The sequence below is a fragment of the Felis catus genome, chromosome C2, assembly GCF_018350175.1.
Source record: "Felis catus isolate Fca126 chromosome C2, F.catus_Fca126_mat1.0, whole genome shotgun sequence".
Classification (NCBI taxonomy): domain Eukaryota; kingdom Metazoa; phylum Chordata; class Mammalia; order Carnivora; family Felidae; genus Felis; species Felis catus.
Window position 1 is genome coordinate 149,017,074 of NC_058376.1, and position 887,500 is coordinate 149,904,573.

The 887,500-nt window shown below is 43.2% G+C and overlaps 3 protein-coding genes and 4 long non-coding RNA genes across 28 annotated transcripts; 3 read left to right on the forward strand and 4 right to left on the reverse strand.

The window, feature by feature from the left end:
* The first annotated feature begins 49,133 nt into the window (after nt 1–49,133).
* On the forward strand, nt 49,134–55,625 carry LOC102902041 (transcription initiation factor TFIID subunit 4-like). Its single transcript, XM_006936537.5, has 5 exons — nt 49,134–49,283; nt 51,190–51,309; nt 53,828–54,526; nt 54,616–54,696; nt 54,980–55,625. Exons 1-5 carry the CDS (start codon nt 49,134–49,136, stop codon nt 55,016–55,018), a joined length of 1,089 nt encoding a protein of 362 aa, XP_006936599.3. The 3' UTR covers nt 55,019–55,625.
* A 34,268-nt stretch (nt 55,626–89,893) lies between these two features.
* Nucleotides 89,894–667,052, forward strand: ULK4 (unc-51 like kinase 4). Of its 20 annotated transcripts, none has more exons than XR_006585635.1 (37): nt 89,894–90,036; nt 94,277–94,470; nt 99,963–100,062; nt 102,309–102,448; nt 104,799–104,961; nt 107,349–107,450; nt 108,053–108,136; nt 109,917–109,992; nt 113,773–113,865; nt 116,353–116,465; nt 116,621–116,690; nt 118,848–118,944; nt 123,715–123,819; nt 126,863–126,923; nt 128,484–128,665; nt 129,570–129,616; nt 147,579–147,657; nt 184,563–184,670; nt 188,922–189,005; nt 206,534–206,695; nt 216,643–216,825; nt 244,258–244,385; nt 283,276–283,409; nt 285,317–285,438; nt 285,590–285,646; nt 292,592–292,643; nt 292,746–292,840; nt 311,888–311,939; nt 312,035–312,179; nt 328,109–328,201; nt 361,108–361,156; nt 420,728–420,833; nt 486,713–486,879; nt 496,625–496,723; nt 546,838–547,023; nt 649,337–649,452; nt 664,730–664,798. XR_006585635.1 is itself a non-coding variant. In XM_023260687.2 (37 exons), the coding sequence occupies exons 2-37, from the start codon at nt 94,333–94,335 to the stop codon at nt 666,970–666,972; spliced, it is 3,837 nt and encodes a 1,278-aa protein (XP_023116455.2). In that variant the 5' UTR covers nt 89,895–90,036; nt 94,277–94,332; the 3' UTR covers nt 666,973–667,052. The 20 variants fall into 20 exon arrangements, 18 of the variants coding, with proteins under 18 accessions (XP_044893738.1, XP_044893733.1, XP_044893732.1 ...); XM_023260687.2 differs by lacking the exon at nt 649,337–649,452 and adding an exon at nt 666,894–667,052 and having other exon boundaries at nt 89,895–90,036; nt 664,730–664,815; XM_045037795.1 differs by lacking the exons at nt 89,894–90,036; nt 649,337–649,452 and adding exons at nt 90,900–91,035; nt 666,894–667,052 and having other exon boundaries at nt 664,730–664,815.
* Nucleotides 164,147–170,728, reverse strand: LOC123380174. Its single transcript, XR_006585637.1, has 3 exons — nt 170,446–170,728; nt 168,934–168,994; nt 164,147–164,463 (listed from the first exon to the last, which is right to left on the reverse strand). It is a non-coding gene; the product is annotated as an uncharacterized LOC123380174 (long non-coding RNA).
* LOC109491577 lies at nt 585,307–586,276 on the reverse strand. The gene is made up of 2 exons (XR_002145047.3): nt 586,136–586,276; nt 585,307–585,663 (listed from the first exon to the last, which is right to left on the reverse strand). It is a non-coding gene; the product is annotated as an uncharacterized LOC109491577 (long non-coding RNA).
* A 4,670-nt stretch (nt 667,053–671,722) lies between the features above and the next one.
* CTNNB1 (catenin beta 1) lies at nt 671,723–713,090 on the reverse strand. 3 transcript variants are annotated; one of them, XM_011286248.3, is made up of 16 exons: nt 712,941–713,090; nt 684,855–684,915; nt 684,195–684,422; nt 683,704–683,957; nt 683,340–683,578; nt 683,050–683,251; nt 681,612–681,756; nt 678,429–678,532; nt 678,012–678,350; nt 677,588–677,746; nt 676,002–676,121; nt 675,260–675,410; nt 675,053–675,174; nt 674,046–674,106; nt 672,795–673,015; nt 671,723–672,330 (listed from the first exon to the last, which is right to left on the reverse strand). In XM_011286248.3, exons 2-15 carry the CDS (start codon nt 684,865–684,867, stop codon nt 672,807–672,809), a joined length of 2,346 nt encoding a protein of 781 aa, XP_011284550.1. In that variant the 5' UTR covers nt 684,868–684,915; nt 712,941–713,090; the 3' UTR covers nt 671,723–672,330; nt 672,795–672,806. The 3 variants fall into 3 exon arrangements, with proteins under 3 accessions (XP_011284550.1, XP_011284549.1, XP_003992261.2); XM_011286247.3 differs by having other exon boundaries at nt 671,723–672,489; XM_003992212.5 differs by having other exon boundaries at nt 671,723–673,015.
* Nucleotides 713,091–713,270: 180 nt separating this feature from the next.
* Nucleotides 713,271–715,945, forward strand: LOC109491580. Its single transcript, XR_002145050.3, has 2 exons — nt 713,271–714,618; nt 715,336–715,945. It is a non-coding gene; the product is annotated as an uncharacterized LOC109491580 (long non-coding RNA).
* Nucleotides 715,946–715,951: 6 nt separating this feature from the next.
* Nucleotides 715,952–718,133, reverse strand: LOC109491579. Its single transcript, XR_002145049.3, has 3 exons — nt 717,762–718,133; nt 716,989–717,068; nt 715,952–716,681 (listed from the first exon to the last, which is right to left on the reverse strand). It is a non-coding gene; the product is annotated as an uncharacterized LOC109491579 (long non-coding RNA).
* Nucleotides 718,134–887,500: the final 169,367 nt, after the last annotated feature.

An 887,500-nucleotide genomic window follows, 5' to 3' on the forward strand; every position in this document is an offset into this window, starting at 1 on the left:
CACACCCCCTCAGTAACACAAGCCTGCCTTAGTTCTAGCCTGAAGAACAACTCCTTGGGGGGGGGGGGGGTCGTGAGGAAATCCAGCTGGGCGGGAGACAAAGGACTGTCCTGCACTGGTTTTCAATGAAATGGAAACTTCACTGGTGAATATTATATTTTGCACCAGACTGTACTCTCTTTGTTAAAGACCTGGCACTGTTTTGCTCTTTCTCAGGGGCAAAATACCTTGTTTTAAGGCACACAGACGGTATCGACACAACCACTATGTCACAAACAAGTAACGCACATGGTCAATGAGGAGGAGGAGGAGGAGGAGGAGGAGGAGGAGGAGGAGGAGGAGAAGGAGGAGAAGGAGGAGGAGGAGGAGAAGGAGGAGGAGGAGAAGGAGGAGGAGGAGAAGGAGGAGGAGGAGGAGGAGGAGGAGGAGAAGGAGGAGAAGGAGGAGAAGGAGGAGGAGGAGGAGGAGGAGGAGGAGGAGGAGGAGGAGGAGAAGGAGGAGGAGGAGAAGGAGGAGGAGGAGGAAAACAAGATGAGTAAAAGAAGTGCTTTATTCAAATACCAAGTTGGTTCACAAGCAGAGCAGTATTTAACCTGGTTTTATAACTTCTGAGATGTTAAGCAATAAACAGTCTCTGAGACAAGTGTGTGTGTGTGTGTATTTTTTTTAATGCTAAAAGCATAACTGGTATTTTTTGAAACAGAATGTGAGCGGGGGAGGGGCAGAGACAGACAGACAGGCAGACAGGCAGGCAGGCAGACAGACAGACACAGAATCTGAAGCAGGCTCCAGGCTCCCAGCTGTCAGCACAGAGCCCGACGCAGGGCTCGAACCCAGGAACTGGGAGATCATGACCTGAGCTGAAGTCAGACGCTTAACCGACTGAGCCACTTAGGTGCCCCAACTGGCATTTTTGTAAAGCATGTAAGTGCAAACCTTATTTTCCTGAAATTGGGCCTGGTGGGAAAAAAACTGTATTCAAAAACTTTTTTTTTTTTAATTTAATCTATCCTTAGCCAAAAGAAATTAAAAGGATTAGAGAGAACTTTGTTTGCATCTCCACTGACTGGGCAGCCCTACATCATACCAATAGTCCTCTGTGAGAATAAGAGATTTCCACAAAAGTAACTGGCAGCATTCTACTCCCGTGTCTGGAAAATCCCATTTCCCGCAGGAAAGTGGACAGTATTAGAAGCTGAGTGGCCTGCCCATCGTCAAACTCTTGTCCACTCCTGGATTTTCCTGCTGCAAACACCTGAGCTGGACCTTGGCCACAATTCGTCTTGCAACGTCATGTTCCCTCCTTGCACAGCTGGGCGGCCAAGGTCAGAAGCAGCTGTCCACAGCCACCATGAGAGACAGCTGCATTCCAGAGTGATGGCGTCAGCAACATCCTAGAAGGGTGTGGGTTCCCTCCTAAGCCCCAGAGTGAGTGCCAATGGCTGTCACCATTTGGATTGGATGTCCCTTTCCAAAGCGACGTGTACCACTTCAAGAGCTAAGTACTACTGGAAAAAAATGAAAATCCAGGCAACTGGAGGGATGAATGGACCTGCCGCTCTTGATTCAGAAATTAATAAATTAGTACATATCGCTGGTCTTCAGATTCAGAAATTAGATGGGAAAGAAGTGGGATGACTTAGCATTAAGAGAAGCAAAAGCGAACGTTTCCAAATTCTCTTGTATTTGTACTTAAGCAGAATGGAATTCTCACATGATAGCTGGAGTGTCTATATTAAGTATCCCAGGCCAATCTTCTCCTAAATAAAGTTCAAGTGGCACTGAGTTCACATGATACTCCGTGCTCTCCAGACAGCTGATTGTTCCCCCGTATCTCCTGCTTTGGAATCAGAGCTTCGCAGTAGCTCCTTGCCTGCTTTTGCTGCCACCAGAGTCCGTTCTGTACCCAGGAGGTGTGAGTGTCATGAGCTACCAGAGGACTGAGCAGTAACAGTGGCCTCTCCCCATGGGGGGGGGGGGGGGGGTGCACGCATGCGTATTTGCACACAAGCACACACTGCTGAAGGCCAGTGGTCATGTAAGATGCTAACATCGGGGGAAGCTGGGTCAAGAATGTGTGGGAACTCTCCGTACTCTCTTTGCAACTTCTCTGAAAATCTAAAATTATACCATGTAAAGAGTTTTTTAAACAATAAAATAAACTCTAGGTCAACTTGAAGGCCGGAGGGGTGCTTCTAGTTTTCACAGGCTCCTTTTGTGTAAGCCATTAAATCCTCCAGAAGGTCAGTTTGTTTTGCCCTGAAAGGAAGCTCAAGAAATTCCCAAGGGACTGCAAAACATACCAGACAAAAACGTACAAACATTCAACCTTAAGATTCAGGCTCCGCCCCCCACCCCACCCTCACCCCCCCACCCCCCACCCCCTCCCCGAAAGGCTGCAACTACAAGCCAGCCAGACCATTAAGTGAAGTCTGGGGAACAGGCAGCCATCTGCTCATTATGTTATCATCCCACCTGCATTTCTTGCCACCCCATCTCCATCCCCAACAAATGCAAAGAGACAACAAACGTTGAGGTACGGTCCTTTGGTAGCCCTTCAACATTTGAAGGGCATTGAAAACATTTTTTTATTTAGTTTTCAGAGTTGCCTACTACATACTCAAATGAATACTCCAAAAGAGGTCCTATAACACTGACCTCCTCTATTCCTCAAAGCTCTGCATCTTTGTACTTGTTCCCTCTACCTGGAAACTCCCTCCCCCACCAGGTATCCTCATGGCCTTCTCTCTCATCTTTGTTCAGAGCCTACGGCACATCAACCCCTCAGAGAGCCCTTTCCTGACCACCCTGTTTAAAACTGGACTTGTCCCAACACTCACTACTGTATCTTCTTCCCTTTTTTATTTTTCTTCTTAGAAAGTCATTCCTTCTAATATACTATCCTCATTTGTTGAGGGCGCATTTTCCTCAAATGGAAATGAAGCTCCACGTGAGTAGAGTTTCTGTATGTTCCGTTCACTGTTAATGGGGTTTCTTGGAAACCCTCTATGGAGAGATATTCCATGTTCATGGATAGGAAGACTCAGTATTGTCCAGGTGTCACTTCTTCCCAACTTGAGCTATAGATTCAGTGTGTTCCCAATCAAAATCCCAGCAACTTATTTTGTGGAAACTGACAAACTAATTCTAAGGTTTATACAAAGAGGCAAAAAAAAAAAAAAAAAAAACACCTCAGAATAGCCAACACAATACTGAAGGAAAAGAACAAAGTTGGGAGACTGATGTGACCGAGCTTCAGGACCTGCTATAAATATACAGTAACCAACACAATGTGGTACTTGTGAAAGAACAGGCAAACAGATCAATAGAACAGAACAGAGAGCCCAGAAATAGACCCCATAAATACAGTCAACTGATCTCTGACAACGGAGCAAAGGCAGTCTCTTCAATAAATGGTGGTAGAACTGGACATCCACATGTAAAAAATGAATCTAAACACAAACCTTACACCTTTCACAAAAATTAACTCAAAACTGATAGTTATAAAATACGAAACTATAAAACTCCAAGAAGAAAATGAGAGACAAAAACCTATATGACACTGGGTATGGCTATAACTTTTTAGATAACAGAAAAGGCACAATCCATGAAAGAAATAATTGATAAGCTGGGCCTTCATTAAAATTAAAAACTTGTGCTCTGAAAAAGACAACATCAAGAGAGTGAGAAAACAACCACTCAGAAAACATTTGCAAATGACACTTCTGATAAAGGACTATTATCCAAAATATACAATTATTAAAACTAAACAATAAAACAAAACCCAATTTAAAAATGGGCCAATGGTGGCTCAGTTGGTTAAGCGTCCAACTTTGAGCTAGGTCATGATCCTGCACTTCATGGGTTTGAGCCCCACTTCGGGCTCTGTGCTGACAGCTCAGAGCCTGGAGCCTGCTTTGGATTCTGTGTTTCCCTCTCTCTCTGCCCTTCCCTGCTTGCACTCTGTCTTTGTCTCTCAAAAATAAATAAACAATAAAAAAAGAAAAATGCGCTAATGATCTTAATAGACACCTTACCAAAGAAGATACACAGACGGCAATTAAGCATATGAAAATATGCTCAAGAGGCACCTAGGTGGCTCAGTCGGTTAAATGCCCAACTCTTGGTTTCAGCTCAAGTCACGATCTTGCGGTTTCATGGGTTCGAGCCCCACGCTGGGTGCTGCACTGGCAGCACGGAACCTGATAGGATTCATTCATTCATTCATTCTTTCTCTCTCTCTCCCTCTCTCTCTCCCCTTGCCCTTCCCCCACTAGTACTATCTCTTTCGCTCTCAAAAATAAATAAACTTAAAAAAAATATGCTCAAAATCCTATGTCATCAGGTAAACTATAGACTCTGAGTGGTTTTAATTTGCCTTTCCCTGATGACTCTGAGTGATTATGATGTGTCAATGCAGCTTCATCAAACTGTAACAAACATACCGCTCTGATGGGAGACGCTCAGGTTATGATCTCACAGTTCGTGGGTTTGAGCCCCGCGTCGGGCTCTGGACTGATGGCTCAGAGCCTGGAGCCTGTTTCGGATTCTGTGTCTCCCTCTCTCTCTGCCCCTCCCCGTTCATGCTCTGTCTCTGTCTCAAAAATAAATAAACGTTAAAAAAAAAAAATTAAAAAAATAAAAAAAGTTCCCTCAAGCCCAAGACCTACATCTATCTTGTGCGTGTGTGTATACACACATACACACACACACACACACACACACACACACACACACACACACACAGCTGGATTTCTTTTAAGTTACGTGAACAAGCACTTGTTTAAAAAACACACAGCACACAGGGCAGTTGGTAAAGAAAAACTCCCTCAAGATGCACATTTTTCCCATTTCGAGATCTCTGAAATCAAGGTCTGTCTTATATATAGCCGATGATACCTTACAATTTACTTTGCAGCATTTTCCTTTCTTCGAGGTATATAAAGCAATGATCTTAACTTGTGGGGACATATGGCAGCTCCACATCTCTTTCACATAAAAGGCAGCATACCACACACGTAGTTCTTCCGTACTTTGCTTCTCCTCACTTCACACTGTATCTCCAATCATTCGTTATCGACGCACACAGAGATGTGTCTTCGCCTACCATAATTTAACCAGGTGCCTAGTTTAGTCTGTTTTAAAGCTTCTGCCATATACTGCAGTGAATGGCCCTGGACAATGGCTTTGGACATTCCTGAAAGCGGAGGACGAGATGCTAGATAAGGCAAGGTAGAGCCCAAAGGAATCATCTAAATACATAGCAGTCGCTCCACCAGAGGCCACTGGGACAGGGGAGGTAAGCTGAACAAGTCAAGTGGCCAGACAAAGGATGAGCGAGGACAGGCCGGATGTTAGGAGAGGTCCTTGCATCGGGCAGGATGTAGGCCTGGGTGACTTCAGGGGTTCCTCTGGTCGCCGTTTACCATCATAAAGATGAACATGACAAAACAGAGTTTAAGAGGGAAAGGACACGACAAACAAACCCCACGTACTCCTACTGACATGAGTATGATCCACATTTTAAACATGAGGAGAGGGGCGCCTGGGTGGCTCAGTCGGGTAAACAGCCGACCCGCCACATTGGGCTCAGTGCTCACAGCTTGGAGCCCAGAGCCTGCTTCCTCTCCCTCTGCCCCTCCCCGCTCACACTCGGTCTCTCTCAAAAATAAACAAACACTTAAAAATAAAAATAAATTTAAGGGGCACCTGGGTGACTCAGTCAGTTTGAGCATCCGACTTTGGCTCAGGTCATGATCTCACAGTTCGTGAGTTCAAGCCCCACATCGGGCTCACTTGTCAGCCCAGAGCCTGCTGTGGATCGTCTGACCCCTCTCTCTCTCTCTCTGCCCCTCCCCCACTCATGCTCTCTCAAAAATAAGCAAGCAAACAAACAAACAAACAAACAAACATGAGGAGAGAGACTCAGAGGGGCGAATTTGCCCAAAAGCTGAGCACAGGTCTGACTTCCCATCAAAACGCCCCCTGTGGCAGAGCAGTAAGAAAAATGTAAGGAAAACCAGAACTCAAAGGTACACCAACAATCCCATCCGCCTTGGGCAGAGGAAAGATATGGGAAGGACTAGAGGAGGAAGTGAAGTTTGAGGTCAGCTTGAAATGACTTGCTCAGATTTATTGGCATTAAAAAAATCTACTCAGTTGGCTGTACTCTTCAGTGTCTTCAAATACTTCTGATTAACCAGGGGCAGGCCAAGGAGCAGGTTAAACAGGGTGAGTTCTCCAAGGCATAGGACACTTTATGGAGGAGGGACACATGGCCTGTCTGAGAGGCAGATGAGTCAGAGCCAACCCCATGACCCGAACGTCCCTCCTGCTCCGTGCGGGCACATGTAGCGTGTCAGGGCCACCTGCAGGCTGGTTCTCCTCTGACAGGTGAGGGCAGCAGATACGGCGTCACTGAGGCCGTGACAATGTCCACGGGAAGGAGAGAGGCTGTCTTCACATGTCTCTTTGTCTCTCTTCTCCCACGAGAAGAACCCTCCTCAGGAGACTGAGGCAGATTCGTCCCAATCGCCACCACCCATGTCAAAACCATGGTAAGAAAGGGACCACAGGGATGGGCCAAGGTCAATCAGCACCCACCCTCTGCCTCCCCACCCCCACCCCGCATACTGCAAAGAAAGCTGAAGAGTGGGACCAAATCCGAATTCCTTTAGGAAGGAGGAAAGGGTAGTGGAAGATGGATATGGAGGTTGGCAATCAGTTTCTGCTACTCTCATCACTTACTCATTCATTTGTCCATTCATTTTCATGTGAGCTTGTCAGCACAGGAAAAAACACCACTTGCCCAAAACTGAACTCTAGGCTTCCAGGAGCTTATGTTCCAGCCATATTTACATGAGAATATCCCATCTCCTTGATATCCAGAGTAGCACTGGATATCCCAGGTGGTCTATATATCAAAGAGTAATATTACCAGTGATACAGTGATTTTAATCACTGCACCTTAACATGCACCAATGCCCGACTTCCCATCGTCATGATCCTAGGTGGCTAGGAAATGGCTCAGTCTGAGCGGCTAAGGCAGAAGGTGCCCTTCACCAGGCCTGTTCTATTCATAGCAGCTCAGCGTGACTCAGGTTACAGGTTGGTTCAAATCCATCTACGACTGGCTCGTCTGACTGAGGCTACTTTGGTACTTTGTCTCTCACACGAGAATTTTTATTTTTAAAACCCTAGTATAGGAAATAGAAATGTCAATGAAGGTATTAAAAAAGGGTGGAGAGCAGTCCATTATTACAATCAGGGCCAGAAAAAAGTAAGAACTTGTGGATTTTTACACAAATCCCAAGTAGTCAATATTGTGTGCTCATATGGCACACATTTAAGCTTCAGATTTGAAAAATACATACTTTTGGGGCGCCTGGGTGGCTCAGTCGATTAAGCGTCCGACTTCGGCTCAGATCATGATCTCACGGCTTGTGAGTTCAAGCCCCGTGTTGGGCTCTGTGCTGGCAGCTCAGAGCCTGGAGCCTCTTCAGATTCTGTGTTTTTCTCTCTCTGCCCCTCCCCCGCTCACACTCTCTCAAAAATAAACATTAAAAAAATTTGTTTTAATCTAAAAAAAAGAAAAATACATACTTTTATGATGCATTTGAAACGTTACAAAGCACAAATTCTTGCCTCGTTTCTTTAAGATTTCTAAGTGAACAGCATAAAAAAGACTGCTTTTCATTTTACAATTTCTAATACTCACTTGATGAAATAATCTCTTTAACATTAGTTAATATATATACTAAATATAAAGACCAGTGATGTAAGAGAAAAGGGTGTATTTTTGTTTACGTTGAAATATTTTAAGCATTTACTGGATATTCATCCAAGATATGTGTTAATTAAACAAAATAATTTCACAAGTCTGTGTGTCAACGGCCAATAAGCACATGAAAAGACGCTCAACATCAGCAGCCATGGGGGGGGGGGGGATGCAAATCCAAACCACACTGAGCATCCCACCCACTGGGATGGCTAAAATCAAAAAGACAGTTAACAGCAAGTGTTGATAGGCTGATGGACAAACTAGGAGCCTCATACTCTGCCTACGGGAAAAGGCAAAACGGAGGGGCCACTTAGGGAAGCCGCCTGGCAGTTCCTCCAAAGGTCACCACCCGATGGAGCAATTCCACTCATAGGTAGCCACCTAAGAGAAGTAACAACACACGCCCACGCAAAAACGTGTTTACCAATGTTTAGAGCAACGTTATTCCTAAAATCAGCAAGAAGCGGAAACAATCCAAAACTTCAACTGATGAATGGATACAACAAAATGTGGTATATAGACACAGAGTATCTAGTATCTAGTATCTAGTATCTGGTATATAGACAACAGAGTAGTATCCAGCAATAAAAAGGAATGAAGGACTGACACATACTGCTACACAGATGAGCCTGGACAACAATATGCTAAGTGAAAAAACCAAAACACAATGGACCACGTATTATATGATTCCATTTATGTGAGATGTGCAGAATAGGCAAATGTACAGGAACAGAAAGTAGATTAGTGGTTGCCTGTGGCTGGGCTGGGGGGGGGGGGGGAGGTGACTGCTAATGGGTACGGGGTTTCTTTCTGGGGTGACGGAAGCATTCTAAAATTGATTATGGTGATAATACACTGAAAACCTGTGAATTCTATATTTAAAGGGGTGAATTGTATGGTACGTGCATTATTATCTCAATAAAGCCAGTATTTTTTTTAAGTTTTTAAAAAGTCTACAGGAGGGAGGGACTATGAAGGGACAGGGCAGGATCTTCAGGGTAAAGGAACTATTCTGTACCTCAGTCGTGGCTAATGACTCTACACATGTTAAGACTTACAGAAGTGAGGGGCGCCTGAGTGGTCAGTCAGTTAAGCATCTGACTTTGGCTCAGGTCATGATCTCGCGGTTTGTGGGTTCAAGCCCTGCATCAGGCTCTGTGCTGACAGCTCAGAGCCTGGAGCCTGCTTCGGATTCTGTGTCTCCCTCTCACCCTCTGCCCCTCCCTTGCTTGCACTCTGTCTCTCCCAAAACTAAAACATGTATTAAAAAAAATAAAAAAGAAAACTTACAGAACTAGACACCAAAATAAAAATACCTATTTCTCCGTATGGCAATTTGAAAAATAAAAATGTTTTCAGGTGTACCTGGGTGGCTCAGTCAGTTGAGCGCCTGACTCCATTTCAGCTCAGGCCATGATCTCATGGTTCCTAAGGGTTCCAGAGCCCCTGTGCCAGGCTCTGCACTGACAGCTTGGAGTCTGCTTGAGATTCTCCCTCCCCCCCCCCCCACCCATACACGCACATGCGCTCTGTCTCAAAATAAATAAATAAAATTTTTTCACAAGTGTATAGCTTCAGGCATGCACAACTGACCTACTATAAACAAATGTTCAGCTATAACCATGTCAATGATTAGTCTGGAAAATGGGGAATGATTCACCTCTTGCTGGCTTGGCTGTGTCCACTACGGTGAATAAAATAACCCGAGTCATCTCCACTCTCCACCATATATAAACTGTAACATATTTTAGAAATGTGTCAACCATGCCAGGAACAAGTATGACGGTCATAAAACAGCAGAAGGCCATTTTCAGAGGAAATAATGGAGTCTCCCAGGAAAACACTGCTGCTTCCACTCACCAGGTGAGGCGTGGGAAGTCCCTGATTCTTGGTGTGGCTATTCTACTGGTTAGCTGGTGGGCAGGCAACCTCTGCTTAAACCCACCCACGGCTTCCCATCGTTGTTAAAACCCAAGCTCCTGATCCTGGCCTGCAAGGCTCTTGCTGCCCAGCGTGCATCTGCCTCTCCGTACTGGCTGGGGGCCAGGACAAGGCAGGACAGCAGGGTGGGCCATGAAACCAGCCAGGCCTGACTCTCCAGCCAAAGGGAGAGCTAAAGGAGATCATTCAGTCCACAAGTACTTCTTGATTACGTTGACTAAGCGCCTAGCACACTCTTGGCACATAACGTGCCCTCGATAAATGGTAGCTCTTGTTACCGTTACAGACATACACAGTTCTCAACAAGTAAACACACACCCACACACACACCCTTATGCGAGCTTCTTAAGGACAGGTCCCCCATCTATGCTATATCCTCAGCACCCAAATGGCAACAATTCCAGGTACTGAATAAACACACTGACTCCATGAAACTTGTCTTAGAGAACAGAGGGAAGATTCTTCAGAAAGAGCCAGAGTATTTAGAGAAACTTCTACTAAAAATGATAGCATACCTTTTATGCATCCCAGTATCTTCTGTCACAGCTGAAGGGTCAGGGCAGGGCAGGCTGTGTGCAGGAATAGAGATTTCGATTCCCAAATGTGTGAGATGAGCAATAAATCTATCACAAGGCTTGGGAAAAGCAAGCAGAGGTCTGGGGTCTCATCTCACTCAGGGAAGACAAATCAAGGAGGGAAGAAAGGCAATGTCCCCGGTTTCAGAATACCTCTTTGCTCAGGCCAGTTCAGGCCTGTGCTACCTGTCGAGCCAGGTCAAGTGGGGTCAGTGTGAACTTGGCTCAGAGCAGGCCAGTATGGGCACCTACCCAGCCTTTGCTGGCTCCTTTGCGCCTGGGGCTCAGGGACAGGGGCGGGGAGGCAGTCACCCCTTTTGATCTCTCCAGTCTTCGCCTGGGTCCAGGAGGAAAGGAGACCACACCACAGAACGGGGACCCCAGCTGAGTATACCCAGCTCACCCTCCAACAGGAGAGACTCCCCAGGTCTCAAAGCATCCAGCTGACCCTAAGGGTCCTCTTCCCTTGCTACCAACTTGATCCCTTATTCTGGAAGAGACTGGTTTTTCTCTCATAGAGTGCCTTTTTTTTTTTTTTTTTGTTTCTTCTGGGAGAGGGGAGGGGGGCCACCATCATCCACCTTTGCTTTCCCTTTGTGCAAAGAATGAGCCGGCTATCACACTACACTAACTGTAAACATCAGATAAAAGTCAACTAGACAGAGTCCATAAGGTCCACCAGCTTAAACAAATGGAAAAGAAAAGATTTCATTGTGTGGGATATTGCCTGGGAGAAGCAAGAACTCATAGAAACAGCCATTGTTTGCGAGGAAAGAATCAGGCGGCTTTATTCCCGGCAGCACATGAAAAAGCAACATTCAGCCGGCTTGCAGTGTCAGGGAATCTGAATGGCAGTGGAGTGGCCCAGCCAGTTGGCTCCCCCTGTCTTTCCCCCTTAACAGAAGGTTCAAGATGGGCCAGGAGCACCAACAACCCCAAATGCCATGGGAAAATGACTTCTGGAGGGCCTGTGCACCTGGCCCCCACTTTTCTCAGAGCGAAGGTAGGTGGCCAAATCCTGGGGCCACCTGCCACCTCCTTAGAGTGGTGGTGTCCAGGGGTCTTTTGTGATGGGTTGGGAGGAGACAGGGGACACAATACAGAACAAGGCACACAGTGTGATCTCAGGTGGTAAAATACACATCCCACAGCCATATGCACACAGGATAAAATTGGAAGGAAACCTCCAGAACACTACCTGTTCTTATCACCAACGTCCATACACACAGACCTCGCCAGTTATTCACATGATGCAGAATGAGACGAGTTATTTTTTCCCTAAAGATTTAATCAGCCCGGGCCGCCTGGGTGGCTCAGTCAGTTGAGAATCCAACTCTTGATTTCAGCTCAGGTCAGGATCCCAGGGTCATGGGATCGAGCCTGTGTTGAACTCTGCACTGAATGTGGAGCCTGCTTAAGATTCCCTCTCTCCCCCTCTGCCCCTGCCCCACATGCATGCAGGTGAATGTGCTCTCGCTCTCTCTCTCTCTCTCTCTCTCAAAAAGAAAAAGAGATTTAATCATGCTTTTGGTTCAGTTGGCTACTTCCCCAAATCACATTGTGAAACTGTTCACAATGGCATAGGGGCCTTAGGCAGTGACACTGGAGGGATATTTCACTCAGGAAGCCTCAGGTAAGACTACCACTCCCATGGGAGATGATTTCCAGGCTTTATGCCACTAACCTAAGTCCACAAGGGCTAACTTCTGAGTCTGTAAGGTCCTCCAAACCAGTTAGCATGCACCAGAACCTTCTGGAGGGCTTATTAAAACAAAGATCACTGGGCCCCACCCCTGAGCTTCTCTAGTTAGTGTGGAGTAAGACCCAAGAATTTATGTTCCAGACAAGCTCCCATGTGAGGCTGCTGCTGCTGCTGCTGCTGCTTGGGGACCATGAAGGAGCCACTACTCTTAACCAACAAGTAATTTCAAGCCAAATATCTGTAAGACACCAATACACTGAACTCTTCAGCACAGGGCTGATGCCATGCCCCTAAGAACTGCCCAGGGGGGGTATCTTTGACTTGTAATTATCTTTAAATTCTTTGTGACTTTGGACGTCACTGATTACCCCTTGTTTCTGAGGGAGACAGCAGATTTCATGATTCAAAAGCTGGGCAGGGGTGCCTGGGTGGCTCAGTTAAGCGTTCGACTTCAGCTCAGGTCATGATCTCTGCACTGACAGCACAGAGCCTGCTTGGGAGGCTCTGGGAGCTCTTTCCCCCTCTCTCTTGCCCCCCTCTCTGGCCCTCCTCTCCCACCTGTGCCATGGGCTCGCTCTCTCTCTTGTTCTCAAATAAATAAACATTTGAAAAATAAAAATCTGGCACTTGCTAAGCTATATCACAAGGTCAGAGGGCAGCAACAAGTCAAGGAAGGCTTCCAAATGAGTCACCAGGGTGTCGCCAGGCAGTAGGGAGGATGGGATTAGAAGGGAGAGAAGTTGAACAAAACCTATAAGGGAAAAAAAATCTAAGCCACATTTAGACAGCCACCAGGACTGGGTTCTTGGGAACTGAGAATGAAACAGCCAGAACTCCACTGTCTTTTATGATTTAAAAGACGGAGGTCTCAGGGCGCCTGGGTGGCTCAGTCTGTTAAGCATATGACTTCAGCTCAGGTCATGATCTCATGGTTCATGGGTTCGAGCCCTGCACTGGGGTCTGTGCTGAGAGCTCGGAGCTTGGAGCCCGCTTCGGATTCTATGTCTTCCTCTCTCTCTGCCCCTCCCTGACTCATGCTCTGTCTCTCTCTCAAAAAAAAAAAAAAAAAAAGGTTAAAAAATTTTTAAATTAAAATAATTAAAATAAAAAAATAATAATAAAAGATGGAGGTCTCACAATCTGAGGTCACATACTTATCACCCATCACTGTCCTTCCCTTCCCTTCTTACTTGGCTCGTGGCTAAAAGCCAGCCACCTCTAATAAGACTTTGAAGGCCAGTTCGCTCAGGTCTTGGGCTGCCAAACAGCTACTCAGCTATTCAAACTGGTCCATGACTACAGACCAGAGCCAAAGCAAGAAAACGCAGATGTTGGCCCAGGCTGAAAAGAAAGCTGCAGGTAGAGGGGAAGTCCTGACTAAAGGAGCCCCTGACCTTTGAACAGGGTTAATGCGGTCCCCACTGCAGAGGAAAAGGAGAAGGCGTAGATCCCACCCACTGAGCTGCCTGCCTGCCTTCCTGCCGGCCTCGGAATGAAGGTTCCCTAGTGAATTATCAAAGAATAGGTCAGAGAGAGATCTGTACCACCCTCATGCTCACAGCGGTTCACTCAGAAGATGGAGAGATCTGGCTAGGCTGGTGAACAATGACACATAAGCGATGAGATGGCCACCACTAGGAAGACAAAAGCTAAAGGAGTTGCCTCTCAACTGGACTACCGCACACCACTAGCTGTTCTGTATGTAAAAATAAAACTTTGCCTTCGAAGTAGAGTCAGCGTGGGGTGCCTGGGTGGCTCAGTAGGTTAAGCGTCCGACTCTTGATCCCAGGGTCATAAGTTCAAGCCCTATAGGGCTCCACGCTGGGCACGGAAGGCCAAAGGTCCTTCAACTTTACTCCCCTAAGTCCCACAAAAACAATTTTTTTCAGATATAATAAAGACAAAGCAAATGGAAGAGAACATGGAAAATTTCAAAAAATTTTTCATTAGATAAAAAGCAGCAGGACCTAGCTTTACTTGCTGGGAGAGCAGAATCTAGCAGAGCAGAATCAACGATAACAAGTGCCTGCAGGGGGGTCCCGAGGAGAAGTGAGGCACTCTGAGAAGGCTCAGGGCTTTAGGAACTGAGCTTTGGGGGGATGGTGAGGGAGACCAAGCTTGGGATTAGCAGAAGGTTCATATACACAATCTGACACTTTGTCAGCCTCCATAGATCCTGTTGGCCTGCCTGAACATCCATCCGGGTAATGGTTCTTTCTCCACTGCAACAGAAAACCGGAGTCAGAGACGTTGAACTCCGCCCCAGAAGCACCGTGCCCTAGAACACCAGGAAGGACTGAGATTGGATTAAAAATAGGGCAGTATGTGTAAGTTTCCCCTGCTCACTTCCCTAACTCAATTCACAGAGCACCAGCAGCCAGGCAGGAAATGAAGGGGTTCCCCTCTGGGGAAACGGACCAGCACCAAAGGAAACAACTACAGATACTCAAAGTGAAAAAGTGAAAATGGTTAAGTGCTCCATCACTTATAATACTTAATCAACAAGCCCCACTCTCCATACACAATGCCAATAGAGAACCCTACTCTCCATACAAGCAAAGACCACCAGACATTTGTAAAAAGCTTCTAACTCGTAGACAGACACCAGAGCAAACAAAACAGGAAACAGAGACAATGCAGGGACCAGAAGCAAATTTCAAAATATTATCATTAATGCCTTCAGAGAGAGAAAACATTGTTTCCAAAACATACGAATAGGACACTATTCCAAAAAAAAATGGGAGGAGGACACTCAGAGAACAAGAGTGAACTTTCTCAAATTAATACTGGAAATTAAGTGATAGCAGAAATAAGAAATGAAATAACTGAGGGGCGCCTGGGTGGCTCAGTCGGTTGAGCATCCGACTTCGGCTCAGGTCACGATCTCGCAGTTTGTGGGTTCGAGCCCCATGTCGGGCTTTGTGCTGACAGCTCAGAGCCTGGAGCCTGCCTCAGATTCTGTGTCTCTCCATCTCTCCGCCCCTCCCCTGCTCATGCTCTGTGTCTTTCTCTCTCAATAATAAATAAATGTTAAAAACAAAATTAAAAAAAAGAAAGAAATGAAAGAACTGAGAATAAAGCTGAGGAAATCTCCATAAGAAAAATATGAATTAATAGAGAAAAATAGATAAGAAAAAGAGGGGGTCCATCCTGGGGGTACAACAGCCAATAAAAGGAGCTCCAGAATAGGAAAAAAAGAAAAATAACAGGAGAAAAAAATCAAAAAATTATATAAGGACTATGCAATTATATATGATTGTATGTTTATCTCTACATATCATATATAATAAATATTTCTCTACATTTACATTATACATAAAAATTGTTTCCTAGAACTGAAGAATATACATTTCTAGATGGAGAGGGCCCACTGAATGCCCAGTGTTATGAATGAAAAATATCCTACACATAATCCTGAAATTTCAGAAGCTTCCAAAAAACTGAGTGACATGCAAAGGATCAGGAATCAGTATTCCATCAGCAATACTGAAGATTAAAAGGCAGGGAGCATGGCCCTCAGAATTCTGAGGGAAAGTTTATCTCAACCGAGAATTCTATATCCAGTCCAACTACCAATCGAGCGTGAAAATAAAACAAACATGCCAGGGTAATTTAGAACTACAGAAGCAAAGGGGCGCCTGGGTGGCGCAGTCGGTTAAGCATCCGACTTCAGCCAGGTCACGTTCTTGCGGTCCGTGAGTTCGAGCCCCGCGTCGGGCTCTGGGCTGATGGCTCAGAGCCTGGAGCCTGTTTCCGATTCTGTGTGTCTCCCTCTCTCTCTGCCCCTCCCCCGTTCATGCTCTGTCTCTCTCTGTCCCAAAAATAAATAAATGTTGAAAAAAAAAAAAAAAAAAAGAACTACAGAAGCAAAGATGAGAAGACAAAACTCAGAGCCTGTGACTTCCAGGGAATAAGATAGAGAGCTGAGCAGGAGGGATGTGGAAATTACAGTTGTTTTCACTGGCCTCTTAGTGTTATTTGACTTTTTAGAAACTATGTACATGAAATTAGCAGGAAATACACTGGACTGAGGACCAGGTTGAACTTCACTGTGAATGCGCACTAATGTAGAGTTACTTCAGAGCTGTGGTCAACTCCATAGTGCCAATGGCCTGGGTTATTCAACTGTGAGGAAGAGGAAGCCTCTGTATTAGAAGACTTAAAATACATATCAAGTTTATTAAAAAAAAAAAAAAAACAGACAAAAATAAATTATGACACCTAGTGATCATGACAAAAGTCTGAACAGCAGTTACCTTTGGGGGGAGGGTGAGAGGGGCTTCTGCAGAAGCTGAAAAGTTGTACTTCCTGAACTGGGCTGTCACTATAGAAGGTATTTATCTAATAATAATTCACTATGCTATTCATGGTTTTGCGTGACTTTCTGTGTCTATGTTTCATTTTATAATAAAAAAGGTTTTTTAAAAAGCTATGGGGATGTGATTGTCTTGATAAAAATGAATTCATTTTAAAAAAGTCAAGTGGACCTCACACACAGAGGAGATTTTCTGGCAAGATGCTCTCTGTGCATCAACATTGGTTATTTCCGAGCAGTATGATCAGGGATGGTTTCTTGCTTTCATCTCTGTTCTGTCCTAAATCACAGAACCTTAAAAATTGGCTATTCCATAAAAAAGAGAGTCAATATTTTTAATTTAAAAAGTCAACCATAGAGATCTATGGGCTAAGCTTTCAATTTGGGGGTTCCTGCGCATTCTTCTTTTCTCTCCACCTGATGAATGTTAAACCCAGAAGTGAAGGATAGAAAGGGGAAAGAGTAAATCTTAAATAAGCCCATTTTTCTATCTTCCAGATCTTCCAAAAGATTAGCTTGTGTGGAACCATTCACATCCCACTTTATCTCCACTGAATATATAAAGATAATTCAGGGATATAATAATTACACATTTTTAAAAACTGCTTTCCTACTGGGTTTTTTGTTGTTGTTGCACTGTTATTTCACTTTAGAGAGACAGAGCCTGCGTGAGTGGAGAGAAGAGAGGGGGGGGACATTTTTAAAAAATTTTTTATAGTTTATTTTGAGAGAGAGAGAAAGAGAGAGAGAGAGAGAAAGCAAGTGGGAGAGGGGCAAAAAGAGAGAGAGAATGATGGTGCTGCACCATCAGCACAAAGCCCAACACAGGGCTCGAACCCAGGAGCAGTGAGATCAAGACCTGAGCCAAAGTCTGACACTTAACCGACTGGGCCACCCAGGCACCCCAAAAAAGAGAGAATCTAAAAGCAGGCTACACACTTAGCACAGAACCCAGTGAGGGACTCAATCCATGACCCTGGGATCATGACTAAATTCAAGAGCCAGACACCCAACTGACTGAACCACCCAGGCGCACCAGAACTGTCTCACTTAAAAACAAAAACAAAAAAAGGGAACCTAATATCTTGACCATGCTTAATGTAAAGAAGGAATTTACTTAAGTTTATTTATTTGGGGGAGGGGAGGGGCAGAGAGAGTGAGGGAGAGAGAGAATCTCAGGCAGGCTCTACACCATCAGCACAGAGCCCGACTCAAGGATCAAATTTAAGAACCATGAGATCAAGACCTGAGCTAAAATCAAGAGTCGGGTGCTCAACTGATGGGGGTCGCCCAGATGCCCAAGGATGAATTTAAATATTAGGCACTAAAATGTTATTCTGAATTAGGTAAAATGAATATATAGGTACCTCCAATTTCGGCCGAAGTCTGCACTGTCCCTTAAAAACTCAACGAAACCAAGGCCACCCTAATGAACCAAAGAATAGTTATTTCAGGGCCCTTAGGAAATACCAAAATTCATGATATTCAGAATGGACAAAGAACATACACTTACATTAAGAAAGGAAGGAGAAAACCAGTCAATTAACACCAGAAATATGACCCGGTAGTGTTTGATGGGTTTATAGATTGGGAGTTAGTCTTAGTGGAAAATATTTATGCTGCTTCTTCCCAAAACAAATACTATAAATTCCAGCAGACACTGTACCTTCTAGCCTAAATCCAAACTTAACTGTAAACACATGGATCGATTTTCCCTCTCTCAGAAGGGCTCCAAGCACTCAGTAGACATCCTCTGAATTCCACCTTCCTAGAACAGGGATCCTGGAGCCAGAGGAACTCCAGGCATCAGCTGGTTTATCCTCCCAGCTGGTCGGATGAGCCAACACACTCCTCCGGAGGGGGAACACCTTATAGAAGCAGCCAGGCAAGGTAGCAGAGGGACACAGACCACAACCCACATCTGCCGTCACCAGGACTCTACCCTGCCTTCCCAAGCTATGGCCTTCAGAGGGTCTCCTGGGAGTTCCTGAATGGTACCAAAATCACGTGTGATTTTACTTTCCAAGTATGCTCTATGGCAGATTTGAATCAACAAAAAGAACAAAAATTGCAAAAATTGCTCAGTCAAAACTATGATTATCAAGGCAAAGCTTCCAGTTCCAGATTTGGTATCTGCTACCCAAGTGAGTCCCTGGTTTTGGTTTGCCATTCAGTTCGAAGACCACTGTTCCAGAACACATTTTACGAAGACAGACACTGGCCTGGCAGAGGAGGGAGGGCAACAGTGAGAGATAGCAATTCTCTGCAGGCTCAGAGACTCCACTCATGATACGCTAAACCTTTCAATTATCTAAAGTTCAAAGAATCAGAAAGCTGAACTCTTCAGCACAGGGCTGATGCCATGCCCCTAAGAACTGCCCAGGGGGGGTATCTTTGACTTGTAATTATCTTTAAATTCTTTGTGACTTTGGACGTCACTGATTACCCCTTGTTTCTGAGGGAGACAGCAGATTTCATGATTCAAAAGCTGGGCAGGGGTGCCTGGGTGGCTCAGTTAAGCGTTCGACTTCAGCTCAGGTCATGATCTCTGCACTGACAGCACAGAGCCTGCTTGGGAGGCTCTGGGAGCTCTTTCCCCCTCTCTCTTGCCCCCCTCTCTGGCCCTCCTCTCCCACCTGTGCCATGGGCTCGCTCTCTCTCTTGTTCTCAAATAAATAAACATTTGAAAAATAAAAATCTGGCACTTGCTAAGCTATATCACAAGGTCAGAGGGCAGCAACAAGTCAAGGAAGGCTTCCAAATGAGTCACCAGGGTGTCGCCAGGCAGTAGGGAGGATGGGATTAGAAGGGAGAGAAGTTGAACAAAACCTATAAGGGAAAAAAAATCTAAGCCACATTTAGACAGCCACCAGGACTGGGTTCTTGGGAACTGAGAATGAAACAGCCAGAACTCCACTGTCTTTTATGATTTAAAAGACGGAGGTCTCAGGGCGCCTGGGTGGCTCAGTCTGTTAAGCATATGACTTCAGCTCAGGTCATGATCTCATGGTTCATGGGTTCGAGCCCTGCACTGGGGTCTGTGCTGAGAGCTCGGAGCTTGGAGCCCGCTTCGGATTCTATGTCTTCCTCTCTCTCTGCCCCTCCCTGACTCATGCTCTGTCTCTCTCTCAAAAAAAAAAAAAAAAAAAGGTTAAAAAATTTTTAAATTAAAATAATTAAAATAAAAAAATAATAATAAAAGATGGAGGTCTCACAATCTGAGGTCACATACTTATCACCCATCACTGTCCTTCCCTTCCCTTCTTACTTGGCTCGTGGCTAAAAGCCAGCCACCTCTAATAAGACTTTGAAGGCCAGTTCGCTCAGGTCTTGGGCTGCCAAACAGCTACTCAGCTATTCAAACTGGTCCATGACTACAGACCAGAGCCAAAGCAAGAAAACGCAGATGTTGGCCCAGGCTGAAAAGAAAGCTGCAGGTAGAGGGGAAGTCCTGACTAAAGGAGCCCCTGACCTTTGAACAGGGTTAATGCGGTCCCCACTGCAGAGGAAAAGGAGAAGGCGTAGATCCCACCCACTGAGCTGCCTGCCTGCCTTCCTGCCGGCCTCGGAATGAAGGTTCCCTAGTGAATTATCAAAGAATAGGTCAGAGAGAGATCTGTACCACCCTCATGCTCACAGCGGTTCACTCAGAAGATGGAGAGATCTGGCTAGGCTGGTGAACAATGACACATAAGCGATGAGATGGCCACCACTAGGAAGACAAAAGCTAAAGGAGTTGCCTCTCAACTGGACTACCGCACACCACTAGCTGTTCTGTATGTAAAAATAAAACTTTGCCTTCGAAGTAGAGTCAGCGTGGGGTGCCTGGGTGGCTCAGTAGGTTAAGCGTCCGACTCTTGATCCCAGGGTCATAAGTTCAAGCCCTATAGGGCTCCACGCTGGGCACGGAAGGCCAAAGGTCCTTCAACTTTACTCCCCTAAGTCCCACAAAAACAATTTTTTTCAGATATAATAAAGACAAAGCAAATGGAAGAGAACATGGAAAATTTCAAAAAATTTTTCATTAGATAAAAAGCAGCAGGACCTAGCTTTACTTGCTGGGAGAGCAGAATCTAGCAGAGCAGAATCAACGATAACAAGTGCCTGCAGGGGGGTCCCGAGGAGAAGTGAGGCACTCTGAGAAGGCTCAGGGCTTTAGGAACTGAGCTTTGGGGGGATGGTGAGGGAGACCAAGCTTGGGATTAGCAGAAGGTTCATATACACAATCTGACACTTTGTCAGCCTCCATAGATCCTGTTGGCCTGCCTGAACATCCATCCGGGTAATGGTTCTTTCTCCACTGCAACAGAAAACCGGAGTCAGAGACGTTGAACTCCGCCCCAGAAGCACCGTGCCCTAGAACACCAGGAAGGACTGAGATTGGATTAAAAATAGGGCAGTATGTGTAAGTTTCCCCTGCTCACTTCCCTAACTCAATTCACAGAGCACCAGCAGCCAGGCAGGAAATGAAGGGGTTCCCCTCTGGGGAAACGGACCAGCACCAAAGGAAACAACTACAGATACTCAAAGTGAAAAAGTGAAAATGGTTAAGTGCTCCATCACTTATAATACTTAATCAACAAGCCCCACTCTCCATACACAATGCCAATAGAGAACCCTACTCTCCATACAAGCAAAGACCACCAGACATTTGTAAAAAGCTTCTAACTCGTAGACAGACACCAGAGCAAACAAAACAGGAAACAGAGACAATGCAGGGACCAGAAGCAAATTTCAAAATATTATCATTAATGCCTTCAGAGAGAGAAAACATTGTTTCCAAAACATACGAATAGGACACTATTCCAAAAAAAAATGGGAGGAGGACACTCAGAGAACAAGAGTGAACTTTCTCAAATTAATACTGGAAATTAAGTGATAGCAGAAATAAGAAATGAAATAACTGAGGGGCGCCTGGGTGGCTCAGTCGGTTGAGCATCCGACTTCGGCTCAGGTCACGATCTCGCAGTTTGTGGGTTCGAGCCCCATGTCGGGCTTTGTGCTGACAGCTCAGAGCCTGGAGCCTGCCTCAGATTCTGTGTCTCTCCATCTCTCCGCCCCTCCCCTGCTCATGCTCTGTGTCTTTCTCTCTCAATAATAAATAAATGTTAAAAACAAAATTAAAAAAAAGAAAGAAATGAAAGAACTGAGAATAAAGCTGAGGAAATCTCCATAAGAAAAATATGAATTAATAGAGAAAAATAGATAAGAAAAAGAGGGGGTCCATCCTGGGGGTACAACAGCCAATAAAAGGAGCTCCAGAATAGGAAAAAAAGAAAAATAACAGGAGAAAAAAATCAAAAAATTATATAAGGACTATGCAATTATATATGATTGTATGTTTATCTCTACATATCATATATAATAAATATTTCTCTACATTTACATTATACATAAAAATTGTTTCCTAGAACTGAAGAATATACATTTCTAGATGGAGAGGGCCCACTGAATGCCCAGTGTTATGAATGAAAAATATCCTACACATAATCCTGAAATTTCAGAAGCTTCCAAAAAACTGAGTGACATGCAAAGGATCAGGAATCAGTATTCCATCAGCAATACTGAAGATTAAAAGGCAGGGAGCATGGCCCTCAGAATTCTGAGGGAAAGTTTATCTCAACCGAGAATTCTATATCCAGTCCAACTACCAATCGAGCGTGAAAATAAAACAAACATGCCAGGGTAATTTAGAACTACAGAAGCAAAGGGGCGCCTGGGTGGCGCAGTCGGTTAAGCATCCGACTTCAGCCAGGTCACGTTCTTGCGGTCCGTGAGTTCGAGCCCCGCGTCGGGCTCTGGGCTGATGGCTCAGAGCCTGGAGCCTGTTTCCGATTCTGTGTGTCTCCCTCTCTCTCTGCCCCTCCCCCGTTCATGCTCTGTCTCTCTCTGTCCCAAAAATAAATAAATGTTGAAAAAAAAAAAAAAAAAAAGAACTACAGAAGCAAAGATGAGAAGACAAAACTCAGAGCCTGTGACTTCCAGGGAATAAGATAGAGAGCTGAGCAGGAGGGATGTGGAAATTACAGTTGTTTTCACTGGCCTCTTAGTGTTATTTGACTTTTTAGAAACTATGTACATGAAATTAGCAGGAAATACACTGGACTGAGGACCAGGTTGAACTTCACTGTGAATGCGCACTAATGTAGAGTTACTTCAGAGCTGTGGTCAACTCCATAGTGCCAATGGCCTGGGTTATTCAACTGTGAGGAAGAGGAAGCCTCTGTATTAGAAGACTTAAAATACATATCAAGTTTATTAAAAAAAAAAAAAAAACAGACAAAAATAAATTATGACACCTAGTGATCATGACAAAAGTCTGAACAGCAGTTACCTTTGGGGGGAGGGTGAGAGGGGCTTCTGCAGAAGCTGAAAAGTTGTACTTCCTGAACTGGGCTGTCACTATAGAAGGTATTTATCTAATAATAATTCACTATGCTATTCATGGTTTTGCGTGACTTTCTGTGTCTATGTTTCATTTTATAATAAAAAAGGTTTTTTAAAAAGCTATGGGGATGTGATTGTCTTGATAAAAATGAATTCATTTTAAAAAAGTCAAGTGGACCTCACACACAGAGGAGATTTTCTGGCAAGATGCTCTCTGTGCATCAACATTGGTTATTTCCGAGCAGTATGATCAGGGATGGTTTCTTGCTTTCATCTCTGTTCTGTCCTAAATCACAGAACCTTAAAAATTGGCTATTCCATAAAAAAGAGAGTCAATATTTTTAATTTAAAAAGTCAACCATAGAGATCTATGGGCTAAGCTTTCAATTTGGGGGTTCCTGCGCATTCTTCTTTTCTCTCCACCTGATGAATGTTAAACCCAGAAGTGAAGGATAGAAAGGGGAAAGAGTAAATCTTAAATAAGCCCATTTTTCTATCTTCCAGATCTTCCAAAAGATTAGCTTGTGTGGAACCATTCACATCCCACTTTATCTCCACTGAATATATAAAGATAATTCAGGGATATAATAATTACACATTTTTAAAACTGCTTTCCTACTGGGTTTTTTGTTGTTGTTGCACTGTTATTTCACTTTAGAGAGACAGAGCCTGCGTGAGTGGAGAGAAGAGAGGGGGGGGACATTTTTAAAAAATTTTTTATAGTTTATTTTGAGAGAGAGAGAAAGAGAGAGAGAGAGAGAAAGCAAGTGGGAGAGGGGCAAAAAGAGAGAGAGAATGATGGTGCTGCACCATCAGCACAAAGCCCAACACAGGGCTCGAACCCAGGAGCAGTGAGATCAAGACCTGAGCCAAAGTCTGACACTTAACCGACTGGGCCACCCAGGCACCCCAAAAAAGAGAGAATCTAAAAGCAGGCTACACACTTAGCACAGAACCCAGTGAGGGACTCAATCCATGACCCTGGGATCATGACTAAATTCAAGAGCCAGACACCCAACTGACTGAACCACCCAGGCGCACCAGAACTGTCTCACTTAAAAACAAAAACAAAAAAAGGGAACCTAATATCTTGACCATGCTTAATGTAAAGAAGGAATTTACTTAAGTTTATTTATTTGGGGGAGGGGAGGGGCAGAGAGAGTGAGGGAGAGAGAGAATCTCAGGCAGGCTCTACACCATCAGCACAGAGCCCGACTCAAGGATCAAATTTAAGAACCATGAGATCAAGACCTGAGCTAAAATCAAGAGTCGGGTGCTCAACTGATGGGGGTCGCCCAGATGCCCAAGGATGAATTTAAATATTAGGCACTAAAATGTTATTCTGAATTAGGTAAAATGAATATATAGGTACCTCCAATTTCGGCCGAAGTCTGCACTGTCCCTTAAAAACTCAACGAAACCAAGGCCACCCTAATGAACCAAAGAATAGTTATTTCAGGGCCCTTAGGAAATACCAAAATTCATGATATTCAGAATGGACAAAGAACATACACTTACATTAAGAAAGGAAGGAGAAAACCAGTCAATTAACACCAGAAATATGACCCGGTAGTGTTTGATGGGTTTATAGATTGGGAGTTAGTCTTAGTGGAAAATATTTATGCTGCTTCTTCCCAAAACAAATACTATAAATTCCAGCAGACACTGTACCTTCTAGCCTAAATCCAAACTTAACTGTAAACACATGGATCGATTTTCCCTCTCTCAGAAGGGCTCCAAGCACTCAGTAGACATCCTCTGAATTCCACCTTCCTAGAACAGGGATCCTGGAGCCAGAGGAACTCCAGGCATCAGCTGGTTTATCCTCCCAGCTGGTCGGATGAGCCAACACACTCCTCCGGAGGGGGAACACCTTATAGAAGCAGCCAGGCAAGGTAGCAGAGGGACACAGACCACAACCCACATCTGCCGTCACCAGGACTCTACCCTGCCTTCCCAAGCTATGGCCTTCAGAGGGTCTCCTGGGAGTTCCTGAATGGTACCAAAATCACGTGTGATTTTACTTTCCAAGTATGCTCTATGGCAGATTTGAATCAACAAAAAGAACAAAAATTGCAAAAATTGCTCAGTCAAAACTATGATTATCAAGGCAAAGCTTCCAGTTCCAGATTTGGTATCTGCTACCCAAGTGAGTCCCTGGTTTTGGTTTGCCATTCAGTTCGAAGACCACTGTTCCAGAACACATTTTACGAAGACAGACACTGGCCTGGCAGAGGAGGGAGGGCAACAGTGAGAGATAGCAATTCTCTGCAGGCTCAGAGACTCCACTCATGATACGCTAAACCTTTCAATTATCTAAAGTTCAAAGAATCAGAAAGCTCCAACACGCAGGTTTTTAAGGTTACCTTTGTAAGTAATGGGCAATCGTAACAACGGCCCGGGGGAATGGGTTTGATTCAGAAGTGTCTCTGAGCAAAAAAGTACACTGTACATGCTTCAGTTTACTAAACACAATGGCCTGATTTCTAACCATCCCAGGTGAAGGAGTCTTGGTTCAGAGTGGAAGCCAGATGGCATGGCCTCAGGATCACAGGACAACTGAAGGCCAGGATGCAAACTGGATCCCAAACTGGGTCCCAACCACACAGAGAACCAAGCATCCAGTAGACTCACTTTTAAGCATGAGCCTTACTTAGGCTCGTGTGGATCCAGTCGGTACTTAGGCAAAGGACTGGATCCACAGTTACCCTACCTCACAGAGAGCGCTCAGTTTGCATTTAAGTGAGTTGAATGATGACGAGATTTCATCTTTAAAACTCTACTCTTAGGGCGCCTGGCTGGTTCAGTAGGTTGAGCATCAGACTTGATTTCTGTTCAGGTCATGGTCCCAGAGTCATGGGATTGAGCCCCATATGGGGCTCCATGCTGAGCACAGAGCCTGCTTATGCCTCTCTCTGTCCCTCTCCCTCTCTCTCTTACTTCCCCATCCCTCTCCCTCACTCATGTGCGCTCTGTCTAAAGTAAAATAAAAAACAAAATAAAACTCTACTATGAACCAGTTTCCACAGCAAGATTCCTTTAAATGAAGGTAAGAGTCCAGCTTCTAAATAAGGTTATAAAATGAAAAGGTATACATTTATAGAGATGTAATGGACTATAAAATGTGTCCTCCTGAGCAGTTTATAGTAGCAATAGGTTCCTGCTTTGAGAAATATAAATCATCACATTTCAAAATGGCCATATAGGGGCGCCTGGATGGCTCAGGCGGTTGAGCGGCCGACTTCGGCTCAGGTCATGATCTCGCAGTCTGGGAGTTCGAGCCCCGCGTCAGGCTCTGTGCTGACAGCTTGGAGCCTGGAGGCTGTTTCAGATTCTGTGTCTCCCTCTCTCTGCCCCTCCCCCATTCATGCTCTGTCTCTCTCTGTCTCAAAAATAAATAAACGTTAAAAAAAATTTTTTTTAAATGGCCATATATATATATTTTTATGTTTCTAAGAAACACACAGGCTTCAGCTGGTAAGCATTTTATTTTCTTCAACCAAGTTGGTTTTACAGCTCTAATTTCTTAAACTGGGCTAACTTAAAAATCCAGAGCAATCATGTCATTCAAGTGAAAAAACAGAACACAGGAAAGAAAATAAAGAAAATAAAGAAAACTGGCAGCAGGCTCAAGGCTGTTTCAATGGCTGACCTTTTAACTGAATATTCATAATGAATAAGTGGTATTTATCAGCAAGCACTTAGCCTGCAGCCCCTCCCGATCTCACCGCCCCGTGAAGAAGGCGCCCCACCTCAGTCCTACCAAGGAAGAGACCGCAAGCCTAGGAGCTAGAGAAAGAGCCCACACAGCTGGCAGGTGGCGCAGCTGGGGCTTGAACCTGGGCGGCCTGGCTCTGGAGCCCAGCCTCTTGGCACAGCAAGATAAACCTTGTACTGGCAAATCCAATTTATCGGCTGCTTTCTAGGAAACGGGCCGTCTTCTACAGAGAAAACTTCCACGTAACACAATATTCAAATGACCTCTAAAAAAAAACAAAAGCCTGAAAACTATGGTGTGGGGCAGTGGGATGTGGGGGAGGGGGTGTTAAGACTCTAACAGAAAAAAACGTTATTTTTAAATTCCAGGGGCACCTGGATGACCCAGTCAGTGAACCATCTGACTTCAGCTCAGGTCATGATCTCAAGGTTCATGAGTTTGAGCCCCACGCTGGGCTCTGTATAGACACTATGGAGCCTCTCGGGATTCGCTCTCTCCCCTCTCTCCGTCCCCCACATGCGCTGTTTCAAAATAAATAAATAAACAAATAGATTTTCCAACATTAGTTTTTAGGTCCCAAATCTAAGTCAGGTACCTAGTGCCACCTGAAAGGTTAAGTTTCTACACAGACCGGGGGCCGGCACATCTGGGTTCCAGCAAATCAAGAGAACTAGCTGGTCAGACTACCCTTTCTATTCCAAACCAACCCACTTCTGCCAATAAGGGCAAAGAATCACAACCGGAGGGCGAACGCTTGAGTTTCCGTTTTCAAAATATTAAACTATGAGCGTGGCAATCATTTTGTTTTATTTAAAATATATTGTCTCCCACCAACCACAGGCATTTTAAAGGGCCAGGAAAAAGGCTGCCCATCAGGTCATCAATAGCTCAAGGAAACCACAGCATTGTCCTCTTTCAAATCTTCCAATATGAGTCCCCTACGGAAGGTGGGGGAGGAGCTCGGCCATAGTGAGAACCAGGCATACTGAAAAGCAAAGCCAGGGACTGGCTCAGAAATGGCCAAACCCTGCAGACCATGAAAACTGGGTCCCCCCTCTACTCCCCACCTCCGTGGAGAAAACAGGACACAGGGTCTCATATTTAAGAGAAACCCACAGGCAAAAAGCCAAAAACAACATCCATCAGAAACTACTGAGATTTGCTTACAGGGGAGAGGGGGATGGGGGGGGAGGGTGGAAGGGGGCCAGGGGTCACAGCAAGGACAAAGGATTCCCAAGACAAAGGGAGAAGGAGGAGGGTAGGGGTCAGGAGGAGGGAACTAGCAAGAGAAAAGAAGGGGCCAGGAGAGAAGAGGGAACGGAGACGGGGTGCAGAGAGGGAATGGGGGAGGGGAGACCAGAGGAAAGGTAAGGGGGAAGACAGGGGAAGAAAAGAGGGGAGTGGGGGAGGGGAGAGGAGGGAAGGCAGGAGGAGGAGGGTGACAAGCAGGGACAAACTGAGACAGCTGAGTGCCATGAAATGGTTGCTAAGCTGCTGCCCATAAACCCACAATAATGGTTGCAGATACACTAATCCTGACTCCAAAAAGGGGAGGCAAGATCAGCAAGAACGCGAAAGCAGAGTTCCCGGGATCAAATTCCACAGAAGCATCCTTCCTAACGTATTCTTTACAAAGGAGGCCAACATTCGCTGGTAATAAGAACTCAGGATCATTATTCTTTTTAAAGAGGAGACAAGGAGATCAGTAAGGAGATCAGTATAATTAGTAACACTTCCAGACCATGGCAGGTCAGGGGCGACTTCAATATTAGAGACAGCAGCCACAGCAGTGGCAACAGGAGGTGATCAGCCCTAGGGAGTGGAACAGCCCGTCTGCCATCAGCATGAAGAACCGCATTTCTCCTCTGAAACATACACGAGGAAGCAATCGCTTTCATGGGTTCAGTTTCCAAAAATACAAAGAACTTTAGTTCAGTGAAAAACAATTTGTAAGCAGAGGCGATTTTTACTCAGAAGTCTCTATTTCAAAAGCATTTTCATTTAAAGGAAGTCCTGAAAAGTAATACAAGAAAGTATGTAGTAATAATGTGAAAATCATTTACTGCAAAATACCATGCTAATAAAGGACAAAGACTACATCACCATCTCAATATATGCAGAAAAAGCATTTGACAAAATTCAACACTCTTTCATGATAAAACATTTAACAGACTAGAAATAAGGAAAACTTCCTCGACCTGATAAAGAGCATCTATGAATAACCCACAGCTAACATCACTTTTATTAATGAAAGAATGAATTTTTCCCCCATGATCAGGAACAAGGCAAGGATGCCCATTCTTGCCACTTTTATTCAACATTATACTGGAGGTTCCAGCCAGAGTAATTAGGCAAGAAAATGCAATAAACAAGCTCGTATTGAAAAGGCAGAAGTAAAGCTTCTATTTCTACTTGCATATAACATGATCTTGTATATTAAAAATCCTAAGAAACCCACTAAAAACCTATTAGAACTTTCAGCAAGGTTGCAGGATCTGTCATAGACATACTGGACTCCTACCTCACCCCAGAGACAAAAACTAACTTGAAACGGATCACAGCCCTAAATGTAAGAGCTAAAACTATACAACTCTTAGAAGAAAATACAGGAATAGATCTTCATGACCGTAAGTAGGCAATGGTTTCTTAGTTATAACATGAAAAGCACAAGTAACCAAAAAAAGATAAATTGGACTCCATCAAAATTAAAAATTTTGTGCTGCAAATGAGATTACCAAGAAAGTGCAGAGACAATCCAGAATAGCAGAAAATATCTGCAAAACATACATCTGATAAAGGTCTTGTATCTAGAACATATAAAGAACTCTTACAATTCAATAGTAATAGTCTCATTTAAAAATGGGGAGGGGACTTGAATACACATTTCTCCAAAGATACACAAATGGCCAAGAAGGAAATGAAAAGATGCTCAACATCACTAAGCATCAGGAAAATGCCAAACCACATAAAGATAGCCCTTCCTACCCACTAGACTGACTACAATCAAAAGGATGAAGAATAACAAGTGTCTACAAGGATCTGGAGAAAATGGAACCCTAATATATTGCTCATGGGAATGGAAAATGGCACAGGTACATTCAAAACAGTCTGGCAGTCACTCAAAAAATTAAACATAGGGTTACTATATGACCAGCAATTCTACTGCTAGGTATTTATCCAAGCAAAATCAAAGTATGTGTGCTATACCCACACACAAACTTGTACACAAGTGTTCACAGCAGCATTACTGATAAAAGGCAAGAAGTGGAAACAAGCAATATCTATCAACTAACTGATAAATGATATATACCCATATAATGGAATATTATTTGGCAACAACAACAACAACAAAAAAATGGGGGCACCTGGGTTGTTCAGCCTATTAAGCATCCAACTCTTGATTTCGGCTCAGGTCATGATCTCACACTTTGTGGGATGGAGCCCCACATCGGGCTCCGTGCTGACAGCACAGAACCTGCTTGGGATTCTCATTCTCCCTCTCTCCTGCTCTCTCTCTTTCCCTCCTTATCTCAAAACAAATAAACTTAAAAAAAAAAAAAAATTAAGTGCTATAATGCTACAATGTGGATGAAAACATTACACTGAGCAAAAGAAGCCAAACACAAAAGGCCAATTATTATATGATTCCATTTATGTGAAATATCCAGGACAGGCAAATCCACAGAGACAGAAACTAGTGGTTCCTTAGGGCTGGGAAAGGGTGGGTCTGGGGCAGCTAGTGGGAGAAAGGGAAAGACTGGGATTGACTAGTGACAGCTAATGGGTACAGGGTTTGTTTCCTGGGAGATAAAAAGTTCCTATATATATATATATATATATATATATGTATGTATACACACACACACACACACATAGTGGCAACGGTTGCACAACTATGCGATACACTTAAAAAAAAAGTAAACTGGATGAAATGCAAAGTATGTCAATTGCACATCAAGGCTGTGAAAACAAAACAATGTATCCTTGGTATTTTAGTCCAGGTAAATGCAGTTCAGTTTCCTAACCCTGTCGCAACACCCTTGCACCACCTCTAGGAGGAGACACTATTAGAAAGATTTTAACTATTGGGGTGTCTGGGTGGCTCAGTCAGTTAAGCATCCAACTCTTGATCTCAGCTCAGGTCTTGATTTCAGGGTCATGAGTCCAAGCCCCGAGTTGGGCTCGGTGCTGGGCGTGAAGCCTACTTAAAAAAAAAAAAAAAAAAAAAAAGAAAAGAAAAAGTCTCCTATTATCCAGCAGGTTGTAAACCTCTCTCTGCCAGGCTCCAATCCCAGTCTCCCCTCCCCTCCACTTGAGGTCCCCATTAGAAAAAGAAAAAGCAATTGACCTCTCTGATCCACACGCTCGCTAAGCAAGGTGCTAAGGATACTATAACCCTGTCTCTCACTTATACAAGTCCAGCAGAGACCCTTCCAGACACTCTTCAGGAATCCAGGACTGCCTGCCCCTCTTGCACGTTACACCACACGCTGCTCGTCTCTGGAAGGGGGAGCAGCATAGACTCAAGTGACGCCCTGGACTTGAACCCCTCAACCCAGACCAGCTACTCCACTTCCAGTGGTTCCCTAAGAACTACCTCAACAAGGTCACTGGGAGGATAAACTGCTGTAATCCATGTAAACACTCACTAAATGTCTGTTGTTATTAACAATGAGAAAGGAGAGGCAGGTGTTAGAGACCAATTTTAGAGACAGAAAGAGATTCCTCTAACATGAGTTCCCAACATGGATCAGGATTCTTCCTCCATCTGAACGGCCCTACCCCCTCTCTTCAGCCTTTACCTCTAGCCTTCCCAAACTCCCTAAGCCAAAAGCTGCTGTGATAGTTCTCGGAGCACAGTGGCCTCTTGGTCACTGCTACAACTTTACATTTCTTTGTGAAATCTCATTACTGTCCATCTACGTGACAGGACTGTAAACTCCTGGGGGCGGGAGGGCTGCATGTCTACTCACCATCCCCACCACCCTGCCTGCCATTCCTTCAACAAAAACACTGGGCTAGACACCGTGCTAGGTCCTGAGCATCCCCAGTGACATCATACATGGGGCTCCCAACTTCCAGGAACTTCTGTTCTCCTTAGGGGGAAAGGCTGAAAATAAAATCCATAAACCAGTGAATAAAATCATTAAGAAAATGGGCATAAAACTGGTGCAGCCACTCTGGAAAACAGTATGGCGGCTCCTCCAAAAATTAAAACCAGAACTACCCTACAACCCAGCAGTTACACTACTAGGTATTTATTCAAAGGATACAAAAATGCTGATTCGAAGGAGCACGTGCACCCCAATGTTTATAGCAGCACTATCAACAATAGCCAAAGGATGGAAAGAGCCCAAACGTCCATCAACTGATGAATGGATAAAGATGTGATGTGCATATACAACGGCATACTACTCGGCGATTAAAAAGAATGAGATCTTGCCATTTGCAACAACATGGATGGAACTAGAGTGCGTTATGTTAAACGAAGTCAGAGAAAGATACATATGATTTCATTCATATGTGGAATTTAAGGAACAAAACAGATGAACATAAGGGAAGGGAAGGAAAAGTAAAAACAGAGAGGGAGACAAAGCATAAGAGACTCTTAAATACAGAGAACAAACTGAGGGGTGCTGCAGGGGTCCTGGTTGGGGGGGGATGGGCTAAATGGGGGATGGGCATTAAGGAGGGTACTTGTTGGGATGAGCACTGCGTGTTATATGTAAGTGATAAATCACTAAGTTCTATTCCCAAAATCATATTATACTACATGTTAACTAAATTGGATTTAAATTTTTAAAAATAAATATATATAGGGGCGCCTGGGTGGCGCAGTCGGTTGAGCGTCCGACTTCAGCCAGGTCACGATCTCGCGGTCCGTGAGTTTGAGCCCCGCGTCGGGCTCTGGGCTAATGGCTCAGAGCCTGGAGCCTGTTTCCAATTCTGTGTCTCCCTCTCTCTCTGCCCCTCCCCCATTCATGCTCTGTCTCTCTCTGTCCCAAAAATAAATAAAATGTTGAAAAAAAAAAATTAAAAAAATAAAATAAAAAAATAAAAATAAATAAATAAATATATATAAATAAATACAAGAAAATGGGCATCAAATGGACAGCTATAAACGTGTCCAATAAATGAGTGACAAAGAACCGTACCCATCTAGTTATGTGAATCCTAAAACCACAAAAGCATCTTCCCATTGTTTCATGTACAACAGCAGTCCCCTGCTCCCCGGTACCCCAGAACTACCTGCTGCCCTCTGCCGGGTCAATTTCCAAGAAGCATCAGCTGCCTGCAAGGTTAAAAGGCACTGCGATGTGTAAAGTCAGGCCCGGTCTGATCCTCAGGACGAGAAACACGTCAATTTTCCCCAGTTTGCGGCATGAGTCAGAGCAGCCACGGCCATCTCATGACCCAGGAATTCTGTTTCGTGGCTCTGGTGATTACAGCTGGTGATGTGAAAACATCCACAAACGTGTGACAACAGGGCACGGAGAGGCTGCAGAGAAAGTCTGCTCCAGTGGACCGCTCCCATTTCTGAATCCACATCCTTCCATCACCCTGGCAGGCGGACAGAGCCACTTCAGTCTGCATGATGAAAACTGAACCAGAGTAAAAAGATCACCTTTGCTCTTCACTCATTTGGTGTTTATTTAGCGCGTACTGTATGCCAGGCACTACTGCCTACCTCTAGTACTACTGGGAGTACAGGGGGAGGAGGACCCAACAAAAATCCCTGCCCTCAAAGGACTTGCAACTTGCTGGGAAGAATGATCTCAACAAGCTCTGCCCCCTGTAAGACACAGACAAGAACAGTCCTTTGGGGGGCGCCTGGGGGGCGCAGTCGGTTAAGCGTCCGACTTCAGCCAGGTCACGATCTCGCGGTCCGTGAGTTCGAGCCCCGCGTCGGGCTCTGGGCTGATGGCTCAGAGCCTGGAGCCTGTTTCCGATTCTGTGTCTCCCTCTCTCTCTGCCCCTCCCCCGTTCATGCTCTGTCTCTCTCTGTCCCAAAAATAAATAAACGTTGAAAAAAAAAAAATTAAAAAAAAAAAAAAAAAAAAGAACAGTCCTTTGGGTCAAGTGCCACATGCCAGGGCAGATGTCTGCGTGCCCTCTCCACCATCCAACTGACGCCTCTCACGGACCTTCTTTCACCTCCCGGGGGCCACAGACAAAAATATCAGCCGTGACGGGCCACCAGGAAAACTGCTGATACAGAGGAGTCACCTGGGGTCAGGAGAGGCTCCCCATGCCAACCTCGGGTCAGACCTAAAAGGTGAGCAGGAATCAGCCACGACGCCAGAACAGGCTCTGCAGGGAGGAGAGAGGCAGGGCACAGCCCCCACAGGCAGAGGAAAAGTCCAGGAGGAAGGAGGGAAAGCAGGACCCAAGCAAGGAAACAAAAAGTTCGGAAGGGCTGTAGCAAGGGAAAGAAGGGCAGCAGCCTCTTCGGCCCGTGGGGGTCTCCCGAACAGGTTGTACGCAGGGGACTCAAGGGATGTGATGAGTGCTTTAGAAAGGTCACCTTTGGGGAGCCTGGGTGGCGCAGTCGGTTAAGCGCCCGACTTCAGCTCAGGTCACGATCTCGCGGTCCGTGAGTCCGAGCCCCACGTCAGGCTCTGTGCTGACAGCTCAGAGCCTGGAGCCTGCTTCAGATTCTGTACCTCCCTCTCTCTGCCCCTCCCCCATTCTCTCTCTCTTTCTCTCTCTTTCAAAAAATGAATAAACATTAAAAAATCTGAAAAAAGAAAGGTCACCTTAGCAGCAGAGTAAATACTAGAGCAGCCAAAGCCAGGGAGGTCTGGGAGGCACATGCCCAGGGGAAGGGGCAGGAGTGAGGGAAACGGAGAGTCAGGAGAAGGCCCAGCTTCCTGCCCAAGCGGCTGGGAACAGGGGTGCCCCCCCATGTGACTGGGCTCACAGGCAGACCTGTCTCGTGGCAGGGAGGAGGTGGCAGAAAGGGGAAGCAAGCGGTGGCGACGAGCTGGGCCGCGTTTGTGCATCCCAAAAGGGGGTGTGCGGTGAGCAGGCGGGCAGCTAAGTGGGCCGAAACCCAGGCAAGATTTGGGCGGCAATAACAACCAAGGCCACAGGCACGGTCACCGCCAGGGCCAGTGTGCAAGGCAGGGTGCTCAGCTGCGGTGACACACCTGGAGGACACCAGCACTCAGGAGCTACGTGGTGGGGGCAGAGGAGCCTGCAGCCTCCAGAGGCAGGGAAGCTGGAGGAAGCGGGAGGGAAGCCAGGAGGGCGCAGCTTCCCAGAAGCCCCCGGGGCGGGGGCGGGGCGAGCGTTCCAAGACAGCAGGAATGTGAGCGTGTCAAAGGTCAAGAATGCCAGGACTAGGTGTGCCCTGGACTTAGCACCAAATTCAGTGCTGTTGGTGGGGGAATAATGGGCTCAGGTGCCTGGGAGCAATAGGGCCAGAGGGGGGAGGAGGTTTCAGTGAGACTGGCAGTGAAGGGGAGCAAAGAGCCATGGCCACGGGAGAAAGGGGTTCTGGAAAGATGGGAGAGAACTGGAGTGGGTCACGGGATGAGGCTGAGGAGACAGAAAGCAGGACCGATCTTCCAAGCGCCACGCTGAGGAGGTGGGAGAGGATGGGGATGCACAGACCATGCAAATCGGCCTCGGGCAGGAAGAGGGTCCCTCCGTCACTTCCCAGGAGATGGGGCAGAAGAAAGGCTCTTAACATCTGGACATGAAGGCCGGGAGGCAGCAAGTCAGCTGGCTCCCGCTCACTCTGCCGGGGGTAAAATGTTTGGGAGAGGCGTGGAGAGTCTAGAACGGTCACTGTGGCACAAGGCAGAGAGAGAAGCCAGGGCAACATCAACAACTGAGCAGAGCCTACGTACGGCCCAGCTGAAGTCGCTTTGCAGGGTCTACACGCTGGGTGATAGGGGACCAGGTAACTTCTCCGGCAGCCCTCAGCAGGCAGGCAGAGTTCCTCCCGGTGGCGCACAGGAAGGACAACAGCTGCTCAGTGACGACAGGCCACACAGGCCGGGGTGGAGGGGAGATGCCGGGAACCTGGATGTGGCAAGGAACTGTGTGCAAAGGGCTGGACGGTCTGGAGTTCAAAGAGCAGCGTGGTTATGCTCAGGGTTTCAGAGGTGGGACAGGTAACTTCAGGAGTGCCTGCCGCGTGCTGCTAACAAGGAGAAGACAAATCTTGCCACACCGTCACCTCATTGAATCCCCACAATCATGCTACACAGTCTTATCCTACAGATGCAGGAACAGGATCACCGGAGAAGAGCCAAGGTCACAGAGCCCAAGCACGCGGGACCCAGATTACGAGGTTCAGGCATCCGAACATCAAATCCGCTTGGCCCCGCCGCCTGCACACACAGACAGGGTAGATTGCATTATTTATGGCCCAGCAACCACTCAGCCCCTTGCAAGGGCTCTCTAATTGCGCCTCACGCCATCTCCGAGGGGGAGGGGTCAGGGGCCACCGCTCTCCTCCTGAATGGCTCGCTGTACTACTCGCGGAGATGGGAGGCCACGGTAATTACCCAGCGCCCATTAAAAAGAGCCCAGAATGCGATGTGCTGATAGTTCCAGAACAAACACATCGAAATACGTCTTGAGGAAACTCTAGCCTAGGATCTACGTTTCTGAAAGAGCTGACTCGATCATATGCTACAGGAAAAATCCCTTCCTTCCCACATTCCCGAACAAAGCAGCCAGTGTTTTTAATTCAAGGACAATGGGGTTTCGTTTTAAGGAGGGCAGCAGTCCTACCACACTTGTTTCGGGGACTTAAAAATATTGGCGCCAGTCTTAGGGTGACAGAAAAAAACTTGAGGAAGTAAAATAGGATAATTGTCTGGTAGCCAACATTTATAACTGAAATGGCCATCAGCGTTTTTTTTTTTTTTTTACGTTGATTTTTTTTTTTTTAACGTTTATTTATTTTTGAGAGAGAGAGAGGCAGAGCATGAACGGGGCAGGGTCAGAGAGAGGGCGACACAGAATCGGAAACAGGCTCCAGGCTCCGAGCTGTCAGCACAGAGACCGACGCGGGGCTTGAACTCAGTGACCACGAGATCATGACCTGAGCCGAAGTCAGCCGCTCAACCGACTGAGCCACCCAGGCGCCCCTTAATGTTTATTTTTGAGAGAGAGAGAGAGAGAGAGAGAGAGAGAGAGAACGCGCGCGCGCAAGAGCGAGCGAGAGCGGGAGCAAGCCCTCGTGGGGGAGGGGCAGAGAGAGCAGGGGACAGAGAATCAGAAGCGGGCTCTGCCCTGACAGCTGAGAGCCCGACGCGGGGCTCGAACTCGCAAGCCATGAGACAATGACCTGAGCAAAAGTTGGATGCTAACCGACTAAGCCACATAGGTATCCCAGCATTAATTTGGTTCCTAATAACTTGGTATTTATTTATTCAGATGCCAATAAGACACAGTGGAAAGGCCAAGACGTGTTTAGAGGCTGGAAAGAATACTTCGGTGGGGCGCCTGGGTGGCTCAGTCGGTTGAGCGTCCAACTTCGGCTAAGGTCACGATCTCACGGTCTGTGAGTTCCAGCCCCACGTCGGGCTCTGTGCTGACAGCTCGGAGCCTGGAACCTGCTTTGGATTCTGTGTCTCCCTCTCTCTCTGCCCCTCCCCCATTCACTCTCCCTCCTTCAACAATAAACAAACATTTTAAAAAATTAAAAAAAAAAAAAAAAGAAGACAACTTCGAGGGTTGACACACTCTCGGTGAATCTGAACAATACCCTGGTGCTTCACGCTGTACGTGGCAAGACTCCCCTGGCCACACACGGCACGGGGTGAGTCCAGAGAAACGCAAGCCCCACAGCCACCACCTGGAAGACAGCAGCACATTCTGGAATAACCAGGCATGCCCCACTCATCCTGGCTTACTGCAACCCCAAAATAAGCCAGGCTCTTGTATTGATTATTCTTACCATACTCTACCAGGAAACACAAGACCTTCTGTCCTCAAATATTTCAGGTTCCAAGAGAATGTACCTTCCAGCTTCTTTACTGATAACCGCAGCGGCTGACCTACGTGAAGCGTCAGCCCGTGCTTTTGAAAGCAACCTGCTAAGCATTCCTAACTCAGTCCCTCCAAGCCTGCAGGTGAAGGAGCAGAATCCTCTCACTGGCTTCCAGGGAACTGTGGCCGAGTCGGATTTTCTCCCCAGGCCAAGTCTCAAGGTCAGGCCTTGCAGGGAGGGAAATAATCTCAGATTATGAGGTAAGCAAGAGTGATGATGACAAACCTTGGATCAGCTGTTTAATATTTTTTCTAACCTTCTAGTTCCTGAAATTCTGATCCTCATTGGGGGAAAATGCTGTCACCTGCATCGTGAGGAAACTGGCAACGTATCCCCAGACAACCCCACTCTCATTCATAAGAGAAAGCATTTTTAAAATAGTACATTTCAAAGAGGGTGCTATATCCAGACACAGACTAGGCAAATTTGCAACATTCACGGAGAAAATATTATCGGAATTGCTTGAAGAATCTTCGGGAATTTTTCAATAGAAAACTCAAATCGCTACAGTTCACTATAATCATGGTTACTTCATGCTCTTTCAGTTGGGACGAAGTGTGAGATTCACCTTCTTCCCTCTGCCCAGAAGAGTGACTTCTCAGCTACAGAGGAGCACAGCATTCTCGTTCCTCTCAGCCTCAGCCCCAGCAGCCCCTACTAGCCGTTTGACCCAATGAGTTACACAGAATGACTTTTAACACCAGGAGTTTTAAACCAGGTAAGTGTTTTCTGGTGTTAAAAGTTCCATTCAGAACGTAGGGGAGCTAAGGCATCACCCCCAGATTCTTCCTTGCCACAGGTCCTCACAGCCACGGCCAGCTGTCCTGAGCCTCTACCCCAAGACACATGGCATCCTTACCCTGGCCTGGAGCTGCCACCGCTCTCCCTGGGCCTTTCCCCGCTCCCTGCTCCCACACCCTGGCTCTCCTCACAGCAGCCGGGGGACCCACTCAAAAAGTAAATCCACTCACATCACCCCCCTCCCGGCTCAGAATTCTCCAGCAACTTCCTTCCAAACATACGCAAAATAAAGTCTTGGGGCACCTGGGTGGCTTAGTCAGTTGAATGTACTCTCAGTTTCAGCTCGGGTCATGATCCCAGGGTCGTGGCATCGAGCCCTGCATCAAGCTCAGTGCTGAGTGTGGGGCCCGCTTAAGATTCTCTTGGGGTGCCTGGGTGGATGAGGTGGTTAAGCATCCGACTTAAGCTCAGTTCGTGATCTCTCAGCTCATGAGTTCGAGCCCCACATTGGGCACCTGGAGCCTACTGTGAGTTCTGTGTCTCCTTCCCTGCTCATGCTCTCTTTCTCTCTCAAAAATAAATAAATATATTTTTAAATTTTTAATTAAAAAAAAAAAAGATTCTCTCACTCTCTCCCTCTGTCCCTCTCCCCTACTCTAAAATAAATAAAATGAAAATAAAAATAAAATAAAAATCTCAACTCCTGACCACAGCCAGGCAGGCCAGTGGGACACAGGTCTGTCCTGACCATCCCCCTCACCCACATCCACTTTCCTGGGGGGCAGCGGGGGGGTACCCTGCATAACAGCCACACCAGCCTTCTTGCAGAGGCCTGGGAACTTGGGGCTTGCTCTGAGAGGACGCATGTTTTCCCATGGCTCATCCTCCTCCCCATTTTGGGGTCTCTGCTCACCCATAACCTCCCTAAGCATGCCTTCGTGGCCCCTCCAGCCTCCATCACCCTTCCCTCCCTATGGCCCATAGTCACTACCTGGCATTACAGCCTACACCTGCTACTCGATGGCGCCTCTCTCACCAGCCCCCAGACCTGGGCTGTCTAGGTTACAGTCATACCTCAACGCCTGGCCCAGGGAGGCCACTCAACACACACTTCCATTCACTCTTCTACCCAGATCTCCAGCTCCTCATCCTGCCTAGAAGGCACTGACCACAACCAAAGCAGACGCTTACCTGCTGAAGACCTACGAAATCAGAACCAATGTTTCTGGGATACGCATAAGCTGCTCAGCAAATATACTGCCATGAGGCACACACACATGTCATTGTCACCCCCACAGCCTGGAGCCACAGCACCTGCCCCTACCAGTCTGTAAGAGCTGGGGCGGCCACCATGGAAAAAGACTTCTTACTTTAAGATTCCCGTTCTTCAGATAAAGTTAGGGAAAATGAAAACAGGCCATGCTTGGCTTTCTTTCCCAATCTCTGAATGAGCAGAGAAATCAGTAAGAATAATCAAGTCTAGTTCAGTATCTCTCTTCTCGTGCGGATCTCATGCTATAGCTTGGGTTTGGGCTTTTGTTGTTGTTGTTAATACTTTTTTTTAAAACAACAAAATAATTGGTAAAATCCAATGAAGTATTATTTCTAAAATAGTTATATTTACTTCCCTTTGGGGAAAAATATCCAGGTTACAGCAGCTCTTCTTGAAATCTATTTCTGACAGAGTAAGATATGATGCTAATACACGTATTATTTCATTATTTTTGAAGTTAAAATATGATCAATTTGGGTCATAGCTACAAAAGTCATAAATATTTCAAACATCAGCAGTTTGAAATAAACACTAGGACACTTCTATAATGAAGCTTTAAGCTTTAAAAATATACACTGAGGTCCTATCACTTAACAGCACATTCCCTGCAGAGATTCAGTGCCCCCCAGAACAAAAATTTAAGTCAATTTGGTACGGACTCTACCTCGTGTTTTCCCAGCTGAGATGCATTACTATAAAAATGAGGGGCAACGGAAGGGCCGCGTGGAAGCTTACTGATAAAAGTTGGTCAGTGAGTCCCAGGACAATGGTGGCAGGAGAGGTCAGCGGCCAGACGACAACGCACAAACTGTGTGCAAAAATGCACGGAAACAACCAGTGCCCTGGCCAGCTCCTCGGTCTGTCCGGTTGCGGGGGCCTTAGAGCCACTGCCGCACCCCAGGAGCAGAGACAGCAGCAAGCTAACCGTGCCACTTAGAACAGGCTCTTGACCAGACAATCTCCAGTGTTCGATCACCCTCGGACTTACCTGCACTCCTTACACTTTTCTACGAAACGCCGAGGCTCACTTTTAACCTAAAATGGGCAAACTTTCTCCACGTGCCACTCTGTCCTTTCCTAGTCCCACACGGGGTTAAATAAGAGAGCCTCAAAGGAGGGAAGAAGGAAGTCTTAGGAGGGAGGGACTGAGAGAGGGCTGGGGGGAGTGGGAACAGCACAGAAATAGAAACAGGGAGAGACAGAAACAGAGAGAGAAAGAGAGACAGAGAGGGAGGGAGGGAGGGAGAGAAAGACAGCAAACGGCAGACAGAGAAACAGAGAAAGAGACAAAGCGGGAAAAAGAGACAAGAAACTGACAACACAGAGAAAGAAAAAGGCAAGGAACAACGGAGAGAGCAAACGACACGGGGAGAGGGAGAGAGAGAGAGAGAGAGAGAGAGAGAGAGAGAGAGAGAGAGAGGAGGGAAAAGTTCGCGGGAAAAAGGAGTGATGTGTTTCATGGAAAAGCTATCAGTTACCGAGGCGTTCCTTTTCCATGTACTGTATTATGCCATATGTGGGAAGTGAACAAGGCTGGAGCTCCGCCTAAGAACATCTGCCACGGACTTTAAAAGCCCTAATAATAGCACAGCTGGTGTCCCCAGCCTAATGAGCTCACCGCCCACGTGACCGCTCTCCCCCAGCAGCGTCCAACAACGGCCAGTCCCCGCCACTCTGCCCTCCCTCCTCCAGGCTTTATTTCCTCCACCCACCCCCCTCCCTCTCCCAAAACCACCCCCCCCCACCCACTTTCCAGAGCTGAGTTACTCTGATCCAACAGTTCCTTTGAACAGCGACGTTCTGAACACAAAAGGCACAGCTCAGAAATAAAAGGTAGGGCACCACCACAAATCTTCCAGACATTAAAAGGATAATTGCTATGCCAATAAATCAACCGCTTGGATGAAACAGGCAAATTCCTTGAAATGCAGAACTTAACCAAAACTAACTCAAGAGGAAAGAACAGATCTGAATGACCCAGGATTTATTAAAGCAATGGAACTCCTAACGAAAAACTTTTGCAGATACAAGGAAAGGCCAGTATGCCACCAGGTGTGCCTTGCTGCCAGGGTACAGGGTAGGGGCTCTTCCAGGAGCCCTGGTGGCTGGAGAGGACAGTCTCCGGTGGGGAGGCTCTCAGCCAGCTTGATTTTCCCACTGACCACTTCGTGTTGCTAGGAGAAGACCATGCACAGCAAAAGTGGAAAGGGGCTGGGGAGGATGTGAACAAAGAAGTGAGGTTTTAAAGGGCTGGGAAGCTTTACCCCTCTCTGGTATAATAACTTTTTGGAACTAATTCCCATATAGCACACTTTTAAAAGTCCTCTAATACGCTGAACAACCTATACTTAGCATCAGGAAGGGCAAGCATTTCAGCCTCTAAGGGGAAGCCTATTGGAACAGGACAGACAGGAGACTCCAGTTGGCACGGATATCGTATCCATAGCAATTGTAAGAGGAGCTAAAAAATCTGAGACCTCTCTCTTCTCTCTCTCTCTCTCTCAGTCCAGGCGACACATCCTGGCCACAAAGAGGAGCCAAATGGACATGATACATGGGACTTATTCACCAGAAAAAGACAAAAAGAAGGCCACATTTCAGAAACCACGCTTGGTAACATACAATAGCAAGGATGTGTCTGTAAACATGCAGTCCAGAGGCTAGCAAATCACTAGATTCTACCCTGCTTACCAGGTAATTTTATCAATAGCAACCACAGGACTAGCTAAAAGGGGGGGCAACCATGAATTTTTCTCTACTATTAAACACTGTTACACACTAAAAGACAGTGTTTTACATCTTGTTAACGCCATGAAACAGTTATCTAAGCCTTGACAACTTCCTATTTTGATTTTTTTTTTTAACCTTTATTTACTTTTTTCAGACTGAGAGAGACAGAGCATGACCGGGGGAGGGTCAGAGACAACTTCCTATTTTAATTCAGTATCAAGCCACTCTTACTATTACCACTACAAAGTCCACAAAAACTTAAAAGAACGATCACAGTATGTGAGGGACCACCATAAGTGCCTTTATACGTTATTCCCTTCTCAGAATGTTGAATACGCTGAGAAGAATCCTTGTAAGACACAACACAGTTGCTTCCATTCACAAAACACAAAAAGCATTAGCAGATTCAACTGCCATTGCGTCTTTACTAACCTGCCCTTTCACTTTTCACTCTTTTGAGGCAGGACATCCAGGCCAAGAACCCTGGTTCTCAAGCCTCACGCTGTCCTGCTCCATCTTTGGGCCCGCGACAGTGCCCTTCAAGCCATGTGGGTGCATGAGGCAAAAGGGAAAAAAATCAGTAAGACTGATTCTGCCTTTATGGCAAATGTCGATATTTTGTTCATCACAGAGTTCTTTGCGTTTTTTTTAGAAACACTGCGCTAAAATATTTTTGTTTTATTTTTTAATGCTTATTTTTGAGAGAGAGAGAGAGAGAGAGCACAAGCAGGGGAGGGGCAGAGAGACAAGGAGACACAGAATCAGAAGCAGCCTCCGGGCTCCAAGCTTCTGAGCTGTCAGCACGGAGTCCAACGTGGGGCTTGAACTCACCAACTACGAGATCATGTCTTGAGTCGAAGTCAGACGCTCAAGCGACTGAGACACCCAGGCGCCCCATAAAATATTATTTGTCTTGATGACTTAAATTTTGTACCGTAGGCAAGTGCCTCTATCATTTCACCCTACGTCTGACCCTGGGCCACCATGATAATACACCCTGTGTGAACCAAAGAAGAAACACTAAACACCCATGCTTCATTAGCTACCCTAAAGACTGAGGAACAGCTGCCTTGAGGACCATCTACTAGGGGTGTATGTGTATGCACCAAGGGGGTAGGGGCAATGGGATGAAAACCACAGGTTAAGGCACTGGTAAATTCTGTGGAACTATGTTACATCACGTTGCGTTAAAATCTAATAGTTGCCAAATTAACTAGAACCTTTAATTTGTCTTACACATGCAGGGCCATTAATTCTTATGTGCCTATCCACCTTGCATGGTCAATGCCTCCTTGTAGGTAACCACCATTCTTCTGATCCTTATTCCGGGATAGTTTTGCCGGCTTTTGAACTTCCTGAAAATGGAATCCTATAGAGTATACTTGTATTTCTGGTCTCCTGGGCTCAACATTTTGTTTGTAAGATTCATCTATTTGTTGCAGGTATTTGTATTTCATTCTTTTTTAATGCTGAGTAGTATTCCATTATATGGATAAACCCTGATTTGTTTTTACAGTCACTAGGGAATAGACATTTGGGTTTTTTCCAGTTTGGAGCTAACATGAGTAAAGCTGCTATTAACCAAGAAGACAGCATGCATTTCTGTTGAGTATATGCCCAGGAGTGAATCTTTGAGTCATAATGGATATGGTCAGCTTTAGTAAATATTTCTTTTTTAAGTTTACTTATTTTGAGAGAGAAAGACAGAGTGCGCGTGCACAGGGGAGGGACGGGGGTAGGGAGAAGGGAGAGAAAGAAAGGAGGGAGAATCCCAAGCACACTCCACACTGTCAGTATGGAGCCCGAAGCGGGGCTCAAGCTCACGAACCATGAGATCATGACCTGAGCTGAAACCGAGAGTCAGATGCTCAAACAGCCGAGCCACCCAGGTGCCCCAATATTGTCAATTTTCCAAGGGGTCATTCTTTGTATGTAGCGTGTGAGACTTCCACTTGTCCCACATCCTCACCAGCGGTTAGTATTGTCAGACTGCATATTTTTTCCACTGTGGCGGAGCTGCAGAAGTTATCTTTGTTCAAGCAAGCAATTTCTAATTCCCTCCAATTTTACCGTGATTCTATAGCTCCAACAAGACACACTATAAAACCTCGAGTTAAAGGTGTAGGAATCACAAGAAAGTGCGGCAAAATCTCGAATGCAGAGCTCACAAATTACGAGAATTCATAAAACATGGACACCCATGAAACAAGCGTACGTGATGCGTGGCAATGAAACCTGCAAGTGTTCATGAACACAAGAATCCTTGTAGTCAACATACTGTAAGTTATTTCCAAGGCTAGGCCAGCATCCCCTCTGATACAACTCTACAGATCTTGTCATACCAACTAAGTAGAAACAAACCCAAAGAAGATTTTAGCTGTTATCTTACTTGGCTCCCCACAGCAGAGTGACCCCACGAACCCCACTCATCGCTGCCAGAACACTCCCTCCCCGTGCACTTCTGGTCTCCTCCTGCTCGACCTCTGGGAGTTCTTCTCCACGTGACATTACTACCATCTACACGGGGATGGCCCCCTAGCCCTCACCTCACACCCAGATCTCTCCTCCAAGCCTCAGACCCAGACATTCCACTGCCTTAAACACCTTCGCTAGGGAACCTCCAAAGCACATCAAACTCCAAGCACGTTCAAAACAGGATCCTGCAAGTCCTAACCCCTGCGCAACTGAGTTATCACAATGGAGTTAACCCAATTCAAAAATCTCAGCCTCATCCTTGACCTCCCTAACCCTCCCACCATCTCTTCAAAGACATGGCAAGCCGTAGCTCCTCAAGGCCACCCAAAGGAATCCATTTCTGTCCATCCACACTACCGCTCGCCTACTGCCCAGTTGAAGTCACCACCCTCTCTCACCTGTAGCCAAGCCAGAGCTTCAGCACGGGTCTGTCACTCCGGTGGCAGATAAGGCCTGAGAGCCTGAGACCACACACCTGCCTGGGCACATTCACGGAGGGAAGCCAGCCCGTGACACCGTGCCCCACTATGGGCCTTCTCTTCACAACGTCTACATCCCTGCTCTGCCCTGCTCAACAAATGCGCGTGCAACTTCTGAGTCTGCGAGGGGAAGGGTCACACGTGGTCTCGCTGAGGTTCTCCACCACGCTGCCTCTTCCGTCAGTATACAAAGGATTACCAAAAAGGATAAAAGTCTGATGATGAAATAACCAAACTCTCCTCTTTATTCTCTTTGTTCCCTTCCATAAGAGTATCATTTCTAGGATCAAGAGACCCAGCTAAAAGTTTTTCAAGTTAACATCCGATAGTTGCTACGGCATTCCTCTTGTAATCTCTTAACACAAACTATTTTCCTTCCTTCCAAGTACCGTATCCACACACCTACCGCATCAGTCAAAAGCTTAGTCTATTTTCCCAGTGATTTGCTTGTCATACCTTTTATCTACTGTTACGGTATTAAGAATTTTCTGTTTCCCCAGATAGATATTTTCTCAAAATATTTAACACCAAACTACACCTCTTCCACAAGAGACCTTTGAAACGTCTTGATATTTGTGTCCAACTATCGAGTCCAAAGTGATTCCTCTGATGCCTTGGGATGCTTGGAGGTGAACCGTTTCTCCTCAAAGCCAAAGGAGGGAAGTTAATGGTCAGGTGAGCAAAATCCACAGCCCACATCACTGCCTTAGGTCATGGGGACCATCTCTGTCAGTACCATAAAGATGAAAGCCAACACAAACCCTTGGGGCATGGCACAGAGTGTGTGCTATGAAATTATGTGTGGCTGAACAGCTCATAAGGAGTTCAACAACAACAATAATGCCTAACACAAAATGTTTACTATGAGCCGAGCACACATATTGACTCATGTAGTCCCTTTAATAACCCTATGAAGTTACCATACAAGTTAATGATTCAGAAACTGGCTGCCATAAACAGGAGGGGTTTTTTTTTTTTTTGCCAGGTTCAACACACCTAACCCTGAAAAAGCACCAATCTTAAAGGGGGAAAAAAAAAAAACATGGCTTCAAACGTATCAATAGTGTCAGTTTATCCAAATTATTAAGCCCGGAGGATTTTTTTTTTTTAACAAATGAATGGAAATAAAGCTACTCCCCCCACCCCCAAGTCCATAAAACACCACTGTACAATTCCCACAGTATTCAGCATTTAAAACATATTCTGGATGCAAAGGTTGCAATGAAATACCCGCCGTCTGGATGCCACTGTTCTCTTCTCTCTTGCAAAAGCCAGTGAACCAATGGTCTCAGAAAGTCTGCGTCCAACTGGGAACACTCACACGGCACCAATGACTCACACATGTACCAAATTGCTCATTTTCCTTCTTCCCACCTTTCCTCAAAACCATTACACTGCTATTCCTGAATCATAGGTTTGGTTTTTTTGTTTGTTTTTTTGGTGTTTTTAATTCCCTGGCACAAAGCTGACCAATGCCAACTATGCAACACGACAAGAATCTGCCTGTCGCTTTAGTTTAAATAAACCTCCAATTTCCTTCCAAGGTTTGAAATTCTGCAATGCGCACAAGGCCCACATTTTTGGACCACTCTTTTAAACAACACCAAAGACATGGCCCTGACGTTACAACTGTGCTGCCAGACCCCTGCGGATGTCAGACCACCAAACAAACACCTGCCACTCGAAGACAAGGTCCAACAGGCAAACGAAATTTATTCTTAGAACTCTGGACTCAGAATCGCAAAATGTGATGTCCTGCCTTACTGAGTTGGCTTTCGACTGCTGTCCACCTTGTTCCCCCAACTCAAACACACCAATTTCCATTCAAAATTAAAAAGGAGAGAGAAGAATGGAAGGAAAGACCATCCACTCACAGACAGCAGCTTCTAGAAGCCTTAGTAATCTGAGAGCCAGCACACTTACTAAGTAAAATTCAATGCGATGCCCACAGAGTTAAACAGTAATTAGGAGCAAGGACTGAAGCAAGAGTTCTGCTTTTCAGGCATTCCCCATAGCTCAAAGCTGGGCAAAAACTGTGGCTAGTGGGGAGAGAATAACAGAATAGAGAAAAGTGACCCAAAAGAAACAACCAAAAAAAAAAAAAAAAAAAAAAACCAACAAAACAAACTAATGAAAAGAAATAACCACATCACATCCATCTGGATGACGATTATAAAAAAAAAAAAAAAAAAACAAGAAAGAAAGAAAAAAAAGAAAGAAAAGAAAAAAACAAAACCAAAACTGAAAATAACAAGTGTTGGTGAGGACGTAGAGAAATTGGAACGCTTGTGCTTTCCTGGTAGGACAAAAAAAAAAAAAATGATCCAGCCATCAAGAAGAAAAGGTATGGTGCTTCCTCAAAAACGAAACATAGAATTACCACTGGATCCAGCAATTCCACTTGTGGGTACCCACCCAAAAGAAGGTTAATCAAAGACTCAAACAGTTATTTGTACACCCATGTTCATAGATGCATTATTCACCATGGCCAAAAGGTTGAAGCAACCTAAGCGTCCAAAGATGGATGAATGGATAAATAAAATGTGACACGTACACACAATGGAATATTATTCGGCCTGAAAAAGTTATGACGCTCTGGTACATGCTACAACATGGATGGACCTCGAAGACATTATGCTAAGTGAGAAAAGCCGGATAGAAAACAGCAAACCGTATGATTCCTCTTATACGAGGTACCTGGAGAAGTAAACTCACAGAGACAGAAAGTAGAACGGTGGTCACCCGAGGCTGGAGGGACAAGGGAACTGGGAGTTAGTGTTTAGTGGGTACACAGGGGGGATGGACGAATGTGCTACCTGCACCACCGTGTGAACGTATTTAATGCCATGAAAATGTCCACTGGGAAATGGCTACAGTGGTGAATTTTTGTTATGTATATTTCGCCACAACTTTTTAAAACGAAATAGAAGCGGGCCGACACATTAGGTATTTCATCTCTCAGACTGGGGTCTGGGGCAAGAAAAGAAGACTTCTGCAAAGGCGCTTTCCCTGAGCCCATCCCTACATGAGGTCAGGGCAGAGGCACCCTAGGCCAAGAACTCTGTCCTGCTGGGAAAGCGGGAAGGGAGGAGAGAGGGCGAGGAAGGTTACCTATAGGCTGGGGTCAGACCCACCCACCTTCTGTCTGGCTTCCACTCCGCCACTAGTAATGTCCCGTGACCTGGCACAACAAAGAGGAGGTGAGCGTCTGGTAGACTCTCCAACTACACGGCTAGCACTTAGGGAGAACTGCTGCTCTGGCACATTTTTCAGAACTCAAAACATCACCCCACGTTTCAGGCGTGTGCTGCGGCAGGAAGGGGGGTAAATGGCCACGTTTTGGACTGCTTCTCCTCACTGCTGATCGAGAGGCGACCGTGTGTCCCTTCCCTGCCTGGGTCTTCCCATTTTACACGTCACTGCCCGCAACTGAAGGGAAGAGGTGGGCGCTGGGGAGGGAACAGGCTCGGTGATCTCTTCTGAGAAGCCCCCACCCCTGTCCTTTCAGGGGCGGGCAAGAGGTTGAACCCAGCTCTGAGCCCCAGCGCCCCTCAGTGCGCAGGGGACTTGATGTGCTGGCCCAACATATGCCAAGTCTGGCCTTGTGCCTGGGGGAAGAACATTCTGGGGAACCCCAAAAAGGGAAAGAGGTCTCTGAGCATCAGTACGACCCAGAGATGTGTTTAAAATGCAGATTCAGGGGCGCCTGGGTGGCTCAGTCGGTTAAGCGTCCAACCTCGGCTCAGGTCATGATCTCGCGTGATCTCGCGTGAGTTCGGGCCCTGCGGCGGGCTCTGCGCTGACAGATCAGAGCCTGGAGCCTGCTTCCGATTCTGCGTCTCTTTCTCGGCCCCTCCCCCACTCATGCTCTGTTTTTCTCTCTCTTTCTCTCTCTCTCTCTCTCTCTCTCTCTCTCTCTCTCTCTCTCTCTGTCAAAAATAAACATTTAAAAAACTGTAAATAAATAAATAAAATGTAGATTCAGATTTAGCAGGTCTGGGGCTGCATGTGGGTCTCTGTAGGTGTGCAGGGCGCCCAGGTGATGCTGGTTGGCACTGGAGGCCCACCTGCCATGGGCTGCGTCCTGACGCCTTATGCTTCTGCAACCAGCTGGGGCCAGGACAGCAGGGACCAAAGGAGACGCACACCGGCAACAGTCAGGATCCCCCTCTCTTGGACATCGCCCTCCTCCACCCAGGCCACGGCCCAGTGGTCCCACCATAAATCTGGACTCTCGGTCCCCTTAGGCATTAAGAGTCTCAATGAAATTCTTTCCCTACACTCTCCCAGGAAAAGTTTCCCAAAGGTCTTCCGACAACTTCAAGGATTGAACTACGACTGCCCTCATTGCTCACCTGCTTCCTCGGGTTCAAATTCATGATTCAATAACATAAGTGAACCCAAACCTACTGTAACACTCTAGGGAGACTATTGTTGTTTGACCACATCCCCAACTGGAAATTATTTGATAAGGAGCATAATAAAAGGAGGCAAGCCTATGCTAGATCACACCTTCTCAACTTTTTGCAAAACTTAAATAGTGAGAGCTCGCAGAATGCTCCTATCATAAAACCACAGGCCTGCAGCATGGGCTCTTGATGTTAAAGAACTGCCTGGAAGGACTTTTTGATTTTACCAAAACAACCAGAAGAAGTGACAGAGACCTTTGAAAATCCCAGGGTTCTCCATGTGCATAGATGCTTTTCTCCTCCCCAAACCTAGAGAAGGAAAATCAAAATCCTGACCCTGGTTCTCATCAATACCCATTTTAAGTGACATATACAAACCTGCATCTACGGAAGCCAATGTAGGACCTGCCAATAGTTAATCTGTGTGAACGTAATCCAGGAGACAGCAGCTTTTAATCATAATAATCTCACTATCAGGGTGCCTGGGTGGCTCAGTCGGTTAAGTGTCTGACTCTTGATTTCAGCTTAGGTCATGATCTCATGGTTTGTGAGATAGAGCCCCACATCAGCGCAGAGCCTGCTTGAGATTTTCTCTCCGTCTCTGCCTCTCTCCCCCTCCCATGCACACTGTCTCTCAAAATAAACAAATAAACTTAAAAAAAGACAATCTCACTGTCTAGTAACTAAGTCTAATCATTAATGAGGAGTGCAGTAAAGAATGAAGTGTTCTGAATGGTATGATACAAGGAATACTTTTCAGAAAAAGTCAAATCACTTGATCCACAGGTTCAGTTATCTTCAACAAATTTTGGGGGGAGAAAAAAAAGATTTCAAAGTCCCCTGTAACCCAGAGTATGGTCTTCCTTAACATTCAAATCCAGATAATTTATACTCTGGTGGTTAAGTCAATAATACACCTACCTCCCTTCAATACTAGAGCATCCTTTTCAGCTATTACTATAAAATCCACGTCCTCTGGGGAGGAGATTACCTTCTGCTTTTAACAGTCCTAGCATATCATAAAGCCCGGAACTAGCAAAGCCGCTAGAAATAATCCAGCTCCAAGATTCTCAAACTGGGGTACACATGCCGCAGGGAAGCCCCCCAGAGCCTCAGGGGAGAAAAAGTGCATCGTCCTCAAGTACTTTTTGACTCAAGGCAGCAATTTAAAGCATCTTTTACATTAAAACAGATGAATCCTGCATCCTATTCTCCATTAAAGGAATCACTGAACTCACATTGAAAAATTCACTGAAATGTGCCAGAAACCTCGGGCTACACCTCCCATGTCCCTCTTTCCAGAGTTCTTTGCCCTGAAGGTTACGGGGCAAGCTTCAGAAATATCGATATAACTCATTTCACAGCTTGAGACACTGAGGCCAAAAGATTCCCAGGGCTTGTGAGTGGTCACTAGAAGTCACTGACACGGGGCACCTGGGTGGCTCAGCCGGCTAAGCGTCCAACTCTTGATTTCAGCTCGGGTTATGATCTGGCAGTCTGTGGGTTCGAGCACCTCGTGGGGCTCTCCACTGATGGTGCAAAGCCTGCTTGGGATTCTCTTTCCCTCTCTCTCTCTCTCAAAATAAAGAAATAAAAAGTCACTGCTATTCGTTAGTCTTCAAAGAGAGTTACAGCCCTCTTCCCACTAACCAGGTGAGGCTGGGAGCAGCCGTTCCTCAAATGCAGGACCAGAAGCCCAAACAAGGATGTCAAGAGCTCGCCTTCCACCTGTGTTCCACCCTCTTCCGCCTTGGGTGCACTACTAACAAACATGTAATTAAATGAGCTTCTCAATGAATAATAAAGCCACATGTCCCTTCATAAAACACATGCCAAAGCATCTCTTTAAGCAGCTGCACATCATTGGTATTATGCATAGCTTGGAGGCATCCAGATTTACACGTATGCTATTAGTTACTGTCTCTCCACTAAAACTTTGAATTTCTCAACACGGCAGATGGCCTCCATTTGGATACACCTAATAAGAAGGCAAGTCAGAATAGGTAATACTTGTTCAGAATAGGTAATACTTGTTCAAAAGAAGGAAAACAATGTGGGGAGGAACCAGAAGCCCCATTCAGCAGTGTGTCTGTAGACAAAAGACACTCTCTCAAGACCATAAAATAACATCTAAGAACATACACGAGATGGTCAACTCAAGAGTCACCTAACAGGGCGCCTGTGTGGCTCAGTTGCTTAAGCGTCCGACTTCGGCTCAGGTCACGAGCTCACAGTTCCTGAGTTTGAGCCCCGTGTCAGGCTCTGTGCTGACAGCTCAGAACCTGCAGCCTGTTTCAGATTCTGTGTCTCCCTCTCTGTCCCTCCCCCGCTCACGCTCTCTCTCAAAAATAAATAAAACTTTAATAGGAAAAAAAAAAAAGTCACCTAACAATTAGAGACCTTCTGTGTGCAAGGTCAGAGGCAGGGGCTCAGAAAGCAACGACTAAAAGAGAGTCCACATCAGATGGAGACATAGGTGCTGCTGGTTTGGAAACTGATGGCTTAGGAACTCCTTGCAATAGAAATATTGCTCTAGTTTCAGAGCCCTTTTCAATGATCTGATTTGACCTTCCCGGTAAACCCATAAGAAAGATGATAATTAGTATTGTAATATCTGCTTTATTATCCCTGTTAGTGCTGAAAAGGGTTACCAGTCACATCCCTAATCATGTTGCAAGGAGACCTGAAAACCTCCCATGTCGTGTAGTCAAACTTTTACAAACACTTTATTGAAAACACTCTGTAATCCCTGGAACAATCCAATGCATGTTTGTTCCGGGGAGGCAGGCAACCCCAGAGAGGGGGAAAGCCGGGTCAGAGAGGTTAAATCAGGGCCCAAGGTCACAAAGCCAGTAAAGAGAGAGGGGCTAGAATTTGAATCCAGGTTTCCCATTCAAAGGCCTGGTCCTTTTAGGAGCACCAGCCACACAGCCAGGGTAGAGACACCCTCCAGGAAGAGCTAGGGTAACCAAATCTCACAGGCCCCTGGGGAGTCAAACAGGAACCAGCTCACACTGGAGCCAAGGTGAGACCCAACTCTTGTCAAACCTGCTGCAAACGGACATGGGCTTTCTAACCCAGCTCATTACCCCTGAGCCCTGCTCAGCTCTCCAGGCGACTCAGCCTACACTTGTCTGGGCACCTCTGTGATAAAGCTGTGGTCAGAGATCAAAGGGCACACTTTCCGAACAGAGAGAGAGAGAGAGAGAGAGAGAGAGAGAGAGAGAGAGAGAGGGAGGGAGAGAGAGAGAGAGATGCTGTCACTCCAGGTCCAACTCAAATTGCCAGCAAGACAGCTTGCCTATCATCCTCCACTGGAACTGGGGAGACCCTCCCCTGCGCAGAGTGCTCAGAGCTGAGCAAGGCTCAGTCTCAGCTGGTCTTGTAATTGGAAACTGAAAAGGACCCAGTCTGTCACTCCCTGCCACAGATAAACAAACGATGCTCCAGGAAAGGGGACTCATTCTGCCTACAGACTTGCAGACAACACTGACGATGTTCACACATTTGTTTGAAGCAATTAAGTTCTGGTGGAGAATATCAGAAAGCAACTTAAAAAAAAAAAAAAATCAGAGGCCTAAACACTCGTACTTCGGAAGTGCTCAAAGTGAACGCTGATGTGTTTCTGAGCAAGTACAGGGAAGGGTTTAAAACGCGGGCTGAACCGGGAGTGCGCAACCAGCGCCAGCCCTAGGAGCAGCTGGGCTTTTCACTTGTGCTTCCCTAAACACAACTCCACAAAAGAAAAAAACATTTCGTTACGTTTGTTTTTACCTGCAAGACGCTGACCTGGTAACTTCAAAAAGGATTTAAAAACTCATGTCCAAACAGTGACAGAAGTGAACTTGTTAACTCTCAGAATGGAAAGGAAGGGTCCTAAAAGCCACCCGTCCGGTCCCGGACCCACTCAGAAGATGTAATTTACGTTAAGTTTTGCGGCTGAGTGGGGACCGGGGTGCTGCTCGCGCTCTGGCCGGGCTCAGCTCGGGGCTCTCTGAAGGTCGCCTCACTGTCATCTCAGAGTGCCGGAGCGCGGAATCCAGGCCACGCGGTGTGACCGCCACCATGCCCTGTGGGCACCTTTCTGGGCCCCACGAAGGCCTCCCTCAGGTGTGGTCAATGCCAGAGGGGTACTGCCCCTCAGGGCCCCGGAGCCCACCCGCTCCCGCCACCGCAGCACGGGCCCACACTCCCCGAACACCCGTGTCCCTCCTCCCCCCCGCCCCCACCCCAGCTGGACGCGCGGACCCGGGTCTTACCTGCGAGCTGCGCTCGGAGCCCGGCCCCGTAGCCGGCGCGGTCCCGGGGGCCTCCCGCGCGGGGCTACCCGAGCGCTCGGCTCTGCCGGCCGCCTCCTCCTCCCCGTTGTCCCCGGCCGGGCCCCCCGCCGCCCGGAGGCTCCGGTTCCCTCCGCAGCAGCCGGCCGGGCGGCACCGGGGTGCACGCGGCGGGGCTCGGCTTCGGCGCCCCCTCCCCCTGCTGCCCGCCGCCGACTTGGCGCTCGCGGGCTCGGGGTCCGGGATTCCGGGACGCGGGGGTCGTCGGGGTGCTCGGCTGCCCCGCGCTCCCTCCCGCGCGCAGCCCCTCTCCGGGGGGAGGGGGGGGGGGCGCCTGGCTCGCGGCGCGCGGGCGTCACGGGCTCGGGGCGCGCGGGGACGGCGGCGGGGTGGGCCCCGGGGCGGCGGGCGGGGGCGCTGCTGCGGACGCGGGCACTGATGCGGGCGCCGCGGCGCGGCCTCTCGCCATGGCTCCCGAGCGGGCGGGCGGGCGGTTCGCACCTCCCCTCCGCGCTGCCGTCACCGCCGGACGCGCGCCGAGCCCTCCCCTTCCACCGCCCCGCCCGCCGGCCCGCGCCGCCACCTGCGGGCCGCCCTCCAGGATGCTCGCCCGGGGGATCGCGCTCCGGCTGCCGCCAGCCGCGCCCCTTTGCCCTGCGGCCGCGGCCCTAGGCCTGCCCTGCGCCTTGCCCTTTGCGGCTGGGCTCGGAGAGGTACTCAGCGGAATACCTGGGTGGGGAAAAGCTATCCTACCCTTCCCCGCGCGCTTTTTCTATAACTTGCGCGCTTATTGTCCGTCTAGGGTCAATCTAAGGGGAGCACGGGACTCGCGCGTGCAGTTTGCCACCAAAGCAATGGAAGTCCAGGCGTGGCGTTCCTGCAGGTCGGGCAGTCTCCTAGGGAAGCAACCCTGAGGCTTCAACAGGGAGAGGGCAGAGCCAGGGGACAGGGGCACGGGAGTTGTTGATGGCAGTCTGAACAAAATGCCACCGAAGCAGGGGGGCGGCAGGGGTGGCGGGCGGAATCCGAAAAGGATACAGGAAGTGTTCACAAGCCACTGTACTATGCAAATCGCTGGTGGACAGTTTAACGCGGAACAACGCACATTAGCTCATTTCCAGTTGAGACCGCTGAGTCTACTAATTCGGCCCACTCTTTGCCCAAAGGTCGTAGAGGACATTGGGAAGACACGGAGAGGATTCTGACCAGAACCAAAGACGCAAGGAAGCTGAAGCATAGAAAACCTGGTTTCAAATACTCGTAGAGGATTTGAAGGGTGCGGTAAAGACTGGTTCAGGCAAGAATCATCAATGGATGCTAACGGTAGAGCGGATTTTACTGGGGAACAGATATTTCTTTGGCTTAACACGTCTCTCCATATAGATGGTTGAGGCTTATAACAGCAAGGGGGAACTATTTACAAAGGAGCAGGTGGACAACATCTTCCTTCACCAGGTGGTCAAAATTAACATCACCAATGAGAGCAGACGGAGATCATGTCCTCAGAACACATCACCTGTGCGGTATTCCAGGGAGAACCAACAACCTGAATCTGATGATGACACCTTAGACCAACCCCAAATGAGGAACATCTATTAAAAAGGGGCAGGTAGGGGCTGTATTCTTCAAACATGTCAACATCGTAAAAGACAAAAGAAGGCTTGGAAATGTTCCAGATTTAAGGTTGCTAAAAAGTCATGACAGCTTAATGTGATCCTTAATGTAATGTGTAAGGAAAGGAAACGCTATAAAGGATATTTCAATGGACAAAGTTGGAATCCTGATAGATTAAAGTATTGGATCAATGTTAAATTTGCTGCTGTTGATAATTTGTCCTATGGTCCTGCAGAAGAATATCCCTCTTCTTAGAAATACACACTGAGGGGGCACCTGGGTGGCTCAGTCGGGTGGGCCTCTGACTTCGGCTCAGGTCATGATTCCGTGGTTTACCGGTTCGAGCCCCGCGTCTGGCTCTGTGCTGACAGCTCAGAGCCTGGATCCGCTTTGGATTCTGTGTCTCCTTCTCTCTCTGCCCCCCTCCCATGCTCACACTCTGTCTCTCTCTCCTTCAAAAATAAATAAACATCAAAAAAAATTAAAAGAAATACACACTGAAGTGTTGTGCAGACATGATGTGTGCAATTTAACCTTCAAGTGATTCAGAAAAAAACACGTTGATAGGAAAAATGGTAGAGTAAATGGGGGAAAATATTAACAATCAGTGAATCTGGGTACAGAGTGTACTAAAGCACTTCTGCACATTTGAAATATTTCCAAATAAAAAGATTTTTGAGGGGCGCCTGGGTGGCTCAGTCGGTTAAGCGGCCGACTTCGGCTCGGGTCATGATCTCTCACTCCGTGAGTTCAAGCCCCGCGTCGGGCTCTGTGCTGACAGCTCAGAGCCTGGAGCCTGTTTCAGATTCTGTGTCTCCCTCTCTCTGACCCTCCCCTGTTCATGTTCTGTCTCTCCCTGTCTCAAAAATAAATAAAATGTTTAAAAAAAATTTTTTTTTGAGAAACCAAATAGGGGATGAGGTGGGCCAAGAAGAAGGCAAGGTATGTAGAAGGGCAACACAAGAGATCCTTCTGGTTTCAGAACTTGTGGTTTTAGAACTAGTGATCCGATTTATGTAGAACTTATACACACTTAAATTAGTACAAGTAAAACTGGGGAAATCTGAATAAGGTAGGTGGATTATATCCATGTCAATATCCTAGTTGTAATAACATATTAAGGTTTTCCAAAACGTGATCATTGGGGAAACTGGGTGAAGTGTATTACTTCTTACGACTAAATGTGATTCTACAATGATCGCAATAAAAATTTCAGTTACAAAAGAAATGACCACGTATCTGTCAGGTTGGTACATAGATAAACAAAGCTGCCTGGGAATATGTAAGAGCAAATGTACTGGCACTGTCTCCTTGCGGGTTTAGAGTAGACGTAGGGCTGTTACCAACAGTGAGGTTTTTTTAAGGGAAAAAAAAAAGACTATTTGAAGTATAAATGATGGATCAGGTTCCTTCCAGTTCTGTAACTTAAGAACACTAGAGCTGGGGAATCTTTGAGATCATCTGGTCCAACCTTCTCATTTTCAGGAAACTGTGGGCAGAAAAGTGGTACATGACCAGAGGAGCATCAAATTAGTGGTAGACCCATAACTACAACCCTTGCCTGCCGAATATGTCCGATGCTCTTTGCACCTTTACCAGCTGCCTGTCACTCTCTATATCCATGAGATTCAGTCAAGCGGGGTGCCAAATTTTAAAGTCATCCGTTCATTCATTTTGAGTCCCTGACTCTGGCCTTGTGGGCAGAGGGTCCTGACATCCTGTTTCCAGCACCAGATGACAGACATGGGCATCCCACCCCTGAGGAGGCCGGGCTGGTTTCCCTCTGTCACTTCCAGCCTGGAGGGAGCAGGTGGCAGGCAGGGCCGCTTGACTGAGCCCCCAGCTGTGGGCCCTGTGCTACTTCAGCAGCTTGTGACCTGCTGCTTCTGGAAGTCAAGGGTACAGGGACCTGGGAGAGAGGCTGGATGAGTATACGGAAGAGAAAATACTAATTGCATACTAAGGCAGGTCCCAGCCTTATCCAGCATTAGGCAGAGGTCTCTGCACCAGAAGTGATTCTGGCCTCCCTTGGGGCGCAAAAAGCCACTGTATTCTTTTCTTCTGTCAAATCAAATCAAAATCAACGTATCTGCGCTGATATTTGCCAGGCCCTGAATAAGTAAGTAGCTGTGGGAAAATACAAAAAAGAATATCTGATGCCTGCCCTTTAGAAACCCAAAATACAGCCGGGGACCCAAGATGGAAATACAGAAAATGACCTGACAAAAGAATTAAAATGCTAGCTTTGTTGGCTTGGGTTCTCCTCAAAAGCAGTTTTAGAGAAGAACTTGAGGGTGGGTATTTTCAACATTGTGTGTGTGTGTGTGTGTGTGTGTGTGTACGCATGCGTGTGCGTGCCCCAGGTATCGGATAGTGAACAAAAAAGGTAAAGTCTTGGCCTTACGGACCTTCAGGTCCAGAAGAGTCAGATAACATGATACACCTGCACATTCAGTTAGTTTGTGACGCAGGTTAGAAGAAAAGGCACGAGAAGTAGAATGATAGGAGGATTTATGATAGATTGATCGGTCAGGGAGGATCTATCTAAGGAGGTGACCCAGAGGAGGAATAGGAACCAATCTTGCAAAGGGCAGGGGGCAGCATCAGACGAGGACACAGAAGTGAGAAAGACGTTCAGTAACTGGCACCGTGGTGGGGTTTCAGGAAAGAGCCAGACCACGGGCCCGTGCCAGGTGGAGGAAACCCAGACCATTTCGGGGCCAGCTGGGGGGCTCACCCACAGCCTCAACCTCTACCACCACCACTGTTACCAGTAACACTTGAGGAACACAGCACAATCCCACTGTGATGTAAGTGGGTTCCCAAAATTCAACTGGGAGCATGTAGCAAAGGGTCACAAAACCGAAAGTTAATTATTTTTTTATTATTTTTTCAACGTTTATTTATTTATTTGGGACAGAGAGAGACAGAGCATGAACGGAGGAGGGGCAGAGAGAGAGGGAGACACAGAATCGGAAACAGGCTCCAGGCTCCCAGCCATCAGCCCAGAGCCTGACGCGGGGCTCGAACTCCCGAACCGCGAGATCGTGACCTGGCTGAAGTCGGACGCTTAGCCGACTGCGCCACCCAGGGGCCCACCGAAGGTTAATTAAAAGCAATCATTTCTAGTAACTATTTCAGTTGCTATGTGAAAAAAAGAAGGGAGGGTGTTTTCCACTCATTTGATAAATATGTGGGAAACTATAAAGCATCAGCTCAGCCTGAGAGCACCCCAAATGATCAAGGACCCCTCACCTAGTCACCTACTCACCTCCCACACACACATCCTCCAAGAAAAGAACTTGAACCTGCCGCCATTCCACAACAAGAGCAAAAGTCCAATCGTTATCTCCCCATTCACTGAATGTCTTAGCTCCGTGTTTTAATCTAACATTTATTAAGTACATATGTGCACCAAGCCCTGTACTAAGTACTTGAATCGCATCAATTCATTGATTTTTCACAGCAACTCTTTGTGATAGCCATTATCATCTGCGGTTTAGGACTGAGCCACCTGTGGCTCAGTTGATTAATGGTCCGATTTTTTATTTTTCCCTCAAGTCATTATCTCATGGTTCCTGGGATCGAGCCCCAAGTTGGGCTCTGTGCTGACAGTGCAGAGCCTGCTTGGGATTCTCTCTCTTGGCCCCTTATCCTGCTCACTCTCTTTCTCTGTCTCAAAATAAATAAATAAACATTTTTTTTATTAAAGATATATCTACCCTATGACCCAGAAATGGCACTGCTAGGAATTTACCCAAGGCATACAGGAGTGCTCATGCATAGAGGCACTTGTACCCCAATGTTTATGGCAGCACTTTCAACAATAGCCAAATTATGGAAAGAACCTAAATGTCCATCAACTGACAAATGGATAAAGATGTGGTTTATATACACAATGGAATACTACTTGACAATGAGAAAGAATGAAATCTGGCCTTTTGTAGCAACGTGGATGGAACTGGAGAGTGTTATGCTAAGTGAAATAAGTCATACAGAGAAAGACAGATACCATATGTTTTCACTCATATGTGGATCCTGAGAAACTTAACAGAAGACCAGAGGGGAGGGGAAGGGGGGTGAGTTACAGAGAGGGAAGGAGGGAAACCATAAGAGACTCTTAGATACTGAGAACAAACTGAGGGTTGATGGGGGTGGGGGGGAGGGGAAAGTGCGTGATGGGCATTGAGGAGGGTCCCTGTTGGGATGAGCACTGGGTGTTTTATGGAAAGTAGCTTGACAATAAAATATATTTAATATTAAATAAATAAATAAATAAATAAATAAACTTTTTAGAAAAGGAATGAGGGGCACCTGGGTGGCTCAGTTGGTTGAGCATCTGACTCTTGATTTCAGCTCAAGTCATAACCTCAGGATTGTGGGATTCAGCCCCAATAAAGGCTCTGCGCTGAGTGCGGAGCCTGCTTAAGATTCTCTCTCTCTCTTCCTCTGCCCCTCTGCCACACTCACATTCTTTTTCTCTAAAATAAATTTAAAAAGCAAGCAAAAAAAAACTCCCAAAAAACAATGAGATGAGAGAGGCACCTGGGTGGCTCAGTCAGTTAAGCATCCAACTTCAGCTCAGGTCATGATCTCATGGTTTGTGGATTCGAGCCCCGCATCGGGCTCTGCGCTGACGGCACAGAGACTGCTTGGAATTCTCTCTCTCTTCGTCTCTCTCTGTCCCTCCCCTACTCGTGCTTTCTTTGTCTCTCAAAATAGATAAATAAACTTTAAAAAAATGAAATCAGAAAATGGAGCCTCAGAGAAGTTAATTAACTTACCCAACGTCATACACTATTGACAAAATCAGAATCAATCCAGGCTTCTAGCCCCATATGACTGACTGAACACATTGTTTTCATCCTCCTACAAAGTAAAGGAGAATCATCCTCAGTCTTGGTTAGGATTGGGATGGGAAAGGACTCCGAGGATCAAGACATGTAGCCTTATGTGTATCACACCGACCAGTTGATCATGGGGTCCTTGGAAGTAAGAACAAAAAATGGATTAATACCACTAACTTCCTTATTGCATCTGGTGTCAGTTCCGAGGCTCTAAACACCACCTATGCATGGATAGCTCGCAACTTCACACTTCCAGCTCTGACTCTCCCTCCTGAACCCCACACTCATGTAGACATACTTCCTAGTTGGCATTGCCCTCTGGATGTCTAACAAGCATCCTTGTGATGTACTAACCTGAACTACTGGTCCTGCCCCAGGTTCTACTTTTCCAGTCTTAAGAGATTTCGGTTGCTCAGACCACAAACCAGAGTGATCATTTTTAACTTCTCTTTGTTCCCAACCTATCAGGAAGTGTGTCGGTTCTACCTTTAAAATAGAATCCAGAAACTACTTCTCACCACCTTCCTTGCTTCCAACCTACTCCAAACCACCGCCATCTCCCCTGGATCCCTCCTAACTCCTTGCTCGCTGCCTTCTTCCTCTCCCTTCCCCACAGTCCGATGTCAGCATAAGAGCCAATGTCCCTGTAAAATGTGACTCATTTCATCGTCCCCCTCTCTTAAAAGTGCTGACTTCCCCCAGAAAATAAGGGTCCACCTCATTTTTCTCTTCTTTCCAACTCACTCATTTCACTGCCTGGACACAATGAATCTCCTCGCCATTGCTTGAACATCCAAGGACATTCTCAACTCATCACTGTTCCCTTCGCCCAGAATTCCCTTCCTCCACACGGCCCTTCCCTTCATCTTCCCAGCGACGCCTCCTGGGACCATCTCATTCAATATTGCCACGTCTTTCCCTCAGGCACCCCAATTCCCCTGGCCCTCCTCTACTTTATCTTATGTAGCACATTTTAATATATTATAAAATGTCCTCATTATTGTTTATTTTCTGCCTTCTCTCTCTTGAGTCCTAAGGTAGTTTTATTCCAACATGTAATCTCAGCACAATGTCTAGAACATAGTAATTGCTCAGTAATTATTTGTCGGATGATCAATCTTTCAGAATCTAACCAAAGAACCATCTGACCCAGAATGCACTCAAGGATTCTCATTTTATTGCTTTGTTGTGGGGTGGAGAATGTAGCCATTTTCGGTTTTTATATCAGTGTTAAAAGATCTTGAGAATATGTTCTGACTATCCTTAACTTCTCTTCCGCAACCCATTATGAAGCAACCGTCTATCAAAACCCTACTAGATCCTATTTGTTTTCAGGATCTACAGTATTGGGCCACGTGGGTGGCTCATTCAGTTGGGTGTCTGACTTTGGCTCAGGTCATAATCTTTCCGTCCGTGATTTAGAGCCCCGCATTGGGCTCTGTGTTGACACCTCAGAGCCTAGACCCTGCTTGGAATTCTGTCTTCCTCTCTCTCTGCCTCTCCCCCACCCACAGTCTCTCTCTCTCTCTCTCTCTCTCTCTCCCTTTCTCTCTCTCTCTCTCAAAAATAAATAAAAATTAAAAATTTTTTTAAAAGATCTACAGTATTATTCTCAAGTTAATGAGTGTCCTATATTACTTTCTGATTATGGTATATTTGTTCATATCAGTTAATATTGTCACAAAATGGCTTCTTATCTCCAAGTCCTATGATTCCACACTTCATTGGTTGACTCTGTTGACTCCAACCAGCTAAACCTCAGGCTTGTATGGACTTTGAGCTCATCTATTCTCTTTCCAAACTAAAGAGTCTCATTCTCTGTTTATCCTGATAGAAAACTACCTCTGCTATTTTAATTCTTTACTTACTCCCACCTACGTCTTTTCAAATTCATATGCCTTGAAGAGTTTCTGTTGCATAATGTTTTATGTGTGGCCAATATTCTCCTAGCTGCCTGTTTCCTAGTGGTGTATGTTCATGTTTTGCTTTATTTTCCACTGAGCATGGATTCTTCCTCCAGGGCCCATGGAGGTCCAAGGGGGGACATCAGGGAGTGTATTAGAGTGGGCTAAACTGATGTAATAAGTAAACGTAAAATGTAATGGTCCAACACAATGGTTTGTCTTTTGCTCAAGTAACAATCTAGAGTAATTCCAGATTGGTAGAGGAGCTCTGTTCCACATAAAGGACTGATTGTGGACTGAATGGGCCAACTGTGGCTCTGCCATCTTGGGTCATCTTGGGCATGACCAACAACTCAGTGAAGGGCTCAGGGAAAGAGCATGGAGGTGCCTGTAGGGGAGGTCCCATGAGCCAGGCCTGGCAGGAACACATGTATCACCACCACTCAAATTTCACTGGCCACAGGTCTTAGTTACATGCCACCGACACTGCGGGGAGGCTGGGAAATGTAGTCTAGCTGGGCAACCAGGAAGAAGGGGAGAATAGATTTTGGTGCTCAGCTAGCGTTTCCTGCCACAAGGGGTCTGACAAATGAGCACATACACAAAATGTGTTTTTTCATTTCATTTATTTTGTGCCCTTTTGAAAATTATAAAGAAAAAAATTGCTTTATCAGTTCAAATTATAAGCTTATGTGAAGCTCGCTTTGTGCTTCACCAGGAAGCATGAGGTCATACGATTGGCTCAGCTGGGTCATATGACTATAGAGACTCAGGGTCTGTTAGCGAGGAAAGATGCTCACCATCAGGCAAGGAACAGGCATCACCATTGCACTGTGTTATGACATCTGAATTAACTTAATTGAGAAAACGTGATGTGAGGGACACACTTGGTACTCCGCCCAAATGTCCTGTGGCCTCACCGGTTAGTGCAGCCAGTGTCCAACTGCCAGCACCTGCACGTCCTTTGCAGACTGCCTCTTCTGACCACTGAAGGCTGCCCTCCTCAGTACAGTGGCCTGGAAGCTCTGGGGGACCTGGTCCCAGAAGTCTCTGATCCCTAGCACCTTAGGACAATGCACATTTTATGTGGGTTCCCAGACTTCCTCCATGTGATGAAGCTCCAGTCATTCTTCCTTGATAAAAACAGCCTTCATTGGCCGTCTTTCTTTCCCTGTCTCACTTCTCTGCTCTCTTGCCCATGTCTCTTGGGATCACCAAATATATTGCTTGAACTCTCTGGGGGCTTTTTGGTGGGGGGGGGGGAACCCCAACTAGGACGCTTATCCTGCCGTGACTCTGATGCATACTGGTCAGTGTTTGTGCTTAGCACAGGTTATGTTGGAAACTGTCAAAGCAAAACAAAGAACCTCTTGGAAACTTCTTTAGACACTCTATGATTGCATCACCCTGGGAGATAAGGTGAGAAGAGGCAGGATCAGTGTTTCTGCCCTGCAAGGGCTCTGGAAAGGAAACAAAAGTAACAATCTTGCACTGCTCAGCCTCAGCAAGGAGAACATTTTCCCCCTGGTGTTACTAAATTTGCCACATTTAGCAATATAAAGTAGTTGACCCAATATGAATAGGCTCCTGTTTCTCCCGCTAGACTTTAGGATTAAATAAGCCAGTAAGAAACAACCCCCATATAGGATAAAAGACCTTGGCACAGATGAAGCCCAGTTAGCTAAGGGACTATGGTGGGCAAAACAGTTTGTTCTCTTCCTCCTGAGCCCACCCCACAAGGACCAATTATATTGATGACACAGCAGCACAGGGCTCTTTAAAAAAGGCACTAAGCCTATTTGTTAGCTGAGGTGACAAAGAAGGACTCTCAAAAACAGGAATGAAGTGCTCGTGGCTTTCATTTTACTTGAGTCATCCCATGGGATGGGACACAGAGCCACCCCATCGCACGTGGGACGACATTATTGCCGAGAAGAACACACAGGCAAGGGCAGAGCGAGGGAGCTCCCGTGTCTCACCGTCTTGGACAAGCTGCAGAAAGGGTAGATCTTCCTCCTGAAAAGAACTCAGGCTGGAGTCTGCTTCCATTCTCAAGCCTCACGTAGAGCAACCTCCAGGGTCGCACAACCCAGTGCCAAACGGGAGACATGACACCCAACTTGAGGAAACTTGACGAGCTCCTTGTTTCCTCCTTCCCCCTCCATTTCCGAAGTTTGCTGGATGGAACACATTTTATGGATTCTTTTCCCCCCCACCTCAGTGGGTTGAAGGCCTCACCACCTGTTTCTGTTTCTTTCCTGTTTACCCTTAAAATTTTAACAAATTTGTGTTTACTTATCGAAACAAGACACCAATCTTCCTTGAGGATGTACTCTAGGAAAACAAACAAACATGGATGCAAATAAAGAGGCTAAAAGATGACATACAAGACAATAATGATAAAATAGACTTTGTGCCTGGAGCATCTCGTAAGGCTAGAAAATAGAAGTGTTCAAAAACAAAACAAAACAAAAACCACAGTAATGCGCTACGTCAACACAACCCAGGGGTCATCTAAAGGAATTCCCAGTAGCCAAAGCTGAAACAGTTTGACCAAAAAATAAGGTGGTATTGAGTAATCTGGATTATAACCCAAAGTGAAAAATAAATATCCATAAATACACAGTGACATAAATAAACGATTGAATACATAAATATATGGGGAGGAAGAGACAAATCTCCCACACAGAGGAAGTCCAATTTAAGTATGTAGATCTCCATTCTCAACGGGGTGAAACATAACTCCCCACTCTGGAAGTGTGGGCTAAATATAGTGACTTCCTTCCAGAGAGTTCGGTAGAGAAGGGGAAAAAAGAGTCACTCTACACTCTACTACCTGGTAAACACCACCTCTGGCAGGTGATCAAGGCTTACATCACCAGTGAGTGACAAGGCATGTTGATGGCATGGACCCTTCATACGAAGCCATGAGAAGGGCACTCCGCCTCTGTGGGCTTCCTCCCCCAACCCATAGCCCCAGTCGAATCATGAGAAATATATCAGACAAATTCAAGTGAGTCACATTCTAAAAATACCTAACCCGTATTCTTCAAAACTGTCAAGGTCGGGGTGCCTGGGTGGCTTGGTCCTTTAAGCGACCGACTCTTTGTTTCGGCCCAGGTCATGATCTCACAGGTCATGAATTCAGGGCCCCGCATCAGGCTCCATGCTGTGGGTACGGAGCCTGCTTAGGATTCTCTCTCTCTGCCTCTATACTGTTCACACTCTCTCTCTCTCTCTCTTTCTCAAGAAAAAATAAATAAACATTAAAAAAAGTAAAACTTCTTTAAAAAAAAACTGTCAAGGTCATCAAAAACAAGGAAAATCGGAGAAATCGCCATAGCCAAGAGAAGCACAAGGAGACACAACAATTAAATGTAACATGGTATCCTGGATGATACCCTGGACATTTGATAAAAACCAAGGAAATCTGAATAAAACATGGACCTTAGTTATGTATTAATATCTGTGACAAACATGCCATAAATGGTTTTTAAAGAGAAAATTCAGGGGCACCTGGCTCATTTGGTTAAGCATCCAACTTCAGCTCAGGTCACCATTCCATGGCTCATGAGTTCAAGCCCCCACATTGGGCTCTGTACTGACAGCTCAGAGCCTGAAGCCTGCTTCACATTCTGTGTCTCCCTCTCTCTGCCCCTCCCCCACTCATTTTCTCTCTCTCCCTCTCTCTCTTCTCTCTCTCTCTCTCTCAAAAAAAAAAAAAAACAAAAAAACACAAAACAACATTAAGAGAAAATTCAGCATGGGGCATGAGAAGCGTTTATGCCATCTTCATAATTTTTCTATGACTCTAAAACTATTCTAAAATAAGTTTATTTAAAAAATAATGGTAAACATTGAAACTGGTGTAATTTGAAGTCGGGATAACATTTAATAATATGATGGGAATGTTTAATGCACCGGTTATGAAGAAATTATTTAAATGTATATAAAATCAATACCTTGAAATTAAAGTACAGTTGCCACAAAATCTCGAATGCTATGGGAGCGGGAAGAAGTTGGAGAAAGAAGTCTAGTGGTGATGCGGGCTTGGGCAAAATGGGTGAAGGGGAAGGGGAGGCAGGCACAGGCTTCCAGTTATGGAACGAACAAATCATGGGGTGAAAGATGCATCACAGGGAATAGAGTCAATGCTATTGTAATAGTGTCGTAATGTGACAGACACTTGAGCTAAACACAGCATAAAGTATGGAAAAGTTGAATCTTTATGCTGCACACCTGAAACTGATGTAACATTGTAGGTCAACTATAGTTCAGTAAAAGAGAAAATACATTTTTAAAAAAACTTAGAAAGAAGGTAAGTCTGGGACGCCTGGGTGGCTCAGCTGGTTGAGCATCCGACTTCAGCTCAGGTCACGATCTCACGGTTTGTGAGTTGGAGCCCCACATTGGCCTCGCGGCTGTCGGCCCAGAGCCCGCTTCAGATCCTCTGTCCCTTCCCTACTTGCACTCTCTCTCTCTCTCAAAAATAAATTAAAAAAAAAAATAAAAAAGAATCAGCAAGGCTATATGGGCCAACTGAAGAATGCTTAAAAAAAAAAAAAAGAAGAAGAAGAAGATAGGGTTCTCCGGGTGGCTCAGTTGGTTAAGCGTCCAACTCTTGGTTTCTGCTCAGGTCATGATCTCACGGTTTTGTGAGCTTGAGCCCCGCGTTCGGGCTCTGTGCTGACAGCCCGGGGCCTGCTTGGGATTCTCTCACTCTCCTCTCTCTGTCCCTCCCCCGCTCATGCCCTCTATGTCTCTCTCAAAATAAATAAATAAATAAATAAATAAATAAACAAACAAACAAACAAACAAACAAACAAACTTTAGGAAAAAAAAGGGTAAGTCTGAAGGTTTTGTCCTGGGTAATGTATGATTTTGATGGAAAAATAGACTTTTTTTTTTTTTTTTTTTTTTAGATGCTGGGGGTTATTGCTAGAGAAATCGAAGTAGGGCAGCACATCCAAATTGATAGAGGGCAGCAATGATAAAGCATAATAAAGTCAAATATAAAACATGACAGGAATAAGGCCAATATGTAATCAGTGGTCATAGGAAATGCCAAAGGGTTTAATCCTCCTTCGGAAAGAGAAGACTCTCAGACTGGGTAAAGAAAGAAAAGCCCAGCCTACAAAATAATAGGAAAGGCGAAACTACGATAATAGAAGGCACAATGAATTAAGAAAAGAAAACACACACAGAAAGCATGGGTGATACTACTCACACGGCAGCAACGTCCTCGCCTGCTTACACTTGGCTTCCTCAGTCCGCTCACACCCAGCCTGAGTCCACACCAGGCCTGCCTGCCTGGAGTTTGCCCTTTTCCCCGCTAAATCTGAGGGTTTACATTTTCCCCAAATCCACCCCATTATTCTTGTCACCCCTTGTGCTGGGCCTGCAGATGACTCACTCAGGCTTCTGGCTTCTGCGGATCTCTGCCATGGAGGCCACTTGGAGGCCCCCTGATGTCGCCTGAAGCACAGCTAATGCGGGTCTGTCATGTTTCATTAGAGTTCACTAAGACCCGGGGATAGTGATTACATGTCAGCCAAGTTCACCAGATGGATAGACTTGCTGTTGTGATATGTCATTTATCCCCAGATTAATCCATGGATTTCATATAATACCAATCAAATGCCAAATAATTTTTTTTAAGGAAATGACAATGTACCCTACAGTGCATATGGAAGGATAAATACATAACAGTATCCAAGATAATTGAAAACAATATCCTGGGGTACTAATTCTGACCAGAAAGCAAAATATGGAGGGATAATAACTAGAGGGTTGTTTCTGTCATAGGAATAGACAAACACAGGAATTGCACAAAACTGAGTTGAAAAACAGGATAATGTATCTATGAAAATTTAGTTTTTTCACTAGCAGGCATGGTTTTCCCCTTGTTTTATTTTATTTTATTTTATCTTATTTTATTTTATTTTATTTTATTTTATTTTATTTTATTTTATTTTATTTTATTTTATAGAACGCAAGCAGGGGAGGGGCAGAGAGCGAGGGGAACAGAGGATCCGAAGCAGGCTCTGTGCTGACAGCAGAGAGCCCAAGCGGGGCTCAAACTCACAAACTGCGAGATCATGACCTGAGCCGAAGTCGGCTGCTCAAACGACTGAGCCCCCCAGACACCCCTCCCCTTGTTTTAATAGTCAAAATTCTTTGGGGTCCTGGATAATTAAATAAACACTGTGTTACTGGAAGAAGACTGTAAACAGTTTTACTAGTCACATAGTGCCCATTGTGACACGGGTTTCAGGTAAGATCCTGGGATAATTCAGAGGAAACACTTTTCAAAAGTGTTTCTAAGTGTTCCATTTTTCCCTAATTTCTTCTTCCTCTTTTTATTATTTTTTTGAGAGACTTTATTTTTAGGTCATCTCTACACCCAAGGTGGAGCTTGAACTCATGACCCCGAGATCGAGAGTCACATATTCCACCAGCTAAGCCCACCAGGCACTCCTTTTCTTCTTCTTTTTAAAGAAATGATCCTGAAAATATGTCTATAGAGTCCTTACCTTGTCCTCTGATATTCCAAGATTAACAGCCGTCACCCACACGTTCGGCAGTTTTTTTTAAAAAAACCTGTGAAAAAAACCTCAAATGTGAAAACAGAATCATTTAACAGGCTTCATGTATTCAGACCAACTTTAACAATGATCATTACAGAGCCCGTCTATCTTCCTCCTGACTCAATTCCATCATCTCTTAAATTATTTTGAAGCAAATCCCAATCCCAGACAACACAGGTTGACTTCAGTCTGAATCTCTAAAAGACAAGAAGTCCTTTTCTGTCAAGTTACCTAAAATGGACATATTATTGGTATTATGCTAAGTGAAATAAGTTATAGAGAGAAAGACAAATGCCATATGATCTCACTTACAAATGGAATGTTAAAAAAACCAAAAGGAACAAATGCAAAAAGCAGAAACAGACCCATAAATACAGAGAACAAACCGGGGGGGAGGGGGTACCAGAGGAGAATAGAATGCGGGATGGGCAAAATGGGCGAAAGGGAGTAGGAGATACAGGCTTCCAGTTATGGAATGAAGAAGCCATGGGAATAAAGAGACCGTAGGGAATATAGTCGATGCCTACTGTAAGAGCACCGTATGGTGACAGATGGCGGCTATGCTTGTGGTGAGGAAAACATAACGTGTAGAGTTGTGGAATCGCTATGCCATATACCCGAAACTGATGTAACATGTATGTCAACTGTACTTCGATAAAAGAAAAGGTACATATTATTAGTGAAGTTGGGGTCACAAAACTTACCTTGACTTAGCTTTTTGAGGGATTGGACGTTTGGCATCTTTTGCAACGTTTTCAATTTCTTCCTTAAAGATTGTTTTATTGTAATTTTCTGTGTTTGGGGCCATGTCGTTTGAATTTTGCTAAAAAGATACCAGTTTCATGAAATCTCCTAAATTATTTTCGTGAAATTGCATCTAGCAAGAGACAAAAAAGTAGGATGTATCAAGTTAACGCCGGAGGAGCAGAGTGATGATGCAGGAGAGAGGGGATGGATCCAGGGAACAAGTGTGGGGGGGGGGGAGGCTGGCCATCCACTGTGAAAGTGGGGAGATTGGGTTCACGGATTCAGATGTAAATGTGTTGATTCGGTGCTTCCACTGTGAGTGACTGTGGTGATGAGACTATCTGAGGTTGGACGAGAGAGAAACTGTGAGTCAGCCCAAAGAGGGAAAAAGTGAATTGTCTAAGAAAATGTAGGATTTCCTGGAGGCCTGAGAGACCATTTGAGATGCCTGGGTTATACATTTAAAGTAGGACTAGATCGGCATGATTGTGTGTTTCTCTCCAACCACAATCCCCTGCTCCATGTTGGCATGAAAGGGAAGAAGAAAGTTGAGTTTAACCAAAGTTTTTTTTTTTAATTTTTAATTTTTATTTACTTTTCAACATAATACTTAATTTTATTTTTTTAAATTTACATCCAAATTAGTTAGCATATAGTGCAACAATGATTTCAGGAGTAGATCCAAAGTTGTTTTTAATGCTGCGTTTAATGAAGAAAGCGAGGTAGGTTCAGGGTAGTTGTGAGCATACACAGGAGAGTAATTTTAGTGGTTGGGAAAGTAAAAACAAGGTGAGAGTGACAATGACCCAACCATTTGAGGTGTGGGAAAAATAAAATAGCCATGCCTTGAAAGGATTACAGGAGCGGTGATGTGTTCAGGGAACAGCCAAAGGATTTGGCCGCTGATGGGCTGTAAGTCCTAGACTGATGATAGGCAGAGCAGAAGGACCAGGAAGGGCACAGAAGGGTGTGGGGGAGATTGTTGCATTAAATATATCAGGATAAGATTACAAGAGAGGAATGATGCCCTACGATATTACTTCTTGTGACCGTTAGTTACTGCCTATGAATCTTATTATTCTTTATTTCTGGGCTTTTCTCCACCCAGAAAAGTGGATTTGCTATTCAAAAGCTCCCCCCATCCCCGGGAGGATTTTCTTTCCTTTAGTTTTCAAAGCGGTCTTTCTTTGTCTTTCCTGTCTATAACGCAAAAGCAGTCCACCTCTGGTTGGTTCTAAGAAACCTTGCAGAGAACATTGTAGGCCAGGCTTGAATTTTTCTTCGATAGTCAACTGGTCAAAAGGAACGCCCCAAGACAAAAAAGCTGTGGGTTAAAAAGGAGTTTCTAGGGGTGGCTGGCTGGCTCAGTTGGTAGAGCATGTAACTCTTGATCTCTGGGTCATGAGTTTGATCCCCATGTTGGATGTAGAGATTACTTAAAAAAATAAAGCATTTTAAAAAAAGGAGGGTTAATATGCATCAAGAGTAGACATGCTGGGAGTGTAACCAACCTGCTCAGGCAGCTTGCTAATACCTTCAGGACCTACAATTAACAATGTAGTACTAACACTGGGCACACCCACTTTAATGACTTGCTGGATCATATAACTCAGGTCATGATAAGCAGCTCACATCCCAAGGGTACCTAATATCAAATGGTATCTTCCAGGGGCCTGTAACAACTATTTCTCAAAGAGAGTTAGTTGATGAGGAGAGGATGCTCCGTTTCAAATTCAAAGATACCACCCATGGGCTAGTGCTGTCAAGGACGACCACAGGATCCATGCGGACTGACGCAGACCACTGCATCCGTTGGAGTATATGGACCAAATCATAGGGCTGTTTGCTCATTAGCCTGGACAGGCTGGAAAGGCTCTTTCATTCCTGGATCCACTCAAATTTGGCATCCTTCTCGTATAATTTGGCAAACTCGGGGTCACACATCTGAATATTTTGCCTCAGAAATCCAAAGCAGCCTAGCAAACATCGTGTATCTTTCTTAGTAGTAGAGAGACAAGGTGTGGCAATTTCCTCTCTGCTTTGAAACATGGGCCACTGGCTTGCCAGAAAATCCAACCACCCACAAACTCATGGCCAACCAATCTTTGACAAAGCAGGAAAGAATACCCAATGGAATAAAGACAGTCTCTTCAGCAAGTGCTGGGAAAACTGGACAGCGACATGCAGAAGAATGAACCTGGACCACTTTCTTACGCCATACGCAAAAATAAACTCAAAATGGATGAAAGACCTAAACGTAAGACAAGAAGCCATCAAAATCCTAGAGGAGAAAACAGGCAACAACCTCTTTGACCTCGGCTGCAGCAGCTTCTTACATGACATGTCTCCAGAGGCAAGGGAAACAAAAGCAAAAATGAACTTTTTATCAAGATAAAAGGCGTCTGCACACCAAAGGAAACAATCAACAAAACTAAAGGCAACCAATCGAATGGGAAAAGATATTTGCAAATGACACATCAGACAAAGGGTTAGCATTCAAAATCTATGAAGAACTTATCAAACTCAACACCAGAAAAGCAAATAACCCAGTGAAGAAATGGGCAAAAGACAGGAATAGACACTTTTCCAAAGAAGACATCCAGATTGCCAACCAACGCATGAAAAATGCTCAACGTCACTCATCATCAGGGAAATACAAATCAAAACCATAGTGAGATGCCACCTCACATCTGTCAGAATGGCTCAAAAGAAAAACTCAGGAAACAACAGATGCTGGTGAGGATGTGGAGAAATAGGAAAACTTTTGCCCTGCTGGTGGGAATGCAAACTGGTACAGCCACTCTCAAAAACAGTACGGAGGTTGCTAAAAAAATAAAAAATACAGCTACCCTACGACCCAGCAATTGCATTACTATGTATTTATAAAGGATACAAAAATACAGATTTGAAGGGGCACATGCACCTCAATGCTTATAGAAGCACTATCAACAATAGACAAAGTATGGAAAAAGCCCAAATGAGGAATGGATAAAGAAGATGTACACACACACACACACACACACACACACACACACACACACACATATTACTTGGCAAACAAAAAGAATGAAATCTTGCCATTTGCCACAGTGTGGGTAGAACTAAGGTATGTTATGCTAAGTGAAATAAGTCAGTCGGAGAAAGACAAATATCATATGATTTCACTCATATGTGAAATTTAAAAAACAAAACAGATGAACATAGGAGAAGGGAAGACAAGGGAAGACAGATCAAGTTTGCAGCAGACATATCCACAGAAACTTGGCAGACCAGAAAGGAGTATTCAATGTGTTGAATCAGAAAAATACTCAGCCAAGAATTCTTGATACAGCAAAGCTGTCATTCAAAATAGAAGGAGAGATGAAAAGTTTCCCAAACAAAAATTAAAGGAATTCATGACCACTAAATCAGCCCTGCAAGAAATTTTTTTTAATATGAAATTTATTGTCAAATTGGTTTCCGTACAACACCCAGTGCTCATCCCAACAGGTGCCCTCCTCAATACCCATCACCCACCCTCCCCTCCCTCCTACCCCCATCAACCCTCAGTTTATTCTCAGCTTTTAAGAGTCTCTTATGGTTTGGCTCCCTCCCTCTCTAACCTTTTTATTTTCCTTCCCCTCCCCCATGACCTTCTGTTAAGTTTCTCAGGATCCACATAAGGGTGAAAACATATGGTATCTGTCTTTCTCTGTATGACTTATTTCACTTAGCATAACACTCTCCAGTTCCATCCACGTTGCTACAAAAGGCCAGATTTCATTCTTTCTCATTGCCAAGTAGTATTCCATTGTGTATATAAACCACAATTTCTTTATCCATTCATCAATTGATGGACATTTAGGCTCTTTCCATAATTTGGCTATTGTTGAAAGTGCTGCTATAAATATTGGGGTACAAGTGCCCCTATGCCTCAGCACTCCTGTATGCCTTGGGTAAATTATTAGCAGTGCTATTGCTGGGTCATAGGGTAGATCTATTGTTAATTTTTTAAGGAATCTCCACACTGCTTTCCAGAGTGGCTGCACCAATTTGCATTCCCACCAACAGTGCAAGAGGGTTCCCGTTTCTCCACATCTTTGCCAGCATCTATAGTCTCCTGATTTGTTCATTTTAGCCACTCTGACCAGCATGAGGTGACATCTGAGTGTGGTTTTGATTTTTATTTCCCTGATGAGGAGTGATGTTGAGCATCTTCTCATGTGCCTGTTGCCATCTGGATGTCTTCTGATGGAAGTGTCTATTCATGTTTTCTGCCCATTTCTTCACTGGATTATTTGTTTTTCAGGTGTGGAGTTTGGTGAGCTCTTTATAGATTTTGGATACCAGCCTTTTGTCCGGTATGTCATTTGCAAATATCTTGTCCCATTCTGTTGGTTGCCTTTTAGTTTTGTTGGTTGTTTCCTTTGCAGTGCAGAAGCTTTTTACCTTCATGAGGTCCCAATAGTTCATTTTTGCTTTTAATTCCCTTGCCTTTGGAGATGTGTCAAGTAAGAAATTGCTGCAGCTGAGGTCAGAGGTTTTTTCCTGCTTTCTCCTCTAGGATTTTGATGGTTTCCTGTCTCACCTATTTCAGGTCCTTTATCCATTTTGAGTTTATTTTTGTGAATGGTGTAAGAAAGTGGTCTAGTTTCATCCTTCTGCATGTTGCTGTCCAGTTCTCCCAGCACCATTTCTTAAAGAGACTGTCTTTTTTCCATTGGATATTCTTTCCTGCTTCATCAAAGATTAGTTGGCCATACGTTTGTGGGTCTAGTTCTGGGGTTTCTATTCTATTCCATTGGTCTATGTGTCTGTTTTTGTGCCAATACCATGCTGTCTTGATGATGACAGCTTTGTAGTAGAGGCTAAAGTCTGGGATTGTGATGTCTCCCGCTTTGGTCTTCTTCTTCAAAATTACTTTGGCCATTCGGGGTCTTTTGTGGTTCCATACAAATATTAGGATTGCTTGTTCCAGCTTCGAGAAGAATGCTGGTGAAATTTTTATTGGGATTGCATTGAATGTGTAGATACCTTTGGGTAGTATTGACATTTTAACAATATTTATTCTTCCAATCCATGAGCACAGAATATTTTTCCATTTCTTTATATCTTCTTCAATTTCCTTCATAATCTTTCTATAGTTTTCAGCATACAGATCTTTTACATCTTTGGTTAGGTTTATTCCTAGGTATTTTATGCTTCTTGGTGCAATTGTGAATGGGATCAGTTTCTTTATTTGTCTTTCTGTTGCTTCATTATTAGTGTGTAACTGATTTCTGTACATTGACTTTGTATCCTGCGACTTTGCTAAATTCATGTATCAGTTCTAGCAGACTTTTGGTGGAGTCTATCGGGTTTTCCATGTATAATATCATGCCATCTGCAATAAGTGAAAGCTTGACTTCATCTTTGCCAATTTTGATGCCTTTGATTTCCTTTTGTTGTCTGATTGCTGATGCTAGAACTTCCAATAGTATGTTAAACAACAGCAGTGAGAGTGGACATCCCTGTCGTGTTCCTGATCTCAGGGGGAAAGCTCTCAGTTTTTCCCCATTGAGGATGATATTAGCTGTGGGCTTTTCATAAATGGCTTTTATGATGTTTAAGTATGTTCCTTCTATCCCGACTTTCTCAAAGGTTTTTATTAGGAAAGGATGCTGAATTTTGTCAAATGCTTTTTCTGCATCCATTGACAGGATCATATGGTTCTTCTCTTTTCTTTTATTAATGTGATGTATCACGTTGATTGATTTGCGAATGTTGAACCAGCCCTGCATCCCAGGAATGAATCCCACTTGGTCATGGTGAATAATTATTTTTATATGTTGTTGAATTCGGTTTGCTAGTATCTTATTGAGAATTTTTGCATCCTTATTCATCAGGGATATCGGCCTGTAGTTCTCTTTTTTTGCTGGGCCTCTGTCTGGTTTAGAAATCAAAGTAATGCTGGCTTCATAGAATGAGTCTGGAAGTTTTCCTTCCCTTTCTATTTTTTGGAACAGCTTGAGAAGGATAGGTATTATTTCTGCTTTAAATGTCTGGTAGAATTCCCCTGGGAAGCCATCTGGTCCTGGACTCTTATTTGTTGGGGTATTTTTGATAACTGATTCAATTTCTTTGATGGTTATGGGTCTATTCAAGTTTTCTATTTCTTTCTGTTGAGTTTTGGAAGTGTGTGGGTGCTTAGGAATTTGTCCATTTCTTCCAGGTTGTCCAGTTTGTTGGCATATAATTTTTCATAGTATTCCCTGATGATTGCTTGTATTTCTGAGGGATTGGTTGTAATGATTCCATTTTCATTCATGATTTTATCTATTTGGGTCATCTCCCTTTTCTTTTTGAGAAGCCTGGCTAGAGGTTTATCAATTTTGTTTATTTTTTCAAAAAACCAACTCTCGGTTTCATTGATCTGCTCTACAGTTTTTTTTAGATTCTATATTGTTTAGTTCTGCTCTGATCTTATTATTTCTCTTCTTCTGCTGGGTTTGGGGTGTCTTTGCTGTTCTGCTTCTAGTTCCTTTAGGTGTGCTGTTAGATTTTGTATTTGGGATTTTTCTTGTTTCTTGAGACAGGCCTGGATTGCAATGTATTTTCCTCTCAGGACTGCCTAGCTGCACCCCAAAGAGTTTGGATTGTTGTATTTTCATTTTCATTTGTTTCCATATATTGTTTAATTTCTTCTCTAATTGCCTGGTTGACCCATTCATTCTTTAGTAGGGTGTTCTTCAACCTCCATGCTTTTGGAGGTTTTCCAGACTTTTTCCTGTGGTTGATTTCAAGCTTCATAGCATTGTGGTCTGAAAGTGTGCGTGGTATCATCTCAATTCTTGTATACTTATGAAGGGCTGTTTTGTGACCCAGTATGTGATCTATCTTGGAGAATGTTCCATGTGTACTCGGGAAGAAAGTATATTCTGTTGCTTTGGGATGCAGAGTTCTAAATATTCTCTGTCAAGTCCATCTGATCCAATGTATCATTCAGGGCCCTTGTTTCTTTATTGACCATGTTGTAAGTGGAGTATTAAAGTCCCCTGCAGTTACCACATTCTTATCAGTAAGGTTGCTTATGTTTGTGATTAATTGTTTTATATATTTGGGGCTCCCGTATTTGGTGCATAGACATTTATAATTGTTAGCTCTTCCTGATGGATAGACCCTGTAATAATTATATAATGCCCTTCTTCATCTCTTGTTACCGCCTTTAATTTAAAGTCTAGTTTGTCTGATATAAGTATGGCTACTCCAGCTTTCTTTTGACTTCTGGTAGCATGATAGATAGTTCTCCATCCCCTCACTTTCAATCTGAAGGTGAGGTATCCTCAGGTCTAAAATGAGTCTCTTGCAGGCAGCAAATAGATGGGTCTTGTTTTTCTATCCATTCTGATACCCTATGTCTTTTGGTTGGAGCATTTAGTCCATTTACATTAAGAGTTATTATTGAAAGATATGGGTTTAGAGTCATTGCGATGTCTTGCAACATATCACTCACAGAATCCCCCTTAGGATCTCTTGTAGGGCTGGTTTAGTGGTGATGAATTGCTTCAGTTTTTGTTTGGGAAGACCTTTATCTCTCCTTCTATTCTGAATGACAGGCTTGTTGGATAAAGGATTCTTGGCTGCATATTTTTTCTGTTCATCACATTGAAGATTTCCTGCCATTCCTTTCTGGCCTGCCAAGTTTCAGTAGATAAGTCTGCCACTAGTCTTATGGGTGTCCCTTTATATGTTAGAGCATGTTTGTCCCTAGCTGCTTTCAGAATTTTCTCTTTATCCTTGTATTTTGCCAGTTTCACTATGATATGTCGTGCAGAAGATCGATTCAAGTTATGTCTGAAGGGAATTCTCTGTGCCTCTTGGATTTCAATGCCTTTTTCTTTCCCCAGATCAGGGAAATTCTCAGCTATGTTTTGTTCAAGTACACCTTCAGCCCCTTTCTCTCTTCCTCCTCCGGAATCCCTATTATACGGATATTATTACGTTTCATCGCATTACTTAGTTCTCTAATTCTCCCCTCATACTCCTGGATTTTTTAATTTTCTTTTTCTCAGTTTACTCTTTTTCCATAATTTTATCTTCTAATTCACCTATTCTCTCCTCTGCCTCTTCAATCCGTGCTATGGCTGCCTCCATTTTATTTTGCACCTCATTTATAGCATCGTTTAGCTCCTCATGACTATTTCTTAGTCCCTTGATCTCTGTAGCAATAGATTCTCTTCTGTCCTCTATACTTTTTTTCAAGCCCAGCAATTAATTTTATGACTATTATTCTACCTTCTTGTTCCGTTATATTGCTTAAATCGTTTTTGATCTACTTCCTGGAGTTTCTTTTGAGGAGAATTCTTCCATTTCGTCATTTTGGGTAGTCCCTGAGGTGGCTCCAAACAGCAGGGCACGTCCCCTGTGGTGTCCGAGTAACTTGTATTGGTGAACAGGGCCACAGTCAGACCCGACGTCTGCCCCAGCCCACCGCTGGGGCCACAATCAGACTGGTGCGTACCTTATGTTCCCCTCTCCCAGGGGCAGGATTCACTGTGGAGTGGTGTGGTCCCTGTCTGGGCTGCTTGCACACTGCCAGGCTTGTGGTGCTGCTTCGATGGGATCTGGCGTATTAGCCGGGGTGGATCCGCAAGGTGCACAGGGGCAGGAGGGGCAGGCTTAGCCAGCTTTGCCCTCGGTGGTCCCCTGTGGGAGGGAGGCCAACCCGTCGGAGGGATGGATCTACAGAAGCACCCCCTTCGGTGTTTGCGCGGTGCAAGCAAGTTCCGTGAGAGGAACTGGTTCCCTTTGGGATTTTGGCTGGGGATGGGCAAGGGAGATGGCGCTTCCCAGCACCTTTGTTTCCCGCCGAGCTGAGCTCTGTCCTCTGGGACTCAACACCTCTCCCTCCCGGTGTCCTCTCGCCCTCCCGCTCTCCAAGCAGAGCTGTTGACTTATAACATTCCAGATGTTATGTCCTGCTCGCTGTCAGAACACACTCTGTTCGGCCCCTCCACTTTTGCAAGCCAGACTCGGGGATTCCGCCTTGCCTGGCGGGCGGCCCCTCCACTGCCCCGGCTCCTCCCGCCAGTCCGTGTAGTGCACACCACCTCTCCTCCCTTCCTACCCTCTTCCATGGGCCTCTCGTCTGCGCTTGGCTCCGGAGACTCCGTTCTGCTAATCCTCTGGAGGTTTTCTGGGTTATTTAGGCAGGTGTGGGTGGAATCTAAGTGATCAGCTGGACGAGGTGAGCCCAGCGTCCCCCTATGTCACCATCTTCCGAACCTCTCAGCCCTGCAAGAAATTTTAAGGGGGACTCTCTGAGGGGAGAAAAGACAAAAAAAAAAAAAAAAAAGACCAAAGGCAACAAAGACTAGAAAGAACACCACCAGAAATTCCAATTCTATAGGCAACATAACGGCAATAAATTCATATCTTTCAGTAGTCACTCTAAATGTCAATGGGCTAAGTGCTGCAATCAAAAGACACAGGGTAACAGAACAGATAAGAAAACAAGATCCATCTATATGCTGTTTACAAGAGACACACTTTAGCCCGAAAGACACCTTCAGATTGAAAGTGAGGGGATGGCGAACCATCTATCATGCTAATGGTTGACAAAAGAAAGCTGGAGTAGTCATACTTATATCAGACAATGTTGATTTTAAAATAAAGACTAATAAAAGATGAAGAGGGGAATTATATCATAATTAAGGGGTTTATCCACCAAGAAGACCTAACATTTGTAAACATTTATGCTCCAAATGTGAAGCACCCAAATATTTAAAGCAATTAGTCGCAAACATAAAGAGACTGATTGATAATCAGACCATAACAGCAGGGGACTTCAACATCCCACTAACAGCAATCAACAAGGAAACAATGGCTTTGAATGACACACTGGATCAGATGGACTTAACAGATATATTCAGAACATTTCATCCCAAAGCAGTGGAATATACATTCTTCTCCAGGGCACATGGAACATTCTCCAGAATAGATCATATACTGGGACACAAATCAGCCCTCAAAAAGTACAAAATGATTGAGATCATACTGTGCATATTTTCAGACCACAACATTATGAAACTCGGAATGAACCACAAGAAAAAGTGTGGAAAGATAACAAATACTTGGAGACTAAATAACATCCTACTAATGAATGAATGGGATAACCAAGAAGTTAAAGAGGAAATTAAAAAGTACATGGAAGCCAATGAAAATGGTAATACCACAGCTCCAAACCTCTGGGACACAGCAAAGGCAGTCATAAGAGGGAAATATGTAGCAATCCAGCCCTTCCTAAAGAAGGGAGAAAGGTGTTAGATACACAACTAACCTTACATCTTAAAGAGCTGGAAAAAGAACAGCAAATAAAACCCAAAACCAGCAGAAGACAGGAAATAATAAAGATTAGAGCAGAAATCAGTGCTATTGAAACAAACAAACAAACAAAAAAGTAGAACAGATCAATGAAACCAGAAACTGGTTCTTTGAAAGAATTAACAAAATTGATAAACCACTAGCCAGTTTGATCAAAAAGAAAAAGGAAAGGACCCAAATAAATAAAATCAAGAATGAAACAGGAGAGATCACAACCAACATAGCAAAAATACAGACAACAATAAGAGAATATTACGAGCAGTCATACGCCAATAAAATGGGCAATTTGGAAGAAATGGACAAATTCCTAGAGACATATAAACTACCAAAACTGAAACAGGAAGAAATAGAAAATTTGAAGACCAATAACCAGTAAAGAAATTGAATTAGTAATCAAAAATCCCCCCAAAAACAAGATTCCAGGGCCAGATGACTTTCCAGGGGAGTTCTACCAAACATTTAAAGAAGAGTTAACACCTATTCTCTTGAATTGTTCCAAAAAATAGAAATGGAAGGAATACTTCCAAACTCATTCTTTGAGGCCAGCATTACCTTGATTCCAAGACCAGACAAGGACCCCACTAAAAAGGAGAACTAGAGACCAACTTCCCTGATGAACATGGATGCAGAAATCCTCAAAAAGATACTAGCCAACCGGATCCAACAATACATTAAAAAAATTATTCACCACGACCAAGTGGGATTTAAACCTGGGTTGCAGGGCTGGTTCCATACCTGCAAAACTGTCAATGTGATTCATCACATCAAAAGAAGAAAGGACAAGAACCACATGATCCTCTCAATAGATGCAGAGAAAGCATTTGACAAAATACAGCATCGTTTCTTGATAAAAGCCCTCAAGAAAGTAGGGATAGAAGGATCATACCTCGAGATCATAAAAGCCATATATGAAAGACCCAACGCTAATCGCATCCTCAATGGGGAAAAGCTGAGAGCTTTCCCCCTAAGGTCAGGAACAATATAGGGATGTCCACTCTTGCCACTGTTATTCAACATAGTTGTGGAAGTCTTGCCTGAGCAATCAGACAACACAAAGAAATAAAAGGCATCCAAATCGGCCAGGAGGAGGTCAAACTTTCACTCTTCGCAGATGACATGAGAGTCTACATGGAAAACCCAAAAGATTCCACCAAAAAACTGCTAGAACTGATCCATGCATTCAGCAAAGTCGCAGGATACAAAAATCAATTCACAGAAGTCAGTTGCATTTCTATACGCCAATAATGAAGCAACAGAAGGAGAAATCAAGGAGCCGATCTCATTTACAATTGCATCAATACCATAAAATACCTAGGAATAGGGGCGCCTGGGTGGCGCAGTCGGTTAAGCGTCCGACTTCAGCCAGGTCACGATCTCGCGGTCCGGGAGTTCGAGCCCCGCGTCAGGCTCTGGGCTGATGGCTCGGAGCCTGGAGCCTGTTTCCGATTCTGTGTCTCCCTCTCTCTCTGCCCCTCCCCGGTTCAAGCTCTGTCTCTCTCTGTCTCAAAAATAAATAAACATTGAAAAAAAAATTAAAAAAAAATACCTAGGAATAAATCTAACCAAAGAGGTAAAAAAAAAAAACAAAACTATACACAAAACTATAGAAAGTTTATGAAAGAAATTGAAGAAGACACACACACACACACACAAAATGGAAAAATATTTCATACTCCTGGATAGGAAGAACAAATATTGTTAAAACATCAATACTACCCAAAGCAATCCACATATTCAACACAATCCCAATCAAAATAACACCAGCATTCTTCACAGAGCTAGAACAAGCAATCCTAAAATTTGTATGGAACCAGAAAAGACCCCGAATAGCCAAAACGATCTTGAAAATGAAAACCAAAGCTGGAGGCATCACAATCCCCAACTTCAAGCTGTATTTCAAAGCTATAAACATCAAGACCATATGGTACTGGCAAAAAACAGACACTCAGATCAGTGGAATAGAATAGAGAACCCAGAAATGGATCCAGAAACATATGGCCAACTAATCTTTGACAAAGCAGGAAAGAACATCCAATGGAATAAAGACAGTCTCTTCAGCAAGTAGTGCTGGGAAAACTAGACACGACATGCAGAAAAATGATCTTGCACCACTTTCTTACACCACACGCAAAAATAAACTCAAAATGGGTGAAAGACCTAAATATAAGACCGGAAGCCATCAAAATCCTTGAGGAGAAAGCAGGCTAAAACCTGTTTGATCTTGGCTGCAGCAAGTTCTTACTCAACACGTCTCCAGAGGCAAGGGAAACAAAAGTAATAATGAACCATGGGGACCTCATCAAAATGAAAATCTTCTGCACAGTGAAGAAAACAATCAGCAAAACTAAAAGGCAATCGAAAGAATGGGAGAAGATGTTAGCAAACGACTTATCAGATAAAGGGTTAGTATCCAAAATTTATAAAGAACTTATTAAACTCAACACCCAAAAAGCAATTAATCCAGTGAAGAAACGGGCAAAAGACATGAATAGACACTTCTCCAAAGACATCCAGATGGCCAGACAACACACGAAAAAATGCTCAATATCACTCATCATCAGGGAAATACAAATCAAAACGACAATGAAATGCCACATCACATCCATTAGAATGGCTCAACAGAACAACTCAGGCAACAACAGATGTAGGCAAGGATGTGGAGAAGGAGGATCTCTTTTGCACTGTTGGTGGGAATGCAAACTGGTGCAGCCACTCTGGAAAACAGTATGGAGGTTCCTCAAAATATTAAAAATAGGACTACCCTATGACCCAGCAATTGCACTACTAGGTATTTATCCAAAGGATACAAAAATACAGATTTGAAGGGGCACATGCACCCCAATGTTTATAGCAGCATTATCAATAGCCAAAGTATGGAAAGAGCCCAAATGTCCGTCAACTACTGAATGGATAAAGAAGATGTGGTATAAAAATACAATGGAGTATTACTCAGCAATCAAAAATAATGAAATCTTGCCATTTGCAACTATATCGATGGAACTAGTGGATATTAAGCGAAATTAGTCAGAGAAAGACAAATATATGACTTCACTCACTTAAGACACACAACAGACTAACATAAGGAAAGGGAAGCAAAAATATTTTAAAAACAGGGAGGGAGACAAAACATAAGAGACTCTTAAATATAGAGAACAAACAGAGGGCTGCTGGAGGAGTTGTGGGACGGGGGATGGGCTAAATGGGTAAGGGGTATTAAGGAGTCTACTCCTGAAATCATTGTTGCACTATATGCTAACTAACTTGGATGTAAATTAAAAAGTAAATCATTTAAAAAAAGTGAAAGAAAAAGTAGTGGAAAGACAGCCCGAGACCAAAAATTCCAAGAACTTTTGATTTATATTTTATATCTTGGAGCTTTGGTATTAAAACACAACAGACCACTATTGAGACCAGTTTTATTCAACTAAGAAAATAGGGACGACTATAAATTCAGCCGACGTATTTGTAATCCAAAGGATTACATTTCTTGTTTTCAATTTAAATCATGTAGCTTTGAAATAAGAGATTGTTTCATCACAGCCATACAGATTCCTGAGATTTTAGTCCATGCTTGAAACCAAGAATTTAGGAACTTAATACTGTCCAACCCCATTAGAAGAAACTATCTCAAGTCCTGGATCTTTTTTTTTTTTAATTTTTTTTTTTAATGTTTATTTATTTTTGAGACAGAGAGAGACAGAGCATGAATGGGGGGAGGGGCAGAGAGAGGGAAACACAGAATCGGAAGCAGGCTCCAGGCTCTGAGCCATCAGCCCAGAGCCCGACGCGGGGCTCGAACTCACGGACCGCGAGATCGTGACCTGGCTGAAGTCGGCGGCTTAACCGACTGCGCCACCCAGGCGCCCCTCAAGTCCTGGATCTTAAATTCTTGTGTGTGTGTGTGTGTGTGTGTGTGTGTGTGTGTGTCTCCTGTAGCAATTACTTTTTACTCTGAAGTCTTTTTTCAAATGGGTATCCATCCCAAGTGACTGCAGATAATAATTTCAATTATTATTTTCCCTCATTCTGCTACAGGTTGCCAAATTCCCATCCCTTAAGATGAACTAGATTTCATTGTCTTGCTCCCCGGATGGACCTGATATCCACCCCGTGTTTGCTCTGAATTTTTAAGGTCTTTCTTTAGCCTGCATCTACTCTTGGGATCAATTTCTACATTTTTCAGGACTCTTCACTGGAAGCAACAGAAATGGACTTTGATTAAAGGGAATATATTGGTAAGAGACTGGGAGGTTCACAGGTGTATTGGGAAGGCTGGGAGTTGGGCCAAAAAAAAAAAAAAAAAAACCTCAAGAAAGAATAAAGAGAACCACAGGACTAGGACGAGGGCTAGGGTCCAAGCTATGACGCGAATTTAGGTTAAGGTTAGGATCAGGGCTTAGATTGGGGCGAGGACTAGGACTCAAGCTAACCTAGTGGCAGAGTTATGTTTGGGATATGGCTAAAGTCAGGGTTACAGTTGGGGCTTGGATTAGAGTTAGGGCTTACATAGGTCTAGTGTTGAAACAAAGTAGATTTAGGGTTATGGCTTTGACTTTGCCAACCTTAGGACAAAGAAAGCAATAGGACTACAGCTGGGGTTGCCTCCAGTGCTGTAGTTAGAATTAGGGTTAAGGCTAGTGTAAGGCTCATTTGTTCAATGTAGTTCATGCTCCCGATTTCTTACCCAGGTTTTCTGTACCTGGCTAGTATACCCATCCTCCATGTACTGCCTTCTGCTGAAATTTACTCTTATCTGACCAGTAACCACCACAACCTTGGAAATTAGGCTGCCCATCCCTAGTAGCCTGATTTTTGACTGCTACATTAGCATTTGAAGTGACACCTCAGCTTTAAAGTGGAACCGACTCTAGGTTGCAATTTATGGTTCAGAGCTACCAGTGGATTTGGGCCAAATCTTGTCTCCAAATAGACCACACTCATTCTTAGACGTTCCCGTGCCCTGTCCTATTTTCCTCATTCTCCTCTTCCTAGCAACACTTCCCGATAAATCACATGCACAAAAATCCCCTTCTTAGGTTCCACTTCTGGCCAACTCAACCTAAGATAGTAAGCAGCTCAACCTAATCCAAACAGAAGAAAGAGATTCATGTTCTGCACTGCTAATAATTGACAATCATCCACAATGCCTGTCTTACAAGAAAACCCAGATGTATAAGCCCCACTATGTATTCTACTCCTGGGACAGTATTTCTCTCTCCACTTCTAATAGGCTCCTATCTTTTTGTTCGCTGCTTTAGACTCAGGAGAGAATGACTTGCCTGACGTACAGCAGCCCCGAGTATATATTTGTTGAATGAATGCATTTGAATACATAGGATTCCTCTGATCCTGCTCCTAGACTGCAGAGGGTCGCCGTGCCAGACCTTTTCTCTCATAATTTGACGTTCTGCAGCCACAGGTGGGCTGTTAGTGTATCTTAGTGCTTCTACTCTAAATGACGCCCCATCACACACATCACGCACTGCCTTGTCTTAATCATTCCCTCCCCTCCATGTTCTTGTCATCCTGCCCCTTCATTCTCTGCAGGTAATCTTTCTTTCTTCCATGTTATAAAAATTTAAAGCCCACATCATTAAGGATCATCTGTACTTCACAAATAGCTCCACAGATCAAAATTAATAAGCTAGAAACAGACCTTAATGTGCATATTAAAAAACTGGTCTACAGTGAAGGAGGCGTCACAAGTGCCCGGGGAAAGGGAGAAGGTTAGTGCTGGGATAACTGGTTAATTATTCTGAGGCATATAAAGTTAGAACCTAATTTCCCAATGTCCACCAAAATCAATTCCAGATGGGCTGAATAATCCAGTGTGAACACTGAAACAATGAAAGCAGAAAAATAGATGAAGAGCTGATCTCCACATGGGAAATGCCTTCCTGTGCTTAAAAATAGTATTTTTTTTTCAACGTTTATTTATTTTTGGGACAGAGAGAGACAGAGCATGAACGGGGGAGGGGCAGAGAGAGAGGGAGACACAGAATCGGAAACAGGCTCCAGGCTCTGAGCCATCAGCCCAGAGCCGGACGCGGGGCTCGAACTCCCGGACCGTGAGATCGTGACCTGGCTGAAGTCGGACGCTTAACCGACTGCGCCACCCAGGCGCCCCCAAAATAGTAATATTTACAAATCACAAAGCAAATGTTAAACCTTTGACACCATCCTATCACATGCGAATTTACCCTCAGGCAGCAAATCAGAGCTGCTTGCGAGATGGATGGATAAGAACACTCATTTCGGTGTTAACCGTGTACCAGGAAGGAGGAAAGGGAAAGGGCCCTTCCCTTTCAGGCACAGGGAATGTGGCTTAATAATTCAGCTGGAGATTTGTTAAGAGAAAACTCGAAATTCAAATAATCTACATACTCTTTGCATTTCTAAAGGTAACAATTAGGAGCGGGCAACACTTGTTTACGGAAACTCCTTGACCACCTTCCTGCTGATGAAAGATTAGATCAGTTCTGTCTAGAGGAGGTCGTTAATGGGCTGGAAGTTCAGGTGCTCCATCAGATAAGATGAGGGGACTGAGACAACATTTCCCTGAAGACAAAGAAGGAGGGGTGTCAGCCTTGGACTGGGGAGAAGAGGTGAGAAGGGAAAATGGAGCTCTAGGGAGAGTCTGAAGGAGGAGCATGGTGCGTGGCGGGAAGGCTTGCCGAATGTAGACAAGCTACATTCCATATATGTGTGTAATATAGAATTAAAAAATATATATAGTCACTTAAATTATGTGACATACAGAATAGGTAGTGCCGTTATGTGGTTTCAAATTTGAGACGTACACATTGTCATCTCTTATACCCAGCCCTGCACCCACTCAGGTGCCCTCCAACAATCAACCGTTAACTGGTTTCTTGTCCTTCCCTCAGGAGATGTTGGAGCTATTCTTTGCCTATGTGAGCCAATATCTACATGTATTCTTGTTCCTCTTTTTTTCTTTTTACAAATGGTAATATATTACGCTCAGTGTTATGCACCTTGCTTTTCCCCCTTAACAGCTAGCCTTGGGTATATTTTTATATCAGCACACAAAGAGAAAAATTCATTTCTAATTTAATCAGTCTCTTGCTGATATAAATTTGAGTTATCAGTTTTTTTAAATATTTATTTATTATTGGGAGACAGTGAGAGATAGAGCATGAGCATGGGAGGTGCAGAGAGAGGAGGAGACATAGAATCCGAAGCAGGCTCCAGGCTCTGAGGTGTCAGCACAGAGCCCGATGTGGGGCTTGAACCCACAAACTGCGAGACCATGACCTGAGCTGAAGTTGGATGCTTAACCGACTGAGCCACCCAGGCGCCCCTGTTACCAGTTTTTTAAAATACCTCATCTGCATTGAATACTTTTGTGCATATGCCATTTTTCAAATGTAAATATACACACACACACACACATATGTATGATAAATTTTTAGAAGAACTGCTTGGTCAATGGGGATGTGCATTTGGTATTTCGATATGTGTTGCCAAACTGCTCTCTCCCTGGCAGTGTGCAAATGCCTGCTTCCTAACACCCTTGCCATGACCATGTCTAACATTCACTTTTAAGTTCTTTCTTTTCCGTGTTGTAACCTCTGTTATTACCACACTATCAGTAAAATATGTTTTGCACGGTAACATGGGCTTTGGGAAGGAAGAAGAAGAAAGCACCATCAGGTGCATGAGGGGGAAGCGGGGTCAGAGGTGCATAGGATGTGCTGAGGAGGAGATGGTGAGAAGAGACCAGTCATTAAGGAATTTGTTGCAAGTAATGACCCCAAAAAGTAATTTCTCTGAAAATCTAGTCCATCCTGGAGTTGCCACAGTATGTGTAAAGGATGTTAAGAGTGATTAATTTTGTTATTAAAGGGAAAAGACCTCCCAGGAGGCCAGTAATTTTAAAAGCTATGGGTTAGTATTATAAGGTTGAAAACCTCCCATCCAAGAGGGAGATGGCATCTGGCTCTTTCAGTGCACTTACACTTGTAAACTGGTGCTAGAATGATTGTGTCCTCTCCCAGACTTTCCAGAGAGATGGGGTGCATTGGTCTTGAGGCTCCCAGACTCCAGCTTCTGTCTCCAGGACAGTCCATTCCCTGAGCTGGTAACTTGGGCATAGAGCACATCATATCTTAGGAAAAGCTGGAGCCCCCAGGGCACCATGGTCAGCTTCTGTGTCTAGTTCTCTGGGGAAATTATAGCTCAGAAGAGAATCATGGAAACAATCTCCTGCCCTCTGAATTTATACTCCTGGTTGGATTTTTTTTTTCCCTTTCGGTTTCATTCATTTCTTGTTTTAACTTTAATAATGTTTTCCTCCTATTTTCACTGGGGTCATTTTGCTGTTGTTTTTCTAAGCTCGCTGACCTTGAACTAAACCCAGAAACAAATAATTGGCAAATCCACGAGCATAACGAGTAACTTCAAAACACCTTTCTCAAGAACTGGCAGAGAAATCAGGACAAAGCAACATAAAAAGAAGGTCTGGAAGATTCAAACATGTCACTTAATAAACTTGAAAGTATGCGTATGAAATTTTGAAGCCAACAAATAAGAGATCTTCATTCCAAACTCCTGTGGAACATTAAAAAACATTAATCATTTATTATAACAAAGGAAGTTTCAATAGCTTCCCCAAACCAAATACACACAGTCGAACAACATCTAACTAGTTAATTAAAAGCAAACAAATAAAAACTGCTCTTAAATATCTTTTGGATTAAAGGAAAAAAAATACAAACTATAGATGCTATGCATTTTCACATCTAGAATATTAATAATTTTGAAGTTTTAGCCTGGCTTCTGCATTGTATTTGTTTCCTCTGAGTTACTTGCATTGGTTAGCTTAATCTCTTTCATGTTAGAATCTTTCCTCACATATCTTGATATTTCTGTGTGTTCATATGCCAGAGTATTCATATGCCAGAGTAAGGTACTAAAAGGCTTACTCAGTGTTTATCACACATTTGGGGAAGGTTATTGATTAGTGAACTTCCTTTAGTTGAGATAAGGCACTGAGCTCTTTCAATGGGAGACCTTCCCTTCTGCCAGGTATTAGGCAAATCTCTTTCCCCAACAGGGAACCTTCCAATTTTTTTCACCAAAGATTAGAACATTAGCTGCTGGCACTATTCTGGGCAGAAAAAACTTCAGGGTTCAGAAGGCATTCTCCATTACTCTTGGCCTTTTGCTCATGTCATTTGGAAAGTATTTCCAGGTTTATCCTGCAAGCAGAAACCACTGAGAAAGATTCCTGAGAACGTAGGAAGGGTTAGAAGTCAAAGAATAGATGTGATTCACCTGAGATTAAAGAGAGGCACAGCCCTTCTATATAAAGCAAAGCATGGCCGCTGATTAGTAACATCCACATCACTTGGTAACATGATGGAACTGAAAACTTTTGGGCCTCATCCAGGTGCACAGAATCAGAAGTTCTGTGGGTGGGACTCAGAAATGTGTTTCAACAGCATCCAGGTGATTCGGATGCTGAAATTTGAGAACCACTGAGCTAACTTGAATGGAAGGAAGAGGGGAGCTGGTGTTGACGTCTGGCGTCTGGAATTTGAGGACGTGGAGCTTTGAAAACCATAAACAGACGGAGAATCTGGTCTGTTTTCTCATGTGCAAGAAGCAAGGTTGTCCACAGTCTTCACTTTTCTAAAGAGTGAGGAACACGAGAAGCCGGCTTCATTCTCAGCTATTACTCAGACTATGTCGCCACGTCTTTGAGCTCTGGCAAGCGTCAAAAAACGGATGGGAGGAAACAGAAGACAGTGTAGGGGGAGAAGAAATGACAACGGCCTAGGCTTTCATAGCCCCCAACTGCGCATAGGTCCCCTATCTGCCCAAGAACCCGGCCCCCACACCCCGTTAGGTTGGACAAACGCTTTGCCAAGGTCCCGCACTTCCGGGCCTCAGCCAATGAGAACCCAAACGGCTCAGCCAGTCAGCGCCCCGCGCTCCTTCCGGCGTTCTGCGTGCTGCCCTGGAGACGGCATGGGCGAATCCAAATGCAGAGGGGTGCTGGACCACACAGCTTTGAACTGCGCCTGCGCGTTCCGCCGTACTCCATTGCTTCACCCCTGGCCTTGGCAAGTGGGCCGGTCCCGAAGGGGTAGAAGCTGAGACTGGAGCCTTCGCGGGAGCAGCCCGCTGGGTCGGCGGCTTCTCCGCCTTGAGCGCTCAGGTGAGAAGCGGTGGTAGTTTTGGGGTCCACGAGTTTGGGTTCGGGTCTCCATGAGCGAGCGCGGAGGACAGTACGGGCCTGGAGGGGCGCCACTCACCTACCCTCCCTCCGTGGACCCTGTGCCCCTCGAGTCTTCCTCTCTCTCAGGGCTCTGCTTTGTTACCGGGTTAAATTAAACACCTTAGACAATTCTCTCGAGGCTTTGGTTCAGGGAACACGGGATACCTCTTCAAGGACTTGGGTGCAGGGAGGATTCATGGCTGTAGGGTTCGGGAGATGCGCTTTATGGACGCCCTCGATTCGGAGTTCTTCCCCTAAACACCCCAGCAACGCGTCCCGAGCTCTAAGCCGGCGGTGCTGGCAGATGTCCGTGGACGTAGAGAGGCAGGGAAAGCCTCCAGTTCGCTGGTCACGAGCTGCTTGGAGTGGGGGGTGTTGACCTAGCGACCCCGAGCCTGCACTTTCCAGGTCAGACTAAACTCAAAGCCTGCAGTTAATTTGGTCTGTAAAGTGCTTCGAGGAGAAGCACCTGTTGAATGCAAAGCGCAGTGCCTGCCACCTTTTATGCCCTCGAAAAAGGTTGTTTTGGCCTGTGGGTAGCAAAGTTGAGTGTGCGTCTGGGGGGAGGGGGGGCGGGAGGGAGTTGAACCACAGATTGCTGGGGTCCGCTTCCAGAATTTCTTATTCAGTAGGCCTGGGCTGGGGTGGCGGTGGCTGCTGCTGGTGGAGGAGTTAATGATCTGAAGGTAGAGAGAAATGAAGGGAGGGTTTTATCTTCCTGCCTCTATCACCTGGTCAGTTTCGAAGAGTTTGTTGAATGTAGGTTCTGCGCCCCCGTATCTTAAATGCCTCATTTATTCCTAAGCGTGACTTGCTCTGACTTCTGGCTTCTCTGATAATACCTAGGTTAACTTGTAGATTTAAAAGAGCCTTAAAAGACGTGCCACGCTTTTAGAAAACGTGGAAGACTAACCTGTGGTGTCTGGGAATGCCCACTCGGTGAGAAAACGTTAAAGATACGCCAGAAAGTGATAACTGTGAAAGTCAGGAGAGAGATTACTTTTGGAAAAGAGGAGTTGTGATTGCCATAGGCTCAGGAAGGGACTTCTGGAGTGGCAGGCGAAGTGGGTGGTGATCACAAGGTTAGCCCTCGTGTTTATTTATTTTTTAAGTTTACTTACTTAGAGAGTGTGGGACAGGAGTAGAGAGTGAGGAAGAGAATCCCAAACAGGCTCCACGCTGTGAATGTGATGTGGGACTTGAACTCCCCAACGGTCAGTCCCGTTTATAATAATTCATTAAACTATACATTTGTTTTTTGGGGGGGGGGTTCTGTATTTGTGTTTTATTTTATAATATAAGAGCTTACACATTAAATATTAGGAAGTATAAGGTGAGGATGCCCTTGGAGTCAAAAAGAATCTTAAATAAGTTGTGGAATTTCCAATTTGAAAAGGTAATTTACAAGATTATCAGATCCAATTCTTATTTTATTCTAAGGAAGTTGAGCCCCAGAGAGAAGTGCTTCAATAGTAAACCAACCTTAGCTGACTTAGTAATTGATGCATTTTGTTAATTTCAGACTGCCTGTTCTGCTCAGATGCCCCTACTCAGTAAAAGATTTCAGAAAAGAATTTATTTGGCTTGAATCAAATTGAAAATGTAAAGATTTAATTTTTTTTCTTGTGGCTTAAAACCATATTCTCAAGGAATCAATTATGTATTTATTTGAGAGAGAGGGAGGGAGGGAAAGAGGGAGGGTGAACAGAGGAGGGACAGAGAGGGAGAGAGAGAATCTTAAGCAGGCCCAGCACAGAGCCTGACAAGGGACTTGATTTCACAACTGTGAGGTCATGACCTGAGCCACAATTAAGAGTTGGATGCTTAGCCACCTGAGCCACCCAGTCGACCCTGAAGGAATCAACTCTCTGTCTTATATAAAAAGTCAGGAGACTATTTCAACACCTTATCCTTGTGTATCCTAATAGAGCCAAGTTGTGAACATGTAATTAAAGGTCTGGTTTTTTCCTGGCTAAATAGCTTTTCCATCTTAACATACTGCCAATTTAATCTTTCTTTGGTGATATTACATACTATGTATTGTTGCCACAAAATTACTCATGTCTAGGCTGCATTTTTGTGGGTCAGGAGTCAGGATTGGCTCTTTTTAAAGAGTGGGTTTTAGAGTGGAGAGAGTATAGGGAACTTGGAACTTAGACTTTATTTTTTTAATGAACCCTTTTACTATCTGTGCCATTTTTGGGTTTCCATTTATTAAAAAATTTTAAAAATATTTATAGTTGAAAGAGAAACCATGAGCAGGAGAAGGACAGAGAGAGGGAGACACAGAATCCAAAGCAGGCTCCAGGCTCTTAGCTGTCAGCACAGAGCCCAATGCGGGGCTTGAACCCATGAGCCATGAGATCATGACCTGAGCCAAAGTTGGTCGCCCAACCAACTGAGCCACCCAGGTGTCCTGGGTTTCCTTTGATTTCAATTCAGATTTTTCCCACATCCTTTCTGCTTAAAGAATTTTTCTGTCAATAGTCTGAGTTCTTCTGGTTTGGTGTAGAGACCAGGTTTGTAATCTAAATAAATGTAACTAGTAGCTTATACATCTTTATAGGAGATTATTTCGCTTTTTGCAGTAAATTTTAATGTCATTGGAAGATGGAATCATAGAATTAGTTGTTAGATTCTTCGATTACTGGTTCCATATGCCAAGACAGGACAAACGGCTGCCTCTTGGCCAAATATGTCCCTCAGCCAGTGTTTGTATGGCCCACAACAGCAAATAAGTTCCAGAGATTTAATGTATATCATAGTGATTACACTAAACAATAATGTATTATGTACTTCAAAGTTGCTATGAGACTAAATCTTAAATGTTCTTAACCACAAAAAAGTGGTAATTATGTGACATGTAGAGGTGTTGACTAATGCTATGATAGTAATCAGATTATGATCTATAAATGTTTGAAATCAACACCTGTACACTTTAAACTTAATGTACATGTCAGTTATATCGATAAAAATTGTGATATTCACATACTATATTGTTTACCCCTTTAAAACGTACAATTCAGTGATTTTTAGTGTATTCACAAAGTTGTGCAATCATCAGTACTAATTCAGAACATTTTCATTTGCCCAAAAAGAAACACCATACCCATTAACTTCAGTTTTACATTCTCTGTTTCAAAGAGTTTTCAGTATAGTTTCTGACTTACTGGATACCATATAGAAACACGAGCTGCTTTTAAAGAGTATATCTACTGCTTACTGGATGATTTCTGGGAAATTTTCTATAGTTATGTAAAATCCTTCCATCTATGAGATGCCAATTTAAAATATATTTTGCAAATTAACTACTTTGGTGTATTATAAATATGTTGTTTAAAACCCTGAATTCACTACTGTACTTCAATTCTAAATAAAATCTGATGAAAGACTGCATCAACGCCTATTCATGCATGCAAATTAGGGCATTCTGTTGGCCAAGAAAATGAACTCTTATCCGGTTATATCCTAGATGATGAAATGGTTGGTTAAATTTTTTTTTTTTTAACTTAAAACAGGAGTTGGCAAACTCTTTTCTGTAAAGGGCCAGATAGTAAGTATTTTAGAATGTGTTGAAGCCATTGCTCTGGTCATAACAACTCTGCAATTGTAGTCTAAAAGGAGCCTTAGACAATATAGAAGTGAATGGGTGTGATTATGATACAGTTAAATTTTACAAAAGCAGCAGGGTTTGGTCCAGGAACCAGGAGTTTGGTAACAGCTGACTTTAATATTTGGATTGATTTCTTAGAATATCTCTGGATTAGATGGAAATATTAGCATTCCATATTTGTTTATAAAGTATTTTAACATACATTGTCTCTTGCTTCTCGTGTTTGAGGTTTAGGTGGGTCATATGTTGCCCCATTCTATACAGATATTGACACAACGTGCCTTCCTTGGTAACAAAAGTGTCGAGATACATTGAAATCTCATTCATCCCTCATTTTGTTACATGTGTTAGAAATAGCTGTCATTTTCATCATTTTTTAAGACCTTGTTGAAGGAAGTTGAGTATTAGTTTTTTAGTTTTATTTTCCCCTACAAAAAGACACTGGTATACAACACTTGTAGGTGAATTTTCTGAGTTTATAGAATTATTAGATTAACATACTATCCTAGGCTAATTAATCGTGCAACTAGCTTGCATTTATACGTTTTATTTTTGTTTGCCTTTTAGGAACTAGAGATGCTATTAAGCTGTTGTTTTATCCAATGTGAGAAGTTGGCCCGGAGATGGAAAACTTCATTCTGTATGAGGAGATTGGCAGAGGAAGCAAGACTGTTGTTTATAAAGGGCGACGGAAGGGAACAATCAATTTTGTAGCTATTCTTTGTACTGATAAGTGCAAAAGGCCTGAAATAACCAACTGGGTAAGTGGAGTATGTTTTCCCCCCTTTGGGAAAACACAGAGCTACCTACGATCCAGGAGAACAAGTAGCATATAAACAGAAGCTGTTGAATTCGCTATAACAGATGCCACATTTTCAATCTGGAATGGGTGACCTTCTGTCTGTTTAGTGCCACACCAATTGTGAAGAATGACTAATAAACATCCCTAAGTAATTAGCAACTTAGCGGTGTTTTTGGGAAAAGTCAGGAAAAATATAGTCTATATTAGATCATTTACTTTAACTTTTAAATTATTTTCAAAGTTTTAAAGTTTAAATAATCTCTACATTCCATGTGGGGGTTGAATTTACCCCCCAAGGTCAGGAGTCTGAGCCAGCCAGGTGCCCCTAGATCATTGACTTTTAAATTTAGTATGTGATTTATGAAGCTTGCCAAAGGAAGGACTTTGGGTGAGAGTGACTTGAGTTTGAAATTTATATGCTGGACCAAACTTAGCTTCCCCTCCCCCCCCCCCCCCCCTTGTGGTAAAATACACATAACAAAAAGTTTACCATCTTAACCACTTTTTAAAAATTTTTATTTAAAAAATTTTTTTTTATGTTTATTTTTGAATGAGGGAAGGAGGGAGGGGGAGGGGCAGAGAGAGAGGGAGACACAGAATCTGAAGCAGGTTCCAGGCTGTGAGCTGTCAGCACAGAGCCCCATGTGGGGCTCGAACTCATGAACAGTGAGATCATGACCTGAGCTGAAGTCGGACACTCAATCGACGGAGCCATCCAGGCGCCTGCTATCTTAACCACTTTTAAGTATACAGTTGGTGATATTAAGTACACGAATGTTGCTGTACAACCATCACCATCTCTAGAACTCCACTTTTTTTTTAAAGTTAATTTTTTGGGGCGCCTGGGTGGCGCAGTCGGTTAAGTTTTTTTTAAGAGCAGTTTGATAGCACACCTGTGCTAACAGGGGAGGGCAGAGGGAGAGAGGCAGAGAATCTTAAGCAGTCTCTATGCTCCTTGTGGAACTCAGGCCGGGCTCCATCTAGCAACTGTGGGATCAAGACCTGAGCCCAAATCAAGAGTCAGATGCTTAACCGACTGAGCCACCCAGGCGCCCCAAGAACAGTTTTAGATTTACAGTAAAATCAAGAAGAAAGTGTAGGGATTTCCCCTATATTCCCTGTCCCCACACATGTATAGCGTTCCCCATGGTCAACATCCGTACCAGAGTGGTACATCTATTACAACGGACGAACCCACATTGGCACATCATCATCCCAAATCCGTAGTTTACCTCGGGGTGCACTCTTGGTGTTGTACGTTCCATAGTTTTGGACAAATGTGTGACGCTATGGATCTGTCACTATAGAATCATACAGAAGAGTTTCACTGCCCTAAAAATCATCTGTGCTCCACCTATTCACCCCTCCCCTTTCCTCCCAACCCTGGGCAACCATTGATCTTTCTATTGTGTTCATAGTTTTGCCTTTTCCAGAATGTGATAGACTTGGAATTACACAGTACGTAGCCTTTTCAGGTTGATATCTTAGCAATATGCATTTAAGTTTTCTCTTGTTTCTTTGTGGCTGAGAGCTCATTTTTTTTTTATTGATGGACAATATTCCATTGCATATGTGCCAGTTTTTATGTATTTTTTAATGTTTATTTATTAAAAAAAAAATTTTTTTTTAACGTTTATTTATTTTTGAGACAGAGAGACAGAGCATGAAGGGGGGAGGGGCAGAGAGAGAAGGAGACACAGAATCGAAAGCAGGCTCCAGGCTCCGAGCCATCAGCCCAGAGCCTGACGCGGGGCTCGAACTCATGGACCGCGAGATTGTGACCTGAGCCGAAGTCGGACGCTTAACCGACTGCGCCACCCAGGCGCCCCAATGTTTATTTATTTTTGAGAGACAGTGCGAATAGGGGAAGGCAGAGAAAGGGAGACGCAGAATCCGAAGTAGGCTCCAGGCTCTGAGCTGTCAGCACAGAGCCTGATGCGGGGCTCAAACTCATGAACTGCGAGATCATGACCTAGGCTGAAGTTGGATACTCAACCGACAGAGCCACCCAGGCACCCCAGTGTGCCAGTTTTTTAAATTCATTTGCCGATGGAAGGGCATCTTGATTGTTTTTAATTGAGAATAAAGCTGCAATATGTGTGAACAGGTTTTTGTGTGGACCTGTTTTCAACTCGTTTGAATAAATACCCAAAGTACGATTGCTGAATTGTCCAGAACTCTTGTCATCTTGCAAAACTAAAACTCTGTACACGTTAAACGATTCCGCATTTCTCCATCCCCAGCCCCAGGCACCTGCCATTCTTTTTTTTTTTTTTTTTTAATTTTTTTTTTTTTTCAACGTTTACTTATTTTTGGGACAGAGAGAGACAGCATGAACGGGGGAGGGGCAGAGAGAGAGGGAGACACAGAATCGGAAACAGGCTCCAGGCTCCGAGCCATCAGCCCAGAGCCTGACGCGGGGCCCGAACTCACGGACCGCGAGATTGTGACCTGGCTGAAGTCGAACGCTTAACCTACTGCGCCACCCAGGCGCCCCATAGGCACCTGCCATTCTACTTTGTCTCTGAATGGTACTTCATGTAAGTGGAATCATACATCATTTGTGTTTTTATGACTGATCTCACTTAGCATGATGTCCTCAGAGTTCATCCATGTTGTAGCATGTGTCAGACTTTCTTTCATTTTTGAGAATGTAGAATATTCCATCATACGTATATACCACATTTTGCTTATCCATTTACCTGTCATTGGACACTTAGGTTGCTTCCGCCTTTTGGCTATTGTGAGTAGGCAAACACGGGTGCACACGTATGTCTTCGGGACATCCTCTGCTTTCAATCCTTTGGACATACCCAGAAGTGGAATATTTTAGTTTAACTTTTTTTTTTTTTTTTTTTTTTAAGGAATTGCCGTAGTGTTTTCCACAGAGGCTGTACCAGTTTATACTCCCACCAACAGTGTACAAGGGATTCCGTTTCTCCACATCATCGGCAACTCTTGTTATTTCTGTTTTTTGTTTCGTTTTGAAGATCGCTATTCTCATGGGTGTGAGGTGGTGTGGGCTTTTGTAAGGAGTGTGGGTAGTTGAAGAAAGACAGGTGTACGAGACAAGATGTGGGCTCGTCTGTAGATTCGATGCTAGGAACATAAGGCGTTTTTCTTCTGATGAGGTTTTCTCTGAGATGAGAAGCTAAGTCCTCAATTAGGTGGGGGAGGGGAAGGCTGGGTTCTAGGCAGAAGGAAAACAAAAGCGTGAATAGTCACTTGGTGGACAGACTAGCTGGGGCCATTGAAGATTGGGGATCAGTCAGCATGGCTGGCGTCTGCCTCGGTTGCTCGCTCCTATGCGGAGTGCGGAGGTTTGAACTGAACCGAAGTGAGTGGTAGAGACCGTGAGTTGGTAAGTGAAGGAGCAGTGGTCACGAGCTCGGATGTGTGCCAGATTTTGGAGATGATGCGGTTATTAGTAAACATCTAACAGTGCTGGTCAACCGAAATACAGTGGGGGCTACAGATCTGACTTTAAAGTTCATAGTAGCCACATGGGAAGGAGATGAGTTTTAGTAGTATATTTAATCAGCAGACGGGTGGTGGAGGGCGAGCTGGAGAGAGCGGGGGCGTCTGGCAGAGTGGGTACTTGGCATATAGTGAGCGGTAGTGGGCGTCCGAGGCTGGACTGTGGCCTGATTTCTGTGGGAGTTTCCACACGTTTGTTTTCCATTAGGACCTTCCCCTTCTGGTGGCTGAGTCCGTGGGAATCATTTAGACAGGCTCACCCTATACCCTCCCTAGTCTCTACTGGGACAGAATTTATTGGGAGTTTATTACAAGGTGCTCCTCAGATTCTCTTGACCACTCTTTTTTTTTTCTCCCCATCTCAATTATGTTTTCTAAATTATGTGGATTCATTTCCCTTTCTTTGTGTTAGAATATGAACCCACTGAGTTGTTCCTAGAGTGTATGTACCACATTCCATTTTTTAAATAGGGAGCTCTGTATTTCTACAAATTATGGGCCGATTAGCCGGTGTTGAGTGTGAATGACTGTGTGTGTGTGTGTGTGTGTGTGTGTGTGTGTGTGTGTGTGTGTGTAAGAGAATCAGAAAACAAGGATCTAAAGCACTTGGGTAGCTGTCACCAATTCTGAGTCAGGATGGTTTGCTAATAAAGCACACGTTTTTGTGATTCTAGTTTCCATTTTTAATGGGGTCTTGAAAGGAGAAAGCAAAACCCCCGTGAGGCAACTGAGTATTTTTTTTGACAGGTTCTTGCGTCTTTATTTTATTTTTAAATATTTATTTCTGAGAGAGAGAGAGAGAGAGAGCTAGAACGCACCCTGGGGAGGGGCAGAGAGGGAAACAGAAGATCTGAAGTAGGCTCTGCGCTGTGTGGCTAGAACTCCTGAACTGTGAGATCACGACCTGAGCCTAAGTCAGACTCTTAACTGGCTGAGCCACCCAGGCACCCTTGCATCTTTATTATTGAGGTTGGAATTCACTCTTGTTTTGGTGCACAGGTATTCTCATGATCCAATGGAAATGTACATCTTAAGATCAGTATATTCACTGCAGTGACTCTTCTTTTAATAGCCTGAGGGAATTGATACTAGGATTCACGAGGGATGGATATATATTATATATGATACGTATCAGTAGGCTCCATGCCCAGTGTGGGGCTTGAACCCATGACCTGAGGTCGGGAGTTGGATGCTCTACTGACTGAGCCAGGCAGTCACCCCCACTAAGGCTATATTTAAAAAGAAAATGGTAGAACCCTCTGAGAGTTCCTTTAAACATTGTAAACGTAATACAGCATCATTATAGAAAATTTGTACAATATAGAAGAACGGGTAGAAGAAAAAAGGGCAGCACAGTTCCATCACGTGAGACAGTCCTGTCCTGGTTTTTTTTGTTCTAGTCTTTTTTACTATGAGTTCTGTTTCAATTTTAAAGTCATGGTATTACATAATTTTGTTTCTTGCCTTTTGTACTTAACATTATGCTATCATTTTTTATGTTTAAAATTGTTTTCATGTTGGGCTAATATTTTGTCAGTTGATATGTAATTTAACTATTATTGAGCCTTTGAATTATTTTTACTTGGTAAGGTTTTTTTCTCCTTGAAAATGATTTATTTCATGATTATGAAAGTATTGTGTGCTCACTATTAGAAAGTAGAAAAGTAGAAAAAATTAAAATCAGTAGTTTCAGCTATTTTTAACTTTTAGTCATTTTCCTATGAATATTTCTTTTGTAATGTTTACACAAATACACAAAACTGTATTGCATGAGGTTTTTTTTTTTTTTTTTAAAGATTGTATATTACCATTTTTTGGTGTCACCAGCCTCCATAACCATCATTTGTAATATCTGTATAGAATTCCACTAAATTCCACTATTGACCACTTCCCAATTGTGTGTTTAGGTTTTCTTAATAGATGCAGATTTTAACAACTCGTGAGTGTGTGTGTGAATGAATGCTGTTTTTATAGGTCCGTCTCACCCATGAAATTAAACACAAGAATATCGTAACTTTTCATGAATGGTATGAAACCAGCAATCATCTCTGGCTCGTGGTGGAACTCTGCACAGGTGAGTGTGTATAAAACATGTTACGAATACATCCATCTTAGGTAGCTTGGAAAAACATGTAGGTTTTATTTTCCTTTTATATTACAAATATAAGCACTGGATACTCTTGACTCAGTTGACTTACACATACATTGTTTGGATATTAGGGTAGGGTATAGAGCAAAGATGTTTGGTAAGAGGAAGACAAGTCAAATTCAGTTTGGGGTTTACTTTGGAATAACATACTACTAAGTCACCCACATAAAAATTTAGAAATATTTTTTAGTGATTAACTTATCAAACAAGTTTTCCCGATGAATAAAAATCAAGTATTTTAGGTCAAGTAGCTATCTGTTAGCTAATTAGTGTATAAAGTGATCATCTTTTTATTTTTATGAAAAGAGTACTTCGTGTTTATAAAAACTTAGGCAATGTGAAAAAATACAAAGATGACTCCACAAATACCACCTCCTAAACAATAGAGATAACTTGTTACAGCTCTTGCCTGATACAACTTTCTAGGGCTATGTTTAGGGAGAAGAATGACTAAATATATCACTGTTATCTGGGCTTTTAGTTTCAGTGTTTTCAGGGAAACAGTACCACTGTTAGTGTCTTCTATTTATCCATTGAGTAATAAAAAAGGATCATTAAATATTAAGGTATATTGTAATTTCTAGCTTTGAGTCTTTTGGCGCTTATAATTTATAACACTGAACCATCAAATGGATTTTTTGGAATAAGACCTTATTTGGATTTTACTTTTTTCTGAATCAATAGGAAAGGACTATGGTTTAATTACTTTCACAGCTGTATGCACTGTAGAGGTGATCAGGGAACTTTCCCTGTGTTACTTTTTGCCTCAGCTGTTCTTCTCCCCCACCATTGTTACAGCCTTACTGATGGATGCCTGTATTTGGAGTGGTTCCTTACCCACCAAAACAAAATAACCCCCCAAATACCTCCTACCTTAATCACCGTTCTGATTGAACTTTCAGATGCCAGCTAAGACTTTTCTTTTTTATTTTTTTTAAAGAGATTTATTTATTTGAGAGAGAGGACGTAGGTGTGCATGTGCGAGTCGGGGGGGGGGGGCGGGACAAAGGGGAGACAGAGAGAGACTTAAGCAGGTTCCGTGCCCAGCACAGAGCCCGATATGCGGTTCCATCTCACCACCGTGAGATCATGACCTGAGCTGAAATCAAGAGTGGGATGCTTAGGGGCTCCTGGGTGGCGCAGTCGGTTAAGCGTCCGACTTCAGCCAGGTCACGATCTCGCGGTCCGGGAGTTCGAGCCCCGCGTCAGGCTCTGGGCTGATGGCTCGGAGCCTGGAGCCTGTTTCTGATTCTGTGTCTCCCTCTCTCTCTGCCCCTCCCCCGTTCATGCTCTGTCTCTCTCTGTCCCAAAAATAAATGTTGAAAAAAAAAAATTAAAAAAAAAAAAAGTGGGATGTTTAACCAACTGAGCCACCCAGGTGCCCCAAGACTTTTTTTTTTTTTTTTTTTTTTTAAAGAGAAAGGAAAAGCATTTTATTTGAACCTAAGTTAGGACAGCTGCCTGGGATATACAGTCTTCACAAAGAGTGCTCTGGGGAAGGAACATCATGTGCAGGATTACATAGATTTCTCTGAACTTGGCTCCTCTTGCAATCTTGATGCTTTTAAAAAAAAAAAAAAAAAATTTGTTTCTGGCATATAGATGGTAGAAATGTGACCGGGATCTTAGAAGAGTATAGAGATGGTTTTCACAATGTGTTCGCCTTCGACGTTTAATTTCCTCAGTGATGTACACTGAAGGTGTTGATTTTCTGTTAAGGAAAGGCATCTTTTCTGCCATGCGGTACTTTGTAGAATGCGATCCACCTTTGCACAAGAGTAAATGTGGCTATACTTTGCGTAATGTGCTTTAAATGCACAATTTGGGTTAGTACTGACCACTAATTTTTGCAGCTGTTCAACTCCTATGGGATCTGGAGTTAGCAGTCACAGCATTAGAGGGATTCTCCCTTCATCCCGCCTGCTTACGTGTGGACCATTCTCCCAGCCCAAGCAGTCTTTCTCTGGAAGCTGACTCTGGAGAGTGGATACAGATTCCTCTTAGGGTGCTTGGTCCACTGTGTTCATTCACATGTATATTTCCCCTGCCAGTCTGTCCAGGTATACTGATTTGATCAGTTTTTAAAGCTCAGTATCTCCCTAGCATGGAACTTCCTGGGGGCATTGTGTCATGCTGGTGGGTTATAATTGGTGGTTTTAATCAACTTGCAGGTGGTTCCCTAGAAATGGTGATTGCTCAAGATGAAAACCTCCCAGAAGATGTTGTGAGAGAATTTGGGGTTGACCTCATTGCTGGATTACATCATCTTCATCAACTTGGCATTCTCTTCTGTGACATTTCTCCGGGCAAGGTAATTCATGGAAGTTTTGATTTCCTAACTGCTCTGTCTTAAGTTACAGTGCTTTCTCAAAGGTGTTTTTAATTTTAGACAGAATTGAGATAAAATGTAGAACATCTTGAAATTGACTTACTATTTTTAAAAAGCATAGTGCCATATTTTAGCTACCTTTTTAGCTACCTGTTGAAGTAGCTTTTAGAATGCAAATTCTCCCCTCCCTTCAGGGTCCTTTGAGTAATTATTATTGCTGCTGAGGTATATTGTGACTGATGAGCTCAGTATATCTATAAAATAAGAAGATGCTTAGCTCTTAAATTGTGGTATCTGATTATGAGCCACTATTTTAGTTTGATAATGGCATTTTTGGCTTTGCTTGATTACTGGTATTATGGGTCAAATAGCTTCTTTTCTGGTAAAACTAATGATCTGTAACTAAGTGTGCTTTAGTGTAGTAGAGTCATGAAACCTGCTTAGTTTCAGAGTCACAGTTGACCCTAACGTTTAGAAGTTGAGTGAACTTGGGCAAGTTACCCTTTTTCTCTCTCTCTGCCCTAGTAGCTTCTTTGTCTTTGGTACGAAGACGGATTATGTACTACATTTAGGTTAAGCTTCTAGGACGTTTTCTGGTGCTTTCGTTCAATGGCATCTATTATTTATAAGTACATATTCTTAGGGATTGTACTTGTTACTGGTTTGAGTTGCTACTTTTCCTTTGTTAAAATGTGCATGATGAAATAAAAAGTTGAATATTTCCTTGTTAAACGTTATTATAGACCCTCTGTAAGATAACATATAAAAAATTCCATGAAAACGTTATAATGAGAAGTTCTCGTTTGAAATAACTGTATATGTGCCTCAAGTCTACAACCACTTAACTGTGGTCCTAGCCCTGAAAGCAGCTGTAGACAATACTTAAGTGAAAAGGTATAGCTTTGTTTCAATAAAACTTTATGGACACTGACATGTCAGTTACATATAATTTACACATATCAGGAAACTTATTTTGATGTTTGGCAACCACTTAGAAATTTAAAGACCACTCTTAGGTCATGCATATATAAAAACAAGTCCTGGCTGGGCTTTGGCCCAGTGGCTGTACAGCTCCCTGTGAGGGAGTTGTTTTAATGAAGTCTAGTGTTCTATGTAATCTAGGAAATTCACACTGCTTTGTAACATAACCTTTTCTTTTGAGCAGGGGTTGGCAGGGTCGGGCAGCATGACCAATTCTGTAAATGAAGTTTTATTGGAACCCATCTTTTTATTTGTGTATTGTCAGTGGGCTGCAGAGTTGAGTAGTCAGGACAAAGATCTTATGGCCTGCAAAGTCTAAAATGTTTATTAACTTAAAAAAAAAAATTGCAAAGTGCTGACCCCTGCTGGGGGTTCTTAAAGTGTGCTCCCCAGACCAGCAGTATCCGCATTACTTGGGACTCATTCGAAATGCGGGTTCTTGGGCCCCACCCAGACCTACTGAATCAGAAACTGGGGGTAGGGACTAGCACTTTATCTTAACAGGACCTACAGGGGATTTGGTGCTCAAAAAAATTTAAAAGCCACTGTTGTAGACTACCAGACATCCTTAGTATTTGTGACCAAAAATTAAGGGTAGACCTTAAATTGCTTTTAAAAACAAAGATCCACCTGACTTGTCGTGACTACCCAGAAATAGTTTTAATGGCTCTGGGGGACAAGATACAAGTAATAGACACTGGTGTGGTTTCACCATTCAGCTGGTAACTTCTCATCACAAATTGTGTGAGCACATTTGAGCACTTATCACATGCCAGTCGTTGTTAAAAAAAAAAACAAACAAAAAAACACAACAAAAAACCCTCTTTATGCATAACCTTAGTTAATCCTTAAAACAATCTGAAGGGCAGTAGTCTTTTTCCCATTATACAGGTAAAGAGACTGAGATTTCAAAGGGTAATAAGTAAGTTCTCCAGCTCAGGCTGCCAGTAAGTGGTGGATCTAGGCCTAGATCTTTACTTTTGCAACCCTAGTTTTGAACCCTTGAGTAAATAACACGGACAGGTGGGTCTTCACATCCTCCTCCAGCAGTCACCGAGGATCGGTGAGTCTCGATTGTTCCACATACGTTGTTCTTCATCTTTCCCCAAAGCGTGTGGTTTTCCCCGCTATGGTTATCATGTGTTCATTGTATACATCTGAGAATTTAATTCTATTGTTAAAATGTTGGATGTATTTTTCTTTGGCTTCTTGTAAAATTGTATGCGTTTAATTTTTTGAGTTGGGATGAAGCCAGAAAGCCCATGCTCAGAATTTTTCAGTGAGATTAGGGGAGGTCCTGAAGGAAGTACAAATGGAATTGGATTCTGAACACATTTTTTAATCATCATAGATACTCTTGGAAGGGCCTGGCACATTGAAGTTCAGTAACTTTGGCTTGGCCAAAGTGGAAGGTGAAAATTTGGAAGAGTTCTTTGCTTTGGTGGCAGCAGAAGAAGGAGGAGGTGATAGTGGGGAAAATGCACTGAAGAAAACCTTAAAAGGTAGAGTCAAAGGTACGTGGAAAGCTTACGGATCGGAACCCTAGTTGTGGGCTGCCCAAGTCGTATGTTTAGGAGATGCTGTCCAGTCAAAATAATAAATATATTTTTGCCATTTTTTTATTTTATTTTATTTTTTTAACGTTTATTTATTTTTGGGACAGAGAGAGACAGAGCATGAACGGGGGAGGGGCAGAGAGAGAGGGAGACACAGAATCGGAAACAGGCTCCAGGCTCTGAGCTGTCAGCACAGAGCCCGATGTGGGGCTCGAACTCACGGACCGCGAGATCGTGACCTGGCTGAAGTCGGACGCTTAACCGACTGCGCCACCCAGGCGCCCCAATTTTTGCCATTTTTTGACAGTCAAAATAATATATTGAAAATAAGAGGGAGGAGGAGAAGTCTGGATACGGGGACGGCTTTGCCCATGGCCTAATGGGTTTGGCATAGATCCAGTACCATGTGAGGTACAGGGAACCTCGAACAAACCTGCATCCTATCCTTGGCTTCCTGTGTCCCTGACCGCTCATTAGAACATAAGGATGGCCATGTTTCCCTGCTTTCTTCTGTATTCTCAGCACTTAGAATGGTGCCTGGCATACACTAGTGGCTCAATAGATGGTTTTTCAACATTGTTGAGTAGCTGATATTCTGCAATTAGGTAAGATTTTTAGGGTGAATTCTTGGGCGGTGATTTTTGCAGTGACATGGGATCTGGGAATCCCGGTGCTTGAGGAGAGATTGTGTGAAGCAGTAATTCTTTTGTAATGTTCGCTATGTAAATCTGTCGTCGAACTTAACATGTTAATCATTTTTCTACATTGTCTTTTTACATTCACTTAGGAAGGTAGGGACTTCATATTCATTTGTTCATTAGTACATCCATTGATTCGTGTGAAATACATTGCATAAATCAACAAAAATTTAGGCATGTTCTAGATACTGGAAATACGAATGTGAACAAAGGTAAAAGTTCCTGGCCTAACTGAACTTGTATTTCTAGGTGAGGAAGAGAGACAGATGTTCACAGTTAACGCATATTAATGATGCACCGGTTAAGTGTTGGGCGGGGTGCTTGGGCACATTGGGGGTCTTGCTTAGATTTGCTTTCTCAGGATCTGGCAAAAGTAAAGGCAAATAGGTCTTCTATACGTGTTTGGTGAATGAGATGAATGTATGCATGAAATGTGATTGTCTAGCCAAAATGTCACATAGGAGAACTTTAAAACCTGAGGACACATGAGGCTGCTGCTGTGGCTGCAGTGGGCCCTTGAGATAGTATTTGCTGGAAGGCTTACCTCAGTAGAATTTTATATTCCAGATAGTTGATGATTGCTTGCTTCATGGAAAGAACATTCTCACTGGAAGATGGGAAGGTTTTAGGTAGAGTTTTGGTGGGTGTTCTGCAAGAGGCCCGCTGTGTGACTTGGGGGATGTTAGGGAACCCTCTAAGCTTTTGATTTCTCTCAATCAGTAAATAAGGGAACTTGCTAGCTCGAGAATTTGCTACATATTTTACTTTTTACATTTTATTTGGTGGGGGGGGGGGGAGAGAGAGAGAGAGAGAGAGAAAATCCCAATCAGGGTCCTCGCTGTCAGTGCAGAGCCTGAAGTGGGGCTTGAATTCACGAACCGCGAGATCTTAACCGGAGCCGAAATCAAGAGTTGGACGCTCAACTGACTGAGCCACCCAGTGCCCTAAGAATCTGCAAATTCCATGTTCTACTAAACTTAGGGTAAAGTTTATGTGGCACACCTTAGTGCTAATCATGAAATATTTCCTGTTCTTTTGGATCCATGGTAGGATTGTATCTTCTCCCTGCCAAAGCTAAGGAAATGTGAGCAGGAGTGATGTGAGTTACTTGGAGGTGGGAGTTTTCAGAGCCCGTGTGCAGTGTGCATTCTTTCCCTGTCTTGGTGATGGAGGAGGCATGTCTTGAGATGCAGCCTCTCTCAGCCTGGCTCTTTGACTGTGAGGGTCTGAGCCCAGGGGCTGACCCGTGGTTGACATGTAGTTTGAGTAATAAACATTTGTTGGTAAGCCAGTGGGAATTTGGGATGTTAATGCTGTGTAACCCTATTCTAGTCAAAATATTATAATCAGAGGTTCTTTTGATTAAGTTGTTAACTTAAAAGATCATACAGAATTGTGCCACACCTCTAACTCAAGTGGATTTCCCAAACCTGTTTGTATTCTTATGTATCCTTGTAAATGAAACCTTAAAATCAGAAAACTTTAAAAAAGGTGAAATGTACATGAAGGTGTGTTTTCTTCCTGTTTTTTTTTTTTTGTTTTTTTTTTGTTTTTTGTTTTTGTTTTTGCCTTACCAGGTCTTTTGTAGGCAGGTTTGTTTTTGGGATTGTTAAAAATGCCTAACAAAGTTGTTCTTTATACTTTCAGGATCTCTTACATATACAGCACCTGAAATTTTAAGGGGTACTGACTTCTCCATCACCAGTGACCTCTGGTCTTTGGGCTGTCTGCTTTATGAAATGTTTTCAGGTGATTACTTTCTGGTACAGTTTAAATCAGAGCTGGGCACACACAAAAAGATTAAATCTGTAGTTTGTGAGTATTTATCCTGGAAGACATGAAAACTAGCTTTTCTAAATTTTTATATATACTGGTTTTGGCTTGCTTCCCTCTGTATTCCTCCTGTATGCTTGGTGTCTAGGCATATGCCTAGAACCTTTGATATCTACGTCAAGGAACTGTTGACATACAGGTATTTTTCATGATAATCATTTGGAATGTTAACTTGTGCCTACTTATTAAAAACTGTGATTATTAGTAGAAATTCTTGTAAAGGTACCTGTGCCTGTGAATTATTCAGATGTGTCCATTGGCCCATACAGCCCTTAGATAATGGTCCACACATAATTAGCATCTTCGTTAGGATGATAAGTTTTGAATTACGGAAATAGGAAAATATACAGACAGTGTGCCTCGTCTGTACCAGGCGTTCAATAAGTAGTTATTGCTATATATATTTTTTTCCTGTAAGTTGTGTAGTCCTAAACTATCTGTAGTTGAGATTTATTTAGAATTACAGGTTGGTAATAGCAAACTATTGTTTAATTTTACAATTTTTCATGTAATTTCAGGAAGACCTCCATTCTTCTCAGAAAGTTTTTCAGAATTAATTGAAAAGATTTTTTATGCAGATCCTTTGCCACCTGTTCCAAAAGGTAGGATTTTTGGGCACCTGGGTGGCCCAATTGGTTAAGTGTCCAACTTTGGCTCAGATCATGACCTTACGGTTTGTCGGTTTGAGCCCCACATTGGACTCTGTGCTGACAGCTCAGAGTCTGGAGCCTGCTTTGAATTCTTTGTCTCCCTCTCTCTATGCCTCTTCCCTGCTTGTGTGCATGCTCTCTCAAAAATAAACATTTAAAAAAAACCAAAACGTAGGTTTTTTTTTTATTATAAATGCAGTTAGTTTACATCCGACACTATAAATGTACACCATTACCCAAAGTCTGTTTTTGATTCCTAACCCCCAAATTTACATTTTATAAATAGTCCCAAGTTGATATTTTTAGAAATGTTAGCATTCCCTTTGCCTTAAGATAATGGAAAAACACTACTAATAGATTCCTTCATTTAATTATTTTGTGCTCCTATATCAACAGAAGTCTGGTATAAAGATTTTAAAAACTCAAACTTTTGTGTTTCTTGTGAAGGTACTATTTACTTACTTTGTACTCATGTTCCTTGTATTTATTTCTGTTTAGTGTTCGAATAGGGATAAGTCAGGCATTTGTCAGCTCTTTCCTCGATGAATCAGGATGCCCCTGACAAGTTTTTAAAGACTTTAAACTAGATATAGTTGTAGTGTCTTAAAATGATTGGAACTTTAATCAAATGGATTTTGATATAACAATCTACCACTAACAATTTTAAGGCAAGAAAAAGAAAAAAAAAAACCAAAAGGCCCAAACCTAGCATAGGAAAACACTTTAGTATATACCCAAGAAATGTGAATCTTAAGATACACAAATGAAAACAGAACTTGATGAGGAAAACTTTTACAACTAATTAATGGAAAAACTTGGAATACAGAATTCTTTCAAGATTTCAAGGGTCATCCTAAATGAAAAAGCCAAAACGTTACTTTGAAAATAGTCTATACTTCTTAAAGGAAAACAAAACTGCTTACTTTTTCTTTAACTTAAGAATGGTTGATTTCTACAAAATCTATTTCCTGTAATGATGACTTTGGATTATTGTTTTTGTTTTGAATACTAGAAGTATTATTGTTTTGTCATTTAAAGATTTTTAGGCAGGGAACAGAAATCTGAAAATACAGGTGTCAAAGATCTGGTCAGGGTACGTCTGGTGGCCCACCCTTAATTAGGGATCTTCATCAGACTGTGGCCATCGTGCCCAATAGTGCCCTCTGTTGGATGTCTTTGTCCACTGTCTTCGGGGCCACTTGTACCCACAGACTGACAATTTGTGGTATATTCTAATTGAAAAAGAACTAACATTTACAGACTATTGGAATTGGACAGTGTCATAATATTGTGATATTACTTTCCTGTTAAAAATCTTTAAAAGAGAGAGGGGGAGAAAAGAGGGATTGCAAGTATTCTTATCACTGTACATTATAAAGCCAAGTTGGTCAAATGAAGAATGCCTCAGAAAATGAGGCATAATTAAAAGTTGAGGCAAGGATGTGAATTTGCCAGCCTGGTGATCCTGGCCAGGCTTATTCAGTAAAGAGAAAGTGTAGAGGTTAGTCCAAATTTAGTTTTTGAGATTCATGTTTTTTATGGTCTAGGAAAAAAATGTTTTTTATTTTTATGCCCATTCCTCACCCCCATTAAATGGAGGATATAATTGTTAGTGGATTCAGTGTTCTCTTAAACGTGTGCTCAAATACTATCACTCTAAAGTTTATGCACGGCATATATCCATGTACTTACCACTTTTTTTTTTTCTTTTTGGGGATCAATTTGTGTATAGATACTTCTCTTCCTAAAGCTTCTTCAGATTTTATTAATTTGCTTGATGGCTTACTTCAAAAAGATCCTCGGAAAAGGTATGTATGGATAGTATTTTGATATGAATGAGGAGAAGAATCTTTTTCTCCTTTCATATACTTCTAAAATAGTACTGTTCTTAATATACACAGAACTTTTAAAATTACCTCTTTAAAAAAATATGAATTTACATTAAGAGTGTTTTCCATTTGCAGGTTTTAAGTTCTTATTTTAGGGGTGCCTGGGTGGCTTAGTCGGTTGAGTGTCCAACTGTTTATTTCGGCTTGGGTCATGATCCTGGGGTTATGGGATTAGCCCTGTGTCAAGCTCTGTGCTGAGCATGGATCCTGTTTGAATTCCCCCTTTCTCCCTCCCTCCCCCACCCCTCCACGCCCACTTGTGCCCTTGCTCTGTCTGAAAAAAAAAAAAATTTAGGGGCCTCTGGGTGTCTCAGTTGGTTAAGCGTCTGACTTCGGCTCAGGTCACGATCTCGCACTTCGTGGGTTCGAGCCCCATGTTGGGCTCTGTGCTGACAGCTCAGAGCCTGGAGCCTGCTTCGGATTCTGTGTCTCCTCTCTCTGCCCCTCCCTTGCTTGTGTTCTCTCTCTCTCTCTCTCAAAAATAAACAAACAATAAAAAAATTAAAAAAAATTAATTGCAGTTGGTTAACAGGTAATGTTAAGTGTACAGGAGAGTGATTCAACACTTCCGTACGTCACCTGGTGCTCATCACGACAGGTGCCATCCTCAATCCCCATTGCCTAGTTAACCAAGCTCTCCTCTCCTAACCATCAGTGTGTGTTCTGTAGTTAAGAACCTGGTTTGTCTATCTCTGTTTGCAGGGATTTTTAATCATGAGGAAGGTTTAAAGTCTATTTCTCCTTTAATGTATTAAACAGTTGCCTAATTGGTTGACAAATTTTCTTGTAACTTCTTAAGTCCAAGAAGGGCGTTGTTTTCCATTGCGGATTTCAGGCTAAGTCTGTCTGACCCTGTTGAACTAGGGATGATACTGTCAAGATACAGTTAATGTAATAACTGCTGAGTGGTATTTTAATATGATGTGTTTTTATGATAATCCTGTCTCAATGAGAGTGCCGAGTGAGAGGCCAATAGGCACAGCTTGAATTTTCTGGGTTGCAGTAATGGCAGCAAATGAGAAGCCACTGTGGCGTGGGATTGTAGAAGGCAGGTGAGGAGTCCGGAGCGGGTCTCCCTGGGTTAGCAGACAAGAACAATTGGTTTCTAGCTCAGATTGTCACTAGGTATCTGGGGCGTAGGAGTGGTTTAGGCAAGTGTTTGGGGTCTCTGCGTCAGGGTGTAACATGAAGAGTAAATTTAATGTAACATAGGAAATCACCCATTCTCCAGCTTCGTTAAATATAGAAAAAAAGTGCAAAAGGAATTGCTAATTCCCCTTGTGCTTACAATGGAATACTCTCAGGATTAGCATTATTTTGCTCTAGTCTTCCAGATGCCTTTTGATAGGGTACACATCTACTTGATTTAGGATGGGTGTCCACATATTTATATCCCTATATTGTATATACTTGTTTGCATAAATGATACTGCTCTATAACCTAGTTCTGTCCACTTCTGTCCCTTTTATTTACTTTTTGACAGCGAGAGAGAGCACACAAGCACAAACGGGAGGGGCAGAAAGAGGAGAGAGAATCCCAGGCAGGCTCAGTGGTGTCAGTGCAGAGCCCGTCGTGGGGCTCAAACTCAAGAACCATGAGATCATGACCTGAGCCCAAATCAAGAGTCAGAAGGTTAGCTGACTGATTGAGCCACCCAGGCACCCCGAGAGTACTTCCTTTTGGTTTTTATTTTTTTTTAAATGTGTGTTTATTTTTGTGAATGAGTGAGCAGGGGAGGGGTAGAGAGAGACGGAGAGAGAGAATCTCAAGCAGACTCCACATTGTCAGTACAGAGCCTGATGAGGGGCTCGAACTCACAAACTCTGAGATCATGACCTGAGCTGAAATCAAGAGTGGGACGCTTAACTGACTGAGCCACCCAGGCGCCCCTAGAGTACTTCTTGACTTGGAATATCACGTACACTGGTACAGTAAATACCCTTCTGTGTATTTGTTATTGTTCCTTTAGGCAGTCACCTCCTTGGAGTTTTCTGACCGTGGGGTTGGTGGCCAGAGGCTTAGAACATGAAACAATTTGGTGCATTTGTTACCTGCTTGGAATGTGTGCTGGCGTAGCACCTCCAGAGAGCCCCTTCCCTCCCAGTAGACTTTGTTGACCTACATTTTTGCTAAGCTGACAAAAAAATTTCGCTTCATTGGCAATTTTTATTTCTCTGTTCGTGTTTTTTAGGAGCCCTTTGTAAAAAAAAGGATATTATATGTGATTACAGATACCTTCTGTTTCAATTTTGATCAAAGTAATTTTTATTTCTTTATTTAAAAAAAATTATTTTTAATGTTTTTTATTTATTTTTGAGACAGAGACAGAGCATGAGCGGGGGAGGGGCAGAGAGAGAGGGAGACACAGAATCCGAAGCAGGCTCCAGGCTCTGAGCTGTCAGCACAGAGCCTGACGCGGGGCTCGAACTCACGGACCGCGAGATCATGACCTGAGCCGAAGTCGGACGCCTAACTGACTGAGCCACCCAGGCACCCCAAAGTAGTTTTTATTTCAATAGGCATTTTGAATAGTCCAGTTTTCTTTATTTTGAAATTTTAGACAGGTTTAGCCATTCTGAATCTGAGGATTATAACTAGAAGCATACTCTATTAATAGTAAAAATTAATGCTTTGCAAGCGAGTCTGGCTTTTAGGTACAGCCTAAAGTCTTTAAAAAGATTTTTGTTTTAGAGAAATTGCACTGCACCAGTGGGGGAAAAGGGCAGAGGCTGGGGGTGGTGAGGGGGCAGAGAAGGAGAATCCGAAGCAGGCTCCATGCTCCTTGTGGATCCTGACGTGGAACCAGACGTGGGACCTGATCCCATGACCCTGGGATAGTGACCTGAGCTGATATCAGGACTCCGATGCCCAACTGACTGCACCACCCAGGCACCCCAGCCAGCGTCAGGTCATTTTAACGTGGGCAAAGTAGCTGGATAACATTTGACTCCTACACAGACGTGTGACTGTGTAAAATCGTGAGGTTGATTTTCTTGTTTATTTCTGAATGAAATTCTAAAAGTGAAGTCCCAAAAATGAAAGTCATGAAACAGGTAGGGTAGGTAGAATAAAGGATGATAGAATTATAGATTGATAATATCTGTTATATTTCCTTAAAAATGTTAAGCTAATGGGGCACCTAGGTGGCTCACGTGGTTGAGCGTCTGACTTGGGCGCGGGTCGTGACTTGGGCGCGGGTTGTGACCTCAAGGTTTGAGTTTGAGCCCTGTTGCTTGCTGTTGTCAGCACAGAAGCCCTCTGTGGATCTTCTGTTCCCCTGTCTGTCTCTCTCTCTCTGTCTCTCTCCTCTGATCACACTCTCGGGGAAAAAAAAAAAAAAGGAATAGTAACTATAATTTAAAAAATGGTAAATAAAATTTTAAGCTAATTATAGGCTCCTTTCATAGACTCTTTTGAGAACCCAAAATGTTTTCATCAGGCTCCATGCAATATGAACCAATACTGAGTTTTTAGACTCTTTCATTCTGTACCATTTAAGGCTTCTGAATTATTTTTTGCGTGTTGCTAAGAGATTAATTGTATACTAAAATGCAAGTAAAGTGTGAAAGAATTGCGGAGGTACATTTGAATGGAGAAATTTATAAACTATAAAATCTGATATATGTAATTGAGACATGACTTGGGAACTCTGCATGGTAAATCATGTGAAAAGAATTTTAACATTTATGTTTTGTCTAGATTAACTTGGGCAGGCCTATTGCAGCATTCATTTTGGAAGGATGCTTTCGCTAGGAGAGATCATGAATCGAGCACTGAGGATTCCATCGTCAGGTAGTGTACAAGCTTACCTTTGTGTGGGGGGACGTGGTTATCAGGTGACCATACTGATTAGTGTTCTAATGCAGCGTCAATGACATAAATTTGTCTGCTTTCATACTAGGAGAAAATCAAGCATTTGTTCAAGTGTGCTTGAAGAGTTTAGTCATGACCTTACGTGTTTGCGATTTTGCTCATTTTTCCGATCAGTTGTTTCTTCTCCAGTCAGTGATTGAGTATGGTGGTCATTAGTTCTGTTCATCAACTATAACTCACTTCCCACCTTGCAATCACATGGTGGGATCTCCTTCCCCCCTCTTGAGTCAGGCATGGTCACGTGACTTGCTTTGGTTAATGAAATGGGAACAGAAGTGATGTGTGTTCGTTCTGCATAGACGCTTGAAGAGCCAGTATGAGATTGGCCACACTGCTTCCTCCTCATGAGGTAATTGGGAAGACAGTGTCCAAATGGAGTTGCTGTCGGGCTGGGTCTTTAGTGACTGTGATGGGCATAGCTTCCTTGCCAGCCTTTAGTGGCTGTGTGCATGAGGGAGACAGGACATTCTAAGCCACAAGGATTTGTGGGTTGCAGGCTACCACAGCGTAACCTAGCTCCTGTCTCATTCTAATATACCTCGTTTTTATTATAAAATCTTCTTAGCCCAGGACACTTAAAAAAGGAATGGTATTAAAAACAAGGTGAGGAGTGGTCGAATCAGGGCCCGATAATTGACCCTCCGCCCTGCCCCGGTCAGCTTATTCAGTGGTGAATGGTTGTGTGATTCTTGGTTCTCATCTTGGCAAATTCAGCGTGTTGGATAGAGAAGGTCTCTCCTAAATATTCTATTTAAGGTCTCTCTCAAACTTGGGTTTCTCTGGTCCAGTGAGATTCAACCATGCTCCTACCATTGTGTTTCGCTCTGTGGGGACTCATAGAAAGCGGGGCTGTGGTCGTGGTCCTCCAGTGTCTGCAAGGCACAGAAGACCTCTGACTTTGGTGTGTCCTCTTCCTTGTTAATCTCTATGCCTTTGGTTTCTTTTCTTGCCTTAAGGCCCTTGCTAGGACTTTTTCAGTAAGGCACTGAATCAGGAGTGATGAAAATGAACCTCTTGGCCTGGTTTCTGCCTTTTGAGATGAAAGCTCTCAGCCTTTCACCATTAAGTACGATGAGTTGGAGGTTCGTGTAGCTGCCCTTCTTCAGTTCGAATCTGAATTCGATTTTTGAATTTTGTCAGATTCCTTTTTGTATCGGTTGATAAGATCATGTGGTTTTTCTTCTTTAGACTGTGGTTTTCAAATATTTTTTTTTTTTAATTTTTTTTTTTCAACGTTTATTTATTTTTGGGAGAGAGAGAGAGAGAGAGCATGAACGGGGGAGGGGCAGAGAGAGAGGGAGACACAGAATCGGAAACAGGCTCCAGGCTCTGAGCCATCAGCCCAGAGCCTGACGTGGGGCTCGAACTCATGGACCGCGAGATCGTGACCTGGCTGAAGTTGGACGCTTAACCGACTGCGCCACCCAGGCGCCCCTGTGGTTTTCAAATATTGAGCCAGCCTTGCAGTCCCACAATAAGTCCCCCTTAGTCGTGGTGTATTACAGATTTTGTGTCTTGCTGGATGTGTTTGGGGCCAAGGGGCAGGAGGACAGCGAGAGAGGAGGAAAAAGAATAGGACGGCAGGGGTTTGCCTCCTGTTCTTTTTTTTTTTTTTTTTTTAACATTTATTTTTTGAGACAGAGATGGAGCATGAACGGGGGAGGGGCAGAGAGAGAGGGAGACACAGAATCGGAAACAGGCTCCAGGCTCTGAGCTGTCAGCACAGAGCACGACGCGGGGCTCGAACTCACGGACCGTGAGATCGTGACCTGAGCTGAAGTCGGACGCTCAACCGACTGAGCCACCCAGGCGCCCCAGCCTCCTGTTCTTAAGATCATAACTCTCTGGCTACAGAAGATGCCCCTCTGTGAGTTCGAGCCACTGGCCAGGAGCTGCTGCTGTTCCCAGCTAGCTGCTGCAGGGTTACCTGGTAGCAGGGACAGAATAAAATGGAAAAAGGGGAAAAAAAAAATTAAACCATCGCATTTCCTCTGTCCTGACCTATAGGGGTCCCCTTTCCTGTTTCTTAGAACAGAAATAGAAGGCTTCTCTTAGAGGCTCTTTTGTCTGTACTCAGTGCCTTGGAGTCGAGGCCAGGCAATACTGGAAGGGGAAAAATAAGAGGGAAGTTCACTGCCAGGTTACTGGTACTTATAAACTTAGGGACTCTGGTTTACTTGCCCGATCTGCCACTTATTTCTCACTGATAAGATTCATAGACGGTACAAAGCCTTGCGTATAGTAAGTGCTCACTTTAGCTACTCATTGACCGTGCTTCTCTAACTCCATGGCTTTGCCAGATGGTACGTGTAATTTCGTGAACTTTTCCAACCTCTTGTTCTACACAGAATACTATAGAAAGCTCAAAAATAAGTTTGATTGTGTTGGCTTTCTCCTGTTGAGCAGCGGAAAAATGATGGAGCATTCTGGGACCCAGGATTCCAAGGAGGTTTTGAAGCCAAGTGGACAAGCCAAGGGGGACAAGAGTGGTCAGCGACTGAGTCACTCTTTCAGACTAGGTGAGCTTTCCCTGGAGCACGTTCTTGCCGCTGAGGATGCCGTTTCTGAGAAATTCTGGTTTTTGCTACCATTCTCTTTAAATTTCTGCTTGCATCATGCCTGCTCGTGGTATTTTTGGTTCTTTACACGTAATGTTTTTTCTGTCCTGCCACAGAAAATCGAGCTGAGTTGCGGCCTAAAAGTACCGTTGGGGGTCAACCAAACGAGTCCATGTTTCTTCTGAGGTTTGTAAGATGATAGCAGTAAGGAATCCCTGTGTGATGGCAGTCAGGTCTTCTTAAAGCATCTGTTGTCCTGCCGGCCAACCGTGTTCCCCAGAGATAAAGCGCAGGGATGTGGATGCCGATTTCTGTATCAGTCTGCTTTTGAAGTTCGTGTTAAGTGCTGGCCAATGGAATGTTGATGTGGCTGTGCATTTTTAAACGTTTTTAACCAAACCAGGGGTGCCTGGGTGCCTCAATTGGTTAAGCATCTGACTTTGGCTCAGGTCATGATCTCAGAGTTCGTGGGTTCGAGCCTCATGTCGGGCTCTGTGCTGACAGCTCAGGGCCTGGAGCCCGCTTGGGATTCTGCGTCTCCCTCTCTCTCTGTTCCTCTGCCGGCTCGTGCTTTGTCTGTCTCTCAAAAATAATAAACGTTAAAAAAAAATTTAAAAAAGTTTTTAACCGAACCACCTGTCTTTCCTATTTATAAGGGTTAAAACCTCATTTTTACTTGCCCTTCAAATAGAATTAAATGTGAAATTTCAGCAGTCAAGCTTCTTTATTGAATACTTTGAGGAAAGAATGGGTTGTGTTTTTGTTAAATTTTTTTTATATAAAAAATTTTTAGAAAAATGTTTATTATCGAGAGACAGAAGAGGGAGCAGAGGATCTGAAGCAGTTCTGTGCTGACAGCAGAGAGCCCGATGTGGGGCTCAAACTCACAAACCATGAGATCGTGACCTAAGCCCAAGTTGGATGCTTAATCGATTGAGCCACCCAGGCATGCCATGTTAAATGTTGTTTTGTGTGGAGACTTAAATAATGTTTTTTAATACTGTAATCATTGAAGTAATTTGAAAGAGAACAGGATGGCATTTTAATATAATTAAGAGCAATGTATTTAAAATTTTAACATGTAAACGTCAAGTGTTGTATTTATAGTTTTGGTCCTATACATAAATAGTTTTATTTAATGATGGGTTATAACAATGAACTAAAATTTCCTGACTTGTTTTACCCTATGAAAATATAAAGTATATTGAATTTATCTATATACATTCTAGGCATTAATTCAGTTTTTTAAAAAACTTTGTACAGTCTTTGGCATATTTCGTGAGTTAAACTACTTGTTTAATGAATGACTAAAAACAGATGAGTGAAAGAGACATAAATGTAAAAAAAACACATAAATATAAACATAAAAAAAGACCCTAGTGATCTCAGTGGAAAAATTTCTTAATATGTGAAAAACTCCAAATCAGAGACCCAGGAGTAATGGAGTTACCCACAGAGTATGACCAGCATTTAATTTCTTAATTTTCTTTAATTTCTTAATTTTCTTAAATTTCTTAAATTTCTTTAATTTCTTAATGTTTATTTATTTTTGAGAGAAAGAGGCACACACGCAGAGTGTGAGCAGGAGAGGGGCAGAGAGAGGGAGACACAGAATCTGAAGCAGGCTCCGGGCCCTGAGCCATCAGCACAGATCTGGATGCAGGGCTCGAACTTACGAACTGTGAGATCATGACCTGAACTGAAGTTAGATTCTTAACCGACTGAGCCACCCAGGTGCCCCTGACCAGCATTTTTAAATATAGGAGGAATCATTAGACATAGATACAGATTATAACTTGTTCCTTATCTTAAATAGATACCAAGATGATTTTCCATATCAAACATTTTCTGAAATAGAATTGTAAATATTTTCCATCCTTTGTAGACTGATCTATATTACTATGTTAATCCTGCTGATACGAGCAGACATTTAAAAAATAATAAAATCAAGAGTGTCTGAGTAGCTTAGTCAGTTGGGCATCTGACTCTTCATCGCAGCTCTGGTCTTGATCTTGGGGTCGTGAGTTCAGGCCCTGCATTGGGCTCTGCGCTGGGCATGGGGCCTACTTAAAAAAAAAAATCAATGTTTTAAGGTTTCTGGTTAAAATAGAAAATACTGTATATAGCATAGGTGCTATAAATAAATAATAATTTAGCCAGGAAACTAGAAATATTTGCAAAAAAGGTGTTGTATAAACAGAAATTAGAGTTTAAATTTATGAGATCACCCAGAATCTTGACATTCTACCATTTTATCGTGAGATGTGTTTTTTTTCCCAGATAATAGTAAACAGGATAGAGTTTCTGCACTCTGAATAATGTTGACCGGTATGTATTTTCCAGTTCTCGCCCGACTCCGAGAACTAGCAGTGCGGTCGGACTAAGTCCTGGTGAGGATAGGACCCAACATTCACCACAGAAGGCTTCTCCTTTGACCAAGGTGAGCAGGGATGGAATCTTTCTTTCCTTTTCCTTTCTTGCTTTTCTTTCCTTCTTTCTTAGCATAAGGTATGGAGACTCAGAAGAATAGTTCCAAGTTGATGTCCAAACTATGATTGTAATGACAAAATTTGCAATTAAGTCACCTTCTTTATCACTCTCTTTTTCTGGTAAGTACTCCTACGAGAGCATTGTTTCATAGTTATTTTTTTGGTGACAGCCTCAGTAACATCTGATCGGCATCCCATTTAATTCACCACTTAGAGTGTATGGGTCGGGGGCTTTGTGCATATTCCCAGGCACGTAGCCACCACCACAGTCATTCTGAGAACACTTGCCTCCCACAGGGAAATGCCATCCCTATTGGCAGTCACTCCCGTGCCCTCCGTTTCCCTTCCCTCTCACCCTAGGCAGCCACTGATCTCGCTCTCTTGATAAATTTGTCTCTTCTGGACGTTGCAAATGAATGAAATAACACAATCGGTCCTTTTTTGTGACTGGCTTTTTTCACAGAACACAGTATATCAGTACTGTGTTCCTTTTTATTGCCAGATAATTGGTTGTATGTACCACATTTTTCCATTCATCAGTTGGTGGACGTTTGGGTTGTGTTTCCACCTTTTGGCTGTCGTGGACAATGCTGCCGTGAATGTTTGCGTACAGCTTTTTGAGCGGGCCTGCGTTGAATTTCGCCTTATCCCTGCAGGAGTGTAATTGTGGCGTTGTGTGCCTGTTAAACCTTCCAAAGAACTGCCAGACTGGCTTTCAAGGCAGCTGGGCCGTTTTGCATTCTCACTAGCGTGTGAGGCTTGCGGTTTTTACCCGTCTCTAACGAAACTCGTTACTGTCTTTTTTCCTAATTGTGGTAAAATGCATGTTGCATAGAACTTACCATTTAACTGGTTTCCAGTTGTACAGTTCTGTGACGTTAAGTACATTCCCACTTTTGTGCCACCGTCCTCACTCTCCGTCTCCAGAACTGTTTCATCGCCCCACAGTGAGACGCTGTGCCCACTGAACAATGCCTCCCCACCTCCTTTCCTCCCAGCCGGGGCAGCCGCTGTTCTGCTTCCTGCCTCTGTGCCCGGTAATCTCCTGTAAGTGGAAGCGTACAAAATCAGCCCTTTTGTGTCTGGCCTGTTGCCCTTAGCATGATGTGTTCAAGGTCTACCGTGTGTCAGAATTCCATTCCCTTTTCAGGTTGAATAATACTTCGTTGTGTGTAGGTACCGCATTGTGTTTATCCACGCACCCATCTTTGGCCACTCGGGTTGCTTCAGCCTTTGGGCCATTGTGGATAATGCTGCATTATAGCCAGACGAGGAGGTGTGAAATTATACCTAGTTTTGATTTGCATTTCTGGTGGCTGATTTTATTGAGCATCTTTTCATGTACTTATGGGCCATTTGTGTATCTCCTTTGAAAGAATGTCTTGTCTTTTTTTTTTTTTTTTTTTTTTTTACATTTTATTTATTTTTGAGAAACAGAGTGAGACAAAGCGTGAGCGGGGGAGGGGCGGAGAGAGAAGGAGACACAGAATCTGAAGCAGGCTTCAGGCTCTGAGCAAGCAGTCGGCACAGAGCCCGACGCGGGGCTCGAACCCACAAACTGTGAGATCATGACCTGAGCTGAAGTCGGATGCTCAACCGACTGAGTCACCCAGGCACGCCTGAAAGAATGTCTTTTCAAATCTTTGCTCATTTATTGAGTTGTAAGATATTCTTTATGTATTCTAGGTATGTGATTTATAAATCTTCCACCCCGTGGATTGTGCTTTTCAATGGTGTCCTTTGAAGCACGGAAGTGTTTATTTTTATTTATTTATTTTTTTGAGAGAGAGAGAGAGCGAGCAAGAGCACGTACACGTGGGGAGAGGGGCAGAGGGAGAGAGAGAACTCCAAGCAGGCTCCATAACTCAGCATGGAGGCTGTGGGATGACTGTGGCATCATTACCTGACCTGAAATAAGGGTCGGCTGCTCAACTGACGAAGCCATCCTGGCACCCGAAGCACAGAAGTTCTTAATTTTGATGGAGTTCAAATTATTTTGTGTGTGTGTGTGTGTTGTTGCTTAGGCTTCTGGTGTCATAATTTAGAAGCCATTGCCTACTCCAAGGTCACAAAAGTTTATGTCTGCGCTTAGCTCTTTAGGTCTTAAATCCATTTGAGTTAACTTTTGTACACGGCATGAGGTAGAGGGTTCAGCTTCATTGTTTTGCGTGTGGATTTCCATTTGTCTCAGGACCATTTGTTGACAAGACTGTTCTTTCCCAGTTCACTGTCCTGGCGTTCTTGTTGACTATCAATTGGCCGTAAAGGTGAGGTTTATTTCTGGACTCTCTGTTCTGTTGATCTCTGCATCGTTCTTCATGCTGGTCGCATAGTAACTAACTGGCTACTCTTGATCACTGTAGCTTGTTAGTAAGTTTTGAAGTGAGGAGGTATGATTCTTCCAATTTTGTCCTTTTTCAAGGTTGTTTTGGCTACTCTGGGTCCCTTGCATTTCCATGTGAATTTTAGGATCCGTTTGTAAGTTATATGTGAGGGAAAATTGTGTAACAGTAAAAATGCATTTTACTTATTTATTTTTAGAGCGAGAGTGTGAGTAGGGAAGTGGTGGAGGGAAGAGGGAGAGAATCCTAAGCAGACCCCATGCTCAGTGCTGAGTCCAACCCAGAGCTTGATCCCACGACCTGGGATCATGACCTGAGCTGTTACCAAGAGTTGGATGCTTAACCAACTGAACCACCCTGGTGCCCCCAAAAATGCATTTTGAAATGTAACAGATGTTGCGTCTCTTCTGGCCATGGTTATTGTAGAGGAGTGCACTTAATCGTTTTATTGAGAATAGTCAAGCAGTAATTGTATAAGTAGTATATGAGAGTTTATCTTGTATAATTTTTAAGTGATTATTTTTATTCAATTGCAAAATCTTTATAATTGTAGAAAACTTGCAAAATGTACAAGAGGACAAAGGAAAACTACTTGTAACTTAATTATCCAGTCTAACCACCGGTTATATTTTGATATCTCTATTTCTGAGTCTATACATACATGTTCATTTTAAACAAGGGAACATAATTTTATGATTGCAGTGTTTGATCACTTTATTCCTGAGAATTATATTTTATTTTGCTGTTGTGAGTGGGTATTTCATTTTTAGACTCTGTTAACTGTGCTTATGTTTCATTTATATATAGGAAATTAATTTTTATATATACATTTCTAATTGGTCTACCTTACTAATTCTTATATTAATATGTTTTTAGTTCATTCATGTTGACATTTCTTTGAAGTCTTTCTGTCTTAAATGTCCATGTTTTAAACATTAAATTCTTTGTTTTACCAAGTTCCTCCTTATTCATGTGTTTTTTGATAAGTCTGTTTTCTAAGTTGCAAAGGGGTGGTCTTGTTTCCAAGAACCTAGTTAGCTAATTATTCCTTTAGTCATGCTCTCACCTCAGTTTTGGAGAATTTCCTCATTTTTCACTTCACTGTTTTGTTTTTTTCTGTTTTGTTCTGTTTGTTGGTCAGTGTTTCAGTGGAAGTTCCCCCCCCCCCCCCCCCCAACCCGTGCAAAGAGGTGTTTTTATTAAAGCACGGGGATAGGCTCCATGGGCAGGAAGAGCTGCCTCAGTGGAAGTTGTTAAAGCATAAATCCACTTTTGTTTTTGTTTTTGTTTTTGTTTTTTTTGGTCTGATGTGAAGTCCTCACGTGGCATCACACTAGGAACGAGAGTTATGTTTAAGTAGAACACAAAGAAAAATCTCAAATATGGTCACTCATTTTCATTATGTGTTAACTCTAGCTTTTATTGTTATTTGAAACATTTTTTTTTTTTTAATGTTTATATTTGAGAGAGAGAGTGTGAGCATGGGAGGGGCCACGAGAGACACAGAATCCGAAGCAGGCTCCAGGCTCCAAGCTGTCAGCGCAGAGCCCGATGCAGGACTCAACCTCAGGAACCGTGAGGTCATGATCTGAGCTGAAGCCGGACGCTCAACTGACTGAGCCACCCAGGCGCCCCTTTCCACGTTAGCTTTTATAAAGATAGAGGTGTTTAATGCTTAGGTAGAGGGTTAGTATTTGATCTTGAAATTCCTTTATGCTGTAATTTTAGCTTTATTCAAAATACTGAATATTTTGTAAAGCAGAATAAATTGGTGAGTGTCGAGTGGATGAATGATAAAAACCATCCTGGTAGGGGCGCCTGGGTGGCGCAGTCGGTTAAGTGTCCGACTTCAGCCAGGTCACGATCTCGCGGTCCGTGAGTTCGAGCCCCGCGTCAGGCTCCGGGCTGATGGCTCGGAGCCTGGAGCCTGTTTCCGATTCTGTGTCTCCCTCTCTCTCTGCCCCTCCCCCGTTCATGCTCTGTCTCTCTCTGTCCCAAAAATAAATAAAAACATTGAAAAAAAAAAAAACCATCCTGGTAATTGAAAAACAAGTTTGCCTCGTTGTAGCTGAAACATCAAACTACAGAAGATCTGTTTTCTGGTTCTAACTAACCAGCCTTTGTGGTAAATGTGAACAAATCGGTTACTTTGACCTTTGTTTTTTCCTTCTGTAACCATGAGAATGATGATGCATAGAACTGAGGATTTTTGTGACGATCAAAGAAGACGGTCTCTGGAAGTGGTTTGAATAGCAACCTGAGGTCCATAGATACAGGTGACCCTTCCAGTGGTGTCTTACTCAGGGTCTTATTAGCCCAGTTCTTAAAAGCTCTGCAGTAAGTCACAGAAACAAAGCCTCATTTTTGTTCTTATTTCAGATTGCAAGTGAACACCTGAGTCAGCAGGACCTGGAATCCCAGATGAGAGAGCTTATTTACACAGATTCTGATCTTGTCATCACCCCAATTATCGACAACCCAAAGGTGGGGAAAGATGCCCTAACAGCTGAGGGCTGAGCTTTATTTAGACTTTATTTAGAGGGTTGAAATCCTGGTGATATCTTCATTCCAGATACTGTTGGCTTTCTTTTCTTTGCTGTTCCTCATGTCTCCTTTTATTTCATGTGTGCCACACATCTACACTTCTGACGCCCACCCTGTGTGTGACCCTCTCCTCTTCCTGTGTTACTTGACCCTTCACTGAGTGCTTAATTTCTTCCTCTTCTGCATCGGCTCTACCTCCCCTCAGTCCATGGGCTTCTAGACCTCAGACCTTAGTCCTCATTCCTTTTGTTTCTCTATACATTCTCGAATGAATTTCTCCAACCACTCTAGTCTTGGTTGTGTCAGGAAGGCAGATGTGAGTGAGCACTGCTCCCCCTGCTGGGGTGGGTGGGCAGGTCACAAAGAGACTAGCGGGTGCTCAGGGCTGCAGGCCAGATGGCGGGGAGACACTGGGGGCTTGGGGAGTCATGGTTCACGGTGCACTTCATACCCGGCGTGATTTTTGTTGCTTCACGTCTCTTGGAATATACCTCTGTATCGCCAGGGGATGATGAGTATTCTTAAGAAAAAAAATCAACTTCTCAGTCCCTCTGTATTACCTATTCTATATTTTAATTTTCTTTTTAAAATGTCTTTTTCTGTTTTGATTTATGACCATTTCCCCCCATTTCTTTGGGGAACATTACTGTAATGTAGAACAAATGGGTTCTGGGGTGCTTGGGTGGCTCAATTGGTAAGTGGCCAACTTTGGCTCAGGTCATGCATGATCTTATGGTTCGTGAGTTCGAGCCCTGTGTCGGGCTCTGTGCTGACAGCTGGGAGTCTGGAACCTGCTTTGGATTCTGTGTTTCCCTCACTCTCTCTCCCTCCCCCACTTGCATTCTATCTCTCTCTCTCTCTCAAAAATAAATTAAGAAAGAACAAATGGGTAATTGGATGCATATTTATCTACGAGGTAGACAACATTTAATACAGATTACCCAGCTATTTTTCATAATGGAGCTAATTCTTTTTATGAGTTCAGCTATCTGACGGAGTAACTGTATATCATGCCAGATTTAATGTGAAATGGGTCATTTTCCCAGTGGACCTTCTAAGAACAGTTTGTAATGTGTTTTGACAAGGTTCTGTTTATTTCTTTTTCTAACCATACTTACTTGTTTTGGGGCAGCCTTAGTCAAAATTTTTTTTTAAACTTCTAATTTTAGATATACAGAAAAGGTTCAAAAATAGAGTTCTCGTGTACTTTTTACCCAACTTTCTCTGATGTTAGCATCTCATGGGACCATAGTATGGTTAGCAAAGCCGGGAACTAACATTGGTACGGTGTTAACTAAATTACCGAATTTATTTGAATTTTACCACTCGTACCACTGATGTCCTTTTTCTCTTCTAGGCTCTCTTGTTCCACTTTGCTGTTAAGCCTTTTTCTGTTACCTTCTGTCCTTGTCTTTCATGGCCTTGTAATTTCTTAGTTTTTCCTTGGCCTTCGTGGCTTTCATATTTGAAGAGTACTTATCAGGTATTTTGTAGGCTGTCCCTCAACCTGGGTTTTTCCAAGTGTTTCTCATGACTAACATGGAGGAGGTTATGCATTTTTGGCAAGAAAACCACCAGCAAAGCTTTTTAAAATGCTCTCTAAAGAGGTTTTGGAGATGTTAGATATAGAAATGATGGTTGGATTTTTAAATTAAAACTGTCGAGGTGAAAGTACCCTGGCTGTTCCAAACTCATGGATCTAACTACCCATTTTTCCAGTTTCTTAAAAAAAAATTGTGTGCTTTCCTATTCATGCTGATTACATCTTCCTGGAATAGTGTGTTCTCGAATTCAGCCATGAAATTCTTATTCTTTAAAACCTGAGCCCTCCTTCTGGTTCTTCCATAAGCCTTGTCAGCCTAAAGTGCTTGCTGCATTCTCTAATGTGTTAGAAAAATTCCTGTGAAATGTTCTGTCTATAATTATGTCCTGCCTGTTTTGCATTGTTGAATTTTTTTTTTTTTTTTTTTTTTTTTGGCATTTACACGTTTATCTTCCCAGAGTATCCGCTCTCTGACTGTAGGATCATGTCTTTTATATATTTGTATCCCCCTTAGCACTTAGCATAGTGCCTCATCCTTACAGGTACCCAGTAAATATTTGTCGAATGACTAAATTTCTTTCTTTCTTTTTTTTTTAAGTTAATTTATTTTGAGAGAGACCAAGACCACGTGAGCAGGGAGGAGCAGAGAGAGAGGGGGGAGAGAGAGACCTCCAAGCAGGCTCCACACTGTCAGCACAGAGCTCCACGTGGGGCTTGAACTCAGGAAACCGTGAGATCATGACCTGAGCCAAAACCGAGAGTCGGATGCTTAGCCGACTGAGCCACCCACCCAGGTGCCCCTGAATGACTAAATTTCTACCTAGAGGTTGATGAGCTTAAGAGTAAGCCAAGATAAAGTGCTTCTTTTTCCACAAAACTTTGTTTATTTAAAGTAAACTCTGCCCTCGTTGTGGGGCTGGAACTCCTGATCTCAAGATTAAAAGTCTCATGGTCTACTGACTGAGCCAGCCAGGTGCCTCAAAATGATCTTGTTTTTATAAACAAGTGCTTATGGTGTTTTTGTGTGTTGGTGTTTGCATATTTTTTTTAAAATTTTTTTAATGTTTGTTTATTTTGGGGACAGAGAGAGACAGAACATGAATGGGGGAGGGGCAGAGAGGGAGACACAGAATCGGAAGCAGGCTCCAGGCTCTGAGCCATCAGCCCAGAGCCTGACGCGGGGCTCGAACTCACGGACCGCGAGATGGTGACCTGAGCTGAAGTCGGACGCTTAACCGACTGAGCCACCCAGGCACCCCAGTGTTTCCATATTTTGATTAGAAAGGGCACTGTTGAATTCTTTTTCTTTTTGGTGACAGGTTTTGTAGTGTTCTTTTCTGTCTTCCTTGATTTATAACCTGATAATTGGAGTTATGTCAGGAGACTGATATGTCTCAAAAGGCATCTTTAAAAGGTTTTTTTTCTTTTTTCCAACCACAGATAATGAAACAACCACCAGTTAAATTTGATCCAAAGATACTGCATCTACCAGCATATTCAGGTAGGATTACAAAGTGCTTGTCAAACACATAGACTCTTGGCAGACAGATATAAATAAGACCTCTAACAGCAAATGGAGTTTTTTTTTAAGTTTATTTAGAGACCGAGACAGAGCATGTGAACAGGGGAGGGGCAGAGAGAGAGACAGGAGAGAGAGAGAATCCCAAGCAGGCTCCGTACCATCATCGAGAAGCCCAATGTGGGGCTTGAATGCACAAACCGTGAGATCATGACCTGAGCTGAAACCCAAGAGTCAGAGCCACTCAGCGTGCCCCCCCCCACTGCCGCCTGCTTTTTTTAAAGCAAATGGAAGATGTTATTTATTTATGAATAGCTACATTCCTGCTTTCTTGCCAACTGGCTATATTCTTGGGGTAGTGCTGTGTGCATTGCAAACAACCTGTAATCCATTTGTGCCATCCTTTGACTGTGCCAAGCTGAGTCTGGCTGCCCTGTACCCCTGTGGAAGTGAACGTTCCCGTAAAGCTGTGCGGGCCCGTCTCTTGCCCTTCCCTCTTGTAGAGCCCATTGGATTTCCAACATTTATGGTATTCTTGTGGGTACAGAGGGTCGGAGACCACAACGAAGAATTGAGACTCGACTCTAGGGAGTTGACAATGGGGTCAGATGGTTTACTTTTGTGGGGAGGGTGTGGGAATGAAGATACTCAAAGAAGACAGGTTCAGTTTCCTTTCACCTAATGGGAAGTCTTATGTGGGGTGAGCATCAGAAATTTGTTTACACCTTAAACTTTGATGTATTTTGTATGATAAAATCTATTTTAAGCTGGTAAACTAGATCTAGAAAAACATTCTTCATCATCGCTGGAGTATAATCCAGGATTTCATATCAAATCAAAGTAAATTCAAAATAAAACATTTGAATTTAAATATACAGTGCCAAATAGAGCCAACCTTAGAGCAGTATTATTTCAAAATAATATTCCTTCCCTTTTCCTCTTTACTCTGAGTTATCTTAGGAAATTATTATTACCGCTTATTTTATTCAAAGATGGAAATTAGCCAAAACTGTGGTCATTTTGGATGGCATCTTATTGCCCATTTTTGTTTTCTGTTTGTATATGGCTTGGCCTTGGATCTCCCAGAGGATTTCAACTACTGTATTAACCTGTTACGTTTAACAGTCATTTCATTGGAACTTTTTAACAACTGCACAATTCTTAGCTTTTCCAACATTTTATGGCTAGATCGCTTTATTTATACGAAGGCTATCACTTGCTTTTTTGTAATACAACTTTCTTGACTATTTTGTTAAAATCTCGGTTGCAGGATGATTCTCCTTTAGGCATCTTTTAAAGGTGGTTTTCCATTCACATAGAGAAAAAGGGTCCATGGGTAGAAAAGGAGAGGAATCTAGAAGAATAAATAAAAGTAGTGTCCTCTTTGGAGGACTTTATGGTTTTGACATTGTAAATTTATGATTGCCTTTGTCTTCAGCTGCTGAAATTCTGCGTTCCGTTTTTTATTTCTCTTGTAGTGTTTTCAGCAATTTTTTTTTTTTTTACCTGATACCCACTTTTAATTTGTTCTTTCCTCTCCAGTGGATAAATTAGCATTTCTAAAAGACCAAGATTGGAACGACTTTTTGCAGCAGGTGTGCTCACAGATCGACTCCACTGAGAAGAGCACGGGGGCCTCGCGAGCCAAGCTGAACCTCCTTTGCTATTTGTGTGTTGTGACTGGACACCGTGAGGTGGCCACGCGCCTCCTCCATTCACCTCTGGTGGGTAGTTCAGTTGTGAAGTCTCCTTTCCTGGTCCTGGCAGCCTGCCTTTGGTGTGTAGCTTTCGTGTTTCTATTAAGATTAAAACATCAGTGCTAAAATACTCATTTGATTTAGGTGCAGTGAAAAAAAAAAAAAAAAGATTTATCAAGATTACAGGTTTGCCAGAATTTTGTCCAGTCGTTAGATCCGAAAGAAGTTGAGTAGACCGTGATCTTGAACTTTTTCTTTTGTTATACTCTGGCTTGCGTTTTATTTTAACTTGTAATAATTGTAAGATATTTTTCATATCTGAAATCTCAAGACATTAGACCTTGTCATCAGCGGCCAGAATGAGCTGCCCATGTGGAACAAGGCCTGCTTTCCTCGGTTGACCTGGCAAGCTCCCGAGATTTCTGATGTCACTCTGATAGGAGACCCGGAGTCTCTAAGGCTTTTCTTTCTTTTTCCCCTGCAAATATTTTCTTGGACTGTCTTGGCCATCGGTAAAACCACAGGCATTTGGTAGAGCTTTTGAAGTCTTCCTCAGAAAGGGGTTACAGTGGTCTGGGGCACTTTTCATAGTTAGGTGCTCACTGGGGAACTGGCTTGAAAAAATTTAGATTTGTTTGCTTCCAGGATAGTATTGAGGTTACTTGTTTGGTGCTTGGTGTGTGTTTGGGAGCAAGGCGGGCGTGGGGGCACGTTTATGGAATGTAATTGGGTAGGAGAAACAAAGTAATGTTCTTAGTGTTTGTTTTTATCTTGTGTGTTCAGTGCTTTTGCATCTTCCTGAGGAATTGATTGTCTCCTAATGCAGGATTCACATTTCAATTGTATACAGGTCTGATTTGTTAACTTAGCAGTCACTTTCCATGTTATTTCATGAAGGAAATGTACATCTTGTTTTATTCTTTTATTCTAGTTCCACTTACTAATCCAGCATTTGCGAATCGCTCCAAACTGGGATATGTAAGTAACGTTTATATTTAAGTAAATTATTCTTCGTTATTGTAAGTCATTACAACATACATGTTTATCAAAAGCACATGGTCCTAAGTACTTATGTACTGAAGTAATCATTACTGTGAATCCTTGGCAATTTCTATAGGCATCCCAACTGTAAATTTAAAAAGATTTCGGAATAAACCTTACACTCCAATCCTAGGATTCTATAAACTATACCTGGAAACTTTGTTACTGTTACTCTTTGGCGTATTCTTGATCAGATCTTTACTTTTGATCCCTGTTTTAGTTCTTGCTGCAGAGTTTTCCCTTGCCACTGCATCTTTCTCTGGCGTAATGCCTGACTCCCTTATGATGTTATTTAAAATCTAATGGTATTATGCTCTGTAAACCCCTGATAGAAGTGTATGATATACTTGTTCAGTATGCAGACAGCATACCATTAGGTAAAGTGTTGGAAGGCTCTGGTTTCCAGTTGCCAGGGAGACCTGGCCAGATGATTACTTTTTTCTGAGTCTCTACTTCGCGAAGAGTCTGTGTGGGGTGATGAAATCGCATGGGTTTCCGATTCACAGACCTGGGTGTGGATCACAGATCTGCCCCCTGGGCAGCTGCCATAAGTGCTGAGCCTCAGTTTCCTCAACTGTACAATGGGGATAGCATATCTACCTCATAGATTCTTGTTAACTGAATTTTGAGGGGTGCCTGGGTGGCTGAGTGGGTTAAGCATCTTGATTTCAGCTCAGGTCATGATGTCATGGATCGTGGGATCACGCCCCATGTCGGGCTACACACTGACAGCGTGGAGCCTGCTTGGGATTCTGTCTCTCTCTGTCTCTGTCTCTCTCAAAATAAGCTTAAAAAAACGGAATGAGATAAATATATGAAATGCCTTGCATAGTGCCTGATGCTTCCTGGGTAGGTAGTAAATGTTGGAGTGTGGAGGCTGCAGTGGTTGTATTTGATATTATCAAGCCTGTTTATCTTCCTGTTAGAGAAGCACATGAAGACATGAAGGTGAAAGGTTTTGTGCAACGTGGTAATGATGGTAAGATAGCAATTATCCTTTGCTGGCAAAATTTGTGGGAAACGAGGTATTCACAAAATCCTTTTTTGGATAGTTTTTGTGATGCATCTTCTAGGGTCACTTTCCCAAGGTAAAACCTGGCATTGCAACTAGGATTTTTAGGTTTTTTTGAGTGTGTAAAACTTTGAGAAGGTCTGCGGTGTGCTCACTGAAAAGCCAACAAAACCGAGCACTTGAGCTACAACTTACATTCTTGACTGGGGTGCCCCCTGCTGACTTGTTGTGTTGTTGGGGGGAAACAAAACCTTTTTTAATCTTTTCCAAGTACTGTTGTTTCCCCCTATTTTTTAGCTTGAAGCTTAATTGTAAAACAGCTTGTGTTTGAGGAAAATGATAAAAACTAAGGTGGACACATCCTCTGCTTGGAACCTTCATTTATTGTCTTTGTCCATTCAGACGCCAGTTCCTTCAGTGAGGCCTTCTTTGACCCAGGTCGTTATCACCTTAATAGCATGTAGGGTCCTTAGCTGGGGGATTGACCATCACTGTTGAAACGGGTATGTTTATTCCTTGGCTTTTTTTAGCATATAGGAAAACAAAACAGATTAACACAGAATTTGGTTTCTCTTCCCCTTTTGACATAATGTTTTAATGTCATTAAATATTTAAGATTTTTTTTTTTCAGGGTATGCCTTTTCTTCTCTGCTGTGAGTGCCTAATCATTTAATTTGCCCTGTTCCCTGTTTTTGGATGATACTATAACACTGCAAATAATATGCTGATGAACATTTTTGTGCTTAACTGTTGGTGCATGTTTGTTTTCTTTTTCCCCTTATGGCAGATTCTTAGAAGGAATGAGTAGAAGGCAATAAATAGTTTTGTGACTTCTGATAAACTGCTTAAACGTTCTTTACAAACACCGTATCGACATGCATTCCCACTTGGTGTGTATAAAAATGCTCTTTTGTTAGACTTTTCAAAAGCGGAGGGGTGCCTGAGTGGCTCCGTTTAAGTGTCCGACTCTTGGTTTTGGCTCAGCTTGTGTTCTTGTGGTCCATGAGTTCAGACCGCGCATCGGGCTCTGCACAGACAGTGTGGAGCCTGCTTGGGATTTTCTCTCTCTCTCCCTCCCCCTCCCCCTCCTCTGCGTACTCTCTGTCTTACTCAAAATAAATAAACTTAAATAAATAAATGTAACTTTCAACAGTGGATAATTATGAAATTTTGTATCCTTTGCCAATGAACTTTACCAAGGTATATGATACACACATAATACATAATATTATAATTAAGAAACTAGATTAACTGTGGGAATATACATAATATATGTAATGTGAAATTTACCATTTTAGTGTATCTTTAGTGTGCAATTCAGTGGTATTAAGTACATTTACAACGTTGTGTGACTATCACCACTATTCCCAGAACTTTTTCATCATCCCGAACGGAAGCCATTACTTATCGAACAGTAACTCCCCTTTCGCCTCCTGGTTCTGGTAACCTCTCTAATACTCTTTATGAATTTGCCTGTTCTGTGTGTAATATAAGTGGGATCTTCTATTGTCTCTTTGTACCTGGCTTAATTCCCTTAGCTTAACGTTTTCGGAGTTCAGCCATGTTTAGCACGTGTCAGAATGCCATTCCTTTTTAATGTTGATTAACATCCAATATATGTTTATGCCACATTTTGTTTGTTTGCATCTGTTGATGGACATTTGGGTTGCTTCTACCTTGTACTATTGCAAATAATGCTGCTGTGAACATTGGGGTACAAATAATCTGTTAGAGTCCCTGCTTTCAGTTATTTTGGGTATATACCTAGGAATGGAATTATTGGATTATTTGGTAATTCTGTCTTTTCATTTATTGAGTAAATATCCTACTGTTTTCCACAGCAGCTGTGCTAATTTACATTCCCTCCAGCGGTGCACAAGGGTTCAATTTTCTCCACGTCCTCTTCATCATTTTTTTTTTTTTTAATAGTAGCTATCCTAATGAGTGTGAAGCTGTCATTATAGTTTTGATTTGCATTTTGTTAATGACTAGTAATGTTGGGCATCTTTTCACGTACTTATCGGCCATTTGTTTGTCTTCTTTGGAGAAAAGTCTGTTCATGTCCTTTGCCTATTTTCTTTTTCTTTTTTCTTTTTTTTTTTTTCTTTTAAGCTTATTCTGAGAGACAGAGCACATCTGTGAGCGGGGGGAGGGGCAGAGAGAGAGAGAGGAGAGAGGATCATAGCACGGAGCCCAGTGCAGGCTCGAACTCACAAGCCATGAGATCACGACCTGAACCAAAATGCAGAGACGGATGCTTAACTGACTGAGCCACCCTGGTGCCCCTCCTTTGCCTATTTTCTAATTGGGTTGTTGTGTGTTGTTGATTAATAAGAGTTCTTTATATATTCTGGGTATTAACCCCTTATCAGATTATATGACTTGCAAATTTTTTTCTCCCGTTCTGTGGTTGCCTTTTTTACTCTTGGTAGTGTCCTTTGATGCATAAAAGTTAAATTTTGATGAAATCCAGATTTCCCATTTTTTCTTTTGTTGCCTGTGCTCCTAATGTCATATGCAAGAAATCATTGCCAGATTCAGGGTCTTAAAGCTTTTTATTTCTTCTCAGAGTTTTATGGTTTTAGCTTTTATATTTAGGTTTTTGATCCATTTTGAGTTAATTTTTGTATATAGTGTTAGGTAAGGGTCTAACTTCATTCTTTTGCACGTGTATGTCCAGTTTTCCTAGCACCATTTGTTGAAAGGGCTACTTTTCCCCCATTGAACGGTATGGGCATCCTTGTCGGTAATCCTTTGACGAAATATGTGAGGGTTTATTTCGGGGCTGTCTGTTCCATCCCATGAGTCTATATATCAGTCTTTATGCCAGGACCACCGTGTCTTGATTACCACAGTTTTGTAGTAAATTGTGCAGTCAGGAAGCGTGAGACCTCTAACTTTGTTCTTTTTCAAGATTATTTTGCCTGTTTGGGGTCCTTTGGGACCCTTTTGAATTTTAGGAAGGACTTTTCTAATTTTTGGCCCAAGTTTGGCACTTGAATAAAGTAAATTGTCATCATCATTTTTTTAAATACCGTTTCTTCATTTGTGAATTCTTGGCCCTACTTTACCTTTTGGTTGATTGGATTTCATTTGTTTTCATTAGTCTTTTTTTTTTTTTTTTTTTTTTTTTTTTTTTTTTAAGATGTCTCAGAGGCTCAGCTTCTGTAGTCGTTGCCTCCTCAGAACTTTCTGTCCAGTGTTAGGGCTCAGGAAGAGGGGGCTGAATGAGACCTTCTTGTGCCCCCAGGCCTTGCTCACCCCTATGTCGGGCTTCAGAGTTTTCTCGCTGTCTCCTGTCAGCACACCCCCTAAGACTCGGATGCCAACCTTCTTCCTCTGCTTCCATGGGAGTAGTTTGATTTTGTTTTTCAGTGCCTGCATTTTTCTTTTGATCCCAGGCCTGCAAAACTTTACTGGAATGTGCCTACGTATTGCATTTTACTAATTTGCTTTGACAGTTTTTTAAGTGCTTCAGCCTTCTTCCCTATTTCTTTATGATTTCTTCATCTGTGTTTCATCCTTTTTCTGCTCCTGAATCTCCTATAGGATGGGTGTGGGATTTCCTGTCTCTTGACTCTTCATTTTCTTTTGCTTTTCTGAGATAGTTCACATACTGTAAAATTCACTTTTTGTTTGTTTTTATTTTTATTTATTATTTTTTTCTGTTTGTTTTTATTAAGAGTTTATTTTCTAGAGCAGTTTTAGGCTCGCAGCAACATTTAGAAGAAGGTACAGAGATCTATACTTCCTGCCTCCACACATGCGTAGCCTTCTCCATTATCAACACCCCCTACTAGAGTGGTACATTTGCTACAACTACATTGTTAAACCTGCACTGGCATGTTACAGTCACCCAAAATTCATAGTTTATACTTCCCTCTTGGTTTTATACCTTCCATGGATTTGGACAAATGACATGTATTGCCATTATGTGATCATACAGAGTGTTTTCATTGCCCTAAAAATCTGTGTTCCACCTATTCATCCCTCTGACCGTCGCTCAGCTTTTTACTTTGTCCATAGTCTTGTCTTTTCTCCAGAATCCCTACTTGGAATCCTACGATGTTGGTACCCTACACTATGTGGACTTCAGATGGGCTTTTTTAAGATTTCTCCATCTCTTTTCATGGCTTGACAGCTCCTTTCTTTTTAGTGCCAAATAGCACATCGTCTGCATGTACCACAGTATGTTTATTCACATACTGAAGGGCATGCTGGCTGCTTCCAGGTTTAGCATAATATGTGAATAAAGCTGCTGTTAACACTGTGTGGACATACGCTTTCAACCCCTGTGGCTAAGTACCAAAGGACCAAGGAGCAGGACTCCTGGACTGTGTGTTAGGAGTAGGTTTAGTTTTGTGCGAAACTCCCAAATTGTCTTCCTCTTCCAAAGTGGCTCTGCCATTTCGTATTCCCACTGACGACAAATGAGAGTTCCTGTTGCTCCATAGCTTTGCTAACGTTTGGTCTTTGCCAGTGTTTTGGATTTTGGCCATTCTTCTTGGTGTGTAGTGGCATATTGTTTTAATTGGCATTTCCCTGATGACCTATGATGTGGAGCATTTTCTCATAGGTTTATTTGCCATCTGTTTATCTTCTTTGTTGAGGTGTTGTTAAGATCTTTGGCTTGTTTCTTCATTGGGTTGTTTTCTTGTTGTTGAATTTTTAATCTTTATTTTTGAGAGAGACAGAGTGTGAGTGTGGGAGGAGCAGAGACAGGGAGACACAGAATCCAAAGCAGGAGCTGTCAGCACAGAGCCCGACATGGGGCTCAGACTCGGGAACAGCAAGATCATGACCTAGGCCGAGGTCGGACGCTCCGCTGACTGAGCCACCCGGGCGCTCCTCTTATTGTTGAGTTTTAAAAGGTCTTTGTGCATTTTGAAAGACTGTCTTTTATCAAGTATGTCTTTTGCAAATAATTTCTTCCAGTCCTGGCTTATCTTCTCATTCTCTTGACGTTATCTTTTGCAGAATAGAAATTTTTATTCAACATTTTTTTAACGTTTATTTTTAAGAGAGAGAGACACACAGTATGAGTGGGGGAGGGGCAGAGAGTGAGTGAGAGAGAGCGAGAGCGAGAGCGAGAGCGAGAGAGAGAGAGAGAGAGAGAGAGAGAGAGGAAGACACAGAATCTGAAGCAGGCTCCAGGCTCTGAGCTGTCAGCACAGAGCTGGATGCAGGGCTCGACCCCACAAACTGTGACATCATGACTTGAGCTGAAGTTGGACGCTTAACTGACTGAGCCACCCAGGTGCCCCTAGAAATTTTTATTTTAAATAAAGTCCAGCTTATTAATTATTTCTTTCATGGACTGTGCTTTTGATGGTTGTATCTAAAAGGTCATTGCCATACCTAAAGTTATGTAGGTTTTTTCCTGTGTTAGCTTATAGTAGTTTAAAATTTTTTTCTATTAAAGTTTTTTTTAATGTTTATTCTTGAGAGAGAGAGGGAGCGAGCGCGCGCGAGCGGGGGAGGGGCAGAGACAGAGGGAGATGCAGAATCCAAAGCAGGCTCCAGGCTCTGAGTGGTCAGCACAGAGCCCGACGTAGGGCTCGAACTCACAGACTGCAAGATCATGACCTGAGCTGAAGTCGAATGTCCAACCGACTGAGCCACCCAGACGCCCCATGTTTAGTAGTTTTATACTTTGGCATTTTACACTTAAGTTGATCTGTTTTGAATTTTTGTGACGTGAATAAGATCTGTGTCTAGATTCCTTTTTTTTTTTTTTCCATGTTGTGCAATTATGCTACCACCATTTGTTGAAAAGACCATCGTTGCTCCATTGTACTGCCTTTGCTCCTTTGTCATAGATCCTTTGATTCTATTCATGTGAGTCTATTTCTTCTGTATTCTCTTTCATTGACCTTTTTGTTTATTCTTTTGTTAATACTACACTGTCTTGATTAACTGTAGCTTTATAGTGAATCTGGAAGTCAGGGGTTATCAGTCCTCCAACTTTGTTCTCCTAAAGTGTTGTGTGAGCTATTTTGGATCTTACGCCTCTCTGTATAAACCTTAGAATCAGTTTGTCAGTATCCACAAAATAACTTGCTGGGATTCTTTTTTATTTTTTATTGACATGAACATTTTATTACGAGTTGCACTTCCTTGAGTACATTCTCTTTTTGTTTTTTGTTTTTTGTTGTTTCAGGAAGATAATTTAGTGATTCATCACTTAAATATAACACCCAGTCCTCATCCCAACAAGTGCCCTCCTTAATGCCCATCACCCATTTGGCCCATCTCCAACCCACCACCCTTCCAACAATCCTCAGTTCTCTGTATTTAAGAGTCTCTTATAGTTTGCCTCTCTTTTTACCTCTTTTTTCTTTCTCTTCCCCTATGTTCATCTGTTTTGTTGTTAAATTTCACATATGAGCGAAAACCTAAGGTATTTACCATTCTCTGAGTTATTTTGCTTAGCATAATATACTCTGGTTCCATCCAAGTTACTGTGAATGGCAAGATTTCATTGTTTTTGATTGCCGAGTAATATTCTGTTGTATGTATATACCATATCTTCTTTATCAATTCATCACTTGATGGACACTTGGGCTCTTTCCATACTTTGGCCGTTGTTGATAGTGCTGCTGTAAACACTGAGGTGAATGTGCCCCTTTGAATCAGCATTAAAAATTTTTTTTAATGTCTTAGTTATTTTTGAGACAGAGATAGGGCATGAGTGGCGGAGAGGTAGAAGGAGAGGGGGACACGGAATCTGAAGCAGGCTCCAGACTCTGAGCTGTCAGCCCAGAGCCCGACACGGGCTCGATCCCATGAACTGTGAGATCATGACCTGAGCCGAAGTTGGATGCTTAACGAGCTGAGCCACCCACGTGCACCCGAATCAGCGTTTTTGTATCCTTTGGATAAACACCTAGTAGTGCAATTGCTGGGTCACAGGGTAGCTGTATTTTTAATTTTTTGAGGAAGCTCCATACTGTTTTCCAGAGTTACTGCACCAGTTTGCATTCCCACAAGCAGTGCTAAAGCGTTCCCCTTTGCATCCTCACCAACATCTGTTGTTGTCTGAGTTGTTAACTTGAGCCATTCTGATAGGTGTGAGGCGGTGTCTCATTGTGGTTTTGATGTGTATTTCCTTGATGCTGAGTGATGTTGAGTATCTTTTCATGTGTCTGTTAGCCATCTGGATGTCTTTGGAAAAGCGTTTGTGTCTTTTGCCCATTTCTATACTGGGTTATTTGTTTTTCTGGTGTTGAGTTCGGTAAGTTCTTTATAGATTTTGTATACTGACCCTTTGTCTGATATGTCATTTGCAAATATTTTCTCCCATTCTGTTGCCTTTTAGTTTTGTTGATTGTTTCCTTTGGTGTGCAGAAGCTTTTTACCTTGATAAAAAATTCATTTTTGCTTTTGTTTCCATTGCCTCAGGAGACATGTCAAGTAAGACATGTCAAGTAAGAAGTTGCTGTGGCCAGGGTCAAGGAGGTGGTTGCCTGCTTTCTCCCCTAGGATTCTGATGGTTTCCTGTCTTACATTTAGGTCTTTCATCCATTTTGAATTTATTTTTGTGTATGGTGTAAGAAAGGGGTCCATATTCATTCTTCGGCATGTCGTTGTCCATTCTCCCAGCACCATTTGCCAAAGACCCTGTCTTTATTCCATTGGATACTCTTTCCTGGTTTGTCGAAGATTAGTTGGCCATACATTTGTGGGTCCATCTGGGCTCTCTGTTGTGTTCATAGATCTATGTGTGTCTGTTTTTGTGCCAGTACCATACTGTCTTGATAATTACAGCTTTGTAATACAGCTTGAAATCCAGAATTGTGATGCCTCCAGCTTTGATTTTCTTTTTCAACATTATTTTAGCTATTCGGGGTCTTTTCTGGTTCCATACAAATTTTAGAATTGTTCTAGTTGTGTGAAGAATGCTGGTGTTATTTCAATAGGGATTACATTGAATGTATAGATTGCTTTGGGTAGTATCGACATTTTCACAGTATTTCTTCTGACAGTTCGTGAGCACAGGATGTTTTTCCATTTCTTCGTGTCCTCTTCAATTTGTTTCATAAGCTTTCTATAGTTTTCAGCTTACAGATGTTTTACATCTTTGGTTAGATTTATTCCTAGGTATCTGATGGTTTCGGTGCATTTGTAAATGGGAATGATTCTTTGATTTCTCTTTCTGCTGCTTCATTAATGGTGTATAGAAATGCAACCAATTTCTGTGTTCATTTTATGTCCTGTGACTTTGCTGAATTCCCGTATCAGTTCTAGTAGTTTTTTGTTGGAGTCTTTTGGGTTTTCCATGAGGAATATCATGGCATCTGCAGGGAGTGACAGTTTGACTTCTTCCTTGCCAATTTAGATGCCTTTTATTTCATTTTGTTGTCTGATGGCTGAGGCTAGGGCTGCCAATACTGTGTAGAATAACAGTGGTGAGAGTGGACATCCCTGTTGTGTTCCTGACCTCAGTGGGCAAAGCTCTTAGTTTTTCCCCAGTGAGGATATTAGTTGTGGGTCTTTTGTATATGGCCTTTATGATCTTGAGGTATGTTTCTTCTATTCCTACTTTCTTGAGGGTTTTTTATCAAAGGATGCTGTATTTTGTCATACACCTTTTCTGTATCTATTGAGAGGATCACGTGGTTCTTATCCTTTCTTTGATTAATGTGTATCACATTGATTTGTGGACATTGAACCAGCCCTACAGCCCAGGAATAAATTCCACTTGATCATGGTGAATAAATCCCACTTGGTCGTTATTTTAGTGTATTGTTGGATCCTCTTGGCTAGTAGCTTTTTGAGGAGTTTTGCATCTATGTTCATCAGGGATATAGGCCTGTAGTTCTTTTTATTGGGGCCTGTCTGGTTTTGGCATCAAGGTAATGCTGGCCTCATAGAATGAGTTTGGAGGTTTTCCTTCCTTAACTTGGTAGGACTTTGGAAGTATATCAAATCTTGAGATCATGTTGGGAAGAACTCACATCGGGATAATATTGAGTCTTTTGACCCGTGAACATGTAATACCTTTCTATTCTTAGTTCTTGGATTTCATTAATCATAGTTTTGTACTTAATCATATAGATCTTGTACATATGTTGTTAGATTCACAAGGATTTCATTTTTGGGTGTTGATGTAAATGGTATTGTGTTTTGTATTTCAAATACATATTTTTTTAACGTTTTTTATTTTATTTTTGAGAGACACAGAGATGGAGTGCGAGCTGGGGAGGGACAGAGGGAGAGGGAGACACAGAATCTGAAGCAGGCTGCAGGCTCTGAGCTATCAGCACAGAGCCCCGTGCGGGGCTCGAACCCACGAACTGTGAGATCATGACCTGAGCTGAAGTCGGCCGCTTAACTGACTGAGCCACCCAGGCACCCTGTTTTTTATTTCAAACTCCACTTGTTAATTGCTAGTATATAGGGAAGTGATGGACTTCTAGATGTTAACCTTGTATCCTGCACCTTGTCATAATCCGTAGTTCCTATAGTTGTTTGTTTGTTTGTTTGTTTTTTTGGCTTGGGAGTGGGATGGGGGGGGTCATCAGTTTTTTAAGATTTTCTATAATCACATCTTATGTGAACAAAGAACTTTATTTCTTCCATCTTAATCTGTCTACCTTTTATTTCTTGTCCTACTACATTAGCTAGAGCGTTTAGTATGACATTGAGGAATGGTGGTGAGAGGCAACAGCCTTGATTTTAGTGGGAAAATCTTGAGTTTCCCAGATTTAAGTAGGATGTTGACTCTAGGTTTTTTGTAGATAGTCTTTACCAAGTTGAAAAAATTCCCCCTCTATTTCTAGTTTACTGAAAGCTTTTTAACATAAACGGGTGTTAGATTTTTGTCAAATGCTTTTTCTTCATCTCTTACATTCTGTGTTTTTTTAGTTTGTAGATGTGATGACAATTGTTTTTTGAAAACCCAATGTTAAATGGTTTTTAGCATATTCACAAAGTTGTGTGACCACACCACTATCTAATTTCAGAATATTTTCATCACCCAGTGAAACCCCATGTCCATTGCCCCTTTTCCCTTGGTCCCTGCAAACCACTAATCTACTTTCTGTCTGTAGCTTTACCTATTCCGAATATTTTGTATAAGTGAAATACACAAAATGTGATGTGTGTGTGTGTGTGTGTGTGTGTGTGTCTGTCCTCTTTCACTTAGCATATGGTTTATCAGTACTTCATTTCTTTTAGTGTTTGAGAGAGAGAGAGAGAGAGAGAGAGAGAGGCAGAGGCAGTGAGAGGGAGACACAGAATCCAAAGCAGGCTTCAGGCTCTGAGCTGTCAGCACAGAGTCAGATGCGGGGCTTGAACCATGAGCCATGAAATCACGACCTGAGGCAAAGTTGAACGCTTAACTGACTGAGCCACCCAGGTGCCCCTGTACTTCAGTTTTTTTTTTTTTTTTTTTTTTTTTTTAACATTTATTCATTTATGAAAGAGAGAGAGAGCACGCATGCTGGAGCCAGGGAGGAGCAGAGGGAGAGGGAGACAGAATCCAAAGCCAGTTCTGGGCTCTGTGCTGACAGCTCAGAGCCCAGATGTGGGGCTCCAAAGTCGGACGCTTAACTGACTGAGCCGCCTAAGCGCCCGCTGCATCAGTCTTTCTATGACTGGATAGTATTCCATTGTACAGATAATACAACATCTTGATTATCCATTCTTGATGAACACTTAGGTTGTTTCCAAATTTGGCTGTTGAGAATGATGCTGCTGTGAACATTTTCACACAAGGTTTTATGTGGACATATTTTTTTCGCGTCTCTTGGATGTATACCTAGTAGTGGAATTGTTGGGTCCTGTGGTAATTCTTCAAGCTTTTGAAGAACTTCCAGACTCTTTCAGTGTTCTTCCTTGGTTTTATCTTTGAGTTTTCAAGTTTGATGTTTATCCCTGCTCATCTTATTCTGGAGAATCTCTATTGTATTTCAACACTCATACTACATTTTGGTTTTCGCTTTCATGTTCTGGTTGACCCCTTTCTCTAACTGCTTGTATTTGGCCTATTTGTGTACTTTTGAATTTGAGGATAAATTGTAGGATTATAAAAATTCTGTTTTGGAACAGAATTTAGGGTTAAGTATAATAACAAATATTCAGGGTTAAACATTAGGATTATATAAGTTACATTCTTATCTCCTCGGCCTGTAGGTCGGGTCTTACTTTTCATCACGGTCTTGCTTTTTAATGTTGCTCGTTCCTCAGATCCTTAGTGCTCTTCGGGACTGAGTTTGTTGTACGAGTAAACGGTTAAACAGATCGCGATAGAAGTTGGCGATACCAGTTTTCTCTGTGCTTCTCTCTGTTTCTCCAGCAACTTTTTTTTTTTTTCCCGATTTTTATTTAAATTCTAGCTAGTTAACATAGAGTGTAATACTGGTCTCAGGAGTAGAATTTGGCATTTCCTCATTTACGTATAACACTCCATGCCCATCATCAGTGCCCTCCTTGATACCCACCCTTGATTTAGCCCCCCCCAACCTGTCTCCCCCCATCAGCCCTCAGTTTGTTCTCTGTAGTCAAGAGTCTCTTTTGGTTTGCTTCCCTCTTTCTTTTCTTTCCTTACTGTATGTTCATCTGTTTTTTAAACTCCACCTATGAGTGAAATCATACGGTATTTGTCTTTGACCGACTTATTTCGCTTAGCATGATACACTGTCGCTTCATCCGCATTGTTGCACATGGCAACATTTCATTCTTTTTGATGGCTGTGTAATCTTCCATTGTGCATATATACCACTTCTTCTTTACCCTATCATCAGTTGTTAGACATTTGGGCTCTTTCCCTAGTTTGCATATTGTTGATAATGCTGCTATAGACGTTAGGGTGCGTGTGCCCCTTCGGATCTGTATTCTCGTATCCTTTGGGTAAATATCTAGTAGTGGAATTGGCAGCAGCTTCTTTAAAGGGAGAGCTGACGCGTGAGTGGTGATGCCTGTTGACTGATGGACTTGTATGTTGGGAGCCCAGCTGGCTGGAGAGCAGGCAGGCAAGCCGTTGGCCTCTTGAGGAGTTGTGAGGATGGGTTTTTCTTGGGGACGGAGCTGGCTTTCCTGCATTAACCCCCTTTTCTGCTCTACTATCTGGTGTAGAGGACAGCGGTCTCTGGTCCCCATATCTACATCTGTTTCCCACCTCAGGGTAGATTGCTTACCATAAGAATAATTTTCCATTTTTATCCTGGAGACCAGGGCTGCAGGGTTTATTCTGTGTTACCAAGGAGGGAGATGGGAAGGGCAGCAGGACCTGGTTGGCTCACTCGTTCATTGTGTAGGTCTGCAATGTGGTGACTGTCCAGTGGCTCGTCCTTGCCTTCTCTTTCAGTTGACTCAACCTCTGGGGCTTCCTTGGGAAGATCTGTCTTTATTTTTTGTTCTTAGGGAGTTCTTCTATTCATCTTCTGTCAATATGATTTCATCTGTGCTGGTCACCCGGGATTTCCTTGTACGTTTTGGTCCGCTTTCAGTCCTTCTTTCTGTTTACAGAAGATTTAATTACAAATTTTTAAAAACATTGTTTATTTTTGAGAGAGACAGAGGGAGAGAGAGGGAGGCACAGAGGAGAGGGAGACACAGAACATGAAGCAGGTTCCAGGCTCTGAGCTGTCAGCACAGAGCCTGAGGCAGGGCCTGAACTCAGGGACCGTGACATCATGACCGGAGCTGAAGTTGGATGCCCAAGTGACTGAGCCACCCAGGCACTGCTGGTTATCATTTAATTATAAATTTGGTTTTCACTTATCAGACCCTTGAGAGAACAGAAAGGTGCGTGTCAGTGTCCAGTCTGCTACATAAAGCAGCAAAATGTCTCCTTAGTTTCACTTTTATTTCTGTCGATTATGATTATGAATTATCGGTGTTTTCAATTTTCATTTGACACATCAGACATACAGAAGTGCTTCTGAGCTTATGAGTATTTAGGTTTTTTTGCTTTATATTTCTTGTTGCACTTTTATAACGTAGTATGTTCTGTATAATTTCTGCCTTTGGGGATTCTGTGGATTTATCTTTGTGGTCTAATATAAAATCATTCTTAAAAATGTTATTAATGTAGTGGTAATAATAGCTAACCCACACAGCACATATTACATGTCAGACGACATGGTAATTTCTTGGCAAGGATTATCTCCTTTGATTCTCTGAGCACCTTGATTAGGTACATACTGTAGTCAGTCCATCAAAGTAACCAGGGACATGAAGGATGAGTCAGTAACCCAAGGAACTGTCCTTCCTTCTTCCTCATGGTGGGGTCAAGGCTAGGCCCAGCACATTTCATTTCAGGGTGATAAACACCACCCTATACTGCGTCTCATTGAATAAGTGTGGTCACTGTTGGTAGATTGTAGTAAGTTTGGTATATACATTTGTTACTTTGACCTTCATAGTTTTATTATGGATGCTCGTATGTATGTATGTATTCATGTGGCCTTGCTGTGCTTGGAAGAGAAGCAGGTTGAATTTCCCCACTATTCTTGGGTTAACTTTTAATTCTTTGTTACATGGTGTGTAACGATGCCCTTTGTAGGTTGTACTGCTTTTCCTTACAAGGGATCTTTTTCTCAATGATGTTAGCCCTAATTTTTTTTTTTTTTTGAGATTTATATTGGAAACCCTGTTCCACTTTTGTTTACCATGTACAGTCCTATATTTATCCACTCCTTTTCCACTAACATCTTTAGTTACCTTGTTTTAGGTGTCACTGTCCTATTCATTCAGCAAACGTTTATTGGGGCCTACTTGATGCGAGGTGTACTGTCTTGGGGCTTGCGGGGTTGGGCAAGACCAAGTCTTGCGTTTGTGGACCTTCTAGGCTGGTAGGGGACACAGATAATAAACAAGTAAACCCAAGAAGGAACTGGAGCATTTTGGATCTGCTCTAATGTGGTAACAACTAGCTGTATGTGGTTATTAAAGTTTACACTTAAAAGTAATTTAAAATTTTTTTTACTTGTACCAGCCATATTTTAAGTGCTCACGAGTCACATGTATGTGATGGATACTGTATTGAACAGTGTAGATAGGGAACGTGCCTGTCACTGCAGAAAGGTTATTGGTCAGTGCAGATGCTGTCCTGAGTATGGGGACACTTGTGAGGTACAGGGTATTGGGACTCCAGGGGTGCCTGAAATGGTGATATTTAAACAAGGGGCTGATTATGTGAAGAAGCCAGTTTTTTGAGGGCATCATATGTAGATATAGTTGTATGTAAGTATTTGGTATAGACTAAGGAATGTTTTGTTACTTTAAATAGTTGATAGTTTAAAACTATAAGGGTTTTAAGATAGTCTGTTTTTTTTCTTTTTCTGATAGGAGTGGTTTCTGGTGAGATTGGTGAAAACATTTAGCACATTGTAATACATTTTTCTTTTACTTGAATAAATCTTGTAGGCATAATTTAATTTTGTAGAATGAAAAAACAATTTAGTGTTTCATGAGTACTTTGGGCTTGTCTTTGAACTAAGATAAAGTAAGTTTTTGCTCTGCGTCCTCTAATTCATTAGTCAGTTTCTGATAATAAGCATTTGTGTTTTCATTGTAAAAAAAATTTCAGAAGTTAATCCATCTCTCCCTTGAAATTTTACACGTTTGGAAATTGAGGCATAATTGACTTGGCCTTGGTCACAAAATGGGTCGGTGGCAGAGCACTGACTAGATGCTTTTCCTTGTAACTTCTGGTCCAATGTCCTACCAATTTTTTTTTTCTTCCAAATTGATCACTTTTAAAGTATAATTTAAGACAATCTCCTCAACACATGGTGTTGGGAAAACCGGATAGCTCCATGGAAAATAATGAAACTGGACCACTTTCTTATACCATACACAAAAATAAATTCAAAATGGGTGAATGGTCTAAATGTGAGAACCGAAACCATCAAAATCCTAGAAGAGCGCACAGGCAGTGAGGTCTCTGACGTCGGGGAAAGCATCATTTTTCTAGATCTGTCTCCTGAGGCAAGGGAAACAGAAGCAAAAATAAACTGTTGGGACCACATCAAAATAAAAGGCAACCTGTGGAATGGATAGAAGATATTTGCAAATGACATATCAGTATCAGTATCCAAAATATATAAAGAACTTCTACAACTCAACACCCAGAAAACAAATAATCCAATTATTTGTGGGCAGAAGACATGAACAGACATTGCTCCAGAGAAGACATCCACATGGCCAACAGACCTATGAAAAGATGCTCAACATCACTCATCATCAGGGAAATGCAAATCAAAACTACGAGATATCAACTCACACCTATCAGAATGGCTTAAAATAAAAAACACAGGAGACAACAGGTATTGACGAGGATGTGGAGAAAAAGGAAGCCCTGTACACCATTGGGAATGCAAACTGGTGCAGCTACTGTGGAAAACAGTATGGAGGTTCCTCAAAAATTAAAAATAGGACTACCCCACGATCCAGTAATCACACTAGTGGGTATTTATGCAAAGAATAACACTAATTCAGAGGGATACGTGCACCCCTATGTTCACAGCAGCATTATTTGCAATAGCTGAATTATGGAGGCAGCCCAAGTGTCCATGCATAGGTGAATGGGTAAAAAAGATGTGGTAGATATTCACAATGGCATATTACTCAGCCATAAAAAGAATGAAATCTTGCCATTTGCAACAGCATGGATGGAGCTGGAGTATAATGCTAGGGAAATAAGCCAGAGAAAGGTAAATATCATATGATTTCACTTGTATGTGGAATTTTAAGAAACAAATGAGCAAAGAAAAAAGACAAACCAAGAAACAGACTCTTAAACTGTAGAGAACAAATTGATGGTTAGTTGAGTGGGGAGTTGGGTGGGGAGATGGGTGAAATAGTGGATGGGGATTAAGGAGTGCACTTGTCATGATGGGCACTGGGTGATTTATGGAATTGTTGAGTCACTGTTGTATACCTGAAACTTCCATAACGTTGACTAAGGAATTAAAATTTAAAAAACAGTATACTCTTCTTATTTAGAGGCAGAATACTAATCATACAAATAACCTAGGACTTTTTCAGTTTGTATATGGTTAAGACATGTGAATGGCTAATTCAAGAAGTGTTGAAATCCGTTAGAATTATGTCTGTATGTTAGAGTTCTGACAACATAAACGCTTTCCTATGGTTCTTCTCTCAGTGTGATTTGTTTCCCTCCATGGGTCCTGTGTAGCTTAAGAACCAGAAAAGCAGAGGTTCTCTGGCTGACATGAACACTGATTAGCCCAGAGAATGTGCAAGCATCAATAAGAATATGGTTCTCAAAAAAAAAAAAAAAAAAAAAAAGGAAAAAGAGTACGGTTCTTATCAACTCACACATTCAACCATTTTTTCCGAATTAAAAAAATCTTATGACTAATTTTCTCCATGAAATAAAATTTTCCACCTGAAAATGATATTTAATAATTTATCAACCTTATTTTCTGTTGGATAATGAAGCAAACTTCACTGAAACTAGTAGTTTTTGGGACAATATTTATAAGATCCATGATTATAAAAATTACTGTAGAGGTGGATATATAAATGTTTAACTGTTCTGATATTTTATCTCTTATGTGTACAATCATTGGCCTAACAAGTAGAACATAACCTTCAGCCAAATACTGCTCGACTCAGAAGTAAAACGGTTAATTACATTTTCTTTCTCTCTGGTTAAGGCCTTTCAAAATTTTTATTTTGCATTTTCTATTAAAGCACGACTTGTTCAGCTTTAGTCCCATCACAACCGGTTCTGCAGAGGGCATTGCTGTTCATGTCTCCTGTACGTGAGCGTGCGTTTCTTGGGGCCATATTCATGGGAGAGTACATGCCTACCCCAGCACATCCCATTTTTATTTGATGTTAATGCTCATAACTGTGTGATGTTACTTGGTTTCCTAGTTCTCCTCAGGCCTTATTTTTCTCCATTTACAGACGGGCCAAGGTTGCTCGGGTGATTGGTTTACTGGCCTCACACACAACTGAGCTCCAGGAAAATACACCTGTTACTGAGGTAATTCTTTTATTACTGAAATGTTATGAATGGCAAAAAAAAAAAAAAAAAAAAAAGTTCCTGATTTTGTGATTTAGAGCATGCAACTTTCGTTGACCTTCACGTAAGTTTTTCTTTGTGGAGTTGTGGCATTTGTAAAATAGGCTCAGTAGGCTCTTAGGCTTCAACAGCCACACATTTGCAACCTGTTCTGTTATTAAAGGTGATATGGCAGAGTTAAAAGGCTTCTAGGCTCTCTTCCTTATTATTTCAGTAATTTTTGGAGAAGGTTTATTTCATTGCTAGTTTCCTTGTAGTCTCTCTAACATCTTATTATACCTAATTTATTTCCTAGTGAAGCACAGCTCGTAATTCAGATTAAACTCCTTTTTACCCTGAAGTTAGTATTTACATCCTCATCAGTTGTCAGTTGTTTCTGACTGTGACCCCAGTATTTAATGGACGTGCATGCTTGGAAGATATTTTGAAGTGTACACCATTTCTTTCGAGTACCGATACTAGGAAGCATCTCTTAGTTAATCAGTAAATTCGAGTCCCACTAAGTGAAATCTGTTGCACTGCCTTTTTGAGTGTCCGTTTCCCCTTGGATTGGGGAGTGTCAAGAGTTGAAATAGGTGAAAAGAACCAAGGCTTTTAGGGGCAAGGTTAAGAACTCCTGAAGGAAAGAGAAAGTGTGAAGGAGAGGGGATTTTGTAGAGCCAGAACCTGGTGGTACGGTATTTGCGACTTTAAGAGGAATTGTTGAGCCAAGTATTGTCCAATAGAACTTCCTGTAGCGATGAAAAATGTTCTGTAACTGTGCTGTCTGCTACCTCAGCCAGTTGCTGGGGTGGCATCCCACTTAGCCCTCTTCTGAGTAGATACGAACGGACAGTTCATTTAAGGTCACTAGATTTCCTTTGCTTCAATTCCATCCCCATTTTCTGCAAATTGTGAGATCTGAGCTACTAAAGGAAATGGTACTAAGTCTAACCTTTTTCTTGTTTTCTGGGACCGATGTGACCCCTGATGGTACCCACCTTGGTTATCAGAGAGGAATAAACTAGACTTTTAATCTAAAATACCAAGCAGCTAGGGCAATATCACTCATCACAGAGGCTTAGTAGCTCAAAAGTTGGAGGGTGGCTTCTCATGACTCAGAACAAGGGTTTCCAATGAAATAGAGTGGCTGTAGGAGTTGAAAGAGAAGTTAAAGGAAAATTCTAAGACCTGTTTGTGACATTCTAGAGGGCTGGGTAATCAAAATTGGCAGTCAGTGCTCGGGAGCAGCGTGCCGTGAAGAGTGAGCCCTGAAGGTATAAAATATGACCGTCATATAGGTGCTGTAATAAGTAGGATGAGTATCTTAGAAGTGGAGTGAGTGGATTTGAAGATCAGGGAGGCGCCTGGGTGGCTCAGTCAGTGAAGTGTCCAACTCTTGGTTTTGGCTCAGGTCATGGTCTTATGGTTCGTGAGTTTGAGCCCTGCGTCAGGCTCCTCGCTGACAGTGCAGAGCCTGTTTAGGATTCTCTTGCTCTCCCTTTCTCTCTGCCCCTCCTCCACTTGCTCTGTTTCTCTCTCAAAAATAAACAAACTCTGAAGATCAGCTGGAAGAATTCTCTTAGGATTCAGGAGAAAAAAAGAAAGGTTAAAAATTACGAACTTAAAGCATGAAAGATAGTTCTGGAAGATCTGGTCAGTCCAGTATGGCAGGCACTAGCCTTGGAAAAGCAGGTGGTCTGGGGACACCTGGGTGGCTCAGTCGGTTAAAACCGGTGTCTGACTTCAGCTCAGGTCGTGATCTCGCGGTTTGTGAGTTCGAGCCCTGCGTCGGGCTCTGTGCTGACAGTTCAGAACCTGTAGCCTGCTTCAGATTCTGTGTCTCCCTTTCTCTCTGCCTCTCCTGCTCTCACTGTTGACACACACAGACACTCTCTCTCTGTCTCTCTCTGTCAAAAATAAATAAACATTAAAAAAAATTAAAAAGGTAATCTGAATTGAGATGAACTTCAAGTAGAGAACACATATCAGATTTTGAAGACTCCATAGGAAAAAAGAAAAAAGCATCTTACCTGTACATTTTTTGTAGACTACATTTTCAAATCACTGAATATTATTTGGATAAAAATATTATTTGGTTATTTCTGATGATGTATCTTTATGCAGATAATATTTTTGGATACATTTGGATGGATAAATTATTACAGTTAATTTCACTTTTTTCTTTTTTGATATGGCTCCTAGAAAATTTTAAATCACCTTTGTGGCTTGAATTGTATTCCTGTTGGACAGCACTTGTCAAAGATAAACATAATGGGATTACCAGAAGAAGAGATCAAAGCAAACATTCATGAAAGAAATAATAGAAGAAAATTTCACCCTGAGCTGAAAAAAGACTCAATCTTTAGATGAAAGGTTTCACCAAATGTCAGGCAAGATGCTGAAAAAAGACCCATAATTAGTCCTATCCTGGTGAAATTTGTAATTACAAAGAGTAAAAGAAAACCAAAACTCAGGTTATAAACAAAAGCGAATTAGACTTGCATATGATTTTTATTTGTACCACTATTTCAGCTGAAGATCGCCGTGGAATTAGACCAACACTAAGAAAGCGGTAGAAAAAGAACACTTACGGGATCGTGTGACCTTAAATTTCTCTGTACAGCCATCCTGTTGTTTGATTTTTGAGGACAAAATACTTTTTCAGAAATTCAGAGACTTCATCTTAATTTCACCCACATTTCTAAAAAATTGTACTCGAGCAAGCTGCTTGAGTAGCTGTCTGTAAACAAATCTTAAGGTGACAGAAAGAAGCAGCAAATATAGACAGTGACTCCATTAGCATCTAAGTCCAAATAGTAGCTGTTAATGTTGTGACATGTGACCTGGAAAGAATGGATTTTTCAGAAAGAATATATATATATATACATATGTATATGTATATATATATATATGTATATGTATATATATATATGTATATGTATATATATATGTATATACATATATATATATATAAAGTGTTATGGGGCGCCTGGGTGGCGCAGTCGGTTAAGCGTCCGACTTCAGCCAGGTCACGATCTCGCGGTCCGTGAGTTTGAGCCCCGCGTCGGGCTCTGGGCTGATGGCTCAGAGCCTGGAGCCTGTTTCCGATTCTGTGTCTCCCTCTCTCTCTGCCCCTCCCCCGTTCATGCTCTGTCTCTCTCTGTCCCAAAAATAAATAAACGTTGAAAAAAAAATTATATATATAAAGTGTTAAAAAATGAATAGTAGTATGGAAGTAAATTCTACATTGCTTTAGAAGATCTGGAAGGGTAGAGGAGAAGGGAATAGGAAAGAAAAAGGCAAATTCGTTGTTCTTTTACTATTTGAACATTTATTGAGTGTCTGCTGTGGGTGTGGTAGTGTGTTATGTGCAGGAAGACCATTATTCCAGGCACGTTCTTCCAGAAGAAATTCAGCTACTATTTTCTATTTATTTTGTGTTGATTTATTTTAACTATAAATATTTACTATATGAATACTATTTTGTATTTATTTATTTTAGAGAGAGAGCATGAGTGGGGAAGGACAGAGAGGATGAGAGAATCCCAAGCAGGCTCCTCACTGCCAGCACATTGCCCAGCACGGGACTCGATCTAAAGAATTATGAGATCGTGACCTAAGCTGAAACCAAGAGTCGGACGCTTAACCAACTGAGCCCCCCAGGCGTCCCTGATACTCTTTTTTTCCTTGTATTGATACTCTTTTATTCCTTGTTTAACAAATATTTGTTGGTGTCTGTGTACAAAGTACAGACTAGGTACCAGGGTATAGTGCTGAGCAAGAGAAATAAAAATCTGTTTCGATGGAGTGTGTGTTCTAGTGTGAGGAGAGAGAGCAGATACCTAGTTTAGGTGCTAATAGATGCAGCGGAAAAGCTAAAGGAGGATAGTGGGGTCTGGGAAGGATGAGGTGATGGTGGCACTATTTTAGATGGGTTGGCCAGAGAAAGCCTGGGGTAGGAACATCCAGGAAGAGACCTGAAGGGCTTGAGGGAGCACGTCCCTCGGCTGGGTGAGCCGCACGTGCAAAGGGCTGGAGATCAGAGGAGCGGTTGGCATGTTTCGAGGAACAGCACGGAGGTGATGTAGCTGGAACTGAGCAAGAGGAAGACGCCTGGCAGGAGATGGGGTTAGTGAAGTCGCCAGGGGCGAGGTCGTCCCAAGCCTTGTCGTAAGCCCTGCTCAGATTTGGGACTTGATTCTGAATGAGATGGGAAGCCACTGGAGGGTTTGAGCAGAGAGCCTCCATGTAGCTTGTATCTGAAGAGAATCACTCTGTCTTTACAAGGACAGGGGCAAGGTCGAATCAGAGAAAGCACTTTAAGAGCCTGTGCTGTGCAGTAGTTCAGATGATGATGGTGACTTGGATGGACTAGGTTCATAGTGGTAGATGCTGTAAAAAAAAATGATCTCAATCTGGATATGTGCTGTCTTTTGAGATTTTGAAATACTGAGGCATCAGAGAATTGCAAGTCAAAACCAACGTGAAATATCAAGACAGTCACCAGATTGGCAAAAATTAAAAAGCCTCAGTCCTAAATGTTGGTGAAAGTACTGAGCAGAAGGAAGGCTTCTGTGCTGCTGGTGGGGATGTAAATGGGCACAGCCACTCTGGAAGACTGCTGGGTGATCATCTTCAAGAACTGAGTACATCTCCGGGCACCTGGGTGGCTCAGTCGGTCAAGCGTCTCACTTCGGCTCAGGTCATGATCTCACAGCCCGTGGGTTTGAGCCCCACATTGAGTTCTGTGCCGGTAGTTCAGAGCCTGGAGCCTGCTTGGGATTCTGTGTCTCCTCCTCTCTCTTCCCTTCCCCTGTTCTCTGTCGCTCTCTCTCAAAAAAAACAAAACAAAACAAAACAAAAAACTGAGCACATCTTTCCTCTGTAAGCCAGCATCTCCTCCTTTGTCACCCAGGGTACCAAATGACACACGAGAATGTGTATGACCGGCATGATTTGTAATAGCCCTAAATTTGAAATAACTCCCGTGTCTGTCAACAGTAGAACAAAGCGTGTCACCCTCACAGAGCGGAATACTAAATAGCGTGAATAGTGAGCCGCAGCATTGGGCGGCAAGCCTGAATGAATCTCCTAGGCATAGACAGTTGTCCTAGATATCAGTAGGATGTTTTCTGGGAAAGACTGATCTGTAGACTCAGAAACGTCCTGAGGGTGAGAAGGTTCTTGTTTAGAGGGTCAGTTCCCCCTTCGTTGTGGACACCCTGAAGGAGAGGTGTGTGTGTAGGTAGCCGTCACGGAAGGTGTGCAGGTGAGGGGGTGCCTTGGGGCAGAGTCTGGGAAGACCGGCTGGAGGCCAAGGCTAGTGCTGAGAGGTTGCCCACGCCCGGCTGGCATCGTTGTGCGCGGGGCTCCAGGTGGCCATGATTCCAGGAAGTATGTTCTGCCGTAGGAATTCCCGTCCGTCTGGGCAGAAGGCCTCTGCGGCGACCAGGGACCTGTCAGTCACCCTGGGCGATGTGCTCAGCTCACACCCTGGCCCCAGGCCCGTGGCCTGTCCCCACTGGCAGTTGCCGTCGGTGCTGTCCCTGAGACCGTCGGATCGGGCGGTTCTTGAACTGGTCTCTATGCAGACTCAGGGTGTTCATTGGCCAGCGCGTCTCTCTTCAGGGACCGGATACCTTGTGTCCCCCGACTCCTGGTGGCCGTCCCTTATCAGATACCATTGCCTTCTTGATGCTGCCTCCATTGACGGGAGGGCATGGGTGTTAATTCCTGAGGTTCTCGTGTCTTTCCTTGGTGTACTGTTCTTTTCTGGGGGCTGTTGATGTTTTATTAATTTGAAATGGACCTTGGGGAAGATTATACTTACTAAAAAAATGTACTCGTGGGTCATGATATATCTAGGAAACTTCCTAATTATGCATATTATGTTGTGAGCTAAGTTCTTCTGGATAATGAGAAGTGCACAGAGTACCTTGGAATTGTGCCAGGTACTCCTGTATGCTGTTCTTACACTTTTTCGTTCTTGATTCATTCCTGCTCTGAGCCGTTGGGTGTCACAATTGAAGCAGCCACTAGAGGGCACTCTAACACTAGAAACCAAGTTTTAGAAGTTTAAGCGTTTATCTCTTAGCCTCAAGAAGCTGGCTTAACGGGTATGCAACACGGTGTTTCATCTTTCCCTGTTTTTTCGGGTTCTTGCTGCAGGGCGTGTGGTTTTATTCCATTAGTGATTATTGCTGTTTGAGATGAATGCCATGGCAGCCTCTCCAGGAAAGTGCAGTCATTCCAGGGGATTTGAGAGCCCCGTGGAGCCCATCGGTGAAGCTTAGCTTCAGGACTCTTGAGACCAGGTTTCTGTAACACTCACGGTTGTGGGTGTTCCTGGTTTCACAAATAAAATTTTGGCTAGTAGGTTTACTACTGGTGGACCCCCCCTCCCCCCCCCCCCCAAAAAAAGAATTGTGGTTGAAGATCTTCTAGGCATTTAGAAAGTATAGAACCTCATTTTATAACCTAGTATTCTGCAGTGCCTGGCCAGCAGAGCAATGAGTGTCTGAGGCACCGAGTCAGCGCTGGAGGGTTTAACAAGTCCTTGGAAGAATGGTAGGGAAGTATGGCAGTATCATTGGTTAGAGGGAAGATACGGAGAAATAGCTGCTTTACTATCCTTGTGATATAATGGAAGTCTCTTTCGTCTCGTGTTTTCATCGATGGCTACAGGGAAGAGCTGGTCGTGGTCTCTTGTGTGTATTTATTTAAAAAAAAATTTTTTTTTTCAACGTTTATTTATTTTTGGGACAGAGAGAGACAGAGCATGAACGGGGGAGGGGCAGAGAGAGAGGGAGACACAGAATCGGAAGCAGACTCCAGGCTCTGAGCCATCAGCCCAGAGCCCGACGCGGGGCTCGAACTCACGGACTGCGAGATCGTGACCTGGCTGAAGTCGGACGCTTAACTGACTGCGCCACCCAGGTGCCCTCTTGTGTGTATTTAGAAGTGTTTATTCCATTCTTTTTCTTTTCTACAGAGACAGGCAACTTCTTAAGCCTCTCCTTCTAGATGACACGCTTACCACACCGTAATCATTGTGCTGCTTATGTGTAATATTTTTCAGGAAATATTCCTGGTATTGTGCATAGATTTAGTCTTAAGCATGCAGTGTAAGCATATGTTACAGAAAAAGTTGAATATAGAACCCTGAAATTTAGAACTGGAAGGAAAGTTAACAGCCTTTCTAGTTTGACCCCTTCATCAAACATTTTTATAGTGGAAACTTTGAGCATACATCAAAGTAGAGAGACTAGCATAAGGATTTACCGCTCACTTCCGATAATTATCAGCACTTGGCCAATGTTGTTTGTCATCTGTCTCTTCTCTCCCTCCCAGTCTCATTCCCTCTCCTTCCCCTCCCCTTTATGGTCATGTTTGTTTTAAAAAAAAATCCCAGATATCATATTTAACTCATAAGTATTTCAGTATATATATCTAACAGAAAAGGATTTTTAAAAATATTATAATAGCAGTATCACACCCAACCAAATCAGGTGTTTTTTTAATTTTTTTTTTTAATGTTTATTTATTTCCGAAGGGGAGAGAGCGTGAGCGGAGAAGGGGCAGAGAGAGAGAGAGAGAGAGACAGAGTGTGAGTGGAGGAGGGGCAGAGAGAGAGAGAGAGAGAGAGTGTGAGTGGAGGAGGGGCAGAGAGAGAGACAGAGTGTGAGTGGAGGAGGGGCAGAGAGAGAGAGAGAGACAGAATCTGAAGCAGGCTCCAGGCTCTGAGCTGTCAGCACAGAGCCCCATGTGGGGCTTGAAGTCACAAACTGCAAGATCATGACTTGAGCAGAAGTCAGAGACATTTAGTATCCAGTCAATATTCAGATTATTTTCTTTTTTCTATTTTTTTTGAAGTAGTGATTAGTAAAATTTTATGGTGCACATACTAAGACAGTTAGTGAACTGGGAACACTCAAACCACGGAATGAGGCTCAGAGGTATGCTCTTGTAAAGCAGCTTTTATTACTGGGAAGGCAGTGTGTGTGGATTCTTTAAAGTGCCTGGTGATAACGTTGGGGTCTTCTTAAAGGGAGTTGGTTAGTGGTTATCCTCCTGTCAACTTGGGGGACTGTTTATGTTTCACCTCTGATACCCCGACGAATACGCAAGAAGCGACCGAGGTGAGGTCATCCTTGCTGGTTTTGCAAGATGAGTTAAATGAAGCTTTGCTTATATGACTGACTGGTTTTGTCTGCTCAGGAAATTGTCAAGTCTGGTCTCCGTGTTGGATTTTAACGATTCCCTCTTTTTTGTCGTGCTCTCAGCAGGCCAGAGAGTCCCGCATTCGCTGTTTTCTGTCAGGAGTTGTCAGGCTGGAAAGCCGCGTCGTCTCCGTCTTCATCACTTCTGTGGTTGTTGTTGATGTTCTCCCGTGTCCTGATGCTTAAGGTTGCCATTTGGTGCGCATGTGGCTGTCAATAGGCATGTGAAACCCTGGAGAGCACGCGACCCACTAGGGAGGTTCATCTGATGGTTGTAAGGAGAACAGTAGCCAAGGACTGAAAAATCCCCCAAAGCGGGGATTCCTGGGAGCCAAGGCTTAATCAACAAAATGGGTCTGTGGGAGAGGTGTCACTTACTTGATGAAAAATGTTATCTGCTCTTCAGGCTCCTTTAGACTTTGGGTCACAATTCCTGATTTGTCAACAACGGAAACAATATTTCACCAACTACAGGCCATGCAGCTCCTTGTTGGGCAGTCAGGGCCTCAAGGACTGTCCCATCTTGGTGTACCGTTGGAGATAAACCATTCGTTTCAGCGTGTACTGCTTGAAGAGCATTTAGGGTATCGTTGAAACCTTTTTCCAGTAATTGCAGAAAAACTAATAAGTGATTTTTTTTTTCTAATTCATTAACTCCTTGTTGAAGGAAGAGCATTCTGACAAATGTATAGAAACCAGAGCTTTTTTGAATAATGGGATTTGAAAGCTTATGGGGACGCTCGCCTATGAGGACTCACTTGATGTACAAATGATCATAGCTTAGAGCTGGCTAGCGTTCAGGGATTCCTGTTTAGTCATTTTAGCTTCGGGACATCCTAACATACAGTGTCCAGACCATTTGGATGGAAACCTTTGTATATCTTATTACCACAAAGAATGAATAACCTGGTATTACTAAGAAAGCCAGAATGTGGATCCCAGAACCCCCAGGTCAGGGACAATGTGGACGTCATGGTTACTCTTTGGTTTGTAGGCATCAGCACATGTCCATCTTGAATGGCTGTGGTTTACATGTGGATAGGAACAGAAAACATTCCTCTGCATTTGGTTTAGCTTGTAATGGGATTATGGAGGCATTCCATTTACCTACAGAGTTTTCATTGAACGTCATTTCCTGGGCAGTGTAATCATAGGTATCATTGTCATTGTCTAATTTTAAATCTGTCATTATACATAGGAATTCAGTCTCCTTTATCTGAGTCCAACTGGAGGGTTTGATTACAGAGTGAGTGTGGAACGTGCACCAAGTCAGGTCTAGGACCATTAAGGTCCTTCATGCACAGGGGCAGGTTATCAGCAATGAGGTTTACAGTGGTTATGGGCCATCTTTTGGGCTCTGGGGCTTCTGCTCAATCCCACATTAATTGCTCCTTGCTGTGAGTGGGGGCTGCTGAGTGGAGGTGTCCTGGCCTTTGGGGGTGGGAACCTTGTGCTGGTGGTGCCCTGAGTTTCGTGGTGCCTAGAGGACAGGCCCTCCTTTGTCTCCTGCAGCCACACTAGTTACTCCCAGGGAGCCATGGGATCAGAGCCACTCTCCAGATTTTCTTGACGGTCTCCTACATTCATTTTGTAACTTTTCATTGGTCGAGGGTTGAAATAGGGTCTTGCGTTGCATTTAGATAATGTAGACTCTTAAGTCTTAATTTCAAACATTTCCCTATTTTTTTTTTTTTTTTTTTTTTTTTTTTTACGATCATCCACTAAAGGCAAATTGTCATTTGTTTTAGCCAAAGCTGGAATAGTGGAAATCTTATTCCACCCTTTTGGTGTCATTTAACATGGTCCTTAATCACCTGCATTTCCTGTGAACTGCCATTTTTGATGTATAGCCTTGATTAGATTCAAGTTCAGTTTTATGAGAGCGTGATTGGAATTCCTCACACTTGGTTCTGTGTATTTCCTGTTGCCTCACAGGGAGAGGCAGGCAATGTCTGGTTGCCTCATCGTTGGTGATGTTAGGATTGCTCACTGGTTACAGGTTTTGTCAGCCTTGTTGCAGGGTTGCCCATCTCTCTTTTACTTCATAGTTCTTAGCATCCATTGATCGTTGTTTAAACGCCTTAGTCCTTTAGGGTTGCAAAAATGATGATTTTCACTTACTTACAGTCGGGAGTTTTTCTTAGAGGAGAACTTGCCCGTATCAACTACATTATTATCCTAAAATCTAGTTTGTTTAGCAAAGGCAGGATAAGTGATTGTTTCCTTTATAGACTATTTTTCAGAACAATGAGTTGGTGCGTTGGTAATCTTGATGTGGCCAATGAGATTTTCTTTGTATTATTAAGAACTGTGGGTTAATATATGTATGTTTATGTATTTCAGTCTTTTGCATTACTAGTCTTTTTGATGCTTTAATTGTAGTAAGTCCAATGGGAACCCTTTTGAGTTTGCTTCTTACTTTTCAACATGACTCTACTATCTCTGATAACTTGCCTGCATTCTGTCAACAAGATTTCACAGGCTTAGCTTGGGAATAACGAAGCCCTAGTTTTGACATCAGTTTTCTAAGGAACTTTGTTTAATTTTGGTTGGAAATGGTACTTAGAGAACAAAGTCTGGGTATGAATGTTCTTTGCTACCTGGATTATCATTTCTTCTAGAACTTTCCAAGGGTTAGAATTAGGAAATCCTATTTCTTAAAATGAAAAATAAGTCCATTCATACTGATCTTCCCAATTTCCAATTTAAATTTGAGTTTTTACCTCTTTAAAATTTTTATTTTTCTTTTAAGCTGAAAATCTTGGCTGCTAATGACATTAACATAATTATTTGCTTCAATCTATGGTTTAGAATAGTTTAAAAACAATACCAATCTAATATTGTTGCTAACAATAAAAATGTGAAGTACAGTTTAAAGTATTTTTGTAGCATTTTGTTTGGTTTTGTTTTTCGTTTTGGTCCTTGGGATATAATTCACTGGATGATGTATACAGCTAAAATACTGAGTTTCAGGTTGACTGAAATAATTCTTTGTTACCGACATGATATATAATCATAGATTGTTTTCAATTTGTGTTACATATTTAGGGATTAGGGAGTTAGGGATTACTTTGTGCTTGCTTGCTTGCTTGGTTTAAAAATTATAATGCTTTTTATTTAATTGAAGAGTTACAGATATACAGAAATATGTACAAAACGTATATATCATGCTTAGTAAATTGTCACAAAATGAAAACCCAGGAAACTCGGACTGGGTTAAGAAATAGAACATTACCAGCACAACAGGCGATTCCTTACACCCTTTACCAATCTTTAGTCTCTCCCTTTGTTCTATGGGTGATTACTACCGTAATATCTAATACTATGATTATTTTGTCTGCTTTTGAATTATATTTAAAGTATATCAGGGGCGCCTGGGTGGCGCAGTCGGTTAAGCGTCCGACCTCAGCCAGGTCACGATCTCGCGGTCCGTGAGTTTGAGCCCCGCGTCGGGCTCTGGGCTGATGGCTCAGAGCCTGGAGCCTGTTTCCGATTCTGTGTCTCCCTCTCTCTCTGCCCCTCCCCCGTTCATGCTCTGTCTCTCTCTGTCCCAAAAATAAATAAATGTTGAAAAAAAAAAAAAGTATATCATATAACATATACTCTTTGGTATCTAGCTTTTTTTGTTCCATATTATGTTTGGGGAATCCTTGTTTTAGGAACCTGTAGTTCATTTTCTTCAAATGGATATATCACACCACTGGAGGTGGACCTTTGGGTAGTTTTCCATATTTGGCTGTTATAAGTAATTCTTGGACACTCATTTTGATATAGTTGTGTGAACTTTATGTTGGGTAAACCTAGGAGTTAGAATTCCTCATCATAGGGTATGCATATGTTCAACATTAGAGGATAGTCTAAATGATTTTCTTAAAAAGTTGTATAAAATGAAAATGAAAGAATTTCTAGTGTTCTGTATTCTCATTAATACTTGGTTTTTGTATAAAATCTCGTTAAATAAGGCTCTACCAGGTTTTTATTTTTAGCGTGAATGAGTGTTGAATTTGATTATAGGACATCTGTAGAGGTGATGGCATAGTTTTTCTGTCTCTATTAACAGGAATTATTGGCATTCCTAAAATTAAACCACCTTTGTGTTTTTAGATGAAACTCCACTTGGCTTGTGGAGCTTTTGTTTGTTTTTACAATCCGCTGTTGGTTTTAAGGGGGGGGAGGGTGTGCTAATATTTCTTACAGATTTGTCGTCCCGTTTGTATCCCCCATTGCTTTGATTTCTTGAAGAATCCAAGCTACTTGTCTTGTAGAATGTTCTACATTCTGGATTCATCTGTCTGTTTTTTCTGGGTCATCTAGTCCCTAAAGTTCCTATAAACTGTAAGGTTGAAAGGCTTGATTAGATTCAGATTAAACTTTGTTTTTGGGTAAAAATTTATCATAGGTGATGTTGGGTGTTTCAGATTTCATCATACCAGGAAGCAGATAGTGTCAGGTTTCCACGATTAGTTATACTTTGATCACTTGATTAAAGAGGTGAGGCCAAATCTTTGCATTCTGGGGTGCATTTTTTTCCTTTGCAGTGTCACTTTAACTGCCATGTTAAATATACAGTAAGAAATGAATTATATGGGTTTAGCCTTTTTCTAAATTGAAATGCACAATTTTAGTTTATGATGGGTTAACGTATTAGCTGTCATTGATTGCTGTTTTCTTTTTCAACAGATTAATTTACTAAGTTCAGTATGCTATGCAACACTATTATTGTCATTACTTTGAAATGAATCTAATTTTCAAAATTTATTTACTTATTTTTTAAGATTTTATTTTTAAGTAATCTGTACACCCAGCGTGGGGCTCGAACACATAACTCCAAGGTCAAGAGTCTCATGCTCCACTGACTGAGCCAGCCAGGCTCCTGTATTTTGTTTTTTATGTCTTTTTTTTTTTTTTTTGGTAGGATAATCACATTTTGTGATTTCATTGCTCAACAGAATGATATCTCCCAAGAATTCTTGACTTAAGATTATCAACACTGTGATATTCACCCTTCTACTGAATTGGTTTTACAATTAAATTTTATATTAAGCAGTGGATATATGGTGATTGGAAACATTATTTAACTTACTTAGTTCTCTCTGAACATTGTGTGCTTTTGGAACTCTAAGCACAGGATGCGATGAACTGCATTTAGAGACAGATCCCACGTGTATTTTAGAGGTTGTGGTATAGAGTGTTGACTTGGAGCCCTTGTTCAGAGTGAAGCGTAGATGATTGCACCACTTCCTCTGCTGTCCCTGGTGGCTTGAGTCCTGGAGCATTTTCTTGCTGCACAACGACGCACAGTCTGTTCTGTCATGGTCCTAATTTCCCACAATCCTAGTTATTCAACTTAAAACTTCTTTGAAGAACAAAGGATACTTGTTGCAATTTTGGCTGTATTTTTAAGTGTATTTTACGTACATACACAAAATTGTTTTTCCCCACCTTTTCCGTGTAACATTTACTATTTTTTTCTCATTATAAAAATAACATCTGGCCTTCTAATTATCACAGTTTAGCTACTTAGATAACCTGAAAGTACTTCAGCAGCAAAACAAAACACCCAAAAAACAAACAAACAACTAGAAATGCGGGGATAAAGTCTTTTACAAAGAGACTTTAAAATAGCCGAATGCACAAGAAAATAAGGGAAATTCTCAAAAGTCAGAAACAGGGAAAACTGAAATCTGAAATATTAAGACATTAAGACTGTTTAGAATAAGCACGTTGGTGGGTTATTCCTGTCAGGTTTTGAGTTGGTACAATTTAAGGATAGAAGATGCAGCCTGAGGTTCTCCTGAACCTCTCCTGAAGCAATTAGCTGGAGATAGGACCCTAGATGAGCTACCCCTACTAGTGAACGGGGCATTTAGAAGTGGGTGGGGAAGAGCAACCCACCTATCCAAACAGAGAGATAACAAGTTTGTTGATTTTTATCTTCAATTCTAGAAAAGGAGAAAGTGTCTTCCATATAAATTTGGAACCAGTTTTCGGAGTTTCATCATGTTTGGGGTATAAATGTATACTTCTTCCAAAATGAAAAATTAACATAAAGATCAGACCTGGGTTGGATGAATCTGGACAGAATATGAAAGCAATTCTGTAGAAGCTGGTGAGGGCACACCATTCAAAGGAGGGAAGCAGGCTATGGGAGGTGTACTTTTAGTTGGCTTCTTCCCTGCAGGAGTTCGAGTTCATGCAGGGAAGCAGAGTTCAGGTAGAACACGACAGTTTTGCTGGGCCGAGGAACCGAGGCTGGCAATTGTCATTGCGGGACAGAGTAGAAAAAGAGTAGGGGGGAAATCTTTCAAGAGAAGACCCACAAAATGTGTGTGCCAGTTCCTCTGCAGTCCTTGGCCAACTCGGAAGCTGTGCCGGAGCTGAATGATACTGCATGGAACCAGGCAGAAAGTAGCAGCTGGCAGGTTGAAGAGTTGAGCAGAAATTTCAGCAGTTGCCCAGTGCTGGGGAGGTAGGCTTTGGGGTCAGGTCCAGCCAAGTTAAGAGGGACTTGATAAACACTTGGGGCTTTCCACTGAAATTCCAGAAGGGCTGCCCTTGAGGTCTAAGAACTATGCCTCAGGACTAAAGGAAAACCAAGCCTTTGTAGGATTGAGGTGATTGACTGGTATTTTAACCGCTTGACAACAAAACTCCACACTCTTTGCAAGAAAATAAGATTATCCACAGGGTTCAGAGGAGAAACTCTTCATGACGCTCAGAGATTTCTTAGACTTGACACCAGAAGCATGATCCATAAAAGCCCCTCCTGCACCCCCACCCCCAAAAAGCCCACAAAACAAAACCAAAAAACCCAGCAGATTGGATTTCATCAAAGTGAGAAACTTTGCTGTGGCAGAGGCCCTGTTAAGATGATGAAAAGACAAACTACACATGGGAGAAAATGTTTGCAAACGACACGTCTGACAAAGAACTCATGTTTACAATAGTAAAGAACTCTCAAAACTCAATGGTAAACAAATGAATAAAAAAATTAGAAAATGGCCAATAGATGTGAGAGAGATTTCACCAAAGAGGATATATGCCTGGGAAATAAGTACATGAAAAAGGATTTAGCATTGTTACTCGTTATAGAAATGCAAACTAAGACTGCGTCTACACGTGTGGTAAAACGATTTAATAAATAACGACAGTACCAATGGGGCGCCTGGGTGGCGCAGTCGGTTAAGCGTCCGACTTCAGCCAGGTCACGATCTCGCGGTCCGTGAGTTCGAGCCCCGCGTCGGGCTCTGGGCTGATGGCTCGGAGCCTGGAGCCTGTTTCCGATTCTGTGTCTCCCTCTCTCTCTGCCCCTCCCCCGTTCATGCTCTGTCTCTCTCTGCCCCAAAAATAAATAAACATTGAAAAAAAAAATTAAAAAAAAAAATAACGACAGTACCAAGTGCTGGCAAAGATGCTGCCAACTGGACCTTTGTCCACTGCTGGTGGGAGCGTAAAAGACATTTCAGCAGTTTTCTAAAAAACGAAACCTACGTTTACCAGATGACTCAGCAGTTTTGCTCCTGGGCTCTATTTCAGAGAAATGAAATCTTCCGTTCATGTAAAAGTCTGTATTTGGCGATTCATGCCAGCCTTATTTATAATAGCCCAAACCTGAAAATACTGGCACATCCTTCAATTTGTGAGTCATATAAACCTTGGCACAATCCTTACCGTGGAATATTACTTAACGGTAAAGAGGAAGGAACTATTGATACGCACAGTAGTTTGGGTGGGTTTCAGGGTGTTGTGCTGAGTGAGAGACTGTGTTAATATATTATTCTTGAAATTACAAGATTACAGAGCTGGAAAACAGACGAGTGGTTGCTAGGGCGTAGGGATACTGAGAGAAGAGGGGGAGTTTCACTGCAAAGGGACAGCACGAGGGAGGTCTTGGTGATCATGGAATAGTTCTGTGCTGTGATTGCGTGAATCTACGCATGTGATAAAATGATGCGGAGCTCTACGTAGGTGCCGTACCAATGCCACGGTTTTGGTTGTTGATATTGTACTGTAACTGCAAGACGTTACTGTTGTGGGAAACTGGAGGAAGAGAATATGGGATCTCTCTGTACGACTCTTGTGGCTCCCTGTGAGTCTACGATTAAGAAAGAGTATGTTTTCTAAGATATTTCTAAGACATTCCTAAAATATCTTAGAAAAACCCAGGTTTGTATCTAGGCCTCTTTCCCTTTAACCTGAAAGATCTTTCACATTTCACGTTAAATTCCGTCTGGAGATGAATATACCCATTTTCTCTTTATTTCTTCTTTATTTTTGAGAGTGTTTTCATAGATGACAGAATTCTGAGGTAGCACTTTTTTTTCTTTCAACACTTCAAAAATATCGTTTTAGCGTCTTACGGCGTGGATGGTTTCTGATAAGAAGTCTGCATTCTTTCATGTCCTTGTTTCCCAGTGTGTAATATATAGCACTTCTCTAATCGCTTTCAAGATTGTCTCTTTAGTTTTGATATTTTCAGCAGTTTGAGTAGCATCTACCTAGTGTCCTCTTTGTAGGTATATCTTGGGCCAGGTTCAACAAGATTCTTGGCACTGTGTGCTGATACCTATGATGAATTGTGGAAAAATTGCGACAATTATCTTGCCAAGTATTTCTTCCGTCTCATTTTATATTTCATGTGTAGCATAAACATATTTGTGTTATATTGTGTATGAACTATTAGAATGTTGATTTAAAGTGAATTGTGATAATTTACAGATGCTCTTATAATCTGCAGAGTATCTAGTAAAAAATTAAATAGCTATAGCTAAATAGTCAATAGAAGGGATTAAATAGAATACTAAATGAATGCTCAATTCAAAATAAGTCAGCAACGTAGAAAGAAAGGAAGAAAGAGCAAATGGGACAAAGGGAAAGCCATATAGCAAGATGATGGATTTAAACCTCCCCACATTAGTAATTACAGTCCGTGTTCGTGGCTTAAGTAGTCTATCCAAAAGGGGAGAGATGGTCCTACTGGATAAAGGAGAGAAACCTAGCTATGTACACTTTAAATGAGACCTACCTTAAAGAGAAAGATAAGCTAAAAAACATGCAAAAAGGATATACCATGGAAACACTAATAACAAGAAAACTTGTGTGGGTATATTAATAACCAAGTAGACATTAAGGGAGCATTATCAGAGATGAGGCTGAGTATTTTATAATGAAAGCTTCAATTCGTTAGGAAGTATGAACAGTCCTTAATCTGTATGTGTCAATAGTGCTTTAAAATAGATGAAGAAAACCTTGCTAGAACTACAAGTAAAAGTAGGCAAATCCGTTCGGATTGTTGGATAGGTTTTAAACAAGGAGTCAGAAAGAACATGTAAGATTTGAATGATACCGATGAAAATGAACTAGTTTGACATTTATAGAACACTAACTCCAACAACTGTAAAACACATTCACCTGAACTACACACTGAATGTTCCCTAAGATGACATTTTCAGCCACAAAAAACTGTATCTTAACAAAGGATTAAAATAAATTGGATTAATGACGTTAATTAAAATTTAGACTAAATTCTCTGACTACAGTGAAATGAAGTTAGAAATAGATAACAGGAGGAAATCTGGAAAATCCCCTAAATGTTTGGAAATAAAACACTTCTAAGCAACTCATGTGCCAATAAAGAACGCTCAAGAGGATTTAAATAATACTGTAAAGTGAATGATAATGGACACCTGATACAGCAAAAACTTGGGGGGAATTTAACGTGGAATCAAGAGGGAAATAGCCATAGCGTGAAACGCCCCTATTACAACGGGAGTTCCAAAGACTCTAGTGGCGTCGGAATTACCTGGGAGGTTTGTTAAGGTGCAGATTGTTGGCTCTCCCCCACCCCCATCATTTCTCATTCAGCAGGTCTGGAGTGGGGCATGGTAATTTGCATTTCTAATAAAGTTCCTGGGTGATTTTTGATGCTGCTGGTTCAGGGGCTATACTTTGAGAACCACCATATTAGAAAGTAACTTTTAAGTTCCAGTAGGAGGAGCTAGAAAGAGGGGAGCAACTTAAACCCAATGCAGTGACAATAAAGGTATACTAAAAATAAGAGCCAGAATCATTGAATCAGGGAAGTAGTAATAGATAAAAACCAGTGAAACCGGTTGTTCATACTTCAGTAACTTAAAATTATTGAACTTCTAGCCAGATTGATTAAAAAACAGAGAAGATAGAAGTTACCAATGTCAGAACTAAAAGGGAGAGAGCAGCATAAATCCAACATCCTTTAAAAGGTCTTAAGGGAATAATCTGAATGACTTTAGGTCTGCATACTTGCAGTTGAAATGAAATGGGCAAGTTGCCTGAATGACACAACTTTCTGGGATTGCCCTGATCAGAAAGAGAAATTTGGAGAGCCCTATGTCTGTTAATACATTGTTGAAAACCTTCCCGCCAAAAAAGCTCTGGGCTTAGATGACTTCTGGTGAATTCAGTCCCTGTATGTATAGCAGGATGTACATACGTAATGGTGTGTACATGAATGTATATTTATATTTACCCTGATTTTCATTCGACATCAAGTTAATTTAGCCTTATGAGAAAATACGAGACAGGCAACGTAGCATGAGTGACAACAGCATGGTAGAGGTGTCCTCACGTAGGTGTGACCAGTGATGATCCGAGCCACTTTGCAATTGGGAAGCACGTGGTTGAAAGAGGTGACACCGGATGGGTATAGAGCAACCCATTTTGGGGAAATCGTCATCTCCAGAGTTCCTTAAAGTTTTCTTATCACCGACCATCTATTGCTGAGTTATCTGTCTTCGTGTATTGTCCATCCGTTTACCAACTCTCGATATTTAGCTGTCTGTATATCTAAATGTCTGTGTCTGAGAGTGCTTTATATATTCCGTGTTTTCTTCCAGTCTGTGGCTTGTCAGTTTCTTCTCTTTATATTGTAATCCAAAAGTCAATTTTGATTAAGTTTCAGCTTTCTTCTGTTACAGATCACGCTTTTCCTATCTAACGTAAAAACAAAAACAAAAACAAAAACAAAAAACTTTGTCTCTCCCAAGACCACAAAACATTTTTCCTGTGTTTCTTTGTAAATACTTGCAGTTTGGGATTTTTATGAGACCGACATGCTGCTGGCTGCGCTGAGAAGGAAGCTTAAGTTTTGGATTTTATATTTGGGCCTATGATGTGTTTTGAGTTAATTTTGTATGGGATATTAGGTACGGATCAAGGTTTATTTATTTATTTATTTATTTTTGGCCTCTCATCATCAGATACTCAACGAGCACTTTGTTTGGGCAAAGTTCTGGAGACAGAACGATAAACAAAAAAGACGTTGTCCCTGTCCTCGTGGAGCTTTATAAAGGACAAAGGGTATTAAAGAGGAAGTCCTAATGGAGCCTACGAAGGAACCGTGGTGAAGCATAAAGAAGCTCAGGATGGTTACTTTAGTAGAAGGGAAGGGACAACCATGCGCCAATGAGAAATGCTCGTCCTTTTTATTGCTTCTCAGATTTAGGTTAAGTTGAAAACAGACCTTTCTCTTGGACGTGGCCAGAGGGACGGTTATTAGTGACCTTTCGTAAGCACCGTTTGTGTGGTAAGAAGCACGTAATGGTTGGGAATGCTTGTGTGGAAAACCAGAGGTGAGCAGGTGGTAGGTATGTATCTAGATAAAGCAGTTTACCTGTGAGGGCGAGGCACAGGTCAATGCCAGTGGAAGAGACTGGGTCCAGAGGGAGGCATTGAAGATAAAGGCTAGTGAGGGGCTAGCTGAAAGCATATAATCCTTCACATGGGTGGGAGGGAATGACTGAGTAGGGTGATGGGCCTTAGGTCAGAGAAGGGGCACTGTATCCACTATAACGAGGAAGAGAGGATTAATAACGGTAGGTGGAGCGGGGTAGGGGGGTATGATTTGGTGGTGAAAACGTGCGGGGTCTTCATCTACTGGCTTCTGGCAATGGAAGCACATCAAGGTCAGCATCAGAAAGAGGGGAGTGGGTGTCCAGCGTATTTGAAGTAGAGGAGAAGCTATGAAGCTGTCCTCTTCCTGAATGAGAAAGCTGGCTCACCAGGAAAAGAAAATAGGGTTCCGTAGACCAAGCTTGTTGGAAAGAACTTAAGGTGAAAGGAACCAGTCTGCCTAGTTGTAGGACACTCTCCAGAAGACAGTTGGCTTTCAGTCACAGGAGTGGTTGAGTCCATTGGAGGGCGAGAGGCCACTTCTAAACCCTTTCACATAAGGCCCTATGGTGTTGAGTTTTAGGCCCCAGAGCCCAGTCCTTGTAGGAAAGCAGGTCTGTGAGAAGTGAGCGTGCTCATTGGCTTGGATGGTACGGTCGAGTTTTAACAACTATTGTGGAAGGGCTTTGAAAAAGGATCTTAAAAAGGTGGGAGTGGAGATTAGAGAGTATTTGTATTTGAGAAGTACTGCAGGTATACTCAGGGTCTGGGATGGGACTATGTGGTGAGCGGCTGAGTTGGGGTGGAGGAACAGGCCAAGGAGCTGAGTGATGAGGCCAAGGAACCGTGTGGTCAGGGTGCTGGGTGTGGATGTCCGCTTGGATGGAGGTGTGGACAGGAGTACAGGTGGGAAGGAAGGTGAGGAGCAAGGAGCCAGCGTCCTCAGTGGCGAAGAGGAGGGACTGGGGAGTCCGTAGCCCGGGGCACCAGGGAGGCTAGTGTAATATGATGATGCAAGACTGAATTGTGGGTCCTTTGTCACGATGGAAGGTTTGGGAACGTCACCAGGAGTGAGAAGGACATCAGCCTTGTCTGACCTCCAAATACACTTTGAGTTAGGCTCGTTCTTACCTTTGCTGTTTGACAGGGCAACAGGAACCATAAAAAGAGAGCTAGGTTTTCAACCAGAATCTCAGAGAAAATGAGTTCTCTCTTTGGAAAGGGGCTATTTAAATTTGGCCCATCATCAGGACTCCGTTGACAACAGTGTCGTGTGTTGCCCGTGTGGCGCAACTCAAGACAAAGCACTTGCTAAAATGTAGCCTGTGGGAAGAACTTCTCAAAAACTAGCCATGTTTCTGGTAATACTTTGCTTTCTGAAACCTACATTTGAGCAGGATCTTCTTTCTGGCTGACGGCAGTTTGTAAAAATGGCGCTAGATCTTTTCCTGGAAAAAAAAAAAAAAAAAAAAAAAAAAAAAGACTTGTACCCCCCCCCCCCCCCCCCCCCCCCCCCCCCCGCCTTTTGTAACAGTTACATAGTCTCACAGTGCTTTGTACCCCACTCCAGCCTGGATGTAGTCTCCTCAGGAGTTTTTGTGTTGAGGGGCTGAGAGATGCCATCTTTTACATCAGATACTGTGAAACCATTTCTGGCTTGTTTGTAGCCCTGAGCTGAGCCTGTTACCAATCCTAATCCCCCACGTTGTTAGTTTCAGTGACTCTGCCCTCGTACCTCCTGCAAAACAAACTTGTTTTTCTGTTACTTGTTGGACAGCATGAGAGAAATTTTTTGAAAATAATAAAGCAACGGTTGAATAGTATTCAGGTCTTTGTGTAGAATGAAGTGAAACGTTCTGGATTTGTTGTATTAAGCCATGATGCAGAAGTACGGATCTTTGGGGAATTGCCGTGTTTGAGTCACTTTTGCATACAAATTAAATCTCTCACATCAAAGAATTCTTAAAAGGCGTGTTTCCTAATTTCTTATAATGGTAGAATTCATTTAATTTCTTACCTGACGTCTTAGAGAATAATTTTTAGCTTCTGTGTTTTCTGCTCTTTTACCTGGGCTATGCACATACCTTTGTTATAATATTTTTTGAGCAGCAGTTGTGAGGCTTATATATTTGAATGTGATATAATTTAGTAATTCTTGGGAACCTAGCAGAGCATCACATTTAATTTTCTATTAGATGAAAGAAACCTGGAAAGCGAAGTGGTGATGGAGAGAATTGCACAAAACAGAACTAATCAGAGCTGATCCCGGAGGCAGAAAACTGCAATTTAAAATGAGATTCCTTTGTATTTCTACTGTTTGAGGAGTGTTGGTGGGCCGACTATTAAGAACATAGTAACAAGTGAATAATAGTAGATATGTATATAGCAAGCTCAAAACCACAGTATTGAGGTTATGTTCTTTGTGCCATAGCTTTTAAATATTCCAGGCCCTAAAAGACTCAATATTAATGAAGTACAATGGTACCTTTGTTTCTTTAAAAAATTGATGTTTAGTTAGAGAGAGGGGGAGAATGCGGGTGGGGGAGGGGCAGAGAGAGCCAGCAAGATTCCCAAGCAGGCTCCTTGCGGTCAGTGCAGAGCCTGATGGGGGACTCGAACCTACAAACTGTGAGGTCATGACCTGAGCCAGAATCAAGAGTCAGACGCTTAAGTGACTGAGCCACCCCGGTGCCCCTAACTTGGTTTCTTCAGAAAACATTTACATAGCTGGTGTGGTTGTGTTCTGCTGATCCCAAATAAAAATGTCATTTAATCCTCGATAAAGATACGTAGGTGTATCATGTATCATCTAACCACCCCTCCCCCCCCCCCCCCCCCCCCCAGGTCGCTCCTTCGTTAGACACAGAAGAAAGGGTCTAGCAGGACAGTGTGGCAGTACCTGGAATATGTGTTTGCCTTTGTTTTTCCTGTCTGGACTGGCTTCTCTCTCCCTGTTGGTCAGGTGTGGTTGTGGTTGCCAGGGGGAGGCAGAGAAGGGTGGAAATGTAGGATGTGCGTCTCTTCCTAGGGGAGCTGCTCAGAGTCCTGGCTGCAGTACCGTGTTAGAACAGCATGGCTTTGTTCATCGTTGAAGGCAGATTCTAGATTGAGGTCTCTGCAGACTGCCAGTGTCTTAACTTTGTACCACCCTCTCTTAGCCACTGCTACACAGTTGCCATTGACGACCATTGTTGCTTGGTGAGTAGCCAAGAAGCGGAATTCAGGGGCTAATCTTCACATACCGAGATGACGTATGAATCCACTGTCCTTGGCAATTCCAGCAGTACCTTTGTTTTAAAAAAATTTTTTTTAATGTTTTATTTATTTTTGATAGAGAGCATGAGCAGGGGAGGGGCAGAGAGAGCGAGCGAGACCCAGAATCCGGAGCAGGCTCCAGGCTCCGAGCTGTCAGCACAGAGCCGGACATGTGGCTCCAACCCACCGCTAGATCACGACCTGAGCCAAAATCAGACACTTGAACAACTAAGCCACCCACGCGCCCCCATTTCCTTTTTTTTTTTTTTAATTTTTATTTGGGTAAAATGAACTCAGAATTATGAAATGAATAGTTTGTGAAGGCTTCAGAGGCTATTACTCAAAATGAAACGTGACAGCTTACTCGTTGGTCAGTCTAAGTGTATGATGTTGGTGTGATTTTTTTTCAAGAAGGAAAAGACGAATGCACCTACGAGTGGGGGTCAGGGGCACTGACATTTCCAATGTTAATTGGTTTCAGAAACAACTGCGGGGAAAAATTGGAAAGTGGGGCTTTCAAAGGGAATTCTATCATTCATGGTTCTGAACACATGGTATACTCAAATTGGGATAATTATCTGATGGTTCGTTTACAAAGGGGATAGTGCCGTTATCCAGGGTTAGGAATAGTGGAGTTGCCCTTACTTCTTGGTCCAAAGAGAAGAAGGGGGGTGGGGTGGATGCCATTTCTGGAACAACATTTGGGAGTCGCAGTGGGAAGCTGATTGAAAGGGGCAGTACCGTGGATGTTAGAGATGGCTCAAGTGCAGGGACAGGGATGGTTAATCGACACCTGGAATAGGCATCTGCCCCTGTGAGGACAAAATCTTGTTCCCTTCATGATCAGAGAGTTCCAGTGTAATCAGCCTGCCACTGTGTGACCACCTGGGTCCTCTAGGGAACAGAGTTACATCAAGGCTCAGTGTTGGTCTCTGTTCATGGCAGGCTGGAACTCGGCAGTGGCAGTGGCCAAGTCGTCCTTTGTGAGCACAATTCCATGTTGTGGGGCCCGTGCATAGTCACCAGTCTGGCCTCCATGCTGTTTTGGCTGTACATGGGTTCCTTGAGCAAGCACCAGGGTAACTGGTGAAGAATGTTGACTGGCACCCACAGGTGGTTCTGCTTTTCCAGCTGACTGTTGATCCCCTCTGGTGGGCATTTATAGGGTGGGTTATGAATGTATTTACACTCTGCTCCCATTCAAGAGGCCTCCGTCTATACTTCTTTCCCCACACTTTTTTTTTGGGGGGGGGATGTATAATTTTGTTCTTTCTAGTTAGCTACTGCCTCTGAGTTGGTATAGACCCATCCTTTGGTCCATCTCTCTCGTTTAGAGAAGTACCACCCACGGTTTTGCCTACTTGGAGCATTTCCTTTCACCATTGTCTTTGCGGACCAAATTGAATGGGGTTGCAGTGACGTGGCCATCCACTTCCTGCTGATTCAGACATAACATGCAGATCCATATGCAAACCAGGTTTATGCTTTTTTCTCCTGAGAGGGAGGAAATCTAGAACATTCTGGGAAATCATGAGTATAGGCCGAGGAACAGGGAGGCAGCTGAGCAGTGGGAGCAGATAATCATGGGAGTCTGAGTCACCTATACATATGGAGTGAGTGAATCTGCTTGGCCCGGGCCCATTGTTACCATTTTAATTGAAAAGTAAAATGCTGCTGTGTGTAACCCATGTTGTGGGTAACATCCAGTTCATGATGGGCAGGGCAGGCCCCATATTATTCCAGCGTTCCGCAGCAAGCCAGGAGCTGCTTTTGAGATGAAGGACAGTTGTTGACAGAGGGCAGGACAGGGCCTTGTTCCAGAATCCTTGAGGTCTGTGCTAGGAGTCTGCTGCTATGGCTTGCCATAGGCTTTGTATAGCATTGCTGTTGGCCACAGTCACATACAATAGCATTAAGTCTGCTGAGTCTTAAGACCCAGCTGGCAGAGAAGCTTGTGCTTTGGCTTGGACCTGCTGCAGAACCCTTTCTTGGGCCCTTCTCAAAACCGGCAGCCTTATCAATGATCAGGAAATGGATTGGAGCCTATAAAACCCAAACAGACTACCCCACTATTGAACCTCCTTATCTAGGTGGGTAATACGAGGTGCAGCAACTTCTTTTACTTCATTATTTTTTAAAGTTAATTTATTTTTGGTGGGGGGGGGTGAGCAGAGTGAGAGAGAGAATCTCAAGCAGTTTCCCCGCTGTCAGCACAGGGCCGTGTGCGGAGCTCAATCCCATGAACCATGAGAACATGAGCCGAAATCAAGAGTCGGACGCTCAACTGACAGAGCCACCCAGGCACCCCTCTCTTAATTTAGAAGGAGTATTATTTATTACATGCCCCAAGACCGCTGGATTCCTAGGTACTTCACCAGTGTAATAGACCAAGGGCTTTTGCAGGATTTATCTGCTACCCTCTGGCATACAAGCTAAGGTGCTACTTAACAGGTCCAGTTAGCATGTCACCAGTGTAACGAAACAGTAGGATATCCTGCAGATTATCAAGGTGATGGGGGTTCCTCTGGTCCATATTATGACAGAGCAGGAGACTTGACGTAGGGGCAATTTAGTAAGTTGAAACTGCCTCTGATTTTATTTACTGATTGGACTGGGAAGGAAAGCATAAGGAGCGCCAGGGGCTATGTTAATTGGGTTCAGTAAAGATAGCACGGCTGAACTGCAGCTCTAATAGGCATCGTCAGCTGATTAAATTTGCAGTAATCTGTAGTCCTGCTCTGTAACCCATGTGGCTTCTGTACTGGCCTGACAGGCAAGTTAAACGGGGACGTGGTAGAAATCACCATCCCTGGGGGCGCCTGGGTGGCTCAGTCGGTTAAGCGTCCGACTTCAGCTCAGGTCACGACCTCATGGTCTGTGGGTTCGAGCCTCTCGTCGGGCTCTGGGTTGATGGCTCGGAGCCTGGAGCCTGCTTTCGATTCTGTGTCTCCCTCTCTCTCTGCCCCTCCCCTGTTCATGCTCTGTCTCTCTCTGTCTCAAAAATAAATGTTAAAAAAAAAAAATTAAAAAAAAAATCAGCATCCCTGTACCTCTCAAGTATTTGGTGCCATTGAGTCTTAATAATTGACCTGGCTGGATATGACCTGCTTTTGGTTTCCTGTCATTGGGTGGGCAGGCAGGGAAGGTGTTGTAGTTCCAGGACCTTCTACTTTGTCTCTTGGTACTCTGAATAGACCTCAGTCCACTCGTTGGGAATCCATTGTGGGGATCCTGCTAGTTGCTGAGTGTATCTTTTCTCATTGTATGTTCTAGACCTAGGAAAATAACTGAGGATAGCTCCACGGGCCCACTGGACAGATGTGAGATGGGTTTAGTAAGATCCCATGTGGCACATGGCCTTGATAAGCTCTTTCTTGATCTGACTACTGCAGTACAGTGGTTTCTTAGGTCTCCAGAGATCAGCCCAAGTTCAGAGCCAGAGGGTCTGGGCATTTCCCTTCTCCCAGTGCTCAGTCCCATGGTAAATGTTTGAGGACAGTCTGGGGAAGGAACTGTCCTCAACATCCCCAGCATTCGCTCTGTGACCATTTTGTAGCGATCTCTTTGGAGGGGACCGTTAGCTTAATGGAGGAGCTCTGGGTCTGTGAAGCAGCTTGGGCCTGGGGTCTGGATGAGAGGCTGTCCTTGTCTTGGACTCCAGGGGGTCAGAATACTGTGATCACACATTGCATGTGACTCACGGTGGCACTTGTGGCTACAGTTAAGTGCTGCCTGGGCTTCTACCCTTGCTGGATCCCATCCCATTATTCCCATTGTGACCAGAGAACCCAATTCCACTGTTGGTTTGCTCCACTGTCCCTTCTGGCCTGTCAAGGATAGCCACCTCAGAGCTTCTCAAAGATGCTGGTGTCCCTCTCACTAAGGCATGCTTTTCAGGCCCACCTTGGAGGGATGGTTTAGGGGGTGGCTGGGCAGGTTGCATTTTGTAGAACCACGTCAACATTTTCAGTTCCCTGAGCTTTCAGACTCTGTTTTCTGTAATTCGGGTGTCCAGGCTATGCCCTGGACCGACTAAACCAGAGTCTCTGGGGCTAGATGCAGGTATCTATAGTTTTTAAAGCTTTGCAAATGATTCCAATATGCAGGCAATAGTGAGTTCCACAGTAGTGATTTCAGTGTTGTCCTAGACCTTAAGCATCAGTGGGCAACTTGTTAGACGTACAGATTCTCAGGCCCCCCACCCCAGACCTACTGAATGAGAATCTCTGGGGGTGGAGTTCAGTATATCTTTACAAATTCTTCGGTGATTATGAAGCACAATAAAACTGAGAACCACTGCTGCTCTACAGTCTCGGGGAATCCTAGCATTTTGACCTCATTAACTGTAGACCATCATTAAGGTCAGGTTGCTGCTGGTCAGCCTGGCAAAGTCCCAGGTGCTTGAATCTCCGGTCTCCCAGGTGAGAGGCAATGTGAATGTGATCTGCAGACTTGCTTTTCAGACCTGGTTCAATTCTTAGGGAAGATTTCCTCCCTGCCTCCCACTGTTTCATTCAGTCCCAAGATCTCAAGATTCCTTACCATCCTCTTTTGTAGGCTGGTTCACTTTTTATTCATATATCCTTGGGGTTTCTTTTCTTTCCTTTTCTAAATATAGTTTATTGTCAAATTGGTTTCCATGCAACACCCAGTGCTCATCCCAACAAGTGCCCTTCTCTCTGCTCATTACCCACTTTCCCCTCTCCCCCACCCCCACCTACCCTTGGTTTGCTCTTAGTCCTTAAGTGTCTCTTATGGTTTGCCTTCCTCCCTCTCTCCCCCCTTCTCTTCCCCTGTGGTCTTCTGTTAAGTTTCTCAAGATCCACATGTGAGTGGAAACATAGGGTATCTGTCTTTCTCTGCCTGGCTTATTTCACTTAGCATAACACTCTCCAGTTCCATCCACGTTGCAGCAAATGGCCGGATTTCATTCTTTCTCTTTGTCAAGTAGTATTCCATTGTATATATGAACCACATTTTCTTTATTTATTCATCAGTTGATGGACATTTAGACTCTTTCCATAATTTGGCTATTGTTGAAAGTGCTGCTATAAACAATAGGAGACATGTGCCCCTATGCATCAGCACTCCTGTATCTCTTGGGTAAATTCCTAGCAGTGCTATTGCTGGGTCATAGAGTAATTCTATTTTTAAGTTTTTGAGGAACCTCCACACTGCTTTCCAGAGCGGCTGCACCAGTTTGCATTCCCACCAACAGTGCAAGAGGGTTCCTGTGTCTCCACATCCTTGCCAGCATCTGTAGTCTCCTGGTCCATCCTTGGGGTTTCATCTGAATGTGAATGGTCTTCTATATTTGATGCCACACTATGGGCAGGCCCTGAGGTGTGTCTCTTGTTCCGTTTCAAAAGGTTGTTTCAAGATCACCAAGATTTAGCACATGCCGCCAGGGTTAAAGTATCTTGAGGGTTTACTTATTTCTCTGTTTTCCTCTTTTCTCTCTACTTTTGGTCTTTGAGGTTTCCTTAATTTCTTGCCGGTTCAACTATGCATTTTATTTTTTTATTTTTATTTTTTTATTTTTATTTATTAAAAAAAATTTTTTTTCAACGTTTTTATTTATTTTTGGGACAGAGAGAGACAGAGCATGAACGGGGGAGGGGCAGAGAGAGAGGGAGACACAGAATCGGAAACAGGCTCCAGGCTCCGAGCCATCAGCCCAGAGCCCGACGCGGGGCTCGAACTCACGGACCGCGAGATCGTGACCTGGCTGAAGTCGGACGCTTAACCAACTGCGCCACCCAGGCGCCCCTCAACTATGCATTTTATAAAGCTATTTAAAAAGATTTTTTCCAGCATTTTTTGTTATTTTCAGTGGGAGGAGTATTCACGATATTTTGTCTACCACCCATCAGAATGTACAAAAGAATTTTAACGGTTACTCAGGTTTCACACTGCAGTCTGACCTCTAATTTCTTAACTTAATCTGCATAGCAAGATCTATCCAGATACTTTTAATACACTACTTTTCTAGTAGTTGGTGCCTTGCATTCATGGTGGCAGATCCATGAATCCATAAATGTTGATGGCAGATTTTAGCTGCCGTACAAATGATCATCTTTCCTCCTTAGATGTGTGTGCCATAGTTTCCTGAGTGTTTTATTAGTGATTATTTGAATTATGAAAACTCCTTTATTTCTGTGTATAACTAGGATGGTCTCCTTGAATTGAATGAGGGATCAGTCTCCTGACTGGCTAGTTTATGTTGTGGTAACGAAGCCCATGGACGTCTCGGGCTCACCTTTGATGCTGCGGGCCTAGGTGGCCCCAAGGGCAGCTGACCTCAGCATTGCCGGCTGTTTCCACATTTCCGTCTCCATCCAGTGTCATGCTTGAACGTTTCCTGGGGCAGGGAAGAGAGGCGGGAAAATTGCACATGGGTGTATGGACATCGTTTCCATGTTCAGTAGGCTGGAACTAGTCACACCAAGGGGGCTGGGGAATCTTTTTGTGTGTCCAGGAAAGGAGGGGCACTGTTGGCCACTTTTCCGGGTTGACTCTGCCTAACTGTAGCCTAACGGGTATTAGGGGATGAGCAAGGTCAAAGGCTCCAAGAGACTGCTTTGGAGCAGTGAGGACCTGGCGGCTCTGGAAGGCCTCTGGAGCAGGACCCTCTTGGAGTCTTGCTTGGGGCCACTGCCAGAATGAGTGAGTGAAGGTCAGCTATGCCATTACTGCGTGTCACTCCACTCAAGGTTCATCTCTCTTTCTCTCTTTCTCTCTCTCTCTCTCTCTTTCTCTCTCTCTTTCTCTCTCTCTCTCTCTCTTTCTCTTTCTCTCTCTTTCTTTTTCTCTCTTTCTCTTCCTCTCTCTCTCTCTCTTTGTTTCTTTTAAATAATGATTTTTGGGAGAGTGTGAGCATGAGTGGGGGAGGGACAGAGAGTGGGAGACAGAGGATCCGAAGCAGGCTCTGTGCTGAGCTCAGGAACCGTGAGCTCCAGACCTGAGCTGACGTTGGATGCTTAACCAGCTGAGCACGCAGGGGCCCCAGGGTTCATATTTCTGAGCAAGAGCCCCGCTGGCTGAGTTTAGATCGTGGCCTTCTCTTGACTGCACCACACTGTGGGAGGAAAGAGGTTCTGAGGGGAGTTGGGGACCCTTTCAGGTTCCATATTTAGGGTGCAGAATGCCTGTTTTGTCATCCCACAGACTAAACCCAGTACAGGAAAGGTATTTAGCCACAAAAGAGGTTGAGGAGTGTTAGGAAGAGGGACTGGATGACCGGTGACCAAAAAGTGACCGGTTTCTTTTGCAGTTGAAATTTGTTGACACCTAATTTAAAAACAAAACAAGAGGCTATGAAGTTGATAGAGTTGGTATACCGAGTGCTTCCAAACTTTCTATATGACTGTAAAAGACGGCATAAGAAATCTGCTTAGGTGTTTTGTTTGCTTTTCCTGACAGTTTTCCTTTTTTTTTTTAAACGTTTATTTTTGAGAGAGAGAGAGAGAGAGAGAGAGAGAGACACACACACACACACCTTGGATGCACGACTGGGGAAGAGGCAGAGGAAGAGCGAGATGCAGAATCCCAGGCAGGCTTTGCACTGCCAGTGCAGAGCCCCGTGCGGGGTTGGAACCCACAAACATGAGATCATGATCTGAGCTGAAATCAAGTGTTGGATGCCCAAGGAACTAAGCCACCCAGGCGCCCCGACAGTTTGTTATTTTTAAGAGAAGGAATCCACCGATTATAGGTTATTTGTTTATATTTAGGCCTCAACAGGGAAGTGACAAGTTAGCAGTCCTTACTTGAGGTTCCCCATTGCCTGATTTTAGGAGTTAGATGCCAACCGATACTGAGATAATTAAAGGTTATGTCCACGGAGATAACGTTAAAACTTTGATGTCAAGATGTCACCAGGAGAGGTTCACGCAGACTACGCTGCTTCGTTGCAATAATATTTTTGGTTATTAAATACAGAACAGAATTCTATTCCCGTCAAACAAGTTTGCCACCTTTCTTCTGCATCATTGACCTGTCTTTATGTGTCAAGACTTCCTTCTCTGCCTCACTTTTTAACCAGCACTTGTGAAAATGAGGGTTTAAGTTTCAAGTCCACAGGTGTGATTTTACTTGTGAAGGCTTAATCAGAAACGCAGGACCCGAAGGAATGTAAGATTCAGTACAAATAAAATTCAGGCAAGAACTGTGAGGCTCACAGTGTTCTTATTTTATATGCTCTCACTATGTTTGGGACATTGAAAGTGGGGTTCTAAGAAAGAAAAAGCCTGGGCAGAGTGCTGTCCGTTGGGATTCTTGATTTACTTGAGTTTGTGGATGGAATACCTCTTATTTCAGAGGTTAGGGGAGAATACTGAACAACATCTAATTTAAAAGGTTATGGTATAGCTCTTACGATGACTGCTGCTGTGTCTCCTATTGGGAGTAGTTAGGTAGGGCTTTAAAAATGTCCCTGTGGGGTAAAAACACAGACTAGGAAATGCCAGCTACTTCCTGGATCTGGAGTTTAGTTCAGTTTCTGTTTGTAGCTGTTAATTGTATACCTGTGAACATGGACACTTAAGAACTATTTTGAGGGTCAAGAGCAAGCAAATGATATCTGTGCAAGTGTCCAAGCATTAGTTTTATAACTGCGGAACTTCCAAGCTTTGGTATTCATACTTCTTCGTCATCTTCCTGTCTTCTTGCCTTGGACCTGAGAGACTCAGTCCAGGCTACATGAGATTGGTGCACATTTGACCATTTAATTCAATCTGATGCCTTCGTATAAAGCCAGAAGAGGCCTCATTCCACCTTGTCAGAGTTGTGATAAAATGGGTTTGGATTTCAAAGCAGTTTAAGAAATAGTACAATCTTAAATTATTATGTGTAGTGGCCAATCGACCAATCATGGCTTTAGTTGCAGAAGGATGGTCTCCATTAACGACGGTGTATATTTGCCTCAAAGCACAGTGATGCTAGAAATAAGCCCTCTCCCACCCCCTCATTTTCCTTTACTTAGGTTTTTCAAAAAATGGCACACAATACTAGCATAATGCTTGAATATCTGCCCTGGTTTTTTTTTTTTTTTTCCCTCTATGTTAGTTTCAGTGTTAGAAGGCCAGGTGAATTTTCACAGAATACAGGAAAACATACATAAGAACAGTATCTTCGAATTACTCATATTTTTGAGTTTGACGAAGGACTAAACAAATCTATTTTTAACCTTTTGTTCTGTTTAGTGTTGGCATTTTCAAATGTCATTGTACCTAGGTCAACAAAAACTTGTTTTTCTCTTTGGTTATTTGTCCCTCATGTGGAATGGTTGTTTATTATTCTTACAGTTGTGCTTTTCAATATTAAAATTTCTTTAAAAATGACAAGTGAAGGGGCGCCTGGGCGGCTCAGTTGGTTTCGTGTCCGACTTTGGCTCAGGTCATGATCTCATGGCTTGTTGAGTTTGAGCCACACACGCTGGGCTCTGTGCTGACAGCTCAGAGCCCGGAGCCCACTTCGGGTTCTGTGTCTCCCTGTCTCTTTGCCTGCTTGCACTCTGTCTCTGTCTCTCAAAAAATAAACATTAAAGGAAAAAACAAGTTGAAAATCTATGCAAATAACATTGCAGACAAGCATTCTGTGTTGTGTACCGTTTAGTGCTATCCAAAGTTAAACTGTTTTGCAAATGAGCTGTCCGCTGGCTGTGGTGTTACTAGCTTGGATTATATGATGTGTATCTGTTTACAAGACACTAAGCTCCAAAGCAATTTCTGTTAAGCTGCAGGCGGTTCAGACAGTTTTATCTCTTTAAAGATCTTCAGCATTAAAGTGTTTTTAATTTCAAGTGACGTTGACGGATTCAAAAGGCCAGTGGATTCGACAATGGGGAAATATTGTAAATCCCTGCCACTAACTTTGTGAAGCAGAAAGTAGGATCTAGGGTTTCAAATGTAGTATGAGGTTGACTCTTTAAAAGAATTGGAGATAATTGTAGATCATATGCCGTCGTGAGAACTAGTACAGAGATACTGTGTGTTCTTGATCCAGTTTTTCACAATGGTAACATCTTGGGAGTCCTACGGTATGATATTACGGCCAGGATGCTGACACTGAAAGAGTTAAGGAACAGAGGCGTTTCATCACCAAGAATAGTTCATGTTGCTGTTTATCATTTGTCTCACCCCCACTCCGACCGCTGGCAACCACTGATCTATTCTCCATTTCTATACTTGTATAATTTTGAGAATGTCGTGAGTGCAGTCATATCGTGTAGCCTTTTGGGACTGGCTTTTAGACTTTGGTGTCATTCTTTGGAGATTCATCCAGGTTGTTCCACGTGTCAGTAGTTGGTTCCTTTTTATTGCTTAATGGGACTCCATGGTATCAGTTGTACCACAGTTCGTTTAACCATCCCCCTGTCGAAAGACACCAGAGTCATTCCCAGGTTTGACAGTTACGAGTACAGCTCTTACAAACACTGGCGTACAGGTCTTCATGTGGATGAAAGTCTTCATTTCTCTGAGAAGAATGCTTAAGATTTGGGGTTCAGGAAAGAGTGGACTTGCCACCAAATCACAGTTTCTCTGGGATGTATGCTTAGGGGTACGGTTTGCTGGGTCCTTTGGTATATGCATGTTGAGTGTTGTTTGGTTTTTGTTTTTTTTTCCAGACACTGCTGCGGTTTTCTAGAGTAGCTGTACCATTTTGTATCCTACCAGCAATTTCTGAATGGTCTAGTTTTTCTCCATCCTTAGCAGCAAATTGGTGTTGTCGCTGTTTTTATTTTTTTATTTTTGCCATTCTCATAGGTGTGTAGTGTTATCTCATTGTGGTTGTGATTTGTATTTCCTTAACTGCTACTGACGTTGAACATGTTTTCATGTGCTTATTTGTCAACTGTATATCTTCTTTGATACAGTGTCTGTATCACTGTACAGATTGGTGCCCAATCTTTTTACCTAGACCCTGAAGAGTTTACCCCATTCTCCCCTCCCCTAATTTTATAGTTTCATGTTTTACCTTTAAGTCCATGATCCATTTTAAGTTCGTATGTTGTATAAAGCGTTAGACTTAGGTTGAGGCTTGCTTTTTGTTCGTCCTTTGGGTAGTCCGTTGCTCCAGCATCATTTGTTGAAAAGGCTGACTTTCCTCCTTTGGATCGCCTTTGCACTTTTCTCAGAAATCAGCAGGCCATACTTGTGGAGCTATTTTTGGATTCTGTGTTCCATTGATCGATAGATCTGTCTCTGGCAGTGCCTCACAGTTTTGATTACATTATGTATATACTGAGTGTTGAGATCAGATTAATTTCAGCACCTTTTTTCCCAAATTTTTTTGGCTATTCTATTTATTTTACCTTTACACATAAATTTTGTTTTATTAAATTTTTTTCTAATGTTTATTTTTGAGAGAGAGACAGTGCAAGTGAGGGAGGGACAGGGAGGGAGAGGGAGACACAGAATCTGAAACAAGCTCCAGGCTCTGAGCTTCAGAGCCTGATGTGGGGCTCGAACTCACAGACCGTGAGATAATGACCTGAGCTGAAGTTGGATGCTTAACCGACTGAGCCACCCAGGTGCCCTTTATTTATTTATTTTTTTAAATTTATTTTTGAGACAGCGCAAGGGGCAGAGAGACGGAGATCGAGGATCTGAAGCGGGCTCTGTGCTGACAACAGACAGTCCAATGAGGGGCTCGAATTCATGAACTGTGAGATCATGACCTGAGTCGAAGTTTGACACTTAACCAACTGAGCCACCCAGGCGCCCGCTACCTTTACGCATAAATTTTAGAATAATCCTGTTGATATCCATAAACTTTTGTCTAGGATTTTGATAGGAATTGCATTAATCTGGGCTATTGGGTTGGGGAAAATTGACATCTCTGCTATATTGTCTTCCCATCTAGTATACCTCTTGTGTATCTGTTTATAAGATGGTCAGGAGTGGCCACCAGAGGACACAGAGGAGAGGCTCGGGAAAACAAAGGGTATTATACTAATAGGTCCTTGAGACTTAGCGTGGCATGCCACACATGGCTACATGGAAGAATACCACGGTGGTAAGGAGGCAAAAGATGGCAGTGAGGGGCCTGCTTAAGCCATAGCCTTTATTGGGATTTCTCCAGGAAAGGCATGGCAAGGGTGGGGTGAATAGCTTGGAACTGACTAGTTGAATAACTTAAGTAGGCTCTGGGCTATTGGGATAGTTGGATAGTAACTGCCCCTGGGATGATTAAGGCAGAAGAATATTACCTTCGGGGGGGGGGGGGGGTGTATGGGCCAGATAGAGGAGGGTATGGCTCTGGATTGGTTAGTTTGCATATGAAAGAAAATTTTCTGAGCCTTTGCTGTCTCTAAGAATTGGCTAGCCTTGGGAGGGTCAGTCTCTCCATAGTCAGAAAGGTTTTTTAAGATGTCAATACATCATAATTACATAACGATACAGTACACACACAAATTCATCTTTCCATTTATTTAGATCTTCTTGGATTTCTTTTAAATGATGTTGTGTAGTTAGAACATGTAGATCCTTTATATGTTGGATGTATATATATATATATATACACACATACACACACATATATATTTTAATATTTGTTTATTTTTGAGAGAGAGAGTTCTAGCAGGAGAGGGGCAGAGAGACGGAGACACAGAATCTGAAACAGGCTCCAGATTCTGAGCTAACATTATGAGCTGTTAGCACAGAGCCTGACGTGGGGCTCGAACTTGGGAATGGCAAGATCATGACCTGAGCTGAAGTCGGACCCTTAACTGACTGAGCTACCCAGGCACCCCTTGTTCGGTTTATATTTAAGTATTTAATATTTTTAGTGATTGCAAATAGCATTTTTTTTAATGCTCATTTATTTGTGAGAGAGAGAAAGAGAGAGGGAGGGAGGAAAGAGGGAGTGGCAGAGAGAGAGAGAGAGAGGGAGATAAGGAATCTGAAGCAGGCTCCAAGCTCTGAGCTGTCAGCACAGAGCCCGTTTTGGGGCTGGAACTCACAAATTGCGAGATCCAGACCTGAGCCGGGGTTTTATGCTTAACCAGCTGAGCCACCCAGGAGCCCCTGAATTACGCTGTTTTAGAGCAGTGCTTCCACACTACGTATTTTGTTTGTTTGTTTCAGAATCAAGTCCCTCTATATGTAGCATCCTGAACCTACTCTTAGTTTATGGTCACACTGTGATTTCATTGACGTGTGTTCTGGTGTATGAATTCCGGCAATGAGTGTATGTAACTTTCTTAGCATGACACCTAGGAAATTAATTGGATTTGATAAAATAGCCTACTGAATTTTTAAGTGGATTATATTGACACTTCGGAATAACATTTACTACTCTGAGATTTTGGGAGGAGTCATTTAAAAGTTTAAGGCAGTGTAAGACTTTTTTCGAAGTCGGAGGTGCTGGAGCATGGTAGGCTCTGTCCTGCCATCTGTGTTCAGTTCCTGGTATCTGAGTGAACTGGACGGAGACCTGCTGTCCCTCTTTGAAGCCTCCGTTCCTTGTGTTTAGAGACTGAGTAACAGTGGTCTTGCAGGATCAGCGATGGAGTGCAAGCTCTTAGTAACTGACAAGTGCCATACGTATGTGCCTTTCTTTCACTAGATACATTTTTACCTTTCTCTGGGACACTTCCTGCTTTCTCAGGAATAAGACCCATATTTTGAAAATAATTTGGAAACTAGTTCTTAAAAATGGAGAGTGAATTTTGTTGAGTGTCTTGTCTTTTACCTATAGGTTAAAGAACTAAGAGATACATATGAACTAATCTCCTCTCTTTTTTTCCCCCTTTTTCAGGCAATTACTGTCTTAACTGAGTTAATTAGGGAAAACTTCAGAAATAGCAAATTAAAACAGTGCCTCTTACCAACGCTTGGGGAGCTGATCTACCTTGTAGCCACCCAGGTGAGACCTTCTGATTACCTCTATTGTTGTTTGACATGTTCTGACATATCCTGGCTAACAAGCGTTAATATCCTATAAAAGTTGTTTTGGTTTTGCCCCTTAGAGCGTTGCATGTTGGAATCAGCTTGTCCAGTTCTGCAAATCATTAAAAAAAAAAAAATTACATTGTGCAGATCAATTTGCGAAGTACTGTTATCTTGATAATTTTGAGTCTTCTGCTGTGTATTTGGACTTGTACTGAATGTGTCTTTTTTTTTTTTTAATGTTTTTATTTTAGAGAGAGAGAGAGAGTGAGCATGAGTGGTGGGGGAGAGGGACAGAGGAGGAGAGAGAGAGAGAATCCCAGGCAGGCTCCACGGTCAGTGGTCATTGCAGAGCCTGACATGAGGCTCGATGCCATGAGCCTGGGGTCATGAGCAAGTTTTACAGGCCCCCGGAGTAAAAGCAGGCTTTTGGTGCTCAGCTTAGCCTTCATGCTTGCGGTTATCTAACTTTTGGTTTGATTCTTTGTTTCCCTGTCAGATCTCTGATGCATTGTGAGGATGTCAGAATAAAAAGAGTTGCTTTCATTAGAAGAGTGGTCAGGTGCCTAGTTGGCCATCTGATCAGGGATGAGAGTGTAGTGTAATTCTTTTTGTTGTTGTTTCTTTTCTTTTCTTTTTTTGAATTATTATTATTCCCTCCAGCTTAATTGAGATATAATTGGCATGCAGCCAACTGTACATGTTTAATGATTACAATTTGATCAATTTATACACACACACACACACACACACACACACACACCTGTGAAAGCATCATCACAGTTCAGATAATGAACATACCTGTCATTTCCAAAAGACTCTCCACACTTTTTGCAATAATACCTTCCTCCTGCCCTTCCTACTGCTGCCTGCATCCACTCATTTGCTTTCTGTCACACAGACTAGTTTGCATTTTCTAGAATCTTTTGGAATCATATAGAATGCTATTTCTATTTGCTTTGAGAAGTAGATGTAAAGAATCCTCTTCTTTGGTACATACTTTAATTGGATATAAGCTAGGCTATTTTAATAAAGGGGTGGTTCTGTGGCATTTGACTTCAACTTAGGTTAGCAAACTGGAAACGGAAGTTATGGATCCATAAAATCATTAACTTTTCACGAGATGAGGGCTTTTCTGGAATGGTCACTCTGAAAATATGTGAACCTTCAAATCTCCGCCCAGTGCTGGTGTAGTAAGACTGACCCGATGTGATAGTGTGTATTGTGTACAAAACAGAGACCTAAGCCCTGTCCTGTTGGCTCTCTGGAAGCACCCCAAGGTGACAGGCTTGAGAACGGAAGAGCAGAGCCGAATCGGCCAACAACATGATGAGGCAGTTTGCTTATTGTTGGTGTGTGTTTTCTTTTATCAGGGGTACCTCCCACCTTGAGCCTGGGCGTTCTGTCGTGTCACCTTTTTGTCCAGCTGATAATGATCTCTCACCTGCCCTGTTACAAGAACTCTTAGATGACCTCCTTGCTTTGTTCTGTGCCTGTTACCCTCTGGTAGCCAGACTGAGCCTGTGAGAACCACGGGCGTCTACAGTGTCTGTCACTCCTCAGAGCCCTCCATCGCTTCTTCCTGTCACGGCCAAATCCTGCCACTGACCTCGTAGGCCCTGGGGGGCTGCCTTCCCGGTGCCTGTGCGACCTCCTCTCTCCCTGCCGTCCTCCTGCCTTCCTCCTCCCGCCACACTGCCCTCCCCATGGCTCTTTGAACCCGCCATGCCACACTCCTGCCTCAACACCTGTGCACTTGTTCATCCTGCTGGCAGTGATTCTCCCTGAGATACTTGCGCTTTCTCTGTTCGGATCCCTTCAGAGAGCCTTCTCCTTGCGTGGTCTTGCGTGGTAGGAGTTGTGGCCACCCTATCTACGGCCTTCCTCTCGCTCCGTACCCTGCTCTGGTTTTCTTTGTAGCAGCCCCAGCATCTTGACTGACTTGTCTTGTTTTCTCCTCCTCCACCTGCTTCTTCCTTGTTTCTCTTCTTCGTCGTCTTCTTTTCCCACTAAATACTACTAAAACAGAAAATTTATCAGTCCTGTTCACGGCTGTGTGACCGTGATTTAGAAGAATTCCTGGCACTTCGTAAGTGCTTCTATAAGGCGCGCCCCACACCAAGACCAATGGGACAGGAGGGAGTGAGCAGGGAGGCAGGGCTGGAGAGACTGGCCAGGGCATGTTCAGGAAGGAGTCTGGATGAGTCCGACGTCGTCGTCGTAAGCCTGTGAGCAAGGGGAAGTCACTAGGGTTTTAAAGAAGGGTAATGGTGTCATCTGATTTGAGTGCCAGAGGGATGACTCTGGCTTAAAGGTGAGAATAGGTGGGAGAATGGTAAGAGAAGATTCTGAGCTGAAATGAGAGTAAGCGAAGCAGGAGTGAAGTTCGGCGTGCGAAGAGGGTGTTTCAGGAAAGAGAAAGCCAGTAGGGCTGAGGGAGCTGACGGTCCATGAAAAAGTTCTGAAAAGAGCCTGCTGGATCGAGTGGCGTGAAAGTCACCAGAAACCCAACAGGAGCTGTTTTATATGTTTATTTACTTGACTTCAAGCGAGGGAGTTGGAAGAAAGCATCCTGGAGCGCGCTGAGCCTCTAGCAGGAGGTGCGGAAGCTGGGACCAGTAATGTGAATCGAGAATAGGTGTGAAAAGGAATGGAGGGGCCGAGGCCGAAGGGAGCCCCGCTTGGAAGATGGGGACGGTGAGGTTATTGTAGTGGAAATGGAAAGGACCCCGTGGACAGGACTTGGAAAATTTAGCAGTATGGGGTAGATAGCAAGGTAATGACCCTGGAGGAGGCAGGATGGGAATGGGATGCTGGGCCCACGTGGAAGGGGTGGAGGAGCCTGTCCCGTTGTAACCGCTGGGTGTAAGTAGCAGATGGCTTCAGGGGTAGGAACGCCGGGAGCTGCTTTCTCACTCACGACTTCCGTGATCTCTGTGGCCAGAGGATCACAGCTGTGAAGTGGCCCTTTCTGAGAGGGAGTCGGTCGGAGAACCGGATGCTGCACGGTGAGCACGAAGCTCCCTGGGCTTGCTGATCCCACGTCATCCATGGGCTCTGTGTTCTGGGGTCACCCCTCTCAGAGCCCCGCTGCCTGAGCGCAGGCCTGGGGAAGCAAGCCGCCGGCTCCCTCGGGGGTTGGTTTCCCCAGAGAAGGGAAAAGGACACGGGGGGGGGGGGGGAAGGGCTTTGGCCTTTGGCAGGAGGGATTCAACGACAGACCAGGGGATCTACGTGGCTGGGGGAGGGTAGGCGATAGAGTACAGAAAGGGTGTGGTAGACGGTCTGAACAAGTGAGCTGGAAGGGAAGAAAGTCACGTTTGGACGTGAAATTGGGTGCTGAATTTTTGTGATTTTCGATAGTGATTTTCAGGCTGCAGCAGCCTGGGATGATAATGTCTGGCCTCTGACCCGTGTGGGATTCTGTGATGGAGCAAGGATACGGTGTTAATGGGTCATGATTCTCATCATGCGTATAAAAAGCATCTGGACCAATAAGGTACCAGTTCTAAAATTTGGATGGTCTTAAATATTTTCTCCAAACAGAACCTAAAGAGATTCGTTGCCTTAAAGGGATTAATTGCCACCCCCCGCCCCCAGTCTTTCTGTGTGGTACCTAATTTATAATTAGATTTTATTTGAGAAATTACAGTCGTGTTTCTGTGGTTGTTACCCTAACTTGGTTCTTCTGTGAGAGATTCCTTGCCGATATCCTTAAAATCAGCGAACCCACCAGTCACACTTGCTTATTTTTATTTAGCACATTGTCTTACCGGGCAACATACTGCCTTTTACTTATGCTTGTGGGTTTTCCTGAGATCCTCCTCAGAGCTGTGAGTTCTGTGCTTTCAAATCCTTTCGAATAATGGAATACCTTTCAGGTAGGAATATCTGTGTTCTCACCTACGATTGTCAATAGAGTAGTTTCTCTGCCAAGTGGATCGTATTGTCATTTCTTAGTTTTCTTTTTTTTTCTTCTTCCTGCCTGGCTTCTGCTGGAGGGGTCTGATGAACATCATATAGAACATGAGGAGAAAGGAGAAACACCTTGTGTGTACAACGTAGTAAAAGACCCCCTCACTGGGTCAGAATTGCCAGGTAGTGATACTTTTCAATAGGATATTAAGAAGCTTCAGAGAATTTGTATGTTTGAAACGGCCTTTTTCTCGAACGGGTTAATCTCTTTTGTGCTGTTAGCTTCACTGCTTTTCCTTCCACTTTTTTTTAGGAAGAAAAAAAAAAGAACCCTAGAGAATGCTGGGCCGTTCCCTTGGCTTCGTACACAGTGCTAATGAGGTGCCTTCGGGAAGGGGTAAGGCTCCTTTGTGGTCCTCTGTAGACACCCGCCATCGTAATAACCCTTCAGGCGCTGTGTGAGGAGTGTAGCCTGCGGCCGTGCGGGGAGCTTGTCAACCGAGTATCGCTCCTGAATTTAAATAATCCCGACAAGCCGCTGTGAGCAAGTGACCTGTGGTGGGGCACGTGCAAAAATGAGCCAGCTCTCTCATTCACTTTTTGAAGCGTCTCGCCTTTTTAAAATACGATAGCAAACACAAGCAGCGTAAGTAGCTCCTTCATAACCTATCCTCAATACTCCCCTGCTCTTAAACTCCTTGACACGCCAGTTTAGCGAGCAGGGTGTATGCAGAGACCTCGCTGGGGGCCTCACCAGCCCCGTGATTATCTTGTCGGCTTGCCACCGTGCAGTTCAGAAACAGGAACCTTCCGCCAGTATCCATTGATTTTAATATTAAGTGGTATTTATCATGTGATTCTTTTTTTCAATTCATTCACGGTCCTTCTCATGCCATTGGTAGTGGCTGCAAACCAGCCAGCTGGCCAACTAACCGACTGGCATAGGGAGCTCCTGTGTGTGACTTTGTAAAGAATCGAGTAGCTGACCTAAAAGGGTCACGTCTTCTGTTTGCTTTAAACCATTTGACATTGTTTCACCCAAGGCAGAGCCATAGGCTAAAAACATTCCTTAAGGAATGAAAAAAATATGTCACAGTAAACATGTTCCTTTTGAGTTCATTACTTCCTGCGTCATTGAATGGTAAGGGATGATGTTCCAGGTGCAGGAGTGCTCTGCACGGTCTTGCCCTAGTGATCCAGAAAGGAAGTTTGAAAACTTCCTAGCCCGTAGGGTTGGAGATGTCAGCTGTCATTATGGGGTATGAATAAAGCCAGTAAATTGTGCTTTACCAAAGATATGAGAATTAAGTCATGTTTCTCTGTAGTCAAAAGACGTGTTTCAGTTTATCACTCAAGACCTCAAGCTAGGCACACTTGGGGACACACAGACGAAGATGATGAATACTCTTCACGCACAGTGATGTTACCTATTGGGGGACATCAGATAAAAACAAAGTGGATTATGTCAACTGTATAAATGTGGAAGCACAGAACTATGGGAACTCAGAGAGGGAGTCTTCTAGGAACTTTTTTCACAGCGTAAAGAAATTTTGCAAACTTTGTATCTTAATTTTTATTTATTTAAAAAAAAATTTTTTTTAACGTTTATTTATTTTTGAGACAGAGAGAGACAGAGCATGAACGGGGGAGGGTCAGAGAGAGGGAGACACAGAATCTGAAACAGGCTCCAGGCTCTGAGCTGTCAGCACAGAGCCCGACGCGGGGCTCAAACTCACGGACCGCGAGATCATGACCTGAGCTGAAGTCGGCCGCTTAACCAACTGAGCCACCCAGGCGCCCCTGTATCTTAATTTTTAAAACGAAGATTGTTAGGGAAAAATCTGTTACTTGACGGCCAACAGGACTAATTAGGGAATTTCAGTCCCTGTCTGACGACTTCCCTTCCAGATTCTTGTTCCCACCCTACTTGCCTCAGGTGCCAAATTACTACTGTTGGGAAAATAAGTAAAGTTCTGCACCATAAGATGGCCTATGGGACTAAAACAAGCTCTAACTCCCAGCTTAGAGACTCCTCTTCTGGGTTCTTCCTGCCCTGTTTGCAGCGTGCCCGAAAGCCGTCAGGAATGCGGAAGATGACGCTATAAATTACCCTTCCCACCTGCATTCGGCACTCAGATCTCTGGAGAATGCTCTCCTCTGAGCCCACCCGTGTAAAATAAATCTTCCTTCCTTCCAAGATCTCCGAGTGCCGCTTGGTTCTTCTGCCGGGTGATCCAGACCAGTTTCCATAATAAGATTAATGGGCAGTAAAAGGTTACTAATTCTAGTTCATGAGGTTGTATCCTTAATCGAATATTTTCTCCCACACCCTTCTGTGGTTTTCATTGTATGTGTAAGATGAAGAATAATGCCTGATATCCGTGTGTATTATTAAACAATTATTTTTAATCATTATGATACTTCGTATTTTAGTAGCAAATGTGCCTTTTATTGTCTTGGTATATATGACAGGTCTTGTGTATTTTCCATAAAGAGGGAAGGAAGTCCAGACCTCTCTACAAAAATTTTATTGTACGTTAGAAAAGCAGTTAAATATGTGCTTGGACAGCACATGCAGGTGTCTCTCACTTTTCAAAAGTACATGTTACGCCCCTTAACTTTTACGAAAGACCCACATTAGTACTTGTTTTCTCTCATTGAAAGAAATACGAAGAGGGTTTCTGCTCCCACGAAAAAAGGCAAAAAGCACAAACAGCATTCAAGGTTTGTTTTGCGGCCAGTTGTTACACAGGCAGGCCTCGGCCTGTCCCGAGAAACAGGGAGAGTGGCCCGCCAAGGTCCTTCCTTCCCCAGGAACTACGTTCGGCATCTCAGCATCCAGCCACTGAGCCCACCGTGCCTTCGAGCATCTGTGCCTTGTGTTGATGTATTTTCTGCATCCATTAACAAGATGTGTCCTAAGGTATCAGAGAAGCCTGAGAGAGGTTATTTTTGGGGTCTGGGAATACTCAAAACCTTTTCTGTTTAAATTATGGTGATAGCTCTTGGTTTTACACCATTTGGGCTTCCTAAAGGTTTCATAGGAACCAGGGTACTTTGGGATAGTGGGAGAAACCTAAACTTGAACATTGTCTCTGTAACACAGATAGATTAGGGGGTGATTATCCCCCCCTAAAAAAAGATTTGTTTACAAAAATAACTGAATTGTAGCAGTTCTTTAGCATGTATCTAATGTATTTAGGATGTAGTTGAAGGTGAATAATTTTTAAGCCTCTTATTTTCAACAATTTTTTCCATGTAGAAAAACTTTCCCCAGCACCTACTGATATTTCCTGATGTAGGGGTGTGTGTGTGTGAAACATATATCATAAACAAAAGAGTATGTGAAATTTATGTGAATGGTTAAAAGCACACTGATACACCCACTCTCTTTATTTTTATTTTTATTTATTTAATTTAATTTGTTATTTTTTTCAATTTACATCCAAATTAGTTAGCATATAGTGCAACAATGATTTCAGGAGTAGATTCCTTAGTGCCCCTAACCCATTTAGCACATCCCGCCACCCACAACCCCTCCAGTAACCCTCTGTTTGTTCTCCATATTTGAGAGTCTCTTATGTTCCCCATCCCTGTTTTTATATTATTTTTGCTTCCCTTCCCTTGTGTGCATCTGTTCTGTCTTAAAGTCCTCATATGAGTGAAGTCATGTGATACTTGATTTTCTCTAATTTCACTTAGCATAATACCCTCTAGCTCCATCCACGTAGTTGCAAATGGCAACTTTCATTCTTTTTGATAGTTGAGTAATACGTATATATATATGTATGTATATATATGTATATATATGTATATATGTATATATGTATATATGTATATATGTATATATGTATGTACGTATATATATGTATATATGTATATATATGTATGTACGTATATATATGTATATATATGTATATATGTATATATATATGTATGTACGTATATATATGTATATATGTATATATATATATATATATGTATGTACACATCTTCTTTATCCCTTTGTCCACTGATGGACATTTGGGCTCTTGCCATACTTTGGCTATTGTGGATAGTGCTGCTATAAACATGGGTGTGCATGTGCCCCTTTGAAACAGCACACCTGTATCCTGTGGATAAATGCCTAGTAGTGCAATTGCTGGGTCATAGGTTAGTTTTATTTTTAGTGTTTTGAGGAACCTCCATACTGTTTTCCAGAGTGGCTGCACCAGCTTGCATTCCCAACACCCACTCTCTCTTTAAAAAAAAAACCAAAAAACCCCCAAAAAACCTCGTAACATATTTCTTCTCTGTCCCTCCTGGATGGCAGCTTGCTCTTTTCTTGCAAGGAGTAGCCACTATTCTTACTTTATGATAAACATTCCCAAGTATTTCTTCATCACGTTTGCATCTTTGATTGGTTCTTAAGGCTGAACTTTATATAAGTAAATGGCACCAAATCCTGTGGAGACTTTATTTTGCTCACAATTAGGTTGAAGTTGATACATGCCAATTGTGTAAACTATAGTTCATTTATACTACTGCATTGTACGTTGTTGGAATGTGCCTCAATACACTCAGACACACGTTGTATCAGTTTGTATTCCCACCAGTAGGGTATAGGAGTACCCTTGACCCCATGTCTTGAACATTTGATCTAGTCAGACTTTAAATTTTTGTCAATCTTCTGGGCATTAAACGTTTTCTCATAATAGCTTCAATATGCATTTTTGTGATTACTAATATGGTCACCATCCTTTTTTATTTATCTTGTTTTGTTTTCTTGGGGGGGATTTCTGTTGCTTTGTAGGAATTCTCTACACTGCCTCCCTTACCACAAGCCTGTTGTTATAAAATGTTTGAAATAACTAGAAAAGGAAAGAAGACTATAATGACCTTTATTTCCATCACTTAGTGTCAACGGTTTTTAACATTTTGCTCTCCTTGCTTTGTTGTAACATAGGTGTGTATGTATATATTCATATGTACATGCATTTATTCATTTATTTATATTCATTTGTTTTCTGAACTGTGAAAAAAAACGCTGATGCTGTTGGCACTTCATCCATTGGAATGTTTGTGCATTTTGGATACTAATCTTTGGTTTATATGTGTTACTAGATCCTTTCTGATGGTGGTTGGACTTTTCATTTTCTTAACCAACTGAGCCACCCAGGTGCCCCAAGGGCTTTTCATTTTCTTACAATATCCGATGATAAGCAGAAGTTCCTCATTTTAATGTAGCTAAATTTATCAATTTTTTTCTGTCATGATTGGCTTTTTGTGTCTCATATGCTTCTCTACTTCACCATCATTAGATGGTCTATTCCATTTTCTTCTAAAAGTTTTAGTTTGGGGCGCCTGGGTGGCTCAGTCGGCTAAGCGTCCGACTTCGGCTCAGGTCATGATCTCGCGGTTCGTGAGTTCAAGCCCCGCTTCGGGCTCTGTGCTGACAGCTCAGAGCCTGGAGCCTGTTTCAGATTCTGTGTCTCCCTCCCTCTCTCTCTCTCTCTGACCCTCCCCCGTTCATGCTCTGTCTCTCTCTGTCTCAAAAGTAAATAAACGTTAAAAAAAAAATTAAAAAATAAAGGTTTTATTTTTCCTTTATTTAGAACTTTATTTGTAATTGTTCTGTGTGTGCGCTGCTGTGTATAGGTAGTTTTATCTTTTTAAAAATGTTTTTATTTTTGAAAGAGTGCGTGGGCAGGGGAGGGGCAGAGAGAAGGAGAGAGAGAATCTCAAGCAGGCTTCGCACTGTCAGCACAGAGCCTGACACAGGGCTTGCACTCACAAACCACGAGATCAAGATCTGAGCTGAAATCAGGAGTGGGATGCTTAACCAACTGAGTCGCTCAGGCACCCCTGGGTAGTTTTATCTTAAAAAAATATATATATGGGTAATGAGTTCTCCCAGGATTTTTTAATGAGAAAGTCACCCTCTTCCCACTGCTCTGCAGTGTCCCCTTGTCACATCAGTGTCTTTTCCTGGGCTCTGTGGTTCTGTTGGTCTATTATCTGTCTCTGTGTCATACTATCTAAATTAATACTTTTCTATTTAATACTAAGGATATGGGGAGTTTTCCCCTACTAACATAATCTTTTTCAAGAGTTTCTCAGTTAATTTTGTTCCTTTCACTTGCATGTAGTTTTTAGATTCACCTTTTCAGGTTTGCCTGTTTGGATGTTAAGAACACATCTGCAAATAAATTTGAGAAAAATCGGTTGATATTAGTAGAAAATGGAATGCATACTCAATGAGAAGACCAATAATAGGAGAATGACACATTTGATTAAAAAAAAACTGAAGATAACTGATTGAAGTTCCTTTGAATTCTTGATGAGATTCAGCCGATGTATTTAATTTATTGCTTAAGCTACCTCTCAGATGTAGGTCGCATTCTTTACAGATAACATTTATGAAACATCTATTATGTACCGCTAGGTGCAGGAAAGGTAAAGATAAATTAAGATGCTGCCCTGCCTTCAGTTTTTAGGAAAGAAATTTTTTTTTATCCTTAGTCCTGTATACCAGCCTTTTATTGTTGTTTTGGTAACTTCATTTGCTTTGGTTTCTTTCTTGTGCACTCAGTAAGACATCTCAGGCTGTTAACTTTTCGTTCCATGCTAGCCGTATCTCACTAGTTTTGACATGTAGTGTTTCCATTATTGCTATTTTATTGATAGTCCCTAGTTCTAGCTTTAAATTTGTCCTTGATCCAGGGTTGTTTTTGAGGTGGTTAAAACTTTTTCATGTGGGTGGGATTTTATTGCTTTTTTTTTTCTTTGTTAAAGTAACAAAGTTGCATTACCTTATTGTCAAGAAAGTGGTTTGTCCTGTTTCTCTTTGGATTAAAAAAAAATTGTGGTAAAACACACTGTAACATAAAACTAAACCACTTTGACCACTAAGTATATATAGTTCTGTGGTATTGAGTACGTTCACATTGTTGTGCTGTTTCTATTGTTTTAAATATATTGAGATGTTCTTTTGCCTCAATTACTGATTTTTTTTTTTCCCACATCAAAACTTTGTAATGGGTCTTGTTGAATATGGGCCAAATTGATTCGATTTTTAGCCCTTTTCTTTAATTTCTGCATTGGGAAGAAAGCAGTATAGAAATTTTACTTCATTTTTTAAAGAAATTTTACTTCATCTTAATTTGATATGTAGACTTCTTTTTAGACGCCAACTGCAGTTTTAAGTTATAAACTTTTTTGTTCATAATGCATAGAAAATTAGCTTTGCCCGGGATATTTATTTTATTTATTTATTTATTTATTTATTTATTTATTTATTTATTTATTATTTTTTTCAACGTTTATTTATTTTTGGGACAGAGAGACACAGAGCATGAACGGGGGAGGGTCAGAGAGAGAGGGAGACACAGAATCGGAAACAGGCTCCAGGCTCTGAGCCATCAAACTCGCAGACCGCGAGATCGTGACCTGGCTGAAGTCGGACGTTTAACCGACTGCGCCACCCAGGCGCCCCTGCCCGGGATATTTATAGGTGTTAAAAGAATAAAGCATTTTCTAGTCAAATACTTAGAGACACCAGATTAAACAAGGTTGAGCAGTTTGATTTGTTGTTAGTACTTTTCAGAGCTTGTAATTATGAACTACTTGGGAGAATATACAGCATTTTCAAAGTAATTTGCCCACAGACCTACCCTATGGCATGCTGTGTGATGCACTGTGGGAGAGGAAGCTGTGGGCTTACACTGAGAGTGTCAGGAGTTTAAGATCATTTTCAGTAGGTTTTCTCTTTTTAAAGTTCCCTAAGATATTATGGCGGTGTTTTCCAAACAGCCTACTTTCTGAACACGATTTCTGTAACTTTAACAATGGTGATAGAGAAATGAGTCAAATGTTTTTGTCCTTGTGACAGATGTCAGTGCTTAGAGGGAGAGAAGAGAAGTAATCAGAGAGTAAGAGACATATGGTGGGTCACACAAGCAGTTCAGAAGATCTTATGTGACTGTTGAAAAAGGAGGGTGGCAGTGTGGAAGAAAAGGTATCTATGAGGATACTGAATCCGTTTCAGAGTTGGGGTTGGCATTTCCAAGACCTTCAGCTGAGAGAGGATGTGGATTTCAATCCTACACATGTAACTCTTCAGTGGTTTGGTGTTGGCCAAGGTCTAGGTGACCCATCTGGTGGTGTTTCCTGTATAGGAGGGTCCTTGTGCTTCATGACCTTCCATGAGCTTCTGACTTGGGCCTCCTCTGAGTCTGACAACTTTCCCTTCCATTGCTTTGACCTTAATGTTGTATACAGTACTAAGGAGCAGTTGCCCCCTTGGGGTCATTGCTGTATTGATCTCAGGAATATTTGGCAATGAGCTTACGTGATGTATGTTTATATATGCATGGGATAAGGAGGGTGAGAAAGCTGACCTTTCTTTGAAGTGTTTGTTTTTATATTAAAATTTTTTTTGTTAACGTTTACTCATTTTTGAGAGACAGAGCGTGAGCAGGGGAGGGGCAGAGAGAGAGGGAGACACAGGATCCGAAGCAGGGTCCGGGCTCTGAGCTGTCAGCACAGAGCCTGATGCGGGGCTCGAACCCACAAACCATGAGATCATGACCTGAGCCCAAGTCGGACACTTAACCGACTGTGCCACCCAGGTACCCCTGAAGTGTTTATTTTTATCTGGGTAGGTAGTAGCCTAATATTCTACAATGACAAGCCAGAAGCAGCTCCTAGGGAATTTCCACATATTTACGGGAGAAGATTATTTGTATGTTTGTATCTAATCAACCACATCTGTTTTGATAACCTGCATAATAGTCTGTGTGTGATTATAGGTGCTGAACTCACAATGCATAGGTTGTAGTTAAAAATATGAGGTCCAAAAAACATATAAACCATTGGCTTTATTTTTTTCTGAATAACAGCTTACTAGATAATTTTGCAGTAACATTTATTTTAAGAGGACATTTAATTTGCATTTTGAAATTAGAGTTCTCTCTCTTTTTTTAAAAATGAAAACTAGTGTTAAAGTTGCTTTTGTGTTTAATTAGAAAAGACCAGGCTCAAATTAGAAAGAAGTGCTAGAGATGTTGGACATTAAATGTATTATCTTTGAAATGTTTTAGGCCTAAAACACAGGGAAAACTTAGTTTAAAATTCTTGGCTTTTGATACAAGTGAAAATGTAGAGTTAGATTTTCTGATTTTGTTCCTGTCACAGTTTAATGTTCTGATAAAGAAATGTGTGTGCCTCAACATCAGGTTCTTTCTGGGTCCTCACCCCTCTGTTGATGTTTCTGCAGTGAGAGTTGGCAACATGTATGTGGACTGTGAGTGATCCAGTGTTTTCTTTATTAAACTAGCCATAATTTTTCTTTTTGGCTGGGTACAGTGTGCTTTATTGATGGTATGTGACAAGGAAGGGCTCCTGAGCCTCCCGCCTTCTTCAGGGGACCTGGGATGGAAACTGTGTAGCAGTTAAGAGATTCACAGTATATTGGGGGTTGAGTTGGGGCATGGACATCCAGCACCTGAGGGCATCTCTCTGCCTCTTGCTCTTGCTGAGGCTGGTGGCTCAGGGGGCTCTTACTCTTTGGAGGCCACGTGGACCATAATGTCCGCCACCTGGTTACTGCAGCCAAATTTATTGCCAGGAAATGAGTTTGACCGCTTTACCAATGAGCAATGCCAGCCTTAGTATTGAAGGTGGAAGAGTGGGTGTCACTGTGAAAGTTGCAAGAGATAGCCCAGTCCTCAGGGTAGCCCGGGATGCACTTGAGGGGGCCTTTCCGGGCCTGCTTTGCCACCTTCTTGATGTCATCCTGTTGGCAGCTTTCTCCAGGCGTCAGGTCAGATCCGTGACTGACAGGTTGGAGGTGGGGACATGGAAAGGCCATGCCAGTGAGCTTTCCGTTCAGCTCAGGGACGACCTTGCCTGTAGCCACGGTGGTGCCAGTAGAAGCAGGGATGACGTTATGGGAAGCCTCTGGGCTGTCGTGCCACAGCTTCCCAGAGGGACTGTCCCCAGTCTTGTGGGTGGCAGTGATGGCACGGATGGCACGGAGTCACGAATCGTGATTCTCTCCACGGTGCTGGGATCGTCATGGATGGTCTTGGCCAGAGGGGCCAAGTAATTGGGGAAGCAGGAAGCGTTGCTGACGGTCTTCTCGTTGTTCATGCCCATCACAACCACGGGGCATCAGCAAAAGGGGGAGAGATGATGATCCTCTGGGCCCCAGCTTTCTCTATGGTGGAAAAGACCCCGGTGGACTCAGCAACATGCTCAGCACTAGCCTCGCCCCGTTTGATGCTGACGGGAGAGAGGCTTTCCGTTGATGAGGTTTCAGTTCTCAGCCTTGATTGTGCCGTTGAATTTGCTGTGGGTGGAATCATCCTGGAACACGTAGATTATGTAGTTGGGGTCAACGAAGGGGTCATTGATGCTGACAATACACATTTTGCCAGAGTTAAAAGCAGCCCTGGTTACCAGGTGCCCGATACAGCCGAATTCATTCGCTCTGACCTTCACCATCGTGTCTTGGGGACGTGACTGGCACCGCACCAGAAGTCGTGGTTGTCTGCCGAATGGGGAGGACCAGAGAGCCACCATCCGAAATGTTTTGAGCCCTATTCAGTAGGAGGCAAAAGGGCTTATTAAGGATGGAGTTACCTGATGTGTCTTGAAGTGAACCGTTGAGAATGGCATGAGGAAGGGACCCTTAGCACCAAGTGAGATAGATCAGCTTCCAGAGAGGTGGTGTAAGGTAAGAAGCACACAGCATTGCATTTTACGTGCAAGGGTGAGGTTGAATATCCTCTCCTCCTGTGGCAGGTGACTTCACAGAGGAGGTTTCAGAGTTTGGCTCTGCTGCATTCAGTATGTAAAAACTGGCGAAACGTCAATGATAATACCTTTCAAGGATTTATATTGGTTGGATTTCTGTTCAAATTTTCACATTCTTTTGACTTATTTTTATCCCATTACATGCTTTGTACTCTTAATAATCCTGTAGCTCCTTTGTTTCTTTCTCATTTCGTACCTATCCTTACAGTTTTTCTATGTATCTTTTTATTATTATTTTTAACTTAGGGTATCATGTTTAGAGGAAGCGCTGTATGTATGATTTCAGTCATTTAGAATTTGTTGAGACTTCTTTCATGACTCACTATGTGTGTATATTCAGGGAAAAAATGGTGAATTCTGCCATTGTTGGATAAAGTTTTTTTTCTGCTCATTAGGTCAGGCTTGTTAATCTGATTGATAGGGATACAAGTCTTCTGTATCTATGCTGATTGCTTTTTCTCTATTTTAATCAGCTACTGAGACATGTTTTTAAATACTTTCCTTGGTAGGATTGCACTTTTGTTGTATTTTGCTTTTATGTATTTTGAATATTGGTAATTAGATACATAAAAATTTAGATTATAGTTCCCTTGGTTTACTGACATTTTTATCATTATGTTGTTACCTTAAAAAATCAATGGTAATGCTTTTTGTCCAAAGCTTATGTCCTTTGATATTAATTTGCTTATACCATCCTTTGTTGGATTAGATATGACTGATATTTCTTTTTTCATTCTCTTATTTTTAGCCTTTCTAGTTGAATAAATTTAAAAAATTTTTTAATGTTTTTATTTACTTTTGAAAGAGACATAACACAAGTGGGAGAGGGGCAGAGGGAGGGAGACACAGAATTTGAAGCAGGTTCCAGGCTCTGAGCTGTCACCACAGAACCTGATGCGGAGCTCGAACTCACAAACCATGAGATCATGACCTGAGCTGAAGACGGATGCTTAACCGACTGAGCCACCCAGGTGTCCCCAAATGAATTTATTTTTGGTGTGTCTCTTCGTACAGTGTTTAACAAAATTTCTGCTTTATAGTTTTTCTTTAGTATTTAGTCCATTTATGTTTATTGTAGTTGTTGGTATAGTTGTATTTATAGCTGGCATCTTATTTTCTGCTTTTGTTTATTCTGTTTTGTGTTTATTTTTTCTTCATGTCCTTTTGGTTTGCTTTTTTTTTTTTTTTCCCAACGTTTATTTATTTTTGGGACAGAGAGAGACAGAGCATGAACGGGGGAGGGGCAGAGAGAGAGGGAGACACAGAATTGGAAACAGGCTCCAGGCTCTGGGCCATCAGCCCAGAGCCCGACGCGGGGCTCGAACTCACGGACCGCGAGATCGTGACCTGGCTGAAGTCGGGCGCTTACCGACTGCGCCACCCAGGCGCCCCTTGGTTTGCTTTTTTAAAGATTATTTTTATTCTTTTAATGGCTATTCTGTTGCTCTTGTTAAAATACATTTTTTTCTGTGAATACAATTGTGGGTTGACAGTATTTTTAACAATTAAAGGTATTGTTTTAGTGTCTTCTGACTACACTTGTTGCTGTTAAGAAATTAGCTGTTAGACCAACTGTGGCTCTTTTGAAGGAGATACTCTGTAATTCAAGTGAGGGCCTACTTACACTTTTAGCTTTTGGGCTTTTTTCCCTGTAATCTCCTTTCCCTAACATACACCTGCAGCCCCCAACTCAGATCAGTGGGGAGTCGGCAAGATGGAAAAGTTACTTTTTGTTCATCTCTATTATATTTGGTTGTGGCCACTGGGAGCTCTAGCTTTACTTGGTGGTGCTGGTTCTTCATCTAAGTTCCAACTTGTGTGGGTACTCGCCTGCCCTCTCATTCCTTTTGTTCACCTTGTTAGACAAGTGCTCTCAGGGTAAACATCAGCTTAAGTGCTCTGGATATCTCTGAGGGTATCTCTCAGAGTTCTTGCCTATACAGTCACTGGCCTAACAATTTGGTCCTAGTTCACTGATGCTTTTAAGAAGGTTTGTTTATTTTCTTATTTTAAATTTAGCATTTGGATTGCTTTTGGAGGGATAGAGTTGTCCAGATATCTAGCCCACTATATTGTAAGAAATAGAAATCCTGTTTTCTTGATTTAATGAGTTACTAAAACAGTAAACCGGGGAAAATAAACTCCAGATACCTTGGAGTCTTTAGAAGAAAGATCATAGTTTTGCTAAACCAACAAATGTGAAAATAATGTCAGTGTTTTTTTGAGGAGGGGAGAGGCAGAGGGACAGAGAGAGAGGAAATCTTAAGCAGGCTCCAAGCCCAGCGCAGACCCTGATGTGGGGCTTGATCTCATAACCGTGAGATCATGACCTGAGCTAAAATCAAGAGTCAGGTGTTTAATGGGCTGAGCCACCCACGCACCCCTAATGTCAATATTTTAGATGTTAATTTTGATACTCCTTTTTGAAGAAGTAGGCATGTAGACTAAAATAACATTGGCAGTGAAATTTTTTTTAAGACTGCCCACAATACATTATTAGATCTACTTACCATTATTAAAAATGAGTATAACTCTTCATTAATAAGCGTAATCATCATAGGCTTATTTTCATAGGATCATTTCCTAATCATCATAACTTTTATCCTCATAATATGATGAAATAGGTCTTTGATTTAAGTGATGGATATTGGTTCAGTCCAGTTATCCCTTCTGAAGAGTTAATTAGGCAGAAAATAACACCAATCTTACTGCTTGTATTGCATCCCACAGGGGATTTCAGAGGGACCAGGATAGCTCGTTTCAGGTAGTAGCAAGTTGAATTGACCTGACAGCCTCAGTGAGTTTATAGAGCACTGGGATGACACATGGCTCCTTTCCAACCTGAGTGCTAAAATAGTGGTGGTTTTCAAGTAATAGGAATGAGTCCTCTAGGATTTGGCTGATGGTTGTGATGGAAAGCACATGTTAAGGTGTTTGAGAAAATTCTTCCCCCCAGATAGCACTTTGCTCCCCACCTCTACATCGCAGGGCAAAGGTTTCAGAACCTAATGAGAAGACACAGAGCAAGGCATAAAAGACCAACATGTCATACATGTATTACTGAGAGCTAGGGAGGGTGGAGGACATAGCTTGGTATCTGTGGGCAGGTAGGTTTCCTTATATTGCACTCCCACCTCAGGGAATCTTTGCACCCCTCAGGTACTGATGCACTTTCCAAGTGGAGTACCTCTCTAGGTAAGACTTGAGATGGGGAATATGAGAAAACGACTCTGTGTGGATGGGCCTGGGTTCAAGGAAAAAGGGGCAGGAGTTGAGCTGAGTGGTTAGGCATGCTGTTTATTGTTTTCAAATTTACCAACTAGGTGAAACATTTTCTTTTCTCTTGGGTATAATGAATAAAGGAACAGAGAGAGGATGAAAGGGTTATATTCTAGCCACAAGGGAGGAAACATCAGGAATGGGGAGGAAGCATTGAAGAAGTTCAGGTAACTTTAAAACTGTTTTTCTAGCAGCCTTATAATTCATACTTTGTGATACTAATAATTGGAAGTGAAGCTAACATGTTAAAAATATATTACTTAAAAAATATGCTATTTTTTATGACCTAGGTGAAGTATCCGCGTATGTTATGTAATTTCCAAACTGCTTTGTGTCTTATTTTTATAGATGAAGAAGCTAAAGCACAGAGGTGAAAATGCCCAAGGGTATACAGTTGGTAGAATGGTTTGAACCTAGATCTATAACTCAGTATCTTCCTACTTTTTTTTGCATTTTCATGAAAAATACATAATTTTTTGATTGAAAAAATTTACGTATGTACTGTAACAATTTAAGCAATGTCTAAAATAGAACTATTGGACCCCACAACTCACACCTATTATACTCATTGTTAATAGGTATTGTATCTCTTTCTATGCTTTTTTTTTTTACTTAGATATTTACATATGTGTATGTTCTTGTTAAACAAACATGGGATTGTATTCTACATAGAATTTTTAATGTAATTGTCAATATTTCAGTTGACATAGAACTTACATAAAATATTCAGGTATTCAGTATGTGCGTATTGTAAATATTTCCTCCTAGTCTAAGACACGACGAGGCAATAATGGTGTCATGAGGATAAATTTACAACTTTCATGAGTGTTAATTTAACAGTTTTTTCTTTTATGCTTCGTGCCTTTTTCCTAACAAAGCTTTGCCTACCTCAAAATAGCTAAGATACTCTTTATGATCTTTTCTAGAAGGTTTTTGGTTTAGCTTTCCCATTTAAGTCTGTGACTCATCTCCAATTAACTCATGAGTACAGAGTTTCGTGGGATGTTTTATGGGTCAGTGTATACTGTAACATGGTAATGTTTTGTGTGATCTTGAAAAAAAAACATTCTATTTTACCTTTGTCGAGTATTCTATCAGTGTCGAAGTTGGGTGATAGTGTTATCTTGCTGTATCCTTACTGACTTTCTGGCTACTTGATCTGTCAGTGACCGAGTAGGGGGTATTGAATTTCCCAGCTAAAATTGTGGATTTTTCTATTCTCTCAGTTTTATCAGGTTTTGCTTCAGGTATTTTGAAGTTCCATTATTAAGGGGCATAAATAATTAGGATTGTTATATTCTCTTGTTGAATGACTTTTTTATCTCTTGTGAAATGACCTTTATCCCTTGGAGATACTCTTTGTTCTGGAATCTTCTTTCTTTTGGAATCTACTTTTCTGATGAAAAGTGTCCCATCAACCTTATTGTTCTTCCTCTCTGCATAATGTGTCTTTTTACTCTAGCTGCTTTTAAGTATCTCTTTTTAGTACTGCTTTTTAGCAGTTTATGATGTGCCTTGGTGTGATTTTGTTGTTGTTGTTGTTGTTGTTCCTTCCCTCTTGAGGTTCATTGAATTTCTTAAATTGACAGTTACCAGTTTTTATGAATTTAAAACTTTTCAGCCAGTATTTCAACCTTCCCCCACTCCTGTCACCTTTGAGATTTTCACCGCACATACATAAGGTTGTTTGAAGTTGTCCTATATGGTTCACTGATGCTAAGATGCTCTGTTCCATTGTCCCCCCCAATTTTCATTCTGTGTTTATTTTGGATAGTTTTTATTGCTAATTGCCATGCCTTCAAGTTCATTAATCATTGGATCTGCAGAGTCTAATCTGTTAATCCAACTCAGTGTATTTTTCATTATAAGACTAATTTCTAGCCTTTCAGGCCATTTTTGTATCTTCTATTTCACTTTCTTAAAAGTTTATTTTGAGAGAGCGTGTGCATGCACAGGGGGAGGGGCAGAGAGAATGGAAGAGAGAGAATCCCAAGCACGGTCAGTGCGAAGCCTGATGTGGGCTTGATCCCACAACCCTGGAATCATGACCTGAGCCAAAATCCGAGGTTGGATGCTTAACCGACTGAGCCACCCAGGCGCCCTTATTTCACCTTTTTATCATGCTTATGCTATGCTTTCTTCTTCTTTCTTGAGTGTATAAACTATACTATCCATTTTAATATATTTTTCTTCTGAGTCTATCACCTGTGTCATTTTACTGATGGAGTTTTCTTCCTAGGAGTCCTGTTTTTCTGTGTCTTCGCATGTGTGACCATATTAAGCGGATGTTGGACATTGTGCTTTTTATATTGTTAGGTGCTGGAGTGTTTGTATTCTTTTTTAAAGATTTTATTAAAAAAAAAGTTTTTCTTTTTAAAGTGCTTGTGTGCTTTTTCTTGAACTCATCCAAGTTACATGGAAGCAGTTTGATCCTTTTTGAGGCTAGTTTTTAAGCATTGTTACGCCAGCCTGGAGTAGCCTTTAGTCTGGTATCACACCACAGAGGCAATACCTTTCCTAAGACATTGCCTTGTATTTTAAATGCTCTTTGGCTGATTGCTACACTAATACTCCCAGCCCTGAGTGATTCCTGAAGCTTGTTTTGCTTCGTCCTTCAGATTTTAAAATTCTCTTCCATTTTTACATTCTGCTCATACTGCATATGTTTCAGATGGTTTCAGCCTTTAAAAATTTTTTTCCTTAAGTTTTCATTTCAATTCCTGTTAGTTACCATACAGCGTAATAGTTGTTTCAGGTGTAGAATTTAGTGAGTCATCAATTACGTGCAACACCTAGTGCTCATCCCAGGTGCCCTCCTTAGTCCTCATCACCCTGTTCTACCTGTCTCCCTGGCCACCTCCCCTCTGGTAATCCTCAGTTTGTTCCCTATAATTAAAAGTCTGTCTCATGGTTTAACCCCCCACCCCCACCCCTAACCCTGCCTTGTTCGTCTGTTTTGTTTCTTAAATTCCACATAGGAGTGAAATCATATGGTATTTGTCTTTCTCTGACTTATTTAGCTTAGCATTACTCTCTAGCTCCATCCACATCATTGCACATGGCGAGATTTCATTCTTTTTGATGGGTAATTTGTGTGTGTGTGTGTGTGTGTGTGTGTGTGTGTGTGTGTATACCACATCTTCTTTATCCATTCATCAGTCAATGGACAGTTGGGCTCTTTCCATACTTTGGCTACTGTTGATAGTGCTGCTAGAAACATGGGGGTGCATGTCTTCCTTTGAATCACTGTTTTTGTGTCTTTGAGGTAGATTGCTGGATCATAGGTAGTTCTGTTTTTAACTTTCTGAGGAACCTCCATACGGTTTTCCAGTCAGTCTTTTTATTAAAATATATTAAAATTATGTTATGCTAGATTTTAGTGATGAAATGATTAAACTGGTTTAGTGATTAAATTATAATAATTTCATAATAGCCTAAAGGAATGATTACACCTACTGAAATGCATAAAACACGCAGGGTCAGATGAAACACTCTTGTTATCAGGCCTTTATTTGCAGTGGTTTTGTAGAAATGATATGTATGTATATATCTTTTGGTAAATAACTCCCCCCCTTTTTTAAAAATATTTTTTAATGTTTATTTTTGAGAGAGAGAGAGAGAGAGAGAGAGAGAGAGACAGAGCATGAGTGGGGGAGGGGCAGAGAGAGAGGGAGACACAGAATCCGAAGCAGGCTCCAGGCTCTGAGCTGTCAGCATAGAGCCCGACACAGGACCCGAACTCATGAACCGTGAGATCGTGACCTGAGCCGAAGTTGGATGCTTAATCGACTCAGCTACCCAGGCACCCCTAAATAACTCCCTTTTATTCTTCTCTCTTTCCTTCTCTAGGAAGAACGTGTTGTGAATCACATGGCAGCAAAGATTATTGAAAATGTCTGCACTACCTTTTCTGCTCAGGCCCAGGGCTTTATTACAGGAGAAATTGGACCCGCTTTATGGTTCTTATTCAGACATTCCACTGTTGATTCTCTCAGGATAACAGCAATATCGGTAAGCGGAGCATCTTTTAGGGATATATCTGGGTGTATTTAAACACCGAATTTGAAGAATTGTGCCACAAACAGAGTAAATCTCACCGGATAGGTAGGACACAGAAATATCAGAGTAATATATTTGGTGAGAACAACAATTTTCTCCTAAAGTAAAATTTTCAAAGCTGGGGCTGGAAAACCTTGGGACTGTTGGGAAATGGTTTTAAAAATCATTTGGAAGTGCTAGTGGGTGCTGGTGGGTAGGGTACAGCATTTGTTTTGGTTTACATTTAGTGTTCCCTGACTTTTCCTGAGCTCCCTCTTTCAGATTTTCTGCTAAATGCATTTATCATGAATTAATTATAAAGTGAATTCATGTTAGTGTTGAGGCGTCTGTGGTTTTGCAGCTTTTATATTTTGATTGGTTGTCTACTTCTTTGCTCACATGGTTGTAGTGACTTGGTGTAGAAGATAATTATGCATGAAGATGTGTTAACGTGGTTGTATCAATTTACCAGTCTGTTAAACAAATACAACCCTTGCTCCTATGATTTATGAAAATACTCTTTTTGATCACCGGTCTCATCTTTCTGTTGCCTGCTCATTGTTCCACCTCTCCCTTTTGTCCCTTGTTTTCTTCCCTTAAACCTCCAACCCACATTTTTCTCCTGCATCCTCAGTAAATGACTTTCCCCCATACCTGGCAGAGAAAATCAACCTCCAGTGGTAATTATCCCGGTGTCTGTCTGCCACGTCTGTAGACCTGTTTACATCCACACCTGAGCTGTCTTTCCCTCCTGTTACGATTGATGAACTGTCCCTTCTCCTGCAGAGACAGATCTCTCCCGTGTTTCTTCACGTCTTCTTCCTGTTCGCTCCTTGGGAATCTCATTCAAATGCTTATTTTTTTCCTCTCTCTTAAGTCCTTTGATTTTTATTTTTATAATTTTTTTTCACGTTTGTTCATTTTTTTTTTTTTTATTTAAAAAAAATTTTTTTTTCAACGTTTATTTTATTTTTGGGACAGAGAGAGACAGAGCATGAACGGGGGAGGGGCAGAGAGAGAGGGAGACACAGAATCGGAAACAGGCTCCAGGCTCTGAGCCATCAGCCCAGAGCCCGACGCGGGGCTCGAACTCATGGACCACGAGATCGTGACCTGGCTGAAGTCGGACGCTTAACCGACTGCGCCACCCAGGTGCCCCTTCATGTTTGTTCATTTCTGAGGGAGAGAGAGAATGTGAGTGGGGGAGGGCCAGAGAGCGAGGGAGAGAGACAGAATTCGAAGCAGGCTCCAGGCTCTGAGCTGTCAGCACAGAGCCTGATGTGGGGCTCAAACTCATGAACCGTGTGTGAGATAATGACCTGAGTCAAAGTCAGACACTTTACTGACTGAGCTACCCAGGCACCCCTCTTTCCTAAATCTTTAACTCTCTTCTCTACTAGATCCTTCTAATCAGCATTCATGTATTCTTTACCCCATTAAAAAAAAAAAAGCACATATACAAACATATCAAAGTGTCTCTGGGCTGCATATCTCCCTTCATGGCCATACTTCTCTAAAGAGTTACTGCTATAGGGGTGCCTGGGTGGCTCAGTCGGTTAAGCATCCGATTTCGGCTCAGGTCATGACCTCACAGCCCGTGAGTTCAAGCTCCTGTGAGGCTCTGTGTGGACCGCTCGGAGCCTGGAGCCTGCTTCGGATTCTGGGTCTCCCTCTCTCTCTGCCCCTCCCCCAATTACGCTCCATCTCTGTCTCCTTCAAAAACAACCATTAAAAAATAAAGTAATAAAAAGAGTTATTGTTACCAACTCTTCCTCCTTTCTGGCCCGTTTCCTCTTTAACCCAATGTGGTGTCTGTCCTAAAATGCCACTGAGGCTGATCTTGCTGAGATCTCCACTGGCTTTCATGTTGCTAAATCCTGAGGGTATTTGTGGATATTTTCCAGTTCTTATCTTAAATTGACCAATGTAATTCTGAAGATTAAGGGCTAACAGTTCTGCTTACTGAATGTCATTAAGCAAAGGATGTGGAGCATCTGTCTGTCTCTCTTTCACACAGACACACACATGTGCTTCTGGAGCCGTGTAATTTCAAAATGGTAGAAAAGAACCCTAAATTATCGTATTAGTATTTACAGAAAGATTGTCAGAAGGAGCTTGCAAAGTATGTCAGGGAACTTCCGTGAGGCCTCTGGGTATCTTAGAACATCTGTTTTAATCCTGGCCCTTAGAAAAAAGTCTTCCTTTGATTGGGCTTATGTTATTTTCTTTTATTATTATTTTCGAATGTTTACTTTTGAGAAAGAGCATGAGTGGGGGCAGGGCAGAGAGAGAGGGAGATACAGAATCCGTAGAAGGCTCCAGGCCTCGAGCTGTCAGCACAGAACCGGGTGAAGGGCTCAAACTCATGAACCGCGAGATCATGACCTGAGCCGAAATCCAGAGTTGGACGCTTAACTGACAGGCGCCCGTTGGGTTTATGTCATTTTCATCTTTATACTTCAGCATGGTTTCTTTTCTTGGTTAAGTTTTCTCCAGTTCCTGCCCAAGTTGTGTGCCTTCTAGCCCTTTCTTTACCTGAGCTATTAAATTTCACACGTTCGTTTTGGGGTATATACGTATATATTTTTTTAACTTAAAAATAAGTCTATTTATTTACTTTTTGAGAGAGAGCACATGGTGGGAGAGGGGCAGAGAGAGGGAGAGAGAGAATCCCAAGCAGGCTCTGTGCTGTCGGTGCAGAGCCCATGTGGGGCTCTGTCCCACAAACCGTGAGATCATGACCCGAGCCGAAATCCAGAGTTGGATGCTTAATCAACTGAGTCAGCCAGGTGCCCCTCTTATATTTTGTTCTAGCACTTTTCTGAGTCATTAATTTTTCAGTGAAATTTTTCAAGTCGTCCCCCAAAATTCTCACCTTAGCTCCAGGCTCTTATTCAGTATCCTGTGTTGTGTATTGTTTTTCTATCTCTTGAACCTCCTCCAGTACGAAACAGTTCCTCGGTCTTTTTTTTTGTACTTCACGTCCTTGACAGTTTTAAAGAATATGGGGCTTTGGTTTTGTAGGGGAGGCTCCAGCCGGGTCTGCGTGCCGCTTCCTCATGAAGCCCCCCCAGCAACGTTGAGGAGGGCTGCCGTGCGAGGATCATCTGTGTATATTATTCCTTCTCTGTCAGAGGTTGGCGAACACGTTCTGTAAAAGGATCAGATAATAAATATCTTGGGCTTTGTAGGCCACGTACAGTCTCTGTTACACATTCTTTCTGTTTTGTTTTCTACACCTCTTTAAAAATGTGAAAATCCTACCTCATGAGCTGTGGAAACACAGGCCTTTGGTATTTTTTGGTACTCTATTGTGAGGAAGCTCTTTCCCTTCTCCCACACGTGTGTATGTACGTATTTCTACCATTATTGTGATGAATAACTTCAGTGGGTCTTAATGTGACACTCCTGCTTCTGTTATTTGCATTGTTTGTTTGGATGCTGAAGTCCTCCTAGATCTGGCCAGTGTCATCCCTTCAAGCCGGCTTCTGTGTTCTGTGGACCTATTTCTATCATTGTTTGAGCCCTTCATTATCTTCTGACACCACACAATGTTCTGGCTTAATATGTACTTGCTCTCCGCTAGCTCTGGAATCAATCATTTCTTCGGGGAACCTTTGGTATTTAGAGGACAGGATCCGAGTGCTCTTTGTGCTTACTGCTATGAGGTGTCTTTGTTTCTAGGACTTCTTAAAATTCAGACTTGGAAAAAATATATCCATACATAAACATACATTTATAAATGCGTGTGTGTGTGTATCATTGTACGTATGTGGAACAAAACTCACGCTTTCACATCGACACTTCCGATTTTAATCCGATACCTTAAGATTCTTTCTGGCCTTCTCATTTTCCATGTTTGTAAATCCTTTCTCAGAGACAAACCTGGTTTCTGTTTTTCTCAGTATCTATACTGATTTGTTCACTCAGTGAGTGAATTTATTTATTCTGTGAACAGGCCCATCCCCTCTGGCCACCTCCGCTGTGTCATCCTCTGTCTTCCTTGTCACTGCCACTGGTGCAGGGTTGCCCCTTTCCCCTCACTGCCCCCTCTCCTCAGACTCTGACATGTTGAACCTTGGGAGGGGAAGGTAGAGGAGGTGGATTAGGGAAAACAAAGGGTCTCTTCTCTTAACTCCTTCCACTTCCGTGCTCACATGCAGCTACTTAACCTGTCCTGGGATGCTCATTCCTAAGTCTCCGTCTGGCCCCCTCTACCTCTCCCTGCAACTCTGTTGCTGCCGCCATAGTCCAGGCCCCACCATCTTTCTCCTGGCCCACTGGAGTGGCCTCCTCACTGGTCTTTCCACGGTCAGTTTGCCCCACCGACATCACTGTCCACACAGAGTGCACTTCATGAAATCATGTCTCCTCTCTCTTCTCTGCTGCAACTTTTCAACAGCTTTCTACCATTTTTCTTAAAGGATTGGCACAAACAGAAGTTCAGAATTGGTGAGTGCTTTCACTTCCAGGGCAATATTTGTTATTTAAGCAGGTAACACATCTTGCTACATAAATTAGTTACCTTAGCTATCTGAGCAGTCAGCACAGAGCCCAACGAGGGGCTTGAACTCATGAATCATGAGACGATGACCTGGGCTGAAGTTGGGTGCTTTACTGACTGAGCCACCCAGGCGTCCCCCTGGTAGCACATCTCCTGGCCCCTCGAATCTCTTTGTAGTTTTGCTCATAGCAATGACTATAGCTGTATTTATGTAATGTATGTAAGCACGGTTTTTCCCCATTAGTGTTACTCCTGGAAGGTAGGGGCCCTTTCCCTCTCGTGCCCTTCCTCAGCACATGCGATGGGTACTTGGTAGGTCTCTCAAGCAGAGGAATGCATGAGCTCTGGCTGGAGAAGAAAGGTACCCAGTGTTGGGGCGCCAGTCTGCTTCTTGTCCTCTTATAACAGTCTGTGTCTGCTGCCTTTGTCACTGATTGTCTTTCCCATTTCTCACCCAGTTCTCCTGGTCATCTCTTGGTCCCAGAGATTCCCTTATACCTTCCCACTCAGGAATGCCTCCTTGGCTTAGGGATTGGTTATTGGGTGGAGTGGACCTGACTTAGGAAATGTATTGATCGGATAAAAACGATCACTAGAATTAGGGTTATAGGGAATCGCTCTCTCTGTTAACCAGAGTGGGAACCAGAGAAGCCCGTAGAGTTAGATCGAGTAAGACGGAGACTATGAGAGAGATAACTGGAGTAAACATAATTACTAATGGGCTGAGATGAAGGGGGTAAAAAGGGAAGAATCCTATAGCATGGTGGTTTTCACTGGGGTTGGCGGGGAGCTTTTCAAGCAACACTGACAACTTCCTCCACTTTATACACTCCTTGCCCCTATTGTGATATATCATAAGATCTCTTTAGGAATCAGATGAGAATGTGTGTAGTTTAGAAAAGCTCCCAAGGTAATTTTGATAGGACGTTAAAAAAAAACAACAACATTCAAAAGGCAAACTAGAAATCGTTTTTAAAGTTTTTATTCCATGGTGATTCTGTCCAAGTTTGTCATAGAGGTATGGCCTCCACTTTTGACTTAGTCTATTTCTTAGAAATTGCTTTCATGATGCAGACTGTCAAGAATTCTGGAGGTAACACAGTGTTCTTTTTGAAGCATGTTTTGAAGTGAATTTTGGACTGGAAGTGTTTTTTTCCCAGTCTTGAAATGTAGTCTCAAGCACTATTTTAATAAGTAAGTATTTCAGAACCAGATCACTGAAGATCAGAGTTGAGATTTGATTTTTTTTGATTCAGAAAATACAAGCACTAATGTGCTACTGAGCCTCCATGAAGCTCTCAACTGTGTTTGATATCCAGAAGTGGAGGGTTAAAGGTTATTTTCTGCATGAGCTTTTTAAAATGGAAAGTCTGTTAGGCTTCTGAGCCGCATTCTGAAGATGAGACATTCTCGTTGCCCTCATATTGGTTTGAATACATTTAGAAGTAGACTGGACAAATCTTTTACCAAGAAATATCCTCATTATGATCAGGTGGGGATTTTGTACTGATAGAAAGTCAGTTTTGCTGTGAGAGCTGCTCTAACGGTTTTTAAAATGCCAGTGACACTTAGTCTTTTGTGTCTTGAAGTCTCTGTTGGGAGAACCCTTAATCTTGCTCCAAAGTTCTGATGGTAGCATGACCTTTAGAGACTCCATTTAAAATGCTCTTTTGGGGCACCTGGGTGGCTCAGTTGGTTACCTGTCCCAACTCTTGATTTTGGCTCAGGTCATGATCTCACAGTTTGTGAGACGGAGCCCCATGTCGCTGTCCACGCTGACAACATGGAACCTGCTCAGGTTGTCTCTGTCTCTGTCTCTGTCTCTCTCTGTCTCTCAATAAATAAACTTCAAAAATGTTTTTTTTTTTTTAAGTCTTGGATTAAATAATGAAATAATTCTGTTTTGATTTTATATACAGCAATCTTCTTACATACCTTATAAATGAGTTTTATTTTAGGTTTATTTATTTTGAGACAGAGTGCATGCATGCACCTGCACAAGCAGGGGAGGGGCAGAGAGAGATAGAGAGAGGGAGAGAGGGAGAGAGGGAATTTCAAGAAGGTTCTGCACTATGAGTGTGTAGCCCGACATGGGGCTGGATCTCATGACCACCTTGAGATCATGACCTGAGCTGAAATCAAGAGTTAGATGCTTAACCCACTAAGCCACCCAGGAGCCCTTAAATGAGTCTTAAAAACTTTCATGTTCTGGAATCAGAGCTAGCTTTGTTTTTAGTGAATTTATTTTTTGTAGTCCTGTTTTCAGATATTAGTGTCTACTTTTCTACTGAAACATACACGATTTGGGCTTTAGACTTCAAGAACTGTACTTTAATGGTTTCCAAACCATCGTGTCTAACTTAGCCATCTGTAACTCCCATGGAAGGACGAGGAGAGAATGAAATACAATTTGAAAGGTGGCCAAAGTAGAGATTGATCTTTTTTCTGGGTATTTCATTCTGCTATGGCTATCTGTAAATGATTACAGATCCTTGGTATATGCTTGAAATAGAGTCAGTGATTATTGTTTTGTAGCTTTATTGAAATGTCATCGACATAACACTGTGTAAGCTTAAGATGTATCACGTGTTGATTTGATACACATATATATTGCAAAATGTTTACCGCCATAGTGTTAACTAACCCCTGCATCACATCACAGGATTCCCATTTCTTTTTTGTGGTGAGGACATTTATGATTTATTCTCTTAACAACTTTCACATATATACAACAATATTATTAACTGTAATCACCATGATGTACATTAGATTCCCAGAACTTACTCATGAAAGTGGAAGTTTGTACTTGTTGACCAACATTTTCCCATCTTCTGTTCCCCTAGGCCCCTGGTAGCCACCATTTTCCTGAGATTTTCAAGAAGTCAAAAATATTTTTGAAGTCTTTATCTTTTCCCTTTGCTTTTCTTTTTGCTTTTCTTTTGACATATTTGTAACCATTCATCTCATATTTGATCTTTTCATTGATCAAGGTTATATAGATCTGTTTAACATATAAATCAGAAAGAAGGAGGTTATAGGACATTAATTACAATGAATGCTTTTGTAAAACTGTTTCTGGCTTAAGTTTATTTCTCTTTGGAGTCACCCATATATGCCCAGAATATGACCATCCTTTTTGCTTAAAAACTTTTGAGGTCTTCCCATTGATTGCTTATGGCACAGAATTCGTAAGTCCTGTTTTGGTAGAGCATCTCTGGCTCCATCCTGCTTTTCTAGATGAATCATCACATTTTCCCCTTTCCTACTGATTGCTTTTCCTTCTTCACCTGAAGTATGTTATCAAAGCATCAACTTCCCCTTCTTCAAACATGCTCTGCTTCTCTGTGTCTCCATGTGAACACGTGTTCTCTTCTCTCTGGCTAGAATTTATTTTTAAGTTAATATTTAAGAATTCCAGTATACATATAGTTCACATATGCTGTTGTATTAGTTTCAGGTGTACAATGTAGTGACTCAACTACATATTATTACTCAGTGCTCATTATGGTAAGTGTGTTCTTTAATCCCCATTCCTCCACCCCCTTCCCCTCTGGCAGCCATCAGTGTGTTCTCTATAGTTAAGAATCTGTTTCTTGGTTGTCTCTCTTTCCTTTTTTTTTTTTTTTCCCCTTTGCTGATTTGTTTCTTAAATTCTGCATATGAGTGACATCATATGGTATTTGTCTTTCTTTAACTGGCTTATTTTAGTTAGGATTATACTCTCTAGCTGCATCCATGTCATTGCAAATGGCAAGATTTCATTCTTTTTTTGTGACCGAATAATATTCCTCTGTGTGTGTGTGTGTGTGTGTGTGTGTGTGTGTGTGTGTGTGTATACCAAATCTTTTTCCATCCATCAGTCAGTGGACACTTGGGCTGCTTCCATATCTTGCCTGTTGTAAATAATGCTACAGTCAACATAGGGGGGCATGTATCCCTTTGAATTAGTGTTTTTGTATTCTTTGGGTAAATACCCAATAGTGTGATTACTAGATCATAAAGTAGTTCTATTTTTAGCTTTCTGAGGCACCTTCGTACAGTTTTCCCACAGTGGCTGCACCAATTTGCATTCCCACCAACTTTGCAAGAGGGTTCCTTTTTTCTCCACGTCCTTGCCAACTCCTGTTTTTTCTTATATCTTTGATTTTAGCCATTCTGACATGGGTGAGGTGATACCTCATTGTGGTTTTGATCTGCATTTCCCTGATGAGGAGTGAAGTTGAGCATCTTACGTGTCTGTTGGCAATCTGGATGTCTCCTTTAGAGATAGATCTGTTCGTGTCTTCTGACCATTTTTTAGTTTGTTTTTTTTTTTTGGTGTTGAGCTGTATAAGTTTTTTATATGTTTTGGATACTAACCCTTAATCAGAGAGGTCATTGGCAAGTATCTTTTCCCATTCTGTAGGTTGTCTTTTTGTTTTGTTGATTGTTTCCTTTGCTGTGCAGAAACTTCATATTTCGATGTAGTCCCGACAGTTTATTTTTCCTTTTGTTTCCTTTGCCTCAGGAGACATATCTAGAAAAATGTTGCTATGTCTGATACCCGAGAAATTACTGCCTGTGTTTTCTTCAAGGGTTTTTATAGTTTTAGGTCTCACAGTTAGGTCCTGGCTAGAATTTGCTTACTTTTCCACCTGGTCCACTTCCCCCCTACCCTTCAAAAACTGGCTCGAGATCATCTTCCTACGTAGCCATTGTCGACTGCTTTACCTTCTTTTCCAAACGAATTCAGTGAGCTCACTTCTGTTATGGTGCTCATTAAATTCTATTACTTTATAAATATGTCTCATCTCTAATAGTTCATGAGTGAGTTAGGAAAAGCTCAGATGTCTGATTATCTTGGTTTGAATTCCAGCTTTGCCTCTGACCAGCTATATGCCTTTGGGCAAGTAACTTAAATATTCTATGCCTTAGTTCCATTGTCTATAAAATAGGTAAACAATAATACCTTTCTTATGTTATTGGGAGAATTAAATGTGATAGTATTCAGATAGTCTGAGATAATCATTTTTCACATGCTAGACAGTAAATGTTAGATATTTATTTTTATGGGTATTTTTTCCACCCCTTAGTTTAGTGTCTGCAAAAAGAAGGCACTTGATGTTTTTTATTACTTCAAGGGAAGTTTTTCTATATCAACTTGCAAGTTAGTTTGTCATTGCAGTTAACCCTTTATAATTTGCGTGCTTATCATAAGAGTCTCTGTTATCTTATAACGGCTTTAGTTTTTATGGGTGTCTGGATTACTGTTTCATGTTTAAATATGCTGAGATTTTCTGACTTTGTTATCCCAAAATAAGTAGTAAAGGAGCAGGGTAAGCAGCCTCTGCTCCTTGGTACAGAAGCGTGTTATCGTCCCGAGGCCTGGTTAATGCACTTGGAGTTGTCTGACCGATCTGTTCTCTTGTCTTTGCAGGCCTTGTGTAGAATCACTCGCCATTCTCCCACTGCCTTCCAGAGTGTTATTGAGAAGGTGGGACTGAACGCAGTAATAAACTCCCTGGCCTCAGCCATCTGCAAAGTTCAGCAGTACATGTTGACCTTATTCACTTCAATGTTGTCTTGTGGGATTCATCTTCAGAGGTTAATCCAAGAAAAGGTTTGACTTAGACTTCACCTATTACCGTACTTTACGAATTGTTGTCGAACCGTTACGATTGCAGGAGAAAACAAGTAATATCATCTCTGTAGAATTTATTTTTCATCTCAGGGGACCTTTTTGAACTTTGCCAAACCTCTGTATCACAGGCCATTTATCTGAAGATATTGTAAGAGTCTTTTAGTGATTAAAGTAGAAATCCAGTAAATGGCTCTGCCTGCGTATCCCATTTTCGTAATGGAAAGTTAGAAAATTTATGAGTCTTTCTTCTATGCTAATATTTTTTATGCCTCCTTCTCCTCAGCCCCCGTCTCTTTCCCCATGTGCTTTGCTTTCTGTGGGGAGAGTCCCTTTATGTTCTCTGCTTAGTTGGACTTGCCTAATACTCGGCTAATACAAAGCACCTGGACAGCTCTTTGTCTCCTGTTTTAACTTAGTTTCCTTCTAATCCTTTGAGATTCCTTTATTTTATATACAGTAGAGTTTTTAAATATTCAGTTCCGATCACAAAACCGCAGGGCTCTCAAGAAGTCTCTTCTGTAGCCTTCCTCAGTGTGTCTTCTCCTGGTGCCTGCTACAGAGTGATCCGCGAACCAGAAGCCTGGGTATCAGCTGGGAGGGGGTTGGATACGCAGCCCCTCGGGCCCCATCTCGGGCCTGCTGAATCCGAATCTACATTTTAATGAGATCTCTAGGTGGTTTGTTTGAACTTTATGATTTGAGAAGCCCTGTCCTAGAAAGTTAGTGTTGAGTGAGGTGTTACCAGGTAGAAAAAGTGGACCGTGGTGGTATATACGTGCTTGGAAAGCTTGGAGTCAAAGCAAAAGATCTTTTTATAATCGTACAGCCTTTCCCAGGGTTTTATATGCTCATGTGTATCATGAATCTTCACAGGGGGAATGTAGTGTGTGGCGTTCTTGAAACTTACTGCACTAATCATCCTTTTTTAGAGGGGAGATACTGGTCATATTGGAGTTTTGAGAACACAGTAAGGGTAATGGCACTAACAAGTATAGAGTGGAACCACTTAGATATACTCTTTGCCTTGGTTCTTCTGTGTTAAGGTCTGTACGTTAAATTCTGGTTTTTGTAATGTAAGTGGAAATGTCAGTAAATAAGAATCATTGATTGACGTCGTAAACTTGATCTGTCAAAGTCAGGATGGAGAGTAAACTCCCTCTTACCTTTACTCTGATCACTCTCCTTCAGATTCTGCTAAGGAGCTGGAGCCTCAGAGACACATATTCTTTTCTAACAGTCTGTGTATCTAATTTTTGCTATTAAATTTTCCAAGTCATTAAGTATTGTTACATTATTAGGAAAAGCACCGCTTGAGTAGTTTTACTGTGTAAACTGTGATAAGAGAGGCCGAGAGTTTTAGCAATTGGGTTTTTTTTCCCCACCTTGAGCACAGGCATGGATTGATTTCATTTCAAGTACGATATTTCACAAAGGTAATAAAATAGTATGCATTGACGAATATGATTTTTATAATTGTTTTTATGACACAACTAATATTCCACATATTCTAACAAAATGAATGGTTGAACAATGAAATGTATTGAATGATAAGTAATCTTTTGACTTTCGTTAGCATTGGTACTGAAAAAATTTATTGTGGTGGAAATCGCATGATACGGAATTTACCCTCTTTACCATCTTTAAGTTCACAGTTAGTAGTGGTGAGTATATTCACTCTAGAACATTTTCATCTTGGAAAACTGAAACTCCGCCCGTTAAACATTTAGGTTGTTGTGTTTGAAGACTCTGGATTTTGTTTAAATCTGTGGGAGCGGGCCTCCTCTGACGTGGAACTGGCAGAGGAAGGAGGGCTGTGTCTCGTGCCTGCCGTATTGGGGTGGAAATCCAGGTTCTCCGGTGGAATTCTGTTGCACCCTAAGGGCATGGAGGGCCCCTCCTTACTGCTGGGCTGTGGGAGTCCACACTTTCCACTAGGCCTCCCCTGATGGCCCCCTGGCGGGAGTGGGGAGTGCTCCTCAGGCCTGTCTCCCCTGGCACTGTAGGTGGGGGGTGTGAGTCCCATTCCTGGTGGCAGGTGCCAAAGGTACAGGCTTCCCCCTCCCTTCTCTGATGCCGTCTTGGCAGGGGGAGGGAAGGGCACCTCCTTACTGCTACTGATGGGTGGAGGCCCAGGCTCCCCACGTGATCTGTACTGACGCCAGGGTTGGGGCGAATGGCTGCTGTTACTGCCAGGTTGGGATGTTATCGCCAGCTCTCTACTTGCTCTCTTCTGGAATTGCCCTAGCGGGGAGCGTGTTGGCTCTGTGCGGGGTTGGAGTCCAGGCCCCTCACTTTGCTGATAGGGGTGGGGCCGTGGTTTCCCATGGTGTTTGGCTGGAGTGGAGTAGCTGTTGTTTGAAAGTTTTAGATCTTTCTGGGCTGCCCCTTTCTTGGTCCTTTGGCTTGAGAGAGCTGGCCTTTCTTGTGTCTTGTGCCTGTTGGTGTTTCTAGGCTCCTGGATTACCTAGCACCCAATCTGGGATATCTGAGGCAAAGAGAAAACCCAGTGAACTCATTGCCATGTTGATCCTCAGGACCTGTCTTCTCTCTCTTTCAGAGTCACCTCACATTTGTTTTATATACAATGTCCAGGATTTTTAGTTGTCCTTAGTGTGGAGAATAGGAAAAAGTGCATCTTCTCTCTCTTGACCTTTCATTCTTAAAATGGTTCTATGGCAGGTCAGTAATATGCAGTGAATTCTCATTTAAAATATAACACTCTTTTTTTATTAATTGAAAAGAATTACCATTTATTGAACATTTACCACGGGTCACTTAGTGACTTGCAGTCCTGGGGTGTTTGCGGAGGAAACTGAGCATGCTGGGTAATTTTGTCAGGTTCATAGAGGGCATAAGTGCCAGAGCTAATGCTCATGCCAGACAAACAAGGACGTGGAGCAATTTTGGATAGTGGTGATGCTCTTAAGAACATAGGGTGTCTGCAATAGGCAGTGTGCAGGGAGTGGAGCCAGATCTCATTACCTGGGGGGGGGGGGGGCAGGGAGGGAGTCAGGGAAGGCCTCTGAGGAGGTGATGTTCCAGCTGAGCCCTAAATGGCAAGAAGGAGTTTGCCCTGTGAAGTTCTGGGGGAAGAACTTTGTAGTTGAGCTTCCCTGTGAGGTGGGAGGATTTGGAAAGAGAAAGAAGGCCCCCAGACCTAAACCTAGTGAGTTGGTGGGTGGGGGGGAGGGACTGGGGAGAAGGGAGGCCAGTGGGAAGAGGCTGGGACAGGCAGGAGACCTCGCTCATGTAGGGTTGTGATACTAGCCTTCTTCACAGATTTTGACAGAGTGGCCATAGTTGTGTTTTTACTTAAAAGTGCATTAAAGAAATATACATGTGTGTTTCAGGGGCAGATTTACCAACCTTCCTATTGCTAAGTTGAGTTTCTGTCCTGAGCGTTTGCTTGTTGACCGGTTAGAATGAGTGGACGAGGGGGGGACCTGGGAACACATACTGGGTGGGTTCCTTCCGGTTGAACAGAAGGACAACTGCACATGCTCTTTTTGGGGGCCATCGCCTGTATATCATTATCTCTTTAAAGTTGAAAATCAGTCCCCAAAGGCATTCATGCTATTCCTTTAATTGCAAGAAATTACTGTTTAGGGTAGAAAATTTAGAAGAAACTAGAGAATGAAACAAAATCAGCTGTAATTTCATTGCCCAGAGATAATTACTGTTAACAGCCTGGTCGGTCTCTTTAGTCTTTTGTCTGTGTGTCTATGTGTTTTATTTACACATTTATAAAATTATGATCAAAATGTGTAGATTTATCTCGATAGTACGTTGTCATTAAATATTCTCCAAGAACATTAAAAAACATTGTAAAATTTTTCATTTCATGGCTTTCCAACAGTTTAATTCTTTCCCCACTGTTGAACCATTTGCCTGCCTCTCATTGTTGGTTTCCGCTGACGCCGATGTAGTGAACATCCTGTTGTATCCCTCTTTGTGTTCACCGATAATAGATTACCACAGGTATTAGCCACATTTAGAAGGCCCCGCGTAGATAGTGCTAGACTATTCTCTAGAAAGGTAGATGATGACGGTACTAATCACTTACAATTTAACCAGCAGCCAATAGAGCCATGCTATGTTTTTCTTCTAATAAAACGTGGAGTTTGGGATTACTAGCATTCTGCGTGTTTTCATAGTTATTTGCCGTTAGCAATTAACCTGACTCTCCATTTGGATTATGTAACGGTAGCCAAGTTCTCATCGTAAACTGAACTAACCAGATTACGATCCCCTTCGGAATCATGCTCGTGTTCTCAAGTGGGTGTCAGTATGCTGAAGGAATTTGTTCAGTTTCCCTGTCACCAGCATTAGCTACTTTTGTATCATTGTCTTCACACGACCATTATCCAGCACGTAACCAGGATACTTAGAGGTCACATGCAGATTCTTATTTTCTTCTTTTCATAATCTTTTAAATTCGTGGAACCACAGTAGGTTATTTGTGGGTTGTTGAAAGTTGTGGCTCTGTTACTTTGGCCCAGGAATCACGCCAGTTGCAAAATCTGTGTCTTGTGATGTCCTGGTGTCTGGTAGAAGCTGACTGGTTGTGGAATTAAGAAAACATGAACAGAACGAGAACAGAATCTTAAAAGGTATCTGTGTATACCAGTATGGCCGAGTAGATACCCCACAAACCCTCTCACCATAAAAACTTACAAATGCTGGATAGTCCTTACAAAGACAAAACTGAGTTTTTTGGGAATGTGACAGAAACATCCAGAAGCTAACCCTGAAGATGAAACGAAAATCTGAAGGGCTCCTGTGAGTGTGATGGGGCTGTAGCCTGGGTTCTTAGGGGGGGACTGGAGTGTGTGTGTGTCTGTGGTGTGCACAGAGTGTGTGTGTGTGTGTGCGCGCGCGTGCGCTCACAGGGTTTGTGTGTGGGGGTGTTGGGTGAGGGGTGGGGTTGTGTGTGTGTGGGTGTGTATGGGGGTGGGGGTATGCGTGGGTGTGTGTGTGCGTGCATGGGGGTGTATGTATAATTGTGTGTGGGTCTGAGTGTGTGTTCAGCAAGAAGTGTGAAGCCTGAAAACCACTGAGAGAATAATGTAATTGGCCCACATCCGCGTCGTCAATTTTCAGTACATGTGAATGTCGCCTCATCTCTGCTCCCTTCTCACTTGTACTTCATTTATACACACTGCTGCCTCTGAGTTATTTTGAGGCAAAACGCAGACATTGTATTGTCTCTAACTCATCTATATCTGTAGAAGATAAGCAACCTTTTAAAATAGATACATTCCCAGTATCATTTAACACCTACCGATTAATAAGTTTTTAATACAGTCATATATCAGAGATCCCTACACTGGCTCATAAATTATTATTTTTCTAGATTGTTTGAATCGGGATCAGATCAAGGTGTGTGTATCTCCTTTCTATTTCATGTTGATTTGTCTCTCTTAATCCTCTTTAAATCTATAGATTCTCTCGCTCTTTTTTTTTTTTTTTGTATTTATTTTTTTAGTCCTTGAAATGAATCTGTTAAGGACAACAGTCACGGTTCACAGGCCTTTCCACATTTGGATTTTGTTGATTGAATCCAGCAAACAACATAGACAGTGTGGCATCCTTTAAAATGTTGCTCCTGTGTTTCTTGTATAGGCTTAAAGCTTTGATCAGATTTGAATTAGATTTCTTTTTCTTTTGAAGACATTTCATTGGTGGTGGTTTTCATAATGGAAGACACACACTAATGACCCAGCTGTTCCTTTTGTGCTATGAAGAGTGAACAGTGGCTTCAGTTCCAGTCTACTCTACAGATGATATCTGTGTATTTATCTCTCTTTCTCTATTTGTGTAACGTTTGTATTATGTGCTATTTATTTCATAGATACTTGTATCTCTTTATCTCATTTCACCTACCTGCCCCCTACCCTCCAGTGGTCCCGTATTTATCTGTGGGTAAAGGGTTGAGAAAACCCTTTCCTGTTTTGTGTGAGAATTTGACTTTCAGTAAACTTTCTAGCTCTGTGTTTCTGGAAACCTAAGACTAACCTGTCATCTGTGGAGTTGTTACAAGAGAGATTGGTGGCTGTGGGCTACAAGCTTCTAAGCCAAGGTGGCTTCCACGCCCATCCAGGGTGACTCTTTTCTCCCTGCGCCTGGGCCGTGCTGCTGGGGCTGTGGCGAGAGCAACATGGGATGCGGCCTTTCCAGCAAGCCCTGGTCCTGAGCAGACTGGCTGAAAATGTGATGCACGGTCGTCCTTTGCGTCGGTATGTTGCGTTGACTCTAAAATGACCTCTGGTGGACATTGAAATATTCTCTCCCTTCTTGAGACTAAAGGATAGCTAGCAGAAGCCCATTTGTACCGTGTGTGTGTGTGTGTGTGTGTGTGTGTGTGTGTGTGTGTGTTGTAATGTATCTCAGAGATCACTTCATTGTCATTTATGGATAGGCTCTTTGTCCCCCTGCCCCCACCTCACTTTTAAAACAGTGCTTCCTAGTGCATGCGCTGCATTTTATTCAACCGTTCCCCTCTCGGAAGATACTTGGATGTTAGGTCTCTTTTCTTACATCATAAGACTAAAATACGAAAAGGGAAACTTGAACAAATTTTTAAAGAAAATGTAAGTGGCTGTCTTTGCGACCTTGCTATAGGGAAAGTTTTCTTAAGGCTTAGCATCCAGCTTATGAAAAAATATACTACACATAAAAAGGAAAAGACAAGACAAAATGGATGTAGTCTATGCAGAGTTATTTCACAGAAGAAGAAACTAGAAGGGTCCGTAATCTCGGGAAAAGATGCTCACACTGAATGTTGATGAATAGAATGAAGGTTAAAATGAGTCAGTTTCATATACTTCAGGTTGGCAAAAATGTAAGTCTGCCAGTAAGAGTTGTTGGTGAAGATAGGGGCCAGCAGGAACCCTCCTGGGCGAAGTGGTGTAATCACTTGGGAGTGCAATTTCGTACTGTCCAGTGAAGCTGAAGATGTACATAGCACAGCAATAAATCTTTTCATGAGGAGTGTGTCCTTGTACGGTTGTACACAGAAACACGGTTGTTTGTCTCACAGCCTTTTCCAGTGTCCTACGGTGGCAAGAAACCTAAAAGTCAACAAGAGATTGGAAAATTAAATTGTAACATGTCCATAGGGTGGACCAATATACAGTAGGTAAAAACGACCGAACTAGGTTGAAAATGTATTGGTTCTTATAAGAGTCCCATACTCTTAAATACACAGAACAAACTGAGGGTTGCTGGAGGGGAGATTTGTAGGGGGATGGGTTAAATGGGTGACAGACATTAAGGGGGGCACTTGTTGGGACGTGTGCTGGGTGTTGTATAGAAGTCATGAATCACTCTAGTTCTAGTCCTGAGACCAATACTACATTGTATGTTAACTAACTTGAATTTAAATAAACAAATGAAAGAAAGATGTGGATAAATCTCATAAATAAAACTGAAAAAGGTAAGCTGAAAAAGTATATGGACAACACAATAACATGCACAAAGTTTAAACTAGGCAAAAATAGAGGTGCCCGGGTGGCTCAGTCGGTTAAGCGTCTGACTTGGGCTCAGGTCACGATCTCACGGTTTGTGAGTTCGAGTCCCACAGTTGGCTCTGAGCTGACAGCTCAGAGCCTGGAGCCTGTTTCAGATTCTGTGTCTCCGTCTCTCTTTGCTCTTCCCCCACTCACACTCTGTCTGTCTCAAAAATCAATAAACTTAAATATTTTTTAAATAGGCAAAAATAATTATCTGTATTTTTAACGGGTGTATAATTGTCGTCACCAGCAGAGGCTGAGAGTGCTTTTTACCTTTCATAATAGAGGGAGGGCAGCAGCTTCAGCTGTGTCTCTGTAATATGTTGTTTCTTTAAAAAAAAAAAAAAAAAAAGAAAAAAAGAAAAAGGAATTTGGTTTTTTTTTTTTTAAATGCCAAGATTTGGTAAAGTTGAATGGATTGTTAAAATCACTTCACCTTTTCTGTGTCCTTGAAATGTTTCATAATTTGAATAAAAGGATTCATGTTATAGCCCTTAAGTTACAATTTACATTTTTCTTCACTTTTGGAAAGTTTCTGATGATCTCTAGGGAACGTTCAGTAGTTTTCTCCTTGAGACGGTGTGTGTGGTGAACGTGGCCGTGGTGTTAGGTATGCTAGTGTGGCTACCACACGGGTAGTTTTTACTCATATGCAGCGTGGTCTAGAAGGAAGAGCATCGTAAACTCTCCTAGGTATCCATTGATGAATTTGGTTTTTGAGGTGCAGGAATTCTTCAAAAATTCTGGTGTTTACTCACAACATGACTACTAACGAAATATATACATATAGTTTACGTTTATTGAGTTTTGGTTATCGTTTGTGATCCTAAGCTTCCCTCTTTGTTCAGAAATGTACTGGGGGCGCCTGGGTGGCTCAGTCGGTTGAGCGTCTGACTTTGGCGCAAGTCATGATCTCGCGGTTGACAAGTTTGAGCCCCACGTCAGGCTCTGTGCTGACAGCTCAGAGCCTGGAGCCTGCTTCGGATTCTGTGTCTCCCTCTCTCTCTGCCCCTGCCCTGCTCATGCTCTGTCTCTCTCTGTCTCAAAAATAAATAAAAATTAAAAAATATTAAAGAAAAGCAATGTACTGAAGGTTGAAACACTGTAATATGTATTTTTTTTCCTATTCTTCAAGCTTACAGAAAGTCTCAGGATATGTAGGGTTTTAGGAACTCTATCCCTCACGGAAAATAGTATGAGTTATTAAACCAACTACCTTTGAACATATGTCGAAGGGAAATATTCTGGCAGATTGATAATGTGGTACTTTATGATAGACAAAGATGGAATGTGATGAAGGACTTCAGGGGAGCTCGGAAGGAATGTCTTTCATTGGGACAGGCTGTGTTACTAGTTGGAATATTGCTTGCGTTGGATATAAGAAAAAGTGTCTTATCCTTTTTATTCTGTCCTAAAAATCACAAGATTAGTCATCTTCTTTTAAGTTTTGCAGGTCTTCATAGATGACTTTAGGCATACTTACTTAGTTAAGGGGAGAATTCCAAGCTAATTAAAAAAAACATTTCTTTAAAGACGTTTAGTTTTCAAAGATAATATTTGCCATCTAAAAGCCTACCAGATATCCGTCTGCCTTGTGATTCAGAAAGTGTCATCCTGTTAAATTCACATATGAATTGCATGACTTTCAGTGACAACGTTGCAGTCTATAGCATTGGGAAAATTATTCTATGATGGAAAGAGTGCTCTGAGGGGAGAGGTACAGTGTTTGTACACGGAGTATTTAAGGAACTTAACACTGGATCCTGTGGTATATTCATGAGATTGGGGGTTGACCACAGCTTCTGTGTATGCCTTCTTGGCTTTTTGTTTTGGTATTTTGGGCGGTGGTCCATGTTTTGGATTGATGTTCAGGAAGGCTTTGGTGCTTTTATTTAGTGGTATTAAACAGTTCATGAGTTTGCTAGTCATTTTGCACTCGTTCAGAATAGTGCCAACCTGGTTGCAGTGAGTGGATTTTGAGTAGGATACACATAGATGCTTAAGATACTTACTTAAAAATATTTATATGGTTGTCGGTTTGTTCACATATTCCATGTTTGAGATTGCTGCTCTGTAATTGATTTTAGATTATAATATCTTAAGGATTATTCCATATCATCAATATCATAGCCCCTTGCCTATGAATTTTGTTAAAACTGAGAAAGACTCAAGGGTAAACATTATATAATAAGTATGTTCTTGTTGGGGTAGATGTGGGGAGGAAGAATGCTGTTGCTTGCATAGAATTTTTTCGATTTCTCAAACCTCCTTATACAGGTGTCAAGTTATTCCCCAAACACCGGAATAGGAGTTGGTGTGGTGAACTTGGGAAGGACAGCGTGGGGTCCGCAGCTGTTCGGGAGGTTGCGGAGGAAAGGAGAGAGTGAATTCTGACAGTCCCAGAAACTGAGCAATCCAGGAATTTCCAGCAAGGGCTCAATCTCTATCAGAAAATTCCCCACTCAGAGTGGAAAACCTGGCATGTGGTTCTTAGATGAGTCATTGAATGTCGGGGAGGCTTTACAGGTTGTGGTGTGTGGCTGAGTACAGAAAGACTGGGGAGACCAGAGCGGGCAAGAGTAACTGAAGCCCTTCAAGATTTTCAGAAATAGTCAAGGAAAAACTCTCTTGTAGGAGGATAACACTCCACGCTGGCAAACCATTAAATACGGTGCACATTAAATACGGCGGGAACCCTGAGAGGAAAGGTGTAGAGGACGTCGGTAAGGCAGCTCTGGGAATGTGCTGTCGACTTGGCTCCAAGAGGCCCTATCTGTGACTATTTCAGAGTCACAACACAGGAAGGAGCCTTCAAATTACAAAAATGACAAAGAAGTTATCCTGGCCTGTCCTTACTGTCTACAGTAGAACCTCCTTCCTAAAAGTACGAGAAAATCCATTTCATTCAGCAACAAAGCAAAAGGGTGTGGTCAAAAAATCCATGAAAGGGTGGTATAAAAGAGTGTAAGAATAAGTGGTTCTGAATAACATTCCACTGGACAAGGAAGGATTGTGGAAAGAAAACACATGGCCCCAAAGCACATGAAAACGTAATATTTAAAAAAACTAAGATGAATTAGGAAATTTGGAGTGGAAGCGGTGGGAAGAACCGTTCAAATCAGAAATGGAAGGGTGGATCAGATAGAAGCGGGCTGCAGGAAAGTACAAGAACTTACTTCAGGAAAGATTCCTAAATAAGAGGAAAAACAGAAGCGAAGACACTTTTATAAAGGCACACAAAAGGCAGTGGGCACTGACACTTTCGTCTTGTAAGGATAATCATGGAAAGGAGAAAAATGAAAAAAGAAATTAAGGAAAAGGCGAAAAGCATCCCAGTGAAAGTCTTAGCTACAGAAGACGAAGAAAACAAAGTTATTGAAACAGAACAAATACTAGAAACTACAATCCAGACAATATTTTCCTGAATAAAATGAGTATTTGAATGCACAAATCAAAAGGACACACGGCGTATCTAGGAGAATCATTCTACAATAGCAGTACCATGACATTGTAGAGAAAAGTCCTTTGAGCATCAAAGCAAAAGGACCTTACATCTTAGCAAGTCACTTAGAGGGAACAGCAGTTATGTTGGCATCGGACATTTTGCCGCAGTGATCCTTGATGTCGAACTCAATGGAGTAAGGTGTTTAAATTTTTGAAGAAAAGAAGATGTTCGCCAAGTGTATTACATTCAGTCACATTGAGTCTTTGTTGTCAACACCACAGGTAGATGTGTGAACGGGAGCTCTTCCCGAGGCCTCCATCAGAGAATGAACCACAGACAACCCAACAGCGTTTGAAGAAGCTGAGGCCAAGTAACGATGTTCAGGGCGACAGAATAGTACGTCATTCTAAACCCGCAGTGACTGTCTCCATCCATCCAAGAGCACACATGCATGTATACACACACACTTGTGTATATCGATGCGTACAGGGAAAAGGGGTAAGGATATGGAAGTTACGCTACGCTCGTCAACTGCTTTGTGAGTTAATTACTGCAGCGACTTTAGCAAAGGGCTTACCGTAAAAACTCAGTGCCTGATTGTTGATGTTACCAGATTGAAAGCGTATAAAACTCCTGAAACGCCACTCTGCTGTATTTCAGTTAACTGAGCTTCGAAAACTCACATCAACTTGTTTAAGTTACATAGATTCCAACATCTGCCTCGGTTATGTTTTTCCTAAGATAAGTGACCTCGAACGTACTTGGTATCTGGGTAATCAGTAAGGCATCCTTTGGACTTTATATGCTTTGGGGCTTAAAGATTTAAACATGAATTTTTAAAGGCATATCATATTTCACAGGTGAGTTTGTTCATGCTCCCTGGTAAGAACGGCTTCCTTCCGAGTGTTCTTGGCTAGAAATACTGCCTTCTGAAATTTTTGGCCTTGCTGATTAATTTTGACAATAGCTGCTGTCCATTTTTATTTAGCAGTCTAGTTTGACTGAAGTTGCTGCTTCAGGTTTTGAGTTTTGACCAAGTAGCACAGTAGCGATTAATAATGAACCAGAAGCCGTAGACCTCTGTTATTTGGAAGTACCGAGAAAGAGCACTGAGAAATTTTGTGCATGTAAAATTTAGAAACATTTGAATGCCAAGTTTACTCAGGTTTTCTTTTTCTTCTCAGAGTCACTAGGCATACTGACTCAATGGTCGCTAATTAAACATTTAAAATGTGGTAATTTATGCATATTCATCAGACCTTGAGTTGCTATTGTGGTATTTTTGGTCCATCTCCATTAATAAATGTATTCTTTGAGATGTTTTAGTCAGATGCTTGGCTAAACTTCTTTAAGGAAAGTGTAACCCCAAAACAATTGTAGATTTAATCAGTACCTGTTTTATTTCCATCAGTATTAAGCAGGAAAAAATTATGTCCATGTCGTTATCCCCATTTTTCCCTTGAGGCTATTATCAGTTGACGGCTGGGCTGTCCTCTTCGATTTTTATCTGTGACAGGTGATGGAAGCAGGTCCGTTTTCCCTCTTGAGATTTGCAGAAGATAATGTTGAAGTTCTCGGCCTCATCGTTATTTTTATTCATCTCATAGTTCTGTCTTTGTGACATGTGTTAGAGGGATATTTTATCCTTCTGCTTAATTTTGATGAAGGTATTATTTTGTTTGTTAGGGACGCTTCATATACCAATTCCTAGCATCCTGAATATTTCTTCCTGCCATCGTTGTTAGGTAGATCTGTGCTCTCCGAAATCACTGCTGAGTACCGTTGGGTTGTTGGATGTAAACTGATCATGCTGTGGTTTGGTTATAGACCTACATGGCGTCTGTTTTTTTGTTTTTTTTTTTTTTTCCCCTCCACATGTAACATTTTGGTATGTTGAGCTGAATGGCACGATGAATTTCCTTCAAAGCTGAATACATAGTGGGCTGCAAACTGAAGGGACCCGAGGTCAGTTTTGGTTCTCTAAAGGTAGTTTTGATTATTCATCCTTGGCACTGAGTCTTGGCCTGCACCTGTAGCCTTCACTCTCTAAGTGTTGTGAGACTAATACTGTTCTAGACATGTGGTGCGTGCTGCTTACAATTAATTATGGAGTCCTGGGCAGTTAGTTGTCAGGAGTCAGTCAGTCAGACTGGTCATTTCTTCAGAGGTGACCATTTAGTCATGAGACCATTTCTTCTCATTTAGTCATGAGAAATTATTTAGGGCACAAGATACATTTAAGCCTACATCAAGACTGTAATCTGTAATATACTCCATCTTTTCAAGGGACTCAGGGTTCCTGCGTTACAAATCTGGTATATAATTTATTTTTGGTGTGTGTTATAGTTTGTCTAGGTTTTTTTCCCCCAATCAAAACCATAAAATATTTTAGTTTTGCTAGATTGTTAGTAATGGCTGCATCCACTACATCAGGGAGAAATACAGTAGACCTCATCACTTATTTGTGGGCATTTCTGTGTTTTAAAATTACATATATTGCTGTATGAAATTTTTTTTTTTAATGCCTGGAAAGTTTTCATCTTTCATTATATACTTAAGCTGTGTATTTCATTCATCTTTCCTATGTAGCAGACTCCTTCAAAACATAGTGGCTTGCATAAGAGCAGTGTTTTATTTTGCTCCCCAAGCTGTAACTGGGGCAAGGCCGTGTTTGCTGGGAAGATGGAGTGGGATGGGGCGTAAATTTTCTCCATGGTTCACTCATAGGACTCCATGGTTCACTCATAGGACTTGCCCTTCGGCGGGCACCCAACTGGGAGTGTGGGCTGGGAGCCTCGTTTGCTTTGCACGTGGACCTCTGAAGGTTACTTGGGCTTTCTCACGGCAGGGTGGTCAGGTTCCAAGAGTGCCCTCAGAGAACCAGGCAGAGACTACATGGCCTTTCCTGACCTGACTCCGTAGGTCCTGTAGTTCACGTTTACCACCTCCACCCCCCCGAGTGCATCGTCCCAGAGTTTGCCATGGAAGAACACGTCGAAACTGGATGTGGGGTAGACGCAGTCTGGGCTACGGTTATGATTTACTTCACAGATCCCCTCTTTGGGGATGTTAAGATGGCTGGCTGCCTGTTGTTGTTTCACGGTACCACCATGAGGATTCTTGTACTTTAAGTCCCTTTGGTTCATCACTTCGTTAGGATACATTCCTTGAGCTGTAACAGCTGAGTCAGGAGAAATAACATTTTTAAGGCCTTTAAGAAATAAGTCACTTTCCTCCCAGTTGGAGGAAAGGTTGAACACTTATTTTCATATGAGCTGTATTTAAGATTTATCCATTTACCCATGACCGTGCCAACATTGGCTGTCATCCGTTTTCATCTTTGCTGGTCTGCTTTGCAGTGAAATGAAATCTTATCCTGAAATTTGCATTTCTTTGCCTACTAGTGAGGGCAGAGGATTTAATTGCTTGTTAGGCAGTTTAAAATTCTTTCATCCGTTGTTTGCTAGGTCATGTGTTTTTTAACTGGAGTATTCCTAAACTTCCTATTGGTAGAAGTGATTTATACACATTTCAAATACTTTTTCCAAGATTATGTATTTATGTTGGCAGATGTATAGTATCATATGGCTGTTTCCCCCTTATTTAAATTTAAATTCTTAATGGCATATTTGTAGTCTTTCTGGTGTAAGTAGAAAAGTAAGGATCCCAGTAAATGAACAGTCTGTTCTTTATTTGCTGAAGTCTTAAATATGCTTCTGATTGTTTTCCTCTTTCTGTTGTTTGTTGCCCATACAAATTTCAAAAATTTAGTTCTTGCAGAACTTTTATGATGTTTTAATAATTGTATGTAAAATACGGTGTTTAGTATTTTTAGTTATTGTAGTATCTTTTAGCCTTCAGTCACCATATCAAGCTTATTAAAAGGTGGTGAGCATAATCGTCTCCGTTTCGTTTTAAAGTTGAGGAAACGGAATCCTGGTGAGGATATTTTGGCAAGGAATGTGGCATTTGTAGTCAGGTTTGCTTGGCTTCAGATCCCAGGCGCTTTCCTAGCACTTGAAGCGGCCACTCCGGTTTTCAGGGGTTGTCTTATCACTCAGCCAAGAGCCGTGCTTTTAAGTCCTACACCTCTCTCAAGGTTTTTCTTAACTGCTTTGTGTTTTTGTTCTTGATTACAGGGGTTGATTTTTTCCTGACCTTGTATAGTGAAAACTGTGGAGTTTTTAGTTTTACCTAGCCACTTTACTAGGCACTTGGAAAAGAAAGAGCACCAATTCATGCTTTTGGAGTTGAGTTCATAAATGCTACATCTGTGAATATTTGAGAAATTTAAATGCTTAAAATTTAATAAAATGCATTTTAATGTACATAAACCCTTATGAAGAGTATTCATCACTTGTAAGATTGTTTTCTTGGAATTAATACACATTTTCATTTTCTTGATTTCTTATGCTAAAGTCTTATGTTGTATTCTTTGTCAGGGAGTTAAATCTGTTTAAATATAGATTTACTTTGTTAATTGTCATGAATTATGTTCTTTGTAAGTTAGAATAAGGGGTGTGTTGGGGTGCCTGGGTGGCTAAGTAGGTTGAGCATCTGGCTCTTGATTTCAGCTCAGATTATGATCCCAGGGTCATGGGAGTGAACGCTGCATTGGGCTCCATGCTGAGTGTGGAGCCTGCTAAAGATATTCTCTCTCTGTCTCTGTCTCTCTCTCCCCCTCTCTCCCCCCCATCTCTCCCTCTGCCCCACTAGCGCGCACACTCTCTCTCTCTCTTAGAAAAAAAAAAAAGAATAAGGAATGCGTTACCTTGTTTATAAAACTTTGGACAGCTTTAAAGTAATACTAGACTTGTTACAAAGGTTCTCCTTCTAAAGTGACTGTCGTTTGTGTTCATTTTATTTGCTCGAAACTCATAGTTAGAAATTTAAATAAAATGAAAAAGATGAATAACAACAAGTGTTGGCAAGAATGTGGAGCCAATGCAACTCTCATATATTAGTAGAGAATAAATTGGTACAACCACTTTGGAAAATCATTTGACAAGCTCTGTTGAAGCCAAAGAGAGGACTACTCCTTGACGTAGCAGTTCTGCTCTCAGGTACATACTCAAAAGAAGTGGATACATATGTTATTTGTTCCCAAGAAGCCATGTGTGAGAATGTCCATAGCAACTTTCCTAATAACAGTCCCAAACTCCAAGCGACCCAAATGTTTGAGTGGACTCATAGAGTTTTCTGTTTTCACCTAGAACATTTTACAACAGTGAAATATGCACGGCTTCTACGCATAACACAGCTGACTTTCAGGCCCTTATATTGAAGCCAGGCAAGGGGAATTTTTTTGACTTCCTTTTTCTTTGTTGTTTTTTGTATATCTTTGCTGTCTCCCCCTTTTTAAAATTTTTTTTTTAAAAGTTTATTCGTTTTTTAGAGACAGAGACAGAGAAGAGCATGAGTGGGAGAGGGGTAGAGAGCGAGGGAGACACAGAATCCGAAGCAGGCTCCAGGCTCCGAGCTGTCAGCACAGAGCCTGATGTGGGGCTCAAACCCACAAACTGTGAGATCATGACCTGAGCTGAAGTCGGACGCTCAACCGACTGAGCCGCCCAGGCGCCCCTCCCTTTCTCTTGATTGATTTAGTGCTTTATCTATTTTGTTGATATTTTTCAAAAAGCCTGCATTTTGACCTATTTATCCTTTACCCATTTTTTCTATTTTCTATTTCATTACCTTCTGCTTACATATTTATTTTCTTTGATTTGTCTCATTTTTAGCTTTTGGCTTTTTGTGTTGGGAATTTAGTTCATATATTTTTTCTTCTTTTACTTTCATTTACAGTGTTTTTTACAGGTTGTATTTTCTTCTGACTGTTGTTCTAAATGCATCCCATAGATTCTGATGAATCGTGCTTTTACTGTACAGGAAAGCCTTGGATTGTGAGTAACTTGTTCTGTGAGTGTCCCACAAAATGACTAAATGTTTCTAACAAATTGTAGCTTGACAAACGAGTGATGTACAAGTAGTACGTGATGCTGAATGACGCATGATCATAACTGAGCCAATCGTTCTTGAAATTCACTTTGATGTACAACTGCTTTGGATTACAAGCATGTTTCCAGAATGAATTATGCTTGCAAACCAAGGTTTTACTGTATTTTTAAGTTTTTCAATTTTGGCTTGTATTTTTCGGTTTCCTTCAGGGCTTTTTAAAATAGTGTTTTAAAAATTTCCAGGTAGAAGGATCTTTTGGATTGGTGTTTTATTAATTTTTAGTTTTATTTCATTGTGCTAATAAATATTTCACTTCTCAAACTATTCCCAAAAATAGAAGAGAAAGGAAGGCTGCCAAATTCATTCTGTGAGTTTCAACATTACCCTGATACCCAAACCAGATAAAGACATTACAAAAAGAACTGCAGACCAATGTATCTGATGAACATAGATGTAAAAATCCTCAACAAAATATTAGCAAACTGAATCCAACAATACACTAAAAAAATTATTCACCACGACCAAGTGGGATTTACTCCGGCAACGCAAGGGTGGTTTATTATTCACAAATCAATCAACACGATACATCACATCAGCAAGAGAAAGGATAAAACCATATGATCATCTCAGTAGATGCAGAAAAAACATTAGACGAAGTACAATATTCATTCATGATTAAAAATCCTCAACAAAGTAGGTTTAGAGGGAACATAGCTCAACATAATAAAGGCCATATATAAAAAACCCATTTCTAGCATCATACTCCATGGTGAAAAGGTGAGAGCTTTTCCGCTAAGATTAAGAACAAGAGGCCGTTCCTCTCTCCACTTTTATTTAACATAGAATTGGAAATCCTAGCCACAGCAATCAGATAAGTAAAAGAAAAGACATCCAAATTAGTAAGGAAGAAATAAAACTTTCACTATTTGCAGTGACATGATACTATATATAGAAAACCCTAAAGACTCCACTAAAAAACTACTGGAACGGATAAATTAATTCAGAAAGGTCATTGGATACAAAATCAATACATAGTCCATAGTCCAGAAAGAGAAATTAAGAAAATTCCACTTTCAGGTGCACCAAAATTAAAATACCTAGGAATAAACCAAGGACTTATACTCTAAACTATAAAACACAAAGAAGTGGAAAGACATTTCAATCTCATGAATTAGAAGAATTAATATTGTTAAAATGTCCATGCTACCCAAAGCAGTCTACAGATTTAATGCAATATGTATCAAAATACCAACATTTTTCACAGAACTAGAACAAACAATCCTAAAATTCATATAGAACCACAGAAGACCCCAAAAGCCTAAAGCAATCTTGAAAAAGAAGAACAAAGCTGGAGGTATCACAATCCCAGATTTCAAAATATGCTATAAAGCTTTAGTAATCAAAACAGTATGGTACTGGCACGAAAATAGACACACAGATCAATGGAACAGAACGAAGGGTCCAGAAATAAACTTGTGCTTTTATGGTCAATTAATCTACCACAAAGGATGTAAAAAATATACAATGGGGAAAAGACAGTCTCTTCAACAAATAGTGCTGGGAAACTGGATCACTTTTTATTTATTTATTTATTTATTTATTTATTTATTTATTTATTTATTTATTTATTATTTTTTTTTTTTTTTTGAAAGAGAGTAGGGGTAGGGCAGAAAGAGAATCCCAACCAGCCTCCACACTGTCGGTGCAGAGCCTGATGCAGGGCTCAAACCTGTGAGCCATAGATCATGACCTGAGCTGAAATTAGAAGAGTTAAATGCTTAACTGTCTGAGCCACCCAGGCACACCCCCACCCCCCCACCCCCATTTTAAAAGTTTAATCTGGACCACTTCCTTACACCATACATGAAAATAAACTCAAAATGGATTAAGGACCTAACTGGGAGACCTGAAACCATAATATTCCTAGAAGGAAACATAGACAGTGATTTCTATGATGTTGGCCCTAGAAACATTGTTTTATATATGTCTCCTCAGGCAAGGGAAACAAAATCAAAATAAATTATTGGGACTACACCAAAATCAAAAGCTTTTGCACAGCAAAGCACACCATCAACAAAACAAAAAGGCAGCCTACTGAATCAGAGAAGATATTTGCAAATGACCTATTCAATAAGGGCTTAAAAGCTAAAATATATAAAGAATTTCTACAACTCAACACCAGAAAACCCCCAAATAACCCAAATGAAAAAATGGACAGAGGACCTAAGAAGACACTTTTCCAGAGAAGACCTACAGATGGCTAACTGACCCATGATATGATGGCGCAGCATCACTCAACATCAGGGAAATGGAAGTGAAAACCACAGTGAAATATCTCACACCTGTCACAATGACTAGAATCAAAAAGACAAGAGGTGGGGATGTGAAAAACAACAAAAAAAGGAATCCTCGTGCACTGTTGGTGGGAATGAAAATTGGAGCAGCCACTGTGGAAACCATTTTAGAGGTTCCTCAAAAAAATTGAAAAATAGAATGACCATATGATCTAGCAATTTCAAAATTTGGTATTTACCCAAAGAATAGGAATAATTTAAAAGGATAATGCATCTTTGTTTATTGCAACATTATTTACTATAGTCGAGATATGGAAGCAACCCAAACATCCATTGATAGATGAATGGATAAAGATGTCTCTCTCTCTCTCTCTCTCTCTCTCTCTCTCTCTCTCTCTCTCTCTCACACACACACACACACACACACACACACACACACACACACACACACACAAAAGGATTGCTTAGCCATTAAAAGGAATGAGATCTTGCCATTTGCAGCAACATGGATGGGCTTTAGCAGGTATAATGCTAAGCGAAGTAAGTCAGAGAAAGACATACCATATGATTTCACTCACGTGGAATTTAAGAAAACAAGTGAAACAAGAGACAAAAGATACTTTCTTAAAGTTTATTCATTTTAAGAGAGAGTGAGTGGGGGAGGGGCAGAGAGAGAGAAGGGGAGAGAGAATCCCTAGTAGGCTGCACACTGTTAGACCGGAGCCTGATGTGGGGCTTGAACTCACGAACTGAGATCATGACCTGAGCCAAAACGAAGAGTTGAATTCTTAACCGATTGAGCCACCCAGGCACCCTGAAACAAAAGATAGTTTTAAGTGCAGAGAACGAATTGGTGGTTGCCCGAGAGGAGGTGAGTGGGGGGATGGGTGAAATCTAAAAAAAAATGTTTTTAATTTTATGGGTTATATTAAGGTTTTCTTTGTGACCTTTTATATGGTCATTTTAAAGGAACATTTTGTGTGTCTTTAAGAAAAGGTACATTTTCTGTTATCTAAGTATAAAGTTTGGTATATACCCATAACATCTAATTTGTTGTTTATGTTATTTAGTCTTTTATATCCTTACTTATTTTTGTTCTCTTGACAGTCTTGGACTGAGAGTGGTGTGATAGTCTATTGCTCCTTACATCTTCTATAGTTTCCACTGTATAGAAGTGGTTGCTATGCTATTTTTTTTTAATCTTTATTTTTTTGAGACTGTGAACAGGGCAAGGGCAGAGAGAGAGAGAGAATCCAAAAAAAGGCTCCAGGCTCCCAAGCTGTCAACACAGAGCCCGACACAGGGCTAGATCCCACCAACCTTGAGACCATGATCTGAGCTGAAGTTGGACGCTTAAGTGACTGAGCCACCCAGGTGCCCCAGTGCTATTTATTTAAGGCATAGCATTCATTGCTGTATTCATTACTGTTAAGTGTTTGTTTTGAATGGTGGCCTTTAGCATTAAAGATGTTCCTTGTCTTGTTTACTTCTTTTTGGCCTAAATTCTGCCTTGTATAGGAGGAAGAATCATTATGTAGCTCTTTGTATATTAGGTACACAAACACAATTCCTGCTTTGTATTCTTGTTGAGTTTGCCTAGTGTATGTATGTATGTGTGTGTGTGTGTATGTATGTATATATATATCAAGAGGTATCTACATCTGTATTATATTCTCTCTGTGTTATATTTATCACTTTTATCACTTCTAACATTTATGTATAGTGTCAATCACCTTTTGGAATACAATTCTGTGAGAATTAACATATGCTTAGACCCTGTCACTACCACAAGAAGGACACAGAATGATTACAGCATCCCAAAGGATGACACTTTGCTGCTTGCTTTTTAGGAAGACCACTTCCCATCCCAATCCCTGGCAATTACTGATGTCTTCTCTGCTCCAGAGGTTTACTTGTCCTAAAATGTTATGTAAATGGAACTATACTGTATGTAATCTTTGAGACTTGGGTTTTTAAATGTAGTTGAGATTCATCCATGTTGTGCATATCAATAGTTTATTTATTTATTTTTTTATTGCTGGGTAATATTCCATTATCTAGATATACCACAGTTTATCCACATACCCATTCAAGGACAGATGGCTTGTTTCCATTTTTTGACTATTAAGAAAACTCTTGTTGTCAACTTTGTGTGTAGGTTTTTCTGTGAACGTATATTTTTATTCAACTAGAATAATACTTAGAAGTGGAATGCTATATTATATATGGTAGGTGGGCGTTTAACAATTTTTTATCAAAGTGCCAAGCTATTTTTTGTTAAAAATTTTTTTTAAATGTTTGTTTATTTTTGAGAGAGACAGAGACAGAATGCAAGTGGGTTAGGGGCAGAGACAGGGAGACACAGAATCTGAAGCAGGCTCCAGGCTCTGAGCTGTCAGCACAGAGCGCGACGCGGGGCTCAAATTCACGAGCTGTGAGATCATGACCTGAGCCAAAGTCGGATGCTCAACCAACTGAGCCACCCAGGCGCCCCGAGTGCCAAGCTATTTTCTAGGGTGACCGTACCATTTTGCGGTCCTACCAGCAATGTATATAGAATTATAGTTGCTCAACAACCTAGTCATTTTTCATTTGGTCATTCTAATAATTGCCGAGTGTCTCATTGTGATCTTAATTTGCATTATTGTAACGGACATTAAGCATCCTCTTGTATTTATTTGAATATCTGCATAGGTTCTTTGGTGAAATGTCTGTTTAAATATTTTGCCCATTAAAAATGTTTTTGCTTAATATTGAGTTTTGAGAGTTCTTCGTATATTCTGGTTACAAATATTTTATGCCAGTATCTGGCTTGTCTTTTCTTACAGGGTCTTCCACAGAGGAGAGGTTTTAATATTCATGAAGTTCAGTTTATCAGTTAGTTCTTTTGTGGTTTGTGCTTTTGGTGTCATATCTGAAAACTCTTCCTAGCCTAAGGTTATGGAGATCTTCTGGTTTGTTTTCTTTTAAGAATTTTATAGTTTTACACTTTTTATGCAGTGTATGACTTATTTTGTATGATCGTCATTTTTGTATATATGGTGCACGGAATGGATAGTAATTTTTTTTTTTTCATGTAGCTATCCATTTGTTCCAGTACTATTTATTGAAAAAACTGTCCTTTTAAAAAAATATATTTTTTAAAATGCATATTTATTTTTGAGACAGAGCGGGGGGGGGGGTGGGTGGGGGGGTGGGGTGAGGGGGAGGGGCAGAGAGAGAGGGAGACACAGAATCCGAAGCAGGCTCCAGTCTCCAAGCTGTCAGCTCAGAGCCCGACGTGGGGCTTCAACGCACAAACTGAGATCATGACCTGAGCTGAAGTCAGAGGCTTAACCAACTGAGCCACCCAGGTGCCCCTGAAAAGACTGTCCTTTATCCAAAATTGCCTTTTCACCTTTGTTTTTTTTTTTGGTCCATGAAACTTGTGCTTTATTAGACAGTAGTGAGTCTGAAAGTAACACAAGGCAAAAAACTGCATTCTTTTAGTTACAGTTGGACAATTTGCAACATTTTAAAGGAGATGGAAAATGCCTATTTTGACAAGGCTTAGTAATTCATTCCATTGAAGTTCCATTGATGTCAGTGGCACTGTTATTTTGTACATGATAAGATACGGAATGTAAACATTTTGTCCAAAATAGGATATTTTTAAAGGGTGCTGTGATAGTCCTACAGTTGGCTAGCCTATTTCCTTTCTGAAAAAAACCACGAAGTTATTTTAAATGTCTCTAGATTAAGAACTTTTCTATCTCCAGATCTCTAAAATTAGGACTGAAACCAATAATAAAGTCCAGTCTCTTGCTTTGAGACTCATCCAGGATAAACTCAGAGTGATTCATTTTGTTGTAAGCAAGACACAGCAAACTCAGAAGCCAATATGAAGTGCCTTACTTATTTTAAAAAAAAAACCAAAACTTATTAATGTTTATATTTGAGAGAGACAGAGCTTGAGCGGGGGAGGGACAGAGAGAGAGACAGAGACCCAGAATCCGAAGCAGGCTCCAGTCTCCAAGCTGTCAGCACAGAGCCTGATGTGGGGCTCGCATTCACGGACCGTGAGATCATGACCTGAGCCGAAGTCGGATGCCCAACTGACGGAGCCACCCAGGCACCCCATAGAGTGTAAAACTGTAATAACAAATATTTTCAATGATAAAGGCTTCTAATTTTTACACTTGACCTTAGCCAAAAGGCCAAGAAGCGATAAAGGCTTCTAATTTTTAAAACATTATGACATTCTTTGGTTATGATTGATTACATTAATTATAGAAGTTTCTTACGCAATTACTTAGAAAGTTTACTTTTACTAGGTTCAAGAAATCAATGCTTTAAGGTTAGAAAACAGGCAGTTAAATATAGAGGTTTAACTACCCATTTTATATTTAATTAAAACCACGTTTTTCCTCCAGAAGACCTCAACCTTTATGTAAAACAAAGGATATGTAAATAAGCTTCAGTATAATTATAATAGTATTGCTATGGCTTAGTTATCTTAGATTATTATCTACTCTTGTTGTTGCGTGTTAACATTTCCCCAACAAGCCCTGGATAGGAGGGAAGTAAACATGAAATTCAGTGAAACTCAGGTTAATTAGATTTCCTACTTGTTAGCAATTGAGAAAATATTTGGAGAAAGAATGACAGTATTGCTAGTTTCCAACAACTAGTCCTTGTGTGTTGTTCTTCACCTCTAACCATTTTCTCGTCTGATGAAAGGTAATAATTTACCTTAGGGAATTGTGGGAATTAAACGAAATAATTGTACTTTTGTCTTAAGATCATTGACTTTATTTCTGTTTCTTTGGTCTGTGTAACCTGTCATTTTGTCAATACCACATTGTTTTGATTACCGTAGGTTTTTTTTTTTTTAATGTCTTAAAGTCATTGTGTGATTATGTATTTTTTTCCCCAAATTGTTCTGCTTGTGAGTTCCTTTGCCTTTCCATATAAATTTTACAATTAGCTTGTCTATATCTACAGAAAATCCTGTTGGGATTATTTGATTAGAATTGCAATAAATCTATGGGTCCCTTTGGGGGAGAATTGGCATATTAACTTGGAGGTTTTTTTTTTTTGAATAGATGAACATGGAATGTCTCTTATTTATGTCTTTAACATTTTTTCTTTCTTAATTTTTTAGAGTTAGCAGTTCAACAATTCTCTACCTTTCTTGTTTTATACCTGTATTTCTTTTTGTTGTTATTGTTAGAGTTATTGAAAAATGATACTTTAAAAATTTGCTGTTTAATTGTTCATCATTCGTGTATAGAAATACACTAGATCTTGCTAAACTTATTAGTTGTAGAAGCCTTTTTATAGATTCTCTGGGATTTTCTACATAGCTAATCACAACCTCTGAGACTATTTCTTTGATTCTAGTGTGAATGATATTTATTTTTCTTTCCTTATCACACTGGCAGTGACTGTCAGTAAAACACTGAGTGATGGGAATGCACATGGTTGTTTAATTCCCAGTCTTGGTGGGGAAGCATCAAGTGTTTCCCCTTTAATTTTGATGTTAGTTATAATTTTTCTCTAGATTCCCTTTTACAGATGGAGGAAGTTCCCTTCTGTTCTAGTTGGGTGAGTTTTTATCATGAATGCATGTTGAATTTTGTCAAATGCTTTTTCATCATCCACTGATAAGATCATGTGGTTTTTCTTATTTCGTCTGATGAATTACAATGATTGATTTTCAAATATTGAACCAGTCTTGTATTTCTGAGATAACCTTGACTTGTTTGTGATTTTTTAATTTATACTTTTGATGTATTGTTGGACTCAACTTGTTGATATTTGGAGAGGATTTTTGCCTCTGTGTTCCTGAGGTATATTGTCTGTACTTGTTTTCTCGTATAATTAACTGTTTGGACCTTTTTCATGTCTATAAATGCTTGTATAAGTATGTAAGTGTGTGTGTGTAAGTAGTTAGATACACGCATCTAATGTGTTTATCTCCTGTAGCCTCTTCTAGATCTTTTCATCCTTTTTTGTTATTTTTTAAATATTACATTCATTTGGAGTTTGTTTTCAAGTCTGACATTCGGCCCTGCCTGCCACATACATGCACTCATTCTGTTAATTTTGGTTAGCTCAACATTCAGCAGAATGTTATTACATCACTTTTAAATTTCAGGTTGCATTCCCATACATTGGGTATTCTGTCCATTTTTTTCTCCTTAAGGAGATCTCTCCTGGAGTCTTCTGACCAACTCCAATATGGGTAGGCTGCTCTCTGTGCCCATTTATAGCTATCACCCTGGAAATCATCTGGGGATTCCCTTTGCCTCTTTCCTGTGTTCAATATACTCTTTTCTTGGTTTATTTCCCTAGGGTGAGTGTTGGGGGTTATATAGAGGAATGGTGGTGTATTAAGTGATTTGGGGAAGGTAATAAAAAACCAGATCATGAAGAGCCTTGTATGCCATGATAAGGAATTTTGGCTTCATCTTAGGAGTTGCAGGAACTATGGAGAATATTTTATAGGTGAATAATGTACTCATATTTGCTGTGGGAGAAGATCACTGTGGCTAAGATTTCTAGGATAGATGGAAGAAAGCAGAGTGAGATGAAACATGTTCTAGTAATCGAAAAATATGGTATATTGCAATATAAGGCAACATCAATGGGGGTATCATCCTCATAGTAACAGGGGATCAATTGTACATGGGAGGAATGAGGAGTCAAGGAAGATGCTCAGGTTTTTCAAGCATGGTCTTGAGCTGATGATCCTCAGAGGGGGAGAATCATGTTTAGGGTAGGTTCTGAGCTTAGTTTTGGATGTGGAGTTCAAAGGATTGCAATATACCCTTCATCCACATTCAGAAAATGTTAGCATTTTACCATGTTTGCTTCATAATTCCTCTTTTTGTCTTTTACCTCATGTGTGCAAGTACATGTGTGACCAGTTTGAGAAGAGGTTGCAGACCTCATGCTCCTTTACTTGTAATCAGTTTACTGAATATTCCCTAAAATCAGGCAATGGATTTAAAAAGAAGTTAACATTTATTTAACATTAACTGATCTACATAACTTTTTCAGATGTCACGATCATCCCAGTTGTGTTCTTTGATGTGAAACAAAATTGCCAGATCTTGAATTGCAGTCAGTTATCATGTCTTTGAAGTCTTCTGTAATTGGGACAGTTTTTCAGTCTAAGACTAGTGGATCATTGAGTGGCTTTGGAATTATGTGTTTGTGTGGGGGGTGGAAACAGATGACTCAAAGATTCCTTGGTGTTTATGGTTTTATTTAACCCAGGTGATGACTTAGCTTGATTATTTGGTTCAGGAATTAGGTGAGATTCATGCATAGATATAGATACGTAGGTATATCTCCATCCTTAAATAAAAGCATATGCCTGGCTGTAAATTCTTCTTGTTTGGCAATGCAGCACCCAATGTAAAAGGACAGTGGCATAGCAAAAGAGCTGCTTACATTTACCTTGGACATAATGGTGTTACTGCTAGGTGCTTACTTCTCTTAAGGACTGTTGGGAACGTTCACTCTTGCTCTGTGTGGCCATCTCACTAATAATTCTGTATTCCTGCCTGCTTATATTCATTAACTCTGTGTGTGTGCCTGCATTTCCTTTTTGCCTGTCATTAGGCACCTGAAACAAAGTGAAAATAATGCTAATGTTAGTATTTATCCCTCTGTGTTGTATTATGCCTTTTGTTAAAGAATGTTATAGGAATACAGGTTTTTCTTTTGTGTCCTGTATTGGGTATTTTACGTCTGTAGGACTTCAGGTGTGTAGACTAGATGTGTAGACTAGAGATGTGCTTTCTGTACATGCAAGTTTGTGCAGAGGTTGATGGGTACATGCAGTTGTGACTTCCAGTTCTCATTACTTATTGCCACCCTTACTGTTGGGTGGTTGATTGATAAAGAGATGGGTGGGCTTTGTTGTCCTGTTGGCCTTGATTTCAGTCCAACTTTGTGAATTGGTTAACTTTTCACGGTTCATTTTTCTCTTTAAGAATAATACTGTCACCTTGTTATGGCTACTTTCCAGGTTTAAATGAGATAATACATATTAAAATTTTGGTTAGACTCCCGCCCAAATTAAGAATGCAATAACAATAGTTGAAATTATTTTATTTTCTGCCATCTGTTTATTTATTATAAACTCTTGACCCTGATAGTTGACTGCTCTATTTATTTCATGTTTTCTCACAAAATATTTTAATATCTTCCACAGGATTTTGTTTCTACAGTTATCCGTTTACTTGACAGCCCATCAACTTCGATTAGAGCAAAAGCCTTCCTCGTTCTTTTATACATTTTGATTCATAACCATGAGATGCTGCTGCTCGGCTGCCAAGCAAGGTATGATTTTCTCTGATGGTTTCAATTTGGAACTTGTTTTACTTATTTATTTTTGTTTACTTTTTCATTTATATCCAAGGTAGCACATAGTGCAATAATTTCAGGAATAGAATCCAGTGATTCATCCTCTACACATAATTCCCAGTGCTCATCCCAGTGAGTGTCTTCCTTAATGCCGCTTGCCCATTTAGCCCATCCTCACACCCATGACCCCTCCAGTAACCCTCAGTATGTTCTCTGTATTCAGGAGTCTCTTGTGTTTTGTCCCCCTCCCTGTTGTTATATTATTTTTGCTCCCCTTCCCTTCTGTGCATCTGTTTTGTATCTTAAATTCCACTTCAGTGAAGTCATATGGTATTTGTCTTTCTCTAATTTCGCTTAGCAGAATGCACTCTAGTTCCATCCATGTTGGTGCAGATGGCAAGGCTTCATTCTTTTGGTTGCCAAGTAATATTCCATTTTGTGTGTGTGTGCATGTGTGTGTGTGGTGTATATGTATATATAGTGATTGCCAAGTAATACTCCATTATGAGTGTGTGTGTGTATGTATATGTATATTTATACATATATCTTAATTCATTCATCTGTCGGTGGACATTTAGGCTTTTTATATACTTTGGCAATTGTCAGTAGTGCTGTTATAAACATTGGAGTCATGTGCCCCTTTGAAACAGCACATCTGTATTCTTTGGCTAAATACCTACTAGTGCAATTGCTGGGTCATAGGGTAGTTCTGTTTTTAATTTTTTAAGGAACCTTCATACTGTTTTCTGGGGTGGCTGCACCAGTTTTCATTCCCACCAGCAGTAAAAGAGGGTTCCCCTTTCTCCACATCCTTGCCAACATCTGTTGTTGCCTGAGTTACTAATGTTAGTCATTCTGACTGGTGTGAGGTGGTATCTCATTGTGGTTTTGCTTTGTATTTCCCTGATGATGAGTGGATGTTGAGCATATTTTCATGTGTCTGTTAGCCATCTGGATGTCTTCTTTGGAGAAGTGTCTATTCATGTCTTCTGCCCATTTCTTCACTGGATTAATCTTTTTGGGTGTTGAGTTGGATAAGTTCTTTATAGATTTTGGATACTAGCCCTTTATCTGATATGTCATTTGCAAATATCTTCTCCCATTCCATTGGTTGCCTTTTAGTTTGGCTGATTTTTTCCTTTGCTGTGCAGAAGCTTTTTATCTTGATGAGGTCCTGATAGTTCATTTTTGCTTGTTTCCCTTGCCTCTGGAGACCTGTTGAGTAAGAAGTTGCTAAGGTCAAAGAGGTTGTTGCCTGCTTTCTCCTCTAGGATTTTGATGGCTTCCTGTCTTATGTTTAGGTCTTTGATCTACTTTGACTTTATTTTGTGTATGGTGTAAGAATGTGGTCTAGGTTTTCTTCTGCATGTCGCTGTCCAGTTTTCCCGACACCATTTGCTGAAGAGACTGTCTTTATTCCTTTGGATATTCTTTCCTGCTTTGTCAAAGATTAGTTGGCCATCTGTTTGTGGGTCTCTGTGTCAGTACCATACTGTCTTGATTACAGCTTTGTAATACATCTTGAAGTCTGGGATTGTGATGCCTCCAGCTTTGGTTTTCTTTTTCAGGATTGCTTTGGCCTTTTGGGTCTTTTCTGGTTCCATACAAATTTTAGGATTGTTTAGATGCCATGGTGGCAAGGATGGATGAAGCAGAGAAGTGAATCAGTGATATTGAAGACAAAATTATGGAGAATAATGAAGCAGAAAAAAAAAGAGGGAAACTAAGGCAAGAGAGCACAATATAAGAATTATAGAACTCAGTGGCTTATTAAAAAGAAACAACAGGGGCGCCTGGGTGGCACAGTCAGTTAAGCGTCCGACTTCAGCCAGGTCACGATCTTGTGGTCCGTGGGTTCGAGCCCCGCGTCGGGCTCTGGACTGATGGCTCAGAGCCTGGAGCCTGTTTCCGATTCTGTGTCTCCCTCTCTCTCTGCCCCTCCCCCATTCATGCTCTGTCTCTGTCCCCCCAAAAATAAAATAAAACGTTGAAAAAAAAATTAAAACAAAAAAAACAAAAAAAACAACAACATCTGAATGATAGGAGTCCCAGAAGATGAAGAGTGAGAAAAAGGGGTAGAAGGTTTATGTGAACAAATCATAGTAGAAAACTTTCCTAACCTGGGGAAAGACACAGACATCAAAACCCAAGAAGCACAGAAAATTCCCATTAGATTCAACAAAAAACCACCACCAACAAGGCATATCCTAGTCAAATTCACAAAATACACAAAGAAGGAAAGAAGTATGAAAACAACAAGGGAAAAAAATTCCTTAACCTGTAAGGGAAGACAGATCAGGTTCACAGCAGACTTATCCCCAGAAACTTGGCAGGCCAGAAAGGATATATTCAACGTGATGACTCAGAAAAATATGCAGCCAAGAATTCTTGATCCAGCAAGGCTGTCATTCAGAATAAAAGGAGAGATAAAGTTTCCCAGACAAAAACTAAACGAGTTCATGGCCACTAAACCAGCCCTGCAAGAAATTTTAAGGGGGCCTCTCTGATGGGAGAAAAGATGAAACAAACAAAAAAAGACCAAGGGCAACAAAGACTAGAAAGGACCAGAGAACACCACCAGAAACTCCAACTCTACAGGCAATACAATGGCAATAAATTCCTCCCTTTCAGTACTCACTCTAAATGTCAACGGACTAAATGCTTCAGTCAAAAGACACAGGGTAACAGAATGTATAAGAAAACAAGATCCATCTGTATGCTGTTTACAAGAGACCCATTTTAGACCTAAAGACACCTTCAGATTGAAGGTAAGGGGATGGAGGACCATCTATCATGCTAATGGTCGCCCAAAGAAAGCCAGAGTAGCCATGCTTATATGAGACAATCTAAATTTTAAAATAAAGACTATAACAAGAGATGAAGAAGGGCATTATATCATAATTAAGGGGTATATCCACCAAGAGGATCTAACAATTCTGTACATTTATGCCCCCAATGTGGAAGCACTCAAATATATAAATCTATAAATCACAAACATAAAAAACCTCATTGATAACAACACCATAATAGTAGGGGACTTCAACACTCTACTTACAGCAATGGACAGATCATCTAAGCAGAAAATCAACAAGGACACAATAGCTTTGAATGACACACTGGACCGAATGGATTTAACAGATATATTCAGAACATTTCATCCTAAAGCAGAGGAATACACATTCTTCTCGAGTGCACATGGAATATTCTCCAGAATAGATCACATACTGGGCCACAAAATCAGCTCTCAACGAGTACAAAAATATCGAGATCATACCATGTACATTTTTAGACCACAATGCTCTGAGACTCGAAATCAATCACAAGAAAAAATTTGTAAAGACCACGAATACTGGGAGATCAAGGAGCATCTACTACAGAATGAACAGGTAGCCATGAAGTTAAAGAGGAAATAAAAAGTTCATGGAAGCCAATGAAAATGATAACATGACAGTCCTAAATCTCTGAGATGCAGCATAAGCAGTCATAAGAGGGAAGTATATAGCAATCCAGGCCTTGCTAAAGAAGGAAGAAAGGTCTCAGATACACAACCTAACCTTACACCTTAAACAGCTGGAAAAATAATAGCAAATAAAACCCAAAACCAGCAGACGACAGGAAATAATAAAGATGAGAGCAGAAATCATCAATGCTGTCAAAATAAAAAAACAATAGTAGAACAGATCAATGAAACCACGAGCTGGTTCGTTCTTTGAAAGAATTAACAAAATTGATAAATCCCTAGCCAGTTTGATCAAAAAGAAAAAAGGAAAGGACCCAAATAAGTAAAATCAAGAATGAAAGAAGAGGATCACAACCAACACTGCAGAAACACAAATAATAATAAGAGAATATTATGAGCAATTATATGCCAATAAATTGGGCAATCTGGAAGAAATAGATAAATTCCTGGAAACATATAAACTACCAAAACGGAAACAGGAAGAAATAGAAAATTGGAACAGACCCATAACCAGTAAATAAATTGAATTAGTAATCAAAAATCTCCCAAAAAGCTAGAGTCCAAGGCCAGATGGCTTTCCAGGGGAATTCTACCAAACATTTAAAGAAGAGTTAACACCTATTCTCTTGAATTATTCCAAAAAATAGAAATGGAAGGAATACTTCCAAACTCATTCTTTGAGGCCAGCATTACCTTGATTCCAAGACCAGACAAAGACCCCACTGAAAAGGAGAACTAGAGACCAACTTCCCTGATGAACATGGATGCAGAAATCCTCAAAAAGATACTAGCCAACCATATCCAACAATATATTAGAAGAATTATTTGCCATGATCAGGTGGGATTTATTAGTTTTAGTCGTAGTATTTCTTGGCCTCTATATACTTGATATTGATTTTTTTTCCCCCTAGACTTTTCTAAGGGTTTAATTTTTCACTTAACACCATCATCTGGGAAACACCAATGATGCAGAGAAGACCTGTGGAACTGAAGCTGGTCGGTGGGAAATACCTGGAGTTTCCTAGATGTGAGGATAATCCAAGGCAGGGTGTTAAAGTTGGTTCTTGTTTGCATCTTTGAGAGGCATTCTTGACTGGTGGTTTGGTCATTTTTCATTTTTGTAAGATTCAGGAATGAGCCACTGAAGCCCAGACAGTCTACAGAAGTGGAGCAGGAGGCAGAGTCAGGAGGATTTCTGGAGTGGTCCTTTGCTGGGCAGATCCTCAGTCTCCCTAGGTTCCACTTCCTTCCTCTAAAAGGAGAAGTTGTCCTGATGCTCCTGAGATTCCCTTCATGCTCTGATGCTTCCTGATTAACCTCTTCTGGACTAGTTCATGCTCCATTACACCTCAGAGGAACCTTGAATACATAGGGATTTTTGAAGAATACCATATGGAATGTCTGTTTCTGGATCTAGCTTTCTCCTTATTGTAGAATACTCAGGAGACCCTAGCATTGCTGAGATTGATCTAGATTAGAGATTAGAAAACTTTTTCCTATAGAGATTAACTATGTTAGGATTTATGGGGTAAGATCCAAAATTGTGGCTATTATAGTTGTATTTATGTAACAAGAGAAAACAAATTTCCACAACTTTTTTTATTGATGAATGTACTTCTATAATGAGAGAAAACAAATATCCACAGATTTTTAAATTGACATAGTAAAGAATATACTAACAAAGGAATATAGGTTTTTTTTTTTTTTTTTTTTTTTTGTAATACAGGTCTACACATGAGAAGAACACAATTCTTTTTCTGAGGGATAGATAACATTTTGCTTAATTAGGGGTCAAAATTAGCGTCCTCCTCGTCAAATCAGTTGTAAATGTCAACGTTTGTGGTGATTGCAAAATGTGTACGTTAGTGCTGATTGCTAGTGCAATTTTATGTACCTGATCTTTGAAAATTCCTTTTCCTGTAGATAGATACTAGTAGTCACATACCAATGCTAGTTTATGAGCATGTAATTTTAATTGAGCATCCATCACTTGGAAGGCAAGATTCTTCCTTGGTATTTGCCTTTTAGTATGTCCTTAGGTTGCAGGTTAATCAGGTCTAAGTGGAGGGGATATAGAGGCTCCTACAGAGGCTTCTTTCTTTCTGTGTCTCAGAGATCACTGTCCAGCTTTGTTTCACGTCCAGCGTCTTGAAAACCGATGTTCCGTGTATTGTGCCTATTTTGTAGTTGATTGATTAATTAATTTTCTTTTTTAACGTTTATTTATTTTTGAGACAGAGACAGAGCATGAACAGGGGAGGGGCAGAGAGAGAGGGAGACACAGAATCTGAAGCAGGCTCCAGGCTCTGAGCTGTCAGCACAGAGCCCGACACGGGGCTCAAACTCACAGACCGTGAGATCATGATCTGAGCCGAAGTCGGACGCTTAACCGACCAAGCCTCCCAGGCGCCCCTTGTAGTTGTTTTAAATGGGAGCATGCATCCTTAGTCCAGTAGATCCGAAAGTAGTAATAGTTCTTGTCTATTTGTAAGGGTCTCTTTCCGCTGGCTTCGCTTCCTCTACTCTGTGTGTCTGCCATCATCTTCCCCAGGATAAATAACATAGATTCTCAACAGATGTTCTTACATCGTTTCTCGGATTCACAGTCTGATCTCCATATAGTGACTAGAGAATCTTGTAGACAGTGTGAATCAGCTTCTGTTTCTTCCCTGCTCAGACTCTTCTGATAATATCCTGTCATCCTGAGATGATAACCCTGCTGTTTACCATGGCCTACTCTGCCCTCCTTCCTCTAATCCCTCCCACCTCTTAGCCTGTGTCGTCTTTGACTTTCCTTGGCTCTCACTCCATTCCAGTTACATGGTGTTTCTTGTTGCTTTTTGAACACAGTAAGCCTACTGTACTCACCGCGGGGCCTTTCCCTGGTGCTGTTCCTTGTGCCCATAATGCTCTTCCCCCAGATGTTTTCATGGCTGGCTTCCTCTGATCATTCAGCCTTCTGGTCACTTTAAGAATCTCTTCTGACAGCAACTCCGATCGCTCTGTCTCAAATACTCTTAACCCCAACTGCAGAAACTCTTTAACTGGAAACGACTAAACCATTCAGACCGTCATAGCCAGGGCGTGAACCATTTGGTCCTCTCAGAAAATTGCTGTGATTTCTGTGTGTCTGCTGTCTCTGGAGCAACACGGTGAGCAGGATGCGTGTAGAGAAGGAGCCTGGAAGATGAAGCTTAGCTTTGCTGGAGAGGTGAGGACGGGCTCCGTTCTTCCCGTGCTGTGTGGCAGAGATGGCTCGGTATCCTCTAAACCTTGGTGAACAGGAGACCTTGGGGCTTCGGCTTCGGCAGGTGCAAAACGCAGACGCCTTCTGTGCGTGGTTGTGGGGGCCAGGCGTGCCTGTTCCCAGGAGATCTGGAGCAGGACTGAATGGGGGCCAATCTGCCCCCGTCAGTGAGGCTGCAGGCCGATGATGTCATTTCCTCACTCCTAAAGAGAACAGCTCCCTCTCACCACCTGCTTCTTGGCCACGAGCTGTCCTGGTCAGGTGCCGAGTAGGTGAAGAAGTCACGAGTAAGCGGATCTGTCAGAGTCCGTTGAGAGAGACACTGTACTTGGAGGAGACAGAGCAAGGACAGGCAGCTCTTACTGGGGCAGAACGAACGGGACAGACGGAATCTCAGCAAACGAGTAATGGAAACTCTGTGGAGAGGCAGTTTGTGCAAGTGTGGCAGAGGAGCTGAACGAGCATGGCCTCTGCTGGGGATGCTTTTCGTGCTTTGAAAGGCAGTGTGAAAGAACAGGCCGGAGCACACAGAGCCGACGGCGGAGACCCGGACGGGCCTGTGAAGACAGTAGGAGAGACGGAGCAGAGTTCCGGGAGACCTCACGTGCCCGCATTGCCAGGGGCAGGAGGGACCCGACGGAGGATTTCTAACTGGAGAGGTGTTAGCAGCCGTCTTCTGCTGGAACGTGCTCTCTCCTGCAGGTGGAGGAAGGAGAAAGTCACAGCACCATAAGGGCAAAGGGAAAGATGGCGAAAGCCGATGAGCATTGTCACCTCATCTTTGTAGTTTGGAAGCTGGAAAGCTGACGGATGGATGCTTGCTAATTTAGCAGAATGGAGATTGCTGACATCCTTTTTTTGTCTGCAAGACGAAAGCCGTGAGGACACTGATGACTGTGTCAGAACTCTGGAAAGGTTGGAAATGAGAGGTGCTGCTACCTTTGGCCGTGGTGAGGGTTGGGGGAGACTCAAGACAGGAATGATGGGGGATCTGCTTGGAGAGTTGATTCCCAGCGCCCCCCCCCCCCCCCCAAACGTCCAGGAGACTCTGCCTCTTCTGCCACAGCAGGAGACTTGAACTACATTCTGGATAGTGCCAATCTGGGTATTTTCACATATAGGTAAGAGGGAGATGAGGTGCCTTGTGAGAAGTCTGAGGGTCGTATGAACGTCTGATTACTCGGAAGGGTGAGGCCTTCCACCCCCTATTTTACTGCAATTGCAGACTGTTGGCAGCCTGGCTTATGCACTATTGGCCAGAATTTGGAGATTCATCTCTGGGAAGGTGGCCAAATCCCAGTAAGAGCCCCCACAGGGACTGCCGTTTGCTTGGCCCCTTCTGCATCCAGTGAAACCTTCCCCCTTATTCTTGGAATGGAGCCCATCCGTGTTAAGTCCTGTTCCTGCACGTACACCTCCCAACAACTCTTCAGTGCATCATTTAAAAACATAAATGGGGGCGCCTGGGCGGCTCAGTCGGTTAAGCGGCCGAGTTCGGCTCAGGTCATGATCTCGCGGTCTGTGAGTTTGAGCCCCGAGTCAGGCTCTGTGCTGACAGCTCAGAGCCTGGAGCCTGTTTCAGATTCTGTGTCTCCCTCTCTCTGACCCTCCCCCATTCATGCTCTGTCTCTCTCTGTCTCAAAAATAAATAAACGCTAAAAAAATTAAAAAAAAATAAAAACATAAATGGACAATCAAGCATCACCAGGTATTTGGGGCGCATGGGTGGTTAAGTGTTCAACTCTTGATTTCAGCTTAGGTCATGATCTCACAGTTCGTGGGGCTGAGCCCTGCGTCAGACTCGGTGCAGACAGTGGGAAACCTGCTTGGGTTTCTCCCTCTCTGTCTCTCTCTTCCCCTCCCCTGCTTGCACGCGCGCTCTTTCTCTCTCTGTCTCTCAAAATAAATACACAAAATGTATATAAAAAAGAATCACTAGATATTTAAGAGAAGCCTCTCACATGGGGTGTAGAAGCCAAAACTCGTCAACAGGTAGAGTGATATGGCAGAAGCAGAGATTAGAGTTATGAAGAGAGTTCATGGAGAAAGGAACGAGGGACCCTTAAACCTACCAATATATGCACAAGTTTCCTCGTTGTAAGAGGAATGCACATCGTTATTCCTCATTCTAAGAGAAACCAGCAGAGATAGGATTTCACAGTGCACTAGCAGGGTCTGCAAATGTATTCTCTTGATGAGGCTGTCGAGAAACCGGGCCTCTCCTACATTGCCTGTGGGAATGTAAAATGTGTAAGCTACTAGGAAGAGGAATTTGACGATACCTAGAAAAATTACATATTTCACCCTTTGGCCCAGCCATCTCACTTCTAGGACAGAGGGTCCAAAGATCCTTTATTAGCAAAGAGGAGAAATGACACATTTACTAGGCATTGTTTGTTATGGCAAAAAGACTAAACAATGTAAATATCCGTGAGCAGGAGACTGGCTAGAGAACTGTGGGCAGGTTAGTTTTCTGTCCCTGCCATAACAAATTACCCCCAGAAAAACCCCACAAAAAACCAAAAACCAAAAACCCCCAAACCGGCACATTTTAATCTGACCGTTCCCATGGGTCAGGAGTCAGGGTTCTGGGTAGTGGGACCGTCTGCTTGAAGTGGAAGTGGTAGCTGCTTCCGTAGTCTACATCCAAGGCTCGGGGGCCTCTTCCAAGGTCACTAATTGTTGGCAGAATTTATTTCCTTGCAGCAGTAGGTCTGAAGTCCCCATTTCCTTGCTGGCTCTTGGCGGGGGCTTTCTCTCAGCTTCTGAAGGCCGACCTTTCTCTCCATTGGCAGTTCATAGCCAAGCAGTTTGCTTTCTTCTTGGAGGCCAGTAGGAGTCCTGCTTGCTTATTCCTCGGATCCCCTCCACCCCCCTCAAATGCCTTTAACCTCCCTCTTTTGCCACCAGCCACAGAAAACTCTGCTTTTACGGGCTTCACCTGACTGGGATGGGTGCAGGCAGATAATCTGCATATTTTGGGGTTAATTGAATTGGGACTTGACTTCTTCAAATTCTCTTCACTCTATACCTAGATTGGTGTTTGATGCCGGAGGGGTGGGAATCTTGAGAGATTATTAGAATTCTGCCAACCACAGTCCCCATAACGGAGGACTTGGCAACTGTGGAAAGGGGCAAGGAAGATCTCCTTACACAGTCATGGAGTGAGTGGTCTCCAGGATACATTATTATCCTGAAATAACGCAAGGTGCAGAACAGTATTTATGGTAGGCCACCTTCTGTATAAGAAAGGGAGTGAAAACAGAAAGGATAGATGCATTTACTAGTATTTTCAAAAAGAGAAGGGAAGCATACATGAAAAATTACCAAAAAAATGGCAATTTATAGGGAGAGGAAGTGAATAGGGAGAGAAAGGGAATAGGGAGTAGGAGTAGGGATGAAAGCTATACTTCTCTTAACGTAACTTTTATGATCTAGGTTTAAGAACCATGTACATGTTGTACATGATGAAAAATAAAATTAAATAAAAAAGGTTAAAAAGAAAACAGTCTGTAAAAATTGAAAAATAACCTGATGTCAACTTTGTGGTATAACTCTCCAGAGAAGAGATGGGAATGAGTTTTTAAATCATGGTACTTGGCAGTATATTTCTTTTCTTTTTCTTTTTTTTTTAAGTTTATTTATTCTGAGAGGGAAAGAGAGAGTGGGGAGGCACAGAGAAAGAGAATCCCAAGCAGGCTCTGCACCGCCAGTATGGAGCCTGATGCAGGGCTTGAACCCATGAACCTGTAGATCAGGACTTAAGCCGAAATCAAGAGCTGGACGCTTAACCAACCTGAGTCAACCAGAAACCCAGTACTTGATAGTATATTTCTATTGGGATGTGTTTTAGGGACCAAAAAACCCCAATAAGGAAACTTCAACTTCCTTTTGTTTTTGTTGTTAATGTTAATAATTGTATTGCTGACTTGAAACTATCGTATATATGTATACGTGTGTTACAGGAAGAGAAAGCTAATAATTATGCCAATTGAAGTAGGAACCAAGGTTTTCTAATATGGAAGAAAATAAACAATTATGAATAAAAAGTAAAATCCTGTCATCCATAATTTAAATCAAAATTATCAGAATGAATTCATGACTTACTCTTTATTTTATTTTGTGTCTTTTTAAAGAAATTACTTATTTTATAATTTGAGCTACTAAAAATCCAGCACAAATTTTAATCCCTAAGTGCTGTTTTCCACTAAAAGGCGTTTTGTGCAAATGGCCACTGTTTTGGGCAAAGCCAGACATTCATGCAGGCGATAAGCTATAGAGCCCAGGACATGTTTTCATTCCTGAAAGCAAGGGAAATTACCAGAAACTGCTAAGGTCCTGTCAAAAGAACGTAAGATCCAACTTGAAGGATCTTCTACTTGCCTAGGATGGAATTTTGAGCACTAAAAGGAATAATGACTACAATATATTAAAATAGGAGGGTAAAGAATTTTTGAGGTCATGATTATAGTAAACAACCCTTAGGAGGACAGGTGACCATTAGCCTGAATATTGTTCAATCAGGGGTCCAAATCAGCACTTACCCAGCATTTAACTGACTTTAGTTCGGAATAATCCAGTAGTTGATTTGGCAAAGTTTTTCTTTATAGAAGTTTCATAACTAAGAAAAACAGGAGAAATGATGTGGTTAGGAAATCTCTGTTTTGCAATCCTTCAAGTCATAAAGGGATTAATTTTAAAAAATGAGCATTTTGGATAAATCTTTGGATATATGCTTTAACATTTCTCATGGGTAACTTTCTAGAAGTGAAATTGCTTGGTCTTATGGTAGGTCTTAATGTTTTTTTTTTTTTTTTAATTTTTTTTTTCAACGTTTATTTATTTTTGGGACAGAGAGAGACAGAGCATGAACGGGGGAGGGGCAGAGAGAGAGGGAGACACAGAATCGGAAACAGGCTCCAGGCTCCGAGCCATCAGCCCAGAGCCCGACGCGGGGCTCGAACTCCCGGACCGCGAGATCGTGACCTGGCTGAAGTCGGACGCTTAACCGACTGCGCCACCCAGGCGCCCCAGTCTTAATGTTTTTAAGAAACAGACAAACGATTTTCCAAGGTAGTTGTACCATTTGACATTCCTTCCCACCCCCAGTGTATGAGAATTCCAGTTTTTCTGCAGCATCCTTGCCGACTCCCCATGGCTAGTCTTTTTTTTTTTTTTTTTTTGTAAACTTTAACCCTTCTGCCAGGTGTGCAGTTCCAGCTCACTGGTTTTAATTGCATTTCCCTCACGATCTATGATTTAGATCATCTTTTCATGTGCTTATTTGTCGTCTTTGTATCTTCCTTGTTGAACAACCTATGCACATCTTTTCCTTTCTAAAAGTGGTTTTCTTCGTGAATTTTGAGGGTTTAAAAATACATATTTATGATATGTTATTTATCACATCTGTGGCTTGCAAATATTTTCTCTTAGTGACTTTGTCTGTTTATTCTCTTAAGAGTGCCTTTCAAAGAGTAGAGATGTCCAAATGTAGATGGATAAATTGTGGTCCATTTATACAAGGGAATTCTTACTTTGCAATTACTGCTTAGCAATAAATAGCTTTGAAGAACTGGAAGGTTTCTTCCTACTTACAAGCTAACAAGTGAACCTGCCGGTTTTAATAGATGCAGGCAACAGACCTAGACTCCTGGGTCAGAGATGGGCCTTCATCACCCAGGGCACAGTGGACAGCATGATTGGTCCCCCTTGACACCCGGGTCCCTTTGTGGAGGGAGCAGTGCGCAGGCAGGCCCAGGTGGATGCCGTGCACACGGTGAGGGGGTTTGTGTCACTGCTGAGGGCCTCAGTGATTAGAAACCCCTCATTTTATGAGGAGTGCTGGCAGACCTGCCCAACTTTTACCCCCGGAAGGAGACATTGTCTCCATTATCCTGATCGGGGAAACAAATCTGCTCTCTTCCTGGGAGGAGACATTGTATTTTCCAAAGCTGTTTGCCATACAAACCTAAACATAGCCGGAGTTGGGAACAAATGCTTTAGTGTCTCTTCATCTGACATGCAGAGATACGTGAGAACCATGGAGCGCATTTTCTCCCCACACTATTGATATGATGGCTCTTCGTTTTATGTTTTCAGAAACCAGCGAACTGTTTTCCAGAACGGCTGCCCTGTTTTGCATTCCCACCAGCAGTGTAGGAGTGATCGGGTTTCTCTGTCTCCTCGGTAGCTTGTGCTGTTGCCGTGTTTAACTTGAGTCATTCTCAAGGGTGTGGTGATACCTCATTGTGATTTTAATTTGCATTTCAAATGCTGATGATGTTGACTGTGGTTTTGTGTGCTTGTTTTCCTTCTCTCTGGCCTCAGTGAAATGTGTGTTCATGTCTTTTGCATAATTTCAAATTGTTTCTGCTCTTGAGTTTTTGAGTCTTCTTTATATATTTTAGAGATGAGTCCATTGTCAGATATATGCTTTGCAGATATTTTCTCCCAGTGTGTAGCTTGTCTTTTTATCTCCTTTATAAAAATCTTTCTTTCAATGTTTGTTTATTTTTGAGAGACTGAGACAGAGAATGAGTCGGGGAGGGGCAGAGAGAGAGGGAGACTAGAATCCAATGCAGGCTCCCGGGTCCTAGCTGTCAGCACAGAACCGAACCCAGGGCTCGAACTTAATAACCATGAGATCATGACCTGAGCCGAAGTTGGATGCTTAAATGACTGAGCCACCTGGGCGCCCCTGTCTTTTTAGTCTCTTCACAGAGTCTTTCTCAGAGCAAAAGTTTCTAATTTCGATGAGGTCCACTTGACCAATTTTCCTTTTTTGCTCTCAATATCAAGTCTCCGAAGTCTAGGTAGATGCCACCGATTTTCTCCCCATTCCGCCTCCCGCCAGATGTTTGTTTGTATGCCATTCATTTATCGTCCATTTTGAGTTAATATCTATGTGAAGTGTGAAATTTAGATAGGTGTTGGGTTTTTTGTTTCTGTTTTTTGTTTGTTTTTTTTGCCTGTGAATATTTAATTGCTCTGGCACCATTTGTTAAAAAAACTTGTCTTTTCTGCATTGAATTGCTTATGTTCCTTGTCACAAAATCAGTTGGGCACATTTGTTTTGGGTGACTCTCATTTTGGGTTCTCTATTCTGTTCCATTGATTTGTGTGTGTCTTTCTACCAGTACCATAGTGTTTTGATTACTGTAGCTTTGTGGTAAATCTTAATATTGGTAAAGTGATTCCTCCCATTTTTCCTTCTTTGCCGGTACTGTTTTAGCTTCTCCAGGGCCCGTATGCTTTTGCATATGTTTTAGAATAAGCTTTTTTATGTCTGTCAAAACCTTGGTGACATTGTGATAGGAGTTGCATTAAACCAATGTATCAGTTTAGGGAGAGTGATATATTTACTCGGATGTCATCCAGTCTTTGAACATGTGTGCAAGGGCAGAGTGGGGGGTGGGGGGGGGGGGGGGAGAGAGAGAGGGAGGGAGGGAGGGAGAGAGAGAGAGAGAGAGAGAGAGAGAGAGAGAGAATGAATATATCTTAAGTAGGCTCCACAGTCAGCCTGGAGCCTGAGGTTCGGCTCCATCCCATGACCCTGAACTGATTACCTGAGCCGACTGATCTTGGTGAATGTACCCTGGGTGCTTGAAAAAGATGCGACTTCTGCTGCTTGTTGGGCGGAGTGTTCTTTTTGTGTAAGTTAGATTCTCTTGTTCCACTGTGTTGTTTAGATACTTTGTACTCTCACAGTTTTTATTTCTAACAATTACTAAAAGGATAATGAAGTCTACAATTACAATTGTGGATTTGTTTATTTCTCTTTTCAGCTCTAAAAATTTTTACTTCATGTATTTGGAGGCTCCATTGTTTAGTGTGTACATATTTAAGGTTATTATGTCTTCCTGGTAGATGGATTTTTTTTTTATCATTATTTGGGTTCCTCTTTGTCTCTGAAAGGTTTTCTTTTCTTTGATTTAGTGTCAATGTAGCCACTTCATTTGCTGTCGATGTAGCCACTTTGCCTTTATTTGCCTTAAAGCCAATTTGCCTTAAATTATTTGCATTTTATATCTGTTTTCACCTTTCTCCTTTAAACCTACCTATATCATTGCATATGAAGTAAGTTCCTTACAGACAGTGTATTGCTGAATCATAATTTTGTATCTGCCTTGCCAGTTTCTGTCTTTTAATTAGTGCATATGGACCGTTTACATTTAAGGTGATTATTGATGTTTTAGGGCTTAAACCTGACTTTTTTCAAAAATCATGACTATAAAAATTTTCCCTGTTTTTGAATCTTCTGTATATTCTCTATATACACTGATTATTTCATCAGATGGAGTTACAATTTTTGCTTCAATGATGAGAAGTATGTTAGAGGTAGATATATTATACATACCCCTAATTTTATGGGTTCTCATGTCCTTCTTTACTTTTTTTTGATACTGTTAGCTTGATGTTAGTTTCCTTTATGTTTAGAAAACTTTCTTAAGCCATTCTTTAAAGATAGGTTTGTTTTAAAAGAATCACTACTTTTCCTTTTTCTGAGAAATCTCTATTTCTCCTGCATTCTTGAAGCATATTTCACTGCAGTTAAAACTTTGGTTGACTTTTTTTTTTTTTTTTTTTTTTGTTAAGTCTCAAAAAAGATTCCACTTTCTTCTGTTCCCTGTAGTTTCATATGAAAAATCTTTGATTGCAGTTGGTGTTCTTTGTTAGTGATGGGCCATTTCTCTCTGGTTGTTTTAAAGATATTTTCTTTGTCTTTAGGATTTAGATGTTTAATTAAAATTTATCTTTGGTGTGAATTTCTTTGGCTTTCTCCTTGAGTTTGTTCAGTTCCTTATACCTGTATATTTATTTCTTCTGCTAAATGTGGGTATTTTCCAGGCAATATTTCTTCAAATACTTTTTCAGTTCTATTTTTACTTTCCTTTCCTTCTTTGGACTCTGAGGATACACATACAGGTATACCTTAGACATGTTGCGGGTTTAGTTCCAGACCACCACAATAAAGTGAATATTGTAATAAAGTGAGTCAAATGAATTTTTTTTATTTCTCAGTGCATATAAAAGTTGTTTAAACTGTGCTGTAGTCTATTAAGTATACAGTTGCATTATGTCTAAATAGTGTGCATATCTTAATTAAAAGATACCTTATTATAGGGGCTCCTGGGGTGACTGAGTTGGTTAAGCATCTGAGTCTTGATTTTGGCTCAGGTCATGATCTTACAGTTTGTGAGTTCAAGCCCTGCATTGGGCTCTTTGTGGACAGTGCAGAGCCTGCTTTGGCTTCTCTCTGTCTTCCTCTCCCCTGCTTCATGCTCTGTCTCTGTCTCTCTCTGTCTCTCAAAATAAGTAAATAAACTTAAAAACAGGTTTAAAAAATATCTTTTTGGAAAAAAAAATTGCTAACCATCATCTGAGCTTTCAGTAAGCTCTAATCTTTTTGCCAGTAGAGGATCTTACCTCAGTGATGATGGTCACTGACTGATCAGGGTGGTCGTAGTTGCTGAAGGTTGGGGTTGCTATAGCAGTTTCTTAAAATAATCCATCAATGAAGTTGGCCGTGTTGATTAACTCTTCCTTTCATGTATGGTTTGTCTGTAGGATGTGATGCTGTTTGATAGCCTTTTACCCGTGTGGAGTTTCTTTCAAAACTGAAGTCTGTTTTCTCAAACCTTGTCACTGTTTTATCAACATAAGTTTCTGTAATATTCTAAATGCTTTGTTGTCATTTCAACAGTCTTCACAACATCTTCACCAGGGGTAGATTTCATCTCAAGAAATTGCTTTGTTTGCTCATCCATAAGAAGCAACTCCTCTCCTCATTCATTAAAGTTGTATGAGATTGCAGCATTTCAAATATAATAATAGGCAAAAGCTTAAAATATTGTGAGAATTACCAAAATGTGACGGAGGCATAAGTGAACAAATGCTGTTGGAAAAATGGCACTGATAGACTTGATCCACACAAACCTTCAGTTTGTAAAAAAGACAATATCTACAAAGCTCAATAAAATGAAGTATCCCTGTATAAAGTATTTTGTGATTGTTCTACAGGTTATGAGACTGTTTTTTTTTAAAGCCTTTTTTTTAAATCAGTTTTTTGTATTTTGTAAATACAATGAATCTGTCTGTAAGTTCACTGATTATGTAGTCTCCAACCTGCATTCTGTTATCGAGCTCATCCGGTGAGTTTTTTAATATTGGTTATTGTATCTTTCAGCTCTATATTTTACATTTTTTATAACCTTTATTTTTCCTGAAATTTTCAGTTCTTTCATTGGTTTTAAGAGAGTGTTAAAATGTTTTCATTACAGTGGCTTTAAAATTCTTAGGAGATCATTCTAGCATGATTCATATTGGTGTTAGCATCTGTTGACTGTCTTTTTTTGATTCTAGTTGTGATATTCCTGGTTCTTGCTACAATTCATGATGTTTGATTGTATCTTGGACATTTTTCCTGTTATCTTAGGAGACTCTGTCTTCACCTTACTCTTTGTCTGGAAGTCTTGTTGCTTGGGAAGAAATGTGGGTCCAGCTCCTCACTGGACCCCATTGACACTAACCTGATGGGGAATCAGATTGCTGCTTGCTTGTGCCACTTGCTCAAATATGCCAACACGGTCCCCTCAGGGAAATTGTAGAGTGGCTGATTTGGTTGGTCGGGGAGTTCGAGGGTCTGCTGCCTGCTTTTCTCATGGGTGCTACCCCCACCCCCTGGAGTGGGAGCGGTAGGCGGTGGGGTCAGATCATCTGCTCCCACCAGGGTGGAAGATGAGCTTCCTGTTGGCCTTGCTCACACCTGCCAGCTGGGGCATCGGAGTGGGCCGCCTTCTTCTGGGGCTGGCCTGCTGCCTGGCTCCACTGAAAGTATAGAGGAGAGGGTCGTGTGCTATTTTCTCTTGGTGTTTTGCCAAAGTAAGGCACATATTCTCAAAGTTTCCCCTTAGGCCATCTTTTTACTGGTTCTTTGGTGGAGGGAGACAGGCCTTTTCCCTTTAGGGGGTGGCTTTGGGTTCATCACTTCCGCTGCATCCTTTTCCGAATCCATGAGTAGCGAGAAGAAACGGAGGAGCCTCACGGCTGTGTTGTTGCTCAAGGCCCTTGTTGTCCAGGCAGCTCCCCATTTTCTTTTCCATCTTACGCCTGTTCTCTATATTATATCCAGGCATTTTTAGTCATAAGAGGGAAAATCTGGGAGCAGTGGGGCCTGATTCCATCTTGCCATAATTGGAAATCCAAAGTCACTTTCAAGTATTGCTCGTGGAAATACAAATCTGTGCAACTTTTCGGAAAGTAATTTAAAAACATGTATGACTGTTAACAATACACATCGCTTTGGTTCTAACAGACTTGCATTTGGTGTTAGAAATAGAAGTATGAATTATTCAGGATGTGTGCATGTGGGGGTCCGATGTAGCCTTGTTTCTAGTGGTTAATATCTGGAAATACAGTTACGATCCATTGATATTGAAATGATATAGCTGTAATATAAGTGAGTGCTTCATTTCATTAACTTGGAGATATATTCGCTATGTATATATATATGTGACAAAGTGAAAGGGCAGAGCTTCATATTAGGAAGTTATTTTTATCAAACAAATAAAAATGGCACAAACTCTTCTATTTGTATAAAATTTATTAAAAAAAAAAAAAGACATTGAAGGATAATACCAAGTTGGTTATCTGAGGAGGGTAGGATAGGGAGATTGTTATTTTTATTCATTTTTATTTTGGCCTTATTGTAATCATTTCACTCCTGTAATTAAAAATCTAATGAAGAAAAAGAATGTTAGCAATGGGCACCAGGTGATTTTGAAGGATTAAAGGAATCCTTAAGGCGGTCAAAGGTCAGATTTGTTTAGATTTTGTAGATCACATTTAGGAATATGATACTCTCACAAACACGTAGGTGGTCAGTCCAGATGATGGAAAATGGTTGGTATTTGTTACTCCATGGTTTGTAGCCCAGTTACAATGTTCAGTGCATTTAAAATGCAGGGTTGAATATCGAAGTATGCAAAAGGAAGGCAGCCTTTAGAGAGATAGTAACATTCTCTTTGATGGGTTCATATGGGAAATTGTTTCTCCTTCCTTACCTGTCCCTTAGAACTCCACTAGTGGCTAGAATTCTGAGCTACCCAGGATGCTGTCCATCCGCCCAAGAACTTGCAACCTCACATCGAGACCCTATGATAACCTCGGCTACATCATGTAGACCTTTCTTCCTGCTTACTGTCATCGCCATTGGCCTTTTATGGATTAAATATCAGCACATTTTCTATGATGTCAGCTTTCAAATCTATCTAGCATGACAGGCAGTGAAATCGAGCTGTCAGGATCAGATAAAAATTGTATGATAGCCCCACAGTGTCCACCTATTTCTCCAAATGGTTTCATATTCCTATTGAATATGACAGGTGATCACGTGTCTCTAGTAAATGATAACCCTTTCAGAGGATGAATAGTCTTGTAAGTTCATTGTATAGGTTTGCTCTGTGAGCCTGAAATGATGGATGCCATTTTCCTCAAGGTTTTTTTTTTCCCCTTCCCTATAGCATTGCTGTTAATATGGTAATCGGCAAAATAAAGAAAAAGTCTACTTTGATCATGAAAGATTTTTTTTAAAAGAAACATTTATTCTGTATAATTGGTTAACTGTGTGGGAAAAAATTTTCTCAGCTTACACCATACAAAAGTCAACTCCAGATGGATTAAAGAATTATATACTAAAAAGAAACTGTAAACAGCTGGAAGAAAATATGTTTAAACATGGGCAGCAAAAGCTTTTCAGAGTAGAAAGGCTATGAAAGAAACCATAAAAGGAAATACTGATGGTTTGGCTATATATAGGGTAGAAACTTTTATATTCTCCAAGATTATAAATAAGATTTCATGCTTACAAAACCTGTAAATTTTTACAGCGTTGTATGTAACAAAGAGTTTTAACCCGTATACTGTAAAGAGATTCATAAAGATACGAGCAGATATTTGGCCTCAAATAGTCAAAGAAATAGAAATTAAAATGATACTATTTCTACCCATCATAATGTCATGTTAAGGGAAAAAAAAAAACCCTACCACTATCTTAGATCCAGAGTATAGCCCAAAGGACACCTTTTAACCAGTTGGTGAAGCTACCTTTTTAAGGGCATTTAAAAATGTGTATCAGGAATCCCTATGAATCAGTATAGTTCCACTGTTAAAAATAAACTTGAATCGCAGGTTTGGACTTTTCTGAGCATGTCAAGTACCTGAAAGATACAATTCCTCAGTGAGCCCGCCTTTTCTCGGTTGCTGAGATTTTCATTAACTTTGGCTATTACGGAAGTACCCAGAGGCTCTTTACAGAATCCCGTTTCTAGTTGCCCCTGTCCACGGGTAATCATGACTACTCACTCTTAACCAGTAGAGTCACCCTCTTTATTACCCAAACGGAATTGTTGTTCTGTCCTCTGGGGGGAACTTTCCTTCCTCGGAACCAATCTAGCAGAGCCTTCCGGTCATGGAGATTGGAAGTAAAAATCCTGTGAGTGCTGTGCGATAGAACACAATTTTTCATTGTGTTGCTTCCCGGGTGGCCCATGACTGAGTTTTCAGTAGGCCATTCCTCCTTTCTTTCAAGCCAGCTGCTCCTGGGTAGAGGAGTGCTTGCTGAGATGAGTGAATTTCATGGGCATGAGCACATTTCCACACTTTTTGGATGTTACTAAGTTCCTGGGTCAGATACAGTATTATATTGATTACCATGATGATAAATAAGGCAGTTCTTAAATCCATGCTTAGTGGAACTGGCAGGCGCTTATGGGCACGGAAAGCAAATCTGTATCCAGGATTTGTAACTATTTCACTGAGGAGAGTTTACAGCCTCTTCCATAAACCGACTTGTTGCTAGATGACTGGCTGGTCTCTCCAGGAAATGGGGCCAAAGTGGGGGCTTTGAAAAGCACTGAATTCTCCCGTTGGCTGAAGTGGTAATGGTCGTGGCTGATGAGCATTCCTGTTTCTGAGCCCACGCATAGCCTCCATTATTCACCTTGGCCACTTGGCATGTGGGGCCACTGCGCGAGTCCTGGGGTGGCTGGAGAGAGAGGTGACTGACATTTGCACAACTTGTCATCTTGTCTACCCAGGTATTGAGAGCCTCCTCTGATGTGGATACCCACCCACTAAGGGTCCTTCATATGGTCCAGAAATGCCTTCATGCTTTGTGCCCGTCCAGAGAGGTTTACCCACAGGCTCCCTTCCCAGAGTTCCTTACCATCAGTCTTCATTTCTTGTCTTTCTATGTCCCTCCTAGGCTGTTAGCCAGTGCCTGTGAAGCAGCATGCATCTGTGTTTCTGGCTACATCTCAGTTTAAACATAGGGTACAACAAAATGTATTTGAAGCTCTGCCAACTGGGACGTTTCCTTTTCGAGAACTCTTGGATTGGGTTTGTCAACTGCAGCAGTGCACTTCGACTTGGTGCCAGCATTTTGCACTGAACCATTGAGTAACTGGGCTCGGTGCTTTTCCTCTTCGGTCAGTTGGTCATAAATCTTAATCAGGATCAAGAGAGGGGAGGCAACGTGGAAGAGTGAGTATCAAGGGAATCTCAGCCACCGATTTATGCAACTTACTAAGACGTTCTGGGGCTGTTCCGGCTCAGTCTCTTATAGTAATCTGCTCTGCGTGCCCAGTCTAGTGACTCGGTGTGTCAGGTCAGTGATTCAGGTAATGATAGGTAGCTCAGACATTGTGATAATTTGATGTCAGTGGTCGCACGTTCATTCTAACAAGAACTTTTTCTCGAAAGAAAAGTGATCTGCAGATGAGCATGTGGCTTTGCTCTAAAACCCCTATCTTGGTCTGTTGGGGCCGCTCCAACAAGATACCGAAGATTGGTAGCTAATAAGCTATCGAAACACGGTTCCAGAGGCTGGAAGTCTGACATCACAGTGCCAGCAGTGTGGATGAAGGCCCTCTTACAGTTGCAGACTTTACCTTGTATCTTCACATGGAGAAGGAACCAGGGAGCTCTGTGGGATCTCTTTTATAAGGGTACTAATTCCATTCATGAAGGCAGAGCCCTCCTACAGGCGACTTAGTGACTTTCTAGCACCATCACGTTGCGTGTTAGGATTCCAGCATGTGAATTTGGGGGCGAGTACCAGTCTTCAGACCATAGGAGCCCCGAAGGTCTGTGTTGTGACTCTCTTATTGGTGCTTCCCTGGGGCTCCCTCTATCACTCCTGTTTGCCACAGACACCCAGAGGATCACTAGCCCTGCTAGGTCCTGAGGCCCGAGGGGCAGAGGAGCCTTATGCTGAACACTGGAACGGCAGCAAAGCCTGTCTTCACTCCAACTCCATTCAAAACCAGCAAGTTTTTAAATGGGTTCCTCAGAAAATGAGTCAAAAGGAACACCTTTAAAGGTGCTGTATATTGTTTCCTAAGTTCACAAAAGCCCACTTTTGGTCCTAGTAGAAATGCAATAGCTTGTTCTTGACCTGAAGGGATGTCCCAACATGCTGTAGACCGTTCAGCCCCAGAAACTTTGCTGAGGACTAGTGGGCCCATGGATTTTTTTGGGATTTATCCACTTCTCCTAGGTCTTACTAAGTCAACTGAAGTACTTGCTACTAAGTGTTCCTCAGGTCCAATCAGCTTAATGTCACTAAGTAGCATACAAGTGTGGTGTTGGGTGGGAGGTTAAGATGGTCTAGGTCTTTGCACACTGTTCTCTGGCCAAGAGCAGGATCGTTGGCATAACTCATAGGCAAGGCTGTGAACAATTACTGTGTACCCTCATGAGTAAAAGCAAAGACATGCTGGTGGTTCTTCTAGAGTGATACAGAGTAAAAAAGACTTTGTCAGGTCAATAGCAACCATGATGCCAGGGCTGTGTTGATTTGCTCCAGTAGGGATACTAAATCTTAAATCACAGATGTAGTTAGAGTCACAGCCTGCTCGTGTTTTGGATAACATACAGTCATTCAAGATCTATCATTTTCTTTTCTTTCTTTCTTTTTTTTTTTTTAATGTTTTGTTTATTTTGAGAGAGAGTGATCATATGTGAGTGGGGGAGGGGCAGAGACAGAGGGAAAGAGAGAATCCCAAGCGGACTCCGCGCTGTCAGCTCAGAGCCCCACATGGGGCTCGATCTCACAAATGTTGAGATCATGACCTGAGTCGCTTAACTGACTGAGCCACCCAGGTGCCCCAAGATCAGTCATTTTCTAAGATTTTGCACAGGTAGGTAGACAGTTTAAATGGGGAGATCGTAGATTTTATCACCCCTGCAACCTTTCCATTTTTTTGTTATTGGTATAATTTCTGTGATTTGGTTTTCTGTCGGTATGGGTTACTATCTTGTTAGGGGACATGTCAGATACTGCCATTTATCCCTTCTGATCGTAATAGCCCTCACTGTACAGAACAGGTAGCCAATGAATGGATTCTGCTGGTTGCTAAGTATGTCTATTCCAGTTATAAATGTAGGAACTGAAGAAACAGTCACTCAGTAGGTTTGTAGATACGCTTAGTGAATGCAATTTGAATTGGGGCCAACATTCCATTTATCACCTGACTACCCTAAACTGAGAGAGAATGGCTTTAATTACAGAACTTTTAAATTGGATGATTAATTTTCTGAGGATTCTGACAACGAGATGGAAGAGAAGTGCATCTCCTATTTAAAGTACAAATTTCTGCTGTATGGGGGAAAACAACAGTTATAAGTTAAAGAATGTGCAGTAGGTAGATAAAAACGGGCTTCGTATGTAGTGAAGCAGAGAAAAGTGTGGTGTTTTGGTTCTCTGGAAATAGCATATAGTCACAGCAAGGAAGCATTTGGGAAGTTGTCTAGGATGAATCCAAACGGGATGAATGTCCCCAGTTTGCATCATATTGCAGTAGTGTGGGAAGATCTGCAGAAACAGACAGTTGGAATAGTCCATTTATAGTCCACAGTGAGCTCAGCAGAACACGAAGGGACTGAAGATGTCCTGGAGAGGGGGTCGCCGGGGGGCAGCGGTGAGGGCATCTTCAAGAAAGGGCACGGAGTAAGTTAAAGCAAAGAGCGTGGCTTCTCTATTTTTAAAGCCAGTGAAATTGCCTTCCCACCGTGTGCATGTGCCATTTTCTTGATTATAGACTAGGGGAATTGCTTTTATTTACACCATTTCCAGGCAGTCTGTTTTTCATTTCTCGAGTTCCTTTCTGTTTCTCCTCTTCACCTGTGTGACCGTCCTCTTCACTGGCTTACTCCCTTTCTCGTCTCTCGTGCCCCTCCAGGTTAATATTCCTTAATATGCCGCTTTTCATCAAGTCATTCCTTTGTTTTAAGAAATTTCCTTCCTGCAATTCTCTTGTGTTCCCTCTCCTTTTAGTTAGCATGACCTTTGTGTCAGGTTTGCTGGTGTGTGGTTACTTCAGGAATTGTTCACAGGACAGATCTGATAAAGGGTTAGTATCCAAAGTATATAAAGAACTGGTGTACAATTCAATGCCCAAAAAACAAATAATCCAGTTAAAAAAATGGATAGAAGACATGAACAGACATTTTTACAAAGACCACCTCCAGATGGCCAACAGACTCATGAAAAGATGCTCAACATCATTTGTCATCAGGGAAATGCAAATTGAAACTACAATGAACAAAAACAAGCAAAAAATTATAATGGTCTCCTCCCTCATGTCAGAATGGCCAAAATCAAACCACAGATGCTGGCGAGTTTGTGCAGAAAAAGTTGGTAGAAATGAAAACTGTGCAGCTACTGTGGCAAACAGTAAGGAGGTTCCTCAAAAAATTAACAATTGAGGGGCGCCTGGGTGGCTCAGTTGGTTGAGCGTCCGACTTTGGCTCAGGTCATGATCTCGCAGTTCGTGGGTTCGAGCCCCGCATTGGGCTCTGTGCTGACAGCTTGGAGCCTGAAGCCTGCTTCGGATTCTGTGTCTCCCTCTCTCTCTCTGCCCCTCCCCCGCTCACGCTCTGTGTGTCTCTCTCTCTCTCTCTGTCAAAAATAAACAAATATAAAAAAAAATTAAAAATTAACAGTTGAACTACTACATAATTGAATAACCATACTACTGGGTATTTACCCAAGGAATACAAAAACATTAATTCAGACGGGTACATGCACCCCTATACTTCAGGATTATTTACATTAGCCAAATTATGGAAGCAGCCCAAGTGTCCATTGACAGATAATGGATAAAGAAAGGTGATACACACACACACACACACACACACACACACACACACACACACACACAGTGTAATATTTTGCTGTAAAAAATGAAATCTTGCCATTTGCAACAGCGAAAATAGAGCTAGAAGGTATAACGCTGAGCCAAATAAGTCAGCCACAGAAAGACAAATACCATATGATCTCACTCATGTGGAATTTAAACAACAACATAAAGGAGCAAAGAAAAATGAGAGATAAACCAAGAAATAGACTCTTAACCATAGCGAACAAACGGTAGTTACCGGAGGGGAGGTGAGTGGAGGGATGGGGGAAATAGGTGATGGGGATTAAAGAGTATACTTACAATGAAAAAAAAATCTGCTTCCTGCAATCCCCTGTGCCCCTTCTCCTTTCAGTTAGCATGGCCTTTGTGTCAGTTCTGCTGGTATGTATTTCCTTTAAAGAGTTATTCATAGGGTTGAGAAACTTACCTCTTCTGTTGAGCTCCTAAGTCTATAAACCTGTGTTGTTCCCCTGCCATTTAGAGCTTAGTGTGCTGCTGGGGTTCTGCCTACTTCCCAGGCAGGGTTTTCCATCCTGTGGACTTGGGCCTTCCCTCAGCGCATGTATATCTGGACCATCGTCTTCAGGAAATTCTCTGAAGGTTCTGGCTGTGAATGGTACACTTTCCTAATTTAGGGCTAATGAGGATTTCCTGGCAAAAATAGGAAATAGGATGCTTGGGTTCACCTTGCCAACTGGACCCAGAATTTACCTTTGTATGTATAGGACTCATAGTGGAACTTAACATATAGTCCTTGCTTTCTTTCCACCTCAGTCCCTTAGCTGGTTCTCTTCTGCTTCGTGCTGGGCCTTCCTTGTTTCCTGATCAGTATCGTTCTGAGGTGATTTCGTCTAATCCGGTGGCTTCAGGACCATCGATCTGCTGATATGTACCTGTATGACTTCTTCCCACTCCAGGCTTATATGATCTCCACATGTTCAGTGGCATGCCCAAGAGGAATCTTCAAGTTAACATAGACCAACCAGATCTGCTTTCTGACTCCGTCTCAACTCCTAGGCTCCCATCACCACAATAACGCCCAAAACGCTCAGTAGTATTCTTCATCTAGTCGTTTGGTCCCAAACCTCTTAGTAACCCATTTTTGTTGTTGTTGTTCTTATCACTCAGTGCATTTCATCAGCAAATCGTATTGATTCTTCCTCCAAAAGGTGTTTACCTTCTCATTTATCTGTTTCTTTGCATCAAGACCACCCGTACCCCAGTGCAAGCCAGCAGCATCTCTCCTTGCCTGTGACGCTAGCCTGCTGACGTGTCCGTCTGCTTCTGGTCTTGCATCCACCCCGCCACCCTCCATAATTTATTTTTCATACAAAAGCTAGAATAATCTGATGAAAACATCTCGGGGGGAGTTGAATTCAAAGCAATTCTGATTATAACACAAAAGCCCAGTTTTTTGATGGTAGGCTCAAAAAGGCTTTAGGAATTTGTTTTAGGAATTTGATGAAATAGACAAATATCTACCTATAACTCTAAGTAAGTTGTACTTAAACATGTGATTACATGTATGTGCTTACAGTTGCATGTATAAAATGTACTGATTTAGGAATTTTTTTCATTCTCAACATTTCATAAAATTTATTTCAACACTCAACATGCATCTTTTTTTTATATGTTCTCTTTTTATATTTTATTTTAATTTAATTTAATTTTTTAAATATGAAATTGTCAAATGGGTTTCCATGCAACACCCAGTGCTCATCCCAACGGATGCCCTCCTCAATACCCCTCACCCACCCTCCCCTCCCTCCCCCCCCCCATCAACCCTTGAGTCTTTTATGGTTTGGCTCCCTCCTTCTCTAACTTTTTTTTTTCCTTCCCCACCCCCATGGTCTTCTGTTAAGTTTCTCAGGATCCACATAAGAGTGAAAACATATGGTATCTGTCTTTCTCTGTATGACTTATTTCACTTAGCATAACACTCTCCAGTTCCATCCACATTGCTATAAAAGGCCATATTTCATTCTTTCTCATTGCCACGTAGTATTTCATTGTGTATATAAACCACAATTTCTTTATCCATTCATCAGTTGATGGACATTTAGGATCTTTTCATAATTTGGCTATTGTTGAAAGTGCTGCTATAAACATTGGGGTACAAGTGCCCCTATGCATCAACACTCCTGCCATCCCTTGGGTAAATTTCTAGCAGTGCTGTTGCTGGGTCATAGAGTAGATCTATTTTTAATTTTTTTTAATTTTATTTTTTATTTCTTAAAATTTACATCCAAAATAGTTAGCATATAGTGCAACAATGATTTCAGGAGTAGATTCCTTAATGCCCCTTACCCATTTAGTCAATCCTCCCTCCCACAACCCCTCCAGCAACCCCCAGTTTGTTCTCCATATTTATGAGTCTCTTCTGTTTTGTCCCCCTCCCTGTTTTTATATTATTTTTGCTTCCCTTCCCTTATGTTCATCTGTTTTGTCTCTTTAAGTCCTCATATGAGTGAAGTCATATGATTTTTGTCTTTCTCTAATTTCACTTAGCATAATACCCTCCAGTTCCATCCATGTAGTTGCAAATGGCAAGATTTCATTCTTTTTGATTGCCGAGTAATACTCTGTTGTGTGCGTGTGTGTATACACATTCATTCATCCATCGATGGACATTTGAGCTCTTTCCATACTTTGGCTATTGTTGAAAGCACTGCTATAAACATTGGGGTACAAGTGCCCCTGTTCATCAGCACTCCTGTATCCCTTGAGTAAATTCCTAGCAGTGCTATTGCAGGGTCATAGAGTAATTCTAGTTTTAATTTTTTGAGGAACCTCCACACTGTTTTCCAGAGCAGCTGCACCAGTTTGCATTCCCACCAACAGTGCAAGAGGGTTCCCATTTCTCCACATCTTCTCCAGCATCTGTTGTAGTCTCCTGATTTGTTCACTTTAGCCACTCTGACCGGCATGAGGTGGTGTCTCAGTGTGGTTTTGATTTGTATTTCCCTGATGAGGAGTGACATTGAGCATCTTTTCATGTGCCTGTTGGCCATCTGGATGTCTTCTTTAGAAAAGTGTCTATTTGTGTCTTCTGCCCATTTCTTCACTGGATTATTTGTTTTTCGGGTCTGGAGTTTGGTGAATTCTTTATAGATTTTGGATACTAGCCCTTTGATATGTCATTTGCAAATATCTTTTCCCATTCTGTTGGTTGCCTTTTAGTTTTGTTGATTGTTTCCTTTGCAGTGCAGAAGCTTTTTATCTTCATGAGGTCCCAATAGTTCATTTTTGTTTTTAATTCCCTTGCCTTTGAGATGTGTCAAGTAAGGAATTGCTGTGGCTGAGGTCAGAGAGGTTTTTTCCTGCTTTCTCCTGTAGGGTTTTGATGGTTTCCTGTCTCACATTCAGGTCCTTTATCCATTTTGAGTTTATTTTTGTGAATGGTGTTTCACTCTTCTGCATTCAACATGCATCTTCTTAAACTGCTTTATAGAAGTGTCACCACAGCATGTTTGACATCAGTTCCTTGAGTTTCTTCTGCATCATCTGACACAGTATTCCAAAGAGTATCATCTTCTCTGCCATTTAAATTGTTGTAGAGACAGCGCTTTTTGCACCAAAGTATGATGTTGTCACTGACAGTTCTATACAAACCACACTGTTCTTGTATAACAGTAGATGATTGCTTAAGAATTTTTCCTGTGCTTATTTGTACTCTGTGTAGTTTGGTGTGATTATTAAGTGGATATATATTTTATTCAACCTGTTTCTTTTTTGATTTGCTTATAGTGGGAAAGTTTGTTTGAATAACCTAACTTGACTTTACTGGAAACCAGAAGTCCATTGTTCTTTTCTTTTCTTTTCTTTTCTTTTCTTTTCTTTTCTTTTCTTTTCTTTTCTTTTCTTTTCTCTTCTCTTCTCTTCTCTTCTCTTCTCTTCTCTTCTCTTCTCTTCTCTTCTCTCTTCTTTTCTTTTCTTTTCTTTTCTTTTCTTTTCTTTTCTTTTCTTTTCTTTTCTTTTCTTTTCTGTTTATTTATTTATTTTAGAGAGAGCACAAGCAGAGGAGAGGCAGAGAGAGAGGGAGACACAGAATCCGAAGCAGTCTCTGGCCTCTGAGATGTCAGCACAGAGTCCAACATGGTGCTCAAACCCATGAACTATGAGATCATGACCTGAGCCAAAGTTGGCCACTTAACTGACTGAGCCATCCAGGTGGCCCCACTGTCTTCTTCCTTGAAGTGCTTTCTACTTGGCATCCAGGATACGTTTTTTTGGTTTTCTTCATCCTTCACTAGTCAACTCTTGCTCAGTTTCCTTTGCTGGTCCTTCCTTATGATGCAGTCTCTGTGGTAGTCCCATGACTCACTCTTTGGACAGTCCCTCCTGAGGTGATCTCATTTAGTTTAATGGCCTTGCATACCTATGTACGCATGATCACTGTCAGATTAATGTCATCAGCCTAGACCTTACCTCTCTGCTTAAATGTCATCCTGTCAGAGATGCCTTCTCTGACAAGCGGCTGTCTTATTTTTCTTTAACATTCTGTATAGGATTTTATTACCACCTAAACTATTTTTGTAGTTATTTATTTGTTAATTATCTGTCTTCTTCCCACTTTAATGTACATTCCATGTGGTGTATCCCCGTCAACTAGAAAAATGCTTAGCACATAGCAGACACTGTAAGTATTGAATGAATAAATGAATATCATCATCCTTGTAATCATCAAGTTCATTTTACTAAAGACATTGCGCTGATGTAAGTACAGGAGATATAAAAAAGTTTAGGGCATGGCAAGTTTGGTCACAGAGGCATGGCAGTATGGCAGGAGGTCTAACAGAAGGCAGATGAGGGAAGCATAATGGTGGATGTGTGTGGAATGAGCAAAAGAATTCCTGTTGAGATGGGATTAAGAAAGTTGTGGTCAGATTAGTGGGAATGAATCACAGAGATAAATGGGGTGGGGGGGACAGGTGGTATTTTGGGAAACAGACATATCCTGGGCAGAAATAATGCTATTAGGGGCACCTGGGTGGCTCAGTTGGTCAACTGTCTGATTTCGGGCCAGGTCATGATAGTGGTTTATGGGTTTGAGCCCTGTGAAAGGCTCTGTGCTGACAGCTCAGAGCCTGGAGCCTGCTTCGGATTCTGCGCTTCCCCCTCTCTCTGCCCCAGCTACTCTTGTGCGTGCTCGCGCGTGCGCTCGCGCTCGCTCTCTCTCTCTCTCTCTCTCTCTCTCAAAAATAAGCATTAAAAAAATTTTAAGATTATATTTAAAAACAAAAAAAGAGGAATAGTTGTATTAAAGGTAATGGGGGAGGGGAAGAGGAGTGGATCTCATTTATTTGTGGTTTACTTGGATTACAGTTCAGATTGTTGACCTTTTAAACTTGTTATCTTTGTAGAATGCTAAGAAATATCATTTGCAGTTTTGTGCAGCAAATGTAAAGTGTTTATGGACACTACACTCAAATGTTTCCACATTTTATTTTCTTTGTAGAATGAGAATTCTTTTAGGAGCTAATACTCCCTTGTCAGTAAAGGCTGGCTGTCCTAGTATAGCCTATGTAAACATCCTGTAATGGGAAGGCTCTGGGGGGAGCACAGAGGAATGGAGCATCATTCTAGAGTTAGTCTGATATTGTTATGGATCCCATCAGTCTTTTATTTCTCCCAACAGAGATAATGGACATTTTCTTACGTGTTAAAAGTCTGTGCTAGTGTGCGGAGACCATTTGAGTAGTTTTTGCCTTAAAAAAAGACATTTCAAGTGATGGTAATTAGATAGCACATTATTAAATTTTGTAACGGATAATTTAAATTCTAAGGGAAAATCAATTCCTTATAGACAAGTGGTAATTTGCTCTTTTTATACTCTGTGAATTTTGGCAGGATTTCTTTTGGGTCTCCTGATTTCCAATAGGCAAACATTTCTATTTTCTCCATTCTCTGTTTCTGGAATACCTGTTATTTACATAAAGGATTTCCTGGAACAAGGAAAGAAGCCTACTTTTGAATCATCTCAGTCTCTCATTGGATTCAGATGATTCCAGCTGATTGCTACCCCTTCCAGAAGCAAATGCCTTCCAGAAGCAAATGTAAACCCTGTCTGGAGAAGTCTAACCTTAGGTCTCAGAAAATTCTATCAGTTTTCCTGTATAGAGCCTGACACTTAATAGAAAGTAATCATAACTATGAGGAGAAAAGATGATATGACAAAAATAAAAATACACAAGATATCAGTATCCATAGAGGACACAGACAATGGACTTATCACATGTTGACATTAAAATAAATAGATCAGGGGGCGCCTGGGTGGCTTGGTCGGTTAAGCGTCCGACTTCGGCTCAGGTCATGATCTCGTGGTTCGTGAGTTCAAGCCCTGCGTCAGGCTCTGTGCTGACAGCTCGGAGCCTGGAACCTGTTTCTGATTCTGTGTCTACCTCTCTCTGACCCTCCCCCGTTCATGCTCTGTCTCTCTCTGTCTCAAAAATAAATAAACGTTTAAAAAAATATTTTTTTAAATAAGTAGATCAGTATATTCAAGGAATTTGAAAGATGGAAAATTTTCATAGAGAGCTATATCTATGAAAACAAGCCAAATAGAAATTCCACAGCTGAAAAATACGGTAACTGAAGGTGGGAGCTCAGTGGATTGGGTTAAGGGCAGATTAGACACAGCTGAATATAGAATTTTCTGAAGTGAGGTGGGATCAGGATAGAGAGATATGAGGTTGGAAAACATGGAGAAGAGCAGAAGAGATGGGAGGACAAGTGGGATATGGTGGTTTTTACAGTAGGTGGTGCTGGATCATTTTGGATATCAGTATAGAGAAATTGTAGTAACACTGTACAAAAAGTTCAGGTAGATTGATTGCATGTTTAAATATAAAAAATATTATTTGGACAATAAAGCTTTTAGTAGGTAACAAATAAAAATATCTTCATGACCTTGGAGTAGACCAAGATTTTTTTTTAACAGGACACAAAAGCACTATCATAAAGGAAAATGTTGATATATTGGATCCCCTTAAAATTAGGAACTTCTGTTCATCAAAAGGCATCATAAAGAGAGTAACAAGATAATACAGGAAGGTATTTGTCACACAGATAATCAATGGTGGGCTTTTAATTAGAACATCTAAAGAACTGAAAGCTGATAACTCAGTAGAAAGATGAGCACGAGACTTGAACAGGCAGTTGACAAAGTTCTCTCCAAGCGGCCATTTAACACACAAAAAGATGCATAGCCTTATTAGTCATCAGGAAAATTCCATTTGATTGTGATAACATACCAATGAATACCCACCAGGATGGTGGGTATATGTAATGAAAAAGCCTGATAATGCAGATTTTAGCAAAAATCTAGAGCAATTGGGATTTTTATATCTGCCTGTTGGAATATAAATTGTCTTAATAATCACTTGGGAAAACCGATCATCAGCAGTGCCTACTAAACTAAATCTAAGAGTGCTTTGTGATCCAGTAATTTCACTGGCAAGTACATACCCAACAGAAATGTTTACATGTACCAAGCATAAGGTATGCTTAGCATTATTCACAAATGGAAACAGCCTCAGCATCCATCAATAATGAATACATTGTGGTATACCCATACACTGGGATACTATACAGCACTGAAAAAGAGCATGGATGAATATCACCAAATATAATGTCAAGCAAAACCACGTCTGTGGATAAGTGGTAATGTTTGGTCTGGTTACGATTAAGAGTTGAAGGAATGACAACCTGTTCTAGAATTTCTCAGTGCATGGATGAATTTTGTTGACTTTGAGTTTCATCCTAAGGTCATCTGTACAGGCATTTTTAACGTGAACTTTAACATTAATATCTCCAGTATGTTTGTCTTGGGCCAGTTTTGCTAAAGGGCATTCTAGTCGTTGGCTGGAGGGCAGGAACCTGGCTGCCAGGATCTTGGGGGCCTGCTGGGAAAGGGGGCTGGAAGCCCCGGTGGGGATTCACTTAGTTTCCCCCTATTTGCACTTTGATGGTGGTTTCTTTCTCCCAGTCTAGAAACTTTCTGTTTTACTTTCTCTAGAGAATAAATCTCCAGACTTCAATGTCTGCCTGGGTGCAAGTTCAGTGGCAGTCACCTAGATTCACTGGGAAGAGGAGGTAATCTAGGGATCAACTGCTTTTTAATCAGATTTTGCCATATATTTGTTCTTTTACCCTTTTTCACACTTAGTTTTGGAAGTACCTTTTTATTTTATTTTTATTTATTTATTTATTTATTTAATTTATTTTTCTGTTCTTTTATTTTTTTTTCAATATATGAAATTTATTGTCAAATTGGTTTCCATACAACACCCAGTGCTCATCCCAAAAGGTGCCCTCCTCAATACCCATCACCCCCCCTCCCCTCCCTCCCACCCCCCATCAACCCTCAGTTTGTTCTTTTTTTTTTTTTTTAATTTTTTTTTCAATGTTTATTTATTTTTGGGACAGAGAGAGGCAGAGTATGAACGGGCGAGGGGCAGAGAGAGAGGGAGACACAGAATCGGAAACAGGCTCCAGGCTCTGAGCCATCAGCCCAGAGCCCGACGTGGGGCTCGAACTCCCGAACCGCGAGATCGTGACCTGGCTGAAGTTGGACGCTTAACCGACTGCGCCACCCAGGCGCCCCGTCCCTCAGTTTGTTCTAAGGAAAAAAAGAGGTTGGAAGTACCTTTTTAGTCCATAGTACCAGGCAAGTGGTTATCTACCTGGAAGAATAATGGATTTGGATTCCTTCCCAATCCATATAATAGTCAATTTCCAATGAATTGAGGACTTCAATGTGAAAGACAAAAAGAAGGGGAAAAGGAAAGATCTAGACCACATAAATAATGCCAATGAGTCACTAACAAAAGATCGAAAACCAAAAAAAAAAAAAAAAAAAACCCAAACTGAACCAGGTATTTCACGAAAGAGGAATATGAACAAACAAACAAAAAAATATGCTTACCGTATTAACAATGGTGAAAATTCAAATGAAGACCACAAGATGTAGATGAGTAAAGATGAAATCTGATACTGGTAGCTACCAATGAGCTTGTAACTTGGAAGGAACTGCTACCTGGTTGTTGGGAATACATTAGGAAGCAGTTGGGCAGTGACGCGATAGTGGAATGTTTGTGGTTCCACTCTTATGTGTGTACCTCAGCAGCTCTTGGACCTGTACCTTGGGAGACCAACGCAGAAGCATTCACAGCAGTTTCAAAGCAATATACATCTAGTGAGCTAATATTTATTCAACACTTATTTCATGTCAGGAACTGTGCTCATGAGTCGAAAGATATGGTGAGCAAAATCAGACATAGTTTTTGCTCTTTGGTACTCTTAAATTTCCTGAATGACAAATATTATCAGATAATCAGAAGACATGACTAGACCCTTTTCCAGAGAAGACATCCAGATGGCCAACAGACACATGAAGAGATGCTCAACATCAGTCATCATCAGGGAAATACAAATGAAAACCATATTGAGATACCACCTCATGCTTGTCAGAGTGGCCAAAATGAACAACTCAGGAAACAACAGATGCTGGCAAGGATGTGGAGAAACTGGAATCCTCTTGCGCTGTTGGTAGGAATGCAAACTGGTGCAGCTTCTCTGGAAAACGGTGTGGAGGTTCCTCAAAAAATTAAAAATAGAACTACCGTACGACCCAGTAATAGCACTACTAGGAGTTTATCCAAAGGATACAGGAGTGCTGATTCATAGGGGCACATGCACCCCAATGTTTATAGCAACCCTTTCAACAATAGCCAAATTATGGAAAGAGCCTGAATGTCCATTGACTGATGAATGGATAAAGATGATGTGGTTTATATGTACAATGGAATACTACTTGGCAATGAGAAAGAATGAAATCTTGCCATTTGCAGCAATGTGGATGGAACTGGAGGGTGTAATGCTAAGTGAAGTAAAGCAGTCAGAGAAAAACAGATATCCTATGTTTTCACTCATGGGATGTGGTACTTGAGAAACTTAACAGAAGACCATAGGGGAAGGGAATGGGAAAAAAATAGTTACAAACAGAGAGGGAGGGAAGCAAAAACCATAAGAGACTCTTTAAATACAGAGAACAAGCTGAGGGTCGATGCGGGGTGGGCGGGTGGTGGTGCGGGAAAGAGGGGAAAATGGGTGATGGGCATTGAGGAGGGCATTTGTTGGGATGAGCACTGGGTATCATATGTAAGTGATGAATCATGGGAATCTACTCCCCCAAACCAAGAGCAGACTGTATATACTACATGTTGGCTAACTTGACAATAAATAATATTAAAAGAAAAAGGATAATCAAAAATAGATTATAAAATTGCTCTTGGGTAAGGGCTTTAATGCATTCTGTTCTATGAGACTGTATCATTGAGAGGTTGAATTTAAGAAGGTCATCACTACAGTGAATGATGAAATATGTGTAGGAGTTGACAGGCAAGGAACGAAGAGAAGCGTCCTGTAGTTAGAGACGTGATATCTTGTTGCTAGGGAAGGGGAGCGGGAAGTTTAACTGGAGGGGAAGATGGCAAGCCAAAGCAGGAGGTGTAGTTGGGGGCCAGACTCTGGAGGCCTTGAAGGTCTTGATAGGGAGTTTTAAGAACTTACATGTTAAAGACATGGAGATTTTAAGCACAGGGACAACTCAATGGACAAGATCCACATAGATACAGGGTGTGTAAGGGTTAGAATGACAAGAGTAGGATGTACACTAGCTTGGAGGCTGTTGTAGTTGAGGAGAAGGGAGTATGGAAGCTTGCACTTGATTTGGGGAGCATTTAATGATTGACTTCGTGTGAGAAGTAAGAGAAAGGGAGGTGATGTGTAAGGATGAGTCTAAGGTTTCTGGTTTGATAGCATTGGGAGTGATATTGTATAATGGGATATTATACTCTGAAAGACAACCATGTTTGTTGGGATAATTGTGTTTTGCTGGGATATGTAGATTTTGAAGTACCTTTGAGACAGACAAAAGTAGATGTCGAGTCAGCAGTGGAATGTATAGATCTGTAGCTTAGAGACCAGATTTGGGCTGCAGATGCATAATTGGGAAACATCTGTGTATATAGTGGGAAATCAGATCATTGGTGGAGATGAGATGGCATGGGTCAAATGGTAGGAAGAAAAGAGCAGTGGTCCTAGAACTGAGTCTTGATAAACTTGAGTATTTAGGACAAAAGCCACAGAGAGGGACCAACTAAAGAAGCTGAAGAAGAAAACTAGAAATGTTTGGTGTCATACAGAGGGGTAAGAGGCATGGCAACAGTATTGAACGTTGCTGACCAGTACCTGCTGGATTCGATGTCATGGAGGTTGTCAGTGGCCTTGAAGTGAGTGATAGGTAGGAGTCAGACTGGGGTGGGTTGAGGAGCAAGTAGGAGGAACTGTGGAGGGTGCTAGGTATAGATTTCTCTTTCAAGACTTGTTTGTTTGTTTGTTTCTTTCTTTCTTTCTTTCTTTCTTTCTTTCTTTCTTTCTTTCTCTTTCTCTTTCTCTTTCTCTTTCTCTTTCTCTTTCTCTTTCTCTTTCTCTTTCTCTTTCTCTTTCTCTTTCTCTTTCTCTTCTTTCGAGAGCATGTGTGTACAGATGTGAGTGGGTGAGGGGCAGAGGGAGAGGACGAGAGACTTAAGCAGGCTCCAAGCCCAGCACAGAACCCGAGGTGAAATCAAGAGCTGTATACCTAACTGACTGAGCCACCCAGGCACCCCTCTTTTAAGAGGTTTGATGAGATGGGAAGGAGAGAGACAATGAGGAATTGGCTAGAAGAACACGAATAGTGTTTTGTTAAATGGGAGAGAGTAAATATATAAAAGGGAAAACGAGTAATTGTCAGTTATAAGGTTCTGAGAAGGTGGAAGGGAAGGAGTTACTGGTCCACCGCTGTGACGGAAGGAAATGTGTCGAGGGCGGGATACATAACAGGTGCGCATGTTGAGAACTTGAAGGAGAGTTCCTTCATGATGCTTTCTGTTTGCTCTCATGAGAGGGTGGGCACTTGGGGGTTTGAAGAGAAGAAACTTTTGAAAACAGACTGGGAATACATTGACCGATGAAATACAGTCAGATTTTGGTACTGCTCTGGGCCGTTCATTCTTGGTGTCACGCGTTTATGGTGGTGTTGAGTTTTAGCAGCCTTCTCTGCGGGCATCCAGAAAGCAAATCATTGGATTCATGCAGACTTCCTTTGGCTAGATGGGTGCAAAGAGAAGAAAAGGGGCAAGGGTTTAATGAAATGGTAGATGATGGGAGATAATAAAGCAGGAAGTAAGAGAAGAAAAGAAAAGGCCGATGGATCGGGAGAAGATGTCATGGAGTCAATTAAGAGAAGTTTCCCCGAAGTCGAGGAACTATCACAGTGGAAGAACACGCAAGTAGGATCAAGAGCAGATAATGGTTAGAGGGTGTGTTTGAAGTACTCCTCTTGGAGGAGACGCTATACTCTTTCACTTTGGAAAAGCTGTTCGACAGATGGTGAGGCTGGGCAGGGAGGTGTCTGTCAGGCAACCCATCTCGGAAAGCAGAATAGGAAGATGAGTTTCTGTGTGTCTGGTGTTTTCAGGTCCTGCTTCCTAGATTGGGCTGAGGGAGTAGCGCCGACTAATCAAGAGGTTCTTGGAGTTGCCGCTCTCGTCTTGGAAGCGCCCGGCCCCAGTGATAACGCGTTGTGCTGCCTGTCGCTGGGAGCTCCTGGCTGGCTGACTGGCTGCCCCAAATCATCGTGTCACATGTCGTGAAGCTCTTAGCTTCCACTTAACCTCTCATTTCTGTGGTTTACTCATCATCGAGCAGTTATGTGCTCTGAATTCTTTAAGGAGTATTGATACATTTTTGCTGACTTAACAGTATTTTTCCTTCATTTTGACTAATGCCATCTATTTGTTAGAGTGTGGCCGGCACTGTAATCAGTGACTCGAGCGGAGGATACTAACTGGTGGATGGAAATAAACTTGTGATTTGGTGCCGCTCCAGATAATAGCAGAAAGACAAAAGCATGACTAAATCTAGAAAGGGGGCCATGTAAATGCTAAGTGTTAAGATATCAGTATACTTTTAAGCGTTTTGTGCAAAACCACTTCTTCCCAGTTGACAGTAGGAGTTGGTAGGAAGTTTTCTCTGGAAGTAGAAGTTGGGTGAGAGGGTAGGGACAGCGGAGCTGGGAAGAGGGATGTTGGCATCGGGAGATGTAAAGAGGCTTTCGTATGATGCAGCCTGTGAACTCGCCGCCCTTTTGAGAGTTGAGGGGAATGGGCACTTGGGAAGGTGCCTGGTGGGTCCAGCAAAGGGGATGAAACATGAGCCTGTAAGTTTCTAACCACACCCTCAATATCTAGAGTGATGGCCTAATATGTTCCGTGGGTCTGGGCTGGGCACAGTTGGTCAGAGATTGACGTCTACTGAATGCCAGTGGGTTGCGGAAGTCTCGTTTTAGATATCCTAAAACTAGGGGACAAAGGGACATGTGAAAGCCAGATGTTTAGATGTAGTGTCTGTTTTCTGTATCACCCAGTGTTGAAATGAAAATCTTTCTTTGGATTCATGTACACAATTTAGTGAAGGAGCTGGAATTCATGTGACTTGCCTGAGGTCCCAAGCAAGTTTAGTACTAATGACCAACACGAGCGCAGACAACTTGTGGTTCTACTTTGAACCTTTGAAACTCCAAGAGTGTTCTTCTGCCCAGACACCTTTTTCTGCCTTTCATCCGTCATCTGGAGAATGTGGTTTCTTTCTCATGGGCCAAGGCTAAATGAAATGAGGACATTGTTTGGTAATACCTTGGCAGATATATTCAGAGTTGCCTTGTTTTCTTTCCTCATAAACGTGTAGATTTTTCTAAGGCAAAAAACAGACGGTGCCTGACAAATTGCTAAAATCTAAATGTCAGCATGACGGGGACTGTGCCCCCTGGAAACATTTGCCTTGGTGACGTTTTCAGACAGATGCTATCAACTGTTTTATCATGAGAGGTAATCTTTTGCACTTCCCTGTATGTAGACTGGTGATGTACATCGAGAGAGACAGCAGAAAGACCACTCCAGGCAAGGACCTGCAAAGCAGCAATGAATACCTGTCCAAGTGCCTGGACCTTCTCATCCGTCACATTGTGCACGAGCTGCCGCGGATCCTGGGTAAATTCTCCTCAGGCCCCTTGACGCTTCCCTTCCTGCGCTTGGGCTTTTAGGCCTCGCCTCTTTTTTCTTCTGGTTTCTCACTTAACACAGGAAAGCGCAGTGACACCGTTTCTTGAATGTGTAGTTTCAAGATTTGAACTCAGGATTTGCTTTATCTGTTTTTACAATTATTTTACATCAGCGACATGACTGAGGCAGCGAGCAGGCTAAAGGTTACGTTGAGGTGTCATCTGTGGTAAACTGGCAATTTTAGAAAATAAACACGAGAAAAAGATTGTCAGAGCTTAAAATTGGGTTTGGGCCTTTTGTTTTAGGTGACTTTCTCAAGATTTCCTTCTGCCTAATTCTGAAGAAAAGACTTTTTTCTTTCGGGTTACAGCCACACATTTATTTACCCTTAAGAGAATCTAAAAATGCATAAGGATTAGCATTTAATATTAAAGAATTTTGATATTAAAATTCAAAGTTTGAAAATTTCTTCGGTTTGAAAAGCTTTAAATAATATTAATTTGCAAAAGATGTTTTTTTTTTTTTTTCTGGCTGATCTGTTATTTCATTGTTATTTGGAGAAATTAAAGTAATCTAAGGAATGTGTACATTTAGCTTAAATTTCATTCCATGCTTTTCCAGCAGATGTAGCTATAAACCAGAAATGTTTAAAATGTTAAATTTGATCCAGTTCCTTATGGTAGAATATACTCAGAAATTCAGAGCATTAAATCAGAATAATGAAAATACCTTTATGGCTGATTAATGGTATCTTTTTGCTCCTTACTAATACTTTGAGAGATTTTTTTTGGTTGTTAATGACTGCAAATAGAACATTTCAAATATTTTTTGGATTATAACCTTTTTTTTTTTATTAAAAAAAATTTTTTTTTCAACGTTTATTTATTTTTTTGGGGACAGAGAGAGACAGAGCATGAACGGGGGAGGGGCAGAGAGAGAGGGAGACACAGAATCGGAAACAGGCTCCAGGCTCTGAGCCATCAGCCCAGAGCCCGACGCGGGGCTCGAACTCACGGACCGTGAGATCGTGACCTGGCTGAAGTCGGACACTTAACCGACTGCGCCACCCAGGCGCCCCTGGATTATAACCTTTTAAAGTTTAACCCGAAAGCTACAGTGTGGTCGATTGGTAGTTGACTTGCTTAGTGCCAGACTCATCCTGTTTTAGGGTGTGATGCTAAGATTCAGATGTCCACAGTGTAAGTTTTATTATTGGACTTTTCATCCAGTGAGAAGTTTTAGGAATTGATCTTTTTTTACTTCCATCCTATTTTATTATTTAAAATTGCAAGCTATAATCTGCTCACTTATAATTAAAAAGATTTTTTTAATGTTTCTTTTTTTTGAAAGAGAGAGACACAGAGCATGAGCAGAGGAGAGGCAGAGAGAGAAGGAGACACAGAATTTGAAGCAGGCTCTAGGCTCTGAGCTATCAGCACAGAGCCTGACATGGGGCTCAAACTCACAAACTGTGAGATCATGACCTAAACTGAAGTTGGACACTCACTCTACTGAGCCACCCATACGCCCGTGTTCATATATAATTTTTTAAATACCCTTTCCCTGTTTACAGAAGTAAGAAGTGCTCATGGTTAAAATTTAGAAAAGACAAAAAAAAAAAAAAGGGAAGAAAAATCATTCTAAAACCAATACTATATAAATTTTACTTAGAATTGCTAGATGAAAGATGAAGCTTATATCCATTCTGTCCCCTGAGGCTACAGTTTTCTGTTATAATCTCAATATGTGTGAAGAAAACAGCACAGCCCCTACCCATTTCTTTTATTTAGAGATTAATTACTGTAGTAATCCCATTAGTGTTCTAGCCATGACCAGTGGTCCCTAAGTATTTATGGTCTGTAACCTTCATGAATGATCCCGGATGTGCTTTGCAGGTGACATTCTTAACGCCTTGGCCAATGTTTCTGGTCGTAAACACCCATCAACAGTCCAAGCGAAACAGCTGAAGATGTGTCTCCCCCTGATGCCTATAGTGCTTCACCTCGTAACTTCTCAGGTACTATTTTATTAGGAAAAAAATAATAGAAATGTGACTCCTGTCTAGGTAAGCTGGAGCCTAGAAGTATCAACTCAGACAAAATATTTTCATTTTTGGTTTCTTATACGTGGCTTTCAGGATTTAATCTGTGGAAATTCTCATCACACAGGTGTTTCGACCTCAAGTTGTAACAGAAGAGTTCCTTTTCAGTTATGGAACTATTCTTGTGAGTAACACTGAATTTTTCACGTTCCTAATAAAAATGTGGCTGTCTCTACTGTTTGTGGAATTTGGTGTCAGAATGAAGTAATTTTAAAATCCTTGTGGTATTTATTTGTCTCTAGGGAAGTGACCTTTTTATATTTTTATCTGTTGACTGTAATAAAATTTGACATTTGGAGAAAAATACATTCTCTCTTGATAATGTATTTTGTTCAGATAGCGCCCAAGCAGGGTAAATATGTCTGTAGAAAACACTTCAATAGATTTTAGTATTAAACGTCATGAAGAAATTTAACCTGGCAAGAATGGAATGCTGGGAATGTATTATCATCATGATTTACTTATGTTGTCCAGTTATGCACAGTATCTCTTTTGAGGATGGCATTTCTCCAAGTTAAGCTCAACTTTACTTTTTCTTTAATTTTGGTGAGAAGGGTAGCAATGAAAAATCATTGTCCTATCTTTTATTTCAGTTTTTGCCCACAAAAAGTAGTCTTTCTGTTCAGTTATGGCTCATGAATGATGTTATTTTTTTTCCTAGCCTGGAATACAGTATATGTCATTGATAAAATGGGGAGCTACACAAAGAGAAAGCTGACGTTTGTCACACGGTATCTCCAGTCTTATTTGATGGTTAATAACAAACACCTGAGATTTTCAAAATGCCACTGAGGTTTCTAGTTAAGATGAAGTGAACATCTCCACTTTATTGTAGGTTTGAAATTAAAAAACAAAAATGATTGTCATCCCCAAATGAGACTGTAGTTTTCTAGAAGGTTCATCGTAAGGTATGACGTTTTGAAGTACAAATGTTGAGTGGAGGTCACTGATTTTTTAAGAAGTGTGTTCAGGGGAGGCGGTAGGGTCCTTTTGTCCCCAATTTCAAACCTTTATCATCCTAAGTGCGTTGAATCCTAATTTCTGTAAAGTATAGAATTGTGGTTGTACGGTCATGAATTTGCAAATTATTCGAATTTCACTTACCACCTTCTTTTATGTTTGCTTTTAATTTCTTTTAATTTGCTTTTTAATCTGTTTTTAAGTACTGGCATGACTTTTGGCATGACTATACTTCTGTAATTCATTGCACCGACATATGGATGCCTGGCAATGGTGATTTTGCCCCTGCAGCCATCTTGGAACCTTGTGGCACAGTGTTTATTTGGGATGGGGATAATTGTCCTTGTCTCTTCTCTTATTTTTGTTCTCATGCGGAACACTTTTCTCTGCCTACGTTAGCTGAGAACGCTTTAGGTTCTCAAGGAACAAGCAAATCTGTCCAACTAAAAGTCTTCATGGACATTCAGGAACGGTGTGTGTGTATTTTTGAGAGAACGCATCTGCTCTGTGTAATGCTATCTATGCTCCATACAAGGGAGGAGGCCACACCAAGGAGGGATCTCCTCATTTCTCCCAAGAATGGGTGAACTCTGTGCAGGGTGGGAGGTATTCTGTAGGGTTTTCTTAATATAGGCCCTTTTGGGAATAGATAATAGTGTGCCTGGTCGAAAGATAATTAGGATAGTGGAAAATCTTTGGCAGTAATTTTTTTTCCTTGATAATGGCATTTAGGTAGAGTGAGCTTAGGCAAATGAAATGGAAAAGGTCATTTGGCTTTCTTTGGGCTGTTTTCCTAGTTTGAATCATGGCCGGGCCCAGAATCTTTCCATTATTTTTCTCATCACATTTGTTATTTGGCCTTAGCTGTGTGTTTATTGTTCTTATACTTAGTGTTGACGGCTTTGATGAAAAACTAGTGAAGGGAAAGGAGTACCGACTGAAATGAAGGACCCAAATTGAGTTATGTACAGAGTTCTTGTGCATGTTATTATGCACTGTGGAGAGTTGGTGGTTGCTTCTGTGAATTGATTCATAATCTGTCCAGAAGATGCCAAAGGTATGACAGAGGTGACAGCGCCCTACTGATGCCACCAGGCAAAGGGAACTTACCCGACATCCTACAGCTCCTTGGAAATTCACAGTGCAGATTTGCATATTAAAACCGCTTGGGTTTTGTGCTTTGAGATAATTCTTTTAATTTTTGCTAAGGTAGCGGTTTCCTGGACTTATTTGAGAATTTTGTTTGTTTGTTTGTTTTGTGGGGAGCAAAGGGGGCTGCACAGCTCTAAGTGTCCTGTAGAGCAGTCCACAGCATGGCTTTGTGAAACTGTCCACAGCACAGTGCATCTTCTGTCCTGGTGGCCTGAGGGAGCAGTTCATTCACGTGTATGTGTTTAGGACTGTGTTTTGAAAGCCTTATTGTTCCATATGGAGATAAGTATTTTTAGTGTTTTACAAAATGCATCTGGGAGAGTAGCTTGATCTGCCCTAATCTGAGGTATCAAGTGTGGTTCGTCTTTAGTAATTGTGCCCAGTGGCAGTGGCTTGGCACCCAGAACTTTCTGGGCTTCCCCTGAAGCAGCTGTCTAGGAGCTGCAGGCCTGCCGTCCGTGGGTGTGGAGACGGCAGTCAGGCTGGGGTGATGGCCACTCGTTAGGAGGGTCCCGCCGGGTGGAGGGAGCGGTGGGACTGTACCTCGCGTTAGCTTCAGTTTCCAGGCATCGTTTGCCTATTTGACTCATAGACATCTTTTTTTTTTTTTTTATTTTTTGGTAAAAAAAAAATTCAGGATACTTCTTATACACGGACACGTGAGTATAGGAATTAACGTTTTGTAAACATTTTTTCCCCAACGATAATGAAGTTTTGGTCGTTTTATGTTTTAAAGAGGGAAGTATTTGGAAACAATTTAGCAGGGCACCTTTAAAACCATTATTAAGCTTTCAAAGGGTCCAGGCAAAAGCTGATAATTGCTATTTTCCCTTCTTATTAACAGAAACAGTGTGTCATCATACCCGCCTCCCTCTCTAGTTAAAAAAAAAAAAAAAGTAGGGACGGTGTGAGCAGTAAAACATCTGGGGAAGTGCTATGGGGAAATCCTGTGGTGAATACCATCGCTCTTTTGGGCCTCCATTGAATTGGGCTGGGAATTAGGAAGTAGTGAGATTAAGGAAATACGCTCGGGAACTCATGATGTATGTTAACCTAATGTTCACTGTGTTTCTTGTGTCCTTTTGAAAACGCTGGTGATTAATGAGCTGACGAAGAGGATTTTCTTGTATTTTTTTTCTTACGTTCTGGCCTTGTTAGTTTTTAAAAGTGCAGTGATTGTGTGGCGGTTATAATTTCCTACAAAAAAAGCCATCACAATTCTAATTTTCAAGCACAAGAAGTGATAAAATTATTCTGGTAGATTTTAATACAAAAATATAATCGTAACCTCCATTATTAAGAGATCTTCACTTATCCTGGGCGTTGAGATAATTGTTTAAGAAAAGACATGCTTCCTGTCTCTTGCAGAGTTTTGTTTTAAGTGAATATTGTTTTGTTGGTAGGTATTGACTTCAGTTGCAGTGGGTAGAGCAGAGAGAGTGCACTCTTACATTTTTAAAAATACGATAAATGTGTCTATTCTCTGCCACACAAATGTTATTCTGAGTCTCCCTCCTCCCTTTTATGAACCGTGGATTAATTCACATACATGGTTTGCTACAGGAGCTCATTTCCAGCTTCTTTGAGGCACTGACTAACATTGCAGAGCGCTGGCCTGCCCTTGAGGTGCAGCTTTCCTCTCTGGAGGGGGTCATTTTCTGCCCCCCACTCCTCCCCGCAGTGAGCCTGGCTGTGGGGTAGGCATCCATGCTTTTTGCTCCTCTGCTAAAACTCCCAGCTTTGAAGCTGGCACCCTCAGGAGATGGCCTGTGTTACGCCCTGTGCTGTGTTCCTACAGATTCCTGGGTCATTGCTGCTCGTTCCTCGGAATCTTCTAGCGTGGAGCTCACTGTCAGTTTCTCCATGCTGTGCCTGTCCACGTTCTTGGGAAACCAGACATCCCTTCGGACCATCCTTCCAACACCTCAGCCTCTCTGCCCCCTCTTTCCTCGTGAACTTAGCTTCCTTCTCTCAGCTGCCAGCAGCCATGACCTCATTTCCAGTGTCACACCGGCTGGCCACCACCCCTGATTTTCAGCCCCCTTCCTCTGTTCCCCATCTCCAGCAGCCTTTCGGTTAAACTGAGACTTAATTTCATCTTAGCCCTTCCCGCTAACTGTCCTGCCCTCCCGAGGGCCAATGACTTCAGTTTGCTCTTCACTCAGCTCCGAGTCCCTTGTTCAGTCCCCGTTACTGCCTTATGCAAACCTGTAACGCCCTTTGCTTTCTTCTTCCAGTACCCTCCTCTGGCCGACCTTAATTCTGGTCCCATTTATTTCTCCACCTCCGGCTTTGAGGGTCTAGGCACGGCTAGAAAAAAACAACAAAATAACTGGTCTCATTTTATTTTATTTTTATTTATTTTTGTATAACTAGTCTCACTTTAAATTCATGATGGCTCATCTCAGGTGAGCCCTCTCTGCAGACTAGTGCGCCTGGTTTCTTTTCCTAATTTATATGCCTTCATGCTTACTAGAAAAAGAAATATATCAAAAGACATCAACGTTGGTAAATCAATGAAACATTCCGTAGGGATTTTTTTTTTTTTAATTAAACAGGGGAACAAAGTAAGTTGAAGGAAGCCCATAATTCCACTATCGAGATGACCCTCCTTGACATTAGAAAAGAAAAAAATTAATACACGTAATATGACTAGAAAATTCCAATAGTGTGGAAGGCAGAGAATGAAATGTGAAAGCACACACACCTCCCAGGCCGGCATCTGTCTTCCTAAAGGAAACCTCTGCTTGTGGTTCCCTGTGATTTCTTCTTTGGAAACTTTTGTCCTCATCTGTGTTTGTGTATTATCTATATTTTAAAATATATGTACAGGAAAGATCAGAGTACAAACACTGTGTGGGGCTTGCTTTCTTTACTTAGTAATCCATAGAACTCTAAATAGATTTATGTAAGTCAAAAGACCTCTTTCTCTGAATATTTTATTCAACGTCAATTCCGTATTTACTCAGCAAAAGTTAGGTGCCCCTTTTGGAACTTTGTGAAATTATTTCAACCAAATTATCATGACAAGCTACCTTTTTTTTGATTATTATGTATTATGTTATTTTTTTGTGGTCTTCTTTGTTTTCGTAATCATAGATTGAAAAAACCAATTTAAAGTGTCTTATATGTTTAGCTTTTAAAGAGCATATGTCTTTTAAGATTTTCTCTTAAAGGCAATTTGTGCTTATTTAAATTATAAAATATATGCTTATTAAAGAATATGTAGAAAATTACAGTGAGATTTGAAGGAAAAAAATCACCCATAACTCCACCACTCTGAGAGACCACCATTGTTAACATATTGTTGTTTACTCAGAGTGTTTTCAATTTGCATATATGCACTTGTGTGTAGGAAACCGTCTAACATACATATGAGTTACACTGTATGTGGTTGAGACGATGCCGTGTGTGTATTTGTATTCTGTCTTGTTTCTATTTAACTTTGACTCATAAGTATTTTCCTACAGCTTTAATAATTTCTTTTTCCCCCCACAATTATTGGCTATATGCTATCCCATTTGTATAAACTGTATACAGTTTTCTGCCATTTCAGTGAAGTTCAAAAATACCCAAAGAAACAGTACACTATTTAGGGACACATGTATATCTAGTAGAACTATGAAAAAATGCCAAGGAAATGATAAATTCATGACAGTCATTATCTCCAAATGAATGAATGAGGTGTGGGAAGCTCATGCAGAGAATTGGGAACATTTTAGTTCGTAACTCAAATATATGTGTAAGGATTTTATTTATTCTTGATAACCCCCAAACCTACACATATGTTCTTATGTATATGTTATATATAGTCATTTCTATTTACCAAATATTTTAAGAAGAACCATTGGATCATCGTAGCTTCATTTTCCCTCCAGACTAATTGCTTATGTTTTTTATTCCAAGGTAATCTTATATTTTGTTTGCTACTTTTTATTACATATAAAATACCATATATGTATTATTTTTTGAGCCAGGGGACAGAACTAAGTTGCAGGGCTCCCGCACGTCACTAGTATGGTGGCACTGCCTGTTTATACTGTTTTGTTTATTAAATTAATTTTTTTAATGTTTATTTACATTGAGAGAGAGAGCGTGCACAAGTAGGGGTGGGGCAGGGCAGAGAGAGGGGAAGACACAGAATCAGAAACACAGAGCTGTCAGCACAGAGCCTGATGCGGGGCTCAAACTCACGAACCATGAGATCATGACGTGAGCCGAAGTGGGACACTCGACCGACTGAGCCACCCAGGCGCCCTTCTACTGTTTTGTTTAGATCATGTTCACGGAGTAACTCTTCTGTGTGGGGCGTTCAGCTGGGGACTGGAAAACTCGCCCAGGGAGCTCACAGCCAAGCTGCTCAGGCCTTCCTCCAGAAGAGTATTGGGGGTCATTCTGCATGGAGGCACAGGGTTGGGGTTTAGATAGAATATATATGAGGGACCAACAACGCTAGTTAACCGTGAAGGCAAGCCTTGAACTGCTACATGTCGATGCAGTTTGCACACAGGGTAGCTAAGGCTCGACCTTCCTTGGAGAGGACTGTTTCACCTGATTACGTGCATCCTTACTAACTTCCGAGGTAGTAAGGGAACAAGTGTGGCATGCTGGAGATGGTTATGTATCAGCTGGATTGTCCTCAGTATTTATAGGTTGACATTTCTGTGCTTCTATTGCCAATGAGTTTATTCCGACATTACATCTCATGGATAGTGAACTGTATGTTTAAAAACGATTATAGTTTATTATATACATATATATATACACACACATATGTGTATATACTATTCATATGATAATACTTTAAAATTGTGATTGTATGTATGGTATTTATGTGTATAGTATTTAATGCTTTCGAGGAATTACTTCATCAAGAATGATAAGTGCAGTTTTGGGAGAAAGATCAGTTATATTTCCTTTCAGAGTTATTTTGCAATCTTATTTTTATTTTTTACAGAGTCATATTAAATCTATAGACTCAGGAGAAACTAACCTAGATGGAGCCATAGGTGAGTAGACCGTGGGGCATTTGACATCTTTGTCTGAAGTACTTTGATATCGCGATTTTGAACATGAAAATAAACACCTGTAATAATTAACTGTATTCCTAGGACTGATGGCATCGGAAGAATTTATCAAGATCACGTTGTCGGCTTTTGAAGCAATAATACAATATCCTGTTCTGTTGAAAGACTATCGCTCTACGGTCAGTTCTGCCGGCTTGTGAGAAAGATAGTGTTTTGTTTACTTGGTAGCTCTGTATGTAAAGAGACTAGTTTACATATGCTCGATTCCCATCTATTCTCACATGAAATAACCACTCAGAAAAGCCGCTGCCCCCACAAGTGGCACATTAAGAACTCCCTTCCTTCCTTGTTGACTTCTCTGGAATTTTCATTGCTCATTATTGTCTTTCTCTTCTGGTCCACACCTTACACCCAGCTTCCTTCTTCTTACTTCTTTCCTGGTTATTTGTGGTACCCAACTGCATAAACTCTTAGAGCAGAGTTTCTCAACCTTGGCACTATGGGCATTTGGAGACGGACAGTTCCTCGTCGTAGTAGTTGTCCTGGGCATCGAGGGATGTTTAGCAGCGTCCCTGGCCTCTACTCACTAGATGTGGGTAGCACTCAGTCCTTCCCCCTTCAGTGATAAGTAGAAAGGCCTTTACACATTGCCAGAGGTCTTCTGGGCAGAGAAATTGCCCCCATTTCAGAACCTCTGCCTTACGCTGATGCTTAGGTGAGTGGAGCACTAACTTTAGAGGAGGGAGGAAAGGCTTTGTGATCTCATTCTCACCCGCAGAAAGCCTCAAGAAAAGAAGCCAGATGGGATGAGCACTGGGTGTTGTATGTAAGCCAGTTTGACAATAAATTATACTCATAAATAAATAAACAAATATAAAAAAGCCAGGTAAGATGAGAACCCTTATTATCATTTTCCCATTCTCTCTAATGGTTCTAGGGGTTGACCGAACTCAGCAAGGCAGTTCTAACTTGGGGTCTTTCAAGTGTTTGCGGTCAGCGGTGCCTGGGGCTGGAATCATCTGAAGCCTCATTCACTCACGTGTCTGCCTCCAGCTGGGACTCTTGGGACATCTTCTCCATCCTCTTTGTGGTCTCTCCAGTAGAGTGACTTCGGGGGGGCCTGACCTCTTACATGGCATCTGGGCACTCTCAGGACATGTGTTTCAAGAGAAGGAATCATGAGTTTTTGAGTGTAGAAAATGTCTATCAATTCTTCATGGTTGTTTCCTCCTCCACCTCCTCCTCCTCTCTAAAAGTGCATTAAACAAATGTGTAGTTTAATACTGTAAAACCAGTGCTCCAGAAATTGCCACTCAGTTAAAAAACCATGACCACAGCCCTGAATTCCCCCAGTCACGATTCCTTTCCTCCCTGGAGAGGGGGCCACTATCCCGACTTCCATAGCGATGATTCCCATGCTTTCCTCTGGAGGCCTGTGTGTGCATTCCTAAACCACATAGATTGGTTTTGCCTGCTTTTGTACTTTGTGTCAATACGGTATGTATTTATTTGTGACTTGCTTTTTTGGCTTAGTGTTTGTGGGACATTCTTGTTAAGTATCTGTATGGTTTAATTTTTCACCGATACATTGTAGCCCAATGTTGATTTTGAGTATATGCAGATATCACAGTTTACTTATTTATTCTTGATAGACACTAGGCTCTTTCCAGCTTTTGGCATTTTCAAACATTGCAACGGAGATTCCTTTATGTATTTTGCACCACATAAGCATGCAGTATTTCTAGGATACATACTTAGGAATGGAATGAGTGGTTGTAGAATATATGCAAACTCATTTTGTCTAGAAAATGCCGTAGTGTTTTCCAGAGAGGTCGTACTAGTTTATATTCACACTACCAGTGCAGTATTGGATCCCCACCGCCTTCTCAACTCTTTTTATTTCAGATTTTTTAATGAATGGGTATATAGTGATATTTCACCATGGTTTTAAATAGTAAGATCAAGACTACTAATGAGGCTGTTGTTTTCAAGTGTTTGTTGGCTTTGTTTCATTGTGAAGTGACCTTAATTTCTAGTAATGCTTTTTGCCTAAAGGCTTGTTTTTGGCTCATTTTAATATAATCACAAAACTTTCTTTTGCTTAATATTTGCTGACATACCTTCTTTCATTCTTTGTGTTCCAACATCTCTCTATTCTTATATTGTAGATCTGTGTCCTGTAAATATCATAGTGTTTAAACAAAATCTAATTTGACCAGTACTTAACTTTTCACTGGAGCATGTACTCCATTTACGTTTAGTGTAGTTGTTAGTATATTTGGATTCATTGTACCATTTTCTTTCAGACTTTTTCTCTTTTCCCACCTCTAATTTCTCCTCTTGTATAGTGATTTACTTTCTTTTGCACTAATTTTTTTCTCTAAAGAAGGTTGGTATTTAGATTCTCTCTTTATTATTTTACTGCTTACCCTAAAATTTACATCATGCACATTAACTTATTAAAAGCTGAACTTAAAAAAGAAGCTATCTTTTAAGTAAAATACAGACCTTAGCCAACAACTCCATTCAGTGCCCCTGTGATGTATATTACTTTTGCCTGATACTTTATAGTCTATCTTGTTCTGTTTCTTTCTCTTTAACTCTCTTTTATTATTAAGTAATAATATAATACTCATTATTACTGTAATATAGTGTTCAATTACATTTGCCCACGTATGTACTGCTTTTTTGGTTGTTGTTTGTTTTGTTTTTCTTTCTTAGTTCTCACTCCCTCCATCTGGCCCCACTTCTTCATGACTGCAGTATATCCTTCACAGGTTTCCTTAGCTTGGGAGTGCTTGTGGCATGCTCTTTGTCTGTTAAGTCATTGTTTTTTGAAGGAGATTTTTTTCTGAGTATTAAATTCTAGGTTGGCAGTTATTTTTGTTCTTGTTTAGTACTGTGAAGATATTATTTCATTATCTTATGTTCTGAATTTTCTTGAAGTCTGTTTTTCCTGTGAAGATAATCTGTCTCTTTGTCCCTTGTCTCATTTAAGACTATTTTTTGGGAAGAGAAGGAGGGTCTTTGATTTTCTGTAGACTCACTATGATGTAACTAACTGGGTACATCTTTATATTCTGCTTAGGATTCTCTGTGCTTCTTGAATCTGTGGATTGTCCTTTTTCATCAATTATGGAAAATTCTTAGCCATCATCTCTGTTCATTCTCTCTCTCCTTTGCTCTGTCTCCGTCAGCAACTCAGGCCACATATACATTAAACTTTGTCGGTGTACTTTCTATATTTGCTGTCTTTCTACATATTCCATATTTTTCTCTCTCAGTGTCATTTTCTGTTTGGTTAATTTCTATCTTCTGTGTCCAGTCTCATGCCAAACATTGCCATTGACTTTTTAATTATGGTTGTCTTCCATGTGTGGAACTTCTTTTACCACTAGAAATTCTGCTTATCTGTTTTTTCAGCCTACTGTATTTTTTATAATTTCCTATTCCCTATAGTTATCTTCCAGTTGTGGTTTATTTGTTCGCATTTGTTAGATGTGGCTGTTTTACACTATGTCTGATAATTCTAATATTAAGAGACTGTGATGTGAGATAGTGTCTGTTATACAATCTTTTCCATGTACAACTCATCTTGTTTTCTTGGAGAACTTATGTTTACTGCTTGTTGGTTGTTGGCCTTGAAATCTGTGGGTATTTCCTGAAGCCTATTGTGGATGCTCCCTCCTCTAAGAGGCTTTGTGTTTGCTTTGGGGCCCTGCCAATCAGGGCTACCTCAGACCAAGGTCATTTGCACCTAGTGTGCAAATCTCTGAGGCTCTAGGTCTGAGATCATAACGTCCCAGGGCAGCCTCTGCAGCACTTCCCAGGAGTGTGAATGTGTGTGGAGGGGTTGGTGAATAGATCTAATTTCTCCATCACTGTTAAGAGAGTGTAATCCCCCCTCCTCAGTGCCCCGCTCAGGGTAGGAGATTCACAAAACTGCATGTGCTGGGAAGACCTGGACTCCGACCTTTCTGGCCCTTGCAGCCCCCACTGGAGCCTGTGCTTGGGTTAGTGGTAGGCACTGCCAGGGTACAATCAAGTCTGTGCTCATGTCTTCCACTCCACTCTCTAGTTAAGACTTCCATTCAGAATTGGTCTAGAAGTTCCTCCACTGTCTTTTCAGAGTTTGAATACTTTTAAGGTCTGGTTCTTTTATATTTTATCTGGCCTTTATCATTGTTTTCAGTGATTTAATTTAATCCAGATAACCATTCCCGCTATTACCAGAAACTCTGTTTTTATGGCAGTGATTTCTGAGTATTGCCCCAGTATTGCTTATTGATTCTTTATCCTGATGAACGATACCCCATGGATAATTTGTTAAGATCCACTGTTTATAAACATCTATACCTAGATGTATATAAACATTTAGTTTATTTGGTAAACACAAAATGCCATCATAATCGTTGAAACTACAGCCCATAGTATTACGATAGAAAAGGTATCATTTGCAACTCATGGGTTTCATAAGAAATGTTTTTTAATGCTATAACCTATGGGAAATCTTCTAATTACCTCTTCTTGAGCATGACTGGAATACATGAAATGGAAGACCTAGCACTCTAAGGAGCATAACATTGTTGGAAATGTTAGCGCAAACTGTGTTCAAGGCTGCTGATCAATACTTTATGTGGAAGTGATTACATGCATTTAATTCTTGATGAGCACAATTGCTTAACTCAGATTTTTTCCAGAGTTTAGACCACATTAATTGCTTAGAGTTGGAAATCAACAGTGTGGCCTACACAGCAGTCAGCAGTACACGATGATTTGGATTGTGTAGACAACTTGCTCCCATTCACGGTGGTTTCAAGAACATGTAAACAGTAGCAAAGAGAAAAATAACGGTAAACAAAGGTGATTCTTTGTTAGAAAATTCTGGCCATAATATACATACATCACCTAAAATATATTTCAATTTCTTTAATTTAAAAAACTAAGCTAAGTTATGATGCCTTTTTTTTTATAATGCCTTTTTTTTAAATGAAAACCTGTCCCTTTGTAAGTTTTTAAACTAAAGGCTAGAGGCTAATAAATATTGAGTAATTTATCGTTAATTAATCCAGATTTTTGAATTAATCTTAAGAGCTGGTGAGGTTTTAGAATGTGGAACTCTGAGAAACTTCTAGTGGGAGTGTAAGTTGATACAAATACTTCAGAAAAATGGTAGTAGCTATTGAAGCCAGACACAGTATATGCCATTGATTCAGCAGTTTCACCTCTAAATATACATTCGGTAGAAATATGGGCTTATGTTCACCAAAATACATACAGAAAGATGCTCCTAACTCCAAACAGGAAACCATCCAAATGTCCATCTCAGCAATCTAATGGATAAATTCCGGTTTAGTCATATGATAGAATACCTCGTAGCAGAGAAAATGAATGATACATCATTATGCTTCAGAACTTGGATAAATCTCACAAAGTTAACGCTGAGATAAAGATGGAAGATACAAAATATCAGGATCCAGTTGCATTAAATTTGAAAACAGACAAAGCTGTTACCAGTCAGGATAGTGGTCATTCCTAGGGCAGGTGGTGACTAGAGGGAGCTACGAGGGGCCTTTGCAATGTTCCGGTAAAGTCTTTTTTTGATCTGGGTGCTGGGTACAGGAGTGTGTTCATCTTGTGAAAGTACCCGAGACATATGCCTGAGGATTAGTATACCTTTATGTATGTATGTTATGTTGAATTAAGTGTACGTAAATATACAAATATTTTTCATAAATTAATTTATAATTATAAATCCTTAAGTAACATTAAGACCTTAGAGCAATAGTTAATTAATAAATAATCTTTGGATGCCTAAACAGTTCTAAATAAGAAACAGTTACAAAACAGTGGTCATTAAGTATAGTTTTTACTTTATTTTTTATAAGGGCAGTAGATGAACAAAATTTGTAAATGCTTTTGATTATACCTTTTAACTATACTTTAAAATTGTTTAAATTGTATGGCATAAATGCTAGTAGACAGAAAAATATCTAAAAGAAGGTTGATTACTTTGGTTAAAGATGATAATTAAATAGTTAATACAAAGAAACATAAATATGTGTAGAAGATAATATGATTTTCTGTTTATTAAGAAAACTAGAATAGTTTATTCAGAGAGTAAATTTAATTTGATACCCATTTTGTTTTATTTAATAGACTTAATTTTAAAGCTACAGTTCAATACTTTCAATGCCTAAAGGCATACATATGAGGGCATATTAATCCTTTACTGTAGATTGTTACATGAATAGTGTACACAAAAAGTAAAATTGGAATTAGTTTTTTTAATATAAAATAGGTTATTTTATACTCATTAATAAAGATTTTTGTCAAAATATTCTGTTAAATTTCAAAAAATATACTTCTCATAAATAAAAGTGTATAGATCTTGGTAAATGTAACCCCCCCCTTTTTTGCAAAGTAACTGATAAGAATTAGCATATCTATTAATCACTGGTGTGGACTTGTATCCTGTATTAATTTCCTATTGCTTCTGTAAAAAATTATCAAAACTTTAGGGACTTAACGCAAGTTTATTATGTTATGATTTGGGAGGTCAGAAGTACAAAATTGGTCTTTGGGGTTAAAATCAAGGTGTCAGCACACCTGTGTTCCTTTTGGGAGAAGTAAGGGGAAAAGTCTTTCCCTCTCCTTTCCCGGCTTCCTGGGGCTGCCTGTGTTCCTTGGCTCATGTGTGGCCTCTTATTCCATCTTCAAAGGTGGCAGCGTAGCATCTTCAAGTCTCTCTGACCTCCCCTTTTGTTGACACATCTCCTCCTCTGACTCTGACCCTCTTTTCTCCCTCTTATGAGGAGGTCTTGTTATTCTATTGAGCCCATCTGTCTAACCCAGCGTAAACATGTCAAGATCCTTGACTTAATCACATCTATAAAATCCCTTTTGTTGTGTATGATAACAAATTATCAGGTTCTCGGGATAAGGACGGTGGACATCTTTCTTTCTACCATCATTCCGTGTGCCACAGATTCCTGTTTTTATCCAGGGCTTCATGACTGAAATTATTTTGGTGCTCAGAACAGATTTGGCCAGTATAAAGTCTCTCGAATTGATTCCTGTGTCCTTGTGACATACTCCATCATTTTCCGAGTGATGTTTTAACTTGCTGGCACAGCAAGATATTCTTGCTTTGGCTTCTAGCTTCTGTAGCCTGGCCTAGTCATTTCCCAGTCAGTTCTCAGAGGAGTTCTGGCTCCTTTTCTTGGGAGGTGGCATTAGAAACCACGGTGTAGGGCCCTAAGTGTGCCTCTCTTTCCTGGGATGTCTCCGCTTCTGGGAAATATATACATAAAATAGAACTGGGAAACGGATACATGTATATACATATATGAGCACACAACACACGTATGCATGCTTGCATATATTGGTACACACACACACACATATTTTGAAATCATGAGTTCACGCTAATAACTTCAAACCCAGTCCCTGTCCATATGTTTCCTTCTATCTATGCTGTGTTCATAAGATACTTGGAATGGTCCCCTTCCTCCTCTTTTAGTGTGGTTATAATACTCATCTGAAACACAGTTGGTTAGTTTTCAGTTTGCTTTCAATTGTTGGGTTTCTTTTTCCCCTTCCTATCCTTTTATCTTTTGAGTACACATAACATTAACATGCTTCCAAAAGTCAAAGCTGTAGAAAAAGATGTATTCAGAGCAGGGCCACTCCATATCAGTTCGTAGAGCTCTTCCTCACTCTTCATTGGAGCAGTATAGTACTCTATTCTGTGTGTAGGTATCATAGGTTATTCAACCCATCTCTTATGTTGGGACGTTTAGGTAGTGTCTAATATTTTTCAGTTACAAACAAATAGCCCATGCACATGCAGTTTCTTATTGTTGGAGGTGTATCTTCAGGGCACGTTTCCAGAGTGGTGATTGTGGGATTGAAGGATAATTACATAGGGGTTACTACTTTGCTTCCCCCACCTCCTAGTAATACATGAGTGTCTGTTTCTCCCCAGTCCAGTCTTGCCAATAGCAAATGCCAGTCTTCTGAAATTTTGCCAATCTTTTGTGCCTTGGGAATTCCTTAACATCTTTTTTAGGTATTTGATATTGTAAGGAAGAGTTAAACAGTGTCGTGTCTAGTTTTGGTAGTTGTTCTCCTCAAAAGGGGTATTCTGCGTGGCCCGCTCTGCCATTAGTGGAGGTAGGATTCACGGCGTGGGCATGTTTCCCCTGTATGGCCGATATGACTTCGGAGGAAAGGGGACTGGTAGTTGATGCGACATGTTAATTATTGTGCTGTCCGATGTACCAGATTTTCCAAGGCTTGCTGTAAGGAAGCGGTGGTTAATTCTCAAATGTAGGATAAGAATTTCAATTGAGTGCTTGGAATAGTAAACTTCAGTTTTCAAATGATGTACTTTCATCTGTAAAATAAAAAAACACCCCACTACAAAAATAATAGTATAAAGCATACTTTCAACAAATGATTGTTTCAGAAATACACTTTCCATAGGTTACAGTGTCGCTTTTTTTCTTTGTGAAAAAAGAAAATTTGAATATGGTTATGTGGTTATTTATGGGTTAAAGCTGCTGAACTCCAGTATCTCGTGTTCATCATTTCTTAAAATGGAACGTAAGTTTGTTAAATGATAAGTTACCATTTTGGGCATCCAAGGCTTTAAGAACAAGTGAAGTAAAGTTTAGCCATCTGAGCATTATTTACATATTTTGGTGTCATTGTGATTGTGTAGTTTAAGTGTCCCAGAGCTGTCAGCATCCCTAGGTCACAGACATTCATTTCTTTTGGGACATTGAGGACCACTGGCAGCAACTAATGTGCATATATATGCACACATAGTTGGGGGGGAGGTGGTTTGAGCAAAGAAATGAAAAGTCCCTAGACCTGGGAACCTGTATTTTTGTTTTTAGTAAACTACGACCCTGTTTTTAGGACATGTCCTTAAATGACCTTTACCACAGACGAATGCCTTTAAGAAAGTAATTGTCACAAGCATTAAGTATTAAAGCTCCTTGGATTGTTCTGTACACAGGTGTATTAGCTCTACAACTAAAATAAGTAATCATGGAATTTTATGGTAGAAGTCATTAGTGTAGGGGAGCCTGATTAGGGTTGCAGTGGTATTGACTTAAATGGTTTATCTGTTGTTTATAAATTCTGTGGAAGATTCTAGAAGAGGAAAGCACTGTTGAACAAACCGCCTACTTGACAGCAGCAGTTACTCGCTATGTCTTCTCAGGTGATTCAGTCTCTTGTTTGTTAACAGGTCGACGTAGTACCAGTGGGTAAAGCCATGACAGTTGAATGGTTTGTCATCCACAGTGTTGGGTTTTGTTGTCATGGTTTCCTCACTGTGACTTGAAAGCTATTCAGTAAAGAGGCTTTTTGGGTTTTTGTCCTTTTTTCTTTGTTATTATGCTGCTTCGTTGCCATCTGGCATTGGGTTGTCTTGAGAGCATTGTAATGTGACCTCTCACAATGCGGGTTGAGTTTTGTCATGAGTCACACTGCACTCCCCACATATTATTTTTAAATCAAGAAATGTTTTATAACATGACTAATCAGTAGTCGTCTTTGTTTTGGCATGATACGGGATTTGAATTTCTCGGGCTCTAAGGGAACTTAGCCCCGTTTTAGGTAAAAATCTATTATGTATAGAATTGTTGAATCACTATATCATACACATGAAACTGATATAACACTGTATGTTACTTACACTGGAACTAAAATTAAAAATTTAATAACACATCATTGGGTGTTAAAATAACAAATGAATGCTGTTTCCAAGTGTATTTGGAAGAGGGAGTGGACAGAGATCTCGGTGAGGGGTGCGGGTCTTGGATCACGTGCAGGGGGACCTCCTCTTTGTGTGTAGGGCAGTACGGCCTGCCTGCGGAAGACAGAGAAAAGCTGTCACCTTGAAATATCTTCCTGGCCTTCTTACAACCATTAGGCCACAGACGGGACGGGTCTGTATTGAACTTCCATTTCCTTTGTAGGTAGGGATCCAGGAGCGGCCTTGAAGCTTGGATGCACAAAAGGGTGGGGGTGGCAGGGGAAGTACACATTGTATAAATAAGGAGCTGGCATTGGGTGGAGAATGAAGAGGAAGAAAGGAACGAAGAGGGGGCCTAGAAGAGACAGGCAACAGGGCAGGAGCCTCAGAGCTGAGCTGTGTGTGTGGGGGGGCGGGGAGACAAGGTTAGTGGGGAAAAAAAAATCAAAGGTGCAGGTGATTCAAAGATGACTAAAAGCAGGAGGTTTAATATTCAATTGCAAATTGTGGGTGTTGCCATTACAAAGCTGCATCCCTCCGAACCATCAGTAGAGTCTGGTGTACATATGGAGAACTTGGGAGACTTTAAATTCAGTCCTTACAAAGGGATCATGTGGTACCGTGAGCAAGGTGGAGATGAGGGAAGACCACCTGAATGACGACACACAGAGGCTGCTGATTGGGAGCTTGCAGCAGTAGGGACATCATCACCCTCACTTGTATTCGGCAGAGGGTGTAAAAACTTTAGGGCAAAAAAAGGGAAGGCTTAAGGTGTATCTTGGTCGGCATGGGGGTAGCTGGAGGCAGACTAATGAGAAACAGGGCCTCCTATGGGATGGACTAGGGGAGCACATGTGACTTTGGCTGGCTGGCCGTGAGTGGGAGGCAGGCTACAACAAGCCGTGGAGCTGGCATTCGTCCTCCAAGTCCTGAGCGCCCTGAGCTGATTGCAGCAGGTGTTGTGAGCTGGCTACTGTGCCTGCTTCCCGCGGAGGCCGTGGGACAGAGTCCTCATTGTCACGTCTGGTCTGACCGCCTTTCATTTGGATAGTCGGTCTCAGAAGCAAACAGCAGGAAAAGGGAAAAAGCAAATAAAATACTAGAGTAAGTGAAAACTCAAGAGTTGGCGGTGAACCATGGAGAAGGAAACAAGCCATTGCACGTTCTGAGAAATCTGAGAGAGGACTTGAGATTTCTTACAGCACGCAGGCCTCAGAATTTTATTTAAAATTCAAAGTTGGGCTCACCTCAGCTTCTTTTCTTTTCTTTTCTTTTCTTTTCTTTTCTTTTCTTTTCTTTTCTTTTCTTTTCTTTTCTTTTCTTTTCTTTTCTTTTCTTTTCTTTTTTCCTTTCCTTTCCTTTCCTTTCCTTTCCTTTCCTTTCCTTTCCTTTCCTTTCCTTTCCTTTTCTTTCTCTCTCTCTCTCTCTCTCTCTCTCTCTCTCTTTCTTTCAAAATTGCCATGTGTAGAACAAGTACTTTTAGGTTTCAAAACTTTTGAAACATCCTTTTCATAGTAATAGGATGAATTAATATGAATAGAGTTAAAGCAGTGATGTAATAAGTAGACCCCAAAAAAGGTTTAAGGTTTTGGTTTACTTATGTATTTTTCACTCGCATATTTATAATAAGTGCCTTTTGTAAACCACCTCTTTATTTTTTTAATATTTTTTATTTTTATCTTAGTGAACTGGGGAGAGGGGCAGAGGGAGAGAGAGAGGGAGGATCTTAAGCAAGCTCCACATCCAATGCAGTGTCTGATGTGGGGCTCGATACTACGACCCTGGTATCATTACCTGAGCCGAAATCGACTCAGAGGCTCAACTGACTGAGCTATCCAGGAGCCCCTGTAAACGACCTCTTTAAAAGATTTAATTATACTGGAATTAAAATGAAAAACTTAATAAAAAAATCAATGAATGTTGAGGAAGATACACTAGTGAGCTAGAATCAGATCCTGCTCTGAATAGGTTAAGTGTTGGTTGGGAGGAAGAGACCAAGATGAAAAAGAAAGATTGGACCATGGTTTGAAGAGTGCTGTGTTGGTGGTTTGCTTGGGGGTATGCCAAGAGCCCTTTCAGTCTGACAGGGTCTGGAGATGCTTTTTAGAGGAGATGATTTTATTCTTGAACTAGGTCTTGGACATAGGTAGGGATTAACTCCTGAGTGGCCTCCTGGGTGAGGGGTGGGTGTTTCAGAGATGGAATCCTGTATGCCAAGGGAGAGAAGCATGAAATGTTTTCATGAGCCATTTTAAGGTTTCTCTTGGTATTATTTTGAGATACTTAGAGTAATTTACTTGAAAATACTTCGCCGTAGAGGTGTAAAATGATATGCATGAGTTGGTTTTAATGTCTGCCCTAGGAAAGGGTAGTTTGTATGTGAAGGATGCCATACTCTCGCCATATTCTTTTTATTTATTTATTTATTTATTTTTAATTTTTTTTTAAAAAAATTTTTTTCAACGTTTATTTATTTTTGGGACAGAGAGAGACAGAGCATGAGCGGGGGAGGGGCAGAGAGAGAGGGAGACACAGAATCGGAAACAGGCTCCAGGCTCTGAGCCATCAGCCCAGAGCCCGACGCGGGGCTCGAACTCCCGGACCGCGAGATCGTGACCTGGCTGAAGTCGGACGCTTAACCGACTGCGCCACCCAGGTGCCCCGCCATATTCTTGAAGTGTGCCATACTCTTGAGGGAGTACTCCCTCAAGAGGTGGTTGGTGAGCCCTGGAAAGACTCTAATCTGAAGTTCACAGCTGTGAAGTGTCTTTATCTTGGTGACCCTTTTGTTAGAAAGATTATTTTCTTTGGTGAGATGAGTCCATTTTTAAAGATACGTGGATTGGCTGGAAATCTTGGGCAAGTGGCCCACCCTTGGAAGGGTACAAGTTTCCAGTGAGCCCCGTGGATTGGTATTCTTGGCATCGGACTCTGATTTGTTTCTGCATTTTGTACATTGGAAGCCTTTGGCAGTCTGGTGAGGTCTGTGAACTCATTCTTGGAAAGACATTTTTAAATGCATCAGGGAAAATAAAGTGCACAGGGATATACAGGAAACGATTTGTACCGAAATACAGATTCAAGATATTTTTAAGAAATAACAAATTTGCTCTGCTTCTGGGCCCAAGCAATCATCGTTGCTGTTTCCAAGAGCCAGTTTCTGGGTCCCTCTCCCCCACTGCCACGCTCTTCTGTGTCACTTTGAGCACCCTTGGAGCTGTGGTCTTGTATTTTATAGCTGCCCCCCTCTTTGTGTGAGTTACTGTGGGACCTCCAGGCATTTGGGGCCAGAGGCTAGAATTTTGTTCAATGTGTCACCGTGTGCCAATCTGCTCTCTCAATTTAGAGTAGCTTTCTCATCTCTGATTGGTATCTTGTAGGTTATATATCCAGGTAATTGTTTTAAGGTTCATCTGGATGTTTTTAAAACAAATTCAGAGTAAACTACTCTAAATATCTCCAAAAGGAAAAAGAAAAAAGGCCCAAGTCATCATCTGGATGGATCTCTAGGCCTTTAAATCTAACTTTTAGCAGCTATTTATTTCAAGGACAGTGGCAATGACAAAAACACCTTCTTCTTTGCCAAGAAACTCTGGCTCATCCACACATCCCAATTTATGTAATGTTATTTCATGTTTGTGTTCATTTCCATTCTACACCTTAGTAGCTATTAAGTTTTGATAGTGGTGGTAATAAAATCCCTGTACCTACGTACTGCGAGCTCATTGACATTATTTGTGTGTGTGGGTGTGTGTGTGGGTGTGTGTGTGGGTGTGTGTGTGTGTGTGTGTGTGTGTGTGTGTGTAATCTACTTATGTGGGTCTACTTACACTTAATATTTGTGTAAATGTTGAGATGTATCACTCCTACAAATCTTTTTCGTGTATTTTGTTAGAGTAGATGTAGTAACCGTTCTGATTTGTACAGAAGTATATTGAAATGTTTTATTTTTCTATATTTCGTTATATTTTCTTTATATTTTCTATTAAAATTTGACTCCATTGTTTCTCTGCTCTATGCTCCAAAGTAACTAGCGTTTTAAAACTTTAACTTTCATCTATTCTGTTTTGCTAGAATCATTGGTTAAGTGAATGTTTTGTGAAGGTATGTGGTGTTTTTCATTTTAGGATTTTACAACCAATGATCTTTTCTGAAAAACCATTTATTACTTTGATTTATGTAGTTATTGCATAGAATATAAATAAAATGGATGAAACTGTTTTTCAGTGTTTATCTCCCTTGCCTTGTTCGACTTGCTAAGCATCTGGACATTTTCAGAGTAATTTTATTTTTATTTCTCTGTTTGTGAGTTATGGGCAGCTTTCTTTTGGTAATGTAATCAACTGTCATTGCTCGGGAAAAATATGAATTAAAGGTGAATAGTCAAAGAATCTAATTTGTCTTGTAATCTGCATTTGCCATATTATAGTAAGCACATTATTTCTCCATTACCATCCTGTACCTGTTTCTTCTTCTAAAGGATCATTCTCAGTTGGAAGGATTAAATTTCTACCATGGGATACAATTCTAATTGCCTTCAGTCATTCAGAGGAGAAGTGTTAATTAAAAAATTAAATGATATTATAACGAACTAGAGTTCTTCTTTTAAAACTGATTAAATATATTTTTAATCCAGAAATTTACATTTGGTGTGTATTTAAGTTTATAGGTATTGTTTTGGGTGACATAGTGAGATACTGTCTGTGTCTTTTTGCAGGTTGCTTGTTTTCATTAAATATATTGATGTGAGATTTATCCATTCTATTTTTGAACTCTTATAATCAGATCTTCAGTGAATAGCTTTGAATGTGTTACTGGAAACTTTGTTTGGTGTTATGAAATTCTTCTTCCAAGTTCTTGTACCAATTTATTGGTTTACTGTGGTATGTAGGTACCCATTTCCCCTAAGTTTTTCAAGCTCTTGGTACTAAGGTAATTTCTTTAACTGAATCTGTGTAAATTGGTATCTCAGTGTTCTAATTTTCATTTCTCTGATGGTGGGTTTGAATAGTTTTCATATGTTTGTTGACTCTGTGGGTATTCTCTTTTGAAAACCATCATTTCTGTCTTTTGTCCAGTATTGGGGGTTGTTCGTCTTTTTCTCATTGATTTTTCTCTTGCATTCTGCATATGAACCCATTTGTCAGATTTGGGGGTTGCAGAACTTTCTCCTAGCCAATGGCTTTTCTTTTCATTTTGTTTCTAGGGACTCATCCTATATAAATGTTTTTTATTTTAATGTAGTTAAACTTATTAATGTTTCTCTTTTAGTTTGTGCTTTTTAGATGCTACTTAACTCCTTCCAGGGCACCTGGGTGGCTCAGTCGGTTGGGTGTCTGACTTTAGCTCAGGTTGTGATCTCATGGTCCGTGAGTTTGAGCCCCGCCTTGGGCTTGCTGCTGTCGGTCCGGAGCCTACTTCAGATCCTCTGCCCCTCGCCCTGCCCCCGCTTGCACTCTCTCTAAAAAATAAACATTAAAAGAATGAAAAAAAGAAGTCCTTTCCTACTTTAATGCCACAAAACTATGCTCTATTTTCCTTTAAAAGCCTTTCTTTTTAACTATTCAACCTTTAAGCCTCCTGTAATTATTTTTTCAGTGTTCTCTGGTCTTTTTTTTACCAAGTAGATAGCTAATTGTAGCTCTCCCTTAAATGAATAGTCTACATGTTTTTCCACTGTTGCTAATAATACTATCACTGCCGCTTGCTGAGTTCCCATATGTGTCTGTTTCTAGGCTCTCGGTTATATTCCATGAATTTCTTTGTCTAGCTCTACATTTACACCACTTGGTTTCCCTTATAGGAAGCCTGGAAACTTGGTAGGGTAAACCATCTCTGCCCCACAATTTCTTGAAAATCTTGTATTATTCTTGATTCTCTACTGCTGTTGAAATCGACCTCTGTGCTCTGGAGCTAAAATATAATATGAAGACAGAGTTTGAGTATAAAGAAGGAAGATACTTGATTATTCTGCCAGGCAGAGGAGGCTGCAGGAGGCTAGTGTCTCTAAGAGTGGCAAGCCTCTCCTAGGAAAAGGCTGAGGGGTTTTCTAGGAAAATACAGGATCTGGGTGGTTTCGATAGGAATGTATAGGTATGTGCTGCCAGCCGCCTTGGTCATGTCTTCCTAGGTGGTCTCATGTCTAGTGTTGGCACAACCATCCGAGTCTCATTATTAAGTGTACGTTGAGGTCAGCGAGATGTCAACGTCGATACTGAGTTCCCGGAACAAAGCATTCTGCATAAAAACGTATGGGGGCAAGGGAGAGGCTTCAAGAATGAGGAAGGGAAGAACTTCTTCAGGGTCCAGACTTGCTGAAGGCACCAGTGTGCCCATCTTAATTTCCACCCATCTTTATGTTTCTGTAGCATTGTCACTATTTTCCAAATACATTACGGAATCAATATGAGGAGGTAATGCAAACCTTCTTGGACTATTTATTTGTTTTTGGGACAGAGAGAGACAGAGCATGAACGGGAGAGAGAGGGAGACACAGAATCGGAAACAGGCTCCAGGCTCCGAGCCATCAGCCCAGAGCCTGACGCGGGGCTCAAACTCACGGACCGTGAGATAGTGACCTGGCTGAAGTCGGACGCTTAACCGACTGCGCCACCCAGGCGCCCCTTGGACTATTTATTTGTATGACACTGGAATGATGGGTTAATTTGCAGAGAGTTGACCTCTCGGAGTCTATTCATCAATGACCATGTGTTACCTTTGTTTATTCCTTCTCTGATACATAGATCTGAGTTTCTGACCTATATCATTTTTCTTCCTTCTGAAGAACTTTTGAAAACATTTCTTGCAAGGCAGGTCTACTGGCAGAAAATGTTTTCTGTTTTTGTTTGTGTGAGAAAAATCTTTATTTCTCCTTTTACTTTTGAGGGATAGTTTCACTCAGAATTCTAGGTTGGTGTTTCTTTTCTCTTAACACTTGGAATATTTCATGCCAGCGTGACCCATCAGGTAAAATGAATTGAGATAAGCACGTCATTAGTGTGAGATTTGATGTGTATGTGGCTTGAAGCCAGGTTGCGTTCCCCGTCTGCTCTCCCTGTGGTTTTTCAGAGGCTAAAATTCCCTCTGGGGTCCTAGTTTTTGTCTCTCCTGTTGCTTTGGGTTCCCCTAATAACTCCTTCTCACATAAAACCCGTGTCTTGCAACTCTCTCAGTGGTAATCCATGTTGTTATACAGGAGCCCAGTTGATGTTGCGTTAAGGCATGGCCGGAGGGGAAACGTCCCACGGTCCTGTGGTTAGGATTCTTTTTGTGAGCCTCTGCGTCTGGTCTCTGATGTTCACAGGTGTTTGTCAGTTGTCCCTGCGCCTGTGCCCGGGGGAGACAGGAAGGCTCGGAGGGTGCTGGAGTTGGGATTGTCTTTCCCAGGTTGGTTAGGTTCTGCTGAAACCTTACTATAGGCTCTGGTAAGATAGTGTCCTTTGTGTCCAGGCCTTTGTCAAGAAGAAAAGAATGTTCTGAGCGTGTTTCAAAATGGCTCATTTGCCTTCCCTCTGCTGGAAGCATGAGGGGTTTTTCTCTGATCTTCACTCTGAGAGTCCAGTGGAGACTCGGGGAAGTAAACTCCTGGGCGTGTGGGTGCTCCAGTAAGGCTGGGCACCAGGAGCTTTTATCCCCCAAGCTCAGGCTCCCAATAGTCCCTCGGTTAGTCTTTAGGTTTGGTACCAGCTGCTGACTCCACTGGCCTTTCTTCTCCTGTTAAGCTGTGATTCTGTTTGCCTGTCTCTTCAGGGGAGCGGTTTGTTCTGTGACTTCAGTTCTTGGAGGTGTCTGAGAAGAGTTGTTGATTTTGTTTGTTTCGCATTTTCCTTGTTGTAAGGATGGTTGTGACAGCTTTCAAGCTTTTTGCAGAAGCGTGTCAATGGCCATTGTACCTGTAAATATTTTCTACATTTTTTTTCTGTAAAAGGATACCGTAGATACCTTAGAATTTGATTGCTTCTATAGATTTTAGCTTAATTATGTCATTTAGTTGGTTATTGTAGGCATGTAGGAATACTGTTGATTGTTCATCTTCTGTCTGATGACCTTGCTTTTTGACCATGCTTAGTTTTTCAGATGTGAGTTGGACACCTGTCATTTACTTCAGTCCCACTCCTCTTTTGATGTATCCTCTTAAATCTTTAAGGTAGGCGTTGACCATGTTGATGGGTGTTAATAGTGGGCTATGTTTGTTTCATTTGCATGGTTTTTTTTTTGACACACCTGGCAGTTCAGAGGAATCAAAATTCCTTAATGGAGTGTGACATCTATGCTTTGAGCAATGTGACATCACTTAATGGAAGAGGGTGATCAAAACATCTCTGGTTCTTAGGGTCCTTGTACCAATATCTGGATAGAATATTCTATGTGAACTTACAAGGGGGTGCATGTGTGGCTCAGTCAGTTAAGCATCTGACCTCGGCTCAGGTCATGATCTCATGGTTCGTAGGTTCGAGCCCTGTGTTGGGCTCTGTGCTGACAGCTCAGAGCCTGAAGCCTGCTTCATATTCTGTATCTCCTTCTGTCTCTGCCCCTCCCCCTCTCGTGCTCTGCCTCTCTCTCAAAAATAAATAAACATTAAAAACCTTTTTTTAAACTAGAATAGGTTAACACTGGTGGGTTACTGCCCATGTGTAGAGATCTTTACCTGTGCAGGGCTTCATCTCATTGGTCTGGATAGCAGGATGGTCTTGTGGGGCTAGGAACAGTTTCTCCTGCCCTTTTATCAGTGTAGGGAGAACAAATGCTTGTCTTAGGACCAGGAATACATTCAGTTGTAAACAACGGGAATTTTGTTTCTTGTCACCAAAATAGTTCATCAAAGGAGAGAGTAGTAGGTTTCCAAATTAGACTGCAGAAATGATTTGTCCTTTCTTCATTGTTCATTTTCATCGGGGGGAATCGATTTGTTATTTTGGAGTTGGTTTCAAACCACATTTGATTGTACCCTCAATAACTAGGAAATCCTAGAGGTGGTTTGAATAGTGGATTTATATCTTTTGAATATGTTTCTAAAAATAACCAAGATTAACTTGTCATAGCTCTTTGATGTATTTAATAAAATACAAAGATTGGGTGTCTCCTTTCCCCCCAATATTTTGGTTGTGTAGTTTAAACTTGAATAATGATCACTAGCTTATATATATTCATTTGGTGGTTTAATGTCAACCCACGCCAACCGGATTTTGGATTATATACTAAGGTTCCTTTCATAGACTCTGAAGGTTTTGATAAATTACTGTTTTGATGATCAGAATGTCATTTTGACCTGAGGACTTTTTCAGAGTTAAATGAGCCTGGTGGTTTATGTAGAGTTTAAATCCAGGATAAATTTAGCTGTTGATTTTCCCCCTCTTTTGATTAGTGATTCTGTCAGTGCAAAAAGCACAGATAGTGGTTAATACCAGTTTTGTGACTATAAACATTTGAACCAAGTCTTTCACATCTTTTCTTTAAGGTTGTTGATTATATCCTGCCACCCTTGGTCTCCTTGGTTCAGAGCCAAAATGGTAAGTGTGACCCCGTCACTGAGAATGCCAGTAGGTGCACATTCTGTTTGCATTCTATCGCCAGGGACTCACATTCTTGGCACTTTTCTTTCAAGTGGAGTGGAGACTCTTCAGCTTGCGGTTGCTCTCAGAAACCACATCTCTACTCGTGAACCAGGAGGTCGGGGATGGCAAGAAGGAGGCGAATGTTGACTCTGACAGCAATCTACTGGCTCTCATTAGAGATGTCTTACTTCCCCAGTAAGTCCCACGTGCTGCATTCGCATAGAGAAGTGCAAGATGTCTGGAAGCTTCTGTGAGACTAGTTCTAATGATGGGGTTGGGGTCTTGATGTTCTTATGTTTTTGTACATATGCTTACGTGCTCGCAAAAAAGAAATTTGGAAACAGAGGCACTACAGACGACTACACTGCCTAGAACCCAGGAGAATCCATTTAGAGCCTTAGCTGTTTTCCATAAGGCACATGACTCTGAGGTTACGCGGATTTAAAGGTGTTAATGGCCAGAAGGTAAGGTTTATTATTCAAGGTCAACATTACAAGACTACTGGCACGTGGAATCGGGATGTTTCTCTGACCCTACTCAGAAATCAAAGAGATGGACAGAAATCTTCCTTCACCCCAAACTCTTGGAACGGAAATTAAGTTTAGTTACAAATAGGATATTTCAGCAGGGCTGCAGGGGGGGTGGTTGGTGGTGCTAGAACAAGTAATGACGATTAGTTAACAGAATGGGGTTACGTTTTCCCTCTACTCCATTGCTCAGGTAGCAGACACGGTAGGGTGACTACCAAGAGGACCCAGCGCAAACACGTGAAACTCTAAAATGACACCTTGTAATTGAGGCACGCTGAATTTGTTTTCTCCCACACTATGAGTCTTATCAAAAGTACAGGGTTACCTCGTTTTATCATGCTTTGCTTTATTGTGCTTCACACACGTTGCACCTTTCACAGTTGAAGGTCTGTGGCATCCCAGTGTTGAGCAAGTCTCCCGTTTTCCCACAGCATCTGCTCGCTTCATGTCCCTGGGCTACCTTTTGGTAATTCCCACAGCGGTTCCAACTTTTTTATTACTGTATTTGTTTCCATCTGTGATCAGTGATTATGACTCGCTGAAAACTCAGGTGATGGTTAGCGCTTTTTAGCAGTAAAGTTTGTAAAAAGTATGTGAGTTTTTTTTTTTTTTTTAGACATAATGCTACTGTACACTTAATAGACGATAGCATAGTGCAAACTAACTTTTATACGTGGTGGGAAACCAAAAAGTTCGTCTGACCTTTTTTATTGCTGCATTTACTTTACTTTGGGGGCCTGGGTTGGAACCCACTATATCTCCAAAATATGCCTGGAGTTAAAGTTGAAAAACACATGCCAGATATCACTGTCAAGGAAAGATTTACAGAATTCAAGGTTGCACGTCGTGCGTTGATGTGCCTGCTTGATCCTGGTGTCCTCGGGGGCCCCAGCTGCAGTCTGAGGTCAACAGGTTTTCAGGAACAGCACTTTTCACCAATTGCTCCCCTCAGTTTGTTCAACTTCTCCAGATCTCCGGTTCTCATTGAGGAAAAAATTAATTTCCACGATGTATAGAAACCTGGTCTGATTATATTTTGAAGCATTCAAGCCCTCGTCGTTGGTTTAGAAAGGTACATTTGTGAAGCCTGTGCCCAATGTGTCTGAGCCGCCTCCTGGCTGAGGGGGCCTGTCTTGACAGGTTGGAGTTGAATCTGTAATGGCTTGGTTTATCGAGCCAGACTCTTGTTTCTTTTATTCCTGCACTGCTGTACTTGGTCTCAGGGAGACTCCTGATAATGAATATATACTGTAAGAATACTTTTCTTACTGTGTGGTTCAGTCGGTTGAGAGTCCGACTTCGGCTCAGGTGATGATCTCGCAGTCCATGAGTTTGAGCCCCGCGTCGGGCTCTGTGCTGGCAGCTCAGAGCCTGGAGCCTAATTTGGATTCTGTGTCTCCCTCTCTCTCGGTGCCTCCCCCGCTCATGCTTGCATTCTCTCTCTCTCAAAAATAAATAGATATTAGAAAAATTTTATTTTATTTTATTTTATTTTATTTTATTTTATTTTATTTTATTTTATTTTATTTTATTTTATTTTGTTATTTTTTTAATGTCCTTTTCTGCAAGAACCAATGTTTCTTAAGAAGGTACAGGCCCGTTTACAATAAATATCAATAACATCATGAAAGAGTGGAACTATTGTATCAATACTGAACTCGTGTAACCAAAGCACGTTCTGTATTTAAGGAAACACAGCATACACATACCAAAACAAAAACAAAGAAACAAAATGAAAGGAAGACAAACCCATACACAGCAAAATCAAACATCAGCCTTAAAATGAAAAATTTTAAAAAAGAATACTTTTGATACCCAAAGTAAAAAAGTGGTTATGTATATAAAAAAAAAAATTTAAAACTTTGTTCGGTGGAGCTTTCTCAGTAAGAAGCTATCAGCGAAAGTACTTTTGGTTGCATATGTTATCTCGGAGTGTGTATGTTTGTACTTCCATGGGTAGATATGAGATTAGAACACTGTCTCATGGGATGAATTCATGCTTTTTCGTGCCATTTTACACTTCTGATCTGTATGTAATTACATGCGTATTTCTGACGCATAGGTATATACATAGGTATATACATAGGTATAAAAATATATTTGTGCAAAATGTGATTTACTTTGGATATCTGCTATCTAACGGCTTATACAGAAGCATTTTTTAGGGCCTGATATGTGCCCCCACCATAGGGACAGGGTTTTCTTTAACAGGACTTCACAGTTTAGTGATAGCTGGTGAACACCCGTGCAGATTTGAAATGAAATTTCTTCATATCTTGAAGTCTGTCCACTTTTGGAACAGTTTATAAAATAAAAAGTGTTAACTCTATAATCCTGTGCTTTTGTTGTACTCATCTGAGCTGGATTAAATAATACGTCTTTCTCGTAACACGTATCTTTATGTTTTCCAGAGATGAGGGGTTGCAGAGAAAAATACAAATGAAACCACATGGCAGTTGAAGAACAAAAGTAATGTAGACGAGTTCAGGTTTTTATTAAGCAACTTGAAATCCACTTTGGATAATAATAGTAGGGAGTTGGTTGGGACATGGAGTAGGATGTTTTCACGGCTTGTGGACTGATTCTGATGTGAAGCATGGATCTTGGCTTTGCAATTCACGCTCTCAGCCTCAGTCTTCTCATCGGTAGAATAGAGACCGTGGTACCTAACTCAGAAGATACTTGCGGGAATTAAATGGGCTACCTCTCGTAAGACGCTTAGTACGGTGTGTGGGGCATAGTACACCCTTGGCAACAGCAGCACGACTGTTATTATTAGGTATGGTATCATCTCTCCTAGTAACCTTTAACGTTTATTTATTTTTGCGACAGAGAGAGACAGAGCATGAACAGGGGAGGGGCAGAGAGAGAGGGAGACACAGAATCGGAAACAGGCTCCAAGCTCTGAGCCATCAGCCCAGAGCCTGACGCGGGACTCGAACTCACGGACCGCGAGATCGTGACCTGGCTGAAGTTGGACGCTTAACCGACTGCGCCACCCAGGCGCCCCGCTCCTAGTAACCTTTAAAATGAAGATTGTAATAATATGGTCATAGTGATAATAGTACCTACTTCAGACCTGTGAAGTGGCTATTGAAATAAATATTGCTGATTGTGCTTCCCTGGAATATATGTAAATGCTCAGTAAATGTTATGTAAAAACTTAAAAAGTGAAATACAAGTAATACGTTTATTTACTTTGACTTTGGAAACCTAGAAGTCTTGGCAAGGAGTCTGGTCTTTGATGATAACTCTTGGTAATTAGAAGTTTAGAGATGCTAATAATAGAAAATTTGTGTTCTTCATTGAGTAGGTAGATGTATGGCTTAAATCTTGCCATGTGTGACAGCACGAATGGTCCTAGAGGATATTACGTTAAGTGAAACAAGGCAGACTTGAGAAAGACAACATTTGGTTTCACTTAATATGTGAAATCAAAAAAACAAACACATGAACAAGGAAGACAAAAACAGACGCATAGGAAATAAACTGTTGGTTACCTGAGGAGGTTGGGGAGGTGACAGATGGTGATAACTAGACAGGGATCATTTTGTAGTGTGTAAAAATATTGAATTTCCATGATGTATGACTGAAACTAATAAAATATCGTATCTCGCTTGTACTTTAAAAAAATAATTGTGAAGTTTCTAGAGTTTGTAAGAGTGACCTACATCTGTTTTGGTTTGGCAAATACACACATTAACGTCGATACTTCTAATATATTTTAAATGTTTATTTATTTATTTGTTTAGAGAGAGTATGAACGGGGAAGGGGCAGAGAGAGAGGGAGACAGAGTCTCCCAAGCAGGTGCTGCGCTGTCAGCACAGAGCCCGACATGGGGCTCAAACTCACTAACTGTGAGATCATGACCTGAACTGAAATCAAGAGTCGGATGCTTAACTGACTGAGCCACCCCGGCACCCCTTAGTGTTGATACTTTTAATTTTGTTAAGGTTTTAATCTGTCTTCGGCCTTAAATAATACTTATGCTCTAAAGTCAAGATGCGGGGCTTTTCTTGCACATATGCAGTAGGCTTCCCAGTTTTCACTCAAAAGTGTCGTATTAAGACGGTTTTATTTGCAAATAGTAACACTCACACTAATTTGGAAAATAATTGCGTGCTCACATTAGGAGCTTGTGCTGACATCTACTATAGCTGGATTCGGGGCTTTGAGTGATGTCTACAGTCCTGTGTGTTTGTGTCTTTCTCACCGTCTCTCTGCTCTGCCTACAGTTACGTGACTTTGTTCTCATAGAGGCTCTTTCTACTTGGTGGTTAAATGGCTCCTGGGCGGTGATCCTAGGGAAAGAGTGGATGTCTTTTGTCATAGCTTTAACAAAATGTTCAGGGAGGACAATAATTTAATCTTGTTAAATACCATGTGATACCTGTGTTCAGGTGCTTACCAGAACGACTGTGTGATATAAATGAAAACTCGGTTGTAAGAATAAATATCTTATTAAATATTAGTTATGGTTCTCTCAGAGAAATAGAACCAATAGGAGGCATGTGTATATATAGAGAGTTACAGTAAGGAATTTGCTCACATGACTGTGGAGGCTGAGAAATCCTGAGATCAGCAGTCGGCATGCTGGAGACCCATCAGACCCAGCTGATGGTGTAGTCTGTTTTGAGTCTGAAGGCCTGAGAATGAGGAGAGCTGATTGGGGGTACATATCAGTTTGGAAACTGATAGGCTGAAGAATCAAGAAGAGCTGATGTTTCAGGGTTCCAGGGTGACTCAGTCTGTTAAGTGCCCAACTTTGTCTCAGGTCATGATCTTGCAGTTCGTGAGTTCGAGGCCCACGTCAGGCTCTGTGCTGACAGCTCAGCTGTGGATTCTGTGTCTCCCTGTCTCTCCCTCTCTCAAAAATAAATGAACATTAAAAAAAAACTTAAAAAGGAGGAGATGATGTTTCAAGTCCAAAGGCAGCAAAAGAACAGTCTCCCGGCTCAAGGCAGTAGAACAGAGGAATTCCCTTTCACTCAGCATTTTTGTCTTACTCAGGCCTTGAACGGATTGAATGAGGCCCACCCATATTGGGCAGGGCAATCTGCTTACTTAGTTTACTGACTCAAATATTAATCTTATCCAGACAGACCCAGAATAATGTTGGGGCAAATATCTCTGTGCTCATGGCCCAGTCAAGTTAACAGATAAAATCACCCATCACTTCATCTATCATAAATAACAAGGCTGAATTGCTTCCTATATAAATTAATGAATTAAGAGAAAAGAATTGTTACATCTTCACAGCGTATGTGCTTTGCTTTCTGAAGAGTTGAACTTAAGTTGTATTTGTTCAGTGCCTTTTCTCTGGACAGTTATCATACCACGGCTGGCGAGATGGTGTTTCATTTAGACTTTGAAATCTAGATAGGATTGCATAGAAAGGGTGTAATCTAGATAGGATTGCATAGAGAAGAGGAGTAGGTCTTCTGGTCAAGAATAGGGTAAGCAAAGGCATGGAAGAGGCAGAGTAGTGAGAAGTACGCAGGCCAGCTGATTTCCAGCAGATATCTGCATGTGATAGTTGCATGATGTGAGCCAGGGAGGGAATATTTTTCTCTTAATCAGCTTATCTATTCACCGGTACTAATTGAGGACATCTTACTGTAGATGATGCTGTAGTTGCTGGGAATAATGACCGAGATAGGCACAGCTTTTATGGAACATGGACAGTCTGCCAGAGCCAAATAATACGGAAATTAATATTTTTTAACTAAAGAAGTCTGTAAGCTCTGCAAATAGAAGTGTTTACATAAGTATAACTTAAATACTGAAGCCCACTTCCTTCAACACTGAGCCTGTGTAGTATTCATGAACCTGCCACAGAGTACAGGTTCTTTCCAAAATGCTCTGTGTGTTTACTACCCCTTAGCTTTTGAATTTCACAATTTACCCATTTAACTGTCTGAAGCTCAGTGTTTCTCAACGTTTTATGACCTTAAGACACTATTTCTGATGGCTTATCTGTTAACATCTCCCGAGAACTCCTTTGATCACGGTTTTGAAATCCTACTCAAGGGCATTTCCATTAAGATCAAGATCAAGAACAAGAAAAAGATGCTCACCATCAAAACTTTTATGTAACTTTTCATCATGAGTATTAACTAACGTGATGATACAGGAATATTAAACTCTGATATCCTATTAGATTCGTATTGATGCATAACAAATCACCACACACTTAGTGGCTTTAATCAGCATCTGCTCAGCCCTGTAGGTTGGAAGTCTGACATGGTGTGACTGGGTCCTCTGCTCCGGATCTCATGCCCCCGAAGTCCGGCATCTGCGAGTGTCCTTGCCTGAAGACTAGGGGAGAAACCGGCTTGTTGAGGTCGTTGGCAGAATTAGGTTTCTTGCAGTTTGCATTAGTTTCATACCACACGCTGACTGGCTCAAAACACCAAAAATTTCTTCTTTGACAGGTTAGGAGGTCAGAAGTTCACAGTCAAAGTCTTGGCAGTGTTGGTTCCTTTTGGAGGCTCTGAGGGAGAAACCATGCCTCTCTCCTGGCCCGTGATGGCTGCCAGCAATCCTGGGTTTATAGCAGCATCCACTGCAATCTCTGCCTGTCTTCTCATGGCCTTCTTCCTTGTGTCTGTCTTGAATTTGCTTCTGCTTTTCTCGTATAAGGACACCTGTCATTATGTATTTTTTTTTAAGTATTTGGTTTGAGAGACAGAGCAAGCAGGGGAGGGGCAGAGAGACAGGAAGAATCCCAAGCAGGATCCGTGCCATCGGCACAGAGCCTGATGCAGGGCTTGAACCCACGAACTACGAGATCATGATCTGAGCTGAAATGAAGAGTTGGACACCTAAATGACTCAGCCACCCAGGCGCCCCATAAGCCCCTTCCAAAGAAGGTCGATTTCACAGGTCCTGGGGGTTAGGACTTGGGCATATTGTTTGGGACCATTATTCACCCTGGTGCACAGTTGTAGGACCAAAGTCCTTCCCTTCCCTTAGGTGCCCATGTTTCTTTTCCCCGGGTCTCTCCATCTTTAACTCAGCAACACTTGTCAAACCTCCCTCATGTGTGCAACCTCTCTGAGTTCCTCTTCTGCAACCACCTTGAGAAAACTCTGTGTGTTAAAGTAGGTGATGTTGGCCATTGGTAGTCTGGGTCTCGTGATTAGAATATACTTATAGACAAATCTTGGCCCTGCCACACTTGGTGTATATGCCCTCACTTCTTGCCCTCTTCTTTCTTCCTTCAGTTTCCCCTCCTTCAAGATAGCTGGAATGCTGCTGATGTAACTTGAGTTTTCTGTGTGATTCATGAGAAAAAGTTTTTTTCTGGGAAGAAAAATAACCGTATATACTTGAAAAATTACTGTGATTTCCTTCAGCTGAAAGACAAGGTTTAATCTGAAAGTGTCAAGCAGAAGAGGCAATATTTAATGGAACTTAAGTCCAGAATGACTTCATCCATTAAAATCGGCACCTCTCTCCAGCTTAATATCCAATGAACTCATAGTATTGAAAGTAATCTTCTCCTGACTACTTTTTGTCTGAGACTTGTTGCATAAGGTGTGGGCATTTCTCCTTCAACATTTAACCACAAATGGGGCTAGATCCTTAACTCAGGTAAGACACCATTGCTCTTCTTGGGGAAGAAGAAGTTTTAACATTCATACAGAGGTAAATAATGTCATTTGTACTATATTGTGTGATTGTGCATACAAGGGTGAAAGCCTTCCCTTTCATCCTCCCTCCTTTTTTTCTTTCTCTTTCTTTCTTAGTTAATTCATTCCATAAATACGTATTGAGTGACTTCGATGTGCTGGGCATGGAGAATGCTATGGTGGGCAAGATTGAATCCCTGCCCCTCAGTGCAATTACATTCTGGTGGTTGAGACAAAGAAGTAAACAAATAAGTACATAAGATCACTCCAGTTAGTTGTGAGCATTGTATAGAAAAATAAAACATAAAACAGTGTCAGAGGATAGAGAAGGATAGTAAAGGGAATGAGGAAGGGGTTGTTTCAGGTAGGATAGTCAGGATAGGCTTTACGTAAGGCAGCAAGCCATGGCGAAAATCTCTGGAATTTGCCTTGGCTAGACTGGAACTACTTTGCTAACGTGTACTTTAGTTTTCATATTTTCTTTTAGCTTTGTGTGTTTTGAAAAGAGATCATGCTGATATAAATGTGCTTAGAGTGTTTTTATGACAATATGGCATTCAGCATTTCTCTCCTGGGGAAAATGAGTACTGCCTTTCTTCTTTATAATTCTCTTGTGACTTGTACAATCACCAGGGCCATAATGACTTTATAAATTATTAAGGCTTTGTTTTTTAGAATCTCAGAAAGGACTACATTGTTTACAAATTAGAATTGTATTTTCTTTTAGAAATTGGAATTTATAAGTGGGTTCCATTAGTGGCAATACACCATAGAGCTGTTTATCGGGCTTTGAAATAATATCCAGTAAAAGTCGTGAGTTTGACTACCTGGTTTATATGTTGTTTGCTTAAAGAACATCCAGATGGTTCTGTATTGTGTATTTGTCTCCCTTAACCACAAGTATTCTATGTTAAAATAGACATGAACTCGGCCATTTCTGGTGGGAATCAGAGTAGGTCGAGTATTTCAATTTTAGCTTTTCCTTAATTTTATTTTGCAGATAAAATTTAAATCACAGATGTTTTTGCAGCAGATAGAAGCATCATAAATTTCTTCTTTGTTCCTTTTACCTAAGCCTTTGCTGTTTTGAGTGTGTACCTAATCAGTGCATTTAGGTAGAGTGATTCCTGCCTGCCCTCTGCCCCAGGACACAACCTATAGGAATCTAAATTGGGATAATTTTGGAATTAAAGTAGGGGTAAATATTCTTGTATCCTTCTGACTTGGGATAATTCTAATACTCCAGGTTTTTGGATAATATTTTGTTTGTTGCTTTATTGAAGTCTTTTTTTTTTTTTTTTTTTTTGCGTTTCAGGTCTTTGTAATAAAAATTTGCTGTTGATTTTATTGAAGAAATCCAGACGAGATTAGGGTTTACTATCTGAAATTATATCGTAACATTTTCTTTGAGGTCATACCTGTTTTTCTTTCACTTAAAGAAATATATATGTATATATATATATATATATATAAATATATGTGTATATATGCCATTTGTTTCTCCATCCACTTATTTATCCATTTAACTTCTGATAGACTTAAGTATCTATGCATCCATGCAAGACAATGGAATATCATGTAGAATTTAGGTCACGTAAAAATCACAAGACTGAAAAGTTCTCAAGATATCCACTCTTTATTTGGTTTATACCCTCTCTTAGTTCATAAAATTTTGAAATTGACTCAGGATATCACCTAGTCAAATTTTGGATGAAACTACGCAGAAAATGCCGAAGAGTAGATTATCTACTCTTTGCTCACAGAGGTCTGAGGGGAGGTCTTCAAACCGCTCGAAAGCCAGATTTCACCTCCACGCCTTTGCTGTTTGGTAGCCTTCTCTTAAGGTAACCTCACACCTCTTTCCTCTAAGCCCTAAGTGTTGAATCCATCTTGCTTTCTGTTAGATATGCCTTTTAACACAGTTTTCCTCATATCTTTCCTTTGCTCAAAAACCCTTTACATTGTAGAAAGTAACATTAACAGCGCCTACCCAGCCATTCAAGTCTCTCCAGTTTTGCCTTTTGGCAACCATTTTATGTTAATAACTGCCCATGCCTCTATATGATCTCTCCAGTCTAGTGAGATTTGCTTAGTACTTGTTGAGATTTACTCCTGGGAACCTGTCTTTTCTGTCAATTCTCACAGACCAGACTGTGATATCTGTATCTATTCTAATATAATCCTGTTTTATTGACTGTCTTGTAATTTACTTATCTATACCTACATTTCTTTATTATTATTATTATTATTATTTTATTTGAGAAAGAGAGTGGGGGAGAGGTAGAGAGAGAGGAAGAGAATCCCAAGCAGGCTCCGATGCTGTCAGCACAGAACCCAACATGAGGCTCGAACTCCTGAACCATGAGATCATGACCTGAGCCGAAACCAAGAGTCAGATGCTTAATTGACTAAGCCACCCAGGTGCCCCTCTACACCTACATTTCTAAATGTACTATAAATCATTTAAATAATTTCCAGTTGCTGAGTATCTAGGATTTTCCCAGTATTTCACAATTATATCTACTGCTACAAAGAACCACTTTCAGGGCTACATCTTTGGGTATGTACTATTTCTCTTTGTTGAATCTCTAGGGTTGGAATCATAAACTGACCTATGCTTGTAAGGGCATTTGTTGGGTGTGTGTTGGCAGATTTTTTTCAGAGGTGATGAAGAGTTTATGTGACCAGTTTCCATTTATGAACCTATTTTATTGTACCCTTGTTATCTCTTACTTGAATTCCTTCAGATATTAGTGAAGTTGGCAATCCTCCGCCCCCCCCCCCCCCCGCCCCCCCATCCCTCCCTGCTGGTCCCATGCTTCTTGGCCATTTACATTCTTCTTAGGTAGATTTTGTTTTTTTTTTTTTTTTGGATGTTTATTGGTTTGCAATAGCTCTTTATATATTAGAATATTTACTGTTTTCTACCAACATTCTGCAACTTTTTCCTTCATTTGATTTGTTTATGGTGGTTTTGCCATTGAGAAATATTACTTAAAAACTTTAAAGCTATAAAGTTTTTTGATTCATTTCTTATTGTCATGCTACAGAGGGCTTTGTGATTATGTGAATACTCATTTCAGTCTTTTAATGGAAGTTAAATTTTTTTACTTAAATTTTAATTACTTGACAATATATTTTCATAAGCTATGTCCTGACCATTCTAACTCCTTTCTAAGATCACTCTTTCTTGTCCAGTATTGTGTCACCTTTCTTTCCTTTTAATTTGTGTGTGTGTGTGTGTGTGTGTGTGTGTGTATGTATTTTCTTGGTCCCACCCAACACTTAACAATCATCGTGGTTTTGGGGACACCTGGGTGGCTCAGTTGCTTAAGTGTCTGACTCTTGATTTGGGCTCAGGTCATAATCTCACAGTTAGTGGGATGGAGCCCCATATCAGGCTCTGTGCTGATAGCATGGAGCCTGCTTTGGATTCTGTGTCTCCCTCTCTCTCTGCCCCTCCCCCACTCATGTGCTTGCTCTCTCTCAAAATAAATAAACTTAAAAAATTATTATTATGGGTTTGTAAAGTAATTCAGCTTTTCGTTTAGCAGGATCTTCCTCACTGTACTTCTCTCTGAAGTTCCTTGGATATTCTGGAATTCTTCCCCCCCAGATTGGCAGAGTGGACCTCTTTGAGATATGGGTCTCCCCTTACCCTCAACAGAATTTCTACTTTTTCCACTTGGCCAATTCTTTGGCCACTTCCCCAGAGTGACTTCTCCCAATAATGCAGAGTTCTTTTGATAGCCTGTTTCTACTTCCTGCCAGCTTACTTAATTGGGCATCAGTTTCACCAGGCACTTGACCAGATAGGGAAGAGACCACCCCTTGGATTCCTGAATAGGTGATTTTTAGTGGTTTTCTCTTCTTTGGGATAGATGTGGATTTAGTATGAATGGCTTTTCTTGCTTGGGTCCTAGCTGTTGGGGACCTGGAAAAGAGCCCTTATTTATAAGGGAGGATTCTAGAAGTAAAAGAGTGTAGAGGCTTATGTTGCTAGTGATCTCAGTCTGTGGCCAGGCTCAGTGCATTCAGAGTGCTCCTCTCCAGCCTGTGCCCATTGGAATGGGCCAGTTCTTCCCCGGTCACTCTCCTTCCAAGCCTTTTCAGAAGTCTAGGCTTATCACTGTTTTTTTCCCCCCCTGCCAAGTCACATTCAGAGGAGTGTGAGATCCAATTACTATCAGCTCAGCTGCTTTATCTCCGTTAGGAAGACAAGCTTAATAAATCACAGCATTCTCTTGGCTAGTTCTTGCTGACCATTATAAACCTATCTTTGATGAAATGGAAGTATATTCAATATATTCGGTATTTGTATTCCAAACATATCTATTATGAATCTTACCCTTCTTTTCCAAGGGGAGAGAAACACAATATTCTTTGGGAAAACTCTCATGCACAGGCCAGTACAGGCTTCATCTTTCCCTCCTGTTTCAAGGTTAGATAACCTCAAACAACCTAAGACATTTGAATTTCAGGCAGTCAAGCTTCATCCGTGTGTTCTTTATAAATGTAGATTCTGTATATTCTTGTTAACTCCATTTTAAAATATCTTATATTTTCTCAGTCTTATTGAGATTGTCTATTACATTTCTAACCAATTGTCCGTATCTTTTGTGTTTTCCACAAGAAAAGTACAGAAGATCACATGGGAAGCATTTTAAAACTCCTAGGCTTATGGCCCTTTCCTCAGTGATTCAGCTAAGTCTGGGAATGAGGGCAAGAGGAGCCAGTTGTCCAGGGTGAGAATTGGACTGACGCATCAGAAATCTCCCATCCCCCCTTCATTTGAAATTTTCTGGCTGACAATTCCCAAATACTGCTAAGCAGCTGAAGAGTGCATTCTCCTCTTATCTGACTTGTATACATCACTTTATTTTTTTAAATTTTTTTTTTAATTTTTTTTTTTTAACATTTACTTATTTTTGAGACACAGAGAGACAGAACATGAATGGGGGAAGGTCAGAGAGAGGGAGACACAGAATCTGAAACAGGCTCCAGGCTCTGAGCTGTCAGCACAGAGCCCGACGCGCGGCTCGAACTCACGGACCGCGAGATCATGACCTGAGCCGAAGTCAGACGCTTAACCGACTGAGCCACCCAGGCGCCCCAAACATCACTTTAAACTCAGTAAAGCCTCAGTTTCCCTCTTCAGGATGTGTGCCCTAAAGAGCTAATAACTTAGCAAGTGTGGGGTGCTCAAGCCCTTCACATTAATGACAAAGAAACTGGCCCTTGATGGGCTGGGAGATAACTTCTGAGCCTTCAGAATATCCTGCCAGGTAAAGAGTCTCTGTGTACATGAAGCCTTGAGCCATGCCAGACCCTTTATGCTAACGATGTGAATCTGGGTGGGGGCCGTGGGCAATACCAAATCAGCTTGACCCCTGGAGGGGCTGGAGCCCTAAGCACTAAGGTTAGCCACACGGACGCGCCATGCCCGTGTGACTGACGCCTGATGAAACCCTGGACACCAGTGCTCTAGTGAGCTTCCCTGGCTGGTAGCCTTTCATCCTTGTTGTCCACACTGTTGCTGGGATGATAAACTGTCCACACACCTCCGCTGGGAAAGGGCAACTGGAGGCTCATAACCGGTCCCTCCTGGACTCTGCCCTGTGCATCTTTGATCTGTGCTGGTTTTCACCGTAACAAATTGTGATCGGTAGTGTAACAGCTCTTCTGTGAGTCTTTGTAGTAAATCATTAAACTGGAAGGTTGTCTTGGGTACCCCCAACCTAGGATGTAAGAGCTTTTTATTTTACAAGAAAGGAATAATGATTTCTCTCTAATATGTGGAGTTCCTTTTTCTTTTTTTTTCCAAACTGGATGTTAAATGTTATGAATACATTTTTTAACACCTCTAAAGGTGTTTCTGCGATGTTTGTCTTATTCATGTGATAAAATGTAGCGTTTTCCTAAATTTGATTATTTTCAATCCTAAAAGTACTTATGCTCGGTTGTGCTGTATTTTTTTGACGTTGTTTTCTTTGATTTATTAAAAAATTTTTTTTAAACGTTTATTCATTTTTGAGAGATGGAGAGAGAGAGCATGAGTGGGGGAGGGACAGAGAGAGAGGGAGACACAGAATCCGAAGCAGGCTCCAGGCTCTGAGCTGTCAGCACAGAGCCCAACACGGGGTTCGAACCCACGAACTGTGAGATCATGACCTGGGCCGAAGTCGAATGCTTAACTGACTGAGCCACCCAGGCGCCCCTTTTCTTGGATTTATTAACATTTATGATTTTCTTATGAATGATTGATATTTAGATTTTTATCTTTGACATACCTGGGCAAAACTTTTAATTACTAGAATTTAAAAATATTTTATAAGAAACTTCTAAAATTCTGAAAGGTGATACTTCCTGTCTCCTTAAACAGAGCACTCTACCCAATTTAACATTTTCTTGACTCACTACCCCCGTTTTGAACATGATGGTGTATAATGGGCCCTGTGGTCCCATCGAGGTACGAGCAGCTGTTTCTCGCACGTTAAATGCTCCCCAGACTTCTCTCTGTTTGGAGTTCTTGGATTAGCTTTTTTGTGTGTTTCCTATGCCTTCGAGTCCCAGTTCTTTCTGTAATAGTCCCTCTCCTCCCTTTACTTGGCTCCTATTTTAATGGCTGTGGGATTAGAGACTGCATAATTAAGCTTGTTATATAATGATTTCCAAAATGAGAGTAAATAGGCTCTGATAAGAGCCTGGGGCCTTATTCTCTAGATGAAAAGCATCCGCTTCATGTCATGGACTTTTAAATACACATTTTGGGTTTTGGGAGGTGTTTTAACTCCCTTTTAGTTGTTGGTTGTTCCAGAGAGTTGGCTCATAAAGTTGATTGGTTGGTTTGTTCATCTGTCCATGTGTCCATCCATTTATCCAACTGTCCATCCCTTCACCTGCCACTTATTTATGGAGCACCTACATGGTGCCGTATGCCAAATAGCTGAGCCTGAAAAGGGGAGGACACAGTATGTTAACCAGCCTGTGCCTGACAAAGAACATGGGAGCAAAGTCTGAGCTGCGTCGTGGGAATTTTTAATAAAGTCCTTCTGTTTATTTATCTTTTTAGTTTTATTCTCTCTGGCAATCATTTACATTTCACATGTTCAAGTGGTAATGAGAAAAGTGCTGTGCAGAAACGAGTTAACACGGCAGGTCTGAGACTGCTGTCCTTAGAAAGGCCGGCCCTTGGCTGGCTGGCATCTTCGAACTTGGCTCTCCGAGTGTTGCCAGTCACCGTTTAACTGATGGGGGGAGTTCAGGGTGGCCAGGCCATTGTGCAGCCAGCATGCTTTATGCCGAACGCCTGCTTTCCTCCTGGGATGGATTTTGATACTTGTTAGAGGTTGCGTAAGCGTCCAGCGCCCAGTAAAAACCTGGGTCACTTGAGTCTCTGATGGGCAGAAAGACCACACACGTGTGCCACGTTTTTATTGCCGGAGGAAAGACTGTGCTGTCTCTGACCTCTTACTGAAGGAGATAGCATAAGGAAGCCTGTGCACAGAATCCTCCTGGCTCCTCCTGCGTCCTTCTCCCTGATGACTCATCTGCGTGCCCTGGCCACAAAGCTCTACTGAATGAATGTCCACCATGACTCCCCCGTGAGCAAATCTCTGCACTTGAGGGTGGTCTTGGGGTCCCTGCCACAGGTGCCTGATGTTTATCAGTCTCTCACTCTGTGTGTAGCCTCACGCCGATCCTTTTACACGGGTCGTCTCATTGCAGCGTCCCCAAAACAGACCTCTGTGCGGCGGGTGGGTGCCCTCATCACCACCGGCAAGTGAAGCTGTTTGAAGGTTCATGAAGTTAAGTGCCCTGCGCCGGTCCTTCAGCTCACACATTGGCTTCTTTTTTCCCCAGATGTTGGCACCTTATGGCTTATTGCTTCCGTTGTCCAGAGGGGAGGCTAAGTGAAGAAAACCACTGAGTATTTTTTTCATCACTTTCTCATCTCAGGTACGAGCACATCCTCGCGGAGCCTGACCCAGTACCAGCTTATGCTCTGAAACTGCTCGTGGCCCTGACTGAACACAACGCAACCTTCACCAGGTACTGTAACCCCAGATTTAAAATGGATTTTGTGTGTTCTAACAATGTCACAGATGATGAGATTCTGAAAGGCTGACGTTTGAGTTAACCGAAGTGGTCATTTCTCACGTTTGATGGTTTGTGGTGTCTCTCATTGATGCTGTTTTGGGTCCTGTTCTCATATTTTTATCCCCTTATTGGACTTTCTGTGGAAAGTCAACTGTGGAGTTCATGGTGCTTTAAAATGATAAATTCTTTAACGAGAAAGAAACTGACGTATACTTTTAAAAATGTCGATTGGTGCCTCCTATTGTACTGAGCAGTTTATTAAATCTGTAGTTTTGGACTCTACCATTTTGCTTAGTTGGCATACTTCTTTTAAGCACTTCTTTTTTAAAAAATTTTTTTTAATGTTTATTTATTTTTGAAACAGAGACAGAGCATGAACGGGGGAGGGGTAGAGAGAGAGGGAGACACAGAATCGGAAACAGGCTCCAGGCTCCGAGCTATCAGCCCAGAGCCCGACGCCGGGCTCGAACTCACAGACCGCGAGGTCGTGACCTGAGCTGAAGTCAGACGCTTAACCGACTGAGCCACCCAGGCGCCCCTCTTAAGCACTTCTTAATAGTGCCTCTGTGGTGCAAATTTTACAAAACCAGTTGCGAGGATAGTGGCAACCACTTTCAGTCTTGCACAGGAGAGCCCCCAGGTACATAGAAGGGTGAAGCGGAAGCCCTCCTTGCTTTCAATCAAGAAAGCTAGTTTTGGGGGCGCCTGGGTGGCGCAGTCGGTTAAGCGTCCGACTTCAGCCAGGTCACGATCTCGTGGTCCGTGGGTTCGAGCCCCGCGTCAGGCTCTGGGCTGATGGCTCGGAGCCTGGAGCCTGTTTCCGATTCTGTGTCTCCCTCTCTCTCTGCCCCTCCCCCGTTCATGCTCTGTCTCTCTCTGTCCCAAAAATAAATAAAAACGTTAAAAAAAAATTAAAAAAAAAAAAAAAGAAAGCTAGTTTTGGTTGTTAGGTGACATCTGGGGACCTTTGCGTTTGGGCACCGTCTGCAGGTGCACTGACTTGTACAGTCGCCGGTTGGTCTTTAACAAGGAATTGAGTCACACAGCCCCAACCATCTTGATTTCATCTGGTCTCTTGTTCTACCACAGAAGGTAGTGAATAGTGACGAGCCACCAGCAGTGCTCCTAGTGAACAGGAAAGACTATAGACCATCCATTCAGAGTGAGAGGCTGAACGGAAACGTTTCTAGTGTGCGAGCCAAGGCACAGAGGTATGCCGCGACTGAGTCGCAGGGGTGCCGAGGCGTCTTTGGGTCATTTGCGGTGCTGAGGCTGATGTAGACTTCAGGCCCACTTCCTTCTGCTGTGAGCGAACTCATTCATTTCCAGAGAGTGACCTATAAATACCACCCTGTACTCCCTGTGCCACGTTGCAAACAAATTTGGGGAGCACTTATCCTTGTCAATTGTAAATCCTGTGTCTCTACAGCCTTTTAAAAGTCTGACCAGTGAGCCTTCCAGATTCATCACTCAAAGGCACTGTTCTCTCTTCCTACAGAAGAAATTTAATTGTAACGAGTGTACCTGTACTGAAAGTTAAATAACACTTCGGACAGTTACTTCTTTCCTGGAGCTTTGGTACCAGCTGCTAATACTGTATCCTAATTGCCTGTTTTGATTGGCTGGGGCAGATTGCATTTACTTTTTTAACGCTGACTCTTTCACGGGGCATGCTTTCCAGGCAATTCCTCTTCTTGCCAACTCTCTATTCAGTTCATCTGAGTTTCCTCACACTGAGAGGAAGAACCTAGTGCAGTAGATGACCCACATACAATCTTTTTATTTTAAAAATGACTACGTTTGGAAGACACTTTATTCTTTTTTTTTGAAGTTTACAAGCAGATTTCAGTGGATTAATTTTTATAAATGTTTTTCTTTGCTTTCATTGCACAAATAAGATCTGTGTATATTGTGTGTATTGTGTGTGTATTAAAGTCCAACAGTAAAATCAATACGTCCCTAGGCATCTTCATTTCCCTCCCACACTTCCATACACAGGTCTCTGCCAGGGGTAATAATTTGTATTATTTTGGTGATGTCTGTCCTGAATCTTTTCAGGCTATTTAGATCTAATAGTCATATACTGAAATAAATGGCTTTGCTTTCGGGTTGTTGATTTAAAGAAAATCATAGATAGTATCACTGTGTATGTATTTTTCTAAAATTTGCTTTTTTACGTATCAAAATTATTGGGAGACTTTTTACATTAGTATTTATTTATACTCTTGGTGATATCTTTGCCAAACTAATGGATAAGAATGGGATATTATTTTACATTGTGTAATGATAACATTGAACGTCTTAATACTTATTTACTTAAATTGTAACAGGTACATAACCTTCAGTTCTCCTTCAAAGTATCTCTTGTAGAGAAAAACTCCTATATATGCAAAGATTTCCACCTAGGCAAATAATTTTTAAAATGAGACAAATAGGGGCGCCTGGGTGGCTCAGTCGGTTAAGCATCCGACTTCGGCTCAGGTCATGATCTCGCAGTTCGTGGGTTCGAGCCCCATGTTGGGCTCTGTGCTGACAGCTCAGAGTCTGGAATCTGCTTCGGATTCTGTGTCTCCCTCTCTCTCTGTTCCTCCCCCACTCATGCTCTCTCTCTCTCTCTCTCTCTCTCTCTCTCTCTCAAAAATAAATAAATGTTAAAAAAAAAATTTAAGAAAAATGAGAAAAATAATCTTTGAATTCTCATATAGCCATAAAATATACAGTGTAACAGTTTGAATGGGCAAGATAAATTTGAATACAAAGATATCCAAATAATTTTGTTAACTGAGACCACTTATGACCCTCCAGCACCCATTTAAATACCGCTTTTGCTCTATGTAAGGTCTCTTTCTGGATCACTATTGTGTGTTTGCCTTTCTTCTGAAGAGGCAGGCTGTTTTGGCTGAGGCTCCAGAGGTCAAGAGAAAGCATTAAAGGCCTATTGCCATCCGCCTGCCCTCTCCCCACCCCACCCCTTTAAAGGGAGGCCCTACGCCCACAGACTTTAACAATCTGTGTGCAGTTGGCAAAGTCTACTCACGCATCTTGACAGAAAGGATCGGGAAGGGAAAGTAATATGTAATTAGACTTCAGAGTTTGTTTTTATTTCCCTAACTGGAGTTTTAAAAAAGTGTAGGGGTGCCTGGGTGGCACATTAGGTTCTGTGCTGGCAGTGGAGGCCTGCTTGGGATTCTCTCTGACCTACCTGCCCCTCCCCTGTGTGTTCTTTCTCTCTCTCTCAAAATAAATAAATAAACTTAAAAAAAAATATATATATATATCCAGAGATAGATACTGAGAAGTCGTGTTCCTTCCTCTGTCCATTCTGCTTTTTCTTCACCTCTCTTTTATCACAGAGATGGGTAACTACCTTTATTTATTTTAAGCTAATGTGAATATGTATTTTCTCATTTCTCTCTTTTACACACAAGTAGCATATGATATATGGTCTTCTGCCCCTTCTTTTTTTCACCTAATAGTATATCCCCAATATTTGTTTCTATAGCAATATATAGAGTTTCTCTGTTAAGTTTTACAGTTATAGAATCTTCCATTGTATGGATATAAAATCTAATTAGTGTTTGATGGATGGACTTGAGTTCTAATCTTGCGATACTGCAAACAATAATCTATATATCATTTTGTATGTATGCTTGTACACCTTATGTGGTAAATTCCTAGAAGTGGTATTTAGGTTTCAAAGGATAAGTCCATTTGAAAGCGTTTTTTAAAAAACACGGCCGCATTATCCTCCGTGGGGATTTTCCCATTTTGCATCTCCCGGGGACGTGTTTGAGGATGCCTGTTTCCCTGTAGCTTTGCCTCGGAATTTGTTGCTAAGCTTTGGAATTGGTCCGGCCTGATGAGATAGATTATTTCAGTGTGATTTTAGTTTGCATTACTCATGAGTGAGGTTGAGTATCTCTCTTTATAGTTAGGGGCTTTCGTGGGGTTTTTTGCTCATTCTGTTTGCCATCAGTTGGGTCTTGGCAATGACACTCCTCAGACCGAATCACCTCCTGCCTGGCTTTCCATTTGCACAGATACAGCAGAGCCTGCTAATCCATTTGACTTTGAACAGCTTGCCTTATTATTATTATTATTATTTTTGGCTGTCATGAAGAGTGCGGCCAGTGAGTTTTCCTTTGCATGCTCCTTGGTGAATCCACGCACGTGTCTCCACTGAGCACCCGTGCTGGAGTGGAAACACTGACTCACAGAGCTTGTGCTCGCCCAGGTCGAGTAGATGCTGCTGAGCAGTTTCCCAGTTTGTTGTATTGATTTGCATTGCTACTGGCATCGTTCTAGAGGTTTGGTTGTCAAATAAGCTTTTTCTTTTTTAATTTTTTAAAATGTTTATTTATTTTTGAGAGAGAGAGAGAGAGAGAGAGACCGACCGACCGAATATAAGCAGGGGAGGGGCAGAGAGAGAGAGGGAGACACAGAATCGGAAGCAGGTTCTAGGCTCTGAGCTGTTAGCACAGAGTCCGATGCGGGGCTCGAACTCATGAACCGTGAGATCATGACCTGAGCAGAAGTGGGACGCTTAATCGACTGAGCCACCCAGGCGCCCAGGTTGCCATATAAGCTTAAGAAAAAAACTTTTTTGAGACACGTTTACTGAGGGACAATTTACATGGGATACATCTCACTCATTTTAGGTATACAGTTTTTCTGAATTTTGAGAAACATGTGAAATTGTGCAGTCACCACCTCCATCAAGATAGAGTATTTCCATCGCTCCAAAATGCCCTCTCATGCCCCTTTGAATATTACTGTATACAAATTCTGTGTGCTTGCAGAATGATATGACCAGATTGCTTTCATATTTTCATTTTAATTTTTAAAACTTATTTTTTAGAGTTAATACATAACACACTGCAAATTTAAGTATTTGAAAGAGTATACAGAAAAAAGCATATTTTCACCCAAGGAGAAAGCCACTCTTCTCAGTGTGTGTGTGTGTAGTTTTTCACATAGATGGTTGTACGCTGTATGCACCATTCTGCACTCCTTTTTGAAAATAAATACAACAGCTTTATTGGGATATAAGTCGCCTGTACTTGTTTTTAGCAGATACGTAAGTATTGCATTTTATGAATACTCCATATTTATTTACAAATTCCCTTTTGGTGACGTTTATGTTTTTTTAATCTTTTGGTGTTATAAAACAAAGCTACAACTAATGACCTAGGCCGTTCATCACATGTGTGAATACATACACGTAGGATAAATCACGAAGAGTGGAATTACTTCATGGAAGCGTCCCCAGCCCGCGGTGCCGAAACTTGTCTGTGCATTCGTGTCATCTGGGGAATCTTTGAAAAAAATCTAAAGCCTGGCCATACCCAGGGCAATGGGATCAAAATCTGTAGGGCTGGATGCAGACATCAGTAACTGTTGATTCTCCGCAAGTGAATGTGCAGACAGGCTTGGGAAGTACTGGGCTAAGCCTTTGTAGTTTGAAAAGTTGTGCCAGATTGCCCCCAATCTGGGCTGGCCAGTTTTCGCTCCACCAGCAGCGTAAGAGAACGTCTACTTTTGCCAGACCTTTACCACGTTAGTGTATGTATGTGTTTGACCTTTGCCATTGTGGTAGGTGAATATCGCCTCTTTGTTATTAATTTCTAGTTTTACTGCATTGTGATCAGATCATATATTTGTTGCTGATTTTTATTTGATTTTGTTTGTGGTATAAGCTGTTTTTGTGAATGTTTTATGTTTAGTTGCTTACTGTGAGTAAAACAAAGTTAGGCGTAACCTTGAAAAGAGTGTCACCCTTCCTTAACTTTGGCCGGTGTCAGAAATGGTAGCTCTTTAATCTAGGAGATCGTCCCCAGTCACTTGCTAGCAGTGACTTTTAGGGAAAATGCTGATTATAACTGCATATCAAGAGTAGAATGCCTTAATTTTTTTAATGGTTATTTATTCATTTTTTGAGAGAAAGCGCAAGCAGGGGTGGGGCAGAATAAGAGAGGGCCAGAGGATCCGAAGCGGGCTCTGAGCTGACAGCAGTGAGCCCAATGCCGGGCTTGAACTCACAAACCATGAGATCATGACCTGAACTGAAGTCAGACACTCAACTGACTGAGCCACCCAGGTGCCCCCAGAATGCCTTAATTAAAAAAAAAATTTTTTTTAATATTTATTTTTGAGAGACAGAGACAGAGTGTGAGGGAGGGAGGAGAAGAAAGAGAGGGAGACACAGAATCCGAAGCCGCTCCAGGCTCTGAGCTGTCAGCACAGAGCCTGACACTGGGCTCGAATTCACAAACTGTGAGATCATGACCTGAGCTGAAGTAGGACACTTAATTGACTGAGCCACCCAGGTGCCTCCAGAATGCCTTAATTTTTATGTGCAGATAGATTTCTAGTAATATAAAATAAACACAAGCCATTTATTGTAAATTTAACTTATTTATTGGATCCATCTACACCATGTTCTTTGAAATATAGTCAGTTTAGCTTGTATATACAATCAACCCTTGAATGATGCCAGGGTTGGGGGCACAGTCAGAACTTTGTATAACTTTGACTCCCCCCAAACTTAAGTACTCATAGTCTAGTATTGACCTAAGGCCTTAGAACATAAATAGTCGATGAACACATATTTTATATGTTACATGTGTTATATACACACAAAAAGGAAGCTAGAGGAAAGGAAATGTTAAGAAAATCGTAAGGAGAAGAAACTACAATTATAGTACCCTACTGTGTGTGTGTGTGTGTGTGTGTGTGTGTGTGTGTGTGTGTATAAACATATATAAGCAGATCCATGCAGTTCAAACCCGTATTGTTCAAGGGTCAACTGTATTAAGAGTTGGGAGTTCCAAATAATAACTATTGGAACATTAACTCATCCTACGTCAAGCGCAACATTCTTTTATTGTGTTTTTTCTTATTTTGTAGGATTCTTAGTGGATAAAGAGGTCTTCAAAGGCTTAGAGTACAATTGAGAATTTATTGTTCCTTCAAATAAGGGACCAGAGCACGATCAAAGCTGCGTTGTACCTGACCCTGACTTTTTTTTTTTTTTTTTTTAATACCACTGGCCTGTAAATCTAGTTTGTTCCTGGGTTTATAGGAGAAAGGTAAATTGTTTACCATGTTGGTCCAATTTTGCTATCAGAAGGAATATGTTAACTCCCCTGAGCTCTGCCCTTTTCTCTCTCCTTAATGTTATGGTAGGTTGCCCCAAACCATTGCTCTCAGGGAGAGCTATACCCCAGGAGCTTGTTTCCATTAAGAGCTAATTAGCTTGCAGCAAATCTTCCTTAGCAAACAAATTGAATTTTAACTTCTTGAGTTCTTTTGGAGCAATATTGAGCTCTTATCCTGAATTGCAAAAAGTTGTTTATGCTCTGTATCTAAGAACTGTCATTTTAGTTAGCTCAAAAAATGTTAGAGCTGTTTCTTTTATGGCAAGATTCACAAAAATGCCCTTAGAAGAATGGAAATTTTGTGATCTCTTAAATGAAATTCACAGTGAATCCACAGTATAGCCTTCAGTGAAAAATACTTCTGCCTTTATAGTCATTGAGCTTCAGGGGACTTCCCTCACTGGTTTTTGGTTCATTTGTTCATTCGTTCGTTCATCAAAAATTGAATCGGCAACTATTGAATGATGCAAAGATAAGAGGTAAAGTTCTCACCTTCAAGGTGCTAAGGATTTAGTGGAGGAGCCATTTATCAGTAGGCTTTTATAAAACAGTGTAATGATTTCAAAGGTACAGTCATGTCTAGAAGGTTATGGGAGCTTCTAAAAGAATTTAACCCAAGTTGGGGCGCCTGGGTGGCTCGGTCGGTTAAGCATCCGACTTTGGCTCACGGTCCGTGAGTTCAAGCCCCGCATCTGGGCTCTGTGCTGACAGCTCAGAGCCTGGAGCCTGTTTCAGATTCTGTGTCTCCTTCTCCTCCCCTGCTCATGCTCTGTCTCTCTCTTCTCAAAAATAAATAAACGTTAAAAAAAAAAAAAAGGAATTTAACCCAAGTAGTTGTATGATTTTGGCCAAATTTCTTAACCTGTTTGTTCCTAAGTTCCCTCATCTGGAAAATAGGGGTAATATTAGCATCTGGTCCACAGAAAATGCTGTGTTAAGAGTTGCCTCTTTTCTTCTCCCTCCCCCTCTTTCTCCTTACTCCTCCTCCTTTTCATATGATTAGAGGTAGGTATAGCGAAGGAAGTACTCCTAAAGAAAAGAATCCCCTTTGACAGTAGAGTGAAATGTTTGGTGACACCAATTGAAACCAGAGCTCCAACACCCTACAAAGAATAGGAAGAAAGAGAGTTTTTTGGTAAGAGAGACTGACTGGGGCAGTCTTATTAGTTTGACATTGCATAACAGAACTGTCAAAGCCACAGAGGATGTCCCCTGGTACTAGATGGCTTCCATATCCATATGTATTTGCCTTTTAATTTATATATATATATTTAAGTTTATGTGTTCGAGCGAGAGCGAGAGCGATTGAGAGAGTGTATATGAGAGGGAGAGGAGCAGAGAGGGAGGGAGAGAGAGAATCCCAAGTGGGTTCCTTGTCGGCACAGAGGCTGATGTGAGGCTCCAGCCCACAAACCGTGAGATCATGACCTGAACCGAATTCTAGAGTTGAACACTTTACTGACCGAGACACCCAGGAGCCCCCAATTTATCTTCTCAATGACATTTGTTTTTGCCATATTCTGATACATCATCATTTAAATTTTATAGCCTGGTAAAACTGAAAGCCCGAATCCTCAGAAGTGTCAGGGATGTTTGAGAGGTTTCCATGTTGTTAAAATAAGCCAGTTGGGTGTTTGTTGCCCCATCAAATAGCTGAATTTACACAGCTAAATATTTCCTCTCATGAAATATCAGCAAGTGAAATAACGGTGTAATACAGCAAAACTTTATTGCTAACCTTAGAATGAATTGACTTCCCCAGAAATAATTTCCTGCTTCTCGGGTTGCCTATGGATGTCAGAAAGCCTGACCGTGAGAAGTCAGTCAATCTCTGAGTCTGTGCGGCTTCCATTTCCATCCTAGGGTCACTCTTCTGTGGCTTTCCCACTTACTCTTTGCTAGCACCCACAGAATAAAACCTGAGGTTTCTCCAACAGGCTCTGAGCCTTTGAGCGTCCATTTTCATGGTCTCTTGCCTCTTTTGTGGACATAGCCCATGTTCTAGTGTTCCCAGCCACTTGTTCAACTTGAGGACATATCAACACTTCTTATTAAAGTACAGTCATTTCAGGGGTTAAAGCAAGCACAGAAGATTTAAAAGAAAATACTGAGCGATTTTGAGTTTGCTCCTTTTATCGGTTTCTTGAACCAAGAGCTTTATTTTTTTGTTTTCCATTCTCTCTGCCTCGATTTGGGATTATTGTGTCGCACACTCTTTCAGCGTGTATGTTACTGGTACTTAAATATGAGTTGAAAAGAATTCGGAAATTAAATTTGTCCCAGTGATCGACTTTGATGGGGTATTTTGTGTACTTCCACTGAGATTATCCTTTTAACAGTTACAAGCATAAAATTTTGTTTTGCGCTTAGAAAGTTTGGCATTTTATATTTTCCGGGAAGGTGCTTTTTCTTCCACCTGCTAGTGGTTGTTAATGGTCTTTGAAAACTGATAGTAGAATAGCACCTTGCAATCGAAAGTGGGTGGTTTCAGTTTACTTTTTTGGTGTGACATTTACATTGAAGGAAGCCAGTTGGAGTTTATTGTACACTTTTGCAAATAGCGCCCCCCCCCCCCCCCGTTGTGTATTGCAGAGCCGGGTTCAATCTGAGGGGGTTTCAATACAGCCTTTGTGTTTCACAAGATGTCCTTAGGTCTGTTGACTTACCCTTGTCACCTCACGCAGAGATTGGCCAAGTGTGGTCCACAGCGCCAGTCAGCTTGCAGCCGGTTTTTGCGCGGCCTGTGAGGTGAGAGTGGTGTTGATGTTTGTAAAGATTTGTGAAACTTACATACAAACACAGGTGCATCTGAGACGGAGACCTGGTGTCGGGCAAAGCCTTGGATACTTAACTTTCTAGCCCTTTCACGCAATATTTCCTGACCCCTGATCTAAAGGAATAAAACTTTTTTGGGGGGAGGGTCTTTATTCAAATGAATATAGAAATACTAGAATTTCAGGGATGTTATGGGAATCTGGAGATGATCTGGGTGTTTTAAAATGTATATATATATTTTTCTTATTCCGGTGTGGTGAGGTCCACAGATTAGGAGAAAACTGCCCTTGAAAAGATAGCTTGTTATCGTCACAGATCCAAAGGTGGGGGCACACCACGCTGAGGGTGGTCACCTTTGGATGCAACAGTGTCAGTCAAGGGGCAGAGGAAGTTAGAAGAAAATGGGGACAAAGAGCCCTTCTTATAGTTTACAAATGAAGGAAGGGCTGAGCAGGTTTAGGATTGACTAATTTGAATAATTTCACCAGGCCTTAGGGGTGTAGAGGCTACCTCTCGTCATCAGGTACCTGGCCCTGGAGTGAATGGGACCCAGTTCTGGTCCAGTACCTGGGAGTATAGGCCCGGAGTGGAAGAGAGCCTTAAAGGAGGTGGTTAGTGCTGTTTGGCTCTGGATTGGCTGGTTTGCATAGGAAGGGCAAGTTCAAAGACAGCGGAAAGGCAAGCTCTCTTGTTTGCTGTCTCTGAGAAGTAGTTGGCCCTGGGAGAGGCATTCCCTCTGGAGTTGGCAAGGCCTCAAGATGTTAAAGAAACAAAAATACAGAATAAAAGACATGATTAGTGCACTGGGCTAATATCCCCATTTTGCACGTGAGGGAAATGAGGTCCCGGAAGGAATTTGTATGCCCCAAACCCCAAGACAGTTTGAAGAAGATCAGGTTTGGGATCAGACTTCCTGGGCCATTGCTGTCTGTACTCCCCAGCAGAGCCACTTTTAAGAGCAGACTCAAGCGGACATCACAGTGGGCTTTGGAGTCCTACCGTGTTCGGTTTCACCGTATCACGTTTACTTACAAGAGCGGTCCAGCTGCTCAACACAGTCCCCCTCACTGTCATGTGGGTCTGTTAATCACAAAAGCATCATTCTCCTTTGTTTCCCTCTGCCGTGGTCACTAGGTTCTGGCACGCCTCTGATTTTTATTACCGTGGTGGCTCCTGGCACAATTCTGGTTAATAACATGATCCTGGTTCCTGGTTCCGTTGAACCTCTTCCTTTCCTCATTCTCCGAGGTTTGGAACCCTCCTGTGCTGATGACTTAAACCATACTGACTGGGTGGAAACCCCTCCTTATTATGTGAATCATGCTATAAGTCATCACCGTATCCTCTGTACAAAATGTTAAGTCTTTGTTAGCACGCATGGAGTCACCATGAAATTACTTCTCTTGTCCCACCCCAGCATTCTGTTTCTGATAGAATTAGGGAAGAACACCAACCTAAAACCTTAGGGACTTATCCAAGGCATTCTCTTTTCCTTAGTGATGTGTGAGGAAAATCAACCGTAGTCAAAATCTGTTTGGACGTTATGTTTTCAGAAAGAAAGAAACTCTTGAGTGATTTTTGTCTGCTGCAGGTGGAAGTATGTACTTTTGCTTATTTTCTTCCATTATCTTGCTTACGACCACAGAGCTTTTTCCTGAGTTCATGGCGAGTTGGTAAATATTTCATTGCTTATCCTTACTGTATGAGGTTCAGTTGGGTCCACTGGGACAGTTCAGCTCTTTTGTTAGAAACAACTCGGTCTTTTGAATATTCTCCCAGCAGCCCATATGCTGGAGACTTCTGCATTCCAGTTTTCCTGTCCGACCTGCACGGGCTCAGTGACAGCTTTCCTTATGGAGATGCAGGCAGCGCCTGGCTGAGAGTCCCACGTGCTGATGTCTCTGGCCACATGGCACCCAGAATTGAGCCACTCACTGCATGTGGTGTCAGAAGTTGAAGTGTTTAGGGGCGCCTGGGTGGCTCAGTCGGTTAAGCGTCCGACTTCAGCTCAGGTCACGATCTCACGGTCTGTGGGTTCAAGCCCCGCGTCGGGGCAATCGGGGGTGCTTCCGATTCTGTGTCTCCTTCTCTCTCTGCCCCTCCCCCATTCATGCTCTGTCTCTCTCTGTCTCAAAAATAAATAAAAATGTTAAAAAAAAAAAAAGAAGTTGAAGCGTTTAGTCACGGCGGCCCCTGGTATTTTGGGGGCTACAATCAACGGTAATTCACAGTTCCTCCCTTCTGGATTTAAATAGATGTTCAGAGATCTCATCGTCTTTAACAAAACAACACCTAACATTTTTCCTTGAAATATTTCCTTACTTGTCCACAGGAAAATCCATTTGCTTCTTTTTTGGTTCTCCACAGAATCTCTTGAAGTTTTGCAGGTTTTTTTTTTTTTTTTAAGTTTATTTATTTATTTTGAGAGAGCGAGAGCATGAGCAGAGGAGGGGCAGAGAGAGGGAGGGAGGGAGAGAGAAGATCCCAAGCAGGCTGAGTACTGTCAGCATGAAGCCTGACACAGGGCTCGATCCCTCAAAGTGTGAGATCATGACCTGAGCTGAAACCAAGAGTCGGATGCTCTACCAGCTGAATCACCCAGGTGACCCTAACGTTTTGCAGTTTATTTCCATCATAAAATTAGGGAATTTCAGGGCAGAGTAAGCTTTGATATTTTTCTTTCTGCATGAAATTTAATATTCATTGATTCCTTGAGTCATCTCACAAATAGTTGTGTTCACTGAGGTAGAACAGACACGGTCCTAGTTTTCATGAAGCTGATGATTCCATGGGGATCACAGACGATAAACAAGGAGATCGATAAAAAAAAAAATCATAATTTCAGCTAGTGATACAAATGGCATAAAGAGCAGAAAGCAGGGTTAGAGAATGGGGGTGATGGGTTGGGGCCCGCTGTTTTCGAGACGGTGCTCAGAGCTTCCGTTCCCAGGGAAGGGAGGTGCCTGGCTGTATTAATGCTACCTTCATTAGTAGAGAAACAGGCCTCGGATTTCCAGAGACTTTCAGAGGAAGGGAAAACTCCCCAGTGTCACATGCTCCCGAGAGTGTCAGTCAGATGAGGATGGAGAAGGGACCATTATAGAGGCAACAGGAGTAGCTTCCTCGGGGGTCATTTTCAGTGGCACGTGGGGCAAAAGCCTGGCGGAGTTCGAGGAGGGAATGATGATGGCGAGACGGGGAGCCTCAGTAGTTCTAGAGAGAGTTTTGCTATTAAGGGGAGCTGAAAAATGGGGAGCTGGAAGGAGATGTGGGGTCACAGGAACTTCTTGTTTTTAAGGAACTTGCTCTTTTTAAGATGAGCCATCTTTTAGAGACATTCCTGTGTGGACGAGAATGATCTAGTGCAGAGGCTGGTTAACTACAGTTTATGGGCCAAATCCAGCCCACCTGCTTTTGTAAATATACTATCAGAACACAGCCACTGGGCCTTGTTTATTGTCTGTGGCTGCTTCTGCGTTACGGTGGCCCAGCGGAGTAGTTTTGAAAGAGCCCACATGGCCTGCAGAGTCACAAGTACTTCACTTCAGTCCCTTTCCTGGAGAAGTTGGCCTGACTCTTGATCTCCGGAGAAGGGTAAAAACGATGAAGCAAGAGGGTAAGTAGTGGATTGCTCCACAGACATCCTTGCCCCTAGGGGGTGTCCCCTGCAGTATTTGCAAAGGGAGAAGTAATGGAACCCCTGCAAGCCTGGAGGGGTCATTTAGCGGGGGAGTTAGGAAGTGGCCTTCTGCTTTTGGGAGGCTTGCGAGTGAGACTTTTGAGGTGTTTGCCGTCAGTAAACCTGAAGAAACCGGGTGTGTGAGGGCAGGGTAAGAAAAGTGTTTGGAAGCGATGAGGTCAAGGAATTGGATCTCTATTTGGATAACTGGAAACTGTTATATGTTCCCATTTTGAGAATATTTCTGAAAACAATACTAACATCGTACTGAAGACTTGTTTACATATTTCTATTTGGAGCTGTTGTCTGTTACTATCCTTGGTTGCCTACTTTAAGATAGACAGTAAAAATGGGACTGTGGCCACTGAAAAATTTTTTTGTGGTGACCATTATTTTTATGAGCTCCTCTCTTCACTCTTGCCTTTAAAACGATTGAGTAATAATTACTTTCCCTGTGGAAAAAAGTGTTATACATTTTCCTTAATAAACTATTTAAGTGTGTTTGGAATTATTGTTTATTTTTAGCCCTCTCAGGACAGAGGGATGCACCTGTTTGGGGATCTCAGTCCTCTCTGGAACCCTTCTTCGAGAGGTGGGTTGTAGCCTTGGTTTTCTAGGCTTCAGGGGCAGTGTTTTTTACGCATTAAGGGTTGTATATGTTATTGGGGCATTCCTACACATTGTCCCTGGATTCCTGCTTAAAGTGAGTGTCATCCAGGTCGCTTGCTACATACAAACCTAGCATGTGCATAGAGCTCAGTTGTACTGTGCCCTTGGCCATATTTTATCATCGGCTCATTATTTGCTCAGACTTACGCATCTGGGGCCAGACTTTGGGGCTGTGACTGTCCGTGTGTTTCCTAGCGAAGCTTGGCCGAGCCCTGGAGGAGTGGGCAGTGCCGGCAGCCCACACATCCCTAATTATCTTCTCCTCAGTTCCTCACCGTCAACAGCCCTAGGCTCGTTGGACCTCTAGACGGGGCCAGAGACTGTTCCGCAAACTCTGGGGTCATTGTGGAGGTGACACGGAAGCACTGTGAAAGTCATGGTACTCAAATCGTTACTTGACTGCAGGAGGTCTAACCTGGGCTGTCAGAGCGTGATGTAAATTCCGGGGCGAGATTACAAACCTGAGCAGGAGAGCTTTGGGCTTGGTTCCGCCGCAGGCTCTTCGACTGGGTAGGAATTCTAAGAGAAATGACTGAGTCGTAGAGAGCAAGCTTTCTGTGGGGTTTTTGTAAACAGTTGTGTGTGTGTGTGTGTGTGTGTGAGTGTACAGTGAGCTTTTGCAGCTTGTTCAGTGGGGAGGTTGAAAGCTTGAAGTGGCCTGTGTGCCCGGAGGAATGATAGTTCGGGGTGGGAGAGGCATTGGCCACGAGTAGATGGCTGTTACGGTGGCACCGGGCAGACCCGTCCTTCGCAAGCCTTCAAGGCCATCAGCCGTCTAAACAGTGATACCCTTCAGTGCAATACTTGGCTTCTCACGTACACATCGGGTGTGGCATCAAAGCATTCGGCTTTATTTTCTGCCATGATAAACAGGTTTCCAGTTCTCCATCCAGCCATCATAGGCGTCATTATCTTCAGGATTTAAAAGGCATAGTCTTTAAATTACTTGTCTGTTTCACATCAGATTAACATCTTTATTTGATTGGTTCGTTAAGGGATGTGTAGAGATGACAGTTGAACCAGTTGCCTTGGACTAGAATATTAATGTCAGATAGGTGTATTTTGGCTGATAGATACTTATTTGTCTTGGCTTGGTGGGAGTTTCCTACTTTCCTGATTGGCCTCTTTGATTTTTGACTTACCGTTAATGCCTTCTGGCTCTTTTGTGCTTGTACAACAAATTTATTTTGTTTCTGATGGTGTTAAAATGTGCAGCACTGAACACAGTGGCAAAGGGGGAAGATAGTGCCGTCTTGCTATAAAGCATTTCTATGGCGCCCTTATATTGCGTGTTTATATGGTTATTGGGTCTCTTTATGAATCATACGGTTAATTTGCAAGCCCTTATTATTTGGTTTTTACAGCCAGAAAAACCATCCGCGTAGAAATAATAGCTAAACAAAGTCTCTTGGTAGGATCCCTGTACCTTCTTAAGTCTGAAGGAATCAATCCCTTGGTAACATTTGGCAGATATTCGCATCAGAGTTCCGTTTTAGTGTTTCCACTGCTGTGGTGATTTACTAAGGTAATTTACCAGTTCAGAAATAACACAGTACTTGCAGTACAGGCTCATTTTTGTTGTTGTTTATCTACTCTTGATAAAGCCATGCTGTCTGTGAATATATTGTGACCCCGTCACTGTCAACTCCAGAGAACGACGTGAAGCCCGGATGCATGGAACGTAACATGAGGCATAAAGCACAGACTCCCAGTTTATTTCTCGTGTCTCCACACCCGAGTCCTCCTCCTTATCAAGTCTTTTGATTTTATGTGATGACAGTTATTGGTCAGAATATATTGCAGGGTTTGCTGTACAGAAGGGGCCTTTGTGATGGAATTAAAGAGCGTGAGAGCTGCCAGACTAAACAGTGGTCTGAGTTTCAAATGTTCTGTGACTTTCTTGGCACAGTTTTATTGCCATCTCGAACATGTGTTATCACTTAGGATTCTTTGCCATAGAGTGTTACGTAGGAAAAAACCCCAGGCAGTGAAGGAGACTGCGGCTTTTCAATGAGGTAAATGCCTCTGAGACACCTCATACCCTCAAAATGTACCAGTTTTTTGCGTGTGCATTTTTTTCTGTCTGCTTGGAGTCATAAATCCAGCGTAATGCAACTGTTTACAAAGTAAACAACATGGTCAGCTTTTAGGGACAGACTTCATTAGTTATCTTGAAATTCTGAAGTCAGGTAGCCCAAGGGGAAAATGGACAAAGGGTATGAAGAGGGCATTCTTGACAATACACATGAAAAAAGGTAACCCTAATTAGTATTCAAGACAATTCCATTAAGATAATAAAAAGATAATATTGGTAGAGTTTTTTTTTTTTAATGTTTATTTTTCAGGTGTGGGGGAGGGGCGGAGAGAGATTCCCAAGCAGGCTCTGTGCCGATGCAGGGCTCGAACTGCCATATCGTGAGATCATGACTCGAGCTGAGATCAAGAGTCGGACACTTAACTGACTGAGCCACCCAGATGCCCTCAGTTTTTTTTAATAGCACTTGTTGAGAATCTAGTGAAATGTACTCTTTCATAAATTAGTACATCTTTTGTGACATGCAAACTGTCAATATGTATTAAACCTTAAATATCCTTTGATTCCACTTCTAGGAATATATATTAAGAAAAGAGTAAAAGATATGCACAAATATTTATATATAAGAATGCCCACTGATACGTTATTTAAAACCACAGTGAAATAAAGATAGCTAGTGTCTGTGTTCAAAGAGCTTTTTATGTTCCAGACAGGGCTGGATGCTTCACGTGCACAACCACATTTACTCCTCACCCTCATGACATGAGGTAGGTAGGCAGTGGTATAATGTACAAAGAAAGTAAAGCTTGGAGTTGATGTACTTATCCAGGATCCCAGAGCTAGGACAATTGAGTGAGATTTGAACTCCTTTGAAGCGATCCCTTAACCACTGCATTTGTTTTTTTTTTTCCACCCCTAGTGCATACTAGTAGAAAGTGGATCCTTGTTATAGGATCCAGCAATATAGGATGAGCTCAATACATTGTAGGTTAGAAAACTATGAAGGTCCAAGAGTTCATATCTTCAGTGAGTATTTAATGATGTGGGGAAATGTTCTTAGTGAGCCGCAGTATATGTGGTATGAGTTGACCATTTCTTCCCACCCTCTATTCTGCTGTAATAGATCTTAAATTAGGCAGATGCCAGTTCTAATGCCAGATCCATTATGGGCTTTGAGAGTGGCTGTGAGAAACTTGCTTCACCAACCTGTGTTTCAGTGTCTCCCTCCGTAAGTGTCCTTAGGCATTGAATGAGGCGTGACTGCAAGGGACGGAGTACATGCACAAGAAATGGTAGCTGTTATTTTCCAGATGAGGTTGATCCTATGCCTTATATGAATAGAAAAAAAAAAAGCAACTAATACCTCAGAACTTACTAATGAGTTTTTTAAGTTTATTTACTTTGAAAGAGAGTGCAGGAGCACGGTGGGGAGGGACAGAGAGGGGGAGAGAGAGAGAGAATCCCAATCAGGCTCCACACTGCCAGGGCAGAGCCCGATGCCAGGCTCGAACTCATGAACCATGAGATCATAACCTGAGCCGATCCAGAGTTGGACGCTTAACCGACTGAGCTCTCCAGGCGCCCCTTATTAATGATTTTTTTATAGCACTGCGATCGCAATATTTTCGTTGTAATGTAATATAATTTTCTATTTTTCCCAAAGGTAACATTCAATAAAATACTATATTTTTTGCTCCTCTATTTCTATATTTCACGTAAATAATTTTATATAAATAGCTATGTAAAATTAAGATTTTTTTCTGTCTATTCCAGTTTGATTTGTAGGAGGTTTTAAGCTAATACCAATACTATGTTATATTGAAGTTTTATAATAAACTTTGTTAACTGGTAGAGTAGATCCTTCTACCTTGTTCTTTTTCCATTTGTTTGTTTATATTCAATTTATTTAAACTATAAAAAACTCAAAACAGTTCACACATTTCTCCTAGACCTGCCCGACCCTCACCTCTGGCAACCACCAATCTTTTCTCTGTGTCCGTGAGCTTGGTTTTTTGTGTTTTGTTTGTTTTGTTTAGGTTCTAAATTTAAGTGAGATCATATAGAAATCACCTTTGTCTGACTTATTTTAGTTACCATAATGCCCTCAAGGTCCATCCATATTGTCAAGAAGTGGCAAGATCTTTATTTTTTTTTTTAATGGCTGAACTTTTAAATATTCCACCGTATGTCTGTGTGTGTGTGTGTGTGTGTGTGTGTGTGTGTGTGTGTATACACACCACATCTTTATCCATTTATCTCTCAATGAACACTCGTGCTGCTTTTGTATCTTGGCTATTGTAAAGAGTGCTGTGTTGAAAATGAGGGTGCAGGTATCTTCAAATGAGTGTTTTCGTTTTCTTTGAATAAATACCCAGAAGTGGAATTGCTGGATCCTATGATAGTCCAGTTTTTTTTTTTTTATGTTTGTTTTATTTATTTTTGAGAGAGAGAGAGTACGAGAGGGGAAGGGGCCGAGAGAGAGGGAAACGGAGAATCCCAAGCAGGCTCTGTGCTGTGAGTGTAGAACCTGACACGGAACTCAAACCCACAAACCATGAGATCATGAGCTGAAACCAAGAGTTGGACGCTTAACTCACCGAGCCATCTAGGTGCCCCTTAATACGATTTTTTAAACTATTTATACGTTGGTTTTTTGTTTTTTGTTTTTGTTTTTGTTTTTTTTTTAGTCTGCAAGTGGAGGAGAGGGAAAGAGGGAGAGAAAGAGAGAATCTTAGGAGAATCTAATCCATGCTAAGCACGGAGCCTGATGGAGGGGCTCAATCCCACAACCTTGGGATCATGGCCAGAGCCAAAATCAAGAGTTGGACACTAAATCGACTGAGCCACTTAGGTGGCTCTAATATGATTTTTAATAATTATTTTCTATAATCAGGAAAAAACCCACCTATTTGTTTAACACACATACTCATATAGGCTGGTGGTTCTTATTAAACATTAATGTTGGGACACCTGGGGGGGCTCATTTGATTGAGCATCGGACTCTTGATTTAGGTTCAGGTCATGGTCTCATGGTTCATGGGTTGGAGCCCTGCATCGGGCTCTGTGTTGACAGTGCAGAGCCTGCTTGGGATTCTCTGTCTCCCTCTCTCTCTGCCCCTTCCCTGTTTGCACGCTTTCTCTGTCTCTGTCTCTGTCTCTCTCTCAAATAAATAAATAAAACATTAACATTAATGGCAATCCATAACCTATCTTGTGGTTTTCAAGGTCAGCAAGGTAGCCTTTGGTTCAGTGGCTTCAAGTTGATCATTACTCTGTTTGTGTGTTAGGTAGAAAGTATTATGCTAAGCGAAATAAGTCCATCAGAGAAAGAAAAATACCATATGGTTTCACTCATATGTGGAATTTAAGAATTTAAGAAATTTAAGGAATTTAAGAAACAAAACAGGTGAACATACGGGAAGAGGGAAAAAAAGGAGAAAGGGAAACAAACCACAAGAGACTTTTAATGATAGAGAACAAACTGAAGGTTGATGGAGATGGGTGGGAGATGGGCTAGATGGGTGTTGAGCATTAAGAGGGACACTTGTGATGAGCACTGGGTGTTGTATGTAAGTGATGAATCACTGAATTCTCCTGAAACCAACATTGCGCTGTATGTTAACTAACTAAAATTTAAATTAAATTTAATTAAAAAAAAAAAAAAAGAAACAGCTTCCTGAAATGAGTGTGGGGAGTTATTCAGTATAATACAGTATAGTTTTTGGAAACTGGGACTGACCCTAAGATCTGAACATCTAGGAGGGGTTGAGCAGGGTATTAAACTGTTCTTTTTGACTCTCTTCCATTCCACCCCATCGATCTCCTTGCTTCCTACATTCTTTGAAGATGGACACCACTGAGATGTTTCCTTCCTGCCAGATCTTGAAATGATGGTGTGCCTCGGGGTTTCTGCCCTCATTCTACTTGTCACTCTTCTTTCAGAATGTAATTCGTTTTCTTATCCAGAGTAGCTTTTCCCTGTGTGTATTATAGTATCTTAGAGCAGTTCACATCATGAACTTGGAAACTAATGAGCTGTGTTACCTTGGATAAAGTTCAGTGTTAGTTTTCTTCTCTTTAGAACAAGGTTACTCATTCCTACCTCACCTTAGTCATGACCACCATGGTAGTCACTCACCATGGTAAGTGAGAGGTAAAGCACTCACTACATCGAGTGCATGGGTGGGCAGTGCTCTATGAGTGAGGTTGCTCGCTGTGATGTGTATTTTTCTGGTCGTGGTTATGGTGGTAGCCTCCAGGTAGGACACATCAAGTACCTGGTGTCATTGTGTATTTCTTCTCTTTCTCCCCCGGATCCAGTAGATTTTGAAATCCTACGGATATAACTCACTGATATTTCTCCTTTTCCTTTTCCCATTTACTCCTGCTTCGTGTTGATCACCTCGTATTTTGAGAGTAGTCATTATCAGCTAACTGATCCTCCTTTTTGTTTCCAGCCCATCCTCTTCACTGTAACCCGAATAAACATTGTAAAACAGAAAGCTGGTAATGACATCATTTCGCCTAATCAGCCCCTTAGTAGCACCCAGTCACCTAGAGCAACGCTTGGCAGACTTTCTATAAAAGGCCAGATAGTAAATATTTTAGGCCTTGCTGGCCCTGTTGCAGCTACTCAGCTCTGCCATTGCAGCGTAAAGGCAGCCAGAGACCACACGTAAATGAATGAGAATGGTTGTGTTTCAATAAAACTTTACTTATAAAAACTGAAATTTGAATTTCATGCTGTTTCATATGTGATAAAATATTCTTTGATTCCCCCCCCCCCCCCCCCCGGCTCCCAAGCATCTAGAAACGTAACAACCATTCATAGCTTGTGGGCCATAGAAATGCTCGTGGCCACAAATATGCCTGTTCACCTGCTTGTCGCTGCCTGTAATGAGCTCATCCCGTTTTTGCTCTTGGTCATGCTCTTTCCCTTGTCCAGCGCATACTTCATCCCTGCCTGTCCTCCTCCCCCTTTATCCACCGACTGCCTGTCAATAACCTCCTCCTCTTTCGAGGTTGTACTCAAGTGGTACCTGCCCCATGGGGTGTGATCCAAGCCACCTGGGTTTATATCTCAGCCCCCTCCTTGGCACTTGACCGATTTACTTCCTCATATCTCAGTTTCTCATGTGAAGCAAAACAATCATCATCATTGTCATCATCATCATCATATTACCTGATTGCTAGGATCTTCTTTTTCTTTGTTCAACTCCATTGAGTTAACACATGTACAGCCCTGGGACTATGTTCTACTTATTAACTGTGTGATCTGTGTATTACCACTGTTGTCATCATTGGTCTCACGTTGAAGCCTCTGTTACGCTTCTCAGCCAGAAAAGACTACAGTTGACGGTTGAACAACATGGGTTTGAACTGTGCAGGTCTGCTCATGTGTGGATATTTTCCAATAAATATGGTACAGTGTTGTAAACGTATTTTCTCTTCCTTATGATTTCCTTAACAGTTTTTTCTCTAGCTTGCTTTATTGTACGAATACGGTATATAATACATAAAACATACAGAACATGTGTTAATGGGCTGTTTATGTTATGAGGCTTCAGATCAACAGTAGGCTATTGGTAGTTACATTTTGGGGGAGTCAGAAGTTACACATGGATTTTTCAACTATGCAGGGGGTCAGTGCCCACACATCCTGTGTTATTCAAGGGTCAACTGTATTTTCTGTTGTCCCATCTGTACTCTTTTTTTTTTTTTTAAGATTTTATTTTTAAGTAATCTCTACTCCTAATGTGGGGCTCAAACTTACAACCCCAAGATCAAGAGCCAATTATTCTACTAGCTGAGCCATCAGGTGCTCCCCTTCTCTACCCTATTTAGACATCTGTCCTAGCACTTAGAATACTTGATATAGCTCTAACTTAGCTCAATGCATGGCACCTAATGAGTACAGTAATGTTAATAAATAACGAATGAGTGAAATAAAAAAGAGACAAATCTTAGCCTGACTTCAAGTAAATCCCCCCCCCCGCCCAAAAAAAAATCTCTTACATTTCATTAAGTAACAGGACAAAAAGAGACCATAGAAAATAAATAGTTTCATTAAATTGAAAAGAATTAGAATTTCAGGACTAGCTCTTATACAATGGCCCTTTTTTAGTGTTGGGCTCATGTCTGTAGGGACAAGAGATGCTGGCCACATGTGAAAACTGGTTGTTCTCCTAGAGATTTGTCTCTGGTTTGTGCCCCTGCCAGTCCTTTATCTTACTTGTCTTACTAATAGTGCTGCTTTTGGTTCAGTCCCCTCCTTGCTTTGGTGCAAGAAGCAGTGTGCTTCTTGGTGGTATGAACGTAGAGCTTTGTGACCAGTACAGAATCATGTCTTGGGGAGAGTGCCAAGGATTCAAAGCAGCATTAGAGATAAGAGACCAGCCATAGAGCCATAGGTTCAGAAAGGCAAAGGGTGAGGGCTCAGGACCCAGGCAGACAGAAAAGATGCGGGAATGTGGGGCCAAAGCCCTTGGCTGGTTAACAAAAATGTTGCCTGTGCAGGGACAGTTAGTGTAAATCCCTGGGCAGAATGTGACTTTCAGGCACCTTGTAGCATCTGGGAGTCAGTGATATTAAAAAAAAATTTTTTTTTAATGTTTATTCTTGAGAGAGAGAGAGACAGAGAGACAGAGAGAGAGGTAGAGAGGCAGAGAGGCAGAGAGAGAGGGAGACACAGAATCGGAAGCAGGCTCCAGGCTCTGACCTGTCAGCACAGAGCCCGATGCGGGGCTCAAACCTATGAACCGGGAGATCATGACTCGAGCCAAAGTCAGACACTTAACCGACTGAACCACCTAGGGACCCTGGAGTCAGGGATATTTTGTACATGAGTGCCGAGTGCCGTGTACTGTGTGGAGATCCTCTGGGTATAGCTGTTCTGTCTCACCTTCTGTACTTTGCATGATAGAAACAGTCTCGGGCCTCGTTTCGTTCAACAGATGTGGGTCATCACAGGCCTGTGTTGGGTATCTGTTGAGGTAATGGGTACAAAAGCTTTTTGCAAAGTCGCTAATGTAATATACACTTTTTAAATTTCTGTATGAATCTCCTTTCTATTGGAAAACACTTGCTTTTTGCTTAACCATAGTTTCTTACTAAAACTCCTATCATTTTCATGCTCTTTGAGGCAATGGGAGATTCTGTACGTGGGAGGTACGTTCTGGAATAGCCTTGTAGTCTAACAATTCTAAGACTTTCTCAGCCAATGAAGCAGTCGGCTTTATAAGTTGAATTCAGTTAATTTTTATGTCGTGTGTATATATTTTTTGCCCACTGGGGTATAAACTTCTTCAAGGAAAAGATACAATGCTTACCCATATGAAGGACTCTGTAGATCTTTATAAAATGACCAGATCTAAACATGTCCTTGTGCTAGAGCTGCTGAAATTTCAGCCCTGCCCTTTTCTCGTGCAAAACATCTCCTTAGATGTGTACCTTTATTGCTAAATAAATAATTGGTATTCTGCAATTCTGTGCAAGAGGATTAGTGAGCATTGCAGACAAGGGCAAACATTTCAAGGAGAAACATTAGAAATAGCTTGCTCTCAGGCTAGACTTAATATCATACCAAAGCTACACATTATAAAACCATTTCTTTTTGGAGCTGATTCACTGGGCCAATAATTTGAAATTCAGCGTGGTGTTAGAGATTTTTTTTTTTTTTTGAATTTAAAATGGCTGTTGTTGGTACACTAGACTGGCAAATTACGTATGTCATAAGAAATGAAAAAGCTTTGTTTGTTGTCTAGTGCTCAGTTATAAACAAAAAGTAACTCTAAAACTCTTAACCAGCATTGTTGAAGTTTTAAAAAGTTCAGCATCTATTTGGAGTTTCTATGTAAGTTGACCAGAAGCAGCTTATTCAAGGAACTAAATATGAATTATTCTTTTATTTTTTATTCATTTTCTAAAAATATGTGTTTAAGGGGCACCTGGGTGTCTCAGTCGGTTAAGCATCCGACTTCAGCTCAGGTCACGACCTCGCGGTCCATGAGTTCAAGCCCCGCATCGGGCTCTGGGCTGATGGCTCAGAGCCTGGAGCCTGCTTCCGATTCTGTGTCTCCCTCTCTCTCTGCCCCTCCCCCGTTCATGCTCTGTCTCTCTCTGTCTCAAAAATAAAAATAGTAAAAAAAAAAAAATTAAAAAAAAATGTGTGTTTACTCTGAGAGAGAGAACAAACATGAGTGGAGGAGGGGCAGAGAAATAGGGAAAGAGAGAATTCCAAGCAGGCTCCACGCTGTCTGCGCAGAGCCTGACGTGGGGCTTGATCTCACAAACCGTGAGATCGTGACCTGAGCTGAAATCAAGAGTCAGGTGCTTAACCTACTGAGCCACCCAAGCACTCCTGAATTATGCTTTTAAAAAGGAGGCAAGGATGAGGTGAAATTGGAGTGGTTGGAATTTTCAGATGGCTTTCAAGATTCCCAGAAGGTATATACACACCTTCTCCCAGTTACTCAGCTAAACAGTAATTCAGTGCCGCTGTGATGGAATATTGCAGATGTAATTAAGGGCCAAAACTAGTTGGCCTTAAAGTCTGGAGATCATCCAGCTAGGCTCTACTAATTGCAAGAGTCATTTAAATCCAGCCTGGAGGTCAGAGACTGGGAAGTCAAAGAGATTTGAAGCTCAAGAAGTATTTGACATGGAGGAGAGTCCTCTTTTGCTGGCTTTACAGCTGGGGGAGTCCATGTGCCGAGGGATGTTGAGTGGCCTGTAGGATATGAGAGGGACCTGTGTCTGGTAGCCAGTGTGGAAAGAGGGACTTCAGGCCTACCAGGAACTGAATTCTGTCCACAAGACTGTGGTTGAAAACATATCCCCTCATCCCCTGGCCTCCAAAGGGGAAGTCAGTTCCAGATCCCTGTGCTCTGAGCAGATAACCCAGCCATGCTGAGCTAGGCCTCTGACTACGGGACTTTGAATTAATAAATGGGTGTTGCTTTAAGCCACTAAGTTTGTGCTAATTTGTTATTCAGCAATAGAAAACAGATACGAGGCTCCCAAGGCTCCTGTTATGATCCTTTGGATTGCTGTAGTAGCCTATCAACTGTTCTCTCTGGTTCTAAACTAATGTTACTCATTCTGTCTGCGGTGAAGAAACAGTTTTTAAAATTTCAGTGTGTTATAGGCCAGTGCAGTGGCGGATTGAGTCTTACAAAGATGGCTACAGAAGTCTCTCCCATCCCACATGCTCTTCCTTCACTCTCCCGTCGGGAGTTGTCTGTGTTTCTCCTCCACTTGAGGCTGGGCTGAGCTTAATGATGGGCTTGTAACCATTGAGAATGCAGTGCAAGTGATACCAGGGAGAAAAGACCAGACAGCTTCCACACGGTTGTTTAGCAGTGCTCCCTCTTGGCACCCGGCTGCCATGCTGTGAGAGGCCAAGCCACTTGGAGAGGAGAGCAGTAGGTGATCCAGGGGGCAGAATTAGCCGAGCCTTCCGTGAGTCACCTCATGTGGCGTGTGAGCGAAGAAGGCTTCGAGATGCCTACGGCCCCCCCAGCTGTTCTCGTCACCCGAGCCTTTGTGTCTTCCCAGCTGACATCAGGGAACAAGGATAGGTCATCTCAGTGTGCCCTGTCCAGATCCACGACCCATCGATTCTCTAGCATCATAAAGTAATTATTGCTTTATGACACACTAAGTTTGGGATCGTTTCTTATGCGGCAACAGATAACCAGAATAAATATTTTCAGAAAATAGGATGAAAGTGAAATCTAACAAAGGCACGCAGAATATAAGCAGAAGTCATACAGTGTCACTTCCATGCTACACTATCGGTCAAAGCAGTTCCAAACCTGCCCAGGTTCATGGGGAGAGGACACACATCCCACTCCTCAAGAGAGGAGAGTCAGAGCATTTGGGAGCCATAAAACAAAAACTAAACAAACACAAAAAAACTTTTAATATTGAAATACTTTTAGCCTCACGGAAAAGTTATAAAAGTAGTACAAAGAATTTCCTATGCCTTTCACCCAGTTTCCACTGATGTTGGCATCTTATGGAACTGTAGCAGTTATCAAAACCAGGAAATTAACATTAATATAATAGTATTAACTATCTGCATATCTTATTCCAGTGTTACCAGTTTTCTCACTAATGTCCATTTTCTAGTTCCGGGTGTCACGTAGGGTCCCACATTGCATTTAGGCTTCTCCTCTCTGGTAGGAGTCCCCCCAGTTGGGGACAGCTCCTCACTCTGGTCTTTTATGGCTTTAACACTTTTGAAGTGCACTGGCTAGTAACTTTGTAGGATGCCACTCAATTTGAGCGTGGCACTTTTCATGATGAGATTGAGGTTTGTAGTCTTGGCGAAAGTACCCGAGAAGCGATGGTGTGTCCTCCTCAGTGCACGGTATCAGGGCGTACGTGATGTCATTGTCTCATTTCTAGTGACATGAAATGTGCTTCCTTGGTTAAGGTGGTGCCTGCCAGGTTTCTCCAACGTAAATGTCTTTGTGGGGAACGGTTTTGAGGCTATGCAAATATCCTGGTTTTCATCATATTTTGGTGGGGTCACTTTTTATACTGCTGCAAAGTTCTTTTCCCAACACACAGAAACTCAGTCTTTCAAATTTCACTAGTTGTCTTGTCCCAGACCTGTGATGGCCTGTAGGCCGGCTCTGGTCTGCAGGCCGGCTCTGGTCTGCAGACCATTCTTTGAGTAGGAATGTTCTAGACTGCACTCCTTCCCCCCAGTCATTTTCCCCCGTTACTGTCAGATTGGAGTTTGAACAGCAGATCTTACTGTGTCATTCTCCTGCTTAAAATCCTTCATAAACTTCCTGTAACCAGTCTTCTGGTTACAGATAAAACCCAGATAAAACCCAGAGTTCTTGGCATGACATTCAAGGCTGCATCATTCTGCTCCATCTTGCACATTGTCCTTTCACTACTCAGACTGCCCCGTTCCTCCTGCTCCCCCTTTCCATGTAGGTATGCTTCAGTTGAATTGGCCAGTTCTTTCAAGGCTCATAAACACCTCTTTTCGCCAGTCTGGGCTCGCTGGGTTTTCCCCAGGTCCATTCTCTTGTCACCTGTGTATACATCCATGATAGAAGTTAATTCTGTTTGTGTCTCTAAGCCATTTGACTCTGGGTTTGAAGGCACAGATTTTGAGTGTATAAGATTAGCCCATGGCACATGCTCAATGGTGTTAGTCATAATTGAGTACTGAGATAGTTTTCAGGGAAAAAATCTCTAGCACTAAGTAAGGTCTGTATCACAACATGGATTGTTAAAATGCAGGGACAGTAGATGGAGAAACCCTCCGGGGGTGGGGGGGGCGGTATGGATAGTGTTCCCGATGGATAGGGCCAACCATGGAGATGGAGAGTCTTGACTTCTGGTCCTTGCTTCGTGTGTATTGTCTCTACCCATGTGGGTAGGTAAGAACTGCAAGCCAGCGAGCGAACCTGACAGTGCAGGTCCACAGACCGACCCTGGTGTCTCCCAGACCCATCGAATCACTGTCGGGGCTGCTTGCTTTGTTTTGCAACATGAGCCAGAACAGACAGAGATCCTTTCCTTCCCCTCCTTCTGGCTCCTCTTTTCTCTGAATACGTAGAAGTATGGTGGGGTAGGTCGGGGGACTTCAGGTACTTTTAATTCTTGTTCCTGGTTCGTCCCTACATAGTCTCTATGTCTCTATGTTTTAAAGGAAAGTTGAAAAAGGTTAAAGGTTTTGCAGCAACGTGGATGGAACTGGAAGGTACTATGCTGAGTGAAATAAGTCAGAGAAGGACAGACATATGTTTTCACTCATAAGTGGATCTTGAGAAACTTAGCAGAAGACCATGGGGGTGGGGGAAGGGAAGGGGAAAAATAGTTACAAACAGAAAGGGAGGGAGGCAAACCATAAGAGACTCTTAAATACAGAGAACAATCTGAGGGTGGATGGGGGCTAGGGGAGTGGGGGAAGGCGGGTGGTAGGCATTGAGGAGGGCACTTGCTGGGATGAGCACTGGGTGTTGTATGTAAGCGATGAACCACGGGAATCTACCCCCAAAACCAAGAGCACACTTTATATACTGTATGTTAGCCAATTTGACTATGAATTATATTTTTAAAAAAAGATGAAATTCAGCCCAACTAGCTTCTGTAGCTCTCTGAACAGAAGCAGAGGCATCTCCCTATTTCTACTTTTCCTACCTAAATTGCATCTAGTCATTTATATCTAACCATTGCTAATTTATTTTATATTTAGCCTGAACTGTCAAGCATCAGTAAATAAAACTTTTAAGAAGTTTCCCAATACCAAGGGCAACCAACACTTACTTTAGGTACAGAAGGGAGTTAGAATGTCAAACAATGTATCCTAAAGGTTTTCATAAGTGTATTCAAAATTTGCTGATTCAAACAGCACCCTCTTGGTTAATAATGTAAACAGATGTACAAAATCCCGGTGAATCTACTGAGTCAAAATTTTGTAAGGAAAACTCTTTAAGCACATACCATCTATTATTAAATTGTACTGTTAAGGGGAAGAAACAAAACAAAGAAGGCCTGTCCCTGAACCCTTCCCCTGTCCCTGCCAAAAAAAAAAAAAAAAAAAAAAAGAACAAAAAAAACTGTTTCCAGTGGTCCAGTGAACTACTTTTGGGGAGGGCAGTTTATTTCAGTTTTCATCTGGAATTACTTAGAATCAGTGTGCTTAAGAGGGCTAACATAAAGAAAGAAAAGTATGCTGTGATGTAGTTAATATCTTCATAGTCCTTTGAAGATTAGGGATAATTTCAAAAAGATCTCTTTTTGTTTGTTTTTGGTTTAAAAAAAAATCCAGATAAAACTTTATTTCCTGTCCTTCAGGTTGTCCATAGACCATAGAAATTTTATTATTTTAGAATGTAGGGATACAACAGGCTCACACAGTAAAATGATACTGGTGATTTAAAATGTTAAAAAAAATTTTTTTTTTAATGTTTAGTTTTGAGAGAGAGAAAGACACAGATGCAAGTGGGGGAGGGACAGAGAGAGAGGGAGACACAGTATCCAAAGCAGCCTCCAGCTCTGAACTGTCAGCACAGAGCCCCATGAGGGGCCCGAACTCGGGAACCATGAGATCATGACCTGAGCCCAAGTCGGACGCTTCACCGACTGAGACCTCCCTACAGGTGCCCCGCTACTCGTGATTTAAAATCATGGTGACTGACCACTGAACAGATCCCCCAGCTGAGATAGACTTTTGCAGAAGTCTATTATGATGACTTAAGATTTGCTGCCTGAATAATTCTCGGGGATTCAGCCACATCAGCTTTCCTTGGAGGTAAGCCTCATCCTCCCTGGTCTACAGAGACCTGAGCGCTGGGGCTGCTCTCCAGAGTACAAATTAAAGGAAGAAAGCTCTGAGTAGTTTGCTTCGTTACTTGGAGCATACCGAGGGTTTGATCATTTGAGACCCAAGCCACTAATTGGGCCTATGGTGGTATGAGAGGAGGTGGTTAAAATGAAGAGACAGATTTTTAAAAATCAAAGTGTAAGAGCATATTGAAGGCAAGTGAATATTGTCTCCAAAGTTGTCTAAAATCTGTGGATTTCAGGTGCTTAACTATGACCCACATAAGAGAAATGCATTTTGCATCACCATCCAGTATACACGCCTGTAGACCTGTAACCGAAACAAAAATGTCATCGAACGACACCCTATGTGACAGCTTTGGGTAGTCTCTATGTTATTATGTTTGATCAAGAAAATGCTAGTCAATAGCCAGTGAACTCCTCTTATTGCCCACTTACTGACCACTGCCCACAGTCTGGAAAAAACACTGCCTTAGATCTTCGTGAACATTTGCAGCCCTCCTTGCTCCGGACTGGCTAAGTTGTTTTTGGGAATTTACACTTGCGGTTTAGTTCATGAGTCATGGAAAATGTCATAGAAATGCTGTGTTTTTTAAAAACTAAAAGTGCTTTTATTTAGCTTGAGCTCCCTTTTTATTTACCAGACATGGCTCTGAATTATGTCAGTCCAGTCCGAGAACAATTGTTATGGTTGGTGGTATTCAGAAAAATGTGAGGCCTGGCGTGCTAGAACCGATAGTGAGTTGAAGGGGGCTGGAGTAGTCGTCCCGGCCAGCCTGCTCATCGTGCAAAAGCCCAGAGAAGGACTAATTGTAATCCATAAGAATGGGTTATGGTAGTTTCTGTAGGCACATCCTAGTAGTGGCATATATTTAAAAATACTGTCAGGAGGGGCACCTGGGTGGCTCAGTCGGTTAAGCATGTCTGACTTCAGCCCAGGTCATCATGATCTCATGGTTGTGGGTTCAAGCCCCACATCAGGCTCTGTGCTGACAGTCAGCTTTAGATTCTGTGTCTCCCTCTCTCTCTGCCCCTCCTCCCCCTCAAAAATAAATAAACATTAAAAAAAAAAAAATACCGCCAGGAGGGTGCTGGTACTGTGAGCAGATGTTCCTGGATCTGAATGTTGGGGGAGAGGGTAGAAGAAGCAGCTGTCACCTATAGGTTCCATTGGAGAAGAAGCGGGGCCCGTGTCCCCGGGACTTTGTGGGTTTGGGTGCCAGGACAGCTCTGAGAAATATGCTTAGCTGTTTCAGCCTGGGCCTAATAAGAGTATAGATCGTAAACATTTAGAAAAAAATTTTTTAATGTTTATTTATTTTTGAGAGAGAGCATGAGCAGGGGAGGGACAGAGAGAGAGGGAGACACAGAATCCGAAGCAGGCTCCAGGCTCTGAGCCGTCAGCTCAGAGCCCGACGTGGGGCTTGAACCCACGAACCATGAGATCATGACCTGAGCCGAAGTCCGACGCTTAACCCACTGAACTGCCCAGGCGCCCCCCCTTTTTTTTTTTAATTTTTTTTTTTTTAAGATCATAAATGTTTTTAAAGCACAGTTTAGGAAGAGGGATGGTCACCATCTCAGGAGCTGAGGAAGTAGACTGGGAATGTGCCAGCCTGAGGCTGTGTGTGGTCTCGAGTCCGTGCATTTCCCGTCCTGCCCAGGCATTAGGTGGGGAGCTTTGGCCTCACATCTGAGCCTTCAGTTGCCCAGGAAAGTGAGAGACTGTACATGAGTTTGATATCTGTAGTCAAAATCTTATCCCCTAGTATATTGGAACTGCAAAAGTAATCGCATTTACTTCTGCTAGACACTGGGGGCTTTCTAAGCGCTCCAGTCTTTGGGACTTCTTTCTGTATCTCACTTTCTCATAACACATATTTATAAACACCCCGACACTTTTTTTTTGGCGTGTCTCATAGGCTTCTCTTTTATCAGTGTGTTATCATAGACAAACAAGCTCGAGGGAGGCCAGATGATAAATTCCCTTCCTATCTACCGGGCAATTTCTGTGAAACAGACAAACTGCACATGCCCACAATGAAGGCAGCATGCTCGTCTTCAGTGCTGTGGTTTATCATCCAAAGTAAATGCTAATAAAATGAAGGCATCTGATTTATTTTTAAAACTGAATGAGGAGGGATCAACAGATTATAGCTTATGGGCCAAATATGGCACATACCTGTTTTTGTAAATAAAATTTTATTGGAACACAACCATGCCTATTCATTTATGTATTATTTATGATGACTGGTACATTATAGTGACTGAGTTAAGTGGTTGCTGTAGAGACTATGTGGCCGACCAAAGCCTACAATCTTTGCCATCTGACCCTTTACAGAGAAACGTTTACTGCCATAGACCAAAGGAATATTTAGAGACTGAAGTATTGTTTTAATAAGAACTGTTACTTTTTTTTTCTTTTTTTCAATGTTTTTTTATTTATTTATTTTTGGGACAGAGACAGAGCATGAATGGGGGAGGGGCAGAGAGAGAGGGAGACACAGAATCAGAAACAGGCTCCAGGCTCCGAGCCATCAGCCCAGAGCCTGACACGGGGCTCGAACTCACGGACCGCGAGATCATGACCTGGCTGAAGTCGGACGCCTAACCGACTGCGCCACCCAGGTGCCCCAAGAACTGTTACTTTTGAATTGAGGCTATTTTCTCTTAAATCGCATGAAAAAAACCTTTTGTTACAATAGATAATCATTAACTAGTTTTGATGAGGGAAAGGTCCCAAAGTCTTGATTAGGGTCTACTTTTTATTTTTTAAGTAAAAGATTAAAAATCATTATACATTAATTCATTAGTGCTGAGAAGATAGCTAATGAGGCATATATGAAAGATTACAGTGTGGCACACTTATAATTTAACTGTGCGGTGAGGGCTGGTTACATTATTTCGGCTAGCATTGCCTATTTTCATAGCCTTAATGAGAGTTGTGAATTTTAATTAATTCTTACATTTATAAATGTCAATCTATTTGAGATTTTACTTGCTACAGACCAGTAAGGCTAAGCTAATAGTCACTTGCAAAGAAGCCCCATATTTCTTGTATTTAATAGGGGTAGTTCAGTGTATTAAAAATGAATATAATCATCTGTTTTTCGGGCACAGAACTTAAGCAATGAAAGCGGGGGCTGTGGTAATCTTTATCAGGGCAGCAGTTTAAATACGAGTTATCTAATGTGTGCTTATCTTTGTATTTTTATTTTTTTTTTAACAGACTTGTGGAAGAGAGCAAACTGATCCCACTCATTTTTGAAGTCATTCTGGTAAGAAGGGAAACGTGTACCTGAAATTCAAGTGAAGTTTTAAGAATGTCAAGGTTTCAACCACGTTGTGTGGTTGGGTTCTAACCCTGACTGTCCAGAAGGATTCTGTGCCCTTCATTGTCTCATTCACCTTATCGGGCCTCTGTTTCCTTGCCTGAGCTCCTGTCCAGCTCTGAAATTGTATAGGGACACTGTTTAACCACCTGTGCTCATGTCACAAGTCCTTCATCTGAGGTTGGTTTGCGGAGGAAGGGCAGAGGGATGACCACTACGCTTCAGTATGAATTTTCTGATGCTCGCTGTGAATCCCTCTGACGTTGTAGTCATGAGTCAGATCAGCAGTTTTGGGCCTATGGCCAGAAAGTTATGTTCTTCAGGATGTAGAACAGCTCCAAACACCTTTTTTTCTCTTCACAGAATGCTACTCAACTGAAAACCATCTGTTAAAGAAAACATTTCACCTATGGTTCCTATGTGTAGAGAATAAAATGGGATTGCAGAGTTGACTTCCCATTTCTGATAAATCCCTATTTATTACTAAAGGCAGGTTTGAGAAGTAGGCTGGAAATCCGTACATCAACACAGTGCCCTTAGCGCTCTGTTCTCTTGTACCTAGTGGGTTATCCCCCTTTACCAAAAACTTGCCCTACAAAGCTGACTGACAGCGGAAGAGACAAAGGAGGAGACACGTCCCCAGCCAGACTGGCCTAACCTCCCTTGGTCTTTAATGGAGCAGTAGCCGTGATAGTCTGCTAACTGTACCCATGGAAATTAGCTTTCTTTAATCCAAAACTGTTAGCCTATAGGTTGTTTGTGTGTTGATAATGGCTAAATGGTGAAAACATTACTTTTCTTAGCTGCAGATGAACCTTTTCCTTTCAGGAGAGTGGGTTGGGTTTGCTGAGCCATGTGATTGGATGGGGACAAGGGGCGAGAGTGGGTGGTATTTCCAAAGCGCGCTCAGGTGACGATGAGATGACGCAGAGCCGCCGTGCGAGGGGGATGTGCAAAGTGAGAGGCTGGAGTGAATCGCTTTGAATAGTAAGGAGGTTTTATAAGCGGTGTCAGGAGAAAAAAATGGAGAAAAATGGGAGGAAGAAACATGGAGACGGAGAGCCGTCTAATGGGGACGCTAAGCTTCGCCAAGTGGCCGGTGTGTGTCTCCACCTTCAGCAGGGTACATACGTGACTTGCTGATTTGTTGCGGCATCGGATTTGTTTTGGAGGGCGGCGGGTGCAGTCAGCTGCCCGGTTTGAGTTGGGTTGGGTATGGGCAAGAGCCAAAGCTGTCCAAACCCAGCCGTATCGGGCTTGCGTTTGAAGAGACTGGTGTCGAAGACCTATGGAGAGCGCTCTAGAGCTACCGTGGGCCTTAAGTGGGGATGTGTCTCATCCCCTTGCTGTGGTAGGAGTGTTTCTGACCTGTTTAGGTCAGTGCAGCTCCTTTTGTGACTGATGAAAAGTTCTCATCCTATCCAGTCCCCTCAAGGTCTAAAATCCACACATAGGAAATTCCTTCTGGAAGGTTACCAAAGTTCCTCTGTGCTTGATTAATCTTTGTATAATGAGCACCTAGCAAGATTTCATATCTTACCATGGTAGATGTTTAATTGATTAATGCCATGGTTTAGACCTTTGTCATGTCGTAGAGAGTGGGTAGAGGTGACCTCCACTCTCCAGGTGAGGATCTCAGCCAGTCCTGAGTCCTGAGTCCTGATCTCCCAGGCATGTCTGGGATGATACTTTCCCCTAACTGGAACAGCTCCATACTCAGGTTTCTTGGAGGATCATATTTTAAAAAGAGGTCCTGTTGTTAAAAATTAAAAAGAAAACAAAAAAACCCCACAACATTTGGGAATCACTGCTTTTGGGGACAGGACTTTGATGTCTGTGAAGAACCTTATTCAATCCCTTTTCTTTTTTTTGTCTTTCTTGAGTTGCATGATCTCAGGTTTTTCCCTCTATATAATTACATTTTTTTAATCTGTGAGATGTCCTCATAGCAGTTATCCTGTGAACAGTTGTCTTGTCCTTTCTAAACTTTTATCACCGAGCAAGACATGACATAGCATTTTAGTGATTCTATGATGCATTTTTTTAATAACAGATTTTAACATTTAACAGATTTAGCATTTCTGAAACTGGGATGTACTTTCCAAATCAGTGGCATTTTGCGATTGCTTTCAGCCAGGAGACCTGGTTGTCATTGCCTTAACTAATTCATCTCATTTTTCTTTTTCGAAGTGCCCAAGAGTGATGCATTATAAAAATATATGTCCGGATGTGTCTAAAAGGGCTCTTTCAATAAAAATAAAAGGAACTTTCTAAGTAATGAGAAACCATGTCATAGTTTAATTGGCAACATTTTTCTTTCTTAGTGCTTGATAAAATGATGGGTGCATCTTAGAACTGAGGGATTCCTGGTTTCACAGAAACACAGTATATTCTTGCGTTAAGTTTGGGTCTAAGCCCCCCGGCCAGTGTGGTGTCCTGCATACGCGTAGCAGCTTCTCGGCAACAGTTTGATCGGAAGACGACACCGTGGAAGATGGTGCAGGGTCCTGTGTGTTGGATACTCCTTGTGTCTTCTAGCCCCCCACCCCCATTACGATAGAAAAGGCTGGTGCCACCCCCATTACAGTAGAAAAGGCTGGTGGCCCACAGTGACCTCTTGATGACTTTTTTCTCTACTCTCAGCTCATAACTGTTTTCCATCTTCTGTTTGGTGTCCTGACAATCTGATACAGGCTTTGTAACTTCCTTCTTTTCTCGAGTTCCTCATACGGTGTGTTCTTACCAGCCATGCGTCCTCTCCTAGATGTTTCTCATTAAGAGAGCAAATGTTTGTCTTATGGGCAGGAATTGCAGGCAGCTTCTGTGTCTTTCCTGTAGGCGTAGAGGGGAGTGAAGATGAAGGGAGCAGCATTGTGAATTTGATGTCCTATCCGTGTCAAATAGCCATGTACAGATCGTACGCAGATAGAACAAAGAGCTTTAAGTATGGGCCACGCTGGTGAAGATACAGTGCAAAGCTGTAGTAATCAAAACAGTATGGCAGTGTCACAAAAAAGATCTTTGGAACAGAATAGAGAGCTCAGGAATAAATCCGTGCTTTTATGGTCAATCTGTGACAAAAGGGGGGAACAGACAATAGGGAAAATTAGTCTCTTCAGCAAATGGTGCTGGGAAAACTGGCCAGCTACGTGTGAAAGTATGAAAGTCTACTACTTTCTTAGACCATATGCAAAAGTAAACTCAAAATAGATTAAAAACCTAAGCGTGAGGCCTGAAACCACAAAACTCTTAGAAGAGAACAGAGGCAACAATTTCTTTGACATCAGCCGTAGCAACGTTTTTCTAGAACTGTCTTCTCAGGCAAGCAAAACAACAGAAAAAATAAACTACTGGGGCTCCACCAGAATAAAAATCTTCTGCACAGCAAAGGAAACAATAAACAAACCAGAAAGACAACCTACTGAATGGGAGAAGATACTTGCAAATGATTATTATCTGATAAGGGGTTAACACTCGAAATGTATAAAGAACTCACAGAACTCAACACCAAAAAGACCCCAGTCTGATTACAAAAATACCTGTTGGGATGAGCACTGGATGTTGTATGGAAACCAATTTGATAATCAATTTCATATTAAAAAAAATAAAAAAAAATAGGCAGAGAACCTAAAGACCTTTCTCCAAAGAAGACACACAGATGGCCAATAGACACATGAAAAGATGCTCAATATCATTAATCATCAGGGAAATGCAGATCAAAACCACAGTGAGATGTCCCCTCACACCTGTCAGTACAGCTAGAATGAAAAGAAATAACAATTGTTGGCAAGGATGTGGAGAAAAAGGAAACTGCATGCACTGTTGGTGGGAATGCAAACTGGGGCAGCCACTGTAGAAGACAGTATAGAGAGTCCTCAAAAAATTAACAGTAGAAATACCATATGATCCAGGAATACCATATGACCCTGCTAATTGGTATTTCCCCAAGGAAAAAGAAAACACTTTGAAAGCATACATGCACCCCTGTGTTAATTGCAGCATTATTTACAGTAGCCAAACTATGGAAGCAACCCAAGTGTCAATTGATAGATGAATGGATGATGAAGATGTGGGGAGTAAACACACACACACACACACACACGAATATTACTCAACCCTATAAAGTATGAGGTCTTGCCGTTCGCAACAACATGGATGAACATAGACATTATTATGCTAAGTGAAATAAGTCAGAGAAAGACAAATATGTGATTTCACTGCTTTGTGGAATCTAAAAAACCACATAAATGAATAAACAAAAAGCAGAATCAGACCTATAAATACAGAGAACAAACTGATGGTTGCCAGGGGTGTGGGGGATGGGCAGAATGGGTGAAGGAGAGTGGGAGGTATAGGCTTCCGGTTATGGAATGAATAAGTCATGGGAATAAAAAGCACAGATAGTGTAAAGAATATCGTCAGTGGTATTGTAATAGTGTCATATGGTGAACAGCATAGGATAATGTAGAGACTTAGTCAAATCACTGTGTTGTGCACCTGAAACTAATGTAACATTGTCAATTATAGTAAATAGAAAAATTGGTTAAGCACATAACCACTTGAAAGTAGTCTTCATTATTTTGAAGGAAAAAAAAAAGCCATTTCCAGTTGTAACTGTCTCCTCAGGAGGCACAGTGCTCCCTCCTGTCTGGATAGCTAAACATCTGGGCCCTCTGGATTCATAATGCAGGAAGAGCGATGTGCGAGCACATAATTGGACAGGAGCAGTGTAGGAGCTTTGTATGGGGAGCGAGAGAATGCTCTGGATCCCAGGGGAGGATCTTCTGTTCATTGCAGGGAGAGGAGTCTCACAGAAGTAGTAACCTTTGAATGTGGCCTTGAGAGGGAGTTGCGATGAGGAGAAGGTGAGTACTTGGATGCACCTGGACCAGAGACCATGGAGAAGTGTAGGCAGGGAGTCTGGAGTGGGAGCCAAGATCCTGCAGGCTTTATAGTGTGGTTGTTTCATATTTGCTTGGCTTCGCACATAATTTATGCTTTTCAAAATCAGATAGTATCCTCTAGTTAAAAAAAAAAAAAAAGATCTTTTAGAGCCTCTAGCTGCGGGGACTGTGTGCACTGAGAAGGTAGACTGCTCAGATAGAGGTTGGGCCTTGGAGAGAACCAGGCTTAGGGTTATGGGATAATACTGGAAACTTGCAGACTGGTTGAGGGCTGGAATCTCCATCAGCAAGGCTTTTGAAAGTGGGGAAGGAGACATAAGACACAAAGGTCGGTTTCAGAGGTTTGATCTAAGGAGTTCCAACACCACATTCAGGGCAGAGAGCAGGGCAGAATGGTTTTAATCCTGGGGTCCAGCTGCAAGTTTCCCAGCTCTGGACAGGCCAAGTGGTGGGGAAAGCCAGATAGCGATTGCTTACAACAAAGGAGCTGTCACAACAGCTGGTCACTGCTTCCCTGGTGGGGCCCACCTGGGTGGGGGGCCTGCCTTTTCCTTGGCCTTGGGAGGCAGCTGTGTTGAGTAGGGGCTGGAGACTCAGGCAGGCTGCGTTGGATTAAGCTAAATGGCTTCCTATTCAGCCTTCAGGGCCTAGCATGCTAAGGCACTCTGGATCTGTGTAACAAATGTGGGTTCTTAATGTGAACCATCAGAAGGACCCAGTGGCTTGGATCCGAGTGCCACCTTGCTGGCTGAGCGGGATGGAAGGCGTTCTTCTGTCCCCTTTTGCCCTTTTCCAAAGAGTAGAATTTGCTTTTAAATGTGTCTTAAGTATGAATTTGAATGAATCAGCCTGTGGATTTTGCTGTAACTCTAATCTCACCTCACCTTATTTCAGTGGTTTATGTTTTGGCCTACTTCAGTAAATCATTTTGATACCAAGTAATATAGGCAAAGTGTATTTTATTGGGGAAAAATCTTTATTCATAGCAGATTTTCCAATATGTGCCAAAATATCGCTGTCATGATGTTTTATGTGTCTGTTCCAAAACAAACAATTAAAGAGCAATTTCAGTGGCAAATGTTAACAATAAAAATGGGATTAGCAATACGCTAGTTTGACAATTATATTGTTTTAGCAATCTTGAGGATAGCAGCTGAAGCAAGCTCGAGTAAATCTTTCAAGTCAACGGTATCTTTAGGAAAGAGTCTCTTTATGGACCCTTGGAGCCGCAAGGATTTAATCATGGAGACACCAGTGTAGTATAGACTGGCAACCACATTACTTTTAAGAAGTGTTTTCAGTCCTGTGCATCCATCAGGCTTTTAAAATTACTTGGCTCTTTTCTACTTGCGACCCACCTGATGTGAGTTGGTTCTTTCAGGGTATGTTAAAATGACAGGTTCCTTATGAGGTTAGGACTCTGCACACTTGTGTCCAATATGCTGTTAATACGATTCTGCTGTGCACATGGGCATGCATTTCTAAAGTAGAAAATAAGATTTGATTAAAATTTCAAAATGCTTGACTTAGGAAGATACTTTCAAAGTTACACAGAGTGCTTACTGGATGTAGGAGATAAATCTGTTGCTTCAAACTTGCATGGGTCCCTGTTCAGGGTTTCTATAGATTGCAGAATGGAACTCTAAAACCAGCTGTTGTATACGAGATGACTTTACACACTGCTCATGCACTGTCATAAAAGTACGTACTTGGTTGTGTTTGTGTGTGTGTGTGAAGGGGAGGAAATGGATATGCACGGATCTGTTTTTGGTAGCTTGTGTCATCAATTTGTATTTGCAAAATAGCCCTCTAGGGCAAGGGTGTAATCTCTCGACCCTGGATTGAATGAAGAGAAGTTGTCCATATACCAACTGAACACTCTCATCAGATCAGTATCCTGATAGCCGGTTAGCCAGAATAAATGGGTGGAAGCTAAGGAAAATAAACTTATATCACCAAACTTGGCTTGAAGCGTCACTGGTTTCTGCATAAGTAGCCCAACTGGTTTGAAAGAAGATGGACTTTATTAAGATAAATACCACATATTGTGTCCACTGAAAAAAAATGCTAAAATAGAGCTTAGGATATCTTTGGCCAGTCATAGGGCACACATTGGGAGTGTGTTACATATGGCTTCTCCAGAGCCAGTGGAATCCCGAGTTTTATTATCATCCTCATGTCTAGTTAGTTCTGCTCCAGATCCTGGGCCCCACTTTGAGGAAATAGTATTCCTTCTTCCTTCTCTCTAAGGAAACAGTGTAGTTAAAGAGCACAGAAGTAGACAAGTGATCTGGACTTCCCAGGAGTGTAGCTTTTTGCATTTTTTGGTTTTTACTCTTGGTTGGTTGTGGAATTAGACTTGTAAAGAAAGAGTGAAACCTCAGTATAAATGAGCAGCAGACAAGTGAAGGGAGTCCGGTACAGTGGGAAGAGGGAGAAGCAGAGAAACCAAACACCGGATTAAATTTTAAAGAAGCGAAAAGATAGTATTATGCTGAAGAGACAGTTTTCTTGTCTGGATGTCTGTGAATCTTGGGGGTGTTTATGGGAGTCTCTGCCTTCACTCATCTCAGTGCCTGTGTGTTGATTACATTTCCCCCAGAGACCTGCACTTCTCACAGGGGAGCTAGTAGCCACATAGGGCCTGCTGAGCCCTGAAACGTAGCTAGTTTGACTAGAAATGTGCTCTAAGTGTCAAATATCAGATTGAAAAAAAAGTGTTAAGTAGCTGATTAATTTTCTAATATTATATGTTAAAATACTATTTTGGATATATCGGGCTCAGTGAAATATTATTAGTTTCATGTATCTCTTTGTATTTGTTTATGGCAGCTTCCAGAGCATTTAAAACGTGTGGTTTGCATTCTATTTCTGTCGGTTAGTACCGTGGTAGGTGATTTCCTAAGTCTCATATCCTCAGTTACGTTGTGAGTTTCATTCACTTAGGGAAGAAACCTTGCTGGATACAACCTCGTTTGCTCCCAGCACGTTGCCCTCCCGCTTTTTGCCTTTCAGTATGTGTTGATTCATTCATGACACGTGAGAGAGGTGAGGCAGGGCTGTTACACTTAGATCCATCCATCCTAGACTGTGGTCACCAGCCGATCTTTCTCCCCTTGGTGATGGGTGGGAAGATGAAATAGAAAGACGGGCTAGTGTTCTCCAAGGTGATACACTTGCAAAAGGTAGTTCGGCCATGGCTGGTGACACCATTTGATTTTACTTCTGACTCTGGACTGTCTGGAGATGCCCAGTCATTGGCCATTGGCCACCTTTGGGTTCAGCTTTGTGTTAAAAAATAAAATGCCTACTGTGGTCGTCAGGCATTGCCTAGTCCCCTGACTCCAAAACTCTTGTGTTTAGGCCCCTTGGGTAGATGAGAACGGAGTAGAATAATTTGTGGTAAATGTAAAGAATTCCTGGAGGGCCTAGTGTAAAATCAGTGATCGCCCATTCTCAGGATGTAACTAACCTCTGAATGTTACTTCTGCATAAACTTCTCCAGTAATGTAGGATTCAGTAGTTTCTTTGTGATCAAAACGGTTGAGAATACCCACTTTTAAAGAAAGTGGAAATGTCAGCAGAAAGTTACTAGTTTCGATTAAAGCCACAAACATCTATTAGCATTTGCTTTTGATGCTCTTGGCGTTTGTTTTCTTGGATGAGCAAGAAAAAGCAGAATTTATGCGCTTACCCAGAGCTGCAAAGGATTTTCAAACTGAGCCAGGAAATCTGACGGACTAAAGCAGTTTACAGATTTATGGGAAAAGGAGAGCTTTTTAAATAGCACTAGCAAGTGAAATTGCATTTTGGATTTATTAGAGGTACCAAATTGGAGAAAGACTGTGATGAGAAGCCAGTGAGGGCAAATTATTACATAGGATTTTTAGGTTTATTTTTTTCTGGTAACAAAATCAGCACCTACTTGTAAAGCATCCCAACAGCACAGCAGTATCTAACGTAGAATGTGAAGATCTTCCATAATATCATACTGCACAGCTTAAATCATATTTCTGTATTATTTCTACACATGTGTTATATCTCTTTCTTTAAAAAAGTTTATTTATTTTGGGGTGCCTGGGTGGCTCAGGCAGTTGAGCGTCCGACTTGTGCTCAGGTCATGATCTTGCGGTTTGTGGGTTCGAGCCCCGTGTCCAGCTCTGTGCTGACTGCTCAGAGTCTAGAGCCTGTTTCGCATTCTGTGTCTCCTCTCTCTGCCCCTCCCCAGCTTGCACTCTGTCTCTCTCAAAAATAAGTACACATATTTTTGAGGGAGAGAGAGAGAGAGCATGGGCTGGGGAGTAGCAGAGAGAGAGGGAGGCAGAGAATCTGCACTGTCAACGTGGAGCCTGGCAGCACACGGACGCAAACCCACGAACTGTGAGGTGATGACCTGAGCCAAAATCGAGTCAGATGCTTAGCTGATTAAACCACCCAGGCGCCTCTCTCTCTTTGTTTTTTTAATAAAAAACGGAACAAACTAAATATTTTATTTTGTATCTGCCTTAGTGTATAATGTCCATGCCAGCACGGGTGTGTGTGTGTGTGTGTGTGTGTGTGTGTGTGTGTATTTGTGTGTGTATTTGTGTGTGTGTGTGTGTCCGCATGCACATGGGTACTATTTATTCTATTTCATGGCCCTATAATATTTCATTGTAGTGGCATAATTTATCTAGCCAGTCCCCACTGACGGACACTTAGAATTTTTCCCTTCCCTTTTTTGCTAACATGAACAACACTGAACAAAATAGCTTTGCACATCTGTGAGTTTTTGTAAGTTCTTAAAAGTTGAACTGTTATGCCAAAATACATATCTTTTCTGTTTTAATATTCCTCTCAAAAATGTTAAAAAAATTTTTTTAATGATTATCTATCTTTGAGAGAGAGAGAGAGAGAGAGACAGAGGGAGATAGAGCGTGAGCAGGGGGGAGGAGCAGAGAGGGAGACACAGAATCTGAAGCAGGATCCAAGGCTCCAAGCTGTCAGCACAGAACCCGACGTGGGCCTTGACCCCACGAGCTGTGAGATCATGACCTGAGCCGAAGTCGGCGCTCAACCGACTGAGCCACCCAGGCGCCCCTCAGAAATGTTAATATAAAATTTTTTACACCCTACCACCTGTGCCACACTCACACTGAGTATTATTCTCAGTTGTTTATGTTTTGACCTGTTTGCTTTTAAGTATATATGTGCCTTCAGTGTTTTACAGCATGCTTGGGCAAGGACTTCCCTCAACAAGTTTATATAATGTCAATCTGCATTTTATTCTGTACAGTTGTAGTGTCACGATTTACATTTTAAATCTTTGCTCTGAAATAACTTTGTTGTAAGGAATGGGTACAAATCCAGCTTTTCTCGGGGCGCCTGGGTGGCGCAGTCGGTTAAGCGTCCGACTTCAGCCAGGTCACGATCTCGCCGTCCGTGAGTTCGAGCCCCGCGTCAGGCTCTGGGCTGATGGCTCAGAGCCTGGAGCCTGTTTCAGATTCTGTGTCTCCCTCTCTCTGCCCCTCCCCCGTTCATGCTCTGTCTCTCTCTGTCCCAAAAATAAATAAATGTTGAAAAAAAAATCCAGCTTTTCTCTTCCCTACTCCCCCTTCTCCATCGCTGAGTTGTTGTTGCGACAGTGTGTGTTGATGTAGTTTGTCATTATGGTGACTTGACATATTATATTCATCATTCACTGGATCTCCACATACTGTCTGTTGTCTGTATTGGCATATAATAAGCTGTATATATTTAACATAGGTAATTTGGTGAGGTTTTGCATATGTCTGTTCAATCAAGGTAATGAACATATCCATTGTCCCCTAAAAGTTCCTGCTCCTGTGTGTAATCCATTCCTCTATAGCCCCTTCCTCTCCCAGGCAACTATTAATTTGCTTTCAATCACTGTAGATTCGTTTTCACATGATAGTTTGCATATGGAATTTTATGTAAATGAGTAATAAGATATGGACTTTTTTTTTATGGACTCCTGGCGTCTTCCACTCAGCGGGTGTATTTTGAGCTCATAGTAGGTGCTGTTGTCTGTATCAGTAGTTCATCTGTTTTTATTGCCAGAACTGTCCATTGTGTGGATATGCCACGGTTTACTTATCTGTTCATCTGTCGATGGTCATTTGGGCTGTTTCCACTTTGGGGCTGTTACACATAATGCTGTGAACATTTGTGTATAAACTTTTGTGTGGACCTACTTTACTTTTCACTAAATGCCTAGGAATGGAATGGGTGGCCTGTCGAATAAGTGTATGTTTAACCTTTTAAGAAACTGCAAAACTATCTTGGAACGTGGCTCTATTATTTTAGATCCCCATTAACTGTGGATGAGAGTTTCAGTTATTCCACAATTTCATTAACACTTGGTATGATTAATCTTTGTCGTTTTAGACATTCTAATGGATTTATAGTAGCACATCAGTGTGGCTTAATTTGTATTTCCCTAATTATTACTATTGTTGGGCCCATATGCCATCTGTGTATGTCTATGTATCTTTTATATATGGAAGGTATCTATGTAAATCTCCTGCCCATTTTTTATTGTTTGTTTTCTTGTTATTGAGTTGTAAGAGTTCTTCTTTATGTCTCCCTACCAGTACTTTGTCAGATGTATATTCTGAATATTTTTATGGCACTGTGTGGTTTGTTTTTTTATTTTCGTAGTAGTGTTCTGAATACTAAGGTTTCTGAAGTCTGAAAGTTTTCAATTTTGATAAAGTCCAAATATATGTTTTTTAATACTAGATACTTTTTGTATCCTACTTAAGAAATACTTGCCAAAACCAAGTTCACAAAATTTGCTCCTGTGTTTTCTTCTAGAGGCATAATAGTTTTAGTTCTTACACTGAGATCTGAAATATATTTGAGTATATGGTGTGAAGGGAGAGTTGGAGTTTATTTTCTTTCTTGAGGGTATTCAATTGTTCCAGCACTGTTCCCTGAAAAAATTATCCTTTCTGTGTTGAATTACTTTGACACCTTTGGTCAAAAATTAATTGATCGTTTATGTGTGAGTTTATTTCTGGACTCTGTCTTCTGCTCTGTTGTTTTACATGTGTAGGTCCTCTGCGTTTTCATATAGGTTTTAGTATACGCTTGTCAATTTCTCTTCCAGAATGTCTGTTGGAATATTTATGGGGATTTTGTGGACTCTATTCATGATTTGGCGGTGAAATGACATCTGAATAACACTGTGTCTTTTGATCCATTAGCTTGGTATATCTCCATTTATTTGGATATTCTTTGATATCTTGTCAGCACTGTTTTGTAGTTTTCATTGTATAGGAAGGGTGTATACACAACTTTCTCCATTTAAGTATTTAATGTTATTGATGCTGTTGTAAGTGGCATTCTTTAACTTCGGTTTCTGATTGTTCATTGCTAGCATATAAAAATACAATTGATTTCTGTGTGCCAAACTTGTATCCTGCAACCTAGCCAAACTTACTTTTTATTTCTAATAGCTTTATAATAGAATCTTTAGAAATTTTCTACATAGATGATCATAACCTCTGTAAATAAAACTATTACTTTTTCTTTTACCATCTACATGCCTTTTGTTTTCTTTCCCTTTTTGCACCGGCTCAGACCTCCAGTGCAGTGCTGTATAGAGTGGTGAAGGCGGACATCCTAGACTCTTTCCAGATCCTAGAGAGAAAGGATCGTCTCTGATATGGGCTGTACATTTTTGTAGAGTCCTTTAGCAGGCTGAGAAGTTTCCTTTCATTCCTAGTATGCCAAGATGTCACTGTGATGGATTTTTTTCCCCATGTCTATTGAAATGATCATATAGTTCTTTAAAAACTGTTTTATTGCAAAGGTATTGATTGCTTGCTGCTTGGAGCTAAACTGCATGTGAGTGTGCTCTGTTATTTCTTTTATAAAATGTTGGATTTGATTTAGTGAAAATTTTAAGAATTTTTGTGATTATGTCCATGGAGGATACTGATCTGAAATTTTCTTGTAATCATTTTCTGATTTTTGTATCAGAAATGTTGGACCCAAGGAATGAAGTGGAACATGTTCTCTTCAGTTTTTTTGGAATAGATTTTATTTTATTTTATTTTTTTAGAACTGGTGCTATACTCTCCTTAAATGTTTTGTAAAAATCACCAGTGAAACCATTTGGGCCTAGAGTTATCTTTGTGGCATGGGTATAAAGTATCAATTTGTTTTCACTAATGGGCATAGCGTTATTCAGTTTATTTCTTTTTGATATCTTTCAGGAAATTTGTATATTTCATTTAAGTTGTCACATTTTTTAGCATGAAGTTGTTTATGATATTCTCTTTTTTAGTGTCTAAAACTCTATGGCAATGCCTCCTTACCATTTCTGATATTGCTTATTTGAATAGCAATGAGAAATTTAATTCTTTTATTTTATTATTATTATTTTTAACTTTTAAAATTTATTTTTGAGAGACAGAGACAGACCATGAGCAGAGGAGGGGCAGAGAGAGAGGGAGACACAGAATCCAAAGCAGACTCCAGGCTCTGAGCCGATGTGGGGCTCGAACTCATGAACCATGAGATCATGACCTGAACCAAAGTCAGACGCTTAACTGACTGAGCCACCCAGGCGCCCCTGAATTCTTTTTTTAATGTTTTTTGTTTGTTTTGTTTTTGAGAGAGAGTGTGCATGAATGAGAGGAGGAAAGACAGAGAAAGAGGGACAGAGAATCCCAAGCAAGCTCCATGCTGTCAGCACAGAGCCAGATGTGGGGCTCTGTCTTATGAACCATGAGATTATGACCTGAGCCAAAATTCAGAATCAGGTGCTTAACCAACTGAGCCACCCAGGTGCTTCAATTATTATTGTTATTTTTTTGTTAAGTTGATTGATTTCTTTTGAGAGAGAATGTGAGAGCAAGGGAGGGGCAGAGAGAGAAGAGAATCCCAAGCGGTCTCTGTGCTGTCAGTGTGCAGCCCAGTGCAGGGCTGAATCCCATGACCCGCCAACACCATGACCTGAGCTGAAATCAAGAGTTGGACACCCAACCAACTGAGCCACCCAGGCACCCCTCTTTTTTTTCTTAATTCACTTGACTGAAGTTTTAATTACTTTGCTTGCTCAAAGAACTAGCTTTCAGTTTTATTGATTTTTTTCTTTTTTCTTTTTTTCTATTTCATTAATTTCTGCTTTTATATCCTCCTATTTCTTTTGGGTTTTATTTTTTTGCTCTTAACGCTAATTTTTAAAGGTAGAGGCTGAGGTCAATGATTTGTTTCCTTCCTTCCTTCCTTCCTTCCTTCCTTCCTTCCTCTTTCTTTCTTTCTTTCTTTCTTTCTTTCTTTCTTTCTTTCTTTCTTTCTTTCTTTCTTTCTTTCTTTCTTTCTTTCTTTCTTTCTTTCTTTCTTTCGAAAGAGCTAGAGAGAGCAAGGGATGGACAGGGGGAGAGGGAGAGAGAGAAAATATTAAGCAGGCTCCATGGACAGTGTGGAGCCTGACATGGGGCTCAGTTTCACAAGCATGAGATCATGACCCAAGCTGAAATCAAGTGTTGTTGCTTAACTGACTGAGCCACCCAGGCACCCCTCTGTTTTTCTAATATAATCATTTGGTACTATAAATTTCCTTCTAAGCACTGCCATAGTTCCATTCCACAAATTTTGATATGTTTTGTTTCCATTTTCATTTAGTTTTATGTAATTTCTAATTTCCTTTGTGATTTCTTCTTTGATTCATGGGTTATTTAGAAGTGTCTTATATAGCTTGCCAGTATTTTAGGCCTACTAAATATATTCTTTATTGATTTCAATTTAATTAGATTGTAGTTAGAGAACATACATTGTATGATTTGCATGCTATATAATTTCTTCACACTTGTTTTATGACCCAGTATATGGTCTATTTTGGTAAATGGTCCTTGAACACTTGTAAAGAATGTGTATTCTGCTTTTGTTGGTTGGAATGTTCTGTGAATGTCAGTTAGGTCAAGTTTGTTGTTAGTGTTGTTCAGTCTTTTATATCTTTACTGCTTTTCTGGATACATGTCTGTTACTTGTTGAGAGAGAAGTAAGAGAGTGTGTTGCGGCTTTAGTTAGTTGATTTTGGTTATGTAAGTTCTGTTTTCTGTTTTGAAGCTCTGTTGTTCTATGTAAAAATTAAATTTAGGATTATATGTTGTCTTGAGGAATGGAACTCTTTATCATTATGAGGTGCCCCTCTTTTTGCCTGGAAACTACTTTTATCCTGAAATCTACTTCGTCTGATGTTACCATTACTACTGTAGCTTTCCAAAATTAGTGTTAGTAAAGGATGTATCCTTTTCCTTTGCTTAACTTTTAAGCTGTCTATGCCTCTACATTCAAAGACGTTTTCTTGAAGACAGATGTAGTTGGGGCTTGCCTTTTTATCCAATCCAATAATATTAGTTTTCTATTTGAGGTGTTTAGAACATTTTCATTAAATGTAATTATCATTGTTAGCATATTTAAATCTACGATCTTACTACCAGTTTTCTATTGTTCCTTCTGTTCTTTCTCTCTTCTTTCTGTCTTTTTGAGCCATCTTTTGGATCAATTGAGTGTTTTCCTTTTTAGCGATTGGTGTAGGGTTTACAGTACGCATCTTTGGGGGCACCTGGGTGGCTCAGTTGGTTGAGTGTCCAACTCTTGATCTCAGCTCAAGTCAGGATCTCATGGTTCAAGAGTTCTGCACTGACAGTGCAGAGCCTGCTTGGAATTCTCTCTCTCTCTCTCTCTCTCTCTCTCTCTCTCTCTCTCTGTCTGTCTGTCTCTCCCTCTCCCCCCCATCTCTGCCCCTACCCCTCTCATGCTGTCTCTCAAAATAAATAAGTGAACTTTAAAAAAAAAGGAAGTTAAAACAACTATAAAAATTTTTTTTAAAAAAATACACATCTTTGTGTAACCCACTGTTACCTGTTATAACTGTCATATAAGTTATTACCTTACATAATGGTTACCTGCAAATACACTGCTAGACAAAGTAGCCAAGAGTTGATTGGACACAAAAGATCACAGGTCAAATAGAAAAATTCTCACATCACACAATTCGCTGAATCAGTTAAGCACACACAGTGAGAAGCAAGGATTGAGGTAAATTAACACGTTTTAAGGAGGGTGCAGGCAAGCTGGCATGCACAGGCCCCAAATCCTGGGGGACGGGGTAGTCGTCTCTCACCCCTGCCTGCTACATCAGCCCTCCTCAGCGTTGAAACGTGAAGAGGGCCCACCAACAGAAAATGTCTCAGGCCAGCAATACGTATTTGCTGTCTGCGAGAGACGCTGAGACGTGTGCAGGTGGCCCTGGCCGCAGCTTTGACCGTGTGCTTGCTGAACATCCGTGGCTTTTGTGTGTTTCTTCGGCAAAGAACACGCCGGACCTGAACGGATGTCATCAGCGTGTGGCTTAACTCTGTCTGCATGTTATACTGAATATTTGGTGCTTCCTGGTCTTATATTTAGTTTAATATTTAGCATATCCTGAATGTTCAGGGTCTGGGGTCTCGTGCATGTTTAATGACTTGTGAATCCTTCGGTCCTCTCCTCCATCTCCATTCATGCTCAGCACGCTTCTGTTCTACACGTCCGTGTCATCGACTTCAAGCATCCCTTTTTTTCTTCCTTGTTTCTGCGTCTGAATGAAATACTCTCAAGTGATAGAGAAACGTACTTTTGTCACCTGATGTCTTATGTGAGGCCCTCACAGCAGCGTTCTTCTCTTCTTAGTGACTTCCCATTCCATCTGTCAAAGGATTGAACTCCTGCAGAGCCCTCTGTGGTATGTGGCGATTACCTCCCCGGCCACATGCCTTCCTTCTCTTTCCCTTCCTGTGCTTTCACCGTCCTGACCTCTCCATTCACTGAATAGGCTGTGCTTAGGGCTGCTAAGGACCCTCAGGACCTTTGCTTCTCCTAGTCTCTCCCAGAATGTTCTTCTCCCATCTCTTCGCATGGCAGAGTTCATTCCATCCTGCAGATTCCAGAGATACTTGCTTTTCCTCTTGTCTGAAATAGTCTGTGAGAATACGGGGCGGTAGCTGTGTCTCTAGCTTCACCTACCATCTGACAGGAAGTAGCCTTAGGTGTTGAGTAGCCACACATTAAATATCTGTCGGATAGGTGAGGGTAGAGTGCATTATCATTCTCAGTGCAGTGCTGGGCTTAAAATGCAAACGATTTTTTAAGATTTTTGTACAAGTATGTATCAACAAAATTGGTCCGTGGTTTCTGTGTCGAGTTCACTACTGTGTTTTTTTTTTTAACTTTGTATTTTGAAATATTTCTGGTTTCACCAATAATGGCAAAAGTAGGACAGAGAGGTCCTGTGTTCCTCGTGTAGTTTCCCACCGCGGTTCTGTCTTCTGTAACTCCAGTACGATATCACGACCAGAAAGTCTACATCGGTAACTGCATAGTTCGCTTGACGTGCATTTGGTGACATTTGTTTTATGGCTCGGGATGGGGCCTGCCTTGGTTTAGGTTCTGTGGACCTTTGAAAGGAATGTGTATTCTCGCATTTCTCGGAGTGGATGAGATCCTGTTGGCTGATGGTGGTGTTGAGTTCTTCCGTATCCTTGCTGGTTTCCTGTCTAGTGATTCCGTCAACTGTGGAGAGATGGGCGTGGAAGTCTTCAGCTGTAATTGTGACTCGGTCACTTCTCCTTGTCTCCCACTTGGTTCTTCGGTGTTTTGCAGCTGTGTTGTTTCATATTCATACAAACGAAGGATGTTCGTATCTTGTTGATGATTGGCACTATTATGTAATCTTATCATTATTCATTATTTATTTGTGGTTATTTTATTTTTATGTAATGTCTGTGTTCCTTCTGATTTTCTTTCCTCTGTAGTCTGTTTTTTTCTAATATCAGTACAGCCACACCTGCTTTCTTTTGATTCATGTTTGCATGGCATATCTTTTTCCATCCTCTTACTGTTGAAGCCGCCTTTATCTCTATATTTTATTTTATTATTTTATTTTATTTATTTATTTTTTTAAATTTTTTAACGTTCATTTATTTTTGAGACAGAGAGAGACACAGCATGAACGGGGGAGGGGCAGAGAGAGAGGGAGACACAGAATCGGAAACAGGCTCCAGGCTCCGAGCCATCAGCCCAGAGCCCGACGCGGGGCTCGAACTCGCGGACCGCGAGATCGTGACCTGAGCTGAAGTCGGACGCCTAACCGACTGAGCCACCCAGGCACCCCTATCTCTATATTTTAAATGAGTTACTTGTAGACAGCATATATTTGGGTCCTTTCTCTCCCCCCACCCCCTTAATCCACTCTGCAAGTCTGGCTTTTCAGTGATGTATTTATATGCTATATATTTAATATAATTATTGATACGTTATGTTAGTAAGTTTGCCATTTTATTTCTAGTTTCCCCCTTTTTTTGTTGTTGATCCTCTCTTTTCTTTTTCCTGCCATTCTGTGGATTACTTGGACATTTTCTTAGAGTTCCATTTTGATTTGTCTATAACGTTTTTGAGTGTATCTCTTTGTTATAGGTTTGTTAGTTGTTATTCTTGGTATCATAATTTATAAACATGCACATAAGTTATAATGATCTCATACTGTCCTATTTTTTGCCAGTTAGAATAAAGCATGGAAACTTTATCTCCCTTCACAGGAAGTTCTTTTGTTTATAAAATTCAGCTCTGAAGCTGTCAGGTCATGTTTTTTTGTTTTTTGTTTTTTGTTTTTTGTTTTTTTTTTTCTTTTTCTAAGTTTTTGTTTGAATTCCATTTAGTTAACATATGTAATATTAGTTTGCAGAATACAATGTAGTGATTCATCACACACACACACACACACATATATATATATATATATATATATATATATATATATATATATAACACCCACTGCTCATCACAAGTACCGTTCTTAATACCCGTCACCCATTTAGCCCATCCTCCTGCCCACCTCGCCTCTAGCAACCCTCAGTTTGTTCTCTATGGTTAAGAGTCTGTTTTATGGTTTGCCTGTCTCTTTTTTTTTTCTATATTCATCTGTTTTGTTTTTTAAATTGAACATAGGAGTGAAGTCATGTGGTATTTGTCTTTCTCAGATGGACTTATTTCACTAAGAATTTACTGAATTTACTACTATATATACCACAACTTCTTTTTTTTTTTTAATTGTCAAATTGGTTTCCATACAACACCTGGTGCTCATCCCAACTGGTGCCCTCCTCATTGCCCATCACCCACTTTCCCCTCCCTCCCACCCCCCATCAACCCTCAGTTGATTATCAGTTTTCAAGGGTCTCTTATGCTTTGGCTGTCTCCCTCTCTAACTTTTTTTTTTCTTCCCCTCCCCCTTGGTCTTCTGTTAAGTTTCTCAGGATCCACATAAGAGTGAAAACATATGGTATCTGTCTTTCTTGGTATGACTAATTTCACTTAGCATCACACTCTCCAGTTCCATCCACGTTGCTACAAAAGACCATATTTCATTCTTTCTCATTGCCACGTAGTATTCCATTGTGTATATAAACCACAACTACTTTATCCATTCATCAGTTGGTGGACATTTAGGCTCTTTCCTTAGTTTGCCTATTGTTGATAATGCTGCTGTAAACATCGGGGTGCATATGCCCCTTCAAAGCTGTATTTTTGTATCCTTTGGGTAAATACCTAGTGGTGTAATTGCTAGCTCAAAGTAGTTCTATTTTTAACTTTTTGAGGACCTTCCATACTGTTTTCCAGAGGGTCCACACCCCTTTGCAATCCCACCAACAGTGTAAGAAGGTTCCTCTTTCTCTACATGCTCGCCAACATCTCTTTCCGGTGTTGTTGATTTTAGCCATTTTGACAGGTATGAGGTGGTATCTCATTGTAGTTTTGATTTGTATTTCCCTGATGGTGAGTGTTGTTGAGGATTTTTTCATGTGTATGTTGGCCATCTGGATGTCTTCTTTGGAAAAATGTTCATGTTTTCTGTCCATTTCTTAACTGAATTAATTTGTTTTTCAGTGTTGAGTTTGATAACTTCTTTATAGATTTTGGATACTAACCCTTTAGCAGATATGTCATTTGGAAATGTCTTCTCCTGTTCCAACGTTGCCTTTTAGTTTTGTTGATTGTTTCCTCCGCTGTGCAGAAGCTTTTTATCTTAATGAGGTTCCCAATAGTTCATTTTTGCTTTAGTTTCCCTTGTCTCTAGAGATGTATCTAGTAAGAAGTTGCTGTGGCCAATATCAAAGAGGTTGCCGCCTGTGTTCTCCTTTAGGATTTTGATGGTTTCCTGTCTCACATTCAGGTCTTTCATCAATTTTGAATTTATTTTTGTGTATAGTGTTAAGAAAGTGGTCCAGTTTCATTCTTCTCTGTGTCACCATTCAGTTTTCCCAACACCGTTTGTTGACGAGACTGTCTTTTTTCCACTGGTTATTCTTTCCTACTTTGTCAAAGATTGGCTGACCATATAGTTGTGGGTGCATTTCTGGGTTTTCTGTTCTGTTCTTTTGATCTATGTGTTTGTTTTTGTTCCAGAACCAGACTGTCTTGATCACTACAGCTTTGTAATATAACTTGACATCCAGAATTGTGATGCGTCCGGCTTTCCTTTTCTTCTTCAGGATTGCTTTGGCTTTTTGGGGTCTTTTGTAGTTCCATGTCAGTTTCAAGATTGTTTGTTCTAGCTCTGTAAAAACTTCTGGTTGTGTTTCATAGGGATTGCATTAAATGTGTAGATTGCTTTAGGTAGTACAGACATTTTAACAATATTTGCTCTTCTTCATGAGCATGGAATGTTTTTCCATGTCTTTTTTTAAGTTATTTTCGGGAGAGCGCAAGCAGGGGAGGGTCAGAGAGGGGGACAGAAGATCTAAAGCAGGCTGTGCGCTGACAAGCTGACAGCAGCGAGCCCAGTGTGGGGCTCAAACTCACAAACCGTGAGATCATGACCTGAGCCGAAGTCAGGTCAACCGACTGAGCCACCCAGGTGCCCTGGAATGTTTTTCCAGTTCTTTGTGTCATCTTCAGCTGCTTTCATAAGTGTTGTATAGTTTTTAGAATACAGTTCTTTTACCTCTTTGGTTAGGTTTATTCTAGATATCTTATGGTTTTTTGATGCAATTGTAAATGGGATGGATTCCTTGGTTTCTCTTTCTGCTATTTCATTATTGCTGTACAGAAATGCAACAGATGTCTGCATGTTGATTTTATATCCTGTTACTTTGTTGAATTCATGTATCAGTTCTAGCAATTTTTTTGGTGAAGTCTTTCAGGGTTTCCACATAGAGTCTGTGGAGAGTGAAAGTTTTACACAGATGTCGTCTGTAAAGAGTGAAAGTTTGACTACTTCTTTGCTGATTTAGAAGCCTTTTATATCTTTTTGTTGTTGGATTGCTATGGCAAGGCCTTCCAGTACTATGTTAAATAGTATTGTTGGGAGTGGACATTCCTTTTTTGTTCCTGAGCATAGAGGAAAAGCTCTCAGTTGTTCCCTGTTGAGGATGATATTATTGTGGGTCTTCCATATATAGCCTTTATGATGTTGGGATATGTTCCCTCTGTCCTTACTTTGTTGAAGATTTTTTATCAAGAATGATGCTGTACTTTGTCAAATGCTTTTTCTGCATCTATTGACAGGATCATATGGTTCTTATCCTTTCTTTTATTAATGTGGTGTATCATGTTGATTGATTTGTGAATACTGAGCCACCCCTGGATAAATCTCACTTGAATGTGGTGATTGATTCTTTTAATGGACTGTTGGATTCGATTTGTTAGCGTTCTGTTAAGAATTTTGCATCCACGTTCATCAGGAATATTGGCCTGTAGTTCTTTTTAGTGGGGTCTTTGTCTGGTTTTGGAATCAAAGTAATGCTGGCCTCTTAGAATCAGTTTGGGAGTTTTCCTTCCATTACTATTTTTGGAAAAGTTTGAGAAGAATAGGTATTGACTCTTCTTTAAATGTTTGGTAGAATTTCCCTGGGAAGCCCTCTGGCCTTGGACTTTTGTTTGTTGGGATATTTTTGAGTACTAATTCACTTTCTTTGCTGGTTATTGGTCTACCCAACTTTTCTATTCCTGTTTCAGTTCTGGTAGTTTATATGTTTCTCAGGATTTATCCATTCCTTCCAGATTGCCCCATTTGTTGGCATATATTTTTTTCATGATATTCTCTTATAATTGTTTTTATTTCTTTGATGTTGGTTGTGGTTTCTCTTCTCTCATTTGTGATTTTACTTATTTGGGTCCTTTCTGTTTCCTTTTGGGTAAGTCTTGCTAGGGGTTTATCAGATTTATTAACTCTTTCCAGGGACCAGCCCTGGTTTTGTTGATCTGTTCTACTGTTTATGTTTGTGTGTTTCTAAATCATTTATTTCTATTCTCGTATCTATTATTTCCCTCCTTCTGCTGGCTTCAGGCTTCATTTGCTGTTCCTTTTCTAGCTTCTTTAGGTGTAGTGTTAGGTTGTGTATTCCTTCTTGACTAGGCCTGTATTGCTGTATACTTCCCACTTATGACCACTTTTGCTGCATCCTAAAGGTTTTGGACCATTGTGTTTTTTTTTTTTTAATATGAAATTTATTGTCAAATTGGTTTCCATACAACACCCAGTGCTCATCCCAACAGGTGCCCTCCTCAATACCCATCATCCTCCCTCCTCTCCTTCCCCCCCCTCCTACTGCCCATCAACCCTCAGTTCTCAGTTTTTAAGAGTCTCTTATGGTTTGGCTCCCTCCCTCTCTAACTTTTTTATTTTCCTTCCCCTCCCCCATGGCCTTCTGTTAAGTTTCTCAGGATCCACATAAGAGTGAAAACATATGGTATCTGTCTTTCTCTGTATGACTTATTGCACTTAGCATCACACTCTCCAGTTCCATCCATGTTGCTACAAAAGACCATATTTCATTCCTTCTCATTGCCACATAGAATTCCATTGTGTATATAAACCACAATTTCTTTATCCATTCATCAGTTGATGGACATTTAGGCTCTTCTCATAATTTGGCTATTGTTGAAAGTGCTGCTATAAACATTGGGGTACAAGTGCCCCTGTGCATCAGCACTCCTGTGTCCCTTGGGTAAATTCCTAGCAGTGCTATTGCTGAGTCATAGGGTAGATCTATTTTTGATTTTTGGAGGAACCTCCACACTGTTTTCCAGAGCGGCTGCACCAGTTTGCATTCCCACCAACAGTGCAAGAGGGTTCCCGTTTCTCCACATCCACACCAGCATCTGTTGTTTCCTGAGTTGTTCATTTTAGCCAATCTGACCAGCGTGAGGTGGTATCTCAGTGTGGTTTTGATTTGTATTTCCCTGATGAGGAGTGATGTTGAGCATCTTTTCATGTGCCTGTTGGCCACCTGGATGTCTTCTTTAGAAAAGTGTCTATTCATGTCTTCTGCCCATTTCTTCACTGGATTATTTGTTTTTCAGGTGTGGAGTTTGGTGAGTTCTCTATAGATTTTGGATACTAGCCCTTTGTTCTATATGTCATTTGCAAATATCTTGTCCCATTCTGTTGGTTGCCTTTTAGTTTTGTTGATTGTGTCCTTTGCAGTGCAGAAGCTTTTTCTCTTCATGAGGTCCCAGTAGTTCATTTTTGTTTTCAATTCCCTTGCCTTTGGAGATGTGTCAAGTAAGAAATTGCTGTGGCTGAGGTCAGAGAGGTTTTTTCCTGCTTTCTCCTGTAGGGTTTTGATGGTTTCCTGTCTCACATTCAGGTCCTTTATCCATTTTGGTTTTATTGTTGTGAATGGTGTAAGAAAGTGGTCTAGTTTCATTCTTCTGCATGTTGCTGTCTAGTTCTCCCAGCACCATTGTGTTTTCATTATCGTTTGTTGTTATGTGCTTTAAAAATTTTCTTTTTTAATTTCCTGCTTGACCCATCATTCTTTAGTAGGATGTTCTTTAACCTCTGGGTATTTGTGGTCTTTCCAATTTTTTTCTTCTGGTTGACTTCAAGTTTCGTAGTATTTTGGTCTGAAAATTTACATGGTATGATCTCAGTCTTTTTGTACTTGTTGAGTCCTGATTTATAATCTGTTCTGGAGGATGTCCCATGTGCACTTGAAAAGAATGTGTATTCTGCTGCTTTAGGAAGAGATGTTCTGAATATATCCGTTAAGTCCAACTGGTCCAGTGTGTCATTCAAAGCTATTGTTTCCTTGTTGAATTTCTGCTTAGATAATCTGTCCATTGCCATAAGTTGGGTTTAAAGTTCCCTACTATTGGGGCACCTGGGTGGCGCAGTCGGTTAAGTGTCCGACTTCAGCCAGGTCACGATCTCGCGGTCCGTGAGTTCGAGCCCCGTGTCGGGCTCTGGGCTGATGGCTCAGAGCCTGGAGCCTGTTTCCGATTCTGTGTCTCCCTCTCTCTCTGCCCCTCCCCCGTTCATGCTCTGTCTCTCTCTGTCCCAAAAATAAATAAACGTTGAAAAAAAAATTAAAAAAAAAAAAAGTTCCCTACTATTAACGTTTATTATCAATGAGTTCTTTTTGTTTGCTATTGTTTTCATATATTGGTGCTTCAAGGTGGGGGCATAAATATTTACAATTGTTAGGTCTTCTTGTTGGATATGATACATTGTCCTTCTTCATGTCTTGTTACAATCTTTGGTTTAAAGTCTAGTTTGTCTGAGGTGCCTGGGTGGCGCAGTCGGTTAAGCGTCCGACTTCAGCCATGTCATGATCTCACGGTCCGTGAGTTCGAGCCCTGCGTCGGGCTCTGGGCTGATGGCTCAGAGCCTGCAGCCTGTTTCCGATTCTGTGTCTCCCTCTCTCTCTGCCCCTCCCCCGTTCATGCTCTGTCTCTCTCTGTCCCAAAAAAAAAAAAAAATAAAATAAAGTCTAGTTTGTCTGATATTAAGTATTGCTTTTCTGGTGTTCTTGTGATGGTCGTTGGCATGATAGATGGTTCTCCATCCCCTCACGTTCAATCTGCAGGTGGCTTTACATCTAAAATGTGACTCTTGGAGGCAACATATGATGGATCTTGTTCTTTTTTATCCATTCTGATACACTGTGTCTTTTGATTAGATCATTTAGTCCATTTACATTCAGAGTGATTATTGATAGATGTGAATTTAGTGCCATTTTATTATTTGTTTTGTTGCTGTCTCTGGAGATTTTCTTTGTTCCTTTCTAGTCTTTGTCCCTTTTGGTACTCCTTTTCCACTCAAAGAGTCCCCTTTATATTTCTTGATGGGCTGGCTTGGTGGTCACAAACTCCTTCCATTTTTGTCTGAGAAACTCCTCATCTTTCCTTCTATTGCGAATGACATCTTTGCTGTATAGAATATTCTTGGCTGCATATTTTTGCCATTCAGCACATTGAATGTATCATGTCAGTCCCTTCTGGACTGTCAAGTTTCTGTGGAGATATTTGCTGCTAACCTGCTTTGTCTTCCCTTGTAGGTTAGGATTTCTTTTCCCTTGTTGCTTTCAGGATTCTTTCCTTATCTCTGTATTTTCCATATTTTACTATGATACACCTTAGTGTTGGCTAGCTTTTGTTGATTTGGATGGGAATTCTCTGTGCCTCTTGGATTTGGATGTCTGTTTCCTTCCCCAGATTAGGGAAGTTCTCAGCTTTAATTTCCTCAAATAAACCTTTTGCCCCCTTTTCCCTCTCTTCCTCGGGAACTCCTATCAAACAAATGTTATTATGCCTTATGAAGTTACTGAATTCCCTAAGTCTGTATTCACGATCCCATATTGTTCTTTCATTTGTTTTCAGTTTCATTATTTAACATAATTTTTATCTTCTACGTCATTTATTCATTCCTTTATTTCCTCCATCCTTGTTGTCATTGCATTCAGTCGGTTTCACATCTTGGTTATGGCATTTTTCATTTTGTTCTGACTAGTTTTAGTTAATTTATCTCTGCTGTAAGGGACTCCCTGTGTCTTCTATGCTTTTCTTGAGCCCAGTTAGTATTCTTATGATTGTTGCTTTAAATTCTGGATCAGGCACTTTACTTACATCTGTTTTGATTAGATCCCTGGTCATGACCTTTTCTTGTTCTTTCTTTAGGGATGGATTCCTTCATCTTGGCATTATGTCTAGGTCTCTATCTTCTTCTGTGTGTTAGGAAAGCCTATTATGTTTTCTGCTGCTGAGACTAATGGCTTTATGAAGAAGAGGTCATATACTGTCCAGGGCCTGGCACTTCAGGAAGTGTCTCTGGTGTTTGCTGTGTGCACTCTGCTGCTGTGTTTTGGCTGCCCTTTATCTGGGTCATTTCTTTGCAGAGTTTCTCCTTGCCTGCAGTGGAGAGAGTTTGGACCTTGTCTGGAATGTGGTGAGTTTAACTCGGTGTGCTCTGGTCTGTTTGTTAACCGAGACCTCATGCTATTTCCATTAGAGCTGAAGCTTTGTATAACTCCGTAGTCCGTCGATGTGCATGCAGGGGGCTGGTGCTGGTCTTCTGGGGGAGTGGCCTGCTGCTCTGGTTCTCAGGCCCACTTCCCAGAAAAGCAGCACCTGCAGAGCACAGGGGGGCAGGCCTTGGTGCAGGTGGTTTAGGCTGCCACTGTTGGCGCTCTACTTCTTAGGTTAGTTTATGTTGAGGTGCAGGAGAGAGAAATGGCTCTGTCCCTCTCCCCCTCGCCCTCTGTCTCCCTCTCTCTCTCTCTCTCGCCTCTCTCTGTGACCAGGGATCCCTCCACTCTGCAGCACCCACAGTCCGTTGCTCCCTCAAATCACGTCTCCATTCCTCTTGTCTCCAGAGAGGGGAGTTCACACCTGCAATTGTCCAGGAAGCCCTTCTAGAAGAGTGAACAATCTCCCCTTTTGTGTCTTAGGTTTCCCTCAGATCTTTGCTTCGCCTCGTCTGTGTCTGGGCTGTCTGTGGTACACCTGTGTTCTATCCCAGCTAGGCCAGCTGAGTTTTAAAACTCTAGACTTTAGGGACTTGCTGTGGCTCGGATCCATGTTGGTCCCAGGGGGATGGGCTCACTGCACTGAGACTAATGCAGTTTTGTCCAAGAAGGGCAGTCGCACCAAAGTGAGGGGTACGGATTTTGGAGTAAAGCACGGCAAAGAGCCGATGTTCAAGGTACCTACCCTCAGCAGGTGTCTCTGCACTTATGCTGAGAGGCGGGGAAGGGTAATGGCACCCCCGGCTCTTTGGTCTCTGGAGAGCCACTTCTTCCAGTTACACTCCAAGAAGGGAGTTCTGTCTCTTCGAGTGCATCCCGGGGAATCCTCAGATTGCGCCATCTGCTCCCAGGCTATCTACTCTCCTCCTCCACAGGAGCACAGCAGTGCTCACTGGGTTCCACACCGGTCGTGCCGCAGACCTCTAAAACTTCCATCTCTGAGTCCCACTGGTTGTAAAAACTCAGGAAAATCAGCCCCTCTCATTTTCCCAGTCAGTGTCTTTGGAGAATTGTTTTCCTTGTGTGATCCCCATGTGCCCTCTCCCTCCCTCCCTCCCTCCCTCCCTCCCTCCCTCCCTCTCTCTCTCTCTCTCTCTCTCTCTCTCTCTCTCTCTCTCTCTCTTCCTCTGTCCCTCTCCCCCTCGCCCTCTGTCTCCCTCTCTCTCTATTGCCTCTTTCTGTGACCAGGGATCCCTCCACTCTGCAGCACCCACTGTCCGTTTCTCCCTCAAATCATGTCTCCATCCCTCCTACCTTCCATGATGTGGCCTTTTCTCTCCCTCTAGTTAGGCAGTTTGTCCTAGGCCTCAGATTGATTTTTTGAGTATTCAGAATGATTTAATATTTATCAAGCTGTGCTCGAGGGATGAGACAAAGCTAGGGTCCTCCTACTGCTCTGCCATCTTGGCTTCTCTCTGGTCGTGGTTCTTTTTAAGGAGATTCTAGCTCTCTGGCCATTTAAAAGCCTTTCGTCTTAGTGTAGTTTCAGATTTGCAGAAAGATTGTATAGATAGTACAGAGTTCCTCTGTACTCTTGCCCAGTTTTCTTGTTAAGATCTTACATTACTGTGCTACATTTGTCACAGTTGGCAATCCAATACTTGACTCAGATTTTCTACTTGTCCATAGTTCCTTTTTCTTTTCTTGGCATCATTATGACATTTAGTCATCATGTCTCCTCAATCTCCTCCTCAGACTTCCCTTGTTTTTGATGACCTTGCTGGTTTTGAGTAGCCCTGGTGTTTTGACAAATGGCCTGTAATCCCAGAGTGCCCTGTGTTTTTGTTTTTTTATTCGTGGTAAGATAGTCATGGGTTTGAGGGAGGAATACCAGAGAGATGAAGTGCCATTTGCATTACATCACAGTAAGACCTATGAAGAGCAATCAACATGCTCTGTCACTGAGCATTGACCTTGACTGTGTAGCTGAGGTTTATCAGGTTTCTCTTGTATAATGTTCCTTTCTCCCTATTTCTGTACTTCACTCTTTGGAAAGGAGGTCATGAAGCTCGTCCAGCGCTGGAAGGATGCCGAATTCAGCTCTGACTACTTGAGGGCACAGTTTCGACATACATTATTTGGAAGTTTTCTCTATGGGAGATTTATCTCTTCATTTATTTTTTTTTTATCGTTTGACAACTTTTAAAATTGCTTCCCTAGTTATTGCCCCTTAAAGCTTTTTTTCTGTATTTTAGAAATTTGAATATTTCTAAAATATCATCCAAACCCATCAGTTATCAGAGTGGCACTGTATAAATATTTATTTAAACATATATGGGTATTTACTCACTTTTCTTCCTAGTTTGTTGTATTTGTGACTTCTGTTTTGTTTGCACTACAATAGCTAGTGTTTCATGATTTTTTTCCCCCTCAAATCACTAGCTCTCGGATATTTACCAGTTCTATCAATTTTATCCCATTACGTTAATTCCCTTTAAAAACATCACTAATCATTCCTTTCTCTTTTATTAGAATTTTTTTGTTCTTTTCCTTATTCCTGGATTTCAGGGCTGTTATCCTCTCATCGATTTTCCTTGTGAGAAGTAATGGGCGCCAACCAGAGCTACCCCTGTCTCCTGAGAGTGTCTGTGTGCGACTTGGGGCAGTCACTGTCATTTAGTCGGTTGGTTCGTTGGGCACTACTGAGGGCTTGGCCTCAGTGAGCTCCTGGTTTACTGTGGAGGCCAACATAAGTCAGCAGTTTAGTGCAACGTTGTGTAAGTTATAACAGATAACAGCGGGCCAGCTCTCGGGTGCTGGGTGATTAGAGCCAGGGCACGTTTGTGCTGAGCCCAAAGTCGTGCAGTTTGCGCGATGGACCGTGTCGGGCTCCACCAAAGTGTGTACTTGCTCAGTCCTCTTTCCCAAAGGGCACGGGCCCCCACCTGTGCCATTGCCTGTATGACTCCTGCTCTCCTGGCAAGAGTAACTTCGGGCAGTGCCTCTTGTGCCTTTTTGGCTGTCTCTTCTGAAGGATCATCTGGGCTCTTGTGACCGGGTGGGATGCCTTTGTCACAGGTGCTCACAGCACCCTGTACTTCTGAACACCACTTGTCACAGATGCAGTTTCATGTGATGAGTTGATTAGGGTCTGTCACTGCACCATTGACTTCAGACAGCAGAAACTGTCCTATTTTGTCACCGTTCTATCCCTGCACCCAAATCGGGGAATGGCACATCATAGGTTCTCAGTAAAGGCCTTCATTGAATGAGCAGTGGTCGATGCCAGGTGCATTGGGTTCAAACTCTGAAGTCCCTTATGTCCATGCCAAAGGGTTTGGACTCTGTCTTGTGTCCTCTGGTGAGCCTTGGAAGAAACTTAAGCAAGGATTTCACATGATTACATTTAATCTAGAAAGATCTCCTTGGAACCATTTATGTGAAAAGCATGATTTAGGACATGTGTGTAAGGCAATGTTAACCAGTAGGTATTTCTTAATTTTGTAGATATTAACCAGTAGTTACTGTTCACAACACTCCCATTTTGGAAATGCCTTTTATAGGCAGTCTTTTAATACGTTTATGTAGATTCTTTCCTATGCTATGCTTAGGAATGGTATTTAGAGTTTTCACCTGTGGTAAGTCGAATATTGCCTCCACCTACCAGAGGTCCCTATCTTAATCCCTGAAACCTGAGTATTTTAGGTTGCTTGGCAAAGGGGAAATTAAGGTTGCAGGCGGGATTAAGGTTGTTAATCAGTTTACTTTAGAGAGATTATCCTGGATTATCCAGGTGGGCCCAGAGTAATCATAAGCATCCTTAAATATGGAAGGAGGAGACAGAAGGGGCTCTAAAAGTGACAGCATGAAATGCAAGACAGACTCAACTGGCCCTTGCTAGCTCTGACTCTGGAAGAGTGCCACAGGCCAAGGATTGCCAGGAGCCTCTGGAAACTGGAAAAGACTGGCCTCCAGGAAGGAATGCAGCCTCACCAACATCTTGATTTTTAGTTCAGTGAGACCCAGCTTGGACTTCTGACCTCCAGAACTATGAGGTAATAAATTTGCGTTGTTTTAAGCCACTAAGTTTGTGGTAATTTGTCACAGCCATAATGGGATACTAACAGAAAACCACTTAACTGTGGTTTATAATAAGCCTACCGTGTAAGCAATCATGAGAAAGAATACAAAGGAGTCTTTGTAGAAGCAGCAACTGAGATTAACTATGAAATTCTGCTTGGGTCTTTTTGTGTTTGTGTATTTGATGGGTGATAAAAGTGTCCACATATATTGGCTGCTTTTTTAGATTAAAATTCACATTAATGTTTCTTGATCTAAATTGGTCAAAGCAGAAATAATCTTCTTTTTTTATTCTGATGCTGCCCCCACATGATTCACACGTGAATAATTCCTGCTGTGCCAAATAACCATGGCAGTTTGTAGGTTTCGTTGTAAAAATAATTCATTTTGCTCTCCATGGCAGGTTTTGCTTTGAAATATATTACTCATGTGCTCTGGGAGATTGCTCACATATGTCTCTCTGTCTGTGTCTGCTCTCCTGAGATGCTCTGTGTCTGTTGAAGCACTGGATTTTTATTTTTATTTTACTATAAAACGTTCGATAGTTTTCCATAGCTCCAGTTGAGCCACTTTTTAGCAATTAACATTTTAGAGGGTTTAGTTAGAGAGTATGCCGTGTTGTAAAGCAGTTGAGATGGATGGCAGGGGTAGCAGGCTGGAGCAGGGTCAGCTGCTTCTAGTCTTGCGATGGAGGCTGCTGTGGGGGGGGGGTGGGTAGGGGAGGGACTGGTTGGGTCCAACTGGGACGTCTCCTCGTTGGTCAGCTTTGCTTTTAGGAGATTCTTGTGATGTTCGGCAGGTCCCCTCATCTCCAAGGGGCCTGAGAACTCTTAAAGTTTATTAGCTTGAGTCCTTTGGGAAGTCGGGGACTGCCACGAATGAAAGGCATGCTTAGAAACGAGTTTTTTTTTTAATTTTTTTTTAACATTTATTTTTATTTTTTGAGACAGAGAGAGACAGAGCATGAATGGGGGAGGGGCAGAGAGAGAGGGAGACACAGAATCGGAAGCAGGCTCCAGGCTCTGAGCCATCAGCCCAGAGCCTGACGCGGGGCTCGAACTCACGGACCGCGAGATCGTGACCTGAGCCGAAGTCGGACGCTTAACCGACTGAGCCACCCAGGCGCCCCTAGAAACGAGTTTTTAAGAAAGTTGTTACTTTTTTAATTTCGGGAAATGCCATGTTCGGAGAATGTAGTGCAGCTGCGGCATTTAGGAGTTTTGTTTGGGTCTCCCCTTTCCGCCGTGTGGCGCGTGATGAAGTGTACGTTTTACCTTTGGGCTCTTCTGTTATGCAGAACTGCCCCCTGCCCCAAATCTCTAAGTTTGTGTTTTGAGGAGCCTATCTCTTTTTTGGCCTTAATTTTTCTTTTCCCCCAATGGTAACTCTGCTGTCTCAGGATGGCGATCAGGATTACCTCTCTGAATGTGGGTGTTGTTACCTCCTTAGGACCTGCCCAGAAACCTGTCCCCTGCCCCCCTACCCCCCCACCCCATAAGTACCTGCATTACTCCCTCCCCATGGCCCCGGCAGGAACCCAGACAACAACACGAGGTGGTTCTACACTGAATTCATTGTTTGGTGTCACCAGGGACTTGATTGTGGAGGACCCTGGACTATCTGCCTAAAACATTCAAGCTGGAACATGCTCTGGGGGGAGGGATAGGAAAAGCCAAATTTTCCTTAAGATATAAAAGCTATGTGGACAACTTGCCATGTCCTGATGAGTGCAAAGCCCTACGTGTTTTGAGCCTGAAGACGGAAGGCCCCTGTGTATTTTCCTTGGTCTACACAGAAAAGCTCTTTGGGCCTGGTTCAGTTTCCCCAAGAATCCGTTGGCATGGCCCTGCTTCACGAGAACAAGTAAGACTTCGCTTTTGGTTTGTCTGTGGGTGGCACATGGGACTTACCTTGAGATTTTTGCATTATGCCCCACATGGAATGGGGAGACGGCAGAGTAGCTGAGTATCCGTTGTGGGTGGGACCCTTCTCAGCCACCTCCACGCTGCATGAGATCAAGGTTCTCAGTGGACTTTGCCTCCTGAGCAAAGAGTCTGCAGAGTCGGCCTGTTCTCCAGCCTGGGCGTCAACCTCGGGAAATTAGACTCCGGTGGGCTGCCACTTCTGTCTGGAAGGTAGAGGTTAGGGATGTGCTAAGTAGCCTACGGCGCACAGTCCGGCCGCCCCAACAAAGTCAGTAGCAGCCACGTCGCTCTGGAGTCTGGCTCGCTGTCCAGATTTCTGACTACTGCTGTCCTCGTTCTTGGTGACTTCAGTGTTCGTGTGGATGGCCATTCGGCACCTCACCCGTCTTCTGTCCCGTTCCGTCCCTACACACACCTGACCTGCCCATCTGTGGACACGTTGCCAACCTTGTCTCCCTTATAAGTGCACTGTCTTCACGGCCTGGCTCCGAGCCGCCCCCTCACTGATTTTCCATCTTAGCCATAGTAGTTACCTCAGAAGTTCTCAGATGTCTAGGCCACTGATCCAGCCAGCCTCACTATCTGCCAGCCTCTCTGTGTCGTCCCTTCCCTTCCTCAGCTCCATCTCCTGCCTTTGAAAGCGCCCAGATTCCCTCACCCCCTTCCCTGTCCCTTACTCCCCCGTCAGACCTACCACTTTCTTGAAGCCCAGCTGTCCTCTTGTTCTTCACCGGCAGCTGATAAATTAAAATCTCCTGGAGGAAAACATACAGTTATACCAACTGGTTTCTCTGTATTTTTTTTTTAATTGTTCATGTTTGTTTATTTTTGAGAGAGAGAGAGAGAGAGAGAGAGAGAGAGAGGCAGAAAGAGAGGAAGACGCAGAATCGGAAGCAGGCTCCAGGCTCCGAGCTGTCAGCACAGAGCCCGACGCGGGGCTCGAACCCATGAACCGTGAGATGATGACCCGAGCCGAAGTCGGACGCTCAACCGACTGGACCCCCCAGCCGCCCCCCAACTGGTTTCTCTTTCAGTTAACTGACTGTATCTCAACTGGAAATCTGTGCTGGGAGTCCACGCGCGCTTCACGTGTGGTTTCCCGCTCTCCAGTTGAACACCTTCCTTGGGGTAACATCCCGTGGAAAATAAACCCAAACCTCTGCACCCGGACTTCCAGCGGCCCAGCCCATCGGCCCCCTGCACCTCGCTGCCCCCATCTCCTCCCGCAGGCCCCTTCTCCCGCGTACTCCGGGCACAGCGGCGTCCTGTTATTCTGGGTTGTCAACTGGTTTCCACTTGGGACTTCACACGGTTTCCCTTGCCTGGAAAGCTCGCCCCTGTCCTTGGTGTGGCAGGTCCCTCTTGTCATTTAAGTCTGAATCTTACCTCCTCTGGGGGGGCCTCCTCCGGCCCCCACTCCAACTAAAGTGCTTACTTGCGGTCAGAACCCCCAGTTTCATGCCTTAATGTGGCCCTTAACACTTTGATATTTTTCTTGTTTATTTGTCCACTTCGTGTCTCTGCTCACTGTGATTTCAGCCTCGTGAGGGCAAAGCAGCACCTGGAACGGTGAGGGGCACATCAGTAGTGTTAAATACTTACTGAAGGAATGAAAGAATGAACCCGCGTTGAGGCATTTACTTCTCAGATACATAGATTTTTCTGGTTTCAAAGTTGTCATTATAGAACAAAATGTTAGATGCTAAAATGTGAAAGAAGGAAATAAAAACCAGCTCTCCCCAACTACCTAGGCATAATCCCGTTAACGCTTGGGTATATTGCCTTCCAACCTTGCATATGTTCCTGTGTAGAAGTATTAATACTGTTTTCTAATTTGCATTTATCACACATATCCTTTCCTTTCTCATAAACGTGATTCTGTTTCATTGCTTTTAAGCAACCGTAGGACATTTAGCTTGTTGGTTTTGTTCTCATTTCCACTAATTGGTAAACTTTGTAAGGACATGAACTATACCTGTATAACTACTAGATTCACAGACCTTATCTCAATATAGCATAAAATAAATACCCATATTCTTGGAATGAGTGAATTTTATTTTTGTAGGCGGCTATTGATTAAAAACATTCACATATTTCCATCTTTATGCATATTCTTAATCTTCAGGAGAAATTTCTGAAGGTAGAATTTTCAAAAGAGGTATATCAATTTATATTCCTTAGAACAATTTAGAAAATCGCCTGTTTTCTAGATTCATGCCAATAGTCATAATAAATGCCCCCACATGCATATATAAATCTTTGCTGTGTACGTCCATATTTTATAGGCGGATCTTCTCATCATTGCCATTTGCAATTCTCTGAATACCAATAAAGTTTTCTGTGAAGACGTTTCCTGGAAATTTTATTTACTCTTCTGTCAATTGCCTATTTATGGCCATTATTTTGTGCACGTTTGTCATTTTCTCACTGACTTATAGAACTCTTTACATATCAAACTTACCGTATATGATTCCAATATTTTGGTTTTTTCTTTAACATTTATTTTTGAGAGAGAGAGGCAGAGCGTGAGTCGGGAAGGGGCACAGAGAGAGGGGGACAGAGCATCTGAAGCAGACTCGAGGCTCTGAGCTGTCAGCACAGAGTTCGATGCGGGGCTTGAACCCATGAACTGTGAGATCATGACTTGAGCCAACGTCGGACGCTTAACCGACTGAGCCATCCAGGCACCCCAGCAATATTTTCTTAGTTTGTCATTTGATTTTTTGCTACATTTATGTTGATTTTAGACATTTTAATTAATTTTTAAGTCCTATATGCATTCTTTAATATTTGGTCTTTGATGTTAGTCTTCTTTTTAATTTTTTTAAATGTTTATTTATTTTTATGAGAGAGAGAGACAGGGTGTGAGTAGGGGAGGGGCAGAGAGAGAGGGAGACAGGCTCCAGGCTCTGGGCTGTCAGCCCAGAGCCCGACTCGGGGCTCGACCTCACGAACTGTGAGATCATGACCTGAGGCGAAGTGGGGCGCTTAACCGGCGGAGCCACCCAGGTGCCCCTGATGTTAGTGTATAAAATGCTCTTCCTACTCCTCATTTGAAAAGTACCTCTTTTTCTTATGGTTGTGGTTTTATTTTTTAACACTGAACTTTCAAATCTACTTAAAATTTGCTGTGGATTGTGCTTTGAAGTAAATATCTAGATTTGGTTTTCCCTAATATTTAATTTATTTAAAATACACATAGGGTGTTTAGTATATACCAGTCGCTGTTCTCGGTGCTAACTTGTGATCTTCATGGCAACCTTATGAGGTAGTTTTCCTTCTCCCCTCCTTTCCCATTTTACAGATGAAGCGTGCAGAGGCATGGGGAGGTTAGTAACTTGCCAAGGTCAAGGCTGGTAAGAGTTGGTAGTATCTTGACCCAGAGTCTATACTGTTAACCACTGTGGTCTACTACCTTTACTCTTGTTAAATACTCCACTCTGCACAGTTCTGTAAAGGGCTCATCCGTTCCCACTGTTTGGAAAAAGCACTTTTAAAATGATGTGAAGTCGGGGCGCGTGGGTGGCTCAGTCGGTGAGCATCCGACTTCGGCTCAGGTCATGATCTCTCGGTTCGTGAGTTCAAGCCCCCACATCAGGCTCTGTGCTGACAGCTCAGAGCCAGGGGACTGCTTCGGATTCTGTGTCTCCCTCTCCCTCTCGCCCCTCCCTAGCTCACTTTCTCTCTGACTCTCTCAAAAATAAACAAACATTAAAACATTTTTTAAAAATGATGCGAAAGCATATACATGTTTAGGTCTCTTCTCAAGCTAGCTTCCTTGCCTGCTTGGTTGATTTAACGTCTATTCTGGTGAAATTTCCACCCACACTTCTAAATAATGTTTTTAATTTCAGCTTTTCCTCATTCTTCTTCTTTAGATGTTTTAGTACTTCTGCACATTTTGACCAGAACCCTACTTCTAGAAAAGTGAAGACCTTGGTCTTCTCTATTAAGGTTTGTTTCGTTTCCATAAATTACTTGATTTATTGTGAGGAATAATGTATAGACTTGGTTGTTACGAGGAATTTTTCCCAGTGTGATGACACAGCTCTGCAGGCCACTGTAGGTCAAGTCCTCATTGGGTATGTGAGACTGTGGAGTGGACGGGAGCACAATGCTGGGGACAGAGTAGATGCTTAGTAAATGTATGTTATAAACTTAGGAGGATAATGTGTCGGTTTCCACATTTTTTTCCCCCTGATTTTCATTTGTATTCTCTCTGTCAGACTTGTGTGCTTAGCAAGCACTAATGATTTTACTCAAGTGAGATGAGGCTTTGAAATCCCTGCCCTTACCTGGGCCGGTTTCTGTTGGGGGAGAGGAAGATGCTGACTTCCCAGTGTTAACCTTTCCTCCTCCCTTGCTGTTACCATCACTATTGGGATGGGTCAAGAGAGGTGCCAAGACCCTTGGCCTCTCTACAAGGACTTTCAGAGGGTTTATTTTCACAGAACTTTCCTCCTTGGAGCCAAGGTGATTAGGGACTACTCGGAAAAAGCCCAACAGTACAAACCCATTCCCCTCCCTCCCTCCCTCCCTCCCTGACATATTTGTTTATTCAACTAAAATATCTTGCAGTAATGACATTGGTTATGATAATCTGGAGAAAATAAAGCTAAATTTAATGCAATTGTCTGTTTTATCCCCCAGAACCGTGTTACTACAGGTGAGAGATTGACAGATCTGAAACAGGAAATCAATTCATTAGATTTTTGTTCTCTAATCCCTAGTTTTGATCATTTTAGCTAAATGAAATATGTTTAAATTTAAGAGAATGTATACATCACTTACGTCATGTACTTGAAAATTAAGGCAAACCCATTGTCATAAGAGTTCTTAATGATCACTAACCATACTCACTGGCTTGGATGATCCTTTGACTATAATGAACTCACTTCTGATGGGGACGGAAGCATCCATTTATCAAATGCTAGTAATTGAAAACGAGGATGAGCAGGGGGATAGAAAGAATACTGTTGGGTAATGTTTTGTCCTTTTTAAAAAAATTTTTTTTAATGTTTATTTTTGAGAGAGAGGGAGTGTTTAGTTATTTTTTAACCTATCTTCTAGAAGACAAAGCATGGATTTAGTTGTATATAAATTACGTTTCAAGCCCATCCATGATATTGTTAATATAGATATTTTTAATTGTTCAATTCCAGGATGTCCGTTTGATTTTTTAAGCAGATTACAGCTTTCTGTGACTCTCCCTTTATTCCATCTGTTTTGCCACTGTTTTCTTCATTATTCATAATTATTTTGAAATTATTATGGTATTATTCTGTGGTAACTCCGGCATTTTTTTCCCTCTTAATATTGGTCAAATTTTCTTGCCTGTTTGCATGTCTAGCTTTTTTTTTTTTTTTTTTTTTTTTAAAGCACACGCACAAGTAGGGGAGAGGGGCAGAGGAAGAGAGAAAATCTAAAGCTTGGCTGTATGCTCAGCACCGAGCCCTCTGCTTAGCACAGAGCCCTTCCCACCACCCTGGGATTGTGACCTGAGCCAAAAATCAAGAGTCGGACGCTCAACCCACTGAGCCTCCCAGGCGCCTCTGTATGTCCAGCAATTTTTTGTTGTATACTATCTTAGATAAACACTATAGAGATTACTGATGATATTATATCTTCTATCAGAGAGAGGCCCCACCTCTTTTCTCTTAGACGTTTAGGGGTAGAGTCTGATCCACTTAGTCCAATTAGAGAGTAAGCTGGGTCAGGGCTGTTAAGATTTGGCTCTAGTTCTGGTACAGTCCAGTTCTTTGGGCTTGGCTTTCCTGGACTTTTGATTAACATGTGGTAGTTGTCGGTCCCCTCAGTCCTGCAAGACCGGGAGAATCAACTCTACCTTTCAGGATGTCCCAGCCTCGTTCTCAAACTTAATGCTCATCTACTTTCAGAATCTGACAAATACCTTAAGGGAGAGACCATGTGAATGCTTGGATGGAGTCCTTTTCCTGACTAGTCATAGTTGGTTTGTTTCTTTCTGTTTCCTTTTTTCTTTCCTCTTTTCTTTTCTTTTCTTTTCTTTTCTTTTCTTTTCTTTTCTTTTCTTTTCTTTTCTTTCTTCAAATGTACTTTTAAATTGAAATGTAATTAATATACAGCGTTATATTAGCTTCAGGTATGCAATATACCTGATTCAAAAATTTTACACATTACTCAGTTGCTTAGCAAGATAAATGTGCTTTTTTTAAAAAGTTTTTATTTAAATTGCAGTTAACAGTGTAATATTAGTTTCAGTTGTACAATATAGTGAATCAACACTTACATACAGGGTGCTTGGGTACTCAGTTGGTAAAGCGTCACTTTGGCTCAGGTCATGATCTCGAGGTTCATGAGTTGGAGCCCCACATCGGGCTCTGTGCTGACAGCTTGGAGCCTGGAGCCTGCTTTGGATTCTGTGTGTCCCTCCCCCACTCATGCTCTGTCTCTCTTTCTCTCTCAAAAATAAACAAACATTAAAAAACAAAGAGCACTTACAGACAGCCCAGTGCTCATCATGACAAGTGCCCTCCTTAATCCCCATCACCTATTTCACCCATCTGCCTACCCCCTTCCCCTCTGGCAACCATCAGTGTGTTCTCTATAGTTAAGAGTCTGTTTCTTGGTTTGCTCCTCTCTTTTTTTCCCCCTTTGCTCCTTTGTTGCGTTTCTTAAATTCCACATATGAGTGAAATCATATGGTATTTGTCTTTCTCTGACTTACTTTGCTTACCATAAAACTGGCTCCATCCATGTTTTTGCAAATAGCAAGATTTCTTCCCCCTCCCTGCCATGGCTGAGTAATACTCCATTGTATATGTATACCACATCTTTTTTTTTTTTTTTTTTTTTTTTTTTTAAGATGTAGGGTTAGGGCCAGGGTAAAGGTATGTGCCTGGTATCCTGCAGTTCAGAGAGCTCTCTAAAGAATAAAACCTCAGACATCTGCTGGGGGGAGAATAGAGTGGCAGTCATCTACTGAGCTGACACAAGGAGGGGCTTGGGGCTCTAAATACTCTAAATATTCAGTTATTCCTTCTGTTTTTAATCTCTACCCTCACACCCATTTTCAGAAGTATTACCAATTCTTAAATGTTTGGGTCTTCTCCAGAATAACTAGGCTGCTTCTCAGCTTTTCTTATTGTGTGTTCAGGAACCCATTTTCTCAGATCTAGAGGTAGGGTTAGGGTAAAAGTTTGTGCCTGGCACCTGTAGTTCAGAGACCTCTCCAGCGGTTAGGGGTAGGGGTTAGGGCTGGGGCTATTAGGGTTCACGTTAGGGCCTGTGCCTGGAATCCTGCAGTTCAGAGACCTTTCCAGAGAACAAAACCCCAGATTTCTGCTTGGGAATGTATAGACATGGTTGCCATCCACTGAGCCGAGTCAGGGAGGGGATTGGCTCTAAATATCCTTTAAATAGATATTGACTTGGTCTTCTGTTTTATCTCTGTCTTCATACCCATTTTCAGAAATACTGCCCATTCTTAAGTTGGTATTTAAATTCCAGGTAGTTAACATACTGTGGAATATTAGGTTAAAGTGTACAATGCAGTGATTCAACACTTCCATACAGTACCTGGTGCTCATCACAGGAAGTGCCTCCTTAATCCAACCATCTTTCTCACCCATCCCCTCACCGCCCTCCCCTCTGGGAACCATCATTTTGTTCTCCGTAGTTAAGAGTCTGTTTTTTGGTTGGCCTCTCTATTTCCTTTTATTCCCCCCTTGCTCATTTATTTTGTTGCTTAAGTTACACGTAAAAACCCAAACTACAATGAGATATCACCTCATACCTGTCAGAATGGCTAAAATAAACAACACAAGAAATTACAGGTGTTCACGAGGATGTGGAGAAAGGGGAACCCTCTCACACTATTGGTGGGAATGCAAACTGGTGCAGCCACTCTGGAAAACAGTATGGAGATTCCTTATAAAGCAAAAAAAAAACAAAAAAAAACAAAAAAAAAAAAACAACCTACCCTGTAATCCAGCAGTTGATTTACTAGGTATTTTCTCAAAGAGTACAAAAGAGTACTAATTCAAAGACATACAAGTATCCTGATATTTATAGCAGCGTTATCTACAGTAGCCAAAGTGTGGAAACAGCCCAAGTGTCCACCAACTAATGAATGGATAAAGAAGTGGTGTGTGTACACACACACACACACACACACACACACACACACACACACACACACAATGGAATATTACTCAGCCATAAAAAAGAATGAAATCTTGCCATTTTCAATAATGTGGATGGAGCCAGAGAGTATTATACTAAATGAAATAAGTCAGAGAAAGAGAAATACCATATAATTTCACTGTGTGGAATTACCATATTCCACTGTGTGGAATGTACCATATTTTCTTTATTTACTCATCTATAGATAGATATTTGGGTTGCTTTCATAGCTTGGCTATTGTAAATAATGCTGCAGTAAACATAGGGGTGCACATATCTTTTGGATTGTTTGTTTGTTTCCTCTGGGTAAATTCCCAGTACTGGAATTAGTGGATCATATGGTAATTCAATTTTTAATTTTTTGAGGAACCTTCATACTGTTTTCTATAATGGCTGCACCAATTTGCATTCCTGCCACCAGTGCATGAGGCTTCCTTTTTCTCTACGTCCTTCTCAACACTTGCTATTTCTTGTCTTTTTGATTTTAGCCATTCTGACATATGTGAGGCAGTAGCTTATCGTGATTTTGATGTGCATTTCCCTGATGATGAGTGATGTTGAGCATCTTTTCGTTTGTCTGCCCTCCATGTGTATGTCCTCTTTGGAAAAATGTCTGTTCAGGTCTTCTGCCCATTTTTTAAAATGAAAAATTTTTGATGTTTTTTTTTAATGGTTTGGATATTAACCACTCATTGGATATATCATCACAAGTAGCTTCTCCCATTCAGTAGGTTACCTTCTTTGATATATTTTTTTTTTGATGGTTTCCCTTGCTATGTAAAACTTTTTATTTGGTGCATTTTTAATACCTTATTTTCACTTTTGTTTCCCTTGCCTCAGAAGACACATCTAGAAAAATGTTGCTAAGCAATTGCTAAAGCAATTACTGGCTATGTTTCCTTCTAGGAGTTTTATGGTCATGTCTCACATTTAAGTCTTAGTCTTGAGTTTATTTTTGTGTGTGCTGTAAGACAGTGGTCCAGTTTCATTCTTTTGCATGTAGCTGTCTAGTTCTGCCAACACCATTTGTTGGAGGTACGTGTTTTCCTCATTGTACACATTGCCTCCTTTGTTGTAGATGAATTAAAGCCTTTCGGTACAGTGCAGGGAGCGCACCCTGCAACTCTGTGCACCTGCAGCCCCAGCAGATGGACTGAGGGTGTCTGTTCTGAGTGCCTTTCCCACCCAACTGCAAGTCTGGGCCCCAAGGTTCCAGACAGGTCCCTTAATAGCACCGGGACCAAACCCTGCCCAGTGCACCCAAAGCAGGCAGAGTGGGTCATTACAGCTGACTGGACTGAAGACAAACACAGCTCAGCCACGGAAGTAAGGTGCATGCAGTCTCTCTAAGGAGACATCCCTAGAATACCCGATTCTGGTGAGCAGAGGGCATTCTGTGACAGAGCACCACAGGGCCGCTTCTTCATAAGGCCACTACTTTCAAGATGAGGAGGCAGAGCTGACCTTCCTAATAACAATAGCAAACATGGAGAGTTAGACTAAAGGAGGGGGCAGAGGAGTATGTTCCAAATGAAAGAAGAGAACAAAACCGCAGCAAAAGCCTGAAATGGAATAAGCAATATGCCTAATAGAGAATTCCAAGTCATAGTTCCAAAGATACTTACTGGACTTGAGAAAACAGTGGAGGATCTCATTGAGACCTTCAACAAAGAGATAGAAAATATAAAAAAGAACCAGTTGGAGATGAAGAACTCGGTGACCAAAATAAAAGAGATACACTAGAGAGAATCAGTAGTGGAATAGAGGATACAGAAGAATACAGCAGTGAGCTGGAAGACAGAGTAATGGAAAGCAACCAAACTGAACAGCAAAAAGAAAAAAGAATAACAACAAATGAGAATAGATTAAGGGAACTTTGTGATATCATCATGCATAATAACACTTGCATTGCAGGGATCTCATTGAAAAGAGACAGATAGGGGCAGAAAATTTATTTGAAGAAATATTAGCTAAAAATTTCCTTCATCTGGGTAAGGAAACAGACATCAGATCCAGGAGACACAGAGATCCACCCCCCCTCCACCGCCAACAAAATCAACTCAAGGAGGTCCACACAAAGTCACATAATAATTAAAAGGCAAAAAGTAGCGATGAAGACATTCTAAAAGCAGGAAGAGAGAAGAAAACCATTACATACAAGGGAAACCCCTTAAGTATGTTAGCTGATTTTTCAGTGGGAACTTTGCAGGCCAGAGGAGGTGGCATGCCATATTCAAAGTACTGAAAGTAAAAACCTACAAGCGAGAATACCTACCCAGCAAGGTACACACTAGAAGGAGAGAGAAAGAGTTTCCTAGACAAACAAAGGAGTTCATCACCACTAAACCAAACTTACGAGAAACATTAAAGGGAATTCTTTGAGTGGAAAGAAATTCTCTAATTAGGAGTAAAAAAAAAGATTATGAAAGAGAAGAATTTCACAGATAAATGCAAACATATAATAAAAGTTGTAGATTAATTATTGTGCATCTATAAAATTGCATAGATTAACCACTATGGAGGTTAAAGCACAAAAGCAGTAAAATCAGTTATGTTTACAAAAATCAGTCAGGGGATTCACAAAATAAAAGGATGTAAATTATCACACCGTGTACGTAACATGGGGAGTGGGAGAGGGGTGCCTGGGTGGCTCAGTAGGTTGAACGTCCAGACTCTTGATTTTGGCTCAGGTCATGATCTCACAGTTCGTGAGATTGAGCCCCACATCTGCTCTGCACTGACAGCAAGGAACCTGCTTGGGATTCTCTATCCCTCCCTCCCTGACCCTCCCACGAACTTTCTCAAAATAAATAAACTTAAAAAAATAGGGAGTGAGTGTAAAAATTTAGTGCTTTTAGAATAGGTTTCAACTTAAGCACCCATCAACTTAACATAGACTGCTATATGCACAAGATGTTATATCTGAGCCTAGTGGTATCCATACCAAAAAGATGAAAGAATCTAAGCATAATACTCAAGAAAGTCATCAAACCATAAGGGAAGAGAGCAAGAGAAGAAGAAAGGAACAGAGCGGTACTGCGAAAACCGCTACTACGAAAACCGGTACTACGAAACAAGGAGCAAAATGGAAGTAAGGTCATACCTATCAATAATTACTTTAAATGTAAATGGACTAAATGCTGCAATCAAAAGACATACGGTGACTGAATGGTTATTATTTCTTAGGTACTACCAACTGTGGGAGATTCTACTCCACCTTTTACAGATTTTCTGTTCATCTTATCAACCTCCTGTAGCACCCATCAAATGTTTGAGGGATGCTGCTTTGGTATGAGGCCTCTTAAATTTCCTGTTCATCCTTCCAGCCCCATCCGAGTGTTAAAACCTTTGAGAGTTTCTCACATTGGAGCCTCCTGTATGTACTGAGGTCATCCAGATGACCCTGGAGGAAGAAATGGAATTATCAGTTGACCTTGGAAAATTTCTCTACTTTCTAGAATTTTAGTTTACCTCCTTCTTGGTGCTTCCACAGCTCTCTGATGTCTCTACAAATATGATTTTATAATTTGTCTGGAGTTTTCTGGTTATTATAAGGCAGTATTGGCCTTTGTGACTTAATACATCTTAGTAGAGGCAAATATCTTCTAATTGATTAAATTCTTCTTTTAGCTTTTTAAATTTCATCCTGTTGCTTGCTTTCACTAGCTTCATCTTTTTGTAGCTTTTAAAAATTGAATACTTCCTGTATTTTAGCATTTTTATTGTGGTGTTTAATGCTATATGTTTTTATTTTATGAACTGCTTTAGCAGTGTCTCCTGCTTTCTAATATATAACGTTTTCATTATCTTTATTTTTGTAAACATTTTCAATTTTGATTTGTATTTCCCTCAAGAATTTTAAAATAGCACTTAATAAAAACTTGTTTGGTTTTTCATATTTATAGTATTAGTCCAATGAATAAATTTCTATTTGGGGGAGATTTATTGATGTTTCTTTGTATATGCTGTGGTACATTTCTTGAATTCTCTCAACATTTGAAAACTGTTCTCTTATTCTCTGTAGGGTTCAGAATTTGGGATATATCTGTAAGCTCTGTATCTATAAGGTATATCATATATGTAAAAGATATACCTTACTAATTTTTTCCTTAATCTGTCTTAGATTGAGGGAAGTGAATATAGTGCCCCATTATTAGTGCGTTTCTGTGTATTTCTCCTTCTCCTGGTTTGGGAATTCTTCTAAAACTGGGTGCAGATGTCAATAATTATTACATCCTTATTTAACTTTATGGTCTGTAGTTGAAATTTGTTTAATAAATTTGTTCTTTGCTATGTTTTTTGATCTTCTTTTCAGTCCTTAAAATAGAATTAGAATAAACAATGGGTTTGGACTCCTGTCTGGTCCTTGGGTGGCGTTTTTGCAGCCTCTTTTCCCATAGTTATCATTCCTGCTGAATGTGAATTTTTCCTCCTAAATCCTCTAATTCTTTTTTTGTTATTTTTTAGCATTTATTTATTTTTGAGAGACAAAGAGAGACACAGTGAGCAGGGGAGGGGCAGAGAGAGTGGGGGACACAGAATCCGAAACAGGCTCCAGGCCCTGAGCTGTCAGCCCAGATCCCGACGTGGGGCTCAACCTCACGAACCACGAGATCATGACCTGAGCTGAAGTCAGATACTTAACTGATGGAGCCACCCAGGCATCCCCTAAATCCTCTAATTCTTGACAGACGTGATCAAGATTTGAACCAGAGACCCCTCTATTTAGCAAGTTATGATTCCAGTTATACTTAGCTTTTTCATCATTACACATGTTGGACGTAAACGTGCTTTGGAAAGGATATTTAAAACCACACCTGCAGTATTCTGACAGGTGATTCTGTTCTCTGCAGAGCCCAGAGTGAACAGCCACCCCCGCCGTCCTTCGCTGTGTTCCATGTCTGTGTGCCCCTGGGCTGACTGCATGATTGCTTACAACTCGCTGCTGTGTATTCTAGAACTCATACCTAAGTGGCCATGTAGGAGCATCTCCTGGAAGCAAACGCTCCAGTGGTTCTGGCCAGTAGTAACAAAGCACTCAAAACATGATAAAAGTCCATCAAAGAGTGGGAGGGGGAGGAGGACGAGCATGAGGACTAAGGTCAGAGGAGGTGAGGTGACCACCAGCACAGGAAGTGGGGACGATTGTGGCTCCCCTTCAAGGCTGGTATGGAAGCTGTGGCTGGTTGAAGATGGTCTCTCTAGCAGGTGATACGTTATTGCTGAATGAGATCCTAATCCTAGTGTAATGCTCTCCTCACAGATATATATATAAAATCTCAAAGTACTCATCTCCCTGGTCACTTCCTGAATGTGGAGGGGGTAAGATTTAAAAAAAAAATTTTTTTTAAGGTTTTATTCATTTCTTACAGACAGAGTGTGAGTGGGGGAGGGGCAGAGAGAGAGAGAGAGGGAGACACAGAATCTGAAACAGGCTTCAGGCTCTGAGCTGTCAGCACTGATCCCGATGCGGGGCTTGAACTCATGGACCGCGAGCCCATCACCCGAGCCGAAGTCGGACGCCCAACCGACTGAGCCACCCAGGTGCCCCCAGGGGGTAAGATTTTAGATGATCCATTTCTTCTTATAAACCCCACAGGGTTTCATAGTGGAAAATAAATGAGACTTATTTGTGCTTGCAAATCAAATGGCCATAAAAGGTTATTTCAATAGACAGAGGCAAAATCATACTAAAATAATTTAGTAAAAATGGGAGCTAAGAGCATGCTTAATGGAACATGATTAGATTTAATTTTCTTACTATTTCCATCATTAAAGCTCCATTATCTTCTCCGAGACTTCATTTAGGTTTCCAGCCACATGGAGGCTCTGAGGCGTTCGTGGGGAGCACATGGCGGCCTGTGAGTTCCATTAAAAAACAAAAACAGCTAATGATATGCCGTTCTTTCGTTTTTGCTGTTTGACATCGGCGTCTCACATCCAGAGTCTCTTGTATTCTCTTCCTAACCTGATCTCTTAAAAGTCCTAAGTGTCATTATCTAAGAGCTTTCATGCAAAAGAAGTTTGATTCTGGAGTTGAAAACAAAACTGCGACTCGCTGATGAATGTCCCTCAAGTGCAGAGGTTCTGAGGAGTTTTGAGAACTGCTCTGGTTATCCTTTGGCTTCGAGTATCTTCACGTTGCCTCATCTGGAACCAGCAGATGCCCCGACAAGGGGGAAACGATTGAGCCTCGGGCTCTTCCACAGCTAAATCCTAGCTGTAGATGGTAACAGAATCAGTAACGGTATGAGCTCTTCACAGGTGGTAGAACTTCCTAGGTAGGGGTAGGTAAGAATCCATACATCTGACACATCTCTAGAAAACATTGTGCCCTCTGCGTGATGTCACGAAGGAGAGGGTGCTGGCCTTTCCAGCCAGAGGTAGACTCCGGTTACTTCGGGTTCAGCGTGAGGTCCGTGCCACGGGCCTGAGTACCAGCAAGTTGCTAAGGTGAGGTCATGAAGACGGGTCCCAGGTGAGGTGAGGAGTTCAGAGAAGCCAGCGGGCCGCGGGCCCTGTGGAGCTAACCAGGAGGGTGATGTCCAGTCGCCCAGCCCAGTCCGTGCCGTGGCCCTGTAACCGATGTATGTCTGGAACAGCCACGGCGTATTTCTAGTTGCTGTTGTTGTTGTTGTTTTTTAAGTTGGAGTATATCTAGTTTGTGTTTAACTGCAGTGAATCCAAGAGAAATGACTAACCTAGTCACTTACCATTAGCCGAGATTTAGTATGCATTCTGCAGGTGTCATCCACGTATTCAGAGTAGTCAGCCTCAGCGTGCCTTTGTAATGTCCCATTTCTCTTAACCTCGGGTTCCCGGGTCCCTGGGTTTGCGTCCTTCCTCGGGTCCTAGACCCTTTTCAAGGCTGCTGGTTCTCCCTGGCTGGCCCCATTCCCCTGCGCTGCCTACAATCTTCCCTGGTCTCGCCAGCTCAGCAGCGCCCCGCTCCCTGGTGTGCGGGAGCACGGCTTGACTTGATCGGCGGGCCGTACTCCCCTGGGCCCCGTCTGTCTCCCCGCGCGCCCGCTGTGTGGGAAGTGGGTGGGAAGCCCCGTGACGGCAGGTGCCTGCTGGAGCGCGATGTGGCATCGGCGTCTAGGGCGGGCCTGGCGCGACTGGTGTTCGGGGCAGCTCGGTGAAGGGATGGCGTTCAAATGAGTGCAGGGGAGAGGATTCGGGTGGTACCTCCAAAATAGGGTAGGCTGTTTTCTGTAACGCAGGAGGACATCAACGGGGAAGACCACCCCAAATAACGAATAATCAACAAACTGTTCCCGTATTTGTAAAGATTTCCGATGTGTTTGTGTATGTGGGTGTTTGTGTGTATTTTCAAATTTATACAAATTCACATTAAAACCTCTTTTTATTTTTAAATATGGGAGCTTGCATTCATTCTGTCCAAGTCAGTTCTGTTTTCTATGTTGTTAAACCTGTAATTAAAAAGACTGTATGCACCCCCATGTTGATAGCAGCACTATCCACAATAGCCAAAGCATGGAAAGAGCCCAAATGTCCATCGATGGATGAATGGACAAAGAAGGTGTGGTATATACATACAATGGAGTATTACTTGGCAATCGAAAAGGATGAAATCTTGTCATTTGCAACTACGTGGATGGAACTAGAGAGTATTGTGCTCGGTGAAATTAGAGAAAGACAGACATCATATGACTTCACTCACATGAGGACTTTAAGAAACAAAACAGATGAACATAAGGGAAGGGAAGCAAAAATAATATAAAAACAGGGAGGGGGACAAAACAGAAGAGACTCATAAATACGGAGAACAAACAGAGGGTTACTGGAGGGGTTATGGGAAGGGGGAATGGGCTAAATGGGTAAGGGGCACTAAGGAATCTCCTGAAATCATTGTTGCACTATATGCTAACTAATGTGGATATAAATTAAAAAAAAAATTAAAAAATTGTAATGATACCTCTTCTCCCCCCTCTTCCAATATTTATGTGATGACGTTGGACTTCTGGTAACTGGGGTGGCTTCTAGTATTTAGGATTCTTTTAGGGGGCTGAGGACATTGTTTCACCCCACAACCTATTGGTTAGATGCACATTGGTAAGGCATGGATGAGGGATGCCTGTCTTGTGCTAAAACTTATATTGGAGTGATCTTTGCTATAATCCACAAGTAAATATTTGAGACTGTGCAGAACTGTCTTGTTTGACTCCAGTAAAGCATAGACATTTGATACTCGACATAATTTGATATTATTTACCTTGCTTTCAAATAAACATTTGAGAAGTGTCAAACAAAGACAAAACTTCAAGCTATGAAATAAACTGTGCACTTACATTTGGAGTCTTAGAGATTGCAATCCGGGAGATACAGCTTTGAAATAGAAAACGTGCTCTGGGGAGACAGAGGAGGTTGGAGGTTTTAAAAGGAAAGAGAAGATTTCCATAAGTTGTTTTGAAGAAAAGATGCATTGGTGCTGGTATATCTACAGTTATGTTAATCTGTATGTGATTGGTAGCTGGGCTGATGTTATACAGAAAACCCACCTATGTGCATTATAACATAAGTAGATGCCCTGACTTTTAATCTGAGTTCAACTAAAAAAAAAAAAAATCTGAGAGTTTGAGAAAGAAGATGTGTATGAGCCCCACTTTCTCGATGTCCTCCTGGCTTCATTTTAAATAACTCTCTTAGCAATGCTTATTCCATTTTATTCTCCCCATTGCTGGAAGATACAGCCTTGGGTTTAGCATGAAAGGATGTTGGAGCAGAAGGGGACCTTGGAGGTGGGCCTGAACCTCCAGCAGGTCACAAGGTTGCCCCCTTGTGCACGTGTCAGGGGCAGGGCTGTCCCTTCTGCTTGCTTCCAGTGGGGCTCCCGGCATTTGCACCTGCATGGGGCAGCTGACGCGAAATGATGAGCCGGGTGCTCCATCCCCCTGGACAAGAGGGGAAGGGCTCCCTGTCCTCTGTATGGATTGAAAGGACGTTTCTAGCTGTCTGAGGTTTTGGCCTCTTCCCCTGCCCTTGGTGGATCTGGTGACAGTGACTTGTATGCTCAGAGTCGTTGCTGTTGGAGTCGTTCTGGTGGAGCCTACGTTCTGTGGCACTTCAGAGCATGATGACATGGTTGAAGTTCTGTTGGTTATTTCTCCTGAATTTGGTTCACAACTCTCTAGGGAGCTTCCTGGGTGAAATCTGAAACTGACCCTGGTACTGGAAGGGCAGGGAGAGGTGAAGGAGGAGGCCGGCCACTCCAGCTCGGTAGGTGGCAGTTCAGTAAGCAGAGGGAACCCACGGACGGACGAGGCTTGTCCTGGGCGGGCAGCAGCAAGACAGTGGATCTGTGCAGCCACCTGCCAAACCTTAGAAGTTTGTTTAGAAAGAGGCCCTAACTGGGTGTGGCCATGTTGGCCGCTCAGGTGTTCGCAGCCCATCGCCATCTCAAGGCTGTGTCCTTGGAGCGGCCTCTGGGAGCGGGAAAGGTGACCAGAACCCACATTCCAAGGACAGGGCAAGGGTGAGGAGCCTTCGGTCACCGGGGTCAACTGGCAGTCACGTCTTTATGATGACTGTACCCAACAGCTTCCACTGTAGGTTTTTGTGTGTGTAAACCTGTGTGTTTGTTTTGGTTGTTTACTGTGTTACTCATGCCCTGAGAGAGGAGATTCTAAGATTGGTGACAAACTCCAGTCTTCTATGGATGGTGTATGCACATCACAGAAGCTCAGGGGCATCTTCTAAAGACCAGCACCCCTTCTCTGACTCAGACTCACCAGCATTCACCTGCCTGTGCCCATCCATTGTCATGCACGCCAGCAGAAGGGAGGACGCGTGTCAATCAGTGTGCCGAGGGGGCCACACATATTTTCACTTGCAGCTCATCAGAATTCACATGCAGAAGGGGCTGTGACACCACTTCTCTGTAAACTCACAGCGGGGTGGCCAGGTGAGAGTGTGATAGCAAGAAAACGACCCCAGCCCGTGTGCTGCATGAATTGAGAAAAAGCTTGAAGTGCTGGGCATTAAAGAGAATCAGTTGCTCCTCTGCTCCCTGTCTGGTGAGAATGGCATGTGTCACCAGGCTGACGCCAGGCGGTGCTAAAGGCAGTGACCTGAGCAGTTGTCTCTGTGCAGCTCCCGATGAAATGTTGGTCAGCTTTTATTTGGAGGCACCCAGTGGCCGGACATGTACTGTGTCGGCTGACTTTTTGTTCCTAATTCAGGTGACCCGCTGCTTTGTGATGCAGAGACTTTTCGTTTTAGCACCTGTAGACTTGGGGTTGCACCCTGAGCTTGTCTTTTCTGGGCTCGCTTTTCCGTCTTGAGGAAATCCATTCGTCCCTCCTTTCTTCCTTCCCATCCTCTCCCATCTCTCTCCCTTCTAACCTTTGTCCCTCTCTTCGTTCTTAGCACTCATTCTGATTACTGGTTTTCTCTCTGACCTGCATGAAGAAAACTTAATGACGCCATCTCGATATGTAATTTCTTAAAGCTGAAGCCCGTTTATTGGGGTACAAGAATTAAAAATATGAAAACCCTGTGTCCTTCCCTTTCCTCTCCTCCCTTCTCCTTCATCCTAAGCTCAAGGCACTTCCCAGGCACTGTTGGGACTGTTGCTTTGATCCAGAAGCAGTGGGTGTGAGCAGATGGGCACTGCATGAATAGAGCCTTGATTGTCCAGCAGACAGCCAAGACTCCCATAGGGATTCGTCCCAGAATAGATGTTAAAGAGGGGGATCAGGTTTCAGCTGACATCTCAAGGTCCTTAGGAGATGCCCAGCCTGGCTTGACCTAAGAAATTAATTTGAGCTCTCCATAGTCCACAGTCCCCTTCTAGGTTTCAGAAATGAGACCAGCCAATATATGGTCACATTCTTTCTTGGTCAAGTTGGTCAGTCTCCTTACTCCTCTGGAATCTCCTTATTCTTCTTGTGTTTCCAAGATATACCCTGGTCTCTGCTCAGCGTCTGTGTGTTTCTTGATCCCTTCTCTCAAACCTTTTCCCAGCACAAGACCCCTTGACCCTGCCCATGGTTGTCCAGCATGATCCACGTTAACACTTCTATGGTTTTACCCAGTTTATGCATTTATTAGAGTGTCTTCAAGTTCTAGTTATTATGTTGGGTCTTTGCTGGCATTTTGTATTATCTAACAGATGAAAAATTCCTCAGATGATTTTTATCCCGTCACAACCAATTTATTCTCCAGGATCGTATATTTTCTATCATTGTGCGGCCAAAAATGAGCATATTGAATGTTCCAAAGTGATTATACAAATATAACTGTTACTGTCTAAGTAGAGTCTAAGAAAAGGAAAGCTGATTGCCCTCTGTTAATGGAGATTGAGAACAGAAGTGTGATCATGCCTAAAATACCAAGCGCACCAAATTCCAGGGTGAGTGACAGAGATCCGGGCCGCGTTGTGCTGCTGGTTGGTAAACATCCAGTGTGTGTGTTTGCAGTTTCCCTGATGTCTGATTTGTTCCTTGCTCAGAATAACTTCTTGGAAAACGGTGCTCCTTGTTTAAAATTTCAACTCAGACCGTGAGATGGCTAGGCTCTCACCGCCACTTTAGAGGCAGCCCCGTGTAACAAAAACTGGTTGAAAAACCCAATGGGATCCAGACAGTGTGTGCTTTTGGTGGTGGGGGGGGGGTCAGTAGGCATCATGTCCTCAGGAATAGCCCACCTACCACTTGTTGACCTAGTGGAGAGGTGTTAATTAAGGTCAACTGAATCTGTAGCGCCAGGGACCGGTGTCTATATTATTACTCCAGTGTTTGCAAAACAATAACAACGTTTGTAAAGCTGCCTACTCGACTCTGCATGCCCTGATGTGATTTTTAGAAGTGTGAGGACAGAGTGAGGGGGTGGAGAAGGAAGACACCTTCTCCTGCTCCTCCTCTCCTCTCCTCTCCTCTCCTCTCCTCTCCTCTCCTCTCCTCTCCTCTCCTCTCCTCTCCTCTCCTCTCCTCTCCTCTCCTCTCCTCTCCTCTCCTCTCTTCTGGGGCCTCAGTTGTTTTATCTTTAAAATCAAAAGATTGAACTGGAAAGTTTTCTCAGCTTCTTCCAAAGTCTGATACTTTGACTCTCACTTCACTCCAGGTTTGCCTGCTGGTTTGGGGCAAGCCAAGGAGCTCTGACTTCCCTCGGCCCGGTTTCCTTTCTGCCTAGGGCCATCTCTCTCTGCTCTCTGAAACCCTAGGTTCACATAAACTCGCCAGCTCCCAGCACGGTCTTCTCCGGCAGACGTGGCCAGTACTCCTTTGAGACAGGAACCGCGAGCACCACGCTTGGTGAACTCCCCAGTGTGGGCAAACTCCCACAGTAAAAGACAGCCGTAATTGAAAACTGTCTCGTGATAATTGAATGTATCGATCTTTCCAGTCCCCGAACGCAATATTTTCTTTCTTTAAAATGGGACACTTCTTTCTATTTGTGAGCAATCCTTTTTAACGGAGAGCCCCATTAAAACCGTGTCTGCGTCTGTCAGGAATTGTGGAGTGTACATTCTCCATGCCGATGCACATGCTTCGTGAGTCCTTGACAACTATTTCACATGTGAGAGATTTGATGTATTTTGGTTAAAGGGAAAAGGTCTGAATTTGTCATTTATTGCAAATATCCAAAAGCGAGTATGTACCTATTAAACGTTTGGAGGACGGTCATTTTTATTGCTCAATAAGTATTTATCAGTTATTTAATTGAAGGCAGTTTCTGGTCAGTGACAAGTTCATTCCTTGACGGAGACTCTCATGAGCTATCTATCCCTTCTCCAGCTGTATTGACCCAAGCGACTTGGAGCAAGATTGGTTTTTCGTTAATACACCAGAGGCCTCTGCTTACCAGGTGCCGCTCCTGGCACTGGGGACTTGATCGAAAGTCCCAGCTCTGCCCTCCAAGGGCTCGAGATCAGGTGAGGAATGAATGAAGGAACCAACCGTTATGTATACGGTAGGTGCTATGATGCAGTCAGGCACGGGAAGGCGATGACCGTGCTGTCCAACGGGAAGGACCGCCTTCCCCACGGCCCCCAGCTGCTGCCAAGGACACCTGGCCTGAGTCTTTAAGAGGGGACGGTAGTTTGTCAAGGCCTTATTTTGTTAACATTGTGATTATTATTTTGGGCAGTGGCAGGGGTGTAACGGGAAGGCAGAGGGACTTGTGTGTCTGGACACACCCCTGTATTTGCTCATTTGTCCCCTTCGGGCCTGTGTTTAGCTCACACAGGGTGTTGTGGGGCAGATCAGCCCGTCCATAGGCATCCCAGGCAGACACGTGGGAGGGGTGCAGCCCGCGTCTGGGGACGCTGGTCCCCGCTGCTCCCCTCGGTCTCCATTGCCAGGGCTCTCCGGCCCGACTGGCACTGGTTCTGACCCGCTGTGCCTGTCTTGAGGCGTAGCGCCCTGTCGGGAGCCGGGGGGAGGGGAGGTTGCTGCTAGAAGCTTAAATGGTGTGAAAGGGCAGGAGGGCTGAGCAAGCCAAGTGGCACAGTTCACCTGCCAGGGGGGCATCCGCAGCACTCGGCCATTGGCGTGGAGCGAGGGCTGGAGTTCTCCAGCTGAGCTCGGCATATGATTGGCAAATGGTACCATTGGGTCCACAGCCTCCTTTCTGTGCCAGCTGGAATGTATTGCTAATAAGAACTTGTATTTGCTGCTGCTTGAGGGCCTCGACAATATCTGTCAGTCAGATTCAAAAATTTAAATTCTTTTCTCGCATGTCTTGAATCAGAAGGATGGTGACCCGAATAAAAGAAGGGACTTCGTTCTGTACCTCCAGGCTCTTAGGGTGAGAGCATCCTATGTGTCTGGCTACCTATGGGAAAGAGTGCTTCCTCAGAGCCTGCTAGGCCCCCAGCAGCCCTGACCCCTGGGCCCAGGCGCTGTTTGACTGTTGGGCAGCTGGCACAGCAAATGCCCAGTAATGGTCACCCCAGCCCCAACTTCGTCATGCCTCAAACATTCCCACTCTGGATGTCCATATATCCTTGCCTTGCTTCCCAGGAAATCCTGTATGCATTTATGAGGTAAATGGGTGAAATTCATTTTATTTTTTAGCGTTCTTCCCTTTTGAGAGAGAGAGGAGGGGGGCAGAGAGAGGGAGGGAGACAGAGAATCCCAAGTAGCACAGGGCCCAATGTGGGGCTCGAACCCATGAACCATGAGATCGTGACCTGGAACTGAGATCAAGAGTTGGACGCTTAACCAACTGAGCCACCCAGGCGCCCTGTGAAATTAATCTTAAATTTGTGCCCCTTCAGCTTGTTCCCTTCCCTGTTCCTTACCCCCGGGGGTCAGAATTTGGCTCAGGAAATCATGAGAATATTTCCACAATCATAACGTGATGCTGCTCTGGGATCAAAAGCACGGGAACCGCAATGCCCTTGCTTCTGCCACCCGTGGTTCTTGCGGCCTCCCCTCCCTTCAGGCCTTTGATTCCCCTGGGGCTCTGGACAATCTGGATGGTGGGAAGCAATGGCCCTCCACCTTGGGCCTACGGTGGACTCTCATGTGCTCCCTGGGCCTGCGGGTCCCACTTTTAAGCCCTAGGAATGGGGATGAGCCTTGCTACTTGAGAAAGAGGAGCCTGGTCTACAGTGGAGGAGAGGAGGCTGGAAGTAGAGTCTCCACTAGGGGACTCGTGGCAGCCCCAGCCAAAGATGGCAACCGCCTGTGGCAGAGGAGAGCTGCTAGAGGGGCCCCGGGGAGAATCAGGGGGACTTGATTGCTGATTGGATGTGGGAGGTTGGCGAGGCAGTTGGCCCCTGGGTAATTCCAGGATCTTTGGCTGCATGGTGGGCAGACAAAAGGAGGATATGTGAGGAGAAATGAGTTCAGTTTAGATCCCATGGAGTTTGAGCGGTGTGTGGCACAGCCTTGTGAAAAATAAGCAATCTGCAAAAGTGTCCTCGTCCCCTCAGATACGGTTGTCACATCGGGACGCTCTGAAGAGCCTTCTGTGGGCTCCAGCTGTCTAGGAACCCAGCCGTATGGGAGAAGGTGTAAAAGGGACAGTGAGTGGACACCCCACTCTGTCCTAGAGCTGCACCTTTGTACTGTGTGCAGGCTTGTGCACCGCAGACTAGCATCCTGCCGTGCAACGTGTGGGTTTCCCCTGAAATATGATCTCACTGTGTGTTGAATAGGACGTGTCCTGTGTTTATTTCCAGGAGATCAGAGATTCCATGTTCACAACACTTGTGTGTGTGCTTCTGCCTTCTAGCCTCCCCTTGGCTTCTAACCTCCGTCGGGACTGGTGGGTGCCTTTCGTCGGCTTGCTGTCTTTTGAGATCTGACCCCACACCAAGGGCAGCAGAGAGTGACCGTGGTTCACTGTTACTCTTCATCGCTAAAGGCATTTCCTGCCTTGACTATTCAGACCCCTGCCAAACTTTGGGATCTGGCCATCTGAAGGCTTTTAGTGCCGTTTCCGCCCTCAGATACTAGAACGAAGTCTAACACTTTGTTTACAGTGAAACTGCTTTGGGATGGCTGATCATTTTTCAGTAGTGTTTCCTTGCTGTGCCCTTGGTATTTCAGAGCTGTCCTCTTTAAGCACTGAAGCAATTAGTTTTGAGAAGGCTGATTCTTCAGGGTCCAGTGCTCCCCTGCCTTTCATTTGCTGAAGCTGTACATTTTAATGAAGTTGTTTCATCTATGTTGCCAAACACCAGAATTTTGCTGTTTCCATTCTAATTATCTCTACTGGCAAATGCTGTGTTTTATTAGAGCTCTCAAGTGCTCTGTTTATTAAATGTCCATACACTATGCCATTAGGCACACAAATTAGGTCAGCTGTGTTTATTGATGGGTTATGGATAAAGGAGTTAAATGTTTTCGTCATGATCTTGAAATGCAGTAGGATTGCCTTCCGTGGCTGCGTGGGTCGTCAGCGATGGCTTCTCTGATGAGCTCGGCTGCCTTTCTTACCCAGCAGCCGAGGCTAATGCTATGTCTGAGTAACGGTGCTGCGGATGGGGGGGCTCGAGTATGTATCTTCAGTCTCTCGGGTAATATGCTTATTCTTTCCTTTCCTTTAGTTGTGACCAGCGCCTCCATCTCGCTTCCCGGGTTGTGTGTCTTACAGCATCGTGATGCATACTGAGGGCTTTTATGAGGCCAGCAGGTGCCAGTGAAGGTGGCACAGGGAGGGCAGCACTACAGCACTTCCCCAATTCAGTACTTGGCTGCTTCTTTCCACCTCCTACTCCAGGCCCTTTAAGTTCCTCCCACCTCACCCCGTTGCTCCTCAGGTGGTATTGGTTAAGCTGGGATGTGCTGACGGGCTGGTGGCTCCAACCCCCCCCCCCCCCCCGCCGCCCCCGTTCCTGTGGTCCCCAGGCGATGCCGCGTGGTGATGAGGGGCATGGCTTCTGCCACCGCCCAGACCGAATCCCAGCCTCGCCACTGAAGAGCTGGGTGATTCTTGGCAAGTCCCACCTCCCCTCGCTACCCTCCATGTCCTTATCTGTAAAAAGGGGAGAACCGGAGCCACTTGGGTGTATGTGTGAGGATTAAATGAGATGATAATGCAGGTTACATGCTTGGGATACAGGCCCCGGCACGTAGTGCCGCATCAGCAAAACTGTCAGCCCCGCTTTGTCCCTGTTCAGGCCCACATGGGTGTCTGCCACCCTGGGCCAAGATCAGCGCCGAGGCCGCTGGTGGCTGGGCCCCTGACCCTGTGCCACAGGCCCTCTTGTGCCACAGTCATAACCTGCTCTGTCTCTCCTTAGAGGGCTTTACTGGCGTGCGTTGAGGTGCCCGTGGTGTAGACTGCTTGCTTTATTCATGAGCCATGGGAATTAAAGAAAAAAAAAAAAAGACATCAGGTCTTTACCTAGCCTTCTGTTATATAGTCTTTCCACCCTGGGGCTCAGGCATAGCTTGCTGGGGGATGGGGTGCCCTAGAGGAGCATCTGATGGGACCCAGTCTTCCATCGGGATCATCCCTCCCTTCCAACTCTGGCCCGTGGCCTTTGAACCAAACTCGAGTTTCCCTTTTCTCTTTGCATGAGGCTCGCGAAGTGCCCAAGACTAACTCTGGCCCCACATATTTACCGTACTGTTTTCTCCCTTCTTAGAAATCCTCTACTCTGACTTTAAGAAGCGACTATGATGTTTTTTAATAGATAATTTATCCCCTGTAGGCTAATATGGTTGTGAACAGCAAGAACAAATCTTATTAACGTTGCTAAGAGAAATGAAATAACTCAGCTTGATAGAAGTTAATGGAAGTGTGTTTAATTCATATGTACACCTTCTCAACTGCTCTTCGCATGTATTTAATTCTTTCTGGGGGAAATGATAATCTAGGCCACAGCAATCGCTATCTTAGTTCCCCTGGAGAACTACAGCATCATCTTGAGCAGGGACAATGATTCTGTCCCATGCTCTTTTCTCCCCCACACCATGTAGGAAGCATATATACCTGCAAGAGAGAAGAGTAACTCTATAGAATTCTCTACTATACTCTTCGTAAAGCCCTCACTTTATATTAAACAAAGGTCACAGTGTATGAATTGTTTGAAAACCAACAACAAAGAAACTTAAAAACAACAATGTTTTGGGGCACTTGGATGGCTCAGTTGGTTAAGCGTCCGACTTCAGCTCAGGTCATTGTCTTGTAGTTTGTGAGTTCGAGCCCTTCTTCCGGCTCTGTGCTGGCAGCTTGGAGCCTGGAGCCTGGAGCCTGCTTCGGATTCTGTGTCTCCCTCTCTTTCTGCCCCTCCCCCTCTCACTCTCTCTCTGTCTCTCTTTCTCAAAAATAAACAAACATTAAAAAAATTAAAAAAAAATTTTTAACAATGGCTAGAAAAGGAACCATTTCTCTCAGTCTGGTTACAGGATTATGGGTCTCTTTTTTATTGCCTGCATCAAATATTTGGTCCTGAGGACCCCCAGTGATAAGGTTGGTGGGGGCTGCTAATAATCAGAGCGCACCTTCGCTTAACGCCCCTCTGCAGGCTGAGTAGTGCGGCTGGCAGAGGCCTTCATTCTGCAGGGAGTCTGGAAACTCCAGGGCAGGAGTCCGAGAACCTGGTTGGCCAGGGTACAATCCTGGGTTCTTAGTGTTCAGGGGTCATGGAGGTTTGGATAGTGGGTTTTTGTACTAAAGGAAATGCCTGTATCGACAAGCGGCCTCACCCCATCAGCACAAGGGAAAATTGAAGTACTGGCTTCACAAAGAGGCAAAAATATTACCAAGAGCATCGTAGAAAAGATACATTTAATCATAAAAATGTGTAGATCAAAGGAACAATGGATTTATCTCCAGTGAAAAGGACCTATATTTGCTGACAGGCTGGTCTTTGAATAAGCAGTGGAATGTGTTATTTTACTGAATGGGACCAAAAAAAAAAAAACCTGAAAAGATTTATTAGCTCCTCTTTTCTTGACTAGAATAGGTTTCCTATGTATCGTTAGTTACTTTATCATGAATAACGTGTCGTGTCATCTTGTGCCTATTAATCACCCTTTCCTCGCAACCCACTGTACGAATAATTAGATGAAATTGGTGGCGGACCATCGCTTCCCTATTCATCTTCTTGAGCCCGTGTCAGTGGAACATTCAAACGTTACCATTTACTCTTCAGTGTGTGTTTCTAAAGAAAGTTAGAAATTTGGGAGCATCGGTATTTGGCAAGCAAAGCCCTTGTCTTACATCAAGCGAAGTCATAGATGGCGAGGCGCATGACGCCAAGGGGCTGTCATTGCTGAGAGACCCACATCCGGTGACACAGCAGCTTTGGAGCCAGATGCAGCGTGGGTGTTCTCGTAAGCCTTGGAAACCACGTGTCCATCAAGGGTCTCCTGGTCGCTCTGCCGTGTGTTGTCCCTCCAAGACCTGGCGGTTTCATTTTGTGACCTCAGTCACTTTCAGGTGCGGTCTCCCCAGGTCCACGTAGTTACTTCTGGTCACTCTGACTCCTGCGTCACCCATCTGAAGCAGAGGCAGCTGTGTGGCTGTCACTCACCTCCTGCGTTGGAGGCCACATGCAGCCGCACTGTGCTCTGAGTGACTCATGCTGCCTCCCAGCTAACTGAACACGCGGATGGGGGGAGTGTCTCAGTGCGGAAGGATCTGCTTCGTTAGGTGCAGAAAGTTGACCATTTAGCCTCATGCAAAGGATGAAGGGACAGAGGTCACCCGATCATTTGTCTCTATCGTGGTGTAATTGTAATTCTGCATAGTTATGATGACATTTGTGATCTATTGCAGGAACATCAGGAGAACATTCTGGGTCACACCATGCAAAGTGTGATTGCGTTGCTCAACAATCTGGTGGCCTGCAAAGATTCAAATATGAAGCTACTTTATGAACAAGGTAAATGCTTCTTAGAATTCCTTTTGAGACTCTTGGTTTTTTGCCTATTTGTTATTTTCCTCATCATACGTAGCAGGGAGTCAAGAAGTGCTGTTTAAAGTTGACGAATCAGGGGCGGCTGAGTGGCTCAGTTGGTTCAGCATCTGAGTTCGCCTCGGGTCATGATATCACGGTCGTGTGATTGAGCCCCACGTCGGACTCCGTGCTGAGTGTGGAGCCTGCTTAAGATTCTCTCTCGCTTTCTTTCCCTCTGCCCCTCCCCCCTACTGGCATGCTTGCTCTCCCTCTCTAAATAAATAAAATAAGTTAAGTCTAGATATGTATGCAACCCCTGGCGTACATTTTTGTCAGGTGCGGCTCCTTGAATTTTGGTCCTCTCGAACTTGAAGACCTGTGAGCTAAGGACACACGTTACTGCTCTGCCACATTTCTAGACTGTAACGAGGAGACGTAGCAAGAAGGACCATCAGAGGAACTCTCATTTAAAAGGGCAAAGTAAAGGCAGATAACAGTCACTGATCCATAACAATGTTGAAATCTTGGGGGACACGTTTCCTCAGCCCTCATTGTTCCCAAAGGAAAAAAAGACTCCCGTGCTTTGAGAATAGTTTGCCCTGGGAATGGTTCTCTGTGGCTCTTGCCTCTAACTTCTGAATCCTTGTTCTTTTCCCATAAGAGTGGCCCATACTCGTAGCTGAGTAAGACTCTAAGCCTGATTCTTCCCTGTAGAAGTTTGGGACCCTACAACTGTTTTTCATTCTAAAAGGAATTATCCCTGGTCTCCTCAGTCCAAACCAGTGGTGCTTCTTTCAATGTAAGTCTAGCAAAAGCTTTGTTAGTTTCTTGTAAATTTTTTTCTGGTGTCATTGAGAAATAATTGATACAACATCACTGTATAGGTTTAAGCAGTATGGCGTGATGATTCGGTTTACATATATTGTGCAGTGATTACCACAATAGGTTTAGCTAACGTCCATCTTCTATAGATACAATAAAAGGAAAAGAAAGAAAAACTGGGAATGGTTTTTCCTTATAATGAGAACTGTTAGGATTTGCTCTTAACAGTTTTCCTATATATTATGTAGCAATGCCAACCGTCATCTTATGTTGTATATTACAGCCCTAGAACTTATTTATTTTTACAACTGGGGGCTTGTACCTTTTGACCACCTTTCTCCTTTTCCTCTGCTTCTGGTAACCACAAGTCTGATCTCTTTTTCTGTGAGTTCGGTGGTGATAGTTTAGATTCCACATGTAAGTGAGATCGTACACTATTTGTCTTTCTCTTTCTGACTTATTTCACAAAGCATAATGCTTTCAGGGTTTAACCATGTTGTTACCAATGGTAGGTTTTCCTTTTCTATGGCCGAATAATATTCCATTATGTGTATACATACACACGCTTCCTTCTTTATCCATTGATTGCTTGAGGGACCCTTAGTTTGTTTTCATGTCTGGCTACTGTAAATAATGCTGCTGTGAACATGCAGGTGCAGGTAGCTTTCTGAGTTAGTGTTTTTGTTTCCTTTGGGTGTATTCCCAGAAGTGGAATTACTGGGTCATATGATAGCTCTTTGTTTTTTGTTTGTTTCTTTTGTTTGTCTGTTTGTTTTGAGGATCCTCCATACTGTTTTCCATAGTATGGGAAGGCTGCACCAATTTACATTCCTGCCAACAGTGCGCAAGGGTCCTTTTCCTCATCCGTGCCAGCATCTGTTACTGCTGGCCTTATCAGTGGTGGCCGTTCTAACAGGCATAAGGTGATACTGCATTGTGGTTTTAATTTGCATTTTTCTAATGACTCGTGATGTTAGGCATCTTTTCATGTACCAGTTGGCCTTTTGTGTATATTCTTTGGAGAAGCGTGTGTTCAGGTAGGTCCTTTACCCATTTTTTAATTGGGTTACTTTTTTTTGCTACTGCGTCATATGATGTCTTTTTTTTAAATTTAAATCCAAGTTAATTAATTAACATGTAGTGTAATATTGGTTTCAGAAGTAGAATTGAGTGTTTCATCACATACATATAATACCCAGTGCTCATCCCAACCGCATGATTTCTTTGTGTATTTTGGATTTTAGCCCCTTGTCAGATACATGGTTTGCAAATACTTTTCTCATTCCATAGGTTGTTTTTTTACTTTCTTGATGGGTTCTTTGGTGTACAGAAGGTTTTTTGTTGGATGTCATCCCACTTGTTTATTTTTCTGTTAGTTGCCTGTGTTTTAAGCATCACATCCAAAAAGTCATTATCAAGATGCATGTCAAGAAGTTTTACTCCTATATTTTTTTTCTAGGGCTTTCATGGTTTCAAGTCTTAAATTTAAGTATCTAATCCATTTTGATTTAATTTTCATGAGTGGTGTAAAATATAGGTCCAATTTCATTCTATCTGTTCTCCACTCAGTATTCTTAGTTCCCTTGTCAAATATTAGTTGACTGTATGTGCTTGGATTTATTTCTGGGCTTCTGATTCTGTTCCATTGGTCTCTTTGTGTTTGTGCCAGCACCATAGTGTTTTGATGACCATAGATTTATATTCTAGATTGAAAGTAGGAACTGTGATGCCTCCTGCTTTTTTCTTCTTTCTCAGGATTTCTTTGGGTATTCGGGGTCTTTTGTGGCTCCATCTGGGTTTTAGGAGTGTTTTTTCTACTTCTGTAAAAAATGTCATTGTCATCTTGATAGGGATTCCATTGAATATCTAGATGGCTTTTGGTATTTTTGACATTTTAGCAATATTCTTCCAATCCATGGACATATCATACTTTCCCATTTCTTCCTTTCTTCTTTGATTTCTTTCATTAGTGTGTTGTATTTTTCAGAATAGACATCCTTCACTTCTTTACTTACGTTTATTCCTAAGATTTTGTTGTGTTTGATGCTGTTGGAACTGGGATTGATTTCTTCGTTTTTCAGAAAATTCATTGTTAGCGTATAGAAATGCTATTGATTTTTTTGTTAATTTTGTATCCTGCAACTTCACTGAATTTACTGATTAGATCTAACCATTTTTGGTTGAGTCTTTTAGAGTTTCTTTATTTAAAATGACATCATCTCATAGGGGTACTTGTACCCCAGTGTTTGTAGCAGCACTTTCCACAATAGCCAGATTATGGAAAGAGCCTAAATGTCCATCAACTGATGAATGGGTAAAGAAGTTGTGGTTTATATATACAATGGAATACTACTTGGCAATGAGAAAGAATGAAATATGGCCTTTTGTAGCAACGTGGATGGAACTGGAGAGTGTTATGCTAAGTGCAATAAGTCATACAGAGAAAGACAGATACCATATGTTTTCACTCTTATGTGGATCCTGAGAAACTTAACAGAAGACCAAGGGGGAGGGGAAGGGGGAAAAAAAAGGGAGGGAGGCAAACCATAAGAGACTCTTAAAAATTGAGAGTAAACTGAGGGTTGATGGAGGGAGAGAGGGGAAAGTAGGTGATGAGCATTAAGGAGGGCACCTGTTGGGATGAGCACTGGGTGTTTTATGGAAACCAATTTGACAATAAATTTCATATTAAAAAAAATTAAAAAAATAAAATGGCATCATCAACAAATAGACAGTTTTGCTTCTTTGTTTACAATTCCTTTTGCATGCCTTTATAAAGACTTTTATTTTTTTTTTCGTGCCTGATTGTTCTGGCGAGGACTTCTTGTACTGTGTTGAACAGAAATGTTGAGAGTAGCCTTTTTTTTCCTGACCTTAGAGGAAAAGCTTTTAGTCTTTCGCAATTGAGGCTAATGTTAAAGTGTAGACTTGTCATATTTGGCCTTTATTATGTTAGGGTATGTTCTTTATGCCTAATTTTTAGATTTTATCATGAATGGACATTGAATTTTATCAAATGCTTTTTCTGTGTCTAGTAAGATGATCATAGGATTCTTTCTTTCTATTAATGTGACATATCACATTGATTTTGCATATGTTGAAGCATTCTTGAACCCCAGGGATAAATCCCACTTATTCGTGGTGAACGATCCTTTGCTGTGCTGCTGACTTTGGGTTGCTAATGTTTTGTTGATAATTTTTGCATCTATATTCATCAGGGATATTGGCCTGCAGTTTTCTTTCTTAATAGTGTCCTTTTGTGGTTTTTAGTAGCAGGATAAATGCTGGCTTTGTAAAAATGAGTTCAGGAATGTTTCCTACTCTTAAATTTTTTTGGAAGAGTTTGAGAATAGTTGGTATTCTTATTTAAATGTTTGGTAAAAGTCACCAGTGAAGCCATCTCGTCCTGGGCTTTTCTTTGTTGGGAAGTTTTTGCTTACCGATTCAGTCTTCTTACTAGTAATCTGTCTGTTCAAATTTTCTATTTTTTGCTTGAGTCAGTCTTGGTAAGTTGTACATTTCTAGGAATTTTTTCATTTCTTATAAGTTGTCCAATTTGTTGGTGTGTAGTTGTTTATAGTAGCCTCTTAATCATGTTCTGAATTTCTGTGGTGTCCATTGTAATGTTTCCTTTTTCATTTATAATTTTGTTGATTTGAGACTTTTCTCTCTCTCTGATTAACCTAGTGAGGGTTTGTCAGTTTTGTTTACCTGTTCAAAGAACCAACTCTTAGTTTGATTAATCTTTTCTATTCTTTTTCTGTTTTCTGTTTCATTTATTTATGTTCTGATCTTTCTGTTAACTTTGGGCTCAGTTCTTTTTCTTAAAATTGAAGCACAGTTGCGTTTCAGATGTACAACATAGTGATTCACTAAGTCTGTACGTTATGCTGTGCTCACCGCAAGTGTAGCTATGATCTGTCATCCTACAATGCCATTGCATTACAGTTGGTTTGTCTTTTTCTAGCTCCTTCAGGTGTAGATTCAGGGTGTTCATTTGGGCTCTTCTTAATGTAGGCATTATTGCTCTGAACTTCCCTCTTAGAACTACTTTTGCTGCATCCTTCAAGTTCTGATATGCTCTGTTTCCATTTCCATTTGTCTCAAGCTTTGTTTTATTTATTTTTTAAAAGTTTACTTATTTATTTTGAGAGAGAGCACACACAGCAGGGGAAGGGCAGAGAGAGAAGGGGAGAGGGAATCCCAAGCAGGCTCCGTGCTCATACCATGGAACCTGTTGTGTGGCTTGATCCCGTGAACTGTGAAATCATGATACGAGCCGAAACCAAGAGTCAGCTGCTTAACCGACTGAGCCACCCAGGCACCCCAAACTTTGTTTTAATCTCATGTTTAATGTCTTCTTTAACCCATGTTGTTCATGAGAGTGTTTAATTTCCACGTATTTGTGAGTTTTCCAGTTTTCCTATTGGTACTGATTTCTAGTTTCATGCCATTGTGTCAGAGAAGATACTTGATATGATTTCAGTCTTTTAAAATTTGCTACGACTTGTTTTGTGACCTAGTGTATGGTCTGTCTTAGAACATGTTCATTGTGCACTCAAAAACAATGTGGGGGTGCCTGGGTGGCTCAAGCGTCCGACTCTTGGTTTGGGCTTGGGTCATGATCTCATGGTTCATGAGTTCAAGCCCCACATCGGGCTCTGCACTGACAATGTGGAGCCTGCTTGGGATTCTTTCTCTCTCTTTCTCTCTCTTTCTGCCCGTCCCCTGCTCTTGCATGTGCACACACACACACGCACACACACACTCTCAAGGTACATGAATAAACTTAAAAAATAAAGTGACTAAAAAGAATGTGTATCCTGCTGTTGTTGGGTAGAATTCTCTATGTATGTCTGTTAGCTCCATTTGGTCTCTAGTGTTGTTCAAATCTGCTGTTTCCTTGTGGATTGTCTGTCTGGTTGATTTATCCTTTGTTGAGAGTAGAGTATTAAACTCCCCAACTATTACTGTATAACTGTTATTTCTCCTTTTACATCAGTTAGTCTTTGCTTATATATTTAGGAACTCCAATGTTTAGCACATAAATATTTATAATTGGTATGTTTTCATGTACTGACCTCTTTATTATCATATAATGATCTTTTGTCTCTGGTCATTTTTAGCTGAAAGTCCATTTTGTTTGACATAAGTATATCTACCCCTGCTTTTTTTTTTTTTTTTTTTTTTTGTTACCATTTTCTTGAAATGTTTCTTTCATCCCCTCACTCTCAGTGAAGACTCTTCACATATTGTTGGATCTTGTTTTGTTTTGTTTTTTAATTCATTTAGCCCTTCTGTGTCCTTTCATTAGAGAATTTAATTTGTTTGCTTAAAGAAATTATTGATAGGGATTTACTGTTGCCATTTTGTTGATTGTTTCTGGTTGGATTATAGATTCATTGTTCTTTAACCTGCTTTTGTTTTTTGGTTTGTTTTGTTTTTTTTGTTTTTTTGTTTTTTTTTTTTGAGTTTTGATGTCCTGATACCATATGTTTTGACTTTTTTGTCATGTTATTTATGTAATTACTATGGGATTTTTTCTTTTTGTTACATTGAGGCTTATGTAAAATATTTTAAGCTTGTAACACCCCTATTTTAAGCTGATAACAACTTCAGTTGAGGTTTTAAACTTGACACTTGTACCTCTCTCTCTTACATTTTAGGTTATTGCTGTTACAATTTAGATGGTTTTTTAAATTGTGTAATTAAGAACAACAGATTATTGTAGTTATGGCTACTTTGAATACCTTTGTTGTCTTAAAACTTGTAAACTAGAGTATTATTCACCACTGTTACATATTGTAGAATCTAGCTCTGACTGTATACTTACACTTACCAGTGAGATTTACAGGATCTTTTTGTATTTTTATGATGGTATTTGGTATTTTTTTACTTCCACTCAAAGAACTTCCTTTAGCATTTGTTATAATGCATTTCTAATGGTAAAGAACTTCTACTTTCGTTTATTTAGGAAAGTCTTTGTTCCTCCTTCATTTCTAAAAGACAGTTTCACTGGGTATAGAACTCTTGGTTTATAGTTAATCTCTTTCAATATTTTAAATATGCCATCCCATTCTCTTCTTGTCTGAAAGTTTCTGTTTAGAAATTTGGCAGGAATTTTGTGGGGGTCCCCATGTATGTAACCTTCTTTCTTTTCTCTTGCTGCTTTTAAAATTCTTTCTTTGTTTATTACTTCTGACAACTTGATTATAATGTGTCTCAGTGTAACTCTGTTCAGGTTCAACCTATTTGGGGTCCTTTGGACCTCATGCATCTAGATGTCCATTCCTCTCCCCAGTTTCTGGAAGTTTTCAGCAATTATTGCATTAAATATACTTTCTCTTCTCATTTTGGAATCTCCATAAGGTGAATATTTTTTCTTATTGTGTTCCCATAATTCCTGTAGGCTTTCTTTATTCTTTCATCGCTTTTTCTTTTTGCTTCTTTGACTATATAATCACCTTTCCTCCAGGTCATTGGTTCCTTCTTCTGTATTGGTGAGTCTACTCTGAAAGCACTATTGAATTCATCAATTTAGTTACTTTTCAACTCGGGGATTTGTTTGTTTGTTTTTTGATGGTTGCTATTTCCTTATTGAATTTCTTGTTTTCTTTATGCATTATTTTTCTAATTCATTTCCTTGCTGTGTTTTCTTGTTCACTGAGCTTCTTTAAAAGATTTTCCTGAATTCTTTGTCTTGACAGTGCATAGATCTCAGTTTTGGGGGGGGGGCAGTTATTGGAGCTTTGTTAGTTTCCTTTGATGGTGTCATATTTACCAGACTTTTTATGATCCTTATTCCTTGGGTTAATATCCACGCATTTGAGCAATCAAGATCGTCTTCCAGACTTTGCAAGTTTCCTTTGGCAGAGATGGCTCTTCACCAGTCAGCTCAGCTTGGGTTTCTGGGTGTGTTTGCTGGAAATGTCCTTGGGCAAGTGGGATGGGCTGTTTTTGTCTGTTTTGGAGGTGAGGCAACTATTTGTCCTCAGGGATGGAAGAGATGTGCCGCTGGCATGGAACAGTTGGGTAGGATTTCAGGCTCTGTTCCCTATCTGAGTGAGGCTGCGGGATGGGCTCCATGGTTGGTTGGATTCTCTGATTAGGCTTTCTAGATGGTCAAGACTGGGTATTTTATTCAGTAGGAGATTGAGGCTATGAATTAGCTTCCCTGCCCTAGCAGGACAGCAGGATGGTATCCAGCACCTGTGTAGTTCATTATTTGGGGATCTGAATCAGGTGAGAGTGTACTGAATTCCCTTGTCAGGTGAGGCTGCCAGTTTTGCTCTGCAGATGGGCAAAGCCATGGGCTGTGCTCGGTGTTTATGTGCCACTGTACTTTGGGTTATGGAATGGGCTCTACCATTGCCTGTGTGTTCGGGTTAGATTGGCTGAAGGCCATAATTCAGCAATCAGCAGGGCTACCAATGACACTGCCTGCCTGGGAACGTTAGGAGAAACAGCTCTCAAGCTGCTAAAGCTCTTTGTTGACCTAAGTCAAACCAGCTTGCACCCTGAGTTCTCTGACTGAACAGGGCCACTGGGCTTGGTCTGCAAACTATTGGCTCTGCTTGCCCACCTCTTGGATCAAGTGCTACTGGGCTCACAGCTTCGAGGATGTGTCACCAGCCCATCTGGTCCAATGGGGCCAAATAACACCCTGCATGGTGTGTGGAGCTACGTTGCTGCTCCCTTGCCTGGACAAGATATAAAGGCGCCACTCCAGGTTACCCTCAGTTTCCCAAGTAGCCCCCTTAGTTGAGAGGAGCCAAGAGTTACCCTCAGCCTTGGTGGTGAATGAATCCTCCACTTATATGTAGCACAGGAATACTCCATGCCCAGTACTGGCTTTGCTCTGCAGATGATCAGCTCTGCTTCCTCAACTGCCTTTGGCTCAAGTGTCACTGGGTCACACTGCTTCCACTTGTCACCAGCCCTTGTAGTCAGATTGTGCTGGAAGTTACTCCCCGTAGCAGGTAAGGCCGTGATTCAGCCCCTTGCCTGGGCGTGGGCGAACTGGGCGCTAGGGATGGCAAAACTTGTTTGAAGATCCAAATCAGACAGATCCGCACGGTGCAATGAGTTCCCTGATCACGGTGCACCCCCAACTTGAATGTACAGATGAGTAAAGCTGTTCGTTGATATTACTACTTGGGCACCACAGATACAAACTCAGTCTGCCCAGGTCCCTGTGCTGGGTGTTAGAAGCCCTTCCCTGCTTCACCGGTAGTCAGATGTTCAGTGATTGAGCCCCGCAGACTCCCCCTGCAATCCCTGTGGTGCAAGATCAGACTAGGGTCTCCTGCAAAGCAACTCAAAACTTTGAGGGCGTTGCTGTTGGTCCCTGTGGGTTCATTTTCCCATTAGCGGAATTGAAGAGACCTTTCCCTGGGGTGCTGCCATGGCCTGGGGGAGGGGCAATATGGTCACCACGTGGCTGTTTCTCTTACTCTTCTAATGTGGTCCGTCTCGTTCTCTGTGGTAACAGGGGTGGACTTCAGCCTTACGTCTGTGTTCAAGGATTCTCTCAGTGGCGTCTCGTTCTTGAATAGTTCTTTCTTGTCGTGAAGGGAGTAAAGTCAGGAACCGTCTCTATCACCGTCTTGGTGGCGTCACTTGGTTTCCTGTAAATCTTACTGATAATTTGTTTCATTGAACAAAAAGCCCACCCACGGATCCCTTCAGAACATTCTAACTTTGGACCGAGAATTAGGAGACTACAAAATAGTGCTGGTAAGATTCTTAGCAGCCCTGTTGGCTGGTTGAGAGAGTCGGTAAGGAGTCAGATGTCTGAATTTGAGAATAGAGAGACTGTAGGTCCTGGCTCGTAAAAATGTGGAGTTATGTGGCTGAGGCGAGATGAAGGACAACATGCTTGAGGAGAGGCGCTTAGGGAACTGAGAGATGAGGTATGGAAGGATTGGTTATGAGGCGACCTCTGTGGCTACAGAGATACTGTATGCGGCGGACCGTTAGAGCCAGAGCACCTGGAGAAGCCCAGGCAGATTTGCCAGAAGCTAGTGACGCTGAAGTGTCAAGGGCCCTCTGTTACAGAGGGGCAATTTTACATTCGTAATGTTTTCCTCTTCTAGCCTGTCCCCAGCCCCAACCATGGAAGCTTCAGTTCTCCTGATTCCTGGCCCCATTCCAGGCTTTGTGGAGTGAACTAGAAATCACAAAAGTAATTGTGGCAAGAGTAGTGTTAGTTAACGCTAATAATATTAGTGATGTTAGTGTTAATACTGTGCTCAGGGAATGAGCGGAAGTGAATAAGTGGTCCGAGGGTGATGGCAGTTGGGAGAGAAGAAGCAGGCGGTGGAGACTGTCGATCTGAGATTAGTAAACTGTTGCCCACCAGCTGTCTGCTTGCTTTTACAAATAAAGTTTTGTTGGCACATAGACATGTCCCTTCATTTACATGTATCTTTGGCTAGATTTGTTTTATAATGGCACTGTCGAGTAGTTGAGACACAGACTGTGTGACCCATAAAGCCTGAAACATTTACTATTATGGCCTTTTAAGGAAAAGCTTTGCCAACCTTCGGTCTAGAAGCAGCTGTGCGGAACAAGACGACACCACCTAGAAATGTGTAGAAGGACGTGGACAGTTTGAGGGCTTTTGCTAACGACTGTGAGTTCCACGTGTCACAATGGAAGGGGCTCCGGTTGCAAATGGTAGACAGTTGCCTCTGAAGGATGATGTGCAAAATCGTCTTTCTGTTTTGACTGCAGGAGACGGTGGGTGAACGACTGTGGTCATAAGCTGCGGTGGCAGATGAGGTAGGGATAGTGGGCGTGGTGAGTCTACGTGGTCTTAAGGCTGAGGAGCCGCAAGGTCAGGCTGCAAGGATGGCGGGGTGAGGAAAGGTGGTGGGTTCCAAGAGTACAGGGTTTGGGAACTCCTTGCCGGCCCCTTCTATTAGAGGGTAGAAGGGAAGAGAGGTGGGGAGGCTCCTGAGGCCTGCAGAACAGTCTGCTTCCAGTCTCTAGAGATGAGCACACGGTCCGATTTTCCTTCATGCTCTGCTGCTTCTCAGACCCCTTGGTTACTAACTGTGCAGACTGATTTTTCCAAAGCTGGGTAAGATCTGATGCATGTTTGCAAACCCAGAGCGTGTTAAGATTCACTGGAGTGTGGCCACGCGAAGAGTCATTGGTGACCTGCCACTCTGTGGCCTTGAATGTAAGTGGTTGGTTTGAATTAGGTCTTCCTGTTAATCTTTATTTTGGATAAATTCTGGCTCAATCACTCGTTTATATATTTATTACAGTTCCCACAGAATTAAGTTCCCTCTTCCAAACAGAGAGCTATTTCCAACATTGATACTTGAAAAGTCACCTGCATATAAGTGCACTGTAAGGTAGAGGAAGAAATGAGCATTCTTGCTTTCGAGTGCTTCGTAACAGTGCTGGGTTAGGCCGGCGTGAACTGAGTTTCGTCCTCAGACCATGCACTAACAGCGCCGAGAGGTCTCTGGAGGGTCTGCTCCCCCCCGTGCTCTCCTGTATCAAGTGCTCTGACGGATCAAGCATGTGGAACAACGTGGACATTGATGATTCTGAGTTGAAAAGCGAGAAGAGTTGGCCTCCAAAGGGGAAGAACTTTTTAGAAAAACTAAACCAATTAATTTCATTTACATGTTCCCTTTTTATGTACATAGAAAGGCAGTAAGTGAGTAGCTCCATATCCGAAGTCTCAGAGAGCACTTGCATTGAGGGCAGGATAGGGTTTTAAGTGATCCTTCTGATCCATGGCATCTCAGACTCAATGAGGTACGGGAGGTGGTATATGGGAAGGCTTCGGTACGGTGCCCACCGCCTCTCAGGCCGAAAAGCGCACAGACTGGTAAAGAGAGTCGCCATCCCACCAGCATGCACCCGCATTATGCAATTCAGGTTTTTTGCTTAACCGCTTTCAGTTTTAAACGAACCATTTAGGGCGAGAATTATAAAACAAAGTAAGACTTTGTGTTTACATTTGAAAAATATCAGAGTTATTAACATTTTAAAACTGGCTGCTGGCCTGTCCCTGTGCGATGACCTTTCAATAATGGATATTAATTCCAGCTCAGTTTCACCAGCAGAGAAATGTCAGGAAAATGTATTTACGTGACACATCGCCGCAGCCAGAAAACTGTAGCGCCTCTGAAAGAAACATTTGAAGAAGTTAGGTTTGTCTCTGCTGGTTTGTGCTAATGTCAGAAATCAAAATACTCCTTTCTTCCCAGGGTTATTATAAAACTCCCTGAATTGGCGTTTACTTAAGAGACCGGGAAGTCACTGAGAGTTGCTTGGGCTTTGCACGGGTACTTGAAAGCTATCTTAGATTCTTTTTCTTTTATGAATGAGATTCAAAATTAGGCTGTACAGTAGAGGTTGGCAAACATCTGCAAAGGACCAGATAGCAAATGTTGTAGGCCTGTAGGCTGTATGGTCTTTGTCAGTACTATGGGTGCAAGAAAGCACCCATAGAGAATCCATGAATGAATGAACATGACCTTGCTTCGGTGAAATTTTATTTCCAAAATGAGGTGGCCAGCCCACTGGCCATGGTTTTCCAACCTCTGTTAAACAGTAACTAACTCAAACTATATCAAAAGTACTCTTAAGTTTTTACAAGTCAACATATTTGTAAAAGTTAGTTATTGTGATTCAAGTTAGGAAATAACAACACAAAGAAATAACAGGAAGTTGCATATAAGTTCATATGTGCAGGAAGAGCCTGCTGCCTTTATAGTGGTATGAAGATACATGAGGAAGAGCAGAAATTTGCCTAAAGGGTTTAATCCAAAAATGATAATTAATAAATCTCATTGTGTCAATTAGCCGTTGCTAGATAATCAACCACCCCCAGGCTAAGTCACTTAAAATAAGCCCCTTAGTTTCTCACCATTCTGTGGGTTGGCAGCATGGGCTGGGCTCACTTGTCTGCCTGGATCCTCGGTGGGGCCTCTCATCCTCCAGGGGGGCTCCCTTGGTCTTCTTCACACGGTAGCCACCTTCACGAAGAGCCCGTATGAGAGCTGCGAGGCCCCTCAGAAATGTCGTGCCCCTTCCGTCACACGCTGTTGGTGGAGGGAAATCACGAAGCCAGGCTGGTTCAGGAGCTGAGAAAAGAGACTCCGCCTCTTGATAACCGGAGCTGCAAAGAGTCCTTGGCCATCTTTAACCCAGTTCAGTTACCTAGACATTTAGAAGCAGAACTTCACATGGCCCCGCAACTGGTGCGCTAGGGGTCGGCAGACCGTTCTGTGAAGAGCCAGACAGCACATACCTTAGGCTTGGTGGCCACAGACTCGGGCGGCTACTCAGCTCCGCTCCTGGAGCTCCAAAACAACCGTCGGCCATACATAAAGGAATGAGTGTGACTGTGTTTCAGTCAAAACTTATTTACAAAAACAGAGAATTTGAACCCCTGATCTGGTTCCTTCAGTCCCGGTGCCAGGCATCATTCAAGTGTGAGGAACACAGCAATGAACAAAACCGACAGAAAGCTCTGCCCTCGTGGAACTTAGGTTCCGGTGGAGGAAATGAACAGCAAACCAAATAAACGAACAAGAGGGTGATGTTAGATGGCATTAGACGTTACAGGGTGACGAGTACTGAGGAAAAAGTCAAAGGGCGAAGGGATTAGGAAACGTCTGGATGGGTGGATGGGTGTGGGATAGAAAACCCTACCTTGGGTAGCCCAAAGCCTCACTTGGAGGGTGATTGTTAAGTGAGGATGTGAAAGAACTGAAGAAGCAGATCCCCGGGGCGGGGGGCGGGGGGCAGATTGGACACGAAGCGGGCGCGTGCCTGGCGTGTCAGACGAACAGCAGGAGGCCGAGTGGCTGCAGTCCTGGGAAGACTGGTAAGCACAGTGGGAAACATCAGAACTGGCTGGTACGTTCAGGGTGCACGAGGTTATAATGTTTGTCAAAAGCTATTGAAAGCTTTAAAATCATCTGGAAACTTGTGGTAGACTGCAATTCAGTTTTTTTTTTTTTTTTGAATTTTTTTTTTTTTTCAACGTTCTTATTTATTTTGGGGACAGAGAGAGACAGAGCATGAACGGGGGAGGGGCAGAGAGAGAGGGAGACACAGAATCGGAAACAGGCTCCAGGCTCTGAGCCATCAGCCCAGAGCCCGACGCGGGGCTCGAACTCACGGACCGCGAGATCGTGACCTGGCTGAAGTCGGACGCTTAACCGACTGCGCCACCCAGGCGCCCCTGCAATTCAGTTTTAATGGAGGATTGGGTAATTGGTTGGTAGACTACCCTACCTACCTACCTTGACTAACTTGTAAAGGTTAGACCATTGGTTTGGGTGAAGCTAATGATAATTCAGGTTAAAAAAAATCCTTCAGTGACTCAGCTCCTGCCCAGGGCTGGGATCTCTCATTGGCTGTCACCTTGAGAGATTACTGCATGAATGCCTCTGGCATTAGAAAACCTCTTTTTTTTTTTTTTTTTTTTTTTTTTTTTATTCACAAAACAGCGTACTCCATCTTTGAGAAAATCCTAATTATTAGAAAGTGTTTCTTTATATTGAGCTGAAACTGGCTTCTCTCTTAATTTCTACCCTACTTGATTCTTGTTTCCCCCTTTGGAGCTACTTAGACAACATTTGTTATTTTAGTTACCTACAGGGGGAATAAAGTACCTTACCCTGTTGAGTGTGCGAGTAGAGTTTAGACTACAGTGATATCACAATTTGTGTTTTATAATATCTTATCGTTTAAGATGCCAGAGATATTTCATTGATTTTTTTCAGCTGTTAAGAGACTTATTTATTTCTCTGCTGCCCTCTGTTAATAGCATCCCTTGTGAACATCTCTTTCAAAATACGTAGTGTTCCTTGATTTCGACATTCATTTTACTTCATCAGCTGAGAATTTATTCAGTTATACCAATTTATCCTAAACGGTGTTTCTTTTCAAGTTCTGTTGGCTGTCGGTTTACAAACCACCCCATGAATCAGTGAACTGAAACAAAAATCCTATTACTTTGACTCGTGTCTCTAAGCTGACTGGCGCCCAGCTCTAGGCTAAGCTGTGAAAACTTTGCATGAACAGATTGCCTAAGTAGCATCAACTCTAATGGACCCCGATGGGCTCTTGTAGGGTTCTCTTTAGTTCTGGACACAGTCCAGCTGACCCTAAGTGCATTAATGGCCATAGTCAATGCCACAAAAATAAACCTATTAGTCTTTCAGGACACAGAGGTCCCAGGGTGACCCACTGACTGCCGTGGCCTAATTTCCTTGGTGGCCCCAAGCATTTCACCTCAGTTTTCTGAACCCCCATCTTTCTAAATGCCCTGTTGTACCTCACAGCAGTTTCTGTGCCCTCATGCCTACAGACTCCATCATGTGGGAGGAAAGACTGATTTTAAGGATTGATATTTTAAAGTTTCTCAAGACAATTATAGAAAATACTTTTTTGTATTTAGTGAAATTTCGGTTGTTTAAACTGTAGTTTTAAAAATTGAGATCGAATTCCTACGCCACAAAATTCAACATGTTTAAGTTCCTAATTCATTGGTTTCAGTATTGTCACAAGGCTGTGTAACTATTTCCACGGTATAATTCCAGAACATTGTCATGACTTCAAAAAAACAAAACAAAACAAAAAACAGACCAAAACCCATGTGTCCCTTCCATTTGTTCCCTTTTACTTCTTCTCCCAATCCCATGGAAACAACCAATCTGCTCTCTTTATGGATTTGCTTCTTCTGGACATTTTATATAAATGGAATCACACAATATGATATGTGGCCTTTGTTTGATTTCTTTCCCTTAACATAATGTATAAATTTTAATGTTTAAAAAAGGCACAAATAATCGAGTTTAAAATATTGTTACCCAAGAAACTTGTACATATTTAAATAACAATTTCGTTACGTATTTGAATTTTACTTTCTTCTTACTATCTTGATATCACTAAAACTTTGCATTAACAAATTGCCCCCATTTGCTTCAAAGAGTGTTTAAACATGTCTACCTAAATCTGAAGTAAATTCCCATGTGAAAAGCAAGTTTAATTCAGTAGCTTTCCTCCTTAAGAAACTATTCTCATGTTAAATGAGGAAAATGGCATTGTATGAGTGAGTGTAAAGTGAAAATACTCTCAAAAAAGTTGAATTTTAACTGAACATAGAATGGGCCTTGCTTAAATTGACATGAAATTATTTGTGAGGATACTGTCACCAAACCTTTTCTAAGAGTAGTATAAGGTGGACGCCAGATGGGCTTTTCTTTGTTCAAAGACGCGTTCACGTCTCTTCTTTGTCAAGCTAGTATTTGGATAAAGACGGACTTGTAATAAAACTTGGAGACAACAAGGATCCCAGCTTAAATGTTAGGCTATATCTTTTTCTTGGACAAGAACACACCGCAGGCTTAGTTTTCAAAGCCGCATGTGGGGATGAGATAAAACTAAGTGTCTGGAAAATCTTTAATTGAGCTCAATCTCTACAGGTCAGTATTTTTCTTTAGTGGAATCGTGAGGTACGTCATAAGATTCCAAAGTGTGTCTTTTCTTGGCTTGCCACTCACACTAGCCGATAGTTTACTTAATGAATCAGCAGAAAAGCCAGTATTCTCCCCTTTCCCCCATTTTCTTGGTTTCCTACTTGCAAAGTTGCTCTAATAATATTTATCTAGGTACTCTGCAGGTGAATGAATTGTTGCAGACTTTGAAACCCCTCAGAAAGGATGCTGTAATTAACAAAACACTCCCTAATAAGAAAGCTATAAAATGGATTCTTTATGTATATAAATATCTGTATCTACAAATTTCCATTAACAAATCCAAGCACACAATTAGACTTAGGTTCTAACAGAAAACCATAAAAAATATTGACCTGCGAAGGCAGGGTTTTGGAGAAAGTGGTTTCAGGATATAGGAGTTATTAGCTTGGACTGTGCTTCTTGAGGGCATGTCTGCCTATGAGCTGTGGCCAGTCTCCTGTCTTATCACGTTATTTATATGTCCGACTCTGAGACGGAGTGCGTTACTTGAGTTTTTCTTCCATGAAATGAAAAATCTAGAGATCTGGAGTTCCAACACCCTATTCTGTCCTCACAGTGGGACCATGAAATTGGTTTTCTTGTTGATAAAGTAGAGCTTAAATCTTCTTTGCAGGGTTGGTAAGATTTAAATGAGATCATGTGTGTAAAGCACTTGACAAATAACGGAACCCCAACAAATAGTAGCTATTTTTATTACTACTGTTTTGGTGTCGTGCTTGGCAAGTAATAACTAATTGCTAGGTGAACGACAGATTTTATTTTTTTAGGGCCTTTTGTATGTTTCTGGATAATGTAACAGGGGAAAAAAGCCACTTAATTTTACTCCCACATCCCCAAGTCCATATAGAACAGAAGCCTAACTCCATCTTCAGTGAAGAAAACACACCAGAACCTGCAAAACTTCAAGCCAAAACCTTTGAGGTACACCTGCCAGATACTGTGAATTCTGTACAAAGATGAGTGATATACACCCCATGAGACTTTGATCAAGGTGTATATTTTCTCCAGATAAATGCCACAGCCTTGAAAGACATACCTCATAAGTCCTTGATTGGAATGACAAGATACAGGCCAGCCACGTGGTGATCTCCCTATAGTGGTAACTGTTCAGAACCACAGGGACCTTAGGAAACCCACGGGAAATGGGGGGCTGCAAGGGAGACCATGCTCATGTGCCATTTTTGTCATCTCTGAACTTGCCTTCAAGGCGAAGGCAGCAACAGAGGGCCTCTGGCTGGAACTTATGTCCAAAGTGGCTTAGCCACTGGTCTGTTGAATGCTGAAGAGATACATGCGGAGGCTGCGGACTGATCCCACTCATGCTGGCCCTGTCCCTCCCCGTATTTGTTCAGCAGGTACCTGTTATTTTTCAAAGATGAATAATTGTCAGGAAGGAACCATCCATAAAAAATGGAAGAAAGGAACCTAAGTGAAAGGTTGAGAAAGGACAGACATTTCGAGAGAAACAGAATCCACGTTTTTTAAGTCTGAGAGATTTAAACAGGCTCACTCCAGAAGAAGGAGCAAGGAGAGACGTGGGGGCTCAGAGGAGACACGAGACAGAGAAGGAAAGGAACTGCAAACTGGAAGAGCTTGGGAAGAAACGGAAGAGGAGAACCTTCTGTTGTGATTCTGCACGCTCTGTGTCACAGATGTGAAAGCCACACCAGACACTGCAAAAAACCAAGTCAGTACAACTGAAGTACCATCAGGTAGCAAATAGCCTATTTTTTGTGTCCTGTTTTTCGTGTAGCAATAGCCAGAATGATCATTTCAGGGACAAATCTTCTATTGCTCCCTGTGCTAACTCTCTACTGTTTCTAGGAGCAAGAATGGAATCATTAACATAGCCTACAGCCCCTATTCCTACTTCATCTCAAGCCACTTTTCCCTCTGCTGTCGGTGCTTTGGCCTCATTCACTTTATCTCAACTGATGTCATGTTCTTTCCACCCCACACCTTCCCGTGTACCATTCCCCATCCTTCTTGCCTCGTTACTGCCTTCAGAGTTCAGTTCAAACACCATTTTCTCAAGGAAGCCTTTGTTGATACCCCATGTTCTCCTCCATTGTGCTTATCACAGCTTTAATGAAAATACAAATTAGTCGGTTGATTGCTTAACATCCAAGTCCTCTGTCAGAGCGAAATCCCTATGAAGTTCAGAACCTGCCTGTTCCATTCACGATGGTCTCCCCTGCGTAGTTCCTGGTGCATGGTATTTGCTCAGTAAATTTGCACTGATGGGATGAATGATAGTGGAATACCCAGTGTAGTGTTTATGTTCCATTTCTAGAATAAGTGCTTTGAGTCTCTGCCCTCTGTTCACAGTTTCAGCCACAGAATGCCCTGGCCACGCGTGTTGTCCAACTGCTGGCCTCCTCTGTAGTGATAGGCTTTGTATCTTTCTTCCCGCCCCATATGTACATAAGACGTCGTGTGCTAGACTCTTTTAAGGCCACCGAATCGGATGAAATTTGAGCATCCTACTGATTTTTCCTCACTTCTCACCTAGTTCCTCACTTTTGGGATCCAGCTGGCTGATCTCCTACGGGCAGATCCGATGCTTTGAGAACACACTGAAGATCACTGTCAGAGGCTGAGACCATCATCTTGGATTTAGCAGAGCGATTTCGGGGAGCTAAAAACTTGCAGTGATCTCATCTTGCATCTTTTATTGTATTTAATTTTAAAATAAGGAGAGCTGGGTGTTAAAGGGCACTGTCCACTTATCTTTCTTTAATGTTTCATTGAGGCAGAAGGGCCCGTGCACCGTTCTTCCCCTTCCCAAGAACGTCCTCACCAGCCCTCAGCTAGGCTTCTTAATGGCAGAAATACTCAGAAATAGCAAAACCATGTTATCCCTTACCAAAGTTTTTTCAGTAAAAGGAAAAAAAAAGACACTTAACAAGCTTTTTTATTAAATCAGATTAAAAACATGTTATACAGGAGGAAGGGATATATAACAGAAGGTGTGAATCTATATATTAGTGTCAGGGAATAGCATCGAATGAGTTGTGCCTCCTCGAAATATTTCAAAGAGTTCCTGAGAAAGGTTTTCACAACTTGCTTTAAGAAAAAAGATACAGACCCATCATTTAGGGAAGGATTTGGAGGAGTCAGCATGGAAGTGAAAGAGGGGCACACGGTTTGGCAATTGGACTAGCTGGGTTTGAATCCTAAGTGTACAAGTTACCTGTGAGATACTTTGGGTCCTAATCTCTTTAGGATAATGGTACCTATTTCATGTGTTGGTTTCGAGCATTACATTATAATACATATAAAATTTTCATGTGTAATTAATAAAATTAGTGTATTTCAAAGTAAGTACTAAAAACAGCTGAGTGGTCCTCACGTGGGACCGTGTAAGCAGATCATTGGAAGTGAAGCCCGAGATAAGTCATTAGATTCTAAGACCCTGCCAGCCATTTAAAATGAATTAAACTTTACCACTTCAAATAGGTTGTAATGCAATGTGCTGAAATATCCCCAAATACGATCTCTGAGCCATTGTTCTTTTTTTATAATTATTTATTTGTGAGATTCTTTCTCTTTCCTTCTTTCTGAGATATACTTGACATGTAACAATGATATGTTTGTAAGGTGTGTAATGTGTTGATTTGGCACGCATACATTGCAGAGTTATACCGTGTTACATAATTACCTTTTTTGTGGTGGGAACACTTAAGTATGACTACTCTTTTAGCAACTTGCAAGTGTACAATACAGGACTGTTAACCATAATCACCATTCTGTACGTGAGAGCCCTGGACCTGATTCATCTTATAACTGAAAGTTTTTACTCAGCCGTTGTTCTTAAGAAGTTACAGAGAAATAGCATTGCCTAAGATCCATTTACAAAAGGAGGGAAGGACTTGAGAAGGACTTCAGAACTCTAGGTAAGGCTGTCTTAAAATGAGGATGCTGTTAGTTTGTGATAATTGAGAAAAAGAAGGTTGATCAGGGAATGCCCAAGACCTTAATTAAGAGGCATTCTAATGGGGGGTACCTGGTGGCCCACTTGGATAAGCATCTGACTCTTGGTTTCGGCTCAGGTCGTGATCTCATGCTTCGTGGGATTGAGCACTGTGTGGGGCTCTGTGCTGAGAGTGTGGAACCTGCTTGGGATTCTCTCTCTCTGCCCCTGCCCCACTGGCATGTGTGTGCGCGCGCGCTCTCTCTCTCTCTCAAATGAGTAGACATTGAAGTAAAAAAAAGGCACTAATGGAGATGTGATCTAGAGGATGGAAATCATGAACTCCTAGGTTATACAATTAAGAAAGACTGTGAACATTTGGAAAGAGAACTGTTCGGTTGGGTAATGGTAGCTTATGGAGAAAAGGAACAAAATTTCAGTAGATTAATACAAAAGAAGTTTATCAGTTATGTAATAGTAAAATATGTGGCCTTCTTGGTTAGCGGGTGGCTTTCTTCCATGCGGTGCCCATCTCTTTCCGTTTCGTGGCTCTGTTTCTCCCCTGGGTCTTAGCATCCTTCACATCCAGCAGGCAGAATAGTAGAATAGTGGAGAGGGCAGGTCTGCTTATTAAGAACCCCAGCTAAAGGTGAAAATACTTGAAAATCGTTCATCTGATAAGGGATCAATTTCCACAATATATAAAGAACACCTACGACTCAACAACAAAAACCCAAACAACCTAATTCAAAAATGGACAAAGGACTTGAATAGACATTTCTCAAAAGAAGACATACGAATAGCCAGTAAGCACATGAAAAGATGCACAGCGTAATTTGTTATTAGGGAAATGCAAATCAAAACCATAATGAGATGCTACTTCATACCGGTTAGGATGACCACTGATTTTTTTTTTTTAAGGGAAATAAATGTTGGAAAGGGTGTGGAGAAATTGGAACCTTTATGCATTGCTGATGGCAGTGGTACAGCTGCTATTGAAGACAGTACGGTGATTCCTCAAAAAAATCAAACACAGAATTACCGTATGATCTAGCAATCCCCCTTTGAGGTGTATGCCCAAAAGAATTGAAAACGAGGACTCTGGTACTTAAACACAAATGTTGGTTGCGGTGTTATTCACAAAAGCCAAAAGGTGGGAACAGCCCACATGTCCGTCAACAGATAAATGGATGAACAGTGTGGTGTCCGTAACAAATATATGTGGAGTGGAATATTATTCAGTCACAAAAAGGAAAGAAATTCTGATACATACCACAACATGGGTGAACTTGGTAAACATTACCCCACGTGAAAGGAGCCAGGCACAAAAGGACACATACTGTATGATTTCACTTATATGAGGCACCTAGAATAGACAAATTCATAGAGACAGAAAGTGGAATGGCAGTTACCAGGGGCGGGGAGGAGGGGGGTGGGGAGTTACTGTTTCATGGGTATGAAATCTATTTAGGAGGATGAAAGTGGTCTGGATACAGTGGCAATGGTTCTACGACATCGAGGACGTATTTACTACCACTGAATTGTAGACTTTTTGGTTAAGATGGTAAAATTTTATGTGGTGTATATTTTACCACAACTGAGGGAGAAACTCAGCTAGAAATGACACACATTTCCTTTGCTCACATTCCATGGGTGGTATGGCCATTTTAAGTTGCAGAGAGTTTGAGCAGCGGAGTGCATGATTGAACAGCCTCTTCCCAGCAATGATGGCACAGTTTGGAAAGAAGCGTGAATATTTTGTGAATAGCCAGCTATTTTAGACACAGAGATCAAGTTTTAAAATGTTTTTTAGTATGTGTGTATGTTGCAGGATAGTATAAATCCAGTTTAGAAGGCAACCTCTTGAAACGGTAGAATCAAAAGACCCTGAAAATTTCTTATCAAACATGAACTGAGTAAAAGAAATATTAAGGTTCCCATTTTACTAATTTTAAGTGCATTAAATGTTTATAATGACTAAAATGTTTCTTATATTAATGTGTGCTCCGTGTCTTAGTAAGGCGTTCGTGAATTGACTTCGCTTCTCCTGTCCCTGTTTTCCCCACATGTTCCTGTATACTTTAAACTCAAATTCTGTCCCACACTGCATTTCAGAAGGGGTGTACTTTCTGTTGTCCCAGCTGTGGGGCTTCAGATGTCTCCTTGCTTTGAGGAAGAATGTTGAGTTTACTTCTGGGTGAAACATGGAAGAAACACCGCAGATAACACTAGAGGCTGCTTAGCTTAAGGCATCCATGATGGAGAGGAAGGAATGGATGGAAGCCAGGCCTCTTAAGAAACGGCAGAAGATGCTGGGACGTCGGCTCGAGGGCCAGATGCGCTCCCAGCACTGTCTTCAGATAGGTGTCCACCTCTCCTGTGAAATGGGAGGAGGTTCATGCGGTGAGTCGCTCTAGAAGGCGGGACCTGGAGCCCTAGTGAAGGTTCCAGGGCAACCACTTCCTGTTCAACACGAGAAAGATCTTTCCAGCAGTTTGAAGACTCGGGTGTGGAGAGGTCAGCTTCTGGGCAAAGTGAGTGACACAAGCCTGGAAGGCAGACCGGACGGAGAAGCGACTCCAGTGCTCGTGGGAAGCCGGCTTATGGCCTCTAGAGCTTTTAGCAGCTCTGGAGAGTCTGTGATTCTTTCCTGCACTTGCCAATGTTTGCAAACATTCCTGCAGTCTCCAAGATGAAAAGCAGAGGAGGAGTTAATGTAATGAAAGGAAGCTATTAAGATGTAAATTGTTTTCCCCCATAAGTGCTTTCGAGATGTGCTGAAACATACATTCATTTTTATTCCCTTCTGTCTAGGCTGCAAACACTTGGGAACTAAAGATGGAAATGTGGAATCAAGCAGGTTATCCCCATACAAAGAGAGACCGCTAACATCTGGCTCTTTCCTTTTTTCCTTTAAAGGGTATAATCAGTGTTGCATAGTGTCTCTGACGCCTGCTCTTTTCTATCCTTAGTTTTAGAAGGAAAAAAAAAATCTAATGTCGGGCAGCAATTATTATAGTACTTTGCTGGCATATTCAGCAAACAGTAGGCCATTTAAACTGAGGACAGTTATTAATGGGATTAGAACAGTAATAAAACTTTATAGAGGAGTTTAATAACTCATTTACAGACCATGAAACAAAGCTAATAGTCACCCTTCATGGGTGAAGTGTTCTGTTTGTCCTGTGGTCCACTGCTTTGACTTTTAGTCAAATGTCAAGAGATTACTTAGATTTCAAACATCAGTATGTGCATCTTATTGTTAAAGCAGGTAGAATTTTGCATGCTTAAAAAATGAGTCCCCAAAGAGCAATGACCTAGCATTAACATTTTTAATAAAATGTTAGGTATCCGCTCTTTCCGGTTACAGATACATAAATGAGCGATTGGCAAACAATAAAATGATTTTTTGTCTATATAAGCACCAAACTTTGGATTGAATCCAGTCCTTTTCTCTAGGTGTCTCGTGGATATTAGCTATAAGTGGCTGAATAAATCAGTCCATTTATCTCTCATTCTGCTAACGACTTGTACCACGATTGAGTCTGTGTGGGCATTATAGTTTGTCCTTACCTCCTTCGTAACAGCTGTCTTTTACTGCCCCGTGTCCAGATTTCCTTTCCTGTTGGGGACGGTTGTCCGATTTGGATTTTATTTCGTTCCAATTTCATTCAATAACCGTTTTTTCAACTCACAGTGTCCAGAGTTGGAATATTCCTAAAAGTCACTTATTCAAGCCCCTCATTATGTGAATGATGAAAGCGGGGCCCAACAGGTGCAGAGACTTGCCTTGGGGGGTGGGGCTCCCAGAGGAAAAGCATCTGGGATGACCCTGAGATGCAGAGGTTCTAAACTTGAGCCCCCTTCGCTCACTGTGCCTTCAGCAAGGGCTGGCTCGCCTCTGCCTCCGGAACACCAAGTATGTGATACAAGCTACTTGGTAACAGCCGCTCGGTATTCTTCTCTGCCTCTCCTTTGGAACCAAGAGTTTGCTTTAGTTTCGTGTGCTGTCGGTGAAACGGACTGGAACACTGCCCTCCCTCTTTGAGGCAGATATTACTGGTAACCTGAGGGCCCTCCTTTATAGACCAGGTTCATCATCTTCTCTCTTGATGTCCTTGGTGACCAGTGGTATGCATTTTCTTCCTTTCTGAGACTTCTGGCCAGTGTTTAGAAATGGCATCTCTGCCTAGAGAATAAGAACACGTATTCTTTAATCCTGGGCTTCTACCAGCCGCACTCCAGCTGGAAATGGCAGTGACCTTAGGGCTCTGACAATAAAGACAAAAGAAAGGACAATCGTTTGGGCACATGTCTATTTATAAAATTAAAGCGGTAAGCAGATGGGTGGTAAGACCTTTCAGTGCTGCTCAGTCCTCCTGATCATATCTTGACAGAATGGCCAATCCTCAGGGTTTTACTAAGATAGCCTAATCAGGTATTTGTGATTGGATAAAGGGATGCTCATCTAGATTTTTCTGGAACTACATCAGGCATGCCATTTTTGCTCGATAAATATTTATTCAATGAATTAGTGAAAGAATGAATGAATTTGAAAATTATGTTAATTAAAGATGATGGCATAAGGTATGTACTTGTGAGTCAATCAGACAAGGAGAGAACAACAGTTCCTGTAATAATAATAATAATAATAATAATAATAATAATAATAATAGCAACAACAGTGACAATAAGGAGTGGGGCCCCAAATGGCATTTGGTTTTCAAAGATACAGCTATCTAGCATCGGACAATGTTAACGGGGTTTGCTTCTGAGCCCAGTTGTCCACCAGGCAGGGTGGTCGTCTTTTGAGGAAAACCAGCCACCGAAATCCAGAGAGCCCCCAGAGGGCTTTGACAATGGCAGTATGGGTGAAACCTGGTTTTGGCCTTGTGGGTTATTTTACTAAGGTGACATGTCCAACGTATGTTGTTAATGATATTACAGACTCACACTGTTGAGGGGCAAAAACGTTACATATAAAGGAAACCATTTTCTTTCACAAGCCCCACCTCAACTTCATAGCAAAACCCAAATTAAAAAAAAAAACCAAAACTTTAATTTTTCTCCCAAACGTGAACTTCCCAGTTAAATGTGTCTAATCCTTTTCTGGTTGCAAATCGCCTGATTTTAAGTCTGTTTACAGTCTGTTCAAAATCCATTCCTCTCTCCTCCCTGAAGCAGAGTCTGGATCTACAGCAGTGCTTTGTATGTTCTTGTGGGGACAGGGGTTCCTTGAATCCCATTAGGATGAAATATAAATGAAATAAACATTTTGTAACTGACTTGACTTTAATGGCACGAAATGACCTTTTAGTTTTTAATCAAATACGCTTCATTATTTTTGAAAATATGACTTAGCATTTTATGATAGAGCAGTTTGCAGACTTGGTTTATTTTTTCTTAATTAGTAGACTTTTTTTTTTTTAAGCAGTTTTAGGTTTACAGGGAAGTTGCACAGAAAGTACAGAGAAGCCCCCCACCTGTTTCCTTCCTCCAGCCCCCAGAACAGATTCTCTTCCTGGAGCACACATCAGTGTGCTCGTCAATACTCGGTGAGCCAGTATTGATTCATTAGTATTATATCAGATCCATAGTTTACTTTAGAGTTCACTCTTTGTATTGTTTAATTCTGTGGGTTTTACCAAATGCACGTTGTCCTGTATCTACCAGTACAGTAGCATATTAAATGGCTCTACCCCCCAAATCCCCAGTGTTCCATGTGTTCATCCTTCTCTCCCTCCCACTCCAAACCCCTGATCTTTTTTTAACATTTCTATAGTCTTACCTTTTCCAGATATCATATATTTGGAATCATACAGCCTTTTCATATTGGCTTCTTTCCCAACAATATGCACTTAGGACATTTCTCCATGTCTTTTTGTGGCTTCATGGCTCATTTCTTTTTATTGCTGAATAATATTCCATTGTATTTACGATCTACATTCCATTGGGTTATCGCAGTTTGTGCATCCACTTACCCACTGAAAGGCTCTTGGTTGCTCTCAAGTTTTGGCAATTATGAATAAAGCTGCAGTAAACATCTGTGTGCAGATTTTTGTGTGGACTTAAGTTTTCAGCCCATATGAGTACCAAAGCCCGTATGAATACCAAAGGGCACAGTTGCTGGACTGTATGGCAATCTTATGTTGAGTTTTATAGGAAAGCTCCAAGGGACCCCTGGGTGACTCTGTCGGTTGAGCATCCGACTCTTGATTTTGGTTCAGGTCATGTCTCATGGTTTATGTGTTCGAGCCCTGCAGGGGGCTCTGCACTGACAGCGCAGAGCCTACTTGGGATTCCCTCTCCCCCTCTCTCTCTTTTTGCCCCTCCCTTGCTCGTGCTCTCTCTCAAAAATCAGTAAGTAAACATTAAAAAAAAAAAAACAAAAAAAAAAAACGCCAAACCATCTTCCAAAGTCACTGAACCATTTTGCGTTCCCTCCAGAAATGATCGAGAGTTCTTGCCCCACATCTTCACCAGCATTTGGTGTCAGTGTTTTGAACTCTCACTCTTCTATTAAGTTGTGGTGGTATCTTGTTTAATTTTCAATTCCCTGACACCATATGATGTGGGACACCTTTTCATATGCTTCTTCGCCATCTGTGTATCTTCTTTGTTGAAGTTTGTGTTCAGATCTTCTGCGGGGTGGGGGTGGGGGGCTTAACTGGATTGTTTCTTATTGTTGAGCTTTAAGGATTCTTGCTATATTTTGGCTACAGGTCCTTTTGCGGATACGTGTTTTGTAAATATTTGTTCCCGTCTGTGCTCTTTTTATTTTCTTCTGGTTTAGTTAATTTTGGTGCTAGGTTTTAATGGTGGTTATCGGTGAAAAAATGTTCCTAACAGTGCCTAGATCTGTGTAGCGAAGGTGCACCATTGACTCTGCTTGCTCAATTATACTCATTTTCAAGCCCATAAACCGGTTATGCAAAGATTTGTTAATAATTTATTTAGCAAAATATCATTTTCCCAGAACATTGCCTATTCTTACAAACTAATTGGAACATTTTGCATTCTTATATAGATTCAAGACCTACTGAGATTTACTTGGAAAACATTTAAATGGGTGTGAAAACAGCTTTCAATTTTTTGGGTCATATTTTATTTACTTTTTATTGAGCTCTAACAGGCAGTAACAAAGTAGACCAGTTTTAAGCATGCAGCTTAATGATTTTTTACATATGTATGAACATATGTAAAACATATGTAAAACCTACGTCTAGATCCAGAGAAAGAACATTTTTACTACAATAGAAATTTCCTTCAAATTCATTCCCAGTCCATGCTTTACCCAGAGCTAATCAGTATTCTGATTTCTAGAACAATTGATTAGTTTGTCTGTTCTTGAACTTCTTATAAAAGATATACAAAATACACCCGCTTCTGTGTCTGGCTACTTTCAGAGCATAATTGCTGTGAAAGTAATTCACATGGTTCCTTTTCATGAGGGTTTTTTCATTTAAAAAATTGCTATACAGTATCCCATTGTATGATTATATTGCAGGTTTCTCTTTTCCCATTGTTGGGCATTTGGCTTGTTTTCACTTGGTGGCTATTATGGATGAAGCTGCTTTTGATATTCTTGTGCACGTCTTTTTGTGGCCATATTCCCTCATTTGTCTTGGATGCATACAGAACCACGCGCATGCCCGTGCACACGCACGCATATGTACGCCTACGAGTGGAGTTGCTGAGTCTTAGGAAAGATGTACGTTAGTCTTTGGTAGATTTTGCCAAACAGTTTTCTAAAGTGTTGTGCTAATTTAATTTGCGTGTCTACCAGCAATGTCAGAGAATTGCAGTTGCTCTATGTATGTGGTACTTGTTTTTTTGAATTTTAGTCTTTCAGTTAGCGTGTGGTAGTATCTTGTTATGTTTCTAATTTGTAACATTTTCACATGTTGACTGGCCACTTGGATATCTACTTTTGTGCCTGTGAATATGTTTCACTCATTTCTAAAATTGGCTTGTTTGGTGTCTAATTGATTTATAGGATTCCTTATGTTTCTAGGTAAGATTCCTTGGTTGGGTATGTATATTGCAAATAACTTCCTTCAGTTTTGTGGTGTTCTTTATGCTCCTCAACAGCAAACTTAATGAGCAGATGTTCATAATTTAAAGAAATCTTACATTTTTTAGGGTTAATGTTTTAATGAGGCATGTTTAAGAAATTTTGCCAAAGTCACAAAGATACTCTCCTATGCTTTTTTCTAGAAGCTTTATCGTTTACCTCTCATATGTAGATCTATGAAACTTCTCAAATTAATTTCTATGTATAGTAGGATATAATGGTCATGGCTCTCTTTTTTTTTTTAATCTGTGGCACTGTGTATTTAAAGTCTTTTTCTCTTTGTCTGATTTTCCTTATGGTATAATTTGAGGTCTTTAGGGAGCAGTCTTACAGTACTTTCATCCACCCAGTCAGAGGATTGTAGAAACTTCATCAAATATCTTTGTTTGAATGATCTCTGTAGTAGTTAATGTTTTCACTCAGTGTTTAAACTTCTTTACCTTGAAGGAATGGGCGAAGTGTGTATGTTAAGGAAAAGAGTGTGTGTGTGTGTAAGTATCAGCTATATAGCATGCCGACAACTTGTTTGTTATCACAAAGTCTTAGCAAGTACCTTTTTGTAAAGAAAAAACTGCATAAATCATCAAGTTTAGCAACTCTTTTAAGGTCTTAGCCATGAGATAAGCAGTGAATCCATGTGTTTTTCTGATCACTCTACATCTCATTAAAAAATGTTATGCGGTGCCTGTGTGGTTCAGTCAGCTAAGCGTTCAACTTTGACTCAGGTCATGATCTCATGGTTTGTGGGTTCGAGCCCCACACTGGAGGGGGGGGGTTAAAAATGTTTTTTTTAACATTAAAAAATTTTTTTAAATGTAAAAAATGTTATAAAGATTTGCCCATTGTGAAGATCTTATTTTTAATTTATTATTATTTTTACATTTATTTATTTTTGATAGAGACCGAGCACAAGTGGGGGAGGGGCAGAGAGAGAGGCAGACACAGAATCTGAAACAGGCTCCAGGCTCCAAGCTGTCAGCACAGAGCCCGATGCGGGTCTCAAACCCGTGAACCATGAGATCATGACCTGAGCTGAAATGGGACACTCAACGGACTAAGCCACCCAGGTGCCCCAGGATTCTGTTTTTATAAAACTAACCACACGAGTGGCCTAATGTTTGGGGAGGGGCACTCTTAACCCGGGTTGCCTGAGTTTGAGTCCTGGTTGTACAACTTATAGTCACTATGACCTTAGGCAATTCTTAACCTTGTCCGTGCTTCAGTGGCCTCACCTGTAAGAGTAGGTTTAATTATAATATCCAGTATAGGGGTTTGGTGCAAATACTACATAAAAATGAATATAAAGAAGTCAGAATGTTGTCTTGCACAAAGTTAATATTCCATAAATATTTTATATGCATATAGTCAGGTATGTACGGGTGTTTATTTAATTTTGTGATTTTTCCTCTAGCACATTGTGTACTTTGCCATTCAGTAACCCTACTGCAGCAGTTTGTCAGGGAATGATCTAGAAACAAATTTTACTTGTGGAGTTATCTTTGTAACCTTACCCTGAGAATAATTTTATAAAAAATTGATATCAAAGCAGATATTCTGTAAGTGATTTCACTTATACCATTTTTAATAAAAACATCTCTAGTAAATAAATTATTTACTGTCAAGAATATATCTTTTCCAGAACATCTTTTCTTCAGTGACTCATAGAAAAAGTAATTCTTTGACTGTATTTTGGGTAGGAATGTAGAATCAATTTTGAAGTAGCTATATTGTGATCCAGCCTCTCGTAATATATAATTTGTTCTTGCTCCTTCAAGTTTTCAGCAGTATTTTAAAAATATTGCCGGCCGTATTTATGGATAAGGATTAAATTCCAGGTTCTGTTTTTTTCTTTTGAGGGGGGAGGATATTGTTTCAGCCATTTTTACCATGAGAAGAAAAGTGTTGGCAGATGGTTTATGCTTTTTCTGACTTTTACTGTAAAGTATGAAGCCTCATAGGAGCTTCTGTATATTGATCATTAAGTTTCATAAAATGTTGAGAGATACTAGACTGAAGATCACCTGAAATAAAGACGTTTTTCTATTCAGGTGCTTAGTTTTACATTTTCATGCTAATTATGACATCCATATTTCTAGCTAAAGTATCAAGACAGAATACACAGCAAACTCCTCGTAACAGTAGGTAGTTGTCAGAATTTCCATTTTTTAAGCTTTTCAGATCCCATTACCTTGTCATTGTTGTTAACATCCTAATGTGGTCGAGGAGAGCTGTAGGGAGCAGAGTCGCTCTGCGTCTTTTCTTGTGCTCGTGTTATTAGTATTCCCTTCAGCTCCGCTTGTGGGTTTGTTGCAGGTAGCATTACAAGGACTTCTCTACCGTTTAATTTGTTAATTATTAAATTAATTTAGTCAAAATGAGATCATATAATTGGTATGTCCATTCAAGCAGAGGTACGTGAACTGCTGTTATGTCCCTGTGTGGTGAAATTTTGCAATAACTCCTTGCCCACTCTGCCTTCCCCGAGTCTTGTTGCCCCAGCCTTTCACCTGGATACCCAGGTACCCCTGGCTTTGTGCAGAAGAATGATACATTCAGTGAAAAGACCAGTTGTTGGTGGGTTTTCTTGTTTGTTTGGTAAAAATAAATGGCGCTATATATATACATACACACACACATATATGTATATATGTATATATAATATATAAATAATATATAAGTTCTAATATTTTTATAGTGTTTATTTTGAAAGAGAGATCATGAGTGGGGAGGGGCGGAGAAAGAGAGGAGTGGGAGAGAATCGAAGCAGGCTTCTCACTGTCAGCACAGAGCCTGATATGGGACTCTATCTCATGAACTGCAAGATCATGACCTGGGCTGAAATCAAGAGATGGACGCTTACCCGACTGAGCCACCCAGGCCCCCTGACGAGTTCTAATAGTTTTTTAAACACACTCCAATTGGTCACTTTGGAGACCTCTGGTCTAAAATAACAAAACACTTGCTTAAGTGCTAGAGAACAGGGAACTGATTTGTTCATGAAGGACTGAAGTTTGGAAGGTGAGAAAAGAGATCTGAGAGAAAAAATTAACGGAGAAGGTGATGAAAAATTGGTGGAAAGGTAAAGAAAAACCGTGGAAGGAAGAAGAATCCAAAAAAGAAGAAGAAAAAGCAGCAGCAAGGAAGAAAAAAAAAAAAAGACTGGGATCCAGAATTTCTGCAATTCTCTTGCTTCTTGTCTCAAAACTTGGAAAAGAATGTTACATCAGTCATCGTCAGCTTCCACTCTTTCCCCTCCAGTGTTCACTGTATTCACACTTGGGACACACATCTAACCGTGCTCTCAGATTGTTTGGATTTCTGGAATAATTGTTTCTATCCGGTGTCAGAAGATGAGAAGAAAGGCATGTGTAGCTACCCAAGTGCCTTCTCTTAGTCTTGCGCTTCTCTTTCTGTGACCTGGAGCCCTGAGATTCTCACCCGGCTTCCTGCCTCCACAAAAATGAAATTAGTACCAGCAAGGTAGGATGAAGGAGCTATAATGTAGATAAAAAATGTTAATGAACTCTGTAATCCAATTTTTAAGATGATTGCATCAATTTATGTACTGGTTACTTGAGACAGGCATTTCTAGCTTGGTTTTCCTTGCTATATAGACAATTAAAGAATAACACTGCAAAAATACATTTGGCAAAATACAACACCTATTTATAATTTTAAAACTATTGGCTAAGATTAGAAGAGAATTACCTTGGTTTGATGACACCTCCAAAAAAGCAGAGGTCGTACTCAATATTGTAATATCAGAATATTAACAATTTCACCCTGACATTGGAGCAAATGTAAGATGCCCACCATCACTACTTTTAAACATTGTATTCGAGGCCCTACCCAGTGCAATAGGTGGAAAAAAGAAATAGATGCATAAAATGTCAATACTACCCAAAGCAATCTACACATCCAATGCAATACCAGTCAAAATTGCACTGGCTTCCTTCTCCGAGCTAGAACAAACAATCCTAAAATTTGTGTGGAACCACAAAAGACCTTGAATAGCCAAAGTGGAAGCCATCAAAGTCCTGGACTTCAGCCTCTACTACAAAGCTGTAATCATTAAAACAGTGTGGTATTGGCACAAAAACAGACACATAGGCCAAAGAAGTAGAATAGAAAACCCAGAATTGGGCCCACAAATGTATGGCCACCTGATCTTTGACAAAGCAGTTAAGAGTATTCAATGGAAAAAAGTCTCTTTAAGCAATTGGTGCTGGGAGAACTGGGCAGCAACATGCAGAAGAATGAAACTGCACCACTTTCTTACACCACACACAAAAATAAACTCAAAATGAATGAAAGATCTAAATGGGAGACAGGAAACCATCAAAACCCTAGAGGAGAAAACAGGCAACAACCTCTTTGACCTCAGCTGCAGCAACTTCTTACTCAACATGTTTCCAAAGGCAAGGGAAATAAAAGCAAAAATGAACTCTTGGGATCTCATCAAGATAAAAAGTTTCTGCACTGCAAAGGAAGCAGTCAGCAAGACTAAAAGGCAACCGATGGAATGGGAGAAGATATTTGCAAATGAGATATCGGATAAAGGGCTAGTATCTAAAAATATATAAAGAACTTACCAGACTCAACACCCAAAAAACAATAATCCAGTGAAGAAATGGGCAGAAGACGTGAATAGACACTTTTCCAAAGAAAACATCCAGATGGCCAACAGACACATGAAAAGATGCTCAGTGTCACTCATCATCAGGGAAATACGAATCAAAACCACACTGAGATACCACCTCACGCCAGTCAGAGTGGCTAAAATGAACAACTCAGGAAACGAGATGTTGGAGAGGATGTGGAGAAATGGGAATGCTCTTGCACTGCTGGTGGGAATGCAAACTGGTGCAACTGGTCTGGAAAACAGTGTGGAGGTTCCTCAAAAAATTAAAAGTATCTTCTTTATCCATTTGTCATTTGATGTGGTTTATATATACAATGGAATACTACTTGGCAATGAGAAAGAATGAAATCTGGCCATTTGCACTAACGTGGATGGAACTGGAGGGTATTATGCTAAGTGAAATAAGTTAGAGAAAGACAGATACCGTATGTTTTCACTCATATGTGGATCCTGAGAAACTTAACAGAACCATGGGGGAAGGGAAGGGGGAAAAAAGTTACAGAGAGGGAGAGAGGCAAACCATAAGAGACTCTTAAATATGGAGAACAAACTGAGGGTTGATGGGGGGTGGGGGAGAAGGGAAAGTGGGTGATGGGCATTGAGGAGGGCACTTGCTGGGATGAGCACCGGGTGTTACATGGAAAACAATTTGACAATAAATTATATTGAAGAATAAAAAAAAATTTATAACTGCTTTTTAAAATAAAAAAATATGGAGAAATAGAAGTAAATGCATAAGAATTGGAATGAAAGAAATAAAACTAACGTTATTTTCAGATGACATGAACGTGAACCTGGAAAATTCAAAAGAATCCATGCACTATGAAATTAATATGCAGATTTGTCAAGGTCACCAGGTATAAGGCCACTATAAAATATCAATATAAGATCAATATAAAAAACAGGTTTTTACTAACAGTAAACAAAAAATTTAAGGACGATTCCTTAAATCAAAAAAGTATTTGATTCCAAAAAATCAAATACTTAGGAATAAATCTAATGGGCGCAACTTACATACTCAAAGCTATAAAACATTGAGAGACATGTACGAGGGTGTTCATAACATAACAAAAAACTGTAGATTATTCAAATCCCCATCGACATTAAGATATTTAAATACACAGTGGTGTAGTCACAATACATAGCAATACTCTACTGTTAGCGTAGCACGGGTGGACCTCATGAACATAAGTTGTGATTCTCATTATACAAAATACAAAATGAGGGGCGCCTGGGTGGCGCAGTCGGTTAAGCGTCCGACTTCAGCCAGGTCACGATCTCGCGGTCCGGGAGTTCGAGCCCCGCGTCGGGCTCTGGGCTGACGGCTCAGAGCCTGGAGCCTGTTTCCGATTCTGTGTCTCCCTCTCTCTCTGCCCCTCCCCCGTTCATGCTCTGTCTCTCTCTGTTCCAAAAATAAATAAACGTTGAAAAAAAAATTAAAAAAAAATACAAAATGAGCAGCTAATTCTTGATGTTAGAAGTCAGGGTAGTAATGACTTTTGGAGAGGGAGATAATGTCTAGAGGGAGCGCAAGAGGAATCTGGGTGCTAGGGACGTTCTTCTTTAGCTGTGGGCTGCTTACATATATTGAGTTTAGGGAAAATTCATCTAACTATGTGTTTGGGTATTTATACGTTTTCGTATGTCTACTACACATCAGTAAAAACGTTTTCTAAAAAAATCTAGTACTCCCTATATATGCGGATAGTAGTAGCTTAACATTGGGTGTATAGATACCTTAGGTTCATTCAGTCAGATTGGATTGTCATGTGATAGTGATACGTAATAGCTGTATGGCCTCGTGCACCCAGCCAGCACATGTGTGAACCTCTTCATCATCTGTAAGGTGGATAATATCGTCATTATTTAGTTATACTGAGCATTTAGTATGGCGTGTAGATGTCATTGAGAAAAAAGCTCATTTCCTTCCCTTTAAGGGACACCGTGTGCATTTATGTATGTGTATAGACACATAATATACCTGTGATAGAGAGCAGTGAATTTTAAATTACAGTTCATGATTATAGTCAAAATGATGTATCTACAAATGAAACTTTAAATATGTTTACAGTTCACATTTATAAATCAAGCATAACCCTGCCTTTATGTGGCTATGTTCAACTATAGAGCAAAGTTCATTGAAATTTTTTTACAGTGACAGTATGGCCATATATTTTTTCCCCTCTAAAAGCTGTTATGTATAATAAAATGTATCATTAGTTACATTTAGGTGGTTACAGATGATATGTTGAGATCTAATAATTATCTTTCTCCCTTTGCAACATGTCACATTTAATCAGTAGGTAATCAGACATTGATGGAAAATGAAATTCAAAGTTATGCTCTACATTTCCATATTTGCATACATCAGTCTGAAGACCTGAGCCATTTTATAGTCTAAAATAATGGAAATGGTTTTTATTTCCATCCACTTAGTCATTGTCATATTCATTTATTTAAATATTTGTCAAGAACTGACTGAGTCCAGCCACTATTCTGGGCACTAGGTAGTGGATAAAAGAAAGGCTTTTTGTCTTCACAGTGATTCTTTACGGTTTCTCTCCCCCAGAATAAGATCTGTGTGTCAAATATATGTTAGATCATGACATGACTGATAAGGGGGCAGGACATGTGACATGAGGGTTATGCACAGGATGACTGAGGAAGGCCTGTCTTTTAAGATGGCATTTGAGCAGAGATGTGAAGAATCTTACCAATGTGTAAGGACACACATTGTCTGCCTGACCAACTCAACACACCCTCGTCTTAATTCAAAATCAAATCATCTGTGCTGAAATTTAAGAAATAAAGCAAAGCAAAGGAGACAAAAACACAGACCCTTACATACAGAGAACAAACTGGTGATTACCAGAGGGAAGGCGAGTAGGGGGATGGGTGAAAGAGGTGAAGGGAGCTAAGAGCACAGTTCTCATGATGAGCACTGGGTAATGTAGACTATTGGATCACTATATTGTGTACCTGCAACTAATATAACCCTGTATGTTACTTACACTTCCAATTGAAAAAAAAAACACCCAAAATAAAAATGTTTTAAATATTTCTATGGAGTGTGTTTGTTGTTTTTTTTCTTTGCTTTGGTTTTATATTTTTGGACGTAACCAAAATGGCCCTTACTGTTGCTGAAATCAAAGCACTGATTCAAATGACTAGTTTTGAATGTTGAAGTTCTGGAATTCGGGGCTTCTAGTTCTGACTTCTCTTTTCAGATCCTTGCTTTTTTGGTGGTGGTGGTGGTGGTGATGACATTTTTTTAAATTTACTTTTATCTTTTAGAGAGAGAGCACATGCAAGTTGGGGAGAGGGGCCGAGGGAGTGAGCGAGAATCCCAAGCAGGCTCTGTGCTCAGCGTGGAGCCCCCGATGAGGGACTCAATCCCACGACCCTGGGATCATGACCTGAGCCAAAATCGAGTGTCGGTTGGTTGCTCAACTGACTGAGCCACCCAGGCGCTCCTATTTTTAATTTAATTCAATTTAAGTGAATAAATTTCAACTTAGAGATTTAACATTCATATACATTATGAAGTGTCCACCAAGATAAGTGTCATCACCATCTGTCATTATAGTTATTGACGATATTCCCATTGCTGTAGTTTTCATCCCCCCCACAACTTAATTATTTTATAACTGGAAATGTGTACCTATTAACCCCTTCACCTACTTCACCCATCCCTCCACCCCATCCCCTCTGGCAGTGACTAATTCTCTGTAGTTTAGTCTGTTTGTTTTGTTTTGTTTTTTAGATTTCATGTATAAATGAAATCATATGGTATTTGTCTTTCTCTGTGACTTACTTCACTAGCATAATCCCATCTTGTCACCAGTGGCAAGATTTCCTTCCTTTTTTTTTTTTTTTTAAATTTTTTTTTCAATGTTTATTTATTTTTGGGACAGAGAGAGACAGAGCATGAACGGGGGAGGGGCAGAGAGAGGGAGACACAGAATCGGAAACAGGCTCCAGGCTCTGAGCCATCAGCCCAGAGCCTGACACGGGGCTCGAACTCCGGGACCGCGAGATCGTGACCTGGCTGAAGTCGGACGCTTAACTGACTGCGCCACCCAGGCACCCCAGATTTCCTTCCTTTTTTATGGCTGAATAATATTTCATTGTGTGTGTATGTGTGTATACATATGTATGTTTATATACACATATCCTCTTTATGCATTCATGTATCAGTGGACCCTCAAGTTGCTTCCGTATCATGGCTTTTGTCAATAACGCTGCTGTGTTAAAAGAACACACTCTGTAAGATTTCAAGTTTTTGAAATTTTTGAGGCTTATCATTTTGGCCCTGCATGTGGTCTATCTTTGAAGGTTTCATGTGTACCAGTAAAGAATGTGAATTCTGCGATAGTTGTTGCGTATAGTAGCCTATAAAAATGGTAGACGTCAAGGTGCTTGTGAGGAGCTGTTCAGATTTTTTAAGCTCATTTTCTATATAATGATTTTCTTAAAGTGGTTAACCACTGAGAGAAGTATTAAAAATCTCCTGTTATGACTGGATCTGTCGATTTTCATTTAGTTGTACCAGTTTTTGTTTGATGTATTTTGAAACTTTGTTTTTAAGCGCTCTTAGCATTTATGATTGTCAGGTCTTCCTGACAATTTCACCCTTCTATTCCTTTTTATTTCTGGTACAATATATTTGATTTTCGTAAGTTTGACTATTAATGTACTTTGGTATGGTTTTTAAAAGTTTTTTTTAACGTTTGCTTATTTTTGAGACAGAGAGGGCGGGCAGGTGGGCGAGCACACGAGTGGTGGAGGAGCAGAGAGAGGGAGGTACAGAATCCCAAACAGGCTCCAGGCTCTGAGCTGTCAGCACAGAGCCCGGCACGGGGCTCCAACTCACAAATTGTGAGACACCGACCTGAGCCGAAGTCGGACGCTCAACCGACTGAGCCACCCAGGCGCCCTATGCTTTTAATTGTAATTTTCCTGCTTGTGGTTTGCTGAACTCCTTGAATTTGCAAGTGTATGTTTTGTTTTATCAAATTTGGCAAACTGTGAGCTATTATTTTTCCAAATATTTCTCCCCCCTGCCCCCATTATTTCTCTTTTTCCTCTAGAACTCCAATTGTTAAGTATATACTACATATGTGTGTATATGCATTAGTCTATTTAGATGTATCATGGTCTCTATTTTTTAAAATTTAACTTTTTTTTCTTTTCTTCATACTGGGTAATTTCTGTAGATGTTTTAGTTTACAGACCTTTTTCCTGCCATCTTTGTCTCCTCTTGATCTCAACCAGTGAAAACATCATTTCAGGTAGTATACTTTTTAGTTTTAGAATTTCCATTTGGTTTATTGTTTTCATTTCTTAAAGAGTTCTGATCTGTTCATTCATTATGACCATATTTTCTTCTATGTCTTTCTATATGTTTTCATTAGCTGCTTTTAAAGCCCGGGTCATCTTGTTATCTCCGTTTAATGCTTTTTTTTTTTTTCTTGGTTATGGGTTACATTTTCTCATTCCCTGACTTTTTGCAATGTTTAATAATTTTTGATTGCACAGTGACCATTCTGAAAGCACAATAGGGAGTCTGCATTTTGGTGTCTTTCTTTAGAGACTGTTGAGTGTTTTTCTGGCCATCATTTGATTTATTGGTTGTTCAGCTTGACCCTTTCAAGACTTTTTTAAATTTTTGTTACCATGGGACTATTAATAAGGCTTTTCTGAGGACTCAGAGTGTTTACCAAGATTGGTTCTCTGTGGATTCCCAGAACTCTCTGTCTCCCAGCTCTGTGCTGTTGTCAGAACCTCCCTTCAGCTCTCAGCTTCCAGGGGGCTGTTGTCTATCACATGCCCTGGAACCTTACCCAACGTACCTCTAAGGACTCTTAGGACGTGACCAAAGACTTGAGGGTATTGCTATGCAGATTTCCCAAGCTGCTTTTCTGAGCAGGTGCATGCTCTTCATTGGTCTACCTGGTAAACTTGAGCTGCCTCAGCAAACCTTAGCTCCAGTCTCCTGCTGCTCAGCAAAGTAAGGCTGCTGTGCTCCGTCTGAATCTCACAACTGCACGCCTTAGTCTGGAAAGTACCTCAACATGAGGAATGCCGGGAAAGACAGAAAAAATATCAGGGTGATTATAGGGCTTACTTCATGCGTGTTCTCTCTCTCTCTCTCTCTGGAATCAGAGTCCTGTGCTATTTGTTGTCTAACGTCTGGAAAGGGTTGTGTCATATATTTTGTCTACGTTTAATTTTATTTATATAGAAGGAGCAGTTTGCTACCATTTATACCGTCATGCCCGGATGTCACAGGCCTCTCTCAGTCTGTTTTTATTTTGAAGTTTACTTATTACGAGCATCTCTTCCTTTATTCAGAAGCCATTTGTATTTCCTCCTTTTGGACACATTTCTCTGTTCATTTTGTTTGACCGCTTTTCTCCTGTGTTTTTAGTGTTTTCTTATCAGTTTGTCAGTGTTCTTTACAAGTAAGTGAAAATTGATTCCTGTGAAATGGTATGCAGATATTTACCATTTTGTCGTTTCACATTTATCATGTTGTATTTTGCCACGGAAATTAGGAGATTCTTCGTAAATATTATTTATAAATCTCTTATAGCTTCTGGGTTTTGTGTTCTATTAGGAATGCTTTCTTAACTCTAAATTCTCCTTAATTTTTTTTCTACTAGTATGGATTCAGTTTTGATTATTAAATCATTGATCTCCCTGGAATTTATTTGGTTTTAAGTGTTGAGAGTAGGATTTATTATTTTATGATGCCTCAGTAGTACCAATACCATTAAGTGAATGTTCCACCTTTTCTCCATCAGTCTGAAATGCCATTGTGTTAAATTTCTGTATATTTTTGAACAGATTTTCAGCCTTTACGTTTTTCCCTTTGATTTTGTTTACTCACATGTCAGTGCCAAACTCTTTAATTTTTGTGGCCTTGTTATGTAGTTAGACATTCATTTGGGGTAGTTCTCACTTCTAGTTACTTTACCTATTTTAGGAGTTTCCTTGCTATTTTGCTTTTTGAATTTTTTTGCCACAATAACTTTGTAATTTGTCTGGTTTCAAAAACCATGTTGACTCGGGGCACCTGGGTGGCTCAGTCAGTTGAGCACCTGACTCTTGAATTCAGCTCAGGTCATGATCCCTGGATTGTGGGATTAAGCCCCATGTTGGGCTGAGCATGGAGCCTACTTGAGATTCTCTCTGTCTCTCTCTCTCCCTCTGTCTCTCTCTCTCTCTCCCCCTCTGTCTCTCTCTCTCTCCCCCCCATCCCCTCCTCCTCTCTCTCCCCCATCTTCCCCTGTCCCCTTCTCATGCTCTTTTTCTTCCTAAAACAAAACATGTTGACTCCTAATTTATTTTGCAGTTACTTTAAATTCATAGATTAATTTAGGAAGAATCAACAGGTTTATTATTTTCTAGCCTTAGAAAATATTCTCAAAATATAGAAATATATTTTGAGCTTTTCTAGCCCCAAATATGGTATGAGTCTCCATTCGTCTGATTCTTTATCCCTTAGTAATGTTTGTTTCCTCATGTAGACCTTGTAGGGTCCTTGATACATTTATTCTTAAGTGTCTCATCTTCTTTTGTTGCTATTGTAAATGGGATCTTCTGTCTTCTAAGTGACTATTACTCTTCCACTAAATGTTTTTCTTTTTGCAACAAATTCTAAACTGTGATATTCATAACCTTCAGGTAAATATCGTCCCCTTCCTCTGTCTGCTTTTCTCACTGTCATTCACACAGACATTTAGTCCGGTGAGATGGGCTCTGGGTGGGACGATGCACAAGATGTATTCCTACCCTCAGGTGCCAGTGGCCTAAATTAGTCATTTATTTGTTCATTCGGAAAGTATTTACTGAATACGTTCTCTATTCAAAACACCATGGTAGACCCTGTAAAACTTACAAAAAGCACTTTGTGCAATTCAAATATTTCAAATTCAATATTTCTAAAATGTGTTTTTCGTTCCATTTAGTTCCTTTCTTTGAGGAGCTTGTAGTCTCACTGGGGAGGAACACTTTAGGTGAAACATAAGTAGCAATGCAAGATGATATTGCAAAAACGGGTGGTGTGTAAGCAGAAGCTTTCTGAGGAGAAAGCGGTGAGTGAAAGTGGACCTTGAGGGAGGTGGAGGCTGTAGGCAACATGAGGAAGAGAGGCCACCTTACCTGGAAAGAGCGGAGGGAACAGAGCGGAGGCAGGGGTAAAGGACCAGGCGCAGGGGCGGGCCTGTGTATCCTGGCTGGAGGAGTGGGCCTGTGCTCGCAGGCCTGGCTGGAGCCAGAGTGTGGAGGGCCTTGAATATGGGGTCGGGTCAGGGGTGGTGGGGCCGGTGCTCAGGCTCCCTGAGCGGTGCGGGGACATTCCATCGGTGATGCCCAACGAGATGAGGCTGCCCTGCTGGTAGGATGGAGATTGGAAGCCGAACCGTGGGAGGCGAAAACAGTGATCGTAGGTGTGTGGGATCCAAGTCAACCCCAGAACGGGAAAGGAGCTGGTGTAGCGCACAGAGACGGAGCAAAAGGGGCACAGCGGGGACTCTCGGGCGTTTGGGTTGAGAGGGCAGAGATGGCATCGCCGACAAGGTTTCAGATCTCAGCGATGCGAAAACTCATCACGCCTTTGGCCGCTTCCTGAAGAGGTCATTTTGGGAGCCCTGTCCTCTGAACTGGGCTAATAAGTTGGGAAAGTGGAAGAATTCATTTGTGAGGCTAATTCCAGTCATAGCCCATGTGTTAATATCCTATGTTTTGGGATTTTTTTTTTTTTAATTTTTATTTTGAGAATGAGAGGGGCAGAGGGAGGGAGAAAGAGAATCCCAAGCAGGCTCCGTGCTCAGCATGGAGCCCACCGTGGGACTCTGTCCCACCACCCTGGGATCATGACCTGAGCCAAAACTCGAGAGTCCGATGCTCAACCAACTGAGCCACCCGGGCACCCCTACGCTTTATAATTAGAGTCTAGCAACTAGAATTTTTGCTAGCCAGGAGGGGTGGAGACTGACCTCTGAGACATTGTCTTTCCTGAGTGGGATCAGGTGAGTGATCCACAGTAGGGCTTGCTTACTTGCTCTCAGGGTGTGTTAGTGCTGACCGCCTTGAGCATACAGCAGGCGCGTTTCTTACGCTGGAGAGAACTTTGCAGATAGTCCCAGGGGAGATGAAGTTTCGGGGGAAAGAGTCCACTGCTACCCAAGTGGGGTAAGGGCAGAAAGGATTGTGCCAGGAAGGGAGATGGTGTTGCTCTTTGTCTCATCAAGTTGTTAGTAGCATTTGGCTCCATTATCAGAGGAGGCGCACCTGTCGATCGCCGGGCGTTGGGCCAAGCTGGAGATCAGAAGCACGATACACCTGCCCCCTGGATGCTCTGGTCGTCACAAAGATCCTGTTACCGTCCCATTGTGCCCAGCCAAGTATTCTGTCACCAACCAACTGGTGATGAGGGACAGAGAATCCAGCAGGACAGTGAGAAGAGATGAAGTGAGTGTGGTTAAGTACCTGTTGAAAAATCTAACGGTGACGATACTAACAGAAAAAAAAAAAAAATAGAAAGGAAATAGATTTGTTTACATTGTCAGCAAAAGAAAGAGGGATTGGATGATATTTTCAGGAGGCAGCAAGGCCAGTTGAAGGTTTCCCTTTGGAACTGAGAAATTGGCTTAGTGGAGACACAGGTGAGGGGAGAGATGAGGGAAAGTTACATGAGGTGAGTGGTTTGGACTGCAAGGCTGGGGGTGGAAGGTTTGGAGAAGGCAGAAGGGACTGGGGTGGAGCTTCCGAATAAGGAGTGGGTCCTTAACAGGGATGAGACCTGCTTTTGCTTAGAGACCTCCAGGGAGGATGATGAGAGGCGGTCATTTTTTCAGCTCCTTGATTTTTGTGCTCTGCCCCTGTGCTAAAGCTGTCCCAGTTAGACAGGCCAAGCCAGCACTCGGATGTCCCCCAAGAGGCTAAGTAGTATTTCTTTTCTTGGCATCAAGCTTCTCAGGACTGAGACACTTGAGACTTTCTTCGAGATGGAACAAGCCCCACAAAGGTGTCAGGATGGACTAATAGTCCATGGTGGTACAGGGATTCCGTCTGGACCCTGAACAGTAGCCTTTATTCTCAGGTCTGAAAGTGTTTAAAGTACTATCGTTCATTCTTGTCTTTAATTTTTTTTAATGTTTATTTATTTTTGAGACAGACAGAGAGCATGAACAGGGGAGGGTCAGAGGGAGAGAGGGAGACACAGAATCTGAAACAGGCTCCAGGCTCTGAGCTGTCAGCACAGAGCCCGACGCGGGCCTCAACCTCACGAACTGCGAGATCATGACCTGAGCCGAAGTCGGATGCTTAACCGACTGAGCCACCCAGGCGCTCCTCTTATCTTTAATTTTTAAAGATGTAAAATATCTGTAACCTTTCTGATCATAAAAGCAACAGGTATTCAATATAAACGTACACTAACGCAGAAGGGTATGAGGTTCAAAAGTGAGCTCCCCTGGGTTGATGAGCTGGGTTCCCCTTGTGTGTAAGGCTTACCAAGCAGTGTAGGTGGTGAGGAAGAATCAAGGTCTGGGGCCTTGCCGCCTCTCCAGTTCTCTGGAGGGTCCCCACCCTCTTATCTGCATGGAGAAGTGGATGAGATAATGTGTGTAAAGATATCTCGTGTAAAACGGTACAGTGCTTGAAAAATAGGACGTGTTCAATAAATGACTCTTAAATGCCTCCTATATATGCTGTTATTCTAGGTGTATTGTTTTTTAACTTGGTTTTCCATGTTTTATGTGATCTATGTCTACGGCAGCGTGCGTAGTTCTGCTTCACCTTGTTTAATGCTTTCAAATCTCATTGATCCCCTCCCTAAGTAGGCTTTTAGAGAAGCCTATTAACTATCAGAGTCGTTAACTATTATTATCATTGCCTTGGCCAGACTAGCCAACAGAATTTTGAATGAAAATTGTGAGTGGGCATCCTTTTCCGGTTGCGGACCTGAATGGGGATGCCTCTACTATTGAGAGGCTGTACATATGTGGCCAATGGCCAGCTCATATATGAAGATGACGCCCTGACTCCCAACCTCTGCAGCACCTAGCCCAGAAAGCCAAACCACAACCTCTGCGGCAACCACTCAAGGAAGCCACACCACCACCTCTGTAGCAATTGGCACAAATTGGCCAGGACTTGGTCAGCAGCCGTCAGCTTCCTTAAATTTTGCCCCTCCTTCCAACTCAGGATCAACCGCAGAAGAGCAAATATGCTTCCCAAACCAATAGCATAACATGTCCTCCTCCTAGTTAACCTGATTCCACCTTCCCTGGACCAACAACCTCAAGTCAGTGCACACCCAGAGGCTTCCCATCTTTTTTTTTTTTTTAATTGTTTAATGTTTATTTTTTCGAAGGAGAGAGAGACAGAGTGTGAGTGTGGGGGTGGGGGAGGAGCAGAGAGAGAGGGAGACACAGAATGGGAAGCAGGCTCCAGGCTCCGAGCTGTCAGCACAGAGCCCGACGCGGGGCCCGAACCCACCAACCGCGAAATCGTGACCTGAGCCGAAGTCGGATGCTCAACCGACTGAGCCCCCCGGGCGCCCCTTCCCATCTTTTTACTCTAAAGCTTTCCCACTCCCCTGCCTTGCCTTTGAGTCTCTGCCAGATGCGAGCGGTAGTGGCTTGACCCCCTTGCTAGTCTAGCAAGCTCTGAATAGCCTCTGCTTGTTCTCTTTTGGGTGATCTTTGTTTCTTTCCATGCACTGTTAAGTATAATTTCCACTGGTGGGTTTTCTAATGATTAATCAGCTAAATTTCTAGAACGTGTCCTTCTTTGGTCATGTAACGTTAGTCACTCAACACCTGTTTCTGGAGAACCTGCTAGGAGCCAAGGTCTGTGCTAGGCTTAGATAAGACAGGAAGAACCCAAACAGACGTGTTTTCTGCTCTTGTAGAATTTATGGCCTGGTAAGGAATACAGACATTCAGCAGATAAGTGCACACACTTGATTGTGGGGTTTTGGAGAAAAGAGCTCCAGGAAACTGAGAAGGAATGGGCAGGGAGGAAACCCAGAGGAGTGGGGTGTCCTGTAAGCCAAGAGAAGCTCTTCTAAAAGATCAGATGTGACAAGAGCCATCAGGTAGTCAAGTGCAAAGAGGTAAAGAATGAGTATTGTGCTCTTACTTTTTTTTTTTTTAAACCACATTTCCTCATTTATTTTCCTCTACAGTTTTTTTCTGCAGGCTTCATTTTTTTTACATTCATATTTAAGTGAGCATTTACAAGTTCTTTTATAGCTTGAATTGCTTCCCAATGTGACTTCGAAATTTTCAGGAATTTGATGCATACAAGGTGCCTATCGAATTCTTCCTAACTAATATTCGTTTTCTCTGCCAGAAAACTGGAAATGAAATGCATTTCCTGCTGATTGTTGTCATTTACTTGACAGCACGGGTGTTGAATATCTAATAGTGCTCTGCGTCTCCTGCAGCACAAGCGAGATGGGCTCGCTCTGTGAGTGGCACCTGTTAATTAACTAATGCAGAAGGATGTCGCTGAAGTAGAAGATTGCCACGGGATAACAGGCCTGCTGTGTACAAATGCTAAAACAACTTTTGCAAAATCAGATTTTAACGAGGCGGTTCTGTTGTCAAGGCACGGTGTGGCAATTTTCTATCCTTTCTTTTCGTTTGCTTATTTTTCCGCCCTTTGTATTTCTCTAGTGGTGGCAGAGATTCCACTTGGTACACGCCGCCCTCCCCCTCACCTTTATCATCCGTACCTGTTCCGAATTACATCTTTTTAAGCCTGTTGTTTTTTGTGTTTTCTTCTGTGCTCACACAGCAAACTTCATAGGTAGTCTTTATTTTCTTCCTTTTCTATTTTGAGCCATTTCAGCTCTAGAAATGCAGTCTTGCAGAGTGAGCGGTAGCAGAGGCCGTGGAGCCAGATGGCCGTGACAAAGTTACTCAACCTTTCCAAGCCTCAGTTTCATCATCTGTAAAATGGAGTTGAGGGGCTGTGGGGCTGGTTATCTGTTAAAGCACTTCGAATGGTACTTGCCACCTGGTAAGAGACGTATAATAGGTGTCTGTCAGTGTCATTGTTTCTCTGCATGACTTATCCTGATACCTGAGTTTTAGCTTTGGAGTATTGATTTATAAATAATAGTACCAGTTTGTTGCCCTGTGTCTTTATGGATTGTACGGAAACAATTTTCCCTGTGCAGTTTTAATAGGGTTGAAGTCAATGAATATTACTTAATATTCATTTGCCACATTCTGACTTATAAAGTATTAGAGCCAAGAGAAGCTTCCAGTATCACAGAGCGCTCCTTCTTGAACTTCTAACGAGGAAATTAAGGCTCAGGAAAATGGGGCGAGGTGACCGCAGTCAGTCCCTCTGTTAGGTCCCGATAGTGCTGAGACCAGCATGTGGGGCTCCCAGTCCAGCGAGCTTCCTGTGCTCTAGTTTGAATGATACATTGTCCCTATTTTTGGCCAGCCAAAGATGAGCCGGTTCATAAAACGTTTCCCCTAAAACGATACAGTGAATGTAGAGTGTCTCCAGTATTTATCCGCCCCAGGTTCTCAGAGTTCCTGTTCATCAGCTGGTACAGACTCAGAAGTACATCTTATCGGGAGGAAGTGGCTGAGGACTTCCCGGTAAAGACGGCAGACCCGGCCAAGGGAATCGCTCTTGCTCTCTCCTTGTATCGGTTTCCTGTGGCTGTGGCTGTTGTAACAAAAGCCACAAGCTTAGGTGCTTAAAACAACCCAAAACTAAAAAAAATAAATAAAAAATAAAACAGCCCCAAACTGTATTCTCCTACAGTTCTAGAGGTCAGAAGTCTAAAGTCAAGTTGTTGGCAGGCTTCATTCCTTTTGGGGGCTTCTGTTTCTTTGCCTTGAAAACCCAAGGCGAAAAGCTTCTAGCTGCCGCCTGCGTTCCTTGTCTCTTGGCCCGTCTTGCATCACCGCAACCTCGTGCTTCTGTCTTCACATTTCCTGTTCTCTCTCATTTCCTGCTTCCCTCCTATAGGAACCCTTGGGATTACAATGAACCCGTTTGTGTTATCCAGGATAGTCTATCTCTCCAAGTCCTTAACCAAATCACATTTGCAAAGTTCCCTTTGCCATATAAGGTGACAGTCACAGTTTCCTGGGATTAGGATATGGATATCTGTGGGGGAGGGGGCACTCTTCATCCTACCACACTCCGAAAACACCATTAAAATGAGAGTCAAGTCTTCGAACTGATTTAACTCTAGAGAAAACATGAAGTTGCCCAGGAAAGGAAAAATAATTAGTTTTCCGTGTGACTTAATTGGGAGTAATGTTTATACGGTCATAGCAATGTAGTCACTGACCGTCAATCTGATTGAAAGTAAGAGATAACTATAGCGGGGGGACGAGGAGGGAGAGTTGTTTGCATGTGAGTAGGGGGTGGGAAAGAGCCACAGCTTCCTTACCGCATGGGAGGAAGTGAACAGATGCCTGCAACCCAAACAATGCCAAGTGTGTATCATTTAGAGAAATAGAGGTCAATAATAAGTAGTTAAAACAAGGGAAACTCAGTTGCCTCTGGGGAGAAGAAAGTGACCTGGGATTGCAGTAAGACTTTTGACTCTGAAAAAAATAAAAAATTAAACAATACATATAGATTGAAAGAAAAGGAAGGTGAGGGGTATGGATAGGGCCTGGAGTCCAGAAAGCATGCTTTTGAAGACGACTACGTAACATGAAATTTAATGCCGGGGAGACTGCTACTCTGTCCCACTAAGAGAAGATTTGAAAAAACAGTTCTAACTCCCAGTCCACTGTGCTGGTTAGGACTCTTACCTACGTACGTCAGAAACTTAGATGAGCCACATGAAAAGAGCAGATGTCTTACCAGTGAGTGCGTATCTGGTGGAACTCAAGCCAAGAATCGCTCTTGGGCCCAGAAGCAGCTAGAGCCAGAGGCCCAGAGGCCCAAATGTGACCCTTGGAGCCCCTGCCCTGCCAGGTTTCTCCATCATTTTCCTTGCCGTCCTCATTACCGCCTAGTGTTGTTTGCTCCTTGGTCGTGGAGATGAGGCATCGCCACTACCACTCTCCGTTTCAGCTGTCGAAATGTGTTCCTTAGAGAGGAACTCTTGCCTTTGCCGCCCCTTTTCTGGAGCTGTAGGGGAAGGAGACAGTTGGCTGTGGCTGGGGATAGTCACATTGTGTAGAGTGGCTGCTACAGAGCAACCAGGTGGCGCATGAACTTCACCCTTTCTTCCTGGGATTGTTAACTGTGTGATAGAGATTTATTTATTTATTTATTTATTTATTTATTTATTTATTTACTTACTTACTTATTTACACACACACACACACACACACACACACACAGAATGTGAGCAGGGGAGGGACAGAGACAGAGGGAGACACAGAATCCGAAGCAGGCTCCAGGCCCCGAGCTGTCAGCACAGAGCCTGATGTGGAGCTCGAACTCATGAACTGCAAGATCATAGCCTGAGCCAAAGTCAGATGCTCAACTGACGGAGCCACCCAAGGCGCCCCTGGAATTTGATTTTACAAAGAGAGGCTGTACAGTTACTTAAAAGAACTAGTTAGCACCATATCTATATATATAACATGGTAAGACATATAAGTCTCTGATATATTCTTCAGTGAAAACTAGCAAGGTATACTGTCTTCCATGCATATTGATATGTGTGTTGTGTATGTTTCACAGGCCCCCCTACAGCGAACCCTTACGTATGGTGAGTTTCGAGGATACGGGATGTTGGGGAACTTTGTATTGTCTGTGTTGTACTTTTTACATACAAATGCATGTATTTGTATTAATTGAACTTTTACAGAGTATAAGAAAAAATGACAAGAGTGAACTGGATCATTACTCCTTCTGCCTGACAGCACCATGTGGGCATTTTATTCCGTGATCTGTTTCACACATGGATATCTTTTTTATGGGCCCTGAAGGAAAAGGACCACGTCTTGAGTTTTTTCCCCTAGCTCCTTTATTGCCGAGCACTGTAAAATTTATATTACAAATGCTCAGCATATTGCATATGAACCAGGGGCTGAATGAATGATGCCTGTTTTCTCTTGAATGTTTACCTGCCATCTCAGAGATCACAGGGAAGGACAAAGGGGAGGACAGAAGATCTGGCGTGTGGAACTCAAGAGGATGTGCTCCAGCCCAGGGCCCAGCTCGTAAAAGCCACTTCATACGTAAGCCAGCAAGTGCTGCGCTGACGTCAGAATTCTGTTCGAAAAAGCTTTCACGCTTTCGGGGCAGACCCTGGGCTGTGTCGCTGCTCAGCGAGGTCACACTCCCTCCTGAGAAGGTGTCCTTCCCTGTTCCCCCCCCACTCTCTTCCAGCACTTTGTGGGCATTGCACATCTATGATCAGTCATTTCCTGGTAGAAACTAGGAAGTTTACGCCCCTTTGAGTTAACAGAATTTACTCATTGAATTAGTCATAAATAATGTATCTTAAGTTCGGGATATGAAATTAGCATCCGCCTCTACTTTTTGTGTTCTCCCTTTCAAAAATGGCTCCAGATATGTTTGTGGAAATCAGTTCCAAGCTACTTCAGCTATCCGAGTAATCAGATGGAGTATATATCTTCAGTGCATAAATTGCTCAAGTTTTAAACCTCTCTTTTCAATGACTTTGTCATGGAGCTTATTCTATCCAAAATTTCTCTCTCTCATGTATGCATGAGGGGGCAGGGGACACAGAGAAGTGGGCTTACCTGTTGCTGAAATGCAGCATCTCTGCTTAAAACCGAAAAGGGCATTGCAGTCTCCTGGGACAGGTGACCAGAATAAATCGTATAGTTGAAATAATTCACTACAGTGTTCTCCTCTGGGAGCCAAGTGCCAGACCAGTTCTGCCAGTGCTAATCATGGGGGTCTTTGGACCACTCTGGGTTTGGAGGAGCTGCAGCAAGTTTGTTTGTAAGATACTCTCGTATGCAGAGTCCCTTCAGGTTTGGGGGAAAAATTTCTTTTAAGGTTTATTTACTTTTTGTTGGTTTTGTTTTCTTTTAAATTTTATTTTTTATTTTTTTAAATTTACATCCAAATTAGTTAGCATATAATGCAACAATGATTTCAGGAGTAGATGCCTTAGTGCCCCTGACCCATTTAGCCCATCCCCTCTCCCACAACCCCTCCAGTAACCCTCTGTTTGTTCTCCATATTTATGCGTCTCTTCTGTTTGTCCCCCTCCCTGTTTTTGTATTATTTTTGTTTCCCTTCCCTTATGTCCATCTGTTTTGTCTCTTAAGGTCCTCATATGACTGAAGTCATATGGTTTTTGTCTTTTCTGACTAATTTCACTGAGCATAATACCCTCCAGTTCCATCCAGGTAGTTGCAAATGGCAAGATTTCATTCTTTTTGATTGCCGAGTAATACTCCATCATATATATACACACACACACACACACACACACACACACACACACCACATTTTCTTTATCCATTCATCCATCAATGGATATTTGGGCTCTTTCCATACTTTGGCTTTTGTGATAGTGCTGCTATAAACATGGGGGTGCATGTGTCCCTTCGAAACAGCACACCTGCATCCCGTGGATAAATGCCTAGTAGTGCAATTGCTGGGTCATAGGGTAGTTCTATTTTTAGTTTTTTGAGGAACCTCCATACTGTTTTCCATAATGGCTTCACCAGCTTGTATTCCACCAACAATGCAAAAGAGATCCTCTTTCTCCACATCCTTGCCAACATCTGTTGTTGCCTGAGTTAGCCATTCTGACGGGTGTAAGGTGATATCTCATTGTGGTTTTGATTTTATTTCCCTGATGATAGTGATGTTGAGCATTTTTTCATGTGTTGGTTGGCCATCTGGATGTCTTCTTTGGAGAAGTGTCTTTTCATGTATTTGCCCATTTCTTCACTGGATTATTTGTTTTTTGGGTGTTGACTTCGATAAGTTCTTTATAGATTTTGGATACTAACCCTTTATCTGCTATGTCATTTGCAAATATCTTCTCCCATTCCATTGGTTGCCTTTTAGTTTTGCTGATTGTTTCCTTCACTGTGCAGAAGGTTTTTATTTTGATGAGGTCCCAGTAGTTCATTTTTGCTTTGGTTTCCCTTGCCTCTGGAGACGTGTTGAGTAAGAAGTTGCTGCGGCTCGGGGCGCCTGGGTGGCGCAGTCGGTTAAGCGTCCGACTTCAGCCAGGTCACGATCTCGCGGTCTGTGAGTTCGAGCCCCGCGTCGGGCTCTGGGCTGATGGCTCAGAGCCTGGAGCCTGTTTCTGATTCTGTGTCTCCCTCTCTCTCTGCCCCTCCCCCGTTCATGCTCTGTCTCTCTCTGTCCCAAAAATAAATAAACGTTGAAAAAAAAAATTAAAAAAAAAAAGAAGTTGCTGCGGCCAAGATCAAAGAGGTTTTTGCTTACTTTCTCCTCGAGGATTTTGATGGCTTCCTGTCTTACTTTGAGGTCTTTCATCCATTTTGAGTTTATTTTTGTGTATGGTGTAAGAAAGTGATCCAGGTTCATTCTTCTGCATGTCACTGTCCAGTTTTCCCAGCACCACTTGCTGAAGAGACTGTCTTTATTCCATTGGATATTCTTTCGTGCTTTGTCAAAGATGAGTTGGCCATATATTTGTGGGTCCATTTCCGGGTTCTCTGTTCCATTGATGTGAGTGTCTCTTCTTGTGCCAGTACCGTCCTGTCTTGATGATTACAGCTTTGTAGTATAGCTTGAAGTCTGGGATTGTGATGCCTCCTGCTTTGGTTTTCTTTTTCAAGATTGCTTTGGCTATTCGGGGTCTTTTGTGGTTCCATACAAATCGTAGGATTATTTGTTCTAGCTCTGTGAAGAATGCTGATGTTATTTTGATAGGGATTGCATTGAATATGGAGATTGCTTTGGGTAGTAGCGACATTTTGACCACATTTGTTCTTCGTATCCAGGAGCATGGAATCTTTTTCCATTTTTTTGTGTCTTCCTCAGCTTCTTTCATAAGCTTTCTATAGTTTTCAGCATATAGATTTTTCACCTCTTTGGTTAGATTTATTCCTAGGTATTTTATGGTTTTTTGTGCAACTGTAAATGGGATCGATTCCTTGATTTCTCTCTCTGTTGCTTCATTGTTGGTGTATAGGAATGTACCCGACTTCTGTGCGTTGATTTTATATCCTGCAACTTTGCTGAATTCATGAATCAATTCTAGCAGTTTTTTGGTGGAATCTTTTGGGTTTTCCATATAGAGTATCATATCATCTGCGAAGAGGGAAAGTTTGACCTCCTCCTGGCCAATTTGGATGCCTTTTATTTTTTTGTGTTGTCTGATTGCAGAAGTGAAGACTTCCAGTACTATGTTGAATAACAGTGGCGAGAGTGGACATCCTTGTCTTGTTCCTGACCTTAGGGGCAAAGCTCTCAGTGTTTCCCCATTGGGGATGAGATTAGTGTTGGGTCTTTCATATATGGCTTTTATGATCTTGAGGTATGCTCCTTCTATCCCTTCTTTCTTGAGGGTTTTTATCAAGAAAGGATGCTGTATTTTGTCAAATGCTTTCTCTGCATCTATGGAGAGGATCATGTGGTTCTTGTCCTTTCTTTTATTGATGTGATGAATCACATTGACAGTTTTGCAGATATTGAACCAGCCCTGCATGCCAGGTTTAAATCCCACTTGGTCGTGGTGAATACTTTTTTTAATGTATTGGATCCAGTTGGCTAATATCTTGTTGAGGATTTTTGCATCCATGTTCATCAGGGAAATTGGTCTATAGTTCTCCTTTTTAGTGGGGTCTCTGTCTTGTTTTGGAATCAAGGTAGTGCTGGCTTCATAGAAAGAGTTTGGAAGTTTTCCTTCCATTTCTCTTTTTTGGAACAGCTTCAAGAGAATAGGTGTTAATTCTTCCTTAAATGTTTGGTAGAATTCCCCTGGAAAGCCATCTGGCCCTGGATTCTTGTTTTTTGGGAGATTTTTGATTACTAATACGAATTCCTTACTGGTTATGGGTCTTTTCCAATTTTCTATTTCTTCCTGTTTCAGTTTTGGTAGTGTATATGTTTCTAGGAATTTGTCCATTTCTTCCAGATTGCCCATTTTATTGGCATATAATTGCTCATAATACTCTCTTATTATTGTTTTTATTTCTGCTGTGTTGGTTGTGATCTCTCCTGTTTCATTCTTTTTTTTTTTTTTTCCTGTTTCATTCTTGATTTTATTTATTTGGGTCCTTTCCTTCTTCTTTTTGATCAAATTGGTTAGTGGTTTATCAATTTTGTTAATTCTTTCAAAGAACCAGCTTCTGGTTTCATTGATCTGTTCTACTGTTTTTCTTTGGTTTTGATAGCATTAATTTCTGCTCTAATCTTTATTATTTCCTGTTTTTTGCTGGTTTTGCATTTTATTTGCTGTTCGTTTTCCAGCTCTTACCTAAGGCATAAGGTTAGGTTGTGTATCTGAGATCTTTCTTCCTTCTTTAGGAAGGCCTGGGTTGCTATATACTTTCCTCTTATGACCACCTTTGCTGCGTCCCAGAGGTTTTGGGTTGTGGTATTATCATTTTCATTGACTTCCATATACTTTTTAATTTCCTGTTTAACTTCTTGGTTAGCCCATTTATTCTTTAGTAGGATGTTCTTCAGTCTCCAAGTATTTGTTACCTTTCCAAATTTTTTCTTGTGGTTGATTTCGAGTTTCATAGCGTTGTGGTCTGAAAATATGCACGGTATGATCTCGATCTTTTTGTACTTACTTAGGGCTGATAGACCCAGTGTATGGTCTATTCTGTAGAACGTTCCATGTGCACTGGATAAGAATGTATATTCTGCTTTAGGATGAAATGTTCTGAATATATCTGTGAAATCCATCTGGTCCAGTGTGTCATTCAAAACCATTGTTTCCTTGTTGATTTTTTGATTAGAAGATCTGTCCATTGCTGTGATTGGGGTGTTGAAGTCTCCTCCTATTATGGTATTGCTATCAATGAGTTTCTTTATGTTTGTGTTTAATTGATTTATATATTTGGGTGTTCCACATTTGGCGCATAAATGTTTACAATTGTTAGGTCTTCTTGGTGGATAGACCCCTTGATTATGATATAATACCCTTCTGCATCTCTTGATACAGTCTTTATTTTAAAGTCTAGATTGTCTGATATAAGTATGGCTACTCCGGCTTTCTTTCTTGACCATTAGCATGATAGATGGTTCTCCATCCCCTTCTTTTCTTTTTTTTTTTTTTTAATTTTTTTTAACATTCATTTATTTTTGAGAAGAGAGAGAGAGAGAGCATGAGCAGGGGAGGAGAGAGAAGGAGGGAGACACAGAATCCGAAGCAGGCTCCAGGCTCTGAGCTGTCAGCACAGAGCCCGACACGGGGCTTGAGCTTACCACGAGATCATGACCTGAGCCTAAGTTGGGCGCTTAACCGACCGAGCCACCCAGGCTCCCCTCCATCCCCTTATTTTCAATCTGAAGGTGTCTTTAGGTTTAAAGTGGGTCTCTTGTAACAGCATATAGATGGATTTTGTTTTCTTATCCATTCTTTTACCCTGTGTCTTTTGCTTGGAGCATTGAGTCCATTGACATTTAGAGTGAGTACTGAAAATTATGAACTTGGGGCGCCTGGGTGGCTCAGTCAGTTGGGCGGCTGACTTTGGCCCAGGTCATGATTTCCCAGCTTGTGAGTTTGAGCCCTGTGTCTGGCTGTGTGCTGACAACTCAGACGGAGACTGCTTCAGGTTCTGTGTCTCCCTCTCTCTCTGTACCCCTCCCACACTCATGCTCTCTCTCTGTCTCTCTCAAAAGTAAACATTAAGAAAAATATGAATTTATTGCCATTATGTTGCCTATAGAGTTGGAGTTTCTGGTGGTGTTCTCTGGTCCTTTCTAATCTTTGTTGCTTTTGGTATTATATATATAATAATTTATTGTTTATATGTATAAGCTTTATAAATATTATATAAATTTATATATGTATATATTTTTTCCCATCTTTTCTCCCCTCAGAGAGTCCCCCTTAAAATTTCTTGCAAGGCTGGTTTAGTGGTCACAAACTCTTAATTTTTGTTTGGGAAACTTTTTATCTGTCCTTCTGTTTTCAATGACAGCCTTGCTGGATAATGAAATCTTGGCTGAATATTTTTCTAATTCAGCACAGTGAATATATCCTGCCACTCATTTCTGGCCTGCCAATTTCTGTGAATAGGTCTGCTGCAAACCTGATCTGTCTTCCCTTGTAGGTTAGGGGCTTTTTTCCCCTTGCTGCTTTCAGGATTCTCTCCTTGCCTGAGTGTTTTGTGAATTTGACTATGATATGTCTTGTTGATGATTGGTTTTTGTTGAATCTGATGGGAGTCCTCTGTGCTTTCTGGATATTTTATTTATTTACTTATTTATTTATTTTTTTATATATATATATTTTTTCAACGTTTATTTATTTTTGGGACAGAGAGAGACAGAGCATGAACGGGGGAGGGGCAGAGAGAGAGGGAGACACAGAATCAGAAACAGGCTCCAGGCTCCGAGCCATCAGCCCAGAGCCTGACGCAGGGCTCGAACTCACGGACCGCGAGATCGTGACCTGGCTGAAGTCGGACGCTTAACCGACTGCGCCACCCAGGCGCCCCTGTGCTTCCTGGATATTGATGTCTGTGTCTTTCCCCAGGTTAGGAAAGTTTTCTGCTGTGATTTGCTCATGTAACCCTTCTACCCCTATTTGTCTCTCTTCTTCTTCTGGGCCCCCTGTGATTCAGATGTTCCTTTTTAATGAGTCACTGATTTCTCTAATTCTTAAATCATGCTCTTTTGCCTTCATCTCCCTCTTTTTTTCTGCTTCATTTTTCTGTATCAGTTTGTCCTCTGTATTGCTGATTCGCTGGTCTGCCTCATTCATCCTTGCCGCCGCGGCATCCATCCGTGATTGCAGCTCAGTTATAGCATTTTTAATTTCATTCTGACTAGTTTTTACTTCTTTTATCTCTGCAGAAAGGGATTCTAATCTATTTTCGACTCCAGCTAGTATTGTTATTATCGTGATTCTAAATTCTGATTCAGACATCTTGCTTGTATCTGTGTTGGTTAAATCCGTGCCTGTCGTTTCTTCGTGCTCTTTCTTTTGGGGTGAATTCCTACCGAATTCAGTCGTTCAGGATGTGCAGATTGTTGTGTTCATCCTCCAATTAGTTTTCTAGGTGTGTAGGATGGTTTAATGTTGGTCTGGCTCCATGTCATGGACGTGAGACACACAGAAAATTTCCATGCTGTTCTGCCATCTTGGCTCCTCCCAAGGTTTATTTACTTTTGAGAGTGACAGCGTGAGTGGGGGGAGGTGCAGAGAGAGAGAGGGGTACAGAGAATTTGAAGCCGGCTCCCCACTGAGAGCAGCGAGCCTGATGGGGGCCTTGATCTCCTGAACTGTGAGATCATGCCCTGAGCTGAAAGATGTCAGATGCTCAACCGAATGAGCCATACAGGTGCCCCTGGGGGGAAATTTTTTAATTAAAAGATTAGCCTCTGTCATATTTGAGAAGGCCCAGCCTCTGACCATGAAGTAATTCCAGTATACAGGTTTGATAGATCACTTTATTTCAGTAGAATACACAGTTTTCTGTTGTCCAGTCATTTGTGTCAAGTGAAACTTGTCCAGTGTCCCTCTCCGAAGTGGGGAAAGCCGGACTCCCATGGGCCCCGGTGTTTGGGCAGGGTGTGAGGGGGAAGGCTTGTGATGCAGAGTGGAAACCAACGCTCCAAGGCAGGGGGTGTGCTGGGGGGCACAAATACCTGGGGAGAGTTCAGGCCAGGGCACGGTATGGACACCCAGGATCTCTTAGGAAGGGGCTGGCATAACAGGCAGAAACCTGCACTAAGATAGTTCCTAAGTTTATAGCCCGAGAGATGGGACGTATTTTCATTTGGGGTCATGTCTGTGTGGGGGTGGCTGCTCATTAACCCTCAACCAGAACAGGTGTCGTGTACCTGGGCGCTGTGGCTCAGGTTCGCAGTCCACAGATGGCTCCGTTCACCCTGCTGGCGTGCCCAGGATGGGCCTTGCCACTTTCAACTTCTGTGTTTTTCTGTTTTTAAAGCAGACTTTTAACTCAGCTGGTTTGTTGTGATTCTGCATTTGGTGGTACAGCACTGAGCAATTTGGGAAAGAACGATTTTCCCACATCAGATTTCACGGATACCTTTATACTCCTCTTCCAGATTGTCTGCTCAGGTCGACTTTAATGAATCCTAGGGAAATGGCCACATGGTTGCATGATGCAAATACAAAATTATCCACAAGGAAGCCTCAACTTGGGGAGGTTACATTTGAATTTAGAATGTTGCATTCAAATCATAAATGATAGAAATATAAGTTGCTTTCAAAAGCTTGGGATTTCAAAGTAATACTCTCGTATTATCTCTGCAACAGATTTTGAAAAAGTAATACTGTAATCAGGACACAATGACCGGAGCTGGGAACAGCTCATGCACATTAATATTCCCAGAACATTAAACACTTGAAAATAACTTATGGGGATGACTCCTTTAGAGATTTGCTTATAATTAATACAAAATAATTCTTAGATTTTTTTTTTTTGATGAGTTGGTTGTAATTAATGCAAAATAATGCTTGGGTTCTGTGGCTTAATGAGTTTTGATTTCTTTTGGAAGTGTTAGAGTGGAGTATTAAGAAGTTCTTACGATGGTGTTGGAGCAGGGGGCTGGGAAATGCTAGAGGGAGCACCATGTCAGATGCCTTTGTACGGCATCTCTCTGGAAGCTTATGCACAGGCAAGGCAGAAACCTTCTTGTGCTGGTCTACCTAGAGGGCTGCTTTTAGCTTTACTTCCTACCTTAGGTCCACCTGCCAGACCAGAAACAGAGTTGCCTGTGGCTTTCCCTGGGTGTTTGCCTCAGTGTTGAAACATCAGTCTTGTAGCTCCCCACCCATGAAGGAGGGTCTCCCTTTTCCCTTCACACAGGTACATACGAGCTAGCACGGATGGAGAGAGGCAAGAGACACAGCAAGGGGCTGTGCACTTGCCCAGGGGTCTGGAGCAGAGCTGACCTAAGCCACAGATAGCTACTAAATCCCAGACTGGGTCTGGATGAGAGAGGAGAGGAAGAAAAAAAAATCCCCAAAACAACAAAAGAATGTCCAGGCCTTTCCAAGGAGTGGAGGCCTCTGGCTATGCTGTATACCAGCCTTCTTAGTGGAAGAAGAGAGGGGAAAGAGCCATACGTGCATGTCCACTGACAGTCAAATCACTTGGAAAATTTTCACTCTGGAGAATACAGCCCTGGAAACATCCTTGAACTTCACTTTCTTTGGAGGTGGAGTATCTTTCTCTTGATTAGCACTTCTCTGTGGAGAAGAATGAAAGAGCAGAAGTGGGAGAACGTTAACTCCCTTTCCCTCCCTTTGCCACCTCCTTAGATTTTTTCCTCCACTTTAGTAAGATGCATCGTGTTTTATCTCATTCACGGAACTTTGCCAGTATTAGCTATCTAATCCTTGAGTCCCTGGGCATAAGGTGAGGGGACAAAGAGCAGTATCTCGCTTTGCTCCATTATGGCTGTCGGCAGCTGGTGTTGTCAGCCTTGTGCAAATGCACGTTCGAGCCCGCCCTTCTAAGAAGCAATATTTCCCGGGACGCCTGCGTGGCTCAGTCATTTGAACTTCAGACTTCGGCTCAGGTCATGATCTCACGATAGAGTCCCACATTGGGCTCCTTGCTGACTGTGTGGAGCCTGCTTGGGATTCTCTCTCTTTCTCTCTCTCTCTCTCTCTCTCTGCCCCTCCCGGACTGACTGCCTGACTGACTCTCTCTTTCTCTCTCTCTCTCTCTCTCAAAATAAATAAGTAAAACTTCAAGAAAAATGGTATTTCCTAACTCCCTCTAGGGGGAAATTCTGGACACAGTGTGGGAGCAGATATGTCCAAACCTACGGGTTTATGGGGAAAGTGCACCAAGAAAGATTGACGTCTTGAAGTTTGACTTCGGGCCACAGGATTACCAGTGGCTAGCGTCAAGGGCCTGGAGATGACCCAACCGGTGAACTTGCGTCAGGCTTGGAACTGTGGCAATTAAACACCCTTGACACCTTTTTCTTTTTAAATTCTAGTTGTTCCTTTTTGCCTATAGCATGATTATATTGTCATGATTATTCCTTTATTAGTGCCTTTTCTTTCCTCTATAACCCCTGCCCTGTCTGGGGTCTTCTCAATGCTCCCTGTCTTGCTTGTCTGTCTTGACTACCGTTTGGGAACTTTTCCACTTTCCCTGCTCATCTTTGACTTCAGCCTTTCCCAGTCTTGACTGCCACCTGCTTTCTAGGTTTTAATCTCCAATTGCTTTTGAACTTTGGCTTTTGTATATTATCTCAAACTTATCATGTCTTAAAAGCTAACTTGTGATTTCTAGAATACTTCCCATTTCTTCCAGTTACAATATAGTTCTCCTATTCTTTATTGACCCTTTATGGCCCTACCCACTCTTGCGGTCAGGTTGCAAATCACGCTTCTTTAGTGATGTGTCTGCCTTCCTCCTTGTTCCCCCCACCCCACTTGATTATTGCATGACCACAGCAACCTACTCCTTGGCCTTCTGGTCTCAGTTCCCCACTGGTGGGTCCCAAGGGGCTCCATAATATTTATAAAAGTACATGGACTTGGGAGTTATACATGGGATCCCTTCACTTCTGTGACTTGTACTTAACTCTGTGACCTTGAACACGTTACTTGAGTACTTGTTACTTGAGTTTTTGTTTTTGCATGTATGAAATGGAGATCTCAGCATCTGCCTCACAGAGCTGTTACAGAAGTCAGGTGAGGTGGTAAGTGTAAAAGCCAAGTAAAGGCCTATTGCCAGACACAGAGCAAGTGCTCAGTAAATGCTGCTGTCATCCCAGCACAGACTGCATCTTCAAAGTGTGGGAGATTTCCATCATCATAGAAGGTTCCATCCTGTCCCTTCCTTAGACTAAGCGACTATCATTCTGATCTCAATCCACATGGACACTTTTTTTTCAGAACCTTAGGTAAGTGTATTCATACCACTGAGTCTATACACCTGTTTCTGGTGTCTATCAGCCTCCTTTTTGGGATTCATTCATGTTGTTGTGGGATTCAGTGGCTCATTTCTTTTTATTGCTGACTAGGATTCCATTGTATGAGTATATCTTAATCTATTCATCCATTTTCCTAGTGATGGACACGTAGGCTATCTCTGGCTTGGGGCTATTTCGAATAAAGGTCTAATGAGACTTTTTGTGGATACATGTTTTCATTTTACTTGGAAAAATACCTAGGATTGGAATTTCTAGGTAATGTACTAACTGTATGTTTAAATTTGTAGAAACTATAACTGGGGGCGCCTGGTGGCTCAGTCGGTTAAGCATCTGACTTCAGCTCAGGTCATGATCTCACTTTTCGTGGGTTCAAGCCCCGCATCGGGCTCTGTGCTGATAGCTCAGAGCCTGGAGCCTGCTTCAGACTCTGTGTCTCCTCTGTCTCTGCCCCTCCCCCACTCATGCTGTGTCTTTCTCTGTCTCTTGAAAATAAATACATGTTTAAACAAATTATAAATGAAAACTGCAACTGTTTTCCATTAGTAGTATATATGAGTACTGGTCACTCCACATCCTTACCAACATTTGCTGTTGCCTGCTTTTTTCATTATCATTATTTCTGTTTGTGTGTGGCATCTCGTCGTAATTTTAATTTGCATTTTTCTCATGACTAATGATGAACATTTTTCATGTGCTTATTGACATATCTTTTGTGAACTGACTGGTTAAGTCTTATACCCATCTTTAAAATTGATTGTCGTTTTATTATTGAGTTGTAGGAACTGGTTATGTATTCTGGATTTAAGTTCTTTATTAGATACCTATGTTGTAAATATTTAATTTTGTGATGAAGTTTAATTTACTCATTTTTAAATGATCCATGCTTTTTGAGACCTTAGAAATCTTGCCTGCCTCCTAGTTACAAAGATCTTCTCTTACATTTTATTCTAGAACCTTCACAGTTTTAGCTTTTATGTGTAGATCTATGATTTGTGTGAAAGTAATTTAGCATAGTATATGATGTAGTGGTCAAGGATTCCTTTCTTAATATGGGTACTCAGTTTTTCTATCCCTTTTTGTTGAAAAGAATTTTTTGTAAAGAATTTACTTGTTGAAATGTTTGTGACCATATATGTACGGGTCCATTTCTGGACACTGATACTGAAAATATTTGCATGAAGTCATTATTTTTCTCTAATAGGTGTATACTTCTTATCTCTATCTACTTAATCAGTGACTCAGTAGCAGAGTCACTGGTGCTCAGACCTTGGTTTCTAAATATAGTTTCTTCTTGAAAGAAACTAGGGATTCTTGGAGAAGTAGCTAATGCTCAATCTGAGGCAGGGATTTCTTATTTTTTGAAACCCTTCATAAAGCCTTTTATTTTATTTTAATCTATTTTATATAGTATTTTTGAGCCAGGAATTCTTTTCACTTATTTATTTTAATTTAATTTTTTTTTTAATTCACATCCAAATTAGTTAGCATATAGTGCAACAATGATTTCAGGAGTAGATTCTTTTTTTTTGAATTTTTTTTTTCAACGTTTATTTACTTTTGGGACAGAGAGAGACAGAACATGAACGGGGGAGGGGCAGAGAGAGAGGGAGACACAGAATTGGAAACAGGCTCCAGGCTCCGAGCCATCAGCCCAGAGCCTGACGCGGGGCTCGAACTCACGGACCGCGAGATCGTGACCTGGCTGAAGTCGGACGCTTAACCGACTGCGCCACCCAGGCGCCCCAGGAGTAGATTCTTTAATGCCCCTTACCCATTGAGCCCATTCCCCCCTCCCATAACCCCTCCAGTAACCCTCTGTTTGTTCTCCATGTTTATGAGTCTCTTCTGTTTTGTCCCCCTTCCAGTTTTTATATTATTTTTGTTCCCCTTCCCTTGTGTTCATCTGTTTTGTCTCTGAAAGTCCTCATATGAGTGAAGTCATATGATTTTTGTCTTTCTGTGACTAATTTCACTTAGCATAATACCCTCCAGTTCCATCCACGTAGTTGCAAATGGCAAGATTTCATTCTTTTTGATTGCCAAGTAATATTTCATTGTGTATATATACCACATCTTCTTTATCCATTCATCCATCGATAGACATTTGGGCTCTTTCCATACTTTGGCTATTATTGATAGTGCTGCTATAAACATGGGGTGCATGTGTCCCTTCGAAACAGCAAACCTGTATCCCTTGGATAAATACCTAGTAGTGCATTTGCTGGGCAATCGTAGGGTAGTTCTATTTTTAGTTTTTTGAGGAACCTCCATACTGTTTTCCAGAGTGGCTGCACCAGCTTGCATTGCCACCAACAATGCAAAAGAGATCCTCTTTCTCTGCATCCTCGCCAACATCTGTTGTTGCCTGAGTTAATGTTAGCCATTCTGACAGGTGTGAGGTGGTATATCATTGTGGTTTTGATTTGTGTTTCCCTGATGATGAGTGATGTTGAGCATCTTTTCATGTGTTGGTTGGCCATCTGGATGTCTTCCTTGGAGAAGTGTCTATTTGTGTCTTTGAGGCGGGAGTTCTTAAGATGAACTTGGGACCTATTATAGCAGAAGTCAGGACACTTTCAAGGGGCTGTCAGTAGCCAAAAATGGAAACAAGTTGAACGTTTTTTTTAAAAAAGTGATTGAATCAGTTGAAATCCATAAAACGTATTCTTTAAACATCTACTGTATTCACAATGATGCTACAAAATGAATTCATTAGTAACTGCTGGTAGTTCCTTGCTCCCCCACCCATTCCTCCATTAGTCCCATTTGGTAATTGCTGATACTCCAAAATCATTGGTCTGAAAACTGGTAAATGGCAACAAAGAAACATTTATCAAACATCTCTGTTGCCTTTCCTTTACAAACCATATTTTATGATAACCAAAGAGTTAAATGAAGATTCTTTATAGAGCAAAATGAGCTGAAAAAGTACAGAGTGATAGAATTTGAAACTTACTATATTGCCACCTCTAATGAAATGATGGGACTAGACAGTGGTCGTTAGTAGGTAACATTTGATGGGGAATTTTATAATGATTGGGTTAGGCTAACAACCCCTGACCTTGATCAATTTTAACATTGTTAAGTGTGGAATAGCCAGACGGTATATCCTTCCAGATATGATGCAATACAACGCGCAGAGTTCCAGCCCCAAGTATTATTGCCAGAATAATTGAACCTGAATTAAATGGAGTCTCCAGTTACTATAATTACCATTTTATAGGAAATACAGGGATAGAGGAATACCACCCCAAGAAAATCTACAGGACAAGTGTTCTAACTTTTCCAGAAACAAAAGGCATGCAAATTACAAGCAGAAGAAAGACTGTTAGACATTAAAGGAGACTTAAGGTCTGCAACCAAATGGAATGTGTGGACCTGGTTTATATCCTGATTTCAACAAACTAATCCTACAAAAGACAGTTTTGAGACCGTTGAGTTTTGGACGTAGGCTGTGTATTGCCTATATTAAGTAGGTTTCGTTTTATTGGGTGGTAATAATGCTAAAGAAAAGAACCCTTCTCTGTAGACTGTACAGAAGTGTTTACAGGAGAAATAAGATGATGTCTGGTATTTGCTTTAAATTCCTGAAAAAGATGAGGATAGATTAAACAAGATGAGCAAAAATGCTGATAATCATCGGAGAACTGTCTTGTGACTTTCTTTGTTTTCATAATAAAAAGTTTAAATGAGGAAAATGTGTGCTTTGACCCTGAAGTGAACGTTCTGGAGATGAAGAACTTGGGATATATGGCTGGGAATAGACCACTTGACATCGTACTAATGAGCTTGCTGGCATTATCACTGCTGTGAAGAAATATTTTGTGTCCTGCTTCATTTCTAATCTCCTGTGAGCACCTTCCCTGACAGCTGGTGACTTCAGCGTGTCAAGTCAGAGCTTGGCATTTGTTGCCTGCTCTTTCACACAGCAGGCTGGGAAGACTTTCCATCCCAGCAGGGACACGATGGCATTCGTTGTTTGCCCTCTTTCCTTGAAGACTGAGTGAGGTCGGGTAGATCGCTCCCTGTTGCCCACCAGCTGTTTAGTCTGAAGCAGCCTGGAGATGGGTGTCCGAGGGTCCACCGCCACCTTCTGAGGAGCCACGTCCTTCTCTGCTGTTCACAGAGTGAGACTTCACCAGTACTCACCCCTCTGCACCTCGGACCATCCACATGGAGGTCACAAAGTGATCGCGACCCCCCAGAGGAAAACGTCTTGCAGCGTGCGTTTACCACGTCCTGTGTTTCAAAGCCCTTCTGCCCTATCTGCAGCCCATGAAGGCCAAGTGCTGATTCATGGCATGTGTGTTAGCGATGCTGCCTAACTCAGACAAGAGCCCCTGGTCATGGACATGCCATAACGATCGCTTTGCTATACTGTGTGTCATTGGTGATACGTGTGATCACACCTTGTCATTGATAAAGAAACTTTGCCAGTAATTCATTCTACCTTCCCTTCAAGTGTATTTACCTTCAGCTTTGTGACTTGTACCGGTCTTTGCCATGAGCAGTACAACTTTGAATGAGGCCTTTGTAGTTTTGGTTCCTCTCTGCCGTTAGTGACAAAATTAATTACTTTCAAAGTCCAAGATTTACTCTGTTTACTTGTCTAGGAGACCTAAATCGCTTTACTGGAAATGGCAATGGCAGTGCTTGGAAAAGATAGTAAAGCTTAGATGGCTGCGCTTGGCAGAGTTCCTATCCAATTGATCATCTGGGAACTAGGGACAAATGGATTGCAGGACCAATGAGATCCAGCTTATGGTACAGTCCTTACCATGCTCCCCCCACCAACTGCTGTGTAAAAATACGCATTTTTGAAGATTCACTTTTCCTAGAACATTCAGATGATCTCCTGATGCTAAAGGTCCTGTTCACCATTTTAGGTTTGTAACACTGCGTGCTGTATTTTCACCGCATTTACATCTGAATTGTTTTTTTTAATTCAAAGGCTAATGCTACATAATAGTATCAATAAAATTAAGTGTAAACAGTAATGGCCCCTACCTGTGAAAATGCATTTTTTGTGACAGACTACATCAAACTGAAAGTTGCAGACCACCCGCACTGTTAATTTAATATGAGGTCTGCAGAGACACAACGATAGAACCTGGAAGTTTTTAAATTCCAAATTTCTTAAAATCATAGTTGATCTTATATCTCAATATATTTTTGGAATGCATGCAAAAAAAATGTTTCATTGGTTTATCCTCTTGGAATGACCCAATTACTCGTAGATCCTTATATCCCCCGGGTCCACCTGTCGTCCCTGACCTACACTGTGAAGAACCGTACTTTCAGAGAACCTGGGAGCAGGACGTTCATATGCAACATGGGATCTTCCGGCGTCAGGCAGCCCTCTGTCCTTGTGAAGCCTGTTCATGTACGATAGTGTTTCTCAAAGTGTAATTTGGGGAACCTTTGCATCATATCACCTGGGGAGCTTATTTAAGACGTATATTCCTAGGCCCTGTCGCAGGCTCCTGAGCAGACTCTGAGAGTGAGGCCTGGAAACCTGCACTTCTGGTATGAGTACAGTTGAAGGACTGCTTAGAGTTTATACAACATAGAATACGTATGCCTTTTCTGTTGGGTTTTTGTGACACTTTATTTATTTATTTATTTATTTATTTATTTATTTATTTATCTATCTATTGAGAGAGAGCGAGCGAGCGCGCGGGAGAGAGGGAGAGTGGGAGAGAATCTTAAGCAGTCTCCACACTGAGCATGGAGCCTGACTCAGGGCTTGATCCTGTGAACCTGGGATCATGACCTGAGCCGAAATCAAGAGTCGGATGCTCAACCGACTGAGCCATCCAGGTGCCCCTATGTTGGCATTTATGAGGCATGTTTTACCCTTTTTACCCTCAGGACTGGTCCGTCATGTCTGTGACCTGTTCACTGAAACTGCCACGCTGTGCTTGGACGTGGACAATAAGAACCACAGTGAGACGGCCGCCACCCTGCTCTTCTCCCTGCTCGATATTCTGCACGGCATGCTGACCTACACGGCCTGTGTCGTACGGCTGGCTCTGCAGGTATGGGACCTCCCCTCCCGTGTCTGGAGCACCGCACCATGTGGTGCTCCTTCTCTTTCATCGTCTCCTACCTAAGCTTCCTCTGTTGTGTCTTTATGTTTGAAAAAGGACATATGATGCTGTAGAGAAAGACTACCAGGTAAGCCATCTTTGGGCGACCAAGGTCAAGGACGGATAATGTGATCACGGAATCTGAAAGGAAAGCAGGAGAGGCCTGTGGAAAGACCTAACCAAGCTCTGGCTGGGGAAGTCCCCCGATGGAGGGGATCATTTGCCTTACAGGCACCCTAGGGCCGGCCAAGCAGTGTGCCATCTTTCCTGTCTAGGGGTGGTGCTCCAGCCCACCCTCACCAAGATGAATTAGCTTGTTGGGGTCAGTGGGTTGAGATTTTAGGCCCGCGTGTTTGTGTACACACACATGCATACATATACGACACATAAACTCTCTCGCTTTCTCTTATGAGCAATAATAACTAGGACTTTGAGGACTAGACGTGTGTTCAGTGCCTATGGAAAAGTCAATTCACCCCAAACTATAACCTGGATTTACTTAGCATCGCGCTATAAGGAAGCCAGGGATGCGGGTTTATTGAATACTTTGTGTTGGATGTTAAGTGCCTGCATATGCCTATTTCTCTAACCAACCGAGTCTGCTGATATGTAGATTATGTGAAAGCACACGGCCAGTGTGAATCCATGGCTGTATTTTAAATCCTGGTAAAATTGCAAAAGATGTACATCAGGTGGTAGCCGCATCCCGCCTTGGGTGGGTGCAGAAGCTCGAGTTGAAAGCAAGCTGTTTTGGTTCTTTGTCAGGAGTCCTAGCAGTGGAGCCAAGAATGATTCCCCAGACCCTGGTTAACCTCTGTTATCCATCATTCTGATAAGTGCTCTCGTTTATCCCCAGTTGAGCTGGTCAATGTTTAGCTTGTCTAGTGTGGTTTAATAAATAATTCCAAGATCCCCTCAGTAAACATGATAGCCAGTGTTTAACCCAATCTTGAAAAGCCGGTAGATGGAAATGGCCTTCACACTACCTGGTTGTTTTTATTTGCTCATCTTTAATGATAACAGCACTGTTAAGTACTTAGGAAATCCCAAATTAGGCATTTCTCTTAGCTTGTCCTCTCTTTTCTAGAGTTTTTTTTTGGAGAATGTTGTTTCTTATTCCAGCTTTTTTTTTTAATGCTTTTATTTATTTTTGAGACAGAGAGAGACAGAGCATGCACAGGGGAGGGGCAGAGAGAGAGCCAGACACAGAATCCAAAGCAGGCTCCAGGCTCTGAGCTGTCAGCACAGAGCCTGACGCGGGGCTCGAACTCACGGACTGTGAGCTCATGACCTGAGCTGAAATCAGATGCTTAACTGACTGAGCCACCCAGGCACCTCTCTAATTTCAGTTTTTGTAGTGATTTTAGGTAATTCTTCAAGGTGCAGTCAATAGGTACTCTTGCAAGATGCTTTGATGATATCAATCTGTAAAAGATTATGTTTTGTAGATTGTAGATAAAAAGGATCAGACGTTTAAAAATTCCACAACATTAGAAATCATTTTATTACAAAGGATAGATTTTCAAGGGTTTTTAAAAGAAAACTCCTTAGTACAAAATATTTTCTAATTCGTTTTTTTTATATTCTATTGTACCGATAGATCATTGTGTCTACTTTTTAAATTTCTTCCCCACCACTGTATATTTTACAGCTAACATCTTTCTTTTCTTTTTTTTTTTTTTTTAATTTTTTTTTCAACGTTTATTTATTTTTGGGACAGAGAGAGACAGAGCATGAACGGGGGAGGGGCAGAGACAGAGGGAGACACAGAATCGGAAACAGGCTCCAGGCTCTGAGCCGTCAGCCCAGGGCCTGACGCGGGGCTCGAACTCACGGACCGCGAGATCATGACCTGGCTGAAGTCGGACGCTTAACCGACTGCGCCACCCAGGCGCCCCCAGCTAACATCTTTCTAAATCCTCCCCCATAACATCTGCCATGCATTGCTTTTGGCCTTGACCACCGACTTTGATCTTCATAATACCTGGTGTCAGTCTGACAGAGGTAGAGTCTTTGAGACTGAATCTGGGGAAAGGGCTGGGAAAAGAAATGGCATGTGTATCAAAGGCCCATCCTCCTTGAACACAGGCTGTAAGTACTTTCCAAACCTTCAGTCACCTCTTCCATTTATACACATGCTCCCCACTGGAGATTCTTTTGCATTCAAAACCTGATCTACTTCTAACAGGAACGACTGTAAAGTAGAAGAATTGAGGGTTGCCAGCCTTTAAAAGGATAGGTGCCTAGCTTTTCTTTTCAGGGAGGAGAGTGATATGATTGATGCAGGAATATATACCAGGGAGGCAGGGACCATGGGAAGGCGGGTGTTCGAATCTCCATCAGGAGTTCAGTCCCTGCCTCCAGCATGCCCTGTGATGCTAAATCGGTCCTAGTTTAACCTCTGGAGGGTTGTGTGGGAGAGATGTGGAAGCAGAGACAAATACAGGCTCCAGATTGGCTGGTGTGGTATGGGCCTCGCAGGCTGAAATGCCTTGGATACAAGTCCGAGCCACACCACTTTCTACCTATATGACCCTGGGCAGGTTTCTTCACCTGCTTAGTACTGTTTCCTCATCTGCGGAGTAGAAATGGTAAAACTGGGGGCACCTGGCTGGCTCAGTCGGTCGCCCTACCGGCTTTGGCTCCGGTCATGGGTTGAAGCCCCGTGTCAGGCTCTGTGCTGACGGCTCAGAGCCTGGAGCCTGCTTTGGATTCTGTGTCTCCTTTTCTCTCTGCCCCTCCCCTGCTTGCGTTCTGTCTTTCTCTGTCTCTCAAAAATAAATACATAAATGTTTAAAAAAGAAAAAAAGGTGAAACTGCTGTGCAGGGTTGTCCCAAGACTTTACTGAGAGACCAAAATGTATGCGAATATACGTAAATATGAGGTGCCTTGTATATCCCCGGCTTAGGGAAGGTGAGCGGTAAATGGTTGCTATATCATTAACAGCAAGAAGAAGAAAGGTGCACGCCTCACATTCCTGTTTACAGAAGGCTTCCTGTGGCCCATGACTTCCTCCTGTCTGTGTCCTGGCCCATGGGAGGGTACTCGGGCCATGTTTCCTGACTAAACTGACTCCTAGCAGGCTTGTGAAATAATTTATGGTTTGTTTTTTGTGCGCATTAGCCTGGAACAGGGCTGGGTTACTGTGATTTCAGCAGGGATCCAGAGAGGAAGGGTGTTAGCGGTCAAGGAGCTCGCGGTTTCGTCGGGGAGACCGTCACCACACAAATGGGAAGGAAATCATCATCCCGTTACGTTTGCGAGGGTGCGGCTGCTGGAGGTACGGGATGCCGCAGCGTGAAGGTGGGAGAGGAGAGCCTAACTTGACGGGGAGGGAGCCCAGTTCAGTATTAACATCCAGGTCACCCGACTCCCCAGTCTGGTCCTTGACTATCATTTGTGAAGTGATGGAGAGCCATTAACCTGCTGTTCCCGTGCAGAGTTGGTGTTGCCGAAAGACTGAAATGTGGCCATGAGGCCTCCTTCGACTCACACGCACTTCAAGGCTATCCTTGGTGGGAGCCGTATCTGTTTTGAATATATCTTTAATATTATTATTTTTAAAAATTCTTTTAATGTTAGTTATTTTTTGAGAGAGAGAGAGAGAGAGAGAGAGAGAGAGAGAGAGAGAGACAGAACACGAGCAGAGAGAGAGGGAGACACAGAATCGGAAGCAGGTTCCAGGCTCTGAGCTGGCAGCACAGGGCTTGATGTGGGGCTCGAACTCACGGACCACGAGATCATGACCTGAGCCAAAGCTGGACACTTAACTGACTGAGGCACCCAGATGCCCCTGTTTTTAGTATCTCTTGAAATTATCCAGTTGGTCTCCTCTGTGGCATCCCCCTCATTGTTCTTCCCCCTGAGCTACCCTCTGCCTGGTTGCTGAATCCAGGAGAGACTTTTCTGCCTTTGCCCATAATCCTCATCATGTCACTCCTTCCTTTGCAAACTTCAGTGACCTCTCATTATCTGTGATATAATTTTCTAACTCCTTGGTGCGTCATTCAAGGCCTTGTAAGATCCAGCCCCAGGGTGCCTTCCAGCCTTTCCTGCCAGGCCTCCGTGCTCCCCATACCCACCCCCAAACAGTCCACTCTCAGTATTTCACCCCAAGCCTTTTGTCCTGTGGTTCCCAGCACCTGAAACACTGCTGTCCACGCTACTCCCTGTAGACCCCATTCCCACCAACGAATGTGAAGTCACATGTCACCTCCTCTTCCTTCCCTCCCGACCACGCAAACTGTGTCTACCTCTGTGGCAGTTTTCACACCCTGCCTTGAGCACAGTTGTTTGTTTTTTGTTTTGTTTTTTAATTTTATTTAAATTCAAGTTAGCTCACATACAGTATAACAATGGTTTCAGGAGTAGAATTTAGTGATTCATCACGTACATATAACACCCAGTGCTCATCCCAACTGGTGCCCTCCTTCATGCCCATCACCCATTTAACCCATCTCCCCACTGACCTCCCCTCCAGCACCCCTCAGTTTGTTCTATTTAAGAGAACAAACTCTTATGGTTTGCCTCCCTCTCTGTTTTTGCCTTATTTTTCCTTCCTTTCCCCTGTGTTTATCTGTTTTGTTTCTTAAATTCAGTGTGAGTGAAATCATATGGTGTTTGTCTTTCTCTGACTGACTTACTTCGTTCAGCACAGTTGTTTGGAAGCATGCTGTTCTTTTGGTCAAACCGTGAGACCCTACAGAGTGGGGACCCGAATTGTGTCATCCGCGGATGGTGAGCACGCGCGTGGTGATAATCGGGGCGCACAGCGAGTGCTGGATTGTCTGGGCCCCACCATTGCAGGCAGCGCTCCATTTTGTGCTTAAACCTCTGGGGACGTCAGACCTCAACTGCCTGAGGAACTGACTGTCCCTTGTTCTCTACAGATCCTTACTTCTGTGTTAGTTTAACAGACCTCTGTTGAGTACCTACTTGTGTGCACTAGACTCGTGTAGCAGTGCTAGATATAAGGAAAAGTCAGATAAAAACAGAGAGGGAGCCAAGCCATAAGAGACTCTGAAAGACAGGGAACAAACTGAGGGCTGCTGGAGGGGAGGAGGGTGGGGGGAGGGGCTGAATGGGGGAGGGGTATGGGGGGGCACTTGTTGGGATGAGCGCTCGGTGTTGCAGGTCAGAGATGAATCACTAAATTCTACTCCTGAAACCAGTACCACACTGTATGTGAACTAACTTGAATTTAAATAAGTAAATTAAAAAAAAAAAAAAGAATTGTGTTTCCCTGGCCTTTTGTTGACTTTTATTTTTTTCAGCTGTACTCCTTTACCTCATTTTGGACAGTGCTGTGTTGTCATTTAATATTAAAGATGGCTCATAAGTTGGCGTTCCCGGGTCTTATATGTTTAAGGCTGTTAAGTTTGTGTTTCTGTCCAGAGTTCTCCCATGAAATGCATCCTTAGAAATCCAGCAGCTTTCTCAAAATGATCGCCAACACAATGCATCCTCACCTCAAATTCAACATTGTTGAAAGCTAACCCTGGGATTTGCCTCCCCCGATCACCCTGCTGCCCCAAGGCCTGCCACCCCCATCCTGCTGTGCAAACGAGCAACCTGGGAGTCATTCGTAAGCTTTCTCTCCTTTTCATACTCCACATCTAATCTGTCACCAGATAATGTAGACTTTACCTTAAATACCTAATACGTCCAACCACTTCTCTCAACCCCTACTGCCCCAGTTCAGTCTACTGTCCTTCCTTACTTAGGCTATAGCTGGGCGGGCCAAGAACATTGGATGGCTGGGAGGGGGGTAAGGTACTGTGCGGCAGTGACAGGGGCAAGAGAGTTATGGGCCAGAGGCAAAGGCAGAGGACCTAGATGGAGAGGGTAATAGTGATGTTGTAGCAGAGAGAGAATATTCTTGCTGCGGAAAGGGCCCCTTACAAAATGCACACAGTGGCCCACAGACCCAGGCCATCTAGAGGCTGCCTTTAGGGAGTGTGGTGTTAAGGACCTGGAGACAGACTGAAAGGAGAGGTGGGCCTGGGCCCCTGAGATTGTTATTCAGGATTTGTTTTTCTTTTTTTTCCTCCTGCATCCCCGCTGGGATTCCCATGTGCACAGAGCTTCCGTGGCAGTGCCACATTTTTGCAAGGAGACGAGTTTGTATTGTAGTCCTGGTATGAACTTCTCTGTTGTGCAGACAGGCAGCATTCCCCCACAAACCTTGGCAGTTTTGTAGGGAGGTGGCACCTGAGTACTGGTGGGCAGAGTCTAGATGTTTCTTGGTAACAGTAACTAATGACCGTGTAGATCTTAGAGGCTGTGGAGGACTACTGGATGTCCCGGTGGGAAGAGTCCCACCGTGTGTACTTGTTCTTGTGGCCCCATCTGCTTGCTCCCGTGTGTTCGGAAAGGAAGCCGTGGCATCGTGCCCCTGCACGGCCTAGGTGCTGGTCTGCAAGACTGCTTTATCTTTCCCAAGAGGGAATCCGTTTGCTCTACAGGGTAACATGTTAGTGAGGAAAGGCCATGATTCTGTCTCACGCCGTGCTTCAGAAGACGGGATCAACAGCCAAGAATCAGGAGGGTTCAGACCTCCAGGGTGATGCTGCACATTTGTTTTCTGGAAGGAAAGTCTACCTTTCTGGTAAAGTCAGTTGGGAAAACGGGAGGTGTGGGGGTGGGGAGAAGAGAAGGAAGCTCCACGCTACGATGACCTTGGTTCCCCTTGAGTACAGAGAGGTTGAAAGGCAGGTGTCTGCTTTTCAGTCGAGCCCCTGTGAGCCAGAGAAAGCAGGCAGCTCAAATTCTGCCCACAGTTATGGGTCTGTTCAAATTTCCTCTTTCTTCCCGGTTGTGTTTTGGTAGTGTGTAAGTGTCTAGGAATTTGTCCATTTCTTCCAGGATGTTCAGTTTGTTGGCATATAATTTTTCATAGTATTCTCTGATAATTGCTTGTACTTCTGACGGCTTGGTTGTGATAAATCCATTTTCATTCATGATGTTATCTATTTGGGTCCTCTCTTTTCTTTTTGAGAAGTCTGGTTAGGGGTTTATCAGTTTTGTTTATTTTTTCAAAAAACCAGCTCTTAGTTTCATTGATCTGTTGTTTTTTTTTTTTTTTGATTCTATATTGTTTGTTTCTGCTCTGATCTTTACGATTTCTCTTCTTCTGCTGGGTTTCTTTGTTGTTCTGCTTCTAGTTCCTTTAGGTGTGCTGTTAGACTCTGTATTTGGGATTTTTCTTGTTTCTTGAGATAGGCCTGGATTGCAGTGTATTTTCCTCTTAGCACTGCCTTTGCTGCATCCCCAAGGGTTTGGACTGTTGTGTTTTCATCTTCATTTGTTTCCATATATTTTTAAATTTCTTCTTTAATTGCCTGGTTGACCCATTCATTCTTTAACCTCCGTGCCTTTGGAGGTTTTCCAAACTTTCTCCTGTGGTTGATTTCAAATGGTGCTGGGAGAACTGGACAGCAGCATGCAGAAGAATGAAACTAGACCACTGTCTAACACCATACACAAAAATAAACTCAAAATAGATGAAAGATCTAAATGGGAGACAGGAAACCATCAAAACCCTAGAGGAGAAAGCAGGCAACAACCTCTTTGACCTAAGCCGCAGAAATTTCTTGCTCCACGCATCTCCAAAGGCAAGGGATTTAAAAGCAGAAATGAACCATTGAGACCTCATCAAGATAAAAAGCTTCTGCACTGCAAAGTAAACGATCAACAAACTAAAAGGGAACCGACAGAATGGGAGAAGATATTTGCAAATGACATATCAGATAAAGGGTTAGTATCCAAAATCTATAAAGAACTTATCAAACTCAACACCCAAAAAACAAATAATCCAGTGAAGAAATGGGCAGAAAACATGAATAGACACTTCTCTAAAGAAGACATCCAGATGGCCAACAGGCACATGAAAAGATGCTCAACGTCGCTCCTCATCAGGGAAATACAAATCAAAACCACACTCAGGTACCACCTCATGCCAGTCAGAGTGGCTAAAATGAACAAATCAGGAGACTACAGATGCTGGGGAGGATGTGGAGAAACGGGAACCCTCTTGCACTGTTGGTGGGAATGCAAATTGGTGCAGCCGCTCTGGAAAACAGTGTGGAGGTTCCTCCAAAAATTAACCCTATGACCCAGCAATAGCACTGCTAAGAATTTACCCAAGGGATACAGGAGTGCTGATGCATAGGGGCACTTGTACCCCAATGTTCATAGCAGGACTTTCAACCATAGCCAAATTATGGAAGGAGCTTAAATGTCCATCAACTAATGAATGGATAAAGAAGATGTGGTTTATATATACAATGGACTACCACTTGGCAATGAGAAAGAATGAAATCATGCCATTTGCAACAACATGGATGGAACTGGAGGGTATTATGCTAAGTGAAATAAGTCGGTTAGAGAAAGACAGATATCATATTTTTTTTACTCATATGTGGATCTTGAGAAACTGAACAGAAGTCCATGGGGGTAGGGAAGGGGAAAAAAAATTACAAACAGAGAGGAAGGGGGGCAAACCATAAGAGATTCTCAAATACAGAGAGCAAACTAAGGGTTGATGCGGGTAGGGGGCAGGGGAGAGGGGAAAATGGGTGATGGGCATTGAGGAGGGCGCTTGTTGGGATGAGCACTGGGTGTTGTATGTAAGCAATGAACCATGGGAATCTACCCTAAAAACCAAGAGCACGCTTTACATACTGTATGTTAGCCAATTTAACAATAAATTATATTTAAAATAAATACATACATACATACATAAAATGAAAAAAAAAAAAGAAAAAAAAAATTCTACCCATAGGCCTGAAGTCTGGAAGGACCTGGGCCTCCATGAACAGAGTCTGGGAGTCCAGGCTAATAACCTGAGACAGGCAGTCTATACAGCCTTCTCTGAAGGCCCTGGCAGAGGTCATTACTTACAAGTAGTTGTATTTCCTCTGAGTGAAATTAAAAACAAATGTGTGAATGAATTGTGCACATACTGCAGCAAACACAATAAATAGTGCCTTTTTTCAACACAAAATTATTCACCTCTGTAATGGAGATCGGACAGTTCTGAAAAACTCCTGAGAACAGACACACCTTAGAGCCCCTCCCTTCTCATTGCCTTTTTCCATTGCAGTTAAAGCCCGTCCCTCCTAAGCAGTGTAGACCTATGTCTGATACATTGCACTGGGACATTGGACAGCTCTTCTAGATGTTATTCAAGCATGTGCACGCAGGGAAGGAAAGCATACCAGAATTATACGATGATGGCATGCATCGTATACTGTGTATAATCATGCTCACGAGAAATGAGCACTCGTGATTTGGATTCCGGCTTTGTCACTCGTTGTCTTTGGGGCTTTCAACAAATTACTTAACTTCTCTGAACTTAAGTTTTCTCACCTGAAAAATGTGCATAAAAGCACCTCATCTCAGCATGGTTGGAAAGATAAAGTCCCATCCACAGTACATGAATGTAAACATCATTCTGTCAACGACGGCCTTGGTCTTGCTTTATCTGTGGGCCATCTGGGTCTGTCTCTGCAGCCTGAGCTGGTGGCAGTGACACTGAGAGTACTCTTTGTCATGTTATAACACAGCGTAACTTCTCAGGGTGCCATGGGGGATTGCTTCCTCAGCCCCCTTCCTCTCCTACACCGAGTGGATCTGTCTCCTCTGGCCAAACTGACTAATTTCCAAGAACCCCTTTCCCTTCTCTTGCTCAAGGCACAGAAGTCTGGCTCAGGAGGGGACACCCAAGCCGCAGAGGACCTGCTTCTGCTGAGCAAACCGCTGACAGACCTCATCAGCCTGCTCATTCCGCTGGTAAGAGCTCACCTGTTCGTGTGTCTTTCAGAGCACTCCTGAGGTGGTAGTAATTTTATTTCAATTTCACGATGCCGTGATTTTTTTATGCTACTTTAATTCTTTTCAAAGCTAGAACCAAAAGAAATTTCAGAAGATTATTTGGCCTAGAAACACTAAATTTCTACTTTATGTTAAAACTAGATGGCTTATTCATTTCAATAGGTATTTAAGGCAGAATTTCTCAAATCCGTCTTGATGAGCGCGAGGTCAAAAATTCGAGAAATGAATTCCAAGAAGGAAGAAGAAATCGCTATTATCAGTATTTCTCAAAAAGATATTTTAGAGTAGTACTCGGCATGCAGGACTCTGCAGGAGTACAGTAGGATGCACACAGGGGCCCCTGGGTAGCTCGGTCAGTTAAGTGTCTGATTGTTGATTTCGGCTCAGGTCATGATCTCACGGTTCGTGAGTTCAAGCCTCATGCGGGGCTCTGTGCTGAATGTGGAGCCTGCTTGGGAGTCTCTGTCTCTTTCTGCCCCTCCCTGCTTTTGCTCTCTCTCAAAATAAACGCACTTAAAATAGGAGCATGCACGCTGACCTAGATAACACCAGTCCCCAAGGACTGGGGGCCCCTGTAGCCCCAGGGAACTTAACCTCTTGTGGCCTCCACTCTCCACTGAGTGAAGATGGAGACAGACCTTCATTTCTCTCAGAACTGCTAGGATTTGTCCTTTTCTGCTCAGTGGCTTTCAAAGGAAGGCAAATGTAGTTTGGATGAATAATTCTGTAGACTTAATTGTGTTCAACAAATGTACGTTTGGTTCAGTGGAGTAAAAAAAAGTGGGGAAATCAGTCAGTTCTGGGTTATATCAAATAATGGCATATGTGGAGTAAAGCAGTCACAAAAAAAAGAAGTCAGTGGGCTCATAATGAAGTGTGGGAACAGCCCCACACCCCAGGGAACATCCTCAAACCCAACGGTGGAAGGATCTTTAGTGTAGAAGATCTTTTGTGTGACGCTACATGGAAAATAGAACACTCACTGCTCAGCTCAGAGTATGGGGACTGAACTCTGACAGCCAGCTCTCTCTTCGGCCAAGGGCAGGAAACAGATGAGGCTCCCAAAAACAGAGGAAAGACTAACACAAACCAGACTCTCTTTTATATAAGAGATTCAAAACAGCATGAAATTAAAAAAAAATATATGTGTGTATATACACATACGTATAAATTGATGCAATATATGATATATTAGATAATTATATTTATAGAGAATAAAGATTAAACAAGACACATGAAGAAGATCTATCTTAAGAAAGAAATGCAGAATCCATTATAGGCAAAACTTCTAGAACACTCTTTTTCACATGTATCTTATAGACCAAGTTTTGGTATTTGCTACATCCTCAGAGTTGCTTTCTTTTAACAGGTGAATGTATTCCAGTTAGATATAGTGTTAAACTTGTCTTTGATCTTAACTTTACTGTCTTCTTTTATATTTTCTTTCTAAATTTGTTTCAATGTTAACATAAGGCTTAATGTATAAAAAAGTCTTTAACAGAACAAAAAGATGCTACAAAGATCTGGAATAAAATCCACAGGAGTATATACCAACTATGAACTTTTTGGTGTCATATATTAGAGCATAGGACTGTGTAAAGAAAGGAACAAAAATACACCAGAGGAAATCCAAAAAACACTGTAGGATCAAGAGATTTAACTTCTCTTTCTCATCACCTGACAGACCAAGTGGATAAATATAATGATGTAGAGTAGGAGTTGAGAAGCCATGGCCTGCAGGCTAACTCTGGCCCACCGCCTATTTTCGTAAATAAAGTTTTATTGAACAGAGCCACATAGACCTTTTGTTTACATATTGTCTGTGGCTGCTTTTGCACCTTCGTAAGTGTTGAGGAGGTACAGTAGAGACCTTATAGCGCACCAGCCTATGTTATTTACTATCTGGCTCTTCACAGAAGAAGTTTGTTTATGCCTGTATAATGAGTATAAACATTTTAATAAAATGGAGCTAAGAGAAATATATCTGTCTCTGTACCTTGAAAACAGAAACTGTACCTTCTGTTCAGTTTGCCAGACACATCTTGAAAAGTTGGTCTTGCGTTATGTTCAAAGCATATCAATAAATTCCAATAAGGAGGAATTGTATAGACCACACTCTTCAACCATAATGCAATTAAACTGGAAGGAAAAATAAGAATAGAAGATGCACTGTTAGCAAATACTATCTGTGAGCGTAGTTAAAGAATAAACCATTGCGGGCCACCTGGGTGGCTCAGTCAGTTAAGCGTCCGACTTTGGCTCAGGTCATGATCTCACAGTCCGTGAGTTCGAGCCCTGCGTCGGGCTCTGTGCTGACAGCTCAGAGCCTGGAGCCTGCTTCGGATTCTGTGTCTCCCTCTCTCTCTGACCCTCTCCCATTCATACTCTGTCTCTCTCTGTCTCAAAAATAAATAAACATTAAAAAAAAAAAAGAATAAACCATTGTGATTGTATCAGTCTGGGTCCAATCAGAAGGCAGAAACCATACAGTGATTTAAATAGGAGAGTTTTATCTTTTTTTTTTTTTAATTATATACTTCTTTTTTTTTTCTTTCTTTAATCTTTTCAGTTTCTTTGTTCTTTGCTTCTTCTTTTCCCATTTTGAATTTAAACTTTAGGTAGTTAGCGTATAGTGCAATATTGGTTTTAGAGTAGAATTCAGTGATTCATCACTTAAACACAACACCCATGCTCATCATAACAAGTGCTCTCCTTAGTACCCATCACCCATCTAGCCCATCTCCCATTCACCTCTTTCTCAACCCTCAGTTTGTTCTCTGTCATTAAGAGTCTCTTGTGGCTTGTTTCCTTTATGTTTATCTGTTTTGTTTCTTAAATTCCATGAGTGAAATAATACGGTATTTGTCTTTCTGTGGTTGACTTATTTCACTTAGCATAATACAGTCCAGCTCCATCCATGTCATTGCCAGTGGCAAGATTTCATTCTTTTTGATGGCTGAGTATTATTCCATTGTGTATATGTACTACATCTTTTTCTTTTTCTTTTTTAATTTTCTTTTTTATATTTTAAAATTTACATCCAAATTAGTTAGCATATAGTGCAACAATGATTTCGGGAGTAGATTCTTTAGTGCCCCTTACCCATTTAGACCATCCCCCCTCCCACAATCCCTCCAGTAACCCTCTATTTTTTCTCCATATTTATGAGTCTCTTCTGTTTTGTGCCCCTTCCTGTTTTTATATTATTTTTGCTTCCCTTCCCTTATGTTCATCTGTTTTGTCTCTTAAAGAGCTCATATGAGTGAAGTCACAGGATTTGTGTCTTTCTCTGACTAATTTCACTGAGCATAATACCCTCCAGTTCCATCCATGTAGTTGCAAATGGCAAGATTTCATTCTTTTTGATTGCCGAGTAATGCTCCATTGTATATATATACCACATCTTCTTTATCCATTCATCTATCGATGGATATTTGGGCTCTTTCCATACTTTGGCTTTTGTGATAGTGCTGCTATAAACATGGGGGTGCATGTGCCCCTTCGAAACAGCACACCTGGATCCCGTGGATAAATGCCTAGTAGTGCAATTGCTGGGTTGTAGGGTAGTTCTATTTTTAGTTTTTTGAAGAACCTCCATACTGTTTTTCAGAGTGGTCACACCAGCTTGCATTGCCACCAACAATGCAAAAGAGATCCTCTTTGTCCACATCCTCGCCAACATCTGTTGTTGCCTGTGTTGTTAATGTGAGCCATTCTGATAGGTGTAATGTGGTATCTCATGGTGGTTTTGATTTGTATTTCCCGGATGGTGAGTGATGTTGAGCATTTTTTCATGTGTCAGTTAGCCATATGGATGTCTTCTTAGGAGAAGTGTCTTTTCATGTCTTTTGCCCATTTCTTCACTGGATTATTTGTTTTTTGGGTGTTGAGTTTGATAAGTTCTTTATAGATTTTGGATACTAACCCTTTATCTGCTATGTCATTTGCAAATATCTTCTCCCATTCTGTCGGTTGCCTTTTAGTTTTGCCGATTGTTTCCTTCACTGTGCAGAAGCTTTTTATTTTGATGAGGTCCCAGTAGTTCATTTTTGCTTTGGTTTCCCTTGCCTCTGGAGACGTGTTGAGTAAGAAGTTGCTGCAGCCAAGATCAAAGAGGTTTTTGCCTGCTTTCTCCTCGAGGGTTTTGATGGCTTCCTGTCTTACATTGAGGTCTTTCATCCATTTTGAGTTTATTTTTGTGTATGGTGTAAGAAAGTGATCCAGGTTCATTCTTCTGCATGTCACTGTCCAGTTTTCCCAGCACCCCTTGCTGAAGAGACTGTCTTTATTCCATTGGATATTCTTTCGTGCTTTGTCAAAGATGAGTTGGCCATATGTTTGTGGGTCCATTTCCGGGTTCTCTGTTCCATTGATGTGAGTGTCTCTTCTTGTGCCAGTACCGTCCTGTCTTGATGATTACAGCTTTGTAGTATAGCTTGAAGTCTGGGATTGTGATGCCTCCTGCTTTGGTTTTCCTTTTCAAGATTGCTTTGGCTATTTGGGGTCTTTTGTGGTTCCATACAAATTGTAGAATTATTTGTTCTAGCTCTGTGAAGAAGGCTGATGTTATTTTGATAGGGATTGCATTGAATATGGAGATTGCTTTGGGTAGTAGCAACATTTTAACAATATTTGTTCTTCGTATCCAGGAGCATGGAATCTTTTTCCATTTTTTTGTGTTTTCTTCATTTTCTTTCATAAGCTTTCTATAGTTTTCAGTGTATAGATTTTTCACCTTTTTGGTTAGATTTATTCCTAGGTATTTTATGGTTTTTTGTGCAACTGTAAATGGGATCGATTCCTTGATTTCTCTCTCTGTTGCTTCATTGTTGGTGTATAGGAATGTACCCGACTTCTGTGCATTGATTTTATATCCTGCAACTTTGCTGAATTCATGAATCAATTCTAGCAGTTTTTTGTTGGAATCGTTTGGGTTTTCCATATAGAGTATCATGTCATCTGCAAAGAGTGAAAGTTGGACCTCCTCCTGGCCAATTTGGATGCCTTTTATTTCTTTGTGTTGTCTGATTGCTGAGGTGAAGACTTCCAATACTATGTTGAATAACAGTGGCGAGAGTGGACATCCTTGTCTTGTTCCTGACCTTAGGGGCAAAGCTCTCAGTGTTTCCCCATTGGGGATGAGATTAGCGTTGGGTCTTTCATATATGGCTTTTATGATCTCGAGGTATGCTCCTTCTATCCCTACTTTCTTGAGGGTTTTTATCAAGAAAGGATGCTGTATTTTGTCAAATGCTTTCTCTGCATCTATGGAGAGGATCATGTGGTTCTTGTCCTTTCTTTTATTGATGTGATGAATCACATTGACAGTTTTGCAGATATTGAACCAGCCCTGCATGCCAGGTTTAAATCCCACTTGGTCGTGGTGAATACTTTTTTTAATGTATTATTGGATCCGGTTGGCTAATATCTTGTTGAGGATTTTTGTATCCATGTTCATCAGGGAAATCGGTTCCTAGTTCTCCTTTTTAGTGGGGTCTCTGTCTTGTTTTGGAATCAAGGTAGTGCTGGCTTCATAGAAAGAGTTTGGAAGTTTTCCTTCCATTTCTCTTTTTTGGAACAGCTTCAAGAGAATAGGTGTTAATTCTTCCTTAAATGTTTGGTAGAATTCCCCTGGAAAGCCATCTGACCCTGGACTCTTGTTTTTTGGGAGATTTTTGATTACTAATTCGATTTCCTTACTGGTTATGGGTCTTTTCCAATTTTCTATTTCTTCCTGTTTCAGTTTTGGTAGTGTATATGTTTCTAGGAATTTGTCCATTTCTTCCAGATTGCCCATTTTATTGGCATTAAATAGGAGAATTTTAATATGAAATATTAGTAGCTATGAGAAGAGAGTAACCATAAGATTCAAAAAGAACTCTATAAGGTATCCTAAAACTGAGTGAGAGTAGTCAAGGAAGGACAGCCTTGACTAGGGACACCCCTACACTGAGGCTGTGGGTCAGACTTATTGGGAAACGCTTGCAGCCTATAGAACAGTGGACAAGTCTGCTGGGTTGCTCAGGCCAGAGAAGGTTCACCATTTCTGGGAAAACAAGAAGCAACCCTTGAGGATGCAGATGAATCCTAGTCAGGGGGCAGACGTCAGAGGGAAGGGGTGCCACTGTTGGGAGGCCTGAGGTACCCAGAATTTGTGTAGAGAGGACCACAGGAAACAAAGCTATGCGAGTGGCAGGCAAGCAGGCGGAGTCGGGTGGCCAGTGTCCGTGGGAAGCCTGGGACACACAGGCTCCCTTGGTGAGGGTGACGGGACCATCATCACAGGTCAGACTACAGCTGAGGGTTGCTGAGGGACCACCCATTCTGGACCCATGGTTAGATTGGATCTCCACCAGATGCCTCACATTCACGCTTCCGACTGACAGACACAGCAGGAGAGCGTCCTCTTCCTGGGATGTGTCATCTCAGAGATCTTTCCCTGGCTCTTTGAGACTCCAAACTCTTACTCCTAGCAACTTGATCACCCTTATGTTCTAGTATATGGCCGGACGTCTGCCTAATGTGTGTGAGCTGTGCTGTGTGTATACCCATTGATCACCAGAGTCACTGCTTTTAAAAATGGCCTGTGACAAGAACATTGCAATATATCTTCTCTGGAAAAGATTAACACACATTTATAGCTGTGTATAAAGTGAAGAAAAATAGTACTAAGGCAATTGAGGACCTAAACTAGAGCACATACAGACCAAAGATAAATTTTACAGTGGTTGTTAAAAAATGTAATAGGTTACAGAATGAGGTGCTGGAATTGCTTTCCCATGGGGAGAAATAAACAGGCTCTCAGTTTTCATCTGACGTGGATAATTTTGGAGGTATTTCGCCTAAAGGCAGGTGGATGAACTTGTTGGCTTTTGACATTCTTTCCAGATAATGGTCCTATTAAAGTGAACATATCCTTAAGAGAAGAGAAAACCTGTCATCCCCTAATTTATGCCCCATATTTTTACAATACACTGTAGGAGAGTCATAGTGGAAGGTAGATAGGAGACAGGGATTTTTAGTCTGTTTTGACTGTTAAACTGCTTTGAGAATCTGAGGGTTCTAGACCCTCTTCCCTGAAAAATGCATAGATTCACTTATGTGCAAAGTTGTGCACACAATTCACAATTTCAGTGGGATCTTTGAACCCTCAATTGGAGCCATAGTATAAGATCTGGCTAAGAAAAGGTATAACCAATTGACCATGACTCCTGAAGAAATGACAGCACGAGGTAATTGTTTGACTGTAATATTTTATTTAAGAAGAGAAAATGAAAAGCTAGGCTATACATCCTACATGAGTTTTATAACTAACTAGATAACCAGTTGCTGTAAGAAATTATGTTACAGCCTCCTTCTTCCTCAATTAGGTATTTTCAAAACTACAAGAGATAATTGCTTTCAATTTTTTTACCTTAGCATACATTCGAGATGCCAGTATGTAGCCTGGTTTATATGTTTCGCAATAACCATGCATTCCTTGGCCATTGAGAAGATGGCCCTCTGCAGTGTGGTCAGAGTGGAGGTCCGTACCGAGCATGAGAACATAAGCTTCCTGTCCTGCACTGTCTCCCAAGCAGTAACGATTCTCCCAGGAACAACATTTTAGCCTATAGCCACGAGATACTTACCAATTTGTGTTTCTGACGTCACTGTGCAATTTAAAAAATTGTGCCCCACAAAGCAGAGGAGAGAAAAAGCAATTTCTTTTTTTCATTTTCTAATTTCTTTCTCTTAAGAAGTAACTAAATAGGTTTTTCTCTTTAAATAGTAATGGGCTTGTCTGTTGTTTCTTTTGCATGCTGCCTGCCTCACCAGTGGCCTGAAATACAGGTGATGGTTTTATGGTGATGGAGGCTGGGGGTCCTGAGTCATCCATTTGCGAGTCAAAGCCAAGAGATCGGGCCTCGTGTTAGCTCTCTAGTAAGCAGCTGCTCTAAGGAGTTACTGCCTCCTTTAATAGGGCTACCTCTCTTTCCAGTTTGCCACTGCCCATCTCTTCACTGGGCATCTCCATTGGATGCACCATAAACACCTCAGCTTCAGCAGGGTTAAAACAAATCCATAATCTCCTCCTTGAAACTGTTTCTCTTGTGTCCTGTGTCAGTGAATGACATTCATTTCCCCCCAGTGGCCCAAGCCAAGAACACAGGCATCATCTTGGCCTCTTTTCCTTTGCCATCCCGCCCCATTCCATCAAGCCACCAAAACTCAGACTGCCATCCCTCTTCATTCCCATGGGCAGTGTCGTAAAGGCCACCACCATCTTGTGCGTGCAGGGCCACGGTGGCCTTCTCCCTGGGATTTTTGCCTGCTCTCGCCCTGCCCACCGTCTTCTTCAGTGGAGGCGGTGTGCTTTCTCTTCAGAGAAAGACTCCTGCAAACTCGTCTTCTCACTCATTGACTTAAAACCTTTCAATGATTCCCCCACTCTTCGTGGATAAATTCCAACTCCTTAACAGGTTTGCAAAACCATGTATGATCTGGCACTTAGTTTCTAGCATCATCTCTTGATTCTCTTTGCCCTGCCCTGTGTTCTGTACCCCAATTCTTTTCATTTCTTTAAATGTTCCTCCATTTCCCTTGTCTCTGCCCAGAACATGCTCTTCCTCCTCCTACTTGGCCGACTCTCCCTCAGCTTTCAGCTCTTGGGCTTCGATGTCTCTTCTTTCCAGCTTGGCTCTTGGGTCTGGTGCACAGGAGGGATTTGGTAAACATTTGTGTAGGAGAGCAAGCTAATTGCTGACGAATGCAGTATATTTTCTACCTTTCCTCAGTATAACCAAGAATAGACCATGTTTGGTAGGACATAGATTCAAGTACAAATTTATCCAGAAAGTTCATCTGCACCCTTGCTCTCCTGCCCTCGCTAAGCCAGCCCCTCCTAGGACTGGTAATGATGATGCCTCGCGAGCTTGTTTGCTTTAAAATTGCATCATCTGGATTTCTCCCTAGAGGTTGACCTCTTTCTTGGCAGGAGTTGCCCTGACCTTCAGCGGGAAGCCTATATTCCTGAAATAACCCATATCCTACCTTAGATTGACAGGAAAGGATACAAAAGGGCAGGTAGCATTGCCCAAGGACTTCTGTTTCTGGAAAATTGCTATACTTATAGTAACTGCAAAATATAAAAACCCAGCCCTGGAATCACCACAGCAGCAGTGAGCATAAAATCCTCTGAGCCATCAAAATAGAAGCTTCAGTATCATTACTTTCTCTGAAAGGAGACTCCCCCCCCCCCCCCCGCCGACCCCCAACGCAGGATTCTGACATTCAGCGTTTGGACTTGGGGAGCTATAGGAAAGAAACATCCCCAAGCTGCAGGTGTGTTTTCTGCCATGACTTCCTATACCTTTTCTTGAAGAGGTTGCAGTATAGTGGTAGGTTTTTCTAATGGCATTTTGTTGTTGGCCAGAGCCGCCGGCGTGAAGTTGAGTAGGCAAGCATTCAGTTATGCGGTGGGGGTGCCAGAAAGCAACCCCCCTAAAGATCGTTCTCTCCCATTGATTGCCCAAACTCCTGTATTCTTATTGCCCTCTTTTCAAGCCTTCTTTCAAATAGTGATGCTTTAACATGAAAGCATGTCACGTGTTTCACAAAAGAAGATCGGGGCAGCAGGGCAGACCAATGGAAGAAAAAGAGGAAGTTTGAGGGACAGAAACAGAACTGAATGTGGAACTGTGAAACATGGGTCATGCCAAAATCAAAGTCTAGTTAATAAAGGTTTTTGGGGTGTACTTTATTCTTTGTTCCCAGCACGCTTGTCTTGACTTAATAATTAATGGTTGAGTGTTTTATGTGCCTCCGTGAGAAAAGTGAGTGTTACTAATTGGACTCTTATAACTGGCTCCAAACGTTATTAGAACTAGCCACAAACACATCAGAATTGTTTGGTTTTATATTTGCACATTTCACTTATATAACAAATGACCAGAAGGCAATAACAGCCTGCAGTTTTTGAAGTTCCACACTTGTCCATTTTTGAAGCAGTGTCTGTAAAGAGGTGATGTTTAGGAAGAGGCCACTTAAATTACCTAGAAATATCCCAGAAGAAAAGTGGGCAAAAGATTGGAGTGGACAATTCACAACAACAAAAGTGCAAATATCCAATGTTAATTTCAGTGAGTGCATTTAAGCACACTATGAATAACAGAAAATTGAATTTTTTTAATTTATTGATTTATTTTGAGAGAAAGAAAGAGTGTGAATGGGGGAGGGGCAGAGAGAAAGAGAGAGAGAATGCTGAGCAGTCTCCACAGTGTCAGCACGGAGCCTGATGTGGGATTCAAACCCACCAACCGTGAAATCATGACCTGAGCCAAAGTCAGATGCATAACTGACTGAGCCACCCAAGCACCCCAGAAAATTAATTTTTAAAAATGCAATACGGGCTTCAAAGTTAGAAGCTTACTTTGGGGACAAAAAGAGGTAAATAAAAATATACATAGGTCCATAAAGCCTTAAAATTATTTATATCCTTTAATATAGTCATTCCACTTCTAGAAAATTTATGCACAGAAAATAGAGAAATACTGAATGACTTGTGTAAACAGGTATTTTCACAGCTTTATCTTTGGTATCAAACACTTTGGTAATAACCTCTGTGTTGCTCAGTTAGAAATTAAATAATTTCCATTCTTAGGGTAGAATGCTGTTATGCTATTAAATATATTTCCCAAGCATATTTAACAGCATGGGGAAATATTTGTAACATAAGGCTAAGGAAAATATCAGAATATATATTAATTGTAGGATGCTAATGTAAAATGTAATAAATTTTAAAGTATGTATCATAAAAAATTCACATGTATTCAAAAATGTATATATATTTTAAATTAGCATCATTTTATAATTACTATATGTCATGATGCTCACAGAGGCAATCCTTACTTTTTTTTTTTTTAATGTTTATTTATTTTTGAGAGAGTGGGAGAGACCAAGTATAAGCGGGGAGGGGGCCGAGAGAAAGGGAGACACACAATCTGAAGCAGGCTTCAGGCTCTGAGCTGTCAGCACAGAGCCCGATGTGGGACTCAAACCCACGAACCGTGAGATCATGACCTGAGCCAAAGTCGGACGCCCAAGCAACTCAACCACCCAGGCGCCCCGGCAATCCTTACTTTCATGGGGCTTTAATATGTACAAATTTCAGCCAGATAACATCAGTCCTCCGCAAGATCGTTCGGTTTTCAGTCACTTTGTTGGATTCACTCTGAGTAATTGCGTGAAGTACAGACTTTGCTGCTAGCTCTTCAGTGAACAAATCCGCGTGTAGCGTCATCATCAGTGACCAGTCGTGCACTTACGTGAAAATCTGCCAGCGATTGGTCACGTTACATGTATTATTTAGTTCACACGCAGCAAAGCATGTAGTTACGTTGCCTCCTTGTCTTCCAATGATAAACCCATGAAGCATTTTACAAAAGCGGATGATTGACTGAGAGAATTGTGCAACAAAGACGGAAGGGCAGCAAAGAAGCTAAAAGCGATTAATGATGCAAGGGAAATTTGAAACTAATGTAAACGGAGTTGCAGGAGGAACAGCAGACGTCAGGAATGTTGACGGTGGTTAAGAGGTTCTAGATAGGCAGCCAGAGGAACTTAGTGGAAGTGAAGTCATCTACATAAATGAGGAAAGTGATTTTGAAGAAAAGAAGGGAGTCTCAGAGGGAGCAAGGCAGGCAAAAAGAAAAAAAAAAAAGGCAAAAACAAAAACAAGAAAACCTTCCCATTACGAGAATCCTGGGAGCTATTTTCCAACAGTGAAAGCATAAAGGATAAAATGTTGGGAGGTGAGCCAGAGTTAGAAAGGAGCATGACAGTTGCCCAAGGCATAGAAAAAATGCTCTCTCTGGACGGTGAGTTACATGACAGAAAAGCAGCAAGCACCATTCAAACTACTCTTGATAAGTATTTTTTCAGAACAACAAAAACAAAAACCCTTAATTCTCACTGTTTGTAATGTTTTGGATTACAGCAGTAAATATCAGGTTTACTGTTTATGTATTCTTCTGCACGTTTATAAGACACACACACACTTAATCTTGATATTGAAAGTTTTTAACGTTTTGGTAAACTTTAAAGGTCATGGCGCAGTTGGAACTTCCCCACTCGTTAAGATCATTTTGCATGGTTAAAATTTGCCTGGTCATTTTTGCGGTCCCCTCCTACCACGCAGAGTAGGTAGTCAGGACAGACGTACTCTGCAGTGGTTAGCTCTGGGTGGTAGGAGGACATGTGATTTCTATTTTTTTTAGTACCATCTGTAGCTTTCAGCTTTTATAAACTGAACATTTGTTACTTTCATAATCATAAAAGGTTTTAAGTCCTCCTTTCTACCTTATATAATCCCATCTTACTCAGCAGAAAACAATTTATACTATCGAATTTCTATCTTCCCTGCCCTTTCCCAGCTTCCTACTACCCTCTGGTGAATGAGAGACCTCCCTTTGCCGTCAGCCAACAGCTGGTCTTTGTTGTGGTTGTTGTTACAACGCGAAGTCGCCTTCCGCTTCGTCTTCCACAGTGTCCTCGGACAACTTTTCTTTCAGTGAAGTGTGGAGCAGCAGTTTCAGCCAGAGACTTGCAGCTTCCTGACAATAGATTCTTGAATTACAGAGATCCAGAGTATACTCCTCCAAAAATATACGGGGTCTCCAGTATATCTTCATAAGCATTATGCATAAGATCAAGGAACGGCCGCAGACTAGCCAATTCATCTCACAACAAAAGATAGCAAAGCCTCTAATGGGCTTACAGGTGCCCTCGGGCCCGTGGAGGGAACAACTAACTACGTGAGTTGGGCCAAGGATGAAGGGCTGGTTGAATTTTTTTCCAATTTGTTTTTGTGGTAAAATAAACATAAAATTTACCACGTGAACCATTTTTGTGTATACAGTTCACTGTTACTAAATATATTCATAATGTTGCATAGTCATCTCTACTGTCCATCTCGACATCTCTTTTTATCTTGTGAAACTGATAGTCTATACCCATTAAGCAAGAACCTCCCATTCCTTTTTACCCCAGCCCCTGGCAGCCACCATTCTACTTCCTGTTTCTATGATTTGACTACTCTAAGTACTTCGCATAACGGAGTCATACAGTATTTGTCATTTTGTGACTGGCGTCTTTCAGCATAATGTCCTCAGGGTTCATCCATGTGTTAGAATTCCCTTGCTTTTTGAGGCTAAATAATATTCCATTGTGTGCGTGTCCTGCATTTTGCTTATCCATTCATCTGCTGATGGATGCTTAGGTTCCTTCCCACTCCTAGCTGTTGTGGATTACGTTGCCGTGAACTCGGATGTACAAATGTCTTTTCAGACTCTGCTTTCAGTTCTTTGGAATATATACCCGGAAACAGAATTGCCAGATCCTGTGATAATGCTGTTTTTAATTTTTTGAAGAGCCACTATTCTGTTTTCCATGGAAGCCATTCCATTTTACATCCCCATCAATAGTATGCAAGAGTACACATTTCTCTATATCCAAAGAAACCACCTTGTCGTTTTCTGTTTTGTTGATAGATCCTAATGTTTTGTTGATAGACCTCCCATCCTAACGGATGGGAGGTGATATCTCATTATAGTTTTGACTTGCATTTCCCTAATTATTAGTAATATTGGGCTTCTTTTCGTGTGCGTATTGTCACTTGAATATCTTCTTTGTAGAAATTTCTATTCAAGGTTTTTGCCCATTTTTTAATCTGGTTGACTTTTTGTTGTTGATTTTTAAGAACTCCCTATATATTCTGGATATCAATCCATTTTAAATACGTTATTTGAAAACATTTTCTTCCATTCTGTAGACTGATTTTTAATTTTTTGAAATGTTTATTTATCTTTGAGAGAGAGAGAGAGAGAGACAGAGAGAGAGAGAGAGCGAGCAGGGGAGGAGCGGAGAGAGAGACACAGAATCTGAAAAAAGGTCCAGACTCCGAGCTGTCAGCACAGAGCCTGACACAGGGCTCCAACCCATGAACCGCAAGATCATGACCTGAGCTGAAGTTGGATGCTTAACCGACTAAGCCACCTAGGCACCCCAGTTGATTTTTAAAAATTATGTTTATAGGGGTGCCTGGGTGGCTCACTTGGTTAAGTGTCCAACTCTTGGTTTCAGCTCAGGTCATGATGTTCCAATTTTGCGGGTTCAAGCCCTGTGTTGGGCTCTGTGCTGACCGTGCAGAGCCTGCTTGGGATTCTCTCTCCCTCTCTCTCAAAATGAATAGATAAACTTAAAAAAAATGTTGATAGTATCTTTTGATGCCCCAAATTTTCATGAAGTCCAGTGTGCCTGTGAAAATTTTTCATTTGTTGCCTGTGCCTTTGGTGCCATATCCAAGAAATTGTTGCTAAATCCAGTGCCATGAAGCTTTCGCCCAACGTTTCTTCTAAGAATTTCATAGTTTTAGGTATTAGATTTCAGTCTTTGATCCATTTTGATTTAATTTCTGTATATGGTGTTAGGTCTACCTTCATTCCTTTGAAAGTGGGTACCAGTTTTCTCAGCATCATTTGTTGGAAAGACTGTCCTTTTCCCATTGGATGTTCTTGGCACCTTGTCAAAAACAAGGTGTGTGTGTGTGTGTGTGTGTGTGTATAAAGATTTGACCGTGTGTGTATGTGTGTGTATAAGGATTTGACCGTGTGTGTGTGTGTGTGTGTGTATAAGGATTTGACCGTGTGTGTGTGTGTGTGTGTGTATAAGGATTTGACCGTGTGTGTGTGTGTGTGTGTGTGTGTGTGTGTGTAAGGATTTATTTCTGGACTCTCTATTCTATGTTCTGTTGGTCTCTATGTCAGTCTGTATGCCAGGACTGCAATGATTGAAGTAGTATAGTTTTGGGGTTTTTTTGTTTATTTGTTTGTTCTAGAGAGTGTGCTAGCAGGGGAGAGGGGCAGAAGGAAAGAGAGTATCTTAAGCAGACTCCATGCTCAACCTAACAAGGGCCTCAATCCCACAACCCTGGGATCATGACCTGAGTCTAAATCAAGAATCAGACACTCAACTGACTGAGCCACCCAGGTGGCCCTAATCACTGTAGTTTTATAGTAAGCTTTAAAATCAAGAAGTCTGGGGGTGCCTGGGTGGCTCAGTCGGTTAAGCATCCGACTTCAGCTCAGGTCACGATCTCGCAGTCTGTGAGTTCGAGCCCCGCGTTGGGCTCTGGGCTGATGACTCAGTGCCTGGAGCCTGCTTCCGATTCTGTGTCTCCCTCTCTCTCTGTCCCTCCCCCATTCATGCTCTGCCTTTCTCTGTCTCAAAAATAAATAAACGTTAAAAAAAATAATAAAAAAAAATAAAATCAAGAAGTCTGAATCATCTAGTTTTGTTGTTCTTTTTCAAGATTGTCTTGGCTATTTGGAGCCATTTGAGATTCCATATGAATTTGTAGAGGGGTTTTTCTATATCTAGAGAAAACATCGTTGGGATTTTGATAGGGATTGCACTGACTCTGTAGGTTGCTTTGGGTAGATTATAGTGTATTACATTGATCCCTTTTTATATGTAGAGTCATTCTTGCATCCCAGGAATAAATCCCACTTGTTCATGACATCTAGTACTTTTAATATGCTGTTGCTGAATTAGGTTTGCTACAGTTTTGTTTGTTGTTTTTTTTTTTTTTTAGAGGATTTTTGCATCAGTGTTTATCAGGGATATTAATCTGTAGTTTTCTTGTAGTGTCCTTGTCTGACTTGGGCATCAGGATGATCCTGGTCTCTCAAAACAAGTTGGGAAATGTTTCCTTCAATTTTGGGGAAAGTTTTGAGACAAATTAGTATTCGTGCCTTTTTTTTTTTTAATGTTTGATAGAATTCACCAGTGAAGCCATCAGGTCCAGGGCTTTTCTTTGTCACGAGATTTTCAATTATTGATCGAAAGTCTTTACTAGTTGTACTTCTATTCACATTCTCTATTTATTTGTGATTTAGTTTTTGGTAGGTTCTGTATTTGTCCAGGAATTTGTCCATTTGTCTAGGAATTTGTCCATTTCTTCTAGGTTATCCAATTTGTTGGCTTACAGTTGTTCTTAATACGGTCTTCTAATCCTTTTTAATTCTGCATAATTGGCTATAATATTCCCATTTTAATTTTTGGTTTCAGTAATTCGAGTCTTTTCTCTCTTTTTTTTCTGTCCATCTGGCTAAAGGTGTGTCCATTCTGTTAATCTTTTAAAAGAACCAGCTTTTGGTTTCATTGATTTTTCACTATTCTTTTGTTCTTTATTTCACTTATCTCTGCTCTGATGTTTTTTGTTTTATCCCTTCTCCTAGCTTTGGGTTGAGTTTTTCTTTTTCTTTCCCCCTAGTTTCTTGAGTTGTAAAGTTAGGTTGTTGATTTGAAATATCTTTTTTAATATAAGCATTCATAGCTATAAATTTCCCCCTTAGCATTGATGTTGCTATGTCTCATAAGTTTTGGTATGCTGTGTTTTCATTTTCCTTCATCTCTAAGTAGTTTCTACCTTGCCTTATGATTTCTTCTTTGATCCATTGGTTGTTTATTTATTAATTTCCATAAATTTGGGAATTTTTTGGTTTTTGTTTTATCACTGTTTTCTAACTTCATCCTGTTGTTTTCGGACAAGATCATTTGTATGATACCTATTTTTTTTTAATTTTTATTTATGTATTTATTTTGAGAAAAAGAGAGAGCGTGAATGAGCAGGGGAGAGGCAGAGAGAGAGAGAGAGAGAGAGAGAGAGAGAGAGAAAATCCCAAGCAGACTCTGCACCATCAATACAGAGCTGATGCCTGGCTTGAACACATGAAACTGTGAGATTATGACCTGAGGAGTTGGATGCTCAACCGACTGACCCACCCAGGCACCCCATCTATCTTTTTAAATCTATTGAGAGTTAGGTCACTTCTCTTTTCATGCTTCCAAGATTCTCTTTGTCTTTGGCCTTTGAAATTATAAGTATAGTGTGTCTCAGTGGGTTTTTTTTTTAGTTCATTTTACTTGGAACCGATTGAACTTCTTGGATGTTTATATTCATATCTTTCATCAAATGTGGAAAATTTTCAACCAATCTTTCTTCAAATATTCTGTCTACCCCTTTCTCTTTCTTTTTCTTCTCAAACTTCCACAATATGCATATTGGTCTACTTGATGGTGCTCTATAGGTCTGTTAGGCTCTGTTCACGTTTCTTCAGTCTATTTCTTTCTGTTTCCCAGCCTCGATAATATTCATTTTCCTATCTTAATGTTCACTAATTCTTTCCTCCTGCTCAAATCTGCCTTTGAATCTCTCTGGTGTATTTTCCAGTTCATTTATTGTACTTTTCACCTCCATAATTTCTTTTTGGTTTCTTTTTTAGATTTTTCTTTCTATTTATGTTTCCATCTTGTTCATACACTGTTTCCTTGACTTTTCCATACAACTTCCTTTAGTACTTTTAGAGCATATTTAAGATGGTTGCTTTAAAGCATTTGTCTAGTACATTTGCCATTAGGGTTTTTTTAGGGACAGTTGCTGTTTATTTACTTTTCTCTTTTGAATGTGCCGTGTTCACCTATTTCTTCGTATGCCATGCTGTCTTAAAAAAATTTGTGAGAGCTGGACATTTGAATCTAATAATGATAACTCCGTCAGTTAGATTTTCCAACTTCCCCAGGGTTTGCTATTTTTTCTTGTTGTTCATTTACTTATGTTTGTGGTTGCTGTAGGCTGTCTTGATGCTAAGGATCAGTTTGCTGTGTGAATACAAGGTCTTTTCAGGTCTTTTCTGAGCGTGCGCCTTTCCCCGGGCACAAGTGGTGACTTTCTGATTTTCTCAGTATGTGTAGTTGCTTTTTACCGTCTGGTTTTCAAAAGAGGAAAAACAGAAAAATGAGGTGGGGGGACGTTGGGAGGAGAGGTGAGGGAGAAGGATGCTGTCTTTTAAATATGGAAGTCACTTTATCTAGAGGGAGAGGAACTTGCCACAGTGAGGGAGGTATAATAAGAGTGGCTGCCTTTTTGCCTGCACCTCTGTGATCAGAAGCAGTAGTAGTCAGTGATTAAAGAACAGATTCCTGATATTTGGAGGACTGAATCCTTTTTGTCTACGCTAGCGTCTATAAGCTGCCCCCAAAACACATGAATGACTGTCTGCCATGGCGCTTGGGGTGGGGAATGGGTAACTACCACTGTGCTGACAGCTGGGATTGAACAAAATTAACCTCAATTTACTGTCCAAGCCTTCTTCTGTCGTTGTAAGCCTTCAGTAGGTTCCAGAATTCCAGAGTAGTTGCATCGGACAGATTCTGCTACTGCAATTGTTGTCTAAGTGGGGAGACAGATTCCTGCTGCCTTTTACTCTTACCCAGATCCTCCAGGGCTTTTTTAATTTTGTTGGAAGAATGGGTTGACAATGTGCCAACCACATGTGGCGTGAGGATGGGTGAAGGACCGAAGGACTGTGCATCCCAGGTAGAGGACATACTAATCGGCATAAATTATCATTGGAAATTTGAGGCTCTGAAGGTAACAGGAGGGTTGGAACTCAGGGTGTTCTAAAGAAATGCACTTTGCAAAGTTGTCGGGGACAGATAGCAAAAAAAATATGTAAGCCTTTTTACTAAGTGTAAATCTTAATTAAATAACCATTATCACTTTATTTTTTTTTAAGTCAGATGAAACCTGGCATTCTCAACGGATGCTGAAATTAGTGGGTAAAAGTATAATGAGAAATAAGAAATAAAATCTCAAGTTACTTCTCCGCAAGATACAAAAGAAACAATTTTGATTGTTACAGTGCACAAAACTGTCACTACTCTAAGCAAGCGATCAAAGTTAGTATCACCAGTGATAAGCTTTATGGACATCCTGTACCTATTGGTATAGAATGCACTAAAAAATGTACAACATCACTTCTCTGGTATTCCTGGAAAAAAAAAAAAAAAGCATTACCAAGATTTAATCACGAGAAAACATCAGACAAATCAAAGTATCTTCCACACTAACTGGCCACTCGTCTTCAGAAGTGTGGAGGTCAGTAAAACCCAAGAAAGACTAGACAGACTATCACAAGTTGGAGGAGACTAAGGAGGCACAGCAGCTAAATCCTATCTGAATCCGGCTTGGATCCTGGACATTAGTGGAAAAACTGGCGAAACTTGAGTAAGGTCTATAAATTCGTTAATAATAATGTCTCCACGTTCAATTCTTGTTTGTAGTAACTATACTATGGTTCTATAAGATGTTACTATTTAGGGCAGTAAAGTGCACTCATCTTTCCTATTCGTTGTAGCTGATTTAAGTCCCAAACGGTATCAGAATAAAAAATTAAAAATTAAGGACTTCGAGAAAGGAAGAAATCTGGCTCCCATATGCCATCACTTTTTTTTTTTTTTTTTTTTTTACTACAAATGCCCTTTTCCCTGAATTGACTTTCCGCCGTAAAATTCTTGAAGGTTATCTTGTTTCCCAAGAGTGTGGCGCTTGGAGTTCAGCGTCCCTAGCTCTTAGGCACTGCCTCCTGATAGTCCCTTCTGAAACCTGCCCTGTGTGGCCTGCCCCTGGCTTCCCAGTTGTGAGCCCTTCTTGTAGTTTGGCCACTTCCCTGTCTCGCAGTTCTTCAAGCTTTTATGTCACAGAGAGCCAGCTCTCAGGTTATTTTGAAGAATCTACGGGAAACTGAGGCATCATTTTTTCTAATGTGGATCATCCAACATAGCTGTGTTTAGTCTCATTCTGGGGCAATAATGGTGCATCTTTGGAAGAATTTTAAGCAAGAGCATGCTATCAGATTTTTTGTTTCAGCCTGAGTACTGAGTTGCGATGAAGCTAAGAGGAGGAACAGAACGAGGTGCCCAGGGTGCCCAGGACAGAAAGTTGCACAAGGGAGGGGCACCTGGGTGGCTCAGTCGGTTGGGCATCTGACCTCAGCTCAGGTCATGCGTTCAAGCCCCGCATCGGGCTATGTGCTGATGGCTCAGAGCCTGGAGCCTGCTTCAGATTCTGTGTTTTCCTCTCTCTCTGCCCCTCCCTTTTTCCCCCCTCTCTCTCTCTCTCAAAAATAAGTAAACATTAAAAAATTTCTTAAAAAAAAAAAAGAAAATTGCACAAGGAGAGAACCTCAGAGATCTACAGAGGGTTTCTCTTAGATATTCTGCAGGGTATGTGTGTGTGTGAGGCAGCAACGCAAGGCCAGGGACCAAAACACCCATAAGGATTAGAGAGTAGTGTCAGTTACTCACACATGGGCAAAAATAGTTCTTTTTCCCATCAGACAGACTGGAAAAAATTCTTAATTCATGGAACGTTGGAAAAGATACTCAGGAAGATCTTGGCTCAGTGGTGGGGAATAATTAGTCCTAGACTGAATGCTGCTCCAGACCCACCTAACACATCATAAAAACAAGATCTGAAGGGATCGAACTGTTTCTCATTAACAGAACTGCCTCCAAGGGGAAAACAAATCTCACAAGTATTTTCAGGAATGCACATATATCAAGCACTCAACAGGGTTAAATTCACAGTGTCTAGCATCTCTCCCAAGGATAATTGACCATTTAAACCACAGTAATAGCTATGTGTGTTGTGAGCTTTATAAAAGCATGTGTGTATGTAAAATGCAAAATCTGGAAGGGAAAAAGTGAAAGTCTACTACTGAACGATTCTTCCACTAATGTGAAATTCTGTAATATGACTTGAGAGGTCGACTTTGTTATGTTAAAGATGATACTATTAAACCCTAAAGCAGCCACTGCACAAGAGAGTCATAACTCTAATCAACCAAGGAGATGAATAATAAAAAATATTTTATTAAAGAGAAGACAAAAAAAGAGAGAGAAAAACGAGAACAGAAACTTCTGGAACAAATAGAAAACAAATGGCAAAAAGATAGACTTAAACCTAACAGGATGAACAATCACAAAAAATGTAACCAGTCTAAGCACCTCAAATAAAAGTCGGTAATTGTCATATTGGGTCAAGAACCAAGAGCCAACTATATACTGCCTAGAAGAAACTTACTGTAAACATAATGACATGAGTAGGTTAAAAGAAAAAGAATGGAAGAAGATGTGCTCTACTAATACGAGTCAAGAGAAAGCTGGAGTGACTATTTTAATATGAGACAAAGTGGATTTCAGATCAAAGAATATTACTAGGGATATAGAAGGTCATTTTCTTTCTTTTTTTAATGTTTATTTTTGAGAAAGAGAGTGCCCTGCAGGCTCAGTGCTGTTAGCGCGGAGCCCAGTGTGGGGCTTGAATTCACAAACTGAGATCATGACCTGAGTTGAAATCAAGAGTCAGATGCTTGACTGACTGAACCACCCAGGCGCCCAGGAAGGTTGTTTTCTCATGATAAAGTGATCAGTTAATCAAGTAGACCTAATAGTCCTAAATAAACTACATGAAACAAGATCGTGTTGGAAGTACAAGGATGAAAAGATAAATGCAATTTTAGTCAGAGATTTCACTACCCCCTCCTGATATTTGATAGAACAGGTTGAAAGAAAACATAAGGACTGAAAGGGCTTAAAAAAATAAATAGAATCTCTTCCTCACATCCCTTCAAGAAGTCATTCCATTTGCTTGACACTGCTTAAAATTCCTTTAATTGAAATCAAAATATTAGGCTTGGATTTCCTCCTTGGGAGAGTTAACAAATCAATGTGCATGCATTTCTAGCAAGTCAATGATGGCATTCAGGTTGTTTCCATTTTCCTTTGGGGTGTAGGTGGTAAAACAGAAAGGCTTGGTGTTCATGAGGTGGGGCAGGGATGCTCCTAAGAGCACACAGGACAGTTGACCTTCAACCTGGGCCTCAGAAACCTTTCTCCGTTCCAAGAGTGGCCAGAACCTAACCTCAGAGGCACCCCTTACCTGTGTCAGTGGGAGCCATGGGGGCTGTTTGGTCTGCCCAGAGTGTAGTGTATTAAGACACAGAAACCAAGCAAGGCAGCATCTTACTGCTAGCTCTTTTCCCTCTAAAGATACCTGATAGTCTCTCCATCAGATGGAGGGAAATATCTGGAGTGTACTTTAGCTTCAGAGTCTTGAGCATTTTTCCAGATACACCTTATCATTTTTAGTGAACAGTGATTTTTTTTTCCTAAATATAGGATTTGAAATGCCAGACTCAAATCTGATAGGTACCTCCAAGCTTCTTGGGTGACTCAGAAGCACACATCCCTCCCAGTCTTTTTGCCAGTGGCCAGCACAGTAGGAAAACTTCATAAATATTTACCAGTTCTGCAATTCTCACAGTAGCTGCTATCAACAGAATTCACTCCAGCTCTGCCAGTAAAGGTCAACATACTGTTCTGTTGAGTGGAAACTGAGAACAATTTGGTTGGCTTTCCTGTGGCGGTAAATAAGCTCTGTAAGTGCTATGATACACACACACATATATATTGGGTCTCCAAAATAAGTACTAGATATGACTTAGCATAAAACTCTAGGTTGAACGTTAAAATGTTGTCCTTCTACTTTCTGACTCAGTTCCATGTCTTGGAGTCTGTGCTATACCCATAAATTGACTAGATTAGTGACTTTAGAAAAAAGAAGACGAGGTTTTTAGATCTGTATCACTTGTGATGATTGCTAATTGTAACTGATGTTTGAGGACTTTCCTGAGGAAGCTGGATTGTGTCCCTTCGCTGCAGAGGACATCACCAGCAGTCTCTTCCCAAGCAGACTATTTGGGGCAGGTAGCCCATACCTTGTCCTTATCCAGTGACCTAGTGCAACCAGTTGACGCAGTGTGTAAAGGCAGCATTATCATCCAGTTCATTTGAAAGCTTGACCAGGAGGTAAAATGACCATTTCCTGCCACCAGGCTAGTGGTTGTATAAGAAGAGCTCTGTGGGCCTCTTCAAACTCTATGATTTTAAGATTCACCTGAGATAATGATAAATACCTAATATCAGTTTGAAATGGCATAGTGTTTTTAAAACATATCAATCAGAAATATTCTTTAAAAATATTGGTTATATGCAGTTCCATTTTCCTACTTTTAGAGAATCTGTTGGGAAGTGCTAGCCACAGCAATCAGACAAGAAAAAGAAATAAGAGGCATCCATATTGGTAAGGAAGAAGTTAAATAGTCACTATTTGCAGATGACATCATACTGTACATAAAAAAACCCCTAAAGACTGCAATGAAAAAAATTTAGAAGTAATAAATGAATTCAGGAAAGTTGTAGGATACAAAATTAATACCCAGAAATTGGTAGCATTTTTATACACTAATAATGAAGTAAGAATAAAGAAAAGAGAAATTAAGAAAATAATTCCAGGGCGCCTGGGTGGCTCAGTCGGTTAAGCGGCCGACTTCGGCTCAGGTCACGATCTCGCGGTCCGTGAGTTCGAGCCCCGCGTCGGGCTCTGTGCTGATGGCTCAGAGCCTGGAGCCTGTTTCAGATTCTGTGTCTCCCTCTCTCTGACCCTCCCCTGTTCATGCGCTGTCTCTCTCTGTCTCAAAAATAAATAAACGTTAAAAAAAATTAAAAAAAAAAAAAGAAAATAATTCCACTTTCAGTTGTGCCAAAATAATAAAATACCTCGGAATAAACTTGAAAGGAGGTAAAAGACCTGCATTCTGAAAACTATAAAACATTGATTAAAAATATTGATAATAACACAAACAGGAAGGTATTTCATGCTCATGGGCTGGAGGAATTAATATTGTTAAAATGTTCATACCACCCAAACCAATCTACAGATTCAGTGCAATCCCTACCAAATTACCAACAGAATTTTTCACAGAACTAGAACAAATGATACTAAAATGTGTATGGAACCACAAAAGACGCTGAACAGCCAAAGCAATTCTGAGAAAGCAGGACAAAGCTGGAAGTAACCTAATTCCAGATTTCAAGATAGACTATAAAACTGTAGTAATCAAAACAGTATGGTACTGGCACAAAAGCAGACACACAGATCAATGGAACAGAATAGAGAGCCTAGAAATAAACCCATGCTTACATGGATAAGTAATCTATGAAAAAGTAGGTAACAATATACCACAAGGAAGAGACTGTCTCTTCAATAAATGGTGCTGGGAAGACTGGACAGCTATATGCAAAAGAATGAAACTGGACCACTTTTTAACACCATACACAAAAATAGGATTAAAGACCTAAATGTGAAAACTGAAACCATAAAAATTCTAGAAGTGCACAAAGATGGTATTTTCTCTGATACTGGCCATAACAGCATTTTTCTAAATATGCCTGCTAAGGTAAGGGAAACAAAAGCAAAAATAAGCTACTAGGAATACATCAAAACAGAAAGCTTTTGCACAGCAAAGGAAACCATCAACAAAACAAAAAGGTAATCTACTGAATGGGAGAGGGCATTTGCAGTTGGTGTATCTAATAGTAGGTTAATATCCAAAATACATGAAGAACTTCTAGAACTCTGCACAAAAAAATTTTTTTTGATTAAAAAATGGGGAGAAGACCTGAATAGGAATTTTTCCAAAGAAGACAACACACACATGAAAAGACGTTCAATTTCACTCATCATCAGGGAACTACCAATCAAAACCACGATGACATATTACCTCACACCTGTCAGAAAGGCTAAAATCAAGAAGACAAGAAATAACAAGTATTGATGAGAATATCGAGAAAAAAGACCCCTTGTGTATTGTTGGTGGGAATGTAAGTTGGTCCAGCCACTGTGGAAAACAGTATGGAGGTTCCTCAAAAAATTAAAAATAGAACTACTAAATGATCCAGTAACTCCACTGCTGAGTATTTACCCAAAGAAAATAAAAACACTAATTTAAAAAGATATATGCACCCCTATGTTTATTGCAGCATTATTTACAATAGCCAAAATATGGGAGCAACCTAAAAGTCCCATCAGTAAGTGAATGGAAGAAGATGTGTGTACACACACACACACACACACACACACGAATATTATTCAGTCATTAAAAAGGATGAGATATCACCATTTATGACAACATGGATGGGCCTACAGGGTATTATGCTAAGTGAAATAAGTCAAACTAAGAAAGACAAATGTTATATGATTTTAGGCATGTGTGAGATCTCGGAAACAAAAAACAGAATCAGACCTATAAATACAGAGAACAAACTGATGGTGGCCAGAGGGAAGGGGGCGGGAGGATGAGTGAGCGAGATGGGTGACAAGGCGTGGGAAGTACAGGTTTCCGGTTATGGAATGAATAAGTGAGGGGAATAAAAAGCACAGCCTAGGGAATATAGACCATGATATTGCAGTAGCATTGTGGCGTGACATGGTAGCTACAGTTGTGAGCATTGCACCACGTGTAGAGAGGTTGAATGTTGTCCACAGGCAACTAATGTAGCATTGTGTCGATTGTACTCAAATAATAAAGCAAGTAAAATAAAAATAGAGCATCCCTTGGGCCAACAAGTAATTGTCCTCTTATTTAGATCAAAGTTACAATTTATTCTTCTCTAGAATTTTATTTAGCAATTTATGACTTCCTTTAGGCCATGCCTGCATGATCTGGTGAAATAATTGGGTAACACCGACCTTGTTGGATTTGACCTCATTAGCGTACTTCTTAGAAGTCAGTTTATCATTCCTTTGCATTATAAACACACGGATGTATCTTTCAGTGGGTACTTTTATTTTCACTTTGACTGGATTCCCTGCAGTCTCTAGGAGGTTTTCTGTAGTTGGCTTGTCCTTGGGATTAAGCCGTCTTTGGGAACAGTAGTGTGACCCCTCTGAAAACATGGCATGCAGAGCTCATTGGCTGTGATCATTCCACCATCAGGGGCATGCCTGCTGCACATTTTCAAATGGAGCAGACAACCTCTCGTTTTGCAGAGAAGTAAATTTAAGTGTACGTTGTGCGGTTAAGCTATTTCTAGCTTTCTTTTTGTCAGTGTGAATTGAAGGGTAAAATTTTCAACTCATAACTTATTTTGTAATTATGGTTTAGCACATAATTAAAGATAGACTTGAGGCAAAAAAAACAGGAAACTCACATTTCATGTAAATGAGACCTCAAAGCTGTTTGGAATGTGGAGACCAAGATAATTACAAAATCCATCATGCAGAAACACTGCAAATACAGAAAATTCAATGTTTAACCCAGTGATCAGTTTCTCTTAATTTATCACTGAAACATAAATTGAGTATTGAAGAACTAAACTCCTTTTTGTGTAGCAGTTATTGTTTAATAATTAGTTGAAAACACTTTGAGCATTAATACTGAGCAAATACAAAATACCGACACACAAAATAATTATAAAGTAAGGTATTTCCATGCCAGGGTCTCACATACATGATACCACAAAGCACAAACAAAAAAGGAAAAAGTAGGCAGTCATCCTGACATATGGGCAGAATAGCTCCCTTCTGAGTTTCTAGTGAATGTGCGTGACTTCGAGTGAAACATTTTTCTGGGTGTGTCTGTGAGGGTGTTTCTGGAAGCGAGTGGCATTTCAAATGGTAGGCTCAGTGAGGCTGACTGTCCTCGCCAGTGTGACTGGGCCTCATCCAGTCCATTGAGGGTCCAAATAGGACAGAGAAGGAAAAGAAGGGTGAGTTTGCTCTGTGCTTGAGCTGGAACCTCTAAATTCTCCTGCCCCCATATGTTGGTGCTCCTGGTTCTGGGCTTTTCAGACTCAGAGTAGGTTTTACCCCATTGCCCGCCCCCCCACCCCACCCCGCCCCTGCCCTGGCAACCCCAGATTTCTGGCCTTTGGGTTTAGATGGGAACTAGACCATCAGCTTCCCTCAGCCTGTGGGTGTGGCAGGCTGTGGAACTTGTCAGCCTCCGTAATCATGTGAGCCAGTCCTTCATAGTAAACCTGTCTTCTGCATACGTGAATATCTCCTGCTGGCTCTGTGTTCTGGAGAATCCTGTCTAATAGGCTAAGTGGAAGGGTTATAAATTTTTAATTTTGATATTTATTGCCGAATTGTCCTCCTCAAAAGGTAGAATTCCAATTTTCATTCTCACTGAAAGAGAAACTGCCTGTTCCCCCACAGCCTTGCTGATACTGAGGGGTTTTTTTTTTTTGCTAACATTTTTCCTTTCTGACACGTGAAACATTGTAGGTTTTTGATGTCTTGTATTCACTTCATTGTGAATGAAGTTTATCCTGTTTTATGGGTTAGTTAACCATTCGTGTGTTTTTTTTTTCTTTTTTTTTTTTAAATTTTTTTTAACGTTTATTTATTTTTGAGACAGAGAGAGACAGAGCGTGAACAGGGGAGGGGCAGAGAGAGAGGGAGACACAGAATCGGAAGCAGGCTCCAGGCTCTGAGCCATCAGCCCAGAGCCCGACGCGGGGCTGGAACCCACGGACCGCGAGATCGTGACCTGGCTGAAGTCGGACGCTTAACCGACTGCGCCACCCAGGCGCCCCTGTGTGTTTTTTTTTTCTATAAATTGGTTTAGTGTAATCTTTGTCCATTTATTTCTACTTAGCTTACCTTTTTCTATTGTTTTTTTTTAAAGCTTTTTGTATGTTAAGCTTATTTTGTTACAACAAATACTAGCTTTCAGTTTATCTTTGTATTTCTAATTTTTACTGTTATTTTAGCCATAAAAGTAGTTTCCATTTAGTAGTGAAATTTCTTTAGTATTTTCCTTCTTGACTTTTGAGGTGTTTTATTTTTTTTTTTTTAACGTTTATTTTTGAGACAGAGAGAGACAGAGCATGAATGGGGGAGGGACAGAGAGAGACAGAGACACAGAATCGGAAGCGGGCTCCAGGCTCTGAGCCATCAGCCCAGAGCCTGACGCGGGGCACGAACTCACAGACCGCGAGATCCTGACCTGAGCTGAAGCTGGACGCTTAACCGACTGAGCCACCCAGGCGCCCCTTGTTTTTTTTTTTTTTTAAATTTAATGTTTGTTTATTTTTGAGAGAGAGAGCGACAGAGCATGAACGGGGGAGGGGCAGAGAGAGCTGGGGGGAGGGACAGAGAGAGACACAGAATCTGAAGCAGGTTCCAGGCTCTGAGCTGTCAGTCCAGAGCCCGACACGGGGCTTGAACCCACAAACTGTAAGATCATGACCTGAGCAAAAGGTCACACTTAACTCACTGAGGCACCCAGGCACCCCTGACTTTTGAGTTTTATGTCGTGTTTTAAAGGTCTTCATATTTCAAGGTTATAACTATATTCACCCATATTTTCTTCTAGTGCTTTCATGTTTTGTTTGTTTTACATTTAGATATTTGATTTATTCGGGATGATTGTGTTATAAGGAATAAGGTGGATGTCCATGTGGTGGCATATTTATAAAGATTACAGACATCGTGTACTATTAAGATTTTACTTAATTGGTTGTATTTATCTTTTACAGTAGAATGAGTAGATAAGTGGGAGTAGCACTTGGATTTCCTATGAAAATACCATTTCTTTGAATACAATTGGTTATGTTTATTCTTTGCACCACAAAATTCAATATTTGGGACTAGTAGTAGGAGCTTTGCTAGGAGACAGTAGCGAAGCGTATCCGATGATACCCTCATCTCTTTAACCTAATTTGATGTCTTCCTAATAACAGTAAACAAAAGGGGATAAAACCATAGATATTCTTTTACACCACAGAAATGGAGATGAGTAGTGGCCTCCAGTATTCTGGCGTATTCCCCAAGTGTTACACGGCAGAGCCTCCCTTTTACGTTATGTGATCCTCCAGAGAAAGTAGCATTTTCAGAACTGGTTTCCCCCGTGGAAAGACATCTTTTCTTCATTGGTTCATCAGAGAGAAATAGTCAGACTCAAGACACATTATGCTGTTTCTTTTGGGGTGATGCAGAAAACTCCATTTGAAACTCCAATGACAGATAACGGGTAATTTGCCATGCATTTTATGTGTCTACAGATATCTCTATAGCATGTGTCCTTGTATCTATCTATGTGAAACTTGACCTACTTCAAGGTCATCCTGATTGCATTTTACTTTGTCAGTCTGGTCTTTAACATCTCGGCCCCCTAAAACGTGTGCTAGATTTTTAAACCGTGGAAACTGCTTTTGCTTTGTTGCCAGTAGGGTTAATAGCCTGAAAGCGTGCATGGAGCTGTCCATGTCCAGGCAATAGTAACAAAAAGAGAAATGATCGCATCTTTATAAAGGGAATACAAAACAAAGTCATCCAATCCATTTGACATTGCACGGGAGGCCGTTTGGCAAGATACAATGGCGTTTCCATGATTCAGTTGGGTCGTCTCTGAACATCCACTCATTTACCTGTGGTTAAGTTCGGTTTGTGGGTCACCAGCTGAATGACCATGGGGGAGTTAGTAAGTCTCCATTCCCGCATCAAATAAAAGGAGGACATAGTAACACCGCACGGGGTTGTTGGGAGGACAAAGAAGCAATGGGTGAAGAGCCGCTAGCATAGTACTTATTGGCACATAGTAAATACCCCCCTGTTTTTATCTTTGTTGTATCATTGTGGATGGTGGTATTATCTTTATTACTCAGTAGTACAATAACATGCAGTGAAAAACACATTATGGCTACAGCCTTGAAATACAATTCCTGGGTGTCTTTAGAAGTGGGCCATATTTAAAATGAGCAGTAAACACTCTTGAGTTGGCTTTGTTTCATTTTTGCTACCCCCCAAAACGTCTTTGATTTTTTGTAAACTCAGAAAGCGTGCCTATGCATCATTCTTCTTGAAGCAAGAAAATAATGTGGATACTTAATAGTGTGGATATTTACCCGTAACCGTGGTACAGCGAAGTTAGCAGTTTTGATAATGATGTTTGGCTTTTTTGTTTTGTTTAATGCCTGCAAAATTATCCTGCCTACGGCTCCCAGAGGCCCTTCCCATACAGCATGTTCTGTAATCATATTACTGATCTAATAAACATCTATCTCATTGTAATAAACTCTTTTTGTGAACAGCCTCATTAATGTGCTGAAATAATGGACCCGGGGGTATTTCCAGCAATTTCATTGTAGCTCTAAAATTAGCTGCCCTAACAGCTCTATTGGTGGGGAAACTGCTGCTTCAGCCCCACTGATGGAGTCTTCTGCAGTGCCTTGCTGATCACGAAGGTGCGTGGGGCAGAGCTCCCAGTAAAGGTGCTTTGGGGGCAACAAAGTCCTACAGCATAAAACTTTAGACAAACACTCTCATGTTAGTTTTAATTCTGGATCAGTCTCTTTGAATAAATGAACCATTAGTTTATAAGACCGAGACTTTACCTTATGGAATTCGTGCTAAACGTCTATATAATAAAGCCATAACTATGTTTAACTGATTTCCTATGGAGAATTTTCTTCTTCCAGTTGTAAAAATTGCCTGGTTTTATAAGTTTTTACTATTAGGAAGTGGTTTTTTAAATTTTATTAGCCTTGCACTTTTATTCTAAAATAGCCATTCTTGAATGGGAATAAAAACCTTTTTTAGGGATAAATGTGTTCTCTTTTATTTTTTTTCCTTTGGGGTACATTCTCTACCTCAAGCCTGTATTATTTAGAGGTGAGCTCTTCAGAAAGGAATTCTTTAATGTGAAGAGGACTTCAGGTATTTGTCAGTGAACTGTAATTTTAACAGGCTTCTAAATTATATAATTCTGTAATACATTTTTGAATCTTATTTCTTTTCTTTCCTTTCTTTCTTTCTGTCTTTCTGTCTTTCTTTCTTTCTGTCTTTCTGTCTTTCTTTCCGGCCCAGAGCCCGCCACAGGGCTTGAACTCATGGACCACGAGATCGTGACCTGAGCTGAAGTCGGACACTTAACCAACTGAGCCACCCAGACACCCCTGCCCTTCACATTTTCTCCAGCCATTATATTTGGTTATAGCAAGTCTTGTATTTGCCTCATGTCAGTACCTGAGGGTCATTACAGAGGGTGCCCAGGAGATTTACCCTCTCTTAGATCTTAGGGGAAGGGAAGGCAGATTTATTCCAGATACTTATATTTATGTATCTGTGGATGTGCATAGTTGACACTGTTTCAGATATTTAAGTTACAAAAGGTTCCATAAGCACATTATAACACCTGCAACAATATAGAAAAGGTTAGAGTACGAAGAACTAAAGTCTCCACCTAAAGGAAAACGAAACTACCCCCACCCCGGCCCGTGTAGCCACTGTTTACGTTTGACACGTATTCTTGCATTCTTTTCCAGTCTTTTACAATCACATGCGCTTGTATCATTGATTTTGTTTCTTGTTTTGTTTTAGCTCTCATTCCTAAAAATAGGTTCATAGTATATGTAGATGTTTTGTAACTTTTTACTTATCTCAGTATTATGGGCCTCTTTCCAAGTCAGTACTTTACTTATCAATCTCATTCTTTTTAATAATTGTATGGTATTTCATAGTATGAATGTATTACTCTCTCTCCAACTCAGTCATCTCCCAATGGATGGCCATCCACATTGTTGTCACTTATTTGCTATTAAAATCATCATACAGTACACATCTTTGTAAAATTTGAGGTGCTTCTGCATTTCCTTTAATTGGAAGCACCCAGAAGTGAGATGGGTAGGTGGAAAAGTGCTTTTAAATTTCAATAAGTATTAATTACCATGTAACGTCCCAAATTTTTTAGCAGTTTATATTCAATGAAAGGCGTGGAAATGTACTAAGTTTGCTACATCATCACCAGCATCACCTCTTCTGAGTGGCTTACTTTTAGCAGGTACACTGTGTACAAATTCAAAGATGTCAGTTTAAGTATTATCACCAGAACAAATACTGTTGGGTAGGATGACCAATCAGAGTTATTTATGTTTTATTTATTTAGTTATTTATTTTATTTATTTTTGAGACAGAGAGAGACAGAGCATGAACAGGGGAGGGGCAGAGAGAGAGGGAGACACAGAATCTGAAACAGGCTCCGGGCTCTGAGCAGTCAGCACAGAGCCCGACGCGGGGCTCGAACTCACAGACCGTGAGATCATGACCTGAGCCGAAGTCGGACGCTTAACCGACCAAGCCACCCAGGCGCTCCTGAGTTATTTATGTTTTAAAAGTTAAACATTGATCACAGGATACAATCACCCTTTTTTGTCTTCTAGATGTCTTACGAGACTTGTTTATTAGAAATGATATTTTCAAGGGCTCCTTTGTGATACAGAATATAACCTGCTCTTTGGCTAAAAGGAAAGAGGGAACATTTTTCTCTTTATATCCTGCTTAGATTTCTTCCACAAGCAGTTAGAAGGGTAAATACTAGAATTCCATTAATTACTTACCAAAAGAAAAAACTTTCAAGATTAAAAAGAGAGAGAGAGAGAGAGATTGAGAGAGAGAGAGAGAGAGAGAGAAAACAGACAACTGGATTGTGGTAATGCAATATTATGCATCTACAAGGTTATCATTAAAATATTGCAAGTCTAGGTGGCTTTACATGTGAGTTCTAAATTTTCAAGGAATAGACAAGTTCTGTGCTGTTTAATTTAGAGTACAGGAAAATATGGAAAGCTTTCTGATTCATTTTCAAAATACGAGAATAAGTTTAATGCCATAACCTACTTTAAAATAATACAGAACAGCTGTAAATCACTTTTATTTATGAATATAGCTAAGAAAATTAAAGTAAATCAAATCTAGCAATATGTTAAAGGACCAATATAACTAAATAGGGTTTGATCCAGAAACTCCAGAAAGAAGCACTAGAAAGGCATAATTTAATGTTTTAAGAAATTGAAGGAGATTAAAAACATGGTCATAATACTAGAAAGAGTAACTAGCCATTTTTCATTTTTTAAAACTTCATTTAAGATAGCGTGAAGCTTTGGGGCGCCTGGGTGGCGCAGTCGGTTGGGCGTCCGACTTCAGCCAGGTCACGATCTTGCGGTCCGTGAGTTCGAGCCCCGCGTTGGGCTCTGGACTGATGGCTCAGAGCCTGGAGCCTGTTTCCGATTCTGTGTCTCCCTCTCTCTCTGCCCCTCCCCCGTTCATGCTCTGTCTCTCTCTGTCCCAAAAATAAATAAACGTTGAAAAAAAAATTAAAAAAAAAAAAAGATAGCGTGAAGCTTCTAAACATATTGAAAGTTATTTCCTAGAAATTAATAGTAAACATTAAAAAAACCAAACACTGAAGGTATTTTCATTAAAATTGGAAAAAGAGGAATACCTTCTCCTACCAGTAATGGTCAGCAATGATGGATGAGAGGTGGGATATTGTAGATAATTCTGTGAGATAAAATAAATAAATATTGAGTCGAAAAAAGGATTATTACTTAAGTTGGTAAAATTTTTATACCTAGGAAAATGCTGAAATAAAAAACCTGTTGGAACTCAAAAATGAAGTTCAGTGAGCTGGCGTATCGTAACGTCAGGCACAAAACCCAGCAGAGTTTTTTCTGCTGATGTTGATCTGACAGAAATAGAAATGGGGGGGGGGAATCCCTTTTACAGCAGTGACTAAAACCACCCCATAATAAAAGCCAAAAAGAAAGAGAACAAGAAAACGCAAGTCATGTGATAACTGTAGAACATTTTAAAAGACAGAACGGATGACTTAAATTCATGGAGAGGCGTGCTGGGTACCTGGTTGTGAGACTTAAAAATAGAGACTCTCCCAAAATCTTACACAAATTTAGTTTTTACCGGAATTCCATCCACACTTTTTTAGTTCATGGAAACGATCCTATGAAATAAATGTGAGATTTGCCGTGAAAATCTTCACCAGGATGGCCTCTTTCCAACTGTTTTTTTTTTTTCCTCCATACACTCACCTCCTGTCTCTCACAAGATGCCTTTGAAGGAAAAGTGCAGGGACTCAAAAAGGAGTAACTTCTAACAATGAAGAGAAGGGGGGGACATGGGAGTCAGTAGCAGGTAAGGATTTCAGTATATTTCTGGAGGACAGAAGGAAACCCGTAGAAGAATTAAACTGGGGCAGGAAAAACCTGGCTCCAAGACGCGCCAGCCTGGTGGGGGTGGCGTTGGTCTTCCCACCCAAACCCCACAGCACGTCTGGTTTTAGGGGAGGGGATGAAAATAGGGGCGTATGACCAACAGCTCCGATTTGATCCTTCGTATGCCCTTCTCCAGCTTTCACATGCTGGAGACTAAGTAGGCTAGTATTTGCCCTCCAAAACGGTGCCAGGACTTTTCCCTAAAGAAGTGGAAGCTGAGAAGAAATTAACCAGGACCACCGAGAACAGCCTTCCTTAATTTTCTGACGGGCAGGGGCAGTGGCAGTGGAAGTGATGCTGTGGCTCCCCGAAAGCAGGGCTTCCCCAGCTCCACACCCATGGTGGAGGGACGGTCTGCCACCCGAATCCATACCTTTAGCCGCGACCTGCCCCCTGAGCCCCACGCTTGAATACCCTGGGCTGCCACCGCCTGCAACAGCTCCATAGGAACGTCCCCGCCAGTAGTGGTTCCGGCCGCGAACGAGGACCCAACTGACGTTTTGTGGGCTCTGTGTCCTCTTGCTGTCCCCTGTGACTGCGTTGGCCTGGCTTCTGGCACTTGACTCCAGTCACGCCGTCTCGTTGCTCAGGGCCTTGTGGATCAGCGCGAGGCATTTGGACTGGATTCTGAATGCAGGGAGATGTCATCGGAGGCCCCAAGCAGAAGAGTGATGTGATGCGACTAAAGTTTAAACAACCGCTGTGGCTTCCGTGTGGGAAACCGACTGCAAGCAGCACCGAGGGCAGCGTGAGGGAACATTTGCCTGCTTCTTGAGCGGCTATCTCGCACGTGTTTCTCTCATCCAGTGGCGATGAAAGCTACCTGAATCCCTCTATGGTCTCTGCCAGTTTGCTGCTTCGGTGGAATCATTTAAATCTCCCATATTGACTGGTTATGGTTGCTTAAAATTTTTTTTAATCTGTATTTATTTTGAGGGAGGGAGAGAGAGAGAGAGCGAGCGAGCGAGAGGGAGACACAGAATCCGAAGCAGGCTCCGGGCTCCGAGCTGTCAGCACAGAGCCCGACGTGGGGCGCGAACCCACGAACTGCGAGATCATGACCTGAGCCGAAGTCAGTTGTTTAATCGACTGAGCCACCCAGGCACCCCCGAGTTATGGCTATTTACACAAGCGATGTTTCCCTACTCTGTGGTTATTGACAAGGAAAATGTGAAGTTTTGTTACAAAAGTCCGGATGGTGCGGGAGCCCCAGAAGACAAGACCCACTTGACCTCCCAATGACTTTAAACTTGTTTTTGGATCTTTTCTTTCTTTTCGTTTTTTTTTTTTTTTTTTTTAAACCCTGGCACTCTGGTCTGTGATATATAGACTTACAACTAAATCGATAATGGTAGTGACAGGTTTTCTTCCCTTTAAATTTTCACTTTAAAAGTATAATTTGCCAGGGGTCCATGAGACTAAAGAGTATCCTTACTTCTCAAGGGTAAGGGGGCAATGGCAGGACTGTGTGGGCAATAGTGTTTCCTTGGGCGATGTCATCTGGAATTACCACCATTTATCAGCTTAATGATATTTCCTGCTACCTCTTTAGCTGAATTTGGGCAGGAGTAATATATTAAAATGAAGAAGAACAGGGACTGATGGCCTAGTGTGAAACCTTGTTAAAGATGTCCTAACAATACAGAGGGAGTCTCTTCTCCAGGTGCTTTTAGACAGCACAAAAATAGAAAACATTGCATTATAAGTGGTTATTGGTTTTTTTTAGTTAATTTGTTCTGTGAAAATAAATATTCCCACATATTTTTGACAAAATAGTATGCCAGGCAGTATTTTTAAAATACAATATAAAATGAGAACAATTTTCAAAGGCATTATATTGTGTAGATTGAATAAAGGGAAGCACAACTGTAATTTTTAATTGTTTTAAAACAGTATTAAGCAGTCAAATGTAAGTTTACTTTATTTCTGAATTATGCGTGTGTATATATGTATTTGTTACCTCTTCATAAAGCATCTGAGTTGGCCAAGAAGAATGTTTGCAATAAATTCAGTGTTGACAGATAAAATACAAGATGCCAGATGGACATACACCAAAAAAGATTCATTTTTGGGGTGCCCGGGTGGCTCAGTCGGTTAAATGTCTGACTCTTGGTTTCAGCTAAGGTCATGATCTCACAGTTTGTGGGATCTAGCCAACGGCACGGAGCCTGCTTGGGATTCTCTCTCGCCCTCCCCCTCTCCCCCTCCCCTGCTCACACACACACTCTCTCCCTCTGTCAAATAAATAAATAAACATTTTAAAAAATTCATTGTTCATCTGAAATTCAAACTTAATTGGGTGTGCTCTTTTTTGTTTTTAAGGCTGGCAATTCAAAATAAAGTGGAAAACATAAATAACAAAGATGAGATAGAGGGAAGTTTCTATACAAGTATGAAGTCTAACATCATTCCTAAAGTTGGCCCATGGTTTTGGCCTCGAGGATCCTGGTTGCCACACAGAAATGGAAATATAACTATTTATGAGATGTACGTTACTCAGAAAGTGGGACCGGTTGCAGGGGGTGGGTGGCGGGGACAGTTCTTTGAGGGGAGGAAACATTTTCTGTTCTTTGGGTCTGAAGAAACCCTTCTAAATGAGTCTCCTTTAAAGGGAGGGACACTTTCTGATGGGGGTAGGAGTGGGGATATCTACCTTTTAGTAAACATCTTATGAGCTAGACAGTGTCTTTCAAAGAGAATTTTTTTATTTAGATGAGGTCCATTGTACCTTTCTTTTTTCCTTTTGTAAACTATGCCTTTGCAGTCATACCCAAGGTCGAGAAGGCTTCTCCCAGCTTTGTCTTCGAAGTTTTATAGTTTTAAGTCTTGTATTTAGGTCTATGAATCACTTTTTTTTTTTTTTTTTAAGAATGAGATGAGTTTCAGAGATTGCTGAGGACCTAGTTTTCTTTCATTGAGTGTGGATGCTCCCCAGTGATCCTGGGCCACCTTAGCACTAGAATTGACCTATGTTGTCAACCATTTTGAGTTAATTTTGGTACAAGGTAAAAGCTGTGGATTGAAGTTTATGTTTGGCATATTGTTTGACCATATTGCCATTGCACTTTTCTGAAAAATCAGTTGAGTGTATTTGTGCAGGTCTATTTCTGGGTCTCTGACTTTATGCCAATAGCACTGTTCTATTTAGCTTTATAATAAGTCTTGCAAGCTGGTGATGTTAGTCTTTGAGCTTTTGTTCTTTTTCAAATTTGTTTTGGCCATCCTGTGTCCTTTGCATTTCCATATGAAAGTGAGAATCAGCTTGTGAGTGTCTCCTCCCCCCCCAAAAAAACCCCACAAAAAATATCCCCAAACCCCCAAACTATTGAAATTTTGAATAGGATTGCATTGAATGTAGACGAATTTGGAGAGAATGTCCATTTTAACAACAGTGAGTCTTCTGACTCATGAGCAAGGCATATCCTTCCCTTTGTTTTGGTCCTTTTTAATTTCTCTCAGCAATATTTTGTGTTTTCCCATATACGAGTCTTTCATCCTTTATCACATTTATCCTTAGGTATTTCAATTTTTTAGGTGTTATTGTAGGTGGCGTTTCATTCTAATTTTTGATTGTTGCTAACATAGAAAAAGTTAGTTGATTTGTATGTTGCTCTTGAATCCTGTAACTCTGGTAAACTCATTAATGGACTCAAGTGGTTTATTTGTAAATTCCATTGGATTTTCTACAGATAGGACTGTGCCTTCTGCCAATCAGGAGTTGTGGTCACTTCACAATCTAGATGCCCCGTTTTGGGGCCTGACTGCTCTGGCCAGCACCTCCCATTCACTGTTGAATGGAAGTGGTGAGAGTAGACATCCTGTCGTTGTCCGATCTCAGGGTGAAGCATGCCTTTTAGCAGGTTGAGGAAGTTTCCTTCTATCTTAGTTGGCTGAAGTTTTGTTAGAAATAGATGTTGAATATTGATAAATATTCTTTCCATTGGGATGATCGTATGGCTTTTCTTTTTTACTAATTAATATGATGTCGTGGGTTGACTGTATCCCTCAAAAAAGATAAGATCAAGTTCTAACTCCCACTACCTCCAAGCGTGACCTTCTATGGAAATAAGACCATTGCGGTTGTAATTTTTAAAGATGAGGTCATACTGGCGTAGTTTGGGCTCCCTCATCAAATATGACTGCAGTCTTTATAGTAAGATGGCCACACGGAGCCGGGGGCACGTGGGAGAACACAGTGTGACGTGAGAGGCAGCAAGTGGGCATCTGCCACAAGCCAAGGAACATGTGGGGCCACCAGAAGCTGGTGGAGCCAAGAGAGGGTTCCTCCCGGAGGCTTCTGGGGAACATGGCCCTGCCAACACATTGATTTTAGACTTCTAGCCTCTGGAACTGTGAGAGAATAAATCTTTGTTGTTTTAATCACCCACTTGGTAGTCCTTTATGATGACGGCCCTAGGAAATTAATCCCTATGATATATTACTTGATCGATTGTTTGGAACATTAAACTGACCCTGCATTCCTAGGATACACCCTATTTAGTCAGGGTGCATTATCTTTATTGTTATTCCCTTAATATTTTGTGCAGTTTGACTTGCTATGGTTTTGTTCAGAATTTGTGCATCTGTGTTCATGAGGAAATTGTTTTGTATTTTACTTTTTACACTTTTTTTCTTTATTTTTGATTATAGTTGACATACAATATAAGTTTCAGGTGTACGACATTGTGATTCAACAACTAGAAACATGAAATAGGACAATAACAGTGGTTAACATCTGTCACCCTACAAAGTACAGTGTTATCAACTGTATTCTGTATGCTGTGTTTTTCAGCCCTGTGACTTAGTTATTTTATAACTGGAAGTTTGTACCTCTTAATCCCCTCAACCTATTTCACCCATCCCCTTACCATCTCTCCCCTCTGACAACTACCAGTTCTCCGTTTTTAGGAGTCTGTTTCTTTTTTGTTGTTTTGTTGTTTGTTCATTTTGTTTTTGAAATCATGACATTTGTCTTTCTCAGTATGACTCATTTCACGTAGCATAATACCCTCTAGATCCATCCATGTTTCCTTCAATGGCAAGATTTTAATCCACTTTTATGACTGAGTAATGTACCATCGTATATCTGTCCCACATCTTCTTTCTCCATTTATCCATTGATGGACACCCGGGTTGCTAAACTATCTTGGCTATCGTAAATAATACTGCAATAAATATAGGGGCGCACATATCTTTTAAGATTAGTGTTTTTATTTTTGGTAAATACCAAAACAGTGATATTACTGGATTGTATGGTATTTTTATTTTTAATTTTTTGAGGAATCTCAATAATGTTTTCCACAGTGGCTGCGCTGATTTATATTCCCACCAACAGTGCACAAGGGTTCCCTTTTCTCCACACTCTCACCAAAACTTATTTCTTATTTTTGTAAAACTGGCCATTCTGACTGGTGTGAGGTGGTATCTCATTGTGGTATTGATTTGTATTTCCCTGATGATTAGTGATGCTGAGCATCTTTTCATGTGTCTGTTGGCCATCTATGGATTTTCTTTGGAAAAAAAATCTATTCAGGTCCTCTGCCCATGTTTTAATTGAATTGTTTGTGTTTTTACTGTTGAGTTTTAGAAGTTCTTCATATGGGGCACCTGGGTGGCTCAGTCGGTTGGGCGTCCGACTTTGGCTCAGGTCATGATCTTACCGTCTGCGAGTTCGAGCCCCGCATTGAGCTCTGTGCTGACAGCTCAGAGCCTGGAGCCTGTTTCAGATTCTGTGTCTCCCTCTCTCTCTGACCCTCCCCTGTTCATGCTCTGTCTCTGTCTCAAAAATAAACGTTAAAAAAATTTACAAGTTCTTCATATATTTTAGTTATTAATCCTTTGTCAAATATATCATTTGCATATAGCTTCCCCCCGTTCAGTAACTTGCCTTTTTGTTGATGGTTTCTGTTACTGTGCAGAAGTTTTTAGTTTAATGTAGTCCTAATACTTTGTTGTTGTTTCCCTTGCCTGGAAGAGACACATTCAGAAAATACTGCTAAAGCCAATGTCTAAGAGTTTTCTTTTAGTTAAGAGTTTTAGGCTTTCAGGTCTCACATTTAGGTCTTCCATCCATTTTTTAAAAATTTTATTTATCTTTGAGAGAGAGACAGAGCGTGTGCGGGCAAGGGGGAGAGAGAGAGGGAGACACAGAATCCAGAGTCGGCTCCAGGCTCTGAGCCGTCAGCACAGAGCCTGATGCGGGGCTCGAACCCACAAACCATGAGATCATGACCTGAGCCAAAGTTGAACGCTTAACTGACTGAACCATTTTAAGTTCATTTTTGTGCATGGTATAAAAGAACAGTCCATTTTCATTTTTTTGTACGTAGCTGTCCAGTTTCCCCACACCATTTATTAGACTCTTTTTCCCCATTGTGTACTTCTGCCCCCTCTGTTTTGGATTAATTGACTGTATAATAAATAAATACATAAATAAACCCATGTATAAGCATGGGTTTATTTCTGGGCCCTCTGTCCTGTTCCTTTCATCTATGTGTCTGTTTTCGTACTGGTACCACACTGTTTTGATTACTATCGTTACGACATCAGGGAGCAGGACGCCCCTGGCTTCGTTCTTCTTTCTCAATATTCCTTTGGCTCTTCGGGGTCTTTATAATTCCACACAAATTTTAGAGTCAGTCCAGTTCTGTGGAAAATACTGTCAGTATTTTGGTAGGGACTGCATTGAATGTGTAGATTGTTTTGTGTAGTGTGGAGCTTTCAACAATAATTCTTGTACCATTTTTTTTCCCACCAGCAATGTGTGAGAGTTCCCGTTTCCCCACGTCCACACCAACACTTGTTATTATCTGTGTTTTTAATTATAGCCGTCCTAGTGTGTGTGAAGTGGTATCTCATGGTGGTTTTGATGTGTATTTCCCTGATGACTAGTGGTGTTGAGCATCTTTTCCCGTGCTTATTGATGATCTCTATACCTTTATGAAGGAATGTCTATCTTCTTTACCCCTTTAAAAAGAAGATTTTCATCTTTCTCTGATTGAACTGTCAGAGTGTTCGTATATTTTGTATATACAAGTCCCTTGTCAGATCGTTAGATTTGGGGGGGCACTTTTCACTTTCTTGATGGTATTATTTGCAGCACAGCATTTTTTAATTTTGGTGAAATCCAATTTATGTCTTGCTTTTGTTGCCTGTGCCTTTGGTGTCAGACCTAGGAAACATTGCCTACCCCAGGGTCACAGAGATTTACTCTTATATTTTCTCCTAAAAGTTGTATATGTTTAGATATTTGAACCACTCTGAGATAGTTTTCATATACAGTGTGAGGTAGGGGTCCAACTTCATTCCTTTGCATGTGGATATTTAGTTTTCTTAGCATCTGTTGATAAGACTTTTTTCTCCATTGAATTAGCTCTCGGGCAGAAAACCAATTTACCGTAAACATAAGGGTTTACTTCTGGGCTGTCAAAGCTTTTCCATTAATCTCTATGTATATTCTTATGCCACTTCCACATCAGACGAATTATTACAGCTTTTTAGCAAAATTTGAAACTGAGTAATGTGAACCCTCAGAATTTGTTCTTTTTAAAGATTTTTTTGGCCATTCATGGTCCCTTGCATTTCCGTATGAATTGTAGGATTGGTTTATCAATTTCTGGCAAAAGAAAAAAAAAAGCCAGCTGCAGCTTTCCTTTCAATCTGTAGATCAATTAGGGACATATTACTTCTGAGCAATATTGACTCCTCTGACCCTACAACATGGAATGTCTTTGTATTTATGCAGACTTTCCTTAACTTTTTTCAACAATGTTTCATAGTTTTTGGTGTACAAATCATGTACTTCTTTTAATTTTAGTTCCAAAAAACTTCTTTTTGATGCTCACATAAATGGAATTGTTTTCTTAATTGCCTTTTCAGATTCTACACACTAGCAGTGTGGATACAATGGATTTTTGGCTATTGATTTTATATTCTATAGCCTTACTGAATTTGTTTATTCCAATAGTTCTTTGCTGAACTCCTCAGGATTTTCTGTGTATCGTGTCATCTGCAAATAGAGTTTTACTTTCTAAATGATTTTTATTTCTTTTCCCTGCCCAATTCCCCTAGCTAGAACTTCCAATATAATGGTGAATAGAAATGGCAAGAACAGACATCTCTGTCTTGTTCATGATCTTAGAGGGAAGGAATTCCCTTTTTACTTAAGTATGGTGTTAGCTGTAGATTTTTCCTAGATATCCTATGTCATTTTAAGAAAGTTCCCTTTTATTCCTAATCTGTTGAGCGTTTTTATTATTAAATAGGGTTTGATTTTGTCAGATGTCTATTCTGTGATTGTTGAGAGGATCGTGTAATTTTTGTCTTTTAACCTATTAGTGTTGCACATAACATTGACTTTCAAATGTTAAACTAGCCTTGCATTCCTAGGATAAATTCTGCTAGGTCATGGTGTTTAATCCTTTTACTTTTTCTTATGTCTTTTTTTTTTTTTCAGTTTTATTGAGATAAAATTGACATACCCAAATTGTTTTTTGTTTTTTGTTCTTTTCAATTAAGCCCTCCACCCAATCTGGGGTATGAACTCATGACTCCAAGAGCAGGAGTCACATGTTCTACCAACTGAGGTGGCCAGGCATCCCTGTAATCCTTTTAATACATTGCTGGATACAGTCTGCTAACACTTTGTGGAAGCTTTTTTCACCTCTCTTCATGGGTTGCAGTTTGCTTTCTAGGAGAAGTATCTCTGTCTGGTTTTGGAATCGAGATAACACCAGCCACATAGAAGGAGTACGGAGGTGTCACTTTTTCCTTAGCGTTCTGGAAGTGTTGGTGTAGAACTGATATTACTTCTTTCTTGAATGTTTGGTAGGTTGACCAGTAAAGCCATTTGGGCCTGGAGTTTTCTTTGTCAGAAGGTCCTTAACCATAAATTCATTTCATCTAATGGACAAATTGCTATCAAGGTTATTTTGTCCTATGAGCTCTAGTTGCTTTGGATTTATGAGATTTTTTATTTATAATGTCCCCTCAACTTAAGGAATCTCCTGGTATCCACTTCAGTTGTCCTCCCTGTGCTTAGGCCTGGAAACCTCTCAGGTCTCTAACCTGTGACAAGAGTGGAGCTCCCCTCACTTGTTTCCATCCTTTGGGCATCACTTTCCTGCTTTGTCTGATGTCTTGTGTCTTAAAAACCATTGTTTCATGTATCTGTCTTCTAGTTTGTTATTGTAGGCAGTCGGGTATATCCTTTCCCTGTTATTCTAGGAAAGATGAGAGGATTTGTATACCTTCAATCTTTGTGTATGGGGGGGCACCGAAAATACCCCACAAACATTATGAGATTTACAATTATCCAAGAAAGAAGCCATCTCGAAAATGTTGCTTATAAAGTCTCCAGTTATTTGAACAATGAAGCAAAATTAGCTGGAAAATGAAGAAACGTTAAAGTGGATCGAAATAGAAGTCTAAACACCTGTGCCTATCTCACCAACTACGCACAATCTATAAAAAGAGAGAAAAGATTAAATGTATCTTAAAATTTGGGGAGAAAAGAAAGAGATGCTGTTAATGGAAAAGAAATCTTGTGCAATTACTAGATGATAGAAAGCAGATGGGAATGAATTGAAATAGTTAAGAAACCTATTACCCACAACATACATAGGAGAAAACTAACCAGAAGGTAGGAACAGATGCAGAAAATCTATAAACTCAGAGTGAGGTGAAAAACTGATAGAGGTCCTAAGGCATTTCCCAGGCTAATTGAAGATTAACATTTAGAACAGGAAGACCAATCAATCTCCCCACCTCATCCATTTTGCTCTGCTTTATTCCAGCATAGTAAGTCAAGAACTGCACTATAAAGAGGATGAACTGTCTATCTGAGGTGATTTATACTATGGGGTTAGGGCCTAGGAAGAAGCATTGTAGAATTTGAGGAAACCATAGAACACAGACAGGGGAAGCCAGTTGAAGAAACAGATATACACAAATGCAGAGGAAATCCATACCATCTGCCTATAATAATCTGCTCAATCTTTCATTCATAAAATAGAAAACCAAAGACTGCTAGACATTTGGGGAAGCGTAACAGCAAGGAGCAGAAAAAACAAGGTGAATAAACAGCCCAGAAGGAACAAAGTTGATAGGAAGTGTTATGTTGAATTGTGTCCCCCACAAAAATAATGTGTTGAAGTCCCAACTCTTGGTACCCGAGAATTTGCCTTATTTAGAAATAGTGTTGTTCCAGATATAATTAGCTAAGATAAGGTCATTCTCAAGTGGACTGGGCCCCTAATCCAATATGGCTGGTGTCCTTTTAAGAAGACAACTATGTGAAGACAGACACGCTGGGAGAGTGTCACATGATGACAAAGGCAGAGATTGGAATTATGTAGCTACAAGTGAAGGAATACCAGTGATCGCCAGAAGGTATGAAGAAGCAAGGGCACATTCTGCTAGAGGTTTCAGAGTGAGCATGGCCCTGACCTTTGCTTTCAGACCTCTAGCTTCCAGAACTGTGAGACAACAAATTTCCATTGTTTATGCCACCTGTTTGTGGTACTTTGTTATGGTCCCTTAGGAAACTACTACTGGGAATTGAACTTCTCTTTTACTCCCATAAAATGAATGTTAAAGTAACCCACAAAAAGGTTTTTAAAAAGAAGCAAATCAAGAATAACAAGAAATAAGAAATATACAGAAGACAAATAATAAAATCACATATTACACTTAAACCCTAATATCTTAATATTTACCTTAAATATAAATGGTCTAAGTGCACCAATTAAAAGACAAAGAGAGCTAGAATCATAACAAAACATAATCTGACAATATGTTGCCTATAAAAAAACTCACTTCAAATATAATATAGGCAGGTTAAAAGTAAAAGTTTGAGAAGTATGTACTATGCAAATATTAATTAAAAAAAAGCAGGGCTGGCTGTCTTAATATCAGATAAAGTAGACTTCTGAGTAAGAAAAATTACTAGAAGGACGCCTGGGTGGCTCAATTGGTTAAGCATCTGACTTGATTTTGGTCCAGGCCATGATCTCATGGCTGTGGGATCAAGCCCCGCATCAGACTCCATGCTGAAGTGGAGCCTGCTTGGAATTCTCTCTCTTCCCTTCTCTCTCTCTACCTCTCCCCCATTTGAGCTCTCTCTCTCTTTCAAAATAAACAAACAAACATTTTAAAAAAGAAAAATTACTAGAGACAGGGATATTGCATAATGATAAAAAGGGCAATCCCACTGAGGTGACAACCATTTTAAATGTGTATAAAATAGGACCTCAAAATACATGAAGCAGAAAAATAATAGAGCTTAAGATAATAAAAGAATACATAGATTCAAGACTGTAGTGGATTTCAAAACTCCAGTCTCCAGCAATTAATGGAGGAACTAGACAGAAAATCATCAAGAATACAGAAAAATGGAACAACACAATCAACCAACAGGATATGATTGGCACATATAGAACACCCTACCCGACAACAGCAGAATACATTGTTTTTGCAAGTACCCATGGAACACTCACAGACCCTGGGCCATAAAATAAACCTAAACAAATGTAAAATAAATTAAGCTAATACAGAATGGGTTCTCTGGCCACAGTGTAATCAAACTAGAAGTCCATAATTAAAAGACCATAGGAAAATTTCCGACACTTGAAAAGAAAATGCACTTTAAATAATTCATGGGTCTAAAAGGAGGTTGCAAGGGAAATTTTTTAAATGCATAGAACTGAATGAAAAAGAAAAGCTTTCAAAATATGTAGGATGCAGCTAAAGCCCCACTGAGAGGAAAATTTATAGTAACAAAAGCTTACATTAGAAAAGGAAAAAGATCTTAAGTCAACAATCTGAGTTTCTACCTCCAGAAACTAGGAAAAGAACAGCATAATGAACTGAAAGCAAGCAAAAAGGAAGAAATAATAAGGATTAAATCAGAAAGTAGTGAAGTTAAAAACAGGAAAACAATACAAAAAAAAATCAAGGAAACAAAAACCTGACACTTAAAAAAAAATCAACAAAATTGAAAAATCTTTAGCAAACTGACAAAAATTTAAAAAAGACAAAATTACCTATATGAGGAATGAAACAGGAAATGTTAGTATAGATCTGCAGCCATTAAAAGGATAATAGCAGAATATTCTGAATAATTTTATGCTCACAAATTCAATAACTAGAAGAAAAGGACAGATTCTCTAAAATGTCCTGAAGCTAAACTAAGATAAACACCTTAATAGTCCTATAATCACTAAAGAAACTGAATTTGTAATTTAAAACTTTGGAAAAAGCAATCTCCTGGCCTAGATGATTTCACTGGAGAATTCTATCAAACATTTAAAGAATTTTTAATCCCAATTTTAAGAGGAGTTTTATGAAGATTATATTACCTTGACACTAAACTAAAAAAAAACAAAACTACAAAAACAAAATGAAACCATAAAAACAAAAAATAACCCAAACTTATAATATCTCTTTTAATCTTAGGTATAACCGTTTTCAACAAAATATTAGCAAACTGGATGTACCAATTTATAAAAAGAATTAATACTGTGACCAAGCAAGATTTATTACATTTACAAAGGTTATTCCATGTTCAGAAATCAGTGTATTCTACCATATATAAACAAGCTAAAGAAGAAATAACACATGATCATATCAATTATTACAAAAAAAAAGGTATTTGGTAAAATCCAGTACCCATGATCAAAGTTCTCATCAAACTAGAATTAGAGGGGGAACTTCCTCAACCTGCAGCTATCATCATACTTAATGGTGAAAGATGGAATCCTTTTTCCCTACAATTGATAACAAAGCAAGGGTGTCAGTCTGCTCCCCCCATTTTTATTCGCCATAGTGCTGGAAATTCTAGCCAGTGCACTAAGACAAGAAAAATAAATAAATAAAAGCATACTGTTGGGAAGGGAAGAGCTAAAACTATCCTATTTGCACGTGACACAATGTAGAAAATTCAAAGGGATCTATAAAAACACTCTTAGAATTAATAAGTGAGTTCAGCAAGGTTGTAGAATCCAAGATCAACAAACAAAATTCAGTTGTATTTCTATACTGGCAATGAACATGTGGAAACCTTAAAATCACTATTTATAGTTTGCAAAAAAAAAATTAAATGCTGACATATAAATATGACAAAACGTATATCCTCAACATTACAAAATTGTTGTGAAAGAAATCAAAGAAGACATGCATAAATGGGGAGATACCACATATACCTGCATTGGAAGACTCAACAGACTAAAAATGCCAATTCTCCCTCATTTTTTGGAGCATTTTAAGGCAATTCCTGTTAAAATTGCAATGAAGTTTTTAATAAATAGACAAGCCTATTCTAAAATTTATATGGAAAAACATGGGGTGCCTGGGTGGCCATTCATCCAGGTTGAGTGTCCAACTCTTGGTTTTGTCTCAGGTCATGATCTCATGGTTCATCAGTTCAAGCCCCACATCGGGCTCCACACTGACAGTGGGGAGGCTGCTCAGGGTTCTCTCTCTCTCTCTCTCTCCTTCTCTGCTCCTCCCCTGCTCTCGCTCTCTCTCTCTCTCTCTCTCTCTCTCTCTCTCTCTCAAAATTAAAAAAACAAGTAAAATGTATATAGAAAAACAATAGGCCATAGGATAGCAAAAATAATTTGAAAAAAAAAATTGGAGTTAGAGAAAACACTCTACCTGGTGTTGATGTATTATTTAGCTACAGTAACAAGACAGTGTGTTATTGGGGGGAGAGATAGACACCTAGATCAATGGAACAGAATAAAGAACTCAGAGATAAGCTCACACAAATATGCCCAGCTGACTTTTTAACAAAAGATGTGAAAACAATTCAATGGAGGAACAAATCTTTAAGAACGATGCTGGAGCAGTTGTACAGTTGGTGGCAACAGTGAATGCATGAATGAATGAATGCATGCATGCATGCATGAATGAATGGAAGAACCTCTACCTAAACCTCATAGTTTATACAAAAAATTAATTTAAATGTAGATTTCAAAACTTTCAGGAGAAAATCTTCAGGACTGAGGGCTAGGCAAAGAGTTTTTCTTTTTTTTTTAAATTTTTGTTTTTCAACGTTTATTTATTTTTGGGACAGAGAGAGACAGAGCATGAACGGGGGAGGGGCAGAGAGAGAGGGAGACACAGAATCAGAAACAGGCTCCAGGCTCTGAGCCATCAGCCCAGAGCCCGACGCGGGGCTCGAACTCACCGACCGCGAGATCGTGACCTGGCTGAAGTCAGACGCTCAACCGACTGCGCCACCCAGGCGCCCCAGGCAAAGAGTTTTTCAAGAAATTGACACAAAAAGCACAATCCCAATGAAATAAAACCACAAGTTGGAAGAATCAAAATTAAAATTTTCTTTCTGCAAATGAGTGAAGTGCATGAAAAGACAAGCTACAAACTGGGAAATTGGCTGAAATACATATGAAATCTCTCTGTATTTTTTCTTACAGCTGCATATGAACCTACAAATATCTCAAAATAAAGGATTAATTCCCATTTAAAAGAATGAAGTTGAACCCCCAATAACACCATACACAAAATTCACTCAAAATGGATCAAAGACCTAAATGTAAAAGTTAAAACTATAATATTCTTACAAGAAAAAATAAATGTAAGAGCTACAACTATAAAAATTCTTAGATGCATTTCTCAGGACATTGGAATAAGTAATGGTTTCTTAGGTACGATACCAAAATCACAAAGAATAAAAAAATAGATGAATTTGGATTCATCAAAATTAAAAAAAAATATTTTGTGCTCTAAAGGATACTATCAAGAAGATGAAAAGACAACCCACAGAATAGGAAAAACATTGTTTAATCTAAAGGAGTTGTATTTAAAATATATATACTTAGTCTCTATCATAAAATGGCAGATCCCATGTCAAAGATGGGAAAAGGATCTGAACAGATATTTCTCCAGAGAAGATGTACAAATGGCCAATACGCACATGAAAAGATGCTCCACATCATTAGTCATTAAGGAAGTACAAGTGAAAACTGCAATGGGTTACCACTCTACACCTACTGGGAAGGCAGATATTAAAAATACAGATAATAGCAAGTGTTGGTGAGGACGTAGAGAAACTGGAACCCTCCTGCATTGCTGGTGCTCATGGCAGCTTCAGAAAACAGTCTGGAAGTTCCCCGAAAGGTTTAAACATGGAGTTCTCCTATGACCCCGCAGTCACTTCTAGGTATTCACCCAAGAGAAATGAAAACCCTGTGTCTGCGTAAAAACTTACACGCAAATGTTCACAACAGTATTCTTCATAACAGCCAGAAAGTGAAAACAACTCAAATGTCCATCAACTGATGAATGGATAAACAAAATGGGGTACATCCACGCAACAGGATATTTTTATAAATAAAAAGAAATGCAATTCTGATACATGCTGCAGCAGGGATGAATCTTGAAAACATTACGGTAGGTGAGAGAAGCCAGTCACAAAGGATCGCATTCTGTGCGATTTCATGTATCTGAAATGTTCAGAGGAGATAAATCTGGAGAGACAGAAAGCGGATTAGCACTGGGCAGGGGCACTGGGCAGTGGGGAGGAGGAGAGGAGGGCGGGGTGACTGCCACATGGTCTGGGGTTTATTTTGGGGGTAATGGAAAAATTCTAAAGTTGACTATGGTGATGGTTGCACAATATACTAAAAATCCCTGAATTGTGCATGTTAAATGAACTACACGGCCCAGGAATTATATCTCAAGCTCTTACAAATAAAATAAAACTTTAAAAATGAAAAGGTTATACTTCTTTGGAGTATGATTGTTATTTTCATATTATGCCTTTCAATGCATGACAGAAACAGTGCTTTCTGTCCCACCTGTTCAGTCAATAATTCAGACGCGGACAAATTCAGAATGTTCCTAAATATCTTCTAGGAGTAGATTTTTCCTAAACAAGTTGGTAACAAACAAGAATGTGTGGGCAGTGCTTCTGAAAACCCAAGCTGTCTCCATTTCCGCACACAACGCTGTATGTATATATTCACATATTAGGAATGCATTTAAATTTTTGTTGGTCCTCTGCTTGTTACTGGCGGTCTTTATTATGGTTTAAAGAGAGGACCGTGAGACTTTCTTCTGATTTGGTGCTATTAGCCTTGAGTTACTGTATGCATTTTGAAAAAGATACTAAAAAAAAACAACAACATTCAATTAGTCAATCTGTACACTCACTCAGACTGATGTTCTCCCAATGAAGCCAAATTTTCCTGTGTTTCTTGAGGAATACCAACTGACTTTGATTAACTGACAGAGTCCTGTTGGTTAATTTGCAGCTTCCAAGCGAGGATCCTGAAATTTTTGAAGTTTCATCCAAGTGTCTGTCTATGCTGGTTCAGCTGTATGGAGGGGAAAACCCAGACAGCCTGTGTCCTGAAAATGCAGAGAACTTTGCTGATGTACTGACGTCTAAGGAGGACCCAAAAGAGCGGAAGCTTCTGTTGAAGATTCTCCGAAGAATGGTGAGTCCACACAGAAACTGGGGCCGGGGTTGATGGCTGCAGTGGCATCTGATGGAACACAGTGGTCATTTTCCTGGACCTGATGTCAGTAAAAGAATTCCCACGTACCTTTCTCTGCGGTCACCTCTTGTCAACGTTGATCACATTCTGCCTGTCTATCTTGCATACATATATATATTGTTTTCTGAACTATTGATAAGAATGAGTTAGAGACGTTGTGCCTTCTCCCCCATGAAGGCATTAAATACACATTTTCTAACAAAATGAATGTTCTTTTAACCACGGTACTCAAAATCAAGAAATTTAACATTGATACAGTTCTTTTACTGTTGTACTGTCCATATTCCAATTCTTGTCAGTTGCCCCAATAATGCCTTTTATATAGCTTTTTTTTTTTCCTGACATAAGATCCAGTCTAGAATCACGTATGTCGGTAGACATTTGTCTTTAATCTGGAATAGACCCGCAGCCTTTCTTTACGTTCCATGACATTTTTTTAAGTTTATTTTTTTATTTTGAGAGAGAGAGAGAGAAAGCGCAAGATGGGGAGAGGCAGAGATAAAGGGAGAGAGAGAGAATCCAAAGCAGGCTCTGCACTGTCAGCGTGGAGCCCGATGTAGGACTTGAACCCATGAACCACGAGATCATGACCTGAGCCAAAATCACAAGCTGGATGCTTAACCAACGGAGCCACCCGGGGGCCCCTGTGTGACATTTTTGAAGAGTATAGGCTGGGTATTTTGTAGACTCTTATCCAGTTTGGGTCTGTGTGATGTTTTCTGATGATTAGATTCAGGAAAACCCCGGAAGGGTTATCCTGCCTTTCTCATTTCCCCCCATCTCAAGGCTCACGATCTCTATTTGCCCCTTCACTGGTGATGCTGATTTTGGTCACTGGGTTTAGTCAGTGGTAGCCATTATTTTTAATGTAAAGGTTTAAGATGGGGATTTTCTAACATCCAGCATTTCTAACTCCTGGTATTCTACCTTAAGGAAAAATTTCCCTTTTGCCCCATTTGTTTTGTTTTCTGTTTTACAAATGTATATAGCTGATGTTTGTTTGAAAATACTTTTGATGACTGACTCCTTTTCTTTTTACGGTAAATATTCTGCTGGTTGGGAAAGCCATTATATATAGTAGCTATTGTTGAAATTAAGGATGGAGTGGAGGCCTTCTTCATCTGTGTCATGTTCTGGCTTGTCAATCTGTGTTCACCTCTAGACCCACTTATCTTGAGGGGTCCATTGGGAGCGAAGTCTGTGGATGCTACAGAGACTTAGGTTCAAGACAACTTCTGTGCCAATTCGATAGCTAGCTGTAGTGAATGACCCAGCCGAATCTGCAGGGCAGGTTATGGGTGACAGATTAGAAGGGAGATAGACATTTACCCTAAGATTATTTCTTTACTGTTTCTGACACGGCCAGTTAGATTCCGTCTGTGGAAGAATAGTGGAATCTGAGTGACTTTGACCGTGTATGTGAAAACAGAAGTCATTTCTGGTGCTGTTCTTGCTTTTTCTTTTTTAGTTGTGGTAAATATATGTAATACATATGTATCTATAAAACATAAAATTCACCATCTCAACCAGTTCGGTTGCACCGTTCGTTCAGTGGTGTAATGTGCATCCCAGTTTCTGTCTCTGTCTATTCCGGGTCCCTTATATGATACGAGCAAAATCCTACAGTGTTTGCCCCTTGATGTCTGGCTCATTTCACTTCGTGTGTAATGTCCTCAGGGTTTGTCCATGTTGTAGCCTGCGTCAGAATTTCCTTCCTTTTTAAAACTGAGTAATATTCTGTTTTGTATATAGACCCCATTTTGTTTATCTTTTTATCTGTTGATGGACATGTGGGTTGTTTCCACCTTTTCTGCCCCATTTATTTCTTGCCTTTTTCTATTATCAAGATAGACTCATGGATTTTTCTTTCATTCAGTTTGTTGTATCTGGCCAGTGGGAACCTCTTCTGGATGTCTGCTGTGCCTTTCGACAAGCCCCCATCATTTTTTTGAGCACTTTCATTTTTTTTTTTGTAGTAACGTATGTATTCTTTTTTTTTTTTTAATTGAAGCATCGATGGACAATGTTATTACTTTCAGGCGTGCAGCACAGTGAGTGACTCAACAATTCTCCGCATCACACATGGTTCACCAGGATAAGTGTAGTTATCACCATACAAAGTTATTATAGTATTATTGGCTATATTCCCTGTGCTGTACTTTTCATTTCTGTGATGTATTTATTTTATTTATTTATATATTTATTTATTTATTTATTTATTTGATTTTTTTTTTTTTTTTGCAACGTATCCACTTCATTTCTGGTGCAGAGAAAGACAGATGTATTTATTTTATAAATGGAAGTTGGTACGTCTTGATTATCTTTACCTATCGCACCCATCCACCATCCCCTTCCCTCAGGCAACCACCGGGTTGTTCCCTGTGTTGATGAGTCTGTTTCTGTTTTTGTTTGTTTTGTGTCATAGATTCCACATATAAGTAAAATCATGCGGTATTCTTTCTCTATCTGACTTACTTTGCTTAACATAATACTCTCTAGGTCCATCCATGCTGTTGTAAATGGCAAGATTTCATTCTTTTTTATGGTGGAATAATATTCCATTATGTGTATATATTATATATATTTCATTGTAGATATATATAGTGTATATACATGTATATGCACACACAAAGACACATGCACAGGCATATGTCACAGGCACAGGCACACACACACACACATTTCTTCTTTATCTAGTCATCTAGTCATCTATCAATGGATACTTAGGTTGCTTCCATATCTTGGCTATTATAAATAATGCTGCAATAAACATAGGGGTGCATGTATCTTTTTCAATTAGTGTTTTCATTTTCTTTGGTTAAATACCCAGCAGTGGAATTACCTGGAATTACCTTCCCCAGGAATTACCAGACCTCTACACTGTTTTCCATAGTGGCTGCACCAATTTACATCCACACCAGTAGAGCACAAGCGTTTCTTTTTCTCTTCATCCTCACCAAAACTTGTTATTTTCTTTTTGATTCTAGCCATTGTGACAGATGTGAGATGATCTTTCATTGTGATTTGACTTGCATTTTCCTGCCGATTAGTGATGTAGAGCATCTTTTCATATGTCTATTGGCCATCTGTATGTCTTCCTTGGGAAAATGTCCATTCAGGTCCTTTGCCCATTTTTTAATCAAATTGTTTGAGTTGTATGAGGTCTTTATGTATTTTGGTTATTAACCTCTTATGGAATATATCATTTCCAAATATCTTCTGTCTTTTGGTAGATTCCCTTTATGTTTTTTGTTGATTGTTTCCTTTGCTGTGCAGAAGCTTTTTAGTTTGATGTAGTCCTAATAGTTTATTTTTGCTTTTGTTTCCCTTGCCTGAGGAGACATATCTAGAAAAAGATTTCCATGGCTGATGTCAGAGACGTTATTACCTGTGCTCTCTTCTAAGATTTTAATGGTTTCGGGTCTCACATGTAGGTCTATGATCCATTTTGAGTTTATTTTTGTGCGTGAAGATACCATGTGTCTTCATCGTGTTATAGTGTCTGACCCGTAAAGGATTCTCAGCAGATGTTTATAGTTCTGTATTCGTCCCTGTGTTAAGAACTTTTGGTACGTTGTCTCATTTAACAGAAGCCCTAGAAACCAGCCCCAGGGATCACTCCCGTTTTACAGGTTAAAAACTAAGACTCCGAGAACTTGAGTAATAATGTCCCCATGACCACCAACTAGGAGATGGCCGAGCTCCCATCAGCCCCAGTTGGATTGCTCCTCGCCCGTGCCCTTTCCAAGCCTCCCTGCCGCTGCTCTGCCCAGTACTGACATGGACTCTGTGGGCGTTCATCAAGCTGACTTTGACCAAATTTTGATCTAGAAAGCACCTGAGAGATTTATGCTTTCATTCATAGAACAATAAGTAATAAAATTCTTCCTACGTGCAAGCAGGGCACCGAGGATACTAAGATAGTAAAACATTTTCCTGCTCCCTATTCTCAAGGGTCTCTAACTAGAGAGACAGAAAAACACCCAGCTTCATTGCAATGCAGTCAGCGCTGCAGTGGAGAGGGCAGCAAAGTTCCACAGGGACCATCCCTTTAGGGATGAAGTTGGCAAGGACATGATGTTCGAGCTGAATGTAGAGGAAAGAAGGAAGCACATCCTGAGCACAGAATCTGAAATTTATGAAGTTAGAATGGGAGACATAAGAAAAGGGCCAGGAAAGACCAGACAGTTCCAGGAGCAATTTTAGTAGAATTTGGAGTTTGGACACTATTTTTTGGAAGTAGGAAATTCTGGCCTCTGAAACAAAAGGGCACTGGCAGCGTCTAATTGAATTACAGTGATCTGAACTGGGAAATAAAGCTTTATCATAGTAGCTGGCATATAATAGATATTTAATAAGTAAGTATCCACTGAGCCGAGTAAGAAATGTCTATAAAATCTCTGCTTTTGTTATTGGCAGATTTTAGCTTTTGCTGTTCAGTGTGTATCGTGAGCTCATTTTAGTGCTTTATAGGTGCATGGGTCAGACTGAGAGGGACCTCAGAAGGCATTTAGTTAGCCCAAAGTCTGATGTTCCAGTCTCCTCCATGGTATCCCTGCCAAGTTTCTGAGGAGTGGATGAGGTTGTATAGACGGATGCGTAGAGGACAGGAACTCAAAAGATAGAGGATTGTAAGCAAGGATTCCTTGTGGCTTTATGGAGGCCAGTGTCTCAGGCTCACCTCAGCTCACAGTACTGAAGGAACCAGATTTGACAGAGAAGCAGGGATCATTCTAGGCTTACTACCTGGTGTCAGTATTTGGATTAAGGAGGCTTGACTGGTGTAGCCTCCTGACTGTAAGAAGTTAAGAGGGAAAAGAAGCTCCCTAGGACCTTCCTCCAAGAATATTCACTAAGGCACACTCCCTCTAGGGACACTTCCCTGTGCCGTGGGGCTACCACGGCATGACAGAGGAGTACCCTGTCTTCCCTGCAGCCAGGTGAGCTTGCTGGTTTCATCCGGAGAGGGTGGCCTCCAAAATACATGTGGCCGCATAGTTCACAAGACCAGGGAAGGAGCATGTCTGCGACCGGTAAACCACGGTCCTCAGAGAGCTGTCCTGGGGAATGATGTGCCACTTTCTTCCCCATGAGTCACACAAAAGGCCTGAATTCTTGAAATATCTGTGTATGGTCCCAAGCCTGTGACAATTACTTCCTAAAACCACAATTTTCAGTAACCCACTCAAGATAGAGAATGTTTAATTCGTGCTAATGGAGTTGGGATATGTTCTGCCCCTGGGGTGCTCTTCCTTATTTAGGCTGTATTTAGAACATCCAGAAGATGTTGAATAAACCTAAGAATTTAATTATCTATTGCAATTTACCAGAAAGTTGGGAGGTGTTGTAATTATACTTTGTGTTTTAGCTTTAAAAATAGGATGGACTCCTTCAAGCCACTCCCATGTTTACCTATCCCTTAAACGTGATATCAATGGGAGTTTTCCCAGGGTAATGATTATAGATTAGCGACTTGTCTCTTAATTAAAGCTAGCTTATTTCAACACCCAACATATTGACTACACATAAACTGCCACAGACTTGTTCTATAAAACTGGCTTCAGGGTAGACTCTTGACTACTTTATGAAAGCAGAGAAGTGATCCGTTGGAGGGTGATTGAGACCTGCTTGATGCATCTGACTCCTGTCACCTGCCTACCTGTCTACCTGGTGTGGCAGAGGTGACAGGGGTGCAACTTGAGAGTGCTCTATGAAGATGCTTAGTGTTAAAGATTATTACAAATATCTACGTCTTGGAGCCCCTTTTACCCTACAGCTTTCAGAAAACCTCCCTATGCTATCATTTTCCTTCCAGGTTCTCATGCATGTCCCCTGGTCCTTTCATTCCGCCCTGAGAAGAGAGCTGTTCTGTCACCAAAAATCAGTGTGACTGCATTTCTTCATGTGCAGAGGCTTTAAGGCTTCGAGGAGAGCACGTAGGAAACTGGAAATTCTGCAGCCATTCTTTTTCTTTTTCTTTTTTTTTTTTTTAATTTTTTTTTTCAACGTTTATTTATTTTTGGGACAGAGAGAGACAGAGCATGAACGGGGGAGGGGCAGAGAGAGAGGGAGACACAGAATCGGAAACAGGCTCCAGGCTCTGAGCCATCAGCCCAGAGCCTGACGTGGGGCTCGAACTCACGGACCGCGAGATCGTGACCTGGCTGAAGTCGGACGCTTAACCGACTGCGCCACCCAGGCGCCCCCAGCCATTCTTTTTCTATTGTAGGACTAGGATGAGCTGCAGATTTAGGATCAGAAAGGACCTCATTTTTTTTTTAAGTTTATTTATTTATTTTGAGAGAGAGAGAAACAGACAGTGGGGGGAGGGGGAGAGAGAGAGAGAGAGAGAGAGAGAGAGAGAGAGAGAAAGAGAGAGAGAGAGAGAGAGTCCCAAGCTAATAGCGCAGAGCTGGATGAGGGGCTCGAACTCAAAAACTGCGAAATCATGACCTGAGCCAAAACCAAGAGTCAGTTGCTCAACCAACTGAGCCACCCAGGTGCCCCAAAGAGGGACCTCATTTCTATCAGAAAAGTAAAGAAATGCTTCTTGAGGTATAACAAAAAGGCAAAATATTTCCTGTCTCCCTCCTAGCTTATTTTTCTCATGATAAGATCTTCCATTCTTGCTTTATTTTCTTTAAGGAAAAAGGGAGATTGGTGTGAAACCAATGAAATTTTCAAGAGAAACACAATGCACCCAAATGAGTAGAAAGTAAATCATTTTTTTGTGAAATCTGGTCACTTAAGAAGGTTGTTCTGAAACTCTGAGAGAGGCTCTTCCAAGGGGGATCTTTCTCTGAATTCACACACATCCATTTGTAGTCACACTGGATAAAGCATTCTCCACCAATGATTGCCATATGGCTGCAAAGTAATTGGGAACTCTATGAATGACTGAATTTTCTGTTTCCAACAAAGAAAAGAAATACCTTGCCTGGAATTTTTTTTAAGTCTATTTATTTATTTTTGAGGTGGGGAGGAGTTGAGAGACAGAGAGAATCCCAAGCAGACTCTGCACTGTCACTGTGGAGCCCAACATGGGTCTCGAACTCACAAACCTTGAGCCGAAATCAAGTAGCGACATTTAACCGACTGAGCTACCCAGGCACCACGCCTAGAATTTTTACTTAATTCCCTGAGGAAGCCTTCCTGAACTTTTAAGAAAGACGGACCCAGGAAGCAAGTGGCCAGTGGAATAGAGTCCTCGATAGCCAGTCCCTCTCAGGGTGGAGACATCTGTCTTGCTGAGGGGACACGTGGCTCTTCGCCACAGATTTCTTCAGGATGTGCACGTAACACAGAAAGCTTCCTTAAAATCCACTTTGAACACGACTCATCTTCTCCCACATTTCCTACATGCGCCTGCTCCCTCCTTCCCCTCCCGTGTAGAGGCTCCTCAGGACTAAGCTGGTCACCTTCCCGGCTTCTTTCCCAGTCTGATGTGTGTGGCCCCTGGGCACCATAATTTTCCTTCTGTTCTGACTTTTCTTCAAGAGGTCCAGCACCCCTACTCACTTCCTCAGATTCTTCTAGAGAGAAAGGAAAAAAAAAAAAAAAGAATTGTTCCTTACTTTCTCTAAAGAGATTGCCATTGACGATACTTTTACTCACCTTTTTATTACAAAAGTTTCAAAACCACAGAAAAGATAAATGAACTCATGTAATCAAGAATTATCAGAATTGTTACCATTTTGCCATCCTTTCTATTTCTGTGTGTCTGTGTTTTCTGAATTATGCAAATATGAAAGCATCATGACACTTGGCCCCTAGCTACAACATTATCACACCCACGAAAATAACAGCTTGTTAATATTAGTAATGTCCAGTTCATATTTGATTTTCCTACATGTAAAACAATGGCTTTTGTACCTTTTTTTTAGAACCATATTCTAGTCAAGGCTCACATACTGAATTTAATTGTTTTCTTAGTCTCTCTCTCCCTTTTTTTTCCAAGTCATCTCCACCCTCCACATGGGACTCAAACTCACAACCCTGAGATCAAGAGTCATGTGCTCTTCTAACGGAGCCAGCCAGGCACGCTTTAGTCTCTTTTTTTTTTTTTCTGGAAGAGTCTTCTGCTTTTTGTTGTTCTCCCCCTATGGAATTGACTTTTTAAAGTGCCGGAGTCTGTCGTCTGGTAGAATGTCCAACATTCTGGAACATGTGATTGTTTCCTCACGACATTTTTGGTTGGAATATCTCACTGGCAATGGTCCCTCATGATGTATCCCGTAAGAAGTACACGATGCCAGGCTGCCCCACTTGTGGGCTGAGTTTGACTGCTTGGTTAAAGGGCTGTCCGCCACATCTCTCCATCTTGCAGGTGTGGTACAAAGTAATGCTCGGAGAGAGACGTTGGCACTGTGTGAGTATCTGTAGTCCTCACAGCTGTTTAAACCAAAGAGTAAGAACTGTGTAAATGGGATAATGTTCACAGAGCAAAGGAAATAGGTGATTTGTAAGCATGAGAGAGGGAACATATGAAGCATGGGAAGGACCAAAGTGCCATCCTTGGCAGCAGGTAGAATATCCCTCAAAATGAGGGAAGACGTGCCAGAAATGCTGCTTCCTTCCCAATATTAATTCCCGGGCAACGCACCCGGTATAAATGGTAAATCAAAAGCTAAGGGCCTTTGGAATTGTCTTATGTTCTGCCTCCTAACAACCCAGGTGGGGGAGGGGGTGGGGGGGATAAGGAAAAAGAAACAAAAAATAAAGGAGCTTACTCTGAGGGATGATTTATTAATTCAAACCTAGAATATTCCCATTTATAGGGACTTATTCTCTGGTTCAAATTATAGTGATTACGACTCACTCTGGCATTTTCCTGATTTTTAGTGATCATTCTGACCATCATCAACCCCACTGTGAAGCTGTTGCTGTGTGCAAAATGCTGCAGACTCTTGGTGGGATTTCCTTAATGACATGCTTTTAACGAAACCGTCTCAAAATAACACTCAAAGTGTGTTAAGTATTAGGATGGACATGTTTGAAAAATACTTCCTTGTGGATGTGGACAGCAAAGAACATTGTTCTGGACCCTTCCCTTCTGAATGCCTGCATTAAATATTTCAAAATTTTTTATTTTTAAAATATTTTACATATAATATTCCTTTATATGATCTATATTAATTTTAAGAAATGAATTGCATCCATTGAAGGAAACAATAGTTAATATCTACATTATATTCATAGGAATATTGGTAATATCCAGTTCATATTTGAACATATTCATAGGAATATGTTTCTTTCCTTAAAAAAAAAAAGATGGTTTTCAAGGTGATTCACTGTATATAACAAAGAACCAGAGGGGCGCCCGGATGGCTTAGTTGGTTAAGTGTCCCACTCTTGGTTTCAGTTCGGGTCATGATCTCCCGGTTCATGAGTTCAAGCTTTGCATCAGGCTCCATGCTGACAGTGCGGAGTCTGCCCCTCCCTCCCTCCCTCCCTCCCTCCCTCTCTCTCTCCCTCCCTCCCTCTCCCCTCCCCATTCCCCCTCCCCTGCTCATTCTATCTCTGTATCTCAGGTGGGTAGGTAGGTAGGTAAGTAGGTAGGTAGGTAGATAGATAGAACCAGAATTTGGTTTCAGGTTTTCAGTTTTTAAATAATCATAGAAAAAGCTAGAGATTAAAAACATGTTTTTCAGCTGCTATTTTAAATATCCAAGAGAGTATTTTAAAAAGCTTTCAGATAACTTGAGTTTAAAGGTATATTATGACCTCCTTTTTTTTTTTTTTTGAAGTAATTGATCAACAGAAGTACTTGACCAAGTTTAGGCATATTATTTTGTAACACAGGAGTTCCTTTTTATTCCAGAATAAGTGATATTGGAAAAATACCCACTTAATGTAAAGTCATGTAAATGAGTCACCTAACAATTGTGGGAAATGATAGGATGTGTGATTGGGATTGATCACAAAAAAATAAAATTTATTAAAGTGAATTGTCTTTTGACAACATTATAAGGCATTCTTTTTTTTTAATGTTCGTTTATTTTTGAAGGAGAGAGAGTGTGTGAGTGGGGGAGGGGCAGAGAGAGAGGGAGACACAGAATCCGAAGCAGGCTCCAGGCTCTGAGCTGTCAGCACAGAGCCTGACACGGGGCTCGAACTCACGGACTGCGAGATCGTGACCTGAGCCAAAGTCGGACGCTTAACCAACTGAGCCACCCAGGCGCCCCTTAATTAATTTATTTTGAGAGAGAGAGAGAGAGAGAGAGAGAGAGAGAGAGAGAGAGAGAGAGAGGCAGAGAGGCAGAGAGGCAGAGAGGCAGAGAGGCAGAGAGAGAGGGAGACACAGAATCCGAAGCAGGCTCCAGGCTCTGAGCTGTCAGCCCAGAGCCCGATGCGGGGCTCAAACTCACAAACCGCAAGACCATGACCTGAGCCAAAGTTGGGCGCTTAACCAACTGAGCCACCCAGGCGCCCCAACATCATAAGGCATTCTGATAAAGAGTTACTACCTAAGGTTTTGCAACACTATGCAGGAAAGGGCTTCACTAAGAGTAACCACTCAACAAGTAGGTATTAAGTGCCTACTCTGTGGCAGACAGAGTTCTAAAGGCTTGAGGACGCAGCAGGGAACAACACAGACAAAAATCCCTGCTCTGCTGGAGCTTCCTGGGAGAAGGAGATGATAACCGTGTAGCTCTAAATACAGCTATATTATATTTTAGGTAGCGAAAGCACTAAGAAGAAAAATATGGCAGTAAAAAAATAAGTAGAGTGGGACATTTGCAACTTGATGTGCGCAGGGAATGTCTTCCTGAGGTGACATCTGAGTGACAAGGAGACATGTAAGCTGTGAGGGGGGATAACAGGGAGGGGCTGTGGTGGAGGGAGGAAGTCCTTGGGGCCCTTTAAGCCTTTGGAGAGACTGGCCTTTATCCTCAGGGTTTTGAGCAGAGCTGGGATGCCCCGGTTGGTGCGTTGAGAATAGTCATAAAGATTGGAGGTAAGAGGTGTCAGGACCTTACTGCAGTCCAGGGGAGTCCTGATCATGGCTTGCATGATGTTTTAGACAAATTATATTTATATTTTAGACAAGTCTTGAAAGTAGAACCAAGAGTGTTTGCCAACAGATTGGATATAGGCCAAGACAAAGAGAATAGTCGAAGATGGTTCCAGTTTTGGTCTACGCCAGGCTCTAGACGGCCAGAACTCAGGGGGAGCTGGTTTGGGGAAAGAGGGGGAAATCAAAAGCTCAGTTTTGGATATTTTACATGTGAGCTGCCTGTCAGACATCCAGGTGGGAGTGTCTAGTTGGCTCTTGGATCCATAGGTCTGGAATTCCAAGTAAGAGAGGTCTAGACTAGAGAGAAGAATGGTGGGAGGTGGTGACCAGAGCGTGGGATGTTTACATGTGGATTCTGGAGGGCCACAGCTAATGGTAATGACCAGGTCTAGGCTAAAACCACAGGAGTGAGTGTCTGAAGGGCGAAGGGGCCCAAGGTCATTGGGCAGAAAGCCGAAGAACTGAGCGGTGCTCGAGGGATCCTCTCTTTGGACATTGATGCTGCCAAGTGCTGTGACAGGAATGGTGTTGAGGACAAGGACAGAGAGCCAAGGACCAAGAGATCCACAGTAATTGCAACAGGGAGGAGCAGCCAGTGGCATCCTCTGGTGACAGTGGATTTAAAGCTGGAGAATGGGGGAATGGAGGAGGGATGGAGAATGGTCGGCAAGTGTTGGTGAGACCCAAGGAGCCACCTTCAAGCCCAGTGGTTCAAGGGGTGTGAGAGACACCGTCAGAGGAAGCAGCCTCCTGAGGGAAAAGCCCAGTTTCAGAGCAACAAAGCGAAAAGAATATCCTGGGAAGAGACTGGAGATACAAGAGATTTTGCTGGCGACTGTCCAAAGGGCGCAGTGCGCAAAGTTCAAGAGGAGGAGCGGGCAGGGAGCCCAAGAAAGGTCTGTGTGGAGCCTTTTGTGTATGACGGTCCAGGGGAAGGGGGAGACCGGGCTTTGCATAGTGACCGATGTGAACTAGAATGAAGGGCGTGAGGACGTTCGTCCCGACTGTCCCAGGCAGACATGATGGGTGAGGCTGAGAGAGAGCGCCTGCATCCCCCTGACTCCAGCCAGGTGACCCCACCGAGAGCGTTCCACCCATGACAGCAGAGGGCTGACGTTGCTTCTGAGTTTGCAATTCCCACCCGAGCCCTGCCGGGGTGGCCTGAAGCCTGGCCCTTCCCTCCATCACGTGGGGCACTACCAGTGATTGTGGCCTTTTTTGTGTGCCATCTTTGACATCATCACACCTGAGTGACGGCACGTTATAATAGTCTTCACGTTCAACCTTCTCAGCACCGCCTTTGACTGGTTTAAGGTCTGTTTAGGGCCTTCATCAATTTTCCGTTGCGATTCAGATTAGTGTTCCCTTTTGAAATGCCTGTCCTGTCATCACACCTGAAGATATTTTCCCCTTCCTCAGCTGGTGCTCATCCAGGCTTTCTAGCTGTCAAACCTTCACTCTTCAAACGCTTTGGGTGTGATTCTTCCACCATCGCTGGCAATGATTTAACGAAATCATGAATGAAACTTAATGAAATCGCGTATCTTTCGCGAGATGTGAATTTTCATTTTGCAATTGATTTGTGTACTGCAAATATACTGACTAGGAAAAAACATTTTGCCCAGGCCCAGCGGGGCACTTCGGTACGTGCAGTGAACTTATTCCTGTCCCAAGGTTGTGTGCTTCCCAGTTCATTCAGAGTGCCTGGGGACAGGGGTTTTGAAAATAAATATTCAGGTAATCAGAACCCTCTGCCACCCTGTAACGACCCTTTTAACTTAGTAAATTTGATGATCCCACCTACAGTCATAGTTTGCATTAAAGAATTTGCCTTTAAAGTCTGCCATCGTAATAAGTGACCCTCCTGATCTATGTCAATAGCCATTTATTCTGATATTTTAATATGTCGATTTGCAGGGCTGATGAGTAAGGCTACGCAAACGACACAGTCTCCTTCCGCTCTTTCTCCCTAGAAGCTCGGGAGATGGTTGAGGAGGTTAGTGGCCCACATGTGTGGTACAGAGAGATCAAGTCTCATTAGCATCTTAGGGTGTTCAGCCAGCGTCCCACACAAGCATCCCAGGGGTACCCGTGGGATTGTTGCTGAGACCTGCCATAACTTCTTCTGTTTTCAGGGTTGGCTTTGCCAACACCACTGCCAAAGGAAATGTTTTGGAAGCCTTCCTGAGAATTATTTCCTGTGGCATCTCGCTTTCTTGTTGCCACTCTCATGACCCTCCTTGAAGCAAATGATGATTGGGAGTCTCATTTCAAATTATCCTTGCCTCCCTTCCTGATTTACACCTAAGATGTATTTTTATCCTTTCCTCATAGACTCAAAGTTCTACACAGTGTCATTTTTTAAGATGTTAACTGCTTTTATTTACCATAAACTGATAGTATTTGCTTTCTATGAATGCTCCTAGAAACATTATAGATTTCATTAGCTGGGTGTCCAAAAGATTTAGTTTTAAGTACCACAGAAGTTTGGATGCCACTTCCTTTTTTTTTTTTTATTCTTTCATTATTATGTCAAGAAACTAAACCTGTTTATAAACTCCACATGGACCTTTTGTGTAATGGTTATGAGCAGGTTTTAATGAAATTTGAGAGTGTCTCTAGAGATCACAGATACTGGGGCCTTTAACATTGCACCGTTGCTTAGCAACCTGGAAGTCATTACATTTCCAGGCTCTGTAATAACATGATATACTTTTCTTTGCCAGTCCCTGATGAAAATGTAAGGGAAATAATCCCTTTCTAAAGGTTGCACTCTGTGAGTGGGCAGCAAAACGGAATTTTTTTTTTTCTCTTCTCCTGATCTGGGCAGGTTTTAATTCAGCGCACAAGTATTGTTTTCCGAATGTTGCATGTGACAGAATGAAATAGATTCTACGATGATATTCTTAAAAGGAAGATCTACTGTTCTGAAATCAGGATTGTAAATTCCATATACATTACTAGCATACGTGTGTACCTTCACTGTGTTGAGAAGATCAGGCTCATTAGTTGACTTCCAGTTAATGCAAGGATGTCTGTTTATTACTAGTTAATTTATTCTGTCCAGGTATTTGCAGGTATGAGGCTTTCAGAGTATAGTAAAACCCTATGTTTAAGGGGGGAAGTTTGATTTATCGACAGTCTTTGAAAAGGTATTTTGTCATTTTTCTAAAGCAGTATTGTTTATATCGTTAAAGAATAGATAGTTTGTGTTTGAGGTGCATAGCAGGATTGCGGATGATAACCAAAAAGTAGAAACAACTTAAATGTCCATCAACTGATGAGTGGATGAATAAAATGTGGTATATCCATGCAGTGGCATATTATCCAGTCATGAAAGGGAATGAAGTACTGACACATGGTACAAGGACGACCCTGGAGAGCACTGTGCTAAGTGACGGAAGTCAGACACACAATGCCACGTAGCGGATGATCCCATTTATGTCCCTGGAACGGACAAACCGATAGAGACGGAAGGATTAGTGGTTGACGGGGGCGTGAAGAGAGGGGAATGAGAGTGGCTGCTAACGGATACAGGATTTTGGGGGGTGATGAAGGTGGCCCAACACTGATTGTGATGATGGTTACACACTTTTGTGAATGTACTAAAAACCCCTGAATTGTACGCTCTTAAAGTGACAAATTTTACGTTAAGTGAACTTTTTATAAAAAAGATTTATAGCATCCAAAAACAAACAAAACAATAACAAAAAAAGCAAAATGGGAATATACAGCCATTGTAGAAACTTAGGGAAATACAAGATGGCCCTGAGCGGTCGACTTTTGATTTCGGCTCAGGTCATGATCTCATGGTTCTATCAGCACAGATCCTGCTTGGGATTCTCTCTCACCTTCTCTCTTGGCCCCTCCCGTGCTTCCTCCCTCTCTCTCTCTCTCTCTCTCTCTTTCTCTCTTTCTGTCTCTCAAAATAAATAAACTTAAAAACAAACAAACAAGGGGTACCTGGGTGGCTCAGTCGGTTAAGCACCCAACTTTGGCTCAGGTCATGATCTCACAGTTTGTGGGTTCGAGCCCCATGTTGGGCTCTGTGCTGACAGCTCAGAACCTGGAGTCTGCTTTGGATTCTGTGTCTCCCCCTCTCTCTGCTCCTCCCCTGCTCACACTCTGTGTCTCTCTCCCTCTCTCTCAAAAATAAATAAACATTAAACATTTTTAAAAAATGAAAAGAAAATAGCATCATCCTGTATTAAACTTAGAACCCCTATAATTATCATGGTTAATATTTTATTTCATTCTGGACACACAGGACCTACATGTATGCATATGTACACAAACACACAGACATGTATTGACATTCTTAAGTGATTTGAGATTTTAAATCATGGTAAAAAAAAAAATTCATGTGTTTACCTTGATTGCCTCCACAAATTCCATGAAAATGGTTGATATAAGTATAAAAGCAAGTAAAATTAAAAATAATAAAATTTTTTAAATAAGCAAAAGTGCACAATCTCATGAAAACCAGGAAAAGTATCAGTAATAGATGCCTAATTGGAGAAATTTCTAGAAGACACCAATTAGTTCAACAGAAAGGATATTCCGAATTTAAGAGACCTCAGGCCACTGCAGGCAAAAAGGGTAACTGAGAAGCTCTGGAAGAATCCCAGGCTCAGGGACAGCAGGAGATTAGAGGGCGGACAGAGCTTAGGCCCTGGTCCATCCTTGCACCTGCTTAGCACGGAACTTCCCCAAGGTGCCCTGTGGTGGGCACAAGGGTAACTGAATTCTGGGCTGGGCCGCCCCGGCCCCCCAGAGCCACTGCCCTCCATCAAAGTGGATGTTCAGCCTCTGACCCTGTTCCTCCTTTGAATTTAAGTCTAGTCATTTCTCCTTCATTTCTCCCAGGGCAAGGCTGCCCACTGCTGTCAGGAAAGTGAGATCTTACACATTCCGAGGTGGCTTATCGGGCTACCAGTGCTCACTCATCTAGATCTCCATTTATGAATATGAACAGACAAGGAAGAATCACCAAACATTTGAGGAAAGTCTGTAGCCAAAGAACGGGTGAACCAGAAAAGCCAGTGTTTCCAGAAGAAAACTGCTAAGAAATAAGACTCTTTAAAAAATTCTAGTTAGTATCCTCCTAAAGCTTTGAAAGATTATTGCATCCATAAAACAAAATGTGACTTTCGAATTTTAAAACCCAGTAGAGAGGTGGAGTAACAGAATAAACTCTGACAAAAGCCAACTGAATTATTTATAAAACCAACTTAAAGAGTTCTTTCTGAACACGGAGTGAGAGAAATGTTAAGGTTTGTGGCGGATGGATCCAGAAATCCAGCAGCCTTTCAGGGGAACGGTACATTAGCACCAAAGATCTGGCGATCCCCCCCAAATCAATTACCCTCTTGGCATAGGGAAAAGTGGCCAAACACTCGACCGTGGTACATGGTCATTTCCCCCACATCTTCCACAGGAGAACAATTTACTTACAGGGTATATGCATACGTGTGTATGTGTACTTACTGTATATTTGTTTGCGAATTGTGCTCCTGTGGACGTATATATACACACAATAAGTATGTGTGTGTATATATATATGTGTATGTAGGTGAGGCATATTTTCTAAAGATAGGTGTTTCGGGCATTTCATTTATCTATTGGACTAGATGCGTATTGTTTTGTACTGTTTAAAACATAGGATGTATAAGAGTATTCCAGGACGTACATATTTTCTAGGGAATTATCATAGTTACAAAACTATAATATACAAATAAAAGGCCACCCCCCCCCTTTCCTTTGTATTTAATCTAAATAGTTACTCCTCTTTGTTTGCTGAGCTAATGGGAACTGCCAGCAACTTCATTAGCCCCAGGTTCCTTGTGTTTCCATTGAAGTAAGTCTTAATAGGGTTTCAAGAATGGAATGAGGGGGCACCTGGGTGGCTTAGTCCATCGAGCATTTGACTCTTGATTTCAGCTCAGGTCATGATCTCACAGTCGTGAGATTGAGCCCCATGTCTGGCTCCACACTGGAGTTTAACATTCTCTCTCCCTTTGCCCCTCCCCCACTCATGCATGTGCTCTCTTGGGAGAGCGAGGGGGGCGGGGGGGAATGGGAGAAAGGAATTGAACTTGTATTGAAGCCAAGGATCCATTTGATTGGGATTCCTTTTCTGGTCCCAAGGGCTCTCTATGTGGCATTTGATTGTGATTCCTTTTCTGGTCCCAAGGGCTCTCTCGTGGGTTGCCTTTAGCACCCAAATGCTGCTTGCTGTTTGCTTTGAGAGCATGTCTGGCCTTTGCAATGGTGCCGCTGTGAGACTGTCCTCTTTTCTAGATGAGCAGATCTAACCTGGGCAGCCCTTCAGTTGGGCGATGAGCATCACCTTTTGTTGACACAGTGAGTCTATCCAGATGGTTCCTGAATGATTCGCTTTGCAATATGGATCATTTGATTTAAACCACTTCGTGTCTTCAATCAAGAATATCAGTTGTCCTAATCTTATTTTTAAGACGTCTTTATTTGAGGTAGCTTTGGGATGTAGTGTTCTTTACACTGAGGTGGCTGAAGTCTGAACTTTGACAAGGTGCTTATTCTGCATTTCCATTGGAAGAGGGTTCAGTCAGCAGAATGGTGAAGAGGCTTGGGGGTTTGGGCAGCCTTGGATTCAAGTGTCACTTTTATCTGGTAAAAATTGGATGAGCAATTTATCTTCGCTGATCTCCGTTTTCTATTATAAAAAGTAGAAATAATGTTTCTATCATAACATTGTGACGACTGAGATAGTGTAAGCAGCACGCTGAGCATGGAACATACCATAGAAATGGTAACTCTTATCATTATCGTCAACATCCCCATCGTCATTTTTATTCCTATATTATGTTAATTTCTAGGCTTCAAGCTACTTAGTTGTCTTCTTTCCCAAGTACATATTATGTTTTGCTCACATAATTGTAAAAGCATCAGGACGGGAAGACTGTCAGGCTCTTTGAGAGTATTTTGAATTTGCTTCATCGAACTTTCATAGGCTCAGAGTTCAAGGTCGTGAGGGCCGGTGCCGTGTATTGTCAAATTTATTCCTTTCTTCTGTCTCTTAAATGAGGCAAGTGTTACTGTTTACTGTGACATGAAGAGGTGCTCGCCCATGACACACCCCAGTAAGGACAGCTAGATTTCTAGACCAGATGTTGAGATTATCCAGCAAAAAGCACCTCTGGGTTCTGAATCCCGAGTGTAGTGAAACATGCTGAAATGGCGTGTTCTCACCCAGGGCTAGTTTGATGGTGTCCTGAGCTAACAGGACTTCCAGCCCCTTGCCACTCAAAATGTGGTCCCAGACCCGCAGCAGCTTTAGGACGCGGTGGTGCATGTGAAATGCAGAATCAGAATCCGCATATCAGCATGGTCCCCCGGGTGGTTCGTGTGCACACTCTTTGAATAAACTCCTCAAAAAAGAAAACAGTAAAGAAAAACACCACTCTAGAGAGGCTGCGCCTGAAAACCCAGAGTGGGTGGTTACTGACGCCGCACAAAAGATGCGGGTCTGCGAGGTTCCCTTTTCAGAATCCAGTCTCTCTCGAGCGAGTTCCGTACACTTCCAGCTGTGTTTTCAAGGAAGACGCCTGGGACCCTAATTTGTGTCTGTCCATTTATTTCTGCTAACACCTACTTTTGGTAAGCTTTTTTTTCTTATTTCTCATTTTTCTCACATTTGAACATGATCATAACATTCAAAGTTGACATAACTGTTTATGGATTCTGTTTCTAAAAGCTAGTTTAATGAGTAAGGAATTCACAAGGGGAGGAATTTTGAACAGCGCTAGAAGAGAAATACCAGGGAGAGAATATTGATTAAATAAACCCGTGAAACGGGCTACCAGAAAGCACAAGAGTTTTCTTATCTGCTGAAAAGATAAAATCCACCTACTGATGCATTAATAATGCAGTAACATGGACAAAGGGCCCAGCTCAGGGTCCGGTGGAGGGCAAGAAGCCAGCATTGTTGCCGATCGATCAGTTCGGGGGCAGAGGCCAGGCAGTGGAGATGGGGAGAGGAGCATTGAGTGAGCCCTTTTAGTTGTCACTAGTGACTGGATTGGGAGAAGACACTTGGACATAGATAGGCAGGTTCAGTCCTCTCTGTCCCTTACCTGCTGTGTGTCCTTGGACAAGTCATGTAATGTCTCAAATCTGAGTACATACCTGGTGGAGCCCTTCTGTAAGGATTACAGGAGATTAGTTACGCCAAGGGCTTTATCATAGGGCAGTACATGGTCTATCATGGCACAGACAAAGCCATCAATAAGAGACATACATGCGGGTGCCCAGGAAACGGCGAGCATCTTCACAAATACCCAGGACCCGGTATCTGTCCCTGCCAGGCTGTAGACTTTCATCTTGCTGATTTTCTCAGTTAACGTTGCTGCTGCTGTTTGAGAACACACATCCTTCCTGTCTGTGATGCACACCTTCTGCTGAGGGCGTCAGTGACGGCCGAACTGGAACGCACACTGCATAATGCATATAGTTTTACTGCTCGCTTCTGCAAGGGCCCAGAGCTCTGAAGTCAGTTTTATTGCAGTCACAATCAGATGTGGCAAAGCAACCCCGGGCCAGCAGCAGTCTCACGGCACAGACAACGCCTCTGTTGTCTGTTTCCCCCAACCAGGGATTGGCCTCGCCGTGTCTCGCTCAGGGGCGCTGGGAGCCGTCAACAGAGCTGCTCATGACTTATGCATGAAGCCAGGTGATCCCAGCTGGCCTCCTTCAAGGTCTTGACCCTCCCTTGGCCCTTCTCTGCTGCCAACACAGAATCCTTAGCCCCTGGGGAACCGGAGGCCTGTTGCCAATTACTGTGGGCATCTCCGCGTGCCTCCCCAAGAGCTCCTTGCTCCTTGTTAGGCTTAATTGCATGGCCACCGAGAGCTGGAGCCTGTAGTCTGAGCCTCATCAGTGGCCCCGGGGCATCGTGAGGATGGGCAGCATGGCTCAGAGAGTCCGCAGTGTGGTGGTGCACAGGCTTACTGCCTCCTCAACCACTCCGAAGGCAGGAGGGTGGCCAGACGGCACGTCAGGGCCACGGCTGGAGCATATGCTACCACACAAAAACTTCCCAGGAACAGTGCATGCGGGGTAGGGTGCCTGGATCTCCTGAGCTTCTGAGCCATCGTGAACCTGGAATGTTCTCTGCCGCTAAGTGCAGAGAATTCCAGTCATTGTCGCCAACCGTTCGTCAGATGACAGCCGATCAGAGGTGACTCTAATGACTGGGAAGCAGTGTTCCTCAAAGTTGCAATTGTGACCAGTCTCTTCATGATGATATAAATGCCAACATGTGTTGAGGAGTGCTTTCTCTGGGCTGGCCACCAAGGTGAGTCATTGACCTGGACAATATTAGAGCAGCCCTATGGGGGCAGATATTAATGTCCCCATTTTTCCCAGTTGAGGACACTGAGGCATGCATGGGGGGCCAGATGAGTAAGTGGTAGGTCTGAGATTTGAACCCACGTATTATTTTACCTTACCTTCTTTAACCATCGTCATCATGAATAGTATACGTCGTATCCTATTGACCCCAATTAAGGAGGAAATCGTGCACCTAAAATGGTTAAGATGGTACATTTTTTGTGTATTTTATCCCAATTTTTTAAAAAAAAAATGGGAATGGGGCGCCTGGGTGGCGCAGTCGGTTAAGCGTCCGACTTCGGCTCAGGTCACGATCTCGCGGTCCGGGAGTTCAAGCCCCGCGTCGGGCTCTGGGCTGATGGCTCAGAGCCTGGAGCCTGTTTCCGATTCTGTGTCTCCCCCTCTCTCTCTGCCCCTCCCCCGTTCATGCTCTGTCTCTCTCTGTCCCAAAAATAAATAAACGTTGAAAAAAAAATTTAAAAAATAAAAAATAAAAAATAAAAAAAAATTTAAAAACTGGGAAAAAGGAAGAATCGGCAAAATCTTCCAGGGTCTACTTTTACAAATGTGTTGCACATTTGAATGTTCCTAACTGAACTGTGCTTTCAGTAGCCCAAATGTGTGAATCTCTAATTCAATTATAAATTCTATCTTTTCCCTTCAAATTGTCCTTTCTCAACAACAACAACAAAAATCCGGAAATAATTTGGTGTCGTCACACCTAGGCACTTTCTGTATACACGTGGGCAGTACTGTTAGGGTTTGCACTTCTCGTGTTGGTCAATCCACACGTCTGTGCCAGTTTTCATGTCACGCCCAAAATGGGTTTGCTAGCCCCAGCCATCTTTCTTAACCCTCTGCTGTGTGATACAGCTGAGAAGTGGCTTATCCTGGTTAATGGAGGCATCTAATTAAAGGTGTCCCAGGAAACTAGACTGCTGTAAGACCTGCTTATCAGCAGAACTCTTCTAAACACAAATTAGTCTTGGCTTGACTGTTACGAACTCCTTTCTGAATATTCAGTGACCCGTGTGATATCATGAATGCAGACCACCAAGCGTAGGCTTCTTCGATTATTTCGTTGTTGTCGCCTTACAAGTGTTCCTGAAGTCCTTACTTCATCATGACGTAAATCCACAAAACAGCCACCTTCCTAAGAAACAACACCAAGGTGTTAGAATCTATCTTTACGTTTATTTATTTTTTGAGAGACATAGAGAGACAGAGCACAAGTTGGGGAGGGGCGGAGAGAGAAGGAGACCCAGAATCCAAAGCAGGTTCCAGGCTCCAAACGGTCAGCACAGGGCCTGACGCGGGGCTCGAACTCACAAACCTGATCATGACCTGAGCCGAAGTCGGACACTTAACCGACTGAGCCACCCAGGCGCCCCTAGAATCTGTCTTTAAAGATTTTACGGCAGAAACTCGCACTTAACGCACATCCATTATACCAAAATTTGAGTAAGGGTGTGCATTTTATTAGCATGATGAACATTACACGTTCCCAGAAATGTGCAGCGAACAAAATAATACACACTCATGTAACCACACCCAATAAGGTGCTGCTTTGAAAAAGTGTCCTAGTGAGTCACGCTAGGTTATAAAAACTTACAGTAAATGTTGTGATATAAAATAATGCCCAAATAATGGTGCATTTTCAACAGTAGAGCTTTCGAGCTTATCAGCGGTTTTATGGAGGATGTGCAGCCCGTTCTGGTGGATTCAGTCTTTTACCTCCGCAGGGAATGGCCCGTGTCAGTCCTGACCCCGGAAAGAGAGAAGTTTGTGTTAGAGAGCACTTGGCAAACGGCAAGATACGACATGAACACTTCTGTCATTTTGCATATTTTTCCTGAATTTTATCTCATCGAATCAGTTGTCTCTCAAACAAGTCTAAGTTCACTGTTTTCTGTTTAAAATCTTTTAAAAGGCATCCAAACCCATCCCTTTCCCCCGTCTTCTCTCTCAGCTCATGACTTTCCTTCATATTCCTCTAAGGAAATAGGGGCCGTCAGGATTTAACTGCCTCGAGCTCCTGCCCCAACTGGCCACCTCCCTGTGTCTGTGCCACTCACCTCCTGCCCTCTGCTTCCTTGGGGGGCCAGGCCCTCCGCTCCTGCCCCAGACCCGTGTCTTCCCTCTTGCTTGAGGATGTTGCTCTGACATTTCTCCTTTCTCTCCCCTACATCGTCACGGTCCCCTTAGCTGGGTCCTTCCTTTCAGAGCACAGCATGCTGTTACATCACCCACCTTTACAAAGGAGAAAACAACTTCTCTTGACCTGCATTCCTGCCTAGCTGCCCCATTTCTCTGTTCCCTCTCCCAACAAAACCCCTTGGGACCCAGCTGGCGAGGCTTCCACTCCCATCAGGTGTCCTTTTGAAGCACCTGGTGACCCGCCCGTCCCTAGCCTGCCTTTCATCTGACCTCACCGAGTGGCACAGCGGTGGCTCTCACCTCTGCGACACTCTCTCCTCCCTGGACTCCCAGGACACCACATTGTCCTGTTCCACCTACATATGCTCCTCAGGGTGCCTCTCCTGGCACCTCCGTATTTGCTCCTCCAAGCCCCTGAACTGTCGTCTAATGGCATCCGGCCTGCTCCATACCAGCACGTGGCTGACCATCCTTCCTCAGACTTCCCGGTCCCCACCCTGCCTCACAGTCTGTTCTCAACATGGCAGCCAGGGTAATCCCTTTAGACCTGAAGTGAGATCATTGCTGTCCTTCTCAGAGCAGAATCCACAAGGCTGTAGCAAGAGGGCCTCCACCCCAGCCCATCTCATCATCTGTCCTACTGCTTTTCTTCTCGCTTACGTCAGTCCAGACACACGTCCCACTCCTCAGACTTTCCGGGCATGTTTGGACCTCAAATCCCGTGTCTGTGCTGTACCCTCTTTCTAGGAGATTCCTCCCCACGCCCACAAAGCTCCACCCCCTTCTTTCAGGTCTTTACTCAAGTGTGACTAGGACAGAGAGGCCTTCCTTGCGAGCCTCCCTGAACGAGGCTCCCTTTCCCTGCCTCTGCCTACTGACCTGCTTCCTTTCTCTTCATTACACTCCTCGTTGTGGTGTTTTGCCTGTTGACTTATTTTCTATCGTATCTCTTCCTCACTAGGATGCAAACACTTGTGAGGACGAGGAATCTGTCCGCTTTTAGCATCATTTCTGTCTCCATAGCACCTGGACTTGTACTGGGCATATATGATTTGTTTAAATACATGAATGGTTTTGGGGCCTGCTCCCCACTGGATGGACTGAAGTCCCCAGCTGTCCTGTAGAGCCCACTCCTGCAGGGTGTGTTTGCCCACAAGTGCTCTGTGGCTAGAGAACATGCAAGATGCTCTGTGCATAATGGTGAACAGAGCATGGGCTCTGGAGCCCGAAGAGCTGGGATTAAAACCCGGCTCTCCTTACCAGAACTGTGACCTTAGGTTACTCAACCTGTCTGTGCCCCAGGGCCCTCCTCTGTAAAATGGAATTCTAATAGTTGTCTCCTAGTATAGGGCGATCGGGAGGATCGGACGAGTTACTTCTGCAAAAGCAGAACGGTGCCCAACCCGTGGCAGGCACTGTCTTTGCGTTAGTGCCGTTGTTTTCGTTTATCTTTGGATCTGCCGTGACACCTGCCACAGTAGTCTGAATCAAGTGTCACTCATCAAACCCTTGTGTCCTGTTGGGGAGACAGCCGAAGGGAGAGTAGGTGAAGTGTTGGCTGGCCAGGCAGCAGATCTATTGCCGATTTGTGTCTGCCTACGGGAGACGTGCTGAGCCCTACTTTGTGCCCGGCTCGGTGCCGGGCCTTGGGCAGAGTGATGAGCAAACACAGGCCAGTCTCTAGTCTCAGGAGCTCTCTGCCCCGCTTATGTAGCTGTGGGATCTTACTGTCCCACCCAGAGGAGCTGGCAGTGAGGGAAGTGGACCGAATGCAGTCAGTAATTTCATCTCACTGGCTCCCACGCACCCGGGCGGCTATGTATGGCCTTCCTGCCAGCTCAGTGCTCCAGCACTCGGGGGGCAGGATGTGCCCCCCACAGCACCGACACATTCTTGGAGATGGCTGCAAGCTGCTGCTTTTTCCTTCCAAGATCGCGTTCACGGGGAGGAAGCTTCCCATTTCAGGTGTAAGTCTGAGTTTCTGCTCTGCACTGGGAAACCTTGGCCAGTAAACGAGAAATTTCACCATCTGCTCTGTAGGTTCCTAGGCAGATCAGAGGTTTTCCCAAACGTCCTCACATATTTCAGGCTTTGGGGGTCACCATTTCCGCTAACCTCCAAATAAAGGAATCTCTATTCCCTAGGGTCCGGCACCCCGTCCCCATGGTTGCAGAGAGTGTCTGAGAAGTAGGAGGGGCTTAGATTCTGTTGGTCGCTTGCACCTCAGATCCCTGCGTGCTGCTCACGATCAGACCTTTTGCCGTTCCTGTCTTTTCTCTCCCTGCTTGGCTGAGTCTTCTCAGCTCATCCCTCAGCATTGCGCCTCCCCAAGGATGGGGAGGGGGCATTTTCCACCTGCTGCCTGAACTGTTAGGCCTCATTCTGCCTTGCACCCCACTTCCCAGCTGCCCCCTTCTCTTAGCTCCTGCTCCCCCGGCCGTGGCTCCTACCCAGGACTTGCCCCCGCCGCTCGAACCCGCTCCCCAGGCCCCTGGCTCTCATGGGCTTTGCCTGCTTACACCTTACCTTCCACCCCCATCCTGTCTTCCTTGTGGACCGCCTAGACCCGAGGAATGTTTTCCCCGCCCGCCCCCCCTTAGCTAGCGAAATTAAATCTTTATTTTTATTTTCTGATTGTACAGGTAACATATGACATTTAGTCATAACAATTCAAGCGTTACAGAAATGATTGAGAAAATGAACAATCCCAGAGAAAGGGAATCCTACGACACACGCTGTCCCACAGCTGCCCTTTCGCACAGGCTTGAATGGCAGGGAGTTTTGAGTCTGGTTAGTCTACAATCAATACATAGTGGGGTTTTAAAGGGTATAGTTTCTGATGTTATGATTTAGAATACCACCATATCCTCAGACCTCTGTGAGTGATCATATCAGAAAAGAATGGTCAGAATCACTGAAAATTCAGAGAAAAAAGAACAAGCGAGAGACAGGACACTAGACAGTACACATCTGACGATAACAAATCAAATGTGTTCCTGCCAGGCAGCTTCAGGCCTCGTCTGTGTGTCTGACACATCCCAGTCACTGTCACATCTCAATCTCCTATTCATAGGACCTGATATTCTTTGAGTGATGCTCTTTCCTTTATGGAAAAACATGGAAAGTCACAGTAGAGCCAATGAGCAGTTGGGCACGTAGAACACAGGGGGATGGGGCCCCTCCATCGTGGCCCTCAAATATGAACAGACATTCAGTGATGAGGGCCATGACCTATTTTTTATCTCACCAAGGTAAGAATGATAAACAATTGAAATTACCTGTGAAGGAAAATTACTTGATTGCCAAGTGAACTATCCAAGTGTTTATCTAAAAGTGGCTGTGGGATATCCTTGGGGCTAGCAATCTGGTTTGCATAGAGAATCTGTCCCTAAGTCTTCTGTTTTGAATTTGAGGACATTTTTAAGCTCGCTGTTTCATTTTAGCATACCCAGTGATGAAATAAACAAAGTGTGAATATGAGGCAGTGCTAGTTAAACATTTATACCAGGCCTACCCTGTCATTTCTTGAAACTATTAAAGTGTAATGTTTTTATATGAAATCATTATAAATTTATAACAAGTCTAATCTGTGGTGACGCGCTGTTCCATGGACTGTGAATTATTGTTCTAAATTTCAGATGGCAGATGCTTTCTCTGAGCGATGGTGCCGGGATGATTAGCTTCTCTGATGCAGCATAAGACTGTGTCTTCCATTTGCATAAAACACAAGTGCTGATTATACAGTTTGATTTGAGACCTCCGACAATATTTCTCCCAAACAACAATCTTGACAATCAGCTCTCTTACAATAAGGAAGTGCTGATTGATTATGAATACTGCCCTGAAGACTTTCTACCCCCAAAACTCCATTCAAATTGTATCCATAGAGACGACGACGCTAAAACACATCACTGAGTCCAGGATGGGTGCATTAATGAGCTGTAAGCAGAAGTTAGGTTCTGCAGAGCTTTTGCTGAGCCCAAGGGCATTGGCTTTAGAGGTTGGGATTCAACCTATAGCATTGAATCCCTCCTCCCAGGGTGAGTCTGAGATGTGGGTAGACCAAAAGCCACCATTTCTCGGGGTGATTGTAGAGTACTAGGAATGCCTTTCCACCTCAGAGTATCTCTGTCCTCGCTGAAAGTCTTCATCGGTTTCTAAAATTCCACCACTGGAGATCTCTCTTTGGGGGAACAAGCTCTCGTTACTAGGAGGGCGCTCTTGGAAAGGTGAGGTTTTTGCCCTGAGCACAGTTGGTTGGAAAATAAGAGTTTTCTAGCTGCTGAGAGCGATTCCTTCCAGAATGAAGACCACACTAGGAACACCTCAGTGTCTTGATACATGTACTGGGGGAAGGGAAAGACAGTGACCCCGATCACTGGGGAAGGGGGATCCACAAGGTAAAAGCGGGGTCCGCAGGCCATTCTGGATTTCCGCGGTGAAATAGAGGGCGAGTGTTCACCTGGAGAAGACTGCACAGTAGTTCTTGTCGACAATTACGTGTGCCTGTTGGAAAAGAACTTATAGTTCTTTAGTGAACACAGTTGCTTTGGTGGCTGGCAGATACACCTCAGAGCAGGGCCCTCATTTCCTGAGCTTCTAAGACCCTTGTATAAGCTGGCCTCTGTCAAACTTTTGCCTGGTTCCTAACTTAAAAGCAGCAAGTACAATAAAGAATACTTACCGTATCGTATCTTGACCTCAGAGAGCTCCCAATCCTAATGTGCAAGAGGCATGTTTTCACACAGTGTTTGTGATTAGAAGGTGAAGTCAGAAACTTCCACAGAAATGAAAAGTACCTGTAAATGTGGTCTAGGATGAGATAGCTGAAACGGAGAGTTGAAAACCATTCTCCATGGGAATCTCTGAACAAGCCAAAGAGGCTTGGTTCATAATGGATGCACTTTATGAAGATGGTGGCCAGTAATGCTCAGGAAGTGAGAAGCCCCTGCCAAGTCACTGAAGCCTTTTAGTGAAAGGAGACGAGTCCTCGTGGTCGCATAAGGCCCTCCCTATGAAATCACGATTCCAGCGCGGCCTCTGCTCAGCCGCCACGGACTAATGGGAGAAGGAGGGACCACGAGCATGGTGCCCACACTGGACTGCATATCCCAGCATCCCTTACAGTCAGGTTCTAGCCAGGTGCAGGGACACATGTAGGTGAGCTTCTGGGTTGAGGTTCCTCAGGCAGAAGTACCTTTTCCGCTCTCTCCTTGTCCATCTGCCAGCTGGACAGTGGAGCCACAAGACAGAAGGAGCACGTGTGTCTGAGGCAGCAGGTAATAGGGCCCCTTTGAAGCTTGTGCTGAACTGTCAAAGGAGACAAAGGTAAACTTCTAGGCCCCTGAGATTTCGGTGGAGGGAGTGGTGGGGGACTGTTACTTCATCTAGCATCCTTTTAACTAATGTAGTAGGTTAACCTATGGAAGGAAGGAAGTTGGAAAGTTGTAACACGGCCTCTCCTTGGTTTGCTCTTGTTATTATTGACCTCACGTCTGTCCAGTCTACACCAAATTGTTCATCCAATACATCAGTACAAATGTGTGCCTATTTCCCCAGCCCTTTGAGTGAACATTATCTGCTCTGTACTCAATGAGGTAGGTCATTGCTTAGTGGAGCAAGCCCAGCTTGTCCTGATCAGTGGGAACTTGATGTCCAGAGAGGGCTCTAAGAGAGGAAGGCCCAGGAGCAATGAACACCAAGCTTAGAATTTCACAGAGTAAGCAGGAGGCAGTATCCCTGGGAGAGGTCAAAGTCAAGTTGTTTCTTTGATTCCTAAGCCCAAAGAGGAAGGTTGCCATATACTGCCGGCATTGAAAACAAGTCCAGCAGAGTTAAAAGCCTGAGAAAGCAGGGCAGGAGGCAGATTCCTAGTTCCATGAGCACCATTCTGACACCCAGTGGGTGGAAGATGCTATTGATCTATTGTTCTCGAGATTTGAAAATGCATGTGCCCTACTTTCTTGTGGGTTGCCCTTGTCTGACCTCAAAGACTCACACATTTCCCTGTTAACTAGTACCTTAGGTTAGGTCCCTTGAGTCATCTGCCTTCCTCCATGCCTCCGTGCTTCCTGTTTGGGTTTTGGGCTCTGCAGAGATGTGGCTGGGAGCCTAGTCTACAGGAGGAGGTTAAACCAAGAGTTGCTAAGCTCTTCTGCCGGGGAAGGGGAAGTTACTAGGGTGTTAACTGTTTTGGACTTCTTCTTGGCGGTCAGAGGGTCCTGACCCTGGGACGAGGGCATGGGGAGAATGAGCTTATACTTGAAACAGAGGGGCCCCGGAAATATGGAGGTGGCAGGGAAAGCAGTGGTTAAAAGGGACCCCAGCAGCGGGACTGGTGAAGCCCTCTAGAGGAACACCAAAACTTGACATAGAGTTTTGAGTCTTCTTTTTTAAATGGCAGAGCCCTTCTGAAACAGTCTAAACCCTTCCAAATACAGCCGAGTCAGTGGTGCCTTGAAGATAAAGGAAGGGCGAGCAGTGTGGGGTGCGACCCTCACCGTCCCTCGGTGGCTACAATGATAATTAGAGCATGTATGGGGAAGGAGTCGCTGGTCCTCACATCTAGGTGGTAACCGGGAGCCTTGCAGAGATGCCTGCAGCCAAGTAAAGAATGCAGGACCACAGCCAGATAGCATAACAGTCCAGAGACAACCCCCTTCTTCAAATACACTGGAGCAGTGTTTGTCGATCTTTATTATTATTATTATCCTTATCATGATTGTGCATCCAAGGGGACCTTTTAAGATCTGTTTTTCTCATTACCTCTCCCTATAAAATTTTAACACCACAGACTTTATCTGGTGGTCCTTGGGAGAGCCACAGGTCACTCACTGTAATATCCAAGAGTTAGTCCCGCCCCCACCTCTTTGGGATCAGCATCACCCTCTTGAGAACGCACATCCGAGAAGGTGACCCGGAAAGGCGAGAAGGTCAGGTCCTTTACACCGTGGATGGGAATGACCCAAGCAGTCACTTGGGTGACTGATACTGGACACAAGGCACTGAAAGGAGTGCCTGTCCCGTGTGGAGACTGACCTGGTGGTAGGGAAGATGGCTGTATTTGAAAAGGCAGAAACCTGGGTTTGTCTCAAAGGGAAAGCTTTATGTCTCAGCCACCCTTACTCTTGTAACAGTGGCGAAGGGTGAGGCGCTGGGGGCAGGGGCGCGTGTGCAGCTTGTAGCTGGAGTAAGAAGAGAAAGAATGGAGCGCTGCCCTGTCAGATACTACGCTAGAATGCCTAGTGCTTCTCGTTTCTAACTGTTTCCAAACACATCCTGGAGGCATTGGCGCTTACGCCACTTTTCATCAGCTGAAACTGGATGGAGTTCCTGGCGTATTTCCAGAAACCAGGCCACAGCTTGGTCCATCAGATACGTGTTGTTTCAACCAAAGAGCTCCTGGTTTGACTCCCTTTTGTGAAGAAGGAAGGGAATCAGTCTGTACCTCCTCATACCCTGAGACCAGGCCTTCCCCCCGGCAATCCTGCGGAAGCGTTTCCCACCGAGCTAAGCTGTCTTTTGGGAAGGCCGAGGTCTTGACTCACCAGCTTCTGAAGGCTTTGGTCTAATGGTGACGTGGGGTGTAAAGTGCCCATATACCGCCCAGAGTTTGCCGGCTTTCCAGAGGACGACTCGGGCGGCTTGGCCTGTTGGCGGTCCCCAGTGCTCCTGTGTGGGGCGAAATGCATCTGAGAAGAGCCGAAAGGGAGGAGTGGGTCACGGAACACTTGCGGAAGCTGTGTTTTGATTTGGGCCACCCGAACGAAGAAGGTCGTTCATGACCGGGTCCTACAGCTCCTGAGAAATCCTGAGCGCCTCTGGCTGAACTTCCGTTCGGAAAGAGAAGGGTGCAGGCAGATGTCTTGCCAGGGTGCTAGGGGAAGAGGCCCCTGTGGCTGAGTGGCCCCGGAAGGCCAAAGCCTCATTAACTTCTCTGCAAGGGGAAATCGGCACACATCTGGCAACACCAGCCAACACCTCTGAGGGCTCTTCCCGCCCCGACTTTAGAATGGAAATCTGGATTTCTGCCTCTTTTCTGTGACGACTGAGGCAGCCCCAGCGAGGCGGACCTTGCCAAACGCAAGGATACTTCTTGAAAGACTTAGTGAAGAGCCATGAATCCGTCACAAAGAAGACAAGACAATTCTGGAGTTAGCTGATGCAAGCTTAGCTTTGGTTATACTGTTAAAAGCCCCCCACACCTGCACACCTGGCTGTCAAACACCACTGCCGGAGTTTTAGCTCCTTACTGAAGCTAACTAACATAGAAAGCCTTTAAATTGAAGTTTGTTCTTTTTTGTAATATAATTTTAATTTTTTTCTATTTTTGTGAGAGAGCGAGCACACAAGCGAGCTGGGGAGGAGTGGGGAGGGAGTGGGAGAGGGAGGGAGTAAAGGAGAGAGAGAGAGAGAGAATATCTTAAGCAGGCTTCACTCTCGATGCGCCTGATGCAGAGCTCGATCCTAACCCTGGGATTGTGACCTGAGCTGAAATCAAGAGTCGATGCTCAACCAGCTGAGCCACCCAAGTGCCCCTGAAGTTTGTTCTTAAGCGGGATCACTTGTTGGCTTATGTGCTCAATAAGCACGTAAAAAAAGTGAAAGATGCATCATTCTTTGTAAAGGTTATTTCCATATTGTGTTTATGGTAAGGAAATAAACCTCCAATGACCTATAATCAGTTATAAGAAAACTTTGTTTCTACTCATGCGTATTTTTCTGGAGAAGGGATCTATAAGTTTCATTCCTCAGGCCCATGGCTTGGAACAAAACCCTAGAAAAACAATCAAAAACAAAAGATCCAGAACGTGTTGCCTCTCCGTAGGGGAGACAGAGACAGCCGAGTGAGAACGGTAAAAAATGGTTCCTTCAACTTACACTTTTATTATCTTCTTAGGTTAAATGTGGGAATGCTAAATATGACGGATAGTAGGCCTGCACGAAGTGTGGGAAAAGATCTGTGTTTGTGAAGAAGTGACTTCCACAAATCATGTTTATCATAATGTAGTGTTAAATTATAAGATGTCTACCGGGTGCCTGGAAATATACCCACAAAATATCAAAGGGATTTATGCCCATATTAATAATGGCAAGACGGACACAATAATCTACATCTTACGTGTCACAAAGGCATGTGTGGCCTTGAGAGTGGTGCCATGGCGATGTTTCCTTCACTTTACAGAGGGGAGAAAATGACATAAAAATGATGCTGTTGCATTGAAAGTGGGAATGAGGAACCCTGGGCGCCACGTTCCATAGTGAGACACCTCCCGAGGAGAAACCTACGTGCCTTATATGTGTGCCCAGAGCTTCATGGGAACATCAGTTTTATGTTTATATTTGATGAATAGGGTGAGGGTGGAAAAGATTCCAGTTTTGCCCTTCTGAAGCCTGACCTGGCCTTTCCTAGAGTCAGTTCTACAGGAGGGGCGGGACTTGAGAAGCCTCTGCTGCTGCTTATTACTCTCAGTAGTAATTGTATTAGCATTGCTACAGTTACTGCACCTACCTGTCCCTCTCATCCGTACGCCCATGAAACGCTGGGTGTTGCTGAATGGGGCAGTTCCATGTTGGCCTCTGAGCAGGACTCAGATGCAGGGGCCAGAGGTGGAGGAGTCTGGCTCGGGTCATCCCGCGTGGAATGGACTTGGTGGCGAACTGTCAACAGCGAACCTAGATAATCACGCTTCCTTAGGATAACCCCAGAGATCTGCTGTTGCCGAGCATACATTGTGCAGGAGGTGCTTCTTTGGCCCCTGGTCAAATCGCAAGGGTCCGTGGCTGCCTTCTAGGAGGTATGCTACATATGGAGGGAGGGAAGGAGGGGGACTTTGGTCATTACGGGAAGACTCAGCTCTATAAATGATACGTTGGGTGCGGGGGTGTGTGGATTCAGTAGGGGCTCAGCCTTCCCATCTCATGTGACCATTACTATGGTCTTAGCCCTGGAGACCCTCTGGTCTTCTAGATGTGCTGGACTGCAGCCCTTGACTGGATTTCCACCGCCCAGTCTCTGGTGGGACCTGTGTCGGAGAGCGATTCGAGGAAGTATGAACCCCTTGGATCACACCTTCGTGAGGTTTTCACTTCCTCAGGTCTCTTGGTCCTGGGTAGGCTTGCAGAAGGCATTCGCTTCTCTGGAATCTTGTGGAAGTGGAGAACTCAGGACTCTGGGGCTGTCTGGCAAAGCACAGGGGCACCCTGCCTGTCCATGCCTTACTGATCGGGAGTATGCAGAACCTAACAGGTGAGCAGATTCGTGGATGTGGATGTGGATGCTCTCTGAGAAGTACGACGCGTTGTGCCGGTGCGACTGTTGACTTCTTTTGATTTTTCAAAAAACTGTAAAGCTACCAGCGCTCCAAAAGGATTTCACATTTACATTTCCCCGGGTTTTCCTGGGGCTTGGAGTGTGTGTGCAGTTCTAGTTCTTTCTCTTAGATTTATCGTGTTCTTGCAGCAGCATAAAAAATGGGACATAGAGACGGAAGGAATTTTAGCTGTTTGGGCCTCTCTGAGCTCACTTAGCCTCTCTGACCCCCCATTCCTACTCTGGAAAGCAGGGATAATAATACAATTGATAACTTATTTTTCATTGATATTTTTTGTTGATCATAAAACAGTTCTAGAATTACTTTGAGAAATAAATGAAACAGTGTAAGTAAGGCACCTGCACAAGCCCTCTGGCATTTGGCTGACACACTAAATGGGTAGCTTTTCACCTTGGGGTTATTTAGGGACCCCAAAATGCTCAATTGTGAACACTACTGCTGTGCCAAAGCTTTCTTCACATCTGAGACCTTTTTTCCCCCACTTTGTCTCCATGCATTTACTTTTCTTATGAAGCTCTTTATTTTTTTTTTAAGTTTTTGAATTTATTTTGAGGAAGAGTGCACGTGCACGCACGAGCGGGGGAAGGGCACAGAGACAGAGAGAGAATCCCGAGCAGGCTCCACTCTGTCAGCACAGAGCTTGACTCAGGTCTCAAACTCACGAACTGTGAGCTCATGACCTGAGCCGAAATCAAGAGCTGGACGCATAACCACCTGAGCCACCCAAGTGCCCCTTAAGTTCTTCATTTTATTTTATTTTATTTTATTTTATTTTATTTTATTTTATTTTATTTTATTTTATTTATTTTATCTTATTTTATTTTTATTTTTTTATTATTTTTATTTTTTTAACGTTTATTTATTTTTGACACAGAGACAGAGCGAACGGGGGAGGGTCAGAGAGAGAGGGAGACACAGAATCCGAAACAGGCTCCAGGCTCTGAGCAGTCAGCACAGAGCCCAATGCGGGGCTCGATAAGTTCTTCATTTTAAATCCAGTATAGTTAACATACAGTAATATTAGTTTCAGGTGTACTATTTAGTGATTCAACAATCCCATACAACACCTGGTGCTAATCTCACGTGCACCCCTTAATCCCCACCACCTGTTTCGCCCATCCTGCCACCCCCATGTCCCCTCTGGTAACCGTCCGTTTGTTCTCAGAAGATAAGAGACTGTTTCTTGGTTTGTCTCTCCTTTTTTTTTTCCTTTGTCATTTGTGTTGTTTCTTAAATTCTGCATATGAGTGACGTCATATAGTATTTGTCCTTCTCTGACTTGTTTTGCTTAGCAGTGTATTCTCTAGATCTGTCCATGTTCTTGCAAATGGCTTTTATATGGCTGAGTAATAGTCCATAAAAGTCCACCTCTTCTTTATCCATTCATCTCTCAGTGGAATGGACACTGGGTGCTTCCGTATTTGGCTATTGTAAATAATGCTGCAGTAAACGTAGGGATGCATGTATGTGGTTAAGATTCAGTGGGGTTCAGTGGGGTTAAGATTCAGTGCTCCCATCCATTTGCTTTAACTTATCATTAAATCAGCAAATACGCCTGTTGATGGCTTCCTAATACCTTACTGCTCATGTAGGGAGCAGGTATTAATGGCTGTTCTAAATCAAGCTATGCACTAGGGGTCACCTGGAGTTTACTTTGCCCTTAATGAGCCCCGAGTCGATGGCACAAACCAGCAATGCGTGGTCCAGTGATCCCACTGGGGTGAACGTCTCCTTTTTTCTGCATACCGGGGCAAGGTTCTTAGATAAGGTCGCGTCTGAGATGAGTTTGACACACGTGTGATCCGTGTGTATGATTTGGACATACAGATGTGGAGGAAAGAGAATTCCAGAGGCAGGAATGGCATGAGCAAGAGTACGGAGGCAGGAAACGAAGAACCATGTGTAGAGAAAGAAAGTCAATCTCAGATGGAGTGTTAAATGCACGGAAGAGAGGAGGGGAAGCAATGGAGTTGGCAAGATCAGTCAGAGCCTGGTCTGGAAGGAGCTCGGCCGTCTCTTCATTTTTCAGAGTTGGGGAAGTAGCCATCTTGCGTGTTCCCTCCAGTGTTTCGAGCTGTTTGTGGACTAGGAACCCTGTACTGGAAATGGTCAACATAAGAATTCTTTATTTTATGATTCACCCAAAAACGAAAGGACATCTTGTGTACTAAACACTTGAAAGCAGTATATACACATGACAGGCCTACTTAGCACATGTGTGACTTTGGACTGAGTCTCCTACTGGGATGAACCTTAAAGCCGATGCGCTGTGCCTTTGAACCCAGAGCCGTAATGATGCGTTTGTATTTAATGCCTGTCCTGTTCAGAAAAAAAAATGGAAATCTTTACTTGTGAACTCTGTGATTTTTTTTTCCCTGAATACTTGTTCCTGTGTTTAAAAGGGGGGGGATTCTAGTGACTGAATTCTGTAATTGGAGTTCTTTGAAGATAAATCCTGAGTAATGACTCATGTATTATAGGTTATTTTTAAGCCATTAGAAAAGTTGGAAGCTCATCAGAAAAAGCAAGGAGTCTATATGTGACAGAGCCCTCAAATCCAGATGATTGGCTCGCATTCTTTTGTCATGTTCAATGATGTATACTTAAAACTACTTGGCAAATGGTTTTTTAAATGAGTTATTTTAGAACAAGAGAACTCAAGGATATAGGAGCTCTACTTACTGGCGTGTTTTTCAATTATTTTACTTCAGATTTGTTTTCCACAGCACACACGAAAGAATATTTCTTATTCATCTTGTGGTTGTTACAAAAGTCACCAACCATGAAAATGAACATCCAGGGGCACCTGGGTGGCTCAGTCGATTTGAGCGTCCGACTCTTGGTTGTGGCTCAGGTCACGATCCCAGGGTTGTGGGATCTAGCCCCGTGTCGGGCTGCATGCCGAGCGTGGAGCCTGCTTAAGATTCCCTCTCTCTCCCACTGCCCCTCTCCCCTGCTTGCGTGCACACTCTCTCTCTTTTTCTCTCTCTCTCGAATAAAAAGAGAAAGAAAAGAGCCAGTGTTTGCTGAGCTCACCTTGTGCAGAGAAAGAGAACCAAGGACCTCAACGTGCAGGAAAGGGTAGGGTTCATGCTCTTTACGAAGAAGCCTAGCGTTCCTTGTGAGGCATGAATACGACACTGGGAACTTTGGAGAGGCAGGTAAAATGAAATCCTGACTGTCATGATGTGTCTGCTAGAGAGCAGCGGGTCATGTAGGAGGTGGCAGGAAAGAGCCTCTGGGGAAGGCACCAGACTGCCTGGCTTAAGCCCATGGGCGAGTCTCCATAGCTTCTCTTTGTGCTGTCACCGCGGCCACTGTGGCCACCAACAGTTACCCTCACTGGCCGTGCTTTTGCTTGCCTTCCAGCTGTCCCCTCCACCTGGAGCCGTGTTCCGTCTCTGCCCCACCTCCTGTCCTCCCTTCCTTCCCACGGCACATCCCTGCTCTCTCTGTAGGTCTCAGCTGACAGCCTTTTCCGACTAGCGTGGGGTAACATCTTACGCCTACCCCGTTGTAGCATTTCATGGCATTGTTATGTTTAGTTCCTCCGTGTAGACTGCATGGTCTATGGCAGAGTGCATAGAGCACACATAGAGGACATCCAAACATCCAGAGGGAGGAAGGACAGGGGAAAGAAGGAGGAGGAGAAAGAATTGAATTCCTGCAGGGGATTGAGCCAGGCACTGGAAGTAAAGTTTGAGTAAAGTCCCCTTGCCCACAAGGAGCTCGAAGCCTGATGGGAAGAGAGACTTGTGCTAAATTATTACAAATGCAGCGTGAGAGGGCATATGATAGTGGTGCACACAAGCATCCCGGACCCCACAGGGTAGTTCCTGAGCATGGGTGAGACCTTACAGATCTCAGGCTAGTGGGCCCAGGAGGTCGGGTGAGGAGATGGCCCTGGGTAGAAGGCTGGCCACCAAGGTTGCCGTGTGCAGTCCCAGGTGCCCACAGGACCCTCCTTGCTTCCTCTTGAGGATCAAGACCTGTGCTTTGTCGGGGCGCCTGGGGGGCTCAGTTGGTTAAGCATCTGACTTCGGCTCAGGTCATAGTCTCGCGGTTCATGGGTTCGAGCCCTGCGCCGGGCTCTGTGCTGACAGCTCAAAGCCCGGAGCCTGCTTCAGATTGTGTGTCCCCCTCTCTCTCCGCCCCACCCCTGCCTGTGCTCTGTCTCTCTCTGTCTTTTATTCAAAAATGAATAAACATTGAAAAAAAAATTTTTTTTTAATCTGTGCTTTGTGTAGGGCCACTGAAGATCTCTGGGCTTACATGCCCCAAATCACGGGGAAGCGTGGAGGGAAACTGCCCCTTGATTCCTACGGGCCCTGCCTCTTGCCCGAACGTGGAGGGGCTTCCAGCTTTAGCGTGGTTCTGATGAGTTGCTGGAGGCCAGAAGGTTCGCCTTCTCCCCAGAGCTGGCCCTGCTCCCAACAGTGCTGTGATGCTGTGAGAGGAAAGAACACTACAGGCAAATCTACACGAACTTAACGAACTCGGGCATCAACAGGCGTTATCTTTTTTAAAGTGTTTAAACACCAAAGGCTAGTATCACATGCCCCAGGTGCTGTCCAGGTGAGTAGCTGTCCTTCCTGTGAGCTGCGTAAAAGGCCAGAGAAGAGCACACCAGCCCTGCTGTGGCTCCGCACTCCCATTCTGTCCCCAGGAGTCTCCTCACTGGCTGGGGTGGGAAAGAAAAAGCTAATGAGTGTTAGGCTGTAGGAGAAGCTTCCACGGTGACACAGGCTTATTCACTGTTCCGCACGATTACAATGCCATGGGAACCTGTGAGGATTCACATTAAAACAAGGCCACAGCCCTTCGGTGGTTTACTTTTTTGTTCATTCGGCTCTTTATGAGGCAGTGGCTGCTTGCGTATTTCTTGTATGACGTTAGCTCTAATAACAGTAGCAACATCCTAATTATTAGGAGCCCCTAAATCAGCTTTGATTGCAACGTAGACAAGGGGAAATCTAGTAGAAACCTCGGGCTCCACAGAGACGCGGCATGGAAGCATTCGATTGTAGCGCAAGGCCAGCAGCTTGGCGGGCAGGCCTCTTCCTGTCTCTTGTGCACGCTTGCCCATGGCTGTGAAGGAGCCCGTGGCTGTGCATTTCGGATATGACGGGGCGCATTAGCCTGTCCCCTTGCACGACAGCTCAAGTAGGGAAATTTGATTCTCGGCCCTCAGCTCATTAATGTGCGCTCCCCATACGCTTCCGTACTCACCGCTGACCCAGCCCTCAAACGGGGGCAGAGAAACTTTATGAAACCATCATCTTAGCACAAACCATATTCAGACTTGTTTTCTCCCCGAATCACCCAAGTGAAGCACATCAGCTAAAGTTTTGTGCTTGTTTGGCTTTTAATATGGCAAAATTTGTTTATGAACAGTTCAGGGAACGTTCTGCTGTGGGAGACAGTTCTACAGAGGTTTCAGGGTCTGTTTCATTTCTAAAAGAGCATAAGCAAACCCTCAAGTACCTTGCTGCCATTCGTCTAGTTGCCCGTGTTGACCCTCTGAGAGACAAACATCATCCTTCGCGGGACGTGGGGCCACTTAGCGGCGTTTCCTCCCACAGAGCCTGCAGGATGGCTGTGGTGTCGTTTGTCCCAGCTCATGGCTGCCATTCCCGTGTGGCTTTGTGGGTCTGTCCTACAGTAGACACTGCGACACGCCGGTGCTTTTGTGCCCAGGGGTCTCTGGTGATCACAAAACGAAGATTTTGAGGAAGGAGGTTGGTTTCAGCTTCCCCTTTCCCTTACAGTTACAACAGATTTGCAGCAGAGGCAAATAATATGCCTGACGAGGGTTGCTGGGGCACGTAGGTCTTTCATGAAACCAAAGCTCTGGGGGCGCCTGGGTGGCTCAGTCAGTTAGGAGTCCCACTCTTGATTTCAGCTCAGGTCACGATCTCACGATTCGTGAGATCAAGCCCTGCCTTGGGCTCTGCATTGACAGCCTGCTTGGGATTCTCTCTCTCCCCCCTCTCTGGCCCTCCCCTTCTTTCTCCCTCTTTCTCTCTCAAAATAAACAAACATTTAAATAAAGAAAGCAAAGTTATAATCTAGTGATAGAGGTGGTTTCAACATCCACGTTTCCCTTTTTGAGTTGCTGTTCTGGTCTGAGCAGGCTTCTGCCGGTCCATGTGGGTCTGTGGTTGTCATAACTTACCTGGTCTGTCTTCACCGTGCTTAATATGGTGCTGCCAGACCAGCTCCTCAGGAGAGCTCAGTTACTTCCCAAAATCACAGCCTCAGACCGTGTCCTTTCCCCACACCAAGCCTGGCCCTCCCTTCTCGCATCATGGGTCACAGTCAGCTGTTGCCACAATAACATAACACAATAACGTAATAACATAACAAACCACCCTGAGCTTCGTCGCGTTGCACCAATAAGCATTTATTTCTTGGTCATATGATTGCAGGTTCTCTGGGTTCCACCGATCTAGGCTAGGCTCAGGTAGGCTCGGCCCGCCCACAGGGTGGATCCAGCTCAGCTCCACTCCTCAAAGCCAGTGAACCAGCCAGAAGTGGGTCCTTTCATGCTAGTGAAGCACAGAAGTCCAAACCGATCATGCGACTACATTCCAGGCTTCTGCCTGTGTCTCGTCCACTGACGCCCCGTTGGCCAAATCAAGTCACATGCTCAGGCCCCAAGATCAAGGAGATGGGACACATCTCTACCCTGTGAGGCCAACTCAAGCCACATGGCAAAACCCAAGTGAATATTTGTTGAAAAATAACATAAACTCTCACACCGTCCCAGGGGCTGGCCATGTAAGGTAAACCCCAGTTCAGTCTTCCTGTTCTTCTCTTGCTGCCTATGCTGAAACATAGCCCTGCCTGTGTTAACACCTTGATGGTGTAACTACAGCACTGGTGGGAGAATTAACTCACGTGCTGAAGAACGCGATCCAGACGGAACAGCAGTTGTGACGGCGGCCTGGGCTACGCCCAGCAGTGGGATGACATAACAGACGGGCTTCCGTTTGGAAATTTGAGGCGGCCGATCCTGTACTCAGATTAGGAACCATTCTTAGCCCCCACACCAGTGAACTGTTTGTGCATATGCCTGTCTCCTCCTGGGAGGCCCTAATTTGGAGAAACCTGTCCCTCTGTCCCCTGTGATTGCCCCTCAGCCCCACCCAGTCTGTAAAGGCCTCCCGGGGAACACCCATAAAATGGCAGAAGCTTCAGCGTTGCGCTGCAAAGCCCAGTATGAACTTGGGCTCATTTTTGTATCATTTTAATCATAGCGCATTAGAGACGAAGATGGGACCCTTAGAGACCATCTAGCTCAGCACTGTCCAGTGGAACTTTCTCCACTTGGAAATGTTGTAGATCTGTACCGTCCAATAGAGTAACCATCGTTGTAGGTGGCTGCTGAGCTCTTCAAACGTGTCTGGTGGAGCTGAGGAACTGAATGTTAATTTTATGTAATTTTAATTAATTTAGTTTTATACTTAAATAGCCCCATGTGGCTAGTCACTACCGTATTGGACAGTGTAGATCTCGTTAGTCCCTTACTGGCCCAGAGTAGACATCCATAGAGATTTCTCGAACTGAACGAGAAAGAGAGAAATGGCCCCCACCCAACATCACACGGCAAACTGGTGGCAAAGCCAAAGTAAGACCCTGGGGACACGGGTGGGCTGACTGGGGCGCGTCCCCTACGCCCCACGGCCCCTTCAAGGCCCAAATCTGTGTGCGCTAGTTTGGCCTTACTTTTCTACCCATAACCTTCTAGTAATATCTACACTCTTCATGGTCAAATAGGTTGGAGCAGGGCCGGGGGTGGGGGGTGGGGGAGGGGAAGGGAATGGAAAAACCAAACTATTTCTCTGTCTTTGGTAATTTGTAGAGTGAGCATCAAAAACTCAATCAGACATCAAATATTTTTTTACACAGTCGAAATAATACACACTTGGCATCCAAATTAAAACACAGGCTCCCAGCGATTTAATTATGCAAATGCGATATACGCAGCAGCAAACAGTGTTAAAGGGGAAGAATGAAGATGGATAAGCTAACATTTCTGGCGACGCTTGCCTTTCTAATCTCCTCTTTTGGTTGATATTATGCTGATTTTCGTGCGCCGCTTAGGTGGATACTTTATTTCTTTGTGGTAAGTGCCTCTGCAGATTTATGCAAATAACACTAATCACTGTGGAGAAAAGGAGCGGCCGTTTCCAGCCCTTCTGCCCACACGTGTCAGGCAGCGGCACCAGACGAGTCCTTAGCCATGAATCTGATTAAATCCACAAGTGAGCAAAGCTGCTGTGTCAGAAGGGGCCGTTTTCCTCCAGCTGCGCGGACTATTCTAGATTCTAAGCTCTAATTCCCAGCTTTGTCCCACAGGAGGCCGGAAGTGAAAACTGAAGAGTGGATCTAGAACTGTCTGGCCCCTGCCTCATGGGGGGAGCCCCGTTCCCTGGTGGCGGGGGGTGCGGGGGTCCTGTGGAAGCCCACCTGGAGGGGAGGATTTGGGTGCCAGTAGTTTATTGAGGAAGTGCTCCCAGGGGAAGCTCGTAAGGAGGGTGGTGGAGGTGTGGGGGCGTGGAAGGGGCGAAAGCCAAACGAGAGTGGGACCTCAGGCAGAGTCCCACGGAGGCTACCTTCATTCTGATTCCATGGGGCCGCTGGACATAAGCTTCACCTCAGCATTTGTCCCCACCTGAGACCAGGGGACTGGGCTTTCACACGTGCCCTCCGACTCAGAGATGGGCCCAAGCCACCCCGAGCCACTTGCCGCTCCCCGGGACTGGTAGAAGGCAGACCCCTGACGCGAGCCGCTGGGGCAGGCCCGTGGATGGGCGCACAGAGCCCCGAGGGCACTGGGCAGAGGACTGGCTGTGTCCCCCAGAACCTTACCCCGGGTCCCTGCTCACGGAGCGCACCCCTACCTCGCTGCTCTTTTCCCAAAGTACATGGTGTCTCTTCCCTGGAGTCCCCCTCGGGCACTCGATGGCTTCCTGGTACATTACGTCCAGGCGACTGGGATTTTTTTCATAATGGTTTTTTAAAATTTTTTTTAACGTTTATTATCGAGAGACAGAGAGCACAAGCAGAGGAGGGGCAGAGAGAGGGGGGACCCAGAATCCGAAGCAGGCTCCAGGCTCCGAGCTGTCAGCACGGAGCCCGACGCGGGGCTCGAACCCACGAACCGTGAGATCACGACCCGAGCCGAAGTCGGACGCTCAACTGACTGAGCCCCCCAGGCGCCCCTCATAATGGTTTTTATTCGGTCTGATCACACTGGCATTTTAGCGGCAGTCTGCAGAGTCTTAGGAGGGGGGTGGGTGGTCTGTGGAACGTGTTCACATCAAGAGAGCTACTCACGGGCAAGGCCGGCTCCTAAGGCCCCCACGTAACCCAGAAACTAAGGGGTGGCGTTTCTTCTCCAGCACCCGGGTCTCTCCTGGGGGTGCTAGAGAGGGAGCGCGCCACGTTGTCGGCCTCTGCAGCAGCCTCCCCACACCTGCGTCATTGTTTGGGGGGCCGAGGGTGGGGGGAGAGGTGGGGGACACTGAATCCCAGGTGCCAGGCACTCAGATCCTATTGGGGGAAAATTGGGGCCCTAGATACTTTCTCTCTCCTTATTTATTTTCTTTCAGGGAAGGTGCTCCTCTTTTTGGCTCTCTGCAGAGCAGAAATGCTGTTCTGAAGGTGAACATGAAAGCTCTCTTGGCAAAGAAATTGCTTTGCTCCGTTTGAGAAAGCTCTCTGCCTTTGAGAGAAGAGAGAGTGTGGGGCTCGGAGGACTTGATTAGCCCCTCATCTTCCCCTCCGGCTTCCAGGGACGAGGCTGGACAGAGAGGCTCACGCACTCTCCCCAGGGCTCTCTCTGTACCCTCATCGCAGGGCTGCCCGAGATCCTGGGATCCCTATCAGGACGGCAGACCCAGAGGGCTGAGCCCAGGGCCCACGCCGTGGGAGGGGAACTGTCTGTGGTTGAGGCTGATTCGGCCGCTGAGTGGCTTTGAAAATCCCACCTTTCGAAATGAGGACGCAACATCTCAGCTCACCACGAAAAGGGTGCGTTGTAAACTGTAACGTGTCGAGCAGGTTCAGTTGGTGGTGATGACGATCGTGAACTGTGGGTCGTGGGACCCCGGAATACTGTGTGTGTGCGTGCGCTTTGTCCCCATCTGGCAGAGAGCAGTTAGTGGTGACCTGCCCCGCAGGTGGTCAGCCCTTCCCTCATCCCACTTTGCGGGACGGGGGAGCTGAGGAGCCCCCTCCTCCACACATGCCAGCCTGCAGCAGTGACCGAGGGGGATGGCGGTGACTCCTGCTCCTGAACTCCTTCCCGCCCCCAGCCATGCAAGGAGCCTGTCAAAACAGCATCCATTTTATTTCACCAAAATGGTCTTTTTTAAGGTTGTTTGTTTGTCTTGAGAGAGAGAGAGAGAGAGAGAGAGAGAGAGAGACAGAGAGAGAGAATGAATCCTAAGCAGGCTCCATGTGCCGTTAAGTGCAGAGCCCAAGACAGGGCTCAGTCCCATGAACCGTGAGATCATGACCTGAGCCAAAATCCAGAGTCAGACACTTCATGCCCGAGCCATTCAGGGGCCTCTGTCTATTTTTAAATAAACATGAGAAAGATACACCATATAGTAGCACTTTCAGAGCCCAGAAATGTAAAATTCGAAATAAAAATGGAGTCCTCTTCGGGGTTTTGAGTAAGATGTGGATTTGCAGTTGACTCATTATGTACATGCATTCTCTCTAAGCCTCAGTTTCCCCATCGAGAAAACAGGACTGAGAAACAGGTAGAAAGATGGTGTGATGGCGCAGTAAGAGATTTGACGAGCATGGGCTGCAGAGCACTCCTCGTAGAGTTAATATCATCGGCATCCTTAGTATGTTGGTTTGCAGAGCACTCCTCGTACAGAGTTCGTATCATCAGCGTCCTCAGTATGTTGGTTTGCAGAGCACTCTTTGTACAGAGCTAATATCATGAGTGCCCTTAGTATATTGGTTTGCAGACCATTCCTCGTACAAAGTTCATATCACCGGTGCCCTTAGTATATTGGTTTGCAGAGCACTCTTTGTACAGAGCTAATATCATCAGCACCCTTAGTATGTTGGTTTGCAGAGCACTCCTCGTACAAAGTTCATATCATTGACGTCCTCAGTATGTTGGTTTGCAGAGCACTCCTCGTACAAAGTTCGTATCATTGGCGTCCTTAGTATGTTGGTTTGCAGAGTGCTCTTTGTACAGAGCTAATATCATCAGCGCCCTTAGTATGTTGGTTTGCAGAGCACTCCTCGTACAAAGTTCATATCATCGGCATCCTCAGTATGTTGGTTTGCAGAGCACTTCTCGTACAAAGTTCGTATCATCGGCGTCCTTAGTATGTTGGTTTGCAGAGCACTCTTTGTACAGAGCTAATATCATCAGCGCCCTTAGTATGTTGGTTTGCAGAGCACTCCTCGTACAAAGTTCATATCATCGGCATCCTTAGTATATTGGTTTGCAGAGCATTCCTTATACAGAGTTAATATCATACAGAGTTCATATCATTGGTGCCCTTAGTATATTGGTTTGCAAAGCACTCCTCGTACAAAGTTCACATCATCGGTGTCCTTAGTATATTGGTTTGCAGAGCATTCCTTGTATAGAGTTCATGTTATTGGCATCTTTAGTGTATTGGTTTGCAGAGCACTCCTCGTACAGAGTTCATATCGTCAATGCCCTTAGTATATTGGTTTGCAGAGCACTCCTCGTACAAAGTTCATATCATCGGCGTCCTTAGTATGTTGGTTTGCAGAGCACTCCTCGTACAAAGTTCATACCATCGGCATCCTCAGTATGTTGGTTTGCAGAGCACTCCTCATACAGAATTCATATTGATGTCCTTAGTATTTTGGTTTGCAGAGCACTCCTCGTACAGAGTTAATATCATACAGAGTTAATATCATCAGTATCCTTAGTATATTGGTTTGCAGAGCACTCTTTGTACAGAGCTAATATCATCAGCGCCCTTAGTATATTGGTTTGCAGAGCACTCCTCGTGCAGAGTTAATATCATTGGCATCCTTAGTATATTGGTTTGCAGAGCACTCCTCGTACAGAGTTCATATCGTCAACGCCCTTAGTATATTGGTTTGCAGAGCACTCCTCGTACAGAGTTCATATCATCAACACCCTTAGTATGTTGGTTTGCAGAGCACTCCTCGTACAGAGTTCATATCATCGGCCTCCTCAGTATGTTGGTTTGGAGCCACAGTGCAGCTCTTTCCCTGTTCCCAGAATGAGGAAGCAGAGCGCCAGGTTGGTTCAGACAGCTCCACGGCGCTACAGGCAGTTACTGGCAGTGGGGCTGCAACCCATGGCTTCCCGTGCAGTGCATGCCATGTGCGGACGCCGGGGTGGATGGCCTCTCCTGCCTCCCGGAGCCTAGTCCTGCCGGGTACCAGCCAGTGCCGGGCTCTGTAAGTGCCGGTGCTAGAGACCTACCTGAGGGGGTTAGTGGAGCCATCAAAGGAGGGATTGACCGTGGGCATTTGTAAAGGGGAGTGGATGTCGACTGGCCTGAAATTTCTCCTGCACCTTTGAGTCAGCCCGGCACCTGCCTCTCCCAGCAAGTTCTCTCCTGCATTGACTCCTTGATCTCGAAAGCTGGGGAGGAGAAGTGAATGTCTGCGCGAGTGCACAAGGTACGCAGGACAGAAGTCCAAGGCACGCCCCTCTCACCACTCGCTTTCCTAAGCTGGACCCCAGTAACATTGGAGGAAGTTTCAGAAGGGGCTGAAGTTCGACCACACCATCCTTTCCTGGCTTTGGACTTCATATGGAGGAGCCTTCGGTGCATCCCGTTTTCCTAGAGCTCTTGCCGGTTGTTCTCTCTTGTACAGAGAGTGTTTTCCTCCAGTGGCAATTTTGATACCGTGGTGGTTTTCCCGCGAACAGTCCGCCTGGTCTCCGGGACGAGCTGAGAGAGTCTGGGTGGAAGCTGCGCTCATGTTCTGCGTGGCAGAGACTGTATACGCAGTCAGCTGACGTAGCTGGTGCTTCCTGCCCCGCCCCCCACCCCCTCAGGCATCCCTCTCTGCCAGCAAGCCGTGTTCTAGAAGAGGTTCGCTGTGTTTCCTGTTTTCCGATGAAGTATTTGTTTACAAGCACGTATTGGGTGACCTCATGTCGATGTGTTCCTTTCCACCCTTTGCATATTTCCTTAGAGCCTTGGGATGGGCCGTTTTTAAATATCTAAAATAAGAAATGATTTCAGATGACAGAGTCAGTGAGGCTCAAAGACCACTACATTCTTTGTGCCCTCGCACTTCTGACGCCCGACTCCCTTAAATTTTATGCCTTTGGGACACACCCGTCTTGCAGTAGCCAATTCCATGATGTAGGTTAACATTATGCACAGCGCTCTTCAACAAAATAGTTCTTTGCTTACCTTCAGCACAGGCCCCAATTTTCTTATGCCTTTGCGTCATTAGTGGTGTGATTTTTTTTTTTTTTGCAAAGGGCAAAAGACTTTCATTTTGTCTTACGATCTCTTACATTTTTAGGGTGTTCCCAAGAAGCATCAGCTACCACCAAGACCTATTTTAATAATTTCCAATCTCACTAAACTTGATGATGCAAAGATGAAGATATTCTTACCTTACTTGTTAGGGATCCATTAAATACATGAAAATATGGATTGATAAATATTCAAAGTTGCTGATTACTTTTGACACCAGGTTTTCAGTCCCAAGTCAGGAAATGTGATTCTTTACGCACAGGTCGTCTTCCTGTGAAGTTAACCAGCGTTAAAGACCTGTGCCTTAGCTCCTGACTCAAATTAAGCTAACTTAAGACTCCACTCTTAATGAGTATATGTAATACTGTTGTTTCATGATTTAATTATCCGCTCTACTTGTCTTGCATAAGAACATTATTATGAAGAAATAATCGGGTGCTATCATTTAAAAAAAAAGCACCTTTTAAAAATCCATTTAGAATTGTCCAGGTTTTGTTTCTCTCACTTGTATAACCAGCAGTTTCATATAAATATCAATTTACCTTTGTTGCCCTTTCTTTCACCTTCTACGTTAGAACTTTTCACCCTGGGGGCACCTGGGTGACTTAGTCAGTTAAGCGTCTGACTCTTGATTTCAGCTCAGGTCAAGAACTTACAGCTTTGTGGGTTCAAGCCCCGCATCCGGTTCTGTGCTGACAGCATGGAGCCTGCTTGGGATTCTTTCTCTATCTCTCTCTCTCTCTCTCTCTGCCCCTCCCCGACTCTCTTTCTCTAAATAAATAAGTAAACTTCAGAAACAATTTTTCATCCTGCCTTAACTTCTTGGTCCCATGGAAATGACCCATCATGTTGACTGTCCCTTTCCCCTCTAGCCATGACATTCCAGAGTCCCGGTTGTTTTTTCCTGTTCGGTTTTTCCTTCCCTCTTTGTCTGAGTCTTTTTTTTTTTTAATTTTTTTTTTTAACATTTATTTATTTTTGAGACAGAGAGAGACAGAGCATGAACGGGCGAGGGGCAGAGAGAGAGGGAGACACAGAATCGGAAGCAGGCTCCAGGCTCTGAGCCATCAGCCCAGAGCCTGACGCAGGGCTCGAACTCACGGACCGCGAGATCGTGACCTGAGCTGAAGTCGGACGCTTAACCGACTGAGCCACCCAGGCGCCCCTGTCTTGAGTCTTCTTTATTTGCACCCCCTTCAAAGGATGAGTTACAACAAAAGTTAATTAAACATGAAACTTTTTCTTTTCTTTCTTTTTTTTTCCTACTATATGTAGTTAATTCTTTTCCGTAAACCTTCAAATCCATTCTCGTTATTAATACATACATCGCAGATATCTATCTTTAGGCAGTAAACTTCAAAGACCCAGAATTGGTTCTTTGTTTAGATGATATGCGGCCACACAAGGGGACTTCCGTGGAGCGTGCGTGGAAGTGGAGGGGTGGCAGCGGAGGAGGGCTGAGCGACAAGCACCTTCCGAGCTGTATCCGGGTTGCTCCCCACGGCTCACTGTTCTGTGTCTTCATGGACAAGCAGGAAACCTCTAAAGATGCTTAAAGCAGGTGCACCGATTTGAAAAATATATCTCTCTATATATGAGTTTATATTTCTACATTTTGATCCCCTAAACAGAAAAAGAACCCCTAAAAAATGCCCCGAAGTCACTGTAGAGGTCCAGAAATGTACAGCCGGAAGGAACCCAGGGTACCAGATGAGACGCTTTTTCTGTGGGGGCAAGGCTTGGGATCCCCTCAGCACGACAGAGGGAAACAAAGAGCCAAGTGGCCAATGGAAGGACCCTCAAGAGATTCAACAGGCCTCCGCGCGAGAGTAGATGGGGCGGCCTCTCAACTCCATTCACAAAAATAATTTTAGCAACGGTTCCTATAGGTTAAGCCTTCTCCAATTTGCAGCACCTTTCACAGACCTCCAAGTTCAGCCCTCTTCACGTCACCATGGCAACACGCTTCTAATAAAGGAGGAGAGGGGAAGAAGCAATTTTGCAAACGTGACCTTTCCCTACCCTCAGTTTTGCCAGCGCGTGTGGGGTTTTTCCTGAGTTGTCCTGTCCTGCGAACTTGTATTCTCCTCTCAAGATCGTAACGTCTTATAATAAATAGCCCCTGGTCGCTAAAATGAGAAAGCCAGGCCTGGAAGCATTAGTAACACAGCACGAAGTATTCCATTTAGATCAGGAATTTCCAAGTGCCGGTCCTTGGCCCAGCTGCTACGGAGTCCTGAAGGCCCCAGAACGGCCGAATCACAGTCTTCAGTCATGGTGCCCAGGAGCCGGAATCCTTAATGCTGCCTCCTCAGGAGCCACCAGGTTTGCCAATCCTGGTTTATTTCACACCGTTCCTGTCCTGAATAGCCAGCATCCCAACCCTGTCTCTATGTCCTGTGTCGCAAACAGATGGAAAGTGAAACAGCTCATATCTAACCCTGCGTGGATGACAGAAGGGAGCTGCAAGAACTGTCTTAGACCAAAATAAAGATCATCATAAGATGGCACTATTCTTAGTTACCCTTAGGTAAGATAGGAAAGATTTCAGAAATAGAAGAAAAAAAAAAATCCCAGACACCAAGACAAAGAAAGAGGAACGCAGGCCAAGGCTGGTGGCAACATCTACTGAGTTCAGCTCTTTCCCCAAGCACATGCCCCACATAGAGCCCCCCGTTCGGATTGTGTATCTAACTTCTCTGCACCAAATTTTCTGGGATTTTTGGTGCATCCCCGTTGAAAAGGATGTGGAGAGTCTCACAGTCACAGAAATGAGCAGGAACTACAGAGCTCATTTCTGTGAGCTCTGCGAATTCCCCTCTGCAAATGAGTGTCTGTGGAGGCCGTGTGCACCGTCGGGCTTTGCTGTTGTAGCATCAACTTCTGCGGATCCCACTGGCGATCAGTTTGCAGTTTGAAATTATCCAGCTTACACTTGTCTGTATGATTCCATTCAGTGAATTGATCCAAAATATCGCTGGATGGTGTTAAGCTAACTTAATATCAGGGGGAGCTGAGGGGCCCCCTCCTCCACACAGGCCCTTCCAGACTGCAGCAGTGACAGAGGGCGATGACATCTCTCTGATGTCTGAAATGGAACCTTCTAGAAAGATTCTTTCTCACGTTGCCTGGATTTGTCACGGCTGTGCTTAAGTTATTCAGAAGCGTGTTATCCACCTGCCTTCTGGATCTCCGGGCACAACGCTGTGCTTGAAACATGTCTCAGAAATTCCAGATGAGATGACTAGAAAGTATGTTTAAAGATTGATTATAAAGTTAAAGGTTGGTGCCAACCTTGTTAAAGAAAGGATCTTAAACTCTCTTGCCTGCCATACCATCTGGCCATCCAAGCAGCGTAGTGCAGGCTTAGTCGTGGCTTCCAACCAAGACTGTCACTGGGAAGATGGGATGTTCTAAATACTGTCCTTTTGCACCACTGGTGTCATTATCCATGATGCAATCAAGTTAATTCTTGCTGGGACTTGACTGTCTTCGAGAATTTTTTTTTTTTAAATCATGTGAACGATTGATTGGAATTGACACATGTTGGTATGGCCCCAGCTCAGGTTTGTAATGGATGGCTTTTGGGATAGATCAGCTTTGAAATGGAAATGTAGGTACATCTTTACGTTTTATTTTATTTTATTTTATTTTTAAAAGCTATTTATTTTAACTGATAGAAAACTTGGAAAGACATTTAAGAGGAAAGAAAAACTATACCATGATCCCAGATAAATTGTTGGCTATAATTCTGGTGCATTTTCTTCTTTAATCATATGTCTACTCATTCTGTATTACTGAGTATTTATTGATCAGTTATTCCTTATAAGGCACTAAGGAACAATCTGAAGTTATTGAGAGTCAAACAGAGATGAGTGCAATTATTGGGGAACTCTCATGAAGTCCAAATGGGGAAAACAAAGTGTTAAGAAATTCGTCTCCAACAACTTCCGAAGTTGCACATTTGGCACCAATGTTGTGAGTGAGGAGGAAGGTGGAATGCAGAGAAAATGTTCATTTTTACTTTGAATCTGTAAAATGCTTAAGAAAATGTGTAGGAAAAGGAGAAACTGAGGGATCCTCAATGACTTTGTGACACTTTTGTTACCCTGGGGTTGGAGATGTGGACAGAAGACAAAAAGCCTAAGAATAACCGTAGGTAGACATTTTCCTTCATGTTTTTACTATTTTTTTTTTAAGGATCAGGTTTTATTCTATAACTGCAGACATTATTAACCCAAGAACACTCCATTTTCTTTCAATAATTAGAGTAGATTAGCTGTCAAGGATCTGGGGACACATGCCCAGTTTGAATTGATTTGCCCAAATGGTGCTGCTCTCTTGACGAGTCCCTTATGTGCATCATTGCCCTGCCATTTCCTCAATTGTTGGCCCAAAGCAGCTCCCCGCCCCCAGGGAGACAGCCCTGCCTGATGCATTTGGAACTAACTAGGTCTCTTGCCCTTAATGAATGGTTGCAGGCCTGACCCGCAGAGCTAACCGATACCTCAGGCAGTCTGAGGGTAACTCCCTTCTTTCACCCAAATGGCTGCTGTGCCTGAAAGGGTGATAGCCCAAGAGCAGGGACCTGAGGCTGGTTCAGTGTTTTTGTGGGAGGTGTGTGTGTGTGTGTGTGTGTGTGTGTGTGTGTGTGTGTACATGTTACATGAGTAGACTCTTTAGTCTTTGGGAAACTGACATGGCAGGTGCTGGGCTCCAGATCTCAGGGACACCGCCCCCTCGACCCCCATCCCCCCCCACTCCCAGACTGGCAGAGATGGGCCACTCCTCCTGGTATCCCTTTAGCCTCCTCACTCCTCCTTTCTTTCTGACCTCTGTAGCCACTGTGAGCATAACAGCAGGGCTTAGCAAAAGTCCAGAACCCCAAACTCCTTCCGTGGCCATGGGTGGACCGGAACTGCTGAAGGAAAATTGTGGGCATAAAAGTCCTTTAAGTCATGGAATTCTGGGAGCAGAGGGTTCTTTGGAGCTTTTAGGTGACTTGGGGGTGAATAGACGTCTTAGTCTGTGGCTTGGCTCTGGGCCTCTCACTCCGCACTCTTTACCTTGATAATCACCTGCCTCTTAACAGAATCGTTGCTTGTCCCTGCCCAGCTCTGGTCCCTGAAGCCTCATTCCTGGATGGGTGTATAGAACAGTAGGAGAAAAGTTACACCGAACCTTAGTGGTTTTGCCTATGAGAACTGCCTAGGTAAGCATTGCCTGAGCAATCAGGATAGCATGTGAGCAGTGGCCAGCCTTGAGAAATGTCCAAATGTGCTCCAATCATCAGATAATTTATAAAACTCATAAAAAGAAGTCAGTATAGGGTCAGTTTCCCTGGGAAAGCAAAATCAAGATGCTTTGGGATAGAGAGAAGCTGGCAGAAGTTGATTGAATGGAACAAGGAGGAAACAGGCATGTAGGGATTAGAGATGCAGAACGTCCTCGTACTGGCCAGTTCTGATCTCTGACGTTGACTCCAGTACGCCGAGTCCAGAAAGCTCAGCGACAGCAGGAATGTGAAATCTGTGGCAGGAAACAGCTCTTAGCTTCAGGCGAGAAACACACTTAACTGTCCAAAGAGGAAACACGGGGCCTGTGGAGGTGGGGCCAGTTAATGTGATATTAATCTGAAACATCTTCATGCTCACACAAATTAGGGAACTTGAATTCTGGTGCTTATATTTTAATAATCCAGTATGTTTCTATATTTTTGTTCCCTAATGCAACACCATCTGTCAAATCTAATATGCTCCTACAGTGAATACCCTTTTTTTGTGAAGAGCTCTATTTTTTCATTCAAATGGTTCAAAACCCTAACATATATATAAATAAAAGCATTTATTGGTATATTATGTTAGTGAAAACTTGGAAATAATCTAAATGTTCATCCATAGGGACCTATTATGTAAATGTTGGTCCATCTGTATAATAGAATACTATGCAGTTCTTAAAAATGTTGTGGTAGAACCATATCGTATTGATGGGAGAAGATGTTTATGGTACCAGGTTACACAACTGTGTTTATAATAATATCCCATTTTTGTGAATAATGAATAGATATGACTAAGTTTAGAAACAAGTCTATAAGGAATAGGCATCAAACCATTAATAGTGTATCCCTGGAAAGGTGAAAGCTATAGAGGGAAGATTCCATTCTCTTAGCCATGCTTGTATGCCTAGCATTGGGTTTTTTATAGTGAGCATGGACTTTGTTTTTTTTTTAGACTTCATATTTCGTTGAAACACCAGTGGAAAGAAAAAGATCACTAAAGGCACTAACTCCTAGGATTTCCTTAAACTGGATTCACTGCTTCCCAGATAGAGCCAAAAAAGTTTAGAACATCTGAAGAAACAGAGATTTCAAAGGAGCCATCCTAGCCCATTGAAGTCCCTCCTTACCCTCTGTTTAAAAATTTGGACTGTTGCGGGGCACCTGAGTGGCTCAGTCGGCTGAGCCTCCGACTTCGGCTCGGGTCATGGTCTGGTGGTTCGTGAGGTGAGGCCCCGTGCCAGGCTGTGTGCTGACAGCTCGGAGCCTGGAGCCTGCTTCGGATTCTGTGTCTCCCTCTCTCTCTGCCCCTCCCCCTCTCACCCTCTCTCTGTCTCTCTCAAAAATAAATAAGCATTAAAAAATTAAAAAAAAAAAAGAAATTTGGACTGTTGATACACAGCAGCTTGGGTGGATCTCAGAAACATTGTGCTGAATGAAAGAGGCCAGTGTCAGGAAGTTACATACGGTATGATATCATTTACCTGACACTCTCAGAGCACCCTCCCTGTAGGGACAGCAGAGAGACATCACGGATTACCAGGGTTTGGGAAAGAGGACAGCAGAGGGGGGTCGTCTCTGGCGACGGAACCGTTCTGGATCAGGATGGTGGCAGGGGTGAACATGTAAGTTTCATGCCAGAATTCGTAGAACAAACCACAGAAAAGTCCGTTTCACTCCGTGTTAATTAAAACAGGTTTTCTTGAGCGGCAAAATAAAGGAACAGGGAACCGAGGAGCATTGTGCGTCTGACCCCACGGAAGAACTTGGCCATGGTCTTGCAATTGTTAGCACCGTATATTTGCTTCTCTGCAGGGCCTGCTGTCCTTGGCTGAGTCTCAGACGCAGGCCTCACCCTCACCTGTGTGCCCAGGGCACCAGTCCCTCCACCTGACAACTGTGAGGGATGGTCCCGTTTGTGTTCAAGCAAATCCCGTATCGGGAAGCTCAGTACCTTTCACGACTTTATCTTGGATTTACGTGTATGCCTTCTATGGAACTTCGGCCCTCCAGCTTCCACCAAGGGAGTCTCATGTTGCTCTCTGGCAATAAAATAAGGCCAACTCCAGAAGCATCTGTTTATTGCAGTCACATCTCTACTCTCTGAGGGTCTTACATCTGCTACGTTCCGCTCGTGAGACCCTCCAGCTTTCTGGTCTCTTTTGTCCGCAAATGCATCGGGCAGAAGTGGATGTGCTCCTCCGTCTGTGGTCTGGCAGGGGAGGACGGAGCCGGCCAGCTCTCCCGCTGACCCTAACACAGGCTTTCGGTCAATGGCACCGCTGGTCACACGGCCATTTCTAGAGGCCATATCCCTCTGTGGACTCCAAGTGTGCAAACACCATCTTTTCACACCTGCTGCCATGGAGCCTCGTCCCGCCCATCGTATTCACGAGCAGGTGCTTCAGAATTGCACGTTCATCCTGTTCAGGTGTGTCTTCCTAGGGTGAGCCTCCCAAACTATCCAGGATCCTCCAGGGTTCCACCATCTGGCACACCCACCGTCCTTGCCAGCCTCAGGCTCAGACATGCCCAGCCTCCATCTCTTGTCAGTATCGTCCCTCTTCCTGAGAGACTTGAAGAAGGGAGATGCCTCAGCTCCATTTCTGCCCCATCACCTGTGATTCACCGGGAGAGCCGGTTCCACAGGAAAAGACGGGCCAACGTGCCCTTGAGGTTTCCTCTGCCCATGTTCCTTTCTGAAAAGATTCTCTCGTGTTCCCAATATTGTCCCTCTTTATATGTGACTGGTAATTGTATGCCTTGATAGGCTGCTTTAGGCTGGTGGGGCAGGACGGCGCCGCATAAACACAAGTTATCTTCCTAATTGGCATCATTGCATACTTCAGTGGGTCTGAAACCTCGAGGCCTTCTCTGGCACTTCATGGGTGTGGAGTTGTGAAATTCCTACACATCTGGACGTCTTATTTCCATAATTGCTGCACTTGAAAGGTGACTGCTGGCCTGTTCTAGAATGAAAAGGTGTTAATTATGTTAATAATTAGGAATTGTGAAGCAGCTTCTCTTAGTGAGTCCCGGAGGGGCGTGGGTTACAGAGACGACAGAGAAGACAGGTAGCCAGTGACCTGGTGCCGCTGTAAGAGAGCAAATGGCCGTGAAGGGAAGTACAGACTCGACAAAGAAATGTGAGAAAAATCTGTAAAGGGAAAGCGGATTATAAGTGGTCATTGAGGCAATTTTTCGGCCTGACTAGAAAGTGCACTTGATATAATGAGCTAAGTTAAAGAGACCGGGGATTTGGCGCAGTTTGCTTCCGAACAAAGTGTTCTGTGGCCTTTGTCCATCAAGATACCTTCTTAAACATTGCTAAAAATGGGAGGGTAAATGCAGCGACCGCTGGATCATCCATATGCTTTCCCTCCTAGAAGCCACGGGTTTGTTTCCAAACCTCTTTTTTTCCCCCTCATTTCACCAAAAACTAAATTAAATAACTCATCCCGAAGCAATGTGCTGGTCTACCTTATCCAGAGGTTGGAAACACCAAGACGGAGATCCTAACATATAAATGCAATGTTATCAAACAGGGACCTGTGGTTTTTTTTTTTTTAATTAATTAACTAATTGATTAATTTTAATTTTTTAAATTTACATCCAAGTTAGCAAATAGTGCAACAATGATTCCTTAATGCCCCTTACCCATTTAGCCCATCCCCCTCCCACAACCCCTCCAGTAACCCTCTGTTTGTTCTCCATATTTAAGAGTCTCTTATGTGTTGTCCCCCTCCCTATTTTTATATTATTTTTCTTCCCTTCCCTTATGTTCATCTGTTTTGTGTCTTAAAGTCCTCATATGAGTGAAGTCGTATGATATTTGTCTTTCTCTGATTTCACTTCGCATAATACCCTCTAGTTCCATCCACGTAGTTGCAAATGGCAAGATTTTATTCTTTTTGATTGCCGAGTAATACTCCATTGTGTGTGTGTGTGTGTGTATGTGTGTGTGTGTGTGTGTGCGCGCGTGTGTGTGCATGTTCTTTATCCATTCATCCATCGATGGACATTTGGGCTCTTTCCATACTTTGGCTATTGTGGATAGTGCTGCTATCAACACGGGGGTGCATGTGTCCCTTTGAAACAGCACACCTGTATCCCTTGGACAAATGCCTAGTAGTGCAATTGCTGGGTTGTAGGGTAGTTCTGTTTTTAGTTTTTTGAGGAAGCTCCATACTGTTTTCCAGAGTGGCTGCACCAGTTTGCATTCCCACCAGCAGTGCAAAGAGATTCTCTTTCTCCACATCGTCGGCAACATCTGTTGTTGCCTGAGTTGTTAATGTTAGCCATTCTGACAGGTGTGGGGTGGTATCTCATTGTGGTTTTGATTTGTATTTCCCTGATGATGAGTGATGTTGAGCATTTTTTCATTGTCGGTTGGCCATCTGGATGTCTTCTCTGGAGAAGTGTCTATTCATGTCTTTTGCCCATTTCTTCACTGGATTATTTGTTTTTTGGGTGTTGAGTTTGATAAGTTCTTTATAGATTTTGGATACTAACCCTTTATCTGATGTCGTCCGCAAATATCTTCTCCAATTCCGTTGGTTGCCTTTTAGTTTTGCTGACTATTTTTATTTATTTTTTAATGTTTATTTATTTTTGAGAGAGCGTACATGAGCAGGGGAGGGGCAGAGAAAGAGGGAGACACGGAATCTGAAGCAGGCTTCAGGCTCTGAGCTGTCAGCACAGAGGCTGACGCAGGTCTTGAACTCAAAAACCATGAGATCATGACCTGAGTTGAAGTTGGACGCTCAAGTGACTGAGCCACCCAGGCGCCCCACTGACCTGTTTTATAGAACTACTCCTAAACTAGTTGGTCAAGAGACTGCATTCAGTTCAGAGCCCTTACATAAAGTATTTGCCGCCATGGTCTAGGGACCCTGCTCTTGATGGGCTGAGAAGGGGCTGGCCTCTGGGTCAGTGGTCCCTCTGGTTGATAGTCTGGTGAATGGTACCCCTGTTTTCTATGTCCCTCCCAAAGCACCAGACACTGTCAAAGAGGACCATTTCTAATAGGCCTTGACATAGTTAAACTGTCCATTCTCACCAATCAGGGTAACATGACTTAGGGAGAGAGAAGAGAAACTTCATTACAAACAGCTCAAAACATCTGGAAAACAGACTTTGCACATGACCATCAAAATACACATTTTGTGTGAGCTTTTCCTTTTATTCCAAAGCCCCCAAGCATGTATCCTATTGACTGTAAGCTTCTATTGCATTACGTCTGCCATTGACCTAATGTTTTTCTTTTTCCCCTTTTCAAACGGGAGATAGCATATAATACCATTCTACTACGTGTGTAGTCTTGTGTATATCCAAGCATGTAAATGTAACTTTATTTAGCTTGCACTTAATACATTTCCCAACAACCGTAGGGTAATCTAGTTGAAGAGGAAAGCTGGGGATTGTAGCAGGCGGGCATTTCAATCACAGAGTCTAAATTATGCTTCAGTTAATAATGAAATTCTTGCAGGAATTAGCTGTGAACTTGTACCCGAGAATCGAATTTGAAGAGTTGTCCATGTTGATTTGTGAAGGGGACTGGTACTTCTCACGGTCAGAAGGCTGGGGATTGGCAGCCTGCAGAGAGAATGGGAGAACAGATCAGAGCAGTCTGTCCTCAGGGAGCCCATGCTGCACTCGGGGGGGGGGGGGGGGGGGGGCGGAGCTCAGTCATCTGTCCACTGATTTTCACTGGGCCATGACTAAGACCTGGCTTTATTTTATTACATATATAAATGCATTACTTTATGTTTATACAGATATATGCATATACACATGTGTACATATATATACAGAGTTATGTATACATACAATATATATTGTCCATTAAAAATTTTTTTTTAATGTTTACTTATTTTTGAGAGAGAAAGAGAGAGGCAGAGTGCAAGCAGGAGAAGGGCAGAGACAGAGGGAGACACGGAATCTGAAGCACACTCCAGGCTCTGAGCTGTCAGCACAGAGCCCGATGCGGGACTCGAACTCACGAACCCCGAGATCATGCCCTGAGCTGAAGTCAGACACCCAACTGACTGAGCCACCCAAGAGCCCCTAATACCCATTTTTGATATACATACATATTATAAAATCCATTCTTTCATTAAAAACAGCTCTTTTAGTGCCAGGGGCTTCTCACAGGCAATTTCTGTGTCCTGAAAACCATTTTCAACCAAGACAATAACATAAATTCTAGAATTTACTGAATGGATAAGTATTTGCATTGAAAGTGTCTGCTTTGCATAATAATGTAAAATCTGATTTCTTCCTTATATTTAGTTAGAGTTTAACTCTTCTCTTTCTTCTAGGAAACCAATTAATAATTTATATTTAAATACAAGTATTTTTTGAAAAGTTGGCTCAGCCCCTAGTCTGTCTAACTTGTACTTCGTCTTAATTCTTCAAGGTCCCCGGGACACCCCCACCTCCCGGACTTGCAGACGTCCTCACTTTTCTGAGTGACCTAACTGATACTGTCACTTTTTGAAAAGAGGGATTTACCTTGGGGCTTCTCGGGAAAATATCGCCATCGCACACATCTCATGGTCACCGGGGACTGAGAGAACAGTGTCAAGCCGTACTTTAATGAAAAGCGCATCACCCAAGCCATCAGAAAATTGTGGGTTGTGCCAGAAAGAAACGAGGGGCATTCTCCCACCCCAACAAGCCCGACTGGTCCCTCCCAGCGCAGATGATCTCATTTGGCTGGGTAATTATCTCCTTTGGAAAGGCGATCATTTGTTTTTACTCTTGTGGTGCTAATTTTTTTTTTCCAACCTAATATTTTGGTACAATACTTCTCCACGCAAGAGTGAAACGCGCGTCGTTTGTCATGAGATGGTAGTTGGAAAAACAAGAGAAGCCGAGGAGACCCCTCGTAGGATCATAATGTACAAGATGAAAGAGGAAAATGCCTTTATATGGCCCTCCAGGAGAGAAAGAGAAAAATACTGGCAGGGAGAGTCCCAGAGAGAGAGGGGCCCTTCGCCTTCAACCTTGGCTTTTGCTTGTGTCTTCCCCCATTGTTCTTTCCACTTTCCCAGTTTCCCCCTGTCTCTGTCAGCCCTCTGTCTGCTGAAGGAGTGGACACTCCCCTAACGGGCTCTTAATCCTCTGTACCTAATAGCGTTCCCGAGCCTGTCTTCTGTGATTCTTGAGTTCCTATTAACCTTTTCCTGTCTACCCTCCCTGCCAAATTAAGGCAGGGATGTTTTCTTACATGCCTTTGTATAGCTCTTGCATGGAGCAGGCCCTCAATAAATGCATTGACTTTAATACAGGATCTCATAAATGGAACAGATACTCAACCATCCCCTCGCTCAGCGTAGCTGTCGTATTCAGCGGAGGATTGATTAAGGACTATTGAATGATAGGTAGTGTAGTGACACTAGCTTGAAGACTCCTTCCCAGGGGCCAGGCCTGCATCTTCTTTGGGCCTCCTTGCGGCCCTAACACAGGACGGGCTCACCAGAGTCTCAGAACCTGTTCCCTGAGTTGAAAGGCAGAGAACGGGCCGCCTTCTTCATGCTGCAGAGTACCCGCAATCTCAGTACCCCGAGCCCAGGCCGGGGTACCCCTCCGCCTTTGACACACCGTCTGCAGGTGGGATTGGACTGGGGGAGGAGAGGGGCCCTCCCAGAAACCTCACAGGCGTCCTCACCACCAGCCTGGCCCCCCTGGGCCATCGGCAGAGTCACGTGCCTGGGCGCGGGCTTCTCGGAGGTGAGCTTCTGGCTTGCCAGGGAAGACTTAATCTCCTGTAATACAGCAGTGTGAGACCACTACGGTTTTTAGTCGATCCTGTAAATCCTACTTAAGGAAAATGTTCGTTGTTTGTCTTGTAGCTGAAGTTAAAGTTTCTTTCTCTAGATAGATGCACCGTGCCCACTGTTTTTTGCTGTTGTAATTCAACTATAAGCTAAGCTATTTGTCGTTGTTTGTCTTCTCCCTCTCCACGCTCCACTCATGCACAGAGAGCTCTTTTGTGTTTGTATGTGTGTGTGTTTACTTTACCCAAGTGATACTGTTCTTGTGAATGTGATCATGTTCTCTCTTTTCTTTAACATTTCTTTTGTAACCTAACACTGTACTTGAAAGCCCCGTTCATGCTACTTTATGTACGCGTAGTTCTTTGCATCTGGAATATAGACCATACATGGGCATAACTTTATTTCAGTAAGTCCTTGCAGATTGTTTGACAGAGTGGCTGTGCGGGGTTAATCCCCCACAATGGTTCTGGAGGGTCCTTGGCTCCTGTGTATCCTTGTCAACGTTCAGTGTAATCTACCTTTCTGTTTTCCAGGTACTCATATCCACTCTGGTGGGTGCAAGGTCATGTTTCACTGTAAATTCATTTTGCATTTCTCTGCACACAAGTGCTTCTGTGAATTTTCTGTTCATATCCTTTGCCCATTCTCCTGTTGGTATTCCTGGCTTACTTGTCGATAGTCTAGGTATTTATATGTGGGTCTAAAGATGCCAAATAGTATCTCCACGCCTGGCATGTTTGTTGACTTTGCCTGTCCTGTCCTTCGCTGACCAGAAAAATATCAGCTGTTTGTCTTTGGTTTGTACCTTGAGAGCTTGGCTTGAGAAGGCTTCCTCTAATCCCTGGTCATAAAGATAACCTCCTACAGTGTGTTCTTTTCACCTTCTTTTTCGAAATGTCACCCAGTAAATCTCTGGCACACATTTATTTCGGTTCCTTTAATGTTGAGTCAAGCACAGATCCTGAGTACAGATTTCATGTGTTTGTGACGTAGTCTAGTAAGCAGTACCTGCTGAGCATTTTGGATCGTTTGGCCGGAAGTAGGCGTCCATCATTTCTTTTTCCGGTTGTTCTCAAACTTTGGTGTTTATGCGAATCCCCCGGGGAGCTTTGCAGAGATGCAGATTCTTGATCCCTGCCAACTACCGTAAGTTCATTAGGTCTGGGGTGGGGCTCTGGAATCTGCTTTTTATCCAGTTTGAGATGGTTCCCATGCTGGTGCTCTATGGCTAGCACTCGGGGATACTACCTTTCAGTGGGTCCAGTTGGGGCAGGTACATTACTTTAAGAAATAACAGCCGCAACAATCCAAATACAGGACTTTGAGCAAAGGGACAGCAATGGAAAATTTCCCTGCAACACCAGTCCAGCCTTTGTGGAGTAGGGGTGTCACTGGCCGGAGGAAGCAAAGCTTCTATCCCTAGGAGTTGTTGAATTTTTTATACCCCTAGCTCTTTTCACACTAATGCTGACTTTCTAAAGGGCACTGGAGACTAGAAACGGTTTTTCAGAGACCATTACCACCCTCATTAACACCTCTCCTCTTCTTTTAAAGGTGCCCCCTGAAGTAGTAATGGAAATGTGAGATCTTGGGAGAAAGCACCTTCCCAGGGTCCCAGTTTGCTGTATTATAAAGGGAGAAAAGTAAGAACCAGAAAGGTCTGGCAATTAAGACCCATGGACAGTTTCCAGGCTTTAAAAAATGGCAGTAAGCTATAATTGCATTAAATTACTGAGCTTAAAACTTGTTCCAAAGCAGCCTCCGTGGCTTATTTAAAGGCTGGACGTCTCAGGATCCATTCAGGAGCACATTCACGCTTGAGAAGGATTCTTGTCCAGGACGGAGGCAGGCAGAAGTTGTGCTCAGCCTGGTTGGCGGGAGTGGGCAAGGTTAGTGGATGGTTCCCTTGGCCCCACAGACACTGGAGGAATTTATACTATGTGTGTGAGGTTGCCGGGGACCCAGCCACTCTCCTTGTTCTTGGAGAATGTGCTGGGATTCTCTCGGCTGCCTTGTATTAACACGTTCATCATCCTTACCAAGGTAGTAATAGTGATACCCTCTGGATTCATATAGCTTGGTTTACACAGGACTTTCCCCTAGATTATCTCATAATAATAATGGCTGCTTTTTTGTCCCGTGTCCGCAATGAGATGGATGCTTTACGTACATTACCCTGAATCCCCCTCAAGAAATCCGTGCTTCTATAGTTGGGGAGACAAAGGCTCAAACCACTCAAACGTGTCACGTAACCAGTAAGCAGCATCTGGACTCACAATGCAAGTAGCAGACTCTCTAGTCATGTGCAGTGTGGTCAGTGATTTAAGGAAAATACAAGTTTATATTTGTTTTAACCCATAAACACTTAAAATATAGCATGTTTATATCACTTCTGAGTTGTATTAAGTTATGAGAAACTTTTGTGTCTGTCTAGACAGAGAAACCACTGTGGATTCAGTGCATGAAAGCTTGGGCTCTACATGTGTTATTCAACGACTCCTGCCCTTTCAGTTCCCGATTCCGTGATTTTAAGAGAGTTATCTAACCTATCTTCAGTTTCCAGATCTATTAATTGGGCCAAGTGGCAATGTATTTCATGTAGTTCTTGGGAGGCTTCTGTGATGTAATACATATAAAAGGTTGGAAGGGCATCAGGTACATGGGAAACACCAATAAATGGTAGATGTTTAAAAAATAAATATGGTGGGGCACCTGGGTGGCTTAGTCGGTTAAGTGTCTGACTTCAGCTCAGGTCATGATCTCATGGTTCGTGAGTTCCAGCGCCACATTGGGCTCTGTGGTGACAGCTCAGAGCGTGGAGCCTACTTCAGATTCTGTGTCTCCCTCTCTCTCTCTGCCCTGCCCCACTCGTGCTCTCTTTCTCTCTCAAAAATAAACTGAAAAAAAATTTTTTTTTAATAAATATGGTGATAAGATGGCATTTGCCATGGGAGATCGGAGATGTACTTATTTTGACCATGTACCAGGATGTATTTAGGCTAATAAAACAATACATGCAAAGACTTCTTCTTATTTTCTAGAACCTAGATTTTGAGAGAGCCAGACCTGCAGACTCTCCCTTTTGATCTGGCCTCTCCCAAAATTGACAACAGCTAAACACCTTGCTCATTCTGATGAGTTAGGGTAACCATGCACGTGTGGCACAAAATTCGAGCCATTGAGATCTCTGTGGAAATGAGGTGGCCTGCGGTTCTTATGATGGAGACGATCTGGTTGGCGGAATAAATTGCAGTCGTGAACCCTTCCTCGCACTAGCCCACAGCACCCCCTCCCCAGAGGAGATGCCCTCAGACCAAAGAGAGAAACACAGCCTGCAGGGCCTTCCTCAAGGCTACCCCAGTCTCCGCACAGCCATTTAAAGTCGTCTCCGGGGCCATCTTGTACTACCTTTTCTCTTGCACTTAAGTCAGATAAGAACCCCATCCTAGAAAGGATGCAAGAAATACCTTAACTCATGTTCACAGACCTGTCACAGCTAATGGTACCTTTTCAGACATAATCCTTTATTCCTCAAACTCCACCATCAGACAATCAGTGGTACAGACTCCTCCACTGTTCTGTTTAGGATGAAATTAACATGCTGGGAGTAAATGTTTTTAATGGATCTGTCATCTTCTGCCAGTTACGGTGACATCACTGATTAAGACCACTTCATTCCAAATGCCACCCGTTTTCTCTGTAAGTCATGATCGGACACATGGTGTCCAAGTTGCAGTTCTAGATTTGCTCTCCCCTCACAGAGGACACTGCTGATTGTCTGCTGCTGTCACTCTCAGGTGTCTCGAGTGACTGGCTGACCCTGTACATCAGGATTTCCCTCAGGGCACGCTACAAGCCCTGGACTTTTCTCTTCCAACCAACGCTCTGCATACTGCCCTTACTACGTAGAAGACTCTGGATAAATTGTTTTAGGATAGTGTTAGCTATGATCCAGAACAAAAGCTTTGTGTGTAGCATTTCTTCCAGCTCTCTGGTTTGCCTGTAAGTACTATTACGTTTATATTTAAGAAACTAAGGTTTTAAACTATGCCTGCTTACCGGATTTAAAACCAAACCCAAATACCCATTTTTATTAAAATACACAAGCAACCATTCTTTAACAACTCACCTAACAAACCCAGTTCAAACCTGTGTGGACTTCTTAAATTAGAATACCAAACTCGTTCTACAAAGTGAAATTCTACTTGAGACCTGTATTCTAAAAATATCGTCTCCATTCTCTACGCCAGAGAAAATTCCACCAATTATAATTTACCAGTCATGAAATGGAAGAACTAAAACAAGGAGATTTTTTTCTGTCTTGTTTTTTTTTTTTTAACCTATATTTGCCCCATTAGGGTTTTCTCGAGAGGTAAGATAAAGGGTTGAGAGCAATTTTTTTCCTTTAAACTCATTAATATTTTACCTTAATCCCTGGGACAACAGCGTTGGATACACCCATTAGTTAAAGGGTCAATAAAACTGCATCCACAGGAGGAAGGAGGTCAGGTGATAGATTCCCTGCAGCACCTGTGAGTTAACAGTAAACAGATATCCAAAGCGGTTGGCAGCAACTTTCCCAACCTGGGGACCTGAAAGTAAATCTTTCCTGTCTGTAATCACAGGAAGTTATTCTGGAGGGTGCCAGAGCCCTGGTTTGTGGTTTAGGCAGCGTTGCGGAATAAATCAGAACTCTGTAGAGTATTCCGGTAAATTTCTCCATCAGAATTACAATTCTGGTCGCATCAGCCATTTATGGTAAGGTCCCCCCTATGTTAAAATTGATGGGATGTATATTTGACCGAGAAAAAAAATGGTTGTGTTTTGGTAAATCTATGTGTGCAGGAAGGGGGCTGACAGGCTGGAGCTGGGCTGTGTTCTCTTCTGTCACAGAAGCTTCACAAATCCTTATGTTGGATATTTTACCTTTATAAATAATCGGCCGTGCGGGGACTAAAAAGTTATTAAGAAGTAAATTGGCAGTGTTTCAAAATCAGAAGAAATGAATTTGAATGGCTGAGAAAAGAGATGTTAACTGTCGATTTTACATGAAAATATTTAGTCATTCAAAAATGAAAATGTTTAAGGAGAGAATTAATGTTTTCAGAGAATGATACAATATTAATGTAGAAAACTGCATAGGGAAATACGTGGGCTAAGAACAGAAGATATTCCAACGTATTAGCTCATTTACTTAACAAAGATTTGAGTGCCAATTATGTCCAAGATGCTACTGTAGATGCTGACAGTACGCGGTGGACTGAATCAGGTTCCTACCTTCAGCACCTCGTTCTGACTTTTTTCACCTAGTAGAGTGCTTTCAAAGTTCATCTGTGTTGTGGTACGTGTCAGTATTTCACCGCTTTTATCTGCCCAATAATATTCCGTTGTATGGGTATACATTATGTGTATCCATTCGTCCGTTGCTGGTCACTGGAGTTTTCTCTACCTTTTGCTATTAGAAATACTACTGCTAGGAACCTTCACATACAAATTTTCACGTAGGCTTAAGTTTTTGTTTCTCTTGGGTATGGGATTGCCGGGTCACGCGGTAAATCTGTGTTTAATCGTTTGAGGAATTCCCGCAGTCTCTTCCAAAATGGCTGCATCATTTTATATCCTCATCGGTGGTGTATGAGAATTCTAGTTTCTCCACATCCTTATCATTGTCGTCACTTGCTAATATTTGTCTTTTCGGGTAAAGCCATCCTCGTGGTTGTGAAGTGGTATCTCAGTGTGGCTTTGATTTGTATTTTCCTGATGGCTAATGATACTATACATCTTTTCATGTGCTCATTGGCCATTTGGATATCTTCTTTGGCAGATGTTTCTTCAATACTTGGCCCATTAAAAAAAAAAAGATGTTTATTTATTTTGAGAGACAGAGTGTGTACGGATGAGGGGTGGGGAGAGAGAGGGAGAGACAGAATCCCAAGCAGAGCCTGATGGGGGCTCCATTTCACAAACTACGAGATCATGACCTGAGCTGAAACCAACAGTTGGACACTTAACTGACTGAGCCACCCAGGCACCCTGGCCCATTTTTCAGTCGAGAGAAACTAGACAAGGCATGGTCAGGGAGGCCCTCTCTGATAGCCAAGGCCTGAATGCTGAGTAGGAGCTGGTCATGTAGGGGAGATTATTCTGGACCTATAGACCACCAGGTGCACTTATGGTGAATGAACTTGGTTTGTTCAAGGAATAGATAGGCCAGTGAGGCCAAAACACATAGGGCGAGAGGGGACAGATGTAGGAGAGGTGACTGGACACTAGAATAGGTGTTAGTTTGGTACGGTTTGTATTTTAATTGCAATAGGCAACTCTTGGAGAGTCTTAATCAGGACATGAAATGATTCCGAATTACGGCTGCTGTGGGAACAGAGGATTAGAGTAAGCAAGAGTTGAAGCAGGGTACTCATTAGGAGGTTACTGTACTAAATACAGATACAGATGATGGTGATGATGGACCGCTATAATAGGACTTGAGTTGTGCTTTCAAGGTAGTGCCTTCAGGACTAGCTCTTATGTTGGATGTAGGGTGTGAGGGAACCAGGAAATAGGACCACTAGATTTTGCCTCGGTTGTTGGCGAGTTGATGACCACCAGCTGAGGAGAGAAACAGTTTCAGAGAAGAATTCTACTTTGTCAGTGTTAAGTGGGAGAGCTTCTTGGGTGCGTAGATTGGTTTTCATCAAATTTGGAAACTTCACAGCTATTATTTCTTTGAATGTATTTTTCTGCTCCTGTCTTTCCCCTCCTGGTACTCCCATTACACACGTGCTGATACACTTAATGGTGTCTCACGTTTCTCTAAGGCTCTCTTCATTTTTCTTCATCATTGTTTTCTCTGTGTTCTTCGGATTGCATAATCTCTACTGATAAATCTTAAATATGGTGGGGGTTTTTCTGACTCTTCGTATCTACTATTGGGAGTCTCGAGTGAACTTACCATTTCATTTATTATACTTTCCAACATCAGAATTCATTTTTAAAAATTTTTTCTCTTTATCAGTATTCTCTGATGAAAATTGTCATCGTACTTCTTCAAACATGATTTCCATTAAGAAAACTGCCTAGAAGTTCACATCTGTTAAATCCAACATCTGAGCCCTATCACAGTTGTTGCTTGCTTTTTTTTTTTTTTTTCCTGTATGGGTGCTATTTTTCTGTTTCTTAGCATATGCATAACTTCTTTTTGGAAACTAGGCATTTTATTTTTATTTATTTTTAATTTTTAAATTTTTTAATTGACATCCAGTAATTAGTTGGCATTTGGTGCGATAATGATTTCAGGAGTAGATTCCAGTGATTCATCCCCAACGTAGAACATCCAGTGCTCATCCCAACAAGTGTCTTCCTTAATGCCCCTTACCCATTTAGCCCATCCCCCCACCCACAACCCCTCCAGCAACCCTCAGTTTGTTCTCTATATTTAAGAGGCTCTTCTGTTTTGTCCCCCTCCCTGTTTTTATATTATTTAAAAATAATAAATTCCCTTCGGCTCATCTGTTTTGGATCTTAAATTCCACATATGAGTGAAGTCATATTTGTCTTTCTCTGACTAATTTTGCTTCCCATAATACTCTCTAGTTCCATCCATGTAGTTGCAATGGCAAGATTTCATTCATTTTGATTGCTGACTAATACTCCATTGTATATATATACCACATCTTCTTTATCCATTCATCTGTCAATGGACATTGCTACTTTGGCTATTGTCAATAGCACTGCTATAAACATTGGGGTGCATGTGCCCCTTTGAAACAGCACACCTGTATCCCTTGGATAAATACCTAGGATTGCAGTTGCTGGGTGGTAGGGTAGCTCTATTTTTAATTTTTTGAGGAACTTCCATACGTTTTCCAGAGTGGCTGCACCAGTTTGCATTCCCACCAACAATGCAAAAGAGATCCTCTTTCTCCGCATCCTCGCCAACATCTGTTGTTGCCTGAGTTGTTCATGTGAGCCATTCTGACAGGTGTGAGGTGGTATCTCATTGTGGTTTCGATCTGTATTTCCCTGCTGATGAGTGATGTTGAGCATCTTTTCATGTGTCAGTTGGCCATCTGGATGTCTTCTTTGGAAAAATGTCTATTTGTCTTTTGCCTATTTCTTTACAGGATTGTTTGTTTTCTAGGTGTTGCATTTGATAAGTTCTTTATAGATTTTGGATACTAACCCTGATATGTCATTTGCAAATATCTTCTCCCATTCCTTCAGTTGCCTTAGTTTTGCTGATTGTTTCCTTCTCTGTGTAGAATTTTTTTTATCTTGATGAGGTCCCCATAGTTCATTTTTGTTTTTGTTTCCCTTGCCTCTAGAGATGTATTGAGTAAGAACTTGTTGCAGCCGAGGTCAGAGAGGTTTTTGCCTGCTTTCTCCTCGAGGATTTTGAGGGCTTCCTGTCTTATGTTTAGGTCTTTCATCCATTTCGAGTTTATTTTTTGTGTATGGTGTAAGGAAATGGTCCAGGTTCATTCTTCTGCATGTCACTGTCCAGTTTTCCCAGCACCATTTGCTGGATACTGGATATTCTTTCCTGCTTTGTCAAAGATTAGTTATGTGGTTCCATTTCTGGGTTCTCTATTCTGTTCCATTGACCTGTGTGCCTGTTTTTGTGCCAGAACCACAGTGTCTTGATGGTTACAGCTTTGTAGTATATAGCTTGGAGTCCGGGATTGTGGTGCCTCCTACTTTGGTTTTCTTTTTCAAGGTTGCTTGGCTATTTGGGGTCTTTTCTGGTTCAGAAACTAGACAATTTAGATAATATATTGTAGCAGTTCTGGTTACTGGTTCCCCTCCTCCCAGAGCTCATTATTGTTCTTTGTTTATTTGTTCCATGACTGGTAATACTATTATAGGTGGAGTCTGTTTCTTTCCACCCTCCCCACAGCATAGAGCCTTTCATGACACTTTCTCAGGAGTTTATCCTTGAGGGTGTGCACAGTCACCCTGGGATGATCATGGTTTTACCAGGCTCTCTGCCCCTTTCCCTGAGCTCTCTGTTAAGTTGTCTGCCGTGAGCTTCTATTAATTACTGATTGCTGTATTTGTTTTTAGGAATGCTGTAGGGAAAAAATTGCTCTGCAGTCTGACCCAAATAAATTTACGTCCCTTGCAGGAGAATTTTTTGAGGCCAGTCTTCAAGGTTTCTTCTGACCCTAGGAGGGCTCTCTTTTGGGCTCTTTTTTCAGTTCTCTCTGATAAAGAAGCTGGCCTACAGTATAGCTTGCAGCTACGAGACTGCTAGCCTTCCCTTATTTGCTTACCACCAAAAGCTTCTTTGTCTTTGCCCTTAAGAGCATCCTTAAGCTTGAACTTCCTCCTACTCTGCTCCAAATAAAGTCAGTTCCTTTGGAGAAAGTTTGGAGTTCTTTGTTCTTAAGGCTTGCCTCTGCCCTGGGCAGTATCTCTGAGCCACAACCCTGGAGCTGGGGAGGGGACCGTGAGCAGTTTCTCTCAGAGCAACATCCCTGCTTTATGAGTGGAGTAGGATAGCGTTGGCAGCCTCTGGCCTTCTCACCTTACCTCTTCCAGCATGGAACCTCTGCCCTATGAGCAAACTGGGGCAGGGGGGCTGTCAGGGCGCCACTGTTCTCAGTGTGCCACACCTGTCAGGGAACATCTACTCTCCGAACGGGAACCGGGTGAAGGAAGGACGCCTCCAATTTCTCAGATGTACTTGCATGGAATTTAGTTTCTACACCACATAGTTGGGCATAATGGGAAATGTTGGTGTCTTGCCCCTCCTAGGGGTGTATCACAGCCCTTAACTGGGAACTGGCAGGAAAGGGAGCCCATTATTCTTGGCTACACCAGCCTAGAGTGGAGTTTCCACTGTACTGAGTTGGAAAGAGGAAGGCATGGAGAGGATAGTGGCTGATGTGCCACAGACTTTCACGGTTCTTATTGAGCATGTTAGTGGATTTTCTTGAGTAAAAATTTCTCCATTTGCCGTATGGCCTTAAGACAATTTTAGACACCATTAAAAAAATAGTTTTGGGGTGCCTGGATGGCTCAGTCGGTTGTGCATCCAACTCTTGATTTCAGCTCAGGTAATGTTCCCAGGGTCGTGGAATTGCACCCCACATTGGGCTCCATGCCGTGCGTGGAGCCTGCTTGAGATTCTGTCTCTCTGCCCCTCCCCACTGCCCATGCTCTCTCTCAAACAAAAATAAAAAATCTTAAAAGTAATAATAATTTCTACCAGTTATGCTTGTTTTGCTGAGACGTGAGTCTGTAGAGCTCCTCACGATGCCATTCCAGAAGTCTAGAACCATTTTTACTCAAAAGAACAACTACTGGCTGGATTCAAGCATTTGGCAAGCATTTTCTCAAGATATAAAGTCTACCACTTTAAGAAAAACAACTGACAGCAGTTGTTGCCATACTCCTGAGTTTTCAAGCAAATATTAGAATTTTAGGAATGTGTAGCCACCACTGAGAGTTTGACAGTGTCCCAATATGTAAAGACTTCCCTGGCGAGATCAGTGGTGATGTTAACAAATACAATTTTTTTATATTAGATAACGAAATGTGTCAACATTTGGGCAGATCTTTATAACTCAGTAGACCAATACTTTTGAGATGACAAAAACATATGAGATTACAAACTTCTGTAATGTAAAAGACCTATTCCAAGTGCAAGATAAACCAATGGATTTCCATGTAATAAGGGCATGGAAAGTTTAGAGATATGGTTTTCCATTCTATGTCTCAGTTAATCCTTAAGAAACTTCCACTTGTTGAATTTTGGTGTAGCATCAAAAAAGAATATTCACAATCATACAAAAAGACTATTATATTTCTCCATTTCCAATTACATATCTGCACAAGGCTGAAGTTTCTTTGTATATTTCAACCAAAACAATGTATCCCAGTAGATTGACTGCAGAAGCAAATATGAGAATCCAGCTATCTTTTAATAATCAGACATTCAAGAATTTGCAAAAATGTAAAACAATTACACTCTTACTCCTCAAGTTTCTTGCTTAGGGAGAAATATTTTTTAAGGAAAAACATTTGCTAATATGCATGGTTTTATTATTTTTTTTTTAATTTTTTTTCAACGTTTTTTTATTTTTGGGACAGAGAGAGACAGAGCATGAACGGGGGAGGGGCAGAGAGAGAGGGAGACACAGAACCGGAAACAGGCTCCAGGCTCTGAGCCATCAGCCCAGAGCCTGACGCGGGGCTCGAACTCACGGACCTCGAGATCGTGACCTGGCTGAAGTCGGACGCTTAACCGACTGTGCCACCCAGGGGCCCCTTATTATTTTTAAATGAATTAATAAATTTTTAAATATCTCAGTTTTGGTTTCTAGTGCAGTAAATATTGATAAATATTCCCCACATAAACAAAAAAAATCTCCAAGGTCTTCAACTTTTTATTAATGTAAAGGGTTCTGAGAATAAAAAGTTTGAAAACTACTCATCTGAAGGAGACCCATATATAATGTCCGTTAGGTGTTTGTGTGTGTTTACATAGGCACACATATACATATATATAGGAAAGCCTGCATTGAACAAAGATATATTCTTTACAAAGACACATGGAACAATTACCCTTATAGATTATCACAACGCTTCTTAACACATTTAAGATAAATTACACACTCAGATCACATCTCTAACCGTAGTCACATTAAATTAGAAATGAATAACAAGCCATCCCATCACTGTCACCATCACCACAACTCTGGCATACACATACTCTTAAATAATTCATGGCTCTAGAAGAATTTGATGATGTTAAAACTGAAAATATTCAGAACTTTTCTGGTTATCTATTGCCATAAAACAGACCACACTGAAACTTAATGGCCTAAAAAAAAATTATTTGCTGATAGATCTGTAGTTTGGCTTCGACTAAGTCAAAGTCAACCTGTTTCAGCTCTTCTGCACCGTGGGGCATCAGCAGGCACATCTCAAAGGCTGGGAGCTAGAATCATCTGGAGGCTTTAGTCTTATGTCTGGCAATTGATGTTATCTCTTTACATGGCTTCTTCATGTAGCCTGGGCTTCCCAGAACATGGTGGCTTGTTCTAAGGATGACCATCTCTAGAGAGCCTTCCAGAAGCTATACTGCCTTTTATGACCCAGCTTCAGAAGCCACTCAGCATCACTTCTCTCTGCTCCAGTTCAAGTCACTAGGCTGAGGGAAGCAGGAAATTAGACTCCATCGTTTGATTGGAGGATTGTCAAAGAACCCCTGGGGATGTTTTAAAACCACTATAGTCTTGAAGCAATAAAATTACATAGTTTAACTTAGGCAGCTCGTTAGTACTTTAGATAGAGGGCAATTTTTAACATTAAAAACAAATTTTAAAAGCAAGAAAGGTTGAAAATAAATAGGTTGATTGTTCCACTCAAAGAAGCTTGTGAAAGAATAACAGATTAAACCCAAAGAAAGCAGAAGGAAGAAATGCTAGATATAAGAGTAGAAATTAATGAAGTAGAAAACAATGCAGTAAATGAGAAGATCAGCAAAACCAAAAGGCGATCTGATAAAATACTGATAAAATAGTCCAACTGGCTAAGGAGAAAAACAAGTAATAATGCACCAACAATAGGAGCAATAGCCAACATTCAGTGAGCACTAAATGTTTATTGCCAAGGACTCATCTAGGTATATTACATTAAGCAGCTTAATTTTCCCAACAATTAAATGAGATTGGCCCGTTAGATAACCCTAATTTACAGATGGTGATAATGAAGCATAGTAAAGGTTAAATAATCTGCCCGTGGGACACAGAGCCGCTAAGCGCCCCATCGCTTTCCATCTTTGTTTCCTCTGTGTTTATGCCCCTGTTTTTGTTCCTAATGGTGTTTTAGGTGCCCTCTTCTTGAGCAACCTTTCTAGAGGCTTGTCTACTCTTGGTCTTCAAGAACCATCCCTTGGCTTGGTTGATTTTTTTCGTGTTAAATTTATTTATTTAAATCCAGGTTAGTTAACATACAGTGTGGTATTGCTTTCAGGAGTAGAGCCCAGTGATTCATCACTTACATATAACACCCAGTGCTCATTCCAAGTGTCCTCCTTATGTCTGTCACCTATTTAGCCCATCCTCCACCCCCCCCCCCTCTAGCAACCCTCAGTTTGTTCTCTGTATTTAAGTGTCTCTTATGGTTTGCTTCTGTTTTTATCTTATTTTTCTTTCCCTTCCTCTATGTTCATCTTAGTTGATTTTTTTGAGTGTTTGTTCCTGTTCGCTTTACCTTTGTTCCTATAATTAGTTCTATTTCCTTTAGATTTATTCTGCTTTTTCTAATTAACTTGCATGATTAGCTTATTACTTTTTAGCCTTTCTTCTTTTCTAATACAAGCATTTAGGGCTATAAATAACCCCCTCACACACATACACACACACACACACACACACACACACACACACAGGGCCATTTGCACTCCATTCCACAAGTTTTTGATACATAGTGTTTTTTATTATCACTCATATCTAACTTTTGAAAACAATTTCATCATCCCCTCTTTGGATCATGAGTTATTTAGAAGTGTGGTTTTAGATTGCCAAACGTATTGGTTGTTTTGTTGCAATTGACTTCTAATTGAATGGCGCTATGGTCAGGAAACATGACCTCTATAGATTCTAGTCCTTAAAATGTTTTGAGTACTTGCTTTGTGGCCTAATATTTTATCACTTTTTATTTTTTTTTTATTTTAAAAATTTTTTTGATGTTTATTTTTGAGAGAGAGAGAGACAGATAGACTGTGAGTGGAGGAGGAGCAGAGAGAGAGGGAGACACAGAATCCCAGTCAGGTTCCAGGCTCTGAGCTGTCAGCAGAGAGCCGGATGCAGGGCTCGAACTCATGGACCGTGAGATCGTGACCTGAGCTGAAGTCGGATGCTTAACCAACTGAGCCTCCCAGATGCCCCAGTGATTTGAAACTTTTAATATTATGTAGTAATTTTCTCTATCCCTAATAATGGTTTTTATCTTAAGGTCTATTTTTCATTTCTTATTTTTATATTTTTTAAACATTTTATTTGTTTATTTTGAAGGGGAGAGGAACAGAGAGAGAGGTAGAGAGAATCCCAAGCAGGCTCCACACTCTCAGCACAGAGTCTGACATGCAGCTCAATCCTGAACTGTGAGATCATGACTTGAGCTGATACCAAGAGTTGGATGCTTAACCGATTAAGCCACCAGATGCCCTTAAGGTCTATTTTTTTTTTAAGATTTATTTATTTTTGAGAGACAGAGAAAGGCAGAGCATGAGCAGGGGAGGGGAAGAAAGAGAGAGATACAGAATCCGAAGCAAGCTCCAGGCTCTGAGCTGTCTGTTAGCACACAGCCTGACGCGGGGCTCGAACTCGCGTACTGTGAGACCATGACCTGAACTGAAGTCGGAAGCTCAACTGACTGAGCCACCCAGGTGCCCCTTAAGGTCTGTTTTTTAGATTAATATAGTTATGCCTGATTTCTTTGAGTATGACTTTCCTGGTTGATCTTTTTCCATATTTTTCCTTTCAACCTTTCTACATCTTTTGCTTTCAAAGTGTCTCTTATAAAGAGCATAGAGCTGGATTTTGTTTCGTTTTGACTCCATTGATTTCTCAGTTCTCTTTTATTGTAAGACATCTTTCCTACAGGAGGCTATGTAAACGGATTTGCGTAATTTAAAGGACAATTATAATGCAGATAGCTGGGTGACTGTGCTGCAGTTGAGGACACAGAATTGCCAGTCCCTTGGCAGGCCTTGCTTGTGTTTCCCTCCCCTACGACATTCTGCTGTCCTCCTAACTGTAACGGCTCCTCACTAGCATGATAATCATTCTCGTGCCTTTGTAACTTTAAAATTTATTTGGGGCACCTTGGGTGGCCCAGTTGGTTAAGCGTCTGACTTAGGCTTAGGTCATGATCTTAGGGTTTGTGAGTTTGAGTCCCACATCGGGTTCTGTGCTGACAGCTCAGAGCCTGGAGCCTGCTTCGGATTCTGTGTCTCCTTCTCTGCCCCTCCCCGGCTGGCGTTCTGTCCCTTTCTCTCTCAAAAATGAATAACCATTAATAATAATAATAATAATAATAATAAAATAACATTTCTTTTATTTTCTAATAAAAGAACTCAAGACTTTATCCTTGCAGTGGCCCTTCAGTCAAAAAGTAGAAATTTCAATATGTAGCTCTTTTGTTCTTTTCAGTTTTACATAAGTTCTAAGCTCCCTTAAATATATTCTGTGCTCCATTTGTTCACTCTCGTGTCGTTAGAAGTACGTTTTCAATATTTAAAATTGATGAGGTTTTTTAAAAAAACATTTTTTTTTATTTTAATTGCATCATAGGTCAGAAAACACCGTCTATTATGATACCAATTCTTAGCTATTCATTGAGACTATTGTATCATAATATGTGATCAGTTTTTGCAATTTTTCACATTTGGAAAAAAATGTGTACTTTAGTTTTAAAGTACAGGATTCCATGTATAGCCATTATGTTAATCTTACCAGCTGTGTTACATTCCTATCTTTGTGATCTTCCTGATGGTTTGGGCTGCTTGATAGACTAATCAATGAGAGATGTGTTAACATCTCTGGCTACGATTACAGATTTCAGTATTTCCTAATAATTTGTTAATTTCTACCTTGTATATTTTAGGGTTGTGGTATTTATGTGGATACAACATCAGAATTGTTAGTTTCCTGGCAAACTTCTAGAGAACTCATCTTTTATCACTGTATGCAGGCCTTCTTCATCTTCATTTCTAAATAGTGTTTTTTGCCTTAAGATCTGTTAGATCTGTTTTACCTTACTTTTGCTTGCTATATTAGGGTTCTCTGGAGAAACAGAACCAACAGTGTGTGTGTGTGTGTGTGTGTGTGTGTGTGTGTGTGTGTGTTCGCGCGCACACGCGCACACGTGCATGCACATGTGTGTATGGAGAGGGAGTTATGCCAGATTTCCATATATATGCATATGGAGAAAGATTGATTTTAAGGAATTGGATCACATCATTGTTGAAGGTTTGGTGAGCCCCAAACCTGCAAAGTCGGTGGCAGGCTGGAGATCCAGGGCAAAGTTGCAGTTCAAGTCCAAAGGCACTCTTCTGGCAGATTTCCCTTCTGGGGAGTTGGCGGGGGAGGGTCAGCCTATTTCTTTTGAGGCCTTCAACTGATTGGATGAGGCCCACCTGCATTATGGAGGGTAAGCTACTTTGCTCAAAGCCTACTGATTTAAATGTTCATGTCATCCAAAAAATGCTTTCTCAGAAACATCTGATACAATGTTTGGTAAAATATCTGGGTACTATGGCCTAGGCAAGTTGAAACATAAATTGTCATACTCGTTATTTCATTTTCCATCTTTTTATTCTTAGCCATTCTCTGTTTTTATGCTTTAGGTAAGTTTCATGTAAATAGCATCAAGTTCGATTTTGTTATTGTTTTTATCTGATCTGACAGTCTCTGCCTTTTAACTGGTCCGTTTTTTCCATTTGTGTTTATTGTGTTCCTATGTGGAGTTAGTTTTTTCTACCATTTTGTGTATTCCTGAGTTATTCCTCTTCTGTTTTTTTGTGGCTTCTGAGAAATTGATTGTAATATGAATAAATATATACCTTTTTTCATATTCTGCTGGTTTGAAAGGGATATGTTCTTTCTCTTTTATTTAGCAATTATCTTTGAAAAGTTAACAGATACAATTGATTTAACAAAGTCTAAAAGCAATGCTGCTCAAAGTGTAGACCACAGGCCAAGAATTTTTTTGTACTGGTTCACAATGACATTGGTATTTAGATTGAGTTTCCACAGCACATAAGAACAGAAAGTGAGACCTTGGATAAATGAGAAAGGAAGTGGAAACTCAAGTTTGGGGGTACCAAATTGAGCATGTTCTGAGGCAGCCGCATCAGCAAACATAGCCCCAGGTTTTAATTTCTTCCGTGTGTTTTCCTGCTTAGGATTTTCTCCTCGCAGGCTGAGCTATATATTTTAGGGAATGTGTGTTGTATTTTATCAGCTTATGTAGGCTCTTATAGTGTGAGAATTTCTAGTCTATCCAGGCCTTAACCTTATATCGTTGGAAATGGAAGTCTCTCACAATGCATTGTTATCCATCAGAAACAATATTGATATAATCTTCATTTAAAAGACAGCAAAGCAGTCACCTTTAGAAAGGGTTTGAGTTTCCTTTCCCAGAGTGTAAATCTTCCCCCTCCAGGCCTGGCTGTCATTTTGACGGCCCAGTGTGTGCACCTCTGTCCATAAATTGGGAATGTTTTCTGCCTTCAGCTCTTGGCAGGAAACAAAGGCGGTCTCTAATGGTAATACTACGTACTAGCTATTCTGGGCTCCCTTGCAGCCGAGCCACAGGCAGGGGATTTCAGCTCTTCCTGTCAGACCCCTTCATTGCATATGTTGACCCAGGAGCTAGTGATATAAGCAAAGGACGGTGAGTTTGTTCTCTGGAGAAGTGATGGGATCCCCCTCTGCCGATTGACTTCCTGGCACCTGGGAGCAGAGGCAGGGCGTCTGCCCGTCATGACTGCATTCTGATGGCCTTCCCAGTCAGAAGTGGCCCTGTGGCAAGCTGGAGTACCTTGTAGCAGAGGCAGTGATTGGTGTGGGCTTTGTCCCTGGAAGTTCAGCCTCAATTTTTTAGCTCCCCTCAAAGTTGTGAGCCCCCAGTATCTTTCTCTGCTTAGACGGTTCAGGGTTGATCTCTGCACCTTGCTATGAAAAAGCAAGAGCCCAAGTTCCATTTATCTGTGTTAAGGTTCTGATTCTACTGAGCCAGTAAGTCTGTTCTCTTGAAGAAGGCAGGTCCTGGCAGATGGCTGACCATTGTGTGCAGGATGCTGAGTACCTTCCCTCCCCCCACTTTCCAGACCTTCAAATGTGTCCCTTCTTTTACTATCCATATATAAGCGGGAACACTCATTTGGCCTGACTATAGGCTCTCCAGTCCTTTCCCAGGGGATCTTTGAATGCCTCTGATTGTGTGCTGTACCACGCGTCTCCCAGACTTAATCCTGGGCACTTCTGCAGGCGGCTGCCCTTCCCAGCGCAGCTTACCTTAGAGCGCAGGCATATCCTGCTGCTGCTCTTAGAGCAGCACAGGGGGTGCTACCCAAGACTACCCTGAGTTATAGACTCAAGCAGGTCAGAAGAGAATGACAGTGCAGAAGACAGATTTACAATTTGAGAGAGACAGAACACTAGAGAGGGGGGAGCAGAGAGAGAGACACACAGAATCTGAAGCAGGCCCCAGGCTGAGCTGTCAGCATAGGGCCTGAAGCGGGGCTCCAACCCACGAACTGTGAGATCATGACCTGAGCTGAAGTCGGATGCTTTAACTGACTGAGCCACCCAGGCGCCCCTACAAGCTGCGTTCTTAAAGATCACATTGCCTGGCCTAGAAAACCCCTTATCTCAGAGAACACTGCTAGACATGTATGCAGGCTCACTTACGTTTGTTGAATAATCAGAAGTCAGTTGTCTGTATTTTACTGTGTGAAGAAGTAAATTCGGGAGAAGTCAATCATGCTGAGGCTCCACTAACCTCCCTGGCTTTGCAGAGACATTTGCATGTTACTCTGAATGTACTCTAATAGAAATGTGGTAGCACATTTTTGCAGTCACAAGATCTTAATTTTAATGAATACCATTTCTCTCGTTTTCTTTGGGAAGTGGAATTAACATTCCAGCCTGAACTACAAATGCTAAATTGTTAATAGCCTCCCTAGAGTTACTTCTTGCCATGACACGTTCAGTGATTTCATCTTGATTTAGACAGAGTGAAATATCAGTGTAGGTTCCCGAGCTGGGAGCTCTGTAAATGCACCTCAAGAAGAAGAAATTCATTTCTTCCAAACCCTGGGAAGAAGACAGAGCCAAATAATTATTATCAGAGGCAGCAGCGCTATAATTTTAAAAAATCATAATGGCTAAATAACAATTATAACATTTGTTCATTTGTATTTGAATGTTTGATGTTTTATGAATTTTGAATGTGATACTGATTTCATCCTGACATAAACACATGATTCTATCTTCCATTCTTTTGCTGCAGACTGTTGTAATATATTTAATTTTAAGAAAAACTTTGCCTATTCTTTAATATTGTGAAAATGTTCTTGTGTCCACATCCCACTAGTCAGGGAATAAATTATGTCAATTTTTAAACATTTAACCATACTTGTGTATCTAAATTTGACAGATATGGAGCCAAAGATAACTTCTCTGCTAACATAGATCACTTGGAAATGTTTGTAATTACCCATACTCCCCCCGACAGACATTCGCTGTGAATTTTTTATTTGGAATCAGAGCTTTTTATCATTTTCTCTCATTTTAAAATGATCTGTTCACTTTAAATAAGGACCGTTTTCCAACTTGGAATCTGAACTTTTTGGAGAGAGCATAATTGGGAGTAAATAAACCATGGCCGCAACTGGGCAATATTCTAAATATTTCAAGTACTTTGAAAATAGTTGAAAGAAATGGCTTCTAACAGCATGCTGAGTTTTCATAAGACTGCCTCTCTTGATCACAGACTTGAGTGTCCAAAGAAGAATCTTTCACGGCTTTGTTCCCGTCAGCCTTCTGTCCTTTTGTGTTCTGCCTTCCGAAGGCCACCAGGCGTGTGAGAGCCAAGATGGTGGTGTTAGGCTCCCCGTCATCCGCATCCTCTCTCCTTCCGGATCCCAGACATATGAGAAGCTCTATTTACTGACTTGCTTACACAATTTCAGTAAGTCTTGATGCAAATATTGTTTTGTTCCCACTCAACAATGAGTTGAAAACAACTCCATTTATCTCTGAGAGAAAAGTCAAGCACATCGAAAACCGGTAGCGGAACCTTTTAACTATGTGTAAGTCTCCATTAGACATTCTTGACAGTGCTTAGATTTACAAAAGTACAAGTAAAACCTTGGTTTGTGAGCATAATTTGTTCCAGAAACATGCTTGTAAACCAAAGCACTTGTATTTCCAAGCAAACTTCAAGAACCATTGGCTCAGTTGTGATCACGTGACGTTCGGCATCACGTACTACTCGTAACGCAAGACATCGCTCGTTTATCCAGTTAAATTTATTAGAAATGTGTGCTCGTCTTGCGGAACACTCACAGAACACGTTACTCGCAGTCCAAGGTTTTACTGTAGCTTCCCTTGAGGAATGAAATGCCCACTTTCGTCACCCAAGTGCTCAAATGATTACAATTTTCCCGTGTTCTTGCTCTGACTCTGACATCCTCAGCATGACCGTTCATCACCAGTTAGGCCTGGGCTTCAGCGGCGATCTTAAATAGAAACTGTTAAATTTATTAAATAGAAAGTGTTAAATTTATTAATATTATAAAAATATTTTATTAATCGAGAGGCCAAGATGGTTTTAGAACCTTAAACTGAGTTTTACTGTAGATGACCAACATCAAATAACTCTTAGACGTAGAGTTCCTCAGGGTGCCTGGGTGGCTCAGTAGATTTCGGCTCAGGTCGTGATCTCACAGTGAGCTCCAGCCCTGCATCGGGCTCTCCACTGACAGCAGGGAGCCTGCTCGGGATTCTCTCTCCTTCTTTTTCTCTGCCCCTCCCCCGTTCACTCACACATGCACGTGCACTCACTCTCTCTCTCTCAAAATAAACATAAAAAAAAGTTGAATTCCTCATTCCAAGCAGTGTTCAGTCATTAGAGATTCCAACGAATTTTTCAGAGTATTTTAATACTTTAAACTATTTGATACTTTAGTTCACAATTTAGGAGACTGTGAAATCTTTTTTTTAAAATGTTTATTTATTTTTGAGAGAGAGAGAGAGAGAGAGAGAGAGGGAGCGAGCGAGCATGAATGGGGTAGAGGCAGAGAGAGAGCAAGACACAGAATCCGAAGCAGGCTCCAGGCTCTGAGCTGTCAGCACAGAGCCCGACTCAGGGGCTCGAAGTCACGAACCGTGAGATCATCACCTGAGCTGAAGTCAGATGCTTAACTGACTGAGCCACCCAGACTGTGAAATCTTTTAACAATGACATCTGTGACAATATGCATTCAATGCCAGCCAAATTCTTACTTTGTGTGTGTGTTTTCTCGTGTTTCTTCATTTGTATTAATAGATACTTAAAATAAAGACGCATTTACTCAAATGTATTCCGTTGCAACACTGTAAACATAGCCTGTTTCCGTAGAAAACAGTGACCAACCAACCATTCCCACCCAGTGCTTAAGCTGTTAACTAATGGAAAGTTAAGTAAATCGAGATTGGTTGAAATCTTTTCAGCTGGCTGTATACCATTAAATAAGTTAGTGCTCACTCACTCGTTACATCCATTCCTGGTGTATAACTTAGAGCTAATTAGAAGTTATCTTGAGTCCTGGGAAGACTCAGTCCATTGTATTCAACATTGTTACGTTGAAATGAACATTTCCCCTCATCTTAAAAGATTTAATAGCATTTCATTTAAACATGAAATAAAATGCCAGCTGGTTAAAAGAGAAAAAAAAGTGGTTAATATAATATTCTTTGCCTCAGTGGCACCACCTCTACAGGGTATTGATTTCTTCCCATCCTACTCAGCCCTCAGTCTTGACTAATGAAGGCAGCAGGCAGTGTGGATGATCCCCGGGCAATAAATGATTCAGAAATCATACCTTTTCATTTTGGAGTGAAATACAGTAGCCTTCTCTGACCCTTTCTGGGTCTGTTCCATCCATGCGGCTGCACAGTCTTGGACAAGTCCCTGAGCTGGAGGAATTCTGTCACACCAGACACCCTTTCGTGACCCTCCTTCTCAATCTGGATTCAGGACTTCGGGTCCTGATTATTCTAGATCAGACAGAAGCAAATATATATATAAATGATCAAGGTTTAAGTATATTAGGTTCAGAAAGTGTTCAGTGTGTATTGTGGGATCTGAGCTCATGAACCTTCCTGGGGACTGATGTTTGTTTAAAGTATCCCGGTGCTTCGAAGCTTACCTATGGTCTAACTGAGGCAGGAACGCCAGCCTGTGCAAAGCACTGGGTTGCAGCAATGTTAATAACATTTTGTCTTATTTTTTATGACCTTTTCTGGAGTTTCGGATTTCATAATTGTGCTCTTTCTTATCTCTGATCTCAAATTCTAAAATGAAGAGGAGAAAAAAAAATCAACTCAACAAACACTTACCTACTGTGTATCAGACTTTGTCCCTAGATCTGGGGATACGTCAGTGAAGCGAAACAGACATAAATCTCTGTCCTCATGGACTTTTCATTCTTGGGTGGAGGGCATAGACAGTTAATAAGGGAATGATCTAATATATCAGCAAGTAATAAGTGCCTGGGGTAAATTAACAAAGGAACAGGCAGACAAGGTATGAAGGGTTCTGGCTGCAGTTGAGAGGTGACATTTGTGTAAAGACTTGAAGGAGGTGGGGGAGTGATCCCTGTAAGTGTTTAGGACAAGAACGTTCCAGGCAGAGGAAAGAGCAGGTGCAAAGGCCCTGCGGTAGGAATGTTCCTAACTTATTTTAAAAACAGCCAGGTGTAGCAGATTCAAGGAACAGTGACAGGGCCAGTCTGGAGAGACTGGAGGGAGGGTGGAAACAGTGGAAGGTGAAGTCAGGTCCCTTACTGCAATACCAGGGACAAAGATAACTGTGACTTGGCCCAGCGTGGTCGCAGTGTAGGTGGTGAGAAGAGGTCACATTTTAGATCACTGTGGAGACAGACCTAACAGATTTCCTGACATATTGGATATGGGGCATGAGAGAGATAAGGGAACCAAGAATAACTAGGAAAAGTCGATTTTGAGGACAAGATTGGTGTTGAATTGTTCTGTTCAATTTAGGGTACGTTGATTGAGATGCTTACTAGATATACAAGTAGATGTCCCCCACAGGCATGATCTGACTTTTCCTTCAAGTCTTGGGATTGACCTAGTCTTGGCTAGGCTTGCACAAGGGCTCAGAAGCTTCTGGAATTTCCTTGCTATTGCATGGATATGATATGCTGAACATTAGGCCCAGTTTCTGGCGTTAGCTATATATAACTCCACACTTTCATTTGCTATGCAAAGCCTACCAGAATGCAAGAAAGTGAGCATAATGTTTCTAGATGGTAACCTTGAGTCAGTCTCGAACTTGTTTCCGAAGGAGAGAAAATTAACTCTGTTTTATAAACTTTAATGCTTTAACTGCTGTTAGCTACACATCACTTGTATCATTACCGGGAGGGTGTCACTGTGGGTTCTCCTGGCTGAACCTACGTGGTGCTTCTCACTACCACCTGAGTGGTTTATGGAGGGGTACAGGAACCTCTCCAGGCCGACGTGGGGCTGTGTGCATGCATCGTTAGGCCTTGATGAAGATAAAGCTTGTCCCAGGCGTGCACGTATTATCTGGGAAGTCTTCTGCAACCAGAGAATAATCCAGAAATCAGTGAAAACTTACTGTGAAATCCTGTAGAGTTTATTTGTTGTCAATTTAGTATTAATCCCTCGATATGATTGTGTTAAATAATGCCCGTTATAGACACACATTTAGAGGTAAGTGACACATAGTCAAATGCGGTTATCTGTAGTAATGAAGTTTCCTCCTCTGAAAGCTCGTTTTATTTAGAAAAGCAGATAAATACCTACCAGTTTTCACAATTCAGGGCTGCTGTAAATGTTCCAGAAATAAATATCTGAGCAACATTTACCTCTCCCTTCGTTCTCTACATTTTCAAAATTTTATGCCAACCTCATTCATCTGGCGGTATATCCATTAGATGGCTCCATGATTGCCCCAGGCTTTCATCCAAAGAAATGTGAGCACAGCTCTCATTTTTCAATTTTTCACCCACTAAATGTGTGCCTCCCCAAAATAAATCCAGTGCTGGCAAGCGTGTGATGAAACCCGTGTCCATCCCCTCTGGTGTCAGTGAACATTGAGCCCCTATCGAAAGTATCAGCTGTCGTGTTTCAAGAACCATAGTATTACAAATAACCTTGGCTCTGTAATTTTGTGCCTAAGTTTATCGCAGAGAAATCATCAGAAACATGGGATATGTTGTATGTACAAAATTATTTATAGTTCAGAAACTGTAGTCAATCTAAAAATCCACCAACATGGGCATGATTGGGTAAGTTATACTTGACCCCTTCGGTGGAATATTTTGTGGTCATTAGAAATTATTGTAATACAAATTAGCAATGTGGGAAAAATATATGGGCTATTATGGTTGGAAGTAAAGCAACACAAAAATAGTATGTTCACTAGGTTTCTAAATTGCTCCTCTTGAGCAAAGGACCACAGAACATAATCTCCCCATCCAAATGTCTCAAAGACCTCTATTTATATCAATTAAATATTGCTACACTGACCACTCTGAAATTTACTGACTTAAGACAAGAGCCACTTGAATGGCTCATGATTCTGTTCAGCCACTGAAGCTGGGAGTTTCTGGCCATTCTTTTACTGGTCTTGACTGGGCTATCTCGTGCATCCTTGGTCAGCTGCAGGTCAGATAGGAGGCTGTGCAAGCCTGCTGGGCTGTCTCCCGTGCCTGGGATCGTGGCTGGGCCATTTCTGCCCCATGTGGCCTCTCGTTCTCCAGCAGGCTAGCCCAGGCTGGTTCTCAAGGGAGAGCCCAGCTCGCCCAGGCTGGGTCCAAGAGGGAGAACGGAAGTGTGCAGAGCCCCGTGAATCCTAGGCTTGGAACTGGTACATCACTTCCATCACATCCTGTCGGCCACCCCAAGTCCCAAGACCAGCCCAGATTTAAAAGTGGGACGAGAGTCCACTTCCTGATAGGAGGAGCTGCAAGGTCACGTGGTCAAAGGTGCGGCTACTAAGCGGAGAATAACTGCGGCCATTTTTGCAAACGTTCGACCCTCCCAACTCACTGAATTGTTCTCACCGAATTGTTGAGGTTCCTTAGTGATGTTCTAAAGAGTTCAGGTATTCCTGAGTACCTAGACATGCTATTTTACCCCAGGCTGAGATCCATCTCGAATGCCCCGGTGGGTACCACCTGGGGTTGGTCGGGTGCCCATTCTGGCTACTCGGTCCCACACCATGCCGATTCTTAAGTATTTTGACTGTCTCTTCTGTTTGACCTTCCCTGATTGGAGGCCCCCCAACAGGCACAAATGTTTACCACCTTTTCAGGGTTATCACCCTTCTGAACACAGTTTAGAGGAGGTGAACTTAACTCTTAAAGGATTTAATCTTCAAAAACAGAAGATGTAATTATGGTAGTTGGGACCCTTACTTATTTTTAGATCAAAATCTTGTTTTTGGATTTAAAGGAAAAAACCTGAGAACAGGAAGATCTAAATATCTTTAAACAGTACCAATTCTGGTTAATTTGTTTATTTTAAAAACAGAAAAAACATGAGTGCACAGGGATGTTTAATAGCATAGTGTGGAAATTACAACTCACTTTGGGGACTGGCCAATGTGGGATTGAATAGTGAGCCATAAACTCTTAGAAAAGGCCAATACTTTCGTCCATAGAATCTCAATATTATCTCTCCTTACAGACAGAAAACCTGCAATAATGTATCCATCAGGAACCCCAAAAGCCAATTTTTCAAAGTTTTCCGGTAGCTTTCTGGCTTGAGTTGATGCATTAGCCTTGTAAGCCAAATATTATTTTCCCTCCCTTGCATCTGAAACTGAATGTCAGTTGCTAAACGTGGTATATGGTATCATTTGGGTGCCCGAGTCTCCCATTCATTAGCAGAATCAAATGATAGATGCAGCATCGCCAGGAGGTACACAATTTTTCATCTACTGTAAACTCATAAGGCCAAGTGCTGCCTAGTCAGTTGTCGACTGTGAACGTGTTGATTTGTGTTAGGCCTGTGACCTATAGGGGCGAAAAGTGTGGGTGTAACGTCGCCAGGCAGGAGGACATCATTCATTTCCTCTGTCACCTGGGATACTGAGCTGACGGGTACGCGCTTCTGCAGTGCGATATTGTACTAGCCCATCCAAGGACTCTTGACGATCTCATCATCCTTAGCCTCTTCCGGCGAGAGAGGCTGGGTTAAGCAAGGCGGTTTGCTTTGGCAAGCGTCACTGTGGCCCATTGGAAAGAACAGAAATCAAATCTGTTAATAGTGTGAATTTTTCTTTGGCTTCAGTCGATTTCAGTGGCTCTTCGCCTATGGAACTTGAAGAGTGCTCACCCCTCGCCCCCGGGGATTCTGACTTACTGGGTCTAGAGGGGCCTGGAAATCTCTGTGTTCCAAAGCTCTGGGGCTGAGACCCCTCGGATTGGGTCTGTGTTCCGAAGAAGAACGGTCTGCCAGTCCTTTAAACGGCGTTCAATGTCCGCATCCGTGTGGCTCCTACTCACCACTGCAGTATGCTGAAAACCTTCCTGTGGCCCTTCGTACGGTGTGGTCGCAGAATCAAAAGGCTGAGGCACTCCTTCTATTCTATTTTCAGTGTTTGTAGCAGGAAGGCTCCCCCTCTCCCCCATCCCCCGCCCCTCACACCAGGCAGATGCCAGGCATCGGTGATTGAAGAGAGGCAGGAGTTAGGGTTCCAGAAGGAATTCAGGATCACAGAGCTTCTATGCAGGAAAATTAAACATCAAATAAGTGCTCACCATAAGCACAGCAGGCACTCATAGAGGCCATGGGAGGGAGAGAAATTTCAGGAGACTTTTGGTCCCTAAAGGATGGATGGGGGGACGCCTGGGTGGCTCAGTCAGTTAAGCGTCCGACTTCAGCTCAGGTCATGATTTCCCAGTTCATGGGTTCGAGTCCCATGTCAGGCTCTGTGCTGACAGCTCAGGGCCCAGATCTTGCTTTGGGTTCTGTGACGCCCTCTCTCTCTGTCCCTCCCCCACTCACACTCTCTCTCAAACAGTAAAAAACTTTTTTAAAGGATGGATGGGCTCTGACGGGGCACATTCCTGGCCCAGGAGTGGCCCATCACAGCACCTGGGGCTCTGTTTGCAGAGGTCTGAAATGTCCTAGGTGGCCCGGCCCCTCCTCCTCCCCCCACCAACTTCCCGCCACAGAGACGGAGCCCCTCACTCAGGCCCCTTGGTGTGTGGTCCTCGGGCTTGGGGTTCCCTCTGCTCACCGTCCTCTGCTCTTCCTCAGGCTCCTCTTTCTAGTTTAGGCCTCAGCACAAATGTCGCCCCTCACCAAAGACCTCTGATGTCTCAGTGATAATTCTTCCTCCACCAGCGGCTCTGAGACATGGCGGCCTCCCCGGCACGGTCCCCAGCTGGTGGACAGTTTCCCAGGCCTGCGCCACAGACAGGACGGGCCTGCCTGACCCCCGGCCTCAGCTGGGAAGCTCGGCTCTGGTGTGGCAAGTGTGGGGCCTGTGGCCTCCAGCATGCACCGGGGCTGGCGCCGCAGCCTGTCCCCCTGAGGGCCACCCTGGTCAAGATCCCCAGAGGCTTTGCCTTCCTGCCCCTCTTCCCACTGCTCTCTAGGGATCCCTTCCCTTTCTCTCAGACTGAGTTATGTGTTTCCTTGTCATTTGGGTTGTGTGCTGCCCAGCATTTCCATGTGTTTGGATGAAGGGGCGGGGGAGGGGGACTTGTCACATCACTGTCACTATTCATATTGTCCTGAAGTCCCATTATCATTACAAAACAAATCTGATCACTTCCATTCCTATAAAAACTCTCATGATTTTTTCTACTGACAGCATAAAGTACGAGCTCCTTAGCATGACCCACAAAGCCCATCACAGCTGGCCCCATACGCTCTCCCACCGCATCTCCGCGCCCTCCAGTGACACCGACGCCACTCCCGTCCCTGGGTCCTGGGCCCACCGCGTCCTTCACACCTTCATGCCTTGGTTCCCACCAAGCCCTCTCTACAGGGAGTCATTCTGCCTTCAGTCCGCTTTGTAAACTGCACCTAATCCTTCGAGGTGCGGGTGGAATATCACCTCCACCGAGAAGCCTACCTCACACCTGCCGTGTGCAAATCCCCAGGCTGCTGTCTTCAGGGCCTCCAGTGAATATTGACCTCTCTTTGCCTGCCTGCCCTAGTTCACGTGACTGATCTCACCAGCAGAATCTCAGGTGGCACCCGCTGGCAAAGGAGTCTGGGAATTGTCGTTTCCAGGGTTCCTTCCTACAGGCAGGAGCTTAGAAGGGTAGCAGTGGTCCTTAGTATCGAGAGACGATATTCAGCATACATGTGCCACCTTGTCCGTGGGGGACTCATGGCCTGGAGAGTGCGAATAATTCTGGGAAGCACCTGGAATATGCTTTGTCATGCTGCCCCCAGGGATCTGGCACCTCAGGAATAAAACTCAGTCCAGTTACTTGGGTCCCCCTCCACCTCTTCCCAGTGCAAGCCCGCTAATCACTGATACCACCGCAGAGCCAGAAAGGGCTCACTGAGGAGTGGAAGCCCGCTGAAGATGAGAGAAGCCCGGAAGGGAAGCGGTAAGAGTAAGAGAAAAGCCTCCAAAGCCAGACGGGGAGGGTTTAGATCCTAGCTCTTCCGCTCTCCAGCTGGGTGAAAGGCACTTAACCTCTGTCTCAGTGTCCCCATCTGTTAAACGGAAGTAGTAACAGCACCTTCCTCGTCCCGTCATTGTAGGATTAAATGAGCCAGTCCCTGCAGAGTGATGGCACATAGTAAATCTTCAGCGAACTTAGCTGTCATCATCATCACTATCTCTGTAATGTCATAGGGCGGAGACCTTACCAGATCTTAGACCAAAATAAGGTTGCTCTAATGGAGATGATGAGGGGCAGCTCTGGTTAGACCAAACTCACTCTCCCCTTCCTGGGGCTTCTCTCTAGCCCTGCGCTCTTGTTTCTTCCGTACAACGAGGAGAGGTGGGGTGAATATGCCCCAGGACTCCTCCTGCTCTGATGACCTTGGACTCCGCAGCCTTCATCAGCCTGAGGTTCTGCGGGATGTCAGAGGGTACCGCTCACGATTTCGTCCTGTGAAAGTTCCCCTCAGCCTCGGCCTTTTGTCAACATAAAATGTGTGGGTTCAGGCACCAAAATCATATTAAGCTCACTTTGTATTTTGTGGGTGTTTTCAGTAACGCTGGATCTCTGAGGGAGTTTTGTGAGAGTATTTCTGATTGTTTTTAGTGGGCGTTGGGGGCCAGGTGACTGTAAAATCGAATCACAAATTCAGAGGCTAGAGTCACCCTTGGGGATATTTCATCATTTATTTCAGTCATTTCCGCGCACTGGGCCTTCTCCCCTCTAATACCTGAAACTATAAACTCAGTAAGTAACAGCCATGATTTTGAAATGGTCGCTGCCCTCAGATGATGGCACGATATTCCAGAATTAGAAACATTTTAAGGCCGTGGTATATAATTGCCACAACAGCAGCAATAATAAGACAACTTAAGAAGGTTAACTAAAAAAAAAAAAAAAAATTAATGTAGGGGAGATACAGCTATAATAGAAAAAGCTAGAAAGCCTCAGGAGATGCCCACCTGCTTCAGATGTTCCCCCAGCAGCACTCTCAGACACGGAGCCCCCTCCAGACCCACAATGTGCTTGGTGCTATGGACCCTGACGGTCAGATGGGAGTGCCTGCCTTGCTGTGAATGCCAACCGGAGGGACCCGAAGGTTCGCCATCTTTGACCCTCACCTTTCAAGACTAGCCTGGAAACTGGCCATTCAGGTTACTTCCAGGAGGGTTTCTTGTCTGAGTAAACAGCCACCGGGCATGTCCGTGAGTGGGTTTGGCAGCTCTTTGGCTGGTTATACTTTGGGGCATAATAAGGTCCCTTGAAGCATTGTTAGGATCATGGAGTAGTTACTCACTTATGTCACCAGTAAATCACAAAAACTCTGAGTCCAACTGGTTTGAGCAGAGAGTAAGCATGTTGCACCTTCTAGAAGGGAGTCAGAGATACAGGAGGGCCCAAGGCTCTCCCTGCCCCTCACTCTCGAATTGCCCTCCTTGTCACATGAGCTGCTTGGTTGGACTGTAGCAGGCCACTGGTGGTAGTTCCAGAAATCACACCAAGACAGGCCCTCCAGAGCTTCTCTGGGTTCTGCCGAGGTCTTGGAGAAGGGACCTTCCAAAGAAGCTCCCCACGGACTTTCTCTAAAGTCTCCTTGACCAGCTTAGGGTCAGTGCCTCGGCTGGGATGAGCTCAGGCTGGTTGGACACAACCTCTGGGGCTCGGGTGGGCCCAGCTTCCCTAGGCAAAGCCATGTGGAGAAGTGCATACCTGGGATTCAGTTAAGAAGCAAAAAGTGGGAGGGGCGCCTGGGTGGCGCAGTCGGTTAAGCGTCCGACCTCGCGGTCTGTGAGTTCGAGCCCCGCGTCGGGCTCTGGGCTGATGGCTCGGAGCCTGGAGCCTGTTTCCGATTCTGTGTCTCCCTCTCTCTCTGCCCCTCCCCCGTTCATGCTCTGTGTCTCTCTGTCCCAAAAATAAATAAACGTTGAAAAAAAAAAAAAAGCAAAAAGTGGGAGATGGAAGGTTTATGGCCATGGAGATTTCACGTTCTGTTTGTGAAATTATTGAAGTTTGGTTTTCCCACAAAACTTATATACGAAGGATAAATAGAAGCAAACTGAATTTTAGGATAATTCTCCTCATCAAAGAAATCACTGTTTCCCTTTGGGTCTGCTCACACACACCTTAGACTTAAGAGATCTAGAAGCAACTCTGAAGACATTTAACCCAGTCACCTTGTATTTACACAGAGGCTCGTGGGATCAGTTCCAAAAGAAGTTTCAACTCTGGTTTAAGAAAAACAGCCATGTAGACCCTGTCTTCAAATGTGCATCCCTGGCCAATAATAAGGTTCACCAGGCTACACCTTATGAACAGACGTAACTTCAGACTCAGTGCAGTACTTTCCAGAATGACTCTAGTTCCTGTATTTGGACTCTGGCGAATGTTGTCATCCTAGGCGGGTTTGAGGCTCTTCCCTCAATTTTGTTCAGAGAAGAGTGATGCTTCCACAGACCCAAATCTCTAGTTAGACAGCATTTGAAGGGTGTTCAAACCCCCGGAGAGTTTCCGTGTCTCACGGGTGAAAGGAGACGCTAAAATGTGCCCTCCGTCCGTCCCAGCTCTGTGTCCTGTCCTCTGCAGAGCGAAATTACACAACCAGATTTCACCCCACAGGGCCCCCGTTTGATCTGACTTTGCTTTTGAAATTTGGACCAAGAAAAATCAATCTAAAGATAAGCATCCTATTCCACTCACAGCCGAAACGCCTATCCCAAGGGCAGAAAGAGGAAGCTGCCTTGTTTTTCTCCTCACATCGTTTCAGTTCTTGAGCCAGCAGGAAACCGTATCCCACTCTCTCCTGCTCGGTCCTCTTGTCCTTCCTTCCACTGAGTTAAACGGGAGCAACTTTCTTTCCTCCTGCTTGTTAGAAGAAACACATCCGTCCCTGGCCCTTTGCTCAGCCTTCCTCGACCTCCAGCCTCCCTTGCTCGGTGGCCTTCCTCACCTTGGCTCTTGTGCACCCTCTGCGTGGCCCCAAGATTCAGTCCCCACCCTGACCTTGCCATTGATCGTGGAGACTTTGACCGGGTCTGCCATGAGCGCTTAGAATTGCACCAGGCCCTCTGATGTGCCCGGAGCGCCAGCAGGGAGCTCTCATGCCTCCTACATGGACTCTCTCCAGTCTTCGGTGAATGGTTTGCACAAAGAGCAGTTATAAGACAGATCTGCAGTGTCCTACCATGGAGAAAGACACAGACTGGGCCTCGGGGCCCTGGAGAAGCCCAGCTGGGGAGACGATGGGTGTCCCTGGGGAGCAAGGAGGTCTCTGCCTCCGGGATAACTGTCACTCCCAGGGGGAAGGTTTTGTACAGAGACTGAAGGCAAGAGGCAGGGAGGGATGGAGCAGAGAGAGAAGGCCCTGGGTGTGAGAAGGCCCGAGCATGGAAGAGAAAAGAGGCGTTCTGCAGTTTTGGCGGGAAGCCTGGCCCAAATCTGTACTCCTGTGCCACTCCTGAGCATACACGTGGAATCGTCTTTCTTTGCCCAGCCCTAGCTCCCTTCCCTCCTAGGCAGGGCTATGGCCACAGCCTGAGGTACTGCCTGGGCCCTGGAGAAGATTCTCTCCTTCCCTCTACCATGTGTCCTGCCTCCTCCTCCTGAAGGTCTGGACAGGCCTCGGGATTGCACCCAGGTGGACCCTCTGCCACTTGTCACAGCCTCAGCCTTCCAGCTGCCCTTACTCCCTTAGCTGCCTTCCCACACGGCTTCTGGAAGCTTCATAGCCTCTGAGCTTTGGGCTGGGCAGATCCCAAAATGCAGCCTTGGGTGACCACCAGAATAACTACGTGCCAAATCCAGGCTCTGGAACTTGACTCTGTGGCTCAAGAAAGGAGCCCGAGTCTCACTCCCCACGCCCTCCCCCCACCAACCCCCGGAAAAACAGAGATAAAAATAATGCCCATCTCAGAGGCTTATTACAAGGATTCAAGAGCATAATATATGAAAGACCTTCACAGACCATCATTCACCAATCTATTGTCTTTAAAAAAATTTTTTTAATGTGTATACATTTTTGAGAGAGAGAGAGAGAGGCAGAGAGAAAGGGAGATACAGAAACCAAAGCAGACTCCAGGCTCCGAGCTGTCAGCACAGAGCCCGATGCGGGTCCCCAACTCAAGAAACGTGAGATCATGACCTGAGCCGAAGTCGGACACTTAACCGACAGAGCCACGCAGGCGCCCCCAATCTATTGTCTTTTTAATGGAAATTAGTATATTGTCAATCTCTGAAGATACGGAGCCTCTCGTTCAGCATGCCACAGCAGCACACGCACCAGAACGAGGTTCCAGAAAGGACCTTCTTTCCCTTGATACTGACAAAATGAGTGCAGCTCTAAAGCAATGGCCGGTTCAAGTTTCAGTCAATAAAGGAATATGGAGGGAACAAGCTCTCCCCCACCCCTTTCTCTAGCCACCAGATTCTTTTCTCAGGAGGTGTCCAGCGCTGTCATTTTCTGTGTATCCGTCCACGGGTGCCTTGTGCATATACAAGAAAGGGTTGGACGGCCACTCTCCTCCCCCTCCCCCTTTACACAAATGGCAGCTTCCTTCCTTCCTTCCTTCCTTCCTTCCTTCCTTCCTTCCTTCCTTCCTTCCTTCCTTCCTTCCTTCCTCCCTGTTTTATTTCTTTTGAGAGAGGGAGAGCACAAGCAGGGGAAGGGCAGAGAAAGAGGGAGAATCCCAAGCAGGCTCAGCACTGTCAGTACCGACCCCGAGGTGGGGCTTGAACTCACAAACCATGGGACTGTGACCTGAGCCGAAATGAAGAGTCGGGTGCTTAACCCGCTGAGCCACCCAGGCGCCCTACTACAGGCTGCACCTTTCACACTTCCTCCTTGGTGGTTTCGTCTTTGCCAATCAGGAGGTGGAAATGATATTTTGCTGTGTCTGTCATTCGCGTTTTACTTACTGTAAGTGGGATTAAGTGCAATTTCCTGGCCACAAACCACGTGAGTTTCTTTTCTTGCGAGCTCGATTTTCCTGCTTTGCCCTTTAGGGTTTTTTGTTGTTGCTGTTCAGTTGATCTTATACTTACTGGTTTGTAGCTCGCTTACTAGGGAAGCGAGCCCTCTGTGATCCTTGTTACAGCTCTTTTCCCAGCATATGGTTTACCTCTTGATTCCGCTTGAATTGGTTTCCATGCAGACTGTGATTTTCTGCGGTCACACTTCTGTCATATACCATGGAAAGAATGAATGAAGATCAGGAGGGCTGATCAGCTCCGAGGGCTGCCTCTCAGTGAGTCTGTCTTGAGCCTTTATTCATTTTCTGTCACCTGTTGTTATCCTCTGACCTCCTATCTCAGCCAAGGGTCCAAGGGCTGGGGCTTTGACTGGGGTGGTCCAAAGAAGCAAGGGACAGTCCAAAACGTTGAGTCTTGGGGCAAATTAAGGACACAGCTTAGATCCCCAATGAAGGGCCTGCCCTGGAGAGCAGCCTGGAGGGTCTGGGTGACCAGAACAGGAATCCTCAGAGCTCTGGGAAAGGAGTCTTCTGTTAAGTTGCAGTTGGGTTAAGGATGCCAAGCCTGTTCTACACATCCTGTCACCTGGCAACTACAGGAAAATGAGAGAATTAACCTAGTCAATGAGTTGAACCCACACATTTTGAGGTCAGCCACTAGACAGGTGTCTGTCATTCATGGACACACCTCCTCCAGCTCATTTTCTCCCCTAGGACAACAAGCCAGGCCCTTGTGGATCAACAGCAGTCCCATCCGGTACATATTGTGTCATTGTGGAATCCTAGAATTGGGCTGGGGAAGGAACTGGTTCTCAGTCCCTTCTGCATTGACGTCCCCTCCGTAAAACACTATGGCAAAACCCATGTGCGGTGAGGACAGTTCACGACCACCTGCTCTGCGTGGGGGGCCGATGGCAGCAGCAGCTGGGTCAGTCTTGACCAGAGAGCCTCATTTCCTGGATACGTGCCATCACCCTAGCCCCTGGCCTCTGGCCCCTGTGGATGGTTGGAAAGGTTCTGGGCAAGTTCACCAGCAGCTGGGTTGTTCCCTCATGAGTATTCAGACATCCCGTGGATGCACCAGCTTGTCTGGACTGGTAGCTGAGAGGTTTGCTCTGAATGCTGTTACTGACTTTTCCCCACCCTTTATCATCTCTCCACCCTTTGGCCATTCTCTGGAAGTTGGATTCTAATCTTTCTTTGAAAAGAATATTTCTCAAAAGAAATGTTTTCTCCCTCTGCTAGACACTCCTGGAGCAAGGGGATGAACAAGAGGCTTTGATCTTGAAGGCATTCTTTTTAAGTTTGATCTTTTGATCTAATGTTTTGTTTCTGTGCACTTAATGGTTTGCTTCAAAATCACCTAAATATCAGGTCAAATAAGACAAATACTTTCAAAAGCAAAACCCATACCGATGCTTTATTGTAACCCCTAACAAAGTGCTGTTAAATTGTCCTTTGCAACCAGCATGTTGATTCTAACTGGGCAGGGAGTGAAGAGGAGAACTTCCCAGGTCTCCTCTGTGACAGGGAATCACCAGCCTCATGATCTTCAAAGCCCAAATAGCAAATACGTATCAGTAGCCCTGCTGTGTCTCATCACTGGCCTACTATTCTTTATAGGAAGTAATAGATGATTGATTGGTGATCATCAATAGGTGATTGTCCGTGTCTTTTTCACGAGGGCTGTGGGACAACCCGGCTCACTCTGCTTTGGCCCCGTTGGACTATGGACCGCTTAGCCTGTGGGTGGTACAGGGCACAGGCATCTCTGGTGTTCTCATACAACTATCACTGCATCGGGCACCGCATCCGGGCTGCCAGAGTTGGGTAGCTATGATGGCGGCATCGTTTCCCCTCACCCTTTGCCTTCCCTGCCACCACGTAGATAGAAATCCTGGGCACATGAGGCTGTGAGATACACGATGCAGAGAAACACCAGCGGATTGGAGCGCAGCGCCTTAGGACGTAATGGATGGCCCTGCCTGTTGAGGTTTCAGGAACCTGCCATGAATCAAGCCTGGCAGAATTTGTCTTCTGGCTCAATACAGTTATAGGTATGTATTCTTTGCCAAGGCCTATAACGAATTGGGCTATATCGGTGCCCAGATATTCTTACAAATAAGAACTTGAGATTCTGTGGTTGCCACCCATCTTTAAATCCATGAGTCAGTACCTAGGCCTTTTATTCTTCTTAATACAATTAATCTCTGCTTTCCAAGGAAAAATACCACCGCCGTGACTAAATATCAGTGTATTGTTGGCTATCTGTGTGGCTGTACAATCTTAAAGTATACTGCAGACTCACGCGTGTGCACAAAAAGGGAAAAGCTAGAAACATCCCAGGTACCCAAGAATAGAGAAAAGGTTGGATAAACTTTGAACAGGAAAGCATTACAATTAATACATGAGAACTTCACTTCAGGGCAAAACGGAGTAAGAGGGCACAGATTTACCCTCCAGCCTGAAACAAAAATAACAACCAAACAAGAAAATCTTAAAATAATTTTATAAATATATATTTTTTACTTATAAAACAAAGGTTTTTAAGACACTGGCCATCAAGCAGTGAAAAATAGCGGTCCCTGAGAGATAGTTCACAGGGAGATGAATCTCGTGGTTGCCCCAGCTTGAGAGTTTGCAGGCTGCGGCCTATGGAAGGGGCAGTGAGGTGGAGCCCAGAAGATCACCCCAGTTGAGATGGAGCTGAGTCCAGAGAGACCAAGGCAGCTGGAGTTCTCAGGACACAGCCTCAGAGAGGAGAGGTCAGGTGTGCATGCAGAGGAACCTCAGACACCCACAGCTGGTTCCCCTTGAATACTCCACAGAGTACTGATCAATACCTGTGAGGCCAGGGAAAGATCCATCCAAAGGCATTAAAGGGAACAGAGCCTGGTGCTCATAAAGAGCCAGGAATAGTGTTCCCACCAGCCTAACTGGAAAATTTCATAATTCACGAGGCATAGGGTAGAATACACAGAAAGGTCTTGCTTGCCTCGGTAGCAGGGGACAGTTAGCCCCAAATTGAGCCCCAATTAGCTCCAGACCCTCCTAACACATCAAAAAGGAAAGACCCAAAATCATACAAATGTTTCCGGTAATTCAACTGCATCCCGAAACAAAAACCAAGAATATTTATGAGGATACAAAAATATCAAGCATCAGGGCAAATTGCATAATGTCTGGCATCAAAGATTACAAGGTATACAAAGAAGCAGAAAAACACAATCCATCAAAACAAATCCGGAACTGACACAGATGTTAGAATTAGCAGATAAGGATGTTAAGAGTTATTATAACCATATTCCATACACTTAAAACCTTTAGCAGAGACATGAATATATATCTTTTAAGAAGACCTAAATAGAGCTCTTAGAGATGAAATACACATGGAAAGAAATCTACAGTGGATCAGACCTTGCAGAAGAAAAACGAAGCTTGAATACATAATTATGGGCACTATCCAAAATGGGACACAGAATAATAAAAAGATAAAGAGCATCAAGGAACTTTTGGATACCTTCAAGTAGCTTAACACATGTGTCATTAGAGATCCTGGAAAAGAGGAGGCCAGCAAACATATTTGAAGAAACAGTAGTTGGAATTTTTCTAAATTTGGTGAACGTTATAAACCCACAGATCCAATATGTTCCGTGAACCCCAAACACAAGAAGTGTGAAAACAAAAGGCACATTACAGTCAAATTGCTCAAAACCAGTGATAAAGAGAAACGTCCTCAGGTAGCCAGGGGAAAAAGAAACATTACATACGGAGGAACAAAAATGAAGATGACAGCCCATTTCTCTTTAGAAAGGATGCGAGGGAGGAGACAGTGAAACGACACCTTTGAAGTAGTGAATGGAAACATTGTCAGCTTCAAATTCTATATCCAGCAAAAGTATCTTTCAAAACTGAAGACAAAAAAAAAAAAAAAAAAAAAGACATGTTCTTATATGTGGAAGTGGAAAGAATTCATTAACAGCAGACCCACACTACAAGAAGCCCTTCAGTTGGAAGGAAGATGACACCAGATTGAAAGCTGTATCAACACAAAGAAATGAAGGTCATCAGAAGTGGTAATGACATTCCCATCAGCAGCATATGAAAGTTCATGATAGTTCCATTTGTAATACCCCAAAGCTGGAGACAGCCCAAATGCCAATCAGTAAGTGATCAGATTAACAAACTGGTATGTCCATCTGTGCAATGGAGTACTACTCAGCTATAACAAGGAATAAATTCTTGGGGCGCCTGGGTGGCGCAGTCGGTTAAGCGTCCGACTTCAGCCAGGTCACGATCTCGCGGTCCCGGAGTTCGAGCCCCGCGTCAGGCTCTGGGCTGATGGCTCGGAGCCTGGAGCCTGTTTCCGATTCTGTGTCTCCCTCTCTCTCTGCCCCTCCCCCGTTCATGCTCTGTCTCTCTCTGTCCCAAAAATAAATAAAAACGTTGAAAAAAAATTAAAAAAAAAAAAAGGAATGAATTCTTGATACATTCTACAGCATGGATGAGTCTCAACATAATTGTATTGAGTGAAAGTAGCTAGCCAGAGACTATATGCTGTCTGATTCCACCCACATAAAATTTTATGAAATACAAAATAGTGACAGAAGGCAGATCAGTGGTTGCCTGGAAATGGAGGTGGGAGCAGAGAGAAGAAGGGAGAGATTACAAATAGGTGTCAGGAGACTTTGGGGATGGTGAATATGTTCACCATCTGGATTATAGTGTTGGTTTCATGGACGTGTACAATTGTATGCATACGTACCATTTAGCAGATTGGATAACTTATGTTTGTGTCCTTTATCACGTCAGTGAAACCTTGATAAAACTGTTAAAAATTAATACATGAAGACATAATGAAAGTGAGAAGGAAATAGAAAAAGGACATAGAAAAACATAAAAGACATAATTTTAGAAGCCCTGCATCAACTAGCTAAAAACTACGTGATCCAGATGGTTAAAAAGAAATAATTTAGGAAGATGTCATGTTTAGAAAAAGAAGAGTTACTGTAGTAATCTTCGCCACTTGTTCTAATACAAAAAAGCGAATAGAAGACAAAAATGCACTTTTTCTCAGGTTTTGTCATTTTATGGATTTGAATTTTATTGTCTCTATTTGAGCTTTTTAATAGCTTCCTTAGGAATGTACCCTTTCTGTGCCCCGGTCTCTTCATATGTGAAATGGGAACATTAACAACGTTTAACTCTTAGGAGCTCAGATGAGCTAATTCCTCTCTAAGTGCTTCAAACAGTACCTGGCACACGGCATTCGGTACATGTTAGCAGGACCAGCTGCTAATATAATGCTGCCTCACAACTACCTTGGATCCAAGAATGAAAGGCAGAGGTTGAACTTTGGAGTGGTATTGAGTCCGCCCCAACTCCATACACTCAGAGAAAAAAACAACAAAAGCTAAAAACAAAACAAACAGAAAAAACCAGATCTAGAGGAAGGGAAAAGGACTTAAGATCTTTGTTTGTGCTTCCTAACTCTGAGACTGAGACCCTCCAGCAGTGCAGAGCAAATCTTTGAGTCTCCTGGGCAGACGGTTGGATATGCACATGGAACCTGTTACAAGGTCATGGCCCCCCAGCTGGGTGGAGTGAGTACCTTCCCTGGATGTCTAGGCCTGGCCCTCAGACCCTTTCTTGGTTAGGCATCTGTATCCTCCCCTATCTGACTGTGTTCATCCATACCTCTTATCTCTGAACTCCGGGCCCCCTATTCGAGCAGGTAGTTTTTATTGTATATTACGGATCATTTTTTTCTCTGAGTGATGATCCTCTTGTTATCTGCCTTGGACTAACAGCCTTGTCTGCCATTGTCCTGGGATGTTTACGTGATGTGTGTATGTGTGTGTGTTCTAATATATACATTCTATCTTAAACAGAAAACAGTCTGTAATTTTCACACGTAACCATCCATAGTAATAAATAGTATTTTCATTGTACCTTCAAACCAAAGGTTGAGTCATCAGAAAGTATGGAGGGTGGGAAAAAAAGTGAGCTGCCAGAGTCAAGGACTTTTCCCCAGTACCCTTGCAACTACGGTTATGTTCAAATACTTTATTGTACACTTCTCTTTTATTAAGTAATTTAATTTTATAGGAACCTGTAAAATGAAAGGTATTATCATTTGAGTCACTTTAAGAGACATGGAGATTATACTATTTAAAGGAGCCCTATGAAGGTCCATAAGTAGATAATCTGCCTAAGAATTCGTTTTTCATAAAGTTGCGTTTCATTAAAATAGTGCCAGAAGTCCCATGATCTCAACTCAACGTTTCATTATCATGAACCAAGGCATCTCATCAAGGTAGCAACTGAATCATGGTGCCTTTTTGTCATGGGGTGAAATGGATTGAAGCCTCCTAATGTCTGTAATTAAGGGAGCTTTCAGATCACGTTACATTCTCCAGAAGCCACCTCATCCATATGCTGAAAGACTGCATTTGACCATCAATTCCTAGAACTCCTTTATCTATCCTAGGCCCGATGTCTGTTTCTAGGATTTTGTATAAAAGGACATGTTGGGTAATAGGTAATATTGCAGGCTGTGGCCTTCATTCTTTTCATGGATTTGCATTGAAATTATTAGTGAAGCTAATGGAGGGGGATGAAATTACCCATTTCCAAGGAATATCTTGGAATGATGAAGGAGTAACTATATTCTAAACACAAAATAAGGATGTCGTGCTCATCCCACTTTAATTTTTTCCAGAATGCTGATCTGTTCTAAAATTCATACAGAACTAATTTCAGAGGAGTGAATAAAGCTTGCTTGAAATTTTCACTCAAGTGGGTCACATGGGGAAAAAAGAACCAGCTGACGATTGAATGCCAGTTTGGTCTGGATACGAAATGTCTCCCCTAGGTTGGCCGAGTCCATGTGGCCGGTGGGCATCTTGGTCCGGAGAGCAGCTGAGGGGCTGGCCGGAGAGCCACGTCTCAGGTCCTGCTCCGTGACTGACTGCAGCAGCTGTGTGCAAAGCCTTTACTTTCTGGAGCCTCCTGTGGGACGGCAGAACGTGGGAGCCTGCAAGGCTGCTCCACCAGGACATCTCAGCCTGGGGAAGCTCAGAAGGCCCCTAGATGGGTGGGATACATCCCATGATGGTCCCAGACCCACACGCCACAGAAGGAAGGGTATTGCGTATCAAACAAAAGCTAGGCCAAGGCAGCCTCACATAGGAAAAAACAAAACGGGACAGGGGAGCTAGCCTTCTAAACTTCCTCAGACGTCCTAGTATTGCACGAGAAGGTGACCCAACCTGCCTGAGCAAGGATCTGGTGTCGAACCCAGGGATTGTCAACCTCAGCGCTGTTGACATTGGAGTCATAATTCTTTATCGTGGGGCTGTCCTGGGCATGTAGGACGTGTAGTAGCATCCCTGGCCTCTACCCACTAGATGCCAGAAGCCAGTAGCACCTCCATGAATCCCCAGTAGTGACAACCAAAACCGTCTCCAGACATGGCCAAATGTCCTCTGGGGAACAAACCACCCCCATTTGAGAAGCACCAGTATGGGGCAAGAGACTGTCACGAAGCCGGCAGATCAAGCCCCCTCACACCTTGAGGCCTGTTTGGCAGGCCGTCTGGATCTCACAGACATCACAGCTCACGCTCCTCCCGACTTGGAGCGTGGCGCTTGATGACCGAGCCCAGATGTTCTCAGTCGAGGAGACCTTGGTTGGCCACTTTGGCTCTTGAGGTGGCAGTTTCCTCCTCTGGGAAACGAGAACAGCAGCAGGACCCCGCCCACTCAGAGGTCGGTTGGGGTAACGCACAACCGAAGGAACGCACACGAAGGAATATTCACTACAGGTGTTGTCAGGTTAAGACCTAAAATCCTGCGGAAGTTACAGTGTATGTAGGATTTCCCCCTCTTTGCCACCCACTGGGTTCCTCATTTCAGGATAAGTGAGTGTATCTAAGGAAGGTGTTTTAAAGCCTTAAAACGCCCCCTCCCAGCACATTCACTCATACACACACACGCACACACACAGCCACCTTCTCTACCTAAAAGATGTCAGGCAGCCCTACCATCCCGTTAGCATTGGCTTGGTTCTGTGTCAGTCCCAAGCAGAGTGTTTTTTGGTTTTGAGGGACTAAGGGATTATTAAGAGGAAGCTGTTTGAGGGAAGGTGCAGTGGCGACACTTCTGTGAGAAGGCGGAGTAGGAGAGCTCCTGGTCCCGGCCCGGGAAATCCTTTTCTCCATCCATTTTCCTGCCTCTGTTCAGTGAAAACCTTCTGCGGATACTTTGGCATTTGAGCTGGGGCTCCTAAAGTACGTGGAAGTCCTGTCTGTGCCACCTCATCTGAAAGCCCTAGAAAGCTTCTCCTCTTGGATAATGTTCTTAGGCTTCCAAGAGGCTGGCCCTTGTACTGGGAGCCGTTGAGGACAGGGTGAAGAAAATGGTCTAGCCTGTTTGTGGCCAAACCACCTATTTCTGGGAATTTCCCCCATGGTGCCTGGCCTGGGTTCAGAGGGAGTGTCCCTGTGGGTCTCACAGCTCTGGGACCTCAGCTCTGCAAGGCCCTCTTGGTGTCCCGTTCTGGCCTACAAAGTTGTGTGAGCAGCCAACCTGATGCTTTTCTAGAGACTCTGAGCCACCCATTAGAGGCTCACTTAAACCGAAGCTCTGGCTTCCCTATTAAAGTGCCCCCAGTGGCCCAGAAGGAGGCCATGAGTGATTGCCACATGGGAGCCCCAATTCCCTTGATTCCAGCCCCTGTCTAGTCACCAACACCAGCCCCCTCCCCGGCCCTGCCCCCATGAAGTACCCACGAAGAATGAGGGGTAGAGGCTTGTGGAGGTGGGTCAACTCAGCCCATCAAAGCCTTTTGCAGAGGAAGATCCAGGCTCTTTGACGTTGTCCTCAAAGCCTCTGAGACTTTGCTTCAGTTAATTCTATCCCACGGCCAGTTTGACCCTGGTCCAGGAAGTTGTTTCCTGTAGATCCCAATTCTGCTTAGTGCTGTGTGGGTCACCAGGTTTGCCCCGGAGCAGAGCAGGCCTCTCGTGGGAGTTTTCCAAGCCCACCCACCCCCACCACACACAACGCTCCTTGTCACCACCTAGCTGGGCGTAATGGATGCTTCAGGGTCAGCTGACAGCCGACCTGCATCTGAGGTGGGATCCAAAGACTTTACAGCTCCCCTCCCTGCTTCTAGAGGCAGGTTTTCTCAAGGCCTCACAAAGAATGTCCTCGTGCTGTGGTCTGCCTGAGGGAGGGAGGATGAGACGCTCACAGGCGCTACTCATTTTCTCAAAATGGTCATTATTAAAATGCTTCCAAATGGAGTCTTTCAGCATTTGATTAAGGCCCTCAACAAAAACAACAGCCACCATGGGAATTTTCAGCGCTCTGGCCTAAATGTTGACTAAAAGGTGCCTGACGGCTTTAATCACGTAAACCACATGTGCTCTAATTTTTCTTTCCATTTCATTTTCTTCCAAATTTTAGCAATCTGAGGAAGTCTCAGCAAGCCCCGATGTTCCCTTAGAGAGTCCCGGAAGTACAAGGTGAAGTTTGGAGGACAGTGCAAGGCAGGAAGAGAAATGAGTAGACCCTTGGCTCAGGTATCCTCATCAGCTCCGCCTGCCCGTGTCCAGCCTCATTCTGACACATGGAAGACGCTGCTGAGGTGATAGCGAGCCTCGTGGAAGCCACCTGCCTCTGACCCCCAGGAAAGCATGCAGGCCACCCCCTGCATCCACGCTGTTGGTGGCTGTGGTGCCTGTGGCTGCGGGTCTGCCCACCAGCCCTAAAGCGGCCCCTCACCTGCCTTCCTGACTGGAGGCCCAGGGCCCAGCCCAGACTGGAGGATTCTGGGGTGCTGGCTCGGCCTGCAGGCCCGGCCAGGGCCACCTGAACCTCGCATGTCCCTCTTCCCTGAGGCCCTCTATCCAAACTTACAGATCCCAACCTGATGCCTTTGAAGTCCATCCTCATGTTTCCCTGAGGGTCTGTGGGGGCAGGTTGATAGGCCCCACCCCCACGTTGTCTCCCCCTTGTACTTGCAAATTCAGTGGCTTCACAGCAGCTAAGGTGCTTCTGCTCATGGAGCATGTTGTCATAAGCAGAATGCGTGGCGGCCATAAGCAACTGACTTTTCCCTCCCGTCATGACATGTATCGCAGGAGTCTGTCGAAGACTTTGTTCGCTTAGCTAGCAGTTTCGTCACCCAGAAACAAAATGCTCATCTAATAAGTCTCCCCTCCACTCAGAATTCCTGTGTGATCATGTCAGTTCCAAATGTATGCTACGTCCACCTTTTCCGGATAGAAATCTCAAGGGTTCCGTTTCCACGTCACGAAGTCTAGGATGCAGACTTTTCTCGCATTCCCTCCAAAGGGACTGTGTAGATGCTTGGCCCACCGTAAAGGGTTGACTCGTTTGGCACATTCATCCCCCTGGTCACCTGCTGTCTCACGCCTCCGTCTCTGCCCCGGAGGACTAAGGTCCAGGCAGCGTCTCGTCTTTGCTTAACCGAAGGCTCAGTGGGAAGGGAGGTCAGGAGGGATCAAGTCAGTGTGCTTGGGGATCCCGGGCCGGCAGGTGAGCTCTTGGATACGGTGCCCCGGTCCCCGTCACCGCCACCTGGACCCTTTTTGCAGTCCCTCCCAGCTGGCTCCCTGCTTCTTCAGGCCACCAGGCGCCACGGCGTCGTCCCCACCTCGGGACGGTGGCTGCCGTCCTTGCCCCTCTGCAGAATGCGGGTCCCCAGGCTGTTCTCATGGCTGGCACGCTCATCATTCCGCCCACGGGGGACTGTCCCGGCCACCCAACCGCACACCGTTTCTCCTGTCCTCCTGTGCTACTTTCCCCGACTGCTATCGCAAAGTACACGTTCACTTTCTCATTGTGTTTCTCACAGCCACAGCTCTGCGCTCACACCCCTGCACACGCTGTATTCCCTGAGTCCAGAGTCTGGCACATAGTAGGTGTTCGCTACACCCTGTCATCTCGAGCATAAAGAAAGGGTTTGTAGGACCCTTTACGATTGCCAAAAGAGCTTTTCACGTGCCCTCCGTGTACCGTTGTGGCTTCTTTTCTGCCCACCTGTCACTAAACTGAGGGCCTTGGGAGCGAGGGTTAGGTGTGTAATTTTCTTATAACACTGGAGGCTTCAAGCTTAGAAGGTACCCATACCCATTTTATATACTTGTACTCATGTTCCTCATGTGTTTAGATTTTGTTCTTTACACTGCAAGCATTTTCCCGACTGTTCTTATTTATAATGGCTGAATCACAGCCCAGGGGAATAGTGGCTGACAGTGTCCTTACTTAGGGGAGTGAGGAACTGAGGAAAGAAGGAAGCTTTGTTGACCCGACATCGACATGACCCTACTTTGTCTCCCCATCCGATAGGAGGGTCCGAGAAAGGGCTGGAAATTGATGCTATTAAGCCACTTCTCCTATCTGCTTCTTTCCCACCTCAAAGCCCCACCCGTACACACCTGCACCCCACACCGCAAATTAGGGATCCCAGTGTCAAATAGGCACCTCAGTATGACCATATAGTGTTCCTAAGGATGAGCTGGCACTTTCTTGGGCCAAGGTCAAATTCCAGCTACCCATACAACTCCTCACTTCCTGTGACCCCAGTTCTCACGCTTCCCTAATCACGTGATGGCTGCTACCTTGAGTATCTTCTCTTGTGAGGCAATGATTGCAGCCACATCCCATAGTTGGCACCCCCACACCCCTGCCTTGGGAATCGTTTCCCTCATGTTTGCCCTTCTCAGCACTTGGATCAGGCCCTCTGGGGAGAATGGCACGGTCTGATCCTATATTTCACCGGAACTTTCTTTGGGCCATCCTCTAGTTTATCCTTGTATGCACACAAGGTCCACGATCATCATTCTTTGCCAATTAAAACTGCTTTTTCCTAACATATTTAGGACCTGGCTGTTGTAACTAGTCAGTTGGATCAGGCCTAAAAGATTTCCCAAACCGGCTATATTATATTCAACATTTTAAACTTACTAGATTTAATGGCCAGAAACTGATATAATTACGGACAGTTTTAAGCAATAAGGGCATTTTTACTGCCCTGCAGAGAGAGGAGAGAACTGGCTGGCCTGAAATGAAGGAGGCAGATATGGATAATTTTCTTCCAGAAAATAATCGTGTCTTATGGGATGAAAAGGAAAAACATTCAAATCCTGAGCATATCGTCTCCACGGCCCCTGGATTTAGCAGGTGCCCAGACGTACAGGCAGCAGTTGTGGGCAGGAGAGGAGAATGGAGGTGTCAGGCTAGACTGGGAAGCATACAGACCCCAGGAGGAGGAAAGAAAGGTCAAGAGAAAAAAGAAGATCCTCCCACACTGGTGTGTTCTCACTAAAGTCAGCTTTCCCTTCCAAATGTGGAAATACCAGTTGAAAGAGTGAGCTTTGACCCTAGCTCTAGAGGCTGTGGCCCCAAACACTGCAGGCCCAGCCATTCCTCCAGGGACCCCGGCTCCTGCAGGCTGGGGCTGACTCCCCCCATTCCAGAATGTCAGCCTTCTCCTTACTCATGGGTAACGTCCGCTCCTACCCTCCCCACTCCGACACCGGCCCTGTCTCTGTGTTGAGTGCTTCTGCAGCCGGACCCTGATGGGGGAGAAGGCAGAGGACAGCATGGCGATTAGGGCAAGGGGGGCAATGGAGAGAGTCAGCCAGACCTGGTCTCCATCCCAGCTCCACTGCTGGCCAGTAGTGGGGGATCCCGCTGTCACTTCATCTCTAACCAGAGGACCATAGAAGACCTTCCTCGTATGGTTATTGTGAAGAGACTAGGAAATACTAGTCCACAATGGCAACCCAGAAAACTCGTAACTCACTTCCCATCAGCAGCAAGGACAGACCTCCCACCCCGGATGCAAGGAGGGATGCATAAAGCCTTCTGGTAGCCAGGCACTGAGAGAAATCGCCAAACGAGTGGCGGTCGCCACATCAGGAACCGTTTAGCGGACAGTACATGTGACCCGCAGAGTCCTTCGGTCTACACCTGGAACCCCAGTTCGGTCTACAAGAGAGAGTCTGTGGTTCCCCGCTCCCAGTGAAAGTGATGCGAGTCAACAACAACAATGGTGGGGAGCAGAGGATGCTGTATGATTTGCAAGGGGCCGCGTGCATAGCAGCACGGAGCGGGCAAGCCTTTACACCAGATCACCAGCATTGTAGGTGGAGGCGTTCGAGGTGACACCACACTTCGCCAGTCAGTCACTTGCTTTCATTATCCAGTCAGTCAGCCAACAGCTGTGCTGGGTGTTCAGCAGATGTGAGGATGCAGCAGTCTCTCGGGAAGAGCCGGGGTCTTGAAGTTGGGTAGACGGGGTCCTATCTCAGTGCCAGTGCTTGCTGGCCAGGTGACCTGCGGCAAGTCACGGAGGCCCTGCCAGCCTCCATTTCCTCTTCTGGGAAGTGAGCATACTCGGATTTATTTTGCAAGGTTGTCCAAAAGAAAGTCATGTGTTTGAAAGCACTTAATTCTGTTCGTGAACATAGTACCACAGACGTGTTCGTTTCCTTTCCTGACCCAAATTCCAGGGCCTTTGTACTCCTGGGCCTTTTAGCGCAAATAGTCTTATAGACAGAGGTGAACCCCAACAGTTCCTACCTGAAACCTAGGTTTTGTTAGCCTTGCCCGTGCACACCTGCTAATGCCCTGGGCACAGTCCCTCACCGCCCCAGTTCTTACGTACTCAACGTGGAAGCTCGTGGGTGCTCTTGAATAAGAGCCATTTTCTTCTTCTTTTCGCCCGGACTTCTTCAACTTGAGGAATCGATATGTTCCAGCTGCCATCGTTTCTCCGGGCCTCAGTGCTGCTCAACCGCAAATCAAAGCTAACTGGTGCTTCCGGAAGAGCATAGAAGAATGCCTCCATTGCGGTCAGTCTGCGTGTGCCCCAGGACCATTCAGGCTTAGTATAGCATCTCTGTCCCTCTCCAGAGAGCCTGAGTTCATGGGAGTCTGGGCCAAATCTAGATGAGCAAGTCTCGGTGACTGGGGCTGCCTCATCGGTAAGTCCCGTCTCTTCCCCGAAGACGCCCCAGAGTAGGTTCTAGCTGGAACCCCTCACCCCTCCGTGACCAGCAGGTCCGCTCACAGGAATCAGGGATACCTCCGGATTTCCTTCCAGCCATCGCCCTGCTTATTAGTCCTGGTCAGGAGGGACCTCCCTTGCTTTCACTGAGGAACATAAAGTTTTTAAGTGGACTCCAGGGAAGGCATGGGGGCCGCGAGGCTACGGAAAGCTGTGCGAGAATTACTCCATTTTACCCCAGATGCGCTCAGCGTCATGAAAGGCATAATGAGCATAGGGGCCCGGGTGCGGCATGGCGTGTGTTAATACAGTCTTGCTGTAATGTGAATGTGGGAGGCCGGACCCTGGCGGCAGCTCAAGAAGTTTCTGGAGAGGCCCCCAACGAGCACTGCAACGCCAGATAGAGCCTGGGGGAGGAACTGCCAGGCCCCATTACACCTTCCGGAAGTTCTTCCCCGGATTCCATCCTGGCGTCTGATAACAAGTGGAGAGAGCCTGTCTCCATATGCGTTTGGTAAAAATGGCTTTGAAGTAACCTAAAAACCTCAGCCGAGAGAAGACAAAGCATATGTTAAGAGAACTAAATAAAGGGGCTCCGTGTATGGGTTTATTTTTGGAATTTCAACTCTTTGAAGTAGAGTTGTCATAGCTCCCTGCCTGTTTCGACTTGTGTTGGTGAGATCTGAAGGCCGCAGAATGAAGACAGTCCTCCCCTGCGTGAAGCGTGTGTCTGTAATAACAAGCACCGGGGAGCACCTGGCCTGGCTCACTGTTGCCTGTTTCATCTCCAGGTTTTTTCTAGTTTCTCAGTGTTGCCTGGGCCTGTCTGGAGGCCTCTCTGGTTAGAAAACTAAAGCTAACTTGGCTTCGCTTCGCCACACGCATTCAGGATCACCGAAGACACAGGCATATGTCATTGTACCCTCATAAACAACCCCCACGGTCTGCCCATGCCTGACTCGGCTGCAGCCACGTCAAGTCCCCAGTCCCGAAACCGTTTCTAATAGAGAAGCTGGTCCTGGAGCATTTTATGAGCTTCACGAGGACGATGCTGTGAGTCACGTTTATGAGCATGAATTCACGATACACCACAGCGATCGAAAATCAAAGTTCTTATTCGCACATTTGTTATGACCTTGGATAAAGAATGCGGGCGCCAGGCCTGGCTTTGCCCCTCAGAGGCCACTGTGACCCTGGGCCAGCCACTGTCCTGTCGTCACAGCCTCACCTGCAAACTGAGGGGGCTGGCCAAATTCAGTGTCCTGCCATTATGGGGGACAGTGGGACATTTTTTTGTCAGTTTGCCTTTGGGAAGCTGAATTCCAGAAAGGAGCCAACCCCAGTTCTGTCCTTTACGGTGTATGTAAAGCCACTACCTTACAGTTCGTGAGCCTGCTGGGGAACGTGAAGGTTGATTCTGTAGGACGCATGCGTCTCCTTTCGGTGTTTTGGTTATTCCCAGTGATGCGTGAGTGCTGATTGACACACGCCGTGTTCAAGTGACCGTAGCCAGTTGAATAAGTCGCATATTTGCCCGAAGTACATCATCAGTTTTTTATACATCTTCAATCAAACAGAAGTGGAGGGATAGTCCTCCCAGGTGGATCTTAATTCTAAGTTCAAACTTCCAACTTTTTTCTGACCTTTTTCTTAAACACCCCATGTTTTGAATGATCCTGTCTACCATGCGAACTGCACATATTCAGTATAATTCCTATTTTCATTTTGATTGACTTTAGCCGCACAGCTACCAGTCGGATGTCTCAGTGTGAGATAATGACAGGCGCTCCGTATTCAGCTGATGCATTTTTATCGTAAAGAGGAGGAATGTGAGGCAGGCATGACTCTATTCGCAGGAAAGGGACGTTCTGAAATAATGAAATCCACTCATAGACTCTTAGAGGTCCAGGAACCTCTGCTGTAGTACGTTATTAGAAAATAAAATTGAGTTTGTTTGTTTTGGCTTCTGGGAACTCACTGAGTGCTAGTAATGAAAATGGTGATTGCAGGAAGAAGTATTGTGTTTACACCCTTTGCCAGGCTCCTCTTACATGATTTATTAAAGAGTCCCCGCCCTTTCTTGACTTCTCTAATCACGGACATGAGAAGTTCTCCAACAGTTGCTGAACCAGAAACTCACTGCCATAATGGACAAGTGTCACTTCTATGTCATTGAGATTTTTCGGTGTGCACGGAACATTCTGTGTTTTGATAGCACAGAAGAGGATAGGTAGGATGGCTTTTGAGGAGACCCACAATTTGGTTTTCAACAAAGTTTTAAGTACCGAGAAAATAGAAGGTCCAAGGCCACGTTGGTAGGCACAGGGGAATGTTTCAAAAATAAGGTTGGTTCCCATCTTAATTTATAACCTTCAGTGGCCTGAGAGGAACCCACACTCTGGGAGAAAGGAGTGATTCACTCCTAAGGATCATTTCAAAGCTACTGGAAGTCCTAATTTACCAGCTTGACTAATTATAGAAAATTGGTATCATAGGACAAAATAATTTAGCAAGGTAAATTAAAACTCGTATCTTCTCAAAAATCATCCAGACTTTACTGATCTGTCATTTTGAAAGCCCAGTCAGACCTATACACCAAATAATGCATGAATGCATTCCCTGTTTTTTCATTTCCCTGTGGAAGGACATCTTTGTTCCTTTCGCTTTTTAGTGACTGTGAATAAAGCTGCTATAGACTTTTGCAGACAGGCTCGTGTGCGAACGTAAGTTTTCAGTGTACTTGGGTGAGTACCTAAGAGTGCAATTGCTGGGCCATATGGTAAGACTGTGTTTAATTTTATAAGAAAGCGGCTCACTGTCCTCCAAAGTGCTGGAATTTTGCATTCCAACCAGCAACGGATGAGTTTCTGCTACTCTGCTTCCCGGCCAGCATTTGCCATTGTTAGTTTTATGAATTTTAGCCACTCTGATAGGTACGTAGCGGCACGGCACTGCAGTTTTAGTTTGTATTTCTCTGATGAAAAATGGTATTGAGTATCTTTTCACGTGCTCATTTGCCACCCATAATACTTTCTTTGGTCAAATGTCTGTTCAGATTGTTGTTCTGTTGAATTTTAAGAGTTCTTTATGTGTTCTAGATAAACGTCATTTATCAGATATGTGATTTGCATTTGTTTCTCCCAGTCTGTGCCGATCTTACTCCCTTATCGATGTTTTACGAAGAGCCAAGTTTTTAATATTGGTAAAATCCAATTTGTCGGTTTTTTTCTTTCAGGGGTTGTGCTTTCGTATTGTATCTAAAAATTCATCAGCAAAGCTAAGGTCACATAGATTCTTACATTGTCTCCTAGAAGTTTTATGGTTTTAGATTTTACACATTCAGATCCACGATTCACTTTGAGTTATGTTTTTTTTTCATTTTTTTTAATGTTTATGTATTTTTGAGACAGAGAGAGACACGGCATGAGCAGGGAAGGGGCAGAGAGAGAGGGAGACACAGAATGTGAAGCAGGCTCCAGGCTCTGAGCTGTCAGCCCAGAGCCCGACGCGGGGCTCGAACTCACGAACTGTGAGATCGTGACCTGAGCCGAAGTTGGTCGCTTAACCAACTGAGCCACCCAGGCGCCCCGAGTTATGTTTTATTTAAGGTGTAAGATACGTGTCTAGGTTCATGTTTGTTTTTTTTTTTTGTTTTTTGTGTTTTTTTGCATATGGGCATCCTTTGTTGTAGCACTGTTTGTTCAAAAGGCTGTCTTCCCCCCATTCACTTACCTTGTCACATTTGTCAAAATGTTGATAGTATTTGTGTGTGACTGTGTTTGGGCTAACAATTCTATTTGATTGATCTGTATATCTGCCAATACCATACCGTCATGGTTACCGTAGCTATATAGTAAATCTTAAAACTGTATAGTGTGGTTCCTCCAACTTTATTCTCCTTTTTTCAAAATTGTTTTATTCTAGTTCCTTTGCCCTTCCATACAAATTAGGATCCGCTGTTCTATATCTACGTAAAATCCTTCTGGGATTTTGATAGGAAATGCATTAAACCTAAATTTGGGGAGAATTAATATCTTTATTGAGTCTTCCAATTCATGAACATAGTATATCCATTTGTTTAGGTATTTTTTCTTTCATCAGCATTTTGTAGTTTTTAGCATACAGATCCTGATATATTTTGTTGGATTAATACCTTTGGAATTTGTCAGAACTTGTTTTATAACTCAACATATGACATATCTTGAAAACTTCCCATGTACCCTTGAAAAGAATATATATTCTGAAGTTGTTAGATGAATTTTCTACATATGTCAATTAGGTCAGGTTTGCCAATCTTGTGTAAAACTTCTGTGTCCTTCTGATGTTTGTATGCATGTTACTGAGAGAGATTGAAAAGTAATCCCACCATAATTTTGGTGTCTAATTCTCCCTTTGGTTTCATCATTTTTTTTAAATTTATTTTTAGACTGTTATTAAGTACGTTTAGAATTTAGACTTGGTAGGGGCACTTGGGTGGCTCAGTCAGTTGGGCTTCCGACTTCAGCTCAGGTTATGATCTTATGATTTATGAGTTCAAGCCCAGTGTTGGGCTCTGTGCTAACAGCTCAGAGCCTGGAGCCTGCTTCAGATTCTGGTCTCCCTCTCTCTCAGCCCCTCTTCCGCTTACCTCTGTCCCTATCCGTCTCAAAAATAACATTAAAAAATTTCAAAAAAAAATTAGTCTTGGTATATATTACTGGTCAATTGATCTTCTATAAATACAAAATGTCTCTCTTTATCTTTAGTTACAATTATTGGCTTCCAGTCTACCTTGTCTGATAGTAGCTACCCCAGCTTTGTCTGGTTACTGTTTATGTGGCATCTGTTTTCATTCTTTAACCTTCATTTGGTCTGTGCCCTTATATTTAAAAAGGTATGTTTGGGGGCACCTGGGTAGCTCAGTCAGTTAAACGTCTGGCTCCTGATTTCAGCTCAGATTATGATCCCAGAGATCATGGGATCAAGGCCTGTGTCAGGCTCTGCACTGACAGTGCAGAGTCTGCTTGGGATTCTCTCTCTCCCTCTCTCTGTGCCCCTCCCCTGCTTGTGCACACACACTCTCTCTCTCTCTCAAAGTAAATAAATAAACATTTAAAAGGGGGAGAAAAGAAAAGATATGTTTCTTGTAAGCAGCATGTAGTTGTGTTGTATTTTATTTTGTTTCTATCTAGTCTCAAAATTTTAGTCTTTTACTTGTAGTACATTTATTAAATGCACACTTAAGGTAGGTATTGATAACATTTGGATTTACATCTACCACATTACCTTTGATTTCTGCTTTTTTCTTCCCTCTTCGAGTTTTGGTTTGTCTTACTCTTCTTCTGGTTTCTTGACATGAAAGCTTGGATTATTAACTTAAACTTTTCTTCTTTTTTAATGTATTTAGTACTATAAATTTATCTTCAAGCACTGCTCTAGCAGAATGCCACAGATTTTGATATATTGTATAGTCAATTTTTAAGTTAAAATATTTTCTGATTTTCCCTGGGGTGTCCTCTTTGATCTTTGGATGATTTAGGAGTAAGTTGTTTAATTTCCAAGGGATGTGAGATATCCCTGTTACCTTTATTGACTTATAGTTTATGATTACAAATATAATATATATGGTTTCAGTTCTTTTATATTAGTTAAGATTTGTTTTATGGTCCAGAATATTATACACATTAGCAAATGTTCCTGATTTCTTGGGGAAAATATATATATTCTGTTATTGATGGGTTTAGTGCTCCACAAATGCCAATGAGATCCAGTTAGTTGATGATGTGGTTCAACTCTTTTATGTCCTTGCTGATTTTTACCTACTCATTCTATCTATTACTATGAGAGTAGTTTTGAAACCTCCAACTACAGTTGCACATTTGTTTGTTTTTCCTTTCAGTTGTATCAGTTTTTGCTTTGTGAATTTTTTTATTTATTTTGAGTGAGGGAGAAAGCACATGTGCAAGTGTGAGTTGGGGGAAGGGCAGAGAGAGAGCAGAGAGAGAATGCCAAGCAGGCTCTGCATGCTGTCATCACAAAGCTCAATGTGGGGCTCAAACTCATGAACCATGAGCTCATGCTCTGAGCCGAAATTAAGAGTCAGATGCTTAACTGAATGAGCCACCTCAGTACCCCTGCTTTGTGTATGTTTAATTTCTATTGCTAAATGAGTACACACTTGTTCTATCTTTTTGATGACAAAACCTTTTTATCTTTGGTAATTTTTTTTCGTTCTGAAGTCTTCTTTGTCTGATAATAATGTAGCTACTCTAGCTTTGTTTTGACTCATATTCGCATGATTTTCATCCTTTTACTTTTAACCAACCTATCTCTCTCTATTTGAGTTAAGATTCTTGTAAATAGTATTGTGTTGGGTCATTTTTTTTTTTTTTTGGTCATTGTACAAAAATTCTTACTTGCTGCATTTGGATCATTTACATTTAATGTAATTCTTGATATGATAGGATACAGTCTACCTTTTTACTTGATTTATACTTATCCCTTCTGTTTTCATTTTCTTGTTTTTTTTTTTCCTTCCTAACTTCTTTTAAGTTATTGAACATTTTTTAGTAGTACAGTTTGTCTGCTGTATTTTTTACTAAGTTTTTTTAGTTGTTGCTTTTGGGACTATGAAAGACTTTACTTTTCATAATCTATTTATAATCAGTATTTACCACTTCAATTATAATATAGAAACATTACCACGTTATAGATTCCTCTACCCTTCCCCCTTTATGTTCCAATTTTTTTATATCTACATATGTTGAAAACCCTATCAGATAATATTGTATGTTTTGCTTTTCTGCCACCAAGTGTATTTTAAATAAAGGGAATAGTGTGTTTTACTTTTCTCAGATATTTACCATTTCTGTTGCTCTTCCTTTTTTTCCTAAGGTTCCAAGTTTCCTTCTGGTGTTATTTCCTTTCTCTCTGAAGAGTTCCCCCCCCCCCCACCACCCTTTTTTTAAGTTTATTTATTTATTTGTTTTTAAGTAATCTCTACCTCCCACGTGGGGCTCAAACTCATGACTCTGAGATCAAGAGTCACATGCTCTTCCTAATGAGCCAGCCATGCACCCCTGAAGAGTTTCCTTTAGTGATTCTTTTAAAGAAATTCTGCTTCTATTAGTTTTCCTTCATTGGAGAATATCTTTATTTCACCTTAATTCCTGAATGATATTTTTGCTAGATATAGAATTCTAGTTTGATACTTCTTTTCTTTAGCACTTTAAAAATGTTGTGTCACTCTCTTCTGATCTCAGTGTGATGAGAAGTCCACCATAATTCAAATCAGTGTTCTCCTATAAGTAATGTATTATTTTCTGCCTGAGTTCACAGTTCTTTGTCCTCAACCAGTTTGACTGTGGATGTTTTTGGATGGGGATTCTTTGGGGTTATCTTGTTTGAGAGTCTTTCACTTTTTTGAATCTGTAGATTTAGATGTTTCATCACACTTGGAACAGTTTTAGCTACAATTTCTTCAAATAATTTTCATCCATTCATGCTCTGCCCTCTTATTCCAGAACTCCAGTGCTACACACCTTTTGTTATTATCCCACAGATTCCTGAGACTCTGTCCATTTGTGTTTTCAAATGTTTTTCTGTCTCGTTGCTCAGATTGGACCATTTCTATTGATCTGTCTTCAAATTCACTGCCTCTTTCCATTATGCTAATGAATCCATTTGGCATGGCTTTTAAAAATTTGGGGTTATGGGGCGCCTGGGTGGCGCAGTCGGTTAGGCGTCCGACTTCAGCCAGGTCACGATCTCGCGGTCCCGGAGTTCGAGCCCCGCGTCAGGCTCTGGGCTGATGGCTTGGAGCCTGGAGCCTGTTTCTGATTCTGTGTCTCCCTCTCTCTCTGCCCCTCCCCTGTTCATGCTCTGTCTCTCTCTGTCCTAAAAATAAATAAACGTTGAAAAAAAAATTAAAAAAAAAATTTGGGGTTATATTTTCTAGATTTTCATTTGCTTATTTTTTATATCTTATTTTTTTACATTCTATTCCAATACTGTTTTACTTTAATACTTGTTTTAAGAGTGTTACATTCTACTTTAATATTTGTTTCAAGAGCATTAGTGATTACTTGTTTTAGCATTTTTATGACACTTTTAAGTCTTTGTCAGATAATTCCAATATCTGTGTCATGTTACTTATTGTCTTTTGTTGTCTTTTCTCATGTGAGTTGAGATTTTCATGGTGATTTGTATGCTGAACAATTTTGGATTTTATGTTGGCTATTTTAAATATTATGAGACACTGTGTCTAGTTGGAACTCTATACAGAATGGTGATTAGGATCAGGTTGAAGGCCGGAATAGTAATTTCAATGCCAGGTTAGTTTCAAAGCATTTGCAATGCTCTTTGGACCTATCTTGTGTGTCTGTCCTTTAGGAGTCAGTCTGGGATCTGGACAGCGGTTTATTAGCTCAGTTCCTTAAGTTTTTGGTATGCCATTTGGATCAGTTCCATGCATGCACAGGTTGAGGGTGAGCCTAGGAGTTTATAGACAATTTTATGGGATTTGTTTCTTGAGGTCTTCCTGATTCATTATCTCCCCAGTACTTTTCTGGTTCCTTGCATCTCCCATTCTCTGGCCATAAACTGCTCACTTCCACAACTGTCACGTTTAGGGGGAGAGGGGCCGCCTGGAGCTCCTATCTCTGGCTTGTTGTTGCTGCCACTGCCACTGCAGAGTTTCCTGGGACCTGGGACAAGAGAACTGAGGGAAAGAAAAGGAAAAGAACCTGGAACCTTTCATCTCCTCTCTGTGAGCGTCTGGGAGTTTCCTTTCCCACTTCTCAAGCCTGGCTTGCCCCAGAGCTCTCTCTTCTGCCCCACAGTGCTCACTTCCATGGTTTGGGTTTGCTGACTTCAATCCAGGCTGTACTGGAGGGAAAGAAGTGGTAAACTCACCACCAGCTGAGTGGTGTTTTGAGTCCAGTGCCTTTCGCCAATCTGCCTGCTGCTATTTACTTTTCAGTGTCCCAAATCACTGTGCTGTGCGTTTTATAGTTTGGGCTTTATAATTACATGTAGAGGGAGAGAAAGGGTGGCATGTGTTTTTCCCGTCTTACCCAGCCAGAACTAGAACCTCCGACTGATATTATTGAAAACCCTTATTTTCTAATTCACTCAGCTTTATATACAGGACAACTGATGTTGTTAGTAAGAGAGAGTTCAATGAAGTGGCCCAATCACATAGTTTTCAGTTAATTCTTTTGGATTTGTTTATGGCTGCATTTATGTCGGCTGCACATGATGCTATTTTGATCTTTTCCTTTGATCACCTAATTCTCACTGTAGTTTTCTATTTGCACCTTCTAACTCACCTCGTGAGCCTCGTGGGCAGAGGTAGTCTTGTAATTTCTTTGCAACTTGTGGGGCCTCTGCACACGGGCCCACAGTACAGATAAGGCAGCGATTCTGGATATAGTTCAACTGAGCTGTATGTGGCAACTTTGAGAAAAACCAGGTGGGAAGCCTCACTGAAGACCCCTTTAGTACAAGTTTATGCTTACTTCAGACAGAATTGAACTACAGCTGACGTTTTCAAATAGCAGCCTTTGAACGCATCAAGGTGGGTGTAATTTCAGAACAGATTTACATGCGGCTCTTTTAAGATGCAAACCTCTGCAGAAACCACACCTGATGCAACTGAGCTGGCTGCTGGTAGCTGGCATACCCAGCGGGTGGGAACGGATCTCCGTGGAGGTGCAAATTCATTCACACGTAATTTGGAGTCCGTGTTAAGGTCTAATTACCCCCGCGACCTTCCTGTCACCATGAGTGATTGATTAAGAAATGTTTGACCTCTTCTTGCGAACTGGGGAGAGGATCATCCGGCCCTGGTCACTGTGATCAAGTGGAAAGACCAGGAGCACTTGAGCAGCGGGGGGCAGCGGAGGCCAGCCTGGTTCCAGCTTCATGGTGGGATTAGGATCAGGCTCCAGGTGTACCTCACCTCTGTTGTGGCCCCTTAATCTCGCCCAGCCTCCATTACCTCGTCTGTAAAGCATGCCGTGTGCTTGCGTTGCAAGGTGAAAAAATAAAAAGAATAGATGAGAGAGTGGACGGGAGACGGCAGGGCCTTCCGAAAGGTAAAGCACCATGCAAGTGTTTATAAAATATTTTTAAATAACAATAGGACACAAACGTTGAATTAAGAGGAGCCAGTCTAATACTAGGATCGAGGTTCATTCCTGAAGCCTCTTCTGGTGTTGCGGACATGCACTCTTCTGGAGGGCTTTCAGAGGAAGTCTCTGGAAGCCTAGGTTGTGTGTGATTCGGCTCATAGGCACCAGAGAATCAGAGATCCCCACATGTTTTTCCTGTTCTTCCCAGGACCATGGCAATGAGCAAGGGCCCATTCCTTAGGGTACTTGGGAAGGGGTGTGTGCCCAGGTTCGGTTATTAGTCCTTCCCCCTGCAGGCCCCCCAGATCTCCAGGCAACCAGAATTGTGATTCTTCTGTCCATATGAACAAGGTCGTGTTGGACTCAAGGTCCCAAGGAGTCCTGGCTCTAACAACTGGAGAAGTTCCTTCGTCATCACTTACTCTAAGTCGGAAGTTCAGGCTTCCAGAACACAAACACTCCTGAGGGACCCAATGGAAGGCACCCTACCCCGACCCGGCCTGTCTCCAGCCCCGACAGACTCTGTCATGCTCACCCCCAGGTGCCACCACTGTCTGCCTCTAGTGCCCCGCTCAGCAGTGCCCTGGGGGGTGGGGACTCCGGGCCTGCTCCCTAATGCCACCAGTAGCCTGAGACTCAGGGTGCCTATCCAGTGGGGCCTGAGTCAGGGATGGGCCGGCCAACCACTTTCTTCTCCCTCCCTCGAAGGTCACATCCAATGAGAAGCATCTGGAGAATCTCAAGGATGCAGGCAGCCTCCTGCGGGCTCTGGAGGGGCTGGCCGCCGCTGGCGGGTAAGTAGACCGAGGACCAGGACCCATACCTTCCAGCCTGTCATTGCCGGTGTGGGAGGGGCCACCGTGCCACTGCACCCCCGCCCTGGGTATCCCCCACTGGCAGGTGGGGGGTGGGGGTGGGGAAATCAGCAGGGGGAGGGAGGAAAGGAGAATGTCTTAGCCCTGCGGGGGGGGCGGAGGGAATATTCCCATCTATAGGGAAGAGAGCTGGGAAGGGACGCCCGGGGGGATGGGATGAACCTCGCGAGGAAGGCAGTCACCCTTTGTGCACAGGTGGCCTCCTCCACCTGTAAGAGTGGTAGAGTAAGGGCCACAGGGAGGGTTCATCCCACGATGACACCACACACACACACACACACACACACACACACACACACACACACCCTGAACTTGGGAGGGGGGGGGCGTGCTTACGAGTTGTTCCTCTGATCTGAGCTGTTGATGCCAACTGACCAAAGAAGAACAACATGGGAATAAGAGGAAAGCTGCCCCCAGGCATCCATCCTTCATCGGGCCTGTGTTACCCGCTCACTGCGCGTGACTGTGCCAGAGCCTGGCGTGGGGTCCGGCCCTCGTCCCCAGAGCTGAGGGAGGTGGCCTGAGGTTGCGGGGGCCACAGTCCCCTGAGCTTCAGCCACTCTCCCGGGCCTGAGGAGAGGGATCCACCTCGTAGGGGGCACCCGGCCTTCACTAGGCACGCGAGACGGGGAACGGGTGCTGGCGTCCCCCGGCGGTTGGTTTTCACAACCACAGGGTTCTCTGAATTCTGCTTCCTGGTGTTCCGGGTTCGGTGTTAATTTGAAGAAAGATGCACGGCTGGGGTGTTGCCGAGAGGCGGTCTGTGGACAAGGGACGCCGTCTCCTAGACTACCCGGGTTCTGCTCTCAGGTTTAAGCCAAAGAGGGAGGCTGTGCGTGGTTTCTGTGAGGTGAGGGGGAAGGACCGGCTAGCTCGGCCGGGGGTGGGGAGCCTCCTTGCCCTGCTGGGACCCTGTGGCGTGAGACGTGGACAGTGACTCCCCGGGCTGGGCCGCAGGCCTCCTGCAAGACTGCTGTGAGGAGCACGTGGCATCTGTCCCCAGGGACCTGGCCTCGTGTGTCAGGAAGCCACTCCGAACAGACGTGTGCCACGGAGGGCCCGGGAGAGCCACCGGGTGGACAGGAGTTGAGCGGAGAGCCCCCGAGAGCCCGTCCTCTCCAGTGCCTGCCTCTGCGGGACTCCTCATCCAGCAGGGGACTCCGTGCCTTTAGGCCAAGGGCAGCACAGCCTCAGAGCTGGACCCAAATTTGGACCAAATGTGCCAACACACGGCTCAGTGCACCACGAAGCGAGGGATGGCACGTTTGATGCGCGGAGCAGGAACGCGTGGCACCGTCCCCTGACCACAGCCCTCGGCCATGGCGACCCACCGCTCATGCAGCACGCCCGCCCCCGGTTACTTGGCAACAGCCCTATTTCTGTGTAGGCGAGGGTCTGCCACGAACTAGTTTTATCCTTCAGGGCGGTGCTACAGGTCATTCTTTTCCTCGCTAACCGTTGTTAAGGCGCGGGTTTAAATGTGTCTCATTTAACTTGCCATTTTAAGCTCTGAACGGCACATCCACACGGATGAGGGTAAGAAACCCAAAGCCTCCCGGCTGATGGGCCAGGAAGTGGCGAAAAGGAGCAGGGAGAACCAGCGTCTGGAGCGGGTCTGGGATCTGGGCCCGGGCGCACGAGTCAGCTGCAGGCCGGCCGTGGGCAGGCCCGTTGCAGGATCCGGGCTAGGCAGGGTCGGGCTGCCGTCTGACTCGCCCCCACGGCTCCGTGTCCGTGCACGCGGCCTCAGTGGTTCGGATGGCGGGGCCGGGCGCTCAGGCCTGGCTTCGGGGTGCCGGCGCGGCCAGTTCCGAGCCCCTCTGGGACCGTGGGCTGAGGCCCCAGAGACGGAGTATCCTGTTTCCGCTCAAAATGATGCACGAGGGCAGTTTTACGAACCGGCAGATACTCAGGTACGAGAGAGGCCAGCCCCTTTGGAAGAGGGGCTGTTTTCCCCTGGAGACGGCTAAGCGTTTCTACCTTGGTTTTTCCCACAGTTCGTCTGCTGACCGTGTGGTGGCTTCGTTGGCCCTGGAAATCCTCCAGCTGTTGGACACCAGGCGAGAAGGCACTTAGCACCAGCCCTCGGCTACACACGCTGGCCACACCGCCACCCGTGGCTCTCTTTGGACCTAATAAAGTCAGCCGAACCCAGACCCTTGCAGCCGAGGTGTCCTCGTGGACTCTGGGCCCCCGGACACCCTCTCAGAACGGAGCGGTTCCTCCATTCTTGTGGGATGCGTCTGGGAACCCCGGGTTTGCTACCTATTCGAGATTGTTCCTTCCCCTCTGTGTGGCCCGGACAGGCCTCCTCTACAGCCCGCGCTCCTCAAGTAGATGAGAAGCCATGGTCCTCAGCCTCCGGCATCTGTGAGCATCTCTCCCCTCCAGATAAGATTTAAAAGACAGGACTAGGCATGAAGGTTCTCCCGGCCACAGCTCCAGAGCAGGCCTTTTTGGAAGCTAGTTTTAGCCTCTTGTCGTCCTCCTGCTTTTACAGAATCCTGGGGAGGACCGGGCAAGGCTCTGCCAACGGGCAGGCAGTGAGTGTTTGCGTAAAGGATGCAAAAAACTCGAGGAACCCTGGCCTCTTTGAAGGTCTGCCTGTCTGGGTGTCATGACGGGGTGAGGAGGGGGAGGATTCTATTTTGATTCCAACTCCTACTGATTACCTCTCCCCCCCCCCCCCCCCCCCGAGCCCACACTGTCCCGAGCCCAGACGGGAGGGAGTCTGTCCCAGATGGCAACCAGCACGCAGGCCGAATGGGCGGGACAAGCACAAATGGTAGCCACGTGGGCACACAGGCGGCCCCATCTACTGCATCACGGGAAGCTGGCCACGCGGTCACCAACGGCCGCGCTTTGCCACAGTGATCTGGGTGGTTGGCCAAGCTTCCACTTGGCCCATTCCATTCGGCCCAACTCCATCAAAAGCATATGTCTGTTACCTTGTTTAATCGCCACCACCACCTACAAAGCTGGCCGCCTTGGCTTCGTCTCGTAACTGAGAGAAAACAGGCTCGGAGGAGCCGGTCCACTTGTCCGAGGCCCCAGGGTCTGCTTTAACTCAGGACCCTGACTGCACAGCCTCCGTGCCCCCCACGGGGGTAACCCAGAGCTAGAGCTGTACTTGGGGTGCAAGAGCACCCCAGGAGCAGGCGGTCGCCCTCCATCTCTCCCAGCCTGCTTACTGCCCGTGGGGAGGCGGCCCCAGGCGATGTGCCCAACTTCAGGCTGTGTGCCCGCGTGACCCTGGCCCCACTCGTTTTGCCTGTGCTCCTGGGCGGGGGAGCAGCCCTTGGTGCAGCCAGAGGCCCGGCCTCGGCTCCAGTGGCCTTGCCTGCCGGGTCCGGGGAACAGGCGCGGGTCTCCCTATTTTGCCAGGAAATAAATCTGTTCTGTCCCTTGGTTCGGTTCTCGGGGGAACGGCCCTGGAGTTGTGTGCCTGGAGTCTTCCCAGAAGGTTAATTCGGGGCACCGGAAGATTCTTCTTTACCCTTTCTAGTTGAGCAGGGAGGAGTCTTTGCTGTTTAAGGTAAAACAAAGTTGTAACGTTCCAGAATGGTTTGTGGAGCGTCGTTGGCCCGGAGCCTCTCGGCATTGCCTTTTTCAGGAGAGCGGGGCTCCCGCTCTGCCGAGGGCACTCGGCCCGGGGTGCCGGGGCACTAGAGCGAGCCCACGCCGGGCTTCACACCGATGGGAGGCCGCCACCCTGGAATCGGGGGGATCCTATCATCCTCATCAAGGTGCCAACTGGAAAGCAGCGGCCCTGGTCCCACCGAGCTCGGGCGCAGGGGACGCGAACAGGCTCGGCTGGGCGGGCAGGAGGCCTCGCCCCTCCCTGCCCTCCCCGTGTGAGGCCCCCAGGCTCACATTCGGCTCGGCAGGCTGGCTCCGGTTCTAAGGGAAGAGAAGGCCCCTGGCTGCGGGCCCATCAGAGCTCTCCGGGTTCCGGCAACGGCAAGGGGCCCGGACGCGGGCACCTACTGGTCCTCCTTCGCGCTGCCTTCGTGCTTCTGTTTGCTTTCGAAGTGGCTACAACCGCCACTTGAGCCCCCTCAGGGGCAGGTGGCGTCACTGCAGTTGCAGAGAGCAACAAACTAGGGAGGGGAGGAGGGACCAGGCTGCACGCGGAAGGGGCTGACTTTCCGTCACCGGCAGGCCCGGGGCTTCGAGACCCTGCCTTAACTTACGGCCTGAGAGTAGGTGCTTAGGTGCCGGGGGCCGTCCCTCTGCGAAGGGCGCGCTCTGGCCACAGGGGTCCGGAGAGGAGCAGTCCTCGGGGGGGGGGGGGGGTCTCGACGCAGCAAGAGCATCTCCTCGCTCCGTTCTGCACACTCGCCTCATCTCCTAGCTCGTGTTTCCCACGTTACCGTGAGGCTTTTCGGGCCGCCTCATGAGGTTCTCGGGTCAATTCTGTGACTGCAGACAGGCTCCGTCCCTGTGACGCCGCTCAGAAACCAGGGGCTCTGGGGTGAGAGAGGAACCGGGCCTCTCCGGTCTCGGCACGAAGCAGGATTCCTCTTCTCCCTCCCCTGCCGACAGCAAAGTACAGTGGCAAGATCCATGTACGTATGTATGTACGTGTGTATGTACGTATATATGTGTGTGTATAGGTGTGTATATGTGTGTGCAGGGGCTGAGGCAGCTTTCAGGAAGGAGTGGCAGGGAAGAGGGCCAGGGACCAAAGTTTAGGAGGCCCCGAAAGTCTCAGGCTTCCGGGGGGGCTGAGGAGGGGAAGTGCAGGGACAAGAAGCAAGAAGCCACGGCCCAGGAGGAGGACCGGGGCGGTGTGGAGTCCCGACGAGGCCTGGAAGGAGGACTGGTCCCTTAAATGCCACTTCGGGCCCCTGGCTGCGCAGGTGGTGCTGGGGGCGGGAGGGAGGGGCGAGGACTCCCCGCGGCCAGGCCACCGATGGAGGAGGAAAAGCCAGACATGGCTTCTCAGCCCCACCCCACACCCTCGTGATCCCCTCCAGGAGAGGGAAGGCAGTTCAATTCCCACCCATGGGGACAACCGCCAGCAACAGGGCGCGATCCACTTTATAAACCAAACAGCACAGTTCAGACCTTCCGTTTTTATTACAGAAATCGAAACAAAAATTGAAGAGCATATTTATTGTAAGATCTTTCACTGTCAAGAACTCAGATAATCAGATGAGAATCTCGGACATCTCCGACGTGGAAGAGCTTCCTTCTTCAGCTTAGTGGCGGTCCCCGCAATGGGACCACGTGTCTGAGGCATCCCTGTCCCCCAGGTAACCGCTATTCTGATTTTTGCAGCAATCCAATCACTTCCTTGCTCTTGTTTTTACCATCCATCCGCGCGTGACTTCCTCGGAACAGTCTGCCCTTTCATTCCGCCAACGAAGCCGCGCAGCATCTGTGACTTCTCGCGATCGTGCTGGCAACGCACACCTACTGCCGTGAGGCTGCAGCGAGGCCGTTCTCGTGTGTGAACACGGCGACCACGGGACACACGGCTGCCTGCCACGCAGCGCTCTGCCCAGCCACGATGGCGCAGGGCGAAAGAAACCTCATCAATACTGATCCTACTCGTCTCTAAAATCTTGGCATTTTGTCGGTCATGCATTTCCCCCCGTATTTTCGATTCTGCCGAATGGCTATCAGTCCCTCCTTTTCACACTGACCTCCAGCGCCACCTCTGAAGCACGGTTCGTGGTCTACATATCACACTTGTCCCGTGATCTGTCTGCCTCTGTGCCAGCACGCGATCCCTGTCTCCACCCTTACACTGAGGCCGTGACCGCGGACGCAGCGAGTCTTCCGTCTCACTCTTCACCTGTGTCTTGGCTTTTTTTTGGCCCTTTGTACTTCTAAATACATTGCAGAACCACCTGGCTGAATTAAATTAACTTTCCATTTTTTAAATAGAACTTCAAAACCATAATGATGTCAGTCAAAGCTCTGAAGATGTTTTCTGATTTTAAGAATTTCAAGAATTTCTGTAAGTGAAACCCCCTGCTGTGGTACCTTATGTTAAGCGGCTTGCAACACTGGCCTGATTCTGTCACGAACTGGAAGGAACCTGAAACCAACCACCTCACCAGGTATGGGATTTCCTCTCCAATCCCAATCGCATTTTAGACCACAGTCTAAATGCGAACTTAGATAAACATTTCACTTCCTCTTTGTTGAAGTTCTGTGTCTAACAGCCATGATCTTAAATGAAAACGCGCGGTAACTCAGAAACAGCTCTCCCTAAGCACAAAACACTTTCACTCTTTTTAAAGACCAAAACACAAGTCTTTACAGGTCCACAGACTCCGCCCTGAAGGATGAACTAAGCTTGTCAGACCTACCGCCAGGATGACAGGATTCCCTGGCAGACAAGTGAAAGAAGGCTCATTCTGGTCTCTCCGATTATGTTTAGATAAACATCAACACTTAAAACCACCTTCATTTTTCAGTTCAAAGTGGAGTTGAAGGAATTCCCCCCTCCCCATGAGTCACAATTACGTGAAGGTGCTTGAAATCCAAATCCAGGTAGTTAATTCATTATTACCTTCATGGGCAGGAACCATTTGATGGTAATTGGAGTGGGGGAAGCCTAGCTTATCTGGCTTTCAGTTTTGTTCTGTGTAGCCCAGACTCCATCCCATGCCTCTGAACGGAGGTTCCTGGTGCAGTTTAACCCAGGACCAAAGGAACCTGGCACATGATCCCATCCGGAGGTAAGGCGCTCTATTTCACTAAGACTTAAAATTATTTCACCATGTGTGTTTTCCTCAGGATGAAGCTGAATAAGCTAATAAATATCCTCACAAACCATTCAATGGCAAGGAAAAAAAGGCTGACACAGTCGAATGAATTAAAAGTTTAATTCTGAACCATTTTTATAACCGCATTTTCTCTCGAAGCATCGTATCACAGCAGGTTACAACAACTTTGGGATAAAAGGCAAATGGTAAACTGTCCAAAACAAGGTTCCGAATAACACCTCTTACTGATTTACCCTACCCATACATATCCCAAATAAAGTTTTTGATCAAAAACATGAAATAGATCCACCTGCTTATTTTAAGCATATTAAAAAGGAAACTAATTGGACCATTTCTATTTGTCTATTTTATACAAAAAGGCTACACAATGTTACACTTTATTCAGATTACAATTAGAGTGATTATGAATTAGTGTTCTACACCATTACTCAATTCTTAAAAATTAGAAATTGCTGTAGCAGTATTCACTATAACTTAACACTACGAGAGACTTAAAAAACTAACAGTTACTGCAAAAAAAAATTAAAGAGCTACTTCAAAGCAAGCAAAGTCAGTACCATTACAGATATTTAAAAAAAAAAAAAAATTGAACAAGCAAGGCTAGAGTTTGATAAATTCCATATCTTGTGTTCCATTCTTGTGCATTCTTCACTTCTTGAGTCACTCCCAAAATCCATTTGTATTGTTACTCCTCGACCAAAAAGGACCAGAACAAAAAGTTTACTTCAATTGTTCCCATAGGAAACTCAGCTTGGTTAGTGTGTCAGGCACTTTCTGAGATACCAGCCCACCCCTCGAGCCCTCTCAGCAACTCTACAGGCCAATCACAATGCAAGTTCAGACAATACAGCTGTATAAAGAGAGAAAGGCTGCTATTAATGTTTAAAACAGCAAATGTTACTCATTTGAGTATTAAGTTGCAAAGCTGTGGCAAAAAACATTAAAGTTAATAACTTCCACACATGACCACTTAACAACCAGAAATCTGAGAACATTCAAATGTTCCAAGACATCTCCTTTCAAAGTACGTATCTGTTTCTGTGGCAGATTTACAAATAGGCCTAAACCACTCCCACCCTACCAACCAAGTCTCTCTGAAGTTCTGTAGGCAGAGTAAAAGTATTTTACCCAAACTGGCTTTTTTTAACGTCTTACCTAAAGGATGATTTACAGGTCAGTATCAAACCAGGCCAGCTGATTGCTGTCGCCTGGAGGCAGCCCATCCATGAGGTCCTGGGCGTGCCCCAGATCTGGCAGCCCATCAACTGGATAGTCAGCACCAGGGTGGTGGCCACCCATCTCGTGCTCCATCATCGGGTCCATACCCAAGGCATCCTGGCCATATCCACCAGAGTGAAAGGAACGGTAGCTGGGATCTACAGGAGTCGGGGTGGGGGGTGGCAACAAAAGGGGCAAGGGACACAGAGAAAGAGGAGACAGACATTAACGTTAACACTGAAGCCTGGGCCTTCGATGTCCGCGAGCTGGTCAGAAAGCAGGCCTTTCTAGCCTCTTCAGCTTCTTCAACCAAGTAATTACTCAGTGCCAGGCCACCCACGGGGCTATAAAGTCTGTTTCCACCAGAGGCAGACCAGCAAGTTCTAACCACACCATCAGCTTACCACGGAACATTCTGTGTTTGCCTCGGCGGAGACATAAAACCCCTGAGGGGGACAGCCAGCAGTCTACTACTGCGCATGTGACCGCCCAGTATCAAGAAGTCACAGGCAAGAGATGAAAGCAAAAGCCAGGAGGTCTGGCGGATGTAATCTACCTGTTGAAAAGTCCAGTGAAACAGAAGTACTGTGAAAACTCAAGCTGTTGTTTCCAGTGAAACTTTTACATTAAGGGCTGACATTACAGATCTGCCAACAGAAGATGCCTATGAGCTTTAGTGGTCTAATAATTAGGAAAAGCCAGATGAGATAATAAATACAAGGTGAAGAGCTGTATTTACTCGCGGTGTCTGCCACACTCCATCTCCATTACCCAGATTTGAATGAGTTTTCTGGAAAACCCCCACACTAGAATGATGTAGACCCACCCCAGATCTGAACCTGGGGCCACAGTTCCCTCTACTCTCGCTTCCTGGGTGGGCTGTATGGATGTACAGATTCTCTGACAAAAAAAAGCACGAACAAAGGCAACCTGTGATATGTGTCACTAGTACTGGGCGTCTGCAGTACAGGCTATTTGTTAATGTCGTCTGCTCGTAGTGGGGCTCAAAATTCCCCAGGCTCTGAGAAAGATACCGCTGCCGACTCTGGAATTTCAGAATTGCCTTTAACTGCTGCCACTACTTTCCTGCCAATGCTGGTTTCCCAGACGAGCAAACCAGCTTTTCTGATAAAGCTTAACTTGAACCTTAACTTGACCTGGAGTCAATCGGAAATAAGAGACACATACCATCCTGACGATATCCAAGGGGCTCTCCCTGGGCACCAATATCAAGTCCAAGATCAGCAGTCTAGATAAACAGGTACAAGGCAAGGAAGCAAAATGAAAATTCTGAACTTAGGTATAGTAATATTTTGAGAACACACTTATTTTCACATTATAGAAGGAACAAAGAACGCACAGAAATACCTGAAACTCTACCCTCAAAGATTAACTACCGACACCTAAAGCAGCATGTTTTGTCATTGCACACAGCATTAAAAATAGTCACTAATTTATTCTTTCAAGCAAATATAACCGTAAACACAATCGTCAAAGTGTCTACCCCCAACAGGAGTTGCTGACAAACAGAATATTCTACATGAAAGAAGATTTTTAGCTTGAACAGCTGGAAGGAGACTATGAGAGGAGCAGGCTTGGGGAAGTTCAGAGCTCAAGTTGGAACACGTTAAGACTGCCCAGTAAAAGCCCAACTGACAAATTACTCACTGTTTGGCAATCTGCTTTTTTCTTCTCTTTTCTTTTTTTTTTGTAACCTAACAATCTATAGCCTCTCTTTCCATTCTTATAATCCACTGTACAACTATGTAACATCACTGAATGAACTTCCAGGGTGGTTCTAATGTTTTAAGAACACCTCTGTAATGAGGCCGAACGCTGAAGACAAATTCACAGAAAGAGAATCAATAAATTAACCTCCAACTACAGTATTTAAGAGGGTTCCTCTTTCCTTAAAAGGAAAAAATTCCCTTTTGAAAAAGGGAATCTTTTGAAAAAGATACTTTAGCCGGATAACTTTTTCATCTGTCTCCCTCACGAATTCTAATGTCAATAAGCAGTAGGACTTGTTTGTTCTGAATAGGCCGTTTCAAGCTGTGGTTCTTCCTCAAGCAGCCGCTTAAGGCAGCGGAGAGAACGAATATTCAAGCCAAGGACACAGTCAAGGCAAATAAACGTGTACAAGTATTTGGAGGGAAAGCCACACGCTACCGAAGAAACGCGTCCACACGGCCTACCTCATTCCAAGCCATTGGCTCCGTTCTGAAGAGAGAACTGGTCAGCTCCACCGAAAGCCGCTTCTTGTAGTCCTGGGGCTTGTCCTCAGACATTCGGAACAAAACAGCAGCTGCGTATGTTGCTGGGAGAGGAAAAAAGGCCCCTGAGGAAAAGCTGGGGCTTTCTGGTGCACACCGGCTAAAGGTTCTGGTTCCGTTTCGACTTACCCACACCTTCGTTTCTGGAGTGAAGGAGCTCTGTCAGAGGAGCCGTGGCTCCCTCCGCTTCAATGGCTTCCGCAGCCTCCTTGTCCTGAGCAAGTTCACAGAGGACCCCTGCGGCTACTCTTTGGATATTTTCAATGGGAGAATAAAGCAGCTGGGGAGAAAAACACAAACAAATCCGAATTAAATCTAAAGAAAAAACACGGCAGGCACCCCACCGGGGCGCAAGGATTCCCAATTCAGAGAGAAGATGGCCTTTGCGCTACTGGTGTTAAATCCTATTCTCTAACTTCCTGTCCTCAGGCAGCTGGTTGACGCTCCGGAGCACTGGTTTTCTAGAGCAATTTCAGCCTCAAACCCTCTTCTCCAAACTCCTGGATTGGGCGATCCAGGAGGCAGCTGGACGCCTGTGCTCTGGCAACTGTGACCGGCTCTCCTCCCTCCAAACCTCAGCACCCCTGAAGTGGAGTATGAAGTCTCTCTCTTCTTCAGGCTCTAGTCCCAGTGTTTCCCCTACTACCCAAGAAAAACAAAGGGACTTTTAATAAAATAAAATGCACTCAACCGAAAGGACACTACACACTGAGATTCCAACTGTCATGCTCTGGCAAGGGGCATGAACAGAGCATGTTGTCATTTTGTAACTGGAGATAGTAGAGGAAAAACTGCCCCTAACTTGGTCCCTAACTTTCCGAAATTTTATGGACACATAAAATCTAGACTGCCTCACATAAAACCAACATACCTGCACAAACAATGGAATGGTATTTAGTCCTCTGATTACGATTCGGTTGTGAACATCCCGAGCTAGGATATGAAGGGCTCCGGTACAACCTTCAACAATTTCTTCCATACGGACTCCCTCCTACCAAAAGAAACATGGTTAACAAATAGGGCATTCTCATCTCTAAAGTTTATAAACTTCAAAGGCTTTCTGTTCTGAGTCACAATTCCTAAGCTGATTATTCACAGTATACACCCAAAGTTCCCCAGAATTTGCAATTAGTCTAGGAATGAAGGAGGATTCCAAGAAGTTGAACGTCACTGGGGGGGAGGGGGCTCCTGATGGCACTAATTCCAAGTTGTACCCCTCCCCGCAAACACATACAACACACAGGAATTACAGCTTCGATGTACTCCGACAGTCAAGACACCAACTTTAGGTAAAAGGAATACATGAAGATACACAAAGATGGGAAAGTAATGTGCAGACTGACAAATGCTGTTCTTCCGCATGCTCCATTTTTGTATATCTATGTGTATTTCATGAAAACCTAGCAAAGTTTTATCACCAACTGCTAAAATTCTATTGAGCTGTCAAGTGGAAAATCCACTCCTCACCACCTCTAAGACTATCTGACTGGTAGTCTTAAAGAAGAAGGAAGTTAGTCTTTGCAAAATGTTAAGTACTGTTTCCCTGTTTCGGAGTTTTAAAAAAGGTTAGAATTCGGCTTTCATAAACAACTTGATTTTTATAAAAACACAAAATACTCCTTTCTTCCTAGAGAAAAGATGTAAAATAAAAGGTACCTTTTGCATTCTTTTAAGCCACCTCATGAAGACAGGCCAATACCAAAAGTAATGAATGGAGAAAGCCAAAGCCCAGTAATGAGTGCATACACATAACAACTACCAATAAGAGATTCCCAAAATCTGTGCTGGTAGGCTCTTGTTTTCTAAAGTTACCTAATTAAATAAGAGAAAGCTCTTTGAAGGCTTGAATCTTAAAATAAATTCTGAGGAATAAATTCTACAGTGTCTTCAGATACTTGTAACAAAGCTAGTTTTTTAAGACTGCAAACCTGACATGGAAAGCTTTAGGTTGAGCTTATGGGTAAATGCTACTACTACTACTTGAAATTTCTTAGTATTCTTAGGTCTGTGAAAACAGTTTAAACCATCCCTGGAAGAGACAGTAAAAGGTATGTTAAATATTTACAGGCAAAACTCATGTTATAATGGGGAATAAGAGGCTCTGAAATCAGATGGACTTGGATTCAAACTATGGTTCTGCTACTTCCTAAGAAGGTGACCCTTTGTATGCATTAAATGAAAACACTGCAAGAAGCACCTAACCCCACAGCAGTACACCACACCCTGCTCTCTTTGGAAGACTGACGATGCAAGGAGAGGTCAAAGGCAACAGCACTAGGGGCCACATTATTCCTGATCTTCTCTGCAGCCAGGGACAGGTCACAGTTTTTTTAAATCATTAGCAAACAGCCCCTCAGGCTAGAAGATCAAAGGAACCAATGACCAAAGAAATTCAGGATCCCATGAATTTATGCATTCCTTTTAAATAGCCGGGTGTCACTGCTAAGATTTACCTACCACAAACTGCTGCTGCGTTCCGCCCATAGATGTGCGGCGCTGGGTATCTTGATGGGCACGAACCAGCAACTGAACTAGTCGTGGAATGGCACCCTGTTCACGGAGAGGTGCGTGATTTGCTGGACAAAGGGCAAGGTTTCGAATCAATCCAACGGTGGCCTGTAGATAAGAAGAATAAAGAGCGGGCATGTAACTCAACAAAATCATTTTCTTAGCCTAAAATTCCCACCACACTAAATCTATTGGGATCACCTGAAAGTAGCACAGACTTCACAAACACTTCGGAAGCCCACCCCGGCCACACTTCCTATTTACTAAGGAATAGGATTCGTACTTGTTAATCCCTTATGCCTAGACAACCATCCAATAGCTAGAGGTGGTTCATGTCCAATTCTGCAACCTACTATTGTGAGAGACAGTTTACCTTTATCAGAGGCCAATGGGATGGTGGGTGCAGGAGTTTAACCACAACCGGTAGTCCATAGTGAAGACGAACAGCATTCTGGGCCATCTCTGCTTCCTGGTGTCGACTGGTCAGATGACGAAGAGCACAGATGGCAGGCTCGGTGATGTCCTCCCTGTCACCAGCACGAAGGACAGTACGCACAAGTGCCTCTATACCACCCACTTGGCAGACCATCATCTTATTCTTATAATTATTGCAAGTGAGATTAGAAAGAATTCCAGCTGCACAGGTGACCACATTTATATCATCTGAGCCCAGAAGCTGAACAAGGGTCCCAAGAAGACCTTCCATCCCTTCCTATGGACATAAAAACAAATGCTCAGTACATATTCATCTTAATTCTATCACCAAGGCACTGGCATATTCAAAATTTACCTGTTTAGTCGCAGCATCTGATAGATTCCTAAGAGTCCAAAGACAGTTCTGAACGAGACGTTGACTTGGATCTGTCAGGTGAAGCCCTAAAGCTTGCATTCCACCTAGAATATGAAAAAAGATCTAAGGCAATGGCCATTAGCTGGCAATTCCTATCAGCACTAAGTGTCTTTTCTAGTCTTAGAGGGTGTCCCTCTTCACTGCCAAAGCTTAGCCCCTCTAAGTCCTTTATTTATTTTCATTTGTTACGATGGTGCTCAGTTTCCCCTTCTTTTCCCATTCACTCAACTAGTGGTAACTTCTGTCAAATACCCAATGTGGAAAAAACCTTCTCTATCTCCACTCTCCTGCTTACGTAATTTTACTTTCGTCCATTCAATCATCTCAAAAATATCCACCTAAATAAAATCAGACCATTTTGAGCTGGAGCTGTACCAGTGCGCAAAATATCACATGGCCCCTTCTCTCATAGAGCTCATTCATGGTCTAGCTGGAGGCAGACAATAAACAAATATACAATTAACAAGCTGAAACTACACAGTGTGTCAGATGGTGCCAAGTGCTATCAGGAAGAAAACCCCACAAGTGTCGGGGGGGGGTGCCCTACAATTTCAAGTAGGGTAATTAGGTCACCTCAGTGTGAAGGTGACATCTGCGCAAAAATATGGAGGAGGACCAATCCTAAAAGGTACTGGAACTCCAGTTTATTACCAGGAACCGTATGAAAATGACGGACTCCAAACCGTGTGACCCAACGGTTCATAACCTTCTGCCATTCAGGACCCTAAGGAAGAGCATTTGCACTGGCGGTGGAGAGTAAACGGACGCTCAATTCCTCACTCACTGGCTTAACTTCACCCATCTCTCTCCTACTGAAATCCCTTCCCAATGTAGTGAGATACTTTCCCTCGTCTCCTTGTTCATCTCTTCAGGTCTGTTTTATTTTTCATTTTAGGTAGGCTCCACACCCAGGGTGGGGCCTGAACTCATGACCTGGAGATCAAGAGTCACATGCTCTACTGCCAGCCAGCCAGGTGCCCCTTTTCGTGTCTCTCTTAAAATTAAGTCTACCTCCCCTAGGAGACAGGCATCATCCCTATCTGGCTGCTTCCTCCTAGCAGCTCCAGCTACTAACAGAGACCTGCACACGGCTGATGCTCAAGATCTGCTCCATGCCTAGATCCCCCTCCTCTACCTTCTCTCCTTCACAGATTTCATTCCCTCCCTTTACTATTCACACGAACAGGGTGGATTTGACCCCAAATGTCTCATCAGAATACCCTGCAGACTTCAAAAACACGTAGACCTGCTCATTCGGCAGGTCTCGGTAAGAGTCCACGCAGATGACTTTAAGGCATGCCCCCTCTTCCCCCCTACACTGAGAGGTCAACTCCCAAATCTCTAGCCCCGTCTCCCCCTGCATCTCTGTGCCATACATAATCCAGCTACCTACTGGCCTTTCAGTCACTCTATCTCAGCTTCTTAAATTACCTTGTTCCAAAAATTAACCAATTCATTCTGGTAATTTTTGTTCCAAAAATTAACCAATTCATCCATTTAGGATGTTCTCCCCACCACAAATCACTTCTGGTTGCCCTTTAGCCCCCAAGTTATTACATTTATGGGTGCTATCAGAAGCCTCAAAACAGTTATCCTTTCTATTTTTCATACCAAAACAGAAGTTTGTAACACAGCTCGGTGGCCTGATCTGCTTGCTTTTGGTCAAACTGTCATACATTGTTAGTATTAATAATCCAAACACCTCACTGTGATGCGATGCCACTGCTTAACAGCCACTAATAACTTCTCATTATCTCTAAGACAAAGGCCAAATTCTTTAGCATAACCTTAAGGAACCCTTTAGAATTTGGATCCCACCGAGCACTGCAAACTGACCTATTCTACATCTGTGGTTCTAAAGCTAGGAAAAAAACAAACCATGAATAAACATACATGTTACAGGGGCCTAGAAATGTCTTGCAATATATGGCCCTTGCCTAGCCCATCAACCTCATCCTGAGTCCTGGGCTACTCATCCATTATTCATTAAATTCAAGTTACACTTCCTCTTTAGCACTTAGAACTCAACAATCTCTTTCTTACCATCAGGACATAGCATAGGGTTCTTTTCTCTGCCCGGAAAACCTCTAATCCCCACTTCTCATATGGCTAATAGGTACCTTCTCGTCCTGCAATCTCATTTTACATCCCTTTCTCAGAGAAGCTCCTCTCTCCCCTTTAATTCTGATCACTACTTACTATTCCTTTCTTCTCTGATACTCATTCTAAGCTGTTAATGCCCCCATTTTTTGCATATTTTTGTCACCCTCAACAGAATGGAAGAATAAACATAGGGACCATATCTGCTTAGTTATCCAGTATATACCACGTGCTTATTCCAGTGCTTAAGACATAGGTGCTCAATGTTTTCAGAACGCACAAGTGAACATCAGAATAACCTGGCTAACTTTTTAAAATAATGACCTTGTCATTCCACTCCAAGGATTCTGATTAAGTCCAAAACTCTGCATTTTCCTCAAGTACTCATATTTCTGGAACGGCTGGGCCAGAATTTCATCCCCTTATTCTAGATGAATCCAGCCACACCTGTCTGTCTCAGTGCCAGCCAGCTATCCTGGGCAACCATAATGCCCCTTTCTCCCACAAATTCTCAAATAAAACTACTCTCAACAAGTAAAAGAGGTGTTACTACCCCTACACTTCATTCCAGGTATTTTCTTCTATTAAATGCTTTCATATTTTTCCCCTTCCAGTTTTGATATGAAACTTGGTTTGAGAGTCCAGGTAGATACTGCTAAGTGTGTTACAGAAAGAACTGACGCTGGGTAGTTGCAGAGTAACTGTATCCTCATGATAAAAAAACAAAAGGCTGTGGCTGGTCCACCAATTCCTCTCCTTTGCTACCAACACGCACAACAGAAACTACCAAGTATTAGCCATCATTTTTGATGGGTAATAACAACTCTGCCTAAACTGGCCTAGGCTTAAACAGCACCAGTACAGGTGTTAAGCAACACATACACTTTAAATGCGGTCTTGGCTGCAGACTGAATAGAACCGTCTAGTTTCAGCCCATTAAGGTCAAGTTGTATTACCCTTTTCCTAAAACAAGTAATCAAATTAGAACTGCCAGATGTTGCACACGAGACTGAGAATACTTACCGGCTTCTACAATAGCTGGTTTATTACTAGAGCAGACAGACAGCACCTTCAGTACTCTGCTTGTGGTCCACAGTAGTTTCTCGTAAGTGTAGGTCCTCATTATATTTACTAAAGCTTGAGGTCCACCACTAGCCAGAATGATCAGCTAGAAAGACACGTATATACTGTTAATCACAAAATTGTCATCATATGCCCAAGAAAACAACCAACCTATTTTTATTATACAAGCATGTCAGCCAGCTTGCCACTGATCTAAATGTATTCCCAGACCCCATTATCCAGATTCCCACACTGGGGCCCCATTTACCCCCTCCTTCTACAGGATTCCACTCAAATTCAGGTATCCCAATACTCCCAAGAATAGATCAACTCTGCCCCAATTTTCTTCCTCCCACACTGATCAGAACAAAACAAAACAACAGAAACCACGCTGGTGTGCGACAGTAATGCCCAGATATTATTGTTGTATCAAAGCGGAGTTGTTAAAAATGTGAACCAGAATGGGCACTTAAAACTCCTAATCCTTTGGCTCTTGGTTGTTTTCACCTTAACATGAGGTATCATCAAATAATCATTCCTTCTTGCCCTTTACTTCCCTCCATATTCCCACCTCCAAACTATCCTGATTTTCTAAACACAAATCTCATCAGCTCATACCTTGCTAAAACTGACTGCATTTAGTCATTACTCTTTTAACATATTCTACAAGGTCCTGCAGGACCTGCCCTGCTGAGCTCAATAATCTCAACTCAAACCTCTCCTCTTCTTTACTATTGTTTCTAAGTTTATTTATTTTAAGGGACAGAGAAGAGAGCGAGCACATTCAAGTGGGAGATGGGCAGAGTGAGAGAGAATCCCAAGCAGGCCCCGCGCTGTCAGCACAGAGCCCAACTCAGGGCTCAATCTCACGAACTAGGAGATCATGACCTGAGACGCAATCTAGAGTCAGACGCTTAACCAACTGAGCCACTTGGGTGCCCCTTCTTTACTCTTTGTATCTCTTGAATTTCCAAAACTCATCACTCTTCTCCCTCTGTAGGGCTTTCAAAGGTGCCATTTCCTCTAATCTTCACCTAGTCGATCTGTCCTCACCCTTAAGACCTGAACGCAACCTATCGCTTCCTCCAACAGGTCTCCCTGAACTTTCAAAACAGGGTTTGGTTCACTTATATGCTCTCATTGCTCCTTTACTTCCTCCAAACTCACGAGTTAAATAGTAATTATATCATTTCAGTGCCTATCTCCCACCTCAGAATGGAAGTTCTGAGAGGAGTTTGCCCACTATATCCCCAACACCTAGCTTGATACATACAAACGTTTATAGAAAAAGAGATGTCCAACTTTTTTTAAGGATACACACAAAGGGTGAGGCACAGAAGGACATGACATTGGGGTTCCCAATGCTCCATGACAACCACATTCAGAAAAATTCTTTTACCTTGCTTTCTTGGTTGCCGTAAGCTAAAATCTGAAGGCAGTCTGTCGTAATAGCCAAGAATTTAACATTTGTTTTGTTGAGCAAGGCAACCATTTTCTGCAGCCCACCAGCTAAACGCACTGCCATTTTAGCTCCTTCTTGATGCAATAAAAGGTTGTGGAGAGTTGTAATGGCATAAAATAATACAGAATCCACTGGTGACCTGGGAAGAAGAAAAAAGCCACATCAGAAATGCAGTGATGGCACTCTTCTCCTTCTTAGCTGTGAGCCTTCTGACCATGTTTTCTTACCCAAGCATCTTCACCAGGGCGGGAATGCCCCCAGACTTAAAGATGGCCAGCAAGCCCTCACGATGATGAGAAAGATTGTGCAAGGTGCCAGCAGTACAGCGAGCTGTCTCCACGTCGTTCGTATTCTGCATGGTGCGTACGATGGCAGACACCATCTGAGGAGAACGCATGATGGCGTGTCTGGAAGCTTCCTTTTTCGAAAGCTGATGGACCATAACTGCAGCCTTATTAACCACCACCTATAACGTACGGGAATTAAGAGACATCATTGGTTTTCAATACTGATACTGGATGGCTATTCTGAGGCTCCTTCCTGGAGAGTTTCCTTCAAAGCAGATCGCGAGCCAGCCTCGTCATTACTGACCTGGTCTTCATCGTTTAGCAGTTTTGTCAGTTCGGGGATTGCACGTGTGGCAAGTTCTGCATCATCTTGATAGTTAATCAAATTTACAACTGCGTGTTTCAGCATCTGTGATGGTTCAGCCAAACGCTGGACGTTAGTAGGGTGAGCAGCATCGAACTGTGTGGATGGGATCTGCATGCCCTCGTCTAAAGTCTCAGGGAACATAGCAGCTCGCACTCTCTGAGCTCGCGTCATCGCATACTGACCATCAATATCTGGAAAAGATAAATTCAACACCCGTTACTCCCAATTCAGCATTGTGCTGAACACGTGCTACACCAAACACGTGCTACAAACACGTGCTACAAACACGTGCTACACCAAACGTATTACCGAAATGCCACCGCCCCCCTTTCTTGACACCACTTAAACTGTTACACACCAACTTCTGTAAGAAGAATTCTCAAAACTGCATTCTGACTTTCAGTAAGGCAGTAATGTAACACCCTTACCAGCCACTTGTTCTTGAGTGAAGGACTGAGAAAACCCCTGTTCCCACTCGTACAGGACTTGGGTGGTATCCACATCCTCTTCCTCAGGATTGCCTTTACCACTCAGAGAAGGGGCTGTGGTGGTGGCACCAGAATGGATTCCAGAGTCCAGGTAAGACTGTTGCTGCCAGTGACTGACAGCTGCTTTTCTGTCTGGCTCCATGGCCATGTCCAGTTCCATCAGATCAGCTAGAAAAATCCAACAGCATTCGCATTACTGCCAAGGAAATGTTATCTTCATTAAAAAATCTGGGATACGACCCACTGAAATATTGTTAGAAATAGTCAAATGTGGAAGACAGCCAAGAATAACAATGATAGCCAGGATTAGCTCAGTGAGGAAATATCTACACTCTTAGGGAACCACCTAACAGTTACTCACTGAATTAGTGGAAGAATGGTACTGCATCCAGGCTCCAGAAGCAGTCATCCAGACTAGATTCCTGCTGGTGGCTTGTTTGCTATTTCACCAAGCCATTAGGAGGAGTGAGCAGAAAATGGAGCAAAAGGTAGCCTGACAAGTAAGCAGGGAGAGAGTAAAGCAGGGGGATCTGAGCCAGACTGGGTTAATGGCAATGAAGCAGAGCCCCAATTCAGTAACTAAAGACTTGTGATACAAACCTTGGGTAGCCATTGCCCACACAGGATTTTCAAAACCGGTGTATGGTGTGCTTCAGATACCCTAAAAGAGTTAATCAAGTCATTAGGATTTAAAATTTGCTTGTTTTTAGTATTTTTAAGCCACTACGATGGGCTGATAAATACTACGGACCACATCCATAAATAGCCGCAACCCCTTTTACCATGTGATCGTGAAACCCAAACCCCAAGGTCTCCTCTATACACCTCAACCACAGCTCCACCCATCATTGGTGAAAACTCCAAGTAAAAACTCCTCTTTAACAAGCACCTCTTTTTAAGCAGGAATACAAATTATAGTTATTCAGGATGTCAAAAGGCACAATTATTGATGCAGATGAAGAAAATTTATAGTGAAAGCCAAGGTGGGGAAAAAAAAGTATTCAAAATCAATTCCTCCTTGAGTTCCCAAAAGCGTTCTCCCTTTTTAACTTCTTTCACTGAAAAACTCATAGATCTTTTTGGACAGTGCTTTTAAAAAAGACCAAATTTTCATTAAACGGGTTTTCTTTACTGATACAATACAATGCCATATAAAATACCTTTATAAAGCAAATGGATCAGAACACTGATTTTAGATCTTTTACTAAGAAGTAAAATTACTTTTCAAATGAAAGTTTGCAACACAAAAAGAATCTTTTTATAAATTTTTTCTAGTTCAAATTTATAGCAATGATGTATTATAAACAGAAGTATTACTCACTGGAGTAATGTTTTATCAGCATGAAAAACTTAATCATATACATAAAAATCTTAGCATCTTTGCATTTTGGCTTTACTGTGTAACATTCAGGAAAACACTGAATCACATAGGAAACTAATTGCAAATGAGAACCGTTTGAAGGCTCATGGCCACTAGATATTCCTAATAACAAAACTTCCTTTACTACACAGTATTCCCCTAAACAAGTTTATCTTGCACTACAAATTAACATAATGGTTTACCAACACGTAAAGACATGGACTAAAATATTTACGTGTGAACTGTGTATTCTATCACCATAAAACAGAGTTTAAATATGTTTAATGAAAGTTGGAAACTACAGTCTAAAGTCCTATTTGCTCCATGTAAAGGAAGCATGTGTTAATTATTCCTAAAATTGCTCTTCCAGTACTAGATTTTTATAACCACAAAGGTCACTTGACACGTAAAGATGACAAGAGCTGTGGATACAACTGTGTTAGTTCCACGGTAGAAACAACTGACAATCTTTGTACAAGGCAAAATGAAGGACAGAAAATGAAGGTGATTCCTGTCAATACGAATCTTTTAAGATACTAAGCAGGATTATGTGTGTTCAATGTTTTGATTCAATAGGACTAGAGTGGGGCATAGAAACCTGAATTTTTAATGAATATTCTAGGATGCACAAGCGATCTACAGACCACACTGAGAAATACCCAAGGTTTCTGTTCACTGATGCTGTGTTTTAGCTTACATTTTTCCACCTCTCTGGAAACTGAGTTCTCAACTCCAGTTTCCAGTTTATTTCCGGGAAAGGCAACTTAAAACAAGTTCTACATTGGGCTCTTCCTTTGGCCAATGCCACAGGGCTCAGAAACCAACTAGTCACTATAATACACATACAAAATATGTGTAAATCAGCTGTATAGTTACTGGTAAGGCTTCTGGTCCAACAAAAAGCTACTACCAGTAGTTAAGTTTTTGGCAAGTCAAAAGTTATTCACAGATTTTTGACTGTGTAGGGGGTCGGTGCTGTTCAACGTTCAAGTGTACATGGCTTCAAGGAAAAAAATATTTACAGTACTGTTTCCTTGTTGTTGATGCAAAGGCAAAATATTTAGTCATGTTATTGTGTAAAATCTGTTTATATGGGATGACCTGTAGTTTGACCACAATTTATAATGATTTTATGGAAAAAGCAAGTTCATACTCCAAACTTACAATATCTATTTGTATGTTGAGGATTCCTCAATACTATTATTTTTATATACTTTAAAATTTATGCAGCATACATAACAGTGAGTCTACAATCCTACGTCGTAAAGGAGGCCAAGTATCAATCCAGCAGGTTGAGAAGTAAAAAATAGGAATGAAAATGGGGATCTACATAAGCAACAGTACATATCAACTCACCTCCTACATTACACTGCAGATGAATCCAAATTTACCAAAACTATGAGAACTATTCACTAAAGAAACTGAATATACTGTCCAAAGAGATCTAGGCCAGAGTCCTGCCCAAAAGGAAAGCCTTCCTCATTCTTCTTCTGGACAGAACTTTCAGCCCAAGGATTGGCTCCTTCCACTACACCCTGTCAATCATTAGGGGTCCAATCCTAAAGCTCCCAATCAACCAAAGCTTACCAAACACATCTGGAAAGCCTTCAAGAGCAAAGGAAAAAGTTCAAGAAAAAAGTAACAGAAAAAACGCGGACTCCAGAGAAACACAGGATTTTAAAATAGGGGTAAGGGTGGGGGGAAGGAAACAGAATGTTTCAATTTACTACCCTCATAAAGATTGGAGATAATAAATTAAAAGCTCACTAGATAACCAAAGTTGAGAAAAACTCCTAGAACATAAAGGAGAAAGATATTCAAAATACAAAATAGAAGAAACAAGGAGCGCCTGGGTGGCGCAGTCGGTTAAGCGTCCGACTTCAGCCAGGTCACGATCTCGCAGTCCGTGAGTTCAAGCCCCGCGTCGGGCTCTGGGCTGATGGCTCAGAGCCTGGAGCCTGTTTCCGGTTCTGTGTCTCCCTCTCTCTCTGACCCTCCTCCGTTCATGCTCTGTCTCTCTCTGTCCCAAAAATAAAAAAAATTAAAAAAAAAAAAATAGAAGAAACAAGATGATCATCTAGGGGATCAGAGCGCCAACTAATAGGCATTTCAAAAAGAATTAGGAGAAACAAAAATGGGGAAAAGCCCATTAATACCAACTCAAGATAAAGGGAGGATAATGCTAACAAGTTATGAAGTACTAGAAGTTCCCAAATGCAGTGATCACAAACTACAGAATACTTTAGGATGCTCTGTGTCCTGCCAGCTTCATCCCCACCAAGTGGTACTTTGACAAAGAAAGAGGGTTGCCAGGATCGCCAATTTATCCAGTTTAGTGAGGTAATGGACGCATGCACCCTTTTATTTTTTCTTTTTGTTAAACATGTATTCTTTCCAGTTATATAATTTGTAAAAAAACACCTCAAAATTTATCTTGCTACTTCTGATTTAAAATCTGTAAAGACTTAGAAAAAAATATACACTCTTTATATACAATAATTTCTATCTAGGTGAAAAGTTCATTCTGATCCATATCTTATCCAAAGTGTTACTATGAGTAATTTTTCCTTCAACTTTTTTAATAGGACTACTTAAGCATTCTAGGTTTTTCTTTTTTCTTATTAGGAAAATTTTCAAATATGCAGGAAAGTAGACACAACTGTATAATGAACACCCACATTACCTATACTTAACAACTGTTAACACCAGGCAGTATTTGTGCCCACCCACAGAATAATTTTAAAGTAAACTATATACATTATTATTACTAGTAGTAGTTCATCAGGTGGCTATGAAAAGTAAGGATATTTTCTTGCATACCAAAACATTACTATAGAAGATCAGCCTTACTGGCTGCTACTCCATCCAGTTCACAATGAGTGACTTGGAGCCTCTACTTCACCCTGTGTACTTTAAATGGCCTTCTGTCAAAGTCAATGTGAGAATTCTTGACATGATAGAGGTCTCACGCTGAAGTTTACTTCTCCAGTTCCTATTAGGACAAATTATCTTAATTACCCTAGATTTCATAAAATTTGAGTATTACTAACTAGGAGTAACTTTGCTATATAAAAATAAAGCAGATCTATTATAAAACCAGTTTTATACTGGCCATTCATGCTAACAATTCACTTTCCAATAACCTATACTAAAAGAACAAAAACCAATCACTTACTCTGTTTTAAAGTAAGAAAACCCAACTCTATTTCAGGAGCATGATAAACTTATAAAAAAAATCCTCAAGGATTAAAAACATTTCTAAGTAAAATTTGTTTTGTAAATCTAAAAGCACATACGTATGCATTTTTCTTGTCACTACTAATATCTTGCCATTCACAAAATTTATACTCTCCTCAAATCTTCTGTTTAGGCACTTTTCATTTATCACTAATGTTTTTTTTTTTTTTAACATTTATTTATTTTTGACAGAGAGCGTGAGCAGGGGAGGGGCAGAGACAGGGAGACACAGAATCTGAAGCAGGTTCCAGGCTCTGAGCTGTCAGCACACAGCCCAGCTCAGGGCTTGAACCCACAAGCGGTTGAGATCATGACCAGAGCTGAAGTTGGACACTTAACCCACTGAGCCACCCAGGCGCCCCTTACCACTAACAGTTTTAAGTCACAACTCAATCTAGTTACTTTTCTACTTTTACTCCTCAGCTGTGTCTGTGTATATTCTGAGAGGAGTCTTCCTACACTGGTCAATAGAATATAAATATCTAGTGACACTTTTGCTCCTCCAAAATTCCTAATATTGATGCCCTTGCTATTACTTTAAATACATAGGTGTAAAATGGCTATTGGAAGAAATATGAACTGGGAAAAATCAGGACACTTCCCAAATGATCGCTTTCCTTCCTTCATTTTATGGTCTTCTCTATCTTCTACCCTACCTATAAAGTAATATATGCTTAGTGTAAAATATTTTTCTTTGTCATTCCCACAATTAATGACATTTTGGTATATTCGGTATTTTATTAAATTTACTATTAAGTATGCTTTTATTATAAAAATATAAATATCAGAAGCGTGTGGGTGGCTCAATCAGTTAAGCGTCTGATTCTTGATTTCAGCTCAGGTCATTGTCTCACAGTTCATGGGATCGAGCCCCACGCATCGGGCTCTGTGTTGACAGAGCAGAATCTGTATGAGATTCTCTCTCCCTCTCTTCCCCTTCCTCCTGCCCCCCATAAATAAACTTAAAAAAGGTATACACACACACACATATATAAATCAATTTCTTATTCCTTACTGTAGACACTATATATGTATATATATGCAAGTATATATATAAATCAAACTCCTTATTCCTTATTGTAGATGCCTAAAAGTGTTTTCATTTGTATCATATATCTGTACTATAATTAGCCAAATCTCCCATTCTTTTTTTTTTTTTAATTTTTTTTAATGTTTTATTTATTTTTGAGACAGAGAGAGACAGAGTATGAACGGGGGAGGGTCAGAGAGAGAGGGAGACACAGAATCCGAAACAGGCTCCAGGCTCTGAGCCGTCAGCGCAGAGCCCAATGCGGGGCTCGAACTAACGGACCGTGAGATCGTGACCTGAGCCGAAGGCGGAAGCTTAACCGACTGAGCCACCCAGGCGCCCCCAAATCTCCCGTTCTTGAATATTTAGTTTGTCCTCCCCCATTTAGTTTGCTACTCAAACAATGCTGAACAAACACGTTTGCATATAAATAATTCTCTTTAGCTTCTTCCACTTCCCTTCCACATGAGAACTGCTAAAAGGATAAAAACTTTTAGGGCCTCTGATACACAGCTCCAAAAGACTGATGGAGCATAAACTGATACAATTTTCAGAGAAGGCCCCGTATGAGAGGCCAGCCTACCGAGGTGGAGCAGCATCAACTGTTACCTCAGGACATCCTGTAGCAGCTATGTCCTCCCATGTAATATACACATTACCCCACCCTGTAAGTTTCTCTAAATTCTGAGATTAAATACTCAAAAAACCCTTTTTTTGCCACGTGTACAGCCTTCTTGGTTTGCCAGATTCTTTAAAAAAATTTTTTTTTAATTTTGAGAGAGAGAGAGAGAGAGAGAGAGAGAGAGAGAGAGAGAGAGAATCACAAGCATGCTCCCCACTGTCAGCACAGAGTCCAATGCAGGGCTCAAACTCACAAACCACAAGACTATGACCTGAACCAAAATCAAGAGTCAGATGCTCAGTCAACTGAGCCACTCATGTGCCCCTTGCCAGATTCTAGAGGTAGTCCTTTTATATTTTCATAGGGTACATGTATATGTTATATATAAGAAGTTCCTTGAATAATCACTGATACAGCATATTTAGGCCTATCATGTGTGTCTGAGAATATGATTTCACTACTTAAAATAATGTGATAATGGTAATATCCTTTACACTTATGATATATCCTTACTGTCACCAATGAGTACCTTCATACATAATCTCTGGTCAGTAACATAATCCTAAAATAGTCTTGATACTCCAGAAAAAAAAAAAAGAGAATGTTTTAAAACAAACTTTTACTTTATTCACTCTAAGATCAAGTCACTACAAAAAGCAGATGATTTTTCTTCAGCCTACAGTACTCTAAGCAACTGAAAACACTGATATTTTAAAACAGTTATTTCAAAGTACACAATAAACAGGCTTTATCTACCTACACAGGCACATTTTTATAATTTCCAAATATAATTTTATGCCAGCTAAGTTAAACAAAATGTTTAATACTGTTTATGTGGTAAAAGTACAAAGATTACATGCCAGCTTCTAAACACCTGGGCACAAAGGGAATCAAGAAAGAAGGGTATTAAAGATGGCTTCAACTCTTTTGCATTTTTTTAAGATAAAATAAATACAGCAAAATTACATACACCTCTTAATATCTAGGCCACCCCTGAGTGCATGGCTGTTTGTTACATTATTCTCTATACTGTGCGTAGCAAGAATAATTGACTGAAAATAAAATAAGGAGATAGTTCTACATCAGCATCTCAGGTAAAGTAATTTAAACCCCAAATATGATTTTAAAATATAAGAAAATCTTTGTACCTTTCAAACAATTAAAATGGAACTATCCATAAAAGACACAAATGTTTCATGTACACTTCTGTCAAACCAGCTAAACCTTACAATTCAAGTACCAAAAGTGAGGATAAAATACTCCCGTCTCCTTGAAGAGGCAGCAGTCACAGTAGCTCAATAGGCTACAAATCTATTTTAGAAGGCTAGAGACTGCAGCTATGTGGGAGGATCTGTTTCCACTACATCTTGAAACTGAAAATCCTGTTCCTCTTAAGTTCATAAAATGATGATTAGCGAAATCCTTTTAAACTGAGGACATTCTTTGTTAACTAACATTCTAGAGACACTTTTTACAACTCTTTTAAGTGACACAGTGATAATACTGCACAGAAAACAGTTCACGGTTAAACTAAATTGTTAATAAAAAGTGACCATTATGTACAAACTACTTTCCTATGTACAAATAGGTTAGAAAATCATAATCACAAAAAGATCTCACACATAAAAGCAACAATAAAAACAAAGTACATACAAAATTAAATGTAATTATTTTTTTCTTGGCTGGAAAATCGTTTTGTACTATATAAAGATATTGCTGGTTTTCTCTTAGTTAAGGCTAATATCCTTGGTACACAGAGAACTAAAGACAAATCAATAAAAAAAACATCAGGGAAAGGGCAGAAACCATCATTTCAAAGGAAAAATACAAAGTAAGCAATAAATACACACAAAAGAATTTAAACTCATTCATTTTTTGCATATCAGCCCAGCAGATTTAAAAGATTAATAATATTGACTGCTAAGACGATACAGTTGACCCTGGAACAAGGGTTCGAAATGCACGGCTGCACTTTACGTGATTTTTTTTTGCATCATGACTAAGTATACTCTTTAATCCCCATCCCCAATTTCAACCCCATGCACGCACCTCCCTTTGGTAACCATCAGTTTGTTCTTTATAGTTGAGTCTGTTTCTTTTTCTTTTTTTAATATAATTTATTGTCAAATTGGTTTCCATACAACACCCAGTGCTGATCCCAACAAGTGCCCTCCTCAATGCCCATCACCCACTTTCTCCTCTCCCCCACCTCCCATTCAACCCTCAGTTTGTTCTCAGTTAAGAGTGTTTCTTGTTTTGCCTCTCTTTTTTCCTTTGCTCATGTTTGGCTTTTTAAATTCTGTATGAGTGGAATCATATGTTACTTGTCTTCGACAGATTTATTTCACTTAACATCATGCTGTCTGGCTCTGTTCATGTTGTTGCAAATGGCAAGACTTCATTCCTTGTTATGGTTAAATAATATTCCACTGTGTGTGTGTGTGTGTGTGTGTGTGTATACTTTTGGCCCCCTCACCATCTTTTTTTTTCCAAACACACACTAGAGTGAACTCTGAAAAGCCTAAATCACAGTACACGCACCTATAGTGCCTTCCTAGTGCACTTTGGATTTTATTCTATATCCTTATGGATCTGACATAAATATAGATGTATAGGTATAGGTATAGGTATAGGTATAGGTATAGGTATAGATACATATGCACAACCCACTATATCTTCTTTATCCATTCATCTATCGGTGGACACTTAGGCTGCTTCCATACTTTAGGTATTGTAAATAATGCTGCAATAAACGTAAGGGTGCATGTATCTTTTCAAATTAGTGTTTCTGTATTCTTTGGGTACAGATCCAGTAGTGGAATTACTGGATCACAGGGTAATTCTACTTCAAATTTTTTGAGAAACCTCCATACTGTTTCCCACAGTGGCTGCACCAATTTGCATTCCCACCAACAGTGTAAGAGGGTTCCTTTTTCTCCACATCCTGGTCAACACTTGTTTCTTGTATACATTTGTTTTTGTTTTTTTATAGTACAGTACTATAATAAATGTATTTTCCCTTATGATTTTAACATTTTCTTTTCTCTAGCTTACTTTATGGTAAGGATACAGTACTTAATACATACAACACACACAAAAAAATGTTTTAATCCTGTTTATGCTATTGCTAAGGCTTTTTTCTCTATCAACAGTAGGCTACTAGCCACTAAGTTTTGGAGGAGTCAAAGTTTTATGCAGACTTGGGACTACATGGGAACCGGTGCCCCTAATCCCCACATTATTCAAGAATCAACTGTAGTTCAACTACCAGAAACTTTTTGGAGGGTAGGTTGGCACTACCCATTAAATATGTGTAAATAACCTCTGACTTTAAAATTCCATTTTTATAACAGAAACATAATTTGTAGCAATATTCACAGAAGAATGCCAAGAGGTCTGCACAATGAAGCATTCATAGAAAAAAACTGGAAATTACCCAAATGTTTATCAACAAGGCAATGAATGAACAATAATTTATCCACTCGCCGAACAAACATGTAACACCTTTCATGTTACTGGCATTGCAGTAAGAGTGAATACTAGAGTCTGAGACTCAAGCTCATACATCCAGTAAAGCCTGGATTCTGCTACTAGAAAGTTAAGCAATAAAAACAAAACAATTTAAAGAGAACTTCTGTGAAAGAAATAAACAAGGTGAGAAGAGAGTGAATGGTGGAGAAGGGCTATTCTAGGTAAGCATGGGATGACAGGAACATTTGAGCAGAGGAGGAGGAACCAGCCAGCTTAAGATGGGGCACAACACTTATGCAGAAAAAAAGTGGAAAGGAAGGTATGAGCTGTTTGGTAAAGGTACTAAAAAGTCACCAGTGTAACAAGAAATCAGGGAACTATGAAAAGAGAAAGGACCAGATCAACAAGGGTATAGAATAAAATCCAAAGTGCACTAGGAAGCCACTAGAGGTACACATGTACTATGATGTAGTCTTTCCAGAGTTCATTCTAAGTGTGTGTATGGAAAAAAAGATGGTGAGGGGCCAAAGAAAAGCAGGGACACCAATAACGAAGCTACTGTAAGTGGTAAATCATCCAGGTGAGATGCAGTAGTGGATAACTATGTAGCCTTTAAAATGAATGAAAAAAGACACAGAAAAAAACCCCACATATCTAATATGCAAAGCATTTGCACATTTTACGACATTTTTGCATACATTCCCAGAATTAAATGCATGTAAAAAATACATTTGTATCTGGGGCACCTGGGTAGCTCAGTCAGTTAAGCATCTGACTTCCACATAGGTCATGATCTCACAGCTTGTGAGTTTGAGTCCCGCATGGGCTCAGAGCCTGGAGCCTGCTTCAGATTCTGTCTCTCTCTCTCTCTTTCTCTGTCTTCCCTGGCTCATACTGTCTCTCTCTCAAAAATAAACATTAAAAAAATTTTTTTAAATACATTATTATTAGAAATGATACTTTTCCACAGTGCCTGGGTGACTCAGTCGGTTGAGCGTCCTATTTCAGCTCATGGATTTTGTGAGATGGAGCCCTGAATCAGACTCTCCCTCCCTCCCTCTCTCTCTGTCCCTCCTCTGCTCCCGTGCCCGTGCGCGCACACGTACTCTCTCTCTTTCAAAATAAATAAGCTTTAAAATAATTATATGTCTCCAAGAAAATAAATCATTTAGCCCCAATGTGTGTTAACCAGTGATACACAGCATTAAGGAAATGTTTCTAAGCATAAAAGCTAAGTGGCCCATAAAATAGACTTTCTGCAAAGGAAAGATGGTAACTTCTCAGCAACCATTTAGTACCTCAAGGCAAGAACAAATTGCTTAAAAAAAAAAAAAAGGACATATTCTTTGGATAATAATGTTTTCCAAAAGCAAGGAGATCAAACTCACTGCAGTTTTTAAATACTTAGACAAATAACATTTTATTTAATTATATCAATAGTTTTCCTATTTTTTAGTAATTTCATAGAGATTTTCATTCATTTCTTGTTCTATTAAAGTGATACTATTCTAAGAATCAACTGCATCACAATGTAATGCGCCAAGTTTTGTGGACTTATTTTAAATAATATATTTTACAGCATAATTTGAGGATGCAGCCTCGTAACATCAGGTAAACATCTAATTTTGCCCTTGATGTATTTAACAATGTACCATTATTAAATGCTTAGTAACTTTAGTTCTGAGCCTAATGTTATTTCATTGAATTTTCCCAGCAACCTTGTAAGTAGACAACATTCCCCAAATTATTAGATTAAAAGTCTGACTAGCAGCCGTTAATATGAGTATAGTTGTTCCGTTAAAATTGAAATCCAGGTCTTACATTTAAGCTCAGAGTCATGTGCCCTTTTAATCAAATCACATATCCCACTCGCACCCCAAAGTTAAAGACAATTAGTATTTAACAATGTTACAGATCAATTCAAGAGAAAGGTTAACAAAAAGAACTATATTCTTTGAACAGCGACTACAGAACAAGATCAATCTAAGATGTGAATCACTATATACTTCATACTTTGACTATGTGCCTAGCCAGACAGCACTACTGCTGACAAGAAAATGCAATCAAACACGAGTATATCATGCCAAGGAGATGGAAGAGTTATTTCGAGAGACTTTCTACATGTTGATCTCTAGGCTCTGACTATAGGAAGAATTAATGGCAGGGAGTCAATGACTTCTAGGAGTAATTTATTTAATGCAATGCTTTCTATCCCTCAGCAATAACCTTCCTCTTTTTCACTTGTAGGAGTCTCCCTTTTCCACCATACCAGCACACAGACCTTTAAAAAATAAGAAAAAAAGTTCAATGTGTGAACCCTGTGAGGGCTGGGGCCCTTTAGTTGCACACTGTATCCAAAGTGCTTAGCATGTAATAAGCTTTTAGGTATTTGGCAGACTAAATGTGCCAATAAGAAAGATGTTCAAAAACTAGACAGTAGAATAAAATGTAATACAAAGGCTTGGATAGCCAACAAACAATTATGTATAACCTATGAGACTTCTTAAATTCCTTTAAAAACATGAAATATTCATTTATGAAAGAACATATCTCATCTGAAACAGAGGTCAACAAACTTGTTCTGTAAAGGGCCAGACAGTAATTACTTTAGGCTTTGTGGGCCATAAGATGGGAGTACACCAAAATAAAAAGCTCTGCACAGCAAAGGAAACCATCAACAAAATGAAAAGGCAACATAATGAATGGAAGAAGGTACCCGCAAATGATATACTGATAAAGGGTTAGCATCTTATACAACAACACCAAAACACCCAAACAATCCAATTAAAACTGGACAGAGGACCTGAATAAACATTTTTCAAAAGAAGACCTATAGATGGCCAAAAGACACATGAAAAGATGCTCAACACCACTAATCATCAGGGAAATGCGAATCAAAACCACAATGTGATATCACCTCACACAACTCAGAATGGCTAATATCAAAATGACAAGAAATAACAAGAGCTAGCAAGGATGTGGAGAAAAGAGAATCCTTGTGCACTGTCAGTGAGAGTGGAAATTGGTGGAACCACTGTAGAAAACAGTACGGAGGTTCCTCAAAAAATGAAAAATAGAAATACTGTATGATCCAGTAACTCCACAACTAGGTGTGTACCCAAAAAAAACCCAAAAACACTAATTGGAAAAGATGTATGTACCCCATGTTTACTGCAGCATTATTTATAATAGCCAAGAAATGGAAGCAACCTAAATGTTCATCCACAGATGAATGGATAAAGAAGATGTGGTACACATATACACAATGGGATACCACTCAGCCACTAAAAAAAAAAAAAAAAAGAAATCTTGCCATTCATGACAACATGGAGGGCCCTAGAGGGTATTATTATGCTAAGTGAAGTCAGATAAAGAAAAATAAATACCATATGATTTCACTTGTATGTGGAATCTAAAAAAAAAAAAAAAAAAAAAGAACAAAAAGCCAGAAAGACTCATAAATACAGAGAACTAGTGGTTGCCACAGTGAAGAGGTGGGGGAATGGGTGAAATAGGTGAAGGGGATTCAGAGGTACAAACTCCCAGTCATAAGACAAATACGTCACAGAGATGAAAAATACGACATTGGGAACACAGTCAATAATATTGTAATAGCACTGTATAGTGATAAGTGGCAACTGTTTATCATGATGAGCAGTCAAGTCACTACGTGGTACACGTGAAACTAATACAACACTGTGTGTCAACTATACTTCAACAACAAAAATTAAAATAAAAAACTTTGTCACAGCTACTCAATTCTCTTGTAGTGTGAAAGCAACCACAGACAATATGCTCATGAACAAGCATGGCTGTACTTGAATAAAACTTTACTCCTGGAAATTGCAAATCTGCTATTTCCCATAATTTCACATGTCAAGAGATCTTATCCTTGACTTTTTAATCAGTCATTAAAAAATATAAAACGTATTCTTAGTTCTCAGGCCATACAGAAACAGGCGGAGGACAGAAGTTGACCATCCCCTCATTTATTTATTACATACTTTCACTGGCAACAAACCAAAGGCAAGTGAGTTTACATTTTAATTAAGTACATTAAACCTAAATGTGAAGACCCATAACAGAAAGGGTTTTTAAGTGAGTTAACAGGTTACTTGAGAGGTCACACACAGTTTTTGCCTGTATCTTCAGAAACAGGTTGTGTAAAAAACAAAACTGGACCAAATGACATATGAAAGCCACAACAAGACCATTTATTTGGGAAAACCAATTTAGGCCATTAAGGCTGGGTATGGACTAAACCAGAATTAAGCCTCAATATATGCATACCTTTAACAATCTTTTTTTACTATAAAGATCTCCAACTTTGTTTGAAGGACCCTTTAAACTGACTACCAGATCCTTCCAATGGTTCTTACCTGGAAATTTAAAAAACAAGAGGACTCTGCTCCATCCCCATGGTTCTCTATCCCAGTAGAACTGGGACAGGACCCTGGCATTGCAATTTTTAATTTGTTTGAAGCGTCATACATGTTGCTGACACTGATACCCCCAAAGAAGGGCTACAGCTATAGACAAATAATATGATTCAATTCTATTATATATAACATGCTGTTACATGCATAACAATGTTATATGTATAATGTTTTATATATATATATAACATCAGTCAGTAACTCAAATTAAATTAAATTAAAACAAATGTGACTCCACAGAGTAACCCCAGGACCAGCTCCTAAAGAAGCATCTATTCATTAAGACACTACAGATTCTAATTACTTAATCTTTTAGCAACCTTCAATACCCCACCATACATGTCAAGTTTACGTTACTCTCCCAAACAGAAGGACATTTTTGCTGCCTTTGACAGCTTTACCATAGTAACAAGTTTCATAATCATGAGGCTCTCTTATATTTAGAAAGAATAGCAGAATATTACAAAAGGTAGAGTGAGCTAGAAAGCTTTTATTTTCAAAATGTGACTACTTTCATTATCTCAATACAAAAAACCTTCAAGGAATAATAGCTCTAAATCTGTTCGAAGTCCAAAAATACACCAGTAAATGAGTCATAACCTGGAGGTATATATCAATGTCTCATTGGCATATTGTTTTTTGTTTTCTCAATTTGCCAATTTGTTAATCAAGATTTTGTTTCACAGTTTTCCCACAATTCCTTCATTTACTCAACAGTTCAAGGACATAGCAATACCAAGGGCATGAATACAACGTATACATAGATTTCATTTATTGAGTGCTGATGCATAGGGGCACTTGTACCCCAATGTTTATAGCAGCACTTTCAACAATAGCCAAATTATGGAAAGAGACTTAATGTCCATCAACTAATGAATAGATAAAGAAATTGTGGTTTATATGCACAATGAAATACTACGTGGCAATGAGAAAGAATGAAATATGGCCTTTTGTAGCAACGTGGATGGAAATGGAGAGTGTGATGCTAAGTGAAATAAGTCATACAGAGAAAGACAGATACCACATGTTTTTACTCTTATGTAGATCCTGAGAAACTTAACAGAAGACCATGGGTGAGGGGAAGGAAAAAAAAAAAAAAAAAAAAGGTTAGAGAGGGAGGGAGCCAAAACATAAGAGACTCTTAAAAACTGAGAACTGAGGGTTGATGGGTGGTGGGAGGGAGAGAAGGGTGGGTGATGGGCATTGAGGAGGGCACCTGCTGGGATGAGCACTGGGTGTTATATGGAAACCAATTTGACAAAAAATTTCATATTAAAAAAAAAAAAGATTTATTCAACAAATTTATTCAACAAATTTTTATGTAACCGTTACTCGCGAGGACGTGTAATAGATTCTGGGTATACAGTGGCAATTAAAGCAGATATGGTCCTTGCATCCTTGACCGGAAGGGAGACAATAAGTGAATAAACAATTACAAAGAGTGATAAGTGTATATAACTAAGTCACAAGTGGAAGAAGGGAGGAGAATGACACAAGGACAAATGGAAGGTTTTAGAGTGGACAAAGCCTTCTTGAAGGTAATTTTCAAGCTGAGACTTGAAGAAGGATGCAAAAGAGCCAGCATGTAAGGAGCAGAGCAGAAACATTCCAGAAACAAGAAATAACATGTACAGAAGCCCAGAGTCATGAAGACCCGATCACTTTAAGAACTAAACCTTGAGACCAGAGTGGTTCAATTATAGTGGGAAAAGAGTGGACGCAATGAGATGAGGCTGAAAATAGCCAGATTGTGTAGGGCTGTCTAGCCTTCAGTTAAGGAATGCATTTCTTTTTCCTAAGTGCCACTGAAAGTCCACGAAAGGTCGTAAGTTGGTTAATAACAAGATCTCATGGAGTTTTTAAAGCTGGTTTTGGTTATATGGGAAAACTGAAAGAGAACAAGAAATAAAAAAGGGAACCTGTAAAGAAACCATAGCAAATAGTCCAGGTAATAGATGGTGGCAGCTTAAGCTCAGATCGTAGCACTAAGCACAAAAATAGCTACACTGGAGAAATACTTTGGAGGTAGAAACAACAGACTGTTGATGGACTAGTTCTAATAAATGAGAGAAATTAAAGTAGGATACGTGGAATTAAAGAAGAGTCCTACATATTTGGGTTGAGCAATTAAGTTGTGATACTAAGTTTAGTGCAATGTAGGAAAAAAGAGGAGAATGTTTCTAGAACTGCAGTGTCCAATATGGTAGCCACTTGTTACATGTGGTTATTTACATTTACTTTCATAAAAAATTTAGTTTTTCATATTGCCATATTCAAATGCTCTAGAGCCACATGCAGCTGGTGGCTACCACAAGGGGCAACATAGATGTAGAACATTTCCAGCACCACAGAAAATTCTACTGGTGAGTAGAAGGAAGGTGTTACAGAAGGAAGAAAGAAATATATATATAATACCAAATGCTAGGTGGTCCGGCAAGACTAAAGCTAAAAAGTATCCACGTGGGTGGTCAACATGCAGGTCCAATAGGAGCTCAGCAGAGCATATTCGCTGGAATAATGAAAGCAGAGCATGAACTGGAATGGGAGATGAAAAGTGCAGACATGTCCATAGGGTATGGACACACCATGAAATAGAGCAGAGAAATAAATGGGGCATTAGCCGGAGGAAAACAAAGGGTGTCATTTCTAGAATATTCACCCAGCCAACACACCTTTACTGTGCACCCATAACTTCTAGACATTCTTCTGAGTACCAGAGATATAAAATCAGGACAAGATCAGGAGAGGAAGAAAGAACAAACAAGCAAACAATGTTATTTCAGAGTATAATTAAGTGCCACAAACCAAATAAAAGAATAGAATATGATAAAATTAAAATGAGCGAACAGAAAAGACCTCAATGTAGAAGTGGCATCTAAACATGAGCCATAAATGACAAGAAGGAACCATCTCTGCAAACGTCTGGAATATACCTGTATGCTACTGGGAATGATCTAAATGAGATGATAAGATTCACTCAACACATACTTACTGATCATCTATTATGTAGTATGACTCTAGGCACTGGGAGGAAGAAAGCAGTGAAGGACACAGACAAAAATCCCTGTCCTTCTGGAGTTTACATTCTAGTAGGCTAAGAAAAAAGAAAACAAACAATCAAAAAAACCCAAAATATTACGTTAGAGAGTGACAAGGGCTATGGAGAAACATATAGCAAGAAAGGAGATAGGAAGATGGGGAAGGACTGTGATTTTAGACAGCATACCAAGAAAAAGCCTGATGGAGATGAGGAAGTGAGCCATGATATGGGATCATGCTTGACCAGTTGGAGGAAAAACGTTAACAGCCTGCACAGATAAAGAAGACAAAAGTAGTAAGTGATAAAGAGAGTGTAGACACGGAGGGATTTGTGCTTTTACTGGGTAAGCACCTGGAGGTTTCTGAACAGAAAAGTTACATATCTACTGCTTTGTAAGGGTTACCTCCGGCTGCTGTGTTGAAGATATATTTCAGAAGAACAAAGGTGTAAGTAGGGAGACCAGTTAGGAAGCCTTTGCAGTAACCCAGGCAAATGATTACAACGGTACTGCTATGGTTAGAAATGGTTAGATTTTAGTATTGTTAAAGGGAGAAAAGACAGGATTTACAGACAGGGTTTCCATACTGAGTGTTAGAGAAACAGGAGTCAAGAACAATATGGTTAGGGCTGCCTCGGAGGCTCAGTCAGTTAGGCGTGCGACTCCTGATTTCCGCTCACATCATGACCTCGCCATTCATGGGTTCGAGCCCTGTGTTGCACTCTGCTTTGACGGCATGGAGCCTGCTGGCAGTTCTCTGTCTCTGTCTCTCTCTCAAAATAAATAAACACCAAAAAATGAAAAAGAACAAAATGATTAGAAGTCTGAGTACCTGGCGCTCTCTCTCTCTCTCTCAAAAATAAAAATAAACATTAAAAAATCTTTTTTAAAGAAGTGGGGGGGCGGGGGTCGCCTGGGTGGCTCAGTCGGTTGAGCATCCAACTATAGCTCAGGTCATGATCTCAGTTTGTGAGTTTGAGCCCCACGTCGGGCTCTGTGCTGACAGCTCAGAGCCTGGAGCCTGCCTGCTTCGGATTCTGTATCTCCCTCTTTCTGCCCCTCCCCTGTTTGTGCGTGCATGCTTTCTCAAAAATATATATATATATATTAAAAAAATTAAAAAAAAAAAAGAAAAGCCTGAGTTAACTGGAAAGATAACAGTTCCATTCAGAAACAACTAAGAGAAGCAGCCATTAGGGGAAATTGAGAGCTCATTTCTAGAAAAGTTAAGTCTGTGATACTTCTTAGACACCCCAAAATTTTTTTTCAAAATAGCTGGGTATTAGAATCTAAAGTTTAGGAGAGAAACCCAAGCTAGGGATATAAATTTGGAAGTCAGAAGCAAACAGATTAAATGCCATCTGTTTAAAGCTATGAGACTAGAGAGTGTATTTAGACAACAAAAAGTAAGTCTTAAGACTAAACTCTCAGTCACATCAATAAAGAGATCAGAGAGAAGAGAAAACCCAAAGGAGACTAAGAAGGAACCACCAGCAAGGCAGGAAGAAAACCTGCTGGCAGACATCGTAGCCTAGAAGCCAAAGAAGAAAGTGTTTCAAGCAACTGTGCCAAATGCTACTCATAGGTTAAATGAGATGAGGACTGTTAATTTATAACATGGTGATTTCCTGGTATGGGTTCAAAAGAAAGGGAGAGTGAATAAAAGCAATTGTTTCAAGCTATTTTGTGTGGGTGGTGGGTAAAAGGGGAGACAGGAAGAAAAAACTGTTTCAACATGAGATAAGCAATATCATGTTTGTGTGCTCATGGGAAGAGCCAGCACAGAAGGAAAAACCAATGATGCAGGAGAAGGGAGACTGACAAGAGTGATAATATTCTTGAGACCAAGAAGGGAACGAGATCTAGTATACAAATGAACTGGCTGTCTTGGAACACTACAGTTCATCCAGTGATGGAGAAGGTGAAGCGCACAGTCACAGATATGGGAGCATGCAGGAATTTTTTAAATCATTCAATATGCTTAGTGAGATAGAAAGCAAGGGTATTAGATGAGGAAGAATAGGGGAGAAGGTGTTGGAATGTTAGAGGAAAAGAAAGATGCAATCATAAAAGAGAGCGAACTAACAGACTGGGGACCACTGGGGATGAAGCCAGGGAGAGACAAAGTTGTTGAAAGTGTATATAAGAAAGTGATTATGATTCAATACGAAATCTCAGGTGGGTGTAAGTGAGGGTGAGGGACCCTGAAAAGGTTAGATGGATATAGATTATAGGTTCTGGTGGGGCTGAAGGGCTGCTGGAATTCAAGTATTTCCTAGAGGAGTAAGGCAGTGGGGCACTTGAAATGAGATCGGAGAGGGGGCACCTGGCCCAGTCAGTTAAGTGTCCTGACTCTTGATTTTAGCTCAGGTCATGATCTCACGGTTCAGAGAGTTTGGCCCCACATCCAGATCTGTGCTGGCAGCACTAAGCCTGCTTGGGATTCTCTCTCTCTCTCTGCCCCTCCCCTGCTCTCTCTCAGAATAAAAAAAAAAAAAAAAGAAAGAAAGAAATGAGATTGGGGAGGGGGTGGTAATTAGTATAAGACGAAGCATTCTAGGATATGACAATGGGAACGTGTGGCTGAATTAGAGTGAAAAATGAGATCACTGGAGGAGAAGAAAGAAAGGAATAGGCCAGAACATCTTTTATACCAGTGTTCCTCAAAGAGCCAGACCACGACACCATGAGGAGCCTGTGCCAGATTATAAATCAACATGCTGCTTCCTTTATCAAAAAAGACTTGCTGCAAAAAGTCAGCTGGACTCAACAGTGAATTTAGTGACAGAGGTGATTTATATTCTGGCACAAACCCCTTATCATAATCCTCACTAGTAACAAACAGTTCAGACCAGACGACATTTTGAGTAGCACTGCTCTACACGGACACTGATATCTCCAAGAATTACGACAGAAATAAAAGAGGACACTGAGCCAAGCTAATAAAGTGTTCAAGGAAGGAGGGAGATGACCCTCCTTACTTTTTCTTCTCTTCTCAAATATCCCAACACCTCCCCAGGAAGTCAGTAGATGACTGAAATAAAGAGGGGTAGTGGGTAGTATAATTTGATGGCATGAGAGTCAAAGATCGAAGTTCTGGAAAATAACGGTTAAGAAGTGAATGAAAAACAAAGACACTTTCTCTACCTCTCAGTTTAGTAGTAAAATGTGTGCAAAAAGGGAAAACATTTACCACTGAGAGAGCTGCAAGGAAGTAGCATTATCAGGGGACAGACGAGGTTACAGTTGGAGTAGGAGAGAGAAGGGAACATTCCCAGAATGCACTGAAAATAAAAGGAGTTCTAGGAGTTACATAAGGTACAGTGAGTGATAAAAGGTGGGAGATGGAGACTTAAAAAGTAACGGGATTAGAATCTGGAGGAAGGGATAAGGCTAATACAGAAGAGTTAGGTAGAACTAAAAGAACAAAGTCCTTGAAACCACATGGGTCAGGACTGGCCTCTGACCAGAATATACTATTTCCTCCATTTTATTTTATTTTTTTAAGTTTATTTATTTATTTTGAGAGAAAGCACACACGAAAGCGGGGAAGAGGCACAGAGGGGGAGAGAATCCCAAGGAGGCTCTCAGAGCACAGCCCAACTCAGGACTTGATCTCTCTGTGAAGTGTGAGATCATGACCTGAGCCGCAATCAGGAGTCAAGACACTTAACCAACTGAGCCACCCAGGCGTCCCTCCTCCATTTTAAAGATGGACACTCGATGCAGACTGACAGGGTGTTGAAGGAGTTCCTGCTTAGCTTCTGATGGACGAGAGGGGACTCATCTGAAAAGCAGAGAAGGTTAAATAGTCTTCCTGTCTTGGAGCTTTCTAGAGGAACGTAGTATCTGGGATATAATGGCAAAGGGAGAAACGTGAAATCCTTTAGCATATAGTCAGGGTATTCTTCAAGGAGATCAGTACGTATTCTTACAAAAAAAAAAAGGGATCCAATTAGCTGAGCCTAAAAAAACCAAACTTTAAAATCAAGCAAAATGCGAGAAAACAGACTAAACTTACTAAGCTATCTAAAGAGTTCTATGTCCACGCATACTAGGTGTCCTGTAACATTTGGTGTCCACTTCTGCATCTATGAACTATTAGGGAGATATATGTCTGACACCACTGCATTCTTTCAGTAGCTCAGAAAATAATTTAGGTGTCTCAGCCAGCACTTTCTACACAGTGGAATGGAACTCGACTTGGAAACCTCCACAGTTAGATTGAAAAATATTTCTAAGAAACTCTGGTTCCTGCTTTACACATACGGCACTCATCTAGTATGTGGAAAACTTCAAAGACTTGCTCCCTACACTCTTACCCCCAAACAACTTAATTATACTTAAAAAATAGAGTAGTTTACAACAACCACCCCTCGGTGCAAATTACTACAATCATTTAAGATCACCTTCAAATTGTATTTCCAAGAAATTCTGCAGTCATTTTTATATGGACAATGTATAATAAAATGGGTATATGTACATACACATATATCACAATTATTTAAGCTATCATAAAACCCTTTTAATAAAAGAAGCTTATTAAACTAGCCCTTCGGCCTTTGCACATCGTTTACTTCCAAGTCAAATCAACTACCAGCATTTAAGATAAGACTTATTAATCACAGATATGGTTTGTATGCCACAAGGATTTATGAACTTGAAAGAATGTAGACAGGTTAAAAATCTCTCCCCCTGCCCAATTTTTTAAACTAATTGTTTAACATACCTGTTATGAATCTTGAAAGGAAACTACCGGCATAACAACATGTGAATGACGAAATCACAAGCAGAACTGTGGGAACATTAGTGAAGAAATTAAGAGAGGGAAAAAATAGGAGAGAAAACGGGAAGTGCTATGGAGCATTTTCACCCCAGCATCATCCAGCTGTTCACACTATTCAAACTGCTGGGAATGAGGGGGAGCCTTTTCAACAAGTTCAAAAGAAATCAAAGGCTGGAAATTTCTGGAATATTGTAAGGGAAACTTTACAGTGGCTTGGTAAAGTTACACAGGGATAGGAGGATAGGCCAGGGAGTCAGTACCTCTGAGACAGATGTTTTGTAAAAAGTCCACTGATCAGTTTAGTTTGTATTCTATACCATATCATATAAAATACATTTGTAGCACTATTCTCAGATACTGCTTTTTATAACCAATGTTGTCCTATGCATTGCACTTTCAGTCCAGACATAGCTTGCTTGTCATTTAAACATGTAGTCTGCAGGTTAAACATGTAATTAAACATGTAGTTTGCCAACTTTTCCAACTCCGGGAATGAAAATTTTTACCCTAGCAAAAAAAGATTTAACCAAAATCTAACTGCCTTTATAAATTTATTCAGACCAAATAATAGAATGCCATTAATTTAAATAAAACTTACGTTCAACATATTTTTAATTATCTAAACTTTGTTTTTAAGTTTTGGATTTGCTCTGATAATAGTTGATCTTAAAAGTGTAGACTTCAGGGGTACTTGGGTGGCTCAGTTGGTTCACCATCCAATTTCAGCTCAGGTCATGATCTCAAGATTTGGTTCGTGGGTTCGGCCCCACATCGGGCCTGGAGTTGGCTTCAGATTCTGTGTCTCCCTCTCTCTCTGCCCCTCCCCCACTCATGCTTTCGGCCTCAAAAATAAACATTAAAATTTCTTTTTAGGGGCGCCTGGGTGGCTCTGTTGGTTAAGCGTCCGACTTTGGCTCGGGTCATGACCTCACGGTTCGTGGGTTCGAGCCCCGCGTTGGGCTCTGTGCTGACAGCTCAGAGTCTGGAGCCTGCTTTGGATTCTGTGTCTCCCTCTCTCTCTGCTCCTCCCCCACTCATGCTCTGTCTCTCTCTCTCTGTCAAAAATAAATAAACATTAAAAAAATTAATTTTTAAAAAAAAGTGTAGACTTCAGATAAAAACCAGGAGAACATGATTTAAAGGCATTAATAAAATTTTAGGCTGACATGATTATGTACATGCAGTCACAGTATCTCCAGCGTTTTTAATACCTTCACAGATTAAGTTTTGAGATCTCTTTTAAAAATACTTTAAAAAGCTATAATTAAGATGATCAAGTTGTTATTTTTCCTTTTCCTTGACCCAAACCATCTTATAATTCCTAAACTTAATTGAGTCTTCCAGATTTCACAATCACATGAAAATGTTAAGTTCCTGTGTATAATCAATTGATAGAAGGCATCTTCCAAGTGCCAAAATATAACCCTAACAGTTTAACAATCTTATTTCCTAAGTTATACAAACCCACAGATTCATATTATCTTCATTTCAGAATCATTAAGAACTGTACTCGAAATGGAAGTACTGCAGATGTTACAAACTAGCAGTATCCTGCTAATAGGTGTATTTTATTTGTGCTGAACAGTGTCTTTAAACTTGAATTTCTTTCACCAACATGTGCAAATCAAAGGATGCACATTAATCTGATCCTTCTTCTCTCAGAAAAAAACAATCAGATGATATGACAACATGAACAATACAGTTCATGTGGGAATATACCAACACAATGGCTGGAACCGAAGACTGGCTGCTTAGATGGAACTTGTACTCTCCAATTTCTTGCAGTCCACGGTCTCAGACACCCCATGCTGTCTGGTCCTAGAAACACTGAGAGGCCATTCCCACTATAACAGAAGACCAAACCTACATGGCTTTTGAAAACAATCTTACTTTAGTCACTTATCTTGAATGCCAACATGTTGTATGTCAGCCAATTTCAAGAGATAAATTAAGTCCCTAATAGGTAGACTTTTTCAGTAAACTGTATGTACATGATTTTTAAAGGAACTGTCAAATCTACTCTCATCTCTTATAAAAATCTTGGAAAATTGGGACAGAAGCTATTTGACCTTAGAGACAATAAATGCTGCAAATACTAAGAAGTAACTTGGACATCTAATTCCAAAAATGATTCTTTATGAAGGAATACAATCCATTCTGGAATAACCACTTACATAAAACAATTGAGACATTCTTGCCGTGTTTAAAGAAAAAAAAAAACTCCTAACTATAGTACATTTCTCAAATAGTCAAAAAATCATTAACGTTTCCACAATATTATGCTGAATTCCAAGAGCAAAAATACTGTCATTTCCCTTCCCTACATCAACTTTTCAATTTCATTTCAACCACCCATTATGAAAAAGACATCTAAAATTTTTTCTAAGCCGATGAGTTTTCCGTAAAATTAACATCTGACTTCCAAAAGGTAATTGAGAATACACTTTATTCTTGTTACTAATAATCCTATTTGAAACAAGTATATTCATAAAAAAAAGTGTTACTAACAGAAACATAAGAACTTTAATACAGGAGCATGGAGAAAGGTTTTTATTGGAAAACTTAAAGGGCAAAAAATTAGTGTATCACCACCCACAACTCTACACAATGAGAGCCTATAGTAACTATGGTCCAGAGTTCACATACACTGACTCAGCTAGCTTTGTTTTTATCTAGATCCTCACACAGACATATTCCTTAATAATATAACTGAGTTGAGCACTTACTCATGTTTTATCATGTAATGGATTTAGACAAATTGAGTGATTCAATTAACCTTTGCTGACCATTTTAGTTTCTGTAACTCATTAAGATGGCTAAACACCTGATCTTTTACCCCCAAATTATCAGTTTTTGGTTTTACCATTATGATAACCTACTTAAAGTGACTTAAATATGTGATCCCTATTTTAACTTTGATCTTTCTCCTATAAATATTGGTTGAAATGACATTTTCTCAAGCCAGTCTTTTAATCAGAAATATTAATATGAATAAATTATTCTAGAATTCAAAAGGTTTCCCAATTGATGCTTTCTCATCAGAATTATCCAAAAATAGATTCCATACAAACTTGCTGGGGGTAAAAAAAAAACAAAAAAACAAAAAACCAGAAGCATTACATTATATCCACTGGAGGGCACTCAACATGACCAAAGTATGCAATGAAAACATGCCCTAACACTACTCTCACTCTGCTGCAGCATCAGGTTTGAGGGAGACTCTGGGGGTGGGAATGTCTCTTAAGAGATGTCCACAATTAAATTTTAAAAAGGCAGTTAAACTCTAAAACAGGGTTCCTAATTTAACTGACTTTTCTCTGTTAAGAGCATCTTTTTCTTCAGAGAAAATAGGTTTTATACATACTTTTAAGGACAGCAGGGTTCAAGCCTCAACAGACGGGTCTAAGTTTCCAATTGAGTCAAGCTCAGTCTTGCATGAAACGCAAAAGCAGCATTCTTAAGTCAACAGAAGAAATAACCTTCTCCTGAGTTTAAATGATGAAAAGCCATTGAGTTAATTCCTACTCATTTTCAAGCAACATAAATCACACATTTTCCCTTTGTGGAACCTGAGAAGTATATACTTATTTTAGCCTATTAGCCAGTTATCTAATCACACAATTAGAACAGCATCACATTAACAATGGTCTGTTGAAAAATGAGAACTGATTCTGCAAATCAGTATCCTCTATATTAGGGTACTGGAGGCAGTAGCTACATGCTCTGGAATCCTCAGAAGCAGTCCCTAATCTTTGTTTACTATTTACTTTTATGGTATAAAAATGTTTTCAGTAAAGCTATTTCAACAGAAGATATCACATTCCCAACAAAAAGAGAGTTACAAGAAAACAAAGTTAATACAACTCATGTTTTCAAAAACAATGTCACAAGTCTATATGCACTACACAACAGTTGCTGATACTGGAAAAGTGTGTCCTACTCTAAAAGGCATTCACCCCTTCCATCCTGGGTTAGCAATCAAATCAAGCACACTTCCCACCAAGCTCTAAGTACAAACTTAAAATTCACCCCCTGATTATCAGCAACTAGTAAACCATGAAAGAGAAACAAAATCTTGTTGTAACTGAACAGATACATTCTTTCATTTCAATAACACAAAAGTTTCACTTGGCTAAATATACTTAGTCCATTTCTGGAGTTTTGATTTCACTGCTTCTTAAAACTATAAAAAAGATACTCAAACTTCTGAATTACCCACCTCCCTAGTTTCAATATTTACGCTCTTCTTCCCAGCCTCCAAACAATAAAGACGGGTATCTGCAGACAGTTTTCCTAAGTGCTACACCTTCAAATACCCTTAGAGAAATTGGCCTACTTCATTCATGTCTTCCCTTCTATTTGGGAAGTATCTCTCTGAACACAAGCACACAAAACTTTATTTATCTGAAGAATTTTTACTCTAGGCCTGACTAGTAATAATAGGAAGCTCAATTCAGTTTGAGAAGTTTAATACTTACTCTACACTCTACATAATACTCTCGGCAAAGACAGTAGTCAGATAACAACAATTGGTTCAAAAAAAGAAAACTTTGAATGCTTCTTGACACTTGAACAGTGGTAAAAAAAAACAGTGGTTTTACTTTTTCATTAACCACCTTATTCTTAAAACTTCATTTTCCCTGGAAACTCTTTAAAACGACTGTTCCCCAACCTCTGGGAGAAGAATCCCAAGCCTAGGACTCCACAAGGACTCTAAGTTGCATGCTATACTAAACTTCCTCTTGCATTTCATTTCCCCCTCAAGGACTTCAGACTTGAATAGTCTCAGCATTCCTTTAATCCTATAGAACAGTCTTCTGCAAGTTTTTCAAGTTACTGTTGCAATCACTTTAGGGCCTTGTCCTTGTACATGGCCTTCAGAACAAAGACTAGGTCAAAGTAATGAATACTGGTGCAAACTGAGCAAATTTTGTGAAATGATATTCTCAAGTAACCATAATGGTACTTTTTTTTTTTTTTTTAAATCCAGAGATTTCTGTGGGTTTAAAATAAATACTGCAGCAGCCTGTTTAGACCCAAAACAAAGCCTCCAAAGTAGTTTAGGTCGCTAATCTAAGCGGATACTTAACAGTAGCATTATGTAAATACATTTCAAGGCTTGTCGACTATTTTGCAGGACGAAGACAAGTTCACACGAAGAATATCTGAAGGTACTGAATGTTCAACAACTCACAGTAACGAAATGGCTTCCTAAATTCCACACAAAATGCTTTATAACTCCAACGATCTGAGAAACAGTGGCCCAGACTTTATCAAAGGATAGCCGTCTCTTCAAGTTGATGTCTAGTCTAAGCCACCACTATTCACGACACAAAGCTCTCATTTCACTAAAACCACTCCTCGATTTCCTTTTGCCGACCTCTGCATACCAGCAGGCCAGTCTCTCTTCATTCACCACTCACAAACTCAGGGGGGAGGGGAGACCACAGATGTCTGGAAGATACAAAGTATGGAGACAATGCTCCCTCCGAAAGGGAACAGAAAACCAAGGAAACAACTACACCCAACTGCCAAAGCTTTTAAGTTTCGCGGATTCAGAAGCTGCCTTTGAGAACTTCGAAAGTCTCCGTCCAAAATCCTCTCCCGAGACAAAACACTGAAAGAAGTTGCAACACTTGAATTTCATTTGGTCAATTTTGGAGCGAGGGAAAAATTCACTCCGCTGGAAAGAAGAACGTGCTCCAAAAATCACGTTTAGCTGCCATAAAAGTATCTGAATACACCATTTCTACCAAGATTCTCCTCCAAGCAGTCAGAAGCTGAATCCCGCGGTTCGCTTGATAAGAAACAGTAAAAGCCAGTCGCCCTGGCCCCCGCCCCTATTTTTACAAGGGTCTCACACCCACCGCCGTAAATCCAAGACTCTCAGTACATTGCACGCCGTTTCCACTCACCTGCACGGAACAAGAAAATTTAGGTGCAGGACATGGATTTATTTGTGCAAGCCCTACTGACGCATCGCGCCGTCTGCACTAGGAGTTTGGTTCCTCTAAGGTTTAAAGTTGCTCGGATCCAAACAAGAACCAGTGCCAAACTCACAGAAGCAGGGCATTAAAAAAAAAAAAAAAAAAATACTAACAATTCTCTTTAAGGATTCTCTTAATTCGTTCTCGAGAAACGGAAAGAGGGAATCGGAACAGAAAGTCTCCTGGCCCTATCGGCCCGGCAGATGGGACCTAGGGTGGCGTCCCAGGCCCAGCACCCGTACCCCAACTCCCCGCTGGGGCTGGGAAGGCGGAGCACCCCCACCCTCCGTCCCCACCCCGCCCCCCACCCCGGCCCGGAGCATCCCGAGGCGCAGGGTCCCTCCCCCAAACTCGGCCGCGGCCGGAGCCCCGGACGGAAACCACAGCCTCCCGCCCGCCCGCCCGCCCCCGCCGGCCATCGAGCTCCCGGACGCGCCCTCGCGTCGCCCCCTCCCCTCCAGCGGCGCCCCGGGGGCCCCCGAGGAGCAGCGCTACCGGAACCCGGGCCCGGCCGCCGCCCTCCGCCCCCCGGGCGCGGCCCGCCCCCGCCGCCTCCTCGGCGCCCCCAGCCCGCGCCCCCCGCTCCCCACCCCGGGCCTCCGCGCCGCGCCGGGCCCGGTTCCCAGCCGCCGCCGGGACCGCGCGCCCGCGACGAAGTTTGGCTCCGAAGACGGAGCGGGAGCAGCCCCGGAAGGGTAAGGAAAGGAGCGCCCAAGCACCTCAGGGGAACAGGCTCCTCCCGCCGCTGGAGTCCGACCGTCCTCGGCCTGCTGTTGCGGCTCGGCGGGGACCGGAGCTGCTCCTCGGACCTTCCTCCGTCTCCGCCTCCCCTCGCTCTCCGCTCCTAGGGCCGGGCTAGCGCGGCTGCCACAGACCGAGAGGCTTAAAATGGCGCCGCACAAGGAGCTCTTATAAGTCGCGCAGTGGCCGCTGTATCCTGCCGCCACCGGCGCAGCGCGGAGCGTTCCTCCGCGCGAGGACAAGGGGCGGGGCGCGAGAGAGCGGCGGAAAGTAGTCCCCGCGCCGCCCAGCGCCCGCCGTCGTCCGACCGCCCGGGGCCGGGGCGGGGCGCCCGCGCACTCCCCGGCCGCTCCCCGGAGAGGGACCCGGGGCTGGCCCGCGGTGCGGGTCTGGGGGGCGGCTCGCTAGGGCGCTGTGGTCCGAGGCGGGGAGGCCCGGGGACGGAGGGAGGGCGGCACCCGGAGCCTCTACTGTCCGGAGCCCGGCGCCCCCGCCCCCGCTCGGGCCCCGACCGGGAGAGCCGACGCGGGCTTGCCGCAAGCTTCCCGCTGCCCGCGGAAGGCGGCCTCTGGGCTCCGGCCCTCGGGGGGGGGGGGGGAGGGGGACGGGTGGCGGCGCGGGCCCTGAGGTCGCGGCCGGAGCTGCTGGCCGCCGCCGCAGCCGCCCCGCTGTCGAGTCGAGGAACTCCAGCGGTTTAGGGCTTCCGTGGTCTTTGCGGTCTGGGCCTCATTCTCCCCGCAGGACTCGGCTCGTCTGCGAGCTGCACATCGCCCCAAAGCCCCCCCCCCCCCCCCCCCCCCACTGTCCGGGTCGCGGATCCCGCGTCCTGACCGGTTGCTCAGCCTGAATTTGAAGTGAAACACCGGGCCGGGCCGCCTGCGATCCCTCCTCCCGAAGGCTGTGAACTCTTAGGATGGGCGCCCAGTCCGCAATTCAACAAGTCTTTAGGAGTAAGCGCTGTGAACAAATGACTGATGGATAATGGATTAGCTCTAGAACCCTGTCAATTAGGTTAATTCTGATGGATTCCATTTTTGTATGGTTCCACAGTACTAGTATCAATAGATTTATTTGTGAGCATGTTTCTTTGGAGGAAATGCATTTCTAGGGTATTACTTTTTTGAGAAATCAAGTATGTTGTTTATGGAAGGAGTAATCAATTAGGCAGCTTGTGATTTTTGAAAACTAATTTTCGATTCCTCAAAAACATTTTCTAATTCGTATCAGCAGGCTAAAATTGGGTCTTCCTTTCCCTTGGAAATGTCTCGATTGTCACCCAGCAAGATAGGCATTTGTTTATCAAAGCTGAAACAATCATGATTGATTCAGTTTCTCTGCTGTATTATTTTATGCTTATTTTTCCTCCAAAACAATGGAGAGTGCAAAAAGCAACAGTGAAAGTTGTCTTGGGTCTTTTATCCGTATAATTAATGAATGCAAACAATAGGTCTTTATACATAGGTATGGGCAGGAAACCTACTTATTCACTCATGGAGTAGGATATGTAGTTTTAGGCAAGCTAATGCTCAGGGCCAACATGTTCTTTAAATAATTCTTTTTTCCCCCGTCTTAAAGGTATTTTACTACATACAGCGGTAACGTTTAACTGCTATGACCATACCAGCGGAAAAAGTACACACACTAAGATGATGTTCGGTGAGATCCATTGTCTAGAATTACTTTCTCATTTTTATCTGCGCAAGTAATTCTATAGAATTAAATATAGCCGATGGTGGTGATTAACTCGGCCAGTCAGAATTCAAACAAATTAAACTAAAAAAGGTATTTCATCAAAGCAGTGTTTCTCATGTAAACTCAGAGTGTAAATAGCGTTTCCAGGCACTGACCCCCAATTTTAATCCTCATAAAAAGTATTAAAGAATATACAGTTGATTCAATTAGAGTCATACATTTAAAATCAGATGACTGATTAATCAATATTTGAGCAATTTTTCATGGATGTTTCCTTTTTGTATATTCCCTTTGGAGGGGGATTGGTTTTGTTTGTTTTTTTTTTCTCAATAAGGCACTCTGTTAAAACTGGTTTAGAGATATTTGCACCATTAGGACCTCTAAAGGATAAAAACTCTTCTATGTTTGTATTTCTTTATTCAGATACCAAAATAATTGAAACATTTTCTATAATTTAGATATCTTAATCCAAATTTGGAATTAAGATTTTTAAATCCCTGCTAATATTTTAGGTAAACACCCATGTCATTAAAGGAAATGTAAAATTTGCAACAATGCAGTAAGCTGTGTTTCCTATCAAATTTAAGTGTACTGAAGAATTACTGTGTGACTAGCATTTAAAAATATTAGTTGAATTTAACAGATTGCTCAGAATTTTTATTTTCTTCTCTCAAAAAACAGAAATTGTTCCAATTGTCTCACCAAACATATGAGATGAATAACTTCTGTGCAATAAAGACAAATGCTACCATTAAACCAGTAAGAAATACAAGCATCAAAATACCTGATGAGTTGGTCAAATAATTGCTTTTGTAAAAATGATTTTTCAAAATGGGCCTTGGGCAATATGTTTCATAAAAAACATTTGGTTATCTTTTTACACCTTCTTCTAGAGCCAGCCATTTGGGTTTGACGTGAATTAATCCATTTTAATGCAAAAGACTGCATTAAACAGAAAAAAAAAAAAAAGCTGCAAAAGACAAATGGTTCCAAATTTCAGGCTCTGTGCCTAGAAACCAAAAGTGTCTCCAGCTGGTTTAACAGAGGAAGTATTACTTGTCATGATATTAGACCATTGGCACATCAAGCAGTGATTACATGGATTCTGAATGGAAAGCATCCCTTCACTAAAACACATGATTCTGAATCACCTTAGGCAAAGAAAGAAATGCCCAGCGTGTTTGTGCACTTCCAACAGAAACATTAATCAAGGCAGCACTGTAAAGAAGGCCCATTCACTTTTTGGATAGTTAACTATCAAATCCATTAATTAAACATTTATTGAGCACTATGACAATGAGTTTCCTTGAGAGAGAGGCAAATGAGTGGCCGGCTTCTTTTGATTAGGTCCCTTAAATTAATGTATAATTATAGCTGTTAATCAGTCCTACTTACAAGTAAGCAGAAACAGTAGAAAATAAGAACTGTGTAACGAGGGTGTGGTCTCCTCTGGACTCTATATCCGAACCTCCTGGAGAAGAAACCTCTCCCAGCAGAAAGGTAAGACTAAATAATATTCCCTGCATTTGTAAACAGTCCCAATTCTCTAAGAAGGTGTGTTAAAAATATTTCTTTCTGAACAACGTGAAAACGTTGGGCAATAATCAGATCAGGTTTTCATTTAGCAGCTCATCAAGTGCGCTATTTATGGATTGGGACTTTTGATTCGCAATACATCATCTCAGGGTTCAGTGTTATCTTTTGATTTCTTTCCAGCTGAACAGGCTAAGTAGTTGTAAATACCTCTTGTCAGGCTACATGGTTGGCTATTCTCGCACACAGAAGTAATCTAGGAACCCACTGGGCAAATTCGGCGGAGAGCCACTGTGGAAAGCTTGCATCTGGTGCGCTGCGGCATGAGGGAGGGGGCTGTGAAGGTGGTGGGAGGCGATGGCCATGGTGGTGGCCGTGGCAGCAGCAGTGGTAGCTAGGATCATGGCGGCTTCAGTTATGCCAGGAACACGGTTCCTGCTTGGAGTTAGCGTTCTCGAGGCCTTCCTTGGTTTGACACAACAGTCCTTGCCATACTAAGGAAGTACATACATTTAATGGCTACCATAGAAAGTGTGAAGGAAAAGCAATGGAGATATCATCCATGATATTCAAAGAACACAAAGGTGTATGTTTCTAAGAATTAAGACAAATACCTACCGCTGCGTTGCAAAGAAATCACGCTTTGGAGACATAACCCTCCCCCCGCCCCAACATAGACACACACACACACACACACACACACACACACACACTTCTGTATTAAAAATTTCAAAATGGTTGCAGATATTTCATTCACAAGAAGGTTAAAGGCGTTTCCCATCGCAAGAAGGATTAACTTACCGGAGGATTCTGGGACTGCAGATGTATACTGCGGCAAAATCCTAAATTCATCGAAAAAAATCATTTCTGGACTCCAGCTGCTAAAAATAATAGAATTATAGTAAATCATGGATAAGATTAAAATAAGCCATTTTCACATTCCAAAGTGTTCAGGAAAAAATGATTCTTTTCTTTTAACTCATTTCTTAAACAATGCAAATTTTAAAGTAGCTTTTCTTTCCAGAGCACGCAGCGCCATGAAATCGATAATTTTTGATCTTTCGGTTAGTAGGCAACATGGTGAGCTATTGCAGGGACTGCAGGCAGCAGACATGTTCTTGTCAGCTAAAAATTTTCATATTGTTTTTGAATCCATTGAGATTTGTAGATGTGATATCACCGTGTTTTTTTTTGTTTGTTTTAGCCTGCACTGGGCTATTGGGGACGCAAACTCTCAGTTTATCGACACATACATGTCTATTGCTTTATATATATTAAAAACAGGGAGTCTTACTGGATCTTAAACAAAAAATTATGTAAAAGGAGTGGCTGGTGTGATTATAATCCCATCATGCAGGGTCCACGGTTCCCATTTAGTGAAATTTCGCAGAGGGCAACTTCTTAAGAACATCCCTGCTGTGCAGAGTGAAAAGCATGAACAAACCAAAGACAGAATTCATCTGTGTTTATATTTTACAAACAATGAAAAACCTACTCTTTGTATGCCTCTTTTCCCCCACCTTATTATTTCATGAAAACTGCAGCATTTTCCCCGCCCCCATCCAAACACTCACCACCCCAGCACTGCAGTGTTCCGTCCCTCTCTTGCTTCTCCTTCGTCTTCTTTTTCGCTTTCACAAATTCTGCACGCGCCATCTTTGTGTGGGGTGATTCTTTGCTAATTTCAGTTACCCATTCTCTTACAAATCGGTTCAGAAATAGAAAATTATAGTGCGCTTTGGGGCTTAATTTGCCTAAATTTCTTTCAGTCTTTCCTTCTGACATAGAAAAATGGAAACGACAGGGGGGGAAGCCAAAAAGAGAGATATTTCTATTATTTCCATAACCTGTTGTATACAGTGGTGATAAAAAATATTATTAACATAATAGCAACAGCTGCAGCCTAAATAGAAGCTATGAGATAATTAATGTGCTACAACAAATTAATTTGCTGCAGGTGCCTCTGCTGTGAACTGAGTAACCCATGCCATATAAAGTCTAAATACAATTATGATTCCCCCCACACACTAAAGCAAAAGACAGAGCAAAATGTCTTGTTCAGTAAATATTTTGCATGCCTATTGTAAAAAATAAAATCCTCTCCAGCCTCTCCCCGCCCCCCCCCCCGTCCCCCATCAAGCCATCTCAGATGGTTTAGTCATCAGTGGGTAAGTGTGGAGTTGGATCGGGTGTGTAAGTGTATTAGTGTCTATGTACAGAGATGGAGGTTTTATGCTGTGTCTTAGTTGGAAAACGTATGGACCGGCTATAAATTTCTTTTTAAGAATTAGAGATCGTTTATAATATTTAATAGCCCTATTGGTTTTAAAACAAAAATTAGATGGATTAATGTGTATAGCCAGAAGAAAAATAACTGTGTTGAGGAGTTGCCCATCCGAATTAATCTTTCTAAAAAATCATATATCTTTTAAAAGAGAGAAATGTGTTTGTAGTAGTGTAACACTCTTCACTGATGCAAAAGAGACTTTTTTTTCCCTCTCACTTGCTGTCAAGTTGAACATTTATGGAGAATGGTGGCAGATTATATCACAAGTATATGCCAGAAATACACTGCATCGGGGCAGCTCAGACAGGGGCCTGGAGAAGGTCACAATGCCAGAAGCAAATGTCCATTGTCTGTTTTGCACCACTCAGCAAAAAATAACTTTGGGCCTAGAAAAGTGGAGGAACAGAGAGATTGATTTTTTTTTTTTAACTACCTGACTAAAAAAATTCTCTTTGAGTAAGGCTATAGTCCTTTCTGACTTTTCTTCCAGTTATGCCACTGAATAAAATGACATTCTTGTTTTCACTGTAGCCTTGGTTCGTTGTTTGTTAAAAGTATACATTTTATCGTGGTCTAAATACCCAAGGTTATTGGTCATTAAAATGTATGGTGTTAAATTTCAATTCTACATCCTATTACAAATTAGATTATTTCTTAAATATCGCATATCATTCTACAGCATTTTGATTTAACCTTGCAGACATTTTAGTTCTAGAATAAGATACGAAATTATCCTAACAGAACACTGTTTCAGCTGTACCCAGAAGGGACAGTACACATGCACAAGTTTTCTTTAAAATGGATTTTATTTCCTATATTTCTTTCGGGTGGACAAGTGGTACCTGTCACTAACATCTGATGCAGAGGTACTGCACATTTGTCATAGCATTTCTCATGCGGTGACGGACGTGCGTTTTACTTCATCTTTCTTTTGTTTATACCAAGGCTTCATTCTTCATAATCCATCTTCAAATCTGCTCGTATTTTGAATTTACAATTGGAGAATTTGAGTTGGTGGGGGAAAGAAAAAGAAACAAAGACCATGGGTTCTCTTTAAAAATGAGGGGCAGGAAATGGCCAATTTCTCGGTAAAAATGAGAAAAGTCGACAAGTGTGTAATGTATACATCTCCTCCAGGATTTTCCAGTTATTTTGATGTCAGCTGACTGTGTCGTTCACACAAATGTAACTCTCTGAAATCATATAGTTCTATAAAATCGTCATCTTGAAATCAATTAGGGAAAAGAAAAAGAAATGCTTTAATTTCTGTTGCTTCAACCAGTTGTCCATTCAAAATATTTTTCTTTCCACTATAAGTTGTATTCAAATCTAAGCCATAAGAAATCAAGATAGTAAATGTCTAACACACATATTTTTCTTTCCTATTCATGTTCTTTTTTCATAGCATAATAATCCCTGGTCTTCCAGCCCTTCCTCATAGGACTCTTAGTTTTTGGAACCCGTATTCTTAGATTGCAGTGCAAGTGAGACCCTGCAGGTTCAGAACAATAAAAAAAATGGTTGTTGCTGAAAGCCAACTCGTTTTGGGGTGTTTTGTTACATAGGAAAAGCTAACTAATATAGGTAAGATTCGATTTTTGGCTTGTTTTTACCAATCAGTAATTGATCATCAGTATTGATTAACTAGCGTGATCCTGAGCTGATTGTCTTCTAAAACAAACATTTTGAAAGATTTTGCATTGTGTAGTCTTCTTAGTAAAATAATTTAGAGTATGCACCCTCTAGATGTGTATTTATTTAAATTATACATATGTACTGTTCTCAATGCTTGCATGAAATATCAGTGAAACTTGGCTTCTTTTTTTTTTTTTAAGAAAGAAAGTAAATATAGAAGTTGAAGTATTTTATTTTTTCATCCCAATGGGTCCTCATGTGCATCTTCTGGGTTATATTCATCCACTCAGGACCAGTCATTAAAAGTCTGAAATCTTTCCCATAATCGGCTTTAAAGCATTATTTCACCCCACTTGAATGGGTGCAATTCGTTTTTGAAAACTAAACTCAGAGCTTTATTTATTATAGTTGCTGATGATTGCAGACTCCTTTAGGGAATTACTCATTGATCTTTTCTATTAACTGACTTTAAATAAACCCTCTTTGGTAAAAACTGCCATTCATGTTTCTAGCACAAGTACCGGGAATATATACAGGTTGACGGAATCTCTTGCATCACCCTTTTCTCTTGATACTTAACTCTTTTGTGTGCGCGTCTCCTGTATCTTTCCATTCTTTAACTCTTGTTTTAACAAGGTGTTAATCTTTGCAACAAAGAGGATGAGGATGCCTTTTCAATGTCCAAAGATCCTGATGTACCTCACATGATAATAGTTGTACTTTTAGTATGTGTTGATTGAGACTCTGCACAATGACAAGACGCTCCTATAAAGTCAGTAATGCTTTCAAACAAATTTCTGTTTTATTATTCCCGGCGGAATCGACATGAATGTGAATACTAATCACAAACATATAGGGAAGACATTTTTCAACCCACAGACAATTCTTACTGCCCAAACGGGTTTTGGAGCTCTTGTTTAAGCTGGTAGTGAGGAAGCCACCGTGGTAGGGAAAACAGGAGATGCAAACCCTAGTCTGCGGCGAATTTGCCATGTAACCTGAACAAAGCTCTCTAATCCCCCTGAGTCTTGGCATCTCCTCTGCGGTGGCAGTCAGGAATCTAAATGGTGGCTTCCATTTGTTGAGTTTCTGCCGGCTATGAAGCTTTGCCTTTTGCAGCCTAGTGAACTTCACCTTTTCACATATAAGACTTCTTTTAACCATCACGAACGGTTAAGTAGGGGACCACTATTTTCCCGGTTTCACATTTGGAGAAACTGTGATTTAGGGAAACTAAAGAGTTTGCTCAGATCACAAGCGAGATAAACAGAACTGGAATTAGAACTCTAGACCCGTGTTGTCTGGTACAGTAGCCATTAGATGCCTGTGGCCATTTTAATTGACGTTGAAATAAATTATAATTAAAGACAATTAACATTCAATTCCCCGGTCTCATTGGCACATTTCGAGCGCTCAGTAAGCGTATCTGGCTACCATATTGCACAGCAGAAAGAGCCACATCCATGGTAAGTTCCATCGGACAGGGCTGAACTAGACTGACCAACTGCCAAGCCTGTACTTTGTACACTGGATTTAACTCTTCCTTGCCCAACTCATTCCTTTGCTCATTCATTTAACAAACATTTACTGAATACTTACCACTTGCCAGGCACCACTACGTTGGGCCTTAGAGAGTTTTCTCATTGTGTTGTCAAGAACAAATGCAACACACATTAAAGCGCTTCTTAAACCGTAAGGTTCTAGATGAAAGGGAGATACGTTTGTGTCGTAGTTGCTATAATGTAGTGGGACTCTACTTCACTGAGGGAAGGATCTCTTTTACTCTTCTTGGAATCCCATCCTCCCTCCTCCTCTGGCACTTAGCAGGGTGTAATACCCATCAAAAGTGAATGCAGAACCTCCCATTAGAGTGCACGTATATCAACCCCATCCACCTTTCCTAAATTTGTCCAATTCATTGGGTAGAGTATTCTGAGCAACATGGCAGCATGTTGCACATGGGAGCATGTGCACAAGGTCTCAGCCAATCAGATACTTCTGCTTGGGACTTTGAAATGGGAGCAGGTGAAATGTAGCTACGGAAGATTTACTGTTTTCTACACTACTGTCACTGCACGGGCAGGCACTCCTACAAGCAACTTTATTGCTGTCCACCCCACCCAACACCCCCTTAAGTCTCCTCCATGGGAGTGGTTTTGCCATTACCACTCGAAGGCACGTGAAATGAATGCCCATGACCTTCTAGGACTTCTCCAGGCAGCAGAGTCCTACGGTCACTAACTTGCAAAACACAATCTCAGTTTGTCCATACTTCTACCTTCAGTGGAAGGTAAAAATTATCCTCCCTATCCCAGGTAGGACTATGAAGAGAATAGGTTGACTTGTTCCTCTCCCCATTACGTCCTCCCCAGAGCCTAGCTGCTTATTTTGACCCTTCTGGTGTTAGGGCTAAGAGGAATGTGGCATCTCCTCATAGACAGGTTACTGTCATGAACTGGCTTTTGTTGTCTGGGTCTGGCCAATGTTTCAAGGTGACACTGTTATGGGCATTTTTGTGGGTTTGTTGACACCTCTCCCACTAGAATGCTCTATCACTCTCTTGGGCATGGTGGGACTCCACAACCTTAGGGTCCTCTTCAAGAGTCTGCCTCTGATCTCAGTCTCTTCTCCCTTTGACGTCCTCACTGTGTCCAGTTCTGGGCCATCTGCTTTGGCATTTCTGCCTGGTGACCTGCCTCACGCCTTGCTCTGACATCTACAAGCTGTCATATCTTGGTGCCTCTGGTTGAAACCTCTGGTCTGACTTCTTGTTCCCCTAAGGATGGCAGAGGGAACCCAGTCCAGTGGGGGCATGGCCACAGTCTGTTCCCCTGATGGTTCTGCTTTTATTTTGAGTCCATTGCTTCTACCTTCCTGGTGATTCTATGAAATATCCCACACCCTTCCAGTAAATTGTTTTCTTCCTTTAGCCACAGCCAGTCAACTTTTATTCTTTACCTAGTCCAATAAGTTTTTCCATTTTATTTTTGACCATTGTCCATCTCCCTAGTTTGTACATAGTCATTATATCTCTGCTATTTTTTCATATTGCCAAGTAATGCACGCGCCGTGTAGAACATGGAAAGAAATCAGAAATATAGAACATAGGATGAAAAAGTGCCACATAATTCCATATCCCCCAGATACCCACATCCAGAGGCACTTCTAATTTAATTTTCAAATGAAATAATATATTCACAGTTTTATCTATTTCACCCTATTCACCAGTTACCACCACCACAACCCTCACCTTTGCATTATTATTAATTTCTTCTGTATCCAGCCAGTTTCTGTGTGCACATATAAGTCAATATGAGTTTGGCTTGCTTACCCTCCACCTCCCTTCTTACAGAAAAGAGAGTATAATCTTCTCTCCCTTTACTTTTGTTACTTCCCAACCTATCTTGGAAATCTCACCACATCAGTACTCAGAGTACTGCCTCATTTTTTTTTTTTTTTAAGTAGGCTTCCTGCCCAGCGTGGAGCCCAACACGGGACTTGAACTCAACAACCCTGAGATCAAGACCTGGCTGAGATCAAGACTCAGATGCTTAACCAACAGAGCCACCTGCCTCATTTGTTTTTATAGCTGCGTGGCATTCCATGGCACCTTAATTTAGTTAACTAGCCCCTTCCCGCTGATGGACATTAGGTGGTTTCCAAGAGTTTGTCATTGCAAATAGTGCCGCATGAATAATCTTCTATGTATGTCATTCGCTTCATGTGCAAGTCTTAGCTGTAGGATAAATTCCCGGAAGTGGGACTACTGAGTCAAAGGGTACATGCACCAAGAGACAAGAATCAGAATTAGGTATTGCCAGGCGGCCAACAACTCACTGACACTGTCAGTTACCATAGGTGTTGTAACAATTTCCATTCTCACCAGCAACGTACAAGAGTGCCTGTTCCCTAGCAGCAGCATCAAAGGAGGAGGATGCTACTGAGCCCCATCCGTGCCTTCTAGACCGTCACCTCTATTCTACATACAGCTGCAACTCTCTGCCCCAGGGCTTTTTTCTGGCTTCAGGAAGCCAGCTTGGCCCCCGTGTGAGTGTGGGAGACAAGGCAGAGATGCCTGAGAGTTAATTCCCCACAAACCGCCATCAAAAATGGTGGCCAGGCAGTTGGTGGAGAAACACCCCAGCTTTGTCACTTATTGAGGGGATAGCTCTGAAGTGCGTTCTGCACTGTCTCCCACAGTTTCCCAGCTGAGGTCCAGATACCCATCCTGGTAATTGGCCTAATAACACACCCTGTCATATCTTCTTTCCCTTCTCCTCACTTCCCTGCTGACATTTCCTGCAATCACCTCCCAAGTAAACTACTTACATTAAACTATTTGTCTCAAAATCTCTTTCTGGGAAAACCCAGCCTCACAGCTGGTCATCAAACATTTGGAATTTTAGAAATGATATCTCAGTGTAATGTGAATTTGCATTTCTCTTGTACATGAAGTTGATCATATTTTCATACATCTGAGCAGTTTTTATTTCTACTTCTATGAACTGATGGTCATATCTTTTGCCTATTGGTCTCTTCAATTTCTATAAAATCGATAGGAAGATTAGTTCTTTGTCTGTGGCGTGAATAGTTTTTCCAGTTTGTTGTTTGTCTTTATGGGGTTTGTAAAATGTTTGGTGTTTTTTTTTTTTTCTTCTCTCTTCCTCTTCCTTCTCCTCTTCTTTTTTTTTTTTTTTTTTCCATTCAGAAGTTTTTATTTTTTTTTTTTAATTTTTTTTTTAAAAATTTTTTTTCAACGTTTATTTATTTTTGGGACAGAGAGAGACAGAGCATGAACGGGGGAGGGGCAGAGAGAGAGAGAGACACAGAATCGGAAACAGGCTCCAGGCTCTGAGCCATCAGCCCAGAGCCCGACGCGGGGCTCGAACTCACAGACCGCGAGATCGTGACCTGGCTGAAGTCGGACGCTTAACCAACTGCGCCACCCAGGCGCCCCAGAAGTTTTTATTTTTATGTAGACAAATGAATCACTCTTTATTTTGTGTCTACTGAATCTTTGGTCATGGAAAAATGCTTTCCTCCATCTTAAATTATAGAGGAAGAATTCCATGTTTTCTAATAGCACTTCCAAGTTGTTTTAGTTTTAATTGTATCTTTAATCCATTTGGAATTTATCCTAGTGAACGTTCATCAACTTTTACCTTTGTTGTGCTTTTCTGCACTCTGATCTCTCCCAGGATCACCCACTGCTCTGAAACTGCCCTTGGGTTACTTTGAGCAAAGTGTCATATTTCACTGCCCCAACCTATTTCCTCTTGCAGATGATTATGGGTCTCTTGTCTTTCCTCTTCACTTGGCCTTTACTACCCTTATTAGCAGAAGAGTTTCCCGCTGCAGTATTTCTCTGTCTGGAATAGCCTTCCTCTATCTTTCATTTTCCTGAGCCCGTATTTTGTGTCTGCAAAAAGCACATACTTTCTTCCTTTCCCACAACTCCACAGTTTTTCTTTAGCTCTGTTGAAAATTGCAGAGCAACTCATGTGCCATTTTCATATGCCATTGGATCCCGTCTCTCCTAAGATTGCAGCATGATTTTAATTGCAAGTTCAAAAAAATAATGAAAAAGATTGAGAGGGCCACTAACAGTTTTCTAAATCTGCAGGACCGTTCTGCAACTCAGCACATTGTGGTGTACATTTAAAATTACTTTGTCTTGGCAGTTCACTCTTAGGGAGCAAAATACAAACAAAACAAAACAAACGAACAACAACAACAAAAACAACACAAAAACCAAACAAAAAACCCCAGACGGACAGATAGATAGATAGATGAATAGACCTGATCGGTATTCATCTGTAGAATGCTAAACAAGTCATGCAAATCCTATCTGCACATGAACTTGATTGAATTCTGTTGTTTTGGCCAAAGCAGACAAACTGGAAGAATTAAACCTTTTCTGATTTATTGCTGCCCTACCTGTTTGGCCGTTTCTTAGGTGTGTTTCTAAAAATATTGGTCTTGCACTTCTGATGCCTTTTTTGATATTGCAGGCTAATTCTACCCTCCAAATGTGGGTGAATCATACACCCTGATCTCCCGGACCTTCTTTTGGTTGAGTAACACCCGTGGAGGCACATTCTCTTGTTAGAATGAAAGAAACTCATCATGTCCTATTGGTCTGGTTAACTGTCCTACCATTGAGTCAGAGGCTCTATGGAATGTGAGAAAAGGAAACCAGCTTGCATTCCTGCCTCCCATGGGTGTGTTAAGCTCCCTTCGCTCACATATGATACAAAGAAAATACATCACCTCGACCTGTTTACTCAACGGTGTACGATTCTGCTTGTTCACCTGGGGAGAGAATAATGCAACTAGAATAACACAAGATCCCCTTTCGTGGATACCCCGGGCCTTTTTGACTTTTCTAGTAGGAGACCAGGGGAGGGGAACTGGGTAGTGAAATGCCCATCTCCCTACCAGTCCTCCATTCTCTCTGCGAGTTTTCAGTGTAGCCTCTGTGGAAACTTCCATCACAGACATCTTCCCCGGGCACCCCCACCCTCCTCATCAGAATACTCCTCCCCTGAGTGTCACTAGCTGTGGGATTGTAAGACTCCATTATAATAAAGGTGACAATGACAGATCTCAAGGAAGTAGAGCTCCAAAGTGAGGGAGGGAGGCACATCAGAGAGAACGGGCTCTGGGAGCCTGATAATGAGCATGGAGAGGACTTTTTCTGCTTATGGGTGAAAAAGACAGGGAAGTCTCTGTTTGAAGACAAAGCACATAATAATGTGATCACAGAGCTCTCCTAATGGGGCCGATGTGATGTTCAGAAAATGTATTCTTTTCACTGACTTATTCTCACGTTCCAGTGGAAAAGGTCTTCAAATGAGTGTTTACTTAATGTACCTAACTCAATAACACCACACTGTAGCCAAGATTTTTATACGGCAAAGTTACGCAGGCATATATGTTTAATTGATTTAATGACCTTGGGTCTTGTAGATGATTTTTTCGAAACCTCAGGTGGAAGAATAAAAAAAAATGTTTGGTCAGACAGAAATCTCTTAGTAGTGTTGTCAATGTATTTCTAAAGGATTTTCTAACATGCTTAGCTGGGTGTTCCCTTGCCTTTCTCTTCTCCTGAAAGGTAAGGTGGCTTTTTTTTACAGAAAGTGTATAAATTGGTTCAACCAGCATCGCCAGCTTCCCATGTAGGGAATGCTCTGTTTTCCCCACGCTTGAATTTGGAGAAACAGGGCCCGTGTAAGGAGTGACCTGACATCGCCTTGGTGTTCAGGAAGGAAACAGGCCACACCTCTGCCTCGTGTGCCCGAGGCCACTGCTGCCCTCAGGATAGCTGCGTAGGCAAACGCTCACATTTCTCTTGGACTGTGACACCGGGCCAGATTCATTAGCTTGGCTCGATTGAATTGGTATGGCCTCTCCTTTTCTTTCTTGATTTGCCAGTCCCTGAGCCTGGGGATCAGAAAGGCACTCTAAACTCTTGACCCCCAAGCATATGTAGATACTGGGGGACTTTCCAGAGCTAATTCTTTCGCATAGGACTTTCCGGATGGTTCCTGAGATTAGGAACAAGAGGGATGGTCCACCCGTCTACTCTTTTGCTTAGCACTAGGGGCTTGAGGTGGGGATCAGGAATGATTGCTAATGGGTGTGGGGTGTCTTTTTGGAGTGATGAAAATCTCCTAAAATGGACTGTCGTGATGGGTGCACTGCTTTGTTGACTCTCCCCCAAGATAATGAAATATGCAGTCTCACTAGGGAAATTGTACGGTGCGTGAATTATACTTCAACAGAACTGTAATGAAAATGTATTCATATACCTTACTGTTAATAATTGACCTAGTCTTCTAGGATCCTATCCTTAATGAAGCTAATGATATGCATCTCTCAAGAGCAACATGTCGTCACCCATGACTAAGTGCAGGTGTCAAAAGATATGAGCAGACCTTGTACAAAGTTTGTTCCTGTGACAGACTCAGCAACTCATACAGCTCGTGCAAACATTGTCATGCAATTCACTCGGTTCCAAACAGGGAACATGAGCTTTGTTTTATATGCTTAGATAGCCTAAGATTAATTTTTAAAATGTTAGGTAAATAAAAGCTCTGCCATAGATACAACCTTACAGTCGCTACGCGCCTGTCACCTCGTACTTCCTGATTCATTGGCTGCACAAGAACATGCCCAGTGGAACTACAGGTTCTTGTTCTTCAGCATTTTATGAGAGCTGCTGCAGGTAGAGCCAGTATGCTAGGATGTCACAGAACCAGGGTCTATGTTCTGCCCACATCTCAGAAAGGCTGTACCATTTGGGGACCCGTTCCTCCACACTCTGGTGTTCATCTCCAAGAGGTAACATCTGCATTTCTTTTTTAAAGACTGTCCTCAGTCTACTGGGGCACAGATTGTCTATCTGCACAGAGAGCCAGGAGCACGTGGGAATTTATGTGCCTGTGTACATAGGGAGCAGCTTTAATCAATGACTAAGGGATACAGATGGGGATTGTTGAAATGCCAGCTTCCTTGTCTCAGCCCAAGATAACTGTGAGATGCAGCTTATATTCCAGAGTTCCTCATGGGATCAGGTGAAATCACCTGCCTGTGATCACGCTCTTGGCTTAGCTGTTATACTTCCCTGTTTCTTTCCAGGTTTCCCCTGCATCACTTCCTTTACAAATCACCCACACGGCAATTCTCTTCTCAGAAGCTGCTTCTGGGGGCCTGACCTAAGCCTGTCAACCTCCAGGCTAATCAGTGTACTTGCGGTAGGCACGCCCTGGCATGCTGTGGGTACAACTGGCCTCAGAGTCTCAATTGGCTGTTTGTGTGAATCCGGACAGGTCTCTCGCCCTAGAATGTTGGAGTGTGAGTGGAGGCATGGGATCAGGTGGGACTTGGAACCAAGAGCTAAAGGAGAAAGACACCAGGGGCCTGGTGACATTGTTTGAGCCCCTGGCAGGGCCAGCACTATGGGCATGCAGTCTGTGCAGTCCCATAGGGCTCTGGGCTTAGAGGGACCCTGTATGTAGTTGAATGCTCTTACATTGTCATCATTGTTATCTTAAAATTCTCAATAAGTTTTGAAAAAGGTCCCAGTACTTTCGTTTTGTGCTGAGCCCTGCAAATTATCTAGCTGACCATGGTCCCTGGATCTAACAATACCTGAAGCTACATTCTCCTGAATTATTTCGATTTGGCAACCCGGCAAATTTCCTGTGGGCTTCTGTCATTGGCAGCTTATAGAGCTATGGTCACAGTCTGGGCTCCCACTTGCAAATGTCAGAAAGTCATTCTAGCCAGTTTAAGGAGGAAAAGAATTTGTTCAAGAACATCAGATAACTCACAGAATCTCTGAGAGGTCTAGAGGAACAAACCTAAAGGCCCACGATAACCACGGCCAGATTCTATCACGAACGGAATATACCCCTCAGCACAGAGAGCATGTCTGTGCCCCTGACCCTGGTGCTTGAGAGCTGCTTGGGACCTCTGTCGCTGGGAGCTGCAGACTCTGCTGCTCTGGTCAGCAGCATGGACTCTGTGTGCCCCCACATCCCTCAGGGCCCTAGCCTCCCAGTCAGAGTCTCATGGGGGTGTGTCAGATCAGTGAAGCCCAGATCTGCTGCCTGTACCTTAGGGGCAAGAGCAGTGGAGCAAGAGAAATCCCAGCTTCTGTCTTGAGGAGGCATGGGGTCATAAACCAGGGAATTGCCCTCATAATAAGAAAGGGGTTTAAAGACGCCGGGAAGCATCCAATACCCTCTACTTACATACATCTGACTTCTGCTGAGGACTGTGCACATAGGAAGTACAGTAAAACCTTGTTTTGCAAGCGTGATTCGTTCCGGCAACATGCTTGTAAGCCAAAGCACTTGTATATCGAAGCAAATTTCAAGAACCATTGGCTCAGTCGTGATCACGTGACATTCGGCGTCACCTACTCCTCGTATTGCAAGACATCGCTCGTTTCTCAAGTTAAAATTTATTAGAAACGTTTGCTCATCTCGTGGAACACTCACAGAACAAGTTACTCTCAATCCAAGGTTTTACTGTCCATATATGATCGATGCACACACTTTCTGCTTCTCTCAGTGATTCTGGGGTCCCCCAGGGTGCACCCCCAACCGATTCCTAGGAGATCCTTCCCCTCCCTTCTTGCCCTTTTAGGGGCTGCCCTGGGTCCAGTGTTTGACCCCACCTCCCTGGTGATCTGCTGTTATCCGCCCACCTGGAATCACAACCAGGACAAGATGGGTACGTTTCTGCAAGGCAAAATATGACCCCAAACCAGCCCTTAGGTTAACAAGGTGTTCATTTACCTGGAGGCAGATGGAAAGGTGCCTGCCAGACTTTGCTGGCTGCCACAAAGCAAGTCCCACACACTTACTACAGCTGGCAGGTATTAAATCTATTTCTATGCAAAAAGATCTCTTTGTTGCTAATAGTTTTTATGCCAGCTTCCAGCCTGTTCAGAAGGAATATTTTTTTTTTGGAATCAGGTGTTAACAAAATCATGAACAAAATAAAATGTACAGTTAGTAATTATCAGCTTCCTTTGATGAATCAGCCCTAGCGTTTGTTATCACCAATCTGATGTAAAAATTAAATAGAAGAACAAAAGAGCGCCTTCGGGAGGGGCATGAAATCAGCATTTGAAAACAACTTTCATCCGTTTTGTACCTTGGTACCGAATACATTTATTTCAAGTGTTTGGAGTACAGAAATGGGCAGAGGAGCTGCTATGGACACCATGCTCCTCAAGGTTGGGTTTCCTGGCTGTTTTGCAAGAGGCTCTAGACTGTCTGGGGCGAGAATGCATTGGTGTCAGAGAGGTGAGGTTGGGCAGACATCAGCAGGGCCAGATTCACGTCTGATGGGAGTGTCACTGCGCCGGGGGCTTGAGGACGTACAGGATTTACCACTGAGAAAGTTTGTACCTCTGTACCTCTGCCCTGGGTCCGTTTGTGGACTCTTTTTCAGAGCCTGTACAGCTGGTTGGGGACGGTTGGCATGAACTGGGCCCCCTCTGAGGTGCCATTCTCTGTCCCATGGCTGGAAGAATTGACCACAGGCCTTCATTCTCCCAGAGAGTCTGGGCATTGCAGGATCCTTCAGAGTGTCTTAAGGGGTGGCGTGGCCCTGAACTCTGTGTATCTGGAATCAGCCAGCGGTGTGTAATAGGTGCTCAGTAAACATTTGCTAACTTGTAAACTTTCATCTCTGGGTGGCTTGGTTGGTTAAGCATCCGACTTTGTCTCAGGTCGTGATCTCGGGGTTCGTGAGGTCAAGCCCTGTGCCGGGCTCTGTGCTGACAGCTCCGAGCCTGGAGTCTGCTTCGGGTTCCGTGTGTCCCTCTCTCTCTGTCCCTCCCCCGCTCACACTCTATCTATCTGTCTCTCTCTCAAAAATAAATAAACATTAAAAAAAAACATGAAACCATCATCTCTGGTATTTCCACTACCTGAAGTATTCCTTCCCTTTCCTTGCTTCCCATTAGTCACTACAGCATCTTGGAATTTTGACAGCATAAAATAAAGTCATAAATCTTAAGGGAGAAGTGGTCTCCTGAATGGCAGGAGTACATAGGCACCCAGTGGACATCCTCCATGCAGTTACCTCCAGATCCTTCTCAAGCGTGGTTCCCATGTACTGCGCGGGGAGCGTGGGTAACCCGCGTCAAATTCCGTGTTACCTCTTGGAAGGAAGCTGCCACATGAGCTAGTTCCTGAATAACCTGTGCTGTCTGTGTCCACGGACCTTGGAACCAAAACAGAATAGATGAAAAACAGCCACAAGGATGGGAAAGGCAGGTTGAGCCTTCACTTTTTAAGGAATCCATCACATCTGGGAAGTCTCATCCCTACTCCCAAGTACAGGTCTTCACATCTGATACGACTCTTCTTATGCAATTCTGCCTGAGGCCCTCCCTGTCTAGCATCTTTGGGGCTGTGGTCTCACCTCCTGTGACCCGCGGGAGGTGGCAAGGCTTTCTCTACATTGGAAGGGAGACACAGAACCCACATAACTCAGCTATCATTTCTGAGATAACCTGAGCACCCTCTCTCCCATCCCTAGTGGGGCCCTTACTGTCAGTCTCAGTTCATCATCAAACTCATTCCTGGGCCTTCTGGGGTGGGAGGTCGCCTCCTGAACTGAGATTCCCTGCCTACAGCCCCTGGGATCAGAGCGACCACGTAGAGCTTCCTGCTCTGTCCCCCCAAAGTTGGCCAAGAAAAGTTCTTCCAGGATTGGTTGGCCAAGCGGCAACTCACCACCAGGGTACTTCTGAATCCTTCCTATTAAGAAGGATGCACAAATTCTCAAAGGTGGCAAAAACATATTTTCAGAAGAGATGCCAGCTCATGCTGGAGGAACACACACAAAAATAAACAGTGTGCTGTAGAGCGCCCTCCCCATTCTGGACTCTGAAGCCACCCCGGCTTCCTCAAAAACAGTACAGCCTAAGTGGTGTGGGGCGTGCCTACGGTTATGCACCCCGGCTCTGCCACTTTCCATCTGTGGGATCTTGGGCAAACGACTTGACCTCTGGGTCTCAAGTTGGTCATCCGCAAAATAGGGATAATAATTGTAGCGCCTCACAGGAATGCTGTGAAGATTAATGGGACGGGCAGGTGGCGTACTCAGCATGGTACCTGGAACACACAGTAGGAGCTCAGTGAACATCAATCATTACCTGTCCCTTGGCTGTGATTGGAGGCGCATGGCCTGATGGGAGTCCGGAATACAGAAAGATGCTCTCTTGAGGGGCACAGGAGCAGGACCAGGGGCTTGGGGCCAGCAGTGGATGCTGTTGCTCTGTAGACTCTGAATCAGAGCCTTCAACTCTGGCCTCCGTGGTCTGGACGGCTGCCTCTGCCTGGATGACCTTTAAAATGGGCAAGCCCTGAGGCCAGAAAATTGTACTCTTTCTGTGATTGACTTGTCTAATTATCACTCCCTGGGGTTCGACCGGCCAGAGATGAGCTCAAGAGAAGAAAAGGGGCCAGATTCCAATAGGACTTCTGTCCGGCACAAAGGAATTTAGAGTTTTCTGGAAACTAGAGCAAGCCTTCCAAGTCTTTTAAGCAAGAGGGTGGTAGGGTCAGAATTACGGTTCTGAAAAAAGCTACGAGGGAAGATGCTGCACCCCCACGAGTGTCCACAGAAGGCCATGCATGCAGGTAGGAGGTAGGACGTGAGGGACATCAGGTGGGGACTCCCCACGTCACTCAAGTGAGAGATGACCCATGTAGACAAAGACGGGGCAGTGGGAATAGAGAGAGGGGAGTGAGGAGAGAATGGACACGAGCAAGCGAGAGCAAGGGGTAGACTTAGCGGGGTGTGGCGAGTGGGTGGGTGGGTGCAGGGCCGGGGGAGGGTGGAACCCGGCTGTCAAGTTTCCAGCCTGGACGCATTGCCTGGGGCGGGATGCAGGGCAGGTTTGGGGAAAGAGGAGCGTGCAGACTTGCTGCGTTCCGGGTCATTGGGGGAGGTCCAGGGGGCTCCCCGCAGATGCAGGCCCGGAGCTCGGTGGGTGAAACTGACCAGAAGCCCAGCAACAGCTTTAGGGTCAGCCCCGCCCCCAGCCGAGTAGCCAATCAGCGCGACCTCCGCGCAGCCGCACGCCACAGGCTACCCCCAGGCATGCAGGCTACACCTCCCGAGGCCGCCGCCTCTGGAGAACTTGGAGGGGAAGCAATAGGGAGACTCCCTGCAGGGCCAGAGGCTGGGGAGACACGCAGTCCCAGAGGAGGGTTAGCCCTCCCCTCTGGTCCCCCGGCCTTGCGTCAGGCTGCACGCGCCACCACCGCGTGGGAGGAAAAGCCTGCCCCTGGGAGAATTCTCCATCTACCCTGGATCCCTGGGGATGCCTGCCAGGGAGCATTGGGACTCTGGGGAGCTTTGCTTTCTTGCCTCTGAGGCTCTGCAAAGGCCTAGCTGTCAGCAGGAAACAGGAGGGCCTAATCCCAGAGGTTTGAGGACGCGCGTTGGCTCCCGGAGCCTCCACTGCGGCAGAGGAGGACGCGAGAGTGGCACCGGTGCCCGGTGGCGCTTCACAGGTGAGTGATGAAAGGCGCAAGCCATAGCTGCCAAGGAAAGAAAGAAACACACCAGGCCGTGCCCCATAGAACCAAGTAAAGCAAAGACGGATAAAGCGACTCAGTCACCCTGAGAGCCTACCTGAAGCCCCAAATTGACCCTTGGGTCCCCTGTAGTTAGGGATGCTGTTTATTTACTTATCATAGATCTTGTGGACGCACCCTGTCAAAAGAGCATCTCTTGACCGCATTTTCGAGTTCCACAGTGCTGACCCTCGGCGGTTTGATGTCAGGAATAGGCTTCTCCTAATTCCCAGGACTTGGCCTATGTGATATTAGAGCTTTTTCTGTGTTCTAGAACCAGTGACCAAAGTCTCTTGAGAAGAGCCTCAGTGTTAAGGATGCATCTGATTCTAGCCTGCGGAAGTGGGGCTGAAATGTTTTCTTCTGGGTTGGAATGGAGGACAGGTGCAATCCGTGTTGCTAACTCCTTTCCTCGTGGCTTCAACTCAAGCCTCCGGTTTGGTGTTGTGATTAATTTTGCCCTAAAGCAGAGTTTCTCAGCCTGGGTATCATGGACATCTTGGGGTCTGATAATCGTTTGTTGTTCGGGGATGTCCTGTGCGTTGTAGGATTTAGCAACATCCCTGGCCTCCAGAGGCCAGTAGCGGTGCCTCGAGTTGTGACAACAAAAAAATGTCTCCAGACATTGCCAAATACATCTGGGTGGGCAAAATCACGCTTACTTGAAAATTACGGTTCAGAAGGAGGGTTTCTGGTTAGAAGTGGTCTCTGGCTGTTTAATATATTTGTGCCATGAGAGAAGCAAAGAGGATGTGAACACATGACTGTAAACATCATTCTTCATGATGGGATAGCCTCCTTATCACATCCATTGGGTGAGCCAGATTTTGAACCCTGCTATTCTGCTCACTGGGGATAAAGGATGAGATTTCGGGTGGATCACAGATGCAGTGTTAGAAAATATTGAACCAGGGGCGCCTGGGTGACTCAGTTAGGCATCGGACTCTTGATTTCTGCTCAGGTCATGATCTCACAGTTTACAAGATGGAGGGAGCCCTACGTCAGGCTCTGTGCTGACAGCACAGAGGCTGCTTGGGATTCTCTCTCTAACTCACTCTCTCTCTCTCTCTCTGTACCACTGCCTTGCTCAGGTGTGCTCTCTCTCAAAAGGAAATTAGCTTAAAAAAAAAAAAAAGAAAGAAAATGTTGAATCAAGAGCACAAAACTTGTTTCTTTCAGCCCTACCAAAATCTCAGGTTGGTGCTAGCCTCTTTCCTATCTCAATAATATGCCTTTGCTATTTTTCTTTTTTTCTCCCATTTTATCTCAAAGGACTAGCTTTTCTACTATGCTTCATAGTATCATTCTTTTGATTGTTACTCTAGACATTACAAAAGGCATCTTTAATTTATTGCAGTCTATCTTAAATCAGTACTTTTAACCCATCTTGCACAATGAAAGACCCTTATGACAGTTTTTTTTTTTGAAAGGGGGAGGAGTAGAGAGAGACAGAGAGAGAGAGAGAGAGAGAGAGAGAGAGAGAGAGAGAGAGACAGAATCCCAAGCAGACTCCACATTGCCAGCACAGAGCCTGATGTGGGGCTCGGACCCATGAACCGCGGGATCATGACCTGAGCCGAAATCAAAAGTCAGATGCTTAGCCGAATGAGTCACCCGGGTGCCCCAACAACAGTTTGAACCATGTATCTCTCCCCTGCCTTTTTGCTCGCATTGTCCTATATTTTACTTCCACACATGTCATACGTTGTTATTACTCTTGGTCTAAACAGTCCGTAGTTTTTTATATTTTTTAGGTGCACTACCTTTCTTCCTGTACTTCCTTCCTTCTGTCTGGAATTAGTTTCCTTCCGCATGAAGAAGCCTCTAAAGCATTTCTTCTCTTTTAAACACAGGCAGAGCAGACCTCAGGCGAAGAACATTACTCAGACATTAACATCTGAATTTAGTCAAACCAGTTTTTGTGTCCGCGTGTTTATTGGAGTTCTCTGATATTTTAAAAAAGTGATCATTTTCCCCCATTTAACTTACCAAAGGAATCCACTGGGGTGATTTAAAGAAAAATATTAAGCGAATAATCATCCAGATGATACAGATCAAAACTGAGAAGGGGGGATGGAGATTTCCAAAGTTTGGTAGTGATAGTTCACGAGCTTCAAGTATTCATACAGCTCTAGGTTACTTACAATTGCCTTACAGTTATTTTTTAATAGCTGCCATTTAAAGTATAAACTCTACGTGTCAGGCAATGCACTAAAGACCCTATACAAACCAAAGGTCAGGGTGTTATTATCAACCGATACCCCATTTCTCTTTAATTAGCAAATTTCCCATGTGTGCTAGCTTTCTTCATTTACTCACTCAGTAAATGGTTATTGGGCATCTTCTCTGTCCTAGTCCTGGCTTTGGTGCTCAGCATACTGTAGTGACCAAAATCTCTGCTGTAGAGGTGCTTAACAGCAGACGGCAGACATTCATCTAAAAATCCCCAAAGTAAGTATGTAACTGCCAACGTGCAGAGGGCTGGAAAGAGAACAACGCTGTAAGGTGCTACCAGGGTTCCCGGAACTGTCTGGGCGATTAGGGGGAGCTTTCTGAGACCACTCAGCTGGGAGTCTCTCCTCTCACCCCTCCTCTCCTCACCTGGCCCCTCTCCCATACCCTTCGGGTCCCCACTTATTTCCCAAGAGCCTTTCTCAGATGCCTGCGTCCAGTTAGATAGTTGCACCTGCTGTTAGCCTGTACCCTAGTGAATACCCTAGACTTTTCCTTTTATAGAATGTCACCTCATTATAACTACAGCCGACCCTTGAATAACATGGGTTTGAACTGCATGGGTCCATTTGTATGTGGATTTTTTTTACAATATAGTCCTGTAAATGTACTTTCTCTGTCTTAGGATCTTCTTAATAACTTTTTCCTCTAGCTTACTTCCTGGTAGGCATACAGTATGTGATACATATAACACACAAAATCTGTGTTAATCAACTATTTACGTTATCAGTAAGGCTTCCTGTCAACAGGTTAGTTTTGGGGGGAGTCAAAAATTATACGCAGATTTGTGACCGTGCAGAAGGTTGGTGACCCTAACCCCTGTGTTGTTCAAGGGTCACCTGTACATAATTATTTGGGTAATCATTTTTTCAGTATCTGAGAGCGCACTGGACTAAGTTTCACGAAGGCTGAGAAAATGTGTGACATGTTCACTACCATGTAACCTGTGCCTGGCACACGGTAGGCTCTCAGCAATGTGGATGAATCTAAGCAGACCTCTCCTGACCTTAGGTTCCTCATCTGTAAAGTGAACCTGATGATCTTGAACTCACTAGCGTATGTTTTTGTTATTGTCTTTTTTCAAAAACAAAATAAATGTGTCAAGTACAAGGCACGTGGGTAGTTTTACATATTATTCCCTGCCCCATTTTTTTGCTCACCTACCAGAGGTGGCTGTTTCCTTGGTGTTTCTTTACTTTTTCTTTTTTTTTTTATATTTCTTGCCTGTAATTCTATGACCTCCCGCATTAGCCCATTCTCAGAGTTCCACATTCTTCTCCCTTCTCCCTCCAGAAATACATCACCCAAGCAGGCTTCCAGTTTTTCTTTGTGGTTAGGGAAGACTTCTCCCCACTCTGTGGTCTCTGACAAACATTTGCCTAATCATGAACAGATTTACAACTTAATTACAGGTCACTTAAGCTGGCCCTAGCTGGACTGGGGGTGCTCCAAAACTCACCTTTGAGGAGGGAGAGGGATGCATTAAATCCTTTAATAAAATCCCTTATCCCCACCAAAAGGAAAGCAGAAATATTTTTCATGTACTTTTAGGAAAAGCAAACACATGTTCTAGATCAAAGAAGCAATGGTCAGTTGTCACCAAGCTGGGCAGGCCATGAAGCACATCAGGACAAGTCCCTCCGTTTTATGGATAAGGGAACTGAGGCCCAAGGAGCATGGTTAGTTACTGGCAGAGCTCAAACCAATGTTGGGACCAAGACTTTTGTCGTTGTTCGGCAGTAGCCACTGGCTTCAATGATGTATCTTTTCCCTTTTTGCCCACGTGTAACGGATGAACATTTTCCTGGGCAACTAGACTGTTTCCTTATATCACTGAAAGGGGACCAATTAATTTAACAACATTTTCTGAATACCTGGGTCGGATATACTGTGCCAGGGTCTGGGTAAGCAAAGATAATAGGACAAACTCGCTGTGCCTCATCCAGAATGATTGAATTCTGGGACATGTATACACAGGAGTATTCTGGGTTGGAGGTTCAAGTTGAAATCCTTTGAGATCTTTATTCTGGGCTTCATCCTGATCAGAGGTTTCATAAAGGGAGAGAAAAAAAGATTAAGGGCTTGCCAGAAAGAATAGCTTAAGTGGCTTTGCTGTTCTTTATCTCTGCTTCTCCCTTGACAAATTTGGATCCAAAATTGTGAGGGTTCCCCTGGAAAAGGGAATGTGTAGGGTGAATCTGTGCTTGTTCTCAGCTGCTATACTCCTCACTTCAGCTAGCTCTTCCTGTTTACCTCCTTCTACTGGCTGGACTTTGGTTCTTGCCTGGGGAATGGCAGCCAGCCCTGCAGGAACTAAAGTGTGATCCCCAAAACTGTTACCTCATTTGTCCCCCAGAAGTTTCTGTAGGAATTCTGATCTCTGCTGGCTGGCCTTGCCCTCTGGTGTTCGGTCCTTTCTGCTTCTTATTTGCCTTGCTTTGATTACTAACATCCTCTTGGTTCAGGAAGCTTGTGCTTTTGGCCTCTATTAAACTGCCCAATAGAATGTCTTACGGTGATGGAAATGCTCTATAATCTGTGCCGTCCAGACAGTAATCACTAGCCACATGTGGCTGGCGAGCACTTGAAACATGGCTAATGTGACTGAGGAAATGAATTTTCTAACTTTGTCTACCTTTAATGCATTTAAATTTAAAAAACCACAAAGAGTGGCTACCAGAACCAGACAGTACAGGTCTAGATAGAGACTTTCCCTGGCCTGGATCACTAGCAAATCTTTGGGCTTTCACACTTGTGGAACACCTACACTCTTGACATTATCCATCCATCCATCCATCCACTCATCCACTCATCCCAGAGATTGCCACTTGTCCCATACTCTCAGATGTGTGTTGAGAATACAAAGGTGAATCAGACATGAACGCTACCCTTAAGAAATCCACAGCCTGGAGGAGGGAGACAGATAAACAAACATGGCCACCATTACCTCCAACATTATATCCTTCTTGGTATGATTAATAGACTTCAGAACAGGGGTGCCTGGGTGGCTTAGTCAGTTAAGCATCAGACTTCAGCTCAGGGCATGATCTCACAGTTTGTGGGTTCGAGCCGTGCTTTGGGTGAGCCCAGAGCCTGGAGCCTGCTTCAGATTCTGTGTTTCCCTCTCTCTCTGCCCCTTCCCCATTCACGTTCTCCCTCTCTCTCTCTCTCTCTCTCTCTCTCTCTCTCTCTCTCTCTGTCTCTCTCTTTTTCTCTCTCTCTTTCTCTCTCAAATATAAATAAACATTACAAAAAAAATAGACTTCAGAATAATAGTAGGGACATAAAAGGGGGCATGGTCAGTTACACTTAGGTTTGGGTGGGTGGCTAGTCAGAGAGGACATAGTTTTTGTGATCAGTCTTGCAAAGCAGCAAGAGGAATATTTAGCCATATGCTATTCTGTGCATCTTTAACACCTTCCTGAAGTTCTAGTAGTTAATCTTTGGTACCTTGAACTAAAGACCAAACTGGAGGTTTCTGGGGATGGGGGGTGGATTGAAGAGCAATTGATTCTTTTTAATGTCCTGCTTAGATATTTGGATATTGCTTATGTTTTTTCCAAATATTTCAAAATATGAATAAATAGACTATATCCCATTGAAAAGAAAATTAGTTTTTTCTAAGCCCTGGTTGTTGACCAAAGAAAAGGGATGGTCAAAGAGAGTTTTCTTTTTTTTTTTTTTTTTCCTTACAAATGGGTCTTTATAACTTTCAAGGAAGAGGAAACTGAAATATGGAAATTGTTATCATTCATTTTTATTCTCTTTCATAATTACTTGAGTCTGTTAAAAAGAGTTTTTAAAAACCCCTCATGAATTAAACTATCTTTCAGAAATTTCTAGAGAGACAAGAATTCCAAGATGTCAGAAGACTGAAAGAGCCCCTACTTCCTGAAGAGTCATGTTTGTGTTACAGGGCCCGTCAGTAGTATTTTGTCTGTTCCAACATGCTCCTTCCTTGCACTGGGGAGCTGTGCGTCCCCAACGTCAAGCATGATGGGTGGGGGTGGGCAGTCACAAGACTCTGATCCCTTCCCGGGAGTCACGTGACCCAAGTAAGGCCAATCAGGGTCCCTCTCAGATTTTTCAGTTGGTGTTGGAGAAGGGCCCTGTCCCTGGGATTATGGATCAGGAAGGAGTTTGAAGTTGGAGAATGGTGGCCTTGTTCCTAGTCGCCCAGAGAAAGCATGTCTGCTGTAGGAGAACATAAGCCAAGCAGATATAAGCAAAGAAAAGAGAAAGAGAGAGCTCTGGTCTTATTTCTCACCCCTAAGAGGGCACATAAAAATGAGCTCTGAATGGCTCAACAGGATTAGGGAAAATACGTCGGTTAAGAGAAGCTAAATGTAGGTGGTTCACTGAGAACTTTCAGCGTGGTAGAGATATAAACACAAGATTTTTTTCCTACTCATTGCTGTTCTTTGCAATATATGCCTTTTTTGTTTTGATTTTTAATTGTTCTTGGCAGATTTCATAACTTTCTGGCCACCTCCAATGATTAAACATAGCCAGGTCCCATTAGAAGCACCAATCTTCTGTTCAATGCCATGATCTCTCCTCTGCCGCTGCTGTCTAGACTTGTGACTCAGAGGACTTGTATACGGGAAAAACATGGTCTTCCTTTCCCTTATTCCCCCTCCCTCTTGTTTCTAGCTTGTTTACACTGAGGCAGTGGGGGAGGGATGGGAAGAAGGGATCAACTTACATGACTCTTATGTGGTGAAGTGGTCTTGATTTCTCTCTGGTTCGATCTGGTTCTGTTTGAAACTTGAGGTCATTTTGGATGTGGCCATCACTGTGTACACAGTTTTCCTGGGGCAGTTTTGTTCCACGTCTTCCTATTGCTAAAGATTTGTTAGAGGTGACCGTGTCTCCCCGCAGGCAGTTCAGTTTCCAGCACCCTTTCTGAGGCGGTGTCTCCTCTCTTGGCTGGGGGACATCTGGGCAGCCCCACACTTCCTGCCTCCCCCTCTACCTCTGCGTTCCTTCTGTCGAGGTGGAGGTGCCTCTCTCTATTTCTTCCTGGGCACCTTTATGAGTTTTTTCTCCAGGTAAGAAGAGGATGTCCACATACGTCCTTCACCTTCAGGAGACATTTACAAATTCCCCAGCCACTCTCCAAACATGTTCCTCCCTGACTGTTGCCAGCACCAGAGAAAGCCGGAGGGACATGAAATCTTCTCTTCTTGTAGATGTCCCAAACATCCATGAATGCTTTTCCTGATCCTTTCTGCCCATGGTGTGAAGAGGAGAAATCCCTCTTATCTCCCCATCATTAATGGAGAGGTATGGAATTGACTCTTGCCAGGAACCCCGTGCTCACCGAAAAGCCACACAGAACTCTCCACTCATCTCCACTTCCTTTCTTCTCCTCAGTGCTGTCTTTATAAGTACCATCCAGGGACAGGGTTGGTGATTGATAGCAGAACGGACACTGCTGCTCCCTCTTAGTAAGCCCGGTAGGAGATGCCATCTTTTTCAAATGTGGAGGTTATTAGCACCAAGGGTACCAGTTGTCAATTCCATGTAGACAAGGAGGCCTGGTCAGAGTATGCTACAATCATTTGTAAAGGGTCTTTCCACCTCTAAACCAAAAGACACAAAGAAGAGTACATCACTCAATGTCTTGGGTCATTTTTCCTGATGGGTTTGGATTTCAGACAGGCCATGGATATGGGTATAGACTGCATACAGTCTATGCAGATATCCCTAGGTGGGCAGGAGGAGAAGCCTGAAAAATGCTGAATAGGATTTGTACCTTACCTTGAGGCCAGTGTACAAGTATTCTTGGAGAGAGATTCCATAGGTTGGAAGACATATCCTCACCTGTAAAACTGCTACCAGTATGAAAAGATGCCTGCTATCTCCATTTACCACCTATGTGACCCAAGGCAATCACTTTTGCTTCTCTGAAACCTCATTTTCCTCATCTGCAAGGTGGGGCACTACTATTGACCTTGCTATGTGGATTAGAGATGTATCATGAGTCCAGTAAGCAGGAAATATCAGCCTTGTTTCCGTTCCTATTCCCTGTAACAAAGATGACATCCCTGCTTTACTTCTCAAAATGAATAAGTTTAGTAGATTGTTCCTACCAAGAGGTATGGGAGTTGGACTGGTGATGGGGACATATCTTGGAGCTGATGCAGATACTTCTGGTGTAGCTGCCCAGGTTCCAGCAATGACCGTAAGTTATGTCCTTGCTATATCCCCATTCTCCTCAGGGAATGACGCCTAAAGCTGCGTGAGGTTTTAGTAAAGGCTGCCATTCCTAGGAAACCACATTCTTGACTTGATGGGGTCAATCATAGTGCTTCAGCTCCTGACACCAGTGATTGGTCTTGGGATGGGAAAATATATAGATGACACCTTGACCCCCTAGGTTAGCTACTCTATGAGAAATTCTAATTCTTAAAAGTCCATCTGGGGTCCTTGAAGCTTCTTTAGCCAGCTCCACCCTATGGAAATGCTTAGTTCCTTTACCTCATCTCTTGGCTGAGCTCTGGGGCCTAAGCTTATGGGGACAATGTGGCCTCAATGGCAGCTTCCCGACCCGGTCTGCAGCACCTCTACTCTACTGCTGTTCTGTTCCCTGTCATTTCCAATGAAGAACAGGGATCTCAGAATCACAAAGAACTGGGTCTGAACCCTGGCCCTATTATTTTCTAGCTGGGTGAATCTGGGCACAAACTTCATCTTGCTGAACTTCAGGTTATTCATTCATAGAATGGGAATATTAATAGTACCTCCCTCTTGGGGCCACTGAGCCTGTAACCAAGTCCCCCTCCCTCCAATTGTATGTTTGAGATAGGAAAGGTAAACTTCCCATAGGAAAGGTACAGAGTGCTGGACAGATGAGGCACTGATGTCCTTGTGACCCCAATGTCCTTACTAATGGGAAGGCTCATGACACATTTTTAATGGAACATGCTGTCATCTATAACTACTTTAACATGCAATCACTCAGACCCATATCTGAGTCAACACCTGAGCCTCTGCTGCCTTTTCCCCAGAAAGAGACATACATCTTTGGTGGTTTCTAGAGGACTGAAGGCCGTGTTCATCCATGAAGGTTGTAATACATCATTGTTTTTTTAAGCACCAAAAATTCACTCTGGTCAGTCTGTAAAATACCTTCAACCATTTGTGCCAATCCAATGCCTTTGAGGAGAAAAGCTATACATTTTAGGGTTGTAACTCCCCCCAAGAGGGCCTAGTTTCACCCAAGAATGACTTCTCCCATTAATAATTCTGAATATTCTATCTATTTGAGATGATGGACATTAACTACACGTATTGCTGTAATCATTTCATGACATATGTAAACCAAGCCATCAAGCAATATATACCTTAAACGTACACAGTGCTGTATGTAATTAAAAAAAAAAAGAAATCGTCAAGCTCAGGATGGGTAGAGGATATGTTGCTGGTGAACCTCAACAGAGGACATGTTGAAGAAATGAGAAATTAAAACGTAAAAAAAAAAATCTGAAGCTATTCCCCAATATCCATGTGCATTTTAATTTGCAAGCAAATGCACCCTTTGAACGAAACCTTTCTGTGATTTGATCTGTGTTTTCCCAAGTTTGAGATGGAGAATAATGATGACTTTAGTTTGAGGAACGATACTGAGCACAGACAACAGATCAAGTACTGAGTGACACCAGGGACACAAAAACGATCAAAAGACACCGTCCTTACCCTTGACAACTTTGCAAATCATTGTAGTATCATATGGTAAACGTAGTGCTAGAGATGCGCACGGGATGAGGGGTGGCTTGGCCAACTCAGAAGGGATTGTGGGTGGATCTCGCTGTGAAATCAATCATGAGCTGGGTGTATACTACGCGCTTCCTGCTGTTTTCTGAACACACTCAGCATGCTTTGACCACAGAGCCTTTGAACATTTGATTTTTTTTTTTTTTCCGAGATTACTTTTCTCCAAATATCCTTATGGATCACTCCCTCACTATCCGACATCCACATTCAAATGCTATTTAATAGAGTAGACCTTTACATCCCACGTAGAAGACTACCCTCAACACATTTAGTTTCTATTCCATACCTGGCTCTATTTTTCTTCATTATATCTATCACCACTGACATATTATATGTTTATTTGTTTGTTTTTATTTGTCATCTTTTGACACACACATACACACACACACACAACTGTTAAAATTAGGAAAACAGGGGCCTAGTATTTTTTTTTTTTATTTCTGTGTCCCCAGTACATGGAACAGTGTTTGCCACAGAGTAGGTGCTTACTAAATACAAGTTACAAACGAGTGAATGTACTATAGGATACCTGGATGGTTTAAACTTGATCTCTTCATTGATACTGCACCGTTTAGGAAGAAGAATAGTCCAATAAGACAGAAGAAAATGTGGTCACTGGCTTAATTGAAGGGTGTGCGAAGTGCTAATGGGACTTGGGAGAGAAAGCTATTCATTTCTACTCTGTGGAGAGACAGTGAGGAAGGAGGTGATATCTCAGAAGAGGTCACATTTCCCCTGGATCTTGAAAGATAACTGAGTCCGCCAGGCCAAATGGGGATTAAGAGGAGTAGCAGTGTCTCCGGGGGCGCGGCCCATGTCCCTCAGCCCACTGTCCAGGATCCGGTACCGGCTGCTTCCTGCACACACAGCCCTTGGCCTGAGGCTTTCTCCCGGAAGTGTGCTAGGCAGGCCGGAAGTGCGCTAGGTAGGCCGGAAGTGCGCTAGGCAGGCCGGAAGTGCGCTAGGCAGGCCGGAAGTGCCGGTGAGCAGGTGCCTAAAGGAGCAGCCCTCAGCCAGTGGTGGGTGGGCGTTGGAGGAGAGAGGCCCCAACTTCTTTGCCCCTCAGGTGGGACGACTTGGAGGTGTGCTTCATGCTGTTTGCTTGAAGTCTCCAAGGCGTCTGGGTCTCTCTCATCCACAGCGGTCTGCTTGATAACACGTTCTTTATGAACTTTCTTTCCTTCCCTGCCTCACTTCCTCACTTCGCTTCAGTTGTTTCCTGAGGTCACTTCCCAAACACTTCCCAAAGGCCAGCGTTGGGAGAACCATCTAAGGGCAGTCACGGTCCCCGAAGCAGCAGGAACGTGGACAAAGGGGGCTGGACTGCCCCCTGCAAGCGGCGGAGATGGAGCCATCAGAGCAAGAACTACAACTGCGGCTGGGCTGCAGCTCGACTGTGAGATGTGTCTACACATCAGATTTCATAGCAGCGAGATTATGCTGACAAGCGCATAGAGCATCAGCTTGGAGCCAGCATTTCCTCCGTCCTCAGCCGCAGCTTTTAGATGCTGACTTAGACTTCTGGCTTTTCAGCATTCTGTTTGCTGCCCTTTCATTCCAGATTTTTCCTCCTCTGTCAGTCATTGGAAGAGAAATGCTACCCCTGCTGTGAGAGCCAATCTCTCTTGTGTGGAGTGGGCCTGGGGAAGTATCACTGGGGCTGCTCTCCGAGCAGAGAGTGTCTAACATAGAAATGCCAGCTGGTAGCACATCATGGCCCCAGAGCAGAATACTAGCTAGTTGGCGGGTACCACTAGTGGGTGGTCTAGGCAAAGGGAAGAAAGATAGGCACAGGAAATGGGGGAAATCGGTGTGGGACTATTTGTTCCTTTGGAGTCGCACATTCACATCAGACATCGTTGTCATTTCAGTGAAGTCTCCTTGTCTGAGCGGCCAATTGTCTGAGAGGTCATTAAACAGTACCCAAAGCAGGGACAATCAATAGAAAGGTTGCTTCTGAATAGGCAGGACAAGAGTAGCCAGCGTTTTAAGGTATAAATCCATTCCCAGGACGGCTGTAAATCTTGCAAAGAGGGGGATACTGAGATCTGGTGCTGGAGGTTCTCGGGGTCCCCAGTGTGCTTTCCCTAGATAAGTGACCGCTGGACCTTTGTCTCATCCAGTGGGCCGAGAGGAAATTGAGCTGCCAAGCCACATGAAGTTCCCACTAGAGATTTGGAGGAAGATGAATGGTACTTAAGTAACAAGAAGACCGTGAAATCAAACCATTAAAAAACAATTTCAAGTCCAGTCAACTTCCCTCACATTTTCACTGTGATAAAGCCCCCCAAAGTCCCTGGATGGTTCCTTTGATCTTGCTTAAGTTGGTGTGTTGGCTTTCTCATCACTTTCCACTGGGGCTTACGGGTGTTCCTTGCTTTGGGGAAATGCTGCCTCTGGGAGAGGATGGGGAGATGAGAAGCTCCACTCCCTTCCCCCCATTTCTCTTGTTTTCCAGCCTGGAGACAAAGCTGGGGTTCTTGGGGTTGAAGTCACCAAGGTTATCTGCAGGCATACCTAGGGGAGGGTCTCACTAGGCTTACTGTTCTCTGATTTTAAAAAGGTCTTTCATCGCATCTGAGATCTCTTGTCATTTTCTACCCCAGAAAATGAGATCAAAACAGAGGTCTGGAATGGACTTGTGTGGGTTTTTGGCCCACACGGTACAGGGTGCCTTTAAATCTGGTGTTGGCGGTAGTGGTGGTGGGTGTAACCTAGGATGACACAAATCCCTCCCTCTGCCCCAAAGGCCCAACTTCCTGATTCTCAGCTTTTAATTTTAAAAATAATTCTACTAATGATAGAGAAATGAGTCCTCCTTGTGAAAAATTAAATCAAAACCCTTTGGATAAGATTAAAGGCCCCTTTGACCCACAGTGCCCCCCTCCCCAGAGAGGTAACAGCCATTGCAGGAAGATGTATACCCCTCTTGTCTTTTTTCTGTTTGTTAACATGCACATTATATATTTATATCTCTACAGAACATATAAAGAATGCGTGTTTAAATATATTAGAGACATAATATTTTATAGACTATACTGCGACTTATTTTTCCATTTGACATGGTCCTTCAGTTTGGTAGGACTGAACTGAGGAGCCGCCTCTCTGGTCACAGAACCGGGGGGGCATGAGGGAGGCTGAAACTCAGCCCATCTGTGCTAACTTAGCCCAAAGGGAGGGTTGCTCTTTTCTAACTGGTTTACCCAGAGGGGGCTATCTTTCTCTAATTCATACAAAGATACGGTGTGTGATGTGGTGGCCCTGGGTGGGTCTTCTAGGCTCTATTTAATTTCTTAGCGGTATTCCCTAGAGTGGATAGATGGCGTTTTACGTACCCCTCCCCATGGTTAGACATTTAGTTTGTTTCTAATTTCTCCTGATTGTGGGCGACGCTGCCACTAACAACCTTGTGTATGTCCCTGTGTGCACACGTGTGACTGTTTCTCTAGAGAAGTATTGGGATTTCTGAGTCATAGGGATGCACATTTTAAATTCTATGAGACAACGCTAACTTGTCCTCTGAAGGGCCCCACCGATATGCAGTCCCACGGACAGTGCACAAGAGTGCCCGCTTCCTTCATCCTCCCCAACATTCGGTGCTGCCAGACTTGGATATTTCCTAATTTTTTTCTCCTTCTTAATGTGCATCTACTCAACCCTGCTGCTCGGGGGTTGTTCTGAATCTATTGTTTTATTTTGCCCCAAGCTTCTTCATCAACTTGATTTCAATCTTCGTTCTCTGGCCACCTGAGCTTCCTGCTCCTTGGTCCATCTACTCTGACAAGGAGCATGTGTCTCATTCTGGCCTGAATTCCAGGTGGCAAATGGGCACAACAGGTCTGCCTCAACCTAGCTGTGTGATCGTGGGCCAGCTGCTTGCCTGGGCCTCAGTTTCCCCATCTGCACCACAAAGGAACTGGGTTACAGGAACTCCAGTGTCCTAGCTCCCAAATTCTGGCCTGAATGGGGCTAAAAAATTTCACTTTGAAAGGGCACTCTCGCCCCCATCGGAGTTAACCACTGTTTGGTCCAGCTGAAATGCTTTACTGTGAGTGCACACAGTCGGACATGAATCATCTGAGAAGATAATAGGTAGGTATGTATTTTATTGCTCCAATAATTTGTATTGCCATTCATTTCTGTGTTTTCATGGATGGGGATGGGTGATGGAGAAAGAACCTTTCTTTCTGTACAAGCCCTCAACCAGGTAGTGAACATTTCTTTTTTTTTTTTTAATTTTGTATAGAAACATTTATTTATTTATTTATTTGTGTGGTTTTTTTGTTTTTTTAACGTAAGAGAGTGCATTTATTTTTTTATTTTGTTTTGTTTTATTTTATTTTATTTATTTATTTTTTAAAATGAAATTTATTGTCAAATTGGTTTCCATACAACACCCAGTGCTCATCCCAACAGGTGCCCTCCTCAATACCCATCACCCACCCTCTCTTCCCTCCCACCCCCCCTTCAACCCTCAGTTTATTCTCAGTTTTTAAGAGTCTCTTATGGTTTGGCTCTATCCCTCTCTTTTTTTTTTCCCCTTCCCCTCCCCCATGGTCTTCTGTTAAGTTTCTCAGATAAATCAGTTCTATTTTCACCTCTATAGACACCTCCTTCTTGTTCTTCCGGCCACACCTCCCTCATTCATTCAACAAATATTTATTGAGTACCTACAATGTCCCCTGCTCCTTGGTCACTTTTGGAAGGAGTGAGAGTGGAAGATGTAAGGTAGTGGAAAGTGCTTTTATGAGCTCTCATGGTTTCGTCCAGCATTATTTAGTAGAATTGTTGGCGATGATAGAAAAGTTCTGCAAGATCTGTGCTGTCCAATATAATATTGGACTCCAAGTGCCTTGGAGGAAGGAATATGGTGCTGGGGACTTTGCAGCAAATACTCCAGAACTCAGTCTTCTTGATCTTTTCTTTGATGCTTCAGTCTCTTAGTTTGTAAAGGATCGTTTTGAGGATCAAAAGTCATAGAGTGTAAATGCCTTGCATAGGGCCTGGCCCACTGTAGATTCCAATTCCCTTCCCTGTGTCATCTTGGTTCTCAGAATTCCTGCATGCTTCAGACAAGTAAAAGTTTCCACCTTGAGGAGGCAGGACTCAGGGAGCAGAGTCTATGCCCCTGGGAGGGGCAGACTGAAGAGGCCACCTCCCCCTCCAAAGGTTTCCCGAGCCACAACCTCTGATTCACCCAGGTGAGTTGCACAACTTTATGGGTACCACAAATCACATCACTCTCATTGTGGGGATTTTCAAGGGTGGGAACTTACCGCCCCCACGACTGCCTACCTAGACAGGTGCTAGAACATAATAGATGCTCAGTAAACAACTGTGGGCAGGTTAATCACCCAAAGTCCTCATAGCTGAGTGGAAGCCAGGAGCTAGGACTTTTAGACAGCCCTGCCCCCCAGCCCACCACTGCCTCTCCAGGAAAATGCAAGGACTCCAGGGTAGCAAGCCACAGTCTGACTCTCAGCTTTGCTGCTGCCTGGCTCTGTGATCTTGGCAAGTGCTGCATCTGCTTGGTGGCTTGGTTTCCCTATTTGTCCCTGGGTGCCCTCGAGTTCTGTGACCTGAATACATATGGGCTGCTTTTGCTGGTCAGATCCTGAGGCTGGCATAGGGGTTCAATACACATTTCTCCTCGGGTCGGGGTTTGTCCAGGCTGGTCACTGTCCTGCTACCCCTTCCATCCCCCCTGCCCCCCACCATACAGTGGGAGCTTGCAGCTGGCTTCCTGCCACTCCAACAGCAGGCGGGCGGTGTTCTCCTTCCCTTCCCTGACCTCATCCAGCAAGCACTCCAGAGGCGGTCAAAGCAAACAGGACTTGCTCAACTTGGCCAGGAAATCCAGAACAAAAGAGGGCTTCTTTAATCAGCTGTTTCCTTTTGTCATAAGATAAATTGTGAGTAATAACCTTTAAAAAACTGGAACAGGAGAGAAAGTCAGTCACAGATACTTGGATGAAATTGAAGCATTCGCTTATTTTTCATCCTAACGAGCATGTGAATCTCATGACCGGTACGTGGAGCTGTGGCCGTGTAACGGTGCACTAGACAAAGAGTGTGACCTAGAAGGGGGCACGGTTCAGTGGAGATTAGAAAAACCAGAGCAGACTATCATATAGTATGACTAGGGGTCACTGACTTTCCCTTTTTCACTACTGTACCCCCACTGTTTAGATTTTGGCTAGATTGCGATATGTATTCTTTATATATTGTGTTCACAAACATGTCTATGTATATAGTGATAAAGCATATTGGGTTAATGGTCAGCAAATATTCACTCTTTGGTATTTATGTGTGCGTATACGTATATAAACATATATGTATACAGTTGGTGCTTAATAATGATTTGTTGAATGAGTGAATACAGATGGGATGTCTGGGAATCCCCTAGGAGGGGGCCATAATCCCATATCCAAGGCTGCTTGAAAGAAGTGACAAGAGGCTGAAAGGCTTCAAAGGGTAGAGGTGAGCAAGGAGAGGCAGTGGGGGTAGGGGTAGGGAGGGGAAGGACAGGGGTTGAGAAGGGGTTGGGGCTTGCAGGCCAATGGAGCAGCAGACAGTTGTGGAAGAGGGCCTTGGGTAGGTTCAACCATACAAAGTTGCCAGCACTGGACCATTCTTGACTAAGAAAAGCAACAACTTCATATAGTTCAACCAAATGCTTCAAATGTCACTAAATAGTTAGGGACAAGATCATGTGGGGCCTTATGAGTTATGTAAAGAGACTTAATTTTCTCCTGAGGGCATGGAGAGGCAAAGAGATTTTACCTTTTCTTCTCCTTAAAACCATTTATTTGAGGGGCATGGCAATGTAACTTTCATATCTTATTATTTTCAAAAATTCAGAGGCACTTGGGTGGCTCAGTTGGTTGAGTGTCCGACTTCAGCTCAGGTCATGATCTCACAGCTCGTGAGTTCGAGCCCCACATCAGGCTCTGTGCTGAGGGCTCGGAGCCTGGAGCCTGCTTCGGATTCTGCGTCTCATTCTCTCTCTGCCCTTCCCCTGCTTGTGCTCTCTCTCTCTCAAAAATAAATAAAAGTGTAAAAAAAATTTTTTTTTAATTCATATTATAGCAGTAGTATAAAGAAATAGAATAATAATCCTATTTGCTCTCACCACCCAGATAACCATAGTCAGTTTGAACTGACATGTCAGTCATAACAATTTAGAATGTCTTTTCTGGACTGTTCTGTTTTTTTTTCTTTTTTTTTTTTTTTCTCAAGTTGTATATATGAAGAGGAGCGAGGCATGACACTGCTATTTAAAAGCTGACATTGGGGGCGCCTGGGTGGCGCAGTCGGTTAAGCGTCCGACTTCAGCCAGGTCACGATCTCGCGGTCCGTGAGTTCGAGCCCCGCGTCGGGCTCTGGGCTGATGGCTCAGAGCCTGGAGCCTGTTTCCGATTCTGTGTCTCCCTCTCTCTCTGCCCCTCCCCCGTTCATGCTCTGTCTCCCTCTGTCCCAAAAATAAATAAACGTTGAAAAAAAATTTTTTTTAAAAATAAAAGCTGACAGTGGCCTCTGTGTCTAAGGGAGGAGGTTGTAGGTTGCCGTGGAAAAATTCGTTTTTGTTTTGTGCGCAGAGTGGGAAAAAGATATAGCTGGACTTTTTGGGGTTTAGCGACCGTACCCTTCCATATATGCCTCTTGTGAAGCTGCTGGGGACAAGCTGGCCACATTTGTACGAGGCTCAACGAGTTTCCTGGGACACAGGGCATGGCGGGCTAACACCTTCTCTAAGAAACCACACCAAACCCCAAAACACTGGAAATTTGAAAAACAGAGAAAAACCCAAAATTGAAAATGATGGGCTGTAATCCTCCCACGCAGAATCTCATCATTCACATTTTGGGTACATTTGCTCCCTCTCTTTCGTTTATATATTTTGTTCACATATATAGTGATAAATTGCATTAATGGTCAGTAAATATTCCCTTTTTGGTATTTACATATGTGTGTACATATATAAATATATACATATGAAACATGCATGATAAATATATGTATATATATATATATAGGAATTTTTGTTATATATATACATGTATAAATACACACACAAAATAAATGGTCATGTTTTGTATTTCTCTCCCTTTTGCCACCTTATTTTAGAATTCCAGTTTAGAAATGCCCGAAAGGATCTTATTATCCTGAAATAATCCTTCACAACTCTTTGATGATATGCCCTTAACTCCAAGAAGGTCTTTCTTTCCCCAAAAGTGCTAGGCTGAAGCTAGTTTTGGTATCTGTTCAGAATCGGAGTCTCCTCCCTTTTGTGGTGTTCTGTTTCTTACCTAATTCACCAAGGGCAGACGTAACTGACGTCTGTCAAGTAACAAGTCAAGTCCCTCAGCTTTTAGAAATGGCAAGGGGGCCACAGACAGCTTCTCTCTGCCTCTGTGGCTTTCATGCAACATGGATGCAGGGCCAGGACGTCCACACAGAGCCCGGCCCTGCTGCCTAGAGTGGAGCGTGAACACCTGAAAATGACCACGTGGGTGTTTGTTCATTTGACACCCCTGCACTCCTCCCACCACCACCTCCCTCTTCCCTGAGCCCCCTCTACTATGTTCCAGCCTCACCGCCTCTCTATCCTGGGGGGAAGCTTCTCCCACAGAATCCACCTTCCCAACCCAGCCAAATTCTGGGTGGGGCTCTGGGTTGGCCATGAGAGCCAAAGCTCATGGAGACTTGTGACATTCCACTGATGCACCGAATCCGTTTTATCTCGGCTTCCATGTTTCTCTTGGGGACAGGCTTCAGCCACTGGAGCCTATTTCAGTGCACGGTGGCAAAGCCCTTCTTTTAATCTCCTGCAGTTTTCTGACTTTCTCTAAGTGTCCTTAACTTTTGCAGCTGTGGAGAGGAAATTCTCTTTCTGAACCCACTCATTTTGCATACGCTCATCCCCCCCTTGGTGGCTCGCCCCTTTCCCTGCATGTCCCCAGGACTGTTACAGGGGCTGCATCTGCAGTTTGAGGGCTCACCGCCCGGCCACCAGGGTTCGAGCAGGTTTCCTTGAAGTCCTCTCAGTTGCTGTCCTCTCAGTCCGTTTGCATTGTCTTGGGATTCGACCATTTCCACTGTGTCTTCTCACATACGTTTTATTAACCGGATGAAATTAAGGATTCCCTGTGGTTCAGGACTCAGAACTCAACCCTTGATAATGGCGCCTTCTTTGTTTATTGTTCTCTTATCTATTGCTTTCCACAACACGCTGTCCAGGCTCATGACAAAGACCTTTGGCTCTTCTTGTATAACACTAATAATATTCAGAATCAAAATAAAACAACAATAAGACTAGTCCATGTTTATGTACCAGGTACGATTCCATGTGCTTTACAGATATGATCTCTTTTGACCCTGATGACAATCCCTACTGTACAGATGAGAAAAAATTAGGCACAGAAAATTTAAGTAACTTACTAAAATGCTAGAACCAATGTGTGAGCCCTGTTAATATCCCAGATTAAGAGCCATGGGAATATCTCGTGTGTGGAAATATCTGCATATCCTGTAGGCCCCCTTCCCAAAGTCTGCTCGAGTGGTCTCGGACATTCAGACACTGTTACCGAAACACTGTTTGTCTTGAGGATGTGAGTTGTCACATATGTGCTCTTAAAGGCTCTGCATCTGGACCCTTCTTTTGGTTGTTACTGTCTACACTGGCTGCAGCTGTTCTTGTGGGGTCTCAGGGTCGTGCTTTATTGGGATTCAGACATCCCCTCCCCAGGCCCTAGCAGCACTCTCTGAGACACATTTCTGATTGTAGCCTCCCCAGTTGTGTTCCTGATCCCTTCGCCTAGCCTTTGCGTGTTTCTGTGACATGCCCCGGGCCTGGGCTGAAAGGAGGAAATTATGTGCATCAGCCACGGGTGACCCTCTGCTTCAAAGTCGCATCTGTGAGACAGGCATAGCCACCAACTTCCAGATACCTGGGGCAGCTGTGATGGTGCATCGTCCCTGGACATCAGTGTTATGTTCCTGTTGGTATACCTCGCCCCTGGGTATCTCCCCACCCCCCCCACGTGCTGGCTCCCTTGAGTCAGTGTGCCTGGGTTTCCTGCAGCCTTTTTGACCCCAGTGATTCCAAGTGGTGCGCTGGGGCCAGACTGCTAGGATCAGTCTCCCTGAACGGCTATATCTATAATTTCATGGTCATTTTGACTGCTGTAAATGACAGTGGTAGAAAAAAGCCTACACGGAGGGTGGCTCTGGCAGGGTGGGTTGGTCTCCAGGGCAGAGGTGTGGGTTATGGTTGGTGTGAGTCTTCCCTAGAATCTACACTGACCCAGCACCCCCATCAGAGTCCCAGGCCTCCTGGAAACAAGAAGATTTCCTAAAGTACTAGTATTACCAGGGGTCCTGTGTCTCTGTGGGACCCCACTCCTCCTCCTCTCCATCCAGTACCTGGATGGGTTAGAAAAGAATGGTGTCCCCCCACTGTGGGAAGTGGGAACCAGAGATGAAGAAGCCGAGGGAGAGAAGCTCCCACAGACAGTGGAGGAAGTGCTGATGTGAGAGCTGGGGCCGGTGGTCCCTGAAGGGGATGTGAAGACATGATCGACAGCAGGAACGCGTCAGAGCCCAGAGACCCATGGCCTCACCAAGGGGAGCCAGGACCAAGGCGCTCAGACGGCAGCTGATAGGCTATTCCAGGGGGCATTCAAATGGCCAGATAACTGGAGAAAAGTGCCCCACCTAATTTAGGATTTTCAAAATTCAGATTAGCAAAGGTGAAAGCACTTGTGAAAACGGCACTCTCATACTTTGCTTGGGGCAGCATGAATTAGCACTGGTCCACAGTCCTTTACTGGAAACCCATGGGGCCAGAAACGTGTTGGGATGTTGAATTTCTCAGATTTTTGGAAAACAATATGATGTATAAATTGTATATTATGTAACACCCCCTGTAGGAATCAGGGCAATACACACATTTATGTGTCTGCCTGAAATGTACTCAGTGGGATAAATAAAGACTGGAAATAGCCTTGTGTCCATTCAGGTCAGGGGCTGACAACAAATGAATTGAGATGTTAAACTTGTAAAGTGTTCTCAGTTTTCAGGGCTTTGTGGATAAGGGATTAGAGACCTTGCGACCTCTTTGCAAGGCACGTTGACAATATGTGTTAAGAATCTTAAAATATACACGACCTTTCACCCAACAGTTTTACTTCTAGGACTTAGTTCTAAGGAAATGATCATGATTACAAGCAAAAATCCAGCAATAAGGATGTTCATTACTGCATTGTTTTTGTTTGAAAAAGAATGAAAGAAAATGAGAAACAATCTAAATGTCTACCAACACGAGATTGTTTAAGTAAATATAGTACATCCATGCAATGGAATAGGAGATGGTCCTTAACACTGTAATGTTTGCTTGTTGACTTGGAAAGATGTGCACGATATATTATTTAGAGACAAATTTCGGCTATGAGTACCGTCTTATTTGCGTAACAAAACCTGCAAGAGTAGACACCCCCCGGCAGGGTTATCTCCAGGGTTTTGTATGGTGTTTATTTATTTATTGGTAATGTGAATTCTCTCATTTCTCAATTCTGAGTTAGGAAAGCAATACTTCCAAACTTGCAGAATTCAGATGTATCTAAGCTGTAAAACTAGACTTCTGTCCCTTTCACCCTTTCCTATCGCCTTGGAAATAACCCATATCCATGGGTGGGTATCTTTCTAGGACCTTTTCTCTGTAAATGCATAAAAACTTTTAAAGTAACTCTTCCATCCATGGAGTTATACCATGTCTATTGGTCTCTGCCTTCATCTTTCACTTGACGCTATCATTAACCTCTTACCATGCTGCAAGGATGTACGTTTCTCTTTTATCGAAGTGGAGTGGGCACGCAACGTTACATTGGTTTCGGGTTTACAGCATAGTGATTCAAGAACTCTATACTTTATGCTGTGCCCACCACAAGCGTAGCTCCCATCTGTCACCATACAGCACTGTTACAATACCACTGACTGTGTTCCCTATGCTGTGCCTTTCATCCGGCAAGGTTGGACTTTACGCAACCCTTTCCACCTCGTTGGACATTTAAGCACTTTCTGTTTATTTACCATCGCCAATAATATCGCAAAGAATGTTCTTGTATGTGTGCTTTTGTGGACATGTGCGTGCGTTTATGTAGAAGCGTTCTTCGTTTTCGTTTTTCTGCAATGAACATGTGCTGTTTCGATCATTAAAGATATTCACATATTAAAAGATTCCATTAGACTGTTTCTCATAGCCTGAAGGCACTCATTTGGACCATTTTTTTTCCCCCTCAGGATAAATGAGCTATTCACTAGCACCACCTTGTAAATAAATACCGCATATTTTTGGGTCACATAGTTTTTACAGATTCCTTCTCCCCCGGGAGTATCTGGTCCAGGGTAGCAGACAGGAATCAGGGGAGGTGATTGCAGTTGCCAAACCTCAAGGGGACAGTGGGGGGGGGGTGGATTGTCCTTGGATGGCCCTGGATTTCCACTTTTCACAGACTGTCTGGTGGCCCAAAGACCTTTCCTTGGCTGTCCTGACCACTCCGGAGAAGGCTCTGTTGCTGATCACAGGGGCTGATGGCCTCCTAGGAGGTGGGGTGGTCTCTCTGGAACTTGGGCCTGATGGATCTCCTGGAGGTGCAGGAGGCTGCTGGCTCCACAGGGGTATGTTTTGGGGGGAGAGAAAGCAGAATGGGTCCTCATCCTGGACCCAAACCCTCCAGCCCTTGTCTTCTTGTGCTTGCAAAATAGACACCACATTTTCTCATTGTTCAGATACCCACTTTTCTTTTACATTGTAGTGCTCCTGCAGTGGCAGGTGGACATCGAGTGTGGGAGTGTCCCTCCCCCTGGCTCTTTCTGGAGCCTATTATTAAATAGGGGGTGTGCCGTCCTACAGTTGGTGGGGTGCCGGAGTCAGGGAACATACATGGCCCCTTTATATTCCCCTTCACATCCAGCCCCATGCAGCTCTGCTGGCCCACCAGATCAGGGGCTACAATCCTACTCCTTGTACATAGAGAATGAAGGAAAGGCAGTCAAAATTGTTCTGAAATTCAGACTGGACTCAAGTGCAAAGCAAAAGCCAAGCTCATCCTCTCTCTCCTGGGTTGCTCAGTGCCCATCCCTTCCCATAATGCTGCCTGAATCCTTCTGTGTAATTAGTGGGGGCATAATTAATACGTGAGAAGAGGCTTTCCAACAGATCTGAGCCAACGTGTTCTCATAAAATGGGATGGGAGGCAGAACCATGCAGGCTCCGACATGTCCACCCGAAATGTCCAGTCTGACAGTCCCATCGTTGTCTCCAGCCGCATGCATTTATACGCTTCTGGGATAGACCAGCCTGCGGAGGAAATCATGGGGTGAGAAGAGGTTCTGGGTGACTGGAGAGGGTTGGCTTTAGTAATGAGCTGGGAAAACCATGATAGTGTTACTCGTTCAATGTGAGCATCTTTGAAAGGTGGGTAATTGGGCATGGGACTGACTGGGGAAAACACAAAGAAACAAGTATTTATGAAGCAGCTACTGTGTGCCAGGCACTGAGATGCTATTTTATTTAAGCCCCGGGATCAATGTCAAGAGCTCCTCATTTGCGAGTGGTAGCCGGGTTCCATAGTGGTGAGGTGCCAGCTGAAAGCCATGCTGAGAGACTCAGTTTCGTCTGGCTCCTGAGGCTTAAAGGAAAATCATTCTTATCGAAATCTGAAACTCCCTGCCTCTTTTCTTCAGTCTTTCCCCACCAGTCCATCCAGCACAGCACTGCTAGGATAAAATTCTAGAGTCTTGATGTAGATCATTCCCTCCACAACCTGGCTCATCCCTATCTCTGCAACCTGATTCCCTGTGGATGGAAATGTGCTCCCCTTTCAAGGCTTAGCTCAGGTGACATGAAGATATTGGTCTCCGTGCTCTTTGAAGTTGCTTCCAGGCCAGCTGGTCATGGTTTTATGGCTGGAAGGGCCGAGTCTTTCATAAATATATCTGACTGCCAATAGGCAGAAAGAAGCCCCCTTGCCCCCAACCAAATTTGCTTTTCTTCTTCTCTTTTGCTTATCCCAGTGACCATCCTCCCCTCTGTTGACCAAGAAGGGCCTGGGTCTCAACCCTGATGCTTCTTTCTCCCTCCTACCCTGCCTTGCCCCAGTCACTGATACCCAAATGGCCCCTAACCCACACCCAGCTCTCCAATTCCATGGTCACGACCCTAGTTCGTCGCTTGCTTGGAATTGCTTCCTGTCTGTCCTGCTACCCTTGTTTTTACCCTCCACCCTTTCCAGCAACCCCTTGTTCACATGGCAGCCAAATGAGTGTACTCTTCCTAGAATGTAAAGCTGATCATGTATTCTGCTATTTTAAACCCCTCCGATGGCTCCCTCATTCTCTCCAACTCCTTAACATAACTTACAAGGACTTTGTCATCTGGTCACTGATATCTCCCCGGCTGTGTCTCCCTCTTCCCTCTCCCTGCCTCTCCCATGGCCTTATTACACCCCAGTGGCGTGGACCACTTCCACTTCCACAAAAATAAACAGGGGATGGGCATTTACATAGTCGCCGAGCTCAGCTGTGAGAGCAATGAAACTTTATTTTTCTGTAACTGAACTCAAATGATTACATGGCTCCTTTTCCGCTCAGGAGTAGAAAAAAGTAATCCTGCCGATTCAAGGTAACTTGACTAATGCTGCCTTTTTTAAATACTTTTTTTTACTGTGACAAAATATACATAACATAAAATGTACCATTTTAATCAGTTTTTTTTAATTTTTTTTTAACGTTTATTTATTTTTGAGACAGAGAGAGACACAGCATGAACGGGGGAGGGGCAGAGAGAGAGGGAGACACAGAATTGGAAGCAGGCTCCAGGCTCTGAGCCATCAGCCCAGAGCCCGACGCGGGGCTCGAACTCGCGGACCGCGAGATCGTGACCTGAGCTGAAGTCGGAGGCTTAACCGACTGAGCCACCCAGCCGCCCCAATTTTAATCAGTTTTAAGTGTGCAGTGGCATCACGCTGTTCACATCATTGTACAGCCATCAATATTACCCATCTTTAGAACTTTTTCATTATCCCAAACAGAATCTCTAAACCCATCAAATAACTCTCCCTGCCCCCAGTGTCTGATAACCGCCATTTCACTTCCTGTCTCTATGAATAACCCTGGTTAATACTCAGTGTTTTGGTTACTACTTGGCAACGCCCCTCTCTCTGGGGCGATTTACGTTTCCAGGAGTCAAGGGAGATTCACGTCCTTGCTACTCCGTTGGCATGAACCTTGTCTGTGGTTCATGTCCTTGGTCCTGCTGTGGCTACTGGTTGACGGGGCCACATACCGTTCATGCGTCCACATGGACCTCACCAATCCACTGGCCCTCTCAGCCCTTCTGAAGACAGCCCCCAGCCCCAGGAGCTCCAGATGCGTACCCGTTCCTCACCCCCTAGCCTCACTCCCAGGTGTAGGCCCCAGGTACCTGAATCACCATTGCCTCTCTCTTGGGGCACTTGGATTTTCTGCAGAACTCTCCCAGCCACCCTGGGTTATACTTAGAAGGCCAAAAGTCAGTCCCACCTGCCCCTCGAGTGCCCTCTTCCTATTTGAGGAATCCATCACCCACCCCCCCCACCCCCCCACCCCCATTCTCAGAATTTCAACCAGGGGTCAGGTAGCAGCTAGCTATGGTTTCATCTCCTCTCATTCTCCCACCACTAGCTCTGAATTCTCTCCATTTGGGCATAAGAAAGCTATTTCCTTCCAACCTATGGCATAAATTTACTCCCTCTATTTCAGGGCTCATACCTTTTGGGAACTCAGAATTTTTTTCCCTCTAGTTCTTACAGTGGAGAACTTTGGCTCTCAAGACTGTCCCTGCTAAGGGTTTCTACATTCATTCATTTTTAGAACAACTATTTGTTGAGCATTTACTATGTTCAGGCAACTTTCTAATCATAGTGAACAAAAGAGACAAAGGTATCTGTCCTCTCCATGTAGTCCGATGGGGAAAGATAAAGAATAAACAAGTAAAGTAAATGTCAGATGGTGATAAATGATAAGGAGAAAAAGCCGAGAAGAGGAGTGTGGAATTATAATTTTGGAGAAGGTTGTCAGAGAAGACCTCACTGAGAAGAGGTATCTGAGTAAAGCAAGGGCAGAGGTGAGGGAGACAACCCTGCAGATAGCTGGGGGGAGAGCTTCCTAGGCTTCAGAGCACGGGAGGTGCAAAGGTCCTGAGCATTTAGTGGGGCTAATGCATTTGGGGTACAACAGCAAAGTCAGTGTGGTTGCCTTGGTGTAAGCAAATAGAAGGTGAAATCCAAGAGGCCCCTGGGGTTGGGGGGACGGGAGCAGGTGATGCAGAACTCTCTAGGCCATTGTAAGGCTTAGGATTTTACTCAGAGTGAGAGGGAAAGCCTTTGGAGGGTATGACTACAGGAGAGATGTGGTCTAACAGTTCTTAGATGGAGGATTACCTACCATGCACACCCACACTTTCTCTTACCTGCAGACCTTTGCTTTCCTCTTGGCCTTGAACCCTCTTCTTCCCCTCCCCGTTGGTGGATTCCTACTCCTCTTTCAGGGGTCTCCCTTGGAAGCACCTCTTCCAAGATGCCTTGGAGTCATTTGACTCCCACGTGGGATTGGGAGTCCCTTGTATGCCTTCCACGGGATCATTCTGTACCTTTCACGAGTTAACATATGTGAAGGTGATTTTGATCTATAAAGTACCGTCCAAGCATATCTCCTGCTTTTGCCTCTCTTTGTTCTTCTTGCTGTTCTTTCTTATTTTCAATCTTCTTCTTCCTCCTTATTTAGCAGAAGTCCTTCTTCTGAGGGCCAGGGGAAGGGAAGGCAGCATCTCTGGTATTTGGGTGCATGTGTATGTTCCTGGGGGCAGTCTCCAGTGCATTCATCAGTGTCTCAGGAGTACTGACCCCAAAAAGGTTAAGAATCATTATAAGTTTTCTCGGCACAAAGGGGGAGTAGGATGGAGGAGGCTTTATTCTTTAGCCCCTCGTCATTCTCTCTGCCCTGCTTTATCTTTCTAGAACACAGACACAACCTTAAAATGTTAAACCAAACTTTCAAATCTAGATTTAGGCAATATCTGAAATCTAAAGTTCAACCTCAAAGCAATCTCTTCTCTCAGAGTTGTTTGTCCCCAGGAAGGCAGCCGCAATACACAGAGCTTCCTCTAAGTGCTGGGCAGAGTGATGAGTAAAAGGCCAGGTTCCCTGTGGGGCTCCACTTTCCACGGAGAGCAATTGAGGCAAGAAGGTGCTGAGGAGGACTTGTACCAGGGACAAGAAGCACTGTCCCTAGGGCCCCTGAGAGAGTTGCTTCCCTGCCTTGTGGGCTGTTTGCCCATCATTGCCAACTGCTCTGTCCCAGTGTGGGCTGAGCCTCCTGTGAGACGTGACCACTATCACTCAGTTGAGTTCCCATTTAATATAGCACCAAGATAAAAACTGAGGATTCATGAGTCCAGCCTGGAAGGTGCAGAGCAAATGTGTGAAAATAAAACATCTCCCACGTTGCCATCGGAGATAGAGAGTTTATTTATTTTCTTGGGAGTGAAGTGTCTGGTGGGGTCACTTGGCCAACCCCCCCTTTCTTTGGTTGTTGTTGTTGTTGTTGTAGCTCAGCAGGGCATTAAATTTAGGGAGCAGTCTGATCTGTCATAGTCGTAGCTGGTAGGAGTGTGGGTGATGTGGCCCAGAGATACAGGCTTATGAGCTTTGTTATAAATTCTTTAGTCTGCAGCTGGGGCCCTGAGAGAGGGCTCCAGCCCTAGCCTGCTCTGAACAAGTGTGGAATCATAAAAGCAGCATCACAATAACACTTGCAGAGTGCATTTTGAGGCCTTGGTGGAGTTTGGGTACCCTCCCCCCCCCCAAAGCAGTCTCAGGAAGCTGTATAGGTTTAGGGAAGTGAGACAGGGAAGGAAAGGAAGTAGATCCGTGTGAATTAACAAGCAGGTCTCCTCTGTGGGCATGCTGGGGTTCAGTCCACAGCGGTCCTTGAGAGACTGTTCCTGGGTGGAGGGAAGAAGATGGGATGTTTATACATAAACTCTTGCTCTTGCTATGGGGGGTTGTTTCCTGGGGTCAGCTTTTGGTTTCTGTGACACACTGCTGTGCTACATCTCCACTGGTTTTCAGTCTACTTCTTGGGATCCTCCTGCATCCATCATTAAATGTAGACTTCCCTTAATTTTGGTCTCCCTGTTTCCTTAGTTATCTGCACCGCCATCTTATACTATCTTATTGGCTTCCTTGGCTTTCCTTCCACCTGTCCACTCATGACTGTAATTGCTGGCTTGGGAAGGCCACTAGTTGCTCCCAGATCTGTTCTCCTTTCTTCCGTATTAATTCACTTGCAACCAGGCCCTGGGCTTTCTTGCTAGACCCAACATTCTCTGCCTTTCTTGTGGCTAGCTGTGGCCAGCTTTGGGGTTTGGCCAAGTTTGAGCCAATTGGTGGCGAGCAGAAGTGGTGGAAACTTTTGGTTAGTTCCACTTTGAAAACAAGCCACTTGCCTTGGACCTCCCCTCTTCTCTCCTTCCCACAGGATGTGATACAGACAGCAGTAACCTAGCTTTGTCAGTCCCAGTGAAGACACACTTCGGGGGTGGATGGAAGAGCCTGAGCCCCTGAATTACCTCATGGAGCAGAGTAATACCACACTAAAATTTTATTTTATTGAACATCTGTATTTGCAGCTTTGTTATGTTAGATCAGGTTAGCTTGGTAATTAATAAACTAGACCAGACTTCACTTCTGAGGTCCTAACCCACTTATCCAAATTCATCTCCACATTTCTACATGGATGACCTTGGGCCCTCAATCACAACTGAATACTTAGTTTTCACTCCCTTTTTCCCATAATGTCCTTCTCCAATATTGTCCTTTTCTATCAGCATCACGTAGGCTGAATTTCTGTATTATCAGGATGTTGCTGTTTATTTTAATACCTACTTTTTTTCTCACCTTCATTTCCAATCCATCACCAAATCCCTTAGATTCTATTTTCAAGGTCTGTCACATGTTTGTTCACATACTTATCCTACATCCTTTCTCCCTGTGGGCACCCATTCTGATGTATTTGGTAGGTAGCTTGGAATAGATATATATCTTTGAAAAATACATAGCATTTGTGTATGCAAATGTTTTGGTTTATAGTAGAGATCTTATTCTAACTCTTGTAACCAACACAAAGCTCTCTAAGATTTATCTATGTTACTATATGAACCTCTAGTTCGTTATGTCTATTGCTTCTGTGTGTTCCATATTGAGTTGGCATTTTATTTTGCTTATCCATTCCCCTAATGATGTATGCCTCCCTTATCACCAAACCCCTGCTAGAAAAAAAAAATGTGTTGCAAAAAAAACCACAAAAAACCCTCACATATATTTCTTCACAGACCTGGGTGTGAACTCTTCTTGGATGTGCACCTGAGTGAGATTTCTGGGTCACAGGCTATAAGCAGACTTAAGTCATGTTAGATTGCTTTCCGGTATGGCTGCGCTCGGTCTTCTTCTCCACCTTTAGGGCATAAATGTTCCTTCCCCCAGATATTTGCCCATTACGCTCACAAATATTGGTACTGCCTGACTTTTTAATTTTGCCAATTTCACGGATATAAAGTGGTATCTCCTAATTATTTTAATTCAGTTAATTAGACTGTTAAACAGTTAAGTAAGCCGAATCACTGATTCAGTTCATTGTGTCAGTGGGAGCATCAATTCTCATGCGTGGCGGCCATTCACCTTCCACTTCCTTGAATTGACTGTTCACATTTTTTGCACATTTTTCCCTATTGGATTTCCTGTCTTGTTCTTACAGATTTGAAGGTAGGTGTTCCTTTTGTTATGGGAACTATCATAACCAAATACTGTCCCTGTTTACATTTATGTTTATGAGCCTGTTGGTAAAGCTCAAACAAACTATAGGAGCAGGGAGTCATAGTAGTTCCTACGAAGAAAGGAGGTGGGGGGAATGAGTCATTTCCCCATCCCGGGTAGCGCTGAGTGCACCACCCCCAAGAGCCTGCACTGTGGCCATTAGTACCATGCCATTAGTACCATGCTCACGGCACAGGGCTGTGCTATACGGGCCACCTCTTTGTGCAAACCAACCTTCAACAGTTCATTAACAATAAGGGTATTAGTAATTGTGCACTGAAGAAGTTTTCATTAAATGGTGCTTTAAAATTTTCAGCACTCTATTTGGGAATGCACCATTAAATTGATTGGCCCATTAAAAATCAGTGGTTAAAAATGAGTTCATTGTTAAAACGGAAAAATAATGGTATTGATACTGACAGTGACTGAAACAATGGGCCATCCTGCTCAAAATCAAAAGAATCAAGCCATTAACATGTGAAATGTGAGATGTGCAAATGAATTTTCCCACTGTTGGGTCCAAGGGTTGGTGATTTACTTTGAACAAAACAACATCATTAATCATGCTAAAGAAATGTGGTTAGTTTCCATTTCATTCATTTTAGAGTTTTGCTTGTGTTTAATTTGCAAATTGGTTTTTATAGTTATTTTTTTTTTTAGATTTTGTAACCATGAGAATTTTGTAACTGTTTTTATGTTTCTACATTTTAAATAACGTTGTAATAAAAATAATTTTGACAAACACTGGGGGGTCTGTAATAATTTTCCCATTAAAATTTGAGAACTATTGCCTTAGTGTACTGAAATGTTCATATGCAGATTATAGACTATTAAGAGTTTGACACAGTTGGGGGAGTGGTGGTCACCAAAATGAATTAAAAAATATCAGGGACTGCAGACAATTCAACCGTGTGTGAATTTGAGGGGCAGATCAGAGGCAAGGTTAACATATCTATCAATTTCTGGCAGATATGATGGGTTGACCCTCAGCAGCCATTTCACCCTTTTTCTAGGGCCTTCTCTTCTTGTAGAGGCTGGAAAGCTAAGAACTATATTTCCCAGACTCCCTCACAGGTCAAGTTGTAGGTAGGATTTAGACTTTGCCTGTCAGACGCACTTACATGAATGTGTGGGGGCTGAAGTGAGCAGTTGACTAGCTTATGCTCTTTCTGTTGTCAGGCACAGTTACGGAGCCATATGTATTGGTCTCGGGGTCCAGTCACTGTCTTTGATGGTGTCAAAAGGCAGGGGGCAGGTGGGGCATGCTTCCAGTGGTGTGGATCATGGCAGGTGTGGCGATCTCTTGATTGTGAGACTGATGATGTAGCCAGTAGCTTCCTGACTGTGAGAGACACCGTAGCTCTTTCGGTGGCCCAGTAATTTCTGTGGTTTTGAGAATCATTTGGGAAAGCTCAACCTGTTTGTTGAGTACTTCCAGTGATCTTGTAAGCTGTGAGTACCCTATAATAATTCATTCCTGCATAACCTGGCTAGAATAGCTTCTATTCTTTGGATAGAACACTAAGTGATATAAAATCAGGTCCTTGTAGAGTGAGATTTTTCTGACCATTAAAACCAATTTCTGCGCAGGATGTGATCACCTTTTGTATACAGAGGGAACAGTTTTGGTCTTTGCCTTTTCACTGGGTAGCCAAGGACAGGAGTGTTCAGTGGCACGTGAAGAGCACAAGTGATGGTCCCTGAGTTCAGGGATGGGTGGGTGTGGCGGTGGGGGCAGGGGAGGGATGGGGAGGAGATAGCACTGTGTGTAGATGGCCAGGGAAGTCTCATCGAAAAGATGGAATCTGAATGGAACTTAATTAATGAGTTGAGTCTAGAGAGGAGGGAGGAAGGAGGAAAGGAGGCAGGAAGGAAGAGAGAGAGAGAGAGAGAGAAGGGGAAAACAGCAGATAGAGTATGCGGATGTGGGAGGCCCAGTTTTGGCTAGATACGGGAAAACCTTGAATACTAGGAGAAGGATATAGTAGTGCTTCATTGTCTAAACATCGGTGAACCATTTCAGGTTTTGAGTAGAAGTAATGTGATTAAAGCCGTACTTCTCCGCACCATTCCTCCCCCCAGCCTTCTCTTGGGGATAAAGAAAGTAGTGTTTACATGATAAGCGTTTGGAGTGAATGGTGATATTTTATGGGGTGAGATTGGGACTGAGATATTCTGATGTGACCCATGAGTTTGGAATTTCAGAAAGTGGGACCCCTGGGAGACTTAGCATCGGATAAATCTTACCTGGAAGACACTGGAAGGGCTACACCATTCCAAGCAAGCAGCCAGCCCACACTGTAGCTCCTGAAGATTCCATCCAGGTTCAGAAGAGCCATCTCTCAGATTAGGGCTACGTGAAACAACAAAATTCTGCAAAGGATGTTGTGCTACTTTGATTTTTTTTAAGTGGTAAAGTGGGGGAGATTTGATTTTAGGACTGTACTGTCTCTGAGACAACACCAGAAGGGTGATGGCATTGTTGGAAATAGAACTTTTGCGTGGAAACTTCATAATGGTCTTAATTTCATTCTTACCTTGCCGGTTTGGGGTTAAGCGCCTTGCATGACCTTCTTTGAGGAGCCAGGTTGGATGATGTAGCTGGGATACAGAATGGGGCAAATTCTTAGGTAGTAGACTTTGGAGTTAAATGAGTGGCCTTTCTTGACCCATTTCAGAAATTTCTGAGGGCAATGCAAACGAGGCACTGCTTATGGGTGAAAGTATTAGAAGAAGGACCACAAGAATGAAGGAAGATGTATCCCTGACATTCTGTGGATTTTCTCCCCCGAGTCAGATAGTTCAGGTTTGACTGACAATAGACCTGACAATTGAGCCTGATGCTTAGCAAAAGCAAAAAGCACAGGGAGGCTTCTAAAGGGAGAAATATACTCGTGGCCTCGTCTTTCACCCATTTTCATTCCTTCCCAGAGGGGGAAATGCCAGCCTACCTGGATGGGTGGACAGTGATTTCCTTGCTTCCTCTTGACTCCACTGAGTAGCTGTGCCACTCTGGATAGTCCCACTTCTAGGTTCAAACTAGACCTGTGTGTTCCCTTCCCGGCACCACCATATGATGATAATATAGGGAGAAGTTTGACTTCCCAGGGTACCTTGTTTAGTGTCTGTGCAGTCCTTGCTTGGTGACAACTTGATAGATGATTTTCTTTCGAGGTCTGTACAAACCACGTTAAGCTTCTGTGATCCAAACTGCATGGACTAGACTTAAACCTTCCATTTTTCTTTAGAGAGGCCACTGATGTTCAACTAAATTACCTATTTTTTAATTGTCTTTGTCACTGTGGTTGTGTCTTTTTGGTGCCAGCCCATTTCGCCTCAGATTATTGTCTACTTGTTTCACAAATCCCTTTTTTTTTTTTTAATTTTTTTTTCAACGTTTATTTATTTTTGGGACAGAGAGAGACAGAGCATGAACGGGGGAGGGGCAGAGAGAGAGGGAGACACAGAATCGGAAACAGGCTCCAGGCTCTGAGCCATCAGCCCAGAGCCTGACGCGGGGCTCGAACCCACGGACTGCGAGATCGTGACCTGGCTGAAGTCGGACGCTTAACCGACTGCGCCACCCAGGCGCCCCGACACAAATCCCTTTTTAACCCAAGCGTACAGATGCATTTTATGGTCATCTTCTTCCTCCTCATTATCCTCTCCAACGTCCTGTTTGGAAGAAAGCTCTCTTCCTCTTGTTTTCTGACATCTGGAAGAGTAACGGGACACATTTCTCTAATCTTCAGTCATGTGAATGTGGATACCATCCTGCCCTCAGTCTTGGGTGCCGGGCTATGGAGTTTTGTCTTGAGCTGAGGGGGTGGACATCTTCCTTGTCCTTGGTACTCAGACATGCTCTCCAGGCTTTGGTTTTCTAGAAAGTCCTACATTAGGATTTTAAGTCTGCAAATAACAAAACAACACCTTGCTACTCACTTGCCCCTTTCGTACAGTGGTAAACTTATCTTAGAAGCTCACTGGGAGAAGGTAGGATTTGGCATTTCTGGGTTCCCTGCCCACATGTCAGTTATAATCCCATCTTGTGTCAGGTAGATGATATTCCTGGAGCTAAGCTGGGGATGGAGTGTGGTGGCAAGGGGCAGGAGACTGCTGGCAATCACTGAGGCATGTGGTAATGGGGTTTCCACTGAGGGTGGCAGTGTGGGAAGAAGAGAAGGTACGGGTGGGTGTGAGAGACAGTAGGGAAGGAGTATTCAAAGGGCTTCGAATTGGTGATAAAAATTGGTCCTAAGAAGGACGAGCAAGCAAAAATGTCAGGAATAGGGGCAAAGAGATAACTGAAAAGATGAGTGACATAGATAACAGAGAAGGGAAAAGATGAAATGAGAATATGTTTATAGGACAACAAAAATTTAAGAAAATACATAAAAAGATGTTGAAACAGTTTGTAAACAATGTCCTAGAACACTACGTGCTCATCCAATTTTTCTGCCCACTACCCACATCTACCTGGGGGCTAACACAGGTTTAGGGAAAGTCAACACTAGTTGGTCTAAATGGGAGAGACCTTTAAAAGGAGCTGGGCCTTGTGTTTCCAAATGCCTTCACCACAGATCAGGTCAGTTACTCCAAGATTACTTTGGTTTCTGAGGTCTCTGTGCCCTAATTTATTCTGAAGCAACGTGCAGCTTGAACGTTGTCTTCTTGGTGGTAACTTTCCTAATTCCTCCTGTCTTGGTTTGTGTTCACCCAAAAGCAAAGCCTGAGATGAGGGCTCAGGGAGTGACTCCTGGAAGCAAGAATGAGGGGCAGGGAGGAGGAGAAGCTGATATACAAATGCTTTATGAAGGTCTTGCTCCCAGGACTGTGGAGAAGGCCAGAAGGCCTCCCAGGACCATTCACTGAAGGAGAGGAGGAAGGTGTCTCTCTAGCATGATTCCTCCCTCCCCCACTGCTGGTTGAGGATTGACTCAGGGAGTGTGGTGCCCTCCCCTTCTGGGTTGAGCTACAGCATGTTGACGGCTCTGGGGCAAAAAAATGGAAAGACAGTGGTGCTTGAGGTAGAACACTGTCAGCTTCTGGAATTAGCCACTGTAGCTGTGGTTGAAGTCATAGATGGGATAAAGGGACATGGCAGGGTGCCCAAGCATCTGCCCAGCTAATAACCCCCTCTTCTGGGCCCACACCTGGCTTACACCAACCACACCGCACTGTACCAGTGGTGGTACTCTCTTCAGGTGTCCAAGCACGGAACTAAGCATGCTTGGGTCCAAGCATGGCCCCAACCCCATGCCAGCTCTTAGCTTTTCCTGAGACCTCTGGATGGTCCCATAATCTAGCATCTACAGGGTTAATTCCTGGCCAGGCAGGTCCCTGCTCCGCTCTGATTTGTCAGAGGTCTGTGCCCCATTGGTTGTAAAATACTGTGAATATCGCCCCTTGATTGTAATCATCTGCCCACATGTCTGTCTCTTTCACTAGACTGTGTGCCTTCTGGCAAGAACTGTTGTGTTTATTTTTATATTCTCATCAGCCAGTAAAGGGCATGCCACATTTGGCGACTCAATACTAGAAACACAAATGGTATCAGAATACAAATATCTATTTAATACCAAGGTTACCCAAAGCTTAGCTTAAGTCAGATGCTGACTATTGTGCACATTGTTTATGACCGAATTGAACAGTGAATATTTCAAGTCTTACTTTAACCTTGGGCATAATCTTATTCTCAACCGTAACCTAAATCCATTATAAAGCTGGGTTTTAAAGATAATATCTTGTAAACTTTGGTTCTTTGAGAGTGGATTTGATGTGTAGAAATGACCCAGATCTGCTCAGAGATAAGTCTGGCAAATTCTGGTAGTGTTTCAAAGTGAGAAAGGCTGTTTTGGATTATAAATAAGGTATATGACTCTGAAGTAATCAGTTTTTTTTTTTTTTCTTTTGTTGCTCTAAGCTTCACTGGAATGCATTTCTAAAGGCTGAAGTCCAAAAATACTTTCAACAATGGCAGATTGGTTAAAAATAAATGCATAGCCATAATGAGATACCACCTTAAACCCATTAGGATGGCGAATTTAAAAAACAACAACAATAACAACAATGGGAAGTGACAAGTGTTGGTGAAGATGTTGAGAATTTGGAATCCCTGTACGCTGTTGGTGGGAATGCAAACTGGTACAGCCACTGTGGAAAACAGTCTGGGGTTTCCTCAGAAAATTAAAAATAGAGCTACCCTATGATCCAGCAATTCCACTTCTGAGTACAGACTCAAAGGAATTGAAAGCAGGAACTCAAAGAGTTATTTGTACACCATGTTCATAGTTGCATGATTCACAATAGTCAAAAGATAGAAAATAAACCCAACTGCCCATTGACAGATGAGTGGATAAACAAAATGTGATAAATACAGACAATGGAATAAAGTGGGGGGAATTATGACACATACTACAACATAGGTAAACATTGAGGACATTATTCTAAGTGAAATAGTCAACAAAAGGACAGATGCTGCATGGTTCCACTTATATGGGATATCTAAAGTAGCCAGGTTCATAGGGACAGAAAGTCACCTAAAATTCAGTTTTCACTGTTGATTGGCCTTTGGGTCACATGAAAGTAGGCAGAGTCCCTAGTCCTCCAGCCTCCATTCTCTTGGGCATTCAGCTTGGTTGGAGACTCTTATTCCTTTATTTTCTTAAAAAATTATTTTTTCACTTTATTTATTCTAGAGAGAGAGAGCACACAAACTAGGGAGAGGGGCAGAGGGAGGGAGGGAGAGAGAGAGAGAAAGAGAGAGAGAGAGAGAGAGAGAGAGAGAGAGAGAATATTAAGCAGGCTCCATGCTCAGCAGGGAGCCTGCTGTGGGGCTCGATCCCACGACTCTGGGATCGTGACCTGAGCTGAAATCAAGAGTTGGATGCTCAACCTACGGAGGCACCTAGCAGCCCTGACTCTTATCCCTTTAAATCGAGATTTCTCAAGCTCAGCACTGTTGACATTTCGGGTTGGATAATTATTAGAGCGGGCTGTCCTATGCATTGTAGGATTTTCAGCAGCGTCCCTGGTCTCTACTTGTTAGATGCCTGTAGCAACGTCCCCACCTCCCATCCCTGTGACAAAAATGTCTCTAGACATTGCTAAATGTCCCCTGAGGAGCAACCCCGCTCCCACCCACGTTGAGAACCGCTGCCTTAAATGGAGGACAAACCACTCAGCACCTCTCTGAGAATAACATGGCTTAAATGGCAGAGAACTTTGCCACGTCTACCGTGGTGGTGGTGCGGAGCATTCTGCAAATGGTGTGGTTTTGTCAGATGCCGGAGGGAAACCCGGGCTTTTTACCCCAAGGCCATCCATGCCTATTGTGGTGAGAGGCAGCTGTTAGCTGACGTTTCCTGCTCTTCTGTGACTTTAGTGTGGTTTAAGGACAGAGCACGGCCTTCAGGGCCATATGGTTCTGGGCTCAGGTCCTGCTCTGTGGGTACATTACCCAATCCATCTGAGTGTGGGTTTTCTCTGTATAAATGGGGATTTCAGGCCCCACCTCGTGGAAGAGCTGAGGGCAAAATGGTGCATGCGGATGTTCTAATGACAAATCCTTACTTCCCCGTCTTCTCCCCAAACTGAGTCACTTGTAGCAGACAGATCTGGTCCTCTGCTCAGGCCCCTTTGAGCCTCTTTCACAGTTCCGTGCACCCCTTCCCCAACATCTGTGTTCCTCACTTTTCCCGGCAGCTCAGGTGCTTCTTCAGAGGACTGCCCTCAGTCTACTGGAGCCACTTTGTGCCATGTCCAGAGAGGGAAGTGTCTGGGTGTTCACACCCCCTGTGTCTCCCTGTAGGCACCAGCCAGTTACTCATGGGTGTAGAAATATGGAAGGCTCCGTTCCTTCTCTCAAGTTGGATCAAACTTTCAGGCATAAACTCCAGCACTCATCTCTGCATTCAGGGTGAGGCTAGAACTTTGCCCCAAACCGCCCCTGCTTGGCTTCTTCCTGTTCCCTGGCATGCTTCCCTAATCTCTTAACATTTCTCCCAGGAACACTTCTTCCATCAGTCGCCTGCACACGAATCATCCACTCAAGGCCTGCTTTGGGGGAACCGTGTCGTCTCCGAAAATGGCCTCCATCCGTTCCTTCCTTCACCACACATGCGTGTCGTTCCTTGCATTAAGAGGTGGATTCTAATATTCCTTCCCTGGATCTGGGCAGGACTTGGCGAGCTGCTCGTCTAGTGGAAAGCAGCAGAAGGATGTTTTGAGAGTGCTGAGGCTAGGTCAGAAGAAGCCAAGCAGCTGCCACCTGGGTCTCTTGCTTCCTCTTGGACGCCAGCCACCATGCTGTGAAAACCCAAGCCACACGGAGAGGTTGAGCTTCCAACCTGTAGCCACTGTTGGCCACCAGCCACGAGGGAGATATCTCGGATGTCCAGCCCAGTTGAGCCTTCAGACAGCTTCAGCTGCCATCTGTCACTCCATGATGGACACCAAGTGGGAGCTGCCCGAGTGAGCCCAGCTAACCCACAGACTCAAGAGATCACAACAAATTGCTTCAAGCCATTCTGGCTTCGGATGTTTGTTTCACAGCAGTAGATAACCTATAACAGGAATTGGACTAAAGACTCCAATTACAAGGGGATTCTCCCAGAGGACATAACGGGGAGCCGAGATGTGCACACCTGCCCCCGTGTGCTAAGAAGAACATTCTCAGGGCAGCTTTCCGTGGGTGAAAGGTGGTGGCAAAACTCCCAGCTAATCTCAGGGATGTTGTAATTTGCAGGTAGGATGGGCCCTGGTCTAGTGTTTACCTCCTGCAGAAAGGACTGGGGAGTGAGCTGTTGTATTCCTTGTATGTTTCTCTCTGCTGAGTCTTCCAGCAAGATGTTTATGTGTTGTTCCTTCCACAGCTCACCTAATTAGCAGCTATGTCTGATTAACTGCTTGCCTTCTAAAAATGGGTCCGTGAAAATGACACTTTCCCGTTCGGGAGTTTTATTGGCTTTCTGCGGGGTGCTGGCACTTTATGCCAATCTCAGGCCCAAACCCCAATGATATGAAGACAAACACCCCCCCCCCCCCAAACGAGGTGTTGTTAGCTGTGCTGGACAATCAATCTGCACAAGCCACCTGCTCAAGCTGCTGTCTGTCTCCCTGTCTCCTGGGTTGATGTAAAGTGAGCTAAGTTTTCAATTGCTGTCTATAGTGTACTCAAAGATCTGATTGGAGAGTAGGCCCGTGGGGTTCTGGAAGGAGTGGGTATGAGAGAGATCCAAAGTGAGGTTTTGGGGACCAAGGAAGATGACTCTCTTGACCTGACTCATCTCCAGTATGTGTGTGTGTTTGCGGGGGGTGGGGTGGGGTGGGTGTGTAAGCAAAACAATAAGAAGTAAGGAAAGGAAAGTGTAACAAAAAAGAGGCTCTCTTACTCTCTCACGCTTGTTAAAGGCAAGACCTATGCCAGAGGCCCGGGGGGGAGAATTGCAGGCTCATTGTTTCTCTGCCCAGTCCAAGGAGCCAAGGAGTCAGCTTTGTCACTGGTAGAGGCCATTCGGGCTCATGCCTTGTCCTCTGGCTTCTGAAATTACAGGCTTTGGGAAGAAGATAATGAGTGAGGAGATTTGTAGATCAGAATCAACTTCCGGTTCATTCTGGTGGGATGCTGGTGGTCCTCCATCAATGCGCCTTTCAACCCCCAGACCAACCTTGTCACAACCTAGTAAGGAAAGTGAGGACTGGAGTCAGAAGTCGTTAGCTTTGTTTACACATACCAGGAAGAGATTAGGCATGGATATGAGGCGATGTAGTCACTATACTTCACAACTCAGGGGTATTATAATAGCTTATGTGAACTGTAGTTAGGCAGTGCACAACTTGTGCAGCTGTGCTTAGTGACCCTGGTGGAAAAGGAGGCAGTTTAGACTTCTGTAAATACCACTGAGCCGGGGCCTAGAAGATGGTTTCTAATATCCCTGAAAGCCACCCTAATCGTGCTACTCTTCTACTCAACAGCTTCTTAGAGAAAGTCCCTAATAGCACCCCATGACCTGGCTTGTTTTCATCCCTAGTCTTGTCCCCTCACTTACTCTGCCCCGGCCACACTGGCCTTCTTGCTGCTTTTCAAATACACCAAGTGTGTTTATTTCTTGGGGCTTTTTCCCTTCAACCCAGAATGCTCTTCCCATAGGTGTCTGCATCGCACTCTTTATTCTGGTCCTGTGCTCAAATATCAGCCCCTCAGAGAGGCCCTTTCTCTGCCTGGTCCAAAACACTGTCCTAGCACTCTCCACCTCCACCCCTGCTGGGCTTATATCGTAGCATTTTTCGCCTCCAGAGAGTATCTCTTTGTCTGTGGAGGGCAGAGACTTGTCTCTATCTCTGTGCTTAGAGATATACAGTGCTTAGAATATAATAGAGGTCCTCAAGCATATTGGATGAAATCAGTGAGAGAATACTCCTTAGGTCTGCTGATTGTGTACTGTATGATCTCAGGCAAGTCACTTGGTCCCTTTGAGTAGCCCATCTGTCCCATGAGGAGATGACAGGACCCCCCCCCCCCACCCCGGTCTCTGCAGTCATGGCTGGGCACTTTGCTTCTCCCCTCTTTGGGGCAAATACGAAGATACTGGGCCCTGCATGGGATGTGTGGAGGGATCCATAAGGAAGCAGAGGAAATACAGAGATGGAGAGTGAGGAATGATGTAGAAAATTCTGTAGGTGCTCAGGGCACCTGGGTGGCTCAGTCACTTGAACGTCTGACTTCGGCTCAGGTCATGATCTCACGGTTCATGAATTCAAGCTCTGCGTCAGGCTCTGTGCTGGCAGCTCAGAGCCTGGAGCCCGCTTCAGATTCTGTGTCTCCCTCTCTCTCTGCCCCTTCCCCACTCGTGCCCTGTCTGTCTCTCTCTCAAAAATAAATAAACATTAAGAAAAAAAAAAGAAAAAAAAATACCGGCTCAAGATGACTTCCAGGGTAGACGGCCTAAACATGTCTTCCACGTTGGCTGTGTCAGAAGCAGGCAGAAAAATCTCACCAAGGAGTGTGGAATCCAGCTTGGGCATGAAGGGAGGTTCAAAGGCTCCTGAGTGAGTGGCCAAGGTGGTGGACAGTTGTACGTGGGGTCCACAGATCCAGTACTGAATGACACTGAATCCCCTTATGATAGTTACGTCCTCATCAACGCTCCCCCTGTTATGTGAAGAAAAGAGTCTTTATCAGACACTGGCAAACTTTGCTCTCTCTTTCTAATCTCCCTTTGCAGTAAAGAGGCCGTAGGCCTTAGGCTTAGAGCCTGACACAGGCAACATTTCCAGATGGAATGTCGTAGTGTTGTTTTCCTTGTAGATACTTTTTTGTGATGACCGTCCATCTATGGCAAATGATCCTGAATTCCAACTTCTCTTGGAAAGCGGAAAGGTCTGGCAAGCCCAGACCTTCTTTCCCTAATGGTCACAATTTACTAGGGTGAGGGTTGGCCCCTCACTTTAGGGGGGTATTTCTCCAGAATTACCCCCACCCACTTTCTTGCTCACAGTTACCATTCCCTTCACTTTATAGAGAAACAAAGGCTAAGAGGTTAAAGGCTGGCCCCCGGTCTCACGCGGAATGTGTCCAGGATGAGAGCTCAGGTTTTTTGCTCTCATCCATCGGAGGAGGGATTATTAATCATGTATTGGCATCAGCATCACCAGGCGGTTTTTTAAAAATGCATTTCTGAGTTGTTTGGAAGCCTGTGGGTGTTTCTGATAAACATTGCCTGTTTATATTGCATTGGCCTGTAGTTAAGAGATGTCACAAAAAGGTTTGCCTACTCGCCTGCACTGTTTCTCTAGGGATCTGTTAGGTTTCTTTACAGTAAGCAACAGAAACTAGCATTTATTAGTTTAGTTAAAAACTAATCTATTGGAAGGATGTTGGGCTGTTGATAGAATCACAGAGAAAGCTGACCAAGCAGGCTAGGGAAACAAGGAAACACATAAAATCTTAGTCAAACACAACACTGGTGAGCTATCTTGTTTGGGGTCTTTCCATCAGATGTCTCAGTTCTGTGTCTCTCCACTTAAAATTCCAATTTCCAGAAGAATCTCAATAATCTCATCGAGCCTACTCCTATCTCTTGGCCCAACGGGGCGGTAGGGCTTTTTGACCTATCAGGACCCTGGAAGAAAAACTGTGTTCTATTAGCAAGGAAAAAGGAGAGATGCTGGGAAGGTGTGAACAGTTAAGTGTTACTACATTTTGTGAGGATCTCCTCAGGTACAACCGAAATTATTCCCTGTTGGCTTGTTTTAGGAGTCCCAGATGGAGGGATCATTTCTTATCTGCAGATAAGTGGGCCTCGATCTCACAAACCGTGAGATCATGACCTGAGCTGAAATCAAGAATTGGATGCTTAACTGACTGAGCCACCCAGGTGCCCCTGAATAGGGAGATTTTTATTTTGAGCCTTGCCACGGTTCTCAGAACTTGTGCTAATCAGTGACAGGATTGTATATTTCAAGGGGGAAGCCCTTAGTTGATGGACCTCGGTGCTGATTTGAATAGCATATTTCTTGGGACGAGAAATGAATCTAAGCCTTCTCTGTAATGCTGGATCTTAGTTTTGGTACATCATTTACAATTAAAACTATGTGGCTGATCTTGTTTCCTTTTTCACCTAGCTTGCCAGGATATCTTGAAGTATACCAACTGTGCAGGAGTTTGTTGAGACCTTTTTCTTCTCAGCCCTTATTTCCTGTTCTAAATCCTGTGCTTTCCAGTTTCTGTTCCGTATGGCACTATTTTATTATATGCATTTACTGTTGCCTTCTTCATTCCCTTTGTAGAAAAAAGCTGGCTAGAAATAACATGACTCTCTTCTGATCACTATTAGCTGGGTGTTCTCAGGAAAGACATTCAGATTCCCTGCACCTCAATTTTCTGTAAAACGCCCTGCCAACTTCACTGGGCAGTTTCGAGGGTCAAGTGAGTTGATGTGCATGAGAGGGATTTGTACGGCAATACAATCCTACAAAGTATCACTATGTGTTGTAGCAGAGGCATGATTAAGGGTAATACTTGGCTAAGGCACATGCAGATTTTACTTTAGTTCTGAAATTCAGCCAAGCAAAAGGAAAGGAAAAACCGAGGGGCAGGGCTGCTATTTCCAAAATCGGGAGCGAGGGGCCTTCAGCTCTGGGCCTTTCTGAATTCACTTCACCCTTTGTTGGCTCCAGCTGCTGCAAAGCTATTTGGGATCAGCCTTTTCCGCTGTGAGCGTTGGCCTCGTGGTACAAGGTGCTGAGTTCCTGAGGTGAGAATTACAGTTTTCATAGCAACATTTGCCCTGAGAAGTCAGGGAGGCCTGTAAGATGGACCGTAGGCTTGTCTGCACACCGGGTCAGAGCAGGGGGGAGGCTGAGTCACGGCTACGAGGTCTGTCGACCTGGTGTCCCGATGGCAACCTAAATACCTGAGAAGAGAAAGAAGCCGTTTTAAGGGCCTCTTTGCTTCCATAGAATCTGCCCCATTTCATCGAAGAAAACACCCCATCTTTACCACGTATGAAAATACTGGAGAGCGACATCCCTCGACCTGGAACAATTATTTGCATTTTCCCAGGGGTGAGAATATTGTGTTTGTCTTTTAAATAACTTTGGGGGAGGGTTTTCTCCTTTAATCAGGTTTGACAGAAGCATCAACACCTCTGAAATAATCTCTTCCTCCTGGCCTGGGCCGATTTGGGAGACGTGCTCCCATCAACATGGACACGTCCCAAGCCAGCCATGGGTCCCTGTCAGCCACAGCACATCTTAGGGGAGGAGGGCTCTGGGGAGTCCTGGAAGTGCCATGGGTGAGCTGGTAGGGGGCTGCACCTTGTCCCCAAGGAGGAGCCACTATTCTTCATAATGCCAATTCCTAATTCTGCCTTCTCTGTCTTTAGGCAAAACTAGCTTTTCCCGGCCAAAGTGGAACGTGGCTATGGGTGCTCTGGCCTGACTAGTCCACTTAGCTACCTTTTAGACTAGTTTCCTTTAAAAAATTTTTTTTAAGTTTATTTATTTTGAGAGAGAGAGAGAGAGTGCACAAATGGGGTAGGGACAGAGGGAGAGGGGAGAGAGAGAATCCCAAGCAGGCTCTACTCTGTTACTGCGGAGCGCGATGTGGGGCTGCATCTCACAAATTGTGGGCTCATGACTCATGAGTTGAGTGTCAAACTTGATTTTAGCCCAGGCCATGATCCCAGCGTCATGGGATGAAGCCTGGCATCGGGCTTCGCACTGAGCATGGAGCCTGCTTAAGATTCTCTCTCTCTCTCTCTCTCTCTCTCTCTCTCTCTGGCCCTCTGCCCCCCTCCTCTGCTAGTGTTCTCTCTCTCTCTCAAATATAAAGCAGAAATTCCCTCCTTGGCCCCCCTGCCCTTCCAGGACACCAAATACCCAAAGGTTTCTACCTCTTGTTTGCCCCCCACAAGTTATATATATATATATATATATATATATATATATATATATATATATTATAAATAATATATATTACTTGTATTAAGTTAGTGTACTATTTATTTTGTAAAAATTTTAGTTTTTCCTTTTTAAAACTAAGATATAATTGACATACAACGTTCGTTTTAGGTGTAGAACAATGATTTGATATATGTATGTATTGAGGACATGATTAGCACACTCAGTCGAGTTAACACCCATCACCGTACAGAGTTAACGAAATGTTTTGTGATGAAAACTTTTAAGATCTAGTTTCTTAGCAACCTTCAAATATACAACACAGTAGGGTTGTATAGGCACGAGGCTATACGTGACATCCCCGGGACTTATGTTTCTCGTAACTGGAAGTTTGTGCCTTTTGACTTCCTTTTGTATATTTGACCACGTATTATACTATATCTTGATATGTAAGTTTGTATGCTGTTTATTAACTTCTCTTATGACAGTTGAGAACTTAATATCCTACCACTACTTGTCCTGACCCTCCCCCTCCATCTCTATACCGCAACTTTTGGTTAATCAAATCCTTGTTTACATTAAGGCTATGAAACGATCACCCATTGATGGATCAAGTAGGGTGATATGGTCACGTTTCAATGTTTGAACAAGTGTTCCATTTGTTTCCCTTTGCTTGATTGTCTGTCTATCCAAGGCAATTCCTCCACCCCCAATCTGTGCCCAGTGCATCTACAGATCTGTCAGACTCATCAATGTTTCTCACAAATCCATCAAATAACCTGTCATTTCCCTCCCAAGTCCACACTCCACTGTCCTCCCTGTGTCCCCCACTCTGTACTAATTGGTTTCTAGGAAGGTAAAGATCATTTACCCTGGCATGTCCTGTCACTCTCTGCTCTGATTAACCTGCTGTTCCTTCTCTTTATGGGTTTTTGTTTTCATTTTGCCAAAACACATCCTCCAGGAGCTTCCTAAGAAAGGATACATAGCCTATCATTCTTTTGAGTTCTCGTATGTGACCGTGTCTTCATTCTACTCTCATCCTTGATTGACTATTTGTCTGGATATAGAATCAGTTGGATGTTCTCATGATTCTCACCTTTGTGACCCTGGAGCCTGGTAGAGTGTTTGGCACATGGCTGCCCCTCAAAGTCTTACTGAGATGCCCGAATGGAGAGCTCAGAATTCCAATTTAGGGCTGTAGACTCCAGAGCCGGATCTGCCCATGTGCCTTGCTGCCTCTGCGGAGGTGCACAGCTAGATGGTTTAGGAGTTCCTGGCTTCTTCCTCACCCAGCCTTGGCCTCTTTGCTGATGTCAAAACATTGTAGGAATTATGCATTAGCCAAGGAGAGCTCAGTAACCTTCAAGGCACAGCTCTTACAGATAGAGACTCTGGAGTCAGATTGTCTAGGTTGGCACTCCAGGTCTGTCCCTTCCTAGCTGCATGGTGTGGGCCAATTTCTTAACCTTTCTGTGCCTCCGTTTCCTCATCTGTAGGTGGGCGAAATAGTGGTCTCAACCTCATGAGGTTCCTGTGAAGAAGAGATGAGAAAATTCATGTAAAACACTGAGAACAAGACCAAGCAGATAATAACTGCTCAATAAATGGTGGTTGATATCTGTCTTCAAAGGTTTCCCTGTCCATCTGAGGGCCCAGCCTTTTGTTCCTGGTTTCCTCATTCTGCCCATGTGGTCAGGGAGCAAACATTTGGAGTTTGGGGTCAGAGAGTGTGAGCAGTTCACCAACCATGTGGTTGTAGACAAGTCACAGGACCTCCCAGAGCCTCTATTTCCTCACGAGGAAATGGTGGACTCCATTGTCACCTGCCTGTGTAGGCTCTGACTCTTGGGCGATATACCAGTGTTATCTATAATCATTGCTGTTGTCCTGTTCACATCAAGGGGTCCGTGTGGACGCAGGGAATCCCAGCTGTACTCCTGTACTCCAGGGCCTGCTGGCCTGATTCCCACCTGCCAGAGGCTGTTTCCTTTCTTGAAGGCTTCATCTGGCCCCCAAAGTCTGTGTGATAGATCCACATGAAAGGTCGGACATGCTGGGAATTAACACCCCCCTTTCTCCTCCCTCCATCTCCAACTGGCTCATCTTTAGCTCGAGACTGCAGAAGTTAGTGTAAAAATGCCCCAGCTAATTTGTGAATAATCTACACGAGCTCCCAGTTTTCCCAGGGGGATTAAACTCTAGTGACCCATAGCCAGCGAGTTGATACGGCACCATTTATTTCCTAACTTCCTCAGTCTCTTTTATTCCAAAATAAATGACTTGCATTTGAATCCTTGTCTCAGGGGCTGCTTCTTGGGGAACCCACGTCTGATATAATTACTAGGTGATGCTTCTGAGCTTCTTGGGTGGACTTACATTATAAATGGTGGCTTGAGGAAACTCTGTCTCCCTGGGAAAAGTTTGCTCCCGCCTTGTAGGAGGGAATAAGTGTCAGCTTTGGGTCTGCTGCATGGGTATGTCTGATCAAAGACAAGATATGTTCTCGTGTGGGCAGGTACAGGTGACAGCTTCTCCCACAGACATGTGAGGCCTGGGCCATGTGAAGAAAGGCCTTATTCCAAGTGCTGATGGAGCTTGGCACAGATTGGAGCCATCCAAGAGCATTTTTGCCTTCTGTCAGGGATCAGCCTTGGCACCCCTCACGCCCAACTGTCCACTGGCAAGCCCCTGAAAGCATATGGGCCTCCCAAGAGCTGCAGCCCTTGACCTTCCAGCTCATGCTGGGCCCTTCACAGTGGCCTCAAAGAGTAGGACAGCTCAGGGGCAGGGGTGGGAGGTCATCATTGTATAATTGATCACAGGGTTATACTTTATTGGCCCTTCAAGGTTAATCATGGGAGTTAACAGCTAGTTATTTTAATAACTGTCTTACCTCTTGAGGGGGAAAACAGAAAGAGTTGAGCTGTGCTGGACTCCATCCAAGCTTAGCTTTGAGCCAAGTGTAGCCTGTGGCATTCTGGTGGGCAGCACAGAGGAGGCCCGGGATGGTACAGGAAGGAGTCTCAGGTAAGGGGTAGGGGCGGACCACCCACGTGACCCAGTCAGTTGAGCATCGGACTTCAGCTCAGGTCATAATCTCATGGTTTTTTAGTTTGAGCCCCGCATTGGGCTCTCTGCCATCAGCACAGAGCCTGCTTCGGATCCTCTGTCCCCCTCTCTCTCTGCCCCTCCCCCACTCATGCTCTCTCTCTCCCCAAAATAAAAACCTCTCAAAAAAAAAAAAACCCATCCGACTAACACATATCTTTTGACTATTTTGCTCCTTCTTTCTCCCCTCTATGCCTGCACCTTCCTACCAGCAGAACACATCACCAGTGGTTCCTCAGTTCGAATACTGGGACCGTCTGACATTTGATGAGCACTGTTTTCTTGTGATCTGTACAGCTGGGCTGTGTTGTCCTCAGCTCTGACTGCCGGTTCTTGGGGAAAACGCAGGGTCCGCATGCTGTGAGGGGCAGAGCTGGAAAAGGGACACTGGAAGTCATTTCCTTTGTGCTGAGGGCAAGAAGCCACTTCCCCAAAGCGAAGACAAGCTGTCACCTTGGGAAGTATGCCTGTGTCCCAGCAGGTAAAGACCGGGTGTTCCATTCAGTGACCAGTGCTGAATCCTGACCAAGGAGACAGGAAAGAGTAAACATCCAGCTTTTCTCCCATCGTGTCCAGGATAGGGGAGACCTTTGAAGTGTTAAAAAATGATTAAAGAAAGACAATTTAGGGGATGCGAACTTTATCTAACACTGCATGAGGTGGACAGTCTCAGAGAACTGCAAAATGAGATGGAGGGCAGGACACTTGCATAGGATAAAGAATAAAGAACAAGGAAAAGAAAAATAGAAAATATTTGACGGGCTTTGGCCACGTGGTCAACCTTGTTTGGGGTGAGAAGGCCCAGAGTTGGCTTGGCGTTTGCAGATCGGCTGACTGGACAGACTGCATTTCTGGTCAAGCAGAGCATCTGCAGGGACATGGGGTCTCTGAGTTTTGGCTTGCTGATATGGCACCCCAGGCAAGAGACGCTCTGTCTTGGGCCTCGAAAGTTATCTTGACAGAAACATTGACCAAGCCTCTCATTTGATAGGACGGTTATAGCACACAACAGTCAACGTGTCTATGAAGATACACACCCTGACTCTATCCAGAAACTCAAACCTCCCCCCTCCCCGCCTTGCACTGTGCTTACCCACTCCCCCCAGCCTTGTCCTTGCCCTCTGCCATGCTGGGCCCCAGGCACATGAGATGGGTGGTGCGGTGTTCAACCGAAGCACTCCTGCTGGCGTTTGATGTGGAATTTTAGCTACTTATCCCATCTCCTGGGAGTCTTGCCCACCCGTTCCCAGCTTCTGGGGGTCCCCACCAGTTATGGGGACCCCATGGCTGGTGCCTGCCCAGCCTGCCATGCCTACTTCCAGCAGTCCTGACATACCCTCCTGCCTCACCCTTGCTGGCCCTTTGGCAGCCCGTGTCCCTCTCCTCTTGTCTCTGAAAGCCCTTTGGGATGCAATTCTCTGCTGCAGCCCAGGGAGGCTTTAACCCTGCCACCCAAGCCTCCAGAGACTACACTGGTTGTCCCTCAGGGAGAGGTGTGGACAAAGTTTGTGGAGCCAGGTTATTTAAGCACCTCCCTCCACCACCAGCCCCTCTGCTTCCCTTGCCCCAGCAGCCCCCGGTGCACTGAGAAGTTGCCTAGCTGACCTTGCCTGTGCTTTACTTCCTCACCCAGTAAGACTCCTTTGCAAGGATTCCTTTTTTGGGGGGGAGGGAGGGAGGCATCCAAATTATCTTTCTTGGGAGAGGAGATCTCTCTGGCATTACTTCAGTTGGGGCTTGCTTTTGTTTAAAATGAGGATCCATGTCTTTGCATTTGCCTATCTGAGGCAAAGAGAGGATAATACTACCAGTCCCCAAACTTAGAGCTGTGGGGATATAGGATGTGGAGATAAATCATGTATATACCGTTACCTGTATCAGTTATCCAGTGCTGTGTAATAAACAATGCCAAGACTTGGTGGTTTGAAACAACAGCCATTTGTTTAGCTCACGGTGCTGTGAGTCAGGAATCTGGGTGAGGCTAGGTTGGGTGGTTCTTCCGGTTGAGTTAGGCTCGCTCATGAGTCTGTGGTCAGCTGGCAAGCCCACTGCTCAAATATTGCTACACTCACATGTCTGGTGGTTGGCTGGCTATTGGCTTGTTTCTGTACCAAGGGACCTGTCATCTTCCAGCAGCTAGGTTGGGCTTCTTCACCTGGTGAGTGGGCAGGGTCCCAGGACAATGAGCAGAAACATGCGAGGCCTCTTTTGGCTTGGCTCAAAACCAGCCTAGTGTCTCTTCTGCTGCCTGTTGGTCAGAGCAAGTACGAGGCCGACCATGATTCAGGGCGGGAAATAGGATCTGAAAAGTTTCAGTACCAAGGGACATGGGTAGGAGAAGAGTAGAAACAATCTACCTATCACACTATTGACGCGTTGCCTTTTCTCTTCATAAAAGGCCTGGTGATATTTAAGCAGCACCGTGTAAGTCCAGAATTTTCCTACAGTTCCCTTTGTACCTCCAAGCAATGGTCCCCGTGGTACATGGAGTGGGTGTTGCAGGAGGGGATGATGTGAAATCTTGGAGCACTGGCACCACAGGGATCTTGGAATGAATTAGACAGTCCCTGGAGAGGCTTACAGGCTTGTGGGGATGGAAATAAATAAAACAGATATTCCAAAACAATCCCCTAGGTGCTGTGATAAGATGAGGTGAGGAAATAGAGCAGGATTTTTTCCCCATATATTTTTGACATTGTTTTGAAATAATTTCAGACTTAGGAAAAAGTTGCCAAAATAGTATACAGGGATTCTGTCTATTTTTCACTTAGCTTCCCTTAGTGTTAGCATCTCACGTCACCTAGTACAGTGATCAAAGCCAAGGAATTAACATTGATGTAGCTCTATTAACCAATCTATAGGCTTTATTCATATTTTACCAATCGCCCCGCTAATATCCTTTTTCAATTCGGGAACCTGCACCGTCTGCCCATATTTAGCTGTCCTGTCTCCTAAGCCTCTTGTAATCTAGGATACTTCCTCAGTCTTTCTTTGCCTTTCATGAGTGTTGCACTTGTGAAGAATGCTAGCCAGTTATTTTGTAGAATGGGGTTTGTCTGGTATCTTCTCATGATTAGATTGAAATTATGCATTTTTGGCAGCAATAGCACAGACGTGATGTTGTGCCCTCCTTAGTGCATCGTATCAGGAGGCGCATGATGTCACTTTGTCTTATCATTGGTGATATTAACTTTGATCACTCAGTTAAGGTGATGTCTGCCAGGTGTCTCCCCTACAAAGTTGCTCTTCTTCCCTTATTCCTTGTAAGGAGACACTTTGAGACTATGCAAATGCCCCGTTTCTCAGGCACACAGTTGTCCGCTAATTTTAGTATTAGCGTTTGAATCTTGCCTATAGCCAGTATCAACGTGGTAGTTGCTAAATGATGATTTTCCATTTCCATCACCCCTTGGGCATTTATTAATTAGAATTCTAGTGTGAGAAAGAGCTGTCCCTTCTCTGCCATTTAATTATTTATTCACATGTTTATTTATATGAGTGTAGACTCTTGAATATGTAGCTTATGTTACAATCCACTGCTGTCATTATTATTTTGCCAGGGCAGACCCTTGCAAGTGGTCAGGAGCCTCACAGTGTCTGAACGATTTGTCACGTGCTGCTTACTTCTCCCAGAGTGCGTGACTGGCATCTCCCAGGCCACAGGCATTGCAGTGTGCCGAATGAGTGAATGAATGAATGAATGAATGAATGATTTTAATGCCTGTAAGTAGAGGCAATACTAAGATCTCTAGCGGCCCAAGCTCCAAAAGGTTGATGGCGACTTTCTCCAAGTTTGATTAGTCAAAACAAACAAAAAAAAAAAAAACAAAAGAAAACAAAAACCAAAAATAAAACACAGAAGGAAGGCCAAACCAGATCAGAGTATTTTGCGTATTGTCTACTTAGCTGACTTGGCTTTTTAGAAGTATTGAAATTGATTAAAAAGAGCTATTGGTTGTCTCTGTTGCTAGTGCCCTGAATACATGCTAGGTCTGCCTATTTGATCATCTTCCACCTCTTAGAGGAGTTGGAGAGGACTTCGTGGAGGAGGGGACATTGAAGGTGGGTCCTTAAGGGTTACGGGCAGCCCTTTAACAGGAAGAGGAAGGGGGAAGAGTATTCCAGGCAGAGGAAAGAGCACATGCAAAGCGCAACAGAGTGAAGAATGGTGACCTTTTGGCCAAATGGTCAATAGCCCACGTAGAGGAATGACAGGGCATGAAACCCGGGTAGGAAATCAGGGTCGAAAATTGTAAAAGGCCTTGAATAATTAATCATACGAGGGGGTTTAGACTCGATCGTATTCTTCTTCAAAGAATTTTCAATGAGGATACTCGTTTAGTCTTTCATTGAAGAAAAGCTTATTGATGATCTGTCACCTAGATCCTGCTGCTGGCGGTTCTGAGAGACGCTCAGGCCTGGTTCACATGGAACCAGCAGGGAGGGAGGGTGTCGGCAGATAAACCATGTAACAGTAAGTGTTTCTACAAAAGCCATGTGCTTTGGGAAGAGTCTCTGAGGAGAGGGGAGCACCGATGGGGAGGCAGGGAGGGAGGGACTCATCATCGCCTTCCTCCTTACTGCTCCGCTTTGCTTGGACACAACTCTAGATCCACAGGTGCCAGAGGAAAGGAGAAAGAATTCTTCAGCTCCAGAAAGTCCTGCAGGCAATCTGGGGTTAGGACGGGACTTCACGTCCACGCAACTCTTCCTGCAAGATGAGAAATGTTTCCTCTGGGAGAAACATTTATGACTGTGATGGTGGGGCAAAGATTCCTCAACCCAGGGTGACTCGTGGCCTGGAAACCCAGGAGGCACCCAATGAGAAGAGGTGTGGCAGGCTGAAGGCAATGTTTATCTGCTAGATTTCAATTCCCACTCTTTATTTTGAAGCTACAGCCCCAAACTTGAACGATACGGGTCACTGATACTTGCCGTGGGTGCTTGCCGTCTAGTTTACCATTGCGATGTCCTTCCAGCCATCAGCACCTGTGTCTCTTTGCTGCCGGCGTCCTCTGCAGCCGGTGCACGAGCTCAAAGTGCCCGAGAAGTAACAGCCTCCTTCATGTAACCTGCAGCCAAGGACTGGCAGGAGCAGGTAGACAAAACACTCCAGGTCCCTCACTTCCAGGTGTAGCAACTCTGAGATGCGTGATCTATGCCGTCTCCCGGAGTTGTCGGGGGGGGGGGGGGGAGGGGATTAAGCCCCAGGTGCCCCCAGTAGTCACTTGCTTGCTATCACGGTCATATTGGCTATCTGCCCTCCTGTCTCACCTCTGACTTCCCTACAAGTGTTTCCAGGGGTCCCCTCCCAGCTAAACTGCCCCCACGGGAGTCCTGGCTCTGCCTGGGGGAGTCTACGTTGGGATAGCAGGGCCACACAGGAAGAGTCTTGTCATTTGTGCTGACGTCCTGGCTCACCTCATCTGGGGTAGGGCACAGTCAGCCAGGGCGGGGGCACCCTACCTCTCCCCGCCTCCACTTCCTGATGCCGCCTGAGGCCCTTGATATCTGTCAAACGCCCCTCCCTGACTCGGGAGACAAGGAAGGTAGAGATCACATCACAGGATGAGCTCAGGCAGGGTCTGCTTAAAACAGGCAAGACCGATGGCAGAGGAATTCATGGCTCATCCTTTTCAGTCATTTCCCTGTAAATAGCAACGAGCACCTTGGCTTTTTTTTTCTTTTTCTTTTTCTTTTTTTTTTTTTTTTTTTCCCTCCAGTTTAATCACGAAGAACTCCCCTCCGGTGGGTACTTTTTTTAGAGCATAATAGAAGGTGTGATATCTTGAGAGAGGCGCCAGAGTCACTTGGAGAATGGCAGCTCTGGGATTGAAGTTCCTGAGAATATTAAAGATTAACACCAAATACTTTGTTGCTATTTAACTCTCTGCCGATTCATGTTCCTGGAGCGGAAACAGAACATTTCTTTCCCTCCCTTCTGTTTATTCCTTCCCTTCTCTGTTCTGGGGATTCAGAAGCTGTAGATGTCAGATGCCAACTCCTTAAGGGCTGAAATGGTTTTATATAATAACAGAGAGGGGGAGCCTACAAAATGAAGAAAGAATCTAATTCAGCGCTTGGGCTGAAACGGGAACTGGAAACAAGGGGGGGGGTAGCCTTCTTAAAAATAGCTCACTCAGAGGGAAGAATGCGGCTTGTCTGGAAGCAGGCAGGCAGGCAGGCGCAACCCTTGGGTGAATTATAGGAACCCACACTAGGCCTTGTGCGTTTGCTTTTGAAATGTTGATCGCGGCTAAGAGGAGGCGGGTGAATGGAGGGCCGCTGGTGGCTGATGCTGGGAGCAGTCCTTGGCAATGGACGAGGCTGTCAAGCCTCCGTCTGCACAGGCAGCACGCCATGGGGATACGCACACCCTGGGCCCATCCCTGGTGATCTGTGCGGCCCCGTGTCACTGAAGCTCCAAACCTGCCCAGAGGGGCCCGCAAGTGTCTACGGAGGACGGGGAAGGAGCTCTGGGGGAGGCCAGGGAGAAGGGGAGAGGTGCAGAGAGAATGAAGAGAGACGTCTGACAGGAGTTGATGAGCACCTTGGAGACCCAGTGGTACTGAGGGGGAGGGAGGGAATGAGAGAGAGAGAGAGAGAGAGAGAGAGAGACAAAAGCCAAATGGGGACAGGAGCCCACAGGAGGAAGCAGAGAAGCAGAGACAGAGGAAAGGGGGGGGATCCCCCACAGAAGGGAAAGGAAGCAGTGAGTTCCTTGCTGGATAATGAGAAGGAAGGGGACACAGCATCCTCCCCCAGGCTGCAAATGATCCGTTCTTCCTATGCCCAGCCCTTCTCTGAGTTTACAAGAGGAGCCAAGATTGGGGCGCCCGGGGGGCTCAGTCAGCTGAGCGTCAGACTCTTGATTTGGGCTCCGGTCATGATCCCGGGGCTGTGGATCAAGCTCTGAGTTGAGCTTCTCGCTGAGCATGGGGCCTGCTTAAGATTCTCTCTGTCTCTCCACCTGCCCCTTCCCCTGCTTGCACTCTCTTGTGCTCTCTTTAAAAAAAAAAAAAAAAAAAATTAAGAGGAGCCATGATTGATTTTGTTTTATGGTCATCTTTGCTTCTAATAGACAACTAGCAGGAAGAGCATGCAAATACTATAATTATTGTGAAAGATTTCAGTGCAGTCTTCCAGCTTGACAAGCGGTCACCGAAGCCTTAGCTTCTGTGCCTGGTGCATTAAGGGACCTCTGGGTCTGCCCTCTTTCCTCTCTGAAACGTTTGCCTTGGATTGACGACAAGCCCCAGGACCTTGTCTGCATCCCATCAGACTCCCCCAAACTGGGAAGTGACCCCCAGATCCTCCTTCGCTGCCTGAGACGCACGAGAAGGTGTGCATGCAGACGGACCAAGTGAGCTAGAGTCCTTGCTGCAGGATCTCCCAAATCACAGCCCATAAGGAGGAAGAGGGGAGAGAGGGAATGAGTTCTGTCTTGCAGTCATGGTATCTGACACCACACCACGATGAGGGACACCCCGCCCATATCCTGTGGTGCCCACCATTCCCGCGCCCGCTATCGGCCTCTGATGCGTGTCTTTCTCTGCCTGAGGACTCTGGCCCCGGTGTTGGCTTGTCTGGGGTGGGCCTAAACCAGCAGCTGGCGGGCACATACTCCACCTTCCTTTGCACAAACTCTGAGTCATGTCCTACAGTTTCCCGGAGAGCCCCGGGTGCCCCCAGAGGTGACCCACTCAGTGACTCCCCCTGTCTTGTCTTTCTTTCCTTCCCCATCTCCTGCGGCTTGCTACTGGTCTGGAGCTTTCCGAGTTGGCCCTCTCAGGACAGGGGCTGGGTGGTGACAGCAGCTTCTCCCCAGCTCCTGTGGGCTGTGGGAACGTAAAGGGCTGTGTCTCCACAGTACAAAGCAGCACGTGACTCTTGTCCGGGTTTCCCGGAGACCACCCAGGAACTCGCTGCAGCCCAAGTGTGCCTCTACAAGCACCGTCAGGCAGAAGCCGCCTTAATGAAGAAACAACAGAGAAACGAGAAAATCGTGGAAAAAACAATGAGCACAGCAACTTCTGAACTTCGATAGGCGTACTGTGGGAATGAACAACGCAAATCAAATCGAATGTTCTTGGAGCAAGCCATGCGCTTGGAGTGAGCTGACCTGGCCCTCTCTTGGCCCTTCTCAACTTCTGGTTGTCGGTGGTCATCTGTGAGGTGGGTGTAGGCAGTAGGAGTGTGGGATGCGGCTGCCGTTGCCCTGTCCTTCAGGAATGATCCTGGGGAGAATGATCCTCCTAGGAGAGGGGCTGGGGGTATGAAGGAGGACTCTGAATCCCGGAGGAGACAGGGTGAGGTGTCGCGTCTGCTGCACACGGTCCAGCTGTGTTACCCTCAGCGAAAGATTGAACGTCTCTGAGCCTCAGTTTCCCCAGCTGCAAACCAGGGGCCACACGCAACACCTCGCGGAAAACAGAACGCACGTCCCGCGGCTGACACGAAGGACAGTTCCCGTCGGCCTTCCCTTTGTCCTCCGCCAAGGGAGCCACATCCTTGGCCCGACGGAGGGCAGGCTGAGGACAAAAGGAAGCGTGTCCCGAGAGAGCCCCGGCCACACCGCCAGGCACTGAGATGGCCGGACACCACAGCCCCCTCACGCAGCCAGTCTGCATCCGTGGGCGTGGGAAAGAGACGTAAACGCTGACGGGCATTAAACACGAGTTAGACATGCCATTCCGCGCCACCAACACATTTCAAAAGTGCACATCACAAGGCTCTTGTTGAAGCCCTGGCGGCCAGCCAGGGTCAGACCACAAAAGGAAGCTGTTTCCCCGCTGGAGCTGCAGGGTGGCCGGGCGTGGCCAGGGCCTCGCGTCACCGCAGAGTGTGAGGGCTCTGCTGGGATTTCCTGCCCTCGCATCCACTCTTTCTCCTGCGGGCCCTGCTGTGAACACCCCAGGTGACGGTGCCCCACCAGCAAGAAAAGCCAGCTTTGCCCCGACCTTTCCCTGTGTCACCAGAAAGGCCAAGCGGGTGGTGTTTCTACGGGGCCTCTTGAGGCCGGCCCTTCAGGTTTCTGGAGCTCTACCTTGGCTTTTCCTCTCCTCAGAGTACCAAGGAAAAGCTTCTTTCGTCCACAGCTGGTGGAAGTCGCAGTCCCTCCGCAGTGTCAAGGTGTGAAAGGCGGCCGCAGGCTGAGGGGTGGCCGAAGGTGTGTGAGGCAGCCGGCCTAAGTCAGGCTTCGTTCCTGGCAGACCATCCGCAAATATTTATCGAGGGTCTGCCCCGGACCAGCCCTGTGCCCAGGTCTGCAGGGCACAGAGAGGCGCCCTGTGTGGCACAAGGAGCTTATGTTCTGACCGAGAAGCCAGGCGGACACGCGGGAAACCGGGGGGGGGTCCCTGCTGACCCCCGAGCCACGCGTTGATGCTGGGATGTGTGGGAAGGCGCAGACTGAATCCGCAGGCAGGCGCCCGTCCTCCTCCCGGTGACTTGGCACGTTGTCGGAATCCGGAGGAGGCTGTAGAGCCATGGTTGTTTTGCCCGTGGGCTCTCCTCCAAGCCCCGCTAACGGCCTTTACTCCTCAGATGGGTCCCCTCGTGGACTCCGGCCCCCTTCCTTACTCCCACCCGTCTTTTTGCCCCCCACCCGGCCCATCTTCAGTCCCACATAACTGTTACCCCTTCACACGAAGCACGTAAACATCCACAAAATGTTTGCTTGTTATCAATTAGCCCTTGCAAATACCCGGTAAGGGTGGTCCTGCTGTTTCCACCTTGCAGAGGAGGAAACTGAGGCTGAGTGGCGGACATGCCCAGGTTCACACAGAGAGTGAAGCTTCTGTCCTGTGCGGTCCCTGACTCTCAGGGTCCCCATAGAAGGGGTAGGACTGGTTTTGTGTGGAAAAGGTGATGCTGGCAGACCCAGATCTATTCTTAGGCTTGCCAAAATGTTGGTCCCTAGGAGCAGACTCCTTTAAATGTCATTTAAACAGACTCTACCTCCTACCGACCTGCCATAGGTTCCCATTTGGATAAACAATTATACACACTTTCCTACGCATAGAGATAGAAGGTCTCAAATGATGGATCACTAGGATGTGTTTTTTCATTTTGCCCTGAGTCATTGAAACCTCATTGGCCAGACAGAGTGACTAACCCTTGCTAAGCACCTAAAACTGGTCTAACTCTTTGAGGCCCACCCTTCGCTCAGCTCAGCCCATTCTCTGTAGGGAGCAACGTCTCACGTTGAGATTCGAAGGGGCCCAATAAACAGTATGTCTCTTCTCACCCGAACAGCCGAGCCGCTGAGGCAGATGCAGGAACCCCTGGGTTGACAATGAAGTAGCAACTTCCTCGCTAGCCAGGCCGATGGCAGAGAGCATCGTGGCCGCTGTGGATCTCAAAATAATGAACCCCCAGTAGGACAGACTGACCTCCCAGCACATTCCAGTTGTCCCCGTGTTGGGGTCTGACCTCACACCGGGGAGCAAGGAAGAATGCAAGTTTCCTGTAGACAACCAGAGCCCCAAGAGGAAAGAACTTCTGGTAGCTTCTTTCAACCTCACCAGTCAGATTTGGGGAGAGTCCAGGGCGGGGAAAGGTCAGGGTTATTAAGTGGGTAAATCTCCTACTCCACAGTGCAAACCATACCATAGCTACGCACATGGTGGGGTCCCTCTCTGTAAGGACACCCTTTCTAGCCCCACATCACTCAACTCCGGCTGTCTTGGAGACATATCGTGAGGTCAGGGGTTGAAGGCCACCCTACTGGTAGCTACCTGGGGGTGGTTCTTTGGACAGGGAAAAGAGGGTGGAGAGAGGGACCGTGAGAGTCTGTTACAGAGGCTTAGTAATATGGTGGCCAAGGGCGTGGCTGCTTGGAGTCAGCCCTGGCTCTCTTCCTAATTTCCTTATCTGCAAAATAGAGGTAGTGCTTATTGTTTTTGTGGATTATGTAAAATAATTTATAACGCAGGGTTTAGCACAGTCTCTGGCACATAGGAACTGTTTAAGGGATATTTACTTTTATTATGGCAAATGAGATACCTTACGCCGACACCATCATGCTCTTGCAGAATGCTTTCTTATTTGTCCACTGATGGCTTCACCTGGTCAAAGGCCTTGGGCAAGGTGCTGGGCACACAGTGGCGGTTGGTGTGGATTCATTCCACTAGCGAGTTCCCTCTCCACTCGGGGCTGAGCTCCCTGTGCTAAGCGAGTGGGTGTTTGGATTGGGAGAAGCAGAGGGCGGTGATTGTGGCGCGGAGTCTCTGTCATGGGGGTGGGGAGAACCCGGGGCCCTGGAAGAGGGGAAGGCTGGTCCTAGCCAGTCAGAGATGAGCGTGGAAAGGAAGGTGGGGGGAGCCAAAGATAAGCTTCTCCTGCACTTCCGCCTTTTTCCATGAACAGGGAATTCCTGGGATCCAGGGGTTCATGGACAGCCCCACCCTGGTCATTGCATTGGATGGCTCATTAGAATCCCCTCTTCTTTTTCTCTCTCCCGCTCTCTCTCCCTCCCTCCCTCCCTCCCTCCCTCCTACTCTGCAAGCCTCCTTCTCTCTCTCTGCCTCCCAAACTCCCAAACCTCCTGCCCTCTCTAATTATATTAGGCTTCAGCCTTGGATCTGGTGCCTGCATTTTTCAGGGAACGAGAGCAGACCCTGCCTATGTTGTGATGTTCTTTTTGACAAAACTGCCTTTTAGGTAAATACTTTTTGGGCCAATCTCACTGAATTAACTATCTGGGTCATTTGAATTTCTTCTCCGGGAAATAATTATGGCCTTTGGGAAATGTAAAGTATACTGCAGCCCTGTGAGTGGAAAGAAAATTCCAGCCTCCCTCTTCCTGTGCCACCTCCTTCCATTTCTCTGTGACCCGGGGACCCAAATTAGCAGTGACTCCCATCTCTGGGGTCCGGTGTGGCTCTGGATCTCTCTGGGGAAGTCCCTCAGGCATTCAAGGTGGCTCTACACGCGAGGGAGATTATATTCACGTTGCTTTTCCTTGTGTGAGAGCAGTGACTTCCTTCCAGGCAACTAACATTTCTCGAAAAATAACATTCTGTAGCTTCCCTCTCCAATTCTGGAGTGTGACATAGACAAGTCAGCAGTGCCGTCACTGAGCCATGGCCTGGGGAGGACCGACGCCTGCTTCACGGCACAGGGCAGGAGCAAGAGCTCTTCCACCCAAGCTGGGGTGTGGGTTGCTGGTGGGGGTAGCTGAGTAGCTTTGATTATGGTGACGAAACATGGTAGCGAAAGACGCTGCCGGCCCCTTCTCTGGCTGGGAGACGCCAAGAGGCCACCGTCAACTCCAGGAGGGTTCCTCTTTGTCGCACAAGTGTCAGATACAGAGGTCTCCCTCCGCTGTCCTAGCTGTCCTAGGGGAGCGAGGCTGGCTCTGCCCGATACCCCTTGGGAGGCGGAGTTGGCAGGCGGGAAGATGGTGGGGAAGTTTGCAAGCAGCTTTCTGTTCTTTTCGCGAGGACCACCGCTGCAAAATACCACAGGCTGGGCAGCTTAAACAGTAGACTGTATTTCCTCGTGGTTCTAGAGGCCAAAAGTCTGGGCTGAAGGTGTTGGCAGGGTTGCCTTCCTCCTAGGCCTCTCTCCTTGGCTCGAATTAATTGATTGATTAATTTAGAGAAAAGTGGGGGGACGGGGGGTAGGCAGAGAGAGAGAGGGAGAGAGAAAGAATCCCAAGCAGGCTCTGCACGGGCAGCACAGAGCCTGACGTGGGGCTTGATCTCATGCACCATGAGATCATGACCGAGCCAAAGCCGAGAGCCGGCTGCTTAACCGACTAAGCCACCCAGGTGCCCCCCTCTCCTTGGCTCGTAGAGGGTTGCCTTCCCCCTGTGTCTTCACGTGGTCTTTCCTCTGTGCGAGCCTGTGTTCTAATTGTCTCATGAGTACGCCAGTCATACTGGGGCAGGGGCCACTCAGTGACCTCATCTTACCCTAAAGACCCCGTCTCCAGATACGGTCACATCCTGAGGTACTGGGGGTTAGGATTTCAGCATGTGAATTTTGAGGACGACACACTTCAGCCCCTAACAGGCCTCCTGGGAGGACAGGTAAGAAGGTTTGGAGCTGGGCCAGCGGAGAACGGAGGGGAAGTGACTGGTGTCCCCTAAGCTGCTGACGTTCAGAGACGTCAGGACCTCCCTGGTGCACTGGGTCATCCTGACCGAGGCACTCTGAGCAGAGGACATCAAGAGAGCCCGTGGTGAGGTTGCCAAGGAGGAAGGGAGGTCTGGGTTGGTGACCCAGGTTCACCGGCAGAGTCTAGAGCTGGCGTGTGTGCGTTTGAGGAATGGGGGGAGGGGAGGGCCCAGGTGGGGAGGAGAGCCAGGAGCTGGACGTTCCTCCGACTGTACCCCGCTGAGCACGTGACTGTGGACCCCGCTGAGCACGTGAAGGCAGATCTAGAAGACCGCAACCCTGGAGCCCCAGCAGGCCGCTCAGAGGCTTGCCTCTCGTGTCACGTGGCTGTGGGTGGGCATAGCACCGGTGAGCGGGCCTGCAGCCCGAGTGGCTCGGCCCTTTGGCTCTGACCTCAGCGCAGCAGCATCCATCCAATTTGCAGGACCGGTTTTCAACGGCGGCCCTGTGTGCGACTCGACAACAGGTGCCACAGCAGGGGTGGGACTGAGCAGAGGGCTGTGCTCTCTCAGTTAAAAGCAGAACTGGCCTCTTCAGTCTGCGCAAGGCCCGGGAGGGTTGGGAGAGGAAGGTAAAGAAGGCCCAAAGAAGGAATCTTCTTCTAGTTAAGGTGGGAAGGGCGGAGTGGATGATTGAAGAAATCATCGTACGAGAAATACGTCTGGTTTGTCGAAGAAATACCAGTCGTACAAGAAATACGACTGGTTTGTACCAACCAGCTTGAGAGCTCTTTGGGGAGAGTGGACAGCTTTTTTGAGCGAGACTTTACAAGTCTGCACTTTGGGATTTGGGTTGAAATCTTGACTCACTGTGCATCCGAACACACACACATTTTATCAGTCCGGACTCATCAACAGGGCAAAGACTTATGCGCCAGGCGCTCTGGTGGACGTGGGAAGAGAGGCATTGGCTCCCAGTAATTTATTAACAGAGGACAAGAGACCAGTCATTCAGTCAGCTGTGTCCCAGACGCAAGTTGGCTGCCTTCAGTGAGGAAATGCGCGGTGTTAGGGGGGTTCTTGGAAGCAAGCCCTGAGACAGGGATCCGTGGGAAACTGATCTCTTAGGAGGTGCCTCCAAAGGAAATGGTGAAGGGATGGGGGAGCGGGGCAGGGTCTCAGCCTCCACAGGGTCCCACCAGATGCTCTGGAGCACATTCCACCTTCGGGGCTGTCCCGACTCGAGGCTTTCATAGCCCCTAAACAGTCAGTCGTTAACTAAGGGCCACCTGGGCGTTCGGAAACTTCTAGGCACCGCCAGCGTTTTGCTCATGTGAGTAGAGTGCCGCGGGAGCCCTTGGACAGTCCTCCTGAGGGAGAGGCCAGGGCGGCTGTTAGCAGCAGAGGGACACAGCCCCTGGGGCGGGAGTGCACAGAGAGGGCAAAAGGAATGTTCTGGGGGCTGGCTGCCCGCGTGCCTTGTGTTGGCTCCCTCCCCCAGGAGCTGTTGGAAGAGCCAATCCGGTGCAGAATGCAGCTTGGGCCAGCACCACCACCGAGGCTGAAGGCAGCTCCTTAACTCACCAGCTTCGTGACCTTGAGCCAATGATTCTGACCTTCCCGTTCCTCATTGGCACCACGGGAATGGGGAATGGTAATTCCTTTCTCATAGGGCAGTTGTAAAGATAAAAGGCCGTGCTGCTGGGCGCCTAGCCCCCTGCTTGGCTCCCAGCAGGAATTTGTGAAATGCCTACTCCCTTCCTTGACGACTTCTCCTCCCTCTTCTTGGGGAAGAACGTAGTTCCCCATGAGCCCAGGGCTGCCGAGAATTCTCCGCAGCCTGCTCTTTTGTTTATGTACCGTCCTGCGGTAGGTAACAATTTAGATGGCAAATTGCACTGCCAGGGTTGGGGAGTTGGTGTATTAATTCCTGACTATTTACTGTGACAGGTTTACAGCCCCGTATCTCAGGGAGTGCTGGGGCTCCCACTCTGCGGCGTCCCGAATTGCAAGGATGTACTTTGCTGCTTCCAAGAATCTCCTCTGTGCGGGGGGTGCTGGGAGCAAGGTCCTGGGAGCCGCCAAAGGGCTGACTTCATCCTGTCCCCCCTCCCAACAGCCCTGGTGAGCCACCAGCCCCAGCCCTCTGGGATTTGGGGGAAGCCACCCTTTCTTTCTTGGAAGAGCACAGGCAAGCCCCTGGTCAGTGCGGGACGGCTGTGTGCCCGCTGGCCTTCTTGGTGGCTCATCTCAGGCCACAAAGGCGTGCAGCCGGGGGGTAACCTGGGATGTGGCCCTGGAAAAGCACCTGAGTCTCTTCAGTGCAGGCTTCAAGCACGTGCCCATCTTAGGGGGCACCGGCTCACGCTGCAGACCAGCCCCCTGAGGCTTGAGCGAGCTCTCCTAGCCAGCGAGAGGTCAAGTCCAGCATTAAGCGGACGTCTTTCTGACTTTCTGGGAGACACCAGACCACACCGCCTCGCCTTTCTCCTTGCACAGCTGCCCCCAGGCCTGCCTGTGAGGGTCCTTCCCGCATCCCAGGAGGGTTTTCAAAGAGTTTTAGGAGCTTCTTGTGCTCTTCATGTTTCCCCCCCCCCCCCCCCCCCCCCCCCCCCGGCACTACGTTTTTCTGTCCTCTGCCAGCTTTCCCCGGAGAAAAACAAATTATCACAGAGTAATTTGATCAGCGCCCTTTTATTCCTTGGGCACAATCTTGGAGTCTCACCCTCTACCCTGAGCAGCATATTAAAGCATTTCTTCCCAACAAATTGCTTTTAATGAACGGAGAACATTTTTTTTTTTCCACCAGAATTTCTCATTATTTAAAATAGTTCAAAATAGGACTCACGCCTTGGGGTTGTGGGGAAGTAACGGTGTGTAGCCGAGTGCCTGGGACCTGGTAAATCCTTAGCTGCTGTTCATGATTATTATTACTGCCGGCCTTTTTCGGTGGGATGCTCCTTGGTGCCTTCAGTAGGCAGGAAGACGTACTTCATTCTAAATCTGAATTGATTTGGAGAAAGGCAATATGAAACAAAGGCCCTCTGTGACAACTCGGTCTGAAGAAGAATTGCTTAGCCAGCACGATCTAATAGAACTTTCTGTAATTATAGGACATTTCTGTAATCCGCACAGTTCAACATAAGAGCCAGGGGCCACATGTGGCTACTGAGCCCCGAAGAGTGGTGACTGCAAATGAGAACTCGAATTTTTTGTTGTTGTTGAACTTTTAATTTTAACTGATTTGCATTTAAGGGGCTACGCATGGCAAGTAGCTACTGATCTGAACCGTACACATGTAGCCCTAATGTTGTAGTGACTCGTGGCTGCTATAAAAACTTTAACCATAGCGCATGCAAATGCTCTAAAACAATTTGTTGTTAAAATATACATCCTAATGAAGCTAATAAACATGGTGGGTAGTGAAGGATTCGTTGATCATTCCTTGGAGGTGACGTACCTAAGACACAAACACTAGTAACTGATTCCTGAGCAGGATGGTCACGTCTGTCTTCTTAAGTTAAGCTGATGATCTTCTCAGCCTCACACCGAAATGGGAGTGAAGACACTTGGGTCCTTTTGAACCCAAATACTACAGGCAAGTCTTTACAGATGTTTCTTATAAATGCATTCTAAGCTGTGCTTTAAAAATATGCTATGGGGCACCTGGGTGGCTCAGTCAGTTAAACATCTGTCTCTGGCTCAGGTCATTATCTTGCAGTTCATGAGTTCAAGCCCCGTGTTGGGCTCTGTGCTGACAGCTCAGCTTGGAGCTCGCTTCAGATTCTGTCTCTCTCTCTCTCTCTCTCTCTGCCCCTCCCCTCTCTCTCTCTTTCTCTGTCTCAAAAATAAACATTAAAAAAATTGTTTTTAATATTCTTCTCTTTTAGCTCAGTAACCTCATTTCTAGGTATTTATCCCAAAAAAAGTCACCCCCAAATAAAGAAATAATCCTGTATGCACAAAAATGTTAATTCCAGTGGTGCTTACACTAGATGGCCCTTGGAAACAAGTTACACATTCATTAAGACAAGAGCTAAAGTAATGCCACAATAAAATATTGGAAACAATTCAGATGGTTAAAAAGGAAGTGGCTAAGAAATTGCATAATATCAATGTGATGGAATATTCCGTATCCATGAAAGTCATATTTACAGCATAATGCCAAGTTTTAAAAAGAAGAACTTTTTTGCGTACAGAAAATTCTCAAGTTTCAAATGCATGGGAAAAGATAGAATTCCATTAGAATTCTGTTTCTGGGGAGATGGACTGGACATACTTCTGTCTCATCTACTTCTACGTTCAACTAAAAACTCTGGACAGTGTAGGTGAAACCAACATAAGGATTCTCAAAGTTGGAGAAAAGCAACAGGGAACTTTAGGACCAAAGGAACGACACATTAACTCTACACCAAACTTGGAGCTGAAGAAGCCAGCGGTCCCAAAACACCAATGGGTAAAGATTTAAGAAGTTCCAACAGGGGTACCCTGGGTGGCTCAGTTGGTTAGGCATCCAACTCTTGATTTCGGTTCAAGTCATGATCTCACGTTTCGTTGGTTTGAGCCCCACATCAGGCTCTGTGATGACAGCATGGAACCTGCTTGGGGTTCTCTCTTTCCCTCTCTCTCTGCCCCTCTGCCTCTCTCCCTTTCTCCCTCTCTCTTTCCCTCTCTCTCTCATTCAAAATAAGTAAGTAAACTTAAAAAATAAAAAGCTCCAACAAAAGCCTGTTCTTTTGGTCCAAAGGACCAGGAAAGAGGCAGACTAACAAGACAGAACACTTTTAGACAATGACTGCTCTACTTCGTCCAAACACCGCAGAAAAAAGTGTGGCTCACCTCTACGCATGCTGGTAATGGCCAGTTGGGAGCCTAAACCTCCACCCTCCCAAGGCTGTAACAAGGCATCCCCAAGCCCCCATAGGCGTGAGGTCTGAGAAGGCCATTTACGGAGCCAGGACTTTCATTCCCCCAGGCCAGTCACGAGGCCCCCTCTCCCCTAAGCCAGCTGTAACAGAAGGCTTAAATAAGAATCAGACTTATAAAATGAGTATGTCCCGGTTTCAATAGAAGATCACTTATAATACCAAGAACCAGGCAAATCTCAACCAACCAACCAAACAAAAGATAATCAAGAGATGATAACACAGTCAGCCAAGAGAATCGAATAGACATTTATGGAACACTTCACCCAAACAACAGAATACACATTCTTTTCAAGTACCCATGGCATACATACAAAGATAGACTATATCCTGGGCCAGTAAAACAAACCTCAACAAATTGAAGATGATAGAAGTCCTTCATAGCGTGTTCTCTAACCACAGTGAAATCAAATTAGAAATCGGTAACGGAAAGACAACTGAAAGATCTCCAAATACTTGAAAACTAAACAACACATTTGAAAATAATCCATGGGTTAAAAAGGAAGTATCCGGGGAAATAAAATCATACATTTGACTGAATGAACATGAAAATACAATATTTCACAACTGCGGGACACAGTTACAGCAGTGCTAACAGGAAATGTGTAGCACTATGTAGATACACTGGAAAAGTGGAAAAGTCTCAAGTCAATAATACAGCTCCCACTGTAAGCATCTTGAAAAGGCAGAGCAAAATAAATTCGATGCCAACAGCGGGAAGGAAATAATAAAGATAAGAGCAGAAATCGATGAAAATTGAAAATAGAAACAATAGAGAAAATCAATGAAACAAAGAGATGGGCCTTTGAAAAAAAATCAATAAAGTTGATAAACCCCTAGCAAGACTGACAAAAGGAAAAAGAGAAGAGATACCAATTACTGATATCAGGAGTGAACGGGGAGCTATCTACGAACCCCAAAGGCATCAAAAAGATAATAAGGGAACACTGTAAGCAACGTTCCACGTATAAATTTGACAACTTGGGGGAAATGGATTGCCTTGTTGAAAAAGACAAACGATCACACCTCACTCAATATGAAATAGATAATTTTGTACAGCCTTTTAACTATTAAGGAAATTGAATTTCTAATTTTAAAACTTCCCCCAAAGAAATCTCCAGGCCCAGATGGTCTCACTGGAGAATTCTACTCAGAATTTAAATCAATTCTACACAAATTTCTTCCAGAAAATAGAAAAGGAGGAAACATTTCTCAATTCATTCTATGAAGCTAGTATTATCCTGATACAACATGAAAACATTATAGACCAATTATAGAGATACAGACCAATATAGCTCATGTGTACAGATGCAAAAACCTTCTCAATTTGGTAAAGAGTATCTACAAGAACTCTCCAACTAACCTTATACTTACTGGTGAAAGTCTGAATGCTTTATCCCTAAGCTCAGAAGCAAGGCAAGATGTCTGTTTTACCACTCTCAAACAACACTGTGCTAGAATGCTAGTCAGCACAATAAAACAAGTAAAGAAAATAAAAGGCATACATATTGATAAGGAAGACATAAAGCTGCTCCTATTTGCAGATGACCTAATTATCTATATAGAAAATCCCAAGGAATCGAACAACAACAACAACAAAAATGTCCTAAAAGTAGTCAGTGAGTTATGAAATAGGGTACAAGATGAACATATGGAAAAACAGCTATATTTTTGTATACTATTTAAATTAAAAATACAGTATCATTTATGATCACTCATTAAAAAAAATGAAATACTTAAGTGTACATCTAACAAAACGTGTACAGGACTTATATGCTGAAAACTATAAAACACTAATGAAATAAATCAAAGTGAATCTAAGTAAATGGAGAGACATACCAGGTTCATGGATTGGAAGTCTCAACACAATAACTATGTCAATTCTCTACAAATTAATGTATGATTTTAACATGTGGCCAATAAAAGTCCCAGGAGGATTAGATTTTTAGACATAGAAGATTATTCTAAAATTTTTATGGAAAGGCAAATAAGTTAGCTAAAATAATTTTCAAAAAAGAAGAATAACGTGTTAGGCATAAGTCTACCAAATTTCAAGATTTATCAAGTAGCTATACCAATCAAGCCTGCATGGGAATAGCGGAGGGATAGACACAAAGATCAGTGGAAGAGAACAGAGAATCTAAAAGGGACCCACACAAACATGCCTAACTGATTTTTGATAGAGGTGCAAAAATGATCCCATGGAGGATAGATAGCCTTTACAACAAATTGTGTTGGAGAAATTGGACATCCATAGGCAACAAAAAAACAAACAACACACACACACACACACACACACACACACACACACACACACACCCCTTAACGTAAGTCTCACACTTTGTACAAAAATTAACTGAAAAATGGATCAGAAACTTAAATATGAAATGTAAAACTATAAAGCTTATAAAAGTAGAAAAAAAAACAGAAGAAAGCTAGTTGGAGTTAGATTTCTGATCCTAGTCATTTAAAGGTCTTGACTAATATACTAGGTAATATCATTCTTGGACAAAAACAAGGCGTGGTTTTATGGTGATGATACTGCTTCTCTTTGATGCCTTGTAAATGGTCTCAGAAGGTCACGGCAGGAGGTGTCTCAAAACACCTCCAGCAATGGCATCCACAAGGCATAAGATGCTTATGGTTTTCCAGAGTGATGCTTTGGAAGGCAGAGTTCCTCTGGGTGTAGAAGTTCTACAACCTTGAAAACAAGAGAGCCTTTCTCCTTTATAATCCAGTCTGTATAATTTCACACTTGGGGTGCTATTTGTCCTGCAGTCCTGAGGGTCTCAGGCAATTTTAGCCCTTAAAAAACCAGAAGGTGTTTTATTGTAATGTTTTTTTTTAAATTTTCTTTTTGAGAGAGAGACAGAGCTCTAGCAGGGGACGGGCAGAGAGAGGGGGAGACACAGAACCCGAAGCAGGCTCCAGGCTCCGAGCTGTCAGTGCAGAGCCCAATGAGGGGCTTGAACTCACAGACCTTGAGATCATGACTGAGCCGAAGCCGGGCGCTCAACCGACAGAGCCATCCATGCGCCCCAAAGCCAGAAGGTTTTTAAGGAGGGTCTCTGAGGTGCTGTCCCTCTTCCTGAGGATAAGAGGGCCCCTTCCCATGAAGGCGCCCTTGAGAACTCAAACACCTCATGGCTGGTTTGGTCTCAGGGGACTTATGTGGGCACAGGAAGGAATGTCCCTCTGTCCCATGCAGACTTTCCCCTCCTAGCTGATACCATGTGAAACCCTTGTCTTTTTTTTTTTTTTTTTTTTTTTTTTTGGTGGAGTCCCTTTGTCAATCATCTGTAGGCCCAGGAGGTTTCCAGGCCAATTCTATCCTTGGGCTAGAGGGAATTAAGAAGCTCCTGCCCAGCCCCCACCTCTGGTCATTCTTTCATTCTAGCAGCTCAGGGACCCTGCCCGTGCCCTGGCCTTACAGAGGAGCTCAGCATCATCCTTGCCCTCGTCTGCCCCTTCCCCCGTCCCAGATAATGCTATCTGTTCTCAGAAGCGGATTCGGAGCCAGGGGCTCGACTCCTGACTCTAGGCTTGCTTAGCAAGGCCCCAGCCATCTCCCGGGCTGTCTTGCTTCCCTCGTGCCCTGGCTGTCTCCCTATCGCCTTACCCAGTTGCCTTTCATTGCCCCTGCTGACACCTTCTGCCAGGCACCCCCCTCTCCCCAGCCATAGCTCTTGGCAGATGGCTCTGGAGCCCTCCCAGAAGAAGCTCAGTTTAGCACGCAGCTCCATGCCTGGCTGGATCCTGGGGTACAACAGAGAGCTAACTCCCTTCCTACACCAGAGTACTAGATTACAGCCAGGTTTTATTCCGGGGAATTCTGTGCAGGAGCAACTGACCTCTAGAAATTAGAAAAGAGTCAGGCGTGGAACCGGGCATGGCTGCGGGTAATGGTGGGGAAGCATCCTTGGCTCTGTGTTCCACTCCAGGGAGCAGACCAGATCTTGGGGGGTCTGCTCACACCCCAGGTGTCCACAGACAGCCCAGGTGATTACAGGAACCCTGGGAAGGTAGTATAGTCTGGACTCAGCATCAGTGGATCTGAGGACCACGGTCAAAGGCCCGCAGCCCTGGGCGTGCTCTGACGCCCTGGACCATGCCCGTCTGTGGACCAGCATGCAGTTGGTTCCTGAGGTGAATGGTGTCCTACAGCCAGACCAGGGAAGGGGGAAAGCTCTGTACCTGCCCCAACTTTTTCTCTCTCCCAAGTGGGACTTGTGCAGGAAGCACCTTGAGCTGTGCTGGAGTCTGAGTTGTAGTGGCTGGAGGTTCTTGGTGCCTGACAGTGTAGACCTGAGCTCAGTCTTCCCACAGGCGGGCCCCCAGCCCTCATCCTCAGACAATCCTACTACATTCCCCAGGAGCCAAGGAGGCAGGCCTTCTGCGGAATGCTGATTGCCAGGGATGGATTCATTTGACACTGGCCAATCTTCGGGGGCAGATGGAAAAAGCCAAAGCCTATCTCCATTTTTGAGGCTTCAGTGTCAAACCCTGTTAGAATACGGAGAGGATTCTTCAGCCAGAAGGCCAGGTCATCCCGTCTCTACCCTAAAGTCCATCCACAAGAGCAGCCTTTTAGGAATATGAATAGCCAGAGACATTTTTGGGAGCAAGTGCTCAGAAAGTGGTGTGTTGGGTGACACAGTGACAGATGACTCGGTAAAGTGACCTGCCTCATAGAAACTGCTCGTGCTGCACACGCTGTCCTTTATCATGTGGCCAAGGAGCTTGGCCTAGTAAATGATCCTGGCAGCAGACAGGGAGGAGGAGCAGGGGGAGGTGCTCTGGGAGCCTGGGAGGGAGGGACAGCGGAAGGGTGGCAGTGACCCAGGCAAGGATGGGGGCATGGCGGGAGGAGACAACCGGCCAGTTAGTATGTTCCGATTCTCCCAGTCTTTTGAATGAAACAAGACAAGACAAGACAAACCGAAACAAAACAAAAACGGTCTTCATGTTACAAAAGAGTTTTCCCACGAACAGTTGGAAATTCTGACAGTTATGGTCTCGTGGGGAAGGCATGGCACGTGCATACCCGCTCTTGCACGCAGGGACCCAAGACGCCAGGGCCCGTGGAGAGACTGGCTTCCACTGAGAGTCACAGGGTGTGCACCGCATCCCGGCACCATCACAGAGGTTGGTTTCCCTGGTCCCCCGTCCTTGAGTCACTTAGCACACAACCCTCCAGGCCTTGCCTTCCAACAAGAATCTATTGCTATCTAGACTGCTAAAAGACTTCTCTTGTTGATTTGGACATGGGATTGCCGTGCCCACTGACTTGAGAAGCCCCTCCATTTATTAGCAGAGTTTGGCTCAGGAGCCTCATAGGAAGCAGATAGGAATGGGTGGGAGAGAGAAAGGTGAGAGGGGTGTGGCTGTCTTCTGGTTGATGATGGCAGAGCAAGGGAGACAGGGAGGGCAGGCGACAATTACGATACCACTCGGTGAGTGTTTAAAGAAAGCCGAACGCTGTGTGTTTGGCGCCCAAAGTTAAGGAGGACTAACTGGGGAGCAGGAGGCAGGAGGGGGCTAAGGAGAGGTGAGTTGTGGGGTTGCAGCAGCTCGGCAGGTGTCGTAAAGTCAATAGTAGGGAAGGGGAAGGGAAAGGCGGGCTTCCTGGGGAGGGCGCAGAAGGGCACAGGGGCAGAGGTGGACAAGCCATGGGGTGTCAGCGGGAGAACGGAGCACCATGGCCCTGGGGGGGTGTGTTGCAATCCAGGGGCCAACGCTGTGGAGGGAGGCAGCGGTGGGATAGACAGCAAAGGGTCTTGTACGCCCCGTGCAAGAGGAGAGCTCTGTCCTGTAGGCTATCGGGGATAAAGCAGAGGGCTTTGAACAGGAAGTTTTGTGATTAGCTTTGCTTTTTAGGATTAGAACTGGGTCATCTTCCTTCCTTATCGGCTTGTGGGTATAAATGACGTGACAGTGACAGTGAGATCCAGGTTGTGTTCCCATCATTTCATACTCCCCTCCCACCTGCGGAACCAAAGGACCCTATTCCAGCTGTCCTATCTGTTGCTGCCAGGCCACCACCCGGTTCCCAGCCGTGGGTTGAAGGTGGCCTCCCTGCCTCCTACAGGTCTGCTGCCTCCATCCACACCGTCTGGGCTCACCTCTCCTGCAGGCGGGGAATATTCCTTCTCCGCTGTGTTCTGTCCTGTCACAGCGCCCCAAGGCAGGGTTACCTAGGCCCAGGAGTATCCCAGGATTTTTGTCAACCTTCTTTTTTTTTTATTTAAATTCAAGTTAGTTAACATACAGTGCAGTCTTGGCTTCAGGAGTAGAGCCCAGTGATTCATCACTTAACATATAACACCCAGTGCTCCTCCCGAAAAGTGCCCTCCTTCATGCCCATTAATGCCCATTCCCCCATTTAGCCCATCCCCCCCCCCCCATTTCCCCTCCAGCAACCCTCGGTTTGTTCTCTGTATTTAAGTCTCTTATGGTTGGCCTCCCTCTCTGTTTTTATCTTATTTTTCTCTTCTTTTTTTTTTTTTAATTAAGACTTTATTATTATTTTTAGAGAAGATTAAGGCTTACAGTCAAACTTCTTTTTTACTTTGAGACCCACCACTTTCTTTCCCAGAGCACGGGGCTGGATTCGATGCTTACTTTTGAAAAAAAAACCCCTTGCTCGTTTGGGCTTTTGCTGCTGTAAGCTTTCCAGCCTCCCCTGAGGCTGGTCATCAGTGTAAGTTTATGGTTGGGTTTAAGTGAATTCCCAGCAACTCAGACCTATTTTAGGAGGCAAATTGAATTTTGGAAGCCTTTCTGTTGCAGATGCTGCACTTCTCGTTTAAAACCAAAAAAAATGTTTGTTTATTTATTTATTTTGAGAAAGAGAGCGTGTGTGGTGGGGAGAGGCAGAGAGACAGAGAGAGCGAGAGAGAGAGAGAGAGGGAGAGAGAGAACCCCAAGCAGGTTCCACACCCAGCGTGGAGCCCGAAGCGAAGCGGGGCTTGATCCAAAGACCGTTAAGATCATGACCTGAGCCCAAATCAAGAGCCCGATGCTTAACCAACTGAGCCACCCAGGCGCCCCTGTGCTTTCTTGTTTAGTGTCAGTGTTATATGTACGGGAAGGCAGGGAACGCTGTGGAGGTGGGCGGGTCCTGGATCCAAACCAAAGTAGCTCGAAGCCTGGTCCTGCCACTTTCTGTGTGACCTTGGACAAGTTACTTAGCTTTGCTGTGTCTCCGTTTCCTCATCTCTAACAATGGGGATAATAACAGTAGCTACGACATCAACTCGTGAAGATTCAAGTGAATGACGTTTAGAGCCGTGCCTTGCTCAAGGTAAGGGCCCGGTGGGTGTCGTGCTGCTGCTGCTGGTAATTCTGATGTGCGGCTACTTTCTGCTTCGGTTGACAAGGAGCAAGGAAATTTGAGTGGTTAGACACACGGTGCCGGAGGAGAGGTTAGATGAGTGGTGCTCTCAGATGGCCGAGCTGCGGGACACTGCTTTGCCTTTCAAATGAGCATCGTCACGGGAGGGTGAAGACTATTTTTCTCCGGAGAAGATTCAGGCTAAGGCTGACAACTGTTTTTTATGGGGGATTTAAAATGTAGCTTTGCCCAGAGTCAGGGGAATAGATAATCTGAGCCGGACAAGGATTGTCTCTGCGAGATTATGTGGCTCCCATCGTGCGGCGTGGAGGAGTTGGGAAAAGTGAGCTATTAAAAAAGACAAGTTGCAAAAGGAAAACAAAATTATGCCCCTTTGACTCTTGCACTCGGGTGGCTCTGAGAGCAAGGAACTGGCGGCTCAGAGACTTAATTGAATAATTGCTAGAAGCCCCCAGCTCCCCTCGGGCAGAAGAGGCTCCAGGGCAGAAGGTTCCTCAGCTGTTAACTAAGGAAGGCTGGGTCTTCCCTGGCCAGGGAGCCTGGGGCTGCTGCTCACTGCTTAGCCTGGGAGGCAGGAAGTGTCCCCATGAAGTTCCTTGTCTCAAGTTGTTCTCCTTGGTGATAGGCAGGAAATGTGCTCTGACTGCTGGAAGCCCCAAGAGGCTGTTCAAACCCCGTGTCACAGCGATTTTCGGCCCCGGACCTGGTAGGTAGGACAGATGGAGTGCTCACTGTGGCCAGGCTGGGTGGCACTCTGGGCAGAGGGCTCGCCACCAAGGAAAGGGGTGCCTTTTCTCCACACTTCAGCCCTCCACTTTTGTGTAAAAATAACTGTCTATTGGGGTGCCTGGGTGGCTCAGTCTGCCTCTTGATTTCCGCTCAGGTCATGATCTCAGGGTCATGAGATCGAGCCCCTTATGGGGCTCTGCACTGGGCGTGAAGCCTGCTTTAAGACTCTCTCTCTCTCTTTCTCTCTCTCTTTCTCTCCCTCTGCCCCTCCCTGGCTCACACACATGTTCTCTCTCTCTATAATAATCATCATCACGATAATAATAACAGTCTCTATCAAAAGCTGATTAATATTAAAACTTTAGTAATTACATAAAACCAATTTTAGAACAAGAAACAAAATCCCCTTTCCACCAACATCATTGCTTTTGCAACGTTTTTCCTTCGAACTTAGCCATGTTGCGAATATAGTTCTGGGTTTTGCAACCAATAGTGTACCGCTTGTAGTCCGGGCTTCACTTAACATTATGTCATAAGCATCATTAGTGTTGCTATATGATTTCATGATTATTCCATAGAACTTGATGACAAATATACTGCTGAGTTCCTGGGCCATCATTTATTTAGTCATTCCCAATTAATAAACATTTAGATCATTTTTGACTTTGGCTATGATGGTGACTGTTGTGAGGATATCTTTGTATTAACAGCTGGGTTTTTCTCTTAAGTTCTTCCTTTGGATAAAATGTAAGTAATGCGCTTCCTGGATTGAGAGGTATGACATTTCTTCTTCTTCTTAATACATATTATCCTCCAAAAGGAGTGAACCAATTTGCAATGTTTTCAGCTGTATATGATGCCACCACCTTCTTTTCAACTCCTCTCACGTTGCCTGTTGCCATTAAACTTTGTAGTATTAATTTTCATAGCTGAGACATTGTATCCCATGTCTGCTTTAATTACATTTCTTAAGTTCTTCCTATCTTCCCTGTGTCTGACCCTTTTGTCTAGGAAGATCTACTCATCTGTCCTACCCTGCTGGCCTTAACCTTCTACCACATCCTTTTAGCCCCCAAGTTAATCCTGAATCTGTTTTCACTGTCTTTTTTTTTTTTTTTTTTCAAGTAGGCTTCAAGATCAGTGCAGAGTTCAGGATCGGGGCTTGAACTCACAACCCTGAGATCCAGACCTGAGCTGAGATCAAGAGTCAGATGCTTAACCAGCGGCGCCACCCAGACGCCCCTGCTTTCGCTGATTCCTTAAAGCCGGGGAGAATCTCCCTGCCTGCCCCTGGCTCCTGCCAGGTTTGATTGTCTTCCAGGTTCTTGTAGGTGTGTACGTTCTCTATCTGGCCAACTCCTCCGGTTGTTTCAATTAGGGACTCACCATTCCATTCATTTATTTATTCGTTGCCACAAATGTTACTGAGTGTCTAAGATATTCTGGATGGTTGAGGTGTGACAGTGAAGGTAGAGTCTCGGCTTTCATCCAGCTCAAGTTTTACCGGGGCACATACACGCTATTAATAAGCAAGTGACTGGACGAATAATTTATCACGCGGAAGAGACAAAAAAACCAAATGGGGAAAAGGGATAGAGAATGCTAGGGAAATGTGGGCAATGGTGTCCTCCAGCCGCCTTGCACCAGCTCTGTGTATGCCTCCCAGCCTAGGTCCAGTGACCTCATGTTTGCAGCTGGAAATGGCTCGTGGAAGTATTTACATCACACACATAAAATGCTACAATCCAGGGGCAGCTGGGTTTTAAACTTTTATCGGCACAACAGCTGGATATGGGGTTGCCATTTTGTGTGGGTTAGTTGGGGAAGACCTCACTGAGAAGGTGGCATTTGACCTGGAGGAGATGAGGGAGGGAGCCATATGGGTTTTGGGGGGAAGAGCATTCCAGACAGAGGGAACAGCCGGTGCAAAGTCCTGAGGCCAGGTGTGGTTGGCGTGTCTTAGAAACGGCAAGGAGGCCAGTGCAACTGGAGCAGATTTGGAGGGAGTGGGGAATAGAAGGGGGGTGAGTGATGAGATGGGGCACAAGGGGGAGACTGGTAGGAGATAAGATGTAGGCCTTGTAGGTTACTATAAGCATTTTGGCTTTTACTCCTGATTTGAGATGGATGTCACTGGCAGACTTTGAGCTAAGAATTGACATGTTCTGATTCACGTTTGAAAGGATCACTCTGGCTGCTGTGTTGGGCATAGAACTGAAGGAGGGAAGAATTCTAATCCTTAGCAGACTATTGAAATAATGCAGGAGAGAGCTGATGTTTGTTTTGATTGGTAGGGGAGGTGAAGAAATGGTTAGGGTCTGAATACACAGTCAAGGAAGAACCCATAATGTTTGCCACCGGATCTTAGATATGCCGTGTGTGGGAAAGAAGCCAAGGGTAACCTCTTTCTGTTAAGGCCTTTTCGTATATTAACTTGACAGAAAATGTTTTCGTTTAGGAAGATTTGAGGCATGGTGGCAGTCTACCACTTAGCTCTTTGGTTTTTATTTCTTTCTCCTACACAAATTTTATTCTCAGGGAAGATTTTCTTTTAACTATGCTTGATTTTGCGCAGTCCAGTCCTAAGTCAGTCAACCAAGCACAGCTGCGGGGAGAGTGCTAGAGGTCCACAAAAATCCATTCTCTTCCTTTCGCATACACGGTAGCAGAACTGACGTTGGGCGTGAAGCACCTAGATGCATCTCTGGGACCAAGTGGGGGCCAAGGCCAGGTGAGTGGGAGTGTCAATTCCAGGTGATCCCCCACACACACAAAAGAGGACATTTTTCCTCTTTTGAGCTCATAAACTCAAACACGGATGCCAAATGTGCTAATGACTTGGCTTGGACCATGGAACCAAGAACCGTGGAGTCATAGGATAGAGAAAACTGAAATTCCGAGGTGACCCATGAAGAGCAGAGCTGCTGCCCCCTACTTCCCCCAGTGTTGTTATGTGAGAGAGCGAGAACACGGTCTTTTCAAAGTCATAGTTTCTTGGAGGTATTTTCAATATGGCAGCTTAACCTTTACCCTAACTGATATGAGAGCCAAGTCCAAAACAAACCAATCAACCAATGGAAAGATCAGAAAGCTGAAAGTGACATATTTCAGCTGATGAATGAAGCCCAAAGAATCAGAACCTTTAGATGAGTGTAAAACAGAGGAAGACCAAGGGCAGAGGGCCATCCAGGAGCTGCTGGGAACGCCTATGGAAGGCTGGCCACGATGTTGGTGGGAATAGTGTGAATAGATTTACACTGGGAACAGTGAGGAGAGAGACACCGAGTGAAGGCGAGGAAAGAATGCTGGCATTTTTAGGCGGGAAGACTTTCCCAGCTTGAGACCAATGGGTACTGGGAAGTGGGGGCTGAAGTCAAAAACGCACAGGGGAAGTTGTTCTGTTGCGAAGAAGGCAAAGCATGAGAAATCATCCTGGGACAAGGCACTCTTGCAGTCACTGAGGAGGTGGGTAGGAATGATCCGGTAGGCCTTTTGAAAAATATGTCTTTTATTGGCCATGCACTAACCTTGATCTATGCCAAGGGAGGGGGAAACAGACACCTAACAACCTTCCACATTAAAGTTAATGGGGAATCTCCTATAAAGTCTAAGGACAGAATATGGCATGATGAATCTGTATGATTATTTCATGAAGCTTCCCAAAGATAAATAAGGCTCTTAAGAGACGTGTTTATTGGTGAACAATTTATATCGGTGTACGTAGCATCAGCTGGAATGTAATACACAATTGCTGAGGATAAGTCAGGAAACGATTACCAAGTTTGGCTCCAGCTGGTGCTGCCCCCGTGGGAATGCAGTAAATAACTGCCGAATCACAATGAAGATAAATTGGTGCACTGGGTGAACACTTCCTGAGAGCCCACACACACCTCCTTACTCTCTTTAAGGAGCTGGGATTGCCTGGCCCTTGGGGGAAGGAGCAAAGTTTCCCTTGAAGACCACTCTGGAGGCCAGGCCAACATTTTTGGCAGGAGGAGGAGCCATGCCCCAATACTCCAGGCACCTGTGAGCCTAAATTTTGCTGGAGGGACTGGGCTTCCACCCCCTCCATAGCCCCGTGGATGGCTACAGCTGGAAGAGCTCTGCCCACTTCCCTTCTCTCTGTGTCTTCCACACTTTGTCCCTCTGAGGACACAGTCCTATGGTCCCATTCCTCACCCCCCAAATAGGTCTATGTCTTCCATGGTCTGGCTCTTGCTCCCCCACCCTGCAGAGGCTGTTCATGTTATCAACGCCCAGCATGGGGGTTGATAAACACACGGGCTGTGAAGTGGGTCTTCTCGGGCAGAAATCCTGGCCGTGCTGTGTGGGGACCTCAGTGTCAATGGATACCTAGAGAACAGGACACTCAAGATTATGGGAGTGACCAAAAGTTTCCAATGCATTGCAGTAAGATGAAGGCTGGGAAAAAATGTCCAACTGACTTGGTAGTTTGGGAGATAATCAATGACTTTAATTAACAATAGCAAACAGTTACCAATGCTCTCACATCCTAGACATTGAGCTAAGCCTTGTATTTATATATTTCAGGTAATCCTTATAACACCTTCTGAATTAATAATACCTAACATTTGGGACATCTGTGTGGCTCAGTGAGTTAGGTTTCTGACTCTAGATCTTAGCTCAGGTCATGATCTCACAGCTTGTGACTTTGAGCCCTGCATTGGGCTCTGTGCTAACACTGTGAACCCTGCTTGGAATTCTCTCTCTCTCTCTCTCTCTCTCTCTCTCTCTCTCTCTCTCTGTCCCCCTACCCTGCTTGTGCTCTCTCTCTCTGTCTTTCTTCTCTCTCTCTTTCTCCCTCTTTCCCTCCCCTGCTTGTGCTCTCTGTCTTTCCTCTTTCTCTCTCGCAAAACCAATAAATAAACATTTAAAGATGGGGCGCCTGGGTGGCGCAGTCGGTTAAGCGTCCGACTTCAGCCAGGTCACGATCTCGCGGTCCGTGAGTTCGAGCCCCGCGTCAGGCTCTGGGTTGATGGCTCAGAGCCTGGAGCCTGTTTCCGATTCTGTCTCTCTCTCTCTCTCTCTGCCCTTCCCCCGTTCATGCTCTGTCTCTCTCTGTCCCAAAAAAAAAATAAATGAACGTTGAAAAAAAAAATTAAAAAAAAAAACATTTAAAGAATAATACCTAACATTTCCTGAGTGATTACCATATGTCATGGATCAGCTAACTCAATCCCTAGCTCGTTGTGTCTATTTATCCCACTCTGAACACCATGAGGGCAAGAACTGGCTCTAGCTTTTTCCTTATATGGCTAGATGCTAGAACATGATAGACATATCACGGATACCCAAAAAATACTTTTTTTTTTAAATTTTTTTTTCAACTTTTATTTATTTTTGGGACAGAGAGAGAGAGCATGAACGGGGGAGGGGCAGAGAGAGAGGGAGACACAGAATCAGAAGCAGGCTCCAGGCTCTGAGCCATCAGCCCAGAGCCTGACACGGGGCTCGAACTCACAGACCGCGAGATCGTGACCTGGCTGAAGTCGGAGGCTTAACCGACTGCGCCACCCAGGCGCCCCCAAAAAATACTTTTTTAGAAGAATGAGTGTATGGAGAAATGGATTGGGATCCAATTGAGGTTAGGCCCCCCAAAGAAGAGGCAATGGGCTGTTCCACCCTCATTAGTTGGGTGTGTATGTAGGGGGGTCTATCTCCTTAGGCAAAAGGTTCTAGAAGAATTGAAGATCCTATTAGATAAAAGGTGCAGAAAATGGGGTAAAAAATGGGCGTTGACATCTACCTAGTTGGGGTTCTTCAGAGTAAACTGAATTGAAGAAGGCGGGGCAAGAGCAAAGACCATTTTAGGGAAGGATGAAACTGATACTAACAGGACTTATGTTAAACCAGCTGTGGCATATTTTTGTTGTGATAAATTATTGCTCTCCCTCTAACTAGGCCTCTTTGCAATATGACTTTGCAGGCCTTCCCGTCAGGAGGTGAAGTCTATTTCTCTACTTAAGTCTGAGCCGGCCTTATGACTTCCTTTAGCCAATAGAAAGTGGCAGAAAAGTGACACTGTTCCGGTTCTGAGCTTAGGACTCCAAAGGCTTTGTGGGCTTTTCTGCCTTGACAACCCGTACTGTCACGTGAGCAAGTCCAGGCCAGCCTGTGGGATGATGACAGGCCAAGGGCAGCAGAGGGCCTGCGTCAGCCCAGCTGTCCGGGCAGGCCTCAGAAATGTGAGAAGATGGAGAATGTCAGCAAAGCCAACTGACAGCGGACGTGCGCCTGACTGCAGGTGCATGAGGGAGCCAAGCCAAGAACAGAAGGACCCACCAGCAGAGCCCAGAACCTTTGCCAGGATGCAGTATCGTGATCTGGATTAATGGTATGGTTTTAGCCACTTAGTTTGGGGTTGTTTGCGATGCAGGAATAAATAATACATCATTTAACGAAGTTGGAGGGGATCTGAGAGTCAGAGAAAGCGGTGTGGGTCCCTTTCCCCACACTCACTGCAAACAAATGCCATTATTTTTTTTACACTTGACTTTCCTAGGAGTTATAGGGGAAGATTTCTGGCTGATGTCTAGGTCCGTGGCACAGCCGATTAATCAGTCAGTCTACATCCTGTCCGCAAGGGTCCAGTTTCAGAACCCTTTGCATCTTTGGACATTATCCCCAAGGAAAGCCAGTAGCAAGGGCTACACCACCCGCAAAAAACCTATGTCAGCTCCTGCGCCTGCTCCCGAGAGGTGTGCCGTGATGGGGCGGCACGAGAACATAAAGGCTGCAGCACCGACAAGTCTGGACTTGAAACCTGGTACTGACTAGCTGTGGGACCTAAACTGCTGGAGCCTCAGTTTCTGCATCAGTAAAAGGGGGACAGTAATGCTTGCCTCCTAGGGTCACTGTTAGGATGAAATGAATGAGGACATGTGCGGGGCCTATAGCATCGTAGGATTGGATGGGAAGAGTGGAGGGAATCATGCAGGGGTGGGGCCTAGCATAACAGCTTGGAAAAGAAGTCCTCCCCCACATGAATGAGGCGACAGTCCCGGTGCTCTGTCGCAGGCCATCGGTCTAATTTACGGTTATCTCAGAGCCGTCAGAGGAGGCCCCGGGGGGCAGGGGGGGGGGTTTCCCCTTTGCCTCAGAAATCAGGGTCCTGCCTTTAACGACTTAGCTGACTCCCTGGTCAGGACAGGGCTGTACTCTTGGCAAAACTTCTCTGCTCTTTGTGCTAGGGATGTAGTGTTTAGTGAATTTCTTCCTGTTTTTAGAGCCCAGAAATGATTGCGTCGGTGGCCAGGGCACGTGTTTTCCTCACAGAACATGGGAGTGGGAATGGTTTGCTCATTTGCAGCCAGTTCCCTCCTGCTTCCCCCACCCCCCCGCCCCCCGGCTCCCAGTCTGCCCTCCACCCCTCAGCCCTGTTCCAATTCCTGTGGGTCCACAGGCTGGGCCCAGGAATGTGGATTTATGTCCATGAGAGGTTTGTTTGAGGGTTAGCAAGACAGACCCTATGGTTGTAGCTGCTGTTTCTTTTCACAGACTTTTCCCAGGAGCCCTCTGTCTTAAGCAGTTGCTAATATCTGCTAAAAAGCTTCCTACTTCCCCATAACCCTAGAAACCTTAATTTTTTTAAGGTTTTTTTTTTTTTTTAATTTGAGAGAGAGAGAGTTAAAAAAGAGAGAGGCAGAGGGGCAGAGAGAGGGAGAGAGACTCCTAAGCAGGCTCTGCACTGTCAGTGCAGAGCCCCATGTGGGGCTAAATCCCGTGAACCGTGAGATCACGACTTGAGCTGAAATCAAGAGTTGGACGCTTGACTGACTGAGCTACCCAGGGGCCCCAGCCCTAGAAAACTTTAAAGGAGAAAACACTTAAGCTTTGGGTCATCTCTTTTTGCCACCCCACCTCATTGCCTAGTCTTCCAGAACTTTTGTGCCCACACACACATACGTACACGGATTCACATGCATATATACGTATGTGTATGTGTATCTCCAATTGCATGTGTGCATACACATATAAAGAGACAATACATGTATGCTTGTGTGTACATGCATGCGTATATATAAAATGGGGTCACACTGATTAGTGGCCTCTTGTTTTCACTTAATACAGCATAAGCATCTTTTTCGATCAGTAAACCTTCAGGAAGGGATGGCAACCTGTTGCCATGGGAGCGTCTGCTTTGAAAGTATCTTCCAAAGAGCTGAATCAATCTGAATGTCTTAGGAAGGGGTATGTACCCTTCCATCCCTGACTGGCCCTGGGGGTGTTTGAGATCGGCCGTCCCAAGTTTTATATCATTATTTATGATTATTAGTATCCCACCGTATCAGTCACTATCTCTCAGTAGTAATTGGCATTGGGGGCCAGAAAATTCCTTGTTTTCTGGGACTACTTTGGACATTGCAGGACACTTAGCATCTCTGACTCCCACCGATTCAAGGCCAGGAGTGCCCCTGAGTCAAGGTGGCAATCAAAACTGATCCCATGTGTGGCCAAACTGGGCCATCTGCTCACATCCTGGGCTAATGATAAGATCATTATCGACTCTCTTTCATACATATGTTTGAGTATGGAGATCACACATCCTAGTTTACCTGGGGGCAGTCCCAGGCACTCCTGTGGTCCAGATGTACTTATTTTCTTTTTAATTTTTTTAACGTTTATTTATTTTTGAGACAGAGAGAGACAGAGCATGAACGGGGGAGGGTCAGAGAGAGGGAGACCCAGAAACCGAAACAGGCTCCAGGCTCTGAGCTGTCAGCACAGGGCCCAACGTGGGGCTCGAACCCACGGACCACGAGATCATGACCTGAGCCGAAGTCGGCCGCTTAACCGACTGAGCCACCCAGGCGCCCCCAGATGTACTTATTAATAGCACTCCTTTCCTCTCAGAGATGTCCTTGTTTGGATGATAACCCATTTGGTCACCCCAAGTATAAGGCCCTACTTCAGAAATAGTTAGACTTGTCAGAGATCTGGGCAGGAGGCACTAGGCATGCTAAATGTCCTTCGTGTGTCTTCCCAGACTTCACCCACGTGTCCGATGGTGGATGGCTTCCACTGGGCGGTGCCACAGACAGATCCTACTCCCTGTCCCAGGGCGGAACATCAGGGCATTCAGTGACAAGGGCTGAAATTTTTTTTTTTTTTTTAAGTGAGTAGAGAATTGGCCTAAGACCAGAGCTAGGCTGGAGAAACAGGATGTCTGGTAGCCCCTCAGATTCAAGAAGACTTGGAACTTTATATGGAGGGACAACCTCTTTTATCCACACGTGGACCCCCAAACAGTGAGACAGGCTGTACATGTGGTATTAACATTCGTGAGAATATAAGTACTGCATCAAGGGCTTTGGGGTCTCTTGCTCTCCCCACCTTGGAAGCTTGCGTTTCCTCGGAGCCCATCTACAGATGGAGAGTCTGCTTTGCTTGGAACCCCCAGCCACGGGTCACAGAGATCACTTGGGCCAGAGCCAGAGCCAGAACGCAGGGCTCCCAAGTCTTGGGCTAGAGCTCATCACCTGCGTCCATTCTGTCTCTCCCTGGATTTCTTCCTAAGATGCTTAAACCTCTACTCCCATTTATATCTAAAAGATGGAATCGGTTCGGAAGGACCAGCTGTCTCAGAGAGAAGGCTCCCAGAGGCTTCAGGATGCATGTTCAATAGTCACATAGAAAACAATCATGGTGGAGTAAAGTTCTTCTGTGGGCTGGTTCGAGAGGTGGGTTCCATTGTGTTTGACTTTGGAAACTTTTTAGTCGACCCCCTCATGAGAGGACACATTCTTTGCTCACTCGAGGGCTCAGGAGAGGTTTTCCCTAGGAGCCATGCCTGGGAGCAGCTGGTTGTCCGGGAAGTGGAAGAGAATTCACTCCAAACTTCCTGACTGTGAGGGAGCTGGTCTCTCAGCATGGAAGGTAGCTGGAATTGACCTGGCTGCAGACCCTGCTTCTGCCTGATGCTGTTTCCAGCTGGATCCTTAAGCGTTTAGTGCCGGCCCCATGCAGGAAATGTGTCTTGTGTTGAAAGCCAAGGTTCTTGCTATTGTTCGTTCTTATTTATGGCCTTTTATGGGATTGGTGATCCTTTAAAGAGACCTGTCAGCTCTTCTTTGTGGGCAGCACTGTTTATCGACACATGATTTGCTCTGTGTTGGTTTATGCATGAATCATGGGCATTACTACAGTCTGGAAGACCACAGAATTTTACAAGAGGTGGAGCCTTTGTTTCCATCAGGTTTCTCAAATGTCCTCTTGGAACTTGCTCATCTAACCTCACTTTGGATTCATGCTTTTCATTAGGAATGATGTATTACTACTGGATTTTAAAAATTAAAACAACTCTGAACATATGTGTAAGAAACATTTCGGGGATCGTTTACACATTAATATCAATATTAATCCAAATAATAATATTATTTATTGGTTTCCATGGGCCAGATCTATGCTAAGCACTTCCACGGTCAACCTCATTTAATCTTCATAGCTATACTATGATACATGAATCCCCTCCAGGGTAGAATGGAGGCTCAGAGAAGTTAGGTAACTTGATCAAGAGTACACAGCCACTGGGACGCCTGGGTGGCTCAGTCGTTTAAGCGTCCGACTTTGGCTCAGGTCATGAACTCACGGTCTGTGAGTTCGAGCCCCATGCTGGGCTCTGTGCTGACAGCTCAGAGCCTGGAGCCTGCTTCAGATTCTATGTCTCCTTCTCTCTCTGCCCCTCCCCTGCTCACACTCTGTATCTCTCTCTCTCAAAAATGAATAAACATTAAAAAAAAAAAAAAAGAAACAGTACACAGCCACTGAGTGTCAGAGTGTTTTCCTGGCTCGGAGAACTCAGGGCAAGAGTGCCCCATTTACCAGTTCTTTCTGAGCATTCTCAGCCCCTCCGCTTACCAGGAATGCAGTGAGGGGTCACAGAGATAGTATTGCTCCAGAGTCAGCAAATCTGGATGTGAGGAGCAACACCTACCCTGCCTATATTAAGTTTATTATAAAGATTGAATGCTACAATCTGCATGACTAAGGTCTTTATAATTGTAGGCTGTGATGGCTTTTATAAAAGTTGGCTGTTACGTATCTATACATACCTGTTTTACGTGTCTATATACCACACACACACACACACACACGCACACACACACGTATATCCAATGTTGATAGGCTTATATCGGGTTGCTCACAGTTGAACAAGCTATTCTTGGGGTTAGGATTTCTGGACTGGAAGGGGCCTAAGAGATGGCCACATTGTACAAACAAGGACAATAAAGCTCGGTGAGAGATTCCTTTGTACTTTCCCCAGGGGCAGCAAAATGACAGTGAGGCATATGGACTAATGACTCAAGGGTAGGCAGGGACCAAGAGAATTGTAACATGTAAATGTAATGTTAGAAAGTTTGGGTCATCTGCGGGAGGAACCCAGTCCAGATTGGGAGAGGAGCAGACTGGAACCAGAGAGACAATCATGACGGCAGGGAGAGGAAAAAGGGACATTTGCAGGGAGCTGGACAGTGCTATCTGTAAGGCAGAGGATTCAGAAAGCTTTCTACCTGAGCCAACCTGACGTTGTTTCTTCTTCATGTGTCCTCACTTTTCTTTCCATAGACAATGTACAGTGTTCCATGGCTGCATACTTACGGGTAATTGGGTTTTGCTGTATTCGGGGAGGCTGGCTTAAGAGTATACATTCGACACCTTACCAGGAGGCTGGACTTTGGAGGGTATTGGAAGGTATCCCCAAGGGCAAGTCAACTCTGAAGACTAGAAGTGGTCAGGGAAGGGACCTGCACTGAGTGCACTGAGCCTCGGGTGAGGTCAGGGTGAAGGGTTTGATTCCCAAAGGGGCTGGGAACCAGCTGATCTTTATAGAAGTGACTCCTGGAGCCACATTCCATACTAATCTCACCCCCAATGTCCCCACACTCCACATCTACCCGTTCTTCCCTCAGAGGCTGAGTTGACCCCATCTTCCTGCAAATGCCTGGTTCCAGCCCAAACTAGATGAAAGGGTACTGACAAATAATCCAAGGCCGCAGCTGACAAAACAACCCACAGCACACGTCCTGTGCCCAGATGGGGACCGGGGTCAACTGTGTCATCTGTCTTTATGGAGGAGAGCATGTTATTATACTAATTACAGTGTACTGGGCTTTACTGGGAACCAAAAATAGATATATGTGGCTTCTAGGGACAGGGAGCAACATTCCTTTGGCTTCCTTTCCTATGTGATTTTTTTTTTTTTTTGAGCAATCTTGGCCGTGATTAGAAAAAAAAAAAAGGAGCTGCCAGAAGCTGTGCTGCCTTAGGCATTTGGGGAAGGGCAGGTGCGTTTGACCTATGCCACTGTCACATTTGCCCTGTTCATGATGCTGTTCCCTATGGTCACGTGCAATTGCAAAAGAAACAAAACAGGCAGCCCCACTCTGTCCTCTCCCCTAGCTTTTCGATTTCCAGACTCTTCACATCTCTTAATGAGGAGTTGCACGCCACAACCCGGCTTGGGTAGGCCCAAGAGACCTTGTCCCTGGAGAAGCCATTGGAGAGAGTTTCATGCTGACTCTGCAACAGGATGAGAGAGGGAATTAGCATTTATTGAGCTCCTGCTGTGTGCGCTTCTGTGCCAGATGCTTTTGCTGAACGCCACAAAATCTCTGGCAGCAAATGAAGAATTGAAAGCTCTGGATAAAGAAGCCGAGGGTGGAGATGACATCTGGGCCCATGCCTGTTCATTCCAAGCCCAAGTTCTTCCTGTGCTGTATCAGGATACAATTAATCCACAGCAGAAAGAAGAGACTTCTTAGTGGCCTAGCTGCACATGTAATATCTCTTGGGAGATAACAGCGGAAGTGAAATGGGACAGGACAGGAAACACTCTTGTTATTTCTGTTCTCAGGTAAGCATAATCAATTGATGTTCACAAACTCAAATGCCTTTGATGGCCTGGTGGGATATGTAAATGTGAGTGAGTGTGGTGAATAGGGAGTTGGTGGGGGACAGAGCTATAATGGAACCAAGGAACGCATGTCCCATCGGAAGACATCAGCATTCACATTTTTAAAAACATTGTTGGCCAAACCAAACATAACTGTGAACCAACCAGGACCAAGGGCTGCCATTTTAGGGCTGCTAATTCGGACATCCCTCCAAGTGTCAAAGGCATTGTGTCATATTTGATTTCTTCATTTTTTAAAAAAAAATTTTTTTTAACGTTTTATTTATTTTTGAGACAGAAAGAGACAGAGCATGAACAGGGGAGGGTCAGAGAGAGGGAGACACAGAATCTGAAACAGGCTCCAGGCTCTGAGCTGTCAGCACAGAGCCCGACGCGGGGCTCGAACTCACGGACCGTGAGATCATGACCTGAGCCGAATTCGGACGCTTAACCGACCAAGCCACCCAGACGCCCCTGATTTCTTCATTTTTTTAAAAAATGGAGAATAAATATATCACCTACACAAATTAAATGTGACATATGCACACATGCAGACATACGAATGTGTGTGTGTGTATGTGTGTATGTGTGTATATACATACATACACATACACACACATACACACACACATTGAGTGGAAGGAGTATGATGAGTGTTACATTATTATTTGTACTTTCCTTTCAAATTCCTATTACATGTTAGAAGAAAATGCAGTGTGGGAGAACTGAAAGCAACCTTAGTGCTTTAAAAATTTTTTTAATGTTTATTTTATTTTTGAGAGACAGAGACAGAATATGAGTTGGGGGGTGGGCAGAGAGAGAGGGAGACACAGAACCTGAAGCAGGTTCCAGGATCTGAACTGTCAGTGCAGAGCCCAACTCAGGGCTCAAACCCACGAACCAAGAGATCATGACCTGAGCTGATGTCAGATGCTTAACCGACTGAGCCACCCAGGCGCCCCTCTTTAAGCCAAATTTAAAACCCCACACCACAGCCCAAAGGCTGAAATTTGTCCTAACTCTAGATGAAAGGTGCTTTGAATTCCTTGGGAAACGAATCAGAATATTAGGGCCGGAAGGAACTCTGAAGAAGAACCAGGCAAATCCCTCATTACCAATGGGGAAACAGGTGCAGGAGGAGAAGGCGTGATCACTCTTAGAGCGTGTGAACGCTGGGAAAATAGTTTTTGCAGGGTCTCTGTCAGTATAAACAATTTGAAACAATAATAAGAAATTATAGTCTTAAAATAATGTAATAGATATAATAATGATGCTGATGATAATAAAATTATAATTAGAAAATAATAACTTTCTAACAAGCGTATTATAAAATTCATGGGCCCATGTAAGGCATAGTAATTTATCAGTGAAGATTTAGAATAATGAGTAAAGAAGGGGCATGTATGAATTGTTTATTGTCCTATCAGTGCATGCGAATATTCTTTGTGGACTCTAGGCGTTGTGTCTTCCTTTTTAGGTCCATCAACCATCTCTTCATGTTCTTTACCGTGAAATACACCTGGGTAATTTCATATCTCCCACTATGAGAAAAAGATAGCAACACTCACAGGGCCATGGCTCCTAGGCACAGCTTGGTATTGAAACAAAACAGATCTTGCCTCTGCAGTCCCCTAATGCCATCTATTTAATGCCGGACTTACCATCACTCGTGGTGCTGTATCATGTTCTGTGCCACTTGTGAATAATGGCTTCAGTGACTTTCTCCAAGATTGTTACTGTGCTTCATGGATGATGAACACCGTATCAGTCAGGGTCAGCCAGAGAAACAGAATCAGTAGGATATGTATATATTACGACATGTATTGTAAGGAGTTGGCTTATGCAATTGTGAGAGCTGGCTAGGCAAGTCCCAAATCCGTAGGGCAGGCTGGTGGGAAGGTAGGCTCAGGCATGAGCTAACACTGCTCTTCACAGGCAGGATTTCCTCTTCTTTGGGAAAGCCTCAGTTCTGCTTTTAATGCCTTTCAACTGATTGGATGAGGCCCATTTGGATGTCAAGGATAATCTTCTTACACTTCATGTAACATCTGTAAACTGTTTATAGATGTTTATCATATCTACTTGGATTAGTATTTGTTTGAATAGTGTGGGACTATAGGCTACTCGAGAGGACACATAAAGCTGACCATTACAACCACAAATGCAAGGCTTACCTAGAATATTCTGGAAAATATGAATGATGCTTCATTTTTTGGTCATGTTAAATGTACTATTTAGAATTTTGTAGTGTAAATGTAGAACAACGTGTCTTCCAACCATATATTCTACTGAATTTTTTTAGGCTATAATCACTGCATGTCTAAACTGTGATTGCTACCAATGTTGATTACACCCCTGCTTTCCATACTGGAAGACAGGCTAAGGCCCATGCATGGAGCCAATAGCACAAAACCATCTGTTGTTCAGCATCACTTAACACTGACCTGAAAAGACACCATGTCACTACATTGATTTATGGGAAGAGGGGAGGTTGATCCAACAGGCCCATTGCCTTTGTGGAGTAATCGTCTTGAAAACTCTTGGAAGAGATGGGTGCAGCCAACTCTAGAGGCAGCGGGGCCTGCGGGGGTTGGGGGTGGTGACTGCCCTGCATGCCCACAGCAGAGGGTTTACAGGCTAAAATATCCCTGCTGCCATCAGGAGCTATAGACTGCTGATGGCACTGTGGTCAGAACACCATTGAGTGAAAGCTAACCCAGAGGTACCTGCACGAGACCCAGGGCTAAGAGTTGATGGTGAACTATTGTAATGGCACTGTGGTCAGAACATCATTGAGTGAAAGCTAACCCAGAGGTACCTGCACGAGACCCAGGGCTAAGAGTTGATGGTGAACTATTGTAAGTCCAGAACCCTGACCTCATCCTGTGTTTTATGTGAGTGAGAGTCACCTCAAATCAGCATTATCAGCACCATTCTGGCAGCCCAATCTTGTGCAATCCCTTAACAGAAATACCACGTCAGCCAGTAGGGGCAATCTTTTTGTCAGGTCACCCTAGGACAACCTCATAAGCATGAGTCCTGAAGCTCTTCATGGCATTAAGTCACCACTATCCATGGGATAGAAGGTCAGAGCATTCTGAAAGGGAGAAATGGGGATTGGGGCCTGCATGGATCCCAGTCTGTGCTCAGGATACCCTGCTGAAACAGTAGTGTTGTCCCTGGCTGGTTCCAAGTACCTAAGTGTTCGTAGGAATGCTTTGAGGAAGATATTCCGAAGCAAGGGGAGGGGATTTGGGTTCTGAGACACAGGGATTGGAGTAGGGGCTCCGCTTACTTGCCCAGATCTGAGTGTGGTGCTAGGGGAAGGAAATTGTTTAGAATCACACAGCGGGTTATTGGCAAACCTGTGGTGTCAGTGGGGTGTGGCCAAGAAAGTGGCTACTGGTAATTATTAAGTGAAGCTTATAAATTCTTTACTAAAAAAGTAGGACAGATATAATTCCTATGAAAACCCCACTGTTACTTGCACTGGTATGCTTTCTTGAGATGCAGAGGAAAGGAGAGAATTAGAGCTAGCCCAATGGGAATGTAATCTGGCTCCATCTATGAGTGTTTTCTAGAGCTAGATAAGGAAGGAGTGGCCCACTGGGCACATTGGGCAAGAATGCCAGCCTACAGAGGGTGCTAAGACACTAAACCACCACTGAAGTGTAACGTAATGGAGAGAGCTGCAGTTCCCAAAGTTCCTGCAGGGCTAACAGTCCATACGTGCTCCAGGGATGGAGATGTGGAAGTGATAAGGTGTCCAAGGAGCAAGCAAAATCCTCACACAAAATCCCCAAACCACAAAGGTTGGCAAGGATACAGAGCCAACCGGCTGCTCTCCGACACGGCTGATGCAAGTGTGGCTTGGCACAATCTCTTTCGCTGCCTCTCAAGAAGGTGCCCAGCTCCCACCTGAGGGAATAAGGACCGAGGAGACGCGAGTTACCTGGGTATCTGTCTCATACTCTAACTTCCGGAGTAACTTGCCAAACCCTCCATTTCATCTTTTTTTTTTTTTTTTTTCCCGGTGCTAAACAATCTCCAATTAAACTCTGGAGACATGAAGCAGCTGGTCATTCTGGGCTTCTAAGGCCTAGCGCTTTGGCCTTCCTGGGTTCCACCAAAAGCTTGACCTTTAGTCCCAAGAAATGTCCTCAAAACTGATGCAGCCTCATCAGCGGTTGGTTAGGGAGTGGACTGAGTGACAGAAAGAGACCTAGAATTTGCTCTAAGACACCGGACAGGGATTTCCCAAGGAGACGAGAATGGAAGGCATTGCAGGCAGAGAACACAGCATGGACAAAAGTGTGGGCATAGGCATGGCCTTCTCAGGAACTGTCAGTAGCTTGAAATGACTGGCGTGCAAAACAGAAAGCAGGCTACGTGTGGTTGGAGGGGATGGGAGAATGATCGTTCATGGATGGTCATGAATTCAAATTAGAGAATTCCGGATCTAGCCCCCTCCCCCTGCTGCAAGCTCCTCTACAATAATACGGTTTCCTCCGTGAAAACTCTCTTGTACTTAAGGTATTGTCATATTTTAAAATAGTGATGGGAGACCCCTTCCTGGGGTGTTCCCCAGAGACCCATGCTGATTCTGTTACGCAAATCGGATTATGCCACAGCCGTAAGAACTACTGTGTCTCCGGTCTGGGATTACGTGTAGTTTCCTTTGGCGTTCAAGGCCACATATGGCCTGTTTTGGTTCATTCTCCAGCTGCATTTACCATTGCTTGTAGGTGATGGAGTTCATGTGGAAAGCAGGACGATGCTAGGTACCTGGAGCTATAAAGATGAGCAAGATAAGGTCTTAGTCTGGGTGGTGGGGCTGATAAGCAAGTGGACTGCATGCTCTGAGCACTCGGTGTGCAGGTTATTAGAGAAGCAGGACTATTTAAGTGTTCAAGAGAGGAAGAGACCTAGTGGTGGAAATTTAAAGCACTGACTATGAGCCGAGAGAATGGAGAGACCTGGTCTTGGAGTCTCACTGAGCCCGGGGCTGGGGCCGCAGCCCTGACTCGCTCTAAGACTTGTTCTCTACTTTTTCAAATGAGGAAAAGCATTCTTGTTCTACCCACCTCACGCGATAATTCTGTAGGATTTAGAGGAGATGTTGTATGCCCAAACCTTCACGGATAATAAGCATTTTAGAAATGGACAGCATTATTGAGGGTACGGGCGTATCTAGGGAGCTGGCAGGTTCTGCTCCTAGGGAGTCCGACCTCAGAAGGTGGAAATCCGGTTCCGCGTGTGCATGGAGTCACGTGGCTCTGTTAGACTCTGCTACCCTGTTATGCAAAATCATTATGGAGATGGAGAGGTCACTGGCGGGTGCATAGTTTTGGCCCTTGACACCCAGAATGCAGCTGGAGTAAATAGCGTGGCCCATCTGCAGGAGTTAGCTGGCAACCTGTTTTGTTTGTGGTCCCCCAGTAACCTCAGGATGAAGGACTGCTGCAACATTCGGAACTCAGTATTGATTGTGTCCATGATTTAAACACTCAGAGACTAAGGAATTGACTGTTGGATGTTTCCTGATGCTTTATGACAGGTGTAGCCCAGAGACCATTCCTCCACGCCTGGGGGCATCAGCTACTGCTGTGAAACAGCTCAATTATTTCTTATCCCTGGCATCCTCACCAGTCCACTGGCTCCTCCCTCCCTCCTCTCTTATGTACAGAGCTGCCTCTTCCTAGACTACAGCCAGGTGTGGCTGTAAATACTGTGAGCCTTAGGCTGCTGGGATGCCAGGGTGAGAGTCAAGAATAGGACTAATAATATGGGGCACCTGGGTGGCTCAGTCGATTAAGCATCCGACTTCAGCTCAGGTCATGATCTTGCGGTTTGTGAGTTCAAGCCCTGCGTCGGGCTCTGTGCTGACAGCTTGGGGCCTGGAGCCTGCTTTGGATTCTGTGTCTCCCTGTCTCCCCGCCCTCCCCCACTCACACTCTGTCCCTCTCTCTCTCAAAAATAAATAAATATTAAAAATTAAAAAAAAAAAAGAATAGTACTGACATTTATGGGATGTCTTTTAGAGTACTAGCATGGTTATCTCATTACCAACTTTTCAAAATAGGTATTATTGGTCCCATTTTGCAGATGAATAAGTTGAAGTTGAGGGAAGTGATGTGGGGGTCCCAAGTCGGCCATACTTCACTGCCTACGTAAGAGGCTAGAAGCAAAAGGGGAGACAGTAGGGGATAGAAAATAGAACAGCTTTTGGGGTGAAATAAATTGGAGCCTGGGAACAATGTTTCAGGAACCTCCCAGGCTGTACTCTAGGTGACTCAAGATACAATGGGTGGGGAGGAGGGGTAATGAGAGGAGTAGGTAGTTTTGTCCTAAGCTCCTTTAAAACAAAGTCCCTGGAGAACAGACATAGATGAGTCTACACATATCTACACCCCTTCTATACGCATATCACTTGTAGGTTGCTATGTGGAGTTCTTTGGTATCTTCTTTACCTAATTTCCTTTGGGATGACAAAGCTGGATTATGTCTCTAAGAAGGTAATAATAAATAGATAATAAATAAGTAATAAATAATAAATAAATAATAAATAATAAAAGCTGAGTAGCCCAGATCCTATCAGTTTGGAAGAGGGTCGAGAGCTCTGGGTCTCTGGTCCAAGGCCACCTGTCTCTACCTGTCCCATCCAGCCTGTCATACACTTGGCCTCTCTTGGCCATTCCAGTGGTTTGGTCCCACTCTCTCTTACTCTGAAGATGGTCAGATAGTCCCAGGCTCATGTACTTGAGGAGACTTTGTGGGTAGGGGCTGATAGGGTCCACTTACCCTGGGGAAGAAAAGGAGTGGGAGAATCTCTAAAGGGGTTTGTATAGGCTTTCAACAACTCTGCTGTGTGGTAAGCATGAGCTTACACAGGATCTCACCTCACTTTGTTGACTCAGATTAGACCAAATTCACAAACACTGGGTACATGATCCTAGGCTGTAATGCCCGAGGTGGACAAGACGTGCTCACCAGTAACCACCGGGTACGGCAGAACAGCCTAAAGACTCAGAAAGAGGTCTAAACAGAGGACTGACGGGACCTGAGGGAGGAAGGGGATCAACACAACAACTGCTCCTTCAGTAATTCAGCAGACATTGACCAAACTCTTACCCCTCTCTAGTTGCTGAGGAAATTGATATAAAAGACACATCCTTGTCATCAGGGAATCACAGTGTAGGCTTACAAAGACATAGGCCATTATCAAGGAGTTAGAAATATTTGACAATAGATGCATGCCCAGGGGGCTCTAAAACCTAATCCTTGTGAGGAAGGGGCGGTTCCTTGGAGAGTGTGACCTCTGAACTAAGTCTCAGTGGACAAAGGATGAGTAGACCCTAGTGCTTGGCATGTCTTGTGAGCTACAAGTAATGGGACATGGTGTGTCTGTACAGTGGGTGTTTATGAGTTGGCCACAGAAGCTGGGTGGGGAGAGGAGATGTAGCCGAGAAGCCGTCAGAACATAGCATAGATGTATTGCATGCCCCTGGTGCTTTGAAGACTGAGTTATCAGTGAAGGAGGGGGTAGCAGATCTGATGTGTATTCTGCCAGTGTTGCTTTGACTACCACGGAGCCTGGACTAGAGGGAGGCATCACAGTAATGCAGGCATGAAGCCATGAGGACCTCATGAGTCATGGCTTGCACTGGCCTCAGATTTAGAAATACGGGACTGCAGGGTGGCTCTAGGAGGCATTCAGAGGGAGAGGCCCTGTGAGCTCCAGGCTGTGGCTTGGTTCCATTGCGATGTGGTCATACCAGTCATTGCTCTAAGTTACAGGCATTGGAAACCAACCTCTGCTGATTGAGGCAGAAGAGAGTATGATGGAAAGGATGCTGGGCACCTAGAGAATCAGTAGAGAGCCAGGTGATGGAGCTGGAGGATAGTAGCCTGGAGCAACACTCAAGGTCACGTGGCAGAGGGGTCTGGAGAAACTTTTACTCTTGTGGCCATTGAACCCTCGATGACGTTGCTACCACCTCTGTGCCCAAAACTTGAACCTGCAGCAGAGGGAGAGAAAGAACTCCACCAGTCCTTCTTCCGGCTTCTGTGTCAAAATCTGACATGGGCACAGTGTTGATGGGTCCTGGAGATGGCCTGTGCTCTGGCTGCAGAGGATGCTGGGAGTGCCAGTTTCTGTTATCGTCAGCATCTACGATGGCAGGTTGACGCCAAAGACCATGAAGGCTCATAGAGTGGGGAGCTCTCCAAATATAATGGGGTTCAGATACTTGGGCGGCCAAATAAAATGATCAATATTCACAGTAGTAACCTTAGTGGAGAATTGGGAAGTTGTGGGCAGGGTCAAGGTACTGGTGGTAATAATGTTCTTTAATGGGTTTTGAGCAATTACTCCATGTGTTGTAAAGACAGAATCTCATTTAATCCTCCTGACAGATCCCCTGGCAATTACTAATATTGTACCCATTTTACAAAAAAGGCAAATGTAATATAGACACGTCCTAGGCACACAGCTAGTAGGTGGCCACGCTGAGATTCTAGCTTAGACGTCCTGTCTTCAGAAACCGTGGTCACACTTCCATGACGGAGGCTGGGTGAGGAGCTCTAGAAACATTTCTCTAAATTAGAGCATCGTAACCAGCTGTCTCTAAGCCTCACCATTCGTAGGGACAAATTATGCCACGTTAATTGTTCACAGGAGCTCCCGTCTTTTGTAAGCCCCATCTCAAGGTACTTCTGGGAGTCTCCAAGAAGAGCTTATGTGGGCTTCTGAGCCAGAGCAGGTTTTCGGTGGCCACTGTATTGTCACCATCTTCTGCCCCAGGCTAGGCTTGCTGTGGGGGGACAGCCGGCCTTGCTGAGAAACTCCAGCTCTATCTGGTGCTGGTGGGCAGACCCTCTTCCTCAGCCCCACTTGGCGGCACTGGGGGTCCTCCCAACTCTTCCTCCGCCTTCCAGACTGAGCCACCTGCTGCTACACGTCCCTCTACTCTGCCATAACTGTCCATCAAGCCTGAGACCCTCTGGGACTGCTGGCTCTCACCCGGGTGATGACTTCAGGAGCAGATCTCTGCAGCTCACTACGGACACTGGAACTCTCAGCCGTGGGGGTGCCTGTGAGGGCAGAAGAGGATGAGCTCCTCTTGGCTGCATCTGTGATGGGGCAAGTTCGGCAAGGCTACTTGGTGCCCAGGAGCCTCCGATTTCAGTAGAAGGCCGGTTTAGTTGCTCCAACAAGCCACACTCACTTCTGCCTTGGGATCAGCACAGCTGTCTGCACAGCAATGTGAGGACACCCTCAGCCCCGAGGGCACAAACCATCTTCCCTCTGCTGCCCCCCACTGACAACCCCACCTTCCTTTTTGATATTTGGTTGTGTGTGTGTGTGTGTGTGTGTGTGTGTGATTTTTCCTTTTTAATATTTGGGCCAAACCATTCTCCCGCCCTGACCTCACATTCATTAATTTACTCAGTCAATAACAAATATTCATTGGTGCCTGGTTATCTGTAAAATACAAAGATCTATATAATAATAGTATCTGTCTGTCTTGGGTCTCTGGCAAGCAGAGTTGAGACAAGGACTTGAGTTCAGGTTGGATATTTGGAAAGTGACCCCAAGAAGCAGAAGTGAGAGGTCAGGGAGAGGGAAGGAAGGACATACCAGCACCGGAAGGAAGGAAGGTCACTTCTGTTGCAGTGGGATCCCAGTTGCGCTTGAACCTCTAAGAAGTGTGCAGACACCCCCCAGGATTGTCCTCGCGAAGGAAGGGGACAGGAGCATTTATCCACAGCTCCCAGCTCTGCATGATGGAGAGCCGCCTGGAGTGGGGGCCAGGCCCCAGGGGTTGCCTACCCTGCCCTCTGCCCTTCAGAGGACTGAGTTGGCTTCTGCAGCATCAGCTGTGAGGTCAAGAAGCAAGCCATGGGCATATGTCTGGGGACCCTGTCCAGGGAGGAAGGTCCCATCGCAGCTGGATTGAAATAAGGATGAGGTGAGGGGCCATGACGTGGGACCCAAAACATAAGCTGTGCTTCCCCATGATGTTGTTATGATTACATGAGCTACTTTATGTAACATGCCTGGAATAATGCCTGGCCCTGTAAGGTTGTGTGTGTGTTTGCTGTTATTATTTGCGAAGGTACATGCCTGGTGCTTCTCTAGGCCCTGTGGGTATGTCCTCAAGGGACTAACTTTCAGTTCACAAAACATGCCTTGTTTATGTGTCAGAACTCTGATTACTGACATTGTTCCAGTCCTGTTGCCCGGAGGTTCTTGACCCCCACGTAAATGGGTTGTTTGAGGATGGGCAGGTGACGTGGCCCCGCCTGCCTGTTAACCTTGTCCGTATCTCTGTGCCGTTATAGAGGCTGGCCCCGTGTGCCCTGCTGTTCGGGATCCTAACAAAGATTTGAGAGCTAAGGTTTGAGTCCTAGATGTGAAACCATCAAACTCAAGTTGTCCTCCTTCTGAATTATAGCCTTCTGGGAAGAGAAGACTGCTAGAGACCACAGTCACTTAGGTTTTTAATAATTGATGGATAATAGATTGCAGCATGGGCAAAACACACCTTCCAGATATGCCACTAAGTGGTTCAGAGAAAAGAAACCGCCCTGCCATCCCCTGATGCCTGACCTTCCCTCACTCATCTGATGACCTAATCTTTTCACATGGGGGAGGACTGGAGTCTCTGTGTCCAGGCAATGAGTGCACCTTTTCACTGAATCCTTCTGGAGGTGAGTCTAGCTCAGCCATTATTTATCGGTCCAAGGCAGCTGACCGGCCTCCAGTGCCTATGCCAGTGTCTGGTCCTGGCAGGAATGTCTGGTCCTCATCCTCCTGCCTTCTTGCCAGCCTAAGCCTTGACTTATGCTGTCCCCATACCTGTCCCTAAAATGTGACACTTAATACGGCTTTTTGGAGACTGCCTTGCCCACCTTCTTGCTGGCTGGCTCCTTGGGTTCCAGGAGTTTCTAGCTTCACAGGGGACCTTCTTCTCCTTAACTCTATGATATATGACCTAAGCGGTCACTGGGGGCCTGGGGCCTTCTCTAGCCCTTCCTGGGCTCTCACACATGGGTACTGGTGAGGTCTCACCTAGGATAAGAGCCAGAATTCACTTACTTTTTGTAATGGTAATATATTGGTATGAGAACCTGCCTCTATTGTTTCTTAATCCCTTATCCACAATCCCAAGATCCAGAAAAGTGCTGCAAACCAAAAGTTAGTTGTAATCTAAATAGCAGCAAAATCTGATCTGACTTATCTCATTTGCCAGAAATATCTGACCTGCACTATAAGGGGAGGCTATTTATAGACCTTATTGATCTCACTTGGTGTGAATATACATATACATGCTGCTGCAAAAATATTAATGCCATTGACCAGGAGATGTCCCAAAGCCCCCTGAGGGTGTCGTGTAAGATGTGGTTTGTGCACCAAACCACCTTTCTAAAATACACTCTACATTTTGAATCATGCTTGGCCCGAAGGTTTAGGACAAGGGACTGAGGCCCTTGTCAGGATTGTCCCAGCTAAGGCTATGACCTGGGAGAGGTGACCATGCAGGAAACAGGGTTAGCTGCAGCCCATGATAAACATCACTCAATTCTTTGGTAGAATTACAGTGTCGGGACTTCTTAAGGACACAGTGACAACCCCCTCCCTTAAAAAGATAGAAAAATCTTGCCTTCTGTAATCTACACCCATGAGTGCAGCATGGTTCAATGGCTGAAACCCCCTCAGAAAGATCAGGACCTTTTGTAGATCATATTTTGGGGTCTTTGTCTTCTCTTGTCCCTCTTTGCCCCACCTCTGAACTTCACCCCCTCCGTTTGTAAGAGAGCAGCTCCCCTCAATTACATGACAATAAGGTAATCAAAGGGAAATTCAAAGTCTGAACTACACATGAGAGGTCACCTTGCTCTGCTTCCAGTTCTGCTTGGACTGGGAATGCGGTTCTGGGGACAAGAAGGAGAAGGAGCCAGTGCACGTGAAGCGTCTACTAAGCACTGGGCACGTCCACGTGGGGTGGGCAGAGAGGATGTTTGGGACACAAACTTGGTGTCTCTCTTCCAGACTGTTTAGTCCCCTCATGTCTGGGCTACAAGGGGGAGACAGGGCTGTAAGTTTCACTGGAAGTCGTAGCCTATGTTCTTCCAGAAGCAGACCCTAAGATGAGGCTTCTTGGAGGCGAGGGGACTCTGGCGAGGTAGGGAGGTGGAGAAGTGAGCCAGGGGGTGCCTGGAGCTTAAACATGTGGGAAAATCTGGGAAACAGTGTAGAACGCACACCTGAGAGTTATCCACTCACCCTCCCCCTACTCTCCAACCCCACCCCAGGTGTGAGGGAGCTGAGGCTTTTATATACCAGCTCCTGAGAACCATGGGATGAGGACTTCTGGGGGTCTGGGATGATGATGCCCTGGTACTTCTGGCCTGCTCTTGAGGACAGAGCAGCCTTCCCATAAGCCTTCAGGATAGAGGCCTCGAGCTCAGAGATACAAACACTTGGGTTTGAAGGTGGTTGTTGCATGCTGTAATAATGAAGTCCAAAAAATACTGGCAGGGAACTGACCACCTCCGTTACCATTCTTTCCCCTAAACGTTTAGAGGAATTTTTGTACTACTTTATCAGATCTACAGAAGAGGGAGAAGTTATTCCTCCAGCAGAGCCGGGAAGAGCAGTAATGATGCTTGGTGGTGGGGTCGTTCGTGCCCAGTGATCGGTTAAGGGAAGGGTATGTGGTCCTCTCCCGGCGAGTGAGACGTGAGGGAAAGCCTGTGTGCGGTGGAGGAGGGGGGAGGGCCAGGAAGGCTTAGGCTGTCCTAAGAAGGAGACTCAGAGAGAGATGATACCTTCTTCCTGTGGACTTTGCCATGAGTGCCTGGTATTGATGTTGTCATCTTGCCATCATCCATAGGACAGGCCAGCATCGAAGGATGGGTGAGCGTTAGAATGGAAAGTCCCTAGGTCTCCAAGGACAGTACCACCTGGCTATCGAACCGTATCCACCCTCCGGTTACATTGCCTCTCTTGCTTATTGTTGATGCCAACTGTGAGTTGTAACCCTCTGTTCTTTGTCCCCCAAAGCGTCCTCACCGATATAGGTGATGTCATGTCCTTGAGACAAAAGCACCCTCTAAGATGAGAAATAAGGGAAGAGCACACAGAGGACAGTGGGGGGGGGTCTTGACACTTTTGATAGGTTGGTGTGAAACACACCTTGCACTCCACCTGGAACATCCCCAAGGATCTGTATTGACGAATTAACTCTCGACGAGCTTGTATCAGGCACCTGCCACATGGGCTGTACAGGGACAGGTCTTCCTGGGAATAAAGGAGTCACATAAAGTACCGTCCTTGTCTTCAAGCATCGTAAAATTTAGTTGGTGGAGACAAGACTCGAAATAAAGCAAAATAAATGGTTTAGAGAAAGACACGATCAGTGCATGCTAGAGTAGGTAAAAGCTTTGTGGAGATGGGGAGAGCTGAGCTGGGTCTCAATCAGGGAGAAGGACGAAGGTGAGGACACGCACAGCAACGTGCTCCAGATTACACTGCTGGAAAGTAGCAGAGCTGAGGCTCAACCCTGGGGTGCGACTCCTTCTAATACCTGAGCCAGTAACTACCACAGTCGTGCTCCCAAGGTGGATACGTAAGCCTGGAATGTTGATTTACTAATGCGTCATGAGAAATAGAACTGACCAGCATTGTAATCCAAAATTTGGGAAGCCAAGTTATATTCAGAAGACCCCTGAGGGAGCCTGAAGCAGATCAACGGACAGCAGAGATCAATATACCCCTGATACCCGGATGGGGTCACACGTCTGCAAGGGCTGGCTGGGCCTTGTCTCTCTGTCTAGCTATAATAAGAGAATGGCCAAGTCTCAGGGCTCCTGTTTCAAAGTGCCAGGCTGTTTATACAGTCCTTTTCCAGATATGGTCAAACTCAACTGGCCAGACCTCTCCCTATTAATTATACTTCTGCTCAGTGGTGGGTTAGTGCCTGCTTTTTCTCTGGAGAAAAAAAGCACCTTGATTTATAGTATTTGCCAAGCTCCATGGTATAAATATACCCACCAAGGCTGATTTCAAGCTACCAGTGGAAAGAGCTGTGCACAGTGGCACACAGAGCAGGTGTGGGCAGGCTCTAGCATTTCTCTGTGATAAGGTCCAGATGCCCTAAGGGAGTTGAGTAGTGTCCCCAGACTTCTCAGCAGCACATTTATCAAACTTGTCACAGCCGCTGCATGTCAATTCCTGGGGAAAGGCCTCACTTCCAAGTTCTTGGAGAACATTTTATTTTTACCCCCCTATGCTACCAACTAATACAGGCTTAAGGTGGCCATTAAGTGACTGGGAACTTGATGGGCTCAAGAAACCCAAGATAGATTTCCTTTTCATGTTGCCGAGAATCAAGTTCTATGGGGAAAAAAAATGTCAAGAGTTGGGTACAGGGTCTGTGATGGACTAACACCATGGGCAGCAATAGCAGCATTAGTACAGAAGAAGCTTCTGGAACCCCCACCCCCCATTCCACCTCACTTTGCTGTTCTGCCCAATATAAAATGACAGGGAAAAAAAAAACCCACCTCTGTTGCCTAGTAACAGCCCAGAATGCAGGGGGAGACCAGTTCAATACAATTCTGAATTAAGGCAACAACAACCCACCAAAAAAAATCCATCTTGAGGATTTATAGGAAGACCAAAGCATACTTATAGTCTTATTGTTGGTAGGGAAGTCCCATTAGCTCTGGTTATTGGATTATTTAAGGTGAAATATCTGGGATATGGATGTTTTTTTCTGGGAAGAATAATCTACTGTGAGGCCTTCGAAATCAATAGGCCACTTTGAAGGCTGACTCAAGCCATTATTGGTAATGTTTTGGTTGTGTTTGCAAATCAATTCAGCAAAAAATAGGACCATTTAGTAGTTCCCATGGAGGGCCCTATCCATCAATCTTGCAATGAAGCCTCTCCATCCATTGGAAGTGCCAGCACCTCCCAAGGGCTGTGGGGGGCCGGTGGGGGGCCCAAAAGCTAAACCCAGCATGAAGGATTAAGGGTAGATCTTCTAGAATGGCCAACCGTCCCAGTACACTTGGGATGCTGGACTTTTAGCACTAACACCAGGATAGTTCTGGGCAAACTGGGATGCTTGGTTACCCTAGATCACTGGTTCTCAACTGGGGGTGATTTTACCCCCCAAGAATATTTTCTTGGTATAAGTATATCTCAAATATAATACACTGATTCCTTGCTTATCTGAAATTCAAATGTAACTAGGCATCTTTTTAATTTTTTATTTTCTAAATCTGGCAAACCTATTCCCAGAGGGCATCTGGCAATGATTGGAGGCAGTTTGGGTGGTCATAACTACAACCCGGGTGGCCGGGGGTCAGTGCTACTAGGCTCTCGTGAGTAGAGACCAGGGAGGTTGTTGCAGTGCAGAGGTGGAGAAAGCTTTAAGCTGGGCAACCCACAAAGCTCCACCTTCCTTGGGAGAACACTGGAGGACGGGCGTGGGCTTCTCTGCTTCACCCGCGCGCGCGCGCACACACACACACACACACTGGAAACATGTAATATACATTCCTGACTCTTAATGCTGTCAGTTACATAGAGTCAAGCAGCCCTTGGAGCTGATGAAGTGACCAGCAAAAGGCTCTCCCCTTGCAAGGCTGCCCCTTCCACACTCAGGGAGAGCAAGACAGGCCGTGCCATGGAACAACAGTGCAGAGAAAAGCTGAATCACCGTGGTCTGCAGGGTGCTTCCATCTCCCCAGACTTTTGCGGTGACATTTCCTTGCACTCCTGAAGCCTGTTCTTGGCTTTGAAAACAGAGCTTCAGAATGTCTTCATTGTTTTGCACACACCGGTACTGGCCGCGCCTGGAGTTTTCCTGAAGGAAACTGTAGCAGCAGGAATTTTGTGTAATGCTATAATAAGGGGGCTTTATCCTTTCAAAAATACATCCTTTCTCCTTGTTGCCAGCTCTCCCACAGCCCTCTGAAAAATGCGGCTCAGAAGTTACTGAGGCGGTTTTATGTTTTTCCTGTCTCTCTATAGTTCATATCAAGCGACAGAGGGCAACTATTCTGTGGTTCACACTTAGGCATGCTAGCTCGATTGAATACCTGAGTGAATCAGTGAATCCCAGGGTCAATTCTGTACCCATGTCCCTATTATTTAAGAAGTGAAATGTGGGCTGCCAGTCGATGAAGCGTCTTGACTTTGGCTCAGGTCATGATCTCGTGGTTCATGGGTTTGAGCCTCACATCGGGCTCTGGGCTGACCAGCACAGAGCCCGCTCTGGATCCTCTGTTCCCCCTGTCCCCCTTGCCCCTCCCCCAATCATCCTCTCTCTCTCTCTCTCTCTCTCTCTCACTCAAAATAAATAAATAAATAAACTTAAAAAAAAAAGAAGTGAAAGAAGTGATGGGGTGCCTGGGTGGCTCAGTCAGTTAAGCGTCCGACTTCGGCTCAGGTCATGATCTCGCAGTCCGTGAGTTCGTGCCCCGTGTGGGGCTCTGTGCTGACAGCTCAGAGCCTGGAGCCTGCTTCGGATTCTGTGTCTCCCTCTCTCTCTGCCTCTCCCTTTCTTACACTTCGTCTCTCTCTCTCTCTCTCTAAAATAAACATTAAACATTAAATTAAATTGAATTAAATTAAATTTTAAAAAGAAGTGAAATGTAAAAAAATGGCATCTACTTAAAGGAACTGGTGAATTTAACTATTATAGGTCCTCTTATATATGGAATTCATGTTTAATGGGGACGGAGTTTCAGCTGGGGAGGATGAAAAGGTACCTGGAGATGGGTGGTGGTGATGGCTGGACAACAGTGTGAATGTATTTAATGCCACAGAACCGTATGCGTAAAAATGGTTAAAATGGCATTATTCATGCTGTTTAAATTCAACCATAGTGGGAAAACCGCTGGTGGAATGGTATTCATCTCGACGTATAGTTAAGTATTCAGTAAATGTTTACTGATTGATTACTTACCTAAGGTTGATCTGGGTCTGTTTGCATATGTTGCCCCAATAAACTTGGCAATCGCCTCATCATCCTGTTTTATGGTCCTCAGAGTGACGTGGGCATTGCCTGTGCCCTCTGCTTCCTATTCTTCACTCCAGCAATTACTTGAAGAGAAGAATATGTTTTTCTGTTTGGAAGTTACTCTTAATCTTCCAAAGTCCGATCCTGCTAAGTCTCCATTTCCTCCAAATATGTCTGTGATGCTTGGGGACCTCTTGTCTTTCCCCAGAGTGTGGGGAAGGTACGTGCCATTCCAGTCTGAACCTGGGAGCACCGCTCACCAGACTACTAAGTCTTTACCAGCTGACGGCCCGGCGTGGTAACACCGTTCCACGCAGGTGGTCCTAGAAGGAACTCTTAACTCCAGGTTCCCCAAATGTATGCCGTCCGTTCCGTGTTAGCCTCCCGGGAAGTAGACAGAACTGGGAATTCTCTCCCCCATTTTACACAGGGGGAGATGGAGAACCTGGGAACATAGAACCTGTGCCCAAGATCATCTCCTGACAGCGCAGAACGGGTGCCCTCCGCCTCCATTTCAGGCTTTTGCCTTCTCTGAAGGCGCCTCAGAAGGCGTACTCCCTTCTCTGTTTCAGGCTTTTCAAGGCAAGAGGGGTTTCTCGGAGACTGAGCTCAGGTTTCTCTTTCATCCGTGACTCTGGATCTCTGCAAAGTGAGCATCGAGTGGAGGAGAGGGGGAAAAACTCGTGGCTGACCAGCTCCCACTCCCAACATGCACACAAGCACACATACGTATGTGAGCACACACAAACACACATACACACATATACATAACATGTGCACACGAACACGCAGACACATACACAAACACACACACATATACACAAACACATATACACACATATAAATAACGTGCACACGAACACGCAAACATATACATGAACACACACACATACACACAAACACATATACACACATAAAAGGTTCACGTGAACACGCAAACACATACGTGAACACACACATATATACACAAACACATATACATAACATGTGCGCACGAACACGTGAACACATACACACATACACAAACACATATACACACATATAAATAACATGTGCACATGAACACGCAAACACATACACGAACACACACACATACACAAACACATATACACACATAAATAACATGTGCGCATGAACACACAAACACATACATGAACACACACACATACACAAACACATATACACACATATACATAACATGTGCACACAAACACAAAACACGTACACGAACATACACACATACACACATATACACACATAAATAACATGTGCACGTGAACACACAAACACATACACAAACACATATACACACGTGTACACAGATGTATATAACGTGTGTGCACGAACACGCACACACACACAAACACACATATATACACAAACACATATACACACGTGTACACAGATGTATATAACATGCACACAAACACGCATGAACACACAACACATACACGAACACACACAAACACATATATACACACATATTGCACACAGGCACACACGTACATAATGTGCACACGAACACAAATACGCATGAACACACACACGTGAGCACACGCATGAACTCCCATGAGCACGCACACACACAAGCAGCTCTGAGACGACTGACAATGGCCCCAAACTGGGACACAAGCCGGTTCTGGTGCCTTCTGGGCCTTCTCGGGAGTCGCTGGTAAAGCTCTATGTGGGCGTCCGGGGCTGTTTCAGAGGGAACGCCATGCGAGCCAGCGACACAGGATTTGGAATAATTTCTGTTCAACTGCTGCTGGCATCCCTCCCTCACTGCTCCACGCCTACTTAAAAAAGCAGTCTTTTCTAAACCGGAATTTAACCACGTCGCTCTCTCTCAGCAACCTGCATTACCACCTTCGGGGTGCAGCTCAGGCCGGAAGCCGGCGTGAGGACCTGGAGAGGCGTCCGATGCCTGCCAGCAGAGCCGACGCAGTCCTGGCCCAGGGCTTCCTGTTCTCCAGCCACTTAGAGACACCTGCCCCTCCCCTGGCTGGGGCCTCTGCAGCCCTGGGTCATTCCCTCTGCACCAGTCCCTCCCTTCCGTTCCCCCTTGAGGATGAACCTGACCGTCAGGTCCTGCCTCCAGGACTGTCCTGGCTCCTCCTGTCTTTAAGGGCATCTCATCGTTTGTTTTTGTTGTCTGCTCCCTTCCATTTCTCATCAACGGGACCGAGCACTGGAGGATGAGGACAGCGTGGGAGTCCCTTCCAAATCCCCATGTTCTAGCCCAGGCCTGGTCCCGGTAGGCACCTTTGCAAACCTACTGAATAAACGAAAGAATGAATGGATGGCTTGGAGGTCTGAAGGCATCTTTCTACAGAAACAATGTTGAAAATGACTCTGTGTTCCCAGTAGACCACGGACCAGGGCTGACCTCTGACCCCTGGGGGACTGCAACAGACTGGCTCCTCTACCCTCACGGAGAGGCAGCAATGAGGCTGGGGCCTTGACCTCAGCTCCAAGGCAGACTCAAGTGGGCAGAAAGTCATTCCAATGGCCTGGCCTGTGATTGGCTTAGGGCCAGTGGGCACCCCATTTTGGGCCAGTAAGACTCAAGGGGAGAGTGGCTGGAGGTTCCAAAAACATTCTTAGAAGAGGCAGATGGCCAGTGGCCTCTGACAGCCGTCTAAATAACAGAGAGAATGCAGGTATAAGAGGAATCTGACTCTGTAGAGGGCAGAGAGGAAAGACGGAGAGCGCTTGGGTCCCTGGGGAACTGCTGGCTCAAGCCCTCAAACTGCCCACTTCTGACTTCCGGTACATGCATCAGGAAGTCCTTGTTTGGGGGGCTGCTTTGACCTGGGTTTTCTGTTACCTGCAGTTGGAAGCAGAGCTGATCTCTGTAGGCTGAAAAACTGTAAGCCTTATGTGTATTAAGGTTGTTTTACGTACGCAGGTCCCTTACCAGGCCCTGGGAGGGCCTCACAAAGTGTTTCCAGCAAAACATGTTTTTGTAAAATTTGCAAAGGCAAGGTAATTTAACCACCGTCCATCAAAACACACCTCTTTCCACTCCGACCTCTTTCACTCTGTCACACTGCCCTGGGGTTGGGTGCAGCGGAGGCAGCCAAAGGCAACTTGAGAATCCGGCCCGGGGACAGATGAGTTGGTCGCTCATTCAGCTGGGTGTGGAGGGACATGGTTCACGGTCACTTGGGGTTTAGCTTAAGTCACGCTGGATGATTCCATGTGGGAACGACTTCCAAGAATTCTCTTACCACCCGCAGAGCTGACTCACCGGGCACTGGGTCTCAAAGGTGCAGGGCTGCAGACTGTCACATGATGTGATACACAGACCATGGTACACAGCCCAGAACCACACGGAAGGCAGAGGGAAAAGAAGATTTGAAATGTAGGCTGGGGGAAACTCCTCCCACTTGCAGGATATGTAAGTGAAGGACTCAGTTCTCTGCAGCACCTCACCAAGACCTCACCAAGTTCTTGGGTCAGATGTGAGGGCATCAGCCTCCCGGTAGGGCGCTGTGGTGGTTATGTGGTTGACAGACTCTTTAATGGGCATCTCCAACTCAAAGCTTAAAGATGAGCCACTGCATAAGGAAACCTGAAACGTCCTGGGAACTTCCCAGCTTGGAGAAGATTCCCCAAGTTTGACAATAACTTTGAAAATGTCTATAACCTTAACAGTAATGGATTGTGAAGCTATAAGAAACTTCATAAACTATAGTCCATAATTAAAAAAGAACTGATCAACCATGCTAGAGAAAAAACTTAATTATCTTTCTATTGGCTCTGTAGAAAATATTATAAAATTGTTGTCGTGTCGTGAAGCAATCAAAGAGAATGCAGACAGATAAACACAGGGGAAAAACAGCTTAGAAGGAAGTCAAGCAGTTATGTAATAAAAATAATATGCTGTTTCTCCGGATTTTGTGATGTTTGTGTTGTCAGCTTTTCAATATTTTTAATTTGTTGTCATTTCTTTTCTCATTCTAGGTGTTCGTTGTTACGCCTAATTATGTATTAGTAATTTTGTGTTATTTCCGAAAGAGAGGTCCCTGAGTTGTGTGAGCCTTAGGCCCCGCAGCACAGGAGTCTGCTCTGACTGGTGGCCCTGGGACAGCAGAACCCACCAGAATGGGGCACTGGCTACATCCCTCCACCATGAATTTTGCAGAGGAATCTTTCTGGGAACACAGAGCCGCCATTGGCTGTGGCCTCTGGCGGCCACTCTAGCCATGGAAAGACCATGTGACAGACCATCCCCACGGACATTCCCCCTTGAGCCCGGGAGGTGCCTGGGTGGCAATGATCCTAATGTATTAAGAAATGTACCCGAAGGCTAGAATGAGAACAATCCCATGTTCTAGGAGCAGGGGGAACGTGGGACATTCCCCCAACATCCAACTGTACCCCAGGCTGGAGGGAAGCAGCTGTCAAGGTTGTGTCCCAAGTTTTGGTGGCACGGACAGCAGGGGTGCTTAACCTGGGCTCCGCAGACATCTCCCCTCGAAGGCTCAAGGGTAGAAGTCAGTGGGACTGGGAACTTGGCTAGCTTATACCATTACATCTTTATTTCTACTAACTTTAGGCAAAGTTTGGCATTTCTGTCAATTATAAACATAGGCAGTGAAGTATAGTATGAGGACCGTCACCAAGAAAAATCAATGTTTTTCTATCCCATTAGTGTTTTTGAGGTTATCTTAAGATATCATTCAGTTAATAGTCGTTATTAGATCTACTGCTAGTCTTTATTGAATGCGTTCATGTGGAAGCTATCCATTGCTGCGTCACAAATTATATTGTATATTTAAATAATGATTTCAATATAATTAGATTTCTTTATAACCTATTATTGTCTTTTATTTTGTTTATTTTTTTAAAAAAACATGTTTTAAGTTTATTTATTTATTTTGAGAGAGACAGAGCATGGAAGGGGCAGAGAGAGAGAGAGAGAGAGGGAGAGAGAGAGAATCCCAAGCTCTGCCAGTGCAGAGCCAGACGCAGGACTAGATCTCACAAACCATGAGATTATGACCTTTGCCAATACCAAGAGTCAGATGCTCAACGGACTGAGTCACTCTGGCGCCCCTCTATGATTTTACTGAATTTACTTAAAAACATTATTCTGATCACCTCACACCTGTCAGAATGGCTAAAATAAACAACACAAGAAACAACAGGTGTCAGTAAGGATGTGGAGAAAGGGGAGTCCTCTTGCACTGTTGGTGGGAATGCAAAGTGGTTCACCCATTCGAGGAAATGTACGGATGTTTCACAAAAAGTTAAAAAATAGAACTATCCTATGATCCAGCAATTGCACTATTAAGTATTTAGCCAGAGGATATAAAAATACAGATTTGAAGGGGCACATGCACCTAAATGTTTATAGCAGCATTATCAACAATAGCCTAACTATGGAGAGAGCCCAAACATCCATCGACTCATGAATGGTTTAAGAAGATATGGTATTTACATATACAATGGAATATTACTCAACCGTCCAAAAGAATGAAATCTTGCCATTTGCCATGATGTGGATGGAGCTACAATATCTTATGCTATGTGAAATCAGTCAATCCGAGAAGACAAACACCATATGATTTCACTCATATGTGGAATTTAAGAAACAAAACAGTCGAACACATGGGAATGGAGGGAAAAAGAGAAGAGAGGGAAACAAACCACAATAGACTCTTAACGACAGAGGACAAACTATGGGTTGATGGAGGGAGGAGGGTGGGGATGGTTTAGATGGGTGATGGGCATTAAGGAGGACCCTTGTTGTGATGAGCACTGGGTGTTTTATGTAAGAGATGAATCACTGATTTCTATTCCTGAAACCAATATTACAGTGCATGTTAACTAACTAAAATTTAAATTTAAAAAATACACATTATTCTGAGAAGGGGTCTATGGGACAGGGCTGCCAGAGGGCCCCACAGCACTAGGAAGATTAAGAATACCTATGGCAAAGGATGTTGCGAATATAGAGATAGGGTAGTAGATGGGATAAGGAGAAGAAGAACGAAGCATTACCTAGATGGCTAGCTTTTGGTTCGGAGTTGAATTTTTCAACTTTGTAGTCACACCTTCATTCATCCAAAGAATATTGAGTGAACATCTACCATGTGGTGAATTATATGAACTTTTTCTCACTTAATCTAGTTCAATACTCCCTTGATGAGGCAGGCAGCATTATTAAACCCATTTTACAGATGGAGAAAGGAAGGCTTAAGGAGGTTAGGTTACTTGCCCACAGTCACGTGGCTGCTAAGTGGGCATGGGGCCCATCTGTAACCTTCATGTCAAGCTGACTGTCCTGGTGAGGGATTGATTGCCCTGACACAGGGAACATGGGGTATTGTCATCTCAACCAGTCTATGGAGAGGCAGGAGGGTTACCTGGAGAAGGTGATAGTGGCACTGAATTCTGATATTTGAATAAGAGTTGGCTGGTGCCTAGAAGGCAGCTGGGGGTGGGGGTTGGGGGCTGAGGCTTCTTCCCAGGTGGAAGGAGGGGCTGGGAGCAGGAAGAGAGGTGTTATGGAAGAGAAGTCAGATCAAGAGCTCAGGGGACATCTTGGATTCCTCCTCTAACACCTCAGAGTCTGGAACTTGTTCTGGCCACATGGTTGGGGAGGGAGGTGTCTGAGTTAGGGCCCAGGGTTCTCTCTAGGCCACTTGGGATGACTAACCATTCAAGTTTGTCAGGACTGAGGGGTTTCCCAAGACGTTGGACTTTCAGTTTGAAAACTGGAAACGTCCTGGCAAATCAGGATGAATTGGTCACCCTAGAAAGCAAGAAAGACAGCTTTTCTGGCAGGGGAAACATTGCTCTCCTCTCTTCAAGGCAAGATGGAGGAGGTGATGTCCATTCACAGCTCCTGGGTTTGCAGAGGCAAGAGGCAATCTGAGGTGAGGGCTGTTCAACGTCTCCCTTGTTCTCACACTTAGCTCTGCTCTTAGATTAGAAAAGAACAAAGCTCCACCTCCCTGGCTGCAAGACCATGTTTCCTCCAGAATATTCTGCAGCCTGCACCCCAAAACGAATTACTGATTGAATGGGGTCATCACCCTTGGGACGGTAGCCTCTTTAGCTACAAAAAAACTAAGTTGACATATGGGGTGTCGGTTCAGGCCTTGTAGAGGGCGTGGGCCAACCGAGGGACCTACAACTCCGTGTAAGTTCTTTCTTTCTTTATTTCAAGCCAAGACCAGACCAACCTTCTCAAATGTCACTGGGCTGTTTGTGAAAATGCAGATTCCTAGGCCTATACTCCTTGAGATCGGAGTTCAGTGTGTCAGGGTGTGGTCCAAGGAACTGCACTGGACAGAAGTTCTTCTGGAAATAATGGTGCCGGAACCCTCAGACACTGGAAAAGGCCATTTAAAATGCACCCAGAGATTCTACCTTTTGAAATGTATCCTAAGGCAAGGGCACAAAAATGAATTTAAGGGAATTATTTCAATGTGGTTAAAGCAGAAAAATGGAGGGGGGGGGCGGGAAACTAGGTATTGATTCAGTAAAATTTGGCATTTGTATACAATGAAATGTGAGGCGGCCATTACAAATGCTATTGTAGACCTCTACTGCACTGGAAAGAGTTTTTAAAACTTTTTATTTTGAAATAAGTCTAGACTTACAGAAAAGCTACAAAGAGAGTGCAAAGAGATCCACTATACCGTTCACAGAAACTTCCCTGGATGTTAACATCCTATATAACCATGGCAGATTTATCAGAGCTAAGAAACCAATCAGCATCCATACAATCTTATTCATTAAACTCTCCACTTCATTCAAATTTTACCACTTTTCCACTAAGGCTCTTTTTCTCTTCAAGATCTAATCTAGAATACTATCTAGAATCTAGATGTCCCTTGTCCTTAGTTTTCTCCAATCTGTGACAGTTTCTCAGTCTTGTTTTTCAAGACCTTGACACTTTCAAAGAGGACCCTCGGAGAGGCCTTGCCCAATGACAAATGGGAGTTGGGGGATAGCTTTCCAGTCTCTGTTGTTGAGGGGCTGATGACAGCATGCCTTGTGTAGTTTTCCAGAATTCCCTGGGAGGGTTGGGTTTTTTGGTTGCCCAAGGAGATAACTGGCTCACTGGCCACTCTGCATTGGCTGTCTCCCTTACATTCCCACTGATATCTCTTGGGACCACCTCCCAAGTAAACTCCATGCCCTCTAGTCGTATTCTCAGAATCTACTGCTGCAAGGGGTGGGGGGTTCCAGCTAAGGCAGTTCCATCATATCCAGAGCTCAGGTCCAATTCTGCACCCTGTGTTCACGTCACCAACAGGAGGGGACTGTCATGATCTGAGTCTTGCACACCCAGCCAGAGGGTTTACAACCAGACAAAGTGGGGCTGTTTAACTCGGGGAAGATTTTGAAGAGGTGGACAAGGTGTCTTCAAATGCCCAGAAGGTGCCTCATAAAAGGAGGATATGGGGCCCCCACTCCAGAATGCGGCCCTGGTGAGTATTCTATAAGTCATAATGAGGGACCCCACCAAGCTATTAGCTTCTTTAGGCAGGGATTGGGTTTTATTCAACTTGCTATCCTTAGTAAACAACATGGTGGCTGTCACAAAGCAGAGGCTTGTGGGAGACACTTGTGGCTTCCTCCCCAAGATCCATTACCCCCTCTCCTGCTAACAGCATCCATACTTTCTTTTAGAGAATGGGCTCCTCCCTCATTTCAGGTTTTTTGGTTTGAGTGGGATAGATAATAGCCCTTTCCCACCCCAGCTCCATATGTCATCCCTCTGTTGCTGTGATTGGCCCAGGAGATGGGTAGATGTCTCAATTAAAAAATTTTTTTTATTCAGGTATAACTGACATGACATATAACATTGTATTAGTTTCAGGTATATAATATAGTGATTCAATATTTGTGTACCTTGTGAAATGATCAGCACAATAAATCTAGTTAACATCCATACATGACTCAATTTGAGCCAATAGGAGTGAGTCTTAAGGCTTTGAGAAAGCTAACAAAAGAGTTGCTCCTGGTTTTTCTAGAAGACCAGATAAGAGGCCTGGAACCACACCAACCATTTTGCTAATGCGAAGGATAACCCAGGAGCTACCAGGATTGCTTGAGGGCACATGGGGTAACGACATGGCAGGCACATTGGAATGGGAGCACCACCAGGTCCTTTGTGGCATTTTTAAACTCCGGGATAAGCCTCACATGAAACTGTTTTCTAAAAGGCCTTTTTCAGGGTAGGTCAATTTTATTGGGCTTTCTGTCACTTGTAAAATTATGTCATACAGGGGCACCTGGGTGCCTCCGTCGGTTGAGCATCCAACTCTTGATTTCAGCTCAGCCCATGATCTCACGGTTTGTGAGACTGAGTCCTGCATCGAGCTCTGTGCTCACAGGGTGGCCCTTGCTTGGGATTCTCTCTCTCCCCCTCTCTCTCTGCCCTCCTCCGCTGACATGCTCTCTCGCTCTCAAAATAAACACATAGACTTAAAAAAACTATGTCAGGGGCGCCTGGGTGGCACAGTCGGTTAAGCGTCCGACTTCAGCCAGGTCACGATCTCGCGGTCCTTGAGTTCGAGCCCCGCGTCAGGCTCTGGGCTGATGGCTCGGAGCCTGGAGCCTGTTTCCGGTTCTGTGTCTCCCTCTCTCTCTGCCCCTCCCCCGTTCATGCTCTGTCTCTCTCTGTCCCAAAAATAAATAAACGTTGAAAAAAAAATTAAAAAAAAAATTATGTCATACAAGATGAGTCTGTGCTAACACAGGTTTGCTGAGGGATGAATGGTATAAGAATAAGGTGGATTTCAGGGAGGCTTACAGAGGGCTTATAGAACTCAGAGCTCTGAAACAGAGAACAGAATGCCCCCCTGAGGTGATGTGTTTCATATTTCCAAAAGTGTAAGGCTGGGCTGCAGCGTCATTCTGTCAGGGGTACTGACGAAGGAATCCCCGTGGGAGGAGATGGGTCTATATGAATGCAGAAATAGAACCTTTCCACCGTTAACATTCTGTCAGGGTGTGAAAGCAGTAAGACCCCACAGCAGATGGAAAGCTGAGAAGTGTTTCTTTAAGAGGCTCCACAATCTGAGGGTGATACTGCAATACGATTACGACTGAAGAGACGATTTGGGGCCTAGTTGGTCGCGGTTACTCCACAATCCTGGAATATTCTAGGCGGGGGGAGTCAGGGGAGGGATTCTGGATCAATCAAGAGAATGACAAGGTGGCATCTGAGTTGGGTGACCAGGGGGGGCCCGTAGGACTAGGTGGGGGGAAGCTGGTCACCAGCAGCAAGACCCGTGTGAAGGTTCGGGCGGCTCAAGGCCCCAGTCGACTCTTGGCTCGCTGACAGGGATGCGGAAGGCCCTAGAAGGGGCCTGTTCTTACCTCAGCATACATGTCAAGAAGAGAGTGCTCGAGAGAGAGTTGATTGCACATTAAAGGGCATGTGCAAGAGTAGGCATCCGCCAACACTTGTTACTGATTGATTTTTCCCTCTCTTTTCAACTGATTTCAAAGCTTATAAATAATTGATGGTGGAATTAGTTGGTTCTTCTTTTTTTTTTTTTTCTTATTTCATGGGGTTTTATCTTCTTACAACCCTGTATATGCACATATATGAAGCTAAGGCTGTGTTCAAAACCTTAGGGACCCCGGGGTCTTCCAGATCCAGACTTAAGTCCTGGTTCTGTGTGATTGGGGGCCACATATTTACCTCTCGTGGCATTTCTCTTCTCATCCATAAAATGGGACACAGCTCACAGAACCATCGTAAGGATAAAATATGAGAGTTCTACAAAAAGCTTGGCATGCCCTAAGTGCTCAGAGAGTGAGAGACATAAAATGTTGGTTCGTGAGGGCCTCTCTGATGCTTAAAAGGATGACACAATTCATCCAAAGCCTCATTCCATGGAGTATAGAAGGCCAAAGTCTTCCTCAAATAACCCGGGGTCTTCCGCTTTTTCCAAGTGTCGGTCAAGGAGGGGCCAGAAGGACAGGTGGGTTGAGGCCAAACAGGGAACATGTGTGGTGACGGCTGACAAGAGGGTAAGGTGTGGACTGTGACAAAGTCGCAGAGGGGAGGCTCTGACAAAAACAGCAGCTGCTCTCAGCTCCAGCCAGGGGTTGCCAGGCAGTGGGGGTTGAGTGATGCCAGGACGTCTTAGAAGAAAAGCCAGGGAGTCAGATGAGGTTTTTTTTCCCCTAAATTCTTTCGATTTTTAAACGTCTTCAAGTAGTTAACAAAAAATTAAAACCTCTACGGGCCAAACAAAAGAGAAGCCAGGGTTGAATTTGGCGTAGCCATCAGTTTGCTACATTCGCTTTGAAGTCAGGAGGTCGGCCTGTGAGCTCCAAATGTTAAGGCCACCTGGCCTCTTGCCCTGTTCTCTGTCCCCGTGAATCTCCATCCATCCTCTTGAGTGCTGCAAGGCTGGGACACATACTTCCGCGTGTCAACAGCTGAAGGCACGATGTGAAAACCATCAAGGGCAAGAGAACCGAAAGCAAGCAGGGAGATCAAAGTTTCTGAAACCCTCCCCACCCCCACCCCCCTTGCAGACACCGTGTTTCGTTGGAGGCTGAAAGCCAGCCTGCTTCCACTCAGTTCGCTTCAATTAAATTTCCTTAATATCACCACATGAGAAGCGCTAAGCCAGGCCTGGAGGACTTCTCGTCATGCCTACTGTGTGCTTGGGACAGAGTTAGATGCTTCAACTCCTTTGGCTCGCAACAGCCTCGTGAGGTCGACATCGTCCTCTCCATTTTTACCTGGGGAGAAATAAAGGCTCAAGGGTGGTGAGCGACTTGCCTAAGGCCACCTTGCTAGCCAGTGACAAAGCTGGTTTCCACCCCCAGTATGTAGGTCTCCAGATTCCTTGTCGACTTCATCCTCCCACTGTTTTTTTGGACATAAAAAGTCAAGTGTGAAAATTGTAGCAAAGGTGCTAAGCATTCCAGCGGAGGTGAGCGGAGGGGGCAGTGGGAGGAGAGAGAAGGGAAGCATCTACCCCAGCGATCTCGTGTTTCCGTGTGCACGGGGGTCACCTCGGGGGCTTGCCAGACTGGGCTCTAGGTCAACAGCTCTGGGGCAGGGCTCCGGGGTCTGCATTCCAAAGAAGTGCCCAGGCAATGCCCAAGCTGCAGCTCCGTCTGCCACACATTTTGGGAAGCAAGGCTCTGTCCCATGGTCTCAGCCTTTTGAGAAGAGCCACTTGAGAGGAAGCGTGGGAAGGCAGGGGTGTGGCTGCTCCATGCGAAGCCACCACTGTCCCTGGCAGAGCAACCCTGCCCGCTGCCTGTTTGTCGTCCTGTGAGGTCAGGAGAGGGGGACAGGTACACACGTTACAGATGGGGCTCCGGACTCTTCATGGGTCTACCAAGCCCAGGATTCCTGATTTCAGACGGGGGAGGTGGGTGTGAGCTACAGCAGGGGGCACTCAGGGCAGTAAACAATGGCAGAGACACAGCCCCAGAAACCCGTCAAAGGGGATTAAAGACTCCAGCCCAGTGACACTGGAGGACGGTGGGAGATGACTGATTTGGGAAGCTCCGGTGGCAGGCTTCCAAGAGCAGGATCTTGGCAAGCTTCCCAGGCTAGATTTCACCTGGAAGGTCCCGGCCCAGAACCTCGCTCCCCTGCAGCCAGAGGAGATGTCCGAGCTGGAATCTTCCCCGGCGGAACCCACGGAGACTCGGAGTCCTGCCCTTGTGACCATCTTGCTTATGGATGCCGGAGCTCACTTGCCCTGTGACATCCTCTCCCAGATGCTGGAGAGTGGTAGGAATGGTTACCTTAAGACTTGTCTGCTAGCTTTATAGCTGGTCGGTGAGGAAGTGTTGGGAGCTTTCAAGGCCAGGGCAGGCAGGCGTTTGGGGTGAGAGGAAGCACTGTGGACTTTTGGGATTAAGTTCTTGAATCTGTTGTCATGGCAGGGATGTGTGAGTGCTCACCCGGGGGTCCTGGCGATGAGTCTTTTAGGACCACCAGATTCCTGTACCTCTAGCTTTCTGGGCCACCCTACAGACATGGGCTTTAGCAATCTCTGCACCATTCTCTGTGGAAATTGGAAAGTCTGCTGCTTTACAGTCGGGGCCTGTGTTAAGGGAGAAGGTCTGGCCAGCTCTGTAATTCTGCGTTTGAAAGGACGCAAGTCACAGAGGAAATCCTGGGTGAGCATAGTCCTGTTGGAACAATAAACATGTGCTTCCTCTTCTGACCCCCCTTAGTTACCAGAACTGTGTGCCCTCCAGCCCTAATGAGAACCCCAAGGGTGTAGACCTCTCCCCTGGCCTTGTCAGAACTGACTCTGACGGCAGAAGAGGCTAAAAATGCATTTTAAGCTTCAGGCAATTAGAGCAACCTTGCAGAACCCCTGACACCAAGGGGATTTATATTGGATTTTTTTTTCTAATATTAACATGATCAAATGCAGTTGAGCACCAGGGCACCTGATTCTCCAGGAGAGAATCTTCTGGTTTGGGACTCGCCGAAGACAACGCGATGCTTGGGGCCCAGACCTTGCCGGGAAAATATTATCAGAAAACGAAAGGGCCCAAGAATTAGAGCCTTGTGCTTCTATTTTAAAAACGTGCCCCAAAGGCAGGCTTTAAACAGAGAGCAGGCACACGCAGAACTTTATTCGCAGGAGACCCTGGAGGAGAGGGCAGACCCCTTTCACCGCTGTCAGCAGTCTGATTCGGGGCAGAAAGAGGCTGGAGATCCCGGTGGTCAACAGCCGCAGTGGATTTCCAAGTGTCGTCCAGGGCCAGCTGTGTCAGCATCTCTGGGAAGTTGTTAGACAGGCACCTGTCTGGCCTCCACCCCATCACCACTGGCTCAGAGACTCTGGGGGTGGAGCCCACTAAAACTCGTTTTACTAAGGTCTGTGGCCGACTGTGATGCCTACTCCTGTTTGGGAATCACTGTTCCACATCTCACACGGGGACCTTGTTAGGTCCAGCCTGCAGATGCATTTGTATTGACTGGTGTAGCGTTTGAAATGGTTTGAACTGGTTTCCGGTGTTCCCAAATGGGTATTTTTATAGGAAAATCCATGTTTCTGGCTTTTCTTGGGGGAAAAAATAGCAGAAGATCCAGCCACAGGGGACCCTCACACCTGCTTGGCAATAATCGTCTGGAGCTGAGAAGAGGCTAGTGCTCTTAGAAAGGCCACTAGCCTTTCGGGGAGCAGCGGCCCCTCATTACGCATCATGCTGGTGGCCTCACTCATTTCCATCTGGAGGCATCTGAGCTATTGGCCCGTGACTTGTATAATGTCTAGTGCCGTCTTGGGGTGAAATTCATTCCACATGTGTTTGTTGACCACTTACCCGGTAGGATGGGGTTTCTGCTGTCCTCATAACCTCTTCTCCCTGACCCTGATCATTGCCTCCCACTCCCACCACCATTCTAACCTACCTGCACCTTTTGTTAAGATGGGGAAGGGGCGCCTGGGTGGCGCAGTAGGTTGGGCGTCCGACTTCAGCCAGGTCATGATCTCGCGGTCCGCGAGTTCAAGCCCCGCGTCAGGCTCTGGGCTGATGGCTCAGAGCCTGGAGCCTGTTTCCAATTCTGTGTCTCCCTCTCTCTCTGCCCCTTCCCCGTTCGTGCTCTGTCTCTCTCTGTCCCAAAAATAAATAAACGTTGAAGATGGGGAAAAAAGGAAAGCCTTGGTTAGCACAATATCCAGAGTACAGCCATGCAAGTCAGTTAATATGAATTAAAAAAAGAAAAAAGGTTTTTTTTTTTTTTTTTTTTTTTTTTTTGCCCATACTATTCTCTGACCCCACTGGTAAGAAAATAAACTTAGTATCATAATCAGTTGCCCTTCTGTTAGGGTGGGAAGGTTTTTAGCTATGGCTTGGGGGCCATCAGAGGTGAACAAGCTCATTCAGCAGCTGGATGGCCTGGGACACTTGGCAGTCTTCTCTGTGTCCATCGCTGGGCTGGGCTCTGAGATACCTGTGAGGTTCCGGGCTGGGAGGCAGATGGTCCCTTCTGATCTGTTTCGACCCGATCTGCCTTCCAGAGCTGCTTCCTCCCTCAGCGCCGTGCTGACCTTCGTCCTCGGCCCAGGCCTGCTCTCCCGTCTATTCTACCCCGAACCACTACTTGTGTGAGGGGCAGACTTGATCAAAGTTTGGTAGCGGCAGATGGGTTTTTTTGTTACAAACGACTTAAAATGACACTGGATATTCCCGACCGTAATGACCCTATCTTCATCCAGCCCCTCAACTTCTTCTTCCTGTCTCCATTTCTCATCTCTGCCTGCTCGCCCGATTCTCTCCCAGCCCCGCACATTTCTGGGATGTCCTCAGTGCACAGCATGTTAGCTGTTTCACTGTCTGCTTCTAGACTCTTCTCCACGTGCCCCTCCCTCACCCAAAGTGGTCCAATCACGGTAGTTTCTCAAACAAACGTAGGAAGGGGACGCTGGTGCCCTCCAAACCAGCAACTCGTTTCACCCTGCCAAGACCACTTTAGAGTTAAAAACTCCGAGATTCCCAAAAGTGGAGCATCCTGGCACCTTCAGGGCCACCTAGTTCCTAGTTCCTGCCACCAACCCCCACCTCCAGAAAGCTGGATACTCCGTTTCTCTCCTTCCAGGCCTCGTTCTTTTAAAGCAAGGTCATGGCGGGAAGGCTCCAACGCAGGCAGCATCCTGTTAATCTGCTCTTTGGGGAGAATGGCCATGGGTGCCGGCTGTCAGCTAGGTCCATTTCTGCAGCGGTAGCCAGCCCTGCATACTTTTCTCAGCTTAACACACCACTGGGTACATTGTACCTCATAGCTCAGAATCAATAAAGTCAAGGCAATTTCCTTAACATGCCATCAATAAGAGATTATGGAAGGGGGAGGGTTTTCCTTAGAAGCTAATGCCTTACTAAAGTTCAAATGAGGCAATATATAGTAAAATAAATTCCAGCTCCATTTTCACTCCTCACAATTTTAGTGGAGACTAAATGAAATGGAACTGTGTTGATCCTAACCCGTTCAATATATCTTCACTTCCTGAGAACCAAGGTCATTTTTACCTTCATGGGAAGGGAGGCAAAATATAAAATACTCACCCATACTGAACAGAAATGCATTTGCAGGTTTTTGAAAGCCGGGTAGATGACTGATATATTATGTAATTCATTTCATGGCACAGCCGAATGTGTTTTATAGATAGTGTTTAACCTTGCCAATTCTGCTCCGAGATAATCCCCCTTCTGAGGATAAAAATCATATATTTAACATAAAAGGAAAGGTTGGGAGAGGCAAGCAGCATAATGTGTCCTGTTCAACAGATAACCAGAAGTTGCTAGCACAGAAAGATGATCAGAGTAGGTTCATTACTGCTTTGCCTTATTAGCTAATCATCACGCTGCTACTAATCAAAAGTGAGGTGATAACCCCTCGAGTGGCACCGTACTCCTGAATGACAAAATATATCCAGTGTTGTGTGGCAGGTGGTGTGCTGGCAGTGGCACAGACCCTAGACTGGTCCTCTCAGTCCTGTTGCATGTGTGCTCTGTGACCTTGAGCGATTCGCTTAATGCCTCAGTTTCCTTGTTTGTGAATGGCCATAGCAATAATCACTGTAGAATTTAATATTGGTTATTTTTTTTCATTATCCATTTCCCTTCCTCCTCCTTTCCGACAGAACCCCGATTTTGTTCAGGATTCCCCACCTCTAACGCCACAGAGGAATCTTGATTTATCCTGAGCAGTATAATGCAGTCCCTCCCTGGCATATGCTATTGGTCCGGGGAAGGGTACATGGTTCCTGCTGGTCCAATCAGATTGGAGGAGAGGCATTCTAACGTCCTCTTGGTGCGTGTGGGCAAAGAAGGACATTTTCCCCAAAGGCCACTGGTTGCCATCTTGTAGCCTGATGAGGGATTAGGCTTGATGTGAAGACAGTAGTGAGAATGGCAAAGCATTGAGACAGAAGGACCCTGGGTACTGATAACCTCATTGATTCATTGGGGTGTGCCTGGAAACACCCTTCTTCTTGTCTCTGAGTGGAAATAAATTGATTATTTATTTTAAGATTGTTATTTATATTTGAAGTCATTTCGAGACTAGGTGTTCTGTTACAGGCAGTCCAACGCATTCTCATTGATCAACGTTTCAGGGAACTGTTGCAAGGATTAAGGGGAAAAGAGTCTATACAGGGATGTCCAGTGAAAACTTCTGTGATGGTGGAAACGTTCTATATCTACACTATTCAATACAGTAGCCACTAGCCACATGGCTGTTCAGCATCTGAAATGTGACCAGAGCCACTGAAGAAATAAATTTTCAATTTGAAATAATTTTAATTAATTAAAATGAGACATGAAAGTAGTTACGTGTGGCTAGTGGCTACTGTATTGTATAGCACAGATCTATAAAATCATCCGGCACGGCATCTAGAAACTAGTAGGGCTCCATGGATGTTGGCTTCTCTTCCTGTGTCCCCCACACCCCCTCCACATCTCTCTGAAAACTCATTCGGTCACCAGCTTCTGAGAAGATAGCGACGAGAGCGCGAGGTGTTCATTTTGAGGGTGAAGAGAGCCAAAGGTTGGAAAGAGAACTGGATTTAAGGGGCTGGCCCAAATGGATGTTGGCAATAACACTGTTTGAACTTTGTTCCTACCTAGTTACCTGGTAACTAGGTAGGAACACAGGACCCTGTGTTGTTGGAAACTCAAGAAAAAGCTGGTTCATCCCAATGCATGCGTGTGGGCAAGATTAGATGTTGATGCACAGATTTACCAGAACTTGCCAGACGTACCAGAACACTGCCAGATGATTGAACAGCCCAGTGAGTAGGATAACGGTTTCCTAAGATCCCTGGTCTTCTGAGGGCTGATATCTACAAAACACCTAAACATTAGGTGGTATGTTCCATGCCGTGTGACCACTGTATCTCCCATCTTGGCAGAAAACGTCGTATCGCAGAGTGGCCTTCAGAAGGAATCGTGGGCTGAAGGAGATGGGATCTTTCACTGAGTGACTGAGAGCATAGCTTTTTTCCTATAAATCTTGTTCATTGTCATCCGTTGTCACCTAACCCCACCCTCCCTTTATTAAACCCCCACCGCCCCTCTACCTCCAATTCAGTCACCACCCAGAAGCTGTTTCATTGACCCAAGCCAGTGAAATATCCCTGTCCAGCATGGTAAGGGGAAAAAAAACTTACTAAAAACTCCCAATTTTATCAAGGCTGGAAGTGTGGAGTGCCCAAAGACTGGCTCAGTCCTATGGGCTCTGTAGGGGAAATATGCTGTTGTTGGCCCCCCAGGAGACTGACATATTGGATTCCGAATTTTCTGCATTTTTTTGGTGTTACTCACTAAATTTTTTTAAATTGAGGTGTAACATAAAGTACAGAAATCTTAAAATGCACATTTTGACGAATCTTTTTATATACACACACTTGTGACTCCCACCTAGAAGAAGGAATCCTCATCCATATCTTCCTGCAAACGCAATCACTTTTCATTTTTATCACTATAGACTGGCCTTGCCTGTTCGAGAACTTTGCATTCATGGAGTACTACAGCTCCTCTCGTTCAATATTATGGCTGTGAGATGCACCCAGATAGTTGCGGGTAGCAGAATATATTCTTTCCCATTCCTGTATAGTATTCCATCGTACCGAATGTATCAGAATTCATTTATTCATTTTACTGTTGTTGGACATTTGAGCATTTTCCAGCTTGTGGCTATTATGAATAAAGCCGCTATAAACATCCTTATACGTGGGTTTGGGTGGGTATACACATTTGTTTTACTTGGGTTTATATCCAAAAGTGGAATTGCTAGCTTGTAGGGTGTGCAGATTTAGTTGTAGTGGAGACTGTCAATGCTTTCCAAAGTGACTATACTAATTTACAACCCCATTTGCAATATGTGAAAGTTCCAGTTTCTCCACACTTTCACCAACATTTGGTAATGTCAGTTCTTTCCGTTTTGGTCAGCCTTGCGCGTTTGGTGATTCTGTGCAAGCGTATTGCCAGATTTTGAAGCTCAAACTCAGAGGTTGGTAACTACCACCTGCAGGTCAAATCCAGCCCACTGTCTGTTTCTGTAAATAAAGTTTTCTTGAAACACAACCATGCTCATCCATTTGTGTATGTCTATGACCACTTACGTGCTTACGTAGCCACGCTGAACTGCATTGCCCACAAGCCTACAATAGCCGGCCAGTTATGGAAGAAATTTGCTGACCCCTGTTTAAAGCAAGTGGGTCATGGGAAAATGATTTCAGTAATCATTGTAAGCCTCTTGTTGCTGTCTTCTTGGCTTTCTCAGCCAGTGGGGACAGGCGCCCACCTGGTATGCTTTGGTGCCTTGATGCTGAGATGGTTGCAGAAAGCTGGCATGTTAATCTCCTCAGCCCTTGGGGCAGCTGGACAGGGGATAGCACAGGTCTTCTGTGAATTTGAGCGGCCTCAATGGTTTGTCTCAGTGCGTTGTATAAGTATAATAATTGTCTGCATGTGCCATGATTTGTGAAAGGTTGGGCTGCCCTCAGACAGCAGTCCATATCAACTGTCCTAATTATCTCGAGCCTATTCCTTAAGTCCTGCCAACTGGCTTCTACCTGTCTCTGCTCAGGGAAATCACAAATCCAGGATTTTTTTCCTTCAAGTCCTCATTTTTCTTAATCTCACGGCGGCATTGGGCACCATTTACTGCTCTTCTTCAAAACACTTGCTGGCCTTGCCTGTATAATAATTATGATGCTGATTAGCGTTCTGGAAGCTCCTCCTCTGGGACGTGAAAGATTTACGTGGAGCATCTTGACTGTTTCTCACAATAGGCAGACATGGTGAGTACTGTCACCCCAGATTTACATTTGAGGAAACAGTTTCGGCAAGTCTCTGTTCCCAGCTAGTAAGGGGAACAGCAAGGACTCGCACCCTGGTGTGGGGGACCTGACTGCCAATACTCCCCAGGTCAGTGCTACCTCCGTTTGCAGGATGCTGTTGTCTTTCCTCGGACCTGAAGGATCTCGCTTTTGTTTCAGCTTTTGCTCCTTCTGCTGTCCCCTCACTGTTGTTTTCCCCAAGACTCAGGCCTTAATCTCTTCTTCTTACCACATACTCTTTCCTTCACGGTCTGGCTCACAGTTTCAGTGTTAACTTTGATCCTGAATTTGAATTCATATTGATTTTTCCAAGAGCGCTCCGGGGACTTTACATAGGGTATCTCATTAAATCCTCAGCATAACCCTTAAAGGTCAATGCTGCACCCACTTTGAAGTTGAGAGGAATCCATTGACCTGGCTGAAGTCCACTCGGTTGGAGGGTGATGAGAGTAGGCAGCTCAAACCCAGCTCTGTGATGATACTAAAGCCCATGAGTGTCTAGGGCACCTCCCCCCACATGAATGCCAGGTCAGGACCCCCAACTGCCTAGAGGCCGTGTCTGCTTATATATTTCATCAAGGCCTTTAACACAACATGTTTAGAACCAAACCCAGCTTTCCTTCATTTTCTTCTATGCCTCTGCCTTATAGATTTCCTATATGTTGACATCTACAAGTGACCTTGGATTCCAGATTCTCCATTCTATACCTACATGGTTCTAGCCAACCCCAAGCCCAGGTATAATGCTTGTTCTGTCCCCTGACACCATGCAGAACCATCTAGATCAGACTCTTTCCCTGGATCCCCATCCCTCCTTGTCTGCTCTGTTTCTTCTGCAACCCAGTGTAATGCCCGTGTGTAATGTCACCTACCTGCTTTCATCTGTCTGCACTGTATCCACTTGGGTTTGTACATATCACACCAGGGCAGGTAGACCATTCAGTGTTATGTTTCATGGCATCTTCAAATTTGTCTGAGCCTCAGAATCAACTATGGTCTTCTTCTTCTTCTTTTTTTTCTTCCTCCAAGTGGATTCCTGACCGGAGCATTTGATTCAGTGAATCTGAAGTGAGGTTGAGAACTTGCATTTTTAACAAGAACCTCTGGGTCTGTAATGCAGGAGGCCCTATTTGTTACTCTGAGAAACACTGGTCGGCTGCAGCCCTTCCTCCACAGATGAGAGCTGCAAGCCAGAGGGAGCGGGCTGGCAGGACTACTGGCTGAGAGTTGCGTGCTTCTGGCATTCAAATCTTGCTCATCTCTAGCTTCTCTGGAACACTCCTTTGTGCCTCCTCCAGTGCTTTCTTTGCGTATATGGAGGGCTCAGTGATTGTAGAATGAATGAATAAGTGAGTGAGTGAATGAATGAATTTTAAAGGCCTTCGTCCTAACATCTCAGTTATTCTCTGGTTGTAAAGTTCATAGATGCCTGTGGAAGTTGCACGAATCCTGCCTCACGGTAGGATTTTGTAGGTACCAAGTGGTGAGGCTGCGGGAGAGTCTACAAAATAGACTTAAGAAATGTCAAAGTCATCAAAAACAGGAAGAGTCTGGGGGCATCTGGGTGGCTCAGTCAGTTGAGTGTCTGACTCTTGATTTCAGGTCAGGTCATGATCTCAGGGTTGTGGGATCAAGCCCCACATCAGGCTCTGTGCTGAGTGTGGAGCCTGCTTGAGACTCTCTCTCTCTCTCTCTCTCTCTCTCTCTCTCTCTCCCCCTCCCTCCCTCCCTCTGGCCTTCTCCCCTGCTTGTGTGTACTCTATCTCTCTCTCTCTTAAAAAAATATCAAGGAGAGTCTGAGAAACTATCATGGCCAAGGGGAACTTAAGAGACAAGGCAACTCAATATAATGTGGTATCCCAGATGGGATCCTGGGACAGAAAAGGAACATCAGGTAAATCTAAACATTAGTTAAGTTTAAAAAAAAAAGGTGATAGAGCAGGAATCTAGCTTCCCTTCAGCACACGGGGGGGGGGGCAGGGGGGTGGGTGGGACATCAGCATTCGGTCACCTCAGTGTCAACATCTCATTCCTAAGGTTCATGATGGATACGCTTACAAGGATTGACATTAGCCCAGCAAGTGTCCCATTCCCTCCCCTGCTCATTTTCCAGGATAGGCTCCCCTTGACGATCTGGCTGGTGTGATGGCCTGTGATGGCATCGAGGGCTGGTAGAAGGAAAGCATGATCATTTCAACTGAACCAGACATCAAACCCAGCCTTGACACCCATCGGCTGTGTGACCTTAGGTGTGTTACCTTTTTTTTTTTTTTAAGTTTATTTATTTATTTTGAGAGAGCATGCACACGAGCTGGGGAGGGGCAGAGGGTGAGGGAGAGAGAATCCCAAGCAGGCTCCACGCTGTCAGTACAGAGCCTGACTCAGGGCTCAAACTCATGAACCACAACATCATGACCTGAGTCAAGATCAAGAGTTGGATGCTTAACGGACTGCACCACCCAGGTGCTCCTTATTTTTTCTTCTCATAAGTGGAGTGGTGGTGACAGTGCCCTCTTCAAAAAGCTACAGTGAACATTTGGTGAATATAGATTCAGGGGCACAGTAGAACCCGACACCTGGGAGATGGTACTCTACTTAAGACACCGTTTGGTCAGGCACTGGGAGTTGGGACCTCTCAAACTTCTGCCTAACCCATTTTCCACCCTACCACGCCCCGGCTGGGCACCCCCAGCCATAACTCAGGCTTCTGGTTCTCTATAAATGGAACATTCGTCTGCCCTGGTCCCAGATGTCATTTTTATTGGTGTCTAAAAATAAAAATAATAGTAATTTCCTAAACGGTAATAGCTTGACCCAGCCAGCGTGCTCTCTCTTCCTCCAGGCATGCTGTGAAAACCATTCACACCACGTTCAGATTGCAGACCTCTGACCCGTCACCAGCCTGTCAGTGTCAGTGAGGCCGAGAAGAGGACGCAGGCCAGCAATCCAAAAAGGACGCTTCCAGCCTGTGCCCAAGGCACAGTCTCCAGGCTGGGACTCTTCCCTTCCCAGCTGCTCCTTCAACCCTGGTAAGGGCTCTGGGGAACGAAGGAGAAAAGGGGGGGAAGGGGAGGCAGGAAGGGGAAGAGCAAAAGAGAGAGACAGACGACTCTGACAGCTTAAAGGTGAAAGAGATAGTTCTGGCGGATAAGTAACAAATGTGGTCTCCTCCTGCATGAACCATCTATGCTGCTGATTAGATTTAGCATCGCCCAGGATCATTCTCTGACGCACTCCATGCCACATGAGGTAGGGGGGAAGATTTACAAGTGCAATTCTCAGAGAAGCTGTACTGGGGAGTTATGGCATCTCTGTACAGTGCAGCCAGGGAGGCCAGGAAAGTCTCATGCAATTTAAAACACTCCGTAGATCTTTCTGGACACCTTTCCGATGTATCACTGGGCCATTAGCTATTCCAACAGAGGCAGGGAATGGGAGCAGGGCAGGGGTGGCTGACCCCTGCAGAAGGGAACATTACTGTGTAGTCATGGGCCCCGCTCTAAAGGCTTTGATTCCAACTGAGAGGCTGGGGATACCCTTTAAGAAAACTCTATCTCGATCCAAGGGACCTGGGTTCCCAATGGCTGGCATATGTCTTAAAAATTTTTAATTACATAAGTAATATCTGAATGTGCTCTCCTTATAAAACGAAAATTACAGCAATATCCATAATCTGAAGTCCTGTTCACAGATTACTTCCAAACTTCCTCCCTCCACCCCAAGCAATAACTACTGATGCCATTTGAGCGGACGTTTTCTAGAACATTCCAATGCATATCTATCCATATACGTGAATGCTTAGAAAAACATGTTTTTGTGTGTGAGAGTTTCCCTCCTTCCTTTCTTGATTTTTCTTTTTCTCTTTCTCTGTCTTTAAAAAAATATTTTATTCATGTAGATATGTATGTGTTTATTTACTTACCTAGATGATATCTCAGTGCATGCATTGTCCTGCAATTTGCTGTTTTCATCCATCAATGAGTGTGTCACTTTGGGGTTTTCTCGGAGGCAGACACAAAAGCAGTTAGAAGTGTAGGAGATTAATTGAGGGTAATACCTGGGAAAGATATGGGGGCCAAGCGGGGGCAGGGACAGGACAGAGATGTGGATCTCACAGGGTCTTGGCCAGCTTTCAGAGGAGCTCCTCGCTTGGCAGAAATGGCTAGGCCTCAGAACCCCACCATGCTCTGTCATTGGCTAGGGGGCACCCAGGAAAATCATGGCCTTGACTCAAATGCTGCAGCAAATCCCCAAAACTCTGCTGCTGGAGGCCATCAGCTTGTTGCACTCCTTGTAACCAGTGGCAAGTCCTCTCTTGAAGGGAGCTCCAAGAGTACAGTCCCACAGCGGCCTCATTGGTCTTAGAATCTTTTCATGAGGGATACGTATGCTTTTTGTTGGAAAGTGTTCCCCAGTATGGGTTGATTACAATTGATTTAACTGTTCCCCTCTTGATGGACGCTTAGGTTGGTCCCCTCTTTGCTGTTATGAACAGTGTGGCAATCACCATCCTTGAACAGCACTCCATCCACAGCAGGAAACTGATGAGGACCTTTCTGGGTAAATATGGAGAAGAGGACTTCTGACTCTAAGGATGTCCCTTATTAACTCATAGATTCAGGCAAATTCCCTGCTCAGTGGGCCCTATATGATCCCCTGCAATGTGGGAGAACCTGTATTTTCTCACGCCCCCAAGACATCTGAGTTTGATATTAGATTTTCACACTGAGGTTGGCCTCCCTGTGTTGGGCCCCTGACCTTGTTTGTCCAGACTTTGCCTCCTGACACCTGCTGATGTGTCCTCAGGAGACCCCTTCACCTAAACCCTTGTCCTCTTTGCGTTGATGGCCTTTGGCCATCTGAGGTGGCGAATGTAGGGTTTATGATTACAGACTCTGAAAACAACTGATGAACTTCAATCTAGGCTCCACCAGTTTCTAACTGTGATGCCAGACAGGTTTCTGAACCTCTCTTTGTACCTCAGTTTCCTCATCTATATGATGAGGATAATAATAGTACCTGTTTCATACAGCTGTTGAGATGAAATGAGTTAGCACATGTGGACTATTCAGCACCTTGCCTGCCAACTCAATAAATATTATCTTTTGTGGTTATCTGACCACGTGGCCTGGATCTCGGCCCCCTGACAATCATAAAGCCAGTTTTCTGATCCTGATTCTCACTTCCCAAGTGGCCTGACCTTGCAAATAGACTCCCAAAAACCTGGACCCACTTATGTTTTGGTCTGGGAAACATGCTCACACCATTTTTTTCCCCCTGAGCTGGGCTACTCCCAGCCTAGGTTTCCCTTTTCCTGACTTCAGCTTTCCAGCTCAGACCATGAACACTTTTCCATCCTCCTAGATGTAACACTTGTTGTGTCCTAGAGTGCGACATAGTGGAATGAACACATAGGAATGTCAACCCCCCCCCTTTTTTTTTCAAATCCTAGTTTGTGTTGAGTCTATTGATTCCCAAATATAGCAAAACCCCAATAGTTCACATCTTGATCCTACAACTTGAGATCCTTGGCTCCTTCATCCATAAAATGTAGTTGGCAATGTGACCTACCTCACAGGGCCGTCGTGAAGATTAAAGGAGGTACCATGGGCCAAGAATTTAGAGCCACGCTCAGCAAGTGGGATTAACAAAATCACCTCCCCAGAAATGGACATTCTTAGACCCTGTTCACTTGCACCTCCTAGTTGAGTGAGGACCTGGCACACCCATCAATCAGGACACGATTAATACAATCTGACTAATGCAATCAGGTCCGACTTGTATTCAGTTAAGTGTATGATTACAGGACCTGGTGCAAAGAAATGGAGCCCTGAATGGGACAGAGGTGGCACAAACAAAGAAACGGGATCATCAATAGCAGCGATGGCTTTCCTGTCCATCTGCATCATGATGTCTACATAGGTATGCGCGTCCTGTTCTTCATGCCATGAGGACACGTCCCATAAAGAAATGTGAAAGTGTCCCCATCTAAAGATTACCACCCAGCTACCACCCACCATTACCTTTCAGGATCTTGGGCACAGCATTGTCAAATTCAATTTTCAGTCGCACACAGAAGTTGGGACTTTTATGTAAAAACCTCTCAATTTTATGACTTTGGCCACTAACTCAAATGCAAGTGGCCAGCCAGTTTATGCCTCTGCAAAGTTTCTCCATAACTAGCTATGTCACTTGAGAGCTGATGGTGTCTTTCTCTCTAAAGCAGGTGATAGCTTCAATGGTTGGTAACATTTAAGTGGCAATTTTGGACACTGTGGGATTTCAGTGGCCTGCATGAAACACCTTCTCCTTTGGGTCCCCAGGTTTTATTTCTCCTGGGGTCCTGCTTGGCTTCTGTTAATTATGGTCTTTCTTCCTACCTCTCCCCTCCTCCACCTTTCCACAAGGGCAGGTGATCCAGTAGGCTGCTTGGCACATAATATTTGTTGAAGGATTGCTAAGTTAGGAATCCAGGCACTTCTTTCCCCCAGCAACTCTTTTAGTTTGTATCTCTCTCCTCTTGGAATGAAATTAAAGCTATTTTTCAGGAACCTGTTTAACCAGATGGAGAGCAAGACTTCTCTGGGACCACAAATCTCCCTCTGGGCCTCTTCTTTGTATCTAGGGGGTTGCATTTTTCATTTCCAAGAGCTTTATTTACCCACTGCCAAAACTCCCTTCTTTTAGTTCTGTCCTTGGTTTATATCTGGGCACCATCTCATTGCTATACACTGAAAGGTAAAGTCTGTTTTATGCGTATTTATTCTTAGGATTTTCCACAGAATTCTGTGACAGTGTAGCCAGAGCTGTTGAGAGCTTAGGGTTTTCAGTTTGGTGGGGTGCACAGGGGGCAGGAGGGAGGGTATACAGCAAAGGCTAAGATTACTGCTATCCCAGTATAGGGTGGATGACTTCTTCCATGGGCGCCATGCTTAATTATCATCTTGATTTACTCTGTTCTCTTTGCACATGGAAGGGTTGAAGAGCCATTGTTGGACGATTTTCAGATTTCTGTTTAGTAGAAGCCTTTCTTTAAATGGCATTGTATATGGAAGAAGAAGGAAGGATGAGCTACTCTCCTTGGAGATCCTGGCATGTGCAGCCCCACCCTCCCTCTCCTCCCAGTTGCAGTGGCCCCTTAAAAATTCCTCAGAACTCTGAAGTTCCACGAAGCAAACGGGCATTCAAGTCCAGGGTGTTTCTTTTGATCATTCCGCCACCTTCACAGATATTAGTAACCGGAGTGGGTATTGTACTCTGCCCAGATCCATGCAGGTCCCTTTTACCGTATCTGTGTCTTTCCTTGGCTTTGGTGAATTTTTGCTTACAACAACTATTAACTTCTGCTCTTCTCCAGTGAATGGCCCTCCAGCTCTGGGACCCCATTTGCTGATGAAGATCTTGGAGTGTTAGGGAGTTTACGCATCCAAGGGCAGCCCATGACCAATGACTGGCTGGCGAAGGAATAGGAGAGCCCAGCTACCTTACCTGAGGGAAGGCCAATTGTGAGATGTGATAGGAGAGAGCTTACCTCTGGGACCAGGTAGAAGCTGCCCTTGGAAGGGCTTCACCTGAAATCACAACCTTGCTTGACTTTCTCCCCTTCTCTGTACTGCTTCTCTCCCTCCCATACCAGTCTCAACTGTGAACAAGTCCTTAATTAATTGCCTGTGCCCGAATCCTTCTCTCAAGTTCTCCTCATCCTGAATGTCTCTCCCATAGGCCTCTGTTCTTTCCCAGGAAGATGTCTCTTGTCTTTGGCTAATCTTCAGTCAGCTTTTTCACATGTACAGTGGGGCTCATCCACCAATGACCTTTTTGGATCCAGGCAACTGTCTGCTTGGGCCCTTAGCCACATCTCTCTTCTGTGTTGGTTTATTTCTGGAAAGTCCAACTCACCGGCAGTGTTTGACTTATCTGGGACTTTGTTGTCTTGGAAACATGGGGCCAGGAGACTGAGGAGCCAAGTGGGCCCAAGTTAAAGAGAGATGGTGCCTGGGATCCTTTTTCTGAGAGGGAGGAACAGCGTCCCCTTAGGGATGTGTCTTTCAAGCCTTGATTTATAGTTTCTTTGACGAATCCAGATTAAGGCCGTGTCCTTTCCCTATCCCCACTGTTCCAAAGAGCATAATAGAAAATAGCTTGCCCTCCACTCTCAGCTTCTGCTTGGCTTTTACATGGTTAATGTCTTATGTGTACTTCTGGTTGGGCCAGGTGGGGAGGGGCAGGAGTAGGGCAGGTATTACCTTGGGGCACCAAAAGCCTTTCCTGACCACCTCAAGACTGGCCCAGGCCCCTCCAGTGTGTTCCTGCAGACTCCTACTACATCATTTCACACACTATTTTGTAATTGCCTTTTACTTGTCTGGTTGATGAGGTTGAATGAAAACCTCTAGGTCTGAGGGTTTGAAGTCATCGAATAATAATATTTAAAAGCAAATCATGATGCCTTAATCAAGTGGTAAATTTGTACTTGCTGGTCTTGCCTACTTGGCAACAAAGGAACAGCCCCAGGGTGAACATCAGAATATAATTTGCAGATGGGAGAAAATAGGTCACTCTTCATACTCATAGACTGTATTTTAAGTTAAAAAAAAAAAAAAAGAAAAAGAAAGCCGGGGCACCAACTCTCCCAAGTACTTATGAGAGCAATGGGAGGGAATGGTTGTAAATCCAGAATGGGGTGCCCTTCTGGTCGGGCAGGCCATGCCTAAGCTAATAGCCCCAGAGCTCTCAGCCCCAACCCTGGTCCTACCCCTACATTGATCAAGGTGACAGAGATGGGACAACTACCCATTCCGGCCATCATCTTAAGTCTTCCAGGGTGATCATCCTGGCACCCCATATCTCATTGATCTGCTCAGACTGCCCCCTCTCCCCCATGCCTATGGCACCTGCTGGACTTTACCAACCTGGAGCTCCTGGCCACTCTGTGTCTCCCTCTCTGAGTTCAGCCTCTTGTCCACCCAGGCTTCCTGATCCCCAATTACTACCACATCCACTCTTGGACTCCTTGTGCCTTTTTTTTCTATGTGTCCTCTCTAGGCTCCCCTAATTTCAGAGGGCATCATCTCTCTTTGGCTAGTCCCCTGCCCTCAGCCTGCTCCATACTCTAAAAACCACATCCACCCTTTCTACACCTGTCTGGCCTGTTAAAGAGAACTGGGCCAGACTGAGGTTAAAGCAGGAAAAACAGACTTTGTTCAGGAACTATTGTAATAGAGGAAAAGAGGCCTCGGTATAGAACCGGGTTCAGTTCTGAACAAAGCAAGAACTCGTGAGAATTCACAGCTGAGGAGCAGTTTGGGAGGGTTGACGCATGAAAAATTCTACTAGAGAAGGCATCAAGGGTAGGGAGAATTCTTGTAGAACTGACCTAACAGGATTCTTGCTGGAGGCAGGCGGGGGCAATCAGGTGTCACGGGTGGTATGGTGGGTGAGGAGGAATTTGATCAGATACCAGGGGTGGGGGATTCTCTCTAAACTGACTTAGCAGACTTCTTACCAAAACTGGGCTGTGCCAACAGAGGCCAAGGTTGAAGGTTGAGAAGCGGGCTCAGAGGAGCTTGACTAGAGTTTGATTAAGGAGAGGATTTTTGTCGAGCCTATGAATGCTGCCAGGGGACAATTGCACAGCTCTGTTAACCTGTGCCCTCAGCACCACTCAGCATCTCTGTGACGTCCCCAGTTCCTCATGCCCTCCTTTTGCAGCTGTTCCAAACCCATTCTCAAGCCTTGGGTAGACTATGCTAGCACAGAAGGGAGAACCCTGGTGTGAACTCTTCCACTCCCTGCCCAATTTGCTGCAGCTGGTCTCCTCCTTCTCCCACTTCTACCAGCCTGGTTTCTAATCTTCTGTCTGCAGAAACCAAGGCCAAGACTAGACATCATTTCCTCCAGGAAGTCTTTCTTGGCTCCTCCCACCCCTGCCGGCCAACACGAGGTTAGGGTCCCCTCCTGGGGTTTCTGCACAGCTCTGATTTTCACTCCATCACACCATACTGGAGCGATTGAGTCACTGTTCATCTTGCCTTCTAGACTGTGAGCTCTGGGGGGGGGGCGGGGGGAAGAAATAGCGTCTTCCTTTTCTTCTTTATGTTCCCAATACTTGGCAGAGCGCCTAACACATAGTAGGTGCTTGGTGCGCGTTGAATGAATGAATCCGTTTGCTGTATGAAAATTAACCCATTCGCCTGCATTCTGGATCTTTTCTCTGCCTGCCACCACAAGCTATCAATAGCTCATTCTCTGTGTGCGTCCTCGACCTGCTTCCCCATGGTGTTCGGCATTCTACGGCCATTATTGTCACTATTAATAATATTAATATTATAGTGACTATTTACTGGATACTTACTAAGTTCCAGGCACTTTGCTAACCACCTTACATGCGTGCTCTAGTTTAATCCTTATAATAGTCCTATGAGGGCGCTATTATTATCCCACTTTCCAGATGACATTTAAATATAGTCTCCTTTATTTACAGCATCACCCTTCCTAGACGCTGTATTCTCTGCCACCCGAAGCCGTTGCGCCCTCTCATTATGTTCAAAGTGCCATCTGCACCGGCTGCCTGCACACTCTGACCTCTCTCTCATTCCTGCCACACTGGAACTGAGCCCTGTCTACTGTCAAAGCTCCGACTGACGTCACCAGTGACCTCCATGAGGCCAGTACAGTGCCCGCTTTCATGCTTTATCGCCCCAGTTTCTTAGTAGCAGGTGACACTGAGGGCCGCTCCCCCTGACTCCTCCCTTTCCAGTTCCCATTTCCTCTGGCCCTGTAAGCTGTGTTCCCCAGGGCTCCATTCTCCGCTCCTTCTTTTTCTCCTTCAGGCCTTCTTTCCAGCATTCTCTGTCTCAGCTTCTCTAAAAGTCCCTCTCTGCAGCCCAGGCCTTGTCCCCCTGCTGCCCCGCACCATATGACCAGAGCTTGTTCCCCTCCCCACCCCACAGGGGCCACACTCAGCATTGGATGGGACCTACCCTCTTGCTGCCTCCATCCAAACCCATCCCAGCCCCTGCTCCTCCTCTTGTGCTCCCTAACTTGGCCAGCGACACCATCACCTGCCCTGAGACCCTAGTAAACACGTCTTTGAGAGTTCTGACTCCTTCCTCTCTCTTCCAGACACCAAATCACATTTATTGTTTGTGCCAGGCTTCTCCTACGTCTGTTTTTCTTCCCTTCTGTCTTCATCGAGGTTGCCCCAACAATGCCGAGCCAAGTGCCCCCCAAGGAATCAGCCAAGCTCTCCCTCACCTCTGAGCCATTTTTTTTAACTTAAAAGAATTACATATATTTAAGGTGTACAACTTGAAAATTGTAGGTTGCTAAATGCATTACAGTCAAGCGAATTAACATATCCATCAACACCTCACATAGTTACTGTGTGTGTGTGTGTCTCACACACACACACACACACGCGCGCACACACACACACACACACACACACAGAGATGAGAACACTTTGGGCCTATTCTGTTAGCAAATTTTGAGTATACCATACAGTGTTTTTACCTATAGACACCATACTGTATGTTAGATCTCCAGAACTTACTCATCTTGCATAACTGAGACTTTGTACCCTTTGACCAATGTCTTCCCATCTCCTCTACCTCCGGCCCCTGGTCATCACCATTCTACTTTCTGGTTCTGTGAGTTTGACTACTTTAGATGCCACATGTAAGTGAGATTATACAGTATTTGTCTTCTGCATTTGACTTACTTCATTTAGTGTGGTGCTCTGTGCGCCCAACTGTGCTGTTGCAAATGGCAAGATTTCTTCCTTTCTCTCGGCTGAGTACTATTCCGTTGTGTGTATATACATGATTTTCTTTATCTATTTATCTGCTGGTGGACATTGAAGTTGTTTCCCTATCTTGGCTATTGTGCATAATTCTTCAAAGAATATAGGCATGCAGGCATTTTCTGGGGCTCCTGATTTCAATTCCTTTGGATAATTGCTTAGAAGCGGGATAGCTGGATCATATGGTATTTCTATTTCTAACATTTGAGGAAATTCCACACTGTTTTCTAGAGTGGCTGCATCAGTTTACGTCCTCACCAACAGTGTACCAGGATTCTCTTTTCTCCACATCCTCACCAACACTTTCTAGTTCATCTTTTATCACACGTGTTAGCCATCCGAACAGGTGTGAGGTGACATCTCATTGTGGTTTGGATTTGTATTTCCCTCATGATGAGTGATGTTGAGCATCTTTTCGTGTGTCTGTTGGCTCCCTGTAGGTCTCCTTTGGAAAAATGTCTGTTTGGGTCCTCTGCTCATTGTTTAATCAGACTATTTATGTTTTTGCTATTGAGTTTTAGGAGTTTCTCATATATTTTGGGTATTAACCCCTTATAAGGTTTGCAAATATTTTCTACCATTCCGTAGGTTGCCTTTTCATTTGTTGATTCATTCTCACCTCTGGATCTTTACCCCTAGTCTCTCTTTCCTCCTTCATGACTGGTCCTTCTCCCCCTTGCTCCTACCTTGACATACTTCATTATAGAAGTTACCTTGTTGCATTACAAATACTAGAATATCTATCTGTACTCTCTACTAGACGATGAGTTTCCAGAGGTCAAAGATTTTGCCCCTTTATTTTTGTGATGCCAGTGCCCAGTGCAGGGATTGGCATGGCTAGGGTGTAACTCAAAAAAATTTTTTTCTCCATACCCATCCTTTAAATGAACGATCAATTCTTGGAGTCAGGGGTAGATCATACAATTCCAAAACCCAGTTGTAAGTGACACTTTGGGCTTAAGACCAGAGATACCAGCAAAGGGCATTCCTCTGTGCCTTTCCCTCTGCCTACCTTCTGAGAAGGGGCTCAGGCACTATTGAGAATCACAGGAATGGTGTCTGGAAAGAAGAAAGGGATGCAGTGATACATTCGATGGGCATTTGTGTGTTTTGCCACCCTAGTTATCTCAAAACCTGCAGGTCTTTGGATTTAGCTGAGGAGTCAAGGTCAGCATCCACGAAGGTAGGCCTGAATGTTAATAGCCAGTATTTGTAGGCGGCCTCTATATTTGACAGCTCAAGTTTTTGGTTCTATTTCTTCCATCTCTTTCAAAGGACCCCTGATGTTGAACTCTCTTAGGAAGGAGGATCCTGGTCACAGTGTATGTGAATAACTGAGAGCATCTGTCTCTGACCAGCAGGACATGCTGTGCTGTTATTAACTGGGCTTGGATGGAAGTCATTTTCTGGTTTCTCTATGCTCTCCTGGTCTCCCAAAGGGACAGAATTCCAGATAGTTACTGGGGCCTGGGAATAGAGGTGAGTCAGAACATCCAAAATCTGTGTACCATATTGCAGAGAATCTGTCTGAGCAAGATCAGTAAGCCCCTCGGGAAACCTGTGTCTTTGGACAAGACCCTCCCCCTTTCAAGGGTGAGTTTCTTCATTGGTGACAAAGAGAAAAAGGGGAGTTGGGCTAGATGATTCTGAGGAGCTAGGAATCCATGGCATATGTGACAACCTCTAAGAACCATAAGCTTGTCTGGAGACATTGCACAGGAAGGTAATTATAGGGTGGGGTTTCTTCTTTCTCTTCCTTGAGAATTTAATGCCTGGAAATGGCCTGTTAACCATTTTGTACAGATGCCCCCACCACGTGAACATGCCCGGGCTAGCCAGCTGCAGGTTGAAAGACGCGTGTCCCAGCCATCCCTGCCACCCAGCTGATCGCAAGCCCATCCTGCAAAGCAGAACCACAGGTAAGACGGACTGTCTGCAGGACCATGAGGGAGTCCAGCTGAGACCAGAATAACTGCCCAGCCAAGCATGACCCTTGTTTTAAGTCCCTACGTTTGGGAAGAGTTTGCTTAGCGGTAAAACCGGGTTATGGGCAGGAGTGGGCGAGTAGTGTTCCTGCTCCTGACCTTCATGCACAGCTCAACAGACAAGGATGTGGGGGTGGTAAATAAACACGCAAAACAACAGAGAATGGAACCAGGTTTCTGGATCATAGGTCACCCAACAAGAGGACTGGGGAGGATGGATGAGTGGACGGGTGTCACCAGTGAGTTCCGAGCTGAGTGGAGCCCACAGGCAGCTATGGGTGTGCCTGCAAACCTCCTCATTTTCTTGCAGGGACAGATACACAGCCCCTTGACTCCCATTCTGGGCAAAACAACAAGCAGGGTTTTGTTTTTTCCGTCCAAAAGGAACGTAACATTTTATAAGACAGCTGCTGAATCTTACCACAGGGGTGCTCAACTTATGGCGTTTAGGGGCCAAGTGGGAACTATAACAGAGGGAAGGAAGGTGTCTTTGGAGAGAACCTATTCAGAGTTTCCAATGCCTTCTAGCTCTGAAGGGCACCCCATGAGAAGTAGGAATTTGCTCTGTGCCCAGCCAGGGCACAGAATGGCAAAGGCAAACAGCTGTTGCTTTGTAAGGGTCTGGTCTGAATGGCTCCACGACAGGGGTGAGTGATGGGATTTTCCATCTGCAAGGGGTCTTAATGGTTGTCTTGTGGGGTGCCTGGATGGCTCAGTCAGTTAAATATCCAAGTCCTGATTTGGGCTCAGGTCATGATCTCTCGGTTCTTGAGGTCAAGCTCCATGTTGAGCTCTGCCCTGAGAGCTTGGGATTCTCTCTCTCCCTCTCTCTTTACCCCTCCCCAGCTTGCACTCTCTCTCTGTCTTTCAAAATAAATAAATACTTAAAAGGTTGTCTTGTGAGAAACCTCTGTCCTCCACTTGAATGCCTCATTGTGTTTTTATAGTTATGTTTTTATGGACACAGGCAAAACCTGAATATATTCGCCTTGGAAAGTAGTCATACGAGAGCAACATTGCCTCTTCATGCCATGGTGCCCTTACCCACCCTTGCAAAGGCAGCCATTGTTGGCATCCTCCTGACCCCTCTCTATCTGTTTACATTCCTATAAAAATGGACGTATATTGGTGGATCTACATTCCTATTGCTACCTTATGGGATCATGCCAAACCCGATGTTTTTAAATTTGTTTTTCTCACTGACCGGTTTGTTTTGGAGATCTTTTCGTTCGGAGATCAAGTATGGAGGTCAAATTCATTTTTTAAAGGCCATGTAGTATTCCGTCATATGGAATACGTGCTCTTGACTGCTCCATCACTGTTGGGAAATGTAGATTGCTTCCACTTCTTCGGCTGGTATGAACCCCAAAGCAAGAAACACTTTTGTGCACAACTCTTTGAGCATATGTGAGTATTTCTTTGGGGTACATCCCTAGAAATGGAATTGCTAGAACAGAGGGTGCAAACATTTCTCAGGTATGGCGTAATTGGCTTTTAAACCATCTCCACTTGCTGCTTGCTCTAGGGAAGTTATTCAATTACCTTTCCATTTCTTTTCCAATTGATATTGGTCTACTCAGGTTTTGTGTCTTCTTTAGTAAGTTTTGAAAATTTATTTTCTGCCCCGGGAAATCATCTATTACACTTAAGTTTTCACATCTGCCGGTAATTATGCTTTCTATGTCTATTTAGTCTTTTAAAATTTATAACAATCTTCTCTTTGACCCACACCCCTTTTTGTCATTAATATTGTTTGTGTCTGTATTTTTTCTTGATCAGATTTGCCAGAGGTTTATCTGTTTGTTGGTCTTTTCGAAGAGTGAGTTTCATTCCTATTGACTATTTTCTCTTTGGTTTTGTAGCCTATTCGTTTCTTCTTTTATCACTATTCAATTCCCCTACATCTTTCGAACGATTCTGTAGAGCTCTTGTGTAATTTTTCTAGTAGTATGTTTAATTCATTTAAAGATGTTTAGCTTTCTAATATGTGCATTTAAAGTTGAACCTTTTCCCTTGAGAACTGCTTCCAATGTATTGCATTCTCATTTCTGTTCACTCTTAAGTAGCAATAATTTCTATTTTTCTTTTGTATCCAAAACTTATATTTGAAAAACATATTGAGTTTTTATTTAAATCCCAGGTAACATGCAGTGTAATACTAGCTTCTGGTGTACAATATAGTGATTCAACACTTCCATAAAACACCCAGTGCTCATCACAAGTGCCTTCCTTAATCCCGACCACCCATTGAAACCATCCCACACACGCTTCCCCTCTGGTAACCATCAGTTTGTTCTCTGTAGCTAAGAGTTTGTCTCTTGCTTTGTCTTGCTGTCTTTTTTTCCCATTTGCTTGTTTATTTTGTTTCTTGAATTCCACATATGAGTGAAATCATATGGTATTTGTCTTTCTTATGTTTAGAAATATTTTAATATTCCTAAGCAGTAGACTCTTTTTGGCTATCCTTTTGAGGCTGGCTTTTATTTTTTTTTATTTTATTTTTTTAACGTTTATTTATTTTTGAGACAGAGAGAGACAGAGCATGAACGGGGGAGGGGCAGAGAGAGGCAGACACAGAATCGGAAACAGGCTCCAGGCTCTGAGCGGTCAGCACAGAGCCCGAAGCGGGGCTCGAACTCACGGACCGCGAGATCAGGACCTGAGCCAAAGTCGGCCACCTAACCAACTGAGCCACCCAGGCGCCCCTGAGGCTGGCTTTTAAATTTATGGCAGTGGTCTGAGAATATAGCCTGTATGATTTCTGCTTCAGGGAAATTGTTTTATAGATTTTATTTGTGGTGTGTGTGTATTTGTGTGAGTGGCTTAATAGATGGTAAGTTTTGTGGAAATTTCATGTTGGTTTGAGAAGAATGCTATTCTCTCTCTTTCTCATCAAGTTTATTATTATTATGGTATTCAAAGTCCCTATGTCTTTAAGGTTTTGGTTATTTAATGAGAGAGAGAAACACATCTTCCCTTCTTTCCCACCCCTCCTTAAACTTTACTGAGATCTATTGCCATAGTATTGTATAAATTCAAGGTGTATGATTTCATTTGATATTATGATTTGATTCGATACACTTACATACTCGATACACTTATATATTGCAAAATGATTACCATCATAGCATTAGCTAACACCTCCATGATGTCACATAATTACATTTTTTATGATGAGAATATTTAAGATCTAGTCTCTCAGCAACTTTCAAGTCTATAGTACAGTATTATTAGCCATAATCACCATGCTGTACATTAGATCCCCAGAACTTGTTAATTTTACAGCTGCAAGTTTGTACCCTTTGGCCAATATCTGCCCATTTCCCCCACCTCCCATCCATGGTAATTATCATTCTGCTTTGTGTTTCTATGGGTTTGACTGTTTTAGCTTCCACATACAAATGAGATGATACAGTATTCATCTTTCTCCATATAATTCATCTCACTGAGCATCATGCCCTCAAGTTTCATCCCAGTTGTTGCAAATGGCAGGATTTCCTTCTTTCTCACGGCCGAGTACTATTCTATTATATATTGCCTCTTCTTTATCTATGCCTCCATTGACACTTGGGTTGTTCCCGTGCCTTGGCTGTTGTGAATAATGCTGCAGTGAACGTGAGGGTGCAGATATCTCTTTGAGATTGTTTTCATTTCTTGTGGATATATACCCAGTGGTGGGATTGTTGGATCGTATGGTAGCTCTATTTTTAATTCTTTTGAGGACACTTCATACTATTTTCCATACTGGCTGTACAACTTACATCCCCAGCAGCAGTGCACCAGGATTCCCTATATTCTACATCCTTGCCAACATGTGTTCTCTCTTGTCTTCTTGATGATGGCTATTCTAACAGATGTGAGGTGATAGCTTGTGGTTTTGATTTACATTTCCCTGATTATGAAATGATGTTGAATACCTCTTGTACTTGTTGGCCATTTGTGTATCTTCTTTGGGGAAATGTCTGTTCAAGTCCTTTGCCTGTTTTTAAGGATTGTTTGGGGTTTTTGCTATTAAGTTGTGTAAGTTCTTTATATATTTTGGACATTAACTCTTTGTCAGATACATCACTTGCAAATATTTTTCCCATTCCACAAGTTGCCTTTTCATTTTGTTGATCATGTCTTTTGCTGTGCAGAAGTGTGATGTAGTTCTCCTTATAGTTGACTCTTGACCAAGGTGGGGGTTATGGGCACCAATCCCCATGAAGTTGAAAATCCATGGATAACCTGACTACCCCAAAACTTAACTACTAGGAGTTTATTGCTGGCCAGAAATCTTACCGATAACAACATTAACACATATTTTGTATATTTATTATTACACACTGCATTATTTTTTTTTATTTTTTAATGTTTATTTTTGAGAGAAAGACAGACAGAGTTCAAGCAGGGGAGGAGCAGAGAGAGAGGGAGACACAGAATCCAAAGCAGGCTCCAGGCTCTGAGCTGTCAGCATGGAGCTTGACGCGGGGCTCAAACTCATAAACCATGAGATCATGATCAGAGCCAAAGTCGGATGCTTAACCGACTAAGCCACCCAGGCACCTGCATACTGTATTCTTACAATAAAGTAAGCTATAAAAAGAAGATGTTTTTAAGGAAATCATAAAAAGAGGAAATGCACTTACGGTATTATAGGTATATTGATTGAAAAATGTCTGCAACATAGGAAGGCCGGGCTGGCACCGGAATGGAGGCAGCAACAGTCCAGGCCCCTAGGAGGTGATGCTCCATAGCCTAGTGGCTTTGGTTTATCAGTAGCAGCCCTGAGAAGGCTGCGGGTGACAACAGTGGCCTGGAGGTGCGGTTCGGCTGCCCATCTGCCTGGAAGTGCACCAATTAATGTGGTATATTACATTTATGGTTTGTGGATGTGTAACGATCCTTGCATCTCAGGAATAAATCCCACTTAATCATGGCATATGATACTTGTAACGCACTTTGGATTTGGTTTGCTAACACTGTGTTCAGAATTTTTGCACCTATATTCATCAGGGATATTGGTCTGTAGTTTTCTTTCCTTGTAGTGTCTTTCTCTGGGTTTGGATTCAGGGTAATACCGGTCTTATAAAATGAATTTGAGAGTGCTCCCTCCTCTTCAGTTTTTTTTGGGAAGAGTTTGAGAAAGATTGGCATTAATTCTTTAAATATTTGGTAGAAATTCACCAGGGAAGTCATCTGGTTCTAGGCTTTTCCGCGTTGTGAAGGTTTTGATTACCAATTCAATCTCTTCACTTGTTATTGGTCTGTTTGGATTTTCTATTTCTTCATGATTCAGTCTTGCTAAGTTGTACATTTCTATGAATTTATCCATTTCTTGTAGTGTAATCAGTTTATTGGTGTATAACTACCCGTAGTAAGATGGCAATAATTAAGTATTTTGCCCATTTTAAAATTGGATTGAACACTTTCTAACTCCTTCTGTTAGGTCAGTATTCCCCAGATACCCAAAGCAGACAAAAACATCACAAGAAAAATAAAACTATAAGTCAATATCTCTTAGGAATACAGACACAAAAATCCTCAATAAAATACTAGCAAATTGAATCCAACAACATATCAAAAGAATTATACACCATGACTAAGTAGGATTTATCCTGGGAATGCAAGATAGGTTCAACATGCAAAAATCTATTAATGTAACACCCCATATAGACAGAATGTAGGACATAAGCCACATAATCATCTCAACAGATGTGGAAACAGTATTTGATAAAATTCAATACACTTTTGTCACAGCAACAATAAAAATTGCCAACGTAGGAATAGAAGGGAACTTTCTCAAGCTGATAAAGGGCATCTGTGAAAAACCCACAACTAACAATACCTAGTGGTGAAGGACTGAAAGCTTTTCCTCTAGGATCAAGAACAAGACAAGGATGTCTTGCCCCTTATATTCAACATAGTAACTAGAGCTTTTGGTGGGCGATTAGGCAAGAATATGGGGGAGCAGGGAAGGCATCTAGATAGGAAGTAAAACTGTCTTTCTTTGCAGATGACTTGATCTTGTATGTAGAATCATAAGGAATCCACTGGGGGCGGAGGTAGGGGAGCGGAAACTGTTAGAAGAAATAAACAAGTTGAACAAGGTTGCAGGTGCAAACTCAAGATTTTAAAAATGGATTGTATTCTTATATACTTGAAATGAACAATCCAAAAATAAAATTAAGAAAACACCTCCATTTAAAATGACATTAAGATGAAATTGTAAACTATACAATATTGTTGAAATAATTAAAATTGAATCGTCTGTCTTTTACTATTGAGTTGTAAGTGTTCCTTAGTGTTCTGGATAAAAGTCTTTTATCGGATATATGATTTGGCAACATCTCCCAATCTATGGCTTGTCTTCGTTTTTTTTTTTAATGGTGCCTTTGAAGTGCAAACATTTTTCATGTTGATGGAGTCTAATTTAAAATTTAAAGAAATGGATAGTTCTTTTGGTGTCTTATCTAAGTAATCTTTGCTTAACCTAAAGTCACAAATATTTTCTTCTAGGCTTTTTCTGAAGGTTTTATAGTTTTAGCTCTTACATTTAGGTCAATGACTTCTGTAGTGTTAATTTTTGTTTAAGGTTTGGGGTTAGGGTCTAAAATAATTTTTTTGCATATGGATGTCCAATTGTCCCAGAGTCATATGTTTAAAAAACTATTCATTACTTTGACACATTATTCAAATATCAATTGACCATAAATGTCAGGATTTATTCTTGTATGCTTAATTCTGTTTATGTCTGCCTTTATGTTTGTACTATACTGCTTTAGTTACTATAGCTTTATAGTAAGTTTTAAGATTAGAGGGGCGCCTGGCTGGCTCAGTTGGTTGAGCATCTGACTTCAGCTCAGGTCATGATCTCAAGGTCTGTGAGTTCAAGCCCCTCATCGGGCTCTGTGCTGACAGCTCGGAGCCTGGAGCCTGCTTCGGATTCTGTGTCTCCCTCTCTTTCTGCCCCTCCCCTGCTCATGCTCTGTCTCTCTCTGTCAAAAATAAACATTAAACAAAAATTTTTTTTTAATTAGGACTTGAAATCCCTTCAAATTTATTCTTCTTTTTCAAGACTTCTTTAGTTGTTCTGAGTAATTTGCGTTTTCATATAAATTTTAGGATCATCTTGACAATTTCTTTTTTTTTTTTAACTTTTTAATGTTTATTTATTTTTGACAGAGAGAGACAGAGTGCAAGTGGGGAAGGAGCAGAGAAAGAGGGAGACACAGAATCTGAAACAGGCTCGACTCTAAGCTGTCAGCATAGAGCCTGAATTCACGAACCATGAGATAATTACCTGAGTCAAAGTCGGACGCTTAACCAACTGAGCCACCCAGGTGCCCCTTGACAATTTCTGGAAAAAAAAAATCCATCTAAAATTTTGACAGGTATTGAATTGAATCTATAAGTTAATTTGGGGAGACTTACTATCATGTGTGAGTCTTTCAGTCCATGAATAGAACATAAATATTTATTTAGTTAGATTTTTTTTTAGGTTCTCTGAACAGTGTTTTGTAATTTTCCATGCACAAATCTTGTACTTCTTTGGCTAAATTTGTTTCTAAGTTTGTAATGCTTTTTGATGTTATTGCACATGGAATTGTTTTCTTAATCTTATTTTTGGATCATTCGTCGCTAGTATGTAGTATTTAATCATTGCTAGCTGTTACTAGTTGCTGAACTTGTTTATTAGTTCTACTATTTTGATTTTCTACATATAAGATTATGTTATCTATGAATAAAAACAGTTTTACTTCTCTTTTCTAACAGAAAATAGATGCTTTTCATTTCATTTTTTTTCTTATCTGATTGCACAAGCTAAAACCTACAGTACAAGGTTGAATAAATGTGGTGAAAGCAAACATCCTTGCTTTTTTCCCAATCTTAGGGGGAAAGGCTATAGTCTTTCATCATTAAGTATGGTATTGGCTGTAGGTTTTTCATAGATGCCCTTCATCAGGTTGAGGAAGTTTTTTTCTATTCTGAGTTTGCTGAGAGTTTTATCATTCATGGGTGCTGGATTTTGTCAAATGTTTTCCTGCATCTGTTGAAGTGTTCAGATAGTTTTGGTCTTTTGTTCTATTCACATGCTATATTACATTAATTGTTTTGGGGGGGCGGTCATTAAACCAACCTTGAATTATTGGATAAATCCCATTTGGTCATGCTATGTAATTTTTTTTATATGTTGCTGGATTCATTTTGCTAATAATTTCCCCGGAACCTTTTACATATATATTCGTAAAGGATATTGTCTTTGGTATCAGGGTAATCTTGGCCTGATAGAATGAATTAGAAAGTTTTTTTTTTCTCCTCCTTTATTTCCTGTAAGAGCTTTTGAAGGATCTGTATTCATTCTTCTTTAAATGTTGGGTAGAATTCACCATTGATGCCATCTGGGCTGTCCCTTAACTTGATGGAAAATTTTCAATTACTAATTCAAAGTCTTTACTACTTTAAAGCTATTCATTTCTTTTTGTTTGTTTGTTTGTTTCATTCTTTCTTTATACTTCTTGAGTCATTTTATTAAATTTTTATCTTCTAGGAAATTTTCCATTTCATCTATGCCATCTCATTTTGCTTTTATATTTACCATATTTTATGTTCTTTCCCCCCACCCCTGTTGCTTTTTAGTGAATTGATTGCATTTTCTTTAATCCCTTTCCCTTTTAAAGATTTGAGAATTAAGGGGTGCCTGGTGGCTCAGTTGGTTAAGTGTCTGACTCTTGGTTTCAACTCAGGTCATGATCTCATAGTTTGTGGGATCGAGCCCCATGTCAGGCTCTGTGCTGACAGCTTGGAGCCCACTCGAGATTTTCTCTCTCCTCCTCTCTCTGCCCCTCCCCAGAGTGCTCTCTCTCAAAATAAATAAATAAACTAAAAAAAAAAAAAGGAATTTGGATACTGTTTCTTGTCTTCTATCAGTTGCCTTTAATTTTTAAGTAAATATAGTAAAACCTTGGTTTGCAAGCATAATTTGTTCCAGAAACATGCTTGTAATACAAACCACTTGTACGTGAAAGAGAATTTCAAGAACCATTGGCTCAGTTGTGATCATGTGACATTTGCCATCACATATTACTTGTATTGCAAGACATCACTCGTTTATCAAGTTAAAATTTACTAGAAATGTCTGCTTATCTTACGGAACATTCGCAGAACAAGTTACTCACAGTCCAAGGTTTTACTGTGCACGCACACATTTTTCTATCCATACTTAGAGGTAATAAGTGTATATTATATCCCCTCTCCAAATAAAACATAACCTTGCATATTTACAGTTTTCTACTCTCCCCACCTTCTCCCTCCCTACCCTCTGGAGTAACTTCCCATGTTGAGATCATTTGGCATTTTACCTTTAATCTTCATCTTCATACTTCTTTGTTAAATAATCAATGCCTTTGTAGGTAGCTGTGAATTTTGTTGATTTTTTTTTTGTTACCCTTCTTTTTTCACTGCCCCTCAGGCCTCACTCACATGGTCATTTTCTAGTCTAGACTTTGTCAACCGTAATAAGTGAATCAGGACCTAATTCTCCATTTTAAATATCCCACTAGCTGACCATCATTGCCTTTCCTTCTGTCTCATCGCTTTGGTTCTCTCATGGCAGGAGATATCCGACTTTATTGAAACTTCCAAATCTTTGACTTTATCTTTATCACCATCCTTCACTGTCTATTTCCCTCCCTCCCTGCTTTAAGTTATGCAGACAACACAGTATAATCGTCTCCTTATAAACACCCTTTGCTCCTCTCTCCCTTCGTAATTACTCCTGGAACAACAACCCAGTTAAACCCTGGTTTTCTGTTCACTCTATGTGCCCAAGAAGCTGAATAGTACTGAGGAAAATGACGTTAAATAACTTCAAATTTGTGACCTTAATCTCACATGGGCACTCAACGTTTTCAGACACTCCTACTCCTCTTCCCCAATACATTTACCCTTCTACCTCTCAAACAGCTATTTTACTTCTCTTTTATCCTTCAGGCTCTCACCTCTTAATCTCAGCTTTCCCCACTTTTCCCCTTTCATCTAGGCCACCCCACATATATATACCTTAACATCTCCCACCTTAAATGGAATCCTCTTGATCCAGCACCCTGGCCTCCCGGCTTTCCCATTTCCTTGTTCCTAGTCATAGCGAAATTCATCAAAATATTTGAGCACAAGCAAACCTTTCAAATTCCTTGGCTCCCATCTTCCCTCCAGCCACGTTCAATCCACACGGACAGGGCTTTTCCTAAGGTTGCCTTTGACCTATATTCTGACAAAGCTGAAGGTCAATTTTCTGTCCTCATCTGACTTCTCAGTGGCATCTGATCCAATTGACTCCTCCCTTCTTTGAAACACTACTGCACATGATCCTGAGATAACTTCTTCTTCGTCTTCTTCTTCTTCTTCTTCTTCTTCTTCTTCCTCTTCCTCTTCCCCTTCCCCTTCCTCTTCTTCTTCTTCTTCTTCTTCTTCTTCTTCTTCTTTTTTTTTACCTTGCCCCACTGCCCACACTTTCTCAGACTCTTTAGTTGGCTGCTGCTTCTGTTTCAGATCTTGAAATGCTATAATGCCCAAAGCTCTTTCCTTGGCCCTCTTCTTTATCCAGACTCTATAGGTGGTCTCCTACAGTCTCAGGTGTATAAAAAAAACATGTATGTGTTGATGACTTAAATTTTAATTAGCGGACCAGATCTTTCTTCTGAGTTTTAGACTCATATGTTCAACCATCTACTCAACATCTTCACTTGTTTGCCTATCAAACATCTCAAACTTCATACATTCGGAGAGAGCTAATGGTTATTACATCCTCCCTCGTCCTAGTCCCAACTATCCCTTCTCGATCATCCCCAGACTACTATGTGTCACCACCCTTTATGCAGTTTATGATGCCCCAAATTTGGTTAATCTCAGCTCTCTTTCCCTCACACCCCACATGCAGTTTAAAAATCCATATCTCAAAATTCTCCACTTCCTTTATAAATACACTGTCTTCATTTCAGTCCAATTTACCTTCTTCCCTCCTCTGTACAACTTTAATAGCCCCCCCTTTTTTTTTAATTTTTTTCAACGTTTTTATTTATTTTTGGGACAGAGAGAGAGACAGAGCATGAATGGGGTAGGGGCAGAGAGAGAGGGAGACACAGAATCGGAAACAGGCTCCAGGCTCTGAGCCATCAGCCCAGAGCCTGACGCGGGGCTCGAACTCACGGACCGCGAGATCGTGACCTGGCTGAAGTCAGACGCTTAACCAACTGCGCCACCCAGGCGCCCCTAATAGCCCCCTTAATGATCGTACTGCCTCATTTTGCCTCCGTAACAGAATAAAATACGGACGGTGAAGTATTTTAGAACTAGAGAAAAGTACAAAGACTAGCATAACAAACTTCCACATATCCATAATCCAACACAAGAAATAAAATACTATTGATATAGTTGAAGTCTCCATGAAGTCCCTCCCTCTCTCTCCCTCTGGATGTTATTGTCCTTTTTAATTTAGTAATTGTTATTTCCACACATGTCTTTATGTCTTTATACTCTAAATGTGTGTATATTCCTAAGCAATATGCAATTTTGCTTCTCATGCTTTATAACTCTATAGAAGCATCATGGGCCTAGAAAATAAGAATAGTTTGCTTCAGAAAATAGTGCTCTGACTTGGGAGGCTTCTAAGTTGCCAAGCTTGGGCCGCGATGTGAAATTTCTTATCCCTTGGCTTGGTATTTTTTTTTCTTAGGGATGACTGTGACATTTTCTTTCCTTTAAAACAATTTTTTTTTTCTAATGTTCACTTATTCTTGAGAGAGAAAGAAAGAGACAGCACGAGCAGGGGAGGGGCAGACAGAGACACACACAGAATCCAAAGCAGGGTCCAGACTCCAGGAGTCGTCACAAGCCTGATATGGGGCTTGAACCCATGAACCATGAGATCATGACCTGAGCGGAAGCCAGACCCTTAACCAACCAACCAACCAACCCTGAGCCACCCAGGCACTCCTACCTGTGACATTTTCCAATGAATGACTACAATTCCCTTTCCTTTCACCTCAAGGTGTTAGGATCCAAATTTGAGCAATTTGCATATAACCTTTGACTCTTATTGTATGGACTGACCCACCCTCTGACTTATTCTGATTTTTCCCTTTATCCCCACAACTCACTGACATTATTTGAAATCATGTATATATTTGTGTGATTACAAAACTTTTTCTAGTAATTGGGCAAGGCCCAGGTAAGTAAATAAATAAGTCGATTTGGCAATTCTAGAAGAAAGAGAAGGGTTTTTGATACAGATCCCTTGCATGGTTGTGGTGGTAAACACTCTTTTTTTTTTTTTTCTTGCATTCAGGATTTTATGCTACCACAACTGACCAGGTCACTTTGCATTATCACAGAAGCTAATATGCTGTTTTAATGACAGTTTAGGATTAACTGCATTATTCAAAACTGTACCTTAAAGGACCACAAGGCATCAAACACCTTATCATACAATGTCAACATATGACATCCCAAGTCTCCACCGGCCCTGGAGGAGGGAGGTGGAATAAGGATGTGGGAATTCATATTTATAATGTATTTAAGATCAGCTCCATTAAACCTCATGTTTCTTTGAAACAACCCTAGTGTTCACGTTTGAGGAGGGGTACGTACCAAAGTCTGTTGTTTTGTCAGAAGATAAGCCTGTAGGATGACGAGGAGTGTGGTGTTCGTCTTCAGATGTGAAAATGACTGCCACAGCGGGGAAGGACCAGACTTTTTCTGTGTGGCCCCAAGAGGCAGAAGCCAGAGGGTTGGGATCAGTAATAGAAAGAAATTTTCTCATAGTCAAAGCCTGCCAAGGATGGAATGGTTTACACTGTTGGTTGGGGTTTTTTTTAGGTCTGGAGACAAAAAACAAAAAAAGAAAAAGAAAAAAGAGAACATTAGTGTGACCAGCTGTGTCCTCTGGTTGGCAAAAACCTAGCCTCCATCAACTGTGAAGCAAAAAGCTACCGCCAGTGCTAAAAAGCTTGCAGACATTCCTATTATACATCTATTAATTGAAGATGACAAATTCTAAAAGTGTTTAAGAATTTCATGAAGATTTAAAAAAAAAAAAGAAGAATTTCATGAAGCTATAACAGTGTGGCTATTTGAGGGAAGGGCGTGTGTCTTCTCAAAGACAGTCTTTTTATCCTCATTTATTCTCTTTGGATTTTCTTGAGGTGATAGATGAAATTGTCCTTTATGCCAGTGAAGGGGGCTGTGAGCAGAGCCAGCTCAAGGATCCCCATTTGACTCTGCTATAGCTCACTTGGGCTCTTCGCCCCCTACTCGGAGTGAATCAATGCAAGGGATGAGAAAGGTTTGATCTGTTCTAGAATCTGAAGTGTTAACCGAGGTCAGCATGCCCAGGAAGTGAACAGAAGTGAGCAGACACTGGCATACTGGGTGAGTTACCAGTGATACAGTCCATTCGGATTTTCGTATTTATTGTTAAATGTATACCTTATCTTTCAGTAGTCTGGAATCCTGGCAGTCTTATTTGAAAGGCAATATTTCACAGCAGGCATTAATAGTTGTGAATTTGACTTCCATATTCGAACCTGCCTTTCACCCTTTGCACACACGCAGTGGTCACGGCCATCCCATCGGTCAGGGACGGCCAGGGGTGCTGGAAAGACACTGAAGCGTCTCACCTCAGCGGCACTGTGCATCTCTCCCGTCTGCCCTGGGTCAGCCTGGGGCACCTGCTCAGCCATTCTGATACCCACCGTCCAGGATGTCCCATGGGGAAACCTTAGCCCATCAGGGACAGAAGCTGGCTTCGTCTTCTTCTCCACTTTTCCTTTCCCAGCGCTCCTCTCCTGCTCCTTAGGATCATTTCCCAAATGTGCAACTGGCACGCAAGCCCTGGTCCCAGGCTCTGCTTTTGGAAATAAACTAGGTGAAAATACACCAATTTGTTTTATTTAGGGCAAGTTCCTTTCATTTGCTGGACTTCCATTTCCTCTTCATTGAAATGAGAGAATCTGGCTTGTTCATTCCTTCCAGTTTTAAGCATCTGCAAAGGGAGGAAAATTGTTAAGAATTCCAGGAAACCCCATCTTCCTCAATAATTCTCTTATCAACACTCAAGTGATTTAACCACAGTTCAGATAAGTCTTCCATAGTTTGAAATACTTCCATTCGTCCTTGTGTGGGTGCCACAACACTGCTTTATGGCTTTTCATCTCCCTCAGAGCTTCTCCTAAAAATAGCAAGAAAAAAAGCTATGAGAGATCTCCGCGATGCCAATGTCCATAAGTCCACTCCCACTACTTTCCCACCTTTCACAATTACTGCTCCACTAGGGAAGCTCGGAATGGGGTTGGGTGTCCAGAAAGGACCACAACCATTGCTGAGCCTAATAGTCATGAATGGCGGGGACAGAGATGATGCACTGTCAGCAGACTGATCACCTGGCAGGCTGCGTGCTGTTAGGCACACCCTGAAGATGTGCAGGGGCCTCCACCTCCAGTTCCCAGCTATTGCCCACGCAGCACCCGGAGAGGGGGCGGTCGGGAAGAGAAGGGCAGTCACCTGGACAGCGAGTTGGTCACCGGAGGTTGAGCGAGGGAAGTGACCATCTGGCTGGCCCCACCACCTCTTCTTGGGCGGGATGGAGCTGGCCTTGGGGTCAGCCGTGAACCAGAATTTGTTACGGCAAGAACTCGGGAGCCCAGATTTTAATCTGGATCCATGAGAGGGTTGTAGTGATTGATGTGGAGGAAGCGGGGCTTGAAGAGTGGGGCCGACACCCAGGTGTGCTGGTCCTTTCATCTTCACATCAAGTGCTACCTGGTGAGTTACAGGGCACAGGCTGAGGTGGGGGGGAGTGAGGGCAGACAGCGGCTGCTCAAAGCAGAGATGGGGCCCCGTAGGCTGAAGATAGACCCTGGCTTCCTGTCCGACAGCTGGCTGTAAATAACAGGCTGCAATTTCCTGGGAGGGGCAGACAGGTAAGAGTCTCTTAGCAGATGAAAGTGCTGGAGGCGAAGATATATATAACAGAAATCTAATAAATTGATTTATTATTCATTTGTTCATTCCTTTAACTAGGATTTATGTAGCCCAGCTCCTCAAAGTGTGGGCCATGGCCCGCAGCCTCGGCATCATCTGAAGTAGAATCTGCATTTGAACAAAACTGCCAGGGGATCCTTGACCCTAAGACCAGACAGAAGGCCTGATCTACAGGATAACTGTCATGGGCCGCTCCGGGGTAGAGCCCTGCAGGGATGCTGGGAGGGTGCACCTGGCAAACATCACGCCCTCGCCGTGAGGTGCTTGAAGAGGGAGCTTCTGAGAAGCCACGTTCCACACCTGCTTTACGCCTTTCCAGAGTTCCTAGAACATGTGCCCCCTTTAACAAGGCAAGAACATAAGTGATGAAAGCTCACAGCAGTGACGGTACAGCAAGGGGGGGGGGGTATCACTGTCTTTTCCTGATGGGGTTTGAGATAAAGCCACCACAGGTCCCGGTCCCTTCTCTTGTGTCCCCTCCCCGCCCACTGAAGTTCCCTGGATCCTCCTACCAAAAAACCCTGCTCTTTCTGAATGAGAGCCTGGCAGGAATCACTTAGAGCTCTGGGTGAATTTAAATCAATGAACATTTGCATTTCTCCAGTCTAAACGACTGTCACAGCTATCAAGGTATGGGCCAGGAACACGTCGGGGGAGGCATCTGGGGGCAGAGAAGTCACACCATTTGGGTAAGTGCTGCGGTCTTAGAACGCAGGTCCTGAAAATGACCCTCCCAACACAGAAGTCTGAAAAGCACTTTACAGTTTACAAAAGTCCTTTTTCCCTCGTGCAGTTATTTTGTTTGTGATGAGGCTCCAGTTCAAAGAGGTTGTGACTTGCCCAACGTTGTGCAACTAGTAAGTGGTAAAATTGAGATTCCCACCCGGTTCTTCAACTAGAAAATTTATGTTCTTTATGTGCTGTTAGGCTCCTTCTACAGCAGGAGAATCCTTGGTCATCCAAGAAACCCCAAGTCCCTCATCTCTTTCCATTTTCCATTAATTCATGCAAAAAGAAATGTATCGAGCACTTTCTTTATGCTGAGGAAAGAGAGCAGCTACAAGAATAACATCTATCTATCTATCTATCTATCATCTATCCATTCATCTATCCATCCATCCACCATCTATTCATCCATCCATCCATCCATCCTATTTATCCACCCACCCATCCATCCATCCATCCGTCCTATCCATCCATC

Bases quoted from the DNA above. Each gene is read 5' to 3' on its own strand.
- LOC102902041 (XM_006936537.5), top strand. From the start codon at position 49,134: ATGTGGGTCTCTGTAGGTGTGCAGGGCGCCCAGGTGATGCTGGTTGGC. The intron at 49,284-51,189 runs GTCAGGATCCCC...CCCACTAACCAG, and splicing joins GGAGACGCACACCGGCAACA to GTGAGGCTGGGAGCAGCCGT. The intron at 51,310-53,827 runs GTAATTAAATGA...CCGGCCCCGTAG, and splicing joins GGTGCACTACTAACAAACAT to CCGGCGCGGTCCCGGGGGCC.
- ULK4 (XM_023260687.2), top strand. From the start codon at position 94,333: ATGGAAAACTTCATTCTGTATGAGGAGATTGGCAGAGGAAGCAAGACT. The intron at 123,820-126,862 runs GTGGGGAAAGAT...TTCCAACCACAG, and splicing joins CAATTATCGACAACCCAAAG to ATAATGAAACAACCACCAGT. The intron at 420,834-486,712 runs GTAAATGCTTCT...TTTTACCCTCAG, and splicing joins GAAGCTACTTTATGAACAAG to GACTGGTCCGTCATGTCTGT.
- CTNNB1 (XM_011286248.3), bottom strand. The intron at 683,252-683,339 runs GTAAGAAAACAT...TCTTCTTCCCAG, and splicing joins GCCCTGGTGAAGATGCTTGG to GTCACCAGTGGATTCTGTAT. The intron at 676,122-677,587 runs GTAGGTAAATCT...TTCTTTTGGTAG, and splicing joins GAACGCAGCAGCAGTTTGTG to GAGGGAGTCCGTATGGAAGA.